A 1,153,433-nucleotide genomic window follows, 5' to 3' on the forward strand; every position below is an offset into this window, starting at 1 on the left:
CAGTTCCCCTAAGAGCAAGAGAAAAGAATGCCTTGTCTGGGATCCTCATCGGATGCTGCTGGTAGGTGTCCCAGCCAGGCCCGGGCCAGGGCCCGGCTCTACAGAAGATTTACCACTTGGTCTGTCAGCATAAATGCATCCCACCTTTTCCTTCATGATTTCTGACACCCTGGTGGAGTTTGCTGCAGAGATCATGCTTAGGTGTCTCCTCCGAATTGGCTGAGTGTAATAGGTGAAATGATGGAGGGAGTTCAGACTTAAACACAGAGGGTACAGGGTATAACAGAAGGAATAAATCTTTGTCCCCCCTTCCTGGCCAGATGCACCGTAAGCCTGACAGACTTATGATTTTTATATGGAGAGCAACATATGCTACGGTTTTTATTTCTCCAACCATTAATCAAAGGTATTTTGTATAAACAATGTAATTGCCAGCACTGGCCAGCCTGGGTGGGCTGACGGAAAGGCTTTGCAGTTCTCTACAGCACAGATAAGCTTCACCAGACACTAGCCCTGGTAGCCAGCAGCAGCTGTAAGGACCATACGCCAGCGCCAGTGGGTGTGCACGGCCACAGACTGGGGTCCAGCGTCAACGCTGGCAGGGGCGAGCAAAGCTGCATTTACAGCTAGGCCAGTGTAATGCTGCTAGGACTGTGAACATTAGTGTTTTCAGCCGAGACAAACCCTCTTGCGTCTGTCTGTGATTTTTGTCTTCTTCAGGGGTTATAGCCTGGGTTACGCCTGCTCATTTTGTTGTGATACCAAACCTGTGATTTTTCTTTTCTTAGTTGCACCAAAGAATGTAAAACTGCAGAAAAGGCAGCTTAGTGCACATTAGCAGGCGAACTCTTGCCCGCAACCCAAAATACAGCTGGAAAGTAGAAAACTAGAAATGCTAAGAGGACTTTCCCTTGGTGCTGGAGGCTGGGGTGTGATGGGAGCCAAGTGCTGCATGCGGAGGCGGGTGCGACTTCTGGGCAGCGGGGGTGCCTGCTGGCAGTGAGCCGGGACGGAAATGCTGGGCTGGAAGCCTTTTCATGGGTCTTCTGACAACCAAGCCACATGTCCTCTTTGCCTCATATGAGTCTGTGGGAGAGGAATGGCAATACAAGGTAGTGCCGCTTGCATGGAGCACCTTTCTCTGAAGGACAGGGAGCTTTCAGGCTCTGCAAGGGTGCCTGCTGTGAGCAGACGGTGCTCGGACAGCTTATGGGGAGCCAGCAGGAGAGGACAGCAAAGCTTCACAGCATCAGAGTTATTTCTTGAAAGGAAAACATTTAATTGTCCAGTTTTATGCTGCTATTTGGCGTGGTGGTCGTTTATCTCAAAGGACTGTTTCCAGGCTGCTGATGCCAGGTGATGTGAGCTGCAGCCAGGCCAGGATTCTGGTGCCAAGGTGATTTTGAATAGCAGCCAGCATGAGCAAGAAGCGCCAGAGTGATAATAAAATGCTGCTTCTGAAGGCACTTCCAGGAATTAGCAATCCATTTTAATTTAAAGAAATCTGACAGCTTTGTAAGGGTAATTTCTAAAGCGCTGGGATAGATCTACCCAAGAGCAAATGCTCTGATTCTCTCCTCCTAGAAATATTCTTTGAGGAGTTTAAAATAGTAGACTTATGGTAGGATTAATGCACAGATGGCACCAGAAACTATCATCCGTATTACAGTGACAAAAATCATGCATCTTTGTTATCGCTATCTTCATCTATTGGGAAGGATCCCATCAACTACATATTATCTCTTGACTCCTGTAGTTACCAAAAGCCCATCAGTAGCAAACAAGGCTAATGTGAGGTGTGAAATACACCACTGGGTCACCAATCCTCCCCTTGCCTAATTCCAGCTGTTATATGGCGTTAGTCTGTTTTGGGAGTGGTGGTTCTGCTATTTTTAATTTCCCTAGAAATCGTCATAAAAGCAGGGGACAAAGGGAAATGAATTCAGCCATACAAATTGCTCCAGCACAGTTGCTCTTGCATGTTTTCTGCTTAATTTGGGCAGCTTTAACGGATTACAGAAAACTTAGAGTATACCAAGAGAGATCGGCCCCAAGTCGCAAATTTCAGAGCCAAATGTTGAGGCCCAAAACCTGGAGATTTTTAGATAGGGAGTTTTGATTTAGACAGTTCTAGAAGTAAAGTCCTTTCTTGCACTGGAGCCAGGCTTGCATTCCTCACCATCTCAAAATTTAGTGCTGGTTACTTTGTGGTGAAAGCAGAGTTATATTTTGCTGGTCTTGAAGTGACTGATTTGCTGAACATCAGGTGATAGAATTTGCTATAACAGATTGTTGGATCGATGATCTAACACGCAAGGATGCTGTTACTGACAACATGTGATGATTCAAAGGCAACAAACATATCTTGCTGTGCCATCTCTTAAGGGAATAATTTCTTCCTGACACTTCTAGTGATCATCTTACACCATGAAGCATGAGATTTGATTACCGATACTTTAGCATGCATAACTACAAAGGTTGTTATTTTTAATGGAGTGGACGGCGTGTCTCACGAGAGTTATAAACACATCATGTGTGTTTGAAATGCGATTGTTGTGATTTGGCTGATTCTAATACAGAAGGCTTTGCACAATTAGATTAGTTGATGAAAACACAGCACTGCTCAACAAATCAGCAGGATCCACAGTTAACATTTTTCATGAAGTCTCTACATAAGGCAGTTATTTTTCCCCTCAGTAATATGTCTATCTTGAGTAGCAGCAATTTCTGCTGAGAATGCCAAGCTTGGGAACAGTGGCACGGAGTTGGAAGTACCAGAAATGTCAGTTTTGTACGTCTTCAAGTGAGAATTGCAATGACAGGGCATTATGATTTGGAGTGACCCACCAGTTACGTAATGAATTCTCCATCACCCTTTTGGCTCTCTCTTCCATGGCGATAATTTTGGCCAACTACCTTGCAAATCAGAAGGATTGGTCTTCCATGACCATCTTCTCATGCTATTTGTAACCACTGCTTCAAAAGCCAGTATGACCTGACTTCAATCTTTGATGCATAGGTGTTTCAGAAGTACCAACACGCTAAAAATCTCCCACACTGCCTCAGGAATTTTCTACTTTGCGTGTATGTATTGTACAAATGCTCTGTCTCAGATTAAACAACCAGTCTTACTCTAAGCTCGAAGGCTGCACAAGAAGTAACCTCCCTCTGTTTGTTTTTCTTTTGATTCTGAAGTCTCATATGAAACAAAAGAGCTAAAATAACTTCAGAATGGGGTATTAGCACAAGTTAAACCTATTTTTCTGGTATTGTTTATGAATTATTTTGGAGTGCAGATGGTGTGGGATTTGCTGCCAAACTGTACTCTCTACGCAGGATGACAGTAAAGGCAAGGACTTGTGTCACTTTTGATCCCATACCTGGTTCTATAGTTTGGATCCTCAGAGAGATCAGTTTGAGGCTCTTTACAGCCTGAGTGCTGGATTTACACCCTATCTGGTGTGCCCTGCCCACAAAGCATGTATGTACACTGCGTCAGAATGTGCTTTTGTGATTAGACTTTGTATTTTCACAGTGGATTGTTTTTCTGAAGCATCTGTTGCAATTACTGGATGGATGCTTTTCCCTCTTGCACAGTAACATTGAAAACTCAGTATAGGGCTGTAAAGGGTGCGTATATTTATATATATTTTACATATATATATATAGGGCTATATAGGGTATACAGTCTTGGTATAGGGCTATGCTTTTGACAGATATGTGACTAAATTCTACCTTCCCCTTATTTCAAGATACAAGCAACTTTTAAGTGATGCCAAACATTTGACTTATTCTATGTAAACTTATGGTGAAAGCATATCACAGGCAGAAAACAGGAAAACTTAAGTTCTTGCTAACACTGATGCTTCAAAAACTGGGTGGGCATCTTCTTGGGAATGCTTTCTGTTTAAAACGAGCTTTTGAGTTTCTAAGTGGCACTTTAAGCTAACAGACAAGTCCAAAGAATATGGGGGACCTCGACTACTAAAAAATCCTCCCGCTGAAGATAATGTTCTCATCAATCTTCAACATAAGGTAAAATCGTTTAGCATTTGGGTTAGTTCCAAGTCCAGAAGGATGTATTTCTTTTTCATCTCTTCTTCTCAGACAAATGATCCAAATGGGAAAATCCTACATAGTCCTCTCCTATCCACTCTGATTTCAGCCAAAACCTTAAAGCCGGCCATGGTTACTGTGACTCACAGCACCCTTTTCATGGCCCCTCTTCTGCCTCGCCCATCCTCAAAAAATTAACACACCTGAATAGATGAAGTTATTTTAAAAAATTATTTAAAAAATCACCTTTTCCTTGGTCTTATCACTGGACCAGCATAGCAAGAAAGGAAACTGTTGGTCCACAGCTGAACCCTCTTCAGCTCCTTTTCAGAGCCGAATGTGTGCGGATCTGACTGTGCTCTCCACCAACACAGATTTTTAGACCTTCAATTTCAGTGAAACTGAATAGAAGTTACAAGCTACCCACTCTTAAATATTTATGTAGTTTTATCGGGCAGTTTTTTCTCTCTCTTCACCCCATCCCCCGTGTTTTTTGATGGCTTTCTTGTTTAGTGCTTTTTGGATCCAGTCCCTGAATTTATAGATCCCAGGGGAATATTTTACCCACATGTCTGCCTACCCACCCCACCCTTTGATTTTTACAGAGACCTGTAGCAGTGACTGCATTTACAGTGTGGCAAAACGGAATTTAAAAACAAATTGAATCACACCTTGTGGCCACCACAACTCAATCCAAATGCTGCAAGTATGAGGACCTTAAGTTATTATGCAGAAACCCTTATTTTCTTCAAATACGCAGACCAAATGTTCTGTGTCTGTTTCACCTTTTCTTCGTTTCACCTTATTTGAAATTAGAGTGACAACGGATATAGAGCATGCCTGTCTGCCTAGGTCTGGCAGGATTTTGTTCATCTATGATTTCATATTGCTTTTTTAATATTGTTGATAAGTGATAGCTTTATTTCTGGACCATCTAGGGGATACAGAAGATGCATTACGCCTGACACAGTATAACCAATGCAGTGGCTGAGCTCACATTCATATGAATTTACCAATAAACTAATGTTGCCAGATGTATGCAGAGAATTAGGAAAAGCCAAAATTTAAGACATCTTGTAACCATGTTTCTTTTCCAGACTGGATGTTGAGATGAGGTATTTATATGCTATCTAAAGTAGGTGAGAAGTAAGGCAAGTGGTGTTAAGACACGCTACTTACAATGCCCTTCTGGACAGCATTTTAGTGGATTTTAGGTGGGCAGTGGATTTCCCATTGAAGGACCCTGTGCTTTACTCTTGAAAGGAGACTTGTGTGCTTCTGGACCACCAAAGCAATATTGGATGGCAATTATTCTCTCCTGGATAGAAGTGCGATTGAGAGATTGCTAATATGAATAATCTCGCCCTGTGTTATCACTCAAACCTTTCCAGTTCACGCTAATAAACACGCTTGTACTTACTATGGCAATACTAACAACCACAGGGGAAAAACCCAGCCTTTTGTGCCGGAGCATAGTGTTAAAAGTAACAAGCCTCTCTGCCTGTGCCCGTGTGGTTTAGCATTTTGGACTGTTTCATTAACCACTCTTTTGACAGCTTCTCAGCTTAACAATGGGTAAGGCTACAGCTGCAGTAGGTGTCTCCTAAATTCTCCCTGATGCGAAGAAATCGCGCAGCTCCTCTGCTGTCTCCTTACTATGAAATGCTGCTTTTAATCCCCGGTAAACCAGCTGATTTGCTAAAAGAATTTCTAGTTATTTATTTTTATGTCTTTCATTATTGGCTGTTCATAATCACTCTCAGCCTTCCTAAGTTTCATGCCCTGACATTTTATTTGTTCTAGTTCATATTCCCTTTCTATTGGCTTCAGTTGGGCTGGGTTTTTATTTTTTGAAAGGCACCTGTTTGGCTTGAACAATATCTTGCCGTTTGACCATTTTATTGCTTTCCCCCGTACTTTCCTGCCTCCTTCCCCCCATGCACGCCTCTTTTTTTTTTTTTTTTGTGCTCTCCATGATTATGTTCAAGTTTCTTAAATAGCTTCCATGCTGAGTCTAAAGATTTTAATTTCCTTACTTTTAAAGTCTTTTTAATATCTACCGCACTTAAGCATGAAGTTTCCCTTCCATGGTGCCTGTTGATGTGATGAGCTCCTCCCTGGGTTACCGAGTTACAGCACAGCCTCAGCCCCAAGGGTCAAGTCCTCCCTGACCACCTCCTGGTCACCACCGTCACCTCTCCCCTCTGCTCCAGCTTGGCCCAGGGTCTGGATTAATGAACCTGGTGGAAAACTGCCCAGGGAAGAAAATAAAAGGGAGTTTTCTGCCGGTCTTAGTGGAAGACACAAACAGCTCCTGGTGCAGGATGTGCAGTAGCTCAGTGTTTCTTGCCTGACTCCTTGGACAGGGTTGGGCTTGGTTTCAGGTCCTGCCTGTGCCTGCACAGTACTAGAAGATGGATGGAAAGGTGTGGGATCATCCGATGTATTTCAGAGCATAACGAAACCTGTTTAGCCAAAAGCTTTATTCCTTTGTAAGAGCTGCAGTTGGACTCTTGGTTTGAGGAGGACTGGAAGGTCTTGGGAGAAACTCTGAGCTGGCAGGAGAGGCTTCAAGCCTGTCTGCAGGGATCCCACTGCTAATTACCTGTGTTGTACCCAGACCATAATGCGGTTTTATAGGGGCACAACGAGCCAGTTGTAAGGATTGCTCCAGCTAATAAAATCACAAGAGCTCTCTATAGATTTTCATGCAGACTAATTGGGATCAGAATATCTGGAAACAACAGAAACCAGTGATATGCGCTGGCTTTTTGTTTTTATTTTCCTTTTCCACCAGTGTTTTCTAATTTTTCTTACTACTAGACTGTAAGTGATTACCCTCGAGGGAAAAGTCAAGCGTGCATTTTAAATCTCCTTTTATACTACTCTTACACCCCAACTTTTTTTTTCCCTCGGGATTGGAATTATACTCCCATTAGGCTGAAATAAACTACCTCTAAATCAAAATAACTGGGTACCTGGCAGTTAGTTTGCACCAATAACCTCCTGAAACCTGATTTTACAGAGTTTATTTGTACCATATGATATTGATATTTGGGACAAACAAGGAAACCTGCCTTATTGCTTTGGAGTAGGCATTTCTGTTTTGTCACCAGGCTTGGTGACTCCAGCTGGCCCCAGTGCAGGAGTGGTGACACCTGAGGAGTGGATAACTAGTGTCAGGAGAAATGATTTTGGAGGGAAAAGCTGTGGGTGCGTTTTGTATTTGTCCAAGAATAGCTCAGTCATGTGGGTGAGTAAGTTAAGAAATCAGGTGGGGTTGCTTAGGTGTGTTGTGATGGTGGTGTGCTGCAGGCTTCAGCTGATCTTCACTGGTGTCAAAGAAGTCAGTGGGGACTAACAGACTGTGAAAAGGCACTCTGGAGTATGTGCATCCACGCAGAAGAGTTTTAAGCTGCTCCTTTCAAGCTAGGATGCCTTCGTTTTGCACACTGCTGGTGTTTAGTGAATAGTAAGAACTGATACTTCGAGGCAGAACATATGAATGTAACGTGGTGGAAGGAGGGTGCTGACCTCTCCTACCCAAAACACCGTTGGCTTTCGGTGGAAAAGGACAAGCTATTCTTTAATTGTAGTGACATAACTCCAGAAAATTTGGGAAACTTGGAAACTTGGGAGGGTGGTGGTAAAATCTAAACAAATATTTCAAGGTACAAATTCCTCGAGTTTTAAGGCAGCTCTTTTCTAGAGTTCAAGTCTTTCATATCAAAGACTGAATGAAGAAAACAGAAATCTGAGCTTTGCAGAACTGAATCCAAATTGTGCTGTTCCAGCTCGGCTCTGTTTTCCTTCTCTCTGCATTGTTACCTTGAAACTATCAAGCTCTATTTTTAGTTACTAATTTATTTTTTGCCATTCTCTAGTGCCAAAGCACAAATTTTCAGCCTCAAATGAATTTTTATAATCAGGTTCCAAACCCCTTAAACAAGTTACTTTATTGAAAGTACCGTCAGGCCTTTGACTGGGGCTTTGCTAGCAGGGGCTGCGATAATACATAATGGTGCTATGAGTGCTGAGGCTGATCTCTATTACTACCCAAAGGAAATCCAGAGTGTAGGAGAGGAGGAGAACTTTAGCAAGTGAAGATTTCCCCATGGTCAATGGGACTGTGCTTGCCAGAAGGGTCCCTTGACCATTGTTACAAGATAAGACATGGAAAATAAATTATAGTTATTTGTAGTGACTCTTTATCATTGCAGCAAAGCGATGGCCAGTCAGGACTGGTAATGAGTTTAGGTGACTCCCTAGTTTTGTTATATTCCTATGCCTGGAGAGTTTATTTAATTGAACTGCTGCGTTTTTATTACCAAACTTTCCAGGCTTCAACATAATACGAGGCAGTCCATGGGCAGAAGTGTGCTAGGAGAGCACAAAACAGCTTTAATTGTTTCAGATTCCTGTACGCTGTCCCTCCTCCTCCACCACCGCTGTCTCTCCAGAGGTGCCTCTGGGTCGAAGTTGAATTGAAAAGTCATTTAAAGTAAATACTTTAACATGCCTCGGTCCCACAGGCAGTGGGCAAGGTACCAAACTTCCAGGCATTTTAAGAACAGCCTGAGGACAGCGTGCCGTAGCAACGCCACTGCTGGCTGCAATCACAGTTTGCATGCTTTTCTTCACCAACACTGTAATTCCTGCTATACTTTAAACAAGAACAGACACTGTCCTCTAGGTTTCTCTCCATAAGCGTATACAAACCAGGCCAAACTCTTTCCTCAGTCGCACTGAAGTAAATCAGAAGTAATTCCACTGACAACCCTGAATGTCACAGTGAAGTTACACCAGCTGAGGGCAGAAGTTGGACCGCTGCGCCTGCCTGCCTATGTAAAAGCTGTCACTGCCAGCCAAGCTGAAACGCTCATTTACTTCAGCACATGGATGGCATTATTGTTGCTTCAGACTTTGTTTGGGTGGAAGTCAGTGGTTAAACACCTGAAATCTCAGTAGACAAAAGAGAAGACTATAAAGTTTTACGACTGTAGAGTAGGAGATTGCAACATATAGGTTCCATTAAAAAAAAATCAGAAACTATGTTATATTACATACTTTAGAGGTTTTGTCACTGAGTTGATTAGTATGACTTAGTTATTAGCTGTTACTAGAAGCTTTCCACTGAGAAATGGAATTAGAAATACCAGTTGCTGGATTTTTATTCACAATCTTGTTGAATTCATCTCAGCCTCACAGATGCAGAGAGAATGAGACCTAAGGCTGTTTTATACATTTTAGTATTTGCCTATTTCTTTGTGGGGGGAAAAAATGCAATCTGCGGAGAGAAAACCAATGTTTCCTAACAGCTGGGCTTCAGATGCTCACACCAGAGCAGAAAGGGATGAGGGCTGTCAGCCACATTTGTACTCGGGCAGCTGTAATTCCGGGGACTGGGATACTTATTTTCCCAGGTCAGCACTAGTACCTGAGTTTCTAACTCTCTCCAGCACCCCCTAACCTTCTCCTATCTCTTTGGTTTCCCTCCTCTTTTCTCTGCCATCCTTACAATTCTCCTTCACTCTGCGTCCCCTGTGCAAGCGCTGTGATAGCTACCCTGACCACTAGAGAAAGGCAAGGGATTTGGTAAGAAAACAAGGACTCTGCTTTTTTCTCATATGCACAAGAACTCACAGGCAGATTAATGTTATTGCTTATTTCTGAAACATATTTATAATATTCGTAATTTTTAGGGGTTTTTTTGCCTTGCAACTAGATCATACACATCTTAAAAAAAAAAAAAAAAAAAAAAAAAAGTATGTTTTGTCGAATCTCTGACTAGAAAAATACAGGTATGTTCAATGCCAGCACATGCATGAGAGGATTTTAAGCCAGTGGGGGAAGGTGCTCATGTGATGTATACCTGTGGACTTGACTCTGAAATGCAATTTCTAGGTGTCTTTCAGACAACTAAATTCACTACTTAGAAGGGCCTAACATCAGAACAAAAAAGGACCTTCTGCCTTCATTAGAAATACAAAATAACATTTTCAGACAATCGTTTGTAGTATCTTTACAGCCCTGTTCCTGTACAAAGCCCCCTTGCTTCTTCCTCCCATTTCAGTTCCAGTTTTCACATCTTATCCTGTGTATCGTGGTTCAGTACAACCAGTGAGATACAGCCTCTCCCTGAATCAGGTGCCATTACGTAAATTCACTGGACAACAGCATTTAAAGGCAGGAATATAATAATAATAAATATGGGCTGTGCTTGTATTTAAGCACAGCTATTTGAGCAGGCAAGTTAATAATCAAGACAAGCTTTTGAAAGTGTGGCAGACGCCAGATGAGCCCACCCCAGTGAGTTGGAGTTGTGTGGGTTGCAGTGAGCAAGTCTTGATGTTCCTCCAGTCTCTCTTAAAGCAAGCGGCTAAATCTAATGGGCCAACTGCAGTGCATCCTCCTCAGCTAGCATAGCCGGATACTTCCAAGCCTTGCCTTCTGACCAGATCATGAGAGAACCTTGATTAGAGCATAAAACACTGATAATGTGAAACTTCCAATTGCTTTCACATTTGTAGTTGAGCTTGGTGTGCCCAAGGGAGGCTTGTGGGTGTTCGTGAGTTAGCTGGTAATCTTGTTTTTCCCGGTTTTATTACTGATTGAAAAGTGCAGGGCTGAGGGGATTTTTTCTTTTTCTTGTCATGTTTTTGCTGGTGGAGAAATGCAAAGAAAATAAATCCCTTCCGGCATGGGAAATGATGTTATATTTTATTTAATAAAGAGTAAATTTTATTGTGCACCAAGCCAATTTATAAATGTGATCTCTGTAACTCGTAGTTTTAATTACAAGGGGAAAAACGGAATTAGTTCATTAATGCTGTGAAAAGGAGCAGTGACCTACCTGCCAAATAGCAAGGTGGAAATAATTAATCTGGTCAATTAAAAAGAAACTGATAAATTAAAATGCAAAGTCTTCCATGTACCTTCCATGTGGTGCATTAAATTAGGGAGTCACAATTTCCAGAATGCGTGTTTATTGTCAGACTTGATCCTTTCTTTTCTTGCTTGACTTGATTCTGTGTTTGGCAAGTCCTGTTAGCGAGTTGTTTGGCGTTCAGGGCTAACACACAAATTCATACACCCAGGCATGTTTTGCAAAAGAGAGCTTGCAAGATCAAGCTCTTTATGAAATCCAGCTGATGAAATGCACATGCCTTGTTTTTATTATCATATTACAAACCCCCTTATTCCCTTCGCTTTGCTTTCTTTCCCACTGTTAAATGTCACTTGCCTTTCCTTGGGCTTTAAAAGATCCAGGCACGGTGCTGAATGGCCGAGGTCATCTCAATCAATTTATAACCTTAAAAATCTGATCCACGCGGAAACTACTGAGCTGCTGGAGCTGAACCCTAAAGTATACAGCATATTTGCTCCACAGAACTGGAAACAGTAAAACAGTTTCTTTTCTATAAATACCAGTAACTCCTCTTGACATTTACAAGTACGTAGTATTTTTTTTACACACTGCATGATCTCAAAAGTGCTTAACAGATCAGTGAACTGTGTATCTGCTCAGCAGAGGTAACTACAAAGCCATTATGTGCCCTGCACCATCCCTCACAAAAGCTCAGGACATTTACATTAGCTCCTGTCCATCTCAAGGCCATAAATTGCAATAAGAAATATGGGCTACTTACTGAATGGTTGACCAGTGCTCTGGTGCAGCCTACAGGAAAATATGAATGTTATTGTTTACTTTAACTAGGGCATATATCATACAGAGCCAAGGTCTTCTCGCTTGTTAAGATGAGGGTTGCTCCCATCAGAAATACTTTGGGGCACATCCCGTTGCTAGGGAAAAATCAAATTGAAAAAAGCAAGAGCTAGGCAGAGGACGGTCTGAAAGTTTTATATCTGAGGTGTTAGAATTGGCAAGCGTTAAAAATACAGTGAGAGAGCCAAGTCAGACGTTTCTGTGATGTGGTAAAAATAAGCAGTGCGTGTTGTAGCCTCTTCAGAAGGTGTGGGTTTGCCTTGTGAGGGGGAACAGGACGAGATGAAATAAACAGCTGCGGCCAGAAATCAAATTCCTGGCAGTTCAGCAGCTCCAGTCCTCCTCCTCCAAAACTACAAATCACCAAGGGGATTCCCCTCAACCCGGCTCCTGCCAGCAGCTCTGCAAAATCACCAGACAGCCCCCACAACATGGTTTTAACTCCTGAAAGCTTACATGTGTCAATAGGTTTCCTCGCTAAATCCTTAGGACATCATGATTCAGAGCTGAATTATACACTCCGCACCCGTTTTTCCTATCTAAACTAGCAAATCTTTCCTGTGTCCAGCTGGGAATTTCCTGAGGGAGAGGGGGGACACAAGCAGCTCCTCTCGGTGACCAAATACAGGGGTGTAGCTTCAAAGGGAACAGCATAGGAAAGGGGCAGGCAAGGGAAAACGAATTTATTTACTGCAAACGAGCACGGAATACATAAAAGCTGCCCTGGGGTATGAGACTTGCAAAACTCTGTTAAAATCATCACATTTCCCAATACCTCTGTCAACTTCTGCTGTAACACCCCTATAAAAACTGAGGCGGGCGTCATTGCTGCGTGATGAAAGCTATCCTAATTAAAGAGATAAGCCCTCCAAAAGCAGCTAGTATTGCTGAGGCCAGATATGTATGGGAGGCTGTCTTGACGTGGCAGGACATTGCTAAAGTCAAGAAAAATCCCAGCACTCCGGTGTCGATGTCCACCCGGAGCGGCTGTACCGTGCTCCAGGCTTCGTCCCACTGGCTTTCTCGGCTTGCTCTCCTCTCCTCTCCTCCTCCTGTCTGTCCCACTGGCCTGCACCTGCCGGGTGTTGGCTCTCACATACATTCCCACCTCGGATCCAGATGTCCACCCAAGATGTCTGATGAGACCTTCATATGCTTTCTGAGCATGTAATGAAGTGCTCTCCCCATGTGCCGTAAGCTTAAGCTGTGTAATGGAAATGGCGTTGCCTCTCCTTGTCCCCGTGCGTTTTGCCTCAGAGCTTTGCTGACACAACCGGTGGTTGTGGATTTGGTGAGCTCGACTATTGTGTATAACAACAGAACGGGTGTAGGAATAAACAACCCCCAACTCATGTTTCATGACAGCAGCTGGTTTTAAACCCACAGCCCAAGCATGGAAGAAAAGAGGGTTTCAGACAGACGATAAACCAAACCACTTAAAAAGTGTTGCCAACAGCCCACTGAGCTCAGTTCAGCATCCCATTTCCGAGGCCCCAAAGCAGGAGGTGAAGGTCTGCCTGCTCGGCAGGGGTTGTGATGCTGCTGTTTGGCCCCAGGAGCCGTAGCCTGCCCAGCTCCTCGCTCTCCACAGGGGTGAGCAACCTCGCAATAGCAGCGAGGTACCCCCAGCACAGGTGTGTGCTTTCAGGCGGTGTCTCTGTACGCCATATCCTAAGGGACGGATTCCCAAAGATATTTGGGAACCTCTTGCTGAAATGGCAAAGCTCAGGTGCCTACATGCCACGCAGATCTTGGCTCAAGGGCTCCATTGCTTCATCTGCAGTTACTTCACCCCTGTCCTTGGGCCAGAGAGGGAAATGGCAAAGGGGGCGTAAAGATCATTATAAGACACTTCTGCACTCAGGGATCAGCCTCAGCAACTGCATGGTTCAGGTCCCACTTCTCTGTTACGGGGGGACAGGACAAGAGTGGCTGTGCCCCCACCCAGGGCAGCACCCATGGGTGTCCCCAGCCATGGATGAGCCCTGCTTGGGGCTGAAGAAGTGGAGGTGAGCACAGTGCGCAGCAGCGGCCAAGCATCAGTACGGCAAGTGTGTGATCAAAACCTGAGTCACATTTGGCCTTCCCCGCTCATGAAAGTTTGTATTTTTCCAGTGGGCTGTGCCTCCTTATCCTAGAGTTTAATCTTCCTCCCTCACTCTTTCTGACCCACGCTGTACTTGTCTTCATTTCGAAACATAAATGCGAGCCTCTGAGCAAGCTTCCAGGCTGTGGCATGTTTTATGCATCTTTATTAGCTCCGCTCCGATGCTGGAGTGAGATTACATGATGTCTGGATTTCCTTGCAGTCAAACTTAATATCCTGAGAAATGGGAAATTTTACTGAAATCCTGCAGTGCTGGCCAGGGTGTGGGAGGGCCCACACCGCAATTTCCACGCCTGTGTTGTTGCCATGGATGTGCAAAATTATCTGACTTGAATATATTCCAATTTTTTTGTTGTTGTTTTTTGGGGCAGAGGGGATTGAATGGGTCTTTTTGTTTATCAGGGTGGGACAAACGCATTTTAGGTAATTTTGCCACTGGCCAGTTTAAATTAGTGTGAAGTACTAATGGGAATTCAGGATGTGTAAATATGAACAAACCTATAAGGGAAAAAATTACAGTGAAAACTGACCATGTTGCATAAAAGAGGCACTCAGCCTATTGAGTGCTATGGAAAACCAAACAAAAATAGCTGGGAGAAAATAATCAGGAAGATACGAAATACATGCCAGTTCTTAGCTAGTATAAATATTCATTGCTTCAGGGGAGCCAGGCAAGCCAACATCAGCTGAGGATATTAGCTACGTGTCATGGACTGAAATATTTTTGTGTGACCAAGAAAGGAGGTGGCTGTTAGCAACTGCATTGGAGGGCAGAGCCAAGGCTGTGTCCCTCAGAGGCACGGGAGCATGCCCTGGCTCCCCTGCAGCCATCCCACAGGCCCCAGCCTGACCCCCCTGCAGCTCCTACCCTGGGGAGCCCAGGGCTTCCTCCAGTGCCTCTCGTGGGTGTCCTGTCCTGGGCCAATTCACCCACTGAGGGCCTTTATCCCAAGCCATCCCCCTCGCTGCCGCCAGAGCTCCTGCTTGGCTGCTCCCAGCCTGAGTTTCATTTCATATGGGAGAAACGGTGCAGTGTTTTTCCCTGGGGAGCCCCACACTGTATAAGCAGGATGCTCGGAGAGGGAAGGTACTGGAGGGTCTGTATCAGAAGCACTAAGCTGGTGCTATGCAACCACACAGCATATCCAGCTGCAGGGCTACTGACACATGGCAACAGGCTTGAAATAGCCCACCTGTGAGGTCCCCACCTCTGCTCTCTAATGAGGACAGGCAGGCTCTCCAGGAGAAAATGCAGCAGCAAAGAGTTCCTGTACAGTCCAGGGCACGTACAAGGAGGCAGTGTTGCCAGGCTTACTCCCCAGGTTGAAGGTAAAACTCCCTCTGAATGAAATTGGGCACAAATCCTCATTAAATGGTGATGTGGTTATTGTTAGTACTACAGTAGCGCCCAGGAAGGCTCCTCCAGGACTGCATCAGATTGCAGGGATTCAAACTCAGAAGGCAAGGAAAATGGCAGTCAGGAAAATGTATAAGTGAATCTGTCTTTGTTCAGTGTCAGGAAATTAATGCCAGCTTCTTAAGGCATGGGAAATGACATTGGCTGCCAAATACAAAGTGCTCTGGATTTCATGGGAATAATTATGACAGTGAAATATTTTCGTAACTTGACCTTGGGCCACATACTAAATGGAAAGAAGTAAATTTGGCATTACAAATGCAAACTGAGCCACGGTAACTTATACCCATGGAGGATCTGGCCGTACAGAGCCTGCTCCACAGGGCCAAATCCTGCTGCTGCTTACGCTAGTGTAAATCAGATAGCGTTTTGCTGAATTGGATGGAAGTACTGGGGCTTACACTGGATAAGTGTGAGCATAATTTAGCGCTTGGTGAGGACCGCTGCCTCGTGGAGGTCAGCAATATCCCGACTGAGCAAATCACCCGCTGGTGTGGAGCTCTCATGGGAGAACCGTGAAGCAGGAAAGTAGTGGCAAGGAATAGCTGTCCCCATGCCCCCGCCCCAGGATAGGGTGTGATAGAAACGTGGTTTGAGGTGACAGTTGGGCACAACAAAGTCGTAACTGGAGTCACATCACTGTTTGCGGACAACCAACCGGAGATTAATTAACAGACAGAAACGCCTTTCTGAAAGGCTGAGTGCACATTCACACCAGCAAAAATGAAATCTCAGTTTTTGTAACTCTGGTTTGTGCTTCTGGATGCTTCTGATATGCTGATTACCAATCTAATGCTCGTTTTCCTCCTGCCTCTGACATCTCCTCAAATTCAAATGAAGAAGTTATTAGCATTATTATGTATTTCTTTGTACTAGTTCTCACCCTGCATTAACGTCCAATGGTTCTGGGTTCAAACAACAAACACAATGACAGTGCCAGGAAACGAGATGAGAATCTGTTTTGCATTCTCATTCTGGGCTCATTTCTCCTAGTTTAATTCAAGAATAACTTTAGAAAGATAAAAAAAAAAAGTGATACCACTCTATCGGTACAACAGGATAAGCAAAACCTGGACTCAGACCGGCTTATATTTTCATCAAATAAAGGGAGAACATATCAGACAGGCAAACATATTTTAGGAAGGGAAATAAAATGTCACAGCCCACCTTTGGTTTACTTTTCTGCAGTAGCTACATGGCAGAAATATTAAGCAAGTGTTGTTATCTAGGTTGTCATCCTCATCATCCTGAAGACAAAACTGATTACTTAGGTTAAAACTCAGAATGAAAGCATTAGTTGTTTAGGTTTCTTGTGTAAATATACATCTATTTGGCAAATGGAAATTAGAGAAATAAATTGCACAAAACTTGGTACCATCTTTAATTATGGGAGGTTAATACACATCCTCAGTGTTTTCAAATGCAAAACATAGGAGGTATCTATTTAAATGTGTCTCCCTAGGGAGGAATTATCTGATTTCTAACATGAGAAAACACCAAAGCCAAGGCAGAGGCCTGCTGTTACTCCATCACGGAAGAACATGTTCCTTTGAAATTTCATCAGCTAGAAAATCAATGAGTAGGGTTTCAGATTTCATAGAGGAATTTTACTGTTGTTTTTTTTTTTAGGTCCAAATGATAAAAATGCTATAAATTCTATCTTAGACTCTTCAAGTGAAAGGTTTAAGAGATTATGTGAGTAAATCATTCATCCCTTCTGAATATCCTGCTGATAAAAGGGATCCCCTGATGTGATATGTACTGTCAGGTTTGAATTTGAAGCAGAGCATTACTTTCAAGTTCCCTTCGGGGAATCTGTACATTTTACACTGAATATTAGGATCACCTCTCCAGGCACAGAGAGGAAGCCAGAATGAGACCCTAAAGCCATAGAGAAATTATCAGAAAGAGATAAACTGGTTTCCTTTTTTATTAAATTCTCCTATAACCAGCTTTATAACCTAGCAAGTCACAAAAATTTCACAGTACATTACACATGCTCACTCGCAGGCATTTCACAAGATCAGGGAGGCGTCTCTGCGTTTTCTGCCCTGGACTGAGCACAAAGGCAGGGCAGGGCTTGCACATCTTCCTTCCCAGAGACTCCATCCTGCTCTAACAGCTTTATATTTTGTTGACTGTTTCATTGCTATTAACTCTTGTTACCAGTATTTCATGTCTTCTGAAGCCCTGATTTGATTCTTGGGCAGGAGCAGGCCAAGAGGCATTTAAGTGTGGCAGAAAAGAAGGTGTCACACATTATGCCGGGAAAAGCTATGGCTGCTCCCCCATCCCTGCAGAAAGGGTGATTCCTATCCTGCACGTGACTGTAAGGGTTCAGTGGAGACTGCTGGGGAGGTGCTCTCATACGTGTAAACAAAAGCTCCCTACGGTAAAACCAGCACAAGTCTAGAGAAGCTCCGGTGAAGTCGGAGCCGTGCCCTGGACTGTACAAATATGTATAGGTCAGACCTATGCCTACTTGAGCAGGTCCTCCTCCTCCAAGGTGCAATCCATGTAAGGGGGCTACAGAGGCGTGCAAGGGATGCAAGAGGCTGCAGGGGTGCACGGCATCACCTGGATCTCCGGGGTGAAGGTACCCAAAACTGCTCCTTCCCTCCCCCTGGTCCCCAGCTGGTGGTGATGCTGAGAGGCAGCATAAAAACCTCGCTGCCTGCCCATGCGTGGCCTTGCCCTCCTAAATACGGGGAAAGCAGCAGCAGGGAGCTCCTGGAGAGCCAAAGGCAGGCCAGCGCTGGACCCGAGGCGTTCTCTTTAGGGCAGAGCCTGCCCTCGACTACTGCCTTTCACCAGGCGCTTTTGGCTTCCCTTTTCCCCTTCCTTCTCTCCAACCAGGAGGAGCGGCGAACTCTAGCGTGGGCTAGGAAAAAAAGGGTTTCTATTCCCCTTCTGTGTCTGGAGGGAATATTAGCTGTCGGCGTATGTTCGGTCTCATTCCCGGCAATCCGTCTGTCCCGGTCCCCCGGCGGACACCGGAGAGGGCGGACGCTGGTCCCGGGGACGCTGTCGGTGCCGCTCCCCGCCCGGCGCCACCCGCCGCCGGCTCCCGGCCGGCCCAAACCTGGCGTCGCAGCACCCTCTGTAGCACGGCCGGAGCATGGCAGCAGCCGGCCAGCCCTCTCCCTCCCTGAAGGTGACACAAAGGCATGTGCTGCCAGGGAAAGAATAATGCCGCTCCGATAAATCAGGCGGCGTTTCCTAATGGAGCTGTCTCCGCACCTGCCTCGCACCCGCGGACACTTGCGGGGCTGATGTCGGTGCGGTGGCTATCTCTGTGCTATCGCAATGGCTGAAGTAGCGCACAGATGACAGCCATCAGAAAATGTGGCTTTTTTTTGGTTTTGCTTTAAAAACGTGATGTGCGTTGACCTGCTCTGCAGGGGAAGAGCGAAGGATTTATGTGCGCCCTGAAACCCCCATCCCTCAGCTCTGATGGAGAAGCAGACCGTCCCGCTCCGCATGGGAGCTGCAGTGATAAATACTATTGACAGAGCAAGAAAATCAGATACGCCATGTCAGAGCTCTCGCGTTTCTGTTTGCTGGCTGTTGTAACGGCCGTGAATCAGTGGAGGAGGACACAAAGGGCTCTGTGAGGCACCAGAGAAATGTAGTTAAGAAAAATCCGAGCTGTGTTAATTTTAATTTGGAAGACGGCTGTTAGAAAACAGTTCAACCCAACAGGATCTGAGTGTTAGCCAGCTCCTTCTGCCCTCTCCCACGGGAAAGAGGGCTATAAAATAAAACCGACTCATAAAAAGCTGTTAGTCAACCTGTTCCCTGCTTGTGACACAGGATGGCAACGGTCCTAGAGGCAGAGTTGGGGGGAAATGAGAAGGTAAGCAGCAAGAAAGGCTGAAATGCAGAGAAGGGGCTGACTGTGTGCAGCAGAGGACAAAAGCACCACAGCCAAGATCAGACCATTCAGAGCCAGTGTGTAAATTCACCTCGGGATGTTCAAAAGTTTGGATGGCAAGTGATGATTCCCACATTTCAGAAGAAAAACTGGTGCTCGTGTTTCCAGTTTCCTTCTGCGAGCAGTTCCCAGTGATGTGGCCACTGGGTTGAGGGTGTCTCCCAGGGCTGGGGCTGCGCTGTATGGGTAACCGTAGGCTGCGTGGACGGGAGGCCTCAGCCCTGTTCTTGGAGCCATGGTGGGCTGCGTGGGCTGCTGGGGGAAACTGCCCGGCTGGGTCCAGGTGGAGGATCAGGATCCTCTGCCCACTTTTACCTCTTGTTGTGCGACAGCAATGTTTTCTTAATGTGCAGCAGTTGCACCACGGGCAACATGGGCGTTAGCTGTTTTCTAAGCAGCTTTTGAAGTGGGTGGAAACAAGGTTTTTTGTCACTGAATTTGACTGGGGTTGTAGCATTTCAGTACTTTCAAGAAGCTGGTCTTGGATGGCTCGAAATAGCAGGCTGTGAAAATGGATATTTTCTAAAGTGCCAGTTTAAAGCTCATTGAAGTCAACGGGAACTTTTTTATTGGCTTCCCTGGGCTTCAGCTTGGGCTATAAACTATACTGGATTTAGGGGAAGAACCGCAAAAATAGCAACATTCTGGACTGAAGCTGTTGGATTTGGCAAGGTCTGCTGTATGAGCAGGCTTTATTAGTTTCAATTTAGGCAAAGTCTAGGAAAATTATGCTAATCAAGAGGCTCATTGGAAATTGAGATCAAATGTCTCAGTTTTTCTACTTAATGGAAAACTGTCAGCTAAAAAAAGAGTTGTTTTGCTGTAAGTAAAGCCTAAAAGTTTGTCAGGACTGAAAAGCCTCTTTCACTTTATTTAGAAAATGTTTTTTTGCAAGCCATGGGTAGGTCACACTGTCCAAACAGAGGACTGCAAAACAGCTTTTGTTGTATCGGTTACATCTCAATATTTCTCTGCAGTGTCTCCCAGACTGTATGCGCACTTGGATGTCCTTATATTACTGATTAGCATCAAACTGATTGAAGCTGGGAGGATTTTAACACTAACTTGCTTTTCACCATTTCCACGTGTGTAAATCCTGCCTGCCACCCACTAGGGCACCAGCCAGGTTCCCCTCTGCTGCTACTGGCTTTCATTGTCCATGTCCCCACACCAGCGCAGAGTGACAAAGCCAAGTGTGCCTTCTCAGGAAGGCCAGCCTGCGGTTCATGAAAGCTGATGCGGCACCACGTGCAAGCCCTGACTAAGGTGCACACCACATAAGCATCAGTGCCGCGTGCCCTGGCTTGGTGCACCAGAGCTTCAGTAGGCACGGGCTGCACCTCGCTGAAACCTCCTCTACTGAGGCTGCCATTTAAAGGTGGTGGATGTGCAAGGAACGCCTAGAGATGCCCCTTGCTGTGCTTCTTGAAAGAAGGTGGTGTTTTACCATCCCTCTCAGCTCTTTGCGCTAAAAGACGTTTTTGCGGGAAATGTGTTCTGTGGACTAGTTCTTGGTAAACCAGATGGCGTTCACGTGTTTATCTTTCTTCTGTATGAACTACACGGCATGATGTGAAGAAGATGCGCATTGTCCCAGGCATACCCACTCCTTAAGAAGACAGCAGGATTTAGCCGAGGCACAAAATTTAGAGAAGGTTTTATTTGCTGAAAAGCCAAAGGGAGATAAAGGAAGAGAAGCCTGGGGGAGAGAAGATGGATCTCTCAGTGCTTATCTTTCAGCCCACACAGTCACGTTATCACATCGATGCCCTGAATCTCCAAACCATTAGTCAGGGGCAGACTCTGCCGCCTTTGCTGGAGGCTAAAGCCAATGTGGATGTGTGGAAGTTTTGAACTCAGGCATCTAAAATAGGATGTTGTAAGTAAGATATTGTGGAATGGGCTGCCCAAATCAACTTTTATTCTTGCATGTAACTTCACCATTTCCTCTCCTTGTCCATCTTCTAATGGGTCTTGCTTACACATTAGAAACACCCCTGACTTCCCCGAGGAAGACTCTAATCATGTTCCTCCCAGGATTGTACAAGAAGAAGATGCTTTTGTCTCATCTTTTATATCTGCCTTATGGTAATGTCAGCCACCCCTTGATTACTGAAATTTCTTGATCAGCTCTGACTGTGGAGCTGATCACAAGCGTCCCTGGCATCCACTGCCTCTGCTCTGCTGGTGGTGTCAGCAGACATTTGATTAACTGCGGAGACTTGAGCACCAAGGGGATTCAAGGTGGAGCACGAAGTAAATCACATCTCAGGCCCTTCGTGCCTCCTCTGCTCCTCCCACCGGCGCAGGTGGGCTGCTGGCAGAATGGCAGTTTGAGGCCTTTGCTTGTGCAACTCACGCTGTAATTACTGCAAGGGTAGCTGGAAAAAAAAACAAAGATCTGCCCACTGCGGTACAATACAGCTTGTCACCTGCAACATGGGTTTTGTAAGGTTTGAGGGCAAGAACGTTTCACAAGATGCACTGTAAGGCTGAGGTGCAAAAAAGGCTATTAATTCAAATCAAATCCTGGAGATTGGCCTTGCTGTAGCGGTGGTGTGCATGGGAGGCATCTTGTGCTGCTCATCTTTTGGGTACTAATGCCATAACAGAGGGCCAAGGGCTTCTTTCCCCTTGCTCCCACCAAAAAAAGCAGAGGCTCTTGCTTAGGAATCTGTGCTTATCTGCCCCTCCCTGGGAATATGGTCAGCCGTTTCTGGGTAGTGTTTTCTGTTTGCATTCCTTTAAACGAAAACAGTGATTTTTGGTTGTGGACAAAAGAAGAACTGTGCTGGCTTAGGGCATTAATTTAAGTGGATTTTACTGTATTTCTAAGAATCATAAACCATTATTTGGTGTCCTCCCTTTTCCCTAAATGAAAATGTATGTGCTTTCCTTTAAAAATTTATTTTGTGTGTAAGTCACATAGTGATAACATTAAATGCGATATAAAGACAGTGATAAAACTGATTGTAACATTTATATATTTTTCATGACCAAAGTGCTTTGCAGTTGGAGATGCTATAAATGCATGCTTGCCACTGGGGGAAGTGACACGCTCACACCGCAAAAGATGACAGCCATGTGACCCCAGAACCCCATCGATCCCTCTGGGCACAGGAGGGGCAGGGGTATCTCTAGGACAAAACAGGGGCTATTGGGAAGGTTGGGTGGCTGTTGCTGAGGAAGAGGCAGGACAGGGTGGAAAATACTGCTGGGATGGGGAGGAGACCCCGTGCAGAAGCGTCAGTTGATGCAGCAGAGGAGGAAGCGCCTGCCCCGGGTCTCCTCCTGCTGTGTCTCAGCTCTGCTGCTTCCCCCTCGCCTTTCAGCAGCAGAGGCCTCTCCACACTGGGGTCATGGTGTTCAGCATCACCCAACCTGCTCAGAAACCTTGGGTTTTCTGGGCGTGCACTGACCTCTGGGAGGAAAAGCAGGTAAAAACAGAGGAGGAAAAGGGAAGAACAGGGAAAATGCTGCTATTGACATTTTCCCTAGGATTCTGCAGTGATTTTTTGTACGCCTGATGTGTTGTAACATGCTGACTGCCCTCTAGCCGTATCTTCTAGAACAGCTACAACTTGCCAAACTCCATGTCCTTTTATGGGGAATTTTTTTTTCTGGGGGAGCATCGCTATTCTCCCTTCTCACCCTGTGACTGAGGGTCCTCTGCCTTCCCTGGAGGCTGGCAGGATTGCGCAGCACCTGCCAGAGCCAGCCAGCCCCGTCACCTCTGCTTATTCGTGGTGGGACCCCTGTGTGGCCATGGAAGGCGAGAAAGAGCTGAAGCACTCAGTGCGGCTAATCCTGCTGCAGAGCCTTAATGGAAGTCACGCACCGGTTGTACAGAAACTGCTAGAGCGTGTGAACATCACCGAATGGTCAGCCATGGAAAGGTCTCTAAATTGCTCTCCATTAGAGGGCATTCAACATTTGCACAGGCACAAATCTGCAAAGTGAATTTTTATTTTTTTTTAAATGTCTACTGACTTTTACAGAGTACGCACAATGAATATTAAATAAAGGGCTGATGTTCCCTAAGTCATTGCCCATTACTGCACTTCAGATGCCATTATGTGGCGTGACTTTTAAAAACTTTTTTTTTTAAAGGTCATGCTGTTTATGCTGCCTAATATATAATACAATTTCACTGTAAATTAGAAACATACTTTACAGCCTGCTGCTGTGCTTCATGGAGGTGAACAAAATTTGAAATCACCGGTCTCCTCCTCGTGGGGAAGCACTTGTGGGAAATATTTAATATCACCATAATCGGGGGGTTTTATGGACTAGTAATGAGCTATGGAGGCCTCCCTAGGACACCTTGCTGCATCTCCCGCCTGCTCTCTAGCCTCTCTAGAATATTTTCCCATTCTTGACACTGTTAAATTTGATTTTACTTTGCTGTTATAGGAAGTTTTGGGTAAACTGTAACATCACCCAACCCACAGCCATTTCCTTTAGCTACAAAGGCTCTGCTCAGCCCTAACAGGTTTCTCTCCCAGCAGATAAGCAGAGTTGACTTTCTGTAAGCTGAAATGGTTGCAAGCCTGTTCAATTCCTATATACACTAAATCTCTGGAAGGATTAGGTATTATATATGCTTTATAATAGAGCAACTTTCAAAAATGCTGTCCTCTTTCTTCCATGTAAACTACAGCACAGAAACTGGATTTTGAGAGACGCGCAGCCTGATACCAAAATTCCCCCGTGAGGAGCTCTTCTGGGAGCCTGTATCAAAGGTAAGCAAATAAGTAATGCCGCGGATCTTAGATCCTTATTTAAAAAAACTTCAGATCGTGCATCGCTTCAGAAGGCAGAATACCAAAAAGGAGAGCAGCCATGGGGCACAGAACCAGATTGCATAAAAACACTGAAAGGTATTTTGGTCTCCCTTCGCTGTGTAACACATAATATGGTTGAAAAGGAATGGGAAGACTATTGAGAAAATACACTTTCTGATGCCAGCATGGTAGAGATGCCAAGTAAAGGAATTAAGCAAATAAACAAGGTTTCAGAGAGGCATTAGGAGATGCAGGAACAGTAACGCAAGGAGGAAACTGAGAAGCAGATTTCTTCCATCTAAGGGCAGAAGTTGTAAGCCTCACATAAAATGGAAGTTACATGCTTTTTTGAGAAATATGGAAAATAACATAAGTTCACATTCTCAAGGTCTCTTACCAGAGACTGATATATTCTAAGAATGGTGTTTTGACTAAAGAGGCAGGCAAATGGAGGACTGCGTTATTAAACACGCACTTATTACCAAAGGGGTCTGCAGGGCATCAGCTGCCACTCGGATGGCGCAGGCACGGGGACTCTGGGGGTCGCAGAAGCCGAGGGGCGGCACTGAGCAGTGTCTCTGAAGCCAGTTATGTCCAGTCGTAACAAACTTTACTGCAAGGGTAGACCTAAACTGAGGTACTGTCCTGATATATCCTTCTTGGAATATATTCCTGGTCCCTGTATTAGGTATGCAATTTGCCAGAATACTCGTGTATTATTACTGAGTTAGGAAAAGGCAATGTTTATGTTTGCAGGACTGATTTTTTATTATAAAGGCATTTTTTGTGTATAAATATACTATCAACATGGTCTGTAACATTAAAAATACCTTGGAAAAAGCAGAAGAAAGAAACATTTCACGCACAGGCACAAATTAGAGAATTAAACCAACTCTGTTTCCTCAACTTCTCTGCTAGAAGAGACAGATAGCAAATTATTTTCACCTGTCAACAAATAAAAAGAAACCTGCTCAAAATTTCAGAAGGATAAAATATTATACAGGTAAAAACTCTATGATATTTTTGTAATGAAGTTCTCGGTCAACACAACGTGACAGATTACTGAGAATACCCCTAGTTATTTGGTGCTGGTTTATTTCATGTAAATATTGTATTTTCCCCTGGATGTTGTTAAAATACAGGACAAAATCTTTAAAGGTGAGAAATCAAGAAAACCCCATACTACCATGGACTACCAGGGTGAGCATCACCTCGCAAGCATAAGAGGAGAACAGTCACAAAGTTCTCATTTCTATTGTACAGGAGTGCCATTTACGCAGTCCACCCAATGATCTTATACATCAGCGCCCTCAAAAGCCTGGCTTCGTAGGTAACTGTATTTTTCCCACTGTGCATCCTCTTCTCTTCAAGGGGTTGCTCGATGACAGCTGGGATGTTTCTTCCATAGAGCTCACACTGCTTCAGAAACTGAATGCACTCTTGAATCACGCTGTCACGTAGCATGATCATGTGCTTGGACATATTCTCCAGCAAGGACAGGAAACACCGTTTGGCGTAATACCATGTATCAGTGCTCAGTTTTTTGTTATATGGCTCCAGGCTTTTAATGACCCTTGAAATACCGAAGTCATAGTTTCCCTTCACACAGTAGAGGGTACCAATGACTAGATTGACAATGCAAAGATGGTAGATGTTTTTATCAGGATTATCATAGGACAGCTGCTCTTCTCCCTTCTCGATCTTCCTCATCAGTTCCTCTGCATCTTCATTCTGGCTTGTCAGGATGTAGGAAACGCAGAGGTTAGCTAACACAATGGCACTGACATCAAGAATGTTGTCATAGTGCTTTTTAACTATCGGTTCATAGAAGCTAATGGCCTCTTTATACTTACTTTCCTGCATGAAGAGTACGTGAGCCACATTGAGCTTCCACACCTCGTGTTCGTTACAGAACTCCACTGATTTGCGGAAAATCTTTTCTACCATTGTGTAGTTCTTCATGTCCCAGTAAATCTTTGCCTGGGCCATCAAGACAGGTATGTATTTATCCAGAGTCTCATCATACTCATTGACTGCTTTTTTTACAGCTTCATCATCCCAGTTTTGCCTAGCTTCCTGTACTTGCTTTGTGAGTTTTCTCAGCTGCTCGATCAGCGGCCCTGCTGAATCATCTAGCTTGTGGAAAGCCTCCTCAGGGGCAGTTTGACAAGTAATAATGGCATCCAAGAAGTTGTACAAGTAAGGTGTGAGCAGTTTGTAGGTCAGATGGGCATTCTCTGCCAGCACATCAGCTGCCAAGTCGTAGTACTGATGCTTGCAATAGAGGAGTAGCAAGTTTCCAAAAGTTTCTGGCGGACAGGGGTTCTGCAGCAGAAGAAACTGCAGTTTCTCAAACCCTTCAGTGGGCTGGCTGTCCATGTTCATTAGCGCTTGGTTGTGCAGCGTGACTGGATCCAGCTCCTCTTCAGCCCTCGGTGGCATGTCTGTGAGCGCCTCCTGGGCCGCTTTCAGGTTGTGCAGCTGGTACTCAATGGCCGCCTTGAGGTTGAAGGCCTCCACCAGGGCTGTGCGGTGCAGGAGCAGAGTGTTTCCTACACTGCGGACATCAATGCCCTCGGTGGTCATGCCCACGCTGAGCTCTGGGTGCTGGTGGATGCCACGCTCTATGATATCAGAGATGTGTTTGAGAGCAGGAGCATACTGCTTGGCTGCGTAGCAGCACAGCGCCATGTTGTAGGACAGCTCAGGGCAGTAACCCAACACTTGCATGGCACCGGCAAACTTGCTGCTGGCCTCTTCGTGCCGCCCCTGCCGGTACAGCAGACAGCCCAGGTTGATCTCGGCGTCAGCCCGCTCTGAGGGGTCCTCAGCTGCTCCAGGGCCACCCTCTGCAGCAGCGGCAAGGGCCTCCTCCACCAGGCTCTTGGCCGCCGGTAAGTCACCCTGGGCATAGTAGATAGCTGCCCGCAGGCGCAGGGCCCGGCCCTGGTAGGCGGGGAGGTCCAGCAGCGGGCCCACGGCCCGTAGGGCCTCGGCGTAGAGCCCGGCCTTGTAGAGGGCCTGCGCCTGGTAAAGCCGGTAGGCCTCCAGCTCGGGGTGCAGCGCCGCCAGCTGCTCGTAGCACTCGGCGGCCGCCGCGAAGTCCTGCAGCTGGTAGTGGCAGTAGCCCAGCAGGGAGAGGCCGCCCCGGGAGCGGCAGCTCTTCTGCAGCTCGCGGCTCAGCAGCGACACCGCCTCCCCGCACCGCCCGCCGCCGATCAGCCCGTAGACGACGGCGGTGTACTGCCCGTCGGGCACCGGCGCGGCCTCCATCGCCGCTGCCACGGCAACGGGCCCGCCGGGGCGGAAGCGGAAGCCGGGCCCCGCGCTGCCATGGCAACGCCGCGGCGGAAGGCGCAGTGGGAGGCTGCTTCCCCCGGAAGCGGGCTCTGCGCCTGGCCGCCGGGCACGCCGGGAGCTGTAGTACCCGCGGTGAGGCGGCGGGCGGGCCCGGGCCGGGACAGCGGCATCTGTGCCGAGCTCTGCCGCCGGCCCTCGGCCCGCCCGCCGCCCCTCCAGCGGGCTGCGGAGGCGTCACGGGCGGGAGTGCTGGATGGTTCCGGCGTGGTGCCCGAGGGAGCGGCCGCATCCTCGGTGTTCGCCGGCCGTTTTCTGTACCCGTTCGTGCTTTATCTCCTGGGCCGTGAAAGGGGCTGTTCAGTGGCGGTTCCGCATTGGGTCACACAGTGTGCGCCTCCTGAAAACTCTGCCTGGGCCTGAACGTGCAAGATCAAAATCAACCCTTTTAATTTCTTTCTAAATGCTGTGTAACAGTTCTCTTCAGCAGTAAGTGGTAGTGTAAAAGCCCTAAGCTAAAGACACCGTCCTGGAACACGGGCGAGAAAGTACGCTACTGCTGTTTTGGACTTCTTGAACATGAAACTTGCCCTTTGCAGCCTGTCAGGATTCAAAGTTTGTCACGGCTGATGGAAGGAAGGGTGTTTTTGTACCTTAGCACAACCTGCCAGCTTTCCTGCAGCTTAAAAAAAGTAGAAGAAATTATTTCCAACTTTTCTGAAACTCTTTCAGCAACATAACTGTTCTTCGCAGGGATATTCCTCCCCACTGGTATTTATACTAAACAGTTATATGTCCGGTATCTCAGCCTGGATAACCTGTGTCATTTCTGTATGCGTAAATGGCTCTGTTACCGTCGCCAGACGAATTTGGTTTCTGGTCATTCCAGACTGATGTCAAGTGTATCCAACAAAGTTAGGTTTGCTCCCGGGCATGTGTGCTGCAAGCTCAGGTTTCAAAAACTGGATCTGAGCCCCTCAGTGGCACCTGTTTCCACAGCTCTTCAGTTTGCGTGACTCAGTAATCAATACATACAGCTCTGATTCATCCCAACGAGGTAGTTGCAAAGAAAATAATAATTAAAAAAAAAATCACAGCAAACCATTAAAATGATTTATTTATTTTTTTTTAGAGAGACCAAGTTGTTAATTTCAAAAACATGCTTTAAAAAGCTGGATCAGCATTGTTTGATCTACTAAAGCAAAACAGTGAGGGTAATGGTCTTAAAATGCAAAAAGGAAAAGGATGCAGAAATCTTAGGTTATACATTTGGAAAGTATGTAGGATTCGCTTGCATTAGAAAATATAGTATTTCTTTGCATGTGTCAGTTGTTTGCCATAGGCAAAGGCTCAAAGCTGGTAATGGTATTCGCCACACAACTGTAAGATGCAGTGTCCAACGTGCTTATAAATTGGTAATTAAATACAAAGTAATCCAAGAAAGAAAAAGTAACAAGCAATATACAGTATGTGTTCCAATACTGGCACATTCAAGTGATGGAAATCTCTGGGGTCTCTCACTTCAGCTGATTTATACCTCCCATTTCATTGTTACGTTAGAAACCATTCACATGATTTTACTCTTAACAATCTTCTGTTTATTTGACAAAGCTAATTAAAAAAATGTCTTGCTCTGTATTTTCTTGCCCGGAACACTCTAAGCATTGGAAGTGTCTGTTAGTATGTTTTACATAACGTTGAAATAAACCTGTTCTAAAATTTCACTTAATGTATAAACCAGCTATCAATAACTAAAATTGTTTTAAATTTATGAAGGGAAAATAAGTATTTGGCCCATAGACTGAAACCCTCCTATTTTTCCACTAGGGTGAATTTACCAAAATATTACAAATGACATTAGGCACTGCTGGTTGCAGTTTTCAAAAATAGTTTGTGAGTACTAGTATTGGCTTTGTTGATAACTACAGGCACATTACGAGATTGCAGTGCACGATAAGAAGGAGCAATTAGCAAAGTCACCAGTCCAGAAAAAATGCAGCCGCTGTACCAAGGACACCATCTGAAGGAATACCTGAGCTAAAACAAAACATACTCCTCTACTCTGCAGCTATTTTCTGCAGGGCACAAAACAGACTAACGACCTTCTCAGCAAGAGCCCCCGGCCCTGCAGATAGTAGGGGCTGGCTGTGACAGGGCTGCGTGGGGACTTCAGTGTCCAGTTGCCGCATGAGGCCTTGAGTTTAAGCTTCCATGAGCCACTGCTGCCTAACCTTCTCAGCGTGATTCTGCTTTGGAGCAGGAGCAAAACCGTGTCCTGACAGAAGCAGATGTCTACAGCTTGATCGTGTTCTGTGGAAGTTGTTCTGCTTCACCTGTCGGTCCCAGGCTGGGAGAAAGACAAACTGATGGGGCACTTTGAGGGGAGACTGTCTGATTTTACTACTCGAACTAGGGTCAAAGATACCTCTTGGGCATCTTGTTTTCAAGAGGTGGGAAACCCTTTTTTCTGAACCACAGGAGAGTTTCTGCCCCAGGTGCTTCTCACCTTGACCAGTGTTTGTATTTCTGGTGGCATCACAGCATCATGTTGCAGGGGAGGGCTTTAATCCAGAAGGACCTACTTATGAGCCCCTCCTGAGCTCTTCCACCAAAGCCTGTCTGCTCTGTGCATCTCCCAGGAGTGAAGCAGAAATCAGGGCTATACCCAGTGAGTGTCCCGTCTCTTTGCTGAGCACACGTAAGGCTTTGGCAGGAGGGCAGGAGACAAGCCCACCCTTGTACTCCCCACGGGCTGGTGGGGAAGGTGCACCCACAGTTCGAAAGCCTATTCCAAATCAAGTACGATTTGAACGTCAGGCTCCTTCCTGATTACCTGATGCAATGCTAGGGCATCTATGCTTTTGCCTTTTTTGTGGTTTTTTTTGTGTTGGGTTTTTTTTTGGTGAGGAAAGGTTGATTTTGGTCAGCAGCCTCACAGGTGGGAATCCTGAGTGGAATTACTGTGTGGCCTGAGGATGGGGATGGGGATGAAGACCCAGGTCTTCTCCCGAGCATTTTCTGATGACAAAATGAGGGCTGCTGGCTGGCTCCTGTGGGACCTCACGGCCTGTAATTCATGAGACAAGAAACCTGACCGAGTTCAGGCTGCAGCTAGCACTAGGCAGTAGGACACCTAGAAAAAAGGCATTGCCATTGAACTAGCTTGAGCACTTCTGGGGCAGAATGAAGCCCCTGTGACTCTAAGGATGGTCCACATGCTCACCGCGTTTTAGCATTTGAATTGTGAATGCTACAGCCCTCATTCAAGGCCACTGGGGCAAATAAGTGATGACTTGTCTGTTGCTGAGGCAGACCAGGTGTGTCGGGCATCTCCAGGGAAAGGCCAAGCAGTGCTTTACTGGCACTGTCCTGGGTAACCGGGGGTTCTCCGTCCTCTTCTCTACATGCCCTCCAATTTGTCCTCGCCTCTTGTGGACCTGTGTTTTATATGCATTCGCAGAACTAAACTGATTTCAATGGGTCTTGATCTCCCCTTGTGTAGCGGGCATGGAAACAAGTAGAAGATGGAGAATGCTGATTTAATAACCTACACAGTCATCTCTCCTCTGCACATCTCCGAAGAGTTTGGCAAAACTGGCTGAAGTGCCAGGAAAATGTTTCCCTATCAGAAATAATGAAAAGCAGATACAATTTCCCTCTATCAATCTTGTAAGCATTAGTTAAAAAGTGTTTTCCACCATCTTAAAATATGAGAAACCTGGAGTATGTTTCTTTACTGTACTGCATGCTTCCACAAAGAATCTTCTTTTTTTCTCGAAAATGGAAGTCTTTTGCGGATTCCTAAGCTGAGTGTTAAAAAAAATAATTGGTATAAGATATCTTTTTGTTTGGTGGGTTGGGGTTTTTTTAAGATTGAGCTATATCACTTCCAGAGCCCCAGTGCTGTTCTGAGATGCACTAGTGTGGCCCCCTGGTTTCAGCAGGGTTGCTTCGTTTTGCCTGAGAACAATTTGATAAAGATCTCGCCGTGCTCTCTCATTTTATTCCTTGTGATGGAGGAACAGAACCATAACATTAGTCAGCAGTTTCTGAATTTTGACCCACAATAGCAAAGATACCGAAAGACAGGAGAAATAGATGGAGGCAATTACAAACAGTCACTTGATTGATGGTTGACATTGTTAGAGCTTCAGCTGTATGTCAGGTTGTGGTGCTGCTGAATCCCCATCCCTGCCGGTGGGTGTTGCCATGGGCAACAGTGCACTGAAGCCAATAAAAAGGAGAGGAAATGAGGGGAGACTCAACCTTGGGGGAAGCTGTAGGGTATGCGCTATAAATTATGTTATACTTAGCAATATGCCATATCAAAATTCAGGAAAGCCGTGTGTACCTGCCGGCGGTGCTATGTCAGTTCCTGGTATCTGTTTCTCCCATCAAGTACGTGTTGTAAGTTCTGTATGGCTTGCTGCTTACTATCCTGCGTCTGTCTTTACTGAGGGAAGAAAGAAGTGGTAAAATAATAGCAGAACCGTTTCCATTTGGTGCATGTATTCACTGCTGTGCAGTCTGCATTTCTGCTCCTTCCCTGCTTCTTTCTACTAGAGAAAGGGATGTGGTTTGGTCGCGTACTAACAGATTGGTTTGAAACGGTACTGAACTTTCCAGTTATTCTCCTAGACACATGAATGATTAGTGGCACAGAGGGTTTTTTGGTTTGTTGTGGGTTTTTTTTAAAGAAGTGATCAGCAGATTTGTTGTTTCTGTTTGATTGTCAGACAGATGTAGTCAGCTTTTCAATGGCACTAACGACTCACTTTCCTTAGAAAGCAGGAAAGCTCTTTTTAGCATCTGGTCAGATGGGCCAAGTTCTATTCCCATTAAGTTGGTGCCAGTTCAAGGTGATTCCACTGAAGTAAATGGAGTTTGGCACAGGTGTAAAACTAAGCTGAATTCAGCTTTAGTTTCTGCTGCCAGACAACTCTATATTTAGAATTCCATTTGTCACGGAGTACAAAGGCTTTTTTTTCCTTAGGAGTTCCCCAGGAACTCGTAAGCCCTGCAACATGACTCCTCTTGTGTCTGGTCATGCAGCAGAGAAAGCACCCTCAAATCATAGATCACAGTTTTGCCACACTAGTGATCTTTGCACTAATGGAAAGAGACCAACTTTCAGGTAATACTAGCATCATCACACAGAACTAGACACGTTTGGGTTTGTGACCTATCATGTCTGATTAAATTTTTATGAACACCTCTACCACAGGACGTCTACATGAGAGCCTTGACTAGTGCTGTGCTAGCTGTAATAATAGCATCTCAAATTGTACTGAAAGAACTGCAAGAGAAGAAAGAGGTAGTCAGCCCAGTATGATGATATTCTTCCTCTCCACCATTTCAAAATATTAATTTCAACTGGAAATTTTACTAGAAAGGCTTATCCATGGTCAACTTTTCAATGTAATATAAACCTGAAGCACAAGGCAACAGATTTCCTTTTTTATTTGTATTCTATTTTCATTAAAGCCCATTAATCTTTTCCTTAGGGGACACTGTAATTTTTTTTTAAAAATGAATGTGTTAAAAGAGCATTTTTTTTAAAGAAAATAAAAGAAACGCCTCTAAAATTACCATGCAATATTTTACCTTTATGCAAACTTCCCCTTGCTGAGAAATTTACTGCATTGTTAATAGGAATTTCTCAGGGAAACAGGGACAGGTTGGTGTTTTTAAAGATAATAAAGTTTGTTTTTAAATGTAGCAAAGGTAGGCAATTCTAAAGGCCCTGATCAATCACTAAGAAGCTTTGTTGTAAAAAAATACTTCTTTAGAATACAAAGCAGGCTTTTCAGAACATTCAGGCATAAAAGAGGAGGGAAGAGTGAGAGAGGAACATCACAAAAGCAGGCATAATTGATTCATAACATGTACCGAAGAGATGCAAAACAACAATGTAATTACATACTATTCTGTTTTCCTGCAGCTCCTTGCATATGAATTGACCAGCTTGCATCCCAGTTCTGCTCTGTATTATTAATTTTATTAAGCTGTAAGTTCTTATATTTCAGTCTGTTGTCAGCTTTACAGATTTTTACAGCAGCAGTTGAAATGTGGGGGAGCTGAATGAATGCTTCTTGTGCTAAGTCTTCCGTGCCGCTCCAGATACCAGCACCGTCTCACCGCAGGCCTTCCTTTCAGTCCCACTAAGCCTCCCAGTAAAAGCAAACTATGCTGCCGTCAAGATAATATCCAATCAATTAAGCATGTCTGTGAAAGCATTTCCCAAAAAAATGGTGGGCCAAAGATTATGAAAACCTTTCAGACAGCTGTTATCGCAAAGCGACACTGACATTTGCAGGCTTAATTTATGTCTCTGAGAGACATGGTAAAGCTAGAGGAAAAGCAAGATGAGGATGCTGCCTGAGAAGGAAGTCTTTTTTGGTGCAGCTCCTCCCATTTACCTCTATTTACTGCCACGGAGTCCAGCATAGGCTTCAGTTTCACATTCAGCTTCACTAGACACTGGAAGAAGATTGAAAAAAAAAAAAAAAAAGGGATGAGAGAAAACATATTGACAGTATTTCCACTACTTTGATATACGGTCCAGGGAGTAACAGGGTAAAAAGAGCTCAATCTGCACCGTGCCCCTGCCCTCCTCCCCCCCAAGCTGTAAATTCTTCTGTAAATAAGCTTATTGTTCCCATTGAAATCTCTTTATCATACTTGTTTTACCTGAGGCTTTAAGTAAGCCACCAAAAAGGTCAAAAAAAAGCACATAAGGTGGCAGACTTGCTGCTCAACTACTTTAGCTTTCTAGTAATCCTTAAATATAGTCCTGTTGAGTGAGCATCCCCCCAGTGCCTGAGGCTGGTTGCTGGCATCTATGAGCAGGAGGTCCACTGGCTGGATGACCAGCTGGACAAAGCTGAAATAACCTTCAGATTCGCCCTAGGGCTAGATTCTTACTGCCCATAGATGAGTAAACCACAACAGCACTGCGCTTTCCAAAGCTGGCAAAAAAATTCCATTTCTGTGTGCTCAAAATAAAAAAAAATAAATTGTCTTTTTAGATTTCACTGAAATCACCTGCTTTCTACATACCCAGTCCAAAGCTCACAGAAGTCAGTAAGAATCTGGTTTCAGATGGCTTTGAATCAGTCCCCAAATTATAGAAGTCCTGCACACCTTTGCTAGAAGTTTATTTTACCTTCCCCTTGAGTAGCAAATGCTTATGTGGAAAGCCCACGAGTGCTTCACTTGGTTTTGTCCCTCCATTAAAGAGAGCCAGAACCTCATTAACAGCAGCACCCAGATGAGAAGAAAGGGTTAACCAGTTACCTCCCCAATGCTCGTGTAATGTGTCCTTTGGGGACAGAGGAGTATTATTCCTTTGCAGCTTTTTTGATTAGCCAGAAGTGGGTTTTGCTGAGAGTTGTGTCTCATGCTTTCTTTGACGGAAACTGTGTATTTGTCATTTGAAATAAAGGGTTAGTGCAAGATAAAAAAAAAAAAAATTAATGACAGAGAAGACAGGAAAAGTTGTTCTTGTAAAAGTGTGGAAAATTATAAGGAAAAGAAAGGGAAGGGGTAGCAGGTACCTTTGCAGTTGATAATTTTCATTATTTGCTTTAAAAAGCAGGGTTAACAGCAACCGCTTTAAATGGTCCCCAGAGCCCAGACACCACTAAAGAACTGGATTTTTTTTTTATAGCTAGTCTGCAAGCCATGGGAGCTTGGTTAGCTGCTGAAGTAAGTCTTGGTAGCTTTTTAATTGAGCTATTATATGATAATTAAGGGTTAATGGCCTGATTTTAAGATGTGCTGAAAACTTGCGATTTCAGTTGACTTCAGTAGAAAATATGAATGCTCAGCACTTCTGAAAAATCACGCCGTGAGTAAGAAGCTGATTTGGGTGGAACTCAGAGCAAATCCGCTTGAAATTATTTCCTCAGAATATGGCACAGACCAGGCAGATGATTTTGCAACCCTGGGCCTGGGGTAAGAGGCAGAGTTTACTGCAGTCTCTGCCCATACAGTACTGCTCGCTGGGGACAGTCATTCCATTGATAGAATGGACGTGGATTTGTAACATTCCCACCACTGTGCCTCAGAACTCCCCATTTTTAGCTCTTTATTTCAGACCACTGTATATTCCTCAAACCTGATTTGGCAGAGTCCAAACCAGAGGGGCCATAATACATTATAAACACCTGAAAAGCTCGCTGCTGCTGTCATTGGCGCCTGCATTACCACCGCCAACTCAGTGTCTAGAGGTAGCACCTTAGATATTCAACTCTTGACAGCAACTTATCACATCCTTTCTGTGCAAAGACAGTATCCATCCACTGGTAGTTAAGCTTGCTGGTATTTCTTAAATCTTGAAAGAGTTTTTTGTGAAGTATTTTTCCAATACTTAGATTTAAAAAAAAATAATAATCAGTGTTTAAAAATCAGTGTATTTCAAACGTCTCTAAGTGCAAAGACAGCATTCTGCGCTCACACCCCATCAGCCCCAGGGTCTGTTAGCACAAAATGCAGTACAGGCTGTCCCCGTCAGAAATGCCAGACCTACTACAGCAGCAACCGATACCCGCTGCAGGCAACGCAGAGGAGAAGGAGCTCACTGGGACAGTGGACTCTGCCTCAGCGTGGCTGTGCAGCTCTCAGCTACGTGACCTTTCTATACTGTTTTTTTGCCAAGACTGACCACAAGACTGTGATGTTTGCAATCCCAGTGCCAGGGGGCAAATGCAGAAGTCTGGGCATGACCTACTGCTGTGCCTGTGCCTCCATCCTAGGCAAATGCCAGGCTCTCACGGCAGGAGACAGCCTTCTCCCGGGCAGTGCCAGGAGGACGCTGAGTGCTTGAGCTGCTTACATCAATTAGCTTTGCCCCGACTACAGGAGAGACCAGAAGCCCAAGTAAGTTGGGAATGGATTCAAGCAGCACCCACACAGTTCTACAGTAATCACTGTATCTTATGAGCTGTAGACACATTTTAAATCCAAAAGTAAATACGTATATTTCTGAGAAATTAATACCTAAGTGCATATTACAGAGTCTAATGACCCAGGTGCAACAGAGGTTACCGCATAAATAACAAGAATGGTTAACTAATAACATTAACTTTAATGAAATAAATTAAAAGAAGTACTTAAGAAAGAATAAACCATGTCTTTGGTATTCATTTTTACCATAGCACAAGCAATTAACTCTATGGAATACTTACAAAATATGTAGTGTAATTTTAAGAAACGTTATTTTGTTACACATTAATTTAGATTAGGGATACTTGACAGTGCAGATTTTGCACTTGGCCTATAAAATGTCTTTATTCAGACATTGATTTGATGTTTAAACCACTGCTGCTGTATTTAGTATTCTTTCACTTTGGGACTCTCTCATTCTGATCTAGTCTTTTAATTAAACCAACTACTATAATTCCTATGGAAATTAGCTTTTATTTTATTTTTTCCAGCTATCAAAGCATTTCAGTAGGACTTTTCTGATACAAAGTACACAAATTGGATTTTATTTCTGCTTGAGATGTAATTAAAAACTCATTTGATTACTATATATCTGGCCCTGTTTTAATTATTAAACTCCAGTAATCAATTTTCTTTTATGAAGCTTCTGGGAAATTATCTCAAAAGCAACACATTTCTGTCCCTTCTGGCAGGCTCTCGACCATTTACTGAATTGCATTCATAGCACCTGTTCCTGATCCGGATTAAACACCAATTTATTCCCAAAGCTATTTAAATTTATTTGGCTGTAGTCTAGTCAGGGTTTTCTACCTCCTGTCTGCACTTTTTACTTTCCACTTTATTGCATGAGAACCCCATGATGTGCTGCTCCTCCTCGCCGCTATTTTTGATGCACGCCTCTTACGAACAGCTTTGCTAGCGATCTGTCTAATTTGGTATCCAGCTTCTTAGCGCCCAGTTCATTGTGTGCTTTAGTAGGAAGAGGCTTGGTCTTCAACAGCTGTCTGACATGGGATACCACCACACGGACTCAGAGCTCCAGAAATGGCCTTTTTCCTCGTCCCTCCTTGGCGTGGCAGCACTGGGGGGAGAAGGAAGCCCTGCCTGTGACCTCTGTGCTGCTGCACAGCAATAGGTACAGGATTGGCGACCTTTCCCATTTTATCCCCTTTGCAGAGTGATAAAGGGTGCTGGAAAGGCGGTCGTGCTGGTGGCTGTGCATTCCGGCCTTAGGAAAAGCCAGATGATAGGTTTGCAGTTCCCTTCTGCAGCTGTGTCTTACCTCAGATGCGTGACTAAGCTGTTTCTCAGAAAGTTACTGTATAGCACCGACTTTTTCTTACCAACTTCAATCATATCGGTGTCTTTTGTGACTTTTCTTACCAGTTTCAATCATTTAGGTGTCTTTTGTGACTACGTACTGCTCTGCCCAGAGCATATTTTCACAAGGTATAGCTCCTTTTGCATATAAGCTCCTCCAGTCAAGAAAAGGTTAAAGGCGCTTCTGCAATACATGGTGTGCGCCTGGGAGTGGGTCAGGGCTGCCTGAAGGAAGAGCTCAAAACGGGAGAGTATGAGATGCTCAGAGGAAGCTACTCATGGGAGAAGATAAGGAGGGGAGAGTGTTTTTCCTTGGGTTATAGAGATGTATTTCTTAGGTATATTTTGCTAGATAAAGCATAGAGAATGCAGAAATAGTAGAAATGGCGACAAACCCCTTCAGGGAGAGGGTGATGGGTAGCAGTTGAGGCTTTTATTGGTAGATCTACGTCCTGGGTTGAAGGGGGGTGGAGGGGGAGAGGACTTCATCTGCTACATCACCTTCATCTCTGGGAAAGGATGTTATCTGAAACAGCCACCGTGCAGCCGTGCAGCACAGATGTGGCCAGAGTCTGTTGTATTCTAAGACTAATAGGAAATCCTTTTAAAGAGGAGCACAATATGCCCTAACTTAGAAACACTGCAGGACCTCCAGAGTATATACTTTTCTTTTTTCCTCTCCCCCCTGCCCCGGAGATTCTCATCCAAACATTGACCAATTCTGACCTTGCTTAACTTATGAGCTTTGACAAGATTACAGCTCACGGAAGTATGGTTGCAGGTCTAATATTTGTAAAGTGAGTTTATGGAATAAGAGCATATAAATTCATTTTTATGACTGATCACATATCAAAAAGTTATAGGTCTCAGTGTTCACTCTACTTTGGAACCCAGTGGTTTCTAATGAATCACTTTTATTATGTAGGCAGTTTCTGAGTTGGAAGGGAGGACTAGTGACCGAGAAGCCATGGGGATAAATTCAGACCTGTTGTAAGCATATGAAGCATTGCTGAAGTCAAGAGAGTCATGACCAGTTACAGCAAAGCTGAATTGGACTCCTGAGTTTTGCTGAAGTGGCTTTCACATGAGAATACATAGGCCAAAGGTGAGCCATCTATCTGGAAGTCCTTGAACTTCAGATTAGTTCAAATAAAAGGGAGCCTGTACTGCAGTCATCCACAGATTTGATCTTCATAATACAAATACCTGATGGAAGTTGTTTTGAAAATCCAAATGTATTTCTTTATATACACCCATGTACTAAAACCAGAAAGACTGCTAGAATTCTACTTTCTATAGATAGAATACAGAAGATAAAGGGATTAACTTCTACAAACCTTTGACTGTGTGTGTATATGAATTGGTTATTTGCCCTACTGATTCAGGGACATATTTAATCATTATGTTCCAGAAAAAAATACTGTATTTGGGAGGGGGCTGAGTTCATGAAAAAAATAAATTACTGCAATCTCCTCATAGGTGAAGGAGACTTTGTTATTCCTTCTAGGGCTTACTGAGGAGGGGTTGGTCCGGGCCATCAAGTACATCAGTGCATTACTTTCACATTTCTGCCAGGGAATTTTTTCCTGATGCCTAAAAATGTAATTAGATGAAATGAATATACTACTAACTTCCCTGATAGAAAACAGGAATTTCTTTTAGCTTCTCTATGGAAATTGTTGGCAGTGCAGAAGGAAGCCAGTTGTGACTGGAAAGGGATCTAATACCCTAATGCACAAGCGTTCAGCTCTTCCACTATGGGTTAGCATTATGCTTCCTTCTGGTGAGGGTGCACTTGCAAGAATAATGCTGCACTCCTTTGTAAGTAAACAAGCATACTACGGAGAGGTGATTATAAAGTAATATTCTCCACTGGTACAATGTGCCAGGTACTTCAGGGAGGAAAATACGTACAGAGCTCCTGGTAGCCAAATGCGCTCTGGCCAATATCAAGCATGCTACACTGTCAAAGGGCAAGAGTAATACTGAAGGACCGGGCACCTACTGACGTGTTGCTCCAGTTGCAAATGATTCATCTGTTGATGATAATTTCATGAAATTACGGGTTTGCTCAGAAGAGGAAGAGTTATTATTTCATGAACAATTTCTTATTTGTCTCTGCTGTTTATGGTTTTGATTCTAGATCTAAAGCATGCAAGCGACAGAATGTTTCTAACTCTTCCTTTCAACATTTTAACTGAGCAGCTGATCAATGTCTTCTGCCTTACTATTAAATGGATTTTGAAAAACTCTTCAAACCGTATCGGTCTCATATCCTTATTTAGTTCTTTGAATTTGCCTTCAGCTGGGAATTCTGCAGGCAACTGTGATTCTGTTGTGTTAAACACTTACTTGAAGCGTTTCATCCATCATCATTTCTAGTCCTTTTCTGATGCAATGTAGTTTGTGCTTTGTCTTTCTTGAAAACTGAATGGCTGTTAAATTATCCATTTATCTTCTTTCAGATTTGCTGTACAATTTGAGTTCCCTCTATTGGCTGTCTCTTCTACCTTATCTGCCAACTTTTCAATCTACTTCCTCAGATCTTTATATACATTCCCATACACGACTGTGTGTCCTTCGCAACACATTGGGCAGATAATTCTAAATAAGACAGCAACGGAAATTGTAGTATTATGAATTATTCACTTTTTCTCACAGATCAGGCTGAAAGCCTTTAGTGAAGCTCGGCTTCACTAAAGTCAATGGCAAATAGTGGTTTTTCTATCTTCTCCCAAATATCTTTGTTGATGATCTGATCTTTCAGGTGAGACCCTTTGACATAAGACGACTATCTGAGAAGCTGAACTACTCTTGTTTGAAGGGGAAAACGTATTTGTTTCTGCTGTCTCTCCTAAGCAATTTAGGAAAACTTTTAAGTTCCTAAAACCGTTGATACTAATATAATGTGTCATCAATAATCTCACCAATTTACAAAAATCCTAGCAAAAATAACGTTCTGTTAATTTCTAAAAGCAAAATGAATCCCTCCCTGCTCTCAGGGAATAAAAAAAAAAAGAGGATCAGGATCTTTGTTCCCGTTGTAAAAAGGTGTTCGTGATACTCTTAGACACAAAAATCCTTGCTCTGAAACCACCGAAACTATGCCTTTCCGTATTATACTGTGAAATAGTGACTGACTTAGAAGGGAATTGCAAATAAAAGCATTCTTTCTTCATTTCCTGGTTTTTCTTTTTTTTTTTTTTTTATAGCTTTTCTTCACCTTTTCTCTCTAGCAGTACAAAAGTAGTAAAAAACCCCAGACTCTTTAGGGTTAAGGGCATGAGGTAAGAAAAACAGTTTGCTGATGCGTATTCCATTACTGGAGGCTGTAACACAGTCATAGTATCTGTGTTTTCTAAAAGTTCAAGAGAATTCATTCCAGGTGGCCTCATTTAGATTCCTCGTTAGTAGACAAGTAACAAAGCAACAACAGTGCAGAACCTCGTTGAATTCCTGTTTCAAGGCTACAGAAAGATCCTTCTGCAGTACCAAAATCTCCTTTCTCTGGGACAAACCCTTATTCCTAATGTAATCCTTAGCTCCCAACTCCCCCCAGCACTGGCATTTGGCCTGATTAAGTTTCCTCTGAAGCAAATTTCTTACAAACGCAGCAGAATATGTTGCACCTGCTCTTCCTTGGATAATATTACCCCCTGGATTTCAACACAAAGTGAGACTAATTTGATCTGCCAACGTCTGTGCAGCCTCGGTCCACGGTGTATCACATACTGCATCCTGAGCCTATCCACCGTACTAATCCTTGTCATCCAGGCAGTCCCAGGAAGCGTAGATGCATTATCTCTCACTCTGTGCCCAAATCAAATGTCAGAAATAAGCCTTGCCAAAAGCGTGCATCTTTATGGTGTTATTTAGGATCTATTGCCAGTTATCCTCCTCTTCCCTCAACATACTACAAAGGAAAAGCAGATTTCAACAAGTCACGCAGATGATGCAATTGCTTCCTATGAACGCATTTTTTTCGGAATAGCTTAGTCCTGATTCCCCCCAGACCCTGCCTTTTCTTTTTTTAGTTAAAACACTTGTCAACAACTTGTGAACATATTTCAGGGAATGTCTGTGTATTGCTCAGGGTGAGCAGCTCACTGCCTAGTGCCGTCCCTGCCCCCGACGAGTTGCAAACTTAAAATAGAACAGCAGTGCTCTGACTTCTGTACCAACAACCCCAGGTATGGGTGAGTGGTGGGTACAGCAAGCCATTTCCAAAATGTTCACATGAATAAACTCTTCCTCATTAAATAATTTGTAAAGTATTTCAGTTATGACCATACAGAGAAACATCTGAAGGAAAAAGTCATTGTTTTGGCTGCGCCCAGTGACTCTTCCCTGAGTAAGGACCGAGCCACCCCATACAGCCCCTTCTGGACAAGCAGAACTTTAGAGGAGCGGTCCAAACCCTGAATTTCTTATCAATATTTCCTTATGCAAAATTGTAATTGAAGGAATGAGGGAAAGGGGTAGAAGTGGTAACTGAGGAAGGGCTGCATTGGGACGTAGCAGCATAAGCATGATTCTTAAAGCATACCTTTTCCGCCTTCTCTGCTAAGGAATATGAAAAGCCTTACAACTGTAACTGAGTATACGCTTTTGGAAAAAAATCATGTGTGCACTTCCAATTCAGGTGTCAAAAGTCAACTCTTGAACTGGAGAAGTTAAAGCACAGAGGTAACCATGATTGTTGGAGACTTCTGTATATTTTTACTATGCTATTAAAGGCATTTATTATAATAATGTAATATAATATATTATATTATAATATATTAATAATAATTATTATTCCATTTATGATAACCCTGTGCGTTTAATGTATGCTTACAAGCAGAATAGATGCTTTTTCAGCTACATCATCATACTCTAGAGATAGTTTTAATTACAAGGCCAGACATTTTCCTCTGTAGGAAGACAGGCATATCAGAGCTCTTGGAGTTGTAGACAGAGTGATTAGATTTCTTTCTAAGTATGTCAAACAATGTGACAAAGAAGGATTCTGTCCCTCCACATTCCGTTCAAAACATTTAAAGTACTTGCTAGGCTAAACATAAATGTTTCTACTCTTCCCAGATTCCCCCTAGAATCCTGAACGGAGTAATGCAAATTCACTGTTGTAGATACTATTATATGTTTAATGCTCTCAATACCCAAGAAAATCTTGAATAGCACTAAAAATAGCACTAAAATGGAGCGGTTCAATGGAGCACCAAGGTAGAGGTGAGCAGGGCAATCTCAGGCACGCATAAGTTGTAAAAGCCATGAGCTTCTTTATCTTCCACAAAGACATCTCCCTTAAATTTAAATAGCTGCTGTCATTGTCACTGACTACCTGACTATGTATTTATCTGCCCAGAAGCAGAGTGCATGGCCTTTGGCCCCGCTATTCATAGTGTTACTGTCTCTGCCTAACAATGCTGTGAACAGAGCTGGGCTTCTGTTAGCATCTTTTGTTTGATGCGTATCGCCGAAGCTTTGATGTTGTTTGTGAGAAAAATAACGATTAAAAAGAAAAAGATCTTCGCTCTCCCACTCTGTCTGCTCCCCACCGAGAAATCTAATCTAAGTTGGGAAAAATCTGTGGCCGATCCTGTCTTAAGTACACACAAACCACAGAGTTCAGGAGAGAAATCTGTTAGTGTTGAAACTCTTAGCATCAATTTACTGGAGGGTCAGAGAGGCAATTTGTCTTAATGGTCAAAATTCTGTTTCCTGTTACACAAACGTGTATGTCCCCATAGGTACAGAATACTTTCTCTGTGTGGTAAACACAGCTGGCAGTGTAGCCATAGTGCTTCATTTTCAGTGGGACGTCTTAGATTTTCTGCTTCAGTTGTATGTGCTTCCCTTTTATAGAATATTTTAACATAAAAAGGGTATGATTACTTCACACTGAAGCTACATTAATAGACTTGAAATGCTCTACTGTTCAAAAAAAAAAAAAAGGCATTTTTTCCTTATAAATTATTATTCTAACAAGCTTGTTTCTCATCTCTACTGATGAACACTTTTCTTGCTGGCATTTTTGAATGAAGAGCAAATGTGGTGCAGTAAAGCGTAACTAAAGCCCCTAAAATCACAGCTTCAGAGTAAATGGACGACTGCTCTGCTACTCAAGGCAAAAACTCCACTGTCACATAAAAATACCCTGATCAGTGATCACTACAGTAACAAAAAAGTAAATTTAATAAAATTATAATGTCTCAAGTGTAATAAAAAGCAATGAACAAAAAATTGGGAAGCTTTTATCTTCACAAACCTTTGATCCATGCTGTGAAGGAAACAGATTTGATTACTAAGGTATTTTGAAATCGGGGGTGGCTTGATTCCCACATTGAGCAGCAGATATGGGAGAGCGCATGGGAGCAGAGCCATGGCTTACCTTGTGCCAAGAGCAGAGTCAGGCTCGCAGAGCAAACACAAAAAGGTTTTGGATTTAGACACTTGGATGGGGGAAATCTAGCTGTACATAATTCCTGATTATTTTTTTTAATATCCCCAGCTATTATATATCTATATTAATCTTCAAGCTCCACATTAGTTTCTGATGTAGTACATTTTCTACATCTTTGACCTTCTTTCTTCTGGGTAGGATGAGCATTGCAAGGAGCAGTCAAACAGGATTGCTAAGGGAAGGTGCACAGATCTTGATGATTTGCTGGTCACTTGTAAACCTTCTCACAAAAAGGGACCAAACTCAGGAAACAGTTCTAGCCAGGTAAGCAGAGGGACGTGATACGTATCCCCCGAGAATGGAGACTTTGTTATCCTTTACTTGGGAGAAGAACTGCACCTCAAAGTGGGTTGTCTTGAGCTGCCTTAAAGAAATGAAGAGAGCAGAGCGGATGCATAAGGAGGACGTAGAGTCAAATGTCCCCAGAAGACTGATCAAGTCCCAAAGAATGTTTAAGAACAGAGAAGAAAAAATAAGGCTAGGCAGGCCTTAACTTTGCTCTGCAAAGTTTATATGCTGGTTTAAGTATAAAACATTCCTCATGGGTACTCCGGTATGTAGCCTAGCTCATAAGCTTAGATTGTGGACAAGATATGGTTTGTTATAGTACCATCAGTGGCAGCAAGGTGGTGTCAGACCACTCCTGGAAGTTTGGGCTGTGAAGTTCCTTCTCTACCGCATACTTCAGACACCCGCAGCTGCCAAGAACAGCCTACTCTCGGGAACTACTTTGAGCAAAGAAAATTTCAGGGGGCTCTGCTGATCCCTTGCCTGACTTTAATGGGAGTTGCCAGCATTCACTGGTTGCTGGGACCATGTCTACTGTGGGGATGTCAAACAGCCCAGAGCACAGCATCAGGTCCTGCTGTAGCAACTGCGTTGGTATGGACGCACGCATTCCCCACAGAGTTCCCTTCAGGGCTCTGGACGCTAGGATCTGCTCACATGGATTCAGGACTTACAATCACTAGCATAGAAAAAACTACACGTGAAAGCCTTGGTTTTGTTCTCTATGGTTTAATGTTGTAATTTTGGTATCAAAATGAGTGTCAAATGTTTCTTTCAAACATACGGTTTTTATAAGCACGATGCTAGTGAGCTATATAAGTACTGCTAAGATTTTATTAATTTGTCAGCTGCCGCTCTGCCTCTTTATGTTGCATTTGTAATGATGTAACCCACGCTCTCCCCACATGCAGTCCCTACAACATATTACAATGGCTAGAATTTTAAAGAATGTATTTGGAAAGGAAAAAAAAAAAAAAGAAATCTAGGACTTGGCCATAGTTGCAGTGTTCAGCCAGCCCTAAATGGAGGATTTACAATGCCTGAATACACTGCTGATGTGGTATGTGCATTGAGGTTTGATTAAGCTGGATATGAAAATTAAAACTTGGCTTCACATCGAAGAGAGAATCTCCCGCAGTGTGATACTATGACATCAAGTTTTCTGTTTACCCCTAAGGCTGGTGCTGCAATGACTTCCAGGTTTGATGATGTCTCTTTTTTAAGTTGTTGAGCAGCAGGCTAATAGCTGCACAGCATGATGCAAAGACAGCAGAAAACAGGGAAATCAGATGTGAATATATTCCCCAGAGATCTCCTGCTAAGATGGAGCTAACTAACCAGAGCTTTAGTGCTCGGATGTAGTCTCCTCATGCAGAGGATGGGCTGATTATCAGCTCTTCCTGCTTTATAGCACATTTTTGGATTACAGATGCTATTACAAACTATGACTTTTGGTATAATATCCATTCTACTGTAATATGAACTATTATATTAAAAGGAACATTATTTCTCAAGAGTTTTCATCTAAGGTCAGTCCCCCCCGACACTGTCCAAAATGGTCTTGGCATTTTAAAAAATACAGGTTTATATTCTTCTTTGGTGCTTGCTTTCCTTTCATTGTTTGTAAGCTGTAGCTTCAGTTTATTTCATCATGACAAAAACTGACCTAAGAAAAGGACAGGATCTACTGGCAAAGCAGTAGCCCACCTCGCTCTTTACACAAGCGCATGTTGTCCATGTCACACAACAGGAGTCGCCTTTGCTGCTGGGCAGTCACTTCATTACTGCCACAGCAGCAGCCTCAGATGCTACAAGGTATAGAGGGCTGGGGGAGCACATCATCCTTCTTACCTCATATGCTGTTGGTGACATATCTGGTCTATAAAGTGAAAAGGAACTGCCAGTTAATTTTTGTTTGTGTGTAGGGAAGCTACAATTCAGGCACAAGTTCGTCAGTTTAATGTTAACATGGGAGCTGGTACCTGCTTCTCAGCTCTTGGCTTTGTATCATCACTGAGCCATGCATTGCTCGGAGACGTGAGGCAGTTCAGGGTGCAGTGGTAACAGGGGGAACTTGTTGCAGTTCCCCAAAAATGCCTAGTGAGAAGATCCCCATGTTTTCTCAGATATCAACGGCCAAACTGGCATTAAGGTGGTCTGTGTAGTCTCAGTGAGTAGGAGGAAGACTGGATGACACAGTTATTGAGGGTTAAGTTTCTATAGTGTTATTTTCCCTTTATCACCCTGCTCATGTAGTTCTGCTTTCTATACAGATAAGAGAGAAGTTAAAATGGTGAAGCTTATGTTACGCAAATCAAATTCTGAAGCTGGTTTAATCCAAAAGAGAGAGAAGCATTATTCTGGTCATCTCTAGCCTTAATGAAGTAGTACTTGAATGCTTACGCACCTTATACCAAGCACCCATGCAGTCTGTGCAGAAGCATGATTAAAAGAGTAAACTCCAAGTTAAACAGCACACAGGCTAAACCACAAACCATTTGTCACTGACCTTAAAGGCTTGGCCTAGAGTGGCCCTTAACAGTTTGGAAAGGAGCCAGAAGGGAGTGCAAAGGCTCAGCCTTGAGCTGGCCTTTGGGTCAACACACATTCGGACAGGTTTGACAGCAGCACCCAACGAGGCCGTCCCTCTGGCACCTCTCTGCAGAGCACGCCACACCTTGCCATGATGAGAATCAGTTTGTCTCAAACATAATAAAATAAACAGTTGCCCTATCAGCTTTTATAGCTCAGAGGGGAATTACGTTTACAGATATCACCACCTTCAGGGAATCTGAAGATTTCTGCGTAGAATTCAGACTTTTGGTAAAATCAAAAAAAGATAAGAGTTCAAATAGCCTTCAAGGCTGCACTGTAAGCGAACCCTTTTTCCCTAGAGAAGCAGGAACAATCTTCTCTGGACTCTACAGGAGCAGTAAGTAAAAATTACCTCATACAATGGCATGCAGATGCTATCAATCCACTCGAGCTGCAACCTGGGTAGTTCATCTTTCCTGTTCCGATCAAAAATGGCCTGAATTGAGAAGGGAACAAAACTGTCATGCTTTATTACGATGGAGTTATTTTACAGACACATCATCCAGCACTTTGGAGCTATGATCAAATTCTCACAACCAGAACACTTTGTAAACCGTAATCAATCTTTGCAGCAGTCTTTCTACTGCTTTGTCTGGCATGAAAAATAAACTGTTTATTTTCAATTCTGTTTTGAAATTTGTAGGCTGAATGTATTTGAATTCTATAATTCTGTGGTATAAAATAAATGCTTCACGGTTGGAGTTGAGCTGGTAAGAAACCTTCCGTAGAAATGTAGATACCTTTGAGTAGAAGTTTCCCTTTTCTCACATACGGTTTTCCAGCTCAGCAAAATGAAGAGTGATGGATCTGGGCAGGCTCCCTCCCTCCCAGTTACAGACCCTTTCTGTATAACCAGCCATGTCTGGTGAATCCAAAGGGTGAGGAATCAACAGATCCGTTTTGGGAGCAGTTATCCATTTGTTCCTCTGGAAACAGCCTAATTCACTGCTCACGGCGCTCCCCCAGAGAGGAAATTACAGAGGTTGAAGGTGATGTTTAAGAGGCTCAATTATTGGCTGAAAGGTGATGGAAGAAACTGAGTCTGAAGAGTCTGAACATGAGCTGAGTTTCCTCCATACCCTGCCTGGGATCACTTGGGTCCATCAGCTTTCCTTCTACAGGATTTTAATCTTCCTGCTACTGTTCCATCCATACCATTTACCAAATGCTTTTTTCCACTCTCTGAACATGCCAAGTTTTAAATCTTTCTGTCTTTTTCTGCGGAAAGTCTGTTCTTATTTTGGGCCCATCTCTTCAAGGTTGATGTCTCCTGAGAAAACTTACTTTCCTTACTTTCTACCTTCTAGAAATTCCAGACTGTATGTATTACATTACATTAAATGTCTGGTTGAATTTTTCTAGTTGCAGCCTGCTCTTTCTGACATAAACAGGTATCGCACAGTGTAGACTAAATAAGACCAGGAGGTAATTTTCATATTGTTACAAGCACAACGCAAGAAAAAAAACCCTTGAATTGTAATATAAGAGAATAGCACATTATCTTGCTGACAACTGTCTTACCTAGCCAGCATCAATACCTACCTAGGTGGCTTGTCATAGCGATATGTCATGAAATGCAGCAGCATTTGATCTTGTTTAAAAATTCCTCATTAATATGGTAAAACTACATGATTTTGACCCTGAGCCATCAACTGTTAGAACTGATGAACTTTGTAAGTATTTACTGGCCTTATCTCCCAACGTAAAACACTTAATACATCAGTTTACAGTTTAATATATCAATTTACAGTTAAAATTCAGTTAAATTCTTTAGAATACTTTCTGTTACCCTTCTCCTATTCCCTCCAGATAATGGCTTGTCAACGTTTTGAGGTATTTAACGTGGATAAGACTTTCTCTTCAAATCACTCAAGTGAAAATCTTTATGAAACTTTTTTCTCTGACACTTCACACCCATCGGCCTATATTCCACTCAATACCAATTTATCCTTTCAATCACAGTGTTATATTTAGTTGTATACCTATAGAAATGCTTTTCAGCATTTGATACATGAAGCAACACAGACAGACAGCTGCAACATAAAGTAAATCTAACAATTTTGATTTCCATAAGTAGCCGATTTTTTATTTCAATGCTGTGTATTAAAAACAATACCTGTTGCTTAGAAAATTAACCGACAGAATAACCTGGGGAATAGGTACAGAAAATGGGGAAAAGAGCTCAATGCAGAAGTGACTGAGTTGACCAGAGAGCTTTTATATGTGGCTTTAAATGCATGTCCTTACTGGACAGAGATTTTATTTATTACAAGATTTTTCTTTACATACAGAACAGTTAGTTTTTCTGAATGAACCCGGTGGTATTTTCTTACCCTATTCAAGTTAGTAACTATTTCAGAAGGTATAAAAACTTACTGAAGGGGTGAGTTTGAGTTCAGATCTTTCTCTGTCTCCTTGTTCAAAGAACTCACTGGTTACCAGCTCAGCTGCCTAAAACATAAATCATGATAAAGATTAGAATTTTTGCTACCTGTTTGGTAGGGTAATGAGTTCTTGCTCAGACCGTAACTTCAACCTGTGCTTAACTGTAAAGAAGTAAATAGCCCCACTTACATGACTGATGTCAGGCACATGTTTGTGTAGTTTTCAGGACTGAGCAAACAGGGGTTATGAACAGCCATGACGACTGATAGGCACACTCATCCCTTTTGGATAGGGAACTGACTCGGGTAATGACATTGCAATGTTGAGGTAGCGCTCAGTGCAGTTATGTGCAACTTACTCAAGTATTGAGAACAGAATAGAGAATTATAGCTGCTTCTTGGCATCCACAGTGATGTCTGTAAAAATGCTTTGTAAAATGTGCAAGAGCTCTCTGAGTATTTACAGGCTGTTGTCCTATATAAATATGTTGTCCTACCTCTGTTGTCTAAATTTAATGTGAAAACATAAAGGTTTTTTTTCGCCATTACGGAATCACGGAATCTTCAGAGTTGGAAGGGACCTCTAGAGATCATCTAGTCCAACTCCCCTGCTAGAGCAGGATTGCCTAAAGCACATCCCTCAGGGCTGCATCCAGGCGGGTCTTGAAAATCTCCAGAGAAGGGGACTCCACAACCTCCCTGGGCAGCCTGTTCCAGTGCTCTGTCACCCTCACTGTAAAGAAGTTTTTCCGTGTATTTGAACGGAACTTCTATACTTAGAATTCTTATATAAATATAAATACTTAGAATAAATACTTAGAATTCTTATATATAAATACTATTCTTATTAGACTATACTTTTGTCCCATGACTCTCATCACTATCAGATCTGAATATCTAAATATGAACTCAATTTGTGATTATCATATTGAATCAAAATCAAGAACTGGTGGGTTGGAAGCTGGAATGCGTCTTTCTGACTTTTGTGAATGAAGATGATCTATTCACAAAAGAGTTTTGCGCTCCTCAAAAGAACACAAGATTTGAAAACAAAATTAATTATGGAAACAACAGGAATTTTAGGAAGTCAAACAGTGAGCAATCCTGATATAGTAGCCTTTACATCCCATACTCTTCTCACGTGTGGGGCTTAGAAGGTAGGCGTGTGTGACACTTCAGAGACAAATAAAGGAAACTAATCTACTGAAGATGGCATTCAGTTCCCCAAGGTCCTGTCGTGCCTGCTGATTGTTTTCAAGTATTTTCAAGCTAGGAAATGATTTCATAATGCCAAGGCACGGGAGGGTGAACTAAGCAGAGAACCTGCACTTCATAAAATCTCAAAATTTCTTGCTCTAGTGACTGCATGGTAGCTAACATTCACAAATCCTAAGCTTGTTACAGTTGAAATAAGGAGTACCAAAATAAATTTGAAGTAGGTGAATTGATGTTATAAAGTACTCTTAAATCTTGAGCCAGGCTATCACACAGCTTGGAACTTTATAACGTATGTAATCCCAGTGCACTAATAAAATTCTGGATCAATACTCCAGATAGAGGAATAATTTAACAACTTAGCAGCAATTAAGGGTTTGCCAAGCGTATTGTATAAAAATAATCAAGACATAGTCTCACCTCTGTCTCTCACTGCTATTCTGATCCTGTCCCTCTTCTTTTGTTTGTTTCTATCTTCACTTCCTGAATTTTACTTTCTTACATGTAGCCTTTATTCCCTTTGATTCATATATTTTAATCTCTTTCTCCCTCACTTTTCATGTTTTGGTTTTTTTTTTTTTCCTTTCAGCACAGTTGAGGTCCAACTATTTCCTGTTTTCCCTCTGTGGACTTATTAGCCTTTCTGCTCAACCAGGTAATGTTTCAATCAATCCCAGACTGTACTTTTCACTATAAAGGAAACCTGTATGCTAGGCTGCAGGGTAATTTTCAACGGCAGACCTCAAAAGTGATAAGGATAAAAAACCAGTTTGCCAGAGACTTCAGCAGTAATTCAGCACCATAGCATGAAGATTGACAATATGGCAAACAGACCCTACCTGACATTTTGGATGTCAAAGAAAATGGAGAAGCTAAGTGGGTTAAAGAGGAAAAATGAGGAGAGATTGCACACACTGCAGTAGTGGCACTGAAAAATCTTGTGACTCGTTTTCTCACTGCAGGACATGAGCAACTTCCCATGATTTCCAAGCGAGGTGACCATAGAGTGACAGCCTTAGAAGGACTATTGTCATAGTCTGCTTATAAAAGCAAAAGAGACTCACCTGACAAAGCTGCAAGCTGAGCTGAAGCCCTCACCACGTAAATGCTTTTTTATTGAGTTAATGTGCATGTAACTTGTAGGTCCCTTCACGCTTCTGTTAATTCCTTGTCCTTCTCCACGATATCTGGCTGCTCCTGCCTCACTAGTTCTCTGCTCTAGCTTCTCTTTTTCACCCCATTTTTTTAACTATCACTTTGCCGTCAAGCCAATCAAACTCCCTCCAGGTGCTTAGCCACACTCAGCTGCATGGATAGCACAGATACCAGAAATATTAAGGATGGATGCTGAGTAAGGGAAGATGCCTAGAAGAGGGAAAATCACGTGGTAAAGGACAAGACTTTTGGGACAGGTGGCTTTCTTACATTGTAGTTTTTTGCCAATGCTGGACTCGAGTTTTACGTATATTTCTAAAGGGCCTACTCAGCAGCAGAAGCCTGAATTTTTATTTGTTTGTTTCTAAGTACAGGATGCTAAAAAAGGCATGCTAAAAACTTGCATTATTTTCCATCAGTGTTGAGAAAATTAACATGTTTCTCTTGTCATATATACTGAAGCTTTTATGTTAATCAAAGTCTGCAGATCATCACTGGTATTTTTGAATTAGGGAAGATTCTGCCAAGGGAGACTTTGGGACAAACCAGATAAGTGCAGCTATATGTGGCTAACGCTTTTTTTTTTTGTTCAATCCATCCACTTTTTTGATGTGGATTTAAAAGGTTAATAAGAGGAGAAGCTGTAAAGCCAGATCTCTTCAGGTACCTACATGCTGCTCACAAGCATGTGTACATGGAAAGATTATGCAATAAACCATTTCTTGCAGAAACCCCCTGCTATTTTTTTATAGCATTAATACCGCTGTAAATTGATTCCAGTTTTGGTCCCTTGTAAGCCAGGGCCCTGGGAATATTGTCCCGCCAGTCCCGCCTCCTCCTAGCCCTGCTATTAATCATGACTTGCCTGTCTTGAAATCTCCCACGGTTTGGTCACAGCTCCAAGGTCACAGGCTGTCATTAGCATTGATCTGAAAAACAGAAATGAACAATACAAGCTGAATCAACCTTTGTTGGCTTTCTAAACAACTTCTGCTCTGGACGCATAAATAAATAACACATATATAAAATGTCAGCTCCGGCACCTTCTTTTCCTCCAGAAAAGAATGACATGTTTGAAATCTCAGCCATCAGCGTGGCTTTTACATCACAATTGTGCCTAGGAAGCCTAATGTGTTGCAGGTCATCAGACGATGGATTTTAGTATTGTGCATTGCACACTAGAAAAGAAATGATATTGCAAGGGAGTAACTGCTAATTTTACAATATTTCTAACACTATCTACATTAATACCTATAATATACTAGAAAGCATGTGCTTCCCATGATATAAGTAAGGGTATTATTACATAATAACACCTGCAAACTGGATTAATTTATATGCCTATTTGTAAGTGACTGCTGTAGCAAGAGAACCTATAATCACAGGAGGCATCCCAGACACTGTTTAAGCAGTTTCTACTGCTCATCTATAATAAAAATTTAAGATTTACTACGAGCTATACTGTTCCACTGTAGTTTAATACCTAGCTACAACCATGTTTTATATGCATTAGGAGAAAGAAACCATTCAGCTGTAGAAAGCGTTTATGTACGGTACATGATGCAGATAAAAGTCTAAGAAAGTTTAAATGAAGAACAAGGGCACTGAAAATGAAACATCAAATATATTGCCTGAATCTAAAATTAGGAATGGGTGAAATGATATGGAAAATATAAAATGGCCAATATTTTGGTCAAAAGACCAAAAGGAAACAGAGTTTTAATGAAATTTTAGATAAAACGAGGCATAATCAGGCATGCATATGCAAATGCACACATTTTATTGCCTCAAAAGCGTGGTGTACTCAAACCACCCCAACGTCTGAGGTTTTCAATAGGATTCATGCTCAGACCATTCTTGAGGGCTAGAAGAGCACCGTGCATCTGCAAATCCCCAGGTACAGACTAGAAGAGCAGAGGGAAGCACGGCCAGTGAAAGAAAACAGCCGAGAAGAGGAGGGAGCAGGGAAAGGGACAAGAAAGATCTTTGTGTCGTGAGGCAGAATGTTGATGCTTTCTGGAGAAAGCGCGGAAGGGCTGAGTGGTAACGGGTGAGGCTGGGAGTAGGGGAAGGAAACGCGACAGAGTGTGAAGGCAGGAATAGGAATGGAGAAGGTGAGGTCACACTGACAACATCCCTGCTGTTTGGTAATGTTCAGAAATCATACCATGTATTTCATATCATAGATCATATTTTTAAAACAAGCTACTTTCCTTGTTACTCTAAGCCTTCACTCCACGATATATGAAACAAATATGGCTACACTTCAAAATAACCAGAAAGCAAGAAATAGTAGTGCTCACCGAAATATTTCTCGGTGGTTTTTTATATTCCAATCATAACCACCTTTACTCACAAGTTCAAAGAACTCGGTCCTTCTCCTGAAACAAAACAGAATATCAGAGAAGGAAACAAGACGCTTCCAGGGAGGCACTGCAGTAGAAACACAGTTCTCTGGATGATATGAAATCATTGCATCTCGTGTATTATTATTAAAGTCATTACACTGACAGTCCATTTAAGCGAAACGTACTAATTTCCGAACATGTTCTATAAATGTCTGTTATCAATGTCAGAGTTGTCTAGTAAAAGCAGTATTGTATTTATGGTCTCTGCAGATAAGGAAATAAATGGTACCAAAATGTTCAGTCTTCCATGGAAGCATGAAACGTTCAACTACAGCGGTGGACAGACAGACAATAGAAACACTCCTGAAATATATACACACTTCTTTCTATTTGTCCTTGCAAAATGTTTTTTTACTTCTGTATCCTGAAGGGTTTTTCAGAGACATGCAATTCCTAGTATTTCCAACGCATAGAACAGAACAGTGAGACAAAGGAGCTGCAGATGTCTCGAGTTAGTAGTTCTTATTGACTAGAAACTAGGTCTCCCTGCTTGGTCCTGTGCTTTGTCCTCTGGGATATCTCGCCTATGTCCTCAAAGACAGACAAAACATGAGCCAGAACACGTGAATGCTTGTTTGGTGCCTTTGAGTACCAACATTCTGACTCATCAGAGTCTGTAATTTTTTTATAGCTTTAGGACTCCAAGTGGCTCTCATTGCACGCAGTGTGACTGCAATACAAAACAGATCCTGCCCCAGATATAGCGGAAGTTGAAGGACAAAAATATGGAGCAACTTGCCCAGAGTGACATAACATATTAGCATCAAAGCTGGAAAACAAATACCAACGTTCTGAATGACGGTCCAGTGCCCCATCTCACAGGAGACTGTGCTATCTCTTTGTCAAGTGGAAACGTAGTTAGATTCCCCAACGGGAGAGAATTTGCAAAGTCTTGTTTTTTCTACATTTACTTCAGCTAGACTGACATTTTGAGCAGCGATTATTGAGAGCGCAGTCTGACGGCAGCCCATACAGGTTTTACACACGAGGAGATGGACACTTCCAGGAACATTGCCCTCGATCAATGGACAGAATTTTACCTGGGGCACATTGCATTATTCTGGTCCCTGACTGTCATGTGTTATATGACCAGTCACTCCTACTACAAGGCCCTTCTATAATGGACTTCAAGACAGCAACTAGAAGAGGGAGATATATAAGGACTATATGATGATATCGAATCCCTTAAGTTTTGTGAAATAAGATGTAAAAGAGTTTCACATTCCAAAATTTGCTGGGACAATGCAAAGTCACGCATGCTGAAAACAAAATTCAATTCTCCACACAAAGTCATAGCATCGCGGCCCCCGTGGAAATAAATATTGCAACGATTAAATTTTTAATGGCCAAGTCTAGTTAGCACATAAACCTTAAACCAGCCTATTCCTGAGCAGATCATCAACAACTATGTACTCTGTTAAGAGAGCGGGCAGTCGATTTTTGCATCCTGTGTTTCAGTGCCCAGTCTGCCAATGTAAAATTTGGTAATGATTTCATTTTGAAATACTGGTTATTCTGGGCAATTTATATGCTACTGCACAAAAAACAGGCAAGAACATTTAAAGCTGAAAGCTCAGGAAGATGACATCCCAGAGACCTCAAGCATTCAAATTTAAAATACAGTAAGAGAACACATACAGTAAGTGAAAATGTGAGTTTTAAGGCCTTGTGTTAAGCCGAAAACTTTAAAATAACAATTTTCTTTGAAATCCATTTAAAAGGATGAAGAAGCAGTAGCCCAACTCCACAGAGAATTTCTAGTGTAGGAAGGAGTTGACCTGAGGAAAGCAGACACATATAAGAAAACAGTTTAGCGTTTCCTACTGGTTGCTTATGCATGGTATCCAAAGTGACGAGGTTTGCTATTATTAAGGAAACATAATATGCCAGGATTTCAGAAATAAGGAGAATGATAACAAGTTGCAATTAATTGTCTTTGAGTAACAGTGGTTCTGGTTGTATTTTGCCTGGAAGGGAAAGTTGTCTTGCTCTAGATAGAAAATCCAGTTGCTCTACAGCTCAGTGACTCAAGACATCATTTGACTGAATTTCCGTAAACTTCATTCTGGTTCCGTGCTTTTGCTTGTTGTACAAGGATCTACAAGGATCATTATTTAGAATTATCTACTAGAATACAGTATATTTTCCATCTGATCTTTCACTGAAAGGCATCTTTTTGTTTGTTTGTAGAAAAGCAGTGCCTTGAGAAGGTCATACAGCCTTGCTCTGCCTGGAGTTTTGTTGCTGTTTTGCTGGCTAGACTTTGTGATCACTAGGTTTAAGCATTCTAAGAATACTGATGTCAGAATTTCCCTCTCTACAAAAATATTGAAGACGTAGCAAACTGAAAAAACAAGTTAGGTACATGTGTGGAAACATCTGTTCACATAGGGTGGCTTTAAGAAACAAGTGTAAATCATCAACGGTTCCAGGGAGTGATTTTCAGGCACTTTTGGAAGTAAAGCAACATAACAACTACCTGATTAATGAATCATAATAACACAAGCGGAAAAGATAACTTATTTACAGAATTCTGGGTAAAAAGGCCTGTCCTAGTTTCAGCTGGGATAGATTTAATTTTCTTCCTAATAGCTGCTGTGTTTTGGATTTAGTATGAGAATAATGTTGATAACGCATATTGTTTTAGTTGTTGCTAAGTAGTGCTTATATTAAGTCAAGGACTTTTTCATCTTCCCATAGAAGCTGAGAGGGAGCATAGAGAGGACAAGCTGGCGAAAGGACCATTCCATACCACAGATGTCATGCTCAGCATATAAATGGGGCTTGCCCAGGGGGCAGGAATCCACGATGGCTGCTCAGGATGGGCTGGGCAATCTTATCATTGGGTGGTGAGAGTGACTTGTGTTGTATCACTTTATTTTGTATATTCTTTTATTATTTTTTTCCCCCTTCGGTAACCGTTCTATTAAACTGTCTTTTCTCAACCTGTGAGGTTTTTTTCCTTTCTCTCCTCTCATCCCTACTGGGGGACGGGGAGCGAGTGAACGACTGCATGGTCCTAGTTGCCTGGGGTTAAACCACAGCAAGGCCTCATTTGCTAAAAGCTTTCTGATTCATGTAGGACACAAAAACCAATTATGCAAGCAAGGAAGAATAATCTTGAAATCCAGCTGACGTCCCTTTTTGAACGCTATTTCTCTGTATTAAAACTAGAAAGACAACTTGACCATGTAATTTTTCAAACTCAGGCAGTTAGGGAAGAGAGCTCCATCGCGGCTGGGTCTGGACTGGGTTCCCTCCCAAGGCACTGCTGGGGGCCCTCTCCGGCCCTTCCAGGGGCTGCAGGATCCTGGCCAGGGGGAGCAGATGGGGCTGTGCCAGGGCAGCTGCCCTCTCAGCCCCTGCCACTCCTCTTTTCCTTCACAGCACAAAACATTTCTGCAGCACTTGTTATTTGTGGTGAGACAGGAGAACTCGTACTGACACATCCCAGCGGTCCCTGTATCTCACTTAAAGCTGTCAGCTAATTCCCCTGGCACACCAGCCCCCCAGATAACACGCAATCCTAACAGACAGCTTCAAAGAGTATGCTTAAAAGGGCTTATTTGTCCTGCTCAGGATTTTCATGTCAGCAAGAAGAAATTTCTTCACGGGCTAATGTTTAGAAGTTATTTACAATAAAAATATTGACTAAAATCCTTTCTCGATACAACTTCTCTGAGAATAGACTTGCAGAAAAAAAAGCATATCAATGTGTCTATTGCCAGTACTGTTTAGAAACAGCCCTTGGCACAGTAACCAAATACTGAGAAAAAAAAGACAAAGCAGACCTTGCAGCACCCCAGTTAGTATTTTTACAATTAACAGTTAAAGATACAATGTTGATATAGATAGTTGAACAATTTCAGGGTAAAGTGCCTGAAGTTTTCTGGAAACTTAGTTTGGTATCAACCATCAGCACAAAGGAGGGGCGGAATCCAGGTATACCACCCTAAGGAAAACATTACTAAATGCCGCCCAGCACAGTACAGGATGGGATGCTGACGGACATCAAACAAAAATTCCTAAGGATGAATTATTGTCAAGAATGGGAAGGTAGTACGCTGAAACTGCACATCTGACAGCGCTTCTCCCTGTTAGTCAGCCACAGACACGTGCCAGAGAGGGGGATGCCAAAGATCACCAATGTGATGGTGACACCAGGACTCCTCTGACTACACACGTGCTCCCACGCATTCTCACTGGGAAGAGCTTGGTAATAATTAACAGTATTTGAAAAACATAAAATAGCACCAACTTGAAGTCTACTTAGAGATTTGATTTGCAAACAAGGAAAAGGAAGAAAATTGGATGAGATCCTATTATACTTCTCTTGAGTTAAGCTTTTTAAGACCTATTCTCGTGTGATGCAAACTGGGATGCAGCAATGTGTACGCTTTCCTTACCTCTGCAACTGGATCTATAACTAAATATAGTATTTCTTAGAAACTCTGAAATGGTGGAAAAAAATTCTAAAGCGTCATTGATTTTTTACATGCCTGAAGAAACGATCACAGAAGGGACAGAAGAATTACAGGACTGAGCTGTAAATGATTCCTGGGATTGCTTTGAAGCATAACTCCAGGCTTTCAATTTGCTATTTGTTGATACAGACATGTTACACATTGAAGCAAAACTTACTTGGACACTTGAGATATTTCTATTAGCCTAAGATATACTAAGTATTAGACTAAATCTCTTCAACCACAGCTAAACACTAATTTCTCATATTATATATCCTTATTGGTATTTAATAGGTCATTGGAGTAAGTTCTTCGAATTTTCATTTGTCAAATACAAGAAATGCCAATACTTACTCAAAATACAGAGTGAGGTCTGTTGCCAATATCGATTGCTTTAGAAGCTGCATAAGGTCACTGTAGTCCTTAGAGGACAAGTTAGCAAAGATGTTGTGACCCTATAATGAAAGAGATAAAAGAGGTAAAGGGCTAGCAATCAATATAGGTTTCTAAAAGGTTTTCTAACTCTTTAGTCTACTGTTTCCCTGTAGCAGAGGCCTTTTCTGATTCATGGCAAAACTACGACAAAATAATAATGTTAATACTGCTGAGATTACATTGGGGTGGAAGAGTTGACGATTGTAATCAAGCACCTGGGATGTTTTTCTAAACTCTGCTGAAATTACAGCCTCTTGAGGAAAGATTTACTCTTTGCTCTGACCCTGTGCAGACTCAGTTTATGGGGAAAAACTATGGATACATCTCAATCTTTCCTCTTATTAAATGTTTTGGGGAGCTGTGCATTGTGGCTTTTGAGTTGTGCTCCTAATAGATTTATCTGTGCTGCTGCTTGCAGGCACACAAACTGCTGTTGGAGCAAAGACACTAAATCAGTTTTTCATTCAAAACAGCCCATTTGCCCACTCTGCCCATTACTGCGTTGTCTCACAGGGCATACAAGCGTTCCCTACGCAGGGTAAAGAACTTTATGCAGTTTAAAAGCCCTCTGTAGGCCAAAGAGGCTACTTTTTAAGCAATCAGGGATTAAGAATTTGAGAGGTCCTCCATGACCAGAATGAAAGGAAACAAATTATTTAGTATCACTATTTGAGAGCAGGAAGGTCCTTCTGTAACTGAATTTGTAACTGAAATCCTAGAGAAAGTAAGTTGAAAGAAACAAAATTAACGGAGAATTCTAAATGTAAGCTTAAAAAGTGGTCTTTGTGACATTAGCCACATATAACTAAATTAATGTAAATAAAAGTACCACACTTTTTTTTTTCACCTAGAGAAATAATGAGGTTCTTGCTAAACAGAGTCTTATTTTGGTGGTATTTAGCACCGTAATGCACACATTCAGTATGCGCTGCCATCTACTGCTTAGGAAGATTAAAATGCCCTTAAACCGAAGAATTTTCCAGCAACAGGATTCCTATAATCATGATGGTCTGAGGACATAGACAAGATAAGGTCTGGAGGTAGAGATGGTATTTTTTAATAGATCGGCTAATTGTTGGTCTAAAAAAATAACTTGCCATGCATAAAAGATGGTCTTCTCTGTGACAATGAAATGGTTATTTCTTTCCAGCTGAATACTGAGAAGGATTTGATAATCTAAAGCTTATTTATGAAGAACAATTTTAAAACCAAAGTACTTAGAAGAAAATAAAGCAAAATATATCAGTAAAATAACAGCTCTTGCAACAGGGGTTATTTACCAAGTTGTCTGTTATTCTATAATATCTGTTGCCTTTCTGACCTATTTCATGGTGCATAAAACTGTGCCACTACAAAGCTGAAGATCGCTTATACCAAGGTTAGCATGTCAAGAGTAAAGGATACATCGCTCCTTTGTCCAACTTGGTAAAAAATCTAAAGAAATAATACAATATACTATGTTTAATTCTAGATAGCAAAGACAGACTAGAATATCAACATTAGTGGAGAGGATATAATCTCATTTCAGCTTATTTGAGAGATGAAACCAGCTGCTCAGCTGCTGAAAGTTGGTGTATCTTTAAGTTGGAGGATCCAAATCTGCATTTACTCCAAACTAAGGGGCGTTATGTGCCATTAGCAAACAGTATCTATTGGATAAAAATCCCATAAGATTAATTTTCTGGTCTACAATTGGGGACCTGGAGAAGAAGCTGCCTGAGTGATCAAAGAGGAGCACTTGCATTTCAAGTGGTATTTTATATGTCTGAAAGAAGCTGGAGTAGATTCCAAAGAAAAAAGTATTTTTTTCATAAATTTCTTGATTCTTAAGATGGAAAAGATAAAGAAAAGCATACAGACTGACATGATTGTCCATGCCTTGAGCCTATCTTCAGAGAAACATTCAGTTATGATGAAGATTTCAGGAACTAGAGAAATCACTGTTTCCCAGGAAAGCTCATTCCAGAGGCTGAACGTTCCAGAGTTTAGAAAAAAAAAACAACCAAAAAACCAAAACTCCCTTCCTTTTTTCCTATTCTGAACCAGTCTAACTTTCAAATGCTGCTTTTTCATATACCTTTTTCCTTAGTAATACAAGGAGCCATTTAATTCCTAGTATCACCTTGCAGATAAGGTAGGCTAAGCAGGTTGAGATGTTTAAATCTCATGCTGGTGCTCTCCTTTCCTATGTCTACTTTTTTAATATAACATCCAGAAACTGAAGAGTAAAGCCACAGTCCCATGACTAATCTCTGTTGCGCTGCACACAGAATTAAAGCCATCATCCTGTTCCCATTTGTCTGGGATCACGGGACATTCCTGGATGCTCTTCAAAAGTTACTGCAGATCAACATATGGTCTCCAATTGTGCTGCATGAACATAATTTTTGGTTTTATATATACTGAATGCATTTTGTAACAACCTATCTATGTAAATTAAGCAAATACATCCATTGTTTTGTAAGGATTGCGTGTCCATCCTCCTACTTTTCTCACTGACTACATGCTGCATACTGTTGCACATCAGATATTCTAGGCAAGAACTATGTCTTTAAATGTATCTGCAAAGCAGCTAGTGTACTCTAGACAGCACGATATTACTGATATATTTTTTTTTTAAATAATTTTAAAAAATTATGGAAAACCATAATAAAAATACTGTTTACAGAAAGACTGTCAAAGAAATTAAACTGGTCCAGTAAAGTATGACTGTGATACTCTGAATGCAACACCTGTGCGGAAAGGTAAGAGCTTGTTTCTACCTATAAACCACCGAGCAGGATATATGTAAGAAGACTGAGAAAAGCTGACAATATGATTAGGATATGTTCTGCTTGCCCTTAGCTGATTGAGACAAATATAATCTCTGGGCTCTATGATCAGCATTTGTAGTTGTTTAATTTTGTGCTAGTTGTGACCTTTGTGGTAACCAATAAATAATTCCCCAAGGAGAGGGCATTAAGAAGGTACTGTGTGTGGTATTTCCTTTCTCCAGCTGAAACTGCCCAACAGTTTACAGTGAGATTAATAGTAATGCTTTTGTACCTCACTTTGGAGAATCATGACAGCATGATTGAAATGGTGGTGCTCCAAGGTAGCAGAGGTGCCGTAGAGCTGAGCTAAGGCTGATCCACTCCTGAAACAGAACACAGGGAGTCAACAAATACCTCTCGTCTGCTTACGCAGCAAGTTTCAGAGACAATTTAGTAACGAAAGCATGTAGCTGCGCTCTCCCTCTCCATTTCAGCAACCACACTTCAGGTATCTGACAAGATCAAAATGCAAATTTATAGCCCGATACAAGGCATTTATGTTCCAGACCTTGCTAAATCATCAGCTGACTAAAGATTTTCCTGGAACCATGTGAAATTTTGTAACGCAACTTTTAAAGTGCCTCAGTGATGCAACAGCACAGGCGCACCACTGTGCAGTCAAGACAAACAGTAACATCCTTGAGCTGGGTCCAGCTGTTCTGTTACTACTTTTTGTTTTTAATTCTTAATAGATGTAACCACAATGGCTTACAATGGGTGCTTACAAACTCGTAAAAAACAAAAACAAAAACCCCCCCACAAATCCACAACAACAAAAACCCAACTGCAAACACAGTGAGGTTCTGTCTGTCTGTAAAACAATGCACTTAAAATACTAAGGTAAACAAAAAAAACACAGGTGAGAGCAGTGAATGTAAAAGTAAAGTTTAGCATTTCTCTAGAATGTATTTTCTCATCACGCTTATTGTCTAAAAAAAAAATTATCTTCAAACTGCACAGAGCAGGTGGGTTTTCTAAGTTTAAAGAACAAAAATCTGCGGAACACAATTATAAAATTGTGACTTGTTGGGAGGTGCAGAGAACGGGACTGGATTGTCAGAACAGTTACTGTTCACCATTACTTCACTTCTGGGACCCAGTCTAAAGTGACAAGAAGGGTTTTCTTTCCAAAGAAATGAGAATTAGAGATTAGGCTAGAGACAAAGAGTCTCCTAGGAGCGTATACTATAAAACTGCGCCATACCATTATCTAATTATCAGAAGCAGCTATATTAGAGAGAAGGATGTCCAGGAAACATCATCCCTAGAGAACGTGGTGTTGAGATATATAACAGAGCCATTTCAGACAACTGTGATACTGCCTCCATCATATACCTCTTGAACTTTCATCACACAGAAAAGCAGCATTGAACGTTGAAGATAAAATAGGAAAATGTGATGCTTAAATTTATAAGTCAGGTTAGAGGAATAAATCATAGCTGCTGTTAGGAAAACTACAGCTTCTGTTTTCAGGGATGTTTTATACACGTGTGGTAATGTTTGTCTTTTGTTAAATGTCTTCAGCAATTTCTTTATGGGGTCGTAAAATGGTAGCCTCCTCTTTGTGCTCCGTTGTCAAACAACAAGTATAAGTGATGGCAGCCTAATGCTGAAAGCACTACCTTTAGCTCAGCCATCCCTCCGCACACGAGATACTGTCGTGTAACGTTATGCTGGAGAAGCCGTTAACTTAATCAGAGTCAGGATGTAAATCTTAGGTCTCGTTTTTGTAAATTAGGAAGATAAACGTCAACCAGCTGAGCTTCCTTCTCATTTGTCTCCTCCTTTTTGATTCTCTTCAAGACTCAGCTGCAAAAAGGCACCTAGCAGTGCTTGGTAACCTTTGCACCATGAGCTCTGTCTTTCGAGCACTGCAATTGATTTTCCTTGCTATGGTGATTGAAAATCCAGACAGTGTCATTGTTTCATTGAGACTGTACGGCAACTCCAATAGCTCAGGAAATGGCAGCTTAGCGAACATCAGAAACATCAGTTTGAGTGATGTTCACTGAGGCAACTCACCCCTAGAAATGCAGCAGCCCGTGCATACACACGCTACAGCGCAGTATTTCTGCACAAGGTAGGACAAAATAGGATAATACAACATCACCCTGGCTTTCAAATATCTTTGGGTAACCATCTAACCACTTCCCTGTCACGCTGGAGGATTAGCAGTAATGCAGAACAGACAAAGCTGCAAATGCATGCTGGGACCTGCAGGACAAAGAGAGCCTCACGGTCTCATATTCTGGCTGTAGAGGACCTGGGGAGTTGAGAAAACAGCACAGGATTTGGAGGAGTCTCTGTGTCTGACAGCTTTATTTCACAGCTTGGCCAGGATGTTGTCAGGGACATTTTGCGTTGTCTCCCCCTGTTCTCAGTTTGACCTTGGTCAAGGGAGTTCCTTTACCATTACAGTAAGAAGAAATACCCTCAAACCTTCCACAAACCTGCTTTTACCTTAGTGTGTCTGAGGCAGCAGCCCAGATAGTAAAAATATACGCAATTCAGGCCTGCCGAATCAGGTCCTAAGCACTTTGAATAGAATAAAATTCAATTTTAGAATTGAAAACGGTCTGGAGAGCAAGCTTTCACATAGGTGGTGTAAGAATCTGCCTTCGCGATCCAGTTTGGTGTTTTGGTGGGTACTGACCGTTGCCAGCCCAGCCCTGCCCACTGCAGCCTGTCTCCGAATGGGCTCTGTGTGCTCTGGCGCATGGGGTAGGTCAGGGAGGAAGCATTTCTAAGGCCAGGGACCGTGTGTGCTCCACAACTGACGGGTATGTGGTGAGGCAACTACTCCAGCCACCCGCTGCATCAGAGCTCCAGCATGATGCCAACGGTTTCATACTTCATAAGGTAGGAATTACTTTATGTATGCTTGCCTACACTGGTGTGAATGCTTTTGCAAAACCATGATTTCAGTTTTACCTATTTTCTTTTCTTAATAGCTGAACAAGGTTTTGCTTAACGTCATGCATTCCAGCCAGCAAGAACAATCCAGATAAACAGTTTCAGTGTTTCCTGGGTTGAATACCAGAATCAGTAATACCTGAGCCTGAAAAGAACATCAAGTTTTGGCACCACGTTTCAATATGCAGTGTCAGTTCACCAGGGGTAACCCAATCAACAGCCTGATACAAAGGACAAGCCAGCAATTACCCAAAAGAACAGAGAATGATAAAGATGGATAGTCCCTCACTAAAAACAAGAATAAGAATGCTTGGCCTTGGCCTAGGAGGCCTGAAATTAATGCTTCATTCTTTTTCCTGCTCACCTTTTGCTCTTCTGTGGAAGAAAAACAAATTAAAGTAATAAGAATTAGAAGACTTACTTGGCTTGGAAGGCATTGTTGGTTCCCCTGTGGTCAAGGTCATGACATAAACATCCCACAATCAAAGCTAAAATTTCAATTTCAGTCAGAATCTCCTGAAATCCTGCAGTCTGAGAGCAGAAAAAAAATAGCAGCTGTAAGTATCAGTAGCAAAAGGGATAAGTAATGTTAGTCCATCGAGCAACAGTCAACTTTGTTTTGATACCATGAACGTTTCAGTAAGGAGAAGATAAATGCTTTATTGTCATATTATATTCCCTGCTGTATGTTACATGGTTAGCAGAATAGATAACGTCCTTGGAGTGATCTGTTATTATCTCTCTGTTGCATTTCCAGCCTGCCATTTCTCCACTACCCATGAGGCACAGAAGGCAAAAAGAGCTGAAAAACAAACACCAATAACTACACACTAAGACAGGAACTGGAATTACATATCAGAGAAATACAAAACAAAATTGATTCCATTTTGAAATTATTGTTCAGAGAAGTACTTAGACAGATTTCTTCAATCCTGAGGTGACCATCTTAGTCAATCCCCACTGACAAGAGACAGCCAAGATGTTAGATCAAAAGACCTAGGAAAGAAGCCAGCTAAAATACACTCTATGGAACTGTTAGGAACTATGAAGAGATTTGTTATCTGGGACACATGAAACAAAGCGGCATCATTTAAAGGAAATGTCTCAAATGGCATATTTCTGCTGTGGATATCCACTTAAATTTGGGAGAGAATTTTGAAAACTGATGTATTGAAATTCCGCATGAGCAGCTCAGACCAGGTATACCTATGTGAATGAACGAGCTGATCCTAGAAACGTTTTTTTTTTTTGCCAGAGCACTTCTCCTCAGGGATACTTGCCATAGCAGTTTTCCTGCCTGAACTGCCTCATGTCAAAAAATAAATACTACTGTTACTGCTGACCTCAAGCATCCTGAACAGATCCTGTCTGGACTGGTGCTGGAGCCTGCGTGGGATGCCACCTCTCTGGTGCCGCGCATCTTACCCATGGGAGAAACAACCTGGGTCTTCAACTCTTCAGAAGCATAAGGGCATATCGCCTGCAAAAATGGCTGGCTGAGCTGGAAAATCCTAACGCTTGTCCCTCCACAGTGCCAGCCTCCAACAACGCTCCTCAATTAGCCACACAATCTACTTAGTATGAAAGGAGATTATTTAAAAGGAATATAAAATATATTTACATTGGAGGACCAAACCAAGGCTGAACACTAACAGTGTGTAAGAAATTCTGAATTCCATTGATTTTCAACAGGCCATAATTTCACGCACCAGCAAGAAGAGGATTAAGTGATACAAAGACTGAATATCTGTGGGACTTGATGTTCTTACCTGGTAGGAACTTACAGCCTGCTCAGAAATGCCAGTCAATTGCTGCAATACCACGTCAAAGCTTTGCTATTCACCCTGAAGACTGCAAATTCTACTTAAATAAATGCACGTTCAAATCCAAATAGCCTCTGTTTTCACAGTCTGAAACGTGGCTGCAGTTAATTTTTAGGCAGCACAGGGAGCCAAGCTCCCCAGGGTGCTCCGGAATGCATTTCAGTGGGAACTGAGGAAGCACAGGACTTGATACAAAAGCTTTATAATTGAGCTCGAAGTTTACATATCAGAAAAGATGATCAAACATGAGGAAAAAAGATTGCTTTTGCATAGAATCCACTGGTGCACAGAGTAACTTGAATATTATGAAAGAAATTCTCCTGAATTCTAGTGGCATTGCTTTTTTTTAATTTCAGTAACAGCTACCCAGGCAGAGGAAATTCTCTAAAAAACAGTGTTTTCTCTTTTTATTTTTTAAACATTGTTCTTATAAGAAAAAAAAAGGGATTAAAAATAGGTTTGTAACTGACAACATGCCACGTGTCAAGTTTCAATCTAGAGCAAATGTTCATGTCTAAGTTAAAACAACTTAAAATAGAAGTTTTATAATATAAAATTGATGCTGTAGTAAATATTCTTTAGCATAACACAAGCTTTGATTAAACTCAAGGATTCAACCTGTATTGCAAATGCAGGAAAGCTGATTAAGGAATTTATTAACAGTAGCAGTATCTCAAAAATAAATGCAACATTTCATTTAATCAAAAGTCTTGTCATCAAATATACGAGAAATATAGCGTATTTCACTCAATAAAAACCATTTCATTTAAAACAATGTTACGGTAAGGGCATATCTGCTTTGAACATAACGCAACAAAATAGAGGATTACATTTCCCCATTTTTTTAATTTACACAGAGAGAAAAAATACATGGCTATAGACGACGGTGCAGTAAAATTTATTTTCACCAGAAAAGGAATGACCCATAACTCATGAGTGGCAGAGTCTCCAGTGAATTATGGAGGTCATTCTTTCATGTGAGGAAATGAATTGCATTCATTATACCTTGTCCCATGTTTCTATGTTTCATTATTAGCACACCAGATGGGATTTTAATTTTGTATTGCTTACTTGTTCATTTTTACTTTTCGAAATTAGTATCAATGTGAACTGTGTTAAGCAAAAGCATTGATAATGAAGCTTGGGCTTGATCCTGCTCTCGTGTGACATCCCTAGCTCGCAGGAGCAGTCTTGCTTCAGTGCTTGTCTTTGGAATATTTGGGTGAGTCTGAAATACAGAAGCGTGGCTCGCAGGACTGGGCTTGTAACTGTTCAGTGTCTAACCAGAGAGGGAAAACACACAGATATACAGGAACATACCTTAGATATGCAGAAGGCTGACCCAGGAGTGAAAAAACTGGTTTAAGCTTTTTTGGATTTCTGTTGTTTGGCTTGTTCAACCCAGCTGAATTTTCCTTCTGCGTTCAGTGGGAGCATGGTTGGGCCATTAGCGGCTACCGCGTTACAAATTAGACATTCCTATCTGAAGACACCCCAAAATAGACCTGTTGGTTTATATTTGTGGTGCCGTCAATACTGCTGACGGTCACGGAGAAACCAGGAATAAGGTGCAATAACTGCACAAAGCAGTGCCACCTTGACCATGAGAGCCCCTCTCTGGTGGTCAAAGAATCTTCCCCTTTTTGCAAGTGAAAAACAAGGCACATACTAACCCCGATGGTTCCCCCAAGACAAATGCAGTAAGAGCAAGCCTTGTGCTATAGTCTATTGAGCCTCTACTTTGTGTTTTTTTTCCACAACATCAGTCTTTGTATCTCTGGAAGGGAGAGCAGCCCAAGCGGATCAAACACACTGGATTTACTCTGTTCTCAGCCAGAACCACAGCCAAGCAGGGTGGGATGCGGACCGAGTCCAATGCCGTGGGCACACGCATCCAGCCCTGCACGTGGAATTGCTCACTTGGTTTATCACGAGGAGTGTGGGCAGTGAAATGAGCCTGGCTTGAATATTCCAGATGCCCTCCCTCCCACAGACAGTTGCATCCCTGTGCTGTCTGCTAAAAGGATCCTGAAATTTTGCTTTGAGAGCCACGGTCAAAGCAGTTTATGGTTGAGGCCTCGCAGGCTTGCTGCTGGCTGTGGAAGCAGCAGGGATCTGCTTTCTCCCTGCTGGCTGCCAATGCAGTCACCGCTAGCTGAGATGGAGATGCCTGGTGGGAGAGAGTGTTTCCCACCGAAAGAAGAGCCTGCCGAAAACCCGGCCTCGGAGCTCCACCTAGAGGTCCTCAGGGTGAGGTTTGAGGGCTCCTCACGCCCTGGCAGCGTTTGGCAGAAATTATTGTAATTCCCAGCTGAACGGTGCTGCCTGGCTTTGCCCTTACTCCTCAGAGTAAAAAGCTTTTCATTTTTCTATAACTGAAAAAAAAAAAAAAAAGGCATGTCAAGTTTACAAAACTTCAAAAACGGCCAATGCCCACACATTACCACAAGATTTCATTAGAGTTCATCAGGAAGTGCCCGCTGAAATAATGTTAATTCTGCTCAGCTGATCAGCTTCACGCCCAGGAGAAGAGGTGACCTTTCTCTCTTGCTGAATGTCTCCATTTCCTTTGTCTCACGGTGTACAGTGCAGCTTTGCTACGCCTCCGTACGTGCTCACAGAAACAAACCCACATAGCTGGGACGGACCTAGCGCTAGACCAACATCCACCTGCTGGAGGATGTCATACTTTTTTTTTTGCCCCTGACACAAAGTTCTGCCACAGAGACGATGCCAAACGGAGAAGGAGATCTGGAAACCCATGCACGAGACAGCTGTGCCCTGTGAGCAGGAAACAGGCCACCGACTGTCACAAGTCCGTGTAACACGGCGCTGACCTGTGTGGCGAATGGCACAGGCTGTGGAGTCTCCGCCTCTGCACACAGGCTCCAGATGCCAACCACACCACAGAGACCGGCCAGTGATGAGAACATTCAGTGATTAAAAATCAGGGAACAAGCACATGTTATCCCAGATAAATAAGTACTTGCACAAATGCTATTAATATGACCACTTTAAGGTTCACAATAGATGATTACTCTGGCTATTAAAACCAAACATGAAATAAAAATGGAAAAATCTGAATTCTTAGTTTTATCTGGAGATAAGGCAAACCCAAAATGTAAAGTATAGCGGAAAGTTTTGTGTGGACACAGACATGTTGGTTCTCTTTTGCCATATTAACCAGAATGCTAAACATCCAGGACCACCAAGCTTTTTGTTGATACAAGAATGAACTACCCAAGCATGGCTTATCTCACACAGGAAGGCTGCTGTGGGGTAGGGAGAGAGAACGCGCAAGAGCAGTGCTACTTCCAACAGAACTTACTTGTATGCTGAGAGGAGTTACTGGTACTGATGGAGATACAGGTTACTGAAACCCAGAAGGTGTTGCAGTGTCCAAGGAGACACAAGATTCACTTAGATCACTATGTTGGAAGATAATCTTAAAATGTTTTAAGGCAACACCTTCTACAGCTATTTAGATGAAGCTGCATAAGAAGGTAATAAATATCAACTTAATAAATACTTCTGGGATTCTAATCTTCCTTGGTTTTGTACTTCTCAATTTAAGAGTTTGAAATAAATGTCAAATCAAAGAGTTCCAAAAGAAAAACATTTTTTTTAAGATCAAGAACTATAATAACAAGCTCACTCCAAGACTGCCATCTGTTTTCAGTCACTTTAATGTGCCTGTGATATCGCTGTCACTAAAACACTATAAGGTTTTGCCAAATACATGCCGCCTTAAGTCGAATAACCTAATTCTATTTGCATTTCTATTGGAAATGAATATCATAATAACTAGAAAAGAAATCAAATGTTGGAAAATGTTTAGACGTGTGAGGCAACGTGGCAGTAAAAGCTCTTACGGGATTGTGTCTGTAGCTGGATACTTACAGTTAACATGGCAAACATTAGCTGGCAGACATTGAAAGCATGCCTCCAGTTGTGATACAAAACCATTCGATAATTCTTCCGAACCGTCAAAAGCCACCTACACAGCGTCTGAAAAGAAAAGTACAAATTGTATCAGGGCTACTAAACGCGTACAAACGGACAGAGTAGTGCCAAGACAAAAGCAGCAGATCTCTCTGCAGTGCAGATGGTTACCTCATAGTCAATTTTAAATTTCTGAACCATTCCAAGTTCCATGAACATCCGCAGGGCTGCAGTAATCATGGCATCCACATCAAGTGAGAAGTCATCAAAATGGATATCGTCAATGCCAAGCTCTGACACCAGAGGGATGTTTGCTGCCTGAAAATGCCAAAGGGAAAGGGAAACTTCTGATTTGAAACTTGGGTCTTTTTTCCCGTGTCAGTCTTACAAGAAACCATCCATACATCAGTTCTGTCCTGCCAATACACCCCACTGCTTGATTTGAATGCCAAGCAATAAAAGTCTTCATCTGAGAACTACGAACATGTCAAGCAAACAGAGCAGGGAAACAGTGGGAAGAAGAACCTGGTACGAGTGGGAAATATGCTCACCATCCCAACTGGAGCCCGTATACAGCATTTAGACTGAGAGAGTTGACCACTTTACAGCTACTGCAGTAACACAATATATTCCAATGCAAATTACAGTGCTGTAACGTATGAAACATCTGGACAGCCAGCAGCTGGGAATTTTAATTGCTACCATTCAGAAATGCAAAGTAAATATACTGCTCTGCAGAATTTCTTCATCCAAACGCCTTTACATTCATAAGCATACAAGTGCCCTTTGCTTTACACTGTTCACTACACATTCATAGAACCAAAAAAAGAGTAATACAAGCAACGTCTGGCAGAAGTAATTTTCAAAGTAAAATAAAAATAATTTTCAACACGCTGATGCTGTCCTAAGTCAATAAACAACAGCAAAAGCCTAACATTTTGCTTTGTCCATGTAACAGAAGACTTCTGTTCTGTTTGTATGAGAAGAATGGATTTTTTCACGCACAGAAGTCCATAGGAGTGAGTGTGCAGGACTGGCTGATGCATACAGTGGCGCACACAGATGTGTTGTGGCTGGGCCACTGGCAGCACCTGCGGGAGGCAGGCAGAGGTGCTGACAACCCTCCCTGGCTTGTTTGCCCTTCCTTATGCCCCTTTGGACTTGCCACTCATCTCCCTGGAGAGGGCAGGTGGAGGAGGCTGCATTTGCTGAAGGAGCATCTGTTCCGTGTCCTCTGCAGTGAGAAGGCGATGGGTCAGGCAGAAACCTCGCGAAGGGGCTGGATCCAGCCCACAGGCCATGAGCTGGACCATGCTGAATTAGTTAAAATCGTGTGGACTCAGCTGGTGTGGCACATCCAGCTACTCACTTGCACAAAATACCAATTTGTTCATGCAGCTGTAAGTTCACCTTCACAGTTACAGCTTCTATGTGACCATCTCACAATTTCCTTTTTGAAAACTTGTGTTTTGAAACATTGCACCCTAACTACAAGTTACTGACATGTAAAAAGCTTCTTCTAGCCAAAGGGAAAGTGCCACCACAATAATTACTTTATGCAGAGGTTAAGGTGGTTTAGCTGTACCACGTAGGAGAAGATGGTGCAAACCTGCCATAAGATAGTACTAACATTGCAATGTTAACTTATTTGATAGCTAGAAGGAAAGTCTTTTCAGTTCAGCACCCAGTAAAGCATGCCAGTACCACACAAAAGTCATGGCATTACACCAGCGAGGTTAACCGACATAGAAAATACAACAAACCCATCAACTCAGATGTCATCCCAGGACTCAGCTGAAGCAGCTCTGGAGCATGCAGGCAGAGATGTAAGCTCTGTTAACTGCATACTTGCTTTGTCTGCTAGTGTACTTACCCAGGTTGAATCAATTCAGCGTCTTCTTTTGAATAATTATTGAAACATTTGAAATACTTCTGGATGATACCAACAGGAGTTACACCTTAACACCCTGTAAGATCTGGATGAAAAGCTACGTATTCTGAGGTAAAGAGAGAAAGAAAATACAGGGAGATGCGAAACAGGAATGCTCGCCCACAGACTGTATTGTCCAAACCTCCAGCTGTCTTACAAAAATTGTGACTTTTTTATCATTCAGTTATTCTTCAGAGCTTTGGGGGATACTCGAGATGCATACTAATGTTTAGTCTATGAATACACTCATTGCAGTAAACGCACTCTCTATAAAATGTCTCTGAGGGAAGAAATACATTTGTCCATCTTACTCGTTTGTTCCTTAGAGAGAAGTTTAAATGGCAAAGATGCTGAAACAGAAGCAGTTTGATTGTAAGTAGACCTACTTGAAATTGTTTCATCAAAACTATTCTTTACAAACGTACTGCTACATTTTCATTAACTTTGAAGTGGGCTCTGATTAAAATTTTCATGGGTTTTGTCCTCTTAAAGGAAAACAGATATTTTCCTTGTTATTTTTTACTGGAAACAAATGCTTTTACCAGCCTGTTACAGTTCAAGGGAGAACAGTTGAAGCAGTTGCTCAACTAAAATGGTTTTTCCTTTTGTCCAACAGTGGAGAAATAACAATATATTCCAAATCTATTACAAACTGAACAACAGGATATTAACAAAGCAAGTCAAAAACAATTTCCTTCCACGTCAGTCTGAAACTTTTAAATATTTATGAGTTTTTACATTCCTAAATTTAACAGGAGTGCCATAATCCAAAATAACTGCTGAATTAATAGCCAGGAGATAACATTTGTATAAAAGAACCATTTGCTTTACAACAGCAATAAAGGAAACAACAGAATTATGAGTGTTGAGACTAATTTGAATAATGTTAAAAAAAATGATATGTTGTGTGGCTGCAGCAACATTCTGGCTGCACCTGGCATTGTCTGTCCTCAGCTTCTTATGCTGAGAATGCAGCAGTCCAGGGTTTATAGGAGAGCAGTCATTAAAACTTCATTTTTTTAATTACAAAGATATAAAAAATATTCATAATACAGAATATTAAAACATATCCATCCCTGAAATTCTGCTGCACTGCAGGACAAATTCCAGTGGATTTCTTAAAATAAACAGCAATAACAACACTCTCTTCCAGGAAAACAGAGGGGATGAAAGTACCATGACAATAAGAGGAAGGGGCAGGCAATTAAAATTCAAGTTACAGTGAAATTATTTTTTAAAGCACCCCAGTGATTTAGAATCACTTAAAAGGCTTGCTTCCTTTTGAACGTTTTGAAGTTCAATTTCCCCTTTCTAAAAGCAATTAAGAACATTATACTCTGAAGTCTTTTTACCCTGCAGATCAAGCAATTTCAACGCTCTTCATCCTTGAGAAAAATTCACATGACTCTTCTGTGAGCTTATGGTAAATTAAAGCCGGACATGCCTCCTCTGGTCATATCTCCATACCCCTTGTTACTAAAACAAAAATTTGTCTTGAAAGGAACCACAAACACAAGTTGGGCTTAACACATGGAAGGCAACTGGTCTTGCCTAATAAAGTACGAACAGCACTTACCAGACTGGGAAACTATCACCATTTGTCGGCAGCTTGAAAAAGAGGACATCATGGCCCGGAATGAGCGTAAAGACAAGGTCTGTGGCTACCCCATACTCAGGTGTGCATGGGATGGGGTGGGATGGATCGAGGAAGGAGGAGAAGCACCTTTGTACTTAATTCAGGATTGGAGACAGATTCTCCTTTCCTCTTTGCTCTCATGTAAATTCCTTCACAGCCTGCTTGGTCTACATGAACAGCTGGGAAACGAGTGACCTCACCTTACCTCGGCCATCGCCAAAGGGCCATACTTCCAAATACACGCAACACCAAAGTGGCTTCTACCAACAATAAACTCCCAATTCTGGCCACTGTAAATGACAGCCCATGGGAATAGAAAAATAACGTTTCTGGTTCAGTATTAATGAGTCTTTGGGCTGCTGTGGATGAACAAAACCTAAGAAGGAAAACTTTAAGAAACTAAAGAGTCAAAGTTTTAGGGAAACTTTGAAAAGCTAAATACTTGAAATAAAAGCTACTATTTGATGCTTACACCTTAGTGCTGCTGGAGACAACTATTTTACAGTTTTAGAAGTATATATAAAACATAAGCTTTATAAAATGGTTTCTTCATATTGTTAGTGTGTAACTAGATAAGAATAAAGTTAAGCATTCATACTTCTTTTTTCTTCTGGGCAGTATGTGATCCTGTGTAAATGTGTATCAGAAAAATGCAGTATAATATGCACACACATATACACAGAGCATTTTATGACATTTTTACTGTAAGGGCTGAACGAAGCGATCACAATTAATCAACACAAGGAAAAAGGGGAGACTTCTGCTGCTCTCATTGAGCATATTTCCTGAATGAGAAAGAGGTTTTACATTCAGCTTGGTTAATGTTATTGCAAATTGCTTTCCTTTTAATCCTACTTTCAGTTTCCATCATATACCACACTAGTACCTTTATAACAGCCAATACTGCTATTGAGAAAACGTATGCAAAGCATAGTGTTAAATGCCCTCTTACAAATTAACTTTAAATCAGTTTATAGTTATAAATAGCACGAGAATGATCCCTTGGAGATGGGTGAAAGGGGGCAAGCTTCCTGTCCTGAATAACTTCTAGGTCTGACAGCTGCTATTTTAGGATCTGGAAACACATTACCGGTAATTCCAAACAGGGAAGAAACTTTATAGATTTCCCTAACGATTCACACAGTTTTACAAACCAAACTTCCTGCATGAGCTGGAAGTCTAGTTTTCAGTATGTGAAAGCTATACTAAGCTTAAGCCTTCTCATTCCAGTTAGTCAGATGCGCTGCCAGTGGAGACCAGCAGACGAGTCACATGCTGCCAGCTTAAAAAATGATCAGAGGGAGAAAACTCCTTATGTAGGGAAAAAACGTATCATGTCAGGAACAAATATGAAAGAGCAATTTGGATATTTAATATTCTCCTATAGCAGAATTTAGTTAAGAGGCAGTCTGGGTCAGTGGTGGAGAGAGGGCAATTTCAAGGTGGTAATTACTTTTTGTCTCATCTTGCCATAATCCTCTCATTCCATCCGTATGCCCTGCAAGGAGGCACAGGCTGATAGGCATCTTAAGGAGTTTCTTGAACAGAAGATACCTACAGCTCAAGGGTCTGATTGTAATAACTTGATCCAGCATTACAAATTATATGAAAACACAGGTTTTGATCCCATTTGATACCAAGAACGCGGGACTATAGAGCGTTGACAGAGCATCATTCCACAGAGCAACAGGGAAGGCTTACTAAATGGTTTTGCACTAACTTTTCTAATAGCATATTTTTTACAATCTTATATATCCGTATTTGACAAAGTGATAAAATCAGACATAAGGAAATGGGTGAGTTCTTCAGAAAGCATTCTTTTGCCTTGTAGAACATTCACTACCATGGAAGCAGTCCAGCTAAGCATAGAAAACACTGGACTGAAATCCTACATTGCTGTGTCAGCTTAAACTCTCTGTACTTCAGTTTTACTACCTGTGTGGATAAGACATCACTGCTTATTACGTGTGGAAAGCATTTTGAAATCTACCGATAAGTATATTAGTATGGCTTTAATTAAAAAACCAGCACAATCTGCCATTTGGTATGCTCAGCTTCTTTCCCATGCCATATCAGAACTGTTCTGTAACAATAACTTCCACTACTGAATACGGTCAACTTTTTATACAGCCCTATGGACAATGACACGGGGAACGGTTAGCAAGGTTTCCTAATCAGAAAATACTGCCGGACTGATAGAGAAAAATAAAAAGAAAATTGAATACATACAAGACATATAAAGATATCCCATGAAATACATATCCCAATGTAACAAAAGAATGGCAAAACAATACCGTATTCCTCTTAACTCCCAGGGGCACTGTTTGAGTCAGGAGTCCATGTACGATTTCAACAGCAGGTCAGGATCTGATCTCATTTATACTCTGTAGTGAAACTGGAGCTTCAGACAACGTGACATACGCAAAAAAATAAGACCACCCTTTCAAGTATCTCTTCACCTAGAATCTCTCTCAGAAGATTACAAACTGAAAAACCTTAAAGGCTGATCATCAAAACCCGCACAGAAAGCATCAAAGTGAAGAATATTTAAATGCGAAGCCTTTGTTATCTCTCACTTAATCTTCTATCAAGCCGTACTAGAAACAGTATTTTCTGATGGTGAAGGTTTTTATCTGTAAAGGGTTCTTTTCACGTATAAAGGCCTCTAAAATACTTGCTTGTATTTATAGCTGGAGGCGTCTTTTAAAATGCATCTTTATAGTCAGTTATTAGCAGGAGTGGACAAATTTTGCACTTCGTAGCCATGGAAGACCAAAGCCTGTTATGTTCTAGTCTGACACATTTCTCACTCTCTACAAAGAGGAAAGAATCAAATGTTTCAGCTCAGGGATGTTTTAATGCCCAGAGCAACCCGGCCTTTAAAGGCCTCCATCTGTTACTGCAGACTAGGGATGGTGTCTCTCTGCCCTTCACGATGCTGAGTTAGCACCTCTTTTCCAATGACCAACCGCAGCAGAAGCAGGACAGCAACATTTAAAGAGAATTTTACAATACTTACAGTAAAGGGGAGGGGGTGTGGAAGAGCCTTAAAGCGTGCATGTGTATTTTCCTCTGGATTTTGATTCTAATGATTTTTTAATGCGATTGCCACAGTAGCGTTGCTGCTGCCTTCGAGAGTGAGATTGCCCAGAATCACACAATCATTTGGGTTGGAAAGGAGCTCTTAAGACCAGCCAGCCCAATGCCTCTCCTCAAGGGGGGGTCCAAAAACCCCCAACTTTATTTGCCCTTCAACAACTTTCACCAAATTCCAATTTTCTGAATGAGGTCGCCGTATGAATGGATACTCAAATAACAAAAACTGGAGACTGGAATAAGGTAGGAGTGGGGATTTGGACTCATCTGAATGCAGTTGGACGAAACATGAGATAAGGAGACCTCATGCTGCCATATAAACGTGCTTTGCCACCATCACATCTACCAGACTCTCTGTTTCTGTGTGCCAGACTCTGTTAATGTTTTTTCCAACAGCTATTCAGATGTAAAAGACATCAACAGTCCCTGGAACAGAATTTATGTATTTTAAACCTCTTCAGAGTAACCCAGCAGATTAGCAGAGGGTTGCAATTGTGAAATCAAATGCCCAAACTGCCCAAAGTCCCACAGTAGGTGTCTCAGCCCTTTGCTGGAAAAGGTCATTCATTGTTTTAGTCAAAGTTTCACATCTGAGAAAAATGCTGCTCTTGCATCCAGCTTCAATTGCAATCCAGCTTCAAAATCTGCAGCTGAAGCATGTATGCGTGCTGCACACTGCTTCATCGTCAACTGGCAAATTAACAGTGTGACATTTAATTTAGACATGATATGTGGAATGCAGAAAGTTGCATTTAGTCTTGTTTCACAGTTATATTTGGTTTAACCATTTACCAAACGTAACTGCTGCTTAGTATGAATACTGGTATTTGCTTAGTTAAAAGAGAAACTTCGTGGCATTCAGAAAGCTAATTATTCTGCTGCTTCTATTAGAACAAGAAAAGTAGCCATTAAGCAATATATGACTATCAAATATAGCATCTAGGATTTTTTTTATTATCATGCACTGTAGGCTTAGGACAAAAATATGATATTTGCTTTCTGCTTTTGGTATAAAGCTATATGTGCCTGAGGAAAGGATTTGTCTTCTTACAATTCTATTTTTAAAAGGGCAAGGGAAGATCTGTCATTACAGCATTACACATGCTATTTCCAAAGGCAAGCCCAGAATTCTAGCTAAAAAACTGAAAGTATTTAGAATGTTTCTGATCAGTCAATCAATCCTCTCTAAACATGCCACTTTCTGAAATTGGGACCAATTCCATCAAAAGGAATAACAACTTTCAGAAATAAAAACATTACATTTAGAATTTTGTTACAAACCATAATAGAAAAGACACAAAATACATTATTTATGTTGCTAAAAATCAATCCTTGACGTTAAAGTTGTTTCCTAGTACACAGAAACAAAATATATGGCAGCCTATAAAAAGAACAAGAAATTTCTATTTTAAAAGAACAGCAACATAAAATAAAAGCAATTAATGGTCTAAAGCATCTATTATTCTTAAGGCCAAAGTCCATAACCACAGCAGCCTAGGACTGGAGTTTTACAGGGCATGCACATCCGACACAATGATCTCCCAAGGCGCGCAGGGGAGTGTTCACGTCCTTTTGGCTTATGGTGATTAGGAAAAAACCAGTGTGTCACATACTACAGGCTAGCAACTGTCGACTTTTTATGACCATTGGTGCAGATGAGAAACTCATACAAAAGGGTCTATTCAGTCTCCGTCCCAGAATTTTAAACACACACAAGCAGCAAACCTAGGGCAAGTATTTCTCCGTGATACAAAAGTGTCAGGCATGTGGGCTGCCATTTCCCACACCAGCCTTCCTTGGGTCTGGTAGGCAGAGAGTCAGCTTTGTTGCTCCCACGAAGAGCAGAATGGGTAACGCAGACTGACCCACTCCATGCCTATAAATTTAGGAGGGTGTGGGAAGAGGGATACAAGGCGGACTTCTCCACAAGCCTACCTAGGAAGGGGAGGGAAGGCTCTAGCTGCTTTCTTGAAGACTCAGAAGACAAAAAACCTGATTAAGGGTGGAGGAAACAGGGTCACAGACAACACGACGTGAATGCACAGGGAGGAACTGGCTCTTTTAGTGGCAAACAGCCCAAATTGTGCCCTGCAGCTCCCAGTTAGACACATGGTGTGAGAGAGCGCGTGAGAGAGAAAGAAGTGAAGGTGTCAAGAAGAGATGCTAAAAAAAATTAAAATAAATAAAAAAAGCACAACAATAAAACCTCAAAACCCTCACCAGTGCCACAGTAGCGTATACACTGGTATTACGCTATTTTCTATCCCAGTGTACTCCAGCAGCAGTCACTGCACCCAAGCCAATCTGCAGGACCACTGGTGGCGTGCCACCGTGGGGCCGTGATGGTGCTGTGGGAGTGCACAGCAATGGCACTGGATAGTGCTCCTGCTGGCCACCAAAATTTTCTTTCTGAGCTCCTGCGACAAATCAGGCTGGCAGTAGAGTGACTGGTGGTGAAAGTTATGCAAATATATGAACAGGTTACAGCTCCACTGGAGGGAAAGTCCTATTTCAGATCTGCTGGACTGACAGCTATAGCTGAATGTTGTCAGGTAGACAATAAATAACATTGAAAACACCTCCAAACTTACAACATACATTTACAGAAGAGCTATAGGGGAAACTTGCAGTAATTATCCTTAAAAGATACTTTATCTTCGTCCTTTTTTCCTTAGTTTTCATCAAGTTCTGATTGCAGGTTTAAAAGAAATCCACCCATCCTATTCTGAATCCATAAATCACTCCCTAGAAGCACTTGGGACTGGCCCAAAAGAGCATCCTCCAAAAAAAACCCAAACAACCAAACCCAAACTAAACCCCATCTTGCTACAGTTTGACAAGCCAAGAGGGTCATCCTGTGTGAGGCTGCTGCAGGGCCCACTGCGAACACAGAGCCCAACTCCTCTCCCCGCCGCAGAACGTACATCCTCCACAGCACCCTTCATCCCACAGAGCACCCCAAGCAAGAAAGCCTGAGCACCCAGCCCACACAGCATCACAGAGCTCTGGTTCAGACACAACTCGCAGCCTAATCACTTTTTCGGAGAACAAATAAAAGGTACAGATTCTGCTCTTTCAACAAAAATAGGCACTTAAATCTTGTGTTTATTTAGCTCTTTACATACTACCTATATCTTACTAGCTTTATAAGTTTTCTTTAAACAAAAGTTGCTTTCATCTATCACTACTTAGGGGTGAAAGGCTACAACACAGCCATAAATAGTTGTTTCTCACCATTCACGAGGTTAATGAAGGCCTTATGATACACGTTAACTGATGCCTATGAAAACACACTTATGATATTTGACTGATGTAACTGTTCCTTCTCTCCCAGACACCTTGCATCTGCCAAATTAATGTTCTGAATACAACATCTATATCCTACGCTTCGACAGTGCTGCATCAGCTGCAGGGGTAGGAGTATTAGGGAAGAGATCTGTCTGCATGACTGTTAGGGACTGAGGATTGTCCTCGCCTGGCACAAAGCTGCGGGGCACAAATACCTCCGCCACCACTGACTCGGAGAGGCAGCACACGTGCAGTGCAGAGAGGTGAGAAACGAGCCAGGTGAGGAGCTGGATACAGGACCCCGCACTGCTGTGCCACACAGCACCCAGCTCACCGAGGTCTTCCCTAGGTGGCCGCCATGTGATGCTGGGGCAGGTGCTGCCCACGGGCCACGTCTTGCCACAACTTGTCGTGGTGTTGCTGTCGTTATGCCACCTAAAACCTTTCCTCCCCACCACCCACAGCAACGGCTCTCGTCCAGGGAAAGCGCAGATAACACAAGTAGATACCTGGAATCTGTTTAACAGTAGAGTTTATGAAGGCCATAAATGTAAGGTTTTTGCTGGTTTGAGGTGCGTTTTTTTGTGTGTGCCCATAACCTCGTTGTATGCCTGGGACAAAACACCGGCTGCTGCATGGCAGCGCAGAGAGCAGGGTTAGCTGAGTTACATTTAAGCACACCAAACAGGATGCCGTATGCGCAGGGGGATCACAAAGGCTCTGGAAAACACTGATATCTGACTTTCTCAGCTTTTCTGCGTGTGTTCAGAGCTGGGTGTAGCTTGTTGCAAGGCACAAGATGATGGAACCTTCATAGAAATGGCCTCATAAAACATTCAGTTTCCTGTTTTTGCCTGGGGTATAATCCGCATGTTTTCCATACAGTTACAGCAAGAAAGAGAAGTGCTAGAGTCTATTTCTCGTGCATTTAAAGTGTTTACACTTAAAATTTGAAAGACTAAAAACACAGAACTACTGACACAATTTCTCCGTTAGAAAGTACATTTACGCTGCCTGGGATTTTGCCTAGACTAAAACAAGAGACTTTTGAGACTAAAACAATAGAGGAATCCCCCCGAGGCAAACAATGAAACAGTGTAATAAATAAACCGTAGAAGGTTGTAATCGCAAATATTTTTTATGTAATATATGCTAGATATAGCTTTGCTTGGATGATACAGGCCCATATAGCCCAAATAGGAATTGATTTAGAAAACAAGTGTGCATCCATGTAATTTTTCCCTTTAAACAGTCCCACAGCCTAAGTTAATACTGCACAGGAGCATGGTCACTGACACCCTCGTGTGTGGGAAGAGGTCTTTTCAGCACTGCCTCACTCCTACCAGCTGATGGAAGAATGCAAAAAAAGAAAAAAAAGAATTGCTAGATATGAGACTGTGGACGTAATATGGCTGAACCACGAGGATATTTCTCCTGAGTCCCTCGGTGACTCATGCAAGAGGGACACGGTGCCTGTGCTGCTAACAAATTCTACTATACGCACAGACGGAAACATTACAATGGTGTGATATTGCAGTGGTATTACCTTTGTCAGGATTTTACAGCTTCACAGAAATGCTGCTAGGCGATCAGCCTTACAGTGGAGCAAGGATGGCACCCAGTGGCCAAACACATTCATCTCAGAAAAACGTTTCTCATCTATTTCCTGTTCTTCACTTTCTGGAGTTTTAATTACAAAAAGGTTCTAGCTCTAATATGAACTTGTTCGCAATGTCAAAACCCTTTAAAGAACACTGTCTTCTTCCCTTGGGGGACATTTATGTTTCCTTTTGTAAAATATTTTGTTAAAACAGAAGACCTATAGAAATATTGCCATTAATAATTAAAAATCAATACCAGTAAACATTTATGACAAACAACTCTTTGCAGCCAGAACACTGCATAGAGGCAGAAATAAACAAAGCAAAGTATTTTTTCCTTTTGCAGGATATGTGCTAGGGAAAACAAAAGATTTTTTTCCTGGTTTTAAAATCAGTACAATTGCTAATGAACTTGTTTCATTTTAAAATTAACATTGATAATATTAAAACCAATTAGAAAATTTCTATCCAAATAAAGTTTTGTGAAAAACAACCTCATTTTTGAACCAGAAAATTCCCAGTTATAACTGTCAACCTGCTACGGCTACAAGACAGAATCCAAGCACAGAAAAATAATTTTACATATGAAATATTATGCCATTTTTTGGGATATCTTTGAAGACTTTTTTCTTCTATGAGTCAAAACAAACAGTAAAATGGTCTTACTGGGCCAGTCTGGGAATGCAGATCTCAGAACAGTGAGCTATCAGTAGCTCCAGGGATGTCTATCAACTGTGTGGGGAATAATTTGCTCCTTGTTGATGGCAAAATAACCATGATAAACCCACAGTGAAGAACTCCTAAAGTACCATCATTCACTGAAGTAATGCTCCAATTTTTTTTTTTTCATTATTCTAGTCCAACTTAAGTGTATAGGTCTGCATTGGATAGATGTTTCTTCCTGTTTGAAAATGTTTCCAAATATAAATTCCCAAGTCTACCACTGACTGAAGCGTACTACTTCATCATCTGACAAGTGTTGATTTTTTTTTTTTTTTTTTTAAAATCATTCATCAGTTATTCCTCAGGCTGGCATGACATTTCAAATGTATTCTACATCTTATCACTTTTTGCATGGTTGTTGGCTAAATGGTGGAGCAATGTTGAACTGTATTCCTCAATGCTTTCTCTCCAGCTGACAAGAGATTCTTGTGGAGTATGATGACTGATCAGATTGAAGGACAGACAACAGGTCCACTGGATAATAAATCATTTCACCTTCACTTGTGAGCAATACTATCTATGTCCCCAACAATTGCTATTTCTAATTTGTTTTTCTAAGCATTCTCACGTCCTGGACCAATTGTGGTTTTGGATACAAAACATGCAAGAAATACAAAATTTCCCATGCAAATAACAAAATGCAGTATCTGAGTGCAGCAAAGTAGCACGCTTTTTTTAGTATGGGTAAATTAATAACCATAAGTGTTCTATTACTCCTCTGCTGAAAATTTCTGTTGTTGAAGTACCACTGTACTAGTGTGCATAATTACTAAGAAACTGAAAACCAGCCACTATTAAAAGCAATAAGTCAATTATATTTAAACTACTTACAATGCCTTTTAGTACTGTGAAAGAATATTAGAGTATAGCAGAAATTCTTAGCATTATTATCTAAATCAATTGAAATCTATTTCAGTTTTACAGAAGAAGGCTTTTTTTAAAAAGTAGTACAAAGACTGGTTTTGACCATGCACGTAATTTTAGTTTTCTATTAATTTCGGTGATTGAAGTTTATTGCTTGTTAAGCTCTAGTCTAGTTATGAAGCAGCTGACCTTAGTAGTAGTCATTTACTATTTAATATTTCGAGCTACCGTGTGTCTTTACTCTGCAATCAGAATATCAGTGTTGATTTTTCACTTTTTTTAATCCTAACCCTTAAACTCCCTTCTTAATTTACAGTGTAAATGTATTCAGAGATTATTCTGTACAGCTTAAACACTTTAGAATAAATATTTTGCCTTTGCATATTAAAAAAATTCCACAGGAAGTTCTTATTGACATCTGCATTACACCCTTGCCCTGATGTAATCCACAGACTAGAATGTATTCCTTGCTGAAAGAAGCCTACCTCTGTTAAAAATTCATGTAATGACCTGTGCTAAACTCATAAATGAACCGAAAAAATTGTTTGGGCATGGATATATGATTAAATTGTGGGCTTTATCTAGCTTCCAGGCCACAGGTTTCTTTTTTTTTTTTGCCTTAACTGTCTCAAATCATATATGCTTTTCCTCAAGAGAAAGATTTTTTTTTAGAAACAGGATTTACTTATCTCCTACACTACAAAATAAACTGGTTTTGTGCGGGTTTATCATACAAATGCAACACAATCTTTCCCAGTCAGAAAGCAGAAATGTTGAAATCTTTCACAGAGATGTTTTAACATTTCTGTCGCCTCTTTGCAGATGGGAAACTAAACCATGAAGAAGTGCCTTGCCCTGCTCAGATGAGACAACAACACGAGGGCAAGGAATCAGCCCAGTTAGACTACAAATATTCAGAGGTGGGCAGACGGGGTGGATGTACGCCTCACGACCGCTATAACCTCCCTTTACCCGTCTATAGCCAACAAAGAGGGCCAGCCCTTTCAGGGAGCAGCTCAGTACCAGAGCCTCATCGGGTTTAATTGCTCCTTGTAAACCCTCTTCTCCACAACGACCTGGAAAATTCATGTGTCATCTGCCCAAGAGGGAAGAGAATATTTTACTCTGGGAGCTTCGTTTTTTCACCTGGAAATAATAGATGTGGTCATTTTAGAAATACAAGAGGAATCCTTTCAGTGACCTTTTGCAACAATTCAATCTCATCTTGATCAGCTCATCTTTACTACAAAGCTAGTAAATTCAAAATGTTGAAATTTCAATAAAACTGAATGTTTAAATTTTTGAAAGTGAATTCAGAATTCCCCTTAGGTTTTTCTATTAACTATCCCTAGAATTAGGGTAGACACCGTAGCGTGACACTCATCTAGTAGGACAGCTCCAAAAGTAATTCGTAAACAGGTGCCTCATGCCTCTGACACACTGAAGTTATCCCACTTTATTTCTGATAAAACGCCTCATGGAAGAAATTAAAGCAAAACAAAGCATTTTTTTTCCCCACAAACTGCCAATATTGTTCTTTTGTATGCCTTATTCTTACAAAACCTCTCACACTGGAACAGGTTTCATGATGGTAATAGTATCTGTACAAGAAGGGCTGTTCTATCAGGAGAAGCGCACCTCAGAATCACAGGTCCCAGCACTGAGACAAGGAGCTGACGAACAGCTTCGCAGGGCAATCCAGAAATGCTTCCAGGGGCAGGTGGTTGAGAAAGGAAAAGAAACAGCTTGTACTAAAACAAACAGTTCAGCAAACTTCGGAGTTTTCATCAAACCCTGGCATCTGCAATTTCTGAGATTTATGACAGTAATGATCAAGTCAAAGCACATTTCTCTGCATTTTAAACATAGAAGGCACGGTCTCTTTTCTGGGTGATAAAAAGTGATGCAAAGAATGGAGTTGCCTATTTTTTTCCAAGCAGCACTGTTGGAAGGCACTGATTAATAACAGAAGAATAATTGTATTGTGTCAGACTAAAGGTCCCTCTATGCCCTGTACCTTAGCTTTGAGAGTGTCCAAGGACAGGGAAGACTATTTGAACTGAGAAAACACACTTCCTTGGTGCACTCCTCTCAGCTTGGGAGAGCTGCACTTTGGAGATTTCCTGAGCCAGAGGTGACTCTCTTTGTAAAACAGTCCTCGTTTGCCTCGTCCTTCCATTAATTCCTCATTTTTAACTCTAACATCTACAGTGATAGGGCACATAGTTTAGCTACATGTTTGCTGAAGAGAGATCTTTAGTCAGATTAAAATCCATAGCCTGATAATTTCATTTGATGCCCCTAAACTTAAACACTGTATGAGAAAAGACCATGAACAATCTTTCCCTACTCCTCTTCTCCATGCCATTCCCTCTCTTCACTGAATTTTTTTTTTAAATTTAGTTTTATACATCTTTGAACTACAGAGCACTAGCCTGATGTCAACAGCTGACAGCCTCACATTTCAGAAACTAGTATAAAACCCGCAGGATTTTATTTTTAATCATTATTTATTATTTTTAATAATTTTCAGTGTATGCAACATGTTCCTGATTTCTTGTTTCCATGACAACTGAAGACACAGGCACATGTAAAAGTGTATGAAATAATGTAATACAATAAAGACCTCAGTTTCGTGAATTATGAAACTCTTAACATTGTGCTTTAGGTCTTGTCTTACGTGGGCAGCGCATGTGGAAAAGCAGAGAAAATAAACTGAGTTTTACATCTTGTGAACACGTGCATTTCTCACAACGGAAAAAGGGAACACAGCTCATTATTAACACTTAAGCCCTGTTTACCCTCAAGGTTTCTCCTTATTTTTTTTCCCCATTGTCACTACTCTCAGCAGAACTTGAGCAGCTGAAACAGCACTGGGGAAAAGCTCAGTGGCAGCACAGACCCTCCCTCCTGTGACAGACAAAAGAGGAGTCCGTGAGTCTGTATGACTAGTCTTGGGGGACAATCTGAAAAATACTTAAGCATGTGAATAGCTTCATGCAGTTACATAGAATTGTAGGTCTGTAAAGAACTGTATGTGTTTCACCACATGCGTGGCTGGGACACCATGGCTTGCAATACTGACTTTGCAGTGTGATCACATGCCTTCGGTCCTTGGCGAACCTATGTTACCAGAGTGAAATGGCAGTGTCGTTAAAGCATAAAAACCTCATTTGCTAGCCACACATATTTAAATGGCAGTATTTCATAAGTGGTCCAAAACACAAAGGCCAGCTTGCCTTTCTGAAATTTAATTACTGAGGAAGACTATAATATAATTATTATAAACCACTACAAATGATTTAATTTCCAGAACACATAAGTAACTAAAATAGCTCTAAACTGAAAGACGGCATCACAGCAGAAAATAACATAGCCTAGGAATGCTTTCCCAATCCTTACAGACATTGGAGATAAAATTAATACATAAAATTCAATTTTTCATTGTGCTGCCCACTATTATGCATTTAAGAGTGAGTATAAAATTGTAACAGCACAAGATACGAGTAACAAAATCATTTTATATCATACATGTAATACACTCCAAGCACCAAATTCACTTAAATCCACCATCTTTCATGATTCAACTATTTACATGCTCATATACGGTAGCAGTCCTAAAAGTTGTTTCCTTTTTTGGTTCAACTCTTTCCATCATTGTTTAGTTAAATGCTAGTGTTTTCAAGAGACACATAAAAGCCTCCGGGTGTGGAGGCCGATCTTAACTAGCCATACCTCAGGCTACGGAACTGGGAAATACAGGAATTGTTATTCATGCTACATTTTGAATCGAAGATTCTGTAAAGCAGGTGATACATTATTTTCTGTTGTGTAGCTCTCCTGTGTGCTGTTTGACCTAAAAAAGGGAATCTCTCACAGGGCTATAAATAATGCATCATAGTCATTAAATATTGATCTGGCTTATACCATTCACAGCTGCACAATTAGGTTAGCTTTTTAAAAATAGCTTCTTGTATATTACCCATAATAGGACAGTGTTTACATATTCTCTTTGGAAACTATGTTAGTTAAATTTAAAGGTGATGTGTGTTTATGAGACTGCTTGCTAAGTCACAGGACTTGTTCGTTACTGTCTCAGAAGTCAGTAACTCTTGCTATAAATATCCTGTCCTGGACACAATATGCATCTTTACTCATGCATCTTGGCTTTCTATATTTGTCTAAAAGCCAACTATTTTCAGTCTTGGAGAGCCTGCATTTCAATGAGAAGAAACCTGGCACTACAGGACAATGCTTTAGGATAGCATCAATTCTAAATTAATCGGACTTCACTAGTCTTACATTTTTATATTCCAATAATACAAATGCTTGTGGATAAACACTAGCGCTAGAAGATAATGGAAATAATGGAATTGTCTTTTAAGTCTAAAATAAAAGCGAGAACTGAGTTGCCACAGTCTTTAAAATCATACCTATTTCTAACTTACATAATATAATGAATACTCATATGGGTATAATCCATTGGTGCATTACTTTAGCTTATCCTGCCAAAATTCAATTTGAATTGAGTGTCATTACATAGATGCAAGTGAGAAGCATTGGAGAAAAACAGGCTCAAGATTTCAGACAAACATTCTCAGGTATGCAAGAAATGTTTGCACTCAAGGTGGATTTTTTTTGTTTTACTTGCAAACAGCCATGATAAGTAAGGTTTAATTTTTCTCCCTATAGCTAGAGCAATGGTATCAGAAATCTACCTATCACAGTAACGCAGCACTTATCAGAAAAACTAAAAAATATTATGCAGTTTATATTAATTTAGCAGCATATCAGATTTAAATATTTCTTTTTGGAAGGCATCATAATTTAAATCTAAAAAAAAAAATCAAAGCTGAAAAATACTGAGTGGCAAATAAATGTAAAATACTCTGGCAACAGAAAGTCTATGGACAATACTTACTATAAATCTTATGTTTTCATTGCCCTTGATTTAATCCTATAAATAATTCACAAAAACCATATCCTCTTTCTTAGAACATGGAAGCACAGAGCATATCACATATACAGGAATAACGGTAGATGCGCCACAATTAATTCTGATTCAATTGCCTGTTATTGAAACTCTATCAATTAAGCTTTGATGCATTTTTCCCCATTTTAAAAACCTACCCATTTCCAGAAAAAAGGACCCATTTTACACCACATGCCAACTCAAGTCTTTACTTAATGTACATTTTAAACTGGCATAAAAAGAGGACTGGATCTTGAATTTTAACTTTTTTCAGAGATCTTGTTCTATCAGAAATCACAATACAAAAGACTGACTGCCACAAACAAATAGATGGAAGATGACAGAGGGAACATTACTAAGCAATTTTACAAATGCCAAACAAAGCCAAAGACGGCAACATCCTGCTGAAACGGCAAACCTCTCATCACCTTCCCCAGGGCCAGATTATCACCTACAGAGACTGGGGGATTTGCTCAGGCTCCGAATCCAGATCTCTGCAGTTCCACTTGTGCCTACCTGGAGGGCTCAGCCCCCTCTCGTCACTAAAACAAGCTCACTGGGTTAAGGGTGTGAAGTTCCCATTCCCGATTTCCCTGGGCACGGGCAGCAGACGGAGCGGGTGGCTCCATCCAAGTCAGCAGAGCTGCACCTGCCTACACTGTGCCAGCCTCACGCTGGTCCTCCTGAGAAACACGTGCCTGCTAGCGTAAGTGCTAATGAATTCCAAAAGCTTTAATGCAAATAATGGAAAGGACTGGTGACGTGAATTTTTACAGTAATGATTCATATAATTGGATTCTATTGAGGGGGGAAAAAAAATCCATTCATTAATAGAGCAATTTCTAATTATATAAGCATTTTAAAACTTGACTTCCAGATTTTTATTAGTGAAAACTGTATTATAGTAACACCAGGAGTGGAATCCCTTCAAAAACGTGCAAAAAAACCCATTCAATGTGAATTTATATTGCTCTTTGTTTTTAGACAACTGTAGAAATCAGATATGGAATAGGCCAATTGCATGACACTGTCCATTATCATACGCGCATGCTTCACTGTTCCATACTGTGAACTTCCCTCTGTATTTTTCAGCTCCACAACCAATGGTGCTCTGCCCTTTTTCCCATCCCAGCATCTGGAGAAAGGTATTTCATTTCTTAAGGGTTACTTACTAAGATAGTCTTGTTGTTCTTTCGTTAATTCTTAGACAGGATTAGTAGCAACAGAAATAAGTGTTATTTATTTTATAGAACCTGATCATAGTGATTATGTTTAATTCTTAAAAGGTACCAGTTATATTTGTGAATTTGTATATTTGTGAATTCATCCAATAACAGTAGGAAATTCTTGACAAAATTTGAAGTAAAAGAATCAACTTTAATTAGTCTTGCTATGCTTTCTGTAATGCAAAAAAATTAACTCACTGGTAAAAGCCAGATGAAAAATAAACTTCAAGTACACTTGCAAATTTTCACTTTGCATCAGAATATTCTTGAGATCTTAGGCAAATAAAAATTAATGGAAAAGCATTTTATTAAGACTATGAAGAAATGACAAAGAGGGAAATAAACAACTTGAACTAGGAGAAAGAATATGTAATTTTTTCCAAGCTGCTGGGGTCCAGTTACAGTATGTTTGGGGTAATATGTTGAAAAGTTGTCAACTCAAATGTATTGTCACTTCAAAGTCATTAATTACCGTTAGGTCCCATGTCAGTCAAGGGCCAGCAGTGAACTACTGGCATTACTCTCATTTACATGTTTCTGTCCTGTGTTTGTTCCTGTTCTGACTGAACCAGAATATCAGCTAAATCATAACAGACATTTCCTCTGACATCTGCCAATAAATCACTGAAGGGAGAGGGGACAGTTTTAGCCCCAAACACCCCCAGAGGGAGGAATTGTTTATTAGCCACTCAAGTCTAGAAAATGACCCTAATATAACAAAGGGCTTATACAAAATATAACAATGTAATGAGCAGAGAAAAGAGCAGTGATTTCAGGGTAGGATGCCCCAGGAGACCCCAGTAGGGAGACAGGCTGCCAGAGCTCTGCAAGAGGGGAGATGGGAGCAATTTCATCCCACGGATGGATGGCCCTCTCTGGGAGTGAGCTCTCTGTCGACAGCCCACAAGGCACACTGGTCCTCTGCATTTTTTGTTGTTTTGTTTGCAACCAGTGGTGTAAAGCATTAACAAAGACTACCTGGCATTCATTTTGTCAGGAATTGAAAGTGAGACAACTGGATGTAGGAAAGGGAAATTTTTTCTGAGAAAGTCTCTCAGGCTTAGTTTAAGCATAGCTTGGCTATATTGCTCATTTTCTCATTTATATTCTTTATAAAAATGTATCTATCAGGGTTATTAATGAATAAATGCTTTTCATTTCCCTTTACCTTATCATTAACCATTAAATGGATAGTTACATGCCTTCAAGGTAAATGGATAACGACAAGACATTCCTCACTTGGAGACTGGCAAATCTATTAATGAAGACACCTGGGAAAACAAGTAGAATAGCTCCTCATCAGACCACTACCTAAGCCCAAAGAGTAACATAGCAGGCTTTTATTTCAACTACACAGACCATGACAGAGAATTGTCTTTCAATGTCTGAGAGCAACCAAGAAGTATGGCCCTCCGGTATGTAGAAAGATATTGCTTGAAGCTAAATTACAGGTGCTTATTTCTAAGGTAAACTAAAATATAAAACCAACCAACCAAAAAGAAATATTTATGGTCCTTTATTCCCCTTTCTTTCCCTTCTCTTTCACACAGCATTCAGCGTTCTTATTGCCAAACGTAAGATGCATCTTATTAAGGACACAAAAGTATTTTCTGCTGACTGCAGCGTTGGAATGATCTTCAAGCATGTTTGATTCCAGCAGTAATTCAGTAATCTAATCTTCAGTTTGCAAAAGGGTGGGTAACTGCACCAATAACTACAATGGAGGGAGAACATGACACCCTTATCACCAGGTATCAATACAGAGTTCTAAGGCACAGACATCATTTGAGCAATAATCTACAAACTAATTAACTAACTAGCAATTGCTGCCCTTCCTCAGCACAGGTAACCCCTCAATATCAGCTCTGCTAAGTCATCTACAGTTTCCCCCTTCCACCACAACCATCCCCATGGTGCAGAGACCAGGTCACAGCCAGCCAGACAAGAGTCAAAACAACCATCAAACAGCTATTTTTCAGCCAAACAGGTGCCTGGGAGCCACAGCAGGGAATGTCAGCAGTGCGGGGTCACAGCAGTCCAGATCTCCTTCCCAGACCTCACCACAGTCTCCGATGCACTTTGCATACCAGAGACCAGCACTGATACCCACCACAAAAGCCTCCCTAGTGGCTTTGAGGAGCTCCCTAGTGTTTCCTCAAGCAGAAAAGGACAAACAAAGCCTATCACAAAAGCAGCTCTGGAGTGCTGGCAGTGATGAAAGAGTAAGGGCACCGTTCCCCCTACTCTCTACCCCTTGGCAAGGCAGGATTCAGTGAGGACACGTAATTATTGGACCCTAGCAACGCTATGTTCAGCACACATCACTTTACAGTTCTGCTCAGGGTGCTTACAGAAGTTAAAAGAGGTTTTCTCACCACCTTCACGTCTAGCCTTCTGAGCCTATGCACAATCTTGATAGTAAATGCTCTGCTTTTTTGCTAAACACAGGACAGCTTCCACACTATAAGCATGTAAAGTCTCAAGTTCCTCTCGTTTTCTCTGGTCTCTTCCTCACCTCCCACTGTGGTATGACTTCCCTGTGGTGGTTCTTGCTGAGGAGGCCACCAAACCCACCACACAGACGTGCAGTTCTAGCAGCTGGTGCTGGGACACTGGTATTTCGCTGCTGTGCACGCATCACTGCAGCTCTTTATCCTTTCAAAGATTTTTTTCCACCTTCCTTTCCAAACAGTCTAACATGTAACAATACATCCTTTTTAAATCACTGTTAATTATATCTTCTGCTTTTGATCTAAAACTTTTCTCTCAGATAATCTACATCCATTTTAATTTACTGTTATATTTTTAGAAACAACCAAAAACTTAAATCCTTACCTTAAATTTATCAACTTCTGCCTTCGAACATGTTGCATGATAAGATAACACCTGCCCCAGAATAAAAGATAAAAAGCCATTTTTGTAGACTTGACAAGTAGAAATAATAGGGCTCTGTACTGCAGTTTAATCAATGATGTTTAAAACAAATTTAATTAATATTTATGCATGGTAATTCAGTTCTGAATGTCAGCATATAATAACTAATTGCAGGTTATCAGGTATACATTTGGCATTTATGTTGCAGGGAATTTTATAGGGAATCATCGACAGTAAGTAATTTAATATTATAAGTATTCCTATATTGTTCTTCTAGAGTTCTACAATTAAAGAGACAGAATTTAACATAAAAATAACAGCAGATTTATAGACTTTAAATAATGCCTTTTGCTATACTGTAAAGCTTTAATGCCTTTGCTAGTGGCACATCACTGCATGCAAACTAGCACCTCTATGCTATGCCTGGCATGCTTTTCAACGCCATTCTGCAGATGAAAGCATCAAATATAATGCACAAAGTACCGTGCACCTCCTCTTATTACCTCTAAGTATGCATACATTTACATAGAATACATTATATCCTTATGTGATGATACTGACACTGAACGAGCACTCCGGAAGGTGCAAGAGCCATCCTGTGTACTGGACCCACCAAGGTCTGGCTGTGCGTGGGATGAGGCGCTGGTCCATGAGGGACCTCACAGACCCAGAGCACTCCTAGCCAGGACAGGTCCTCCCCACCACCCAGCAACACTCGATCTGCTTATATGCTAAAGCTTTGATACATATTTCTCATTTTGAAATTGTTTTCATCTATGAATGACTCTGTTGCTCAGACAAATACCTAAACTATCTCAAATGCCCTTGGCTTGCAATACATTGTGGCAATAAGTCCCCAGATGTCTTTTTACTCATATAATTTTTAGAGGTGTCATCTTTTACAGTAACAGGAAATCATTCCTGAACTATAAAAGAATAAATAACAAACAGCAATTTACTTGCTCTGTCCCCCATTTTACTTTCTATAACTATACATCATGTCGTTCCTCAGATAGTATCTATTTTTCTGTCCAACCATATCATAGCGTCTCTCAGAAATCTGTAAGATTAGTAAAAGAACATCTGCTATGACAGATTACACTTAATACCAAAATTCTCATCAAGCTTCTCCTTTATCTGCATTCATTACATCCCTCTAGATTTTTACAGTCATCCTTAATATTGATTATTCTAATCTTTTAATCATTTGCAAATTTTGCATCCTTAAAACATAAAATAGTATTTAGCGTAGTTTTGAACCATACGGCATCCTACTGTCAACCTTTGCCCATTGTTTATTTACATTTTGGTCTTCTGTTTATTAGTCAATCTTATGAGAATTTTATATGAAAAACAGTATCTGTATATTGGGATAAGAATCTTATTACAGTATATATCAAATTGATTTATTTTACATCTGATATCAATGTAATTTTCAAATGCCACTCATTGCCATCCTAGCTAAATACATAAATACTAATAAAGTATTCTATTACTGAAAAATGGATTCGCAGTCCTTCAGCATATACTATTCTTTTGTTCTGTACTTTTCTGCTGTATCTTCAATCACTTTACATAAATATTATCATGAGTTGTAGCTCATTTATAGAAAGAATTACTCCTCACTGAAGCATAGTAGTCATTTATCAAAACTACAACCTATATTCAAGCTATATGGCTATCAGTCTTCTTTAGATCAAAGAAAGAAGCTGTTATTTAAACCAAGAAATTTAAATTTCCCTGATTTCAGTAGTAAATAACAAACTTCTATGTTAACTTTCATCCCTATGTATCTGAGTGTGATATCTAGTACTGCTTGATTTTCTTGCCAGGAGGAGAATTCATTCTAAGGTGTAATATTGCACAAATATCTGGGGCATATGAGGGCTTACAGTAATTCATGACTATGGTAAGTAAAGAATAAGGAATCTTGCAGGAAGCCTGAAAAGGAAAGTTTTTAACTTTTCCTCCAAAGTGAATACATATACAGGAATAAGAAAAAAAACGTACAACAACCCCCTTACGTTTACAACGTTTTCTAACACGAACAGTCCTATTGACTTCAAAAAGCCATAACATGCCTATATGCTTTACAGGATAGATCCCCAATACATATCCCCCATACATACCTCCAACCTTGAAGCAAAAGAAAAAATAAATTATGCCATAGAATCATTTGGGTTGGAAAGGACCCTTAAGATCATCAAGTCATCTTCATCGCAATCCAGTTTGGTTTGACTTTTGTTGTAATAGAGAGAAATTCTTATCTCAATGAGGCCAACGCTATTTTTGTGGTTCTTACTGTAATGGTGGGTACTGTGTAAACTCAAAGAAGTTACACAGTTAAAGGGCGCACACATCAGGGACAACTAGATCATTTCCTTATCACATGTGAAATTTAAAACAATACTGAAATCTTAGTGACATTACACTTTCATCAGAGAAAGATTAAGATTTTAAGATTAATCAGTCTTGCATAATGCTTTCTAAAAGATCTTAAATTTAATTCAAACCATTCTTAATTATTGTTTTAGTAGGAATAATGTAAATTTCTAAAGCTATCCTCAAAACTCCAAACATTGTTCTCACCAAGACTTTTTAATATGATTAGGTTTAAAATCTCCAGAATATAATAAAGAATAGTGCTTTATTGTTGAATCATCTTATATAAGTTTAAATAATCATATTTTTTTTAAAGTGTTCTGCATTTCAGAGTTTGTTTTACAGGAGATGGTAGATTTCATTCTTCATGAATGGGGGGGAGGAGGGCAGCAGGCAGAAAAAGGAATTCCTACAAAGGCAATAGGCAAAAAAAGAACAGCTTTCCATCCATTTAGCAACTCTATATGTATTTTATGGGAAGATGTGATGTGTTGGAATGCCAGGACCTTGCATTATGTATTGGCCTTTACACACAGCAGAGCTCTTACTGAGCAGCCAGACGTCCTGCTTTGACTTTATTCTAGCAAGACATCTATCTGATAAGGGTTCAGCAGATGTTGCTTTTGATACTAAAAATCCTATGATGATGATGATCACTTTTTTCAAATTTTTTCCTGTTCACATGGGAAAAAAAAACACTAGAAAAACAACAACAAGCTATCTAAAATATCAAATTCTAAGGAATTTTCAGTTACTGATGGACAAGAAAATATACGAAACACCTACATTAATTTCTACCCTTACACCTGCGAGAAACTAGATTCTCCATCATCACTGTCCTCCCTTCTAATGTAAAAAACATAGGCATTAAATGGGATACAGAGGTTCAAAATTACTTAAGCTGTGCATGAGCTCCACAGCTAAGCATACCCTGAGAAAGTTTCCCTTCAACGTTACCTTAATCAGACAACATGCTAAGGTTCAGAGAGACAGATACAGAAAATTATGCTAACTGCAATAAATTCAGAAGCAGTAGGTTCCTTTACGTGTGACACTTATGAGCAAGAAAAAGTTTCATTAAGGCGTACACATACGTCAAGAGCCACAGACTGTTTTGCCCAGGATTTCTTCACTTGGTCATACATAATTGTGTTGTTGATGCCCAGGCCACAAAAAATAACGAAAGCCTAAAATTAAAAAGAGAAAAAAAGAAAAGAAAGTCAATATAATTCAATTATACTACAAACACAAAGATGAATGCTGGCTTAACCACGACAAGGAATTGCATGGAAATATTAGGAATAACCATGCTTAGACACGTTATCTTGAGAATGCAAGTAAGTCACTGGCCTCTACAAGATGAGAAAGATCAGATGCAAGAAATTTGTTTTAATTAAGATGCAACCTTATCAAGTGAGGAGTTCTGACAACTAATGCGAAACCACAAATACAGACAACATATTCTTTCCCCCTGCCTCAAGTAGGCTGAAGCAGCATTACCCAGAAATACCAAATCCTGCTGAAAAAGTATGTTATTGCCACAAAATTGAATGCCTCTTACTTCAAACAGTCGCTGGTCGGCATCGTCAAAGGGTTTCCCATCAAGCCTGTTCAACACTTGAGCTACCCCTTTAGAAAGAGTTAATATGAATTATAATCTTCATTCATTAATTCACAATGCAGAACATTTTATTCATTGGTAACATTTAAAATATAACTTTGAAACTGAAAGCAAAACTGCAAATATTTATTCTGAAAAACTATAAACATGTGAAAGTCTGATTGTTTTGATACCAGGATTCTGTTTATTACTTTCAACTGTTATTCTTTACTCTACAAGTATAATATTGAAAATCTAAAAGTTACTTGCAATGCTTTTCACAAAAGGTCAAAGATATCTTTAGGAAAGAACTTGAGCACTTTGCTAACAGTAATCATGTAAGTTGTCCTAGCAATTTGGAGTTACTAATGTAATTTGCTCAACCAGTACCTTCATTCCTAAAATCTTAGTTGGTTTAGCATCACCTGGGTATATAAGTCCTTTTTTTCTCATGACCGGTCCACAAATTTATTGAACCAGTGAAAAGAATGTAATTTCCTTAAACCACTTTAAAAAGTGTTCAAAGCTCTTGGCTCTAGCTGAACTAATACTGAGTTCTACTGCAACAAACCATTTCTATTTCTTTTAGCTATAATTTTAGAGAAATGATGTAAGAGCTATCAACAGTTAAGGGTTCAGTTTCTTTCTACTTCCTTAAGGTAATAACGGCACTTCACAACAAACAATGAGCCATATATTTCAAAAGACTCATTTCCCACATCATTTCTGCTGAATAAGCTCAAAGATCCTGATCCTGCATGGCACCAAGTGCCTTCAGCAATGCACTACTGATCTCAGCTCTCACTAACAGCCACAACACACAGGGATGTAAGTCTTGCCCTGCCAGTTTAAATTGCCAGCCTTTGACTTGAATTCTTCTGTGGAAAGTTCCAGAGGAATCTGACACTGTTATTTACAAACAGCACCCCTTTTTGTGCCAAACGCAGGTAATAATGCAGGGCCAACTGCAGGTGTATCATAGCTGAGAAACATCCTACCAAACAAGCAATAAAACCCTGTCACGTCCTGATCCAGCACACGTCACTGCTACAGACAGCTCTGACAGCTGCCACAGCCTCGCCAGTAAAGTCTTCCCTGACTGTGTTGTCTATCATTAAAGAGAAAAATGACCACATTGCTGGACTGCAGAAACAGTTGCTTGAGTTGTGTACACAAAAGGGAGACCCAAGAAAAGTATCAAAGTGTATCAAACATTTTTCACTAATATTGTTAGAATTTCTGCTGTCATCTCGTTAGTCTTCAAGTTTCAATATAATATATAATTTAACAATGACACAATGGGAAAGCTGAAAAAGTCCATACAGTATCCAAGTCAAAACATCCCTTCTTGGATACTTAGCATGCATCCTAGGTACCGTAACTTCTTAACAATATTCAGCTAGGAAAAAGAAGAAAAAGGAAGATAGAATTAAAAAGACAGAATTACATTTACATTAGCACAAAAACAATGCACCTATGAGGAAGGCCTTACCAATTATTTGGTGGTTGCTATTCCATATAGGAACACACAGAACAGACCTTATGTGAAAGCCAGAAATCTGGTCAGCCTAAAACACAGAAATGAGAGCTTCCATTAGCAGTAGGTACCACTTACAGCCTTTTACACATTCTAGTAATAGAAATGTCAAGGTGTAATTTATACTTATAGATGCCATTCCATATGGATCAGCTCTCACTCAGAAAAAATTTCTGCTGAAACCTCATTCACAGTAAGACTAAAAGTCACACGGATTATTCTAAAAGTTGCCAAAGAAAATACAAACATCACCAGCTTTGCCACAGAAAACTTACTACTTGACTTTGATTTGGAATTAACGTCAAATTGCAACTGAGGCAATGTCCAGACAATTCCTGGATTACTGACACTGTTGGATTAGTAGAGACAACCTTCAATGAATAAGCATGTCTTAGAAATACTCTTCCCAACTGTCAAACTGAGAGTGGATTTAGCAAAACAAAAAATATGCATTTTCAGAAGAAAGGGAAGAATAAGTAGGGAATAGTGCAGAAGCACAAGCTAGGAAGAAATGGAAGGATGAGGTCAAAACCAAGATTTGAGATTTTCTTTGTAGGTTTAATTGGTCCTGTAGTTCTGAAGATAAACTTCTGCCTCATTGTTTTCTATCTTATATAGTATAGAACCTTGCAATTTATTATAAGTGTCACTGATTCTCTCTTTTCTATGGCTAATAAGCTTTATTCTTTAGGGTCATTGCTGCAAAATGCGAAGAAAATAAAAATATTTTTCCAAAAGAGATTAGAGAGTGGAATGAGCCCACTCACAGGCGATCAAGAGATGTTCTCTTATGAAAACTGCCAGTGCTACAGGCAATCTGTAAAAGGTGAAAAGTAAAAGACCAGCAATAATTCATATACTGGAGGCAGGATGGGGTCACTGTGATCTCCTAGTTGGCAAAAGATATAACTCTGGTTTTACTAGAGTACTGCATAGTTGTACATACGCAGAACTCATCACTGAAATCAGCCTGGAGCACCACCCGAAATCCAAGCGAGCGGGAGAAAAATTGCCTCAGATGTTTATTGTAATATGAACTCAATGAAAATATTTTGGGATTAAATTCTCAGTGAATGAGCTGAAAATTGAGCATCAACATTGGAAAAGGACAATTAGTGTTCTGGGAGAAAAAAAGAGAGTGTTTTTAATAGAAGCAGAGAACAGAATATCTGTTCACAACTACAAATGTATGTTTGATTCTATCCAAGTCATAAGGGGTAATACGTTCTTCTTGCTACACTTGACAGTCTGTAGAAATAATCGATTGTAATACTGAATTTAGAATTAAATTTTCATAGGAACCCACCAACAGAACATAATTACTGCCCTTCATATTAAGTATTTCCTTTTTCTCTGTAGAAATTGGGCAGTGCCTCTAACTTGGAAAGGACTAACAGTGAAACAAATAAGAGATAGCTGAATTATTCAGGACATGATATATTAAAAGTAAAACTGCAAACATCAAGGACTGGCATGCTTTATTTTAGCATATCTCTTTGGCAAGAAATAGACCCCGGGCATTAACTGTACTTTTTGAAATACTGAAAAAATTAGCTTCAACACAGTTTTCTTGTACGCTTTTACAGCAGATTCCATTTATTTGTCTTGTTTTGACAAATTCTGCTGGTTTAAGAGATAATCCCTTTAATGACACATGGAATAAAACCGGAACCAAGCAAACTCAACATGAAACACTTCCAAGCACACTTCTTGTAGTAACATAGTTTGGCTATCTTGCTGACCAAGGCTGTCCACTGATTAATGTGCTGCCCAATTGCTGTCCAAGTTCCCTGTAGTAATATTGTTTCACTGGATAGAATTCAGTGAAGATTTTGTCCTTCCATAGGCCTCTAACATTTATTTAGGTGATAAGTATACGTATATATTTTTATCTGTAACTACACCTTCCTAACTGTGGCTGGAACGAACACCTTAGGATACACAAACAACTTTTATTAGGAGTGATATTTATCTTGGAGAAATAACTAATCCAGTGTGTATATTTTATTTGTGTAATTTAAAAGGTTTAAATTAAGGGGGGGTTATTTGTGTAAATTAAAAGGTTTAATTAAAATTCACGTTTATAATTTAAAATTTATTTCAGGACATCAATACTTGAAAACCGTAAAAAAACCACAAAACCTTAAAGGATAAGAATCTAATTTCAAATGCATAGGTCCCATTTCATACCTTAAGAATCTGGATGATATTATCATTATACTATAAGACACTAAATCGGGACTGGAGTACAGGTGTCAAGCATTTTAAGCAGCAAGTGAATTCAAGTAAAAGAAACAACATATAATTCAGGAAGAACTTCTATTAGGAGTGATACATATCTTGGAGAAATAACTAATCCAGTGTGTATATTTTATTTGTGTAAATTAAAAGGTTAGTTGTCTAAGTTAGATCACAAACAACATTTGTCTCTCTAGATACCGGTCCTGTTTATGCTCTGTGTGTGTACAGTTCCAGTCACCCTAACGGCTAGCAACAATGATGCTGCTAACACTGAACACCAACAGCAGAATCTTCAGCAATAAAAATCAGTTTCCATAAATATCAAAGCACGTGATAGAGGAAGGTATCACTTATAAATAGAAGAAAAAAAAAACAACCATGAACAGACTTAAGTAACTGCCTACAGTCATACACTAATTCAGTGACCTGTGTTTACTGTATAAAGTCATGTCAACACCAGCAGATCAGGAGGAGGACATACTGGATAGTGAAAAGAATTAAAAATAAATATTCACGTGTTACAGCCACTTGTATATAACGATAAAATTGTGTTATATCTAGTTGCAATGCCAAAAATGTGATGTATATTTAGATTTCTAAAATTCTCTTACTTCAGCATCAAAGCGAGGATCCTGATAGGCGTCACTGATGTTCACTGGGAGACCTGTGGAAGCTACAAGTTCAGCAATGCTATTATTTATTAGCCAGTCGGAGTAAGATGATGATTTCTCCATGCTGTCTTTGAAACTATCAAAAGGCATAACAAGGGAAGAAAAGAACACAGTCAACTTTGCTTGGAAGTCCAGCATGTCTTACAGGCATATTCATAGGAACAGCAGAACTACTCACAATTATTCATGGTTACTAAGCATTATCTGTGCTACAATAATTTGGTATTTATTCAAATGGTACATCAAAAACTCTCTCTTTTACACAATACTTTCTATTGAAAATAGCATTGGTCTTCCAGGTAAAGTAAATACAGCATTTAATAATGAAATGCATTTACATATGAGTCAAGAGTGGGATTATATTCCAAGTTTCTGTGGGATACAGGTCTGCTCAAAAGCAACAAGTTCTAAATAATACTTTTTGTAGAGCTACCTGAAATTATATAATTTTAAGATTTTAATTTGTCAAATTAGTATAATAATTTGAGGTAATTTTAATCCATACTTCCAATAATTTTCCTGTCAAGGGAAATGCCATTTTTAAAAATTTTGGTCTGAAATGCCAGACCTGAGTAGCTGAAGAAGGGATCATGAAGTAAGTCTTAAAATCAATTATGTAAGTGTGTTGCAGCAGGTGGATCCAAATAGACATACAATACATGACTCTCTCCTTTTTTTTTCCCCCTGGCTAAGCTTCTGCCCCAACTCCTGAGGGGTTAGAGAGCTGTCAGCAAGTGAACATAAGACACTAGAATTACGGGCTCAATGCACCACACTCCACCACAGCTTCTCCAGAAAACTCAATATCCATACAGACCTTAAAGTCCTCACCTTATACCTCACCTAATCAGCAAGAAAGTTCTCATTGACTTATTGCAGACAGGTTTTTGACATTGGCAAGGCGCAGCTATTCATGTATGAATAAACAAATGCTTGTTTTCTTAGTTCTGAGAAGAAAATTGATCAATTTGTAACACCTGAGAAACACTACTTAGAAAAAAGTCACTCTGAGCAGCCATGGAAAAGACTACATTAGCTTGAAGCTTTAAAGCAATGCACATGAATGAAAGAAGGATGCACAGTAAAATGCTTGGAAGACCTAATCAAAGTGAAAGGATTGATTTTTGTTGGCTTTATTGATTTTCTGGAGACTAATTCAAGTCAGTCACTCGTTTCAAAGAAAAACTCTCAATGTTCTTAAAAGGCTATAAGTAAAGATAATAATAATGATTTACACAAATAAACCTAAGTGTATCAATTTTCATTTGGGTAAGAATTTTGAGAGACTATAATAAGTGTTATGCGTATACTCTGACAGGAACCTTTACAGAAATATAATATTTTTTGAGCTAAGTAAAATATTCACATTTATAATTTGAAATTTATTTCAGGGCATCAATATTTGAGAACCATAAAAAAATACCTTAAAGGATAAGAATCTAATTTCAAATGTATAGCTTCCAGTTCATACCTTAAAAATCTGGACGATATTATCATTATAATATAAGACACTTTAAATCGGGACTGGATTATGGGTGCCATGCATTTTAAGCAGCAAATGAATTCAACTAAAAGAAACAAGATATAATTCAGGAAGAAGTTTTAAAAGTATGTTCTACTATGTTGTCTCCATTCCTAGCAAGTGCTTTACAACTACACTCTGGAAAAGAGGCACTCGACTTCCACTAGGAGGAAATATCAATGATTAATTCTGATGCAAATCACAGCCAGCTGGCTCGCTCTCCATCCTCATCAGCTCAGAGCACTAAGAAATTACTCTAAAAATCACAAGCAACAATTTTCTCCAGACTGTGGAAAGCTGTGAGTAAGTCCTGCTGGACTGATGCAGGCAGCTGCTAGCCACCATCTCCCTGTCTTGCCCACACACTAGCAGGAGCACTGCATGCCAGGCAGGAGAGTAAACCCAGCTCAAGAGCACCGAGCAGTGCTGCAGGCTCCCCTTACGCAGCTGCTTGCCTTGCTATCTTCCCCAAAGCCCCCCTGACAGGGATGCCAGAAAGTACAGTAGGGAAGCGGTACAGACAAAATCATGGGTACCTTCAATCCTCTTTAAACGGTTACATGAATCCTTCCAGCCCTTGCTAGGACTGGAAGGGCAAAAAGATTCCTTAAGAAGCATAAAAATACTGCAGGGAATGAGGTGATCATAGAATCATAGAACGGTTCGGGCTGGAAGGGACCTTAAAGGTCATCTAGTCATAACCCCCCTGCCCTGGGCAGGGACACGTCCCACTAGACCAGGCTGCTCAAAGCCCCATCCAGCCTGGCCTTGAACACCTCCAGGGATGGGGCATCCACAACCTCCCTGGGCAACCTGTTCCACCACACTCACAGTAAAGAATTTCTTTCTAATATCCAACGTAAATCTCCCCTCCTTCAGTTTGAAACTGTTACCCCTCGTCCTATCGTTACACTTCCTGACCAAGGGTCCCTCCCCATCCTTCCTGTAGCCCCCTTCAGGTACTGGAAGGCTGCTATAAGGTCTCCCCAGAGCCTTCTCTTCTCCAGGCTGAACAGCCCCAACTCTCTCAGCCTGTCCTCACAGCAGAGGTGCTCCAGCCCTCTGATCATCTTTGTGGCCCTCCACTGAACCCGTTCCAACAGGTCCACGTCCTTGTGCTGAGGACTCCAGACTTGGACACAGTACACCAGGTCGGGTCTCACCAGAGCAGAGCAGAGGGGCGGAATTGCCTCCCTCAACCTGCTGACCCTACTTCTTTTGATGCAGCCCAGGATGCGGTTGGCTTTCTGGGCTGCAAGTGCGCATTGCCAGCTCACGTTGAGCTTCTCGTCCACCAGCACCCCCAGAGGTGATACCAGAGGGCGCACCATTCCAGGGACAGCAGTGGAGCAACAGCGGCAGCAGGGATTTCAGCACTTTCTGTGTACCAGCCCAACTGGGAGGGAACAAAGCTGTTTTCTCCCACACAACCTGCACTCTGGCTCAGGCAGCTGACCTTTCCACTACCACTAGTCCTCGGGTCAGAGAGCTGTAATCTCAGCTACATCATCTGCCAAGGTGACTTCTTCTGTGCAGGAAAGATACAGCCCACAGCACCTTCCCTCGGGCTCACATTCATCCAGAATACTACATCAGAACTGAACCCTCGAGGCTTCTAGGATTTATATAATTCTTCAAAGAGAGGGAAAATTTAGACAACTTGGCAAACTCGTACAAGAACAAAATGACTGGCAAAAAAAAAGAGCATCAGTGTGCCATTATGGATAATAAACAAAATTGATCATGGTGTGTGCTGGAAAACTGCAAACCGAACAGATAAACGCAAGGGTGGTATTGCAAGGTATTTCTTTACAACCAAAGCAAAGAAAAAAGATATAAGTATTCACTATAATATTTAGGGACTAAACAGGTGAACTGCTATTTGCCAGATGTAAGAAGGGCAAAAGAAAAGCCAGTTTTTTCTAAACTGTGTGAGAAAGTAGGTTAGGACGTGAAAAGTTATATTGTCCTTGGAGTTTCTCTCTCCTTCAGATAAAACTGATAACTGGAATTGTTCTCAGCCTATAATCTCTTTGGACTTCCACTAAAATTTCAAAGAAATAATATTTATCTTCACTGGTGTAATGATGAAGAAACTCATCTTGCCTCCCCCCCTCCCCCATGAAACGTCTCATGACTTCACATCAGTTACAGCTGCAGAATGTAGAATGAAAAGGGCAAAACTCACTAGAAAAATTCTCAAATGTCAAGGGCTCCCGGCATTGTTCTGTATCCTAAATAACCTTTATTTTCCCACTATAGTGCCAATAACTCAAGCTGTGCCTGTGCTAGATCCAAAAGTGACATCATATCTGCCAGTCTAACCTTGGTCTCTCTAAAACCAACTTCACTCTCCACTAGATGAAAAATGAAAGAAAAAGCAATAAATCTTTATATTAAGATGCACAGAAATGTATCTTTATAAATCTTACAAAGACTAGCTACCAGGTTGCATGTGTTTATTCATGTCTTAGAATGAAGTTAAAATAATCTTGACTTGACTACATGCAGAGCAGGCTACTACAAATTGCTTTTTGGTAACATGCTAATATAACTATGGTAACAAGAAATGAGCCAGCTTGGTTATCTTGACACCACTCTACATTGTTTTGACTAATCTGGCAGCAGATCAAGTTTGAGAAAAACAGGAATAACAACCACATCCCTTGATTCATACTCCTGTCCCTGAACAAAAGGAATGTATTTTCACCCATTTAATTGACCTAGGAAAGACCAACTGCTACTCTGAAGCTCTTTGTCAAAAACAGTAACTTGTAATTCCCAGATGAATCAGCAGTTTATTTATTCACATTTAAACCGTCCTATTTTTTATCCCTTGTTTTCCTTTAACATTTGTCTTGCCATTCCTATCTCTCTACTAGCGGACAGGGCAAGGAAGAGATGTAGCTTCTATCCGTCTTTCTGTGTGGCCCTGGACTCTGCTGTCCAGCTTGCACATCTTAAAAATAACAATGCCCATTTTTGTAATGTTGTGAGATCAATCCATAAAAGCATTAAGAATTATGACCCATCATAGTCTGGAGTACAACATGCACGCTCACCTTAATAAAGTGGTAGCTTCTTACCACACTGGAGGTGAAGAAATATAGCAAGGAAGAAGGCAAATTACCCAAAAATGTTTTTAAAAGCTGCTTAAAGGGGTTAAATATGGCAAAGCACAAAGCAATCTTCAAGTTTGCTAAGCTATGGATAGCAAGTTGGCTAGGTTTAGCGTTATGGCAGCCATTTGATACGGAAAATTCTAATTCAGAATCAGTGTGAATTGATTTGCATAAAACGTGTATGATAATCACTGAGTTTGGGCCCTGAAAGATGGGAGAAATCTTCTCACGATAGCCCTGACTCTTCATCCACTCGTTTGGTATGTAGGACATTTTATGTGAACTTTTACCAGTTGTATTATCTTGCAGGGATCACTACAGTAGCCCCACATGGACAAAAAGCTCTTTCTATTACTACTTACAATTAGCCCTTTATCAATGTCTAAATACAGACTCTACTAAGCAAAACATACTTCCATTTTGACTGGTCTCCCAAACAAGATTGAGTCACGGGAACACTATTTCTAGGAAATACATGTTCTCTGAGGTTTTAGGCTTTCCAACTTGACGACAAGAGCAGAAATGAAATTTTACTGGAAACATTTCAGCACAACTGTAAGGAGGCATTTTGGAAGAGATCAACAAACAATCTAAAATAATTTTGTAATTTTTACTTCAGTATTAACTACACAAAACAACATTTGTGCATTCTCCACAAGTTCACCAATAAAAAGTCACCAGTTATCTCCTGGTTTCTTCTCTGAGACACTGATACAATGTTAGTGCATATATATACACATATATTTAAAAATATAGGCACATATATTTATTCAAGTCTCCATTTGAAGCAAGCAGGAGTCTTGTGTGAGTGAAAACTGTAGGCTCACACTCTTCAAAATCAAAGTTCCCAAAGGTCCATGAGAAAATAAAAGTATGATCAAGCAAATTTAAAACTACGTGAAAAATAAAGTAATCCATTACCACAGAAGACATGAGCACTAACCTGTTGTCAGTGTCAGCACTGCATTTTGGAGATAACAACTCAAAGGATTTTGTAAATTTCACCACCTGCCACAAAAAAAAAGTAACTTAAAATTGTTATTAAGATGAATAAATATGTAAAAAAAAGAATAGTAATGTAGGATTCCCATACTTAGAACATATTTTTATCCAATGGTCTTAGAATAAAAATTCAATTTGTATTCCCACAGCGAAGAATTCATGTTTAAAACACACACTGTGCACAGTTAAGTAACAAACAATATCTTTAGATTCCTTTATGAAACTATTTTCTGCACCAGTATATGCCTCCCTTCAAAAGGCTTTGGAACATGAATTATGGAGCTTTACCCAAACTTCAGGTTTTTTTTAATACAGGAATATAAACAGGAAGACCCATTTGCGCTACTAAACCCGACAAATTTTCCTTGAACATATGTGCCAACAGCACGTAAGTGAAACATTTTAAGAGTGGCTACTGTGACGGAGAACACAGGTAATGTTTTTGGATGCTAGTATGCGTCCCCATCTTCCACTTCAGTTGTATATTATAGCTTTTCACACAGTGTACAAATTACAATATTTTAGAGATGGCTTAACATTGAGTTACTTTATGGAGATCTATTTTGACATACAGGTTAACCCCCCGAAATAGGGGGAAATCAGGAAAATAACTGTTTTGCCACTTGTAAAAATAACCAAGTGTGTGGCAAGATGCTATTCTCCCACTCAAAATTAACTTAAGATTTATGACTGTTTAGAAAAAGTTTAGGCTTAATTGAATACCTTGGTTGTCCACATCTCAGAATTTGGTCTAGAGGAATGAGAATTCATTCCCTGTGTTTGCGAAAAAACCCTTCATGCTCAAAGGGAGAAATAGTACCTAGAGCAGAAAAATTAAGTGAACAATGCCACCCATAGCCTGCTACTAACACAACGTACTGTTCTGTGAAAAATAAAAGTCATATTATAATTGCAAACATAGTGTCATTTCACAAGAATATAGTAGAATCGTATCTTGTAATTATAAAATCAGTGGGGGGGATCTAGAAAAGAAAATGAACTAGAAATATTAAAATTCTATAACAGAATATACATAAATGAAATACAAACCTCAATCTTGCTTTTATGAATGCTAGTGTAATTTAGTGCATGCTACACTGAAAGTACTTAATTTCTATTAGTTTAAATGAAATGAGAATCATATCTTTCCTCCAGGAAAGAAAATAATGGGGTTTTTTTCTCCCATACACACAAACTTATAATTCTGTCTCTGATAATCATTTAGACTTGTCACAGCCCTGCAACAAATAATCAATTACAGAGTCAGTGAATCCAAAGATACTTGGATACTTTGATAGAAGAAAGAATGATATTACAAGCAACATTTTTATTCTTCAACTACTTCTAAATTAGTAGAAAGGAGGACAGTTTGTGTTGAATAGCCTGAAAACACTGAGGAGAGCTACCAGTATAAAGGCAGTCACTTATTTTACTACCAATAACAATAGTCATTAAAACGTTAAACATTTCTGAAGAGGCTCTCACACCCTACGAATAGCGGTACTAAAAAGTCCCAGTGAAAGCCCCTGTCAAAACTGTGCATGAAATCCAACCTTTGACAAATACGTTCACATAGCTTATGTCCATCTGTTTAGCTCAACAATGACATAATTATACCTCAGTGGAGTGGACAGAGCCATAGTAAAAAACATACTTCAGTAATGCTGAAAGTCATATTTTCCACTTCACCTGCTCAATGCAAAAGCTTCTTCCTATCACAAGAACATGTACATGACCATCTACACGTTTGTATGCAAAGGTATCTTTTCCAATGCATTTTCAGTTCCCTCAGGGAAAAATTACTAGGTCAGAATAACAAGAGGACTTATCTTTTCAAAGCATTTTCATCATTTAGGAACAGAGACCAGTTCTCATTATTTGTTTTGCAAAGCATTAAGGAAACTTGTTAAAATGTGCAATCATAGCTACTCCCAAACATACCCCTGCCAACAGCTAGAGTGAGTGGAAAACTTTCACGAAGGAACAAATCCCATGGAGTAGCAGCCACCAAAAGTAGCTGAGAAAACTCCATGTTGCAGGTTCAGCTCTTAGTGTCTTGCTGTTCTTCCACATTAAAATGCCAGATTTCACAAAAAAAACATTCATGAAAAGTTCAGGATGAATACTGTGAAAACACTGATTAGATTGCTGTAAAGCCCACTGAGTTGCTGAATACACAGGATCATCAGTTAATGTCTTGATGAGTTTATTTTTATCTGTTATTTCTGAGGGACCAGTAGGCTAAAGATGTAACACGTTACATACTAGAATAGAAACTACATAAGTATTTGTTTGCTACAGTTAAACAACAGTAACAGATGTAAAAGTATGAACACTGTAGAAATATCAAAGATGTCTGATAATTAGTTATTGGAACGTATACAGAAAAGGTTAGTTCTAAAAATGAGCATTAAAGATTTGGTTGATGATGCAACTGTTCTGGTTCTGAAACTGCTTGCAAGCACCACCCCTTCCATAAGCCATTAGCCTGAAAATGTTAGGAAGGTCAGAAATTCCAGGTAAATGTAAATGAAGCTACAGACAGGATTTTTCTTTCCTTCTAGTGGATATACCATGAAAGAAAGGAACTGAGCAAATAAATATTTGATAAAAAAATCAGGTCATTTTTCTTTTTTAAGCAGACCACAGGAGCCCCTTGCTTCTCAGTTAAGCTGTCCTAGCTGTTCTGTGGTAAGCACTAATTCCATCACACAGACAACTGGGAATCACAGCGTATCAGCTGGATCACACCACTGATAGATCTATCAGCAACTTACAGACATCCCATTCAATGCCTTCAAATGACCAGAAGGAATCATAAATGTACCTTTCAGTTTCCATTTGAAAAAGTGTCTATACTGGTTTTGGCTGGGATAGAGTTCATTTTCTTCATAGTATAGCTTGTATGGTGACACGTTTTAGATTTGTGATGAAAACAGCATTGATAACACAGGGATGTTTTCATTATTGCTGAACAATACTTACATAGCGTCAAGGCCTTCTCTGTTTCTCACTCTGCCACCCCAGTGAACAGATTGGGGTGTGCACAATAGCTTGGGAAGGAACACAGCCGGGACAGCTGACCCCAGCTGACCAAAGAGCTATTCCATACCATATGACATCATGCTCAGCAATAAAAGCTGCGGGAAGGAGCAGGAAGCGGGGCACTTTCAGTTACGGCATTTGTCTTCCCAAGTAACTGCTACATGTGATGAAGCCCTCCTTTCCTGGAAATGACAGAACAACTGCCTGCTGACTGAAAGGAGCATATGAATTCCTTATTTTGCTTTGCTTGCACACACAGCTTTTGTTTTACCTACTGACCCGTCTTTATCTCAACCCATGAGTTTTCACACTTTTACCCTTCCGATTCCATTCCCATCCCCACTGGGGTAGGGAAATGAGTGAGCGGCTGTGTGGCGCCTACTGGGGTTTAAACCACAACAGTGGCGTTGATAAAGATTAAACTTGTACCTAACTTACATTTAAGAATGACGTGATGGAAGAATACTTGCTGTCCGGTACTCACATATGATATGAAGCAGCTTCACCACAATAAAAGCAGCTGTTCCACCACTCAAATATTAGCCTCTCCACAGAATGCACAGCCATACTTACTGGTGATTCGATATCTTCCAGAAGTAACACTGAGCACCGTTCACACTTCAGCAGAGTCTGAGCCCGATGCATAATTTTCTTGACAATTTTCTCTAAGTCAGTCTGTTCCTCAAAGAGGTCATTCACTACTTCCAGTAAAGCCTACGTACAAGGACAGAAAACTCTTGTATTGGTTGTAGAATTAATAAATTCATGGAGCACTGCAAAGGAGGCATAATCTCTGGGACTGATTCTAATATGAGTGATCCATTGAAACCTTCATTCAAATGAAGTTCTTAATGATTATGGCAACAGAATCGGGGTGGGGGTATCTGTAGAGAAAGAAGTTAAGTATTTCTTAGCTCATAACTGGGCACAATCCAACTCTTAGCAAACAATGGGGATCTTTCAAACTATTTCACTGTGGTCCAAAAAATGAAACAATGGCTGTAATACAACTCTCCAAGTACATAGTATGGATTGAGTTACTTGATTTGTTACATTGAATTTGCTGGTGTATTTCAACTCCATTTTATTCATTTATTACCCATTTTGCATGTTCAAAGCTGTAAAGAAAAAGCCACATCAATACTTCCATATTGCAATAGCACTCTGATCCAGTCTTTACCACTAACAACATGTCTGTAAAATACAATGTTTTAAAATGAAGGACTTCCCCTCTCATTTCATCAACTTTAAAAATAAAAGGCTGTGTTCTTTCTTACCATGGGTCCAAAGAAATGTGCTTTTTCCTTTATTCTGGTTTAGGGCACCAGCACTAAAGAACATCCATATAGGTAAGCACGCAGTGGTTATCAGCAAAATGCTGGTCACAGTCACTGGAAGTTGCCACCATTGGTGCCCAGTTTGATTGGGAAGGCAAAGTATGGACTTGTTCATCATGTGTTACTTGCCAACTAATTTCAGCCATGGACTAGGCAAAGCTAAAGACCACCAACAGGTCAGAAATGCAATTGAGTACAGGCTCCCATGTACTTGTCAAATGGCATATTTGTTATGCCACGCATGGCTGAAGAGGCAAGAAGAAACAAAGAATTTGTATCTCTAATCCAATATCCTGATGTGTCCAACCACCAGAATTTACCATTTTTTAATGAAGAATGAGAATGTCCCTAATATTTTTCTGCTGAATGCCTCCCTCAGAAGATTAAATGCCAACTCTTCAAAAGTCTGTCATTGTTCCCTGCAGGCTGGGAATCTGTAGCAAATTTTCAGTCTCTATGCAGTCAAACAATTATTTTGTTCGAACACTAAACGAAGAAAAAAATCTTTTTTAGAAAATCTTTTCTTTTGCCCCAAGTCTCTTCCACATCTCCACCCCAAAATATAGTGGTCTGTAGTCAGACCTGAACAGAAGACAAGCTCAGATGGTTCATGACTCTTAAATACATACACCATTAGAAAGGGCTAGTGTTAGTTTTCAAAGTATTGGAAAGCATTAGTTTCCATACATGAAAAGCACCAAAATCCTGAATACACAAATGTCAGTACTTACACAGACCCACCCCACTGTAGTTCCCCCTGCTTTGTGAAGCAAGAGTAGGTTCAGCACCACTGCTATTTCTATTGAAGCTTTGCAGCTGTGATCCACGATAACAGAAGTACCACTTCCCATCATTGCAGGAAAGGTGATTTAAAAAAAAAAGCCAACAATTATCAAAATCCCTCAAAATTACCATTTTCTTTCTTAAAAACTATAAAGACCTCTCTGAGGAGTAAATGATATGGTGAGCTCAGCATTATTTTCACTTCTTAGGAGCCTCCTGTCCCAACTCGTGTATGGCATCAGCAATCATGAGTGAGTAATATATCTATGCAGACACATGCTGTCAAAACCCTTCACATACAGGTTTTCTTCTTGCTTACTTTTATAAAGATATATCCACATTATTTGCACATGAATTGAATATTAGAAATTCAGGATGGCAAACGTTTGATATTGCTGGAATTTCATGAGAGTTTGAATCTCTGCCAAAGTAACACTCTCCTGCACCGTCTGTGTGACAAACGCAATTGTTTCAGCACTACGAAACATGGAACTGACATCAGGAAACAACAGCCATCATCACGAGCGTATTTCCCTCCCACGCTCTCCGTTTGCCGCCTCAGTCAAGATAGTGATCTGTCGAAAATGCATTTTTTTGAAATAAAACATAGTTAAAACTGTCTGCTTCGCAAACACATATGCATAGCTGGAATCCAAAGGAACAAAAAGCAAAGGTTTGATATTGGTCCAATATACATTTCCTACTTACCCTGCTTCTGTCATATTCCTTCCTTGAAGCTGCAAATAGCTGGGCATTGGATATGGCAATCCCACAGAATGGGAGATACATCTGCATCACCTAATATATCAAAAGAAACTAAGTCATTAAAAACAACTGCAATTAGACACTCATGTTACTAGCAAAGAGACCTAAACTTAGGTGACGTCCCAGGAGGGTCTCAGCTCTCTCACTCTTCAGCAGAACACTAAATACAAAACAAAACCATCATGGACAAGGCACATAAAATGGGCGGAACAGAGATCAAATGGGTAGGGAAGAACAAATGCATTTGAGTTCATAGGTCCCAGCAGTGAGGGTCCCCTATAACTTGTCTAGAAAACTGCAGATTCTCAAGTCTATCAAATGTCTGCCGACCACATTAAATTACTGTCGACAGTACAGCTTCCCTAGAAAACGTAGTCTTTATTTTTCTGGATTGCTTTTTTTGTCCTAAGCTCAAGAAGCAGACTTGAGTCACATTCCTGCTGATTTCTAGAGGATGCAGATTTCAGAGAACATCAGCACAGTGGAACAGAGTACATTGATCCAAAACTGTTAGTCAGAAAGCTGACTGCCTTCTCAACAAAGGAAAAAGAAAAAAAAAAGGTTAAAGAACATGCTTGAGAAACTGGGCCTTAATGCATCATCATACATTAAGAAAGATTGGACAAGAGGGACCGGGAAAATATTTTGAGTTGCACAAGGCTACTTTGGGCTGGCTATGAGTTTAGGCGTACTTTAGGCTGGCTCTGCGTGAAATGAATAACTAGACTGGACAAATACTTGAATACCTGTATGACTGGCACTTTCACAAGGATGACAACGGATCGAAGTCCAATAATACTAGGATATTTATTCCACATACTGATAACAAATCTGTAACATACTGCCATTGCTGAGTGGTTCCGAAGTTTAGGTCCGAGACATTAAGTAAATTTTATAGGTGCTGAATAGCCTTAACATTTGCCAAGCCAGTGAGAGCTGGGGCACTCTGCTGTTTACAGAGCCAAAAGAATACTGCAGCAGCCAATATTTCCTCTCCCTGGTCCGTCAACTGGGAGATCCACTGTAAGCAATTCTTTCTGTGACAAGTTTTGGCATTGAGAATGTGTCATTTGTCTTTGAAATTCTATTTAATTAGAAAATTACTGCTAACCCAGGGACGCAGGCTATTGAGACTGTTTGAGGAAAAACACACCAAAAATTGTAAGCATCCAGAAGAAACAAAACAGCAGCAACTGCTGTTCTACTTCATCTTCCTTAAACAACCCAGTGTCTACACAAATACACCTATACCGCTAATTTGCAAAAGCTTTATTTTTGTTCTCTTCCCATCACTGTTCCATCAAAGGAAAATTACATACTTCAGACTCTACAAACACTCATCTTTTCAGAGAGGCAGTAATTAAACTATCCAACTATCACACCAGATCTGCAGGCAACAGTACATGAAATGAAAAATAAAGTAAGACTGTAACAAATAGCAAAGAGGGGTTCATTTTTTTTTTTGCAAGAAGCTCTCTGAGATAATTCTGCATATTTCAGTTTAGATTTTAATTACAAAATGAAACAAAAAAACTTATCTATATTTTCTTGTAATACTAAATATCATAGCCAAGTAAGAGATGCAGAGCAGAAAAACTTTAACCTGAGAAAAATCTCACCTTTTGTGAAATTATGAATATTAGAGTGAGACTGGATAAATTTTAATTAATAAAAATAAGTAAATACTAGTATTTATTGACCCCACATTGGAACCTCTATTCCCAAAAGTTTATGAATCTTCAGCCATCACAAAACCAGCTAGCAAAGATGTCTTTCTTAGCATGAAAATAACATTTTGCAATATTGAAAAACACTGCTCTCCAAAACCAAAATTCCAAGACTGTAATTCTATATAGAAATTAACATCAATAAAACACTGGTTTATGAAAAGTCAAGAGTCTGGAAAGCTGTTGACTTACATCATTATTTTCACCACTCAAACTAACTGTGTAAGTTGCAGTGCAACTGAGAGACACCAAGCTGTTTAAGAGAATCAGTAGAAGAAATTAATAAACATCCACAGCTATGAAGAAGAAAAAATAAACCCCCAAGCACCAGGTAGAGAGGAACCACTCTGTAATAACAGATAAATCAATGATCCCTGTTTACCTAAGAAAAATTGACAAACAAAAGCCTACTGTCATTCCTCTCTTCTACTTTCTTAACGATAACAGTGACTGCTGCCCAAACCACTTTTGGCAAATTGTAATACAGAACCAAATAAACAAAGAATAAAGACATTTCTAATGGTAACTTAATTTTAAATAAGTTTTTTTTTCAACCAAAATGCAGAATGGAGTAGAAAGCAGTAATCACATTCTGATTTTGAATTTCAAATTTAGATCTGCAGTACTCAAGACTGCTTCACAAGCACCTCCAGCATGTTGACATGCAGACACTCCATACAAATATTGAGTAGCATAATACTCAACTCTTATCTGTCTGAACCACATACTGTAAGGAGCTGGTATTGTTATGCCAGATTCACTTGAGGTATTTTCCCTCCAAAGAGAACACAAAGAGTTGAGGAAATGGCATATGCCACCAAAGCACATCCTTTTTTCCTCCTTTTAAGTGATAGGTATATAATCACTAATCCTCTGGTGCTCCAATGTAAAAACATATCACATCACTGAACCATAATGCACTGTAATTCTATTTCTATTCCTGCTGATAACTGCTATTTCTCCTTAAACAGAAGGATGTAACTTATAATGAGCATAAAGCACAGACAATATTTTACTATCTTAATTCTCCATCATGGATATGCTTCAGTAATACAGTACTGACTTTTGGTAACAGCAAGCAAATTGGGCGGAAGACTAAATTGCATTGAAAGGACAAAGTATTGAAAGGTTGATCATAGACACACTGTTAAGCAGCATGTGACAGGAAAGGACTCGGATAAATGACATGGTTATTTTAATTTGCATTGGTGAGACAAGATCTTGTTTAAGGAAGAGCTGTTTTCTTTTTCCCTGACTGCTGTCCTTCCTGCAGCACTGAACGGGCCAGGAGAGCTTGCCTCTACCAGCCAATGTCTGTACAGGTTTTACCAGTTTCATTACACAGTGAAGCCAACCTGATGCTGGAACCTGTAAAAGAACCAGTGACACCCAGTCCAAAGGTTGACTATGCAACATGTTTCCATTGCACCAATGCACAAAATATTGGTGCAAAACTTATGGAAAAAGAGCTAACACACTCTTCTGAAGGACATAAAATAATTTTGTTTTGCTATACTGAAGGTCATTTTAAAAAAATAAAATAAAATTTTGAAGCAAAATGGAGCGTATCTGAAAGAAAATTTCCTTCCGCTTCTATTTTGAACCAATGACAGGAAGAGAGCCTACAGATTTATTAAATGAAGACATTTCCTAAGAAAGCAAATAAACGGAATATAACAAAACCCCATAGGTTTAACAGATATACTTCATTAATTTATTTTGGCAAATAATATTAGTTGTAATGATTCATCACAGTACTTTGTGGCATATTAACAAACAAATCAGTGACTATGTAATAGTATATTTTATAAAAATGATGTTCAGTCTGAATAATAAACTAATCTAAGGAACCTGCTGAGATGTTGGAAGAGACTAATATTTTTTTCGTGCCAACTGTAAGGCATTCAGATACAATAACTGCAGGTTAACAAGATTATATTGTGAATTACTTGAGCAGTCAGGGTCCAGGTAATCTGACCCAGTTTCTCATAGCTAACCCTCCAACAAGTATCCCATCTTTGGGTAGGAACTACACTCACCTCACAAATCCACAGCAGCCTACAAAAGCTGGAAAGCTTGTGCTCACTTACAAACTGTTCAATGTTTTATCAGGGCAGGAAACCTTCTATGAAAAGAAACTGAAGTAACGGGTACCAGTTCAATATCTTCCTTTCTAAATTCTATTATTTCATTATGGGATTATTTTTTGTTAGGAGTATTAAAACACAACTACCAAGGGAATGAACAGGATGAGTACCAGAAGCTTTAATGTTCAATTATGCAACAACTTACATTTTCAGCTAGGTCCTGAAGATGGTATATCTTTTCTGCAAAACTATGCCAGTAACATCAAATGACTGCCCCGACCATAGCTACTTTTTCCTTCCCACAGGAGGATATATTCCCATTGCTTTAGTATCTCCACACATCTCCAAACTTATATGCCCGAAGTTAGACCTTTAAATCCACAATAAGAACTGAAGCAGCAGCTTGGTATTTGGAAGTACAAAGCATTCCCAAATTCTGCAATATTAACTGCTAGGACAAGAAAACTGCAACCTGTGCTTGTTTCATTGGGTTTTTTTATGGCATCAGTTCTGAAATCCAGATGAAGCACACCGGTTCTCGCTCAGAATTTCAGAGGGCAGTCTTCCATATGTTTTCTCTTCATTATCACAGTTTTATAGGCCAAAAGTTCTATACTTGGTTGCATAGTTGTCTGGACACATCAGCATTCGGACACCTGCACTACAGCATCACAGTGTCTTGAGATGGGACACATTTTCGTTTCATCTGGCTTCTCATAGATGCTGAGACATAGTAAGAATACATAAGTTAATAGGATGTTTATCAGTGTTCCTCTGAACTGCTAAAATTAAGTTAATGGTTTCTCTCATGATCTGGGCTTGGGTTTCACAATAGCTGCACACATGATATAAATTTTTTTACCATCAGAAACAGGTAGCAGATGGCCTCTGGCCAAGCTCTTTCTGACAATGCCTGTTCCTCAAGAGATCCCACTTTGCCCTTCATCGCACAGCCTGGGGATGGTGGTCCTAATGGAGCCTGCAAACCCTTCCCTGGCCACCCAAGAAAAGCTCTTACTTTAGAAATTCAAAAGAAGGCTATTTTCTAGAATTGGGTGTCTCATGGGAAATAAGTTTTGAAATGTTCTCCTCATGAGAAGGTATTAAAGCCTTTAGTATCCTAACCTCAGTGTTATTTTACCCTCACAAATAGCACAAACTCCATGTCAGCCACAAAACAGTATGAAATGTTACTTTTCTTACCCTATTTAGGAATATAGGTGATCATATCTGCAGATCTTAACATGTCTTCTGCTCGCTCTGTCTCTCTTTTTTTTTTTTTTTTTTTTTTTACGACCGGTAACAATATAGACAACGAAGCTGCATGCATGCAGATCTGCAATGCAGAAAGTTATTAGCTAATCGTGAAAACCAGCCAGTGCTGCAATGGCAGCACACTGCAGAGGTAAAACGCTAGCTTCACACTTGCTGGCTGGAAAGCAGCCCCGAGTTCAACTTCAGCTAAATGCAATGACATTTACCCTGCCTCTCCCGCATGCAGTTTCGCCTGCACTAAGCATCCTCACAGAGCACCCGCTGCCATAACTATCTGATAGATACAGTCTATCTCATGGCTTCTGACACACTCCAAGCATCCCCCTTCTTGCCTGTGGTCACAAAAGAAAACAATTTTGATGTCTGATAGAAGAAAGATGCCTCTCAGTAAGGCTTGTGTACCCAACCTGGCACAAACTCCAGGTTAAGCTCTCAGCAAATGCTCGTCTGGTTCAACTGTTTTCTTTAGTGGCCACTTCTAAGCTCTCTTTGCACAGCTTGCTTGGTAAACCTGGGGGGGGAACAGGCTTCCTAGAAAAAGAAAAAAAAAAATCCTTTTAAAGTAAATGTTTTTGCTACAGTTTAAAGTTATAAATGTTTTGTGGACATAAAACCAAGTCAGGGAAGCCAGCTGCCCTTTGAAACACTTCCTAAAGTGTTAAAAATAGGCTCAGAGAATGAAATATTCTACTGAATCCTGAAAATGGTAAACCAAAATCAACAGCAAAATGGTTAAGCCCAAGCATTGATCCAAACTCCATTACCTTCTGCCAGCAGTGCAGTGTCTGGCTATCTACACCTCTGTTAAAATCGGATTCTCACCTAGGTTTGCAATTCTCAGAAATATTTTCCAAAATTATTTTTCCAACCCATGGACAGAAAAATTGCTTGGTAGAGACACCCTATGAATAATGGGCATACAAATAGGGGACATTGCTCCCGCTTATATCAGTGAAGCTGCGGAGGCTCCTGGGTGAATTTTCTATTGCCTCCATCTTCTTTTTTTTAGTGCCATTTGCATGTGGTTATTATTTATGCAGTACCATAAAAATGCCCTAATGCTCACAAACATATGGCAGCGCCTCTGTCCTATAAAGCTGACTATCTAAGTATGGAAGCTTTTGGTGGCTGTAAACAGCCTGAAAAGGACCACGGGAGCATTTCTTCAGCACTGACTCTGTGCTTGGCTGGCTCATATAATTAGCGGCCCACATTCAAACTAGGTAACTGCGTCACCAGACAGATTACAACACATCTCCTGCAGGAGCAGACTTACTACAGTTTTAAAACCCGATTCCTATGTAGGTCACTGTCCTCACAAGCCATGGCACTGGGAGACTATCGCAGGCAGGATCAAGGGGCAGGAAAGGGCAGAAGTGCAGCTTAAACAGGCTCAGCCTCAGCCCCCATCACCACCCTCCCAGTTGCGACAGCACAAAACCCATCTTCTTGCTTTTCTGCTACACACCTAAAATCTTTAAACTGGGAAAACAAATACACACATTGAATTTGATTTCAAGAATACACTTGTAAAACTGTTTATACAGTCAGAACTATATACCTCTACTAATCCTATTTCATTTTTCTGGCAGATATTTGGAGGTTTCTTGTCCTAGTCACTTTTCAGCTAAACATTATTCCTATCTGCCACCACTAACAGGAGCTGAAGTTCAAAAAAATCTAAACCAGCCATGCTGAATTATTCTGACATACACACAAAATCATTGGCAGTGGCTATTAAACGTATTTTAGCAGTATTCTATAAGACATACTTAAGCATTTTAACTCTGCATTGAATTTAGCATTTGGTATAAAGTGGGAAGGACAATAAATTGTACTGTACATTTCCACAGAGCACTCATTTTAAATGCTGTTGCTCCAAATAAATCTGAAATAGGAAAACATTTCTGCTAAAGACTAGAAAGCCAAAAATAATTTAAATATACGTAAAATGGGTACTATTCTCAGATCCAGTCTTCTGATCTCATACAGACAAAAATCCAGCTATTTTCACAGGAAATTTCTCCTTATTTTACACACACCTGAATCAGTGATGCGCAATAATAAGCCCTGTCCCAGCAAAAACTTCAAACTGCCACCAATTTTTCAACATGTGATACTAAGCCAGCATTTCCATCAGTAAAAGCAAGGACAAAAGGAGGAGAAAAGTTACACAAGGAACAACAGTGGTTCTATTAAAGTGAGAAATGCATGAACTGAGGAAGAGTAGGGGTAGCAGTCAAAGACAAAAAAGCAGTGACACCAAGAGTATCACCAGGGCAGTGTTAGCACAGGTAAACCCAACGCCAGGCATTCAGTACTTAGTCCTGTGGGTTCAGTAAATGCACATCAACCTTGAAAGCAAGGAAAAGTCACCTTGCAGACAGCCCAAGCAAGGGCTGCAAAGTTAAAGTAATGCAATTAAACCAGTAAACCAACATGCTATTATGTTATAAGCAGGTTGAAAGCCATGGAGATTCCTCACTACGAGGGCCACTGAGGACTCTCAAATCTGGATGGTGGAGGTATGCACCATGTCTGTGTGACCACCTGCAGTTTACAAGGCAATTAAATCAACCAGACAATTACAGAGGACGTTTCTTTATCAAGTCTAGTCTTTCCATTCATTGTTTCTGGAAGTTGGCAGGGCACTACCCTTTGTAGAAAAAGTCTCACAAAGAAGTGACAGGCAGCTTTTATTAGTTCATCTGAAATAACATGAATGAGCAGCATTACAGAAGGTCATGAATGTCCTCAAACCCACAACTCCTACCCACCAATTAACTTTCTCTCCTTCAAAGGCTGAACGTCAGTCATCTTTGACGCAACCAAATTATATCACGACCTTAATAAAAGTCAAGCTGAGAGGGTTCACAGAGGACACTTTACCTCTGTAACGTTTTCCAGAGAGACCAAGAGGGGGTATTATTGCCTGGCTGCTCTCTCCTGTTTGAAGATGAGCCACTAGAGGCCAGTCCCCAGGCACGGGAGCCCACAGCCATTGGGTAAGGCAGGCAGTTCTGCAGTGCCTTAAATCTCAGTATATCAAAGCACTTTGGCAGACCATGAGCAAAATTTTACAGCAGCAATATCATGTTCTAGGTGTTTTTATTTTTTCTAGAGACAGCAAAACTGAGTCAAAGAAAGATTATAACTGATTTATCTGAGGGGAGGAAGAAGGTCACGAAGATTTTGTCAAAATTTTGGAAAAGCTCCTGGTTCCCACTGTGCCTGAATCAGTGGACCCAGCCTACCCAAAGACACTATTATAAAAGCTTTGTGCCGCTGCATGAGACAGGAAGATCTTTGTATTGGCACTGCAGAGTGAGAGCAGTGAAGACTGATACTATCAATGCTAAAAGGAAAAAAAAAAAAATAAAAAGAGTTGCAGATCAGAACTTTAAATTGGCACAGGAGAATTAATAGGCATCACTTCAAAGTTGATTTTTCCAACAACACAATTGCAGGCTTCAGTTTTACCATTTCAAATTGTACCACATTTCTGATCTCTGGCAGATACTACCCATAATAACTGACCATGCTAACTGAATGCTACTGAAACCAAGAATAAATTCCATATGCATCCATACATTGCAAATGTCATCTTCAAGTCATAATTCTACTTACAACTCGTTTACCAAGTCCCAATTACTGTCAATGATGAAAACTAGATTTATTCATATACTTCTTGCTGCAGTCTTTAAGTATTAGAGTACACAAACTGAAAACTATTTCTACTAATTCTTGGCTTAGCCATAACTGAATGGTCTTTCCTTTTTTGCACAAATTAAATCTTGTCTTCAGAGCCAGAGTGCATGCACAGAATCAGAATCACAAACTGGTTGAGGCTGGCAGGGACCTCTGGAGGTCATCTGGTCCAACCCCCTGCTCAAGCATGACAACCTAGAGCTGGTTGCTCAGGACTGCGCACCTTTTGAATATCCCCAAGGATGAAGACTTCACAACCTCTCTGGGCAGTCTGTGCCAGTGCTTGGTCACTCTCACAGTAAAAAAAGTGTTTCCCAATGTTCAGACAGAATTTCCTGTGTATAAGTTTGTGCCCACTGCCTCTTGTCCTGTCACTGGGCACCACTGAGAAGAGCCTGGCTACATCCTTTTTGCAACATCCCATCACCTATTTATACACACTGATGAGACCCCCCCAGGAGCATTCTCTTCTCTGCTAAACAGTCCCAACTCCCTCAGCCTTCCCTCATAGAGGAGATGCTCCAGTCCCTTAATCATCTTTGTGTACCTTCGTTGGAGTCTGTCCAGTATGTCCATATCTCTCTTGTACTGGGAAGCCCAGAACTGGATATGTTGCTATGAGTCAGGAGTGAAACTTAATCCTGCTGTTGCATAAATACTGCATGCAGTTTAACCAAAAAAGAATTTAGCTCATCTATATATAACAGTCCACATTGAGATCACAGTGATATTACTAAGTTTCTATTCAGGTTCTTCTCTTGTACACTTCAAAAGGTGTTTTGTGATTTTTGGGGAAAAAAAAAAAAGTTCCTTGAGCAGTAACCTTTTTTCATATTGGACTTTGTTTAACAGACAGATAATGTATCTGGAAGAGCTTATTGCAGTGGCCTGATCCTTAGGCTTAGCTCCACTTTCACCAAGGTGCATGTTCTTGCCTGACTAAAGCCGCACGGGTAAAACTCCTTCTTTCTAACTGAAACTCCAACCGGAATACAAAAGCCTGAATCTAACACATAAACCAACCAGATTTCCCAAGTCAAATTGTGCCTGGTATGAATAAGCTTAGCTGCCCTGCCTGCCCACTGTTTACAACGTTAGTCCAAAGTGCACAGAAAGGGTTGCTTCTGTTCAACCCGGGGGGGTGGGGGAGGAAGTGAAGCAAGTTTTCTCACACAAGCGAGATCCAGAATTTTGGTGACAGCTTAAAAGAAAGCCAGGGACTCAGGACACCAACAGTATTCCCTTACATTACTGCTTGTCAACCAAAGCATTTCTACCGTTTCTTAGGCTACAGGAACTTTACCCCCAAATAGAAAAAAATCTTCAATGGAGTGGAAATATCCCACAAAGGACAACATATGGCATATAACTGACCCTTCCTTTCACCCTGGTATTTTATGGCTCTTTTCCAACTGGGATGCACCTGTGCCTTGACCCTTTCTTCCATAATACACTGAAGCATTGCAACATAACATAATCACATCATTTTTGACATACATCCTTACATTATTTCATTTTCTCCTTGACATTGGGAAATTTGCCAGTGGTGTTCTACACTTGCCTATTTGAAGTTTATGTATATTTAGTGACTAATATTGTTACTGAATGTTGTGGCACTTTATGCTGGTGACACTTGTCTACTCTTCATACATTTCTCCTGAGAAAGCTGTTTTTATTCTCCTTTCCAGTTTTAAGATGAAGAATAACTGTAAGGAATACGGCGTAGTCTCAGTGTTTCATTTTCACCCATGTACTTTTTCTTAGAAATGCAATGTTTCTGCAAAAGTGCAGAATCTTATACTAGCAGAAGTGATTACACAACTGGACACATTTGACAATATTGTTATTTGAATCTGATTATACCAATTAGGTAATCTAATTTAGTTTCTATTAGAGCATTTTCAGAACTTCTCACATATGAAAAAAAGCAATGTATAGAAATAATATCATCTTTAGAACAGTTGCCATGCAAAGTGACAGAGAATTTGCTGGAGGGAAACTTATCTATAAATCTAGACAGTATCATTCTTAGCGGTCTAAGGTTAGTAACTACTAAATTAGGGACAGATGAAAAACTAACATAATATCAAGGCAACAGAATAATTTCTTAAACCACAAGAACAAAAGTGCTAATTCTTATTAGTTTCAAATGAAAGGAGCTTTTGAAAGACCATCAAAATAAAAAAAAAAAAATTTCCTTAACTGTTTTCTTAATAAAACTATTTAGAGAAAAGCGTGTTGAGCATTTATATTATGTTACCTCTCCCCCTCTTCATTATGAGCAACAGATTAAAGGAACAACAGAAGAAAAGTAGCTGAGCCAAATATTGCTCTTATCCACATCACTGTGAGCCTGCAGTAATATCTCTGACATCTTAATTTGGATTTACGTGGTTCTAATTTACAGAATTTTGTCATCTTTACAACTGTGGAAAGGTGGTTGATGCCTCAAGGACATTTTCATCAACTCTGGCTGTATCAACTTCACAGAAGGCAGACTGACATTAAAGTTTATTTTACCCTTTCCAGGCAGATGCCAGTCAGAAGCAGCTATGCATAAATATTTACAGAATTTCTGTGGAACCATGTAATTTGTAATACAGTCTGATTGGTTTGACATTCCCTGCTTTATCTATCTCTCTGCTCTATGTCTACCAAGATGTTAAAATCTCACATTTTACAGTTTAATCCATGCACAAGAACGCGCCCATAAAAACAGGAAAGGAAGTGACCGTCCTGCACAAACTTTGAATCCTACCCATCATTTCAATGACAGCAAGTAAGAAAAATATATGGTATCTTTTGGCAAGACTTAAAGCCACAATTTTAGAGAAAGTGATCTAAACTTGTGCTTCAATTTTCTATCTTTACTTCACTGCAAAAATAGGAAAAGAACACATATGGGGAAAAAAGATTGTCCAGCAAATAGTAAAATGCGCAACTTATGAAGATAAACAATGATTCAATCTGCAATATTGAAAATATACCAGTTCTAGAATGCAAATGTGTTTTTATATTAAAAAGAATCCACTTCTGTCTTTAATCTTTGTTTAAAAGAAAAAAAAACCAACAAAAACTTAAAGCCTTTTTAAATTCAAATGTTTTGCCCAGAATCTCCACTAGACATCAGTAAGAAAGAATCGGAGTATGGATGAGAGCCACAAGCTTCAGCAGTCAGGTACTCCATTTCAGCTTAAGTTAAAGCCTTGGAAGAATAAACTTTGCCAGACCAGTTAGAAGTAAGCCAGACATATTCCCGAACTAAATGCTCCTTTTTTTCTTTTCCTGGAATTCTCTCCAAAACCACACCTTATCATAAGTGCTATTTTGTACTTGTTTGTGTCTTCCTTACAGACTCCACTAACTCTGCAATAAGAGAGATCGATATCATTAACTGTTTCCAGTTTCAGCTCATGAAATTTTAAAAATAAATTCAAGTAATAATTTGGATATTTCCCCAGTTCCTTAAAACTTAGAAGTACACATTCTAAAACAATGATTTACAGAGGCAGTTTTGACACACGTTTTTTGTGTGTTTATGCGGGGGATGTTAATCTACTCAGCTGAAATTGTGGTAATTAACTCAGACAGTAAATTAGTGTCTTCCGAAACTGCCTTTGGAGCACAACTGACGGACAAAGCACCAGGGGAAGCACTGCATTCCATATTACTGCACCTTTTCGTTTTAAGACTGGATGGGCTACAGCAGCCTGACTTGAAAAATTTGATTCTTTTCTGTGCTGCAGACTTCAAGGGGCTGATGAAAGTGTGTGGGCTGGTTTGGATGTGAGCCATGCTTTTTCCACACATCATTGTGTCTCCTGCACTAATGACTCACACCTGCACATGCTGCTATCTGATTTCTAGGCAAAGTTATTTATAAACTGCAACTGCAGGGCTGAATCCTGGTGGTATAACTATATAGACAATGATTTACCTAAAGCACTTGTCTGTGAAGCATAGACAATTTGGGGACATTGAATTGGGGACATTCCTTTCAGGTGCCGTGAAAACTGGATGCAGCTGCTTCTCTGGTAAAACCCACATTGCAATTTTATCTTGCAGACTGCTATGGATCTGATGTGGTAAAGCACTACTTTTCACCTGGCTGCAAGATAAACACAATCACAGACCTCCAAGGTCCCCTGGACACAAAAAATCATCCTATTTTCTCTCACAGCAGGTACAGGAATTATTTGCCATACAGGCTGTTTCCACCTGGAGATGTGCATGCTGCAGGCCACTGCAGACACAAAAAGATATTTTATTCAAGCAAAAATACTGTTGCCCCAAGCTTATGATTACAGTCTTGCCCAAGCTGTCTCACTCACTGGGTCCAGAGAAGCATTCAAACCTTCCCATTACAGTCTCTGCTTTTAGATGCTCCTCCCCAGTGCTCAGAGTCCTTTGCTAGTTAAGATTGCAGAAGCATCAGCATTTGGTAGCAGCTACCTATCTTTTTCTCCTTCCTCTGCAACTGGCCATGAAGTGTTTTTACTACAGCTTCAGATGAGGCCATTTGTCTTTCTCTCTTTCTTTGGGGTAATTTGGTGAAGGGCACAGAAAAAATAGTTCAGAACAACTGCCTAAATGACCTCTCTGTGAGAACAGTATTATGAACCACACAATGAGTTACATCCTCAGAGATATAAACCAGTGATCTGCTGCAGTGTAAATTTTCAGTGATGTTAATCTTACACCTAGTAGCACACAGCATCCTGCCCCTTAATGCTGAAAGTCATGGTGTTTTGAATCTTGGATTAAAGTGATTGTGTATCTAAAACAAAGCTCTGTTTAAATGGAAAAAACACAAGCCATTATAGAGAAAATCAGGTATATAAGCAAGCCTGTAACAGTTATTTATACAGACATGCATTTTGCTTCCAGCAACACAAGGTTCTTCCAAACATATACTTAGGTATACTTCATTGTGTGCCTTAGAAAAACTGTAAGGTATTAATATTAATATGGCTGTTGAACTGCAGACTGGAGGGCATTTGATTCCAGGTAGCTGAGTTGTGTTCAAAAACCAATATGCTACTGTCTTCTTTGGTGCAAATTTACTGATGTTAAGTGCTTACTTCTGCCTACATTATTAAGAGTTCAATCTAGGACCAAATTATTTTAAACATTTACAGAGCACCCAGCAAAACAAGGCTTCACTTCCACTTGCAACCTTTAAGTTGCAACTTAAATCATAGTACATTCAGCCTTAAGCTTGATTCTACAGTACCAAGGAGTAAAATACTTTACAAACTAAGTAAGGATATCTGGTCTTTAAGCTATAGAAATAACAGGACAGCAGTCTCTCCCGTCATCGTACGGGCTACCCTCCCCTCATAGATATTTTATTAAAAAATGCAGGAAAAGAACAGTGTTCTTGATTTGATTAGGATATGAGTAGGCTTGCTCTTTCTTTGTCTCCATAATTTTAGACCGTAGAAGTTGTCATTAAACAAGCAATTAATACTCACCAAGGCAAAGCTGACTGATCAGGGAAATGGCCTGAGTCATACAGCCTTGCTTCTTACAGCTGAATAGGACTACAACAGAGATGGAAAGAGAAATTCAAATTCATCTCACTGCACATCTGCCTACATTTGCTCTCCTGCTTTTATTCCTTTTCCACAGGAGTTTAAAGATTTTCCCAACGCCCACTATTTTTATCTAACTTTACCTGCATAAGCAATTATCAGTCTTAGCTTAGCTTATCTTTTGATAAGCCGTCAAACTTGTTGCAGTCCTTACATGCACGCATTTTTCCATCTTTTCTGACGCCTTTTTCTAATATTGGTTTATTCTCTTCTCAAAACTCTTATCTCCAACTCCATCTCTCCTTACAGAACAAACAATTTAACAATTTTAATTTAGCTGTTGCTTCTCCATAAAAAAGTTTATCTTACTTTGTTTTAATTCATTTGATGTTGTGATTTTATTTTTTATTTGAATAGTAAGAAGTTCACTACCTCCGTAAAGAAAGTCTTCTCTATTCACAGAAGTGGAACAGCCCAAGAAACAATGGATGAATTCTGCATGCTAGCCTGTTGATTGTCCTGTAATATTATATAGGCAGGTAAACGGGATTTATTCTTGGTACATTTTTCATGACAAAAATTTTACTAGTACCTACGTGACAATGGATTTTATGATGTTTCTGAGAAACTGAACTCAAAGCATAAACTGATTTCACTAAAAAAGACCAACAGATGGTGCCAGTACTACCAAAACCAAAGTACCAAAGAGCTCTATATCCTTATACAAATTGCTTGAGGCATTTAAATAAAGAGCTTGCCGCTCCTTTTTCTGTGCAAAGAGATTCTTGATTCTGAAACAGTTAATTTTTAATTAGCAACTGTAAACCTGATTTCAGATGCTGGGGAAAAAAAAATAATGAAAAAAAAAAAACAAACAGAAAACCAACCAAACAAAAAAACCCCCACACTTTTTCAGTCCCCTGTTTCTCACAGCTGCTGGTCTAACAGGGAAACAACTAGCTATTTTTTGCATTGGCATTGTTGCTCCTTCCTTCCCATCTATCCATCTTTACCGCTGTGCAGATTCATGGAAAGTCAAAGACTACATCCATTCTGATAGGAGAAAGGAGGCTCCGGAGCATGGGTGTATTTCTGGCTTTATCTGCTTTCACCCATGTGGCCAGCAGGTGACCTCTGCACCACCAGGAGTCTCGCAGGGTCTCACTGGTGGCGGAACAGTGACACAGTTGTACAGACAACACACAGGGCCCCACGTACACTGCAGAGCATATTCCTGCTGGCCTGCAACATGCACTGCAAACAAACCCACCTCAAGAGCACGCGTGGGGATGCCTTGATATCCCCTAAGACTGCCCTGACCCTGATCCCTCACTGCTCTAAGGGCCTGTTCTTAGTCACCCGTGTAGAGTAGCTTTGCTTATTTCCAAATACCCATCTGTCTACTGAAGGGAGGTGCAAAACCAGAGCAATCTGTTCTTTTCTACTCCTTCCTTACCTTTGCTTAGAGCAAGAAATACTGAAAAAACAGTCCTGACTGTAAAAACCAGACTCTCTCGGTTTTGCTCAGACCACCTGAGTACAAGGACAGTTTAACTCCTCAAAGACAAGCAAAACAATTAAAATATAGTCCATAGTATTGTGTTTGCTTTGTTATTTAATTAAAACTCTCTCTTCTAAAATTTGTTCATTTTATTCCTGCAAGCAACTCCTTAAAGTCAATTGTATGACTTGGATGGATGAAACATGCAAAATTTTGTACTTTCGCCAAAGTCTGTATTCATGCTTTCGGTGTTACTGATTCAGTTTTACATATTCCCCCTACCCTCTTTAAAGCACAAGTACTTATTTTGTAAGAACTCAAACAGTCTTTTAAATCCTCCTATTCTCACCTAGCTAGCAAAAATGCTACTAATGAGCACCTTAGCTGAGTGCATTTATGGATATATGGATGCTGCTTTTTTTTTTTTTAAGTAATTCTAAATAGGATCTTACTTCAATCTGTATATTAACCTGACACTAACAAATGTAGCAGCCTCCCTCATAAGCCAGACCACAACATGTACTTTAGGAATATAATAATACCAAAAGAAAACTATATTTCAGTTTCATATTCATACAAAAAAATTATGCATTGTATTATAGTTATGCATTGTAATAATACGTAATATGATAACTATGTTCTATGTAATAATCTCCTCAGTGCACACATGTAGGAATAATCAAAATAACTGCAACTGTGATAGTTCTCCAATAGTTCAATTACAGAGTTTTACATTAAAAACCTCTTAAAATGGAGTTGAAGTTTCATGCAAAATTTAAATCAAAGGGTTTTATATCTCACAAAGAGCATCTCAGGATAAATTCTGGGTCTCGAGATGCTACTTTGGTTCACGAGTAATGAAAGACTTTGCGATTAAATTTGCGCAGTTGCTGGGACTAAACCATCTCACAACCAGCTCCCTCTGCAAAATCTGTAGGGGTGCAATTGTGTCAGAGACAAGCTGCATGTTCAGCTAGCACACAGTGGGCACCATATTTAAACTCAAAATAATTATAAAGAGTATAAATAATGCATATTTTCATGCTGTTACAATGTTGCTCACAGCTACATCCCATAGCAAAAGCATGTTAGAGTGATTATTTTAAGTGGGTTTACACCAACAGTAAATAAATAATTTGGGGTGAAGAAACAAATAACATTTTCTAATTTATAGTGATCAATGTTGGTGTATCTACACATTTCCTATGGAGTTCACAGATGAGGCGAACAGATCATGTTCACCATGCCACTCCAGACTCGGTCCCACTTCCCAAGCTTTGGTGTTGAGGAATCTTTCTTCTCCATTGTTGTTGAGATCTGCCTTACAAGGGTTTGTAGTTTCTACTGTCTTGTGCTAAATCAATCACATGAATAGGAGAGAAATTTCTCAGCCCTATCTTATGGTAATGTTGTGTTTCAGAAAACTAGGCTGGTCAAACCAAGAATGAGGAGATTTGTAGCTTCTCAAGGAAGACAAAGTAGGAGTGCATCATTTAATGCACACCTCTAGGTTTACCAGAAAATCATCAACAGAGTAGGAAAAAATGCCTAGCTGCTATGTTTAGAGATGTGCTGTTTCAGATATGGGTAAACTGTTGTCACCCTAATTTTACAATGATTATGTGAAAAAGAGAAGAATAAAATGTAAATATTGGCAACAGTATCAAATAAAGTGAAATATTATACTATACACAAACAGAAAGTTAAAGCAAGAAACCCACAAAACTGTTAGATCTTCCCAAATCCTTTAGCACTCAGGCTTGAACAGCAGAAAGCATCGCATAGGCTGTGGTCAAAAATATTTGTTATTCTGGCTGTATGGTATTGCTAGAAAACACCTCTAAATAAAAACATTAACTCTGGTGTTAAGTAGCCCAAATCGTTTGGCTCCCGACAGGAACAGAAGCTCAGACTTAGTCCTTCCATAAGTGAGCAATACAGAGAGCACTACATATTATGGTTAGGATTATTTTTTAAAGACAAACAACTTTAGATGGTATTTCGCAAAATGACACAGAAGATAATTTTATCACAGTAAGTCAGGTACCCATATGTACATCATGCATATAAAACAGAAAGGAAAAATATGAGAAATTAAGGAAGAAAATATAGAAAAAGAATTAGTGTTTCTCACATTTCCCGATTAATGCTGAAATACAGTGTCACTACCAAGCTCAGGACAAACTTGACTCCTTGGCTCCCTAAGGTCAGACCTAATTATTGTCAGAAGCAAGGTCTCACTGCAACGAGAATCTAGAAAAGCTTGCTAAGAAAAATGAGTTCTGAATTAAAGGTGTTATGCCGTCTCACGTGCGTTCCGGTTCTATGAAACGAGGTATGTATCATTGTGCCTCTAACTTCATTTTGTGGAATTTTAAAAGACTTCTAAAGCAAAACAAACTCAAACACATCAGGTGCTAACTAATTTTCCAGATGTTGTTATTCTCATTCAACTTCCTAAGATCAAAGAATTCATTAATAAAGCCACTGTTGTCGAAAGTGCTACTTCTGGTTTGAACATATTTTATCTCAGTCTAGTTGTTCGTATATACATAATTACAGAAAATGAAATGCTGATCTAAAGCCATCATTGTGCTAATATATATATATTTCTTTAAAGAAAAAATATAAGGGGCAAACTTATACTTCATAAAGCTTCTGTCCCAGATCCTTAAGAGGTCAAAATTAGTACATGGCATTGCCTTTAAATGAATTCAACAATTCACTTTTTGTTATGCAGGCTGCATTTATGCTGCCTTAAGTGGACCATCTCACTCAGAATATATTCAACATACAATTATTTTCTCTCTTATTAATGGAAGAAAAGATTAGTTCCAGTAGCCGGGACACAAAGAAGTAAACAGTCAGAGTTGTGGTTTCTTTCTCATCTCTACCACTGACCTGGAGGGTCACTGCAAACCACTACTTCTAAGTGAACACCACTGGAAGATTTGAAAGTATTATGAAAGTACCCAGAGAACAAAATGTTTTCATTTCCCAAACAATCTTCACTGAAAACCAGATTTTTCCTCTGCTCCCATATCAACATAAAAGTTTAAGTTCTTCAGAGATAAAGCTGTCCATAAGAATGATGCATTTTTTCCTGCTTCCCCCAAGCAGCTATTTCTTTTCTCCTACAGTTGTTCTGTACTGAGGAACAGCCGAGGCACCGGACAAGCATTGCTTGTTTTCTGTGTTAGTTACCACTGTGGATCACAGCCTCTGGCTTCAGAAGTGCCAGACCTTCTCCTTGTCCTGCAGCTGAGAAGGAGCATTAACATTTCCCTTCTCTGGGACTCGGGGTAGCAGTGACACTGCTCTTCGGTCTCCTTGGGAGGAGATGTCTCCATAAAGACATACTATGATCAGATGATAACAGCTGGTAAATGAAGTGCCATAAAGGCAAAGGAAACGGAAACCATGGGTTTCCATGCCAGAACTTCACCCAATATGTGGACAAGCATACTGAAAACAGACTTTCACAGTCATCCCGCAAGCATGTGTTTATGTGATGACAAACGTTACGCTTCCTACCATAACTAAACAGGCTTGACTTATTACCAGCAGCTACAGTACAGCTAGCAGACTGACTGCAATAAATACAAAAATAAATACCCATGAAGGTTAATTTTGAATTTAAAAATCAATTTCCTGCTGATGTGTTCAGCATCCATTTACATTCTTGGGGAAAAAAAAACAACAGGCAAGCTGCACTTGAATTTATAGTTCTTATTTATGAAAAAAAATAATATTTCTCTTCCCACACACTGTATGAGGGCAGACGATGTGAACAGTACCAGTAGCAAACTGATACTTTGTGCTTATGTTGTGTGTTCCCATAAATGCAAGAGAAATGTGAAAGGGCAGCAACAAGTCATCTTATGCTTTTTGGATTTCTGAAGGCAGAAGTCAGGTCATGAATGGCTACCACAAACACTTCTGCAATTTCTGTAAGGGTGTGGGGAAACTCTTCAGACACATGAGTTGGGAGACAACTTGTTTCATTGAGAAGGAGCTACTTCTGATCACGAAGAATTACTGAATATTATGCAGTGATGCCCTCTCTTTTTAGGCCCATTTAGCTCAATGGTGACTGCAAGTTGGTTTCATTAAAAGCAGAAGTAGATTAAGGAAGCAAATATTGCTCTGAAGCCATGTTATTTTATATAAGGAGTGTATTAAGTTTCATCACATTGAGGTAAGCAGAAAATGAGAGGGTTTTTTTTTTTTTTTTTACTTTAAGTGCTAACCCTCTTTAAGTTAAGACTTCAGACAAAAACTTTCTTCCCCATTTACTCAGGGCTCTGCTACTTCTCACTAGTATGTGCTCACAAACCCCTCTTATTTCTGCTTACACAGGCATGTACCACATAAGCACCTCTGTTTTGGGCTGTGACAAGCACACATCAGTTTGGGGACATCTGCTGACTTGGGCATTATGTTCCATAAAGAAGCTCAATTGCTTCACGTGGCTATCAATAAATGAAGAGCTCAGTGATTAACGCTACTGACTTTAAGAAGGTTTTGCCCAACATTTGACAATACCAGTATGCACATTTATAACGCACTTACTATTCCATTAACAAATTAAAGGAAAAGCACTCTCCTTGTTTTAGATATGAAAAAGAAGAGTGTTGTGATTGTCTCCCTGTGTTTACGGTGTGAGTCATCTTACATAAAAAGTCCCGTGATTTCAACTATACTGCAGAACACCACATTGATTTACTTCCAGCTGCGTGAACTCTATAATCTAAGAGTCTGAGAACTGTTTGGATGTGAGCTGCTGCCCATTCATACAGTTGCTAATACAATCGGCTGATGGTATTGAACCCAATTGTTTGTGTTATCCTGTGTAATACAAAATACAATCAGGGTCCTAATTCAATAGCATTAAAAGACACACAGAGAATTAAAACCTCACATGGAAAACACATTGCGTTTCTCACAAAGAATAATGGAGTTTCTCCCTGCAAATTAAAAGATAGATTTTTAGTTTAAGGGGACAAATTCTGACCCTCTCCTCCCCAGTCCCGACTCAGGAGAACACTGACACCTCCTCTTCTCCCTAAGTCATAGCAGAAGATGCATATAGGTGGAAATCAGACATAAATGGGTGAGAACCGTACGCATAAGTGGATAGGACGGTAGCACAGAGTGCAAGGTGGCATTTGGAGCTCTTGCAGACTGCAGAAACAGCCCAGAGAAGCTACAATAAATTAGACTTGCTGAGCTTGACTATTCTAATGTCTACTAAACATTGCAGTGACCTCCAGAGTACCAACCAATCTTGAAAATTTAAAACAACCCCTGGTTCCTCTACCTCCAGGGCTGGGCTCTCCTTATAATGCTTCTGCCAGATAAGGACTGCAGATTTGAACCAAACTGTGCTTGGTATGCTCTCAAGTCAGTGTAAGTTACAAGTAAGTAGACCATTTATAATCAAGGGTTACAACCACCTATAAAACCTTGTCCCCCAACAAGTCTGGTGCATTGTATGACTCTCAGCTGCATGATATCTTGAACATAATTTTAATGCTACTTATTTATTACAGCTTTATTAACAACGCAATAGGGGTATACCTATTCCCTTCACTAATTTAAAAAAATGCAAAAATCTGTTTCAAAAAACCACGCAGTAAAGGAAAACAAATGACAGTAGAAGATAATACTGAAAGCTTCTTGAAATAATGTATATGGATTTAACCCTGGGTTCCTGTTATCACCAGCAGGGTTTGTATTGCTATGCCTGTGCAGCACTGAGTAATATTTGCTACTACGTTTTAATAATACTCCTAACAGAGCATAATTCATCAATAATGCCTTTTTTTCCTTTTACAAAAGAATTCAGTTGTATTTGTCCAGAGTGAAGGAAAATTTCCTGCCAAAAGAATAGGAAGGAAAAACTTTCTCCGTGTGAATCTATGTCTGTGCTCTGGGAGACCTAGTGCCTATGATGAATAGCTATATAGTATGTCAAAAGGAGTACAAGAAAGAAAGGTATATTGAAGAATGATGATCCAAAAAATATTAACTGGGAACAAAACAGAATTTATGGAACCTGCTCAGAAAAAACAAAGTATTCCAAAGTATTTTTTGGGTGTTTTGTTGTTTGTTTGTTTTTTTTTTTTTAATGTATTAAACCATAATCATAAGGAAAACACATAGTATGTTTTTGATAGACAGGAATCTTGAACATTGTATCAGGACCCTTCTACTGTATTGTAACCACTAACATACAACTGCATTAATGCAAATGTGGCAAACAGAGGTATCTATCTATCATTCTGTCCCTGGAAAGACTAGATCCAACTTTTGGTCTAATGCTACTACCCTGTGATTACCTGAGCCAGCCCAATCTGCAAACCAAGTGTAGCTCTTAGAGGTGAACAATTTGCCACTCCTGCAGTTTCTCGACTGTGACTACTATTATGTGATTTTTCTTCTTCCCTTGATGTTCCTTTTTTTTTTGGCCTACTTTCAGCTGAAAAATTTATAAAGCACAAAAATTAAATTCCCTCAAAGTGTCCAAAAGGTCTGCAGAAGCCTACTAAAAGGTCAGCAGACATGTATTTACAACATCCCAGCTGTCATTTTTGTAATACTTCCTACCATCTCTTTGGAGAAGCTGCCTCCTGCTCGCTGCCTGTACAGCACCTGCTGTACTGGGGTCTTGGGCCCATGAGCGGGTCTTCTAAGTTAAAAAAAACATTAATAACATATGGACACATGAAATAAAGGCACACACTTTCAAAAAAGATAAACCTGCAATGTGCCTATAAAAGCCAAGGATTCATCGTCTCCGTAACACTTGCCTTGAAAGTTTTCTCATTAGAATTACTACTCCTGTTATTCTCTTGAGAGAATGTAAAAATTCGCCTAAGTCGTTCAATGTATTACTTACAATTTCCTAAGGAGAAATCACAACATACTTAGTTTAGGACCGTTCAAGAGCAGCACATAGAAATGATGATGCAAAACACATTGTATCTTCACTTACAGGTTTGGCTTGGAACTTGCACACAGTGAGCACCCACAAAGGAGCTGCGCTGCCTAGAAATGAAGCTTTGCACCCCCATGTCAGACCCCAATCTGGGTGCTGCCATGGTTAAACCAACGCTAAGGCTCAAACCCCGGATTCCATGTTTTTAGTTAACTGGTTAATTTTATCTAGAGTATATTTTACCTAGAGCACTTTCTGGCATTCAAGAGCCAGCTAGGAATCCCATATAGACACAGCGACTACATCTAAACACAGAATTAACTTCAGGATCTCCCTGCAGCAATCTTCTGCAGGAGGAGAGATAGTGGCTAATAACAATAGTTTAGAAAGTTAAGAAACTTAAGAAACAATATAGGATAAACTAGGGACTCTAACCAAGAAATAAATGGCGTTATTTTCATTTCTACCTGAAAAACAAATACAGTATTGGTAGTATCTGCTAAACAGTTGAAATCATTTAAACAAAAAAAGACTTAAGGGTCTTAAAAACACATTAGCTTCCATATCAGAACTATTACCTTTTATTTTTCTCTTTTAAGCTGATATAATATCCCACAGCACTTGGACAACCTAGTTAAGCAGACCAATCTATCTCTTTGTTTTATGGATTGTCTCTTTTTGACTATTTAATCTCCCTCCCTCTCATAGACTTTCCCACGACCCACACAATTTAATCTAGGGCAGGAGGCGTTCTCATCTTTACAACACAAAAAACCAAATCTGGGGCTCTGGAAAAGGCATTAATGTTCTGGTAATCAAAGCTGCCAGCTACATCCAAAAAGTGAGAGTGAAGAGGTGGTTTCCTGCAGTTTCATAAGCTTGCATGAAAGCTTGTTACCACTTGTCTGAACACTAACTGCCACAGATCACTGCATCTGAAAGAGGAGAGGTCAAAACCCAAGATATGTTAGAAGTTTCTTAAAACTCAGGTTCAAAGAACCAACTACCCTGAAGTATTTTCGCACTTAACATCCTGGCAAATGCCTCCTGAAAGTATTAGTACTGACCAACAGACAACAAGAAGAAAAACTAAGATACATTTGTATCCTAACCAAATTTACAAGACTGAACTGAATTAAAGTTATTGCCAATTTTGCCTCTGAAAAGGGGGATGTGAAAGCAAACATTATCTTACTAAAATGCCTGAGGCTTTGTCTATTATTTCAAGACAACTTTTCAACAATTAAATGTTTCCCTGTATACAAAGCTCCGTTGATATCAGGGTTGGTTTGTTGGTTCTTTGGGGTTGTTGTTTTTTTCTCCCCTTTCTCCTTTCTTCTCCACATCACATTCCTTCTCCTTGCATATTCAAGAGTATACAACTCAGCTACGCAACTAAGTAAAACTTAGTTTACAGAAATAAGTAAACTTAGTTGTTCCTATCGGCAAACAATTTAGTGACGACATAGGATATTCTACATCCTTGTATTCTTTTCTACTAATATCTGAAAGTGGAGACGTACGATGCTGTACGACAAACAGTGCCAGTCTGTGAAAACCTCCAGTATCAATTTTCATTGGTCTGAAATCTAGTAGTCGTTTGAACATGCTGAAAGATTTTATGGAATTACCTTTTCTACCACCGTCTGAGTGAGAAGTGATACGTGCTGAGCTCTACCAAACAGCTCATCTATTGAGACTCTTTTCCCTTTCACAGATGCACCTATCTGCACAAAGCATAGGGAGAAAACAGACATTAGCAAAAGGATAGCAACAGGATAAGAAAAAAGGAACACACTGAGGGAAGACAGGCTTCGTGTACGGCACCGAGGTACACTGCCTATTGCAAAAAGGACAATACAACTGTTGAAGTTCGAGGGGAAAAAAAAAAATAAATGAGAGCGCTGTAGAATAAGCCATAAACTAAAAAGCAGAATGAAAAAGTTCTGAGGATGCAATTTAAAAAAAAAATCGATTTTTTTTTTTTTTTTTTAAACCACATGGACAGCGTTGGGCTCCTCACAGCACCAGTGACATGTATCTGGCCACGCGTATCCCAGCTCACAGCCAAGTGGCAAGGCTTGCTTTCTAGAACTTTGGTGTGCTAGAGCTTGACAAAGAAAACAGTTTCAAAAATAGCTTGAGAAAAATATATTTTTAGTAGATTAAAAGAAAAAAGGCAAAATTCAAAGGTGTTTCTGCCCAAGGAAAAAATCAGCACAGAAACATTCCCCTTAAACATCTAAAATGTGATAAAGCTATAAATAATCAAAAAATTATCTTGTTGGAAGATGTTCAGCTACTTTCAGCATTTAACAAAAGAAAAGGTTGTTCAATTTTTAATAATTGATGACACTGCCATACTGAAGCAGCAATGTACGCAGACACACTGGATAACTTTGTGGATGACAAGGAGGTAGCTATTATGTGCAAGGTATTTCTTTTCTCAGGTAGCCATAAGACTATTTTTTAGTGAAGATGCCTGAAGTACACTTAAAATCTTGCTTTAAGGTGTCCGAGTCTATTTTTAGACCTGATCATCTCATCTTGTCACTTTCAGAACAACAGTGAAAAGTGAGAGGCAAATAAGGTCTGAGTCTGCACAACGAAGTCACAGGAAAAGAAATAGCAAAACATTGCTCATAAAGCAAACATGACCCACGGAAAGCTCTGAATACAGTTGTGAATATGACTTCAGTTCTGGCAGTTACTAAATCTTTGAGTACTTCCGTCTACGTTAAGTGAAGTCTCAGTTATTCACATGTGCTAAGGATATGGATATCAAAATCAACCTCATATGGGGTAAGTCAGTCGCGAACAAACTACGGATCAAAAAAAATAAATTTTATCTTCCCATGTAAGCGCATGGTTTTAGAGAACTAACTCTGCCTCTTCGGTATTGCAGGGAAAAAGGAGAGGCCTCAGCAGGCATTGTCAGAATCAGACGTGCAAGTAAGTGAAGTTAGGTTTATTAAGATTTTGATGTAATGAAAAGGTGATGAGAAGCTTCAGAGGCAGCGCTGGTGCCGTGGTGCTTTGCATCCACTTGATGGCAGTGTGAACAGGCTGCTGCTACTTATATAAAGTGACTGTGATCACTGAACGGTTTCAGCCCTCACCTAGAAATGTAAAGCACCGGTTTACCATGGAGGGCTGCAAACACGTGTAGCATTCTTTGCCTAAAGTTGGGCTGCACTGATGTGGAGCAAATGTCTATCAGAAAACGTGGAAGAAGCATGAAGATGGGTAACTGGATTTATATTTAATTAACACTTACAAAACATGCTACCATCTTTCAGTGCTAAAAAAGTACTAAAAACACCAGAAACACCAAGCTAAAGGAGAGCCACAAGTTATCTTTGGGATACACTACTCTAGTTATACATGTTCATTAAATTTTATATTATCATCACAACCAAGTAGGAATGCAAGCCACTAGAGGGTGTGAAACCCTTTTCTGGTGGCGCAAGTGCTGGACTTAAATGCAGAAATGCCACATGCTTTCTCCATCGCTTGTTGCTGTGCCCTCAGCCTGGGTCTGCCCCAGCTTTTCACTCTCCCAGCCGTGCCTTTTCCTGCCTCCCCTTCTCCTCTCCCTGATGCAAAAACCTGTCTTAAAGAGAGCATTCTACCTGTGCTTCTGAATGCTATTTTACAATCAGCCCATTCCCAGGTTTTTTTGTGCGATAGTAACTGCAAAGGAAAGTGATAAGGAATCAGTATGCAGCTCTGGTTAATGCAACAGTACCAGTCACAAGACCACAGATTTGAGGATTAGTCTGGCATTGGGAATACTGAATTAACAGGGATAGGATAACCATACCATTAGGAATGCCAACAGATACTCCCAGCAGCAGGAGCTGCTGCCTCTGTCCTCCAGAAAAAGCAGAACGCAGGATTGATTCAAAAATTTCAAATATTGAGAGAAAAGTAAATGCAAAATAATTCCATTAAAAAAGAAAACCAAGACAGTTCTGCTGCTGTAACTCTGCCACTGTAGAAGATGGATCCAGATACACAATGTTCCGGTTATTGTTCCTGATACTCACTTTCATAGCTTTCATAATCATATTCACATAAAATCATACTGCCTGATTAACTTCACGTCAGAATTACAGAACTATCCCAGAAAAGCAGGTTCTGTTTAAAACAGTGTCTCATGGATATTTTTAACAGTTATGTATTTCCAGCTTCAACATCATATTCTACCACAAGCATCTAACATCTAAATTAATCCTTTTATATAAGCAAAAATAGATCTTAGTATCTGGCTTGACATATCTATTATCATAAAATCCACAAACTGACAGCAGAAGCAAAACAGAAGGCCATGCAAATTAGAATAAATTAAATTAGAATCAATCAAAATTATTCATCTCTAGTTCAGTTTTCATTAAAAGAAAAAGACTAAGTACATGATGAAACAATAATTGAAGTATTTTGTTTTAATGTTCAGGACATACTAGTTTAGTATTACATCAGTGAGGAAGATGATCAGTGGGAGTATTCATTTTGTTGATTAACATATATTAAATCCTCCTTATACATAGAACACAGAGGCCTATAAAACAATTTTCTCACCATTTTTCCCCACTATTTCTACTCTGAAAATGGAAACTAATTTTTAAAGAATATGTGAAAAAGCTGTAATAGGCTTAGGGGAAAAAAAAAAAGAACAGGAAAAAAACCAACTGCCTTTATTCTTCCAAATGTAAACATCAACGCAGCAACTTCAAACCTCGTAAGACTGATAGCTGAGCACATGAAACGCTCAAGCTCATTCTTACAGGTTCTTATGGTGGCTTACACCTTTTCACATCTCACTGAAATGGCCTCTGCTTCCTGTCTACAGAGATTTCCCAAAACCCACTTCAGAAAAATAAAATGCTTTCACTTGTATATGAACTGCTTGGGCTGGCAGCAACCATTGAGTTTATCACTCGGTGGTCGGATTTTGTCAAATGTTCATGAGATCACACCAAAACATAGATCATCTCTCCACTTATAAGGAAAATTACAGTCTCTACATGGCATGTTTTTCCAAAACTTCAATTAGATGCAGTATTTTGTTGCTCTAATGTGCTAGTGAGAAGCTTCTTGCCAACCTGCTGGTTTAACACTTCTGCAGGCAGACTTTGTCTTTTACAAGTCATTCACATCCCTACTGCTCTATCGTATTTTGCCAACTTCTTAAAGTTCAGAATGATTTGATATTCTTTACGAGACTAGAGAACAGAGTTTGCCCGTGCAATGGTGGTGTTACTGGGGCCACACTTCAGCTGCTGTGCGTGTCCAGTAGGGTAGCAACAGTCTTTGCCATCACTGAGAACTGAAACTTCTGGGCATACAGGATTAAAAGCTCATGACTTTACACCTTGAGTTGAAGGAGATGCCCTGAAACCCTATGCTAGAGCAGATTATAAACCTTTGTGATGCAACCACAAAAGTGAGTATGTAGCCCCCACTAACCACAATAAACATGTTTTCCACTGTGTGTGACAGAAAAGGAAAATTCAGATTGTGTTTATGGTAACACGTCTTGGCAAGCTTCCTTCTTTCAAAGCCTCCTCCTCCTCTCCTCAGTAGGAAGCAGTACTGTGTTCATAGCTATTCTGCTCTGAAGAACAAGTCTGCAGGGCTGCTCCAGCCCAGACCACAACACGTGGCCCCGCTGTCCCTGCAAGACATCCCACTGACACCTCACCACACAGGAGCTAGGACATCCTCAGCTCTCAGATATCCACAAGTCTGTCACCAGTCAGCACGTGCCTTCCCATACTTGGGACCCCATGACACAACCCTACACACTGGGCCCTATCCACAACAGCTCCAGGGCATTTCCACTCACCCCCCAGTTTAAAACCATGCCACAACACTAGAGAGCTATTATCATGCCACAGAGCGATTATCATTGAATTTGCCTTGTAACCATGACACCAGCATCGCAAAATTCCAGTCTGTTTTTATACAGCCAAAGCCTTTTTTTTTTTTAAAGCAGAAAAGAAAAAAACAAGATTTGTTTTTATCCATTCTACCACATGGATAGCAAATTGCCAGCAAATTAATACTGAGGTTAAATTCATGTCAAGTTCAGTCCCAAGACTGTAGCCTTGATAGCTACCAGTATAAATATATTTTTGTCTCGCTAAAAATGTAAGTGGATAAACATTCTAAGTAAAAGGGTTCCCCACAGACTGAACTGACAATTAAGGTGCTTACTCACAGCTTTCACAAAACGCTGTTAAACGAAGCGTCCTTCCTGGTGCCCCTGCCTGTATCAGTATGCTGTTCACAGGAAATATTTTTCTAAACACAATTTGCTTACCCTGTTACGAGTTACCTGAAGTGTACTGCATAATCTCCTTGCTGAAGTCTCTGACCACCATTCATGATTACAAACAATGTGGCTCAATTATCTCTGACAGCTCAAACAACAATCCAACTGAAAAAATCACCATAATATTGATTGTTTTAACTCTAGTTTAGTGGTTGCCAGCTAGGCGAGAGATTCAAAGTCATTATCATTAGTTGATTAAACTACTTTAGCTTTCATAAACCTAGTCACCTCTAGTCTGAACATGTAAATTTTACTGCACAATAATTGTTAATCGTGCTTCACTGGGTTTTATGCTTTGTTGTAAGGGGTTTTTTACTGAAAAACACGACACTTCCTGACATCCACAACGATTCAGGGAGCTCTGGAATCTTTCATAAGAATAACAGTTTTTGCTAAAGTTAACAATTGCAAAGTAGACTAGCTAGGCTATATGATGAACTTTTTTTTTTTTTTTAGTTTTCCACTAACACAGTGGCATCAAGATGCCAACAAGCAACGAAGATCTGCCCTGGCTTTCTAAAACAGTTCTAGACACACCTGACAGTTTTAGAACACTAAGAAATGTGCAGCTCCTGGGTTTTTTCCAGACTAGAGTGTAGAGAAGACAGGTTCGAGCGACTTCTACTTCACCAGAGTGGGAAAGTACCAACTGTCACAGCAGACCAGAAACACTGCCCAGGGCTCTGGGGAGCAGGCATCCCTTCTGCCACAGCAAACAGCTGACTACAGGGAAGACTGTTGCTCCAGGTGGGAACTTCACAGCTTTTAAAGGCTGAAGACTTTAAGGGCAAAACAACTGGCATGAAAATGAATAGCAAATGACTCTTCACTGCGTTCACTAAAAGCAAAACAAGGGATTAATGGAAGTCAGGTGACCTTTCTTCACATAATGCGCAGGATGTTGTGAAAGCTAGAAGCTTGTCTTGCTTCAAGAAATGCCTGAATAAAATCATAAGTAGAAAATCCCTGGGGTGGTATTAGATACAAACACGCCCCTTCTGGCCCTGTGCTGCAAGTCGCAGGAAACTGGTAGAATACGTGAGAGAAATGCCATCCCGTGCTTGCTTCATTCCAGGCATTTGCTTTCAGCAGCTGACAGAGAAAGGCCACTGGGTTAGACAGACCTTTCAACTGAGGTGGCCAATCTTTTCTTATATTCCTGTGAAAGAAGAGGACAGGAGTTTTATTGATTTGTGGCCACAGAATTAAACAGCCACTTTCGCAAATATAGGAGAAACGCATCCCTATACACTCTTAGCAGGCATTACAACTACACTGATGCTTCCATACTCCAACTGCTAGGATGCAGGCACGGATCTCTCCGGCTGGCAATTGCAAAGACAGCATGGAGGAGGACAGAGTTCCCTTTAATGTACAGTCAGGAGTTCACCAATTATAGACCAGTTACACTTTTGCAAACGAATCAAGGACAGCAGGGTGGCACAATTTTCATGGAGATGAGAAATACTATGTGTAAAGCTGGGACTATTAAACAAACAGCTGAAACTGGATTTTGTGAAATTGCTTTGGTGTTTTCTCGCCAGATCTGTCCAGATTACAGCTGCTGCATGCAAAGAAAGTATTGAACAAGGCTTCAAAAGCTCAGGCTGAGCTCAACAAAAGGGAAGACAATTTCCTTATTATAAAGAAAGAATACTTAAAACGGAAAGTCTGATAGTACATATGGAACCACATAATGTCATTTTCATTTTTAGAATTACGTTTCAGAAGAGAGACCACTGTAAAGTGATTTGCCCCAGGGCATACCGTGAGTCAGTGCTAGAATGACAGAACACTGTTTAATTACAGTTTTTTTATGAAGCCTGGAATAACATGTTGAAGGTCAGAGGTTGACTTATTTTTTAACAAAGTGATTTGCTAAGCAGTTTTCAGTATCTCATCATGTAACCTATAGCTACAGACAGGCTCAGCATCACTATTCCAGTGGGAAATACTTTTGATGGCAGGAACTGCTGTATGAACACTTCATTCTGCTTCAGGAAAGATAAGCAATTCACAGGAGGTGCAAAATGATATTTTCTAAAAGTATATCAAGCCTTGAAGTTATTATGAAGAACAGCTATGGAGAACAGAACAAACTGACAGAAGTTCAGAAAACACTTCACTAGGGACAAAGTCCTCCCATCCAGCCCACAGGGCACATCTCCAGTAATTGTCAGAAATGAAGGCTTCACCAGCTGCCGACGAGAAAGGTTTCCTTTTATATGCTTCTGTAACAAGGCCCCAATGCAGGTTTCACTTGAAGCAAACAAGATTTTTCTAATGAGCCATTTGATCAAAATAATTTAGTTGGTTTAAGGGAGTTTTGCCAAGAAAAGGAAGACAGCTGAAGGTAAAAACTTTATTCCTTAGGTGATGTAATAACATGTTTTTCTCCAGGAAAGGGAAAAAAAGACAAGCTTTTCTAGTTAATTCCTTATATAGACAGTACCTAAGAGCAATACTGTAACACAAACACATATAGCCCTCAGACTATTTTGTGGCAGGCTTTCTTTCTGCTGACAGATGAAATGAAGTTCTAATCTTCCTGAGCCCTTGTATTATTGTTGTTTTGGTATTCAAAGCAGTTAAGTGAAAATTCTATTAATACAGCATTAATAAAAGGTAAAAGTAATATTAACATCACAGTTTCTAGTTACTGAAGTGTCTGAAAATGGCCATCAGTACCGCAGAATTCTTGACTTCTGGGCTTCCACTGAAAACTTTACACTATTCTGCTTCTCACTGAAGAACATAGTATGTCTGCACGCAGGCAAGGCAAAGGAGTCCCATGATCACCGCATTTTGTTGCATTACCAGTCTTCCTGTAAAGTCTGTTCATGTGTTTGACCAGTGGAGATCGGGACTCCTTTCTCCAGGCCTGCTGCAACCCCCTGTGAATACCAACGAAAGGGGAAAATAGAGCACAAGCTCCAGGGCTATTTTTAATGCTTCAGAATTTGCAGGAAGACCCAAAGGTCTTTTAGTAAGACTTAGACCCAAGATACTACTGAATGCTTCATAATTACTGTCTCTAATGGATCACTTATCCTCATAACTCCTCTGGAGTTTTGTCAAATAGGGACATAATTAATAGTAATCATTGCAAGTATAATTTTTGATAACATGACTAAATTAAGCATGAAGGAAAGCAGTAATGTGTGTTCTCAAATGCTGCATTAGATACAAATACTTAGTGCCATCACATCCAAAGAAAAGGGTAGTGATTTCCTAGGAAATCGATTGGGCTGCTTCCACAAGCTAACAAACAGAACCATAAAAAAAACCTTAATAAAACTCAGTCTGTAAAGCACTGTCTATTACCATCAGTCTGTCGAAGGCGCAGGGCTCTGTGTGTCTGTAGTTTAGACAAAAACATCTTAAGTCAGTTGCTGAGGCTGCCTTACAATAACCTTTACTACCTTGGCGATTCTCTGATCTATTTGAAATAGTTGATCCAAGAGGCACAAAGATCATCTAATGTATCTACTGGATGGATTTAACATAACCCATGCGTAGCTTTGGGTACGCAAAAACAGCAGCTCCCGTACTGTGATTAGATTCAATGCAGTTCTTGTAAAGCTGAACAGAGATGAGGTCAAATATGGGAAGAAATGCATACAGGGTTCTTTCATGTGCCAACCACATTGTTTTAACCACAAGTATCAAACAAATATTATGAAAGTTTTATTCTGTCTCATGGCTCTTTACATCGCTCAATTTCCACGACTGACTACCATTTCTAAATCTGATCACCTTTTTCAGGTTGCTTGGAGGCAACTTCAGACTCTAGGCAGCTAACAAAACATCTTCTAGAAAAAAAAAAATAATTAAACTTAACTTGAGGGAGACTCTGACCTTTGTTGTTCTGGGGGCGGAGAGGTGTGGGGGGGTGGGTGTTGGCGTAACAACCACTCCAGTTTTCTGACTTTTCAATGAATGCTCACAAAAGGAATTAATCTTTTTTAGGTCTAGTGAATCAAGATCTCTCAGAAAGGTGTTTAATGAACTGCATAGTCTACCACAAACTGTGTTCACACTATTGGAGCCTGTTTGCATCCAGTAGAAGTATACAGAAGCCAAAACTATCCTTAACCAATTTCTTTACAGTACTCTGACCTAGATGAATTTAAGCTTCATAAAATAGACTTGGGGTCTGCATTTAATGAAATGATCCTATGCATTTCTAAATGGATAGAGGTTTGATGTTTAAAAGCCCATGAAGTCAGCAGGGATCTTTCCATTTAGTTTATTGAGCTTTGAGTCAAATACTACAAACATTAGCCAAATGACAGTCTAGGTTACAGACAAAAGCTCTTATTTATACAAGTCTCTCAGTATTAATTATTTAAGAAGATACAAGCACAAGAAACATGGGAAAAAGCCAACAGGTTCACATCCATGCTGGCAATTGCAAGAAGAATCCAGATGCCTTCCCCACTCTCACCATTGTACAAGACAACAAAACCCCAGTCCCCACCAAAAAAAAAAAAAAATCACATTAAAATCTTCACTGAACTGTTCTGTAGAGAAACCCTTCCTGATGCCAAATCTGACAATGTGTTCGTTTGTTTTATGATAGCACATAGAGGCCTTAAAGTGGTATCAAGGATTTAGTGTAATACATACCATAAACACACAGTAATAAAGTAGCACCTGAGCCTAGGAAAATACACATTTATATTTGAAAAAATAAATAGTTCACTAAAATATCACTGTAAGACACATCTAGACATGTTTCCATACCTCAGAGATGATGATGTCCGATTCAAATATTAACTGCCAGTTTCAAAACAGAGGTATTGATAGAGGTATTGATGTTTTTGTTAAGTTTCAAGCACATTTTATAGAGTTCTGTAATTAAAAGGAAGTCTAGGCTTTCAGCTTAACTTGAAAGCATCACTGAATGTATACAAGACTGAAAGAAGTCCATTCAAATATTCGTCACTGCAGTCATTTGGTGCTGTTGTTTGCGAACCAGCGGTGTGAAGCTGCCTTGATAAAGCCAATATTCTAGTGGCAAATTGTTTTAAACTCTCCCAGCAAGAGAATTAAGTTACTGTGATTTATTTTAATTTAGGTTTGTGTAGCATGTACTTTTCAAGAACTATGCCTAATAGACCATTAGAGTTTTCCCAGATAGTTGTAGCGCTTCAGCACCCTCATCCTTCAAATGTCTGTGTTATTTTCTGCCGCCTTTCAGCACATTTGTCTCTTGCAGTGGGATGTAAGTGACATAAGGGCCACACGATACCTTTGAGGATTACGCCAATTTTAAATAATAGCTTTTGGAGTGTCACTGTCATGCAAATTTTCAGAGAACCAAGGTAGATGTGTTAGCAGGAGGTCATCACAAACTGCAATATATGAGACACATGAAAAAAAGTCTTTATCTAATTTGTTTCTTATGTTCCTTTCCAGTGGACCCATCAAAATAATTTTCATGTGACTTTTTGTAAATTCCACACATTCATAGAGCTGGGCTCATCATTTTCACAACAGTCAGACATGCTTGCCTGTTCTGGATCACTCCCTTCCCTAGTAGTTTTATTTACAGTTTATTACTTCCCTAAGATAAAGAAACCATCCTAACTAACTTTGAAATTGCTACCTACTAGCATGACTAAGCCCATCACACAAAAACCTCACAGAAAACAAATTAGCAGGTATAGCAAAATCCCTGCAAATCATTCATCACTATGGTAGACCAAATACAGAATATATTTGAGCCTTAACTAATATGGACCAAGAAAAGCAAGTTAAATTGGGCAATTTAGAATCACAGGACTGCTATTAGGAATGTAAGAAATAGAAGTGCTGGAGTATAAGAGAACAATATCTTCAAGCCCCCACAAACCAGACATACACCAACTGAATCCTGGAATACAGAGACAGATAGATAGATATTTTTCTTAATAAAACAATCCACAGAGCACAGACAACCAAATCCAGTTCTTCCTTGCACCTCCCAGAAGGGATCTCACTGCATTCAAACTACTGCTTTTCAGTAAGCCAAGCAGGATTTAATTCAAGCTGGCTGTCCTGGTTAGTTTTCCCGCAGTCAGTTCACTTCTATAAGGCTAGGAGGACATCACAGCCAGAGAGAACCAGGACACCCATTTAAGTGACAGTGGAGCTGCTGCTGTTTGTTGAGTCTCTCTGATGGAGGATTAGATTTCTTTTGGCACTGCATCTCAGAAGACTCTAAAGGGCATACAGTAATCTAAACTACAGACTGTCAAGCTCTTGTTAGGCTGAGTTTCTCACCAGTCCTGGAACAAGCATGACTCACCAGCAAACAGCATACATACTTTAATGAATCTTAAGGACAGTACTGGGAATGCACACCGGGTATATAGCTCTTTTCAAGGGTTTGGTTTTTTAATCTTCCTACTCTGTGTCTGTGCAGGTGAACTGGTGTCTTCATTTGCAAAATACATGTAAAAGTATATCACCAGCCTATGTTTCCAAAAAATTATGAACTACATGGTGTACTGCAATAGTGATGGCTGCTACACAAAAGTAATAAGGTGTTCTACTATTGTTTGTATCCAACTGGAAATCTCTGAAATGAGTCTGTTCAACTGAGCCACTGATGTTGGGGGAGACAAAACACAATGTGAGACAAAACATTTTCTCTCATGCCAGTGCCTGTCAAGTATAGTTCTGCACTCAAACAATGAATTGGCTCAAACATCCCTTACACCAAAAAGAAATCTGGCAGTGGGAAACAATCATTACATGTGGAAAATTCACTTAGACTCGTTATTAATGCTGTGTTATCATCATCATGGTCAGATAGGTAACAGAAAAAGATGAAAGTTTGCCATGAAAAACAAAGCTAGAAAAACTTTAATGTCTAATACTCCATTATACATATTGCAAAATATAAACTTGGTTACAGCTTGGGAGCATTAAAAACTCCTCAAATCTTAAATATTTTATTTGCTCTTAACTTCCTGAAAATAACTAAGAGTACATAAAAATGATGCTAGCATCTACTTAATTCTAATTGAAAACATAATTCTTTGTTTCCTATTGACTCAAGACAGTAGTGCCCCCAAGTGACATTTCATTATACAATAGTCTTGTAGCTTAAAAAAAAAAGCAAGCCCAACAGATTATTTTAATTGCATCTCACAACAGTAAGAGAGGATATACTTGCAAACAAGAGTCAGACTTAAAGGATACTGTCATTTCTTTGAGAGGAGGAAAGGAGGAATAATTTACATTTTCATTTTTAACCATTCTGAAGCTGCTAATTGTCAGAAATTGTAACATAAAGCTGAATTTAAGTCTTTTGCTAGCTACTCATCAGGCTTTTCTGCACAAACCACCTCAATACACAGGTAGATCTTTTCTTATTTTGAAAAGGATTTCCCAGTACTCGCTTGCCCTATTTCCTCACAACCACTTTTGCTGATATTATGACAAAAACCACCTGTTTGCTAATCTTGCAGGATGTTCTCTTGGAATTGTGTGCTTTCTTGCTTCCCAGAGGTATATCATGCTTTCTAGGTTATCAGTGGGTGAAGAAACTTAAAAGCACAGATTTGAAAATAACAGCACACAGACTGCTAGGCCTCGTTAAATACAAGATCTATTAGAGGGCATGATAATGGTTATGAAAAAATTAATGAGAACATAAACTCTACATGTGATAACCCACTTAATATATTCTTGAAGAGTTCTAACGTACAGGCTTATGACCAGTGAAAATAACATAAAGATAGTAAATTATGGGCAACTTGCTGACGTTCAATAACATTTAGCAGTCACTGAACAGAAGCAAATGCCACAGCCTCAGTATTGGCATCAAATATTTACATTAATATGTTTATGTAATACACAACTCACACACACACAGGTATTTTGCTAGTTGAATGTATGATAATCAAACATAGTATCCATGATAAAGGCTGCATTTTAAACAGAGTTCTCTTTACACAGACACAGAGTACTAATAAAAAGAAATGAAGAAAAAGGTTTATTCAGGCAAGGTTTCATTTTGTTTAATTTGCATTTGGCTACCCATTGCAGCATATACTGCCAGATTTGTATTGTATGCTAATAAATCAACATTCAACAGCCAAGATTTTCAAGAATCAAGAGTACTTCACAAGCAAACTAACAGTTGCACACGTTTAGATAATATATAAAGAAGCAATTTAAGAAGTACTGGGTCACTTCAGATGTCTGAAAAAGCAGCATCTGAAAATTAAGAGTTATTTTTAAAGTAATTTAATTCAAAGTAAATACGCAGAATCAGTTACACTGACACCTTGCAGAAACAGAAATTTAAAGCTAATTATTTTCATGGAAAAAAGTTTTTAGAAGCTTCTTACATAAAAGTTGTCTTTAATGTGGTGCTAGAATAGGTGATTCTGCCAGAGATACGACTTTCTTCCTTGTTACTCAACACATGTTTAAAAGAAAACATCTGCCAAGAGATGATGCTGGATGTACATACACACTGCAGTGAGTATTGTTCTTGTAATTATTCAGTTTTATAAAATTACTAATAATGTTGGTGTGAAGAGTAACCACAGTTAGTTGTCACTCAAAAGTTCTTTAAAAGCTTACTCTATGGTACCATGTGTAACTGGGCAGCTGAGCTGTCTGTATTGTTAGTCTGTCAAACCATAAGCTTTCTTACTCTTAGCCTAATTTATCCTCCACTCCTTTTATTTGTTGAATGTACTTTAAAGAAGATTATAATCCAAAATTGTCTAGTCTTTCATCCTGGACCCAAATGGCTAAGTCTTAGTGATAATCTGAAGCTTGAAGCTTAGCAAGAAGTTAACAAGCAGCTCAGGAGCACATCAGATCAGAATATAGCGTTGAAACAGATTTAGGAAAAGCACCAAAAGCAAACAGTGGTACACGGCAAGCAAGCTGGTGCTTCACATCTAAGTAGGTGTTGCTAAGAATAACTGCTGGAAGACCTCCAAAGACCTCCAGACTGCTGCAGAGTTGTGCTATGTTAAATAATCTAACAAAAATATAAAGAAATATTTGCTTATAAATTTCTATTGGAAGATACCTGATAACCAATACAAGATGTAAAAATAATCGGTACTCCTTTTTACTCTCTCTCAACTTCAATGCACCCACTTATTAATATTTCCAGTTAGCAAAGATTATCCCGCCTGGACTGAAAAAGGTTCCTTCTAATACTGAAATTTCAAAGAGGCAATCCATTTTTAATTACTTTCACTACACAACGAACTAGAGTATGATGCTATTAACAGACACTAATCATATAAAGATTTACATTCTTATTCTCACCAGTTGTTTCAAACTGTAAGAAGGTTACGCACAATGCTCTAAAAGTATTGCTGTAAGTATATAACAAGTAAAAATAACAGTGTAATAGCGACTTCAAGAAGTACTCAAAAATACAATTACTATGGCTTCTATGGAAAAAGAGTTTGATTTATTCAATATTTCACAGCCTTTATAAGCCACTGTTTGTTTAGCTTCAGAATGCATTTCCTTCATGTCAAGCTATCTTGATTTTAAAAATCATCTCCATCTATTTAGATGAACCAATGAGACAGGATTTTCCCCTTCCAGCAGGCATTACTTAACACCTTTTTGTCATAGCGCAGACATGTCAACATGTATGTAATACACCAACAATGGCTCTGCATCAAATATTGACTGCTTTCAAATCAACATAAAGAACTTTCAGGGACAAAGACTAACTACAGTTCCACAAAAATGAGATTCAATACTATTTGTATTTCCTTATTATATGCCTGAAGGAGATTCCATTTCTCTCTCCTGGGCAGAGAGATTTGTTGTTCTGTTCCTCCCCAGCTTGCTGCCCTCTACCATTCTTTTCCCCAGTCATCCTTTGGCTTTATACACATTTTTCCTCCACACTCAGTGGTATGTGTCTGTTTTCCTCACTTCTTTAATTCAAGTTCCCTCCTTGTGGCTCCCTCTGTTCTCCTGCCTTTTGAGCTCACTTGACTCTCCAAATTTCATTTCATATATGCACCTAGTGCCCTTCCTGCCCTCTTTGTCCTTTCATGTGCATTGCCAAGTCTGATATATTTTAGAATAGCATGAAGTTGTATATGCATTATCTCCTCTAAAATAAAGTTTCTTTTGCATACACTACAAGCATTTACATGACTGAGAAGATGGTGATTTTTAAAGTTAGCAAGCTTAGGAGTGTCTCTGTGATAGTTTTCCCCCATGAACTTATTCTTACAGATAAGTTTTCAAAAATAAAAAAGTCCTATCAAGATCTACTACATGGAAAAAGTCTATGTAAGATTTAGAGACCATTAAGTTGAAGTTTCAGCCACAAGATCTTCCATATTTACAGAACAGATACATGTTTTATATTAAAAACAACAAAAATGCACATTTTATGTTAAGCTTTTCTAAAAAAAAATGCCATTAACACAAGAGCTGTACCATTTACTTATCTGGATTAAATATCTTTAGAATAAGAGTCCAGTGAGTTACAAAAGGAATTTTGAAAAAAAATACAGAAGGTAATCTTACTTTTTCATCATCGTCAGAAAAAGGGGCACCTCCAGGAGTCTTATTTATTGCTTGGGCAACACCAATAATCTCTCCATCACTGTTTCTTATAGGCATGCACAAGAGTGACTTTGTCTTGTATCCAGTCAGTTTGTCGATCTCATCATTAAAGCGTCGATCCTTCAAAAGAAAATAAGGAAGCATTACCATGCATGTCATACATCTAAGGCAAAGAACTTTATTTTCTTAATGTCATATATAGTATTTTCAGCAGTGTTATGTTGTTGCTTCATTGTTATTACCCCATTCTTTATCAGCTGTTTTTCCTCAGTTAAGATACTAGTAGTTTTCTCAGAGGATCAGTACAAGGTGTACCATTACATAATTGTATTCACTGAAGTCCCACATTTATACCTCAATTAGAAGAATGACCTACCTAAAGGATCACTACCATAGTGGCTACCAGGAGAACATGGAAAACGAAGACAAATTAAACATACGGGGAACATAATATGAGAAGAGAAAAAAATGCGATAAAGGGACTGCATAACCCACTTAGGGCTTTGACAAAGCACAAGCTCCTTACACCCACAACTCAGCACCATGACTGTGCCTTCTTTGGTGGCTCTGGGGCCATCTGTAAGCAGAGCGTCCTCCACAGCTCCATGACAGCAGCACAGGCCTCGGCACTGGCCATAGACGGTCAGACCCACCTTGCCCACATCTTTCAACACAGGTAAGGAAACTATCAGTGGCTGAAACTGTGGCCTGGTTCTGGCCCACCACATGTTCACAGGCAGTTTTCAGTTTCTTCAATCTTAACTGCTAATGCTTGCTCGCTGTCTCTCTATATTGTTGCCAATAAACTTTTCTACCAGTGAAGCTGTGGGTAACCACAAGGCCCTTGCAGGCACTGCTGAAAGTCCTGATCTCCTCTGAGCTACACACTAAGGCAAGAGCTGTTTGCAGTTCACCAGATGTATCTTTTAATTGTGCGTGTGTGAAGCATGCAGACGCGGAGTTTTGTATGAAAGGATAACAAGCCGCAACGAGTGCTATGCCACCTTAATTGAGAACGCAGAGGACAGTGAGCCACACAGATCTGGTATGTACTAATTTCTAGACTATCTCTGGCTACAAAATCATGATGTTTACACCAGGAATGGTGCAAGGGTGTCTGTTGGCTGTATACAGCATGGACAGTTGCAGAATTAGGACTTCAATGTAAAATAGGGAGCATACCAGCATGACACTATATATTCGTCCTAAATCTTTACCTATTTTTCAGAAGTTTATGGCAGTTCAGTCAGCGATCGAGGTGAGCTTATGTACGGGTTGCTTTACTGATCTGTACTTACTCTTTACTGCCTGATATCCACACCAAACAAAACAGCTTCTGAATTTTCTTGCACATTGTAAGTTATAGATTATACCACCATAGCTAGTACATGACAAATACCAGGAAGAATCAGTTTCAGACAGAAATGCTACATGAAGTTGCAACACCTATAAATTTATGTTTGTTAAACACTACATAAACTATGAAACAATGGAAGATTTAATGGAGACTGTATCACAATACTAACATCCAACTAAATCATTGTGCAGCAGGCTGAAAACGTGCGGGCAAATATCTGGGTAGTATGAAATTCCTAAAGTGTACTACACATCAACCAGAGCATTTTTTCCATTAATCTGTAGTGCTCTAAGGGGCAAATTTAACTATACAACTCATTAGTGTTAACAGAACAGAGCAACTGAATCTCCACAATAAAAGTTTACCCTTAAGCTTTACATGGCAAGTAGCAATCATTTATTCAAGAATTTTGCAAGCATATTTCTTGTGTTTTTGTTTATTTTCAAATTTTGCTGGCTAATAAATGTATCTAATATGACCATCATCAAGATTTTTTATTGTTGGTATAGATTTTTTTTTAGGTATTATTATTTCATATGCTTTTGAATTCACTTGCATTTAGGTTTTTTGAACCATGTTAATACGTAATTAGCTATGAAGATTTTTATCTATTTTAATTCATGCACATATAAAATCTCTAAATCATGATTAAATAAATATGCAGTGTAATCCTACTGATCATAAAGCATGCACTGTTTAAAAAAAATACAGAACACATGCTGTGAGTATGAGATCCCTCTTAGAATAAAGTGACAGAAATCAATCTCTTACAACCAAATAATAAAAGTGCTTGTAACATATCATGGTGAAGAGTAAAGATACTAATAACAAGATATTCTTTGAAGTACCAGCAGCAACTATTTTGTTATTCAAATTTTTTTCTAAAGCAATGAATGTGCCTAAGGTTACACAAATTTATTAAGAGAGGTACATAAATAAATGCTTGCGTCACATTCAAAGAGGACTTCACTTTTCAACACAAAATCCAAATATTTTATTAAAACTAGAATTTCTTCATACTTCTTGTCATTCCTATTCTATGTGGGGTCACAGTGCTGTACATAGAGTATAATTCTATCCCCAAAGCTATTCAGATACTAAAGTCTTAGTAGTAGTACTGCTAATCCCAATGCATCAAAAATGTATTTAAATTGCATTTAGACAATTCTTACTTCAGATTAGAAGTAAATTCAGGTTTAGGGGCAACTGATGTAACACATTTTACACAAAAGCACAAGTAGTGTCTCATGTCTTAGTGAAAGCCCAAGTGGTTTAATACTTGTAGGAATTTCAGAATGTATTACATGGTAAAAGATAAGCTACCATCTTCAAAAACATGATTAGTTGTGCAAAAACAAACACCAGGTGGTAACATTACATCCTGAGATTAAATTACATTTTATAAACATTTAAAAAATAATGCCATCGTTTTGTAGGTTACTGCTACTGAATGACACCCAGCAAATACTGGTATCTACTATTAGTAACATGACCATACATACACACTTGTGCTAGGCCATGCTGCCATTTCACATCTATATTCTGTAGATGCTCGCGATTTCTCTGTCAAGTAGATGGCAACTCTTTTTGGCCCCACTTCTGTCTGTTACACTTTAAATGTAGTACATCAAGTAAGATTTATACGGGCTAGTATTCCATTTGGATACAAATGCTTTTTCAAAGAAATACAATTAAAATCTCAGCTCTTTCTGGAAAACTAAGTACAGGAAAGTCCCTATTTAAAAAAAGAAAAAAGCTCCCCCACGTGCCAACATGGTTCTCGGCACATAGCTTAGCTAAAGACATGACTCAGGGAGTATATTGTTTGGATACGCAGTTTGTTTAACCTTCTCCTGCAGGATATACACAGCTAGTTACCTCTGGAGAAAGATTACTGTATATACAAACAGAAATGCTTAAAAGATGCATTAGTGTTTTTTTTTATATGACTTTCTATACTTGCCAGAAAAGCAAGAGCAGCTTAGAGTACTTTTGATCATTAAAAGTAATTTTGATCAGTCTGAAGCTTTTCTTAAATACATTAACATTCGTAGTAAGCAAACAGCTGAGAGCAAAATTCAAATCTTAGCAGAAAATGACTTTCAAGCTAGATTGACAAAAACTAAAGGAAACTGAACTAAACGTGTGTAATTTGCTTACGTGGCAGCATGCAGAAATCCATCCTCTGGAACCATACAACTTGAACTCCAGATGACAAAAGTGACTCAAAGGAAGCTGCAAAGTTCAGAAGAGGTACTGCTAACAGCATCTTTGTTCATCTTGGTAGAGAATAGTATTCAACAGCTCTTTTATCAGCCAGGGAGGGAATTACTGCTATTTACTGGCAGCAGCTCTGTTCCTCCAGGGTGAAGTTAGCATTTAGGCTGCAGACAATAGTTACAGCCAGTTCTGACTCCCCTAACATGAGGGAACTGAGATGTTCCACAAAAATAAGCACAAGTTTTGTTTTCAAAAATTTAGACAATATTGACTATGAAATAATGTCCATATTTGTCTCAGGTGATGAAAACAATCCATGCAGTCCCTAATCTCAGATAAAATTTGATTGTGATGAGGAAGAGATTATTCATTACATCTTTACTGATGGTAAAAACTGACAGTTTTTTTTTCCTGGCAATTTTATTTCTATTTTTATTTCCTTGTTGTGAATTGCAGATGCTATAGAAATAGACTGGTTCAGTCACCTAAAAAGAAACATGATTTAGAAATGCTCCACGCTCACTCATCATAAAGATGAACATATACCTTTGGCTATTTTATTACTTGTTGCAAGTTTACATCCTTTCAACCACAAGGAATTAATATCAACTGTGCTATTCATATACAGTTTATAGTACTCTTCTGCCACAGAATATCAAGCTCCTGGTTCTTTTTTTCTTTTATTATTATTATACTATTTCTTTTGTTCTGTTTTAATTCTGTAACTTCATTAGCAGTTGTTCTTCCTTAGACCTATTTCTGCCTCTGGAGTGTACTAAACAGTCTTTGCCTCCATAAAGACCAGATTACCAACATGCAGTCTTTGATAAGGCTTTGATGAGATTCCCTTGAATTATTTGTGCCTAACAACTTCCTTAGGAGAACCAGAACGCCCATGATAAATGGTTTTTAATAATGGCATCAAGGTTCCAGACCTGCCTGATCTTGTGATCTTTCCACATGCTTCTAAACACTTCATAACAACTTCAATAGAAGCTGAAACTGTTCTGAACTGTAGAGAATGCTGCCTAGCAAGGGATGGTTCTTCTACAGTGCAATTATCACACACTAGGCTTCACCAATGAATAAATTAAACATTATTTCTTCAACTACTTCTTGGTAATGTATGAACTACTATTTAGAATTAGCAATTGTTACTGAAATATTGATAATATGCTTTGTGTTACTGAAAAAGACAGTCCCTGCTCCGCTAATTTTGTTCAAAGCAAAACAGAGTACATGGGGAAACACTGAAATGACAACGTGCCTTGACTAGTAACATTATTGCTGATTTACATCTTGTGGGCCTTATAAAAGAAGCAAACCTTTAAGGGGGAGTTTAACTGAAAAAGGACAGCTGCTGGACAGACCAGAAGCGAGTTGCAATTTGTCCAACTACACTCAATTAAGAGAGATGCATTGTTGTAAAACAAAACAGAGGTCAGGGATAAAAATTAGGAAGAGGTATTTGTGTTTATCTGAAAGTTTCTTTTGTTTAGGTAAAAAGGTTCACTGTAGTGGGCAGTTTAATGCAACTGTAATTTACAGTCCTGTGGCATGTGTAGTCATTGCCTTTTCAAAAGGCCTCAAGATTAATACACAAAGTGCTGTTTGACCTGTGGTGGATGGTGGCACACAGGACAGGGGCTTGTGAACCTATCTGAATGGGATAGATACAGTACAGCTGCCACTGTCAGGAACAGATTTAATGATGAGCTATGAATCCCATGTTCCTTAATGGACGCTATGGAGAACCATGGACACAGGATGCATTAGCAATCTGGAAAGTGTTTTTTAAAAGCACAACTCATTCCGCTATATTGCTTTTCTGTTCAAGTGGATTTTGGAAGTTTCCTGTTTGTATCTCTTCCTGGGACTTCTATGCAAGGAAGCACAGAGACCCTGGAGCAATCAGATAGCCTTAGTCCCAGAAGCATACCATTCAACAGAGATGCAACAACATGTTTTGGTCTTCCTGACATCTGATATCAGATTATCCATTTATGCTAGAGAACCAGACTACCTTCTGCAGAAGGGCATTACATCTCTGGAGCAGAGGCTAAAGGTCCAGTACGCACAGTATAGGGAAGTTAATTCATTTAACTGGAAAAAGGAGACACTTTTGAGGAAAATCTCAACAAGAACTCAGTAAAAAATGAAAATCATCAAGATGTGAAGTGAAACTCTATCCCTAACCTTTTGTGGAAAAGTAGGCAAGAATTTTATTTTGGTGACATTTGGGAAAGTGATGAGGAAATATACTTAAGTTAACAAAATAAAATACTGTTTCTGGCAACATTAACATTACTGAATCATGCAAACTCACACCTAAGAAAAATGAATGACTGGATGACCTGTATTATGTCCCAAACCTCTTTTATGCCCACACCTGCCTTCTTCCATTGCTTATTGTCATAATAGGATGTTCATGGCAGGATCTAGCTGAGAGGTTTTACTGGGTTTAACAGCATCAATAAAAACCTCAGTGCCCAAGTGTGAACTGTGATGGCTGAGAAGCTTGTACAAAATTTATGTCTGCTTCTGCTCACAGGGTAGTAACCTTGAGCAAGGAGGCCTGTTTAGCAGCAGACAACAAGGCTGCTAAATCAGAGAAGCCCTCTGTCAGACTGCAAAAAATTTTAAGATACAAACTGTATTATTCTACAGGCTCATCTGCACCAGGCTCCTGGGTAGTAAGGAGTAACAAGTAACCAATGCAGCACTTCCTTTTAAGTTCCTTTTACAATCAAGACTTACCTTCAGAAATTAGGGACAGACCAGGTACAAGCCATACTTGTATGTAATTGCAATGGCAGTACTTGCATGCAAGAACACTCAAGAATTACGAGTAGAGTCTTCTACTGACTGTTTAAAACATCACTAAAAACAAACTGAGTTGGTTTTACTGCTTTGGTTCTACATAATTAGATTTCTAGATGTCAGAGACATTCAAAATGTGAAGACTGAGGCACTTTTAACTAGAATTTCACAACTGCCAGCAAGGAACAGTTATTCTGTAGGATAAGCCTTATCCTTCTCTCAAGTTATTTATTGATTGTAAATTCTTCTTTGGGGAAATATCACCCTGTAAAGTGTGATATTCAATCAAGTAAAGACACAGAAGAGACCAGGCTTGATTCATCAATCCAAGTGCTGGTATTTCAGCTGCCTGTGCAGTGACACTGCAGTCCTAGTTCTTTTTGGACATATTTAAAGATTGTCAATAAAAGATAAAAGACAAAAATCTTCATGCTTTTATTCTATACAAGACCAGATTAAGGTACAGACAGGTTTAGGTTTTTTCTAGGGTTCTGGAATCATATAATGTTATCAGAATCTCAAATTCTGTTTAAAAAAAAATACTAAGTTTCTAGTTCCTGTAACCTAGGATAACATTAAAAGTGTGATATGAAATTAATCAAGAACACAAGGGTCAGAAATTCTAGAGCCTGGAACAGTTCTAAGCAGCATAAGTTCTTATCAAGTGAGCTGATATATTCAAATTTACTTTTTAGATCGCCTACCCTCATCTTATCAGCTGAAAACTCAAAATATTGACCATGCTTACAAGCTCTGATCCCATAAGATACTCATTATCTTGATGTACCTGAGGCTTCAACCAATTTGAATCAGGACCTAATCAAATAATGCCTATCTCCTGTATGTCAAGTCCTCCGGATTCTCCTCTGTATTCATAAAATTACTCCATTAATCTATCAGAGCTATACAGATATTGGGCAAAGACTGGAAAGAGTCAAATCAGCTGTATTACAGAAGTGACAAGAGAAAAATCCATTAGGGCCCAATCCTCTTCTCTTTAATATGAATAGCAAGTTGACTGTGGATCTGAGGTCAGTAAATATCATTGATCATGGTTAAACCTGAACAGCTACACTTAGAGGAGGACTACCAAAAAAATAATCCCTGCTGACCAGGAAGAAGAGGTAAAACCTCATTAAAAAGTCACTATTTCTATCATTTACTAAAAGAATCTACACCATTTTCCAACTTAAAAAAAAAATAAATCCCTTCTCAAAAAATTCTAGGGACATGCCACTATTCCACAGAAGGCCATAGAGGGTCTCTGAAACTCCCACTAAACAGTCAAAACAAGCATTTTGTTCTTGTTTTATCTTACTTAAATGTACATTTCTTCTTTTCTCAAGACATTTGAGGTAATAGAATAGGTTATATTAGAAATTAAACCAGTTTCAACTTCTGAGTAAGGTTTCACCAACTGCATTTGAGTGTTGATTTTCAGTTTAAGTAGGTGGTTCATACATTGTTAGTAAAGGTACAGGTTTTGTTGTTTGGTTTTTGGTTGTTTTTTTTTTTTAATAGGACAGCTCTTTGAACTTGGTAAGAAAACATGTCCTTTTATATCCTTATCTAAGCTAGTACAATTTGTATTTGTGAGTATTATTAGCATGATTTAGAGAAGAAAAAGCATAATTCTAAACCACGTTAGCTAAGAGTCAAATAATGTAATGGGGGATGAAACCTGCCTGAATACGTTTGCAGGAATTAAGTCTTCATGACAAAGACACTGTTTTCCTTCTCCAAAGTATAAGGCGAAAGAACACAAGAGGTGCTCAATAAACAGGCCTGGCTTACTATATTTTACCATTCACTGCATGGTTGGGGGTTTTTTTGTTTGCCCGCCCCCCCCCCCCCCGGAAGGGCTCCAGAAAATAAAACAAGGAAATTCACAGCAAAATTTCGTTGAATATATTGTATTTCAATTACTGATTGAGTTAGCTAAGTTGTATCAAAAAATAGGTAATAATAGTAGTATGTTTGACAACATTGTTAACCTGAGTATTATTGTACTACCAAACTACATGGGACAAACATCTTCGATTTAATGTACTTCTGATTGACTTTATAGGAAGCCATCCTGCAGGTGCCTCTACATTTACAGAAGTAAAGAAATTGAATTTGGGAGAGACCTATTCAATTTCTCAATCGTGCTTCCTATGAGTGTACAATATGTACACTTTTACAGAAAACAAAAAGAGCAATCCAAAAGACAGCAAGTTATCTAGATTCAAAGCATAACATTAAAAAAGCTAAATACAAATTTAAAAAAAAGTGAAGGCATCCAGTCTGTTCTAGATACTCTTCTCTAAAAATCACATATGGTATAAATTACATTGTGCATAAACAAGAAACAGAAACCAAGTAACAAACCCCTACAGTAGATATTGGTAAAACCTTGTAGAGAAGAAACTCACACACAAAAAACAATAAAGCAATCCCTGAAGAGACTTCTAGGTAAGGATTGCTGCAGCTATTTCTGTCATCTCCCCCAAAATCCCTAAAGCCCCAGAGACAAAGGCAGGAGAACAAACTAGTACCATTCACCAGCATCTCAAACCTAGTTCTCCCAAGTAAACATGCACACAGCTCAGTTATACTGTGACTATTTATATAGCGACAGCAATATTTCTTTGAGATAAAATAAATAAAACATATAAGAATGTGCAAAACAGCTCAGTCAACTCTATTACTTCACTCCCAAAACAATCCTTTAACAAAAAGTAAGGAACATTAACCCTCAAAAAAAATAATCTTAATTTCCAGATTTAAAACTAAATAAGTCCATATATAATTTGAACATAAAAAAAGCTTACTTTTAAAAAAAACAAAAAATGTTCATTTGCAATGATGCAATACTAAAGTTTTTTGACTTTTTTTTTTAAATATCAGTAGTTTGGGGCTTTTTGATTGGCAGGATTGTGATATATCATTTATGTCCTTTTCTGACCACGGTTTCATTTATTTAGTTATAGACATAAGTAACAATGCATGTTGTCTACTTATGACTGGCACAAAATTAACAGGAAAAAATAGTATAGGTAATCTTCTTTAGACAGGAGTAAATAACTTTAAAAGCACTAGCAAGTTCGCAGACATGACTGCTAAGCTAGTAAGCATAATTACGTTTCATGGTCTGAGCTGATCAATAACAGGGATCTGAGGAGTTTCCTCTGTAGGACATTACCCAGATCCATCAGGTTTTTATTTTCTTTCTTCAAAATAAACTCTTGTTAGATCACCAATAGCATAACAGTAAATCAAGTTGTGGTCTTATGTATGGCAGCTTCTGTGCACTTCTGCTCTGCCCGCAGCATTATTAAAGAAAAAAAATGTTTGCAAAGAAAAATATTTTTCCTCTAATTTTAAATACCCAGCCCCTACTGTTTGCTCCATCACAGTGGCTCTCTGTGCCCTTCCGTACTGGACCTGACTGATACTGCACTGGAAGCCTACCACAACCGTGTTCACATTCCCATCTTGTTCCAACCTCACTTGGTCCTAGTGTTGGTCCCCTAAATATGAACGATTGCTTATATAAAATATACACACGCACAGGGTGGCTTTGAAAAACTGATACTCCTCTGAGCAAAGAGACCAACAAGACTCCTGTGCATGTTTCAACAGAAGTCTGTGTATGGGTTAGAAGCTGCAGGTAATTACTCAGGTGAGCAACACATGGCTTCAAGTGTTACAGAAGCAATATAATAAGATTCTCAAATAATAAATTGTAAATATCTTATTGTGACAAAGCAGTAGTGTTATTAACTAAGCCACACTCATTTTTAAATGTGCACTGTAGAGACATTAAGCTCAGACTGCACACAGTTGCTGTTACCCTGTTAACACACAAAACTCCACTGAGCCATTAGCTCGACATGTTTATATTTCATAGTTTGTCAGCAGGGTTGTTTTAGAAAAGTTAAACAAATTAACTTGCATAATGATGTATGCATGCTTGTTTATTAACTTTGTTATTCTATAGAAAAACTACACAATAGCATACAACTGTAAATAAGCAAAATGAAACATCCATTAGTTTTGAAAAACTGAAAACCAATCAAACAGCAAAACCCATTACCAAGCAAGGCTACAGCATTACTCAGTCTTCTGCTTGTAACAGGATTTCAGCTACAATTTGAAGGGCCTAATCCTGCAATTCTTTCTCACAGTCACTAACCTGCTCTAACCAAATATATGCATTTCCTTCTCACAAGGAAGTTACAGGCCACAGAGGCACCAGTTTCACACCCATTCCACAAAGAGTGTCTGAGGGGGTAAAAACCTGAAAAAGCCTGTCTTCTTCAGACAGATGGACTGGCTGAGCAATGAACTGTCAGCTTAACAAAAGATGGTTTTACAGGGGGGGCAGGAAACCCCCCTGCTCTCCACAAGGCTTTCCCTAGGCAAGCTCTGCGCAACCAACAGCCATGGGGCCTACCAGAGGAGGGAGGGCTGGGGAGCCAGGCCCTGCAGCTGCTCTGCTGGGGAAGCCAGCGGCACCAAGGTACTGAGTGCACGCTCCATAAGGCAACTGAGAAAGCAAGCCAGCTAGATTTTATTATTATTAAAAATACCCCCCAAAATTACTAACCTGTTAATGCCCTGAAGTCCTCCATGCTCGTGTTTGCCTGGGAACATATACCCACTCTCAGCACCCCCTCACACCACCACTGAAGCAAGGCACTGCAACATCCTTCAGTGCTGATTTTGAGTGTGCGAGCCCCACTAATTGGCTGATAATTACCCAACAGCCTCAGTGGGAGTTAGAGAAAACTCATTACACATGGGTATGGGCAGACTCCTTCCCCCCCACCCGACCTTTGCCAACCCACTGTTCCCAGCATAGGGACTTGCAGCAAACAAGCCCCACCTGGGCACCCTGCACCCCACCGCCACTAGCCCACCTGCTGTTCATCTCAAACCCACGAGGTAGCCACTGCTGGCACACCTGGGGCAGCAAGCAGGTGCTGTGCATCCATGGAGTAATGGCTGAGCAACCCTGGAGGATGGGCCACTGCCCACCTGGTTAGTGAGATAACCTCGTCTGCCCCACACAAGCATGGAGAGGAAGGTGTCTTCCCTCACGATACCTAAGAGCTGTCACCAGCTGCGTGCACTGTGCTGTGCAGCCCTGTCTGTCCTGGTGATCACAGAATCGAATCATAGAATTGTTTTGGTTGGAAGAGACCTTTAAGATCATCAAGTCCAACTGTTAACCTAACACTGCCAAGTTACCACTAAACCGTGTCGCTCAGCACCACATCTACCCATCTTTTAAATACCCCTGGGATGACGATTCCACCACTTCTCTGGGCAGCCTGCTCCAATGCTTGATAACCCTTTCAGTGAATAAATTTTTCATAATATCCAATCTAAACCTCCCCTGGCACAACTTGAGGCCATTTCCTCTTGTCCTTTCATGTGTTACTTGGAAAAAGAGACTGACCCCCACCTCTCTACACCCTCCTTTCAGACAGTTGTAGAGAGCGAGAAGGTCTCCCCTCAGTCTCCTTTTCTCCAGGCCGAACAACCCCAGCTCCCTCAGCCGCTTCTCATAGGACTTGTTCTCTAGACCCTTCACCAGCTTCACTGACCTTCTCTGGACCTGCTCCAGCACCTCAATGTCTTTCTTGTAGTGAGGGGCCCAAAACTGAACACAATATTCAAGGTAGGGCCTCACCAGTGCTGAGTACAGAGGTACAATCGCTTCCCTGGTCCTGCTGGCCACACTATTCCTGATACAGACCAGGATGCTGTTGGCCTTCTTCACCACCTGGGCACAGTGCTCATATTCATCCAGCTGTTGACCAACACGGCCAGGTCCTTTTCTGCCAGGCACCTTTCCAGCCGCTCTTCCTCAAGCTTGTAGCACTGCATGGGACCCAAGTGCAGGATCCGGCGCTTGGCCTTGTTGAACCTCATACCATTGGCCTCAGCCCATCAATCCAGCCTGCCCAGATCCCTCTGTACAGCCATCATACCCTCAAGCACATCAATACTCCTACCCAACTTGGTGTCATCTGCAAATTTCCTCAGGGCGTACTCAATCCCCTTGTCCAGATCATTGATAAAGATATTAAAGAAAACCATCCCCAGTACTGAGCCCTGGGTCACCACTTGTGACCAGCCGCCAACTGGATCCGCCTGAGCAACAGCATGGAAACACGAAACTGTATGTCAGCCCTCAGGTGGCTTTGGACATGTGCCCTTCTACACAGCCTTGGCATCTACCCAGAGCTACTGCCCCCAGCAGACATCTCCAAGGTAAGAGTGGTGGTGGTGTGACCCAGGAAGGCCTCAGGACATTTTACACATCAGTCAGAAACTGGTCCCTGAGAAGACTTATGGAGCAAGGGAAATGATAGGAGGTGAGGAGACCTCCTAAGCTGCTGCTCAGAGGGCTCTCCACTGTGGAGAAGCAGGAGGGTGCTGCCTTCTGTGGGGAGATCCCTCTCTCCCAGGCCACCGCCGCTGTGACATGAAGGATGTGTTCACCTTCACTGGGCTGCAGTTTCAGGGATAATTACCACATCCCTTCACCAATTCACTGGCTCATACTTAGAATTTAAAGTAAAGTTTTCCTAAATTTTGCGTGATGTGCTGGGGTGTCCTTTTGCGGAAAGCACATTAGACCAGTTTAGTTCTTTACTGTTGCAATTATCTCCTGCATTCCCTGTGGTGCTTCCTAGTCATGTTCAATGCACAGCAAAAATTATTTTAACTCATTTTTTCTGTATTACATGGAATTTTAAAAAATCCTTGTTTATTCTGCTTGGCAGGTTTCCTGCTCTCTGCTCTCTAAAGAGCAACCTCTGTCCTTGTTAAGAGTCATCACTGAAATGAATACAGCCGCTGTTGGTGCTCGCTGCTCAAGTGCTGCTGAATAAAACAGTGCCTAAGTGCTTCCCATTTGCAGAACTGAACCTCCCAGGACCCAGGGTTTTAATGCTTTAACTGCTCTTTAATATTGAAAGAGACGCACAGTTAATATTGATGGTAACAAACAGCTACCCTGTGTAATGAAATGTGGCTCCCGTCTGTTGGTGACCTTCTACACCAACAACCTGTCCCAGATGGGCACTCCCAGGCTGAAAGGTTTGAACCCACGAGTGATAACTTTGTAATGCTGTCCTGCCCTGACACGGCAGGGGACAAAGAGTGCCCAGAGGGCCTGAAAAAAGACCAAATCAATGCCTGTACCTAGCTGTTTAAGGATATTTAAAATTTACTGTAAAGGGTTGTGTATGCATTAGCTGTACTACACTTGGCCTAAACTTGAAAGAGGTAACAGGAGAGTCCAGAACAAAGACAGCTTGATTTGTCTTTTGTTTTGCTTGATTTTAGTTCCAGTAACATGGTTAAATTTTTTTTAAAGACTTGAGCTGTACTGAAAAATCATTTCTGCTCATCTTGTATGCACTTTCTCCAACTTACAAAAGCCCATGTCTTGGCATGACCCTGTTTGAAATTTTTCCTCTCTTTGCTCTTCACTTCATTAGAACATCCATCTGGTACGCCATTTTTTTTTCTGTCTTTTAAAGCTACGTTTTAAATTCCAAATTTAACATAAGGTGTACAGAAACTTTTTTCAGCTGACACTGGCAAATGGCAGAACATATTTTTCACCACTTTCTGATGTATGCTTACTTTCTAAAGAGTAAGATTTTTTTTCACTAGTTAGAAGGACTTGGGATGCTATTAAACTATCTCCCAACTTTTGCATAGCTAAAGGTATAACGATAACCAAACACTACTTGTGATGTAAAATTTTTGTTATTTAAATACTGCTCTAAAAGATGGGACAAAATTTAAATCATCGTTAATTTCAGCTAAACATCATAGAAGGCCTGTGAGAAGAAGGGATGATATGAAAATATCCATAGCTTTAAATAGGAAAAGAACTTAAATTTTTAAACAACTCATAAGGACTGCAGATAAAGGTTTAATAGCCTCTCTGCCTGTGTACTTAAAATATGCTTAATAGTCTTCATATATGACTGCAAAAGCCACATCTGTGCTCTGTTAAAAGGAGCCTCAAAAGACATTTAGGTCCCAAATTTCCTTGCCAGTATGACTGGATTCTTCCAACAAGTGTGCTTGAGACAGAGTCCATTATTCACATAAGGAGTCAGAAATGCTCCCCAAAAATAACACAGGGGAAGATCTAAGGCCTTATTTTAAAATTTAAACTGACTAGGAGTTCGATTTACAAGTCAACTGGGTAACTTCCAGGAGAAAGAGTTTTAGACTCGCTCCGAAACACAGACAAAGTCTCTATCTCCTTTCCTGTTCTCAAATCTTCTGTGCGCTCTATAAGAGCACTAACTCTTACAGATTGGATCATATATTTTACAAACTGTTATAATTATAAACTCACTTTCATCACATGACTCGGCAATGTAATAAATAAATATTCTAATGTCATGAATGAAATTGTGGAACTTTTGAATCAGTCATATAACATTCACCTAAACTTTGCTTAAACTAAGGATTTGTCAAATTCTCTGATGCTGTGAACTTCCAAGAAGTTTGTTCAGCCACTGCCGAACTTCATAAATCAAATTACTGTGAGATGTTACATAGTTATTGTTTAGTATTAAAAGAAGTGATTGTTATACAGTCCTCAATACATAATATTAATTCCAGACCTTATATCTTAGTATGCTATTGAATTAAGCAAGACTGTTTACACAAGCAGTTTTTCAAAGTCAGACTCAATGACAGTAATAATTACCTGGATCATGGAAAAGCCCCAGCCTATTACATGATTTTATTTTTTAATATTTTTTCTCTTTAGAAAAATAAATGTGTTAATTGAAATCTTACACTATCTGTGAAAATGACACTGCAAGTCAGTTAACAAGTATTTCCTAAACCAAGCAGTCTGTGTACGGGCACAGGGGACTGCCCACGTGAAGCCCATTACAGGACATGACAGGATTTAAATGTAGTGTTGATCGCCGCACAGAAGTCCCATTAATGTCAGTAGTAGCTGACGATACCAGCAGGCAACCCAATTTGTAGTTGATGGTAGAATTCTAACTGATATTTGATCAGGGTCTGAGAAAATAAAGACGGTTCGATGATAATAAAACACATTTCCCAAGTCTGTAAACTAGCTAACCAATGATACAGAAGTATCTTTACCTCTTTTTAAACAAGTTTGTTAATTTAAAAAACAAGCAAAAAACCTTTAAATTAATCTAGAGGTGTTCATCTGACCTAATATAATAAAAGGCCTTTTCTTAGCAAATGGGTAGCATCAATGTAAACACTCTCTTCGATGGACAAAATGGTGCTGTGCTGTCACCCTTTTTTTTTCCCCAATTCCATCTGTCAGCCTGACAAAGTTTCCTGGTGCTGTTGTTTCTTACCTGACGGTTGATTAAATGCTTCCATCATCAGTGGCAATGCTGACAAAAATCATATCATCACATTTATTAATTTTTAAAATGCTCTATTGTGAGCACTACAATGATCTGAAATGGAACAGCTGTCACTTCTTTACGCACAGGTACTTGGGCTTCCATAGGCCTCTTTATACTATTAAATTAGAAAGGTCTCCTTTTAATGACGCACAATGGATATATACATGTCAGGTAAGAGAAAATAAACTTTACTAACTCAGAAACATTTTATTATCAAGCAAAACTTTAATTAAAGTTGCAAGGTCTAAAGTTTCTTTTGCACTAATCAGAAGTAACTCCACTGAAAGTAGGGAAGTTGCAATTGGTGTAATTACAGGATGAACTTGGCTTAGAACTCTCCCTGCAACTAATGCACTTACGGCTTAAATATAGAATGAATTTTATTATTTATAATATTTTAATCGATTTTGAATGGGAGCCAGACAAAAGTATCATATAAATAGTACCGGGAGTGGCAACTGGATGGATTGTTTTTCACTTTTCCCTGTGAATTAAACAGACAATAAACTGTTCAAAGTAGCTGGACTTTTTCATAGGCAAGTGGGCACAAAGTGAACAAACACTGAAGAAAAAATAATCCAGCCCTCTAGGAATAGAGAACATTCTGCCCTTCCAGTGGTGTTCTCCCCTCCAAGAAAAGGTGGCTGGAGGTATTCAGAGTTAAAAGGAGAAATTGAGCTCCTTCCCAGTCAAACTCAGATATCCTTAATCTGTTTAGCCACTTCAGACTATTGAGAACATCTTCTGCTTGACCCCCAGCAACAAATATTTTGTGAAGAGTACAGTTTTAGAAGTGAAAGTAATAAAAAAAATCAGATGGTAAGAGAAAGTGTATAATGGAGAAAAGGAAAAACAAAGGAAGAAAGAAAGCTTAAGATTTTTTCAAAGGTGATCAAACACTCAATCATTTTAGTCTGAATAATACAGCATTTTTACTATTGCCTTTGAACTTTGGGGGCTGGGAACCTCTGTCAGCCTGGATTTGTGATCAGTATTTTTCACTGTTTGACAAATAAATAAATATTCAGCCCAAAATACAGTTACCCTGGCTCTTCTGTATTTCAAGCAAAAATAACTCAACCTTATTTTTCAAGTTCCTTCCTTGCATGGTTTGCTATAAAGCATAATCAGTTTTTTAATGTTTATTATTTTTGTTATTACTGTAGAGCAAAATTAGATATTGGGCAATGGTTATTACTGAAATTCTTAAAGACATACATCTCCCACCTTTCTATAGCTTTCCAAGATCCTGATGTAAAAAAATCTGTCGCTCTGTGGTTGTTAATTTTCTCAAGAACCTCAAATTGATGATAGTGTCTCACGCTAATAAACACTAGAAATAGCCCCTAGGACTGAGAAGGGGTAAATTTCAAGCCGGTAAACTGAACGCACTGTTTAGCATTAACACACAGAAGCGAAGGTACACTGTCCCTGCTGAAGTCAAAGGGAATTTTTGCCTTGAAGTCAGGACTACATTTTCGCAATTCACACTGAAGCCTCTATAAAAGTAAAAGGTGGGGAAAGTCCTTGCAGGAGAATAACGGGACCGGTTATATCCCTCCTAGGAATAGGACTGAAAACGTGTGCCTTGTGGGCTGAGTGGGCACATGCAGAGGTGAAACTGTATGCTCTTTTGAAAGCAACGAGATTATTTCAGCAGCGGGGCAGGCAGGGAACAATTAAGTGAGACAGAGATTTAAGAATATTATCGCTGGGGCTGTGGCGAGCATTTTTTTTAAACTTTTCTTCAGCCGATTCCAAAATACGTTTTGAAAACGCACGCTCTACCGATTTTATGGCCACTTCAGCCACCCAGGAGAGACTTTCCCTCCCGGCTTCACTCCGGAGTCCCTCCGGACTCCCCTCCCGCCTCGCCAACAGTTGCCCCGAGAGCAGCCGCGGCCGCTACGCGCAACCCTCGACAGTGCCGGCGCCGCCGCCTCGACAGGGACACCCCGGGGGAGGCAGGGAGGCGGACGGGACACCCCGGGGGGAGGCAGGGCTGGGGAGCGGCGGGGCTTCCCGGCAGGCGGGGTCCGTGGGGGAGCCGGGGGCAGCGGAGTGCCGGGAGCCCGCCCGGCTCCTACCTGGTAGGCGTCGGGGATGTTGACCGTCTCTCCGTGCTCCGCCACGTAGCCGATGATGCCCTTGCCCCAGGGCACCTGCACCTCGTTGCTGTTCTCGGTGGAGCCGCAGGGCAGCAGCGGGGTGCCGGCGTGCACGTCGAAGAACTTGGAGACCAGGCTCTTCTTGCCGGCGGCGGCCCCCTCCACGAGGAAGAGGGAGCCCCGGTCGGCGTCCACCATGAGGCAGACAAAGATGAGGATCTTGTAGCTGAGGCTGGTGAGGTCCAGGTCGTTGGAGATGTCCTTGACCAGCTCCAGGAAGAACTGGCGCTCGTTGTGCTCCTTGAGGTAGCGCTTGTAGTCCAGGGCGGTGGGGGGGTACTGGGGCAGGCTGACGCGGGACTCCAGCAGGGCGCTGAGGATGTGGGCCGTGGTGGGGGGCAAGGAGCTGGCCTTCCGCAGCAGCGCCCGCCGCCGCACGCTGCTCAGCGGCTCCTGCGCCCGGGCGTGCACATGCTCGTCGTAGGTGAGGTTGACATGGATGGCCTTGGAGCGAGCGAAGCTCTTCCGCAGCTCCTTTTGCGATGCTCGCCGCTGCAGCCCCCCGCCGCCGGGGCCGGGACCGGGACCGCCGGGGCCGCCCGCGCTGCCCCAGCCGCCGCCGGGGCCGCCGCTGCTCCGCCGCTCCTCCGACGGGCCGGCGGGGGCAGCGGCGGGCGCTTTAGGGAGCGAGTTCTTCCTCTTCAGCCACTTCTCCACCAGCTCCGGGTGCCTCTCGAGGAAACTTTCCACCGCCGCCACGTCGAGCCCGGCGTCGGCGGCCGCCATGGTGCCGGCGGCGGGGGACGGCTCAGGCCATGCCCCGCCGCCGCCACGTGCTGCCGCCGCCCCGACGGCCGCCCCGCGGCGCGGGGGGGGGCTGCCGGCAGTCCCGCAGAGGGTCTGCTTCTGCCCCTCGCCCGCGCCCCTCCTTGGGGGCGCGCCTTCTCCTCGTCCCCTGCGACCTGCTTTTCCTGCCCCGCACTCTTTATTATTAGTAGTAGTATTATTAGTATTATTCTAGGTATTTTTCTGTCCCCCCTCCCCCCGCTCTCAGCCCTTCTCTGGTTCTGGCCCCGGTCCCCCGGCTCTGGGCCGGCTCCCGCGGTGAGCCGGGCAGGCGCTGCCGCCGCGCCTCCGGAGGTGCTCCGGGTGCGCTCGGGCAAACCCCTCCTGCCAAGTGCTGTCAGTGCTGGCGGCGGCTGCTGCGTAACCCAGCCGGCGGACCACTGAGGAGGGAGGGGAGGGCGGGGGGAGGACGCGTGAGCCGAGCGGGGGGGGGCAGGCGGGGAGGAGGGAGGGCTGGCGAGCCCCGCTGCGGGGGGAGGCACCGCCGCCCGCCGCCGCAGCCCCTGCCGGGGTGAGGGCGGGCGTGCGGGGTGAGGCGCGCACGGTCCCCTCCGCGGGAAGACCCCGGGCGATGGGGAGCTCAGCGCTGGCCGGCGCCTCATTCGGGAACATCGCGGGGAGCGTGCGGGGGGGAGAGGGAGGGTCCTTTTGTCTGTGATGCGTGTGCAAGAGAAGGGGCAAACCCGGCCGCGGCTCCCCGCCGCGGGCTGCGGGAGGGGCGGGGAGAGGTAACGCCAGCGCTCCCCTCAAAGAGGTTCAATTTACGGCGTTATTTGCACTGCTTCAGTACTTCAGGAGACAGGCGGAAAAACGGAGCCCTTTCAGAGGGACCAAGTGAATTCCGTTTCTGGCATCCCCGAGTTGAGGCGCCTGCCGCCTCTCCCGTGGGGGGACCTGGCTCTGCTCGCCGCGCACCGTCAGTGCGGCGTTTCACGGGCAGAGAGCGGGTTCCCGCCCTCCCCCCGCAACCCGCCCAGGCCTTTCTGCCCGAAAGCCGCTTATCCCTCGGGACCGGGCTCCCGCAGGGCGCCGCGGGCAGCTGGGCGGGAGCGGGCTCGCCAGGGCGCTGCTGGGTGTCCGCTCCTGCGGCACCGGCTGCCAGACGGACACCGACCGCGTCCACCGAGGCAGCCGGGACGGGGTTATTTTTATGCGCACGTGGAGCACGTTTCATTGCTAAATCGATGCCTTACGCATAAGCGATTGAAAAAACGGAGTCATGGATCTTAACACGTGAAAAACGTCTTTCATGCGCTCAGAAAGACTGAATGAAGGCGGCTTCCGAAATTCATGAATGGGAGTTTGGGTGGCCGGGAAAACACACGGGCAAATCTTCAACCAAACGAGATTCCGACCTCCCGGGGACGCTGTCCCTGCAGCATCCCCTCCCGGCGCGGGGGTCCGGGCAGAGCCTGCAAGGAGAGGGAGCGATTTCGGGACGCGTGCCGGCGGGTCCCAGCCGGGGGGTGGGTTGGGGATCGCTGTGTGTATGCCCGAAGGGCTGCCGCGTCTCCCGCAGCGGTCGCGAGTGACGAAGGCTCCGTGCAGGTGCTGTGGCTCCCGCAGCCCGGAGCCTGCCGAGGAAGCGACAGACAAAGGATTTCGCCGCCCGGTCTCGATGCTTGCGCCGTTGCAGGCTGAGCAGCAGCTCCCTCGCTGCCGCCGGCCCCGGGCCGCCGTGGCGGAAGGGCTCCGTGCCTGTACCCCTGCCCCCCCGGCGGGGTTTCATTCTGCTTTCCCGGCTCCCCCCGGCTGCGCAGGGCGGCTGCCGCAGGAGGACAGCTCTCCATTGAGAAACCGCGCCGCCGACGGCACCCCCTCGGCGATGGGGCGGGCGGGGGGGGGGGGGCGCGCAGGCGCACGGACAACGAGGGGCGGGGGATGCAGCCCCCGCCGTTTGGGGGACAGAGGGGGGAGCCCGCCCGGCCCCGGGCTGCTGTGCCCGTTGTCAGCGGCGGGGAGGGAGCAGCCACCGGCGGCCGTACCGTGCCGCTGACACGCCGGGGAGCGCCCGGCTGCAGCAGCCGCGGCGAGGGGCCTGCGGGGGGAGCGGCGTTCTAGGCCGGGGGTCGGAAAGCGGGGACGTCGGAGGACACCCTCCCCGAGCTGCTCGCACCTCTAAAGATGCCGAGAGCGCCTTCCACGCAGGTACCTTGGATATGAAATGGCAGGTATATCTCGGTGGGGGAAGGGCGACTGAAATACTGATTTCTTCAGCGTTTCTCTGAGCGCGCTGCCCACATGCTGCCAGGGCTGTGAAGTAAAGGGGTTTCACGCAGGGCAGAAGGCACAACCCCTCAGCCCACGCCAGCGGCTGCCACATCCTCGGTGGAGGCCCCTGCTCTCGGGAGGACACAGCCGAGGTTCCACCCTTGCACCCCATGACATCCACGCTGTCGACGCACATCTGTACCCGCCGCTGCCTGTGCTGCCACCGAACCCTCCTCAGCTGCCGGTACTTGCGTCACCATCACCCTCTAAGGGCGCCCGCTTGCCCGCAGTCACTAATTGCTGCCTGGCCTTTACAGTGGCATTTGCTGTTTTGCAGCACTGGCACAAACACTCTGCGTACACTGAGAAGTCACATAAGCTGCTGAAGGCCTGGCAGGCACATACTCGGGCTCTCAAGCAAGAGCCCTGGGCTCTCAATCTGCATACAATTGAAATAATTGTATCTAAATAATTTTTACCATCTCACTTTAGTAAGGTTTGGTCTGAGAACTCACACTACTGTTTACAACAAAATGGTTACTGTGTAGCAGTTCTGTATGTAAACACTTAAAGCAATTTGACATTTCAATAAGCTTGGGTATAAATGAGGTCTTCCCGTTTCTCCAGTCTTGTGGCATCTTTAGTTTATTTGCCGGGGGGTTTATGCATGGGCTTTGATTACAGCAAAAATCTGTATATTGACAATCTCTCAAATAGCAGCATCAAGACTGCAGAAAGTAAAAACACAGTTGTCACCATTGCATAAAATACACAGTGAACAATTTACTGTAATGCCTTAATTTTAAAGAGCTTTGCAGCCCCAAATCTGTGTATAAACTATAATCCTGTTTTTTAGAGATAAAATATGACAAAGATAATCCAGGTGGTTTGTCTGTTCTGTAACTTGAGAAGCCTTTTGACATGCTGTCGTGGTAAAACCTGCCTCAGAAACATCAGTGTGCACATCAGTGGATGTTAGGAGAAAGCTTGTGTCTGTCTGTGTTCTGGCACACATCAAACTATAACTGTCTGCAGGGTGAGTAAACCAAGCGCACCGTACTCTGGGCTGCAGCTTCGTGTGTGGGCCTGAGATAAGGTTAGTTGCAGCCTTTTGTGGGAGGACCAAAAAGGCAAATGGATTCTGTCAGCTCCACAGGACCGTGGTGCCTTCGTAATTCTACAGGTATGGTGCAGTGAGGTATGGGCCGCTTCTATCTGATTCATCTTAGGTGTGAGGCAGCTTTTATCAGCTTGGATGCGCAGTGCCAGCTCAGAGAGCAAGGCAGGCTTTAGCCAGTCTCTCCTGGTCCCCTCAGTACAAACATACAGAGATGCCCTAAAAGGGCATAAAACTTGCATTTCTCAGGCATAGTGTGTTTCTCTCTTCAGAAAGGCAGTGGCATAGCACTCGTCAAAATGCAATTGACAAAAGCACTCGAGAAAATTTTTGTCATTCAGGCAGGTGCTTTAATTGTCTAAACAGTCAAGAGAAGAGGTCCTGACTATTAAACTGAAAGGGGGAAGTATCTTACAGCTACAGCACAAAAGCAAAAAAAAGCAGGTACTCATCCAGTTGTGTCACAGAACTTTTCACCCGACTCTCACTTATTCCATTCTTTAAAAACAGCAGTTCAGCTTTATGGAGCACGGTAAGACAATCAGTTAAAGAACAATACCGATAAAATGAGTACCTAGCAATAGGCGCTATAGCAAATTAGTTTTGTACTAATGCTCCCCTTCTGTCATGACATAAGGAAACCTTGCTTGAGTGAAGTATGTTTTAATCCATTACATCTGTGTAAACAGAGAATTAAATTGTAAATCACAATTCAAGAAGTCTTCGAGATTCTTGAGGAGGTTTTAGGAGGACTTTAATCACCTTCATCAATCCTCTACTGTTGGTGGAAATACCTACTACTATCATTTGCTTGAGCTAGTTAGCCCTCATTCATTCTACACGTTAGAGGATAAGGATACCTTAATATATTAGCCTCAAATGGAGAAAAAAATCCACAGTTTTGAAAAATGACCAGTAGATGATTATGCTTTTTTAATACACAAAGGAACACTAACAATACAATGACTAGGGTTATATTTTTAAGCCAAAAAGGTCATGGGTATTCAGGTATCTCCTTAAGATTCTTTTAGGTCAATCAACGTCACTACTGAAAGGTTACTTGTCCCCTGAAAATATCTGATATTCTTGATATTCCGCTTCCATCATCCTTATATAGTGTTCTTTTAATGAATATTTTGTTATTTACTGCGTATTGTGATTTCCTTCACAGGTGACAATGCCGAGGATTTTTTTTCCAAAAGAAAAAACTTCATTTAGTTGTCAGTCCTAATACTTACAGACACTTTCTTATTTACATAGCCACAACTGAATAATAGTTTCAGTGTGTGTTTGAATAACTAGTTGCAGAATTGGGCCCTCCTTATAGGAAGGAACAGTATTTCTATAGTACACTCCACAAAGGTCTATGAAATATATAACACAATATAAAAAATGCTCACCTCCCAATGTTGTTTATTAGGACATAGCATTGTAAAACATATGTTTGTTTGATTTTGCTAAGGTCAGTCCCTAATGAATAATTAACATCAAAATACTAAAACTTAACACAGGAGCTAGTCAAAATTCGAAACATTTTTTCACTGACATTACAGCTGCTGCAGCAATGTTTCATGAAGTTGCTTTTTTCAAGTATGCAATAAGATCAGCTCTTTCATTCTTCTTTTTAATTCCAGCAAAAATCATTTTTGTACCAGGAATGTATTTCTTAGGGTTTTCCAAATACTCCATCAGTGTGTTCTCATTCCAGACAACTCCTGAAAAACACAAAACATAGTAAAATACAAGACTAGCCCAACATCATATATTTATGAAAATATCAACACTCTCAAATCAAAGGTGTGATGCTCCTGAACATAATGTACCTAGAATCCAAGAGGAATGTGAGCATAAATGATACATAATATAAAATGCACAAGGTATACATTGTCTTTGTGTCACTTTAATCAAATATAAATCCTTTTTGCATCATGGAGAAATGCAGTTCTTTGCACCGTTTCACATCCAACTACTTACTATGTTTAAACTAAGTATCTCTGTAATTCCAGTATCCGGAAGATCCAACTTTTTTGTTGAAAATTAGCATCTACAGATTGACATGAAATTCATCAAGACTGTGCTCCACTGACGGGCATTAGAAAAAGAGTTGTCAACGGCCAGCCCCTGGAATCTCTTGAAAGAAGTTGAAAAAACATTAGTGTTTACTTCCATCCCTTCTAAAACCTGTCTCTGTCAACGGAAGCCTACTGTTGTACTGAAGGCTACTGAAATACGTATAATGACATGTTCAAGCTTCTCTTCTGTCCTCCAGAGTTGACTCTTCCCATCATCAAAAGTGGGTTTAGATACCACTTTGTTGGCTTTCTTTTAAAAACTTGTACTAACATCTGTATGATTTGTTCACTAAATTTTTAATGAGAAAAAATAGTATATGCTGACGATGTTTCGTATGAAATAAGTCCCACTATAGAGTGAATGTCACAAAACATTTCCTAGAAATCACAGAAAAATAAAAAGTTAGCCAATTCTAAAGCACTTTAGTAACTGGAAAAAAAAACAAAACAAAAAAAACCCCCAAAACAAAACAGGACTCTATTTGTAATTAATAGCTTGAGCCAAACAATATAATTTATGTTCCAATAATATAAATAAAAACAATGAAACCCACACAGAATTACTTTCCATTTTTAGATGTACCACTGCTTTTCAAGACTGTCTGTATGAAAAACACAAGTCATAGCTTAGTAGTAGGTGACAGTATTTAGTCAAGTGTTCTGAGCAAAACAACTGCAGCACACCACGATGCCAGTAGAGGGTAGTGACCAGCAAACAAAATCTAGAAGCACTCTTAAGAAATAGAAATGAAAATCTGCCCATTCATACTATAAAGTTCTGGGAAAGCCATGTACCTTTGGACCTCGTGTGCCGAATATTGGTAAAATTTCTTTATTTAGGGAAAAAAGGGACTGAGGGATTTTTGTTTCTGAAACTATAGTTCAGATTCATCAGCAGTAACGCAAAGTAGACCGTTGTGAGAATAACTCCTTATGAGTAAGGCTTTCTATTGTAACTCTAAAGAAAAAGTGTTTTTTTCATACATGTCCCCTCCAACACTGCACCTCATCCATGTCACCTTAGTTTTACCTTTGTTCTTGTTTGCATCAGAGTAAGAAAATCCTGCAGCTTGTCCTGTTCTGCGGCCAAATAAACCCCAAAGATTTGGTCCTGTCTTGTGCTTTCCACCTTTCTCAACTGTATGGCACTGAGAACATTTCTGAATAAAGATCTTCTTGCCTTTTTCAACATCAGCCATTTTGATCTATGCAAAAAAACTAAAAAAAAAAAAAGGAAGTTTGAACAATATTACAGAAAAGTTCACTGTTGTTGGTCACATTTATCATCTCCTACATTTTTATAAAAAATTTCTGTCTTGCACGGTAATAAAAAAATTAGTGTGTCTCAAAGTAATGAAAATTTGACCTAGACTTAATTATAAAGGTAAATTTGTGTAAGACTCACTTAAAATGCACAATTTCTCAACATGATCTGGTTGCTGATGGTCATGAATTAAATTTTTTTAAGTTACCCCAATTTACAATTAGGAAAAAGCACCACAGGGAGGTTTTGTTGCTGCATCTCTGAGAGGTGCAGAATTAGAGAATTTGTTATTCTTATCTTTGGAGGTTAAGATAGCTTTAAGTTCCTTGATTGCTCTTCTAGAGCTACTTTGATGGCGAGGGTAAAAGGTCAACATACTTTTGTCTAGAAGGCCGATCTAAACCATAGCAGCACCTCAGGATTTCCCCGAATTCCCTAGAATGTTTCCAGACCTGTAGAATTCCACTCCTCCTCCAGTGGCTGTCAGGACACTGACATGATAAGCAGGACTTCCCGTGGCAACGGCCTGGACAGAAGGGGAAGGTGCCTGCGAGGCTGCCCTCCGGCCCGTGGCTGCTGGGGAACGAAGGAGAGTTGATCACCTTTCGGCCCTGTGAGACCACGACAGACCCGGCTGCCCCGCCGCTGGCCGGCGACCCCTTCAGGGCACTGGCCGGCAACCCCTTCAGGGCACCGGCTGCCACCCGCCGCCGGTCCGCGCTCGGCCCGTCAAAGAGAAGGTGTCATTGACGCGACGACCAATGGCGGAGAGGACAAGGCGGCACATTCTCTCCTAATTGGTCCGTCGCGGGCCCATGGGGCGGGATTAAGCGTCGCGGCCTTTTTTCTTGGGGAGGCGGCGGGGATCGCACGCTCTGCCAACGGCCCCAACGGCCCCAACGGCCCCAACGGCCCCAATGGCCCCAACGGCCGGGGGGGACACAGACAACACTGTCATGGAGCCCCAGGCAGCACCACCCTCCCTCCGCAGGCACCTTACCCATGCCGAAATGCCTGTGTTTCAACCTGAGTGGCGTTGGCAGCCCCTCCATGGCTCCACTCTGCAGTGCAGGGATAAAATGGTGTCGGGAGTTGTGAAAAATAGAACACACTGTTTGGTCTGGAAGGGATGTCGCCTTCCAGCCCTAAAACAGAACTCCTGGTGTGTTGAGTCGTAACCTTGCTTTTTGCTAAAGATTTCCCGCTGGTGGGCAAGGAAGGAGCTTACTGGATTTTTGCAAGTGTTCCTTTACATGGAGTCAAACGCAACCACTATATCTTCCTACAGGAAGGATGGGGAGGGACTCTTTATCGGGTAGTGTAGTGATAGGACACGGGGTAACAGCATCAAACTGAAAGAGGGGAGATTTAGATTGGATATCAGGAAGAAATTCTTTATGGTAAGGGTGGTGAGGCACTGGAACAGGTTGCCCAGGGAAGCTGTGGCTGCCCCATCCCTGGAAGTGTTCAAGGCCAGGCTGGATGGAGCTTTGAGCAGCCTGGTCTAGTGGGAGGTGTCCCTGCCCAGGGCAGGGGGGTTGGAACTGGTTGATCTTTAAGGTCCCTTCCAACCCAAACCATTCTGTGATTCTGTGATTCTGTGAGATATGTTCCTCTAAAAATACTTATTGACCTTGTACATTACACTCACAAAACAGGACACCATTTATCCCCCACAGAACTGCCACTTCTGAGGCCACTGCCAGGGCTGCACGGTGCTCGCAACACTGGAAACACTGCCTCTTCCAAATCTCCAGATTGCCAGATCTTGCCTCCATGAAACTCTGCTGATACGAACCTGACAACTACATCTTCCCGTGTGAAAGAGAGGGGGGATTCCTGCATATTTAATTTTCTTGTGGAAAATAATAGAAAGAATGTGTGCAGCCCGATCCCCTGATGTCTTCGTTTAACCCCATTTTGCACCAGGAGGTGTTGGTCTGTCATGGTCCCAATAAGAATGGCACTTAGCCTTTGTGAAGGATCACCTACAATGCTATTTGTTTGCAATGCTAACAAGAGAATAGCATAGAGGGTCTCCCGTCCCTTTAGATGGTGTGAGGTCCACGTGGTGTAGCATTGAGGGGGCCTCCAGACCACGTGCAGTAAACCTCCGCCGTGGTAGAGATTCTCCCCTTTTGGTATTTCAAGCTTTGGTAGGATTTTCTTATGAGGTGTCGTGGTTTGGGCTGGGCTGGACACTAAAATGAATGACAGATGCTCACTTTTACCTCTCTCCCCTTTGGAGAAGAGAGAGCGTCTCCCTTCAGAGAAGAGGAGAGAAAAGAGAGAGAGAGACTTATGAGTTGAAAAGAAACTAAACTACTTTAATGAAATATTAGTAATAAAATGGTAGTAAGAAAATAATGAAATATATACATCGAGCTCCCAGGATGAGGATCACATCACCAGCCGGCACTGGGAAAGTCCCAGATGGGACTCAGCGATGGAGAGGAGCTGAACTCGGGATCTGGATTCAGGAACACACGGATCAGGATCAAAGGCAGATGAACAGACAGAGTCCTCCTTGGACACGGGCCATTGAAGAAAGAGGGCTGACTCAGCTTTTATACTGAGCATGATGCCGATGGCATGGAATGCCCCGTTGGTCAGTTTTGGTCACCTGTCCTGTCTGCTCCTCCCTACAGGTGCGACCGACCCCTCTACGCTCTTCTGCTTCCAACCCTCCAACAGGGCACACAACAAAGTGAGCTGACCTTGGTTGTTACAGCAATAAATATAAGGAGGAGCCTCTCTGCACACCATCCCTTGGTATTCACTACCAACATCAGACCTTATCTGCTAGAAGTGGACACTGCCTGAAAAATACGCCGTTGATTGCAGAGAGTTGAATTAGTTAGAAGAGGCTTAGCTGAAAAGCAAAATTACTGAAAAGAAAATTGGTTCTGTTTTACCTCAAACCAGGACACAAGGAAACAACTCTATCATTTTTACAGTCAAAAGAGAAACAGTGCTCTCATGAGACCATTTTGCTGCACCGTTAGATACACGCAAGGCCAGGCAGGAGGTGTGATCGCTGGTACCGAGCGGGAGCTGCCCGCAGGCTCCTCTGTAAGGATGAGCTGGCTGAATTTATCCCTTGGCTGAGGGATGTACGGAGCAAGGCAGGGCCTGGCCCCAGCCTGCGCCCGCCCGGGGGAACCGTGCTGTGGGATCCCCGCGCCCATCCAGGGGATCTGCACTGTGCATTCCTGACTCCTCGGTGTGCAGTGGTCAGGGTCACGACAACCCTAGGGCACCAACAGCTCCCATATTCAGCTGAGGAATTCTTTATTTTTGAATCCAACTATTAAAGATGTGATGAACTTTATAACAACATTGCGTTCTTCGAACTTTATTAGCTGTGTGCTTATTTTCCTACAGAAAATTATTTTTCCTGGATATTTTTTGTTTGTTTGTTTGTTTCCCATGAAATATATCAAGTTCCCTGGGCCTCTGTAACCTGAGAGTTCACAGGACACATTAAGCCTCACTGTTGCCTACAGCAGCAAAGGCCTTGACAGAGGTTTCTTTGTGGAGAAACTCTATGACACTCGTACTGTTTCAAAGGAGGTGGGTCACCATGCAGAGTACTGAGTCTCTGGTTAAAGGAGGCTCTTTAAAAATAAAAATATTTCAGCAAAAGTATGTTATGGAGATACTGATAGGGTACAAAACTGGGGGGAGTGGTCGATACACCAGGGGGTCCTGCTGCCATCCAGATGGACCGGACAGGCTGGAGGATGGTCTGAAAGGAGCACCAAGAAATTCAACGAGGGGAAGTGCAAGAGTCCTGCACTTGGGGAAGAACAGCCCCATGCACCAGTACATGCTGGGGGGTGACCGGCTGAAAGCAGCTTTGCAGAAAATGATTTGGGCATCGTGGTGGACATGAAAGGGAATATGAGCCAGCAATGTGCTCTTGTGGCAAAGAGAGCTACTGGTATGCAGGGCTACATTAGCAGGAGAGTCACCTGGAGGACAAGGGAGAGGACCCTTCCCCTCTGCTCAAGACTGGTGAGGCCACACCTGGAGCACTGTGTCCTGCTCTGGGCTCCACAGTACAACAGAGACACGGACATACTGGGTGGAGTCCAGCGAAGGGCAATGAAGATGATTAAGGGACTGGAGCATCTCTCCTATGAGGAAAGGCTGAAAGCGCTGGGACTGTTTAGCCCAGAGAAGAGAAGGCTCAGGGGTGGATGTCACAAATATGTATAAATAGCTGAAGGGAGTGAATGAAGAAGATGGATCCAGACTCTCCTCAGTGGTGCCCAGCGACAGGACCAGAGGCATGGGCACAGACGGGAGGCTCCACCTCAGCATCAGGAAACACTTTGTAACTGTGTGGGTGACTGAGCGCTGGCTCCGGTTGCCCAGAGGTGTTGCGGAGTCTCCCTCCTTGCAGACATTCAAAACCTCGGCCCGGGGCAGCCCTGCCCGAGAAGGGGGGTGGCCCCGCCGGCCTGCAGAGGTTCCTCCCGTTCGGTGGTTCCGTGACACCGCCCCCGGCCGCGCTCCTCCAGGGGAGGAGGGGGGTCCGGCAGCGCCTCTCCTCGGCACCGGCTCTCGGTTCCTTTCTGCCTCAGTCCGTCCCACCCGCCCGCTGCCGCTCCGGGGGAGCAGGTGCTTGACTCCTCCAGGGTAGACGCACCGGTGCTCGGAGCGGGCCAGGAGGGAGGCTCTCCCCGGGGAGCGCGGTGCGCCGTACAGGCCGGCCAAAGGCGCTGAAGCCCGGCGTGGGGCGGCCGGGGAGCCCCGCCCGCCGCAGGCGAGGCCGCGGCCCTGACTGGGCGCGGGGAGGCGGGAGGGGCGCGCGGGAGGCGGAGGACATGTTGTCTCCCCGGCGGAAAGGGCGCTGCGGCCGTTCCCCACCGGCTCCCGAGAAAAGCCAACGGTCCCCGGCGGCCCGAGAGCCCGGCGGCCCCGCTATGGAGGAAGGCAGCGGCTTCCGCCTCTCGGCCGAGTGCCTGGACGAGCCACCTAACAGCCGCGTCTTCGTGGTGCTGGGGAAGGACACCGGGGAGGCGCTGATCCGGGAGCGCTTCTCCCCCTTCGGGGACATCCAGAACATCTGGCTCCTGCGGGACAAGCGCACCAATGAGTCCCGCGGCATCGCCTTCATCAAGTTCGCCCGCAGCTCGCAGGCCTGCCGGGCCATGGAGGAGATGCACGGCCGCAGCCTGGTCCCCGACACCAAGCCCATCAAGGTACTACCACCGGGCTGCGCCGCGCGGCCCCCTTCCTGCCCGGGAGCGGGGCCGGGGGCGAGCCAGCGGGGCCCGGCGGAGTGTCCCCCGTTTCCCTTCCCAGCATGGCGGCCGCGGAGGGCGGCAGGCCTCGGCCGCTGCGCCCCGAGCTTGACGCTTGAAGGTGGTGTTGGCCTACGCGGGGGCAACAGAGAGCGTCAAACCCCCTCCGTGTGGGGGTGTTGTCTCCCTTTTGGGTCAAAACCCGGGGCATTTTTGGCCGCGGGGCTTGCGGGGTTGGCGGGGCCCATCAGGAGGAGCTGCGGTGGGTCCCACCCTCGCCCGAAGTTCCCACGCATGGCATAAGCTGCAGCAGGCCTGGGGAGAATGTAGAACCTGGAAACTAGCTTTTTCTTTTTTTTCTTCTCTGTTTTAATCGTGAGGCAGTCTCTGTGGAGTATTCTAAGACAGTGTATTTTAAGTGTTTTAAGCAAGATCAACGTGGATAAATAGAACTGTCTTTGCAAATATATTTTGTATCTTGTGCACTATTAGGTGCACAATTAAAAATACCCCAAAACAATTATGGGGTATTTTTAATCTATGGTAGTTACTCGCTGGTAGCTTTCATCCTCTTGAATTGTTTTCATATTCCCCAAGTACTGAGAAGATACGAATGACTTTGAACAGTGAAAGAAGATTCCACGTGTTTCATTTGAAAAAGTAACCGAGTCAGTAAAATCTCTTCTGAAGAATTTACCATTAGAAGCCAAAAGATCAGAGTTGTATTCCTTACTTCCCTGCATGACTACTAAAAAAATAATTTAAGAGCTCTGCGAAATCAGTTGCTGCTTTTGCATAAGAGGCTTATTTTGAAAGATGTTAGTATTTTTCTTATTTGGTTGGTTTGGGTTTTTCTGGATTTTCGCCTGGTTGTCTTCTGGGGTGCACTTCTGAGAGGAAATTTATTTCAATAATTAGAAAGGGTTTTAACAGTTACAGATGTGATGTTACGATCTTTCATAGAGCCCTGGACCTGCAGACTTTGGCCCAACTGAGCAGTGAACTGCAGTAGCAAGATTTTAATTAGCTGCTAGGCTTTTTTGTTTGTTTGCTTGCTTATTTTTTTTTTTTAATACTGCTATACTAGGCCTGTTGCAGTAATGTGTTTTTTGCTACCTCACATGCCACCTGTGACATGGGCAGTGCTGCTGAATCAGGCTTCAGTGTTCCTGACGATTCTTCATTATCCCCAGTGAGAACTTCTGCTGGCCTCTGTCCTGTTTGGAAAGCCATTTGGGGTGTATTATATGCATCTATGGTCAGAGATGTTCTTTTTTTTTTTCCATATTAGGAAAGCAAGCTTATGTGAGAGAGAAGCGCAAAGACTTGTTAAAACAAACTAAATTTATTGCTTGCTGATATGTGTTTAAGACCCTTTCTCCGGTAATTAATGTCTGTGTGATTATTTCATTAGGTATTTATTGCACAGTCAAGAGCTTCTGGAAGCCACAGAGATGTTGAAGATGAGGAGCTTACACGAATCTTTGTTATGATACCAAAATTCTATACAGAGGAAGATCTGCGAGAGAAGTTTAAGGTACTGGTCTGATATTTGTTAATTGTTATTTTAAATTACCTTTGTCCTAATTTGTCAGAAGGGCTTAACACGTGGAACTTTAATGCATTTTCAAATACTATAAATTAGTATTTTTTAAAATTGTTCTAGATGTATGGAGACATTGAATATTGCAGCATTATTAAAAACAAGACTACTGGAGAAAGCAAAGGTTTGGGCTATGTGAGGTATTTAAAACCATCCCAAGCTGCCCGAGCAATTGAAGAGTGTGATCGAGGTAAGAATCTGACTGAATTCTTTCAAGTTTTTCACAGTAAGTGTGAATCATCATTAATGTACCTGTAATTTTTAGGTTTGTTTGCAGGTAAATTATTTAGAATGTAAACACATTTTAAGACAAAGTTTTATTGCAAATAAAAAAATAGTATTATTAGCAGTCACTGAGAACAGTCACCTGATTACACTCTTGCAGGACCAAGTTGCAAGTAAGATCAGTGAAAAGTGTTTGGCAATAGATACCGTTTTCTTTCGTGCATTAATATAGGCCTGTAATGTAGGTTTCATATACAGGAAAACCTCATTTTAATGTATCCCTGGGAATATGCATTTTTAATCAAATATATATGATATACAATGAATTTATATATAAAAATATATCATTTATTTAAGAACAAGTTCATCCTAATTAAAGTTTGGGGAGGTGTTTTTTGTTTGTTTTCATTTAACGTCATGATTAATCTGTTACAGAATGAAAGACTGTATGCTTTATGACCAACCAAACGCTCTAGTACCAAAAGCATGTTACTGAATATGAGTGAGTTCGGTGGAAGGCCACCAAGGTGGTCAGGGGCTGAAGCACATGAGGAGAGATGGAGGGAACTGGACTTGCGCCATCCAGGAGAAGAAAGGGTTTTGGGGAAATCTAACAGCAGCCTTCTGGTCCAACATGCTGTTAAATGGTCACTTAATCACAAATATGAAACAACTTTTTGTGTGGGTGTGGTTGGGGTATTTTTGGTGGTTTTTTTGTGGTTTTGCTTTTTTTTTCGTTCTTTTTTCTGCAATAATATACCTGGTGGTTCCACATCATGTCTGTCATAAGTGGTTCTACAAAAATTATGTTTGTGATGATTCTTGCATAGGAATATGAGTCTGAGATTGCTTGAGAGTTAAATTTTATTTCCTTTCTCCTGTGGGGTTAAAATTAAATTAGTTAGCCTGAGAGTAATACCTATTTCTTTCATAACAGTAAAACCTAGAGCAGCACAAGACATGCATAAACTGCTGTTAGAGTATGGAAGTTCAGGTGATGGCCTCTGGAGTGCCCAGTCACTCTCACAGCAAGTACGCTCTGTTGCACTTAACTTGCGACTAGGAGTGGGTCTATGTGGAAGTTGTTAACTTTCATACAATTATTATGGTAGACTTCAAGAGTTATAAACCAGTAATTTTCTGAAAGCCAGCACTTACTGGGTTTTCTGAATAATATATTTCTAAATACAATACTTGAGGAATGCAGATCCGGTCAGATAGTTCAGATGTGCTGAACTGTTGCTATATGTGTTGTTGTTTCTTTCAGGCTACAGGGCCATTTTGGCTGAACCTAAAAATAAGTCATCTGAGTCTCTCGAACATGATTATTATAGTAATAACACGAGGCAAGAACCAAGAGGAAATACACTTCCATTTTGTAAGTCATAGTTTTTTATACTAAAAATGAATTGTAATCTTGAGTATGGTCACAAAGTAAGAATGCAGTTTGGAAGAAGGGAAGCTAACGGAGGCTTAGGTCAACACTTAAATAGTAGATTGGTTGTTGGAGTTAGAAACAAGCCAGGTGTTTAGTTTCTATATTTTTTATGGCTGGCTCTGCTCTAGTTGGTCGATTATTTGGTGACTTATATTGGTGAAATAAATATGCTACTGTTAGCATATAATTGGATTACTTTTAAAGGTTGAATGAAAAATGAAAAATATGTGTGAAATGAAGGCATGCTAGTGTGATAACTTGAATTATTATTTTTATGTTGATTCTTGAGGTGGGCAGCCAGAGTTTTGTAGTTTTGAAAAAAACGAGAGCAGAATTCAAGAGTCAGTCTCCAAACGTCTGTCAGTGGTATCTCGGCTTCCCTTTATCCAAGAGCAGCTGTTCGCCCTCTTTGATCTAGTACCGGGACTGGAATATTGTGATGTTCAGCGAGATCCTCATACCAATAGTGGTAAGTAAAAGTACAAAAAGATTTTTTTCTTTCTATGAAGGGAATGCCTTTTAATTTTCCTTCAATTCATTTGTATTGCAAAACACAGTACACTTGTTGGAAAGAATTAATGTTTTATGTTTCAATGGTTGCTGCTATCACTGATGCATAAACCCAGAAATTCAGTTTTGTTTGAATCCCTGTTTACAGATAGCCTTAAATACATTTATTTTTAGATAATAGAATCTCAAGAAGGACAGAATCAAAACCACGAGAAGTGTTTTTTTTGGTCAAACTAAGTTAATAGTTCTGGGCAGAATAAATGGAGAAAAAGTTTCAAAATTTATTAGACGTCTAGTTTAAATGTTCTCTAAACAAATCTTTTGAGTTTTCATCTTGAAATGGAATGACAGCGTGTCTGTGTGTAAAAGCTGACATGAGTTAACTGGATTAAATCATTCCAAAACAAATCATGTCTTGTATTGGAAGGATTGTTTTCGTTTAGTCTACGTGTTGTTTTGCTGTTGCTGAGATAAATGTGGAAGAGGTCTTTTCCCCAAGAAGCTTGAAATGGAAATGATTCAGAGAGTTAAAATGTAACTTTACAGTACTTCAGATTCACTGTTGATGGGATAATTGCATTTTAAAATGAAACTGTGTATGTTTTTGTTTCTAATTCAGACTTAGGGAAGAAGACGTGTTTTGACTTCTGTTGCTTTATTACCATCTTGTCAAGTTAGCATAAATATAGCTGATCTGTCACTAGTTAATTCCACTGAAATTTTCTTTACAAATATGACTGATATTGATATTAATTAATATGGTAAAAAGACGTAAGAATTTTGTATCAGCCATGACTAATGTGGAGTTTAATCCTATTGCTTTATGTGAGTGTCGTTTGTTCTTAGGATTTACCCATATTATACTGAAACTGTATGCACTGTATTTGTAGGGTACGCTGTGATTCAGTACAGTACTGCTGCGTCGGCAATATATGCCAAGTATAAGTTACACGGTTTTGAGTATCCTCCTGGAAATCGACTAACTGTCATTTTCCTAGAAGATGGGAGTGACAGCTCAGAGTAAGTCCCAGTGCATAGAGATAGAAAGTTGTAAGTTGTATTCTGGAGAGCAAAATTTAAAATAAATAAATAGATTTTTTAACATAAGAAGTAACAGCAGTGTCACTATGATCTTGCTTCATACTTGTAGATAGTAAGTTAAAATATATATTCTTAAGATACACTGGGAAATCTTGGATTTGGCAAGAATATTTGTAAATGTCTCTGTAATATGTGACAAGGCCGGAATGTGGGTTTTTTGATGATTTTTTTTGTATTAAAACAAGATTTATGTACTTGATATCTTGGTTTGTTTGCAGTACTGCGAATAGTAGCCTTGTGAAGCACGTATGTAGAGTAAAACTGCTGGGTGCTGAGGATCTGATATCCCCACTGTATGGGGATCATGAGGTTTTACTTTGCCCATCTAATCTATTGCTATAATTTGAATGCCCATTACAAGTTGGAGTGGCTTACATACGCTCCTGCAGTGAATATTTTGGCTTAGTTTCATCCTAAAGGAATCTAGTTCATGTCAAACCTATTCTGGGATATGAATGAGAACAGTAAGGGGGGACAGTGGGAAGATTGACTTCAGAAGTGCATGTCTGATCTAAACTAAAAAAAATAAATAAATTCATTGCAACCACCCTTCTTGCAAACAATTTCCTTCATTCTTCAATAATTCCTACTGTCTCATGGCCCTACAACATGGGCTGTGAATCTATGCAAAAAGTGCAATTGCTTTTTCTTATTCTGCAACAGAACAATCACTGGAAAATGAGAGCTGGAAGTACACTTTGTGTGATAGCATTCTGACTTCTGAATTGAATCTCTGTGCTTTTTATTGAAACCGGTGAAATTTTTCTGTCCCTTCTGCCTTTTAGACACCTTTCACAAATTGAACTGGGCTCTGTAGGGTTAATTTCCTCTCCCCCTTCCCGCCCCGCCCCCGCTAGAGTATTAAAAAAGCAGAGTTTTTGTATCTCTATATGTAGAAATGTATGAGTGTTTTCAGTGATTTGCAGATAGCACATGTACTTTCAGATCATGTCTAGAGTGTCATGAAAGCCTGACTTGATTTTCGTTATCTACATGAGCTTACAGATTTCTAGAGATACTTTCATATGTGCATTAAAACTTATTTTCTCTTGCTGAATTTAAGATTACCGTAATTCAGCTCTTTTTAAAAAATAGTTTATTATGACTTCTGGTTGCAGACTCATCAGAAAAATGGCCACACAGCTGGTAACAGCACATGTGTCATCAGTGTTGCGGAATAACAATACAGTTGTTCAGCAGTATAGGACACCTCCTGTAAGTTAATATAATGGATACTGTTAATGTTCTTCTGAATTGTAAGAAACTTCAGATATACCAATGAAGAACACTGCTGACTTTCTTCTCTAAGTGTTCTAGATGCTACATTTTTAAGATGTACCTCTGGTTGGTTTGTACATTTTTATGCCTTGTAAAGGTGTCTGACCTTACCCGGATTTATTGTCCAATTTAATGAAATAACCAAAGCAATCAAATTAATTAAGATGAGAACTGGTAGAGCCTGCTTATATCCTGTGATAGGAACAAAAATTGTAAATAAAGTAAAATTACTTTCACCTCCCTGTTGGTTAATTTATACTTGCATTTCCCTCCCTGTTTCAGCAGGCGTTTGGAGGAACTTCTGGCTCGCAGTTACTCCAGCCCCAAACAGATGCCATACTTCCACCACACAAAAAAAAAGTTCCACCTGACACTTCTGTGAAGGAAAGGCTTTTCATACTTTTTCATCCCCATCCTTTACCTGTAAATGTACTGGAGGATGTGTTCTGGTAAGACTCCATTTACAAATAAGTCTTCTCGCACCAAAAAAATAACCATGAAATATTTAAAATAAATGTGGAAAATAAAAAAGATTGTCAAGAAAACTCATTCCAGAAAAGACAGTGCACAGTGATCAATAAGTAATAAGTGATCAATGGGTAACAGTTGCTTTTTGAAACAAGAGTATAATGGAATTCCTCTTGAAGCATAGCTGCAATGTCAGCAGTTACAGCAGCTTTATTATTGATTAACACAATCTGAAGTAAAATGTCTAGTCTCATAATGTTGGGGTGGGTTTTGTTTGGGTTTTTTTAGCCAAAAAATGCGGTACTTCAGATTCTTATAGCCTAATTTATTTGGCATTTTTTTGTACATACTTCTATAAGGGATTTTAGTATTTTGATAAATTTCCACAGTAATTTAGGGGAATAAGTATAGGGAGATTTTTTTTCTGATATATCCTGAAACATTTTGATTGTTTGTGTCTTATTGACACTATTTCAACTGTCCTTTCACGCTACCTCCCTATGAGGAGCAAGGACTTCAGAGACAATTTTTGCCATCTTAAAAACAAATCTGTAGTTCAGCTGCTCTCCAGTATTTTATATTATTTATTTTTAGTATACTCTTGAAGAAAAAGACATTTCCCTTTTCTAATAGCTGGCATTTGCAAAAAATCTTTTGAAAACCAAATTATTTTCAAAGCACCAGGAGAGGAAAAGAAATAATACACACTTTTTGTGGAATTTAAAACTGTACCTATTTGATATACTGGATTTTCTTAATCAGATGCTGGAGAAGAAGAAGGTTGTGCACCCCAGTCTTGACACATGTGTAACTTCAGTATGAAGCAAGCAGACTTTATTTTTTTTTTTAATTTATTTTTTTTTTAAGGAACTGTCTAGGAGCCTCCTGAGGACTTGGAAATCTGGGTTTTTCTGTAAAGCTTTGGTGCTTGATTTCTGAGTCATTTCAGTGAGGCCTTTTCAAAGATGAATCACAACTGAACAAGTTCATTTAAGTGCGATGCATGTTTAGCCTCTAAATTGTCTGCTGGTTTGTGTGTGTGTTCTTTTTGTTTTGTTCGGGGTTTTTTATTCTGTTTTTGTGGGGGTATTTTTGAGTGCCATTCAGTGTTTTGGGACTATGGTATTGATTAGCTTTACATAGTCTTTTAACTAAGAGATAAATCACTGCTGCTTGTGGTTCTATTGTAATATTCCATAGAAAATATTGCCTACGGACTTTTGGTTTTATTCCTATGCCTACCTGGAATTCTAGAGAAGGGAATAAGAAAATTGGGAGTTTTGGAAGAGGGCAGCACAAGAAAATACAGCATACATATGAGAATATAGTTTTTACAGCTCCCAAATCATATATAGTTCATATTGGGTAATTAGTATCTATGTTGCAGCAAAACCTGTAAATTATCTCATTTCTTTTTTTTTTTTTCTTTTTTTTTTCTTTTTCTCCCCCCAAGTCGTTTTGGACACTTGATAAAAGTTTATCTGGTGGCTGGAAAAAATGTGGGCTATGCAAAATTTGCAGACAGAGCAAGTGCCAGTGATGCCATAACTGCGTTACATGGCAAGATTGTGAATGGTGTCAGACTTAAAGTAAGGTTGGCAGACTCGCCTACAGAAGAATCTAACAAACGACAGAGAACTTACTGAGCAGGTGAGTACCCAGTCTGAGCTGTTACTTAAACTGGTGTTCAACTCCTTGAAACAGTGATAGGCAAAGTATTTTGAAGTTAGCTATGAGCATGTAATGATAAACTTTAAATCGATTTTTAGCTAACAACTTGAAATTTAATTTGTGATATACGTGTCTGTATACATATATATGTATATATGGGTGTGTGTATGCTTATATATGCACACATACACTTTTAGTAAAAATCTATTTTTATAATTTTTGAACAAATATAAACCAGTTGATTAACATCAATCTGGATGTTCATAGAAATAGTCACTTTTTGTACATAAGAGTATCAGTAAACATTGAAAAGAGTATGCAAAAATAAACAGTGGAATTATGATCAGCTTGTGTGTGTCTTTCTTTCATTAAAAACACATGCCCTCACGATGGTGCTGGATGAAGATGCAGAGTTTAGTCCTTGAAGGGCAGAGGAGGGAAGGGATAAATTAAAAAACCATGGGAAGGACAGGGTAGGTTGTCAGGTGAAACCAAAGGTTTGGGGTATTTGGGTCATCTGGATACTTGGAAATCAGGCATAGCTGGAATGTGTGAAAGTGAAGAAAATACTGCAGAGCCTGTTGTGGTGGGACTGATGTGGATGTTTAAGATAATTGGTTTGAGAATGTATTAGTTGATGCTTAGTGCCCTATGAAAGCTGTCTGAGCTCCCAGAGAGGTTTTTGTAGATTCAGGGACCAAAATTCACTTGTTCTTTTAAAACATTGGTTTGATTCAAATGGTATCTTTTTTCTTTCTTTTTTTTTTAAATTTTTTTTAGCATTAGGACTATTGCCGAAGGAGAAATATCACTGGGGGAGGAAAGGCTAAGTCCTGTTTTCGACAAAGTAACTCACCAATATTACTGTAGCTTACAAATAACTTCAGTAGCCCTATTATCTTCATAAGGGACATGCAGTTTTGCTTTAACTCATTCAGAAAACATCACATGAAATCCTGAGTCTCTTCACATCAATATTTTACTTCTGACCTTCACTCCTTGTACCTTTCTTTGTGTAGATAGTCTTTGTGACCCTGGAGATGCCCACAGTGTTCTTTTCCTCCTTTTTTTCCTAAGGACTTTGATGTTGTTCTTTTGATAAGCAGCAGTTACTAAATGTGGCCTTAGCCTTTATACACAACATGCTTTTTTTAAAAAAAATGGATTTCTAGCATTATTTTACTGCATTGAATTGTAAAAAAAAAAAAAAAAAAAGTTTAGTTTTAGCTAATCATCGGCTCTGGTGAATGCAATTTTAAGTAACGTGTACCCATGCTCTTATCTTTGTACAAAGGTTTTGTTTGTTTTTAATGTGACTCTTAGTTCCAATAATAAAACGCCAGCCTCTTGGTCACTACAGGAAAAACTGTGATGCAAAGTGTAATGTAATACCAGGTCTGCCTTGACTACTTTTTACTAGAAAAGTGTACATACGATACGCATCCAAAATTAGAAAGGTGATTTATCCTTACTTTTTCTTTCTTTGTTTTTAAGAAAGACAAGAGTGAGAAGACTGGGAGGTTCTCTTCTGATTGTCAATCTAAAACTGATTTATTTTTTTTTCTTAATTTATACACGCGCGTGTGCAGGCATATGCAAGCATGCATTTTCCCAGATTTTTGAGAAGATTCTTTAAGGTCTCCAGCTGACAAAAGGTGCAGTTGGTCACCAATGGGATTTTCAAAAGGCTAAAACTTATTTATATTTCACATTATGTTTGAAAATTCTAATATATAGCTATTACTGATTACTTAAAAACCTGAACTCACTTATAAGGTAAGGGTAGGACATACACACTTGCTGTTGTGCCATTTTACCTAATTAGAAGACTGGAGAAATAAGGTCATGTTTGAAGAATATTTTTACACATGCAAAATTACAGCAGAGCTCTTTGTCTTTTCCTAGTTTTTTTAAATTTCTGTAAATTTTCAAATAATAAAGAGTACTAGTTTTAGTTTGTTCAAAGATGGATACCCTAAATCTGTCTTGGGCAGATTACCTGTAATTCTGGTGCAAGTGACTGCTGAATATTTCCCTTCTGGTTGGCCTTTCATCTGCGGCGTACGTGCAATAACACAGGTAGAAGAACTTTCTAAATGTATCGTGTTACACCCCGCACATCAGGTTCCTGATCCTGAGTCTCTTAGCAGGTTGCCTTAGTATCTATCTCTTCTTAGGGTAAACGGACAAATTTACTTACTCTCTTTTTGTTCTTTGGCCGGTTTCTCAAATTCAAATGAAATGGTGCATAAAAAGAACGATTCCAGATGTGCTCCTTTTTAAAAGGGCTTGCTCATTTAAATCGAGCTTACCACTGTGTGACTCTGCATTGGACTGACTGCAGAAGTTTTGCAGTAGTTTGGAGGCTTGTATTTTGCTTGCAATTAAAGCTTTAAAGCGTGCATGTGAAAGGGGATGGAATTCTCTCTACATCTGAAATACTACCTTTTTTTTTAAGATGTGAGAATATTAACTTTTGTTATTTTTGAATGGAGGAAATAATCTTAGCTAGAACTGTGAATTTTCACTTAAGGAAGTCATTGCCTTTTAAAAAAAAATTAATAAATCCTTTCTAAAGTCCAGTTGTATTGCTTGCCTCTTAGCTCTAACAAGGTGACTGGACTTCTGCAATAGTCTTTTCTATACAAGGTTCTGTGATTAAAATCCTTGATAAGATCTGTGAATTCAATAGAATCTATGTGAAAATAAATTTAATTCAATTGAATAATTCAATTTAAAGAAAATATTTATTTCAACACAGTTTTTATCTGCCTTTTTGAAGTTTTTTTCCCCAATAATATTTTTCTTGTCTAATCATCTTTTTTAACATAATCTACAAAACTGTTTCTTTAAAATTTTTTATGATAATGGTATGCTACTGATAACTCTTTTGCAGTGTAAACTTCTGATCATAAGAATAGACTGTTATCTTACAATCACCTTTGTTTATCAGGAGAATTTGAATACATGTGTATTAATATTCTAAACTAATCCATCTAATGAATTTTGCAGGCTCTGGCTCTCCTACAAGTCAATGAAAATTGAATTGTTTATATGAGTAGTTAAAAATAACAGAGAAATGATGGAAATAAGAGAACCTTATTGGTCTGTAACTACTTTAAGTTCTAATGTAAGTTGTTTTGGGGTGAGGTTCTCCTCTCTTATATCCTCTCTCTAATGATTGAAATAATCACTTTAAACCATCTTTGAGTCGGTGTAGGCTTGAGAAGACAACTGCAATGCCTCCTTCTAGGCAGTTGGTAAAAGCAGAAGTGATCTTAATGTTCTCAGTGCTCGGCAGCTTGTGCTCTCTACTCAGGTTTTTGCATTGCTTTGAGTATTTTCATGAGAACCTCACTGCAATTGTCTGATGCCTAATGTGTAAATTAGATCATTCAAAAATAGAAGAGGGAGGAAAGAATTTGTAACCTTTCAGAAGAAGCCGTTGTGGAATTCTGATTAATCTCTTCATTGCAACCTATCAGTTCTATTTAAATATTACCACCCCCTCCAAAAAAAATCCCCCACCCCACAAGCTAAAACCAAAACCAAACCCCAGACTCCCAAACGCTTATTCTGTCATGAAAGACTTGGTTGTTTTTGTCTTTTATGATCCTTCTCCTGAAAAGAGATTTGATTTGCATTCTTTTTTTTTTTTCAGTTAAAACTCTATTAAAATCCTGAAGTTTAACATGTATATTTATAATGATTTATTTCTGTGTAAAAATGTTTTTTAAAAATTAATATACTCCAGAATAAAAAAAAAAGTTAACTGTATTTTGGATTGACAGTATACTGCAGAAAAAGCGCTGGCTTTCACACACTGCTCAGAAGAGGTACTTCTCTAAATGCTAGAGAATCATATATCAAATTTTAATATAATTCTTCTAAATATATTAAAAGCTTATTTGTATGCTGTTGTAGCAATTATGTTTTATAATATATATATTTTAAAATAGGTATGTTGCTTTTTGATACTATTTTTGTACTTGTGTTTTTTCTGCAGAAACTAAATAATGACATGACCCTCAGCTAGCTGACTGACTGACTGAAAACGTGACTAGACATGGTTCCTGTGGACAGTGACAGCTTTTTTTTTTTTAATTGTTATTTAGTTGATCGGTCTCCCTCTCTCCCTCTCTCCCTCTCTCCCTCTCTCCCTCTCTCCCTCTCTCCCTCTCTCCCTCTCTCCCTCTCTCCCTCTCTCCCTCTCTCCCTCTCTCCCTCTCTCCCTCTCTCCCTCTCTCCCTCTCTCCCTCTCTCCCTCTCTCCCTCTCTCCCTCTCTCCCTCTCTCCCTCTCTCCCTCTCTCCCTCTCTCCCTCTCTCCCTCTCTCCTAGAGAGAGAGATATATATATATATATGGTACTTCCCAGTTTTGAACATGCAGACCTGCAGTTTTGAAAATTATTTAGGCATTAAAAATTGTGAACTGGTGGTTGTTCTTGTAGTAGTCTATAATCTTGTATTACAGAAATATCTCTCTTGTGTTTAACTAAATTCCTCCTCTAAGATGGAAATTACAATGATGGGGGGAAAATAAAGGAGTCAGCGTTTTGTGGCTTGACTGGTTAATTGATAACGATTCATATTATAAGTGTTAAAATAGACAACATTTCTCATGATCCAAATTGCATTGAAAACTGAAGTACAGCAGTAAATTCAAAGAAAATGAAATAACTATTTCAAAAACTGCTAATAAATCTGACAGTATGAAGCTAGATTTAAGAAAATAGCTGTAATCAAGAAAATTATTCAAGTACATTCTTAAATATTTTGTTGATTTGGGCCAAAAGTATTCATTGTGCTTTGCATGCTGTTTAGTGAAAAGGACATTTGACTGTGGGTCAGACTACCAGAGCTGCTTATGTTTATCCTTTCTTACTCTGAGGTCTTTTGGTTATAACTGTGGGGAAAGTATGGAGTCTAGGGGTGAGTGTTTTTGTTCTGAGGAGCTGGGGTTTTTTTTGGTCTCTTGTTCTTTGAGGGTCTTTTTTTTAAAGAAGCTTTCAATGCGTATGTTGTTTAAGTAAGAATTGGACCATTTAGCATTCCAGCAGGATGAAGAGGATTTTCAGCACTGATGAAGAGTAAATGAAGATAGCTCAAATAAGTATTTGCACAGATAACTGCCAAATACTTTTCTGTGTATTCCTGAGTACTACTTGTTGAATTGAAAATAACATGATTATTAAAATAATTTATATGGATAAAATTGATAAATTCTAGTTATATGCACAGTAGAAGACAAGCATGCTCTCAAATGCATCCTGCTTCCCAGCGTCTCCAGTCTTGGTCCCTTGATCATCGCTGTGGGGAGAAACAATGGAGCATCCTGTCCTTACCTCTGGCTCTGAGCACCTTCAGGCAGATTTCCTTCCAAGAAAGCCCTAGCCTGCAGGAAAGCAGGCGTAAGAATGCAGGTCTTAGTCCCTGAGTTACCAGGCATGGGATGGTGGACTGGGTTTCAGAGTAGATACAGCCAGCGTATACAACTTCAATGTGATGGGAGAGTTACTTATATTGATAAGGGGGTGTTGGGTCACAGGGAAGACAGAGTGAATGACAGCCCATTGTGTATCTGGATAGTGGGGTTTATTTAAGAACCAAGAAGATCTGAGCTTTTATCCTACCTTATAATTTCACGGATTTACTTGCTTTTCTCTGCTCCCCACCAGCAGTGTTAGGTTGCCATCGTCTCGGATTCCCTGCCCAGCAGGGAGATCTGCTGTCAGGAGGGCTGGGCACAAAGTTGTGTTTGTGCCATGTGGCTGCTTAAAGCCACTGGCCTCAGGTCCCGCTGGCCAGTGTCCCTGGGGGGCCTTTGGCATTTGTTTCCATACAGCTCGGTGAGCTGATCACACCCTGTTCCATGATTCTCACCTGCTTCTCCAGCCCTTCTGCTTCTCCAGCCCCTTACTCATTCCAAGAACGCTACTTCTTATCAGAACCTTTCCTTGCAGCCTCCTTTCTGGTGCTCCAGGCCCCTGACTTTCCCAGTCCCAATAGTGAGTGTGCAGAAGCACAGCGCTTTCTAATTGCTGTCTTGTGTCTCTTTATCAATTTAATCTATGTTTTTACCTACAACAGATGGCCTCCTTTTCTTGTTTGGTTTCTGTGTTTGTCAAAGGGAAGGAGGAACCGAGAAGGTATTTGGAAGTATCTGCAGTTGTAAGTAGCTGAAAGCTGTGGGTGTAACCCTTTTTAACTCTTCTCCGTTGTTTTACAACAGCAGAAGTCATGCACCCTTTTAAGCAATACTCCTGGCTGGGGGGGAAGAGGAGGGAGCAGAAGAGCAGAGCCTTTGATACGATCTTTTTAACTGGCAGATAAGCTTACTCAAAACTTACAACTTTACCATTCAGTGCTTCACAGTCAGCAGTCCTAAAATACGGCTAGAATACAAACGTAGATGAGCCATCTAGTAATGTCATGAGACTTCACCTACTATCAAATTAATGCGATTAGAAGAATATTTACATGCAAAGTATGTAACCCTTCTTATGCAGCACATATTTGTAAAACATTTAGTAAATTGGTCTCTCATACAAGATAGTCACATTCAACTAGTTTTTCTTTATTTCCTGCTCCCTATAAAAAGAAGTATCAATAAAAATATTTTTGTGTTAGAGAGTATATATGAGAATGAGCACTGTCATTGCAATTGGTTCAGAAATTTGAATGACAGAAACTATGTATTTAAAAAGCCACAAAGCAGTGTTATTTCTTATGTTAAAAGAATATTAGCATTCAAATGCTCAAACGTTGGGAAGCTGCAGAATAAAGGTTGCCTGAGAAACCTCCTTTTGCTTCTCTCCATTCCCCTTGTACGTGTTACGATGCAGTCCTTGATGACTCACCAGCAGCTTTTTTCCCCCAAGAGCAGTTGTTTCATTCAGCACAAAGAACGAAACTGAATCAGGGCTGCACAGTTAAAGCAGGCTGTAAAATTCCTGCTTAATTTGTTGTAGAGGTTAGAAATAATATAGTGAATAAAACAGGCTTACGGTTGAGCCTGGAGAATGGGATCCTATCTCTGCCCCTGGCCCATAGATTGTGAGGGAGGTTGCAATTTCTCTTGGGTTCCTCTGCAAAAGTCCTGTTTGGGGTTGATTTGGGTGTGGGTTTGTTTCAGGTTTTGTTGGATTGATTGCTTTTTTCCCCCCCGCTTATCCTCGCCATAAATTTTGAGTAGAATCTGGAGCTTTCCTGTATGTGCACAGGGGAAATAATTCTGCCCAGGTTGCCATAGATCCAAAACTCCAGAACCATCAAGCAGCACCTTTGCAGCCTTAACTGTACACTGTACATGTGCAATGAGTACAATATTTTTAGAAAGCATCAGCCCTGCTGTGCCAACGCGTCAGAGATACTGTGCTCATACAGTGGGTCTGACACGTGCTGCTGAACGTGTGTGGTGACGCATCTGCATGTTAGGAGTAAGCGAAAACAACGCCTACAAGGGGTGCGGTGTGGTGCCAATGCAAGCATCTTCTCAGGGTAGCTGCAGATCTTTACTGTCTTTATTGAAGAGAGTGCTTTAAAATACATGATGATGGTAGGCGTGTTATTTAGGTGCCAGGTGAAATGCTGAGAATCTCTGCATGGTCAGTTGAAAAAAGGAAAAACCTCCTCATTTATGTGCTTGAATCGGCCTTTTTGATGAGTCCTATCACAATCCCCCAGTCTGTCGTGGCACTGAAGGTGGATGCCTGTGCATTTAGGTGATGTGAACGCTCAAAAATGAAATGACTGGTGTCTGAGCTTAGCCATCTTTCTTGGGAAAGAAGAATCATCTGTTAGAATGATCCTAACAGCTACTTGAGGGAGCATTCAGTGCACACAGAGGGTTAAAAGATACCCTTTACAACTTGAAGCCATGTTGCAAAGTAGAAAGAACAGTGCCATTTTCTAATTGTTCTCAATCCTGTTTCTATTATTGCATGTCTGTGGAAATAGTGGGCCACTGCGCTCCCCTGGGCACGGAAGATCAGTGCTCTGTATGTTGTCCTGCTTGGGGCTATGGAGCTCTTCTCCCTGCCTGTTTGTTTAGGTCTTGTACTAAAGAGAATTGGGCTGGTACTCAGAAGAAAGAAATTCCCCATTTTAAGTACTGAGACTTTGAGATACCCTAAGAAGCAACTCTGCAAGCAGACAGTATCTTTCATTTTAGTCCTTGTTGAACCAGTCTATTTGGTGACTCGCATGTAGTCATTTGTAGCATTCTGGTAATGTTTTTTAGAAGATCCTTAAAAGCAAAATTTTTACTTGCCCTCCTTAGAGTTCAGTGTATTTCCCGAAAGCGTTGATGTACTAGCCTTCTCCAGCTAAACACCAATTGTGTACATTTTGCTGAAGTCACCCAGCATTTTTGATTGGATGTGATATTAATCACTCCCTGTTTAAATTGTCTTATGGCACTACTGATTAAGTGGCTGGTGTGCTGCTTTTCTAGGTCATTTCATTGGTAAGAAAAAACTGTCTGCGGAGAGGATGAGCACTAGAATCCCACACTGGAAAAAACTGTGTCATGTTTATTCTTTTTGCTGGTGGTTAGTGAATTGGCTAAAACCTTAAGGGTTTTTTTGTGTGTTGTTTTGCAGTAATAGTGCTTTGAAGTTAGTAAGTAGAATTTAGTATGCTTATCTGTAAGTGACTTGGATTTCAGCTGTGTTCATCAGCCGTAGTTTCTGTTAGTGTTGAACAGGGCTTTTGTACCTTTTGAAAATGAGATAATACATATTTCATACATTATGCTTAATGATATCCAGTATAAATTATTTTATCTATTTATTGAGTCATAACCGTGTGGTCAGCAGAGGAGCCTTTTGTTTGTGTAACTGGAGAAAGACAATAATTTGCTTGTGTTGCCTGAATGTCTACTTTAGAGTATTTCTGATCTTTAAGTGAAAAAAGCCCATTCTCAAGAGGGACGTGCATTCCAAACGGGATCCGTGAGTCGGTGATTGCAATTAGTTCCCTTCACTGGTCTTGTGGCTCCTACCTGAGACCTTCTTCTTTGGTGCTACAGACAGCTACTGAGTACCTCTCGTGGGGGCAGAGCCCAGCTCTGCAATGCACAGTGGAATTGGATTTCTTTCACATCTTTCCTCTTTCTTCCTGTTAATGGTCCTTTTTCTGACCCAGGGTACTCTGCCACGTTGTTTGTGCTCTGTCTACAGAGATACCATCTGATGTCTGCAATGCCAGGCACCTCCACTCCTTCAATTACTGTAGCAGCAAGTGAGAGACAGAAGAAGGAAAAATCTTATATAAGTGGAAGCTGTTGAAGGTGAAAAGAGCACGCAATTATGTGCACAGCTCCAGTTCAGGAAAACTATTCATTTCATGTTCTCACCGTACCATTTTTCTAAACTTTCCATCTCTATTTGTTAAACATTCACTTAAAACTTTGTGAAAGGTTCTGCCCAAGCGTTTCACAGAGTGTCAGATTTGAACTGCGGCTGGACTGGTGAATGTTCTCCAAAATAAACGGGCGAAACAATTGTAAATGAAAGAAGAAAAGAGTTCCCTACGCCAAGTTCTCAGAACACCAGGACAGCAAAGGGACAGGGGGCGACGGCGGAGCCCGCCGCGCTGCGAGGCAATCCCCCCTGTTCCAGCAGGGGTCACTGGTCTCCTGGATGTGCGGAGGGAGGCTGCAACTCAAACTTCACCCTGCTTCGGAAAATCTTAACCTCTTCTAAGGTAATCGACCTACGTATAGAATTTCTTAACCAAAAGTTGTGGGTTTGTTTTGGTTTGGTTTTGGTTCCGCCCCCCCCCCCCCCCCGCAGATGGAGAATTATCTCAAGGTGTATCAATTTCAAGCACATAAAATACTTTCATGTAACATAATAATATTTAATAATAACTAAAATAATTTTAAGTAATTAAATTAATTAATTTAAAAGTAATTGAGAGAAGACAGAATCCTAGTTTAACTTGCATCTTTTCTCTGAATTGTTTTTAAGCCATTAATTTCTTCCTAGCATCTTAATTTTGAAATACAAATGGTCTGTTTTTGCTATTTCTGTGGGTTTTTTTCTTGCTGTTCCAGAGGCTTTTCATAGTTTTGCAAATGCAGGATTAACCAAATAGTTTTAACGTTATCATGCCTGGTATGAAAATTCTCTGTGAGACACCTGAAAACACCACATACAGAACAGCTATTTATACCATTTCTTGGCATTTTTGCGATTTCTCTGTGAAAGAATGAGTGAGATAATGAGCAGGACTAGGAAGAGAACCAGAGGAAAGAGGGACAAAATAAAGGAAAAATAAGGAAGATGGTAAAAGAGGAGTTCTGCTTTTGAGACAACAGAACAGGAAACAGTCTAATAAGAGGTAAGGGATGGGAGGGGTTCCTGAGGGCAGGTCAATTCAGATATTGGGAAAAGCAGGATAACCCCAATGATTCATACCTTGAGACTGAGAAGATGGAGGGCACTGTGGTGCTCTGGAAGCCAAATGCTTTAAGATTAGGTTGGGTGTAGGGATTTGGAGTCCTTTGGATGGATGTCTATCACCAATGAACTACAGAAGCGCCTACGTCAATCTGTAGTTACGTCATTCTTTTGTGTCTTATTTCTCCTTTGTTTTGAAATACACTGATTGCCGTGCACCACTGCACATTTCATATGCACATATTGAATATTAGGGCACCAGGATTACTTTTTAAAGCAATATCTGTTATTAAAAAAAAACAAACTGTGCTTTCGGTTGAGCTCCTTTATGTTGTTGGGCAATTTCTCCTTCACCCCTCTGCTGAGTGGTGGTTCTGTTCCTCCTCCTTGCGCCGGCAGCACACCCCCGGCTGCAGCTGTCTTGAGTTCAGGGAACAACTTGCAGCCCAAATTCGCATCGGGTTACTCATCCACAGCCTCTGCTTTTGGCAGGAACAAGCCCAGCCACAGAAGCTTGGGTTACAGGTGGGATCAGGCCTCCTGCAGCCAGCCTGGTGCTGTATCGCACTCCAGAAACTCCAGGTGGTTCCAGACGCTTCGGGGAGCTCTGGTAGCTGAAGCTGTGGAGACAAAAGGAGGCAGCTCTGTGTCAGGCGACTCTGCTGGGTACCAGAGCAGAGAGGAATGTGCAGCTGAATGTAACATAAACCACGGTTCAGCTGCTCACTGTGCTTGGTTACGGATGCTTTAAAGGAAGCTTTAAGGAGGAGTTGCTTGGAGGGATGATGGCCTTTATGCCCTTGGTACTCTGTAAACATCATAAATCACAGCTTGAAAATAACACTTCAGTACTGTGCAATCCACATATCTCATAGATGGTGGGGGTGTTGTTTTGAACTATACATGGCACTGTCAGATTAATTAAATATTGATAGGAGACTTCTACTTCATCTACTTCAGCAATATGCATCTGCCTGCTCTCAAACCTTAATTTTCTTCTTACGGATTTTTCTTTTGAAAGTCTGCAAACTCTGTGGGGCTTGGGAAGGTGGGGATTCACCCGGCGTGGAGGGTTCCAATATAATGCTAACGTGCAACATCTGCAGGACCTTACCGAGACTGAGGAGTTAACTGCTCACCAGACCCTACTCTATATTTAGAGAAAGCATTTACAAATCTTGAGCACGGGAGTGCAGAAGTTACCCTGGGAATTCTTCCAACTCTTCTGACCGAGTTCTGTCTTCGGAAAGTGCTAATGAGTAACTTTTTTTCTGATGTCATTTTAAGAAATCCAGGACAATGATAACAGACCATATTCAGATACGTGGACATCAAAACTCTATTGGAAATGCAAATATATATGCTGGAAATATTTTCCGAAATTGAAATTATAGGCAAATTCACAATCAAAATTGCAAGATTGCTGAAAGTTATTTTAAGTATCAGAGTTTTTATTGTCCTCATCCTGGGCACACTAAATCCCCCTCCTAATATGTCTGTTACATCTAAGGATAGCAGGAGTGAAGTTATATTTAATCAGCAAAACAAAATCAAAGGCAGTGGCATGTGAAAACATACACTGTATGTCTTGACTCACTGATGTCTTAAACTTTTAAACAAGTCCACAGAATTCACTTCTATTCAGGGTTCACTTCTGTTCTAATAATGCAGTGGGACGCTAAAATTTGCTGACTGGCTTCTCCGTGACAACACACCAGCTTAGCTACTTAAAATTATTGCCAGAATTTTGGACACAGGTTATGCATACATAGGGTATCACAGTAGGTTTTTCCTTGCCCTGTTCAAAGGACAAGGATACAAAGATGGCCTCAATGCCTGTACATAACAACATTCTTGGAATTTTATCCTGGAGACATTCTGAAACTGTTTGAAACTGGCTAATCTCTGTTGTGGCTTTGGAAAAGTAAATTATGTAGTTCTCAGAGAGTGCAGAAGAAACCGTACTGCTGTGACCCTTTGTAAAACTATTCTATGGGAGATATTGAGAGAAAAGTTTTTTAAATATTGAAGTTTTAAAGAATTTAGTCTATAACAGAAACTAGAGTGCTGGTAATAGCCAGCAGGGCTATAAGGGTTGTAGTTACAACCAGAAACTTCTTTCTCTTTGTTGTTGTTGTTGTTTAAAATGCATAGCTTGAAGTGTTCATACTGCTTTGGTTTTGCAGTCTACGCAGTAAAGCAGTCGCATGCATTCTGCTGAAGATGAGGCCATATGACTACTAGCCGTTGCCGAAATCAAGTAGGAAACAAACTCTTTTCCTTATATTTGAGTGAAGATAACTACTATACAGAGTAACAACCATACAGATTTTGTTTATATGAGATTTAATCACTACAGCTGATTTATCATATGTTTGTCTTCAGGGATTCCTGGAGTTCTGCCAAACTGCATTTCAGATCTGCTTCTCAGATTTCTAGTTTCTTGTATTTAATTGGGATATTCTTAATAGGACTCATATATTGTGATTATCTACGTAAGATGTTTACCTGTTATTTACTTTTAAAACATCTCTGGGTGGTTCTACTTCCCCTTCCAGTTTCTTCAATGACATTAAATCACTGTCCCTTTCTCTTCCAGGATGTCCAGGAATGGTTTAGATTTTACTTCTGTGATGCTCTATGAATATGGTAAGTATTCTCATTATATTCTATGCATGTTTTATGTTGTTACGCTTCAGGATTTCTCTTGCTATGTACTGCCCCAATCTTATATAAAGGAGAGCAAAAAATGGCGCTGAAATGAATAGACCGGTGCATGTGGATTATTGCTACTGAAACCAAAGAGCAAAATGTTGAGAAGATAAAAAACATTTTTTCCAGATTCTCTTCAGGGGAATGGAAAAATGCCCAAATGGGAAGATGAAGAACTAAGGGCCTGATTTTACTGCCAGGGAAAGGCAGGAGTATGCTTTCATACCTCGAGTTGTTGCTTGTCCTTGGTGTCTTGCAGCGAACTGAGCAGAAAGAAAAGAACAAACCATCTGAATGGCTGTACAGGACCAGCATAAAGGTCCATTTAATCTGCTGTCCTGCTCTCCACAGCAGCTGGAAACCGATGCTTGAAGAGAGCATTGAAACAGGGCAGATAAAGAGTGTCCTTTCCTGGGCAACTTTCATCAGGCAACGGCAACGGCACGCAGCTTTTAAGCAGGAACTGCAACGGAAATTATTGTGCTTAACAGCCACAGCTATCCTTCAGTCATTTGTATAATCCCTGCTTAAAAACACCCGTCTCTTCAACTCCATAGTGTTGTACAGCAGCAAGCCATCTGATTTAGTAGCACTTTGCATGGAAAAGTTCTTCCCAGCTGTTGTTTTAAACCGGCTGCCTCATCATTTACTAAGTCTCCCCGAAGTCTTGCGTGACGCAAAATAGTGCGTGATCGTTTCCTGTCAGCCTCCTACATAGCTTTTCGGGATTTTATGGATCAGAAGATTTTACAGATCAATCCTTTCTCAGTCTGTTCTCCAGCTAGAAATTATCTCCTCGCACAGATGTATTTCCATACCTTTGCATATATCCTTTTAGGCACGTACGTGCATTTTCTAGTTCCACATTTTCATGTGAAGGAACCGGAACTGTACACAGCGCTCCAGCGCACAAGAGATTTACATAGGGGTGTAATGAGCTCTTCTGCTTTGTGCTCGGCTGCTTTTGGAGTAATTTCTAACATTGTTTGCCTTTTGGACTACTGCTGAGCAGCAAGCTAATGTTTGCAGAAAACTACTCACAATGACTCCAAACGATAAAGGCTAATTTAGAGCTCATTATTAGGTATGTTTAGTTAGGGTTATTTTCATTATTGTTTACATTAGTTTGCAGTTATTGACATAGACTTTCAGCTGCCGGCTCAGTGCCCTATCACTCACCATTGTCAGGCCCTTCTACAACTGCTCAGAGTCAGCTTTTGTTTTGCTTACCATGAGAAATTTTGCATCATCAGGGAACTGTGAAGATCCTTAGTCCTCACAAAAGTAATTTTAGGCTATTTTGGTGCAACAGCGCTCGGCCAGAAGTATTCTAATAATCCAGCCCTATGGAGGACTCAGAGAAGAAGCTAAATGCTAAATAACGGTGCATCGGGTGGTCAGTATGTGTGAAACAAAGAGGACATTGATCTGGTTTCCTACGCAGAATGGAATTACCTGATGTCGGTCCTGGTGGCAGCTGTGCTTTCTGATTCTTGGAGAGGCCTCTTGAGTCTTCTGGTGCTCCTGTACTCTGGGGCACATCGTTTCTATCTCGCTGGCGCTTGGCTTTTGCTGCCTTTACAGCATGTACCTGCTATGAGCCTCCCGCTGCCTCCTGAATTCTCCCTCCACCTAATTTGTTTTATTATCTTCACACACTCTTTGATGCTCTTTGGTGCTCTACTTCATGCTCGTTCTCCAAAGCATTTCCAGTTCACTGGTTACAACTGCTGTACTCTCACGGTTTTGCATAATTCAAATTAATTTGCAAAAAAAGACAAGGTGTAATTTGCAAAAATCTTTAATAAAAACATGTGTTTTCTTACCTATGCCTTGCCTAAGGGTACCATTTTGCCAAACACACGCAAACCCTAACAATAAACAACAGCAAAGAAACAATATTCCTACTAGGTGAGAAAATAAAAATATTTTCTTAAGATTCAGTAAGTAAATATTTTCAATGCCCGTAGATCTGCTTATCCTCAGTGTATGGGCGGCAAGCAAACATTTCATATTGTATTTAGTAAACTCCCCTGCTGCTTGAATTAACGAGTGGGACACTATAAAGGCATTTGTGTCTTGTCAAGAATTGTGGAAAGAATTCTATGGTTTAACCTGTGGAGGTTTTATCTTTGCACGGAGAATCAAACTGTTTTACAGCTTTCCTTTGGAGAACATGCCTCCCCATTGTTAATGAGACTAAACTTGAGGAGACCAGGTCAAGTTCTTGGATGGTAAAAACAAAGTGTAGCTCCTTTCCTGTGTTTACCTTCTTACCTCAACATTCCATCAAGATGTTCAAACCTTTCCTCCTGGTGGTGTAAATTATGAGAAAAAAATCTGTGAAAGAAAATCTCACGTCATTGGGTAACAACTGCACTGATTTTCAAAAAGTTTATATGAGACTACATAGGATCGACTTATATCAACATTTTTTGCCAGTATTTGTGAAGCGATATGGTTATAGTCTTCTGCAATTATCCAAGAAATATCCATATGAATCCATCCAAATAATGGCTTATTTCAGGCCTAAAGTTTTATGTAGATAAGCCCTTAGAAGATGAGGAGGGTATCTGTGTGTGTACACTTTACTAGCATTTTGTCATCCACCATCTACATAACATAATTGTATCGTTTAAACAAAATATTTAAACTGCCTTTCTACGTGTTTGTTTCTTTTTGGTTTAAGCATAGGCAAATTAGTAAAAAAAAATAAATCTCTGTACAATAGACACTTTAGAATTTGGTATCAAGATCATTAGAGAATATTAAAGAATAAGTTGTTTAGAAATAAGCCAGCTAATTAAACAACACAATTTTCTGTAAGGTCTTTCTATCTGTGGTTCGCTTTCTCAGGTTGCAGATGTTGAGTGGCCTCTTGACTGAAATGAATAATGGTGGTGGTAAATGGTTTCCTTAAGACACGATTAAGAGTTGTGTCCTTTATCTCCTTGCCCTGTTATTTATTTTAAGAGAAAAGTAAGTGACTACATTCCTGGTATTATTAAGCTTTGCGTAATGTATGTGGCTTGTTATTTAATCTTTCTATGGATTTTATACGAAAACTCCCAAAATCCCGCTTAATGTTTTTCCTGCTTCAGCTCTTGGAGACTGAACACAGAAAATAAAATATTGTGTTACTTAATGAATTCCCTAACTTTGTTCAACCACATTCAGAATGGGACCCACGGGTTCAGCTGAGAGAATAAAACATTTTTTTCTGAGAAGCTTACCCTAGAAGTTACACTAAAAATACTGTGTGAAGGGTACCTTCCCTGGAGGTCTCTGCTTTGATAGGAAAACAGCCATGGCTTCTTGTATGCCAGGGTCCCCAGAATGATCCTTTGCTGCACAACAATGCTGCCAAATCTGGAACTGCCTGTTCTGGAAATGGGGAAAACATAAACCAGCATCACACAGCCTTTGCTTAATGAATAGTGTAGGCTCAATAATTAGATTTCTAGAATCCTGTAAACTCTACTTTTTCTGAGGAGTTTGCCACTTCCCCCCCTTCTCTTATTGAAATTTGCTGGGCAGTGCCATCTAGTTCTCCAGGGATTTCAATTGATTTTCTTGGATGACAAAATATATTTCCCACCTTGTTACCACAAACCAGACAGCAGGGCCAAGCCGGAGGATTTAAATGGGACATCCCGGAGGAGTCCGCTTTGCCAAGAGAGGCCACCCCCAGAGGACAGGACAGTGTGCCAGCCCTGGGGACAGGGAGCGACCAGGCTCTGCCTGGAAGACCAGGGTGCCAGAGGCGAGTCATTAACCAGGCAGGTGAGTCTGCAACCTGTCTCCTCCACAGCAGGGTGACCTGTGCCACTCAGTACTTTCCCTACACCAGACAGTCCAGCTTCCTGTTTCCAAAGGTGTGTCTAAGCCATCAAGGATGTAATGAAAGTTGTGATGATCTACGGATAAAAAAAGAAAGCTAATATAGATTAAACTAAGGGAATGATTTCTGTAGCAGCTTTCAAGAGCATGTAGTGCGGTTTTTTCAACGACCTCCCATTATCGGATGACAAAGAGCACACCAGGTAACGCGGTGAGAGCGGCGGGGAGGGTGACAGCGCAATGTCGTGCTTGTGCTGCCCGGCCGGCGTGGGGAAAGGCCGCTGTCAGCCCTGCTCCGCTCGCCCGCCCGGCTCCATCCACGGCATCCCTTTGTCTGACACCGCCCTCCCACCCGCGGCACCGAGGTCCCTCTTCCTAGAGCGCAGCCCCGCTGCCGCCCACGTGCCCGCCAGTGTAATTATAGACCGGATCTCATCACCGCAGCCCGTTCCTCGCTCCCCGCCGCTGCCCCCCGCCTCCGACACGCCGGCATCAACCCGACTCCGGCCTTCGCTTCGCGCACCGGCTGCCAGGTGCCGCAGCCGCCCTCGGCGGGAGCATCCCGGCGCCGCCTGCCCCCTCCGCTCCGCTCGGCCCGGCCCCGCCGGTACCTGTCACCGGGCCCGGCAGGTGGGTACCGGCCGGCGCGGAGGGCACCTTGGCCGGCGGGCGGGGGCGGGGGGCGGCGCGGCGGGGCTGCGGCGGCGGCGGCTGCCCGCCCCTTCCCTCCCTCCCTCCCTCCGTCAGACGGGCGGGGAGCTGCGGCGGGCGGGAGCGGGGAGCGGCGGGGCGCAGCCGCCCGGGCCGCAGCGGGGATGCGCCGCGGATGCCGGAGAGGAGGTGGGCGCCGAGCGGTGGGGTGCGGGGGCCGGCGGCCCGGAGCCGGAGCGGCGGGACGAGAGCCGCGCTGCGGAGCGGCGGGGCCGGTCGGGTGGCGCCGGGCCCCGCCGCGCTGCGGGCGGGGGGGTGTCGGGGCCCGGCGGTGCCGCCTGAGAGGCGGGAGCGGGCCGGGAGCGGTGGGCCCGGTGCGGGGGCTGTGGCCTGGTGCGGCGGCGGGCGGCCCCGCGGCGAAGCCGGAGCAGGCGGACCGGGGTCGGGGGGGGACACACGGGGACGGGGATGAGGATGAGGATGGGGACGGGTTTACGTAACCGCATCCGCGCAGCGAGACGCGCTGGTGTCAGCCCCAGGCCGGCGGCTCCATGGTCGCTCCCCCAGGTCGCATTTCCCCCCACCCCACCCGTTCCCATATAGAGCAATTTAAAATGCCCCAATAAACTGCCTGGTCTGTGAGAATGAATCGTAGATCAGGCATTCCTAAGTTGATATACTCTTAGGATACCTTTTTGTTTTCATTCTGTCTCTCTCTCAAAAAAAAAAAGGCAGGAATGGCCTGTATTCCCTAGCAATGCTGCAAAACCCTTGCGAGGGTTTGAATATGTATATATACTTTGAATATTTATGGCTTCATTAAAACAGTTGTTTGGAAATCACCAGCTTCCCAGAAGTGCTGATGCTTAGAGTGACCCATCTGACGTGGGTCTTGCTGTTGGTCCGTCATTTAATTTTATTTCATACCTGCTTTAGCGTGGTGCAAGGCTACGTTGTTGATACTCTTCCCAAAAGCTTCAGCAATGCAGATACTATGGGCTAATAGTGACTGAAACAAAAGACCTTGCCGTACTTCTCAGAGTGAATTAGGCATCCAAGGTCGAACGGCAAACTGCAGTGCAACTTATATGGGGTAACGTAGCAGAACAAAAGTATTCACAAACCTTATTAGAGAGTTTAAGTGAAAGCTATTCCTTAAATAGACTCTTACTCAGGAGATGAAAAAAAAAATGCTTAGTGAAGGTGTGAGGAAACAGCTATTTTAGGACTACAATTAACTATATCAGCTCAATTTTAATGGAACTAGTACATTTAATTGCATTCCTAACAGATTTTCTGTTCTCCAGATGATTAACTTGCAGAATGATACCAGCTCAAAGATTAAAATCTCATCAAATATCGAATGGTTTCTGTACAATGTAATTGTGTTTGGTTTATAATAGTTCTTTTCTAATAACCATCCTCTGTCTATATAGCTGTAGATACTGTACTTGGACATTTTCCATCTTGGTGTAAATGACATGACCTTGACCTTTAGAGGTTAAGCAGCTGTGGTTGGTATGGATCTTATATGTTTAATAAACCATTTGTTTTTTATGTATATTTAATAAAGAGAGTTTTCTTTTAATTTTGTTTAAAAACTACACAAGAGGACTACTTTCTCTTTTCTTTCCATTTTTTATAAAGTAACATTTATTATTTAAAATACCCTAAAGAGGTTTATATTTAAACTACTTTTTCTGCACAAGTAAATGGTAGGATTTATATCTGGAAAAAAAATAATTGCAGTATTTGTGACTGAAGACCCTCTAAATATTTTCCAGTGTTACTGAGGGGTGGAAGAGGTACCTTTTGTTGTACTGTAGTTCCTCAAGCTCACTTTTTCCACTTCCTATTAGTTTGCCATTGCACTGCTGGATCCTCCACAGTGCTTGCGAGCTGTATTGTTAGGGGTATTGTTAACAGTCTTTCTTATTGCTGGCCCTTTTTTTGTTCTTAGCCCATTCTGGCAGCTTATTCATAAGTCTCTGTGATGCTCCAGGTTTGTATTGCTGCTTTTCTAGTCTTTATTTTGCTTCAGTTCCACCCAGGAATAACAAAACATTGGTTCATCTACACGTAGGAACAAGTGGGCGTTTTTCAAGTGCTGGCATTGAAGGGCTATACTCTCGCTGTGTATTTATGTGTTTGGATATGTTTTATATACAGCCATCAAAACCATAACTTTGCTGGCGGATGCTAGCTGAGCAGCCATTCAGACCTTGCAGCCAAGCCCCCGTGGCTATGGAAAGATGAAGCCTTCCTCAGTAGGGAAGTCCCCCACCTTTTGCTCTATTGCAGGTGCCGCTGGAGAGGGGGCCTGCTCTCCTTTGGCACTTCTTCCTTCAGTCCACGCTGGAGATGAAGGTAGGGGGTGTTGATAGTACTGCTTCATTTTCCTTCAGTCCTTCGGCACGTCTGCGTGGGATATGTGCATGAGTCTTCCCCTTGGTGCTTCACGTTTCTCCTGAGGTACTGTCTGCCACCGCGTTTCTCAGTGTGGGAGAAGTGAATGTTTTTGCTCGTGTTTTGCCAAATCCATGAGAGAGCAGCATGGGTTTTCTCTGGGGATTTTTTTTTTTGCATATACTTCTTTAGTTTCCTGAGAACTTAATGCTTCAAGTACCACGCGGCTTTTGTCTCAGGAGAGTTGTATTTCTTAAGGAACGTTAGTCCTCCAGGTCAGCCCTTCTCTGCTGTGCTGGAGAACCTGCCACTGATACTGGTATTGCAGGGGGAGATGGGAGGGGAACTGCCAGCGCTTCGCTGCTGAAGGGGGCTCTGTGTGTGTCCGTATTTTCAATGTGTGTGTATGTGTACAGTGAGCCTGTCCTAATGGTTTACTTAACCCTTATGCCTCATACATAAGGTAGAAAATAATTGTCCATTACCTCTGTCTTCTCTAATATTTTTTTAAAACACTGAACAGTTCAAACAGTTCCCAGTTTCCTATTTACTAAATGCTTGCCGGTTTTGAAGCTTTTGACTACGCTGGCATGGGAAAAGGCAGCAGTTTCTGTAGATAATTTTCATGGGAATTGTTACTCTGGGCGACTGTACTTCTAAAAAGGAATTTCTCCCAGAATTTCCTTCAGGCTTGTGTTTCTTTCTTAAGCTGAGTTTAATGAGGTTTTGAAATAAAAATCCTTCTCAGTGGAATACTAAAGTAAATGCTTACTTTTTTGGGGTTGAATTTGCAATATTAAGGTTCTAGATGTTGAAGGAAGCAGCGACAGGTACTGTATACAAATGAAAGAAAACATGCTCAGGCCACGTAAGGGATGTTGGATTTTTGGCAGATTCAAAGCATGGCTGTGGTGACAGGCAGGGAAACTCTCCAGCTGTAAGAAGCCCGACAGGGAGGAAGTTGCATTATGAGGTGCCAGGTATTGTGAAATGAATTTGGTTTTAATATTGTAAAATATTAAGGAACATGAAATTGTAGTAAAATGTTCATGCTATGCTGTGTATGTATGCTTTTAATTAATTTCACTGTCTCCATACCTAGGTTTTCTGAGCTGTAAATACAAGCCTACAGCTTTCAGTGATTTCCTGTAAGTCAAAATACAGACATGAGGGCACTTAAAATGCTGCCACCGCTGTGTACATCCCGGTGAATCGTGTTTCCAGCAGCTTTTGGGGTTACTTCTTTCAGAAGAGCTGAAAAATGATGGAAGAACCTTTTGGTGCTAGCAGCTGATAAGCGGGTCAAAGAGAGGACAGCTAAACGTGAAACGCGGAAGATAGGAGAAGACCATGGGAGTTATCGTGTATGGACAGTCAAACTCCTGTCTTTTAGGGAAACTTCTGGGCTGAATAGACTCACTAAGATATTAAGGAAGGAAAAAAAGTGAATAATACCAAAATACTAGAGGCAGCTGCTGAAAGAGGAAAAAGCAGGGTTGAAGTATGTTTTTTTTTGTGTGTGTTTCTCTTTTTTTAAGGGGGATTAGACCAGGGGACATCCAGAGGTTCCTTCCAAGCTAATATTATTCTATAATTCTAACTGCTTTGGCGTCAAAGGCAAAACCCAGACGCTGCAATTTTCTATTTACAATGAAAAATAGATGGTGCATAGAAACTGTGAATTATTTTTTTCTGGAGTATGTGTATTAATCCTACAGAATTTCCAGCTAGTTTAGGAGCCGGCTGCATGTAGAATGTGTGAGTATGTGCTAAGGGCTATATACAGGTATGCGTGGTAGCAGCAGGGAGGGAGCTGCTGAATTTCCAAGCTTGTCTTTATGAGAAACCTACAGGCTGGTTGTTTAAATGGTTTCAATGTGAGTCCCTCCATCACCAACTCAGAAACCAAAAAAGATTGTGTGGCATTACTTGTTACCTATAACTTTCAAAAGAGAAGCTTTGAAGGAGGAGGAGGTAGTTGGAGAAGAGTAAGAGGATGGGTCTGGAATACATGACAGTTGTAATGCCCTAAAGATTAGGACAGCTTTATAATGATCCTTAGAAATGCCTCACTGTAGCAGAGAGAACAGCTGCATTTTGAAACCAAGTTAAATAATTTCCTTCTTGGGTTTTTCTCGGCTCCTTAAAGGTGAATATATTTTTATACTAGTTGAGAGCACTTCTCTTAAAGGAAATAATGGATGAATTAACTGGAGAAAAGAAATCTCTAGTTGACTGTGAGCTTAATATAGAGTTGCAAGAACTTCAAGTAGCAGGTGTTGTATTGCGTTAGATTCAAAGATTGTTTTCTACCTAAAAATCAATTTCCTTGTGAGAAACTTGGTTTTCTTGCTGTCTTCTTGCTGGGGGATGGTATCTGTATTTCTAGCAGAGTGCAGTCCCTGGGCATCTCTTAAAGGTTCTGTGTTCCTCAATCAAATATTTCATATTTGTGGAATTTAAGCCCTCTCCCCCACTGCAATGAATCTTTTCCTCCTATTTCAGGGTGCTGAGAATCAGGTGGGTAAGTTGAATCTACCCAGAATTTAGCAGATACAAAGTCCAGTTTTGGTTATGGTCTCTCACAGTGCAATCTGACTGCTTGCGTTCATAACTCTGCTAAAATAAGAGTTTTATTTTCCCTATTTTACAGTGGAAACTTAGAGATGGAAATGCTTGTAGCCTATAAAGTATATAAAACCCCTGGACTTTTCAGTTCACGTAAAAATGGTGAAAATGCCCAAAATCCCAAAAGCTATGCTTAGTCCCTGTTGATTGGCACGTTTCTAGTCCAAGCAGAGATGCTAAGGAATTTACGGATTCTTTACTGAAAAGGCTGGATTAATTTGTGGTGTTGAATGCAGCCTCACCCTCTAATGCAAATGCTCTTCTGTTGGTACAAAGCTTTTCTATAGCATATATTGTTTCCAATTAAGTTAGTGAATTATGTCTGTGAAGCATTCAAAAGTATTAAAATAATGTATTAGATCCTTTGCATCAGTACAGTAGGGTATATATCTGGGATTGCTTTGCTATAAAAACAACTAAACCCGAAGTAAGTAACGTTTGTGTAAGAATGATCTATAGATCAGTTTCAAGACACCTTCTCTTGGACTGTGATGTCCTTTTTCAGATGATGAAGTAGAAAGTTTTCTGTTGAGAAATGGAATAAGCTCAGGTTGCCCAAAGGAAAGGCGTTATGAAACCTGTGCCATGGGTTGAAGGCTACCTGCTGAGACAGAGGAGACCTCGGCTACATCTGCCCACCTTTAGCTGACCCGATTAATCCTGCGAAATGAAAAACCATAGAACTTTGTTCTGTAACTGTTGCTAACTTCATGCTTTCTGTAACGCATGTGGGGTGGGAGACCAAAGAGTTACAGAAACCTTGTTGGTGACTGCTAATTGACCTTAGATATGGACTGTGGCATTGGTGAGGCCTTTGATGGCTCATGCTGACTGTTTAAATGAGAAAGCAATAAATAATTAAAGGATTAGCCCCAGGTGCAGGAGATGAGGGAGCATGACATGGGACATGCACATACCTCTGACACTTGGAAGGCCGAACTGGAGGGGAACAGTCTGGTGTGAGGTCCAGGCCACTGGACAGGACTTGGATACTGAGCAGTTGGGTTGAGCGTGCTATTCCACAGGGTCTCTGGTGGCAGTGTCACCTGGACCTTGATTTGTGTGTGTCATAGAATAGACAAGCTGGAACAGAAATGCTGCACCCATCCTGCTTAATAAAGCATGACTAGATTATGCGACATGACACAGGGTGGTGTCTTTTTATTCTTGCAACCACCCCACCCCATTCCCCTGTGACAAACCCATTGTGGATTAGGTGATGTTAAACAAGATTTGGCTCAAGAGAAGTTTCTGTGAACGATTCCGAGCTGGTGATTCCTCTTACCGTTTCACCTCAGCCTTCACCATCTCTCACACGTGTGGTCAGCCTTCTTCTGCAGTGGGACTGCAGATGGGCTCTTTTCCCCAGTTCTACTGTCTGAGCATTTTTTTATGCCTGCACTACTCAGGATTGCCTGACAGCCTTGTGATTTTGTCCAGAAAAACAACTTTCAACTGTTTCTTCCCATCCTGTCTTTGAAAACAAAATTCAGTCTTGTTTGGAAAGTAATGGGTCTGTGATTTGAGAAGTGGGAGAGAAATTAATCCAGATAGACCATGGCTTATCTTCTCAGATTATGATTTTTGAGGCTTTGGCCACAAGATAAAAGTTTCCTCAATTAATTTATTTTCTAGAGTAGGAAAACTTTTAGGAAAGTGGTGGTAGGCAACTTACTTGTTTTTATGCCTTTATATTTAGGGTGCCAGTTAATCGTGTTGCCACCTGGTAAGGATTGGTATTCTGGGGAAACTGGAAAGGCAAAATCGCTAATGGAGAACTACAGAAATGGCAACAAATATCCCAGATAAAGGGACTTTTCAGCTTGTAAATGGGAAGCTGGAACGGTTAGTTTTGTGACAGATGTTTCTTTCAGAGTGGAGTGGGTCAGCTGAGTGAGAAGGTGGTGGCTGATGGTGGAAATGATACTTGGTTAAAAGGAAAAAAGCTTCAAAATAAAACAGCTTGTTGATATCTGAAAACTGGCAGTTGGTGTTGAGTCATCTTGGGGTCCCTCTGACCCCAGTGTGAGCATGACACACGCATCCCTCTGTGAAGTCATTATGTCTCTTTTGTGTTTAAAGTTTGTGTTTCGTGGTTTTACACTGTTTCTGGAAATCAAGCTTTCTTCAGAAGATGTTTGCAGAAAACTGAAGGCTCGGAATGATACGAAATGGAGCTATAGGGTACTTGGAGGATGAGTTGGGATGTAAAGTATCGGTGTGGCACTGGTACTGGAAGGTTAGCTCTGTACCCGTACAAATTCTGTGTCTTTCATTGTAATGGTTGTTGATGCGTAAAATCCATGTTCTTTTTCCCCTGTTCGTGTCAGCTAAATGCAAGTTGTGTTTCCAAGTTCACTTGCACCTGACAACCATGCTTTATCCTGACAACCGAGCTTTATTGTGCATGTAACTTCTGGTAACTATGGTCAGGTCGTAGTTGCTACCTGGTTTAATATTCTTGGTTGGCATAATCATGGATAAAAATAACCCATTCTCTGACTGGGAAAAAAAAAAGTTCTATAACTCTCCTTAACTGTCACCTGTATTTGTGTGGGTGTGCAAATATGCTATGGGAAGCTACGTGTAAAATATATAGTGACCCACTGAGTAGGCCTCTCTCAGTCCCTTCTACGACTGGTAGTGTAGCCTACCTATAAAACCTGTGGTCAATTTGCAGTATACGATTCAGAGTGACATGCAATGCAAAGTAATCTTAAAAAAAAAAATAAAAAATTACAGGCTGTTTTCTGTAGTAACTGCACACTCTGTCCCCCTGCCCAGTCACTATAAGTACCGTTGCGTGACAGAGCTACAATTAATAGAGTGGCTTCTGTCTCTAGTTAACGCAATAACGGTTGTGTTTTCTTCTGAAATGTGAGTTGAGGTTTAAGGGGGTGGGCCTGAAACCGGGTCAGAGTCTGAGGATTAGAATTAGCCAAACTGACTGACCTTCAGACCCTTACAGGCCTCTTCAGCAGCTCCGCGTGGTTATGCGGTATCCGTGAGTTTAAGGGATAGAAGCAATTTCAAAAGTAATATGTCATATGCTTTTTAATTTCCGTTTCTGGTGGTGCAAAGGTTGCCTTTGGATCTGCAAAGTAGTTTGTTGCTCTTAATTGTAATAATGAATGTGGCGGCTTGGGTTCATAGTCATTACCCTTTCCATAACAGCTGCTGTGTGCCCATCTGCCTGAAGAAGAGAAAATGTGCTACAAATTTAAGTGAAATTGTGTGAGCTACACTAGGAAGAGGAGAGCGAGCGGCAGATTCTTTGCCTTTAAAATATACAAATGCCAGTTCATAACTTTCTTTCGTTTTTCCATAGTATTTTGGCCAAATCAATGTAACACGAACCTATGTCCAGGTAGAGGAGGTGGTAAAACAGCCATGTTGTAATCACTTGGCCTTTCCTAAAGCTGTGTTATTTTTCTTAATAATACCCTTAGGTTTTAGTTTCCTGCTTGAAATGCCCAGGCCGTTTCCCCAGAGGCTGTGTAACAGATCGCCGCTCATAGTTCTCCTGACATTTTGTGCCTTCTTGATTGCCTCATTTTTCTCCTAACCATACCACTTCCATAGATCCAAATATATACTTGTCCTCTGTGATGTATGCGCTTCCTAATCGTTGAAATGTTATTCAAACTGTTAATGCATTGTGCCGGGGCTGTGCGCAGGGTGGGAGGGAAGGACAATTGCCTTCATCTCTGATACCTGCTGGCTGTCCAGCCCAGAGCTGTACTGGCCCTTGGCTGCCAGCTCGTGGTGCAAATACACTGTGATGTTATTAGCCCTTGCCACCTTAGGCTATTTCTGGTGTAATTCCTTTCTGATATATTCATTATTAGATTTCCCCCTCAATGTTCTTTAGAATTTTGAGAGATTTGTTCAGTATTTGCTAATTTTTATGACTTGATCTTAACTTTGTGAGCACATTAGCTCAATCATTTTGCATAAAGCTGTCAAACGATGTCAGTCATAAACCTCTGCTGTATCTCCTTACTATTCTATATACTATTTACTATTTGAATTAGTTTTAAGTTACACGGTATTCTTTTGTAAAGTTTAAATATATTGACTTCAGCATTTTCTTCATTCTTTTTCACTTTTGTTATTTGTAGTAAATCAGTAAAAATAATTTCAAAGATGCAGTAAAGGATAATGCTACTTAAAAAATAGGTAGAGACTAACAATAAGGACTTGATGAACACGGTGATGTTCCCTTGAGGGCAACAGCAGTATGCTAACTTATAACGGTTGAAGGGGTTTTAAGTACAGTAAACCAGAACTATTTAAGCTGGGATTGATGTAAAGTAGGCTAATAGCGCTCTCTAGAAAAGGGACAGTATCTCATAACAAAGAAGTTTTATTTCGTGATGCCACTGCATGTGTTCAATGGTAAGCTCTCTATCTGTTTTCGTTCTTCTGTTCTCCTGCTTCATCTGGTTGTGGACACCATGCTTGGTGCTGAGAAACACGGAACATGCTTGTGGAGGGCATGGCAGCTTTATTCATTTCCTACTTTAACATCTCTGGCAACATTCCCAGGTTGAAAGCTGATGGAAACAAACTGCTCTTTAGGCTGCAGATATCTTGAGGAACGTGTAGTTCTGCTTTCTTGGCTGGTTCTTAGGTAGTTTGCCATGAAAAATGTGTCATAGCTGTGTGATATAACACGGAAAAAACCACCAGTGTTACAGAAATCTGTTTATAGATGAAGTTTAGTTTCTTATAAAGAAATGTAATGAGTGCAAACTAATTTAGAAACTAACTTTTTTAAAGACAAGCGCACCGGGGGTGTGTTCATTACTTGTCATTACAGCACTGAGATGTGCTTTCCCAGCTCTTGCCCTGTTTATCGTTCTGCCTCTCCTCCGCAGGTCACTCCCTAGCTGTTCATACATCCCTCTCTGAATTTCGGTCCTGTGCCCAGGCTCATTGATTGCCCTGGGGACACCATGGCATGGGGACACCATTGCTCCATGCCCCTCCCCTCCAGCCGCCCCTCGTGCATCCTGGCTAATGCAGTCTTCCCTTCTTCTCCTGAGGGTCCTTTGTCACCTCAGGAGGTCCTCAGTGGGGGCTGTCAGGGGCTGGGGAGTATGACAGGAAAAAAACCCTTGGACAACAAAATGCCTGGAAACTCACAGTGTTAAGCATACCATGGGAAAATCAGTTATTTTCCTAACAGGCCTAACGCCTAATAGCAGTGTGAGGTGCCATTTCTTCATGGCAGCAAGTGAAATATTTTTGCACTTTACGTTGGTGACTCTGTCAAGGTGGGTTATACATTTCAAGCACGCTGAAGCAGATTTAAACGTAGCAGTACAACTGCCAAATGTGAGTTTCTCATTTAGAAGGACAAGTAATAAATGTGTATGTGTATTGTGAGATCCACCGCAAGTAATTCAAGCAGATTTCTCTGAAGTTTTTCTTTTCAAACAATCTAGGATGCTGCAAAAATGACTTTCAATTCTTTAGGCTCCCACAGATTGCAGCACAGAAAATCAATACTTTTTCAGCTAATGTCAATTTTTTCCATTAAAGGATATATGAGGAAGCATGAGGCTTCTCGGCTTCTCTGACTTCTGTGTGCTTCCCAGACAGCTAATCTTTATTTATCTTTATATTTTGTATAATGTGTACTTAGTGCTTGTCATTTTATTCCCATTGCCAACCGTTGTTTGTGTTTACAAGTTAAATACTCAAATAATGAGGGAACTGTGGTGCATTTTAAAAGCCTTGGTTCAAGTACCTCAAGTTAAGAGGGTGAATGTTTTGAGGAAATTAAGCTTCGTAAGAAACTGAAAACGATCCCTACCATGGGTTAGTTTTCTGCTCATTCGGTAATGTGATGGCTTGTGTTATCTTCATAGCCACTGAAATTTGTCAGTGTTAAGTATTGGTACTGTGGAGGGTTTGTTCTTCAGTTTAATTTTTATGAACTGGAATGTTCCCTGAACAAAGGTTTCCTATTAATATTTCGACAGCAAGACAAATGCATTTATTTTTTTAATTTTGTTTGTTGCTTTAATGATCTTCTAGCTATGCCTATACACATCTTTTGAAAATACTGTAGATTTGCATTAGAGAAAATATTTTTTTATTATCTGAAGCAAATACGCACTTTGCATTTCTTTTTCCATAGATTTATCAAGAGTAGCAAGAGAGTGGCATGATCAAAGGCAACACAACGGGTCAAAAGTGAAAGACAGCAAATGTCAAAGGTTAGGTTTTGCTCATTATTTCTGTTTTGCTAATGAGTGCGTGTGTGCGTATGAGCAGGATGCAATAGCATTTGCTGCGCCAGATGAGAAGTAGAGAAATAAAATACTTCAGGGCAATGATGCTCCGTTCTAGGAGGAGATGGATCTTGCAAATAATGACATTAGAATTTTGCTGAAGTTCCTCCCATGATGTTTGCTTTTACTGTTGCTGCAAAGTTTGCCTGAACATGAGAGCAACCTCCCATGAAGTTTCACTTGATGATCTACGAAAGACCTACATAAACAAAAATGGGGAATGTGTATCTCAGAAAACGGGCATGAGGAGAACACGATTTAGCAAATGGGCTCAGAACGCAGGGTCAGAAACTTTAAGCAGAGACAGAATATTATCCCCTTTGGGTTATGCCCGATTGCAGATTGCAACGGAGACTTCTTAATGAGCTTACAAACCTGCGTCCCGTGTTCACCTGCAACACCAGCGCAGGCTGGGCAGCTGGGTGTCCGCCGCTTCGGGCAACAGCTTCAATGATGCTCATAGAGCTGCAGAGGTTTGTAGGTACTTTGGTTAGCAATCTTGCAGCAAGCTGAGCAACGTATTTCAGTATTTTTCACTGTAATTAACATTTTACACACTTCAGTACATTTAGTACCATGTTCCAGTTCTTTCTGTGCACAAACCTCTATTTTCCTATCTTTGTTATTAAACTATCTAGCTGTAAGAGGCAAAGTCAGTGTTAAAGAGAAATGCACAAAGGGCATTTGTAAATGTAAATGCCATGTAAATGGCAGAAAGTCAAAATTAAGCAAACCATTTCCAGTGCTATTACTAGATGTAGGAGAGAATATGACTTTTTACAAATAGTTTGAAAGACTAAAACATAAATATTTGAAATGAATGGAAGGCAGACTTCAAACTCATAGCAGACATTTGTCACAGTTACATACTGTTTTGCCGAGGGTCTGACTGGAGTGGTGTAGAACTGGAGACCAGTGCCCTGCATAGATGGAGGGAGATTTAAAAAAAAAATATTAAAAAAATGAGGGAAGTCTATTTCCCAACTTTCCCAAATGCATGGGTGAAGCCCTGCTTGGTAGAATAGACGCAATTTTCCTGCCTCAGAATGCTTGTTAAAAATCAGAGAAAAAAAGAATGAACGTGAGATTTTCTTTCCAGAACACTGCAATTGTGAACTGAGTATCTCAAGTGCTTTTTTTTCCCCCTCTCTCTCCTTGTTAATCTGCCTTTTAGAATTTTTATAGTTGGGAAGCTGTCCCAAAACACTTATTTGTTAGGTGTCACTATGTAGCATTAATACAATTAACCTTACAAGTCCTTTTTTCTTCCCTAGCGTATTCACTTGGTAGTCTTTCAAGAATTATTTTACTGCTATTTTCTGATGTTGATTAATTTTGGAACAGGTATTGCGTACAGCAGGGGAGTTTCTCTGCTGTGTAAATGGCTCTGGGCATCTTGGCTGAGGTTGCTGACACATACTTGGCTACGCGCTGACTTACCAGCTATTGTCAAGGACTAAGAAATGTTGCAAAAATAAAATGAGTTACTTAAGAAAATTACTGTTGTCCTTACAGTTGGAGTGCTCTCTCCTCCAAAGGAAGAAAAAAAATTTGTAACTTGAGAGTTGATATTGAGATAACGTAAATGTTGAGGTTAACAAAATATTTTATGGTGTTGGGGTATGAAATAGTCCTAAAGTGCTTTTTTTTTTTTTTAAAAAAAAAATTAAAAATGGCTAAGTTGAGTATCTGTGTTAGTTCAGTGGCAATATACACGTTAATGAAAAGTTTCAGTTGAAAAACACTGACTAGGTCTCGCTTTTGAGTAGGACTTGGATGCTTCTCTGTAATTCAGTCCTCTGGTGTAACTTTCCGGAGGTATATTTATTTGTAAAAATGACACTATTATGACCGATAATACATAATATTTTTTTTGAGATAATGTTTATGTATAAGTAAATGTATCACAATATATTTTTACTGTCTAGGTGATGGATGACTTGGAGTCAATGCAGTCCAACAGTTATTCTCGTGAATTTACAAATACTGAGTTGCCCTGCATAAAACCTTGAGTTTATAATTTGTGAACGGTAACAAGGAGCAGAGGGAGAAATTTTATCTGTATTTCTATTTTTGCTGTATCTTTTATGGTTTTTAATACAGTAGCACTTTATCATTTATACTTTAGGCATTACTCTTGCATGCAGTATACTTTTCAGGACTACTCTTATGCCTAGAGGTTGCTGTGAGATAATGTTAGGAGCTTTCTCAGTAGCTATGAAATCAGTAGACAACAGTCAGAGAAGCTTAAAAAGGAGATGCTGAACTTCAAAACGTGGGTTGTACGGCATTAGAAGTTCAGAAAGACCTGATGACTTGAGTTGCAATTTCCAACGCAAACTGTTTAGGTCTTCATGGCCAGCAAAAGATGAAGTGAACGCCTCTATTCCATTTTTCTGCTTCAGCAGTGGTACGCAGCTGTTCTGTTTCATAAACATGGGTGATTCCCCTTGTATTTTGGTCACCAGCTTTATTCATACAAATTTATCGTAACAGTCCTGTCCATATTTTTTTGAATCTTGCCCTGGAAAATCCAAATTTATCAGCATCTCACGTGAGAATAAGAAGCTGTTAGCTCTCAGTGCTCCCTGATTTGTCAAAGTCATCGATCAGCGAGTGGAGGAATACTTAATGAAGCCCGTTTGATCAGAGTCTGTGATAGCCAGCGCATCTTCTTGGCTCTGGCCGAGACCGCAGATAAAATCTTACGTGGTTCCTAACCGCAGGGGTGGAGGTGTGCATGGGATTCTGGCAACTGGGGGGTTTAATGATACAAGGCGGAGGTCTGGTGTCACCATGAAAGAAAAGATTTGGTGTCTGTCCTGAGCATGAGTGTATTATTACCTAACGGCAGTAAATGCCTCCTCTTCAGGTTGAGAATCAGTCCTAACAGAATTGCGGGTGAATATTGTGCTTCTTCCTTCTGAGAAGTCATGACAACAGTAATTGAAACAACCAGATTTATGTTCAGCTGCTTACTGCTGGAGGTCTTTGTGTTATCTTTAATGCAGCGATAATTTAGGTCACCCTTTAATCTAAGTAAAGGAGACCATGAGGACAGAATGTCCAGAGAACGCTGTTGATTTTGGTGCTAGTGCACTGTATGAAATTTCAGCTTATAATCTTTGATATGAAAAAAATATGGCTTTTAAAATTATTTTATAGATTATGCTGTGTATTTATTGATTATTTATTTTGGGTATCCTCTTATCCTCCTACTTCTACGTATAGTACCAGGTCCTTAAAAATTATTTGTTTTATTGCAAATTGGTGTGGATATGCAAGTGCAGCAAGAGTCTGTGAATCTGTAATATCTCCGCCCTGCGATTTGAAGCCCTTAAGCAGTGTCCTCCTGGAGCCCCGCTGAAATAGATGAAGGGCTGTGTGTGCTGTAAACTCCAAGGCCTGCACATAAATAGCTGTACAAGCAAAACTGTCTTCCAAAAATTAGCTCAGAATTGAAAACACATTAAGTTGTTTTAGTTTTTTTTCCTCATGACACCAAACAGTGCAAGGAATGTTTTAACTCATCATTTACTCACATAGTTCCTCAGAAAATTAACACACTGTCAATAGTAGTAGTTGTAAGGACAAGTCTTTCTTTCATTTTCCTGTTATTTATCTCCTGAATACAGTCTACCACTGTCACTTGTTTTATTTACATTTCAGAATGCATAATAATTTATAATAGAGAAATATGGCTGCTGTTGTCTCTTCTTCCAGGCTTAAATAAGAATGTCTTTTCATATCTATTTATATTATGTATGTTAAACCATCATTGTGAAATTGACAATGCCTCTGAGTACGTTTTATGAGAGTTGAAAGCCCCTGAGTGATAATGTCAGGGTATCACTGACCTTGTCGGTGTATTAAGTGCTAGTGGTAGCGTTTTAGGATGCAGAACATCTTGATAGTCAGACATCTGTGACCTGGGCCTCTCATATGGTCTTGTTCAAGTGTTCTCAGTGGTAACATCTGCTTTCTTATGTTAGAGAACTGGAGTGCTTTCCTTGGACAGGGAAAAATGTCTGAAAATGTAAAACACTTGTAAGAAAGAAGCACCCATTCTGGGTGATAGAGGCCAAGAAGGTTTTTTGGTCAAAAATAGTTGCAAGTACTTGCAAATCTAGATAAACAAACACTGTAATGGAGTTTTCTGACCAGTTGTGGCTAAATAAGTCCACCGGAAACTGCAAAGTTATATCTCTTACTCTGATTAGTGGGAGCTATTCTCAGGTTTTGGGAACTGGGGTGATCCATGGGGGGGAAAAAAAAAGGTTATAGTTAAGGCAGCATCCTTAGAAAAGTACTGCTAATGACTTGGAAAATGTATTTGTTCCCTTTTTTCCTTTCCTCCACGTGAAAGATGAGCACAGGAGGGCTGTGACAGGTTAGGTCTGCTGAGCCCTGTGTCCTGCCTGTGGCAGTAACTCCCAGCAGGGACCACAACGTGCTGCTTTTACCGGCCCTTCCCCGGCTGCTGTCGCACTGGGAGGCGTCTCAGATCACTTGAGAGGCATCTTTTCCTCCCTAGTCAGTCCAATCAATTCCTAGACCTCAAATTTGTATGTATGTGTGCTTATTACAGTGTGCTACGACGCATGTAGGTTTGAAGAAGCTCAGAGAAGATAGACATAGCATCCAGTAACGTGGGCTGGTTAGCGTAGGCTGGAGAAACCTTTGTGTGTCACTGGGCAGAGACTACAGTGACAAATGAGTAAACACAATTAAAAATAAAAATTTGGGTTATTTTCCATCTTTCTGGCAGGGTCTTAAAGGATCCACTGTAAGTTTCTGCGTGGCATCTGTCACAGGGCTCTCCAGGGGCGATGAAAACTGGAGGTGGCTCCGTACCTCCTGTGGGCCAGACAGGAAATGGAGAGGCAGGACTCGGGTCCACAGAAGAGGATTTTTGATTCTGTTAGATTAGGAAGTGCAGTTTATTGGTTCACTATGGTCTGAAAAAAAAGTTGCAGTTTTGTACCTTTGCTAGTGATTTTGGATAAAATTTAGCAAATACTTTCCACAAAAGGAAAAGTTGAATTCATTTGAATACGTTTGCAATGAAGTGATCACTTTGGTGTGTCTTGATGTTGAAATGGACTTTTCCCCCCAAGTTAACTTGAAATTTCTCCTTTCTTCCTCCTCTTGGTCTCTGAATTAAAAAAAAAAATCCACTATTGATAAAGCCAAAGTAGGTTATTTTTTCAGTTAAGGATTTGAGGTTTAGGAAACACGTCAATAAACATACCCAAGGAAAAACTTGGCTGTTCCAAAAATATAAGGCAGACTTTTCTAGTTACGAAAAGCCATCCCAGCATATGGTGTGTTTCTTTTAAGATGCAAAATATTCATATACTGAAATGAACCTTCTGGAGGAACTTCGAGGCAATAGCTTCTGCTCTTAAAGCTTCTGCCTTTATTTGTTTCAGCGGAGATTTACTTTCTGAAAATTTTTCTTCCCAATCTCTGAAAGATGTTAATAGTGCCCTGCCAAACTGTTGCTGACAATCTATTTCTTGTAGGATGCTGTTATATATAAATAGCCTTTTTAAATATATTTAATTTTTCAAGCCAGGAGAAACATTCCGATTTGCTTTCAGCATGAGTCTAGAATAACATTCATGTCTCTGGCATAGTAGTTGTTGTAGTCTTGTAGGACAACTGTTGTACACATTATCTGACATGACTGCGGTGGCAGATTAGGTTGGGGTTTGTATGTGATTGACGTGTTATTGCATACAGGGCTGCCTCATCCGATTTTTTTTCTGTGCCTCCCTCACTCTAGCAGTAACCTGTGCTCGCTGCCACCGTCCTAGTGTGACCTTCATACAGACCAGCGAAAAAAAAACTCATCTTGTTTGCTCAGCATCCCAAAAGACAATTAGGAATGGTTGCCTGAGCAACATAACATCCTTGTCAAATACCACAGGGATTGCTGTGATGCCAGTTGGACCGTTCTGACAGCAGTGGCAGGCTTCCACGGGCAAAACAGTGGAGTAGCAAAGGAATGTTGTTGCTTCCCATTTGCTTTTTATCTTTGCTTGGATTCTTTTCTGCTGAAGTGGTGGGAAATAAGCAAAGGCACGGAGTAAACAGAGGAGTAGGAAAAAAAACCAACCCACATTAAAAAGCAACATAAGCAAGGAAAGGAATCCTGTGGGAAAGAGAGGTGGGGATGCTCTGCGTTTCGGGTGGAGGAACAAAGCAATGGAAAAAACAGAAAAGAGTGTCAATGTGGAAGAAGCATTTAAACAGAATAAAGCTGTTTAGAAAAGGAAAGAAGGAGAAAACATGGGAAATGCTGAAGGAGCAGCAAAAAGGGGTAAAAATGGGAAACGTCTTGTTTCAAGCATTTAGTAACTCTTATGTTAAAACTATTTCTTCATGAGAGGTGCAGTTTTTTGTCTTTGAAAAATCTGTGTTTCAGGGTTTGTTTTTTTTTTTGGTTGTTATGGGTTTTTTGTTTGTTTGTTTGTTTGTTTTTTCTTGTTTTAAATGAAAAAGAAACGAACAGACGTATTGATGCTTTGATACTTGGGTTTGTTTCCCTAATACAAAACCTGCTTTCTGGGTGCAGGTGGCTTATCGGCCTTGTGTGGTTAAGGCACACTTGTATTTTGCAGCCAACAGCACACAAGGGAGCAATATGGGTAGTATCACATCTGTCTGCCTTTTTTCTTCTCGGCTTGCATGAAGAGCTACCTCTTTACAGCTAGGATAACTGCGGGGAGGCCTTGGCACCCGTCCAGACAAAGGGCTCACCCTCACGTCGCTACATCCATCGTGGGACGCTGCAGCTACTTGCCTGCTGTCAACCCACCTAATTCTCCTTGGTTTGTACACGTGTAGTCTGTGAGTTCTTGGATAGCTCCTGTGCCGTACGAAGTATTTGTTCCATCTGTTCCAAGCATTTGAGCTTTATAATAAATTCAGAGCAATTGAGAGGGTTAGATCTTGACTGTTTTCTTTAGCCAGTAAAGAGTTATAATACATGGAAGTCTTTGAAAAGAAAAGCTAAGCCATGAGAAGAGAACTACAACAACAAACTAAATGTCAAATAACAAATATCTTCTTTCAGTGTTTTTTCCAGAGAGGTGTATGTATTTGTTTGTTTGTTACCTGAGTTCTCATTAAGAGTCAGTTTATTCTGCCACTTAGGTGCTGGTTTCTTCAATTCTTACAAAAAGACACTCCTTGTTAGTCCAGAAGCGTTTGTGTTCTCCTTTAACTGCTTTTCTGCTATGTGATTTAATTATGGATGATGTCATATTTAAGTTGTTTTTTTTTCTGCAGTAGGATGTTTTGGTGGGATCAACAAAATCTGTTATGTTGATGCGTGTCCTAATGTGTTAAAATCTAATTTTTGCTGGTCATTGTAGCACTCTGCTCTGTCACCTACTTTTAACGTAGCTTCTACTGCCAACAGTCACAATTACTACAGAGGATTCATGCCTGTGGAATTGGGTTTAGAAATCGCGGTGTACTGGTTTATAAGTTAAGAGCTCTAACACTAACTACAGCCAAACTTATTTCCCTTCCTGGACTGCCTAATAGTCGACATGAATTTATTTGATACTTTTATGGGGTCCACTTCTGTTCACGTCCTATTTATATTATAATCTGACCCATATCTCTTCATGTTATTGTGTGATGTTTTGATAGCAAGGTGAAGTTCTGATTGTCTGGTCTGCTTCTTATACAAACATCAATTACCAAAGTAGCAGAACATAATGAACCGGCTACATAAAAGTACCGATACAGGTTGTCCTCTCCTGTCCCTCTAAATTCAGTCTTCAGAGCATCCCACTTCAAAGGACCTGTCTTTTTCTTTTAGAGAGTCTGCACTTGATTTGAGTTCCCTTTTTGCTAAAATGTTTATAAACTTGAAGCAATTGCAGCAGCTAGGCATATAAAATAGTCACCCCGCTGTAGGAATTTGAGCAGATTTCTTGTAGAAGCTTTGAGTCTGCTAGTGGGAATTTTTGTTTTATTTAAACTTCAAGTCTAAATCAAGGCTAAATACAGATTTAGGGGTTAATTTTAGGATCCCCCTTGTTAAAAACCAACAAAAATAATTGACTCTTGTCTCTAAGATAAAGCTAATTAAAATGAAAAGGTTACATTTTTGGGTACACTGTCCTCAGGATAAAGCATCTCTGTTTATATAAACAGAGTTTTTTCTTTCTTGATTTTTGGATGATATAGTACATTTTTGCAGCATAGTTGCAGATAAAATTCTTCCTATCATTGTATGAATGTTGTAAATAATAAGTAGAGAGACCTAGCTTAATTTCCCTAACCTTTATGGAATAGAATAAATTTTACTGAAGTATTTTTTCTTTCTACCTTGGAGTCAAAATCTCTGTTATGGTATGTATTTATAAAGATTCTTTTTTTTTTTTTGTCTATTGACTAAAAATTTATAAAATAAAGAAAAGAAAATATTTATTCACTCTTTAATACAAAAATTGGTTACTTTGTACTTTGCAAAGCTGTATATTTCATAGGTTGTTCAGCGAATTCTGAGTGACGTATCTAGAATTCCTTGTTTTTTAAACAATACATTCATGATAATGCTTAAAGTACTTCTAATTGTCATAATCACCTCCAAAAAAAGAAAATGACCATTCTATAATTGTAGAACTTTTTTTCCCTTAAATTTATCTCCTTTTCCTGCAGCCTGTGTAATCGGCTTCCTGCAGCCGATCATAATCGGCTTCTGATCCCATATTTCCCAGGAGATCTCTATGTATTATTATTAGTTTTATTAGATTAAAATAGAATTCCTGAAACATTTGCTGTATGTCTGCTATTAATGTGATTGGGAAGGGACTCTCTGGGCTGTTTTATTTAATTATTTGCCCGTATTTATATATTGGTGTGCCTTTTTATAAATACTTATGCAAGTCAAGTGGATTGGTGAGTCACTGTGATGTTAAAGTCAGTTTACAGTCACCCCCTCCCTCCCAGTCTTACTCAACTCTTCAGAGATGTGGTTATTGGTAATGAGTCATCTCGCTTGACTTCACTGATACAGTCCTACTATTTCTTAAAATTTTGTTACTGCAGCAGATGTAGTACAGATAGAGAACAAAATAAGATGGAATATTTCCTAGCATGCACATCACAACCGAAAGGTACTAGCTGAATTCCATTTACAGAGTTTTTGTGTGCAGTACAGGTCAAGATACACTTCTAGGACTGATACTTCCAAATTTTTTTTTTTAATAACCACATAATGAGTGTTTATATTTCAAACCAATCAACGTACCATTTCTTTACAAGCAACTTTCAGAAGAGGTCTGCACTTCTATATGCATTAGGGAATTATTAAGAGTATAGGAAGAGATGATGGTTGTCTGGCTTGGCCTGCTACATAACACAAGAGAAAAACCTCCACTTACAGTTCCTGCAACAATCCAATTGATCTGTACTATATTTTTGTAAGCAATAATTCTACTCTCTGCTTATACCAACTCCATTTAGAAACATAAAAGTGCAGAAGCAGAAGAAAACACCTGAATTATTGAATTCCGCCTACAGCATCACATGCAGTTCTGCAGTGGGCGTTAAGAAGGTCTGTAAAAGCACCTGCTGTGGCCAGAAGTCAGAAATATGCCTATCATCGTAAATCCTATTGTATCAACAACCCAGATATAAAAATGCAAATTGCATTAGCAGGAGAGCAAAACTATTTCCATTGTCCAGTGACTTGGAAGTGCTGATATGTCCCCAGCAAAGTGTTTATACTCACATGTCACATGCCATGCTCCTTTCCTGCTGTCACTCCTTAAGCCCTGGCGGTTTGACCTAGAGGGAGAATCTTGCTCCTGATCCTGGGTCTGGTAATCAGATTACCTCTGGAAGTACACAGGTTCTTGAGAAAGTTCTCATTGCCATTAGGATCATCAGTGCTTCCTGCTTGGTACCAGACCTGTGCCTTCTGTAAATCACTGATGATTCAGGATCTCCTCGGAAATGTGGCGGAGGAGGAATAGGGCGCTTCCTGGTGCGGGCAGACTGCTGGCACCAACGGTGGAACATGATCTGACTCAGTTGAGAGAAAAACCCCAGCAAACCCAGTGCTGGTCAACCTACCTTGCAGCAAAGTCTGTTGTCTTCCTATTTCTGCAAAACCCGACAAACTGAACACAAATCAAGTTGTTCCAATAGTCCTGCTTGAAAATATGTACTTTATTTCTAGTATAAACATGTTAGCTTCAACTTGAGAACAGGGCTTCGTTTCTCTCTCCAAATCTCTGAATTTAGAGCAGGCTGAAATCCAAGACTTTGGAAATTGCACTAAGTACGAGCGCTGGTGACTAGTGTAAACCTGTGCTGCATGTTAAGTGTGTGCAACAAGGAAGGAAACAACGGCGCTCTTAAAAAGCTGTAATTGCAGTAATAGTCCTGTTGACTGGGTCAATTCCAAGGCAAAAAAAGGTCGCAAATGATTTTACTATGTGAACTCTTATTAAATGTGATGTTGTTTGTGAGGTTTTTATTTACATTGTCTACATAGAAATGTTTTTCCTTGCATTTTTGAGGCTGGAGAAAGGAAAGGTTGCAAAGCCCACTGAGAAGATGTGTTTGGTGAGATGGTGGGAAGAGAGAGAAAAAGAAAGGCGATATCGGAATTTCTGTTGATAACACTTACTAACTGTGATGGCCAAAATGTGATGCAGAAGTCTGATGTGCTATGGCCAGTGGTGAATCTTCTACGCATCATCTTTATTGCTCTAGGGTTGGGTTTCTTTGCTTAAACAGCAGACAGTTTTCCAAGATACACCATGCTGTTAATTGTTGTAGCATTAATTTATGATACACGGGATTAAAGAATAGATTTTGTCATAGTTTCAGCTCATTGTGTTTCCAGGATGATGCCAATCCTATATTCTAATAGGAAGAAAACAAAGAGGATTATATGCAATACAAACTCTAGTTAAAATAATTGTTTTAAAGAGCCAACTGTGGATTCTCACACTACTGCAGCTGATCTACTTTTGAAATAATTTAATTTTGAGTATTAGTTTTATTGATACTCTAATAAGATATTTATGCAGTATTAATATCTTTGTGGTTCAGTTGGTAGACTGCAGGCAAACTTGGTGCTGAAGGATTTAACTCTTTAAAGTGAAAACGGAAATGCTTTGTTTCTTTCCAAATTCTGAATGACAAATGGCTGAATAATGCAACAAAGTTGATCAGCAGATATGAGCATGGTATGAGCTGTTGAAGAATAGCACTTTGATTATCTATACTAAGAGAAAACCATTTCTTATGAGATTTAAAATATTCTGTTTTCCATTGTGGTACATGAATGTGGTACCTTTTTTTTTTTTCTTTTATATTTTTTATTTGTGTGGCAAGTTTGAGGGTGCTCTTTAAGTGATTCGTATTTTGCCTTAGTGTGGAACTGCTGCACCCTCATCTCTCCTGTGGCTTCAAAGACTTGGTTCGTAGCATTGCAGGTGGAAAGATGATGTATTTGGTCATTGTGTGTTCTGTTTGTCCTGGCTCCGATAGTGGCTCCTCTGGTTCGAGAAAGGCAATGCAAGCAGCATCTGTGGCGTTGCAGCAGCTTTGCAGCACCGTCGATCTTCATAAGCATGTCAGCTTCTTCCAATGAACAAGTACTTAATGGCACTGTTTTCTCCTTGGTGGGTTTGCTTTGTATGTGGTACATTCATGAGGAAGCAATCTGTTTTGTGTGGTAGATCACAGTGACAAAAGGAATTGTGTCTTTTCCATGTATCTCTTGGAGTAAGAAATGAGACCTGTTAAATGACAGTGTTGATTTCAATGACCCTCTTTTGGTGACAAATACACACCTGTGTAATATCTTTAACCTGGCTATACTAATACATAGACATTTTATTTTTTTTTTTTTTTGCAGTTTTCTAAGGTGATCTTGTACACCAAGATATACTAGAGTTGCTTTTTTCTGAAGAATGCAAATCATCCAGAATACCTCTCAGCTACTTCGTCTCACGTGTAAAATATGCTACTTAGATTAATTATCCTGAAGTTCTATGATGACAGTTGTCATGCATAGAAATGGTATTTATATAGTAATGGTCAGGTGATACTTGCAGGTTTTCGGGAAGTGCTGGCATTTCTGATGGTGCTAGTTTATTCCTGGAGAGCCGCCCTGTTCCTGTTGCTCCATACAAACCGCAACCTTTGGTTGTAGTTCAGAAAGACAGCATGTCCCAATATGTATGTCATGGGGTTTTTCCCCTTTTTTAAAGTTTTGTCAACATTTCTGTTTTAAAGCATTTATTAATTAATTTCAATTAGGTTGCAGTCTTTCATATTACAGAATTAAAGTTTTAAGTATTTTGTTGTGGTATATTAGAGCAAAAGCATTTCTGTAATAATTGTGGCTCTTGTGGCTTGTTCAGCCCACGAGATGGGCAAATGGTCAAAACCTAAACCATTCTTATTTCAGGATAAGCAAGATATTTCAAATTAGAATAGTTTGTGTCACTGTGACTAAAAATCCTAATTTTTCTGTGTGGCTGTAGAGCTTAGGACACTGCAGAGTATTCCCGGTATCCGCAGTGTGGAGCGCGGGCAGTGAGTCATGCACACTCTTCTGTCTTAACTGGCTTTGGGAGGGAGAATGCTGCAAACTCGGCGTTCCTGAGCTCTGGCTCCTCTCCAGGGGCTTTCAGGCAAGGCAGAGTGGCAGTATTCATAGCGGCTTTTGTGATGGGAAAGCTTTTATTGGTTGTATTGGTAACACTAGTGCCTTTCTGGATATGGTAGACAACTAACTAGTGCTAGTGAAGAGTAAGATTTGGTTGCTGTCGGTCTGCTTTTAAAACGTGACCCGGTGGGCTCCAGCTGTTCCTGAGTTTTGAATTACAGCTCTGGTATTTGACATGGGTGTGCCAGCTTAGCTGGATAGGAAATCACTAAGATTCCTTTTATAAATGAAATGATGAATCTTGTATTTGTTCTGATATGGAAGCACACTAAAACATGTGAATTAAGGAGCTCTTATAAAACATCACACATTCCTCTAGTTTTTCTGCCTTTTATTTCTTCTTCCTTTCCAAACATGGAAAAAAAGTTGAAAAGGGCTTTTTGGGCTTTTTTTTTTTTTTTTTTTTAATTATTATGCCTGGCATGGTATTGTACCATTTTCTTCAAGTCCCAGGTAAGTGCTGTTTGGCTATTTGCAGATCCACAAACCACTACCCCTGTTATGGTGAAACAACAGGTCAAAGAGAGCCAGCTCAACATTCTTCCACTATTAAAATACGATTAAGTAGATACAGTTCTGTAGGGAAGATATGCAGCTATTATTTGTTTCTATCCTGTTTGTTAGCTGTAGAATGTCACTTTGGTTTTACGTTTTAATAACCTCTCATGTTTAGTAATTGTGTCAACAGAGAAATGTAATTGCATGCAATTTTTGTTTCTTTTGGAGTAGTAGTTAATATCTTGTTTTGTTTTGTTTTGTTTTAAGGGAAACTACTGAGTTAATTATTCAATTGCAGTGAACCGTATGAAGATGATGAGTACTGGCCTGATGACTACCTTCTTCTGTTCTTTACTTTCTAGCATGCTGCTTTGAGCTCCCTGGTTTCACGAAACCCATTTTGACTGGAAGTGGCAGTTGCACTTTACAGTTCCCAGGCGCTTGGAAAAAGGGGAGACTAGTCTCCCTGATGGTCAGTGACAGGTGTTTTAAATACCACTTCTCTTGTCAGCTTGTTCAAGCAGTTCTGTACTATGGCTAAATCTACTATTGAGGATTATGAAGATGGTGCTGTACAAGATACACAGCAGTTAGATCAAAGAGAGAGTTGAAATGACAAATAGGTGTGGACTACCTGGAAAACTCCATTTATAGCCAAGTTTCTTCATAGTGAAGAATAAAAGATTTGGTTTATAATTTGTGAATACTATTTGTTCAGGGTGTATTGTGTTCAGGGTGTATTGTGTTCAGGACAACATAAGGAATTGGAGCTTTTATTGCAGTCTTGCATTATTTTCAGCTTCAAAATTGTAAAGAGAGATATCCAGGTAACTGATCCTGTATTAGAGCTTCTTTATGTGGCAGACTTTTACATGACATTATTTGAGGTCACATTTTCCTTTTGATTTCTAAATGAAACTCTTATTCCAACGTTGTGTAGCAAAAAGTAAGAGTGTTTTAGCTGATGGGGTGGGACTAGAACATTCAGTGTATGCAGGTTGGTTTTCATCACTTCCTTTATTTTATGTAGTAGGGTCATGATCGGAAGTTTTAAAGGAAAGAGTAGTAACTTCAATTTATGCCTATCTGGAACAGATAATGTATTAATAGTTGGAAGATGCTTCAAGGAAAGGGTACCTCAAGACTTTGGCTCTATTCCATTTGATTGAATGTACCATCATTGGAACATTTCATCATAACTTAGGTGATGAGTCATTTCTGACTCAGGCAAAGAAAAAAAAATAAATCAATCTATAAAGAAACCAAGCTCTGAAATGAGAGTGACAGCCAGGATGGAATTAAAATAAGGAATGTTGGAGATCTGGATATGAAATTCTCTAGCATCTCCATTTTATATGCTTTTATTTGTCTAGTGGATGAAGTAATGGAGAAAACCTTGCTTGAAAATCTATCTCCATTCAGTGGAAGCTACTGTCAATCTGGTAATAGAAGAAATGACTTAATTAAATATTCTTGAAATAGTTCTTCTTATATAACCAACGGTAGTTGACTTAATGAAGTGCAATACATGATAGGTTTCTCTTTCTTTTGTGCTAAATTCTACGAACTGTTAGCTTTCAGTTTACTTCACTAAGGATAGTGAGGTGATGGTTGCCACACAAATAGATAAAGGTGGTTGCAGGGGAAGGGGAAAGCAACAGAAATGTGATAACCCTTTTGCTTGGATGCATAGGCCATACAAAAGTGAAGTCCTTGTGGTCTTTTGATGGAGAAGTGGCAGAACAAGGCCTTGTTCCTTGTTTTTACCCTGTTCTGAGTGAGGCCTTACAGAAAAGCCCCAACATAGTGCCACTGTTGAGTCCTTTGTGTGCTAGACAGAGTTATGTTCTATGGTCACTGTTGACTTGGTCTTGCCAGTAGTCACAAATAGTAGTCTTGCCATTCACAAGTCAGTGCTTTTTCTCTTTGAAAAGGGACCTACTGTAGTGCCAGCTCTAGTTTGGTGAAGCCCTCAGAGCAACAGGAGCAACAGAAGGCAGAGGAGGAGAGAGGAAGATAAGAAGGATATGTATTTATGATGGACAAGCTTATGTAGTGTCATGAAGAGTCTGAGAAAACATGCAAACATTTTAGTAAAATGAAACAATATTAGACATCTACATTGTATACTAACTATGCTTTCGCTTTATATTTTAAAGTCAAGGACAATAGCTGAATATTTGCTAGATATACGCAGAAAAATATAAACTCAATCTTTTACTTGATGTTTCACTTGTGCTTTCTTACGCAACTTCATTTAGAGGATGGGCTGGGTTAATTGTTGTATTTGGCTGAATCAAATTTCAAGACAATTTAAAGGCAGTTTATAATGCTTCCTTCTCTTACTATTTTCTGTGCTGAATCATCCTGCGTTTGTTAATATTGCAGTCCTCATCTCATGTTACAGTTGCTGGGTAATCCTTTTATTATTTGGATTTTTGTCTCCTGTCAAGCTGAAGGCATCATTACCTCATCTTAGCAGGACCGAAAAAAAAAAAAGATTCCGATTCTAAGGAGCAGAACCGTATTCATTCTAGAAGCTTTTATTGCTACTTGCTGCTGCTTTATGTTCTAGTTGCTCCCCCCTCAACATGGTATGTGGAAAGGAGCCAGCTGTGTTAGAAGTAGCATCTCCAGAACATGATCTGTCACGTCAGCACTCCATCGTTCAGTTTTGCTACGCTGAGACTGTAAAGGAGGCCTCAACACAACGTCGATCCTATGGGTATTGCTGCCTTTGATCCTAAACTACCTTTACTCAAGTGTTTACCATCCTTGATGGTGCTGGATTCAAATTTCTGTGTCTCTTGGAAAAGCTCTCTGATCCAAAATGTTTATGAGCCCTGAAAACTTCCCTCGGATTCCTTTTCGTACAGCAGTTTGTTACCATACACATACTCTCGTATAGTTGCTGCGTCTCTCTTAACTTCTTGCTGGGCTGTTTCTTTGTACTTTAGGTTCTCTCTAAATCTAATGGATGTGATTAAAAAAGCTGACACCATTAGCAGGTAAAATGAATATTGCTGTTGTCTCTGTGACATCCTTAGCCTTTGATTTTTTTGGCATGTGGATTAATACAGTGTATGGCAAATATTGTGGTATTGGCACTCGGCTACCACAGGTTCCTAAGGGTAACCACTGTAGGCTGAAATAGCTTGTTTATGCAAATAACCACAAGATATAATTACTTTGTTAATTAATATAAAAACTCTTTAGTTTTCTATAGCTTCCTTTTTGGATTCATTACAATGAGTTAGAAATAATCATTATAAATAATGAAACCGGATTTTTATTTAAACCTCTATGTGAAAACATGATCTGGGAAAGCAGGCTTGTCCTCTTTATAAAAATGGTTTTGGGAGCTGGCTCCTGCTGACCTGTTCTCTGGAGGCTGGGGACAGAACTCGGCTTAACGCCTTGTGCCAAGAACGGCATTTCAAATAGGGCAGCGTTTTATTGTGGAGGGTTTTTTTACAGATCATGTTGACAAACACAATCTGTTAATGGTTTGTTAGTGTAAAGAACAACACTTAAAAAGCATGCAAAAAAAGTTATAGAAATACTTTTTTAGGCCATGACAAAGCTTAGCATCCAGCTATGATTTCCTGGACGCTGACAAAAATCTTTTCACTTCAGTGTTGGCTTGTGGACGTAGCTCTGGTGTACACTCTGTTTTTACATCACTTTGCTGCAGCAGGCAGCCTATATTTAGGAACGGTCAATTAGCGCCATCATCTCTAATCTGTGGTATATAGTATGTCAGGGAAATACCCGTCTGAAATGTGACACAATTATGCAAAAAACCATGACAGATCTAATGGATCTGTCTACAGTTTGTATTCCACAAGTCTTCTCCCTGCTCCTCCAAAGTAAGTAAAACATGTTGTGATTGTGCTTACGAAAATTTGTAGATGCCAGTTTTGAGGTAGAAGGCTCCTACGATGGCCTCGCCAGTCAAGAATGAATGTTCTCCAAGATGTTTGGAGTCATAAATCAGTTTTATTTTTTGAACACGCTAGTTGCAAACATTCTTAACCTTTAATTGATCATACCATAAGAGCCATCGTTTTTGGTTGAGCCCTGTGATATCTATTAATATAAACATTGCAATCTAAATAGTAACTCCTGTAACATATAAATATATATATATATAGAGAGAGAGAAAGAGGTTGGTTCGGTTGTCATATGTGTATCCTTTAGTGGAGACTGGACAGGTAGTGGTGAGTAGATGAAATAAGCGTAGGCCAGGACGTGCTCCAGAAAACAAGGAATGGATGTGGATTGCAGTGCTCTTGCACTACCAGCTGTGAAACGTCATGGGAGGATTAAGGCAGAGGTAGGTACCAGAGGAAAAACAGGCAGAGGAAAAGGGAAGAAAAATAAAATAAATGTTGAGTTTTATTGGTTTTGAGACTTTTTGAAGATAGGGGACTGTTAGATTATAGATACGTGTGATGTAGAGCCTCTTTGTGTACTTGAGAAGCTAGGTAGTGGGATTTTATTCAGGCAGTGGAAGCACAAATACCAGTGATGTAGCTGGTCGTTTTGAAACCAGATGTGTATCAGCACTGGATAAACACACGGGAGGGCATTCTTTTAATGACATATTTTCAGTAGTTGCTGTAGGGTCATAGAAAATTATTTTGATTTCTTTTTTCCCCTGCCTCTATTAACACAAAATGAAAATACTTCACATTGTTGCTAGGAATTTGTGGACATGAGTGCAAAGCCGCTGCCTTATCTGGTGGCATTAACACTTTCTGATTGTAAGAACTTCTGACGGATTGCTGCAAACTCGAGAAAACTGTTACGGCCATATTCTGTTTTGTTTAGGACAAAATGCTGCAAGCTGCTTGGCGCTGCGCTGAGAGTGCTTGGCACTTTTACAGCCAGGTCTGTAGGTGCTGTTGCACAAAGTACCCTGTGTATACAGCACAGCAAGCATTTCATTCAGACGATTTGAGACAGTAGGTGCATGCAAATTCAGTGATTTTCTTTGATGTTTTTTCCAGTACATAAAATATTTTATACCTCTGAAATACTTCTCAGTATAGCTTTTCATTACTATCCCACCACAAAAGAAGCAACCATTCTCCTCTCGAGTAGCCAGCCCCGAATCTCAGGAATCACTAAGGAAGGTTAAAATACTGCAAAGTCATACTGACTTCGTTGCATCTGCAGATACAGCTTGTTTTGCAGTCGCTCACTGTTCTTAATGCAGAGGTCTAATTTATGGTTATTAACTAAATTTAGATTGGACAGTTTTGTTCGCCTGTTTTTGAAACAAAGGTGAGGTATCTTACAGTTTGCTTTGGATTTGAAGCTCAGTTTTTCTAAGTAACTCATTAAGTTAAATTTTAAAAGTAGGCTCTTCTGAATTATGTTTTGGAAGTGAATTTCCTTTCGTTTACATGGCACGTTTGTGGGCCACGTCCAGAAGGCTACTCATACAGAAAAGTTGTGTTGCTAATCCAACTCCTTAGTGTTAACAAAGTGCAACTAATAAGAGTAAAAAGTTCTAAGTACCCCTTAGAATTACTGGCCTGTTCGGACAGGTGAATACTTCATATGAACCCTCATTCTAACTTGTCTGATGCCGTGCAGAAAACACAGGTGCAGCATTGCCATCAGAGGCAGGGGTGACCTCAACAAGTGAGGATGTCACCATCCCTTGTAATGTTTGATACTGGTACTCAATCCTCCCATCCCTCTGGGATTTGGAGACTCTCTGGATGGAGTGAACTGTGACAGACGTGCCGCAGCATCCTGTTTGGTTGTTCGTCGTGCTCGTACCTAGATGGAAAAGGCTGTATTTTGCTTAGATTTCATTGAGTTAAAAGCACGTAAGAATCACGTTGCTATTCTGATTTCTATTTCAAGTACGATAAAATGATTTAGCAGTGAAAAGATTGGTAGAAATTTTTTTTATGAGTTTATAGCAAAATGACATATAGGAATTTACACACAGAGGTGAAACAATACCAACACTTGAACCATATCTGGGACCAATGGTGTCAGCCAGGACGTGAGGGTGGAAAAGTCCCTCTTGTATTCTGTTCAGGGCACTGTGGTTGTTTGAGGAAAACTCTTTCACTGAAGTGCTTATTTTCTTGAGTGGTCTTATGGATAGTTACTGTACAGATGAGGGGACAGTAAGTTAATAATTAATCAGTCAAACAACTGAAGAGCGGTAAATAAACAAATATTTTATTTCAAATTTTAACTTTAATGAAATATTCCAAGATTTTAAAAGTATTTTTAGTGGGTTTTTTTCATTTCTTTAAGGTGTGTGTATATAAAAACTTAATTATGAGAAATTAGTCATAATCCTGGTTCTGACATTGACAGTTTCTATAATGTGTAATAACTAACTTTCCAGTATTCCCATTTTTTTTGATAAAGAAATGATAGTACTTCCATCGCAGCAGTAAAAAAAAAAAAAGCAGCCTTTTTGAATAGTTGCAGTAGCACAAGGCAGGAACAATTCCTTTTTTTGTTTTCTTTTTCAAGCTCATTCCTGCACTGTTGATCTTTCTTGAGCTGAAATGGCAACAGGTTTAGGCCTGCACTGTAGTTTGGTTACTCTTGGTCAATCTTGTGTTGCCTCATGTGCATGAAACATTACATTTTCTGAGTTAGTAAAAAAAATGTGTTGTTCACTGGCATATTGTGTGGCTTTTTAGACCTCTCCATGCACATGATATAACGTTAACTGTCTTCTAAAACAGGAAACACAGAAGAGGTTGAACAGTCAAGGCTTTCTGTTATTTCATTCATGTTTATAAGTACCAGAGGGCAAGATGTAATTTTAGATGACATGAGGTTTTCGGTTATTTGAGTTCAGACAGAACTCGAATCTAAATTCATCTTTAATTGATGTTACTTTAAATGAATGTATTAGAGAAAGAAATCTTACATTTCCCTTATGCATTAAACAAGGTCACTATTCATGAAAAGCCATCGCTTGGTGCTTGTGACTGATGATTCATCCTGTCCAGCCGACCAGTGTGGAAATGGTCAAGACAGCAGAAGAGCCCTCTTCCAGCTGTATTTGTTAACTTCATCAGTTTTCTGTACTAGAGTAGCAATTCTATCAACCACTAGATTTTGCATCCGTCTCTTACGACGCGTTGCCACCGTAGCTGAGGCTGAGTCACTGCCTTTGGCCAGCGCAGGACGGATGCCGGATTTGCCTTTTGGCTGTTCTTTTCAGTTGCGGCGTTTGCTGTTCGCTTTTGATGTTAGCTCATATCAGACAGCAAAATGCTTGAGTGTTGCTTTCACAATGGAACCTCACATTTGGCTGCTTATATCTGGTCAGCAGCTGACCAACTCAGGGCACTTGTGCTTTCTCAGGAAAAGAAGGAAACAATTTTTTTTTTCCCCCATAATATCCATTTGACTTCTCTCTCATCTTGCCTTAAAAGAAACCTCAATTTTTCACCTTCAAAGCTCTGCGACGTGTGTCAAAGCTTGCTGCAGGTTTTGTATTTAGTCTGCCTCACTGTTACTCGGAGCAGCTCTGTGAAAGGTGCCTCTCTAATGATGTCTACTTCTACAAATGTAAAATGGGAAACTGTGGCATTTACAGATAGAAGAGCAATATATCATTTTATGCATTACCTATTTTTAAAAAAGTTTTAAATTCACTTTAGATAATCAGAGGGTTTTTAAAACTGTTTTTTTTTTATTTGTATCAATGTAGTTAAAATGAAAAATGTGTAAGTACCTTGTAAATACAGCATAATTTGGAAAGTTCAAACAGTTAAATTGAAATGAAGAAATTTGATTTCCTGTATGATCCATTGAGTTTTTGAAATTTCTTTTTCTTTTTAAAAGAAAGGATTTTATTTCTTTTATTGGGTTAATAGACTGATAAATAAATATGTCACAAATTTGGAACTGAATGAGAGATACTGTATTTGTGTGGTGTTTTTAATTAACAACGTGTACTAGGTGTTGATAAATATACCAGGTTACCCACAGTTGTTGATAATGTTAGGTAATAGTTATTTGCTGACAACAGTAGCAAATTAGTTGCAACCCTAAAACATGATTTAATTTGTCAAAAAATGAATTTGTTTCTTACTGGTGAAACTGAGGAATTATTCTGGGTCTCTTTAAAGTTGTATTGAAATCAGGCAGTTTGACATTTTCTCTTGATATCAGTTTGGGAATTTTGCATTTGGGCGCAAAAGAAAATATATTAGTTCCTAGTAAATATTCTGCTGAAGCACAATGACAGACAGTGTTGTGCATAATTGGCAGCCACTTGCCATTTAAAGTTTGACTAGAACTGTTATTTCAGATCATTAATAAGAACTTTTTGAGAATTGATTGCAACTTGCAAACTCCGCGTCTGCTGTGACTGACTTGACTCTATGCTAAAATTAAACTCCTTCTTCTTAAAATGCTTTTGAGAATTACAGCTGAAAAACACTGTGTAAGTGCTGATGTTGCTGGCATCACGTTAAGCCCCTCATTACAAATTATTTTGCAAAGAAAATTGCAAATAGCTTGTGATAAAATGATAGTGTACCACAGGTTTAGTAGTGTTGAAATCGGACGTTTTTTGCTTGTTGTTAGGCCACTTGATTTTTGTTCAGATCAAGCTGAAGAAAAACTTTCTCATATCCTAGCCCTAGAGAGAGAAAGGCTGCGGCATAGACCTGTATATTCCAAAGTGGCAGGGCGCAGGCTTTTGGGCCTTTTAATTCTAATTGTAGGTTCTCTTTGTTTGATTAATTTTTTCTTGTAACTGAAATGTGCAGCTGTGGCCTCTCCCACGAAGAACAGGTTTTTTTGCAATACAGAATATGTTTTAAATTGTTTCTAAAAAATTGCTTGCTGTGAGCTGACCTTCTAGGCTGTGCTCTGTAACATAAACAAGTGGGGCACGTATAGAGCTTGGGTTAGAAAAGGAAAGATAAATTCAAAGGATCATGATTGTGTGCAATTTATATGAGGAGCATGAACAAAGAAAGAAGAAAAGGGACCTGGCATGGTCATGAAATATAAAGGAGTAACCGGGTCTGTAGGGAGGTACTTGTAGGAATCTGGGGTAATGCAAGGTCACGAACGGTGAGGAAAAATGAATTTGTAGTAAAAAGTTAAAATGTTTCTAATTTATGGTGGCATTTTAGGGATTTGTGTTTCTGCTGCTCTGTTATCCCTACAAGTCTTCCGTGCTGGTTATCACAGGTCATTCATGTGCCACTTGGGGGATGGAAATGTTATTAAGCATCAAATGGCTTGCAAGCACCTAGCAAGGTTGGTGGGTGTGAATGTTGATCACCAGCACAGCCCAGCCCTCCTCTCTGGCCTGTGGAAAATTAACCCATTTTTCAGTTGATTGGCCAAGCTTGATGTACCCAACTTCTGGATTGCATAGCGCCATCTGAATCTCTCAGTCTTAGTCTTCACTGCCATTGTGCACATTGTGGTTTATCGTGTGTCAAATAGAGGAAAACTAATTTCACATCTTGCAAGTGGTGCTAATGCAGCAGGTCATGCAATAATGATCATCACTCATTGAAGTATTAAAAGGCAAGTAATTTTTAAAGAAAGATGAAGCAGGATTCTCAGCTGGGCATTACCTTGGTGCTTTTTGCAAGACACCAAAAGCTACTAATTCTAAGTGTGCTGTCCCTAATTATGGGCCAAATGTAAGTAGGATTTCTGTGTATTATATTATCTTCAAAGAGCACAGCAATGTTTGTTAGGAGGGAAGGGTGGTTGTTTCCCAGCACACAAAGAAATAGTGGAGAGTATTGCTCACCAGCTGGCATGTTTACTGTGTTGCTAAGTTATGGATATACAAATGTTAATCGTGTCCAAAGACTTTTGTTCTTTTTTTTTTTTCTTTTTGGCATGTTCTTACAGTTCAATCCTTCCTTCATCCCTCAGACTTTTTGTTGTAATTTGTGAAGCCTTCCACAGCCTTGCAAGGAGCGTATCTTTGGGAACCAGTGCCCTGCATAGCTTACAGCAGTTTTGTGTAAATCTGATGGAAGAGTGTAGTGTGGGTTATTGTGAGCGTGTAAGTGTTTGGCTATTGTGAGATTCATCTGTGATTGGAATAACTGCTCAGGCACACATCTAACCAGTGTACTGTTGAAGCACATCCTGTCTGCTACTGCGTGCAATGTGGTTAAGCAGCATCCTGAAGTCTACAAGTGTGTGAACAAGTTAGTGCATTGCTGTGAGAACTAGGGAAGGTACTTTACCATTGCGCTCAAGCAACCTTTCAGCTCTCCTATTAATTAACAAAATACAGACCTTTCTGCACATCTGACTATAAGATGTTTGTCAATTTTTCAATTATACCAATTCTTCTCTGAACTTAAACTTCATCAAATGTATTAAAAAATCTTTAAAAAAGCTGTGCAAACTGACATTAGATGCCTACAGTCTTGTACTGATACTAAATACAGTGTATTTGTGCACTAGCAAATTTTGCATTTGAAGGGAGCTCTTCCATCTAGTAGGCAAAGGTTTAACAAGGGTCCTTGGCTAAGGTTTGAGGTTAGACATACTTGAAGGAGAAATGCCATGCACATTCTTAAAAATGCAGGGAAATTAATGTTTGCAAGAAGTTATTAGGATTCGTGGTTGCTTCCCACCGCTGGACGCTTTTGCATCAGTGTTGGATGATTTGCTAAATTATATGGTTTATTTCAAACAGGAATTAATCTGAAAAATTCTCTTGGTCATTTTTATGTTAGATCATCATAGTAGTCTCTTCTGGTTTTATAATCTGTTTATGTATAAAAATCAATATATATTAGCAGTAGTTTTCTGTCTATAATGTGTTTTGGAAACCAATGACTGGTGGAGAACATACAGCTTTTCAATGATGAGAATGTTCTAGGGCTGCTCAGGTATTTTTGATGTGTAAGGTGCCTGAGGGCATTTCTGTTCTATTAGATCATGCTTTGTGCACAGGTGGAGGGAAATTAGTGTAGTGAAATTTCAGCTAAAATTATTAATAGTGTTGGAAGTAGGGAGTTCCTTCTATGGCAAATGAGTGTTATTTTTGAGTGTTTTTACACTGTTTTTTTGTCAGTGCAGCTGAATGATGATTCATTAGTATTTCAAAAGCAGAAAGAACTAAGCATATCTAGCTATTGATGTGTGCAGGACTTAGTGTGTAGTGTGATCATAGGAAATAGTATGTATTTCCCTCATGCAAGAGAGTCAAGATAACCAGCCGTGTGTTAAGAGAAAAGGGTTTTTTCTTTGATTGTAGTGGTTTTTTTGTCACTGATTTGTGCTGTCAGGAAACTACTTTTGAGCAACTCACCCACTCTTGTGCTCACTTTAATTCCAGTCAACATATCTTAGACTTTGGAGGAGCGTGAAAAGCGATTATTCCATCTCATGGTCTTTTCAGCCATACCTGTGATTCCTAATGTGTTTGTAAAGTGCTCGAGACATTTTTGGTACTTCTTGACATGAACAATAATCATCTATTTTTTTCTGTCTTTCTAATGAAACCATCACTCAGGGAGGTGCAACAAAATTCAGGTAGTAATGAGATAAAAAATGACTTTATGATGTGTTTCTGCCCTTCCATGGAAACTTATGTTTTAAACATATGTGTCAGTAAGACAGATTTCTTATGAAGCAGTAAGAAAAACAAATATTAGCAGTGATCAGAATATGTATTTCTCTAGACTTGAAGAACATTTAACATTGTTCCATACAAAAGATCAGTCTCAATAAATGCCTACTGACATATGAGAACCTCAAGTGGAGAGATTAATGGGTGCACCAAAGATCGGGATTAAGAAAAAAATAGTTTTATTCCTTTTAGTTTATCTCTCTTTTTCTGGGTTGATGTGGGTTTTTTTGTTGGTTAGTTGGTTTCAGTTGTGGGAAGGGAGAGGGAGAGGCTGCATTATGAGCTAGACTGAACCCTTACCATGGAATGGGCCGTTAGACTGCCCTGGATGAATTCTGGCTTCCAAATCAGCAGTGATGGCTGAGTTTAGGAATGTATTTAAAAAAATGTTAAAAATTCCAGTCCTAAACTGAAAATGTCTTCTCATATCCCTATAAACACCCATTGTAATCATCAGTGTATTTTATCAGTGTTTAATTATCTTCACCATTATAATCTGTGCCTTGTTTCTAACCTGCATATATTTCTCTCTTCTTTTTGTCCTGTTAGATTTTGTTATACCTTTGAGAGGAATTGTAATAATAAATTCCTTTCCCCCCATATAGTGGGTTATATGATTGTCATCCAGCGAGCTTTCAATCTTTTCTTTGACAAACTGAATAGATTGACCTCTATAAATCTTTTATTAGTAGTGATGTTTTTCAATCGTGTCGTCATGCTCATGGTTCTCTCTTGAACCCATTTGTGAATGTCTTTGAAATATTGGCAGCAGAACTGGACACAGTGATTTAGTAGCAGTCACAGAGGTAATACAGCCTCCCTATTCCTTCTTGATATTTCCCAGATTATATATAAACCATTAACTATATTACCCTGTGCAGCTGTGATCCACCTTGACACTTAGTGTTTGTCAAGCTAATTACTTCCAAGAATAAAATTGCATCCTCTTTTTTGTTCTTGGATGTGACCTTCCATTTAGCACCCCAAAATAATAGGTTTGGTGGAAGCTCTGGCTAATGTGCCAGTTTTGTGTCTCCCCTCTTTGTTCTCCGTGACCTGAGCAAACTCCATCAACTGCAGTCTTGTATTTGCTCCCATGAATACGTTGCATTTATATTGACACAGCGATGAATTTTTGTGGCATCCTCCCTACAAGCATTTGATGATATGCTGTTCAAAATTCAAGATTGATAACATAGGCAGTTCTTAATTTGCTCTGAATCAAAGTTTTACTTGGGAGGTTTGGAACATATAGCAAAAATACAATGTTTGTGAGCCAGTGGAAGTAAAACATACAGACAAACAAGAGATAGGTTAATAAAAGAAGGGCAGTAAAATGCAGCCAGACATGGATTTCAAGGGTCATAAGCACCTTTTAGGCTCCTGCACTTTGGAAGATTAATACCGTTTTTCTGAAAACATTTTGTAGCCCTTTTATAAGGGAAATTAGCTTCTTTGCTTTAGATCACTGCCCAGTTGAGATTGTAATTAAAAAGCAATTTCAGAGTCTTTAGGCTTCTAATCTATTTTTCTTTGTCCAAGTTGCCCAGTGGTAAAGAAAAAATTCATTACTAAAATAAGGAAAAAAGAAGCTTCTTTTTTTTTTTTAAAGAGCTTGTTGAAAATTGTGAGGGGTTTTTCCATGAGAAAGCTCAGGACACATAAACCTTTTTAAAACGTTTTAAAGCATTTCCTGAGTTTTGATTAAAATTTTCAATCTCTTTTCTTCAATTTCTTTCAATTGCTTTTCTTCAAGAACTGAAAAAATTGATTCTTTGAAAAAATTTTGATGGAAACAGAACGCCCTCGGTAATGGCTTTAGTTTAAAAATGGGGTGGAGGGATGGAATAGTACATGTTGTTTTTATCTTTTGTTTATTGTTTTATTTATAAAGGTGCTCTAGAATTATGTTAGTCTAGAAAGGATGATAATGTCCACCAGTTACTTTTTCCTGTTTAATGCTTAACTGGTATATATAGCATATTTGTATTCATGTATTTTTAAATATGTATACGTGCTTAACCCTCTACTCACAGCAATCTGTTACAAATGCCTACAACACAGGTCGATACGCTGCCTCTGTATCTGCATGGCAAGAAATCTCCATGCCATGCAAATCAATAGTATTCTATTACTGCGATAGCCTGAGGAACGCGGAGCAACAAAGACATCCTAATGAAAATCCTAGGGTCACTTCAGCTATTGAGGCAATCCTTAGAGAATGCAAATGAGTTGAGGGCTTATTTTGAAATTATCATGTAAACTGGAGGTTTGGACGTACTGGAACTCCACTAATTACCATGTATGCTTCAGGGCTTCTGGAAGGGCAGAAAACTGCTTAATTGTTTAGGCAAGCAGAAAATAGGAAAGGCAGATGTTGTACTGACCTCCTCTTGTCTGAATCTGGTTATCTGTTTTTTGACCTCATCCATCTATTTGATGATGTGTGTCATAAGTGTGTATTTTATATTCACATATGCCCACGCAAGGGATTTTTTTTTAATATTATTTTTACTTTTTATACTATTGAGGCATACTTGGACTAGCCACTCAGGGAAAAAAAAAAGATATGTCGGTGTTAAAGAAATGATACTATGTGTAAAGTGTTGGAGAGCACTGTTTTGTTAAGAATGACATGAACATAAGAGTGGCTCAGTGATGTCTGCTGTTCCGCAGTCTCCTGTGGAGTATGCTCTTTAAGATGTAGCAACTATGTACAAAAGTAGACCTTCTTAAAAGCAAAAACCACACAAGATTCCACCGCCACCCCCCAAAAAACCCCCCCCAAATCCAACCAAACAACCGAAAATAAATGACCAAAGCAAAGGCTAAGGACTTTAAAAACCCCTGCATTTAATAAACTTTGTCATTTTGGAAAACACCATGTTAATTAATTTAAATTTCTTTGATAATTCTTCCAACAAATGCTTGCTGTGGGAGGTTGTCAAATGTTGGGCTGTAAAACATGACTGCTATGAAATATTTATACTTTTTTTCCATTACTTTTGCTGCAGTTTTTACTATCAGTTAAGGAGAAGTGGTAGCCTAATTAAGAATAGTGATGCCTAATTGAGAATAGTGACACAGGTTTAGACTTTGGTCTTATTGATATAAACATTGTGTCTTAGCCAATTAATTATCTAATCTTGAAAGAGTTTATAGGAAACGGTGTGTGTAAAAATGCTTTTGTCTATTATCGTATGAAATAAGAAAAAATAGCAAGGCTTTGGTTTTTTTTATCAATTGAGTTTAGTGGTTGCATTGCTACACTGTACATCTAGTTATATATTTAGCTCAATTAGCAAACAAAGTAATTAATGAGATGAAGGAGATGAGCGCCCACTTCTAAGCAGGCAGTAAGCCTTGAAAGTGAACGTGAGATCTCAGCGTTTTGGTGAAGCCCAGCAGTGGAGATGGCTGTAGGAGGGAGGTTGAGCACCTGCCCCAGCCACCCCGCGGCAGAGGCTGCTGGTCGCCACTGTGATCTCAGGCAGGTCATCATCACTGCTGCACTTGGTCAGTACAATTTGCAATTTCCATGATCACAAAATCATTTAGGTTGGAGAAAACCTTTAAGGTCATTGAGTAAACCTAACACTGCCAAGTCCACCGCTAAACCTTGTCCCTAAGCGCCACATCTACGTGTCTTTTAAATACCTCCATGGATGGTGACTCTACCACTTCCCTGGGCAGCCTGTTCCAATGCTTGAGAACCCTTTCAGTGAAGAATTTTTTCCTAATATCCATCCTAAACCTCTCCTGGTGCAACTTGAGGCTGTTTCCTCTTGTCCTATCGCCTGTTACTTGGGAAAAGAGACCGACCCCCACTTCACTGCAGCCTCTTTTCAGGTAGAAAAATTTCTTCATTTCAAGGTTCTAGATCCTCCTGAATAAGGGATAAAGAGTAATTTATGGCAGTAATTAGGCACTATCGGTATTGCTGTATATAGTATCAGATTGAGAATTTGTATACGCCAATGCTGTTTTGAATGCCTGCAGTTAGACATGTACATTTGTTATCCAAACCTTGAATATGCAGCTTTTAAAATACTTGAAAGGGGCAATGGTAACACAGTCATATGAATTCTAATATCTTCTACCTTGAAAACCATTTAGTGCTAGTTAGAATTGCCATTTTTCCTATAGGGCCTCATTTATTCCTACTCATAAATATTGGACCTGAAAATCATCAGTGATGCCCTTAAATCAACAGTGTTATTTTGGTATCTATCTGGGATTTAAAATTCACTGGTCAGAGGTCTAGGACGTGATTTTTGATGACTGCTCTGAATCTTAGCCTTGAAAGTTATTACTGAAGCAATTTTGCTATTAAAGCTGCTAGAAAAATGCAGGAAATTGATTTTCCTGATGGGAATTACTGATTTTTGAATTAAAAATAAAAGATTGCTCAATTTTTTTTCCTATTGTCAACATGCCAAACGTAATCAATCCTGAATGTGGAGTTGGCCCTTTATTAGTTCTAACAGGACCTACAAATAAAAAAAATCTTAAAATGCATTGTTTAAAGCCATTTCCTAAAAAGTTGGTGTTTTGCTACAATGATGTGGCTGATTCTCAAGTAGTGGCTGTAAAGGGATTGGTTCACTCGTTTATTAAAAAAAAAAAAAAAAAGACCAAAAAAAAAAAAAATTGCTTCTTTCCCGTAAGTGGTCTATTAAATCACCACAGCATTGCCACCGCACTGAGATGATTTATTTCCATTATATTCTTGTGTTTGCAGCATTCATGTACTGTGGAAAAGCATAGTTCCGATTTTCCTGCACAGAAGGTCAGCAGTAAAGGGGGGAACAGGCAGTTACATATTCCTTATAATGTGAGAACAAAGGTCTCCACAGAGTGCTCGAGTATAGAATGACTGTGTTACACAGCTGCAGAGTGCCACAGAAAATCTCTTCCCTCCCAAATGAAAAACAGCCCCGTATTGATAGATCAGCGTGAAGATGCTTTGCTTGAAATAATGCCAGTGACAGTTGCGTATTTTTGGTTTATTTATGTCTAGAGACTCAGTTCTGCACCCTAAATTGTCTTCTCAAATTACTCCAATACTGCACAAGATACTAAACAGTCTATAAAACATTCTGGGCATTCTTACAGAAAAGATTCAATCGAGTGAGAAGCAACATAACAGACTTCTGTCATAAATGTTATTTGAATCCAGACTTCATTTGGAGTTACCCATTGAGAGCTTCCATTTATCTGTTACATGACATGCAGGTTTATTTATAACTCTGTACAAGTCATGTATTTGTACGTTTTCATAACTTCTACTAATAGCTTTTTCACAAACCTCACTGCAGTTGGTGCGGTTGCCCAGGCTCAGTGGAACATCTTCAGATTTTGGGGGAGGACAGAGATTCCCTAACCAGTGTCAATGGACTTGCCATATGGTGGGGGCTTGTAAAGTGAGATAACTGCAATATCCATACCTCTGATATTGCTAATATTCATTTCCACAGGCTGCTTCTCTCCTCTGTGTCACCCATTTATTTCGTGTGGTTTATATTTATACAGCTTGTGTTTCCTGAGTCTTTGCCCAGTTTGCTCCCTGGTGTATTGTTTTATTTCACACCTTGTCTATGTATCTCACTTGGACCTTTAAACCTGCTAACATTTTTTTCCCAATAAAAATAGTCTTTATCCATTTCATCCCTCTCCCCCTTGTATTTTATTTTTTTTCAAGATTTTTAAAAATTTTTTTATTTTAGCCAGTAACATAAAAATACTCGATTTTAAAATGAAATTTCAAATAATGACAATCTGTGTAACTCCAGATACACTGTAGTTTGTTCAGTCAATAAAACTGAGAGTAATGAATTTTTATTTGGAGAGTCAGTGTCATCTTCATTGTTCTTATACTACTGAATAGTCCAGTCTACAGAATTCCCAGGAAATACTTTTAAGAGATGTTGAATCAAACATATTAATGTAACCTAGGGTAGAAGGTGAAGAGAAATCAGTAAGTAGGTCTCAGTGCTTCTGTGTCTTTCAAACTATTTATTGTAACACTGATATAAAAAATAATCATGCTACATCTTGGTACTGGATTTGTCGTTTATTTTGATGCATCTGAAATGATTTTGTTTCAGATGATAGAAGGCAGGATTCTGGGTTAACGTAATATCTGGTGTAAAAACCAGTGGTTTCTGATATGGCACTTTGATTGTCTTCGCTTTGGGCAGAGCGTCTTACCTTTCTATATACGTCACCTTACGTAATAGTAAATAAGTAAATAACTTTAGAAGAGAATGTACTGAAGAACCAGTAAATAAGTTTTATGATTACTATATTTCAAATGATGTTTTAAATCCAAAATAGTTGAGATGCCAATGGGAAAAGTTGAAGACAAAACTCCCAGCTGGGTGATTGATAGTTGCGATGACTCAAATCTTTCTGCAGTGTCTGGTTTTCACGTTCTAGGAAGTCTGTCTCTTCTTATATGCTGGAAGCAATAACTATATATCCTGCCTTGGGAATTCATGGCAAAGCAGCTTTGCAGCCAGCCAATGCACAGTCACATTTGATGGACTGAATCAATTTATGATCCTAAACTGACAGGTGGTTTTGAGCAGTTCATGAGGAATTTAGTTGGTGTGGTGCAAAATGCAGCCTACAGGTCAATGATATTTGGATAAGCAGCAATTAATAACCAATGGCCAATACTGTTACCCTTGTTTATGCCAGATAATGCCATTCTTTTTGAGTTGTCCAGCTGACGTGAATGAAAATACTTTCATGTTGAAGACGTATTTGCTGTGAAGGTCTGATAAAATTGGCCTCGTACAATGAGTCAGTTGTTTCGGTCTTTGTCAGGAAACAGTATCAGAACAACGGCCCAATTACCAGGGGGTTACCCCCCCACACCCACCCCAAATCCAAAATCATAGTTTTTGAATGTGTTTTGAGATTTTCTATTATTTTCTAAAAATACTCTACCATGGTATATGGCTTGTGTTCCCGCTGAAGTCCATAGGAAAATTGCCAGTGACTGATGGAAAACGCCCATGAAAAATGTCTCAAAAGCATTGGTTTCATTTTGGTAAATTGAATTTGTTGGCCAAAAAATTAGATTTATAATTGTTTGCTTCAGTCTTAGTTACAGAGACTGGCGTCTCTTTACATCAATTTCACTACATTTATTCCTTCTAACATGCTCTAAAGAAGATGTATTACCCAAATTTTAAGCCAAAATTGGAAGATAAGCTCTTAGAAATATAGAGAAAGAAAATCCAAATTCAGTGTGCAAGAACAATAACAAAAAGCTCGGTGCTAGCTCTTGCTAGTTTGCATTAATAATTTTGTTGTGCTTACAGTGCTTGTTTTCTCAAATATGCCACTTGCCTTTTTTTTGACTTTTAACCCTGAGCTGTTCCTCTGTCAGAAATTCCTATGTATAAATAATAGCAATTTTATATTGAAGTTATTGTTGCTGTTAAATAGGGCAAGAAGAAATGTTTGCTTCCTGTAGTGTGAAGTGGGATGGTATAGTTTTATATATCTTTATTGGGAGACTGCTATCAATAAATCAGTGTGGTTTGAGCAGGTTGTTGGTTAGGTTCAGCTCTTAGTGCTTGGGCAAAGCCACAGAACCACTGTGGAGTTTGGCTCAGATGTAGCTCTATTTTTTACTTTTTTTTAAATACCTTTCGAAAGAAAAAGCCCATACTTCACAATGTCAAACCTGGCAACTATTTACAGAACTGCTTTTCTTGTGTACCGTTTGCTAGCATTGTGTTTGCTTCTTTCAACAGCACCTACACTTCCCGAGAACCTTAAAAACACACTTGAAGTGCCAGATCACTGTCCTCCTGTGCCAATACTAAATATAAATTTTTCCACATGAGTCAACTAAGTGAAGATCAGATGTTTTAAAAAGGTTTTGATTTTCATTTGCCTGAAGGCTGCTCTGCTAAAAAATTTTCAGCGACCTCATAGCTGAAAATGACTGAAAATTTGTCCTTTTAGCTCTTAAATAACTTGCCTGTTCTACTTAGCTTTGTGAAGTAGGATTATAATTTTTGTGTCCTAATTTTTGTAATTTGATTTTTGATTTATATGAAAACTGCACAGACCTGAGATATGACTGTTGGTACGCCTTTTTGGCTAAAATTTGCCTAATGCATTTCTAGGATATGAAAATGCTGTTAATCTAAATCAGCAGTCCCTGGTGTGCTAGGGTAGAAGGAAAAGCCTCTCTTCGGGTGCAACTTCATTATGTTTTCTTGCTGAAATTCTGAGACAAATGCACTGTGCAGCCTGTTTCTGTCTTCCTGCAACCTCTGTCGTCTTGTAGCTGTCTCTAGCAGGTCCAGCATAATACAGCTTGTAGTCTTCTTCTAGCAGAAACTCTTCTATCCTGAAAAGAATAGAGAATTTGCCAAGATGTTCAGGCTATGGGGACAGCTTTTGCTGGTGGAACAGCCATGTTCTTCCAGTCATGCCCCTGGGATGCTATGTAGATGCTCTGTGGATATTATGTGGGATCTATAATTGTATGGGAGACTCCTTGTAGAGATGTAAGCTCACCCGTAAGACATGGATGAGATTCATACTGGCAAAAGTGCTGATAACTAATAAAGTGAAGTCATTCCGCTTTCCATAGTACAGCAAGCAGAAAAGGTGTCTGTCACTTATGAGTCATCACAGAGCTCAGCTCCAGCAGGAAGGTGTTTATTAGGGTGCAGTATTTGGAAGCCGGTGGCTGCAAAGCACAATGTAATAAATTATTTAGCTGCCTCTGTGTGAGTTATCTGGTTCAGGATGATATCCTTGCATGGGTACCTGTTGTGACTGGGGAAGCTGGAGCTCTGTCTTCAATATGTCATAATTTCTTGAGCCTACAGTCATGTATGAGTGTTAGCTAATGCATTTTTGTCCTGATACCATTTCATATGGACAACACCTTTCTCCACACTCATCTAAAGCTAGCTGTGCTGTACTGACCCTTGTTGTGCTGTCATCACAGTGGAAGGGCGCTATTTCAGTATTAGAGAAGGTGGTGGAGAAGATAGATGTCTTCAAGCAGACAACATAACTCAGGGAAGAATTTTGTCTAAGGTTAATGGAAGATCAGACACAGTATCTATCAGCATTGAGACCTATAACTCTGTTCCTGAACTGTCATGGTGTGCTGGTGATTAACTTGCAACATTTTGGTAGTGTTTGACTGTTTATTGGCACCAATATCCTCTGTGCTGCTCTGAATATCTATTTTTCTGTTCTTGGATGGAAATTAAAGGTTTAGGTAGAGAGGAGTAAGTGAGAAAAAGCATCAAATACAAAGAGGTAGTACCCATAGCAGTGGCTGAGTAAACAGAACAGAGACTGGCCCCTGTAGCTGTGGTGGGTTAGCCCTGGCCAGCAGCCAATGCCTACGCAGCTGCTCGCTCTCCCCTGCCTCAGTGGCTTCGGGGAAGAAAACAGGATGAGAAAGCTTGTGGGTCGAGATAAAGACAGGGAGACTGCTTATCAGTTACTGTTGCAGGCAAAACTCAGTTTAGGGAAAATTAATTTATTGCTAATTAAAATAGATTTCGGTAGTGAGAAATAAAAGACATTAAAACAACACCTCTCCTCCCACTTTTCTCAGGCTCAGCTTCACGCCTTCATTCCTGACACCTCTAGTCTCCCCCTGCCCTGAGCAGCATGCGAGGTGGTGGTGTTTGTGATCAGTACATAGCAGTGTTTCATAGAGTCATAGAATGGTTTGGGTTGGAAGGGACCTTAAAGATCATCTAGTCCCAACCCCCCTGCCCTGGGCAGGGACACCTCCCACTAGACCAGGCTGCACAAAGCCCCATCCAGCCTGGTCTTGAACACTTCCAGGGATGGGGCCTCTCTGGGCAAACTGTTCCAGTGTCTCACCACCCTCACAGTAAAGAATTTCTTCCTAATATCTAATCTAAATCTACCCTCTTTCAGTTTAAAACCATTACCCCTCGTCCTATCACTACACTCCCTGATAAAGAGTCCCTCCCCAGCTTTCCTGTAGGTCCCCTTCAGGTATTGGAAGGCTGCTATAAGGTCTCCCCAGAGCCTTCTCTTCTCCAGGCTGAACAGCCCCAACTCTCTCAGCCTGTCCTCATAGCAGAGGTGCTCCAGCACCCTGATCATCTTCGTGGCCCTCCGCTGGACCTGTTCCAACAGGCCCATGTCTTTCCCGTGCTGAGGCTCCAGAGCTGGACACAGTACTCCAGGTGGAGTCTCACCAGAGCAGAGTAGAGGGGGAGAATCGCCACCCTCAACCTGTCGGCCACACTTCTTTTGATGCAGCCCAGGATGTGGTTGGCTTTCTGGGCTGCAAGCGCGCATTGCTGGGTTCAGATAGGTTTGGTATGGAGTGCTTTAAAATATATTTCCTTGGATTCAGAACTCGCTTGAAATAAGAATGTAATCTAGATTTCAAGCTCAGATGCCTTTCCTTTTTCTCTTCTTAGCTCTAATGAAGCCAGTTTTTTACTATATATTTTGATTTTTTTCTGCAATGGAAAACTGCTGGTCATCTGTCTTCACTCTCCTGTTCTCTGTGAGAAACTATCTTCGTTCTTAAGGTATAAACAAAGTTAGGAGGACAGAGGCAAGGATAAACCCTTGTGTAGTTTTGAAAATGCTTTGCCCAGTTCTTCCTTGCAGATGGTTTTGCAGTAGGGTGCAAGCTCTAGCTTGTTTACAGTGTGCTCATGTTTACAGACTTCTACTCTTAAATCGTACTTAGGCAAACTGTTCTGCCTCCAGCCCACCATGCAATCGCAGGAACACAGGCCTTGCAGAGTGCATGGGTTGAATGAGGTTGTAATAGCATTTTTAGTGGGAGAATAAAGTCCAAATTCACAAAATACACAAGGGCTTAATTTAAATGTTTTCCAACCCAAAATGTTCTCCAACCCAGTCTAGTGACTTTTGTCACAAATTTCTTCTTTGTTAGAGAATTTCAGTATTTTCATAGCCAATTGATTGCCATTCACTCCTGATATTTGCACATTTAAAGTGAAAGAGATGTTGTGTATCAGGTCTTTTCCCTTAATTCTTTGTGGTATTTTCACTGTGACATGGCAGTGTTGTTACCCTTGATTTCCTTGAGACTTTTGAGAATGCTGCTTTTATTGAAAATAGTAAATCTTCCATGTGCTTACTTAATACTTACGCTAAAAACTAAGTTACTGATGGTACCAAACCATTATCTACCATGGGAGAAATGCAACTGCTTAAAAACTTTCTAAGTGGCCAAACTGAAAAGAAGTTGATGTTGTATTACAGAATGCAAATGAACATATCACTTATGGCAGCCTGAGTTCCAGCAGGCAAGTGTTAATGTTCATATTCAGCATTTAAGCATTGTCCTGAAGAACAAAAAGGGTCAACAGTTAACTGCTGCTGACATTTGCACAGAGTGTAACAGCAACATCCTGCTAGATTTAATAGGCACTGCTTTTTGACACCTTTAATTTTCAAAAATTAAAACTGTCAAGAGTGTTCTCTTTGAGGACTAGCCATTTGCTTAAGTTAAAATCTTGCTCTTTTAAATGCTTTTTTGAGAATTGGTTTTATATGAAAGTGATTGTACATTTTAGGTTAGTATTTCTCTTCACTTTTCGTTACCAGGATAACATTTTGTTTAAGTTACTTGTACTTTTTGTCCAAGAAGGAAACGTTAAAAATGTAAGACCAAAAGATGTTTTTTTTTAAATTTAGATGGAGTTACATTTGTTGAAAATTACTCTTAAATCTGTGATATCACTTAAATTCCCTTAAATGATGTCTGTATGCGCTTGCATACAGCAGCTCTACTTCAGTATTTAAGCTAGAAGGTAAGAGAAAATGGATTGTGATAATGAATATATATCAGTCTATACCAATGTCTCCACAGAATTTACAAGTTCAAAAATAGCACCTGCAGGTATGCCATTTTGGGGTTTTCACCAGTCCTTTGCAATTGTAATCCTCTCCTGTTAAATACCCTCTCCTGTTTATTTTCTGCCATTATCTGAAGAACCCAGTTTTCTTCATTCCAGTTTCCTCTATTTCCCTGTCTTACTGCCCCAGCTCCTGAACTGAAGGCCACAGCTACTCTCTGATCCTCATGAATGCGAATTAGAGGAACCACAGAACAGTGACTCTTTTCATAGCAGCAGATAGAAAGTTAGTGTTTACTCTTCTGTGCATGGCACAAGACTGTTCTGTGCAATTATTTTTTCCTTGCTAGTGCAAATAGACATATAAAAATACTACTTGCTGTCTTTTGGGGCCTGTAATGTCTCGCTTTCCCATCTGGGTTTAGGGAATAGTGAAACGTAAAACAACAAAAGTTGACTGGTAGTGTTGAAAGCTGCAGAAAGCTAAGCTCCACTTCTGCACTAAAGATGCTGAGGAGTGCTAAGGTACTCTGTCCTGTACCAGAGTTTAATGCAAAGAGATACTTTTAGATTTAAAGGCAATCCTAAAAAGAATCAGCTCCGTCTTCCTTTTTCCTCACCACTCTTGCCTTCTCACACGTTTCCCCTGCCCACGGGCTGCAGTCCTTCAGGGAAATATGTGCTCAGCGTGGGTACTCCATGGGCCGCAGTTCATTCAGGAATATCCGTCTCCTCCACGGGCTGCAGGGGAGTCTCTGCTCTGGCGCCTAGGGCACCTCTTCCCCGCCTCCTTCTCTGACCCTGCTGTTCACAGTGCTGTCTGTCACTTGTTTTGTTCCTCCTCTTCTGCATCAATGGTGGTTTTTGCCCTTTCTTAGATACCTTTTCACTGACATTCTCAGCTGTGCCCTGTGGCAAGTTAGAATCATGGAATCGTCTAGGTTGGAAGGGACCTTTAAGATCATCAAGTCCAACCATCAACCTAACACTGCCAAAACCACCGTTAAACCGTGTCCCTAAGCACCACGCCTACCCATCTTTTAAATACCTCCAGGAATGGCAATTCCACCGCTTCCCTGGGCAGCCTGTTCCAATGCTTGATAACCCTTTTGGTAAAGAAATTTTTCATATCCACTCTAAACCTCCCCTGATGCAACCTGAGGCCTTTTCCTCTCGTCCTATCACTTGTTACTCGGGAGAAGAGACCGACCCCCACCTCTCTACACCCTCCTTTCAGGTAGTTGCAGAGAGTGAGAAGGTCTCCCCTCAGTCTCCTTTTCTCCAGGCTGAACACCCCCAGCTCCCTCAGCCGCTCCTCACAGGACTTGTTCTCCAGACCCCTCACCAGCTTCGTTGCCTTTCTCTGGACTCACTCCAGAATTTCAATGTCTTTTTTGTAATGAGGGGCCCAAAACTGAACACAGTATTTGAGCTGGAGCCGTCTGGAACCAGCAGCCCCAGCCTCTCCTCACAGAGGCCCCCCCTGCAGCCCCGCGTTCCACCCAACAGGGCACCTCAGAGTAACCCAGTTAGGCCCTGGGGAGCTCCTGCCTTCGACAACACTGGGATTCAACAAATATACTGAAGTTTTTGTCCAGATGAAGAGGTTAATAACCCCTGGCCACAGTCGTGTGGCTGAAAGTGTTCTCTGGTCCAAACGTTTTGTATTATCTTTCAGTCCTCTTTTGAGAGGAAGACGTGAGTGCGTGGTGAGCTCTGCACCATCTGAAAGGTGCTGATTTGTGAAACTGGGTTGTCCACCCCTTCAGAGAGGCCACCATCTTTGAAAGAGGGACCTGCTTTTAAAAGCAACTTGCAGATTCCTTAATCTAACTAACTGCAGGGTTTTTAAGAAGTACTGATTATAACAGGGTGGTCAGTGGTATTTGTGTTGTACGGGAAGTCCTGAGGAGTTTCTTGATAATGTTACGATATTACACAAGATGTGATAATTACCCTTTGTCAAGGATTTGTAAAGTTTGCCTGAGAATTGCTGTAAATTCCTTAAGCCTTCCTTTCCTTAGGGGTTTTTGAAATAATGTAATACCACTTTCATCTTCTGTGAGAATGTAGAACAATGTATTTATGTTTGTACTGGGTAGTTGTTAGGAAGGGAAGTAAAAAACTGGGAGATCTGTTGGATTAAATAGTGAATGTAAACAGATTTCTTTGCTGCAGAGCTACTTTGGAGCGTGGGTGTATTCATTCACTCTTCCTCTCACATTTATCTTTGTTAAGGTGCAGTTCAGCTGAGATTGAATTCCTCTTTGGCTGTCCATAAATTGTGAAACAGAAGGATGCAGAAGACTATCCCTTGCCTTTTTGTACATGAGTGATAAGAGCACAAGATCATTACTACAAGTTTGCTGCAAAAATGAGTTCAGAGGAGAAGAGTGTATCGCCAGCTCACAAAACGTCCACTCCATCACATAGAAGTGCCTCCTCTTCATCATCATCTCAGAGGGACAGGAGGCAGGTAAGGAAAAGATCTTGGCGTTTGTAACATCTGGTGAAATGATTCATTTATTCCAGTAATGTGGCTGTTAGTTCTCGCTAGCTCTGAATTCACTTGCTTATAGCACTGGATGATATCACTATAGCCAAGAACTGTTGATTTTTTAAAATTATTTTTTTTCCTCACTTTCTAAAGTGGGGCACCGCATGTAGCGCTGGAGCGGGAAGGATATAGTCACATGGACAAGTAGGAAACATGCTCTGAAGTCTTTAGAGAAGTGGGTTTTTTTTGGCAGCATGAACCTACAGTTGCTTCAGATTGTTTCATGTCCTCTGTGAATACCTCTTTTTTTTTAAAATCTAATGACAGAGATGTCTTATCTTTTTACAAGGTGATATTGCAATTCTATTTAAATATCATATTGTTCTTTCTTTATGGAAGCACCTAACATTTTAAATATTATTTGGTTTACTAGGAATTTACAGTGATTGTCCCACATCATATAACACTAGTCAAGTTATGTTAGACTTCCGTTTTCAAGAGACCCTTGTCTGTGTGGATGTAATATGTCTTTTCTCCAGGATCCTTTTGAGATGAGGCCTGTATTATTTCCCTTCAAAACAACTTCGGCATTCCTGTGGTTTTTTGAGGGCTGGGTGTACAGTCTGGCCCTAGCATCAGTGGGAGCACTTCAGAAAGTATAAGAGCTACCCACTAGAATTCAGAGAGGTGGTTAAACGTATATTTACAAATGCAAAGGTTGATAGTGAAAATTTGATTAGAACAGAAGCATAGTTTAAACCTTTGATCCATGGAAACCTTGAATGCTAAATCAGCTTCTGAGTTAGTTTAACATAATCATATTTAAAAATGTACGAAATGTAAGAATGTAACAACTTTATAATTTTAAATATTGTGAAAATATTTTCATTAATGCAATAGTGGCTTATTTTCAACTTGACAAGGAAAAGAGGCAGGAAAAGAACTTAAATAATTGTTCGCTGTGGTATGCATTTACTTGCATGGCTGTAACTTAAGAACACTATTCCAGCTACTTATATGCCAGTTGTGACACTACTTTCTCAGCTGCTGCTGAAGTAGATTTTTTTTTCCTTACCTGAGTTATAAAAATTTTGAAAACTGAGAATTTTGATGAAAACTATAGCACTTAACAGCTTTGAATGCAAATAGTCTCACCATAAGGTACGTTTAAAATGTTAAACCAGGAGAAGAATTCTGATGCGTGTTTGATAACAGGCAGGAAATGTGTCTGGAATTTTTTTAATCATTTCCATGGCTTTTCTGTGAAGCCAGAAATGGTATTCTCACAGGTGATAAATATTTTCCCTTGCAGGGAAAATCCTTACAGGATTTGAGATTGCTGTACTCAGTTAAGTCCTGGTTAGCGTATGATCTCCTCTTAATTTTTCATTTGCTCTATCTGGAGCAGGAATTTTGACATCTTTTGTTTAAAGCATCAGTATATTTTGTCTCTCGCATTTAAACCCAATGAAGGTGAATGCAAGACTTGTAGAAGCCGCTGAGTTCAGCTAAGAGCATATTCTCTGAGTTCTTTTTGTAATTAGGTAGTTTGGTATGATCATACAAGTGAGAATGAAAAAAAAATACCTTTTGAGAATACAGTTTACCATAAATTTAATGGCTATGGTATCTGTTACCATAGTAACGGGGTAGAGCAAGGTATACCTGTCATCATAATGAAATGGATGCCTAACTTTAAGTCCATATTTGGTCACTGGAATGTGAAGCATGATTTTAAAATAATGCTGAAGAGGTCGATGGTGTGATGCATGCAGAGCTCTCTTGGATACAATAATGTCTGATGATGCTTAACAAGTATATTTGGGCATGTAAATGTGGATTGGAAAGGATACTGCCAGCCATTCAATTTTTGCCTTAGTGCTTTCAGTGTTAAAGGCAGTGAAATATCCAGGAGAATGAATGGGTAGGCAATTTCTTCTGCAGTGAAACTGAGCTATTGTGTGAGGTGCAATGGTACTATATCCAGGGGAATAAACGTACGAATGTTTCCTTGGTGCATGTAGACACAGTGAATCAACCAGCTTCATCCTACTATCTACTATAACAATTGTATTTCTAATTTCTTTCTTTGTGGCATTGTCCTTGCCCATGGCAGGGGGGTTGGAAATAGATGATCTTTAACGTCCCTTCCAACCCAAACCATTCTATGATTCTATGCTTTGTGTATGTTTTGGTTTTCATAGACTTTCCCCCAAATGCAATGTTAGCTAGAGGGTAGGGGATTTTGATTTGGGGGTGCTGGGTTTTGCTTTGAAAAGGCTTGAAAATTCTGTCTTGCTTTCTCCTTGGACTCTTCATAGCAGCTACGAAAAAGGCACCCTTCCTGAAGGGGTAATATGTACGGCTATGGAAAGTGATGTGACTGGATGAAGTGTCAATGTAGCTTTCATTGTCATGTGAGGATAACACTTGATATTTCTACATGGTTAATGACTGAAATCTTCTCATCATATAATTCTTGTCAAAGTCATGCCAGCAATTATGGAACAGTTTCCGAATAAATTATGGCACAGGAGGCTGAATGAGTGTGAACATGACTATGATAAATCATTTCAGGGAGAGTGGAAAATGTTGTGCTGTATATAATGCTGGCATTTTAATGTAGCTTTCTTATTTGTGCAATATACATCACATAAGAGAATTAGGAGTCAGCAAAAGCTTTGACATTGCCAATTTGCAGGCTCCATGACTAAGTAGTTGATAAATGAACAGACTACTGAAGCCAGCAATAACCAAAAAACTGGGTTCAGGTTTTTGTCATCGTAGGAAATTTAGCATCATTCATTTTTGTCAAAATCATGGTTAATTTGGACTATTTGATAGAAGGCGGCCCAGGACCAACCTGGTTTGTTTAACCCCTGAGCTGAGCAAGGTGGCAGGGCAGTTGTGGTGTCCTTGATAAAGAATGCTTTAGAATGGAGCAGCAGCAGGTTTTCCTACTGTGGAGCATAGAATCCCTGTCATCTCCACTGTCAGAGGATCTCCCTAAGAAAACTTAGAGGCCCCGTACAAAGCTGAGCATAAAAACTGCAATTCTGACAGCGTTTTTTGTAGACCATTCTGGAAAGGGAGATTCTTGTTTTTCGTCCCTTGTGAAACTCTGAAAAGGTTAGTCATATTCTGTTGCACAACAAAAAGGAGGAAAACTAACACTGTTTTTAGAAAGGACAGCTGAATATGATAAAATCATATGTTGTGTATTCAGTTGGATGACTGTATGTTCTTCATAAATATTCCATATTTTATTTATTGACTAAGTATGCAAGTCATACTGCAGACTGTAGTATGGTATGTATCCTCTGCAATGCATGGGTAGTGATATTGTGCTGAGAAGGCAGAAAGAAGTAAATACATTATAGGGTTAACAATGTGCAGTTTGGTAAATTTGGGCCTGACCCCAGGCTATTAAACAGAGGGAGTGATACAGAAGGATAGTAATAATAATGAAACTGTGAACAAAGGAGAGATTTTGACTTTTCTGACCACCATCTAAAGGGTAGCTAATACATGATGTGAAGTGGATCTGGCAATGTCTGCTATTTTAAATGTGAAGATATCTCTTCTAATGTCTCAGTTTTCTTTTTGGTCTTTTAGAGGGGAGGGATGATCAGGTGTTATCTCTTTGTCTCTCTGTTTCTCTTTGTCTTGACACAATCTCTTGAAACAGATTACTGTTTCAACAAATCCTTGATTCTTTTCCCACACAGCAAACACAAAAGCAGAGAAGCTTTTTAGTCCTATTGCATTTAGCCTTGTGTGGTCATCTTTCTACTAGGAGAGCTTTCATATTTCAAATGACTATTGTTTTCCAGCCATATGTAAAGAGTGAAAGATAGGGGCTTTGAAGGAAAAGGAAGAAAGATTTTCCAGAGCAGCAATCATCTGCTTTTCAAATTTTAATGTGTTTATTTTTTTTTCTTTCTGTAAGAGCACTATTGACTAATAGGAGAAGGGTTGTACTCAAGGGATGCAGAAAGGACCAAGTTTGGGCTGAAGATGTTTACTTGGCCTTGAAATTTAGGAGCAGAGTGCAATTCCAGTCAAGGCTCTGGTCTTGCTTAGAGGTCTGTGCTGGAAAATGTCTAGTTACCTTTTAAAACGACTATGTTTTAATTGTCAAGTAATCTCCAAAAAGCAGTATTTCTTATGGCAAGTATCACCATTTTGTAGATATAAAGGCTTTAATGATGATGGAAGGATCAGGTGATGTGTCTGCAGCAACCTTAACCAAACCTTAATTTACAGAGTAACTGGAAGACTATTAAAAAGTTACTACAGTAGGTGAATCTGGGGGTGAAATGTATGATACCTGAAAAAAAGGACTAATAATTGTTATTTGGATATTGGGGTGAGTAGAAATCTAGGCCTCACGTTGCTATGCACTGTATTAGGCACGTAATAAAAGGCAGTCCCTAGCATAAAGTGCTGATTAGTTGAGACGGACATAGACTGGGAGCGGAAAAAGAGAGGGGTGACTTGTCTGTTGTGTCTTTCACCAGCTAATGATTAATGAGAAGAGACACACATGATAGGAAATTATCGTGGGTTCTATGTCAATTCTAGAGTTTCATGCTTTCAGCTACCAGTAAGAGGAGTAAAAGCAGAATTATGAAGGGAAGTCTCTTGGCTAAGAAAACTGCCATCAAGTTTTTCCCAGGAGCCAGTGAGCTGCAAATATTTCGTAGATGTACTGCAGGGACCACCAGGTTCTGTGAAGCTGAGTTCACATGGGCAATCTGTATGCCACAGCAAGCGGGCGGTGCAGGAGGGAGAAGTAAGAAGTGCCAGGAGTGGAGTGCTCATCTCTGCAGTGTAGGTACTTGATTTAGAGAGTGATACTCTCAGTCCAGAAATAAACAGGTGAAAGAAATTAGTAGAAGAGAGGGAACTGGGTGGGCCAAATGCTTTGTGAGGTTGAAGGACATGGCTCAAGCAAGGACTGGTTTATAGGGAGAACAAGTGGCTGAAAAAGTAAGGGCAGGGAATACAGAAGGAAAGGAAGGGGAGAGGTGGGTTTTTTTTGTGACCAGGAGTATCTGGGAGAGCTGGCTGATGTGTATAAGGGAAAAAAAAAAAGTTGCGAACAATCTTTTATTCTGATTGCTTGATGTTTAAGAAGATCTTTTTGTGTGATTATTCTAAGCAATATCAGATTCACTTTTTATCTGTCCCATAAAATAGCAGCCTAGTATTCGAAACTGAAGCTACTTTATGCAAAATGCCAGGGCTTAAAATGAGAGACCTGCTGTTGCTATTGCCCTGGCTCCTGTTGCTGCTACACCTTTCCTGGCAGCTCAACGGGAAGTAGCAGAGCAGTGGCAATGGGAAGGGTCATGGTGGGAGCAGCTGTGGTGGCAGCAGCTATGGTGTTTCAGCCAGTGGTGCTTTTCCCTTGGTAGGCTAGGTTGGCAGGGTAAGGTCCATCACATCCACAGATCCATCTTGCCTGCTGGAAATGAAAGTCCTCTGGAAGAGTCTCTCTCTTTTAATTGTCCTATTTCATTTAGTGCTTTTGGTGTTTTTTGTCTGGGAGACTGAGAACAATTAGACGTGTGAGAGTTTGTGAAGGGACAGGAGGGAGTGTTCATGCCCCTGTAGTTTAATTTCTTGGTTTTAATATATCAAGGTACCTCAAACTCAACTTTCTTTTTGCTTGTGATCAGTTATGATCAGTGACACAATATCAAGGATGCTTTTGTGGTTTCATTAGAGATTTCTGTCTCATAAACAATGACATTATAATCAATTGGCATTTTTACCATGCCTGCCTATCTGTCCAGTGTGCCTTAGACAGTGTTGCTCATAAAAGATTGCAATATAATATAACGTAATATATTCCATGTGGAAGAGAAGTCAGAGTGTATTTATATCCATTCTTTATTCTTAAATTGAGTAGCAACCTACCGGCTCGCTCACTGCTGTCAGGCTGATGTGACATCTGGGGAAAACTTCTTGGTCATTACCTGCAAATTTCACTTGTTCCGGTCTCTCTGTGGCTTTAAAAGAGAGGATGGACAGTTGTCTAGTAGACATGGTACAGACCTGACAACATGGAGCCTTATTCCTAGCTCTGCTCTGTAGCAAAGCGTAGACTTTTAAGAGCGTTTATACTTCTCTCTAGTTTGTGAGAATAATTTCAGTAATAATTATTAATCTCTTTGTGAGTTTCAAACTGCAGATGCTACTAAATGCCAAGTGCTGTTATTACAGTGATGTAATTCTCTTTTGCTGTCTTTCCTAATTAACTCTATTCACATAATGGAGTTGAAGCAGCATTAGAGCAGGAAGTGTTAAATAAGTACTTCAAAAGCAACAACTCACTGGACCAAGCAAATATTCTGAGGGAGCCAAAGAATGAAGTGGCAAAATTGTTAACAAAAACATGCAGTTATTCTTTAAATTGGCTAGCTGCTGCTACTCTATAACATTATTTTTTTTTCTATGCCTTTAATAGAGTTTGAAGGTGTTCCTCAGGTTCAGGAGGTAGTGGGTCTTACTTGAGTATCTGAAAAAATGTCTGAAACAATGTAACTTATGAAGCTGTAGAACACCCATGTGAATGTTACATTAAGTTCAATGCCCTAGCACTTGTCTTAAATGAAATAATAAGTCTCAGCCCTGTTAGATGACAGTGGACTACTTGATGAATGAACATCTCTCTACCTGTGGCATAATCAGCCCATCAGAAGAAGGTAAAGGCTTTCAAAGTGAATCTCTCCGGAGTACAGATTTATCCGGGGACAGAGTAGGAACCCGTCTGAGTCAGACCTGGAGGGAACTGGTGCGGATTGACCCCAGGGGTGAGGCAAGACTCCCTGAGCACCGATGCTGATGGGTGCATTGAAAGGATGAGCTATTCCTGTTCTGGCACTGGGAATCCTTGGGGGCAGGGCTGCTAGCACGGGTTGGCAGCAACACATGGCCAGCAGGCCAGTTCAGGCTGGACGCATCAGGCTTGCTGTCTGAATGTTGAGAAGCCAGCCTGCAGGCACACAGCAGATGTCCCTCATCTTGTGCCTGTATTTCTGCCTAGAATTTACATGGTAGATACATGGCAACCAGAAGAAGTACGTCTGTGTGCATGTGCGCTGGATGGGCCCTCTCCAATCAATAGATATTTGGATCGCGAGTGCCCCTGCCCGTGGTAATATCTATAGTGGTTTGGAGGCAAGGTATCCCAGACTACAGTCCTGGATGTTAACAGAGAGAGGTGCTGCCTCTTTCTAAGAAAGGCTTGGCCTTAAAGCTGTGGAAGAAATGAAATGGGCTGGAGCAGTCAAGCAGAGACAGATATAGGCTAGTCTATAAGGCAAGCCATCACAATGTCTGAAAGACCTGTGAGGAAAAAAAAAGGCTGTGCAGGAGACTGGTCTTTTCTTGACAGTGATAGTGTGCGTGCCAAGCTGTCCCACGGGGCCGTGTGTACACTTTCTCTGAGCTTTATAAACATTACTATCTGAATTATCGTACTTCTAGGAGTGCTTTACAGACTGTATGGAGAATGCTGAAGTGCAGATATGTGCGATGAAGAAAGGTTTCCTTTTTTAAACTGTGTCAGTTTGATTAGAAATGGTGTATGTATCTTCTTCTATCTTCTATTACAAAACCTGGGAAATTGCTCACATAAAAGCTTAACTGCCCGTGAAAATTATGACAGATAATTTAAAGAGGTGTTCCAGAACATGGTCACTCTTGCATTCCTCCTGTCTCATATTTTCCCCTCTACCATGCACGCACATCCATACCTATAGGAGCACGTCCCATTTTCCTTGAATATAAACTAAAAGGTCAGCTTATACATTTGAAAAAATTAATATTCATACAATTCAAGTGTCCTCAAACACTGACTGATATTATCATAATACGCACTCATTTTCTAACTGCAGCTGGGTCCAAAATGGGCTGCCTGGGATCGGTGAGGAAAGTGTGTGTACACACATACACATATGAATTCAGAGGGAAGAAGGTGCAACTCTTCTAAAGTGCCATTTATGATTTCTGGGAAACAAATGGGGGAGAAGAAAGAGAAGCATGATTTTTTTTTTTTTTCATTTTTTTTTTTCATTTCTTCAGTGGAGAGGAAAGACACAAAAGTAAAGAGAAGAGGGAGGGTGACGGCAGGTATGATACGAAGGCTTCTGTTTTCAAGTCATTCAATTTTTTGAATTATCCACATTCAAGACATATAAATGTATTAGAATAAATGTGTTTCTTAGTAAAGGTATTTGCTGTTCTGACATCTCTCTCTCTCTGTTTTTATTAAATACTTTATCCTGGAATTTAAAATTAAGCTGTTACGCTCAAACTTTTTTTTCCCCTAGTAGAATAAGACTTCATGTAAAAAAAAAAATAAAATTCTGATTAAAAATTTTTCAAACCCCCTTTTTTCGTAGCTCCTGTATTTTTGTACTACATATATTAAAATTTAAAAGATATTAAGAAAGTCTAAGTGGGTAGCTTACACAAGGATGTGAAAGAGAGCCACAGGAAGAAAGGGCTTTCTTTTTTTGAACATATGCACTTTTTTATCTGAGTGTCCAACTTCTTGGCCTATCATTTGTGTTAACAGATTCCCTTGCAACCATTTATTAAAGTGAAAACTGCATATATATTCTGAAGAAGGCCATTCAGTCTGTCTAGAATGCTTTCATTAATTAACAGATTAACATATCAAGGAATGGTTTTCTTTTGTGTATGTAATTTTATTTTCCCTCTTTTTTTTAAATTTAAACTATGTCAGCACTAATAAGATGCATTGCTATCCTGAGACTATTTAGTGAAATATCAATCCTTTTAATTGTGATTATTCAATAGTCATAAAAAAGCTCTATATCATTAGCAAACATTTGAATTCTCTCTGTCAGATATTGTCAATTTATCTGTTTTCTCTGTTTTGAGATAAGTGTGTCAAAATCTAAAGTGCAAAAGAAGATTGTCCTTAAAGGCTCAGGCTGTGACTTGGTAGTCGTTCCAAACCATTGCTCTGGCAGAGAGAAGATTGCTGTTACAGTGATAGCTCTTTTCTGCTTTATCCAGTTGTGCTAACACTTACCTCCAAGAAGCTTTTCAGAGGAGCAAGAGCTTATTTCTCTTCAGAGTGTGTCAAAAAGTGCCTTGAAAAGCAAAGGCTTCTTTGCTTCCAGAGCCTAAAAGCATTGACGTGAAGTACTACGTACAATACAAAGCTGCAGTTCCAGAAGGGGTTGACAGAGCTCCTGAGCTAGCAAATCCTTGACATTTCTGTAGCACAAGAATTGTTTATTTTGCATATCCCAGGAAAGAAGGAGAGTACATACCTGGATGTTATTAATATGTTTCAGAGCTGCTGCTTAGATATACTTGTCTTTCAGTAAAAAGGTTACGAAGAGAAATGGTTGCTCTTAAGCACGTTTCTGTACAAGAGGAGCATGTGCTACAAGAAGAAAAAAAGATTAACTACACGTGCTATTCGTAAAGTATGAAGTTCCTTTGTCTGTTGGTTGATAGCCGAGATTGTTGAAAACAGCTATAGAGCAGTATCAGTAGGAGGGGCTGAGGATGAGAATAGGACCATGGCTGCTTTATACAAATGAAAAGAAAAAAAAAAGTGCTAGAAGGAAGAAAGGAGAAATACATTGATGGAGACATGGTTGTTTTGCTTTGTACTCACCCTTCTCTCACAATGACATTCGAGATTCTCATCAACAGAGAAAAAGTCAAAGCTAACTGAGAAGCAGCCTAAGATAAAAGCAAGTTTCAAGGTTATTCCCTTTGCAAATAATATTGTAGATTAACTCAGCATATATCACAGCTTTGTTTAAAAGGTAGTAAAAACTGGTATGTCTGCAGTCGAATCTGTGTCTAACTTACGACTCCTACTGTATTTCAGATAACTGGAGAATACGCGATTAAGAGAAAGTGATTAAGCATTGCACTTCATACTAAACGGAATTCAAATAAGACACAGGTCTGTGCAGAGGTAGCTAGGTTGCAAAAAGAATACCAGTGAATAGCTGATAATAAAAGAAGCAAAAGTTAGTGCTTTGGATTGAAAAAAAAAAACAAAACAAAAAACCAAAAAAACCCACAAAAAACACAGAGAAAAAATGTCTATTTTGAATTACTGTTGTAGAACAGCGTATGTCTAGGCCCCACAGTTATAGGTGTTGAAGTTTGCTGAATTCTGCGAGCAAACAAAATGACCCACCAAATCTTTTTTTATTAATTGTTAGACACATGTTGTGCACATTTCTGAACTAAAGAGAGTCTGTGTCCAACATGAGTGATAAATTCCTCAGCAGCGTGTCTTTTTCTTGGAAATGAATAAATTATAAATTACAGAGAACTCATTACTTAAATTCCATTAAGTAATTAAGCAGTGAAGCAGGAAGAGGAGGCATGAATGCCAGACTTGTCCTTCACTGGATATCCTATCTCTACTTAGCCAATATCTCTTTTCTTTCCTTGCCTTCTCTTTGAAAACCGTGGGATGTCTTTTCTTTTAATGGAAGTCAGATTCAGTTAAGAAATGTTAGGGTCTTCAGCCTCTGGCCTGATAGAGACCAGGTGCTCCATGTGCTAGTATTTGTTCTGGTTGACAAGGTGAATGGGTCACTGAACTCTTAACTGAGAAATTAAGTTGGCAAGATATATAGAGACATATTGTGAAATACATTTTCCATTCCTGCCCTCCAGAGATGATGACAATATGAAACAACATCATATTGTTATTCTCTCCATCAGCTTCCTCCTCCCTCATGTGTCTTCGGGAAGCAACATGAAAAAAATGCAGGGCAGAATCAGCATTTGTGTTTCCTGTGTGTAGGTTTGTTAGGGGCATTTTGGGGCAAACGTGTGCTCACGCATATAACGTATATTGTGAATAATCTCAAAGCTGAAGGAGGGATTGTAGTTCGGACTAAGATTTAGCAATGACATTACAGAGAATTTCAGTTAAACTTGTAATCTTGTTGAATTAATTTCCAAGAGCACACAGAATTTGATGGTGCTGGTGCTTTTTTCCAGGACAAGCCAGCTATAGAGCATAGGTAATCCTGAAGCATGAGGGAGGTCTGGAACGGAGCAATGCAGAGGCTGATTTTGTCTGCCTGTATTCTTGGGATGAGAGGAGTGAGAGTACCAGGTTGATTGGTACACCACGATTAATGGATTATTCATTTTTTTTTGTTCGATTATAAACAGAACCCAGAAGCTGTATTGATCTGCCTCTTTTTTCCTTTTGTTCTCATCAGCTTTTTTTAATTGCTTCCTTTACCAACTCTATTTTTCTTGTTAAAGTAAAAGCCCTTGATAATAACTTAAAGATCAAAATAATTTTTATTTCTGTGATGCTAAATAACTAAACTCCTGCATTATAAAAATAGCTGCTTTTCAAAGTGTCAAATAATTGTGTAATTTCTAGCTGTAATTTTGCAGAAAAATGACATGCATTAATGGAAAACAATTTTGCACCAAGTAATGTCTCTTAATATTATGCTAGAGACAAGTTACAAATTCAAAGAAGTGATTTTGTGTCAGTGTAATGGTGGTCATAACAGGAAAGAATTGGAAAGCAGATATTTACAGACAAGAAGACAGCACTTCTTGAAATAAGGAATGTAAAGAAGGCAATTTTATTTTAAAAGTGTTCATTTTCTGATTTCCAAACAAATAGTTGAATAAGCATTCATTGAAGTGCTGCTAGCTAATAATGTATTTCTCAACTGAAGTGGAACTGTAATGACTGAGGGCTGATTTAAAAAAAAAAAAAAAAAAAAAGAAAAAAAGGCATAAAACTCCCTTGCCTTAAAATCATGCGACTGAAAATGTCACTGGAAATCTGGCAAGCCAAGGGCTGTTGGGTTACTCCACTCTAAATATTGTACAAAATGAAATTGCAGTTATGTAACAACAAACTGCACTGGCTGCTACATATGAGACCTTCAGAACATCTGTGTTGGGCATTGCTCCATCGCAAGATGGTGGGATTCCTGCCTGCCAAACAAAACTGGCAAGAAAGTTGGGAATCGTCCTGATTATGCTAATCCAGTGACATTTTAATCTTCTTTGGAGGAATAGATTTAGATTTTCTTGTATATTGTTTAAATGTGATGCTGTGTGCATAAGTGGCATTTCATCTATTCAATGAGAAAACTTTATCATAGTTTAGTAACATTGTGGTGCTCAGCTCAAACAGGCATATTAAATTACTTGACATGTAATGGAGGAGCTTGTGCCACATGAATACAATTTTTTTTTCTCATCTGACTAGCAATAGACATTGGGCTGTAAGATTGGCCTTTCTTTGAAAAAGCAGAAGATTTAAAAGCATATAAGTCTTATGAGGAGCGGCTGAGGAAGCTGTGATTGTTCATCCTGGAGAGAAGGAAGATGAGGGGAGACCTTCTCACTCTCTGCAACTGCCTGAAAGGAGGGTGTAGAGAGGTGGGGGTCGGTCTCTTCTCCCAAGGAACAGGCGACAGGACAAGAGGAAACGGCCTCGGGTTGCACCAGTGGAGGTTTAGACTGGATATTAGGAAAAATTTCTACACTGAAAGGATTATTAAGCACTGGAACAGGCTGCCCAGGGAAGTGGTTGAGGCACCATCCCTGGAGGTATTTAAAAGACGGGTAGACATAGAGCTTAGAGATAGGGTTTAGTGATGGTTTTTGTCAGAGTTAGGTTGATGGTTGGACTGGATGATCTGAAAGGTCCCTTCCAACCGAGGCAATTCTACGAATTTATGACAAAGCTTTTGCTGGTTGGCCCTGGGGGATGTGGCAGGTAACATAATACTGCTGCTTTTCCACATTCTTCACTGTGAAATTAAATTAAAAGTAACTGAAAATAAATGCCGATTATTGTTGCATAGAGGCAGGGATGCTTATTAATCTCCACAGACAACAGAGACAATCCCCATATTTTCCTATTCTGACTCACAGTTGCAAATTGAAAGAGAACAATGAAGGTCTGTGTGCTGCTCTGCAGCAAGATGTGGTCTGTGTTATATATGTGTTTATATGAATAGCTGTGTTTATTTCCATTTAGTTTGGTTATGGTCCTTATGTACTTAGTTATCTGTATGAACAATAATATTTACTTTGCTGTTTGACTGTATTTTTATAGTCCCTGATTGATTGTTTCTGCTGTCACTTGTACCTGTGTGATCTATTCTTCAGTGAATGTAAAGAAGCTTAATTGTGAACAAAATTTAATTGTCATTTTCAGTTGAGAAAAACTTACCCTTCTCAGAGGGTAATTGCAATTGCAAGTTTGTCATTGTGCTACAAGTCCTGGAAACAAAATAGCTGTATTTCACGCCAAGGAGATACAACTGACATGTTGTGGTAGAATTCTTAGCAAATAATAATGTGAGATGTAGAAAAATTTCACCAGAGAATGAAATGCAAATTCAAGCAGGCAGAATGTGCTTATGTTCTCCTGTGGCAAAAATGCTTTTTCTTTTAAAAAATAGGAGTGAAACATTTCTGGAAAATGGGAAGACACTTTTAGATGTCTTTTAAGAACAGCATTTTTTTTCAGGACTAGTTGTGACATTATGTATTTAATTTTTCTACCATGCTTAGAAAATGTAAAATTTTATAGCGTTGTCATATGGAAAAACAGCTGTAATGGTTTAAGCTCATTGTGTTCCATAGATGTTCACCAGCAAGCCTGTCAGCTGAGGCGCAGTAACTGATCTTGGGAACACCTGTAATCTATTAAAAGCACTCATGTAATGAGTTACTTCACCTCAGTTGAGAAGCCAATAACAAAATGCTAAGGTGCGATAATGAGTATGTTAGAGGCAGTAATACCTTATGTGCGATGGTTTGTTTCAGAAGTGAATGTAGGGCAGTGCCGACTGCATGATATGTATGCTCAGTGCTTGGTATCTCAGCAGAAAACACAATAGGTCTGGCTAGGAGCACTTTGCATGTCTGTAGGCAAGAACTGCATTACTTGTCTTTCCTGTCTTTTTTAAGTTTCCAGTCGTTTCCAGGCTGAACAGAGTAATTAGTTTAAAAATAAAACATAAAAAAAGAGAGGAAGGAAAGAGAGGTGTATTGCCTCAGAAGACAAACTATTTGTGCAGTTGTGTCATGCATGGGTAGTACTTGGTATGTTTTGAGCCATGATGCTGATATTTCATATATGGAGTGTAATGATCGGTCATTCATTACTTAATATGTATTTTGAAAAGTAAAAGTAACATTCAATGTTAAGTTATCTTTAACTACCTTTTTTGGTTTTTTAGAGTGTTAATATTTTGGAGCGGAAGGCTTCTTCAGGAAGCACCGACCCTTCTTTAAGCAAGCAGTTCCTTGAAAGTGACCCTATCTCTCTATCCAAGGTAAGCAAAAGCATGGGCTGTAACCTGGGTGATGAGTTACCCTCTGAGGTTACAAAGTAGTTTAACTTACAGCATTGGGATATTGTTTTGTATGATTCTACCATTGAGTATACTGTGAGCTGCCCTGGAACTTCCTGTTCCCCAGCTGAGGCATCAGAGGGGCCAGTAATCCTTAGTAGATGTTATATTAACAAAATTAAGGATTTGGAGGGTGGTGGTGGTCTAGATTTTTTTCCCAGGAACAAGTTTTACAATCTCAGAGGATGGGGCTGGAAGGGCCTTTGAGAAATGATCCTGTCCAGTCCTCTTATTAAGGTAGAGCAAATCACATCCAGGTCCAAAAGTGTTGCTAATCAATAATGATATTAATTTAAAAAAAAACGTTCTAATGATACTCCTTGTGGGTAGTTTCCTAAAGTTTGAAACTTAAAATCTCTTGATGAGACCTTCTTTCCTGAGGCAGAGAAATGGATAGAACTGTAGGGGTAACACCACCAGTTCCTGAAAGGTGTAGCCTTGAGTGTCAACTCTTTGCAGTCAACTTCTTCCTGGCTGAATTCCTCAGTTTTGGAATAACTGATTCCAAATAAGCCTAATTCCATGTAAAGAAGGCTTCACTTTAAGGTACTTCATCAGAAAAAGTAAGATTGTTACTGAAAAGGTGAGAATGCTGTGATGGAATATTTGGTGGAAAAGAAAAATCTAAAATTAAATGTCTGTTAAGTTCTGAAACAGAACTGGTAAAACAAATTCGAAAGGAAACGTTCTGTTCATCCAGGGAAGATTAAATGGTTCACTCTGTTTTATTTGGAAAATAAATGCTTTGCCATCAAAAAGACTAGGTTCAGAAAGCGGTTGGTAGTTGCTCCCTTACTTTCAATACCTGCGGCATATGCAGACCCGGGGACTGTAGGTTGTGCTTGTGTTCCCCTGGTCCTGCTGCTTCACATAGCTATTTGTCGTGTAATACGGAGGGAATCACAGAAGTCCTAAAGCACTAATGCTGCACTTGAGGATTGGCATTGGATGAGGACCCTTCAAGCATATCACTTCCACTTTGGTTTTCCCCCATTTCTGTCTGCTCTTGCTTACTGTCCGTTGTATTGGGCATATCTCATCACACCAAACCTGTGGGATGAAGCACAGTTAGGATTGTTAGGATGGTTTCAAGAACAGCTGGTAGCACTGGTGCAGCAGAAGATGGGTATCCGCATTGCACTTGAATAATTGCTCATTTTGTCCTTCTGTATCAAGCCTTTTGTTTAAATGAATAGCTATATGAGACTGTGTGATTTCTAGTTGAGAAGTAATCAATACTGATGTTATCTAGTAGATAAAAGACTTATGCCTGCAGCTGATGTTCTAAAGGAGAAATCAATATGGTGAAGAATCAGTTGGCAGAGTTGTGCAGAGAGATTCTCTGCTTGCCCCAGGGGACTCATAGTTTAATTTGCCCCCCTCAAGTGCCAAGTGCTTCTTTGTAGCAGAAAAATAATGCGTATGTGCTTCCTGCTACAGTAGTGGAAAAAGAATATCCAAGCAAAACACAGGGAAGTAAAAAAGGCAGTTTTTGAGCATGGCATTTACAGGCGCTGGGATAGTTCCAGTTTATAGTTACACAAGGAAAGCTAAACCGAGTAAACATTTTTTTAAAATTTACTGCAGTAAATTATTTGGGATAGAGCTTTTCACCCTTCTCAAAATAAAAAGACCTTATTGAAAATTGTAGATTTGAAATTCGATGTTACTTTTGAAATCATATTTTTATAATAGTAATGTTAACATTATCAGGACTGTGTAACTTATTTGTAGGTGTTACAAAAGACTGACAGCGCTCAGCTGTGAACAGTTTTGTGGGAAATGGAGGAGACACATTTTTTTTCCCCTTTAAATATTTGATGCTGTATGACCTCCTTCCTCTCTTGATAAGTTTTCATAACATTGCTGGGAGTTGTGACAGATCATCTGAGAAAATGCAAGTTTACAACTTTGTAGGATACAATTAGTAAAATAGAGCCTTAATGAGCAGATAATAGGTGATTTTTAAATTGGTTTAGAATTTTCTTGATTACAGTAGTAGCAAGAGTATAGAAATAAAGGCATGACTTTTTTCTCTTTAAAAATATTGTTTGTTAGCTCTTCACTGTGGTATATGGTAAGTCTGGCTTGTTGTACAAATTGTCATGCATAAGAAGTGGTATGTACAAGAAATATGCTTTAATTGGCTTCCTGAAAGGCATACAGCTGGTCGTATCTGAAATTATATGGTTCCTATTCCTTTCTCTAGAGACAAAATTATTTAGCTTTCCTATATATTTCTCTTAATACAGTGAAACTGAATGCAGAAAAACTGAAAAAAGGTTAATTTCCTTTTGCAGATGTCTAAAGGCACAATTAGGTTGTGAAAGTCTGTCATAAAATGCCTTTGAAGACAAGAGCTGGTTATGTCCAAAACCTGCTTGTTTTTCTGATTTTAAGAAAAAAATAGGCTATCCAGAATTAATATGGCCTGTACTTTAAAAATCAGAAAATTTACCATTTTTTATGATCAGGGAATACCACAAAGGGAACCGTTAATATATGCCCATGTATGGTTTCTTCCACATTTTGTCTCATGATCCTGACTTTTTTTAGAGAAGGAATACTCGGATTAAAGATACATTTTTAACATGCAGATTCTGCCCATACCCCACTTTCAAAATCTCTTCAGTCCTTTTCATTCCTACAGTGCAGCACTAATTTGTGGGGTATCTTCTGGACAGATTTAACAGGTGGTCAAAGCCACCTGTACTTTTACACCGTTACCTCCAGTAGCATGTCTGATCTTTCTTATACTTAGCTCAGCCACAATTTGATACTGTTTTCATGTATTTTGATGTATTTATTTCATTGGGATGCAGTCCTTGTTGTGAACAGCATGTCCAGACCCATCCCTCAGATTGTTGTTCTGTTGCAGTGTCAGACTTCTTTATAAGCTTCAATTTTGTTTTAGTTACCTGTTAAGGGTTAGAATTCCAAAAATATCCAGTAGTTTTAAATGAGATACAGCCGAGCATAATACAGTGACCATGTAGTTTGGTACCTGAATAGTCTGATTTAAAAGCCTACTCCTCCTTTAGTCTTTATCTTACACTGGAGAATTTGTGCTAGATGTAAGTGCAATTTTTCATCATGTGTGTGCACAGTTAGTTAATCAATGTGTCTTTATACTTTTTCACCAGGAACCTGACAGCTGGGAAATCATAGAGGGTCTGAAAATAGGCCAGACAAATGTCCAGAAGCCAGACAAACATGAAGGTTTCATGCTGAAAAAGAGAAAATGGCCTTTAAAAGGTTGGCACAAGGTAAATGGCTCATAAAACAGTTAAAAGATTATTACCTCGTTTTGTGAGTTGGATTTTTTTGTCTAGAGGAAATTAGGATGTCAAATAAATGCCCAGGATTTTGGTGTATGACTTTTTCTTCAAATTGTGTAAAGAATTAGTTTGCACACACAGCTCATGGCTTCCAAATCACAGTGCCTGTTGCCTAATGTTGTATTCAAAATCCAGGCAGGAGTTGTAAATAATGCAGCAGATGCCTTGTGGTTTAAGAGGTTTAATCAATATCCCTTTCGTTCTTTCCGATATATTATAACAAAATGCACCCATGTGCTGTAAGATGGCATTGAGTTTATGTTAAAGTCACAGGACTTCATGGTAGCAGAGGAGAGCTGAGGGGCTTTTGCATGCAGCCAAGGTGTTTGTACGGTAGAGCGTTCCCCTTCAGGCTTGCTGACTTGGCAGATTTGCTAAGCTTTGTCCCTGAATTTTGTTTGTCTTCTTGATTGCAGTCTTCTGTGTGGAAATGCGGTGGGACTATGCACTTTTGCCATTAGATGTCTCAATTTAAAAAAAAAAAAAACCAAACAAAAAAAACCCACCCCAAAACTCAACCCCAAATCTCTGTTTCTATTTGGTTAATTTGGAGACATTTCTCCATGCATAATTCTACCTTTTGTTAGCCCTTAAACCTGGTGTTCATAAACTCTTTTGTCTGTATTTTATACCATAATAATTACATTTTTTTTGCCCCGTTTTTAGCAACAAGATTTGTGGTATTGATGCTCACCCATCTTTTTGTAGCTGAGGGTACTTGAAGCAGGATAGTTTTCTGGGACAGAATGGGTTTTACTGCAGAGGATAGTGAAGCCATTTGTTATACACAGTGGTTTTTTTCTGGGAAAGCATTAACTTTGCTTTTCTTGCTAAACACCGTGGGATTTACTCAGGTCTGAATACAAATGCAGTCCATACTAGTATAAATTACACTTTTTCCTAATTTCTCTGTTCTTTCTGAATGTTATACTAACTTACGCATATACCTGCCACCCTTTTTTGTGCCCAGCTATCCACCTTAGATTTTTTGGTTTTGTTTTACTTGACTAGAGTTTGTAGTTTCAGCAACCAAATACATATGCACTACTTGAATTTAGTCTAGGGGAATTAAAGGATTTCAAACTGACATACCTGAAACACTGAAAGAAGAGAAAAGGAGAGCTTATTTTAAAAATCCCACACAAACAAACACAACCCCCCCCCCCCCCAAACAAACGAACCCCCAACAAACCACCTCCGCCCCGCAAAAAACCCGAAACAATCAGATGTATAAGAATATATTAAATAACCCACTGATTCCACTCCTTTAAAATACATTATGTTAATGTGTTGTTTCTTGGACAAGAGTCTGTTTTGATAAGGAACTTTATAGGAGAGCAAGAGGAGTCCAACTTTCACAGTTCTATGAAGGAGATCACTACTGATGATCTGTTTTTCATACTGACTGTAGAGCAGTTACCTGTAAGTTACCTGTAAATAATTTTTAATGTAAGAACTTTGCAGTTCATCATTCCCCTCTACTCTGCCTCACATTTCACCTTTTCACCTAAGGATCTATGCTGAACTTATGTTACAAAACTCTGGATTGGTTAATAAGCTTTTTTTCGTTTGTTTTTTTTTTTTTCTTTTTTTTTTCGCCCAACTGTTGCCTCAATATCCTGCAGTTTCCCTAACAATACTTTGCTGAGAGCCCAGTGAGGAATTCCAGAGACAGTAATTGTAGCGTGTGCCGTGCTAGCTAGCAAAGCCATAGATAGCATCCTCTGTCTATTGAATGTTTCATGTCATATCTGACAGCTCTGAATGTGCTTTAGTAGCATACTAGCTATAATGTAGCTTATAATTTTCTGAATTATAATTTAGAGTAGTTTATAATTTTCTAAATTGCAGTATGTTTTGGAATGAAATATGAGGAAAGGATGTTTTCTTTTGTGTGTGGAACTTAGAGCTGGAGAGCAATATAAAATGAATATCACTTTATAATCATGTTCTTGTGAAGTCCATTAAAGGCTATACCTAGTTAAAAAAAACAACAACCCAGAACAAAACCTCCTCCTGTTGTTTTGACATCTTATTCAAGAAGTTATGTCTCCAGGAAAGCACTGTTTTCTTGCCCTGCGTGAGATATTGGAATCATCTGTTGTGCAACTGACATAATTTCCAGAACCATCTTCAGGAGATATTTTCTGCCATCTAACTACTGACGCTGCTCATAGTGTTGATTTAAGAGGTTTACATAATGAAAACATTTTCCTTTCCTTCCACGTCAGACAGCTGAGCGCGCCTAGGATAATATTTTGCTGTGTACTAGATTTTAACATAGGTTAGTGCTTTCGGTTAGACTCAAAAAATATGAATTACTTTCTATTAATTAGCGTGTTTTGAAAGTTAGTGGTGGGAAACGCAAGTTAGTGAATCTCATTTCAAGTCTAGGTTTCCTGCTAGGCTATATCTTCATGCTGTGTGCCAAAGTCTATGCTAACTTGTTCACAATGCAGCTTGAGTGCAACTAGGGCAGCTAGGGCAACTTTAATTGCAGGAAAACCACATTGTGACTAGAGGAGTCTGCTCTCTGCTGTAAGTAAGAGCCACTCAGCAAAATAAAGGTGTAGCAATGGCACAGGTAGACATCATCAAGTTAGCCTAGTCCTGGTAACTTTGTCAATGAGGATAGAGTGGCTCACACCATATCAATGACTAACACCCAAAACAATAAGCCCTACCATGACCTGGGTATGTTGCTGGGAGTGCTGTAGTATTTACGCTTCTACTAATACCTGTATTAGCTAGACTACAGCTAGAAAAGGTATAATCAGCATGAATTAAAATCTCATCTTTACCTCGCCGTGTATAGGTCTATCAAGAGGCACAAAGTTTTGGATGGTAGAGCAGTGTCTTACAGCCCGCGTTTTTTCCCAGCTGGAGATCAAGGAGACCACAAAAATATCCATATGTGGGTCTTCCTTTTGGGATGTAGATCTTGCACTAGGAAAAGCTTTTCAGTTTCTGCTTAGGTAAGGTAGGTTGTTAATTGTAAATACGACCAGCTTCTGTGGCAAGAAAAACAGGAAGATGGAGAAACAGACATAACTCTTTTAGCCTACAGTTTCTTTCTTATAGAGTTTATTGAATTAGCTGGAAAACTGAAAAAATACCCTTCATTATCGAGGTTTGTTAAGTTAAACAAGAGAAGTTAAAAAAGAGAATCTGGTTTTTCTTGCTTAGAAGATAATTGTGTCAAAACCAAGCAAGAGTATATTCAGTACTGTATTTATCCTCTCTTTCAAACCTACAAACATTCCTTAATTGCTACAGAGTAATCCTTTCCTTTTGCAGATGAATTACTGTACACAGTTTAAATTGCACCTGCTCATTAAGAAATAATGTCTTTTTTTTTCTTTCTTTTCTTTTATTTTCTTTTCTTTTTCCTTTCAGAGGTTTTTTGTCCTGGATAACGGAATGCTGAAATACTCAAAGTCACCAATTGATGTAAGTAAAGTTGAAAACCACTTTAAAATTTGTATTAGAATTCAGCCTGCCAGGATGATTAAATCTTATACTCACTCTAAGCATATTTATGACAATGCACACATGAAAGTTGTTGATGTATTCAAAGAGAGAGCTCTATATGGAAAGCATATAAGGTTTTGGTTGAGTTGTGTTTTGAAGAACCTTTTCTTACTTATATGAAAATAAAAATTACGTTACCTAAACCAGTTTATTTAATGAAGGTGCTTGAGAGATTAGTCTGACCACGTACTTTTCTTTTTCAATTTTTATGTCAGTCAGAGCTGATTATTCTGAGATACGTGGTTAGGACAGAGAAGTAATTACAATGTACTCAAGAGATATAAAGGGTAGCATTAAATTAGTTAGATCTGATACCAATAACTATCAAGCAGTAGCAGCAGGAGCTGAGTACTGTCTGATTATCTATGCTTCTCACTTATCTGTAGCCGTGTACTGGTGTGAACCAACACGCTTTAACTTTGCACTTGGCTCTGCACTGGGCACTTCTTGTGAGATGCTTTTCTCTGTCTATAAATAGTAAGTGGTTAATCCGACTACAGGTTTTATTTTTTTAATATAGCTTTATATGAAAATGTTTATAAAATGAGAAATCATTTCAGCCCCAGATATTTTTCTCTTAAATATAGTGAAGTGCATGATACTACCAATTTCTTACCCTGCTTTTTGATTTTAGATACAGAAAGGCAAAGTCCACGGGAGCATTGATGTCGGTTTATCAGTTATGTCTATAAAAAAGAAGGCTCGTAGAATAGATCTTGACACAGAAGAACACATCTATCATCTGAAGGTAAAAAGTGGTGCAAATACTTATTCTCTTTTCATCCACAGTGGAAATAAATATAACTGTAAAAGATGCACAGAAAAGTAGTATTTTGAATGCTTTCTTGATAGTGAATTTGTTTCCAGGTGAAGTCCCAGGATTCATTTGATGCATGGGTTTCAAAATTACGCCACCACCGGTTGTACCGTCAGAATGAGATTGTGAGATCTCCGAGAGATGCTAGCTTTCATATATTCCCTTCCGCCTCTACTACAGAGTCTTCACCAGCTGCTAATGTGTCTGATGGAAAGGTATGTAGTGTTCTTTTGTTGAAAACTCATACCTGCTGGGCTTGCTCATGGGCAGTTTCAGTGGGCTCTGCCTGTAATGCCAATGGAGAGGAGTTTCCACTGTGGGAACCAATGGCCAGCAAAAAGCTGTGAGTGTGTGCAGCTGAAGGACTGTCTAATTTAGCCTTACAGCCTTCATTAATGGGCTGCTGTAGAGATCTTGCAAAGAATTCAGCATCCCCAGAATAATTTGCACTTGCCTTTGTCATCAGGGATAAATCTGTCTTTTTACTGTTTGATAGCATTTTTCCTCTTAAATAACAGCTTTTCTAACTGCTGGTTAACAAACGCAGTTTGCTTGTGAGGTTCTTGGTTTGGTTCTCCAACGTGCTGTACAGAAAAATATGCTTCTTGGGGAACTATATAGCCAAGTCACAGATGTCACTGAAATCACAATGCATGTTTTGTTTTCTTATTCTGAAGTAGTATAGTGATTACGCTGACTAAGCAACATAGCAACAGTAAATTTAAGCATTTTATTATGTCTTAGGTGCAACAAAATAGTTTCCCCTGTCAGTCTCCTATACCTTGCAGTAACAGCCTTCCTGCCACCTGCACTACTGGTCAGAGTAAAGTAGCAGCCTGGTTGCAGGACTCTGAAGAGATGGACAGATGTGCAGAAGGTTAGTCTTTACAGCAAAACTGCTTGTTGATATAAAATAAGCAACAGTCAATAAAGTGGTTAAGGTAATTAGATGCTTGTGGTGGCAGCTTTCCTCTCTGCATTGTTGGGGATGTTGCTTTTAAAATTTATCTTAATAATGTGTATTATCTTAATGGATATCGTTGGTCCAGACTTGTTGCTGACTCCCATAGAAATAACAAGTGCTTAACATCTCTAAAATTAAAGCTTTTACTTAGATGCCTTACTACTAAGGATTTAGACATTTGACTTTTTTAATGCAATAAAGTGCCAATGACGGACATCATGGCACAAAAAAAAAAAGTCCAAACTGAAGAACTGAACATATTTTTGTTTTAATATATTTTTCTTTTATATCTGCTAGATCTTGCTCATTGCCAGTCAAACCTTGTGGAACTCAGTAAACTTCTTCAAAATTTAGAAATACTACAGAGAACTCAGTCAGCACCAAATTTCACAGACATGCAGGTAAATATCCTTGAACATAAATCATCACACTGAAACATTAGTTCTTTGTGTCAAGGGAAATATAGAGATATTGACTGTTAATGATTTTCTGAAACCATCGTAACTCTTGGATGAAAGGTTTATCTTATATGTTTATCTGAATTATGTGTGATAACATTTCATGTGTAAAAAAAGTAATTAAGGCCTATTAATTTATTTGAGTTAAATAGCACAAATCGAATGACTAAGTCATTTGCAAAGCAAAACTGAACTGTTGTAATAGAAATATACATATACATTGAAATTGTATTTGAGGAGTTTTTGTTGTGCTGAGTAAGATATCATTTTAAGTTTTTAAGGAGTGGAGACCCGAAGACCCTCAAAGATGAAGTTGCATGCTCTAGAAAAGAGGGCATAGTACAAAGGTCCCAAGGGTTGGACAGTTTCCCAGTTCAGAGTGAGTTTACCTCTTGACCACAAGAAAGCAACAGCAGATCCTAAATCCTTCCTTCCCTTTTCACTCAGTCCCCTTGAATACACAAATCTCCCAGTGGTGTTGGTGTGTTGGGAAGTCTAGTTCCAATAAGGTAATGAGACTTACCATTGATTTCGGGAAGAGGTGAACTCTACATTTCTCTCAGTAGTACCAGAATAGAAATCCATGAGGATTTCAAGATCTGGTCCTAAATATTGTGCGCTCATGAAGAAAGTATATCAGTAGTTTTGCTAAGTGAGCTAAATATACCATCTGTTTATAGAGTGTATGGGTAGCTACAGCGGGTCACTGCTGTAGTTGCAGGCCCTGGCAGTGGCATTCTTCTCCTTACTTTCTAACTTTTTGATGTCTAATGCTATAATTCTTTACTAACTTGCTTTACTGTCTGTGTTGCTTGTGTCAACTTAATAGTATTTTGTCGCTTTTAACTATTTGTGTAATGTAGGCTAACTGTGTAGATATTTCAAAGAAAGACAAGCGGGTCACAAGACGATGGAGAACAAAAAGTGTCAGCAAAGATGCAAAAATTCAACTTCAGGTACTGAATGCACAATGCTTTACTTTTCACTGTACTTTTAGATTAACTTTTAAGCATGAAATGATATATTAGCTGAAAGTAGGAAGTCAATGTACTGTCTCCTGTGCTCCTGAGGAAGTAAATTAAATCTCAGTTTGTTGTTTAAAACCTAGAGAAGATAGTGAGAAAAAGTATTGATTTTACTTTCATTCATATGAAAACATTGCCATCTAGGGAAAGGAGGGGGATCTGAATACTAGTCAATTAAGGTGCAACAAAAGCAGTATGCATGCAGCACACAGCGATATTGATGTTCTATCTCAAACTTGCCGGGAAGGGCAGTTGAACAGGTGACATCAAGTTAAAAGCAGAAAATATGACTGAAATATTAAACACAGCAGTTGTCTTTATCAAGACCTATACCAGGAATGTTACCAAATAGAAGAATTTTCTCAAGCCTTCTCTTATGGAAAAGGCCTAGTATGGGAACAAACTGAATAACCCAAAGAATACATTATGTGAAGAAAGAATTTACCCTGTTCTGCCTTATAGATGAAAAGTAAAAGCACAGAAATAAGAATAATACACTTGTGTTACTGCCAGAGCCAGGGTGTCTCACTGTGTTTTGTCAGAAGCAGTTGTGTGTTTAGAGGCCTAATCTGAAACCTAATCCTTTTTATAATTGAGCAACTGATAATAAAGACTATATGCAACTGACTTCAGGAGCTAACAATCACCACTGTGCTGTCTGCTACAGAATAAATAAATGTGAGAAACTTCTGACCCATTTAAATTCCTTGAAATTCATGCAAACTTTGAAAGTCTTTAATATCTCCCCTAGAGGCAAAATAAGTTTTCTGTGACTCATTTAAGATTAATAATCTTAAGGAAAGAAGAAATCGTAGTTGCATCAGCTTTCTCATTGCAGCTGTTGTAGGTGATTTTTCTTTCTACCCGTTATACTAGATAAATCACAGTAGGTTGAACAGTGAAGCATCTGTTAGGATTAAAAAGGTTTATTAACCAAGGAATTTTGGTGATCAATGTCATGTCCCATTACCTGCATTTGAACGATCGCTGTGTTTCCCTGCTGCTGAATAACAAAGGCAAATAAAAATATGAGGAAAATCGCTGCAAGTTCTTGGTGCCTATGAAGAGACAGAGTCGACACTGCGTATTCTTCTTTCATGCCACAGTGGTCTCAGAGAAATTCCTCTCCACGAAAATGATGAAAGCAGTCAACGTATCACGATATAGGGTGGGCCATGAGGAATTACGAGCTGTTTGAGTGTTGCCTGCACTTTACCAAAGTGACGGTGGTCTGAGCTTCTGTCATTTTGGCACATGACTCTCAAACTGCTGTTTGTGGCTTGGCAGGAGCCTCAGCTCCTGAAATTCTCAAATGCGGTCAGTTTGCAGGTTTCCCTGCGAGATTTTGTGTGCATAGCCCTGCTCTACACGGGTCTGTCACTTCTGGATTGATAACGAACTCTGACTAACCTGGGTCAGCATTAACTCCTGGCAAGCTTAATGCTGGAAATGTAAAGCTTATTTTGTTAGAGCAAAGCATTAAGTCGTTGATGACATAATGATGATGATTTACAAGTTAATTTTCAGTGAAACAGAAACAAGAAAATTATTCTAAATTATGTGGAAGATGAAGACTCCTTTTTGGCTGCTCCATTCTCTTGCCTAGTTTGATGGGCTTAACACATTGTTTATTCTTCCAAGCGCTGTCCTGTCCCATGAATGGTCTAAAGCTGCCATCCGTGGAAGATGGCTTCACTCTGGCTCATTGAGTTATTCCTAACTTGCTCATGTTGCCATTCCCCTAAAATGTGGATTTCCTCCCATGGCTAGGTGCTTTTTAAGTTTCCAGTCCCATTTTGTTCTTCCGTTAGCCATTCCTTCTAGCTTCCGTGGCCTTCCTTACAGGTCATTTTTTCAAGACTACTTCAACTCTTTATAAACTGTTTATCAGGGCACCCACTACTGAGAATCACTTTGTCTAATTTGCGATCTTTTTCTAATTTGTTTCTTTATGGTGCCTACACATGATTTGCTATTAAATGGTTGACACTTAGTACTAAGAAAACGTCCGTTATCCTTTTCCTTTCCCCATGCCTCCATAAATCTCATTAATCTTGGGGGATAATGCTAATACCAACATAGTAACTTTAAGGTAGCTGCACTGTTAATTCCATTTTAAGTACTTGCACCTATTTATAAGCAGTCATGAACTACCATCAAAAGACTCTCTGTTTAGTATGATGTTGAGAGCCATCCTTCTGGGGGGCATAAAAATTAGGGAGCTCTCTATATAGGTGTCTTGTTCACGAGTAATGGGGAATGAGGGTGTAATTTTTGCTAGCTCAGCTTCTGCTGCGTAAGATGCAAGGAGAGAATTCTCCCATCCAGATTTTCTATTGTACTTGTTACCAGTTTTTTGTTAATAAGGTAGCTTTTGTTGTATTCCTGCTAACACATTCTTCAGTGTGAATGCTAGATGTGTAATGTGTTTAAAACATACTTTTTCTTGTAAGACACATACTTTTTCTTGCTTTGTTTCTTAAAAACATATATTTACCAATTAGGTATATCAGTTCCGTATGCAGTTAACTTTGCTCACACAGCTAATCCCAGTGACTAGAGTGGGGTTACTCCACAAAGTAAAATTGATTGTAGCATTTGTGTGTACATTTGCAGGTTTGGGGATTTAGTATTGCTAAATTATTTAGAATTAACAGCTTAATTTACAAGCCTTTACTTAACAGTAATACATGGACTGCCTTTCTGAAGAAAGATTGCTTTTATGAAGGAGGTTTATTTTGTTTTTAAATAGTCTATTTAAAGTCTTATTAAAATGGCCTGCAACAACAGGTTAGTTGGCCTGTATTCATTCATTTTACAAATGATGCTTCTATACAAAAACTGAGTTGTGGTTTAATTTGTTTTGTTTTTTCCCTTTGGGTAAAAGACCAATTTGTCATTCTCAAGACAATCTAAAGATCTTCAAAAGAAGAAAAAAATATTACTAAAAAACAATGACATGAACTAATGTTGGTTTGATTTCCCTCAAAAGCTTGAAGTTTTCATGTCCTAAGACAGATTTTTTTTTTTTTCAATAATTTTTTTCTGGGGTGGGGAGTAGTTTAATAGGCAACTATATGGAGCGACCCGAAAAGTCATCTTGGTCTACCAAGGCTTTCAGCTCAGAAATGAAACCAGACCTGAAGACTGGCTTATTACCATTTCCCTTAAATAAGTATTTCTTTATAACCTAACTCAGATTGTGACCTCACTTTCTATTGTGTTGAGAGGAGTGGGTGGTTCTGCTCATTGTTCCAATTTTAATGATGTATACCTGCATTCTTAATCTTAAATATATATATATATTTGTGCAAATGTCTCTCTGTACATTATATATTTATATACGTCCCTATTAGTTAAACAAGAATATTCATCCAAACTCTTATTCACAGGATAGAAATACTTCTGTAGAGCATAAAGAACTTTACACTATACAGATAATGCATTGTCGTCTTTAACAAATTTGTACTTTATAATTTAGAAGTTATGTTTGTGGTTTTTAATGTGAGAATTTTATAAAACATTACAAAGCAAGGCTTCTCTTACTGTGATCATTAGATAAGCCTTCCATTGTCAGTAGCACTGCATCAGCCAGAGGGTGAAAGGTGTGGCCATTCTCAGAATCAGTAACCCTACCAGTGGGAATGTTACAGGAGCAAGACACTTCAGCTATTAATTGAACTACGATATCCTGTCCTTCAGCATGGTGTCCATGTATCCAGTCTATACCCTTGATATTTGTATAGCACCCAGGCTGCTTTCAGAGCAAGTAAAAATGTATATAGAGATTTAAAAGTAATGATGTGGGTATAGGTGAAGATATAGGGGAAGAAAAATGTTAAGGGATTGAAAATTGTTTTCTGAAAGCAGAAAGATGGCTTTTCTAGTCTTCTAAAAATCTTACAATGGCGTCAAAATAATGACATTTTGATTATGCATTAACTAGAACAACTTCGTGATAGGTGTGGAGCTCCTCTGCACTAGACAATTACTTGCTTGACTTTAATACACTATGATGAATTTTCTTAAAAATAAAATAAAAGTGAAATTAAGCAGGGTGAGGCCACAAGTTAGGCACGCAGAAAAGGAAGTAGTTGTTGGAATACTTAGTTTTCATTTGTGCTGCTTTATCCGAGTTTTTGTATTGCTTTGGAAGCCAAGCCTTCAGTAATGTACAGGGGAAGTAGCTGGAACTCAGAAAAGTGATGTGTGGAGAAAATGAACAAATAGGCTCAAGGGTGGGCATGGCAATGCTGGAGCTGTGCACAGGAATGTTTAGATAAGCAAGCTCGCTATAACATACACACTGAAAAGTTTTACCATTGAGATACATGCATCTTCAGTGGCCACAGTTCATTCACTTCCACTAATGCAAAGTGATCTCTTTCAGAATTCATCTTCTAGATGGTCAAGTGACTCCCCAGAAGGAGTTTGGGTTTTGTGTTTTCTGCCACGCCATAGCATCCTTTTTGTTTTCTTATTCCATAATTGCCTCGTGACTCTGAATGGCAATGCTGATAGAAATTTTTTTTTTTTGGTAGTTGTAGTGAGTGCACTGCAGTTCATCTCATCTGGAGATAATTTTAGTGAAGTATCTAGCCTTTTTATGGCATACACAACTGAAAACATGTGATATGTCCTCAGAATGTGTAGGCCATAAGAGTTAACAAAATTGAACTCCACTTAAAGACTCTCCCTCTCCCTTTTCTGATCACCTTTCATCTTCCTGTGTCCCATCACCCTTTCCCTTCTCTTTTCTACTTCCTTCTCTTCTTGCATTCACTGTCAGGAAGGGCCGGCACCGAAGGGCCAGTTCAGCACAACACGACGCCGGCAGAGACTGGCAGCTGCAGTGGCTACAACAGTGAGTGGATTTAAAAATCAAGGGATAGCTCTAAAGATGGGAAGCTGTGTAACTTGAATGTGTAATAAGCTTATGGAAATGTTTCTTGCACGTCTTGGAGGTGTCCATGCTACCCACTTTCAGCTTGGGTTTCTTAGAAGTGGTCAGGCTTTTCACAAATGGATTCCATAAATGTGGGTCTGAGCTTGTTTACGTGGTACATGTGCCTCCTCCTTCATGCAAGTGCAAGCGACAGTTGGACTCAGGCCCTGCACTATTTGAACATCTTTGACATACTGCACTGTATACTATACAAAATGGAAAGAAATGATCTAATTCTGTTAAAAGATTATCGTGACAGTCTATAGCGAGACAGCAGAACCAAGGAGATTTGTTACGAATAGCCACAGAATTATAAAACTTCCTGATTTTTTTCCTTTTTTTTTTTTTTTTAGAGTAGTGTAAGGTTAGCCTTTTCATTTGAGACATTTTCTGTTTACATTCCATAATCCCAAAAAGTCATATTACTACCTCTAGCATTTGTATTTAGTTTTGCTAATTCTCTAAGTCTTTGATGCAAAATCTGGAGCTATGAAATCAGTACAGGGGCTGGGAATCGGGAGGGGGAAGGCGCTGCTTGTGAAATCAAATTAGCATCAAAAGGCTATCTTCAGCTGCTGCATTATCAGGAAAGCACTTATTAGGAATGCACAATACAGACATTAGTACTAATCCATCAACTGATTTGTGCGACAGCTAGATAAGCAAAGACTCCGTGCAGCTGAAGATTGAAGTGAGCTTTAAATGCATACCCCTTACCTAGCCCAAGCAGTGAATGTCTTCATCAGGCTAAAGTATTCCAGGGTCTGCAGCTCCAGCCCATAAGCTAAAATCCCCTAGATCAGATCCCTTCTGCTTAAGCCTTGGGTTTCTGCTACCTGAACCACAAAATTCAGTTACTATTAGGCCCTCCTAAAAAGCATGAGAGAAATCGGTGTTTCTCCAGTTCCCAAATTAACTCATCTAAATTTAATCCCCAGTAATCACTTGATGCTGAATGCTGTGCGCAATAATTGATTGATATTCTGTTCTCATCGATCTGCCTGCCTAGCAGAGAAATCAACCCACTTCTTGGTTTACGTGGCTGAGCCGTGTCAGTGGGAGGCTCTAACCAGTAGGTTCAGCAGTCAGTACACGGCACTGGCAAGAGCTGTACCAAGGAGTGCTTAAGTGGAGCAAAGACCGCTGGACTTGGGTTGCAAGGCAGTGGGAGTCCAGGGAATTGCTGAGTTGTTACCTGCAGCTGAAGTGAGGATCTATTGAGGGGGGTCTTGGAGGAGCTGGAAGACGTGCAGGAGGAAGGAAAACTAGAGGCATCAAAATGACTCTGCAGCTGTTGCAGTGGTTGTGGCAATGGCCCGTTCTTCCTGGCTGGTGTGGCAAAGTGCTTGTCTCTCCCAGACAGCGACGCTGTGTGTATAGACTGAGGGGTGCAGAATTACATCAGTTAAATGCATGGCAGAAAGAGGTTTTCCTTACAACTCACTCCACTGGGAACAGTCTGTCCTACATGAACACGTAATTCTGAAGAAGGTGATGGATGAGTGCATATTAAGTCCCTGGCATAAAGCAGAAAGTCAGGACAAGGTACATCTGAGGTCACGTCTAGAAGAGTGTGTGTATAGAGGAAATTAGAGTGATGCATAAAGAAGCTAAATATTTTTAAAAACCCGTCCAAAACAGCAACAAAAAAACAACCAAAAAAAAGAATGGGTAATAAAATCATCATCAAGTCACCATGGATATAGAGAGAAACCAAAGCAGTGAAAGGAAAAAAGAGGAAGAAACATGTGTTGTCAGTGTTTCTTGAACTGTTGCCTATTCAAGGGAATGAAAGAATTTGTTCAATGTGGATTTTTTCATCTGCTGTGGAAAGTAGCTTGGAAACTTTTCTAAAAGATGTATATGAGAGTTTATGTCTATGCCAGTCAACAGTTCAATATTTTTGGTTCTTGTATTTAAAGAAGTCGGCAGAGCAGCTACTTGTCTCTCATGTGGATGTAAGTTTCTTGCAAGCAGTGTGACAGTAAATGCTGTTTCTAGGACATACTTTAAAATGTTATTTTTCCAATAAACCCTGCAGAAACTTTGCTTTTCAGCCTCGCCAGCTGAGGTATGAAGCAGAAATGATGGATCTAAAGCAGGTCTCTTCAGCTAGGTTGGTCACAAAGTGACGAAGGAGCCCCCCTCCCATGCGGGCAGCCTGCCTGCAGCTCAGCCAGTCTCCGTGGGGCTGGGGCAACCTGCCCTGTCACCACAGGCACTCGGGGCTGCGGAGACTCTCCCTCAGGCTCCTGCATTATAACTAGCATCAGCTTTCTTTCCTGCCTTCTGGATGGGCTTGAGGGTTGGGTACATGCTCCTTGCACACACAGCTATCATGTAGCCACTTACTCTGACCTCCTGGAGCCACCTGGAGCAATTGAACCTTTGCAGTGCTTCCAGTCAGAAAGTTCTGGGAACATGGTCTCCCACGTTTAATCACATTATTCAATTAACCTAGTTTTGTTGGGCTGTTGAGAGAGTCACTCTGGTGCTTGTGAAGAAGATATTGGGGTAAATATCCAGTACAAACAGAAGGAATGTTAATGAAGTCTTCTTGATATGAGGCTAAAATGAGGTCCAATTAAAAATACCTACTGTGTATATAGCTGGAAATCAAAATACATGATATAAGAGAATAATGTTTATACTAGATTGGTGCAGTAGAGCTATTATTTTGTGTGCTATATGTATCTGGAAATTGAGGAAGAACAGGATGGAAAATGGTATTTTGCAGAATATGCTCATGAGTGGTGTGAGATGTGATGAATAGATCCAACACCATTTTGAGGGTTTCATTGGCGAATCAGAAATCTGAAACATATATTGATGACAACTTTTACAGGAAGGGTTTGATAAAACCATTCCCTGATGTAATCAAATAACAAGGTACCAATTTCAAATACGTATCTCTTGATAAAAATTCTTAGTAATATGACTTTTTATGTTATCTGCCGCTCTTTATCATGCCTCAGAAGACACATTTTATATTTTGGCACCATTTTTCATACTTGAATAATTACATTGGGCTGCAGTGTGGAAATTCTTGATTTATACATTTGATCAATATAATGAAATAAATTAGATTTAATGTCTTCAACATGTTTAATATTGCTTAATATTTAAGTAACACAATATAGTTCTGCATGCCTTTCCTTTGCATTTAAATTTGAAAATTGGGTTCTTGGCCTGATTTTTATACAAATGTGTGTAAATGGTAAAATAAAAAGAAAATACAACATACGCTCACAACACATCACGTATATAACAGTGGTAGCCATACACTGCATATGTAGATATAGGTAACTGTTCAATACACGATACATGTGTATATAACTTAAAGATTTGCATACATATTTTAATTACTGTACCTGAAAATATAGAAGGAGAAAGAGAAGTGGAAATGATAATAAACTAAATTCTTTGCTCCATCTTATTAAACGTATCTCTTTGCATTTATTTATAGTTCATGTACTTTAAATGAAATCAGGTGGAGTTTTGGTTTGGTTTTTTTTTGGTTGTTGTTTAGTTAGAAAGAATATAGAAAGACTATATGCTTTTTCCCTCTTCATAGTTGCCAGCACAGTGAAGTTCAACTCAAGATTTAGAAGTAGTTTTGAAAAACTTCAATGATATGTTTGATAACATTATATTCTATTTCTAGATCTGTGGAGGAAATTGCATACTTCAAATGTTGGCATTGTAACAACAGAGTCCTATTTCATGTAGTCTCAAATGTCCAAATATAAAGCAGCATGTGTCATGGTTCAATTTTCCAGTCATCTTTTAAGCATTAGGAAATGGTCCATTTTTTGTAAATGTTAAAATTGACATGCTTCATCATTAGCTGTTAGCTATGTACTTAGGCCTTCTTTTGTCTGTTTCAGTGGAAAAATTTCAAGAGAATTCTGCATCAGCTGCGTTGAGATTTAGGAGAGTAAAAAGTTACATGTTCGCTCTTACTATGTTCTTCACATTGTGAACTAAGTCTTTTGTTTTGAGAAGAAATTTGTATTTTCTCCAACAGAGTCAAAATGTTGGTTGCAACTTATACAATATTTCTTCACTGTTTCTTCCTGTAGGTCCCTTTCAGTGCTACAATGTCACCCGTTCGACTACATTCATCCAATCCCAACCTTTGTGCAGACATTGAGTTTCAGACTCCCCCAAGCCATGTAACGGACCCTCTGGAGTGCTCCACTGAGTACATGAAACTTCAAGAAGAATTCTGCCTGATGGCGCAAAAAGGTAACTGGAAATGTCAAGCCTTTCCTTTATTCTGCTACTTTGTTTTATTTCTTTATTGACTTCACTTAATTACCGCCAAGGCATTTGTCTGCATTAGATGATATTGTATATGAATTTTTAGCTGGGCAGGTGACTTACATAAAGGCAACATGTATTATCCTTCTTACGTTTTCTATGGATGTCATGAATATAGAGATAGGTAAACTGATAAAAGATTGTTTTAGAAGTCTTCTGAACTACTTTCTGCATCTTGTAAATACATGACTGAATTTGCAAACAATTTTTTTTTTTAGTAAAACACTTTAATTCTCCCCAAAGATGTATCAGAATGTCATTGCTATATATAATGTTGTGCAATTCATTTTTGTGCAATGTTTTCTATGTCAGTGGAAATAAAAGAAGAGTAGTTTATCACTAGAGTGTACTTCAGAAATGTCATTTTATTGCCAATAAATGAATGGCTCTACAGACTGAAAATACTATTTTTAAAAGGGTTTGTTATCAGTTTGCTATCTGTTATATAACAAACACAGGAAAAATGTGAGACTGATATCTTAAAAAATGTCAAAAACCTGTTTAAAGACCAAGTAATCCCCTTTATTAGTGCAATCTTAAGGCTTAGCAGAACTGATTTTTTGTTATGCTGAAAAGAAAAATAAAAAAACAGAAAGAAAAGAACACACGTTGGGCACAGGTTTTCCAAATATGCACCTTCCCATATGTTCATCCCCAAGAATATGCTCAAATGACATATGTGTGAACATACCGTATGCACATTACAACCTCAAGCTGTAAGTGTTTGTACTTAATTTGTCACAGATTACTTGAAGTTCAGATCTTTGCTTCAAATTTCCATAATTGTGGGATGGAAATCTCACTCTCTGTCTTTATTGCCGAAATATTGTAATAGATGTCAATGTGTAGTTCCGTAGCTGAGAAAACACTTGTTGTCTTTTTTTCTTTTTGCTTAGTGCATTCTCTTTTGAAGTCTGCCTTTAACAGCATAGCTATAGAGAAGGAGAAGCTTAAGCAGATTGTTTCAGAGCAGGATCTTACAGGCCACAATGCTCAAATAGCACACCTCAGACAGTCCCTCTCTCAGGTATGTTCTGATTTGATTTCACATGCATCTACCTTTGCCACATACACTATTTCTTTTGTATTTTGGCCATTTCCTGAGGTAGAAGGAGCCAAGAAAAAGGCAAGTTCTTGACCAGAACTATGCCATATGTTCTCTTATGAAATAGGCCTAACCTCAATGCATGTGGAGGTGAAGGATATCGTTTGTTTGTGCAAGCATGTATCTGTTATGGTTTTCCACAGTAAAGAAAAAGGATCAAATGTTTTTATACAAATGGTAGACATCTTTCCTGGAGCTGTTTCCAGCACAGCCAAGGAGATGTTCTTATTTTCATAATTAAATTTTTAATTTTGACTGTATGTTTTCAGATTTGTCCATATCTCTAACTGCAAAAGAAATCATGGATTGCGGGATAATCGTGGGTAAATTGGATTTTCAGATACACACCTATTACTGTCCAGCGCCTCTCCCACTGAAGCCAAAGGAAAACTTGTCATTGGCTTTAGTGGGGAAGAAGAGGTAAACCAACAGTAACTCCTCAGGTTGAAAAATAACTCAATCTTTTTTGAATTCATTGTCAAGAAACCATAAAAGCTTTTACTCTGAAGAATGGATTGGTGTGGAGTGCTGCATCTGCAAGAGATGTGAGCAGAGTTTTAAAGGCAAACAGAACTTCACCCAAATGCGTATATAATTTCGTACACTGTTACTGGGTTGGAGGTTTTTGTTATGAGATTAAAATTGATGCACAACATTTCTATAGATACATCTGTATCATGTTACGCAGATCGATTAACATGTGTTGTAATAAAGAAAGGTTAAGGACAAGAGATAAGGGTAACCATTTCTGGTTATTGGTACAACTTTAACCAAGACATGTGGAGACTTATTAGCAACTTGTATGAAATAAGTGGTCATGTTTTCTTTTTGTTCCTGGCCTCCAGGGTCAGTCTAAAAGTCACCATCACACGTTACTTCATAGTCTCAATGGGGAATAAATGGAAATTTGACCTTTGTCAGACAGCTGTGTTTGACCAGTCTCATGACCAGGTTTGAGCAGTTTAAGAAGCTACTGCCAGGCTGCGGTTGTCATCACCTTCCCTTCCTGGTAGATGTCAACTGTGAACATGCCCAGACCATTTCAGAACAAAGCAAAATGGAGTAATTTAAACTGTTTAGCGAAAGTTTAAGCTAACCTATTTTACTTTGGTCCTACTTTGTTTCAGTACATTCATGCAATCTATTCCTGAGTTTGCACTAGGAGGCAGAAGATTCTTACTACATTATCATTTTCTACTAAAATAGTATGTCTGTCTGTTGTTCTTTTCTATAATCGTCAGTGCTGGGAATATATTAGGGTTAAGTCAGTTCGTGTTCTAGGTATGTAACATAATATACTTTTTCTGGATTTCAGAATCTTGCATGTGAGTCTTTCTAGATAACAGGCAATATGTATATATGCACAAAAATTTAGGAACTAGATTGGGCTTTAAAAAAGGAGAAAAATCAGCAGATACCAGACACCAGTTGAATTCTTTTGGTATTTGTGACACTCTAATGGATCAGTAGGACCTGGATGGGCAAACACCCAATGATACTAGCAATTATGTTGTTTTTGCAGCGAGGGAAGCAGTTTCCTTCTGCAGGCTCTATGTGCTGATAACCTTGGCTCAGAAAGGGCTGTATAGTTGTAAACCAAGAATTGCCTCTTTGGGCATTTTGCAGGTAGTTCCTGTTTGTTCGACAGTTTCATTCTTGTTGCATTCACTCCCCATTTCCATAACGTACATAACCCACCAGTACACCTGTCAAAGAACTATCTGAAGAATTAAGGTAGAATGCCATTGCTACATTCTAGGAGAATATCTGTCCCCCCTGCATCTTGAAAATCACTGAAGGCAAACCAACCAAAACACTAAATCATGTGATTTCTTAGGAAATTGGTGGGAAGAAGCTGCTTTTTTTTTTCTTTTTTCCTGTTTAACGCTTACTTTTAATTTTAAATGAAATGTGCAATTTTTATTTTAAGGCTCTCAACCAGAATGCTGAACTAAGGAGTCGCTTGAACAGAATACATTCAGAATCTGTTATTTGTGATCAGGTTGTCAGTGTAAATATTATCCCTAGTCCTGATGAGGTAAGACTTTGGCCTTTAATGGATTTAGAGTACAATCAAACCTTGCTAATTCTCACTAATAGCTGAAACACACCTGGCAAATTACGGAATTTTTCAGATTGGCAAGTGTTCATTTATAGAAAAAGTCAGATTGTATTTTCCCTACATAAAATAAAACTTCTGTCTTTTATTTTGCATATTTCAGATCTCATGAAAGAACTCAGTTTGGTCTCTGCAGAGAAACGGGGAAGGAATCCAGTTTTGGAATATTAATTCTGGGCTGTGGGAATTAGTGAGGTTTTTACTGTATTTGACTGTAACACGCACTAGCTAACCAATTCTGTATCTTGGTTTCTTGCCAAATCAACAGCACACTGAAGTATTTAATGGCCTGATCCTGCAAGTGCTTAGAGGGCCTAATGTGTAATGTGTTGAGTGGCACTGATGAAATCAAAAGATTCAGTCAATGAACCAATCACTATGCTAATATCATGTTTGCAACATCTAGTTTTTCTTGTTTTGCTTTCCTCAGTCAACAGATTACTGAACATTTGTATTAATAGCAGGTCAGCTTCTCTCATGAGAAGCACAAATCTCAATTTGTGAGCTGTAATATGTTACAATTAATATGGTCACTTTGACAATGATTCTGCTTGCATTTTACCAAAATATTTTTCATTTGTCTTTTCCACTGTTTTTTTTCTATGCATATGCCATTTCAGTTAACATACTCTTGTCTCCTAATTATTTCTTCCAACAAGAAAGGAAGGTGAAAATATGTTTCCAATTACTTTTGTTTATTTGCTTTCTGAAAACATCCAAACCATTTTTCTAAGAGTCCAGCATGTTAGAGACTAGCGACAGAAGATAGAGGTGAAGGAGTGCCACAGCACAGCAATCTGCAGTGAAGCTCTGAGCAATGACCATTTTTTCTATTTTGTATTTTTTTGTTGGCTAGCTGGTTTTTTTTGGTTTTTTTTTTTTTGTTGTTTTTTCATATGTACATTGTTATCTTGGTTCAAGTGTGTCTGATTGAAGGAGTTTTTCAAGGAGATTCCCAGATCCCTTATTCGCTTCTTCTCTTGATTGCTTTATATATATAATCTTGCAGTGTGTAGATAATGCCTGTGTGAGAATCTTTTTCAGGTAGAGGCATGTGTATTTTTCCAAGTCCCTCTAGCTTATGCAAAACCTTAAAGTTTTAATCACTTCATGTAAAGATAACAGTGAAATGAGCTTCTACTTCCATTATAATTCATCAAACATCATAATCCATCTACAAGTTTATAAGATCCAGTAAAAAGGAATGGCTTTTGACCTCTTGGCTCGTTTGTGATTTTATTTTTGTTAATGCATTTTGAGGCAACTATATAGAATAATTCTACAGGATTAAGATGTCAACAAAACCATTTGCAGGACCTCTGTAGTAAGATTAATGGGGATGGAGTTGCAATCGGAAGAGTTAACTGTGTTTAGAAGGGCTTCAGTAGTTTCATCTGTATTATCTCCCAGAAGCAACATGCTGTATAAATTAAGGGATTAAGTCAGAAGCCTCTTTCCCTCCACAGCAGCAGCTCCTTTGGTGGGATGATACAGGGAGAAAATCTTAATTTGTTTTCCCCCCTTCTTAAAGCGATAGCCTGTAGGGTAACATGTTGAAACCTGATGTTCCTGCCGTCAATGGCAGGAAGAGGAAGATATGTTCCACTATTTCAATTAGCTTGTCCCCCTACTGATATACACATAATACAATTTTGAACCCTTGCCTTTGCTGTTAAATTCTCTTTATAATAAACCATAGAGAGTTCATTCCTTTTAGTAGTATTGATTCAGTGTTAATGGTGTAACCCAAATGAGATTTGGACTACAAACATGGGATAAAAAGCACATAAATATATACTATAGCCATTCTCCTGAATATTCAAACATTTAAAACATTTGTTACTAAACTCATTCACAAGCGTACTTATTTTGAAAGTAACTTCCTGACCTTATAAAGCTTTATACTTGAGTTTTGGTTGTATCCCAGCTAGCTCCCAGTCACGTAATTTGTTATGAACAGGTGTCTTTTCATCTGAATTTCATGGTTCAACTTGTCTGACACAATCCAGCTATTGTCCACAAAATCATTCCTCCGGATACAGAACTAGATCTGTGATTCTTCGTGCTGCTAAAACTTAGCAGCTGATGCTGAGCAGGCCTGAAATGAAGACGTGTATCTCACTGCTCAAAATGCACTTTATTTTGTAGCTGTTAAAGTCTCATCTGTTAGGTATGCACAAAGCCCTACTAAAATGCTGGTTTTACTATCCGTGCTTATAATTTGGCATAGAAAAATTATTCAGGTGATTTCCCCCTTCTATACATATTTCTTTTATATTAGAAATAATAATTTTATATTTCTGTGATTTATTTACAGACGGGTGAACAAATTCATGTCAGTTTGCCACTGTCTCAGCAAGTTTCTAATGAGAGCAGGCTCTCTATGTCTGAATCCGTTTCAGAGTTCTTTGACGCACAGGAAGTGCTTCTATCTGCCAGCTCCTCAGAAAACGAGGTAGGCTATGACAGCATGCTGCAGCTTTGCCGTTGGACAGATTTAGGTATTGCTACCCCTAGTGAATTTTTTTTTTTTATATAATGCTACTTAGAATAAAAAGGTATCAGAATGTATAAGGTGTAGACAAATGAACCCAAGACTCCCTTGTGATGGGGTGCAGAAGCTCCCCGAAGTGTAAAACTGAGTTGAAAGTTGTTTGTATCAGGAGCTTATGTTCAGTACATGTCCTTGCTAGACTATGGCAGCTTCAGATATGAATGACGTAGGAGCAATTACATCTGACTATGCAGTCGCCTAATTTAGATTTTAAAATATTCTTTAAAAAAGTCTTCTACTATACATATAAAATTATTCTCTGTAATCAGAGAAGTAGACAAAACCCTGAAAAATTGGCTCACTCAAGCTCAAAGTTGAAGCAGTCAGATACAGTTAGGCTCCTGAATCACGTTGCTGTCCACACCTTTGCTGTGCTATCCTGAATAAATTCTTCAATTTTAAAAAATTATTGATTTTTTTAAAATACTTTTTTTATGAAGCCATAGTAGTGCTGTGGTCTACCACAACTCTTCTGTAAGAGGAAATAAGAGTGTGCAACCATATTTTCTCTTTGACAAGGCTTGCTCGTGTGTTACGAGTTGGCAAAACCACGGCTAGAGTTGCTCATCTAAAGAATGGAATGGTTCCTTATCTTATTGCTTCTGATAGATGTAAAGTACATGTTATCTCAATAGTCTGGATTGTCTATATCAGCATAAAAAGTTGGTGTGTCTGTATGGTATAAATAAAACACAAACTTTACAAAATCACCCCCAAATGGCATAGGCCTTATAATACCCTGTCATCAGTAAACACTGTAAAGTATTTTGAAAGTAATATTTCTGAAAAAAAATATTTTTTGTAAAAGAAATTTATTAAAAATCGTCTTAACACTGATCTAGTTCTTGTTTTGCAAAATAAGTAGATTTTCATATAATTTTTTACTGAAACATAAGCAGAGTTTTATTGTTTTGTTCCTCCTGAAGAGCACAAATCCAACTGTTTCTTCTCACCTCCCATCCCCAGCACGTTACACTGTCAATTTCTTGTTCATCTCTGGTCTCATTTGAAGTCACCCTTTTGCAAATGTAATATCTATATTTGGCTTCATAATAAGGAATTCAGAAACATAAGGAGAGCATAGAATTTGTTTTGACACTTTTAGTGTATTGGCAATATGGGCTGATTAAAACATCCAGTTGATTTAGTTAAAAGCTCTAATTGGGTAGAGATGATTTCCTTGAATATTTGTGTTTCATTTAATTATTTTTGTCTAATTTGTCAGTATATTTTATGTGTGTTTGGCTTAATTGATATTTTATTCATGTTTTAGGCTTCTGATGATGAATCTTATATCAGTGATGTGAGTGATAATATATCTGAGGACAACACCAGTGTTGCAGACAACATTTCTCGGCAAAGTATTCGGCTATGTTTTAAACTTTGGGAAATTACGTTGGTTATGTTCATGTACCAGATTTACTGCATGTCTGTACAAGACCAGCTCAGCTGAAATCAGTGAAGTTGGGCTTGCTTGTTCTGGTGGTGACTTGGTTCAATGGATAAGTCTGTCTTTCTTAATCCGTGCTTTCTTATGATAATATTTTTTTTTTCCCTTCCCAGTTCTCAATGGTGAGCTAACAGGAGGCGCATTCAGGAATGGACGGAGAACTTGTCTCCCAGCTCCCAGCCCTGACACCAGTAATATCAATCTGTGGAATATTTTGAGAAATAACATTGGCAAAGATCTTTCCAAAGTATCCATGCCAGTTGAGCTAAATGAACCTCTGAATACCTTGCAACATCTTTGTGAAGAGCTGGAATACAGTGAACTCTTGGACAAGGCTGCTGAAACAGATGATCCTTATGAACGCATGGTAATAAATTCAGTGTAACACTACTTATGTCTGTGGTAAAATGGAAACTGTTGAGTGGAGGTCTGTGCAGGGTCCTCTCTTGCTCTTTCTGCACACAGACAACAGACCTCCCTGCTGGGTCAGACGAATCCTGTGAACAATTACGAGTGGTAGGTTTGATCTGAACAAGGCTGAAGGACTTTTCTTGACCTCAAACCAAGTCCAGCAATTGTGATTCACTGATGTGAAGACTGATCTTGCTCTCTAGGACTACATATGTAGGCAGTGGCAGTTTCTAACCCTGCAGCATCCTTTCCTGGCTTTCAGTGGTCAAGTCCAGCAGCGTCCAAGAGCTAATCAAGTCTGTGGCTGGCTTATGATCAATGTAGGTGTCAATAAGATGTCATCCTAGGTAATTCCTAATAGAGAATTTCCAAAATACCAAAACAAAGTTTGCCTGGGCAGCCTGACTTCAGCTCCCCTATAAGTATGTCTTATGTTTTTAACTGGCAGCCAATAGCCTATGTTCAGTTCTCGAGATGTTTTGATCTGTCATGTTTCCTTTTCCTCAGAAGAAACAGGGAAAAACTGTTAGGGGAAAGTTGTCGATGTTGTTGCTGAACATATCTACTGTTTCCTGGTATGGGTTGGCAGTACTGTGGATAATTGGAAAAAGAGAGGTTGCCTGTGGCTCTCATATAGCCACAGTGCTCGGGTCCATGAACTGCCATGTTCACGTAGCCTGCAGCAGAACGAGGGGTCCTAAACACTGGTATTTTTTCCTTGCCACTGAAGAAGTTGGACCTGTCTTATGACAGGGGGCTGAATTATTTATCATCACATGCTGTTTGCCTACAAGGCTCCTTATATCCCTCAGAAAAGGGAGATCCTGTAGTGACTGGGCAGGGTTGTACTGAGTAAAGCAGGTTGGTTGCCTGTAGGACTCTGCCTCCTTTGCTGAGAAGCTCGGAAGGTGAGTATTGAAGGAGTCAGGAGAGTTCAGGAAGGAAAAGCCATGGTGCAACCAAAAGCTTCCTTGCAAAACTGGATTCAGTTCCCTTCTCTACTGCAGGTATCTCTGCAATACTGGGGGATACAACCCAAACTTTTAACAAGCACTTAAAAAATGCAAATTGCACACCCAGTCTGGAGCATGTGGGACTACTTAGCAGAAGTGCTAAGTACCCGAAGCATCAGTGGTAGCACTGCTGTGAATAAGTTACCTGTTTCTTCACCACTCTTTGAAAAATTGGGACTTTGCTATCTTAAATAAGCATCCAAAAGTAGTGGAAACTTTTTTCTTGTCATTGATCTATATATTATAAGGATAGTAAACCCCCTCGTTTCTCTGTATTGTCTTATAGTTAAATTAATGAAAAAGGTTTTGGAAGAATGAAGGTTTTTACTGTTGAAGAAAAGCCTGTGAAAACAGCGTGAATTCTATTGATGCTGCATTTATGAGTAATATGAAATAAAGAAAGAATGGAGCACCCATTTCATAGTGGGAAGAAAACAAAGCATGTAAAAACTCACACGGGTGTTAGAACCTTGCTACCATGAGGAGGGGGGGCCCTGGTTAAGGTTCACGCCACTGTTAGCAGAACCTTAACTCTGCATTAAGGACATCCTAACTGAGAACTGTTTATGTTTGACACTAAATAAAATAGTTCCCATAGGAAAATGGCATGTGATCTTGTCATTAGAAGTTGTCATATAATTCTTATTCATAGGGAGCATAAACTAGAGCTGGGTGTGTGTTTTAGATCATTAGTGATAAGCCTGTTTAAAGGTAGAAAAACAGTATCTTGTGCAGATTATTATTTTAGGGGACTGTTGAAAGAGACTGACTGAGGCCACGAAGATAAACAAATTATATCAACAAAAGAAACACGGTTTATACTGGTTCTGGCTGGAATGTATGGCTTCACTCTCAGCCATGCTTCCTCCATCCAGATTTCACTCTGGAGTGGAGTGAGTTGGGCGATACCACATAGTGATGGCATATACACAAGAATCTCTGCCTGTTCTCAGTTCCGTTCTTGTCTGTATTTTCACAGGTTCTCATAGCTGCTTTTGCAGCGTCAGGCTATGCCTCTACCTACTTCAGAGCAGGAAGCAAGCCATTCAACCCAGTGCTTGGTGAAACTTATGAATGTATTAGAGAAGACAAAGGGTTTCGATTTTTCTCAGAGCAGGTAAAGCTTGTTTCTAGATAGATCCTCCTGTTTAGATTTTGGTTTCTTTAATTTATTGAGTAATCTTTTTTTTTTTTTCTTTCTAGTTAGAACGGTTCACTTTCTTAGTAGTAAGGAAAGGTTGTTAGTATGAGTGAACTTCATTAAATACTAGAAGGTATATATTTTTATAGTAATCACAAGTAAGTGTTTTAAGAACGTAGTGTTTTAAGTACAAACTTAAGTTGAATCTGTTTTCATAGCAACATAGGCTAATAAATGGTGTGTGCTATTTAGTATTTTCATACTGCAGTAACAATTGTATTGTCTTAGAAATGAAAATGAGTTGTTTTTAACTCAGCCAAACTGTTTTCCAGGTTAGCCACCATCCTCCCATTTCGGCCTGTCACTGTGAATCGAAGAACTTTGTGTTTTGGCAAGGTATACTTTTTTAATTTAAAAGCATAAACTTTTTTCATTAGCAAGTAAAAACTTTGTCTGTACAAGCTGAACTTTGCATTTGGAACTTACTCAAAATTTATATACTTATTATTTTTGTAGTAACTTCTTACAAACTGATGCTCTGAATTATTTCACTCTAAATTCTAATTCTTAAGAGTGAGAGGATGTGTTACACCTTCCCTTGTCGCTTGCAGTCTGTTTATATTTTTCTGCTTAAAAGCTTTTTACCAAAAAAATTATTATTTCTTAGAAACACAAGCAGTTCTTTTTACACAGTTGAACAAGCAGCCCTTTCTTTCCTTGTGTATCTACTGGCATATGCATTTAATTTGTATTGAATGTTTTCATGAGATTTGACAGTAGTGTAGCACAGGCAAGACTCCTAGAAGAAAATCAAACTTATTTTTGGGTTTTCTGACCTAATGTAATTTTTCTGGTTTTGTGTTTTTTTTTTTTTTCTTTTGTAATTTCATGGCAACCTCATACTGTCCTGTTTTAAACTGGATGGTCTAGCATAGATCATCTTCGTGCGCTACGCAGATCACTGTAAGAGCGGTCTTTTCAGTTTTGTAAATCTTTCACTATTACATTCAGATATCAGGTGGAAAAACAAATTCTGGGGGAAATCAATGGAAATTCTGCCAGTTGGAACCTTGAATGTGACTCTTCCAAAGTAAGCTAGTGTCCTATTTCCTTTTGCTTTCAGTCTTTGCTGCAATCTAATCTGTGCTGCCTTGTGAATGGATTGGGGGAAGTGTATGCAGACGTATGCAGTATCCCATGAATTGTGCTGCTGAGAGTTAGCGCCTAGCTCAAATCTCTCCTTAGTGTACAGGTGGGAATACTGAAGCATTTTTGAGCCTGAATATCCAGTTGGGTTCTTGGAGGAAAAATATACAAGCTGTCTAGAAAGTGATACACAGAGGGGGATAGAAATTTTTTAGGAGAGAGAACCCAAATTCTATATGTCCAGTAGTGATCAACTGTTCAGAACAAGGCTGCAATATAGGACTGTTAGGAGCTTCACTGTCCTTACTAAGGGTCTCAATACTGCTAAGTGTTCCCTCAGAACAACCACTGGTAATAACGTAAGGTCATTTTTCAAAATTTAGATAGGCCAAAACAAGTTCTTCAGATGTTGACAGAGTAGTGAGAAGAAGCTTCACCACAGATAAGACTAGTTGCAAGTTGTAAATCCTGAGAATATGCAAGGAGAGGATACTTTAAATGTCTGCTGATTTTGCAGTGCTATTCCCGCTCCTGTACATTGCAGCCAGCCTTTCCTTGTGCCTCTAACAGTATGGCATCACTCCACCTCTTTATCCATCTCATGAAATTGAAGTAAGTGGACTCAGGAGCATCTTTGTCTTCTGTCTTCATGCTTGCCCCTCAGCTCTGAAGGAGAATGTGCTTTGCGCAGTATAATTCCCTCATTTTATTCCCTTATTTGCCAATGGAGATGCTCTGACTCTGAGTAGTTGTTACAGAGGGAAAGGGATAATGTGCCAGTGAGCTCCTGCTTCCTACTTCCTTTCTGTTATCTCCTTTCCATATTTATTTTATTCTATTTGTAATTTAATTACATTGTCTTCTTATAGCCTCAGTTCAGCGTTATGTTGATCTTTGTTCACTGTCCTGCCCCTAAAGGATTTGCGGCCAAAGCACTTAATGCTTTGAGGACAGTGAATATTTCGTGCAGGGCTTCAGTGGTTCATAGTGTCTTGCTTCGTGGTTCATAGCACCATTCTTTAGATCTCTGCGCTAGAGCTTAGATGAACGCCTCTATGGAGGGTCAGTGATGTACCCAGAATCAGTGCTTTAATAAAGTTAGCTATTGTTTCAAACTTTTTTGAGGAATATGGTCTTGTATTTATGATAATGGAGCTATGTTTTACTTTTTCGTCCGTAATGATCATGATTAATACATGTTACCAACTACTTGTTAATCTCTTCTTAGGTATGGAGACTACTATGTCTGGAACAAAGTCACTACTTGCATACATAATATTCTTAGTGGAAGGAGGTGGATAGAACACTATGGAGAGATAACTATCAGAAACACAAAAAGCAGTGTTTGTATCTGTAAACTCACATTTGTCAAGGTAATCTATGTATTCTAATACATACCTTATAGTCATAAAACTGCATAGTTTAAGCATACATCAAGCTGTTTCTTCGGTGTTCCTGAAATCTACATTCCACGTTTTGTCTTATAAACATTTGTAAATATTTAACTTGTCAAATGAGAGGGCTATGTCAAGTAGTATGGCTGTATTCCATTGAACATTTGATATCGTCGTGTTGCATTGCTGTAGAGCTGTGTGCTATACTGTTGTTGGGTTTAGGTTAAATATGAAATGTCAGAATTTCTTTTCTATTACCACAATGAAAATGCAGTCACTGTGGACTTCTGTGCCATTTTAATTCTGCCTTTACTAGAACTTGGCAGTCAATATTTTGTCTCTTTAGATTAAAAAATGCTGCTTTGGTTCATAGTATTTTAGTATCCAGGCGAGGACCATATATAAAACCAGATCACTGTATAGCTATGTTACTATCAATTATTTCTATAAAAATAAGTTTGTCTTCATATTGCAACAAAATACATCAGTAGCATTGCGGTGTTAGCAATGGTACATTACTGTAAATCTGAAATTCATCTTTTGACGGATGTTCTGAGAATGGGCAACTGCCTCAGTGGGTGAAGGTGTAAGAGAGAAATGTGTCTAAGAAAAGCAAAACAGAGAAGAGAAATGGAAAGCAACAAATAAGAAGTAATAGTGGCTGACCACCTTCCCTGCTGCAAACAGTAGTGTGCATCACCTGTCAAAGGATTCTCTTACACGTACAGGTATATTCAGTTAGCTACCTCTGATCTTGCAGCTTTCAAAGTGTCATTTTTGTTGGATTGTGTGGGATTTGGGTTAATGAACAACAATAATTTAAATACCTTTATACCAAAACTACATACCAAATTATTCAGGGTTTCTCGTATGCTAAATCAATTAATATTCAGATCATCTGAATTTCAAATTCTGATATTCTTGGTTCCAGGTGAGCTGTTCTGATAGAAAGTTTGGAGAGTTGGTGACACATATTAAGATTCACGCAGTATGTGTCTTGGTACAATGGGTAATACGAAAACCAGTGTGAACTAGTAATTCTTTTTTAAACTTGCAGGTGAACTACTGGAATTCAAATGTAAATGAGGTCCAGGGTGTTGTGATAGATCAAGAAGGGAAGGTGGTTCATCGCCTTTTTGGAAAGTGGCATGAAGGCCTTTATTGTGGGGTTGCACCTTCAGCCAAATGCATATGGAGGCCAGGTAAGAAGCTTGTTAGAAACTCTGGCAGGCACTGTAGTGTGATCCTAAACTATGTAAAGCTTTTTAAGCCATAATTTTAAATACACAAAATACTACTGGAGAAAATTCAATTTGTGGCTAGACAAATGAACAAGAATTTGCATGAGTTTATAATAATGGTAAATGGAAATGTTCTTACAGGGCATAGTCTTCTACATCTCAGTCTGACTCCTGGTCAAATATTCTGGGGTCTTGGGGTCAACATAAGAATAACATTAAGAAAAAAAATTGGATATCTGGGCCTGTCTGCCTGCCTTCTCACAGAGAGCAGGGTAGCTTATTTGGAATCGACAAAAAGGAGGTGCCAGTTTATTGAGTTTGTTGTCTTAATGATTCAGTAGCCTAAAGGATTGGTCTTCAGAGGTGGCAAGGTTAGCTTTTATACAGACATTTGATAAGCCCACTTTCTGGGAACAGGAAACTATGTTTAACTTGAAGATCTTGAAAACAGTAATTTTTATTTAAAAAGGAAGGAAGATCATAAAAATTTTGAATCTATTAGCATGTAATTACAAACTCTGCAGGGTAAGCAGTTGAAATTAATATTTAGTGAATGTTGTTCCACTTAGACAATAGCTTTTGAAGCTTTTCTAATTGTATGTAAGAATAAAACATTAACATTTTTGCTGTTATAATTTAATAAATAAATGAATGTCTTGCATATTTAGAGTAATAGTTTAAAAAGCTTTTTTTTCCTTCTTATACATATTCATACAGGCTCCATGCCAACCAATTATGAACGTTATTATGGCTTCACGAGGTTTGCTATTGAGCTCAATGAATTAGATCCTTTACTGAAAGATCTTCTTCCTTCAACAGATGCACGATTCAGGCCGGATCAAAGGCAAGAATGCTTATTTATACACTTAATATTTGGTGGCTTTAGGGTTGGGTTTGGCTGAGTATTGAATTTTATCTGTATCTTTGCTACAGTTTGAGCTAAGCTTTGGAGGATTCTGGTAGCAGAGAAGGTATTCAGTATTGCAATCAAAGTTCCGTTTCACCCAGTTGAGGGAAAGTAGAAAGCATCTTGTTGGTATAGTAAAGCTATAGTGCAATCTTGGGGCAGAGGTAAGATTCCTCATAACAAACTGGAAGGACAGGCTCTGAAATGTCATAGCTCCTGCTATGAATGGAAGCAATGTTAATTCCCTCCTAATTCTCAGTTCATAGTACTTCAATTTTTGCATTATGCTGAAGTTACTGAAGAAAGTATATACCTTAGGTTATAGGTCAGGTACATGTAACTGGGGAGTTGCATCTCAGTTATTCTTATTTTATGAGGTTATGACTAGATCTGAAAGTGGGTACAACACCGACAACAGGCTTGGCGTCTGCGTGTCTTTTGTGATGACTGGTGCTAGAAAATCCCTTGTTCGACACTGTATGATTGCTATAGTACCTGCTGTTATTCATACAGGCTTCTGGAGGAAGGAAATGTAGAAGCGGCAGCATCTGAGAAACAAAGAATAGAGGAACTCCAGAGAGCTCGGAGGCGGTACATGGAAGAAAACAGCATTGAATATGTACCCAAATTTTTTAAGTGAGTCTATTCATTTCAGTCGTAAGTCTCAGTTTTCTATAGTGTGACTAGACAAAGTACTACACGGATTACCACCAGTGTAGTCTGTTAATCATGAAAGCCTGGAAAATGGCAATTTTAAGAAAAATAATCAGATACTTGATCTCTGCCTGAAGCAATTTTTATATAGTTTAAAGCTTCATAATTTGAAAGATCATTTTCTCACAATGGGCAACAGCTATAAAAGCCTGCTGCTCCCCTTGGCCAATGTTTTTTGAACTTTTAAGTGGAATAGAAGTATAATATTAGGATCTAAGATTTAACTATGTTATTGTTTTAAGTCATTGCATCAGCAAAGTAATAAATAGTGACCTGAACAGCAATATCATCCATATATATGTCTATAAAATGTACATATAAATGTGTTTATATATATATATATATACATACATTTAAATTCCTCTGAAACAAGGGATAGTCATACCAAATAGCCGGATGTTTAGGATGGGGAATCAAAAGTGAGAAGGTCGAATGTGCATGGTGCAGTTTTGTAGTGGAAGATGAGCCAAATACAGAGGAGACAAACAATATAAATGGTAAAAGGCTTGCATTCTGCAAACTAGATCTCTTGGTTGATCCCCTGCACATAATCAGAATCTGTAATGGCCAAAGAGGCTTTATGTGGCTCTAAGACCTGCCCACACAGGTCAGACAACAGATTTGTATCTTGGCTGTTTTCTAAACCTTCCGCTTTTGACACAGGTAGAGGTTGATTTTTATTATTAAATCCCTGACTGTTCTTGTGTCCTTTAGAAATATGAAATCAGATTTAGTATTGGATTAGATCAGAGAGGTATGGAATTTTATTTCATATTGCGTAAGAGTAGAGATCTATGGTCAGAACTTTTTTTCTTTTGTTTGATTTTTCTTTGTTTTTTTTTTTTTCCTTTCTACAGAAAAGTTATCGACGCTAATCAAAGAGAAGCCTGGGTTACCAATGACACCTACTGGGAACTGCGGAAGGATCCTGGCTTTAGTAAAGTAGAAATTCCTGTACTCTGGTAAACTGAGAATGTAGATCTAGTAAACATATCACTGAAGAAAAAAATAACTATGCACAATATGTTTCTTATAGCTAAGCGTGGTTTGTGGGTCTACGGAAAAACCTATCATTTGCATTTATATTCATCTTTATAACGGATTTTGGAAGTGCATTAGACCAGGCCCCTGACCACTTCTGGATCTTTTTAATTTTGCAGCAGCCATTAAAAAAAAAAAAAAGAAAAAAAAAAAAAAAAGAAATAGAAACCTTTTAAAGTTTCATACCTGAAAATTCAGAACTAAAGAAGCAGATGAGTTATCCAAAGTCACTCGGAAGAGGTGGTAAACGCAAAACTGCAACCGGTGCTTTAAACAGACATTAAGAGTAATGTAAGTTAAATTTAAAAAAAAAAAAAAAAAAGGAAGAAAAAGAGAAAAAATTCCATTTTGTTTCAACTATTTTTGTTAAAAACTCTTGGGTCACAACACTGTCATTTCTGGCTTCAGGTTAGTCCTTTGGTGTGATGTGGTTGGACTGACCTTTGTCAAAAAGATACGTTGTTCTGGAAGCTGTTCCCATTCATATGCCATTGTTCATGCCTTAAAACATGAAGATGTACAGTAAGTAATTTTAAAATATGTATGCTTAGGCTTGTGTGAAGGGCAGATTTTTAAAGCACTAGAATTTTATCATGATATAAATATTGGAGAAGCTGCATTATTTAAAATCAAAAGACAACCAAACATCTAACTATTTCGGAGGAATGAGATCTACTGTACGTGCTTTAGCTTTGGGAAGCTGACTGTATAATCAGACTGAACAGAAACTGCTAACTGGTTGAATTTGAGGCAATTTTGTTAAATGCATATGAATTGCTAGTCAGAAAGTTCATATTCTGAAAGACTGATGCTGAGATGCAGTCGTCATTTTTACCGCTGGCTGGACATAGTCTCACAGTGAATCTCATTTACCCGTTAACTATTTATACAATTAGAATTCCCTCAAGCTTTGCAACAGCGTTAAAAGCACAGAAAGATTTAATCGGAAGGCCTCTGGCTTCTCTCCAGAAGCTGGATAGTACTGTAAATGCAACTATTTTCTGCCACACGCACTGTTTACTGGCTCTGTTTTTTCCCCATACACTTTTCTTATCTAAATTTATATTTGAGAGTTTGGCAGAGGCTCCTATGTGTTGTAGCTCACAACTACTACTTGTGTTGCCAGAATAGCTTTTGTGCAAAATTATATTTTACGGTTTTTCATAAAGTGATTCTATATTTTTTGATTAAGAACCAAATCTCTTACGTGTTGCTAAGCCTCAGTTAAAGTATGTGGGAGAAGGCTTGGCACTTTCTATTTGAAAATCTCTGGAACATTAAAAGCAGGAAGGCAGATTTTAATAAAAGGAAAAAACGTAATTTTATTAGGTTAAAAACTGCATTCCATATGGTGTGATCTAGTCTTCCATTTATGCATGTATTATACATCCAGGCACTGATGATAGGTTAGATTTCATGCATATACACTGTATTTATTTCTGCACATATATGGCGTACGTAGTGCCCTTGAATTTTTCTATTTAAGATCGATTTCAGTACTGAGACCTAAAAAAAGTTATTAAATAGGTATGTGATCCTGCCAGCAGAGCAACTTGAACAGTTCCCAGTAGACTATGATGCATACCCAGCTCTACGCCTGCTTCTGCCTTTTGCAGAGTCAGGTCCCTAAAGAACTGAGATCACTTTGATTATTTAATATGCATTTACTTCTCCCCCTTGTTTGTATGGCAAAGTGACTGGCTACTAATGAATTCCAATTTCTTCACGTAGTTCTGGTATCAGGAAGAACTATGAAAACCTGAAGAAAATATTAAGTAGACTTTTTAAGAATTGTGAATGCTCATGAATTGCTTATGAATATTTGATATTAAAAAAATACGTGCAGATTAACAGGATTTCTTCCAAAGAAAATTTTGATTTTTTCAAAGAATGATATATTTTTCTTTACTAGTTGAACCTAGTCTGTCTTTTTTATTTTATTTTTTTAGTTTTCCAATTTTTACTATAAGAAAATGAAAATATATCAAAGTTTGGGGTTTTTTAATCATGTTTGGTTAACTTCATCCTACTTGCTTTAATGACATTACACCATGAAACAAATTGGCACATTGTGGGCAAAATAGCAATTAATTATCCTGTGTCACTTTCCTTAAAAACAACATTTTTAAACATTACTGCTCACTTCAAGCTCCAGTCTTTGTGTGCAGTTCACCGTGATATTAGAAAATATTATGTGTGTAGGACTGCAAGTACATTTGAGAGACAGAAACTGCATGTCCTCAAATTTTGTTGAAAGTTGGTTTTTAATTTAAATGCAGAAATAAGGTCTTCAGTTTTACAGTGTTCTGCTAGTGTTTTGTGAATGGCATTATTTGCAATGCAAATTGAAACTTGGTGAACACTAAAGATGCTATCACTGGTTTAATTAATTTTTACAATTGTTTGTTTGACACTCATTGAAAGAAAAATATCATTAACTTTTAGAATTAAAAAAAATTGGTAATATGCTAAATCTTTTTCTTGAAGGTACTTTTTAAGCCTACTCAGTGTTAAATTTGTTAACTACTAAGTAGAGGAAACACAAAACCATGCATTACAAAATATTTGCACTCTTTAGCTGAAATTGAAAAGTGCTAGCAGATGTACTGTAAAGCAATTTCTTATAGTGCAGAATTCTCTGGATTCTGTGCAATATCTTTTATTCAATTTTTCCTGTAACCTTGGGCGACATCATGACATATTTTGTTCTATTTCTAAAGAGAATGTGTTAACAGAAGATAGGTCTGGGGGCTTCTGTCCAAATTACAATTTTTAGACAACCTGTGAAATTTCACCAGCAGTAAGTCGTGGGTGATAGTGGGCTTTCCACATCCCCTGCCAGCGCAGCGCAGAATGGGGTTTCCCATGCTGCAATGGGAACGCGTTGTTGGTCCCTTTGCAGCCCCCCACCCACTGTAAGTGCCTGCTGCTTTTCGGCAGGGCTGCGGCTTGGCTGCCCCTTCCCAGCATGGGATTTTTCCGCCCCAGGTGTAGACCTCTGAACTTCTGTTGAACCTCATGGAGTGTCTTCTGGCCCAGTCCTCAAGCCGAGCAGCATCCTTCTGATTGAAGCTCTGCCATCTGGCACGCTGTCTCACCCTCCTAATTTAATGTCATACGCAAACTTGTTAGCGTGTAGTCTCTATGTCCTTGCCCAGGTCTCTGGTGAGATGTCGATTGACATGGGCCACAAAATTAACCCCTCCAGGGCTGTCCTTGTTGCCGGCTGGTCTGGGGATTCGGGCGGTTTTCAGCCCACCTCACTCCATTCATCCAGGCAGTATTTCCTTCTGGAAGGCATGAAAATAATACTTACCAACTCAGTAGATTTAATTGCTATAGGTTTGGTATGTGATGAAAATTAGTGCAAATCATTTGACATTTAAAAACTTTTAAACAATTTAAGAAGTTCTAACTTTCACTACAAAGACATATCCTTTGCTTTTCCTGTGCTTTCTCAAAACACTGATTTCTGTATAAAATACACAACCCTTATGCTTTAGTTTCACAATAGTGAACTGTACTTTCAATTAGTATTTTAAAAGTGTACCTTAATTCATTCCCTGTTCTGGTACTGCAGATATGATAGGGTAAAAATAGTTATTGTCATCAAATGTAATACCTTATAAAGATTTAAATAGCTTCATTCCTATTTTAGATCTGTATTAACAAAATGGTAGATTTTTCGGCATATTAGAAATTGTTATCTCGCTGGGAGATTCAATTTGAATATGAGTTGATTTTCGTACAGTATCACTGTGTTTAAAAAGTCATGTAGGCACCCGTTCTAATTTTAGACAGATGTAAGTTGCATGAAATAAACTTTTCTGTATTTGGCTTTAAAAGTGAACTCCCACTATAATACTTTTGTTCATCTTACAAACAGTGTTACTTTTTTTTTTACCCTCCTTTTGAACTTCTGACTCTAAATGAGCTTGTACGGCATTTATGGGTTTTATTTGACTAGCACACGCTAGGCATATGTCAAGTATTGCAGTATGTATACATGACACATTTTTGAAAGATATTGCCTTTAATTCCCTACTGAACACTGTCGGAGCTTTATGGAAGTGAATTACACAAACGTGAAGGCACACTAGGAGCCAGCGCTGGTCCTGCCCTCACGGGCACCTGGTGAGGAGCTTGCATCTGGGCCATGCCCTCTGTTTCCCATGGAGGTAACAAGGGATTTTCTCACCCTCGAACCAGGCAGAGGGGAGGCCAGCGCAACGCAGTCTTGCTCATAGAGTTTCTCTGTGTTTTTAGAAATACCCTGGAAGGGAGGGGAGGTTCATTTGCGCTTGTGCAATACCCAAGAGGGCTGAATATGCCAATTCTCCGTGAGTTTTGCAAAACTTGCTTTCACTAGCAAAGCTCTGTTAGTATAGGGAAGGTTTGTGTGGTGTCCTTGTTTTATAGGATTTTGAATGTTGTCTGGTGCAGAGATAACACTCGCTGTTTAACATGCTGTTAGCTGCAGTTGTAATCTGAGGAATTAACTCTATTTTATAGATGTCATTACTGGTGCTGGAGCTGCATAATGAAAGTAAGGGAGAGTTTTCAGATTAAATCCACATGAAAGGAAAGGGTATTTGTATACATGTGCTAAAATGACAGGAGAGGTTAAGTTAGAGAATTAGGCCCAGCTGGGGGGAAAAGGGTAATGTTGATAGAAGTGTGTAAGAAACATTAGAATGGCATCATGGGTCACCCTGGGTTATAGACAGACCTGGGAGAAAGCTAACAAAGTTTACTGTGTCATAACCACTTACCTGGGCAGCTGCTGGGGCTGAAAATACTGTCTTGGGTTTTCTTCCTGTCTGTCATTAAATAACAGTCGTCAAAATAGTATAAAACTTGAATTTGTTCATTAGAGCATATATTGATAGAAATTGAGGTAGGCAGGGATACAGTGCCAACTAAGGTTTTTTTATTAATGTGCTCAAAATTGAAAAGGTATATTTAATATAAAAAGTAGTATAATTTTCTACTTTACCATCTGTGGTTACGTTTACTATAATTCTGGCATAATTCAGAAGCAGTTTCATGGAGAAAGGTCCTTTTTTGGGGGGGTTGGTTTTGATTTTTTTGTTTGTTTGTTTGTTTTTAACAGAAGGATCTAGACTAAGTGTGTAAATAAAGGTTTAATTATTCCTGGGGAGGATATCTCCCTGTGCTCCGTTAGAACAGTGAATGGCACCCACAAGAATGCTGCAAATCGCAGTAAGCTCAAAGAAATGGCTTATTTACAGCAATTCATTTTACTTATGTATTACATATTGTAAGGAGTCTGCTTACAAAAGCAAATACATTATTTGCTCTTTAAACTAGAGAATGTAAACCACCATCATTCATTAGCTTCACTGTAAGCTGTGTCTTTCTTCTGCTACACTGAAAATCCTGTTCATAAAACAGGATTTTTGTATGGTATTTCACAGGTTTAAAAAGCGATAGCAATGTACTTGTAGGTGTTTTATATACCCATCTCCTTTGTCAAGTTCTGTGGCATTATAAACCCATCATTTCTTTTTTAATTGTTTTTTTCCTTCCTTGCGATCTTTGAAAAACCTCAGAAAAGGGAGAGAGAGACTGCAATGGAGAACAGTGAAACTAGTCACAGCAGCTCTGTCAGTGGCACAGCTGTAACAAAATAGAAAGTTTTCTAACTTTTATGAATTAAAATGTCATCAGAGCTGCTGAATCCATTTCAGGCAGGTTATCTTAATAGCATTTTTCTTTCCACTGATCCATGACAGCATGAAAAAGGGGAAGATTGGTGGCATTTGCTCAGAATTAATTCTGAAGGTGAAGGGAAGTTTTTATTCCTTTTATAAATAAAAATGACTGTAGCCAGCATTTGGCTGAAGGTGTATTGGTAATGTGGACAAAGAGACTTACATATTTTATAAATAAGAAAACCATGAAGTTGTAATATATAATCAGCAGTGTGTAATATATTCTGTCTTGACGTATGAATAATTAATTGAAGTATGGTAAAGCTACTTACACGTACTCCTGGAGCAATGATCCAGATGTTGTCTCCTATGAAACTAAAATGTATTTCCATATAGACTGCTACTTTTAATGGTCTACATTAATAAAAGAGAGGTATCTTATGCTAATGTATAATGTTGCTGGCCCAGAACATTAGGGATGCAAAAAGGGAAGGAGTAAGGAGATTCCTTCAAAAAGTCAGAAGTGGGTAACTTACCTTTTACGCCTGAGCATCAAAATGATGTAAGTGCTATACAAGAGCAGCACACAGTGATAAATATTCAAACAGAACTATTCTTCATTGATGTCCTTGTGCCAGTCAGTGTAGCCACACTTGCAACACCTTTTTCTGAAGTTGCATTACTATTTAATGGCGTGGGGGTTGATTTGTCAGGTCCACCGAGGACAATCAGCGTTAGAGTCAGGATTGCAAACTCACATTTCTTTTCTTGTAGTCCTGTGCTGAATGCTCCCTCCCTTCCTTTGTTACATTCATCTGAACAAGGAATATTACAGTAACATTAACAAAATTAAGTTTAATTAATAAGTTTAATCCTCAGTATTTTCCAGGCAAAGGAAAATTGAGAATAGCTTCTTCAACTGTGTTGAAGAAATACAGACAAGCTCTTCAATTATCTTTGCATTTGCTTAACATTTTACAAAAAAATTTGAGATTGGATCACCAATAATAACATTATACATAAATATATTAAACATGCTTTGTCACCTATTTTGAAGTCAACATTTGAAAATTGTTCCAATTTGAGGTTAGAAATTAGTTCTTTTTAGTTCTTGAAATAAGTGTTACTGGTATTCTTTAGTGGTTGAAATGTAGTATTACAAATTCAGATCACAATAAATTTTTTTTCAGCTGAGTCTCAAACAAGACCTGACTACTAGCTGAGAAATAAATGCTGATGAGTGTATTTTGCTATGCAGGCATAAATGCAAAGATCGCAACTTTTACCTTAGTTAAGCTTTCTCTCTAATTAGCAAAAGCACTGTTCTTATTCCTTTATAATTTTTTTCTAAACTAATTATTTTCAAACATTCATTCCTCACTAAGAATTAATTACATGTGAAGTTTAAGTTTTAAAAATTAAGCAATGTTTGGAACTCGACAGACATGAAGAGCATGCTTTTTGTCTTGCACCTAATGCTCAGATCTCCCTAAATCTCCACCTCTCAATGGGGGGTGGACCTATAGTGCTTACTCACTAAAATGTCATCGCTGGACCAAAAAGAAATTTCAGTGGGCTTTTCCGGGTGGGATTCTTCTTTGTATATTGATTTGTGTCTATGTTATTTACTATAAAACATGTAAGAAAGCAAGCTGCTGGCATCTGATGTCTGAAATCTTTTCCTCCACCAAAATGCATAGCAAAGTTCTTGTTCTTCATCTGTTACTGCTAGATTGTCTGAAGCGGATACTTTATTTAGCACGTAAAAAGCCAGCATAAAATTAAACTACTGTGGTATCCAGAGAGATCATTATGATGGTTCTGTATTAGGATAATAGGTATATTGTCTTTGTTGTAACCAGTACCAAGACTCTTCTTTGGTTCTTTATATACTTTCCTTTGTGTAATTAACTGTTTCATGAATTATGATTTCTCCGTATTTCAACAGCAAAGAATTCTGTATTTTCTCTCATTGTTGCACAAAGTTAATATTGGGAATTGGGAATAATGTCACACGTTTTGGGTGAGATTAGATCCCATACGCACATGTATGAAAAGTAGTAAATTTTAGTATTTATACCTTGCTCAGACTCTGAGAATGCCATTAGAAGAGTAATATTTAGATTAGTTGTCAATTTTACATTGCCTTACCGAGCTTCTTTGCTTTTAACTGCCTTTAATTTCGGATAGGGAAACAGCCCTGCACCAATTCTTTAGCAGGCCAAAATGTCAAAACCTAAATAGCTAAAAGAGCATTCTTTGCTGATTGCCCGTATCCCTGTGCTCATTCTACAAAAAATAAAACCCCCGAATATGTTGATTTCTTGTACGCCTCTTGTGTAGTTTACTTGTAAAAGGAGGTCCTCAGAGTCTTTCCACTGTGATTATGCTATTATGTCAGCTAGAAAGGTATACAGAAACTCACTTCGCTGTTTTTAAAATGAATTTTAAAGGCAAATAGTTGCTATCTAGAAGCCTAACATATAAAGCCAGTGCTACTTTTGAGTACTGGGTAGACAGTGTCTCTTTTAGAGGGAAATAATTACTGACTGTAACTAGAAAGGGTATGTGTTCCTAGGTGCACCAGACGAATTTTTTGTTTTGCTTTGAAAGCAATAGAAAAGTGTTACTTAAGGGAAAGAAAGAAAATACGAAGCATTTATATACCCAGCTACCCAAATGTTGCAGAAGGCATTATTTTTGAGCACTGTAATGTTAAACATCACTTGCAGCATCCTTAATTTTATGCACAGAAATTCACTGTGGACTTCCATAATGAGATGATGAAGAAAAGGATACTGGAAAAAAACAGTCAGTACCATAATTTCTAAATAACTCAATAGAATATTGATTTTGCAAATATTTGTTTCGAAAATTGTATAAGATACTTAAAGTATTGTGATATTTAAAATCACAAGTTTGGTCCTTCATAGCACATGGAGTAATTTAACATTTAAAAAAAAATCTTGATTGATCTTGATTACTTTCCTACAAATGCATTCATTTGTGCTTGACTATTCACAAGTTTGGGATATCTTTCAGAATTATTATTCTTTACATATTATTAATTCTCACTCCAAATACTGGCTGTAACCATGCCTGTAAAAACAGTTCTATTGCTTACAGTTGCTAAGCATCAGCAGACGAGGAATAACATCGGTAGGATATTATTTGTATATTCCAAATCTATAGACTTCTGTTGCACGTGCAAGAGTTAATTGTCAATGCACATCTCAGATTTTTTTTCTGCTTCATCTGCTTGGACTCCGATCTTGCACAGACGTCAATACGTACTTAGCATAAACATTGCAAACAGCCTCATTGAATTCAGTTTAGAAGTTGTAGATACTAAGGTCCAAATGAAAAGGCTCAACACTGGCATTCCTGAGAAATCAAAACAATTTCCTTGGTTACTATAACCAGGCGTTACAGTACTTGATTCCTAGATGCTTAAACAAATGCGCACCTGCACAGATGAGGCTGAGGTGCTGTTGGTCCTCCATGGAACTTGGTGAGCTTCCAGGTGAGTGGGTGATCTAGCTGCCCAAATCTACTGCAGCTGTAGGCCTAACCTACAGTCAAGGCTAGGTATTCAACTAGTTACACTTAAGCTTAATTTTGAACATGTGCACTGTCTTGTGGAAGATAAATGTGTGAAACGCAGCCGGTTTGACTGCTTGCCAGTCAGAGCAATACATCTGACTTTCCTTTGACTCTCTTGCATTTTGGGACCTTATTCTGGGGCTTGTAGTATTTAAAAACCAGTTAACTTCATGTCTCTGCAGAGCTCAATTATGTATGACATTTGGAAGAAAGAACAGGAGATTAAATCAATGACAATTCATCAGATTAACGTCTCACTCTGGCAAGCTTAATTGTAAGAATATTTGCAATTCCTACCCGTTTCCCTGTACTTTCCCCAGGACGGTGCCAGCCCAGAGTGAGGGTTGCTAGTACTGTGTGCCAATCAAAAAAGGAGACTGATCTTTCCGATTTGCAAAGAAGGGGGTGGCTAACTAAGAGCATGCCCCTAATCTCAGCCTAGAAAAGCATGAATGTGAGAAAGTGCCTCCCCGCTCTCCTTCTAGGCTTTAGCACATAAATAGAATTGCTTTTTTTGGCATATCAAATTCTCTGGCTACTTCAGAGACTGAACCTGGCCAGGAAGGAGCAGTAAAAAAACAGTTTTAAGTTCCCACATAGGGCAGCTGGAACACTTACTCCGTGTCTTTGCACTCATGAGTTGGTTTCGAACATAATGTCGTAGTAATCCAGAGCGCAGACAAGGCCTCATGCTGACTACCTCTCATGCAATAAAAACCAAGCTCATACAGTTGTTCATGTTGATTACAGTCGAGTGTCTTTTGGCCACACGATTCAGGGAGGTGGTAGCGGGGGGACTAGTAAACAAAAGAAATTAATTTAATTAAGACGTTATTCCAGTGATGTATGCGGTATACACAATACCCATAATACGGACTCCAACTGAGGGAGGTCCTACAGCTTCTTGTAGGAAATAAAGATGAACTTGGCTATGCTATAGTTTATGTTGTGCTCTACAATGTAACAAAAGATGTCATCTGTTTCCTTCAGGCTGAGCCGGATTTACCAGGATATTGTGTCCAAAAAACACACACACAATTGTATTTTTTTGAGGAAACATGATGCTCTTTTACCTGTTGCAATGTAATTGGATAATGCATGTACAAATGACTTGTTTAGCCTGCCAATGAATGTTGCTAATGCCTTACCAAAAAAAAAAAAAAAGCATATTTTTTGTATTTTTTTTCCTCAGAGGCAAATCCAAACAATGCTAGATTTGGGAAACTGTTTACTGAAAAGCATTTTCTAATAGATCTCTGAAGAAGTGCAATTGTATAATTATTATTGTTCAGTGCATACAGTACATTGTCTCCATCACTCTGTACACTGCTGCTATTAGTGCTTGTTCTAATAAATCTCAATGTACACTGTTTAAACTGCTGTCATCTGTGTTCTGATTTATTAACATAAGAAGCACTTTAGAATATGGTCCTTGTAGGAGCTGTTTGTATCTAGTTAAGTGAATTGACTGTTAATTGTAAAATTCTTAATATATACTGTACAGATTGATTTTGGAGAGGTGGGTGATAGTGGCAGCTATAGCACTGAACCAGTGGCTTCTCACTAGCATCATCCTGTTCCTTTCTAACCTTTTTCCACTGCAGGATTATTTTTGTAAAACTTTTCCCATGTGATTCTCTGTGCAGTTCCTTTAAGTCTGGCAGGAGCTACCAACTGCAGTCTCAAAGAAGATAATTTTCTTTTTGGCAGTTCCTGGTTTTATCTTCATGCTACAGCTGGTAAGCGCCTTCTGCTTTTTTTTTTTTTTTTTTCACTTCAGCTTGCGCTTTGTGATTAAAGGGAGCTTGCAGTATGTTTCTCAAGTTTTGTGAGAGGGTGTAGGGAAAATGGTTCCTGATGTTCTCTAATAGAATTGAAAAAAGAGGTGTGGAGAGGGGAAAAAAATGAAAAAAAAATTACTTGACACCTACCGCTTCTGGCATCTTGGAAAAATAACAGTATGTGGGATTTTTCCATTATGTGTTCTTGTCAGTTGTTCAGCCCTTAAATCAATTACATTCTGTTTAAAATGAAAACATAATAGAAAACAAGAATTTGGTTTGTGTTGTTTCTTGGCATCGTAGAAAGAACAAGCGTTCAAACAGTCTGGAATGCTGCCTGAGTGGAAGCAACAGCAAAGGAAGGGAGAACACTTTTTTCATGAATGGCAATGTGTTTTCTTCTGTCAGAATACACATCTGATCTCGTCCAAACCGATGCTCTGAGCCAGGTTGTACACTGGGAGCTTATTCCCTGTTAAACGATTCTACAGGTGAAATTCAGCTCTGGTTTCACGTCTGTGTAGTTGCCTCTGAATGCTTTGCAATACACATCTAACGCTTTTTGGTGACTGTGGCTCAGCAAAATTACTGTGCATAAGTGAAGTGCAAAAAGCTACACGTCATTACTTAACTGATTTAAAAAAAAACAACACAACAAACCTTTGGGAATAGATTAGAGTGCAAGAGGCCTCTGAGGCAGCACTGCCAATCTGACATCTAATTTAGCATAAAGACCATTACTTAAGTGTGGAAGTAAATTTTATATTTAAATTTAATCTAACCAAGAGACAGATGATACTTCTTCTTAACCACAAACATGTAGGCACTGCGGTGTGGTGAAGGGAGGCAGAGTGGGAAGCTATTGACAAGATTTCATCCTGACTCAGCGAAAGGAGTTGCCCACAGAAAGCTGTTCCAAGTTTCACTGCCGGTACAAAAATCTGTTCTGATGTGATGATACACAGCATTTTTGCCCAGCCAATGTATCAAGCCACACAAGTCCTTATGAGCTTATTAAATATTTAAGTTGGTCTAAATGTTAAAACCCACAAGTATGCAATATTGAATGTTCCTGCACCTGAATATGCAAAATTATTTTTCAAGTAAGTAATCGTTATGAAATCAGATTAAAAGAAACTAAGCTGAAACACCATTCAAAATGAATGAGGTACTGTGCTGAGCTGAGGAGGTACTCTATTTTGACCATTTGACCAAGTGGTGAGTCTAATTTTACTCAAGGTCAGTAAATACCATGTCTTATATTTAGACTGTGGTTTTTGTTTCTGAAAGCTGTGTCTAAGATGTAACTATTAGGCGACTGGCTAGGTTGTATATCCCATATCTGTATCCCAAGTGCCTATTAAAAAAAAAAAAAAAAGAACTCAGAACAACTTAACAAAGTATGCATAAACGCATGTTACAGACATGAATCTGGTGTGAAGACTTTTTAACCTGTGATTAGAATCATAGAATTGCCTCGGTTGGAAGGGACCTTTCAGATCATCCAGTCCAACCATCAACCCAACTCTGACAAAAACCATCACTAAACCCTATCTCTAAGCACTGTGTCTGCCTGGCTTTTAAATACCTCCAGGGATGGTGCCTCAACCACTTCCCTGCGCAGCCTATTCCAGTGCTTAATAACCCTTTCAGTGTAAAAAGTTTTTCTAATATTCAGTCTAAAGCTCTCCGGTGCAACTTGAGGCCGTTTCCTCTTGTCCAAAGATTACATTTGTAATCACATAAAAAAGTTGCAAAACAAAATCAAATATGTAGTTGTTTTTCTCACTGATGACAGTCTGGCTCGGTTTCCTTCAGCAAAGAAACAGAACTTATTATGGGGTCAAATTTCATGACTACTGGTTTCTTGAGCAGGTTTTTTGACAAGTCAGTGGAGGAAAAAAGTATAATTAAGCATTTCCGAAAGGTTACACTTGTCGGACTGCAAGTGGACTACAAGTTCTAATAAGGACATCGTGTTATTTTTTTTAACTGATAAAATTTGAGGTGTAGATTATCTTTTAAGTTCCTCTTTAAGTAGGCTGTTTTTGAGGGCCTGGTATTACATTTAGCAGTCAAAAAAAATTGAGGTGATACAGCACAAGGGCACATCCATTCTTCAGTTCTGGTTCAAGAGTTGATTTCACTGAAATGCTCATCAGCCAACCTAGCACAACAGTGTTAGTCAGGCTGCTTTTTGTGTTTGATGGTAAGAATTTTTTTATGTCACCTGTCTGTTAAAACGTTTAGTATCTGGAAGCCGCTCAAGCGTCTTCTTATTTTATGCCTACACGTGTGAAAAAAAAGATAAATTAGGAAACTAGATGAAGAAGTATTCTCTGAGCATGAAAAGGAACAGCCTGAATAAGCATAGAGGTGATTATGAAAGAGGATACTGAATTCTTGCGTGCCCTACAAACACCTAGTTCATTTTGTCTGCTTATAAATACTCTGTAGCCAAAGGTCTGAGAGTATTTTATAATACTAGTCAGTTCTTGCAGTATCCTGCGCTGGGAGGTGATCTGTTACCCCAGCCACACACAGTAGTTTCACAGACCGAGGTTAATTGCCCAGTATCACAGGAGAGCTAGTGGCAATGCCAAGAATAAATCCAGTTCAAGCCTGCTGCTCAGATAAACGCGTAAGGAAAAGAAGCAAGGAACAAGATATGTCTGCTACCAAAGGAAGTGTCGCATAGAGATAACTCTGCCAGTGCCCATCAGACAGATTAGCATGGACAACATGAATTATATCACAGTAGACAAATCCTTAGTTTTGTAATCTTTCTTCAGACATGGTGGCGCAGCAGCAGCTCCAGTTCTGCATGCTCATACAGGTGGGTGCGCAAGCCCACAGAGTTGTCCTCTAACACAGACACAGCCCGCACAGATACTGGAAAAAGGGATTTAGCCATTCGGGCAGCATCCTCCAAAGGAAAGGCGGTGTTAGACCTGCTTTAGATCACACTGGCTCGATTATTTCCAGATTTGTCTTCACAAGCTAATAGTGCTAGATGATGGAAGTAGCTTAATTGTATACAGTAATGTTTATGTAACAAATGACCACTTCTTTTGGATGAAAGATGTGCCCACTTCTCATAGGTAGCAGGTTTAAATGCAAACATACCATCTCTGCAAATCGCTCTCTGGCATACTACTTTTGCATTTCTTTTATTAGTAAATGCGTCACAGCTAACGCATCCATCTGCCCATCAAAAATACTGCCAATAACATTAGGGCAATTACAAAGAAGCAAAATATACTTTACCCAGTGATAGTCATTCAATATCGTATTATTTGAAGATGGACACATGAAACATAGATTAAGTAGTCTGCACATCCGTAAACAAAGGTCTAAAACCTGAAGGGTAAGTCTGTGGAAGAGCGTATAAAACTCACCAGAACGTATGCTCCTTAATCTCTTTTGTGTTTCCTTTTCATCATTAACGTGGCTCTAGCGAGGAGGCAGTGAAGTGGCACAAAGGAGCCAACTGTGCAACACATTCCCTTTTCATCAAGTGAACAGATGTTGCTTGTATAAAGGTGAAAGGGGGCTGATGTCAACCGAAAGGCACAGAGAAACCAGTTGAACTCCACATCTTGTAGCCTTTCATGGATGTAACGCTCACAGTGCAGTGCAGCTTTTAATACTTTGATTGCTGGACAAGTGTCACATAATATAGCACCTCCTGGCAGGAAATCTACCTTTTACGTGTATTGTAGCGCAGACTATGAATATGTATTATCACAGTCTCTTCTGTGGCAGAGAACAGGAGGAGGTTCCAACAGAGTTTACTTGAGCTGTAAACCTGGAGTATTGTACAGAAACATAGTAATGGTGAGTGTGTGTGTGTGTGTCTTCCAAACGGACTGCTAAAAGTGACCTTGAAAATAATTTAGAACAGCCCAATGGTATGTTTTGGATATCTGTATAGCAAAGGACAGGAGTGGCTCCTGCACCTTTTTGAATTTTTTTTTCAAATCCATTCTAATTGGTGAAGAAACTGTTCCCACATGAAAGTCCCATATAAATAAAACATAAAAGTCCATTAAAATACTTACCTCTAGAAGCTTCTTATTAATTTCTTTCTCTCGAGACTACAGATAATAGTGATTCAAAAGGATCTGGCTCCACAAGAAGTAAAACACGCTTTAAATTTGGGGAACTTAAAATGTTTTAGGACTAGGCTTCTGATGAGTTGCCTCCTTGAATTTCTGCGTTCTCTAATTTTGATATGGTCTATTTATCCTGCTGCCCAGAGAGGTTTCCATAAGGAACTAATTAAGTTTCAGATACAGAAGAAGTGACTACATTTTTTAACGGCTTTACCAAATCGAGAGCTTAATAAGGTAAGTCTACACAAAATGAAAATATTGCCATAGCAAATTTAATTGTTCCCCTATAGTGCGTAATTAAAATAGCATTTGTGAACTGATTTAAAGTTTTCACTGCACTTGGACTATGTAATAAAGAAATCCAACATGGAAGCGTCTCTGCTGAAGTGAAGTCTGCTGAAAACCTTCATCTTGCTGTAATTCACTTTCCACAATGGTCTCAAAACGCCATGATGCTTTTCGAGTAGCAATCACTGTGAGCGCTACACCAAGTGACCCCGGTACCGCAGCAAACTGCTAGACCAGGAGTTCAGCGTGACGGTGGCACAGTCTTCATGCTCGGGAACTCCCAGGGGATGTAAGTCACGGCATTAAGCTGACTGGTTTTGCTTATACAAGAGAATCTCTAGACAAGCTCCACCTTGCAACAGCAAAACCCCTCAGGTGCTGATAAAACCACTTAGGTAGTAGGAAAAAAAAAAAAAAGCAGCATATTTGGCCCCATAAATTGTTATTTTTATTGCCTCCTGAAATATAAAAAGACCTATATTGCACAGGTCCTTGCTTTCTAGGGAAATACTCATGCCATCTGCTGGAAAGTTACGGAATTTAGCAAGTTATTTTTTCAGTAGCATTTTATTTTGCTGATTTTTAGGTGTTGCACTTGTTCTTTTGTAAAGATCTACAGGTAAATGCAATGTATTTCAAAGGCAGGTGGTCTGGTAACTGACAGCACCTTTTTGTACACTAAGAAGATACTAAATTACCATCATAATTTGGTACTGATTATGAGGGTTTAACCCTTTCAAGTGAAACACCAACTCAGTTTATCCAGCCAGTAGATACACTTAAGACTCCTTTTCTCCCCTCAACTGGCATCCTCAAAGGTTGTGCAGAAAGCAGGACTCTACTGCAGATTTTACTATTAAGTAATCTCCAGGTTAATATCAATATGATGTAAGAAAAAAATACAGTATTGGGCATCAAAATTCTCAGCTATATGAAGCTCATTGTTCCCTGCTCTGCTACTACTCCATGGCTAAGACCCATTCTGAAGAAACAGAACTCATCTGCCATATGAAGTAAACTGTCTTGCTGTTGGCTCCAGGTGAAGATAGAGCAAAGAAATCGCAGCACACGGAGCTGAATAAGCTACCTTGAAACTGCTCCCCATCTTGCGGCTTGTGATGTCCTCAGGCAAACTTACAGACAGCTGCAGTCTGCTGGGGACGGACAACTCAAACAGAAGCAGGAGAGAGCGTGGCAGTTAGGAACAGAGAGCAGAGTTAAGCTGGAATGATAGGGCCAGGAAAATCAATTTAAAAACCCCATAGAAGTAGAGCATTATATCTTTACATCACTTCTTATTTTTCCTTGCACAGAATCCCGCCTTCCAACTGTAGATGAACCTGCTCTGCAGATGAATCAGCAAATGCGGGTCAGAGGGTATATAATTAGAGAGAGAAGTGGTGATGCAAAGAAAGTGTGTTCTCATGATCGAGAAGATGGGCAAACTGGAGGAATAATTTTGTCTCTGACACCAACGAGTTTGTATATGATTCAGGGGAGCTCACTTAAGAACAAAGGTCATCATAGATGGATACTAGGCAATCTGTAGGGGGGATTTTTTGGGTTATATTTTTTCATTTATCATTTAAGGTGCCTGGTGAGGGTTCAAGTCTGACCTCGTTCCAATAATGCATAAAGGTGGGCTAATATTGGGCTAGAAAAGTCCCTTTATTCTTCTAGGAAGCATCCTGCGTGACGAAGGCAGATGGGTTGCCTTGTCACTGTCGTTACGTGGCTCTTGCTATGGGGTAGGGAAGGTTGCAGCCCTGGAACCCCCCCAGAGGTAGCTTTGAACCCTCATGTGAGCAAGGATTTTCATCTGCACAACTTGGTGAGACAAGGCAAGATTTTTTTTATTCAGGTGCTGACTCAGGCATAATGTGTGCACAGCGTGTTTTTCATTTATTGGTTGCCAAAAATTAAAGAGTTCCAAGGCTGCAAAAATGATGGAAGTTCGTAAGTACACTCATGTGCCAAATCCAAAAGTGCCCAGTACTGGAGGGGCGGGGGAAATATCTTAAGTTTCTTCACTTGGATGCGTGAAATTAGTGAATGTTTTTGTGAACATGGCAATGTTAATATAGTTGCACTCTGACCTGTGGCATGAGGATGATTCAAAGAGCTGCTGCAGCATTTACGGTGGATTATAGGGTGTTAGAGTAACAGGAGTACCGTGTAAACATATCAAATGAAACTATTTGTTAGCAAAATTAGTGCTAGGATCAGATTGAGTATGATCTATGACCACATACTAAGCAAGAGAGATACAAATGCATGTTGAATAAACAGTGCCAGCGGAGCTTAATAACCTGTAGAAAAAATAGTATCCTGTCAAACAATTATAAGACATATACAGGATAAATCTAAATCAAGACTGAATGGGCAATCTTAATTTAAGAATTTCCTTAGCTTTTCCTTCCCTTTAAAACCTTTTACATTCCGTTAATGTGTTATGATTGAGCAGATATGTACAGGGTTTTTTTTGCTAGGGCAGTGTAATAGGAATTTTTTCAGTCAGACCGAACTGCAGCGTTTCACATGATTCCGTTGGGTCTCTGTGTAACCAGCTTCGATTTTTCAGCACCCTCTAGAGTACGCAGAAAGCTCCAGCAGCCTTTCCGTTCATCTGAGATAGCTGAGGTCAGATACTCCTCTTTTTGTCTTTTTATTGGACTTCCTGATACTCCGAATGTCTAAAAATAGTTACGGAAGTATTGGAAAGAACTAAATTGAAACATGTTAAATTATTAAATAAGCGATCATATTATAAAAACTGTCCTTAAAATGCTTTTCATGCGAAAACCCTACTTCAGAAAAAAAGAAAACTAAAGAAAAGTTTTTACCTGGCAACCAGGGATAATATTCATATTAAAGTGTAGCTTTGCAAACCCGTGGCTGATGTTTTACCTGCTGTAACTGCAAAAGGAATCTCTGGAAGACGTCTACAAGGCTTAGCATCTCACCAGTCTTGCAAGAAAATCAAGTCATCGTTTACATGAGGAGGGGCTGGCTCCTGCTGCCTCCCTCACAGATCCTCCATGGTGCTGGCTGCTGACTCTCTATTTTCCCTTTACAACTTTGTACCTTTTTACACTTGTGTTTTCCCTCTTGGATCCTTGAGCTGTTCCTTAATCCTATGTCAATAATCTCCCTTCTGTCTGCAATTTTACTTTTGTTGTTTTGCATAATTCTCACGATTTAGCAAATTTCTCTGTATTCTGAGCCAAATACGTGCGGCTGGCCTGTCTCAAAACTGGCCCCTTGGGCCACAGACAGCTGAGTCCATAGGAGAAGAATAACATATAATGAAAGCCCCCAGCCATCTCTAACCTTACATGTCGGCCCAGGTGTTTCCAAAGACCTCCACACCACTTACTCCCCAGCTGAGCTTTCACAGGGAGGTTATGGAAGCGCTGGTGAAAGGCAACACCGTCTCAGCAGACCTACTGGCTGTCACGGATGGGTAATTCAGGCGCTCTCCCAGAGCCCATCTGCGCTGCTGTGGGGGTGGTTGGGAAAACACTAGAATTCAGCTGCAGCAAGGACACAACAAACAGTAATACATCAATAACTCCTCACGGGAAGCTCAGGGTTGCAGAAGTTAGTCTTCTGTTTTTGAGGTTGTAAATTTTGTTTTCAAACAGCGGCGTTAAACTGCCAAGGAAAGGGCAACCGTTTCCCTATCAGTTTACACTGGTAATTCATTATTCATCATACAGAATTAGAGAGCTTAACTGAAGGTCTTTGAGAGAAGTCTCGAGCAATACACCGTAGAAGCTTGGTAGCTAAGATGCTGTTGATTCTTTCCAAGCAACATATAACTTGATCAGTTTGACAGCTTTTTATTTATTTTATTTAAAAAAAACAACACCATGTTAATTTGTTTGAAAGAACATTCTAAAAAGAATTGAACATGGGCTTGATGTTATGCTTGGATGTTACTGGAAGTTACTCTTGATACAGAGCGTTTTATTATTATTATTACAAATGTCATAATATGTTCGCTGCTGCAACCAAAAACTTTGTTAAACAGGTCGGTGATGGAGGAAGACTAGTTCCAGTGCCTAGTCTCAGTGAAGCTGATAAATACCAACCTCTAAGCCTTGTGATTAAGAAAAGAAAATGTTTGCTGTCAAAAAAATCTAAATTTGCTTCGACACCTTTCACGTTAAAAGACATTCTTCAAGGGGAGAAAGAAATTTCTGCAGGTAAGATTTCTGTCTGTCTTCAAAGTGGAAAAATGCATGTTTTCTAGTAAACGCAGACCAGTGGACATAGTTTAAACTGTGCAGGTAGTACGATGGTTCTTTAGTACAGGGGTAATAACATTTGTCTTGCTTAGTTATGTAATAAATGTTTAAGAAAAAAGTACAAGTCCAACTGGTAAAAAAAAAAAGGAAGAAAAGGATTTTCTGGAAAAAGAGTAAAAAAAAAAAAAAGCCTTGATATTTTCTGAACTAATATGAAACACGTTCAATTAAGCCTTGTGGTTTTTCCACAAACTGCAAGAGATTCCTGATAGATGTATTGATGTATGTTGATTAATTGCTACTTAAAATTTGGTTTTAACGTTTGCCTTTCTCTGTATACTCACTTTTAAGTATGTAAGAACGGCCTCAGTTCTGCATCTGCTCGTGGCAGTACTCACTGGTGTTGAACTGGGCTCTGCACGGGCAGAAGCATTTGGTAAGAGCTATCTGACTGAAGTAATTGGATTTCCATAAGACTGTTTTTTCCACATTTGTAATTTTTTTTGTGTGTATTTAAAGGGCTTAATTGTGTTTAAATACCCTTCTCTATATAGTATCAGAAATTTTTGAGGAGATTCCATGAGAATTAGGAGGTGCAAAATTGACCTAGACTCCCTGTGTTTTCCTTTACCCTCCTTTGAAGAGTCTGTGTAATTCTTGTCTACATGCTGTGTTTTCTCGAAACAGCTTCATTGCTTTATTTTCCTTTGAAAGAAAGGTCCATTTTGACAAAAGCATTGATCACATTAATTGTACAACAATTGCATTAATTTAAAACTCTACCGAGACAAACCGGTACGAGCACAAGAAGACAGAAATATCAGTTGACCCCACAAAGGGGTGATTCCAGGACGCATGCATGAGGAAGAAAAAATGGAATCCCACTAATCCTCCTAGCCTTACATTCAGGACAAGTCAGCTTGAAAAGAATTGAAAAATCTCATTAAAAAGTCTGAGAAAAAGGTTATGAGATCTCATTAAAAAGTCTCACAAAACCTTACTAGTCTTTTCTGTAAAGGTTAGATGTCATGTGCAGAAAGTATTGTCCTCTAATGTAAGCAAAGAACTTTGTAATTGAATTTCATTTTTTATGTGACAAATACAAGCATTTGCAATCTTTTTAGAGTTATGAAAATTATACGAGCCTTTTATTTTCGTTTTAAATAAAGACAAACAGGATTCATACTAGGTGACTTCATGTCAGTTTATCCTAAAAGCTTTAAAGGATTAAAAAAAAAAGAGTAAAACCCAGGCTCTCAAATGTATTTGGATGCCTAATCCCTGTGTTCTACCTGCTCTATTCATTTTAATTTGGCAACCAATGTGTTCCAATATTTTCCTGTCAGTGTAACATAAATGTATTTAAGTTTGTAAAAAAAAGCATTATAGAAAAGCTTTGGCATCTGCCCTTTGATTGTACAATAAATTGATGCAAACTTTCAAGTAAGTCAGAATTAATCTGTTGTTTTCCTTCAAAATAAACTGTCATGGTCCCTGGAACCATCAGGCACACGTGGGAAGTGTGGTAAGTCTCTCTAATTGTGACATGTCAGGTAAAAGGGAAAGTTAGTGTTACTGGCACAGTCACGTCTTATTCACATATTGCAAAAACGAAGAAATGTTAGGTTCGTGTGTACTGCCTTTACACAAAATTCAGCATTATTTTACACACAGTGGCTTTCATTTTCTTTCTAGTTTTAACACTCTGTGTGGCCTCCGCTAAGTCATTTCAGAGCCTGGGTCATTAAACCCGGAACACGCTCCACGTCTGGTCTGTACAAATACCAACAGCATACGTACAGGTAAAAGCACTTTAGGAGAATAAGGGTACGGACGGAAATGGAGAAACAGCCCTAATCACCATTCCATGCCCAGGACATGTCACGTGCAGAAGCATGGGCACAACTCTGCCAAGAGGGGCATGGAAATCCCTCAGAGCCCTGTGCGCTCTCTTACCGCTAGTCATCAGTAGTGACACCGATAAATAAGTGCTCAATGTAGCTCTGAATTTCACATCAAAATGGTTAAGCACAGGAGGAATGGCACCATTCATTCTTTTCTTGCTGGGTAAAAATAACTGTGTTCAGACTTTTCGTGACACAACGGCTATCTTTTACTCAGGTGTCTCGTCTTACCAGTTGCTCAACTATGAAGACAAATCAGATGTTTCACTTAATGGTAGAAGAGGAAATCAGATAATGAACGATGTTGGTTTTGATGTTGCTGGATCAGATTCTGTTGCCTTTAAAGCTTCATTTGGCATAGTGACCAAACATGAGGTTGAAGTACCAACATTGCTGAAAGAACTTACTGCCAGGTTGTATTACTTATTTCGTTTTCTGGTTCTATAATTATGTTTCGTACAGTTAGGTTGAACCTCTGAAATGATTAGGTTTTGATTATTTTTACCCAATGAATAGCAGTTGCCGTCTGATATTTTCCAAGAGTCTCAGGCTAGATCGCTGGGATTAGACACATGACCTTCTGCGTAACACAGACTGTAGAATTTTTCTGAATGAATTCTTGCTTGAATTACAGCACATCTTTCAGGAAAAAAAAGAAAATCTGGAAAGGAAGAGTCCATCCAAGGCCCTATCTATGTTATCCTATACTATTGAAAATTTGGAAGTTACTTTGAATGACATTACCCAACTTCAGGTTTAAGAAATAGGATTTCTTTGCCTTTGTCTGATGAACAGAATGCCATATGCATTATTGCCAATGCAGGTACTTCAAGGTTTTATGAGGTTATTGCACAGCCTTTTCTTTGAAAAGCAAAGCAGGTTTCTCTACTTGAATTTTTCATAGCCTTCTGTGGCTCTTCTCTCAATGCAGTCTCAATTTTTCCAACATCCTTGCTGAGCTGTGGACTCTCAAACCAAACTTGCTAGCACAAATGTCAAACACATAGAAACCTGATGTGGCTAATTCTAGGTGTAATCCACTAGTTTATATTTCAAAGATTATCCCTTGGCCACAGTGTCATCCCGGTGAATTACAGTGTTGCATCCCAGTAAATTATTTACTATCCATGATGTGACATATGGTATTTTCAAATATATATTGCTTTCTTGTAGTTATTTACCAAGTGGGGCACCTTATTTTGTATCCATAACCTCTCTTGTTCTGTACCTACCTTTTCCTGGTTTATTTGTAACCTCCAAACATTATCATTAATAATTGGGGGTGGGATGGGGGAAAGAGGTCCTAGTCTCCTCATGAAAATATTCAGTGTTGTAGGTCTAAGAGCCAATGCCTGTAGACATTTTCCTACAACACTTGTTTTGTGATTGTTCCATGTTTCTGAGTGATATAGTTTTTTTCAGTTATAGTTGACATGTATCAGTTAACCTGTTTTTAATCCACTGAGCGTAAGCCAGCTTGTATAGGCATCATTCAGGCTTCTAACCAAAACATCACATGGGTTTATAGAAGCCCAAAGGTAGAGCATGACAGCTATTGCTTTTACCATCTATTTTCCATAAATTCTTACTGACATTAATTATATCACTTTAAAAAATAAGTAAATTATTACTTAGAGTGTATTGACAGTTCCTTAGTGTCACTAAGAACAGCGTCAGATGGACAGGCTTGGAATTTTCTAGGATGTCCCACATATCCTCTCTAACATTTGTACATAACTGGCTTTCCTTGAATTTTTGAGTGTTCCCAACACTGAAAATCAATATTAAGTTTTCAGGGACCTCCTCAGTCAGATGTTTTACTGCTATGAGACAGAAGTTACAGTGATTTACTTACTGATTTAAAATTACTAATTCTATTAGCTGCTTTGTAAATTGATAATAATCTCTGAATTTCCTTCCTGCCTCCCTCTTGATTTTAGAAAAATAAACTTTGACCATTGTCTAGTCCATCAATCAAGAAAAAGTAGGATGGAAATTCTGTGCGTGGTCATGGAAAGTATTAGAACTACAAGGCAGTGCTCGTTAACTGTCCATACTGGAATGCGTGGAGAGACAATGAGGGTAAATATGTTTGACAAAGTTCTGTAACTTAGATGAACAAACATAAAAAGCTCATTTTTATAATTTTATGGCTGGATTTTATTGCATTTTTACTGATGTAAGCTCAGAAAAATATCTGAAGTAAATCAATATTATTGAACTGATGTAAACGGAATTAAAGTTGGTCTTGTGTTAGCGTGGCTTATGTGGCTGGGGGATGGGAAATGCATGAAAGGATGGCTAGGCAATGAGCCATTGCTTTGGGTGAAGCCTCAGCAAAAATGTGGAATTTACTTTTTAGTTTGAATCTCCAATAAATGTATAACCTATCTATCATTATTATATTCATCTTCTGTAACATTTTGGAAGTTCAGGTTGTTATTATTTCAAGGGTTGACATCTTACTCTCTGTCTTATGTTCTTCCTCCCTCTCCCTCTCTCTCTTCAGCGTGGTTGAATAATTGAACCTACAAATCTTCTGAGGTTTGCCCATTACTAGTATTTATAAATCATTCACCTAATTTTCAATGAGTTATGCATCTCAAGTTATTATCTCTGTATCAAACTTTATTAAAATGCAAAGTTGTTAATATAAAATTCTTCAGTTGTAAAATTTGATCTTCAGTTTCAAAACTTCCTCCGGCATTACAATTCTCAATATATACAGTTCAGATATTATTTTGTTTATTTTTTCATTTCAATTTGTAACTTTTTTTCTCTGATGCTTGTCTAAATTATAGTTTCACATTATTGAAGATCAGAATTCAAAAGGACGTGACAAAGCCATCGTTTTTCCTGCACATACAACTATTGCTTTTAGTGTATTTGAACTTTATATTCATTTGGATGGTAATTTCGGTAAGTGAAGTGAATTACTGTCATTACTGCTATTATTTATAATGATCTGAGTTTTTAAAACAGTTTTCTTCCTCTTGATATACATAAGCCCCAATCCCATACAATGGTATGCTTTAATTTTATGCACAAGGCAGGTGCTAGAAAATAGTCTGCCGCAGAAACATTTTTTTAGAAGTTAAGTATGATCTTATGATTTTTTTTTTTTAAATCCCGCAGTCACGTGGAACAAAAAATCACTTTCTTACATTTCTAGCCCATAAGGAACAGGCTGATGAGACCATCTGATCAGTTTTGCATAGAATAGGCAAGTAAAAAGACCCAAGTAAAGAAGTCAGCGTGCAGAACTTCTAAACTAACATTTTTGCCTGTCGGGGCTTTACTTTCAGTTGGATACATCATTACCATATATGGATATCTGAAGATATTTAGGAGGAAATAATAACAATTACTGGAAACTAATAAAAAAAAATTGCGTGGCTCCTATAAGTTTTCCTCCTTTTGGGGAAAGGATAGTGCTTGTGCTATTTACTTTATTTGCACTATAACATTTTCAATGTTACCAATATTCACAGAATCGCAGAATCACAGAATGGTCCGGGTTGGAAGGGACCTTAAAGATCACCTAGTTCCACCCCCCTGCCCTGGGCAGGGACACCTCCCACTAGACCAGGCTGCTCAAAGCCCCATCCAGCCTGGCCTTCAACACCTCCAGGGATGGGGCAGCCACAGCTTCCCTGGGCAGCCTGTTCCAGTGCCTCACCACCCTCACAGTAAAGAATTTCTTCCTGATATCCAATCTAAACCTGCCCTCTTTGAATTTGAGGTTGTTGCCCTGTGTCCTATCGCTACACTCCCTGATAAAGAATCCCTCCCCATCTTTTCTGTAGGCCCCCTTCAGGTACTGGAAGGCTGCTATAAGGTCTCCCCGGAGCCTTCTCTTCTCCAGGCTGAACAACCCCAACTCTCAGCCTGTCCTCACAGCAGAGGTGCTCCAGCCCTCTGAGCATCTTTGATCATCTTGTTTGTAATAAATCAGGAAGTCAATTTAGGATGTGATCCAGTACTTGATAATATCAAATGTAAAACTCCCCACTGACTAGAGTAACGTTAGATGAAGTTTTAACCACCCGATTCACATGTACTTAAATCCAGGAAGCTCCGTGAGAGTCACCAAACTGTTTCAGGAATTGCTCGACTCTATAACATTGTGCCTTTCTGCAAACAGCAAGATAAAAGAGCTGGTGAGGGAAGTAATCTTTTTCTGGGCAGATCTGTACAGCTTTGTGGTTTAAAAGTTGCAAATAGCTCCATGCCCTTTGGCATACACAGTATAAAACTTCCCTGACAGGTACTCTGCGTTGTAAAGCAGCTTTTTACTGACCTGTGAGATACCTTTACCCTGCTGTAAAAACTTTAAATATACTCCAAACCAGGCATAGTCACTGGATTAAAAGGAAAAGAGATAATAGAGTTCTTTATAGCCACTTCCATAATGCTCAACGTTAATTTCTGTTTTGGAAACGTTTTAATTTTATTTTACCTTTATGCAACGGTAGGTACATGTACAGCGTTTTTCCTAAAGTCACTATTGGTGAAATAATCAACGAAGCTGATAGTTGTATTTGCATAATTAAAGCGAATTCTCAATTGAGAAAGTTTAAAACATGGGGGTTTTTTCAGTTTCTTGGAATTAATTATCCTCATATACCAATTTAAAGGTTTTGTTTCAAGTTATGGATAGAAACTTAGGTGATACTTATTTTTATTTAAAAAAAAATATTTTCAGTAGTTGACTCGATGTTGGAAGAGATGACTACAGAACTCACAGCCTTGCTTATTATTTTTCATTTTTAGTTTCAAAAGACATCATAGAAATGTTTCTCCTTCAGAAGCAGTGCTTCCATTTATATGACATGGACAGTCGTAGTCCCTAAACATTATCAAAGCTGAATTTAGTAACGGTTAGCTTTATAGATCAGAAAGCATATTAAACTCTGTTGTGCATTTATTGCTTTTATATTGCGTTCTTCCAAAACCTTAATTTTTACAGAACTCTGTGTGACTCCAATTTCAAAAGGAGGATTTGAAAAAGAGAAATCAGGATCATCTTCGCTGACCAAATTAAGGAGGTTAAAGAGTAATCTGTTTCATCGAAGTATGACTTTTGATGCTTATATCCAAATGTCTTAGTTAATGCATGAAGAGTGTATTTTTGTTTCTTTGTGTGCAAGATGAACGTTTAAAGAAGAAAATTTCAATGGAAAATGTCCCTCTTTTGATTTCTTGTGTATTGAAATGATTGTAAAGTTACTAAAATTTCTATTTGGGAATCTGACTCTTTCACAAATAACAAACCTATGGTATTGTTGTTCCTTAAATCTCGAAAGATCTTAAAATAAAAATTTACGGCTGATGATGAACCGTTATGGAGTAATTATACAGATAACTTCAGTTAACATTAAGCCTATTTCATATGCCTGCCATTTACAGGTAGCATTATGCAGTACAAGTTATAGTCTATAAATAATATTTCTGGGCAAACTCTTTAAGTTTGAATATAAAAAAAAAAAAATCTTGATATTTGAATGTACTCTTTAGGCTCTGTGTTCACATGGCAGGGACGTGGGCAAGATGCCATTCAAGTTCTCTTTTCTCATTCTGATGTGAACTCAACATCCAACAGAACTGTCACCGTATGTAGCTATATTTTCTTCAGAACAAGATCCTGTACTTTTAACACTCCTTGGTGTAAATATTTTTGGAAATCTGCAAATCTGAGTGAGAAGATAAGTGTTGAGCAGTAAACGCATCCCTCCAAAGGTTGCTCTGGATAGGTGCCCTTACTCCATTGTATCCTGTTCTTGATCAAAGGTCTTTTATGGACCAAGCCCTCAGTGCTGCTCCAGTCCACGCTGAGGCAATCGGTCCTCAGTGGGTGTGGGACAACTCGGTAGCTGTAGCCGCCTAAAAGTTTGTCATCCAATTAAAACTGATCAGTCCCCGAAGAGAGAGGGAAAAGGTAGGTAGTTCCAGAAGTGATTTCTTCCTGGGGTGTTTGGATGCTCAGAAATCTGCTAGGAGGCCAACGTGGAGTCCTCCAAATTCTTTAAACATTTTAAGGAGTGCTGTGTTTTTTTGCAAATACTAGGGAAAAAAAAGTAAATTCACATTTTTTAGAAAATAAAACTAGAAATGCAAAAACGAAAATGGTTGAACAGGAAAGCACACAGCTGTGATTTGATTTGGCACCAATTTGTCAAAAGCTTGCCTCATGCCTACTTTTTTGGTGTATTTCTAAAAATATTATAATTATATAGATTATATACAAAAAAGCTCTGGCTTTTGTCGGTGTCTTCTGTGGAAGTGAAGAAAAACTGTCATCATCCAGGGCTTTGGATGGGAAATAATGGCATTTTTAGAATGGTTTCATGAATCAGCTGTTATTTCCGTAATTAAATTGACAGGTTGTTTTGTCAACAGTTCATAATGTAATGACAAATCATTATTTTTTTTTTCTGTGTGTGCGTTTTTTTTCAGATAAAAGAGCAGTGGCTATCGTTGCTAACTCTGATGCTTACTTGGAGGACCTTTTTACGGATTATTATGAAAAAGCTGCGAGCATGACTGATCTCTCTACAAGCTATCTCAGAGAAGGGTCTCATATCCGAATTAATTTACTTAATAACAACATCCCCAAAGGCCCCTGTGTCCTTTGTGGAATGGGAAGCGCTAAAAGGGAGACAGTCTATGGGTGCCTGGAGTGCTCTTTTAACGGACAGAAGTACGTACGATTGCATGCTGTGCCCTGTTTTGACCTCTGGCATAAGAGAGTAAAATAACGGAGCTAGGTAAGTGCCTGTCGTCGCAGACACGGCCATAACTGTGCCACAAATTTTTCAGAATTAGTAATCATGACTCAAATTGTTGAAACGCAAAATAGCGAAAGTGCAAAACATTTTATTACGCTGTTATCTTCAAATTATTTGCTCACAGTCAATGATCTTTTACTTGGAAATTTCCTCATGCATTCCCAGACATTGCTTTTCTTCTTTCTAGAACCTTCTCCTTTCATTATCACCATAATGAAAAATGTACTTTTAAACTGAATTTTCATAAGGTCAAAATACGTGCTAGAACTTACTTTAAGTTGTTTACACAAACTTGTTCTTAAACCCCAATATGTTGCCTTTATCTAAACTGGCATATGATGGTAAAATGAGAATATTTGTTAATAATTTAAGTGTTCTCATGAATGTTTAATTGAAGTATCGGATTAAAAAACATGCTAAAACTTAGCTCAGTCTAATGTTTCTTTTACAAAAGGGAACAACTGAATCTAGGGACAGGTGTTTCATATTAGGATGCCATTACCGTATGTCAAGTTTGTTTAGATTACTAAAAAGCACCAGCCACTCCACCTTCTGCATTTGGGTTTTAGGTCACACCTGCTCTTGACTTTCTTTTATGCATTCAGAAAAAAACTGCTTAGCAGAAAGTGTTTTGGAAGCTTACGGAAATAACAGAACCACATCCTTCCGACAAGGCTTCAGGGGTGAGGGTCTTTAACGGGTGGATCTCAAGCACAGAAAATTGAGTCTGTTGAGAATATAAACAGCAGAGGGCACTACAGAATTGTGCCCAGTACTGAGATTGGTTAGTAGTTCACTGTTGAAGCTCTTCCTGTGCTATCTTAAACTGGGGAAACGATTAAAAAGTGTTTTTCTACCGCTTAGAATGATTTTAAGGATAACCCAGGTATGGAAGCTTTTTCACTCGTGCGGCCACTTTCACTGTGTACAGCTGATTATTACATGTTGAAATGAAATACAGCTATTGCTTTGCACAAGTATTATAACGACATCTGCATAAGCAGAGCAGTTAGTGAGCCTGAAGTACCGTCTATTAACTATTGCTACTTCTTTGCATTTTTCCAAAGTGAGGGAAACCAAAATGATGCCAAATAATTACTTATGTTTATATAGAGTATCTCCTATCATCTTCCACCTCATCCAAGTAGATCACGATAGAGTAGAATTTTAACTTGGTGCTGCTGAATAAACTGGCTAACTTAGTAATTTTACTAAGTCAAAGTTTAAAAATCCACATAAAACACTGCTTTTTCATGAACACCAAATTATTCATGCTAATATTACATCAAAGAGGTTAAGTTGCTTTAAAAATATTTGTGGTTTTATTTTGACATTCCACGGCCAGTGTTCATTTATTTTAAGGCCTTTTATAGTTAAATTTGCTGCAAACAGCAATTCCTCAAGAAGCTAGCCTAGGAGCCTGCAGAGGTTTCGTGGAGTTACCTTCCTGCGATTCTCTTTTCCCCTTTTCTTTTCCAGAGGACTGAGAAGTTATGTTTTATCTATGTCAACGGGTACTGGAACCATTTTTGTCTGCTTGACAGGACAGAGATAATTATTTTAATCAGTATTTTACACAATGAGAAAGACTACTGAGCAATACTGTAGATTAGGACATGACATGGGAACCACTAATGATAGATCATGGTGTTTTCCAATTTTATTTCTTTCTTCTGAAATATCTAAGACATTTTATTAGTTGAATGTTAAAAATAAGATTTTTACAGTCACATATAAAAAGATGCCACTATAAAAAAAATACAAAAAGTTCTGTGACAAAGTATTATTATTTAAAATTCAGTGTCCAGAAAACAGGCAAAGATTTTTTAAGTACTTAGAGTTCATCATGCTGGTAGACATTGTACTCCTTTGCTGATATGAAACCGTCTCCATCGTGGTCATTCTTCTTAAATATATCAGCTAAGATTTCATCATGGACTGAGGGATGACGTTTTTTGCCATCTCTTGCAAATTCTTCTTTCAAATACTGGCTTATCTAGAAGAAAAGAAAAGAGTCCAACCATTGTGGCTTTTACGCCAGTACTCAACGGCTATCTTCAAGGACAGCTGGGGTATATACGTAAGTTATTGTGACTCCAGTGCAGACATGTCTGAAGTTTGTTTCCCAGCAAGTCTGAGACATACTAATATATTAATCAAAGCAAATTTCAGCATTGTGCAGTGCAGTTTGTGTAAGTATACAGAAGCTTTATATGAGGAACCACAGCAGAGGCAGCTCAGGTAAAGATAACACTGATGCAACTATACCTATAGTTTTATAAATTACTGATTCCAAATTAGTTACACCATATTACCTCAAGTTCAGAGAGTTTCTTGTCACTGTCCTTGTCTATTTGATTAAATGCTTCAACACTGCGAGGTCCCTTATTTACTGCATAAAGTTCAATCTCAAAAATCAATGTTGCATTGGGTGGAATCTTACCCTGTGCTATGAATAAAAGAAAAAAAAAAGCATTTAAGAAATCACACAGTATCGTCACAGATCATACGTATGATAAATTCACACATAAAGCATCTTATTTTTTTATTACAAAAGGCTGTATTAATGTTCAGATTAAATCCTGAATTTAAATATTACACAGCTAGACAGGAAGATTGTTCAGACTGTGTTAGATAAATGATTTTGAGAGAGATCTGCAAACAATATACTTCCCTGAAACAAAATTATATTGCCCATATCAATTCAGGTACTTCTAAAAACTAAGAGAAGGGTCTGTGTTATGAAAAACAAGTATTCCTGAAGTTCTTACTCTTTCACGTACTGTCATGTGACGGGGCTTACTCGGAGACTGATTTGAAGACATATGCCTTTATTAAATATCTGCAATCTGATGTAAGAGATTACAGTAACAGACCAATGCTCATATGTACTTTCTGTCTGAAGAAACAAAAAGGCAACATCAGGTTTTACCAGCTTACTATGAACTATACCTACGGTTAAAGGACTTGATGTAAAATAGTGTTTAAAATATACACCTCATTAGAAAGAAGCAATAGAATGTAAGTCTTCTGATTCACACAATAAAACCCCCAAACTACTGGAATATTTTGTCTGGTCTTTGAAGACAAAAACCCACGTATTGGACTTCATAATCCCTGTGTCAAAGCATTTTCTATTACCTGATGTAAAACCACTGCTGCCTATCAATGTATCATGCATCTGGCAAAAAAAAAGGGAACTACTGAAGAGAGACAGTAACAAACTGCTGAGGTATAAAAGTAGCACCAAAAAAGCATCAAGAAATCATGCAGTGTAAAATTAAAATGTAAACATGCAAGTTGCTTCTATTCATAGCCAAAGCCAGTGAGCATGACATTGCAACCTCAGAATTTTGAGCTTGTGCCTGTCCTTCATAAATGCAAGAAAAACTAAAGAACCTGCTCGTTTATAAACAGACGGTAAACAAAACTGTTACTCACACTACTCATCTCAGATAACCATAGTAAAAATGACAGGTTTCAGAGTTCAAAAGATTTTAATCTTACAAACTTTAAAAATGTAGAAGTTGTAAATATATCTGAATATAAACATGGTTTATATACTACTTACAAAAGAAAGATACAATACTAGAATTCAGTGACAGTAGTTTACAAATATACATACCAACAAAGGAAAGATACATAAAGATTTAGAAAGCCACATGCATCTTTTCTAATTCAAGATTAGGCAGGCATCTTCCCCACCATGCAGGAATACGCTGAGACAGAGGACAGGTATGCTGTAGGAAAAGAATGCTTTCTTGAAGTGCTACCTAGAACAAACAGTTAACACTAGTATTAGAGTTAAAGAACATACTTTTGTGTCAGCGTTCTTCCTTGTTGTTACGAGACTTACTTAATAAACATTATGCTCAAGGGGAAAACTTTATTCCTAGTAAACTTCACTGGCTACAATAGAATTGTATGAAAGACAAAACTGGTGCATGGAATTCTGACATAACTACCAAATAATTATTACAGAGCAGAAGTCACCTTTTCACAGAAACTGCTACACCCAAGTCAGAGCTGAATTAAAGTTACCTACAATTAAGAGTGCGGAAACACCGCATAGAACTCTGACTGCAACTTTTTTTTTCAAAGTAGACTGCATCATAAATTCAACTCAAGATTTCATGCACCGTACCATTGCAATTATTATGTAATGAGATGATACTGTCCATTAACTATCCAGAACGTAAGCAGTATTTTAAACAAATTATTTCTACTTAGATTAATTCTGTGGCACGCACTAGATTACGTTCCATTTTGCTCAGAAGATGCAGAATGTCATTAAAAGGCTAAGCAGGCAGAGGTCAAATAACAGAACCTAAACATAAAGAAAATATAGATTAAGACAAAAAATGGTGATATGAATAATTAAGATCTTCCTTTTGCTGTCAATTTTTTGTATTATGGCAATATTTGGAAAAACACATTGGGTGCCATGTACTAAATTCTAATGCAAACTGCAAGGCCTGGGTGTGGGTCTATGATGAGGACTACTTAAACTGCATCAGAATGAGCAAGATTAGGCTGCACAGCTGCGGTCATCACTTCCAGTGCCTCCAGAAATAAAAGGAGCACCAATTCTTACAATCTTTTATAATACTGTACGTTTGAAAGGGTAAAACAGAGGGAAGTCAAAGTTTATTATTAAAACTTTTTTTTTACCGTATCCTTGCTGTCCATATGCTAATGACGGAGGAATGATCACTTTCCGTTTTTCTCCAGGACACATATTCATCATAGCAATATCTAGCCCTTTTATGACTTGTCCAACACCCAGAACGAACCATTTTGGATGACCTTCATTTTGCGTCCGACTATTAAAAAGAATTGTGAGTGGATAACAGTGAATTTATTATTTTATTTTTTTATATAAAAATAACTTTAAATTAGCAGTCAGTAAAAACGTAGATTAGATTATTGGAACACAAGAATGTTTAGAGTGCAAGAATATGAAGTATTAACACTGTTTTTCTGCTACATTTATAATTAAGGTCAAATCTTGAGCTGTGCACGGGGCAACCTCCTTTTGAAATTGAAAGCCCAAGTAAATAAAACTAACTTCTTACAAAAACATCCGATTTTCCTGATCATATATACTGCATGCCAGAAACAAGGTGCCGCTGCAGGAAGTCTGCAAGAGGAGGAGCGCTGGGAGCATGCAGTCTTCATGCTCCCAGCATGAACGTCTTCAGCAGTTCACATCACTATAGGATAGGATGGATGTACCATGCACAGGTGTGCTGGGGGAACCTGGCAATCTTGGCTACGGTATTGTGTGCTCATCCACTGCTCTGTCCGGTTCAGATATTCAGTGCTTGAGCCAGCTTCTGGTCATATGAGGTGTCCCCAGGATGGGAGCTACACTGAATGGCGACTGAGCAACATAGAGCTCAAAAGTCAGAGGGAAACACTGTAAGTGTCACTTCAACAGGCAAAAGAATGCAAGTAAAATGGTACTGTTAAATGTAGAATTACCCTATATTGATTTTTTCTTAAATGATACAAGTGGGAGGAACGAATCAAGATTTTGTAATGAACTAGGCTACTGTCTGATTTGCCCAAATATGGGTAAGGAATGAGCCAGGTACCCAAAGAAAACACTCTCCTCCACAGTTCTGCACAGGTTGAGTCCTGCCTTACTATGGTGGATGCACCACCATTAAAAGCAAGGCACTCTAAACATAAAGCTTTTGCACGACGGTTTCTGTGTGCAAAGACAGCTAAACCGAGCTGAAACAGCCTGAAGACAGACAGATGGGAGAAAGCAAAAAAGCAGAAGGCTAATTGCTTACACTGGGGCAAAGAGAAAGGCAGCACAAATCGAGGAGAGAAGCAGCGACAGGGAAGGGGCATAAAGGCTGCAAACCACTAGTGTAATGTGGCTGCCCCGCATGATGCCAACTATGTAGAACTGCACGCAGTACTCAACTTTGTGTCTAAAATAACCAGTCCCCGTCGCTGCCAGGAGCTCCTCCTCCAAACCCCATCTCTTCTGCACGGATCACAGCCCAGAACATGGCAGGCGGCGACATGGTGGTGTGTATGGGTTTATTTTATTTTCGCCCTGCCAAAGGGGTGCTCTCCATGTGAGGCGCGTCGCCCCCAGCGACCCTCCCCGTGGGTCCCCGCGGCTTCCAGCCTACCTCAAGCACTGGTCCCTCTTGACCCTAGGTAAAACCCTACATCCCTCAACACTCAGCTGAGGAAAAATACAGGCTGAGAAAAGGGGAAATTACTAAATCAGAGGTGCTTAGCGTGGACCCCAAGCTGGGGGAGCAGCGGGTCCCGCTGACCCGGCTGAGGGGGCCCGGCGGGGCCCCCACAGGGCCCGCCGGGCCCCCTCAGCCGGGTCAGCGGGACCCGCTGCTGCTGAGGGCGGGCAAACCGTGCCACGTCCACCGCCAGGCTAGGGCCTACCTTCCCTCCCACCCTCCCGGCTGCCTTGGGGGCGTCCCACCTGCAGTAAAACTTGGATCCGTCGCTGGCCAGGAACCCGTCGTAGTGTGCGTTCAGCAGATCCCCCTTCTTGCTCTTCGGGCTGCACGCCTCGGGGAGATGCAGCACCTCGATTTTAACCTCTTCCTCCGCCGCCCTGCCGCCTTCGGCCTGCGCCGGGGCTGCCAGCAGGGCCAGGGGCAGGAGGAGCAGGGTCAGCCCGCGGCCCATGTCGCTTGGAGGAGGCCGCCGGCGTGGCACTGTCCCGCTGCTGGGACGAGGGAGGGAGGACGGGAGTGTGGCGGGGCTGAGCCTGCGCTGCGCCACCGCCTCAAGCCTCCCCGGACGCGGGGACAGGCAGCCGGCGGGGCGGTCGGTTCTCCGGGCCCGGCCCCCTCCGCTCAGGAAGTGACAGGGACGCCAGGAAACAACCGCGGGGTGTCGTCGGGAGGAGGCGCGGCCGGGCGGCGCATGGGAGATGCGGAGCGGCCCGCGGGGCGGGTGGCGCCGCCGGGGCCGCCGCCGCCGCCGCCGCCGGGGCCGCCGCGCCGGAGCTGAGCGGCTCCGCCTCCGCGCTCGCGGGGAGTAATAGCGGCGGGGACGGGAGGTGAGCGTCCATCCCCGCGGCGGCGGCCGCCCTTTCTTCGCAGCAAGAGCAGGAGGATGCGGCCCGGCGCCGGGCTGTGAGCGATGGAGGGGGTCCTGTACAAGTGGACCAACTACCTGGCGGGTAGGCGGCGGGAAGCGGGGCCTAGGGGGACGGTGGTTGGGGCTGTGGCGGCCGGGGCCTATGGGGCCGGGGGGGGAGGTTGGCCTCGTCCGTAAGGCGCTGCTTGCGGCGTCGGTGGGTCCCGGCGTCCCCAGACGAGGGGTTTAGAGCCGAGCCGCCGTGGAGCGGAGGCTGCCGGCGCCCCTGAGGCGGCGGGGCGGCCTGGGGCCGGCTGCGGGGGCTGGGCCGGGCCGGGCCGCGGGGCGACGAGCGGCGGCGGCCGCCGCCAGCCGTTCCCCAAGCGCTGCCGTGTGTGTGGTGCCGGGGGGGCGGCAGGCCTCGGCCCAGCCGAGACCCGTCGCCCTTCCCCAAGGCGGCTTCGCAGCCAAGATGCTCCCACCCCCCCGGTTTTCCGCCGGGAGCTGGGTGGCCAAGCGCCCCTCCAGAGCTCCCTTGCCCAGTTCGTCAGGGACTGTTGACAGGACAGGCTGCAGCAAACACCGCCTGAAGTGCCTTATTCTAACGGACCGGCTGTGGGATTTTCCCCTCCACCTCTGTTTCCTCTCAGAATACAGCTTTTAATTTGCAACATGCAAACTTGCAGGGTTTCCTTGCTTGCAGCGGAGGAATCGCTTAAGATTACGTGTTTAAATCTTCAGTGCTGAACGTGGAAGTTTGAATTCTCTTTTAATTTGCTTTTGAATGGTAATTTTTTTGGAGTCTATGCTCCTGTATCCTAACATAAAAACATATAAAAAAACTTCAGTTCTGGGTGAAGTATTCACGAAATATATTTTTAGAAGTGCTGCAGACAGACATGCACCAAATACCTGCATTTGCCCTCAAAGCACTGGTTTTGTTTGCCTCATCCTCTGTCGTAATAGAGAAGCCACCTCCCTCTGGAGAGAGCAGTGGATCGACAGTACTGTGAAGGTGAAACAGATTCCTCTTCTGACACTGTAACAGGACTAATTGTCCCTCCAGAGCAGATCAGTGTCAGATCATACACCGTGCTTAATCAGGCCTCGTGTTTGACTGCTTGGTCAATATCTTCTTTGCCCTCTCATTCTTTGGGACTTCACCTGAGCAGTTCTGCTTCAGCATGTTCCAGTTTTGAGTGTAGAGTGGTGTCAAACTCGGTTCTGAGGGTTTATAAAACGTGGACCACGTTGCAAGGGTTGCGAGCACTTGCTGTGAATTGAAGTGCACAGAGCATAATCTTGCATTTTTCAGAGCAAATATGTCTTCGCATATACTGGCCTTCTGGTCAAAAAGAATAGTCGTACTGTAATTAAATAGGTATTTGATAAGATATTTTTGTCACTTCTTTACAATAAACGTGGAGAAAACACATATAGGAAAAACTGTGGTTGTGAAAGAAGCAACGAATACAAGTTGCTTTTCAGAATAGAATGGAAATCGACACTTTGACTTACATGACCAGAAATGTTACTGTAGCAAAAGGTAAAAGGTCACAGGTTAGAGCCCTTGTAGTGTTTGATGTAAATTTCCCATTTGAAGTTTGTTATTTAATGATTAAATATTCAACAGTAATTATGAATGCTGTACACACAATAGACTGCTTTATCAGTACGCAGCTAACTTCTGCGAAGTCAGTAGCCCTCTAAAATAGCAAGGTGCAGAACCCTTCCTTCTGTGTATGCTGGCCAGCTGAGAGCATCTGCTCCTGCATTTCAAAATTACAGTGTGTCAGGAATTCCCTATGATTTCCAAAATACATGAGGGCAGCAAATTTAAAGAAAAAAAAAATTAATCATATTAGTGAAATTTTTAAATGTTATTACCAACTTTCTTGTTACTCTGCTATTTATTTTTGTAGCCAGAAATAGGCTGTAGTACTTGTCATTAACGGTAGAAGCCAAGCAGCAAAGGAGCTTTTTTATTGTTGCTGAAGCATTGTGGAAAACATTTAGTTTCCTCCTTCATTGAGAGCAAACCAGAAATCCAGCTTTTTTTTTTTTTTCTCCTCAAATAACACGTGTGCATCTAAGAATTTGAGAAGTACAAATTTGTTAAATACTTTGTCAAGCATAGGCCCTGTTTGCCCAATTTCAAATCAGAAGAGGTAGTTTTGTTCTTTAGCTTGGTTCTGTGAGCTGCTCGGAGTCTTTTAAATCCTTTGCTTCTGTTTTTTCCAGTACCAGCGTAATGTGAGGCTGAAATAATCATCCATGTAGGGTCCTGTTCTATCAGAATTGGACCGTTGAGACAGGCATTGACGTACCACCTGTGCATGCACTTAGGCGATAAGGGCAGCACAGAGTCAATGTATTGCAACACAGTGTAGCAGGAAAAAAACCAACATTTTACAGGACAGGGTCTTCAGTGCAGTCATTTTATGACTGCATATTCTTATGTACACATACAATTTGAAGTATTTCCTGTGGGAGTTGGTATCCCTCAATGTTTGTACTTTTTTTTCATTCTGCTTTTATATATGAGTGTGGATCTGCTTATTAGTTGCCACTGCATTTTGAAAGACATAGATGCTTACCATTATAGCTAATAAATTTACAAAATATTTACATGTTATTGTTTCCTTGTCATGGAATTGTGACATAATGTAATGGGGCCTGCTCTTACACTTCTTGAATTAGTGTTAAAACTCATCATGACTTAGTGTGAGTAGTATGAAGCATTTATCTGATTTTCAAGAGTCTGATTAAGCCTCCTGTGTTGTAGTACGTGCTGCTGGATGGCTGGAGCTTGCTCTGTTGGAATGGCAATTGGTAAGTGCCATGGACCACACCGTCAGATCGCCGAATACGTTGAGTTCTTGGCCTTGCAGTTTTTGCCATTCCAAACCCTAAGCCAAGCAGGAAGTTATGTTTGGTGTTGAGTTGTAAAATAGAGGGGTAAGCCGCTCCTATTGTACAGCAGACCCAGACTGTAATGGACTCTACTTGGAAGAGCCCAGCTGCTTGTTATGCTCTACTGGAATATTTTAGTTCAATGTTACTTTTAGAAACAGAGGTGATATAACTAGGCAAAATGGTTTGCATTTAGTGGTATTAGAAATTAGGGCACTTATTCCTGTGAGTGCTGAGTTTTATGAAATAGCTGTTAAAAGAAAAAGAAAAAAAAAAAAAGGGAGGGGAAAAAAAAAGAAAGGAATGCTAATATACCTTAATCCAAGAGGGCCCCTGACAATAATTTACTATGTGGTGTAACGCTGCATGGAGTTCTCACAGGTATTTGTGTCTATGCATAAACTGTTCTGTTTTGTAGATCCACTGAGGTGAGAGATCGTTATATAATTTGGCTAAAGCAAAGCTGGTGGAAATTTTAGTAGAGGAACTGGTGTATGCTGCCCTCACAAATGGGCCTAAGAGTATAAGTCATGCCTCAGTTCCCCGCAAAATGCCTGACATTAAATTGTGGTTGAGCAATGGAGCTGGGCTACTTTCAAAGAAAATGGTGTGTCAATAGTTAAGTGTGAAATGTGCAAGTTTTCACTGAAATACAGTAGGCAGAGGAGACCATAGCATAGCATTCTGTGACAATGGTAATTTATTTGTGTCTTACAAATAAGATCTACAATCTTAGGAAAGTCTACCTGAAAAATGTACTTGAATGAGAATGGTTCTTCAGAGGTATGTAATTTATCAGCCTTTAAAATATGATTCCTTGGTGGCTGAATTAAAATTTAATTTTGCTGTAGAATGGAATATAGTAAAGACTGAAATACTACCAATCTTGCATCCAAAAAGAGAGCGAGTGAAATATATATACTAGTTCAGTTATAGAGTGGCTCTGGTCTTCAGACTGCGCAGATTGTTTACTTCCTGGTATGTTACATGAATAGTTTAATGTTTACATATTTAATAAAAGTTTTAACAGCCAAAGAGCTGAATTTGATTTGCAATTTAATAATTAGACTAAACTTTCCTTTTTATGTTTTTGATCTTGCTAGGTTGGCAGCCTCGGTGGTTTGTTTTAGACAATGGGATATTATCATACTATGATTCACAGGATGATGTTTGCAAAGGCAGCAAAGGAAGTATAAAGATGGCTGTGTGTGAAATAAAAGGTAAGAGTTAACAGATTTCTGCTTGGGGAAATTGTAGCTGCCAGGGAAATAGAAAAGATCACCCAACATACATTTTGCATCACAAGCTTTTCCTCCTCTGTTTTTGTTTATCTGTAGTCCGATGTGACTGCTTCATAGTTCACAAATAATAGTGAATGTGAATTATGAAATGGTGACAAAGAAAAATGCTTTTGACAATTAGAGCTCTGTTTTGAGATTTAGAACCCACCATGCATTCCTTTTTGTTTTGAATAGTTGTGTGCATGTGGCTTATGCACGTTACCTCGGCTAGTTATTTAGTTCTACCTCTTATCCCTCTTATGACCAGGGGTAAGAGATTGATTCGTAAATGCTAGTTTTTCAAAAGAGCAGCAGCAGTGACCCAAAAGGGCAAATTCTTATACACCAGAGAAGTTTAGTCTCTTGTTTTCCTGAGTCATTTTTACTTTTGTTGCTGTTAGAAGCTGCCCACATGCGTAGGTGGTGGATGTGTTAGAGTTAGTGAGCGAGCTGTTTGTGTCAGACTGTGAGTTTAGCCTTTAGCGTATTCTAATCTGTAGGTTAACCTCCTGGACTAATAGCAAGGCATTGTCTAACTCTCTCTTACTTTCAACTGGTGGCCTGTTTCCAGATACCTGTGGATGTCTGGGCTTGTGATGTGGGTACTTCTATATTAAAAAGTGGGACTTCTTATTTTATGTGGGCCACCAAGTATTTTTCATGTGGTAACTCCTTTTTGTTACTCTTTCCTTGGTGTAGATGAAATCAGTGATGTAAAGTGGAAGATCCCTTTTTTTGGCCATTTCAGTTGTTTGTTTTCTTGTCAACCTATTTTTTTGGTGAAGGAAAGGTAATAGTTGTAGTCTGGATTTGGTGCAGTCTCCTGCATCCGTGGTTAGTGCAGTGTGAGTCTGGAAGAAATGTGATTGATAACATGAAAACCAATAGAGTATTCAATTAAAGATAATAGACTGTAAACAAAGTCCACCTCAGCTCTTGGTTCTAGGGATCTGCGACCTGAAGCCAGATTTTGTCTAGAAGAGAGATTGTTTCAGTTTTTAGCCTAGCTCTCCATAAATACTTGTCCTTGCAACACAACCCTTCAGTTTGCCATGTTTAGGCCGGGTTGGGAACACAACAGTTGTGCAGAAAGGGAACTCCATTGTACTTGAGTCTGGCCACTGTTCAGTGTCTCGTGTTCCTACCTGTTGACTTGGAGGCATGCTGGGGAGAAGGATTGAGCAGCTTTGGGCGTTTTGTTATTTAGCAGTTTAGCTTACTGTATTACTGTGGGATTGTAATAAACGTTTTAAAATACTTTGATCAGCATTTAATAAATACTTGTTACTGAGTTGAGGTTACTTTTTTAAAAAATTGTTCTTTTCTTCTCTATCATAAGTTCATGCAACAGACAACACAAGAATGGAGCTGATCATCCCGGGGGAACAGCATTTCTATATGAAAGCAGTTAATGCAGCTGAAAGGCAAAGGTGGCTGGTAGCACTGGGGAGTGCAAAAGCCTGTTTAGCGGATACCAGAACAAAAAAAGAAAAAGGTATGTGTGTTACCTACAGCATATACAATCTTACCGCTTTTTCAAATGTTGTTTTCAGATAATGATAGTGCAAATATTGTGGTAGAAAGTCAGTGTTATTGTCTTGAAATAATTACAGTTTATATTTATAGTCATCTATATGGTAAATTCCTCCTTGATGTTTGAATTAGGGGTCACCTCCATTGACCTCTTCTATCTTAAGCTGAAATACTAGCAAATATTGTTGTTACAAGAGCAAACATACTGTTTGCAGCTTTTGTGAAGCCATTTGGTTTCTGCTGTTTTGAATCTTTATAGTTACTATTGGTTTTTTCCTTTTTTTTTCCTGGATGGCTTAATGTAACTATTTCCAGCCACTCCAGTGGGTGTAAATTTCATCCACTAAATGTTTTCTATATTGCATTGCAGCTAAGAAAGATTTCAACTTTATCTTTCTTAGTAATGTGTGTCTTTCTTAATGGTTATTAAATTAGCCTCAAACTAGTTAGTACAAACCATTGTCTGCTTCAAGTACAGTTCTTGACTCATTGCAAAATAGAATTTTCCTCAAAATTAAGGGAAAGTTTAAGTGAATTTTAAACTGATATTTACATTTAAATGAAAAGTGCTTAAAAATTAAAATGTGTACATACATTGTATGCAATTAATTACTATTTCCTTAATTTTTTATAGAAATAAGTGAGACCAATGAATCTCTCAAAACCAAAATGTCCGAACTTCGTCTCTACTGTGATCTTTTAATGCAGCAAGTTCATACGATACAAGAATTTGTTCACCATGATGAGACTCGCTCTCCTCCCAGCATTGAGGTACAGATTTCTGGAATGACACTGGAGAAATTAATTGTATAATACACGTCAAGTTTCTGTTGTTATCTTATGCCTTTTTCATCTCTAATTTTGGGACATTTAACCAAAGGTCAATTTGTGAGTGCTTGTGTGTGTATAATACTGTTGTGATTATATGTGCATAAAGTAAGTACCTGGATGGTTTAACTGTAATTGTAACATGCATTAGGAAGCAATTGTGTTACTGAGTCATTTGGTTGAAAGTCCGGAAGAACTGCCATAGGAGTTATGCAATAATGTGTCTTGTTTCACATCTCTGTTATGGGGAGAATAGTTGAAACAATCTTGTTTGTCCATTCTTTACTTCCTTGTGTAGGAGGGTATTCCGTTTTGTTATCAGTGAAAGCTAGTGTTACAGGTATTGGAAACCTACAGTGTAGATAAGTCTCTCTGGATATGAACAAGTCAAATTATTCTAGTATTTCTGCTTTGGAATAAAAGTTAGTACTGGAAATTATGAATGGCTTCATTCTTTACACTCTGGAGCAATGTGTGGACAATCTTGTTGTCCACTGAGGGCAAAGCAAGGAGTTGATGCTTGGTCACAACACAGGAAATTGTTGTCATTTTACAGCAAGGTGAGACTGACCTGCAGGCTCCTTGTGCTGGAGTGATAAAGCTGTTTGCACATCCTGCTGCGATTCATTTGTTTCACTGAATGATCTTCTGATACTAGTTGGTCACTCTCAGACAAGCTTTGCAGTAAAAATGTTACAGCTTTGTTGGCTGATACCCTAAAGAAATTCAGATGTCAGAAAGAAATTACAATGCTGTCACATTTGTTTGCTTAAATTAGCCTCACAGGAAGGTGAACATTTGATTAAATAAAATGGGAAATGGAATTTCTTAATGGTATGGAGGGAAATTAGCGCGCGCGTGTGTGTGAGTGGTGGTGTGGCAGAGTTGTATTTGCATCGTTTCATTTTTTTTCTTGCTTATGCGTGTACTTTCATTTATTTTCAGAACATGAATGAAGCCTCTTCCTTGCTTAGTGCCACATGTAATACGTTTATCACAACACTTGAAGAATGTGTGAAGATTGCTAATGCCAAGTTTAAGCCAGAAATGTTCCAGCTGCCTCACCCTGATCCCTTAGTTTCTCCTGTGTCACCATCACCTGTCCAAATGGTTTAGACATTTTGAAATACTATGTTTTCTAAGTGTTATATTGTTGGCTGAATGGGGGGAAGAATGGCAGAAGACGATGCTATTGCTACGTGCTATGATGTCAACAGTTGAAATCTTGACTCTGTTATGATCAGTACTGATCCTAAATACAAATCAATAATTTTCCATTCCCAGTCTTTGTTTGCTAGTTTTTACATAATCAGAGTAATTTATTGTACATGTCAAGACCCTGTAATGAGGTATCTCATAAATGAATGAGGTTTAACCTTTCCTCAGTTCAACTGTTTCTTTGTTTTTTAGAATGCTAGCTGTACACTAACCTTAAAAATTTCATAAGCTTGCCTCCTGTTTAAACAGATGAGTGCTTTGTGGCTCGAAGCTCTTCAGCAAGATAGCATATCTTTCAATGTATATAATTAAAAAAGTTTTATTAATCTAACATGCCCTTATTTAACAAAAAGGTAAATAGTGGTAAAAATATTACTTGCATAACTCTTCACTACTGATTATTTCCCTTAGAAGGACAGCGTTTGTGGAATCATCTTAAATGTCTTCTCGACCATATGTATAGATTGCAAGATAAGCTCTATTGTGGGATTCCGTTGTGGGAATCCCTTTCTTTGTACTTGGATCTCTTGTCTCTTTATCTTCAATCAGTTTACTTACAAAGCTGATCATTATTGATCTAAATTAGTAATTTTCTTTGATATGTATAGAGATTTGACAGCGATATCAGAAGAACCACAAGGAATCAAGAGGCAGGATTTGGCTTATTGGGTAATGGGGAATTTAAGCTGGCATTTGGTAGAGGAAAAATGTCTTGATATATTTCTGTATATCACAGCAATTAACAAATGGTTCTGTGAGTAACACTGGAGCAAGAGAGAATGAACTCCATAGAAACAAGGTGGTACTTTTTTGTAGTAAACCATTTCCTGTGTGAAAACTTTTGATATCAATGGCAATTGGTTTTCACATAGTTAAATCAGATTTTTAACTAAGATTGCCCTCTCTCTTTGTAGAAACTGTAAATAAAGTAAAAATTAATGTAGGTATGCATATTATTCTTACAAGTAGCTTGTGACGTTTTTGGTGTGGTTTATTGTTTGCTTATTTAATTTTTTTTTTTCCCCTAGATGAAACGTTCCATTAGCCACCCTGGTCCTTGCTATTCAGAAAGGTAATCTTCTATTTTGTTAAGCTTTTTTCTTATGTCTCAAAAAGCCTCCATGAACCTCTTAGTGTTAAAATTAAAATATAAGAAGAATTGTTCACTTGGTGGTAAGAAAAATTAAACAGCATAAATTGACCTAAATTTGAAAACTAGGGGTGCAGATTATCAGTGTCAGTGGCAAATAATGCAGCTGCTGTCTCTAATATGCTCTAAAAATGTCCTTACTGTAGAAACTTTATGCAAATGATTTATTCTGACAAGTTTATGAAATTAGACATACAGCTTGAAATGCTAACATTCTTTTTGGGTCAGTGTTTCAGATTCTTGAGTTATTTTTTCTGCATGCAAAGATTATATTACATTTTTATTTCCTTTTTCAGGCTTTATAATTGTGAAAATTAAAAATGTTCTGTTGACTGTGCCATTTTTAGTTTAGTGTAGTGAAAACCATTGATACTAACAGTTTAATCTGAGCACAAAATCGTTTTAAATTTAAAATTTATATGGGTTGTCACAGATTTTGCTTACTTCGAGATCTCATTTCTTTTGTAGGAATAATCACTCTGTAAAAGAACCAGTTTCATCCCTTCACCGATTTTCACAGCGGCGCAGAAGAACATACTCGGATACAGAATCTTACAGTGATACTCCCCTTGAAGATTCTCAGAGTAAGTTGGGAAGAGGAATGGTTTTCTTCTGTATCCTTCTGTACAATTTATTACCCTGTTCACAGCAGCTGTTCTAGTGCTGATAAAAAGAGTTTTCTTAGTTATGCAAAGTTTTGATTGTAAGATTCCTATATCATAAACTAAAGCACTTGTGTAGTTTGTTACAATGCTGACTTTTGCTGGCTTTCATTCATACTGAAAAGGATCTTTCAGCTGGAATAGTTCTATTGAAATCAGTGAGACTATTGGCAAGGTGAAATAGAGACATAACCAGAAAAGGGATGTTTGTACTAACAGAATCTTGCATTAATGATGTTCTGGTAAGTGGTGTGGAATACTGTTGTTTGCTACCTGCTTGTTGTCACAAAGCAAATTCTCCCTTCTGTGACCCCTGTGAGCAGTGGGGGGTCATTTCCACCCAGTGCCTTGTGGAAAGACGGTTCATTTCAGTGGCTGCTTGCCCTTTGTAGAGAACAGCACTGTTCTGAAAGAGTGCAGCCTTGCCAATAATAAATAAAAGCAACCCCAAAATTATGAAATGATGTCATGATCAGAATATTATTCCCTCCTGATTAGATGGGCCTACTGAATTAGTAACCAGTTCTTCTGGGATTTTTCCTTTTGAATCTTGCTGTCATTTTGACTCCATCCTAACTCCTCTCTGGGAGACTTTAACTTGACTAGTTCTGGTTTAGTCTGGGTTCCTTTTGGAGTGCCTGGTGCCTTACTTGCATAGAAAAAACCTGAGGCCTGGCATTGCTGAAAGCCCCCGTGATCACAAAGATGTACTAATTCTTTACATTCTATCTTGAAGCAAGTATTTGCACCTTCGCACCATTTCCGTGGTTTTCTGATGCTCATGTGTTGCAGGGTGGCCACCTCTTTCACCTCATGCATACCCTGTGCTGGTGGCAGATGAATCCCAAGCTAATAAACTTAGTTTAGATCCTATTCTGTGTCTCATTGGTAATGTAGATGCACATCAGTGTAGCTTCCTATATTGTGAGGCTTTTGTTGTTACCATCTGGAACTTCTGGTGTTGGTTACAGAGTCTGACTCTTCTCAGGACTGCTGAAAAGGGTCTTTGTCTCCTGTGTTTCTGCTAATACCAGACTTTTATGGTTCCTTACTGTGTAGCTCTAGTTTCTAGCTCAGTTTCTGTCTTTTTCGGTTTTCTTTTACTGTGTTAGAAGCTTCCTCTGCTACCTTCCAGTTATCTTAGCTTTTCCTCTTTCCTGTCAGGTAGCCTAGTAATACCCAACTTGCAGTTAAGTCGTCTGTTTCATTTTAGTAGCAGAAAATGTTTTAATTAAATGCTTATCAATGCATCGGTTCTTTAAAAAAAATAAAATTCATGTGTTCCTCCTACAGAATATGTCTGCAGCTCACAGATTACTGTCCTTCCTAATGTAAAAATTATTATGTATTAAAAAATAAAAGAGAAAAATTACTTGATTTATACTAGCTGAACATTATTCATACTCATCATCCTTGGACATGATGCTGATTGAAATGCTTCAGAAAAAGTCTGGAGTAATTATTCTTCTGATTGCTTACGTACAGAAAATAGAATAACTGACAGATTGGATGAGTTTTTTGGGGGTTGAAATTAAATACTTATTGATATCTTCCTAGGATCTGCTCACTGTTCTAGAAGTGCTGTCAATGGGGATCTGGTATCATCAACCATTCCTGAAGAAAATAGATCAGTATCGAAGGAAGGATCTGAACTGGAAGAGACTTTTTCATCCCTTTCTTCCTGAATAAACTGAAAGTATTCAATTTTCTATAAATAAGGCTATGCAAAAGCTGCTGTAATTATACTGTTGTTATAGGAAGTAGTCATTTCCCTTTTTAGAAGGATTTCTCTGCACTTTATAGAATAACATAAAAACTATCTTTGAAGTGTATTTTATCTTTATATAGTTTATTTGCAAGAGTATTTTCCTAATATTTCACAGTTTGAATGTGCATTTTTTGAAACAAATGATGGCTTAACAGGTAAGCATCCACATTTGTAAATGTAGCTCTTTTTAAAAAGTGTGAAGGTCTGACTGATACATTAGTAAACCTGCAGGTTATAAACTTCAGCAAAAATGTTTCATTTTTTTTTTTGGAGAAAATGCAACTTGTGCCATGGGCCTCTTGGTCATTTGTACCGGTCATCCACCAGGAGCTGTGATTAGCCCTGGGACGGCTTTTTTGCCTCCGTAAGGGCTGTGGGAATGGGCACTAATGGGTCTACTCTAGCAGCTTGATGGTAATTGACATTGCCTTCTTTAAAAACACAAGGATATACATAATCCGGTCCTTATTTTTAGCCAATGAAAGTAGAAATATTTAGTGTATTTTTCTAAACAAATGTATAAAGGTAACTTAATATGAAGCATTTGTACCAAACATTGGATATTTAATAATTTTTATTTATTTATTCTTTTTTGCATCAAAAATTTCTACCTACTTTCACTACTAGAGGTCTAAAGATCTATTAAAGGCTTCAAAATGTGCATAAATTGCTTCTGGAGTGTGTAGCATCACAAGTAGCTAACGCAGCACTGTTAAGATTTACTCTGCTCACTTAAGATGTGTTTTTAGCAAAATATTACAGAAGCAAGAGCTGAAATATTAGACCAGTAAGCTGCTGTTGTAATGAATATTTGTATCTATACATATTTTATTTATGACATATTTATACAAAAGAGAGCTTCTGTTTTTGCAACTCCTTTATATCATTTGAGGATGGTATACACCAGGAGAGGGATTCTGCTCTCAGTTACGTCAGTGTAAATTTGGATTAACTGTAAGTGAGATTGGAGTCCGACTCTCTTAATTAAATGAGTAATATAGTATAACAGTGCCTACTAGCACCTTGGTCCATAAGGCTGTTAGTGTTAGCATTGTAAGCTTTTGGGGTATTCATTTAGGGATAAACTTGGTCTATAAAGTCTTAGCTGTAGAGCACTTTAAGCAAGCCATTTACTGTTTTTGATTTACACAATTGTTAAATAAGTGTACAGGGTTTTTTGCACTCAAGCACATACCAAAATCTGTTTTTATAAGCAAATATTTAATTTGATTTAACCAGTCTTCCTTTTGTGTATATGAATAATTTCGTGTTTTTGAAGCAGGCTGGAAAGGACAGATGGGAATGGAATGGAACCTTTCCTTTCAAAATAGGTCCAAATGTTGAGGAAAAACATATGAGCTGTTGCCCATATATAAAACACCGGTTTATAAACCATTATGTCAGGGTCGAATGGGATGGAATGGTTCATACAAGTAAAGTTATTTGTGGATACCAGCTCAGAGCTGTCATTTGTGCTCAGTTCTGTCAGTATTCATGCAACTAGCATTTGCATATGCATATCAGCCACACACATGCTTGTACATTTTTTTCTGAATGTTTGCTTTAATGTATTCTGTATGACACTTATGACAATTGTAAAAATAAGTATTAAAAAAGATGTTCAGAGAAGTAAACTACATATTGCAATGGGAGTGTTGTCTTGAATCATATGCTGTCTTAGAGCTACTTATTGACATTTTCCTGAGGTTTCTGCCAGCTTGTACAGTGTTAAGTATATGTTACATTAATGAGTATCTCTTTCTGGCTTTCAACTACTACAGAGAAAACTTTAGTTTTGATTGCAGTTGCTTCTGAAGGGATCGATCTGAAACCAATTCAATTTTTTAAGTAGTATTTATCACTTAAAGAATATAAGCGTACTACATGTATTTAGGTGAAAAGTGATAACCATCAGTTTAGGAGATGTAGTGTAGCTGCTGTTCCTGCTGGTGTGAGTTAATACCTTTTTAAAGGGGTATAACACCTGAACGAAGGAAATGTCTGTCTCTGAAAGCTAAAAATGATGTTCGTCATTATCCTGCTTTGTGTAATTGTGAAACCTGCCTGTGATGGGCGTTACTTTACCGACTAGTGTGAGGGCTGAACCTGAGAGTTCCAGATCCAGATCTAGAAGAGAAAGTTCCTGCTTAAAGAGGATTTATGTAGAACCTGAGTGCCCAAATCCACAGTTCGCATCCTGAAGATCTCTGCTGTTTAACATTGAAGACCAAAGCACCATACAGATTTTTATTTCACTGGTAGAGCTCCCCGGATGGCTGTGACTGTGTTTGTGCATCCTTAGAATTGCCACTATCATGGAAAGCCAACTTAAGCAGTAAACTAAGATTTGGAAATTAGGCATTCCTCTGACCGTGCATTGAGGGAACTGGTGCTTCACTATTTTGCAAAGGGCGTCTGACACACTAACAGGAGCAAGCTTACTAAGAGATAGAGTAATGGCCTGCACTTTAAAACATGCTAAAAGAAATTCTTTACCTCTGCTCTTCCCACTGTGTAAGTAGTGATTGGAAGGTGTCTAAGAAGGTGCCTGTATCAGGAGCAGTATGGTGAGTAGGACTAGGGAAGTGATCATCAGCACTGGTGAGGCTCCATCTTGAGTACTGTGGCCAGTTTTGGGCCCCTCACCACAAAAAAGACGTTGAGGTGCTGGAGCAGTTCCAGAGAAGGGCAACGGAGCTGGTGAGGGGTCTGGAGAACAAGTCTCCTGAGGAGCGGCTGAGGGAGCTGAGGGTGTTCAGCCTGGAGAAAAGGAGGCTGAGGGGAGACCTTCTCGCTCTCTACAACTGCTTGAAAGGAGGGTGTAGAGAGGTGGGGGTCGGTCTCTTCTCCCAGATAACAGGCAATAGGACAAGAGGAAAAGGCCTCAGGTTGCACCAGGGGAGGTTTAGACTGGGTATTAGGAAAACCTTTTACGCTGAAAGGGTTATTAAGCACTGGAACAGGCTGCCCAGGGAAGCAGCTGAGGCACCATCCCTGGTGGTATTTAAAAGACGGGTAGACATAGAGCTTAGAGATAGGGTTTAGTGATGGTTTTTGTCAGAGTTGATGGTTTGACTGGATGATCTGAAAGGTCCCTTCCAAGCTAGGCAATTCTATGATTTAGGAATTTAATTTACTTTTAGCATTTTAATATTTGTTAAATCTGGATGAACAATCCAGAATATTGTCTGGCAAGAAAGTAGACTTTCCCTGCTTTGCTGTCTGGTGCCGCCTGTTTCCTCATGGTAGGACACTATCGTCAGGGCTGTTGATGCACCAATATACATAGATACTCCCATAGCTGTATCCTGACTCTTCTAACCAGCACGCATATGGGAGAGAAGGCTAAAGATGAGAGCACGACTGTATCTTATGGATGTGTTTAAAAAAAAAAAAAAAAACAAAAAAACAAAAAAACCCCACATGACAGGCTTCCTTCAACTTTTTCAAAGGGAAGGGTAAAAAGGCATCTCCAAGACTGTAAATTATAGATGTCAAAGGTAATATTTTAAATCCGGTCAAGGGACAAGGTTTAAGAATGTCTCCTCCTCCTTGTGTTTCATATTCTCTTGTGATAAATACTGCTTTGGCTACTTCTGTTATCTTCCCTTTCTCAGTGCACTCCGTAGGCTGCCTGGGTATTTTCCACAAAATTTGGGTTACAGTGGCAGAAGTGGGTCATAATTGCCTTCTATGGGTCTGACTAATTTTTCTACACACTGGCTGTCATTTTCTGACATGTCAGAGTACCTGATTTTCTCCATCATCCTGTCTCCTTTGTACCGCTGTTGTTAATACTATGGCATATTCCAGTGGGGGAATCACTGAATGATTTATTTTTGACTGTTACACTTCGGGTTTTTTGATAGACATTAAGTGTTTTGATTTTAATTTTTTTTAAAATACACACTCTAGAATATTATCATCTTCGAAAAGGGGAAAGAAAAAAAAACTAGCAACTAGAGAAGATTTAATATTTTATCAGAGATGATGCAAGATTTTTGTGTTCTGTTCATATAATTTTTTCCCCTTGAAGGGCAAAGTCGTTGAAACTGGAGACGACGGTAAAAATTGAAATGCAATGTAAAGACTGGGGTTTCTTGTCTGCTAGCGGTAAAATGAATCTCTTGGTGTTATTATGGCTATCCACCATCACAGTTATTTTTCTCGGGCTGCCAAATGTAAAATGTTAGTAGAGACCGTATAGCAGATTTTATACAACAACTCACAGAGCTTTGCTAAAAAGTTTATCCTTATGCATCAGGACCCAGGAAACATCAAGTCCAAATGCCTTCACACATATCAATGGTAGGTTATTTTTCTGAACTTGGTCCTATAGAGCAATAGATTTTGTCTTTAAAGTGAGCAAATGCCAGTTTTTCAGTTAAAAATCACAATATTCGACCCGAATATAATAAGCAAATAATTTGAAATGTTAATTGTTTATTTTTTTATCCGGAAACTGCTTAATCTATAGTCTTGGAAAGTGTTACTGTCTAGGGATGTGTTCTGGGAAACTGAATACTGAAGCTTTAGGTGGTGAATTTATTAGTGTCGCTCTATATTAGCATTCGCGTAGCAGTCTTGTGAAAAAACACCGGCTCAGCAGGTTGGCATGTAAAGTTATCTATTAAAGCTGTGCTTCAGCAAAGCCTCTAAGTACTTTAAATTCTATTTTTAGGCGTGTGACTGACTCATCTGCTTAAAATTAGGTGTGCTTGCGTAAGTACTGTGCAGTGTTGGGCCAGAGAGGTACAGGCAGAATGAACCCATTTACGCTGGCGTGCTTTCCTCTTGATCGAGTAAATATGTCTAGACTCAGTAGAGGTCATGGAGGACCGAGTTTCCAGTAGCGTTTCTGGAGAAGAGTCCATTCTTCAATCTGCAGATGCTGCCCGTCACTGTTACTTTCTGCTGAGATGACTCACTGGTGCATTTGTAGTGTTAATTTTCCTATGTGTCTGTGTATACAAGTTAGTTGCTGGTTAAACAAGACCATACCTGTGTATTTTTGTGTCTTGTATTGAGTTGGTTGTTTTTTTTAAAACACCTAATGGAATTAGAATGAGAAGCTTTCTTGAGGGTTATTTTTTGTATTTGAACGCTTTAAAGATTACAATAAATGGCCTTTTTTAACCTCATTTTTATTTCTTTCCTCCTTAAGGAAGAAATACCACGCACTCTTAAACTTTTTCATCTTTATGATTATTTCTAAGTGTTCCCGATTCCATCACTTGAAAAAGTCCGGATCTTGTCCTGACTCTTCTGAAATCCTTATTTTTACTTTAGTCCTTGTTTCACCGCCATTTATTAGCTTTCCTGCATCGTTTGGATACCTATTGGTTGACAGTATATATGTTTGTAGGAAATTTAAAAAAAAGGTCCGCTTCTATAGTCAGTCTTTTTTGGAATAGGCTTTTAAACATACTACCTTCTTTACTACTTCTGAGGAACTTGAACTTTTTTTTTGTAGCAGTCGTATGCTGGGAGTCATAGCGATGCAGAAGTGTTGCTAACTAATGCTCCTGCTCCACTTAAAGAGAATTTTACAGCTCCTGAAGCAGTGTTGCATTGCTGTGAGCGCATTTGCTCTCGAGCTTTTTCTGCTGACATAAGTGAATTCTAGAAGCAGAGTTGCTCTTTTGACCTTGATACTCTTTTCCCATAGATAACCAAAATTGTGACCGGCCTGCATGGGATTTGTGATTCCTCCCCCCCCGGGAATGTAAAGACAGGCTTTGCTCCTATAGATATGTCATATAGACATATAGATATGTCAGATACATTGCTCATATAGATATGTCAGCTGAGCCGAGGGACGAAGAACTGATGAGGCATGGGCCCTATATCGTCCATGGGAGGTGAGAAATTGTAGGTCCGGGCAGTTAGTGGTCAACTAGTCTATACTAGTGGCAGCTGCCAAAAAAAGGAGCCAATAGCCAGGTTTCCTGGAGGCAGTTTTTAACCACTTTCATCAGCGACCAGTGATAAAGAAGAGAGATTAGCAATTTATCCATATAGTCACTTAACAGAGGGATAATACGAACAGCATAATGCTTTGGCATGTGTTAGAATTTATCCTTTGTCAATCGAGAACCTATGAAGAAAACTTTTTTTTTTGTTGTTTCTTTTTTTTAAGGCTGACTTTTTATGGCTGACTTTCTGGTGGCCAGGCTGTTTCTGGTAGATGGCTGGATTTTCAACAGTTAGCTACCTGGTTTACATTGGAGAATTGCATTTCTACCTCGTCTTTTCTTTCAGCAGCTCTTTTTCTGTAGTGTAGTAGAGGAACTATGAAAATAGAGCATAATAAATAACGAGGAGTCGTGGGTTTTGTGGTGCAGAAAGCATGCTTTATTTTAAAGGAACAATTCTATCTCCAGGAGGTTCAACAGCTAACAAGCCTTATTACTACGTTAGGAGAACTAAAGCAAATTTGAAGTGCAGGGCGGTATTTGATGTTGTAGCAACAGTTTGTTTTCAAACTGTGGTTCATTTCTTAGTTGCCCGGAAGTGACTACTGGATGTCTAATTCTACCACACAAACTCAATCACTGCACCCTAACGAACCTCCGAGAGGGGGTACTGCTGCTGCACTTGAGTACCTGAAAAGCTTCGTTGATAAAGGGATGGCCAGGTGATGTTACTTTTTTAAAGCTGTTCAGGCAGTCAATATGTCAGAAACAGTACACAGACAGTGGGTGAACAAAGTGCTGGCCGCTTGCACTTTGTCCAAAAATAGTCAGTCAGGTATGGAAATCACGACGTAATCAGATCCAATGTAAAACATTAAAGCAATGCTTACAGGAGGGTAATTGCAAACATCGCCAATGCCTTACATTTCCGATTCAACATAAATATTCGTGCACGTATGAAATACTATGCACAGTATCATCTCTTAGGTGTAGGTGATCTTCAACAGGGAGCCTCTCTACCTGTTGAGGCATTCTTAGACATCAACAATGAGTTGAGGCGCAAAGATTAGTTAAAAGTTGAGCAGGGTAGTCGTTTGCTAGGAAACTTTCTCCTGCCAAACTGTTAGTTCCAAAAGTTACGTTTCAAAATGTCATAAAATAAATGGTACAAAACTTCATAACCGTTAATTTCGGCTATATACAGTATGTACATGTCAGTGTAAAAAGTGTTTAAAATTCTTAGGTCAATAATGACTATAAGTCATAATGTATAATTTTGGACTTTGTCTCATTCAGGTAGGTACAAAAATATTTTTTTTTTTATATTTACAGATCAGATATTTCAGTCCATATATGAATCACTTGTAAAAAGACAAGTGTAAATAATACAGATCAAGCTCTCTAAATTGATCGAATATTAATATTCACAGTGGCAGAATCAGTACCAAATTCATTGCCTAAATTCAGGGTATAAAGTCCACCGTCGTTCTTCTGGACATCCATGATGATCAGGGTGGTTAAATCTTCGCTGGTTTCAATGTGGAATCTGCCTTGCTGGTCCTGACTGGTAATTTTTCTCCCTCTGCAGTACCATGTTATTTCAGGAGCAGGATCACCCGAAAAGGCACAAGATAGTGTGAGAACTTTTCCTTCATCAATGCTGATATCAGATGGGAGAGCTTCAATTTTGGGTGGTACTCCTTTACAAAACAGGAGAAGAAATACCAAGTTAGTCTGTATCCAGTAAGCCATGCAGCAGGTTTACTCTGAGGACTACTTCAGGATATTTTAAGCACTAACTCTACCAGTAATTGTATTGCTCACCTCTCAGACCTGATTTAAGCATTTTACTAGTTGAACTCTCCAGTTGAGCCATACTAGATTTCCCCATAATACTGCTGGAGCTCATCTCTACAAAGGATTCTTTCATGGAGGACATGCTTTTGGCAGACATGCTTTCAAATTTCATTTCAGTCATGCTGCTACTGCTGAAACTGCTGAATGAAGCCTCTTGTTTAGAAGAAGCCATTTGAAAGGACTGAGAAGAAAAACTTTCGTGCATGCTTGCGTCGCCACTTGTCTTCAATACTACCTCTTTTGGAGGTTCTTCAATTAGAGCTGGGGAGCATCGCAAACATAGAAGGAAAAACCAATAACGTCACATTAACAAACAGTCATGCAGTTCTATATGGTTAATTTTACAGAAATGAAGAGACAGCATAGTTTGCTTTCAATGGAAAACTGCAGTGGAGTATAAAATTGTTTACAATCATTTGATTCAAGATGTCCAAATCACAAAAAGTAATTTATAAATGAAACAAGTAGGAAATGGAACTGTTACTAGTATGTACATACATACATAAGAAGAAATGGGTTGTCACACAGTGTTTCCTATGAGAACCATTACTAGAATTACACACTGAGAAATTGCGTGTGTTCAGTTCCTGTCTGTAGAAGTTGTAAAACATTTTCAAGTTCTTACAAACACAGTATAGGAAAGTCTGTATTTCACTGCATTGTTCTGTAGCTATAAAAGGCAACAGAAAAGCTCAAGCACTGTAGCTTTACTTTACACCCAAGCACAGCCATACAAGCAAATCATAGCAACCCCTTGATGCTAGGAACTGGGATATCGTACAGCCAGTAAAATACTCAACCCAGTTCAGTTATGGCTAAGTTACCAATAGAAATTTTTAACTGTGGAATTACTTTGTTTTATTGGAACAGATTCTGTTAGTAAATGAGGAAAGAGTAATTGCCAGCACCAAGGTCTTAACACGGTCATCCTAGAAAGAATGCACATAGCCTTCTGTTAACATGCACCTATTGATGTAATAGAGCATCTGTGTGCTCCTCTGTGGGCGTTATAAAGATGTCTAATGCTCTTTTAGTTCTGTATATATAATATGCAAAAGAAGAAGGAACTTGTTAAAATACCTAAATCAACATTACCAGTGGCTTTTATCCTAAGTCATTTTAGTAAACACACCACGTCAAGAAGTTCTGATTAGTCTGAACTCAAGACTCGGAGAACAAACTTACGGAGCACAGTCAAAGATGCTGTAGCAGAGCACTGCCCGTGGTAATTTTTTGCTTTGACTGTGTATTTTCCGGTGTCACTCACTGCTGCATTTCGAATCTCAAGAGAATATATGTTTTTAGAGCGTGTTATTCTGATGTGTGATGAAACAGCAATCTGAGGAGGGAAAAAAATCTTTTAATTAAGATCAGTTTTATGAAAAATTCTAATTTTTCAAGTAAATATATTAAATAAATACTTACAGGTTGATTATTCTTAAACCACTCAATTTCAGGAGAAGGATCCCCAGAAACTTCACAGGTGAACAATACATCTTGTCCTTCATTGACATTTTGAGACTTAGGCTGCATGATAAATGCTGGTTCGTTGGAAAGCTCTTTAGAAAAGGTCAGAACATACTGGCATTTAATAATGCCTTCATCAGTGTTACCCTCGCAGGTGAGTATACCTTCATCTTTATTACTAGCCTTTTTGATAGTTAGCGTGTGATCACTTCCAGAAACACCGTATCTGTAATCTTCTGAATTTCTCAGCTCCATTCCATTCAGCACCCATTTTACTTCAGAGGCACCAGGAATGTTGGCTTTCAATGTCACTTTCTGCCCTTCAGACACTGTCATTTTAGTTGAAGAAGCTTTAATTTCTGCTTTCAATTGTTTGACGTCTTCAGTAACAACTGACTTTTTAATGACTTCTTGAACTGCTGCTTTTTCTTCAGTTGCTACTGCAGATTTCTTCTGGGTAGAAACTGTAAGCACCTCATCTTCTTTCTGAACTGATTTATGAGTTTCAGATACCCCTCTTACCTGGGAATGGATATTTTTAAATACTTGGCCAGTAAACTGGAAGTTAGTTTTTGAAACACCTCCTTCCCCAATAATTTCACAGGTGTATTCTCCTTTATCAGATTCCATGAGCCCATGGATTCTGAGCTCATAGGTGCCATCTGCTGCGTAATGAAACTTGAAATGATGGTCTTCTTTCAGTTTTTGGCCATCCTTATACCAAGCCACTTCTCTGACACTTAAAACACTGCTTTCAACTGCACAGGATAACTTTACTTTATCTCCAAGAGTTTCTGCTTTCAGATGCTGTTTTATCTTTGGTGGAGAAGCAGTTGGTAATTGTACTTTTTCTGCTGGTACTGTTTTGTCTGCAGGTGGTGACTTTGGTTTTGGAGGGCTGCTGATGGGTTCAGGAGATTTCACTTGTTTAGGAGACTTAACTGGCTCGGGAGACTTTACACGAGGCTCAGGAGATTTGATTCTTGGAGGTGATGTAATTGTTTTTTCGGGAACTTTTTTCCTTTGAATGGTCAAAGTAAAATGCGCTTCCTGTCTTCCTTCAGAGTTTTCCACCACAACAGTGTAACTTCCTTCATCTGACATCTGAACCGAAGAAATTTCAAAGGTAGACTTGTACTGTGTTCGTGTTACTTGGAAGCGCCTTGAAGAAACAATGGGTTGACCTGCACGGAACCATGTTATTGTTGGTGCTGGTTCACCATCAACGTCACAGGAAAATCTTGCAGTCTCCCCTTCAGAAACTGTGATTGACCGTGGTTTTGTAAGGATTGTTGCCGGCAGAGTGCTTTTAAATGCCTTGTGCACAGTCCTTTCTTCCAATGATTTTTCTTCAGCTGCACTTATTTTTTGTTCAGAAGCAGCATAATGTTCATATGACAAAAGTGACTCTCTTGTTGCTGACATTTCTGATTTGACCTCTCTCACCGAGGAACTTGCTTCTGTAGCAGATGCCTTCTTAAATGAGGAGACTGCATATGCCTCTGTTTTTGTTAAGTCAGGTAAAATTGTCCTTGGTACTTCTTCATCTCTTCGCTGGGAAGAGTATGTAGTGTAATCTCCTCCAGTAACGTCTAGTGTTGCATAATCAGAGCATTCCCCTTTGTAGTTTGTGCATACAGCCCGGTATGTTCCGCTGTCATCAATGTGGCAGTCGAGAATCTCCAGAGTTAATACACCGCTAGTATTAGTAAAATGTATCTTACTGCTCTCCTGGAGCTCAATACCGTTATGATACCACTTCACTTCAGCAGTTGGTTTTGACTGGACATTTAGAATGAACCTGGTATTATGGCCGCATGGTACCCGGTGTGAGCGCATTCTCAGGGTAATGCGAGGAGCGTGGTCGAGGGTGAAAGGCTGCTGAGTCAGAACTTCATATTTCCTTTCCATAGTTTTCTGAGTTTTCAAAGCAGATTTCATGGACTCATATCTAGAAAATATATCAAATCTTGCCATCCTTTCAAACCGAGAGAGTGATCTTTCACTAGAAACTGGGCTAGGTGAGCGTGGTCGAGTTCTTTCTGGTGTTGGGGATCTTCTCTCACTTTCTTCAGGAGGCCGTGAGCGGGGTCTAATTAATTCAGATACAGGACGCATCAGCTCAATGTAAGTTGGAGAAAGAGATCTTCTTCTCCTTAGTAATCTAGAGGGAGGTGAAAATTCCCTGTGAACATGTTGCACCATTTCTATTTCTTCTTCTTCTTCTGATGTGATCTCAGTTATTTCTCTTTCCCTCCTTCTCCTGAGTCTACTCTTTTCCTCCTCTGCCATATATTCGAGCTCACTCCTGTATTCAGAGAGTCGTTGAGAAGGGCCAACAGGACGGAGCAATTCTTCATCCTCTCTTTCATCCATTATTCTTTGCTTCTGTTTAGGTGGTCTGTAGGCAGCCCTGTCATGGCGTTGTCGAAACTCTGCATAGCTTGCACTGGTCTCAGCTTTAGTTGGGATGTGATAGCTTGAATACCTCAGCTCTCTTTTTCTTTCTTCCTCTGACCTGACCTGTGCTCCTGCAGTAGAATACCGAAGGGCAGACAGTTCAAAGCGTGGGGGGCTTCTACTTGGTGGGGAAGCAGAAAAGCCTAACTCCAGCTCTTCTTCAAGGCGCAGTCTTTCCTCTTCAGTTCTCTTCATGGCTAGATAGTCATCAATAGGCAGGAGTAATTCCTCATCAGACAAGTCACCAAGTGATCGCCGCCTTGGTCTATAGTAATATTCATAGTCTGGAGATGGGGTACGGCGACGTGCTGGTCTCACAATTTCAAGATCATCTTGTGTTAGCTTTGGTATGCGCCATTTAGGCTTATACTGATCAGAAATGCGTGGCAGTGGCATCACATAGAATTGCTCCCACCTGGAAAGACGTATGCGTTTCTGGCGTTTCTGAACAGTTCTCTCAAGTTTTCCTGGCATTTCGTACTGGTCTCGCAGCCTCTTGTACCACTTCATGTCTGACAGAGGCACAAAGTGTTTAATGTTCTGATCTTCCTCAAGAGTAGCGCGCACGTGTTTGCGAGGCTCTGGGACCTCATACGGCATACGAAGTCTTCTTTCTTCCTTCTTTTCTTCTTTCTTAATTTCATATTCACCTTTGACAGTCTTAGTGCTAACAGCTGGTTTATATAAGATAGCAGCTTCTCTGAGAGCCTCTTGTGCGGTTTGTGTCAGTGGAACAGCTTCAACTCCAGAAAGGATTTCCGCCATTCGTAAGGTTTTGTCGATTTGCCTCTGTACATGCTTCTCCCGCTCTTCTTCAGTCTTGTACTCACGCTTGACATATTTCAAGCGTTCAACTTTTAGATAAGCTTGACAGCTTGTAGATCCAGCACTGTTTGTAGCAGTAACTCTGTAATAACCACTGTCTTCTGGTAACGTATCTCTGATATGCAAAGCATAATAATCCAAACCTTCATGAATTATGTCAAAGTTAGGACCAAAGGACAGAGGCTGACCATCTTTCTCCCATTTCAGCGTTGGTTTTGGTACACCAGATACCCTGATCTCAAAACTGACATTTTGTCCTTCTTGACATTCAGCATTTGCCAGCAGTCTTTTAAACATTGGCCTTAGTGTGGCGTCTGCTGGAGGTGGATGTGGAATCACAGTCAGCTTAGCTTTGCAGCTGTCTTCACCATATTTATTGCGTGCCACAATACTGTATTCAGCATCATCCTCTTCTGTGACATTATTGATGACGAGTTGATAAAGACCCTTGTCTGATTCAAAAGTGTACTTCCTGTCATCTTCACCAGGTTTGATCTTCTGGCCTGATTTGAACCATGTTAAGCGAGGTTCTGGGTGAACCGTTATAGTTACTCCGAACCTGACATTTTCTCCAACATATGCAGTGCGGTTATACAAAGGCAGAGTAAATTCTGGTGGACGCTCTAATAATCTCATAGCATCAACCCGTCGTTTCACTTTCCTTACAGTCCTGCATCTGTAGTGTTCAGAAATTTCTCTGACACCTTTAACGAAAAGTTCTGCATAAGAGCTGTCTTCACCATAGTCATTTACTACCTTGCATCTGTAGGTGCCATCATCGGATTTAGAAACATCTTTGACATACATGGTTGCCTCACCTTCTTCATATTTGATTTCATATTTCTCATTGTTTTCTAATTGCCTCATACCGAAGTACCATGTGACTTGTGTGGACTGATCGTAGTTTTCAATCTTACATACATATTTGGCATGCCCTCCTTCTTCTGTAACAGTATGCTTTATCTGCCCAGCAATGGGACCAATGTCTATTGGTGCAACTTTAACTTTAGCCACAGTTATGCCTTTCTGAGATCTAATTGCGCCTCCGCAGGAAATACGAGCTACTGACACAACTGTGTTCCACTCCTTCTTAACTAGAGTTTGGTAGTAACGCCTGTGCCTCAAGGTCTTGATGACTTTAGTGCTGGTCTTTTCTGTCTGCTGTTTTAGCCACGCATGGTTAAGAGCTTCAGCAGCTGTCATACGAGCTTTTCTTTCCTTTACTAGTAGGCGATCAATGAAGTCCATGGCCTCAATGCTTATGTCTTTGAATGCTTCATCATCAAAGTTGTATTCAGCATTTAGAATATTTTCAATAACTTGTTGGTTTGTTTCAGCAATGAAAGGATTAATGCCACTGAGAAGTATGTATGTTAGAGCACCAACTGACCACATGTCAGTAGCTGTGCTGACCAAATCATGGTGATGTACTTCAGGCGCATAATATTCAGGAGAAGTGAACTGGAGTCTAAAGCTGTCTCCAGGCTTCAGTTGTCTGGCTTGACCAAATTCAACAATTTTAATTACAGAGCTTCTTCTTGTGAAGTAAATAATATTGTCTGGTTTAATATCAAAATGTCCAATGCTGTGGCGATGTAAAAATTCTAGTGCATCGCAGACCTGGCGTACATAATTTACTATTTCTCTTTCATTCAGTTCAAATGAAGCTGTGCCGATTCTTTCAAAGATGTCAACTCCAGAAATGAATTCAAAAATCATGACTAATTCTTCTAGGCTCTCAAATGATTCATGAAGATACAGGATATTTCGGTGCCTAGCAATGTTTAGAATGGAAATTTCTTTCTTTACCAAAACTTGGTCAGCACCCTTTACTTTGACAAACTTGGCCAGGTAAGTCTTTTTTGAAGCTGCCTCAACACAGCGGTGTGCAATGCCAAATTGCCCACGTCCAAGCTCTTCTGCGATCATGTATTTGTCATAGAGTTCCTTTGTAGAATAGTGAGCTGCTTTAACTGTGGTGACTTCTCTGGTCTCATCAACTTCTTCATCATAGTTCATTACTCTGGTCTTATCTTCCTTTGTTATAATTGGATCGGTAGGTTCAGAAGGCTGGCTTTGGCCAAACTTGTTTTCTGCAATTACACGGAACTGGTAGGTGGTCTTGCCAAATAGGTTCACCACTGTGTATCGTGTATCACGAGCTTGTGCTACACGAATCCATCGCTCTGCTGTTGTAGCACGTTTCTCAATAATGTAGTTTATGATTCTGCTTCCACCATCAGTAGCTGGTTCATTCCAAGTTAAGTTGACTGAATCCCTCGAAATGTCAGTTACCTTCAGACCTCTTGGTGGATCAGGCACATCAGCCACATCTAATTCAACTGTTTTTTGGTCAATTCCAAATCTGTTTTTGGCACAAACAATGTAAAAACCTGCATCTTTTCTGTCAACACCATTTGGGAAAACAAGTGATGTGAACGATCGCGTAACAATGACTTGGTAGTGTCCATTAGTATCGATGAGGTCTTGTCCCTTCTGCCATGTGATCACGGGGTGAGGCTTGCCACTGAATGGAATCTTGATGCTCACTACTTCCCCTCGGAGAGCATGAACAGCTCCCATGCCTTCCAGGTTTTTGGGCAAGTGAATCTTTGCAGGAACTGGAATAGAAAGAGGAAGAAAAAAAAAACAACACATGACCAAATGCACATCAGAAGAGCACCAATAGTCTATAAATATTCAAAGCTTAAAAAGAATTTGTCTGAGGAATCAAGACCCTTCATTCACCTTCAACATCCAAAGAGGCAGTTCCAGAGACAGATCCTCCTTGGTTGGTAGCTCTAACTTGATATACAGTGGCATCATCATCCGTTACGTTTGTGATGACCAGCTGGTGATATCCACCCTTGAATTCCTGTATCTTGATCTTTTCACCATCTGGCATGATTTCTTTGCCCTGTCTGTACCACTTGACAATTGGTTTAGGATGACCAGTGACTTTGCAGACAAATGTGGCATTTGCTTGAAATTTCACATTCAGATTCCTTAGTTCTTCCTTGAAATGTGGAGCTTGAATTGGAACATCGGATTTTGGAATGACTGGTTGTGATACCTCGCTCCACTCACTTTCACCACCAAGATTTTCACATTTTACACGGAATTCATATTCAAGACCTTCAATAAGATCTTTCACAGAGTAGACGGTTTCACGAATTTCATCTGTTGTTACAGAAATCCACTTGTTTTGTTTTTTCTCACGCTTCTCAAGATAATAAGTTCTAATCTTCGCACCGCCATCACTTGCTGGTGGCTTCCATGAGACAACACAAGAATCCTTTGTGACAGCACTTGCTACTGGCTGACCAGGTTGTCCTGGTTTTTCTGTAAAGAACAAAAAAGTTCAAAAACAGAAGTCAGCTTGCCTTAGTAATTACAGGGGCATACAGAAATTAACATTTTGGTGTCCACTTACCAAATGGAGGCTTCATAACAACAACTGATGAAACCTCCAGTGCTTCACTAATGCCATATGTATTCTGAGCAGAAACACGGAAATAATAGCCTGCATTTTCAGTTAGATTAACAATTCTACAGGTTGTGCCTGAAATGCTTGAAGATACAAGTTGCCATTCTGCTCCTTCCTTGGCTTCACGTTTCTCTATGACGTAATTGGTTATCATAGCACCTCCATCGTCCTCTGGTGGTTGCCAGCTTATCACCACAGAATTCTTCAGTATAGACTCTATAACAATTGGCCCTACCGGTTTATCCGGCTTATCTGTAAAAGAAAAAGCATGATATTTTTAATTCTTTTGCCAGTAAGTATTTGAGAAAATATCCACAAAAATACTGAAAATAAAACTAATTACCTTGTATTTCCACATTAAGTACAGTGTCAACTGTTCCAAATGTGTTACTGAGTTGCACTTTGTACTTCCCAGCATGAGTCTTGTGCTGGACATTCTTAATAGCAAGATGAGTATAATGCTCCGTGTTCTCAATAGAAACCGTTTCTGATCCTCTCAAAGGTTTGTTGCCATGGAACCAAGTTATTGCTGGTACTGGTCGGCCAATATACACAACATGAAGGCGGAGGGTGCCACCTGCACCTGCATAATATTTCTCTTTCAAGGGGAAGCCAGGATGGAATTGAGGAGGAGCCTGCAATAATAGCTTGCCACTAGTTTCAATTTCTCCAACATCATTGGTAGCCATACAGGTGTAGAGACCTTCATCCTCCTGTTCATCTGTTATTACTGTCAGTGTATGGTTGCGTCCATCAGATGACATTTTGTATTTTCGGCTTTGTACCAGTTCTTTGCCGAAGCGGTACCATTTAATATCAGGCAAAGGTCTCCCAACAATTTGGCATGTCAGCTGAGCTGCTTCACCCAGTTTAGTTGTAACATCCTGCATTTCTTTTTTTATGGCAGGTGCTTCTCCAGCTGTGACAAAGAAAATTAAAAAATAATGAAGATGACTATGAAATTTTCCTCTATTACTATATTACTGGAAATTAATTTTCATTTATACTTGTGCCTCTTGTACTTGAAAGAGGGTGCTTTAGGACAGTCATGTTGGCAAATAACATGTAAAACAAATAGGCAGCGTAAGTGCAGCGCCGTGGCACAACAAATCACAACAATATCACAGCAAATATGACAATATATTTTTTCCTTACATGTTAATTTAGTTTTCACTGCCATAGCAGTCCTTCGCGGTCTACTGAGGCCAGTCTGATTTTCTGCAAAAACACGGAACTCATATTCTGTAGCCTCTAGTAAACCTCCTACTGTAAACTGCCTGTCCTTGATGCGTTCTTTGTTGCATTTTTTCCAGGTGCTTTCTCCAGACTGGCGATATTCAACCCAATAGCCAAGGATCTCTTTGCCACCATCACTTTCAGGTCGTTCCCATTCTAACGTAATGCTGTCCTTAAATATAGACGTGATCTCAATTTCTCCAGGTTGGCTTGGTTTGTCTGAAAATTAAAATAGATACAGAAAATAAATTCCTCTCTTAATGTCACTAGTTGCTCTTCAGAAGGTCTCTTAATGCAAACATTTCTTACCAAATGGATCCTTGCATACAACTGGTTCAGAAGCAGGACTTGCTTCACTTTCACCAATGTCATTTTGAGCAATGATACGGAATTGATATTCAGCATCTGGAACAAGTCCCGTCACTGTGAACATTGTAGTGGTAATCTGTGTCTTATTATGCCGGACCCATTTTTCTGTAGATGTCTCTTTACGCTCAATGTAGTAGCCAGTTACACGAGAACCACCATCATCTTTAGGCCTGGACCAGGACAAGTTGACAGAACTCTTTGTAACATCAAGCACTTCAGGTGGGTTGTTTGGAGGCTCTGGAGGATCTGTTAATAATTACAATAGTGAAAATAATAGAAATAATAGTGACGTTGCATTAAAACATTTGCATATACTATTGCACTTTTAGAACCATAATATAGTAATTTGAAAATATTTTTTTTTAAAAATATAAAAGTGGACTTACTTAGAGGTGTCTTTGGTACTGCTGGCTCTTCAGATTTGAGAGATTTGCTAATACCGAAATGGTTTTCAGCAGAAACACGGAAGTGATATTCCACATTTTCTTTGAGCCCTTTCACCACTAGTGATGTTCCTTTCACTCTAGAGTCAACAGTGTACCAGGCAGTCTTCGGTACTTCTCGTCTCTCAACAATATAACCTAGGATATCTGCACCACCATCATCTGTAGGAGGTCTCCAGCTTACTCTGACAGAACGAGCTTGTATATCATCATACTCAAGTGGCCCTTCTGGTGGATTTGGAATACCAATCACTCTGACTTTAATATACACAGCTTTTTTGCCACACTTGTTTTCAAGTGCCAAATCATAGGTGCCTGAATCTTCTCTTTCTGCATCTTTGATCACAAGTTCTGTGTGAGTGTCAGAAGTCGCAATCATGGCCCTCTTGCTGATGTCATGTCCTTCTTTTGTCCATTTGCATATTGGAATGGGCTTACCCTTAATGGGTATCGTGAGCCTGATAACTCCACCTTGTCTCACCATGAGACCTTCCTGGTATTTTTCATCAAGTTCATAGTCAGGATATTCTGTAAACAAAATTAACATGTCATGCTATGTCAGTTTTACAGATGATATCATACATGCTTTAGGCAAATACTTTTTTAGAACAACTTTCAATTAGAGTTAAGACTTGAAGTGTCTTACCAAGCATTTCTGTTATTTTGACTGTTCCCGGCACTTCAGCAGGTTCTCCTGGCCCACCAGCATTACAGGCTAGCACACGGAATCTGTACTCTGCACCCTGAGGGAGATGTGTCAAGGTGTATTCACGAATCTTGGTTGGCGTGGTATTGCATTTGGTCCATTCAAATTGATCAACCTTCTGCATCTCAATTAAGTAGCCAGTAACTTTAGAACCACCTTCATCTTCTGGTGGACTCCAAGCCAGGGAGACAGATGTTCTTGTAGTATCAGTGACCCTTGGATTCTGAGGTTTACCTGGAGGAGCTGGAAGAGAAGATCAGATTCGGGGGGGGATCATTTTAATGGATATTTAAAAGATGTAACAAGTGCTAACTTGCAATATATGATCTGTATTAAGTCTATAGTATTTATACAGGAAAACTTAGAATGAAAGATTTTCACTAATGTTTTCTTGTTTTTCTCCAGTCAGAATCTCATTTGTTAATACACCCAGATAAATTTCCAAATTAGAAAAAACTAAATTTTACTGGCATCATTCCCTTCTGCCGTAATGTCCTTTATGTAGGAAATTTCTTACCAATTGGATCTCTGGCGACAGCAGACTTGGAAGGACGGCTGGGTTTCCCAGTGCCTCTGGCATTGATTGCTGTGACTCGGTGTTCATATTCTAATCCTTCAACCAACCCAGTGGAACGGTAACGAGTCATAGTGACTGGAACTTTATTTACACGGATCCATCTATCAGCTCTAACTTCTTTGCGTTCCACAATATATCCGGTAATCTGTGAGTCACCATCATCTTCTGGAGGATACCAAGTTAATGTCATGCCATCTCGAGAGATATCAAACACTTCTGGAGTGCCAGGAGGACCAGGAATACCTGTAAAAACATGACACAGAATTAGTGAAGGAATCATAGAATCGTAGACTGGTTAGAGTTGGAAGGGACCTTAAAGATCATCTACTTCCAACCCCCCTGCCATGGGCAGGGACACCTCCCACTAGACCAGGTTGCTCAAAGCCCCATCCAGCCTGGACAAGGAAGCGTCCAATGATTCTACACGTTAGTAATATGCAACGTATTGTGAATGGCAATGTAATATCCATGTCCTATCAAACTCTTTTTATCAGCAGACATCAAAGTACTTTACAAACTATGTCAGTATATAGGGTAAAGCAATTTTTAAGGCTAATGGTAGACCTGAGCAGAAAATCCAAGTTTACCATCCAGGTTCTATGCAGTGCATCTATAATAGTTATGTAGATTTATGGATGGCATTTTTCTCCAGAAGTATAACAAGACTACTGTGCATCGTGATATACCATTTTATTTGGTGAAAGGAAGCAGTAACATCTAGAAAAATCGTATCTATGTGAGGATATATAAGCCCATTTAAATTTATTTTTTTATTTTTAGAAGTAGAGAATCGGCAGAAATTCAGACTTACGGATTCTGCTTTTGCATTCTATAATTTCAGACTGCAGATAAGATCCGATTCCAAAGCGGTTTGTAGCAGCCACACGGAATACATATTCTGCACCTTCCACAAGCCTGGTGAACTTATATGTTGTCCTGGTTACTGACTCTGAAACTGGCAGCCATCCAGGACGGTGAGCATCACGCTGTTCTACCACATAGCCACTAAGGGTAGCTCCACCATCCAGCTCAGGTGGCTCCCAGGAGATGGTTACATAATTTGAATCAATTTCATCAATTCGGATAGGTCCAACAGGTGGTCCAGGTTTGTCTAGGGAAAAAAACAGAAAATGAATAGACAAAAAAAATATGTGGAGAAAACGTGGAATCATATTGCTGATGTAACAAAGTTCGGATGGAGAAAGATCATGGACAATTATTTTCATAAATCCTTACCAAGGATTATAACCTTTATTGTATCAGTAACCGTTCCAGTTGTGTTCTTCAGTTCAAGCGTATACTCTCCAGTGTCATGTATGGTGGTCTCACGCACAGTCAGTTTAACCATTTTGGCAGCAGTCTCCATTTTGATGCGTTCTGATTCTTTTAGTTTAGAACCAGCAAAGAACCAAGATGCAGCTGGAGGTGGTCGTCCTTCAATTGGAATGGCTAACTCAATTGGCTTGCCAGCAGGTACATGAATTGTCTTCTGAGGTATTCCAGCCAAGTCAATTGTTGGTAGAACTAAGAAAAGCAAAACATTGGTATTTTAAATACCACGTTCATTTGGTGTAAGCTTCACCCTGTTATTTTCAAGAGCAGATACCTACCTTTTTGGTCTTGTACTGTCACTGCTGTGACAATCTCTCGTGGTTCTGACATGCCCTTCTGATTCTGTGCTCTGACCCTGAACAAGTACTGTTCACCTTCATTGAGAGAGATAATTGTATGCTCATAGACAGTAGGCTTCAGTGTCACTACCTTCAACCATCTTTCTGTTCCAGCTTTGCTGGCCTCAATAACATAGCCAGTCAATCTGCTGCCACCATCATGTAGTGGTTTCTCCCACGCAAGAGTAACAGTTGATTTGGTGACATCAATCACTTCGAGTTTTTGTGGTACCATGGGGACATCAGATACTAGTACTGCATCAGATGTTTCACAAGCTTCACCAATGCCATAGATGTTTTCTGGTAGTACTCTGAAATAATACAAAGCTCCTTCTAGAAGTCCAGTAACTCTATAAAATGTCTTGCTGCATTTGGTAGTGACAGTCTTGTAAGCCCTCATGGAAGCTTCACGTTTCTCAATTATGTAATTGTTGACGGGGGCTCCACCGTCAATGGTTGGAATATCCCAAGTAAGTGTCACCGAATCTTTTGACACTTCTTTAATTCTCACTGCAGCTGGTGGACCGGGTGTATCTAAAACAAACAAATAAACAAATATATATTTTTTTTCCTTTTGGATCCTTTCCATTCACAGCCAACAACTGATTCTGAATGAAAAAAACAACGCTGGGATTTGATTTATAAAATAGCACAGCTTTAGAAACTATGTGTTTTTCCTTTGGATTAGATTGTTTCTCTGACTTCCCAAACATTCTCATGTTATTTAACCTGAAAACTTCTTTTGGAAATGAAAGACTCTCTTATTCCTGAGCAACATGCACCACGAGTGATGTAATGTCCATATGAAATTGTAGCAGTACTTACCATATACTTTTACAGAAATAGTCGCAGATTTTTTTCCTGATTGATTTTCAGCCTCAATGACGTATTTTCCAGCATCATACCGATTAACTTTATCCACAATAAGCAGACTGTAGCTGTCCGTAGTATCAATAATAGCTCGACTTACAAGGTCAACACCCTGCTTGCTCCATGTGATTACGGGAGCAGGTCTGCCAGATACAGAAACCATTAGGCGCAGGGAACCACCAGCTCTGACTGTAACCGTCTTCTTCAGATCATCAGCAAGCTCAAGCTCAGGTATTTCTGATGAAACATGGAATTAATTAATCTTTTAGTAGTTCTAAAGGAAAATATAATTATTCCTTAAAATATACATTAAGTCTTCAAATTACCTATTCTTTCCACAGGTTCTATTTCGGCTGACGATTCACTAAATTCACTCATACCATTCACATTTGTAGCAGCAACTCTGAATTGGTATTTCTGGGCTGTTTTAAGGCCAGTCACGGTGAACTCAGCATTCCTCAGAGTGGCCGTTGTATGTGGTCGGTACCACTGTTCCGTACCTTCTTCTTTCATTTCAAGAACATAGCCTAAGATGTCAGCGCCACCATCGTATGTGGGCTTTGACCATGCTAAACTTATGCTGTGTTTAGTAGTATCCACAACTCTTGGAGCTGAAGGTGGTGCGGGAGTATCTTTGAAAAAGAAGAAAATGCGTTTCACATTGGTGCAGGAAATGTTTTACCGTTAAAAATGATTTCTAAACACCTAATGCCAGGAAATGCATTTAAAATGAACTATGACTGCTTCTACATTTATTCAGTTATTAGTTCAGCGAGATCATACGTGATTTTTGGGTACCTTAGTCTAAGTGTCAACATGGGTTTGTGCTCGATTATTATAAATAAATATTAAAATATGTTTTAAATGTGGTAACTTACATGATGGTTCTTTACATAACATGTATTGTGAAGCTTCACTAGGCTCACTGTTCCCAGCAGCGTTCACTGCAGTGACACGGAACTGGTACTGGCTGCCTTCCATGAGACCAGTGACTTTCAATCTGGTATCATAAACGGTGTAATCTCTGTTCACTCGTGTCCAGCGCAGACTTTTCCTTTCACGTTTGTCTACAAGATAGTCCTTAATCTCACTGCCACCATCTGATTCTGGTTTCGTCCACTGAATAATGATATGTTCCTTGCCGACGCTCACTTCTTCAGGAGCACCAGGCTGTGTTGGGATAGCTGGTTTTTTTTAAAGGTGAAAGAAATAATTATCATTTAACAAATCATTTATTTATAAGAAATACTCCACAAATGCTGATGCAGAATGGAAGGTGGTAACACTCACTGAAAGCATTCCTGGCAATCACAGGTTCTGTTTCAAGCGGAACACCCGGTCCATATTTGTTGACACCTCTCACACGGAAGATGTATTCATTATTTTTAATGAGTTTCGTTACCACACACGATAATGTCTGGCATTCAGCCTCAACAATAACCCAGTGAAGTCTGCTGGTTTCACGCCTTTCTACGATATAGTGAGTGATCTGTGCACCTCCATCTTCCTCAGGAATGTTCCATGCCAGAGTACATTTCTCTTCTGTTACTCTGCTAACAGTGATTTTGCCTGCGCATGGACCTGGTGAATCTGGGTAGAGACGAAAATAAATATTTTTATTAGCCGCTAATGAAAACCATCTCACGCTTATTTAAAAGAATGTGGATTTTTAGTATACTAGGTATGAATATTAATCACGGGATACATACCAAGCACTTTAACAAGAACTGAAATTTGTTTCATCCCACTGGCATTTTTGACAGTTAGAGTGTATTTTCCACTATCACTTCTGTCACAGAACTTGATAACTGCAATGGCTCGTTTGCTGGTGTATTGCAGAGATATCTTTTCACATAGATCCAATTCCCTGTCACCTTTGGACCAGAAGACTTTTGGTTCTGGTTTCCCACCAATGGCTGCATCAAGAACAAGATCCGATCCAGCCCTAATGGTCACAACTTCTCCCTGCAGTCTGGCATCAAGTTCAGCCTTTGGTGGTGCTGTCATAAGGAAAAAGATATTAAGAACAAATTACATGACAGTACTAAAATAGAACACCATGTTTTTAATTGTTCCAAGTGAATATTTCTTACAGTATTCGTCTTTGCAAATGACGGCACCAGTCGATTCAGATCCTTTGCTGATTACACCAGCAGCATTCTTTGCTAGTACACGGAATTCGTATGCTTCATCTTCACTAAGAGCTGTCACAGTAAAAAAGTTTTCGGAGACAATGGTATAATTGCATTTCAGCCAGCGTCCATCTCCAGATTCGTTATATGGTTTGCGTTCTATTATATATCCGATAATTTTGCTTCCACCATCATAAAGGGGTGCTGACCAGCTCAGCGACACTGTAGACCTGGTGACATCTGTTACTTCTGGTCTTCCTGGTGGATCTGAAGGAATAAATAAAGCAGAAAAATGAGAAATGCAATTCTATTTTAGCTTAAATAGCAACGTAACTCTAAAAGTAATACTTACCAACTGGATTTTGAGCCACTACAGGTCTGGAAGCTTCACTGGCTTTACTAACACCTGCAGCATTTAGAGCATAGGTTCTGAATTGATATTCTAGGCCTTCCACCAATCCCGTGACTTTGTAGTTGCATTCACAGCATGGCACTTTGTTTTCCTTCACCCAAAGGATGGTGTTGCGCTCCTTCTTCTCAACCCAATATCCAATGACTTTGCTGCCACCATCATGATAGGGTTCCTCCCAGCGAATGGCCATGGCAGTTGCAGACACAGAATAGACTTCTGGCCTTGAAGGTGGGCTTGGTGGGACTAAACGCAAAAAAAGATGTTAATTATTACAAATGCCTCAGTCAGAAGAAAAGAACAAATTTTGGAAAATGTTTCACTTACCGAATGGATGCTCAGCAACTATCGTTTTTGATTCAAGGGGTTTGCTGACACCAAATCTGTTTTCTGAGCTTACTCGGAAACTGTACTCCTGGTATTTTGTGAGATGAGTAACTTTGATCTGTGTACGTTTCACACTGGAATTTACCAGCTGCCATGCTGTTGTGCCAGATTCACGTTTCTCTACAATGTAGTTTGTAATGTCACTACCACCATCATCTTCAGGTTCTTTCCAGGTCAACACACAGGATTCAGCAGAGACAGATGATATTTCAATTGGGCCAGTGACAGGACCTGGCCTTCCTATGACTACCACTGTGACAGTAAATGTTTTCACACCAGCAGTGTTTTCAAGTGTGAGGTAGTATTTACCAGAGTCACCTCTCATACTATCCTTTACAGTCAGTGCGGTTCTGTCTTTTGTTGTCTTAATGGTCACTCTCTCAGTTTCCTTCAGCCTCATCTCCTCAAGTTTCCATGTCACCTTTGGAGCTGGGCGCCCGCTGATCGGTATATCAATAGTAAAGGTGCTTCCAGCCTTGCATGTTATAAGCTGTCTGCTTATTTCGCTGAGATCCGCTGTTGGTTCAATCTGTGGCTCCTTAATAATAACAGAAGAGAAAGCTTCTCTTGGCTCACTGTAGCCAGCATCATTCTTTGCCTTGACTCGGAACTCATATTCAGTGTTCTCCACAAGGCCTTCAACAGTGAAAGTAAGTTGTTTGGTTTGTCCAGCTTCAATCCAGGTGTCAGATCCTTTTTGTTTCATTTCAAGACGGTATCCAGTAACACGGCTACCACCATCATGATCAGGTTTAAGCCAAGCTAAAACTACAGAAGATTTGGTTGTGTCAACAATATCTAGTCTCTTAGGTGGAGCAGGTTCTTCCGTGGCTACAACTGGTTCTGTTAATTCACAGGGTTCGCCTACACCATATTCATTTTCTGCTGACACTCGGTAGTAATATGGCACACCTTCTGCGAGATCAGTGACCTTAAAGATTTGTCGAGTGCATTTTGGACTCACCACTTGCCAGCTACGGCGGCTTGCTTCCCGTTTTTCCACAATGTAGTGGTGTATACGTGAACCTCCATCCAGAACAGGAGCATCCCACATTAAAGTAATAGAACCTCGAGTCACATCTTTAAATGTAATGGGGCCTGGTGGACCAGGTGTGTCCAAAACCTTGACAGTAAATGTAATAGACTTACTTCCACTGTTGTTTTCCACAGTAAAGACATACTTGCCAGCATCATTTCTATTGCATTCCTCCACAGTCAACGTGCTGAATGAATCAGTTGTTTGAATGTCAGCACGCAAGCTAAGATTAGCATCTGCTTTGGACCACACTGCAGTAGGAACAGGTCTTCCAGAGAAGGCAATAAATAGACGAATGCTTGCACCCGCTCTTACAATATGAGTCTGCTTGAAGTTTGCATCGATATCAATCTCAGGTGCAGAAAGCCTGTCCACGGTTTGGACTGAAGCAGGAACTTCACAACTTTCGCCTTTGCCAGCACCATTAACAGCACTAACTCTGAATTTATAATGTTCTCCTGCTTCCAAATCAACAACGGTATATTTAGTAGCAAGAACAGTCTCTGCATTGACTTTCTGCCATGCTTCAAGATCAGCTTTGCACATCTCAATGATGTACCCAATTATTTCCATGCCTCCATCAAAAACTGGCTTGGTCCACTCTAAGCTTACGCTAGTCTTCGATGTATCTATCACCTTTACAACATTAGGAGCACTTGGTGGGCTGACTGGGTCTCTACATTTAATCAGCTTTGAAACGTCACTTGGAGGTCCAACTCCTGCAGCATTTTCAGCCATGACATGGAATTCATACTCATTGCCTTCAATAAGGCCAGTTACTCTGTATCTGTTCTCAGTAATGGGCCTCTTACTGGATACTTTAACCCAGCGCATGCTCTTCTTTTCTCTCCTTTCTAGAATATACTCATTTATCTCGCTTCCGCCATCTGAGTTTGGTCTTGCCCATGTGAGTGTGATACTGTCTCCTGTTACGCTGGTAGGCTCAGGAGTTCCTGGTGCATCAGGGAGAGCTAAAAAAAGAAAAAAAGTCATTAGAAAAACAAGATGGTAACTCCACAGTTATTTCTACAGAATGAGGTGGAAACTTACTGTAAGGTATTTGTGCAGTAACTGGATCAGACTCCAGTGGTCTGCCAACTCCAAATTTGTTCACCGCAGAGACTCGGAACTGGTACTCGTTACCCTTAATTAATTTAAGTGCAGTGTAGCTGCAAGCTTCACATTTATCTTCAACTAATGCCCAAGCAATCCTGCTGGTTTCACGTTTTTCAATTATATAGTGAGAAATAGAAGCACAACCATCATTAGCCGGAGGCTCCCACCATAATGTGACTTTTTCTCCAGTAATGTTTGTGAATCGTATTGGTCCGCCAACTTTTCCTGGTGTATCTGCAATTTTAAAGGTTCATAATTATAATTTGCTGGCACTTAGAATAAAATAGTATTTTCAAATAGCATGCTGAAAGTGTTAGTGCAGTACCTTGTACTCTGAAGGTGATATCTTCTTGTTTAGTGCCTGATGCATTTTTGGCTTCTACTGTGTACACTCCACGATGATCCCGGGTAGCATCTCTGATGAAGATTGTACTATATCCAATAGCTGTAGTTATTTCTATATTCATTGTTTTCTCAATCTCCTTACCATCCTTAAACCACGTCACTTTAGGTACTGGACGTCCTTTGATTAGAGCTTTAAGTCTAATGCTCTCTCCAGCTTTAACAGTGAGGCCTTCAAAGTGCTCAGGGCCAAACTCAATTGTAGGAGCAACTAAAAAAGGAAAAGATAATTCAGTTCCCATATAGCTAGGTATTTTTTCCTGCTACTCTTTTTAAGGTAATAATTATAAAAGATTGCTATATACAGAATTCTTTCACTTAGAAAATAGCATTCTCTATAAAGCAGATATTATATGAACTATAAACTTATCTCTCCTGTAAGCACACAGTGCATCATATCAACAGTAGGTGAAAGACACCATTAATATATGCTGTTACAGTATGCCAAGCTACCTGAGGTACATTTTCATTTCTAAATTATTCAGTGCATCAGAATATTACAGTTTATGATTTCTTTCCAACTTTGCTGCTGCTGCTTATCCAACAGAAATGTAGCTTGCCATGCCTTTCAGCAATTGATGTCTGGCAAATGTCTGCCAGATTTGTGTCTTTAATTTATCCCTCCCACCTTGGAGTACAAACAGCAATGCTCTGAGTTGACTGAAGGACCTCAGACACACATTCTTCCCCCCTTGGCCTTGCATTTCCATTCAGTACATCCCAAGGCTCTAACTGTACCAAATACAAGCATATAAAGAAATAATTCTTACTGTTTTCATCTCTGGTCATGATGTAGCCTGAAGACTGTGAAGGTGGGCTGATTGTACCAACAGCGTTTCTTGCAAGCACTCTGAATTCATATCGGTCACCTGAACTGAGCCCTGTAACTGTATACTGGCATTCACTGACATCAGTGAAGTTACATCTGAGCCAACGGTCTTCACTTCCTTGCCGTTTCTCAATGCTGTAGGCTACAATCTTACTGCCTCCATCACGCAGTGGGGGGGTCCATTTAAGGGTGACTGTTTCCCTGGTGACATCAATGTAATCAGGAGTACCAGGTGGATCTGAAAGGAAAATAATTAAAATTTATTTTTATTACTGCTCATCATAGCCTATAAGACTACTATTTCCTTGGATGAGCGATTGATCATTCACTCACCCACTGGAGAGACTGCCAAAGTAAATTTGCTGGGCTCGCTAGCTCGGCTTAGACCTGCAGCGTTTTCAGCGTATACTTGGAACTGGTAATCCAGGCCCTCAAGCAGTCCGGTAATCCTGTATTCTCTGTTAGATATTAACGCAACATTAACCTTCTGCCACAAAATACTGTTTCTTTCCTTCTTTTCAACGTGGTATCCAATAATCTCTGAACCACCGTCATAAACGGGAGCATCCCAAGATATGGTCATCCCATCAGCGGTTATGTTGTATACAACAGGCTTGCCTGGGGCACCTGGTGGTCTAAACTGGTGCTTTGCCACAACATCTGCTGAGACAAGAGGTGGGCTCACTCCATATCTATTTTCTGCACGAACTCTAAACTGATATTCAGTGTCTTTAACAAGGTTTGGTACTTTGAAAGTTGTTCTTGCAGCACTCGAACACACCAGCTTCCAGTTCATTTGTGAAGTTTCTCTCTTCTCAATACTGTAGCCAGTAATTTCTCCCCCTCCATCATCTTCAGGAGCTTCCCATGACAAAACTACACTATCTGCTTTGATTTCATCTAGTCTTAAAGGTCCTTTTGGCTTAGATGGAGGGCCAAGAGTGATGACAGTGATTGTGAATGTTTTTCTGCAGACGACATTATCAAGAGTTAAACTATATTTGCCACCATGCTCCTTTTTCACATTCTTGATGCTTAAGCTTATCTTATTTTCAGTTTTCTTGAAACGAAGATGTTCAGTTTCTTTAAGAGGGAGGTTGTCCTTGAGCCAGGTCATTGATGGCTTAGGTTTACCTTTATAGGGCAATTCAATGTGCAGGTTATGTCCAATTCTTACTGCAATTTGACCTCCAGGAATATCAGAAAGGTCAGCTTCAGGTGTTATTATATGTTCTTTCACTGTAATGGGTCCAACAGTAACACCATCACTCATGCCTTTTTCATTTTTAGCAAAGACTCTGAATTCCATGACAGAAAGCTCTTTAAGTTTTTCAACTTCAAATTCACAGCTCTTGCTTGTGCCTGCATATGTCCATTCTTTTTCTTCCTGCAGTTTCTTTTCAATAACGTAGTCCGATATAATGCTACCACCATCATAGTCAGGTTTGGTCCACTGCAATTTAACAGATGTCTTTGTAGAATCTTTCATGGCTAGGTCTTTCACAGGTCCAGGTATGTCCGCAGCTTTCACTGGTTCAGATGTCTCACAAGGTTCACCCAGTCCAATTTCATTTTCAGCAAGAACACGGAAGAAGTATGCAGTCTTCTCTGACAGGTTAGTTAGCTTAAAGGTTGTATGAGAACACTTTGTTGTTACAGTTGACCAGGCCCTCTTTGTAGCATCTCTTTTTTCAACAACATAATTTGTTATTTCAGAACCACCATTAATGAGAGGTGGCTCCCATACCAGTGTAACTGTGCCACGAGAAACATGCTTAAGCTGCAGCTTCTGGCAGGCAGATGGTGTGTCAAGTACTTTTACATTCACAAATGATGATTTTGCTTCTCCAACTCCATTTTCAATTGTAAGAACATATTTTCCTGTATCATTTCGGGTAACTTGAGGAATAGTAAGCAGTGTAGATGATTCTGTGTTCTGGATGATATATCTTTCATCACTCCCAAGATTCTTGTCACCCTTTCTCCATGTGACTGTGGGAGGAGGTCTTCCTTTGAATGGAATCATTATTTGCACATCTTCACCTGCTTTAGCAACAATAGAGGTCCGGAGAGCAACATCCAGATCAATCTCTGGTGCCACTGTGGAAATAAATAAAAATTAATAGTGCATACTTGGAAAGTAAAATAAGAAATGCTTTGAAAAAAAATGAAACACCGAAAAATGATAAATCACTGAAATGTACAGTACCAAGAATATCCTTAGCTTGCACGGGTTCCGTCATTTCAATAGGCTCTCCTTGTCCAGCACAATTTATAGCAGACACACGGAAATAATAATTAACACTTGGCTGAAGGTGGGATACAACATACTCCGTTGTTCTCACTTCTCCCTTAGTACTGACTACAGTCCATTCTTGCTCTTCACCTTCCCTTTTCTCCACCACATAGTTGGTAATTGGACTTCCTCCATCATAAGCAGGTTTAATCCAGCCAAGGGTGACAGATGTCTTGGTTGTATCCACAACCTTCAGCTTTGTCGGTGAGCCCGGCTTATCTGTAAGCGATAGTTTACAGGGGGGAGGGGGGGGGGGAGAAAACAGAAGCCATATTTACAATTAATCATAAAAAGGAATAAAATCTGCCCTCAGTTTGCCTGGGTCTGCCCCTTGGTGCAAACCCATCCTAATTGCTCATTGTCTATTGATTTCTAACCAATGAGAAATACTGTACGTTTTATCTTACCAACAGGATCTGCGGCTTTGTAGAAGTCAGAAGCTTCAGAGAACGGGCCTTGTCCAGCTGCATTGACAGCACAAACTCGGAAATGATATTCACTGTTTTCAGTCAGACCTGTTACTTTCTGTCTGGTGTCCCGAATGGTTTCTTTAGTAACCTTGAACCAACTCAGACTCTTCTTGTCACGCTTCTCAAGGAAATATCCTGATATTTCACTGCCTCCATCAACACTGGGCCTATTCCAGACAACGGTCATAGAATTCTTGGTTATCATTGTGACTTCTGGTACACTAGGTGGTCCAGGTGTAACTGAGTTAAAAAAAAAAGTCAGTAGATCAGTACTACTTACAAATAATACACAACACGTTTCAGTTGCATTAGTTATTTATATATTGCTTACCAAATGAATTTTTGGCTATAACAGGTTCAGACTCCAGTGAATCACCAACTCCAAACTTGTTCACACCACGGACACGGAACACATATTCATTTCCTTTGATGAGTTTTGTTGTAGTTATGATACACGCCTCCAGTTTTTCAGAAATTAAAGACCATACAACCCGACTTGTCTCTCGCTTTTCAACAACATAGTGTGTTACAGGTGCACCACCATCATCTGCTGGTGGGTCCCACATTATTGTAATCTTTTCAGCAGTGACTGTCTTAAACTGTATAGGTCCGCTTGGGGGTCCTGGCTTGTCTGTGGAAGGCAGAAGAAAGAAGATGTTAAATATTTATTACTGAATTATTGCTTAATAGTATAATACAGTTGTATCTCAAGACATACCAAGTATCTGTACTCTAACATGGGCTGATGCTGAGCCCATGGCATTCTTCAATTTTAATTCATATGTGCCACTGTTGAGTCGAGTTGCATCCTTGATAAGTACAGAAGCAAATTCTGTTGTGTTTTCAATAGACACTAGTGCACTGGTTTGTATCTCATTGCCATTTTTGAACCATTCAATTGTGGGTATAGGCTTGCCTGAGATGCCTAATTTTAGCTTAACTGAAGTTCCTGCTTTATATTTCACCACTTCTGTATATTCTGGTGGCACATCGATTTCAGGTGCACCTTAAGAAAAAAAATAAGAATAAGTTAAAAGCATACTTATTTTAGACTTGTATTTAATAAAACCAAAAACATTTGTTCTTTATTTAAGCTAATAGTTATAGGCATTTAATAATTACCAATCAAAGTAAAGATAGCATATGTAACTTAAATCATAAACCTAGAACAAGTTAGAACTAATCCTACCAGGCACAGAAAGCAATCATATGTATAAATATAACCGCTTTGGCTATGGGGCATGGGCAGATTTCTGTTGCTCAAAGAATAAGACTTTAAAAATGCATATACAACCAAAAATGTTCATTACAGTCATGCCCAAATAGCTTACAGTCATTCAAGCTTAATGAGTCAATCACTGTAAACTAGCCTTTCATATTTAAAAGAATATGGTTTTACAAAACAGTGCTGCCTTTAAGCTGCCTAGTACCGCAAAATGGTACTCTCATATTATTGCAAAACACTTACCATATGTATCAACACATGTGATGGGACCCACAACATCTGAGGGATTACTAATGGAACCAACCGCATTCTTAGCAAAGACCCTGAATTCATAGCGGGAATTCTGTGTCAGACCAGATACTGTGAACTGAGTCTCAATAACATTGGTGAAGCTAGCTTTTGTCCATCTGCCATCTGGAAGATCACGTTTCTCTACGATGTATCCAGTGATCTTGCTACCACCATCAAATGCTGGCTTCTGCCATGACAGAGTGATAGCAGTCTTGGAAATATCTGACACACGAACATTTCTTGGTGGTTCTGCAATAGGAAACATAAGAGTATTTCTAATGAATAACAGCTGTTTTGGATATTGGCTTACTGTACAGGACGGAATATCCCGGGGGGAAAAAAAGGCAAAAACCCACTACTTAAATGGTTGGGCTTTATTTTCTAGGGAATACATACCACAAGCATCAATTGCAAGGACTGGATCAGAAGGGTGACTTGCTTTTCCAACGCCAGCTGCATTTTCTGCATAAACTCTAAATTCATAGATAAGGCCAGCGCTGATGGTGGTGACCTTGAAGTGAGTTGTGCGAATGAGGGTCTTGTTAGCCTTCTGCCATAATATGCTATTCCTGTCTTTCATTTCCAGGTGGTATCCAATGACTGCACTGCCGCCGTTAGTGACTGGTTCATGCCATGCAACAGTAATAGTCTCTCGGGTGACATTCGTGACCCACGGTGTGGAAGGAGGGCCAGGGGTAGCTGATGATATCAAAAGACGTGATTAAGTGTCAACAAAATTATTATTTTCAACATCAGAGCATTAAAACACTGACCTATAGCATGAGAAGCATATTACTTACTGTAAGGAAGCTTGACAACCACACACTGTGAGTCTATGTGATCGCTGATGCCAAAGCGGTTCTCAGCTTTGATGCGGAATTGGTATTCTTCTCCTGTTGTGAGCTTCATAACTTTGATAACAGTTCTAGCAACGGTTGCAGATACTTCAGACCAAGCAGCAGTACTTGTTTCTCTTTTCAGTACAATATAGTTGGTAACTTGACTTCCACCATCGTAAGCTGGCGGCTGCCATCTGAGTGTTACACTCTCTTCAGTGATATCGCTAAGGACAACAGGACCAACAGGAGGACCTGGTCTATCCAGCACAACAATGTTAACAAAAGATTTTGTGGTGCCACTTGAGTTGGCAGCAGTAATGTCATATCTGCCAGCATCTGCAGCCACACTTTCTTTAAGATTAATGATGAGACTTTCGGCAGTGGTTTCTGTGTGAAATCTCATGGTAGGTTTCAGTGGAACACCATCTCTAGACAATGTCACCTTTGGCACTGGTTTTCCAGAAACTGGAATTTCAACTTTCAGGTTTGATCCTGCTCGAATATATACAGTGTTATGAGGGAAGCCCTTCATGTCGATCTCAGGAGATTCTGAAAAAGAAAACATTTTAAAACCATGAAAAAATGTTCTCTCTTTTTAAATATGAATCCAATTTAATGTGTATCAACTTTTGTCTCACGTCAGGAAGCATACCTAATTGTTCTTTAACTGTAACAGGGAGCAGTAGTTCCTTAGGATCACTTAAACCAGCTTGGTTTTCTGCAGACACCCTGAAGAAATAGTCAACATTCTCCTTAAGACCATGGACAACATGATGAGTTGTCTTTACAACTGCACACTTAACCCATTTCTGCTGTCCTTTCTCAAGAGCTTCAATGAGGTAGCTCACAATTCTGCTTCCACCATCATGCTCTGGTTTTAGCCATGAAAGAGAAACACTGTCCTTTGTGACATTTGTTATGCCAAGTTTTTCTGGTGGGCTGGGTTTTTCTGAGGAAAAAAGTGCAACAGGTTAAGCAATATAGCAAGTATTTGCTTTTTATATTAGCAATTATATAGGAATGCCATCTGGATTGAGAAAATGTGTTTTTAAATGAACTTGTATATTAGAAACATTTTAAGTAAAATGCAAGCAAAATTTAAAATTCAAGCTATTACTTAGCTCTTTTTCATTTTTAATACCACAGCCATACCTACCACCCACGAAATTATCTTTTTTACTGTAAACAGATTTAACATGTTTTATATTATTTTGAAGTAAACATTTTAAAACATGTATTTTTTTAAATATTAACAAATTTTGTCTTAGTAAAACAAACCTGTTATTTTTGTTCCCTCCTTGGTCTCAGAAGGCACTCCAACACCATACTCATTTTCTCCAGAAACCCGGAAGTAGTAAATGGCACCTTCTTGCAAGCCAGTCACTTTGTAAGACAGGCGATGACAATTGTTTGTCACAGTGACCCATGCTTTTTTGCTAGCTTCTCGTTTTTCAATAATGTAGTTCTTCACAGGTGCTCCACCATCATTTTCAGGAACATCCCACGATAACACAGCAGATTCTTTAGTTACGTCTTTGGCTGTGATATTAGATGGTGGGCCGGGAGTATCAAGAACTTTGACAATTAAAGTCAAGGCAGCAGTGTTCAGGATGTTTTGCAATGTTAATGTGTATTTTCCAGAATCGTTTCTTGTTGCTTTTTCAACAGTAAGAGATGTGCAATTATCTGAAGTATCAATGTTTGCTCGGGTACGGAGATCAGTGTCTGGTTTGTTCCATGTTACATTTGGGACTGGTTTGCCTCTGAAAGGAACAGTCATTGTGAATGACTCACCAGCCTTTACAATTAAAGTCTTCCGCATTTCACTGTCAATATCAAAGGCAGGTTCTTCTTCTCTTTCTTTTGCCACCTGAGGTTCTGAGACATCACTTGGTTCACTGACACCAATTTTGTTAATGGATTTCACTCTAAAGACATACTCAGAGCCTGACGCTAATCCAGTTATGGTGTATTCTGTGCCTCTTAAGTTCTGAACAGCAGTTGTCCAGTCAGTTTCATCAGTTTTCTTGTATTCAACTACATATCCTGTTACTGGAGCACCTCCATCAAACAGTGGCTTTGTCCACCCGATTGTGATATTTGACCTTGTAGAGTCCATAATCTTAGGTTTAGATGGGGGAGATGGCAAGAAGATCGGGTCTTCTGCCCGAATCAATGGTGTGGTTTCACTTGGAAGACTGAGGCCAGCAGCATTTTCTGCATAAACCCGGAATTCATATTCACATCCTTCACGGAGACCAGATGATTTCACTCTTAAATCATAGACTGGTTTTTTATTTACACGAATCCATCTTAGGCTAGTTTTCTCACGCCTTTCAATTACATAGCCAGAGATCTCATTGCCTCCATCAGATTCAGGTCTTGCCCAGCAGAGAGTTATCGAATCTTTGCTCACACTGGTGATCTCTAAAGATGTAGGTGGACTTGGAACTGTAAATGGATCTAGGGCTTTGACAGCGACACTTTCTAGAGGCTCACCAACACCGTATTTGTTAACTCCCATCACTCTGAAAATATACTCATTACCCTTCAGTAGTTTTGTCACTTTACAGGATGTTGTTCTAAGCTCTCCTTCACAAAGCGTCCATGCAATTCTGCTGGTCTCACGTTTTTCTACAATGTAATAATCAATATCTGCACCACCATTTTCTTGAGGGGGTCCCCATGACAAATGGCACTTTTCAGCAGTAAGGCCATTTATTTCTAATGGGCCTGCAGGTGGGCCAGGTCTATCAAGTACTTTGCAATTAATTGCCAAAGATTTTGTTCCTGCAACATTTTGTAATGTTAGTACATACTGTCCTGTATCACCTCGGATACAGTCCTTAATGGTTATTGCAGTAGTGTGATCTGTTGAGGCTATTTCAACTCTAGCTTTTCCTTCAAGCTCCTTGCCATCCTTTGTCCATGAAACCACAGGTATTGGCCTTCCTGCAATATCAGCATTGACTTTAAACACTTCTCCAGCTTTCACAACTACAACATCCCTGAATTTGGCATCCATCATAATTCTTGGAGCCTCTATATCATCTTTTACAGTCACAGGTCCAGTTGATTCAGATGGCTGACTGAAGAGTCCAGCAGCGTTCTTTGCAATCACACGGAATTCATATCGCTGGTCTTCTGTAAGTCCACCTACATCAAAGTACGTTTCTTGCACATTAGTAAAATTACACTTTAGCCAACGACCATCTGGTAGCTCTCTCCGTTCAATAATATATCCTGTTACTTTAGCTCCACCATCATATTCTGGTTTAGCCCATTTCAGTGAGACACATGTTCTTGTAATATTAGTAACTTCTGGTTGGCCAGGAGGATCACATGGATCTCTTGCAGCAACTGGTTCACATGATTTACTGCATTTGCCTATTCCAGCAATGTTTTCAGCATACACACGATATTCATATAGCAGTCCTTCATCAAGACCTGTAACTTTCATTTGTGTATCAGTTATAAGGCTCTTGTTGACTTTTGTCCAAAGAATGCTGCTTCTTTCTTTACGCTCCAAGTGATATCCTAGTACTCTACTACCTCCATCATTAACTGGTACCTGCCAAGTTACAATCATGAAAGCTTTAGTTGCATGTGCCACATGAGGAGTTCCAGGTGGCCCCGGAGGCTTAAATGGATACTCTGCCACAACAGATGGAGAATTAGTGTAAGTGCTTTTCCCATAGCGGTTTTCTGCACAAATACGGAACTGATACTCAGAGCCAGTGGTGAGTCGAGATACTTTAATGGATGTTCTTGCAACTGCTGCAGATACTACATCCCATGTGGTTGTGGTAGTATCTCGCTTCTCCACGATGTAATTGCTAATGTGGCACCCACCATCATATGCTGGAGGTTTCCAAGACAGAGTTACACTATCAGCACTAACTTCATCAATATGCACATCAGTTGGTGGCCCTGGTCTGTCAAGAACAACTACAGTTAAAGAAGCTGTTGTTGTCCCGGCAGTATTTGAAAGATGTAATTCATAATGTCCCAAATCTTCATTTGAAGCTTCCTTGATGGACAGTGAAGTTGAAGTCTTTGATGTCTGAACATTTACCCTGGTTGTCTCTTTTAAGGGATTCCCATCCTTCTTCCAGATAACGGTTGGAAGAGGTCGCCCTCTGAATGGCACATCAATCTTAAGATCATCTCCAGCTTTCACAGTGAATGTGTTGAAAAGGAGCTCAGCAGACGGCTGGATTTCAATATCTTTCGCAATGACTGGGACACCAAGTTCTCTTGGATCACTTTTTCCTTTTTCATTAACAGCAATCACTCTGAAACTGTACTCTTCTCCCATACTTAAGCCTGTTATTGTTGCTTCTAATGTTTTCACCTGTGTACACGCACTCCATTTTGTACTTCCTTTAGTTTGCATTTCTACTATATAACCAGTAATTTTACTGCCACCATCGCTCTCTGGCTTTTCCCATTTAATTGAAGCAGAGTTGCGAGTCACATCAACAAGAACGACCTTTGCAGGCGGAGAAGGTGGTTCAGAAACCTTGATTGGGTCAGGTGTTTCTGCTGGTAAGCCAACCCCATATTCATTTACAGCTAGGACACGGAAATAATAACTACATCCTTCTTGTAGCTGAGTAATTTTGAAGGAATTCTTAGTGCAGTTGTTTGTAATTGTGGCATATGCTTTTCTTGTGGATTCTCGCTTTTCAACTACATAGTTGGTAATTTTAGCTCCACCATCAATAAGTGGTGGTTCCCAGGCTAATGTTACAAAATCTTTCTTCACTTCTCTGATTGTCAGGTTTATAGGTGCACTAGGTGTATCAAGCACTCTGACATTAACAAAAGCTGATTTTTTGCCACTGTTGTTCTCTAAAGTAAGATTGTATCTACCACTATCAAATCTATTCACATTGTCAATGACCAGCATTGTATAGGAACTGGTGACTTCAATCTGAGCTCGCTCACTTATTGTTCCTTCTGCTTTTTCCCATTTAACTTCAGGTTCTGGTCTTCCTTTGATGGTGACAAACAGGCGTAAGGTACCACTAGCACGTACAGTGACTACTTTTCTAAGATCTGCATCAAGTTCAATTTCAGGAGGTTCAACCTTGTCTGCTGCTATGACTGTACCAGGTATGGTAGCAGGCTCTCCTACTCCTTCTGAGTTGATGGCACAGATGCGGAAGTTATATTCCTGGTTCTCTTTAAGTTTTGTTACAGTGAACTCTTTTGCTTGCAGGCCTGTTGGTGGGGTGCAGGTAGTCCATTCATCAGCAGCAGCTTCTTTTACTTCTACTACGTATCCCTTAACTGGAGCACCGCCATCATAAATGGGTTTACTCCAGGCAAGGGAAACTGATGACCTGGAAGTGTCTGTAACCTTTGGATTGCTTGGTGGACCTGGTGGATATAATACATCACAAGCACGATAGAAAATGGATGGCTCACTGGGTTCCCCTACTCCTGCAGCATTTTCAGCAGAAACTCTGAATTCATAGAAATGCCCATCGGTAAGACCTGTTACTCTGAATCGCAAGTCCGTCAGCGTTTTCTTATTGCATTTGGTCCATCGGATACCATCTTTGTCTCGTTTTTCAAGTATGTAACCTTCAATTTCAGCTCCCCCATTGTCTTCTGGGCGACCCCATGTTACCACCATAGAATCTTTTGTGATTGCTGAAACTTCAGGTGTTGAAGGAGGACCAGGGGGTTTGTAAGGATTACGAGCCACAACTGGCTCAGATTCCAAGGGTTCTCCAGTTCCATATTTGTTCACTGCCATTACACGGAAAATATACTCATTGCCAGCAAGTAGTCTGGTTACTTTGTGGTTAAGTGCCTGCACGTCTGTTGCTACTTGGGTCCATGAAAGCCTGCTTGTCTCTCTCTTCTCAATGATATAATGTGAGATACTAGAACCACCGTCATGTAAAGGCGGAGCCCATGCCAAGTAGCATTTTTCTGCAGTGACGCCTGTAACCTTCAAAGGTCCTTCTGGAGGTCCTGGCCTGTCAAGCACTTTTACAGTGATTGGTATAGATTTTGTGCCACCAACATTTCTGAGGTTAAGAGTATAGTGACCTCCATCTACTCTTACACAATCTTTGACAGTAAGAGTTGTTTTCTGAATGGTAGATTTAATTTCCATTCTTGCAGTTGCTTCTTCAAGGTCTTTACCATCTTTTGACCATGTAATGTCAGGAACAGGTTTGCCGTGGATATCAGCTTCAAGAACAAAGGTTTCTCCAGCATGAACAACAATGACATCTTTGTACTTAGGATCCAGTGAAGCCCCTGGTGCTTCAATTTCATCTCTGGCAGTAATGGGCCCTGTACTTTCAGATGGTTCACTCAAGCAACCTGCTGCATTTCTTGCAATTACTCTAAATTCATATCGTTGGTTTTCAACAAGACCACTTACTGTAAATTCTGTTTCCAACACATTTGTAAAGCTGGCTTTCATCCAGCGACCATCTGGTAGTTCTTTCTTTTCTACAATATATCCAGTTATTTTGCTTCCACCATCATATTCCGGTTTTTTCCACTTCAGTGTGATATTATGTCTTGTAACAACAATGGCCTCTGGGCGGCCAGGTGGGTCACAAGGATCTCGGGCAACATACAGTTCTGATACTTTGCTGACTTTGCCAACGCCAACAATGTTTTCAGCAGAAACTCTGAACTCGTATTCAAGACCTTCTTCAAGGCCATCTGTTTTATATTTGGTGTCTGTAATGAGTGACTTGTTCTGTTTTGTCCAAAGAATGCTGTTCTTATCTTTACGTTCAAGATGGTAGCCAAGAACTTTGCTTCCTCCATCATTAACTGGTTCATGCCATTGTACGATCATATGGTCCTTGGAAGCTGCTGTTACAAATGGCGTTCCAGGTGGCCCAGGCACCTTGTAGGGATATTGCACAACAACTGGTTTAGAATCCAAAGGAGAGCTCTTCCCATATCTATTTTCAGCAGAGATCCTGAACTGGTATTCAGAACCTGTTTTAAGCTTTGTTGCTTTGATAGTTGTTCTTGCAACAGTTGCTGACACAATGCTCCATGTGGTAGTGCTTGTGTCACGTTTTTCTACTATATAGTTGCTTATCTGACAGCCACCAGTATAATCAGGTGGATCCCATGATAGAACAACAAAGTCCGCACTAACTTCGTCAAAGCGGACAGGTCCCTGTGGTGGGCCAGGCTTTTCCAGTACAATTATGCTCAGGTGCTCTGTTGCTGTACCTGCTGTGTTTGTTGCTGTTACTGTATATTTACCGAAGTCTTCCTTGTTGCTTTCTTTAATATTTAAAATAGTTGATGTTGATGTATCCTCAATATGTAATCTGGTTGTCTGTTTCAGTGGCTGCTCATCTTTTGCCCAAGTAATAGTAGGTTTGGGTCTACCTATAAATGGTACTTCTACCTTCAGATCTTCTCCAGCCTGTACGCTGTATGTATTAAACATCAGTTTGAAACTTGGCTCAATTGTCAAGTCTTTAGCTATCACAGGAATTCCAAGTGCTCTGGGATCACTTTTGCCTTTTTCATTGTAGGCAATCACACGAAATTGATATTCCTGTCCTGGACTCAAACCAGACACAACTGCATTGCATGTTTTGGTCTCACTAACAACACTCCATTTTTCTGTTCCTTTAGGCAGCATTTCAACAATGTATCCCAAAATTCTGCTACCTCCATCATGTTCAGGTTTTTCCCAACTAAGTGATGCACTCCTCTGAGTCACGTCAGTGAGCGTTACTTTCCCAGGAGGCAGTGGTGGCTCTGAGGCTTTGACAGCATCTGTGGTTTCAGCTGGAACACCAATTCCAAATTCATTTTCAGCCATAACTCTGAAGTAATAAATCGCTCCTTCTGCAAGATTTTCAACTTTAAAACTTGTCTTGCCACACTTAGCACTTACATTTGCAAATGCCTTCCTGGTTGACTCACGTTTATCTATTACATAGTTCTTTACCTTTGCACCACCATCGATAATGGGCGGTTCCCAAGATAATACAGCAGAATCCTTCTTTATATCCTTTACCACTAAGTTTTGTGGTGGTCCTGGTGTGTCCAAGACTTTTACTGTAACAAATGCTGATTTAGAACCACTGCTGTTCTCCAACTTAAGAATGTACTTTCCAGCATCATTTCTATCACAGTTGTCAATTGAAAGTTGTGTGTAGTTTATGCCTTTATCAATCTGAACTTTTTCTGTGAATTCACCTTCTTCTCGAGACCACGTGATCTCAGGTGTTGGTCGTCCCCTGAATGGTATGTGAATCCTAGCAGACCCGCCAGCTCTAACCATGATCCCTTTCCTTAGCTCTGAATCAATATCAAGTTCTGGAGCTTCAAGTTTGTCTTCTGGTTTAATAGTACCAGGAACTGATGCAGCCTCTCCTACACCAACCTTGTTGAGGGCACACACTCGTAGTTTATATTCTTGATGTTCAGTAAGCTTTTTGATTTCAAAACGAGTGGCACGTATACCTGTCTGTGGAGTAACAAGTGACCATTCATCTTCATCTGCTTTACATATTTCTATAAGGTAACCCTGGATTTCACAACCACCATCATAGATAGGTTTACTCCAACCAAGTGTAACTGAACTTTTGGTGGTATCCACAATGTGGGTGTTGGTAGGTGGGCCAGGCTTGAACACAGGGTCACAAGCTTTAAAGTAAGGAGAAACTTGGCTTGGTTCACCCACTCCAGCAGCATTTTCAGCAGAAACTCTGAATTCATATTCATGATCCTCTGATAATCCCGTAACTCTTAATCTCAAATCTGTAATTCGGCGTTTATTGCATTTTATCCATCTGATGCCTGCTCGGTCTCTCTTTTCTACAATGTAACCTATGATTTCACTACCTCCATCACTATCTGGACGGCTCCAGCAGACAGTCATAGAATCCTTTGTGATGTTCGTAATTTCCAAGGCCTTTGGTGGTCCAGGAACCACAAATGGATTTTTCATCATTACTGGCACAGATTCTAATGGCTCACCAACCCCATATTTATTAACTGCCATAATACGGAAAACATATTCATTTCCTTCCAGGAGTTTTGTTACTTTCAGCATTGTAGGTAAAACCTCTGAAGCAACAACAGTCCATGCTAGGCGACTAGTTTCTCTCTTCTCTACAATGTAATGAGAAACATCACTGCCACCATCATGAAGTGGAGGAGCCCATGCCAATGAACATTTTTCAGCTGTAACTCCTGTCACTTGGACTGGGCCCTCTGGAGGACCTGGCCTGTCCAGGACTTTTACATTTACTGGTACTGTCTTTGTTCCTGCAACATTAGAGGCTTCTAAAATGTACTGTCCACCATCAACTCTAATAGCATCTTTTACAATTAGTAATGCACTGAAATCCGTGTTCTTTATTTCATATCTAGCAGTTTCTTCAAGCTCTTTATCTCCTTTGTACCACTTAATGGTTGGTAGTGGCTTTCCATGAACATCAGCCTCAAGTCTGAATGTTTCACCAGCATTTACGATGATTGTGTCTTTGTACTTTGGATCCATTGAAATTCGTGGAAGTTCAACTTCATCCCTTGCTGTTATTGGTCCTGTACTGTCAGAAGGTTTGCTTATTGCACCTGCAGCATTCTTTGCAATTACTCTAAATTCATATCTTTGGTCTTCAGTAAGCCCTGTGACAGTGAACTGAGTTTCAATGACATTTGTGAAGCTAGCTTTCATCCAGCGACCATCTGGTAAGTCACGTTTCTCTACAATATAACCAGTAATCTTACTTCCACCATCATATTCTGGTTTGGTCCACTGTAGAGTAATAGAGCTTCTTTTTATTATTATAGCTTCTGGGCGACCTGGAGGATCACATGGGTCGCGAGCTACATAGCACTCAGAAACTTTACTTGTTTTGCCTACACCAACAATATTTTCTGCAGAAACTCGAAACTCATATTCAATTCCTTCTTCAAGGTTAGTTGTCTTAAAACTTGTGTCCTGAATAATAGTCTTGTTCACTTTAGTCCATAAAATGCTGTTTTTCTCCTTTCTCTCAAGATGGTAGCCCAACACCCTACTGCCACCATCATTTATTGGTTCATGCCACTGAACGACCATGGAGTCTTTTGTAACTGTTGTCACAAACGGTGTGCCAGGAGGTCCTGGTTCCTTGTAAGGGTATTGTGCTACAACTGGCGCAGAATCCAAAGCAAAGCTCTGCCCATACCTGTTCTCAGCAAATATTCTGAACTGGTATTCTGAACCAGTTTTCAGTTTAGTCACCTTCAGAGTAGTTCTTGCAACAGTAGCTGAAACCGTTTCCCACACAGTGGTTGTTGTATCTCTCTTGTGAACAATATAGTTGGTGATTTGGCAGCCGCCTGTATAGGCTGGGGGATTCCATGATAGGGTAATGCTTTCTGCACTTATTTCATCAAACTTCACAGGTCCTACAGGAGGGTCAGGTTTGTCTAGCGTTATAATTTCAACAGAGGCAGACTTTTGCCCAACAACATTAGCCACAGTGATTTCGTAAGTGCCACTATCCTCTTTGCTAGTTTCTTTAATATTCAGTATAGTGAGATCAGTCAGATCACTAACATTGACTCTTGTCGTCTGCCTTAATGGCTGGCCATCTTTTACCCAGGTAACAGTTGGTTTAGGTCGACCTGCAATTGGTACTTCTACTTTCAGATCTTGTCCCACTTGGACACTGTAACTGTGAAAAGCAGGTCTTACATCAGGTTCAATCACGAGGTCTTTGGCAACTATTGGAACTGCAAGTGCTCTAGGATCACTCTTACCCTTCTCATTTACAGCCATTACTCTAAAAAGATATTCTTCCCCTTGAGTTAGGTTAGTAATAACCGCTTCAAGTGTTTTTACACGAGCACACTCCGACCACTTCTCACTACCCTTTGCTTGCATTTCAACAATGTATTGTATGATTTTGCTGCCACCATCATGTTCAGGTTTTGCCCAGCTTAGTGAGACACTGTTTCTCGTGACATCATCCACTGTTATTTTCCCAGGAGGCTGTGGAACTTCAGCAACTTTAATTGGGTCACTAGTTTCAGCAGGGAGGCCAATTCCGTATTCATTCTCAGCAGAGATTCTAAAGAAGTAATAGCAGCCCTCCTGAAGTTGATCTATTTTCCATGAAGTCTTGTGGCAGTTTGTTACAACAGCTGCATATGCCTTTCTTGTTGCTTCACGCTTTTCAATAATGTAATTCTTTATTTTTGCACCACCATCCAAGAGAGGAGGCTCCCAGGAAATTGAAACAGAGTCTTTAGTGATCTCTCTGATTTTTAAATTAACAGGTGCACTTGGGGTATCCAGCACTCTTACACTGACAAAGGCAGACTTGGTTCCACTGCTGTTTTCTAAAGTCAGAGTATACTTTCCAGTATCAAATCTGTTAACGTTGTCTAGAACAAGGGAAGTAAAACTGCTAGTGGTATCAATAACAGCTGCCTCTCTGATGTCACCATCCACTTTACCCCATTTTACTTCAGGTGTTGGACGACCTCTGATGGGAACAAACAGTCTTAAGGAACCTCCTGCCCTCACATTCACAATCTTCCTTAATTCCATGTCAAGGTCAAGGTCTGGTGCCTCTATCTTTTCTTCCACGATAACAGAACCAGGAACATCTGCATGCTCTCCAACTCCTGCTTTATTAACTGCACATATGCGGAACTTGTATTCATGTTTTTCCACTAATTTTTCTACTTCCATGTGAGTGTTCTTAATTCCAGTTGGAGGGGTACAAATTGCCCATTCACCGTCACTTACATCACATTTTTCCACGATGTATCCCTGAATTTCAGAGCCACCATCATAGATAGGTTTACCCCATGAAAGGAAAACTGAAGATCTTGTAACATCCACAACTTTAGGATTATTGGGTGGACCTGGCTTGTAAATAGGATCACACGCTTTGTAGTAAGTGGAAGGTGGACTTGGTTCACTAAGACCAGCAGCATTTTCGGCTGAAACTCTGTATTCATAATCATGGTTTTCTATAAGTCCAGTCACTCTGTATCGCAGTTCACTTATCAGGCGTTTGTTACACCTTGTCCAACGAATACCTTCCTTATCTCGTTTTTCAAGGACATAGCCTAGGATTTCACTACCACCATCTGAGGCTGGCCTTTCCCATACAACTATCATAGAATCCTTGGTAATGGCTGTGACTTCTGGTGCCTTCGGTGGAAGTGGCACCCCAAATGGGTTCTTTGCGATTACTGGTTCAGACTCAAGAGGTTCACCAACGCCGTATTTATTTACTGCCATGATGCGGAAAACGTATTCATTTCCTTCTAAAAGCTTCGTAACTTTGCAATTTAAGGTTTGCACATTTGAATCAACAACTGTCCACACCAAGCGACTGGTTTCCCTTTTTTCTACAACATAGTGTGAAATATCGCTACCACCATCTTGCAGTGGAGGTTTCCATGACAGCATGCATTTTTCAGCAGTAACACCTGTAATCTCAACAGGTCCTTCTGGTGGTCCAGGTCTATCAAGAACTTTGACATTAACAGGAACTTTCTTTTCACCTGCAACATTCTTTGCAAGTAGTACATACTGACCACTGTCAACTCTAGTGGCTTCCTTCACACTAAGGCTTGTTGCAAAATCGGTACTTTTTATTTCCATACGAGCAGTGCTTGTCAGCTCACGATCGCCTTTTAACCACTGAATAGAAGGTATTGGTTTGCCATGAACATCAGCATCAAGCTTGAATGACTCACCAGCATGCACTACAATAGTGTCTTTGTATTTTGGATCCATACTTATATGAGGTGGTTCTACTTCATCTCTTGCTGTAATTGCCCCTGAGCTCTCAGATGGTTCACTGAAAACACCTGCCGCATTTCGTGCTATAACACGGAACTCATACCTCTGGTTTTCAACTAGACCGGTTACTTCAAATTGGGTATCAATGACATTTGTAAAGCTTGCTTTCATCCAACGGCCATCAGGTAACTCCTTCTTTTCAACAATATAGCCTGTGATCTTACTTCCACCATCATATGCAGGTTTCTTCCACTGAAGTGTTACTGAGCTTCTTGTGACAATTACAGGTTCTGGACGACCTGGAGGGTCACACTGGTCACGTGCAGTATAGCATTCAGATGCTCTACTTGCCTTTCCAATGCCCACTATGTTTTCTGCATAAACTCTAAACTCATACTCAAGACCTTCCTCAAGGCCAGTTGTCCTAAATTTGGTATCTGGAATAGGTGTTTTATTCAGTTTAGCCCACAGAATGCTGTTTCTTTCTTTGCGCTCCAAGTGATACCCAATGATCTTACTACCACCATCATTGACTGGTTCATTCCATTGTACCACCATGCTGTCTTTTGTCACATTTGTTACAAAAGGTGTTCCAGGTGGACCGGGAACTTTAAATGGGTATTGGGCTATAATTGGCTCTGAAGTAAGATAGGTACTCTTCCCGTATCTGTTCTCAGCTGCAATTCTGAACTGGTATTCACAGCCAGTCTTTAATCGACATGCTTTTATAGTTGTTCTTGCAACGGTAGCTGACACAATCTGCCAAGTGGTGGTGGAAGTGTCTCTTTTTTCTACAATGTAATTATTTATAGAGCTACCACCATCATATTTGGGTGGTTCCCAGGAAATGCTAATGCTATCTGCTGTTACTTCATCTACTTTTACTGGTCCAGTTGGAGGTCCTGGTTTGTCAAGGACAACAATATTTAGGGTCTCAGTTGCTTCACCTGCAGAGTTCGTAAGTTTAACTAAATATGTCCCCACATCTTCTCTGCATGCTTCTTTTATTGTTAACACCGTGTTATTTTCTGAACTTTCTGCATTTACTCTTGTAGTCTGCTTCAATGCCACATTATCTTTATGCCAAAACACTGCTGGTTTGGGTCGACCAACAAAAGGAACATCAACCTTTAAGTCCTCTCCTGCTAGAACACTGAAAGTGGTAAACAGCAGTTTGAAAGCTGGTGGAATCACAAGATCTTTTGCAACAACTGGTATACCCAGCTGGCGAGGATCACTGATACCTTTCTCATTCTGAGCTGAAACACGGAAGGTGTATTCTTCACCTTGGATCAATCCTGTGACAGTGGCTTCAGTAACTTTTACTGTAGCGCAAGTTGACCACTTGTCACTGCCTTTGCTTTGCATTTCTACAATGTAGCCCAGAATTCTGCTACCACCATCATGTTCAGGTTTTTCCCAAGATAAGGACACACTATTTCTTGTCACATCCAACAAAGTTATTTTCCCTGGTGGAAGTGGTCTTTCTGATACTTTTACAGACTCTGAAGTTTCAACTGGAAGGCCTATTCCATACTCATTTTCAGCTAGGACTCTGAAGTAGTAGTTGCAGCCTTCTTGCAGTGAATCCACTTTCCAGCTGGTCTTATGGCAATTGGCATTAACAGTCGCATAAGCTTTCCTTGTTGATTCACGCTTTTCAACAATGTAATTTTTTATTTTAGAGCCACCATCTATGAGAGGAGGCTCCCATGTGAGTGTAACTGATGATTTTGTAACTTCTTTTATTTTCAAATCTTGAGGTGCTCCTGGGGTATCGAGAACTCGGACATTCACAAATGCTGACTTACTACCAGAGCTGTTTTCAATTGTCAGTATGTATTTGCCACTATCAAATCTATTTACGTTTTCAACAATAAGTAGAGTATAAGAGCTTGTTGATTCAATGGTTGCTCTATCCAAAGATTCCCCATGTTCTCTTGTCCATTTTACTTCAGGCGCTGGTCTTCCTTTAATTGGGACAAAGAGCCTTAGAGTACAGCAGGCTCTAATAGTGACAACTTTACGTAGTTCTGCATCGAGTTCAATTTCTGGAGGCAGCATTCTTTCTTCAGCTTTTGGAGTCCCAGGAACAAGAGCAGGTTCTCCAAGACCTTCAGAGTTCATAGCATATATCCGTATTTTATACTCTTGATTTTCTTTCAGGTCAGTGATGGTAAAAGAAGTGGCCTTTAGACCTACTGGTGGAGTTACAATCTTCCACTCATCTTCTTCAGGTAGTGCGATCTCAACCATGTAACCTGTGATCTCTGAACCGCCATCATATATTGGTTTGTTCCATGCTATTGTAATTGAGGACTTGCTGCTATCCAAAACACGAGGATTACCCGGGGGACCAGGCTTAAATACAGTATCACAAGCTTTATAGAATGGACTTGTTGGGCTTGGCTCACTGACTCCAGCAGCATTTTCAGCCATGACTCTGTATTCATATTCATGGCCTTCTGTCAGTCCAGACACTTTATAACGCAAGTCAGTAACAACCCGTTTGTTACATTTCACCCACCGTAGACCAGCCCTGTCTCGACGTTCCACAATATAGTTAGTTATTGGGCTCCCACCATCAGAATCAGGATGGCCCCAACAGACAACCATAGAATCTTTTGTAATTGCTGTAACTTCAGGTGTTTTAGGTGGATCAGGTGGCACATATGGATTTACTGCAAGAACGGGCTCTGATTCCAGAGGCTCACCAACTCCGTATTTGTTGACAGCCATAACACGGAACACGTACTCATTGCCCTTCAACAGCTTAGTAACCTTCAGTTTAGTCAACGGAACTTCTGTGGCTACAGCTGTCCATGCCAATCGACTGGTTTCACGTTTTTCAACCACATAATGGTCAATCTTTGCTCCTCCATCATCCAGTGGAGGTAGCCATGACAGCACACATTTTTCTGCAGTGACTTCAGACACAGCCAAAGGACCTTCTGGGGGACCAGGTCTATCAAGAACTTTAACATTGAAGACATGCTTGGCAAAGCCACCAGGATTTGTTGCAGTAAGTGTATAGGCACCGCCATCTCTTCTTGAAGAATCTTTATTGACAAGAACAGTAGAGAAATCTGCTATTTTTATTGCTAATTTTGCTGTGTCTTCAAGTTCTTTTTCTCCTTTTGTCCACATCATAGTTGGTGGAGGACGACCTGAAACATCAGCCTCAAGTCTGAAAACTTCACCTGCTTTCAGCACTAAGGTGTCTTTGTATTTAACATCCACTCTTATCTTTGGTGCTTCAATGTCATCTCTACAAGTTATTGCATCTGATGGCTCAGAGGGCTGACTAACAGCCCCACCAGCATTCCTAGCAATCACACGGAATTCATAGGCAGCATCTTCTGTCAAACCACTTACAGTGAATTCAGTCTCTAGTATATTGCTGAAATTAGCCTTCAGCCAACGGCCATTAGGAAGGTCTCTTTTTTCAACAGTGTAACCAGTTATCTTAAAGCCTCCATTATATTCTGGTTTAGTCCACTTCAGCGTAACTGCATGCCTTGTAATGTTCAGAGGTATTGGCTTACCAGGTGGATCTATTGGGTCTAAGGCAAACACAGGCTCAGATGGCCTGCTTGGCTTACTCTTCCCAGCCAGATTTTCTGCTATAACACGGAATTCGTAGGCAATGCCATCGGTGAGTCCAGTTGATTTAAAGATATTGCCTGATACCAGCATTTTACTTACAGTCTGCCAAAGAATGCTGTTTCGTTCTTTTCTTTCAACATGATAGCCCAGAATTGGGCTTCCACCATCAGTAACGGGCTCATTCCAGCTAATGGTCATGGTTTCTTTGGTGACTGCAATCACCTGAGGAGTTCCAGGAGGCCCAGGTACCTTAAACGGGTAGTTGGCAACTACAGACTCTGAAGTAATGGCTGGACCAATTCCATATCTGTTCTGAGCTTTAACACGGAACTGATACTCAACTCCAGTAGTAAGACGAGTAGCTTTAAATGTAGTACGGATCACTGTGGTTGCCAATTCAGTCCATGTGGTACTGTCAGTTTGACGCATTTCTACAACATAGTTACTTATTGGTACACCACCATCATTCAAAGGAGGCTCCCATGAGAATGTTAGGAAGTCAGATGAAATTTCATCAAATTTGATTGGTCCAGTAGGAGGTCCAGGTATATCATGAACCTGAACTGTGATTACTTCACTAACTTCTCCAACAATATTTTTAGCTGACAGTGGATATTGACCACTATCACTTCGTTTACATTCATTGATGGTTAGTATGGTTGCAGTTGCAGTATTTTCATAATTTACCCTTTGTGTTTGCTTAAGTATCTGGTCTTCTTTCTTCCAAGTCACAGTAGGCCTTGGTCGACCAAGCACAGGGATTTCAATCTTGATATTGTCACCAGCTTTGGCAATGACTGTCTTCTGGTAGATGCCACGGAGGTCAAACTCAGGTAGCATTGTTTGCTCCTTGATAATAACTGGTCTGCTTTCTCTTGGGGCACTTCTTCCAGCACTGTTAACTGCCATAACCTGGAAAGTATACTCTTCATTTTCAGTTAGATTCTTTACAACACAGTCCAGTGTTTTTACAGTGGTGACGTGTGCCCACTGGTTGCTTCCTTTTCTCTGTGCTTCAATTACATACCCAGTGATCTTGCTGCCACCATCATGTTCTGGTTTTGGCCAAGCCAGACTAACTGAGTTCCGTGTTACATCCATAATATTAAGGCTCTCAGGTGGGGATGGTGCCTCAGAAGCTCTTACTGGTTCTGCAGTTTCAGCTGGTTCACCAATACCATACTCATTTTCAGCCAGCACTCTGAAATAGTATTCACACCCCTCAGACAGATTAGGAATCTTGAAGGAACACTTCTGGCAGTTGGTTGTGACTGTCGAATATGCTTTACGAGTTGATTCGCGTTTCTCAACAATATAGTTTGTTATACGTGAGCCACCATCTATCAGAGGCATATCCCATTGGAGGGTGATGCTGTCTTTGGTTATTTCTCTAGGCTTAAGGTTTATTGGTGGACCTGGTGTATCCAAGACTTTCACATTTACAAAGCCAGTCTTCTTACCAGCAGCATTTTCAAGAGTCATTACGTATTTTCCTGCATCGTATCTGGTGCAATCTGTGACAATCAAGAGTGTAAAAGAGTCTGTATTTTCAATACTGGCACGTCCTTTGAGTGAAACATCATCTTTTGTCCATGTAACTTCTGGAGTTGGACGTCCTTTAATTGGCACAAATATACGAATAGTTAATCCAGCTCTAACAACAAGCGTTCTTCTTAGCTCAGCATCTAATTCAAAGTCAGGAATCTCTTCCCGGTCTTTGATTTCCACGCTTGGAATTATTGCTGGTTCACCAACACCTGCAGCATTCATGGCAGAGATTCTGAAATTGTATTTGGCTCCTGTCTGCAAATGAGCAACAACAAACTGAGTGATTCTTAAAGCAGTCCCTGTTGTATCTTTTACCCATTCTTCTTCTCCTTCCCTTTGATGTTCTACTATATAGCCAGTGATTTCAAGACCACCATCGTAGTGAGGCTTGCCCCAGGCTAAAGATGCACTTGTCTTTGTAGTATCAGTCACTCTTGGATTTGCAGGTGGACCTGGTGGGTCTGAAAAGTGAGGAAAAGATAAAACATTACATTACAGAGGAAGTCACTCTTATGCTGCCTGAATGTGCTGCCTGCCCATCCCACCCACCCCCAAAAAAAGAAAAGGCATGATACTAACATGCAACATCCTTGCACATGACTGAGTTTGAAGCATCACTTGGTGGTCCAACTCCTGCTCTGTTTTCTGCACTGACACGGAATTCATATTCATTTCCTTCCAGGAGACCAGTTACTTTGCATCTAAGATCTGAAACTGGTTTCTTTGTTGCTCTGACCCATCTTAAGCCTTTCTTTTCTCTTCGCTCCACATAATAACCTGTGATTTCACTTCCACCATCATCTACCGGCCTTTTCCAGGTAACTGTGACAGTATTTTTTGTCACATTTGTTACTTCTGGTTTTCCAGGAGGGCCTGGGGGTCCTGATAAGGAAGAAAAAAGTACAGTTAAAACAAAAAGCAACTCTTCAGAGATTAATAAGAACACACTGAACTTCTTAGCTTGTTCTACGTACCAAATCTATCCACCATTTTAACTGGTTCTGATTGTACTGGTTCACCTTTGCCATATTGATTTACTGCTGAGACACGGAAAACATATTCATTTCCTTGAATGAGCTTGCTAACAACATGCCTACAGCTTTCAATATTTTCAGCAACCAATGTCCAGAGCAGTCGGCTAGTTTCTCTCTTCTCAAGAACATATGATTTGATTGGTGATCCACCATCTTCTGCAGGAGGTGACCATGTAAGAGTCGCTTTTTCTGCTGAAACATTGCTGATCTCAATAGGCCCTGGAGGTCCTGGAACATCTAAAACTTTCACATGTACGCTCTCCTGCTTAGTGCCAAAAGGATTGGTTGCAGTGATTGTGTATTCTCCAGAATCTTTTCTGGCTGCATATTTGACAGTTAAAGTAGAAGAAGTTGGTGTGGTTTCAATGCGCACAAGCTCTGAAGGTCTAAAATCTTTTCCAGCTTTTGACCATGCTGAAGTTGGAGGTGGTTTGCCACGGATACTAATAGCAGACACTGTAATGTTGTCTCCTGCTTTTACTGTTAATCCTTCCTTCAAAGTAGGATCAATAACAATGGTTGGTGCCTCTGTCAAAACAAACAAACAAACAAACAACGTTGATTGTTATAACAAGAATATAGGGAAAAAAAACAACAAACAGGATTTGGTATTAATTATTCAAATAAAATTCTACATTTTTAATGCCATCCACATACCATACTCATCCTTGCATATTATAGTTCCTGTGGATTCAGATGGAGGACTGATAGCTCCAGCAGTGTTCTTTGCTCTAATTCTGAACTCATATTTGGAGCCTTCTGAGAGGTCAGTTACAGTAAATGCACAGTCTGGAACATTCACATGATTAGCTTTCGTCCAGGTCTTTGAGGGTAAATCACGTTTTTCAACAATATAGCCAGTTAACTTATGTCCACCATCATATTTTGGTTCTGTCCAAATGAGTGTTACTGAGTCCCTAGTTACATTGATAACTTCAGGTTTCCCAGGGGGATCTAGAAGAAAAAATAATAAATAGTGGTCAAACAAAAGTTATTTTGAATTTCAGAATTTTCTTTTTAATTTTCCTGATGACTTACCAATAGGATCAAGTGCCACAACTGGTTCAGATGGCAGACTTGGTTTACCTACTCCAGCCATATTGATTGCCATTACTCTGAATTCATATTCCAGACCTTCAGTTAAGCCTGTTACTCTGAAATCTTTCATTCTTATTGGGGTCTTATTTGCTCTCTTCCACAGAAGACTATTTCTTTCTTTGACTTCGATGTGATAACCTAGAAGATAAATGGAGAGATGAAAATACGAGGGGTTTTCTAGAAATCTTCATTTCTCATAGCATTGTAAAACATCATACTGCCTGTATGGCATGTCACATCGGCATTGTGCAAGAGGAACACAGAAAACCAGATTAGGAAATGGATGTAGACATACATTACAGATGTATGTAATTGCAAAGAGATGTTTATAAATGCAAATTGCTAATTTTATAGACCCAAGCAATGTAACATAAAGGTGAGTTTGTTTTTCTTTCTTTAGGTATTTTGTCTCCGTGCAAAAATATTGGTTTTCAGCTAGTTTTTTTTTTCCCAACTTTTAAGTTAAATTTTTAAAAAAATGCATTATAGAGAACGAGTAGGACGTAAAACAATGAAATCAATCTATCAATTTAAAGCATAAACACCTGGTAGTTTTATCTTACCCTTTGACAGAGGGAAAGAACTATTAAGAACTGAAATACTAGAGAGGCTTTTGGGGATGTACCTGTGATTGGTGAGCCTCCAGTTCTTCTGGGATCAGTCCAAGTTAAAGCTACAGATTCATGTCGAACATCAACAATGTTGGGAGGTGGAGGAGCATCTGGTACATCTAAACAATATTAAAAAATCCAGCAACATTAAAAATAAATATCACCCCTAAACCTTTTTTTTTTTTCAATTTTGAAAATTATAATGGATACTCACCAAATGGATGTTTTGCAACAACAGGGTCAGATTTAAGACCTTCACCTACTCCGTATTTATTTTCAGCCCTGATCCTGAATGTATATTCATTTCCTTCATGAAGTCTTGTAACTCTAAATGTGGTTTTCTGGACTGCAGAGGCACAAGTCACCCACTTATTGTTTACATTATCTCTCTTCTCTAGGACATAGTTAGTGATTTCTGAACCACCATCATCTTTTGGAGGGCCCCACTTTAGGGTTATGGCATCAGCTGTGACTTCTTCAAATTTCACCGGACCTGTCGGTATGCCAGGTTTGCCAACAACTTTCACAGAAATAGTACCTTCCTTGCTGCCAACAACATTCTTCAAAGTTATTGTGTACTTTCCAGCATCAGCTTTCTGGCAGTCATGTACTACAAGTGTGGTATTAACTGCTGTAGATTCAAATGCAACTCTTCCACTCTCAGTAAGTGCCTGGTCTTCATCTTTCTTCCAAGTTACAGCTGGGACAGGCTTGCCTTTAATTGGGATTTTAAGACGGAAATTGCTTCCCTCTTTAGCTATATAGCACAAATCAGGTAGATCTCTTAAATCAAGATCAGGTGCCACTGTAAAAATAAAAGAAACCAATGATTCAACTATATTCTGTGATAAACTATACTCCGATAAAATTAAGATGCTATTTTAAAGGCATCTGATTTGTATGTATGCATAGTAATGATAGTAAGCATAAAATAAATGTAATTTGGCTAAGTGAAACGTGGAATTACTGATCTTAAATTGCTTCTTACCAACATCATCTCTTGCCACAATTGTGAGCTCTGTTGGAGTACCACAGCCAGCATCATTTTGGGCTCTCACTCTGAAAGTGTATTCTTGTCCTTCCTTTAGGTCTCTCATTGAAAAATGGAGGTTCTTTGCCCGCATGACTTCTTGCCATTTATCTTCATCAACCAGGACCTCCACAACATATGCAAATATACGGCTTCCACCATCACTGATTGGTTTTTTCCATACTAAATTGCAGGATGATTTTGTTACAGCTGAAGCTTTTAGATCCACAACTGGCCCAGGTGTTTCTAGAAGGAAGAAAAGCATAGTAAGTGTCCATTCAAGCTAAAAATAATAATTATTTGAATACCAAAATAGGTGAAATGGATTCATTTTTCTTACCAGAAGCTTTAACAGCATCACGAGTTTCACAGGGGTCACCAATACCATATTCATTTTCAGCAAAAACCCTGAAGAAGTAAGATTTGCCTTCTTCTAAGTTAGTTATCCTGCAGCTTGTCTTTGGACATTCTGTTGTTACTGTGGACCATGACTTTCTTTCTGCATCACGTTTTTCAACGACATAATTTGTGATTGGACTGCCACCATCTATTAGCGGAGGTTCCCATGTAATGAAGGCAGAATCCTTAGACGCTTCCTTTACAATCAGGTTAATTGGAGGGCCTGGAGTATCTAGATAAACACAGCAACCCCACATTTGATTTAGTAAACGAAATACAAAAAAATATCAGTTAAAAAGTTAACAAATATGTTATAACGAGGAAAACCCTGATACTTACCAAGTACTTTTACAACAATCGTATATGCCTTTTTGCCACAGCTGTTCTCCAGACTGAGGACGTATTTTCCAGCATCATATTTGTTTACGTTTTCACAACGCAGGAAGGTATCAAAATCAGTTGACTTGATGTCTAATCCTTGTCTATCTCTTAGGTTGGCACCCACTTTAGACCATGTAATCTTTGGAGGTGGACGTCCTCTTACTGGCACATAAAGTCTCATTGTGACTCCAGCACGCAACACAAGGACTTTCCTTAGTTCTGCATCAAGTTCTCCTTCAGGAGGAACTGTGTGTTTAAGAAAAAACAAGCAATTAAAACATCATCTTTAAAACTATCACTAAAGTTACTGTGAGAAAAAGTCCCCTTTACTGATATTTCATTAGATTAACCAATTTATTCTCCTGCCCATGATGACAATAGTGAGTTATTGTCCTGACTCCTGTTTCAAGATAATTTGCAAACTTAGCATATTTTTGCACTGATTTAACTTCCTTTTCTTTCTGCCTTTTCCACCATTTAAATTACTTATCATATGAAGAAGTCTTCTAGTTCCTGTAGAACTCAAATGAATTTAAAAGGCCGTTGGACTGTACTGCTTATCTTGAAGGAAGACAGTTCTGTGAAGCAATGCATATATGTACATACATGTGTACATACAGCAAAATGCATACAGAAGCCAGCATGACTCTTAATGAGGAAGTGTCATACAATTAAATAATGTGTCACACAGATGCTTAGAATAGTAATATTGGCTTCAAATTATTTAGAAGGCATGAAGACGACTGAAAATTTTAAGAATAGAAGAGAGATCTGACAAGTCTGATTTTAGGATTAGAGAAAGAAAAAATTCCTGAAGACCCAAAATAGGAGGTAGAAGAGTATCTAGCATACAAACGAAGAAAGCAGATACCAATCAGATTCTACACAGTTCCTAACTGCCCTGTTCTCTTCCAAATTAGCCACTTTTAGCCTTAATTTTTTGAGAAATGACACATTCCAAATCTGCTTCTGTGATCTGTGACAAACCCTGTCTTTGGAACCCATCCCATGAATTAAAGCAGAAGTCGACAAGGTAATTTGTTTTCAGTGAACATACTTAAAATGTCTTTGGCAGTGTGTTTATCAGGAACATCACTTGGATCACTGTATCCAATCTTATTGACAGCATAAACGCGGAACTGGTACTCTGTATCTTCTATTAGCCCTGTTACCACAAATCGTGTAGCCTGTAAGTTCTTGGGTAGATTGCATCTGACCCAGTTGTCTGTGTCAGCTCTTTTTGCTTCCACTAGATAACCAATAATAGGGCTTCCTCCGTCATATGCTGGTTTGCTCCATGACAGGCTTATTGAATTATGTGTAGTATCAACCACTTTCGGGAAAGCAGGTGGGCCAGGAGGATCTGAGAATTAAAATAACATGAAGTTATCGTACCAAATGCTGTAAAAAAATATTTGGAAATAACCATGGAAAAGATCTGGGACTTTTGGCTTACATTGAGGATCACGAGCATACACTGCTTTAGATGGTGCGCTAGGCTTGCCAGGTCCGGCCTTATTCAACGCTATCACCCGGAACTCATATTCTGTTCCTTCTTGGAGTCCAGTAGCCTTAACAGTTCTTTCAATGACGGGCTTTCTGGTTACCTTTGTCCAGTTAAGAGCCTTAGTTTCACGTTTCTCAAGCATATAACCAGTTATTGGGGATCCACCATCACTAGCTGGTGGCTTCCAGCTAACAGTCATGAAGTCTTTTGTTACATTGCTAATTACCGGTGGATCACAAGGTCCGGGTACATCTGTGAAGATTTATTTGAAAGTTATGTTCACATTCATAAGTGTACACAAAAAAAACAGTGCCTAATGAAGCTATCCGACAAAGCACTTACCGTATGGATTCTTAGCAACGGCTGGTTCAGTCAAGATAGGGTCTCCAACACCATATTTGTTTTCAGCACATATGCGGAACTGATACTCATGTCCTTCTATTAGTTTCTCCACTGTGCAGCTTGTAATGGGTACATTGGCACTGACTTGGGCCCAGTTTGGTCTGCTTGTTTCACGCTTGTCTACAATGTAGTTAGTAATTTCTGAACCTCCATCTTCCAGAGGAGGCTCCCAAGAAAGCATTGCACGATCTGCATACATATGTTTAATTTTAACGGAGGCCGGTGGACCAGGCTTATCTAGAAGAATTAACATCACATTATTATAGCTCTGTCTCTCACTGTATCATTTAACTATAAATGTATTTATTAACAGACAGTCTTTAGCTCACCAAGTACTTTAAGTCTAATGGTTGCTGACTTTGATCCACTTGCATTTTCAGCAGTAATAGTATAGTCTCCTGTTTGCTTCCTGTTAACACTGAACAACTCGACTGTAGCAAGATTTCTCTTAGTGGTGATCTTAACACCTTCAGATGGTTTTAAAGCTTCTTCTTCTTTCTTCCAGGTGATTGTTGGCATTGGCTTGCCATATACATTTGCCTCCAGACGCACATTAGTTCCAGCTTTTACTGTAAGCTGTGACTGCATAGACAGATCCAGCTCTATTCTGGGGGGAACTGAAAGGACAGAGCCCAAGAGTTAATCAATCTAGTAAGAGATAAACACCTCATTCTTCCCATGAGTTTTACCAGAGTTCTCAAAAGCTTTTACATTTCTTACCATTTTCTGGATGAACGGTCACCGGATCAGAAGGTTCTGAAGGTGGGCTAATGTTAACGGCCGTCTTGGCAATTGCTCTAAATTGATATTGAGCATTTTCTTCCAAATCAGTAGCAGTGTATTCTTCTAGGGGTATTTGATGTGGAGTTGTATTGCACCGAACCCACTTATCACCAGGTAATTTGCAAGCTTCAAGAAAGTAGCCAATAAGTTTGCTGCCACCATCATGCTTTGGTCTTGTCCATACCAGTGATACAGTACTCTTAGTAACATCAATAACTTCAGGTTTTCCAGGGGGATCTAAGGCAAATAAGATCATGTTACAGTCTGTTTTGCCAAAGAAGATAACATATTAAAAAATAGCTTTAATAGTGCTAGATCCTATTTGCAGCATACCCACACAGTGCACTCACAGTGCAGTTGCAGTAAACATGAAAATATGAACATCAGGGCAAACTAAGATCAGAAAGAGTTACAGATATCTTGAAAATGACCATAAAAACAGTAGTCTGTTGCAAATTAATGGCATGTTTGGCTTACCAACTGGCGCTCTTGCTGTGACAAACTCAGTTGGTTTACTAGGTTTACTGGCTCCAGCTCTGTTCAATGCATAAATTCTGAAAGTATACTCAAGACCTTCGATGAGCCCCACACAAGGGTATTCTGTGGAGCGCACAGCTGTGTCATTCGCTTTCACCCACAGTAAACTGTTCCTTTCTTTGCGCTCAATGAGATAACCAGTGATTGGACTGCCTCCATCACTATCTGGTCTATCCCAGGCAACAAAAATGCAGTCCTTATTGACCTTTGTGATACGTGCATTCTTTGGTTCACTGGGAACATCTAGAAAGAAAAACAAAGATGGATATCAATCACATGCCTTCTTACTAGGAGGACTAAAAAGAGAAATGCTGCTATCAAAACCTGACATACCAAATGGGAACCTTGCAATCATCTTGCCAGAAGTAAGTGGCTCAGAAATCCCAAAACGATTTTCAGCACGAACGCGAAACATATACTCTTCTCCAGGAATCAGTTTTCCAATTCTGCAGCTCGTCTTTGTGACAGAAGCTAAAGCTGTTACCCAGTCTCCTCTGCTTACATCACATTTCTCAACTACATAGTTTGTAATGTTACTGCCACCATCCTCGAGAGGTATATGCCATGCAAGAGTGCAAGCATCAGCATCTATTTCAGAAATATCAAATGGAGGCTGTGGTGGACCCGGTTTATCTGCACAAAAACACATATTAAGAAAAAAGGGATGAAAGAAAATGGTAACCACTGGAATACACTAAAACTGGTTTTGTATAAAGCTGCGTTTAAAAATAATCAAGTAGAACATACCCATGACTATCACTCTGATTTTCTGACTGTCAGTACCAGAGCTATTTTCTGCAGTAAGAGTGTAAAAATCAGAATCTTTTCTAGTTACATCCTTAATGATAAGAACGGAAGACTTTTCTGCTTTATGCACGGCAAGGCGACTGGATGTAAGTACATCTTGATCTCCTTTCAACCATTTACAGACTGGCTGAGGCTTCCCATATACATGAGCTTCAATTCTCAGTTTCTTTCCGGCTTTAATGTGAACGTGATCAGGCATCAGGATCTTAGGTGGGACTGAAAAATAAAATAACACGCAGATATATAAATTCAATTTCTGTGACATATTAATTTACCTTTTCTTACATTTTCATTTGAAAGCTCTCTGCTTCTCTCTCAAGTGGAATCACCAGTAGGAATGACTTGATAATTTTTAATTTAGGTTGCACTTATGGACAACCAGAGATTCTGCAGTGGGCAGTATCTATTCCAGTCTTATTTTTCATTCATGTACAGTTTATAAGAGAATATTTTTGAGTTTAGATTGCCTTCTCACTTGTTTATGTAGAGACTTGTGCACTATTACTGCATGACATGTAATTCTTCTTTATATCTGGAACTTGTCATTGCTAACTTATTGCTGACTTTCTACAAGACAGACATGAAGGAGGAGAAAAGAAAGACTGAAGTTCTCACTGAACTAAACCTATTTCCACAGTTGATGTTTTTATACTCTTGAATTATTCAAGTAAAGCCCCTTATCCTACTACTTCTTTTGCACTACATCTTTCTGATTTCTTCCAAAAGAAACCTGGCAGTATGTTTCTTCCTGCCATTCGCTAGTTTTTATTCTCTTTGGCTCCTATAACTCTCTCTTCCTCTTTCCATGTCAAAAAAGGAAAAAGGTTCTTCTCATCTGCTCCTTACCCCTAGGTTTTCCTGTGCCTCAGGGACCCTAGCACTTTAATTACATCAACCTGTGCTCCCTGTGTTTCACTTTACATTCTCAACCAACTCTACAATATTAACAACTTGTTTTCTCTTATCTTAAAACAGCTCCCACTTCTGGCCCCATTTATCTCTCAAACTACCACTCTGACTCTTTTTCATTTTAAGTTCATTAAAGGTATTAATTATTTCTCCTTAGTTCCTATCTTCTGGTTCCAACTGAAACCATACCTGCAAAATTCTTTAATAATTCTGAATTAGCTGTCAACTCTCATCTTTTCTGAGCCGTCAAAATATTCGTTACAGTTAACCATAATCCTCCAGATGACTTCATAAAGCATATATCTTTCTGGGACTCACTCAAAGAACTATAATTCTTGCTCATTTCATTATTAAAGCAGAATATTGCAACACAGGTAGTATTTAAATTGTTACTTACTGAGTTGTTCTTTAATTTCAAATACTCCTTCAGTTTCTCTTGGCAAACTTACTCCTACAGCATTTCTAGCTGCCACTCTAAACTTGTACTTCTTTCCCTCTTTCAGACCAGCTACAACAATGGAGAGATCTTTAACAACTGAATATTCTGTCCAGCGATCCGCTGGTTGGTCATCTTCTTTGTAGCTAACAATATACCCATCAACTTTAGAGCCTCCATCACGAAGTGGTGGCAGCCAGCCTAAAGTAGCACTATTCTTTGTAATTTCAGTAACTTCAAGTTTTCTTGGTGGATCAGGTTCACCTTTTAGGGGGGGAAAAAAAGAAACACATTAAACACTGACTTTCCAAGATTTTCTGACTATTGAATACTTGTTGAATTATTGGATGCTATCCATGCTAACTCAACAAGGACAATATGGAAAAGAGCAAAATTCTTAATAATTGCAAAGGTATTATATTCATATATTGTATTATTTGAAAGAAACTGACACAGAAATATTTATCATTGGGTACTTAGTAGGATTGTTCAATTTGGAAACACCAAGTAAAAAAAAAAAATGCAAAATCTTATTAAAATTAAAGAAAAAACATAAAATATGCATAGAGAAATACTTACTTAGGGGATCTGTTGCTAGAACTGGTTTTGGTAAGTCACTTGGAACACCTGACCCATATTCATTTACTGCTGTTACTCTAAAGAAATATTCATTTCCAGGTACAAGGTTAGCTATTTGGAAACTAGTCTTCTTTAGTTCTGCAGTGACTGTTCCCCAGGTCTTCCTGTCAGCCTCACGTTTCTGCAGGATGTAATGAGTCACGGGGCTACCACCATCATTCTCTGGAGGTGCCCATGAAAGGTGGCATGACATCTTGGTGACGTCTGAAACCTTGAAGTCCGACACAGGTCCAGGAGTATCTATAAAGAGATTTCAATTTATACTAGTTTTTTCTTCTTTAATAAGTTAAAATTAAAGGAAGCTAACAGCTTCCTATACAGGGAGACTTAGTGTTAGCTGATATAGTTGTTCTCAAAAACTGTAGCACTTGGGGGTCATAAAAATTCCTGCAATGAACATTCAACATAGTTAAAAAATTGTCTAGAGGTATTTCTCTCATTACTTACCCAGGACTCTGACGTTCACAAATACAGCCTTTTCTCCAGCTGCATTAACAAGTGTCAATGAATATTTGCCTGAGTCATCACGAGTTGAATCAGGGATGACACAGAAGGCCATAGTGTCAACCAGATCAACTTGTCCTTTTCTGATAACATTGTCAATACCCATTCTCCTCCAGGTGACTTTTGGTGCTGGGCGACCCCTAATAATGGCAAAAAGTCTAATAGGGCATCCTGCCCTAACTGTGACTAACTTTCTCATGCTTGCATCCAACTCAATTTCGGGAGGTTCTGAAGGAAAAAAAATAAAGACATAAAATACAAAGTTTAGCACATGAAATAAAATAAAACCAGAGCAAATAACGACTGCGTGTAAATACTCATAAAGAGGATGGAAAAACTCACCAAGTATTTCTTTGGGAGACACAGCTTCTTTCAATTCAGCTGGTCGGCCAAGGCCAACTTGGTTTTGGGCAGAAACTCTGAATTCATACAGTTGGTTCTCATCCAGGCTGGTGGCTGTAAATTCTGTATGAATAACTTGGGCAGCAACATTGCATCGTTTCCACCCTGCTTCAGGATCAGCACCCTCAACTTTTGGTCTAATTTCCACAACATATCCAATAATTGGAGCACCACCATCATACACTGGTTTTCCCCAGCCAAGGGTTATGGAATTCTTTGTGCTATCAACCACTCTTAAGTTTGTGGGAGGACCAGGTGGTTCTGAAGGACAATAAAAATTACAGATAAGAACACAATTGTGCAATTTAGCAATCGCTTATGCTAACATTAAAAAAAAAAATACAGTAGAATACAGAGGTATGATACCTATTGGGTCTTTTGCTACTACAGGTCTTGATGGCAAGCTTGGTTCTCCAAGTCCGACTTCATTTTCGGCACTGACACGGAACTGATATTCATGACCAGGGATGAGATTAGTAACCTTCTTGCGTCTCTCTGGGATTGCAGTCTTAGTAACAGGAACCCATCTTAGCGACCGTTTCTCTTTCTTCTCTAAAATGTATCCTGTAATTGATTTGCCACCATCATATTCTGGTGGATTCCAAACTACAGTCATCTCTTCTTTGCTAACTCTTGTGACATCTGGAGGGTCAGGGCGTCCGGGTCTATCATATTTTGTTTTTGCAATAATTGGTTGTGTTTCTGTTGGTGGACCAGTGCCCATTTTATTCTCTGCACGAACTCTGAATATATATTCATTACCTTCAATAAGGCGTGTCACATTTGCATAGTTCGTTAGGACAGCGGAAGAGTATGTAGACCAAACCATACGCTTGCTTTCACATTTTTCCAGGATGTAGTTCTGTATTTCACAACCACCATCATCTTCTGGGGGGTCCCAAGTAACAGTACATCTGTCACTTGAAATGTCAGTAACTTTCAAGTTTCTTACAGGACCTGGTTTATCCAAGACAATAACAGTAGCGTATGCTACAAAACTACCAGCCGTGTTAGTTGCAGTAATCACATATTTCCCACCATCACTACGTCTTGATTTTGTGAGAACAAATTTAGATGTATCAGAAGTTGTTTCAATACTGACTCTTGGAGATCTGGTTAGATCTGTGGCATCTTTGTCTTTTGTCCATACAACTTCAGGTTGTGGTTTTCCTCTGACTCCAGCCTCAATTCTAATTGTGTCACCTGCTTTCACTGTTAGCACCCCACTTAACTTCAAGTCTAGCACTGGTTTCTGCAGATCTTCCTTCACAACAACTTCAGCTGTTCTTACCCAGCCACTTTCACCTGCCTCATTCTTGGTTTGAACTCGGAATTGGTAAATCTTATTTTCAACACATTTATCTACCATGTAGTGTGTTTCCTTAATGCTGCCTTTGTGAACCCTTTCCCATTCATCTGAATCTTTCAGTTTTCTCTCAACATGGTAACTTAAATTGGGACTTCCACCATCATAATCTGGCCTTCTCCATTTCAGATATACAAACGTCTTTCCTTTCTCTGCAATGTGAAGATTTTCTGGCTCTCCAGGCTTGTCAATAGGATTGATGGCAAGGATGGGAGTCTTGGTCTCAATGCAAGGACCTGGACCTATTTTATTTTCTGCACAAACTCTGAAGAAGTATTCACGGTTCTCTATAAGATTTGCCTTTACTAATCGTTTAGTGATATCAGAGGAGACAATCGACCATCCCCTCTGGTTTGGCTGACGGCACTCTACTATGTAGTTTGTAATTTCAGAGCCACCATTATCCACTGGACTCTCCCAAGCAATCATACATGAATCTTTTGTGACATAGCTTATTTTCAGGTTCTGACATGGTCCAGGTCTGTCAAGTACATTAACAACAGCAAAAGCTTGAGCATGTCCACAGCTGTTCTTAGCTGCTATTATGTATTTGCCATGATCAGATCTTTTGGCTTCTTTCACTTGCAGTTCAACATTAGGTAGATCATGGATTATTTCAACACGCTTATCTTGGACTAGTACTTTGCCATCTTTGGACCATGTTATGTCAGGATCTGGCCTGCCTTTTACTTTACCAGTAATATGGATTGTTTGACCTACTCGGACAGTAATTAAGTCTCGACAGGTCACATCTAGGCTTACTTCTGGAGGAGAAAGAATATCCTTTGCCAGTACAGTTTCTGCCAGTTCTCTTGGTTCTCCCTCTCCCACAATGTTAACAGCTTTTATTCGGAATTTATATTCATTTCCTTCTATTAACCCAGGTACTCTGTAGGCACACTGTCTAATAAGTTCATCCTTATTAATCCTATTCCACTCCTTAGTTCCAGTTTTCTGACATTCCACGATGTATCCCAGAATGGGACTGCCACCATCTTTGAGGGGCTTTGTCCACACAAGATCAGCTGATTCTTTGGTTTTGTCTTTTAATTTTGGATTTATAGGTGGTCCAGGAGGAGTGATAGGACGTGATGCCTTTATTGGATCAGAGCTTGGAGATGGTTTGCTTAAGCCCACCATGTTTTCTGCAAAAACTCTGAATTCATATGTGTTGCCTTCAAAAAGACCAGTGACTCTGTATTTCATATCAAGTATTGGTGCCTTATTGACACGCACCCATTTACCAGATGCTTCCCGACGTTCAAGTATATAACCAGTTATTGGAGTTCCACCATCAGATTTTGGTAGGGTCCAAGCCACTGTTGCAGCATTTTCTGTGATATCATAAACAGTTGGTTTACCAGGAGGGGATGGTGGATCAAACATATGTTTAGCAACTGTTGGTTCTGAATCAAGGGGTGCACCAATGCCTATCTTATTTTCTGCCCGGACACGGAAAATATATTCACAGCCCTTCTGCAGTCGTGGAATCTTAATTTTTGTGTGACTTGTTCCAGAGCTAACCACTCCCCAAGTTTCTTTCTTTGATTGACGCTTCTCAACGATATAATTTATTATAGGACTCCCACCATCATCTTTAGGAGGGCGCCAAGAAATAACCATATGTTCTGGTGTTACTTCAAGAATATTAATCGGACCAGTTGGTGGGCCAGGAACATCCAAAACTGTAAGATGTAGAGCAACAGTTTTGCTGCCAGCTGCATTAGAAACTGTGAGTAGATATTCTCCTGTATCTTTTCTTATACAGTCTTTGATGGTAAGTACAGTTGAATAATCGTCAGTCTCAATCTTGTATCTGCCATCGGTTTTAATTTCAACGTCATCAGTAACCCATTTTGCAGTGGGAACTGGCACACCTCTCATAATGGCAGGAAGTCTCACTGTGGTGCCAGCTTTAACAACAAGACCTTCGATTAACTTCACATCTAGTTCCACGGATGGAGGTACTGAAATTAGAGAAAAATAGAAATTATGTTTTCAGGGGAATGCTCAAAGAGAGAGAGAAAGAATCAGTGAAACAATAAGAAAACTAAAAATTACCTAGTTTTTCTTGACACTCTATTGGTATAGTTGTATCTGGAAGACTAAGACCAACAATATTCTGAGCCCTCACACGGAATTTGTATATTTTTCCTTTTTGTAGGCCTGTAACAACACAGTCTAGCATAGGGACTGTCTGGAACTTTGTCCACTCATCTGCACCATCTTCTTGATATTCCACCAAATACCCAGTTATCTCAGCACCACCATCACGATCTGGTCGATTCCAAACAAGGGAAACTTCAGTCTTGTCAACATCTACATGATGCAGATTCTTTGGTGGCCCTGGAGGATCTTTTAAAATACAGAACCAAAATGGTTACTAGGACAGCCAATCTATGGTAGCACTGTACCATGTTCACATTAGTATCAACAAGATAATCTCAAAAATTACCAAGAACAATATGCAAAACACAAATCATATCATTGAAAAACACTTACGCAGTGGATCTATAGCTTTAATAGGCTTGAGTGTTTCCACATATGGACCTCTACCAAACTGATTCTCAGCTGCAACTCGGAAGAGATACTGAATGCCTTCCATCAGATATTTAGCCATGTGACTGCGTTTCTTGGAGGATGATGAGATGGCTACCCACTGTGCAGAAGCTACGTCTCTCCTTTCTACCACATAGTTGGTAATGACAGAGCCACCATCATCTTCTGGTTCCATCCAAGTGAGATAGCAAGAATCACTTCTAACTTCACTGACTTGTAGGTTTCTGGGTGGACCAGGCTTATCTAATATTGACAAAAATTGAATCTGTTATTTATTTTATAACCGCATCATTTTTTACAAAACTTAGTAAATTTCAAGAGAAATTAATATATTTCATGTATTTTTTAGTCACAGAATTACAGAATGATAGGGCTATTGGAAGGGACCTCTGGAGATCATCTAGTCCAACCCCCCTGCCAGAGCAGGTTGTCCTAAAGCAGGCTGCACTGGAACATGTCCAGGCAGGTTTTGAATGTCTCCAGAGTTGGGAGACTCCAACACCTCTCTGGGTGCTCTGCCACCCTCAAACTAAAGAAGTTCCTCCTCATATTTAGGTGGAACTTCCTATGTTCAAGTTTGTGCCCATTACCTCTTGTTCTGTCACTGGGTACCACTGAGAAAAGATTGGCCCCATCCTCCTGACACCCACCCTTTAAGTATTTATAAGCGTTGATAAGCTCCTCCCTCAGTCTTCTTTTTTTCCATACTAAAAAGACCCACGTCCCTCAGCCTTTCTTCGTAAGAGAGATGTTCTAGTCTCCTAATCATCTTCATAGCCCTTTGCTGCACGGTCTCCAGCAGTTCCCTTTCCTTCTTGAACTGGGGAGCCCAGAGCTGGACACAGTACTCCAGATGCAGCCTCACCAGGGCAGAGTCCTTCTTCTACTGTGTAGTTCTTATTACTCAGTTTATTGATATTTTCCAGACATTCCTTTATTTCTAAATCTCTAGTTATAGAACAAAAGTATGCAGTATAAATGAAACATCAAAAAGATTACCTAAGACAACAACTTTTACTGAAACAGTTTTTGAACCAGCTGGATTTTCAACTGTCAGGGAGTAAATTCCACCATCTTCATGGACAGTGTTACGAATTTCAAGCTTACTGCCGACTCCTGTAACCTCAATATCAGCTTTGGGTGAGACCTCATGATCTTCTTTCTTCCATGAAACTTTTGGGAATGGAACACCTTTAATAACAGCACTAAGTCTCAGGGTATCTCCAGCTTTTACGTGCTGTTCTCGGGCCATATTAGCATCAAGTATCAGCTCAGGAGGTTCTGGAATCAAAATTATATGTTTTTTAGAAAACGAGGAAAAAAATATCTTCTTCAGTAAAACTTATCTTATTTTATTGAACTCACCAAGTCTGTCCTTTACTTCTACTGGATCAGGAACATAGGCTGGTTCTGATTCACCTGCTGCATTGACTGCCTTGACCCTGAACTTATAGGTCAAACCCTCAGTAAGGCCAGTGACTTTGTATTTTGTTTCAGGACAAGAATCTGCTGCAAGATTGGCCTTTTTCCAGTCTTCATCTCCAACTTTCTGATACTCAATAAGGTAGCCAATTATCTTGCCATTACCATCATGGCGTGGTGGTTGCCAAGATAAGTCAACTGAATTTTTAGTTTTATCTACTGCTTCTGGATTAACAGGTGGGCTTGGTTTGGCTGTTAAAAAAAGCAAAAAAGAAAAGAAATGGGTAAAAAGGAAACTATTAAAATGTTTTTCTAACTGTTGACTCTTCTAACTGTTAATGAAGACTGCATTAAAATTTCAAGGAGAAATGAAATTTAATACTTTACCGATTGGATCTCTAGCGAAAATGGGCTTTGACGGTGGACTAGGATCACCAACACCGATTTCATTTTCTGCTGAAACACGGAATTCATATTGACAGCCTTCAAGGAGGTCCAGTACTTTGAACTGAGTACCAGGGAAGATTGGGTCTTTGGTAACTCTGACCCATCTTGTAGACATTGTTTCCTTCTTTTCTATAATATAGTTTGTTATTGGCTTGCCTCCATCATATGGTTTGTTCCAAACCACTACTGCAGAGTCTTTGGTAACATCCTTAATGATTGGTTGCTCAGGTGCATCAGGAACACCTGAGGAGGAAAAAAAAGTTTATGAGCACTACAAACAGAGTAAAGGTTAAAGTATCAAAGTAAGATAGCAAATTAATTAACATACGGAAACGGTCCTTGGCTTTCATCTCATCAGAGATCAAAGGATCACTTATGCCGTAAAGATTTTCAGCATAAATTCGAATTTGATATTCTCTTCCTTCAAGCAGCTTAGGAATTTTGCATGTTGTCTTAACTGTGGCAGATGTAACTGGCATCCACAAATCTCTGTGTGCATCTTTTTTCTCAATAATGTAATTTGTAATTTCGCTGCCTCCATCATCCAATGGTGGTTTCCAGGAAACTACCATATGATCTTTATGAACTTCATCAAATATAACTGGACCTACTGGAGGTGATGGGCGATCTGTTTAAGAAAAAATAAAGCATATCCATGCTTTTATATGAACTTCACATAACGACATAAACAGTATCAATACAGTAAATATATTATAAAATTAGAAACTTGGCATCACAGTTTTAATAAGGAATCGAGACCTCAAGACTATTCCTCTTTAATACGTGTTTAACTCACTAGACTTAATTCCTTAATGCTTATAAAGTATTTAGTGATTGACATTTTCTACAGTGTTGACATTCTATGCATGTAGAGACATTAAATTATTCACACTGAATAAACTAAGCCAGAGTTAACTATGTACTCAAAATTAATAAATAGTATTTCAGTATAAATGAGAATGCAGTAAATCAAATTATTGTAATAAAGAACACATTTTAATATTTACATTTTAAATAATTCAATGAATTCTAATCACTACTAAAAAACACATACAATACTGTTTTTCAGTAAAACCTACCAACAACATTAACTTGACAAAATCCTTTTCTTGATCCTGTGCTGTTCTCTACGGTAACACAATATTTGCCTGAGTCTTCACGGACAGATTTTAGTACCCCCAAGCAAAGAGTTGTAGGAGTTGTCTTGATCTTTGTACGGTCATCTTCTTTCACAACAACATCATCCTTTAGCCAAGTAACCTTTGGTGCAGGCTTGCCTGAGTAACGTCCAGTCAGGCTGAAAGCTTCACCAACCCGAACAATAAGCTTGTCTCTGAAGTCAAGGTCAAGTGTCGGAGGAGCTGAAAGACAATATTAAAAAACACAATGCCCACGAATGCCAGCAAGATTAATAAGAAAAAGTAAGAAATCAGTAAATGTAACAATGTTTTCAAAAGAAATATTAAAAAGATACATACCAATTTCATCCTTGCATGTGATTGGTTTTGTGCAAAAAGATGGCTTGCCTTGCCCCACAATATTGCAAGCACTCACACGATACTCATAGGTGTCACCCTCTTTCAAGCCCTCTATAGTGTATTTCCTATCAAGCATTTTCTCCTTTGTAACTTTGTGGAATTTCTCTTTTCCAATGAGACGGCTCTCTAGAACGTACATGGTGATATCTGAGCCTCCATTATATTTTGGAGGGTTCCAAGTTAATGTAACAGAGTTCTTAGTAACTGCTTTTACTTCCAGGTCTTCTGGACGGTCAGGAACAGCTATGAATAAATAAAAAAAATATATGGTAAATGCATTTTTCTGCATATTCACCTCATATGACAGTAATCCAAACCTGAAAATATACTTACTTATTGGATCTCTAATGACAATCTCTTTTGTTGTCTCTGTGAACGGACCCATGCCAATTATATTCTCCGCTGCAATTCGGAAAAAGTAGGCTTTCCCTTCGGTGAGTCCCTGAACAGTAGCATTCTGTCTTGTAACTGTATAGCTTACTGGAGTCCAAGCTCTATGGTCAGATTCACGTTTTTCAATTATATAGTTCGTAATAGGAGAGCCACCATCATCTTCTGGAGTAAACCATGTCAATTTACAAGAGTCACTGGTTAGGTTCTCGGTAAGGAATGGCATTCCAACCGGGCCTGGCACATCTGAAAGCAAAGAAGAAATGGAGTATTTAAGTACGCATGTTGAATGTTATGAAATTTTACTTGTTCACAAGGACTGAAGTTGCCATTTACCTAGCACATCAACAATAATAGTTTTCTTCCGCTCACCACCGGCGTTTTTAGCAAGAAGAGTGTATATACCCTGATGGCTCCTTTTGCAATTTTTGATGACCAAAGAAGAACTAATAGCTGTTTCTTCAATTTTGGCTTCTTCTGGTAAAGCTCGGTCATCCCTGCTCCAAGTCACTGTTGGAGCTGGTTTTCCTGAGACATATGCTATGATACGAATTACTCCTCCAGCATGAACAACAATTCTGTCCCTGACGCTTGCATCCAAATTAATATCAGGAGCCACTGTGGGAGGTGAACAAAAATATTTAGTGAATATTTTTTTTTCTCATTTTGACTTAGAGGTACTAAAAATGCAAACGTAAATGATAAGTACCAATTCTGTCCTTCATTTCAATAATGTCTGTAACTTCTCCAGGCTCCCCGATGCCAGCAGCATTCACTGCTCTAACTCTAAATTTGTAAAAACATCCTTCTTTTAATCCTGCCACAACGAACTTGGTTCCTCTAACTTCTTTATCTTTTACCTGGAAAAAATATTATAACATTAGATAACACCAAGGTATCATCAATTTCTTTGTGATATTTGAAACAAGTCTTAGATTAGATGTTGTTTGAGATTTACAAGCACAAGACAGTCTTAAGCATACATGGATCTAGCTCACACAGAATTCTTCAGAATCTCTGTAAAGAAATACAGGACATGGACATACAAGCTACTCTGAAGAATCATCTTTTTCATAATTCTAACAGACAAGGATGTTACAGCAATCAAAACAGTCTTTGGTCTCAGAAGAATTACATGTGCTATTGGACAAATAAACTCACATAAGTGAGAGTGGTAAAAAGTGGGAATTCTTTGTTCTTTTATAACTGCAATACGAAGCCTGTTTACCTAGAAACAGTGCAGGAAATTTAGGTACTACTTAAAATGCACCCAAATTTTTATGGAGATACAAAAAATAGCCAAGGTATGCATTATTAAAAAATAAACCCACTTCCGTAATACATTATTGAAAAATGTAGAAAAATGTAGGGACACAGTAGCTGCAAACGATTTGGCACAATCTGATACCACTGAGACTTACTTTTGTGCCAGTTCTAATTTAATCTCCTCTTCTTTTATCACAAATTACCTACGTATTTTCTCATGTCTTTAAAGAGAAATTTTAAAATTCTAAGTTTAGGAAACTGCGAAGTTAACTTGATGTTGTGAGGGGCAATTACTTTTACATTTGGTCTTATATTTTAAACATATGAAGATAATTATGGTGCAAAGTATGAACTTTTAGAAAATAACCTGCAGCGTGAAATTTTTTAAAAAATGTATTTTCTGGAGGGATTTCTTTTGATAAGACACACAGAGAGAAGAAACGCAGATTCTGTAATAGTTTTCCACCTACCCGTTCCCATTCCTCCTTTCCTTCCTCTTTATACTCAACAATGTAGCCAGTGACCCTAGAACCACCATCCTTTAGTGGTGGAGTCCACTCCAAGTCTACAGAAGACTTTGTCCAATCAGTAACTTTTGGAATAGGAGGGCCAGGTGGCGCTGAAAAATATCATCATACCATTACAGCATCACAATACGTTCTATGTTCTTAACCAAATATTTTCAAATTCAAAAATAGGAATCTAAAATATTTACCAATAGGATCTCTAGCAACTGCTGGATCAGATGGCATGCTTGGTGGACCAACACCAGCTGCATTGATAGCTGAAACACGGAACTGGTATTCAGAGCCTTCAATAAGACCTGTAACTTTGTATGAAACCCCCAGTGGCATAGGTTTGATAGGATCACGGTTAACCCTGGTCCACCTCTTTCCGGTAGTCTCTTTGCGCTCCAACCAGTAACCAGTAATAGGAGAGCCACCATCATGTTCTGGTTCTTCCCAGTTTACAGTCATTGAGTCACGTGTTATACTGCTAACTGTTGGCTTGTCACAAGGTCCAGGAACAGCTGTGGGGGGAAAATTCATGTGTAGCTTGTAAAAAATTAATGCTAAAGTAAGATGGAGATAGCTAGAGTACAAAACAGAGCTATGCATTCACATGATTATAGTTGCATTAGGAAGTTACCTATCTGCATGAAACTCCTTCCCCCATTCACATTCCCATCCCTATACAGGTACATATACTTCCATGAAACATAAAGTATCTTTCCTTCAAAAAACAATTGTCAAAAATGAGTTTCTCCCACCTTCCTGGATCAGTACCTCATTTCAGTGCCCAGCCCAAACTTGGATATTTTAGGAATGATTTTCTCTCGCCAGCCTAACATTCTGCATCAGAGCTACTCTGTCTAATTTCTCTTTGAAAACTGAAGGCAGGAAATTGACTCTTCCTGATCTATAAGGTAAATAATGTCTCGAACACAACAGAATGACCTGACTCTTATCAGATGAATCCTTATTCGTATATTTAAACCTTAAAAAAAGCTTGAGATGGTATTTTAATATATAATGAGGGAGAAAAGTATTTTTAAGTACTACGTGTGCTTGTAAGAACTAACTACTAGTGCTAAAACTCTTCAAGTTATTCTAGAAAATTTACATATGTGAAGAGAGAAAAGTAGTGATATTTAACAGATGCTGTACACATACCAGCGAATGAAAACACCTAACATAATCTGAAAGCATGTTCCTACTTACTGAAAAGGTTTCGTGCTGTTTCTGGTTCACTATCCAAAGGTGGTCCAATACCATATTTGTTTTGTGCCATAATGCGGAACACATATTCATGGCCTTCCATCAACTTAGGAACAGTGAATAGGCATTCCTTAGGCTCACTGGTAACAGGTACCCATGTCTTCCTATTTACTTCTTTTTTCTCTATAACGTAGTTTGTAATCTTAGAACCACCATCATCTAATGGAGGAAGCCATGATATTGTCATTTTATCAGCCAAAATGGATTCAAATTTAATGGGTCCCACTGGAGGTCCAGGACGACCTAAAAGATACATTTTTATAAAGAAGAATTAATTCAAATGCTATTCAAATAAAGTATCACATGAATGCTACCAATTCATTCAATGCATAAGAGTTCTTGATATCTACCCAGAACATTTAGTCTCATCTCCTTTGAAGCAGTTCCCAGATTATTTACAGCTGTTATAGTATATAAGCCTGTATCACTTCTGCGAGACTGTTGAATCAATAAAGTGCAAGTATCTTCACCAACAATCTTGTTGACATGTTGATCATACATCACTGGTGTTTTGTCATCTGGTTTCTTTGGAGAAGCTTTTAGCCATGTTAATGTGGGGAAGGGTACACCCTTTATCTTGGCCACAATGTTAACATCTGTTCCTTCTTCAACCTCCATGAATTCTTTGAGTTCAATAGATGGTGGGCCTACAATGAAAAGTTGAAAAAATTAACATACAAAAAGACGTCATAATTTTTAAACAGAATTTGTGTTTACTGGCATCGGCTAATACTTACATGTCTGATCTTTGACAACAAGTGGGCCAACAGTGGCTGAAGGCCTACTAGGACCTGCTATGTTTACAGCTTTGACTCTAAATTCGTATTCTCCACCTTCTACAAGATCCTCAACAGTAAACTTTGTTTCCTCCACGTCACGTCTGTTGCATTGCTTCCAAGTCTCTTTCACCTCTCCAGTACGATCCCAGCGAAGACATTCAACATTATAATGTGTAACAGGAGCTCCACCATCATTCTTTGGTGGTTTCCATGTCAAGCTCACCGTGTTCTTGGTTACAAGGCCAATTTTGAGTTTAATGGGTGGATCAGGAGGATCTTCACAAAAAAAACAGAAATGTGAATAAATCCACTGTACAGTAGTACCTGTTTTTAAATAGTTTGACTTTGAATTCACTTACGGATTGGATCTCTGGCTGTGGTCCGTTGGATGGTTTCTGCAGGAGGGCCAACACCAAAACGGTTTTCTGCACGTACCCGGAAGAAATACTCTTGGCCAGATATGAGATCAGGCACAACAAAGGAAGTACTTCCACAGTTTGCATTGACTTTAGTCCAGGCCTTCCCATCAATAGTTCTTTTCTCTATAACATAGCCTCTGATTCTATCTCCACCATCATCGTCTGGCATCTTCCACGAAAGTTTACAACTACCTCTTGTGATATCACTTACTTTTAGGTCTTTTGGTGGACCTGGGACATCTGTTAAGGTAAAAGCACAATAGAACCAATTTTACATAAGTACATAGAAAAATAAGACTAAAACCTAGTATTTGAGTACTTCAATATGTGTAAACCATACCAAGCACATTGACTCTGATATGCACGGTTTTTTGTCCTGCTTTGTTCTTTGCTGTAATACTGTATCGTCCAGAATGACTTCTGTTGCACTCAGGGATGATGATCACTGAACGTGTATCAGTTGCTTCCACCTGTGTATTATAAAAAGAAAGAGAAGTTATAGATCAACTTTAAATATTTATGTTTGAAAAATGCAAGAATAGTAAAGTTACAAAAATTGTTTGCTTTACCTGAGCTTCTTCAGGTACATTATGACCTCCGTCCTGTAAACAAAGGGAAATAATGTAAATATAAAAGGGCATAGGCTGAAATGTTTAGAAACATATGTAGAAAAAAGCTTTTTCTTTTACTAACCTTTGCTGTTGTCTTTGCTTTTCCTTCAAACTCCCAAAATGTTTTTGGAACTGGACGACCCTTGATGACAGCCGGGATTTTAATTGTTGTGCCAGCACGACAAGAGAGGAAATCCTGTGCTCCAATATCAAGGAAGATTTCTGGTTCCTCTGCAAAAATATTTTAATATATAAATTTTAAGAGCTATGGTAAGTAGATTTCTGTCATCACTGAGCTAAAACCCCACACAAACATGCAGAATGAATGTTTATGTGAGAAAGTTTTTGTGTGCAAAAAGAAAGATGAGAAGTATACGAATAGAAAAATTTGTTGTAGTCATTTCTTCATAAAATACACATTATTTCCTTAGTATGACTGTAAGTGCCCATTGGTTTTCTAATGGATCCTGCCCTGGTAATGGTCATCATGACACTTTCAAAAATGCGTGTCAGGCTTTTCTTACATTTTTGCATAATTGTTTGTTCTGTTTTGACTTTGGCTTGCTTGGCATCCTACTTGAACATTCGCAGCAGTAGGTGTCATTTAGACATAATTATTTAAATTAATTCCAAGAACACTTACCTAGAATATCTTGGACAGGTATTTCTGATGTTGCAGGACTTGGTTCTGATTCTCCAGCAGCATTTACAGCTTTCACCCTAAATCGGTATTTTCTGAGCTCTTTCAAGTTGGGAATAACACATTCACAAGTAGGAAAGAGTTTATCTCCTTCATTCACCTTCTTCCAGTCAGTACTACCTTCATCTTGCATTTCAACAATATATCCTTTTATAGGACTGCCACCATCCTTTTGTGGCGGCTTCCACGCAAGAGCTACAGATGATTTGGTTTTGTCTTTGACCTCTGGGCAAGATGGAGGACCAGGCACAACTTGTAAAACAAGAGCAAGTGAGAATTACCTGAGAGTTAGTGTCTGCCTATATTTTTCTGAATAGTTTCTAGAAGAATGCAAGTATTTGCGTTTTTTTGTCATACATTGTGTGTATCATCCTAGACATTCATACTAATTACATATATTACATATATTATTAAGGGATACTTAAGGTACAAGGCATCAAGATTGAACTTGAACAATAAAGAAAATAATATAAAAATCTGACTCTGAACTTAAGTTTATTTGGTAATGTTTGCATTGCTGTAATCACAGTTTAAGGTTCATAAAAGAGATAAAAAATTAAATTAATGCTAATTATTTTTAAAATGCTGAAAAACAGAGGAAACTACTTTGTGTCAATATATTCTTTTTGGTTTAATGAAAACAAAGCATTGGATTAATTGCACTAAATTCAATATAAATAGTAGTAGCACATTTTGGTCTGGTGTGGTACAGTCCTTAAAAATAGTCATACAAATCATATACTTACATATGGGATCTGCTGCTAAGGCAGGATCTGATGGTTCACTGGGAGGGCCAATTCCAGCAAGATTTTCAGCCATAACTCTAAACTGGTATTCAACACCTTCAGCCAAACGAAGCACGTTGTACTCTAAACCTTTTACTGATGGTTTTGTTACTGGAGCCCTGTTAACACGTGACCAGTAGACACCTCCCACCTCTCTCTTCTCCAGCCAATAGCCAGTTATTGGGCTGCCACCATTGTCCAAAGGAGGCTCCCAAGTCACCAGCATTGATGATCTAGTGCGATCTAAAATTTTTGGCTTTCCAGGAGGCCCAGGAAGGCCATAGGGATCCTTAATAACAACTTTTTCTGAGAGGCATTCATCACTTATTCCATATTTGTTTACAGCCCGGACTCTAAATTGATATTTTTCATTTGTTGCAAGATTCCATACCTGAAAAACAAGATTTCAAATCAATACTTGGCTACTTTCAGAATAAATTTATTTGAAGTTATGCAGCAGTTTTTGCTTTAAATTCTGTCTTGGAATCTCATTAACATACCTATGTTTATATATAGCTGTATGTAATGCCCTACGGATATTCTTATTTCACATGCATAGGACCAAACATAAATAAAAATGTCACCATGTTTGTTTTTGCAGTTGTTAAAGCTATGAATAATGCTGGGAAATGGAAAGGAAGATGTCTTCTAAACTCATCTGAGATTAGGTAGCAAATGAGAACAATTTATTTTGTTTTGTCGCATGAAGAAAATACAAATACATAGATGGGCAAGATTCATCCAGTAATTCTGGAGTCTAAATGGAGCATGAGCACAGGTGTCTACGCAAGTAGCGCTTTTCATCAGATATGTACTATTGTTATTTTTTATGCATACTAAAGTATGTAATAAAGATATTTTATTAATTACCCCAAATCTTCTCTCAACAGCACTTTTGGAGACTTCTTCCCACTCAGATTTCTTCCTACTAGCATCACGTTTCTCAATAATGTAATGGGTGATTTCACTACCACCATTATCAAGAGGTGCGTCCCATGTTAAATAACATGATTCTGCTTTAATATCAGAAACAGCAAGATTTCTTGGTGGAGAAGGACGATCTGTATGAAAGTAACAGAGCATAGAATTACATTAAGAAAAAGGCAAAAGCATTTTATTAGCTGTTGTTTTATTGAAATGTCACGTCCTTACCATACACTTCAACATGCACATTGCGAAATGCAGTGCCAAGACGATTGGAAGCTCTCACAGTGTAAGTGCCTTTATCGTCCCTCACTGTTGCAGGCAGGTTAAGTTCAGTTTTTGCCTCACTTCTGGATACTTCTTCCTTGGTTATCTTAAGTGCACTGGATGTTTGGTCAATTAAAACTTCATTCTTGTCCCATTCAATCTTTGGCATTGGCAGACCTGTCACATCAGCGGGAATATTAACTGGTTCTCCTGCCTTCACTTTGATAGTATCTCCCCTCACAGCCAAGCGTAATGTAACAGTTGGAGGTACTGAAAGCAAGAAGAAAAATGAGAGTGAAGATGGAGGTGAAACAGAGAAATTGCTTTGCAGTGTTTTGGAGATATTTGTATGGATTTCTTTAAAGCAGATATACCTTCATCATCTTGTATAACTACATTAAGGGGCAATGATGGTTCACTTTCTCCAATAGCATTGACAGCTTTGACACGGAATTCATACATATGAAGTTCGTCAAGTTTTTCAACAAGAAGAGATGTTTTTGGACAAAGCCTTGCATTAACTCTTTCGTAGTCTTTTGAATCATGTCTCCTCTTCTCAACAATATATCCTAAGACAGGACTGCCACCATCACTACGTGGAGGCTTCCAATCAAGTGTAATGGTTGACTTCGTCCTCTCTGTGTACATGAACCTCTCAGGTGCTGTCGGAGGACCTATTAACACAGATAAATAAAAATGAAAAAAAATTTTAAAAAATAGAGATTTTTTAATCATATGAATACAGTAGCTTTGTTTTTTAAAGCCAAAGCTTTTGTATGCAAAGCATCTGAGTGTGGTTATGGATAGTATTAAGTTTCTCATGTATGCGGACAAAAAGGTAACAAGCAGTATCTCAGCAGACATCGGTATTTGTAGTTTTATAGAACTGAGTCAGAGATCTGACAGAAGTAATTAATCTAAGGCAGATGCCTTATCCATGTAGTAGAAAAGTAAATACACTGTTTGTACAGAAAGAAATCCACACAATAATACTGGTTTATTAACCTATAATTAAAAATTGTTTAAAAGCCCCACAAAAATAGTCATCTTACCTAATGGATCAACTGCAAGAATGGGTCCTATTTCAACAGGTGGACCAGTACCAAACTTGTTCTTGGCACTAACACGGAATTTATATTCCTGCCCTTCAACTAGACCTGTAATATCACATTTAGATCTCTCTGTGTCTACAGCTAGTCTCCATGTATGCATTTTGGCATCCTTTCGTTCAACAATGAAGCCTATGATATCACTGCCACCATCATCTTCAGGATCAGACCAGTTAAGCAAACACATCTTTCTGTTTGTGACGACTGGCTTTAGGTCAAGGACTGGCCCAGGAACATCTGAAAAACAAAATCAAACAAATAGGATAAAGCCCAAAGATTAGCTCACCAAAAGAAACACTCAGTTGATTTCAGAAAATATTTTTCTTACCAAATACTTCTACTCTGGTTCCTGCAGATTTGGAACCACTGCTATTGGTAGCAGTAATTACATATCTTCCATGGTCTTTTCTCAATGCATTCTTAATGGTTAACTCAGATTTTGTGCCAACATTTTCAATAACAACTCGATCTTTGTCTAATTCACCCTCCTCCACAGCCCACGCAATGGTGGGAGTAGGACGGCCTGTCACAGTAGCAGGAATTTTAATAGTTTGCCCAGCCATGATCTGAATGCCTGCTTTGACAGAAACATCCAGCTCAACAGTGGGAGGCTCTGCAGAAGAGAGAGAAACAGTTCATTAGTTCAAGGGAGAGATTCAAAAACACCTTTCAGGCAGCTGGGCATTTCTTGAAAATAATACAATTGCAATACCTTGTGGTTCTGCAACGGTTACGGGTTCAGTTTCACCAGGTGGTCCTTCACCAGCTGCATTAAGTGCAGTAACACGGAGTTTATAGTCTGCACCTTCTCTGACTTCTTTAACAGTATACTGTCGAACCTTAATGGGCTTCTCTGTGCAACGTGACCACTCTTTTACTCCCATCAGTTGTTTGTATACATGGTAACCAGTGATATCTCCACCACCATTATACACAGGAGGTTCCCATTCTAACTCAATAGAAGTTGAGCTTGTATCAGCAACCCTTGGAATCGGTGGACCGGGTGGCACTGTAAATAAATAGGTGTAAATCAAAGTTAAAGGCTATGAATCCTATTCTGTCACCCATCTGCTATTAGCTTCTACTAAGCTACTTACTTATTGGGTCCTGTGCAGTTTTTGGATCTGATGGTGGACTAAATTTACCAGGGCCAGCTGCATTTTCAGCACATACTCTAAAGATGTAGGTTAATCCTTCCAACAGTCCTTCAACTTTTATTTCCAGAGCATTCACAAGGTTCCTGTTGACCCGAGCCCAATGAGTACTATTAATTTCACGTTTTTCAATCCAATATCCTATGATTGGGCTGCCATTGTCTTTTGGTTCATTCCATTTAACCACCATACTGTTGCTGGTAACATCTTGCACATCAGGCTTATTAGGTGGATCTGGTGGAGCTGAAATAAAGAATTGTAATTTTGTCATCATTACTGTCTTCTTTGGAGCTTACTCAAAGCTAAGAGAGATCTAAGATATAAGAAATGACTAATTTTAAGTCATTCATAGTTCTTCTAGTCTCTTTCTTAGAAGCTTTGATTCCTAACTGCAACCACTAATCAAACTTGTAGCGGTTCTCTCTTTTGGTAAGAATATTAGTCTATTGAACTCAGAGAATATCACTATTCAGATGTTAAGTGTTTTAAGTGTAAAGTTTTATGACAGTGATTGTCATTCTTATTTCTTTACTACTGAAATTATAATGTTTTCAATATTCCCCTTTATTTCAATGGTTTAAAATGTGCAATAAATAATAATTACATTGGTCAAGTTTCTTCTGGGAAACGTTCGCATAGATGAAGCTGAGTGTTCTGTGCAGTTTTACACTGGTTTTCTGAAAAGGTTGTATTTCAAAATTAAAACTTACAGAAAGGATCTTTCGCTGTCATTGGTTTTGAAACACATGGTGGCCCTGATCCAACTCTGTTTTCAGCAAATACACGGAAGAGATATTCTTTTCCTTCAATCAGTTTTGTTACATGGAATTTGCAATGCCTGAGTGTTGAACTGACAGTGACCCAGCCCATTTCAGCTTTTGTATTGTCTTTCTTTTCCAGTACATAGTTTAGGATTTCACTTCCACCATCATCAAGGGGAGGCTCCCACTTGCAAATGACAGAATTTTTCCTCACATCTTCAAATACAAAGTTGACTGGAGGCCCTGGTGTATCTGTTAGCAAAGTAAGAAAAATGATGAGTACTCATCTTGTGCACCTCTTACCCAATACCCTGAACAACTAGGTGGTTTGAGGACATTCATTACTTACCTAACACATTGACTTCACATGAGGCTTTTGCAACACCATGATCATTTTCCACTTTAATTGTAAATGTGCCATGGTCAGCTCTGATGGAGTCACGGATTGATAGTATAGATTCTCCTTCTTTATGGTTGTCAATGCTCATACGTTCTGGCAGTGAAAGCTGGAAAGGTTCCTCTTCTGCAGCTTCACCCTTCTTCTTCCTTGTATACGTTGTTACTCTCTTTTTGATTTCCTCTGGTTTGATAACTTCATCATTCCTCAGCCAAGTGATAGATGGATAAGGTGACCCTGAAATATGTGCCTCAAGTATGATCTCATCACCTCTCTTCACCTCAAGGCCAGACTGTAGGTTTGCAGCAAGGAAGACTTTTGGAGCCTCTGTAATAAAGCAGAATGATAAATGGAGAGTAGAATCTTCCACTATGTTTGAAGATGTATGGCAATTACTGCAAACAATCAAATGAGTGATTCATACCAATAGGATCCACAGCTTTCACAAAAGGAGTAATCCGAGAAGGCTCACTGATGCCAGCAGCATTCTCAGCACGAACACGAAACTGATATTCCTTTCCTTCCTCAAGACCTTTCACTGTGTAAGTTAATAGAGGTACCAGATAGTCATTGCATCTCTCCCACCTCTCCTTGCCCTTAGCGAGCTTTTCTATTATGTAGCCCATAATCTTGCTTCCACCATCAAACAGGGGTGGTTTCCATGTAAGTGTTACTGATTTTGCTGTTGGATTATGGACTTCAAGGTCAACAGGGGGATCTGGAGGCTCTGTAGAAGAGTAGCAAAAGAGGAATTATATGAGAAAAGAAAGCATGAAGATTTTAGTTAAAATTCAATTTGCTAGATTATTTAGTAGAAAAAACCCTTACGTTTTGGGTCTTCTGCAATGATTGGGTTTCTTAGTTCAAGATATTCACCTCCTCCAATCTTATTGACAGCTTTAACACGGAAGTAATATTCACTGTTTGGGATAAGATCTTTGACTTGCCATGAAAGCTTATTTTCACCAGACATGACTGGGATATATGTTCTACGACCAGCTTCTCTGCGTTCCAGAACATAATGTAAAATAGGAGTACCACCATCAAAGTCTGGAGGTTCCCAGGACACTTTGCAAGAATTCTTAGTTACTTCGCTTGCCTTAATGTCTTTGCACTGTCCAGGTGGACCTGTTTTAAATAAGAATAATAAAATTAGTTAACTAAATAGATGGGAAACTGTATTCCTACAAATATGAAATTATATTTCATTTCTTTGCTTTGCAGAAAGCAGATCAAACCCACAAATTTTGGCTACAAAGCATATATATGAATTTGTGTTCCTAAAGGTGAAAAATATACAGAATTCTTATAGGCTTTTTAATATTTATATAATGACTATTCATAATAATTGGGCTTTGAGCAGCCACTGAGCAGTTAGACCAACTTGGGGTAAAGTGTTTTTTTGGTGGGATTTTGTAACATTAATGCCTCTATTGCAATCTACATGCGTCTGAGTTGAAGTGATTCCTCCCTGTGGCAGAAAAGGGATTTTTCTAGTCCTTTCTTTTGTCAGCTACAGGGCTCGAGTGAGGATAAGTATCTTTCTCAGAATGGAAGAAGCCTAGTTACCTATGACTTTGACGTTGACTGAGCCAGTTGTTGATGCCAGCTTGTTCTCCAATGTGATAGTATAAACACCAGCATCAGAATGAACACTGTCTATGACTTCAAGCAATGCAGAGGTGTAGTCACTCTTCATTGTTGTTCTGTCACCAGCTTTCAACTCTTTGCCGTCTTTGTGCCATGTTATAGTTGGGGATGGAACAGCTCTGAAGGGTATAGGGATACTTAATTTCTGTCCTTTAACAACAACGATGTCACGAGTTTTTAGATCAATGGTTGGATTACCTGTAAAAGTAATTATAATATTACCAGAAAGTTGCCAAACACCATTCTTTTTTTTCAGTTTTGCAGATCTGAAGAAAACAAAAGGAATTTATTCTTACAGTCTGGGTCCTTGGCAACCACTTTTTCTGAGATGTCTGATGGCTCACTAGCTCCAACAGCATTGACAGCTCTGACTCTCAGCACGTATTCCTTGTCTGGAACAACACCTTCCTCCACTTTACATTTCAGGTCTTTTATTGGACGAGAATTGATTCGCATCCATTTTTCTGTTCCTGCTTCACACATCTCAACATTATACCCAATAATAGGGCTTCCACCGTTCTTCTCAGGTGGTTTCCATGCAATGCAAATATGCTTTCGACCTGCATCTGTGACATGTAAATCCTGAGGAGGTGAAGGAGGGCCTGCAGAAATGGAAAAGAATTGTGTCAGTTTTCTCCCAGAATATCTGTTCTACACAGTACACTGCTTTCATAATCCATACACTCTGTAGTATACTACTACTTACTTGTTGGATCTTCAATATGGATGAGGTCAGTTGGTTCACTGGGATGACCACAGCCAGCTTCATTTTCTGCACGAACCTGGAACTGTACATCTGTACCTTCGATGACATCAGTCACTCTGAAATTGCAATCTGGACCAGCTGTCTTGCCAGCTTTTACCCAGCGAGTGGCTAGCTTTTCTTTCTTTTCAATAACATATCTGAATAAATTGGGGAAAATATTATCAGTGTTGAAATATGAATACTTCAGACTTCTTGCTCAATAAATTAGATGAAGAGCGATTAGAATAGTCTGGCCAATGGAAAAGTAGAAAGAGTCGTGGGTGACATATTCAATGAACTTTATTTCACATATCAGCCACTTAGTCCTAGCAGTCCTGGTAGGTCTTCGACATAATGGGGCTGACATTACTGACAGACCCAATTCTGAAAGCCAGTTCCTGAACTTCTGCTGTGTTCTCAGGTTTTAGAGAGCTGCAGAGGTAAAAGACCCTCCAAGCTATACTTGTATCTTTGCTAGTTTGAATCTCAGTGGTCAGTCCACTGAGAATATTTGTAGATATTATCTGTGAGTTACTCAGCTGTCAAAATTCTGCCTGTGATAGCCTATGGGAAAGTAATGAGAATTAAATGACTTATGTTGCTTCAGGCAGATCTCTGTAGTTCTCAGTTTAAGATATGCTTACTGCGATCAGGAAGGAGAGGAAGAGTGAAAATACGAAGAGGAAAAATCTAACTGGCATTCAAGGTGAATTTCAGAGAACAGATACTTTAGAAACCAAAGAAAAGGATATGAGAAGCAACCCAAAGGAGTAAAATGGTCTCTTCGAAAAGTGTAATAAAGAAGAGAATGTACAGAAAAGAGATGAGGCTTCACCTTGGCTGAGTGTATACAGTTTGAATGAGAAACTACGGCAGAAGAAAAATATAGTAATATTACTTGGTAGACGGCTTTAAGTGGCTACAGCTCTGGAGGAACTGGAGACTATAGTTACATTATTTTTTTTTTATTTTATATACAGTTCAGTTTGATTTGATTGATGATGTTTTGAGGATGTTGACACACATTCATTGTTCATACACATTAAGTTATTTATATTTGCATAATTTCCACATTTTAAAATCAACCCCTTAAATGCTTTGACAACATGGCTTCTCTTTTACATCCACCCACCTCTTTTTCATATAAAATGTGTTCATTTAAAATTTAAACATTTCAAGAGAAATGTCTTCATTCATGAAAAGATCTTAATCTACAGGAAACACTAAACAAACTTAAAATGACCTTACCTTTGAATCGGTCTGCCACCATCATTCTTAGGTGGTTCCCACTTCAAATCAACATGGCCTTTTGTCACTTCAACTATTGTAAGAGCGTATGGAGGCCCAGGAGTTGCTAAAGACAAAAATACACACATTAGAAGAACAGGAATCCATTACACTTGAGCTGTTTTTACTGATCACTCCAGAAATCTGAAACTTACTGAAAGTATCTTTAGCAAGCACTGAATCTTCAATTTCACAGTAGTCACTCTGTCCAATGGCATTTTCAGCAGCCACACGGAACACATACAATGAGCCTTCCGTCAGTGGGCTCACTGTGTACTTGGTATCTTTCACTGTTGTATCAACTGTCTGCCAGCCTTTTCGCCTTACATCTCTCTTTTCTACGATGTAGTTGGTAATTGGGGAACCCCCATCTTTTTCTGGTACTGTCCATTTAAGATCTGCTGTGTTTTTAGTAATATTAATAACCTCAAGCCACCGAGGTGGTGAAGGAGGATCTGTAAAATAGAAAAAGAAGGTAAAACAGGTTAGTGTATTTCCCATCGAAGATCTTGGAAGACAGGGAATACACCCAAACTATTAAAACTTTGTATTTTCTTAGCTGAAGCAGGGGAGACTCTAATAGTTAATGAGCCTTCCAAGAGTTCATTTGGTACCTACAGAGACAGGCAGACATGGGGCCTTTAAAGACAAAGACTGTGTTTTTGCAGTAGCAGCATGTTCTGAAAAACTACTCACAGAGTCTCTCCTTGCACAGCACAGGGTCACTGGGTTCACTGGGCTCACTCTCACCGGCCTTGTTCACAGCTCTTACGCGGAATGAATATTCTTGTTTCTCCATAAGCCCTTTGAGGAAGTGTTCAGTTGTGGGAACTCCTTCAGCCACTCTCACCCACTCGTCTGTTCCGGTCTTTAACAATTCAATGACGTAAGATTCGATCTTTGCTCCTCCGTCATGTTCTGGCTTTGTCCAGTTCAGGACTAATGATGTCTTGCCAACATCTTTCACAGTTGGCTTTCCAGGAGGCCATGGTGGATCTAGAGAAGAGTCCAATATTAATTAGATGACTGAAAACAAAGGATTTTTTTGTTGTTAAATTAAACCATTAAAAATGTGCTTATTGTACCAATTGGGTCTTTCACTAAGATTGGCTCTGTTTCCTTGCTTGGTTTTCCAGGTCCTGCAAGATTCTCTGCCAAGACACGGAACTTATATTTCTTCTTATTTGTAAGACCTTTAACTCTGTAAATAAAAATGATATTTGATTAAACCAAATCTACACATTAACTCATGCCTAAAATATTATTCTTTCTACTCTTCGTACTACAGTTTACCTGATAAAATCTGAAAATACACAAATTACTGCTAATGATGTTTTATGAAATGGTGAACATTCAAAATAGGTATTTTGTCAACAGTAAAATGGTGCATCACAACACAAAAACCAATGTTTTGAGAGCCATCTTACATTTTTGTATGTTCCATGGTTGTTAGTTAATATGATTCTATGAGTATCAGGAGAAACTCCCCCCCCCCCCGCCCTGGGTTTTGCCAAATTGATATTTGAGATGTCTGTGTCTGCTATTTTAGAATGTCTTATGAATAACCACATAGCACTGAAATTACTAAGCATAACATTCTACTCCACCCTGGAGACCTCGGCACAGGAAAGACATGGAGCGGGTCCAGAGGAGGGCCACAAAAATGATCTGATGGCTTCAAACTAAAAGAGGGAAGATCTACACTAGATATATGGAAGAAATTTTTTACACCGAGGGTGGTGAATCTCTGGAACAGGTTGCCCAGAAAGGTGGTAGATGTGCCATCCCTGGAAACATTCAAGATCAGGTTGGACAGGGCTCTGAGCAACCTGATCTACTTGAAGATGTCCCTGCTCATTGCAGCAGAAATTGGACTAGATGACCTTCAAAGGCCCTTTCCAACCCAAACGATTCTATGATTCTATTTTAAAAAAAGAGATGATTCACCCTTCTGTAAAGACGTTCTTCTTTAAAACTAATTATCAAAAGAAGTATGCCACCAGATGTTAGTTGGATCTAAACTTATGGAAGCAAGGAAATACGAGTAAGAACAATGTAAAACTTGTTTAAAAGCCTACTGTGACATTTTTATGTCCCTGTGACCTATTTCAGACTAAACTGACTACAGCCTTACTTGAATGTTGTATCTTTCACTGGCATTTTATTGCATTTTATCCATTTATCTTGCTCAGGATCATATCTTTCAACCCAGTATCCAGTTATGGGGCTGCCACCATCTTCATCTGGTTCATTCCATGTTAAGGTGACTGAATCTTTAGTGACCTCTGTAGGCTTAAGACCTGTTGGAGGGCCTGGTGGATCTGTATAAATTAATAAATTTAAAAAAAAACAAAACCATCACACATATGTTTGGGTTTTTTTCCCTGTTAAAATATTGTAAAAATGTAACATTAATTTAATTAACTAACCAAATGGGTATTTTGCAATGATGGAGTCACATTGTGCTGGCTCCCCAATACCATACATGTTCTCAGCACTGACTCGGAACACATATTCTTTAAGAGGAGTTAAATTAGTAGCTCTGAATTTTGTATCCTTAATAGTTGATGATAACTTGTGCCATATTTCACTGTCTGTAGCTCTTTTCTCAAGGACATAGTTGGTGATTTTAGAGCCCCCATCATCTCGTGGAGGATTCCATGTCAGAAGGCAGGATTCATTTGTGATTTCTGATACATCAAATGCAGCTGGTGGACCAGGTTTATCTGTAGAGGAACAAGATGTGACTGTTAATCTTCTGCTTGCATACCTCAGTCCATGACTAATGACTGTTATAAACAACATAAAATACATGCATACCAAGAACATTAACTTCAACAACAGCAGTTGCACGTCCACTGGAATTTACAGCTTCTATAATATAGGTTCCACTGTCACTCCTCTTGCTGTCTGTAATAGTGACTGTAGAATGATTAGGTTTGGTTTCAATGGTGATTCTGTTGTCAGGTCTCAAAATTTTGTCAGCCTTGGTCCAAGTAATCTGGGGCTCAGGCTTTCCAGTTACTTTAGCTGGTAGCTCAATTTTAGTTCCAGCTTTCACAGTAAGTCCAGCAAGAAGTTTCACATCTAAGAAAATTTCTGGAGCCTCTGATTTAGGAGAGAATGAAAACATTGTTATAGAAACAGTATTTCAGAGACTGGTAAAAATAAAGCAGCTACTGTAATTCAATGATTGAAGTAATTACCTTTTGCATCGATGGCCTGAATATCGTCTGTTGGCTTACTTGGCTTGCTGGCTCCGATTCTGTTCAAAGCCTTAACCCGATATGCATACCACTCCCCTTCCTTGAGTTTTGTTACTTCCATTCTGTTTGTCAAAAAAAAATTAAAAAAATCCAGATATTTAAAGTGGTGAGTATGGCTCTGTTACTTGAAAGGATATACCTTCTGTGTTTATTTTACTTACTTTGTTTCAACAACAGGCTCCCCGCATATCTCCCACTTGTCTGTGCCACGTTGAGATTTTTCTACCAAATAACCCTTAATGCGGGCACCACCATCATATTTGGGAGGCTCCCATGTTAGGAAGATTCCTTTCGATGTTGGATTTCTCCATTTAACGTTCTCTGGTGGATCAGGCACCGCTATTAAAAATTAAAAACATATGGGGTCTTAGAAACCAGTCTAAGGAAGATATTTTTTTACATCTTATTTTGAAGAAAATCAGCAAGATTTCAGAAACAGAAAATCAGCCACAATGTGAAACAGTTGACTCACTTGCTGGTGCTGACATATTTACAGGTTCATCAATGTATGCAGGTTCTCCTGGGCCACATTTATTGCATGCAGAAACTCTAAACAGATATTCTTTTCCTTGGATGAGGTCAGGTACAGTGAACTCTTGGTCAACAACATGGTCCATAACCTAAAGAGAAGTAAAGATCCAATGTGTTTCTAAAATTTATTTCCAAAGAGCAATTACCAAAATTAGACAGAAAATTCAGTAGCACATGTGGCAACAATATAGCAAATAGAAATTGAAATGAGAAAGAATGAACTTACTTTGTTCCATGTTTTCCGGCTTACTTCGCGTTTTTCAATTATATAGCCAGTAACTGGACTTCCACCATCATCTTCTGGAGGTTCCCATGACAGCTGCACTGTGTTCTTGATTACGTCTAAAACTTTAAGTTCTCTTGGTGCACTTGGACAAGCTAGAAATCACAGAAATTGTATTAATTATTTTGCGATTGGAGTTTGACAGTGATCTCTATGTAATCTATCTGCCAGAAGACTTATTCTTCTTAGTCATTCTTCCTTAAACACAGTTGGATATTGAAAACCAGAAAAAAGGGTTTTTTTGAGGATGGATTTCTAGTTTTTAGTTATATTTTAATATACTTGGTTTACTGAAAGCTGTGTGATTTCACATTATTAACTTTATTAGATTTTAGCAAGACAAATGTGGTGTGGTATGTTATTGATAGAATATATACATGTCCACTTACCAATGACATTAACGTCAATTTCTCCTGAAACAGATGACACAGGGTTTTCTAATGTTAAGAAATAAACTCCCTTGTCTGGGCGTTCACTTGGAGTGATTACAAGTTCTGCAAAGGAGGCAGTGGTCTTCATTGTTACACGATCACCCTCTTCTAAGACTTGATCACCAAAAGACCACGTGGCGGTTGGCACAGGGTAGCCAGTGATAGGAACACGGATCTTGATTGGCTCTGGAACAATAACCTCCAGCCCATCTTTAAATGCACTCAGGTCCATTGTAGGTCCAACTGGAAAAAGAGGAAAATGGATTCGATGAAATATTTTCAGATGTGCTGAATATGGCTAATAGTAGTTGTGTCGAGAGGCTGATTCTGACTGTATCTCAGCCTGAAGGTTGGAGCTGTCTAGGCCTAGCTGTGATTTATCACTCCCTACCTCTCCTGGCTAAACATTTTTTAGAAATATGTGCGATGATAAGGCATCTTAGCATTATCAAGTAGGAGATCTAATTCACCCTTTAATATAAAAACTATGTATTTTTTTTTACTTTTTGATTTTTTTATCTTCTCTGACTTTCTCTCCTGTTACCTCCCACCTTCCACAAAGCTAGGTCAGGAGACAAAAGTTCATGCCTTTCTCTTCAGGCAGCCTAATAGGTCTCTACCTAATAGTACAGCTTATTATCTGCAGAATTCACAATGGAGGAGAAATAGCTCAGAATCTCAAAGGTCTAAGGTTCTTTATGCTAGTTGGCATCACAGTTATCTGGTGAAATATATACATATTACCCCAAAAGATGAACTTTAATTATCTTGAATAAATAGCATATGGCTTACCAAAGGTATCATCTGCAGTTAATGGCCCAATAGCCTCTGCTGGGTCAGACACACCAGCTGCATTTTCTGCTGAGACTCTGTAGTAATAACTGCATCCTGGTTTCAATCCAGTTACCTAAAAAGCACAAATAATCATATAGTTAACTCATATTAAAAATTATCTACACATTTTGAGTACTTTGTTGATGAACAGAACATCTTACCTTAAAAGTAAGAGTGGGTACTAGTTTTGGGTTACAGCGAATCCACTTGTCTGTTCCTTCTTCTCGCCTTTCAACAATATAGCCCAAGACTGGACTTCCTCCATCTTTGAGAGGAGGTTCCCATGTAAGCTGCACTGATGACTTAGTTTGATCTGAATGATCCAGGTTAATGGGAGGACTTGGTCTCTCTGAAAATAATTTGAGAGAAAGACATTTTTGCAATTGATAATGGAGTATGGTTGTGCATATCAGCTGTCTATACATTAAAGTACTCTTTTTTACAGCCTTTGCATAGTTTTTTCTAAACCATTTTTTAAAATTTAAGTTGAATCCTAATTTCAGAGCAAAAATATTTGGAGTCCTTACCGAACCAAATGGTAGCAAGTTACTTCTGATATGTTTGAAGGACAAAAGTAGGAAAAAACTAACTGTACATGGTATTTGCAGCACATGTTTCTCAATTGAACTTTCCTGCACACATAATATATAAACAGCCAAAATGTCCCTGTCTTATAGTGTAACCACAATCAGTGCTTGCACGCTTACCAATTGGGTCCATAATTTTTACTGCCCGTGTAGCAGGACTTGGTTTGCCAACTCCAACCACGTTTTGAGCTCTTACTCTGAAGAAATATTCTTCATTTTCCACAACATCAGTCAGGACAGCTGACAGTTCATCAGCTCCAGTAGTCATGGTTGGCTCCCATTTGATGGAAGCTCTGTTACGCAGTTCGATAACGTAGCCAGTAATTGGAGATCCTCCATCATACTCAGGTGGTTCCCAGGTAAGTGTAGCTCCAAACCTGTTCACATCAGTAACTTCTACATTTTGAGGAGGACCAGGAACTTCTACAGTTTATTTTGGGGAGAAAAAGGAAAAACAAGGTATGTGTTTTTTACCTGTTCTTAGAGTTTTTACTGCTTTTTTTACACTGTCATCAATCACTGAGTCATAACTTCTGCTCACCAAATTTGCTCTTAGCTTCCACAGGTCTCTCTGTTTCCACTGGCTCACCAGTTCCCACTCTATTCCGTGCACTAACACGGAAGAGGTACTCAACTCCTCCTTTTTGAAGTCCAGTAACAGTGTATTCACAATTTTCAGCACGATCAGTGACTGTAATCCAGGTCTTACGCTTGATATCACGTCTTTCAACGACATAGCCTATTATTTTACTTCCACCATCACTTTCTGGTTCTTGCCAGGCGAGGCCAACTTCACCATCATAAGTTTCAGTGACTTCCAAGTTTCTAACTGGACCCGGAACATCTAACAAAGATATGACAATATTTTAGGGCATTGCATCTTTTTTTTTCCCCCTTCCCTGTGGCTTAAATAAACGTAAGCAAGGTTTTAATGGTGGGAGTACTTACCAATGACCTCTACATTGATGAATGCTTCTGCCTGGCCATGTTTGTTTCGAAGTATAACTTTGTACCTTCCCTTATCTGATTTCTTTGCTTCATAAATTTTGAAGGTACTGCAGTCAGTTGTTGTATCAACAGTTGTTGTGGGCAGACTTTCCTCCTCTTTCAACCATTCAGCTTCTGCTCTTGGATAGGCATCATATGGAACAGTCATTGTTAAAGGCTTCCCAACATCAACCACAAGGTTTTGATCACCAGTCTTGATTCTAGGTGCAGCTATGGAAGATCAATGTGACAAGTAAGCACTTATGTTTTTTTTAAAAAATAAATCTATTCATTTGTGTAGTCAGCAAAGAAGCTAACATAGAAAAGGAGCTGTTGTGTGAATTCTAAGCAAGTCCTTCATACATTCATTGGACTGCTCTAGGTAAAGAAACTCAGGCTGGTTGGTATGTAGCGTGTCCTCCTATAAAACCAGGGAAGAGGGATTTGCTTTTTTGAGCAACAATTTAATGCATTTTATTGGTCTGATCCTGTGAAATAGACAAATTAGGAATTAAATGTCTTATATGACTGAAATGAGTAGGTCAAATATTTTTCATGCTTTGGATCTGCGGTAACCTAATGAAAAGGTTCTGTGTCCTTTAAGCTCAATTCATGCTCTTTGGTATAGACACTGGAAAGTGACTTGTATTTTCGTCAACAGTTGGATCAGCATCGTATAATTAAAAAAATATTTGTTGCCTGAATTATAACTCATACAGTTATACAGATGCACTTTTCTCAGTCTGACTGTGTATTCATTTTAACTAAACTCGTTGAAAGAAGAAAAATCAATTAATTACAGAGTTAATTCACTAATCTAAGATTTTATAAAAGAAACACAAAGCAAGCAACTTACCAGCTAGTTCAAGCTTAGCTCTAGCTTCCTTATCTTTGGCAATAAATCTGTATTCCCCTTGGTCACGGGGCTTTATGTCGCACACCTGCAGCCTGTGGACCTTTCCTTCACTCATCATCTGATGTTTGTCACCTTGGACGATAATCATGTTGTTTCTCAACCATTTGACCTCTACACCATCTTTGTTCAACTCAGCCATGAAGATAACATCTGCACCAGGAGCTTCGTAAATATCTTGTGGTGGTCGGATGATCTCAACAGGTATTTCTGAAATAAATGTCCATTCATTTGGTGTTACTTGTGTATTGCTTTTATTATTACTAAATAATGAAGAAATAAATCCTATTCAATTTTACACAGACCTTCAACAAAAAGTCTTGCCCTAGATTTCCTGTCATCCACTCCACAGGAATATTCACACTCATCATCAAGTCTACAGTCTTTTATGATTAATCTGTGCAGATTTCCATCCTTTTCAAACTGGTATCTTTATGGGGGAGAAAAGTAAGTAGTATTTTAGTTTCCAGACAAAGCACCAAAGTAAAGCAAGCATGTTCAGCATATTAAAAAGCATAATAAAATGTACATACTTTTTGCCTTCTTTGATTTCTCTTCCATTTCTGTACCATCTTACACTGGCTTTCTCTTTGGAAAGCTGGCACGTAAAGACAGCATCATCAAATTCAGTGACGGTCTGGTCCCGGAGATGTTCAATGAAGTCTGCCGGTGCTTCTGTGATGAGAAGCTCTGCAACAGATTTGTCCTGTCCAGCAGTAACAGTGTATTCACCTTCATCTATAAACCCACAGTCTTTAATGATGAGTGAGTGTTTGTATTTATCAACTTTGTACAAAATCCGCTTGTTGAATGTGATCTCTTCACCATTCTTTGTCCATTTGAGGGTAGCATTAAGGCGATTGACTTTGCACCAGAATGTGACAGTTTTCTTTTCCATGGTCTCAATATCTTCAAGAGGCTCAACAATTCTGAGATCCTCCTCTGTTAAGACAAAAAAAGCCAAACTGATTAATTCACATCCTTATGATCCTGACATGAGATTGAATGTAAGATGATGAAATAATTTTAATGTAGTGCAAGTTATTTACCCAATACTGTTAAGGCAGCAGAGCTTTTGGCGCGTTCGCCTCTCTGGTTTGACAGTGAGATGGTATAGGTAGCTTGATCTTTCAACTGTGCATCTCTGATTCTGAGAGTGTAAACTAAATCCTTCTGGACAATAATGTATTTTGCACTATCAAATATTGCTTCATCATTTTTGTACCACTTCTCTTTGGCACCTTCTTTATTGACTTCACAACTGAAGATAATTTCTTGACCCTCATTAACTTCTTGGTCCTTCAGGGGAGTTATAATCCTGAGTTTTTCTGAAATTGAGAAAACAGAAGAAATAGGACCTCATGTAGTATAAGCAATGCAAAAAAATGTGCACCTGCACATTGATAAAATAAAGCTTACCTATCACTGTTAAGCGTGCTGTAGCTTTAGCTTCACCAACCATGACAGTATACTTTCCTGCATCTCCTAGAATAGAGTCTTTAACCACAAGTGTTCTCTTTTTGCCATCTGAAATGATGTCATACTTATCACCAGGCTCCAGGACTGTGTCACCCCTCAGCCACTGTACTGTAATTGCCTCTTTTGATACTGAACAGGCAAATTCAGCTTTGTCTCCTTCAAGCACCTCAAGATTTTGTGGTCTGGTAAGAAATTCTGCTGCAAGTTCTGAAAGAAAACATTTTTGTACATACATATGAGTTTATTTTATTTTTTACTTATGAAGAGAATACACCAAGTTGTGTATTCTTGTTGATTTTTTTTATTTTTTTCCAGAAAACAAGGACACTAAAGTAACTCTTACCATGTACTGTAAGTTTTCCTGTTGTACTAGAGCTTCGGAGCTTGCAAGTATATTTGCCAGCATCTTCAGGATGAGCATTACGTATGAGAAGAATTCTCTTCCGGCCATCTGAAATGTGTTCAAATCTACCACCATCAGGCACCTCTTCATCTCCTTTAAACCAAGTAACTTCGGCATTAGGCTTTGAAACTTCACAGACGAATTTTACAGTGTCATTTTCATTTACTTCAAGATCAGGAAGATTTTTTGTGAAAACAGCCTCTTCCTCTGCAACAAGAATTTAGAAAGATGATTAAAGCCTTTAATCAAAAAAACATTTTTTCTTGTTCATAGATTAGATTCTAAAAAACTGTGTTTACCTATCACTGTGAGTAGGCCTGAAGTTCGAGCTGTTTTTGCTTCACAGGCATATTCAGCTTCATCATCGAAGACGCATTTACTGACAACAAGAATGTGTTCTGCACCTTTGGAAATTATGTCATACTTTTTGCCTTTTCTGATTTCAACGCCATCCTTAAACCACTTCACCTGTTTTAGAACAAATCAGTATGGCTATTAATATTAACATACTCATCATAGATTTCAGTTATGTGTTCTTTTGTAACAACACAATAAAGTTGTCAATTTAAAAGAAAGCTCTAGTTGAAGGAGTTACTCAGATTAAAAAGTATTATTATTGACCTTGACACCTGGACGAGAAATTTCACATTCAAACCGAGCGGATTCTTTTTCTTTAACTTCAAGGTCAGTTAGGGGTTTCAGGAACTCAATACGAATAGCTGTAAGAGAAAAGAAAAATTTTAGTAGAGGAAAGTCTCCAGTAGAGAAGAATAAATTGCTGACATTGATAACATTGCCAGTCATAGACACTAGTACACAGCATTTATAGCACTTAGACATTTTGTAGAAATTTGTGAATTACTCACGTTCTACATTGAGAAAACATGATGTCTTAAAGTCCTTAGCATCACAGGTATAGGTTTTTGCATCATCCAGTGTGCAGCCATGGATAATGAGTTTTCTGACCCTGCCATCAGAAATGATATCATACTTCTTTGTTTTGTGAATTTCTTCTCCATTTTTGAACCATTTAACTTTTGCATTTTCCCTGGAAACTTCACATTCCAGTACTGCAGTGGCCTCCTCTTCAACAGTCTGGTCCTCAAGTGGTTTAGTAAATTCGACTGGGGGTTCTAAAAGAAACAGACAGATTTTTGATAGAAAAGATCTAAATTATAGCCAGCCCTATGCTAGTGCAGAACTGTCTCATACAGTTCACTAATTGTCCTTGACGACTAATCAAAAAGGCTCTTAGATGTCTCTGATGAAGTGGGTTTTTTTAGTTTTTATTTTTAATGCCCAGATATGTTCTAAATGAGCTAATTTCCTCATTTAGAGCCTACTGTAAAATTAGATTGAACGATATCCTTCTCCATGGGGTTTTTACTCATAAAACATCACAAACCCTTGCAACTCAGTTTCTTTAGCTGAATTATACCCATGTGATCTCAGTGACTCTGAAGTTATGCTCTGAACTTAAGGAATGTTTTTTTTTTATTTCTCCTTTAATTACTAAATTAGTTCGAAGTGTGTGCAGATTTTTTTTTTACCTCTTATCCATACACAACTTGCAAGCAGTGCAAGTGGGTAAACAGTCAATGTTATGTCACTTGACTGATGGTGTATTTGTGCTATCATAGGTTTCTCGATACTCCAAAGAACAGAAAAAAAGCCATTGGAGCCATAAAGCCCAGTATTTGTGGGTCATCTTGAGGAAAACTGAATGTTCAGTTCTGCACTGAAGCCCTGGAAATCCTAAAGAACTGATTCCTCTCCCAGGTATGACACATTTCCAGTATTTCCCCCTTTCCTAATGTCTTCTGTGAAGCATGAAGATTTTAAGTGGCTTTTCTAATCAGGAAAGTTATCACCAGTTCAATATTGTATGTATGATCCTACAAATTTGATATATGGTGTATATTAACAACCTATTCCAGGGTGAATCATGAACAGACCATTAACACTGATTATGGTATAATTAAAATAACTTACTTACCTTTTACAAAAAGATTTGCTTGAGTTCTGAAATCTTTTGCTGTCAGTGATACCTCTCCCGCATCTGTTAACTTGACATCTCTAAGAATAAGTGTGTGAACTCTCCCTTCAGCACGTATCACGACCTTATAAAGTACATTAAAAAAGTCCTTTGTCAGTATGTACAACAAATATTTAAGAAATATTTAATGAGATAGCATTGCTATTTATTGTTATCTACGAAGTTCGGATGTTTATTTTTATATGAAATTTTGATAATTTCCTTTTGTATATACTAGATATAGCTCAAGATGCAAATGCTTTGAGGATTTTGAGAAACATTTCTGGTTTGTCCTTCCACTTGCAAGAAATTGTAATTTTAAGTTTCCCCATGTTTTAAGGTATTTGTGGCCTTGTATTAGATAATGTAAGTCTACTATCATCTACTATGGGAGGCTGACATGAAATCATGTTTATTTTGAATAGGTACCAGTAAATACCAAAATAAGTAAATTTATGGGAAAAAGTTGGTATTGCTCCTGGCTACATCTAAAGTAAAAACTTTTAGAGAGATATAAAGAGGTTTATCACCCCCTCTTCATACATTCTTTTGTAAATGTGAGTTTGATTTTCTATTATTAAATTTTGGTAAAAAATCCTACCTAAAAAACCATTGCTGTGTTGATCTATTGGTGAAACTACTTTGCAACCATGAGTTTAAATTGGGCTACTCCTACACAAACATCCCTTTTCTCTGGGAGCAGACCTGGGAGATTCAAAGATACATCCCACATTGCAGCCATTAACAGGGCTGCTACGCATGCAGGTCATAAATTTTAACATAGCTCTTGAAGAATTCTATTTATTTATTTTCAGACAAGTATGTGATCAAGTAGTAGATGTTGGTTTAGAAAAATTAAGGGAAAAGCAAGCTTCTAATTAAAATGATAGGTCAGACAGATAAGAACAAAATAATGTTCCATCATACGGAATATTTAACATATAATAATTCTCTTGCCAGGCAGTCATAACTATCAAGCCACTGCACTGACAATTAGCTTTCTACATTTTTATTCCTAGACTCAGAAGCAAATACTTTGATTTATTATATGTCTCATCTGCTGAGTTTCAATTTTGTTTATCTGTCCTTAAATACTGTAATGGGGTCACCTATTGCCATGATTGGTTTTCCTTTTCATATTTGTATATTTATTTATTTTTTTAATTAAATAGTTTTGACGTAGGCAAATTTGGTGAAGCTCAGAAAGATCTAGTAAAACGTAAAAATAATATGGTAAAAATTCTATTTAAAAGAAAAAAACCTGTACCAAAGTATTTTTAGCAGCATTATTACAGGTTCTAAAACTTTGCTAGGAAATGTAATGCCTTGAAAGTTTGCTTTGCCTGAGGCTTCCAATTTGTGTTTCCATTTGCATTATTTCCCTTAGGCGCACGTGAAAAAGTACATGAAAAAGAAGTCTTAAAACCAGTGATATCCATTTATATTTTATGTTTCTTAATGTATTTCTTTATGTTTCTTTATTAACTTTATATATTAAACTGACTCCATTCCAGGCTGCTCAGATCTCAGAGTTAAGAGCCAGCACTTGATGAAGGGTTAAAAATAGCTAGTGAGAAGTGCTTGACAAGCAAATCTGCCCAGAAAGTTATCTGGAGAGCCAGAACAAATGCCTGAAATGGAATCTGAATCCTCTTAATCCCCTTATATGCAGAATTGGACTGCAACTGAGCATTCAGATGAAAAAAGCATTTCCTGATAGCACCTTTCAAAACCCTCTCACTGTAACTACAATTAACCTGAGCAAAACTCATTCAGTACCCCTGTGACTGAGTCTCCAACAGAATCAGGCACAAAATGACTGTTGTAATGATTGATATTTTGGAACCCCAGTTTCCCTTTGTACGATAAATAACTTGTAGGATTCCAGAATATTGGAATTTCTGGGGGCAAAAAATGCTATATCTTATTTAGAAAGGATTTACCACTTGACACAGCAGCACTACTGTATTGCTGTGCGTTAGTACTTCTACTGGTGGAGAGTAAATAGGAAATAAAGAAGGGTAAGAGAGCTGGAAGAGAGGAAGGAGGAGGAAATGTGAGAAAAATAAAGTTTAGTTTCTTTACCTTTTCACTGGGCTCCAGCTTCTTTCCTTGCAGGAACCACTCTACTGGGATTCCCTCATAAGAGAGTTCGCAATCGAAGGTTGCCGATTCCCCAGCTGTCACCGTTACATCCTTGAGGGGTCTCAGCAAGCCAATTACTCGAGCTTGGTAAGGAGAAGACATAATTTTCAGATTAGTCACTTCTACCCAAAAGAGAGAGCTGCTGCCCTTATGTACTAATCTCCATGGTGGCTTCCCTCAAGAGAGAAAGACATCGCAGTGCTGCTCTTTAAATTCCCGAAATAGAAGAGGCCACCCTGGGTTTTTAGGGGAGGGCTGGTCACCTAAATTTTCCTATTTGCAGACCATGTTTCTTTAAATTGAACAAGGTCAGCAGGAAAGTTGCCGTGCATCTGTCTCCCTGCCAGGCCTGGCATTCCTCTTGCTAGATAAGGCATGTGTTTTCCAAAATAGCGAGGGCCAGGATTGGAGTGGGAAACAAGTGGTCTTCAACTGTGTGGTCTGTTCCTGTCCATCAAGCTCTTAGCCCTATCCCCAGATATCACTGTGATCCCATCCTCTCAGGTTAACCTGATACTTTAATGCAGTAAAGCCTTTGCTTGTAATACTTTGATTTCATAACAACCATGAAGCAGCCTTCAAGGCCATCTCCTTATTTTCACTTCTCCTGTACGAATAAACTCTATACAAGGTTAAAAACATATAGGACATTTCTCAGCTAAAAAATTAAAATCGCTCGAGTAATTGATCCTTGAGTTGCTGTTCTGGAAACAATTGCTGTGGGTTCAATACAGTATAGAGATTTGTCCACCCGTTCCAAATAGGCAAAAGTACCTTGTTTTCACTTTTAAACTTTTAAGATAAAAGACCTTAAGTTTAAAAGATGCTTACGTTTCACTCGAAGGTGAGCACCGGATTTGGCATTTGCTGCTTGGAAGTCTACTCCACCAGCTTGATCTAAGCGTACGTTGTACAGTGTAAGAAAGTGCTTTTTGCCTTCCTCCTTGATTTCACAGTCCTGCAAAAAGAGAATTGAAACAATTTTTTCAGCATCTTTTTTGTTCACCTCACCATAAGAGAATTGCCTAGGGACTAGCAATACAGAATGTACTTATTTATGTAAAATCATTTATTATTCAACTATTTTATATAATATTTTGGATTAAGTTCATACAGGACAGGTGGGCTGGGAGGACTACAGAGAAACTGCCTGAGCAGCCAGGGATCTGTTTAGGAAAGCCAAAGCCCAGAGAGAAATAAATCTGTCTAGGGACGTTAAGGGCGACAAGAAAAGCTTCTACAGGCAAGTCAGTGATAAAAGAAAGACACTGCAAAATGTGGTCCCTCTCCAGAAGGAAACAGGAGACCTGGTTACATGGGATATGGAGAAGGCTGAGGTACTCAACAACTTTTTTGTCTCAGTCTTCACTGGCTCTAGCCATGCTGCCCGAGTTGCAGAAGGCAAAAGCAGGGACTGGGAGAATGAAGAACTGCCTACTGTAGGAGAATCACAGAATCATAGAATCTTCATGGTTGGAAAGGACCTTTGAGATCATCGAGAACAACCAAACAACCTACAATCTCTGCCACCAGAGCACGCCCTGAAGTGCTGCATCTAGATGTTTCTTAAACACCCCTAGGGATGGTGACTCAACCACCTCGCTGGGCAGGCTGTTCCAGTGCCTGACCACTCTTTCAGTAAAGTAATTCTTCCTAATATCTAATCTAAACCTCCTCTGCCGCAACTTCAGACCATTTCCTCTGGTCCTGTCATTATTCACTTGGGAGAAGAGGCCAACACCCACCTCTCTACAACATCCTTTCAGGTAGTCGAAGAGGGCAATGAGGTTTCCCCTCAGCCTCCTCTTCTCCAAGCTAAACATGCCCAGCTCCCTCAGCCTCTCCTCATATGACCTGGTCTCCAGACCCCTCACCAGCCTGGTAGGTCTCCTCTGGACACGCTTCAGCACTTCTATGTCCCTCTTGTACAGCGGGGCCCAGAACTGAACACAGTACTCGAGGTGAGGCCTCACCAGTGCCAAGTACAGAAGATCAGGTTTGAGACATCTAAAGAACCTGAAAGTGTACAAATCCATGGGACCTGATGAGTTGCATCTGCAGGTCCTGAGGGAAATGGCAGATGAAGTTGCTAAGACATTATCCATCATATCTGAGAAGTTGTATCAGTCTGTTGAAGTTCCCACGGACTGGAATAGGGGAAACATAACCCCAATATTAAAAAGGGGGAAAAGGAAGACCCAGGGAACTACAGGCCAGTCAGCCTCACCTCTGTGCCTGGCAAGATAATGGAACTCAAGATCCTCCTGGAAACTATGCTAAGGCACGCAGAAAATGAAGTGATTGGTGACAGCCATCGTGGCTTCAGTAAGGGGAATTTGTGTCTGACAAATTTGGTGGCCTTCTACAACAGGGTTATAATGTTGGTTGACATCATTTATCTGGACTTGTGCAAAGCATTTGACGCTGTCCCATACAACTTCCTTGTCTCTAAATTGGGACAAATGGACCACTGGTTTATAAGGAATTGTCTGGATGGTTGCACTCAAAGAGTTGTGGTCAATGGCTCGATGTCCAACTGGAGACCAGTGACGAGTGGCATTCCTCAGGGGTTGGTATTGGGCTGGTGCTGTTTAACATCTTTGTTGGCAACATGGACAGTGGGATTGAGTGCACCCTCAGCAAGTTTGCCGACAACACCAAGGCTGTGTGTTGTGGTCAACATGCTGGAGGGGACGCCATCCAGAGGGACCTGGACAGGCTTGAGAGGTGGGCCTGTGTGAACTTCATGAAGTTCAACAAGGTCAAGTGCAAGGTCCTGCATGTGGGTTGGGGCAATCCCAAGCACAAATACAGGATGGGTGGAGAATGGATAGAAAGCAGCCCTGAGGAGAAAGACTTGGACCGTGCAATGTCCGCTTGCTGCCCAGAAAGCCAACCGTATTCTGGTCTGCTTCAAAAGAAGTGTGGCCAGCAGGTTAAGGGAGGTGATTCTGCCCCTCTACTCCACTCTCATGAGACCCCACCTCGAGTTCTGAGTCCAGCTCTGGGGCCCTCAACAGAAGAAGGACCTGGACCTGTTGGAGCAGTCCAGAGGGCTGGAGCACCTCTCCTACGAAGACAGGCTGAGAGAGTTGGAGTTGTTCAGCCTGTAGAAGAGGAGGCTCCAGGGAGACCTTATAATGGCCTTCCAGTACTTAAAGGGGACCTACAGGAAAGCTGGGGAGGGACTCTTTATCAGGGAGTGTAGTGATAGGACGAGGGGTAACAAGTTTTAAACTGAAAGAGGGCAGATTTAGATTAGATATCAAGAAGAAATTCTTTACTGTCAGGGTGGGGAGACACTGGAACAGGTTGCCCAGAGAGGCTGTGGATGCTCCTTCCTGTAAGTGTTCAAGGCCAGGCTGCATGGGGCTTTGAGTAACCTGGTCTAGTGGGAGGTGTCCCTGCCCACGGCAAGGAGGGTGGAACTACTTCAAGGTCACTTCCAATCCAAACCATTCCATGATTCTATGATTCTACATTTTAAAAGTTATTAATGAAAAAAAACAGTATTTTTATTATAGTCACCCTTATTGAAAGCAGAAATAGATTTCACTTAATTTCTGCAGCCACCTTCTTCTCCCTCATACCCTACCATCCCACGCATGGTTGAGACACACATAAGAAATATCCTGAGACATTTGCTTACAGCTGATTCAGTTAGGGGTTCTCCTTTTAGCTTCCAATTGCCATGGACACCTTCCTCAGAGATTTCAATATCAAAACGGGCAGTCTCTGTCTCAATCACCTCCACACTGTATAGTGGACGTATAATCTCAATATCCCGATCTGGAGGAAAAAAAAAAGAAAAAAAAAAAGTGATTGATTCCCTCAATCTCTAACAGACCCCAAAAGATCTCTACTACAGAGCAGCCCAGTAAAATAACCATACCTTCAATATTGAGTTTAGCAGAGGTTTGATCAGTACCACAGTCACAAGTGTACTGTCCAATATCCTTCTTTAAAGCTTTCTTGAGGATAAGGATTCTCTTTTTACCATCAGCCTTAATAACAACATTCTTTGATGGAGTAATTGGTTGGCCATCCTTCATCCATTTCACTGGGGCATCTGCTTTGCTGATTTCACATTGTAAGATTACTTCATCTTTCTCTACAGCAGTGTAATCCTGCAGCTTCCCAGTGAAGTAAGGGTCTCCCTCTGCAAGCAAAAGTTGGAGACATGTTTCAGTCTGAAGTTTTAAGCTTTCAGAAAGGACAATTAGTTCTTACCATAAAATACATTTCTTCTTTATGCCCTGCAAGAAGGATTAAATATAGTCCCTATAAATATTACAGAGTTCTGTTGCAAAGAGAGAAAACAACAAATATGTAAGAAACAATTCAGCTTATTACTAATATTACTGACAACAATTGTTTTGGTGCACTAGGAATTTCAGAGCACCATTTAAGTATCCAATAGACACTTTTGCAACAGTTGCATGACGTTTTAAAGTTATTTTAATTATGCTTTGTGAATGGGGAAATGGAGACCCAAAGAAGACAAACAAATTGTAAATTTGTCAAAAATCACAATGTAAGTTTAGGTGAAACCAAAAAAAAAAAAACAAACATCAAAGCAAACCAAAACCAACCCAAAGACTTTCTGATCATCATTTTTCATTAATAACCCTTTTCTGATAATATACATCATGTAAATCCTTTTGGGTATTCTTACCAAGAACAGTGAGTTTAGCTTCTGAGGATTTTCCCATAGCTTCCACTCTAATCTGAGAAGTATCATCAATAGTAAGATCTTTGATTGTGAGCGTATGGAATTTGCCATCATCTGTCATTGAAACAAGTTTGCTGGTATGTAATCGCTGGTCATTCTTGAACCAGATAACAGGGATATTTTCATGGGAGAGTTCCACAGTGAACACCGCAGTTTCTCGCTCCTTTTTTGTGACATCCTTGAGAGGAGTAATGAATTTCAGGCGGATACCTATAACAACATAACATTTCATTAAAACAATCTTATCAATAAAAACTATTCAAGGACTACAGTGCAGATCTTTCCTAGAAAGGCAAAGTCAGACAAACCTTCAATAATTAGCTTGGCACTTGTTCTCTTATCCTCAGCTTCAAACATGTATTTAGCTTCATCCTCAAATGCAACAGATTTAATAATCAGAGCATGCTTTGTTCCATCTGAAATAATTTCAAATCTTTCATCAGGGGTGATCTCTTGCGTTCCTTTCAACCAGCGGAAAGTCTTGGGTTCTCTGGAGACCTCACATTCAAATTTGGCTTCATCTTTCTCAAAGACCTTCACATCGCTTAGTGGAGTGATAAAGATGAGAGGCAATTCTGAAATCAAAGAAGAGCACTTTTAGTTCAGCGATAGGTTCATATAGACCTTTCTGCTGCTAGATTTGTTCTAATGCCCTGAGATACAAATGGAAATGTTGGCAAAGTGCAGACTGTACCTTTCACTTTGAGATTAGCAGCACTTTTAGCATTAGCAGCTTGGAAAGACACTTCTCCAGTCATATCAAGTTTGCAGTTATGAAGGACAAGAGTATGCTTCTTCCCATCTTCAATGATTTCACAGTCCTGGTGATAAAGAAACACACCCCCACAAATATGAGTATTCTAAGAACCACTCTGAAGACATTATTATTAAATATGTTTTTTCTAGTGTAAATTGTGGTCTAAAAGTAAACAAGAAGCCTTACAGGTGAAGGTGTTAGGGTTTCTCCCTTTAGCTTCCATATAGGACGGACATCAGGCTCAGAAATTTCAATTTCAAAACGTGCTGTTTCACCAACAAATACTTCCACTCCATACAGTGGGCGCTCCACTTTAATTAAGCGAGCTAAAAGAAAAAAACCCAAAAGTTCACATCATTTATTCACTCATTCTATACCATAGAAATGTGGTACCGGAAAGGATCTCAACTCTCTCCCCGTCCCTTCCTTATGGCATTGAAATGCTATCACTGATAAATGCTCATTTATCCCCTTTTTAAAAAGCTGCAAGTTTGGGCAGTCTACAACTCTCTTCTACAATATGTCTGAAAATTTATTTATTTTTAGTAAGAATATTTTTCCTCATAATTAACCCAGATACCTGTTACAGTGAATTAAAGTAATTGCTTTTTTTCTGACTGTAAATGGACATAGAGAATAATTGATCATCACCGCCTTTACAACAGCTATTTGTAATATCTTAAGATAAATACTCTTAATAATTGTAAATCTAGGTATTTCAGCTATTCATCATAACAGCATGTTTTCTAAAGGTACAGTTTTTGGTGGTGTATACTACAGAGTGTCTGTCTGCCTGTCTACAAGTTTTACAAAGGTTTCAGTACTTTTCCTAAGCCAAGGCATGGTAACTTACGCTCAACGCTGACATTAGCACTTGTCTTGTCAGTTCCACAGTCACACTCATAAACACCCTTATCACTCTCTGCAGATTTCTTGATTTTCAGGATACGGCGCAAGCCATCCGTTTTTATGGAAATTCTGTTGGAAGCTACTAGCTCTTCACCATCTTTGTACCATTTTACTGGCACATCTTTGCTAAGTTCACACTCCAGAGTAATATCATCTTTCTCCACAGCACTGTAGTCTTGTAATTTCACAGTGAAATATGGATCGGCCTCTACAAAAGGCATGGTGGATATGAAATGGTAAATTAGTAATATAAATGTACTAAAACATCACTGTTTTGTCACTTTGTACTTATAAAAATTGTTTATACATATTATATAGCATATTTCAAATTATGTAATTACCTAAGACTTTGAGGTGTGCTTGCGTGTTCAAGTCCTTGACTACGGCCTTTATTTCGGAGATATCATCAAGTGTTACTTCTCTCATTTCTAGTTTATGAACTTTGCCTTCTGAAGTCATAAAAACTGTTCTGCTCGTGTGGAGCCTCTTGTCATTTTTGTACCATTTCACTGGCATGTCTTCATGAGAAAGCTCAAACTGGAAGTGAGCTGTTTCCCCTTCTTTTACTGTTTGATCCTGTAGAGGTGAGATGAACTTCAGCCTCACACCTGTAATGTAGACACATAAATACCATCAGAAAAAGGCTAATGTGGTTCTACAAAACACATTCCTTATTCATTTTTGATGTTTGTTCATAAGAAGATGCTTGCCTTCCACAAACAGTCTTGCTGTGCTCTTCTTGCCATCAACTTCAGCAGTGTATTCTCCCTCATCATCAAACTGAGAATCATTGATTACAAGAATATGCTTCTTTCCATCTGCAATGATGTCAAATTTTTCTCCAATCTTGAGTATATCAGTGCCCTTAGACCATATAACATTGGCTTCTCTGGTAAGGACACATTCAAATCTTGCTTGGCGCCTCTCAGGGACAGTAACATCTTTTAGGGGCACAGCAAAGTCCAGTTCAATTTCTGGAAGAGAAACAGAACACATCATTTGTAATGTGCTCCATGTGAACTCTGTTTAAGTTGATACCATACTCCATGGTGCATCATACCTTTCACTGTCAGGATAGCTGTAGTAACTGCATTAAGTGCCTGGTAAAGGACTTCACCAGCTTGGTCTAACTTGACTTTGTGCAAGGTTAGGAAGCGTTTTCCTCCTTCAGCTTTGATTTCACATGTCTGGAGAGATGACAGACTTGGTAAATAAAATGCCTATGCCTTACTGCTAGGTATATTTAATAAAGGGATTCTATCAAGATTTTATACACAGTAAAGAGACATCTGGAAAGATTAAATTGCTTTTCAAGGAAAGTTAACACTTTTACTCAATAATAAAACAACGGAGTGCATTTCTTCACCATTCCACACTTTCAAATGTCAGCATCATTCCTAGCAATGTATGTAGGATATTTTTATTATTGTCTGAATAATGTGCTGTAATTGTTCGAGAAAATGAAGCCCTTCAAAATTTACCTTTTATAGCATAAAATTCTCACTTAGAGAACCAGTGTTTTTTTAATCACCATAATGCTTAGCCTTTCTACTTTCTGGACTGAGTAGCAATGACAGAACTGCAAAGATATTACCAAAAAGATTGAAGGGAACCTCTTCACAGTGTTTAAAATTAAATAAATTGCGTTGCAAAATTCAAGCAAGCTTACAGGTGAGGGTCTCAGGACTTCTCCTTTCAGCTTCCATTCACCAGGAACATCATCCTCAGATATTTCTGTATCAAAGTTTGCTGTTTCTTTTTCATAAACCGTAACATCCTCTAATGGCTTCAGAAGTTCAACTTCACGTTCTAGAATGAACAAATGAACACATACATAATTAGGTCAAGTTTCGACAGAGCTTCATAATAATTCAGGTTACCTTTTTGTTTGTTTGTTTAGAGGTTTTTGAACACTGGCCTATGAGCTGATTAAATATAATACAAATAAAAACTTTCTTACCACCAAGGGTCAGTTTAGCTGGGTATCTGCGACCTTCAATTTCCACTGAATATTCCCCAATATCATCAGGGCCAGCATTCTTAACTTTCAGGAAAATTTTCTTTCCTTCTTTCAAGATTTCTGTCTTGTCAGTTGGCTCTGCAGGGATTTCCTCATCTCCTTTAAACCATTTAATGTTTGGTGTATCCTTGACAATGTCACAGCTGAAAGTAGCTGTTCCTTTTGGTTTCACATGCTGGTCTCTTATGGGTTTTACTAACCAGTCTCTTATCACTTCTGCGTGACAAAAAGTTACATAAAAATATACCTTAGCAGAATTTTACTATAAGGAGATGGGTCATAAATAGAAGAAATAAAACTAACAGATTTTGTATTACAACAAGCTTTTAATAGCTGTACAAACCTTATCTGTCCATTTATATTGTAATACTATGATGAAAATCTTTCCTAATCTTAAAACAGACCAAATATCCTACAGAGAAAGGAGGACACGATTTTGATTGCTTACCTACTACCTTAACACAAGACGAGCATGATAGCTCAGAGTCTTCCACAGTAACCGTGTAAGTGCCAGCATCAGCATCATCTGAATCCGTGATCGTGAGGGAATGTGACAAACCAATAATGCCCAGAGCAAATTTCCCAGGCTTGTCTTTGATGATCTTCCCATCCTTCCTCCAGATCACATTTCTTTCTTTGTTTAGCTCACAGGTCAAGTACAGTGGCTGGCCTTTAACCACAGTGACTTCTTCTTCAAGAGTTTTCACAAACTTCACTGGGAGTTCTGTGGGAAACACGACATTTTTATTTGTCTCATTTATATGCAGAAGTGCCTTACATATTAAATCAATATGTGTAGTGATTGATGGAGACAAAAAGCTTCATCTACCAACCACGTAAATTCATGAAGTACCAGTACTTCTAGCTTGAGGAGTAGCTAGCCTTTTAATTATTGATAAACATGAAACAGGGAATACCTTCAACAATGAGTTTGGCTGTAGAGGTCTTCTCTTTGTTCCCCAGTCGTAATACACAAGTATATTCACCAGCATCTGACAGCTGGACATCAATGATATGTAGCTTCCTATCTTTGCCATCAGCAATAAACTTGTGTTTTGGGCTCTCTCGGATGTTACTTCCATCTTTCATCCAGCTGGTAATTGCAGTGGATGGTGAAATAAGGACTTCAAAGATTGCAGAAGACCCAACAGACTCAGCTTCTGTTAGAACTATATCTTTCATCTCCTTCACAAACTTCAGTGGTACAGCCTTGAGTTGGTAAGTGAACGGAGGCTCTTCAGGAGGTTTTTCACCACCACTGCCCGGTCTGAGTTTCCTTCTTTCTGCATCTGCCGGTGAAGGTGTCTTCTTGGCTGTAATTCAGATTGAAATGAATAAACTAATCCTTATTTATTGCTTTTGCTTGTAGGTATTGACTTGTAGTAACCTACCTTTGACTGGACTGATACCCTTTGGAGTTTCTTCTTTCGGTGTCTTGGCCTCTGAAGTAGAACAGCAATATTATTAGGAATGTAGTTAAATATACATACGTACTAAAATTTAGACAAACATTTCTTTTACAAATCAAATTTTCTCTTCCTTTAGCTATATATAAATAAAAGGTGAGGAAGATATAAACATACGTATATATTTATACAACTTATACTGTCTATATCTCAATGGTAAGTTCAATATCTTGAAGCATGGGAAAGACAGATGTTCAGCAGCGTGGAGTGAAAGGCAACTTAGAAGCTCCTACTTCCTCAGTTTATTGTCCTGCCCATTATTTTGTAAATTCTGCCATTCCCTGACACTTTACTCATAATTAGGCCCTTGATCAATACCCACCTGTCAACCAAAATCGCTTAAGTACCTGTTACAAATTATATGAGGTTTTTTTTAGAAAAAACCACACACTTTTACTTATGTAGACAACAAAAATATAAGCTGTATAAATTAAATCCATGTTTCAGGGCAATGTGATACTCTTACAAGTGAGGGATGTTCTGTTAGTTGACCAACTTGTGATGAATCATCTCAGACTTTTGAAAATATTTCCCATGCTATGCTGCTTCTCACCATCATTTTGTGAAAGAAAATATAAAAGCTACTCTTAATGGGAGAATGAAATGAATGAAATGTAGGACAGATTTTTATTGCAGTGGATGGAAAAATGAATACTAGAAAAATGTGTGAGTTTTTCTGAGAAGACAATGGCACACAACATGATTTATGCAGTCTTATGAAAGTGTGAGATTAAGACAATGAACATTGTTCACACAGATGTATGTACAGACAGGTAAGACAAACATGTCAAGAGTGGCTGAATGCCAGTACAGCCAGCTGACAGACTAGATGGAAGTGTGAACTGTGTTAAAGAATGAAAACAAACATCACAATGGCAAACTGTATTCTCCTGAAGCAAATAGTACAAGCACTTCGTGGAAGAATTTGGCAGCAGTCTTCCTCACCTCGTTTTGTGTGAGATTTTGCAGGAACGTCCAGAACTTCACGTGATTCTCCAGGTGCATCCAAATTCCTGTTATCACTCAAAAGTCTGCTGGCCTGCTCAATCATGTGAGCAGGTTCTGATTTCTGATATTCTTTCTCTCCTTCTGCTTTCTTGGGACTTACTATCTTACCTATGTTTGAGGAGTAAGTAACTTCTCCGTTTGTTGGGATTCCTTTGCTTGATGGTATTTTGTCTGAAAGTTTTCCCTTCCCTTTTTTCATGGTAACAGATGTGCTTTTTCCAATGCCACGTTTAGCTGATGTTTTTTCATCTGATGTACCTTCTGTCACTGGAAGTTCTTTTTCTGAAGGCTTCACTTCTTCCACAGTCAAAGAAGATTTCTTTTCTTCAGTTTTTTCTTTGCTGCTTTTGAGAGATGGAGTTTCTTTACATTCGTCCTGAATGGTACAAACTTCTTGAAATTGTTTTTTGTCTTGACTCCCTGGTGGATGAATAGGAACTTTCTTTACTGACTCAGATCTGTCAACATTTTCATCTTTGACTCCTTTTTCATGTTCTCCTATGGAAACTTCACCTTCCATTCCTTCTCCTGTAATCACTGTATCAAATTCTTCTTTTTCCACGGGCAGCTTTTCAGGGGCATCTGACTGCCTTATTTTATCTTTTTTCAAGTGAGTGCTGAAAGTACTTTTCTCTTGCTTCTCTGGTATGACCTTTTTGCCTGTTTTTTTATCATTTAGGAGTGCTTTCTCAGTCAACAATTGTCCTGAACCCTCCTTATAATGAACAACTTCTTCTGCAGAACATTTTTGTCTTGCCTTCCTTTCTACTACTTCTGGCTTAAGAGCAGACGGTTTAAAGGTTATGTAAGCTTTGTCTCTGGGAACGTCCTCATCTTCAGTGGGGTGTTCTAAGACAACATCTTTTCTCAATGCCGGTTCAGCCTCCTCAGACAAGTCTAAGGAATGCTGTTCAGCTGTTGTAAAGTCCAGATTCTCATCTTTCTCATCATCTTGAATAATTTCCAGTTTCTTTGCTTCTTTATTAAGAATCTTATCTATAGGAATTTCAGCTACTGTGGTACCAGACTTCCTAATCCATTGAGTTTTATTTTTTATGTCGTGCTCCTTCATGAATTCTCCAAGAGGAACTTCAGATTTCTCTAGAGTAAAATCTCCTCTCTCTTCCACACTTCTAAGCAGAGGAGTTTCAGCTATTCCTGCCTCTGTGATATCCTTTACAAATGAAGTGTCATCCTTAATGGGAAATTCTTCAGGTTGCAGACTGATTTTTGATTTTGCCTCTTTTCCTAGAAGTCTCTTCCGGTCCCTTAACTCATATGGCTCTCTGGGTATATGTTTAGGTACATAAGTTGACTCAATTACCTCTTCTTTTTCATGCCCGCGAATCTTTTCTTCGTGAAGAACACTAAACTTGTCTGAGATTTTCTCTACAGCACCTGCCCTATGAACAACCGATTTAATTTCATCCCCCTTTTCTTCTCCAGAATCTCTTTCCGCATGTTCAGATGCTATAGAAACCAATTTCAATTCCTCATCAGATAGCCGTGGTTCATCCGTTGCATAAGTAACGTGATCTATTGTAACTTCTGTTTTCTCACCTGCAAGGGTAGTCTTTCTTGAAAGTATAGGTGTCATTTCTGGCTCCTCTTCTTCAGGAGACAAGATAAAATATTTAAGAGCTACTTTCTCCTGCTCATCTCCCTCTGGCTTCAGTATTCCATCAGCTGTTTCCAGTGATACTTTAAACTCAAGTGGCTCTACTGTCTGAATGTCCAGAACTGTCTGCTTAGGACTTACTCTTTCTTCTACAGGCAAGCGTTTCTCAACCGAAATCTTCTTTAACACAATTGATTCAGGCTTTTCTTCTTCCACTGGGGGCATTTTATCTCTATGCTTTAGTACAGATGGTGCATCAGGCTTTTCTGCAGCTACAAAGGTTTCACAGGTAATTTAGAGAGTTAAAAATCCATAAGAATAAGCATCAGGAACAATATATTTTAAGACAAAATTTCCAGCTATACCTGAAATAAAATGAACATAGAACACCTTTTCTCCACACAACAGAAAACTGACAACACAATCACAAAACAAAAGACAGGTAAGAATGGCACAGCCAAACAGTACAGAAGAGCCAAGTAAACCACTGTCATGGTACAGAGCATTATCCCACCAGTCTGCCAATTTAAATCCAATCCAGGTTAAAAGTAGCAGAAAATGACAGCTTTCTAAGGCCTATCTGGTCACCTACATAAAATGGGTTGGTTATGCCACTGCAGGCCTGGCTACATCACCAAATCAATGGCGAAGAGACATTCATGATTAAGGTTCTCAAGTGCCCCAAGATCTGAGCTCTACTGTAACATGAGGCCCTTTGAACAATGGGCGAGCAACATGTACATCAGCTCTACTGATGGACCTCAGGCTCAGAGCGCTTCAGATGGACTGGTTTCTTCACAGTTCTTTTTTCACAGCAGGGTATGATCCAGAGTCCTAAGCACATCAAATGAGGGTAGCCATACTCTAGTTCTTCAACACCACTGTCACTTTTCCTCAGGAGTTCAATAACAAATAAAAAGCAGAAAACTAAACAACAGACGAATTATTTAGAAACACATGTAACCTTTCTTTTGCTATACAGAAATACAAGAAGAGTTCACAAGACATACACCAGAACATAAACAACACCAAGGAATCAACAGAATACACAAACTTCATAGTAGGACAATAAATAAAGGCACACATATCACCATCCAGAAACAAGAGCACAGATTCATCCCAATGGTGTATCAGAGACACTTGTCTTTTAGATTAGGTGATAGTACCTAAAATAACAAGATCCTTGAATAGGACCTCAAATCTTCCTCTAATGAATGAGTTATAGGATTGTACAGCTCTTCATTCTCTTTATTCTGAAGGTATTTAGGTATCTCAGAGAGAAAAACCCTAAATAACATTGAATAAACATAAATACCTGCTTTCTTTCCAACCACGGGAACTGTCACTGGAGTAGTAACAGCTGTTGCTGGTTCTGCTGCTGGTTTTGGAGATTTCAGAGCTGTAAAAAAAAAAAAAAAAAAGAGTTCTCATATATTTGTTCTAATAAATAATTTTGGTTTAAGTTTGATGTTCTGTAGATTGTATGACAGTTCCAGTCTTAGCAATATTAAAGACATTTGGTTAATGTCCTTTTAGCCAGAAATCTCTGAATGGAAAATACTAGATACACAAGAAAGGCTGCACCAGTATTCATAACTAAACATTTCTTACCCACTGCAGGTTTAGGTTCAGGCACAGGAGCTGGGATGGCTGCTTGCTTAGGTTCTGTCATTCCAAACACAACAATTACAAATAAGTTAATTTACATGTTTTGTAATCCCACTGAACATTAAAGTTAGAAGCAGTAATACAGAGAGAGTTAATCAAAGACAGAATTTATTTTTTATATTTTATTTAGCCAGAAAGCAAGAAATTAACTGGAGATGAACACTTGTAAAGCAAGATATGATGCAAAAAAGATAAATTTTTCAAGCACTGAAGAATTAAAGGCGACAAGAAATCCAGAAGAATGCAAAGTGGTTAATCATGACACAATAGTCATGGACAGACTGGATGATAGTAATGCATTAGGTTAAGACAGCACGATACTCAGCAAAGAATATCATTTAGTTGCTGCAATAAGGAAAAAGAACACCACACGTCTATACCTTTTGGTGGTTCAGGCACATGTTTCTCCTCTTTTTTAATGACCGGTATCTCAGTTTTCTTCTTCGGAACTTCTGGGACTTTAAAATATTATTTTTATTTTGTAAGATAGAATGAAACACCTTGAATCCCCAAATACAATTTTCTCAAATATATTTAAAATTTTAATTCTTTTTAGTCATAAACAGTTTCAGATGTTCATAAAGTTTAGGAATATGTATTTTTAAGAGTGAGATTTGAATAAATTAGAAACACTAAATGGACAAAAGACAAATATTTGCAAAACATTAACTAAAAGAATGCTTGTTTCCCTGTAGTTATATTTTCATCATTATTCTAAAATATTTGTAAAGTTCTCTTCTATACACAGTGAAGACTGAGAAACAATCCCAAAATGCAGAATTCAGACCCAAATGTGGATGTCAAATTTGGCTGTGCTTTCAGCAAAGCTTTAATTTACATAATTAGGTTAATCATCTCTTAAAATCTCACTTTCATTCATGAATTTAAGAGAATACTACTTAAAAGTGGGATTTTTTTTTTTTTAATTATACTTTACCAGATAAATTTGAATGCAATCTAGTACCTTCAGGTTTCTTAATTTTTTCTACTGGTGTAGGTACTGGTTTAACTTCTGGTTTAGGTTCTTTTTCTGGTTTAGGTTCTTCCTCTTCTGATTTCTTTTTAAGAACTTCAAAAGAAAAATAATTTAATTTTTTAAGGCACAGGTAAACAAAAGAATAAGACTGTGAACAAGGTAAAAGATTGAAAATATATCAACAATCATGAAGAAACCGGAATGTAAAATATGTAGTTCAATATTAATGGAAGATTTTGTGTAACTATTCAAGATACTATTCTGAAAGCATTTAAAATTCAAAGTCATCCAGAGCAAAAAGATGCTTATATTAACAGCAGTGTGTCTGAGAGGAAAGATGTCAATGTTAACTGTCTATGATAGAATAAAATTTCTTATAATATTTTATCATGAATTTCTTATCATATTTAAATGATGACTTATGATACATAATTATGCATTAAAAACTGCAGTTACACGTGATTTTCAGGGGAAAAATTGCAGGATTAAACTCAACTTCAGTGAGAGAACAAGACTGAATCTGCAAGTGTTATATTTGGAGAGTTTAAATTTATACAATGTCTGTTTTTCATTTTACTTATTTCACTTATTTTTGTCCTGTCAGATATGAGTCTTGGATATCTAATGATACGGTCATCTGAAAAACTGAATATCTGCATTTTATTATGTTGTCTGAAATTTGAAGGTCAGCTTCAAGGTACATGGGCATGAATCATCCCTCTGTGGTATTTTAAAGAGAACTGAAATTAGTGCTTCCATTTTCTAAGCAATAATTGAGCATGAAGTGATTCAGAAGGTTCCAGACTTTGCAGGAAAGGAGACTGATATCGGATAGTACCACGGGGTCCTACAATCTGCGAAGTACTTCTAAGTAAACCATAAAAGAGAATACACATGCTACATATGTGACTTTAATGACATTTACACTGTCACAGGAAAATATTTAGGGATCCAGAAGCTGAACATAGTGTAAAACTGTCAACTCTAGTAAGGACTTTACAGAGAATAAGAAAACAGAAGAGAGTTATAGGGAACCAGATTTTCAGTGTTCTGCTCTCTTTTCATCACAGATCCTTTGGATCTGATGGATTTTCAGGGTATTCCCACTTAATTCCTGCAACTATAAAGTCTTTTCCCAAGAAAAAGACATTGTTTGTGTAATTGCCCATAACACACATAAAACAATGTTACTTAGGGGAATATACTGAACAATGTTGATATGCTGGGTTTTTTGAAACAGAATCAAGTTATTATACCTCTTTTCAAAACAACTTCTTCTTTTGGTGGAGGAGTAACTTCAGGAATTACTCTGCGAGGTTTCTTTACAAGTCCAGGCACTTAAAAGAATATAATTCAAGATTTTATTATGGGTTCATAACAGTAGTAAGAGCTAACTAACAACTAACCATTACAAACACACAGATCAAATGCTGGTCCACTACTGAATATTAAAGTAAAAGTAAAACTACTGAGATTGAAGTAAATAATTTTAATACTCTTTCAATATTATTTGCATACAGTCTTCTTCTAGGCTTACGCATAAGAGGAAATTTTCATCCAAATCAACAAAAGAGAAGTATGGTTTGACAAAACCATAAAGGTTATGTATTCAAAGACAGTTACCACAGTAACATTTTTATCTCCTTTCCCTCCCTCATCACAGGCTTATGTTACATATCTGTTAATCTGAACTGTCTATCTATGATGTTCCTAAATTTAATTTCTAAACTTGGAACAGAATTAAGAAGAGATGTTCACTGGTTAGCTACTTAGCTTGTCTTAAGCTCCAGTATATATGAAAAATATCAGGCAGTACTTGCCAAGCGGCTTGCTCAATTCAATATTCATCTCCATCTCTGGAAAGTGTTGTCTCACAGAAATGAATTACATTTCAGACAAATAATAAACCAAGTACGTTTGAACAATGCTATATGTATTTAAACAGTATATTATTTTTTATTTCTCCCTAAGAAGAGAACCAAAATGATCATCTACCCCAGTGACAAAACTCATAAAAACTCTTTCACTCTTCTGTGATTCCGTCTCTTGCATCTCATGAATTGCATGATGGGACATTAAAGTGGACACAAATATAACATGAACATATAAATCCAAGACTTGAGTCCACTGTTGAGCATAATCTAACACAGACAGCTTTTTGATATTTCTGAGCAAATTAAAGAAGAAGAAGATACTGAGAACTACAACTTTCAGCTATGAGAGGCTTAATTTCAATAAGATTCTTTTATTAGCTAGGTACCTTTAGCCGGTGGGGGTTCCAATTTTGGAGGCTCAACAGGTTTTGCAGCCACGACTTTCTTCCTTGATTCAGGAGCTTTAAAGAAAATTATTTGAATTTTACCATACACATAATTAGATTCAAAAAAGAGAAGAATTTTTTAAAAAAATCCAAACAACTGACTAATACAATTGACATAATAGAAAGAAAAGAGCTACAAAGCTAAGATTCTGGCTGACTAACTGATTAGAAGAAGTCAGATGATCTGTAGGAACCTGCTGGGGATACGTTTCATTTATAAGAACATGTTAAAGAGAGAAGAATTATGTTAAGGATAGAAGAATGTGTTAACTTGGTTAAGATTTTTTTTTAAATAAATTGGTTTTTTTCTGTAACTATTTAAAAGAATCCATGTAAACTGACTTGGTATACACTGGTAAAAATTCATGAGGGATTGAGTGTTAGTAAGGCGCACTATTAGAGCAATAGTAAATTAGAAAAGAAAAAAATGATCCAAAGTGATATGTTTTAAAGCATGCTTTTCAAGATTCATCAGTATAATTTAAATGGATTATATGTTTGAGTTCCCACTGTTAATTGTGGCTTCAGATGATTATACCTTTAAGTAGTTCTTTTGCCATTTTAATATCTTCTTTTGGTGGAGTAGGTGGTCGTGGTTTTCGTTTTTCAGGGATCTTCTTTTCAGGTTCCGGCGCTTTAAATAACATTAGGTAGATTTACTATACATTTACTACCACAGTAGTTACGTGAAGAGTAATTTACAAATGTAAAGACAGTCATTTTCCATTTCCAGTGAAGCCAGTGAAAAAATCTCATTGAATTAAAAGGGAGCATGAAAAAGGCTTAGGCTATTGCTTTGCAGCATGCACACAGTACAAATACCCAAGATGACTTAAGAAAGCATGTTAATAACACAAGAACAAAGGTGGGAAACCAAATGACAGGAAGACTCTCATTGACAAGAAACAAAATGAAAGCATTTAAAAAAAAAATCTGTATGTTGTATCTGGAATTAAGAGATTAGAACTCATTTCCAAAACATAGTAACAGAGGAAGAATGATGCAGAGACCTACAACATACAGGCACGTGTGCGAAGAATGACAGAGAAAAAGACCAACTGCACAGTAATGAAAGAAAGGTGTCCGGCAGCCTCTAGGTAGGTACTTTGTATACCTTCAACTGGTAAAGCTTCCTCTACTTCTGCAACTGGAATTTCTTCTGCTTCTTCAGACTCAATCTCCTTTACGATTTCATATTCTTTAAAGAATATTGATAACTGGTGTAAGTTCCCAATTATAAGATTGTTTCACATGAACAATTATGTATCACTAAAAAGAAAGCTACTCGGTAGACACAGACAAATACATGTTAGGATAAGTAATCACTCAGTATCTATTACCTTTGCAGTTAATGCATGCTTTTGAAAAACTACTCTCTTTGTATGTAAAATGAATCAGGGTGGTCTGAAGGACAACATTTTTTATTTGTGCAATATTAACTAAACATTAAATTTGTGGATGAGTCTTTGTAACTGGAAAGAATAAAAACTTCAACTCTCTCAAGTCATTTAAGAATATAATAGCAATATAAACTATTATAAAATATAGGTTTTGAGAGATTCAAATTTAGTGGGAATTGATTATTATATTAAAAAGAGACAGAATTTGTGAGGAACATCCTGTTAAGGAGCATATGTGACTTGAAAATATTTAATTCTGAAAGTGATATTTTATTTCCAAATATGAAAATAAAATAGTAGATACAAGAAACACAGACTGGTATCATCTAAAATATGAACAGAACAATTTACAAACATTACAATGGGGGAAAAAGGATAATGTCTATTTTAATGCTTTTGTTTGGAAGAACAGGACAAAGGATTGTCCTTACAGTAACAGCTATGATGGCATATACCTTCACTTGGGAGTGGTTCAGGTATTTTAGGAACAGCAACAGGTACTTCCTCCTCTGGGACAGGTTTCTCGGGCACCTCAGACACTTTAAAAAATATTAGTTCCTTTTATTTTCATGTATATAAATGAACATAGGAAACATAAAAAAGACAAAGACACCTAACACACAGAAAATCACAGTGAGTAACAGTGGCCATAATCACAAAAGACTGACTATACTCCAAACAGTCTTTCCCAAGGTAGTCTACATACAACTGCCACATTTTATAGACTCACTTACGAACAAAGAAAAAAGAAAAGAACAGAAAACATTTCTTCTCAGGAGGTGCCTCCTGGCAATATATACCTTTGGCTGGAGGAAGCTCTGGCTTTTTAAATTCTGGCTTTTTAGGTGTTGTAAGAGACACTTTCTCTTCTCGGACAGTTCTCTCTGGCACTTCAGGTGCTTTAAAGATATTAGTAAATTTTCATTTTTGTGAACATTAAGATACGTACATACATACAACGGCATGCAGTGAAAAGTGCAACGACTAAAAAGAGTAAGGCATTTAAAACATGAAGAAGATTACAAGTGACAGATTATTCACTCAGATACCTAAGCACTGTGTACATCAATGAAAAAAGGGAAAAAGCATTCAGAGAACAGGGAAAAGGAGAGGTGCAGTCGCTGATGCATGTACCTTTAACTGAAGGAACTTTAGGTTTTTTAAGGACAGGCACAGGCTCAGGAATTTTTGGCACAGCCACAGGCTCTGGTTTCTTGGGCACAGCCACAGGCTTCTTTGGTACTGCCACAGGTTTCTCGACCACAGGCTCTGGTTTCTTGGGCACAGCCACAGGCTTCTTTGGTACTGCCACAGGTTTCTCGACCACAGCCACAGGCTTCTTGGGCACAGCCACAGGCTTTGGGGGAACAATCACTTGCACCTCCTCTTCTGGTTCTTCCTCCTCGGCCACCTCAGGCACTTTAAAGATATTAGCTCCTTTTACTTAACCGAGCCAAAGGTCAGGCACACACAGACATAAGAGGACCAAATGCCTCTCTCGCCCCCTCCCCGCAGAAGGCAGGGGGGCAGAGGGCACTCAGCACCGCAGCAACCCAGAGGGCACGGCAGGCTCTTTCAGAACACCACCGTATACCTTCAGCTGGAGGAGCTTCTGGCTCTCCAGGCTCTGCAACCGGTGCCACCTCTTCGGGTGCTTCCTCCTCCTCTTCCTCTTCTGGGACCTCTGCCTCAGGCACCTCGGGCACTTCAAAGATATTAGTGCGTTTCATTTTACACTGGTGAAAACACGTGCCAAGGAGGAACAAAAACCAGGGCAACACAGACACAGAAGATCACGACCGCCAGCTCAAAACCTCCCGCGCGCGTGCAGCACCGTTTACCCAGCATGCACAACCCTGAGAATCTCAGACAGGAAACAGAGACAGGCCAAGAGAGGGCAGGACAACGCTTAAGAGAAGATGATTAAGTATCTTCTTTGTTAAGTAATCTGTGAAGACAGGTACCTCTGGGTGCTGGAAGCTCTGGTGCTTTGGCAATGGCCACAGGTACTCTTTCCTCACGAGTAGCCTTCCTGGGCACCTCAGGGACTTCAAAGATATTAGTAACAGTCAGTTTTATACATTAAACAGGAAGATGAACAACGAAATGTAAGCTAGAGATGCGCTCATGAAAGCAACCCAACTGGTCTCACGGTATCAACCCGTGTCTGTCTCTCTCACTCACATACACACAAAACCACACACGGGCAAAAACACAGAGTGGTGAGGCCACACGGGTTCTGCGAGAAAGCTGTTGACTATGGTCAGGTACAGCTCGAGGGTGACGGATGCATTAGGATATACCCGCTCTGTCCTCAGCAGCCTTCCCTCCCTGGGAGGAGGGACTGTCATTCTCAGCCCCGCTGGGATCTGACTTTTCCCTGGGAGCAACCCCTGTCCGTATCTTATCTGTCACCATTCCTCATAAATCTGCTGGTGTTTTGCATTCAGCAGCGTGGGCAGTGACAGCGTGAGGAACTCAGTACTTCTCCTTTGTCCCTGCTTTGGTCCTTCTACATTACCATTCTTTCTTTATGCTTTTCTTTTTATTGGCTTATTTTCTTATCCTATTTAGCTTTCTTGCCTCAATTTTCCCTTCATTGTGACAATGTCCACAGCCTGTGTGGTACAGCGGTTTTGATAAACATTTCTTCTTCATTATAAACTCTTAAATTATCAGCATTTTCTATTACCGCTTGATATGCCGTCACTTCTTACTGCCCTCACATGTGCATTTCTGAGTAAAAATGGATTTTTCGTTTTGAAAGATTCATGTCTATCATATAAACTAACTGAGACTGTGAAAGAGTCATGGAGATGTTCACTGTGTCAACTGAAGATTACAAAATTTGGCAGTAATCGGAAAAACCTATGCTCAAGTTTTAAATTGTAACCTTTTAGTATCTGCTAATTCAAAATATGCAAACAAAACAGTAAATTCAAAATATCATTTGGGTTGTTTATACAAAATACTAGATAATTGAATTCCTAACTGATACACAGCACAGAATGCAGAAATTTCAGGTAATCACAAATGGACAGGATAACAGATGTCAGAAGGAACACGTAAGACAGTAAGAAACAGTCTCATTCAGGCTGATGTACATGGTGACAGGTACCTCGAACTGGTTTAAGTTCTGGCTTTTTTGGCGCAGTAACAGGTGTGGGCTCTTCCAGAACACCTTTCTTGGGCACCTTGGGCACTTCAAAGATATTAGTATATTTTAGTTTTGTGGGCACTACAGATGTATATGAAACAGTAAGACAATCAATAGTACATGCATGCAGTCTTCTTTGAGAAAGTGCTGTGGTTACAGTCAGTCACCAGTTACGCTTTGCTTCAAACACGTGGAATGACCAGGGTGTCAAATATATCACAGAGGAGATGGGAATTATGAGTCAAGATTAAAATGTAGAAAATGTATGCCCTCTTTGTAAACAGCTGATCAGAGACTTATTTATGGAATCTTACTGTATTTGATTATCAGTCATGTATCATTCATGACTACTTTGTCATTGTAACATAATTATTTTAGAAAAGTAACATTTGATTTATCACTCCCATGTTTTTGATATCAATTATTTCCATTCTTTACACCTTCACTTCATTTTCAGTTTCTCACAGTTCTTGCCTTGTAGATTCTATTTTTTACAGAAATATAAACTTTGTCTCCTTTCTTTTGGATTGTATTAATGACTTTTTCATGTACTAACAAGATCGTCGTCAGACATACCCAATCTTTTGGTAGCAAATCTACCTCACGTACACTGGCATTAAGTTACTTTTAAAGTTGTGGAGAACTGATATTGCTGCTGCCATCCAGCAATACCGTCTATTAGAATAGCCAGGGATGCAACTCTATATTCTTTAAACTGAGGAATTATTTGCAGGCTTTTCTTCAGAACAACACATTATTCTGTTTAAACTAAGCATTCAGTAAATGTTTGTTCTTAAAGTTTACAAAAAGTTCAGAAAGCTGCAGATATTTTTCAAGGAATTGAATCTAGTTTTTCCGTCATGTTTTTGACACTCCGTATTGCACTTCGCGTTTTTTATGCAGCTATCTCTGATAGGTCATGACCAGAAAAATTATTTCAACTTAAATACAGAAGAGCATAATGTTTCTTTCTAATGATGATAGTACAGTAATGACATGTACCTTTGACTGTTGGTGGTTCTGGTTTTTTGGGTACAGCAACAGGCGTTTTTTCTTGCGGGACAGCTTTCTTGGACACCTTCAGCACTTTAAAGATATTATTTCCTCTTAATTTCACAGTTAAAAAAACATAAAAGATCATAACCTTATGACAAAATCAAAGACTTTAGATATTTTTAACACCATAACATTTATCTAGAGACTGGTTGGTTAGTCACATATGCAAAGACAGGCACAGCAGAGGCAAGGGGTAGAGGACACGTAACAAATCGTATACAAAAGAAGGGATAATAAATGAAAATATTAATCAATATAGTAAAATAAAAAAGTAACTTTCCCCAGAAGATATACCTTTAGCTTGTGGAGCTTCTGGTTTCATTGGCACAGCCACAGGCTTCTTGGGCACAGCCACAGGCTTTGGGGGAACGACCACTGGCACCTCCTCTTCTGGCTCTTCCTCCTCGGCCACCTCAGGCACTTTAAAGATATTAGCTCCTTTTACTTGACCGAGCTAAAGGTCATCAAAAAGCCAAATGGCAAGCAGCAAAGCAGGAAAGGAAACCCTTGACAGACTACCGGGGAGTACTCTTCAGACAACCACTCTTCCTTCAGGGGGACTACTCGCAGCAAAGAGCCAAAGTATGGGCTTGTGAGCACGTGGTGGCTCACGAGCCACCCCCTCTCCTGAAGGCACGTGCGGGCACACACAGACATAAGAGGACCAAATGCCTCTCTCGCCCCCTCCCCACAGAAGGCAGGGGGGCAGAGGGCACTCAGCACCGCAGCAACCCAGAGGGCACGGCAGGCTCTTTCAGAACACCACCGTATACCTTCAGCTGGAGGAGCTTCTGGCTCTCCAGGCTCTGCAACTGGTGCCACCTCTTCGGGTGCTTCCTCCTCCTCTTCCTCTTCTGGGACCTCTGCCTCAGGCACCTCGGGCACTTCAAAGATATTAGTGCGTTTCATTTTACACTGGTGAAAACACGTGCCAAGGAGGAACAAAAACCAGGGCAACACAGACACAGAAGATCACGACCGCCAGCTCAAAACCTCCCACGCGCGTGCAGCACCGTTTACCCAGCATGCACAACCCTGAGAATCTCAGACAGGAAACAGAGACAGGCCAAGAAAGGGCAGGACAACGCTTAAGAGAAGATGATTAAGTATCTTCTTTGTTAAGTAATCTGTGAAGACAGGTACCTCTGGGTGCTGGAAGCTCTGGTGCTTTGGCAATGGCCACAGGTACTCTTTCCTCACGAGTAGCCTTCCTGGGCACCTCAGGGACTTCAAAGATATTAGTAACAGTCAGTTTTATACATTAAACAGGAAGATGAACAACGAAACGTAAGCTAGAGATGCGCTCATGAAAGCAACCCAACTGGTCTCACGGTATCAACCCGTGTCTGTCTCTCTCACTCACATACACACAAAACCACACACGGGCAAAAACACAGAGTGGTGAGGCCACACGGGTTCTGCGAGAAAGCTGTTGACTATGGTCAGGTACAGCTCGAGGGTGACGGATGCATTAGGATATACCCGCTCTGTCCTCAGCAGCCTTCCCTCCCTGGGAGGAGGGACTGTCATTCTCAGCCCCGCTGGGATCTGACTTTTCCCTGGGAGCAACCCCTGTCCGTATCTTATCTGTCACCATTCCTCATAAATCTGCTGGTGTTTTGCATTCAGCAGCGTGGGCAGTGACAGCGTGAGGAACAGCAATCCCATCATCATTACTATTCCTTTTCCCCATTTCTGTTCTGGTTTTTCAGCTCGTTCGCAGTATAAGTATGTGCGAGTTTTTGACTTAGTGAGCTTTCAGGGCTTCTACAATCCTATATCTAGAAATTGCATTTGGAGAGGGTAAAAGGGCTACCTGCAGAGTGAACAAGTTTCCTTGCTCTCGTTCTTCATGTGATGCAGAACTGTTCTGCACACATACAGACGCTCTGGTGGTCTTGTCCCTAATAACTATGTGTAGTTCAATTGCAGATTTGCAGAACCCACTTTCTTGAGTCCCCATGAACTTATGGTTGGAAAAAAGTTACATCAACTTGTATGACTACAGTCATATGTTTTTCTTACATGAAATTAGACCACAGAATGAAGACCATTCTGATCTACCATGCATTTGAATAAGCACTGCACTTACTAACAAGTTTGGCATACCTGTTATTTTGGATCTAGGCACAGATCACATAGTCTTAAAATACTACTGTCGTATCTAGGTACATCCCTCTTTTTACTTTGGGACTTCTTTTCCCATAGCAACTTTGGTTCCTTCACAGTCCATTGAACCCGGCTTTTCTCCTCATCCTCTCTGAAATGATCAGTTTGTCTTTTTTGTTTTTTTTAAATATTGCTGTGTCATGACTGTGTCTGGTTGTCGCTACCACGCAATGGGACAGGGTTGCCATTTGGTAGTGGTTACAGAAAAATACTTTGGGCAAAAAACCCCTTTATGTTACCTGAGATTCTTGGTAAAATTATAATGACAGACATTACATTAAAAATGCAAAGTAAAATGCTCTTTTCCATGTATCTTATCAGTTTTGGTATATAGAATTTTAGATTCTGAACACATATGAAGGAGATTGGGAGAGTCTCTCAAGTTCCCTATGTATTTGCCATTCTAAGATTAGAATTTATACACAGCACAGAACATAGAAATTTCAGGTAATCACAAATGGACAGGATAACAGACGTCAGAAGGAACACGTAAGACAGTAAGAAACAGTCTCATTCAGGCTGATGTACATGGTGACAGGTACCTCGAACTGGTTTAAGTTCTGGCTTTTTTGGCGCAGTAACAGGTGTGGGCTCTTCCAGAACACCTTTCTTGGGCACCTTGGGCACTTCAAAGATATTAGTATATTTTAGTTTTGTATATGAAACAGTAAGACAATCAATAGTAAATGCATGCAGTCTTCTTTGAGAAAGTGCTGTGGTTACAGTCAGTCACCAGTTACGCTTTGCTTCAAACACGTGGAATGACCAGGGTGTCAAATATATCACAGAGAGGATGGGAATTCTGTGTTTAGTTTCAGAGTCAAGGTGGAAATGTAGAAAACATATGCCCTCTTCGTAACAACTGATTGGAGATTTATTTATGGAATCCCACTGTATTTAAGTATCAGTCATGTATCGTAAATGACTGTGTGTTCTGTGCTGGTTTTGGCAGTCACTGTCATCTTTTTACTTGTCACTTGGGTATTATGACTATTTTTGTTCTTCAAGTAGACTTCACCTTTCTTTTTCTGTCTTTGAATGTTTCTTCTCTTTTTTTCACTTCGCACATTCTTTCCTGTAAGAGCTCTGGCTTCCATTCTAATCACTAGATGTTGCTTATAACTGTTTCCTGTTCTATTAATTTAAATTATTTAAATGTTTTAAATATCATCACTGTGAGGTGGTATTTCACTTGAGGAATGTCATTGTATTTCAGATGGAGAGAATCTGGTGTCAGAGGGAATATTTACTTCTCTGGCCAGTACTTGGGACTTTCTAACGAAAATGAAATGATGCAGCACTGCATCAATCTACGGTATGTACAGTTTTAGAGTATTTTATGTAATTTTTTAATATTTCAATTATAAAATGTCTCATCCTGAATTATCTGAGAAAATAAATACCTCTTACAATGCTCAGTGAATTAGTTGTTCACAAGAGCTTTACAGGTCTTCGGTGCTATTCATACAATGTAATAACTTCGCAAATCACAGAATGGAGAATGTTCATGTATGACCAAAACACAGGCCAATTATAATTAACGGTTTAAAAAAATGATTCTGCTCCATGATGGTACCCATGGCAAGACAGGTGCGTGCAGACATTTGCAATTATTTTGCTGCATGTACAGAAATCGCTAGTCTCTGCTGAAACCTTCAGTTTCTAATTATTTCATCCTTTCTCATAGAATCATAGAATCATTTAGGTTGGAAAAGACCTTTAAGATCATCGAGTCCAAACATAAATCTAACACCGCCAAGTCCCACTAAGCCATGTACTAAACCATCTCTACCAATAATGTGAACAACAGTTTATGCATCCATTCTCTCATTAGAATCCATAAAGTTTTGGCATTTATTGGTAGACAGGAGTTCATCAAAGGTCCCTTCCAACCTACGCAATTCTATGATTCTATGATCATACCTGCTTTATTTATTGCTATATCTTATGAAATCAAATCTTACCTCCTAAACTTTTTGAATATGCCAAAAAACCAGTACAACAAAAGTTTGGATGGTTTTAGTTGAGGATACATCTGATGCCCCTGCACAGCAATTCATATTTGGTACATCTCTCTCACATTTTAGATATCAGATTATGCAGTGAAAAATTGATTTAAAATAAGATTAATTTAAAAAAACCCAAAACCCTTCCTTATGATGATAGTCATGGTGGTATGTACCTTTAACAAGTGGAGCTCCTGGTTTTTTAGGTACAGCAATGGGCTCTTTCTCCTCTGGGACAGCCATCTCAGGCATCTCAGGCACTTCAAAGATATTAGTGTATTTCATTTTACAGTTACAATACAACTGAACATAAGCACAGAGACTGAAACACAGAGGACAACAGAAATGTTCTGAAGTAACAATTTGGCATGCACTCACACTCAGTGCAGTTTGTTTAGCAAGCATCATTCAAAACCTTAAATTCAAAATGACAGACAGGACAAAAGAGGTTAAGATAATACTTAAGAGAAGAAGATTAGATGTGTTTATCTTGCATTCATGATAACATGTACCTCTGGCTGATGGAGGTTCTGATTTTTCAGGAACAGCTACAGGAATTTTCTCTTCTGGGACAGCCTTTTTGGGCATTGCAGGCTCTTTAAAGATATTAGTATCATTTAGTTATGTGTATTAAGCTTTAAAACGAGCAGTGAAACATAGTATACTCAAAAGAAGAAAAAGAGATCCTATTCATAAGAGGTACCTTTAGACCGTAGAGCTGCTCTCTTTTTGGGTATAGCAACACTGTCTTGCTTTTCGTCCAGCTTGGCTTGTGGTCGTTCCTCAGGTGCCAGAACAGGCTCCAGTTCTTTGGATGCCACTTCAGGCTTTGGTTTTTGAAGTGCCGTAGAAGGCTCTAGTTTTTGGGGTGCTAAAATTGGTTCTGGTTCCTCAGGCACCACCACAGGTTCTGGCTTGCGTGGTGCCACAACAGGCTTCGATTTTCTGGACACTGCAGTAGTCATTGATTTTTGGAAATCTGCAACAACCTCTGTTTCTTCAGGTGCTACAATGAGCTCTGTTTTTTGGGGTGGCAAAAGAGGTTTTGTTTTGGGGGGCACCATAACACGCTCTGATTTTTGCGTTGATGAAACTCTCTCTGACTCCTCAGGCACCACAGTGAGCTCAGGTTCCTTGGGGGCCATGAATGGCTCTGGTTTTTGGGGTTCCACAATAGGCTTTTGTTTTGAGGGCATCACGCCATGCTTTAGCTTTTGGGGTGGCACATCAAGCTTAGGTTCCTCAGGTACCACAACAAACTCTGGTTTCTCAGGCACTACAACATGCTCTGTTTTTCGCGGTTCCACAACAGGCTTTTGTTTTGGGGGCATCACACCATGCTTTAGTTTTTGGGATGCCACATCAGTCTTGGGTTCCTCAGGTACCACAACAAACTCTAGTTTCTCAGACAACACAACACGCTCTGTTTTTTGGGATATCACAACAGATTCTGTTTTTTGGGATGCCAAAACAGTCTCGGGCTCCTCAGATGCCACAACACGCTCTATTGTTTGGGTTGCCACAACAAGCTTCTGTGTTTGGGCCACTTTAATAGGTTCCAGTTCTTGAGGTTCTACCTCTTGAGGCTTTGGTGTTGGGAGTCCTGCAATGGGCTTTGGTTTTCGGGAAACTGGAAGAGGTACTTTCTTTTCTGGGAAAGTTGTCTTGGCCACTTTATGTACATAAAAGATATTAGTTCTAAATTTAACAACTGCACAGACAATCATACCAAATTTAAGTGAATCATAAAACGTAAACCCACAATTACAATGAAAACATTAAATACATATCAGGTATCAATTATTTATGTTGGCCTTTTTAAGAATGAATATACCACATTTGGCTTTTCTCCCTTTTCTCTCAACTGTACGCACACGCCCTGCCCCCTAAAGCCTCATGTCCCCATGTGCAAGTGCACACGTGCATTGATAGTATAACTTAAGCTACAAGTAAAATCCATGATAATTATAAACAGAAAGGACAGGACAAAAGATATTAATAACATTGCAGGTAATAAGCTGAAGACTCAATAATTAGCAGTGATGGCATCTAGTTTTTCTTGGTAGAGCTTCTGGCATTTCAAGTACATTGATATCTTCTGCTCTTAGCTAATAGAATGGGTACTTTCTTGTCTTCTACTATATCACTTTAAAGATATTAGTTGTGGTTGTTTTCATGAACCCAAGTGGGTAGAATAGTAAGAAAAATCCAAAATAGTAAGAAGAATTGAAGTATAAAATAGAGACAATTCAGACATCCAAGATGTGTCACTATTCTTCAAAAAGACCCATGTACATCTGTTTCACACACATATGCAGATACATAGAACAAGTATAATTTAGAATCTCAGAAAACAGAAGGCCTGGAAAATCACAGTGTTAAAGAAAAGAAGAAAAATATTACTTTTGTTATTTTATTAGTGTTGAGATTTACCTTGCTCTGGTAGAGGTTCTGGTTCTTCAGGTGCAGCCTTTGGTTCTGGGACAACCACAGGTTCTGGTTCTTTAGGCACAGGTATTTTCTTTTCTGGAACAACTTTCTTCGGCACCTCAGGTTCTTTAAAGATATTTATTTGTTTTAATTTCAGGAATTTGAAGAATAGGAATTAAAAAGGTGACAGTAGCTCCAAGGTGAAAATTATCAAACAGCATCAGAAAAAAAATACCCCTTAAATCATCTGTGGGTTTTTTTGTCTTGACTATTAATAGTCACTGTTGCTTACTAGGAGCTATTCAAAAATGAAGAAGATAACACAGTCTGTACCATTTATAAATATTAGAATATAAAAAAAAAGAGGATTACACAAACTTTAAAAAGATCATTTTTAGAGAAACAGACTAAAATTTCTGGGCAATTTTATCAGTACTGAACATGTACCTTTAGGCGGTGGAGGTTCTGGTTTTTTAGGAACTTCAATGTGTACTTTTTCTTCTGAAACCACTTTCTTGGGCACTTCAGGCACTTTAAAGGAAGTAATTAATTTTAATTTTATGAAATTCAAATATAATGTCTGCAGCATTAAGACATTAAGAAGAAGTAAAACTCAGGCACATCAAAAGCATCAGTGGGTTTGGATGTGAATATTAACAGAAATTCTCTCTGATGTCTCTCTGAGGTACAGATGCAAAAACTTAAACAACAAAAACATTTTATAGACATTTATGGTAAAAGTTAATTACCAATATGTTAAAATGGTACCCTAGACAATGAAGGGATTTTCTTTCATTAATTATGTACAGCAGTTACCTTTAGTTGTTGGAGGTTCTGGTTTCTTTGGTACTTTAACTGAAACCTCTTCTTGGACCGCTTTCTTTGGTACCTCAGGCACTTGAAAAATATTAATAACTTTTACTATAAGAATTTAATAAAGAACATTAAAGCATAGCAACAGAACAGTATTATTGGGAACACTAATTACCAAAATCTATTTTTTTCACACAACACACTTTTTCACTTGAAAAATCTTTGACAACAGAAGAAAATTCTAACAGACATCTTGGGTACTGTCTTTTATAGTGTTAAACAATAAAAGAGTGATGTTTTTGATTCTATTATTTTTTTCTTAATGAACAGTACCTTTAGCTGGTGGAACTTCAGGTTTTTTAGGCTCCGCAACTGGTATTTTCTCATCTGGGACTTTCTTGGGCACTTCCGGCACTTTAAGATTAATAATTATGTTAATACTAAGAATTTGAAGAAATTTAAATAGCAGTAAAGTGGAAAAAGAAACAAACAAAATGACACCAGGTAACATCAATTAAACATAACACCCTTTACCTTTTTGCTCTCAATCTAGATCGAGAGTCATTTGAGAGGAGTAAAGAGGCTGCTCCCAAAAATGAAATACGAAAATCCCAGTTATAAGATAGAAAGATGGGGAAATAGTATCAAAAAGGTCTTATCAGCGAAAGTAATACAAATTATTGCCATAGCTTTATTAATGACAAGTGCCTTTAGCTGGTGGTACGTCAGGCTTTTTAGGAACAGCAACTTTGACTTTCTCTTCTACAACTACTTCCTTGGCTGCTTCAGGCATTTTAAGGAAAGAGATTATTTTCAGGTATTATATGGCATTTTACAGCTAAGTTCAAAGCTTTTCAGTAGAAATTGCAAAACAGGGAAGTTTCTTAATGGAGCCATTGATCTGACATGTTAATAAGTCTTAAGGTTTTTTTATGTCCCTGCAAAGTGTGAGGAAACACCTCAGAGTTTTTTTGGAGTTTCTTTGCCTCCTACATTACATTATTTTTCCATTTTATTCAACCACCTCCTGGATCTCCATTTGACTAAGGGTGCCATTGTGCATTCTGCATTCCCTGTCACATTCTTCTACGCACAATCACTTCTTGGTATCAATTTTTCATCTGTACATGGAGGGTTTTCTCCTGTGTTAGATATCTGCATCACTTATTCTGTACTTTGAAATTATGAAACTTTTTTGGGGGGCTAAATTTTCACTGTCACTCAGGAGTATTTCGGATCACAGAAGCCCTGTTTTCTCTTTAAGATTTCTGCTATGGTTCTCAAGTATCAATCTCTTCTCTGCCCAGCCATCATCAGTATTTCTAACACATTGGTACACTGATTATAGCTCTGATTCAAAAAGAAGAATTTTCAAAATAGTAGTATATATAGAACCGTGGGCACACAAAATAGAAGTAATTGGACAACACAAACAAAATGTCAAAAAACTTAACCTGCACAATCAAGGCAGAGGTTTTTTTCTCTTCCAAATTTTAGTTATCTGTAGTGCAACATACCTTTGGCTGGTGGTGGTTCTGCTTTTTTAGGCACAGCAATGGGTACTTTCTCTTCTGGAATTTTCTTGGGCACCTCTGGCACTTTAAAGAAAACAGCATTCAGTTCTGTTATATTTCAGGCATTTAAAAATATGTAAATTATTAAGAAGAAAGAGTCTCCCAAGAAGCATATCAGAAAGAAACGTAAGATCAGATATAAAAAGAGATATGTTGCATACTATTACATACTACTGGGATTTTTTTATAAATGAGAAATAAAGGGTAATTTTTTCTTTTACTATAAAACCTATTGCCCAAGAGAAAGAGAAGTCTCCTCAGAGAGTCACCGTTATTGACACGTAAGCTTTAGGTGGTGTTACTCTTGGTTTTTTAGGCAGTGCAACATTTACTTTCTCTTCTAAGACAGACTTCTTAGGTACCTCGGGCATTTTAAAGATATTAGTGTACTTTTAAGAATTACAAAAATAAAACATGCAACACAGAGCAATAAGACAAAACAAGTAGATGTATAAGGATACTCTGGCAACAGTTACATGTCCTGAAAAGTCTCTGTGGCTCTATCTCTCTGGCAAATAACTGTTTGAAGCAGCTTTGCTGGCGATCTTTTGTCATGCAGTGCTGACACGTCACACAAACTGGTTGTTCAGACAGACTTCTAAAACATCTGAATGAATTGAAACAGCTGTTTTCTGTGCCTAATGCTATTTACATTCAAAATTAAATCAATTGACTCCTAAGTTTAACATGACCAATGTGAAAGAGGAAGTGTATAAACTTCTTGCTTGAGTATTGATAGAATTTCTGAGGCTGTTTCCGGTACCTATAAACACGCATGAAGTGAAAATATCTGTTCTGTAAATCTCACTGTGTGTTGACTCAGCTAGAGTATTCCTTATTTTTAGTCCCTTTGACTAGTTTCTGATACAATTCCTGTGCCATCAGAATGGATTACTCTTGGGTAGAAGAAAATGACAAACTCAACTAATTTTTAATGATTGACAACAACAAAACAAGGGACAGAAGAAACTTGAAGAAAAAGGAGAAGGAAAGGATACGTTGACCTATACCTTTGGCAGGTGGAGCTTCCGGCTTTTTAGGCAGAGGGATGGGTTTCTCTTCAGGAATAGTTATCTTGGGCATTTCAGGCACTTGAAAGATATTTACTGATTTTAGTTTTAATTTTATGACTTAAAGACAAGTTGAGAAACAGGAAAAGGGACATATAAAACACAAAGACCACAAATCTGACACAAGTGGACCACAAACTATTAAATGAGAAACGATGTAAGAAACAGACATAAGACGTTATCAGTAAAAGTCCTAAGTTCTATTAGGCTGTCAAAGTACCTTTAGATGGTGGAGATTCTGGTCTTTTAGGCACAGGAGTAGGTTCTGGTTTTTTAGGCACAGCAATAGGCACTTTTTCTTCTGGGACAGCTTTCTTAACTGTGGGCACTTTAAAGATATTAGTTCATTTAAAGAATTTATATAGAATAGAAAGACAACTCATAAAAAAGTCCTGTTTGTGAGGTAAGTAAGATACTAAAAGAATGAACATAAATATTAGTTACATTGAACGAGAGCTAGACCATGAACACGAATAATCAATTTTCCTGGAGTTGATGACTTTGCAAATTGCAGGAAGAGATGATGAAGAAGATATATACCTCTAGCTGCTGGAGCCTCTTCTTTTCGATGAACAGTAGAAATTTCTTCTTCTATGTGCATCTCCTCATAAACTTCATGTACTTGAAAGATATTAGTTTAAATACTTAGAAATCTTCAGAACATAGACAATGTGAAATATAAAAATCAAATACAATCAAATATTCAAGTTCATATTAAGATACACAGGTCTATTTTATATCTAACCTCAAAATCAGGATTCTTTCGAATGAGGGAAGAAAAAAATTTTATATTCTACCCTGATCTGACCTGTGCAGCTTGCCAGAAGATGTGTGATATGTCCTGAACTGAGCTACTTCCTTGAGGGCAAACAGTTAGGCCCTGTCTATTAAGTTCTGTCACTTTTTCTACTTTGTTGTTTTTCTCCTCAGACTGATCCAAGTAGCAGGGTCCCTTGAAATTGTCTCTTTTGCACATAAAACTAATTTCCCCCTTAAGAACAACTACAGGTGATATAATTTTTAATTTTTTTAAAAATTATATGTATACTGTTGCAACTACCTGAAGCTGTTAACTAAACTTGTTTATGGTAGACAGAATGTTCTCAAAAAAATTAAAGATTTACATATGAAAACATATTTTTTTATCCTTCAAATCCTACTCAGAATTTCTTGTACCTTTAATGTGTGAAGCTTCTTCTTTAGGTAGAGCAGGAGGTATTTTTTCTTTGCGGATAGCTTTCTTTGGTACTTCAGGAACTTAAAAATATTGGTTTATTTTAGAAATTTGCATTAGGAAATAAGTAGTACAGTTTTGTAAAACAATAGAAAATTCTACTAGCACAATATGAAAATACATGGCATCAACCTGTGAATACAACTCAACAACTTCACTCTCTGGAGTTCACTGTTTTTCTAACTCCTAACACTAACAGGTCTGAATTTGCCCTTCTCTGAAAAGATAGCAGTTAGGTGTTTTTTTCTTATCAAATAATCTTTAGGAATTTTTGCAATTTAAAGGTTGGGGTTTTTTTTGAAATTTCAAAATTACCTATAAAAGCAAGGCAAAACTCCAGTGCAATTAACAAAAAATTATGTTTCAAATGTCTATTATGTTCCCCAACACTGGAATTTTATTACAAAACTATGTTGCTATGAAAAAAAAATTGTGGCTTTATATTTTGTCCTGATTTGAAGTCTCACTTTAATCTCGACTTTATTAAAGCTCCTGACATGAATGCAAAGAGTGCTTCTGCAAAAACATTTCTACCACAGCCTTTTATATTTTTTTAAAATACATTGACAGAGAAAGTATTTTGGGAAATAGAACATGAGACAAAAAGTCAAAAAAATATAAGGCTAATCCCTGGCCCTGCTGTGAATTTCGTATCTATCAAATTTCTTTGTATTTGTCTAATTTTTTCTTTTTAATTTTTAAATTCTTGATGCAAAATCTATCAATCTGTTTGAGCAACTGCTACCACAAGACAAAAATAAGAACTTAAAGAAAATGTTCCTTGGATTTTTTTTTTTCCTGAATGATGAATTATTATGTCTTAATAATTGTTCATTAGTTTAACATATGAAGAAAGATGCTGAAATATTTTTGGAATTCTTTGTAAATGGTTATGATTATTTTTTTAATTTCTGATGTCCCTGTATGTATTGTCTCTTTCTATGATAAAAATAAACAAACAAACAGACAAAATTTACTCTTGCAACAAGAGATCAAATGGAAGAAAACTGTTTATAGCACCTCGTCATGTTGTTCAAGACAGACAAGTATGTTGGGTTTCTCACTTGCTACCTCACTTTTGAAAGGGGCTAGAGAAAATACATTTGGAAGTCATGTACCTTTAGCTGGAGGAGCTATTTCTGTAGGTACAGCAGCAGGTAATTTCTTCGGTGGGACAGTTTTCTTTGACACTGCAGGTACTTCAAAGATATTACAGTTTTTTTAAGAACATTATAACATAAAAAATGGAAGTAACAAAGAAGCAATGACAGACACATAGTATGAAAGGAAACAATACGCTGAACACATTAAATACCAGATAAAAACACAGATGGAATGATGAAGATGAATAACTAATTCGTAGAGAAGGTATTGCATTATAAATTGCTTGAATAGTTGGTGTACCTTTAGCTGCTGGAGCTTCTGGTTCACTAGGAATAATAACAGGGACTTCTTCTTCTGTTGGAACTTCTCTGTGAACTTCAGGCTCTTTAAAGATATTAGGTTAGTTTACATATTTTAATATTATTTACAAGACAAGATTAGAAAGACAACTTATAATGCAAAAATGCAGACATGTACATAGACAAAGACCTGTTTGAACATAAATTATTTAAATATCTCTGTATGCCAGCTCAAAAATTAATTAAGTCTTACTCAAGATGGCTCTTAAAACAGTGCCTACTTAAGTTCATTTCTTTGGTCCAATGTGGCTGAAGTGCTTTCCTGGATCAGAAACTTAGTTTCTCTCTTATTTATGTTTCTTTCTCCCATTAACAGAGGGGAAAAGAACATTTTAAAAATGCTAAACTCTAACTAAATTTGGAGGGAGAGAGGGTCTCAAAGACATGGATGGAAGTTACTTTTAAATAATTCGAAAAAAAAATATGAAAATGTCTCATATTTTACAGAATCTAGAACATGAATTGATATATTCTCTGCAATTTATTGCTTGTAAAGGTGTCATTAATGTACCTTCATACAAAGGAGGCTCCTCTTCTCTAGGAATAACGGAGGGTACTTTCTCTTCAAGGACAGTTCTCTTATGAAACTCAGGAACTTCAAAGATATTAGCTTTCTTTTAGTAATATCAAAATAATTTTAAACTTTTAAAATCCCAAACAGAAATAAACCCAGAAAACTAAGGTTGAAGTCCCAAATACTAGGTTTGAAGTCCCAAATACAGCGCCTTTCCAAGAATGAAATATTATACAGTTCTAGAACTGTCTTGCTGTAACAATTCATTATGTGAAGAAATTTATAGTTTCTGCTCTCAAAGAGCATAATCCATTTGCTTTTCTCACTGTCTTGTCATGCTTTTCCTTCTGATATGTGTAACAGCTTTAAGGGTTTTAACTTACTAACTCTTGCCCTATTACTTCCCCAATACCATGACCAATGCATTGGCTTCAAAACCCCAGTTTAAACTAAATTCACAACTACATCACAAATATCAAAGCACTGAATGTTTACATACTGGTCGTGTAAGGAGTGATACCTCCTCATCATGTTTTCATTCATAAATAAATGTATATACCATTTAGCACACGTATAGCACATATCTGAAATGTTTTCAATCTGTCACTGAGAGCTGAATCTCCTAGACTGGATACTCTTGCCATGGTGTAACAAGAATAAGGATCATTTTAGAAGGGGTTAGTTGGGACAAACAACGCACGTATTTCCTTTCCATAAAATCTCATATCAAAAGTTCCTTTACCTTTCAGTGGTGGAACTTCTATTTCAGGTGTATGTGTAAGTTTCTTTTCTTCAGGGACAGTTCTTTTGACAACAGCTGGCCCTTTAAGATATAATTTACTTTTAGGGCTTTCAAAGTTATTTGGAAGAAGTTAGAAAGAAGAAGAGCAAATCTAAGAAGGAAGATTCATGAAGTAACAAAGAATTAAATGCTCCTTGAAAGAACATCTATTTTATGAAGATTTGACAGAAGAATAACATATTAAAAAAATATTCTTGACAGATGGCCACATATTTGGATGATGGAATCTCCTCCTTTTTAGAAGAAACAAAAATATTTTTTCTTTCTGAACTACTTTCATATGTAGCTGAACAACAGAAAACACATTTTTTAAAGAGACTCACCTATTTTCAACAAATAACTTGACACCGACAGGCAAAAAAAGACTCAATCACAAACAGTTGAAAAAAAAACACCGTGGGGACATGAAACATATGAACACCTCTTTCAACAAATAATGAAGACAAAAGACTGAAAATCAGACTTCATGATTCATGAGAACAATGCAGACTAAGTATACCTTTAGGTGGTGGAGTAATTTCCTTTTTAGGGACAGCAGGTAGTCCTTTTTCTTTTGGAACAGGTTTCTTCGGCGCCACTGGCACTTTAAAGACATTGGTATTTTTTTTTAAGATCTTTTGCAATATGAATATTATTTAAGAATAGAAGTTAAACAAAAAGCAAACAATTCAAAGAGTCAGAAAATTTAGAAAAATACAAACTACAGTATCCTAAATTGCTATTGAGTGATGACCTTGCAGGCCACCCATCTGGATTATTTTGCTTGGATTCACACAGCTAGAGTCTTCAGTATTCACTGAAAGAAAAACACTGCCCTTGTTGTGTGATTTTTTGACTGGGATAAGTCTTAACAACTAGGTTTCATGAACTATCATCTCTAATTAATGACAGCAGAGAATATGATAAGGTTTTAAGTTCCTATTAACTAACTCCAAGTCTTTATGGGAAAAAAAAACCTCTTTCCCACTGGTTTTGTTTTGATAGTTCATATGAGAAACAACTATAAAAGTTAGCACAAAATGAATTTCTGTCAAATTAAGTGCTCTGCACAGAATATTGCAGAGCTCCAGACTAATACAGAAACTCTACTAGCATCCACTGACAATTGCTATTCATTACACTTATCTTTTGTAGAGCCTGATACAAAGAATGCTTATTAAGAGCATATGCACTCCAGCACATCATTAGGTTGAATAAGGTCCTACTTTTTTAGGATTCTGTAGGAAACTAGAGTTTCACTGATACGGCACTATAGCTCAACAGACTTCTATTAATTTATTCATCTGCTCGTTTTCAATGATTAACTATAAAACATCACTAATATCATGACAGAAAAATTAAATCTTGAGGGTCCTGCCTGCACTTTCTTAGTCCTCAGAAAATGTCTGTTTTGATTTCTTAAAGAAATATTATTTTTTTAGTAACAATCCCTGTCTTTGACTGTACTGCAAAAGAAAGTTAGGGGTCCAGCAATCAAATCAGACTAGGCAAATTACTGGATATGGGGATTCAGAAGGCTGTGTTTTTAAATTTAACTAATAGCTGATGTACCTTTAGCTGGTGGAGCTTCTTTTTTAGGAACAGGAACAGGTACTTTTTCTTCTGGCAGAGGTCTTTTAGGCACCTCAGGCACTTTAAAAAATATTTCATTATGGATTTTATTTGTGAGGAATAACAACAGATACAAAGACAAGCAGAAAACAGACAGAAGCAAGCAGAGCAATCACTCATTTGTAGAGGAATCTTCTCATCATTTATGCAGAGACAACTGAACATCCACTTATCTCAGAGTTTTTGAGCAATGAAAACTAAGGAATATCAGTGTACATCTTTTCGGTACATTTTAGATGCACCTTCTGTTTGGCATGAGGGATCCCATGATCATAAATTTAAATGATGAGAAGGAAGGTCCTACATGAGTTTTAACATCTCCGTAACTCAAAGGAGCTAAACTGGGTGAGAGAAATAAATATTGAGACATAAAAATATAGTTCAGATTGAACCTGAACTGCATCAGAAAATTATCATTTACTTTGCTTGTCTCATAGTTATCCTAGCACACTCTTGGGCAGTCAGATGGGGAATCCTCCTATTCCACTCCGAAGGGAAGAATTCCTTAGGAAGGAGTAGGAGAGAAACGATCTTTGAATGGCTTTATCACTACCAGCAAAAGACACACATAGGACTACTAATGGGGAAAAATATAAATAAAGACCCAAAGGAGGCTTAAGCAGCAGCTGCGAACTCAACAAACTATAAGAATAAAGAAATCATGAATTGTACCTATTGCTGGTTGGATTTCGTAAGCCTCCTCATATACCTCCTCATATTTCTCATAGATCTCTTCCTTCTCCTTAAACTCATACTTTTCATAGACATCTTCTTTCTCCTCAGCTTCCTCTTCATATTCCTGTTGCTGAATCTCTTTGTATCTCTCAGGTTCTTCAGGTTCCTCATATGCCTCAATTTCTTCAGTTTCCTGAACCTCTTCAAATTCTTCAATACCTTCATATGTCTCATACTTCTCGTACTCTTCATATGTATACTCATACTTCTCCACCGCAGGAGCAGGGACTTTTTCTTTCCGGACAAGCTTCTTGGATACTTCAGGCACTTCGGAAACAGTATGATTGTTACTACATTAATTTTTTTTTTTATTTTTTTTTTTTACAGTTAAGTCAAGGTGAATCACATAGAACAGAAAACGTACATGATAACCACAAGCATAAATTACATTAAAATATAAGAACGTGCTCCTGAAATAGTATCTATAATATAAAAGGTTTTTGGAATAAGGAGGAGAAATAAATCTTTGGGAGGAATAAGAAGAAATATATCTGTACCTGTAGTTGGTGTTGGTTCTTTGGGTTTGGGCACAACGGCTGGCACTTTCACTTCTGCAACAGCTCTTTTACGCACCTCAGGGACTTTAAAGATAAGGATTTCTTTTAGGAATTTGAAAAAACACTTTAAAGCGGTATAAGTAAAAAAGCACAAGAAACAGAACTTTACGATTCTACAATGGGAGCTTTGTAATGAAGAGTTTTAACATAAATTCAAGCAGAAATCTCATACAACAAAGACAAAAGTTATAAAGAAGAAAGTCAAGAGTATTTTTTAGCATAAGTATTAATTATAATCAGGAGCACATATACCTTTTGCAGCTGGAACCTCCACTTTTTCAGGGGGGGTAACAGGTACCTTCTCTTCAGGAACAACCTTCTTGGGTATCTTGGGTACTTTAAAGATAGGACCTGACTTCAGTGATCTTTTGCACAATTGGTAAACACACACAAACCCAGAAGCTTGTAAACACACATAAACCCAGAAGCTTACAAACAGTAGAACAGAAACTTACAAACAAACAAACAGTGTAGGGACAAATACAAGACAGACATACTAAAATGTCCTTTACTAAACTCAACTTGGATGAAGAATGTAATCTATTAATGATAACAGCATTTAGAAACTGCAATACCTTTGGCTGGTGGAGCTGGCACCTTTTTAGGAACAGGTTCTTTCTCTTCAAGAATGGGTTTCTTAGGCATCTCGGGCACTTTAAAGACATTATTTTTTTTTAAGAATATCATCCACCAGTAGTGTGAGAAAGACAACAGAAAACATATAGAAGCACACATAATGAAAGAAGAACTGATCTGCAAAATATATTTTAAACGTTTTAAAGATGAAAGAGAAATAAAAACAAGACACTTCATAGTGACAGGCAGATTTCTTGAACAAGTCAAATAATTTCAGAGCTTACTTTCGCTAGGAATTTCACAGGCACTCTGAGACATCAATACAGAAAGACAGCAGGGACACAAAACTAACATAAATAACCAACAAAATAATAACAATAACAAATAGAGACACTGAATGAGAATAACATCACGTTGTTTTCCTAGGTATTAATTTATGTACCTTTTGCTGGAGGAAGCTCCTGTTTCTTAGGAGTGGGTACAGGTGTTTTTTCTTTTGGGACAGGTTTCTTAGGAATCTCTGGCTCTTTAAAGATATTATTTTGCAAATACATTTTAAAATTACTTACAGAGCATTAAAAACATGTAAAAACACGAACATCACAAAACATCACAAGCTCCCCCAAAAGATCATTAAGATTTACATAAAACTTAGAACAAGAAATAAAGATGAATTTTAATGACCTAAAAGATCTCATGAGTAACTTGCAGGAAAAGATTGTGTACCTTTTGCTGGTATACTTTCCTCTGGAATAGTTTCCTCCTCTTCTTCCTCAGGAACAAAAATGGGAACCTTTTCTTCAGGCACAACTTTCTTTGCCACCTCAGGCACTTTAAAGATATTATTTTAAGAATTTACTTTCACAACATCACAAAGAAAAATTCATAACATAAAATACAAGGACAACAACTTTAAAGTAACAACAGTAATAAAAATAAGGGAAACTCTATTTGTTATTTTTCACTCCCTGAGAACAACGAAGTGCAACTGGGTTATGAGTTATATGAGGATTATCTCTTTTGCCCCATTGTTAATGACACAGCATCATTGCCAGGGGAAAATATTAGCAAGATATGCGACAAATGAGAGGTTGTAGAAGATTACAAACATCTAATTTTTTACATAAAAAACTTCCAGTGTCTGCTTTTCATTTTTTTTCTGAAAACTCAGCTGTTCAGGTAAAGTTTGCTCAGCATCAAAGGCTGGCCCCTGCAATAGTCTGCCTCCACTTTGAATTTCACATTTAGGGTATATCTTCGAGTTACTTGTATAGTCAGTTTTGATTTGATTTTATTTTCATATAAGTTTAGCTAAAAGACTTGAGATTTTAGCGTACTCTCAAGGTACATGTCAGAATGATCTCCCTGAATTGAAGAATTTCCAGGTAAAGGCCCATAAAATATTATTCCAGGTATTTTGTTTAAACAAAATTTATATTAATTTAAACATTAGTTCTGAATAATGATATCACAATTAATTATTTCATTCACAGTAATCACTTAAAATGGGGAACAAGTTGATCATTCAAGGCCTGATTCTCAGCCCGCTGAAGTCAATAACAAAATAGACAATCAAGCCCTGCCTGAGACCTAACACTGCTTGCAACAGGGGAGCAGCAGGGTGCTAGAACCAAGGATCTGACTTTCCATGAGTATAAACTGATTTTTAAAATTAGGTTCCACTGAAATATGAAAATGTAAGGGAAAGCAATTATCTGCATACTCCACAGTGTGATATACCTTTAGCCGGTGGAATTTTCTTTACTTTAGGAACTGCAACAGGTACTTTTTCTTCTGGGACAGCTCTCTTGGGCACCTCTGGCACTTTAAAGATATTGTTTCGATACGAAAATTTCAATTACTTTTAGAGCATCAAAACTACTAAAACCACAGGACAAAGTCACAAAGACAATAAGATGAAGACAACTCCCCTCAAAAGGATAAATAAGATTTACACGCAGCTTAAAACAATCAACAGAGATGAAGGTCTTTTAATCAACTGAACAGAGCTCTCTGATAATTTTCAAGAAGGAATGATGTACCTTTTGCTGGTATCTCTGGAACATGTTCCTCTTCCTCCTCTTCTTCTTCAGGAACAAAAATAGGTACCTCTTCAGGGGGAGGTCTTGGTATTTCTGGCACTTCAAAGATATTATTTAATTGTAGAAAACTTAGACACAACATCAGAAACGGAGAGACAAGTTACACAGAAGCAAGTACATTTGTCACAAACTACTACGATACTTCAGTTGAATTCTAACAACAAACATACAGGAACAATAAGAAGCATCATCCACATGTTCAGTTGAGATAAGAAGAGATACCTTTGGCTGGTGGAGGTTCTGGCTTTTTATGTACAGTGACAGGTACTTTCTTTTCTGGAACTTTCTTGGGCACTTCGGGCACTTTAAAGACATTTTTGGCGAAGGAATTAATTTTCAATGTAACATAAAACATAGTAAATGATAACTGTATAACTGATATTAAGATAAATACACAAATACGGTAAGATTTCATTGTGTATGAAAGATAACATTGATTTTATCCACAAATTTTTGCACAGACGTAAACTCAAAAACATACAGACTACAGCATTAGAAATTGGTTTAGTAAGGCTAAGGGGGAAGTCTAGCTGTTTAGGTACACTGTTTATCTTTTGAAGCATCTGTTTTTGAAGCATCAAGTAATTTAAAATACTTTAGATATATAAGATCCAAAAGACAGAGATGTTACAAGACACAAACATAGAAATTTCCAAAGTGTAGAATAAGCATAGCACCCTTGACTAACAGAAACGGCCACAGTACAGTGTCCTGATCAAACACACTAGGATGAGGCACAGGACTGTTACTTGCAGTCTTCTAAAGCTGAAGAAACAAAACTAGAATTACACAGTTGAACCAGAAACTGGTATACCTTTGGCTGGTGGAGGTTCTTCCACTTTTTTAGGCACTGGGACAAGTACCTTCTCTTCTGGCACAGGTTTCTTTGGTACTTCAGGCACTTTAAAGATATTATTGTAGTTTAAGAATTTCATTTTTGAACCGTAAGGTAAAGAACAATGATATGAATCAATAAAGTGCAATGACAAAGACGAACTGTCAAGAACAGAAAATACTCTTCACTCTACATTACATTAAAGAGGAAAGATGAACAAAGACTAATTTAAAAAAAAAAAATTAACACATTCAGTCAAGGCTGATATACCTTTGGCTGGTGGAACTTCCTTCTTTTTTGGTACAGGAACAGGAACCTTCTCTTCTGGCACAGGTTTCTTTGGCACTTCTGGAACTTTGTAAGATATTATTATAAATTGAGCTTGGCATAAGAATCTAAAACACCATGACGTGCAAACCAGTGACACTAAACAATTTAACACAAACAAGAAGAACCAGAGTTCTTAAGAGCAACAATCCTTTTACTATCCTAGTGTTTAACATAAACAAGAAGATAAATGAAGTCTAGAAGACCTTTCTGATCACAGCAAATTATAAGTTCATATACCTTTAGCTGGGGGAGCTTCCTTCTTCGGCACTTGGACTTTCTTTTCAGGTACAGGTTTCTTTGGCATCTCAGGCGCTTCAAAAACATTATTTTGGTTAAAAAATAAGCAACAAGCTATTCAAAACAGAACTAAAACAACAAAGACAGCAACACAAACACTTCATATGAAGAGCACCCTCCAAAAAGAATAGAAAAAAGTAATTATCGAGTAAGGCTTCTGAAAAATACTGTGAATTACATATTCAGAGGATGTCCGCTAACATAAAGAGATGATATATACCTTTTGCTGGAGGAGCTTCTTTTTTCTTCAGAATAGGTATTTTTTCCTCTGGAACAGGCTTCTTGGGAACTTCAGGCACTTGAAAGATACCATTAATGTTTTAGGTATTTACTTCTAAAGCAACAGGAACATCAATAGCAAGCAAGCATCACAAGTACATACCCAAAACATACAGCTATGATTTTTCATATTTTGAACATTAAGAAAAAATAAAATAACAAACAGATTATATTAACTGCTATTATGTCTATTCTCCCTGTTCAGACGTTGAGGCCATCCATAGAAATGTTTTTAACCTCAAGGGCTTATTTGCTGATCAAAAGATTGAGTTAAGACAGAGTTTGACTTTTTAGAACCAGCTATTAAAGAAGATTAAAAAGTCTTAGGGTGAGGAAACTTGCAAAATGAGAATTTTATTTTTTCCTCCAATTTTTGTATGTTTAATACAAACATTGTAATAAAAAACTATTTTAATTGCTCTATTTGATATTTAGTGGTTTTACTACTTATTTACTCCTTATTTTCCCCTAGAGCTATGATCCTAATACTTCTCAGGCATGTAATAGTTTGCATCTGAACATGTTGAATAAGCCAATTTTATGTATTTATTGAATAAATATTGCTGATTACATTTTCTTCCTCAGTACTTCCAAGTGCTTTCTACATGTAAAAAGCAAGCACATCAAGTTTATTGACAGATTTACTTCAAACACAGAACTGCGGACACATTATAAGTAGCCAGCAGTTTATAGCACAATTTGTTTGTGACAATGTTTTTGAGTGGTTTACTTAACTAAAGTAAAAATCTGAAGAAAGTTTGGAGCACCTATGAATTAAAATTAATTACTATGACAGGATCAAAGGAAATTTTAGGTAACCTTAATCTTCCTGTTAATCTTCCTGTTCAGGCTTAGCCTAGTTTTTGCAGCGTACAGCCTGGCCTTTTCTTTACTAAGAAAAATGTGCTAATCAATACGTCAAAATTCTAATGTGAACAAAGATGAATGTAATTTTGGCATTCATTAATTAGTCAAGAGAAATTCTGAACTTCTTTTTGGGGAAGAGACATTATTGGAATGATTTGAATCAGGACTGGAAAATATACATTTTTAAGCACTCTTAGATGGTTATGTAATTTTGGAAAATTGTATATAGTTAGTCTATATCTTTATATTACAATGTAGAAAGGCTTTATTGCCAAGATCTTGGTATGACTTAGTTGTCTTCTTTAAGTAGTGAATAGTACATTCATCCTGTACTGAAAATGTTGAAGATTTACACCAGTACCACAAAAATTATTCCTAAGGAAAAGACCTAAACCTAAGAGTATTTACATCTGGTAATTTAATAGAACATTTATATAACTTTCCTTTCCATGAAAATATATTATTCCCTTCAAGAAATAAACAATTACAGGGTTTTCAAAGTTTTCTGAGAGAAAGTCAATGAGACTTGTGTTCCTAAATCACTTATTTTCAAGTACCCTACCTATTTTCTAGATAAACAAGTTTTTTTCTGTGACTGCAGAATTCTAATATTTCTAAGTATTTCATGCACAATCTGATAGCAAAATTGGACCCCAGACAAGGATGAAATAAAGTTAAGTTAAATTTCTTTAGTGGGTTATACAGACTTCATTTGAAAGAGGAATGAACATGTATGACATGGAACATTTAAATGTATAGAGGTAGTAACAAAGAGTAGACACACAGCCATCGCACGTTTTCTGCACTATATACTAATCGTTAAACATCTTGAAAAAAGGCACAGTGTAAAGCACACAGGAACATATTAAAACAAACCTTTGGTACATTAAAAGAATGAAAAGATACAACTTTTTCTCACACAAATTCCAAAATTAAAGTATACCTCTAACTGGTGGGGGAGCCTCCTCTTCGTACTGGGGAACTCCTGACTCCTCCTCCTCATATTCAGGAACTTCCTCTTCATAGTAAGCAGCTTCTTCTTCATAATGAGTGACTTCTTCCTCTTCATATTGAGGAACTTCTTCATACTGAGGAACTTCCTCCTCATAGTGAGTAACTTCTTCATAATGGTGGACTTCCTCCTTGTAATGGATTACTTCCTTCTCATATCTGGTGGGTTCTTCCTCTTCGTATTTTGGAATCTCTTCTTCCTCTTCATACTGAGGAACTTCAACATACACTTTTTCTTTTCGGACAACTGTCTTGCGTACTTCAGGCACTTTAAAAGATATCAATTAAAAGAATCTTAAAATTTAGCACATAGATCTTGCTAATAATAAGGATCACAAGGCATTTTCAAATAAGAATTTAACCAAAGGAAGAACATTCCGTAAAAAACAGATCAATATTCACTGTACACAGAACATACAAGACACAAAAACACTTATACTGTATTTTAATACTCTATCCAGTAATACCTTTGGCTGGTGGTCTTGCCAATTTTTTTGGAGGATAAATTGGTACTCTTTCTTCAATGATAGCCCTCTCAGGTACATCAGGCACTTAAAAGATACAGTACATTTACATTTAAGAATTTTTAAAAATGTTTAAAAGCAAAAATATTCTTGGCAAGAAACACAAAAAGATACCTTACAAATACATGGCTGATATGTGAAAGACAAGTGCGCTTATTGACACTGGACATGTAATTATGGAAGCCATTAGGCTCCTATTCAATTAAGTAACAACGAACATTTCAAGATCCCAGTATAGACAACTGATACGATTCCTGCTTCATCCTCTGCTGCCAGTAGTGAAGTTAAGCTTGCTAGTGGGTGGAACTCAAAATCCAAATTCAACCAATTGCAAAATCACTAAATTCCGCTGTCCTCTGTGGCAGCCCCTCTTCACAGCAGTAACACCTTGCACTAAGTATTAGATCAAGGGTCCTCAATCACTGGTAAGAAAAGATTTGCATAGGAAACTCTAGATGAACATGAGGGAGCACACAGAGAAAAACTTTGTGAGTGACTGACAGTGGATAAGAGCTCTGGTACAATTAAAGGTAAAAGAATTAATTGCTCAGTGAGGAAGGTGTTTTTTCTCTTCTGTTGATTGCTTTACAAAGTGGCTTGTTTGTTCAGGCATGGCAAGGAGCCTTTACCTATAAGAGTAGGAAAATTTCCAAAAGATTAAGGTGTGAATATGTTCGGTTTTTAAGATTTATTCAGGAAAGAATGCATGACATGTTTAAGCAGTATATTGTCTTCTTCAGAACAGCAATGCATAGGTCTTGTCTTCTGAGGCAGGTGCTTGGGAAGTTTTTGAAAAATATAAATGGAAATTGCACAGAAACTTACCCTAGCATTTTAGTGTCTGGGAGACTACTAGACTTGCCAAGCTAGAGAATAACCTTGGCATTTTCTTAAAAGATTGGAGATCTTTTTTGATCTTCTTAAGAGATGGAATCCATTCTGCAGTGGCAGATTTGAGAATTTCTACACGCTTCCTTCATGACAAGCTACAGTAAGTGTAGATGAGTGGCTGCAACAAGTCTTGATGCTTGATAGGTGGGTGTTACTTTTGGGGCAATGTGAAGACAGACCAGTTCCTTAAATATTATGTGGCAGAGCCCTGCTTGATATTTAATTGTAAGCGTCAGGTATATCTGCATTTGGAATCTTAAACTAAAACTGGAGACTGTAACTTTAGTTGATTTGATAACAAAAACTGCATTGTGCATGAGTGCCCTCGCCAGGAAGTTCAGGTTCCTTTGGATTCTTTTTTCCTAGCTTCAACACCTCTACTTGGTATCCCATGGGAGAACTGTTGCATTTAATGTCCTTCTGCTTTCACCCTTTTTTTACAGACCAGCTGGTATGTTACCCCTACCTACAGAAAGCCAGTCAAAGATCCCCTTCCGTCCTCCTCTTAGTACCCATGATCTGCCTGTCCCCCCATCATTCTCCAATAGAGAGACTAAATAGGTTATTTAACTTCACTATGATGTGATTGTATTAATCTTTCATTATATGAACATAATAATGACATTTATCAACAGCAGCAGATCTGACAGGTGGCAAGATTTGCAAAGGAGGACCTAGTGAAATGGTTGTGCTTCCACTATGACAACAGCAGCAAGCTAGGAGGAAAGATTTAAGCCTTTTGTGAGAATGGAATACTGTCCTGTGGTATTCTACAAGCGTCACTTTCAGGATAAACCATCAATCTACACGGGACCTGAATTGCGTTTTGCTGTATTTTTTTGGGTGGTGGTTTTTTTTTGGAAGTAGGACAAGATGTAAATTTGGACATAGGATCTTTTTAGTCCATTCATACCTGTGTATGAAATCTCCTTTTCTGTGTGAAGAGAAATGGATACTTCCTCTGACATAGCCCAGTGTTCTTCTTCTGTTGGTACTTCAAAGACAGAGTCTAACGTTAATATTTTTCTTTGGTGCAATATCATGTAAAATAATACATATGCCATTTGGGGTTTCTAGAAAACTAGTTATTATTTCCTGATACCTCCCACACCCAGAGTAATTGGGAAAAATATGTCCCTAGTGTTTCTCAAAGACCTAAGGCTCCTTTGGGACTATGGTGGATCATAGTGGTGGACTTGGTAGTGTTAGGTGAACAGTTGGACTCAATGATCTTAAGGGTCTTTTCCAACCTAAATGGTTCTATGATTCTAACATTAGAACTTCAAGAAAGGTGCCAAACCAGTAGGCTTGAAGCTCTGGTGGTACTGCATGAGGAGAGTCTGCTCATAGATTAATCAATGGGCTGGAGTACCTTCTGGTGGTGGAGACACTTTTCTTTTTGGAACAGCAATGGATACTCTTTCTTCTCTGGTGATTTTCTTTGGTGCTTCTGGTACTTTAAAGATAGTAATTGTAAGAATGCTAAATTCTAGAAGTCGTCACACACTTTCTGAAGTTCATAAGACAGAATTATGGACAAACAATTATGGGAAAAAAGTACACATTTACATAGCAAAGATACTTACGATAAACACAACAATCACACCAGACATACAAACCTAAAGACATTTAACAGAGAAAATGACCAGCTGAAGCTTTAATGCATAGTAGCTAGATATGCATTAAGTATTCTGAAGACTGCTAGTTTGGGGGTGCTCCAGGAATAAATTCCCCAGATAAATTAGACACTTTGAAACCCCATGCAATTTTAGTAACTGCAGAAATACAGCTAAATATTAAAATGATATCTACTGAAATAATACCTATACTGTTAGAATAATAGATACATACACCAAAACGCATCAAAAAGCAAACAGCATATTCACACATCATGAAGTAAGATGGAGTCATTGAGATGAAAGTGAGACGTAAATAATTTTCCTCTAGGCTCTTCAGAAATGTAATTAAACCTCAGAACACCACACATACAGGATACATAACAAAATCACTTTTCAAACACAAGAAAATCACAGAAACAGAGGACATATTTGTAAGTTTGAAACCCTTCACTGAACATTGACAATGTTATAAAGAATTGGTAATTTTTTTCTAAATGTGTTCACATTTATTTAACTTCTTCATTGAGTAAATGTCTTCACTCAGCTTTCTAAAGCTCTTAAGCAGCCAGAGTAATCAATGAAGTTAAATAGTGGCTGGAAAATGCAAGGAATGCAGGTGTGTGACCGTTCTCTGTCACCTTCTGCATTCTTTTGCAGGGGGGAAGAGAAAGGTCCTTTTCATTTATAATCAAGTCAGGAGAGACTGGGATTTGATTAACAAGGCAGATGGTGAGTATGATGCACACGGATATCTGATATTCACAAGCCTTCTGTACTTTCAGAAGAACTTGTATACCTTTAGCTGGTGGAGCTGCCACTTTCCGTGAAATTGGAACAGGTACTTTCTCTTCTGGCACAGGCTTCTTGGGAACTGCTGACATATTTTAATTTTTTTTTTTTTTAAAAAGAGGTTATTTTAAAAGATTTTTGAATTAATCAAAATTTATGAACATAATCAGGTGACAAAACATAAATGCAGAGACTTGACATTTCTTCAAGTCAAATAAAAAAAAAGACAACAAACACTGAACATCACAGCTTGTGTCAGACAATTAGACATAATAAATGTAAGTCAGTATTCTGAAATAAGACTTCTCTTGCGTAGCTCTGAAAAATTATATACCTCTTTTTGGTGGAGCCTCCTCTTTTTTAGGAACTGCAACTTTTTCTTCTGTGATAATTTTCCTGTGCACTGCAGTCACTTAAAAATAATAAGTGTAAGATTATTTAATTGCAATATTTGAAATGCAGACATACATAAATTTCTTTCTACTTAAACTGATTTTTTTTTAAAAGAAAATGCTAAGTAAACTTCAAAATGCTAAGTAAACAGCAACAAAGACAAGACACTGCAGAAGAATGTACTTCACAGCTGTAGCACAAAGATGAGTAAATAGTCAAAAGAAAGGGGTAACAGACAGAGGTTATAGATAGTAATAAACAAAAATTTATATAAGTAAAATGCCTAAACATCAATACTGCAAGGCCAAACAAAAAAATCTCCATGATAATAATATTCTCCGTTTGTTTACCTTTGGTTGATGGAGGTTCTTCCACTTCTATCTCAAAAGTGGGCACCCGTTCTTCTGCAGGTTCTTAAAATGAGATTGCTTAACTTTAGAAAATTTATTGATTTCACCAACAGGCATAAGATAAAAGATGAAATAACACATAAATCTCAACAAGATGACACAGGCCACAGGCCCCATTGTAGACAAATGGACATAAGTACATGTTTAATGTTGAAGCAATTTGATAGATGAGATTTTTTTTTAATCAACATGCATATATGTCAAAGACAGAATGCAGCAAAAAAAGCATTTTTTTGCAACAGGAACAAACCACTGATATACCTCTTGCTGATGGAGCCTCCATTTTTTTAGGCACAGGGACAGGTACTTTCTCTTTAGGAACTGCTTTCTTATGAACTTCAGGAACTTTAGAAAATTAGTAGGATGAGAAGAAAGATGAGAAAGAATATTAAGGTGTAATATTTGTAATTGTGTACTACATCACAATGTGTTTTACTGAGTTAACACAAACAATACTTTTCATAGTACAAGATGGAATATGAGACAACCATTCATCACTGGAAGCAGACACTACCCACGTCAACACTTACAAACATCACAGTAAGACAAACATAATCTCCTTGAAGATACATCACCCAGATGAAGACACATCATCCAGATGAAGACATGGTTTATACCTTTAACTCCTGGAGCTTCCTTAGGGGCAGCTGGAACTTTTTGTTCAGGGACAACTCTCCTATGCTTCTCAGGCACTTTAAAAGATTACAATATATAGTTTTACAAAGAGGGGTAACATCACTATAACATGCACACATTTCCTCAATACAAAAAACCCACACATGGACATAAACATATAGTGGCAACATAACACTCAGAACGATGAAACAACAAATATTTTGTAATGAAAAGAATGTATACCTTTAGCAGGTGGGGCTTCCTCTCTTTTAGGAACAGTTACCCTCTCCTCTATGTAGTAAGACTCTTCTTCGGTCACTTAAAAAGAATAAAATAAAAAAATACTTGAGTTTAAGTATTTGATATCTATTACTGTCTTTACGGCCCTGGTAAGCAACAAAATGTTTGTAGGACAAGAATAAGCAGTGTGCTTAACTAACAGATACCTCTGGTATTACAAAATCAAACCATCCTGTTCCCTCTGAAACCAGTAGAAAAAGTCCAAGCAACTTAAATGGACCTGAGATTGAGCTCTCATCTTGTATTTCTGTGGAACTTCAAAATGCTCAGCATTTGAAGTACTAGATCAGCACTTTCCATTCCTCTGTCCAGTAGTTCACTAATGTTGGAATTCATTCACTTTGAGAAAGCCTCTCTCCCAAACACCAAGAAAATGCCTTGACTAAAGCCACCCCTTGAAAATACTTTTTAGAGTGTCACTTGTAATGGAAATTGAGTCAATCAGTGTATGTTGCCATCCTTCACAACTTTATGTTACCACCAATAAATTTACAGGTGGAAACAATTTAGTCATTTTGCAATTAAATAGTCTGTGGAACCAAACTGTGCCATGATATTCTGAAGGATCTTTACTTTATCCAGCCAGCCTGGTAGAAGAGGAACTTCCAACAGAGAATTTTTGTATAAAAAAAGGAAGGGCTGATAATTCTGAACATCCAAGAGATACCTCATTATTTTCACTGTATCAAAACAGGATTAACTGCTACACTCTGCAAATAGAAATTGTAGACGTTCTCATCATTAAAGTTTATAAGATATGAAACATATTTATATGGTAGCAAATTTTTCTTTAAGAATAGAGTAGATATTAATCCACACTATTTTTGCTACAGAAAAAAAAATACTTTTTGTTTTTGCTTAGTGTCCTGGTTTCAAGTGGGACAGGGTTAATTTTTTTTCTAGTAGCTGCTGTGTTTCAGATTTAGTATGAGAACAATGCTGATAATACGTATTGTTTTAGTTGTTGCTAAGTGATGTTTACATTAGTCTTTTTCAGCTTCCCATGGAAGCTGAGAGGGAGCATAGATATGACAAGCTGGCCAAAGGAATATTCCATACTATAGACGTCATGCTCAGTATATTAATGGGGGTTGGCTGGGGGGCAGAAATTTGCAATCACTGCTCAGGATGGGCTGGGGAATCCATCATTGGATGGTGAGAGCGACTTATTTTGTATATTCTTTTATAATATTTTTTTCCTTCTCTGTTGTTGTTCTATTAAATTGTCTTTATCTCAGACCATAAGGTTTTTTTCCCTTCTCCTTCTCTGCCTCTTCTCCCTACTCTAGTGGGGGAACGGGGAGTGAGTGAGCGGCTGTGCGTTCCCAGTTGCTGGCTGGAGTTAAACCACGACACCTAGTATTCCTGAATTGTGGTCGTACCTTCAGAAATCTCTTCTCTGTGAATGGAAATAGACACTTCCTCCATTTCTTCTTCAGCCCATTCCTCAACTGTTGGTTCTTTAAAGAAAATTATTAGTTTTAGTATTTCTGGTGAAGGGATAGATGGATGGAGGGAGATAGGGATCGATGGATGGATGAAGATGAAGACCAATTCTTACAAGTTCTATATGACAATGACAGATATGCATACAATACAGAAAGTGCTGCACACACATATATATGATTTGCTCTAAATGATGTGTTTTATCCATGCCCCATGTACTCTTTTGTGTGCTGTTGTATCTCTCAAACACCCTTCACTAGTTAACTGTCAGTCCATCAGAATGCCTCAGCTCCCCAAACTTTCCCATCACAACAGCTAAGCGGGGGGAAGCAACAGTCGAAGAGTCAGGGGTTACTCCTTGATTCAGCCACTTGAAAGTGAGAAGGACAGGAACAAGATGAGAAGGGTAGGTCAAGAATTACGGAAAGTCTGGCATGTGCACATCTACAGATGTGACTGTATCAGGGAAAACAACTTGTTTTGACGTAAAAGGTTAATTTGCAGGAGACAAACAGAAATTAACACTGCATGTATCCATGTGAAAATATATTTGAATGATCATATTTTAGATAGATAACTTCCATATCTGCTTTTAAATACTCATTTATGCTTTTTAATAGAATATGTAAATTTTCCCGACTGCCTAGTTATTAATGGGATATAAAAACACTAAAAATGTTAATTTCAGCTATCTCAAAGCACCGAGTAAGAGAATGTGAACTAAATAGCTGGTGAGAAGCTAACAGACTGAAATGGCAAATGACACCGGGGAGGCTCTTAGCTGCCTGTAAGTTTGTAAAATGTTCATCACAAAACTCATACAAGATAACTAACACTAAATTTGTGTGTATTTTGATCTTGGTCTTAGAACAACAGACTTGTAGACAAAGCACAAGTTTCTCACTATTGTCTGTTTATAGTGTACCTTCAGGTGTTGGGATTTCCTCTGGAATGGCAACAGATATTTTTTCTTCTGTAATAAGTACTCTTTCTTCAAAAGTGGCTTTCTTCTGCACTTCAGGCACTTTGAAAGATAATAATATCAAATGTATGCTTTTCTAATTCCATTGTGAAAGCAATTTTGCAAAATGCTAAGTCTAAGTTTCCAAAGAATTGCTTAAGGGTACTGAGCACATAACACAGAGATTCAATACTTAGAAATAATATTTTTAGAAGTACTGCACAACACATACAACATACAGGAATGATTCATTGCTACTAAATCAGCAGAATTCACAGTGGAAGCACAAACCAATGACTGATACAATACAGAACATAAACAGAAGCTGAGAAACAGCATATTCTTTCATTCTGCTGGAAAGCATACCTTTAGCTGGAGGTGCCTCAGGTTTTTTAGGAACAGCAGGAGATACTTTTTCTTTAGGGACAGGTTTCTTAGGAACTGCAGGCACTTTAAAAAAAGTATTTAGTTTTAGGACCTACAACGTGCAAAAGTGACAAAAGCACCACATAGCAGAAATGTATCATTCAAAAAGATTACACATGGACATATTCTGCTTACAAAATACAACAGCTGAGCAAGCTGAGACAAATGCAATGTTCTAAAGACTACAATAAATGATATTAGAGTGAACAATATTGTACCTTTTGCAGGTGGAGCTTCTTCTACTTTAGGAACATGTGGTATTTTTTCTTCTGGAGCTGGTTTCTTAGGTACTTCTGGCACTTCAAAGATACGAATTATAATGATATTAAGTAACTAAAATTACAGGTGTTTTAAGAATGCAACTATAGCACAGCTATCCACAAAACTGACACAAAAGTTACATAGCTAATGTAACTGAAGTACAACTAAAACCACATTCACTTGACAACCAAGCCCAAAATTGGACATAAAGAGGATGCTTAAGATAACAAGAAAAGAATTTTATTTATTCATGTTTACCTGTAGGTGGTGGAGCTTCCTCTCTTTTTGGAACAGCAATTTTTTTCTCTGGGGGAGCTCTCTTAGGCACCTCTGGCACTTAAAAAAGATAAAATGTAAGATAACTGAATTCTATTTTTCAAAGATTTATTGGAGTATTACAGAATTTCATTAATCCATTTATAAGAATATCAAGACACACCACATAACATATTAATACACTTAACATAGAAAAGTATAAGACAAGAGCAACACATCTTTGTAAAAAAAAGAAAAGAAAAAAAGAAATCAGACCAGTCTCTGTAAGCCTATCAAGTGCTTTAAGACTGATTTCTTAACTGAAGAAAGCACTGCTCAAGTATGTTACCTGGCAGTAAAAACTGTTATATATGCACAGAGAATGACACATAAAAAAATCAATGTCTAACACAAACATGTTTACGTACAGGCTGACAACAACAACAACAAAATTAAAAAGTTATTCAACAGGTAGGTGTACACTCTATCACTAAGAATACCTTTGGCACGTGGAGGTTCTTCTTTGGGAAGTACTTTTTCTTCAGGCACAGGCTTTTTAGGCACTTCAGGAACTTAAAAGGTATTAAAATTTGTTTAAGTAATCTTTCTAAGGCTTTTGAGTTTGTCTTAGGTTAGAACAGACATACAACATAACACACAAAGACTATATTTATCATATTCTTATACTGAGAAGTGAAAAGTAGTTAGAAAAACAGCACAATAGTACAGGACTGGTTAAAGCCCACATTCAAAAGATGCTGTACCTTTTGCTGGGGGAGCCACCTCCTTTTTAGCAACAGCAACTTTCTTTTCTGGAACAGGTTTCTTAGGGACTTCAGGCACTTTGGAAAACATGGTCAAAGTGAGAAAGCTTTAGTTTTTGGACTACTTATCCCGATTTCAGTAATCCAAGTTTGTTTTATAGAACATAGCGTCTGGACAAGGAGGTGAGCAACTGCAACACAATACAATGTACTTTTGGACATACAGCAGACTATATGGGAAAGACACTACGATAGAGTATAAAATTCCAATGTTAACATTTCTGCACGGTCTTTAATGGCACTCTATTGAAGTAAAAACACCCTATCCTTGTCTGCAAAGCCACACAACCTAAACACAAACAAGCACAAGATTGGTAGGAAAGTAAAGGGCCAAAGCTGAGATAAGTGCAAGCTGTAGGCTAAGTTATAGCACAAATGAAAAAGTGAAAGTGTGGAGATAATGGAGATAATGCAAAATCAAATTATGCATATGAAGATAATGGAAAACCAAAGCCACATAGAGAGTGAATTCATAAATATATTCAAGAAAACATGAAAAATAATATAATGAAAGACAATTTGGGTTTTCATTTTTGTTTTTTTCACTAGGGCAGCAGAAATACCTTTAGCTGGTGGAGCTTCTTTTTTAGGGACAGGAACGGTTTTTCTTTCTTCTGGAACATGCCTCTTTGGTACCTCAGGCACTTTAAAGAGATAGGTGGTGATGACGTAAGAGACAGTAAAAATATCACAGTAGGCTACTTTCAACACCCTGGTTAAGCAAATATTATATGTCAAAAGATATGCTGTTTTATCAGACAGATACAATATGCTCATCTCAAAGAAAAGCTATTCAAAGAATTGTTTAAAGCAGTGATGATGAAGAATTAGATTTAGAAATGCAATAGGGCTTGAGCTTTTGAGAGTTGAGCCACAGAGAGATGGAAAGATCTCAGTTCTGATATTCTATCCTTTGGTAAAGACTGGTACAGGCAGATAACGTGAAAGTTCACAAAAATGGAGCACAGGATGATACAAAGATTTTATTCACCTTCAACGTGAGGGATCTCCAGTTCTGTAGAAATTACTTCTTCTTCCTCTTCTTCCTCCTCTTCGACTTCCTTATGTTCTACAATAGGAATTTGAAAGATATTAAATTTGGAGACAGGAAATATCAATGTCCGTAGTAAATCTGAAGAGCTTTTAAGAAGATATTATGTGTGTTCAGTACACAAAAGTCACTGAAACACATATGCTAATATGTAAAAAAAATTTCATCCAGAAAACCAACAGCATGTGCAAATCTCACAATGAGTTTTGATTAACTAGAGATTCAAATTGTTTAAAAAAATCTTAAACATTGGTTAGCCTTTCATTCTTAATTCATCTACCTTCAATTGGGTAAACAGCTTCAAAGAATCTTTCTTCAACTGTTTTCTCATGCTCTGTTGGCTCTTCAAAGAAAAGCATTTAAACAATGTTAAGATAAAGTAGTTGAAATGTTGACATCTATGAATCTAATGAAAACTGAGGCTACATAACACAATGAACAAAAAGAAGCAATACATGTTGAAAGACAAATATACGATGTGTCTAAATATGTAATTTGCCATACATAAAAATGGATTATAAGAAAATCTAGTAGGATTGAAATATTGTTTTGGTTTGGGTGCACAGATTTTTGATTTTGTACATACCTGTGACATATGAATATTCTTCTTCTCTGTGGACAGAAACCGACATCTTTTCTTCTGAAACAGTCCATGTTTCTACTGTCGGTACTTTAAAGATAGGATTTTGTTTTAGTATTTTATATTTTAGATCCACATTAGTGGTAGTCAGCATGTGAGTTTTTATCAAATCTGTATCTATATCGCACATTTATGTCTTAGACATATTTAGACAGTCAGTATTCATATAATAAAATACTGAACACAGAACAAGCATACAAGTATAATATTTAGTATCTGTTAAAGGCTAAAGACACAGACACCTTTAACCTGAAAATTTAAAATAAATGCATGCACAGGCTTTTGGAAACAGTTTATCAGAAGAATTCCAAAAGCGGTTCTTCAAAGAAATTTTGGGGCACCAGGCCATTATTACGTAAGCACAGGCCAGCAGGCAGAATAGATGAAGAAAAAGCTAAATTACACTGCAATATCCTGTATGCTGTTTAAACAAGAATCAAAAGGCTAGCCACAAACACGTTAAAGACAGACTTTATGAAAGATAAAAACATGGTACACATTCTATTTAAACATTGAGAGTAGTCACAGCATGACTACTACAATAGGTCCAGGTGCATACACACAGGCCCACATATTCACAAGAAGCACAAGAACACACAGGGTATTGGAAAAAATGTAAACTGCAATTGAAAGACACTGATCTGTACCTTCCTTTTTCATAACTTTTTCCTCAACGATCATTGGTGTAGGTTTTGGTGGTAGAACTTTCTTGGTAACTGTTGGCATTAAAATTTTGTTACTCAGTCATATATTTAGCAAAGAGATCAAAATAAGTCTACAACTATCTAGCAATGATGTTGAAAAAACAACAAACCAGACAAACATAATCTAACTTAGTAGCTAAATCAGGCACCTTGAAGCCATGCAAAGCAAGAGAAGGAATGTGTTTGCTTCCTTTTATTGCTACCTTCTGTAGAGTCTGGGTAACTAAGGGCATTTAGTACACAGGTCACATGCTGACATATATCAAATTGCAGCCTGCAGACTCCTGCTGCAGAATGGGAAATGCCGTACGAGAAGAGGTGGTTAGCAAGAGAATAAGGATGCATCTTTATTTCATAACTGAACAATTAACCAAGACATCCTGGTAGACAGGTCAGGATGTAAACCTGAGGAAGATGGGGATTTTACGTTTTCAGCTTAGAGTGAAACATACCATTTCACCCAGTGCAGTTTTATACTCACTTCCTTTCTTAAAGCATTGGTAGCTAGCATCTGCATTTAATATTTTCCCCTAAAAAGCTTTTCATTTTTCTTTTATACATTTCAGCAGAAGCATTAATTAGACGTTTCAAAGACTGAAAAATTGATCAGACCCATGTTAAATGAAGACAAAGCACACGCAGACCAGCTAAGTAACAGTAGCCACTACTTCCACATAATGGTGACATTAAGGTAATTAAACAGCAGTTACCCTCAGCCCGTTTGACTTTTTGTTCTGCAACTTTCTGAGTGGTTATCTCGACTTTTTCATCAGCAGGTTTCTTGACAACTGTAAGTGATTCAGATATATTTACTGTTTAAATCATCTTGCAAAATATTTTCTGGACACAAACCAGGTAGAACTGGCTATTTTCTTTTTTAGGATGTTATAACCTTTGTGCATCCCATACACTGTTTAGCGCATTGTTCACTGGTGGTGAACAGTGGTGGTGAAGGCACCTGTGAGACAGGTGATCAGGCCCACCCTCCCCTGAGAGATATGCAATGATCTAAACGGAGGACACTTCTCAGAAGCGCAGCGTTCACTGGCTCAAAAGCACCACCCATGCCCAAGGCTCATATACAGGGAGCAGGAAAGATAACTGAGGCTCAGTCTGATTTTGCCAGCAATTCCTGGTTTGCTTCAACCGCCATTGCCACTATTCTTTCTCCGCTTGAAAAAATGAAGTGGGAGAAGAGGAGGGGTTGACATGAGCCTTGCTCATGGCACTGTCCAGCATAAAGAGAATTCTCTCCATTTCAGTGAAATGTGAATAACCACCACAGTTCAGCTTGAAGGAGATGCATGAGAGATCTTAATCTGCATGTTCCTCTTAGTTTTGCAGGAAAGTCATACCTTTATGAACTGTTACTTCTTTCTTTTCCTTCTTTTCAGCTATAATTGCTGGTTGTTTTCGCTCAGGCACGGGCTTCTTAGGAACTTCAACCACTTTAAAAATAACAACATTGCTTAATGATGAAAATGCATTGTCTAAAGGCCCCATATACACAAAAGTTAGTAGTTACAGCGTTATAATTTTATGAAGTTGAAAAACACACACAGAGTTTTGGAGATCCAATTGTTGCAGTAAAATTTTCTGCTTATTTCCAAGTTTGATGGTTTTTCATCAGAGCCAAATTCTGGTCCTAGAGGTATACATGCTCCTACTACCCAAGAGAGATAAAGCATGCAAGGAATTGCAAAATACAGCTATTAACATCAAGGAATTAATGTGTGAAACTTTTAACCTAAATCAAATTTATCTAGGATACACGAGAATGACAGAAGAAATATCCAAACCAACCAAAATTGACACACATCGTTACAAACTACTAACTCATAGTAGGTTTTAAAGATGTCCCAAACTGCAAAGTCCATTGGCAACCAAATTATAGTGTATCAATTTCTATCTGCATCTATACCTCACCACACTAGAGTCCTTGTCCTATCATCAAGTGCCACTTAAAATTTGGCAGCATGTTAAGGTTCAAGTTATTGTAACACAAAAAACCCAAAAAACCACAAACAAAAAAATGCTGTCTGGCTCAAAATTGTTGGGCCTTAATAATAAATATGAGAAAAGAGAAGAAATAAAATGGTATGATAATTAAAATACCTTCTTCATGAATGACTCGTTTTTCTTCATAAGTCACTTCTCTTTTCTCATAAGCTTCTTCCCATTCCTCTTCCCCTTCGTCATAGCCCTCTTCCGTAACATAATAGTCATGGTCTTCTCCATAATCTTCTTCCCATTCTTCATAAGTTTCTTTGGGCTTTTCATAGATTTCCTTCTTTTCTTCATGAACCTCTTCTCTCCTTGCTATGGATGTTATTTTGATCTCTTTGGGCTTCTCTGGAAGCACCTCAGGAACTTAAAATAAATAACAAATAGATTATTCATATCATAGCCTGGAATCGGCAAGGTGCATTGGATGTTCATAGTTAATGAAATGATTTTACTCTCATAGACAGTTTAAAGAAGTGCCTATTTTTTAAGCAGTCCTAATTAACTTGGATTTTAAATGCGTATGTTTTTAACATAAAGATAAAAATCAAATAGATTTCCCTGATTCAAGGTAATTTGAAAAAAGTTGCCTGGCTTCCACAAGGTGATTTTACTGTTTTTAAAAAAGTTTATAAAAAAAAAAAAAGTAAAAAAGTTACCTTTAGGTGGTGGGACTTCTTCAGGACCTTTTTTAACCACCTTTTTGGAAACTTTCTTTACTGGAACCTTTTTTTCTGCTTAAAAACAATATATTTTAAAATTTAAATTGAAAAAAAAATAATCAACCACCCAAAAGTCATAATGAAGCATGTACACACTGCCCAAATACTTTAAATGTTCTTACCTGGCTTTTTCTCCTCTGGTGGTGGAACAAGAGGCAGAAGAATAGGAATAGGGGCAGCTTGTAGGAAAAAAGAAATATTTGGAATAAAATGTGAGTACGATGTTTTCTTGTAAATTAAGAAAAATCCTAGTGCAGTTGGACAATAGAGGAATTGATTTTATTGCAGCTGCATAATAAAAGCAAACATGGTGCTCGTTCTGACAGCTTACTGTACCTGGAAGAATACATGTTGAGTGGGAATTCCCAGTCTACCTTTATTTGAACCCTGACCCTTCTCAGCTTTATTTTGCTTACAGCCATCACTCTCCTGTCTTTGCTGGTAGTAATTCATCTAAATATCAATATAAATATCTTTCCCCTGCTGCTGCCACTGCAAGCATTTACCAAATTGTCCTGGAAATGAAACCAAGAAGATTGAACTTCTAAGGTTCATAGTAAACTGTTGAATGTAACAGAAATGTACGTCATGTTTCTAGCCTGTAGTTCAATACCAGAGCCTGGGGAGAGACCATTTGCAATAAACCTGCAATCCATTGCATGGCTTTAAAAGAATATTTGTATTTTATTTTCCTTTTTTTTTTTTTTTTCCACAAAGAGTAGTAATTCAGACAGCTTGTTTGAAAGATACTTCTGTGGCAAAAAGAAGAAAAGGTGAAAATAAAGGACGATCAGAAGAAGAAAATTGAAATAAAAGGAAGATGGAATGAACAAGAGACTGATAGGAAAAGAAGATGGAAAGGAAAAACTCTTTTTAAGAGAAAAGGCTTCATTCCTACCACTACCCGTCTATAGTTTTCACCTTTCACCCAGCAAAACAAGCCTATGCAAGCCAAGCCTTGATCATAATTATGTTTGTGTAGAGAGAATTAACTAGATTTTGTCACTGAGCTGTCTAAGATTTTCCTCTGAAGTTCCCACTGGCCTGCTGCTTCAGTGCAGATATAAAACAGCACTACAGAAGAAGTATGGGTTTGTTACCCTACCTTCAGCTGGTTTTTGAGGTGGAACTGCAACCTTGGCATCAGGAACATCTAGAAAATCAAGATGTTTAATTGACTTAGAAATAGATCTGAATATGCTGTGCCCAAGAAGAGTAGTTCATGGTGCTTAATCTTTCTGTTGTAGTGTACAACGATTATAGCTTGCTCCTCAAGAATAAGCTAGCTGATCAACAGATAACTAATTGCATTAATCTTTCAGTCTGGCCAGACTCTACAGTGCTTCATTTTATTTTTAAATAATTCTTGTGTCATTTTGGAGTAGGCTCTTAAGAACATTCAGAGAAGAACAACATAATATATCATAAGGAAATGATTGCTGCCCATTTTGCCTCCTTGGTTATTTTTTTTCAGTTGTGCAGAGCACGTTGAATCTATTCATTGGTACCTCTTCATTGTTGTATTCCTCAGTCATTCAAAGAAAAAGAAACTTTTGTGTTTCAGAGAATGTGGCTTCCCATATCGTACAAACTAGGACCCCAGACACATTAATATCACTGATTTTGGAGTTATCACAGTGTTCATTGCCACTATGTACGAGCATAAATAGTTCCTCATATCTATGGATAGAATAGTTTTTCAGGGTGTAGGTCTGACTTACTATAACAAGGAAAAAAGAATTTGAAAATAAAAAATAAAGCAGAGCAATGCACCATCTTGTGCCAGTCTTGCTCCTGATCTTTACCTGGTGGCTTCAACTCCAGTTTAATTTCTGCAAAAGAATATTAGATTTCTTTTAGGACTATTTATTTTTCCAGAATCGTGTTTTAAACTCACAAATTTGCAGATGGCTATGATCACAAATTTGTTTCACGAATTTGCTAACCTTTGGTTACCAGATAGAGCTCTGCAGTGCTTCTTGCTTCTCCTCTTGGCTCAAGGCGAGCAATTACAGAGTATACACCTGCAATAGCCAAGAATGTTGATATTTATGTGCCTTTATCATTAAAAAAACAGACAACAAAATCAGATAAAAGAATGGCATCAGCACAAATATTCCATGCATTTTTACCTTCATCTTCTGCAGTAACATTGTGAATAGTCATATAATGACAGCGACCTTCACTTCTGAAGCTGTACTTGGGACTCTCTGTCAGTTCAGTGGGGCCTTTGTACCATGTCACAACTGCATCATCAAAAGACACCTCGCACTCAAAGGTTGCAGACTGGTGTTCACTCACTACAATGTTCTGTATGCTCTTTGTGAACTGAATTGGTTCCGCTGTTTTTAGAAACAAAAAATATACCAATTGTTATTTAGCTTATCTAATTCCTTCTCATTGTTTTCGTAATAATAGCTACATTATAATAAGAGATAATAACAAAGGATCTTGAAAAAGTAGAGTAAGAGAAAGGGATTCCATCTTCTTTGAAGTTTTTTATGTAAGAATGAAGATTAGAAGACATAAGAATACAACTATAATAAGATTGCTGTGCAGATAAATTATACAAGAGAAGCCATTAAGGAAATTAAAGAATAATTAAGAAAAAGAGGAAATCCAAGGAAAATATAAGAGTATCGGAGGAAAAGAAAATAAAAACAAGTATGACTTGGATTGTTTGAGGGCCAGGGGACATTAGTAATGGTGATTTAGTTAAAAATACAAACTTACACAAGTATGTCACATACAGTTCAAAGAGAAAGGAGAGCAAAATTTCTTGTTTAGTCCATTTCCAAGTTTGTGAGTATCTCTTTAAGAATTCCTTTTATTTTCATTTTTTCTGTTAATGGAACATCCAGAAACTGTTTACCACTACTGTAATAAAGAGATTCTATATGTGTTTACAAACCTTCAATGGCCAGATCTGCAGTTGTTTCTAGATTGTCAAGCTTGCAGGTATATTGCCCCTGGTCTTCTGTTCTAACATCCTTGATGATGAGTTTGTGTACTTTGTCAGAGACTTGTGTTGAATATCTCCCTCCTATCTTAATGGGTCTCCCATTTCTATACCACTGAGACTTGGCATTTGGGATAGAGAACTGACAAGACAGCGTGCATGTGTTTCCTTCCTTGAAAGCAGTGTCATGAAGATGCCGTTCAACTGCAGGTTCTATTAGCATGTTAAAACATACATTTTAGCAGACATAAGACAGTGGAATAATTAAAGTATAAATTAATTCAAATATATAGCTCAAAAGTGCACTTACCGATCACAGTTAGCCTGGCACTGGCAATGTGTGGTCCACACACTATTCTGAAATTTCCCTGATCTTCAAGTTGGCAGTTCCTGATTCTCAGTATGTGGCGATCACCTTCAATTCTAATTTCATATTTGTCATTGGAGTCCAATTTCTGGGTTCCCTTGTACCAGGAAAGTTTAATTTCTGGATAGTTAATTTTAATCTCACATTCAAAGACGGCATCCTCATCTGTTAAAACTGTCTGATTTTCAATGTCTTTGATCAGAGTAATAGGCTGTAAAATATTAGTTTAATTAGTTTCAAGTTCCCTGTTACGTGTTTGAATATTTCACAAATCAGTCTGAAAATATGTTACCTCTGTCTGTGTGAGTCGTTGCTGAATAAAAGCTACAAGTTCATCAAACTCCTGATCTTCTGTTCGAGCTTTTTCTGTAAGCTCAATTTCCTGTAAAAAGGCAGAATATACTCAAAGACTAAAGGATACTAAATGTCAAGGTGTCATGTTTATCCAACATAGAATTAGCTCCTACATCAAATATTCCCGTCTTAAAAACTGTAGCCAAATTGTGAAGACAGAAAATACTTGGCCAGAAGGCCCATTCATTCTTCTTGGGCTTAAGCATGCAAGAAATTGAGAACTGTCAGTGCAAGATCTCAAGAGAAACCAGAAATTCCTGAACACACAGCAATATCAGAGAGCGGACACCAAGTCTGTTCAAAGGAGCTGTGTTACTCCTAACAAAGCCAATGTTGCAGTCACACTGTGTCTTACCAATCTATGGCTTTCTTCTGCTTGGGTTTGCTTTAGTAACTCAAAGGCTTGCAGGAGGCCACGGAAATCTGTAATTCCATACATGCGAGCATATTTCTCATATTCTTTGGGATCTACATTTTTGAGAAGTTCCAAGATATCGATAGTTTGCTCTTCCTCTTCTTCCTTCCGTTTTGTTGGAGTGCTATTCAAATCAATGACATCAGTTAAATATACAATGCTTCATTCCTAGAAAGTTGTTCACTGGAAAAATGAATTAGCCTAGAGCTGCCCTCTGCAATAGAATCCTTTAGTTTACTCTATTCAAGTGCTTCTATTTTTAGCACAATTCATATTTAATGAATATTAAAAAATTATATCTTGATCTGAGACAGATAATAAAAAATGTTTCTTCTGTGTTGATGGCAAATTAATCTATAAAACCTTTCCATATACCTTTTCAGTTTTGCCCTGAGATCCCCTTCAACAACTTCTTTCTTTCTTTCTTCAACTTGTAGGTTTACACTCCTCTCAATTTCACCATGTTGGTTAAAAGCTACACATTTGTACATGCCAGAATCCGTTTTTATTGCGTCCTTTATTTCTAGTTTGGCTTCATCTCCTCTCTGCTGGATTATAATGCGACCTCCCTGGTTGAGTTGCCTCCATTTTCCCTTCATCCATTTAACATTTGGAATTGGGTCTCCCCCAACTTTTGCAATAAATCTTGCAACAGTCTCTGCAGAAAGATGCAAATGAGGAAGCTAAGTCTTTCCAGCTTTCTATGACAGCAGGACATAATCTCAAATAAAAGGTATAGGCAAATAGAAGACAATGTACTGTTTTGAAAAAAGTTCTTACTTTCCATGACTTTGATACTCTGAGGCTCTGACACAAAATAAAGTTTTCCTTCCACTTCTGCTTTCTTAGCTGCTGGTGCAGCTGCTGGTTTTTCTAAAAAATAGAGTCAAACAATTAAAATAGATGGTTTCATGTAATAGTTTATGTTCATGCGTGATGGTGCTTCCAAAGGAATTGTAAGAAAGGAATTAATTACAGAGATGGAGCAAAATATTGTGCAAGAGATAAAAATGAAATGCAGAATACTTTCATATTGTTTTAATTAACTTGTATTTTACTTCCCAGATTAAACTGAACACTGTGGGTCATATTGTGCTGTTCTTAACTTCAGTCAGGTCATTTATATTCTGCATGGATGGAAATTCATTGATGGATATGCAAATGAGAAGCCTAATTTTCTAAAATGGATCAGTTTTTAGTGAGGTATTCTCTTTTCTATCTATTTCTGGAAATTTCACCCACAGAGTTACTTGCAGTTTTTTATCTGTGATCTGTTAAATTCTTTCTTTTTTTCTTTTGCATAGTTCTTAGCCTTGTGGCTACCCATGTAGTGAAAAAGGTACTGTTTCTACATATTACTGAACTCTTATGTCTTTTATGCTACGGTAAAACAAGACTTGCATGGAAGGACACATGCTTAGGCAATATTTACTTTCAGTTAAAAGGACAAAATGTCTTGGAGTTGTAACAGTTCTGAAGCAATTAGCCTCTTAGGCCACATGCTCAATCAAATTCCTTTTGTATTTTCCTTTAATAAACACCACTGTTCCCCTTATCCTTTCCATAAAATATGCATGTCCAAGTAATTTCACTCATTCTCTCACTCAACCTTAAATTTGATGTTTAGATTTAGAAACTAAATTCTTAATGTTTTGGTAAGAATATACTATTGATTTGACACTGATCTCCCACTGTTTATGTCACTATTTACATATCAATTATTGTTAATAAACTGTCTTCCCAGATTGTACAGTTTTACAAAGAGCTAAAAGATACTAATTGTTTGCTATTAGATTATTAATATCTTTTTTCCGCAGAAAACAAAGCAGGATGGAATTTTTGCTTTAAATTTCCACCATATGCCTTGATTTTCTCCATGTTACTCTACCTTTAACTGTCACTTTAGATTTGCAAGTGTCAGTGCCAGCTGCATTTGAAGCTTTGCATACATATTCTCCTGAATCGGATTTAGTAACAGCAGCAAGTTCCAGAAGTGCTACTCCATTAGCAAAGCTGAAGTTGCATCTGTCTGAAGCTCTTATTTCTCTCCCTGCCTTCAGCCACTGAATCCGGATTGGCTGTGATCCTTGGACGTGGCAGGCGAGCTGTAGGGTATCACCTTCCACTGCTGCTGCTGGCTGAAGAGGCTGGTCAAAAACTGGAGGCTGTTTAGGTTCTGGAATATGAAAATGCTTGAGTAAATACTCAAGGAAGGAAAGTATGGTTGAGAACGTAAGAGAAAGAGAGATACGTGTGATTCTTAAGAAGACAACAGCAAGGAATGAAGAAGGATAAACAGAAGTCTGAGAATGTCAATCAGTTTTAGAAAATGGAATAAATAAATATCAAGAGAGTATGTTTTCTATGCAAACATGCACGAAATATCTTTTCTTCACGCAACAAGGACATTCACACGCAAAAAACAGTATAAGAACTACAGCACTGCCATTAGGCTGCAAAGCTATATAAGCACCTTTAAAGAAAAAAATATGCAGTCTCCTGCAAGAGTATTATGATGAAGTGCCATGCTGCCACAACACACTGTCAGGGTTGCCCAAGCTTAGATCTAATTGCACAGAAAAACTGTTAATCCATGAAAAGAGAATGATTAAAAATTCAACAGAAATGTCACGTAAAGATTACAATGTTCACTTTAGATCAGTCGTAGCAAATAGCGAAAAAGAAAACTATTGAAAAATATTGTTTTATTTTAGTCACAAAATTAAAAGAATTCCTTGTCGCTTAACTCAGTTTTATCTTGTCCATATCAGGACAAATTACTGCTGTTAAGGTAAGTAAAACCGTGTCATGAGGTAGAAGCTGAATGAAGCTATAACATGCAACAAAGAAAAGTAAGAAGCAAAGAAAAATAAGACTTCAACTAACCTCTGATAACAACAGAAGATGTACATAACACGCTTCCTGCTTCATTGGATACTTTACAGGTATATAAACCAGCATCTGATTGCTCTGTGCTCTTTATATGTAGAAGTAAGGTATTGTTTTTGAAAGATATTTCACAATGAGGGCTTGAATGAACTTCCTGATTGTTCTTATACCAAGCAACAGTCAAAGGCTGAGAGCCGGAAACACGGCCCTCAAGTTTAAGTTCATTCCCTTCTGTTTCTTCTACTGCTTCAGACAGCTTCTTAGTAAAAGTAGGTGGAGTTTTTCGTTCTGTAAAAAAAAGAACATATTATTCAAATTCCATAAAACAACCCTGAAATGAAAAGTTCTAAAGCAAATGTTTCAAGAAAAACTTGAACATTGGGGAACTGATAATTGCTCTCATTTAAGTAGGATTTTTTTAAAGTGAAAGCATGCCAGGATTAAACAGCATGTATCTTGTTCATACAGTCACTATCATAGTTGATTTTCCTATTTGAAAAAAAAAAAATTCTCTTATATTGATTTAAGTCAAATGTCATTTAAAAAAAACCCAAGATTTTTGTTGAATTCTCAATAAAGAAATAGGCCAAAGACTATAAAGAAACTAGGCCAAAGAAAATATTCTTTCATTTCTCCTCTCATTGTTAGTGACCCGTCCTAATGCCCTAAAGAGATTCATGGGTATGAAGATAGGTACTTTCAAGCTACATCTGAAAAGTTTTTCTAAAACTTACCTTGCAGCAATAAGGCTACCTTCCTTTATTATTAAAAGAACAAAAATATGCACACAATGTATAATCTATTCAGTACCTTTAACAGTCAGTTGAGCTGTGCAAGAGTCCTTTCCAACTTCATTGCTAGCATAGCACGTATACTTCCCAGAGTCTCCCCTGTCAACTCTCAAGATAGTCAAGTGGGCTGTGTTGTCTACATAACTGATCTGGTAGTTTCTTCCTGTTCTAATCTCTTGGTTATCTTTAGCCCAAGTGACTCTAATAGGCTGTGTTCCAGTAACGTGACACTCAAAGTCCGCGCTTTCTCCAATAATACCATCCACAGGTGCAACTGGGATGTCAAAGAATGGAGGAGTCTTCCCTTCTGAAGAGTGAAACAAATAAAAAAGCGTCACTTTAAAATCTTGATTTGCTTTAAACCTTGGTGAAATAAATACTATTTGTACAGTATTAAATCCATATATAAAGCAGAAGTGAGTTTTAAGATATTTCCATTAAATATTTCACAGCCCACCGACCTGTAAGGACAAGCCTGCCACTAGACGAAGCAGTCCCAATCGCATTGGTAGCTGTGCAGGTATATTGCCCAATAAGGCTCCTATCTGTCTTCAGAATGCGGAGAGTTGCTACATTATCTACGAAGGATGTGTGAACATTGTAGTCCTCTTTCACACGTGCACCGTCTTTAAACCAAGATACTTCAATAGGTTCTGAACCAGCAATGCCACAATCAAATGTAACTGGTAAGCCAGTAGTTTCATGAACATCTCTTAATTTTCGTGTAAAAGAAGGAGGAAGTTTACGGTCTGTAAGAGAACAGGTATTGTACAGTGAGGGCTTTCAGAAGTTATGCACCTATTGCTGTACTCACCAATAATCACTGCCTAATACACTGAAGAGTATGCTGGATTTTTGCTCATAACTTCGGATTAAAAATAGTTATTCAGCATATCATTTATTTGGAACCAGATGTGAAAAGAGCACTGTGCATATAGTTGCAAGAAAATATATAACCATTTTGGCCTCAGTTACACCCAGTGAGCCTATTTAACCCTCCACTGATAATGGTGGAAACAGTCAAAGCAATATCCTCAATGGGGAAGGAAGATGCAGAAGCTTGTATCAGTATGAGACATATTTTGAGCAGCTTTACTGGTAGGCCTTTGCTAATAGAAGACAGTGCCATGGGGTATCTTACACTTCAAGAAACAATAAAGTGTTTAAAAAAGAAAAGGCAATCTTTGTTTTTCAAAATAGCAAAGCATACTTAAGAAAAATAGGCCATTTTTGTGTTTTTTAGAATTAAATATTCACCTTGAACTGTCAGCAAAGACGATGAAGTAGCCTCCCCGACAGTGTTTTCTACTTTGCAGATGTACTCCCCACTGTCCCTACTGTCTACCTGGCTGAAAACCAGAGTGGCAACTTGGTTCTTAAAGTGCATTTTCATAGTAGCAGTTCCTCTCAGCTTTGTATCGCCTTTGTACCACGACACAATCATTTCTGGTGTTCCAGCAACCTGGCACTGTAAGGATGCAGAATCCCCAACAGTCACCTGCACTGGCTCCAAGGGTGTGATGAAGTAAGGTGGTTCTGAAGAACAAACACACACCATTAGCATAAAAAGCTATTGCACAATGACCGTTAGTAGTTCAAATAACACTTGATGAAGTGATGGTGGCTTGACGCACCTAGTATTGTGATTGCACCGTGGCAATTATCTTGTCCAGAGTCATTTTCAATATGACAAGAATATTGCCCCTGATCTTCTAGTTTGCTACTAGGGATTTCCAGTATGGCAGATGTTTCTGTAGTGGTGATGCTGCACTTTTCAGAGTGCATTATTTTTACTCCATTTTTCTTCCATGTCACTGAAATTGGTGGAGTACCCGTATATGTGCATTCCAAGATTAAATTTTTCCCTTTCTCTACACTTAAATCGTTCACCTTCTTCACAAATTTGGCTGGTTCTATAATGAACAATGGGGAGAAAACCAATTAAATAAAGCCAAGAGATCATTCTTAGAAGAATAAGAATAAGAAATAGTAGTCTGGACAAACCTTTGACAAAAAGATGTGTTGTGCAAGAAATTTTCCCTGCCTCATTAGAGACCTGGCAGGTATAGTCTCCGCTCTGAAGTGGATTTACATCAAACAGCTCCAGTTCTGCAATTGAATCTTGCAAGGTGATATTGCATCTGGGTCCTGGTACTAGCTCAACACTACCTCTAAACCATTTAACTTCCAATGGAGAGGAGCCTTTTATGATACTGGTAAAGGTTATGTTTGCTCCAGATAAAACATTCAGTGGTTCAGGTTTCTTCACAAAAGATGGTGGTTCTAGGCACGCAAATAAAAGAGAGAAGTATGTTTGAATTTATGATGAAGAGCATAGAAATTAGAAATATGTAACAAATCAAAGAATGAAGTCTCTTTGAAAATAGATTTGTGCCCTCTGACTCTGGCTTCGTATTGATACTGACCTCTAACACTCAAAAATGCGCTGCATTCATCAGACCCAGCTACGTTAGTAGCTGTGCACAAATAAGTTCCCATATCAGATTCCTGAAGTCCATTCACTTTCAGAGAACAGGTATTGTCTGTAAGCGTGGCCTGATACTTGTCTCCACTGGCAATCTCCTGTCCGTCATGAAACCAGGAAACCAGAATAGGTGGAGACCCATAAACTTTGCACTCTAGTACAGCAGAAGAACCCAGCTGACCGTATGTTTCTTTCAGTTTTCTTGTGAAAGAAGGAGGTATAATACGATCTGCATTTGTTTAAAAAAAAAATAAAAATATTACCATACAGGAGCTTAAAATGTGAAAAGTTCCTCATGCATAGTAAATCAGTTAGATTTGTTTTGGTATGCCTGCTTTAACACTCTGCTCCTACGCACCTAAGTCATTGATGGTTAAAGATACTCTGGAGCTTTCGTTCACACTTTTGGAGGGACAGCTTTTGTTTTTTCAGTTCTTTTTCATAAACAAAAATATTGCACCAGCTGTCCAAGAAGACATGTAGATTAAAGCTGAAGAAATCAAGCCCCTGCAACAACTCCTGCCCCTCAGAGGTCAGGCAGGCATCTATTCTTGATGCCTGTCAAAGTGGCACACCAAGCGCTCCTAAGATTATACAAGCAATGGGTCTCTGAGGCTGCCACTCATGAGAAACAGTTTGCTATCTGAAGGCTTTGTAAAGGAACAATGGGATCAGTTGTGACTCAAAAAGGGTAGTCAACTAACCTGAAACGTGCACTGAAGCTGTGCAGCTGCTTTTACCAACACTGTTTTTCACCTCAAAAGTATATTCTCCACTGTCTTCTAGTCCTGCATTGAGGATCTTAAGCCCAGATACTTTGTTGAAGAAACTGATTTTATATTTATGGTCAGTGGACAGTTCATTCCCATCCTTAAACCACCTAGCAGTAAGCTCTGGCGTGCCGTCTACTGTGCATTCCAGAGTACAAGAGTCTCCAGCTGTAACTTTGACTGGGCCTGGCTTCTCTACAATGACTGCAGGTTCTGCAATGAGATGCAAATCACAGAATTTTTAAAAACAACAATGCAATGGTAATTTTAAAGCATCTTAAAACACGTGTGTTTTATCTCATGCTACCAACCTAGCACTGTCAGCGTGGCAAAGCATTCCTGAACTCCAGCATCATTTTTTATCTGACAAACGTATTTCCCAGCATTGGCTGGTTCTGCATTTCCAATCCGCATAGTTGCAATGTTTTCTGAATAGGAGATCCAAAGATTGTCACTTTCTCTAATGATTTCCCCTTTGTCTTTTAACCATAGAACGGAAATGGGCTGTGATCCTTCTACTGCAGCCTGCAGTTCAATCGACTCCCCAACTACGACAGTGAGATCACTCAGCTTCTTCACAAAGGTTGGTGGTGCTATTTAAGAGAAGATATTTAACAGTAAAAAACATTCCAGGAGCGGAAAAGTAGGAGGAGAATGACAGGAACAATGAAATGCCAAGAAGGTGCCAATCTTTATACAAACCTCTTAGTGTTACAAAGCCGATGCAGGAGTCACTTCCCACATCATTTACAGCTTTACAGTGATATTCACCAACATCTGCAGTATCCACACTGAGAATGTGAATACTAGCCAGGTAGTTCTCGGACATGACTTTATACTTCTTGCTGCTCCGAATTTCTCGTTTGTCTTTATACCATGAAATCTGGAATGGAGGGGTGCCCTGAAGCTCACATTCCAGGTGAATATCAGACCCTTTCAAGATCTGGACTGGATGGGGCTTCTTGGTAAAAATGGGGGGTGCTGAAAAAAAAAAAATGGGGTTAAAGTTTGTGTTATTTGAGCAAAGAAGATTAAAGAGGACAAACTATTCAAGCAGCCCTTCTAATGCTGAACAGCAAAGACAAACCATAAATAAGAAAGATTTCCCACAACATAACAAACAGGCAAAAGATTTGCCATCTATTCAGACAAGTTTTCGCCTCTCTGACTAAAGAGAGTGGGATTTAACATCTTTTCCACAAAGAAGGACTCACACAGATAGAAAGGCAAGGAAAGATCCAGGATTCTGACCTTTTACTTTCAGTGAGGTAGTGGTGCTTGCACTACCCGCCGGATTCTGAGCTTCGCAAGTGTAGTCTCCGCTGTCTTCAACACTGAGGTTGTGCATTTCGATGACTGCCACCGAATCCACAAAGGACATTCTGTATTTTTCACTGGGATGGATCTGGGTTTCACCTTTGTACCAGGTGACTCTGATTTCTGGAGATCCACCTATTTTGCATTCATACTTAGTGGAATCATGCTGTTTCACAAGTCTTGAGGAGTCTAGTTTCTTAATAAACCTTGGTGGTTCTGGAAAGCCGAAAAGGGGAGATGATGCTTTAAACTGGGCTGATTCTTTCAATAAGCAGGGAAATACATAACAGAGAACATAAACTTTAGGGACTTATGCAAACATTCTAATTTTGCAATCACTGTGAATTATTTTTTAGATATTTTCAAGTTGGTCCAAGATCTATACTAGGAAAGAAACAAATTCTCTATCTGTGTTTTGGTTAGTTTCTCCTTACTTTATTGTCCCACTCTACTTCTCCTTTTATGTATTCAGTACAGATCAGCTGACGTGGTTTTAAGCAATATCCTCTTGCAGTGCATGAGCAATAAAAATGCCTGACGGAATTGCAAAAATCCAAACTGTTTAACCAAGAAATATTATTAAAAGCATTTATGCTGAGCATTTTAGCAACTGCTTTATATATTACTATGTCAATAATTGATATAGTTAAAAAATGTATCTGCATTATAACCTTCACACATTTATTGCAAAGCCAAGCATAAAGGTGCATATAAGGAATAAAAGTCGAGGAGCTTAGGCAGTAAACAAAAGAGGTTCAAAATTTGCTGAGAAGAATTGTGAGATGGCTGCTATCACAGAAATTGCTGTTAAAGGTCCTGCGACTGAAAATTAAACCGGATGGTTACATTTTGTTATATAAGTAGAGAAAGGAGTGGAGGTTTGACACTTTTCATAAAAAGTACCACATGGATGATTCAGAATCACAAGACTGAATGCTCTTAGATCAAAGATATAACTGGTGAAACCAAGAGGTGGTAATGTGGGCACAATAAACAAATCTCTCTGCAAAACAGGATGAAGTGCCTCTTTCTGCATCTGTCTGTAAAGTGTAGGAAGAATATCTATTTTATTGTGGGTTATTTCAATCTGTGGGACATTTGCAGAACATCCTATGTTGTTAGTAACAAAACTTCCTTAGAGTTTCTAAAAATAGAAATGATGACTTGTTAACACAAGGACACTTGGAAACTTAGTAATTTACTATCAGATTTCACTTTGACAAAGAGTTGATTATCTATCTGCATACTAACAGTTGTTGAGTCCTCACACCCTAATGCCATTCCTTTCCAAAAATTAAGATATACAAGTTAGTAAGGTATATACTTAGAATGTAAAGCAGTTTCTAGAGCCTAAAGCAATAGTTAAAACTACAGATTGTAAATATTAGATGTTAAAGTGGGAAAGTTAATAAAAAACTGGGAAATTTTCAATGTCAGTTGAACAAAAGATCTTAATTCTACAAAGTAAAGGCAGTGTGTCATAGAAGTGAGACAGCATCTGCTCAAATTAAACACATGCAAATCAATGCACACAAATATCTTGCCCTTCCAAGTTCTATAGAAACTAGCTGACAATGAACATCATTAATTTTACAGGCTTGGGAAATTGTACGATTTCTAAAGGATTGAAATGAGTGTCAGTGTAAGTTTAGGATCAAAAAAGAAAATAATAATCCCAGAAAAAAAAATAATTTCAGCATTTTATGAATAAAGAGCTGAAGAGCAAGACAATAAATAAGGTCAGTCAGGATCATTTTATGAATGGTAACTCCAGTCAAATAAACCTATTAGTGTTATCACTAATAACAAACAGAACTGTGATCCTGGTGGAAACAAGCTTTAAATCTTTTAAAGAGGTTAGATTTCTTGCTATAATCTTTCAATGCTTTTGTTAAGTCAAGCTACATAATAACAGCATCCCTATTTGCCACTGAATTCACAGGTAATTCACTCTGCCACACTCTTCCCACCCCCACCAAGAAAAATCCGTACTGATAGAATATACTCTACATATATATAATACATTTGACAAGAAATTATTACAAAATCTTGCTGGTGGTAGTTCAACTCCTTGTGTTATTTGTCTTAGAAAGTAAAAGTCATAGTGTTTACTCTTCAAATGTATTTGGTTGTTTTCTCCCAATTCACACAGAGGGTCAAAAAAGGAAACTCTAAACCAAACAGGGACATTTGAACGCATGCATAATTTAAGTAGTGTATTTTACATTTGTTCTTTTATAAAATCAGTAAGAATGAGACATCCGGAACAGCTATAAATAAATGCAATGTTACCACCTACATTGAGGAAATTACACTGATATACAAGTGTCACTTATACCAAGACAGTTTGATCCAGTCATAAATTTAGGTCATTGAAATGTATAAGATCCACACTCTATGTGGAGAAGTAGAGTGTTGGCAGAATGGCTATTTGTCACCAAGTCTGCCCTCAGATCCTCCAGTTTTGCTGTCTAGAACAGCGGTTTTCAATGCTTTCAGTCTGTGAAAGAGTAAAACTAATTGCACACCCAGTAAAATTACATTTAAGTCTCATAAGTGAACTGAGTTTCTCCCAGTAACCTTTCTCTCCCCTGGACAACTTAGTGAATGTCGGTGCTGGAGAAAGACCTTAAGGAAGACAGATTTTGCTGGCCATTCATAGAGAGTCATAAAGAGTGCATAAAGAGTCAGAGTTAACATTTCAATGGAAGAATCCCTTTGATAAGACAAATCACATACTGTACCAGACCAGAAGAAAGATGAGTAAGTATTTAAGTATTACAATAATATTTAAATGAAATAAGACATCTCAGCGTAGCCTCTTGTAAAGGTTGTTAGTTTCACACACGTCTGCATTCATGGCTTTGTTTTCCAGGTGTCTGCCTTGCAACGAAAAGCCTCGTGAACACTAAAGCTCATAGCAATACCTTGTACAGCCAGCTGAGCTGCGCACGCATCCTTTCCAACACTGTTGCTGGCAGTACATGTGTAGAGTCCAGCATCCCCTTTACTGACTTTTAGGACCGTCAAGCTAGCTGTGTTTTCCACCAGCGTCATCTTGTAGTTGCCACCTGGACGGATCTCTCTGTTGTCTCTGGTCCAAGTAATCCTCATGGGAGCAGAGCCAGTCAAGTGGCACTTAAAGGTTGCACTTTCCCCTAATGCCACATCAATAGATACCGGCTTGATGTCAAAGAAGGGGGCTTGTAGATGTTCTGCAAAGAGGAATGCATGGCAGAGTTCACCACCAAGCCCTCCACAACACACAATTCAACATGCTATGCCCATGCTCCCTGTCCACCATACAATGGGCAGAGTGGGAAAAAAGGTGAAGAAATAAAAGAGCAAAGACATACAAAAGATCTTTGTTTAAGTGTGAGCTACAAACCTGTGAGGAGAAGTTTGGCGCTGGAAGATGCAGTCCCCAGAGCGTTTTGGGCTGAGCAAGTATATTGGCCACAGTAAGCCATACTAGTTTCCAAGATCTGGAGAGTCGCAACATTGTTTAAGAAGGCTGATTGCACATTATCACTGTCACTTAAGAGAACCCCATCCTTGTACCAAGACACCTGGATAGGCTCTGAGCCATTTATGCGGCAATCAAATGTCACTGGAGCACCAACCACCTCCTGAATATCTTTCAGTTTTCTCGCGAATGTAGGGGGAAGCTGACGTTCTGCAAAACAATAATAATCACCACTATAAGTAGCAAGCCACACTGCCAATCTAGAATTAACTAAATCTGAAATTAATAAGAACCCGTTTCAGTAGCAACAAAGAGTTCCTACAAACTACCCCAGGAAAGAGTGGCCCTTGGCCCATCACCTTTAACGACAAGCAAAGCTGTGGAGGTGGCGAAGCCAACACTATTTTCTGCTTTGCAGATATATTCTCCAATGTCACTATCCTCCACTGTGGAGAATGCCAGCGTTGCCACATTATTCTTGAAGTGCATTTTGTAAGCCTGTGTTGATCTGAGCTTGGTTTCATCTTTGTACCAGGACACCTTGATTTCTGGCGCACCACCAATCTGGCATTTTAAGATCAAGGGCTCGCCAACCTTCACCTCCACACGGTCCAGGTGCGTGACAAAATAGGGTGGTTCTAGGGAAGGAGAGAGCATGGTGAGCAGAGAAGGAGCATCACTGGGGTGCCTTAGGGGGATCGGGGTGATGTGTACCTAAGATGGATACAAGGCTGTGGCAAACATCCCCACCCGCCTCATTTGCCACCTCACAGGTGTATTCGCCTTCATCACTCTTGGTGCTGTTGAAGATTTCAAGAATGCCAGATTTGTCAGTAGTTGTAACACTGCAACGTGGAGACTGAGCGATGGGCGTGCCATTTCTTTTCCAGGTGACAGAGATGGGAGGGGTGCCTGTGTAGCTGCTTTCCAGCACAATGGACTTCCCCTGCTCCACACTGAAATCACTTAATTTCTTCACAAAGACTGCAGGCTCTGTGGGGAGGCATAGATCAATAGTGAGAGGGACAGATGTGGCAGGGCTGCAGGCAGAGCGTGAAGGAAGAGACCTGTGCATACACGCACACACACAAACACACCTTTCACAAAGAGTTGGGTTGTGCATGAGGCACTGCCAGCATCATTTGTGACCATGCAGGCATAGTCCCCGCTCTGGCCTGGCTCCACATTGTAGAGCTGCAGCTGTGCCACAGACTCGTCCAGAGAGATGAAGCAGTTGCTGTCTGGCACCAGCTCCCTGATGCCTCGGAACCAGGTCACTTTGAAGGGAGTACTACCCTTGATGTAGCTGGTGAATGTCACACTTGATCCGGGCAAAACTTCCTGGGGATCAGGTGTCTTCACAAAAGAAGGTGGTTCTAAGGATCATGCAAAGAAGTGAAGAGGAGAAAGATGTTAATAGGAGAGTCTGTGGGGAAGGAAAACTGAAAGAGGTTTGAGTCCAAAAAATGAGAGAAAGAGGGAGGGAACAGAAAGAAAAAAAAAGAAAAAGAAAAAAAAAGAAGCCATGGGAAACCAGAGGGAAGAAAGAGAAGAGGGAAGAATTTTGTTGAAGGGGCTGTAGTATCCTTCCACTGACCTTGTACAGTCAAGAAGGCACTGCATTCATCAGATCCAGCCACATTGGCTGCCACACAGGTATACGGCCCTGTATCTGTGACATCCAGGGCATTCAGCTTCAAAGCACAAACATTATCCAAGAATGAGATTTCATATTTTTCTCCGCTAACAATCTCATTTCCATCCTGAAACCAGGCCACAGATATGGGGGATGTGCCTGACACTTTACACTCCAGAAGCACTGAGGATCCCAGTACCCCATTTGTTTCCTTTAGTTTTCTTGAGAATGAAGGAGGAACAAGACGATCTAAGTAGGACAGGACAGAAGAACAGCAAGAAAAGTGTTGAGGTTTTTTAACGGGGTAGGAAAAGGGGAAAAAAAAAGCTTCCTTTAAAGAGAAGCGTGAACAACAGAGACATAGAGCTGACCTGAAACATCAACGGAAGTAGTGCAACTGCTGTCCCCCACCTCATTGTGCACCTCAAAAGTATACAGGCCCCTGTCACCCCTGTCTGCAGAAAAGACTTTCAAAGTGGATATATTGTTGAAAAAGGTAATTTGGTATTTGCGGTCACTCCTTAGTTCTCTGCCGTCTTTGTACCACTTAGTGATAAGTTCAGGTGTTCCTCCTACTTTGCACTCCAAGGTAAAAGGATTGCCAGCCATTACTGTGATTGGCTCTGTCTTCTCTAAGATGACTGCCGGTTCTGAAATAGGAAGGGAGGGGTCAGTGTGTCATGAGGAAATCTACCCACAAACCAGTGAGCACAGGATAGAAGCAGAAAACAAAGGCTGGTAGACGCAATTGAGCAAGTTGTAAGATATAGTACCTGTGAAGCAGGCTATACCCACCTAGGACTTGTAAAAAGGCAGAGCACTCCCGCATACCAGCATCATTTTTGATCTGGCAGATGTACTTCCCAACGTCAGCTCCCACTGCACTGGCAATCTCAAGAGTTGCAATGTTGTCCATAAACCACATTTGGACATTTTCACTCTCTCTAATAACTTCTCCCTTGTCCTTGAGCCAGACAACAGAAATTGGTTGGGATCCTTCCACCACTGCCTGCAGGGCTGTTGGCTCCCCGATGAATATTGCAGTGTCACTCAGCTTCTTGGCAAAGCGTGGGGGTTCTGATGGCAAAAACAAGGAGGCAGAGGAGGGTTAATCTTGCATGCCTGCTTGGAAGAGAGACAGCCAGGAGATCAAGAAAAGAGAGTGGTGATGCTGTTGATTCTTTAGCATACAAACCTTTGAATTTCACTGGACAGGTGCACGTGTCGCTTCCCACTTCATTCATAGCTTTGCACTGATATTCTCCAGTATCTTGAGATTCCAGGTTGAGAATATGAAGACTGGCAATGGAGTGCTTTGCTGTCACCTTGAACTTCTTGCTGCTCCTGACCTGCCTCCGATCCTTGAACCAAGCCACCTCAAAGGGTGGAGTGCCTGCTATCTCACACTGAAGGATAACATCTGAGCCTTTAAGTGTGTCCACAGGGCTCGGCACCTTGCTAAAAACAGGTGGTTCTATAAAAGAAGAATCACATCACAATGTGTGAGCCTGCTTCCCTGGGTGGGTTTCTGGATTGTAGCAGCAGGCAACATATTCAGGAAGGGGGCCTACACTTATTCTTGTAAGCCCATATTTAGCTTCCAAATATGTGGCCTCACCTCTAAAAAATGCTGAGCTCCCGGCATCTCTCAGCAAGCCATCCCAGCTCTCAGAGTCCCAAGGGCAGAAAATGTGACACTTCTGCACCTGTTTGGAGTCAGTGCCCAGTGCCCCTCCCCAAAATCCACTCTCCTCTCTCTCCAGGACCACATTCCAGCTTTCCCTGCCTCGTTCTAGTCATGAAAGCTATCATCAGTAAGGCTCAGCAACAAGCCTCCTCTTCCGTCTTAAATTTCATTCCTGCCAGGATCACAGTATATAAAGAGGAGGCAGAGGGATGGTTGCAAAGTATGCCCAGCTCCCTCACCATGGCTGGTGCTCCATCTAGTCTGTGCTTCCCTTGTGACTTGACAAGCTTCCTTATTCATCTCCTAATTGACTGAAATGGGGAGACAAGGGAATGGCTGCACAGTGCTGGACACCCACCACTATTTCCTGCCTGGTCTCCACAGCTTAAACACAGCAGCGTTTGACTGTGAGAGCAGCTGGAGAGACACTGCCCCAGCAGCCACCAACTGCCATAGCAGCAGCTCCCTGTCCAGGGGGATGGGCAGCTGGGAGTGGGCCCAGAAGCCAGGGATTCAGGTGGTGTGTGGATCCATGCTGCTAACCTTTCACTGTGACTGAAGCACTGCAGCTGGCTGTGCCGGCAGAGTTATGGGCTTCACATATGTAATCACCGGCATCTTCAGTGTTGGCACCCAAGATGGTTAGCGTTGCCACGGAGTCTACAAAGGACATGTGCAGCCTGTCGCTCGCCTGGAGTGCCTGATCATTTTTGTACCATGTGATTCTGATCTCTGGCGTGCCACTGATTTTACATTCAAGTTGAACTGTGTCTCCCTGCTTCACGAACCGCAAAGCTTCTGGCTTCTTGATGAACTTGGGAGGTTCTGCAGAACAGAAGAAGTATGTAGGGAGTGACAGTATACTTGCTTGCCATGTGAAATCTTCAGTGCTGAGCAAGAGTTATGGGGAGCACAAGAGTAGTGGGGCACAAGAAAGTAAGCTTGCTACAGCAGCTGGCTGTCGCCCCAACCAGAGTTTTCTCTCAAGGAAAGACGCAAGAAGGAGAAAAGAAGGCAAAGACAACAACTAAAACTATGTTCTGCCAACTCAGGAGCCTGCTGTATCAGACAATTGGAGCTGTAAAAAACACATGAAGGACAATTGCTCCACCCAGGGGAAATTTTGCTCTTACCTTCGAGGAGTGAAAATATCCCCAGGCCAGCATGAAGGATTTGACAAGCCCTTCACCCCCAGGAGCAGCAGAAACACGGTAGGGAGAGTTTCACTTGCTTACACACCTTTAAAGCGTATTTCTGCACGAAGAACTTAAGTGATTCATAGTCTAGATTAAATCAGCAATTTACAACTCCAATTGAAATCTTTAGCAAATTTGAAAGAGTAACTAATGCTGGCCTACAAATGCAAGGTAATTTTATTTACCGTATCACCATTTTCCATATAATTGCTATGTGTGAATACCACTGTGACTGTAGTTTAAGCACTAATGACAGAGTAAAAAGCAGGGTGAGCGCAACTCTCCATACAAACAGCTGCACAAAGGGACCTTTCCCTTTGGAGATTTTGCAGGCGCACAAGGCTTCTACTGTCATACAGTATGCTAGAAGAAGGTCAACACATGATGTATGTCTGCCATCTGGAAAGCTACTTTCTGTATATTTCCAAACTGAAAAGGGTGGAAGATGAGACTCAGTAACAAAGAGGTCTCTTTGCCCAAGAGAAAGAAAACACACCAATGAGGGTGACTTAATCTTAATACCTTTGACACTGAGTTGGGCTGAGCAAAAGTCTTTCCCAGCTTCGTTACTAGCTTGGCAAGTATATTGGCCAGAGTCTCCTTTACCCACTCTGAGCACTCGAAGGTGAGCTGTGTTGGCTACAAAAGTAATATTGAAGTTTCCTCCAGTTCGGATCTCCCGACCATCCTTGGACCAGGTGATGTGCATTGGCTGGGCTCCAGTAACATGGCATTCAAAGTCAGCACTTTCTCCAAAAGGCACATCAATAGATTCTGGTTTGGTGTCAAAGACAGGTGCTTGCTTGGGTTCTAGAAACACAAGAAAACATTTTAATACTCATAACTCAAGCAAATGCTAATCCGACACACAGATACAATTGCACGCAGGAAATGGGAAGGGGGAGCCTGTAATCCAGGCAGAATTTTTGTAAGCCAACACACCTGCCACTGTGAGCCGAGCACTTGAGGTGGCAGTGCCCACAGCGTTGGTGGCTGTGCAGGAGTACTGCCCGGTATGATTCAACTCAGTTCGCACCAGCTGCAGCACTGCAACATTATCTACAAAGGATGTGTGCACGTTGTGGTCATCACTTAGCAGCACACCATCTTTATGCCAAGTCACAGTAATGGGCTCTGAGCCATTGAGCCGACACATAAGTTTAAGGGGTAAACCGACAGGGTGCTCGATGTCCTTTAATTTTCTTGCAAAGGAAGGTGGTCGTTTGCGCTCTAGAAGAAAGCAAGTAAAGGATAAATATGCCCCAGGAAGCAATTTTTTTATAGTTTTGCAAGAGCAAAAGAATTTGTAGTAAGCTAATATAAAATCATCACCTTGAACTGTTAAGAGAGCCTTTGTAGATGCAGTTCCTACACTGTTTTCTGCCTTGCAGGTATATTCTCCACTGTCATTGCTAACCACTTTGTTGAAAATTAGTGTAGCAACATTGTCTTTAAAGAACACTTTGTACTCAGGAGTAGACCTGAGTTTTGTGTCACCTTTATACCAAGACACAGTGATTTCTGGTGTTCCAGCAACATGACATTGCAATGTTGTATAATCCCCGACTGACACCTCAAGAGGTTCCAAGTGTGTAACAAAATAGGGAGGTTCTAAAAAAGAGAAGCAATTAGATAGGCTCATTATAGTGCCAGGCCTTGGAAAGCATACACTTGGAAGAACAGGCAAGAAAAAGAAGTAAAGGGAGCACACACCTAGGGTAGACACTACAGCCTCACAAACATCTCTTCCTGCCTCATTTTCAACATGGCAGGTATATTCTCCTGCATCTTCTTTGGTGCTGTCAACTATTTCCAGGATGCAGGATTTCTCTGTGGTGGTGATGCTACACTTCTGAGATTGAGAGATGGTGTAGCCGTTCTTCTTCCATGTCACAGAGATGGGGAGGCTGCCTGTGTAAGTGCCCTCCAAGATGATGGGCTTGCCAGGCTCCACATACTGATCGCTCAGTTTCTTCACAAAGACAGCTGGCTCTAATGAAGGATAAGAAGTCACAAATATTGAGCACAGCACGAGAAATGGAAGGAAGGAAACAATATTTTAAGGTGAATAGAGAGACACAATTTTTACAAACCTTTTACTGTAAGGTGTGTTGTACAATTTGCCCTGCCAGCATCATTAGTCACTAGACAAGTGTACTCTCCACTTTGGAGAGGAGTTACATCAAATAATTCAAGCTCCACGATGGAGTCCTCCAAGTAGATATTGCATTTGTCCCCTGGCACAAGCTCATTGGCCCCTTTAAACCAGTTCACCTTAAAAGGAGGGGTTCCTCTGATAACACATGTAAAAGTGATGCTTGTGCCTGGCAAGACATCCAGAGGCTCTGGTGTCCTCTCAAAAGAAGGTGGTTCTAAACACACAAGAGAAAAAGAGAGATCAAACAGGTTGCTAGAGCATAACCCTGGCATTTCCACATACCATGTGAAAGCAGAGAACAAAATCTTTATTTTCCGGTAAGTAATTTCCCCTGAGTATATTTACAAAAGACCAAAGGCAATTTCAAGAGAGAAAGAGAAAAGAATAGCTCAGAGAGCTTCCTGACCCCCCGTATACTGACCTTGTACGGTCAATACAGCACTGCATTCATCTGAACCAGCTATGTTGGTAGCTTTGCAGGTGTAAGTTCCAGTATCTGAGTTGCTCAGTGAATTCACTTCTAAAACACATAGGTTATCTGAAAAGGAGATTTGGTGTTTTTCCCCATTGACTAACTTATGTCCATTTTGGAACCAGGCAACAGAAATAGGAGGTGAACCCGACACTTTGCATTCCAGCAATGCTGAGGAACCCAGGACACAAGGGGTTTCCTTTAGTTTTCTTGTGAAAGAAGGAGGAATGATTCGATCTGCATAACAAAACATAATAAATCCATAGTTAGAGAAAAAAGGAGGGAAGGAACGGAAGAGAGGAAAGAGAACATGACCAAAAGAAAGTTTTTGTAAAAGATAGAAGACAAGCAACCCAACCAACCTAAAACATCAACCGATGCTGTGCAACTGCTTTTCCCCACGTCATTCTGCACTGCGAAAGTGTACAATCCACCATCTTCCTTTTCTGCATCCATAATTTTAAGTGTAGATACTTTATTGACGAAAGTAATTCTGTATTTTTGGCTGCTGGTCAGCTCTTTGCCATCCTTGAACCACCCAGTGGAAAGCTCTGGTGTGCCTGCCACTTTGCACTCCAAAGTACAGGCGTCTCCTATAGTAACTCTCATTGGCTCTGCTTTCTCTACAATGACTGCAGGCTCTGGAAGGAGAGATGGGTAACATGTATGGTGAAAATAGGATTTGATTGGTACTACCTCTAAGTATTATAGCACTCTGAGATGGGGCTTACACATTTGATATTAAGGATACCACCATTTGTTGGGTCAGGGAATTTTTTCAGCTCTGATTTTTCCACCCTTTATTCTACCCTAAAATGGGGATTTCAGATGCTCTCCAAAATGAAGTAAAAATACTTTTAAATTCCTCGGAGAGAAATGCAATTGTCTGTCCCTCTCCAAGCAGGTGTGAGCAGAAGACACAACTTAGAAATCCAGTCACCCATCACAGTGTAGAGGGCTGTGGTTCCTTTCACCCCTATCCCTGGACAACTGGAAATAGGGAACCTGACTACTGCTTCCTGGGGACACAAGGATTCTCTGTTTTGATTGTTTTGAACCCAGTAGCATAAGCAAAGCATACAGCTGACAGTAAATAGCCAAGTTCCTAACTTTAAAAAAATCTCTTATGAACTTGTGCTTTTTACCAACCTAAAATAGTTAAGGTAGCCATGCACTCGCGACTTCCAGCATCATTTGTGATCTGACAGGTGTATTTTCCAGCACTGCTTGTCTCTGTGCGCACAAGTTGTAAAGTTGCAATATTTTCTATAAATGTGATCTTCGTGTTCTCGCTTTCTCTAATAATTTCCTCTTTGTCTTTAAGCCACTGCACAGAAATTGGCGGAGAGCCCTCCACTCTTGCTTGTAACTCCACTGGTTCACCAACCACAACAGTCATGCTGTTTATTTTAGTCAAGAATTTTGGTGGTTCTGAAGAAGAAATATGTAGTTATAGTAATAACTCACAGTGTTTATGTAAAGAAGAGCAATGCAGTGCCATTGGGAGCACTGTAGAAGGCATACATGCCAATACTTTACCTTTCAGCTTCACAGTGCAAAAGCAAGTGTCACTTCCTACGTCGTTCTGTGCTTTGCACTGATATTCGCCAACATCTGCAGCTTCAACATTAAGAATGCGAACACTTGTATGGTAGTTTTTGGCTGTAACTTTGTACTTCTTACTACTGCGGATTTGTCTCCTGTCTTTGTACCAGGTAACGTCAAATGGTGGTGTTCCTGAAATCTCACATTCCAGGCTAACCTCAGTTCCTCTCAGCATGTCTACTGGAGAGGGCTTCCTGCTAAAGACAGGAGGTTCTAACAAAGGAAGAAAGGAACATTTTTAGAAAGGAGTCTGGAGTTATTTGACCAAAACCAGTTTACTAATGCCAGCTTCTACACAACAAGATTGCTGAGAAAATCGACAGAATGGGCAAGGACTTTCCTCATTTTCTGGGCACATCATGAAATGATCTTGCAGGTATGTGAGTATTCAGAGCTCTTAGCTCCTCTATAGAAAAGGTAAACAGAGGGGTGACCCTTGGCAGAGAGGGTACAGGCCTCATTTAGCAGGTAGTAGTCTCAAATACAGAGTGTAAAGCTGACACTGATCAGTTTGGGTCTGCTATTTTTCTTCACATTTCAGCTCCTTGATATAACAATTCCCACTGTGATCTGTCTTGGACATTGACAATCATAGAACTAGGGAACACCTAGCTTAGGACTCATCTGCATTGAGAATAACCTCTCTTGTTCAGGCCCTGGCAGAGGGGGTGAGGGGGTATCAAGAAACAAATATGACATGAAGAAAAAGGCAGTCCTGAAAAAAGAAATTAATCTCACCATCCTGTGGATTTCCAAGGGATAAAACCACCAGGGAGCAATAGGATGTAGTCAGAGAACATGAGGGTGGCTAACCTTTCACTGTGACCTTGGTGCTACAGCTGGCCTTGCCGGCGGGGTTGTGAGCTTCACAGATGTAGTCACCGCTCTCATCAGTACTGAGGTGATTCATTTCAAGCACAGCCACGGAGTCAATGAATGATGTCCGGAATTTTTCACTGGCAACAATTTCATGGTCATTTCTGAACCACACTACTTTCATCTCTGGAGATCCACTTACTTTGCACTCAAGCCGGGCTGAGTCACCCTGCTTGACTACTTTCGCCGCCTCTAGCTTCTTAGCAAACTTGGGTGGTTCTAAAAAACCAGAAAAGTGGGGTCAGGAAGGTATGAATCAATACTGGAAAGAAAAGAGGAGGGAAAGAGCCAAACAACTGTGGGTTGCAAACACAGGGTGGGGAATTCACTTGGCAGAGTATCAAAGATCACTGAGGTGTGTTTGGGAAAGAGGAAAGAAAAGAAATAGACAAGAAGACTGCAACACAACAAGAATGAGTGCACACCTGTTACCATCAATGTTGTAGTGCAAGAGTCACTGCCAACGTCATTTGAAACGTGGCAAGTGTAGTGCCCACTCCTAGAAGCATCCACTGAATAGAGGGTTAAGAACCCAGTTGACCCTTCAATCCCAATGAAACAAGTTGGACCAGATACAAGTTCTAAGTCTTCTTTGAACCACTTTACTGTAAAGGGTGGTGTTCCTTTTAGTGTGGCCTTAAACTCCACTGTGGAATCTGGGATGGCTTGCTGGCTTTCAGGTTTTACTAAGAAGCTTGGTGGCTCTGCAGTTTTTAAGACAAAGAAATATTCAGTTACTTCAGAAATGTCTAAGAATGAAGAAAATTAGTGAGGTAAGCATGAAGACCAAGTTTTCAGCATTAATATTAAGAGTTATAAGAGTGTTGTGTTAGCATAAGATTTAAGATATTTTCCCAGCATCTATCACAAATAAGAAGTAGTAAGAGTTTCAAACCTTTCACAGTCAGGACAGCACTGCAAGAATCATTCCCAGCAACATTAGAGACACTGCATGTGTAATTTGCACTGTCTGCCAGTTCTAGATTAGCAATCTCGAGTGACACAGTGTTCTCATGGCACAGGCTTCTATATTTTGCACTGTCAGTTATTTCTTTGCCATCCTTAAACCATTTTGCAGTAATGGGGAGTGATCCAGAAACTTTGCACTCCATTTGGATAGAAGATCCCAGAATGGTATCCTTTTTGGTTAGCTTTTTGATAAATGCAGGAGGAATTGATTGATCTGCCCAACACAAAAAATGGCAAAAACACACTGGTTACTTTCTTGCCTATCTTTCACAAACAGAGGTTATAATTTTTTCATTCCCTCCCTGCTGGATTGGCGAATTTGCCAAATGACAATACAAACCTAGCACAGTCAGAACAGCTTCACAGGTGCTACTTCCGAAGTCATTTTCAACCTTAAAACTGTATGTACCGCTATCCTCCTTTGATACAGGTTCGATCCTGAAACTGGCCACGTTGTTTTCAAAGCTCATTGTGTAGTATCTACTGGGCAGGAGCTGTTTGCCATCTTTGTACCATCTTATTCGGAGCTCTGGTGTTCCAGCCACAGTACACTCCAAAGTCACAGGGTCTCTTTCAGTGACTTTAAGTGATTTAGCCTTTTCTATGATTTGTGCAGGCTCTGAGGTATAAAGTGTATAAAAATGGCAGTTAGCTACACAGATAAAGGACTGACTTTCCAAGTACTCATCAAGGATGAGCTTCAAGGGTCACACCTTGTACACACCTTGTACAAAAAGCAAAGCAAAGCACTTCTCCACGCCAGACTCATTCTTTGCCTGGCAGGTGTATCTCCCTCTGTGGCTGAGATCAACATTGGTAAGCTTCAGTGTGGCCACGCTGTTCTCAAAGGTAATATGGTGGTGCTCATCGTCTTCTAGTATTTTCTCATCTTTTATCCATGACACAGATAAGGGTTGAGCGCCTGCTACAACGCACTGGAAGACTGCAGTTCCTTTCAAAATGCTAGTGATGTTCTCCAGCTTCTTGACAAAGGACGGTGGTTCTGTGGTGTGAGGTTTTGTTCGTTGTTTGGAAGAGAAGTCATGAAAAGGGAAGAGGGGAAAGAGAGATCATATAGAGTCATCCTAGTCACTACAGTTTAGCTAGGGGATGTAATGTTTGCATTATCCTTCCTAGAGGACTGACCTTTCAAGCTGAGCCTTGTGCTGCAGGAACAGCTCCCACCTTCATTTGATATAATACACTGATATTCACCAACATCTGCAACATCACAGTTAGTCACATTAAGAGTAAATACTGATTCTTTGGTGGAGATGGCATATTTCTTGCTGCTGAACATCTCCTTGTTGTTCTTCAGCCACTTCACCTCAAATGGAGGAGTACCAGTCACCTCACACTCAAGTGTGGCCTCCAAACCCTTCACTACCTCGGTGGGTCTCAACTCTCGAACAAATGTTGGAGGCTCTACAAAGAGGAATGAGGGAAAAGTAGATAGTAATGTTGAACGGTTTGGAGGGGAGAAGTAGTCTCCCCTGCGCCATCACCCCAGCTATGCAGCATGATAAAAAGATGTTCAAAACCAACCTTTTACTTTCAGCTCGATGCTGCAGCTCTCACTACCTGCATCATTGTGGGCTTCACAAACATAAATCCCACTATCTGACACGCTGGCTTGAGTGACTTTCAAAGTGGCTAAACCGTCTACGAAGGAGATGCCATACTTAGCTTGGTCAGTCACTTCATTCCCATCCAGGTACCATGTGATGTGGATCTCTGGTGTGCCTACTACCTGGCACTCAAAAGTGGTGGACTGTCCTTCACGCAAAGCTACTACAGAAGTTGGCATCTGAATAAATCTGGGAGGCTCTAGAAGGTGGACAGAAAAAAATGGGGCTTTATAATATTCAAGGTGATTTAAAGAAATACAAGGGTTTCCTACTCCTTCCCCCCAAATTTCACAGAAAAATCAGAGCCACAAAGGTGAGAAGAACATTGGGTTGCACACCTTTTACAAACAGAGCTGCTTTGCAAGTTGCAGTCCCCACATCATTGCTTATTTGACAAGTGTAGTTCCCGGAGTCAGATGTCCTAGCTGAGAATAGCTCCAGTACACTAGATGTGTCGTCCTTCCAGACAGATCGATTTGCTCCAGAGAGGAGCTCCTGGCTGTCTTTAAACCACTTTATCTGCAGAGGAGTAGAGCCCTTCACCAGTGCTTTGAACTGAACCCTAGAATTGGGCACAACCTCTTGGGACTGGGGTTTTTCCACAAAATATGGTGGTTCTATAACAGGTAAAAAGGAAGAAAGAGGATTACTCTGAGACAAGGGAATTCGAAATTTTGAATGAGACACCTAACAGAAGAGAAAGGAGGAGTTCAAACCTTTGACTGTTAAGAACCCGCTGCATTGGTTGCTTCCTGCCTTATTTGTCGCTTCACAGGTGTAAGAGCCACTGTCTGTGCCTTCCAGTTTATTGATTTCTAGAAATGCGGTGTTATCATGGAAAGAATATTTGTGCTTTTCACTTGCTGTTAATTCTTGGCCGTCCTTGTACCACTGGATACTTATAGGATGTGAACCAGACACTATGCATTCCAGGTGGACAAAAGACCCCTTAATGCTGTCCATTTTCTTGAGCTTTTTGGTGAATTTAGGTGGTATAATGAGATCTATACAAGACAGAGTAAAAAGAAAAAGCATGAAATTCAACCTTGACTGTGGCAAATGTCAGCTCAGGAGAAAAGATTTTGTATGTAAAAACAATGACAAAAGAGAGACCGTACACACCTAGGACGTTAATACTGGCAGAACAGCTGCTGCTCCCAACGTCATTGTGAACCTCAAAAATGTATTCCCCACTATCTTTCTTTTCTGCATGAAGCACCTTTAGGACTGATACGGTGTCTGTAACACTGATCTTATATTTTGGGCCTAACGTCAGTTCCTTGCCATCTTTGAACCATTTGGCTGTAATATCTTTGGTTCCTGAAAATTTACACTGCAAGGTTGCTGGGTCTCCCTCAGTCACATCTATTGACACGGCCTTGTCCACGATTGTAGCAGGTTCTGTTGTAAAGAAGGAGACAGAATGTTAAGGGCATCTGTGAAAATCACAAGGAAGCTCTCTGAGATCACTGCAAGCTCTCAGGGCAGGACCAACCTTTGACAGTCAGCAGAGCAGAACACCTCTGAATTCCCGCCTCATTTTTAGCCTGACAAAAATATTTCCCATCATGTTTCAGTTCAATAGACCTCACCAGAAGAGTGGCAACATTGTTCACAAAGGTCATTTTGATATTGTTGTCTTCAATCACTTCATCATTGTCTTTCAGCCAGGAGACAGTGATGGGCAAGGAGCCTTTAATAGCAGCCTGAAACACGACCGTGCCCCCTCGAAGGGAACTAATGTTTTCTATCCTCTTCAAGAACTGTGGGGGTTCTGGCAGGAAGAAAGTGGCTTTGTAAGTACGGGTCTGGTGCACGACAGTGTGGCATGAAAACCACACTGGGATAAGAGCATGCTAGGGGTGTTCTGCATCTTGCACTAACCTTTCAGTGTGACCTCTGAACTGCAGAGGCAGCTCCCGACATCGTTTGTTACTCTACACTGATACTCGCCAACATCAGAAGCATCAAACCTGAAAATGTGGAGGCTAATCAATGATTTCTCAATGCTTATTCTGTGCTTCTTACTGCTCCGCACGGGTTTATCATCTTTCACCCAAAACACTTCAAAGGGAGGTGTGCCAAGCACCTCGCACTCCAAAACCACATCAGAATCCTTCAAGACTTCCATGGATTGAAACTCCTTGCTAAAATAAGGTGACTCTACAGTGCAAAAGAGAGAGTGCAGTTTGTATTAATCATACTTATGAAGCCTGCAAAACTGCGCTGAGTTTAAAGAGACAAAGTGGGTGGCTGGATGTCACACACACCTTTGATTGTAACAATGCTACTGCAAATATCTTTTCCAGCATCATTTTTGGCCTCGCAAATGTATTCCCCACTGTCTTCAGTCTCAACCTCTGTAAGACGGAGTATTGCCAAGGATTTTGCAAAAGACATCCTGTATTTGTCACTCTCTTTTAGCTCTCTATCATCCTTGAACCATGTGATTTTAATCTCAGGAGTACCAGTGACTTCACAGGTCAGCTCAGCATATCCACCTTTCTTTACCAGATGGGTTGGCTCTAGCTTCTCCTTGAAGGCAGCAGGTTCTGTGGATTTAAGAAGAGTGTTCAGGACAAAGAAGGTAAGAAAGAGTGCCACTGGGTCAATCCAGCAGCTGAAAGTTTAAAAGAGAGTAAGAATGCAAACCTTTTACAAACAAGTTTGCACTGCATGTTACTGAACCAGCTACATTGGAGACTTTGCAGGTGTATTTTCCTGAGTCTGTTGGTTTGACCGCATAAAGCTCCAAGTAACTTGCTAATGCTTCTGTCATAATGTAGCAGGCTCCTCCTGTCACCAGTTCAGTATCACCTTTAAACCATTTCACCGTCAGTGGTGTTGTGCCTTTAAATGTGCCTTTGAAACGTACAGTTGATGCAGGTAGTACATCTTGGGACTCTGGTTCTACAGTGAAGCTGGGTGGCTCTAGATTGCGTTGAAAGAAAACAGTTGTCAAGAGTAAGACACACGGCCTGCACTTTGGGGAAGAAAACTATTATCACGTGAGAAGTAAAACTCCAAGAAATGTGAAACAAATTGCCAAACCTTTTATAAACAAAGTGCTACTGCTGTCTTTGCTACCAGCAGAGTTTGTGGCTCTGCAAACGTAGACCCCAGCGTCACTTGCATCTAGGTGTTTTATTTCCAAAGATGCAGAGCCTTCTGCAAAGTGTACTGTGTACTTGGCACTTGAAGTGATCTCAGTGTCCTGCTTAAACCAAGACACCGTCATTGGAAGAGAGCCTGAAATTTTGCAGTCTAGGCGGCACGAGGTGCTAATGATGCTGTCGATATTCTTCAGTGGTTTAGTAAAGAAGGGAGGGAGAGTGCGATCTGTTGAGAGTGAAAAAAACAAAAGAAACCAACACATGAGCAAAACAGGCATCCAGTTCTGCTTCTGGCTCTGTTGGGCTCAGAGCAGAGTAGCAAGGCTCTTTGCAAAGAGTCAGTACCAACCTAGCACAGTGAAGCTGGTAGTACAGGAGCTGATGCCCACATCATTTGATATCTCAAAGGTGTATTCGCCACTGTCCTGCATTTCAGTGGCATAAAACTTGAGCTGGGCAATGTTATTTTTAAAGCTGATCCTATATTTTTTGCTGGCAGGTAGTGGCCTTCCATCCTTGAACCATTTGGTTTTTAGCTCTGGAGTGCCTGTGACAGTGTACTCCAAAATGGCTGGTTCCCCTGCTGTTACCTGGATGATTTCAGCTTTTTCAATGATTTTGGCAGGTTCTACAACAGAATTAAACAACTGGTGTTAAGGACAAAAGGAAACTGTTCTTCCTCTCAGGTGAGAGACAATGTGGGAGTCACAGCACTACTCCACTGACCTTTCACTGCTAGTTCACCAAAGCAGGACTGACTGCCTGCATCATTCTCAGCCACGCAGGTGTATTTGCCACCAGAGCTCAGCTGGACACCAGTAATTTGCAGTGTTGCTAGACCGTGTTCAAATGTCACTCTCACTTTGTTATCATCCTGAATAACGTCTTTGCCCTTCATCCACATCACAGAAATAGGCTCTGACCCTTTCACCACAGCCTGTAATGTAACGCTATCTCCAGCCAGAGCTGTCACATTTTCGATTTTCTTAACAAAAGACGGTGGTTCTGGTTCAAAGAGAAGAGACGAGAAGAAATACTCATTTGCTGCCACACCATCCCATTAAATCTGCTGCTTACAGACAGTTGCATGAGACAGTATATGCAGTACATGGCACAATTCAGCTAAAGAGCAGGCAAGGAGAAGAGCTGCGTTCCCCAGCTGGGAGCTAATGCACGGCCCTTTAAGCTTAACATCTTTCAAATTCACAGGTTTGACGCCACATAAGAGTTAAGATATACACAGCACTTTAAGAGAATAAGAAGATACTCTCCCTGCCCACCCTCCCTAGCCACCCACAAATCTGAAGAAAAGACATTTTAAGAAATAAGAGGTTCTTGCCAATCCCTTCAGTAAGTGAAGTTTTCTCTTTCCCACTGACCTTTCAAGATGTACGTTGCACTGCATATGCATTTCCCAACTTCGTTAGCTACCACACACTCGTATTCACCGACATCCGCACTGTTAAATGAGGACACCTCCAGAGAAATAATAGTTTTCTGAGAGGTCAACCTGTATTTTTTACTACTGCGAATCTGTTTCTTGTCTTTGTACCAGCTAATCTCAAACGGTCCAGTGCCAGCAATCTCACACTGAAGAACGGTGTTTGTTCCCTTCACTACCTCTGCTGGTTCAAGTGTTCGGATGAAAGACGGAGGTTCTATAAAAGCAGCGAGAAAGAATTAGTCAACCAAGAAAAAAAAAAAAAAAGAAAAAAAGGGAATATTTTTCTCAAGAATGGACTGGCAGCAGCAAGAACAGACCTTTGACAACTACTTCGGTGGTGCAGCTGTCACTTCCAACCTCATTTACAGCTTCACATGAGTAGCTCCCACTGTCATCAACTTTCATCTCCAAAATATCTAACACAGCCACAGAATTGACAAAGGACATCCTGTGTGTGTTGCTTTCACGAACTTCCTTATTGTTCTTGAACCAAGTAACCTGGATTTCAGGAGACCCTTTGATTTTGCACTGAAGGCGTGCAGAGTCGCCTGGGGTCAGTAAATAAGATGGATCGACCTTCTTCACAAAGGATGGTGGTTCTAGAAATGGGAAGGAATGGGAAGGAAAGGGAAGAAAGGGGAAGAAAGGGAAAAAAAGGGGAAGAAAAGGGAAAAGGGGAAAAGGAAATGAGAAAAGGAAAGAAGGCTGAAATACATAGCTTTGAAAGATTGGTTTCTAGTGCAAGAATAAAGCATGACTTCAGAAAAGATCAACATAATCTTGGCTGAGCTGCAATTCTTGTGGTTTCTCTTGTCCTCTCCATCCATCTCTCCCCTGCATGCAGGAGCAATTCTTGGATCTGGCTGGTGAAAGAAATATTGAAGCAACACACAGAGCACCCGAAGGCAGCAGGGGAAACAAGCAAGAAGTGAATGGACCTGATGGCAGGTCTAAAAAGAGTTCACAGTGTGATTTGAGCCCAAATAAGTCTTTTGTCTGAAAAAGAAGAAATGGGAACCCAAGAAGAGCAAAGGTAAAGGGGGCATGGGACTATCTTACCTCTGACTGTGACGCTGGCAGAAGAGGAGCTGCTTCCTGCCTCGTTTGAGGCAGTGCACACATAATGGCCTGAATCCTTGAGCTTAGCCAGAGGAATCTCAAGTGAGGCTATTTTGTCTTCAAAGAAAATCTTATAATCTTTGCCTGGGGGGATTTTGTTTCCATCCTTTGTCCACCCTACTGTTACTTTCCTGTCTTCATCTACCTGACATTCAAGACGTATTTTTTTATTGACTGCTGACTGCACTGACTGCAAAACTTTAATGAAGTGGGGTTTGTCTATAATGACCATTTCAGCCTGGCAAATGTCAGCCCCAAACTTGTTGGAAGCTTTGCAAGTGTAAACCCCTCTGTCACTGGTGGTGAGAAGGGAAATTTCTAACACGTGTTTATTTTCCACTTTGGAGATCTTGTGGCGGTCCGAAGGTGAAATGGTCGTGCCATCTTTCTGCCAGGCGACGTCGATGACTGGAGTGCCCGAAACAGTACACAGGAACTTGGCACTTTTGCCCACAAAAGTAGTGATAGATTCAGGTCTGGTAAGAAACGTTGGCGGAAATGCTTCTGCAAAACAAAGGGGTTCAATGTTATCCAGAGGTGAGGACCAGAACTTATGCTCTTTCTCCACATTTGCCAGGGAAAGAGAGCAAGAGGGGCCAGTTTGTCACTGGACACTCTTAAGCAAAAGAAGCCAGCAGTGAAGGATGTAAGAGGTATTAAAGATGATGAATTTTGGCTTTTGTTTTTGTACTTATTGGGTCTGAATATTGCTCCAGAGCTTGAAGGCATTTTGAATCTCTGGAGCAACGTACAAACTAAAGGAAAATAAGCCAAACCCCAGAACTTCCTCCCCCAAGACTGACGTGTTTGCGCACCATTCCCTCAAGATGGACAAGTTTGCATGCATTTCACAGTTTGTGCATCTTTCTTTAGTCTCTAGCATCTGGCACTTAGCAAAGACCACATAAAGACTCCTCCCACAAAGAGAAAAGTCAGAGTAAAAAAAACCACTATACACTAAAAGTCCAAAAGATGGTGGGTTTTTTTTTAAAGAAAAAAAAAGAAGAGAATTGTATAGCTCTCAATACACAAAAAAAGTTTGTAAACTGAAGCAGCTTTAAACCCTCTTTTGTTTGTTTAAGAAGATCTATTTCCCCAATCACACAGAGTTCCCCTCTGGCCATGGCACACAGATGTTCAGGTACGCATAGCTGCATAGCCTGCCTCACAAGTATAACTGAAGGATAAACATAGAGTGCTAGGATAATCGCACAGTGATTATTACACCGAAGAAATCAGATTTAAAAGTGTATGTTTTCTTGTTGTCTGAAAGTTAAATACCTTCTTCAAGAATGTATTCACAAACCAACCCCATTTTGTTGACGATCTAGTGCCTCCTGCTCTCTGTTTCCCCCTTCCTTCTTCCCCTCTGAAACTTTTCACACTCAGTCCCTTTTCTAGGTACAGAAAGCATGTAAAATAAGCATTCTCAAAAATTATTCCTTCTCTAAGTTTGTGCCTGCCAAAATGAGGTATGGATTATGCATAACAATGGCAATCAAGAGTGCTACCGTAAACATTTGTAAGTATAACAATGAAAGCATTCTAATAAACCAAGATATTTTCTGGAGAAGGAGACGTGCTTGGAAGTCTGTACTTACCAGTGACTGTTAAAAGGGCTGTAGAGCTAACACTGCCATGCTGGTTGGAAGCCTTACAGCTGTACTCTCCATAGTCAACAACCTGAGGCCTTGGGATCTCCAGTGTGGAGAGGTAGTTGGACGTGCGAATGGAGTATTTGTCCCCATCGTATATCTCTCGTCCGGCTTTGTACCACTGAAACCTGACATTGGGAGCAGTCTCTACCTCACAGGTAAACTTGGCCACGTGATTTACAGCCACCTCCAGAGGTTTGAGCCTTCTCCTCAGGATTGGTGCAACTGAAATCAGAAGCAGAGAGTAACTCAAAACCCTGCCTGCTGAAATTCTGGAAAGTAACAGTGAAGTGACTGACTGAAAAATCCATGCAATCCACATAAAGTGACTGTAAAAGAAAACAATATCTGTAAGAAATGAAGGCAGTACCAGGCTCAGTGGGCAGACAGTGATATGGTGCATAATAACATCCGGAAACACAGTGGTGATGCTGGAAAAACAACATGCAATAGCATGTGATAGAAACATACACCATGATATCCTGGAGCTGTGAGAAATTACGGTGTCAATGAGAAATTGTGCTAAAACTGTGCAATAACTCTAAAGAGTGAGAGAGGGTACAGCAGTGAGAAAAGTGGGAAGAGCAGGTCCACATCACAGGCAACCATGGGAAGAAGTGTTCGGGACTGAGATACAGCTTGTCGTGATCGCACTTGTGTGATGAGAACAGGAAGCAACAGAGTTCCTGACCGAAGACTTGAGTGAGGGAAGTGAGAGACTTTGCAATGTCGTAAAAGGAGACCATAAATCCAGAGAGAAAAGGGGCCCTCTGATTAGTGGCATGATGGTATTAATACTGTATCTGTATCCAAAGATATAGACACATAGTACGGCAGTTTCATTAGTAGAGCAGTGTATTAGAAAGGCAGTATTTTAGCCCCATAATCCAACCTCTTTTAACAACTGTGAGTTTTGCTGCTGTTGATCTTTTTCCACCTTGATTCAGCGCCTCACAGGTGTACTCTCCTTGGTGAATCTCCCCGCACACTTTGCTTATTACTAGTGTGTATGTGTCCTGATCTTGCAAACACTTGAATTTGTCGCCTGAAGACACCAGTTTTCCCTCAAAGTACCAGTTCACCTCTCTGACATTTCTTATGACAGACACCAGACTGACACTCTCCCCTTCCTCCACAACAGTGTCAACCAGTTTGCTGTGTATGATGGGATAATTCTCTTTGCCCAGCTCATCCTCTAGCTTCCTAGCTCTAGTTTCTAGACCCTCTCTGCCCTCTTCTTCACATATTTGTTCCCTTTTCTCCTTCCTTTTCAGTATTTCTGTGGGTGTCTCAATGGGAACACCTGTGGAGGCCACATCAGCAGTGGCTCCAGCTGCACCCACGTCCTTGATTTGAGCATGCCTAGTCATAGTGTTGATTGCTTGTGCAGACAGAGACTGTTCCAGGGGTATTTCTGCCTCCATAGTCCTCTCAGCCTGCTGGGGCTCCAGCTCAGATGTTTCACCACAGGATTTTCCTGAGAGAAGTGGACTGGGATGGGCTGGCAATGCTTTGGATTTTTCATCCATCAAGAGATGTTTTTCTTCACAAATAAGAGAATAGAAAGCCTCCTTCAAGACTGCTTTCTGATCAGCAGTCTGAATGCTGACTTCTCCCAAGGAGACTGCAATTTCTATGGGACTGAGTCCTCCTGCTGTCACAACATAGGTGCATAGGGTGTGTTTATTTTCCTTGGTGATGTTTATTGTCTGTACTTCAATGTTTTCCTTATCAGCCAACCATTCTGAAAACAAGAGGTTTTGCTCACTTACTACTGCAGCTTTCAGTGCATTTCTAATTTGAGACTTTATGTATAAGTTGCAGCTCTTGGGAACCTGAGCAGTGAGCTGGCTCTCTTTGTTGAGGACTTGGCTTGGCTGGAGCTGGTGAGTGTACATTGCTTCATGGGGTTGTCTTCCTGCCCTTGGAGACTGCCTAAGTGGGCTGGCAAGCTCGACGACGTGTTCCTCCTCCAGGGGCTGGTTTTCTTCTAGCAGCAAGGGAAATCTCACAGCCTGTCCCTCATTGATTCTTGCAGCAAAATCTTCCTCTGCTGCTTCCAGGGAAGAAATGTTCTCCAGGGGGACAGCTTGGCCCTCAGTGAAGGACAATTCGGAGGCAAATCTGGGTTCAGCCTTCAGCTCACCTTGCATTGCTTGGAAGCCCTCAAGGACCTGGATGTGGTCACCGTCTATGGCATGGCTCTCAGTGGTGCTTGACACGTGTAGAGGGGCTTGGGAAACCTCTGTCTTCGGAGCAGCCATTTGCTCTGCTGCCTTGGGGATGACTTGCTCTTTGGGCAAGAGTATCTGTGCAGCTACAGTCCCAAGGCACCCTGGTAGTTGTGTCTCCATCGCTGCTGCAGGCACCACGCCCTGGGGGCCAACAGGAAGGGTTTGCAGTGGCTCTGCCAGAAGCCTGCTGCTCTCTTGTGTTGTGGCTACCCGGGTGAGCATCTCTTCAACACTCCGTGCAGCCAGGCAGGCTGGTGGCAGGTCAGGCAAGATGTCCTCCCTGGGCAGCACGTGCTCTGCCTGGCTTGTCTGAAGCTGAAGGAGGGCCGGGGGCTCCCTCATGGCCTCAAGGCTGAGTGCTCCTTCCATGGCAGGAAGCTCGCCAGCCTCCTCGTAGGAGAGGGGGCTTTGGTCTTCTGCCACCGCAGAGTGCTGCAAGGCCGGGCTCTGCCTGCACACAGCATGCTCCTCGGGCACCACAAGGAGCTCAGCAGAGCATGTGGCCTCACCCAGGGTGTTCACCGCCTTGCACGTGTAGAGCCCCGTGTCCTCCTCCATGCACTCCCGCACTGTCAGAGAGCCCGAGCCATCAGGATGGTGAGCAACAGAATGATGTGCATCGGACAAGAGCTCCTCACTCCCCTTGAACCACTGCACATCGGGGCGTGGCTCCCCAGCTACGGTGTACTCAAAGATTGCGGTGGAGCCCGGTGCGCACCGCACGCTGGCCGGCTCCCTGGCAAAGGAAGGGACCCCTGGTATCCGCTGCCGCACGTGGAGGTGGGCGCTGCATGTGGTCTCACCGTGTACATTGCTGGCCACACATGTGTACTCACCTTCATCCTGCACACCTGCATATGGGAGGATGAGGCTGTGGTCATTGCCAGCAAACACTAACTTACAGTCCATGGATGGGGTTAGCTTCGTACTGTTGAAAAACCACTGGATTTTGGGTGTGGGGCTGCCACTAACAGTAACAGAGAGCCTAGCTACATCTCCCTGCCAGACTTCAACGTCTGAGACCTGTTTAAGGAAAACAGGGGCTTTGCCCCCTTCCTCCATTTTCATCTTTGCTTCGCTGGAATAAACTGGTTTTTCAGGCTCAAATTCAAGTGTTTTCTCTCTATCAGGCAACTGAAGGCCGCTGCTGTAGCCTTCACTTCTTCCTTCCTCAGAAGACACAATAAGAGAGCTAGTGATGTCTGTATGGAAAAAAAATGTTGTATTTTACTAGGATGTTTAAGAGAACGCTTGCAGATAGCAATAGACAGTGTTAGTGCAGCTATGTTTGTACATCTGGAGGCTTTCTCAGCACTGTAAAGCAGTTAACAATGGACATGAGGTCCTCTTGCTGTCAAACCCACACCTGCCAAAACCAGCAAGACATGCTGTGCTGTCAGGTTACTTATAAACTTCCCATCCGAAACGACATGGGCGTCTCTTTAAACCTGACATGACAGTATGGGTTAGGCACACCCCCAGCATGTACAGTGCAAGTACCAGTCAAAACACACATTGGTATATTTCACAAATATAATCAAAGCGCTATGCACCATACCTATTTCTATGTACATTCATACAAACAAGTACAGCAGAGCACTGCAAAGACCATAGTTGAATTCAAAACAAGAAAAAGTAGAATGCCAGAATTAGTATTGGAAAAATAACACAAACTTTTCAGCACACCAGTCTTTCTTCTGGTGCAGTTAGTTCATCTCTTTCAACTCTCTGTCTAACACGCTAAGATACTACCTCTCCCTGATCAGCTTTGTCCTGTTTTTGTCATTAGACAAAACCATTATTAGTACACTTGCAACACCATTATTAGTAAAATCACAAGTTTGCACCCTTGATTTAGTGTCATTGATTTAATATCATTGATTTAAATCTCTCCTTTTAAACTCTTCCCCCTCCAATGTTGCGTATTAAAACTCCCACAATATCAGAGAAAAACAGGACAAAGCACTTTAAGGTTCTTCTTTTTCTTGCCTTTGTGCATTTAGATATTTATATGTAGGACCACTTTCTTCTAATGGTGGTTTAAAAATGAGAGGAAGCAGACATCAGGATCATGTAATTCTCTGCAGATGCTTGACACTAGAAACATCAGTGAAATATGAGACTTCAAGGAACAGAACAAGCCATCCATGAAAAGCACGGCGCAAAGAAAACCTTTGGAAATCAAATCCTGTTGTCCTCACTGAGTCAATGCTTACAGTATTTGATGCTGGAAAGATATGAGAGTTGTTAAAAAAGAATAAAGGACGTGTGAGTGGATAAATGTCTCCAGGCACTCTAATGGTGAACCTTGATACGTTCCCAATTACGGTGCCTTAAATTCCAAAACTTACCATGTGGTAATAATTTTTGCTGCACTCCAATAGCAACTATAAAGAACAACAGAATATGCCATACCCAGTTCTTTCTCATTGGTTTTAGCAATTATTAATCTTGCCACAAATACCATAAGATACATGACACAGCACAGTGCATATGACGATTAACCGCAGAGAAGAAATGTTTAGGTAAAAAAAAAGAAATTACACCAGTCTTTCAGTATTACCTGCTAGCCTTGTTAAAACAGTAGGGAAATTTCCCCAGAAATACAATGTGCTAGTGAATTTGAGAATAGGTGGCAGAATTGGGCCCATAATAAAGTATAAAAATTGCAGAATGGAACCTATGCTAACACACATGAGAATGCTTTATATACAGGAGTGTGGCAAAAATTAATACACTTTTGTGTGTTCCTGGATATTTATGACAGAAAAACTGTACAGGTACTTTTTAATATTTTAGCTGTCTCTGTGAAATGAATAAACTACAAGAAGCACCAGACTTAAATAATTTACATATTTATTTCACAAATTAACCATACATATTAACATTCAATACACTTTGATGACAAACAAACATAATTAATCCTTTTTTTAAGATACATAGTTTGTTGAAATGAAGACGATATTAAACCTGGCAATGAAATTATGAGTTTTGTAATTCCTATGAAGGCACAAAATTTTTAAGAGAGATGGTCAGTCATGGCTCTAAGCTATACCAGTTGCCCCAGAGCAAGTTTATTCAAAACTAGAATTACTCCAGATTTATAACGTTGTAGCTGAAGTGAGACTTTGTCTCTCCATAACCACATGATAGCGCTCCTGGCCATTGTATGAAATGTAAAACAAGACTTTTAAACTTACATAAACAACAAACACTATTATACAGGTAGAGATAAAGATGCTTGGCCATATATTTTAGATGTGAACATGAACTTGGACCTGTTTGGCTTATGGTTTCAAAAAACAACTTATGGGCCTGTTTCTACTAAAAAATTCAGTTCATTTACGTGCAAATGAAACACACTTCATAACTGCTTAGGACCTAACGAAAGGGCCTCTGACCTCTTTGGCTTTGGATCTAAAAGACCTCTCATATCACAGCTGACATACAACATCAGACTTCTTGCCAACTTCTTCATGTCAACTTCCCTAGGGACCTCAGCTGTCTAATGAATCAGTGCTACATATCTACACAAGGAATGGATTAAGGATGCATCATGAAGCAATTCTTTCCCAGCACAAGGTTGGGTCAGACACTTTTCTTTCCTACCACCATTACCTATGAGACACCACAATTATCTCTGCCTTGTCATGATGTACAAATCTTAAATATTTACCATGAGGTCATGAGAGGGAAGAAACCAAAGTGACACACTGGTATTAGCCTAACCACTACAGTCATTTTCCCCGTGTACCGGGTCATTAGAATTTGCCACTCCTGACTATAAGTTTATATTGGGCAACACAATTGGGCAAAGTGATCAAAAATTTTGATCAAAAATTACTATCCCAGGTGACTGATGGGATAGTCTTAAAGATTTTATTGAGTTTTTGAGGCATGCTGACCTCAGTGTGAGGACACATCAAACTCAGAAATAAGAGCATGCATGAACATAACTGAGTGTCCTATAGGAGTAGTTCTTTTACGCTTAAATTCACTGTGCTCCTTAAAGCAGTTTGCAAGAAAACTGACAGCAATTTGTAAATAGTTACTTAACTTCTGATAAACATTAATAACTTTCATACTTTTAACAGATTTTCTTAATAATTTTATCGCTGTTCATGTAAGATAGATTTAGTTCTGATTTAATTATGCCAGCTACTGCTGATTCCTCCTCCTAAATATTAGCATTATTTTAAATAAAAAAATATATACTCACATTGAGAATATTAATGTAAAAATCTGCTGAGAAAATGCCACAGAAAATAATTGAATGTATTCTACTTATTTCTGGTCATCTTGACATATAGCAAACTTAACTGTCACTAATTAAAAAAAAAAAAAAAAGAAAAATGGAATCTGTAGAGATTTAGTTCTAATGTGAAACAAGAGTACTGCATAAAAATCTCTCACTTGTTACTACTATGTATTTTTTATGAATGACACTGGAATACGGGGACAATAAAAATTATTTTAATGAATTTACAGTTACATCATTGATTTATTATGCTTCCACTCCTTTCCCTTTAACTTCTAAAGATACAGTACAAAATATGTTTTCATGTTTATTACTTGGTAATAGAGAAAAAAATCCTGTTCAGTTCTACTAATGCAAAACTTTCATTTTCTTCCCATTGTGTTGCTTTTCATTGCAACGGCATAATTCCATTGACTTTAAAAAAAAGTCGTTTAATTCCATGAGTCAATAGAATGAGGCCCATGGATGTAAGAATTTTGCAGTGATAGAAACTGTAAACAGGATTTGAATCAGTGAGACTCGCATGTTCTGACACAACGTTGTGAGAAGGGAGAATACCAATCTAAGGAGTTCTTTCACAGAACTATATCCAAACTAAACAGCAAGTGTAAGTTAGCATTCCATACGTTTAAGTTACAAGAAAAAGGTTGCTTCTACGTTTTCAGGTGATTTCTAGCCTACATAAAACAATAACGATTGCACTGTTACAGACACACAGGAATATGTACACTATATGAAAAAATTAGTCCTACATAAATGAGTGTCAGTTAAAATATCTATACAAGAAGGAGTAAGGAGCTTGGAAGGCGTCTGAAATATACCTCGGTGCAGAAAGTGTGCACAAGACCTATGCACAGATTAAGTCTCACTTAAATTCCCCAACAAAAGCAAGTTTAAGTAAGACAGAAATATGCCCACAAAGAGTGGTTTTCATCCCTAAAGAGATGAAAAACAATGCCCCTAAAATGTGTGCTGCATTTTACCTGCAGTGAACAACAGCATAAAAACATCTACTGTTTCAAAAAGACTCTGAAACAAATTACGGAACTTTAGTATAACGTTAACACAGCACAAGTCTCAGCAGTTCCTGCCCTGTTAGTAGCTATACACTTGTACTGCCCACGGTCACTTTGCATCAAGTTTTCAATAGTAAGGCTATGAGAGCCCCCCTGCTCTTCCTGCACACAGTACCTATCCCCTTCCAACAACACCCCATCCTTGTACCAACAGACACTTGGGTGGGGGGAACCAGTCACGAGACACTGGAAGCATGCTGAGGCACCCACAAATGTACTGTAGTCAGAAATGAGCTTGATAAATTTTGGAGGGGCTTCCGTAACCTGGAACTCAAAGCTGCAGCTCTCTGAGTCCTCTGCCCTAAACTCGACCTGTTCCTCTTGGGACGGCTCCGCAAACACATCAAAACTAATGTTGACACACTTCTCCCCTTCCACTTCCTGCTCTTGTTGAGTCACCGCAAGCAGTCGGATCGCTTTCTCTGAGTCATCTATGTGTGGCTCGAACTCAAACTCCAGTTCTATTTCTGACTGGTCACCCAGGTTCACAGCCTTACTCAAAAGCAAGTCACACTTCTGGGGCCTGTGTGGTTGATGGCCTGTGACCGTCTCACTGCTCGCCTTGGTACTTGTTCCCTGCTGAGCCATGACTACAAGGGAGCCTTTGCACATTGCTTCTCCCAGCCTATTGTTTGCCCGACAGCGATAACAGCCGCCATCAGAAGGACGTACATTTTGGACCTTCAGACTGTGAAGTCCCTCTTTCTGACTCACAACATACTTCCCTGTGGCAGATGTCACACAAGTTCCATCTCTGAACCACTGCACTACTGGGACAGGAGTACCTGTTACCACACACTCAAACACTGCCTCCGATCCTTCTGTCACCTCGACATCTGCAAAGGGCACGGCAAAGCGGGGAGGCATTTCAGTTACTTGGAAATTGATTTTTACATCCTCATTATCCTCTGTGGCCAAGCCTGCAGCTTGCTCCAACAAGGCAAGCGGAAGGACATCCAGGGAAACCACCATGCTCTTCTTGTCTGGGCTAAATTCAGGACTGGTTATGATTTTGACCTGCTTTTCAAACTCCTTCACCTCATTTTCATCCAGCTCCACTTCCAGGAGGATTTCCTGTGGTGAAGGTGACCTTGAAGATGTGTTTTGCTCCAAGTCAAAGTGTATAACATGCTGGTGGGTGACAGGGGGTGGCAGTGCTAGTGACCGCCCATCTTCAGGCAAAACTTCCACCTGCGCAATACTTTTAGCTTCCCCAACAATGTTCACTGCATGGCACAGATACTGTCCTCCATCAGCTTTCTGGACGTTAGTGATCTCCAGCACATATTTGTTCCCTTCCTTCTCTATCCGCACTCTCTCATCCATCTCCAACAGAGATTTATTATGATACCATTTCACCCCTGGCTTGGGTACACCCACCACCTCAGCCACAAAGCTCAGCGTGCTGCCCTCATACAGCCTCCTCCTGCTCAGCGCCTTGAGGAATGCCGGTGGCATGTCCCTGTCTGATGGCTCTAGGGCTTCACAGGGTGTCCTAAACACCTCAGCCTGTGTCTCGTCTGGAGGTTGCTGCCTTCTCTCACAGAAGGGGAGCACGGACAGGGCATCCATATACTCCCCAGTGGGTGTCCGGTAGCGCTCTGGTGGCGTGCTGTCCCCTGATGCAGAGCAGGGTCCCTCAAAGGGTGTGAAGTAGCGCTCCAAGGGTGTGTTGCATTTTGAGCCCTCGGAGGGTGTGGAGTAGTGCTCAGGTGGTGTGCTATACACTGAGCCTTCAGATGGTGTGGAGTAGCGCTCAGGTGGTGTGCCGTACCCTGAGCCCTCTGATGGTGTGGAGTAGCGCTCGGGTGGTGTGCCGTACCCTGAGCCCTCTGATGGTGTGGAGTAGTGCTCGGGTGGTGTGCTGTATCCTGAGCCCTCAGATGGTGTGAAGTAGCGCTCAGGCGTGCTGAGTGGTGTGTGATAGGATGTTGATGAAGCTGTTTCAAAGATCTCTGCTGAGGAGGGAGGTGTGTAGAAGCGGTCCGAATCAGGTGACTCCTCTCCACTCCCACTCTCCAGCTCTATAGACATTTCCGACTCAGGAGAGAAGGGCCGGGTGAGTTCCTGTTGGTTGTTGTAGTAGTCGTAAACTGTGCTAAAGGTAACCTCCTCCACTTCCAGTGACGTGATGGTCTCTCGCTGCTCCTTCTGAACTGTCCCTTTGAGATCTGGAGTTTCCTGCACCCCACTTGACCTTAAATACTTGGCCAGGGACAAGTCAGGCTCCAGCCCTGAGGCTTGAACAGTACTGGGCTCTGGACCTGCAGAAATATCCTCCCACAGTCCTTCTCCATCCAAGCTATTCTCAGAGGCTTCCTCAGTGGGAGTCCTCTTCTTGCCCCAAGACTCCTTCCTTTGTTCCTTCTGTACCACAGGATCATCCATTATTAAATCAAGTAATAGTTGGCCAAAAGAGAAGCCCTGGGTTGTGTTTGATTCCTGTTGAGTGTCCCTGAGCATCTCCTCAGGGGAATCCGTGCTTTCTATCTCACAGGTGGAGCTGGTCATTCCTGTCTCAAAGACCTTTTCTATCCCAGAACCTTCTTCCTCCTCTGCCTGATGCACAGTCTGGGGTTTCTTTTCACGTGCAGCTTTTTTCAAGTCAATGATGAAGCTGTCACTCTGTGAGTCTGTGGTCTCCAGTCGCTCCCCACTCTCCCACACGTGTGTTTCCTGCACTCCTCTTTGGAAATCTGCTGTGGATTCCACCAGAAAACTCTGCATTTTGCCCTCAGGTGAATCCTCCCCACAGACACTCACCTCTAACTCATTAATTTCTTCAGCCGAAGATCCCTCTTCAGCAGGTATCATGATACTGTCAAGGTCCCCATTATGGATTTGCAAATTGTCCCTTCTGATTTCTCTTGGCTGTGCCTCTTCCTGGGCACCAACCTCCTCCTGCTGCATCCTATAGCTCTGACGCAGCTCCTCACTTAAAGACATCTCTTCCACAAGCACATCATGTTGGTGCACAGGAGAGATGAGCCCAGTCACTCCTACTTCTACACTCTCCAGCGCTATGGGGGTTTGTCCCTGTTCTGTGTCTACAGTCTCTTCTGCTGGGAAAGACTCCACAAACGTCTTCAGATCAAATGTGATATTGGTGTCTTCAGAATCAGATGGCAAGAGCTGCTCTTTGAAATGCACTTCTTCTAGGTGAACCTCAGCTTCCTCAGTAAAAACCTGGCCTGAGTTTTCTATGCCAGGAGGCATAGAAGCGTTGCCTACATCAGACTCTATTTCTTGCAGTGTTTGCCCATCACTATGCATTTCCCAGTGTGTGGCACCCCCAGCATCAATCATTTCTTCTTTACAAAGACGATCATCAACCTCGATGTCCTGTTCAATATCAACTGATCTCTCCTGCTCCTTGGACTGTTCCTCCTGCTGCTCTTCTGTGCATAAGTCATAAAAGCCAAACTGCTTCTTTGTGGGTGTGCTTGCAATGTTGTCCTGCAGGTGGGGAACACTTGGCTCTTCTACAAGAGGCACATCAGGAGACGTTGCCTCACAGGCAGGGGCATTGCTCTCCTCCATGTAAACATCACTCCCTTCTTGCATCACAGGTGATACAGGAATGAAAAACTGTGAATCCTCACACTCCCTTGTCAGAGCAGACCGCTCAGAAATGTGTGTTTGCCCTTTCACTTCCATAAATGGTGCCTTCAGGATGTCCCAGGACAGAGCATCTGTATGTGGTACCACCTTGTCTCCCTCAGCCTCTGGCTCCTCTGAAAAGTGACCTGAGTCCTTGGCCACTAGCTCATGCTCTTCCCTGGGCATGCTGGTGTACATCTCAGTGGCATCAATTCCAAAGATATGCTCCTCAGAGACAGCTTTTCCTTTGTTCTGCCTCATTTCAGAAATACCATCTGTATCCCTCACGCGTTCTTTTGTAAAATCTATTTCTTGCCTTGCATAAACTTCCATGGTATCCAGCACCACTGTCTCCTCAATCTCACTTTCCCTAAAGTGAGTAGTTTTCTCAGACTCTGCCTCGAACTGCTCACCAGAAGATGGAGACAGCCTCAGGGACCAGGGTAGGTGGGCTTCCTCCTCCTTGGGACATGTGATCTGTTCCTCTTTATCCTTCCCAAGTGTGCTGAGACCTTGGAGCTGGAGAACGTGGTCCATGGCAGGCAGTTCCTCAGTGCCTCCATCCTTGCTATACAACCTGGGTGCACTGGGCTGCACTGTCAGCTCAGAGGAAGTCTGTGCTGTTCCAGCCGCATTCTTGGCCACACAACAATACAGCCCAGCATCCGCGACAGAGACCTCTCGGATATGTAAACGGTACATGCCACTCTTGCCTTTCTCAAACCTCAGCCTCTCACAGGCAGAGAGGCTCTGGCCATTCAGGGACCAGGCCACAGCTGGTGGGGGCTGCCCAGACACAGCACACTCCAACACCACTGCCTCTCCTTCGTGGCAATGAATGTGTGCTGGGGCTTCTGCCACAATTTGGGGTGGTTCATTTCCCACATCAAATGAAAACTTGAACTTGTGCTTTATGGTGGGAGCAGCCTGGCCTGGAGAGGGACGCGTGGCGTCCCTCATTTCTGTGTCTTGCTCTGGTGTTGGAGTGGGGGCAGTGATTTTGATTTCCACAGGCAGCGACAGCAAGTCTGAGTCTGGAACTGCACTTAGCAGTCCCTGCTCTGCTGCGAAGGCCAGGCTGACTTCTTCCTCCTCCTCCTCCATCTCCTTCACCTTCACCTTCTCCTCTTCCTCCACCACCTTCTCTTCCTCCTCCCCTTCTTCCTCCTTCACCTTCTCCTCCTCTTCCTCCTCCACCTTCTTCTCCTCTTCCTCCTCCTTCCCCTCTTCCTCCTCCTTCACCTTCTCCTCCTCTTCCTCCTCCTCCTCTTTCTTCCCTTCCTCTTCCTCCTCCTTCTTCATGGCCTCATAGGCTGGCATCTGCCGCCTCACATGGAGTGCAGCTGAGGTGCTGACTGTGCCCAGTGGATTGAAGATCACACAGGTGATGGTCCCACCATGCTGTGGGAGCAGGGATGGGAACGTCAGTGTAGAGCGGCACTCTGTGGTGTGAACAGCGGTGCCTCGGATGCGTCCCACAGGCTTGTTGTTGTTGTACCAAGTGACTGTGGGCTGTGGGCGGCCATGGAAGAGGCAGGAGAAGGTGCATTTATGCCCCTCAACAGCCTCCTGGGACTTGATTTCCTGGACAAAGAGGGGTGGGCAGGGCTCCAGGAGTCCACCTGGCCTCTGCCATCTCTCCCCTGCGGCCTTGGGCCTGTGGTACCCCTTCACTACCTGCATTGTGAGGGGCTCCGAGCCATCCATTGTGGCAGCCACCTCAGGTGGGCTGGGTTTCCCAGGAGGGCCTCCCTGAGGCATGGACATGAAGGTTTCCTGCTTCTTTTTCAGCGCTGCCCGCTTTGCCTCCCGCAGTCGCTGCAGCTTCCAACGGATCTCCTCATCCAGCAGCTCCTCAGCATCCACCACTGTGCCACCGTGCTCCCTACCACATGCCAGCCCTGGACGGTGAGGCCCCACCAGTGGCAGCCTCTGGAAATGGATGGTTCGTACCATACCCCTGCCTGAGGAGACATCCCCAAGCAACTGCTCAGCCTCCTGCCCCTTGTCAAAGGGCGAGCCGGTGCAACGGAGCACCACCCGCAGCCGGTCCTCCTGCCGCTGCTGCAGCAGGCACTCCCAGCTCCCCTGCATCCACTCCGCTTTCCCTGCGGAACCTAAGCCCTGCTGTTCCCCACTGCGTGCCACCAGCAGCGAAGCAGTGGACTCGGCTGAGCCCTCACTGTTAATGGCAAATACCCTGTAACTGCCAGCGTCATGCTCCCGCACATCCCGCACCTCCAAGCTGGCATGGTGCGTGTGCTCCTCACTCTCGGTGCGGATCACCTTGCGGCAGTCCTGGCGGACCGGACGGTTGTTGTGAAACCAGGACATGTGGGGCGCTGGGCATGCCACCAGCTTGCACTGGAAGAGGGCAGGGTCCCCCTCCAAGACAGACCTACACTTGAGGCCTTGTGTGAAGGTGGGTTTACGGTTCTGGGTGCAAGCCAGCACCGCCGCCATCCCAGGTCCCTCGAGGTTCTCCTTGCTGTGCTGCTCTGCAAGAGAAGGAGACTGGGTTACAACACACCACACTCTGCCTGCCATCTGATTGAAAAAAATGAAATAGCAATATATTGAAATAAAAAATGGGCATGCAACAGATTTCATCACACACCCAGGGAAAAAAAAGTAATTCACTCACCATATTTGTTCGAATAAACGCAACGCCTTGCTCTGTTTTAAAGATTGACACGAAAATCGTTCGTTGTCTGTTCTTTCTTCAGAGTGTGGAAATTTCTTCTTGAACAAGCAAAAATGAATTTCAAAATAACACGTTCTTCTCTGCGTGTATGTTTTTGCTGCCTGGAAAAGCTGTGTGTCTTTGGGTGGCAAAGAAGAAAATCTTACCTGACTTGCAGACAGTAGAATAAACGCCCTTTCTGACCCTTCTGTTTGCAGATTAAATGTTCAAACAATTGAGAAAAAATATTTTGAAAGATATTTTTTAAAAAGTAAGTAATTAGCTAACATGAAATGAGAAGGCGTTTATTCGAACTAATACAGCCACTAACTTCACAGTGTTATGCACAAGGAAAAAAGCAAGCAACATGAACCACGTATGCTATCTGCAAGCCAGGGTAAGAAATGTATAATGATGAATTAATGTACGTAAAAAAAAAGTGCAAGGAATCAATGGGAATGTGTAGCTTTCACATATCCTAAACAACAAATGCTTTCTAGTATACTTCATCCATCCATCCAATAGTGTCCATTGTACTGATTAATGTTAGGTTGCTAACTTGTTTACAAATAATGATTAAGATTTGTATAACTTCCTTCTGAAGTAAACTATTCCATGCATTCAAAAGGAAATTGAACAAATAAAAGCTCTGTGAACAGCTGCAAAGCATGAAGTAAAAGTTAAGAATACGGCTGCAAAATTATAAATTTGAAGTTTTAAACATATTTTAAAACTTAAATAACCTTAAAATGCAGGTAACCCTTTGCATATCAAAACAAACATGCAACATGTTCCAATATGCTTCAAAGTATGTCTGTCTTTCCCCTCAGACACTACATGTAAGCAGATAAAAGCTTTTCACAATCACTGGTACTAATTATTCAGTGTAACATCATTGGTGACTGTACCTTTCACTTCCATTTCAACCTCTTCCTCTAGCTTCTCATGAATAATTTTTTCAGGAGCTAGAATAAAAAGACAAAAATTTTTGAGCTATAGGTGCTAAATACGCCAATCAACAACTTATATAGTTAAACCATCCAGTATCTCTTGAAAATATACAGAAATTCACACATACGTACACATAAATGCATGCCAAACAATTCAAACACTTGATAAATTTTGAGAACAGAGTAATCAAATGCTTTCAAACTTGTTTGCAATGTACACTTTTCTATAAGATTTTCTTTCTTTTTTGCAGGGTGGGGAAAAGTTTCTAAAGTAACATGCCTTTATCATGCCTTAAATCCCTAAAGAAAACATTCAACAATCCACAGACTAATGAGATGCTTCTCGTTCTTTATTATCTCCCAGGGAATGAATGGACTGGAATGCAATGATGCTATGCACGAGGAATTGATACTTGGAAGGAACATGCAGTTGCCAACCTGTCACTCTCAGATGGGTGCTGCACTCGGCTTGTCCTGCAGGATTAACTATTCTGCACTTGTATATACCCTTGTGGCTCTGACCAACTTTCAACAATCTTAAACTGCACAGTGGCCCATCGTGTTTTAAGGAACACAATGCAGACTCCTCAACTATTTGCTGATTGCACAGCCAGACCACACAAGGTGTAGGTGCACCCTTCATTATACAAAAGAGTAACACATCATCTCCTTCTTTTACAGTGGTTTCTGAAGGCAGAGTTTCAAGAAACTCTGGTGCTTCGGCGTCAGTGTCTGTGATGTCTTCACACGGCACAACATCAGGATAGTAGACTCTGTTTCTTTGCTTCTCAGTTTCATATGGTCTTTGGGACGTAGATATAAACAAGCTCGATGTTTTCTTGGCAGATTCTTGCTTAACTTCAGATGCTTTAAACTGACAATCTCTGGCTGCTTTAAAGCTTTTAGTGTCTGATTCAAGGGTAATTTTTGTTACTGCTTTGGCTTGTGCTTCTTTTGCTAGGTAAGAATAAAGTTAGGAAAAGGATTAGATGAGATCTTTTGCAGGAATTAAAAATATCCGTATACTTAGTGGGAAAAAAAACCCAATAATTAGTATTGAAAGAATGTCCAGCATATTAGTGCTACAACAACGTTATTAAATATGAGTGATTACCCATTCAAGAGCTCTATTCCTGCTAGGGTAATTTTAGGTAGCAGTTAAGTCTATGAGATTTTCATGGGATCAAGACTTGGTCTGTAATGCCTAATGCAAGAACATCTTTATTTTTAATTGAGAGCCTCAATTTAGGAAGTAGCAGCAGAAGATTATGTAAAGTGCTTTGCACAGCTCAAGAGTGAAGAAAGAAACTTCAGTATTTAAGAGCCAAAACACGATCAATGGCTTGCTCTTTGACCTCAGCAGAAATACTGTCACCTGTCCAGTGTAGTGATAATACATTTTTGGGTCTCCACTAGTGGTTACACTAGTAACATTTTAATATGCTGATGTCAGGAAGAAGTGAACGAAGTCTTATCAAAAATAAATACTTATATCTCAGGGAGAGTGAAGGGTAGAAGACAATTCACTAGCGCAGTAATACAATGCTTGCACCCGTTAATCCTTTCAATTGCATTTGCCTACATTGCCAACCTTGGAATTGGAACCTTGGATTTACTGGAAACGAGTTGGGCCCATAGAGTTTGAAATGACCAGGTATCTATTTCAACATTGCTTATCTGACATTCTTATCTTCCTTAAACTCCAGCTTTGGGAATTCTCAAAATGCTAAAATTCCTACCAGCCTGTTTTGCTTTACATCGCACTGCGTATCATGAAGGATATGAGGAATAAAAAGCCTCAGATGTCTGTGACTTGCTGGGAAGAGGCATGAAGTTACAATACCAACTTCCCAGTACTGCACAGGTCAATTTTGAATAGAGCTGTAAATGTGGAGGAAAAACTCCAAAGCATTATTAATAGAGCTTTCTTAATTAAATACTGATAGTAAAGGAAATATGAGTGAGCTGTAGGCAGTGATAATGAAGTTGCAAAAGATAAGTCATAATGTTAAAAGTCAGATAACCACCTTTGACTGTTAGCATTGCAGCAGTTGTTGTCCCTCCATAATCATTGTATACAGTACAACTGTACAGTCCTTGATCTATCAGCTGGGCATTTAGGATTGTGAGCAGTAGGACACTTCCATTTTGTGATATCTTCAGTTTTTCAGATCCTTCTATCGTTTCACCTTCATGGGCCCAAAGAAACTCAGAGAAGAATTCACTTTCTAAGCCACATACGAACTGAGCAGTATCACCACATTTCACGGTTAGGTCTTTGAGCTGCAAGAGAATCTTTGGAGGGACATTCATTTCCTGAGCAGTGGCCACAGAGATCCTGGTGCTCTGAGATGTTTGGGAAAGGACTGTTGTGTGCATAGCTTCCATTTCTTCAACCGATGTAGCCTTCATGGTCAAACTTTCTGATACGCTCTCAAAAACCTGTACACCCAATTGCTGTGGTGGTTGTTGCGCTGTTTTAAATTCTTTTTGGTAAGTTTTAATGTTCTTCTTTGTGAGGGGAGCAACATGAAGTTCTGATATAGCCTGTGACCGGATAGACTCTTTTACGTCTTTCCCAGAACTTTGCCTATCTAGGGCTTGCACTGTGTAATCAAGTAACAAAAATAACAACAATATTAGTATCTAAATAACTTTACTAGGCCATGCTCTGAACAAAATCAAACAGCATGAAGGATGAAAATGAATTATCTTCATTTGAAAACTCAGCATGCCAGATGCACTGCGCTCTTGACACAAAGATTATCCATTCACATATATGAATGACAAGTGATGCCTAATCTAGTCATGCAGTTGATACACAGTTGATGCTTGTCTCTTCTTTCACTGAAGTTGCCCGTTTTAGTATTGGAAACTTATTATGGAACTTTTTAAGGAGGTATTTTACTTTCTTTTTCCCTACAGGATAGCGCAAAATACCTCAGTCAATGCTATAAAGATCACTTAATTCCTTGTTTTAAAAAACTGAACGCCTGCAGTAAAAAGATTCTATTCTTTGACCAATCTCAAGATGCAAATTTGCAAATTTCCAAATGTTAACAGCTTAAACAGAAGAAATGAGAGTGGCTGGGTTACAGAGCGTAGGTTCTACTAACATTAACTGGTAAAGAAATGGTGTGAAACAAGGAAAGAAGAACATTAGTAACAGTGTAAAAGTGTGGTATAAAACAAACTGAATCCCTTTGAAGTAAAAATGGGGCTTTACCTTCTGCAGTCACTGTAAGTGTAGCTGTACAAGTTGTTTCTCCAGCACTATTTCTTGCCTTGCAAGAGTATTGGCCAGCATGCTCTAAGAAAGCATCTACTATTATCAGTATAGCTGTGCCTGTAGACTCATCAAAGTGGAAAACTATGTCTTTTGTTGGCAACATGAGTTGTTGATTATGAAACCACTGGATTTTTGGTTTGGGCATGCCAGAGACTCTAGCTTGAAATCTGACTGATTCCCCGTTGTATACCCTGCAGCTCGAAATAGGCTGGATAAAGGTGGGCCTTTGGCCAACAGACTCCTCCTTAAGTGAAACAGATGAAGAAACATGCCAATGGGACTCTGATGTAACTTCTTCAACATTTTTAAATCCTGAAAAGAAGCACGCCAACTTTTAATTTCTTACCCTACACTACAATAAATTTTCTCTCTCATTCAAGATTTTATTTTTCTAACTTGCAATTTAACAGCGTGGATTATACTAATTCATAATTTATAAAATCTGTTGCAAAAAGAAAACAAAATATTTATGGTTAAATAATATCAAAGACAATATAGAACTTAAATAGCAAATTCTCCAGACAATAATTCTGCTCTAAAACTTCGGTCAATATTTCATCAATTCATACAAATGTAAACTATTTTTTTTCAGTTGCCCAAGTACCTGGTACACACCTCTATTTAACATGTTTTCCAACACTTTCAAAGTAATTTATTTTATACAAAACCTCTTACTAGATTCTCCACTCAGTCAAACCAAAGCATGTGTAAGCAAAGCAATTCCATTAGAAAGAAGGTTTCTACCGTGTTTGCTGCGTGACAGATTCTTATACTGGAGAGAATGAAAAGGTGAGGTGCATGGAACAGTGAAAAGGGTGAAATAAGTTTTCCTGTGCATGACCAATATTCTGAAGACATAAATGTATACTGTGGACATTGTAAATGGTGGCAATTGAGTTAAAAGACAACATGACAGACAATGACTCACATATAATAGTGTATATTAAGATTAGTATTGGAACATGACCTAAACAAGACATCTTCTTTAATCGCACACTGTACCTTCTAACTTCAAGGTAGCAGTGCTTGTCACTTGGCCTACAGAATTACTAGCCACAAAGGTATAGATTCCTTCATCCTCTGGATAAGCTTCAGCAATCTCCAGCTGGTAAGTATCTTCAAACTGAGTCATTCTAAAAAAACGTGATGGCTTGATCTCTCTCTCTTTGCTGTACCAAGAGACTTTCAGATCTGCTCAAGCAACAGAAAGAAGACAAAAATGTCTAAGTTATGATATTAGACTAGTAAGTAAACATTATTTGTACATTTATATCGCTCAGAAATCTTAAATCTCAAGCATCTCTTTAAATTTAAATGTGCCTTGTATTACTTTGGTAATGTATGATCAGTGGAAAATGGCTTTAAGTTTTCATTTCTGCACTGAAAATATTTGTATGGGAAAACTGATTCTGGTGCTGCTGTATTCCAGTGTAAAAATAGTTTTTCCTTTCCCCTCTTAATGTATAAGTTTAAAAATATTTTGCCACTACCAAACTCAGAGAAAGTCTCACTTTTAAAAAGGGATTAAACAGGCTATAAAATCGCTTGGTTGAGCTGAACAAATTAAAGAAATTAAAATAGAATATCCTTTTGCTAAGGACAGTACCTCACCTCTTTTTGTTGCAAATATTCTAAGTTTTGCACTTCACATTTCTCAAGAATGGTCCTGTGTTTCTTTGTTCCTTTGTAAAATTCCTGTATAAAATGCTGTCTTACTTGACTCATGTAGATTCTTTTAGACTTGGGAAAGAAGAGGACTGAAGCAGACTTCAGAACCTTGCCTCTCCACCTGGCACTATATTACATCATGAATCAAATGTTTTCACACAAATAGTGTGCTATTACTGACATCAGAAGAAAGCGACGGTGTTTTCAATAGAGATGCATAGTGTGTACCTTTAAACAACTGTATTTGCATTCATGTATTACCTAACCTAAGATAAAAGGTTTTCACAACTCAAGTAAGAGGTATGCAAATCCATTTGGATAGACTATTCAATAAAGGAAATTTTCAATACAAAAAATTTAATCACCGAAAGGATTATCAGGCACTGGACCAGGCTGCCCAGGGAAGTGGTTGAGTCACCATCTCTGGAGGTATTTAAAAGATGTGTAGGTGTGGCGCTTGGGGACATGGTTTAGTGGTGGCTTTGGCAGTGTTAGGTTAACGGTTGGACTCGATGATCTTAAAGGTCTCTTCCAACCTAAACAATTCTATGATTCTATGAAAGGGGACCTAGATGAAAGGATCCTTATGCTCTGTGCTGTAAATGCGGCTTCCGCATTCACATAAATACAGTTCTTGTAAAAAGAGTTACACTAGCAGGCTTTTCACAGAGGGCAGGCCAGTCCTTCCAACTTACATTTTCTGAGTTTTAGCACCACTTCTAAAGCAGGATCAGATTTGTGTAAAGCTTTTTTAAAAAAAGTTGGAGTTTGATTTCAAGTAGTGGAAATCCAAATTTTATATATTTGCATATAAATGTATATTACCAATTTTACATGGATTTTTACACAGTTATCACTCAGGATTATGTTTAAATTTGGAGTTTTATTTATCATTACATAATTGTAAATTCTTTGGGATTGGAACTGTATCTCATTCTGCAGTTTACCATGTGAATATTTTATTACTAGTCATACTTAAGTCCATTTATTGAAGTGAAAAAAGGTTTTATGTGGTTTTGTGTTAACTTAGAAAGAATTATATTAATTGGAGAATTGTATTCTTTGTAACTAAAACTAGCAAACACCTTTTTATGCTGTTAAAAATAATGCAATTGCCGTTTACTGTTTGCAGAGTGATATGAGATACTTAGGAATATTAGGATAAAGATTGAGGCATAGTTTCAGTCTGTTTGCTTAGATAATTGACATGACACTGTGTCATCAGATACTTCATCAAGTTCATTTAACATGATAATGCATTTCCACCATGACACTCCATGTTTTGAAACTGCGTTTTACTCATTGACACAGTTTTCCAACATCTGTTAGCATTTGAAACACTGAGAAGTTTCCAAAGACAAAGTTTTTGAAACAGACCTACTTTTTAGAAATGCTTAATGTTTATGACAGTTTATCGCTTCCATGCTTGATGCCATCTTTAACATATGACTTGCTTAACTGATAGCTGTCAGCGAGTAATATTTTGCTGTGCGCGTATATCAAATAACTACTTCTAGAGAAAGTCCAATCCCAGCGTATATACTGTTGCATTTTTTCTGAGCTCAAGATGAAAAATTCTGAGAGATGAAAAGATGTACAGGTTCTCATTAAACCCACCTGTCCCTGTAACTCTGCACTGAAAACGAGCGGACTGTCCCTCGGATGTAACAGCATCACGCAGTGGTATTATGACAGCAGGTGGATATACTGGCACTTCTAGCTCAGGAGAAACAACTTCTGGGACTAAAGGATAAGAAAAAGAAGTCATTTTTAAAGATGATCACACACATGTTGACAATCTCATTTCACAGATATTGTTATGAGGCCAGGAAACTCACTCTCCACTGAAAGTGAAGCTGAAGTTGTAGCAACTCCGTAGTCATTTTTTGCTTCACAGGTGTACACTGCTGCATCTTCAGGGAAAGTTTCGATCAGCAATAGAGTATATTCTTGCGCATCATGAAGAAATTTGCACTTGAAACCTGGAGAAAGCTGTTGATCATCTTTGTACCAAGAAACTTTGGGCTGGGGTTTGCCTGATATCATAGCACAGAAGCGGGCAGGTTTGCCAGACTCCACAGTGGTTGGTTCTAGCTCCTGAATAATCCGGGGTGGCTCTGGAGCTGCAAAATGGGGAAGGGGGGAGGCAAGGTGGGGAAAGGAAGGGGAGAAAGGAGGAGAGAGAGAAATCTCATTATCAATATTTATCAAGGCTTCAAAAGTATTAGCGAGGATATTTTTTTTTAATCTTATTAGTCCCAATCTTGCATGCCCATGAAAATCTGCCCTTTTCTTTGATACAGGGGGAATGATCTAGCAGCAAGTGTCTTAACATAATTAGCTATGTATGTTGGTGTTTGTGTTTTCTGTCAAAATGTGTCCAAAAATTGTTAGGCTGATCCCTCTGGCAAGGCATATTTGTCCATATGAACAAATTAGTTTTATTTGGACTTGAGAATTTCCTGGTCTAAATAAATACACTGGGGAAAAGAACTGCTATAGCATTTTCATCAGTGAGACAACTATTTCAGTAGAGCAAGAAACATCCTTGCACATGAGCGTTTTGGTAGTGTTCCAAACATAAGATTCTCTTTGGATATTTATTTTTTTTTTTTACTTTCAGAGTTAAAATTCCAGAAAAGCTACATAGTAATCAGAAAAAAACAGGGTAATAAACGCAGTAAAAGCATTGTTTGCGGGGACACATACCATTCACATAAAGAACAACAGAACTCCTATTCCGTCCTGCAACAAAAGTATATTCTCCAGCATCAGAGTAAGTGGTTTCAAAGATGCTCATTCGATGAACTCTCCTTTCCACCACATAACTGTATCTTTCCTCATATTGGAAGTTGATCTCAATACCGTCCTTGTACCACTGTGGTTCAATGTCATCTTCATTGACTTCAAATTCAATTTCAGCTCTTTGTCTCTCAATGACCTTTGAACAAGCAGAATAAATATTAGAAATAGCATTTGTTTTCACAGATGGTCCCACATTCCAGTTTCCTAGAAGAAGGCCCTGACCTTACGATTGCAGATTTTTATATTAGGACTCTGTTTGGTTACATATTGATGTTCTGCCTTTGCATTATTCTTTGAGTGACAAAGTTATGAAATCTTTATTCTTCTGTATAGGCCATACCTGGATATCTTTATGGATGCTTCTGATACGAATGTCACGACCTTCCACTATCAAATTGGCACTGGATGTGTTTCCACCTGCCACTACAGTGTACTGACCAGCATCAGACATTCTTGTGGAAGGAATGATGAGACGATGGACATATTTCTCTCTCTGAATTTTCATCCTAAGGATGATTTCATCAGAAAAGAAAATGAACAAGTTCTTTTCTGGTGGAAAATACGTAACAAAAGTCAATACAGTGTAGAAGCAATCATTTACCTGTCACCAATCTGGAGTTCTTGTCCATCCTTCATCCACTGGACCTGAATGTCAGGTTCTGAAATTTCACATTCAAAAATAGCCCTCCTCTTCTCCACAACCTTGATATCTTTAATATGCTTTCTAAATTCAATGTGACGAGCTAGGGCAGAAAAAAAATAGAATGAGTGCCATGATACTATTTAAGGCACTAGACATCACTAAATATACAAATCAAGAGGGCAAATACCTTCCACATATAAAGTGGCTGATGAAGCTGCTTTTCCAGCAACAAAGGTGTATTCTGCAGCATCACCAAAATGCACATTCCTTATGGAGAGGGAGTGTGTGAGCTTCTTTGTTCGTATCTGGCATTTATCAGTTGATTTTATTTCTACTCCATTCTTCAGCCATTTATATGAGATACCTTCATAGTTAACAGTAACTTCAAATGTTATTGTGTCTTTCTCTTCAGCATTGATGTCTTTTAGCATGGAGGTAATTAGGATGGCTAAAAGAAAAGAAATGGACATGGTTTCATTTTTTTTTGTTCTGGTTTGCTTTATTTTAAACGAATGTTAACTGGATCAGACACATTTCAAATTCTTTAAGACAGATCCTGATTTTTGGTAATATTAAAAGGAAAGCTCTGTGTCCAGAATCAATAGTACAACTAAATTTCCAAAAACTTCTGAATGACATAGGAATTCAAATTCTAATTCTGTCTCCTATGATGACTTGGCATTTAGGCATGTTGGCCTAAACAGAACAAGCCAGGATCTGACTTTCAAGTTCACAGCTTGTAGATCTTTTTTAAAAATGTAATTGAGGCTGTTTAAGGTTATTTGAAAATACGTCTACAACAGTGCTGGTTTTGTCTGAATTGCACCAAGTGCATGTATTAACACAAACTCTATTATTGGTAACTGTAAAATATTCTGGTTAAATTCATTTTTACATACGTTTTACAGTCAGAGTTGCACTGACTCTGTCATTTCCACAGACAAATGTGTATTCTGCAGAATCTTCACTGCTTGTGTTCATGATATTGAGCTGATGGAGTTTCCCCTGGACTACTATTTTGAACTTTTCACTCATTTCAATCTCCACACCATTTTTCAACCAGACGGCAGGCACATTGAAATGAGAAACTTCACATTGAAAAGAGGCAGTTTTGGTCTCAGGGATCTCAATATTTTTCATGGTCTTTGTGATGTGTATGGCTAAGAGGGAAAAAAAAAGATAAAAGAAAAGAAAGGATTTTTTAAAAGTCAGTATGTATGGAAGACTGCAAAAAAATAAGGGTAACCGCGTACGAAGCATCAGGTCAAGTTGTTTGATATGGGTTGGTGTAGCAATTCGTATAATTACTTTCTTACAAACTTAACAATACTTACTTTCCACAAACAGCTTTGCTTTACACTCGATTTGCCCAACAAGAGCTGTGTATTCCCCAGCATCAGCAGGAGATATGTTATGCAGCATAAGCTTGTGAACTTTCCTTTGAGAGATCATCTTGCATTTATCACTTTGTTTAAGCTCAATATTTTTGTGGAACCATCGGACTGGTACAGTGTCATGGGATACACTCAGTTCAAACGAGACAACAGCATTTTCCAAAGCAGTCACATCCTTTGGCTTTTTGATGATCTTGACAGCTTGAGGAAAAAAGTTAGCAAGATTCAGCAGTGTGTTTCATTTGAATTTCAAACCACATGTTAAAGCAAATATTGAAACCAGATTGACTTACTTTCCACATGAAGTCTGGCATTTGCTCCTATCTTTCCAAGCTTAAAGCTATAAACAGACTCATCAGTGACAACACAGTGTTTGATTTTCAGTGTGTGAACAGTTCCTTTCACTGAAATTTCATATTTATCATTTGATTCAAGTTCAACACCATTTTTAATCCACAGAGCTCCTTTCACATCAGGGTGGGTAAGTTCTACACTGAAAACTGCCTCCTGTGTTTCCGTCACAGTTAAGTTCTTTAGTGTCTTCTTTATCTTAACAGCTAGAGGGAAAAAAAAAAAAAGGAAAAAACAAAACTTGACAAAACAGACCAAAACTAAAAATTGTAGAAAATATAATATTCTTAATAAACCTGAATCGTGGGTCTTCATTTTAAAATCTAGTATGTATATATTGATTTATACAGTTTCCAGCAAGGTGGTGTGGTTGGAACACAAAAAGGAATATTTACTTGTAACATCCATGAGAAACAGATTTTTTTATATGTTTACTGCACAAGTAGCAAAGAGTGAGTTTCTACTTGCTAGCCAGTACCTTGAATAAAATGTGTTTTTATTAAAATACCAAGCTAAATTCCAAATACGGAGACTCCAAAAATACAGTCAGTTTGCTATCTCAGAAAACACATCATAGTATAAAAATATTTTCAAAAAATGAAGCAAAATATGCTTGTATCTTAAGGCCTTATCTAAGACATAGTGAGTGACTCTGGGCTGAGTCTTAAAGACACCAGTTGGTTGTAAAAAATACTGACCTTCAACCTTCAGTTTGGCAGATGTCTTTGAGCTTGCTATTTCATAGCTATATTCACCCATATCATCCAGTTTCGTGACAGGGATATTGAGCCTTCTCTTTACACCATCAGATTCAGCACGGTACTGATCTGTCATAGGTAATGGTCTACCATTTTTTAGCCACTGGCCATCTGATTCAGGATTTGCCACCTCACATTCAAAAACAGCTGCCTGGGACTCAGCCACAGTCAGGTCAGTGAGAGGCTTTGAAATGGCACCACCTGTTGGGAAGGAAAAGCACATGTGTTTGTTGTGTTGCCGTTCAGCTTTCCCCCATACAGAAATGCAACCACGTGAAAAGTTGGTGCTGGAATTCTTTGCCCTAGTTTGCAGCATGCCCATAGACATTCTGAGTTCTGTGAAAAATCAAGAATAGAATGTGACCTGAACATCACAAAGAGATACTTCTTCCTTCTATCCTAGTTTTTCTCATTTATTATTTTTTATTATCAGCACAGCTGCATTGAACATTCAAGACAAAAACCTTATTTTTTACATTAATTACATCCAAAGTGTACTACCGAATTAAATACTATGGCTCTGATTCAGGAAAACATATAAGCAATTATGTAAAAGCTTTGTTAAAATAAAATTATACCAATCACAAAAGATAAGCGGAAGAGCAAGGAGAACACAGAAAAAAAGATAAATTAAAGACAAAAAAGTGCAGAAACAGCACAATTGCTACAATTACAAAATATAGTACGTTGAGCATTGTTTTATAAATCACAGTGAAACAAAAATCTTAGCCATTAGCCCTACTAACCTGCTACTATAAGCTTTCCAGATGTTTTCTTCTCTCCAGCATAAAATACATATTCTCCTTCATCATCTTTCATCATCTTCACCACTGTCAATTTATATATTTTGCCATGTGCTTCAATTTTATATTTAGGACCAGCCTTGATCTCTTGGCCTTTGAAATGCCAAATTACATCAATCCCTGAATGGGAGAGCTCGACCTCAAAGGATACATTCTGTGTTTCAGTGCAGGTGATGTCATGAAGACCTCTAATAATCTGAATTTCTATAAAAAAAAATACATTAGAAATTCGTTAGTTACTTCCACAACCTTGTATTTAAAGTAATAATTTCACAAAGAACTGCGCATCTTAAAGGAAACCTACTTTCAACTGTGACACTGCAACTTGTTTCAACTTTGCCAACCATTAGCTTATACCGTCCTTCATCTGATGCATGGGTTCTGGTAAGCACTAGCCTCTGTTTATTGCCTTTACACACAGCTTGTACACGTTCATCAGGCTTTATCTGATGATCATTTAGGTACCATTTGGAGGAAGACACATCAGGCGCTGAAACTTTGCATTCAAGGATAGCTTTTGTTCCTTCAACTACGTGAACATCTTTTAGAGGCACCACTATTTCCACACCTGTCAAGTTACAAAAATATTCATAATTAAAAAAACTATACCTTTAAGAAGTAATCCTTCAGGACCCAAAAATCAAACACGCCTTCACAATCATGATAATGACTTACTGTACACTGTGATCCGTCCAGTGGTTGACAGTTCAAGACCAGGAACGCTAAAAGAGTAATTTCCCATATCTTCCTTTGTTGCATCTTCTATCAGCAACATGTGTGACTGTTTATCCAGCACAATGTGAATACGATCACTTGATTGAATTTCATGACCATCTTTCATCCAGACACCTTCCACATTTTCTAGGGAGACTTTAACTTCAAGTTGTACAATGTCTCCCTCACAGACTTTTTGATCGGTAAGTCCTTGAAGAATAGCCATGGGACGAGCTGTGAAATGAAATGAAGTTAATTAATCCTCAAAACAGATAATCAGAATATTGAATATTCAGGCAGCATGGGATATAGGGAAATAGCTATCACGTATACTATAATATAGAAAATCTATAATATATCGACAATATTATTAGAAAGGCTTACGCTTCATCTTCAGTTTGCAGCGAGTCCTTTTTCCACTAACAACAAAGCTATACTCTCCTTGATCATCTTTATTAACGTCTTTAATAGTGAGGATTTGGCGACCACGACGGGATGCAATCACGTATTTATGGTTAGAAGTGAGTTCGACGTCTCTGTGATACCATTTCCCCTCCACGTCTTCTGGGGAAACCTCACATTCAAGTTCACCTGAGAAGGATTCTGGTACTTCAACATCTTCAAGTTCTTTAATAAACTCAACCACAACTCCTACAGGCAAAAATAATTACATTCATGGATAAGCTTGATCAGATACCCCTGATGAAAACATTTATTAAATGAGCCTAAGGAAATTAATATATATATGGTGTAACCATTTTACGTAAATATATCTCCAAACTTTCATGCTGGATTCTGAGAATATGAAAGCAGCTTAAACATTTCTTAGTGGATTAGACATCAGTTTAAATTGTTTTATTTCTTCCTGAAGCTGATTTCACTTTAACAGTACTGCATAGTACTGAGCTATGTGCTTCTTACCTTCCACATTAAGCTTTGCAGTAGTTTTTATGGATTCGTCTTCTATCAGTGCACAGCTGTAGTCATCAGCATCGGACATTTCAATTGCTAGTACAGAAAGAAAATGAGCCTTTCTGTCCGAGTGCATCCTGTATTTGTCTCCAGAATGAATCTCAATCCCATCCTTAAACCATTTCACTTTGACAAAGGGTTCTGATGTCTCACATTCAAATGTTGCCATAGAGTCTCTCTCTTTGGCAACAACATCTTGTAACTTCTGGGTGAAGCTGATTAACTGCTTGGCTGCAAAACAATATGCAATGAATCAACAATGCGCCGGCCATATAGACTTAACACACTATGATAAGCAGTAGCATAAAAGTAAGAATTTAAATTACCTTGTACTAACAGGAAAGCATGGCTAGAAGTTTCACCAGCTATATTGACTGCTTTCACCATGATGCTGGCAGAATCATCAGAAGTCACATCTCTGATGACTAATTCGCAAACGTTATCTTCAGGCCAGTACCAATACACACGATCAGTCCTTTCAATCTGGACACCGTTTTTGAACCACTGGCACTCAGGGTCTGGTTTTCCCACCACTCTCACACGGAAGTGTGCATCTGTCCCCTGGTCTACCGTCTGGCTTTGAATTCGTTCAAATATCTTGGGAGCCTCCATGCTTGGACTAAGTTCAACCTTCTCTGGTTTGAATGTTGGAATGGTGATTTTGCCTTCAGGAGGAAGTGCTTTCTTCTCTTCCTCTGGGATCTCTTTGGTCCAGTGAAGAAGTTCTTCTTTTGTCTTTTTTAGCATTTCTTCATACGATTCATCTTTTTTGCGAGACTTAAGTTCCACAGCAGTGATGGCTTCATAATAGCCCTCTTCTGTCCTACGCTTGAATTTACTACGCAGCTCTTCAGATTCCTCTGAAAGCTTCTCGTGAGTGATTCTTTCAGCCCTTTTCAGTTTCACCACTTCTTTGGTTGTTGCCTCTGCAGGTTTGTCTACCTTCTGTACCTCAAAGAGAAGTTTTCCAGGCTCTGTCACTACAGGCTCGTGTTTGGGTTCAGGAGCACGACGAAGAACAGATCTGAAGTCTTCCCTCTGCTGGATCTCAAGTTTCACCTTATGTTCAATAAAGCCTTCTGGATTCTCTGCAGTGACTTTCACCTCTCCTGTGTCATATGATTTGCAGTCCACAATATCCAGGTAGTAGATTCCGTCATAACGGAGTCTAAACCTTTTGCTCTTACGGATGAGCTGCCCATTGAGGTACCAGTTGACCTTGGGCAAAGGATAGCCAGTCACACGGCAGCGGAAGCGCGCTGTTTCACCTTCCAGGACTCTTGAAGGTTCAGGAACCAAAACAATTTCTGGTTTTTGTTTTTCCTTTTGGTCCAGTGCAACTGCAGGAAGAGCACCCTCATGGGCCATTCTTTCTAACTCTTCAATTCGCTGCAGTCCCCTTCTGCCTTCTGGCAACTGGGATTCTTCCACAAGGCTTTTCTCATCCTTCACGATCAGAGTAGCAGATGTATGGTCTGTACCATATTTGTTAGTTGCCCTGCAAGTGATCACTCCACTATCTCTGGAATAGGCTACCCCATAGTCCAGGCTACAGTACCCAAACTCATTGATCATGCGGAGTCTGTTAGCTGCTTCCAAGGGTTTGCCATCATGCAACCACTCCACCACCATGGTTGGGTCACCAATTGGTGTAAGCCTGCACTCAAAGTGCGCTGGTCCAAATTGCTTGAGCCTTAAAGATGTGAGCTTCTTCTTAAAAAATGGTTTCTGCTGCTTTTCTTTGTCATAGAGGTCTCCTTCCTCCCATTGCTCTTGACCATAACGCAAATGGAGAGGCTCTAACTCTGGTGCTGCAATCTCCTTGGCTTTATAAGTTCCTTTCGGAATGATTAATCTCCTTTCTGGTTCAGGTTCTGCATGTTCAACTTCAACATTTACTTTGCACCGAGTAGTGTCACGCCCAGCTTTATTGATAGCAGTAGCAGTATACCATGCAGCATCTTGCCTGGCAGTAGATTCAATTTTAAGGGCAGCTGCCCCCTTGGTTCCCTCAATCCTGAAATATTAAAACCACTTATTTTAACTTTTTTGCACATCTTTGTTATTCATTTTTGCCCTTGTCCAAAATTAGGCCAAAGCCTCCAAAGGCAAATCTCTGGAGGAACTAGACGTTTTGTTTTTATTTATTCATGTTTATGAGTGCAGTGCCTAAGAATCAAACAGACAGGATAATAAAAACCAGTCTTGAATTCAGTGGCAGTTTGGCCTTCAGAGGACTTAAAAATTAGAGACAGATAAAGGTTCCCTAAATCTCTGTTGTAAAAGCATTGGCTTTGCAGAATGCAAAATATACAAGCTGGAAAAAATGGAGTCCTACAAGGCATTTTCTATCTCTCAGACTTACTGCAATGCAAAAGCTGTTAGTAGCCTCAGTAGTCATTGGACTAAGCCCTTAGTGAATCCCTTCTATGGAAGCAAGGATATTCAGCACACTATAGGACGGTGATTATTAACTTTTCTATTTAAACAAAATAAAAATGCTTACTTTATTTTAGGGTATTTATGAGGTACTATGATGTCACTGTTCTTCAGCCATACAATGTCAGGATTTGGGTTGCCAGTAGCTTTCACTGTCATCTGCAATCTAGAGCCCTCCTTTACGCTAACATTCTTCAGCCTTTCCACGAAGTGTGGTCTGACTAGGTCTTCCTTAGCTGAAAAAACAAGGGTAAGTTATCACGAAAGGAAATGACGTAACCATGTTTTTTAATAAGAAACACTCCTCAGCCTCCTAAAAACAGCATGCACAGTGGATACCTTCCACAGTCAGCGTCATTGAGACTGAAGCTTTGCCTGCTCTATTCTGAGCAATTACAGCCCATTCTCCAGAGTCATCAGGCATAGCAGGAACAATGATCAATGACTGGGTGCCATCTTCTTTAATCACTATTTTATGGGTGTAGTCATTAACCACTTGTTGACCTGCAGATACACATGGAAAAAAAAAGTTGCACTCAAAGCAGTGTCTCAACAAAATGTAAAATGCATTTAAGACTGTTTTTTAAGATCGTTTGTTGATGTACCATTATGGAACCAGTATGTCTCTGGCATAGGTCTGCCAACAACTTTTAAGTCAAATCTTGCTGTCTGCCCCTGTGAACATTTAAATGACGTAGGTTTCAGCACAAAAACCGGCTTATATAGTCTCTCTAGTTGTCCTTCATCTGTTTCTTCTAATCTGCGGGCAGGAGAACGAGAAGGAGAACTGCGGGCAGGAGACCGGCTTGGAGAGCGTGGAGAAATAGACCTGCAAGGAAAAAAATGAGGTGTGTATGACAACGTCATATAGCAGTGGGCTGACATGGTAAATGGAGTGCAACTTTTGCCTTTAGCATAATATATCTTAAACAGGTTAACCAATTTATCTATGTGAGAAATTGTGAGGAAATTAATTTTTACTTGTAGTCAATTTTCTTTAGGTTTTTGACAGCAATTTGTATAGCTGTATAGTATTAGGATACACCACAGCCAGGGAAATTTTGGGGATTTGGATACTGTACAGATATGGATGTAATCCTGTACACATTTGTGCATGTGTATGTATGAAGACATAACACAGTACGTGGCAACATTGGATTTCTTTCTGTCATAGAAATACAGCTATTTCAAGAGTGGGAAGTAAGAGCTGCACACAGTACTAAAACTCCAAGCGCAAAAGAATATTCTCCCAAAACATGACTACTTTAAGAAATAAATACATTTTCTGAGGTTGTAAATCTGATACTGTGGCTGGATATGCATGTGAATGATGATACTCTGGGAACTGCATTACTCATTAAGAAGGCAAATCAGACAGAGTTGGCACATAAATCAATTTAAGCCACAAAACCCAGCATTTAGAACTTCTTTAGAGGTATGCAGACTCCAATAACTTAAGCTGTTTAGCTGCTGTGTAATGAGTTTTTGTATTGTCTATCACAGCAGACTGAAGTCTCATGAAATTTTTATGTTAATGTGTACCTACCTATATCTTCTCATAACTTCCGGTCCTGGCATATAACCTGGAGCTGCTGTGGGTGCAACTGGCTCAACGTAGAGTTTTGCTGAGCAAATGGCATTTCCTTTCATGTTACTGGCAAAGACAGTATAAATTCCTTCATCTTCAGGTAAAACAACAGGCAAACGCAGGCTGGCACTGCCGTCTTGCAGAACTTCCATGCGGTAGCGTTCTCCATGTCTTATGCGCTTACCGTCTTTGTACCATGCGATCTGCATGGAAAGAAACAGTGGAATGTTATGTGAGCTCTCCTAAAGACAAGGATCCAGTAGTGACCCACGCATACAACATATTACAACTTCTTATTTTTCAGCTGATGTGTCATCACAGCCCATGTATATTTGTTCACATTAACATTTTTACTTGAAACAAGACTAAAGTAACATGCTTTCACAGTAACCTGAAACACAAGTTTTGGAGCTAGAAACAGATATAAAGCCCATTTTGACAAAGAACAAAGTGACCTAGGGCCGGACTTGATACTGTGTTGCCCACTTGGGTGGGCTAACTCGGAGATACTCAGAAGCAAGACCAACTTAACTGGTAAATCTAACCTACCTCCAAACTGGCTAGCCAACTTAACACTATTCTATTAAGGGGCAAAAGGAAAATTTAGCTTGATATCAAAACAAAAAAATGGATTTCCTTTCAGATTTGCTGCTTTCTATGCAGAATGTAGAATGTCTCACAACGAGATGTTTCAAGTAGAGCATCAGATGGTTTTTAAATAGATTAAATAGACAGGTTTGGGGTACCTTTGGCAATGGATATCCAGTCGTCTTGCAATGGAAAGTAACTCCTGTCCCTTCAAAGGTTCTGTAATTCTTTAATCTTAATTCGAATCCTGCTTCTACAGCTTCAGATTCAGAAATATCAACCATCATCTCCTCTCCGTCTTCTTCGAGAAGTTCATCTAAGGTGGTCTTAATAATTCTGAGTTCAATTTCCTTGATAAGTCTTTCTTCAAAAGAAGAAATATGGAATTCCTATATAGAAAAGCAAGACCATTAAGTTCTGTGTGTCAGATAATGACCTTGTAAAGAAGTGATTTCTACTGGTAAAATGTCAATACACAATACAGGTATCAAGTGGTAGACATACCTCATCTTCTACAAAAGTTCTGACCATCACTGTATCTTTTGCCATTTTCTTCCTAATTAGGGCTTGTTCTTTTTCATATTCTTTTTCAAAGTCACCATATGAAATAGCAGGGGCTACCTCAGCCACTTTAGGTTCCTGTACATATGCAGTCACCTGGGTTTGGTACATCATTTCTTGTTGAGATTTTATGTAGGCTTCATAATCAGCTGAGAATTAAGAACATATTCATTTTGATAAGTTTTTGTGGTTTTCACTGGACTGAATAGAGAAAACAAATACAAACTTATTTTACTGGTTTTGGTGATTCAAGTAGAGTTTCTGCCTGTTTAGCCAATAAAATACAAACAGCAATAAAATGCAAAGACTGATGCCCTCAGATGAGCTTTATAAACAGGTAAAAGTTTTACTGTGCTTTTTTGGTGTTCTAGTTCTCAAAGTGAAAGCACTTGTAGGGACTATTTCACAGTTTCTTCACTGTGGCTCTGTCTCCCGCAAACTTTCACGCATTTTTACACGGACAATTAAAAAAAAAAAAGTTCGCTTCTTTCCCTGTAATAGAACAACCTATTACTTGGTTACCCTCCTTTCCCCACATCACTCTCTGAGTGTCTTATGTTATATAGATTGTTATGGACATCAACAGAAGAGGGATTCTGTAGCTATACATTCTAGCAAAGAATACAAGTCCTTCAAGAACCTGATGTCAAATACTCTGTCTTGCAGGAATGGAGCCACCAGGTCTCCTTTTATATTTCTTGAATTGACCAAAATAAGCTGCAAAGAGTTCGCAGTACACTTTAAAATCTTTTTCCCATTTTAAAGTTAATTTTAAGAAATATTTTTCCCATTTCTTTAATCTACAGTGTACCTTCTTCTAGTAAGGAGACCGTTGCAGAAGCTTCTCCATGTTTATTACGAACAACAATAGTATATTCTCCGGCATCGTCGGCAAAAGTCATGGAAATTTCAAGTTTGCATTCCCCGGTTTCTCTTTTGTAACTCACTTTGTATCTATAGAAAACATAAAAGTACAAGTTCTCTATAATTCTGATTATAGAACAGACTTCCTAGTGTATTTGCTTTTAGTTACGCAATTGATCAGAATCACTCCTAAATTGTACAAGACAAAAAAAAGAGAAACTTTTTCAGGCAATTCTCAATAAATCTGCAGAACAGCATAGGAAAAATAACCATGCTGAAACTAGACTACAGGTTTACTTTCTTTCTGTTGTCACTAAAATAAATGGGATGCAAACTGCAGTACTGAAATATCAGAGATCTAGTTATCAGAAACAGTAAAATGGCATATACTGTGTGCACAGTTTGTCCTAATGAGTCATTATAGCAGGATATATTTCAAGAATGCTACAAATGTATTTTTTTAGAAAGTGTGTTGCTTTCTATAGACAACAATTTGCATAGATAGAATGCAAACATTGCATAGACAGAATAAAACAAATGCAAAACTTCCTCCTGATTTTTTAAGTATATTTAGCATTTCTCATTTTATAGTCTTTTGAATATTTGTATTTTAAAACAGCCTTCTGAAGTCTCACATTAAGACATGATCCTATGATTTTTCCATTTCAAAAATAAAATTTCAGTGATGTTATTTGGATAAGCATCAGCAAGGGAAACAAAATTATGGTACCGTCAATTAAATATTCTTAAAAAATATGTTTAAACCGTTTTTGTGCATTGTATTCAAAGTACCTGTAGCCAGTCGTTAAAGGAACTCCACCTTTTTTCCAGTAGACATGTGGCTTTGGGTTGCCCCCTACTTGGCATTCAAAAACAATGCTCCCACCTTCAATTAATTTATGTACCATGGGTTTTCTTATGAAGAAAGGAGGTATGGGTTCTCCCGATACTTCCTCTGCTGCAGCAGAGACATCTTCCATTACAATGTCCTTTGTCTCCACATAGCTGAAATAAGATTCCAACACAGGTAAGCGAGCTGATATCTGAAGCTCTCATAAACAGAGTGCAAGAGACTAATGACCACAATAGGAGCAGTCTGTTTAGGAAAGTAACTTTACCGTTTTTCTTCTGTAACAGCCTTCTCAGAAATGGTTTCTCGAGTCTCAATTTCTTCTGAAACTGCAAGGCAAATATGATACAGTGGATTTTAAAATACTTTAATAGCACTTAAGCCGCAAGTTTTGTTGACACAAAGAGAGAGAAGGTTAAGTAGTTGGTTGGCTCAGAGGGCCAGATACTTCCACTTAGGAAGCAAGTTAAGAGTCTCCATCAGCCTGTAATTGGCCTTTTCCTCATATTCTTCCAACCATGTTACCTAACAGCCCTGGAATACAACTCAAGGCATATGTTCTACTTGGGAGCTGACAAAACACCTAAGTTACATTACAGGTAATATGATGCAGCTAACAAAATTGTAATCTTCCTACAGTGATAAATATACTTACCTTTCACGTGTAAGTGGCAAGATGTGCTGACACTCCCAGCCTTATTGGTAGCAGTGCAGGTAAATCTTCCACTGTCTTCTGCAAAGGCTTCGCGGATCACAAGGCGAGCAAGCCCTGCTTTGAAAGTGATCTGGAAGTCCATTGAGGTCTCAATCTTGTAGTCTTCCCTGTACCATGTCACAGTAGGCTGAGGATGACCAGAGATATGGCACTCCAGAGTGACAGACTCACCTTCAGTCACAGTCTTATTTTTGAGGCCCTGTATGACAAAAAATAAGTATCACAGTTAGTATATATTTTCAGACATTGAAATAACTAAAGCCTATTTAAATGGAAACTTTAATGTCAACTTCAAAACAGTGTTGTGTTCAGCATTGTATCCAGGAAAAAAGAGGTATTTTCCAAAGGGAGTTATTTGAAGCTGTATTTGAGATAACTGAACATTACTGTTATTAACAAGAAAATTAAAACTTAGGTTGATGTTTATACAGATTATGGTGAGAAATTGTTTCACTGCAGCAAAGGTCAATCTACTATGTGGTGTAAGTGTGAAGAATCACCCCCATAACAGTCATCCAGAATAGTTTGTATCAGAGATAAATTGTGTGGCTAAGTCTAATACAGAGTTTAAAAGATTCAATAAAGCCAAATTTTCATGGTCAGGTTTTCAGAGACAAAAGTTAGAATGCCAAATGGGTGAAAACATAGTGTCACTCCCCCAGTCTACATTCAAATTACTTACTGAGACTAAGGTGGGTGGAGTAGCAGGGATTTCCGCAGGCACGGGAACTCTGGCAGTTTCTGTCACCTAGGTTGTTCAAAGCACAGTTAATAGACAGCTAACAAAGCCAAGGACATAAGCAGCAGAATTTAGATATGAAAAGAAATTAGGTAAAGAGAACTCTTTGCTTGCCATAGGAAAATATTAGGTCCTTAGAAGGATTTGTGTAAAATAACAAAGATAAAAGTCAGCGGAATGCTGTAAAAGTGGAAAATCACAATAACGAAACAACAAACAAGTGAAGCTTTTTTTTAAGATGAAAGTCAGTCTAAGTGATGGAAATTTGCGTAATAACATACCTTTGCTTCACCTTCTTTCCGCAACACCAAGTGTTCTTCACGCACTGCTTCACCTTTAAAGCTTACACCCATCTCTTTTTTAGTCTCAACATCATAGCGACTCTTATAGGTCTCAGCAGCCTCTCCAAAGGGAGAGGGAACGGGCTCTGCTTTTATCCTGACTTCATGTGGCTTTAGCTGGGGTGGTTTCACTGACTTGGTGATCTTTTGCACAGCAGAAGTAGCTGATAATTCTTTTTCCAGAGTAGCCATGGCAGATCCAGCTATTGAAACCTAGGGAACAGAAGAGAAAGAGTTGTTTTCAAAGGCGCCAGTGTATTTCTTGAGCAGCTTGCATATGCACCTATTGCTTCCTTAGTTACTTATTTGTGGACACTGCAAAAGCTACATATCAACAATGACTTCTAGTTTTAGATTGCAGTAGTAGAATACCGGAGATACCCTTATATTATTGTTGATGTGCCTAGCATTCGCATATTTTCTCTTTTTTTTTTACTTTAGAATTTGATCTTTAAATGGTCAAGAAGCTCTTAAGTGCAACATGAGAAATATCCTCTAAATTTATTCACTTGAGGCCTTAGCTTTCCTTTTAATCAGTCTGATACTACAACAAACAAAACTCCTAATTACGTAATTGTCAGTGATTAAAATAACTGAAGATATTTCAAAATGTTATTGTAGGTGTAATAACTTTGGAAAATCTCTAAAGACAAAAATATTTTACTTCATTTTTATAGTGTTTAATTATGTTTGAGGGAAAAAAATAGATCTTTTTTCAAGTCCAGCTGGGGAGGCAAAGTATGCTTGAATGAGAAAATTAATTAAATGGGAACTTTTAATATTATATGAAAGAGTCAAACAGAAAAATGGAAAAAATAACATTAAAAATGGATGGTGTCACATTTTGCAGTCTGGAATTTTTCTGTTTCAGAAACTAGCTTAGTATGTAGTAGTCTGCAAGAAAGACAGAAGCACTGTTTTCAATGTGCTAGTGAACTGATGATGCACATGATAGGACTGAAGAGGAATACTTCTGCTCTTTAAAAAACATAAGTTGCATGACAAATGTTTACGATTTCACTGTACAACCTGAAGTATTGAAGCTGCATCCTTAGAGACGTGAAACCTTGTTTAAATAGCTAATAATTACAAATGACATTTTAGCAGTTCATGTGTCTGTTTACAGCACTGCTCTTCACTAGTCAAACAGACCAACAAAAACAACTGTAGAGAGCATAAAATTCTTCTTCTTCTTGGGAAAGCACCACACTAGAGTGGGAGGAAAAGTCAAATGGAATGCGTGACCAACTGGTTATTATCAATGAGCATGCCGTTCTTGGAGTTTTCACTTCTTACCTCATATGTATGATCTGGTTTAGGAACCGCAATTTTGGAGACTGTGAAGTGAGGACTTGGCGTGCGGGGTCGCGGGTGTTCGACATGAATTGTTTTCTCAATTTCTGTTGCTCTTTTTATCTACACAAAGCATTGAAAAACGTTGTTGAGAATGTGATGCTGTTCTGCAAACTGAAACAGATTTCACTGGGACATACTTTTTGGAAAAGAATGCAACGTAAACTGAGTCTAACCTCTGTTGATATATGAACTTGCTTCTTTTCAGCAGCTGAGATATGTTTCTCAGGAGGAACATAGACAGTTTTAACCTCTTTAGTGACAACATGACGTTCTGCTGGGGCCTCTGCAACATGCTCTTTATAGCCATATTCCAAAGTTTTCTGCTTTACATAAGCTTCATCTGCTTGTTCTTGTTCCCAAGGTGATCGAACACGTGCCTGATCAACTGCTGCAACAACCGTAGCTACAGCTTCAGCCCTTTTTCCAACTTGAGTCTACAGAGAGCATTGGCAGAATTAATACAAATATTCATCATTATATTAAAGACTCGCATATCTGGCAAATACTTGTAAGTATAATGCTCAGTAAAGTATATTCCAGATAAAGAAAGAGTGCATAGGTATGCAAAAGTAATAACATAAATATCAAATGTGTTCACCCATAAGTATACTTCAGAGTCAGTACATTCAAAGATAGACATATTTTTTTCTAAGCTCTGTCTATGCATATTCAGAACACATCTATGGTTGCGTGCTTTATACTCATCAGTGTTTGTAAGCAAGCCCACTTTTAATACTTTATAGTTACATTTATGGCTACTTATCTAAGAGTAAGGCAGGTACGTAAATGCACACGTAATTTCAAAGTCAGTATGCTCATCGGCTCCATATAACTGTTAGATGCTACTAAAAATGTAAAGAATGTGTCTAGCATCTGATGTGAATATATTTACTGAGGAATATACCCATAAATTTTTTTACCACAGGAGTATCTGTTAATTCAGCGCTAATCTATTTTAAATTATTTTACAAAAGTAGGAAAACAGGGCTTTCTGAGAAATTGGAAATAATGCATTTATATCAGGACTTTTATTTTTTTTCTAATAACTGATAAATACTGTCAACTTCTATGTTATCAGGATCCAAATTTCTGCCCAGTCAGCCAACAGTAGGTGATAGGATGATTACTACTAGTGTTTATTATTACTGTCATAACTGATCCAGATGTAGCAACAGAGCACATGAAATGTATGCCTTGTAGATGAAAAAAAAAAGTAATAAATTATTTCATGCTGATTTTATAATCATTATCACCTTAAACTGAAATAACTTGAGTGAGGCCCAAAAGTGATTGTTTACGGAGATTTTGTTTTATTATTAAAGTAGTGTTTTGGTAAAAGGGACCTCTTATTCAGTATCATTGCCAATTTCAAAATCATTTTTTATACCAACTTGAATTTGGTCCTAAATTTGCATCATCTAACAAGTAACTGTAATCTCTTAGCAATCTGACTACTCTGAGTGAGTTTTATATGCTATGCTCTTTTAATTATACTTTATAAAAGTATTTTATGAATGTATCGTACAGTTTCTAACAAAGTAGGTAGACTTTAAATAAAAGCTGTTGGCAACTATGCTATTCTTCTGCATATGAGAGTTCCTGGCTATATTATAATACAAAAGCTTTTCTACTGTGGGAGTCCTACTGGAACAAAGCAGTGTCAACAAGTGTCTGATTGTCAGAAGTAATAAACTGGACAGACTTGAATGGATGTCGAAGTTTGTATTGTACAAAGAACAATACAATTCAAACCTTAATAGAGAGGTTGTTTCATCTGACAACCATAAAATTGCAAGGAATCGTCTTGTGGAAAAAAAGTTTGCAGAGTCAGAAATTTGAACAAGTAAACATTACTTGAAAGTCAAGTTGGTATGGTGTAGGCTTTCACAGAGAAACCTGACTGTAGTCTGAAAAGTGGCATTTTGTAACAGGGTGAGACATAAATCTCTTTTTCACTAGAAACTTATCACACTGACTGTCACTTGGCAATCATCCCACTTAATGGATATGTTAGCAGGAATTAATTTGAGGGCATTCTATTGTACCCAAGTAGCTCTTAAAAGGTGCATTTTGCAGATAAAACAAATTGTAACATTGCATTACAGATATGCAACAGCTATATTCACCTGATCATAAGCTAGATGAATTTGGTCTTGCTTGGCTGTAATTTCTTCTCTAGTTCTGGACACTGTGACTGGTGCTTTGGTTTTATCAGTGGCAATTATTTTCGGAACTACAGTAGTTTTCTTAGCTTCCTTTTTAATCTAATTATTATAGTAGAAATAAAAGTTTCAGTTACATACGATCTTGAAAGAAATTTGAACAATGGGAAAGCATTTTGGAATGGGAAAAAGGAAGGAGAATTAAGGGGTTAGACCCTTGTGCACTGCACACAGCTCTGTATTATATGTATACTCATAAGTACCGTTACACCCTGACACCTATTTAAATATAAGTAATGATTTTTTTTAAAAAAAAAAAAGCTAAAATGCATTTCAGGAGTCAGTCAGTCCATTTCAAAGGTCAGTCAGAGAAAAGTGCTGCAGACATTCTATTAATGAAAACAGTTAGGAGAGAAAGATAGAGATGGAATAATACAGTCTAATTAGCAGTAGTTCTAAAAATTTGTAAGTGGAATAAATCTTAGAAAGAATGAGCTGGAAATGTACAGTTAGTATTTTTTGAGGGACACATAAGCTTTGTAAAGAAGAGAGGATAAAAGACCAAATATGGTTATAATAGTGCTATTCACCTTTTCATGGGTTATGCTGACTTGTTCTTGTTTGGTAGCAATTCCTTCTTTACTTTTCGATATTATGACCGGTGGTTTAGGTTTATCAGTGGTAATTACTACCTTAGGTACAGAAGGTTTCATATCTTCCTTTCTTATCTAGTTGTTATGGTAAAGAAAAATAATAGCAATCAGTTATGTCTGTTGTCAAAATTACACAGCTTTTCAGGAAAGTGGGATAAGGTTTCAGAATGCATATCAATAAAAGAAAAACACCACCTGAGAAATGAAATAATTCCTTTGTACAGACCAAGTTATAGCCTATTGTATATGCTACATTTATATGAATGAAGTAGATTCAAAGTCATTAACATATTGCATTAATCTGTGTGTGAATTAGAGAAGAATCTTCACACTTCCTAGTTAATTGTGATACATCATTGTTTTGTTTTGTAGAAACTGTTTGCATAAAAATGAGTATTACTGACTTAATATTTGCTCCCATCAGTAGATGGAAATATTTCATCATTTACTCCAACAAACAATGGTTCCACAATATGGTCTAGCAGATGCATTCAGTCCTCACACAAATATGAACTTCCTTAAATCAAACTCCACACCTAAATATATCACGAGAGATAACCTTTACAATTGGTCTTCACAAATCTACCTTCAGACAAAAAGCAAAAGTTGACAAGCATCAGATGAAATTCTGAGTACCCTGGCAATAAAAGCCATAATGCTCAAAGGAAGGGCAGCTGCATTCTTCCTCTGTAGAAAGAGCTGCTACGGGGTCAGTAGAACCAGACCTTCAACGCTGGGCCTATATCTGCAATATCTTGCTTTATAAAGTTTTCATTTTGTAATCTTCTCTTCAAAAAGAAGCAGAACAAAGATACGTAGCACATTTGATGAAGAAAGAGGTTTTGTAAACTTATTAGAGTATAACAACGAGTTAAACACCTGTAACATTTATTTACCTTTTCATGAGCAATGTGCACTTGCTCATGTCTGGTAGATATTTCTTCTCTGGCTCTTGATATTCTTTCTTGTTCTTTATCTTTGTCTGTGGCAATTATTACTTTGGGTACTGGAGTTTTCTCTGGTTCTTTTCTTATCTACATGTTTACAAATAAAGAAGTTTAAATTGTATATTGTTAAAAAATATAAGGTATGTGATTTTCAATACATGTGGAAAAGAGGACGCAAAGAGAGGAAAAATGCAAAACTCTAGAATTCAAAATCATCTAGTCTGGAAACAACACCAACACCACCATAAACAGACTTTTTATAAAATGCATATACACTTAGCATAAAAATACTTGCTTTGCTACCAAAAGCAGTAATAAAATAAAAAAATCAGATCAGAGGAAAACTGTCCTGCATCATAATCAGGTTGAGAAAGTGTAGGATATTAAAAACAAGCTTTAGGTAACTTTTACTTTGCCAAGAAGTTTAGATGCAATCTGCACATAAACATGTAATTTTTTGCCCAAGTGGATTTCTGTTTCTCAGTACTTTAAAGATAGGTTACACTTTCTTCCTTACACCTTTCGGCTAGAATGCAAATGTAACATTTCTCCATAAAAGCTGGTCTTCCATTAAATCACATTTGTCTGATAAAGCACATGCTAAAATCATCTGAATTCCAATCAGCCATTATTTTCAAAATTGATTTCAATGCAGAATGAGTTTTTCCTCCTTTTTTCTGACCCACTGTGCTGCCAACAAACAAAGCAGGCTACAAATAGCAAGCTTAGAAACAAAATCAGAAAAAAAAATGGAAAATTTAGGACTTATTTCCTACTGTCAATTCCTTAAATGATTGAGAATACTATCTAGTAAATCGCCATACAATACATAAAAAATAGATTTTTTTCTAAGTTAAAGCTTCGCGAGTTTATCTATCATGTTCTTAGGCATTAAAAATGGAACTGAAATAAAAAAGGAAATACAGTCATCATCAAAGAGAGACAGGAGAACGATAGCAATGTAAACTAGAAGAGTGACCACATATAAAAGGAAAAAATAATATTATGGTATGTCATTTGTCTTGTTCATAGGCTTGTCTTTTTGATGAGATATTAGATTTCTTGAACAAGGTAGGGGATGACAACCATAGGTAACATCTGTCTGTATTCACCTTTTCATGAGAGATGTGCCTTTTTTCTTGTGAAGTAACCATTTCTTCTCTAGTTCTTGATATTACTGTTTGTTTTGTTGCTTTATCACTGGTAACTACTACTGTTGCCTCCTTTCTCACCTGATTTTTGTAGCAACAAACAAAAAAAACAAAGCCTTAAAATTTATTTTAACAAATTGATCATCAAAAGAAGAGGAAAAGGAAAAATAAGAGAGGAATGCAAGTGAAGGAAAAATACTAAGGGAGAATTATTTCATTCCTAGTGGGGAAATTTTAAATGAGATATTAGAGGGAAAACTTCATCGGTGTAAGAACAATGTTAGAAAATAAATGACAAGGGATAATAAAGGATCACTTTCATAGGAGGCATTCTTAAACTTAAGAACAGTTTAAGAATAATTCAATCCTGCTATGATGGAAAGCCATGGAATAAGTGATCCAAGAACACTCCTTTACAGTCCAGGTGCTCTGTAAGAGTATGCATGCGTTTGCGGTGCACTGGATAATATCTTGTTAATTCCTCACGGTGAATCATGCCTTGCTTGCACGTTGGATGAAGGGATAAAAGGGAAATCATAGAATGTCTGTGCTCTATTTCTACCTGCTCCTGAACAGGTTGAACGTGGACTGCAGTCATTGCTGTCCTTTTAGCAGTTTGCTCTACAACACTTGGAGCTGGTTCTCTCACCATGGCTTGATCCACAGCAGCAACAACCGTAGCAACAGCTGCTGTTTTTTCACTGTCCTTTCTCACCTACATTAGTCACATCAAAAGACATTTTTTCATGTTTTGCACACGTTCAGAAGAAGCACAAAACAAGTACAGAGACAGAATGTTGCAAGGAAGCATTTGCAGCAGAACTCTCTCAACAGCAGATACACACAGTTTTTATTCACAGCGTCTCAGATTCCATTTAGCAGATCTATTCAGCAGTGGTAAGTCCACCCACAGAGCAAAATCTTAATCCTTAAAACAGACTTTACCTCTCTAGCACCAGCTGCAGCCTCACCAGCACCGCTAACGGTAACTTGTTCTTGGACCCCGTATCTCCCCTCCCATCTTTCTTCAGTTCTTATTTGGGTAGCACTTGTAGATACTCTTGTTTCCTTCATCTGGGCTTCTGTGGTTGCAGTGTATCCTTCCTGCTTCCAAGGAGGAAGGACTTCGGCCCCAGCTGTTGTCACTACCTGTGTTCTACGGATTGGAGATGGAGATTTCACTGGTCTGATAGGTGAGGTGGAGATTCTTCCAGCAGGAGAAACTGACCTAATGAAAGAATAAAGTATTAATATAATTAATGTAGTGTCACACAATGACAATTATATAAACAACTTCAGCCTGAACTTGAATTCACTCCCCATTTAGGATATCTTCATTAGTTTGTAGTTTGATTTTAAAAAGGTTTTTGAGGGGTTCTACTTGTAAATTACGCTTACCTGGTTTTAACATTATGCCTAATGTGTGTTTTTGTCACATAAAAAATAGCATGTGGTAGCCACCTAGCAACAACATAACTAGCTATTCCTGCACCACATCTCATTTCCACGTGTCATCCATACATGTGTTCAGACTCCAGCTTCTGATCAGGGCCTATACTCTTTCCCATATTTACATTTACAAATCTCAGCCACAAAATTGGTAGCCGCTTGGAAAGTGATAGTTTCTAAATTTTGATATTCCAAAAATTCAATCCCATTCCTAGCAGAGAGTTTTAAAGCATTTCTCAAAATGCTTTAACAGGCTTTCTAACTTAGATTTTCTTCAAAAGGAATTTTTTAATGCTGTATTTCCCAGATCGAATTAACAAATTGCAGCAGTAGGGGGCAGCAGTATCATATGAATTTTTAGATTTATTTTCTAATGTGTTGTATGTCTAAAAGTGGTTTGACTAGTGGGGGAGTACAAACTCCTAGTTCCATGTGCACTCTAGATGGCACTATTGAATTATTCTTTCATCTAGTTGTTGCTAGTTACTGTCAATTAATTTGTTCCTGTCCTTGAAAGTTATTCTCAATGAGGCAAAATTCACCAGCATACATAGCTCTGACAAGTTAAATGGGTTTCCTCTAAGAACTCAGCTTGGAGACATTCCATGATGCTGGTGCTTCAGGATGCTGAAACTTCAGGACGTCCAAAGCAATTTTCTCTCTACTTGCCCCTCAGCACAGACCTCCTGGGGTCTCACAGACCACAAGCCCTGATCTTCAAATCACTCACTTTCCCTCTCAAGGCCCTTTATACAGCAGAGATAAACTTCACCTTTCCACAACCACAGTTACCTTGCCTAACCTCAAAACGCTATTTCCGCAGTCACTTCCAGCACGCACATGTTCATTTTTTATTTTTTTTTTTACATATCCTTCCATTCTGTCTGCCTGACATCAGAATGTCATTCCTCTTTTCTCTGTTCATCTAAAATAATCAAGGGCCAAGTGCTCTGCTGTTTTCTTCTCTTCCGTCATGAACTTCAGCTACTTCAGCTGAATGCAGAGCAATCAAATGGGATTTATTCTCTAAAGGATTTTCTTCCATATGGGATAGAAAATTTACATAAGAAGCACTCACTTCTGTAACAGTGGCAACAGCACATTATAGCTCGCAGTCAGAATAAACTCAGTCAGTTTTAAGTCAGTTCCTTCTTCCATTTTTGTACTATGCTCTCCTTCTACGGCATTACTGCTATAAGTGAAAGTGATTCAAAAAGCAATCTTGTCTGAAAGAGTAATAAGTTTACCTTACTGGTGAGGGTGTTGGTGCTCTGACATGTCTTACAGGTGATGGTGATTGTCTAACAGGAGATGGTGATTGCTGTCGTGCCATTTGTGCTTTTGCAGCAATTATTGGTGGGGTTGGTGATTTCGATGTAGGTCTAGGAGGCATTCGTGGAGGTGCTTTGTGTGGGAGCTGTTGGGCTGTCGCACCTTCTATGACCATTTCAACACTTGTAAGTGACCTGGCATCAAAGTGGGCTTCAATCTTCTACAATGAAATCAGGAAAAGAAGTCTGAGATACTGTAGAAGTAATCATCCACATTTTAGCCTTACCTGCTTTGTTTTTGAAAAATATACCTTTTCAATTCTGGCTTGTCTTGTTTGTGAAATCTGAGCAGTCGAAACAATTGTCTTTGTCTTTTTAGCAGGAACGGCTTCTTCCTCACCTTTTGGAAGAGAAAACATGTTCAGGAGAATTGCATACAGCAACAAACAATAAACAGCTGCAGAAACAAATGAATGGTCAATTCCAATTATATATAAATGTATATGAACAACAGAGAAAGAATTAAGCAACCATCTATTTTTCCTGCAGTATCTATAGACAGATAGTTGTGAAAACAGTTGAAATAATATTTCTGCATTACTATGTCATTAGAAAAAAAAAAAAAAACAAACAAAGAAAAATACATTTATTGTAGATTCTTCAGAATCAGTCCTGGATCTCAAATGACTACACAATCTGGAAGCCTGACTGAGAGGAAATCCAAGCAATACTGCTCTGGGTAGAACGATTCACTGCTACAATTCTCCTCTATCTAAGAACTGTCTTCATCCTTTCCAGGCTCATTTACAAGACCATTTACAGTTGTGCAGCCCAATCTACCTGGTCTATCAACGCCAGCTTAAAAATACAACTTTGAGAAATATACAGAACAAAACAAGAACAACCAAAAGTATCCCACACTTTTTTTTCTGTCTACTCTATCCTCAGTTTAAAGAAGTTTAATTATGGAGAAACGGTCCTTTGGAATTCTCAGACAAAAATCTTTGTCAAATTTCACCAAAGACACTGCTTTTTCACAACAAGTTAATAGCCTTATAGAAAGAAGTTATAAATGAACCTATTGATATAACTTTGATGAAGTGGTGCATATTGTACCATTACTACAATGAATACTCTCTTATTTTCATGGCTCACAACTTCATCTCTGTTACCTTGAATTAGCAATTCAGCTGTTGAAGTAGCACGTCCCACGTTATTTGTGGCATTTACTGAATAGGTACCGGAGTCTTCAGGATATGCTTCTGCAATTATTAAGCTGTAAAGGTCTCCTTCTTGTAAAATTTGAAAATCGGGGGAGCTTTGGATTTCTACTCCATCCCGATAGAACTTCACCACAGGTGTAGGGATTCCAGTCACTCTCACGTCAAGTCGAACTTGACTTCCCTGTCTTGCAGTCATGCTCTGTAGTCGTTGTGAGAAGTTTGGTGGTGCTGTTCCAGCTACGGTTTTATTGAAAAAATAAATAGAATAACAATAATGTCTGTTAAAAAGAACTGTAAGGGCTAGATATTTTCATTACTAGAAGTGCACAAGGTCTATTTCTCCTTCGCATGCTACTCACAGGTGATACTACCTTCTCATTCAAAACATTATGAGTTGATTTGCCAAAATGCAAACACCTGGAACTTTTTTCCACATGCTTAAAATTTCTGATAATTCTGATTATGCCCATGATTGCGAATGTTTCTAGAATTAGAGGTACATTGATTATACATTGATCATACATGTATACTACATAAGGAGTGAGTGCAATCTCTTGGGTATGGCCTTTTATGTGAGTCATTCTGTTAAATACCATTTACATCATTAAATATCATTAAGGGCTCCATCCTGCAGAACTTTATCCTTTTTTTATGTGTAGTTTGAATGCAGCCAGTGTGACAGATGACATGAGCAGAAGTATACAGGGCTAAGCCAGAAGTTTGTGACTGTGATTAAGAGTTTATAAGATCAAGATTAAACTTTATACAGTTAAGATGTGAAGGACGCCGTTAGAAATTACTGGTGGGAATATATGCTGAATTCTAGACTGCTTTAGGAGAAATAATTTGTTTTGCTGTTTCTTTGCTAATCATGTGTTTCAAATCCAAACTTCTTTCATTATCTGTGGCACTGCGGCTGTCGCTCACTTTCTCACATTGCCAGCAGAGAGAGGTGCCTTTCTTTAGCTGCTTGATACCTGTGACAAGTAGCTCAGCAGTACTAGTTGCTTGCCCAGATCCATTGGTGGCTTGTACGGTGTATCTTCCACTGTTTGCTTCTGTCACGGTGGGGATCACCAGTTTAGCGCGGCCATCACTAAACGAGATCTGCACACCGGGCAGAGTTGCAGCAGAGAGAACCTGGCCATCCCGATACCAGCTCACCTCAGGAACTGGGAAACCTGAAGAAAAAGGACGACAAGAGGAGATTAAGATGCTAGGAAATGCCATATATACAAAACTCCCATAATACTTGCTCACGTATGCACAGTTATAGTGAAGTGTAAGGACAGAGGAACAGATCAATGATCGCATGTCCAGTGCCACAGTGGTGAATTTATTTTTCAGAAAGGTCTTTAAAATACTCAGAGCAACAGGTCAACTGCACAGGCTACTGCATTTAGGAAGTCACTTGAATAATGAGCAGTCTGTAGTTTGGCAGTCCTGTTGTGGAATAAAAGTACAAATTACGAGGGGGGTGAATTGATGCATGTGAGGGTTTTTTTTATTTATTTGCTAGTATCTAAGTAGTATTGCTAACAAAATCCAGGCCAATACTTTGGAGAAAAAGTAAAATCTGAACTTGCAACCAAGTACTTGTCCTAACACTAAATGATTTCAGAAAACGAAGTGACAGAAAAAGTGACTGTTGCAGACATTAACATCAAGTACCCCAATGTTGTGGGTTTTTGTTTCTTTCTTCTAGAGTGAATTCTGTTTGAGCTTGGTGGAAAGCAGTCATCTGGAATCAGCTGATCTTTTGTTGTTCAAATATATTATTCTTTTGTTGTTGGGATCATGAGCAAGACTCTTCTGGTCAGAAGAGTTTCACCTGTATCTACTGCTGGTTTTTAAGATGTAAATGGTGATTTTAGATTCCTAATGGAAAGTCTCTTCCCATCGTTCTACTCGGCCAACTTTATTGAGCAACTGAAATCCATTTGGCAAACAGGTAAAATTCTTATATGAGTCACTTAAGGAGAACAGCTAATTTAAGGAGACAGTTCCAGCTCAAAGTCTTTTTGTAGTCCTAGAATACCATTTCTCCAAAATGAAAATCCCTGCAGATTTACTTTAGGTACTTCTCTACTCAAGCCAAATCACCAAGTGCACTGCACAGGGGCTCAGGAATGACGTCTGAGACTCTCCTTGCTACAGCTGCTCTAATTTTCCTAGTTCCACTCTCCGTGGTTTGGAAAACCCCAAGACCACAGAGTTCTGCTTCCTTTTTAGAGTATCCCTCCTATAAACTCATTTCATTATTTTGTGCTTTAATGTGCCAGGAATATGACTGTGTGAGACTAAAAAAAAAGAGGAGATTGAAGTCTCCTGCAGTCACACCAGACTTGGTTTGGAAAGTTTTAAATTTTACTCATAGTTGAAAAAATGATTTTTAGATATATGTAAAATAGAAACACAGAGAAAGAGAATGCGACCAGTTTTAGAGAGGATTAAAATCAAAAGGGTAAAAGTATGTTTAAGCGTTGTTAATTTCACAGGTGGAAGTTGGTCAAATTTCCTATCAAACAGCCCTGATGGTGCTGGTATAATTCAACTTTGTACTACTGGTATAGGACAATTTGGGCATTATCACCATAAATACAGAGTAACCAGCAGATCCCACTGATTTCATCCAGAGATACGTCTTCAACATTTGTGCAAATCAGTTTCAAGATGTTTCAAGCTAGGCAACCAAAAATCATGTTGTCAATAGTGAAATCCTTGAAACATTTTTATATTCTTGGTGCAGCATGATTAGCAAGCACAGGAGTTTTTGTGGTAAGTTGAACAAGGCCTACATTTTTAAAAATTGAGTCTATTTTTATGTCTCAAACTCATATGTTCAAGGGATCCAAAGTTAGAAGCTGTTTTGGAAATCTGAGCCCTAATTCACATTAAAAGAAACTCAGCTTCTTCACAAATCTACTAGCACTCTGCTAGTCCCATGCCACAGAGCTGGGAACTAGAAGGTAAGATCTAGCTCAGATTATAGATATTTTTGCCTGGACTTGGAGTAAGGACTTACTTTTACAAGTGCCAAATTGCACTATGTTTCGAATATTAATTATTAGGATATTCTTTTTCATTTTAGAACTGTCCTTGAGGTTTTTTAAGCTTTATTGCAAGAAAGAAGCAAATGAACCTGAAGTGCCTCAACTTCACCGCTTAAGTAATTGAATCAGGTGAGATTGTCCTGACAATGACAGAAGTGACAGGAACTGCCAATTTGTGTACAATGTATGTCCTGCTTTCAACAATATGCAGAGTGTAAAGGCTGGCTTGCGTTGCGTAATACCTGAAAACATCAGTTCAAAGAAAGTTAAGTGGAGAGTTAATTTGTTCTTTATGGACAAATTCAATACTTGATCCGTACTGCGGAGACATGAGGATGGGCACAGTTCTAATAGCAGCAGCACTGCAGACTTTCTTGACAGTGACGTGCTGTCTCATGTCCCCTCAGTCACTGTTCACCCAGTAGGACTCCCCCTGTGACGATGTCCTACCTGCTCTGGCATCTACTGCTTTTAATCATAGGGTTTGTGTGTTCTGCGCTTTCTGAGCCCAGGGGGAGGTACTGGGTATTTTTGTCTGCTATCAAACCCTTGTAAACTGGCACTTAATTCACAGTCTGATACAACAGTACAATTCATTTGTTCTGGTTTATAGACTGCAAAATTGCATCTCAGGTGGTTGCTAAGCTCTTCGTGGTACTCTTAGATTAACCAGGCTCTTCACGTTCAAAATGTAGCTCTGTATTAATACTTGACTTGCATATTAAAAAAGCTGGGTTATCAAAGATAAACAGAAAGTCTGAATTTCAAATCCACAATAATTTATGACAGAAAGGAAGGGCATACAACGTAGCAGAATAAAGCTGTATAGTCCATTATTTATGCAATTAGTTAAAGAAATTAAACTTTCATATTTTTTACACATTAGAAAAACTAAATGCCGAGCCACTGTCAGATCAGTCAATCTTGGTGGATGCTTTTGGGGCAGGAAAGATACTCCAGAATCCCACAATGTGAATAAAAGCTAACAGGAGATTGCCTCACATGATATGTGGGACTAAAGTACAAATACAGCATATGCTATTAGAAAAGCTGCTCTATCTCCTCTTAGTGAGAAATCAAGTTCCCCTCCCAAGTACTCCATGATATTACACAAATGAAAATAGCCAAAATCACACATTAACATTAGCATCCTAACTTTTTCTGATGATATATTTATGTATTCATAATAATAATAAGCATTGTAATCATGAGTGGAAAGAAACTTTTCACAGAAAATTTACAGCGTACAGACAAGAAGAGGTCCAGGCAATTAACTGAAGAGTAGAGGGCCAAGTAACAGAATAAGGCATGAAAAAATATCCTGAATTGGCTACAGGAGGTGTTCAAACACCTTGTGTGAACCTTGTGTGAGTCAGTGTCATCCAAAGGGGCCAAGGAATGAACCACAGTGGACCGTAGATGTCAGAGATCTCTATAGCTGGACAGATCATGTGTTTGCACCTGTCACAGAGCATTTGGGTAGTGTTTTACGGTATGTGGATCATCACATTGCTAATGCCTGTAAGACAATATAATTCCATCGGCAGGAACACGTGTCATTTCTCCTTACTCACTGCCCAGGTCAGAGGCACTCTTAAAACAGGGTGTTGGTTAAGTTAAAGTTACCTCGGGGGCTTCTATGGGGTTTTGCACAAGATCGGGTGCTTTAATAGTGTGTAGACTAGCAAAATGAACCATCCTTTAAAATTATGCGGCACCTTTAAATTGCACAAACAAATTATATTAATCTAGTCTTGTACAACCATCATGATCACCATACACGTCTACAATCTAGCAAATGAGGGTTTTCTACCCTATTCAGTGGCCACATGAACCCAGATTTTGTGCTTTTAATCCCCCTGCCAGAACTCTGGAGTCAAGTAAACACAGAAGGTGGAAATAAGCCTCAGCCAGAGTAAGGCTTAGCACCAGGTCAATGAAGAACTAGCATATATGCCTTGCCTTTTGCACCTTGAATCCTCATTCTGTCCAATCATCATCCAAACATTATTCTCTCTGCACTCATATCAAGTTCCCTTATTAGCACAGTATGTATTTTTATGTACATACTTTTCATGCTATTTCCACCCAGTTTTGATGATTCTAACGTACATGAGAATTAGACATCGGTCTCATTGGCAGGATGGTTGGCTGTTGCCTGGGAAGCCTTGTGACCTTATGCAATATGCTTTTGGATATCTGACAGCCCTTCACAGTGCTGATCAGTACCGTATGATGTGGATATGAATTCATGTTTCAGCACTGATTTTTACCCATTCAGATCAGATTATGATCTACGAAAAGCGTTATCGTTTGTCTCAGCATAAACGTTACTAAAAATAACAATAAAATATAATCAGTCTTGCAAGAATGAATCAAAACCTTACCACTAATATGAGCCTCAAAGGTTGCGGCACTACCCTCCAGTGCCACAACACTTTGTAACGGCTGCGTAAATGTTGGTGCTTTCGTCGTCATCTTTACAGGCACTCTGAAAGCAACAAAAACATAATTAGATATCAATGGCGAAATTCTTATTACACACACATCCTTCTTGCTAGATTTTAGGAATATTTGTAATTATTTTCATAACAAATTACTCTTCTCATTTTAAATCATGTTGACCTGGTGAAATGTGGAGACTCTAGGTTTTGACAAAGTTATACAGCCTATTACTCTTAGGGCACACTTGGCTGAGTTGGATGTGAAACTGTTATATTTAGTGAAGCTGTGATTTGGCACTACAAGTATGCAGCAGGAGACAAAGTTCTGCTTGACTCATTGCATGACCTTGTGCAGGTCATCTAGCCTCTATTTGTCCATTAATCTCCTTTGCCTAAAGGGAAAATAATCTCCACGTAAAAATTTTTTTGAACGATTTCACAATATTTTGCTGGTGCAAAGCATTTGCATTCTCCAGTGGAAAGACAACTAGATCACTCAGTAGCAACTGAAAAAAATGTGAAGGTCTAAAATCCATTTGGTTTTTAAAATTAAAAAAAAATAATCCAGGACTCTCTTTTAAAAGCAGTCTGTAAGCAATGAATAATTTCATTTTACACAGATGCATACTGGCAACAAAGATGAAGATAAAATTCTACTCTTTCTTAGAGAGTTTCTCAGTGGAATTTTGAATATGGGAAGACAGCCACCTTGGAAATGTGAGCTAGGATATAAAGTAGCCACTGACACTGATGGTTTGAACAACTGCAGATCCATGTGAAATCTGAAAGGAAAAAAGTTTGCTTTCTTTTCCTACGCCACAAGATCTTACTTTGAAATAGCACACTGCCACTAGATAAGCTTCTGTATCAGGAGTATTTTATATTTGCCTGAACATATTTATTTACTGATGTTGAATTGTGCAGGTTTTTAAAATGTATTTAGTGTTTTCTTAAGAGTATCATACATCTATTAAAGTTACAATTTTTCTCATTAAAAAGTCTCCCTGAGAGCATATCACGCTCTTACTAAACAGGGGTTAAGCCCACGATCTTTTCAAGTCAATCTCACTCACACATTTACTGTTGGTTACTTTAGCTTTTGTGCCTGGTTTTGTGACAGTCCCAGGATAACTTAAAAATTAACAAGAAAGTGAAGTTTCTTTCACTATCAGCCAGATTTATGCCACCTTTCAAATGGGTGAAAATCCTTCATTATATGAGTTCCTTCAACAAAATCAGTGCCCGGTGCCTACAGACAATAAGTGCATAGGGGCAGCACTGGATATTGTATTGGGATTTTGAGCTGCTTTTTATCACCTTTACTGGTTATCTGGATACTTGTTGCAGCTTGACAGAGGAACAGCCTTTTTAACAAAGATTTTCAGCTTTGAGGGTAGAGGGAAATGAGTTCAAATTAGAAACAAATGACCAGCATTTCATCATAACACAACACTAGTTTTCTGAAAGATGAAGACAAATATCTGTCACACGTAATTCGCTAAGATCTACTTCAGTTATAACTATGTTTTGAAGCTCAGATAAAATATATGGAAATAATGTTAGAATATAATTAAACATTATGAAAGCTTATATATATATGTAATTTCCTGATTCCAGAATAGATTGGAAATCATTTAATTAAGTAGAATTGTCATGGAGTTCACAGAAAGTTTATATCTTTCATTGTCAAGGCAAATTTCAGTGATGGAGATCTGATCTTATAAGGCTTTTTGTATAATTAGAACTGAAAGTATGCATCTGAAATGTCATGTTCCAGAAATAACCTTCCCAGCTCTGAATGACAGCAGACAAGTGTTCCAGAGCTGCCATGTAACTGATACCTTAGCAGTTGATTCCCTTAAAAAGTCATCAGCGCTTAGCTGATACCATATGCATTTTATCAGAGCTATTCTTGGAGCTTCTCAGTTTATCTCTCAGTAGGATAACCTTGAACACTCCCAACAGAAAGGAGGTTTTAAGTTAAGCAGATGTTTCCATGCACTTTTCAAATCTTAATTTATATAGTCTCCAACAATAAATACACTGGAAAAACTTTTTGCTGAGTGTTATTGAAATTTACTCCCAGAAATTTAAGATATAATCCAGCCAGAGAATTTAAGCGCTCCATGTCTATACTCTGAAAACTATACCCTTCTGTGAGCAAATTTGTAAAGAACAGATCATACCAGGATTATTAATGACTGATAAAATACTCATTACACCAGCAGAAACATGCTACTAACCTGATCTCTCAAAGTGCCTGTAAGAGTGGGCTAAGCCCAACGAAATCTTCTTGAACGACGTCCTTATCCAGAGTAAGATTTTTTAGACAATCCCAGCATGAGAATTGTTGAGCCTCTAATCATAAAAACAAAACTACACAGTCTTGACAGTGTAGTTTTGTTTTTTTGCAATCCCTACACCCGAGGCGAGGCGGGGAATGCACGACTGCTCAGAAGTGCTAACATAGTTGTTTTGCTTTATATACCCCAGCTCTGCTGACAGGTCTGCCTCATCCTGTCAGTGCCAGTTCTGATTGGTTTCCTAACAGAAAGTATCTTGTGAGGGGGGATCCGCTCTGTGTAACCGTACACCACCTGTTGGTTTGATCGACAACGCTAATTCTGGAAGCACAAAAGGGATTCACCGAGGAAACATCATCTGTTCCAAAGATTTTGATTTATAATTTGATTTGGTTTATAATGTGCAGTTTACAAGCCATTGCGAATTTCCTAAGTCATAAGCACAAGACAAAGAAAGTGATATTGGAACATTTTAGCAGAGGATACGGGAAAGTCAGCAGCAGTCATATTGGTGAGCTTCAGCCTTACTTTCTTTCAATATAAAACATCCAAGAAGATACCAAATGCATCTGTCAATCACCAGACTAAATAAGTAAGCTGAGCTCAGACATGTGGCTGCATGCTATTAGAATACACTGTGTAAATTATTTTTTTCCATAACTTTGCATTCTATAATTGTATTTGGTAATATATAGATTCTGCGATTTGGTTGGGTTTTTTTGTTTCCATCACAATTTTTCTGTTGGATGTTCCACACAGTTAGGCTTAACAAACAATAGCATGCAATGTGCAGAAATATAAATTTTTTGAGAGTAAATTAACACAGGCAACTACTGTAATTTCTAAAAAAGCAGATCTTAAGTCTAATGGCTTTTTTCTAGACCTGTGGAGGCCTTGTGCAGACCACAGAGTTAATCATCCATGGAATAGCATATGAGTTTGTGAACCTCCACTAGCCCAGCTTTGCCACTCTATGCAGCTAATTGTACCATTAGATTTGTTGCCTCCAGAACAGGGGCAGAGCTAGAAAACGACCCTCTTCTATAGCTGGAATGGGAGGTGTTTTGCCCCAACACCACATCTGCCTGTTTCATTTGTTGCCTTTTCCTTTCCTATGAAGTGGAACATATATAACGCATATCTAGTAAACTCTTTAAGCACATAACTGGCTTATAAGCCTACTTATGTGCTTAAATTCAAGCATGTGCTCAGCTCTTTTGGTAAATCTTCAATCTGCTGTTACCAAGATCCACATTGAAAAGTATCACCCAGAGGATACCTAGAGAAGTAAGCACAGGCTGGAGTTTTGTACTATCAATCAGCTGCAACCTGATAGAAACAACCTGAACGAAACCTCCAGCAGGAGCTCCAGAAAATGCCTGCCAAGGAGAGAGAATACCACCGCTACGATACCTGCAAGAGGGTATTATACTAGAGGCTGCAGATCTGGAAGAAACAAGAAATGACATATTGCTGTGATCTCATAAAATAACTTCAGAAGTTTGATCTGACCTTTAATTTATCCATGCCACAAGGTGTCAACTTTATGGCTACTCTTGGCATGCAGCAGTAACAGCAGCAACAGAAACTGGAAGAATAGTCTCCACACTGGTACTACCCTGGACTTTTGCAGCGGTTGAAAGTCAGAGTACTGTGGCTTATTTTTAACTTTGTGTTGCAAACAGATGTCAGAGAGCCCACTCTCTCTGTATAAGACTTAGTATGATAACAAATGAAACTTTATGCATTAGTGGGGAGAAGAAGTTAGCTTCTACTAGAAGGCACAAAAAGTTCAAAGAAATCTGTGTGAAGGGTATGTAATACGTGATTCTAATCAGGGACTTGCTACATTAGCAGATGACCATTTTTTCTCTGTAGTTAAATGTTTAAATATTCAGTGAGAAATCAAACTTGGAGAAAGAACACAGGCTAGTATCTGCAAGCTTAACAAACACAGCCAGCTTAATGATGATGTCTAAGTCAAATAAACAATGAAAAAGTTTATAAATACGTGATAATTTCTAAAGGACAGAAGTGTGCAAACTGTCACTTTTGAAGTTACGAGATGATCAGAAGTTGAAATTTTTCTATTTCAATCAAGTCAACAATTGATGACAATAATAGAAAGTTACATGGAAAAAATTTTGCTTCATTCAAATATGTAAAAGAAATATATTGTATTTTTTAAATCAGTTCCTACCCGCTTACTTTTTTTAGAAGTTTTACATTTGCTTTTGATCGCTATTAAATCTATTTCCTTTCTAACAAAGGTTTGTACCTTCTCAACTTTTTACTTTCGCTGGTGAATTCAGAAAAGAAATTGAACTGTGAAATATTTCTCTCATGCTCTCAAGGAAATAGGAATTATTTATATCGCATGCCTTCTGTTAACAGAATGACTATCAGCACAGTGTGATTTCGATATGTTTAGTGTAACATAGTGCATCCACAATAAAAAGCAACAAGACTTCCGTCTTATTATTGTGTAGCAAGGACACTGCTGGTGAAAACTGCATTTCTTTCCTCCAGGATCTAACATAAGTCAGATCCAGATAATGACAAAGACTTCTTTTCAGGCAGACTTACAGATTGGAGATGGTTATGAAAATTTCAGCATTTGCTTCAGTCTGCTACTGTTTTAAGTATAAACTATATATTGCCAATATTTCTATAGTATACGTATTACATCGTAGGCCAACAATACATTTAAGAAATCACAAGTAATCTTCAACACCTGAAACATTGTGGTGTGGATATCAGCAACCTCTTTGTATCTGATTCGCTTTGATTAATTCTAATAATACTATTGACTTGATGAGTGGAGCTGCACAGAAGTTGGCCCACGTGAAGATGCCTTGAAAGCTGAAAACTTTAGTCAGAGCATAAAGACAAATCCATTCTTACTTCAACACTGAAAGCTTTAAACTGCCATCTACGTAAGTTTTCAATGTGCTTTTTTGGAGTGCAACTTCCTAATCTGTTTTTTTAAAAAATCACAACCTTTCCTTTTCTCCATTATTTATCAAACGGTAGCAGTGTACTGTCAGTGGTAGTGTCAAACAGTACTGCATGCTGTAGCGGCATAGCCAATATAGCATAACCCCTGCTTTCTTTCCTGGTTTCTTAATCTATCTAGACATGCTAATTTGCAAACTGCATAAAAAGAGTAAGTATCTTTCCCGTTTCCTTCTCCACTTATAATTTCCCTTGCTCCCTTCGTTCTTTGTCCGGTTCTTTCCGATACATTGTCTGCTGTACCTCCTTCCATAGACTATTTTAATTTCACTCTGCCCCCCAAACCAAATGTTCAGAACCAAGGGAGTTATGAAATAAATAATTTGGTCACTTGAAATAAAACTTCTCACTGATAAGATGCTGTCCTAAATCCTTATAGAACTGATAAAACACAACCCAAAATGTATTTAGACACTATATCCTTGCTGAATTTCCAGTTTTCTAAAGTCTAAATTTGGGGGGAAAAAAATTGCTTTCCCTCCTCCCACCCACATTCTTTCTTTAAACTTAGAAATAACTAAAAAATTCTTAACTGTTAAATCCTGACCTGAAATCCAAATGCATTTCCACCACCTTCATCAGCTCCCCTTGCCCTGAAAATGCTATAAACAGTACTTTGCAATAAGACCTTTAGAACCTTAGATAAAGGCTATAAAATGCTTTATAGTCACAAGAATATCCATGTTTGTGTGGTGCAGCTGGCTTCTGAAAAACTGCAGCATTTTCAGATGCTAACATCTCCTAGCCTAACTGTTGTAACTGACTGTGCAAGATTCATTCATCTTTTTCAATACAAACTAGAACTTTCTTGCATAAAAATGTTTTACTGTTACTGAAGAAGGCACTGCCAGCTGCTCCCATCGCAGAAACAATATCTAAGACACCAAGCAATTTTTGAAACTACTTTATCTATTTCACATGTTAACAACTTACACGTGACTAGATTTGAATGGGTATGGAATGGTTATCAGGGTTCATTGGTGATAGCTGTTGCTCATATCATCTCCTTGGAAATATCTAAGGAGGAGATTTACAGACATCCCTTTTCCGAAGTCTGTCTTGTATGTTATTTCTTTATATATCACCCTGCACATTTACATATGTGGAATGAGGGAGGAATAAAAACATTACTTACTCAGCACCTCACCTTAGAAAGCAGGGCCCTACTAACAAAACCTAGACCCTGATGAAGAGTACATCTACTAACTCTTCCACTTCCTTCCACAAAACAATAATTAATATCATAATACTGGGGACAAATTTTAACTAACATCGAGCTAGTCATTAAAATTTGATAGATAGATACCTGCATCCTGACAAATTTTGCAGACCTTTTTATGAATTCATGGGCATCTATGATTTATAAAATGAAAAGAAACAAGCACACTTACTGTGTTTCATAACGGATCCGTTCCCTGGAAACACTTGGAGCAATTACTGTGCTCCTCATTGGCAAAAGAATGATCCTGGGTTTTTTGTTTATAAACATCACTTTCTACTATTTTGTAAGAAAACCATAGTTAAGAACAGATTTCTATTTTGCCTCATGTATTATTTAGAAAGGATTAACTTTTTTTTTTTTTTTAATCAAGGCTATTAAAGTTCATGTTATTCTTACGGGCTGACAATCAAGAGGAAAAGAAAGAAGAATCCAATGCCTTAAATTTGCTGAGGAATCAAGGTCAGCAGTCACTGCATTCTGCACTTGCATTTTTACAGAATAGGTAATCTTATACATAGGAAATCTTATATGCCGTACTTACAGATTCCAGTTGATAAAAGAACATACCTTTTAGGAATTTTTTAATATTGGGGGGGTGGGGGGGGGGGAGGGTGGTGTCTGACGTGTACTTTGTCAGTCCTCTGAATGTGACTGCAGTTAGAAAGACAATATTTTCCGTAAAATCTTTAAATCTAAACAACATGTGCAAAGAAGGAGCTTAGTCATCAGAAAGGTAACTGTATGGGATCCACAAGATGTTAGATACTTGTCTCCATTCCCTTTTGGGAGAAGCTGTTTGTGAGATACAGGGTAAATAAGCAGAGCAAAAACCGCAGTCCTCAGCTACTATATTTACGTGCACGTATACACAGCCTTGTGACTCTTCTGTGGGCGGGATGCCATTGAGTTTTCCATAATGTCAAGCAAGTGATTTATGTGATCAGGTGAAGACATGTACATGATATTTTTTTCAGCTCGTTTCCTCTGTATGCCTGTGCTTTAATTTGGAGATAAATTTAAGTTTCTACCAGCCAACCTGCATCTTGCTGGAGACAAACGTTTAATGTTTTTGGCATTACGATTTAAGCAACTCTTAAAAATGTTGTTTCAGTCCCAGTTTTGCACAGATGATGCCTACCTGGATGAAACACAAAGAAGCTGCACTGCTTAAACCCCTATCTGCTCTCTGTGAGAGGTGCGAGTGCATTGCTGGGGTATACAAACCCAGGGTAGGCCTAAACAGAGTTTATATAAAGAATGACAAAATGTTGCACAACAGGCAGCTGCACAGTACACGTGTACCTGTGGTATTGACAAAGCCATACCATTCAGTGCACTGAAGCAGAAGTCTGAGTAGCATACAAATCATTAGCTAGGTAGGACTTTGAAAATATGAATCAGAACGATCAAGCTGAAGAACAGTTATTCTGAGGTCTAACTAGATGTTCTGATGGTTATTGCGTCAGTCAAACAGCCGTCTGAAATGGGGTATTTTCTGAACTTTTTTCAACGCCCCAAAGGGATAACACTGTGGAAGTCCTCCTCTTTATCTGCATGGAGCTTTGCAGCGAAGTAGAAAAGACACCTAGACTCTGAATTCAAGAGATGGACCAAAAATTTCATCACACTGCCCTACAATCCAAAAGATTCAATTTCACTTCATGTTTTCTTTGTATCCTGAATGGATGCTGTGGGTCCTGAGGAATTCTATCATTGGGAAGTCCTTTGTTAAACTAAGGATGTGCTTTAAAATTAGCGTGGGTATCGCTTCATAATCCACTCCTGTGGACTGTAATGACATGCATTAACTGGAGATGGACTGCTGTGTCGCACTAATCCAGTCCTGAAACCAGAAGCAATATAGCAGAAGAATTCTCCATTATGCTGCCTTAAAGAGACTCCCTCTTCCCTGGAGACATTCTTGGTAATAAGCATTCATTAGACAAGGTTTGCTATTACTAGTAACCACTTCTTTTGATGCCCAGCCTCCTCAAAATGTCTCAAAGCTGTTAGAAATAAGGTAATGAGCACTGTATTTAATAAACCAGAGAATTCTGTAGTTATAAACTCATTTGATTTTAAGTCCTCATTCATTTGTGTCTGAATTCTCTATATAAGCTAGTGGGAAGAACTATTGATAGAATCGATGGCATTGATGGAATTTGTAGAAGAATAAAACAGTGGGTACTGATGAATCACCAAGGAGATCTGTAATTTTAAAGGCTAGTGTCTCTTTTTTCCATCATCATCTTCTGTTAGATTTGTCCAACAAACCAGAACAAAACTGCAAGAAATCAGAAATCACTGTCTAATAACTGCTGTGCAGTTGACTTTTATTAATGATTTACTTATAAAGAAACCAAATACAAATTATAACCTAGATATAAATTTAAGAGCACTCAAAGATTCATCTCCTGACCTATGGGCAATATCTACTAAAGGACACAGCAAACAACATGAGCACCCTGCATGACTGGGCATCGTGCAGTTCAGTCCATCTTCTGATCCTCTGCAGCAGGCAGGAGAAGAACAGGATCATGTTCAAAATTGAAGCTAATCTCTTGTGGCCTCTCAAGTTCAAGATACACTCCTTGAAGCCAGAGTTTCTCTTTAAACCTGTTTAAAAAAGGTCAGTTAATATTCTTAATGCCGGCAGCTACAGCATTCCCTTTCACATGCAACACAGTGGTGGTTGGCATAGACTGTTCTCTGTGGTCTTGAGACAATACGAGATTAGAGATCAAATAAAGAGTGATTCCAGACAGAACATAAAATATCCTCAAACTCATCTTACTGACAATAACAAATAGCCAGAGGCACTTTAGTTATAAAGAACAGAAGAGATGAGAAAAATGAAGAGAAATTTGACCTTTCTGTATGATTTACATGTTTTAATCATTCTGAATTCTTTATGTGCCCTAAGTAAAATTAACATGATCTTGCATTTGACTTTTTTTTGCTTTGGAATATCTGCCATCTCACAGCAATACAGGAAAAAAAAAAAAGAACAAAATATATGGGATCAGTGCTTGATCAGCTGCACGAGGGAAAGCGTGCAGGCAGCTTATGATGAAATGGGAACAGCTTTTGAATCAACACATGCAATAATTTTCCTTTCCTTTTACACGTTGCTTTACATGCAGATAGACGAATTTCAGGACCTTAAAGACAAAAGATGACTGTTCTTTCTTTTTTCTATGGCTTTTGGTCATAGAATTCACTATGTATGAAAAGATCAGAAAAAATTCAGAGACTTTTAGGCAACAAATGCATTTTCACGTGACCACTCTAGGCTTAACATTTTTAGCACACTGTGAAAGACCAGCCTGATAGCAATCCCACAGATTCTCAGTGACTTCCCAGGTCATATTAACCATCACTTCTCTAAAGCCAGGAGAATCCTGGAGACTCTTTTCCATTACATTGATCCACATACCTTCTAGAAAAAAAGCTATTTTACTGTATCATCACGAAACCAGCTTTTCACCATAAAACCAATTACCAATTTCAGAGTTGTGTAATAAACATTATCAACAGAATTGTTCAGGTATTTTCTATTGAAAACCTCTGACAGCAAGTCCTAGTTTTATGTGCACAATCTTCCTAATCCCCACCTACATGTGTTCCATGTTTCCAGTGTAACAGTGAACTAATAGTAGAGTAAACCAGATTGGTAACAGTCACAGGATATAAAAAAATCTCTCATCCCTGAATACATTACTTAAAAGACAGGCAGTTCTAGCACTATGAACTACAGTAGGCTCTCAGAGCCTAAATTCAGGAGGGAATATTTAACCTTGTGCAAGAAGTCACCACAAACACTATTGACTTCAGGTATCTCATTTAATCTTCTGAGATTGCACAGTGGGAATTTTTGGCATCTTTAATCAATTAATGAACAATGACTGTTCCTGTGCTATTAGAACTGATACTTACTCTTCTAAATAAGATGCTTACCTAGTAGAAAACTTTGTTTACATAGTCTGTTATTGAAACGTCATGTAGTTCTACCAGTTTGAACTTCTGGAATACTTTGTTTCTGTTAGCTGTCCAATCTTACATGAATATCTAGATTAAGATACCTATATTTTTTAAGAATTATTTCACTAAACTAAGTACCTTATTGCACAAACCCCATTTTCTATTGTATTACAAGGTTTTTCATCTAACAGAATTGCATATCTTCTGATGAAGAATTAAGTGTAAAAGGCAATCACACATTATGCACTTGGTTTGCGTTATGCAAAAATTCATCGGATTAGGAAGAGTGTTTGATGTGCGCTTTGTAAATTAAGGTCATTACAGCTATTGGAGTACCAGCAGATGTAGCACAAAGTAAGCTGTAAGTTACCTTACTGGGAGATGTTTAGCCACTGGCCTTTGATCTTGCACACCATGTGTGTTATAGGCTTGTACTAGCCCAGTTGTGGTGACATTCACTTCTTCTGAAAAGTATCCATCTTCCCATTCTGATTTAGCCTGAGTTATGGTGGAAATTTCTGGGGGTTTATTTTTCTCTGAAACAAAACATGAACATTACTAAGTGGAAACAAGGCGCTCATTTAATATGGCAACAACATGCCTAAAAACATGCAGCTGGTAGGTTGAATTACCTATTACTGTTACGAAAGCAGAACAGTGTGCCTTTCCAATTTCATTGCTGGCAATACAGATATATTTCCCACTATCAGCAAGGACTACATTTCTTTTTAAAAGGTAATAGGTATCTCCTAATTTCTCAATCTGTAAAACAATAGAACGTACATAGGAGATCATTAGTAGCATAAACCAAAATATATTATCTTTCTGCCAAGAAATATTTCAAGAACATTAAAACATACGCTGATGTCTCCAGGTACCACTTGGATATCATCCTTCATCCAGCAGACATTTGGTTTGGGCTTTCCATGTATAGTGCAATGCAGGATTAAATCTTCTCCTTCTTGTAGAGTTGTATGTTCAAACTTGTGTATGAAGTTTGGCTGTATTCCTTGTACTGAGAAAAATATATTCACTGTATTTCAAAAAGGCACAACTAAAGAAACTGAAGGAAAAAATCTGTTCTCATAAAGTTCACCACATTGCATGACAAAGAGAGCCTTTATTGATGCTTGGAGCTCAGGATAACTTGTTCGCAAGACAGTTAGTAGGCAGACATTGTTTACCTCTATAATATAAAATTTGTTGAAACACAGGGATATTAAGCACCCAAGAATTATATGCATCAGCATAGTGATATTAGTCCCATGGTAATGCTAAAGAATCTTGTTCTTTGTGTAGGTAGTAGGCAAGTCTACGTGGGTCATCGTGTTCCAGTGAAAGTGGAAGTGTAAATATTCCACACAAATCTAAAGTGACAAAGTCAAGAGAGCAAACTTTGGCATTTAGTGCATTGTTGTACATCACACTCTTTCTTCACTTTTTTCCCTATTGTTCTAGTCAAAAAAAAGTTATTGAAAAAATAAAACAAGATTGATCTATATTTGCAAAAATGATGAAGGCCAGAATGTGGCCCCTGTACCGCTTTGATCAAGATCACTATTTTGGCCATCATTAATACTGAAACCATGTACTACTAGATCATCCAGTACAAATCTGGTTCAGATCAAGGATGGGCAAGTAACTGCATTTTTATTGCAATATCCAGAGCACATGGGACTGAGTTTGTACTGCCTTCATGTCAACTGTGGGAGGACAGATGACACCTGAACCAGTACAAAACCTGGCTAATACAAATTAACCCATCAAAATTGTTTGAAGAAATTTCAATCACGAGCATCAGTTCGTACTGAATCAAAGCGTTGCTTCATGTGACATGTAACTTACTGAGCTGTAGAGCTGGATTTACTGGACCACTGTACTGCTACCTAAGGTTCCACTAATGTTCCACTTCCAGGGCCACAGTAAAAAAAGATGACCTCAGAACTCAGACTAAGTATTGTTGACACAGGGAATCCAAAGCAGCAGATGCTAACACACTGAAGCACACACAAAGACATTTATTACAACAAAAATGAACATTTTGCATTTCTATCATATAAAGAATGTCTTCTTGCTCCTCTTCGCTATAAATTGTACCGTGTGTCCATAATATTTACTGGAAGTAATCACTGGCCTTCTCAGAAATGGAAAGTTGTTGAAATTTGTGATCAATAACAGAGCTTGACACTGCTCTCAACTAAGCCAGCATTACTCCACTGTTTTAGGATGAAAATTTTTTCTTTATGCTATTGTGAAACAAAAATCAACATATCTCATAAAGGTGCCCAGCAACTTCTAAACCTAAATATATTGAGCCCTTGGCTATTTTTTGCCAAATGTGGGACAGTCACCATTGTGAGGCAGACATTTTCACCCACTGTATTAATAAATCCACTACTTAGGTGAGCTCTTACTTGCAATAAGCTTCCAAGCTTAGCTGCTTTTACATTCTTCTTATGTACTGCAGGACTTAGGCCACAATATGGAGCAGAAGCAGGTTGAGTTTTACTCTCTCATACCCTTGCTAACCTAAGTTCTGTATTAGCCAGTCCCAGCAGCTCAAACAACTCAGTTCTTAGCTGTCGGAAGTTAGCACGTGCAAGCTGCCACCGCCGTTGCATTGCGTGCACCTGAAGCACAGAAATTTGGGATCTGCAGCTTCACTTCAAGCAAGAGAACCAAGCTTACACCCCTGCCTCCTCTTTGCAGGCAGCTGGCAAAGTCATAAACAGTGCATGATTAGCTTGTAACCCAGTAGAAAATGTTAAGGGGGCATCAGCTACTCCTTGTGTTATTTTTGGCTGAATTCCATTACTTGTGTGGTTTGTATTACCTTGTGAAGTCAGGCTGCAGCTCATACCAGGGTGGTTTTTACCATTAAAAAAAAAAAAAAATCATCATCTCAGTGGAATGGTGACAATGATCATCTTGATCAAAATCATCTTGATTTTGTATCAGTAAGTCAGCACAACGTAAAAACTAAAATGCCCAGTTTCTAGAGAGCAAAGGGAAAAGTATGTGCAAAGAAAACCATGAAGAGACAGTTACTACAACTCTCTAAGGGTTAGAACTCAACAGGGAAACAAAGTCTGCTGTAAAAGAAGTGTTCATCCTCTGACAGCAACCTTCAGGTAGTCAGTGGTACCGAAATCCCACTCTGATGACTTCAGATCAGAAGTTTGCCAATTATTAAACGTTACATAAGCTATTTGCAGGAATCAGTAAAGTTCTACTGCAAACCGGGGAACCAGCAAGGAAAACTCAGCAGCTTGGAGCAATGCAAAAACTGCAGGTGGAGAAATCACCTGCATCTGGCTTTATCACACAGCTTTCACCCCTGCCCCAAGTCTCTCACACGCAGGTAGGACCAGGTCGATCCAAATTGTTTTCAGTAGCCATTTTTTATTACTTTGCTTCACAGTTATTCTTAATCTATTTACTCTGAGCATTTAATTTCCAATCTCTGATGTCTTGATATGTGATACTAGCAAGTTTATAAACTTTCCCCTATCTTCTCTAAAAATTTAGGCTAGACCGAGACTCACACTATACTGCTCAGAGACTTTGGTTTTGCTCAGCATCGCTCTAAATTAAGACACTGCACTTTGTGTTAGGAGCTTGACTGAGGCAAAATCTCTGAAAAATAATCAGAAGGAACTTTATTAAGGAATACCAAGTGGGTCTCATGATCCAATTGATAAAAAATATCCATAATCCAGAGCTCCAGTCTCCTTGAATACCATGGCACAGCCTCATTAAAGTAAATGTAAGCAGTGATTTTTAAAGACACAGCTCCTCTAAGCCACAAAAGATATACACACACACACACACGTTACTAGCTTACCCTAGCAAAGTCTCCAGAGAAAGGTCCAGAAATAGGCCTACCTTACCAGTCATTTGAGAGGAAGCCAACTTCTCCATTGCAGCTCCAGCCACATCTTGTCCAGAGCCAAAACAGGGGAATGCCTCATCCTCCCTTTGCCTACTGACTCACACTTGGGCCCTCAGACAGGCTGCTTCTTTTGAAAAATGAAAGTAATTAATGCCTTTCCCCTCCAAATTTATTCACCTTGTATAAATACCTGTTCACACAACTCCATATCTTGTATTCCGGCAATCTCATTCATCACTTACTTTCTTAATGGGTGTCCGCATATGGGGAAAGAGGAAGGGAGGCTAAGTTAGTAACATGCCTAAATATAATGTTTCTATGGTAAGGCTAGAGAGATTGAGATTTAAATCTGCTCTTTAAGAGAGCAATCAGGAAGTTGTAAAGATGTTGGGGTCTTGAAGTAACTATAGGTTCAAACTGTGACTGTGATGAGAGGAACTCAGTACTGTAAATCAAGAAAGTAGCAGAGCCAGAACAATGTAAAACACCTAGATGTATTCCCTGCTTATAGAGTGTGGTTAAAGGAGGAGGAACTGAAGCATGAACAACAGCAACTATTAAAAAAAGGGGGGGAGGGGGCACATTACTTTGAAATTGCTGCTGAAACAGAATGAGTGTGGTTTCCTTTCAGAGAAGTATTAGAACATCATGAGACTACATCACTGTTTCACTGTCACTCTTTTTTTTGTTTTTTTTTTTAAAGATTATCTGAACAGAAAACAGCAGGAATTTTCCAGCAAGATTTTTAGGACATTCGTTATAGTCCTTAAATAAAGAGTATTTAAACCCAGACTGCCAACACAGCAGTAATCAGCACTGATTACACCTTTGTTTACAAAGCAAAGCATTGAAACCAGGAGACTTGCAGTATTCTGCTGTGTATCCAATATCTGTAATCTCTCCTTTTTTAATATCGTTTCTTGCAGCGATTAAAAATGTGGCTGGTATCCACATACCCATTAAAAACTTGTGCATTTATAACTATTCCTCTTTTAAAGATGCAATACCATACTCATGAAATCAAGTTTTGTTAATCTAAAATTTACAGAAATGTTCAAATTCTCAGAGGAAATGTTTAATGAACAAAGGGATTACATACTTCTACAATGACTTATTAAGATCTACAGATGTGCTAATGCAATTTCTAGCCTTATGTTTATACCTTTATTAATTAGAACACTTGACTGTGCAAAAATAACAACATTCTCAGAAGTGACGAGGTGGGGGGTTTTTTGACCTTTTATTATTTCACAGTGACTGTTATATAGCAATAGCACGAATATCATCCTTGTGTGTACTTTTGAAAATAATAGTGTACTTAGATTTTAAAAGCTGGATTCATTTGCATCTCACTTTCTTCTCACGAGTCAAACTTGAAAGATCTTACTTAACATTTAAGTAGGAACTCAATTCCAGGATTTAGTCCAGTAGTAGGAAACTTACTTTCACAGATAACACGTTTGAATAAAAATGAAAGTTGATGCATTGGCACAGAAGCAGATCATAAGCCACTTCAGCTGCTTTTGAACGGAACAGCAAAACTGAGGGTGATTTTCCTTAGAAAGCCAGCTGGCTTCCCTGAGTGACAGGTAAGCTATAGGGATCTTCCATATAAGCTTTAGACACATATAATTTTAATCAGGGTGTACAAAGAGTGCTGCTTTAATCTTCCCTTCCCCAGTGGAATAATTTTGTGTTGTTTGACACCCTTAAAATCTTTTTTTCTTCGAGGCTCTGTTGAAACCTGGGCTACCTAATTTGTCAGTTACAACAAGCATTTATGGTTCAAGCAGGAAAATTGGTGTTAAGGTCACCAAGTGTGGCATTTCACTGTCATTCTGCTTTTGTAGTTTTGTGGGCAGAAGGCAGCTTTTCTTTAGCTATTTTCTAGATACACGTGGCTTAAAAATATCCTTCTCCAGCCAATAAAATTGAGTGTGGGTGCTGTTTCAACACCACATTGTAGCAGTGAACAGTTACAGGGGCATCATGTCAATACAGCTTCCTCATCTGGAAAGCCTTCCTGGCGCATATAATACCAAATCAAGTCCCAAATAGCCATGCCTTGAAAAAGTCCATGGAGAAAAACTACTTTTATGTCTTGTTCAGTGCATGAACTACCAATAGTACTTTCAAAATAAGATGAAAAAAGAGAAAAATAGGTAAGAAAAATACAAACTTTAGCAACAAGGGTCATTTCATGAACTATTTAAACCGTAATTCAGAAGAAACAAAATAAACATTGTATTGATTTTAAATATTTTTTCTGCTAAAGGGGGCAAAATATTATTATACTCAATTAGACATATGCAGCATGATATGTACTCAGAATTTTACTATATGCAGCACAGATTTGTAAATGTTGGAATAAAATTTGCTCACTCTCTCAGGCTACTCTAATTCCTCCCCTCTTAGAGGAAAGATGACAGTCCTCCTTGCTATGCTTGGAACCAGGAATGTAAGTCAAACTCCAATAAAAGGCTACATCACTGTCTAGCTTCTAAATAATATTAATAAAAAGATGGAGTAATTCCCACTTGGATTCAAAGCTGCATCTCTTACTCTCACACATATTTGCAAACCAGCCCTGTATTCTGGCTGCCAAATCTCAGGTAATGCAAGTACATGACATCTCTCCCACTTGTTCTAAAGATTGTTAAATGAAGTTAATGGAAACAGCTTCACTGCAAATGTTTATGAGGGAAAAGGTCTGCATGCCTGCTCTACCGTAATACTCTAGAAGGCTGGATGTACATCAGGAAGTGTTACAAGGGAGGGGAAAGAATTTGTCCCCATAATCCGTGTACACTTGTCCGGCAGTTCTGTGTCCCTTTGTTGCCTTAGCTTGTAAGGCTGATTGTCATAAATAGCGAGAGGTCTTTCTGTAAGTGAAAGCAAGCAAGAAGATCCAAGTCTAGATCCAAGCTACCTCAAATTCCTGCTCTATGACATTATGAAAAGTTCACATCTTTTTCTCCTGCTTTAATAGAAGTACAAGTGAGTTTGGGACAATTTTTTCCAAGCAGGGCTGGAATTCTAGCTCTAGCCTTGCTTTCTGAAGGACAGAGACTCACTTCACAGTGTTGTTTTGCTCAACAAATGGCTCTCCTCCAACCAAAAAGGTCACATGCATATTTCTGAACTCACATACTGACCATATAAAAAGACAGAACAATGACCATTCTAGCACTGAACTTTCCATAGTTTTCAAGGTGAAGGACGCAGAAGTTAAAACAGAGATGCAGCTTTGAGCCCAACATCTGTAGAGCTACAATGACTCTTTCTGTCACAAGCCTTATGAGAGTTAATGCTTAATTTAAAGGCCTAATTCTGGCAGACGCAAGGAAGAAGAGGAAAGAGAATATCCCTGCTTTCACTCCTCATTTAGCCTTAATGCTGAAGGCAAAAATACCTTTAAAAGTTACCTAAGTATTATTTAAATTTACATAGAAAAGCAAAAAACAAGTCAAAGGACATCCATGATTACTTTTAATTTTTGAACGATGGCAACCCTCAGTAAAAATAGAAGCTTGAAGGGCAGCCATCACATAGAAGATTCACTTTCAAACAGAAAATTAGTGTTATGAACAGGATAAAGTTATCAAGTACTGGCAGCTCTGCAGCATGCAAAACCTTACAGCATGTAGGAGAGGCATTTTGGTTTGTTCTTACCACAATATTGCTTAATGTACCACTTATGCAAGTCCACTTAACTCACAGAGGTTCTTTGCTGTATAACAACCATACATAAAGTCACAAGGGCACAAAACCACTACACTGAATTTCACTTTTATGAAAATTGAAACATTCAAAATCATACTAATTGTTAAAATTAACTTTATTGTGAAATGGAAAGTACATTTTAGGAAAACAGGTGATTTTTATACCTGAATTATTATGAATCAAAATTTTTGGGAGACGATTAAACTTGGAAATGTGTTCATTAAGGGTAATACCAATTTCAGCTAGAAATTACTTTGCTCCCCCATCTGCCCACGACCTCCTCCTCCTGCTCCCTCTCGTATTGCTGTGAGGTTATATTCCCCTGAGGACTTCTCCTGTTTCAAAGTTACAGGAATTTTAATAAAGTTGCAGTCACTGGGCCAAAATATCTAAATGTCAGTCTTCAATCTCACTGACCCCTGGCAATTTGCAATATATGTTCTGCTCATAAGATGCCACACAGTAAAAGGCATACTTCATTTCAGCAAATTATGCAAGAGAAAGTAAATAATTCCTCTCTACAAATTTTCCACACAAACGCAGCTGTAATACAAAACTTGCAAATCAAAGATGCAGGAAAAATCATGTAGCTGTTTGTCAACTGTTTTACTGTATAAATACAACAAGTACTGGAGCTAAAAAATGAAGTTACATTTGAGGATTTATAAATGAAGCCTTCCACTGACACAGTTACATTGTTATCAAATATTTAAACAAATTACTACTTTAATAAAAAATAATATTTGTGGTTGTCCTTGTCAAGAATGAAACACAGTATGTAGGTGAACAAAATTCTGGTTTGGATCTACTGCTTTGAAGTTATAGAAGTCTACTTGATGGAAATAAAACAATTTTTTTTTTGTATGAATACACTTTTGAGTATTTCCCCAATTTGGTTGATTCTGTTTGAAATCAGTATGTTAAAAATTTTTAAACATGCACAAACGCCCACTTCATAAACTGTTATCTTTCTTGTCTTATGCTAACAATTTAGTGGATTATTAGAAATATTTATATCTTTAATTATATAAGAAGGCAGAGGAAGTATCACAAGCATCTACCTAAGCATACTGATATGTTGGAACGTCTCATTTTTTAAACATTTGGGGGTATTGGTCTACTGTATGCTAGGTGCCACTTACACAAATCCTGATGATTCTGGGTCAAACCTTTGCAGTGCAAATGATCACAACTCTACTGAAACTACTGCAACTTTCATTTGTGGAAACTCTGCTGACCTGAGACAGATCTAAATTTGATGTCTGCTAGTGCAATCATGAATGGTACAGTTTCTTTACTAGGAAGTTTTATCCTACAAATAAAAGTTTTTTAAAAATATACAAGAAAAATGTGGTTCAAAATAATCTATTCAATGTTTAAAAACCATTTCAACCCCCTCCCCCAAAAAGGCATATTATAAAACACACATTCTCAGCACTCCATCTGGGCGTATCTTGACATTTAAAATACCTATAACCATTAAAACTGTTTCCAACACTTTGTAATGCCTGCATTTTAGAAAGCAACACTCTGCCTCAGATTCTAGAAAACCTTTGTAACTTTTTTATCTCAAAATCACTACGACAAAGGAAAATAAGCACATAATACTGGTAACTAAAGAAACAAGCAATATATCAAGTGTGACATAAAAGTGGTTTGGTACAGATTGTGAAAGATGCAGAAGAAAATAAATTTAACTTTGAGAATGTGAGAATTAAGTCCAGTGCAGTCAATATTGTACTTGTTTTGTGAATAGCCAGTATATTAGTGATATGCTAATATAGATGACACACAGCATTATCCAGTCTATTCTTGTAATAGGTGGCCTGTTACCTTTCACGTGGAGAATGGCACTTGATGAGATAGTGCCGTTCAAATTTTTAGCCCGAACAACATAGAGGCCAGCATCTTTATCACACACCTTCTGAATGAACAAAGTATGCTTTGTCTCCTTTTGTAAAAGCTTTAAGTGCTCATCTGCAGTCAGTTTCTGGCCCTTCTTGTACCTGAAGCAGAGAGTCAGTTTTCAAGTCAGATTTATATCACTGAATGCCAAGCAGAACTTTGCAAATTCAGACAACCTCTATAACACTCCATTGACAGCAAGAGATAGAGCTCGCTGCTGCGCTCTCATTCCCCAGTTTTAAAGTTATATGTAAATATGGATGAATATTTAAGCAATTCAAATTGTTGGATAATAGATTCTTAATACTAGAAAACGCGATTCTGAAAACGGTTTTCAACGGACAAGTCACAGTTAGCTCACTGCAGTATTGGAGACAGTAGCATGAAGGCCTGGGCCCTCAGTTTTGGGCTGAAACTTTTTTGCTAGTAAGGTCAATCCACATTCAACTCATGAATAGGCTCTTAAAATGCATAAGCAACGTACAAACTTTCTGAACTTGTGCCTTTAGTATATGGAACAGTCAAAGACCTGTTCCTCCCAGTCCACTTAACATTTACTTAGGTCCCATAATCAAACAGGATAGAACAATGCATCAGGAGTTATTTCAGAGAGCGTCATATTCTAAAACTTGAGGATCCGTCACCATGTCTGGTATTGACTCCAGATTTACGTATTGGAAGTGGGAGAAAATTCTGGCTCTTCTTGCCTTATGATGCTTCAGCATAAGCTACATTTAACATGACACAAACGCAGAAATGTTTTTCACGTGTATATCCAAAAAAAGTCTACATCAGTACAAAATACGTGGTATTGGTAAATTTTTAATACAGAAACCCCATTTTTTTTTCTGTTTTCATAAATTTCTGATTTGCAAAATGCTTTCAGTTGAATGATGTTTTTTAAAAGACCATGTTATCAACAGTGTATATATTTTTGAGCTAAATAAGTGCTTTCTTACAATAAAATAGAACTGAGGGTACTTCTTATTTCACTAACAATACTCCTCAAAGTGTAGAATACCGGGATTTAAAGCAAAGTAACTTTATTCATACTAACACAGTATAGCCCCATGGTTCCAGTGCCTAGTATTTTTCTCAGTGACATAGAAGAAAATTCAGCTTATTAGAAGTGTATAGTTTGCCTTATTCTTTACACGTGTAATAATAATCTTAACATCAAAACATTTCCAGTAAGAGGCATATCTAACTTTAATACATTAAAAGAAAGGCTTCCATTGTTAAGTCTAATGGAATAAGTGAAGAAATGGCAAATGAGGTAAGATTTTAGGAAAATATGCCAACAGAGAACTACTACCAAAATCTTGAAATCCTACCCCTCTTTCCGTCCCTATTCCCTTTGGGAGGGAATTTCTAAAAGGTCATCTAAAAAGATGTTTATGTTACATCATCTGTATTTCTCACAAATGCAGTATAAAGCAACCTAATTAGACATACAACAATTCAGAGAGAGATAGAGAGTGCACACAAATATATAATATATAAAACTGGTTCTCTTAGTGTAGACATTTAGGGGGTATTTTTAACCTGTAACCTCTCTCCAGTTTTCAACAACTTATTCTCACATATATAAAAATATGTGTCTCTATGTATATGTAGTGGCTATATATTTCAGTGTGCATGCATGTGTCTGTCCATCCATATATAGTGCCAAGACCCTGAAAAAATGTAGGTGAATTTACTTACAGTAAATCTGGAGTGTGCGTTTGTTTTAAGAAATTACTGAACAAGTGGAATGTCATATTACAGAATAAAAACTATATGATGTATTTGCTTAAAAAAACATTGGATATGCTTGCAGTAGTTTGATGCTCTCATTATTCATAAAATTAAGTACAGAGGGATCATTTCAAGTAGGTTAATTGTCAAAAGCAATTTTGAAGGTGGGAATCGTGCAGAAGTGTGGAGTAGAAAGGATACAAGCCATTTATTCTAGTCTATAGATTAAATAATTTGGTTATAAGTGGTTCAAGGTGCCTTGCTAATAGGCGTATTTACTACTTCTCATTATAAGCTACCCACCATGTCAGTGTAGGCTCTGGGAATCCCGTTACTTCTACTTCCAAAGTTACCGGAGAACCTTCCATGACGGTTTTGTTAGACAGAAGCTGGGAGAAGTTAGGCGCCTGTCCAGTTAGGCTGGCCATGCTGTTCTTTTCTGATGAACTTTTAATCTCTTCTCGGGTGACCATCTGCCTCTGACAGCTTCTGGTGGTGTCTGGTTGAAACATGAAACCTGAGAATGCATCAGGCAAAGCATGCAGCCTGTCCTGGGTTTTAGTACAGTTATTCAAGTCATGCAATTGTTCTTGTGTTTCTGCCATGCTGTTACGAATTTCAAGGTGTTGCAAATGTGTTTTGCACGCTTCACTCATCATGCTATATACTGGTTTGGCATCTATAGTGCAGGAAGTAGTGCTAGCTTCAGATTCTCCTTGTAAGCTACAAGTCAAAGGAGACACTGCTCTGACTTTTGGACCAGAATCTGCTGAAGAAATACAAAACTTATCGAACTGATCTGATGGTTTTTCCATTCTATTATTTGTAGCATCAGCATAAGCAGAATTTGTTAAGAGATCAGACGCTTCCATCACTTTTTTAATACAAGTGGTTTTCTGCATTTGCAAGCTATAGGAACTGACATGCAGACTATAAGAACTACAGCAGCACTGCTCTTCTAGCTCTGTTTCAGAATGTAAAAGGTTGGATTCTGGTGTCTCAGAAAGCGGTGGCAAAGAGATATCATCAGGTGATATACACTCATATTCATCTCCGGAGGGTATTTCTTCTGCCAGGAATTCAGTCTGTAAACTATCCTCTTTGGCTGGAGATGACAGCTCTGTATCCTGTGAAACAAGATCCTCACCAGCTGGACAGATAATTGGAGTATCAGCCAATTTATTCCTCTCCTTAAATTAGGAGGGGAAAGAAGAGATGAGAGAGAAGAAGAAAAACCGAGAGAGAATGAGTTATCATCCTATGGACCCCCTTTTCATGCAGAAGCTAGCAACAATATTTGAAATATTTCTTCTAGTTAAGTTTAATGTTTTCTGAGAAGCAGGAGGAAATACGTGGAAAAGGATAATTCATCAGAAAGTTTTGCAGCAGCTGACTTGAATTTCAAACTGTTTGTATAGATTCTAGCAGATATTATTATATATAAGCATTTATTGTAACAGTAGCAATAAAAGAAAAAGTACTTCTGTCTATAAAAAAATGACAGCCTGTGGATTTCCTGTAGCTGCTGTTTATAAGAGCATTGGCAAGGGGAAAGTAGAGGAGGAGGTGGCCTAATTACATCTAAATGGGAAACAGTTACATAGAAAAAAAAATATATTAGCAGCCAAGTTATCGGACTTTGATTCTTTGAGAGAGTCACCAGTCATGTTCAAGGGTTACAGAATTAAACCAACGTCTTCAAGGTATTTTCCAAGCATTTTTTACCAGCTGTTTCAAGATCTTGTCAAAACATTAACAGAAAACAATGTTAAAATTATTTTTGTATTATCTTGGATCCAGAATTAAAAAAAAATTCCTCTCATCATGTTTCAAAAAGAATTGGACGTGGCATGAGTGCATTAATTTTAATCGCCAAGCATCAAAGACATTATCTGATTTATTAATTACTTCTCTGCTGCTTGACTTTTATATAAAAGTGTAATCACATATTCAGGCTTACTTCATTTGTGCTATGCCAGCACTCTGACCAAAGGTGTTCATAATGTTTTCTAATACTATTCTCCCGTTGTTGAGTTCTATACAAAATAATACATAATCTACCATACAATGTTTCTATCACCTATGAACTGTTCACTCAAATCAATCGTCTGATACACTGAATGTCATTGCTTTCAAAACCAGGTCTCTTTGGCAGTATCCAGTACAAAAGTGCGGGAGCACATTCATGCTTTATTGCTGTAAATATAACCTAATAAACAGTGCACAAAATTAATAAAAGTAAAAAGAAGTAAGAGAACCTCATATGTGCCCTGGTCCGGTAGATATGGTAGCTTTAATATAGATGTTTTTCCAAGTTAATACAATTGTTACTTCAATGCCATGTGATTCATGGCAGATCCATGAATGAATGATTGTAACAAATCTCGGATTTTACTGTGTCTATTTGGTTGTAAGATGAAGTTCAAGTTTGGGTATTAAATGTGTTTTCCACAAGCGTCCCCTGATGCTTGTGGAGACATGCCCCAAAGTGTCTTTCAGTATGGATAGATCATGGATATAAACATGATCAGTTATAATTGACTTTCCAATTTGGTGAAATTCTAATTTTTTCCCCCTTTCCAATTACTCAGAAAAGCTAGCTCTTTTAACTTTGTCAGTGTTGTTCTAATTAACTTTCTCAGTTTTAAGCCTGACCAGATTTGCAAGTTTTTCTTAAATGAAGTGTTAATAGGCACTTCAGTAGTAAATGATGGCGGTTTTGATGTGACTTGCACTAACAAATTTAATAAACCAAATCTGATTAAATATTAAGAAGTTGAAAAATTCTTTAGAATGCTAAATTCTGAGCAGATATAATTAAAAAGCATAGGTCAAACTTTCTGAATAGTCAGTCTCTACTGTCTGAATGAAATCCGTGGTCCAGATTCATTCAGTCTATTGAGGAGCCTACACACATGTACACACAGTGGCATACATTTTGGTAACTACAGGGAGGGCCACAACAACGTAGGAATCTTCCAGCGACTAATTTAGGATCTTAGTGCAGGGATGTGCTGTCAGTTTCATGGCCACCTCATCTGGAGATCACGGAACTGAGCAGAGTTATTTAAGACATTGCTGGAAAATGTCCCTGGGGAAAACGCTGGGGAAAAGAATGTCAGGTGGGCAGTGAGTGAGCAAGCTGTCAGACAGGCTTTGGTAGCAGGAAGACCTTCAGCCCTGGTGTGCCACGTGGGATCAAAGCAGCATGAGGGTGAATGTGCCATGAGAAGGCCTAGGCCACTTTTTAGAGGGTGGTATTTATTACTGAAGCAAATTAATACTGCAAAACTAGCTTGCAGAGTATAGACAAAATTAAAGACTGCTGGCTCACTAGACAAGGGGCTGGGGATGGGCCAAGTCTTTCCTTGGAAAGGATGGAAATGGAAGACAGAAAAGCTCTAGTGAGAAGAACCTGCTACTTCTTTAAGTGAAGTATGGAGTGATGAAAAGGGTGGAGTCATCATAGCTGCCATACTTCACATCTGATATTTGCTGTTTCGCATACCCTTGACTTCTCCCCTTGGCAGCTGAGGCACAGTCTGATGAGGACTGACAAAACTGCGGCCTAGCCAAATAGCAAATAGGGCTACAGACATCTGCTAGGGGAGGTGATTCTCCTGAGGGTGGCTTTTCAGATCAGTCACAAAATTTTGAGTGAAATCTGGGCTCCAAGTCAAAGGTGAAACTCCCATTGACTTGGAATGGAGGTAACAAAATTAATTAGGCTCAATTTTGGCTCATCAACAGATTACAGGATAATTCTGCGTTGAACTGAAGGGAATGTTAATGTTGGTTAAATTTCTATAAAACATCACAATTTAATGTTTTGCAGTATTGGTCTATGTTATCAGCTTGCAAAATGGAAATTTTAGAGCTCTAAATCAATTACCAGTGTATCCTACCTTTCTAAAGACTTCAATATATTACCATCCACTCCAATTTACCAGACTATTTCGCATAGTAAATTATTTACATCTACATCCAGGATCCCAAGGCTTCAAAATGTTCTTTAAGCTGAAGGAATTAATCTCATTCATCTCATAATTGCCTGTATTTCTAATGCTACATTTATTTATTGACAATTTGGTACCATTCATATTAATTTACTGTATATCCATGAATAAAACATGCTTGTCTGCTAGGACTTTTATCATTCTAAATGCATACCCAGTCTTTTACTATCTGATTTCCTTTTGTGGATTGTCCTCAACATGCAATCCATACTTGGAATGTACGTATTTATGATCTCTGCTGCACGGAATTTTGGAAACTGAAACATAACTTAGATGTTTTGAGGTGAGGGTGAAGACGACTATTTGATGCTGAGTTCTGTTATTTATTTGATGTACAGTGTCGTATCAACAGTACAGCAGATTATCTGTGACGTGATGTCATCCTGAACTGCTGACAGCTGTAGCTGTGTTCCATCATGTTTTTGCCGTGACTGCTTTCCTGTTATTCAGTGTTGCAAAACTGAAGCAATTATGTGCTTGTTTTGCATTGGGTTTTTGTAATACTGTACAGGCAAAGACAATCAAAGCCCACCAATCTATAACAATATCCATCACTTTTGAGCTGCAATGAATTAAGGAGTAAAATTCCTTTGAGAGTACACAACAACGCCCATCAATATGATTAAAAAAAACCCCAAAACAATATGAACAGCAGATACCTGTTTAGTGTTGGTAGGAGATAGAGTATTGTTTCTCTTCTCAGTAATGCTTTCTGAGTTTGTAAGCAATTTACTTGGTGCCATCTGAAAGACAAATGTTTAAACCTCACTATTTTTTCTGATGAAGACCATAATGATTCAACAAAGAACCACAATTTGCACTGTTACTTAGTTCAAATTCTGAACTATGAGGCTTCTCACATAGCATATTACTTATAAATCAAATACTTCTATAGCTTGTCTCTAGGGATTATATGATTAGGGCTCTAGGAAATACTAACAGCAGTCTCCTCTATTACTTCATATATTCCCTTAAGTCATATTATAAAGGAGAGAGCAGAATGTGTTTTCTCCCTTGAGGAAGAAGGAATGGCCACAAAGACAACATTTGCATTAAGAATACTGAGGCAATAGGACCAAAGAAAAATTGGTAAAAGATTATTAAAATAATATCACTTTAGAAAAGGGATACCGGGGCAAATAAAAAGAAGGCTAAAAAATAAAATTCATATGAAGAATATGTGGATTGGATAGAAAGCAAAGGGGTAATTAAAAAAAAAAAAAGAAAGATAAATGACCAAGACTACACTGATAACACTCATATTAAGGGAGGCTTTAAGACCAAAAAGCAAGAAACCTTCCAGCAATACACAAAACCTTTTAAGAAATAGAATTCCAGTTAAAACAACCCAGCACCTAACTAACCTGCTGCTTTTGTTGCTCTGCCTTGTCTTTAAGAGCAGTCTCACGTGCTTCTTGACCATTTCTTTCTTCTTTTTGAACAGTAACCAGCTCTTCAGAAAACTCATCTTTCTGCCATGAGAAAATAAAATTAAGTAAGCTTATGCACAATAGAAGGTAGCAACTGTTAACTACACACCGACTTATACTCTGTACAAGAGAGTAGAAAAAAAAAAGAAGTGAAATCTTATCTAGAACCTGTCATCAGCATAAGTGTAAATTGGTAAAATTATGGTAAAAATATGCAGCAAAACCTGATTCGTTCATTCCTGGACAAAGACAACATTTTTGAAAGATGAGTGGATCTTTTCTGAGGCAAGGAAAAGGACTCTCTAGAGGACTCTCTAGAATGTTCAAATTTGTCTAAAAGGGGGAAAAGGGAGAATGCATTCTAAGCATAAAACATAACCAGGCAGAATTTGCATTTGCTCTTGTTTTCCTCCCTCCTTCAACTTCCCATCCGGTCAGTCCATAACCACTCTGAATGTAGTTAACTGTATTTTAAATCAGCTGCTTTACTATTCTTCTTGGCTGATACTTATTTCTAGCTTAAGCCTCAAAGGCTGCACAACTCTGCACAACAGAGTACTTACATAACAGAAATCTAGACAACCATACTCTATTTTATGAAGACTTCATGAGCCCTTTAAAATTGTCATGGAATAAATCTACAGGTTTCAAAGAACATCACAGTGGCACAAGGTAATGAAAACCAAAAGTTTTATAGTTACAATTTTGTGTATTTCATATCTTTAGCTGTCCAGCCAAAAGTTACAGTCCTAAAGTTCTTCTAAGGAAGTGCTGCATTATTAATTTTATATTCTATCATTAAAAAAGTGAAAAATTCTACATGATGCGTTCAATCTATTTTTTTCTGAAGAAAAAGTCTTTTGTTTTGCTCTTGAAAAATCCAAGAGTTGTTTTCTTCTGACATTCAGCCATGTAAAATCAGGAAAGATTGCGCAATACAACATTCTCCCTTAATTTGTTATGCTTTAAAAATGACAGGAAGTGAAACTGAATTCACAGTCATGGCATTCCATACTCATAGCATCTATCTATCTGTGTAGATAATTTCCTGAAGGATGTATTCTTCATAAGATACAGACTTCAACTATTGAGATATTCTGGAAATGTTCAATAAGAATATTAGTTTCAAAATTTCAGAATACTACATATTATAAAAAATAACAACTTTCATTTGAAAAAAGTTGCAGAACTACTCTCTATTGCAGAAAATTCATTTTTATAATATTCCTTTTGACTGGCCTTTTAAAAATAATTATCTAAATTAAAGGTTAAAGTAATCAGTAAACAGTTTATGACTGATTCTGTGTGAAAAAAAGCATACTCCAAACAATTAGCAAAATAAGTCAAATATTCCAATTCTTTTGAAATTCCACTACTCCTGAAAAGAACCATATTATGTTGGGCTAGCAAAAAAGATCAAACGTTAAAGTCCTGTTCTGACATAACCTGAGGCTACTGCACACAATAGCAGTTATGTAACACATGGATTGGGAGGAGAACTTTGAAAACCTAATTGGCATTTCCATTGAAGTTTCTTTATGGCCACAGTGCAAGGCAAAGCCTTTTTTCTATTCATCTAATGGCTTTTGAAACTCATTTGTATTTTTGTCATCTCTTGCTGCTTTTAAGTGTATTAATGGATAATTTGAATGTTCATCAGTTTTTATAGTATAATTCCATCAAAGAAAAGTGAAACAACACCAACAAGAGCAGGATATGTAAGCATCTTCAGTCTTCCAAATCTGCAGAAGAATTAATCCATCAGCTATCGCTGCATGTGGGAGATTTTTGAGGCGTTACTTTGAGAGTAGGGGGTGGAGTAGATGGAGTCTTTATTAACAAAATCTCACCCTCTCAGCTGTCTTCTCTAATTCTTCCTCAGCTGATACCTTATACTTAATTACATTTAAAGAAGCTTATCAGAATATGAAACTAAAAATGTTGCTGTTCTCTTTAATATTTTGTGTTAAACCACACTTCTCTAATTTAAATTACTTTGGTTTTAACACAACTTGGTTTTGGGGATGATTTTTCCAATAGGGAGCCAAGCTAGGTTGTTTGGCATTTTATAGATCTAGCAGTTACCTGTATTACAGTACCAAGGGAAGAAGAAATATGAAAAAAAAGTATTTGTCTAGTTACTCAAAAAATTGTGATATTTTCCCCCAAAAGGTTACTTGAAAGCAATAACAGTTCTGAAAGAAGTCGAGAAAAAGAAACCTAGGAGGAATATTTAGTGAACAAACAAGTATCACTTCATTGATTCATTATGATCATTATCTAAGGTAATGGAAAAATGAACAATTAAGAAATGCTTCATACTATCATAGATGATCTTCAGTTAAAAGTACTAATTTAGACACTAAGCCTGATAGGTTGATGCAGAGGCAATACATTCTCCAGAATGCATTGTAATGTAAAATGTAATTGCAGAATATAAAAAAATACCTTAATCTCTTTAAGTTCTCTCAGAGATCTACACAACTCATCAACAGAATTAATGATTTCTTTGTGCTTTAATACAGCTTTTTCAACATACTTCTTTCCTTCCTCGATACCTACAAAGGTAAAAAAATATGAGAGAGATGTGTAACAATCAATGTACTTTGTATCCCCAGTACGCTACAATAATTACATTTTTCTATGTTTTGTTTTGCTGAAGAAGTTCCGTGATTCCCAGCAAGGTGCTTTCCTACCTCTTACTAGCTTACTTGAAATGGGCCCTCTCAGTCACTGCAGGTCTTCTGATAGGCTTCTCCTCAAACAAAATGACTTTTCTCTGGTTAGTGATACTGCTTTAAAAGATTCTGACTTCATAAAGTGTCTCCTAAACTAGTTGCCTTATTATACAGCTAGAAGGCACTTAGATTCCTCTTATAAGACATACAAAACAAAGGCAGGATGAAGAAGCTTCTTCCCATGTAATGACTTAAAAAACACGAAGCTGCTTCTTTCTCTGTTCCTAATCAGCTGGTGTCAAGAATCCATTCTGTCAGCTCCTTTCCTACAGACAGGAATATTAAAAATACTGACATGGTTAAAAAAAAAAAAAAAAAGAAGAAAAAAAGAGAGACGGGGGAAAAAGTCATCTGTTCTCTCCAAATAGCCTTTTCAACACTAATTTAGAGGAATTTAAAAGCACAGTTTGACTCTGTTGAATTTTTTTCAGACTTACTACTTGAACTGATAGATTACACAGTATCCATGCACATTTGGATGGTCACCTTACTTTGGATAAAATAACTTCAACAAGTATATAAACATTGCAAGTGGGAGAAAAAAGCAAAACCTGAAGTTTCATTCTTTCTGGTCAATGATATTCCAAATCGATACAATTGCAAATACAGTATTTGCATAACAATCTACATTTTTTGCTAATAAAGTGCTTAAGAAAATTGGCAATCAAATACCACTAGTTATTCACAGCATTAATGTAAAAAGTTCACTCAGCGCTGAGGTATATCACTGTAATATACTTTGACTTCAAAGGCTTTCCTGTTATGAGATAGCATAAACCATGAAGTCTTAATTTCAAGCTCATAAATATTACAAGGACTTTCACACTTTGATTTCAAGGTGAACTGAGGCTGTATACAGAAAATCAAGTAACCACCAGACTGTTGAGTACTTTCATATTTTTATTTTTTAAATATTTTTTCTGAAATCCTTCGCCTCTTCCAGTCAATACTTTAAAAAAAACATTTTTTTTTTAACTTCATGGGATTTTCTTCTTAAATGAACAAACCTAGGAATCTGCTTCCTCCTGTCCTAAGTTATTGCATTTTCCCCCCCAGTACATTACCAGACAGCTCCTCACCATACAACCGTTCAGCGAGGTCTATAATCTGCTGAATTTTTTCTTCTTGCTGAGGCACTGTAGGCTCAATAAACTTATTAAATTGCTTGTAGAGAGTCTCTATGGCTTCTCTTGTTTTGCATTCTGCAGAATACTTGCTAACTCTAATGACTGTTGCGCTCACATCTTCAAACCAAAATTGACACTGAGGGATAAAAACACTGCATTATAATGAATTATTATCAGTAGTTCAAGCTTTTGTAGAATAGACTGGACTATTCTTAGACTTTCCATAATCAGTGGCGTACAGTATGTCTTAAGTTTTCTGATATTAATTTAACCTGAAAAACAATTTTTCTCTACCAATCCTGCTTCAAATATTCGTAGCTGTTAAGTTTTCTTTAAACGCTAAATCCATGCTCATCTTAAAAGCATGGTGAGGTTATTAGTTAATGGTCCTACAAACATACGTTTTATTTCTGAGTTCCTTCCATCTTGTATATCAACTAACTTCAGAAACTCCATATCATGGCCACAGTTAGACCTCTGTAAGGGCAGCAAGGTCACTTAGAGATTTAGTCTAATAGCAACAGGGGTTTGGGTCTCAGCAAGCATTAAAGTTGCTAGCAGTCTTTCCACTGACAAGAACAGGCTTCAGAACATACCTTTAATAAACATTTTTGGTTAACAACACTCAGGGGAGGACAGAATGGGATGTTCACTCAGTGTCACCCATATTGCATCATTACAGCAAGCAGCTAATAATCACCATTTCTAAATGCCATTAAAATCGGTATTTGAAGACTGTGCCTATTCACTGAAAGAAAACTGTTGAGTAAAAGGTGATTCTTTACACTGAGCAAAAAAAAGCAATCTTAAATTTTAGCTCTAAGGAACAATTTATTTCCCTCAAGGTAAAGCTGGGGGGGGTGTGGCTGGCGGTTTGAAAATCTAAATGCACAACAAATGGTAACAAATTGCTTTGCTAACAATATATGAAATGACATATTGACCAGATCACTGGACATTAAAAACATCTTTTAAACAAAATTTTAGTATTGCGATCCATCATTAAGGGGATTTATTTGTCATGCATATAGATAACTTTGGAGATATGAACAGCGTTATTTCTAAAAATAAACAATGATGACAGGAATGTGCTTGCCTCACAGCAGATGCACCAACACAATGTGGCAGGAGGGAAAACACTGCTACAAACTTTTTTTATCTTTTTTAAAAAGGCAATGCACAAGGCAGTCCTCAGACACATAAAAATAAAATTACAGAAGTCTCCAAAAAGACTTAGACTGCAGTTCAGAAAAAAACCAACAACATAAACTTAACGATTAAGTCTATTTAAAAAAAAATCATATGCTGCTTTTAAGGAACTGAATATTTTACATTTCAGTTCCAGAATTACATACCACACAGACAGCCCTTCCTGACAACTAACAATGTAGGTATTGTGATAACCTGGCTCTTATGACTGGACAGCTATTAACGAGGGCCTTGTGGTACTTTCTGTGTTGCCTCAGAACACACTTAGAGAAAATGAGCTCATAAGTGTGATCATAGATGTGCTGAATCACTATGAAAGTCATATATAGATGGATACCCCAGTCATATGCACAGCAGTGCAAGAATATGGCCACATTGCATGTTTTATCCCCACTTTCTCCACAAAGTTACAATCAAAAAGAGAAGAGAAAATATAGATCTTTACCAATCTACTACTTTTGGAAGCCACAGATTTTGCCTGAAGTAGTTATAAGCACTTTCACCTATCCCAATCCTGGATCATTATTACAGCCACAGTGGGGATCTCAGGTTTACTAGTACCTCTTCCATCATCTGTTGCAGATGCTCCACAAGATCCAGATTTTGCTTGTAATCCTCCACAACTCTGCTAAAGTCATTCAGCTGTTTTTGTAAGTCGCTGATAGAGTCCAAGAGGACCCTAACTTTAGCATTAGGTTCATTTACTACAGAGCCAATGACTTTCTTCTCACAATTATCCATCTTCTTTTTAAGAATCTGTTTAAAAGATGTAGCAGAGTTAAATACCACAACAAAAATGTTTCCATTTTTAGAAATAAAAAGAAACATGGGAAAACCCACACAAACTTATTTCTTGTCCTATGTTTTTAAAATTACATGTACAAATTGCTTTTTCAAGAATCAAAGGAAACTGGAGGGCCTCTACAATGCTGATTAAAATCAATGTAAATGATATTTATTAAAGGTGGAATTGAATTACATGTTTCAGTTTAAAAATAAACAAATATCTGTAGTAATAAAACATGGGATCTTGAACAAAGTAATTTTCATTGAATCTGCAAAGGAAAAAAATAGTACTAAGCCTTTGGAGTCTTTGACTAAATATATGTCAATTTAAGCATCGTATTTGTTTATGTACTAGAATATTAACATAATGCTTAAGAATGTGATGTAAGCAACATCAGTGAGAACCTAGCATAACCCCATAATAATCCCAAAGACCAAGTGGAACAAGGACATACAGGAAATTTTGCTTAAGTGGAAAAAAAACCCAAATAATTTTTTTTACTCTAAGGGTGGAACAGCTTGGCCAAAGAGGTTGTGGAGTTTCCATCCCTGGAGACATTCCTGAAACAACTAGGCATGACATAGAGCAACCTTCTGTAGTTGACCCTGCTCTGAGGAAGGAATTTTGACTGGATGATCTCCAGAGGTTCCTTCCAAACTCATTGATTCTGCGATTTGAATTTGCATTTGTGGAGGAAATTGCCAAGAAATGAGGGATGGGGGTGGGGTGGGTGTGTGTGTGGAGATTGCAAAAGGAATAGTCAATGACAACAAATAAAATCGCAAAAATAGAATCATAGAAGCCACTGAAAATTTCAAGTAAAAAAGTTGTGAAGGAAGAGACTGGCAGGGCAAGCAAAAGAAAAAGGACTATTTCTGATTGGCAAGTAAAAAGGTCATTGGAGGCTTTGGAAGAAGAGTTTCTGGTGAATGCAAAGAATGGGCGAGGCTAGCAGCGTTCTAAGGTGCAAATACACATGATCAACTCCAGGCAATGGGTACAGAAAAAGGTTCCAGAAACTAACACAATGAAATGAGGAAGACAAAAAGTAGCTGGATACAAGAGGGAATATGTGTGCATTTACTGTCGATTTGTTGATTTTGATGGGGTATTTGGTTTTTTGGGGTTTTGGGGGCTTTCTTTAAGGAGGGGGAAGATTAGGTCATATTGTGAAGGAACAGAGGCAGTAAGAATAAAAGATTAAATAGAAAAACTATGAGGGATAAAAGGAGTGAACACAGAGAAGTCAGAAACTGAGGTAAGATCATCTCACTGAAGGAAATGGAAGAATAAAAGGAACAGAATACTGAAAAATGTCTCTCGGTGACTGAGACAGGGAAGGATATAAAGCTGAGTTACAGGGAAGCTCACAATACATTTTGGATCTCCTCTGATCTGCTTGGCACAGGCCACAGCAATACCACCAGTGAAGCCTTCACTAAGACTAAAATTTCTAATATTTACCTGTATTTTCTCTGCATACGTATCAACTTGCTGAATCTGTATTTTAAGTACTTTCAAATTTCGAGCTTTTTCAGTTTTCTTCGTATAATTAAACTTCAAATTATTGAATTTCTTTTTGAGATCCTTGAATGATTCTCTGAGCTGAAACAGAGTAAGCATATGTTAGTAAAAAAAGAAACCAGCACACTTCAACTTAAGTTTTTCAAGAGCTGTTTAACAGACCATCATCTGAACATTGAAAATTTAATACAGAAATTAATAATAACGTGCCATCTCATAAAGCATCCTTATTTTCTAAGAATTTCTTTCCAGTAGTGGAAAGTCATAATCTTGCTAAATCAACATTTTTGCATTCTGAATGCAGAATATTGTTTCCAGAATGGCTGGGGCAAAACCAGATTGGGGCAAAGAATGAGATCCTTGCTCAGACAATCTATGAAAAAATCCTGTCCAAAAGCTTTCATTGATTCTAACTAGAGGCAGATGTTCTTCACATACACTAGTCCATTCAGTAGAAGTGGTAGCCATGTAGATGCATACACACACCAAGTTTCCAGAAAAAGATTGTTTTACTGGGCTTGGGCAAGTAGATTTGTATTCATTCACAGTACTTTTCTCCAACAATGCAACATTTAGTTTATGTCAGGTTGGTCTTTTTGTTGGGTTCCCTCCTGCCCTTGCTTTTCATAAGCCCTGCTTCTGAAAGTTACACAAGGCCTTAATTTTATACACTGTGCTAGTCCAAACATCTTAGTACAATTATTCACAGCATACAAGGATGAATCCAGGTCTTTGCTGGATCAACATGTAGATTATACAAGCATCTGCCTTTCAAATAACTATTCTATGCGTATAGTAGCAGGGAGATTCTGCCTAACAGATATCCAAAGAAAGCCCTGCCTAACTACAGCTAGATAGATTTGGTACCACGTGAGAGTGTTATTACCAGTCAGCAGTGACTTCGTGCAGCAAGCTCAAGATTAGGGAAAGTGATTCTTATAATAATATAAATTAAGATGAACCAGTAGCTCTGATTATGAAGCATCCATGTCTTTCAAGACTTTTCAGATGGACTTATAACAGCTGATATAACTACTATTAGATTCAGTTATATTAAATTTGCTGTAAAACTCTTTTGTTACTTAGATGGAATGTTGCTACATTTTCTTCAATCTATGATATATTTTAAAAATTCAAGAATGATAGAAATGACTGATGAAGCTCTAGGAAGCTACACTTTAATTTACACACATATGGATCAGATGCATTGACAATTTACCAGAATGAGTTTGATACCTATCAAAAAGAAGAGTCATATATGATCAACATAATTTAAAAAACAGTGTTTATTTACCATGGGAAATAGTTATTATATAGGGTTTTTATATTCTTTCTTTATGCTTTCCCCCCCCCCATGCCAATTACCTATTTGCTTTAATGTCCTCTTACAAGTACGCCCTTAATAAAGCATATGTCATTCTTGGCATTAGCAATGTTATATAAATAAGCATATCAAATATACTACGCTAAATTATCTTTAAAGCACTATGAATTTTTTAAGTATAAAATTTTATTTATTCAATACTTTTTCCTCTGAAAACTATGTAATTTTCAATTTTATTTACAACTGCAAAAAATCCTTTTAGATGTAACAGTTACTTACAAATGACTTCAAGCAACAGATTCAAGAACCAGACAAGTAAAGAACCTGCTTAAAATATGCTTCTGGTACCCTATAAAAGATACTATTTTAATTACATTGCAATTCCATGATCACATTTTCAAATTTTCATTTACTTATAATTAATTCATAGAATTTGAAATGGCAGAATATAAAAATGACTGACAGGTTTTTTTGAGAATTTCGCATCCTTTGGGTTGACAATCTTTTGCTTTTAGGAAAATGTAGAATAAATTACGCAAAATTACATTTATCTAAAGGAACTGATATATAAAAAACGCAACAGTTCTAACGCTTTAGGGTCTATTCCTCCAGACACACAAATGAAAAGAACTTAACTTACTTGATTAGTGTTAACAAGTTCAGGTCACATCCACAATTTGATATTTAGTTAGCATATTTGAGGCTTTTTTTAATATTGAAAAGTCCTACAGACTTCCCCCTGCGCAACTCCCCCTCCCCGCCAAAGAAGCCAGAGAGTAATAAATGCTCATTTTGCAGCTACTGTTATTGGAACTGTTAACAATCAATCATTATTATTATTATTACATACTAATGTTAATCCATCAAGGGATATATTGTTCATTTTAATTTCATCTAGTGGGACGTTGCCACCTTATTTCAGCAGTGAATAGACAGATGGTGTTCAGTCAGTGTAATGGAAAGGAAGGGAATTCTATCACTGGCTCTGTGATCTCCAATTAGTTTAAGCTCTTTATCCCACCTAAGTACACAGAATAATAAAATCTATCTAAAAGGCCTCTGTTAATAAAACCACTTTTGCAGAACAATATTTTGTATTCAAACCAGAAGATCCTTATTTGCTGGTTTAATTTTGAGGAAAATAAGAGATGAGCAAGAGTTTATTTTAGTTTATTTCACTGGCTGATGCACATAGATAGGCGAGCTATCATTTATAAGGCCAGAGGCTCTCCTCACAGCAGTATGTGAAATCAGATCTCCTTGTTTCAGATGTGATGGCTCATGTGTCAAAGGTCTGCAGCTGCTGTCACTCTTCTCTTTTAGCCTCAGTGGAAAAAACAGATTCAGCTCGGACTTGTACATCACCCCCTCAGAGTGCATGTACACAACTCCGGTTATCATCAGCAACTGTACCAAGGATGATATATGACAGCCAATTTTTAGAAATCTAAACGTATCTCAGTTTTCCACTATTTTCTACAAAATTAAATGAGAAATGCTAAAGGACCTGTACACCCTAACACGCTTCAGTGACTCCAGCCCACAAGTTTAATGGAACTTTGTAACTTGTCTATTGTGTCATAGTCATTAATCAGGCAGCTGTTCCTAACTATAGTTGGCCTGTCACGGGTGGAGAATGATAGCAGAGGAGAGGGGGTTTAGGGGCCAATTGTTCCGATTTATCACACAACTACAAAATAAATGGAAAAAGCAAGTTATACAGCTGCTTTAAACACATTTTTGTTAAAATTACAGTTCCAGTAAAATGCTTTGATTCCTGTGTGAGCCACTCTAGGAGGTACTTCAGTGTTGTTAGCCACTTACCCTTCCCTTTTTATTTATACATAAAACTTTTAGTAGCACTAATAATCAAAACAGCCCATGAAAGCAGGTTGCTGAAAACAGATTTTCAAAGTGGCAATGAAGAAAGAGCAGCCAGTCAGAAACTGGGAAGAAAAAAAAAAAGGTGCTGTTCAAGTCATTAATGATTACTTTAATTCTGGGACCACAATAAAAATAGATTACAAGGTGAGAAATGTGTTAAGAAGTATCAGTTCCTACTGACTTGTGAACAGAGATAACGCATTACCCTCTATGGTTAAAATCCACATTTTCAGTTGTACCTTTCCAGAAGTGTAAAAATGATGACTTCATGAAGAGGAAAGAGGTGAGATGGCTGGGGAGACCTGAGAACCTGCTTCAGGATCTGTTAGTCTTCTGTTGCAAGTTTTGTGCAGACATGCATAAATGTTATTTTTAAAGCAATCACCTAAATTAAAGGCTTTTTCATTGCAAAAGTTATCTTATGTAAATAACTGTGTCACTTATAATCCCATGGACAGATTCAGTGCAGTATTAAGCTACAGTTGCCCGAGGCTTGACTCAGCTCTATCGCAAATGATTGCAGTGTAACGCAGTGGAGTTGTGGCTCTTCAGAATCCGCTACCAGAGCTAGTTAGTGAAGCAGGAAGCCCAAACTGGCAAATACAGGTCTCAAAAGTCATATGAGCTTTCCTTACACCTCACAAAGATGTAGGGGGTATAAATCCTTTTTTTTTTGGCCTTTGCACATTCTCTTTAAATTAGAGAAGGCACACGGAAGGCATGCATTTCACTATTCTGTCCTTCAAGATTGTTTAAAAACTCATCCTATGTATCCTTGACTATAAATGTAAGTATTTGTTTCCTTGCTTCTTATAGAAGCATTAATATGTTACAAACACAGGGATCTAGCCAAGTCTTCTAAGTATGGTATTTTCAAACACCAGCGAGTCCTAATCACCAAAGCCCCCTCTCTTGTGCTTTATTTACACCCTTAAATTCACCACATTAAATGTAAAATAATTTACATATTTACGGCAGAATTTCAAATATTTTCAGGCAGCTTTAAAGTTTGCTCTATACACTGGTAAATCACAACTAAATTATCTGATTGGCTGTTTATTATGTCACAGCTATGAACAGCTGCTGCTTGCACATGATATATTTATTTGCTTATACATAGTAGATGGTAAAGAAATAGTTATTTCAGACAGGTCTGTTAGATATTAGCAATACTCAGACTAATTTCTGATGTTAAAATTAACAGAACTTAAAATACTGAAGGGATTATTCATAACTTTAACATTCTTGAAGTTCAGTGCCCAGTTTCTTGGATCCTTAACCAGAATTCGTTATAATTACTTCATGAAAAAAAATGAAGAAAAATGGCAGTAGATTAATGCATATAGAGGTACATTAGCCAAGTATTTTTTTAGGATTTATATTCTGTACTAATCTCCAATAGAAAAGGAATCTAAAGAAAAAGGTATCCACAAGCCAAATTAGTATAATTCAGTTAGTTTCAATTAGGTTTGGGGATGACAGGATTTTGACATGACTTTTCCAACTTAAAATGAGAAAGAAAAAAAAAAAACTCCAAAACAATCCACCAACAATAATTAACACTGTAATTGAATATGCTATGCATATGCTATGCAATTATTTTGCAAAGGGCGTCCATTAACTATGAAATAAGAAAATATAACTTCCAGTGTTCTGTGTTTCCACTGCCCTTGCTTCTCATTTGGGAACATTAGCGTGAAATCCACCCAAGTAAGAATCCAGTTTCTGTGCTTCATGGATGCACAGAAGTACAATCTACAGAACGTCAAGTGTAGAGACCATCAGCCTCTTATTTTAATGGGTCACTCTGAGAAGATTAATTCTATGGAATGTTTTTCCTAAATTAATTTTTGCTGAGACGTCTATCCAGTTCAACCTTCTAGGTTGCGAGTAGATTTGTATTTGGCCTACTAAGATGCTAAATTAATAATCACATTAACTAAGTAATTTTTCCTAGCCTAATTTCCATAATAATAAATTCTAATATCTTGTGCCAAAGAACATTTCCTTTTCTTCTAGCAGTTTTTTAAGTATCGTATCTTGGTTTTCTGAAAAAATGTTAAGTACTAAACTATTCTGAACTTTTCATTAAAAAAAGTGAAAGTTCTTTCTAATAGCCTTACAACTGCAATATATGTAAATTCTACTTTTGTTTGAAACTTTAGCTTCATAAGAAAGACATCTGAAGACTCGTATATTTCAGATGAAGCTCACAGAGCTGAAAGCCAAAGAAAATACAGCTGCTCTATTTCCAGTCTTCTTGGTACAGTGAAAGCACTTTATTGCCAGCCCAACAACTTGACATAATCCTGAACTGCAGAGGTATGGACCATAGATTATTACTGTGGCTGTGTGGATCCAAGGTTGCTGTTAAGATGAAAATCAACATTTCTATATAGGTATGACGCATCTAGGGCAATGGTAAACAGTACGATATATTACAAAACACAACAGCCCTTTTGACAGTCATTTAATGTGTTGGGATTTATCTCATTTACCTCATTTATCTCCTCTTGAGTGGTGCAGTGTTGGAAATGTTGTGACAGTTCTTCCTCATACTTATCAGCTTTGGAGCTCCAGTTAATGCTATCACACTCAAATCTAGCAAGCTCTTGCTTCAGATTCTTTACAGAAACATTCAAGCAATTCTAAACAGGAAATAGACAAAGAAATTTATGAAACTCAGGAAATGTAATGATTTAACCAATCTAAAATTAAAATAATTTATTTTGAGGGAGAACATGCAGAGTCAGTCACGATGGGCTAGAGTAAACTATTAAACCTCCAATGTAACGAGAGCAAGTACACAGCAGTTTCAATCACTAGTAGTCTGAGGAGTAGTTTTGGATCAAAGTCACCACTCACACATGGTATCTTCTCTGACTAAAGAGGAATTGGCCTGCTCTAGTCCTTTACCACCTGGAGATTAGCTCCTTCCTGCTGTCAATCAGTTTACGGAGTCAGAAGAGCAGACTGGCAATGTGGATAATCTATGCAGGTCGTAAGGGAATGTCTCGCTTTCTCCCTAGTAAATGAACACAGGGCAATGACAATTCTGCCCTGAATAAATAACTCCTTTCTAAAATGATATCCATTTTGCCATGCAAATCAGTCTGGATCCACTAATAAGGTAACACTGTTAATTATATTTACTTTTTGTCCTTTTGTTATCCTTTCTTTATAGGAGAATAAACATGCAAAGCAACTTTTAGAAAGTAGCAGGATTCGAATATATAGACGTGGCATTCAAGAAGTCACCAACAGGGCCTTGAACTGCACAAAGAATACTAGAGACCAGGAGGTCATGTTTTTTTTTTTTCCCCACAAGCACTGATATTTTAAGATTAATTTCCTCCCTATTTCAAATCTATTTCAATGTTTTCCAGAGTAAAATCTGTTCACAGAGCGCTAAAAAATTAAAACAAGGTTTCAAATAAATTAGTCTTTCTTTTCTCTTGGAAAAAGCCATTCAGAATGTGAGTAACCACTGAAGAATAAGTTTCATCGTTTCTGGATGTTTCATTTACTTTGATGGCTGTATACCTGCAAACTTCAAAAGTAGAAATCTAAAAATGACAACTGTTATACATTTTATGGTTTGCTTTCTTTTAAAAAGATCTTAGCTCTTTATTTATTTTTCTCAGACTATTAATACATTTTTTTGTACATCTAAAAGTCAGTCAGATAGCTCCAATAATCATCTTTTATATTTATCCTTGATTTCACAAACCATTCTAATTCTACTCACAGGTTGCTGCACTGCAGACAAGATATCCACTCCCTGGGTAATAAGCAGTTTATATAGCTGTCTGATATACGCATGTTTCTCCTGAGCATTTACAAGGTAGGCTTTAGCATGGTGCACATTTTCAGGGTCCTCGCGTATTTCAGGAATATCCAGTTCTCCTGACTTTGACAGACATTCCAGCTGGAATATATTAAAATGCAAATCAGTGTGTGTTTAAAATAATGTGAAAGAAAGCTTACAGTTCCTTCCTTAGCCATAATGTATTACCCTTAACTCTGTTGACGTGGAATTAAGTAATTAAATTTGGATTCAGGTCTGAATTTTCAATTCTCCAAATTCAAGCAGTTTTACATCCAAAATTTTAATTCTGATCATCAGGTGAGTTAGTGCTGCTTGTTTGGGGAAAAAAAAAAGAAAGACAACAGGCACCAAAGCCAAAGAGTTTAACTGCAACAAGAAGGTATAATTTAAAAGATTACACTCACTTCTTTTTTAATGTGATGGAATTTGACTGTCTTGTTGAAAATCTCATCATATTCTGTCATGGTGTCCTTTACCACTTGATGGAGGTGAATAAGCTCACTTATTCTCTCAGAATTCTCTTTCACAGGAAATCCCTTCTGGTTTGGCAATTCTAACAGTCTTATCAGGTACCCAAGCTCAGCATTCAGTTGCTAGCAAAAAAAAAAAAAAGCAGAAGTTACTCAAATTACACAAACATAATTGCAAGTTTTCCCTTACATTTGATGAAATAACCTAACAATGGTAAATTGCCTTGGGGAAAAAATCAATGCCATGTTGTTTTTAGAACACTCTCCAAATACTTTACTTTTTGCCAGGCATGCATCTCAGCTCTCACCCAGAAAGAGCCTTGGATCAAAACAAGTCAAACTGACCTGCAGGGGAACAGCAGACTGATTTGCTAAAACTCAGTATTCAGAGGAGGTAGGAAGCTCAGTATGACGCACCCCAGCCTCTGACCAGCTCTAACTTGAAAGCATGAAGCTGATGCTCTCCTTCTACTTCCACCACCCCAATGCTTGTGTGCCACTTTAGTACACAGTTAACACCACATAAGACATTCTCTAGACACTGAAGGTAAAATGCCTTCTCCCTTACCTTGTAAGCACACACAAACCCTTCCTTCTGGAAAAGTAATGTAAAACATAAAACACTGCAACCCCAGACGCTCTGTCTGGGTGTATGTCCATCCTTACTGTACAAAAAAGAGCTTTTGATCCTGCATGCACTTCACCAGCTCAGTTTCTCACCTGATACTGTGGTTTCATTTGGTTAAGCTTTTTTTGTAGTTCCAGAATAATAAAAAGGTCACTTCCAAGGTCAACTGTTTGTGCAAGCTGGAGTGCTTCTTGAAGAATTTGTAATCCACGGGTAGTCTAAAAGGTAATCAAACAGTTCAGTTTGTAAATAGTAAATAAAATTTAGAAAGAAAGAAAGAACAGAAAGAAAAAATAAAATTTATTGTATTTACTATTTATTTACCTGTAGTAAATAAAAAAAATTTAAACTTAAATCTGAATTTTTAACAAGAAGCTTCCCCAAAACAGACACCCAAATGCTGTCATTAAATTTCATTATGAGATTACTAGTGTAAAAAAAAAAAAAAAAAAAAAAAAAAAGATTCTGAATTTAAGGTCACTAATGTATTATTTATTTTTTTAACTATAAATCTCTCTGTCTCAAACCCTCTGACAAAGGTGATAGAAGTCTTTACGATAGCATGCAAAAATAATTCAGACACTGAGATCAGAGGACCCATACACTCAGTCTATTTTCTATGAAACATTTCATGCTTCTTGTTGACTATCTGAATGACAGAATAGGCTATGGATAAGTACCTTACTGATCATCTCTCTCTTAAACGATACCTGTAATAGCTGACGAGAAAGTCACAGACAAGCTAATAAAAATCTAGAAATGTTTGCCACAGTTTCTTTCTTTCTAGCTTTTTTACTTACAGTTTTTAGTTGTTCTTTAAATATCCGGCACTTTTGCTTGATGGGTTTTACTTGAGTGATTTTAAAATTCCAGATTGTCCAAAGATCGGTCAGCTCTTTCTTTTCTTTACTCAGGTTAGCAATGATATCTTCTGTTACTCGTATAGATTTTTCTACTTTTAATATTAAACTCTCATTTACCTGACAAATGAACAGACACGTTTTTTTCCACAAATGCTTTTATAAAATACAATCAAACCCTCATAATATTAAAGTGTCAACAAATCTCAATAAAAAACAACTACTCTAGCATAAGGTCTTTGAAAACTTCTGGTACTCTAGGTGTCTTTAAATACACTGTTCTCTGAGAAATAGGCATAGATCAACAGAATTTGTATATTGAGGACATGGCTAATGTTAAATTTTAAAACCTAGAACAGGTCAGTAATGACCGAATTATGGCTGACAGTTGTTTAACACTGATACAAAATAAACTCATTTCTGAATAGACAGAACAACCCAAAATCGCCTTTTGGGGAATGGCAACTAGAAAGTGACTTGGGTGAAGAAAAGACCACTCCTTTGTGCTGATAAACAAAGCAACACCGAAGCATAGGAAGGATAAAGTGTTTAACATTTGAACGTTTAGGGTTTTTTCTTCTTTTTAACAGAGCCCATATCGGAAACACCAGAAAACTGGGTAATGCTGTTTCTGCTTTTCCAATTTCAGAATCTTTCTTTTAAGAAAAGTTGCATTAGTAAATTACTTGTATGATCTGTATCTTTCAGATACTTAGAAGCTACAACCTCAGAATATCAGAGTAGCAGAAAATATGGTGGCGACACACTTCCGGGTCTTTAAAGAGATAATATCTGAAGATATGTTTAGACTTTAAGCTACTGCAGGGCAATCTCATATTCACACATATTCAGCTTGCCTTTACACTATTTTATCTGTGCCTGGCTGCATCCAGCTGTGACAGCACACACTTTAGCCCACACTAATTGCCTGAGCACCTTCCCTCCTAAGCAGTTTTTTCCGGCTTATCTCCCATGCTGCTGTATGTTAGCAACACCAGCTCCCCCATCTCACCCTAATGTAACTGTTCCCTAGTCTGTCCTATAAAAACAGAAGGAACAGCTGGATATCCAGGATCGTCTACATTAATTGGGATCACTTTAGGAGGAATGACTTAGGGAATGATTGCACATCTCAAACGATCATCTCACAATGGGGTGATGGAAAATTAGATAGGCATGCCTAGGCAGTGCAACTAAATCCAAGACGGAATGTAAAGACACCAGGAAAGATTACCTGTAAGGAAGTAGCTCTAGGACCCATTTTTTCAGGAGAACTTTATACACTCAATTAGTAAAGACTGCTTCTTAGTGTAAGTGAAATAAACTTAATACTGTACTGGTGCATATGCTGCTTTCCAACATGAACAAAACAGATATGTGCATGTATTATACTTGTATGCATGGAATGGATCATTTATTAAGGGCTCTGTCATTGTTAACCACAAAACCTATTATGCCATTAGCACTCAAACAATACTTTAATACTTGAGAAGTTTATAGCGGCATTAGTCCCTTTAAAACTAGGTACTGAAGAAATCCATTTGCCACAGAACTAGGATTAGACTTCATCACAGGCAAACATCAAATATTCAATATGGTTTATCAGATTTTACTCACCATGTTTACTAAAGTAATAAAATCGCAACCCATATTTTGAGTTGAAAAAATCTTCTTTATAGCCTTTTGCCACTGAGTATTAGCTGATTCCATTGCATTTTTATTTTCAGCCTCCTTGTTTGTTTGCAGTGATTCTGATTTGTAGAACTCCTTCAGAGTTTGAATATCATCATTTACCTACAGAAAGACATCAAATAAGCATCAAAAAAAAAAACAAATCAAAAATTGAACTGCTATAATCACAAGGTACACAGACAGTAAAATTGAATAGAAGCCTCTGAATCTTTTCCAGGTTTAAGTTCTATTATCCTCCCTAAAAGCTATACAAAAACTAAATAATAAAAAAGTTTTAAAGAACCTTTAAACCAGTAGATGGCAAGCAGAGAGGTGGAAACACAATGATTTTTACAGATCTGTTTAATATGAAGTAACTGAAGTTCGCAATAATCAGAAGTAGACGCAATCCAACTTTTTTGGAGGTTTACCTTCAAATAAGTAAATCTTATGGGTAATTTTATCTGATAGATTTTATTTCCATCCTCAATCTCTTTCTAAATATAAAAGAAAAACAGTTTTGTAGAATCTTAAAACAAGGATTACATCAAAATGAAAAATAACCATCCTGGCATCATTAGCACAGCTACCAAAACTACATTGGTATTGAATGGATTATGATTTCACCTGGAACTGGTTTATATTTAATTTTTAAGGCCCTTTAGATGAACTATGAAATTCAGTGGAAGTAGTGCAAAACAGCAATAAATATCTATATCAACATGTTATGTGAAATATTTTAAAAATTATATAAAGCAAAATAAGTAAATTTAAGAGTCAGAGTACATACACATAAGCATTTTTATTATGCATATGAGAGAGTGTATGTGCACAGGAGAAAAAGTAAAAATTCAATTATAATACTTCCTACAATGGAGATTTAAATCAGTAGAAAATCTCTACATAGACTAGTCGTTACGGTGATGCAAGGTCAATGATCGGGGCTGCTTGCCCTGATGAAACAGATCTCCTTCAAAGTACAAAGGAGCTTACAAAGACTTGCATTGCTTCCATGGCACAGCATTTACGGGATTTGTCTTAGCTAGCTAAAAGCACATTTTTCGCTTGTAAGATTTCCACAGTCCAATCAGAGAATAAATAAGTAATCTGTACCTCCGTAGCTGACTTTAAAAAGGCCACATAAGTTTCTAGAATTTCTAATTTTGAACTAATTTTTTTTTCAATTTTTTTCAGTTCTTCATTCAGAAAGTCAGTTCTGCTAGAAAAAGCTGCCAGCTGCTCAGGTTCAAACTCTTCCATATCTTTGGTGATTCTCTCGGCTGCTTCCAGTTCATGTGACATTTCCTTTGAGGGTACAAGCATAGAAAAACACACGTAATGACTGAAAACGACTTGCGAGTTTTGATATCACATTGTTAATTTTCAGTAGTATTGCTTTCTTACGTATAATTCAATTACTTAGTTGAAGAGCTTATAATGGACATTATTTGCTAAAAATAACCGTTTCTTTTCTCTAACTTTTTTATACTAAAAGCTATGGATGTAGTTATTAACATAACTATTTTCAATGGGAAAAAACCAGTAGCAATCTCGATATTCAGATTAAGTAAACCAAAGTGTAAGAATGAAAACAGCAGAAGCATTGCATATGGGAACATCAATAGCCAGGACTGATACAATTCCTTTAATAAACAGTGTAGCCCATTATTCTGAACTGATTCTCTTGAGTCTAAATCCCTCTTAGCTGCTTCTCAGATACTCAGTTCTTGTAGAACAACACAGTGTTCACTCTAGTGAGATTACAGAAGCACTGGGTCCTCATAAGGCTGCTGCTGCTGTAATTGCTTTAAGGCCTGTCCTTGTAGCACTTTGCCTTATCAATCTTAGTTCCACTCATGCCTTCATTCTCGAATCAATAATTGCTTCCTAGCTCCAGACTAGTCCCTACCCCTCAAGCTAGACTAGCCTGCATTCCAACCCAAAACAACATTCATACATGCAACAAATCTGCAGAAATCAGATGGACATCGAATAGTGGGTTGTATCTGTTACTGCGTCAACTGCTCAGACCCAGAAGAAAGTCATAGTATGCTGTCTCAGCAAGAGCTGAGTTACTAACATTTCCATGATTCAGTTGTGATTCTGGTTTTCAGATTCACTGTCTTAACTCATAGCTTCATATATCTATGTGTAAATGCTTATCTATATTTATATATTTAACTCAATAACACTTAGCATATCTACCGCTGACATTCAGCCAAGAGTGCAAACTCCAGCATATCACAATCCCCAGAAAGAATAGGTAGAAGTTACTATTGTCAGGGCAACAACACAAGGTAACACCCTGGTATGCAAAAATTTGGCAGAAAAGACACTAAAAACTGTTATACAGTCTTGTGGAACAAAAAGAGGCTCTTGCTAATCTGCTGAACTTTTTATATTTTTTACTACGTGCTCTCCCGCTTTTCTTTAAAGTGAATTTTATTTCCACAGACACTGTACAGATACAGCTCTTGGGTTACGCAAACTATTGCCTGAAATAAAAAAGAACTCCATAGGAGTAATGGAGTTATTAGAATTTAAGAAAAAAATAATATACTCCTAAAATATATACTGCCATATTGTTCCACTTAGCCATGAAATATGCACCTGTGTCAAGATCACAGAAGGAATTCAACTTGTTTTAAGCCACTTTCAGATACAGCAGTACTGCTGTGGCAGTTGGAAAGGCCTTGGATGTGACTTAAAAATACCCTCATCTGTGTAACAGAGCTGGGTGCTGCAGTGCTTTCCTAGCATGGCTTCATTCCCAACATGACCCATGGCTATCTGATGGCAACTTTACAGCTCCCTTCAAATATTTTTTCACCTGGGAACTACTTTTTTCTTTTTTGCTAATTAATCCCTTTTATTTGGCATAATAAACCGCAAGCAGAATTTTCTGTGCCTAGACAATTTTTAAACTTGGTGCCTCAGGTAGGAGTAGCAATCCACATTGGAGGAGTCTTCCTATCAAGGGCTGATACTGGGATCTTGAGGCAGAAAAAAATAACAGGATGAGATAGAGACAATGGGGATAACCAACGATATAAGGATCGATTTCTATGTTTTTTTTTTCATTAACTGTGTTTTTCATTAACTACCGTTTTAAACTAAACTATAGACCCATTTTCTTTCCAAGAATCCATAAGAAACTCTGTCTCTCGCCTTATTTAGAACTACAGCATACATTTGTTCCCAAAAGTATTTAACATTATTAAAGCTTCCTTTTTTTTTTTTTTACCTTTTTTTGTTTAGCCAGTTCAAGGTGTTTGTTCAAAACTCTTTCTGACTCGGACAAACATGAACCGATCTCCATGCCAACTGCAAGCATCGGGGTGATTTTTTTAATCCACTCTGATACCTTTATTTGAAAGCATTGTTTATATAGTTAATTTATACAAGCAAACAGTATAAAAACAGTATAAAACAGCAGTTTGTATAAAAAAAAGTGTAGTAACACCTGTCTGTTTGTGTTTAGATTATGTACTTTGTATAATCAGAGAAAGTCAGGAATGAAATATATAGAAGAAAACGCTACTGTTTCTCTTAAGAAAATTCTAACAGGTATGGTCAGAATTTGAGAAAAAAAACCTTCTGTTTGCTCTCATTTTATTGATAGTGCTTTCCTTTACCTTAAGTATCCCAAGGCTTGTTTTTTTCAATACGGCACAGCTGCATTATAATCTAGATATAACCTTGGCAGAAATACTTTTATTGTGCTCCAGGTTTTTTTCAGAAAGTACATTTAAAGCTTCTCTGCCAAGACAAGAGACGTGTTTGTGTGCAGATACACGTACAAAACTCCATTTCATTGCCACTGTAAGATTCATATATGCATGACGATAACAAAGGAGATTATGAAGAGCAGAGGCAAATGATAACAGCCGTAGTATGTATAGTTATTATTAGACAGGTGAATTCACAAGTACCACGTATTTTAAGAAGTGTCTGCTGACTGAAGTTCAAACTTCATTACAGGAAGCTCAGGGGCAGTTGAATTTAGCTCCAGATTCTTTGGGATACTTTGCGTTAGCAGAATTAAAAATGTTTTTCTTGGTAGGAGTATAACAATAAGCACTGTCCACTGTAATGAAAGATCATGTATCATGACTCAAATCTTCAAGATGGGATCCTCTCTAATGCAAGACTGGGTGCAAAGTGAATAGAACAAACTGCAGAATGAAACCATATATCAAAATTGGGGTCTACATTTTTAGTAAAAATTACCTTCATAATGGAAGTTTCAGCTTAAAATTCACAGTATGCTGGTGACATCATTTCTACAAGACCAACAGTAGCTGTCAGCAAATCTTTTATTTTCCACAAAACTCAAAAAGACTTTCCCTGTGTTCTAATACCACAAGACCTCTCCTACATAAATCGTATGCAAAGGGACCATTTTATGGCAAATTATCTTCCCATTTGATTCAGAATAGCTCATTATAAACATAATGCAAATATTATAAAATATCAGACTGCAGACTTAGTTATTCAGTCATTAGATCTGATTTACTTTTTTTGGTCTATGCTTTGGGATTTCCTTCATATGAACCTTGTTAAAAGAGTATATTTTTTTAATTTGAATTCACATTGGAACCTTATTTAGGAGCGTTGTCTATTCCATTTCTGAGAAGTCATTAAAAAGGTCTGCAGTACTACAGACCATTCAACAGCCTAAAGAAGGTTGTGATGTCCTTGATGCATCCGTATCTTAATGAATAAAGGGAATTTTTATAGTGAACAATATCTACTCTCCTTCAGCCGTACTGAAAATTTGCTACAGTTCAAAGTCACCATGCTTATTAACCCTCATTTTTGCCACATTTATTTTTATTTTCAGCCAAATGAAACAGAAGACATAGAACCAGTATAGCAAACCTGCATGCAGGTCACAGTCCGAATGCTCACTTCTTTTCCAAAAGGAAAAATTGTAATAGTTCATTAACCAAGCAAATCCATGCTTTATTGAAGATCACTGATAAAATGTTCTCATGGAAACAGCTACGTTTTTCAGAACAGCTTTAGGTTCATTTGTGCTGATAATAGCATTCTAACTACAACTGTACGCTCTCTAACAAACCAATATGTTATTTGTAATTATTTGAGTCAATTTTAATTCACATTGCTAAATTATGGAAATGCAATGCACTGTTCACGAATGCAATAAGAAGATGACACATTATGAAGTACCTTATTTAGATGATCTTCAAGGGAGGCAGTCCATTGCTGTTTCTTCAAAGTAAATTCTTCATAATGTGGACACTGCCTGGTTAATTGATCTACTTTTTTTTTAATATATTCCATCATTTTCCGAATTCCTGTGACCCAAGAGCTAAAATGGAAAAGTAGAACTGCTGTTATTCCTCATTTTTGCTCATCGGGATGATAAAGATTTTTTTAAAAACCACATTTTCTGTTGATTTGTATGACAAGTAACTTATGAATTTTAAACTGTGAGCCTTAAAAGAAAAATAACCAAGAATAATGTTAAAATGAATCCAAACAAAATTGATAATGAGTAGAACACAGGAATGACATTTCCAAACATATAATTTATCACCAGTTCGTAAGTTAAATTCGCATGCCAGATATCCTGAATCACTGAGAAATACTTCATCTCACAAATAATTCTGACTTTAGTTATACTATCTAAAGACTAAAACCACAAATGGAACAGCCTAAAATGAGTGGAAATATATGGCATATCACTTCTACTTTAAAAAGAATGTTTTCTTTGGACTTTCAAAAATTTCAGTGTTTTTAAAGTAGTTGAAAAAAGAATGTCATATACATTCTGAGTCAACATTTCTTCAAAGATGCTGTTTTAACTGGAGAAAAGACATCAATTTACAAAACAATACCTTGCCTTATAGCTTAAGACATTTACTATCACAGAAACAATTCACAATCTGAATACCTGAGGCAGTCCTCTTCAAATTGTAAAGAAGTTACCACATAAAATTAAGATCTGAAGTTTTGATTAAAAAAAAAAAAAAGAATCCCACACATCAATTGATTTACTACTGAAATTCGTTCATCATCATAAGAATTCGTGTAAGACAAACATGTTCAAAATATTTTTTTCATTACTTTAGTTTCATCAGAAACTTATGTTAATACAGGTACTTATTCAAAGCTTCCTCCTTTGTCCTCTAAAATTAAAGGAAATTTGCTCCTTACTTCAGATCAGGCTCAGAGAGTTAAAATTCTGCAACCTCAAAGAAAAATCTTGTTCTACATCACTAACATGAATTATGGTATTAATAGACCATTCTGTTCGAATCTGACCCAAGAACTGGTCACAAAGAGAAACAAAATTTTTAGTCCTTTTTAGAGAGTAGATGGTTTTAAATTCTGTAAATTACTCTTTCAAAAATTATCAACCTGCTAGTTTGTGGTTAAATTCTAAAAATGTCACTCCACTATTTCAGTCCTCCTTAAAAAGTGGTATGTTTAAAAACTTCTACTAGCATCACTTCTTTAAAAAGAGAACACTAAGAGAACACGATTTATAGGTTTTGAAAATAACTTAGATCTCAACAAAACGTTTGAAAGAATCATTGCTTTGCTGTGAGTTAACACAATAAATTTATAACAGCAGGAAAATAAAGACTGTTCTTACACTCATAGGCAAGATAATTGGCTGGCAAAGTAACAAGGGTTCTCTTAATGGACAAAACTTCCTGATTGTATATTTTTTTTAGAATTAATACATATAAATTTTTGCTCCTCCTGTTTTTCTAGCTGGCTTTAATTTGAAAATATGAGATCTCAAAAATCAGACTTACCAATATTTTCATTCCGAAACACTCTAGGATTACAATAAAAAACCGCCTTCTGTCACTTTTCTATAATTTACTACTCTTCCAATGTGAACATTTTCAGCATTTTCATTTATTTGGACTTTTAGTATGAGGCTGCAACATGCTTCAAGAAGATGTGAAAGTAGGACAGAATTAATATAATATTTCTCCATTTTTACTGTGAGTTGGATTTCCAATTATGTCACTGAAGCCAGTGTCACTAGCCTTAAACATAGTCCTACCTCAGTGTGAGGGTATCAGTATTAGATTTGTAAATCATAAACTACTATAACTACCTAATCATATGCATACAAAATGCCTGGCTTATTTTTGTGTACTCTGAAAATGAAAATAATGAAACAATGTGGATACAGAACTCCATCTACATTTAAATTCTCTTAATGTTCAAGTAATCTATCTTCTCTCAATGCATTTAAACCAGAACTACAAGGCAGCCACTTTGATACTGCATTAAAAACGCATTTTCCAGTAGCCTCTTTCAGAAGATACGGTGCAATTCAGGGCATCATCTCATCAAAATCGACAGTGTCGTTAGAAAAAGCAAATGAGAAGTCTGAGGGCAGTTAAGACTACCAATGAATTGTGCAATAAAGGGAACAAAATAGTCATCAGGATTTAGCCTTGATAAGAGTTCTCTTTTCTGTCCAAATCTTCTTCCTTTGACCCTCAGCTGTTCATACAAATCTTGTCCCATGTGGGTTAATCACTGGGCTAAATACTGGCCAGCATTTAAGGATAGCACAGTGACTTATTCATGACAATGAGAGGCCTCCCTCATTCCTCTTTCAAAACATTAACATTTCTGGGTAAAATTAATATTCTAGAATATAACACCTTACAGCATTTGCTGACAAGAACTCACTGTGTCACCATCACTAGGCTTATGAGCTGGCTGGGAGAATTCTGGGTATCTCCTAAAGCCATGAGTTAGGCAAAAAAACATAGACTTGTCTTCGTGTACCGAAAGTTGAATGCAAGTCAGGATCATTCTTGGGGCATTGATGACTAGCCCTGTGCTGAGCTGCATCTGGAAGAAACTAGCCAGCAGATTTCTCCCCTCTGTTAAGGGCTTGTGAAACTGTGTCTGGAGGCCAGTTTGGGTCCCCACATTTACAAGACAGACAGAGAAGCTGAAGTGAATTGAGCAGAGGCTACCAAGACGGTTGGAGACCAGGGCACATGATGTACAACGGGGTGCTGGCAGAACTCTGTTCAGAGTAGAGGTGAAGAGATGATCTAATTGCTGTCTTTCATTATCTATGAGGAAGTGGGGTTATACAAAAGACAGTATCAGAGTCTTTTCAGAGGTGTACAGCCAAAGGGAAGGGTCAATGTTCACAAGTTGCAGCAACAGAAATTTTGGCTAGATAAAGAAAAACATGTTTCACAAGGAGAGTGTTTAAGCACTAGAACAGGTTCCCCAGAGAGGCTATGGAATCTCCATCCTTGGAGATATTCAAAATTTGGCCCTGAGCAACCTAATCTAACTGACAGACTTTGAGCAAGGGATTGCTCCAAGTAACATCCAGAGTTCCTTGCCAGTTTAAATTATTCCATTATTTTAATCCTCAAGCCCATGTCTAGGAATATAAAGTGTTCCACCTGCACAGAAGTGCTAGCGTTAGTCATTGAAATATACGGAAAACTCATTACATTTGGGCAATGAGGCCTGAAGGCAGCAGGGAAAAACTAAAAAGCTGCAGTATTCTGTGTTTTTTTCTTAGAAAGGGACTTGCTTATTTTTATGATGCAAGCAGACATTTAACATATTTGAGAGCCTGCAATTTTTCACTGTTCTTAAGAAACAGCAAAACACATTTCTAGTGAGATTGCCTATTGATATTGTTTTAAGTTTCAAGTTCCTTCTCTAAATCACTGCTGCTTCAGGTGTAATGCTTTGCCATTTTTTAAATTAGAATGCCTTCTAGGCAGAAATCTTACCTTTCTTTATTTATTTAAAGAGTATCTTGAGCAGTGCTTTGGCACACAGGAGGTCTGCCTGTGCATTACTGTTTTTATTGAATTTTACCAGAAATGACTGATAGGGTTATTTTGACAAACTCATCCCATTCTTCTTGATGTGTACCTATGATATTTTAGTATCCCACTCCTGATTTGGACTGTTTAAAACTTTTTTTAAAGACTCTCAATGAGGAAGAAAGAAGATTAACGACTTCTTATTTTAGGGATTCATTTTATCAAGGTCTTTAGCATTCCTAACATTAATCAATGCTGTGCAGACATAATTTGAAACACAACATCATCTTCTGTTGAGGCAACATCAAGCAGAACATAAAGTCCTAGAGAACAGAAGCATGCATTCCGGAATTATGGCTGGTTTAGGAATCAAAGTCAAAGTTTCACTGAGGAAAATCCCTTTCCTTTCCATTTAATTAAAATATCAGGAGATGCTGAAGTAGTAACAATAGCTGCAAGGCCAACTTTATGTGTTCGCAAAACAATTTTTTATTTGAATTTTCTATTTCATCCCTCAAGCCAATTACATCTAGGATGACAGGTGAAGGCACTTTGGATAAAATTTTTTGCAAGGTCATGAGATTAAATGAAAATCTTATCTAGACTTTCAGTTGCTGGGTTGAAGTAAAGCTATTCAAATTTCAGGAATAATTAAGGACTTAAGCGTGTAATGGAAAGGCAGAGCTAAGCTGACCATGAGCCAACCATCAGCCATGGTCATCTGCTCTGTCTTTGAAGTAGAACTCATTATTGTAAACGATCTTCATTCTTATTGCACCAGCCTCTGAAGACCTGAAAAGTAGGAGATATTAAGCCACTGGGACTGATTCTAAATGAAGTCATGCTTTACACCAATGTAAAAATCATATCTGTAGAGTACATCATAATTATAACTAACGCAAGCTTTGGAAGAAAAAAAATAAGTACTTCATTCATGAATTAAAACTAGTAAGAAGTGGAGAAACTTCCATATTTTCTGCACTTGGCTTAACACCTGTATTTTTGTCTTGCTTCAAATCACATTATAATTGCTATAATGATAACTTTCAAAAAGGTCTAAAAGGATTACATCGTGCAGCGGGAAGTGTTCATAGCCATTGATATTTTAATTTTAATTTACATATATTTACTTTTCCAAAACGTTAACTAAACCACTGTTTCTGAATACCACTTTAACATACCAATTCCACTGCTTGACACCACTCTTACAAGCAGCATGTAGTATTCCTAAAGATTTTTGTTAAAGAGATTGGTTTGTATAAATACCAACAGATAAGTATGGCAGAAACTTTGATTTTCAGGTCATTTAAATGCACACCTACTTAGTTAACTACACTGGCTCTACATGCGGTCTGATTCCAACTAGTTGAGTTACAAAGCAACAGGTAAATATGTAGAAATGCAGCAGATAGGCAAAAATGGAGGGAATACCTGTGAGAGTCTGCTTTATTAACTAAAGTTTGTCCCTTTTGCAAGGTAGTTGCTGTGCAATCTTTAATTGCTTCCTGTAATTCCTCATACTTCATTATCAAGATAGGCAAATGTAAGCCTTCTGAATTAAAGATTTTCAGGTAATTCTCAATACCTTCAAGACCATCAAGAACCTGGAAAACAAAAAACATCTATTGTCAATATTTCTCTTTAAAATGTGCATGTATATTCTTTTACACAAATAGATGATCGATAGACATTTAATATTTGACATATCTTCACAAAAGAAAAGCAGTATTTTAATTTAGGGCCTGATATTGACTTTGCAAGTCACATAAGAACACAAGTATAATTCAATAAGAGTTAATACAAGTATGGGCATGTGCAGTCATGATTACTTTTTGAATTTAAAACTATTCCATTTTTTCAGCAATAGTCAGACCAATCTGACATACTGAAGCAGAACTAAAGTAGCAAGTATAATACAGCATGATTTCCACTGTAATTCTTTTATTTTGCTTTAGTTTTATTTTAGTTCAGTCTGTCTTCCTCATTCACTGAACATAGTTTTGAGATCTTTTCAAGGAAATAAAGGACATAATCCCTCTGTATATCCTCTGCTTCTCTACTGTCATCTGGCTCCAGATAGTTCTCTCGCTTTCTAAGTCCTGTGCCTGTTCAATTGTTTCTCTACAGCTCCTTGTGCTTTACTAATTACCAAGATCAAAAGAAAGGAAAGGCTTTTTCAGCAAGGCTTCTACTCAGCAATATGGACCTCTATTTGTTTATTTATTTCTACCTATACTGAATGTTATCACCAAAAAATCATGTTGACTAACAACATATACAAACCTGAAAATTCCATTAACAAGGAAAAAGAGAGTCTAGAAGGTTAAGCAAAAAAATTTCACTGGATCACGCAGAGGTCTGTATTCCAATACCCACAGCTACAAGCCGAGAATGCTCCACCTTTAAGTCCCTCCTGTATGTTCGCTTTAAAGCTAGTTACTATCTACACTATCTCGAATGATTTTTAATTTTCCAATGGCACATTGGAGGAAAAAAACTCCAGCACCTGAAGTAGTTCGAAGAAACTATGTACATCCTGGAGTTCAAAATCAGAAGGTGAATTTTGAAGTAACTTGAGTGCCAAAGCACAAGATACTCCACAGCTAACTAAAAATGTGAATCTGCAAACATACTTTTACTCAATAAAAGCCTTATTTATTTACTTAAAGCTGTGGAAGTTAATGTTTTTTAAGATTTTGCCATACCAAAGCAACCTCAGACTATTCCACGTCATTTCCCAAGTATTCTCAGAGGACATCTAGACAGACATTCCCCTGCAGAAAGTCAAACCGAAGGTAACTACATAAATATAGAAATGGATTGATATTTAAAGGAAAGCTTAGCAAGCAATGTAGATGATTACAAAAGAGTCACGGAGCTTGCAAACGTGCAGAAAAATATTACTTAATACATCCCAAATATACAACAGAATGCAGCCAAATGTACACTTAAGAGCACAAAAACAATGCAAGTGATATACTTCTGCATTTATATTTTCCTGAACTCATTAAAAATTAAAATGACAATGAGATACGCAAGATCTAAAAGGAGTTCTCTTTGACTTAGTTCAAAACAACTAATACCCTATTTTTTTCATTTGCCCTTAACATGTAAAGAGGGTTCAGAGATTCAGGTATACCCTGAGAACAACTGAAAATGACTCTTTTCTGAACTATGCTAACTATAGTGGTTTCTTCACTGTTACATATAGCAGGTGTAACAGCATGCTGTGGAGACACACCTGACAGTGCTTTCTTCAACAGGTGCTTCCACAAGGCACAGCGCTATATTCTGAAAGATGCCACCTTTGCTTGCAAAGCAATAGGCCTATATTTGTATAGCTCCTTGTCCAAACTACAAGGAGGTTGACTATCAGCAACGGTTTTAACACTGTTTCCATTAGCCTATCTCAGATTCCTCATTATAACTGAAATCAAAAAAGATTAGACTTATCGGAGCAAAAGATCCCTCTCAATTCAAGGGTCAGTAAATAATTTCAACGCTAAGTATTGTTTATGTGTTGCTAAAAAAATACCGAAGCAACACAGTACAGGTTGAAGACAAGCGTGATTACAGCCCCACCTGGTGCTTAAAACAAAAATTAGTGCAGGCAAAGTCTTTAGGTTGTTTTTTTAGCATATTTAATAAAGCTATGAAGATTATTGTTGGAGCTATCATCGGAAATTATCTGTTTTTAAAGATTCTATTAACGACCTGCAAACCATATGTTTAAAAAAAAATACAAAAAGACCATTTGGTCTTTGGACACCTTGAAATATAAACTTGTCTAAGTAGTCTTCTAGCTAAAAGATTTTGAAAAAAACTTTGCATTACTAACACTACTTGCTGTACGTGCACTTGAAGAACAGGCTTGCTGTAAAACCAAAGCAGAGAGATTTCACATTTTAGGTTTGGTCTTTAATGTTGAGGTTTGTCTTTTCAGAGGAAAATTTTCAGGTGTAGCTCCTTATTTTCAAAATTATCAGAGACAAAACTCAATGGGACGCCTTCAGATAGCAGAGTCTAGTTGCTTAGTATTTCCAAAAAGCATACAAATCCTCGTTTTCTTTAACTGCAGTGTAATAGGCAGCTGGTCAGCACCACTGGCTAAAGTCCTAATGTTTTAAAAGCTTTGTGCCCTAAATAAAGACAACAAAATTGAGAACCTATTTTTTAAAAGAGAGCTCTCTTATCTGATCTCACACACCTGGAAAAAGCTTGAATAAATTCTCTACTGACATCAAGGAATGATGACATAGAGGATTCTTTGCTTAATCCTTCTGCTCTAACTCACATAAATTTCCTTTAACAAGTTGTTGTGCATTAATACTAAAATGTAATAACAGAACTGACTTCTATTATATGGTAAGCTGAACAAATTACTAAATTACTTCTTGCTTTAACTAAAGAATATCATGCAGTTTGCAGCTATGAAAAATCTAATACAACTGTGCAAACTGTTCCAATCGCTCATTTCTTCACTGTTTAAAAATATGCTCTATTACTGATTGGAATTTGGCAAAGTTCAACATCTGTCTGTGGATTTTGTTGTCTGCTGGATAGAAAAATCATATGTTACTAAGATTTCCTTGCCCGTATAGCTGCTAATAGATCGTCTGTCTTCATTACCTACTACTCACACATAAATTACAAATATTATAACCAGAAAAGAACCTTCTTTCTCTGGAGAAAAGAAGGCTCGGAGGAGACCTTATAGTGGCCTACCAGTATCTTAAGGGGGCCTACAAGAAAGCTGGTGAGGGACTTTTTAGGATGTCAGGTAATGGTAGGACCAGAGGGAATGGATTAAAACTAGAGATGGGACGATTCAGACTGGACGTTAGGAAGAAGTTCTTCACCACAAGCATGGTGAGACACTGGAACAGGTTGCCCAGACAGGTGGTGGAAGCCCTGTCCCTGGAAGTGTTCAAGGCCAGGCTGGATGGGGCTCTGAGCAACCTGATCTAGTGGGAGGTGTCCCTGCCCATGGCACAGGGGATGGAACTAGATGATCTTTAAGGAACCTTCCAACCCAAACCATTCTATGGTTCTAAAAATACCAGCAGTCAATCCACAATTTCCACTGGAAGCTCATCTGTTGATTAAAATCCCTACTTGTTTTCCCATTTTAAGGCTTAAAACAGATTTGGCTCTGACTTAGCTGAGAGTGTCTTGAGGATTTTGTATTATTCACTTTCACCATGAACACAAGAAATAGCAGTAACAGAACCTTACAGAAGTCTGTTATAACACTATTTTCATCTTTATTGATCCTTATTTGGCTTTCTCATAAAAAAACTATTGTTAACCCGACACATATCCATGGATTTGACCTAATGATATTAAGCTCCCTCAATTCTTTATTAATCTATCAGCTTCTATCAGCTGTTCCCATGAGTTTGCTCAACGCTGATTTTAGGTTCAAAACTTCTGAATTAACTATGCCATCCTCTTCCCACCTCAACATTCTAACATTTTGGGGGAAATTGGAAGTTTTCAAGATTTTACAGCACTACTTCTTAAGAGGGGAAAAAAAATCTTACTCAACTTCTTTTTCATCTCTCCAATCTAGAAAACAGTTGAAGTTGGCACCAAATTAGCCTTCAAATAGGGTTTGGATTTTCATTATACGGGCATACATTCACTGCAAACCAGATGGAACGATTTTGCTTATACCAAGGAAAACTGTTCAGAGGATTGTTTAATTTTTGGAAAGACTAATTCCGAATTCAATCTAGTCTCTCAAAAGAGAAAGGCTCAGAAGCAATACAAGTGAATACACTTTCAGTAACCAACCTATAAATCTTTTAGATTTATCTGGGAGCATTTTACAGCAAACAATAGACACTGGATTCCTGAAGACTCATTTTCTTTTCCACATAAGTGCACACTTTCACCATTTTAATTCTACTTGACTGAATGTGGCTAAATCTCAAGTAATTTGTATTATGCCTATCATTCCATTATTATTTTATTCCTTTCTACATGCATTTCCTTGACTGTACTGTACTCCTATATAGCAATTTTTTTTGGCGTTTTAATTTTTTTTATTTCAGTCTATTTTCTTTACTTGAGTAATAAGTTTTACAGCATTTGTTTACTGAAGACCTATTAAAATTCCCCATTGAATCAGTTTAACTAAAAAATTCATGATATATTTTTAACTGCGATTAAGTGCTACCCTGTAATATCATAGCATTTGAAAAATAATTTTAAGATCTTCAGACTTGAGCCAGTAAGAATATCAAAAGTAATCTAACCCACATACAACTACATGATGACTGGTCTAAAACAACCTCAGAAGATGACTGAAGAAAAAAATCTGATATATTTGTTTTGGGATAGGGATTTGAAGAGAAAGTCTACAAGACTACTCTTTTCATGCTTACATTACGATCAATGAAGAAAAAGAAAAGAAATGATGAACAGAACTCTTGAAAGTGCATTGAAGTATTCAAGTATGATAAACAGCTGATATTATAGAGGAAAAAAGTATTTTAAATAGGATGTAACAAAAATTCATGACGAATTTTATGAAAATAATTTTCATACAAGTAGTCATTACTGGACGTGGTGTTTGAAAAAAGTAAAAATTTAGTTTTAAAGTATTCATATTTTTTTTAGTCATCAATGATTTACCCATTTTCATCACAGAAGACTGGGAAGGGACAGAAAATTAAACAGACATACTAGTCAAGGCTGCTTGTACTCAAACACAGCCCACACAAAACAAGCAATGTATAGAAGTCAGTAGACAGATAGGCCCCTCTTAGCCTTCTCCTGTGAGAGCTGCAAGAATATAATTCTGGAATCTGAATCACTGCTTCTCCACATGAGTACATCGGTGATGGAAATTATTGCCTACACAATAACTTGCTGACCTTAGTAGAGGTGTGGGCCATAATTCATCATTTGTGCTGTGACTAAGGGAGTTTTGTACTTTTTTAACTGGCCACTTTGGTGTTACATCATGTCTAGACCGTGCAGTATATTACATGCCCACCACGAGGAATTGTATATTGACCTTGATTTTTCTCATGTTTGATTATTAATTAGCCCCTGTGGAGACCACTGCAAGTATAGATATTGTTTCTGGTATCCATACTAGCCTGTAACAGTTTGGGTATTTTAGAGCAACTCCTGTATCGCACAAGAGAGCCCATGATCTTAAAGTCCAGTTTTTGGCAGATAATATTTCCCAAATATCTTATTTTGGAAACTGAGTGCTCATCTTAATACACTTATTTGAAAAAAAAAAAAATGTTTTTTAAAATGTGTTTGCAATTTCAAACTTTGAGGTGAAAGGTCATATTAAAAGGTAACCAGATTTGTATTTTTCCATTCCAAATTGTTTAGCAAACGCTGTTCACATAATGTCTTCAAGAGCACACTGACAGTTGTATTATCAGGTTATTATTCCAGACTTGGCTTCTTACCAACCTTGCCAGCAGTATGAAAAAAGTCATTGGCCTCTTGTAGCAGGGCTTTCCTTTCTTCCATATGGAAGCACACTTCTTCTCGCAACAGAGAGAGTTTCTGATTTGAAAACTTTAGATGTTCTTTTTCTGTATAGTCCTCCGAAAGCAAGATCTTAAGTGCTTCGGCTTCCAGTTGCTCCACAGTGCAATTCCATTCCTAAAAGGAAAAATTCTATTTTAATCAATTACACATAAAAAAGTGATATACCTGCACAATAATAATATGAATACTGGAAAACATGTATCACATTTATAGGCCTGAAAGTTATCACCATTTAAAACAGCATTTATACTGGGAGGGATTTCTCAGCAAATTATGGGTTTTGTGATAGAGTTTTCAGTGGTGGTATTCTACATTCTTTGACACAGTTTCACAGGCAGAAGTAGCAGTTGTTAGTCTGTCTGCCGGGAAAAATGGTCTAGATAATGTAAAGACAAGAAACTTCTACTGGGTAAGACCACACTCCCATGGCAAACACCCCCTTAAGCCCAATGATTTAACCAAGAACAAATTAAAATATTGCCTAGATAATAGCTGCTTCCAGCAAAACAATTTCTGCTGAGAGCTGTCTGGTAATCAATCAAATGAAATTACTTTCCTTTACAGTGAGGTGTGCTATCATCCTTGACACTCTCCATTGTACATATTCCCTGACTTTCTAAACAAAACCACAAGTCGGTTCAAAGCATGCCTCTGCCTTCCTAGTGGCAGTGACAGATGGAAGAGGTGCTTTAAAAAGGAAGATCGTACTTCAGCATTTCAAGCCACATAGTCAGAAACATTACTGACATTTAATTGAGGTAGGTACATAAAACTAAGGTGCTTTAAAAAGGATTCAGCTGAATCAGTACAAATTTGCATATAGATATTTTGCCTACATTGCACCACTTGGAAGCATATTTAGCTAATCAGAACTGATTTTCTGTTTGACTCCTATTTCTTTTTTCAACTATTCATAGTGAACTGATTTGCATTTCTAGCGTACTGACCCAAATTATACATCAAATTTAGGGATTAAACCTTCATGAACAAAACTTTTTCCCCTATGTTTTTATAGCTGTGATAAACACTATTAATTCTATTATTCACTATTATTAACACTATTATTCAATCTCAATATCTTCTGTAGGTTATAGAGAGGTATTGAAAGGCATATCAGACTACATAGCCTAAACAGAAAAGAGCTTTGCTTTAAGAGAGTCAAAAGAAAAATGACATTTCATCTCTTCCTGTCTTGCAATTACTGCTTTGGTGCTCAGTTGCTTCTTTGTTTTTCCTGTGTTTTTATAGAAAAAAATATAAACCAGTAAAACTGTTACACAGTGTACTTTATCCCTGCTGTGCCTGTCAACACTTAAAATTGGTACATTATTATGCTGTTCAAATTAAAAGGAGCTTCTGATAACTATACTGCAATTTCCCATGCCTTAGGTAGCATATTTCCTTCGTTTTTTCTGGTAATTAATTAAATAAGAGAAGAACCTTTTTGAAATTCATTTATCATTTCCTTCCACAGATCTGTACCAAATGTCTATTAAAGCAGACAGAAAAATATTTAAAAATAAGACACGAATTTTTTCATTAAAAGACTCCAAACTGTGCACATGGCACAACAAGATTATAGGGCAGGTTCTTTTATTTTCAGCATGTTTAATGAACATTAGCCTCACATTTGATATTTCTTTTTAGAGAAATTATTGCTAGTGGAGGACGCTATTTTGGAAGTTTTCCCAGAAGTAGTAGTTATTCATAGATCTTTCACAAATAGCAGCAATTTTAATTGCCCCAGTGTCCCACCATGCTGCTTTATCCTTCTTCGAAACACAGAAAGAGGAAGTAGACCTATTTTGATCTGTGTAGGTCAGTGCATTCCTTTCCTGATGTTGTCCATTGTTGTGACAACAACTGGCATGGTAAAAACACTTGTGCAAAGAGATCAGCAACTTATTTTACACAGTATTCTCCACCAGATGCAGTTACCTCTCCCTGCGTATTGGTATGGACTAGATCTGGACCAAGAACTAATGAGAGACAGTCTACAATTCCCAATGTACCCATTGCCCAACATAGCCAAGCTTAAATAGTACATGGTAATTCCAATGGAAAGGACTAATTTCCTTGCTGCATTCTAGATTAACTTGAACAATTCAGGAAAAAGACCTAGCATTACTCACAGGTCAGTGAAAAACACACCTCAAAATGGAAAACACATGCATTCAAGACCAGACCGTGCCTGTATGTTCTTGCCTTGAACTTTGGATTCATTTCTGCACATGAACAGCACATGAACTAAAGCTGAAACAGAGGGTATTGACATGGGTAACAAAAGTAATTTTAAAATATGAACAAACCCATGGGAATAAGGACTGTGATGCCTGGTGTGATGTCAATACATAGCAACAGTAGTCTCAAAATCATTAACTATATAAAAATACCTTTAATATCTCTACCAAGGTATATTAAGTGATGAACCTTTCTGTGTTAATTAGTCTGTGGTACTAACTGCTGCAGGTTATAACAGAGACAAATATTTTAGCAAAGTTGAGGAAAAGAAAGATACGCATTTTATATGATAAATGAGACTCTAAACAAGATTTTAACATGCATATTTTCATTAAATTAAAATCAATTTAAAAGGATATTAAAACTTATTTAAGTATGAAGTAAGGTTTTTGAGGAGGAAAAATTTAAAAAAAGACATAATGTTAATAAACATGTAAGGACTGCTAATACCTTCACTGAAGTAGTAATGTTTCAGATTACAGACTTATTTGATCAGTATCCTATTTCTGTGCAATGCAACTTTTCTTTCATCTTGAAAATCTGATGACTAGGAAAAGGAAAATTATGACAATCCTGCTGAGTTTGTAAGTCATTTTTCCACTGTGGTGAATACTCCTCACCTTTCTGCCATGGAAGAGCTAAGCAGCTGTAAAAATCTATCATTAGATTTGCAAATTAGATCTGCATTAATGCCTTATTTAGATTTTTCATGTTAAATCTACTTTTGCATTTAACTTTTATTATAGTATTACCAATAAAATAAAATAAAAAAAAAACAAACCACAAAAAACCCAAACAACCAAAAGCCAACATAAAACAATTCAACAGAGGTAAAATGTTTCAACCGGCTTCTAAGCGGTTTAATAAGAAAAATAATTCAACATACTTAAACAAATTTAGCTTTGTTTAATTTTGAAAAAGAAATATGTGTCAGAATACCAGAATTCCATGAAGAACTGTGTTTTGGTTATGCTTCAACCTACCTGCACTGAATGCTTACAACGATGCAAACCTGTTTCACTAATCCTAGCCCTTCTTTCCTTCCATAAGGGAACCTTTATGAAAAGCCTTCTCAGAGATTTTTCAAGGTCAGCATTTCCACAAACAAGCACCTGCTGCCTGCTATATTTCCTCGTATGCTTGTAAAAAATACTGCTGTTCTAGAATATCCTGCAATGAAATTGCACGACTTCCCAAGAAAACACTGAAAAAAACCCCAAGACCAAACCCCATACAAGTATTCCTTGAGGACTTGAACCAAATGCTTTCAGATTCCTAGTGAAATAAAAAGAGATTCATTTTTTTACATTTTTTTTTTTTACTGATAAACACCTATAATAAAATCTTTTTTCTATTTTTTTTTTTATTTTTCTTTCAAATGAAAATAATGACACCACTTCTGAGATCTGGATGCAATAATCTTCAGCCTGCACTTTTAATTAAGTGAAACCTGCACTGCGTTATTTAATCCGCTGTTCCCCTTTCATACAACCCTGTCTTTGTCTCTCTGTCCTAAATAATATTCAGCAAGAATGAGGATTTTGAGGATAATTACAGTCTGCTGTGCTGTATTTGTTCCTTTTTACCTGAAGAACTTGGGAAAAAGTAGTAAGGAGATCTCTCCAAACACACAGCTTAATTGGCCTATTTATGAATGAGGTGTGGACCCCTGACATCCAATTATATCAGCACCACAAGGTCATCAACTTTCAATACTTGCAGCTGGAATGACTGGTACCAAATGCATTCCATGGTCAGATTCTAATCAAAATTTTACTTACATTTAAACACATAGATGTTAATGAGAAAACAACACTGCACTTGGAAGCTTTTAACTGGGACTAATAATAATTAACCAAAAAAAGGCAACGAAAGTGCAGCTGAACATACGCGTCCTCCTTTTGTTATTATTTGTATAATAATTAAAAATAATATTTTATGCAAGAATGAAAAATGTGTATTTCAATGTAACACATTGTCTATAGTTAGCTTAGAAGCAGATATAGAAAACCAAAAAACTTCTGAATTGTTTCAGTGTATCGCAATGTGTAAATTACAATTACAGCAGGCAAGGCTAATTACAAGAAAATGACTCAACTTGTAGTGAAATGATGTCCTATAAGAGGATTTCACTGTTACAACATTCACAAATTTGTTTGGTTCATTCAATGTGCCCAATAGCAACTTTTAGGCAATCTTATAGCAGAGGTTAAACTCTGCCCTTGTTTATACTGTGGCAAGCTTCTTCTCTAACTTTCACAAAAGCTCGAAAAACCTATTTGTTTTAATAATTTATAATTTAAAATATTCCATGAACATTACAACCTTGCAAACTCTCTGAGGGTGTTAAATGTAGTTAGGCTCATTTGCAATGCTATTTGATCATTACTCAAACTTGGTTCAATTTTCTATGAAATTGCTAGTAACAATTTAATTTTCATCTTTCTATTTATAAGGAGATGTTTCTATACATAAAGAGCCTATACTTTCCCTCAACAGGACATACAAACTCAGTGGAAGAATCTTTGTCCTTTTCTTCTGTCCTTCAGCCTCTTACGTGTTAAACTCATAACAATCTGTCAGTCAGCACTGAGATATTTGTTACTCATTTTCCCTGAAAGGAACACAAAGCCTACTATTACCTTGACTTTTCAATTTGTCAAGAAACACTTGTGATTGCCTCTGACCTGTTAAAGACACATTGCACCGTATGCGCCTATACTCAATGGGTCTCCTTAGCTCACGTCACTATTCTAACTTTATCTCACAGTAGTGAGTCTTTTAAACACTTGCTTTTACTATTCCATTTGGCAAGGAAATTGAGCTTTCTAGCTTCCTTGATTAATCAGATATTTTTCAAGAGTCTTAAAACTCATGAATTAAAATCATTGTGGCTTTAAGTAAAAGTCTTGAACATTTCCTGTAAAGTAGAAATACCTACAACTTTATCTTGTTATTAAACAACTATTGTGGGATAAATGGGCTTTTTTGGTCTATAGCATAAACACTTCTTTACTTAAAACTTTTAATTTTGGGTTAAAATGTGAGAAGTTGTGCAAAATTGTCTTCACTGGAATATTCTAGGGTTAGGTTGAGAAAACCTTGAAACACATCTATATGTGACTCATATAGTAGATAAATTAGCATTTAAACCACAAGCCAATTAAGTATAAAAATATGTATTTTTTAGGATCTGGGATAAATTAGCCCCTTCTCTCATATTGCAAAAACGTTCACAACTGAACTTTTTCTGAGCCTGACTTCTGCCTGAAATTGATTCACTAGATACATTGGTACACTGATAATTTAGCCCATGTGAATATTTGAAAGGCTTTTACCTTCAATTACTACATTACAGTATAACTACCAATATAATCATATCATTCCCCCAAATTACCAATAAAAGAGTGTGCACTAATACAACTGCAAAGGATTGTGACAATTACCATATGATCTGTTTGTTGGGAACTTCAGTGGATGACTATATCACTGTATTTAACAGTGAGTTTTTAGAATCAACAGACAGAAAGAGGAAAAAAAAAAAAATCAAAGTCAGTCACCTCACAGAAAATTAGTGAGAGATGTTAAAAGATAATGCAGAGACGGACCGGACCTACCAAAAAACCCAACCCAAACCAAAAAGCCCAAATGATTAAACAAAAAATAGTAGAAAGAAAATGAGCACTCTCCCAAGATGGCACTACAGGAAAATCAGACAGTGAGAAGAATCTGACAGATAAATGTATATTTACATCTGCCACATGTGAAAGATGAATGTTTAGGTAAAAATAAAATTACCTGTAAAGAAAAATTATTTTTATTTACATGGTTTTTTTCTAGCTATCAAAATATAGGAGTGGGTTAAAACATCTGCTACATGGATGGAAAGCAATATTCGTCAAACCTCAGTAGAATGCCAGTCTCAGAAAAACTGGCAAGATGATCTGGATAGCATGAGTTTGGATCCATGCAGAGAATGGCAAAGGAGCACAGCCATCCAGGAGGGCCAGAGAGAGGGGAGAGCTCCAGACAGAAATTTACCTGTGAAATAACTTTTCCACGTATCTAAGAATTAGCTGTGAGATCTGGGGAAAAAAAGCAGGTAAATACAATATTCTCGATCCTTATGTTAATGATAACAAATAGAGCCATTAATACCATTCATAGTGATATTTAATTTGGTCATCAAGAACCATCCTGAGATCTCATCAGAGCGTGTTATTACCCTAGCATGGCTACTCCAGACCCAATAAGCATGCAGATCTTTAAAACAGAAAAGCACTCTCTTGTCTTGCTACTAATCCGTTATTAAAAGGAGGACTGATTCCAGCATTTTTCAGTCCTGAAAAAGACAAAATGCAAACAATTTAGAAAACTACTCTTCTTCATCTCTAAAGTTACTTGGCCACAAAGTGGTGCTGACAGTTCTTTTTTACCATGCCAAGCACCTCCAATACGCATAGAAATGTAACAGCAAGAAGATAATCAGTGCCAGCAGATATCCCCATTGAAACATGATTTCCTAAATCTGTCTCTTCTCTCAGATCTTCAGGGGGTGGTCCTTTGAACTTTTGGGATGGTTGAGGGCCTTTTTCCCCAATTATGAAAGCTTGGTTTTATCTTTGGTCTTGATTGTTGTACAAGACAGCAGTAATGTTCTCAGTGGTTTCACCTCTTAGTAAGATATCAGCTAGAGAACATAATAAACCATTCACCTTTCTTCTCTCAGCCCAGTCACATAAATAAGGTGATAATCTTTAGATCCTTCGTAGGCCAGCCTGTGAACAATTTCAACAAATTAATTGTCCTGTTCTTCTTAATGCAACAATACAGGTAAGTACACACATGTGTATTTCCTTTGTGTGAAACAGTTCAGATACCAGAACTTTCCACTACCTTATTCCCTATGAGAACATCTACACTTGCTCTGCACATCTATTATATCTAAACTTTTCACCATACCCTCAAAGCTATAGTATACATATGAAATGTTACTTGAAAAGATTAATTTATACCACTTCAGATCCTAAAACAGAAACCCCAAAGTAGTTTAAGACTAGTTTATCAATGTCCTTATTACCTCTAGCAGAATGCCGTTAAAAATTGTCATGGCCATTTAGACAGTATGGGAAAGACTCTAACCAAAATCTACTTTTATTTTTGCAGCAAGATAAATAAAATATTTTAAAGCCCCTAATTGCTTTTTGGAAACATGCAGTTTTGGCATGGGGGAACCAGACAAATGACAGCAGACATCAACTATTCTCTAAGTAATGACCAAGCTGCAGAAAAAGCATGTAATTCATTAATTAGACAAGTAAGATATTCCTAAGAGTTCTTCCTGAACATAAACTGAAATGTTCTTCACAACCATTTCTGTATTTTCTTACATAAACTGATAAAATAGTTACCTGAACTGATAAAATTTCTGATGACTTCTGGAAATTACATCTCGGCCTGAAATTAATGTAGAATATTCACTTTTTTTTATTAAAACATAACTTGGACACTAAAGGGATTAGTGAAGGGAACGTAACCCCAACTGCAGATTTAGCATTACTAGAAAAAACGGATATTGTATTTTTCCTATTGCTAAAGAGATTGCTTCCAATATATACATAGTAAAAACTGGTGTCTGCTTTTCTCTCAAGAAAACATTAAAGAATCAGAAATATTAAACAATTACTCAATAAAATAGAGGTGGAAGAATTTTGAAGCACTAATGCAGTTAGTTGTCTTTCTATTTGAAAAGATGGATTTAATTTCTACGCAAAGATTTTCCAATGAATGGTACCATAGCTATGTATTGTGGGGGTTTTGTGGTGGAGTTTTTTCCCCACCAATTTTCCAGGTGAGTCTGGCATTATTTTTATGACTGTTTTACACTTTTGTCACATATGACAAGTTACTGTCAAGGTATATAATGACTCTTGATTTCAGGGAGAAAGCTGCAGAAAAAAAATCTCATGAGACAAAAATCAAACAAATAGAAAATAATTATGATGACTCTTTACCACAAAATTGCCAGGCAAATATCCAAACGTGTGGTGATCACATGCACATATGTAAAATCTATGCCATAGAGCTCCAAAAAGCAGAACTTGTTGCATGTTTTATAGCAGATTGTGTTGCAAGGTGAACAGTGTCATTTTACAGTGATGCTATCATTGTCTGCAAAGTACATCAGGTTGCACAGATGTAGCAGAGTTGTTATACATCACAATATGCTTTTGGTCTGAATGCAGTGTGAAAACGTATTTTGAGAATTATAGATGATTGCTTTACAGAAAGCTAGATAAATTGCTAGTACTGCATTTCTAAAATCATTACATGTCTAAATATGTTCTTGCCACATTATATTTGATAACTTCACAGGTGATTTGGAAGAAAATAGAAAAGCATTGCTTAATAAAATTTCTAGCTTCACAAAAAGTAGCGGAAGGCTATGTAGTAATTAGGAAAGGTCAGATATAACGATTGAGCACAACCTTTTTTTGAAGTAGGCTCATTTGAACGAAACAGCTGTCTAATTTCAGACTTATCAGGAATTTGTGTCATTACTGGGGTGAAAAGACTGTATGAAAGTAGTGACCCTGGACAACAGCATCATGCTGTGTGACCAACTGAAATGAAAATTTTACAGGAAAAGTGGCTTTGGAAAAGAAAGGAAAAGAAAGGCTCCTCCGTTATTCTGGAATCAACATCTACAGCTCAGTGCTGTAAAAACTAATACACAAAGCCCCATAACTCAGCCCCTGAACGATCTTTGCATTATGCAGTTCAACCTGGCCACTCTTTTTTGCACATGATAACCATAACCAACACGTTCAATAACATCCACTTCAAGAATTTCATTTCCCTCTGCTAGAACATGCTGCTAGTAAGAACAGCAGAAGGCTAGAGATAGGATGTTCTACATCATAATTCACATGGATGTGTAACAAAGATTTTTAACGCTAAACAGTTGTAAATGACCTTAAGAAAAAAAAAAGGCAACTCAGTAAGATGACATGAATGATCTATTACATAATATATGGGAGAAGAACCATTAGGTGAAACTGTAAGAACAAGTGTTGTCGTTCAAAGTTAGCTTCTGGATGGTCAACCATGAAAAGGATTGATTGTTATACAAAATGAAAATGCATATTGTTCTCCTTTATGCACTTACAGTGCATTTCTAATTCAGACAGCAAATTACAAGAATACCCTTTCAATGTGTAATGTGGGGGATAAACTATCATTTGGCTAATTCTGACATTCAGTAATACTTTAGGAAAATACTTTAGGAAACCTCAAATATTTCTGTGGGCCCCTATTTCTCTGGAAATATCACACAGTTCATTCATTTGTTATTTATATTCTGATTTTTTTGTGCCAAAGGTCTGTTCAGGCTTTGCAGCAGAATTTAGCGTTTCATACTCATCTTCCTCAGATGAAGAAAATGTGTTTTTTGTCTTGGTGCTTGGAGAAGCATTACAAATGTTATTGTATTCTTCTTACCTGACAACCTTGAAGCAGTTAAATGTAAATTATGCAAACAGGCAAACATGATGTGATATTTAACTACAAAGCTTACAAGGAAACATAACTGTAAACAATCTTAAACCTGTTAGTTGCTATCAACACAATAGCCTTTTTTAAGCAGATTTTTTTTTTCTACAGGAATGGGTTTTGGGCAAAAAAAAGCTTACTTGATCATCTGGGTTATCCAAATCCAACTGATTGAAAATGATACAGTTAGGGATGATCCTGACCCAACAACAGCACTTACCTGGTAAAAGCACAACTGAAATGTCTATAAAAAGGTTCTAAATATATGCAATTTACATCATGCAATTACCCTTTTTTTTTTATATCAACATTTTCTTTAATCCCATCTTGTTTTTATAAGTGATGGTAATTAATGGATTTATTCTCTGGAAAACTGATATTCACAATGAAAATAATATTTTCAATTACTTTTATTCCCAAGAAATAAATGGGCAAATACCTCTTCCAATCACGTACACAGCTCAGTGACAATGAACTATGGTAGAACTGGCTAGCTTTTTATCCTTTATGAACATTAAAATTAGGTAATATTCTAACAAAATTGCTTTTCTTTATTTTTGCAATATGGTATAATATGTAAACTACCAGTCTGGAACTTGATCACTGAATTGAAAAAAGTAACATAACAACATCAAGGATTACTCTTCTTTTACCTTATCAATAGCTTTTAAAGTTTTAAGTGAGAAAAACACTGAGACACATGTGGGCTTGCATCAAAAGAAGCAAAATTAAAAAATACTCATTTAGATACACAGAAATATGTATCTGATGTACATATACCATGTATCTACTCCTTATTAAATGCCTGAGTTCACACTTTGCTACTCTATTTTAAAGTTGCTTCACCAATCAGTGATATTTCTTACTTTCACTTTCACTTCCATTTCGTCAAGCTCTTGAAGTAACTCTTCATTTTCCAACAGGGATGAGCCTAAATATTGCTTGTGAAAATAATCTCTGATGTTTTTATTGTACCAAGATGTTACCTAAATAAATAATAAAAAGAATTCAGTCAGTGAAAAATTTGAGAAGCGATTGTCCATTTTTTACAATATCTATGAGACAGTTTCATCTACAAAAGAAGCCCTGATTTTAATTCCTTTCAATTTTCATTCCTAATGTTCATGCTTTTCTCAGAATGCTTACATTTGTATTATTTAAATGTTAATAAATGCAGAAGGAAAATATTGTGGTCAAAACAAACACATATTGTAACATATGTAACAAAATAGACAAAAGTGTATTCATCAATTATGACCAAATTATGAATTAAAACAGTAAAAGAAAAATCAAGTTATAGTCACACATAGAATAAATGCATGTTTTATAACACAATAAAAATATTGTATGTTTTCCCTAGAATCACATTGACTTAAAAATTTCCCTTTGCTTACAGTAAAAGACTATAGGTACTTTTGCAAGAATATTAAAAAAAAAAGAAGAAGAAAAAAAAGACCAAATAGGCTTTATGACCTCTCCATAGAACCTCTTCATCCATGGCTTGAAAAACCCAGTTAAGCTATTGAGATAATACTACAAGGAATAATCTTTAGTAGCTTAAAAAAAGAAATTATTACATCTTACTAGACTTACTTCAGCAAGTATATGCAGCAAACATATGCAGAATACAAATATATTTTCTAAATTGCACAGAACAACTTGCATTTATTTCTGCTTGATTCACGGTAGGTACCTCTCACTTTCTTTGCAAACAACACATGGCAAGAATTCCTCAGCGAAGCTTTGCATTTTAAAATATTAGTCGGAACATGTTATTAGTATCAAGGAGACTTCCCTCCAATCTTTTCAGTCTGGAAAATCACCACTATACTGAAATTGTACGTGACATACTAAGAATTACTTTGTACTAGGTACTACAGCTTTTAATAGAACACTACAGATCTTTTTTTGTTTCATCTGCTCATGTGGGACCTATTTTTAATAAATTTAGACAATACGAAACATGAAAGAACCTTTAAAATGTCTTGGAAGCATTTTCAGATACAAATAAAAAATGGGGCGCATTATCTCAGAGGTTCAGCAGAGCTAGGAAAGTAAACAAACTATTTTACTACTGAGCCTTCATTTCTTATCCTCCAGATGAGAACTTACTGATTGAAACATTTTTCTTGGAAGCACATTTTCACACAACATTTACTATGGGTCCACCAAACTACAAATGAATGGAATGGACAATAAAAACTGTGCTAAAAGGGAAAGAAAAATTTCTCTGTGAATTAGGACTGTTCTTTGTATCATGTATCTGCTTATCAAAACAAACTAGTATTTCTGTAATGCCAGCCAGAGGAAAAAGTAATTCTTTAACCCTGTGTTACCTGTTACCACCTGGCAATATTTCTTTCCATTACAGTGAGTTTAATCAGTCGGCTTCCACTACAGCTAATACCTCTGAGTGATTTCAGTTGTGCTGGCTTAGCTCTTAAGCAACAGCTGGGAATATTTAACTGCTTTTTAAGAAACCCACAGAATCTTACTTTCAGTGATTTTGGTAGAGAGATGGGAAAGGAGAGGAGGTTAATATACCTGTTTGAAAAAGACAGTTGTTTTCCTTGATGGGTTGAAATCTAAAATCACTCCTGTTCTTCAAAAATTAGGTTTTTCTCATTCATTTACAAAAATTATCTGCTCTGTGTGCCATGAATAATCCATATCAGAAATCAAAGGCTCTTCAACATTTTTCTCATGTTGCTAAACTGCTCATTTTGCACTGATTATGGTCCAGGTGATTTCAATGTTTATAGTCTTCCACTGCCTTTCTACATTTCCCACTGTCAATTCAGAAGCAGTGAGTTTTCCAACAAATAACTGCGGGGTAGGGAGGAACAAAACCAACAACTTTCTGTGTTAAGTATTTCTTGCATGCCCACACTACCTGTTGCCTGTTCCATTGAGTCCAGGTCAGCAAACCAGCCAGCCAGCAGGACAAAACTCAAGCCCTAAACAGCGTACTTACAGTAAGTAAATGGAGACCAGTAGTAAGTGGCATTCCTCAGGGGTCAGTATTGGGAGCGGCAGTGTTTGGTATCTTTGTCAGTGACATGGACAGTAGGATCGAGTGCACCCTCAGGAAATTTGCTGGCAATGCCAAGCTGTGTGGTGCAATCAACATGCAGGAGGGATGGGATGGCATCCAGAGAGACATGGACAAGCTTGAGAGGTGGGCCTGTGCAAACCTCATAAAATTCAACAAGGCCAAGTGCAAAGTCTTGCACATGGGTCCGGGCAATCCCAAGCACAAATACAGGCTGGGCAGAGAATAGACTGAGAGCAGCCCTGAGGAAAAGGACTTGGTGGTGTTGGTTGATAAGAAGCTCAACATAACCTGGCAATGTGCACGCACAGCCCAGAAAGCCAACCATATCCTGAGCTGCATCAAAAGAATCATGGACAGCAGATCGAGGGAGGTGATTCTGACCCTTTACTCCACTCTGGTGAGACCCCATCTGGAGTACTGTGTCCAACTCTGGGGCCCCCAACAGAAGGACATGGACCTACTGAAGTGAGTCTAGAGCAGCACCACAAAGACAATCAGAGGGCTGGAGCACCTCTCTTACAAAGACAGGATGAGAGAGTTGTGGCTGTTCAACCCAGATAAGAGAAAGCTCCAGGCAGACGTTATAGCAGCCTTCCAGTGCTTAAAGGGGGAGTACAGGAAAGATGGGGAGGGACTCTTTATCAGGGAGTGTAATGATAGGACAAGGGGTAACGGTTTTAAACTGAAATAGGGCAGATTTAGACTAGATATTAGGAAGAAATTCTTTACTGTCAGGGTGGGGAGACACTGGAACAGGTTGCCCAGGGAAGCTGTGGATGCCCCATCCCTGGAGGTGTTCAAGGCCAGGCTGGATGGGGCTTTGAGCAACCTGGTCTAGTGGAAGGTGTCCCTACCCAGGGCAGGGGGGATGGAACTAGGTGATCTTTAAGGTCCCTTCCAACCCATTCTATGATTCTATGAATCACTGTATTTGAGTGGCTGATGCTTTACTTACTATCTTAAATCTCAAATAATATTTTTAACATCACTATGTGAAGGCATCACCATGACAATACAGATCTGTCTTGCTTCATCTGTGGGACATTTCAGTCTCTTCATAACAACACTACCAAAACTCTTCCCCAATCCCCCATGTATTTATCTTCACAACATTGCTAGTGAAGCATCCTTGGCTAATTTCATAAATAACAAGTTAAGGCAAAATGGGACCACGGACGCATTTTTAAAGAAGAATGCAGCACTTCAGTTTAAAGTCTGGGCTTTAGTGTTTTTTCTATGACCAAGTACAGCCTTATAAAGAAGAGGAATGATAAAATAATCTTTTATGGGAAAAAAAATAAGTATCAGTATGGCATTGTCCCAGAGTAGATACTAGGGGCTTGTTATATTTGTGAAGGACTGTAAAAGACCCTGGAAATAGAAAAAAAAAAAAAAAGAAAAAACACGAAACACCACTAAATGTGATGTATACCAGTCAACAAAAGCATTTCAAGTTCCAATATATTGGAACAGGCTTTTTCATTTGTGATATTTCTTGCCAATGTAGACAAAAGCACTGTACGCTTTTATCAGCCTCATTTTTTTGTTTTTATAAGAAAGACTTTGTTTACATGATCTTCCCAAATGCAGAAGTTATTTAGAATTTAGCTAATAAGAGTAATCGTTTCCATTTTGAAGGGAACGTTTGCAATTGTGAGATATTAAACCAAAGTAATCCATATAGGTACGTGCATACTTTAACAAGATTATGTATACTCTCAGGAAATAGTATGGCTGACCAACAATGGAGTCAGTTTGACAGGATGTCAGAAACTCATTTGGTTTCAAGATGTGGGGATTTTTTTACATAAGATCAAACCCTGGGAATCCTGTGAGGTTGGCCCATACATGCAAAATTAGTAAGGGGAACTAAGTTATCACTATCAGGAGAAACAGAACAGGAGATCAGAAATTTGGAAATACATAAAAGGAGAGGCGATGGCCATAATTAAGAAAGTGGCAAAATCACTGGTACCACAATTTCATCAGAAGTAGCTAGCAGAGAAGTAATCTTAAATTGATCTTATTATAGAGTTTTGAATAACTTAAACCCATTTAGGTCTAAATGTCTTAGCAATCATTGTAAAATACAATTTTTGATATTTATGAAGAAAGCCTTCACAGAATGTGCATGGAATCAAACATGAAGTCGAAACTTCATAGAGGAACTTCGTACAATGTTTTGATGATTCAAATAGTTTTATGCATTAGATGACAATCTGCAGATTTGCCTCCAAATTGCCTGAGATTAAAAACTCCATGTTTTCATTCTAGCCATCAGTAGCAGCACTATGCTGAGAACAGTTATTGGGAAAAAAAAAAAAAAAATCAGCAAAGAGCACACCACCAGCAGGCATAGTCCAAGTTAAGACAATTCTCTACACATTAGCTACGACTGTGACTTATACCAAGATAGTTTGTTTCCCATATATCTGTCTAGATAGCAAATGTAGGTGTACTCACCTGTCCTTTGAGTTTTACTCAGCTCTTATCGCTGCCCTTGATGTGACCAAGTACCATGAATAATTTTAATTGTCCCATATATGCATAATTGGATCAATTAAGAAAAATTACTTTCATAAATCTTCTTCCAAAGGTAACTAATTATGCACAAAATAGGCCAATCTGCCTCTCATTTTCATTAATGAAAGAGATTATCAGAAAATATGATGCTTACACTTCCACAAAGGAAGGTCAAATACCCCTCTCTAAGCATAAAGTAAGTATGCTTACACATATTGAAAATATTGAAAAAGAAACATACTACATGTTACAATCATGACTATCAGATCATCACATTCCGATTAGAGGTCAAAGGAAGGTGCTGCATTTTTAGTCCTTCAGAACAAAGTAGTAAGCGGTGATCTTTACTGCTGCTGGCTTTTCTTTTAAAAAAGCAGCCCACAAATTTCGCAGCCTTCTGCATTAGAGTCATGCCTAGCGAAACAGAAGCAATGCAAAGAGCAAAAATACACTCTTAGATATTACACGGCAGAACTCATCTCCAGTACTTTGCTTTCTCTTATCCCCTGAACTCCCATTAATGTTGGTGGGAGTTCAATATGCTGTTCTTGCATATGTAGCATCATGAGACATCAAGAGGAGTTCACTCCATGTAGAGATTGGAATATTAGTTTTCAGATGTGATGAGAGGCTTTGCAAGTTTAATTTCTGTCATCACTCAGAAATATATACATAATGTGTCAGAGGCCAGAGATAGAAATTTAACATAAAGTCTGTAAAAGTTAATTTTCCAGTGTTTCTATTTACATGTGAATATATTATTTGTCCATGATGCATGAAAATTAATTGTCCATGTATGTACAAACCATACATTTTACCAGGTTTGACTCTAATGCGGATACTAAACAAGTATATTCTGATAAGCATGATGTTAAAAACTATTTGACATTGTCCCTCCATGTGTACGCCAGCCTCAAACCGGATGCAGGTATGAGCTAGCAGGTAGTTAAATACTGGCCAATCTCTTCAGATTATCAGGAAACTTGCCAGTAGAAAACTGTTTCTATACTTACTCTTTGTGATGTGAGCACATACCCGAGAGGAAATAGAAATATTCACACAAAAAATTCACTTCACAATATTTACAATCTAATCTAAATTAGGGTGAATTCTAGCTGGTTACTCCCAAATATTTATCCCTTATGTGATGAGGACAAGTAGAATTCTCTGGTAAATTTTATGAAATCATGACATTCACATCTTAGACAATGTAAATTTTTTTCTAATTTTTTTTTTAAATAAGTGTGCTTGGCTCCAAATTTATCCCTTACTCTTCAACAACAAGCTGTTTCTGAAATGTTCCCTTTTTGAACGTTCCTTCATGTTCGTATACTATGGAATAACACTGATGTGATCAGGTTAATTGTAGTAATATCTAATACTTTTCAATGTAGAGAAAGGATCATTTTTCTAGATGAAATAGGACATATTTCCAATGTAGTGAGTTAGACAGACACTGAAAGTTCAGCTGTAGCTGTTGTAAATTTATTAGAATTTGAAACAACATTTCTTTTTGAGGAACTTTCTTTTATGGTAATGTGGTAATACTGAAAAAAAAACAACCCAGAAACAGCAGCAATAATATGCGTGTAAGCAAACACTGTATGTTTTCTAATGATTTGCAGAGACACAGATACAGCCCTCCTATATTGTAGTCCTTGTTTTTCAGTATTTTTGTCACCTTGTAGTTATAACTACATACTGAGATTATGACACTTGCATAAGACCATACTATTTTTATCTGTTTGGGAGGTTTTTTTCTATCTAATCATTAAATAAGGAACTCTTGCTCTATTTCTAGCAGCTACTGATATTGAGTGCCCCAGAAATAAGGCTGTCGGCTTGCTTGTGTACCTTAACAATTTTGTTCTCTCTATGTAAAATTACAAAGAGTTGTGCTTGTTAAATAAGGTGCTTCTCATCTTAAAAAACCTCACAGGCAAAGTTAGTGCCTACAGAATAAACTACTGCTAACAGTTTCTAACATTTTCCTCTGATACAGGAAGAAACTTTATTTTGGAGGCAAAGAAAGAAACTTACGGAGGTATCACAATCAGGACTCTACTGTCAGAGGTCCATACAAAACTTTAGCCTATTTACAAAACACTGAAAATAACTCAGCTTTACTCTTGTTAGACTTTGGCAGTTAAATTTGCATAGGTTCCTCCTTCTCAGCATACTTATATCCAAAGAGGTGGAGCAGGACTCTCCCTGTATCTTTTTTCTGACAAGTTGGTGAAGTTACATGGCATTTCTCAAGGAAAATGAGTCTTACATTGCAGAAATTTCTTTGATAATGTGGAGCACAAAGAGAGAAAAGCTATCTGATCCGAATGCTGGGAGATGAGGAACGACAAGGAAAACGAGCAGTAGGACTGGAAAGAATAAAAAGGAAGAGTAAAACTTAATGGTACCTCAGCTCTGAAAAGAAGGTACAAAACCAGGTTGTATTTGAAATTCAGTAAGAGATGTGAGCTAAGTGGGGAGAAAGAAGAAGAGAGAGAAACAGGTTGCAAGTGTGGAAAACCCGCAATCACTACAGTGCCCTAAAGAATTTTGTTTTGATTCCAAGAACAAAATACTCCTCTGCTTTCAGACACACCAACTGGCTACCTATGCTATATCTTCAACTAACCAGTCCAGAAACAGCCTGCTGCAGTTGTGATTGCTGTTATCAATTACTGTTATTGCTCATGTGCCTAGAGGTTTGTTTGTGCTGGGAATTCAATCTGAAAGAAATCTAGTTTGGTTTGAAGTACCACATTTGATAACTTACAGGAGAGACCCATGTAATGGAAATAGTGCTTTTGAAGACATTAAAGTTCTATTAAAATAAATTATTAGGATGTTATAGTTACAAAGTCAAATATTCAAAGGTTACAATCTCAAATAGAAGTGGACCAGGGTTATTGGCCTAATAAATATATTTAAGTTCCTTTTCTGTTATAGTCTCTGTAAAACAGTTGCTAGACTTTTTTTTTTTTATTGTGACTTGCCTTAATATTATCTGTCTTACCTGGTTCTCTTGTTGATGCCACAAACAAATTTGCAGAACCTGCTCCAGTCCTTGGCGCTGATGTTTAAGAAATCTGTCCAGTTGCCGTCTCCTGTCTTGTAGCATTTCAAGGAGATTGTCAATTTTCAAGCAGCTACTGTGGGCTCCCTGAATCAGCTCCGGATTTGCATTTGGCCCCTCACACTTGAATTCTTCTATGAATTCAGTTAGCTCTTGGCTTTTGTTTAAAAGCGCAAGTGACCTCTCCAAAAGCTCTGTAAGAATAGAATTTCATAGGGAAAGAAAACTACGTGTTTTTTAATTCTGGTAGCATATTTCAAGTACTACTCAAGCATTTTTAGAACTACCTATTATTTACATATATAAGCATAATGCATTTTCATGCATTGCATGAACAAGTTGTGAATGCTTACTTTAGAAGATATATCTCCTAAGATATTTCAGTTTGGACAGCTGTTACATAAGCCTAACAAAGTATAACTATGTATACACATACATATATGTACCTACAATGGTACATATTATACACACACATAATGGTGTACTGAGAATCATTGAGACAAAATCCATAACTGATATAGTTTCCTCAAACCTGACCTCTTTTTGATGTTTTCCCTATCCTCAGGTAAGCTGAAGAGAAATTTCCTACCCTGCTTTTTGCATGGGTCAGTAGCCTCTGTAGTCTTTCATTAGTAATGCAAGCAAAATTTAGGTCTTTATGTCCCTTACAGAAGTTGAAATAAAAAGTTCTCCTGTCTGGGTGCTGTTATAACCTTATGACTAAGTCAATAATATCAGGAATTCTTACCTTCTTTCAATAACCTCTACCTAGATACATTCAGGGTTAAAATTCAGTGGACTAGTACACTTTAATGACCTACTAGTCATGTGTCTATCTTTGTTACAGCTCCTTAAAAGCACATAGTACAAAATTTATTGAACAGACAACGATCAGTGTTTATAAGTCTTTCAAATGAAAAGGGAAATTTTTTTTAGGTACGGAATGAGGAAGAAGAGCCAAGCCAGAACAACAGGCAAGGTAGGCATGAAGAAAAGTATAAGAAAAGAACGTTTGCAAGGATCTGTTAGTGAAGCAACCAATAACAGGCAGCAAACAGCTGAAACATTCATCTTCCCATCTGAGTATGTGTACTGGTAACTCAAGGCAAAGCACCCTAAATCTCCACTTTTCATATGGAGAACCTAGGGAAGATAGAGATGTGGAATGTCTCCACTTCTCCAGCCACCAAGGGCTAACAAGAGAGTTTAGTTTCCATGAGCTCACTGCAACAAGCCTGCCCATTTTGCTTCTTGCATTACAGAAAGGTGGTATTAATCCGAAACGTTTCATTTCAGTCCATCCAAAATGGACATATAAAATAGATATAAAATGGATATAAATGGATATAAAAATAGATAAATGAGGATAATTCGTGTGTTTTCACCTTTTTTATCCTGATTTGAAATGTATTTGTTTCAAAACCACTTTTTTTTTTTTACTGGTGATAAACATTTATGATAAACTACTCATCACAGACTGGTAGAGCCAGTACTTTGTAAAGGTCATATTTTCAGCCACCTTACTTTGGAGAGGGTAGATGGTATCCCTCCCACAGAATGCAATACACACAGTTTTTTATCAAATAGCCCAATATCACTTTCACAAATTTGATGTGATTAAGATGGATTAAGAAGCCAATCAATTGCAACCACTTTCCTCAATCTCAGAAAAAACAGTCTTTCTCTGGCAAACCATTTCATCTAATTCTTGCAGTTATATATCCTCCTTTCAGCAAAAAATTACTGCCAGATAATTCAGATAAAATTGCTGCATAGTGAGCACTTTGATCCCATGAAGATCGAATTGGAAGCCCCAAAACCCATATTAGAATTACCCAAGTTCAATTCAGTCTCCTGAGAAGAATACCTGCCATTAAAGGCAGCTAAAAATATTTAAGCTGGTACTCCACTAGTGAATAATAAAGTATAATTATGTTCTGCCAGTTGTTAGTAATCTTATAGCAAAACTTGGTTAAAATTACAAAGATGGAGTCTTAAAATTTTATAAAAAAAGTACAGAATAATATGGAATTGCAAAGGTGTCTGAAGTAGCCACACAGTGAGATTGATCTTGAGAAAATTTTTTTTTTGCCCTTTTTGATCTAAGAGTACTACAACATGGCAGTAGGTGTTTCATGTGAAAATTTGAATGAACAAGAAGAGGTCACATGGAAGAATTTGTCTAGGAAAACGTATGTGCAGGAAAGTTGTGGTGGAAGCGGAGAGGGCCTTTTTTCCAAGAGTGTTACAATGGTAGCTGCAGACTGTATTGGAACAGACTGGACAACACAATGCGGAAGTGAAACACAGCCCCACTCCTTAAAGGCAGAAGCCATAACACAGGGAACAATTATAGGCAAATAGATTCTGAAACTGGCTAGTTGCTACCTCGACCTCATAGCTCTCACCCTCACATCACCACTTCTGCTTCAAACCCCATCCCTAGGCAAAGGAAAGAAGAGGGCGGACTTCTCCCTTGGCCACTGTCAAGAAACTGTAGGACTTTATAGGGGATTGTTACTAGAGGTGATTGGAAATTTTCTAACGCAAAGTTTTCCATAGGAAAATGGTAATTCATTGGTAGCTTTGATAACTTTGATGAATTTTCCCGTGGAACAGAGGGAGGGTTTTAGAACTTGTTTGCCAATCCAAGTCAGCTTGGTTTCCTAGCAGCTCACCTGACCTAGACTGCCTTGAAATCAGAATACAAGCTTACCACTAGCTACTCTGCAGCAGCAAAGATGGAACCATAAGAGAGCTATCTCAAAACCAGGAGTTTCATATCTTTCAGGAAGCCTGATAAAGAGTTATTTCAGCATTATATTTTTCCAAATAGAATATTTTGATATTTGTTCTAAGATTTAATTAATATTTTTTTTAAATATGCACAGGAAGAGTAAACTCATCCTTCCAGGAGTCAATGGACGATCACACACCCTCAGGAACAGAATACTGTTTGTACCTTTAGTATGATGTTCTTGTTGCAGAAGGAGTTCCCTCAAAGAGTCAATATTGTCAAACTCTTGGGCATTTTTCAGGAAATCTTCAACTTGATCAATTTTAACAGCAAACTGCATTAAGAAAACAAAGGGTGAGAAGAAACATGGTATAATTTTCTTTCACAGAACTTCATCATAATCTATGAATTATAAGGAAAGTTCGTGAGAATTTGTAAATTCTTGGAAAAAGGCATCTTAAGTGATGTGACAGACAAGTGACTGACAGATACAGATGCTCTGTGGCCTCTATGCACCTTCTGGGTTTTTGAGGTTCTCATTGATTGAGGGAACCCAGATTTCAGTTTACATATTCTCTAATTACAGTTTGTTGTTTTATGAATCACCTTTCCTACTTAGCCTTCAGACCCACTGAAAATAAATTCTTATGGAAGAATCTGTTAATTTCAAAGCCTTGAGTAAAATCATTTAACATGAATGAAGCCTTTAAATTAGGTCTCCTTCCCAGAACTTCTTTCTAATGTTAAAGTATTGGGGGGAAAAAAAAAATTTAAGGGCAACATCAGACAGAGATAAAATCTTCAAAGCAATCTTTTGAAGGCAGAAATGAGTAGCAAATTTAAGCTAACTAATATTATGGCAAACACGGTAATTAATTATAGCGGGGAAACAGCATCTCTGTAAGGAAGACTGAAGTTAGATTACTCCTCTACAGCTCATTTTTCCATGGGTTCCATATTTTAAATATAGAAACATGCTATGTTTCAGGGAGATCTAGAGCAGATTTTGTAATATACTGAGATCGTTAAAACTGGGATTGGAATTCTTTGTGCGGCTTCCACATTTGCACGTGCAATTTCAACTATGAGTAGCTCAGAGATAGTTGAGACACATAACTCTGCATCTTCGTCAATCTTTATCAATTCTACTTCTTCATTTCAGGAATGAAGAAACCAGCAGAGTTCAAACTTCTGTTTCAGTGTAAGCCAAGATGTAGAAACCTATGGTGAAATTAAGGGAGATGTACTCTGCAAGCACTCTGCTTTTTCTGTCTTCTCTATTGTTCCACACTTTTCACCCGCTTGACCTGCATGCTATAAAGGAAATCCATTAGGTACCAGCATTTGAGATTTGAGTCCTGATTTTCACTAAAGACTATTCTTGAGATGTGTTTTGTGTTTTATCACAATAAAACAAAGATTTCCATAATCACAGGCTGTCATTTAAAGAAAAGCCTTTCCATAAGAAGTTTTAGAAACTCTATTTAAATTGATATTGGATTTCTTTTTCCCTTATATATATATATAAAATGGGTATGATTTGTGCTGTACTCCAGATGCTGCTTGTTGTTTTAATGATATAAACCCGTTCCAGGGGCAATTCAGTTAGCCCCTTAAGGATTTTGTCTGTACTAGATCAACCTTTGGTAGTACAGAATTTATCATAGTGACACTTATGCCAACTCTGTACTAATTTATTTGTATAACAAACATTGTTAGGACACAATAATTAGTAGATTGTTGATCTTAAAGTTCTTTGGACAGTTAGCAGTAGAATGGTTGCTTCTGTAGTTTATAGGTGGCAATGGGCTATTGTAGAACCAAAATTATCAGGGAGAATTATTAAACTCTTCAAAGCTCCAGGGATGTGGGGAGAATTGAATGTGAGGCCACACAGAGTGAGCACACACCTGCAGGGCATGGAGTCGCCATGCTTTAGCTGCCCATGTATCAGTGAACTAGCGTAAGAGATACAGAGGAATGGTGAACAGAAAAAGACAACACTCTGAAACCTGTCTCTGGGCTCACGCAATTGTCCTTTTGTGCACATCAGCATGTGGAAGTCTCAGGTAAGGGACGGGCAAGTTAAACTAATGTTTAGTTTGCATAATTAAAGTAGCTGTATGAACATTCCAGTGTAAAACCTTCAGTGACCAATCTTCAGTAACCATTAGTGAAGGCATCTGAGAATTTAGTTCTTTTAATGCCAAATAATTTGAATCATAAGGAATGAAAGGTATTCTGCAGAACGTCCATAGCCACTGAATTACATACTTTAGGTTTTTGTCCAGTTCCATTTTTCGCTGACATGTTCAGTCAAGTCCTAATTTTGGAGACATCATGACTAAGATATTTCTTAAAGTCTACATGGTTTTTTGTCCAGTTTCATCCTGAACAATCCAGAAAGTGAAAAGGAAGGATGCATGTAGAAATTTTTATTTTCTTAATTGCTCCAGCCTTTAGGAATGCAATGAATGTATATAACGGAGTAAAATTACAGAGGACAGAGCACCTCTAAGATGTGGGAGGTTTCAAATTAAGAGTAATTTAATTTAAATACAAACCTCCAGAGCATTTTCAAAGAACACTGAAGTAAGTTCCAGAAGAGCCTGTCGCTTCTCTAACATAACAATGAGGGTATCCCATGCATCCCCAAGGGTCTCTGCCATGGCATCATAAACCTGACTCTTTTCTTTGTTCTCCTCTGCAGCCTTGTCTGCTTCATGCAGCAGGTCCCATACCTGGTCTTCCAATGCCTGAGGAGGGGAAAAAAAAACCCAAACAAAAAACACATAAGAAAACCATGAACAGAATCCAAAACACTGTGCTGATTCTGGTGTCAGGATACTTTTTCAGTGGGTCTAATAAACTACCTACAAGTCTCCTACTCCTGCTTTCTTTCTAGTTCCTAGTGACAGGAGTGTAGCTGTTCCTGCATGTTTCAGAGTAAGCTTCTGAATTTCATCTGCATTTGAGGCAATATTTTTATGAAATTTATTTTAAAAACAACATTAAGAGAATTTATCATTCTATCTCTAATATTTAGATTCAAATGAGTTTACATCTCCTTAAACACAGATCTTGCTGGAAGTGGTAAAAACACAGGTATTTTGGATCTTTCACAAGCCATCATATTATATTACGTGACATTACAAGCTTTAAAATTTTGTAAGGTAACTTACTCATAGGTCTCCGATGACTTCAATGCAATCCAGACAAGAGTAGCTTGAACATATGCACATATTTGAGAAAAGCACCAAATTTATGCAATGTTTCAAGTTCAGCTTGCTGCATTGCTGAAGCTGGCTGCCAAATAATAATACCCTATTGTCAAGAAAATCATTCTACCGTATTTCATTTCCTTTACTGCTCTCACCGTGAGAAAGATAACTGCTGGGCTATTTCCAGCTTATGTTAAAAATCGTAAGTGTGTCAGAAAAATTGATTAGCATTAGTACTATATTCTATTTCTGCTCCCACACACACACACAATCTCGGGTTTTATTATGAGCATGAATTAATAAAGTGCCAATTTCTGCTGTTATTACAGATGCTATCACATGAATGTGTAATGGGAAAAGAAATCTATATTAGGCAAATTAAAATCTACGATAACTCATTCTCATGACACAGACTCTAATAAAGGCTAAAGAATTGAAATCTTTGAATTCTCCTGACATATCCAACAGAAAAGAGGAAATTGCAGAAAGCTTTATTGCTCTAAACACAGAATCATAACCTCCAATCCTCCCTAGACCTTGTATACTACACAAAGATATCAGCTTGAAGAGGCTCATCAGTTGTCTCTAAAAGCAGTACTGTGAGAACAGTATAATACGCTATGGAACTTGTATTTTTTCTTTGAAAAAAAAAGAATGAAATTAACTTGACTTTACAGACTGACAACTTTGAAAACAAACAGTGCTAGAATTAACAGGCATAAGAACAGCTCCAAAAAATCCATTTTTTTCTACAGTATATAGAAAAGTCATTATCAGCAACATGAATACATACTTACTGTTTGGTGAAAAATCCATCAAAATGAGCATCTGATCAAAAGCCAGCATTCTAGAGAACAATACACGCTCCATGTAATTTTTTGAATACCAGGAATGGGAACTGCTGCTTTGTCTAGTTCTTGTATAAAACCAGTTCTTTTTTTTCTGTTGAATCCCCATCCTGATTGCCTCATAATATGAGAATAAAAGCTCAAATCCCCCAAATGCTACCTGTTCTGTATTTAAGTAGAAATCTAATTAACATTTATTTAAAAGTATGCTTTGACTTTAAATTAGGTCATTTGCATAGAGTAGATACTGTCACTCTGATGTAACTACTGATAGCAACTGGTTTATATCTCCATTGTACCACAATGAAACAAGAATCAGATCAGGAAAAACAGCTGGCCTTAGGAATCTAATCCAAAGTACTCCAAATCAACTTTTATTCAAGAATATTTACCTAGCTGACAAAGTAACAAATGGTTGCTGAAGGTGTTTTTCTAGTCTTACATGCAGCAGTCAGAATCCTTATTATTAGAAATAAGAGTGCAGCACAGACTCACGACAATTTTTAAACTGCAGAGATTATATGGTTGTACAATTAACAAAATCTAAAACCCAGCTTCATCAAAATAATTATAATAGTAAATTAATGATCTGAGCTCATGAAAATTTTAAATGAAAACCCATCTTTCACTGGAATCTTTAACACAGTTCTTTCTTGATTTTTCTTTTATTGGTTGGCATCATTATTTCTCAAATATTTTTTATACTGTCAAAGCCATACAAATTACATTTTCCATGTAATACTGGATTTTCCTAAATATATGCACAATCTCTTCAGAGTCAACAAAGCTTTTGTTCTTTGTTCAATCTCCAAAAAATGCTAAACTCCAAGTGCTAACTGCCTAGTGCTACCCGTGTTGGATGAATCCTGACTAAGAGACCTAAAGGAAGTTTGTTTTGTTTCCTAGCACCAAGAAGAAAATATCTTGTGAAGGTCTTGTGGAAGCTTTAAGGCCAAAGTATAGAATAAAAGAAATACATAACAGAAGATGAACGAACGAAATACACAAAGATGTGACTTCATCGCCCTGTGATGGCAGAGTAGGATGATTTTAATGTAGACATACTTCAGAGTGCTTACTAGATATAGCTGAAAATGCTTTACCAATACTTTTGACGTAAAATGATTTTCAAACTTCTTTACACCAAGCATTTGCTTTTAGCTGATAAGTTTGACTTCATTTGAAAAAGTGAATGCCATAAGGTAAACAATAAAAAAAATTGGAAAATTCTGCTGTTGTGACTCCATTATGCCCACTTTCCTTCATTTGTTTGGTTTCCTAATCACGACACTTCTTTCAGACATCGCGTAAGTACAGAAAAACATCTTATTGTTCGAGAAACAATCCTGTAAGGAATATTGGCTTTTAGTGGAGAATTAATTTATGAGACACCTGAAATAGATATTCCATAAAATGACATCAGAATTCTAAGTGTTCAGTTAAAATCATCCTGGTGAAAATAAAAAGCTCACTCTAAAGCTAAGTGATGGTTAGAAAAAAAATCTGCAGATTCAATATGCTAGCAGTCATTGTTTTCACTTAAAAATTACTAAAAGTCAGGGATTATTTTCACTGATATTTATCAAGGAACTGGGAAATTAGCAAAATGGTAATATATAGTATTTCTGCCTCTCTTAGAAAACAGATTACAGTTACTGAAAATAATGAAGTTTGGGAGTTTTTAACCCCCACTGGTAATTGCCTTCAGAAGTAACGTGCAGGCATGATGGCTGCACATCTTTGTCTACATTGTTCACTTGTTTGAGAACACTGCATTTTAGGTAAGGTCTTAAAATCTCCAATGGTCAATACAATACCAAAAGGAAGAAAGAAGTTACTTCACCGGAAAGGCCACTTTACCCAAATACCAACTTATCAGGCACCACCCTCTATTTTCCACTTCAGACACAGGGATTTTCACAATAAAAACAAATCCAGCACAAAGGCAAACCTACATTAATCATTAATAGTGCAGCCACATTTGTATTGTGTCATAAAATGCTAGTAAAATTGGTAGTTAGACTCATGTGCTATTTCTTTTTCATCTTACTAATTATGCCACTAAATTTGTTTCTAAGCTTTTGCACAAGGAATACTAATGAACAATTTCTCTAACTGAAGCCATTTGCCAGTAGGTAAATGAGCACCCATAACTATAATATGATGCTCTTCAAAGAGTCTATACATTCAATAAATGTATTTTAGTCTTCCAATTCCCTTCTAATGCCAGCTGTTCCTGTTATCATTCATTACATTTCACAGACCACATAAAGGCAGGATATGACATTTACAGTCCTTCAAAACAGACATAGATATTGATTCTCAAAATCTATTTTGAAAACACAGCCAGACTGCTTGCAAGATAATTTTAAAAGGCTACCCCAATAAAAGCACAGTATAAAACAATGTTTTTGTACCATGAAGGCACAAAGATAATTTGACTAGCTTTTCAGACACAAAAGAGAGGAAATTATTACTAATTTTCCATGTCACATTGCTTTGTTCTCTGTCCAGTTTCAAAATAATCAATATTTTCTAACTACATATGGTAACAGAAAATGCCTAGAGCTCTGCTTGTCTACAGGACACACAAAAATGTTTCACTCTTTCCTAACAGCTCAGCTTACTCAAAGCTATAGCATTCAAGACCCAAATTCAACACTAACGCTATTTTGCATTTAGAAAAAGAATATTCTAAAAGGATCATGAATCAGGAAATAAAATATGAATTTTTAAAAAGCTATAAAAATGGAAAATAAATAATGTTTATGGATTTCATTCATTTTTCCAATAGCTTAACTACTCATGAATGCAGGCATATGAAGAGACCTTGAAAGGCAAAACAAAAATAATGAACAAAAGTTTCATGTGCAGACTGGGTCATTCTCCGTTCTTGTCATTTATCTCCCAACGCTAGGAAATTGCTGTTATGTCCTAAAGTTTGTTTTAAAACAGACCTAAAATTTAGGGCTTATGTCCTACAACAAATTACATCCATGTGGCTTTTTGATTCTTTGATTTTAATTCACTTGTACAATCTTTTAGTAGGAAAATGCAAGTTCATGTTGGAGTTCAAGTACCAAGCGTCAATTCACTTTTACGCAGTGTTAAAATTTTCATGGTTTGGATTGTTCTAAAATTTGGTGAGAAGACTAGAAACTGGTGAGGGTACTTGCTTCTCTGGGAAGCTACCTATCCTGAACAGGCAAGTGATAAATCATACCCACAATTTTAACAGCTGATACCATGGGGGAGATTCACATCCCCTCACTTTCCAGCCACTTCAAGAGTCTTGCAGAAAGCTGGAGTCCCTGAAAGCCCCCAGTTTATTTCCAACCTGCAAAGTGTGGCTCTAGTGAAAAGGGAAAACATGAGATTGTTTCTTGAAGCAGTCATTTGCCAGGTGAGGACAGAAACATAAGGCAGCGTGGAGTGTACAGACCACTCAGCCTCAGAGATAGTTATTACTGAAAAAGCCATTTGTCCTCTGTTTTTTTGCTTCCTCTGCACTTTGTCCAAGGTCGGTTCAGCAGATGTTCCAGCCCAGGGCTGAGATAACCCAAAGTCAGCTTATCGCTTCCCAACTACTTCTTTGCTGTAAGTGCTGTGCTTCATCAAAGGTTCTTACCTCCAAAGGTTCTAAAGAATGTGAAAGATCATCGTGGGTGTGTTTTTTTTATTTTTACTAAGTTAAAATTATTTCATGTTGTAACAGTTTACTCTCTTATTTATAGGTAGGCATTTTTAGTTGAAGTCTACAGGCTACAAAGTTGTTTTCAAACATGCTTAGATATTTGTATGTCTCTGCTGCTACAGAATTATCTCATTTCAATGTTACATAGCTAAGATTAGCTTTAGAGGAAAAAAGAGGCTTTGTATCACAAAGATCATACCAAGGTACAAACTATTCACAATATTTCTAAATCTTGGTAAATTTTATGCAGGGCTACAAAAAGTTTCACTGAAGTATGTGCATCTGATCTTCACATTTCATTTCAGTATAATATTCGATAGGAAAGCTACTGAATTAATGGATTTTAAAGTCCTCAAGCTGTTTATGTAGCAATAAAAAAGAGAAAACCCAAAAATATCTTTTAGCCTGATCAAGCCTGAAAAGTCCAGTCAAACTTGCTCTATAGTCGAATATTCTGGAACTGCTTAGAGCACAGGAAAATCCTGTCAGTTGTACACGTGGCATTTCTCTGTGCATTGTAAACATCTCTTCACTTTTACCCCTGGCTGTACATAACCCCAGCTGAGAAAAAGAAAGAGGAAACAGGAGCCAGACAGGAGAACCTGAGACAGAAAAAATGCATTTCTGAGCCAGCAACACCTGGGGCAGGTGCAAGAGTAATAATTATAGGTTTTGGTTTTCTTTTTGCTATATGAAAAAACTGTCTTTCAATAAAACTGCTAATGTTCAATTCACTCGTATTTTTTATGTAGAGTTTAACTTAAACAGCTCTTTAAAAATAGATAGCAGTTTCTCCCAAACCAATAAAGTTTTCCTGTATAATAAAAAAGTTGTGCAGTGAGCAGCATTTTACTCTTCTTCCCACCCCGTTGATCATTTCTACTTTTCTTAAGCACTAAATCTGACTTTCAATAGCTTAAAAAAAACTACCAAGTACTGGATGAACAGGCAGAATAAATCACCACCTTCTTGCGTCAGCAACTCAGAAATAGTGTTAAGACAACAACATTGGTCCCATTTGGGTGGCTCATGCAAGGCTGCCCCCAGACATCGCTTTTATAGACGTAAACTGCTCGTAGCAAGCTCTGCACAAATAATCATTTTCCAGCAGATGCTTAGAGGCATTTATTAGGAGGATAGTCAGTGAATCTCTCAAACTAAGCAACCATTACGGGGTACTGTATCTTCAGGTACTTTCAATTCAACATTGTTTATGCTAGCTAATTGAATTGATGAATAAAAATATTTTTTTTTCTAAACACTTCCCATATCATACTTATGGCAACCGTTCACAGAAATCTGTGGTTTGGAATTTGGTCATAAGTTAGCTTAAAATCACTCTGCATGTATAGCTCCATGATCCCTACAGGTATTTTTCAGACTTGCACGTAGTATTTTTATTTTGCAAAACATGGCCAAATAACAACGTTTACTAGTGTATGCAAACCCATTCTCCTACCTCCATATCCTAATATATTTGACAAGTTTATTTGCACTCCAAAGCATAAGCGTTGACCCTTAGGGTGCAAGGAAATCAATGCTGCTCTCCTTTCTGACTTCCAAAGAGGCTAGAGCAGGCTAACACTTTGAAGCATTTAACCAGCTCGTGATCCGCTTAATTTCTTAAGTTTATTAATTATATTGAAAGTTTTACAGAAAATTTTCTCATTGGAGCAAAATTCGTTTTGTATTAGACAACAACCAGCACCTAAACAAAACAAAACATCCAAACCAAACAAACAAAAAAAAAACCCAAACAACAAAAAACCCCAAACAAACAAACAACAAAAAAAGCCCCACCAACCCCCAAGACCTCAAGGAACACCCAGCAGTAAGTACATGGAATTTATGTTGTTCTTTGACAGGCTATTTTAAAGGAAAGAGGACTAAAGATAAATTTTAACTTTGTCTGGACTTTAGAAGACCCATGTTCGTAGACCCTGCTGGGGAAATTCAGAAGATTCCCATGTGCCCTGGGAAAGGGAATGTCCTACAGACCCCTCCCATCACACTACTGAAGACCCAGGATCTGAATTTCTTTCATCAGGAATAACTACGACTTTAAACTGAATTTGGTCCTAAACATTTTTTCCATACTCAGGTAATAGCAATTAAGTCACTTTCACACTCATCATGGATGATTAAAGCATCAGAAAAAAAAAATATATGGAGAAGCTAGTCCATGAAACACTTAAAGGGAGACTTTATAAAACATTTTTATCTTTTTGAGTATCCATACACTTACCACTAAAATACCACACCTCCAAGATAAGATATTGACAGCCCCTGTTTAGTAAACTTAACATATCAGAGAAGCAATTAATTGAGAGCCTTTCTCCATAAGTTAAGGTATATAGAGAGGTGACATTTCCTATGTAGCATTAAACACATATTTTCTTCCAGAGAATTTTGAGTGCAGTAACAAGCACTTTATCTTATTTTGTCTGTGAATAGCATTGACATGAAAGGGCAGAGAATGGGTTAAGACAGCCGTTGTCAAACACTATCAATACATCTAAAAAACAAATGCTACTTCTAAACCAGCCATTTTAATACTACTGGATAAAAAAATTGATGAAGTAAAGCACTAAGAGAAGCCATTATTATGTTTCTTACTGAGGCATAAAATGACTGCATGCACAACAACTCTATAAAAGTAGTGGCATTCATTAATTATCCAGCATGAGATTTTCTTAACATTCCGGACCAGCTCTGTAACTAATATAATATAACAAGACTTAAATGACTATGTGGTACTGATAGTCTCTTTATTAATTCAACATCTTAATATTAATCTATGAAAATAAATAATTGTCATGGCTTAATACTGGCATGTTAAAAAAAAAAAGTAAACTATTTTCAGAACTTCACATATAGATTGCTTGTCACTAGTAGGTTAATTTCCCCCAAATTATCATACCACTTTCACTGCTGTCCTGAATACAGTGTGGAAAAACAGGTGGCATCAGAGGTAGCTCCATTTGGAATTTCTTGGCAAAGTCTGACTTTTTAAAAGCTGACTTTTGAAATAAAACTAGATGTGCATTTATCCTAATATTACATCAGCTTCAACACATTAAAAAGACATTTCAAATGTTAAATCTTTCCTAACTACTCAGGATAGACACTATAAAATTGATATAGTGCCCAGAAGTAGACTTCCTTCTTTTAGAAGCCTTTTTTTTTTTCCTGAACAGGTTGTTAATTAACTTTTGTACTTGACCAGTATGCTATATTTTCCAGTAATTGATTAGCTATGAGGCACATAGTCCCTAAAACAGGGAAAACTGGAATAACTTTTGAAAACTATCTATCAGTCATGCTTCATGCAAGTTTTTTTTTCAGAATTCAAACCCAACCAAAGAAAACTTTAAAGTTAAAGCAAACTATACTGCCATATTTAGTGAAATGCAACACCAGTGTGCATCAAGTTCCAAAAAAAGAATTGGAAAATTGTTCATGTGTAATAACCTTTTAGTTATTATAACTGATGCATGGAAATTTTGAAATACAGACTTAGTATTCATTTTTTCTTCAATGTCTATTGAAAACGGTTCACACATTTAAAACATCTGTGGTTTTTATTTATTTCTTTAAATAATAGCTCATGTGATACTACAAAGACCTAATATAGTATCAAAACAGTTGTCATTTTGTCTGTTACCCCAGCAACACAACACAGTTGCATTTTGAGAAGACAGACTAGTAAAAAAAGAGAAATATTTTACAGGACACTTCACTTCGTTGAGGAAGAGTTCAAATACATAAAAAGGTCTTCGGAGCGATATTAAGGTTTTATTGCCATCTGTTTGAAATGGCTTTCCACAACTGTAAAAGCCATTAGTTACTGTGAATTTTTAAATATTTATTTATCCTCAACTATTTTAGTTTCTATGTACTACATATGGGAAAAGTTTATTTTTAAATGGAGTAGACCGATATTACTGTTTTTATACTTTTCGTATTTGAAATATGAACTTTTTATCAACACAGAATCATAGAATAATTTAGGTTGGAAGGGACTCTGCAGGTCATCTGTCCAACCCATTTCTCAAGTTACACAAGGACTTATCCTGTGAAGTCTTGAACATTGCCAACAATGGAAATTCCAGAACTTCTCTGGGCAACCTGTTCCAGAATTTAATCACCTGCACAGTCAAACATTTTTTTCCTACTATCTAATTGGAATTTCCTTTTCTCTAACTTGAGTCTCTTGTCCTAGAAGCAAATTCAATAAAAGGAAAAAAGTGTATTTCCATCAAAAAAAGATGACTCATGGAAAACAAAATATTTCACAGAAACCTGAATTTTGACGAGGTCCTTTTTTTTTTCCTCCTTTTTTTTTTTTTTTAACGTGGATTGACTTGATAGAGCTAATTCATATCTAATTCATAACTAAAATTCACACAATCTTCAGTGGTTTATGCCAACACAAAACTCAGAGATTTAAATTATTAGCTATAGTACAATCAAGATCTCAGAAGTGAAGAACTTCAATAAAACCATGATCCTTGAATTTTCATCCTCTGTTATTACACAACACCTGGGTCATCAAGTTCAGGCCCCTGGGTCTTAGAAACAATAATTTTAGACAGTCATTTTCACAAATATTTCTTATTGCCAATGAAAATCACCTAGGATTTTTGCACCTCTTATTGCCACTGAAAATAGGTCATTGCTGCTACAGTTAGAAACCTTTTCCAGCCCACCTCTTTTAATGATCTCCATGTGCCTATATATTCCTATGCCAGCAGTGGCCTTCAGCTTGAGCAGTTGCTCTCCTATGGTGTTCACCCATGCAATATATTTATGTCAATCTCAGTCTTTCTGCTCATTGTTTGACCTCAGACGGCAACAAAGAACCACGTGCCGCTCGCTCAGGCCTTCCCAATACGGGAAGAATCGGAAGAAAAAGGCAAAACTCTTGGGTTGAGACACAGGCAGTTTAACAGAAGAGCAAAGGGAACAAGAAAACTCCAACAATAACACGAATAGAGAATACACAAACACGATTACGGCACCGCCGTGCCACTCACCCACCGGAGCCGGGAGGCCCCAGCCTGCTCCAGGCGGCACTTCCTGCCCCCCGCCGCGGCAGCTCGGGCCGGGCACGGCTCACGCCGCGTGGAACAGCGGTGTCTCTGCCGGAGCCTGGGGAGAACTAACCCTGTCCCGCCGGAACCAGGACACTCATCCAAACAAAACATTTTCTTAATCCACTCTAAGAAATAAGATGATACGCTTCCTTTTGAAATCCCTATTAGGCACCTACCATGAGCCTGATGTTGACTTTTTTCAGTATAGATGGCCAGAATTATAAATTTCCCTTCATACTTCATAATTCTCTTCAGAATAGTTGCAAGTACCAGATCCTATGCTGCTTCCACAGCTATGGTGATTAAAAGCTGTTCCACAGTAAAGTAGTAAACTTACGGCCAGAACAGAAATACTTGCTATACACTTTAACTGCATGACCTTATATTTGGATTGCTGAACTTCATAATAGTTCTGTTATTATACTACTGAAGTTAATCTGCTTCCTTCTGACCCTCTTCCTTTCATGATCATGTGCATTTCAGGTTCACCATTTCATGACGAGGTTCATGATCAGGTTGTTCCCAATGAGCAATAGTTTGAAACTAAATATTTCATCGAAACTAAATATTTGATTGTTCTGGAAGGAGAGAATTTTTTAAAAATCTCTGCCTTCCATTCCTTTTTCCACCTATTTCTGTCTGTAGTTATTTCCTGAAAAACAGGTAGGGCTCGTCACACTGTTTGAGCAGACTCGCACGTGCATCTGACTGGATCACACATTTCTCATAATGACAGAATTATACCTAGTTTACGTTTAAACCCTGATCCTACTCTGTGGTTTCTTTCCTTCTTCCTTCCCTATATTTATTATTATTATTATTATTGAGGGCCAAATTTCACACTTTAGCTCATGTTTTACATAGTACAAAGTCCAGCTTCAGATTCTTACAGTGAATATTGTAACTCGGAATTTTCAGAGGTAAAAAATATCCTTGTCACTGACATGCTGCTACAATTAATCTTTGTTTATATGTAGTGCTGAAATTACATGACACAAATAGTTATTAACTTGAAGCCTAGAAAGTAGTCATAAAACTATTTTGAGACAAATACTATTTCAGTAGGAATTTTGTTTATGCAAATATGGAAACTGGTGAGTGAGCTGAACTAACATTAAAAAAAATATTTCTTTTCAAATCACTTGCAAAAATCATCTCTGCTTTATGATGAAAATGCAGCTGAACTTTTCTACTAATTGTACTGTTGGGCACCGTAATAATTAATTATAAATAATTCAGAAGATATTAACAACTCATTTCTTCTAAATTGACAAATTTACTGAAAAATAAGCATTATGAAAATATTTTTACTTGAAATAACTGAAAGACTTACTTTAAAGATATCAAATGCAAAAAATGAGCATATTATATTACCGCTTTTTGAAGAACGTAATTTTCTAATTTGTTTTCCTTGGACATTAGCATATAAATTACTATTTTGCAATTTAGAATCATAGAATCATACTCCATGAATTGAAGTAAATAAAATAAATAAGAGCAATCTTCATGTTCATGAACAAAATTAATAACAGTGTTGGTTTTAAACTTAAGTTCATAGGCTAGATTTAGTTCTGTTTTGTAGCGGTTCTGACACAGTCTCTTTCATGATAAAAAACAGAACTTTGGATGCAAACCAAGAATGCTGCTGTTTGCCTTAGTGGGGATTTTAACATTGTCGTTGCCAAAAGCATGGCAACACACACATACAGTCTTTTATTTTTTTTACTACTTTTTTTTTTAAATGATCCAGAAAGCATTACTATTGGGAGATTCAAACACTAAAAAAGCATGTTATCTCCAAATTGAGCTTCTGTTGGAAACAACTGAATTATGGAGAACTGAAGGCAGGCAGAGAAATGTAGATGCACAATGCAATCAATACCATTTTACCTCCTGGAAGCTTTGTCTCTTAAGTTTTTCTGCTTCTGATTCTTCTCACATTTTTTTTTGAAATTGCAAAGAATGAGATATCAAAACATACATACATATATATATATATATATATACACACACATTTACATTTTGGATATGTTTTTCCTAATGCCCTAAAGTACACACACCGTTGTGTTTTTTTTATCATAATAATTCTAAACATTAAAAGCAGTAAAGAAATGCCCTAAAAATTACTGCTTTCTCATTCAATACTTCTGTTCCTATTGCCCTTTAAAGTACCATCTGCATTATTGAATGTGAAACTGGTTGTTTAGGATTTTTTAACTCCTGTTAACATTGCTAAATCAAAAACAATTCCCTGGAATAGTCAGCTGGATTATGTTCCTTTTCCTCTAGCATCAGAAGTACTATAAACTGATCACTGGTCACTGACAAATTTTGTCCCTACTTACACCTGTGAGTCCTCAATGTATGAAGTCAATGAAAGAACTTGGCCTGAATATTTTGATTATAACTTACAATACATATACTGGGATGAGAATAATGAAGCTAAAAAGCAAAAGGATGATCAAAACTGAGAATGAGTTTGCAAAATAACATGGGATAACGCCAGCACAGTCAATTATTCCATAAATTATCTTCTAAAAGTCCATACGCTCTTCAGCAGTGATTCCAAAGATGTATTTAGTATTAATCATCTAACTCTTTCCTCTTAAGCAGGAGTAGTTTCACGTTCAACTTATTGCTGGTTCAGGAATTTTTGCCTGTCCTGAACAAATACTTAACTTTGAATCAGATTGAATTAATCAGAAAGTTAAGCATGTGCATATCTAGTATTAGTATTTGTCAGGAAACATGATTTATTTTGCATTTTTTTAATACAACAAAAAAAAAGAAATGGAAAAACAACTCAAGCTGCCTCACTGTTGCACTTTAAATTCAGATGACTGAAAAATTCCACAATATACAAAATTGTATATGTTTTCTGGGGATCCAAGTGGAGAAATTCTTAATTATACTGCTTTCTACATGTAAACAATTCCTAGCTCTAAAATTAAAAACATAAGGATTCCATCCTCCCTTCTTTTTAATGAAGCAAAATGCAAAAAGATAAACTTTTTTCCCCTCTTGCTATAATGTAGCTTTCTAGTCTTCTTACTTTGAAAAGTTACAGACTGGTAAAAAACAAATGACGCTAACATGACATTTCACAACTTTCCAAATTCATACAAGTTTAACCATTGAAGCAATTCAAATCATTACCAATATAAATACTAAGTGTAATGAATACACTATTTTGAATTGAACAATCTTTTTGATGGATATTCATAATTTACTTTATGGAAGCCTTCATTTTCATAAATATGCTGTTCTAACAAGGTATTTCTGTTTTGCCATATGTCATATTGGCATCACTAGAGTTGCGTATAAGGGTTTTTAAAAGATATATAAACCTGAGATAAAATATCATAATGTTGCCACATAACTGGAACAAGTTATAATTAATTACTATTAACAAGTTATAATTAATTATTGCTAAAATTTACAAAATGATGTTGCTCACTAAGGGTAAAAGATCAAATAGAATTGCATATACCAGACATCATCAAAACAAGGACCCTCTAACAACTGCAACTTTGTGTCATCTTTTCAACCCCCCCTCCTGCCCACATCTAAATTCTTTTTTTTATCCCCTCATAAGTAACTACATTTTTATGTCTCTAAATGTTGAAGACTGAGACATTACTACCTCTTTATCCATCTTCACGTAGCTAATGCATAATTCATTAACAAATGCTAAGTGGAAAAAATTACTATAATCAATACTTCAAAGACTTAGAATTGTCCTGTAAAAACTTGTGATTAGTCGATTTAGTAACTTAAGACTGAACAATTACTGACAAGTGTTAACAGCTTACTATAAGACAGAAGGGGCCATGTCCGAAAAATGCACAGTCATTACAAATTTTAATGATATCGCAAGTCCTGTATTATTGCAGCTGTTAAATAATTGAGGGAAAAAAATAATCATTTTGAACTTAATCCTTTTATAGAATGGTGATTAATCAATGCTGAATTTTGCAAGGACTGCAGGTATAAAACATGAAATAATGAATGTTCATTCCTGATGTATTTGGATGACATGCATTCTTTAACAATTTATGCGTTCTGATCTGATATAACCTATTAATCTTTGGGGATCCAAGTAAGGATCAGGCACATAAGGGTTCAAGCAATCAGTCACAAGACCTCACAAATAGGAGTGAAAAATTTTAGCATTTTTATCAATATTGCCTAAAATATTTGCGATTATTTTATTGTTTACTGTGAGTGGAATGCTCACAAGGTACAATGTGCAAGGTACAAGGTAAATGCTGCCAAATGAAAAACAAACTTAAGGTTCCATACATCTAGACTAATAGTAAGAGAAAGTCAAATATTTAAATGAGCATCAGAGAGCATGAAATGCTTTTGAATTATTCATTTTTTCCACTATTTAAGTAATTTTTTTAATGAAAAGAAACATATCCAAAACTAAATTTAAAGTTTTAAGCTTTTAAAACAAAAATGGAATAGCAGCTTGGCGGTACATCTAGAGATTTCATATATAACAGCTTTTCAGGGTTTTTTTTGCCTTTTTTTTTTTTCTTTCTGTTTTCTATAATAAGAAGATTTCAAGTTGGAGTATATGGAGAGGGCTTTATTGTTTTACTGTCCCTGTTCATGTACAAGTTTCCAAGAAAAACTACAAGGTCTCTCTTAAAGCAAAATTTATATTATTTTCTACCTCCTAGTGAACAATATTTACTATAAATATATAACACTAAGGTTTGACTTGATGGTAAAATGTTATTTGAACCTTTGTTTTTCTCTTAAAAATTGGAATTACCATGTTTTCATTTTCCACTCTAAAATTTTTTGACAACTGGAATACAAAACTCTGCTTTTTCCTCTTGCCAGTGTGTAAGAACTCAGCTAATTCTGAATTGATCAAACAGGATACAGCAGCTTATTCTACGAATGCCTGAGTTTAGCACTGATGGCAATGAAGATGAGGAACTTGCATAAGTAAAGATAACAGAACCATGCTAACTGGGGTTTGGGTGGGGTTTTGGCGGGGGGAGAGGGTGGTTTTTTTGTTTTGTAATGCTATTCTTCATACTATTCAAAGTCCACACTATGCACCATATTAGATTACATTCCCTATATACTGTATTAAAATTACCTCACATATGTTAGAGATTTATAATGACTGGGGAAACACATAGTCACTAGTATTAAATCAAATGCACTTGATCCTATCTAGATGATGTTTGCTTTTTCAGATCTGAATTTTATGTAATCTCAAACAAATAAAATAGATGGAATCTACTAAAATAAGTTGCTGTGCACAGCTCCAAAATTTTAGAGGAATTTATTTGTCTACAGATATAAAGTCAATCTGCCCTATCGAAACATGAGAAAAAAAAAATTCTTCTTAGTTGCCTTTAGGTGCTTACCAGTGTCAAACACACACATTTAAAATAATTCAGCTTTTTCATGCAAGCATATCACTCTGTCCAAATGTCAGTGTTGTTATAATCTGCTCTCAACTATGCTAAAATCTGATTTTAGATCTGTTACTTAGCTAAAATCTTCCTAGCTCAAGACAAGCAATATTTAATTTTATAATATCCTTCTTACCATAACTTGCATCAATTAATATTCAATAAAAGTGTGCCTGGAATATCTACTGCACACTTACAGAGAGCTTGCCTGTGTTTACAGCTGTCGAATCAAACATTTCATGACATTGAAGAATAAAAAAAAAATTGACATTCCATTATATTTAAGTTACTGAGGGCTACAGGAATTTTTCACTTGACTTAGCAGTAATATATGAAGTGGAAAAAAAAGTGCATCTTTACTGCTGTTGTCAGAAAATAGTAATTAACACTGAGAGTATGAGAGTATTTTTCCAGTGCAGAGGCCTAACTTTGATCAGTTACGCTAAAAAAGACTGAACATATTATTTTCTATGTGGAGTTTAACCTAACAATCACATTGCAACAGGGGGCCCAGGGAGCTATGTCAACTGTTGTACCTGAACTATAATGACTAGATGTATTTTTGTGTGGTCTTATCACATCTTACCTTAAGTTTAGCTAGGAGGAATTCATGATCTTGCAGTAGTTTTTTAGTCTCATCTTGATTGCTGCCAATTTCTAGTAAGTTTGGTGTTGATTCAGCCAGTTGAAGCTTCACCCATTTTCCACACTGTAATAAGTAAACAATTACAGCCTTCAGAAAACACAAGCTTTCCTTCATCTTTTTCACTCACACAGGCTCTCAGGTCACACATACTTTACACAGTCACAGGAGCACAGACACCCATAAACACATATTCAACTGCAGAATGAAGGCACTGAGCATACAATATAAACTTAATTTCATTTGAAATAGGTATCAAAATCCCAGACTCTAGTCTTACCCCAATAGCTGCAGCAATTTTGGTTTTGCCTGTGAAGAGTAAAATTATCACAATGAGCCAAAAAGGTTTCTACAACTCATCTCCCCTTTCAGCTGAGGATCGCATAGACAGTTAAGGAAACTTGGTGGGTGGAGGGTGGGCAGAAGTTACAAATATATTACAGCAGATGCCGACGCCATAACCCCAAATCTTATTTCTACCACACAGATCCAGCATACCTGTGTAGTGAATATATGTCTAGAGAGAGATCACATAACTAGGAGCAGGGACACTTAATAGCCTTTGGAATAGGAACCCAAACAGCAGCATCCCATTGAGGATGCACAAAGAAAGGAAGCTTGACAGCAACCCAGAGCATAGCTAATTCTTTCCTCACTGTGTTGTGGAACTGCTACAGTCCGAGAAGTATTAACTCGGAGAGGATGGTGATAAGGAATGAAGCAGTGATGTCACTGGAGGCTAGCATGGTTCCCACAGCACACAAGGGAAAAATAAATATCTTCACCCTAAACTTAAGCCTCCTTTAAACGAAGTTACTCCCCTGCAGAGGCAGACAGAGTCTACCAGGAAGGGCGAGAACTGAATAAGAGAGAACTTTCCTGATGGGCACAACTGAGGTAACTCCACCCTGAATAATCACCCTAATTCAGTGACAGCCCAACTCATTATCACCTTATTCTGCAGTACTGAAACTCTAGTGGCTGAGGCTAGCGTGTTTTCCAAGTTGCCAGGAGAATGAAGAATCAAACTGCCAATAAATTCTCCACATGCCAAATTTTGTGCAAGCTGTAGGTGCAGATTCCAGCCAACAGAACAGGCCCATAGGTGCTTATAAGCACAACTATAAACACACAAGGGCTTCTACTAAAACACACGGAAACGTGAATTTACAGCTTTCAAAAATAACCACTCATTATCAGATTTAGGCTTCCCCCCTGCCCCCCCGCCCCTCCAAAATACTTCAAAAAAAAAAAAAATAGACACAATCTCCATTTATGGAGTTGGTAGACTAATTATGTAAAATTATCACTGAGTATAGTTTAAAAATAACTCTGGAGGAGTCTCAACTACAATTAAAGGTAACATCATACTTATTAACGCATTTCTATGGCACTCTGCATTTATCTCTTACTTTTTAAACAAAGTAAGAGGAATTTTTTGCCTGCAAGAGCCTACATATTTTGGTCAAATTATTTACTCTATTTAAAAGAAAAAAGAAAAAAAAAAACCACCCCACAACTCAAAAACAAACAAAAGAAAACCCCCAAAACACAAACAGAAATCGTGAACAGAAACAAGGTTAACTTCCAAGGAAGCTCTATTAGATATTAACTGATTAAATGACCTTGCCATACCATTTTATTCTAGCTCTTCATTTGCAGAGAACATTTAAAAGTAGTAATCCCTGAGTAGAAGCAAGCCAAGAACAGACATGCTGGCAGTTGCTGCCTTACCTTAAGCACAGCTATAACAATACTGGCATCCCCGGCCTGAACAGCAACTGAACTGACTGTTGTTGTAGAAAGCTTCTGCTCCGAACTGGCTTCATTTGACATGGTGTTTCAAAATGGGACTTCATACATTAAAGAAGACTTGAAATGCTCTTGCAAGGCACGGTGTCCATTTCACAAAGTTGCTCGGATTCATTGAGTGAAACAGCTCAGCTAACACTGATTAGTCTGCCAAAGGAAAGAACAGGAGGTTAAAAATAGACAACTCCATTGAGTTTATCATTCTTGAGAGAGATTTGACACACCCCTAGTTTGGTAGCATTAAGCTGCCTGTTCTTTTTTGTCACCATCTGAAGTGTGAAGGGCTTCTTCCATGAACATCACCTGACACTTGCTAACCAAAGGAAAAAAGATTTTCAAATTAAAATAGCCAGAAAAAAATCTACTATTGAGTCTATAAAGACAAACACAGTGTTTGAGGTTTCAAAACATGCAACTATACAGTCTATATTTTCACATTCTACAAGTAAAATATTTTCTCGTTTACTAGTTACTGAATATATTTGCACAACGAAATTCTTCCACCGAGTCAAAAGATTTAAACAGGATGAACATGTATACATACGTCAGATGCTGAATCAAAACAGACAGGGGATTTTTAATCCAAAAATATTTTAAAGTACAGTGACCGTAACAACCAGAGAAGGAAATCAAGTACTTTGTGTGAATTCTTAAGGAGTGTTTTATTCCTGCCTAAAATTAAGATAATTTACCTGCTTTTCAATTTAATCATCAGTTGTTTCTATAGTCTTCATTTTGTTCCAAGTGAGCATAAGGAAGACCCCTCTGATAATTGTTTAAACTCAACTTAAGTTTTTTTATTCAGTCCAGGGAAATGAATAGACACGTTTAAATCACAGTCTTGGTTTGGCACATTAATTCCATTGCCAGAAGCCCAGAGCATGCCACAAGTAGCCTGCAGTAGGAGACAGCAGCTGCTAGATTTCCTTCCACAGAACAGCTGAGAAAGTCACACTGGTGTTTAGGTTCGCAGGTCACTCTGGAAACACAATTCCACCCAAGAAACCACACGCATAACTCTCCTTCAAGCATCTGCTTGCTTGTTTGTTTAAAAATATCTAACATTTAGATATGTTTTTATATAAACTAGATTTGCTAATTGCAAACTAGAACACACACCTGCAACGAAACCAAGATCTGGGAGAAAATTCTAAAATATTTTGAACTGGAAGAAGATTAGGGTTTGAACGGATGTGTCAAGGTCTGAGATTTTTTGTTTGTTTGTCCTTCGTCCTTTCCCCCCCTGCCACACCCCACAACTGTTGGCAGATTATAATCTTAATCTAATTGCCATCTTCAAACCATGAGTTTCAAACGTGGTATCCAGAAGCACCTTGTTGTGGTTTGTGCTGAACTAAATAGGCTTGGCAAATCAAAACAACACTTTTCCCACCCCTTGTGCCAAAAACAGAGCTATGAACCCTCAAGCCATGAACCCTCAAGCTGCCAACAAGGGAACAAATACCACATAGTTTTCCGAAACTCCTTGTAACACCTGAGAGAGGTCCATGGACCCCTGCCACTGAAACATTATGTAGATATTCATGACACTTATGTGGGTATTCGTGTAATAGGTATGGTGGAACTCAAAGTGTTTGAAATTTAATGGCCACAAAAAACTGGAGGACAGAAGTCCCGTAGAAAACCTCAAAATTGAAACAGAAGAGCACCCCCTATTTTGGTTTGTATAGAAGATGGATCCATTGCACAAAGCTTGCTAAATACTTAAGATTTCCAAAAAACATTTCTGAAGACAAGCGACTTCGGATTTTTCACCCTGCAGGCAGGACCGAGAACAAACAGGACTTGACTGCTGGAAAAAACTGATTGAAAAAAAACAGCCTGACTCCCCATTAGTCTTATAAAAGGAGTTACAAACCAATTTTGGTAGTATGTCAAAGCGTGTCCTTGAGTTTTTGTTCTCTCAGAAGCACATTTTAAGTGTACTTTTTCATGGCACAAGTTGGGCCAATCCATCATTTCGCTAGGGTAGCCAGACATGAGAGATATTTTTCACCCAGGTTAAACGAGGAATCATTTTTCATACTGCTGACAGCTGGAAATCATGGAAAAACACCACACTCAAGAAGTTGACCATAAGGAAGTTTGGCAGCAGCTGAGTCAAATGATTCAAAATGTCTGATAACAAATGCATGGATATTTGTTTGGCATATGCTAAGTATACAAGATAGAAACAGGGAAACATCAGAGTAACAGGCAGAGAAAAGGTAGCAAGGAACCAGAAATGGGAGAAAGAGCTGAGGATTTTGGCATCACATGATGATCCATTTCAGCTGTGTCCAGGGAAACAAAATTTAACAAGCATGCCTTTCACTGTCTTGTTTACTTACCTCTCTGTCATCTGTTCCTCTGTCTGAAACAAACAAACAAAAATCCTGCTAGAAGCCAGAAACAGGCGGGCTATCTGCGTCAGTGGAGAGAAATATGTTCCCTTTGCACTGCTGTGTGAAAGACGAGAGTAAGATGGACAAGAGGAAACTAGCATTCACCAGCTGTCCACAAGAAAGAACGAAACTGAACAAATGAATAAAGGACACAATCTCAGGAAAACAGAAAAAAGAGATCAAGTCTCTCTAGTGTAAATAATGTCAGGTATTATCTGTAACAACTGCAGGCAAAAAGGATTTGAGAGGCAAACATGATAAAACTCACTTCATTTTCAATGTGGAGCGTGTCTTATCAGCAGCTTTTTCTCATGTGTGGCAAGGGAAGTGTGCTAATCACAGTTTTGACAGTTATGCATAGGAAAAGGGCCTATTCTTTCTTGGAGATGAGCTGCTTTATGTTCAGAGCTTTGGAGCTGCCAGTACACTATGAAAATGCCTTCTCTCTGGCAGCCCCACCAGAACGAAGGACAAAGATGTCACACCTCTCCAAGTCTGTGGTTGCTGCTTTTTGCTGGCTCCTACCATCTTACCTTTTGAGTTGGCACCATTTTCAGGTATCGTCAGGAATGAAGGCATGAAAGCAAGCAGTCTGCAAGTCTCCCCAGCTTCATAAAGAGGGGACTGTGCCGCCACAGAGGCCACATATCAGGGTGAGGGTTGAGCAGGAGGTAGGTATTTCTCCTGTAAGAGGCTCCTCTCTACCCTACACTGCTTAAGTTTCTAGAATGACAAACTGGTTGAAATACTAGCAAGTTTTGTAATTCCTAAAAAGCAAAAACAACAATAATAAACGCCATCCCAGCAGCAGTAGCAGCCAGGGGAGGAAGGGGGGAAACAGAGGCGCCTCAGCCCTGAGGTCAAAAAGCACATGAATGGCATGTGGGGAACAGTACCTTGTAATACCATCTCTTTCTTAACACTTAGAGAGAAGTGTTTCTTGAAGAGAATTGCACTATGAAGGCTGCCAGAAAACAGAAGGGAACTGAGGCACTTGCAGACATTACCCTTTTGCGTAGGGCCAGAGAGGCAAGACCAGTGGGGGCCAGGCACAAACTAACTTCCCAGCACCCAGGCAGAGCAAGGAATAGAGCAAGCTGCTCCACGGCTCCCAGCAGAGCGGTGAGATTGGGCCACAGGCCACAGCCGAGGGAAGTCTGTCCTCCCGCAGCCGAGGGAAGTCTGTCCTCCCTTCATCCCCCGACCACCCAGGGGCGAAGGGTGGCCCGGCCCGGCCCGGCCTCGCTCCCTTCACACCAGCGAGGAGTTTCTGCTGCCGAAGTCACTGAGGTAACACCGAGGTGAGGGGAGGAAACTCCCCACTCCCAAAAGTGAGGTTATTAATTACCTGCAAAAGGGAGGGAAAGAGCCAGCTGAGGTGAATGAGATTAACTTCAGGTAGGTAAGAGCTGAAGCACAGGCAGAAGCCGTTTCCCTGTCAGTTTAGGGTCCGTGAGCTTAAGAAAAGGCAGCCCTAAAACAAGCTGGGGACCCTGCTGGGCCCCAAAAAGGGGGTTGTGCCATCTTTGCCGCCATGGAAAGAGAAGGCACAGAAGTCCCAGTAAAGGCACAGAAAAAAACTGTGCAAGAGTGCCTGAGGGGTAAAAGACACCCCACTCCCCCCCAGCAAAAAGCAGTAAAAACAAACCACAAAAAAGACATTGAGGTGCTGGAGCAGGTCCAGAGAAGGGCAATGAAGCTGGTGAGGGGTCTGGAGAACAAGTCTCATGAGGAGTGGCTGAGGGAGCTGGGGTTGTTCGGCCTGGAGAAAAGGAGGCTGAGGGGAGACCTTCTCGCTCTCTACAACTGCCTGAAAGGAGGGTGTAGAGAGGTGGGGGTCGGTCTCTTCTCCCAAGTTACAGGCGACAGGACAAGAGGAAAAGGCCTCGGGTTGCACCAGGGGAGGTTTAGACTGGATATCAGGAAAAAAATTCTACACTGAAAGGGTTATTAAGCACTGGAACAGGCTGCCCAGGGAAGTGGTTGAGGCACCATCCCTGGAGGTATTTAAAAGCCGGGTAGACACAGTGCTTAGAGATAGGGTTTAGTGGTGGTTTTTGTCAGAGTTAGGTTGATGGTTGGCCTGGATGATCTGAAAGGTCCCTTCCAACTGAGGCAATTCTATGATTCTGTGTTACTTGGATTATTGTTGGATAGTTCCCAGATTCATTTTAAATAAAACACATACAAGTATAGTGAAGCATTAGAGCTTGTATCTTACCATTCTTCCTGTGCATCACCCTAACAAAAATCCTTCTACTCTCGCTCCTTCATCACCAATCCCGAAGACACTTTATAACACTCTAAAGAAAACAGCATGAAGAGAAAAAACTACCCAAAATGCATCGTCACGCAAAGCGGAGAAAAGACCAAAAGCAAAGGTATCCTGGTTCACCCCTGTCACACCGAACATGTCTCCGTGAAAGAAAAATAAACCACTGTCAGCTGTAAAAACAACAGTGTATCAGAGATCGAGAAACTGGCAAACAGTTTACCATCGCTAATTCAGTGCAATGGTAAGAGCAAAATCACTATTTGTTTGTTTCCAAGGACAACAACATTTAAAAAAAACCATACAGTAAACAGACCTGGGAAGCAGTGACATCTGATACATTTCAGTCTACTGGTCATTAATTTTTCATGTCCCACTCTTTCATCCCAAAGCATTCTCTTCCCTATATCCCTCTTCATGGATCGTGGAGGATTTCTGCAAAGTAGACATGCTATTTGTACCTAGCACTTGTCAAAATAGTAGCTAAAATCCCTACTGTTTATTAAATTATAGAAGAGATCCAGCAAATTCAACTAGAGCTTGCAACCACATGTTATATCATTTCAACCTCCACTCTTATTTTAAGAAAGCTCATATAGCCTTTAAATTTAGAACTCCAGCTTCTAAATGTTATATAAACAAAGAACGTTCTTTCTAGCACCTGTTATTTGAAAAAAATGCCTTCCTGTTCTTTACCTGGCTTATATAAGGGTAAAGAGGAATGCTGACACAGAGGGACTGCTTACACTTTTATCCACTAGGCATCACACTACTTGAATTCCTGAAGAGTGTACAATCACCCTGATTGTTTTCAAATATACAGAAATAATAAACCAAGCTTGGTGATAACCTGCTCATCTGATCTGCTTTCTTCTTATCTTAGCACATAACTCAAGATGGACAGCGTAGAAAACTGAGGTGTTGGGGTCTCTGCTCAAGAACCCCTCCAGCAAAACAAATTTCTTGTTCTGAGAATGCGTTAAAACATTAGTGCTTTCAGAAAGAACCTCCTTTCCTTCTGAAGCACAACACTATGCAAAAAGTTTATTTCTTTAGATTCCTTACTCACAGATAAGCTTGAGGATGTTTCATACAACAATAAACTGGAGGAAGAGGACAAAAAGCACCTCAGGGAAAGGAAGAGAAAGAGAGGGAGAGAGGAGCACAGGTCCCTGTGATAATTCTGAAGCCACTGGCAGCTCTGATTGATGAACAGATGTACCTCTAAGCCAACTCATCTGAACAGATGTCTCCAAATCCAAACACATTAATTACTTGGTATCATTTTTCTTTGCAAGTTTAATTTTATTTTGCTGTCACAGCCAATAAAAAACACAAACTGGATTTACACCTTTCCTTAAAGTGACAGCAACACGAAAGACTGAAAGAAAAAACTGACTTGATAGCTATTCAAATATAAATATAATGGCAAAACATAAACAATGAAAATTTTAACTGTTGAATGCGGTGAAAAGATTAAACAAAATGGAAGACAATATACAGGTGTGAAGCACAAAGTGATCACATCTCATTCTCTCTCACATCCCAGGTAAAGAGACTAGCAAGTCCTCTTAAGTTTGCTGAAGAAATGGCAGGGAGGCTATCTCCAGTTTCCTCAGAATCAGCTGGAGTGGACTTACCCCATCAGCACCCCTGGGGAAGCTCAGCATTTCTCTCACTGGGTGTTGTCCAAAACAAAGGCTGCACAGCCTATGGAGCTGTACTCTGATGAATGCACAAGTGACAAAGTTTTAACAGCTCACAGGTGGCACATACGCTTGTCAGCCCAGTTGCAAGCTCGTCAACAGAGAAAACGGTAGCCCAATGTATTCATCTCTGTCAGGAGGATGAAAAGACATTAGATAGTCCATTATTCCGTTTTTCCGGCTCCATCAGCAGCAGCAGAAAGAGAAGAGTTTATTACACAAGATTAGTATGTTCCTTCGCATGCATGTAAGGAAAGCCAGCAGGACTTTTGTTACTAAATTCCTTGGGAGCATTTGGCATTCCTTCCTGATGTGGTGTGTTAGCACAGTGGAGTATGCACTCTGCACCAAATATAGATGTGAGACAGGCCACGCTTTCTCCCCGTAAAGAAGGAAGATAAAGATGCAGATTTTAACCTACATCTAAGTCTCAAGGCAGCTGAAAACCATCCCACTAATAAGGCAGCTAAAATGCTAGTTTTAGTCCATGTCACTAATTTCTGTGTTTAACCTTTACAATTTAGCTGTATTGACAGACTGTTTCCCTTTAATTATTTTTTCAATGTTTACACATGAATGCAGATGTCTGTATTAAACTTGTGAAATAAAATCATCAGTTAAAAATCACACAGACTGTTCTAAGAGACAGTTACATCAGTGTAACTGGGTTCTTAGGACCGTCTTTTAAGAGTGAAACATCTCTGTTCAATCTTATCAAAAGTAATCAGCCAGCAATGATGCAAAAGATCAGTATGAGTCATTAATTTAACAGGAGACTAATTAAGTAGATATAATCATACTAACCACATCAAAAGATTAAAGCCATATTGTTGCTATTGTTTGGAAGAGTTGATATAAATGGACACAAATTTCAGAAAGCTAAATTTAGAACAAGTACAAAACTATGTTACACAGCCTCACTTCTAATAGCATGTTATTTTAGACATCTGATATTGGGGAGGGTTTACCCAGAAGAGAAAAATTCAGCAGGGGAGTTGAATTTTAAGTGTTAAAGAACCACAAGGCTTTAGAATCCTTTTAAAAAAGTCATTTATCAGCAGAGTTATAAATAGCAGTGCCTTGTTTTGTTTTAAAAAAAAGATAACTCCATCTTGTATAACTCTGCTACTTGAAGGTTCACGCTGCTGAGCATTCCTCTGCACATTCTGGTCACGCATTTCCCTCTTCCAGGTCATGGTACCTCAAACAGCAAGCACGTACCAGGTCCTGCCCGTCCCTTTCACCTAAGTGCTGAATTGTGTGACATACTTATAAGTGGTTAAAAAGCAGGAGGTATTGAGAAAGCCCACCTTGGCAGTGTGTTCCCATCTGACAGTCCCTTCAGGCTCTTCATACAGAGTATGTGGCTGCAATGCTGTGCCCAAGGTGTAATTGTTGTTTCGAGTCTTCAAGAGCACTGCTTTCACTCCCTTGACTTCAAGACAGCATTCCTTCTCTCTTATGCCCAACAGCAGTCAGGAAAGTGGCAAACTCTCAGGAGCCACTGAATTGTTCTGCTGTCTGCTCCAAGCAGCTTCTGCCTCTTCCACCACACAGATTAATGATCAGCCACCTCAGGACCCCAGGTTTCTCCTCTTGAAATTCAGCAGGAGGCAGAAGACATAGCTCTCACCATGGTAAAATAGCGAAAAATGGGAGAGAGGACAATTTTAAGAAGGTTGATAAGAAAAAGCAGGAATTCAAACAAGATGGAGGAAAACAAAAGACTGGACAAGATTTTGAATCAGGAGAAGTCTTGATGAATGATGAAGGAGAAGCCGAAAGTTGCAAGAACGAATTAGGGACTGACAATCTACAGTAAGTGCGAAGGGCACTTGGCCCTTTGTAGCAAGGGTATTGAAAGAGCTCTGCATCATTCAAGATCTTGCTACTGATATGTCTCTGTTAAGTATAAGCTGAAAGAGCTTGTGGGAAGGTGGCACACACATTGGTTGAGAACCTAATGTCACATTAAGTGTTGGATCAATTTAAATCACATTTGGGTCTAGGCTCCCAGATGAGCTTTATTCTAAAGACTAAATTGTATGTAATAAAACAGTGCTCAGGGCCTAAGGAATACGCAGTGAATGAACACAGTCAGAAGTTCACTTTAACACTGCAGTGTTGTTGCAAAACAAATCACTAAATTGGCCATCTGTGACCTTGCTATCAGTGTTAGACCTGCAAGGTCTAGGTTGTATCTATGACCCTTTTACAGATGCACATTTACCCCAGGCCACCAGCACGAGTGTTGATTACGCGAATAAACCAGTTGCTCGAATGTATCTTTTCCAAGAGCTTTATCGATCATGGAGTGTCCAGTAATATGCCCAGGATCCTTTTGCCAGGACTTTTCCTGCAGATCATGTAATAACTTGTTTTTCACCACTTTTTCCAATTTCTCAAACTAGCTTCTTTTGAATTATCAGTCCTCTAGTGAACCCTGCAGTCAGCTGCTTTGATTAAGGATCCCCATTGCTTAATTATCTTAAATTTCGCACTTGAAAATAGATTTGCCCAGGACAATAATCACCATCTTTGTTTGAAAAACGATACAAATTAAGTTTAATGATACGGTGGATACAAGATTTCCTGGTATAATATCCTGTGATCTTCCTCACCGTGTGGGGACAAAAGGCAGGCAGGCACTATAGGTAAAATTTGCAGTTAAGACACAAAGCTGCACTGGGGACCCTCTGTATGTAATGGGACTAGGGGAGAAGGGAAAAATGAAATATCATATGAAGTACAGCTGTAAACTTCTTGCATTTTTAAAATTGCACAGATGTTCTTGTTTTGTTTTTAATCTTAACGCAATTTTAATATTAGAATGCTTGAGGCAGAGTCCTGTGGCATACGTTCTCAGACTTCACATTAATTTGCCCGAGAACAGTACCGTGTCCTCACTGGCAACAAGGAGTTTGCTAGAGTGATGAGGTAAAATTCACATAATGCAAAAAAAAATTTTCAAATTAAGGTTTTGACTGGTTACATCAAAAATACACTGACATTTTTACAGAAGGTTTACAAAAGATACCATGGCATCACTGGCTGTGCAGTAGGTTTTGCTCCAGCCTGTTCCTATCCTCTAATCTGCAAGTGACCATAAATCAGGGTGTCACTCTTGGGGAATATTGTCAGGCCCTGAGGTGAAAGGGATACATACCGCATAAATTTAAAATAATAACAACGCTAACGTATTTGCAAATCGTATTTGCAAACATTTCATATTTGTCTATTTTTGCACTGGTTATTTAAATCATGCAGTATGTTTTACAGTACTCTTCAGATTAAAAAAAAAATAAGATCTTAAATCCTCTTAAATTGCAAGGTGGAATATTTAGATCCCTTGTCAATGCAGCAGGATCTGTAGTAACTATGTTTTAGAACCTAGCTTTCAGTGTTCCAGGTATAAAAATCGCATGCAAGAGTACTTCATGGGCTGCATAAATTTTCCCCCCCCACCTTGATCTGATATTTAGTAAGTATTCTGTAATTAACCCCCTTTCTCTGAGTTACTTTTTCTTGCTTTGTTAACATTTCTTCTGTTTGCAGGGAATTTAATTAACTGCTTTCAAAGGATGAGTTTGGTCTTCCCAAACTTCCTTACAGCCCACCTACAGACACCACATGATTTTTATAAATATTTTCATCATAAATTAAAATCTTGCAATTCACCAACTGGTTTTATTACACTTCCTCGGTTTTCCCTCCTTTCTTTTTGCTGACTACTGCTCTTCAGGTCTCACTACCATATATAGGAAAATACCCTTTCACCTCAGTGTTCTAAGATGAAAATTATTTGCGCTGTGCTTTTTATATCCTCTGGGTGTGTGCATGATTTCCATGACCATAACATCACACCCACTCCCGAATATTAATAAGGTTTTCTTTCTAGCAACCCCGTGAAGCAGGGAATGCAGCTGTCATCCCCTCCCAGCACACACACATTGGCAGTAGCAGCCATTTCACCCTGAAATCAAATTCTTCCATGGAAACAATGAAGGGACTCTTTAAAATGTCTGTTGGATCACTTGTTAGTGGAGAAGACAGTTTAGTGGTAGACGTGTGGACATATCTCTGATAAGGTCCAGAAGACAAAGCAATAGCTAGAGAAGAGGTAACAGCTAACAGCAAATAGCAAACAGAACTCCAATAGTTCACGTTTCTGTCACCTGCAGGAGCAAATGCCCTGGTTTCTTCACAAATGACTGGTTCTGCAGAGGTAATGCGCCATGAAATGATGCCTGCAAATGGTAGCTACCTAATAAATTGTCCAAATACGATGGGTGGAAATAAAAACCTTACAGGGCTCATCAAGCATGTGGCTCGCTGCAGCCTTTTGATGCGGTTTCAAGCAAAGCATTAATAAAACCCCTGGCTACAGCTGACCACATTGCTGTGTTTCTTTGGATACATTTGTCTTGGAGAGGAAGAAGGCCACGCTCTGAGAGGCAGTGAGTGATACAAAGCAGACAGTGGGGCATCACAGTCACATCATCACCACAGATATGCGGAGTAGCAGTCCAATGTGTTGAATACATTGTACAATCTTCCCCCTGCTGAGCCTAGCTTGCAGTTATCCATCATCCAACAGAGGCATGCAGAGCTGCATACAAAGGTTCAGAAAGAGAACAGTCTGCACTTAGTACCAGTTTAGAATATGGCTTGTTCCCAAGTCTCTAAATGTCATACTCACATCACACAATCATAATAAATATGGAGTAACCATGCTGTACACTTGCCTGGGGAAACGGTTAAGACACCATGAAAACCGCTCTCTTTCCTAGTAGTCTAAAAACCTTAAGAGGAGAATGGAACATTTAAAGCCACTTATCACTTGGCCAAGACTTAAAAAAAAAATAAATTAAAAAATGCACATCCCGGCACAGTACTTGAGAGAAACGTCCTATTGATGTCCTGCTGGAGCCCTCCAGCCCACTGGAACTCTGCAGCCTCTGATCCCGTGAGGCATGGGGATCATGAGCAATCCAGGCATGCCTGTAAAGTCAGCAATGACAGTGGGAATGTGCTGTCACTTACCCAGCATCTGCAGCGCTTGCTGAGAAAATGAACATGGGAAGCAGAAATTGCAATGGCAATACATACGCTGCAAACCAAGCATAACAGAGTGAACCACGTCTGAGAATTACACCACTGAAATTAACACATTGACTGCTCCTGCAAAAATGGAGAACAGTAACAAATAAAAATCAGGGGTTTTGAGAGGTATCTGTTTATGCTTTGTTCTGATACAAAACATCTCCAGTAACAGGTCTTCCATCAGTTCCTCCCAGAGGCAGTTCTCACAAATTCTTACAGCTAAGATAAGCTTCACTCTCCATTTTATTTCCATAATTTATAGATTATTAGAATTAATGCTTGGTGTAAGATCTAGGAAAGGGCTCAATAAGTTTAAGGCCCAACCTATAAGCATGCTGTGTGAGGAGCATTTCTGCCCATTCAAATAGAGCCAGCAATTCTCAGGATTTCACAGAAGTCTCAGGGTTCTTCTACTTTGAGCTGTCACAGCCTAATTCTACGTGCAATACATACCTACACGGAACTGCCCAAGCATCTTACTGCGTGTGTTCTAGGACTGACAGCTACCATGAGACCTCCTTTTCATTATTTTCTAATCTACTTAACACACATGTTGCCTTCTGACAGCAACAGTGTTGTAGCAGAGTAGACAGAACAAGACTGCGATATGTAATATCAGGATCCTCAGAAGAGCGAAGTGTATTTGTATGGTCACAGGTAGAAACGATGTTTTCGCTGGCTGTGCAAAGCAGTCATACAGGTCATTTTGGTAACGGGCAGGCAGTGGCATGTTTTGCTATAGAAGTTTGACAGGTAAGTTTGTGCCTAAATCAGCCTTCCCAAAGAAAAACTATTACATATTGAGTAGGGGTAACTGCATTGGGTCTACTCAGACATTTTAAGCACAGATGTTTGAGTTAATAAATAAATAGGAGATTTTACACAGCATATAATATTCCTCCCGTTTACGTACAAATCCAAAATGCATTAGAGGCTTCCTGACAGGAGCTCGCATGAGTGATGTCTGACAGTAATCAATGGCTAGCTGTTTGAGGAACAAGCTAGAAGGCTTGCTAATATGTAAATATATATATACTTAAAATTGTACAACTATCAAAAAAACATGCTTAACATTTTTAAATTACTTTAAGCTTTTAAGGACACTTATTTTTAAGCACACTTTGTGTGCCAGTTACCTGTGTACAAAAAGATACTTCTTACTGTAGCATTAGGTAGTCACAACACATTTGATATTTCAATGCTGCCATTAAACTGCCAACAAAACAGCATTATTATTTAAAAATCTGTGGTTTATCTGCAATAAAAATCATATGTTGCCATTTCTATTCATTATTAAGTTATCCACACAACTCTAGCTAACGCAACCGATTGTTCCATTTAACAACCTGCTCTTAAGATATTCAAAATGGTAAGCTTAAGACTGATTAAAGGTTCCTTTGCTTTTCTTTGTAATTCAGAAGTTCGAAATGTTTTTCTCACTCTTTGCTCTCCAGTTTATAAACCATACATATCACTAGTATCTGGAAAATTAGCTGAACTTTTCCAACTGAAAAAAATCGGTATTTTCACTTTGCGTTTTAATTTCTTCCAAACTATTTCCTTAGCATGTTTGAAATGTTACGAAAGTATATTTTTTTCTCCTCTCCATTTAAAAGAGGAATTCATATCTTGACTCAGCCTTCCTCTTGTCTCTGTATTATATTCTCATAACCTTTGCTGCAATAGAGACCTATATTAACTAAAGTCAGCTCTGACAGGAAAAGTGAAAGCTATTGCCTTAATTTTTCACTGCTATTTTGAGCTTAAGTGTATCATTAATGCTTTATATATACTAAATACTTTTAAATATGCCCTGTCTCTATAAATTCTTGTATTAGCATAATTAAAATTTTAGTCACATAAGCATCTATTTTTGGTGAATACCTTTGATATTTGATTAATATGTTGTCTTGCAACTTGACAGAATCAGAATCAGAAGTGTTCTCACAAGTTGCTTTAGCGATTCACCTTCAGGTTCCAAAATAACCTTGAAGTCACAGAAAAATGGCCCTAAACTACCCTGTGTTTGGAAGATCTGTACAAAGGGACCCATTGGAAGTGGGAAACCAAGCTTATTTTTGTGTGGTTATTTAGTCTTACCTGTATTTCCACACAGTAAATCTCCACAACAAGATTACATCCCACTGAGCATCAGATGAAAAATATCTTGAAGAAGTCCTTGACTCCATATCCTTGAAGAGGCATGCAATTAGTCAATTTTTAATAGAATTTTCAATTAAGATGCAGTCTTGACAGGCATCAATACTATAACGATGGGATTATGTAAGTGGAGGAAACAAAACTGGGATTATTGTGGGAATCAGTGATTTTAAAATGATCGCGCAGTGTACTTTTCAAACATCTGATTTTGATTCCCCAGGAGTAATGCTGCAATAGCCTACACATTGGTTGTTTCCTAATAGGAAACTGTAGAAATGACACACTACAGAAGAGACTCCCTCTACTGAGATCCAAAATGACTGTGCAAGTTGGAACCAGAAGTAATATAACTGCTTGACTATTTGCCTTTGTGTCTTTTATTTCAGAGAATATCACTTTTCCACAAACCTGACAAAGACAACAGATAACTCTCCAAAGAGACCTTGTTGGAACGATGTTATGTAAATTCCAGATACTCAAACAGTTTTTGGCCCTGCAGTTCACATTCAGGTGCTTTTGCAGCTGTTACATACATATGGGGGTTGAGATTCTGTACGCTTAGGCCAATCTCCTGATTTTTTTCTTTAAATTAGAACGGAAGTCTGACATAACTAGGCATTTTTACAGTGCTGACTCACTGTTTATTGTTGCAACAGTCTGAAGAGAAGTTAAGAATCACCAAATCTTTGCTTTCATCTGTTTCTCAGCATTTTAGCTCCAGAGCTCACGTAATGTGCTATCACAGAATTTCATCTGTAGCTCCAAAAGCTTCCTTTCTTCCTAATCATCTCTTTACACAGATTAAAATTATTCTGTAGAAAGAATTCAGGAAATTGGAGGTTAACATAACATCATTACATGCATTACACGTCATTACTGTTGCTGAAAGCCCATGACAACCTCTCCTTGTGATCATGACCTGCTGACAATTTAACTTTTTTTTTTTACTGAGATGGAAAAAATCTTCAACTGATGCTGATATCCTTAGGCTAGCATGGTGGTATAAGAAGTGCTATACAATCCCAATGCACACATAACCCCTCTCCATCTACTGCTGTACCTCCAGAGTCACTCTATTTGAACGCTCAGTCAGTCACACAAGCTATACAAGTCTCCATGGTCCCAACCTGCTTTTTCCAAGAAAATATTAACCCCATTAGTCCTACTAATCACAATACAAAGTCAAGCAGTAAACAGAATCAAACATTTTTGTGGAAACAAATACAAATTCCCACGTACCTTTCACAATTAAAAGAGCGTATAGGCATTTTATACAACTGCCAGCGTATCCAACTGATGCACCACTAAAAATGGATGACACCTACCGAGTTGATCACCATTCCAATGCTGCTCACTGTTCACTGTCATAAAAAACACACTCAGGATTACACTATCAGAAAGAGTAACAAAATGCTTACCATATTTTGAAACATTTCAAATGCATCCAAACTTGGCTAACAGGAACTTAGAAATTCTCGGTATTGATTTAATTACCATGGAACAGGGTTGACTCCATTGCTTCCAAGTCATTAGTCATCATATACTTAGGAGTATGGTAACCACAACCCTCACAATCAGTCCTTCCCTATTCTATTGGTATCTCCCCATCTTACATGTAGCACTGTATCCCTCACTGCAGGTGATTTATGTTAAAGTATAAACCACCATATTTGCATCTTCTGGAACTGCATTGTCTGAATCAGTTTTGCTACCAGAAAGCGCAGAGCAAGGGGCACAGGTAGAGCCACCCCTACTGCTTGCAGTAGTACCTGCACAGACAAGTAAGAACAGATCACTTGAGCACAGCTTTGCCTTTAGCATGTCTCTGTATATCTCATTGACTCTCTATGCTATTAAGGGTTGTACATTTCTAAAGGTTCAATAGCAAGTACAACCATAGAAGGTAGATTGACTGAGAGAAGACCAGCACAAAAATGTCCCTCTCAATTAGTTACATTCAACAGCATTCTTAACAGATGGCGTTTATTCCATTCTTTCAGTAAGATAGGAATTCTCAGAGTTCATAGGGAGGATTCAGAATACCTGTCAGACTCACACAATGTGACCTAGAAAACAACTGCTATCATTCCTGATACATAGAAAATGGGCAAATCACTGGTAAATAGCGCCTTACCAGCCACTTGATTTCCCTAAAGGCAAGGAATTCCAGAGAGGAAGGGGAAAGGAGCAGAGAGAGAGAAGAAAAGCTGCATAGCCCAAGGGGTTAATATCAGTCTTGATCAGAGACAATAGGGTGAAAGTGAGAATCCACTGGCCTCTCGGAATGCTGGACACAGATAAGAACAGCCTCAAGATTGGACTTCATGCACCGAGCCAAAATTAACATTGGGGTTATTAGGGTGAACGGTCATCAGTTCCAAGTTGCGCACACAGCTGTCACACAAATGAGATAGGAGCTTCTGATACTGTTCTGGTTTAGCATGCATTATTGAGCTCCTAAAGAGAATAATAAATAGAATAAAAAAAAATAAAAACCTGCAAATAATCTTAATGTTTGTAACACATGCTTACTGTAAGCCAGTATTTTAATGGGATTCTACACCGCAGACCATTATTTACTGTAAGTAGATTCAATTTACAAACAAATGCTGCAGAATTGGAGACGCACTGCTTATAAATGAGTATAATCTTAATTTACTTTTGTGTTTGTGCTTTGTATTAAATATATGCAATTTTTCACATTTGGGTTCTTTCTAAATAAATTTATCTATCCAAATATTAGCCATAGTAACAGCAGCTTTCTCAAATGGAATTGAACAACTAAATTAAATTTTAAAAGATTGCATTGAAAAAGTACATTAATAAATAAGGTCTGTGAAACTTCGGTTGTGTTAAACTAGTATTACCATAATATTGTACCATTGCATCAAAAAAATAATCAGATTTCCTCTGCCAACATACCCTGAGAGAAAAAAAAATACCTTTATCACTGAAGGTGAAGAGAAGCCATTAATTTTGAATTATTATTTTTATAGAGAAATTGCTCTATTTGACATATCACTTTCCTGTGGAGAAAATGTGGAAAAACTGAGACAAATAAATAAATATATTTGAATGACAGATCCATCAAGAAAACCTGCAGAATAACACCAATGCCTGCAGGAAGAGAGCATTATGTTTACTGTGAGCAAAATATAGTGAGTTAACACAAGGTACTTAGACCTACAGTTGTTTGTTTCACACATAGTATTCTAAAATGGTCACACCACCTTCCAGTAAATATAATATTGAATTTATCCACATTAAATCCTGAAGTGCAAGAAGTTAACCCAATTATGCACACATCTGATTTTATTTCAATCCAATTCCCTTCTTTTAATAAATTTCATTTTATTACTAATCTCATGGTTTTAAGTTGCTTATGAACTTCATGTTAATCATTTTTCATTAGATGAAAATCTTTAACCTCAAAGGTACTACCAGGGATATTCACATTGCTCAAGATTCTCTGTTCAAAGGGAAACAAGACTTAGAAATAAAGCACAAGAGATGCGTACCAGTCTTACATGGGAACAAAACTGTTATTAATGTAACACTGACTAATGCACAGACTATCTTACTTTTCTGTAAGTACTGCTATCAGAAAGTAAGAGAAAAAAATACAGACTCTTGCTCCTATTAATAATGGTTCAAGAGCAGTTCCCCTTATAGCTACAGTGTGTTAAAGAGTATTTGTTAAGAAAAATTATACAGACTTTGTAAATATATTGGGGGGAATTGATGACTTTTACTACTATTCATCACAAAAAAAATATAACACAAATGACATTTGGGAATACAGACCAGAACAAATTTATATTAGATTTTAAAAAGATGATTTTTATTAAGCACAAACAGCTTTTAATACATTATCAATACAAATAGGAAAACATCTGTTTAATGAATTTGATATATCAAAGATTTGATGGGCAGGTTGCATACTGGCACAATAAAAATGATTTTTTTTTTTTTTTTTAAAGTATTTCAAATTAAAATTATAGGTCACCACTGTCTACACTGCAGGAACTTTACCTACAGTCTAAAATTACTACATCACCTTGGCATAGGGGGAAGCAAAGAACTACAATTTCATAATATGGAACTCCTAACACTTTCATTAGCACCATTCAAAGCTTGCATCAGCTGTTTAACTCAGAAGCAGCTGACAGGTCAGATAAAGCTTTACAGCAAATTTCAGTGCAAAGTTTACAGTTCCTCTTCATAAGATACGTGGAATCTATGGTTTCATAGCATGTTAAATAATTATGGCTTGATAGATGTACAGTGTTAAGATGCTGAGAACGTTACTTTGAAAAAAGATGAGACTTATAACGGCTGTGAAATGCACTTTAATATATTATGCCAAATTCTGTAATATGCAAACAACATGCTGGATTACAAACTGAAGTCCTATTACGAATTCGTAGACAAGGGTCAGTATTAGCTGTCTGGGGTAGTGGCTTCTGGTTGTCTCAGCTGCTGCTTTTTCAGGCCAACTAGCTTCATCTTCTCTCTAATGTGTTCTGCTGCAGAAGCCATATCACTTGGGCTCCCAAAGTACTGCTCAGACCTAAAAGAAAAAAAAACAACAAAAAAACACAAAAAGTCAGCAGTGATAAGTAAGACAGTGCGTGAATACACATACGAATGGCACTGGAAAACACAAAGCAGATAAGAAAACCAGGCACTTTTTCATCTTGAAATTTAAAAACCACCTTTAACAGGCTTTGGAGACTCAGTGATCAGAGTTGATGGCAGATCTTGATGAAATTATTACAAATCCTAAATTACCCTTTTATATCCAAAAGATTTTATCAACAGCAGGGCGCTGTTCTGTAAGTGCAACCAGGTATTTCCTAACACTGTTTTTTACTGCCGTTCTCTAGCTACTCCCCAAGTCAGTCTGGCAGTTTTGAGTACTATGACAATCAAGGAAATCTGTCTGTACGTGATTTCTGAGGCTATATGATTGCTGCGTTATTGAAGGACTCTGTGTATGGGAAGTCAGTCACATGCTGCCAAATTATGTCATCTCTCTCTCAAATTGAAAAGAACACATGGCTGTGTAAGTTGATTTCTCCCATTCAAACACAACAAAAGAACAGCCAAAATGTTAGGGAAATCACTTTGTTGGTTTCCAACAAACCGAGTTGTCAGCAAAAGGAGAATTTGAAGAGAATACGTTCCGGAAGAACAGGTATCAAATCTAATTACGAAGCATAGACTTTGGTGGTAGGGCAAGGGACTTCAGACAGAGCAGGGGGACAGGCATAAGCAGACAGAAAAGTTATTTCACACGGTAGGCTAGTTTGACTGGGGAACTCCAAAGACAACAGATTGCCCAACTGCACATGGGATCACAATATGGGAAGTTGTTTTCCCTAATGCAGATTAGAAGCCATGAACAGGACAGGGAACAGTGACCTGGACTTCTAAGAAGATACTGACAAAAGTCCGAACCGGTAAAGAGGCTGATGAAGACTCCTCCAAGCTTTTTATGACATTTTGTGTGTTCCTACATTTCTTAAACCACTTCTACTAATGAGTGAACTCTTTGCTAATTGTTTGTTACATGCATCAAAAATAGAACGCCAAGGGATGACGAGCCGGGGATGCCAGGATTTAAGACAGCTAAGATCCCACTTTTCATAAAGGGGACACACAGAACTCTACTGAAATGCCAGAGGGGTCAGAAATAATGTTCAGGATTCAGTCAAAACATTCTGCATACCCATCAGGATAAACTACAGGCACTGTTAGTCTGTCCAACAACGATTTCCCAACTGCTTCAATTTCATCAAATTGCTCCACTTCGTTAAAAGCTTCAGGCTGCTCTGGACATTCTTGCAAAATCTATTAAAAAAAAAAAAAAAAGAAATGCAGAATAAAGTAGACAAGGGATAGCATGTAGTTTTTTAAGTGCAATTAACTGGGTGAATGAGATCAATTGAAATATTCATATAATTCAAGAAAGGAAAATGTCAATTAAGTTACATTGAGAAGATAGTTCAGGGCTACCACTGTTCTGTACCAGAATGTTTTACATTACTTCTGAGAGGGAATAAAAAAGAAAAAAATAGTCTTGCTAGACAGTATTCCAGCAACAAATATCAAATGCATAAAAATAGTAACCTGTCAGTGTTTAAGAGACATTTGGATAATGCCCTTAACAACATGCTTTAACTTGGTCAGCCCGGAATTGGTGCGGCAGTTAGACTAGATGACTGTTGTAGGTCCCTCCCAACTGAAACAGTCTATTCTATTCCATAAACATGAATAATGAAGGGCCCTTTACAGGCTATTTCAAAACTAAAATCCACATCTGGTACAGAACAGGTGGGATTAAAAAAAAGTCTGAAGGCAAATGTTTCCAGACAGGATTGGGACCCAATACTAGTAGTTAGTTCTGTATTTTCTTCCACTTCTCCCTCTGCTGCTTCTTTCTTTTTTCCAAAGCAGTATGGATATTAACAGCATATTTTCCTCACAGTCTCATTAATATGTCACAATAGTGCCAGAAGAATTATGTTTTTGAACAAGACCATTATTTTTTCAGCTACCCATTTACTTTTTTTTCTTAAAACTTGTGATTGCCTAAAAACATAGCAATTAACTACTGCAATAATGAAAGAATGCTCATAATATGGACTGAGACAATCAATTCTTATGGGCTGAATTCTAATTCCGTATCAGGTAAAACTTTTTTCAGCCATCCGTAGCAGCATAGAGGATATATTTCTGTTTTTGCAACTCTCGCCTACAAATTCAAAGTATCTTCCATTAATACAAACAAGAAATGAATACCAGCAAGTAGCATATGAATCAGCTTTGCATCTATGCTCTCCTTCAATGACAGAATGAATTTATTTTGTTTTACCGTGTACAAGGTTGGCTTATTTTGCAGTTATATGCAATTTTATTGTCAACATTAGGACATATATTCTAAATTGCTTTTCTAAAATGTATCACTTCTCAGAAAGAATGGTTCCTGGACGAAAAGGCCCTACCTCTCATTATTTACATTAATGGACAGGAGTTTGAAAACCATACCATAGCAGAGGTGTGTTTTGAAGGTCTTAAATGACCCCATAGTCTTGTATTATACCTTGCCCAAAAACACAAATCAAGAAGTGTTCCTTGCCTTTAAAAAGCACAGTATAAAACACACAAAGAAATGCTTTATGATCGACATCAGAGTTCCCCTCCGAAGAGTTTAAAAAAAAATAAATAAATTCCTCCCAGCCCCAACTCAACACACCTGAACTTCAGGGCTGCTGTTCTAGTTCTTGTTAAGCAGGCCCTATACCAATGTAGGTATGCAAGCAATAATTGCATTAAGCATTGAAATTAACAATTAGAAGAACATGTCTTTCTTCTTCTTTCTGCTTTTTTTTTTTTTATTTTAGAAAGGAAAAAAAGCACTGACAATTTCATTTTTTTTTACATTTTGTTTGCTTAAATTCTGATAAGAAATTTTTTGTCTTAAAAACACAGCGCTCACCTTTTCAGCACTTGAATGAAATGCAACAGCAGTTTCCAGCCGGTGCACTCTTTCGTCAGAAGTTATTGTAAACTGTTTCCACACTCTGTTCAGTCTTGGAAGTGTGTCCCCTGAGGACCTTGAAGTGCATCGCAGGGACTGGCACAGGACAACCGTTGCCTGCAGTAACTGTCTCCCATAATCATAAGTACTCTAAAAGTTGTAGGGGATGGAAAAGAAAGTACACATAAAACCCTCTGCATTTAGCTTAGGAGCTAATTAGCATGTTAAAACAACAGCAGACAAGTTTATGAAACCTTCTCAATTTAGATCCACAAAGTATATTGAACTAATCTGGTCTAGTAGAAAACACTGCTGAAGTATGAATAAAATTGTAATAACCAAACTGTGCTTTTGCTGTTTAAAAAAATTAAAAAATAATCCCCTGTTGTCTAACGTTCACACTGGCAAAAGCACAGAGCTTCCTGAAAATATCAATCAGCTGCTTGGATCTTACATGGGATGCTTGATATCTACAGCCAAGATGACTGGCTCACTGACTTCACTGTCACCATGTTTGTGGTCACCCAGCATCCAGGTGCATTGTGGCACATCGCTGTAACAGCAAGCTACCCTCCTGTCACCATCAGTTCTCATTCATCAAAAGAGACAATCAGTTCCAGTGTACCAGGTGCAATTTGAAAACATCACATCTGTTAATTGGCAAGTCTGAATTAGACATTCCTAAGAGGAGTATACATATGAAAAAGCACTTTCACATGTACCCAGCATCTGTTTGCATATTCAGGATTTGTAAACAGTCATGCAAACACTCCCTGTGGCTTCAGTGAATTTCAGTAGACTCTTCTACAGCAGGATTCATTAGTTGGCTGCTACAGTCAAGAACTAAAGCTGTCAGTTCTGTTCTAACCACTAACTCTGTTAGTGCCAAAACTCCTTGTATGAGCAGGACCATCATACACCAACAGTCAACTGTATCTGGTAAACCAGTATAGAGGCAGGCTCTGTTTCATGAAGTACAGCACAAAATAGACCGAAACCAAGTGACTCATCCATATTTCAGTATCTTGACTGCAGTCCTTCAAAAGTCATTATAAAGACTGTTTGAAATATATGCCTTTATAGAAAATCAACGTAAATTTATGTTTGTGTTTTGCATTGCCTATGTGAAGCAGAATAGTAGTAAACTGCTATCAGATAGCAGTAGTAACTGCTATCAGGTAGTAAACTGCAGCGTTGCTATTGTTGATGGGACTTCAAAATCTCATTAGGGTCATCACCAATTCCAGCAATCATGATTTCTTCATTCAAGCATTGAGGCAAACTATTAAGACTAGTAACAGCTATTGCATGTTTGTCCATACAGGTACCAATTCTATTTAGAAGATCTTATGAAACTGTACAAAACTCATTGCTAAAAAAGTAGTTAATTTCACCTGTGCAACATCAACAAATTTTCGATGTTTCTCCAACAAGACTTTTGTTTCTTGAGCATCATCACCCAATCGGATGTGTGTCTTCAAAAGAGCATCCAGCAGTTCACTTAGCCATTCTACTGCCTGAAAAACAGAAGTTAAAAGAGAAAACCCCATAAATTAAAATGAAATTAATCCAGAAGGGTAAAGAAACTTCAGTACCAGCATATACTTTTGCTATGGAAAAAAGTTATGAGTTATCATAAACTGGTAGATCATGCATGCAATCACGAAATACACCATTTTCAGTCATTGCTATATCCTTTATTTTCCCTGTGCAAATTCACTGAATAAAACTATATTTGCAAGTGACAAAAATAATACTGTACAACTATCAATCCCCGTAAGTTTAGCTAGTGGACCACAAAGACCAGAATGATGAAATTCTGTAGGCATTTTCATACCTGAGCAGCATCCTCTTCACATTTAAATAACTGTACCATCTGAAGCATCTTCAGTCGCCGCACATCCACCATATCCTCACACCTTAAACAGTAGCACAGACAGACTCACCAACACAAGCATAGCAGACACAATACACTTTTGAGTTTGACAGCAATGTTTTCAGTGAGCAACGTGAAGATACAAGTGTTCATGAAAAGGCAGTTAAAGCATTTTTGTGCTGCTTAGCTTGGCCAAAATATTTAATGCCTTGCATAACAATAAGAAACATGCAATAAATAGAACTGAGCACTACAACCTACCAAAATCACGATCCTCAAGACTCCTGATATGGCTAAGCTATAGATAGTAATACCAGCAGTAATTACAACACCTTCCAGCAGCATTGCAGGTTCCTTACCTTGTTGCACTGGTAAGATTTGCCCCATAGAGGTTTCCATGGCTCAGATTTTATCCTACTGAAGTCTAGGTGAAAGCTGACTTAAACCTGGCATAACTCTGAATTGTACTGTGAGCTGGTAGCAAAAAGTTTTCTTGATGAATAAGCGAGCACTGTTTAAAAGATGTTAATACATCTTTCCATTTTTCTTTTTGGCTAAGTAAAGATTGCAATCATTGAACCTTCATATGATGATGTCCTTTGCTATAACTTGTCAGGAAGCATTTAAAAATCTAATTCATATAAAAACTAATTCTACTTCTCTTGTTCTGAATTAGGCACATTTTGAAGTTCTTTCTCTAGTTAGAATTTAAAAAAGTATTGAAAGTCCTTTTCTTTCCACAGTGAGAGCTAAGCTTTAGCAGAATGACCTTTCCATTTCAATTTCAGAGCCTACAAAGTAAACAGCAAGATACAGACTCCTGTCCAGTGCAAATGGAATTACTGATGGCAACAACAGTTAGCACTATAACTGAATCCAAAAGATGGTATGCACAGATCTGTTTTTTCAAACTGGTTGCAGACATAAGCACTTCCAAAGAACAGTTTGTTAGCATGCTGTGTTTTGTTACATGTCCTGTAGCGCTGCAATGCTTACAGAAAGGAAATTTATTGCTCTAATAATACAGGAAAACAGTTTATGGGCTCCAAAATCATAAGTAAAGCAGCAAAACACCCCTAGAAATAAATGTTATACTGCATGTGTATACAAATAATGAGAAACATTCAATAGAATTTTTGGGGGAGAAAAAAAACAAAAATGAAGTATCTCAAAAATTATTATTAAATGCTACTGAGAGATAATGGTCCTTTCTGTACTTTTTTGTCTCTCATCCAGGCTGAAGAACCTTGTTTAATCATTCATCATCTGGAAGCTGCGTCACACCTTTGTCTGAACACCTTATTGACTTTCTGATCCTCTAATTGACTTCCCACAATTCTATATCCCTTCAGAGAACGGGGACCAGAATTGTTCAACACTTAAAATGTAAGTGGGCTACAAATCTATAGAGTGACACAATGACATTTTCCTTTTAGTTTTCTACTACTTTCCTAATAATCTTTAGCATTCTACTTGCTTCTCACAGTATGATTGGACATTAAACCAGTTTTTGCAAAAGTTTTTAAACTTTTACCTTTGAGTTAACAGCTGGTTCAGAGTCCATTAACTATGTATATAAAGTTTTTCCTTCTCCCATGTGCATTTCTTTTCTCAGTACTGAATTCCAGCTGCCATTTTATTGCACAGTGACACATAGTCCTCTATTGCTCTTTGCAGTTTGCCCTCTAAACACAGGTGCTACTCAAGTAAAGAGGGTTCAGAGGACATACTTAAAACAATATCTTCTCTAAGCGTTACCAATACACGTGGTTTCTTACACACTAAGCTCTCCAAGAAAATAATTTGTAAGTGGTAGAATTAATTCCTAAAATGAACAACTTGATGCTCATTAGACCTTGTTGTTCCCTAGAGGGACTTTTTTTGTTCAGCCATTGCCCTCAAAGTTCAGGCACTTTCTTTGGAGAGTACTGTATTTTCTCAGGGGTTCCAGCAGTAATAATGAGCAACATCATCTGATTCTTTCATACTGTTGACTAGAAAAAAAAAGGTAGTACTACAGCAAATCTAGTACTCCTACGTCTTTAAGAAAAAATAATCAGTGAAAGTCTTAGAGGAAAAGGATGATGGCAAAATCCATCTTGCAAATTCAACTCTCCACAGCATTTTCCCCTACTGCAGTGTCATTCCCCACTCTTTTTTCAAAATGTTTTTTTGCGGGGAGTTTTGGAAACTGAACTATGTGCCTCCGTTTTATACCCTGTACCCCCGACACCATCTCATCTTTCTTCCTATCTTCAGAAGTGAAAATGCCATGCTCAAAGGACAAAGGTTGTGAAAAAGAAGAGGATTAACGAGTCAGTACATAATTAATATGTAATTTTAGAGCCATTATCACTACTGTACTTTTATTATACCTTCCTTCTCAAACTGCTAACATATAAAAGATGCCTCTTGCATCCATTCCGTAGCTCCATACAAAAGGAATGTATAATTCTTGAGCATTTACAAGTACAGAAAAGCACTCAAATACTCCATTCAGTTCTGAAATACAAAAGGTGCTTGGATTTAGGAATATGTTCCAACAGGGAAGCTTCTGTCCCATTTGAATATACCACAAATATAAGTTACAGTTGTATTATATCCCTTAACTGAAGATAAAGCAAAATAGTATCTTTAAAAAAATATATACATCTCTAGTAACCTATCAGCATACGAAAATCCTAATGACTAGAACTTTTATTACCTCTGTTTTCTAAGCTGCATATCTTCCATCACTCCTTGGATATGGTCCACATTTTCTTTGTTCTCTATGGTTACATCTTTTCCGTAGGCCCAGGATGCCTGATTAGATATCTGATCAAGAAGACTTTGACCTTTCTCACGCAAGCCTTGCAAGCCTGAGTCTAAAGAAAAAAAGAAAGAAAAAAGTCAATGGTCACTCTTATAAATTTGTTGATTTTTTCCCCAAAGGAGAGATATAAAATGCAACAGAATCTGAGATGGAAGGCTGTAAAGTGAAAAGGACATTACTATGTCTTTCACTGCCCTTTCCAACTTTATGTTGGAGTGAGCATTTGTCTATATTAATGAAGAAGCCTTTGCTATTTTATGACCTAGCAGATAACAAGAACAGGAATAAGAGCTGACAGTGAGTATTAAGTTTTCAGCATATAAATAGCTAATTAACATCTTTCATCCACACAGTTGCACAATACCTAAAGTATTTATCATTGCTAAGCAGTTGTAGTCTAAATGTTCTTCTATGGCTGGCAGAAGTTACTACTTTATAATACATCTGATATGGCTGATAGATTTTTCTACACTGAAATATGCCAACCCTTAGAATCTGCTATTATATCTATTATTGGCAGCTCTACTATCTGTTTTCTTAAAGGAATATCTAGTTTATGCATCTGTTGTATTCAATGTGTATGCGACTGTTATATTCCGATCATAACTACTTCTACCATGTATGATTTTGCTTCAAAGCTCTTTCCCCTAACAACGTGTTGGGCTAGATGATCATTGTAGGTCCCTTCCAACTGAAATATTCTATATGCTCGACACTGTAACAACCTTAAACATGCCACTTATTAACATATACATTCAAAGCTATGCAAAATATTCAGTACAAGCTCTACCTACTCTAAAACTGAGTGAATAACAATCTCAATCATCACAGGGTCAGTTCTGGAGACAAAAAGATCATCTAAACAGTATATTTCCGACATACTAAGGATGATTTGAGGAGGAGTTTGTTTACAGATTAAATGCATGATAATGGTATATAAAAATATATATATTACATGTAAAACATTTAAAAGAAAATATTTCCAGATTGTTTTCCCAGATAGAACAACTATGCAGTAGATAGCATAAGCAAGATAAGCAACTCAAAGGTAGTTAGGTGGAGCATTACTTAGCTAGGAATCAGAGGAGATAAAAACTATTTTTTCTGCCTTTTTTTTTTTTAAAGGGGGCAGTGGGATTACTAGGGTTTTCCCTGCAATACATTCATTAGAATGTGTGTACCTGAAATGCAGAAATCTTTTGCTTACCAACACTTTTCAACTTCTCTTCCAGTAGTTTTAAAGTTTGTTGAATTGATGCTCCATCTGCTGGCGCTACATCTACACACAACATTCCTAGTAAGCCATCCAGTTGCTGTGACAACTAAAATGAATAACAACATAAATGTTGATATTTAAAAAAGAAGTTTGAGCTTCTCATGGGTGGGTCTGCAGTCTTTTTATAAATGTTTGGAAATTTGTCATTTTAGAAGTTTCTCTTTACAACTATAGGAAATAAAATCAAGATGAAAGATAAATGACCCATCTGTCTATAAAAGTCTAAAAACATACATTCCCAGATGAGAGGAGAGGAGGAAGCCAAGATTTTTTTTTTTTTGACAAGTATAGGAAAGGAATAAATGGCAATTTAAAAAAGAAACTATGAGAACTACACCAAATTGCTGTTTAATTAATGCATATGCCTCTAACAAGAGGGGGGAAAAAGCTAGTAACCATTTTATTTAAAATACTATTGAAATATAGGACATATTACAAGGCACTTTGCTCCTCAAAACAGGGAAATCCATCTTCTCAATGTTTCAATTACAGTTAATGAAAACTGGTGACATTTTCCAAGTGAGATTATATCTCCCAGCACCCCCCCTAAATTTTTTTTCCAGTGTATTCAATATCTATAATACTAAGGCAATAATATATTGGCACGTGAAACTGAAAAGTTTAAAAGAAAAACTTACATCCTGGGCAACACTGTGGAACTCAAGTGCTGCTTGTAATAGATTTTGCCTGAATTCCAGCTGACTGGCCTGCCGGTAACACACGTCACTCAGCTGCTGCTGCAATGCTTTCAATTCCACAAGGTCCTCCTCATCCCCTGCATTTAGAAGAGCTGCTATCTGCTGATTAAGCTCAACATAAACAGCAAACCACTCCTACAACCAGAAGAAAAATTAAGCATTAAAGTAATACAAAACATAATTCTATTTCTCTTAAAATGGCACACATCTAACTGCAGATTAATAAATAATTAGATTTTAAAAGAAACTTATTACAGCTTACAGTAATTATGAAATCTCACACGGGAGGAAAAAACATTCCTAATTTCAAATCAACTCAAAAAGCACTCAGTACATCTTAATGTATGTTCTGTACTATAAAAAAAATGGTGCAGAAAGGTGGGAAGATCGTAAGGCATGGCTACTAGCTCCCAGCACAAACTCCCACTCAAACTATTTTACTGAACCAACAGAGGAATTCCACTGTCTTTAAACATATTTCTAATGCTTATACGTCTATGGTGCTCTACCAAAGCAAAAGATGATTTGGCAAGTGGTAAGCTATTACAAAAAGCTGCTCATAGGACTATCTAGGTGTTACTTTCAGTGACATGATTGAAACAAGGAATAATTTTTTAAAAAACATTTTCAAAAAATATAGTAGCGTTGACAAAGTGGAAGTAATCTCTATCTTCTGAGTAAAACTGAGTATCCATTAACAGAAACTTCAAAATGATCCTTGTTTCTTATTTAAGAAAAGCTTTATACTACTCAATTCAAAATGTGCAGATTTGCTTTTCAAATGCTTTGATTACTGAATATCTACATAGGAGATAGTTATGTTGCCATGGTGGTGTATTTGCAAAAAAAAAAAAAAAAGTTCAAATATTTAACAGTTCTGGGAAATTTAAAGCTACTTGGTATATCAAGATCACATTCACATCTTGTATGACTGAGATGCCTGTAAAACAAAACATGTTTGTTCAACAGCTTTTATTTTGGCCTACAGTAAAGTGACCTTCAAATGCTCCATGCATTTCTAATGCTATGGAATAGCACCATCTATTGGCCTAAAATATCTGATTTAATTAGTAGTCTTGTCACACTCTCATTGGGATATTTGCAATTTTTTTTTAAATTATGCCTTCAGCTTTTGCATAATTTATTTACAAAGCATGCAAAAGAGAGTATAAATATCCATATTCAGATTTTTTTTTCTTTTTACCCAAAGCCTTCTCTACCATCTGCTCACAGGAAGAAACAGAGTATGAAAAGATGGAAAAAAAAAAAGTAATGAAAAAGTTGAATTAGCAATCAGCCAAAAATTTAAGAGCAGAATAAATCTTTCGTCTACCCTAAAAGGGCAACTAAAATGACATAATATGGAAACATCTTCCACTGTCACACGTGTGCTACAAATACACAGGTTCAATAAACTCAATTTACACAACTCTTGTTATTACCTTTAGACACTGAACATACAAATTTAGCTTATTAAGTGTGAAAAGTGAGCTATAATATGAGAAGTCAAACAAAAAATTTAGATTAGTAATTTTTAGTTTTTACTTTTAGCATTAAAGTAAAACAGTTGCAGTAATTGGTTTTGGCCAAGCTATCAGTGAAATTAAGAGACTGGCAATCCATATATAAGAATTGTGTTACTGATCCTTTCCGTAGAGGAAAATTAGGCACAGCTGTACATGACAGCTCAAAAGCACAGAGAGAAGGCCAACATTTGCTTAAAAATAACAGCTCTAGTATATTGCTCATCAATAAGAGTCAGAAAATGAAAACCCAAAACACAAACAAAAACCCCCAAACACACAAACAAAATACAAACAAAAAACCACCCTAAGAAAATTATTTTTTCACTTCAGAGTAAGTTGAAGTAAAAAAGGTCTATCTTTAAAACAAATGAAATATTTTTGCAAGTATCTTCAAAAGAGAAATAATAAATAAATAGGAGAGGATGAAAGAAAGCAAGCATACAAGCTGTCAATTCAATTATTAGGAGAGAAAATGAAAGAGGAAGAATACACTCAGTTATTATGAGATGTTTAAAAAAAATCAAAGAGAAAGGCAAAGCACATTTTTTCAGTGCTGTCGTCAAAAAATGGTTTTAATTTATAAACAGGCATCTAAATTTAAGGTAGGTCAGCGGTCTCCCAATTGCTTCTTTTGGTATAAATTTAAATTTTTCTGACTGTTGTTTCTACAAACTCCTGCCAACATCTGAGAACCAAGCAGCATCCACCTTGCCAGTGCTTTACCGATAAGCAGACTATAGGCCAGCCTGCAAACTTCAGTGGGATTTCAGTGATTTCAAGAACTGTAGTTAGCCCCAGCTAAAGCGTAGTTCTCCATTACAGATATCCAAGTGAGAAAAAAGTATATTCAAATCTTGTTTTCTCTTTTCAGTTTGAAGTGCTAATATGACAAAGATATTCAAAATTATTTTTGTCAATAAAGTAGGCAGGGGATTTTTTTTTTTCCTTTTCAATTACGATTTTAACTGTAAGATGTTTTACACTTCAGAAAGTACGGATTTGCAGAGTGGAACATTGCTTGAAGAACTTAAATCAACGAGAAGACAGAGAAGATGGGATTCACTTGACCAAACACAGACACCTCTGACACACACTTCTGCAGCTGAGCAAGAACGCTATTCAGTAGAGATTAGTCTATAGAACCAGTGTAGTCTAGGGCACACTGTTTCTCGGACTAAAGGTTTGGGATGTGGTTTTTTTTCTAAATTATGTCAGAAATATTATAACCCAGTGACTATTTTCTTTGTCATGACTGTTAAGGGCAACTTAGTGGAGAGAATTGTCAATATCTACATCAAGGAAAGTCAGAAAAGAGTAGAAGCACTGTGACCAACACTCCCTTTGGGAACACTGAGTATTCATATCCCAATTATAGTTAATCATCTGAGAGAAAGACAAAATTCTACTGAACCTTAGGAAGTCTACAAAATTAGAAGCAAAAGCATCAAGTCAGTAGAGTTACAAAACGTTCTATTTTTTTTATGGTCTCCTTTTTTAAAATCTTTTTTCAAGATTTCATTATGTACATAAACCATACCTTAAGTCCTGATTAATGAAAGCGTTAAGCCAGTTTCAGTTTTCATTGATTTCAGCTTTCATTTCAGTAAATGTAGTTTAATAAAGATAAAAATATTAACTTATTCACCTGAGAAGTACAGGACTTCTCAGCCATTTTGTCAAGGAGGAAAAAGGAAATTTACTCCTCAAACTCAAAATTAAAATTTAAGAACAGTTGTAACATAATAAAAACAAGAAAAATCACAGATAGAAATCAGTATTTTTCCATACTGGAAAACAAAATAAATAACATGTACATATACTGACCATATTACATTCTTAAACTGCTCAGGTACTTTCCTTTGTAACCCATAAAATCATGCACTATGCAAAATTCCTAGATATTCATAACCAAATTACATTGCTCATAACTGCATGTACTTAGAATTATTTTGCTACTTGAAAAGGGTATAGGAAATCTCACACTGTGCTGACTCTCAATCTCTTCGTGTTTCTGTTGCAAAGCTTGTGAAGCTCTAATTGAATCACCTATTCCCCACTGGGTTCTTAGCTGTTCTGATCCAGGTCCTTCAAGCCAATTGACTACCTGTCAATAAGATAAAGACGACAAAGATAAAGTTGCAAATCAATTACAAAATTCTTTTTATACCAGTTTTTGTGTAACATAAGCAGAAATATTTCAAAGTAAGTATACGTTTATGAAAAGAAAATAAATCCTAGGATCTGTAGAAGTCTTTCTTGTTGAATCCACTCACATCGCCAAAAGCTTTAAGTAGAAGCTACTTTTCATTAACCTTAGCCTGTAAACTCCATGAAAGCAGGTGGCAGCTGGCAAAAGATTTCTCACATACAGACCTGTTACTTCATATCTCTGTCAATAAAAGAGCTTAAAACACAATTTTTTTGATAATGGACCACTCATGTTCAAACAAGAATTATTTTTTTTTGCCTAAGTGAGTGACAAGGCACAGCTGTATTCAGCCTCACACCTGAGAGTTTTTTCTTATTTTGTTGATTATATTAACACTCAAGCACAGAACATGTACTTATTTCAAAATTAAATTTACACAACAACTTAGTATTTCATATTTATGTCCTTCAACTTGCTCTATTCAAATAACAGAAGCCTCTTACAGAGTCTCAGTGACCACATCTCGTGGAATCTCCTTTGCAGAAATTTTTGCAGGGTCACGGCAACACAATTTTGGACTAGAATACTGGATTTCTTTTATTATTATTATTTTGAAACAATTTCATTTTATGTTGGTATTATTCAAAGCAAAGCAGAGTATCTCAAATTTTGGGTTCCTTATACACATTTGAATTATCAGATGATATCTATGGCAAAATTTTATCATAAGTTTTTAAATATCTAGAAAACAGAGACAGTTGTGATGAAACTTAGAGCAACAGTCACTTACTGATTACACTTCAGGACCGGAGTCCTGAAGTAAGGAAATGTGGAAATACGCCCACATTCTGAACCTTAATGAAAAAGCATAGGAAGCCAGCTTCCTCTCTTTAACATGACTTTTGTTTAAACAAAGGTGACAGAACAACTTCACACACTTTTTCAGGAAATATAATACAATACACAATGTAACACCATAACCATGAAGACAAATGAAAAAGAGACTCATTGGACCACTTTCCTAGAGCTGCTAGGCTACATTGCAACAGTAATCAAGAATGACCACCACTATTACAGAAGGGCACTCAAGTCACCCCACTTTTTAGTCATCATGTCTGTGTCTTCCCACCCCCCATTTTCACCCACCCCAGAATATATTCAGAGCATATATTCTTTGCTCCAGAAGCACACTGAATCTTCCTTACTTTTATCATTTCTAGGGCAAACTAAGACTCTACAGTTCTAAGTTCGTTTTGTTTAAACAGAAACTTCCTGTTGTGCTCAGCACCTCTGCACAGCTGTTGGTGGTTAAATATGGAATGGACCTAGAAGTGAAGGCACCCAGATGTCCCCCTGTAACCTCAGCGTTTCCTCACACACGGAAACGACAGTTCTTAACGCAAGTCTGAATCAGTGTGCAAAACTACTGCTTTGCAGTGCCCTCTCTGACCAAGACCTCCTCCCCACTACAAGTTTCCAGCAACTACTGCATCGCTGTCACTGTGTGCCACACCTCTGCCTACGGAGGGACAAAGCTAGAACTTATCATAACATACCGAGCTGCTCATTAACAGCCCGTTTAGTAGAACTGCTCATCAGAAAATGTCGGCAAATCGTTGCCATCTTTACGCTGCAGAATGAAAGAGGAAGAAAAGGGAAACAAAACTATGTAATAGAAGAGAAGAGCGGTAGTTAAAAAGAAACGGTAGGAAACTGAAGGCACAAGGGAAGAGAGGTGGTTATGGGTAAGAGGGCTTTGAGACAGGAGTAAGAACTAAGCACTTCACACTGAGCAAAAGCAGTAAATAGTGAAAAGTTAAACAGGAACACAAAAGCAAGCCAGGAATTGTTAGCAATATAAGAAACTATACAAAGATTGACATAGGAATGAATTTTAATGACAGCTAGCAGGAAATAAAACACTAAAAAAAAATAAATATCAGCAACACAGGGGAAAAACTTTCTATGCACACTCCCACTCCAACTGAAAATACTGCAAGCATGTTATATTGCAACTTCGGTTTGTTCTGGCAAAATAAATTCCACAGCACTTTGCCTCTCCTGGTTTCCTCCAGTCCATCACTCTCTTGTTACTTTTCTCTGTTAGCCTAGTTTTCTCCCGTAAACCAGAAGGAAACTAAATCAATTTCTAGATTTAGTAAGTTTTTCCAATACATTTGCATGTCATTTAGAGAGCTTTTAAATGCACTTTGTAAAACCGATTAGCTTGGTACAACAGCAAAACATTTTTCCTGTGCACAAAGACTCAGTCCTCTTACTATGTAGCATCCATAGTGTAGACAGAGCAAACAAATAACTATTTCTAATAAAAATATTGCAAAATGAGGCTGCTATCCCAGTAAACAGGTCTATTTAAATGCATTAACAATGTCAATTTGCAAAAGTACATTACAAATTTCATTTCAATCACCAAATCTTGTTCAACCACTATAATTTTAACACAGGAAAAAAAATATCTCACCTGATTATATCCATGGCTGTGATATATGTTCTATACAGTACTATTTTCAACACTTACATATTTTTATTATTTCCAGGTCAACATATCAAAAGATGACATTTGCTTTTTAATTTTTTTTTATAATAATCTGAACTACTACGTAACTGAAAACAATTTCCCTCAGGAGATTTATATTTTCACTACTAGAAATAACAAGGTTGATTAGTTTTTATTTTTACCCATACCTGGAATGCTGTGAAGTGCAAGTACTTGACTTGCACTCCTCATGCATTAGAAATGTCAATGTTGAAAGGTTAAAAGCAATATCCATTTCATTTCTGCATATTCAAACTATACAGAAGCTTGAAAATATATAAATCTAATTTTAAGTAATAAACACAACAGGAATAAATTAATTCCATTTTCTTGATTTTCTCTACTGAGACTCTGCTGAGAAAACGTTGAAAGTGCTAATTACATGCCTGTTTCCAAAGGACCAAACCAATTTATTATGACCTTTAACACACGATTGATTAGGAAGGTTTGTATTCAATTCTTGTCAGGGTACCCTTGAAATACAGAGAGTTTAATCACTTTAACTTAGTTAAAACACCAAGCAGTAGACAAATAAAGGAATAAATAATGGCTTATCTTCAATAACAGGAACTTAAAACAACATGGGCAGGAGACAGTTTCCAACTCATGCAAAATTACAGTCAAATGTGTCTCATTTGTGAATATTCCTCTCTTCACTAACAGGTCAGACATTTGCCCCTCTGACAATGTAGGGGTCACACTGCCACAGTACGCAACACAGGGACAATGTGAAAGTTCTTCAGCATGATGGCAAGATAGCGCATTTCTAGTCACCCCCACGTATCAGAACAGCCTCTGGAAAGTTACTGTGGTAGCCACAATGTAAAGCATCAAATGAAAGTAGCACGTCACAGTTTGAGGAGTGAATGGAGGCATGAAGCTCTCACCTCTTGATTCTTAAGTTTTATAGGAAACACAGTCTGGGGCTTGAGCTCAAGCCACCGGCTCACAGTATTCAAGAACAACCCCAAGCTTACCTGCATTACCTTCTGCTGAATCTCCTCTAGTTGTGTGCGCTTGCTACGTTGTCTGCAGACTTCCTGGTAGCGGGTATATTGTTCTCTGAGTGAATCTAGCAGCTTCATCACCTGTGGCTGAGCAAGAAGTTCATCGTCCATTGGAGACCAGGATACCCCTCCATCTGAACCATTGAATCGACGCTGTTGTAACTCAGATAGTAACTCATGACCTTGAAGGATACATGTAATGACGTGGTTAATTTAGATTCAAAAAACAAGCAAAAAATTACTAGTAATCAATGCCTGCTTTTAGACCATCCAGCGGTACATTTTTGCAGCTAATGATCTTTCATGAATTGGGCACATTTAATGATACCATTTCAAGCAGAGCACTGGCCACGGTTTGTAGGGTTGTATCAGTCATAAAATAGGGTAGAAATCACAAGGTATATTTTATTTTAGATATATAAAAGAGATACAGTGACTAACATTCATATTGACAATAGTATTGATTAATGTAAAGAAAAAATCGCAAAGCACAATTCTGAGACCGAAACAACTGTAAGTATTTTGGTTTACTTCAAAATACTGTGTAGCATCCAAAGTATTTCTCTCAAACAATTCATATTCTTAGATTAAATGAATGATCTAGAAGCACTAACAAACGGAGCATATAATTTCTGTGTTTCTTTCAGGATTTTTATTGCAAGTACGAAACTTGCTATGAAAGCGTGGAGCTGAATACTAGGTATTTTGATCAATATTTTTTTCTCATTTTTCTTTGTGCTCTTAAATACAATATCAGGGTACAGACTCTCTAGAGTGTAACAATTTTCATAGATGCAAAATTAGTATGTTTTGATTACTTAATCCTCTATTTAAACTATTTGAAGAATGTTATTGTCAAGTTGTGGTAAAGTTTTCAGGATGTAAACACCATACTACCAGTAAACCTAGATCAATTTGTTCCCCAAAAGCTCAATGAACAAGTTAACAAATAAAACAGTGTTCAGTCACTAAAGAAATGTTGGTATAAAAGTGAAAATCTCCCAATTCCATATCACCAGTTCTGCAGGTCTTAAAATGATAACTTGCCAGTTCAACAAAAGAAAAAAAATTACCACTAGGATAGCAATTGTAATACCTCAAGGAAAATACAGAAATATAGACTCTAAATTCAACTGGTATTATCTAGAGAATCAAAATGCCAGGGGCTTTGGAGATTGCAGCAACCAACTTTAAATTACTCAGCATATATTCTTGTGAAATGAACACGTCTTAAGAATTTAAATCCATTTTGCCATACTATGGAAATAAACATCTTTTATAATACTAGGCACAGATAGCTGCAGAGCAAACAGACTTTAAGTCATAGTTCTACTGAGATAATTTTGAATTTTTATGGTATTGTTTCAGCGGTAAGGATTAAATGTTTTCAACGGAAAAACTTTTTTTAAAACTAGATTCTTATCAAATTCCAAGAACTATACTTTGTATGTGGATTTGGAGCTTGTGAAAGCAACAGTACTTGTAACTATGGAAGACAGAAGCCTTTTATCTAAAACCTCAGTTTGTTCATATTTACCCTTAAGAGATGGAAAAGTTTAGTTGGGGAAAGTTTATTCTTTATTCTCAAGCTTTCAGAACAGTGAATCTAACAAAGAGAAAGGTTGCCTCTTAGGAACTCCCATGATTTAATGAAAGTTATTAAACTTCATAGCTCAAAAAAAATTCATTATGCCATAATTAAGAAAACAGAATACATATAAACTAATGCTCTTGGGAGCCATCTGCTAACATAAAATTGAAGTGTCATATTGTCCAAAAAATTTTGCCATTAGAGGAGGATACACAATTAGACTAAAATCTAGTGACAGTGTCTATAGACACTTCATATTTTAAAAACATTAAAGACCACAGCAAGGAGCTATTATTTCACCTTTTAACTCGAACAATATTATCCCACATCTAAATAAGGTAAAATTTTATGCAGAGAGCATGTAAAGCCACTAGTTCTCTGTGGCAAATATTACATGTGATCCACACATTAGTTTGTAGGAGTCTATAAGATAAGGATTCTGAGCACTCAGACTCTAATCACCACCTTAACACTATGAATTACTTCCTATTCTACAAAGGCACAAATCTTTAAGCAAACTTCCATTCCAAATCAACACTCTATTATACATTATTTTCAATAGGAAATTCACCCTAAAAAAAACCAAACCCAAAAGATTTCAATCAAAGAACGCCAAATTATTTAATGTTGAAGGGAGAATCGAAGCAGTGAAGAGTCAGAAGACTGCATTCTTCACTTTTACAGATGGTCAGGTCAGAACTAGGCTGACACAAATTATCAGAATTGTGTAGGAAAATGCTATACGTATTGTAACCATTTGGTGGCTACCAAGACAAATTCATTCTATAAGGCCAACACATCAACATCATCTAGAAACAACATATTCTCAAAATTAAATGTATTAATTATGGTAATAACGAGAAGATGTTATCAAGATTATTAAAAACTATAATTAAAAAGACACATTTGGAGTTCTTCCATTTGTTAACATCACTTTTTTTAACCTAACAAAGATTACATTAATTGATAAGCTTGTTACATTGTGAAGATGGCTAAGATAGTTATTGTGCCTTCTGTGCTTTCATTTGGGGCTTAGAAATGAATAATGCTACTTTATTGACCAACTTTTTTTTAAATTTTATTTATTTTATTTTTATTTTTTTATTGACTTACTATACCTGTCTGCAATACCGTCTCAGGATCAACTGATGGAAGGAAGTTCAAATCTATTGATCTTGAACAAAACAACAAACACATTATTAATAATAATAAGCTTAGTAACTACTTAAAGTAAAAAACATAGTAATAATTTGTATTACAGTAGCACTAAAAACTTCAGCTAAAGCCAGAGCTACCTTATGCTGTATGTTTCTTTCCTTACTCAGTAATGTCCTCACTTTTTCATCTCACTGTATGAAAAGTTCAGCTGCATGTGGTCAATAGACAAATGATCATCCATCTACACACACTGATGAATTTTGTAGTCTATATTACAGTCTTTCAGAATTTCTTTATACATTTCAAAATATTAAAGGCAATAGTTTGGATTTCCAATGAAATTTTGTAATCCAAAAGTATTGATTCCAAAAAGCAAATCACAAACCTCTCTTTTTCTTGATTTCCTTTATCACTTCCATTGTTAATTAGAGCAAGCTCATCCAGTAAGGATGTTGATTCCTTTGTGAACTTTTCAAATACCTAGATAAAAGGCAAGTTTTAATTTAGGAAATGAAATATAAGTGGCAGTATTGAAGGCATCAGTGCAAATCTATCCACTAGTTCTGTTAGAATAGTTCAATCTTTACACAGTGTAATTATTTCCCAACATTCAGATGGTAGGGTAGAAAGAATAGAAAATGCAGTTTTGTTCAAGGAGCACTTAAGAGTGCTAAGATTCCTTAGGCAGACAGTAAATGTTACATTGAATATAATGACGATGGACTGAATTATTAAATACTGAAAAATTAAGATTTCTCCAAACCTGTAAGTTCATATGGACATATTTATTCTACATTTTCATTTAAGCCTTTAAGTAAATCTGAATAATAATGCTAGAGAATCAAGGCATGTTACACAAGCATCTGACAGCTCACTTGAATGCATTAAAATAATCAACTTTGTGAAGATTCCAGCTTTTAATCACCACTAATATGGGCTATATTGTAATGAATAACTAAGATAAAAGAAAAATGTATTCTATAGAAATATCCTTATCAGTTTCTTTGATTATAGGATCTCAGATAACTAAGCCTGTATAGTCAGACTGGAGATCCTAGATGGAGATGCGCATTTTAAGAATAGATCACATGGGAAAGGAACACACGGTTTCTTTGAAGATTAAATACTTTTTTTGAAAATTCAATTTAAGTGACTGAAAAACAAGTATCTCTGAAGAACAAATTAAAAACATTCTGGAGTGCTATGCGTACCAACAGTTGCTTAAACAATTTGTGTCCATTAATGAATTTGGGGTGTATTTGCTCCTAGACATTGACAGCATCTCTGTATTTAATGGGGAAACTCCACTGACAGAGGTTTTAGTGTAGGACAGTTTAAAACTTGTCTCTCATCCAGAGGAACCAAAGCCTAAGAGATAACCTCAGAAGATCTGCAGAGTCCAAGTATTTCCTCTTTGTTTTCAATTTCTCCTATCAGCAGCCAAATAATTTCTCTTTGTAGTGACTATGCCATACACTCAGGCTCTTCTAGAGTGAGGGCGTACATGAGAGCTTCATTAAGTAACTTGTTGGTTCAACAAATTAATTACATTAGCTTTATCATCCCTTGCACAAATCCAGCGTTAATTATCACCATAAGGCCATTCATGCATTTGAACTGCACTACTACACATATGACAATTTCTACACACTTAGCAGTTCCTACACAAATAAAAATTCATGGCTCAAGAATGAGACATTTGGAAAAAAAAAAAAAAACCCAAACAAAACAACAAACCAAAAAAACCCCAAAAAACTAACCAGCCTCTTATTCAACCAATCCATGTGATCATAGGTGAGAGTTCCTCCAAAATCTTCTGTTAGTTGGCATGGTTCTATATATCGAGTCAGCTTATTAGCAGACACTAAAATAACCTGCAACAATAAAATAAATTTGAGGTACACTTGTAAGTAATGCTTATATTTTTCCTTAAGTACCTGAGAAGTTGTGTTAAGTGTGTCCAGAGTTACTGAGCAGATCTTTCTGTGATTCAGAGAAAGTAACCCTCTTACTGCTAAATGTTTAAATGAAGTACAGATGGTTGCAATTAACATGGGCTTAAAACAGACAGGTAATTTTGATATGCAGTGTACATCTCTCACGTAAGCCTGTAAAAGCATCATCCGTACCACCTCACTTATTTACAATAGGAAAAAGAAATATGTTTCTTGGATATCTGGTTTTTTGGTGGTAACTGATGCTTCTTGATTAAGTCATACACCACACAATCTATTTTTAGTGAATATAGTAGCAGGATATCATACTGCAAAGCACTTGGTATTTTTATCACTCTCTTGCAATACTTCCAGTCCCAGAGGTGAGTTTGTGCCATAAAAGTTAAATGCCTGCATTTACTGTGCAAACATGCTCAGTAAGAGTTGGATCAACTGTACGTTTTCCGTGAGTAGTCAAATTCAAATTTTAGTATGCTTAAAAGCCCGAGTCATTTGCCCAGGAGACAAATCTAGTTCATCAACTCCTTCAGGAAACAGAAGAAAACACAGGTCCACTGCTAGTCAGAAGACTAAATTCTCCCCTTCATTTCTGCACTGTAGAGGCTCCTGGCTAAGCCTTATTCATATGAACCTAAACCAAAATTTGGCAGCACAGGTTGCTTCAATGCATGATATGCTAAGCCTTCAATAACTCCTGCGGAAACAAAAAACCTCTCTATGGAAGCAGACATATTGGCAATATATAGCTAGAAAGAAAAATAATAATTTCAGAACTCATCAGATCATGCACATAATCTTGCACAAGTGGCGTTCTACACCTAGACTAGTGGCAGGGCTAATCCAACACCCTCCATATGCTTTAAATTAATAACTGATATTTCTAGGTGTCAAAAGTACAATTTGCCTCTGAAGCTTCTGAAATACCATTTTAATCAGTTACTACAGATTAATAGTCCATAAGAACATAGGCAGAGAGCCAAAGAAAAAAAGGTTGAAAACCTGTAGGTGCAATGTTGCACAGGGAGAAGACACTTCTCTTTTAAAGCTATGAATTCCACTTTAACTTCACCACCTATAGCATGCAAACTTGTGCTGTCACAAATCACTATAACTTTTCAAAATCCAATCACAGCAATTGTGTCTGACCTTTTGTGAAAATAAATGTCAAATTACCACATCCTGAAAAAAGTTTTCCATTATGAATTAGCATTCCACCTCTGCACTTGAATTTCACACTTCAACATATTGTCTATTGTGCTTCACAAAGCTCTTCAAACTCCTCAATAGTTTAATACCTTGTTAACAGCATACTTTGTCACCTTCCCTCTAAAATTATCATTACCAAACTGCAGTAGACCACTAACCACAGAGAACATCTTTAGTTTCTCCTTGCTCTGAAGAGAATGGTGACGGCTTTCTATTGCTTGACCAGCTCTCAATACTCCTGGATAAGACAGAGGTACAGATGAAGACCATTTACAGTTATAAAAATAGAAATATCCCACTTGCAACTGAACTGATTTCTTCCCCTTTTTTTCAGAGGCTTTTTTTTTTTCCTGGAGTGAACACAATAAAATGTTTTCCTAATCCAAAGTAAAAGCCTTTGGAGAGACAACTACAGCTGGATGCTAAAGTAAACAGCTTAAATTTCTTGAGGGAGAAATGAATAGACCAGAAGAGATGGTAAGAGAGAAAAAAAAAGTATAAATTATTGAATCCTTAAATCTTTGCTTCCCTTCCCACTTGATCCACTCATTTCTCAAAACAGTGACAGCAAATAAGGTGACAGTGGTAGTAGGTTTCAAATATGTCCTGTTTGCTACTGACCAGAGTCCCTATCATCATTATCTGTACTCAGTTCTTTTTAAAACCTAGAAGAATCGTAGCAGCTCTCACTATTGCTCCACTCTAATGAGCAAACTTGATTTGTACAATATTGGCCAAATTGTGAAAGTCTTTGCAGAAATAACTCAGGGCAATGTTTTGGCAGAAGTAAAGATGCTGTATTTTTGAATAAAATCAAAATAACCTTTTTAAGAACTGCCAAACAAAACAAAAAACCCCATGTACTGCAAAGTCTTGTGCTTCCGCTGCAAAGCTCCCTTATTTCTCAGGAGTGAGACTACAATTATTTATCTTTTTTCTAGTAACGTGATTTGGACCCATGCAACAGTGCCACTAACACTTATCCTTCATAATAAAGAGCTCCGAATACTGTTTGACCTCTCTCTCTCTCTCTCTCTCTCTCTCTCTCCCCCCGTCATTTGCTGGTTTTTGCAATAATTTTGATTGATCATTTGCAAGAGATAGAGGCAGATGTCAAGATCAGAGGGGAATTCTGAATATTCAATAGGACATGTAAATGTGCCCCCCAAATGTTAAAAACATCCATCTCAACTTACTTTCCTCAGGGGAAAAAATGAAAAAACTCTTTAATACAAATGTCACAGAGTCAAAACCAGGAGTTACTGGCAGACAGGATGGTGTAAGATTTCAGTAACAAGGCGTTTTTTTTGTTTTTTGAGTGTGTAATATCACAGCAGCCACACTGCTGAACCTAAAAAGGAGCAGTTACTTTCCGAAAGAAGACAGCACACATCTCTTGAGAATACAAAATTTAAACAAGTGGAATCTAAGCATATGATCTTCTAAGAGCAGTAAACATCTGCATTAATCTTCATAGCTTGGTATCAGTGAGCAATGCATCCCAGTTCTGGATGGTAATATTTTACAGAGCAAAAGCTTTATACTGGGAAATAGGTACAGAAGCACTGTAAGGGGACTAAATCCTATGTTTAATCTCAGGAGCAAAAAGGTCTTAATCCGTCTTAGTTTAAAAGAATAATTGGCATCATCTCTTAGAAAAAGTATTTATTACCAAGTGACATTTACACAACACTGTAAACGTAAAAATACACTGAATTTCACACAACAAAAAAAGTCAATCCTAACAAATTCATTTATGAAGATAAAATAATGAATTAGATACACATATCTAGGTTGCTTATAATTTGCTTTATAATTTCAAGCAACCTAATCCAACAACCAAAAAGTCTGACCAACTTCACAATTCTTTGTGAGAATTCTTACCAGCTGTGCCCAAATACCAGGAAGTTTATATGGGCTGAAAGTCCATATAAACCAACCAACACATGTGTCACCAACACGTGACACAGTTTCTCACTTATTTTAAGTAAACTTCATGATCATGTGGGTACCAAGTGATTCTAGCCATAAAATAAGATGCATCTTTAGAAAAATAAAAAGATTCTAAGAGTAACAGAATACACAGTACTACCTGTTTGGTGTTATGCAAAAGTGATAGAAATGCAACTAAAGTATGCTTATGCACACAATAATATATAATATTTAAATTATCTCTTCTGATTTGTTGCATTGCAAGGTAACTGACTAAGAGTGTAGCTACTGTAAGAGACTATATTAAGGTATTTACTGAATATGAACAGAACATCACTGCCTCATTTACTAATTTTAATAAGTTAGTATCAAAATATTTAATACTTTTTTCATTTATTTACTGGAACAGAAGAACCTGTCTTTCCTAAAACACTTTTTTTAAAAGAACATTAATAAAGCATGCTAAAAGCTGATAATACTTATCTGGTCGCTGTTTGGTAATTTTGGACAAATCTTATTCAAGCAGGCATAAGTAGAGGGGGTTTTGCTCATTTCCCAAAAATTCTGCCGAGAAACACTGGGAAGCCCAGATATCTCTTCCCCTCTCACAGCCTGGTTGATAGATATAAAATGCCAAATCTTGATAGAGTCCTTTGGGCTCAATATTAAAGCTGTTTTCTCAGTGGATTGATTCTTGATGATTTGTTATGCCAGCAGCTTACATATCCAAACAGCTTTGGAAAAATATGGGGAAAGCTTCAATGAACAAGGGAGAGATTTTGCAAGAATGACTTTGCACTTCAGCCTGTGCAGAAATCAAAATTGAAGAATGCCTACATTCATTTTTCACACTACAGTGAAGGCAGCTTTTGTAGAAAACCCAGCAACTTTTTTTTTTTCTTCTTTTTTAAATTAAGTGTTAATTAAATCAGATTCTTCTTTGGCATTTGTTTTTTTTTTGAAAGTTAGCTATGCTTATTCTCCATCAAACTCAGCTGCTGGAAAAACTTAAATATGGCCTCAACTATTTTCCTGGTGATTTTTCAAGAATAACTATGACACTTTTCACAGACAAAACATAGCTGCCCATTTATCTGGTCTGACAGTGATTCATTGCCATTGAGCTCTAAAGCAAAGACTTCCTCTTCACAAGAAGAATCCCATTGTTTGATGATAAATATTATTTCAATCCATTTTTTGAAACACTATTTGATTAAACACCGAGTAGTGTTATTTGTTAACATGGAACACTAATCTATACAATGAACATTTGCATTAACGTTACACCAAGAAACACAAGTTAAATATTTATCTGGCTAGCACCACACAGAAATCTGGCATACTAGAAAGCCAAGAGCAGCTACCAGAACCTAGATATATACACTAAACTCTCAACTCCACTCCCAGTAACTGTCTCCTTCACTTTCCAGCCCTCACAGTTTTGCCCACCCATTCACCTTCCCCTCCAGGGCTCATGATAATAATTAGAACACTATATTTTTTTCCATCCTGGAGAAGAGACCTAATAAGCGCCCTTGTATTTTCCAACACACCCTTCTTTAGGACTGAATTTAGAACATGACGTAAATGCAGGCTTACGTATTCCATCTCCCAGGGACAATTCCCTGATTCGGCCCAGGTTTTTTAAGAAAGGACCCATTGCCTCTGGTGTTAAAACAGCAGCAAAGATACATGCAGGTGAAAGGAGAGCTGCATTTAAATAAACACCATTTTGATAAAAAAATTGAACTGCTATATGTATTTTTGGGGAAAGTCCATAAAAGCTACACATTTTGGTGCCTCAGTATTAAAACACCGAGAAGATCCAACACAAAAATTAAAGATTTCCTACAAAGCGTTAGTCATTCTTCATTCTGTGGAGCAATACTCTGCTTATTAGCATGATTCTTAAAAGGTAAATTGGAATGATTGTGCCACAATTAATTTCCAAACAGAATACTGAGAGCTAAGATATAAAGACACATGTAGTAACAATGGCTAATTTCGAAATACAAGAACAGTATAAAAAACCCTTGTAGCAACACAGTAATAAGTTCTGGACCTCAGTGTGTTTTCAATGGCTTAAAAAAAAAAAAAAGCACATATAAAACTGGTTGGGGTAGAGATTTTTGTATTTTGGAACAGTAAGGAGTGCTATAACCATGTAACAGACATTTAATCACTTTCAGAATAAAGACCATTAGTCTAAAGAAGGTAAGTTTCTACTTAGGTATGTACCACTGACTTAGGCAGACAGAGAAGAGTTACTTTACTTGAATTGGGGACTGATACGAAAAATTGTGGCCTAATCACATAGGATTTAGCCTTTCCAGTTATTTTCTTAAACATTTCCTACACTTTGAAACAAATGACAAGAGCTTACTAGCTATTTTTAAGCCACGTAATGTGGAAAAAGCAAGACAGCTAGCTAGTATTTCTTTCAGAGCCATTCTTATATGCAAGTATATGGACCATAAACAGGTTGATATGCAGGAAGTTTTCACAGAAGAAAAGTGATTTTTAGGTTTCTGTACTCCTCTGTATATTGATGACTTGAGATTTTCCAGAGCAGATTCTGCTGATATACGATCACAAGAAATTTCTGACAGTTACTAGAGACTTTGAGTTGTTAGCTGCTACAGTGCAGGAGGAAGCGTTTAGACCTATTCAGACTTTGGACTTCAGGACTATCAGGATCCTTTTGCTATATACTCTCGTTTTTCCAACTGGTTCCCAATAGTTTATCACCTTTTTTCCTTTCTCTTTTTTTCTTTTTTTAAAAGCCCTTGATTTCTTTATCTCATTATCCTAAATTAGCTTTTAAATTTTGCTCCATGATTTCCACAAGGATAAGAACAGTAAGCACACTTTCTTCCTCTCTGCTTTTGACAAACTGATTTTAAAAGCACTGACTTAATATGTAAACCAGACTCAGAGATTATTTTTCCTCCCAGTCTCTTAAATGAATGGCATATGCAAAAAAAAACCCCAAAAACCCACCAGGCTGTAGGCAATTTTGCATTGTGTACAAACCTGTACATTTCTTCTACTTTTATGGTACACATTTTTCTCCAGTTACCCTACTTATCTCCATATGAAGAGCTCACATTCAAACACAACACACTACAGCTACTAACAAGAGTGATTTGTTTCACATCACTATGTAGAACATATTAATAAAAAAGGAAAAAGCAACACCTCCCAGCCCTCCAAAACACAGTTAGAAGTTTTTATATTCAAACACTATTCTTCATTTATTTAAAAACGTTAACAGTATCAAGCATTACAGTGTAACATACACAACATTTCAGCTGAAAGACACCCTTGGAAAATTACGAAGACAACTCTCCTGTTATGAAACATGGGCACAGGACCAGAAAAAACTGCTTCGATGAACACATGAACTGGTTGCTAATAAGCATTTTAGGGAGGAATAAAGGGACAGAAGAAAGCTCTGCTGGAGAATGAACTGGAATTCACCTGAGGCAGGTGAAAACCCAACACTAATAATAACCAGGAATAAGAATATGCACTTTTACTCTGCTGAATCAGCCCACCTCTTTATACTTATCCACCCAGTAGCCTTTTGATCTCAGTTCCCACAGTCACTTTCAGTGCTTTGCAACTCTCATCACCACATCTCACTCTGAAGCAGAACAGAACTTTCTTTGAACAGAAAGGCAGGCATTGTGATTAATGGCTTCATATGGCAATATTAAGCAAGGTATTAAAAACAGATCAGGTAGCAGGAAATAGAAGGTAGATGTGATGCCCCATTAGAAATTAGAAATCACAGTTACATAGCATTTACTTCAAATAAAATTAGATGATACTCAAATGAATAAAAAGATTTCATACTCTCATTTAAATGTTTAGATCATATTTATTTCATTGGTGCAAATCCAATCTTGAATTTTCCAAACAGTTATCCAAACCTAACCCATGATCCAAAATACAAGTTGGGTGTTGCTTTGTTTTTACTGCCAGTAATATACAGTTATGCAGCTTGTTTGTGCATGAGTTAGAGGCTTCCATAGCCTTATCAGTGCTCTGCACTCGTATCAGGAATAGAGTAAAGACATACTACTGTCTCTAACACAAATATTATTTGGAGCACAGGGAAGGTGGGTCATTTTTACTGAGCCAGCTTTCCTAATCACAATCAAGTAACAGACAACCAAGAGTTAATGCATGCTGAAGAACAAAGGCTTGCCTAATACCAAGGGTGATTCTTCATTATCTGGGAAAGCACAAGATTTTTCCTACTGTTCTCTCAGTTTTCCTTGTCTTTTAATGAAGAACACCATTTAAGAATGAGTTACTGCACAGGAAAAAAAAAAAAATCCACAAAAAAAACCAACTAAAGAAAGTGCAAGATACAAGGAAAAGCCATGAGCTAGGATGGTATCACACAGCCTTGTTAGAAACGCCTATATCAACCCTATACCAACAGCTGCTCATTATCCAACCTCAGTCAGACAACAACTGCCCCAGAGCTGATGGCTCATGCAAGCAAGCAGTCTCACCCTCTTTCAGTGCTTCTACATCAGGCAGGAGGGAAACTCAAGAACAAACACCTATCGACCAAAATGAGAATTCAGCAACTACCTGCTATTATCCTCTACTCATACAAACTTCTGATCTGTCCACGCATCAAGCCAAAATACAAGGAGGCATTAGGGAACAAATATGAAGTTTTCCTCCTGCCTAGGAAGCAGTTGCTGTGTTTTAATGCTATGATTATTTTTCTTGTAAAATGATACATCACTGGCTACTTTCCTTACAATTGACGCATTTTGATACATGTCTGCATGAAATGCATCTCTAATACTTTAATTATTTTCTTCTTCCTAAAACTTCAGAATGATTATTTTAAGAGAACCTTAGATCAAGATTTCAGGTCAGGAAGAAATGTTTATGACTCAGTAATGAAAAAACTAGTTTAAAAACAGAAACCAAAAGGTTTAGTTACACAGCTCCAGTGGCCTATGCCAACAATGCCAACATCATCACTGGCACAAAATATGCTTCATGAAATTACTAAGCTTACTAAATTTCATTATGGAATTATCATTTAATGACTGTTAGCCAATCCTTAAAGTCAAGCAATAAAATACTTTTATCATCATAGCCATGTAAAATTATCTCTAATTCTTGAACATATTTTCTGTAGGCTTTCTGCTTATTTGTCTAGAAATAGATTCTAGCCGAGTCATAAAGAAAAATGCAAGAAGAATCTTCTAGAGGATTAGAGGATTAATTTCTAAACTGGCAATGCCATGATGTACACAGTAACAAACGCTGTATAAAATTCTTTTATACTACAACTTCAAAGGCTTACTGAACTTGTCCAAGGACCATATTTACAGGCGTGCAGATGGGAAAAGAGAGACTAAGTCAGACAGTAGGGACTGCAAACGAGGGAGGTTCACCTTTATTACTGCCACTCTCTGGACTTTGGTGTTTACCTTATGTCCTGAAAGCAATTGTGTGAAACAATATTGCAAACTTAAGTCACTTTCTAAATACGAGCTCTTAAATCATCCTTTTGAGTACAGATGATTGGTTCAGTCCTTTTTTTAATTCTCATCTTGGATGTGCTCCAAACAATAGGCTAGTTTATAAAAGGTGGACACCACCATACTCATGTTTTTGATTAAAGAAGCTATGCCTGAGCTGCCACATGCTGAACTTCAAGATGGAAATATACTTTGACCACACGTCCTTGCCAGTTCCTTCACAAGGGCTTCAGGTGAAGGGACAGACAGACAGCTGTGAAAGCCAAGAGAGTTTAACTGTAATGCAAGTCACAAGATTATCACAGTTGGAACCACTTCCAGTGGCAAAATTTCAGGCACTTCACTACCATTATCAGTGAATATCTTGCTGTCTACAGACTTTCAAACACACAAGTGGCTGTTCAGTTGAACTTGGGCTACTTTTCAAATCTGTCTTTAAAGAATTACTCAAAAAGAAAATATGATCTTCATCTGAAAGATAAACAACCTCAAGGCAGACGTGTAGGATTTCCTTACTTACAAGACTCTAAAGCAGATTACAAAAAAAATGAAGTAATGTAATAAAAGGAATCTTAAAGCAGATTTTAAATTAAACAACAAAAGGTTTTTGTCATCCAATTGAAAATAGGAATCTTAGCCCTTATCCCCACGCTCCTTCAGAGCACTTTCACATGCAGGAATTTTTTCCTAAAATGAAGGCCCCTATACTAGGTAAAGTCTGATACAAGACTTAACAACACAAAAATTCACATGAATTAACAGCACTATATCTGGATGATAGAGTCTTTAGGTTTATATCGTTTAGCAGTTACACAACCTTTCAGCTGCCACCTTCCAATTCCTATTCTACCTGAACTAAGTTTCCTTCAGAAGTATTCAAAAATGTTATAATCTTATCATCAGAAAGAATTACACAGCATTGGCCAAGGCTGCAAAATGCTTTTCTATTCAATCTCTTTCACAAAAAAGATGCTAAGAGCTTTGTTGTACAAAACAAGTAGATATTTTAGTACTTGGTGAGCACAGCAAGTGTGCTGTAGTTCAAACAAGATTAGCTTCAGATATGGTTGGAAAGATTGATGATACCGATAATTTTCTAAAATAGGGAAAGTTGAGGTTTCTATTAACCTCCCAAAAAGATAAGAGAACTGTGAACATTAGTGTGTCATCTCTTGTATATACTCTGCCTCACAAGCTATGAACAATATCAGCTTATATTTGTCACACTGAAGGGACCTATAACCTTTGTTACTAATGGCAAAGAACTCAAAAAATGAGAGAAGATGCATACAACGACGAGACGTTCTTCAAAATGGTTTCTACTGATTTAGCGACACCATGCAACATGCTACAGTCGTGAAAAAAATTCACACTAAACCCTGTGCAACAATTTCTTACTCAAAACATCCACTATATGTATCAATCAGCTTTCTCCTCTCAGTTGGCAAAGATAAAATGCCACACATTTCTAATTTGAGACCCACTTCATTTAATGTTCTTATTAAAGAAGGAAAAAGTTAAAGACTACAGTGGTTTGTTAAGGGTATCCACAAAGCATCTGGAATGTAACTATTTTAAAGAGACATTAATTTTCATCCAATTATTCTAGTATTCCAGAAATGGTATTTTTGACTGAAGTAGACAGAAGTTCTACGTACCTCAAAGCCAAGTCTATCTTTCTCTTTCCAAAAACAGAAATGTGTAACCTTCTTATCCCAAAATTCATCTGGCTTTACTACACAAACAAGTGACACCTCAGCTGGAACAACGTTCTGGAAAACAAATGAAAAAAGAAGTAAAACATTCAAGATCAAACCTTCATTTCCCACAGAACTGAATTCCACTTAACATGTCATCATTTATTCAAGAACTTGAAATTTACAGACAGGAATTAAACTCAGTCTCCTGCACCTACGTCACATGTTGGCTCCATTCTGCTTTGCAGTAGATTGCACTAAATTTCATAGCAAAATGTCAGAACTGAAAAGAAAATCTAATCTCTTTACTCCTAGTCCTGAGGCATAACCATTAGTTCATACTACATCAGTACAGAAAAACATGAATTATTGGCTAGGCTTAATTTTTTTTATGGCATTTCATTAAAAAAATGTTAAGTACAACAGAGCTTTCTACCCATGACATTTGCTATGTAGAATGAAACAGTAATCAAAGTTATAAAAGAATTGTATACTTTATTATTAAAATCACATGTGAAAAGAATATATCCTACCCTTCTCCAGTACATATTGCTTAGACTAGAACAAAAGGGCTTAACATTAACATTTCAGCATATTAATTCATAGAAGTATTACCAGAAAAACATTCCTCAGCCTAAAACTGTAATTTCAGCTACCAAGTTGATTTTATGTTGTCACTTTAAATGTAGATCGAGGAACAAAGACTCTTGATTACTCCCAAGTCATCAGCTATAGCAATAAGCCAGTTAGATAATCACAGTACTGACATAAAGGTGACACGTTCCCTGGGAATTCTCTTCAAATACCTTGTTTTATATATAGAAATATAATTCTGAAAAAGCTAAATACATACAACTTAGCAATCATAGCACTGAAAAAAAAATGTATTTCATTCTTGCACCATTTTCACGAATATGCAAACCTATTTAAAAGTAGACAGTATTTTTAATACAGAAGTGCCTGATGACCAACCAGCACCTCTACGAACTACGTGTGTCCAAGCAGAGAGAAGTGGTCTGCACACGTGATTAGTTTACCTAGGAAAATCTTCTTTATTGCTTCCTTATCAAATTAAAGATACAGATGTGCAGCTTATGTTTCTGCAGGCTTCACGCTGATGGGAACTGTGCTGACAGGAAGCCAGTGAAATCTGAGCGTGGGCAAATAGCTACCTTCCCTGCTAGCTGAAGTTCCCACTAAATGTCACAACTGCACATTAGCTGACGTGAAAGCTCAGTCAAGATCATAATCAGAATATAGTGGATCCAATTACTGTAACTCTATTAATAGGAATGCAATCTTAGTCAAGAACAGGTGAAAGACACCTTGAAACAGACTTAAAACCCAGGAGCAACAATGAGCCAGCAGGGCAACAAAATTAAATTATTCATATTCGACACACTTTCTGAGGCTTCATCTAAGCCTGATACAGAGAAATCATCTGTGCAGTAAGAAAGGCAGTAGTCCAAATTCTCTAATCTATTCTGTGATGCATCTTGTATTTTCTTTGATCAGCAAGACCAGAAAATAACCTATACTGTTTAGCAGAAATAAGGCTTTATTGTAATTCCAGGGTTCTGAAAAGCTAAAATAATAAATTGTTATGAATTTCTATAATTGGGAATTGGTACTTGTTTGGGTTTTTTTCTCCTACTTTGTATAGCATCCAGAATATAATTTGTGATATTGACTATTATATGCAACTACAGACAATTCCAATGGAAACCAAGTACTACAGCACTTTGCAACAGAACCCGCTCAGCTGCACTCTCAGTGTGAACTGTTGCCGCGCAGACATTTCTACTACTCACAGCTGACGATGCCAGGAACATATTTCTGTATTTCCTTTTAACTAAAACTCTGTTTTAGAATAAGGTCTACAATTGTGTGTTCTCAGCATGTAATGAATTTATCCCTCTCTTGAGTGAGGTGTATCATCCACTTTTCAGATTGTTTCTTTCTGCACAGAACCACATTTTGTGATTTTAAAAGGCCATAAATTGTCTATTTCTCAATACAGAAATTACTGCCTCTACAACAAGACAGCTATTGGGTTCACATCTATAAAACTAATTAGGCAACTATGAATGTATAAAAAAATTGTTTACCTGTAGCATTAACACAACAGTCTTTACCACGTTCCATTGAGATTTTCTGCCATCCACTATCACAGTAAATCCTCTAGCTTTACACTTCTCGCTAAAAGAAGAAAAACACTTAGAAAAAATAAAATTCATGAACAAGTGTCATATAACAATGACCTTTGACTTTAACTCTACCTAAAAATACAACTACATAGTTTTTTTACTTATAAAAATACTATCTTATAAACCTTAGATTTACTCATTTAGAACTAACTTTCAATTTTAATGCTCAAGCATATTTTCAGTAGTACTGAAGTGTATTTCCAATACAACATTTATTTGTACTTTAGCAAGTCTGAAAAGGTTTCATAGATGTAAACTTTACAAAATCCTCAGAAAGAAGAGGCTGATTTACAGTTTCATAAGGAAGAGAAAGGGATGTCAGTTTTCACACGATTACTCGTGAACTGACACAATTTGAGGATACAGTTACGTAGAAATTGCAGCACTAGAAACTGCAGTGCACAAAAAGCCTCTAACAAGGACAGAGGCTTTGCATAGGGATCTACCAGAAAGAGTATTTTAGACTGACATCATCTCTTCTAACGACGTTCAAGCCTGTGTATACTACAAAAAAAAAAAACCCAAAAAAACCAAACAAACAAAAAACAAAAAAACGCTGCTGCAAATACTTAGCTGCAAAGCCAAAAATTCAAAGGTACTTCTGCTCAAGTACCAAATGGGAGGAAATAGTGAAAACTTTCCTCACTCTATGCATTCCCACCAAGAGCTCTGCAGCTCATTTCTAACTGAAGCCGGCAACAAGGCGCTCACAGCAACAGCTGGGCAGTGCCCAACGGTGGCAGCAACCTCTGGATACCACCAATGGCTGGGAAGCTTTACCTTCTCACAACCAGCACAGCAGCAGCCAGAAGAGGGCACGGAAGTGAGACCACAATTTTAGCATTAATTACCATGTTAGATATCATGTCTCGTGTTGAAATTTTTGTGTCCAGCAAAGTTATAAGTAACTAAAAAACATGACATTTACATGAGGTAGAAAAGCACTATGTCATCTTTAGCACCCAAATCTGGAATTACAAAACAAAGCCATGTCTGTGATCTCTTTAGCTTACAAAAAACAAAGCAACTTGCATGTAACTGTAGGCATTATGTTTCACTATGAAAATTTTAACTTTTATTTATTTCATGTTTAAGCTGAGCTTCATCAGGTATGGGTGGAAGGCAAATTTATCTTGCAATTTAAAGAAAGGGAAAAAAGGCACCTTACTAGTCTATTTAGGAAAAAATAATTACAAAGTTGGCTGCTGCTCCGTACCTGCTTTTGGTTTTAAGGAACTTCTAAGATCACACACATGATTTTTCTGGAAGCACTGTGAACATTCAGGCTTTATGCATGCAATGTTTAATCAGAATGAACTCAAAAAGCACACTACCACTACTTTTAAGAATAAGATGAATAATATTACTATAGCATCTTGAGACAAGTCCTTAGGTTCACTGGAAACTAGCAGTATCAGCATCTGCCCTTCTCTACTACTAAACCTATTAAAAAACCAAAACATCCAAAGAAACAACCAAATTCAGAAGGGAGCTACCACTTCTGAAAAGTTCAGTCAACACAAACAGAACTGTTTGTATGAAAGTTCAAATAAAAAAATATAACAAACAACAAAAAAAACCCCACACGGTGATTTGAGCCACAATACAGAGAATACAACAAAGGAAGGAAACTTTACTACACACAGACAATAGCATAACATTGCCATTTTTATTTTTCTTGGATTCTGAACAGGCCTCTTCAGAATCCAAGAATTTTAAATAGCATCAAAGAAAGGTGTAACAGTAGACTTAAATGCTAGGAATAAGTTGTCTTTAGTTTTAGGAAAGCTTTACACACACACACTCCCCAAAGAAATTTTACCCAGGACACTATAAAGAGTTATGCCTCTTAAATTTTGGACACAGCTATCCATCAACACTAGAATGCATATTTCAGAACAGTTACAACATATGTCACACACAACTGAATTAAAAGTTAACCATATTAGGTTACCTTACACATAGAACGTGGGAAAAAAGAGTAACATTAATGTTTCTTGGACAGCTATCTGCGTTTTGGACAACATCCCTCCCCACACCGCTCCTTTTTTCACACACTGTTCAGCAATTCTTTCCAGAACAAAAAAGACAAGCTTAGGCCAAAAAGTTTGCATTTCCCACTAAAAAACAAGATGCAAACAAAAATGACAATGATTTTTCCATACTGCCACCATAAAAGAGAGGTCATTTTTTCCACAACTGACAAATACAACTTAGATGTGGGAACACTGAACTTTGCTTGCAAACAGATTTCCCAGTTTGCATGGAGTACAAAGACTACTTTGATTGAATTTTCAGAGAGTTATTTTTATACTAATATATGTAAAATCATACATCAGGAGGAGACTGCGGAACAATTAATCCTTGCTAGAACAATGCCTGCATCTGTTCCATAAATATGGCCAAGTCCTTAACTCAATAAGATGACTTGCGCGGATGCACATTGGGGATTTTCATCACTTTACAAAAGACAACAAGCTGTTTGAAAAACCCCAAAACTTCCATGACTTAAAATGTTGTGCAATATACTCATATACCTATTGATGTTTTACTTGTAAGCAACCTGAATTTATTCTTTGCTTCTCTCTCCCCCCTCAGAATTTTTTAAACAGTCTTAACTACAAAAAAATTGTTTCATTTAATTGTGTTTTTAAAACACATATAGATACTAATAAGCAAAGTACAGAAAACAGTCTTTAGTTATGCCATTATTCCTCTGTTTCCAGAAGAGGAACTTAAAGGGATACAAAAGCAAGGATTTATCTGAAAGGCTTCTTTCCTTTTTAAATCAGTGGCACAAGAGAACAAAACAAAGCTCTGATAAAGATCGATCTCTGGATCTTAAGAAAAAAACGCAGTTAACTAAGCTAGGACCAAGCACTGTCACTACAAGCTTGCAAGGTTACATGTGCAGAACTTAATCAACAGTGATTTTACAGCAAGGTCTGGATGACAGTATACTCCAGTTGTCATTCAGCACATTTAAGCCGTATCTTAATTTTAAATATTTGAGTTGCTCATTAACTTCAGTAAAGCTTCGTATGTTTTAAGACTCAGTGCACACTTAGGCACTACAAGCTATGAAGATTAGGCACGTAGCAAAGAAAGAGAGGAGTTTTTTTTTTCACTTTGGGCTATACTACCTTTGCAAGCTTAGGAGTTTCATTAGAATGGCTCATTAATTTACATAGTAATTTAAGTGCACTATCATTAAAACGAAATTACCAAAGATATCACAAGAAAGGAGTGAAGAAATACACAAGACAAAAAAAGCCAAAGCCAGATATACAGAATAAAAGGAGATATGTGAGGCTTAGCAGATATCCCTTAGTTTATTGGGATGTATATTTCTAATTCCATCAGACAGTATTATATTTCAAACAAACATTTATGTAAAATCCATTTGGTGCTGAAAGGCAAAAAGAAAAACCAATAAAAAGATCCTTTCCACCACTGGAAAAGAAGGCAGCCCTGAAGAGGATGCCTTTGAAATCACCTTGGGATACTCAGAAGGTAGTCTAGTGTGACACTCAGCTCGTCCATACTCGTCTGTTCAAGGCATAATGGAATTGTCAGAATGAGGCCACTTCTTCTGTCCTTCCCTCCTATTTTGGGGGAAAAAGTCATTAGAAGGGTAATGTGATGGCATTAAGGTAAAAGAAATATTTTGTAGCTACGTCATAAAAGTAACCTTTAAGTTTACTGCACAAATCACAACTGACATTTCACCTCTCAGTTGCGAGGATTCATTCACCATATTGATATTTAAGGCATCGCCAAGGCTTCAGAGCACAGACCACATCTGGAGCTGTCATAGTCTTTCCTCTAGTACTTTCAACATAAACAACACAAATCAAGATTTCTGGAAACATTATTTTTGTATATCTAGATTAACTTGTTAAAAAGTATATTACCAGTCCATCAGAAACCTAGGAAGCTTCCAAGGTGAGCATGTTCCCAGCAGCTCCAACTGGAACACAACACCTCCCAGAAACCTGGACTACACAAAGGAGGATCTTATACCACACAGGCTGCTCATGGCACATACTCTAAATTGGTAGGTTCATTCATCAAACACATAAGATTTCCAGACTTAAAAACACATAAGAGTCACCTTACAATTAAGACCAATATTTCCAATGAGTTGCTTTAATCTTCATATGCATTTTCAAACCCTTGTGGTAAAAGTTACATAAAGAGTATTAGTAACAAAAATATTTAAAGAGCTGGCCTCACATTTATATGTCCATTATGAGATGCAGTAAGATCAAGTGTGAGGTGATGCTGACGTGCTGCATTTCAGGAGACTGTTCTAAAACTGGGGTTGGTTTTGACTACACAGACTCTCAAGAAAGTTTCTGGAAAGGTAGTTTCTTTTTTAAAAGATTGACTTGAGTCAAACAGGTATGAAGCAGTAACCACAATGGATTTGGACTAGGTTCTTACTCATAGCTTAAATTGGAACTAAAGCCAAATTCACTGAATACAACAAGATCGCAAGAAAAATAAATACTGACACAGCTCCCTGAAAGAGTCAATCAGCCAGTGCTGTAGGGTGAAGGAAATCAGGTGTGCAGCTGACTTCTATTATCACATCTCCAAGTACTGGGTGATACAGCATCACTGGTGATGCTTTGAAGGCAGAAGGCCTTGAGACCAAGACATCTGCCCCTATATGGCTGTTAATGCATCAGAGGATTAAGTAAAAGGAGCAAAGGTAGCTGTAACACATCTTTCCACTTAATTTGGAGCAACTCATCTAGTTCATGTATTCACTGTTTTGAGCAAACCACCTTTGTTGGGTTTTTTTTTTTTTTTTTTTTTTTTTTTTTTCCTCTCTGCCCTTGAATCTTTCAATGTCTATAACCAGCAGAAGGAAAATAAATCTTTCTTTCAAAACCCGGTCAAATATTTTGGTTGCTTTTTTGGTGGTGGGGAGGAACAGAAGTATGTATGGGAATTTGCACATGAAGTGAAGAACATTAACAAATCAAAACATACTCCAGAAAGATATAGTGCTTCACTTTACAGCTTATTAAATCACAACTTCAGTCTTCTTTAAGTCTGAGGGTGGTTTGTTTTTTTTTTTAATTCTTGAGTATTTTTTTTTTAAACTAATACCCATCTCTACATTAAACCAGTTTCAAAGTAACTTTTCCACAATCTGGAGTAGCCGAAAGCCTTTTCCATTTTATTCAATATTGTTTTTTAAAAAAAGTTTTAACATATTAGCTAATTTCTATTAAAATTATATATATCAGAGCCATTTAAGTACACATAGGAGGCAATTACTAAACAATTTTTTCCACATTTTAAAAAACCATACAAAGATAACGATAATCTCAGCTTTATTTGGGGTGAAAAAGAAGCAAAGTAAATTTCCATAACTTGAGAAAGATCATCTTTATTCTCAAAATAAGTGTTTTATTCACATGGTTAAAGCCATTAAATCATGCTTTTGCTTCATAAATTTACTTAATATTGGTAGAAGTGAAGTTCTATCTAATCAGTAAGAACAACTTTTTACAAAATAGTAACAGCTGTGGAGGAATAAGACAAAGCGCATGAGCACAGCACAGTAACGCTTGCAGATGCATACATGTACATTGACATAATTTGTTAAGAACTCCCCCCATCCGTTAGAGATGCAGGCAAGATAATGAAAAAACACTGTTTACACAACATACGTTGGCATCTTAATTGAAATAGGTTTTTCTTCCTTGTTTCCAAAGCTGTGCAAACTCCTCAAAGAATATTAAAGATCCACCAATACACACATATTTTTCACATCTTCATAAAGGACCTACTGCTTTAAGTGGTCCATTGCAATAGCTGTGTTCCCCTCCCTTTCTCTTTTTTGGGGGACAATTGTTGCTGGAAAACAGCAATGCACTTTTTAATTACTATATTTCTAAACATTCTTTAATTCAAGAGTGGAGCTATATGAGAAAGGACAAATGGGTAGATCCTTTCCACGGAAACTAAGAGGGAGTCACAGTTTAAAGCAACAGTTATTTACAGATTGTCCACCCTTCCCTGTTTCTGAATGGCAGAGAGCCTGAGAATTGGCTTGGGGAAGTGGGATAAAAAAGGAAGGAAAAAAAAATATCTCAATGCTTTAAAAATTGGACATTTGTTCTCATCTGTACACTTGCAGTGAAAAAAGGATTGCTCTCCACTTGCTACACTGCTTAGTGAGTACACATTAAATCCAACAAATAAGAGGAAAATTGTAAGTTTGTGGATGTAAAATAATTCAGAAACCATATTGATCCAATGGTAGCTTGTTAGCTACTATCTCTCAACAAGAATAAAACATTAAAAATGAACAAAGAAGCCTTTCCTTAAGTGGTCAGGCATCATTTGGTCTTTCTTCATCCGTAAGGAAATCCTCAGAGAAAGGATGGTAGCAGTTTTTAGGAATATAGAAAAAAAGTCATTGAAACTAAAATTCGCGATAGCCAAGTTCAAAAATGGGTTACATGTTTTAAAATGGAGGAATGATGAAAAATGACTGCAGCAGAGAAGCAAGAAAACACTGCCACAAGTAATAAAAATTTAAAACAGACTGGACAGAATTTGGTGATCAAACTGAATGATCCTGCAATAGGAAAAATAAGAACACAAGAGGTTATGAAGGTATTTCTACAGGGAACAGTAGAATGGTCACCTTGAACCTTCCAGGGTCCAAAACTCCATGAGCCATGGCAGTAGCTCAGGACTCTATTAGATAATAAATTTTTAAGAACTGTATCTAACACTTCTTCTCCTTCCCTACCCATGAACTCATGAGTGGAGCACTGAAGTTGTTCATTTTAATGAATATATACATGGCTGGGGAAGGAACAGTTCGCAGTAAAGCACATTTTCTTCTTGCATTTATAGCAAGTTAGTCTTACCGTAACTGATTCATAACTGGAAGGGACTTGTTCTGTTCAAAGGTACTTATGGATTCACGAGACAGACAAACACCAGTCCCCACAAAAGTAGTTCACTATTAACGGTATCGATAGTAGTTCATGTTTTGTTTACGCAGACTTGAAACACTCCAGTGTTGAACATGGTCTTACTAATGAAAGTTTAAAATCGGCACTTGAAGCCCACTCATGCAAGATACTAGATACACACCAGATACCTGAATTTAAACAGCATTCGCTGAACTGACTAAAAAAAAAAACCACAAACCAAAAACTATAATCTCTTGACATTTCACAAAATTATCTAAATTATTCAGTTTCATGACAAGTCATCTCTTGTAACAACTGAAGGGTTTCCCCCCAGCTGGTAAACATTACTAGAAAAATATTCAAACATCTGTATTCTGCCTGCACTGTGATTTTTGCGCAGCTTTCTTGCACTGAAGTATATACAGATCAGGTAAATATTCTGGCAACCTGCCATAGCACCGAAAGAGAACAAGGGAGGAGTGAAAAATGATGGCCAGTCATTTATGTAAGAGATAACTGGTATATCTTTATCCATCTAAGAATCACTTTAACTCAAAACTGTGTTTTTAAAGGAAATATTGAAAAAAACAGAATGTGGCTTTAAAGGTATATTACCTAAAGTTACCAGTTAAGAAGAGACAGCAATCATGGATGTAGTCTAACATTTTCCAATGCTAACACACTAAACGATAAGAATTATTTAATTGAACAGTAAAGCAAGTTGTTCTTTGATCTTGGTTGTATTATTTGTAACTCCTTTCTAAAAATTAAAAATCATATAAATATTTGCCACCACCTTAGAATACAACGTTTAGTGAAAGAAACCCAATCGCATTGTGATTTTAGACATAGCAAACTCCACCTTCTCTTACAAAAAAGCACTACACTCAGACTATCAGAATCTTTAGGCTTAGAATTAAACCTGACAAATAAAATCAGGGGAAATTAACTTGATGTATGTTGTAACTCAGAAGCGTAACTCAGAATTTTTTAATTCATTTTATATCAAAGTGGTTGTTCAGGTTTTTTGTTAAGTCAATAGCTTGCCTTTTCTTCCCCCGCTACTTGTAATGACCTATCAACATGGAAGCTACACAGCCATGGATTCCAAATCTGAGGAGACACTGCTCCATTAGGAACCACTCTGTCTTCCTTCCAGAAAGAGAAGGCAGGGCCAATGTTATTTGTACCAATTTAACTCAAAAAATGACAAGAGACTTCAACATGGAAACACTGGATAATGTTTTCCTAAAATATTATTTCTCTCATTATTTGTTTTTAATCATTAGTATGTTTTTATTTATGGAACTATATGGAATAAAATTGCTTTAAACTGATTTCTCTGTTGGGTTCCTTTACTTACACTGAAGAATGCTTAAAATAGCTACTGCGTGGATCTTTACCATTCATTAAATTAAAGTATCCATTCCATTAATACTACACAATTTAAAAAGAGGTCAAGCCTACTTAGAAATATGTAGGTTCAAAAAGGTTCCTAGCATTTAAACTGCCACTCAATAAATTACTTTCCACTAAGAACATCTATATTTCAAAACAGATCAGGCAGCTTTAATAGCAAACTGAAAATGCACTCCAGTTAATGAGAACTTCCCCTTGTGGTATAATGCTGAACAACCAACATACTATGCACCTGCTAATACTATGGAATAAATTGCCCACTGTCCCAGGCTTTAATGTAAGTTGAAGTTGGTTTGGGGTTTTTTTTGTTTGGTTTTTTTTTTGTTTGTTTGGGTTTTTTTGGGGGTGGGGCTTGTTTGTTTTAAAATAGGAATTGTTTGGTTTGCAATCGCTGGGGAAAGTGGACAAACTCAAAGCAAAATAAATTCTGTTAACAGAGGAACAGGTTTCATTTCTCAAGTGACTGGAGCAGGCTAAACTACCCTACCTAAAATAAATTAAACCAGACAGGTATTTGTTTATGGCAACACTTGTCAATTTGTGAAGTTGAGAAGTGTTCTGCAAGTTTTCTATCTACCCTAGAGTAGACAATCAAACGGCAAGAACTAACACAACTATCTACGGCAGCAGTGAAATCGGCAAGAGAATGTCATTCATCATTTTAAGTATTCCTTTTTGTTTTTCTCTGCCATGGGGAGGAGAGAAAGTTACCTTCAACCTAAGAGTCACGAAGTTTTAATAAATACAATAAATTCCAGCCTTGCCTGAATTAACTACTTGGCAATAATCAAAATGTTGCAATGCACAGCTAATTCTGCTTCTATCCATTTATATGTTGGAGAAAAGACCAGAGTGAAAAGGAAGGAAAAACTTTCTAAAGAAAATCTCAAAAGTATTCACTCCGTATTTCTAGAACCACATTAAAAAAAACCAACACAAACAGAAAGGATTATTCTTGGATGTCTGCTAAATCTTCATTCTTTTATATATGGACTGAAAATTCATGACATCAACTTTGTGGGTTGAGTTACAGCCTACAGCAAAAACAAGTGCTAAATGCCAAGAGCAATAGCTTGGATTAAAAGTTTCAGAGATTCTTTTGAAATATGACAAAGTGCTAACCAACAATGTATTTCTGTTAAATACATCCAGCAAACACAAATAACCAACCCAAAAGTCCCATCCAAATTGTGCGGGGAGGAACCAATTGAGGAAAACAGAAACCGTACCTGAAAGAAAAGCCAATTTTTTCTTCAGAATGGGTAATATTACTGAAGCTTCCATTCTACTTCAGACAATTTTCACAGCTCTGAAACACAAGAAGTTAAAGCTGTCAAGCATGGGAAATCAATTACAACGTTTCACTAGAATGAGTACTAGTCAAAAGACTTCTGTGCTCTTCTGAAGGAAGCACAGAACACTAACCAAAATTCAAAGTATTATAAAAACTGAAGAAAAAACATATTATCATACGCATTTTTCCATGTCAATCTTTAATTAAAGATTTTTTTCCCACTCATCATCAAAAAAATTAAAATATAAATAAATAAAAAAGGTCAAAGAAGAATCCCAACCAAAGACACTGAGATAATTTATATAAAAAGGCCTATTTCCGAACCCCATTAAACTACAATTAATTTACAGGTAGATCATTTGTTTGCTTGGTCAATTCAGGTGTGAAATAAGTGTAAATAAAACTGCACTTTTGCATAGTCTGTCTCACATTACCAGGGATATAATAATTATTTAAATAAGTTATGTTGCATTTACGTCAGGACACTGCCATTACCCTGCCATCAGTTGGTCTTCAATTAAAGCAAAAACATAAACAGCCAGAATAAGTACGTCTAACCCATAGCTGGACATGCTTCTGCTCCTGTTGTCTCAAATCACTTCTTACTCTCATCCCATTTTTATTGCATTATGAACTGCAATTCACTGTGATTAAGCTCCTGTGTTTCATTGACAAATCAACAGGATGCTTGAACTGCAACCTTCTCTTACAGCCTACACAAAGTGCCAGCTGGCATCTGCTTATAAGTCCTTCCAAGGTCATACTTGCATAAATCAATCCATAATAAAAAAACCCTAATTCTGCACAGAAATACGCAAATCAAGATATGCGCCTGTATCCAGTCAAAAGTAAAAACCAGAGTAAAAAAAATGTTTTTTTTTCCCCTTAAATTCCAGGCACAGGGCTTCAGACTGCAACCTGGAGTTCTCTATCTGGATACTTTAGCATTCATGCACACAAATAAAGATTTCTTTCCTCAGGGGTGGGGGGCACGTTAGCTGAATGAGAACTATAAGTGATCTCAAAGAAAAAAAACACAAACAGAACAACACAACACAGATAACTCCAAATAGAGACTGAGGTAAAACAAAATAAGTATTTCTTTTCTTGTTAAAACTATGAGCTTCATTACAAACAAAAAAAGCAGAATGATTATTTTTATTATGAAACAGAAATAACATTTCAACAACTTTTTACTGTCCCTCTCTGTCCAATGCATAATGCTTCACAATGTTCTTTCCCATCCCTTATCCCAAAACATCTATATTTAAGTGCCATTTTCGTCAAATATATAAAATACATGTTTCCCCTATTACAGAAGGAAACAAACAAGTTTCAGTTCCTTCAGGAAACTGATTCCCAAGACAGCTTGCACTTAAAACAATTACTCAACTAAGCATCCTATTAAAGCTTCCTGTGTGCTTCAGACAAAAATTTGTACATTATTTTTTAGATAAAACACAAAACTTGAGAGTGACTCAGGGGGTCATATTTGTCTCAAATACCACACTCAAACCACCCTGTGCAAGCTATTTAACTTTGTTAGTATTCTTTTTTCTTAAGACATAGAACATGTACCTGGTAATGATTTTTCCCCTTTCCTCCCCCAGTTATATTTCAAAATTATTACGAATGGCTCATTATTACAATCAATGAAGAAAGCCCAAACCTATACACACACTTGATTATCTTCATATTTTCACATATGAACAAAAGTTTGCATCAACTTACGACTCTAGGGAGCATGTTTCTTTGCTGTTGTGAAAAGACCAATTTATTTGATATGAAAGCACTGCCTGGCTTTCTGCCACAGCAGTGGCACTGTCCATGGATCAGAATAGTTCTTTTGTTCAGTATTTCCTGGAACCAAAGGAAGCATTCTGTTCATTCTGAGTGGAGGGAGGTGAGTCAGAACAATTGCCGATAATTTCAAACACCTAGCCTTTGTTCCAGAAACTCCTGAAGTTTTCAATTACCTCTCTTCTGCGAGACCTTTGATGTGCTCCATCCAGAATAAAACTCTCACCAGAGCACATTATCAGAACATACCAGAAAAAGAGTCTTCAGGTTTAAAAATAAGGCTTAACATCCTTCTCTAGCTTTAACATTCCAGAGAATCTCAGGGTGAATTAAACTAAATGTCTTTTTTTTAATATTGGAAAGTGAAACAATTTCAAGTGAGCTGGCGTCTACTTGCCACTGGGAGCTATCAAAGGTGTTTTTAAAAAGGTACACCGCTAAAAAGCAGATATAAATATATTTAGACCTACAAATAAAATGTAAAGTCTTTTTAACTTGTTTGGAGGAAGAAAAAGTGACAGGCTCTTAAATTAGCCATCAAGGTCTCAATTCAGAATGAGGAAAGAATGATGTGTTGGTCAATGTTGCATCACTATTTTTCTGAAACAAACAGATCCAGTGTCTATTCATCAACAAAAAAAAAGGTCATTTGGACTCATTAAATAGAAAAAAAGCTACAGAAAGACAAGAACACTGAACAGAACAGATTTCACTTGAGGAAAGTGAAATACTTCAAGAAGCCGCATTTCGTCACTTCCAAAACAAAAGACATAAAATTTATATGCTCAAATTTTACAGATATGAAACAAGTTAAAGAGGTTAAATGCGTTTGCTGAATTTCAGAAACAATCTGGAGTGCTGCATGCCCACCTGCAAACCACTTTGCCAATTAAAATACCATATGCCAAGTTGTAAAACTTGTGTATACAGGAAACATGCTAAATAAAAGAACTATATTGAAGAAGCCCACTGAACTTGTTTAGAATGACCTGGGCTTTCGGGTTTTTAAATCAACACAGCAATGTTAATCTCCAATAACGTGTTCATTCTTTTGAAGATTTCCACAGAAAAGTGAAAAGACTAAATCCACATAATATTGTTATTTAAAACCTAAATATTTGAAAGGTGTTCCAGTGAAATAGAAAACTCATCTAACCCCACTCCCCACCAAGCAGAAATTAATACTACTCATGGAGAAAATTCTCTTAAATACAAACTTAAATGAAATAGATATACATTAGGGGGAGGCTGGGGAGACAGTAAACAAATAGTAAAAAAAAAAAAATATTACAGAACAGATGAAAATGCAAACAGTATTTCAGGCTGCACTCCAACATGAAATCAAATCACAGCTTGGTAGGCTCCATCCCATATAATTTCTTGGCTCTGGAAAAACTGTTAAGTTTCATTGTTTTACTTGACAGAGTTTAAAAATCTAAAAGTTCTTTAAAAAAAAAATAAAAAGCCACAAAACCCAAACACAGTAAGAACTATGTGTAATTTAGCATGAGTGTATAATTTCTGACGAATGAAGAATATCAGCTGCACTTTCTGCTACACATCTTCAGTTTAATTAAAAAAATTAAATAAGAACCAATGTTCAAATACTGCTTAAAACTATTTAAAAAGTCTATTAAAGAGAGAGGGCAGAGGGAGAAGTTGATGGACTTGCAGTGACCAGATGACTGGAAGTAAGATACCCTAAAGATGTTATGGAGAAGCTGCCCTGCGTGTAACAGGTGTTTTCCTTCTAAGCAACCCAGTGAGAAACACTGGTCAAAACCATCAACAACCAGAATGAATTCAGGCTCAATGAGAATTAATATAAACATGCTTACTCAAATTCATTAGACCTGAAACATTTAGTACTCTCAGTACATGGTGCAAGGTCTTTAAACAGATTACTCTGTTCACAAGCATCTATTGCAAGTTTTAAAGAATGAGCACTTTCTTCATTCCCTCATTATGTGTCACGCAAGACACCATAGCTGGTCTGTTAACCACAGGACTAAAAGTCAGGGAAAAAAAAAAAATCTGGTTTCTATTCCTTGTTCTGCTATGAAATATACATATGGCTTTCAGCAAGTCATTTATCCCTTTTAGTCTTCATTCAGTCCCTCCATTTAACTCCCTTTTACAAGAGTATTGTGATGTTTAATTCATTAATGTTTTTGAAGACTTGAGAGATTAGAAGAAACTCCACTGATCTGCCTATAAATAACCAAGAAGCAGATGGGCAGCCACATTCAAAACTCTTGCAGCTTGCAAGTCCAGGCACAAACAAAAGCACAAATAACAATAGACATTCTGAAGTACTGGGGAAAAAAAAAAAAAGAAAAAAGCCTCCATCATATAGGATGAAATTCTTTTAAAAAATCAACTTCTGAATTGCAGACCTTAAAAATTAACAGCTTCGTTCCCTGAAGCCAGCATATAAATTTTTTCAGACGCTAACTTCAACCCACAAAACTTTATCCCATGCTTTCCCTGGATCAGCTAAAGAAAAAGTTCATCTGTCCCACACAGAAATAAAATCCATGTGCAAAACACAGAAAGCCAAATATCACAATTATCTATTTAGATTATTATTTCACCTTCCTGTAAAGATCCATTAAAGAACGTCATCTCTCCCACAGCTAAGTGGCACAAAGGCAGAGAAAACACAAAGGTGTCTCCAGGGCTGATCTCCCAACCCTGCCCAAAAAGTAGAAAAAGGCCGTGAGCATTCATTAGTTAATGCTGTCTTCAATTAAAGAGCACGTGAAACTGGGTTACTCAGCTGGACAGTTTCAAAATAACAACAAAGCCTGACAGATGAACATCAGCTTAGGTCCTCAAATGCAGTGTTTGGTTTTTACTCTTCAACATATTATGAAGAGCACTAATACCTTTTTAATAGCAGAGCCCTTTAAGACTTCAGGACAAAAGGTAACTCCACATATTTAGGGAAGATCAAATCCAGGGTTTTTTTTTTTTTGCTTTTTTTCCCCCCATTCTGTTCTTTTTATTTTCCTTTTTACTACCTGTAAAAAGTATCCATAAAAAAGGGAATACTGAAGTTTTATATTGTGCCTGATTTTCAAGTTGTACGCAACAAAACTAATCCTGATCTTCCGTAACCTGTTAATTCACACTTAAGGATTAAGAAAACAAAACCCACACACTTAGTTGATTTCATCAGTATGTAAGTTTGCTTAATTTCAAAGCAAAATGTAGCCACACAATGTCAGTTCCATTAGACATACACAGTTAGTACTCTAACTCAGCAACTCTGTGACAGCAGATGAATGGACAGATTGAAAACATGCTCTATTTTTGGTAAAACCTAGGGTTAACAGTTTACTAGGCCATAATCCAAAAGCACATTGTCACAGCCATATCAAATTTAAGCTTGGGAAAGCCTTCATTTCTTTTGCCCCATTTTTACCTGGAGGTTCAAGTCTTATCTCATACACTTTCTCCAACTATAGCTAATAATAGAAAAGCTGACTTAACTACTTCTTCTGTTTAACCCATCCTCCATATTCATTTCCCACCCTTTTACCCCCCCAACATTCTGTGAAAAGTGAAATAAAAGATGAGTGGCAAAAAGAAGTGATGAGCAATATAATGAATAGTGAACCACCAAATGGAGAACAAGTGAGTAAGAGAGGTTATGCCACCCAAGAAGAAAAAGATATTGAGCTCATAAGTTTTATCTTTGATCTCAGCCAACTATTCTTTCCACAGAATGGTAGAGCTTTTCCTCAGACTTAGAGCAAGTGTCAGAGGGAAAGAAAAGAAGAGTACCAAGCACAGAAACAGTTAACTAAGGATGCACAATAACATCTGCATGTACAGCTGTGAAACACAGTAATGACACCTCAGTCTTTTCATACAGGAAGGGCAAGCACAGGATACCGTGCAGCAATTAGCACTCTCCCAAAGATCAGCACTTTTTTGGATTCAAAGGCCGTGTCCACAGACAGCAGTCTTGCTTCAACCCAAAGGAACACATGCAGAAGCTCATAATGATGCTACAACACATGGCATATAAAATGATAGCTTACTAGAGTTTTCTACCCTTTCCAGGCCCAGGCCAAGCCAAACACATATGGTATACGTTAAATTACAGCAGTTTTCAGGCTTCTTTTATCTAGAATAGTACAGAAAATAAGTCACAGGTTTTGCATGCATCTCTGCATTTCCTTTTCTGCCACATTTACAGAGACCCCATGTTTACCTTCCTGCAGAACCCTGTAGCTTGCCCTTGTAGGATGTTACCATAGGCAACAGAAGACTCTGATCTATCTTATATCTCTTGCAACAGGCAGACAAAACAGCAGAAGTTGCAGTCATCTGGTGTAGTCCCAGCTCATTTCACAGCATCCAGTGACCACAGAACATGCAAAATGCAATTTGGGAGATTGCTTCTTCCCTCATTTTCTACATAGCAATAGGGCAACTGGAATGCTGTGTTCAAAACTATGTTCACTTCCTTGTCACACTTCCCTAAGACCCCTAGGGAAGACACCTCAGGTCCAGCTATTAAAACTTTACTTAGTCAGAGATCATGTGGAAATAAAACAGAAATCACACAGATAATAAATTCTTCCACAGAAATAGTTTGAGTCACATGTTGGGGGAAAAAATAACCAATGAATAGCAGAATAAAATTATATACTCTTCTAGCTACCTCTACTGAAAAAAAAAAAAACCACAAAAAACCAAAACAAGACATAAAAGCTTGCAAGAATGAGCTGGGGGAAATGAGTACCCTATCACCGGTTCTTTAAGGAACTGTCCAAAACCAGTTTGTGATGAAAGATCACAGGGCTCTTATGCCTTCAGTACTTCATAAAACTAAGACAGTGGGAGGAAAAGGATCTGACAATTCCAGGCCAAGTCAAAAGACAAACAGCTGCACTGATGAATGCAACTGTTGGCAGTCCGAAGCAAATGAAAAATAACTTTCCTCTGGGGTGCAAGATTAGAACTTCTTGTTCCTTTTGTAGCATTTATATAAGAAAACAATCTACAACCTCATAACAATACACATACTTGGCATTGGTTACAAATGCATGTGGCTCAGGCCCTCAGAATCACTTCTCCCAGTGATAGTGACACTATAACTGACTGGAAACAAAAAGAAATGCTCTTCTAAACCAAAAGCCACATAGAGTGGTGGGGAGTGTGAAAAGGCAAGGCATCGATTAAGGTGGGGTGTGTAGACATAAGCATAGCAGACACAAAAATCAGTCATCCTTCTTACGTGTAGAACATTGACCCAAAACAAGAAGAAAACAGATGAGAAGCTAATAAGATGACTGATTACAAGTTCCTAAAACTTTGTGTTTGATACCTGACCAAAAAAGTTACAGCTCAAGAGCAAGATTGGCCTTGAAACATCCTGAACAATTACCTCTGTGTTTTTTAATAAAAAATAAGTTATGGTAGTGACTTCCTCCTCCCCTCTTACTGCATAACACACAAGGTAGATGCAATGAGGACAACAATAAAAATCCAATCACAAGGAAGAGTTTCTATAAATATATTAGCAATAAGAAGAGGACTAAGGATTATCTCTGTCCTCTAGTAGATAGGGCCGGCAACATAGTGACCAAGGATGAGGAAAAGGCTGAGGTACTTAATGCAGTCTTTGCCTCAGTCTTCAGCAGTAGGACCAGTTGTTCCCTGAGCACCCAGACCCCTGAGCTAGAAGACAGGGATGGGGAGCAGAATGAAGCCCCCGTAATCCAAAGGGAAATGGTGAGGGACCTGCTTCAGCACCTGGAGGTGCACAAATCTATGGGGCCGGATGGGATCCACCCAAGGGTATTGAAAGAGCTGGCGAAAGTGCTCGCCAGGCCACTTTGCATCATTTATGAGCAGTCCTGGACAACCGGGAAGGTCCCAGCTGACTGGAGGTTAGCAAATGTGACACCCATCCACAAGAAGGGCCAGAAGGAGGATCCGGGGAACTACAGGCCAGTCAGTCTGACCTCGGTGCCTGGGAAGGTCATGGAACAGATCCTCCTCAGTGCCACTACACGGCACATGCAGGAGAACAGGGTGATCAGGCCCAGTCAGCATGGGTTTGTGAAGGGCAGGTCATGTCTATCAAACCTAATATCCTTCTATGATACGGTGACCCACTTAGTGGATGAGGGAAAAGCTGTGGATGTTATCTACTTGGATTTTTGCAAAGCTTTTGACACTGTTTCCCACAGCATTCTCCTGGAGAAACTGGCTGCTCATGGCCTGGACAGGTGTACTCTTCGCTGGGTAAAAAACTGGCTGGATGGCCGTGCCCAGAGAGTGGTGGTAAATGGAGTTAAATCCAGTTGGTGTCCGGTCACAAGTGGTGTCCCCCAGGGCTCGGTGCTGGGGCCGGTTCTCTTTAATATCTTTATCAATGATCTGGATGAAGGGATCGAATGCACCCTCAGTAAGTTCGCAAAGGACACTACACTGGGCGGGCGTGTTGATCTGCTTGAGGGTAGGTTGGCTCTGCAGAGGGATCTGGACAGGCTGGACCGATGGGCTGAGGTCAACGGTATGAGGTTCAACAAGGCCAAGTGCCGGGTCCTGCACTTGGGATACAACAACCCCATGCAGCGCTACAGGATTGGGGCAGAGTGGCTCGAAAGCAGCCTGGCAGAAAAGGACCTGGGGGTGTTGGTCGACAGCTGGCTGAATATGAGCCAGCAGTGTGCCCAGGTGGCCAAGAAGGCCAACAGCATCCTAGCCTGTATCAGGAATAGTGTGGTGAGCCAGACTAGGGAAGTGATCATCCCCCTGTACTCGGCACTGGTGAGGCCCCACCTCGAGTACTGCGTTCAGTTTTGGGCCCCTCGCTACAAGAGGGACATTGAGGTGTTGGAGCGTGTCCAGAGAAGGGCTACAAAGCTGGTGAGGGGTCTGGAGGACAAACCTTATGAAGAACGACTGAGGGAGCTGGGGTTGTTCAGCATGGAGAAGAGGAGGCTGAGGGGAGACCTCATCACCCTCTACAACTACCTGAAAGGAGGCTGTAGAGAGATGGGGGCTGACCTCTTCTCCCTGGTGACAAGTGATAGGATGAGGGGAAACGGGTTCAAGTTACGTCAGGGGAGGTTTAGATTAGATATTAGGAAACATTTTTTCACTGAAAGGGTTATTAAACATTGGAATAGGCTGCCCAGGGAGGTGGTGGATTCACCATCCCTGGAGGTGTTTAAAAAAAGGGTAGATGGGGCACTTAGGGACATGGTTTAGAAGTGGCTCTTGTCAGGGTAGGCTAAAGGTTGGACTCGATGATCTTAAAGGTCCCTTCCAACCTCAACAATTCTATGATTCTATGAATAAATAAGTAATTTCAGAACTTTGCTAATCTTAACCAGACATGAAGTTAGAAGAGAATGAAATATGCTAGACCTGGTACATAAACATCCTGTTCGTTCACATTTTTAAGTTTCAAAATATTTCAGAATTACATAAATTCATTGCTTTACAAAATAAAAATAATTATCTATGCTGCTCTTGAATTACTGTGTGAAAGAGAAATAAATCTTTCTTTAACTTGCACAGATGTCTTCAGTTTTTGTACTCATGCTAAAAATTCTGAATATTTCAGCTGCAAACCACAAATTAAATTGGCCACAGCAACCACCTGCAGTAACCACAGCACCTCTCCCTCTCTCACATCCCCTCAAAACAAAACATGTAGCATTCCACTATCATAAATCAATAAGTGGTCACACACTTCAGAGAATACAAAATCAAGCTAAACTGCCATCTGGAGCATCTTGCATGGATGCAACACATACATTTTCCACTGATACTATTTTCTAGGGCCAAGTTAGAATGTAACATGACAGAATTAGCAAACACTATGCTAGCAGAGAGAAAACAGACAACCCGCATTGAGGGTATACTGATTAGAAAGAAAACATCGCTTTTACCAACACCTAAAAGTAGATAAGCCATGGCAATTTTCATCTACCTATTATGTGTACTGACTCTTTCCCTCAAGAAGAGCTGTTTATTTTCTCAAGTTCAGCCATACATATCATTTATTGACCAAAACATCAAATTAACATCAAATCCATTTATCTTATTCTTCCAACACTTTTTTCCAGTCTTAATTGGTCTGGTCAACATTTATCCTTCATATCTCTCTAAGAACATATCTCAAATTCAACTCTGTCAACACCACAGGAGTTTAGCTTGGCTCCTAATTCTCACATGCCTAATACCTCTATCTCCCTGTAATCATTGATTCTGTGAAGCCCTAAGTCATACCTTCATCTCCTCTTAACTATTGTAATTTCCTCCTTAATGGGTTCTTTATGTCCCAGCGTTCCAAACTCCAGCTTGTCCAAAATGCAGCAGCTCATCTTCTCACCTAGAAACAGGAAAACAACACTCCATATTGATTTTCACTTGCTTCCTTGTTGAGTTTAGAGTCTGCCATAAGGATATCCTCACTTCAAAATCTCTTACTCATTTAGTCTAAAGAGTAAAAACTTTGCCAGTGCGTTTTTCTATTTGTTCAGTCAAGGTGCTTGAGTCCCTTGTTTCTCTTCTGTGCACAAGCTTATCAACCCCATCAGAGCAGCAACAATCTACCTCAATGCTTTTAAAACTTCGCCCCTTACTCTCACCCACAACCACAGCTCCATCTTTAAATTAGAATTCACATATCTCCAGTCTTATGCCTATAAACCCTCTAAGCCATTTACAAAAACTACTGTGTGAGACACCAACACCATAAGACACTGTAACACAAGCCACACAATTTCATAGTATCTAAGTCAAACTATGTAACACAGCTTCAGTATCAAAAGCTGTTTGTAAAAGCACTTTTACAAAATCTCAAGACAAAAACAAACTAAAATTAAAGAAGGCATGAGTTACAGCCTAAATAAGTTTGTGCAGAAACAATTGCAAAGATATTGTTCTATACAGTGTATTCTTCAGTGTCAAAGCTTCATAAGAAACAAATATATTGCATGAAAATTTTAAAGATCTTATTTTAGAAGACATTGATCTTACCATTGGCACTGGAACACAACGCTCTGTTACGGATACAAGTTTGAGCTCTAGATCCCGGATTCTGCAAATTTAAATGAAAAAATATTTGACCATATTTTTAGATGTTAATCCTCAATCTAAAACTTCATTTCCTTGGAGGCTGAAAACACGGGTTTATTACAAAGCTACATGGTAGGGGAGTCAACATTTCTATTATACTTTCACAAATACTTGTAAGCTAGGCATTCAAGTTGAGTGGGACAGCAGGAATCCCGTATTTTCTACCAAAACATATGGTAGACATCAACATTGTTTATAATTAGCAGGCAATACTCCTGAGGCAGCACCGGAAGCAGTGGGAAAGTAACAGGAACCAGAATCCTTGTAGTATGCTTTCAGTCAGAGGTAATCTACACAGAGTTTTAGGCAAAATCAAAACTAGAACGATGTTAGTGGTTTTTTGTGAAAAGGGGAAGAAGGTATTCTTACAAACTAAGTTAATCGCTGCTATAAAATTTAAAAAGGCAAATTATAACTTGAATTAAAAAATGTGAGTTGTCCTTATTTGTATTAGAAGATGCAGAATTAAGAGATAAGCATCAAACGTACAACCTCAGGAAATGCTTTAAGACTTGAGCATGAAGCCTCGCAACTGAATAAATTCCACCCACCAACAAAATCCAAAAACTCAAGTAGTATACACTGTGTTGCAGGCAAAGCCAAAATGCTAAACACATTTCATAGGTTTTCCAGTTACTCAGATGCAGCAGTCATTACTGTAATCTCTCTCACAAGAAGTTCTAAATTTAAAAAAAAAATGCATTACTGGAAGTTTTCTAGTCAAATACCCTAGCAGCCTTAAAAAGCATGGAGGGAAGGCAAGAAAACACACACGTAGATCAGGAGCAAGACTATGAATATTAAGTGCTCAAGATAGCTTGAACAGAGACGTGGTGGAAATCCTGCAACATCATTTCTTACCCCTACAAGACCTTAGGGTAGGCTTTGCGTACTTTATCAGAAGCTACCTATTGAAGGTGTTCTATATTTCCCCAGCCACTCATAGTCACTGGGAAATAAAGATGTTCCTCTTCATACTCTAGTCTTAAGGACTCTTGACAGTTACGTAGCATTGTATTGAAGTTCACCATTATGTGTGTATCTAGTCTCTTCCAGAAGTACCTCCAGTTCCCCTCCTACTACCATTCCCAAGCAGCAGCCAACTGAAACTGAGCTGAACTTTACCTGACTCCTTTATTCTGCTGCTGGAAAATAACAAAACTATGTACACTTCCCCTGTTTATGTAAACTTTACTGAAAAGTGTGATTCCACAGCCAATTTAGAATTATAGCCTACACCTCCAGGAGATATCACAGCATTGTTTCTTGTAAGAAATTTAAAAATGCATATATTTTCTTCTCTTAACTTTTGCTTCTAGGAAGACTGATGTTACAGATCATCTAAACTGCAAATACAATATCATCTATGAGCATGCTACTTTAGGAAAAACAGTTAGCTGAGGTGATTTTACAGGATTTTTCAAATAGTAAACTACAATGTAAAGAACTGTGCAAAATCCTAAAATTCATCACTAAAGAACACTGTAATTACTCCTAGTTTTGGAGTTTTGGTGAGGAGGTCTGGGGTGGGTTTCCCCCCCACTCCCCTGACAGAGCAAATCATGTTCAGCATCTTACCAGCAAGCAGTAGGCCTCTCTGGCCAAGCTTCAGTTCTACTCTGTGGTCCACCATTCCCCTTTTCTCCTCCTTAAGTTTCTGCTTTGTACAGACAACAGGACTAGGACTATAAAAACTCACACTCAGAAAAATGAGAACCCTTATTAGCACGGAAGTTCATCACCATCACTGTTCCTATAATGTAATAACACTATCCATTATTTACTATATACTGAATCTTTGCAGACAGTGTCACAGAATGGGGAAAGGGGGAGGAAAAAACCCACTACTTCCTCATCACAGTGGATTTTAATGTGTGAATTAAGTCAACATCCAATTGTTAGGACAATGCAGACACTGCAATACTAAAAATGCAGAAGACCAGTATTTCCTTTGGGGTGAAGAAAGATGAAAGAACAACTGACAAAAGCATCTACTAATACCCATCCATGAAAACCTTACCGATTTTGCTCATTAAAAAATTACAAAAACTCAAAAAACAAAGAACCATTCTCCACTAATTGTCTCCACTCTTGCTTCCGTACACTCGTTCAAATTCTTTAAGAAAAAAGGGTGCTTTAGAGCATCTCCTTCCTAGAGCTGCCTGGCTAAAAAGCTCTGTTAGGGGGCAGCAAGGGATACCATATTTAGCGGGGGAAAGGCAAAATTGCTAGACAATGGACCTGTCAAAAATCAAAGAAACAGCAACCATGGCTCTGAGCAACCACTGCTTCAGCAGTGAATCAGCTTCCCGATCAGGCAGCGCTTCCAGAAGCCCAGGAGCGCCCGACGCCGAGGCAGTGACACGGCCGTGACTCGTCGCCCCGAGCCCGCCGCCCGCACTGACCAGCGGCCGCGCACCGGGGAAATCCCCGCGAGAAGCCGAGTGGATCGGCGAGGCGGGGAGCCGCCTCCCGCCCTCGGCTGCCCCTCCGGGGAACTCTCCCTTGCCCGAAGCCCTCTCCTGCCTTCCTTCCCGAGCCTGCCGGGACACCGGCGAGAGGGGGCCGCCGCCCTCCCGCCGCCCGCACAAAGGCAGGCCCCGCCGGCGGCGGCGGCCACTCGGGAGCCCCCCCCGCCCCGGCCACCGCGGCCACGTATGTAGCGGGGCGGCACGAACAACACCCAAACCTGTTGCGCGGGTTCCCCCTGGGCCGTACCGACCTGCCGTGCCCCCGGCCCGGGGACAGCCGGCAGCACCCACAAAGGGACAGTGAAAAGCGGGGGAGACGAGATTCGCAGGCAGCCGCCAGGTACCCCGTTAGCCCGCCTGCCTGCCGCGGGGAGGCGGCGCCGGCCGGGGAGGCCACGCTGCCCTGCCGCTGCCCGGACCACCGCCGCCCCCCGGGAGGGCCGGGAGCCAGCCGCCGACCGACGGAGCGGGGCGCCCCGCAGGTCCAACCCCGCCACCCAGGGAACAAAGCGCGGGCAGGCCGCGGGGCCTTGCGCTGCGCCCGGGCCCGCCGGGCCGCCCCCTCAGCAGGGCTGAGGCGAGAGAGGAGCCCCTCCGGACGCGGCTACTCACCCGGCTCCGGCGCTCCGGGTGCCCGGGCTGTGAGGGACGCCGGCGGCAGGGCGGGCGGGCGCGGGGCGGAGCCTGGACCCGCCCGCTCCGGCCAGGCTGCGGCGGCCGCCCTCAGCCGCCTCGCACCGCCTCGCTGGCCCGCCAGCAGCCCCCGGGGACGGGCTCCGACCCCTCCCCCGTCGGCAAGGAGACGGCGAGCACCAGGCGCTGCCAGGCCCGCCCCCGCTCCGCTGCCCTCGCCTCGGCCCCTTCCTCCGCCTGCGGGGCGCGGATCCCCCGGTACAGCCCGCCCCCCTCCGCGGAGCCGCCGCGGCAGCTGCGCGGGAGCCCGGCCCGGCTGAGCGATGGCAAGGCGGAGCCCCACCCCGCCGGGAGACAATGGGCCGCCGCCGCCGCCCCGCTAGGGGGTGCCGAGCGCAGCGCCCCGCAGGCCGCGGCCCCGCCAGAGCCCCTTCCCGCCGCCCCGGCCTCCTGTCAGGAGCCGAGGGGCCGTTAGGAATAACCCGGCGTGGGACAGTCTGAGCGACTACCGGGTTTTTAGTGCTAGCAGTAGTCGCGCTTTGCTGTTTGGAGAGAGATACATGTGCGTGAGCGGGTGTTGAGTGGAAGTCAAATTGATGGCAGGTGAGAACTGGTCGTTGATGGCGCCTCAGGCTGATGTCGGCTTCCACCTGCGGCTCTTTGCTATCGGTGTTGCAGTAGTCGCACAAGCGACCTGCGCTTTATTTCCCCCCGGTTGCAGCTAATAACCTGTCATCTGTGCAGGTGCCTGGACAAACATGCTGAAACTCCGTCACGCCAAGGCTGAAATAATACAAGGAAAAATGTGGAAAGAAATGCTATGGAGAAAGCCAGCCAGGACACTTGTCTTGCTTTCAGTCTAACTGGCCTAGGTCAAGTTGCTGTCAGTCTTAAATCTCTTGGTGAACATGTCATTTTTAGGCTACATAATGGCTCTTAAAAAGCAAATTGGCTTCTGCAAGCTCTATCTTAGCAGTAATCTTGCTCTTGTCATTTGCAGAGCAACTGTATATTATTTACTATATCTTATTCCATATTGGAGAATTGTCTTGTGTGGGCTTGGTTTCTCCCCTTAAAATCCAGTTTGTAAAACCGCCACCGCTCGCTTCCCTTCCCGGTAGCTGCCAGTCAGCATGAGCTGTAGGAATTGCCCTCAGAGCACCATCGGGGCACGCCTGTGGAACTGACCTCACCCTCTGCCTCTGCTGACTCAGAAAGCTGACCCTCTCTCAGCAGCACCACTCATTGGACATGCAAGAGCTAAAGATAAAGAATTATCATTAAAATTTTCAGAGGAGGCCTGTCGGCCTCGAGAACATACCTTCTCTGTCAGGTCTTTCCTGAAAGAACACTTAACACAGCAACAGCAAAACAAGAGGAAGAGCAAAAAACTTCCCTAACAACCTTTAGAGATAAACAGAGATAATCTTTATCAGCTTCCCACAGAAAATAATTGCTGTAGAAAACCATATACATTAGTTTTTAGTTTATTAAATAAGGAGGAAATTTTTTTAAATATTTGTATGCACTAACGGTTTAAGAACGTGCCAGATACAACGTCAACGTCACTGTTCTACATTTATGCTTATTTATTGCATTCCTGTGGTCAGAAGGTAACACAATAGAAAGAAGCTTACACTATTCATCAACATTTACTTAAAATCCCACAGCCTGAATCCTTGTAATCTCTGACTGTAGGAAAAATAGTATTTCAGAACACAGGATAAGTGATGTGATGCCCAGCACTGATGTCCAGCTTAAGTGAAAACCCGGTGGAAGTCACTGACTTTCATCTTTAAAAGGAGCAAAACTGAAATCAACAAAGGGAAAGATACAGCTGACGGCCATACTGAGTTTTTCTTTGTCATTTCACACTTCTAAGAGCCTCTGCAGTGCAGACGTTACATTCCGTGTACCATTCCTGTCACGCAGCCTATACAATAAATGAAAGTACCTCTATTTATGACAAGGTTGTGCACTTTGGTTTGGCTGGTGGATCTCAAACTTTCCAGTAGGCATGAACTAATGAATACTAATAAACATTCTTATAGGGAGAGGAGAGGAGAGGAGAGGAGAGGGAGAGGGAGAGGGAGAGGGAGAGGGAGAGGGATGGAACGGAATTTTGGCCAAAAGGACACAGGCCTAACTTCTTATCCATTTTCCTGGTCACAGCTGGAATCTCTTCTCAATGACTGAAGGAGGCTTCTCCTCCTGCAGAGAGGAAGGGCAGAACTCTTGCAGGGGCTTCCAATGCTTTAAGACAGAGCAACCCAAAATTCATTCCCATTTATATTCTGTCTGGAGCTGTGCTAGTTTAAGCATCACGACATTGTAACAGGTTTTCTGACTTTTCTTTTCTGTGTATACTCTGCTGAGTGTTTGCCAGGACAGAATCTGAGATGATTAATTCTGTTTAACGTCATACCAGCAGTTTGGAGTTGTAGTTAATTGCCTTTGTGAACTACCAGTAAAAAGAAATCACAGTACATTTTTGTATCAAGGATCCATTTGATTTAAATGGCCCTTAATATAGGCCATTTTTCTCCAGCAGCCATGACAGATTTACTCAAATACAAATAAAAGTAAATAGGCTGAAAACATCCTGAGCTTTGGGCGCTGTGCTGCATGCCAGCACAACAGAGCCTTTGTTAGAGGCAGAGCAGAGCCCTCACAATGGAGTTGCTGCTTCCAGCTTCAGTTGCTGCACTTCCAGAAAAATCAGCCTTCAAAGAAAAACAAACCAACCCCCTGCCATGCTTCTAGTGGACACTAGCTCATCACCATGACACTGGTCCCAGGTGCCACCAGGAGTGACAGTGGCCATCCTGTGCAGCACCCCGTGGGTCCACTTGGCACCTTTGCTCTTACTTCGCTTGCCACCAGGCTCAGGGAGTCACTGCCGGGCACAGCCTTGCGGCAGGCAGGCTGGAAGTCCCTCACCTGGAGACATTTACTTCTTTGCTTCTTACTTGCTTCCACATCTCCATGCAATGGAGGAACAATTGTTTTCACCTGTAACACAAAAAAAAAGAGCGTGAGTAGTTAAATTATCGTAAACTAGCACTACCCAGCATAAGTGGCTACAGACATAACTTGCAGACCATCGCGATTCATGAATTGTATATACAGCAAATAAACAAATAACTATGTGCCGTAGGGTTAGTGTAGTCTGGCAGTGATGAATTATAAATAAAAACTGGAGAATGTTTTGTATGTTCATAACAAGATGGTATCATCGTATTCACGGGTAAGCAGCAGAGACATCTACTACTTTAAAGCCTTATGTATTTGTCATACAGCCAGATTCATGTTGGCAAAACAGTGGGAAAAGTCCCTTCTATGTTGATAAACAGTATTAGGAGGTTTGGGAAGTGGAAGTGACAGAAAAATATAAGCATTCAGTGCACATTCAAAACATCACAGAAACAAACAAAAGATCCGCTCCAGTACTCCGTGTGTGAGCTACCATTCACTGGCTTCTGAAGGTGGCCACATTCACCTGCTATTAGCATAAAAACCTGAAATGTCCTTATAAACACAAATACTAGTTTTTAATCCTGAACTGAGGAGAGATTGTTTCTTCTGCAACAATCAGCAACAAAGCCTTACATTGTGCTCTTAATAGAATTTGAAACTCGAGTCCCAAGTAGCCCAAACCCGTGAGACTGCATTTACTGATTAGCACAAGCAGAAAGCCCGGCACTCTGCAGAGGCAGCGCCTAGCAGGTTCTGAAGGATTTATGTTTCATTATATTCATACTTATCAAAGGGTGTATAAAACAATCTTTTAAATACCTATCTCATGTTGTCAATAATTTTGAAGATCTTCGGTTAAATTATTAAAAAAAAGAAAGAGAAAGCCTTTGTTTTGTAAAGGTCTTTGCATGAGTGACATGTCTGTAATGAGACAGCAGTATGAATCTTTGCAAGACTCCGAAAAAACTGGGGGGGGAGGGTGGGAGGGGAGTGTCTTTTTTTCCAATATGCTTCTTAGTGCTCACATAGAAACAATAAAGCATACTCTGATCTCATCATGTCCTTCCAAATACTAGAGGCTGTTGGACTGTATGTCCTGCAGCAAGCTCTGTGGTGACTTTTATTACCTTGTTTAATTACTTTTTATTTTCTATAAAATACAATCTTCATGACTTGTCCTTTCCTTCCTGCTGAGGAAATAAGGCTTTATTGTAAAAAAAAAATATAAAATAGAAGCCTAAAAGCTGCATTGCCTGGGTAGCAACCTGAGAATTGTTTAATGGGAAGCAAAGCTATCTGTGGTCAGTATCTTTCTGCCCAGGTTTTCCTCATGATTTCCTCACAAATTTATTTCATCTTGTGAAGAAGAAATGGTTTCTGGCTGGCAGTAGACTCCGAGCCTGTGTAATACAGGCGGGATGCCTTCCTTTCTACACAGGAAATCAGTCCAGCAGGTCTGGCTTGGGTCTCCTGTGCAATAACAAGGGTATGGATCTTGATCCTATCTCTGTAGCTTCAGTCAGAAGGTACGTGACAGCAAAATGGAGATGGGCAATGTCTCAGGTCATGTTTGTGGCTGCAAGGGAAGGAGATGAAAACAACCTCACCTGTCACGTTAGGTGCTTGTGCCATACCACTGAGCAGGTTTGGTGGGGTGTCTACAGCACACTGTGTCACTGGGTGGCTCAATCTGGTCAGGCATTACTGCTGTGGTGCTTGCTGAAGAAAAGGAACAACTGTGCTGACCATACTAGTTATCCCATGAGGTACAACAGCTCTGAGAACGCATGACTCTGAAATGCTAACTATACAAGTAACAGAGAGAGTGCTGGTGGTCAGTGGCATTTTGAACAACTCCCATACAAAGCACCTAATGTTCTGCTGGAGCCATATGGGCAGCTCCATGCTGCTTTCTTCTGCTTGCACCAAAAAAAGAAAGAACAGAGCTTATTCTAATGAGACTCACTGTCTCCCTGCAACTTGCTCGCTCTTTAATTAACAGTAGCCCGTAGAAGAACCTACATTCGATGTCACCATTATTTTTCCTTGCATTAGATTTACATTCAATTTCCAGCTCCAAAATGAACTATTGGCAGGTATAACAAAATTTTAGCAGCGTAAAGGAGGTTAGATGATAATGTATGTCAGAGATCAAGAAATAGGTGTCCTGTACTGTAGCTGTTACTTTGTGCAGTCTTAGAAAAGGGGAAAACAAAGGCAGCATTACAGTTTTTGTATGCATTCCCTATCTTTGGCGATTCTAGATTCTAGCACAGTTCTAACCAGGAGGTGTTAACGAGCATGTTCTTGAGAAAAACTTCTGTAGTTTTTTTCGGGGGGTCAGAATGGGAATCACTTGGAGAAAGAATAAATTGAAACCGATAAATTGTAGCGATAAGCCGAGGGGCAATGGTTTTAAACTAGAGCAGGGTAGGTTTAGATTAGACATTAGGAAGACGTTCTTTACAATGAGGGTGGTGAGACACTGGCACAGGTTGCCCAGAGAGGTGGTGGAGGCCCCATCCCTGGAGACATTCGAGGCCAGGCTTGATGAGGCTCTGAGCAGCCTTATCTAGTTGAAGATGTCCCTGCTTACTGCAGGGGGGTTGGACTAGATGGCCTTTAGAGGTCCCTTCCAACCCAACACATTCTATGATTCTATGAAAGGAGTTTCCCAATAACTTTTTTTTTCTGTAGCATCTCAATAGCAAATCTTTCTATGTTAACAAGAAGTGGTCAGTTGTGGATTTTAAATACATTCTTTGTATAGGTTCCTCTTCATATAGCCTGGATTTCTAACTTTACCAAGAGCAGCTGGCTTCCAGGGTGTATACTAACACTAATCACAATCATTGTTAGCAACAGTGAATTGAAAGAGGATAAAATACATGCTATTTTTAGAGGCAATAAGCCAGAGCTCTTCACTCTCAGAGAAAAGCCATTTTTAGGAGTAAGTGGCTGAGCTGGTTAAAATTCATCACTGTGTCTGCTAGCCTATGGATGTCCTTAAAGATTCATGACTTTATAGTTTATTATGTTTATTAAGCATTTAGGAGCTTTAAATTGTAACCTTTGGTGTAGGAGAGTGCTTATTTTATAGAGATTGCGTTATTCAGTGTTCAGTTACTCAGTATTCAGTGCTCACCCTGCATGTCAGAAATCCTCATCAAGAAAGACAGAATTTCACGGCTAAAACCCCGACTATTTTACCAAGGAAATGAATTACATCTGTAATTATAATTAAAAAGTAAAACATTTTTGAATGTGTGGAGGTAATTTCTCATTGCTTTATCAGAACTGTTGTGTACAAACTTTAATGCATTTTGAAAAAGCAGTCTCGAATATAATGAATTTGTTTATCCTTAACTTTCAAATATCTCTGAAATCAGAATGGCCAGGATTTTCAAACACATCCAAAAGCCCTAAGAACCTAATTGTGGGACCTGTTTCTAATCCACAGAGGTGGTTTAAAATCTCACTCATTGGTCCTGGTTTTGTTGTTGTTTTGTGTAGTTCAAAAGGATTTTGTAAACCTCTTGCTATATCACTTTTCTGCACACATACATCAGAAGTCATGGGCAATCAGGCTGCAATACCGATCTTATTCACAGAGGTCACACACATTACAAATAGGTTGTTAAAGTCATTCAGGCCACCTTGAGAATAAGGTGCTATTTAAATGGGATATGAATACTACTGTCTAATCCAAAGCGCTGTTAATTTTCTAGTCTGAGGCAAGGATTTCTTGAGCTTTTCGTCGTTACAGTATTTGGTGTTATACAAGAACTGAAATTTGGATGTAACTGTTGAGTACTAAATTAGCTACTTGGCACGTTGTCTTCTAGTACATGAGCATAATTTCAGAACAGCTCATACTGAGAGATGGGAAAAAAAATAGGGCAGAGATGAAGGAAATCACACAATTTTTACTTAATAAGGTAATACTGAAAAATTTTCGTAAAAGCAAATATTGTTGAAGAATGTTATCGTACACTGAGTTACTGTATGTAACAAAATTTTACAAAACATGAAAATTTACAGTTCTATATGTAAAAAAAAAAAAAAAGACAAAAACTCTTCCCTTACAGACCCATAGCAAATTTTACTTCAGCAAATGATCCTTTCTACAGAAAAGATCGTTAAAACTCCTCATATTCTTCCCATGAGCCAGTGAGCAGGTTGAAAACCCAATGTACTAAGAATTAAACTTTCAGTACTGTAAACTATAAGGAAACTTATCAGATGCACACAGGTGAAAGGAAAAGAATCTCAGGGAGCACACTCAGAGGCAGTGCCAGTCCTTGTGTGCAACTCCACTTTTAGGGCATGGCAGGGGTAGAAAACGTTTCTGTACTTACTTAGGTAAGAAATATAAAAACAGTCATTTTGTATACAACATGGTTTCTTATACTGTAACAAATATTGATGAGTACCTTATTGTTTTAATAGTATCTTTCTTGTAATGGTAATAAAGGTGTTTAAATCTACTTAGTTTTTCAGCATTAAGAGCTTAAGTTTAGTTATTTCTTAATATTCAACTGGTTTAGCCTCAGAGAGGCAGGAGTTGGGTGGACTCTTCTGCAGTTCGGTGCAGGGTACATAGCAGCCAACTCACAACTACCACGACAGCCTGTCTGTACCTACCCATCAAATCCATCCAGTCGATCTGTGTGGTTTGTAGATCCTTTTACGGTGAGCTATTCGAGCTGCGATGTTTGCTCTCAGACTGTACAGAAAAGGAACAGCTATTTGCAACATCATATGCTTGCCATCTTTCAGCAAAACTGTGGCAGTTCTATTCCTTTTCAGGTTTTGCAACCTTGTGTTTTGAGCTGGAGGAGGAAGCAGAATTCATAGCTAATGAAATGGCCATCTGGAGCTAGGGCTTTTCAGTTCTGTGTTTCTCTCGTGGATGTATTGCTTGCTAAGAGTTTGATACTATTACTGACTATTCTTGCTTATTTCTACACAGGCTCACGTTTCAGGATTTTTGAACCATTTGGTCTAACTGAATCAGAAGTGTATTTGGAATGTCGACATAGTTGAACCAATACAATAAATGTAGAGCTGTGAGATTGTTTTGCATAAGCATTGTGCAAGGACTGTGCTAGTTTCACATGATTTTATGAAACAATTGGTTTTCATTCATTCTTCTCTGAAACCCTTTTTCATAACTGACTGGGGCTATGTCCTCTAGTAATAACCAGCAACTGGAACCAGACTACTGTTAGCATTTTATTCCTGAAAGCAAATATTGTGCTTATAATTTGCTACCCTGTATTTATGAAAGCCTGTGTGATAAGAATCTGGAATAAAATAGCAAAAAAACCCCAAACCAAACTATAGAAAGTTAGAATTCTCACGACTGGCAAGAAACATGTGAGTTTTCCATATCTTGACATTGCAGCAAATTGTCCTAATGAACCTTCCTGCTTAAAATTCATGAGCACACTAAGCACGTGCAGTCAGAAGGAGGATGCTTTTAAAGCTTCCTTAGCATAAACAGGCCCCATCTGTTTTCATTGGCTTTTGTACCGTCTGGGCCATCTATTAGCCCTTCACAGAAACATGTCCTTATGCCCGTTGGTTCTTGTCAGCAGTGCTAGTGCCAGCTCTTCCCCTATACCTTCCTCAATGTCCTCACTGCCTCAGGTGAAGTCCTTTTCTGAACTCTAAACTTGCTGGCCTGTTTAGTGCCTGGAGTTTATCGCTTCAGTGTTGTGCCATAAGGGTAGTAAAGAGCCTTCTCAGCTCTGCCTTCAGCTGACAGTAGAAACTTTGTTATCCATTTCTGTGTTTTGGTTTCTTCCCTGCTCTAAACATGTTTTAGGTTTAGCTCAGAATTCTCTCACTGCGTCCACGCTGCCTGTCTACCCGTCCCTCTGTCACCTGGAAGATGGCACGTGTCTCTCCATCCTCCCACCTACAGGCAGGCTCTCCTCCATGGCTGGTCATCTCAGGCCAGAGCTTGATAAGCCCTCCTGTCATTTGCACCTGCCCCTCTCGCCACTGCCTTTTGCATGGTGAATTTTAATCTGTGCAGCTACACATTGAACCAGGCTGGAGAAAACTAAGATCAAAAATAGCTTCTCTCCGTCCCCCCCCAAGTTGATTCAATCATCACCTTCACCAAAGGAAGTATTCATCAGACTCCACCTCGAGTTAAAAAGTAAATCCTTCCTGTTGTCATACATGCCCTTCCCTCCGAGTGCTCGGTCAGCCCTGTGCGCCTTTCCTAGTGTCAATCCTTGACTTCAGTAGTCCTCTCTCCAAACATCTTTCTGTTGTTTAATAAATTGGACTAGCCAGGGTTTTCTAAGTGGCTGCTGTCCCGTTCTTCAAACAGCTTCCACCTGAAGTGCAACCAGCGAAATTCAGGGCTCCTTCAGTATTCCAGTTTTTGAACGTGGGTCACAAACTCTGGCAGCAAGCAGCAGAATACACATTTGCTGTGATATTTAGTAATACAGAAATGTTTTGAGATCAATCACAATTTGTTAGCTGCGCAGAGATTCCCCAGGCAGTTACGTATGACTTCTTCCTTCATTCGTTTTAGTTTTCAACTCAGTGTACGAAATTAAACCATTTTTGATAGAATGGGAAGAAAAGCCTTTTCATAATTCTTGTTCCAGTCCTGCTAAGCCTCATAAGCATAATTAGTGCTCTTGTCTTTATAATTCAAGGTGACTACTCATGTATATGAAGTTACTTGTTTGAGTAAAATATCTGCAGAATTAGATATTTTTTTTTGTGCTGGAGTGCAAATCTTGTAATCAGGTCTGTATAGGTAGCCACTACTGACGAGAAGCCCTATTCATTTCAAACAGTTCTGTAGCTCCACTGGCAGGAGCGTGGGCTGGGCTTTAGATCACCTATAAACCATGGAAGTATATGAGCAATATAAAAGATTTTAAATCAGATTTCTAATGACCAGAGGTCTTTCGGAATAGCACAATCAGCTTCTAGCTGCATGAAATACGAGTCAAACTGCCAAACCTGCCTGTGGATGTCTCTGTTCTGCAAAGCAGACATTAGAGGCCAGACCCAGGTGGCTCTTAACAAAGGCAGTTCACCTCCCAGAGCCAGAGCGTAGGGAATATTTCCCAGATCATACCTGAAAATGCACAGCGTTTCATTGCTTCTCTCGCAGAGCAGGACGCAGATACTCAGTTTTAAACATTTGCAGCATCTAATCAGCAGCAAAGCAAAACTCTAAAGTCTTTGCGTTGTTGTAGTTGGTAAATAAAACATTGTATTTGAGTTTAATCTAGATTATGCCTCAAAATTTTCACCCTTGAATAGATTTCAAGTTTTTCTATTCTGCATATTCATTAATATCCTTATTTTTATCATTGGCCACCATGCATTTTTTTCAATTACATTTTTAGGCTTCCCTGGCAGAGCATGCCTTCAAAAGATATTAATAAACTACCGTTTCCTCAGTGCTGAGTCGCGGCACAATCTTTTAAAAATACAATCTGCATCTCTAATTTCAGGTTTAAATGCAAAAGAAAAGATTTTGCTCTTTGCTTTGCAAAAATCCCTTTAAGAGTGTCTGTTTAAGGAATCAAACATAAATTTTCTAATGTGCAAAATATTTACTGTTCGTTGCAGTGAAAGGATTGTACATTTTTAATATGATCATAGTCTCATTTTCATTTATTATTTTATTAACAATAAACACCAGCAATAATAAATTTTATATATATAGTAGTTAGGTATAACAAGGTTACATCCAATCATAAGGAAACTAAACAACCTAATAAGAGCATATGATTACTTTTACAGTATTAAATCAATAAATAAGCTCTGCTTATTGGTAATGGAAATAGGCTGCATGCCATTATTTTTCAAACAATTATAATACAGGAATCATACTTCCTTTTAAAATTCTATTTACACATAAAAAAGCAGAACACACGCTTGCCAACAAATTTCACATCTATTTTACTGGGAAGGGAAATAATTTCACAGCCGTTTTGAAAGCTTAGACGTCTGTAAGCCATTCCAGTGAAAATTTTTATTGATCTAGAGGTTTTCAGTTGTTCAGAAAAATGAGGAGGCTGCAAAAACATTAGCACAGGAGGAAACTGCAGTTATGGTCACATTATTTATGAACTTTATAACAAAATAAGCCTGATGTTGGCTCAACTTTCATTTGGGCACTTCTTTAAAAAAAGCTATAAATGACAGTACTGCAGAGGAATCATGTAGGTTTATTTATTTTATTTATTTATTTTTTTTAAGAAGAATGAAAAATAAGTAGCTTTCCAGTAGGAAAGCTGCAGCGGTGGAAGCCTGGGCACGGGAGAGAGGAAGGCGTGCTAATCAGCTGCCTGTTGTGGGCTCAGATCCCTGATAGAGCAGCAAAGCGATAATCCTTCCCTGCGCAGCGCAGGAAGATATCGCTCTCAATCTGGACCTCAATATGAGAAGCCTAATGACAATTCAGAGCCTGGCGCTGATAATTAGGAAGCTAGAGGGACTGATTTATGAGGAAATGGCATTGATTAAAATTTGCATTTAGAGCACTTTCTCACAGAGGATCACAACTGCTGTATTAGTGTTAGACCAGCATTTGCAAAAGCAGGCGTTAATGGGCTGCTGTACTCCCATGGCCTCCGGTACTCGGCAGATTTTCTGAGCAGGTGTTTAACAAAGCCAAGGCCTGATGAACGCCCTTGTGCTAAATACTCTACGAGGAAGTGGTGGGGATATAGCTGAAGCAATAGACACATTACTTTTATTTGTGAAAACATTCAGACAGCCACTTCCCTTTGTTTCCAGCCAGGTGCCCCTGATTTAAACAGCTCAAAGGCATAAATAAAGTGACGGGAGTGAAGGGTCATTAGGATTGTACAGACACTACTGGTAATTCAGCAAACTACCTACCTTGGAACCTCTAACAGAAAAACAAAACAAAACAAGCTCTCTGCCACTATTTCTCCCAAAACCTCAGCCAAAAAAAAAATTAAATAAACTTTGACTGGCTATGACAGGCACAGCAGTAGATGAAAGCACACAGAAGGAGAGAAGTGACTGTGGAGAGGGTTGGGGGAAACCAAAGGGAATTGCAATTCAAAGGGTAATTGCATCACTCGCTGGCTGCAAAATCACATCCACCACTAAAGGCACATGATGCAACCGAAAAGAAGAATACTGCAGAATGGGGAGATGCAGGTATGTGATTAGATATAAGATATATCCACACCCTCAAAATAGGGAGTCAAAGCCACAGAGAACTTTCCATGATTTTACCAAAAAACTATTGGGAAGACAAACTTACTGACAAAAAAAAGATGAACTTGAGAAGGACTTGAAGAAGATCTGTAGACAGACACATGATTTGGGAGTCCTAATAGTGTCACCATGGCACCGTATACACTAATTAGCCACCAGAACTTTAAAGAAAAAATGGAGGGGGGGGGCAGGAATAATTCATTTTAGGAGCAGCCAGGCTTCTGGCAGATTTATGCTGTACATGTCATGCTCCCATTTTTCATAGAATCATAGAATGTGTTGGGTTGGAAGGGACCTCTAAAGGCCATCTAGTCCAACCCCCCTGCAGTAAGCAGGGACATCTCCAACTAGATCAGGTTGCTCAGAGCCTCATCAAGCCTGGCCTCGAATGTCTCCAGGGATGAGGCCTCCACCACCTCTCTGGGCAACCTGTACCAGTGTCTCACCACCCTCAAAGAACTTCTTCCTAATGTCTAATCTAAACCTACCCTGCTCTAGTTTAAAACCATTGCCCCTCGGCCTATTTTTTCTCCTACCCCCACCAATAAATACCTGGAGTTCCTGCCCGTGTGCCTACCTTTGTTATGTAGAGAGTTGCACTAGGAATGTTAAGATTGAGGTGAGAAAGAATGAATCGGAGTGCCTGGAACAAAGGGCAGGAGAGGATATAAGGGCCCACGTGTTGGTGGCACCTAGATTAGCAGGTCATCAGGATCCCAGCAGATCTGTGTGCAGCCTCTAAGTTTACCCAAGTTAGGAGACAAAGGAGAGTGAGTAAATCCCCATGACTCACAGAGGTGGGACAGGATGGAGAGGCTGGTGACTGTCAGCTCCTAAAGGGTGTATAAAAGACATATCCAAAATGAGCACGTGGAGCTCGTTGAGAAGAGTGGAGAAACTGCAAAAAAACTCAGCATACTAATCAGCTCGGTGAACAGAAGCAAGGAAGTACTCAATATCTGCTACAAAAATAGAAAGGGATTATAGAGCCTTTACATTGTTTTCCACAGCTTATTCTGTGGAATAAGTAATTTGCATTAGTGGAAATGAAGACATGCAAAGCATTATGAAGTAACCTTGGAGAAGCAGAGCTCAGCCACAGCACGCAAGCAGTTCTTTGCAGTGAGATGGGACTTTACGCCTTGATGTAGGACCAGGGGCAGCTGTAAGTGACTAAGGCATAAGTGCATATATCAGAACATCTAGCAAATATAAAGAATTTGTGCTGCTACTGCTGGTGAATATACATTGCTTTTATTTTGAAACAGATTTGTATAGGCCATTGCTCCAGCTAAATACATCCTTCAGTAATAATTTTCAAATCTCTCAGGTTCTCATCATTTAACCATTGTTAATTATTTAGCAATTATGCTGATGAAAGGTTAGAAATTATCACAGAGGCATTTCTTCAGTCAGAGGAAGGAGAAATGGTTTAAAATTAAATCCTTGCAGTTGGTGCTTAATGGTAATGACATGCTATTTTTATATTATTTGAAGTAACAGATGATTACTTAGAAACTTTGACATTGGAAAATGGGCTAGAAAAGTATGGTGATCTAAATAACAGACAAGCATTCTCTGCTGTGAAATTAGTATGTGATAGAGGCCTTTACAGAAATACAGCTTCACAAAGGAGTATCTTGATTAACACTGCAAACCACAATGTGAGGTTTATATGTCAGGGTCCAAACGTAAAGTAAGCAGAGACTACAGATAGGAGTGATGAGAGAAACTTTGCCTTTCTAAGGACGAACAAGCTATATTTTCACATACTACTAATACAGTAAATCATGTGTATTTAAATGAAAAATAAAAGTAAGTTAAACCAATAGTGGGTGCACTAAAAAATCATACGTGAACTACCGTAACTTCTGTTAAGTTGCAAATTTTTTTCTCCTATTTTTTGCAATTTAGCCTAGTTTAAATAACTACCACCTCTGAATGTCCCATCAGCCATTTCAGACTGCAAAAATGAAAATGCAATCTATTTAATTTCTCCTACAAGCAATAGCTGGTATCCAGGGGAGACACAGGAAGCTATATTTCGTGCTTTCTTCTCCTCTTTAAAGGAAAGTTGGAACAAATGAGCTGAGTCTTATGCCTCAAAATGAATAACTCCAAAGTATTTCAGCGCAAGAGCAAGAAAGCGTCTCAAAGTCATCAGGTGTCCCTGTGAAGAATATCCTGCCAAGCACCCACACTTAAATTGAGGAAGATGTAAGTCGAGCATCTCTACCAATTGCATCCCTGACCCCCCGGGGAGGGAGGTGGGAGGAACGCAGCCCTCTCACACAAATTCATCTCAGGTTGCCAATCACTTGGTGTCTTTCTGGTGCCTCATTCTAGACACTGTAAAGTCTTCACTGAAAGACGAGCCACTCTTTGGAGCATGGCAGGGGCATTTAACATAATGCCGGGTGCTATAAACGGCTTCAAGGCAATTGATGACCTAATATGTGTTAGAAATAAGTAGAGCGCGCATACAAGCGGTAATAAGAAGAGAGGTATCAGCACATAAAATTTAAGTAAGAAGAAATTTGAAGATTCAGCGATGCCCTGCAGTATATGGAAGTACATGGCAGCATATGGAACTTCTCACACTTTTCTGAGCATTTATTAGGGCTTAATATCCAAATGTTAACTGCAAAATATTTCAGGAAATATTGTTTTTATGAAGATGGGGGAATACAACCCTTCTGTCAGGCTTTTACTGACAGCAAAAAGGACTGGGTTCAAACTTCAGGAATTTCTAATAAACACTAGTTTAAATATATACCCTGAAACTTGGAAATATAAAACTGAACTAATTATTCCCACTTGTAAGTGACAGATGAACTCAAATATTAGAACAGTATTTCACTGAAGGGGGGAGAAAGAAGCTCTAATGGGGTGATAGGATAGTATACAATAAGTAACCATTTCTTTCAAAAAATGCAAGTATATAATATGAAGTCCTTTTTTTTTTTTCATCTGGGTCGTGTGGCCTCATCCCATGGTAGCACCTCAGTCTTGCAGGTTATGGCTGTCAGGCTGGGGGACGTGTTGCCCACGCTGCTGAGAAGCGTGGCCTCCAGCTCCTGAAGCTCCACGGGTCCAAGCTGATCATCATTTGCTGTCTCTGGTGGTGCCTCCAGCCACTTGCCTCGCCTGCCCTGTTGTTCCAAAGGGGCTTTGCAGCTCCAAGCTCGTAAGAGTAATCACTCCAGCTCTGTCAATGGTGCCTGCTCCACAGTTCCCTCTGCTCTCCAGCAAGAGTGCCTGTAACACGCACGACTGCACAGGGGTCTTTTGCTACTCAAAGGAAACTTATTGAATAGACTTCCTATCCTCCCTTGTCAGTCTACAGTGTTTGCACCCTAAATCACATTTACATAAGCTGATTTGCCCAGACTTACACTCAGTATACACAATTTCACTCACATCAGGATAGGTCTGTTTATTACAAAGAGAAATATCTCACCTGTAACACCGACAGCAAACTGTGCATCTCAGAGCCGACCCTTTGCTCCTCTCCTGCCGCAAGATGTCAACAGTCCTCCTCCTCTTCTGGCAGGAGGGCAGCTCTTCCCTTCAGGCCACAGCCATCGGGATTGCATTTGTCTAAAATGAGAGAAAATTGTAGCCAATCTTCCTGGTTCCTTCTTGTAACAGCAGAAAAGGAGATAAAATAAATGGCTTGGCTGAAACCTTATGTGAACATAAATCATAGTGCAGATTAAGAAGTCAGTTTGGTCATAATAGTAGGCAGAGCTTATCATTACATTTCATTTCTTTTAATGGACACTTTCTGCTGCATTTACATGAACGGGGCCATTCCTTTTAAGCTGAATTGTGTGTGTGTGTATTCCTCTGTGATTTAAAACAGCCAGGGCTTCAGGGCATATATATCTGAACTGCACCATTCTCTTCCTTTTCTGTTTTATTTTTTTGTATTGCTGCAGTGACCAAACTGTGATCTGTCACTGGTTCCAAGGTGATTATACCATGTCTTCTTCAAGAAGGACAGATATGTTAGACACCACAAAGTTCCTCAAAACTCTGATAGATTATTTTTTTGGGTTCTTCCCTGCTTCTTCTCACAGTGTTCAGCAACTGTGAAGACATATGCAACTCTTTCCCTTATTCTTACTGACATTCAAAAAACTGCTACCCATTTTCACTTTAGAAACCATTCCCACTTGTGGTTTTTCTTTTTATTTTCCATGATATGGTTTGTTTGGGTTTTCTGACATGACCTCTCTAGAATGGGTGCAATTTCCCATTATCTGGGAGACGTTATACATCTGTTGTGCCTTGTAAGTAGCACTGTTCTCTGGGATCATCTAAAGCACATACAGCTTCATGCAGCAACTTCTATCGGGGTTTTTACATTATTGAATTTATCTGTGTGAATCTGTGGTAGAAGTCATCTTCTAAATGACTCCACACCAACAGCACTTGCTGGGAGTCTTCAAGGATGAGATAACACACCTAAAATGAACCTAATTTGTAAGAGCATAGAAATGAATGAGCCCACGATTCGGGCAAAAATAATGCTATTGAGTCAAGTCACTCCCTTTTTGGACCTTTGTTATCTTAAAGTTGGTATCTATGTGTCCCAGGAGGTCCCCAAGCCTCCTAGATTAGCACTGCTGGAAAGCAGGAGAGCCATCAAGGCAGTCAGCAGTGAAGTCCTCTTCCCCACACCATCATATTCTTCTCAGCTAGGTAAGATCTGAAAGTATCCTCTCAGCCCCAAATTACTGTCTAAATACAAGCTGCTAGTCAGCACTTTGAAAAAGGTGCTACGTGCTGAGAGTGGCTTTTAATCTATTTCTCTCTCCCCGCACGCTCTATTCAAGCAACATTTTCTACTTGTCTCATAACACATAAAGCTCGGCAGCCCTCACAGTATAGAGTGGGGCTGAGCTATTTCAAATGCCCACAGGACTTCAATTACCCTCCTTGCTCTTCTGCAATGATTAACGCTTTTGAAAACGGAGTGGCCCTGGTATGGCTGGAGCTGGCGTCTGCGCACCTGCAAGTCTGCAGACGGCTGTAACTGAAGGCAGGAGCGGAATCACCAATGCCGTCCTGACCGCAGTGCCCAATCAAGAATCCACGGCAAAAGCATCACAGGCTATACAATACATCACGGGCTTTGACAGTTGGCAAGTGGCATTGCTAGCAGCGGGATGCCACAACGAATATCTGACTTTTTGGAGAATTTGGAGTACTTGCAGTTTTGTTTTCCAAAGCACCTACTCGATATCCACACAATAGAAATTTGAAAGAGAATGTGTTGGTTGCAGTCATTTGTATTGTTCCGTCTCCATAAAACTGTGTTTTTCCCCAAAGGAGAAACTGTGGAAATGAAATGATCTCCAGTTGAATATAAACATGACCATATATTTCGATGTCATTAAAAGAGTTAAAAATATACATAAGATTTTCCTACAACCTACAAGGAGTAAAATTATATGTGCCAGAAGACTTGTTAAACTGTATCTGCTAAATAAAAGTTGAATTATGGAGATGTAATTATTTTGTAGGGGTCCTTCAGACTCATACATTTGTCACAAATCTGTGATTTAGTAGTAGCCAAGGACAGATCGAGGAGATAAAGAGAAAAATGCTTTTGGGGGCATCTGAAAGGTAGCTTTGCACCCTCAAGCTGCATTTGAGGATCACAACATGGCAACACACCTGCTTGAAGGCAAAGCATTTGTCAGAGTTGTTACGAGGATCCACATCACTGTGCATCAATGGCACATCAAGGCTTTATGGTTTATGATAATACAGTTTCATCAGAAAGCCTAAGACAAATAGTATGAAACATTCACTGAGCACAGTGTTAAGTATGGCTTTTATTCATTCCATAATTCTAGTTTGTTGTTAATTTGTTTTTATTTTCTCATTTTCACGTTTTTCTCTTATTTTAGTCTCTTTCCTCATGCCATTCTCTATTTGTTCTCTGAATACCTATATTTGTCCCTCTTATCCAAACTTTTCCTCTGTTTTACAATCCTTCTTTCCTTCTCTCCTATCCCTCTTTCTACATCTTTTCTCAGATTTCTTCCTTTATTGTTTCCACATCTCTTCTTCCCTCACCCTATTTGTTTTAACCTTTGGGTTTGGTTTTTTTTCTGCTTCCTAAGTCTCATAGATCTGTATGCCTACCTCTTGAGTCCTTTTAAAAATAATTCCTTCTTTGCCAGATACCTTTCTGCATTGGCCTCACCTAAATCTCATTGCTTAGGTGGTAGTTCATTGCTAGGTTGGCAGAGAAGGCCAAGCACACTGGTAAGTTGAACTCACACACACAAACCAAGAAAACTCCGGTTAGATTCTTTACCTGTAACTGATAAATTAACACCGCACTGATTAGGCTTTAAGGACGACTCCTGATAAGCACAAGGAGTCCTCCTGGACATCTCTTCCATCAATTACCATTTGCTTGTAGTCTCCCTACAGTGCTCACAATTTTTTCTGGTAAGTGCATCATCTCTCTGAAACTACTGGCATTTCTACAAATACATTTGGTCATGGAATGACGGCCGCAAGCAATTCAGATAACACTCAATTAGCAGGAGACTGCAAATAATGTGCTTGTCAGACACCTCCCAGTCTCACTCCCTTTCTCTGAATGTTCAGGCCAGGGAATATATTTTTTCCTCCTCTACTTTGCTGTGATTTGCATTTTCATTTGCTAAGAGTATTACAATGTCCTATTTATCTTGGGCTGCAGCATCAAGATCTTTGTGCATCTTATTCCCTACAGGAATTTCCCAGGCAAGTATTTCCCCACTGCACCTATTTGTTAAACAAAGACAAAAAGATTTCTCTAATGCAAAAAAGTAGAGGCTGTCCTCAGAGGAAGCCAAAATCCTTCTGAAGAATAATTAATTTTCTGGATACAATTCAACGGAATGCCATTGTGTGCATGAACATGTGTTAGCAAGAAATAAAAGCTTCAAATCATATAAGCTCCCTCCTAGTTGATTGGAATAATCAGAAAAAGACCAGTTCAATGTATTTCTGGGTTCTTAGCATATACCTTTAGTTCAATCCCCCAGCTAGAATTTCTGGAACCACTAAATATATCCCCTGAGAACCTTTAAAAATTGTTCCCCACTTCCAAGCACTAGGTTCTTCGGTGTGGGAAGAGAGAGATTATCATTATTAGAGAAACACAGCTTCAGCCTGAACACTGCTCCCAGCAACGTGTTTATGGTGATACACAATATATTCCCTTAAGCTAGTTTTAGTAGCTGTTCATTATTTTGATTCCTCACTCATGGAAAGAGCATGCAGCAGGTGCGTATGCTGTTAGCCACCTCTTCTCTGGCTGGCGTCTGGTTTTCATTGCGTAGCACCATCCAAGAGGGCTCGTGGAGAGGCTTCAGTCCTTTGGGAACGCTGCCTGAACCTGCCCTTCAGTTCAGCTACTGGTGGCTATTTCAGCTCTGCTTAGCTCTGGGAAAAAGGAGGCCCTCATGGAGCTAATCCAAATTTGCTATCACTCTCTTCAGCTTCTGGAAGAACCTTCACTTTTTTTGGAGAGTCCTTCTGGAGAAGGACTCTAAACTGAGCTCTACATTAAGTTCAGCTTCACTATCCAAACCAGTTTTTAATTTGCTTCCTGTTATGGTGTCTCAAAAGCATCAGTGGGGAAGTGCTGAGTCGAGTGTTGATGCAAATGAAGCTTTCCGATGGCTGGCTTTTCCCTGTGTGCCAGCAACTAAGAGCAGAGAGCACTTTATTCTCTGTGGTTTTACCCCATCAGGAGTTCCGGGTAAATAGTTTATGCAGATGGGTTAGCTCTCTGCCCATTATTCTCCCTTTCACTGAAAGACGAGAGTCCTGAAGATTGGGGGCATGGGGTTTAAATGAGGCTTTATGAAATAATATTTTTCTATTTTAGAATAATACCTGTCAGGAGGAAAAACAAACAAAACAATTACAGGAGTTAAGGTTCCCACAGCTCCATCCAAGTATTTTTTAAAATCTCATTATCCCTCCAGATTTACCACAATGTTGACGATACTGCATAGAGGTGCAAAGTTCTTCAGCTGAATCACTCTGTTATCAGATGCTATGCGCTCTATGAAAACAAAGAAGTTTCTGTTGATTCAAGGTCAGGCAAGTTCCATCAATACTTATCTCTTACTGACTAGTCCAGAAAGTGCCTCTGAGATTTAAGCTGGTCTACTACAGTTACATTTGAATGCATTCTCTTCAATTTCCTCAAACATACATATGCGCTTACTTTCCTTCCTTTGCTTCAGCATCCCCGTAAGACATGAGCCTGCTTCCTCATCATCGTCCCCACCTTGGTCCCGTATCACCACCTACGATGACAAGAAGCAGGATCAGCTGGGGCTGACCAAACATACCCTCATTCCCACATTGCTTTGCACATCTTAGTGGCATGCCTGTGAACAGCAGTCTCCACATTCCTTTGGGGGGGAAAAAAAAGGGTGATTCTGCTAAGAGTTCTTCTGTGCCAAGTGATTCTTTTTTGGGCCCTTTCCACCCTTATTTTTATAATCCAATTTTGACTCTGTGGCTTCTTCCCTCAACATAAGGCATGAGCTTTTAGTTGCAAGTGATTCTTAAGCCCACTCATTCTAGGAATTTTCTACCAGGGCACCAAGTCTTTTTTCAGCTGTTACACTGCATGCATTCTCTTTCCCACTTTACAAAAATATTGAGATTATTAGGTGCTTTGCCTAATCTTATCTTTCCCAATCCACTAACTCTGTAATCAAAGGTATTTGAGAAACGACTGAACGGACTCCAGGAGCAGGGTATACTTGCTGGCACTATATATACCAGGGTATATTTGCTGGCACTATGCAAATATAGCTGCAGTCATTCTGGACCAGATCCAGACTGAGTCTTGTGGGTTTACAGGCTCCGTTCAGCCTGGTGATGTTCGTACCGTATTGCCTTGCACTATCTATAGACATCTCCTCCCTCACCTAGGCAGTACTGCAACTATAGCTGTGCATAGTAGCCCTTTACTTGGACAGTAGCCTCTTCTCCCTGCTCCGCTTTCAGCGTTGCTTTTCTGTCATCATCTCAGTAGCCATCTTCATTTTTTCTGTAGTTTGAAAATTTGGACTGACTTTTAGCTCTGCATCTGGGAGCATTTCCTTCAGGCAACTCCTAGCTCAGGTTTCTCGTCTTTGCTCCCTTCCTGCACAGGGTGAGTCCTACGCGGGGCGGGACAGTTGGTGCCTCCTCTTCCAGATGCAGCTGTGTAGCTCCTGCTGGGCTCCCTGACTGCTGCCTAGTTCTTACTCTGCTGTCAGCAATAGGGGATGATTCTGCTTAGAAATATTCTTCACTGAATCTGTTAAAAATGTCGACTACCACTAGCTATTAGTCATGGCAGAAAGATGTACCTACACACTAATGTGAGCCATAGGAATTAATGGGAATATGAGTCCCCTGCTTAGCAGATTTATCATAATGGGAGCAATTTAATCCCTCTTGAGCAAAACTGGATTTAAGCCAGTTTAACCAATACACAAAAGACTCTGTAGCTAATTAGCAGGTCTTTGCAGTATCCAGACCCCAATAAATATTAATGTGATGTCCTAAAGAATGAGCTTTATGTTCTTGAATCATACATTTATTAAGTCAAGATTTGACCTTTTTGGAGATTACACGGGCAAACTCCTTCACTCTCTGCAAACACCCACAAAAATCAATCATCTCCTGCAAGCATACCCTAAAAGAATTCAAATGCCACATCCTACACTTAATGGACACATTTGATTAAACTGAATACAAAAAACAAAATAAATGGAACCTTCCTAACCTAGCTACAATAAATTAAATATTAACACAATTGCCACATCTTTAAAATGCCATGTATTAGTTTTGAATAATGTCAACAATTACAACTCTTCTATTCCTCCCACATTAAGAGGAGAGCCTGTCTATATGTAATTACTGGTAAAAATCTACATTAAAATCCTGCTGCGGCTACAGTGTCAAACACACCCAAATTAGTAAACGCTGAAATGAAATCTATGAGTAGAGCAATTATTTGCTGTCATATATGCATTCTGCTATTTTCCTCCCAGATTAATGACTGATAGGATTTTAACTCTTACACTTCACACTCAACAGCACAGTTCTCTGATACAGAGGAGCAACTGATACGGGAGGCAGCTGTTAGCCCTCACCTGGACCAGCCAGTGAACAACTGCATGCCACCCCATCTGTCAAGAGATGAGGTGAAACAGGCAAGATTTTGCTTGGTGTGGGGATTCCTGCCTTCCACGAACCCAAGGGGGTCTGCAGTGCTCAGGGAAATGAATTCAGAAAGGACAACTGCGCCACTCGAATAACATACATGCTACCTGCCAGGAGCCGTGCAAATGAGCCGAGACATTTCACGTTGCCACAGTAGCCACCCGCATTACCTTCCCATAAAACTTTGGCTAAAGCTCTGGAGTACTTTACTGACAAAAGCAAGGGGGAACTTGCCAGCCTCCATGGGCAGAAATATTAAACTTGGCCATTGATAAGCCTCATCTAGAATCGTTTACAGAAACTGATAAAAATCAAACTCCATGATCTTGCCACTTCTGGCCTATGCTATTTCAGCATGAGTATGCTGCGAATAAAGTCTCTCCCACCTCAGCTGCAGCCAGGTGTGACAAGACTGCCTGCATGTCGTATCTGATGTGTGCATAAATCTCTGGGGAGAGGTGGTCTTATGGTGGTTGATGCTACTAAAATAACCCATCCAAGAATAATCCACTCCTCCCAAAAACTTCCTACTACAGCTAATACAATGTATACATGGCTGCAAGCATTTGGGATAATAAAAACTATCTTTTATCAGGCCATTGTTACTTTCAGTGTCATGTTTATTTTACTTAAAGACTTTTTTTTTACTTAAAAAAATAAAGACCACCATAGTAATCAGATATGCCTATTGCACATCTGCAGCAATACTGCTACAGTTGCTGAGCAACCCGTAAGATTTTAATTTCCTAAGAGAATTAAAAAAAAAAAATCATGTAAAGGAAGAGAAAAATTTGAAGCAAATTGAGTTGAATCAAAAAAAAAGCAAATACCATACTAACATTCAACGTGCATAACAACATGGGTATGTCTTTGCTGTACGCATCAGCAATTGTTGCACAGCACTGGCATGGAGCAGCTTCTGCTATTAAAATTGAAGATCAATCTAACTTAAATTTCCTTACCATTAAGATGCGTTATCTACCACCTCACGACTCTTCTCTGCACCATATTACAGGCAGAAAGAGGCAACAAAAGGAAAAGTGTTATGTTGACTTAAAGTTTCTGTAGGTGAGCAACATCCCTTGCATTGAGAAGGGTAAGCAAGCTCAGCTGGAAGAATTTACAGGGAGTAAAATTCTGCTCCCCGTATTCAGTAAGAATAGCCACAAACATTCACGGGCCTTCTGCAGAGCCGGAAACTTGGCTGCTGAAGAAAGCAAAGACACACGTCTGTGCCCACTGTCCTCGCTGGCCAGTGGGTTTCATGCACACTGCTAAAATCTGCTCAGATGGACGGACGGACGGACACACCCTGCCTCCTCCTCCCTTGACTGGATCTCCCTCCTTCCTCACCGCTTCCTGCCAGCTCAGGCAGGATTCAGAAGTTTCTTTGATGCACTTTAAATGGTGAAGATTTAATGTACCTTCTGGCAAGGAGCAAAAGTAATGAAATTTCTACACGCTGACCAATCAGATATAACTTTTTGGCCCGACTTTTATGGTTTAGGAATGAATGAATAATATTCTGAAGGAAATTACAGACTTAATTCCTAAAAGTAATGATGCTATGAACAAGCACTCAGATTCTCAGCAGGAGGTAATTACATTTATGGTAGTTTGGAAAATTTAGCACTGCAGTTTTCTTTATAAGACAGCAGTGTTTCATCAGGATGCCATAATATATATTACCTTCCAAGGCAATAAGAGTCTTAAGTATAAAATACCAGAGACCAACATTCACTTCTGTACTTAATTTTTACATTATTTTTTATGTCACATTTCAGAGAAGGTACTGGCAGGTACAATTTATTGAGCATTTCCTGTGGAATCAAATGGATCAAAATGAAAAAAACCAGTATTTTATTTCATGTTTTCCGCTGAAATACTCTTTTGCCAATAAAACCCACAAACTTTCTGGGCTTTGTTTTCATATTCGTTTGCAGGCAAAAACATTTCAGGACGAAACATCCCTCAAAAACTTTCTATTAATATAATTTTTTTTCAAAACCTTGGAACAAAAAGCCGAAGGGCTCTCCCACAGTGTTTGATGTGGTGCAGGTCTGCCACCATCGTCATCTGCATTTCTATTAAACAAGTTTTTCATGTCAAATGCAAGAGAGAAATAAAAGGGTCTTTCTGAAGTATCAGAGAGAGAGAAAAGTAAAGTCAAAAAGGGGTTGTGAGCTGGGGTTTTGTTGATCTGAAATTTCATTTAAGCATCAACCATTTTAAAGGGAAGCGTGTCCCTACAGGGAAGACATGGTGGGTGGTGGCATCAGGAACATGATTGCTGTGCCTTGTTACTGAAACCAGTTTTCCCCTAATTTCTTGTATTCGATATCACTTTGCTTGTACAGCAAATGTTTTATTGTACAATTTATTTTTGTGTGTGTGTGGTGTTTGAAGTTTCTCAAGGGGACCAGTTCCCTTTTAAAACGCAATAGACACAGTTATTGTTAGTGTGTGCAATGCTGGTTTCAGGACACCTGTAAAGACCGTTGGCTTTGTCAAAGGTACAGGAGCATTCTTGGGAGAGGATGAAGTATTGGAGCCATTTCTTTGCCCTGACCACTAAGTGAGGCAACTGATCTGAAGGACACTTGTTCTACAGGGTATGATTTCTCCCTCCCTTGTTTCCAAGCATTTCAAAGTAAGGAAATATTTTATTTTGGCTGATGCTGAAATGGCGTAAGAGTTGGCTTCATCTCAGCTCTGTGCAGTCTGATCTGCGTGTTCGTTTCCACTTGGCAGAAAGAAGCCTCTCCACTAAGTATCCAGCATCAATGTCTGCTTGCTGCTCTTATCCTGGTCTGTAACTGCCAAAAGAGGCTCTCGTTGCCTTTGAAATTTAAAAATGACAGATTCCTCCATGGTTTGTCTTGGAGAGCAGGGAATGCCATAAAAAGTTTCGTTGAGGTGGAAAGTCCTAATTTAGCAAGCAGAGGAGGGGAACCTGACTGCAAAAGCTTCGGTGAAGATATAAGCATCTTAAGAAGCTCAAATGAGGAGTATCAATGCGTACCCATCTCTGCATTCAGTCTTTCGAACACTGCAAGAATTGCCACCGTGGCAATGTAGGTCTGAAAGGCTGCCTACATGTCCTCTATAGCAATGGCAAAGATGAAAGTGTTACTGTCAGACTGAACAGGGCAGGTCGAGTCCTTCACAATAGGCACAGCAGCTGGCAGAGTGACTTTCAGTGATGGTCTCAGTCCCATAAACCTCCAGCCACTTGAGAGATAGATCTTTCTTATGATTGCATCTATATTCATATCACACATTTGCTGTCCTTCCTACATAATCATATGAAGGTTCTTTACAGAACTTCTATTTTCCCTTTTGTTACTTGCCAGCTGTATGAATGTTTTATATAAATCCTAGAAGGCCTAAAATTCGATTGTATGTAATTCCAAGAAAATAGAAATAGGCCTCCATATAAACAGGTAAATAAAGTACCAGCATCATAGTGGGAACCAGGTGCTCTCCCCAGACTACTGAAGCACAGAGGACGGTTTGAGTTCCAGGCCAGTATTCTGCCAGTCATGTTTAAAGCCAAGACTACCCGCAGCTGGTTTTCCTCTCCCTCTTTAAAGAGCAGTTCGTTATCTCTTCGTCATATCTACGTGCCTCACTCCAAACTTTTAATTAAGGGAAGGATACGATAGATTGTTAAACTTCCCTACTTTAGACTTGCTTCTTCCCCTTCAGTGATTCATCATGTTCATGAGACTTGCTTATAGAGCACGTAACTCAGAGACCGGCTTTTCTGTGCAATTAGCTAAGCAGACTGACCTCTGTCATCAGGAAGGGATGAAAATGACCTTTAAAATAGCAGGCCAGATTCATAGTTACTTATGACCGTGCTGAGGTGGCTACGCCACACTGCAGGGAATAGAGGACAAAGTGTGGGTCCTCCTTTGCTGAACAGGGCAGGTGGAAGGACCATCTGTACTTACTCCTGCTTGGTAGGAGCCTTCTTGCCTCTGAACCTGGCAGCCTCTGATGGTGCTCAGAATTGCAGGATGGCAAGAAAGCAGGCTGAACAGTGAAATCTCTACTGACTTATTTGGGCCCCTCTGCAAAAAAGTCCCTACGGGGCCCTCAGGAGGAAGACAGACCTTCAAGCCTATCACCTAGACAAACATCTGTAGGCAAGTAGCAGCCAAAGCTATTATCTAGGCTGGCACCAAAACAGTCTCCCTCAGTCAAGCCAACCTATTTTTGTGCTATTTGCTTCTGAAGCCAAAAAATGCGAGATAAGCAAATGATATTACAGCCTGGTAAGTATGTGTTAGTTACCAACTAAATGCATACAAATTCAGTAGAGCTTTGCTACCCAGGAAGTATATACATTCAATAACAGTGGTGTGATTTCAACTTCATGAAATCAAGAAAAGGGAAATTGCATGTGAATTATCATGAGAGGTGTGTCCAAACAGCTTGCCTTGGACCAAAACCCATATAAATACTTCCCAAGGAACCAGCATAAGGACACGTAAGTGGTATTATCAGATATCTTGTTTTATTTCTAACCAGCCACGACTGCATTTCCAGCCAGAAGACTCTACAGGAATGCACTTTTCCTATGATGCAGAGGCTCAGGCAGGGGTCCATCCACAGAAATACCCATTTTAAGTTTTAGTTTGCACGAATTCTTTATGACAAGAATCACCTCTTCCTCTCTATATTGAGCTGACACCAAACCAGACAAATAATACTGATACAGAAATAATAAGTCAATAATGTCCTGCTTTTTAACCCTCTGTTCAAATGATCCTTGTAGTAAATATTGTTGCTACTTCCGTGCGTTTTCAATCTGGTCATAGTCAGAGTGAATAATACTCTCAAAGATGAAATGAAAGCACCAGAAATTTGAGGGTTGATTAGGCAGGGTTATTTTTTTCTCCTCAGGCCTGAGTGATAACTTTCCTGCTTTTCTACGGCAGTGCCACAAGATAAAAACCACAAAAAGCAAACAGACAACATACCACTACTGGCTATGAAAGACACTATACTGATCAAACCATTATTCTGCCATAGGCAACGTGCCTGGGTGAAATGTAAGAGATCTCATGTCAGTTCAACGCAAAGAAGCACAACTCATTCAACTATTCATCAAATACGCATTATACAAATGGGGAAGCTCAACCTCACTTAGTAAAGATGCATCTTTAGAGGTAATGACGTTCTTGATGGAAAACTATTCCACCCTGGTACCTGTAAATGAAAGCTGCTACCTGTAAGCGAAGGGCCATTTGGAGAGGTGACAAGGGAACAGAGCATCTGTTCTTCATAAAACCAACTATTGAATCTGATTCTGAAGCACAATCCCAGTCTTGAAAGATGAAAGAGCCTCTTCAGAAACCAAAAATAAAGAAAATGGTAAATGCTAAAAGAGGACTGCCGTATGTTAAAGTAACCTGAACAATTATGGAAAAAGAGCAAGAGTGAATGGCAACTATGAGCAAGAGGCACCAATTTCAACGAAGCGAAAGTGATGATAAAATTTGATTACTCCAGAAGACGTAGTAAGGACACTTATTCCCAAAAGCTGGATGGGAAAATGCAGGCAGATCTTTATGTGGAAGAAATGGGGTCATGGTATGGTAGATACACGGAATGCCATTTCTATTATTATCTATTATCCTCTATTTTTCTGTCCATTTCCCTCCAGAGGCCCAAAAGTAGTTTCTTACATCAATTTATTTGTGATATGTCTAAGCTGCAGGCTTTTCTGTGTGCAACCACTAGTGAGTACAGTGGAGGTCTGGTTGCTGACTAAGATCACCTGAAATACCAATACTAGTCAGAAATACTGGCGGGGAGATTGAGGAGTGATCTGGCCTAGTGTATAAAAGCTGATAATGGATGCTTGAGCCTCACACAGAAGTCCATTAAAAGCCAGAAAGCTTGCTAAGTTGGCATCTAAAGTATTTTCAACTATTTGTTTTATTTTATTTGTGTTCAACTTAAGACACTACATTTCTTGTCTGTTTAAGATTGGCGCATGTCGGTAGATCCCAAGTAGCAGTCTTTTGACCTTGGAGGAGAGGCTGAAATGCTTTCTTGCAGGCTCACAGAGCCAACTCCTTACCTGAAGGTATTTTACCTGCAATCATTGCCCATGAAGAGGAGAGTTGCAGAGCTAGAGACTGTAAGGTTCGGTTCTGATGGCCAGATATGACTATTTATCTTCAAAGTTAAATCGCATTAAAAATATGCACCCGGGGTTTCCAAAAAGCGAAGTGTCAGGCAGAGGATGTTTTTAATCAACTGTCAACTCCTCTTGCCTAGCATAACAATTTCACTGTATCTGTAACAGACACTGTGGTTTGCAAAGTGCAAGTGACTTTTGAAAACCTTTTGGTATACAGATAAGCAGGGATCGCTGTTGAACGCCGCGGTCATCTTAGAAATATGTTAGCTCCAGTAGCTAGTCTTCTAGTGTCAGCTATTCTAAGCTTTGCTGTTGGTATTCAAGGGATGGTTACTGAGTCCCCTGCGTTCAAGATAGCTTTTTCGGTAGACGCAAAAAATGCATAACATAAATCTATTTTCTTTGCGAGACTGACACTTATAAAGACTTCACGATTTAGTTCAGAACCATTCCATTTAGTGGACTGATGATTTAAGCCTTCCATAGCAAATGAATCATGAATGCTGAAACCTAGCTCAGTTTTAGTTTTACTATTGTGATAGGCATCTGCACTGAACAATCTATAAATAAAAGAATCCCAGCGACTATACATCATAAATATTTATTTCCCAATTTATGTTTCACAATCCATCAGACAGACCTGGGACTGAGACTGAAAAATGTATTTGTGACAAACCCTTCTGGCAGCTGCAAAATGAGCAATGGGGACATCTCAGGGTCTTTATTAATTTAGAGGTAGTGGGAAAGTGGGACCAAGTTTCTTAAAACTGTGCCCCAGCGGCTTTCCTGACACATTTTCACAGCATCAGCTAGACAGCTGTTCTCATCTTTTCTGGAGACAAAATAAAGATGACTTTTGATATCAGTGTAACTTCTTCTTTTCGGTTAACAAGCTGTCCCTCTAAGTCAAGAGCCGCCCTCAGCGGTCACTATCTGTAACCCCACCTCAATTCTGCACTGCTGGGTCTGTGGCAGGAATAGGAACAGAAAGGCTGCAAAGAGGTTGGTGGCCCTGCCAGACTGTCAGGCTGGGGAAAGCACTTCACAGCTGTGGGTGTTAGGTCTCGTACTCTGAAGTCTTGAATTACTGGGATTTTCCAGGAAAAAGTGAATCCTTGATGGAAATGCATTGATCTAACAGGATGGCCATGAGCCCCTGTCAATATGGGAGCGGTTGATAACGCAGAAATCTTTCATATTGGAGCCTTCTGGGGAAAAGAGCAGGAAATATTTCCACTCGTTGCTCTCAGTTTCTACTTTTTGCTGTAGTGTATTTTTACACAGCATTAATTATTGTTTGGCACTTGGACTTGAAGTGTTCTCTATGAGTCAGGCTAAAAGTTAATGCGCTCTAAATAATAATACAGAAGCAGCCAATTAGTAAAAATGCATCAAAGCACTCTGTAATGCAACCATACCAGCGGCTGATATAGGACTTTTGAAGTAATTACTGGCGCTAAGATGTCAAACGATCGAACAAACCAGCAAATCAATGAACTGTGCATATACAGACTATTAAAATCTAGAGTAGCGAGGGATCTCAAGGTATCAGTCAACACATTACTCTGCAGTGAGTCATTTTTGGCAAAAGTTTGCTGAGAGGTTGTGAAATCTCCCTCTGTTGCAGGTTTTAAGAACAAAGCTTAGGCAATCTGTGCCAATGCTTACTCACCCAAACCATGAGAATTTTTTCCTAACATCTAATTTAAATCTTCCTTCCTCAAATTTAAGCTCGTTGCCTCCTCTGCTAGCTTCAGTCAGCACGAAGAACAGGTTGTTTTATTCTTTTCTGCCGCAGCCTTCTACAGACTTGACATGCAAGCAGATGTTGCGTAGGGTCTGGCGAGGGCTGCACCCTCCCCTTATGCCACACTGGGCAAATCACTGGTCTTACAGCTCCAGTAGCGAGCGGCAGCAGGTCTGAATTGGGGGGCTGCACCACTTCCAGGTGTGTAAATGGCTAGTTCAACCCTGAGGGCAAGCATAGCTATGCATACCCTCTCTCTGCTGTCTAAGCGAGACAGCAGCTCTCATTTATCTCATAGTACAGGGCGCTAAAATCTAGGACTGCTGTCATCGAGTCTTGATAAGGTATTGGCCCTGTATATAACTTAAGTTGGAAATACATAATTCTCTCCTGACTTGTAAGAATAAATACCTAACTCTTGCTTTAGCTAGAGTTTGGACACAGACTTCACTTGCGTATTGTGAGAATACTGATATTTTATTTCTTCTTCACCATTTTTTTTTGTTTGACCTATTTCAATTCTACAATTAGAAAAAAAACCCACATAAGCAGGACTGATACGTTATTCAACCTTTGGAAAAATTTAAATGAGACAAAAAAGCCCCAGACTGGGCTTTTAAAGTTTGGGATATTGTCCCAACAGGAGAAAAATTACTGAGAGCTTTTTGGAGGAGGGAAGCATTTGAAAGTTTCCTGCTTGCTTTCTCTTATAGCTTAGAGTCCTGAAACTGAAGTAGTTGCTGACCTCTAACTGTGATATTAAAAAGTGAAAATGAGGACATTCTGACAGGAAAATGGAGCTGTGTGTCACTGTGTGCAAATCATTAATACTGGTGCCCTCAGATAATTGAATATTTCAACTCAGAGACCCATAATCTAGAGGAAGAGTCTTTATCTTCCAAAAAAAAAACCCCAAAAAAACCAGCCCAACATGCAAATTAAGGTAACAGAAAATATGGAATGGGGAAAGAGAAGCCAGTCATGAAATTTTCAGCGATTTAAAACAAGGAGAAAAAACCAATTTAATTTCACTCCTTCTCCGTGAAGTATAAGTTATTACATTTTTAAAATGAATGTTCAACTGACTGAGGAATCTCAAACTGTTAATTCAGTTGTGCCCTCAGCAATAACTGCAGCAGGCTGAATGCAGCCCAGCGCTTCCATTACATGGCACACAGCAGGAGAGGGGGAGGATAATACGAACGGCAGGGTTACAACTGCCTCCTTTTCTGTGTACACATCTCCCTACCTATACCATCTATTAGCAGACCACGCATGGCAACTAGAAGCTAAACTGAAGCTTCTTAGGTGGTTTCAGGCCTGTTTTCTTAAAGCAATCAGGAGACAGTACACAAAAGTAGCTGTCTATCTGGAAAAAAGTAGCTGTTTATCTGGAACACTAACCCCAAAGCTTGTATTCCCACTTACCTCACTTGAACAATGGTGGAAGTCACTTGAATGGTATTCAAGGAGACAACTTTACTGAACTGAACTAATTAATCTTATCTTATGGCTGTTTACAGTTGTTTTTAAATAGACAGTAACTGATCCCATAGAGCCCATTATAGCTCCTCTGTATGGAACACTTTATAAAGATATGGAATACATTTATCAGAGCTGGTTTTGCTTCTTAAAATAATGTTGTTAAGTTTCTGCATTTCATTCATAACCTATTATTTTCCACTCTTGCTGTCAGCCTCTAGTTCACATTATGCTCCCCCTGGATCTCATTTTCCTTTAGTTTCAACATTGATATCACCCATATGTGCCTTCTATTTCTGGCGCATTATTCCCATTTTGCCACTAGGTGTCATCAAAACGCACACCAGCACCACTGCCCTCCACGTAATGAAATGTGTGGGAATTCTGGGAGGGGAAAAAAAAGATAAATTCTCATTAGCTGCCAGGAAATCGACACAGTATTAAGAAGGCCACACTTCTGATTTCCCCATGCCCTTCTCTGTTTAGCTAGACTTTTGCAGTTGGGGTTGTTCAGCCTGGAGAAGAGAAGGCTCCGGGGAGACCTTATAGCCCGTCCAGTACCTGAAGGGGGCTACAGGAAGGACAGGGAGGGACTCTTTATCAGGGAGCAGAGCAATAGGATGAGGGGTAGCGGTTTTAAACTGAAAGAGGGGAGATTTGGATTAGACCTTAGGAAGAAATTCTTGACTGTGAGGGTGGTGAGACACTGGAACAGGTTGCCCAGGGAAGCTGTGGATGCCCCATCCCTGGAGGTGTTCAAGGCCAGGCTGGATGGGGCTTTGAGCAGCCTGGTCTAGTGGGAGGTGTCCCTGCCCAGGGGAGGTGTCCCTGTTCCAGGGTTGGAACTAGGTGATCTTTAAGGTCCCTTCCAACCTGAACCATTCTATAATTCTACGATTATAGCTACAAGATGCAAACAGCAAGCTGCAAACATTTGCACTGTGAGTGGTTGACGTCAACTTACCTTTGATTCCACTAACAGTTACTCTAAAGTCTGCTCGGATTTACAGTGTTCATCAACACACCTGGAACAATGTCTTTCTCCCTGGCTTTTGAACAAGCCATCGGAGCTCCCAATTCCATGATGTCTGCAAGATGAAAAAAAAGCAGGAATTGAAGAGGGATCAGATAGGACATACTCATTTATTCCAGGGTTTCACTTAAAAAACATTCACACACACTCCCACCTACACATCCCAGTAGATTGTGAAGCAATTTCTTTTTCAAAGCAAATGTAACCCTTCATCCTCCATCTCTCCCTCCCCAAATGTTTAGTTTTTCAACAAAAATGCCAAATGCTGTTTCTACTGATCAAATTCTTACTGCCCATTTCTATGTGCTGTCACTCGTCCAGCTCACCATTTCTACATTCATTTACTGCAAAGGGGATTTCTTTTTTTTTTTAACCCATCTGGACAAGAAGCTCGAATAAATTACAGGCGTTCACCGGGGCTGTTAATCAGATCCCTGATACGAAAAACTGTCAAGTGCAGAAATAAACCTGCCCTGAATTCTTATAGATGGCCAGGGACCGTGGGGCTTGCTGCGTGCATGGGGGGAAGCGAACCCAGCACCCGAAAGGTGTGCCAAGGTGGGAAAACCACTGGACTGTGGACATGGCCGGGCAGCACCTGCGTCCTGTAGCCAGTTGCTGCTGGCTCTGAGGATCTGGTTGTGGTTTGCCTGGCACTGTCCAGGTGATTCACAAGAGCCAAAGGCAGGGAGAGCTTCACCCCTTCATTTTCTTAAATATCATCGATGAGCACATTACAGGGAGGATGTTGCAGTAAAAAAGAACAGTGTCACCAAAGCTTCTAGTATCTTTCAGAAAAGGAAATTGACTCCAGTGAACAAATAAATCGCGTGTTTCCAAGTTCGTTGTTTTGTTCCAGCTCACACAAGCCAAAACATTTTCATTGAGTTATCATTCCTGCAAGGTCTAGTTTTTTGATTTTTACCTTTTGAGGTGGTTTAGCTGGACTGGATGTTACCCAATGCCTTTTAGCTCAGCTGCCTTCTGGCTGGGTCAACGCGGGATCCTGCTTCCTTCTTGGACCCCTGTGCCTTTATTTGAAGTTATCCTTATGTGGGGCAGAGAGAAGAGTCTCCTTCGCCCACTCAATTTCTTTGGGGGTAGGAAGAAAACTGATTAAACAAGGATAAGGGGAATCACCATCTAGAAACCCTGTACTTCTTTCTGTGCTTATGATGCCCAGAATCGGTACAGAGGAGGGAAGCGAGCTGAAGAGGAAGAGCCCTGGATGAATTTAAGTATCTACAGAAGTCTGGAAAACTCTGCCCTATACCTTTGTCTTGTGGGAGATGGCTACTTACATGAAATCCAGGCTTTGCAGGATTTTGCAAACTGAATTTACTGCTAAATATAACCCCTAAATTGCACACAGGACTGGTTATTATTAATACCCTATCTATTTGACCTAGATTCGATGGACTGCAAAGTGCCACGTTTAAATTTAACTTCTGAAGTAAAAATAATTAACTTGAAAAGCCAATCACTGGGCAATTTCAGATTCAGTTCATTTAAGGTCAGCTTGTTGCTGTCTCAGAGAACATAAGTTATACTAGTTTAAGTTTTCTTAATGGACCAAGTTCAGAAGTGATGTGAAATTAGGCATAATTACATACTGGCTAATGAGCCTAAATTGTCATATAGCATACATATTGAGAGGTATGTATCCATTCACATCCTCTTTGACTCACTTATTAGCTGGAACAAGAACACAAGGGGCAGGCATTGTCACCAGGGGTTCTGGATGGTTCCAAAGGTCACAGCTGAAGTGGACAAGTATCCGTTTCCTTCCAGCACCGGCCGGCACTCAAGGCCAGGACTTGGCAGAGGGATCATAGGTTGCTTCCTAAGGGTATTTCTGCTGCTATACAGGAGCTGCTGTGTAAGATGTGCTCTGCTGCGGGTGACTGACCTTTGCAATCCAGGTGGTACCGTTTCAACTGCTCTGCACCTTTCTAGTATGCTGGCTCTAGGGAAAACCCTAACCTAGGGTGGAACCCAACTTGTTCAGCTCGCTTCAAATTTTAGTCCTCTTCAGTCATCAACTGTATGAGTAATGTTTTGAATTTCTGTAGAAAATCTATAATAATCCAGCTAGAGAGGATCTTTGGTCTTGCATCTAATTGGTTCTCCAATCTTTCATTGTATTCCATATTTTTAAAATGTCTTGTTAGGTTTCATGGCAAACAATTTTACTGGCTTGTAACAGTAAATTCTGAAGTAATTTGATTACTTTAGAAAAGCAATTTGGAAAGTACTTTAGAAAATTATCTTTTTCTTTTAATGATGTATTTCTGATTAATCTGTGTTTTTAGGAAAGTAGTAGTGGTACAGCTGGCTCTCCTAATAAAATCATTTATTGGGGGTGAAACAAATGCCTCATACTTTAAACAGGACCTTGGTAGACCATTTTACAGACATGCAGAACTTCCGCATCTTAAAGCTGTAGTTCTAAAAAGAAAAAAGAAAGCTATTTGCAAGTTTAACTGCACTCGTCTTAAAATAACAGCATAATAAATGGTCATAAGAAACTCTGTGTTACTTCCTTTACTCCGAGATGCAGTGTAAATCAAATCTAATGTACTATTCACCCCTACTGCTGACTCTACCGATAGCCGAGAGAATTAAACTTTTATTCCTAGAGTTCTGCATTTCAAGGTAGCATGAAGCATCAGAAAGAATCACAGATGGTTAGTCTTTACCTGCATATCAAGTCAGAGTTTCTAATATGAAGATCCATGTTTTTCTTTTCAACGGGAGGAGCATGGCTGGTGAGAAAACTGCAGTGGGATTGACTTCATGGAAGTTCCTGCAAGGATTCTGTTTAACAGGGACTTACATATTTTAGGGGTGTAGTTCCTTCCTGTTCCCTTCTTTCCTGGGTTAGTGGATGCATATTGTTGCTGGCTGAAGAAACTGTTGGCTCAACAGAGTGAAAAATGTGGTCTTGGCCTCTCTGCATGTTCAACAATATGCGTTCAAGAGCTGCCTCTTTTTCTCAATCTAGTTTGCAGACAAAGAGAAGGAAATTCCTTAGATGAAACTCCCTTATGCAGAAGTTCTGTGACACTTTTTTCCACTTTTTTTTTCTTTCAATGGGAAACCAAGCAAAGGAGGACAGAGGCCACCTCAGAATATGGAACTGAGCTGTGTATCTCCATCACTAGGCTTCTTGTAGCCGCCAGGGCTGCAACTCGAAGTGCAGACACTGTGCAGATCAATAAAAGTATGGGAGGAATCCTTGAAAATATAACTAATTACCAACTCAGGTTCTAACGAATTAAAAAGCTTGAAGAGTTCTTCTAACTTAGCTGTATCTTGAGAACAGGAAGATTATTTTCAGTACATTAAAATACATTAAAAAAGAAAAGGAAAATCAACAAACACGATCAAAGTGAACTTCTCAGGCAACAGGAAATAATCTTTTTTTTTTCCTTTTCTATTTTCTTTTTTTTAAAAATCAACCTGAAAGGTTCTTAGCAGACTGAACTGTTTCTATTATAAACCTACGTTCAGCTGTTCCAGGTGCGACAAGCTCTACTGAGCTTTCCTTTGGGTCCATTGTTGTCCTCCTGGTATGAAGCCTCTGCAGGAACTTCAGAAATACTTGGCATTACCTCTCAATTCCTTTTCAATGCCTACAGAGCAATTTCTTTGGAGGTACATATTTAACCTCCATACTTTCAATCAGTGCCAAGAAGAAAGGTATTTCTGCTGGGGAGCAGTGGTGTTAATTTTTGGTTTCTTTATCCTCTAAAGAGACTCTGGTCAGAGTCTGCTTTTTCTAAGTTGTAACTCTGAAAATACAGAGTTCCAATGCAGCAGAAGCATTTTGTTTGTTTACTTGTTTTAATGCTGCTAGAAATAAGAAGATTCTTCCCAGCAAATAGGGGGGCGGGGAAATTCCACCAGCAGTAGTATGCAGACCAAATATCACACCTTCGTAACAGTACATGGAAATACGAAAATGAGTCGGAGCGGTCTACTGTTATGAGATTTGTCAGATACAAATAACTTCATAGATTGGATTTTTCTCTTTACAACACCTGTACATACTTCCTAGAGATCCGCTTATGAATGGCTCCAGGTCCTGTGCCGTGGCAAGGCAGCCCTGTCCGCGGGCTGGCTGCAGACACACAAGCTGCAGGATAAGTGCTAGAGATCACAGAAGCCAAGCATTCAAGATTACCACAAGTCATCGCCAGGACACTCGGCTGGCTGAAGAGAATGGTGTCACCCCTTCCTCCTTGCCGTTGTAAGGCAAAGAGAAGACCTGTAGTGTGATCTTCATTTCTTAACTCTTCCTTTTACTGATAGACAAGGGGTGAGAGGCTAATTTCCCATCAGCACAGGGGCCTGGCAGCCCGTGTCACAGAGTGCTTTGGTTCAGTCCGGGTAGAACTGCCCATGTTTTCCCCTTTTCAAAGAATCACTGGCTGTTTTTAAAGTCCTGGTGTTTCTTTTCAACCAGCAAGCAATATAAAAAAAAAACCTCCCTTTGTCTCAACTGGGTCTGAAAGAGACACTCACGGAATTGAAAATTTTCTTATTTTAAATGAAACTAGAAAGCAAGTGGGTGATCTGTTGAAATGCATCGTTTTGTGAACTGCTTGTCGAAAGTATGAGGCCACGCTTTGAGAAAAGCTGGGAACAATCACTGCTATCAGCCTTCCAAATTCCAAGCAAAACAAGTTTGACAATTTTCATCTTCTCTATCTGTCACGATGAGAAAAGACAATTCCTTTGACAATGTGGTGAAATAGATTTCTAAAATGAAAGAGGATGATGGTAATTTTTTGATTCATATCTTCTCAAAAGAAACCGTGTTTGCTATTTGGAGTCCATTTTTATTGACCTTATTCTCTGAAAACCTCTATGTGTATTTTGGAAGAATCAGGCACTTTAAGATGTGATCAAGGCAAGAAAAAATTTTCCACATGGGATGTTTTAAAGAATGTCTGATCATGTCAATAAAGTCTTGGGAGGATTACTGTTTGTAAAGCAGATATGCTGTATTTAAATTCTGTATTGTTATCACTTCAGTGTTATTCCTCTGGTACATTGAAGAATACGAGCAGTTACCCCGTTGAAACATTGCCATCAGTCCACTTGGTCTTTGTATTAGCAGTGGAAGACAGCATCCAAACAACATCGGGCAGCTTAGGTCCCATGAACAGGTTTGAAATCAGACTAAGAACATGAGGCAAAAAAGCAAAGGTAATTCTTCTTTATACCCATACTAAGGTGTTGGGAAGCCAACATTGTCAGTGATCTCAAGTTCTCTATTGCTGCCTCCTGAGGAAAAACATGCATTTTGTGTTTCTTCCTTATGCCAAGGTCAAACAATGCCAATGGATCAGGATGAGACACTTCCTTTCTCTCTCATGCTAAGAAGAAAATTTCTTTTGGTGCTCACCAACATTTTTACTGACGTATTGGAAAATGTCTGACAAGTTCTATTTGTGGTAAAGTTCTACCTTCATTATCAACATTCTACATTACTACGGAAGAATGGAGTTGAATGTCTGTTTTAGCGTAAACACATGCAATGCCCATATGAATAGAAAGAAATAACCATCACCATACAAGTTTTTTCATTGCTTTCTGGTAACTCCTTGACTTGGAACTTTTGCCAGCTCTGGAACGTTGACAGTAAATCTAAATGTGCCTTGTGGAAAATGAATAGAACTTCTGAACTTACTGCACATGGGAGCTTTTTCAAGTCACAATGAAGTTTGTCAGTTAAAATTGTAGCCCTAGGAGAAAAAAAAAAAAAGAAAAAAATTTTTAAGGGTTTTAGGGTTCAAATATGCCTTATAGGTGATCAACCCGTGGTGCACAGAGAGAAATGCCAGTAAAATGGGCTAGAGTGGCCAGGTGAAGTTCCTGGCACTGAGTAGAGTCCTCCCCTCGATGGCCCACTTCATAAGATCTATCAAGCATCTATCAAGCTGCTTTTAAGTCTTTAGTTATATATCCTTTAAGCGACAACTCAGGAGTGCATTTCAAATCACAACCGTATCCTTGCTCACTCACAATGTAAAACAAAACCCGACAGTCTCAAAAGACACCTTCATTAACACGTTTTCCTCCTTAAATTCCTGTGAGTGCATTGTACCTCTTAGTAGCTCACAAAGCATCCGGGTGCAGTGGGAGCTCCCTCTCCCCTTGCAGCCCACCTTGCCCACTCTCATTTTGCTGTCTCCTCTCCATGCCGGTGGAGCATCATCCTGGCATGCAGCAAGTAGTCACCACAGGATGCAAATTTAAATATAAAATACCTAAAATTTCCACTAATTGTCTTTAAAAATAGATGTAAATAATTGCAGGCAACACATGTAAGGAATTAAGTATTTTCAGGAAAAGGTTAAAACTGTTTCATGCTTTTTTTCCCATGACAGGGGACTGCAGAGCAGACCAGCTCCAATGATTTAGAAGGCACAAGAACGTTCCCAGCTTTCAGTCCCAGAGAGGGAAGAGCAAGCCGTAACTTTTACAATTAACTTTTGCATTTGAAGGTGTGGATGGAATTCTTATCACCCTCTACATTCGAACAGTTCTGGTGCCTTTGCTACCACTAATCAGTATCTCCTGCACTAAATCATTTACAGAGAGCAACTACTGAAGCTGATTTATGACCCTGGTGCCAGATCTGGCACCACAAAGGGCTCAGGTGGTAGAACGTATCTGTGCTTGCATGTCCCCCCAACCCCTTATGTATTCCAAAGATGAGTAGCAGAGAAGGGGGAGAATATGACTGGAGTCTGTTTAGCATCAGCAAAGGACTGGAGTCTGGGATTTATGGTTTGGTAGCTGTCACGGGTGAAAAGCATTCACTAATGGAGTCCAAACCGGTGTCAGATAGACATTGTGTTCCTGTTCCCATCTCCTTTTTCTTGGGGGCTGAATAATTCATCAGCAAACACTCACCTGTGAAAGTCACAGGTAAATCTCATACTGGAGGGCTTTTCTACGTGAACTCTGATTGACTCTCCGCTGGGGGAGGGAGGCGGGAAGCCGAGACGCAGGAAACGCATCTCTGCCCCAGGGAAGGAGCGAGGCATCGACTCAAAGCACTCCTCGGGATTAATTTTTCAAGATATGGAAGGGGATTACTGTAGCCCTGGGCTCAGAGGCAGATAGGCAACAGGAAGCAGATCTCTTGTCCCTCTGGTGCATGTCAGATATTGAGCAGGAAAGGAAATTAAAACCCAGCACACATTATAAGGCGTATGTGCGCATCCCCATACTGGGGCTACGCTGCAAACTGTGCTGTTTTGCGGGGTGGGTGGACTTGTGTTCAGAACAGGAGTACACCTCCACGTGATCCCATCAGGAGACAAGAAAAAGCAAGAAGAGAGTCAGTGTATTTCCTATTATACAAACCAAATCCCCATTATTTCCTTTGTCCTGTTTGGCAATGGGCAGGCTTGCACTATTCAACCGGGAGAGCTTCAGAGCAGCTCCGGTGAAGTCAGGCAGTGAGGATCCATTTATCATTCAGCCTTTGTGGAAAATGTTAGAGACCATTTTAAAATTCGAATTGCAAGTGAAAACCTGATTTGGCACAGTTGAACATGAAAATTAGCTTTGAATGAAGCTACCACCTGCCTTCCTAAGGAGATAATATATCCCAAAAAGGAAGTGTTTGCAGGCATCACTGCCCCTCTAAGGCAACCATCAAGTCTGCCAGAAAATGTGCTTAGCACAGTCAAGGCAGACAGAGCTCAGACAGATAAAGCGGGAAGGGTCGTGGTTACATTGTCCCCTATTCTTAGCCTTTCCTACGTGCTGAAATCTGACATTGCAGAATCTCCTGCCAGTTTTACTCTCCCTGCAGGTTTTGTGGTGGCGGTGGTTCTTTTTTTTTCGGGAGGGGAGGGATGGGAGGTGGTTTTTTGCTGCTATAAGAGAGCTGCAGGGAAGATATTGAAGGTGAACTTTATAGTTTAAGGAGCTGCTTTCAAGTTCAAGGGCAGAATGGAAAAATCTCACCAGCACTTGCTGGAAAATGAAGACAGGCTTCACTCAGGAGATGGAGGAGAGAGCTGACATCCTGACAGGCTATGAGAACTGGTACTTAAGAGGGTGACAGAGGGCTGGAGAAACAAGTGGCGTGGTTTGATGTGGTCAAGGAAGGAGCTAGAGAGAAGATCAAAGAGTCAGCTAATATAATCAGAAGGCAAGGTAAGAGAATGCTGCAATAGCTTCAGACATGGGATGGCGAGAGCTTGGCTGGCAGAACTTGGTCTTTGAACAGTGGGGAAAACCTCCCTTTTACAGCTGGAGAAGAGGAAGTGTCTCAATGGAACAGTAACTTGGGTGGATGGCTCTGGGGAGAAGGCTTAACCAAAAATGACATCTTTTTTATGAACAGTTGACCTCCTGAAGGAAACACAAAATCCTGGGGAAACAAAATGGAAATTTCCCTTTCCGGTCAAGAGCCACGTTTGGACCTGGAGCGCCAGAGAGGGTGCTCGTTGCCTGAAGTATTTTGAAAGTCGTGGCTCAGATTTAGTGCTCTGACAGTACCAACTAGCTGCTGCGTGTGTTGGGCATTTAAATCTGCTGAAATTACATCGTATATCTAAAGCGTAAACTGCAGACTTTGAAAAAGAAGCCTGTGCGCCGTGGCTGCTCCTAGCCTAGAAAAATAGCTCACAGTAGATCCTAACAAATGTGTTTTTCAGCACCACTACAGTCAAATTCTTTCATGTAAGACTGACCTGAACATGCCAGTCCCTTTTCTGATACAACCTAGCCCTGCTTCTGAGATAGCAGGCACCCTTTTTTCAGTCAGCATCTTACCTGCAAAAACCAATGGTTGTTGATTAAATTCAGCCAGCAGTAGCCTGTCTGTTGCTCAGAGTATTTTTCTTCCTATTATAACCCACCTTCTTGCTGCTACTTTATTACCAACATTACCCTTAAAGCGTTCACAATACTTTTCTAAAAAAATATGACTAATTTTTGCATTGATCTTTCCTTTTTAAGTCTGATAGGGTGCAGAAGAAACATGCAATTCAAAAACCAAATAGCCCATTGCCCCAAAACACATGAACCCAGAGACAAACGCAGAACAGGTGTCAGCCACGGTGCTGGATGCACTAAGAGAAGTTGCTTGGCTGCGAACACAGGAGGTGAGCAAGATCGGTGAGTTTTTCAGCCATTGAATTTGTTAAATGGTTTCAGATAATCTAAACCAAATAACTTTGTGAAAACATATTTGTTTTAGCAAAACTCACCAAGGCCTGAAACACATCGCATTGCAATTCCTGCAAAGTCCTTGGTTTTGGCCTGAAAAACAGAATCTCGGCCACTCCAAAATCCAGTCACAATATTGCAGTACAAATAATTTCCCTTCCCTGTCACTTTGACTCTCCCACCTTTCCAGGTACATCCTCCTTTCAGTTCCCCTTCTTCAGCCTATTACAGGTAAGACACTTGTCTTCATTGTTTCAGGCTCTCACAGCAGGTGCCCACCATGTTTTGAATGATCAGTCAGTATTTACTGCTGCAGTTTCCTTCAGCGCCTAATTGCCCTGTAACACAATGATTACTTTTGATTTTTCAGCAGAAGACCTTCTTATCTTTTAGAATTATTGACCCATTTAAGATGGCAGGGTCTTCTGGAGGTCACCTAGTCCAGCCTCCTGCTCAAAGCAATCGAAATTGGATCAAGTGGTTCATCTGGCTGCATATAAGAACTTCCCCACAGGTGGGTACTGCAATAACCGTCCTGCGCAACCTGCTCCAGGGCTTACACACTTTTACCATGACACATTTTTTTCTTACATGCAGTCAGAATGTTCTTTCCTGCAGCTTCGGGCTGACTCCTCTCATCCTCTCGTGGGGCTTCTCTGAGGAACGTCTGTCTCTCTTTCCTGTGACAACTGACCACACACTTGAGGACAGTGGCCAGAACTGCCACAGCCTTCTCCAGGCTCAATGAACCCATCCCACTTGCCTGAATACAATGAGCTCATTTCCCAGCCACCTTTGTGGCCTTCTCCCAGATTTACTCCAATTTGTCAAAATCTCTCTCACACTGGAGGCCCCAGACTGGACACGTTACTCCAGGCACAGCTTCAAAAGTGCCGAACAGAGGAGTTTTACCCCTTCCCTTGACGTGCTGGCCATGGTTTTGCTAAAGCAGTACCGTGTTCAGTTGAGCTCTGCTGCCACAAGGGCGCACTGCAGACTTGTGTTCGATTTGTCCACCACAAAATTTGGGTGTCCCCTGGCTCCCTCCGGGTCCTTTCCCGCAAAGATGCTTTCTGGTGAGCAGGCCCCATCTGCAATATCGCACGGGGCGGCTCTTTTCCGGACACAGGACTTGGCTTTTGAACCTCATGAGGTTCCTGTCAAACCACATCTCCAGCTTGCTGAAGTCCCTCCCAGCAGCTGTACCCTCCAGCATACCACCCGGAAAAGCAGGCTCCTCCATTTGGTATTAAAACCTGCGCACTTGCCAAGCGCTCTCCATCCCACCATACAGGCCACCGGTGAGTCCATTAGGTGTTACTGACCCCTGAGGAGCAGCTCGCAGCTGGCTGTTGCAGACGACTGCAAAGAGCTGCCCAACACTTGGAGCTTGGTGGCCCAGCCATTCCTACAGCCACCTTGTAGCCACCTGCCCCCTCTGTGCTGCCGCCACTTGCCTGCAGGGATTCTAGGAGAGACGGTGTCAAAAGCCTCGCTGAGGTCAACATAAGGGCACCCACTGCCACCCTTGTCTGCGCAGACCATCATCTCATCGCAGAAAGCATTCAGGGTGCTCAGGCAGGATTTTGCCTTTTGTAAACACCCGTGTTGGCCAATCCCAATCACCTGCTTGTTTTCATGTGCCCGGATCCTCTTTCTCGCTGTTTTTGAAGAGAGGCATAAAATTGTCCTTTTTCCAGCTACTGGAGACCTCCCTCAATTGCAGCCTTTCAAAGGCGACAGGCTCAATTCGGCCTCCTCCACTTCTGGTGCTTGGCAGCAGCTGGCTCTTGGTGTTCAGCATCTGGCACAGTATCCTGTCAATACAAATAAATATGAGTAACTAAACCAGATAGCAGCGTTTCTAAACCAGTGTTACTTTAATCCAAAAACGTTGTAATATCTGAGAATTCTAGATACTCGAAAATACATACGTAGTTTTACCTGAAATGCCAGTCATTCCCATAAATACTTGAGGATGTTTAGGCTATCACTTGAAACAAGAATTTTAAGAAAAAAAAATGGTTAAAAAAAAAATATACTAGCCATAGTAAGAAAATCATCCTGACCACTGTGACCAGAAGGTGACAGCTGTGGAGATTCACTGTCCAATTAAGCATGAATAAACAGGACAGCACCTCGCTTATTCAAGGTGACATGTTCAAAAGATATACAGCGAGGCTCGCTGGATGATTGCCAGATGCATAAAGGTAGTGAAAGGCTTCCTGCAGAGCTTAAGACAACCGTGTTATCTTTTCTTCAGACAAATGTGACAGATTCTTTTGCAAAACTTTTCTGAGCATAAAATTTATAGTCTAAGATCACAGAGTAAGGGAGTAAAAGAAGGTAATTTATTTTTTAATGAAATAATCTCTTTCTTACTGGAAACATTTATTAGTTTATAGTAGATGGACTCTAATTCCCAGTGCAACATTATCATAGGAGTTCCAGTGGTGGTATGGACAGGGCAACGTGAGTACTACCTTCTGTCTTCTTCCTTCTGCTATCTGACCAGAGTCAGAGGGAAAGATTTTATTACCGTTTTGACCTGCAGAAATGAGAGGCACACATACTAGTATCCTGCAGTGGTCATAGAAGATCCTATTTCTATTATTTTTCTTCAAAGTATGTATATGTAGAGACTACTGGAATATGTCTGCTGCTTGAGACCCTTTATGGAAACCTTTTGCAGTACAGGGACCATGATGCAGCCACATGCACCAGCAGAAAGTTCCTGTTGATGTGCCTGTGTCCTACCTGGATCCTTTTTCTTCTGCTACAGAAAGTTGGCAGTGCCAGGTGACAAACCCTGACCAACACAGCGTCCCTTAGAACTTTTGACTTCTCGTACAGGAACAACTTGCAGCTCAGAGTGCAGTGAACAGACCTAGAGTAATAGACATACGAGAGGATGTGATCCCATTACTACCTTAGTGGTTTGAGCATTCAATATATTTATTCAAAATGGTAACTGCACTGCCAATACTATATTTCAGTACTAGTTCTTTGCTATAACAAATCCATGAATTTCGTAGCCAGCTGCCTGTAGTGATATTCCACCTCAGGCGATAACATCCTAACATACCAGCAAAGCAGCTGATAGGTTTTGTGTAAGTATGATACAAATTTTCCTTCTCATGCAGAGCTCATTTCTAAAACACGAGATCCCAGCAGGCATAACGAGAGTTTGCCAATTATCATCTCAATTACTCAGTCCCTCATGTCATGGACAAAACTTTGGTGGCAAGCAGAGTTACAGTACATAAAATATAAGTTAACACAGCAAAGAGTACAAGGGGTGTTGAACACGAGTCTTCCCTAGCTTACAGTTACAGTCTTTTAGCTCCTTGTGTTTCACAGGTTAAGTAATTCCTCTCCTTCCTGGATGACATGACACAATCTTTCACTCTTACCAAACTAAATATTTCCCCAGCCTAGGATGCTCTTTGAAACAACCAGTTGTCCAACAAACTTACACACCCCTGGCCCGTCCCCTCCTTAGGACAGGTCTTCCGTATTTTATATGGGAACATTTTTAATTGCAGAAACTTGTAATTGCTTTGTGTTTCTCATCACCAACAGTTAGCAATAAAAAGCAGGTATAATAGTGTTTTAATACACAGACAACTGTTGTTTCCTGAACAACCAGTTAAAACACACGGATCTGTAAACCATCTCATGTCGGACAGAAATAGGCTCCTCGTGCAAGTAACTCCTCTGAAAGTAGCCGAGCACTTAAACCCGACTCCCTACGAGCATGAGTTACAAAATCAGACACAACAAGATGCACATGGAAGAGCGCCCACCTGTACTACTTTGCAGTTCCCACAGTCCACAGGATTAATACAACTCTACCTGCTTCCCCAGAGGATGCTGAAAGCCCGGACTCCATCACCTACCCCTTTTTAGGTGATTCTCTAGTGAGTTAGCCTCTCACAACACAGTCGACTGCCCCACTGAATAGTGGAAATTGGACAGAATTATACTTGCAGAAAATGCTCTCTAATACATTGCAACTATAAGATATATGTTGCTCTGTAAATTCTGCATTATTAAAGTCCCTGAAATTTTTATTCCTTGGCCTTCGTGGCTTTGTAATGGCCCTATTGGCTTTGTATTAACCCTAACAGCCTTACAGTTGAGTTTTTTTTTTTTTACTCTTCTACTCTTTACTTTTCACCTTGTAGTAACAAAGAAAAGATTTCTACAGAACAAATCAAGCTTTTCAACAGAGGAAAAGATCATTTCAAAGCTTCCCCAAACACCTGCCTTCAAAAGCCTACTGTGTCAAGCAGCTGCCTACTTTGCCCACGCTTCAGAGCGAGTCCTGGCTCCACAGTGAGCTGCTTCCAGTCTCAGGTACGCCCAGGCTGGTTTTAAAGTTAATCCTTAATCTCCATCAGAGATGGCATAACCATGTTGTAGCTTTTGGTGGTGCAATAATAAAACCCTGATTACCCACCTGGCTCTACTGCTTCTTCCTCTAAATCTCCAATGTAGCGAATGTTTACAGTCCTACTGCAAAAAAGCCCCCGTAAAGGCTGTAACAGGATGTAGGAAGGAAAAGATATTAATACACAAGGGAAGTAAACACAGGTTCTGTAATTATACTTTATTGCAACTCTAATGCTTTGCCTGCTCCTGAAGACTCCTTCAGTTAAATGTGTTTCTTCCAGGCTTTTTTCTCCCCCCATACCAATTAATAAACACAAGAAGCGTGTATATTTTTCTCATTATTTTATTGAAAAGGTACATTTAAAAAAATACACAGACATTTTACTATTATGGATTGCAGATAAAGATGCTCTAAAAGTTAATTCTATTTTTTTTTTTCCTTTCTTCCACCTGTTGTCCCCATTATCACATCATGACTTCAGTCTGAGTACTGCATATTGATATCGCCTTTATAAAAGGGTTGGGGAGGTAAGAAGATCGGTGGGGCATTACTGCAATATATTCAATAAACAGAGAATACGGTCAATTATAAATATTTTATGTTCTGTACATTATTGCATTAGGGAGCCACAACATTATGCAGCATTGTTACAAAGGAAACTAGTTAGAAATGAAGAAAAAAAGGATATTTACGTACAAATACATGGATCCATTGTCTTCTTGAACAATGTGTGTGAGCTGTGGTACTGTGCAATTTAAAAGCTTTTTTTTCTCTTTAAACATTGCTTAGCAACACCAGTGAGGAAACAACAAAAATAAGTTAAAAAAAGAGTAGCAAACAAGTAGTAATCTTAACTATATGTTATATGGCTTTCTATTTTTAATTTCTCTAAATAAAGTGGGACACAAAAGAAATAATTAAAAGCTTCAGCGCTGCATTGCTTTCAAACATTTGCACAGAAACTAAAAATATTAAAATCAGACATGTGATACATCAGTACTACACAAGATACACCAGTACTGGGGCCTAGGACAGTACACAATCCCTGTCAACAAGAGCACACTGAGGAAAAAAAAGAAAAAAAAGACACAATTCATTTTTGAGATGTTATCCACAATCAAGCATTTGGTTCATCTACCTTTTTTTCCACATTAGATTGTACCCCATTGGTTTTCAGAGAAGTATTTACATAAGTGTAAGAAAGGAAGACCCTAGTTTTCAAGTCTGTCAGGAAAATATTTTACGTTCCTTGATTCCAAGGTGCATCATACACATTGAAGAAAAAAAAAAGAAAAAAAAAATCTAATAGATGCATGAATCTTTAATGATATAAATTTTATGAGCAATCAAGTTTTTAGTAAATAACTCTCTATTTGTATTTAAAAAAAAAAAAAAAAAAGAGTGACAGAGATAGACTGAGAGAGAGAGTTGTCCAGACTCCAAAATGCAGTACCATCGATGATGAATGTTATGGTGCGGTTGGTTGAGGTGTCGCGCTGGATGGCATTTCAAAAGAGAAAGACATTTTAAATTCTCGCCCCCTTTCCTGCTTTTCTTTTACCCTTTCTACTGGCCAGAGTTATCTCTTTTTTTACATCAATAAATTAGTATGGTGCAAAAAGTATGGAGGCAGGTGTTGCCCGGATGGGCCCATGGCCTGGCCTGAGGAGAGCTGGTGGAATCGCAGGTGCCTGGAACAGGGAGGCGGAGGGACGGGGAGGAAGGGACAGAGCCGACGATACAGCTGCAGCCGCAGCAAGAGGGGATGAAAGGAAAGCAGGTGCCAGTGGCTTAATCATGTCCTTCTGGAATGCAAGTTTTGCCTGGAATAAAGCACACACAAAAAAAGCAAGGTAACGCCTACTTTTACATGAGGGAAAATATGAACCCTGACCCAGGGCACGCTGTGGCTTCTCACAGAGGCCTCATCTCAGCTGCTTAGAAATTTCATCTACGTTGTCTTCTTACTCCCAAGGCAATTAAAGCAACTACACAGCATATTTAAAGATACATAAATCTCTTGAGTCTAGGGGCAGTCATGTTCAGAAGGAAGCACAATTTGCAAGTGAACAACATTAAATTATATAAATGGTAACTGTGCAAGCAACATTAAAAAAACATGTCAAAAGTCAAATTTTCCACTTGCAAAAATGAATGTTAGAAAAGTAGAGTGGTCAAGATGGTGGAGGCCCCATCCCTGGAGACATTCAAGGCCAGGCTTGATGAGGCTCTGAGCAACCTGATCTAGTTGAAGATGTCCCTGCTCACTGCAGGGGGGTTGGACCTTTAGAGGTCCCTTCCAACCCAGCACATTCTATGATTCTAAGATGGGAAACTAGTATTAGCCCAGTTAGCTTGTTACTTGCCAATGCGGAGCTGCTCTTTTCAAAACAGAAATATTTTTTAAGATCAATACCATAAAGAATTCTTTCTGAAAGAATTATTACTCAGTTTATGATCTACAATGTTTGCCGGTGCTTGTAGTGAAAAAGCTAACCAGAAATACATACGCTACAGTCTCAGTGAAAATGGTTTGTGCCACAATCACGCATTTGTAGGGGGGAAAGATGCTCATGTCCTTCATTAGTGGAGGTCTCTCCCTATGCAATAAATTATAAAATGATGTATTGCACAAATGAAGATAAAGAGTAGTGTGTGCAGAACCTATCGAAGGGGGAGGCTTAGAGAAAGCCTGCAGCATTTTCATTTGCCTCTATACAATTACAAAGACACATTAATATTTCAGCTTTTAAAGGCTTTACACATGCTTAATGTTGCGCACACACATTTGCATCTCTCTCTCTTTCCAACCTGTAAATTGTTTTTGTGCCATAGGTGGCATGCACTTTTCCCTAATGAATAAAATACAGGCTGAGTCATGAGCAAAGAAACATACAATCTGTGCTGTGCTAGAGCCAGCCTGAACTCCGGCTGCAGCTGCCTGGCAGAACCAGCTTGGGGAATTCCTGGAATTGCAGGTGGGTTTGAAAGGGGAACGGCTGGGGCACAACGGCAGGAGAGAGGTGTTTTGATAGCCAGTGACAGACACAGCCCGAGCGTGCAGGTAGGCAATCAATTCTCCTGAACGCCTGATAACTCTTGTACCAACATAACACATCCACACAGCACTCTGTTTTGCTCTACGCAGAGGATGAGCATTAGCATTTTTATATCTTAACATCTTCTGTCCTTTTCCTGACTGCATCCATCATAACTGAGAGTCACCTCAGGTGCCCAGACAGACAGCATATACATTGCAGCCTTTGAGGAGAAGTGCACTAGCCCGACAGAGCCGACACCTTTCCACGGGGCACATGGTTCATTCCCCATTCCACTGATTATTCCCTTCTTCCCAGCAGTAAATAACACTCGCAGCGCTGTCTGCGTGCCTTTGACTGGGCAGACAGAATACATTACTATCTTCAAATCTGATCCCCGTGCAGATTCAGCCTGCAGGGGGAGAAACGCTGCGGAAGTGTCAGGTCTGTCATGTTCCTGTCTCTGGGCAGTGGGAGTCCCCAAGGTCATAAATTCACACAGACAGTGACGAGAAATAAAAATACTTACTGCTAAAATACTTGGGCTGCGCTGCAGTTTGTTGTAAGGACTATATTTAGGTTTCATAGGCTTTCCTGCAACTCTGTCCTTATGCCTTCGGCTGGAAATGTGCTGAAATAAATATGCTCATATTTAATTAGCTGTTTAAACATTTCTCAGTTTTGAGTTTGAAATCGATTTATCAGTGGGATATGCCTAAGCCCCCGTTTGTAAGATAAAGTAGGTTCTTTAGAGAGAGCAAAGATGAGTTTTGCTAAATTAAACATAACAATTTGGAGCACATCAAATAGAGAATCAGAAACTAATCAAATACAGCAAAATCTGTTATCCAAGACAGGCTCTGCAAATTATTGATATTTTGGTTAGTATTTCCTTTTTGCACTTGAGGAGCTTTGAACCAGGCAGAGCTGTAATCACGAGGTCATAGAGATATTCAGAAGTAGGGCGTAAATTTCAGTCTCGCTGATGTTGTTCAGTTGTATAAATAATTCAATATTAGCTGAAGGAAGAACCAGTACCCAGGGATACGTCTACACCATGCAATTTAACACTATCTTAGAGATAACTGCAATAACAGGCAATGAGAGGACACATCCACACAGCCCCATCCAGTCAGAGATTCCCGTTTGGGTATCAGAAACAACGTATTTGCATCGGCACAGCTCTGAACCCAGGGCTAATTGGCTCAGACAGGGCAGAGCCGCGTGTTCGTACAGCTACGCTGTTGATGATAATGTCGCTCTACACACTTCAGACGTATCTACTGTATTACCCCTCTCGCTGACTGTTCTAAACCAACAGATTCAAGTCACGTTCTCCTTCTCACACACTATTAAAAAGTATCCCAGCAGACTGAAACAGCACCAAAAGAGGAGTTCAGGGAACCTCAACCCAGAATTTCTTCCATTTGGAAGACCAAAGTTCAAATCTCTCTCTTGAGCCACGGCAACCCTTTAGACGAGATCTGCTGTGTTATTCACTGATACTGACACCTTGTCCACCTCTGCTTTACAACTCTCAAGCCCATTTTTTCCCAGATGAAACAATTATGTAAACTTGACCTATGGTGAACTGTTTAGAAACAGTTGTGGAGCGACAGAGAAGAAATACTAAGTTCACTTTTTGCCAAAACATCTTCACACAGACCTACATCCCACCTGTAACATTGCAATACAACTGAAAACAACAAAGGAGTCCCAGATACATGCGAGCTACCTGTTTAAGTTGAATTTCTGAATTAACATGTACATCACAGATTTCACAATGAAACGTCTTGTTCTGCAGTCCTGAGCCTTTACTGCCATTCTGCACCTTCAGCCGGGATCCAGGTCTAGGGTACGACTTGATGGGACCAGCACCATTCCGAGCCTCGACCATGGTCTTGTGCTTGGAGCCTAATGGACAAGGAGACGCAGGCGAATTACTGATCAGCAACATACAACCATGTCCGTCAGCCCTGGGACTTTTTGTAACACATTTATCTTCAAGACAGAATGAATGGTTAGAGTCACCACAGATCAGGATTAATGATGACTGGTTTTGGTCAGTGTAATTCCCATGTCCTCGACCTAAAGGGAAGCCAAACGATGGAAAAAGGGTTTGCACAAAAAGGGAACAACAGGCACGTTGGAGCACTGCCTCTCTGTTTGGGGGCAGTGTGTGGCTGTACGGCCAAGGTGTTTGTAGCTTATTCTTCTGCCAAAATCCATATAGTTGATGAATCACAAAACAGGGCCAAGCCAAGAGTGGGAGAGGAACCACAGCAATCACCCAAAACCTGCCTAGGAACAGGAATATTTCAAAAAGTATCCTCTGATTTGGAAGAAACGTCTGCTTTGGCCATTTCAAGAATGGATTACAGATGTAAAACCAGCTTCAATGTTTGTTAACAAGCTTGACACCAGCACATCACAGAGCAGCCAGAGCACGTTAGGGATTGCTGCTTGTGGCCTTTTAAAGGGAACATATCTAATTTGCAATAGTCAAAAGATTCTAGGACATCTAGGAAATCTAAGGAGACCACCCTAAAATTATCAAAAATATCAAATAACAAAAATTACTATAAGTTGTACCAGCAAAAAACCGGACACCAGAGATAGTGAGATGAAATATGAAAGAGATAGAGAACTGACATTTTAGAAACTTTGGTGTTATGGAAACTGCAATGATCCTCACTGTGGAGGTATGATGGAATCTGATTAGGTAACGTGAACCGTAGGGATTTTGTCAACTAAAAGCTTATAGGGTACATGAAAGACAGTTAAAAAAAAATTATAGAGAGCTTTAATAAAATATCAAACACCACATGTAAAATTGTCATTAACAGAAATGTTTTTGTAACTTGCCATCGTAAGTTTTAACTAAAAGACTCTTCAGTGACGGGTGGCTACCACAGTGTCAGAAAACCAGCTTGTTATATTGAATTTTAAAAATAATAACACACACCTGACTTACACAGTATGCATACTCACCTGTATTGTGGGCTTCTAGCTGTGACAGGGAATTCACAGCCACTTTGCATAATGAACAGTAAAGCAGTTTTTTGGCTTTTTCCTCTTCTGACTCAGTAACTGTGTTAGGAGCTCCGTTTGTGCTCTTGGAGGACGAGGCGGGTGTTACAGGTGCCACCGCTGCCACTCCAGGTTTGGGAAGAAAAGGACCCACTTCTGTACTGGACTGCTGACTTGCACTACTGGGTTTTGCTTTCCCTTTATCTTCTGAAAGAAGCAAAATATGCGCATCATAATACGCCACACAAAAAGAAATAATAATCCCACAGTAACTGTCCTGTGGTTTTAGTGAACCTAACACAATAGGGGCCTAATTCATCTCATTTTATACAGGACAGCAGCATCCCTGAAACCTTGTTAAAATCCTACCATGAAATGTGTAATTTGACAAAAGGGGTGATCTTCCTGTTTTTAAGGTTAACAGTGAATACCAATGACGTCCACAAATTCATGCCAGCTGTGGTTGCTGTCATGCTGTGGGTTTGGCCAGCTGAAAGAAGCCAAATAAAGCCCAAAGGCAGCCAGGGTTAAGGACTGGAGAGCACTCAGAAACTTGTCAGCCTTTGCACCAGGGATTACAAAAGACTTCTGAAAAGCAATACATTTGCCTTTGGAATGGCTCAAGTTTCTCAAAGTCACTGGGAGGACACTGAAAGGCTCCAGCATCATCTTGACATACGATATTGATATCCCTTATTTCAGTTACAGGAGTTGATTAAGGTACTGCACGACACACATGAACACAGCCGCTAATATTTTTAGGCTTTTCCAAGAACAATTCTCCATATATCCAGAGATCTAGATGGCTCTGATGTGCATTCAGTGCATTCCCTTATCACTTCACACGCACGAGTCAAATCATCTGTGCTTCTAGGAGACAGGTAGGCAGGTATCACTTCATTTTACAGATGGCAATCGCAAGGCGAGAGATTAAATGTCCCCAACTGTGCCTACAGAGGAACTTTGTGCCAGAGCCAGTATTCAAATGCTCCTTGCCCGCGTGTTGTCTGCATGAGCTCATTGCATTTTAACTTATTGAGCTGCAGTCCTTGTGACCACCGGCCCTGCTGGTTGCCAGCAGTAAAACAAACTCACCCACCAAGAACATGGGATGGGAGGGGGACAGTACGGGGGTGCTGGCATGCGCAACCCCCACAAAATGGAAATAAGAAATGGCTGGAGAAGACCGTGACATGTTATCACTCTGAACAACAGGAATCAAATTTTATCAAGTACAACATCTATTTAACAGCAACCTCTTCAAAACGACTTGTGTCCCATTTGACACCTATAGCATAGTTTTAAATAGTGCTCAACTGATTTAAAAAACTAGGTTCCATTTTGAACACTTGTTTATTTTTAAATACGGGCCCTTGCACTTTATGTTTACAGCTACCAGGCTCGGTCTTAACATCACCCTGTGTATCAGGCCAATGCTGTGCTATGAAGAATTCTGAAAACAGGATTGTACCCCTACAATAAACCCTTGAGAGTGCGTATGAACCATAAACAGGCATCTTGAAACTAAACCCCTCAGTTGTTGGCATATTTCCCAGAAGCGCATTGCAGTACATCAATTTTAGATTGTTAAAAAGCAGGAGAAAGAAAATTCTAATAAAAGAATTATTATTTTTTAAAGTAGCAATAAAAATACTTTGAAATTACACGATATGAACTGTATTAAACATTGAACATTATCACATACGAAGACTACTATTAGGACTAAATTAAGGATAAAACCAGATTCTGAAGGTATTTTGATTGATAAAGTATGACGAAAGAAAGTGATGTTAAATCATAGTTCATAGACTATTCAATTTTAATGCCACTGTAGCAATAAGTCACATCTGCAAAAACCTAGAACATAGTATATGACTTGCGAGTCTTCACAAAATACATGGTTTTAATAAACAGCGTTTGCTAACATTTTAAATTAAAGAGTTTTCAATATGGAAAGTTCTCAGAGATGCTAACATCTAGAAAGGGAACACGCTGAACTGCTGCCATTTGTGAATTCACATTACAGGAAAATAGACGACTTCTTGTTTTTCTGTGCCATATTATGCCAGACTGCAAAAGGCACAACGCCAGGATGTATGTGAACCTGACCGAAATAGAGGAAGGTTCCTCAGTATTTTGCATTTCAGGCCTTAAAAAAAGAATACATCTGCAGAACCTGCAAGCTGTATGTTAATATATAGAGACTACAGTTCTAGTTTGGGTTTTTTTTAATGTTGTTTCCCATGATTTTTTTATAATGTAAGTGTAAAGATTTGGTGCTTTTGAAGCACTTTCTGGACATAGAAATCATCTCCCCCTGGACAAAGGGAGCAGGAAGGGGCCAGCAGGAACACCAGCTGATGGGCGCTGGGGTGGAACCCTGGCCTGAGAGACCCCCCTTCGTGCAGCAAATGCCCAACGGTGCTCACACTACAGCCCCTGACCTCTCTGTTCAAACCGTCTGCAACGAGAGGGAGCAGATTTTTATTGCTTTGTTTTGCCATCAAGCATCCGTGGAGTGAGATCCCGAGCAGTGGAGTAAGATCCATTTTACACAGGCCACCAATTACCATCACGGAGTAATGGTTTTCCATCGCTGAATTTAACAGATGATTGAAAAATGACAGATTTCATTTCCCACTTCTCCTCACTTAGCCGGCCACCAGCTGATGTAGTACGTCAGTTTTTAAAATATTCCCTAGATTTACAGTGTTTTCATTATTCATAATACAAAGCAATTCTAGAGTAAAAAATGCATAACAAGCTAACAAGAAAACTTCTAGAAAACTAGAGAGAAGTTACCAGCATCCAGCTGGGCTCAGTTCTGCCAGTATCTCAGCTTTTGGAAAGAACCTCAGTTCACATAATAATACCATCATTTGGAAAGCTTCCTGACACAAATAAGCTCTTCATCCATGGAGATGTATGTGTATAAGGAGAGACACACGCCTCTCTATGAATTAATGTTTCCTTCCACCATTCTAAATGCTTAATGCAGAACATCTTCAAAGATCATAATTGTAAGGTTATTATACAGTTTAACTCCCACAGAAAGTACACTGAGCTAAGTGCCTATTCATCACTGCAGTGGGGCCAGAATTGGGTTTTCCTGGCTTCTAAAATCAGAAAATTGCACTTCTCCAAATGGGCTTTTGATAACAGCTTATTGTTTTCAATCCACAGAATTCAAAACATCATTACTTACAGTTTTATGTTTGAGACAGAAATGCCAAGTATTCAACCATGCAAAGCACAGGAAATGCAAATCACATGTATATACAAAGCACGAAGATTACTTTTTTATTTGTACTTGTAGCACAGAGATAACAAATAATATCTCCGTACAGAAATCAGAAATGCAACTGTTAATGCCTGCATGCATATACATACTTCCAAACTGTAATCACTGTATAAAATACATGTGGATGGCTAGATGCAGCTGTAGGATTATAGTCCTCTTGCTATTTCTGAAGGCAAGTATTACTGAGAATAGGCTCAAATTTGCTCTGATTTCCACCTGGGCCAATCCCACGGAGCCCAACAGAGATGAGCAGAGGCCGAATGAGGGCATGAGTGAGTCCATCCTGCCCTGGCCCAGGGATGCAGCTCAGCAGAGCACAGCTGGAAGCAGGAGACCACAGTGGTACCCACCTCCTTCAGAAAACTGTAGCTACAATTCATCCTGAGTCAGGATCAGGTTGAAATGCTCACATTGTAACTCACATGCAAGAGGTTCACTTAAAAAAAAAATCTAACCCGTACTGTTGCACTGTACCCGACTACGTTCTTTTTCCACATAGGAAGGCCGTATTTCATCTGTGTGAAATTCCTGTCTTTAAATTAAGTCTCCCTTTTCCTTAAGACTCCAGAGAAGTAAATCAATAGTTCATTTCAAGTTCTTACTGAAGCCTGAATTTATTTTGAAATAGAGCCCAAGGAAAAAATAAAGCAAGCTAATTAAGTATTGCTTTGGGCTCAGTAATATCAATGCTCTCATTGCCTACTTACATTGTTTCAATTCTGCTTTGAAGTTGTTTTCACATATTTCTGGTTGTTTGCCTTATGTTTGTGTCAGCACCATGTTAAAATTCAAGACTTATTTATCTAATTAGTACTGCCTCATTTCAGCTGGATGTACCAAAGTCAGGGCACAGCGGGGGATAACATCTGACAGGTTCAAATCTAACAGGTTCCAGCTTCCCGTGCAAGACTGGCTGAAGTGATTTACCGACCCTTGCAGGTCATGCACCCCTCACTACATTTGTTACGGCACAAGCTGTAGGACCCACCTGTTAATGCTGAAATCCTAGTCCAGCTAAGTGAATGGGTTTTGCCCTAGCTCAAAAAGGGGCAAAAAAATGTTACGGTAAAACTTCTTCCCTCTGACGCTTGACCTGCATCTCTTCTTTTCAGTTGTTTTTTTTTTTTCCCCCCTGGTGAGCAACTGAATGTGAACGCTCTGCCCTGGCTCACAGCCCAGTGATCAATGCAGTCCATGCAGAAAGCAAAAACAATATATGTTTTCTTTACCCCCCCTAACCATTCCATCAAGCAGTTTGGTTTATAAGTTACTTTTAAGAGAGTTCATTTACATTTGCAATTTGTGTGAAGTGTTTACAATTTTATGACATTTTTTTATATATATATGCATATTATAAATTTATAATTTTAAAATTATTTCTCACCATACTAAAATGTGCCTATAGGTATTGCTTTTCCCCCCCCGTATCAATAATACTCATTGCGACTTACATCCCACAACACCCCTATCTGCACTGTTTTTTATCACTGAAGATACACAAAACAAAACTTTGCAATAAACTTCTGTTTTGCAACAGCTTGTTCGAATAGCAATTGAAATTAAAAGATTATCCAAGGCAAAGATGATACATGTGATACACTTGCAGGAGCTCTTTCCAACATGTATGCTAAAAACTTTTTAGATGCGGAGTTCTGAAATGATCCTAAATAGCCCCTGCAAAACCGTCGCGTACATTTTCTGCCTATATGTAATAAATAAGCAAACCTGCAAAAATCTTACCGTGACTGTAATAGAAGACATGATATTTTGATTACTGAAAACACATATTTTGTGTGTATGTGTGTGCATGTGATAAAAAGTACAGCTTCACACCTGCCTGCCTCTCTTCTCTGCCAGAAGCTGAGACCATTACCCGGGACTTGAGCCGAAGGCTGAGCACAGGGACAGACAAAGATGCCGAGACAGCGAACAGCCTCCCAGAGTGGTGCTGTCTGCAATGGAGGCATCTCCCCACTGGGAAGAGACCATGCCATCCTTATAACCACCCACTGCCAGGCTTCCGCTTCGCACCCTTTCCCTGTGCCGGGTCCTTCCCCGTGTCCCCCAGCTGCAGGCACCGAAGAGCAGCCATGCACAAAGTACATACAGCAGAAGAGCAACACATTGCAAAGCTGCCACTGCTGCTCTAGACAACACTACACCGAAGCTCCTTTGAGAGATTTGCTCATTTCCCATCCTGAAGATGGAGACTTGTTTTTGTAATTCTTCCACCTGCTTGCACAACAGAACATATTGCCAGCTTAGAAAAGAGCATAATGGAAAAACTGTTTTCAGCAAGCTAGATATTTTATGATTCTCCTTCGTAAAGGTAAGAAAATAGTAAATACTTGTGCTCCTTTTCTTCTTGAAAAACCCGAAGCAAGAGCCATGCAATTTTTAATGCAATTTCCAGCCTAAACCAGCTATGTTAGGAGAAACACAGCAACAAAAATAATCTAATGCATAACTGAATCACCGCATGGTTATCAAGGCTATGCAACCCGTGAGCAGAACTGATGCATGGTTAGGTGCAAAACCTGTGGTGCCATCAGCCTTGCTCACAGTGGTATGTCACAATATCACATCACTACTTAGAGAATGACTTTTGAAAACATGGACAGCTTGATGGCCCTGAACACCTTCAATTAAGTTCTGACCATGCCACCTCCTATGGTAACTAAAACCAAAAGTGATTTCTGAAAAGAAGGGTTTATGCTTCATTTACGGGTTACTAGAAACGTGGTGCAAAGATTGCCTTATGGTAGCCCTGAGTTCACAGAAGTTGTGTTACAGGGAACTGCTATTAGTCTGAAGTGTTGATTTTTGAGAGTAATCGAGACTTTGAGGTAAAGCAAGCATATCTCCCAAACCAGCAGAACCGTACTGAGTGAAACCAATTTTCAGGTGCTCCCTATAATTTCAACAGCTCCAAATACGCCTATGAATATTGGGCTGCATTAAACAACCTTTGAAGCATAGAGTGATTGCAGAATGGGAAGAGGAAATCCATCAGTTTCTCAGACTATGGTATAAAAGCTCTTTCCCTGATCAACTGTGTAGCAAAGGTAAAATCACTTACAATCCAAGCCGTATACAATCCAAGAAATTTTGCTGAAAAGCTTATCACCGTGGCTAAATTGGCATCAATAAAGACAAAATAAAAAAAAAAGCGTTCATTGAAAAATAAATTTCTCAGTTAAAACTTGACATTTCAGATGCTCAGCACATCTGACAAAACTAAAAAGGGGCACTAATTTCTCACTGTGCTTTTTCTTCCTACTCTTCTTTATAAAACATGCCCATTGACAATGCTGAAGAGAGGTGAGAGAGTCGATATTACTAAAACCTGTCATTTGACCCTGCTGTTCTAAGCTCTCTGCACGCAGAACAGTAAGGTGGTCCCCAGACCAAACCATTTTCAGTTTAAGGGCAGAGATCACAGCTGCAGCCAGACAGGTACGAAATCACAAAAGAGACAGAACAATCAGGCACCGGTGTGGCAGCCAAACTTGTCACAAGCTTTTTTTCTGTTTTTCAATCCATCACAGAGAAAGAGAAATTTTCAGAGGCAAGAGTAACAGCAGAAAGTTTGGCAGCTGTTTGCAGGGAGCTCTTCACAAATAGGACCAGGAAAAGCGGGAAGCTGTTTTGGAAGCTGGTTTCAATCGCTGATGGGTGTTAGGTGCAAGTCAGCATCTTGAAAGTACATTACAAAAAGACCTACAAATGTATGAAGAGCTTTGAAACTCAAGGCCATGAAGAATTTGGAGAGAGAAAAATCAGTAGCTTTAGCTGTACTACAGAAATATTGTAACAAAGTTTGCAGGGTTTGAAAAAAAACAAAACATGAAAGCAGAGAGATCACAGTCAAAGGGGTTACAAGCCTGGCTGAAAGCAATTGAGGGAGGTGTTAAGAAACCACGACAAAATAAAATCAAGGTAGGAAAAACTTATTTAGCCACACTGTACTTGAAGGACTGCCTAAACAAAGCCTAGGACCTACCCTGGGGCACCGGTCTGGGCCAGAGAGAAAGGACCCACAGGTCACTATACTGGAAACGATAGTTGCTGCACATCTCTGCCCTGAAATAAGATATGGAGGGAGAAGAATATCAAGGACCAGATTAATAGAAGGACAAGATGGGCCTCCTTCAATATACTAGCAGAAAAGCTACTGAACAGAAAGGCAGACAATAGCTCCAGTAAGAAAAGAAGTTTCAAAACATTGTTCTTCACAGAAAGTCTTATCTTCTGGCTGGCTCACGCTGCTACAAAGGAATAAAGCATGCGCTTACACAATTAATTATCCTTTTTGTGAAGAAAAAGATGAACACTATGAGTAATATATGCCATAAAGGCAATAGCAGGAAAGCAATTAAGTCACTAGCGGTCACAACCTTTACAGCATTTGTAAGCACTCTGTCCTGCATCTCAGCATCTCTCAAAAAAAAACAACAAAGAGCATGAGATTATTTCTTGACACTCATTAAGACAGAGTTAGCTAACTTTGATAAGGGATTTCAAAATCTTTTTTTGTTTTATCTCCACACTTGCTGAATAATGAGACTCTAATGGCTGTCAGACAAAATACCTACTTTCTCACCAGTTGTGCAGTCTGCTGAGAAATGAGGCTGGAAAACCCGTAGGGCTCTGTTCTAGAAAAATTCCATTGCAAACCTACATGCAAATCAGGCAGCACAGTGTATCTATTAACCCCTTGATTACCTTTAGTTTTTCTAAAATGTTTTTTTCTAGGACTTTAGGCCTGTCTGATAAACAGCTAGGTTTTATATAATGAAAGGTTTTACATGAAATAAATCTGTTTGACACATTCTAAAGAAAACCAATTTTGTTTCCATACAAAGATGAGAAATAAATGGAAGCTATAAATATAAAGCTTTTCAGCTCAAACACAAATATGCACTGAAATAAGCTACAACATATTTTCTCAAGATACTGAAGCTACATCAGGAAATGTCTGGACGGCTCTGCAATATTGAGTGAACTCTGTAGCAAGACTGATTATTTGATTAACTGCATCACTACTCTCCAACGGGCTGAGCCGAAGTAGCTTTTTCATTTCAGAAGTATGGCTTTTTTGGCAATGGTACAAGTGATGTTGATACTTAATTTCTTGGATATTTTATTTCTGATTTGGCACCCCAAAGACTCCAAGGAATTTTCTTACAAAGGAACCCGTCTTTTTTTTCCTCAGGGTACAAAATTATTCGCAGGTGATCGGATTAAAGATGTAGCGTTTAAAATGTTTGGTTTTGAACTTTTGGATGGGTTTAATTTTTATGAAAGCAGACTGATGAGAATTGGAAAATATTCAGAAGCACACACAGTTCTGCAACTGTAAACTCTTGCCCTGCAAAATCTATTCCTGTACCTATTTGTACACCTTCCTGAACAAAGAGTGCCTGCTGCTCCAACAGCTGGGGTGTCTGTCATGATCCCACTATATCACCTATGATTTTTAGTAAATTCCTTGCCTAGTTGGGGATTCTTGGGGAATTGTTTTTGGTTGGTTAGCTGGTGTTTTAGGTCTGTTTTATTGACCAAGATCGAGAAAAATTTGGGTGCACTCACCAGGGGAGGAAAAAAAGACAAGGGGAGAGGGGCATTCAGATTTCAAAAATCTGTTATTTAATATTTCAACACAATGCAATTCCTCTGTGCCACAGCAAGAGGAACAAGAGAAGGGTTGATTCTGCACTGTTAGACAAATGCAGGAGTGCACCAACCGTGGCTGGAGCAAACGAACTAACTTCTAACACTCACTTGAAGCAACTTGTGTTGTGTCTCCATTTCACCTGCTTGTCTTCAATTCTGCCTTTTTTTTTTACAGAATGCAGGTTATATCGGACTTCTCTTTTCCTCATTTGTAAAGAGATTAATAGAATTTTCCTCCTCTTTTACATTTTTCAGATTGAATAGGGTGAACAGGTAACTATGGTAAATTCAGCGTGTTAGTTCTGGAGAAAACCACCTCGTCTACAAACACAGGGCAATTCCCTAGTGCACGTTGCCGATATCTAACTTCTCAATGACACATCGCATCCCTGTTATAGTCAGTTGGGAAAACTTTCACTAGAAGTTTGTTCATAAAACTCAGCAAGACCAGTAGCACTATGCTGCCAGCAGCTGAAAGCAAGGTGGATCTAACCAGGGGACACATAACAACACACAGCTAGCAAGGGTGGACATTAACTTAACCAGTATCTATAAAGTGAGACTATCCAACAGCTTCATCTTCCTGGGTCCTGTTGTGGTATGTTTAGGCAAATTTACTTTAAATCTACCTTAACCTTTCATCTTTTCTGAGCTATCCCAGTTCGTATTGGCTGGAATGGAAAAATTTACAAGTTGGAAATTATAATACAGTTTGGATAAAGCTTGAAATAAAGTATAAATTCTGTTATTAGAAAATGTGACTCTCATCTGAGTGAAAGTAAATGTTCTTGCTGGTTAAACTTATCTTTTTCTGACACCAGACATCTATTATTTTGTAAATATTTTATACTCCCATTACAGACTTTGACACATTTATTTTAGAGGTCCTGGAATGCAAACTTTCTGTAGTACTGCATTATCTTTTTAACATTTTAATAACTTAGGAATGATTAGAAAAATAACATCCAAAGATTGCAACAAACATACTGTATTCTACCCAGACATCCTTCACTCCTGCTTAAAAATGTCTTGGTTCATCTCCTCAACTATAAAAATAACATTGCCTCCTCTGTCTACGAATCTGAAATATATTACTAGAAACACACTTCACTTGCCGTTTGGGGGGGGGAATCTTAAAATTCTACCCACAGCTGCTAAAGTGCTTTGGAACTCACTACAAAATTTATGGGTGTCTAAATAAATGAATCAAGAAGAACTGACAATCTGCATGCAAGTGCATTCTCACGGGCCTGTGTCTGAACTACTTACTCGGTACTTGCCCAGGCAGAACTGACATTGAAGTCAACTAGGAAACACTCATCTTCATTTCAGTTAAATGACATCTATAATTGTGCATTCTCACTGATTTCTGTGGCAGGTTTGCCTGAGGAGTGAGAGTATTTAGTCATGCCCTCAAGATTTGACCAATAAATTGCATTTCAAATATAACTTGTCTAACAGACACCAAAACATTTTCACTCGCCTTGAAAACAAGTAGTAAGGAAATGATATGTAACCTACTGTTTGTATGTATAATTTTTATGCTATAGGAAATGTAGCATATTTCTCATACTAAGTCAATAATGCAGCAGCTGTAGAATTAAGGAAGAAGGATGATAAAGGAAGATTTTTCAAAAAAGCTATTTAAACGCCTGAACAATTCTGTATCAAAACCAACTCACCAACTTCTTGGTCTCACAATTGCCTGCCATCCCCTAGCAACACACATTTTTCCTTGTGTTTTAAATACTGCTTGCATTTATGTCACAAAACTGAAGATAAGTATGAGCAAAAATAACATTTACCAAAAAAAAACCCCCAAATCAAGCCACATTACTGATTGTGTGGAAGTTGCTGCCAGACCAGCTTGTACTCTCAGAGGTCTTTTCCTTTACCTAAATAGTTGCTGAGAAATACAGAAAAAAGTCACCAGCAAGACTCTTTTCCCCAACAGTCCCCAACAGTTTTTCCAGAAAAACAGTTTAAAAATTAGAACATTTATCTCATTTCGAGGCAAAACCAAAGCATCCTGAAGCAACAGCATTGGGCTTGACCCATTCCTTTACACTTGGAGACTAAATTCACTCAAAGGCTGAGAGAAAAGAGGGAAATTTAATTCAAATTTTACAGACTTGACACAACCTTTAACTTTGGCACAACTGGACACAGACAAAATTCCATTCAACTACCAATCGCCGGCATTCTGTTATTTATTCCCTAATTATGTGAGAAAACAATGTCTGGCAACAAAAGAATGGCCTTACTTCTTCAGCAATATATTTCTGTAATAAGCGCTGTGAAAGTATTAGGTACAGATAAAGCTACTCCTCCAAGGCTTGGAAAAACCAAGAAAACCAGCAGCTGTCTTTTTTGGGAATCTTCCATTCAAATGGATTTAAAGGACTGATTTCAGTACTATGTAAATAAAGAAAAATTCCACTGATGTGAATTTCTTAGTCATCTAAAAACAAACCTAGGGCTTGGTTCACGAATTAATTTTTTTTTGGGCAACTAATACTGTCATTTGTCATCAAAATAATAACCATCTTAAGGTGATAGAAGGGGATATTTTATTTCTCTCATTTGCAATTTTTACAAAATCTCATTACATAACCCTCACTTCTTAGGATACCTCTGGATCATCTTTCCTCCTGACAGAAAATTGCAAAGCCGATGAGTGACGTTGGTATCTCAGTCTCAACTCTCTTTTTCCCAGCTACTTCTTTCTTGTCCCACTTTCTCCCCTTCTCCGTTTCCTTACCTGATGACTCAAGAACTCTTGTAACAGTATGTTGTAAAGATAACGATGAGTAAAGAATGATGTGATACATAATAGTTCTGGTAGCGCCACCTCTCTGCTATTATGCCCTCTATGGAAATATACATACCTACATTTGCTAGTAATTTTTATTATTTCATATTCATCTGATTATCACCATCATCCTATCAAAAAGAAAAATATCTTTGGATATTCAATAAGCACACCATTAGCAGAACAAACAAGAAAGACAGATGCCTGATTTCACAATATTAAAAGGGTTACTGAAAGACTCACTGTATACATATGGATTCTTTAAATGACCCCATACATCTAGCTAAAAAAACCCCAGTAGCTGAGAGCATCCCTGGCTCTACTCCCACTGTCCAGCAACATTAGTAGAGTTATTCTTGCTTGACCCAATGCTTATATTTACCTCTCCCCAAATTAAGAAAAACTCTGTATGGTTTTAAGGATGCTAATGAAAAAATATGCAATGAAATTCCAGTTTTTAGAACTGAAATAAGTAAAAGTAATAGTGGTATACAGTTTTAATGATACAGGACACGTGAATGCTCAGGCACAGAGCAGAGCACCCAAAAAGAGTCTTATTTCCATCTTACAATATATTTTTGATGCAGAGCTCCTGCTTAAATTACTGCAGGAGAAAAAGCTTACTATTTCTTTAAAAAAAAAAAAATCCTGCTTGCATGTATCTCTGATTGATATAATAACTGGAGAAAGAAAAGACTGACCTTTTTCAATCTGAACAGGAATTGCAACAGCTCATCAATGTAATTGTGTCAGCCGCAGAGCTTATTTTTCAGTCAGTGGCACCTATAATCAGTTTTCAGCAGAGGTGCAGAATTTGATATGTGCTAGTTAGCATTATTATAGACAGAGCGAAGAAACATCTGACGACTTCCAGGAGCTCCCAGGGGGTTAGCAACATCAAAACATGCAGAATGACACATTGTAAGACACACATGGAAAGATGAGGCTTGAATATCCACTTTTGAAAAGCACGAATAGTAACAGACAGGGAAGAACGTGTTTAAGGATACGACCTATTATAACGATTTCCTGTTAATAGACTTTGATTTGTTAAGTATCCTTTTGGCTAACCTTTCATCCTAAGAGCACAAACTAAAGAGCAAATTCCTGAACTGGCTGCAGAAATAACCCACCAGAAAATGCCCAGAAGCTACGTACTATTAAATCCAATAGAGGTGTTAAATGTACCACTGACGGTATGTTTCACATATCAATACTGATAATATAATGTTCATGTAAAGACATGCATGGTACTTGCAACAGTGTATCTGTGATGAATTTATGAGCATTTATTAATTCTATTTTATCAACTATAAAAGCACTGTAATCAAGCAGCAAATTCTATACTGCGCCTTTACCTCTGTTTCGGGGACAGAGTTTCAACAGGCGGCAATGTAAGAGTGATCTTTAGATGGCTGTGAAACACTGAATGAAAAGAGAACAAAACTTACCATCCTCAGACGATTTAATGAAAAAATGCCCTTGAACTAACTCTCCTTGGTGGCTGAATCTAATTTACTACTCCGTTGACCATAAATGAATGCCTTTATCTAACAGAAGTATGCCTGTGCTTAGTAGGCACTATCTGAATACACATAAACACAGATGTATGATTGTTTTATAGCATATAACTTCAGCAGAATTCTTTATGTAAGCATAAATGTGAAGGACTGATGAGGCTCATCAGTAGCTTTTGGTGGAGGCTAGGCAGAATGACAAGCATCTTTGAGGGGCATAAGGTAGAACCTCTAAATATGGCCCATTGATATCGGGAGACAGCAAGCCAAACGCGTCCTTGTTGTGTTCCTCTCCTACAGCTTCTCTCTCTCTTCCTGCCCAACCCACAAAATTCAACTTTGTCACAACATATTTTGAGGTCTAGAGGACTTGGGTGCAATTACAAAGAATTAAAAGATTGAAGAATAAATGCCTTGAAACACCCTAAACTTTAAGGTTCTTAAAATGATATCTGTATCGCAAATAACCTAGAATTCCCGGAACAGATGTCCCACAGTTAAGCCGTGGAGGCTGCGTGTCTCTATCTCCTAGCTATTTCTGAAGAATTATCTAAAAAAAAGTTTATTGGGGCTATGTAAACAAGCCACTCTTAAAATGGGTGGAAAACAAGATGATAAATTGAAATAAATGTTATGGTGAAAAGGGATTTTGTTAAGAGAACTGGTATAATTTTTAGGATTACTCCAAGTATGGAGATGCATATGGAAAAGTTTAGAATTTAAGCACTGCCAGAAAGATTTTTTAAAATAAGCAATGAAAGCAGCACGACTTAGGGAGTGTCCTGATGGTGGACTTGTGAAATACGAACTGAGACCTCCCTTGGGACGTTACACCTCATTGGTAGTTGATGCATAAACAGCACTGGTAACTGGAACACCAGAGAAATCCAACCCATCGTCATCTTCCTGACTAAATGTGATTCAACACGTTGCACTCTACTTCAGGAACAAAAGGAAAAAACACTCAGTTTTGTTGTCAAAGGACCCACAGAAAGCCCTTAATAAACTAAAACTCACAGACAAGACCTCAAGGTCTGCTTTTAAAAGCCTGATAAAGCTTGGAGTTGCCAGTCCTGTTCAATGGGCCAACTAATTACCATATGTGTACATGACATCAAGTGTCACTTACTAGGTCCATCAACATGTCTAGACTGTTTTCACAATGTGAGCTAGCCCATTCAGCATCAGAAACTGTACTCCACTCTAGGACAACAACATTCCTCAGAACGACCTCCAGCTGGTTTTAGTTATAAAGCTGTAATGACTGGAATAACTCTTACAGGGCCTGCTTAGGATCGAGAAGCTGGCAAACAACTTTCCAGTTGCATCCCTTTCCTGCCATCCTTGCCATACACAGCAGATCAGCACAGGACTGCTCATATGCTGGAATATCATCACCATGACCCCAAGAACTGCTTGTTGAGCTGCCCTGAGACCTGGCTACAGAACAAGGGAGTAGTAAGAGGGGTTAGGATTTGAAACATGGTTTAGAATGTGGCCTAGTTAGGTGTGTAATGTTGCATATCCCTGTACCAGCTGAACAAAAAGGAGTTTTCATAGACCATCCAAAGGGATTATCTGTACCTATTAAGCCCGAAGTAGAAGAGCCGTCTGATCATATTTGAATGAGGACTGAACTTGAAATGCCCATACCTATCATTTCACAAACAGCTCTCACTGGAACAAAGGAAATAGAGCACATACTGAATGGATCAAAGACAGAAGAAAAAAAAAAAAAAGACTGTACTTTTATAATCTAAAACCTGGTTTTGCCTCTTTTGAGTAGTTTAAAACAGTTGCACTTACTTCCTGATTTTTATATCAAAGCCAGATGCAAAAAAGGTGATACCACATCATCTGTCTGCTTAATTTTGAACTATTTATTTTGATTTGGAAGTATGATCAAAGAATTACTCTTTGCTTGATAAGTAAACAGTGACATTTCAATCCAGCTATTATCATATGCATTCCTGAAGGACTCATCACTGTAAGCACCTAGACTACGCTAACCTGGGATCACAGACACCGTCTTCTGTTGCATTCTCAGAGCTATATTTAAAACACACTCTAAATATTCTAAACTCTGTTATGTACTGGTTGCTACCCCTGCCCTTTTCTAAAGCAATGCCATACATATATGCCATACATATATGTATACTTCTGTCTGAAGCTACCCTGAAAATCATGGACTTGGACAGAGAGGGAAGGGAATCTTTGCTCCACATGAAAGAGCTGCTCCCAGTGCTGTTAACACTGCTGTTCTTTAATGATGTCTCAAAGCAGCTACAAAAAAGCTTGCAGTGCCACAGTAATCATTTTCTAGCATATGAGACTGTTCTATAGCTGTTACTAGACTTTTCTGGGGTGGTTAGAGAAACTGTGCGGGAGACAGGTTGTGAAAGGTTCCCCTATGGACACCTCCAATGTGCAAATACCCATCAGGACAAGCAGACATGACCCAACAAGAGGTACAGGAACAACCACCTCATCACACATCATCTGTGGCATTTTATTCCTGCCTGCAGAAGCAGTGAACACGATAGGATGGTGGTACTTAGAAGCACTAATAAACAAGTATTTTCTAAATGGTGAAGAGATGTATGTTTAGAAAATAAGATCACATAGTAGTCTAATCAAGTTAGGATGCAAAACTTGTGCAATCCAACCCATCAATATCCACTTACCTGAGGCTGCAGCCAACTTACCATTACAGTACCATGGCTTTGTTATTACATGTTTACTGATGATCAATTTATGAAAGTGATTTCTGAGTCATAATGTATTATTAACATCAGCAGAGAAGACCACTCTCGCACAACTTGGGCATTGTCATGCTTAGACCAAATTCCAGAGTCACCCATTTCCATTTGGCTGAGGCAGCTTTTGTCTGTAGCAGCCCACATTCTTCGTGAAACTTCCCAAAAGCCCTTAAAGATTAATTTAACTTTTGTAGCTCTACCAGCAGCCACACTTCTCAAGTTGAAAGGAACAGATATAGAGAGACCATCATAAGTTTCGAAAAATAAAGACTGGATGAATTTGGGTTTTGCCTTTGGTAGATTCATCACAGAAGCTAAGCTAACAGTGAAATTATTTTTCCTGTTACTACTACAGTAGTGACTTCTAACAAATAAGTGTTTTGTATTTCATGTTATGTCTGACCCACAGAAGACATGGCTCTGTAGCTAAGTTAACTTGACATTTTGGTTCAATATATAGCAACTGCTCAGTCTGGAGAGGTCCAGATCATTCATCATTATGCCACTGAAAGTGATGGCACATCAAAAAGGCTGCTAGTTGTGCCTGCTGTGCCCTTTTATTAACAGACATATATAAGAGGTAAATTCAGTTTATCAGTGTACTTTAATACTCCCTACCCATTCTGCACTAATACCAGCGAAAGGTACAGCAGATAACAAAGGAACAAAAGAACTTAAAACTGTCTTCTCTGTTTAGGTTCTCATTCTCCTCTTCCATACCCAAGAAAAGGACACCATGAATGCCTTATTTCTTGATGAACATTTCTCAGAAACTCAGCAATCCTCCAAAGTACAATGGTTAAACAACCACTCCACAAGCAGTAGAATTTAATTCCCTTCCTTGATTCCATTTAGCCTCTACCTTATGTCCCTGTAATGCAATTTTTTTCAGACTTACACCACATATACATGCTCTCAAATCCCCTGTCCTGAAGGCAAACATAGAGCCTGGCCAGTCAGCAGGCCAAGCAAAACAGAGCTCACACGGCAGTACGTCTCAGGATGGACCACAAGTTAAGGTTCTCTTCTACCCATCAAACTCATAGGAGCTTCATTAAAACCTAAGTCTCATTAATCTTTTTGACATTAGGCAATACAGTAAAAATTATGAAGACATGGCCAGAGAATAACAATGATAAGGATAGATGATAAGATGATAAGTCTCATTTCCTCAGGAAATCAGAATAAAAAAAACCACCACCACTAATACACACATGAACTGAAAATCTTAGTATTAGAAATCTTTTAAAGAAAACTAAAACATACCCATACAGTTAATATATAGTAATAATCCATTTCTCAGAGACTGAAAGCTGTGTTAAAATATTCAGTAAAAATGGTATCAGTTAATCTGCTCCAAGGCAAAAAACCCCCTGCCACTGATTCCCAGAAGCAACATAGTGATTGCTCTATCTGCAACAAGCATTACATTAAAGAGCTAAACATATGTTAAAGGACAAATGAACAACAGCCTCTGTAAGGGAAAGTACACCTGTTTCAAGTCCATAGCCTGGTAAAAACCCCAAAAACCCAAGCTGTTCCCCACCTCTGTGATCAGCATTACCTGCATATACAGAGAATTTGCCACTCTAGGTTCAGGCTTGTGTCCTCCCAAACATCCCACCCACAATCTCCTGTAGAGCAGTAACAGGATCTGAGGAACCTTCCCTTCATAGAAAACCCCACTGTTCTCCTAACGGGAAGAACGCATTTAACTAAATCACCACCGTGATTTATTTTTACTGCAGAAACACTTGCAGTAGTATAATCCAACAGACACAGATGGTAATCTGTCTAATTTGTGTGGAGTAATTAATAGCATAAAACAACACACTGTCAAAACAGGGCAATATAAAATTATCAAGAGCAGGTTTCCCATATCATTGGTTAGATTATTTTATCAAAAACTGAATGTAGACGTACAAGGAGAAGAAGAAAATTAAGTCAGGGACAGATCTCATCATCTAGCAAAGGAAACATAAGACAGCTCCAGACTTACGGAAGAGATGATGGAGTTTGTAAAAGACGCTGAAACTTTTGTTATTTGGCCTTTGGCATAGGCGGGGGAGGGCATTATACAATTACTTTATCACAGAATGCATTCTTAACATGTTAAATGCTCTAAAGTTTTAACTGATATCTTACTTAAGCAGTTGTCTTGAGTTCTTACAGTGTACACCTGGAGCAGTAAGCTGTTTTAACCAAAGCTACTTTTGATATTTCAGAGAGTGAAATTATTTAGCAAATATTTTGAATCTCTTTCCATTCAATAGTCCACATTCGATTTAGATCAATGGTGGTTTGCGACTGTTTTACAGTTGCTCGTTTACCTGATGATGCTACTTGGATTCATGTTATCTCAAACATAAAATGTGATTTGCTAGGTAAATCAACCCAAAATTTGGGACCCATTGTCATTGCTAAGGACCCAAAGACAGTTTTGGTGTGGCTGTGAAGAGTGGAGGATGACAAATAGCCATTGATATGGATTTTTTTTTTCTTTTTTTTTTTTTGGGAGGGGTGTGTGTGTGTGTCAGAAAACTGTCTGTGTCATTCACATCATGGCATCCGAATCAAGCTCAGCTCTGGTGAAGAGGATAATAAATGGCTACCAAGGCAGAAGCAAAATCGTCAGAAGTAGTCTATTAGACCAACAGTTGGGTAACCCACAGTAGGTGCTTTCTCCTGGATAACAAGACAGTATTTCAGACTGTCAGCAAGTTCAGGAATTTCTCCTGTTTCATTCAGTAACACAACACTGACAGAGCAGAAAGAGACTCAAGCAACTCTACTGCAATTAGTGTTACTGATCTTCCTCAGATTACTAATATGGAAAAAAAAAAGAAAAAAAGGGATGTTGGAGCACTAATGAGCTGTGGAAGTCAGGAAATACCCATGCCATGAGGCTTCAACACATTTCTGCAGGTGTGTTTTCCTGTTTGAGCAATATTATCCTGTTCAGGAAAGAAAAATTTTTTATAAAGGTTTCTTGTGCCTCAGCTAAATACATACACCTCAGACTTGTCCCTCCACCCACATCCATCCACTATTATTGTTGTATGAACTGCATCCATACTTTATAAGACTAAATTTCACAAGTTTAAAAAAAAAAAAAAAAGACTCCAGCATTCAGGGAGACCACATGTTTCACAGATGTGAAAAAGCACTTTGATAATATCAAAACCAATCAATTCTGTACAAGAAAGCACAGTAAATAGTTTAGAAAACACAAGTCATGCAATCAGATTCTCTCTTACAAACACCAAAAAAAGAAGAAAATAAAGAATGTATAGAACAAAAAAAGTTTTCATTGACCTGATTTGTCAGAGATGTTGGCTGTGACTGGCGTGGTGGAGCAGCTTGTGTTAGCCTTTGCGCTGTCCTTGGAAGAACCAACTTTGGGTTTATTTTTCGTTGCCTCTAGTGCTTTGACCTTCTTGGCATGTTTACTTCCTTTGTAGTGGGCCTCGGCCTGGCTCTACAAAGGAGAACAAATCAGGCTCACTTTTTTCTGTATTTCTATAAAACACAATGGATGACAAGGCAGAAAAGTGACACTTTCAATAGCAGGCACCATATTATTCCACGTAGAAATTTTTGGTAGCTCTATACTAATAGTTTTCCTAGATGTAAGTTCTTATATATTCAAACGATAGGATTTTAATGAATGGTACATGTTTTCAGTAACTCAAAAAAAGAGGCTTTGAGATTACATAAAGCTCTGCCACTCCTAATGTAATTCTTTGCTTCCAGGGTGCTTAAAGATTTAAAGCACTATACAAATGTAAACACATCCAGTTGAGAAAGATGCTACACAATTTTACATGTAGTGTTCCCTAGACTTTATTGCTTGTAGTTAGAAAGATGTACTATGCTGTAACATGATTAAATAATCCATTTTTCCTTCTGTTTGATCTAGCACACAAGTCAAAGTATTTTCATCATCACACTAACAGCAATTGAAACAGGCATTAATAACATTATGACTTCACTATTAGATCAAGCAAGAAGGGTTAAAATGAAGAAATACTGTACCTATAAACTTCAGCAAACCTGAATAAAATACAGAAAACTAAATCAGTCTCGACTGTTTTATAAATTGCCTTGAATAATTTTTTTTCAAAGACCAAGAAAATTGAAACCTGAAGGTCAGGAAGGAGAGGAGCTTTTATATATATATATATATATATATAATTATTATTATTTTTTGTCTGTGTTTTGTTTTGGCTAAAGTGCTTTATATGTCAGGTACCCTTTCTTGGTCTGCCCAAACAGGACAGTAGAAATATGTACTGAGATGTAATGTGTACTGCACCTTTGTCTTAAAACTATCTTCAGAAACTAGGTCAGTGTTTTTGAAGTTGCACAGCTAAAACTGGACACATAAATACATGCCCATTTTTTCAGTGATTTTGAGACCCCATTACTGTTCCTGACTCAACATAACCAGCTGCCTTGATAAATCAGGCCGCTTTGTTATGAGCAAAACTAAGGAACTATACGCTTAACACAAAAGCCAAAGCTTAGAAATTTCAGCTAATGAATTTAAACATTTTTCTTGACTCCTTAAGAAATTAATTTACAAAAAAATGAGTAAGAAACATAATTTAATACAAACACAGTCTATTTTCATAACATTATATTATTCAGCAATAGCTTTGCATTATTAATATTTCCAATCATCATTCAAAAAAAATTATTTCAGACATACTACTAGGCGCCTCTATTGAAGGTTACATATTAACTAGAAAAGTTAATATTGTTTATTTCAAAGTAAAACACTCAGTGAAAGCATGCTTCATGTAACCAGAATGGCCACACCTTGGCACCTGGCATATAAAAACATCAGTGCAAGTAAACTTTTACTATGCTCATGCAAAACCACATTCTCTCTCAAACCAATTAGGGCTATGTTTTTTAGTTCACTGTGTTAAATGAAGCGAGCCATGAAACAAGTCACATGCTTTTTATAAAAAACAGCCATAACATCTAAGACATTTGAATTCCGCAAAGAGTGCTGCCATAACAAGGAAAATAATTTTAAGATCAGCAGAAGTAGGCATTACAATACAGTCACCTTGGGACAGCATGTAATAACAGTTTTATCATATGGCAGAGTGTAAGTAAGTGAAGAGTAGAAACAGCTGGACCAGACAAGAGAACAGACAGTGTGTTGGAGTCCTCACAAGAATTATATGCACCGTCAGAACTGATGGAGAACTGCCGCTAAAATAGAGGAGTGAAGTTCATATACACCGAAGCTTCTTAAATGATTATACAACCTGTGAAACACAGTGCTTTTCACCTCGAAAGGGTAATGTATGTGACATGGTGTGGCTGCATCTTTTCTTTCGTAGGAGATTTCAGTAAGCAAGCATTCAGTAGGAAAGACTGCTAGATAAGTTTTACTTTTAATTCCACTGAAATTGGGGTTTTTTAAAAAAACTTTGTTATAAAAACAGTAAAGAGCCTATTGTCAACTGCTATTAAACTATTTCTTGATTTTAAAACCTTTGAAATATTAACACATGTACAAACACAACTTAAGGATTATAAAGAAACAACTAAACTATACCACTACTACGTGCACTACTTAAAGGGACACTTGTCAACTTCTGGGTTGGACCTTTTCAGTTCTGAATGTGGGTAGAGCAGCACAGATCTGTTTGCACCCTGTTATGTCGATGGGCCTTACGCAGGCACGGGAGTCTCACCCTGGCTCTCTCCACCCCTCTTGGATTTTATCCATTTCTCTTAAGCTTTGCTGTTGCTACATGATGCACTGGAAGGAGCGTTGGCCATCAACAAAATTAAATAAACTATTCACACGTTACAGTGTACAAAAAGGGAAACTAAAAATTGAGCTGTATATATATATACACATACCCTTTCTGTTCCAATACTTTTAACTTTAAATAATAGCAAGTACAAGATTTTGCGCTCAAGCATTCTCAAGTTGATGATGTCCCTTTAAATATTTGAACTCTATGCTCTGCGCATATGTGTGCTGTTGATAGGATCATATGCTGCCTGAGGCCAAAGCTATAACATAAAAGACATAGGTGCACTCAAGAGAAAGACTTAGTAAGTCAATTCCTTGATAATAAGCCTTTCTGCTGATATTTGCAATAATAATGCCTGCAATATCAGTAACAACCTACTACAGTCTTTGAGTCCCTTCATTCAATCCTCATGTAGTGTACATGAGACCTGTTGAGAACGAACAAGCCCAGGCAGAATTAAAGTTAAGATTTCTGTAAACACAAGCAAAGCCTCATGGAAATGTGGTGAATTGACTCACTTTTGATTTAAGTTTTGTAATTATTATAATCTTTTTATCATCAAATTCATGGTTGTACATTATAAGGCCAAAAGGTATTGCTATGAATATCCAAGTAGGGTTTCTGAAAACACTAGCCTTTTCCAAAACTGTTTGAACTAGTCCATGTTCCTTTGGGGGAAAGAAATTGTCTAGTCTTGATTTTAAAGTAGCTAAGGATGGCAAATCTACCTTTGGTAAATTATTTCAGTGCTTCACTTTGTCAGTTAAGTACGTACCATTTATTTCTACACCAAATTTGTCTAGTTTCAACTTCCAGTGGCTGGATTTTGTTAAACCTTTTGTTTTTAGGCTCTTTCAACTCATCTCTGTTCTGTGAGTAGAAACACAGATACTCCCTTCAAACACGAAGTCAGAGGAGCATTCCTTGAGGTACTGAAGCAATGTTTCCGAGCCACACGAGCTTTATTTTCTGACCCTTTCAGATACACCTGAAGTTCAGAGTTTGCTTAATATCCACTGTGGGATAAATCATTTGATTCAGTTGCCTTTTGGTAACTGAAATGCAATATCAACACGGAACCGTGTTCTGTGTAACTGTGTTATAAAAAACATCGGTTCTTTCTGGAGTCATAGTAAGCAAAAGAAAAAAGGACGGCTGTGGGAATCTGAAACTGGAATACAAGTTCTGATTATTACTGGTACCAATTATGCTGATTATTAATGCCCTGATCATTACTAACCCTAGTTTTATAAAATATTTGCACAAGTACCACATTCAAGGCAAACATATTTGCTCCAAGTCCCATTTAAAACTTATTTCTGACACAAATACAGCAATACAGTACAGGTTACGAGCTTTGTAACATACATCACTGAAATACTAAACATACATTTGAAATAAGCCATAACACATACAATTTTCATTTTCAGTTAAGACAAGATGCCAAACACTTATTTTCATTTGGTCTGATAATCCAAAGGAAGTTCTGTACACACAAGGTTTAAAAGTCACAGGTATAAATGAAAGATAATTCACCGGTTTTAATACAAAATTCCTATAAAATATTAGAAGAAAATAAGAGTAAATATCTTAGGGATGTAATATTTTAAATGGATATTGAATGTACTTTTTGATCATCATTAACTAAACTATGTACAACTAATTCATGAAAATTCCATATCATCAAAACAATATTTGAGAAAATAAAAAAAGTTTAAAAACCCTAAAATAAAGATCTGTAACCTTAATGAATCTCTTTGTACTCATGTACTGTGGTGCTTTTAAATTGCATAATAATTTATCCCAGTGTATAGGGCTGCATTTACTGTAGGGATGAATCAACTCTACAGTAAAATAATTTATTTGTGCCACAATATTGTTGGAATATTTATTTTTTTATTTCAAAAAGATTAAGTTAAATTTATTGCTTATATAATTGAAATTAAATGTCATCATTGAACATTTATTATTATAATTTTTAGGTTAAGGAGGACACTCTTTCAAAAAGTGGAATAAGAAAATATTTCATATGAAAGAACTCCCTACACCTAAAAGGAAAATCTAATTTCCATTTGGTCCTAAAACTGACTATGGTCTACTAGCTCGATATATACACATTGTGACATTTTAAAATGGAGTCCTCCTACTTATTGGAAAGTATAGAAAATCATCAAGTACCGGCTAGTAAGATTTAATGAACAGGAAGAGCTTTAAGCTGCAATAAATATGACATTAAATACCAGAATGCAAAAAATACCTTTGTACTGACAGGCCAAATTCCACAAAAGTGTTTATGTATTTGTCTGGCATTCCTTTTTGATCAACAGGAGGCATATTTTAAGGCATTAAACATATGTCTAAATCTTTAGAAGATCATGGCCTAGTGAAAAGCTGTATTTTGAATTCAGTTGCAAATAATTAAGAATATCATTGACAGACAAATAAATACGCAATTTTCTCCTACTGGTTTTCAAATTTCTATGACCTAAAATGGTGGAAGGACACCCATCCTCTCTTTAAGCAATGTAGATTTTTAGTTCCATTCATAGTCTTTAAGTAGTAATTAAAAAACCGCAAGCAATTAAACCTTGTGGGGGTTTTGTTTGGTTTTTTTTGTTTGGGTTTGCTGTTGTTGTTGTTTTGTTGTGGTTTTTTTTGTTGTTGTTGTTTTTGTTTTTGTTTTTTTTTTAGAAAGCCTTCTATGCTATTAGGATTAATGACTTGGTTATAAGAAAGGACAAGTTCTTCCCATCTTAAAAATATTTCATTGAGACAAAAAAATGATCCAAGTGTTACATTGTATTTAAAATCTGAAGTTAATTGCCACTTTCAACTCCAAATTACTAAGTTTGAAATCTAAGCATCAGGATGCTAAACTGTGAGACTACGTATGATACGTTAGCCTTATATGCTAGACTGCATCTAATAAAACATCAACAATGCAAATCTTCATCTTCTTCACGTAAACATGCTTTCTAAAATAAATGTGAATATCATTAGCATATTATAGTGCTTAACCTCTGAAGCTTTACTTTGCATAAACTTAAATATGTGTATATGTATAGATATGTATATATAGAAAGATACAGATAACCAGGAAACATACAGATCATACAGATTCATTGATAGTGGTATTACCTTTAAGAAAACTTTGAAGTTCAGGTAAGACTGCAGTACAAAAGATTACAGAAAATTATCCCTGTCAGGAGCAGTGACTGACAGTATATTTGAAATCAGCACCATTCATTTTGACAGTTCACAAGTGACTGAGTTTTAGAATCTATTTGGTGTGTGAATGACTAATTAACTGAATTTATTACTACACAAAGAGATGAAATACTAACCTACCAGATCCCTTCAATGACAGCTTGATGCAAGGTTTGACAAAGTCTAATGGTTCAGTGTGTATGTGTGTAAGATCAAGATTTTTTCCAGGTTCCACCATAACTACACAGTCTCAAGTACAAAAAACCCCATTTTTTTTTGCAGGTAAAGCTCTTAGCTAGGCTACCATAATTACATTACATTAGGCCGTAAGGAGAAATGTTTTAATGAAGTGCATGCAGCATCCCTGTGAGAGGCCTCCTGGCACAGCTGCAATGGCAGCAGTCCTGTTAGAGAAGGCATCTAACTGTGCAAGACTGGAGGAGCACAGAGGTAGTTATACCTGTAACATTGTCAGTTTGTCTCCACACTCACAACAGTGTGGTGAGTAGGACTAGGGCAGTGATTGTCCCCCTGTACTCGGCACTGGTGAGGCCCCACCTCGAGTGCTGTGGCCAGTTTTGGGCCCCTCACCACAAAAAAAGACACTGAGGTGCTGGAGCAGGTCCAGAGAAGGGCAACAAAGCTGGTGAGGGGTCTGGAGAACAAGTCTCATGAGGAGCGGCTGAGGGAGCTGGGGGTGTTCAGCCTGGAGAAAAGGAGGCTGAGGGGAGACCTTCTCGCTCTCTACAACTGCCTGAAAGGAGGGTGTAGAGAGGTGGGGGTCGGTCTCTTCTCCCAAGTTACAGGCGACAGGACAAGAGGAAACGGCCTCGGGTTGCACCAGGGGAGGTTTAGACTGGATATTCGGAAAACCTTTTACACTGAAAGGGTTATTAAGCATTGGGACAGGCTGCCCAGGGAAGCGGCTGAGGCACCATCTCTGGAGGTATTTAAAAGGTGGGTTGACATAGAGCTTAGAGATAGGGTTTAGTGATGGTTTTTGTCAGAGTTAGGTTGGTGCTTGGACTGGATGATCTGAAGGGTCCCTTCCAACTGAGGCAATTCTATGATTCTATTTCTATGATTCTAATTCACAGCAGGTCCTGAACTATAAAGCTCCCTTTCCTAAAATAGTAAGAGGTCTATCAAATATTTGATCATATAGTTTGCCTGTTAGAACCATGTTGTAAGAGTATGCATATTTATGTGAGGAGTATATAAAGAAGAATTTAGACTGGAATCGTAACTTTAATAAAAATTACCTTAAATGATAAATTAGGAAGCTGTGTTGAAAAATTTAGTTTTATCTCATTTGATGTTAATAACAGATGTAATTGAAGAAATCTGCAAAACTGAAGCATTCATACATTTGTTAGACCAAAGCTATGCATTATTTTTTCAATTCTGTTCTCAACGGGTTTCTAAAACCTAATTGCTCCAAATAGTAAGGTAGATTACTGTTGAAAAGGACATAGAAAAATCAAAAAGCTGTGAAGATCAGCCATGTCATAAGGAGTCAACTCATATTTAAATATCTAACCAAACTTAGTTAAAAGCGCTGTTAAATAGCTGTTATTTGAACACAATTTTCAGCATGTTATAACCCTGTACCCTATAATCATGCAATATTTCTGTCATGTTGGAGCTAACAACTTTCATCATTTTGTCAGTTCTTTCTACAAAACAGAAAATTACCTTCACAAGTTCCTGAGATTTATGCTTTTAATTACCTCCTATCTGCTTCACTATCCTCCATACCCAAAGAATCAATATAAATAGTCTTATTTATAGGCAAAATGTAAAACATTTGACAAAAGACTATGACAGTTCTGTAGATTTTTATTTGATGCTATTGATTATTTTGTGTGTTATCTTTTTGACAGCATGAGTGATTCATTCAAATTTGCAAAGTTAACGTTTGGTAATACTTGCCTAAACTTCAAAAATTTGCCTTCTAGCATTTTAAAAAGATGATCACTATCGTCACATAATTTTTATTAGCTATAAATGCATTCAACAATAAGATTACCTTCATATAATGCCAAACTGCTGCATCTGCTTTTTCTGATCTGCCTACCAGGTGTTTTTTTTCCTCGATTTCCAAGTCTTTGCAGGTGACACGAAAAAGCAGCACTGACTTACAGTCGTTACTCACAGAGTACTACACCGTGCAAACACAAGTTTATTTCAATCAAATGATATCCTATCAACAAGATAGTACCTACCAGGCTGTATCACAGCCGAAGACCTTCCTACAAGAATCAAAATGCACAGAGGGAAGTAACTACTTCTTTTACATGTGATCAAGAGATGACAAACTCGGTTTTCAAAAAAAAAAAACACCACGAAACAAACAAAAACAAACCACGCGGGCTGCTGTCAATGTATTTGTGAGTTTGGAGCACAGAGAGGTCTGGCTGCTGAGGAAAGGAACTGGATTAGCACTGACATTATTGTCTAGTGCCCAAGCTCCAAAAGCTCTGTGGACTACCACTACAAATGAGGAGGGAGAAGAGCAGAGAGAATTTACGTGAACGCAAGGTGATGATTCATACACATGGAGAAAAAAAACAATTCTGCAGAAGCCAAACAGGTATCCTTGCAACTGCAACTCACTTTTCTCTTACGGCTGCAAGCTGCAGTGTCAGATGCCGTAACAGAATATAACAGACATCTCTGGGACAGTCTGGCTGAAGCTCCACTGCTGATGGAGGGACCTACTGCCACTGAGCACCTGCAGGAGATGCTGCAGATTCATCTGGTGGCCAGAAGGAATGAGAACGAACAAGCCGAGAGTAAGCAGAGAAGGAATCTATGTGGGATAGAAGACAGCCATTTTTCCCCTTGCCCTGTTGCTACTGGAGACTCTTACGGGTATCATAAGTATTCAGCAAACTCACCCAAGCTGCTTTTTGTTTCTGCTAGAATATCTGTAATACAAATAACTAACATCAACAAGCCAGACCTATGTAAATACTATGAAAACTTGTTTAGCAAATCTTATCTATAGTCCATATAGATATATCATGGGTTTGGAAGGAATCCTAGAATTCTTAAAAGGAAAAAAAAATTTTTTTTCAAAGGCTGAGCTAGATCTTTCGCAGCATGTCTTGCTTCCTCTTAGTGGAATACAGTTACGTCCCTTGCTCTGGTGGCCTTTAAGCAAGTGTAAAATCTGACTCACTACCACAATCTGTTCCATGAAGAGGATTCTTCCTCTTCTGCTGCATGGTCTCTGGTGGTAGTAAACATAACTGAGATATTTCTCATTTTTTCTGAGCTGGATTATAACACAAGTCTGTAGCTTGGACTTTATTGATACACTAATCATTGCTGCACTGGAACACGTACTGTTTCATCATCGTATAGAAATTAAAAGATATAATGGTGCTAACAGATATTATGATGCAAAGATGGAAACACCTGGGTTTATTCTAATATACTGGAACAAATCCAACTGTAACTATTAATGGACAGTGTTGCTTTTTTTTTTTTGCTAAACAGTTTTCCAAAAAAGTATGTTCCTCTGCATAACAGAATAAAGTTTATGCAGGCTGAAAAATAAGTATCTCATTGACTATTCTGACTAATCAATCTCATCAACTACCAAGCCTCATAATGCTATCCTTAAATTGAGATTTCCAATTTAATTCAATAGCAATTGACTCCTGGTATTTACCATCATTAAAAATTAGTTTAGGAAAAAGTCCTTTTCTCTATTCCCTCCTCACTTTTTTGCCATTTCAATTCCTTTGAATTGTTGAGCTCTACTAATTTTCCAGTTTTCTGGTATCATAATCTTGAGGTCAATTAACTTCCTCCTATTTCTTTTAATGCTTTTTCTCCTCACTAAATCCTGTTTCCCCCCAAACCCCTTCAAAAAAAAAAAAAAAAAAAGAAAAAAAAAAAGAAAGGAAAAAGAAAATAGAAGACAAACCTAATGAGTGGGGATTCAGTCCTAGAAAGGGGCATCCAGTATATTTTGTCCTCAGGTGTCCTGCCTGACCTCCAACTGCAGGGCCTGTGTCAGGTCTACCAGCCTGGTGTGGATGTCCCAGATACCTCAGATACTCAAACAACAAGATACTTAGAGTAGTATTAGCTGCCTGAACCTAAGTACCAGCTAGAGCATTTTAACTAGATCATACAAAAAATATTGTTGAAGCAACCTCAGTTATCACTGTTGTCAGGTCAATACTACAGATAGAATCCCCATTCAATGGCCTCAAAGCTCAGGCTATTAAAACAACTTTAGTTTGGTGTTACTTCGCAGAGATGGTATTATATTTTTCCGTTTCTAAAGATTTTGGATCATCTCTTCTGTACTACAGTTTCTCTTGGAGTTGACAGAGCTTGGAAGCGGTGCAGAAAATGTTTGTGCCAGAATTTATTAGCAGAAAACAACTTCCAAATTGACCAAACTTCAGATAATGAATTCTAGAAAAGGACAGATAGAGTTTGATGGCAATGCCTAAGAGTATGATCAAAACCCATCATTTATTTTTTGGAAGAGGATAAACACATCAGGCTAAACCTGGATTGGATTTAGAGTTTGTGTGCAGATGTTTTCTTCATGTTGTACTTTTAAAAAACATTTTAGAAGTACAAGAGACTAGGAGATATTGAACAATTCAGTTAGGAAACACTCTGTTCAAACTATAATATGGTAGGAGAAAAATAGCACCATCCTACCAATTTTTATTTTTCAAAATCCAGAAGGCATCACTTCAACATTAGATACATTTACTCCCACATTGGAGACAGTCTATTTTAAAGTTTCCTTGCATCCCTGATATCAGACTTTCTCTTCCTGCAGCTAGCTGCAGATCCCTGTCTCTGAATCCGATGCCACAACACTCTCACCAAAGCTAAACCTGCAGACACACACTAGCAGAAGAAAACTGAAACCTTTGCAATTTACTGTATTAATTTAGTGGGAGGCTTGACAACTATAAATTGACTGGTCTGAATTTTCTGGGTCTATTGATCCAGACCAGTGGGTGTCCACAGTGTGAGAAGACAATTGCAGGCAAGGAAGCCAATTTTCGTCTTCTCACAGACGAATATCCACTGGTCCATACGTTACTCATGCAATAGATAAAGCACTACTAGAATCAGGTCAGAATCATCAAACACCATGCAACTGAAATTCATTTAGGAGAACAAAAGTAAGAATAATACTTAATAGCTTACTTCTGTCATTTTTATTTCATTTGCTTGCATTTAAGGTCAACAGAAGTCGAAAGGAACAAAATGCCCATCAACAACAAGGAGCACATCAGCCTTGTAGAGCTAGAACAAACTGCAAGTGTGAAGTGACTGGCCTACCAATCTCATTCTGCAATGTCCTATTCTCAAGGCTTTAATGCGGGTTTATCACAGTTTGAGGCCACCCAAAAGGCTTTCAGTACATTCTTAGGATGTTACATGGTGGAATTGATTTCACTGAAAGATTCAACAGTTACAAGGTTCTCAAATATAAGACATGCAACACAGGATGGATTGTAAAGACCGTTCCACTCCCTAAGCATAATTTCACATTATAAAGGGACCAAAAAGAAAAATACAAGCATTTTATTTCTGTGAAGGAGCTTTTAACTAGCTAAGAAAGAACTATAAGAGTCTGCAGAGCTTAGTTGAAAGGCCATTAGCATCACCTCAGTGAAATTATAACAATGGAGATTATGGGGTGGTGGTGGTGAGAACAGTATCTGAGTAGAAGATCTCACTCTCACACTCAAATAAATAACTCTTAAGGTCAAAAGACTGAACCCGGAGGAAAGATTTTAAAAACTTATGTAAGCTTCCCAGGAGAAGCTGAATAAACCAATAAACGGCTAGATAGTTTTTAAAATAGAAGTGAAAATTCCTTCTCCAAATATTCTTGTATGTTGTGGTTATGAAATAGTTATGAAGGTATTTTCTGGTATGAATAACACTACTAAATCTCAGTGCATTCTAAAATCAAATTTCCAGGTTGTTTGTGAATGTCCTGATAAAGCAAACTGCTGTAGAAAGTAAAGAACTGCATTTTATCACTAACTGTGGCACAGTCATAGTGCTTCATCTTTTCTTACAACCATTCATTACAAAAGGATGATGATATTTTCTAGCACCTAGAACTGACCATATCCATCACATTTAGGAAGAAAGGAGCACAACACCATATGAATACATCCGCCCCAGAAGAAGAAACCAGGCTATAATCTGCCATTGCTTTTGTGATGCCACTATTGAAAGCAGAATACGATATGCATGTTTTGTTCTACTTTGTGAGTAAGTCTAGATAGGAAAAATTGCTTGGTTGGCAGATGTACAAAAAGATATCATATTTCAGCTCTTTTTTTGTTTTGAGCCACTAAGTTGTGATTCAATCCATCTGCCTGATATGCTGTTTGTCCACCTTAATGTCTGTGCAGACAAAGTGAGTGACTCCTCTAGTGACAGGACCCATGGTCAGAGGGACCCTGACCTCAGGAGGAGAGGGAAGAGTGTGAAGAGGCTGAGCTGCCTCCCTGGTGACTGAGAAAGGTCCATCTCAGAAGTAAGATTCAGATCCATGGAGCCCAGGAAAATTTTTAAAAACTTTACTGGTTCCTTGTTTTAATCAGTAAAAACAGGTATCTGCACCAAGTATCAGAACAGAAAGATTTTTTTGACCTTAAATCTTAACCTTAAAGAGGAAATATAAGTGAACTAAATTTTAAATAACGACTTTTGAAATCGGTTGACTAAGTAGATATTGCCACTTCAAAGAAAATTTAATAAGCTTGTCAAAAGATGACAGATTTAGAAATCAATTTGAAGGTAGGATAGCACTGCTTCAAAATCCTTTCCACCCTAGACAAGAAAGCCAAGCTGGGGAAACCACTTTACAAGGCATTTTTCAAAGTGGAATCGTAGAGGCAGAGAAAATTAAAGTAATAGGTATGGGTGCTTCATTGCCAATCTCTAGGAGCACTGAGTACTGAAAGGCTTTGAGGAGGTGTCTGCAAACTATTTCTTAGACTGAAATTATAACAGCAAAATATATAATATTAACACATCACTTAAGGATTTGGTTTTACACTTGAAATTGAAAAAAAACCTGAGAAGTTTGAAGGTTCTTGTATTAGCTAAATGACATTAGTAAGTAGTCTCCAAGAACAAATACATATTTTTAAAGTGTCGAAGGTCGTAATTTTCTTAGACGTAGTTTTCTTGAATTTCTTTAATTTTCAAGCTACTTGAGAAAAACATTAACTGGATATGTATTTTAAACATATAAATCAATGTACTCTTTTGTAATGCATTTTTTTACATTACACCTCAGAAAACAGTTTCCTTGAACTTTATCATACTCAAAGAGACAGCCAGAAGTAAATGCTCATGTTTATTCCAAATGAAAGTTACTGGAAGAGTGGCTTTATTAAGAAATCAGAAGACATATTATCATCAAGGATGGAGAAACAACAGCAAAAAGGTATTTCTTCTGGAAGAAGAGTGGGTATGACATGGAGAACTCATAGGAAAGATTTTCTGTCTGCTCCCCCTCCTTTTTTTTTAAAAAAAAAAACCAACCGAAAAAAAAAGACCAACCAACATTTCTTTTTGCAGTACCTCTTGAAGGTAATGGGATACCATCAATGGACGTGGCATTGGACATCATGCCAGACACATTCAAGAAAATCAAAGGCTGATGTACCTCTATGGACTTCCATCTCTGAGTGGACAAAAATATCAGCCCAGCAGGCTGAGCAGAATGTGAGCTGAACTGGAATGATTTGTTTGGGGAAAAAGAGGTTTAGATTAATTATACCTAATGTACCAAAAAGAAAAAAAGAATAGTCAATACTCACATCAGAATTAAAGCGAAGCTGGCAGACGTTACAGGAAATGACTTGTTTCTTCTTTGGTGGAATGGACACTCCAAATGTATGGTTTATGACTGCTTTTTGCACAGGATCCATCTGGAGAACAAACAATAATCAATTTACAACTTTTCAGGGCAATATACAGTACAGAAGAAAAATAAAAAAATAACACTTCCTGCTGGAGTCTTTTTCTTTTCTTTGTCTTTTTGAGATAAACAGGAGGAAATTGGGAATTGGCAGCATGCCAGAGCTTAGGAAGAAAAGGCAGCTCCATTGTTGCTGCCATCCCCAGGTTACTAGATAGTTCCACCCCCAACCCTGCACATCCTCAGTGCTGCAGGGCCCCAACTACCGCCTCTGAATTGCTAAGAGCCCACTGAAAGCCTTCCCTGATCACCTGCTGGTCCAACAGGCACGTTACGAGAACCCACTCTTGCCCCCTAACAAATCACTGTCATTTCTCTCTACTGGTTCTTCTGTTCAGTGATAGATATTAGCATTTACTTGGAAAATATTCTCTCCCGGAGACCTCTTTGTGAGAGGAGGTCCTTTGCAGGCTCCATTAGAAACACTGCTTGCTGGGAAAAAAGGTCGTAATCCCCAAACATTTCCATGCAGAATTAATGAGTGAGAGAGCCCATGGGAAGGCTGAAGTTCAGAAGAGCACAGGGGGAGTGTTTGTACCAGGAAAGGGAACTCAAGTGACCCCACTTCAGAAAACATTTTAACACTGTGAAAAATGTGAGACAAGTGAAGCACTGAATATATTAAATCCTAAATTTCACTGAACATTTTCAGGAACTGGGAATTGATTACATCTTTGCTAAATAGCAGGAGTACTGTTGGTCACAGTTTACAACATCCTCAAGATCGCAGAGAGCTTTGTTGTTAACACTGAAGGATTTGGGAATGATAATGGATGTGAGGGAGACAGAGTTTATAACTGCGACTGCATCAAGGCCTCAACAAAGCATAATATGTCATTTTCCCTGATGTGGCATGGATACGGATTAAAATTAATTTCCTGACCCAAACATATTTTTCTAATTCAAATAAAACAGAATATCTGGTCTGATCTCACAGCTGATCCTGTGAGGTTGGACCAGATGACCTCTGAGGTGCCTTTCAACCCAAATTATCCCATGAGGATCTGTGCACATGTGGTCCTCAATACTTATTTAAGATGAGAAATCAAATCTGAAGAGGAGAGGGCAAAAAATGACAGTCTACAAGAAAAGATAAGAGCCCATTTCCCAACTTCGTTTTTAAACCAGCTCAGGAGAAAATAGTTCAATTTGTTACAATGTTATATTTTTCTGAATCTTTCTTTGCAGTCACAGTGATGGTTCTTTTCCTTTGCAGTACTATTTGAAGAAACCAAACCTGGGTGTTTAATCTTGGGTCATACACGTCACATATTTGGCACTAACCTGACTTACGAAAGGAAGAGAGAAAAGTTGAAGTTACAGATTCATTAGTTAAAGAATTGTAACAGTAAATGAGCTGCTTCCAGACTTTCTAAACCTGAAGATAAAGACTCTAATTTTCCCTTAGTACACATTGAAGCTTGCAGAGAAGCCTGCACTAATGAGGATCTTCTTTGCAGATACACACACAAATACACAAATTCAAGAAAAACACATTGCATCGTATCTGCCTAAGACGACATTCTCCGATAATCCATTACCCAATGTTAAACACTTACTTAATGTTTTTGGACTACAGCTACATCAGTTTCTTGCTACATTCCTTTTAAATGAAATGCGTGTTTTTGTAAATGTCATTGCTAATAAATTTTCTGGAGAGATGATATAATTTTTGTCAGCTTTTGCCATTAAATACTCGGTATCATTGCCATAGGGGTACTGTATTAAGACAACTACAAAAGTAAAACCACCTCATCTAGAATGAACTACTTTATTACATGACACGGTGTTGTTGCAATGAACGTGATAAAGTCTAAAAAAACCCTAAAATAAATATCCTTATTTCCTCTTTCCTCTGTTTCTTGAAGGTAATGACAGTCCAAAGTTTAAAAGCTTAAAATATAACAAAAAATATCTCTTTCTGATTTGAACCATTTATTGCAACACCCTGCATAATATATCATAATTATACATGCAGATTAAAAGTTTTTTGAGTATCCATTTTGTAATAGATATGCCAGTCAATATATATTATTACATTTAGAACATATATTAAAACATTGCTGTATCATTAGGGAATAGTATTTTTCTTTTCCTAAATAGAAGACATGTTTTGTTTTCCAACTTAACTACTAATTGTTAGATCAGGTAATCTAGAACAAAAGAGTAATGCTGAAAAGTACCTCAACCATTTGAAGTGCCTGAGATCGGTGAAAAGAAATAGCATAAATACCCACTAGCGTCTGCAGTCCCGTTTAAAAAAAATAAAAAGGGAAAAAGAAGCAGTGATCAATGATTCCTCTGTGCATTCCAGATAACAATCCACAGCGCTAGCGTCAGGCAATGCAGTTCAAAACCATACAATGCAGGCTGTACCCAAAGTCCCAGTTTCAAACAGATGTAGCAGCACAAGGACAAAAGTCTACACAAATAATACAGCTCACGCTGCCTCCAGAAAGTACCGCTCGGGATCCCCGGGGGAACGGTTAATGATCCTTCCCAAACCGGAGCCCTGCATGTAGTCTGCTCATGATTAGAATTCAAGAAGTGCAACATTAACAATTAATAGGTTTTAAATATAACAGAAACTGGGGTGGATTACAGCACGCTGGAAAAATAAAATAGTATCTCTCTGTTAGAAGATTAACGTTGCAGGGTAAACTGATCTCAGATCACTACACAAAATTATCCTCTTCATTGCAGGGAGGGAAGGAGTAGAAAAGAGAGAGAGAGTAATTTGTTGAGGTATATATTAGGAAATGACGCAGCATACTTTGCCCAGTGGGGAACACCAGTATTTAAAAACCAGTTCTATAAAACAAAATAATAACAGAAGCTAACAGCTACCACAAATGCAAATAAAAATCTGCACTACACTGTTTATGCTACAGGAGGAATTAATAAAGCAATTCACAGCGCTCTGGTAGCCATAACTAAGTTTAACAACCTTTTAGTCTTCTATTTCAACCGGTTTAATGAAAAGTTAAATTCAAAAATGTCTTTCCAAAAATTTGAAGATACTATCTTTTTGCAACAAGTCTCCTTAAAATCATCCAAACTATTGAGGTGAGCAAGGATTAACAGAATCCGGACAGGTTTCAGCAGTACTCTACTACCACTTCTTCTACTTCCCGATTTCAGAACATGCAAGCATGAGAAATACTCTGCAACGACTGAGGCCGGAGACAATGACTTTCAAAGCACTTAAAAAATGCAAATGTAGCAACAGACAATCCAGAAGCATAGAAGAACTGCTAACCTCTACCGAAGCTCCACCTAGCCTGTCGTTATATCCCCCAAAACAATCATCTGCAGTTATCAAGAAAAGAACAGGAGCAGCACAAACGTACATTGTATTTCCCCCAACTATTTTCACAAGGTTCACATATTTTTGAACAAAACTTTGCCAGAGCTGGGCGTTTTCTGTGTATTTGGTAAATCGCAACGACTTTCTCTTGCATAGTCACCCCTTGAGCTGACATAAAGCAGTTTGCATTCTTTGCATTGAGTTCCAACGCCTACAATCTGTTGTGTCAAGAAATAAATATTTTTGTAGCTCCACGCAACTCAATTTTGTACGACCTGTACCACATCCCAAGTTACCTCTATGTTGCTCAGTCATTCTGTGAATGGAAACCATTCTGTTCCTTTGAGCATCCTTGTTGCCCTTCTCAATTCTACCACGATTTAACAAATTCAACCAAAGGCTTTGAAGACATGGACAAGAACCATATGCAATACTCAGGGTGGATCAGTACTGAACTCTGAGATGATGTTTTCATGGAATCACTATTATAAACCTGAGTTCTCACTGCCAAGTGTTAATGGCCAATTCACAGCACATTACTATCTACATGAAGTTTTGTGAAGTTTTGCTTTGTATTTCTCTAGATGGAACTTCACCAACCATTTATTGTCTGGCTTCTCAGTCTCATGATGGTCTTTCACAATGCTTTGGTCTTTCTTTGTCCTTACTACCTTGGAGAACTTAACCATTAGCAAATTTCCTCAGCTCCCTTATCTCATAAGTATCTTTTTGGCATACAAGGATCCTCTTAAGCCAATTTAGTTTTCTTAAAAATTTTTGCCAGAGGGTTCTTTGAAAACCCTTTTGGTAGTTCAAAATATGTCAATTAAAACACCCTTATTCACATGTTTGTTGGCCTCTACAAACAGGTTTGTAAAGAAGGATTTATCTTTAAAAAGGAATTACATTGACACTTTACAGGCAGTTTACAGTATGAGGTAACCTCTTATACTATTCTTATCAAGGTTTCTATTAATTTGCCTGGCAAAATATGCCACCCAACAGCTTACATTCTCCATGGAATGGGTTTTAAAAACTTGCATCACATTTGCCACCTTTCAGTCCTCAGGTACAAAAGCAGTTTTATATGAGCTGTTACACACTATCATCAGTAATTCAACAATTTCATCCTTGAAATCTCTTATAATTCTTGCTACCAGAAACTCCCCCTGCCCTGCTGTATATCATGGTTCCATGAATTCTTCTGGGGCCTTCCGGGAACTGAACTAGACTACTAAGAGACATCAAAGTAGGCACAGGAAGGAGAAAAAAAATTGAGCAAGTGCATCAGGAGAATTCCTTCAGTGAAACTGAAGTTCTGGTTATTTTAAAAGATCTCTTTACACATAGGAGACAATATAAACACTAATTTGTGAGCCTCAAACTGTACTGATCGTGTCAAGAGGTGAATTGTTGCAAACAGAAAGGATAGGTAAAATTTCTAAGCCTTTTGTTTAAATGAGGTGACGCTAATTGCAAGAAAAGCTGCTTTTTGCGATGTTGGAAATCCATAATATTTGTATTATTTTTTGCTCAGGTGCAATCTGCAGTTTAAAAGTTTGGATAAACCCAGATGCTTATCTGAGTTGAAGCTTTTGGTGCTTGCCTAGTATCCAGAGCTAAATTGTTGGTTAGATGTCCGAGCTAGTGATAATGCACTGATTTACATTTGTCATTTCCACCCAGTGACCTAATTTCTAAGCTTTCATTCTCTTCTTGATCTGCTTAGCTATTGAAGCATGCTAAGCAAGTGTCATACATGCTATTTGTACCACTCCAACAAAAGTTTACATGTAAAAGCTCTGTCTTTTCATAACAGCAGCGTAACCTTAAATATGAGTAAGGTTTAAAATTGTGACTGAAAATTTATGCCCTCAGTTCAGTTACCTCTCATCACGATCTTGGGTCAAATCTAGAGTTGTCCGTTAGACAAGCATTTATAAATAGAATATTGGTAAGTGGGTATAAGAGATTTAACTGAGTATCACTTAACCACTGGGCATTAGGAAGCTTCTGAAAAAACACTGAGGGTGGCCCTACGGCATATTGTGGTGTTTTACTCTGATAAAGCAAAATTTTAAACCGTATGTGGAACAAACTGATAATATAATCCAATGTTTCCCTCTGACAATCAAAGGGAGAAAACAGTGGCATATATGAAATACAAAGGCCAGAGCAGGTTCTAAATTAAGTTCTGGGATTATTTTAAACTGTTGGACAACACTATTTATTTGTGTGCCATCATTATGATGATGATGTAAGTAGGCAAACAGCAACAAACATCCTGTAGATCAGATCTTTTCAACATTCTTCTAGATTACAAGGTCTACGTGAGCTCCTCCTGTGTTTGAGCTCCAGTTGTCAGGAAAGCCGAGCACGTTGGCCCAGTGGAGAATGACCACATGCTGAAGCTTATCATAAATTCTGCCACATATACGCAGCCTCCCACCATAACTGTACATATTATGATGACTAAAAGAGTGACAGTACTGAAAACATATACTCAACAGAGCACATGTTTAAAATGCCCAGCATAAAATCAGAAACGTTACCATCGTGATGCAATACTTGGCACATTGGCCAATGCGAACTAGCAAGAATCTGTTCTCTCCATGTTCATGCTGCTTTTGTCCTGACAGGGAACATATTTCTCATTTGGTTAATGCTAAGTGTAATTTACTGTTCAAATCAATGCCGTACTGTTATACATTTGCTTGCTTATTTTGCATCACCAGGAACACTTGAGTCAGTTCTACCGATGGAGTTCTACCTGAAAGGAGGTTGTGGCGAGGCAGGGGTTGGTCTCTTTTCCCAGCTAACAGGTGACAGGACAAGTGGAAACAGTCTCAAGTTGGGCCAGGGGAGGTTTAGATTGGCTATTAGGAAAAATTTATTCTCCGAAAGGGCTATCAAGCATTGGAACCGGCTGCCCAGGGAAGTGGTTGAGTCACCATTCATGGAGGTATTTGAGAGATGTGTGAACTTGGTGCTCAGGGACATGGCTTAGTGGTAGACTTGGCAGTGTTATGTTAACGGTTGGACTCAATGATCTTAAAGGTCTTTTCCAATCCAAATGGTTTTATGCTTCTGTGATGTGCACAACTTTCCTTTTTTGTGGGAACACTGCCAATGCTCCTTGCGTATTGGCCTTCCTTGACTAGCACAGAGTGTGTCCCCATAGGGATGTATTTCTGTAGGGTGAGCCTGCAGTTCTCTAAACACCACCTACACACACCTCTACCTCTATGCTCTTCACAACTTTTTGGGGTTTCAATAAAACAGGCAGATGTAAATACCACGACAATAGCCAATAATGAAGCCCAGGGAGGGCTTCTGTCAGATACCCAGCAGCTGATTCAAAGGCTTGTGCGAATGCATAATTAGAACAGAAAGAATAATTAATTTACAATACTATAGAGTTTTTTAACATGATCCTGTGGTCTAACTGAGGGTTGTTTTAATCAAATTTTTTTTTTTTTTAACAGGCTCTCTTACTGTACTTACGTACAGCAAATGTGCTGTACACATAGCACATTTGCATAGAACATGAAATCTGGATCTCAATGAAATCAAACCCAACCACACTCAGGCAGCAATCACGGAATCACGGAATCTTCAGAGTTGGAAGGGACCTCTAGAGATCATCTAGTCCAACTCCCCTGCTAGAGCAGGGTTGCCTAAAGCACATCCCTCAGGGCTGCATCCAGGCGGGTCTTGAAAATCTCCAGAGAAGGGGACTCCACAACCTCCCTGGGCAGCCTGTTCCAGTGCTCTGTCACCCTCACTGTAAAGAAGTTTTTCCGTGTATTTGAACGGAACTTCCTATGTTCTAGCTTGTGCCCATTGCCCCTTGTCCTGTCGCTGGGAACCATTGAAAAGAGCCTGGCTCCGTCCTCCTTAAACCCACCCTTTAGATACTTGTAAACATTAATCAGGTCCCCCCTCAACCTTCTCTTCTCCAGGCTGAAGAGTCCCAGCTCTTTCAGCCTTTCCTCATAAGGGAGGTGCTCCAGTCCCACAATCATCTTGGTTGCCCTTCGCTGGACTCGCTCCAGTAGTTCCCTGTCCCTCTTGAACTGGGGAGCCCAGAACTGGACACAGTACTCCAGTACTGTGGAGCAATGAGTCCATGATTTTGCCCCCCCCCCCCTTTTTTTTTTTTTAAAATTCTGATGTCTTTCCCCAAGTGCAGAAAGACATAAGCATCCACTAAGAAAGAATTCAGCCCACAGGGACTAATATTTCCCTTCCCTTCCATATGGTTCCCAAAATACAGTAACAACATTGTACTCTGAAGGCAAATCTCTCTGAATGCAACTTCTCACTGTGTTTGTCTCTCCCCCTCTTGATCAATTTGGCAGCAAGTTCCAGCTTACCCAAGGAAATCAGTAGCTGTGACCTCCACACACTACTAGTAGTCAGTGAAATCAGCCTGGAGGCATTTTAAAACAAAATAAAAATCTTGCTGTAATTCACTTGCTAACACGTCAGATACTATGGCTATTCATGAAAAGTTGTTGAAATAACAGTGAGTACTTGAAGAATAAAAAAGGAAGAGATACCTGTGGAGTTTACACTTCTACTTCATTTTCAGTACAAGACAACTAGAAGAGCACCCAGAGCTGGGGACAACCTTTTATGTCTTCAAAGAGGTGAAATATTAATAAATTCTTCTTCCTCGTTTCACTTACAGAGATTAAGGTTCAGCTGATTTTATTTTTTTAAATTCCACATTATTTCTGTTAATAGTTGCAGTGCTGGATCCTGGACTCAGGAGACGAATTTTTTGCCTCCAGCAACATAGCAGTTAGGCTTCCCTCCCTACTTTTTTATGTTCAGTCCTACGGCATAATGCAGAGCCACTACATGTGCTGCCCTCTTGCGTGTTCCCCTTTTAAAGAAAAGCTTGGACAGAAAAATATCTGCCTGTATTCACAATCACACAGAATACTGAAAGGGATGTCTGCAGGAATTTGCAGATTTGTTTTAGGCCAGAAGGAACCACCACATCCGATTTCCTGAAAAATTCATGACATGATTTCATTCAATGGAGCCCTTCCTATTATGAAGTCCGATAATTTGTGGTCAACCAGAGCCTAAATTTTGGGAAGAAACTTCAACAGCTTGATTTAAAAGTTTCCAACTAAGTTAATTTAGATCACGGGAAAGCAATGCTCACCATGTCTATTCTAAACCGCTTGATCTAGTCGTGCTTCTCTATTAAAGGTCACCCTGATTTCAGATACCTTCTGAACATGTATGCACTCATACACTGCAATCAGATCAGCTCTTAACCTTCTCTTTGATAAACCAAATAAGTTCCATAAGCGTTTCACTATAAAAGCCTTCATTAATTTGGTCGGTTTTCTCTGACTCCTTTTCACATTTTCCGTATGCCATTGAAACATAGGTACAAAAAAGTTAGAACAATACGCTCAAATACACTTTCTCTTTAGCTACTTAATTACACCTTTTTTATTTTAGAAAGAAATTTAGCAATCCCTAAATCTTTATTGACATTTATCCATCTTGTGTGCTAGCACAAATAATTTCACCATCACATGTCCTTCTCTATCTTAGGATGTGTTCTGACACAGCCTGGGAGATGGAACTGGTTTAAATAGCACCAAACTGGGAATCTTATGTTGAAGCAGACTGCTTTCAGTTGGGTTTTCACTTAGAAAGTCTGATTTGCAAGACTTTGTTGGACCAAGCTCAGGAGGCCAAGGATGAATCCCAGCCTTCTCAGTAGAATTTTGTTTCTCCTAAACCAGTCCGAAATCATGGTTTAGACCAAAATAAGCAAAGAGAAAAACATTCTACGCTGTCCAACTGAAATAAAATCAGGCATTTTCTGATCTTTTGCTCTTCTGTCTTCCTCTGTATTTGCACTTCTCTGGCTTAAATCAAGAAACTCTGATATTAAAAAAAATAATAAATAAAAACAGCTAAATAATTCTAATCTCTCCCTACACCTCTTTTTTTCCCTGTATAACGTAATATGATTAAGCACAGAGATCAAAAGAGAACTGAGAACATTGTGCCCTTGTCGCCAAGAAGGCCAATGGCATCCTGGGCTGCATAGGGAAGACTGTGGCCAGTAGGTCGAGGGAGGTCATTCTCCCCCTCTACTCTGCACTGGTGAGGCCACAACTGGAGTACTGTGTCCAGTTCTGGGCTCCCCAGTTCAAGAGGGACAGGGAACTACTGGAGCGAGTCCAGCGAAGGGCAACCAAGATGATTGTGGGACTGGAGCACCTCCCTTATGAGGAAAGGCTGAAAGAGCTGGGACTCTTCAGCCTGGAGAAGAGAAGGTTGAGGGGGGACCTGATTAATGTTTACAAGTATCTAAAGGGTGGGTTTAAGGAGGACGGAGCCAGGCTCTTTTCAATGGTTCCCAGCGACAGGACAAGGGGCAATGGGCACAAGCTAGAACATAGGAAGTTCCGTTCAAATACACGGAAAAACTTCTTTACAGTGAGGGTGACAGAGCACTGGAACAGGCTGCCCAGGGAGGTTGTGGAGTCCCCTTCTCTGGAGATTTTCAAGACCCGCCTGGATGCAGCCCTGAGGGATGTGCTTTAGGCAACCCTGCTCTAGCAGGGGAGTTGGACTAGATGATCTCTAGAGGTCCCTTCCAACTCTGAAGATTCCGTGATTCCGTGAAAATAACTTTTAATTCTTTTTTTGCTGTTATTTTTTTAGTGCTGGGAATATTTCCTCTGCTCTTCCTTCCCTTCATCCATGGATATATTTATTGCATGTTAAAAATAATTTCTGGTTTAGAAAATTGTAATTAGGAGAGCCCTAGAAAGAGTGTTCTGAAAATTAAATACCACTGCCATTTTAGAAACTGTCGTGTAAAAGATTATTAAAATTTAATCTTTGATTCTTGTAGAAAGACTTAAAGAAAGAAAGAATCGGTGAGACACTACAGCAAAAAAAAAATTCTGAATCTGGTCTCTGTTTCTTATAATGCTTATTCTCAAGTGAGGATATAAATACATAAAAGGATTGTGTTTGTAATGTGAACACCAACAAGAGATTTAACCCTTATGGTAGAAAAATGCCAAATTTTCTGCTCCATACAGGATTGGAGATTTTTATAGGTGAAATAAAGAAACAGAAAGCTATTGAAAATGTTGTGGCATAAAGAGAATTTCCCCCCCCAAGCAAATGGAGAATGAGGAAAAAAGCAAGTATCTGATGTTTAACGCTTTTTTTTTTTTTTAATACTAAACTAAACCAGCTTTAAGTAATCAACAGCTTCTTTTTTAATCCACCCAAATTACTTCTCTACCATAGTACAAGACTTTATATCTGCAAGATGAACTTTTAGGATCATGACAGACCAAATCTGAGAAAAAGAACAAAGTCAAGTACAAACCCAATGGCTAAACTTAATACTCAAGGACTATGCCAATGTCCCTTCCCTTTGTGGCTCTCCTGGCTCACAAGTCTAATTGTACTTGAGTCACTTCATCTGAGTCTTATATTATTCATTTCTGAAATGGGGATAAAAAATATTTGCAACCTCATAAAAAGGCTGAAAGGTCTAAATAACATGTTTACAACTCTTCAAAATCATCTGATGGAAGATGCTATATAACTGCTATTTATTGTTAAGGCTGCTGTTATTCAGAACACTCGGCTGTGTTCAGCTAAACAAAAAAACACTACCAAAACCATCTTGCCTCCAGATCCAGCAAAAAAAATAAAAACGTACTACAGTTTGAGACTCGCTGAAAAGCAAACCAATAACATACTCTGAGAGCAAAGCTATTCTTGTCACGATACCTATTACCATCTGATGGTAAAATAGTATGAACATGTAAAATAACATGAAAAATTACCTTTCGGTAGAATCCTGCCAGCAGACTCAAGCCTAGGAGTTTGTAGTCAGAAAAGCAGCTTAGATAACATGGAGGGTAAACAAGACTCCTAATTTTTGCTTTAATCTCTGAGACAGTCCTTAGATACGACCCTTTTCTTCTTAAGGGTCTGCTCTAAGTTTTGCTGACAGTTTTCTTGCTTCTAGCCTGCTCCAGAACACCAACAACACTAAGATGAATGGTATCCCATTAGGTAGATTTGACTTTCCTCGACAGTTCTGAACTGTGCAAAGAGAGGTTAGGGACAATCTCATGGCCTTGATTAATTCTGTGAACAGGAGACAACAAAGACGCAAGAAGCCTAGTCTTCTGAAATGAATTAATATCATTACCTTTCACATACTGAAAAAGAAAATCTAAAAAGAGGATAAATTATATGTGCCTATATACATTTGAATATAAATGTATGAAATGGCTGAATATAAATGAGAAGCAAATCAGAATCAAGAATCGCCTAAGTATGCTAGCTGACAGCTGTCATCTACCCTTCAGAGTAGGTAAGGCATAATAGGTGTTCATCACTTAAAAATCAGTAATTATGTTTCTAGTTTTGTTTTGTTTTTTTTTTTATCTGTACCACACACTATACAAACAGCCTTTAAAATTCTTTTGATTAAAAAGCGCTTTATTTAGCTATGAATCTTTAAAAGAAAGTACCATTTCTAATTAAACCTGTCCTGAAACTTAACGTAGTATCAAAGCCTGTTGTTTTGGGGTTTTGGTTTTTTGGGTTTTTTTTTGAGATTTTTTTGTTTGGTGATTTCCTTTTTCTTTAAATCTAAGTAAATGAGACACAAAGCAAGGTAGAAACCTGTCTCTTCTAACAAATACATGAGCAAGAGACACAATCCTCTTGCCCTAGTGTTAACCTGGGGAAGAAGCTGAAGTTCGTGGTATTTCTGTTTTGACACCAGACAGATTGGATACAGAGAAGACCAGTTGAAACGAGTTGGTGAGTGCTTCAAACCTGCATATCATTGGTTTTCAGGTATGCTAAACCAAGACAGTTTTCAGACCATGACTTTAAATTGCCACACAGTACTTTTAAATGGTCATAAAATTGACTGTGTCTAGATTAAAAGACCACTGTCACATTCAGAAAGAAGGAGTATAAGAACTAATCCTTAGCTACTTTCTTATCACTTATTAATTTATAGCTATTGAAGTAATTCTTAGTTTCTCAGGAAACAACGTGACGAAGGTCTAGGGGAGGCCAGGAAAGCCAGACATGTACAGCAGGATGCTGCAAAAGCAGCCACTTCTCTATTCATCAGACACACGGAGAATTTAGATTTCTCTAAAAGCATTCTAGACTTTTGCTTAGGACAAGACTTATAATTAGAAACTAGCAAAACCTTTATAAGCACAGTGGTGCAACACGTGCACTATTTGTCTTAAACTACAATTTTGCGACTGCTTGCATTGAGGGGAGATGTTTTCCTCAGAGTCTATTTGCAAAACATCCTTCAATGTTTTAATACCTAAAATATACATGGCTAACAACCCTCTTCCTTTAACCAGCTTCCTTGGGTCATGAACATACTACTAACTTGAGAAGAAAGCAATTCAATGAAGATAAAGGCTTCTTAGCTTTTCCCTACACTGACCAGTAAAAGAAATAAATACTGTTGTATCATCGGAGAGACTACCTCCAAGCTTTCAGTAAAGAGAAGTGAAACAAAGGAACCTGCAGCCAAGGACCAGATTTTCTGGAGGACGCAGCAAATGGTAGGACTTGTATGCAGAAACCGTATTTCTTCACAGAACTAGGCTGATCACCTAATTTCTTCTATGTACAACAATGGAAGTAGTGCAGCAATTCAGGAACCATTTCTCAAAAGCCACACCATGGATGCCGGGCTCCTGTAAAGCAGTAGGGAAAGCAGAACCGAAACTGCACCTGCTGATTTCGGTTTCCCAGCAGTGCAGGTCAGTGCACTTTCCCCTTTGGGACAGGGTTTCCTCTCTGGCTGCTGATCTGGGAACTGAGGCGAGGAAGTTTATCTATCCCATTCCTGTTAGAGAAAATATAAAGTAACAGGAAACTTTAAAAAATAATTACTATTTAAAGAGATTCTTCCTTAAAGCCAGTCTGTAGTATTTTAAGATTTTTTTTCCTGTGAATAATACATATGAAAGACTAGAAACAAGGCAGAAAAGTATGTATTTAGGCTCACCTATTTAACAAAGAGTTGCTCTTTGAAGAGATCCCTGAGATGAACTAGGGAACATGCATCTTTATGTTAAAATACCACAAACCGTAAAAGCTGTCAAAGATTGAATAACTCCCTGCTTTTTGCAGCATTTTTTTTCCCATATATAACTTTATGTATCTTACCAGGTGTTTGCTTCAAGCTCAATCTGTTTTTAAGGTTTCAGCTGAAATGGCTCAAGTATTTTGTGGGAAAAAATATACCACCTTAAATAAGCATTTTTCAGGGCCTCCAAAGGCTGAGAAGAATTCTTCCACAAACTGCTCCCACAGTTGAAAGAGGTCTCTGCTGGTTTGCATCAAAGCCATAGAAATGGCAAAGGAGTTTTGCAATGAGGTACGTTGGGAGAAGAGTCAGACGAGAAAGCAAAGACAAGCCACAGAGCAGAGGTCTGTGCTGCCAGAATTTGGGCTTTATTATGTGGTTCCTAAGCCTCTGCTTTCCTCACCTGTAAACACCTGGGAAAACACCTATTATTCTCTTCTATCACCTTTACAGGCTGATTCCTCATGTTGTAGTTTGGGTGATTTTGGCTATGACTTGGAAAACACAAACTATTATATCTATAATAACTAAAAGTGAAATAGGAATGTTTTTAAGCACTTGACACACTAATAGAAATCAAACCTGAAGTGCTTTTTTGTTCCTGCATGACTACAAAAAAAAAGATATAAAATGTCTGTAAGAAAAAAAAAATCTTGCCAATTCTTGATTAAAAAAAACCAACCAGCAAAAAACTGCAAACGCTCAAATACTCAGCTGTCCCACAGAACACCTCTCCTAAGTTAATTGCTTGTATTTCCTTTCTGTGCTGTTAGTTAATGAGGGTAAAGTGTAGCTCTTACAAAACTTCACCTGCTCTCTGGAGCAGAGTATTCCAGAGGGAGAGGAGCAGAGCAGGTCACATCCCCCCAGCACTTCACAGAAGGGAGAAGGGGAAATCAGAGCGCGTGGACAGGCTACTTCAGTCAAAAGGACCACAGATAACAGCTTGGCAACATCCCGTCGGCTGCATCTGTAATTTGCTCCTCCTGTATACAGCCCTGAGCTCCAGAGCGTACTTTGGCAGTGCAGCAGGGCATTAAGTGGCTGAATTCAGACCCCGCTAAGGAAACGGCGAGCTCCCGAGCCGCAGTGCCGTGCCAAACCCAGAAGAGGCACTTGGCGCAGAGGGGCGAGGGAAGCCGGCGATACAAGTGCCCTGCGCTCTTATCTGCAAACCTCCGCTCTGCCTTGGCTGATTATTGGGCCCTTCAAATGAGAACTGGATGGGCAGCAAATAAAATGAGGGACACAATTCAAAATGCAGAAAAGGAAAGAGCAAATTAGTTCCTCCCAGTAGCTGTCTTGGGGGTAGGCCAGGGATACTTAAGAGTCCAGCAAGGCTAATGCTGGAGGAGAGACAGAGATTTCTGACTAAGTTACTAGTCAGCTCCTCTTTCCCTTCCTGCAGCCCATTCCAGCTGGCTCACCTTCACTGGCAGATTCAAAATACTTCTGGTCCGCTTCGCAACGGGGCTGAGGGAACTCTAATATAAAGAATCAGCATAAACCTGAGGAATAGACACTGAAGAAGTAACTAGGCCACATTAACCCTCATGTCCTCTAAAATAGGAAGCTGCAAACTAGCATTTAGAAACCAATCATGGGCTAGTTAGATGGAAAATATTTCACTAATGTGAAAGGTACAAGAGATGCTATAATCTTTGATTACCCCTGAGGCCATAACAAACTCAGAAGGAAGCATATGAATTGCTGATTATTTTCTATGATGACAGAATCTGAGAAGTTGCTGATACTGCTTTTGTGCAGACTGACAGGTCCCTGGCTGTACCACTGCGACTAAATTTGAATCATGTAGCGCTGCTCTCATTTCAGGACAAGGTAGAACGCGTTGGAGATTTGAGATCTTTTTTCTGGGGAGTATTAGTCCTTTATAGGGAGCTGCAGACAGTGATCATTTAGCTTGCCTTGCAAGACAAATCCTGGCTTTCAAGCACTTTAGTACACGCATCATGATAACCTTCCATGATGTGATCAGAAAGTGTCCTTTTCTCATCCAGTCCACAAGATAGATGACACGAGAAAATGAATCAGGGAGGTGTAGAGAAAAAATGGTACAGCAGGTGAAAGCCAGCGAGTGTAAAATTCAAGACTATATTACATTAAACGCACTGCAGAGACCAAATTAAGATTACTGGGCAATCTTTGATTTCCATTGACTTTATGCACTTGACTTCGAAGGCTTACAGATCTTTAAACGTAATCAATATGCCAGATGTTACCTGTTAAGGTATCGTAAAGTAATTTTAGCATGTTAACAAAGGGCTCTACTTAATACCTTTTTGTACAGCATCCATTCCAAATTGGAGTTACCAGTTTGGGAAGTTCCTGTAATGCTGTCTCCCATTCTGCTATAAACAAGAATATTTTAAGTAATACCAGCCAAGAATTTGATTCAAGTTATGCATTTCAGACAGAAGGGTATGAGTAACTGAGCGAGGGCTTTTAGAACTTGATGCCAAGAAAAACGTGCTGTCACCTTTGGATCTGCTGCTGCAGCACTTCTGAGAGAGGGTTTGTCCTTCCGTGCAGCAGTTCAGGTTCAGGCTGTGACAGCCCAATCATGCCTGTCCTGTTCTCACAAAACTATTTGCTGGTGCTGTGAAAAGACTAGGAATGAAGAGAGAGCACCTATTCTACAATACCTCTCTGCTTGAAATCCTTCATTCTGACCTTAGAAGGTCCCTTTCTGGCTGATCTGTTGAAACAAAAAGGCACCCTCACTGAGGAATAAAGGCATATATCCGAGGAGTTAGTGCAATCATTCCCCAATTAATTTTTCTTATATAATAAGCAAGTACTCAGGAAGAAAGGCAAATTTAATTGGGGCGTGAATTGATAAGTACTGTACATACATCCACAGCATTTTTAGAACTATTAATGTTTTTAGGAGAAACAGAAGGGAGGCATTTTAAACTAAATCACACAATTCCATCAAGAAAGTAAGATATAAGTGGGGCAGGCATTTCTTTTAAAAAAATCAGGGTCTGCTCAGTGCTTCATTTGAAAGCACCCCATGTGGAGAGAAGCAAGCGATCAGAACACTTTGACAAACAAAATGGGAACACTGATGTTTCATCTGGATCATCACAGGTGTTTTCAGAATTGAAAACTGTCAAAGTTAACTATATAAGAAAGGGTTTACCCCACATTTAAAATATATTTCCATAAATAAGAAAAGTTCTTTTAAAAACACTCTAGGGGGTGTTCCTTTGAACATGTTTGTAGTTAATATGTTTTACCTTGTTTTTCCTGCCCTGGTAGTTACTGTATCAAGCTCCTAAGCAGTAACTTTTCTTTTTTCCTGCCACTGAAATTAAATTAGAAACCACTTCCTGACAATGTTTAGAGAACAGGCTGTATCTGCCTGCCATTGAAAATGAACAGGTGGATCCGAAGTAGTTTTCTCTTGAGGCCACATTTCTTTTTGCCACCCGCAGTGAACACACGCAGTTTGAACAGTAGCCCCGGCATGTGCCGCAGGCTCCCCTCAGTCCTACTGAAGGCACAGAGATTGAGCGCCGCACACCAGAGGTTTCACCGCCTACAGCCCTTGACAAGTCCTCTTGTGAGTGAACTGCACAGTTTTCCTGATTGATCTGTACGGCAAATGACGGCTTTTTTGGGGAGGAAGAGACAAAAAGCTCTTCCGATATCCTGTTCCTGCACAAGATGAAAAATTAAGGCACTTTGGATGACGCATACATTATGGGCCAACTGGATTTAGCTTCTACTCATTTAAACCTATCTTCTGGAAAAAGGCGTTTTACAAACTTTTACACACTCCCCCCAACACTTTACAGTGAAATATAATAATTTTAAAAAAAGATTATATATACCCAAACACAGAAATCTACATTTTCAACACTTGTGCTAAGTCAGAAAGAAAGGAAGTGCATGACAGCTGGCATTCACTGGGCCTGTCAGTAGATGACCATGAATGATTTAGTTTTCCAACGAGATTTAAAGTCCATTATAAGACTGTTAGGGAAAAGCAATACCTGCAAGATTTATGGCGCAATCTGTGAATTAGAAATAGAGTAGTACTCTACCACTGTTCCTCAAAAAAACAGAGCTTAAACATGCAGTGTCTGCGGTGCACAGCAGCAAAAAAATATAATAATATATAATTATCAAGAATTCCAAGGGAAGCAGTAGACACTGAGTCGACAATATTTGCCAATTACCCCAGGCCACTTTTTTTAAATAATACCCATAGAAATTTGGAGAGGAATGACAGGTATGAAGGATAAAAACTCTGGGAATTAGGCAAATGGAATGTAAGCCAGATAAATGTAAACCAGCATACACAGGCAAAAACAATCTAAATACCCAAATTAATCTTTCTCTAGAGGTTACCGCAACTCGGAAGTTCAATAATACCACCAGTAGGCAAATAATGGTTAACTGTACAACTACAGCATTTCTAAAGAAAAGGTTCTCCGAGTATTTATGTACAGTTCTGTGAAAAAGCTTACCTATAAAACCAGTGCAACTGGAAAGCAGACAAATCAGTGACACACAAAATTCTCAAATGTGTTAGAAATAGGATGGAAAATGAATATGAATTGTGTCATGCCTAAAAGTTGAGAATGACACACTGCTTTCTTAAAATTGTATAGAGCTTTGGTCCTGCACTTTAAACATACCTGGATATTTTTTAATCTTTTATCTATTTGTACACATCCACCTGCACGTACCCCCCCAATCTATACACATGCACATGCCCACAGTTCCCTCAAAAATGCAACATTTTCACATATATGTTTTGCAATGAATTAGTAATATTTGGTACTGTTCGTAATATGCGTTGGGCTGCTGACATTTGAAAGCAGCTGATACGTTACCCACAACCATCCCGCAGCACTGCGTGCCGTAGCACAAGGCCTGTCAGCAAGATGTATGTGCAAGTCATGAAGGAAAAAAAAAAAAAATAAAATCCTCCTGCTGTTTTAACTTCAAACAGAAGGTGAGTCTGCGAAAGGAAACACTTGGCAGTGGTTCAGCTGATCACTGTCTGGCGGTGGTGACACGGCTTCCCTTTACACACCCCCCGCAATTACAGTGACAAGTGCGATGCTGGGTGTACAGTTCAGGCAACGGTCACGTACGAACAGATCATACTCGCTGACTTGGCAGAAATGACCCAGAGCAGTTTCCTTTATGTTGCCATTAGCCGACTATTTGCCAACTCGTTCCATGCTGAATTACCTCTACACATGGAAACCTGAGTGGCAACATGCAAAATACTGGTTTTGCTGTACTCAATGCATTTAACATAATACTTAATTAAACAAATGATAATGTACAACAGCAAAAAGCATTTTGATAACATTCAGAACCATTTTATGAGCTGTTAAAGAAGTGAGAACTACAGAAGAGAGTATTTTTGCTATTGCTGCTCTGATAAATGTGGAGAACTACAGAAGCATTGAGCATTACTTTAGCAATAATATTTTTTTTTCAAAAACACAAGATGCTTTACCATAAACTAAAGGTAGCAGGTTCACATTTTTAACATTGGCTGGCTATGCAATTTCAGACTTTATTGTTATTATACAGAATTAACAAGATCCTCCAGCTGCTCCACTGGCTGTAAAAGACTTAGCTTGGTCCACATCAGTGGAGGATCTAGGCCTTAGCTGTCATACCTGTTTTTCCATCAGCTTTTGCTTTGGCCTTTTTTACAGCACATGGAAATGCACATGCCCAGGCAAATGTTCAAAATTATTCTACTGCTCATCAAACCTTTATCGTGGTTTTTTTTTTTTCAGTGTACAAATGCCACCCCAACAGATCAAGTTATAGCAGCTTTCCAGTACTTAAAAGGGGCCTACAGGAAAGATGGGGAGGGATTCTTTATAAGGCAGTATCGCAACAAGATGAGGGGTAACAGTTTTAAACTGAAAGAGGGGAGATTTAAACTAGATATTAGGATGAAATTCTTTACTGTGAGGGTGGTGAGACACTGGAACAGGTTGCCCAGGGAAGCTGTGGATGCCCCATCCCTGGAGGTGTTCAAGGCCAGGCTGGATGGGGCTTTGAGCAGCCTGGTCTAGTGGGAGGTGTCCCTGCCCAGGGCAGGGGGGTTGGAACTAGATGATCTTTAAGGCACCTTCCAATCCAAACCATTCCATGATTCTAAGTTAAAAATGGATTGGCCCCGTTCACTGGGTTGGGTGGGTACCACTCAGTCTTTTGCACAAGGGAACAGCAACCACGACAGCACAGACAAAAAGAGTTCTCTCAAATTGGGTCAGCAGTACACTGTTTTAAGGCAGCTTCAATACTGGATATTAAAACTGGCTTGGAAAGCATACACCGTAACTAAATGTGGAAACACCTTTACTTACTGTGTTAAAATTTGGGAAGAATCCAACAGCAGAGCTGCTGTCCACAGGGAAGGACATAAAGGGTTTGATATCCAGGGAAGGCTGCATCATCAAGGTAGGTGTGCGCACAAGGGTGGGAAGTGTAGTAGTGCCTGCCAAGAGCAAACAAAACCAGGAATTCATAGTATTCTCCTTTCCACATCACACACAGTATAGCTATCTCTTGCTGACACAACCGCCAAGAAAAAAATAACACAGGGAGGTAATAAAGTGTCTCTGTAGGAGTTAATATCATTAAAAGAAACCTATTTCCACACACTACAGATGAGGCAGAGCACTTCCCTATGGCCACGGATACTCAGATGCTGAAGAGGAGACATATGGTATATAAATCACACTGGCAGGTAGAATAAATCCTTTCTAAAGATGAAAAATTCTCCTGTGCCAAAAAGGCCAGGATGGGTGCCCGTGAAAGTCAGATGCTTTTGCAATTCATGGTTGCCTATTAGATCAGCTAGTGCAGACAACACATGCAAGCTGAAATAGAGAGATTTGTTTCCAAATAGTGAGCTGCATGTTTATTTCTTCCTCTTCTGACAGCACCTGTAACTATCAGGTGCTGCACAAATATTATTTCACCTAACATTTAAAAAAAATGCCTTCTGTTTTACACTGCAAGGCAAATATTAGAAAAAAGCCAACAATTAACTAATCAGCTAGCATATAAACGAACACAGCTCTTTACATGCAACGCAAACCAGCATTTGGAACCCAGATCTTTCTCTCCAAACAAGAGCTTCCCAGAAATCTACATGCTGAAATACTTTCTGTGTACACTTGAGAATCATTCCCCAGCAAGACCCCGAAGAAATGGGAAGACACAGATGTCCAAATATTCATTTTTAACTAGCTATCTGCCCTATTCACACAACAGTGTGCCTAGTACACAGCTTCCAGCTACGCCTGTGGGAGTATTTTTTTTTTCCTGAAATCATACAAAATAGATTTCAAGTAAGATTTCCCCCATTGAAATAAAAAAATGCAAAAAATTAAAATAAAATAAAATCTCAGTTTCTCCTTCCTGGGTTGAATAAATAATTCACCACTGACTGGAGCAGGCACTGGAACACAAGTGTCCCACACCTCTAACGGAGGGTGAGTCACGCTCTGCCTCTCCCCCTCCTCTGCCAGAATTTCTCCATAATTGCCGCCTCCTCCCGCTCACTGGTGGCCAGCACATCAGCCGGAATCACAACAGTCCTCTTAGGAGTTTCTCTGGTCTCAAGCAGAGCTGACACAATACCTAAGCTTTTCGTCATAGAAGTTGTCTGAGTTTAAAAAACTTGGTCAGGACAAGAAAAACAAAAAAAAAGGAAAAAAAAAGGAGAAAAGTAAACAAGCAATTTTCCCTCTCTTCTCCCGTGAAATCAAATCATTTGCATCGACTTGCAAGATGCCAGGCAATCCATATGGGCTGCCTGAGTACCAGCCTTCCATTAAGGGATCTGCCTTTTTCCCTGTTAAGTACACACAAAATTGAAGGCAGAGTACAAATTTTCCTCCTTTTCATCTCATCATCTTGCCTCCACGGGCACAATTTCAAACCCATCTTACGGTATCTAAGAGGAAAGCTGGGTTCAGAAGCCAGATGGGGCTGCGTGGATTTTTCGGACCACCAAACAGTTATAACTAGCCCTGAGCTCAAATTTTGTAGACATTGGAGAGACAGTCATTTTGATCACAGCTGCAGCACAGTAAACGCTATCTTATGGGCTAGCAGACGAATAGCAGGCTATAATCTATTCTCTGTTTCTCCTATAGGAAAAGTGTGTTGTTTACAGAAACATGGGTCATTGACAACAATGGAGAGAGAACCGTTGAACACTATCCCAACTGAGCTGCACAACTTGAAAGGAAAAGTACGCTTGAGATACTTTTCCAGAATATTTCCTCCCTTCTCCTACCCCAACACTTTCATAAATGTAAGGTTTGTTTCCGCATAAGCCCATGAAGCTCACTGACAGTTGTGCTTAATTAACTGTAAGTCAAAGCTTATTCAAGTGGAGTCACAAACATCAAAAAGCTAAAGGCTAACATGCCTATAGTTTCTTCCTCATATCCATAATGAAAAAATGCATCAATAGGAAACCACTGTGTCAGAGGATTTATCCAAAGAAAACATCTTCAACTGCAAAAATAATGATTATTTAGCTAGCTGGTTCAGAAACAGTAGATTTACATAATTTGGATTTCAGAGTTGTATTCAAACAGTAGCTATGTTGTATTCAATTACCTAAAGTCCACAAAGTGCCATCGTCAATCTAACTTCTACAAGTTTCTCTTTTAAGTTCATAAGCAATTAAAGATCCGTGAAGTTAAAAAAGACCTGTCCTCTCTTTACATACACATACTTCAATGAAGCTATGTTTACAAATTTTAACTAAGTTTTACAGAAAAAATGTAACAGAATAGAGTTGCATTGTGACTGACATTTAAAATCAGAATTAAGCTAGGTTTCTGATACTGTCCTTAACCAAGGTATGGAGCACATTTGGCATAAAAGTTTTAAAAAATAAAAAACAATCAGCATCCTCCTGCAAACAATGCAATATTCTTTGTACTCCTTGGCTGGGTACAGCTCATTTCACGTGGCACAGACATTTGAAATCTGCCTGCAGCTTTGCAGTCCACGGTATTTCTGCTGCCAGAGTAATACATGACCAGTAGACTAGGATACATTCGGAGTTCCAACAGAATAGAAAACATACACACTTAGCAGACTGATCAGTCAAGTCATGAACAATAAGAGATGCGTTCACTTCTGTTTGCCCGTTTACCATTTCAACTATTGCCAATCAAACACCAGTGACCCTGTTTGACTGAAGTTTGATTTTCAGACCTGCCTGCGAAAGCCACTGGAAGAATGATCAGATAAAGATGACCTAAACTACAGGTAGAAGCATTTCAGGACAAAATCATCAAACAGAACAGGGCACAGTTTTACCCTGGCATTGCTTCCAAAGGTCAAATAGATTCTCAGCAGCACTCCACCAAATCTGTATGCAGACCTGAGCTAAGCAGGAATACTGGCACAAGAAAGATGTAGCTGACAAGCTTCATTATCTTCATAAATTTAACAGATGTTTACCATTTCATTAGCATTTAACGATAAAGACAACTTACCATGTCAAACACAGATTGTTTTAAACTACTTGTAAATCTTTGGCATAAATATAACTGATCTTTCTTGTAAATTCATTTGCTTATTTCAGCCTCATAATTTTTAAACAGTATTTTACCTTTGTAACTTCAATTTTGACTCCCACAGCAGGAGTGCCCTATGCAACTGGAGATGCAAGCAGCAGATTGATTTTGCCAAAATGCACTGATCCTCACTGGTCCCTTTTACCCTGGCCTAAGAGGAGGAAAACAGGTTTTCATCTGAGCAGATGATCCAAATTGTCTCCTTTTATTAAGACTTTTTCCTCCTCCTACACATACGTATCTCAAAAACACACAAAAACACACACGTATCCCTGTGTAACAGGCACTGTTCTTCCTTGACCTTGTACATACGGCTTCACTCACACCACACCGGGCCACTGAGGTTTTTGCAAAAGGTATGAAAGGTTGTCACCTTTACCCAAATTTGATCTGTCCCTAAGGAAAAAAAAAGGCACACAATTAATAGATTAAGCAATGAAAGTGGTATTTTGGGGAAGCAAGTCTTGTATCTGTCACTCCCGTGGAGAGATGAGTCCCGGGGCCAGTGAGACATGCTTTACACCCAGGAGCCAGAAAGGGGGCAGATGACACGGGGACTCAATAAGTTTTACCAACAGGTCACCCCCCAGCTCTTCTGCAGCTTCACAGAAAAACTGCAGAGGCCAAGACTAGCAGTTTTGGCAGAGGCAATCACAGTTAACTTTGGCCACAGTTCATCTTTGGTCACTGCTCATCTTTTTCAAGCAAACGCAGTGTCAGGTTCCATCAAATCTAAGCACACATTTTCTCCCTTTGCACCTTCCTGAAAAATATTTGTGAAAATATTTCTTCTATGATTTTCTCCTTAAGTGCTTTTCTTTATCACTGACAAACACAAAAAAGGTGTAATGTCTGCACATTAATTCCTCTGATTTGGGTCAATATCAGACCATTACATGAAAAACCCAATTCCATCACAAAACTTACTCATCTAAAACACATTTTGTGAACAATTTCAGCATACTTAAAGAAATTAATTACTTTCCAGACTTGAAAGCATGCTCACCCAAAGTCTTCATTAAAGGCAACTATAGAGAAATCTAAAGCCATACTCAAGTCTCTTCCCTTTTTCTATTACCTAAAGAAGTTACTACAATGTTTTAATCCTCTGATCCAAGGAAGCAGTCCACACTCAGAACAAGAGCAGTGGAAGAGTAACTGAAGTTCTACCAGGACTGAATAAAAGTATCTGTCTGACAAATTTCTGTGACCTGGACAATCAACATCCACCCCAGAGTGCACGTGGTTGCCTTTGTCTTAACTCGTGCCATGAATAGTATTTGGGAAAACTTCAAAGGGACCTCATTTGAGTTACTCACGTCCACCCCTACTTACGCGCTTACACTGAGAGTTTTCAGTTTATGGACAGGCTGTGCTGGCTTTTTTATCCCTGAATTGTCTGATCACTTTCAGGCATGAGGAACCTTCACTTTCTACATCAATGCTGAGTAATCTCATCTGGCCAGGGAACAGTGGCAATATAACTGATAGGATGGGTCAGTTCTGGGCTTTCTCCTCCCTTGACCTTTTTAGCACAGCATTTTTCAGACACTGCTTGAGCCAACAGTATCCTTTCAAGGGTGGATGAAAGCTGTCCCTTTCATTTTGCCCACATTGGCTGAATTCATTACAGACTGCAACCACACAATGTACAGCCTTTAGACCTCGCACTGTCATCTCCATTTACACTGTTTTTCCCTTCAGAGCTCCAGAAGACAGAAGACCAGACAGGACATATTTGAAACAGTTCCCTGGAAGGATTCCGAGATAATTCTGCATGTGCTCTTCTATGAGCTTCTTCTGGGACTCTACAGTTTCAGCACAGTTTATTAAATTGTCAGTGGAAGTTTTGAACATTGTCAGAAATATTTACTTCAGCATGTGGCTCAAAAAACAGTTTTATAAACAGGTTAGAGCCAGAGGTGGTACGTAGGCTTTCATATTGAGTAAAAATCTCTTCAGCTCTATTGCCTATGCCTTGCAAAAAATTAAAAAACCCAAAAAACTCACCACCACCAAAAAAAACCCAACTTGCACAAGAGTTTCCTAAACTTGCTTATATGCAGCTTTTCGGGATGATTGGCACAATGAAATAACATTTTAAAAAAACCGCGCACCTAACTACAGAAATGCACACCATAAAAAAAATTAACAGCTTTCTTCCGTGATATCTGATGCCCCTATTGCATCATGCCCCAGATCTATCTGCTTTCACTACAACTTCTTTTCCCCATAAATGACAGGTAAAAATCAATCACCTGCAAGTCATTAACATTTTGTAGTTTAGGTATTTATACGACATTAGCCTCTGAGATCTTTTCCAATACTTAATATAAATATTAGTCTTTTTTCCTTCTCAGCACGATCAGTTTACAGGTTTCAGAATTTTTCTGATTTTGTTTGTTTAGTTACAGCTATACATGGGTATTAGAGAAGGTCATGTGTTTCTGTTTTTGCCTAAGATAAACTGCTAAAACCAAGTTAAGTGCAAGTGAAATAATTCTGAGTTTCTGAACAGCAGGTGTTGATATCAAAATGCTTTAAAAAACGCTATCCTCAAAGTATTCCATTAATAATACTCATGGAGGTGAACCTTAAGACATTCTCCTCTCTTAAATAAAAGAAAATAAAAATTTTTTTTTTTAGAATTCACTCAGCAGAACAAAAATTCCTTACTTATAATATGGTATTACGATAAAGGAGACTTATGATACCCATAGGAATTCCAGACTGTCAAAAGTAAAGTAGTCAAGGAGAGATAAGACCATTACTTCAACAGGTTTTCTCAAACGGCAAATTAACATGATCCTACGAGATAACTCTCTATCCAGACAACTTATTTTTAAAAATAACTTGAAGCAGAAGCCCAGCATACATGAGACATGGCACAGCCCCGGGATGACAATAGGAAAAATGCTAACAACTTTTCTGCCCCTAGGGCACCATACAAACTAACTCACTAATGAACGAGGACGCAGCTCCTTTGGGAGTTGATATGATTACCATCAGAGCCACTGATACACATGCATCATTTAAAACTTGGAGAGTGCCTTGAATTCATACCTCTTAAACATTATTCAGGTATCAATGAAGCAGTCAGACCTTCCATTGACTTACTAACAGATTTTAAAAGCACAAATTACACACGACCATTCATGTTTGGCAAATAAAATGGGCAAATCCTCAAAAGATGTGGGGTTTTTTTCAGCAGCCACAAGGAAAGGCAGCAAGAACTGGTGTAAAGCTTATGGCCACTCAACAGCACTAAGCAAGAACCACTCTGTGTAACACCCATAAGACAAGTGATAAGAAAGCATTGGTCCGGGTCTAGCCTTCCGTAGCAACATGGATACAAAATGACACGCCAAATATTTTGCACTCCATTCTGCGTTTATTTTTTCAGTAGATGTTTCAGCAAACTCAGAGGCATTTGATGCAACTTCACTGCAAAGTACAAATTCTATAATGTACAGTTTAAGCTCTTTGTGATCAGGAATGACTTATCTAAAAAACATGTCAAATTATGAAAATAATTCACTCCCTACAAATTAAAACATGATTTACAGTATGCTTGAGCATAAAGTTAGTATTCCCATTATTATCCATCTAGGAATAAATGTTCTATGAAGGCATGCTAACAGAGTTCCATATTCTCCTTTTGTATAAAATCAGATACCGTGAAATGAAGTATTTCTACATTGCAAATACATGTTGGATTCCACCAACTAGGTCAATACCAAAAATATATTGAAATCTGGTGCTGCTGAAATGAATGGAAGCCCTGGTGTTTAATCAATCCAAAATGTCAACCATCACTTACTTTCCTAATATTGGTAATTATATATAGCTCATTTACAATCAGAAAAGAAGTATAGCTATATATTCCATATATTTCACATAAGAATTTTAAAAATAAAAACATAAACCTACTTGTACGTACAAGTAAGCAAATCTTCATTAGATCAGACCCTTCTTCATTGAATATTAGGGGCTGACTTTGAATTACTTTAACTTTCATGAATTGTTAATACTCCTCTGCCTAATTGTTTTCCATCTCCAATGTCTTATGATTGAAGGATGTTCATTTCAAAAAATAAAAATGTAGACTATACTATGCATATACTTGATATGAAGACAATCATGGAAAAGATGATATTGAAGACCACTATTATAATGATAGTAATATTCAAATGAACTGTGTTAATATTTATTTTCTTAATCTCTACATTTAACACATCAAAATAACGGAGAACAAATAATGATGTTTACCTGGTGGGGAAGGAGGGAGGGTAAAGGCATAACAACGGAATTTCAGTATTTTAGAGATAAATACATCAAAACATTAATCAAGAAAAATGTCATTCTCCTTGCAGTTGTACTGCATTTGTAATAGTTTGCAATAAAAACAGGAATCCCCATAGTTTTTGAAAATAAAATATAAAAACATAGAAGATATGAGAACAGGTCAAGTGGGAAGAGAATTCCAATAATTAGAAGTGGAACAGATTATCTTGCATTTTTCCTTAAATAACTGTGTTACAATTATCCGGTAATAACATTCGGAAGAGCCCCGACTCCCCTGGATTTACAGAACGTGTTACTCCTGTCCTTTAGCCACCACTCTTGTGTTCTTGCAGCCCAGAAAGGACTTGCACTTCCACACTGTACACCCTAAATTTTACAGCAATTGTGCTACACTGTTCCTCACGTTTTTTTGCAGTATCTATATTCCCAAGTCAAGTGAACTCCAGAAGTACTATACTAGCATCAAGGCATGTTAGCATTGGCTCCTTGTCAAGTCTAAGCAATTAAATAAATCACGGAAAATCCTCCACTATATTTAGAAGATAGATGCTGGCTGCAGTGCAACTGCAATTTGCATACCATCCATAGGTGGTATGGAAATATTTGTCATTAGTTTCTTAAAAAAAAGCTAGTTCTCTAGACTTCTAAAGCAACCAAGACAATTTCTTCAACTGGAAAGCAGAGTGGCACATTATAGCTTAACACCATCAAGCTCAGCAAGTTGGATTTTATTCAAATCAAACAGTGACAGCTATTAATAAATGCAACGCTCCTGCCTGCATTAAAGTCAGCTGGAGCTTTGCAATCTATCCCAGTTTCTTTTTCTCAGAATCTTCTGGCTTGCTCAAGCCGCTCCCTCTGGTATCCACAGCCTGAGCGAACAGCTCTGCCCCCTCCTCTGTTCTTATCGGCTTCTAGGAAACGCTGCTTTGGAGTTGTTTTCGCTTTGAAGTTTTCCAAGTATGACAGAAAAAACAGCTGCGTCTTTTTCAGCTCTCTATTCTCTTGCCATCTGCACTAATGGAGATCTTTCTGAAATCCTTAGGATTCTTTGTCTTGATTTATTCAAACCATCCTCCCTCTTGCCTTTTCCACTCTCCCAACACAAAGGCACAGGGAGAGAGGGCATTTGTTTGCTTTTCTGCTGTCACCCTTAACTAAAACCATGACATCCCCACATGCCTACTGAAGTCACAATCTTGTCCAGAGCATGGTGCAACTTCCATGCCAGCCCCTGTTTTTTTCCCCCTCTCATATAACGTAGTGTTTCCCAAAATCTAACTTTTACCCTGAATTCTGTCACCACTGAGCTCTACATCTAACCCCCAGAGACCCTCAACACAGACTTTCTTTCAGGAGGTACTGAGTTGCTACCCGCTAAACCCAAACAAGTCTATCACCTGGAATGCTGCTGGGTGACCATTTTGTTATTAGTCAGTCAAAACCATTATGCCTTAACTTCTACATTCAGGGGGTTTATGTTTGCAGTTGGCTTCTCTCTCTTTACTCCACTTCAATATTCCAACAGCAGCTCAACAACGCTGTGCACAAAGGTAACAGGGGTCTAGACCCATACGCATCCTCACAGATGTATCTAATCACTTAACCACATTAAACAACTTCCAACTCTCTTAAAAGTCATTATAGCTCAGAGAATTTCATGCCTCATTCACTTTTCCCACATATTAGACTATCACCTCTACAAAATACAGTTACCTAAGTTGCTTCTTGTTTTCTTTTCCTAAGTTCTTCTCTTGGTATTGCTCCCTAAATATCTTTCAGATAAAAGATTAAACAACCTAAATTAGATGTTGTTGCAAAGTGGCCTATTGAAAATATTTGCAATGGAAACCAGGATCTCTACTGAATGAAATATAGTTTTTATAGAATCCCAGAATTGTTTAGGTTGGAACAGACCTTTAAGATCATCAAGCCCAACCGTTAACCTAGCCCTGGCAAGACCGCCACTAAACCACGTCCCTAAGCACCACATCCACATGTCTTTTAAATATCCCATCCAGCCCCGTAGACTTATGTGTGTCTACGTGGTGTAGCAGGTCACTAACCCTTTCCCCTTCTTCTCCAGGCTGGATGGGTACGAGCAGCCTGGTCTAGTGGGAGGTGTTCCTGCCCAGGGCAGGGGGGTTGGAACTAGATCATCTTTTAAGGTCCTTTCTAACCTGAACCATTCTATGATTCCACGATTCCAGCTCAGGGGGCTGGGTACCTGGAGAGCAACTAGTCTTACTATTAAAGACGGAGGCAAAGGCAGCATTAAGTACCTCAGCCTTTTCCTCATCCTTTGTCACTGTGTTTTCCCCCCCACATCCAATAAAGGATGGAGTTTCTCCTTAGCACTCCTTTTGTTGTTCATGTATTTATAGAAACAACAAGACAGGGAAGAAGGACAGATTTAAAAACCCTCACAACATTGTCCGTATAACTTACATTCCACACTGAATTTAACTGCCCTGCCATAGCATAGGGCGCGCAGCGTAAAAGCACCCATCCAAAAGAGGGCAAACATGTAAAGGTAGCAGGCAGATTTATCACACATGCAGTTCAAGTTAAGTCCATGTGATATAATCCTTTTTCTAAGATTGGTTTACCAAAGCAATTCCTAGATTACTTAGAAGTAGTTTAAATAAACAGAAAAAAGAACTATTTCATAATTTCCTAGTTAATACTAGGGAAAGGCTCCTTCTTCCCAAACCTCTCTAATTCTTCCTCTATCTGCTGCCTCTAACTAAAGTAACAAGAGTGTCTTCATAGGATTTCCTGGAGGATTTCAACTTTCTCCTCATCAGATGGCATACCACATCTCCTCCGCCCACACTCATAAAAGTCACAGCCAGGGACAAGTAAGAGCTCCGTTTCCGACCTTTACAAGTTACCAGTGCACCCTGTAGCATCGTACCTGGAAACACAAAACACACAGAGACCTCACCCCACCCAAGAAAGCAGGAGGCAGACTCAGCACTCCTCTCACCTAAAAATACAAATAAAGGTACTTTAACCTGTCTGCGAGAAGTGCACAAGAGTTGCATTTCTGGCCAAACATTTTTAGGCCATTTACAAATGGAAGACAGATACTACAAATTCACCAGTGCCTTACGATATTCAGAAGCTGCAGAGGTTTTTGCTATGACCACACAACCATGAACCATTTTAGCAAAGCAGAAGCACAATAAACCACAGACCATGTAGTCCCACAAAGGCTTCCCACCGTTAATGAGTGCCATGATGCTTACCTTAGTCCTTAAGGTTATAATCCACCTCCTCTGCAGCATTTCAACGTAGACACAGCACAAGACTCAGAGATAAAGAATCATTTGCTTTTGTGTGAATGGTGCTTTTGTGATGGTAGGTGCTATGAGACAGTGGGCAACCAGCAAGCCTGAACAAATCCAGGCTGTTGTAATTGTGTGCTTAGCTTTAATTACCCTTGAGGAGCGCGTTTGCAACTTGACTCCAGAGGGAGGGCAGCCTGCTATTGACATCACCAGATCAAATATAAACTAAAAGACTGATAAACTGTATTTCAGTAGCATTTTCCCTGTTATAATTCTTGGAACTAAACCTAGGGGTTACTGTTTTAGATGGCTATCTGGCTGCTACAGAGCTGACTTTTGAATATCTTCTGGAAGAAAAAGAAATGGTGTCTGCTTAATTTTTTAAAAAAGTTCATAAAAACGGACCTTAGAGCACAGCGTGGGGTCATGACATTCAGATGATCAAAGTCCACAAATCCTGACTCTCCTGAATTAAGGTGCACTGCTTTACTTATTCTCAAAGTCAGTATTGATGAATAAGTAAGAACTTGAAAATTTATAAAACTATAATACATGCTATCTGCCCTCTCTTACACAGGAAGGAACAAAGGCAATAGATTTCCAATTAACAGACCTGTTAACAGAGATCACCACACTGGTGACCTTATTGAGCACTAATTAACCACCGGTATCTGACTGGAAACCTTATTTTGCTTTTGGGTGCAGCAGTGCACCAGCCCTGCCAGGGCTGGACCATAAAAGACTTTTGATACTGTTATGTTTTTCAAAGACTGCATGACATGAACAAGTTGGGCAACCCTACGCTCAGCTACATTCAGGAAGAGAGAGACCAAAAAAAAAAAAAAAGCAGTATATAACAAAATGCAGAATGTTTCTCTTAAATTAAATTGAGATTGGACCAAAGAAGAATTTTTTTTTTTTTATAAAACATTCAAATTGACTTCAGCTAGTACAAGCCTCGCAAAAAAGTCACCTCTAATTTCCCAGAGATTAATTAATATCACTTCAGTATGATTTATTTCATAAATTAATTAATGAAACACTCTACTGAAAATAAGGAGAAATAAACAAAAGGTGAGTGTCGATGTAAAAAAAAAAGCATGAAAGCATTTTTATGAAATGTGACACGCAGGCCGCATCTACTTTCCATGACCACGCTGGGCACCCCACAGCCCCTCCACATTCCTGACACTTCCCTTGAGCCAGCACAGGGGGTCAGACCAGTTGGAAACAAACTGGCAACAAGGCAACAGAAGAGAATTTTTGTGAAATGGAGAGTAACGAGATGGAGGTGGCTGAAAAGAAAAATTTTGTGAGCGCTGATGCTTTCTCATTCTCATCCAGACTCGCCTGAACTGGCCCTCATCTTTCTTGCAGTGTGGCAGGCGAATTTCATGCCTGCCACATTATGTTTCTGGTTATATCTCTCAGGATGGTATCCATCTTAGTTGATAACACGGCAGTGTTAACTCGCGTTCAGCTTGTGATATACAGCAATCCTTTCCTGCATTCACAGAATAATGATTCCTGCTTATGTGCCGGATTGGTTAATACTCAGCTCCTGTTTTCCTTCATATTACTTTGGCATAATTTATTTGTCCCTTTCTTCAAAGGGAAGATAATCTATTAGTTCTTAAACTCAGTTCGTTCATTCTTCTCTTTTAAAAATACTGGGATCCCACTGTCTCTCTTAGTGCTCTGGGAGTTTGTCTTCTCTTCACAAGTGATAACAGCTCCGATATTTCCATCTGTGCAAGTATCCTTACATCGTGTTCGTCACATGTCGCATGTTGAAGATTCAAGTTCATCAAGACACTCTGACCTGTTCTTACAGGTTTTTGGTATTTATATTGGTGTCTCTCAGGTTAACACAATTGATCTTTCTAATGAAAAATAATGCAAAAATGGCACCATGCAACCGAAACTTCTTGTCTTCTGACAGTCACAGAATAACAATCCACCTTTTCCCTTGATATTCTGTAAGTATTGTAAATGCACTTACAGAAAGATTTCTTGAAGTTTGATGCTTATTTCAGTCTCATTTTATTTTCTGATTTTGTTGTACACATTCATGTTATTCTTTTTTTCATCATCCTTAGTAATTTAAACTACTTTCCATTTCCTATCTATACATACAATTCTTGTGCTTGAGTCCATAAAGAGTTCATGGCTTAGTCAAATTACCCGTGCCTCACTTCCTATCTTTCTTCTGCCACAGGAGTTTGCAGTTGTGCTCTTATTAGGGTCTCTATAAAGAACTTCCAAACCCTTACAGTATGCCTGGCGAAAGAAATATCCTCATAAGGGTATCTTAAAGAAAAAAAATCTACCCAATCCTCTTTTCAAAATTACTTTCACTAGCGGTTGGTTGGTGTACTACAATGTAGTAGCACTTTGCTGCATAACTTAAAAATCGGCTAAGGTGGCTACTCTGTTACTATTTCTATTAAGAAGCGACTCCCTGTCCCTTCTAATAAATATCCTTTGCACTATCTTAAAAATAAGTGCAATATTCCACTCATTTCAAAAGCAATAATCAATATTTAGTACCCTAAATGCTAGTTTCTTTAAAAGACAGATATAAGCAGCATACAGGCTTTCAGCCTGCCTCCTGGAAATGGCAGATGTATTTCCCTCACCATTTGACCTTCTAAATCCCCGGTTATATAATAGAGTAAATAATTAAGCCTATCATTCTGAGAAGTAAGAACAAAGTGATGAACACTTCACATTTTTTTCCTCCGTTCTGACTCCTGTTTTAAGAACGAGCTTAAATTCCCAATCACTGGGCTTTAAATTCATGTTTAAACATTTTTCTTAATTCTCTTAAGAGTACCACACACATTTAACCTCACTTCATATTTAGCTGTTGGCAAGACTGGAGTAAGACAGGCTTTTCTGACTGAAAGGCAATACACATTTTACAGAAAACATATGGTTTGAAATGTGGCTCTGTATCTCTGCATTTCTCAAAACTTAACAATGAGAGATGAAACTACATAATTCAGAGAAAATGAGTTTTGTTTTTTGCGGTGGGAAGAAAGGGCAAAAGGCACCAAGGTGGGAAAACACTGCTATTACAAAGGCATGGCTTCCCCCTGCCCCACAATGTTTCTGGTAGCTATAATACCACTTACTGCAAGAGAAAGAGTAAAAATACTGAAATGCAACCCAGATTATCGGAGAGAGAATTATTTATGTAAGATTTTGAACTTACAGTTGAAGGCATTTTATAAGAGAATACTTTTAGATACTAAGAAATCTTAAAAAGACTGTATCTGCATGTATTGCGTTTGTGTGGCAAGGTTTTGGTAGGGGGGGTGCTACATCTGTGAGAGGCAACTGGAAGCTTCCCCCGTGTCCGATAGAGCCAACGCCAGACAGCTCCAGGACAGACTCACCACTGGCCAAGGCCAAGCCCGTCAGTGACAGTAACGCCTGTGTCATAACATACTTAAGAAGGGTGAAAAAAAAGCCAAAAACACCTGTGCAAGACCAGCAGCAGTCAGAAGAGAGAGGAGCGAGAGCATGTGAGAGAGACAACCCTGCAGACACCGAGGTCAGTGAAGGAGGAGGGGAGGAGGTGCTCCAGGCAGATATCCACCTGCAGCCCATGAAGAACCCGAGGCCAGAGCAGGTGGACGCCCAAAGGAGGCTGTGACCTGTGGGAAGCCCACGCTGGAGCAGTTTGTGAAGAACTGCAGCCCATGGAGCAGGGGAGGAGTGTGAAGAGTCCTCCCCCTGCGGAGGAAGGAGCGGCAGAGACAATCAATGTGTGATGAGCTGACCACAACCCCCATTCTCCATCCCCCCTGCACCGCTGGGGGAGGAGGTAGAGAATTCAGGAGTGAAGTTGAGCCCGGGAAGAAAGGAGGGGTTGGGGGAATATGTTTTAAGATTCAGTTTTTATTTCTCATTACCCTACTCTGATTTTGTTTGTTAACAGATTAATTTCCCCAAGTTGATTCTGTTTTGCCTGTGAGAGTAACTGGTGAGTGATCTCTGTCTTTATCTCGACCCCAGAGCCTTTCATTATATTTTCTCTCCCCTGCCCAGCCAAGGAGGGGAGAGACAGAGTGGGTTGGTGGGCACCTGGCATCCAGTCAGGATCAACCCAGCACACTAGAACACACCTCTGCTTTTCCCTTTTAATTGCATATATTTGCTGTTGAGAAAGCCAAGGGGAACCAAGACTACTTTTATAAACTTAAGGCCTGGAGGTATGATATGTGATCTACAAAATTCTGGCAAATGGTCCAAACTTGTTACCCTGGTGCAAATCTGTCATCGTTCCTTTTAAGTCCACAGACTCACTAGGATTAGCAGCTGTACAAGTGTGAAATTTGGCTGATTAACTTCGTCAGGAGGAGCTCTGTGTAGAAACAACAGCTGCCAGGTCAGGAGCTATAACTAGCATTTCTCAATGCAAAGGAATAGTGAGAGGAGGTATCACGGTATTTGTTAGCAGAGTTTCACATTTTCACTTTGATACTACATGAACAGAAACTACTACACGCTCTTCTTTGACTAATAGTTCTTAAATTGCTACACAGAGAAATGCAGTGAAGACATGAAATACATGAACACCGAGTGGAAAGGTCAAACAATTATGACTTTACACAGATAGCAGCGTTTGTAGCAAAAAGGACCACAGCAAGCAAGTCATGCACAATGACTTGCAGGCCAGGGAGAGGATCACAGCTTACCCACTCCTCTCTCTGTTACCACATATTCTGGACTACACGCTGCAGCTCTCCCTCCATTTCTGTGCAAGTGTCCTGAATTTATAACATCTCCTTGCAGGAACAGTTGCTACAGTGGCATGTTAAATCTGTCAAGAGAAGTTGGCAAAGATAGAGATGAAAGACTGGCTCCTTAGTTAAGGTCAAGGCTTATACGTTCCTGTGGATACACCAGTAATGTTTTCAGTTAAGTATGCATTCCAGAATGGGTTTAAAATATGCCATATATTTCTGCAATAGATAAAGCCTTTCAGAGTGAAACCATACTCCAGAATATAGTCACTGCTGGATAACCTAAGGAATCTAACCAAAGTCCCTAATTCAGGAGCTGAGTTTCCTTAAGCAGTGGTGATTAAGAAGTACCCTCTGGAGTTCAATCACCTACAGAAGGGGCCTACACACTTTTAACATGGTCACCTACAACAGACAGCGTAAGTGATCTCCCTCCACCCTTGGAATTTCTGTGTCATTTTTCAGTGTTTTCAAAACTGTTCTCTGGAAGTATTTGATATTGGAGTCTGGGTGAAACTTTTCCGTAACTATAGTACATGCCTGTCAGCACAGAAGAAGATCGGGCAACTGAACTTACCATTAACTTGCTTTTATGTGCTTTGACCAGGAAGATGCACAATGGCCTTAGCTGTTTCCAAAGGAAAAAAATTCCTTAAGTATTTAAAAAAGTGTAGACAGAGTGAAGAATAGAACAGGAAAGAGAAGAATAAGTCCATTTGCCAGGAGCAGAATGTTTACATTAAAGTGAAAAATATACGTAAAGTATTCTAAATCCACCCCTCAAAGATGTGATGTATTACGTTTTGGGTTTTTTTTAATATAAGGTCCATTTCACCACAAGTTTTGCAAAGACAGTTTTTATCTTACAACTTCCTGCCAATGCAGAAATTCAGGCTTCTAAAATACCTTTTTCCCAAGACATGAACTTCAAACATCTTCTGTTAAATGCTTCTGAAAGTCACACACACACAAAAAAAGTCATGCAAAGCGAAATTTAATCCTCAGACATCTTTTCTATGATAGAAGAACAGAAATATACGTCACATATTTTAAATGCTTTATGGAATGCACATTTGAATAAAGTACCATGACTAATATCTCAATCAAAAAAAAAAAAAAAAAAAAAAGAAAGAGAGGTGTGTCTTTAGACAACACTGAAGCCAGAAGAGAAAATAGCCATAAATGTTTTCTTTTTCCCAGATTTAACAGCATTGTTTAAAACAATGAACTCCAGAAGAGCCATCATGGAAAATAAAAATAAAATAAAATAAAGAATTCGAGGAAATGTGTCTCCAACACAAACTGAGAAGCAGAGATCTCACCTGTAGCACAGTATTTAATTCTTGGTATCCATGATGAAGGATAGGAAAAATGAACTTAAGATGGGAATCAGAAGAAATTGTAAGAGCAGCTGGATTCCAGTGTGGTAAGAATTAGAAAGCTTCAACTAGTTTTGAGACTGTAAACCTTTGTGCCTAAAGGAACAGAGTTTTGGACACTGTGAGCCTTGCCCAGTATTTCTATTTCTGCATATTCAAACAAAACAGTGAAGAAAATCTGTAAATCAGTCTAAGACCACCTGGTCTTCATATGTTGGGCTAGGTATAGATTATAGATTGATAAATCAATCCATCAGGCAGCGGTGCAGTGTTAAAATAAGACTTAGGCAAAAACTACAGAAAATAAAAATATCTGGACATTCTGTCTGTGAAGTTTTTTAAAGATGACCCTGGTCATGCAGTGAGAAATATGAAAAAAAGATATAAATAGTAAAAACGTTTGATGTGTTTCCAAATAATATTTGAGTTGAAGGAGGGATTGACCTGCCAGAGTAGCAATTAAGGCAAAGGAGGAAAAAGCCCAATATCCTCTTCTGCATAAAACAATCATACACGAAGCCTAATAACCTGGCCACAGCATGAGGGACAAAGCTCAAAGTATCAATGTGTCCCTTACATGAAGCAAGGACTTGTCAGTCCCTGTCTGATAATGCTTATTGTGTTGAGCAGCAGGTACTTTTAACTTGAAAAGGATTTACAAACCGAAAAGAGACTGAGGCGAAGCAATGTAAGAAGCAAGCTCTGGGAAGTCTACAAAATACAAAAAGTTAAATATGGATACCCCAGGAACAATACACGACTGATGTAGAGGCAAGAGGGGGGACAGAGTGTTTGAAAGACTTCTGAAGTAAAGAGTTCTGAAAGGTTTGAAGAATAGAGAGAACGGAAATAAAAGGACCCAACTGAGAAAAACAGGTCTGAACGTCAGGGAAAGCTTCTTGACACCAACATTATTCTGAGCGATATTTAATGTTCACAGTGGCAGCCTTTTTGAGCTGTACCATACTGTGGAAATAATCTCTCAAGGGAATTCGGGAATCTCAACCGCACATGCATTTGTATCAAGACTGAATAAAGCGGTGTTATACGCACAAGAGAAGCAATTCTACATTGACAAGAGGAGGATCAGATGACCAGCAATGGGTACCATGATTGCCATCATTAAAAGATGAATTGCAATAAGGTATTTATAGCCAGTGTCAGACTTTTCTTTTATGAAGTACAAACACGGCCTTGCTTGATTTCAAGGAGGCTATGTCTTTCAGAAATAGTTTTATCACAGGTTTGGGTCAAGAGATCAATAAAACAAAATTTAACAGAAGCAAACAAAAGCCCAGACATATGCTCCAAGCTAACATCAATGATGCCCCCAGTGCGGTGTATTTTATCGCACCCATTCTACAGCACAAAAGTGGGTCCTTCCTGCACAAACAGGGTTGTCATAATCTTAACGTCATAACACGGAAATATGTAGAAATATCACTGTATTTCTTTGTACAGAGAAATAAAAAGCTTCAGGTAAAATAAGAGAGAAAAGCACTTATTTCTGTTTGAAATTTGCATTTTTGTTTTATGGTACTTGCATTTTTTTTGCATTTGAAATGCAGAGAACAATATAAACCCTGACAGAATCACTCTGATAGGAATCATGTACCTATTCCTGCAGACAAGTAAAGCAGAAAAACTTTTCACATGTACATTTCTGTCAAATCTGGTTGTTGACAATCGAACATTTTAGTAGTTCTCAATACAGTAGCAGTTGCAAATTCTGGGAAAAGAAGGTTGCCAAGATTCCCTCTCACTCTGCAAGTGGAATTTTCCACTTTATATAAATACTATTTTTGTCAAAGAGTCTTGTACAGAGTCCTGCTACCATCGCACATGAAACGGAAAGTTCCATAGCTATAATGAAACTGGGAACTTTTGTTCATGGAACACTTTTATTTTCATATTAAGGACAAACATGCGTCATAGTCAAGAGCAGGGCTGCTTATCTTTGAAATAAATATAAGATTTACAATTGTATTCCTAAATATAAGTTGTATCAGATTTTAGAAGTTAATTTTCCATAATGAACTTCTAGCAAAGTTCAGGATAAAACACCCCCGAGCACAGCTGCTAGTTGCCACGTCCCTTACACCTACCATGAGAATTTGCTTGCATGCAAAGCACTGTCAGCTGAATCAGCGAAAAGCAGAGACAGCTTTCATTGAGGAACATTAAGATTTGTGCAATTCGCAACAAAGCAAGATATCTATCAAAGAATTTATACTTTCTTTTTCTAGAGCAATGGCAACTTTCAGCCATTATTACTAGACGCATCAAAGCATTTTGCTTAAAAGCAGATTACTGAATCATGGCAAGTAGGGCTAGACAATCTCAAGTCATCCAATCTATCTATGTGAAACAAGAATTCTACCTTAAATCTATGGTGTCAGTCAAACTACACATTATCTGAAAATCACTTTACTATAAAAAGCATCCAGAACAGAGGGAAAAGAAGTAAAAGGTAAGTTAAAAGCTGGCAGAACAAGAACAACAAAAAAACCCAAACCAAAACAAAAAGATGACTGCTATTGGCCCCATGGAATTTGGTGCATTTTCTGTGCAGATGTGTAGCTCAAAAAAATCACATCTTTGAAACAGATCTTAGTGAACTGTAAAGAGAAATTAAAGAGAAACTACAAAAATCCCTAATACATCTCACTTTTAAAAGAAAGATCAGCAAGACTATGTGACATTTGCAGAGTAAACAGCAAATAATGACAAGCATCAACATCTTGCTTGTAATCTGGAACTTTAATTACTTCTGAGAAAATATAGAGGAAAATAATTAAAGTTGTTAATTATGCAGATTAATTGATGGAATTATAACAACTACTTAGGCATTTCAGAGTTCATCTTTCAATAGCAACTAGATGTTGAGAGATGTGTTCTGTCTAATACCAGTGAGAACAATACAGACATATGGTCCACCTTTCCCTGAAGGTCTGGAATCCCTCTGCTCAAAGTTTTACTTACACCAGAAAAGTTACAAAAGCATAAATATATATTTGGCTTGCAAAAAAAAATTGTCATTGGTGATAAATCACAGCAAAAAAAAAAAAAAAAAAGAATCACATGCAACTCTCAGCTTTTAGAAGAGCTTATTATAGGGCTGGACTTAGGGGCAATAACAGCTTTGCCTGTAGACTGAGCAATTTAGGGAATCAATGAGATTTAACACACACAGCATGTCAGAAAGGAAATGCTCCCCAAAAGACTCAAGCAAAGAGAGGAGGACTGAAATGGGATGTAAAATTTCACTGTAAGACAAAGGTACAGAATTGAGCGTGAAGGGATACTAACTTAAGTGGGCACTACTCGGCTTGAGGCCTGCCTGGAGTTACCTGGTGGTCTTCAGTTCCTCCCATGACAGATGTGTACACTCACATTTGGCACTATCACATACGTAATTGTCTTTCTCAGGAGAGCAAACAGGTGCAGAGAAGCCTCCACTACTTATGTTATAATCACTCTGTGAAAAGGAGCCCGTCAGTCTCAAATGCTGCTGTTATCCTGTCTCTCAGGAAAATAAAATTAATTTTATTAAGCAACCTGGCAACTACTGTCCGACACTTCCATCAACTTGTACCAATTAATCTCATCAAGCCCAAGTTTATTTCAGTCTCATTTAGATTTCCACCATTCTGTCTCTTTTCTTTTATTGCTTTAAGGATAGTTGAGTGTATCTGACAAACAAATGAGTAGGTGTCAGCTCTTTACTCTGATGTTCACCCTCCAAAGTTTAAAAGTAAAAATGACAGAAATCTTGACGTTCGTGAATTTCCTTGCAATGCCTTTCAGCTGACAGTCAAGCATATCTAAACAGCTTTCTTAGTTGCTTGCCCTGACATCATACCACCAGACCAGTAAGTTTCCTCAGCATCACATGTTGGTAGCTCTCACATCAAAGCAGGAGCCCCCACCTCAACCTCCCAACCCCACCCCATCCAGGGTGGCTCGCTGCCCCAACAGCCTGCTCCCGTAGACCATTCCACTTTTCATCATTGCAGCTTACCACAAAATAAATTCAAACTCTGGAAGAGATCTGCAGAGAGCCTGTATCAGCGTTGACTATAAAGACAACTTCTTGAAGTGGTCTATATTTCAAAGGGTACCTGTCTGCATAAGCTTTTAAAATATGTTAAAAAAAATATCCAAGACAAAAATTTCATTAGTTCATTCAAACTAATTCCAAACTCTTAATGAGAAAGTTACGGGCCTGTTAATATCAAGTAATAGTTTGTAACAGGGCTCTCCTTTGAAACCTGCAGTTCCTCCGTTAACCACCGTAATGGCTGTATCACTCCTTTAAGTAGATCTGGTCTCAAACTGTACAGTAGAAGAAAGGGTAAGCAAACAGAATGCTTTCTGTAAGATGTCAGCTTAGGTTTTACGTTCGTTCTCACACAAAGGGTTGACATATGAACAGTCAAGGACAGGTAGGTTAGAGCTTCAGTTTAATTAAGAGTGTTAAGAAAGTCTAATATAACTGAGAGTTTCAAAAAAATGTGCAATTTTATTTGAATCACAGGTATGCTTTGGGATTACCTATGGACTTTCAAAACCAAAAGACTGCTCAGAAAGCTTCTGTATCAGAGACAAATGAAAACAAATAAGGAAATCAAGGGGTTTGGGTGGGAGACACTAGCAGCCCTGAAAAATCTTGTTTTATGAGCACTGCACCCCAAAAAAAGCAGGAAACATTCCCCCGACCCCCTCCCCCAAGGCAAGGAAACAGTTGGATGTGTTTCATAGTGAAAATAGGATAAATGATTGGAATAAAACAAATTAAAGAAAATATACTAATGTTATCTTCTTTTAGGAGCGACACAAACTGTGTAACTGGAGTTGTGAGTACAACCAAGGACCACATGAGTATCTGCCCAGTTCTCTGAAGTCTAAAACAGACATCAGATGGTATCTCATGCTGTTGTCAGTGAATGAAGCTGTTCTGTTTCTCTGCAGTAAACAAGGGTTTGTGTGATGCTGTCAAGGCAGACTCTGAGTAACAGCTGGTTGCAATCTCCATCCCCCATCTTTCTCGCAGGGGAGAAAAGCCGTCTTTGATAACAGATAGTTCAAACACTCAGGAACCCTGGACTCAAGAAATGAGGTGACACCTTTACAAAATACAGAGCACAAACGTGATAAATGAACTGGAGAAAGTAGCACTCAAAATTCAGCTAATTTAAAACTCCAAAAGGTGTCTTGGTACATGCTGCTTTGACAGCATACATACATACTAAAAGGCAGAATTCCCACAGTACATCCAACATCAAGAGTTCAAAGAGATTTGTCAAACATTGGACACAAATTACTTAATATATTTTATTTTCAGTAGCTCATCTGTCAATACTTTTGTTTTAGAATGGATTTCCTAATTTAGTACGTCTCAACTATATAAAAACTACTTTAATTCCTATTGTTCCAGCTTTAACATCAAGCATCTTTTTATTTTAATTTGTTCTCCTCTCATAGCTGGTTTCCAGCACTGGTCTCAGCAGTGTTCAGTCTGATTTTCTCAAGGCTTTTTCCCCATGAATGATTTTCAATTTTACATGTCAGCAAAACATCCAAGCCCCTGATACCATGGGGTAAAGATCAAAATCTGACGATAATTCCTCCCAACCCTCCTTTTATTTTATTTTATTTTATTTGTAAGAAAAGCATTGCCTTTTCTTTTTTAACCCGCTCCCTTTTTTCAGATCAACACAGAAGCCAGATGAGAACTTGAACTTTTAGCCCCTCTGGGAACTGAGCCCACTTTTCTAAACCAGGGTTTATTCTCTGTTCTAGCAATAAACTGAGCAGAAAGCTTGAGCTCCTCTCTCGAGGTGGCACATACCATATATACAAGGAGCTCTTTGCTTTTCATGCAACTCATTCCATTAAAGAAGGTTTCCCATTGAATTTTAAAACAGTACTTCATATTTCTTATAAAAACTGCCAATTGCATCAGCCTTACTTTTTTTTCTGGTATGTGTTCTGCTTTAAAATGTCACATGCAATACTTCAGCTATAGGTGCAATATCTATTACTGGCTGTGACCCTGCACTGGCATCATTTTGTTGCTATCAACAATCACTTGAGCATTACAGATTTTTTTGGCTGGCAACATCACCTACTGCTTTGTTGTTACACTTAAAGTTGCCATGGAGACAAAAGAACAGCTGAATAGCAATTTTAATGCTTGAGAAATGCTTATTCTTCAGTAATAGGATGGTACTTGCCAGTACGGAGTCTCAGGGTTTAATGGAAGTTATTACAAACAGTAACTTTTGAATTAAAGCCTCACTCAAAAAAAGGCAAAAGACAAAAAAGAGAGACTTGTGTTTCTTCCTATCCACCCTAGTGCTACTGGTAATGAACAGAGGCAGAGAAGACCATCTCCTTGCCATGGAACAAGAGATCAGCACAGAAGAAGTTGCCTTCAGCCCCACATCCTGAAGGATGCAACAGTCGCTGCACCAAGATGCTTACCTTATTTTCTCTCCAAATGCCTCTAGGTTGCAAATAATCTCAAAGTGGGAAGAAATAAGGAAGCTCCATGCTTCATCTTCCTCATCAACTCAGGTAAAGTGCTGCTCCATCCACAGAAACACAACACAAACTAGGAAAAACAAAAATCAAGGATCCTCTCCTTGAGTTTTTTTCCTCTAGCCATACAGAGTTGCTTTTTCTCTAGCACAACCCTTCCTACACAGAGTATGGGTAGAAGCTCAGACTAACAGCTGAGTCCCGCTGCTCTCTGCTCATAATCCATTAACTCACATTACAGTATAACTTGCAACTGATGGGAATCGAGGGCGCTGGGCCCCGGGATACTTGGCGCCTTTCAGATTCCAGTCTAGATGTTTAATTCCTTCCATCTAACTGCAGCTCCTGCTCCTGAGCGGACAGAACGCATGGGATCAAAATGCGTATCACCTAAAGACTCTTCTACCTTAAATCCCATTGTTGGTGAGTCAGAGAATTTCTAAAGATCACCATAAATAGCAGATTTTCTCCGGTTTGGTACAGTGGATCCGAGACAAAATGCAATAAAGCAGAGTCTTGTTCCACAAAGCCAACCAGTAGGCAAAGCAGACAGCTGTCAGGGACAGCTGAAGGAATATTTTCTTGTGCAAGAGCCTTCCCCCCCTACCCTCCACTTGACATTGCTGCCCCTCTCCCAACACCTCAATGGCAGCAAGAACACAAAACCGATTCCCTGGGGTTGCTGCCTGATCCTTCCCCAGCAGTAGGAGGTGCAGGATAATACAGTCAGGAGGAAATATTCTAGAAAGACAGCAAATGGTAGAGGACAATGCACGAGAGGAGGAGGAGGAAGACTGGGATGAAGATGATTCTTCCTCCTCCTCACCAGACCTTCCTGCTGGAAGACTCCTGCACCGCCACTTCTCAGTCACTGAATTGTCTCTGCCCTCCCTGCCCTGGCTCCCCACAGCCCCGACATGCCACTCACGGCTCCTTTTACCTCTACAGAAGCCTCTTGCGAACCGCCAGCTTTCAACAACCCAGTCTCTGTGCCAAAACACGTCTTGTTGACACTTCAGAAAGAACACTTCACACTGAGGATTACGATCTTTTACTTGTGTTGGACAAAATCTGCTTTTGCTAAGAAGCCTTGAATTGACTTTGGAGCTCACAGAAGTAAAAATATTAAATGTTAATATATGAAAGAACAGGCAGGCTGTGACAGCGGAGGTCTGTTCCTCTAGCTTGGAAGTTTCCAGCTGAGTGAGAACATTCTATTGATAAGCTGAAATTAAACACACGGATTGATCCTAGTTTTACAAATTCTCTGATCTACAGCAAAGGTGCTTAAAGTGGAAATAAAATTCTGGAAGACCACTGTTTTTTTGTTCTTTTGAGCAAATACTTTTCTATTACTTGAGGGAGAAGAGGAGAGATGATGACGAAAGAAGATTTTATTACAGTTATTTAATTTCAGCATCTCAGCAGTCATCTGGAATCCTAAGGTCTAAGGGACATGAGGCAAAAGATCACAACAACAAAGCGAAAACATAAGAGCAACTTAATCAAAAAGAGGGTATGACAATATTTTAAATAAGCTCCTTGCCCACTTGCAGGAGATTCATTATCCCAACCTCAGTTTTGCCTCAGCAGGTCCTGCTCTAGACTTGTCCCACCACAGAGAGTTTGCACAGCTTAAGCAAGTCAGCTGGGCAGATGCCCAGCAAGACAGGAACTCGTTCCAAAAAGAGAGAGTGCTCTCCAATCATCCATCTTATTCAGAGGCACCAATACGGATGGCCGACAACAGCACGCAACACCCACTTTGTAAGAGCATCCATCAGGGCCAGCGGAGGGCCAGGACTTGGGCATCACTCCCCCAACACTGCAGCAGCTGCCAGTTCCTGACAAGTCTGAGCCAACACGCTGGTCTCCAGCTACAGACTGAAAAATGCAGTCTGGCACATCACTTCTGACAGGTTGCCAAGCCCAATTCCAAATCTCTCTAAAAGTGAAGGATGAAGGGAGAAGATAAACCTTTCTGATCCTTGTGTCCCCACAGTCAAGCCTGAATGGAAGGGAAAGAAGGCCACGCACCAGGAAACTAGGTAAAACTCAAAGGGAAAAGGAAAACAGCTGAGTGGCAGCCTCAGCTCAGTCCCACTGGCATTTTTATCAAATAAGTTTGGAATTGTTCCCACCTTGGGAGAAAAAAAATCTTCTCTGAAACACAATTTAAAGCAATGTGTGACAGGGCAGGAAATAAAGGGCTTCAATTTAAAAGGTTGTATGGAAAGACCATTTTATAGGGGGAAGACTTTTGAAAAAGATTGCTTAATGAAAAAAATTCTAGATGGAACTCAGAAGGAAATAAAGCAAGAAACTGATAACTTCAAGGCCAAGTTGCATTTGAAGATTAACATATATTCAGAAATTATGAAGAATGTGAAAGGGTGTGCATTTAAAGCTTAACAGCTATTCACACAAATTCCTTGTGAGAGACACTGTACTAGCATCTGTGTGAAGTCACATCTGTGTGAATTCATTTCAGGACACCTGAGAAAAACCCAGACATATAACGTCCTCAGAAAAAGTATGAGTCTTTTTTTCACATGACAACTAGATTAAAAAAGAGAAAAATTAATGCTTGGAGATAATTATAACCAGTTGACTTGCAGTGGTAGACGTTTGCCTAGGATTTCAGCTCCTATATTTCTATTTTAAATATCTTAAATAAAGGACAGTATCTGGATAAACTCAGGGGTGAGGGAGTAGGGTACTCAGACTACTCAACCGCGAAGGAAGAAATGCATTTAAGATGACAAGTAAATAAAAACATATAAAGTTTTAGAAGGGATCCAATCAAATTATGGAAATGAAGAATGGTGCAGAAATGGGCAAACACACCCATTGATCATCTAGCAGCTTCTAGCAATAAACACAAAAAGCACAGACTTAACTGTTATCTTGCTATATTAGCTTAGTACGTCCTCACCGCACCTTAGATAGCGCAATGAGGGATTCCTTGGTGGGAAGGTGCAGATGCAGGAAGCTTTTCCCTGGAGAAGTTTGGCAGAGAGAAGCTGCATTGCTGCTCGGAGCAACGGGCTCTGGGCAGAGCGTGGCAAAGCCACCATGCAATGTCCTTGCCACAGCTCAGATTAAGAAACCTTGCTGCCCTTCCAGTAAGTCCATCTTTCATCCTTTTGTTTCTTGCAGTATGAACAAAGTTCCAGGTGCAATTTAGTAGGAGTTTGTGTATTTTCTCAGAGGTCAGTATCGGGTACTTCGTTATTTATGTTCATGTTTCCTTAGGGAATTAATCTTTAGGGTATCAGGGTTTTTAAATTCTGATGAAAGGTCTTAAAATTCCCCCTGGATTTGTATTCATAATCAACAGTATTGCGTAATTCCTAAGTACTCAATGACTCACAATTGAATATCAAATACTTACCTTGTAAAAACTTTTGTTACGCTTCTTAATATTTCTTACACTTTCCTTGCTCTAAGAGTCTAGGATTTCAGTCCCTGATGTTTGGATTTACAAGAAGCAATTCCTCTCTTTCAAGTAGAAGTCTTTCCCTTGTTTAATTTTAAAAAGCAAAGACGGTGCTGAAATCCTCATTTTTGTTAGACTTGCATAACTACATCTCAAAGTACTTCTCAAACAGCTGTAACAGGAGCATTTCCCAAATCTTATAACTAGCCCTCCAAATAGGAGCAAAATAAATCCTTAGGTGTATGGACTCAGCATGTTAAATGTATCTGGGTGAATCTTCCCTATTTAGACCAAGTAGTAGAAAGTTTTATTATTTGTTCTGTGGTTAGTTTTTCTGTAAAGAGCTCACCCTCCCAGTCCACAAATCTTCTAATTTCTTTTAACTCAAAGAGCTATTCAGATCCCAGCAATGTACCTTTGAAACATTAAGACTACTACTAGCTTTTGTTACTAGGATAGTTAAGTTTTCACTATTAATTTAATTGGATTCCTGATGACGAAGAAAAAGGGCTATTTAGTTGTTTTTGTTTGCTTGTTTGTTTTACTATTATTAAGCTGTAATAGGATCCCATCCCTTTCATTATCTGATACTATTTCCCAATGACCGAACTTGAACATGGATTCAAAAAGTAAAATGATACCGTTCTTAATGTCCCAAGAGCAGACAGCTAAAACAGTAAACTGATACCACTTACAGCTGCTAGAAGTAAGCGTTTGGCTTAAAGACCTTTCATGTAATCTAACAAATATTTCAAAGCACCACACATGCGCAGAGTATGCCAGTAAAAGTAACTCCAAGGTTACTGCACACAAAGGAACAGCACCAACCAAATGGCAGAATACTGAACATCACCTTTATGAACCTGGTGACCAGGACAGGAACCACAAACTAACTCCACTGCAGGGAAAGCACCATTCAAAATGTACCTGTGAGGATACCAGATATAGACAATTTTGAAATAAATCTTACGATGAGGTTATTAAGACCCTTAAATGCAGCCATAGAACAGCATTACTACTGGTATTACTAGGACTAATTTAGAAGGAAATTAGTTATCTGTAGCCCTCACTGCACCACAAACGTTTGAGGCGTAAATGCTGTAAGCAAAGAATTTCCCTCAGTTTGATACAACGGGGCATAATTAGGAATGATGGGATGGAAGAAATTAATGGTATTTCTAAGGCTTAATATTGGGAAAACCAATACCCAAAACAACCTGTCTAATAAAGCAAAAGGAGAGCGTCCCATAGGAAGGGTAGGAAAGCCAAATAGCTTAGGATTTCAAAAGAAAGATCAGAAAACAATGACATTAGAGAGTGCAGCCTATTTTCACGTATTTCAATATCAGTTTCACTTGTGTTTCAACTGTATTTTTAATATTAAAACTTATAAAATGAATTTTAAATGTGATAATTACCATAATTTTAAAATTTAAAGAGCACAGAGTCACAGAGTAATCATGTAGTCTCTAACACTGCTGATCTTAAAGTATATCCTTTACTATTGAGTATACTCAGTGAAAAGCTGATTGATTTTTTTCTATAGCTGGAGTTCTGCTTATTCAGAAGTGACTCCCCATGGAGTCCTTCGCACTCAAGATGCAGAACCAAAAAGAATATGCCCCGCCTTCTAAGACTTAACTTTTCTTTCATTTAAATTGGACAAAGACCAGATTTTGCGGATCGCTGAGCCTATTTCTACTCTCACATATGCTCTTGTCCATTAGATTAATTCCACTAGCCTCAGAGTATTCACAGGGGTAAAAAATAAAGACTGAGCAAGCCAGCCACAAGACACTTTCAGCTGAAGTTTATGCCCCATGACAGACCGACCAACAACTGATAGGCAGTGGAGATGCTCATCAACCTTTTGTTTTCAAGCATGTCAGAAATACAATATGCCACTTCAGAGGCCAACTACTCATTCCACTGCAATGAGCGGCAAAACTTCCAACAAAACCAGAATTACAAGCTAACAACATTCACAGAGAGCCTTGTAAAACCTGGTCGCTCAGCTTTATAGCTTGGCACGTACCATAAGCTATAAGAATGCTGGGAAAGCGAGATGGACACCCCGCTCCTTTACCTCCAAGCATTCCCTGTACCTTTTACTGGCTGATGTGCCATCAAAATCACATAAGCATAGAAATTACTTTTTCAGTTAAACCACAGGATTGAAGCTATCCTCATTCCTCAATCTTTTCAAACGCTTTAAACACTTTGACTTACTTTCTTTTCTTGTCTATAGTGCCCTTAGTTTCCTACAGTTCTAAGCAACCCTCTTCCCACTATTAGTGATATCCCTACTCTGATCTTGACTGTATCCCCTGCAGGTTTTTTTTCCCTAGAAACGCCACTGCTTCCTTAATTCTCTACCACAATGCTCTCTGTTCTGATGCCTCCTCCTCCCTTCAGTTTCAGACAGCACATTAAAAATAAAAAAGTTGCAAATACTTCGTTCATACAATTTACCTTCTCAGCTCCAGCCATTGACTCACACTTACGCATAACTTTAAGTTAAGTTTTAAAATTATCAACTTAATTTTAAGTTTTAAAATGTACATCTCCAAAAAGGCCTCTCTTCCCAGGCACCCTAAAAAATCCTCTATTTACAGAGAAGCACTTTACCTTTATCTGTAGTTCTAGAGATTTGGGACTATCTGAAAGGAAATAGGCTGGCTTTTGGATTAAACTAAATGAAGCTTCTTGGTTTTGCAAGAACATGGGAAGGGAGAGAGCAGGGATTCAAGAAGAGCTTTAGCTATGGACATTACCTTTCAGGACAGAATTAATGATTTCCTATGAGGTTTTTCTACTTACCAAAAATCTGAATAGATATGCAATACATGTAGAGATGTTCAAATTAAGATCTTTGAACTACTGTTATTTCTTTAGGATTTGCAGCCCTCCTTTTGCAAGTTTTAAAAGTTTGTAAGTGAACGTCCTATAGTTAGATTAATATTTATCCCTCAAAAGGGACAAAAAAAATCTGCTTTCCAGTCAGCCATGACCTTTCTATGATTTACTCATACACGCAGTACTTGGTTTCGGTGTCAGAAACACAGGACCGAAGTACCCACCCACATGGCAGGGCTGCTTTCTTGTTCTGCTGTGCTACTACCTGTCATTTCAGGAAGTTGGCAGTAGCTTCTCAAAGAACTTTTCAGAACTATTTTTAGACTTATTACTGACATTTCTACCTAAGTTTCATCTGTGCCACCATGACACGCTCACCGACACTAATACATGGTATCTCAAGTCACTAAAGAGCAGTGATTAATATCAACAATTTTTACACAGGAGACAAAGGAAATGAATCAACCTAAGAATAGCCCTGGAAACTACTGCCAAACACAATCTCTGATCGACACAATCCTCTTAAATTCAATCTTAAAAAAGAGAGAACAAAATTTGGTTTTAGTAGCATCAAACCTGCAAAATATTTTTAAACTCTTTAAAGGTGGAATTCTGGGAAAAAACACTTTAGATGCTTTAGTTACTTTTCTGGGAATGAGCTGCCTTTTCAGAATCCTTCTAATTTAGTGTCTACCCTTAAGACATGAGCTACCAACAAAAAAAATAAATTAAAAAAATCAAGGAATGTAGAACAACACTATATCTTTTCACATTTTTACTTTAAAATAATAATTGGATGCTGCTTTTTAAATGTATTGCACTTTCTAAAGGAAAAGCTGGCCTATGGCTGACTCATTAGCCTCTTGACATAACTATTTCATTCTGTCCTCCGAGTCTGGTTTCATGAAGGCCTCCTGATATATGTCAGCAAGAACTACTTTCATAAGAACGCTGTTAGGACTGTATCCCTAAGCAACCTTAAGTAATATAGAAGTAGTTTAAGTGTCCAGAGTCTGCAATAGTTATTATTCTATGTTAACAATTATGTATTATACACAAGGGTATATTATATTTTGGGTTATTTACAACAATGAACAAAACAAAGAATTGTACATTGAACACAACTACAGAAGTATATGGCAAGTTTAGGGTTTTTTGAGGGCAGTGTTTTGTTCCAGGGATTTACTTTTATTAGCCTTTTCTCAATCAATCAAAACAGGGTAGGCTGTTTTGAGGATAGGCTTAGGATAGACACCGTCCAAGTTGTTAAGCAATACGGTGGTTTTGTGTAATACGGTAGAAGGTATGATTGCATGCTTTCCTGAGAAAGAACAAGAAATACAGGCAGCAAGGAGCAAGATATGCTGAGATGAACTTGAGCATTCTTTTGTGTTGAGCAAATGTCTTGGCATTTAACAATGCACATATTGTTGTAGGATGACAAAGAGGAAGAGTTCAAAAAGAAATTTTCTTGCCTCCATTCTGAAAGCTCTCTCTTTCTTCAGATTCCCCATAAAATCTAGAAAGAACAAACTGATTCTTTAGTCATCAACTTCAGTTTAGGACACAGCACAGCATCACCAAGGACATCCATTTTAATTACTGTCTAAATATCTGCTAAAAACAGAGGAAAAAAATAAAAATTACTTCAGAATATACTTTAGCTACATATGAAAGTCTTTTTTTTTATTTTAGTACCACACAAGCACACCCATACAAGCAGGATGCTAAATAAGAAAGCAATACTAAATGCAGCTCTGCATAGAAATGAAGATCCACGTCGGCCAACAGGTGGGTTTTGAAAACAACATACAGGAATGACCTTGTGAATGCTGGTGAGATGCTTCATCAGTTGTGAATAACTGCATTTATCGCTTTATATGAATCAATCATTACCTCCTCAAATAAATAAATCTGCTTTATCAGGGAACACTGGACATTGGTTTGGATCTATGCCCGAAGGATGCATATAAAGGGGAGCACTTCCCTTTGAAACGTACCTGTCTGAGATTCATTTCTCTCTGGTAATTCCTGTTAATGAAATTACCTTATAAAACAGAGATTTCAATCACAAAGACTAGAAAATTAATCTTAAAATTTTGGGGGAACTTCTCACATTTCTGTTGACCGTTGATATTTGCAAGAATCTCCTAAATCTGTCCACCTAATCTTTGATTTACTGATGTACCTTCTGAAGTGTTAAAAATCATCAGTTCCTACCCTCACCTTTGCCCCAGAGAGATTTCAACAACCTACCAAAAACTGACCAATCTCAGAAAGGACCATGCTACTTTATGGCTCATGCCATACCCACAGCCTTCACACACTTGGTCCTCTACAACCACTGAAGCAGTGAAAATGACCACCAGGGTACAAGAGCAAAACATCCACTCTCAAAACTGAAATTTAGCACAGTTGTCCCAATACTCCAGCCACCTCCTCTCCTTCCAAAGGACAGGTGTCCTGCAGGGGTAGGAGGACAGGCAGGCCTTTCCCTCAACCATTCTTTGCAGGTAGCGCACGCGACTAGCAATCGTTCCTACCCACAGAATTTAGGGAACAACAACATTTTTCAGAGTTCTCACATGAAGGATGTTGGAAACAAGAGGAACCAAGACAGGTTTAGCTTCCTCTTCCTGGATTCAGTAACTTTTTGCTTGAATTGAAAATTGACTTTTATTTTCAGATAATATTATTAGCCTTGTAGATCAGACAACAAGAAGAATAATGAGTATACTGTTCCCTGTGCCTTCTTGTCCCTTTCTGGTTGCACTGAGGTCAGTTGTGTTCTTGCTTCCCTTTGCTTGTCTGCCTGCAGTGAGGCAGGGCTTCTCCCTAAAGGCACATGGGACAAGCAGAAATAAACAACACAGCAAAAATTTACAGTAAGATATAAGTAAATCATACATAAAGAAATTCCTTATCTATGCCAAAGCAAGCTGTATCAGGATCATATTTTTCCTCGGCTAATCTTCTTTGGAGTCTCGCAAAAACGCTAATGAAAGACCTGATCAAAATCCCAGAAATGAAAGCAGGAGCAGACTGTTCCAAATATAACATACTTCTAAACAATCCCTTGTTTTAATTGCACAACTCCGGATCTCGGCCAACAAGGTTCCGCAGAATTCAAGCCAAACCCATCCCCAACCATACACGTCTAACGAAAAAGTAAGCTGTTGTTCAGATAGGTCCTACCTTCTTTTACCAGTTAAACCAAGTTTTGTAGGAGAGAGTACGGCTTGTCTCTGTGTCCATTACCCTATTGATTGTTGTGTAAATATTAGGCTTCCTGCTTCTGGAGAAGCTACTGCAAAGTTTCTTTCAGTTCTGTTTGCACATTTGAAACTTATGCGTGGTTTAGAACAAGGAAGTTTATGTAATGTTCCCAAGAAAGTGCAGTACATCATGGCTCATTTTAATTCAGGTATGAATACATGACACAGATGAATTCACAAAACACTCCTTTCATCTGAAATTTAAGTAGTAACCCTTTTTCCCCTGAAGATTTAAGCAGCTTAAAGTGACGAAATTATTATATTTTCCTGTTTCTTTAACGCAGTACTGGATAGAAACAGCTTAGGATGAATCTTTCCTGAATTTATTCAAATACGAATACAGCATCGATTATAAGGATATCTGAATAAGTCATTCCAAAAGATCTCAATGTTCTCTACAGCTATAGAATATAATGATTTTAAACTTTGCTCAAAGCATTTTAGTATAATACATAAAAGCATCTTTTTCCCAAAGGCCAAATTTTCAAGTAGCGAACAAACCCAAATATTTGTTTGCAAAACCAAGAAATCTGTATATGCATGTTAGATATTCAGCTATCTAAAGACAAACCTATGGTGCAAATTTTATTTGCACTCTGCCCATTACCAGTGCCCATCACTGAAATTCTTGCTTACCCGTGAGGCCGGTTTCACCTTTTCCTACAAAGAAAGCTTTTAAAATTACTTTTTATTAAGAAATATAATTGAGAAAGTGACAGTGGAGTACTTCTCAGTTTCTGGATTACCTTTCTTTACCCAGACACCTCCCATAAATTCATCCTCCTGTTCAAACACTCCCCTTCCAGGACTCTGACCCCCATTGCTGCCTCTTGTCCCTACGACTCAGAGCCCTGTGCCTGCTTCCCCAAAAGCAGAGTCAGTGGTAGTCACTGCCACCAGCAAGGGTTAGACATTTTTCCTCATCTGGCAGCATTTGTGTTGCTCAGCTCTTGCCAAAATTCGTATCATCTTTGGTGCACCAGCTTCCAAGTTTTATTGGGTCTCCCCTCTCAATAGAATATCTCTCTCAGCTAAACAGAGCGGCATGTTCTGCATAAAGCAGTTTTGATGAACTAACATTGTGGTTTTTTGGTTGGGTGGGTTTTGGTTGTTTTTTTTTTTTCTTTTCTTTTGGTTGAGGTTTTTTTGCTTCTTGGGTTGGGTTGTTTTGTTTTGTTTTTTTTTTTTTTTACACGTTCTGGGTAGACAGAATTTTCTCTACTGCCTTCATCACATTGCAACTGTCTCCAAAGGCTTGACACCAGTTTTGGGACTCTCGCTTCTCTTCCTCGGCTTGCAAGCCATTTTGCCAGGACAATGTCAGCTTGGGCTTGCCATCTGCTGGCCAAGAGCAGCAGACAGACGATGCCTGGCCAGCACAGACTGACCATTGCCTATGCCTTTTCTCCCAGGCATCAGGAATAGCCCAAGATTTTTGGGCTGTCTGCACTGCCCAGTAGCCGTTTGTGTGGACAGCACACAGCAGCCTGGTCCATTCCACAGGCTGTCAGATGAACCACAATGGGAAACCAAAGATAAATGTGAATTTAGACATTACCACGATAATGGTAGCATTCTGAAGGAGGCATGAAAGATGTGGACTGCTCTAAGTTCAGAACGAATTAATACATTTCTATATACAGAATGCTGAAATCACATAAGTGAGCAATAGGAACAACCAAATCGCCAGATTTCTCTCAGACTTCTCTGTTAAAACCTTCTACAACATGTATTTCTTTGCAACACAGCAAATTATTATCATAACCATGTCTGAATACACAAAATGACACAAAGGTCTAGAAAAATCAGAGAGAATTTCCCTACCACAAAGAATCCATCACCCAAACTACGATCATCAAACAGAACATAAGCACAATGTCACAGACACATACACGGAGAGATGGAGAACAAGGGATACATGCTTATGAAATAGCTGTATTTGCAGTCCTGAAGCACCTACAAAAACATGCAACCTAATTTGCTGAAATCCGAACAATTTAACTAGACTAAGGTAAACACTGCACTAATCCTAAATTTGGCTAATAAAAACATCTCCACAGGCCGTTTTCATGCCTTTAGAAAGTTAAACGCCAAAAATTATGGTCAATTGATACATATTGTTTTTAGTAAAAAAGAGAGAGACAGAAGTAGTTTTAAAAGCAATGGAATCCTATGAAACGGAATTTGTGACAGCCTGAGGATGATCATACTTAGAGCAGAGGGTATTTTATAACATTCAATTCACAGCAAATGAGCATTCTCTTAGTATTTAGTTCAATATCTGAAAAAACTACCAGTGACATTCCTCCAGACAAGGTTGCTTTGTATGAAAAAAACCCCAACAACCAGCACCTAAAAAAATGTTTTCTACAAGCTAATTGTCTAACTATAAACAGGGCTTTAAGGACAGAAGGAGAGCATTTATATTTTCAACCTAACAAGGCATCCTACGAGGAACTTTCTGAATGTATCATGCACATTTTTAACACTGCAGCTAAGCAGTACAGTGTAATCTGCAACATATTAACATTTCATAGGCTCAATAATTTGAAGTTCCTCTTTAAAATACACATGAAGGCATTCCCTATTTCAAATGCTATTACTATTTATGGTTATTGAAACTATTAGATAATAAAATATCAGTCAACAGGATTCAGCAGCATAATGCTAAAAGGAAATTAAAGACATACAATAATCAAGCATTAAATTTTTAGTGAACCACCAGCATGCTCACAAATAAGAAACAAATTTATTTTAATATTTAAGAAATACAGTCTTCCATTGGGCTTACTAACAAGAATTTTCATTTATAGCCTTCCTTCAGAAAATGTCACGATTACCATCTGAACAAGGAAAAAAAAAAGTTAAAGTTCAAATGCCGATTTTGGCATTTGTATTTCTCTGACGTAGTTTACCTAAAGATAAAAGTATATATAAAAAAAAAAATAGATCGCAGGCACCCACAGTGCTAATATTTCCTAATTCGACTCCTCAGTTCCTAAACTACAGCAAATGAGTACAGCTTTCACTAATGGATTGCTATTAAAAATAAATCAGCAAAACAGTGCATGTATTTCTCCTTCCATACAGCTGGAGCAAGCATACAGCGTTCTATTATGCAGCTAGTTGAAAGATAGATTTCAACCTCCACATGGAATTACTTACCCAGAAGCATGTTTTTCATCTACAGTTAGTTCAGCAGAATAGAAAGTTCTGCACAATAGATCTAGTAAACGGAACGTCCTTTTTGACTTGGTGCAAGCTTTGAGTAGGGTTTGAACTCCAGCTGCTGAGCAATATGCCTTGCCCCATAAAGCTGCTGGGACACTTTACTTCACTCTCATTGGTGAATGATACCTCTTCAGACTATGTAGAAGTATTGCAGAGACAGGCGGTAGCTGGTGCCACCTTAATTTGAGGTAACAAAACCTTAAAAAGAAAAGAAAGTCGCCACTTCACTAAAGTTTTAAAGTTATATATTTTAACATATCTGTCCTGCAGTTGGTTTTAAACTAGTTGCTTATCTTTGACCAAGGGAAAAACTCCTACAGAACTACTGTATTACTCTGAGTAATACAGTAATACAGCGTACCAAGGAAAATCTAAATGGTAGGCTAAATTCAAGCTTTGCAAAAGTGAATGCCCCATCTTTCCATAGTGCTTGATTCCACCACAGCTGAATTTATCTCCTCCGATACAAAGGACCTCCTTTAAAGAAACACCAGCAGGGAGCTGGTTTGGTGTTTTTTGTTTTGCTCAGAAGTCACCTAGAAGACTAATTTGGACACGGAATAAAAATATTTAGAATGCTGCTGCTACCATGGCAAGTACCCACCACAGACTGTTTCTGCATAATTAAAATTAACGTCTGCTATGAAGAGAAAAAAATCCCACCTCTTTCTGTTATAAAAGCAAGAGACGCATCATCTGAAAGCTAGGGCTCACATCATAAATTTCTAACCAAAAGAGGTGCTCATGCCTTGCATCCCCTTGCTTTGGGATGTGCTGTGTCAGTACACCACAACCAGGGTCTGTGCAGAACTTCTGACTCTTCAACAGAATTTTACCAAGAGCGTCCCAGTAAGGATACCTGATAAAAAGAGGTTTATTTAAAAATAAATAAATAAATAAAAAATCCCAGAGCACTAGGGACAGACTTTTATCTGATGAAATTTGCAGTTGCAGTACTGTCAGAGAATTCCTCATGGAGAAACTGAAGAATAGAAGAAACCTTGTATATAACCCTTCCACTTCAGTGCTTTGCTTGAAATGTACAGAGTTAAGATTTACTTGATTTCCTTGTTTGATTTTTAACAGAAGTGAAGGGAGGGGGGGAGGAGTAGAAGGGGACTTTGAAAAGCAAACCATTTGAAACAAAATTCCATATACCTAGAAATACTAGTCAAAATTTTTGCGAACAGATTAATTTTGTACCCAGTCCTTAATAAAACATATTGTTCTGGTGACGACACATTTCTCTCGGGTGTGACTACTGGTTACTCAAAACAGCATGTATGAAACTTTAGCTTAATCTTATTTTATTTTACAACCTCCTACTTCTCATTCTTTTTACTAAAAGGTGGACTACTTCGATAATTACCTGCTAACATGACTTGGCAGCAATTACATGATTTTGTTACATGTCCTGAAATATTTTGTATTCTTGTTAGAAGTGCCTTCTTTTTTAAAAAAAAATAATAAATAAATAAAGAGGGGGGTGGACATTGCTAGCAGTAACGATCACAGAAAAACTGGAAAAAATGAATCTGCTTTGACATAAAAAAGCAAATAAAAGTGAAAACCAATTAAAAATAAACCTCTCTGATTTTTAAGCAAATCTTGTGATCTTGGAAGATGTGACTCATTCTCGTTGCACACTTGGGACTGGCAACACCAAACCTCTATGAAACTTTATGTGGGTTTTATATAGGCTCAGATGACTTGGCAAGATGACCAGTATTCCCAAGTAAATACTATGTTCTCTCATGCTGACAATAATGTTACTATTCATATTTTCTGTGATGTCTGAAGGGTTTATTTTTTTTCAATGTCACTGTTAACTGCAGAAGGCTCTTGCATGTTAGGAAGAATTACTTTACTGAAAGAGTGGTCAGGCACTGGAACAGCCTGCCCAGGGAGGTGGTTGAGTCACCATCCCTAGAGGTATTTAAGAAATGTCTAGATTTGGCACTTCAGGGCATGCTCTAGTGGCAGAGATTGTAGGGGTTTTTTTTTTTGTGTGTGTATGGTTGGACTCGATGATCTCAAAGGTCCTTTCCAACCATGAAGACTCTATGATTCTATTCTATGATTCCATAAGCACATAGTATGTTTATGCATTATGGCAAGACAAAATGGCAAGGACTGTATTCCCCCCGAACTGGAAGGCATGCTTCTAGCGCTCCCTCCTCTTGTTCAATGAATGCAATGTCTCTTTTTTGGCAATGTTTGATAGGTCCTTGCTAAAGCCATTACAATGCACTAGCATGCTCAGGTTTAACCATGTAGCTGGTTTGATGCATTCTAGCTCCCTTCTATTTCCCTCTCCCTCTCAACAGCATATAACAGCCCGTCTCACAGAAGACCACTCTTTGGTTGTAGAACAAGGTGTTAGGACTCATTAATCACAGTCTTAGTGTGATCACCAGGACACAAACAGTCACAGTTTTAACTACAGATCTCTCTCCTCCTCCCTTTAGAACAACTATTAACTCCCATCTACTCTACTAATGCCCACTGTCCCAAGATTTTGGAGATCCCTTGATTTTTCTTTTGTCCAAGAAGGCCCCTTCCTTCAGAAATCCAGAGATCCATAATCAGTGCTGTCACAGCACTGGTGGCCCCTCCACACTGCCAGCATGATGGCCTCTTTGGCTTTGATGGCATGCAATACGCTTGCACAAACACAATAGGTACAAGCACACCAGAGATGATGTGGGTGAAAAGGAAAGCAGGAGGACAGCACTTTCTTTTGGGACACCAGTCTGAGGTGATCATGCAGCTATTGCATTACAGATGGTACTGAAGAGCTAAAGAAGCAACAACGGTAAGGACAGGTGCTGGAAGAGGAGAAGCAGTGGAATACAGAGGAGAAAGATGAAAAAAAAAAGGGCTTAAAACCAATATAATATATAAGAGAAGAATGAAATGAAAAGGCAAAATGTTATTATAAGATAGCAGAAGGCAGAGGAGAGATGAAAAGAAAGCAGAAACATTAAGGAGAAATGAAAGTAAAACAGGCAAAGAACACTGGTAAATGAAATATGACACAAGCAATTGCATTATTTTCCAGCTAGCTATCAGATGCTGACCTTCCAGAAGACAAGGTGGTACAACATTCACTGCAAGTGTGGTACCTACTACCACAAATCTAATTAAAGGGAAGAGAGAGAGCATGACAGCACGCACACTAGGACCACAGAGCAGGAAGAAAGGAAAGGCCTCTTGAGCAGGTTATCTGAGGGCAAGTGCACTCAGGTCTCATTCACAAGCAGCTCCTGTAGTCAAAGAATGAAGAGCTGACATACAGCTCAACTAGTAAGATGCTCAGGTGGCATCTTTTTTTTTTAAAAAAAAAAAAAAAACAACAAACAAACAAACAAAAAAACAACCCCAAAAAACAAATCAAATGCTTTAAATTTTTCCCCCCTATATTTTCCGAGTATATCTCTCTCATATGTGGAGACTGGAAAAGAGGCATTTTGAGCATTTGTAATAAATTACTTTTTATCTCTGGCTAACAAGTTTTAATAACAAACAGAAGTCACCTAGAATCGATCAACATCTACACACAACATGGTGTTTAGACTTCTGTTCTTTCTACATGTATTCTCTGTCCCCCAATTGCTTTGACACAGACGTTTCTCCCTAGTAGACTGCAATATAACAGGCTTACATTTTGGCTGATGTTTAGAAACTTGGGGAATTCTACTGTCAGGTTGTGACTGAAGAAAAGTAGACAGTGTAAGTAGATGTGCTGTATTTTCAGGTTGAGCATGGAGCAAATCATCCTTCCAGAAGTCCAAAATTCAGCACTTTGGACTTCTGTAGCGATTAGTGTCAAACAGCAATAATAGCATCCTGTTGTTAAACCCATAAAAGGCTCCTCTGCCTGGCCATGCTTGGATCCTTTAGGTTTAGTCCTTTGTTTTTCATGCATGAACAACTCTTTAGGCTTCCTGTACCTGTTCTCAAGTTTATTTATTCAGTGCAGCACATAAAAGTCACATGCAGAAGTTTTTCACAAAAGGGCAGCTAGGAAAAATTAACTATGGCTACTACATCTGGTAATAACATAAAAGGTAAGAAAAGGACAAAATTCAGTAGTCAAATTTTGAACTTATTGTTATTGTACTACCCATCATGATTCTTAATCCTCAACTTTGTTCACCAAATATTTTCAAATACGAGCAGAAGAGTGCTACTATTAAGATCTCAGCTAAACTGAATATTATTAATATCTCAATGAATTTATAATGATGATACATACGTGGAATATCACCCTAATGAACTACAAGGACTCTTCAGATACATTGACTTAAACCAATGGCTGGTATGTGAAAGAAAGGACATTTGTTCAATATAAAACCCCCGCTATCCTACCTCTTGTAATAAAGGATTTGCACCAGTAATCCAAATTTGCTAAGCATAGAGAGTGCCAAATCACTTTGCTTTTAAAATTCAAGGCAGGAATCAAAGCCAAGGCAAGGTTACTTTGTCAGGAGAATGCTGAAGCCCTGTCAAACATGCAGGGGAATCTGCTGGCCACACTTAAGTGCTACGTTATCCAATGCATTTAATATTATCCCTAAGAATCATCTCAGTTTGAAGGAGGAAAACAGACAACAGAAGCAAGATAAAATAACTTGACCCTACCATACAGACACACAGGAACAGGCAGAAGACATCCCTGTCTCACTAGATAAATTTCACAGGACACAACGACTCCCAAGGCTTCTCAGAAATTTCTCAGAACAGAAAAGTACTGAATCAAAGGAGTTCAATTATTCTCCTCTGAGTCTTCTTCCCCCATCAGCTTAATTACAGTGAGTTGTGGTATATGCAGACACAGACTCAAAGCAGAAGCCAGCAACTGTATTATCCCGAACTCTCAAACCATAACCCCCACCAAGACATATGCACATCCAGTCACATACAGCTCTTCCTTTTCCTGTCATACAGAGCACTGGATCCAGCCCACACTAGAAGTTTTGTTCTAGGAGGATTTAGAAAAGCAACATTTAAGTCCGCCTCTGTTTACGGATAAAACATACCTCTCATAGTAAACACATACTTGAAATGCATATGAAAGGGCTATTAAAAACTACTCAGGCTGTTTATCTTGTTACTTGCACTTACTTGAAGTAAATTCTGCTTATTGCTACTTATCTGTGTGCTACCTCACACAGACGCATCAAACTTAGACACGTATATTCACGTGTGCCTATACATGCCATTAAACTTAGCACTCTGTTGCATGCTAAATGAAATAATAAAACAGCATTCCTGTTCCAGTTTATGGCATTCAGAAAAAAGAAAATATATCATTACATTCCAGCTCCTTAGATCTTAATTTTGCTCTGTGGTATAACACTCCATCATGAGGTGACCTACATTTTACCTGCAACAACTCCTGCTAGGACACAGGTGAGAGGACAAATATATTCCCCTATACGTTACCCTTTTATGGAGCACGGAAGTCTTTCCACACTTAGCGACTAGGTGTCATGCTGTTTAAGACACACATCTTTGTCATGGCAAGGGATGAGGCAGCCTTAAGGACTTAGTATCAATTTAATTCTCACCCCTGAACAAGGGTCTTCATAGCCAAATTCTTAAATCTTTCTCCAGCCTCAAGGACAGCAACAAGACCAACAGGTATGTAGCCCTCAAGGCCCTAACAAATACTGATGAGAATATGAAAGGCATGCCACTCTGTTATAAATGCACCATAAAACCTATTTTTGTTCAAGTCATTAATCAACATTACCCCAACTCACTCGCTACTTTGACCCAAGAATTTGTCATTACGAGGTCTAGATGACAGCAAGTGTTTTAGGAGCCATCCCGGTAAGTAATTACTTCACTGCAGTTAGAAAAAGAGAACAACGAACTTATGGCAGTGGAGATCAGGATGTTTCCCATGCAGTGTATCAGACCCCCTTAACCCTTCCTCTTTATCAGGAACACGCGGATTCCAAAAGACACCTCACCTTTCAGTTCTCAAACTGTTTGCATTGCACTTCTGTATAACCTTCAGAAAAATTTAGAATTGAAAAAAATGGTATATTTGGAAATGGTATATTTTGAAAACACTTGTGTATGTATATATATCTATATCTATCTTTCTGCTTCCAAAATTCAAATACATACACATTCATCACAATGTTAATGATAAAGAATTCGTAAATGATGCAAACAATAGGGAATCACAGAGCTTAAGCAGCTGCAAGTTAGTCTAAAAAAATTCTATAAAACATCCCTTGATGATTTTTAATTATATATATTACAGTAATGCTAAGAGGTGTCAAATGACATCAAGCTCCACAGTGCTGAGCTCTACATACACAAGAAAGAATTCCTGACCTAAGAAATTACAGTTCAAGCAAGCAACACCAAAAAGAGATACATGTGACAAGTACATCAAGTTTTATGTATAATGAATTAAAGCATGTCTGACTCTCCCAAAGTCAAAAAGAAAGTACGTGACATGCCCTACTTTATAATAAAAAATCTTCTCTACTAAGCATGGTCTATTCTGATCATTTTCTTTAATTCAGACATCTTTACTACAGCTGGAAAACAGTTATCCCATCGCAACAGATAAATCCCAGTGACATTACTCCTGAAATATAAGGTTTTTTAGGAAGCGATGACACACCATTAAAAAACCCAAACCAACCAACAAACAAAAAAACCAAACCACAAAGGCTTAACAGTCCAATGCCTTTCGCAAAGCACTTTGCCTCTGAGGAAGAAGCAGCATTCGTGCTCCAGAGATTCCCAAACTGTGGTGCAAAGAATTGCACAGTCAGGCTGGGGAAGCCTTTGTGCTTGAACAAAAGCACTTTCAGGGAGAAAGGGAAGAGGAAAAGGAGCAGGGGACAGGGATTCGGGTTGCTGAAAGAACTTTCTACATCTTAGGCAGGGGGAGCATGTAGGGGCATATGTTGATGCCAGTAAAAGCTGCTGTCTGATTTCTATGGAAAGTATTTGACTTCACTATCATGAACACCTTGAAAGAAACTATCTTGAAAGCTACCCCTTTGGCACCAGAAATATGAAAACACAGTAAAGGCTGTGGCAGAGGAGCAATAAAAAGTTCCATGCAGATATTGTTATTTTTAAATCAGCATGCTTCTCTCTGTTGTTCAGGGATAATAGATGTTAGCAAACCAATCATTAATTCATATGACATAAATGGAAGCAGAGTTGGCCACAGTCACAAAAATGTTAGATTTGTGATAAAAAATGGGAAAGACATTTGCACTGACACGAAAAAGTAAGTTTAAGACAGCCTTCTGAGCCATTATTTAGTTTGAACATACATTCAAATCCTTCCAATGACTCTAAAAGCCTTAGAAATTGTTAAAAAAAGAACCAAACCAAACAACCATGCACACTGCTTGCAAGGACTAATTTGCCAAAACGTCTGAACATAGGCAGGAAGTATCGAGACAGTTTTACTGAGAGAATGAAGCCATAAGAAACAAACGACACATCCAGGTATATTATAATATGGCTCAAACCGCATTAATCCCCCGTTTCAAGGATCATCTCAAAAATTGTTGATTCTTCCCTCTCCCTAGAGCATTTCAAAACAAAATTTTAAACTAGAAGCAGCAGCATAGCAAAGACAAAAAAAAACATGTGATGAACTGATTTGTTTCATTTACATTTTTAAGGAGATAATGACACATTAATCAATTTAAAGTTCTTATTTTTGGCAGGACGGGTCTTTTTTGTAAGTAATACTCAGAGTTGATGACAGCATTGAGCTACTGACTTGTTCAAATTTGTGCTAGTAATGGCCCCAAATTACCTTCCGATGTTTGAGTGCTGGATTATTAAAAGAGTAAGATCCTGATGCAAGGAGAAACAGAAAAAGAAAGGAAACCATGTCAAGAAACACCATCCCTGACTCCTGGCTCACTCATTCAAGGATCTTATTGGCAGACTTATCTGTGATATTAATATCTCTTTCTGTTCAGATTTTAACTCCCCTTCCCCCGCCCCCAAATGGACATTCTCATTTAATGGCAGGGCACAACAGGATGAAAATGCTTCTAATAAAATGCAGGGCTGGAAGGCTGTACAGTGTAGTCCTAACTCGGGTGTTTCAACAGGACTCGAGTATGACATGGTGGAACTCTCTTAGCATTTGTGTTAATCCAGAGTTGTAAAACAGATGCTAGTGAAAGTCTGCTGCCTTCAGGGGCTTAGTTACTTAACTGGCACAATCTGAGAAACAGAATTTCTACCCGTACTCTGTAAATGTGAAGTGAGACGTCTGTTCTTCTGTGGACTGTGTATTGGCTCCAGTCTTCTCCCACACAGCCTCTGCAAGTTGGAGAGGAATTGCACATTCCCCAGACTCCCTTCGCGTCAATGCCTCCTCTCTTGTTTGCCACTTTCTCTCGGTTTTCCTTTTCTTGGTCTTTCCATCTATCCTTTCTCTACTTAATTCACACTCCACCATGCACAACTATGATAATACTGGCCTCTCCTCCTTTGTTTTTTCTTCTTGCACACCAAATCCTTTTCCTCTTTGGTCCTGCTTGAGTTAGCAGCTGGTTTGTTTTTTTTTTTCCTGGGTTTGCATAATACCTCAATTCTGGAGCCTCTGTTCCAATAGTTCTGTATTTCTGCAACACATCAGATCAATGGCACCCACTTCAGAGCCAGCTGGAAAGAAAGCACACTCTTGCATCAGCACAGCTACGTTGCAGATGATGGGAAGGGAGAAAGCTGTAGGGAAAGGAGCCACCCAGCACATGAGAATCCATGTCAGGATTACTTTTGACATGGAAGATGTGTGTGAGAAGATGACCAAGGACTCTACACTGCACGGAGAGATCATTTCAGGGGTCAGGAAGCTGAATTCTAGTGTAGTAGGACACAGACTGTTGTAACAAATTTCCTCTGAAGCAGATGGATGTGTGTTACTCTACAAAGAGACCAGTCTCTCAGAGCATGGCGACAGATAGTAGCTCGTTTTTATTTCAGCCTTAGGTGTGAAAGCCAATTAAACTGCTTAACTGACACAAGACATAGAGTTAATTTTTCTTGGCAGCCAGCCTTCTCTTTCTACGAAGTTACTGAATTGTGTGCATGGGCTTTGCAGAGATGGCATCTGCAGAGACACATCACAACTAGAAGCAGATTTACACCTGTTAAAATCCATCCCAAAAGGTTTGCAGGTTCACAGATGCACACAGTTGTTTGAATGTTTCTGGGACTCCGTAAGTATTTATATCTACTATGAATACAAGCATATGCTCCCAAAGCTGTGTAGGAACAAGTGCAAGACATACAGAGGGTGGCTGAAAATTTCCAGGCTTTGGATGGAAGAAAAACACCCCCCACCTCCCCGACGCCAGGAACAGGGCAGCAGCAGTGGCTCCATTGTCAGACCTCCACCTATACCATTTTGATGGGAAAACTCCATCAGTTTGCTCTGCAGCTTCCAAAGCTAACACTTCTAAAAGCGTCACATGAATTGCGTAGGGTATGTTGCTACAGCTCAAAAATCACAGTGACACCTCAGAGCGATTACTTCATCTTGAAATATTATCTCTGATTCACCTTATATTCAATAAGCTTTCCTCAGAGAAGGTTATGTGCGATGTATACATAACATCCTCTCTTTCCAATCCGGATAAAATACTGATCTTGCAATTTTAACCTCTAAGCTTCTTATTTGATACCTTAGCTGCCTTTTGTCACGTGCATTCAGGTATGTATTTCCTCCAGGGCATCTGAGACCTACCAGTTTTATCCCTTTGGGACAAGTTGCTCACATAGGACATCCTTTCTTTAACAGGGTACTCAGTCAGCTAATCCAAGTTCTCCGGAGACATTTAAAGCACTGATAGCATTAAGGAAGGTCATTCCAGACACATGTTACGAATTTTCAAACAATCTAATTTAATTAATCATAGATCGAAGTAATTTGGATTTGCTCAATCAGAATGGCATGTATTTTCACTGATTTTCTTGAAACAAATCTGTGTGTTCTTCAACAGATTCACAGCACTACAGTCTGCCACCTTTTTGGCAAAGTACCAACGCACCGCAATGCATGACAGGATGCTGATCTATGTCCATGAAAACATAACGGAGTTTTTACTTGTCATACGGAAAACAGATAAGCATCAAAACATTTTTTTTTAAATACAACAGACATGAGTATGCATTTTTTCCAATAAAAATCTCATTCAAATTAGGTTATTTCAATAGCATTATTATCTAAACAAAAATGTCAAAAGTGTAAAGCCATTTGACTAATCTTTTCCTCATCTGGTGATCATTCCTGAGGGCTATTTCACTATTATCTGCCACACTACCCAGTTTCCAAAAGCACTGAGCCTCTGAAACTACACAGAAGCCAAAAGAAACTGTGTCCTTGGATAACTGGGCCAGCGGTCTTTCTGGGACATTCAGTCCTTCAGCTTCACCTCAGTTTAAGTCTGAGGTACCCTTGAAAAGAAATCACAACCCAAGCTCTCTTTTAAATGAATGATACTGAACCACAACTGCAATTACACCTGCTTATACAGTACTAATTTAAGCTGCCATGACAGGCCGGTTTCATAATAAAAACATGGGCACGACTGACTCACGTGGCTGAGGTTTACTTCTGTCCTACGTGTAAATGACACCAGACAGATTTTGTTGGGCAAGCCAGTTTGCTAGGGAAGCTTTATGCATTGCCACACAATGAAACACAAATAATAAACATTCAGGAACAGATGAACTAAAACCAGCTGAATGCGATGGACTCCACAGTATAGCCAGTACCTCCTTTAGCCACAGAGCACTTAGGCATCTAACAGAACTTAAACACAGTGTAATGGAAATTAGAGACAATTTACATTGTCTTATAAACACGTGAACATTTCTTAGACTCTTTGTTTGAAAAAGTACTCTGGATAAATCAAAACTTCAGATGACATCTTGTCATCAGCTCGCTCTCTTTCCGAACGTACCAAGTTATTCCTAAATCCCTCACTTTTCCCAGTTATGTCTGGCTTCTTGGGCTCTGGAAAAGTGATGGAGATCACTCAAGATTTTCCAGTTTGATAAAATCAAAATAGTTTTGTGCTTAAATAGAAAGGTTAAAGTTTAGAGAAGCAAGTTTTAATTGACTTGAGCAGAGGAGCACTTTCTGTGAATGAGTCAGTTTTTGAAGTCTGCTCCTTTTGACAGCTGTAGAACTGTACCAAGCCCCTGGAAGAGGTAAGTTACATCATAATGATTATCAATATATTTAAAATAACAATAAGCCAACTTCCACGTCTCCTCTAGCAACAAATTATATGATAAATCAATTATACAAATATAAAATATTAAATTATATAAATTACATCATTCCTTTCCTTCCTTTTTAAAATTTATTTCAGTATGTACAAATTCTCATATTGTTCTTATGAACCACTCCAGAAATCCTCTGGCCAGCATCAAGCATTTGATAGGACCACATTGGGGAAAAAATGCTTTTAGACCCACTCCCAGTCCTCCAAATGCAAATCAGTTACTGCACCGAGATGAAGATGCTACAGAAAATGAGACTTCAGGACCTGTTAAAACCCTAGTGGGCAGCAGATGGAGCCAGCATCTACCTACAAACATAACAGAGTGACATCAAAGCCCTTTGTACACTTGTCTTTACATTTTTCTTCAGTTCAGGCTAGAGAAGAAGTTAAGGATGCTTTAATGTATGAATTTGGGATAGAAAAGTCACTTGCTTCTTGTTTCCTCAAACCTTTTGACTGGTGAGTGACTACCTGTAACCCAGCCCCGCTATTCTGTGATTTGCACTCCTTTATGATAACTCCAGGTCACTACTTGGGTGGGTTTCTACTTACCTGGGATGTTCTCCTGAGGTGCTAGGCAGACATGATGAGCATCTAGTAATACGGCTGCACAGAACAGCCTGCAAGACTCGGTCACACCATCTCATTTTAAAGGCAGATGAATGATGGTGGACTGTATTTTTAATGTCATTTTCACTTCCTCCTGCAATATACAGAAATATCCGTATTGTCTGAGAATGGATTAACTGGGTAGTTTGGGCTTGCTGTCTGCATTATAGTATTGCCAGTTAAAATAACTACCTTAAAAAGTGCCTTCACTTAGTGAAGGGGCAGTGTGACAAAGCAGCTCACCCACTCCCAACCTATTTGCAATTATTGAAGCAGCAGGGTATTATTTTACTATTTCTGTATCTTACATATATTTCTAGGTCTCCATGCTCATTGCTTTACTGAGCATGTCAGGCATCTTCTTTCATTTCACCCATTTCAAAGGAAAATTTAATGGGTACACAGTAGTTAAGCAGACTTAGTAGAAGATGAGCAGAAATGGCTGATCTTAGGCAACTTAGCCTTAGATCTCCTCTTCTCAATTTCACATTCTTTAGATAAAAATAACATCTTTCTTGAGACTTTTCTTCAAAGAATTCACTCCTTAAAGAGAAACTTGAGAAAGTGTAAAACTAACTTTGGTTTCTTATTTTAAATATTGGACTTCTGCAGAAAACAAAAACCACCACACATACAGGCAAAGGAGTGTTTAATTTGGCATCTCAAATCATTAAAAATATGTTGTATATGACAAAATAGCTGCTTTAGAAAGAAGTATAGGTTTCAAGATTTTTATATACAAAGCAAAAAGAAATGTATAAAAAAATGACTCACAGAAAGGAAAAGCCTGTGTCCTCAAATCCTACAAGGCAGGTATTTTAGGTCCTTCAAAACCAGTGGGAAGAATACAGATCAATATCAGTCTTGTCCTAGAGCACATTCTGTCTTCATTGGGCTAACTTGCAGAGAGCAGCCAGTCTCAAAAGCATCACAAGAGCCCAGGTACCTCCTGAACGTAGAAAAGGACCCCTTACAGAAAATGTTTGCCCCTTTGGAAATGGATTGGACCTGCAGCCAAGCAACTGTCTCCCATCAGTGTAAATAAACACAAAAGAATAACAGCAACAGAACTGTGAGATATGAATATTTCCACATTAAGAAACCAGCAAAACAATAATTTAGTATTTTATTCTTGGACAGAATAGAGTCACACAAGCACTCTTCTCTCTACCCCTCCCAAAAAGTTCACGTTCATTTGTGTCAGTCAGCATTACTGGCCCCTGACAAGAGAAAAACTGACTAACGAGACAAGTGTTGCTTCTGCCCCAGAGCCAGATTTGGATCTAGACTGAAACCTGAGATGCAAAGAAGAGCCAGAGCAGCTTTGTCTCAATCCTTCATATAACCTTTTCTTTTCATGTGGGAAAGCTGACCAGGAACACAGTTACGTAAAGACTAGCACCGAAATACATCTTCTTGCAACCTCACATCTACTTTTTGAGGAAGACCGATATCTTAGTTTTTGCTTACAGAGAAATAGACACCTTCTATAAATAAGAACCCACATATAAAGAACAGAATAAAATAGAAACCATGTCTGACATTACTGGCTGTGAACCAAAAAACAGAGAGATTGCAGAACAGCATAACGAGCTCTGGTCATTTCAACCACTTTCGAAATATCAGTATAAAACAAAAATACGTTTAATCTTAATTAATTAAGATTAATTTTTAATCCTGGATCCACAAGGGGTTTATAAGCAGAGAAAGAGATGTGATCATCCCACCCTACTCAGTGGTCCTCAGGCAGCACCTGGAGCACTGTGAATAGTTCCAGTCTCCACAAATTAAGAAAGATGTGGACAGGCTGGAGAGGTCCAATAAAGGGCCTTGAAGGGCTGGAGAACATGCCCTGTGAGGAAAGACTGAAGGAGTTGGGTCTCATCTCCCTGGAAAAGAGAAGGCTTCATCACAGTATTTTAATACTTAAAGGGCAGCTACAAAGAGGATGGAGGTTCTCTCATCACAGGGAATCACATGGAGAAGACAAGGGGCGATGAGTACAAGTTACAGTGGGAGAGGTTTCACCTTGACAGAAGAAAAAAAAAAATTTACAGTGAGATCAATCATTCACTGGAACAACCTCCCCAGGGACTTGCAGGAGTCCACATTGCTGGAGGTTTTCAAGATGCGATCAGAAGGGGTGCTAGATAATCTCATCCAGGCTCCCCTTCTCAGGAAAGGTTGGACCAGATGGTCTTCCGAGGTCCCTTACCGACTGGGCTGTTCTCCAATAATATGATTAACCAGTTTTGCAAGAATATGTTGTGATAAAGTTTATAAGTATACATATATATGATGGTGATTCCAAAAGACTTATAAAAAAAAAGTTGATGGAGTGAAAAAAAAGTGTCACGAGAATGTTAAATATAACACAATATTATCAAAGTGCTTACTTCTTGTTCACCCTTTTTCAAAACAGCTATTGAAATTGTAATAATTCCCACAAACCTGCTTGTACAGTGTTTCTTGCTTAAGCAAGTTCCAAGTCACAGCCAAGCGCAGCCCACTGAAGATGAACAGTTTTTTCTAGTAATAGATAGGAGATCTAAACATACAATTCCAGACCATAAAAATAACATCAAGAAATCTCATTAAGTTAACCTACAAGGGAAAGTAGCCATCTATATTCCTTACAGCGACCTGCCAAAATCCCTGTAGACTCGGTGAAATGATTAAGAGTCCATTCTCTGTACTGTCTTCTGAGACAGAAAAACTATTGTTCTTATGACTAAACGATCACAACTCAAAATACTGTGACAAAATTTTCAAGATATAAAAACTCCAAGAATGATCCTTTTAGGCTTTCTGAAGACCTCTAGTGCTCCATATTCTCTGAAGCTCCAGTGTGAAAGTGACACAGGAAATGCACTTTTATATTCAGATAAAAAATATTACACATAATATCAGTGTTCGGAAAGGTGAATATGAAATGGCAATTTCACATCTTCAGCTTCAGTTGCTGAAACACAAGGGGAAACACACAACCAAGCCTCCCGCTACAGTTTGTCAGGTTTTATTTTCTCTCTTATTATTGTAACAGTGACACGAAAGTGCATGTTGATTATAACTAGGTGTGACAGCACCTAACATTTCATGCTCTGTGCTCCTCTTCCTCAGAGAAGGCATTTTTTGTAGCAGATAAGAATACCCAGTTACTAGTGGCCTGGAAACGGGCTCATTACCATTTCGCATAAGACTAGTGTCTTATCATGAAATTTATTCATTAGTTTTACAAACAGAAAGGTCAAATCCCAAATCCTTTACTCATCTTGTACCTCCCATTTGTACGCTGTCTATCCAGAAAAGATTTAATTTGCCAGAATAAAGCTATTATCAATTTTCAGTATAAATACATTACTCTGCCACAAGTTCTTTCCCCTTCCCCACCTTACTCGTGAACTTTTTTATTGCAATGTTAGTTACTGTTTTTACTTAAATCATTTCCTCTCTGTTACATGTTAAGATACAGCAACATTGTAACAAGACAGACCATAATAAAAAGGCAGCTGATTCTCCACGACCTCTACAACTGGTTTTAACTCTTTTCTATGAAGGTGAGAGCAAGCACTTGCACTTAAATGAAAAAAAAAAAAAAAAAAGGCAGCATAAAAATAAGGTGTGCTAAGTGATACTAGTTCAGGAAATGAGAGACTAGCCCATTAATGCAAAAATCTCCCTTAAAATCTAGACAAAGCCTGCTGCTCAGACATCTTCAAGAAATGAACCAAGCAAAGGTTGATAAGACTCTTTGAAACATCTCTACTACAATAATATGCAACAGGTTAAGTGTTTACTTGTCAATATTATTAAAATGGAGTTTTAACACTGCTCATAATACATAGAAGTTTCATATAGAAGCCTCTACATCCTATTATTAAGCTCACTTGAACTAAAACGAAAATAGTTGCAAAAATACCAACTTTTTTTCCCCCTTACACCTTCTATAAGTTTTTGGGTATTTTTATTCTTGTTCCTTGCCTGTTAACCACCTTGCTGAAGAGGATACTAATGTGTAAGTTCCCAAGAGCCGACATACTTACATAATTTAAATCCATAACAAATAAAGCATAATGCTCAAACCTAATTTTATTTTTTATATATATATATTATAAGTATATATTATTATGTTGTTTCTTTTTTTTCCTCAAATTTTTAGTAAAAACAAAACACTTCTTGCTTTAACATAATTTCCCCTCATCTCCATTGACTTGAGAAGATTTCCATCAGGAAAGGAAAAAAAAAGGTAATTAAATATGGTAATTACAGCTCTGGTCCTTTTTTGTCAGCTACAAGTTTGGGAATCAGAGCTGCTTTTCCCTAACAAAGTAGCTGCTGAATTAAAATCCTGCTCATCTAACATCAAATCTTTCAAGGCGGTAAGAGTAAAACATTTAAGAAAGTTTTCCCGTAACAGCCACTGGCAAAAATCTTAATTATGCTGAAACTCTGAGATCTATTTTGTCTTATTTTTTCTTATCGTGAATCTTCATTCTGAAACAGATACAGTTGTTTGGAAAATTGCAATTACATTATCCTTTGGTGCCTCTTGATCTTATGCAAAATGTTCTGATACTTAACATTCACGAGACAGAAACAAATTCTTCATCTATAAAACGCCCAGCATCCAAGTTTTAACACAATGTTATGTTCAGAGGTGAAGTTCACTATGCCATGTGAAATGCTGAATACTCACTTTTACGTCTGGATTTACAGAAGCTGTGACAATTATAAAATCAATTAATGACCTGTCACAAAAGATTATTCCCTCAGATGATTCTGCAGCCCTACTTTCCCAAAAGCAGACCAGCTTCCTTGCTAGATAAATGTATCCCCAGATATACACAAAAGTATTCTGCCTTAGGAGCCACGCCATGAATGCCAGAGTGAGAAACAGCCTGGCTTTTCGATCAGTAAGACCCCACTCCTTTTTTCTGCCTCCTCCTCAAAATACAGCTTCATCAAGAATTTCTATTAGGTAAGACTAAGTACGCCTATTGTAGCTCCAGATGACTTCCAGATTATTAAGAGAAATATGTAATTCAGCACATATGAACTACATTTCAGTCTTGTCTAGATTATACAAATACAATGTTTTCATTGATCCTACACCTATGCAAATTAAAATACATATTAAAGACTGAGAATGAACAAAATCTTATGAGTGTTTTTTTCAGCTCTATGTCACTTTCCTTTCTCCTTGACTGGAGAGAAACAGGACCGTTCTGCAAACTCTTGAGTGGAGTTTAGAAACCATTAACTCAAACTACAAGGTCATCAAGATAAGAATAAAATCAATAGGATTGTCCTTCTGGGCTCTTTTCAGATAGGGCTAATAAGTCTCTACAGCACATTCTTCTCCACACTGGTTCCTTTTTATTCAAATATTTACCCTGGTTGCAATTTAACTTAGGGTTTGCTTTGTAAGGTGTCAGTGTTCTGGTTTTGAGACTATAGCACCATTTCTTGCATCTGGTGGGACCGCACTGCTGCAAGGCATCCCTGAGTATACACAACATCCCAAGCAAGCCTAGGCAATGCACGGCTTGCTGAAGAGAATGGGAAAATAACGCTCAAATAATGTAAGACAGCATCTGTTATGACCACCATTATAAGCCAGAATGAAAGTCTACATTAGGTTTGATGTTAATTCATTAAACACAAGTACGGAAAATTGGACTCTCTCGAAACGCAGCCAATGATGACTTCTCCTGAACAAACCCACTGCACAACCTGAAGGAGGGGCTGGATTCAAGACACCCCCAAAACTTGTGTGCACAAGCTACTGGTGGGAGAGCTTTCATCAGACAATGACAAGCACTAGCACAACTGATGTCTAGATGTTGATCAGTATCTTTTAAGGCTCTTTGCAAAGCTGTCTCTCTACCTCCCTCGCCAATCCTTCAGCTGATAACATGAACATCAACTCGTTTGTTTCCCACAAGCAGATCACTCCTTATGCCGCCCCTGACACCGGAAATTTCTGTCTGATGGTCATCCTGTTTGCCACCATTAATCATTTAATGGATTATTTTAAAGAAACTGTCACCTCCTAGTAGCTAGGTAGATGATTCATGAGGGGATTAGTATTTAACCTATTTGTACTGTACAGTCTGTGAAAAAGCAACAGCTTTATATACCTCCGGTATACAGACACCAGGTATTTTCTACATGATCTTCTTTATTTTGGCCTATAACCATGTTCCTTCCCTCTACCTGTGGTCCCACACTTCCTGAGGCTGGTTTTAAAGCACGCTGTAGATCAGGAAATCAGTACTGTCTTGTGCCCTCTACCACTGGGGAGCCCACCACGACACAACCCTGACGGCCAAAATGCAAAACCAACACACAACATTTTTCCCAGGATATTGAAGTTACTGCCACGAACAAAAGATACCAAAAGTAAGAACCTGGGGGGAAAATTAGGAAAGTTTAACAGATGCAGTCAGATGTGCAAACTTTGCATTATTTAACTCAAAGTTGTTTTCTTTACTTTGAGGATTCCTCCCATTCTTTCAATAGCACATAACCTGTAATAATGGAGTGCCTGCTTAATTGAATCTCATTTACTTAAGTGCTTGTAAAAGAATTCAGAAAATGTGCTACACAGAGTATATTAATAATCTTTGAAAATTCAAATAAAAACATGGCATAATGCATATGAATAAATTCACATTTTATTTATATGGGAATGTATATAACGTGATAAAAGCAACAGTCGTGTTTTATCCAGGAAGAAACTGATTTTCAACCGCAACAACTGCAAGGGGAACAACCCCCCAAACACATTTGGACACCACTGTAATAGTGTAAAAAGATTATGTTCTCAAAATTTATTTCATAAATCATTATGGAAGTAATTCAGTTATTTTTTTCTGATTCAGAGAGATGTGCACGTATTACACATGCTGGCTGGGAAAAATGACAAACCTGTGATTTCTGAAACTATCAGAGTCTTAGAGTTATATTGTAAATGAATGGAAATATCCTATTAATATTTGTACCTCAAAAATAGATCATAATTAAGTACATTAGTACTATACAGAACCTTTTAGCTCCCTTTTGGTTAACCTGGATTAATATGTTGTAATTTTTTTAGGAGTAAGAGGAAAGAAACTTTCTAAATGTTATGTAATTCTAATTAGCTACATACTAACTGACTACATAAATCTGACAGAAGTAATGAGTTAAATTTCAGTACCAATATCATAAAGCCTGAAAATGTTCATCAACTAAATTAAATTCCCAAAAAAACCTGTACATCTAGTATTGTAAGGATTCAAAGCCTTTCAAGTGTTCTGGGTTCAAAGGAAGGGGGGAGGGGGGGGGAGTGTTACTCTAAGAAACACGTACTTTTAATAAACGTCAATGCTATTATTGAGAAAAGAGGACGATTAGGAAATATTCTAGAAAGTGTGCAAATACAATTTCTCACACAGTACGTAGGTTTTGGTGTATTTTTGTGTAGGTGCAATGATAAAAGAAACATGCAGCAATGCTACATACTTCATTCACATCAATTGAGAGCAGACACAACACTTGTTGTTTCAATGGATTTCAATAAACTTCAGCGCTGAAGTTCCATTCTTTCTTTTGAAATCATTCAATGCAATAAGACTGGATACAGCTAAGATAAATAAATCTTTAGGTTTATAAACCTATTAGGTGATAAAACTGTTTCATTTTACCAACTTTGGTAAATGAAAATAGACAGAATCTAAAAACATATTAAAAGTCATTCTCCATCAACTGTGTAGAGCTTAATCATATCAATACCTCCTGCACAGAGTTATTGATAGCAGCATGTTTCAATAAATCGCATGTCAGAACATGTCAAAGCAATAAACACATAAAAACACTCACAAATGAAGAGAATTAGCTGACTGATGTGGGTGCTACAATCTGAACAAAGTTAGACCAATTCTTCCACCAATTTTTCCACATTTGACTGAGGATTTGCCAATAAAATGGAGTACCACACTTCACTCACAGAACTTGCTTCAGTGTTTGACCTTGCTCTGATGTACAAGCCCAGCGGTGCGCAGTACCAGTGGTGAAGCTCCAGAGTACAAGACATTGTGCTGATTTTACTGCTTTTGAGTCACCAAAGAAAAACCCACAGTTAATCACAAATCTTCAAAGACAGTTACTTAAAATTAAGCTCTCAAGTGCTCTGCTAGATTGCAAGCTCAACACCCTGCCAGATTAAGTCCTTGCTGAAACCCAAATGCATGCTGCTTTGTTGAACCATTAAGTTGTTATGTATGCGATGAACCATACAATCATCGTACATACAAATCATACAATTTTACCTTGACTTGCTAATTTACCTGGCCTTGCTAATGTTAATATCCATATCACTGATACAAATCTTCAAAGGGTTTTCGGTGAATACTTTTTTTACCCTACCAGTAACTTGAAGTACAGGTTTTAGAAAAAACCCAAATAAGTGCATTGCATGTTAACACACGAATAGAGGCTTGCATATTATGCAAGAAAAAAAGGGTTTTTTAAACACAGATTGTAAGCTAACATGCCCTGTGGTATCACATTTATCTGATAAGATTATCATATTAGTAGTTACTGTAGTCTATCACAAATGAATATAGCTATTAACTCAAAAATCAGGGCCTAACAATAATCTATAATTTCACATTATACAGGTCTCTGCCAATTTAATATTCATACACTAAGATAGCTTAATGCTTTTCACATGTGTTTGAAGACAGTCCAATCTGGCTAAAAGCAGATGTTTCAAGCTCTTCAACTCAATTCCTTGTACACTACCATCTTGAACAGGGAAATCAGGAACACATTTTTGGAGTGGAAACTGTTTCAAGACTCCTACTGGATAAAACAAGTGAGCCACAGAAACCTTCCCAGAGGTGTCATCATCAGAAAGCAGCTTGGCAACAGACAATTTTACAAACCTCTCCGAAATCTCAGAGGCTGAAATGCAGAATTCTAGATGTGGGACACGTGGATTTGCAAGTCCACCTTAGAGAGAAAGAATTTAGAAAGTAATTAACGATAGCAGTCAGCATAATCTAATGATTGCTCTTTTGCAAGAGCACAGCCGTGCACAATACTTTTGTATGATAAACATGGAGTGATTCAGTTTGGGTTTCATGAAGTGGCAACTTGATCGCAGGTACGTTGGAACATTTTATCACAGATCTAATTTTGCAAGTGGTAATTCTCCTTTGATCAGTTGCTAAGTTGAGAAGATAATTGAGGGACAGTGAATATCTGGAGGCAACTATACAGGACATGTTGAAAATACAAACAAGCTATGTAAACAACAACAGCAGCAGCTCATCTTTAATAAACTCAGAATGGTGATACTCCCTATAAACAGAACAAATACCAGCAGTGCCACCACAGCATGCTAATCACGTGCACACCCTTACACAGTTATTGGTGGGCTTAATGACACACCAGGAAAAGCATTTCAGGAATAGGCAGCAACAACTGCCATGGATGGAAATCAGCCTACCTAGCTTCTGGTTTTAGCAATACGGTGCTTAACTGCTACGTTTGGAAAAGACAAAAGGAAAAAAAAAGGTCATTTTGGTTTTGTGAACTATGCAGAATGTTAAAATACCTATTCAAAACAGATAATCTAGACAGAGAGTTCGACTCACGGCAGTGGATAGAGATACAGGTTTTATTTGGCAGCATGGGAAAAAATGGAGTTGTCTAGACACAGGTCAATTCATATAAAGAGAGATGCTCTGCAATCTCTTGCACTTGAAGAGATGCAGAAAAGCCTTTATCTAACACTCTAAACAAGGAAGGCAGTCACTGCCCTTACAAATGCAATTACAGACCATCTTAGTCCTTCCGAGTACAAAGGCATCATGAAAATGCTCAGCAATATCCACTCCCTCAGGTGAAGCTATCTTTCCTTAACAAGGAATCCTATCTGGAAGGAGTTTTCCTAATGGCATATAAGAATCTGAACCTGCTCCAAGATGCTGACAGCCATAGCCGAGTCATCATTCTCTATTGACAAAAGTGGAAGTGACTTCAATGGTTGACAGTCGCCATAAAGGTTACTAGGCTGAAAAACAATCCCAACTCAACTGCAATGCCACAAGCACAAGACAGACATACTCAAATTTGTTAGACCTAAAGCCTGCCCACACTACACACATTAAAAATATATCATATACCTTTATGCATTTACTTCATAAAACCTTCCTTGCGGTTTCCTCCTGTACAGAGGAAGGAATAACTGCACTCAAAAAATGCTCAAAACATCTCAAAGTAATTCTAAGGGCATTCTGTATGACAGTGATAAGGAGTGTATAATATCATGAATAAAACATATTATAATTTTATGCATACTTGTTTAGCTTACATATCAACACCTGAAAAGTAACTAGCAAACCATTATCCTTCATTTGCAGACAAATAAAATTGTAGTTTTATTTATGGTTACAATATACAATTGAGAAAAAGCCTGCTTATTTTGAGGTTACCCTAGAAAAGCATCACTATTTGAGTTAGTCAGACCCAAACTTTTGACTTTCAAAACACTTCCAGATGTTCCTCCAGATTTATTTTTTAGTAGTTTATGTTAATGTTACAAAAAGCTTGCCGTATTTTTGAATGGCTGCAATTAAGATGCCGCAGTATTTTATGAAAGACATCTAGGTACTCCATATTTCGCAGTGACTCCAACTAGCCTGTCTTTTCCACTCTTGCTAGATTCTGTAGTCCTGAATTTGGTATATTCCCAAGCATATTTCCTTTGCTTAGGCTTAGCAGGAAATAAACCCAAATGAGAACCAAATAATTTATGCTCTTCTTATTAATACACAGAATTCTAAAATAATTTCAATTCACGGAAATTATCTACCACTGCTTCGATTACTAGTAGTATGGCACTTCTCTGCCCACCTCCGTTTTGTACTCTGGAATTATCTTTAGTTATTTTTTAATTCTACATGTGCATATACTACATATAAGCATAAATATCCCTGTAAAAGATTATAAATTGAAACACTGCTGATTCAACCCATTAGACAAAAGACTAATAACCAAATGATTCTGGAAAATCAAATCATGTTTTGAACAATGGTTTTAGTAATAGATTAGGTCATTTCTTCATACGTGAAAGCCCAGTTATGAAGTAGGCCTTGAATAAGTTCCACATGCCCATAAAACTGCATGCAGAACTCTATTTTTTATTTTTCAGTTCTTTAATAGTGTACTCTGCTTATTTCGAGTATCTCCTTGGGATATGTTCTTGCACTCAGGTATTTCCTTGAGTTACATTCACGTACTTTTAAGTGTTTTCACTTTCAGACATAGCTTAGGACTTACTTCCCTTTTCTGTTTTTTTCATTATTGAAATGTTTAAAATCACTTCAGAAGTTTCCTGTGATACAATCTTTACCACCTCCTATAAAAATAGCAGTTTTTCTTTATCCATGCCTTTTCTATACAACTTCAATCTCCTAACATTTGAAAGAACCCTGTTCTTAGAACTGCTTAGATCTTATTTTCTTTTGGTGTAGGAGATTTATTACCTGTGAAATATTTTATTGCCTTATTTACTGGCTTCAGCGTCCCATTCTGGGAAAGTAGGCAGATCAGCTACAGGCACCCCTAAAGACAATGATGTTAATGACTCCAGCTGATGTTCCTACTTTTCCAGCCAATGGAAATGTGAGTCCTGTTCCTGCAAGCAGCATGTTTCCTGAAGCACTGCCCCAGCTCACTCCAAGCGCTCAATACCTGGAGCAAAGCCAGACCTGTACCCTGGCCTGTTTCACAAAACTGTAGAAGACTACACTCAGTCACCTACCAAAGAAAAAGAAGTAATTTATATTTTCCATAAGCAGGACTGCTCAATATAAAACCAGGTGAGTCATGAGAAGGAAAAGAACTAAAAAACCCTAAAGCTTATTCTCTCCAAGGAATGGGCTTAAGACAAAGATAGTTCCATAACGGGAAAATAAAAAATCAGAATCAGTATATTTCTGTAAAACCTTTCATCTTGGATCTCCAAGTCATTTAAAGCCGTTAATTCACTGAGCCTTTCAACATGCCTTTTCTTTGTTCACATAGCACTGAAAAATGAATGTCCAAGCTTTTGCTTACAAATTTGGCATGCATAAAGCCAACAAAATATATTTTAAAAAACTAATGTTTTGGAAATGGTTCAGTTGCACACATCACAAAACACCTTAACAAAGCTAAATTTCCTTCACCCAGCAACATGAAATTGGCCATTCAATTATCAAATAAACAACTGAAAAGAGAATTCCTGCAACAAATACCTATGACTAAGAAATTCAATTTCCTCCTTGGGCACAGAGAAATGGGTGCCAAACTTGAAGGAAAATATCCAGCTACTAGCTCCTTCCAATTACTGTGCCATCCCAGACATTACTATGTAGCCTTATCAGCAGTCAATGCAACTTCCCTTACAGTCTCTCATAGATACTTACATTCTATTTATCAATCATACATGGACCAAATGTTGAACACCATCCCAACATTTCCACATCAAAAAAAGAGTTTAACAGCATTTGACAGATGAAAAGAATGAACAGCCAGTGTACAAGGACACTGATTACGGTGCGCAGCTTACAAATCCGTGTGAAAAAACTTCAAATTTATGCAATTGCATATTTATATTTCTATTGAAATGTAACAGAATTTTAAGATTCAGCAAGCCTAAGATCTGGACTCTGTGCATTTAACATTGAGGACCTGGAACTGGGTTGCTGATAACCTGGGTGTGTGCAAAATGCATCACAACCTGAGACAGGGAGTTAAGAGGTCTCTGACCTCTTTCAGCCTGTTCGACTGCGTACTTGTTTTCTGAGGGTGGTTCATTGATTCATTCTTCCTTTTCAAAAACAAATACCCTCATGACTGAGTTTTATTTGCAAGGCATGGAAAGAAAAAAAACAGTCACTTGTATAAGGAAAATATCAACTTTTTATAGCTGTCTCATTAACAAATCAGCTGCATTGTGTTTAGCCCATTAAAAAAAAAAAAGCAACCCTGCCCAAGCCAAAGACTGTCCTACAGGAACACACGAATTTAATATGCAGCAAAACAGATTAATCTTCAGGAAGCTATTCTGCTTGCTCTTGTTCATACATTAGCCATTTTTCTACTGTGATATAATGGAAGTGTTGCCAAAACAAACATTCACTTTCATGAGAAACATCAAGAAAAACACTTGACTTTAGCAGAGTGATTGTTTCTAGATCAGTCTCTTCATCCAATTTGCTCTACTGTCTTCATGCATTATGTTTCAAAGCAGATTTTAAAATTTTGGGGATAAGCCTTTCCCATGACTCTGTACAAATCTAGCATTATAAAACTGTGAATCTTAAAACATGCCTGCAATACAAATAATCATTCAGTTAATTACTATAACATGAAAGACAACAAGCTCTCAGCAAAATGCCTCTCATTTGTAAAGATGATCATGACTAGTCCTATGCCAAGAAAAGGCTGAAGATTTGTTTAAAAACAACAAGAAAACCCACAGTATAATCTAAAATCTTGTTTAGAGTTTCTTTTTGCTACAAGGCTACATTCAACAATTATGTGGGGTTTTTTCATCTTGAAATCAAGACATACAGTACCTATGTATGTAAGATTCCCTTATTGGACATTAGTTGGCAGGCAAGTATTTTTCATTATAATTTATTATATCAATTCTTGGTTTGGTTTTTTTTTAAAAGGCATTTTATTAAGCCTCCATGCTCCACATCCTCTCCAATTCTTATTACCATTTTCATACCCTATGGTGAGGCTGACAAGAAGCAGCGTAGATTTGACAATCAGAAGCGCATGAATCCAGCAAGAAATTACTATGCAAATGTGTCTGGGAGAAGATAACATTAATAAATATTTGCTGATGGGCCTTTTGCTCCAGTAGGTGGCACGTTTATAATGAAAACTTAACAGTAGTTTAAGCCAAAGATCAGAAGCCTCAGATGTACGTGTGGCTGATGGATGACAAAAGAGGAAAAACACTTCTATGTGTTGTCATTTTAGAGGAACCAAGCCAAGCTCAATACCTTGGATGAAAATATTTTCCTTCCAACTTCTCACATTCTATAAATGTTTTATTTACCAAAAAAGAAGTCTTTTTGTTCAGCAGTTACTAGCAGCTTCCAAAACTATGTTTCAAAATACTCAGATACTCTCAGAGCTGAAACATAAAGCAGAATAGGCAACATAAGTTTTGTCAAAGAAAAAAAAAAAAAAACAGGCAGCCTGAAGAGTTATTTATTAAAAAAAACAAAACACAACTAAACAACTTTATACATGTTAAACTTAAGTTAATTCTGCAGCTAAAAGGAACAAAGTCACAGGAAAGCACACCACATTTTTACTTCACTGTAAAGAAATATCAGTTCTAAACTCTGACACTAAAAGGAAAATACAGAGAAGGGGGAAAAAATACTACCATGTGATTACATAAAATTTCAATTTAGACTACAAGAATGTAAGATGATGTTTCAGAAAAAACAGTAACCGACCTTGGGTAACTACTTAACTTCAGTGGGGGGAAGCATAGGGAGGGCTTACCCAGCAGGAAAAAAAGCAGGCAATTCAGGAGTGACCAACCTTCCCAGACATTCAATGATGCGCAGGAGAGCAGAATTCTACTACTGTTTTAGTTTGAGCATTTCTACTTTACAAAACAACCTCCTTTTTTAATTCAAACCATGCTGTGATTTTCAGTTCTTAAAATACAAAGCGGCAACATACATTTGGATTTGTTCACAAACAGCAGTCTCAAATCCTGAATACAGGTATACATATGGATCAGGGGTCATCCTGACGCAGAAGTGAGAAGAGCTTAGACAAAGGTCAAGTCTGCAGACAATACAGGAATTACAGAAATGAAAAATTAAGCAATACTTAAATTCATACAGCTTTCTCACTCCCACTTCTGTGGAAGAAAGTCTGGTATCAGGAAAAAAAAGCCACGTTCTGGCAGCACACTCTTTGGAGTCAGAAATTCTGAACACCAGTATTAGAAAGATTAGTATTATGTATTACAGTCACAGGCTTAAGAGCAAGCCTGTTAACAGTGACATCTTGACAAGACAGTTTTGTGCAACTAAACTGTAAGCATTTTACCTTAAGTAAAACAGGAAGGAATTAGTCATCCAAATAAATTAGTATGCTTACACCATGCTTCCACTCTTAACCACAAACTACAGAAAGCGATCTTTGTGGATAGATGGATGTGGGTGATGGGGACACGCTCCAAAGGAGTTAAAGACACCCCAAGGATAATAGTCTGAATATAACACTGTATGATATTGTCTCTAAACAATCCCAAGGAAGTGGGAAAAAGACCATGGCTAATGGGCATGCCTGTCAGGTACTAGTGTACCAAAAAAGATAAAGACTCAACAAAATTATTTACGTGGTTAGATTACAGATATTCTTAGTTCCAAAACTTCAGGTAAAACTATAAGAAAACATCCGTCAGGCAAACCACGTATACGGTGTCTTTACAAGCTGGTTAGGAAATAGGCAGAAGATTCTGTATTCCCCATTTCCTGTGTCTTCACTGAAGGTATGCTTTAGATAAATAAAAGCTTTTGAAATTAATACCAAGAAAATTAGGCGAAATGATGAGCACACATCATATAAAGGAAACAGGACTAAACCAACACCACGCCAATTCCAATGCTGATATTAAGCTTCATGCATTTGCAAAAAAAAATTATGTAACAATCAGTAAGGTAACTTTGGGTGACAAAGGTCCCCACACACCCTGGATGGCATCAAGAAGTAGGCATAGAGCTGCCGCATAGCTGCCTCTCAGTATTTAACACACAGTTTTAGAAATGGAGGACAAACTCTACAGAAGAGCAAAACAAGCAGTGGATGCCATAAGGAAGGGATTTGACTTGCGAAACAGCTGTCCTTTCACAAGTGCTCACTGAGAAAAGCTTGACCCTGCCAGCTAAAAATTAACTGGACGAGAGAAAAAGTCCAGAAAAATCTTGAAAACTTGATGCTAAGAAAGAGAGCTTTATGAACTCGGTTCTGGTTGAAAGAGTATTTGTTACTGTTAAGAGTTTGTTGTGTAGACTTTAAAAACCAGGACCCAACAGTCCACTGTTGTGAAGGGAAAGCTGTCATTCTGATTCATCACAGAGTCACTGAGACCACTTATGCAAACCAAGTTATTAAAAGAAAAAACTAACACATACTCTTTTCAGATGCTACATGACCTGTGTTTGTAATTGCACACTTAATACAAACTTTAAATCAAGCTTCCTTGCCATTTTAAAAGGAGAATGTATCTAATAATAGGGGTTCTGTAATAGCAGGGAAGAAAAGGCACCTCCTGGCTCATAATTAGAAAATTCAAATTGGCAGTAAGATGCAGTTCTTAACTGCAAAGGTAAAGGGTTATTTAAACAACTCAACAGTGTAGCAAGTAAATTCATCACATCCAGAAGTCCTTAAATTGAACTCAATGTGTCTCTAAATAATGTGTTCTAGTTCAATTGCAGATTTACTGGACTTAACAGTAAGCACTGGCATGTTCAGGAAAGTAATTTCTTCCACTGAAGGAATTAATGCTTGAGATTATTTTGTCTGGTGGTGTACAGAAGATAAGGCTTGGTGATTCCTTTGGCCCTCAGAGTCTATGAGCCCCAGCGGATGCACCAATTCTGATTTTGTTTATACTAGAAGAGTCAGGCTAGACCATACATGGCTTACAAATTTGTTGGCTTCCAAATTTCTTGGTAACAAGTTCGCTTTGATTAGTGTAACAAGACGATTTTTCTCATTATTTTCAGTTAATTGTTAGTTGTCCCTTCAGACTTCACTCTGGCAGCTGATTGCTCCACACCACAACAGTACAGTCATGTTCTACTAACGTTCAGCAACAAGATCAAAGGGGGGAAAAACAAAAGAAAAAAGAGGCCATTTCTATGAGATTGTGGATTCCTCAAAGAGTCCTCCACTGTGTGTCTGCACCGTTACGGGTTGTTGCTGCTACAATCACATAACACCTGAAACCTTGAGTTTGCAATACAATTTCTACTGACCCTCGAACTCTATTAAAGTTAGGCAATAAACAACATGTTCATGCAACAGATGGCCTAGAAAATAACAGAGTGAGTAAAGGGATTTCAATTTCAGGATAGGTAGCATATTTACAGTAGCACATCAGTTTCTTGCAGATTATCACCATTCACCTACCTACTAAAACCTGCTATTTTGACACATTTTAGGATACATTATTTCTAGCTACATGTTTCTGACCACTCAAGACAGAATATAAATTGCCATTTTTTCACCCAGATTCCATGCATGCTCCCCATCTCGTACACGGGCACCTCATCCAGTCTTTTTAAACTCCTCGTTTTTCCAGCAGTATGCCTTTGCAAAAGGCAGATCGCTGTTGAACCAACACCACACATCCTCTTTCAGAGAGGCTGGATCATCTCCCTTCTGCTTAGTGCGCAGCTGTCGGTTCTGAGAATGATAACCCCTCGGACAGGATGGATGAGACTCCGAGCAGTCAAACAGCCTGCTAATTGCCAGCCAGCACAAAGAACACATTCCTGCTCTCCACTTCGTAGTTATTCAATTAATGGACGACAATTTCTGTGATTAGGATTCTTAGTTATCTAAAGCAGTTAAAGTAACTTTGATGCATTGCATTGACCTTTGCAAAGGGAAGACTTGAAGGAGCCAGGGTAGCGTGCTGGCTATCTATCAAAGCAACCCCAGGTTCTCAAATGAGGAAAACAGCACAAAGCAGAAATACTTTAAAAGTATAGATAGATTCGTTTGCCCAATTCATCCACTGACTTACAGTCTGGATAATCATAACAAATATTTCTGAAGCAATACTGTAAAAAGCTGGGAAAATAACTGCATTTAGTCTAAGACAGAAGGTATGTGTGTCTCATTCCGTCACCTCCCAATAATTTAAGCAAAAAATAAGCACATTATGACTGTAAACATGGCTTGTCTTTGCCAGGGTAGATGTCCAGTGCAATAATGTGCAACAGATGGGATCATTATCCACTAAAACCTGCTCTTTCCTTCTGCCGTTGGAGTCTTGATATAAAATGCAATTGAAATCTATAACTTCAATTTCAAATAGGTCTTTAAATTTCAGTTATGCTTGGTATTCAACAAATTAAAAACCCTTCAAATATGTTTCTTGTACATAAAAGACCACCACGCAAAGAAACCTACATCAACAATTAGAGAACTTAACAAAGCTTCTCTTCAAAAGAGGCTTCAGTAAAGGTGTCTGGAAACTTCACTTGAAAGAACAATAATAAAAATCAAATCATCTGACAAAAATATTGTTTATAAAGCTATTTATAACCTTTTGATTTTTTTTATTTAATAACATGCCTATTATGCATAAAATGGACTTCTGAGGATAAAAACCAGTTTGGTCCATTAAATTGTGTTTCTGAACACAGGTAAAAAGGTGAAGTACACCATATTTATTCAAATATTAGCCTCTTGCTATAAAGCGACACAAAATCCTTAAAAAAATTAAAATGTTTGTGCATTTCTTCAGAACTATTTTTCTGATGAACTGTGCTCTTCCTCAAAACAAATTTTCTCCACAAGGATGTCTCCACAAAAAATGTTTTAAACTAAAAACCAAAAAAACCCACCCCAAAATACACCACAGTATTCTCACTGTCTAGTCATCTGCCTCTTCAGCTATGATCAACTTCACTTCCAGTTTACAAACACCATTGATGGGGGCAAAACCCCGGGATGCTTCAGCATCCCCCACCTTCTGGGGCAGACTACTGCACTGCTGCACACCTTGCATTAGCTTCACTTTCTGCAGGCAGGAAAATAAGGGAACTGATCAAACTAACAGCCAGAAAGTGAAAAACAGAACAACAACAAAAAATAATCAAAATCCAGGGTGCACCTCCTCAAGCAGTATTTCTTTAGGCCTACCCCAAAAAATATCGTGTATTACTTTTCATCTTGATTTAATGCAACCTTTTTTAAGATGGAATTTTCAATAGACAGAAGTTGTATGTTCTTCTGCTCCAATTCAAACTCCTGTTCATGAACCATACGCAAAAAAACAGTGAACGCTTACACTAATGTTTAACCTTAGGTGCACGATTAATCATCACTGAAGTCTCAGATAAAGTGCACGTGTGAGGGGAGCTGGCCCTTGAAAGGTCTGGAACACCCTGACTCCAGCCATGTCGCTGTTTCATTTCATGCATCAGGATGCAGCAACGACTTCTGCTCCCACAAATTCCTTCCTCTTATTCTAATGTACTTCTTGAGTTAATTAGTACATCATACTTAAACTCTAAGCCAAATCTCTCCCTCTTCACCACCAAGCCCATTAACATCTTTCCAGCAAGCGAGCATGCGCATGAAAGAGAGCGGGAGGAGAGGACACGTGTTTAGGTTGCAGAGCACCTTCAAGAGCGTGGAAATCCCAAGGAGCTTTTATCTGTTCTTACAATAGCTCATTCTGGTTTGGCCCATTTCTCAGAAGGCTCCAGTAAACTTGGGCTTGATCAGTGAATAAATATCATGTTGTGAACAACATGATAGTTTTGGGTAAAAGCTGTTCAAACTATTTGACAAATATTTACAAACCCAGTATGTGTTTACAAATGTAAAGTTACAATTATACAGCTGTACTTAGCAAAACACGTATGAAATTATGTCAATTCAAAGAGGGTTTTTTTTGTAATTACTTAATAGTTTGGATACATATTTCAAACTAATCTTTGCATAAGTCATACTTTTCTCATTTTTACCACTTCTTCGCTGGTGGGTATCCTGATAGAGAGGAACAGGCTGTTTCTGCCTCTTAAATGAATAATTGTTAGTCAACTATATGAAGCACTAAGTACCCAACACTGACTATTTGCAACAAAAATCTAAAATTTCGGAATTCGTAAAGTATTTAAGCAAACAGCTTTGTCACCCAGGTATTCACAGGTGAGTATTTCTTTACAAAGCATAACCAGATTACAGACTTAATTCATTAGCTGCTGGTAAATTATTACTTCGTTGATTTGGATTTTAAGCTTCATTGATTGTCCAGTTGAGAAACATTATCTACAGAAGGATACCAACAGCATGGATACCATGCAATAACAATAACATCCAGAGTAGAAGTCTAGTATGCAATTAAGAGAACAATGTCAACTCAAATATCTTTTTTCCAGCAAAAGCAATCTGAAGTAATCTCTAAAACAAAGTCATTTGACTTGTTTGTTTTGAGGAAGGAGGAAAAAAAAAAAAAAGAAAGATATTTTTCCCTCAAAGGAGAAATTCTTATTAGAGAGGAAAAATTATTAAAATGAGCAAGTGTTTGCAAATGACAAACAAAATGAAGAAGGGACAACAATATTTTTACTTGTTTCTGCCAATTTTTTCCTTGTTTCTGTCAATAGTTATTAACAAAAAACTGGTACTACACCACTTTCATATAAGCATTCTTTATAATCACGTCTACAAAAAACCTGATGATGATTCATGATGATTTAATCCCCATCAAATAAACTTCTGGTGTTCCTGTTTTGGCTTTTCGGAAATTCTGTGCCCTGCTCACCAGCCAAAGTGACTGAAAAGCTTAAATCTTTTTTTTCAGAAGTAACCTGGGTACACAGGTGCTGAGCGCTATTTATGTTTCCTTAAAAAGAAGTTGCTACAATGATTACTCAGAGGATGGATTTTTAATATTCAGGACCTTACTAGAGACGTATCAGGCTTCAATGGTACCACTAACAAAGCTGGCCACAATACACTAATTGCAATTCCTAACAATAACCTTCAGTTCTTTCCAACTAGTCTGCTTCTCTTGATGAAGTGATTTCTGTGACTCTTTATCCAGATGTGCCACTCTAAAGCCTAGAAATCTTACTCACCTCTTTATTTTCTCCATGTTCCATCTAGTTGTGTTCTGCTGATAAAAAAAAAAAGCCTCCTTTTCTGTTCATATTTAAATGCTCAGTCCCAGAACTATGGTTTTATTCTACCTATTGTGAAACAAAGCATTTCAGGATGTGATTACTGCAAACACCCTAGGCTGAGTGAGAGGAGATGGCACATATGTGAAAATTTTGAATCCAGTTTGAGCATCAAGAGAGACAATTTTAAGGACTTCCTTCATGGATTTCTTCCCTTCCTCTCTCTGCTTCCCCTACTATGAAGTAACCTAAAGACAGAAAATGGAGGCCCCTGGGTGGAAGTCACAAACTTCCAGGCAATATGGTCTGATTTCTAATTATGTCATTACAGAATGCTTGAAGAGAGCAAAAGGGAAACCAGGACACTAGGGACCTGCTCCTTCTGTCTCTTCTACTACCTCAGTAAAAGTATAAATATTACCTAAGTGAAAAGCTAACAAAACAAAAAAATCCAAAAAAGGACACACAACAATAACCACAGAAGTCCCTAGACCTAGAAACATCCTTTAATCACCTGAACACAGATTACGTACACCATCCAGAGCAACTACATACAACTAACAAGTGGTATCACCAAACCCACCATATCACAAATTCTTGTCCAGGCACAAGTCTGACCCTTTCACAGGCTGCCTACCAGGAAAAGTTTTGTCCACTGAGCTCTCACGGTCATATCCTTTCCCTCAGGTAGCTCTTGTAACACACTATACAAATTTGAAAAATCTCAGTCCTTAAAGAAGCTGTATTTCTCTGTTCACAGAGTATTAAAAAAAGACTTCCTCATCTCCTCCTAAGATCTGCACTGCTCAATCACAGACAAAAAAAACTTTTTCAGCATAGGTCTTGGACCTACCCAGGGCTAAGGAATTTAGCCTTTCATTTGCTGTAACTGCTGGTGTTAATACAAAAGCACTCCTCTTACATCCATACAGATCAAAAAATACCCTGCTTTTCTCACTTCCAGAAAAAAATAAAAAATATCCTTAGAGGAACAAAAAAAGGGAAGTTACTCAGTTCATTTTCCCTTCAAAGACATGTTATGAGCACTGCTTAGAATTCTACAGAACAGAAAGCATATGAAAAAACACAATTTCTTGGCTGACATTCTGGGTGAGACCTACAGAACATCTCTGGCTCTTTAGTTTATAGTCAGGGAAAAACATATATAAACTCCAGCCTCAGCAGCAGGGCTTCAACAGGGCTGAACTACAGTTCTCAATTTACTCAGCTCCTCTGGCAGACATCATCAGTGACCTTCACTAAAAAAAGGCAAATTCAAGATTTCCACAAAGAGCTTGGCTAGACTCGGGACACAAAGTCAAGTGATCAGCATGGAATTGCTCACAACCCCGTACCACTTCCCCAGTCATTTTCTCCTTTTAGCTTACAGCATCCTCTTCTCCTTCAGAGTCTCCTTGTACGTAACCTTGCAGTAGTGAAGCAGCTATCCCCCAAACCCTCTCAAACTCCAAAAGATCACCATATATTAACACTGATGTCTTCTAAAATGGAAGAAATTCAAACTATGGTGCCACTTGATAATTGATAATCTGATATAGAAATGGCTCTTGGAAACAGGAGAGCTCCCCACCCAGGAAGGAAAGTTTTGTCCAGTGTAACAAACACACCAGATCTTCCTTCTTGCTTTACCTACCAGTGCGAAATGGCAGAAGGGGAAAAATGCAGAAATAAAGACACTTGGAAGAGGATGCAAGATCTTTGAAGCTGAAAGCACCTTACAGACAACAACATCTTGGAACAAAGGACTAGCCAGCTTGAAATGTGACAAGCTTGTATTCATAGCGATAAAAAGCATGGATAAAAAGAATCCCAAAAAGAATTAAAGGACAAGGAAAGGTATTCTAGCTCAAGCACTTAAAGAAATAAAACAAGTTTTATGTGTCATGGGAGTGACATATCACACATTGTTTTCCAAATGTTCAAAACAATATTTTCTGCCTGGTAGCCTTCAAACACACGCTGAAGAATAGCAAGCAAATTTATTCAAAGGTCCTAAAATGACAGAAATCTTTGTTTATTTCAAGCTTTATAAAAAACAAGCTGTCAGTCTGCATCTATTTCGTGACTACAGGATGATCCAAACAACACAGCTTTGAGAAAGGAGCTTTGTTGTAATGATGCCCTGCTGCACCTTCCAAGCGTCTTTGACAAAGAGCAGTAGCCTCCATAGCTGCTGCTTCTCTTCCTCCTCCATGATGATGGAATAACAAAAAATTGGTACACCAGCTTAAGTTTACTTCTTAAGTAAGCTTCTGGAAGCTACAGCCTCCAGCTTCTTTCCCAGGAAGGCATAAGAGTAGCTGGTCACAATCTCTCCTCAGCACTTCAGAGAAGAAACATTAACAGCTCTAGAGCCCACCACATGTTTCACACAAAATGCAATGTCAAATTTTGCCCCTTGCAGGCAGAACTGAGCAAAGCAGCAAATACTGTGTCATAAAAAAATGCTTATTGCAGGATCCAGTCAGAAGTATGGAGACCTATATTAAAAGCAACTCAATTTAAAATTATCTAATATACAAGAGAGATTAATGTAAACTGGACAAAGTAACCCAAGTGAAACCTAACAGTGCACAATGTTAACCACCTTAATCTTTCCCTACGGATAGCTGCTAGTGAGGAACAGTCAGCAATCTGGCAGAGTTAGAATGCCTTCTTCCAAGAATGAAACACAGATAAAAAAGTTGACTCATCAATTTATGAATTATATGTATTAAAGGAGATTTTACAAAGGTATTTACTAACAACTTATGTTGACTCCTATAGATTTCCAAAGAAAGAGCAACCTTTGGAATGTGTTCTAAAGTTGCTTTCTAAAAAGCATCTCCTGAATATTTAGGGTGCTTCATATACATTTTTCAAGTATATTTTGTCCTTGATCATTAAATAAGCACACAGAGCAAATTAGCTTCGAGGGATAGTAATTTTCCACGTCATGAGAAAAAGCTTATTGCAAAGCGATTATAAAACTCTTTATGAAGTCTAAAAAGGTGACAATGAATTTAGTAATTTTATGTTATGAATGACAAATGCATGCTTACAAATGTTATCTGAAAGAGTACAACAAAATAACTCTAAAATGCTATCAGAAATGTGAGTCTTTTAGGTTACTGGGGAGAATTTTACTTTATTAGGGTCTCCCTAGAATCCCCACTACAAACTGCATTTTTGTTGCCTTTTTTTTTTTTTTGACAGGGGGGTGCTGTTTGGGGTTTTTGTTTGTTTGTTTTTATCTCCAAAGAACACCTTAGCAGAAGCTATCAGCTTTGACAGAACACCAAAATTCTGGCACTGAACCATAAATTGACCATTACCATAAAAAGAACTGCTAAATGAGAAACCATGTGCTGAGTATAAAACTAATTTCATGCTTTCAAAAGCACACAGTGGCTTCTAGCAAGATAGTGGCCCTGGGACTTGGAAAGACAGATTGGCTAATACAAATGGTGTGTGTGCTCCTGATGCAGTCTGCTTAGCCAAGCTTTACATGTACTGGCAGTAAATGGAAATTCTCGAATCTTCTGTCAAACAAATACACACTTATCTATAACTTTAGAGCTGAAAGCTATAAAACAGCTGCCTCATAAATATATTTAGCAGGAAAACACATGAGCTGTCCTAGTTCCTCATAAAAAAAAAAACCCCCACAGCAGTCTTTACATAGTAAGCACAGAAATTCCTATAGCAAGCAAGAAAAACATTTTTAATAAAAGAAGGAAAGATGCTGAAAAATATTTATTAAAAAATTACTATCAGCAAATGCAAATATAATCATAGCAGGTCTCACCACAAACTAAACATATTAGCAGAACAGAAATGCTTAATAAGTAACTCAGTTGAACTATTTCTTTGTGTTCTGCTATAGGTGAAATTCTCGATAAAAAACTTTTTTTTTAAACACATAGGTACAAAGTCTATTTAGTTTGTGATAATGCTTCTTTTGAGCTTAAAGATTTACTACTAGAACTTCACGGGCTACCTTTAGCACACTACCTGTTCCCTTAAATAAAACTTACTGCACTAAATCTCAAATTTAACTGGTCAGGGAGAAGCAACAGTAATTTTATACCCTTCTCAAAGCAAGCTGTCAGTGCAAATGAATTACTGGAAGCTATCCTGGGCACGACAGGTCATAACTTTTAACAATGACAGGCATACGCAAGATGTCAAATCCAGTATATCCAATTTATTTCATTCTTTACTTTCTTAGTTCACCTGGAGAATCCGACAGCTCTTGTGTTTTATGTATCATTATAACTACACTTTGAGATTTAACAAGCCAGAAAGCAAGCTCTGGGAAGAGGTATTTAGTCACACTGTTAATTAGCTTCTTTCTCTAACAATAATACAGCATCACTGACATGTTCCAAAAACATTTAAAATGCATAGGAAGTCACCTACTGGAAAGATGCCCTCTGCAAACAGCAAGCAAGGAAAAGGAGCTTGCCACATATTTAGAGTTACTTTTAACACTGAAATAAGAAGAGAAGAAAAATATGCATTATATGCCTTGCCATTTTGTTATCCTTTCCAGTGGAATAACTAAAAACCAAATGACATGCACACAGAAATAATGCCAAACATGTAAGCATCCACTCTTAATATATCATATCACAAAGCAATTCAGTGAAGTTTAATAATAAAAAAAATCACGCTCACCTCTACTGGGAAGTCCACTCCACATTATGGCAATACTATTTAAGCAGCTTAAACAGCAAGCAAGTCACATAAACAAAACTTCCAGTATGTGACCAATATGATCTACGGTGCTACAGAGTCTTGGCTCCAGCCCTGATCATCTGTGTGACAGTACACTGTTATACCAGTGCAGCCTCAAACCTTCCCAGATGCCGGCTTATTGCATTGCTCATTGAAAATCCTTCACACGCTGGCAACATTTTAGGGAAGGACAAGCACACTCTGAGTCATTTGTAAAGAAAGCAAAGCAATTTCAGTTCTGTATCTTCATGCGTACTGAAACACAGAGCACTGTCAAAGTAGAAGTCTGAGGTGAATTTATGCTGTGAAACAGGCAACCCAAGCCTTCATTATCAATGCATGGAATCAGCTACAGTGATCAAATTCAAACAAACCATTAAAAAAAAAAAAAAAGGATATGATTATGAAAGGCTGTACAGATTCAGCTCCAAACCACACAGAACGAAGAATCATCTATCTAGACTGTGTAAATGTTAAAAATAGCTCTGTCTTTTCTACAACGAACACAAGACAGAGGAGAATCAGTAGCCTGTATTCTGATGAGGTTCATTATTGAAAAAAAAATCCAGCAATAAAAATTAACGATTCCTTACAGCTTTTCTAAATAAGATTAATTTACAATTATGCAAATGAAAAAATAAGTACTTTTTAACCACATAACAGACAAAGTCTCTTATACATAAACAAACAGGATATCTATTAAAGAGAAGAATAAATATTTGGATGAAAAATTTTAGAATACTAACCCAGCAAAGATCTGTACAGTCCAGCAGATTAAGTATTTGTACAAAAAAAAATATAAAAACATCAACAACTAAAAGCATGACATTACATGACCAATGCCTTCATCTTTCAAAAACAACAATAATTTTTCATTACTTACTATGAAAAATCTCCATGGCTTATTAAATTCATGCTCTTCCCACTCCCACACAGACTTCCCACTATGTAAATCTTTTTGTCTTTTCAGGTAGTTCATACGTTTTCTTTCCCAAAAAAGGTAAGAGGGCATGTGTCGCTGTGCACACTCACACCCACAGAGATACACAGTATAATAAGAATCAGATGTAATCACGAGTAGGTTAAGTTTGCAACGAAACAGAAAGACACAGGAGTTTTTATTCTAATACCTGCACAGTTATCCAAATATACTACTGTGTCATAAGACAACTATGAGAGAAATTTTGGCAGGATTGATCCCAGATGAGGATACTTACCATACAAGAGAGAGTATCTGATTTACTTTTGCAAGATAAAAATAATAAAAATATCTGACTTTATTTTTTTTTCAGTCATTTTTATACAGAAATCACTGTTGGAAACGTGCACTGAATAAAAATGACGACTCTGCATTTACTACTCCCTTTTCATCTCATCTGCCTACACCTGTAAACCGTGGATCACATCCTTCAGAGAGACAGTGAAGAAGCCCTTGCAACAACACAAACTCAACTCATTTCAGTAGCTCTCCAGACCATTGCCCGCCCTGTTTAAACGACAAGAGAGACCCCCCCCATGCCAACCTGAGCTGAAGATGTGTCATCTCCACTCCTGCAGCCATTCTCAGGTTGAAATCAGGGCTGGTGAGCAGCTGTATTTTTGGCCCTAGACTCTAGAATATCTGATGTCTTAAATGTTGGTTCTCTACCACAGCATAACTGCCCCTGACGACAGGTTAAACTCTCCAAGGAGGAATTTTGCAGAGTTTTCATATGAGAATATATTAATGAAAGCTAGTCGCAACGAGTGCCGACTGTGGTGGCCAATTTTCTTTTTGAAACCCTAGCCCGCTCCACCCAAAGCACCACCTGATATAAACTGGTTTTTTCAATACTAGCCACATACTCCATTTGTTTCCTTACAAATGTCATTCATGTGCTCCCCACCTCCAAGAGAATGTATTTGAGGCTACAAATTAATAATTGGTCTGATAACCTTTACTAACTTCAAAAAAGGTTGGTTTTCTTTTTGCCATTAGGGAATTTTTGAATGCTTTGGTCTAATGCAACTTGACAATTACTTAAAAACAACCAACCTCAATGAAACAATAATTTTCCTTTTTTTTTTTTTTTACTTGAAGACTACCAGTAAGTACACATATAATCTACTTATTATTTTTATGAATTTACCAGTACTTTCACAGTGCAGATACTTAAACACAGAACAAATTGTTATAGATACAGTCTGTAGTTATTAACAAACAAGAAACCACCTTTAATGCCAGCTCTGTCCCCTAATATTAACTCTCATCATCATCGTTTTGTAAGGAGCATCAAGTGCACCAAAACAATATAATAAAGCCCCTTAATTTCAGAGTAGCTAATCACGACTGCTGTAAAAGAAAAACAGCAATCACTTCTCAGAAATACATTTCATGTTGTAAGAAAAATGTTAACTCATGTTACATTACATATTTCTTAAATTGGGGAAGATAGTCAAGTGAGGGAAAGTATGTGGAACTGTCTACCAAATACATTCTCATTCAAAAAACCACTGAGTAAGAAAAGAAGCCAACACACCCCGTAGTGAGAAGCGAAAATACTCAGTTTCTCAACAACTCGCTATTTAAGTTGCATTACAAGAATGTAACTCTTAGTTATTTACTTATTATTATATTGGAGAAAGGTAATAGTTTTGCTTTTTATCAAGAGAGTCTAATCTTTTCCAAATAGACTAGCAATATAGGACAGCAAACTGGGGAGCACCTCCCTTTCACATGTGGGGCAGAAGGAGGAAGCCCCAAGATGTTGCTCCACTTTGTGCCCCCACGGCAGCAGCTTTTTTCCAAACTGCTTTCCAAAAGGTTGGGCTGTAGGCAGCAGATGTGGAAGGCAGAACAAGTGGTGACCTTCCACAAGTCTACAAAAGGTTTTGGATTAATACAAGAAAGAGTAAGCTCACAATGCTTTCTAATATCCTCCTCCTCTTCTCTAGAGTCTTCCACACCAATTCTACAGCTATGCACGCATTTACCAGGGCACAGCTCACAAACTTCTTCAAGATACTTTTGGTTGCTACTTAGCATTCCTCTGAGTACTTGGTAGAATAACTCATAAAGATCTTCTGTAATAAAAGTCAGATTATCCTTGTTCTTTTTTTTAGAAAAATTAAAGACAAACATTGATAAGGAATTTGAGGACCTAGATCAAGAGCCTTAAAGTAAGCAAAAATTCTGTTCTCCATTAAGTTGGCACAAAGCAGTCTTAGATGGCAACTAAGCTACCTGTCAGAAAGCTAGTGTCGGCCCAGCTAAGGATTCAAACTTACATACAAAGACCTCCATTTAGGATCAGATTCTTCTGACAATTAAAAGCCAAGGAAAAACTCCACTGAAATCCAAGTAATGCACTGCAGTTTCATTCTGTTGTAACAGACCATGGTTTAATCCTGCACTGACCTCGTCACCTGGCAAGGTAATTTCTTTACAGTTTCATTTAAAAAATAATTTAAAAAAAAAAATCTTCCTCATATGCAGCAGGCCAAAGGTGGGCATGTGGATTTAAGGCTAGCTGGAATATTTTCAGAATAATTTCTCAACATCTACCAGTAGTCAGTTTTACTTTTTGACAGAAAGACAAAGTCAAATGCTTAGAAAATAAATTATTAATCTAAATTAGATGTTTAAGAAGGTCCTTTTCATTTGACATAGCTGAAGACACTATTCACACTTCCTAACTCTACACATTTGGCAAACTAATATGCAAGTTAGTTATATAGTCCACGGATCCTTTGAGGGATAATTCTGAGCACTTCAATTGTAAGCCTCCCTGCCTCCATTAACTTGAAAGGCTGCCTAGACTGCCAATTTATGGCATTGCACAAGGAGACAAAGCCGTTCTAATCTCTCTTGCCAAAAGTAAAGAAAATCCACCTTCTCCATACTCTCTTGTTCTCCTCCCATGTCCAAGATTGCTGTTTTACCTTCTCCCTTGAACTAGCATTACCAGGCCCTTTCTGTGACCTGATTTAAATCATGAACACAACAGAAGTCTAGTCATTTACGTATTTATTTTGCTAGTTTAACAAACTCCTGGCTGTCATTGCTGTGAGCCAGATCACACGACTGTGCATTAATCATTTCTCAGGAAATCATCCTGTGATTATTTCCTCAGTATGACAGGGGAACCCATTAACTTGTAGGACTGTTTCCTACAAAGAGGCACAGCACAGGGGCCCACAGCATTTCCAAAACTGGCCTGCAAGGTCCGACATTTCGAGAGCAAAAAGGCAAAGCTGCTACCAGAGTACACTGCCAGAGGACTGACGTCCCAGTCTCACTTCCAGCCAAACCTGCAGACAGATCTTCAAACTGGCATTTATGAGTGGCATCTGGATCCTCAACCACATTTGCTGTTTAAAACACCCTAGGACCCAGGAGAAGTGATTTTGCTTTGCCCACTTCTAGAATTTGGGCACGTTCTGTAACAAAAATTAAACTACCCTACCCATTTCCAGGGATCTGTGAAATTTGGACTTTGATCGGTATTTCTAGTACACTCGCTGTTAAAACGGCAACAGCCGCTCCCATGTTGGCACCGGGGCAACGGAGAGGGAACCAGGACGCCCACCAGCAGGTACCACCCCAGGGAGCGAGCAATGAGAATTTGCGGAGCAAAATCCGTGTCGTCTCCAAACGAGAACCGGGAGGAATATAACAAAGTCATCCACAAAACTGGCCGCAGCAGCTATTAACAACCAACTGGCCGTTCTCCCCACAGATAGCTTGCTTAATAAAAAAGGCTTCAGAAAACCATAACGAGAGGCCGAACCAGGCAACAAACCCCACGGCGGCGGCTCCTCGGCTGGATCGCCCGGGCTGCAGCGCCACCTGGTGGGAGCCTGGCGGCCCCGCAGCCAGCGCTCCCTCCCGCCTGCGAAATGCTGCCCCCTCCTGCCTTTAGCTCCTAAACAATTAACTCATTAGCTAGCTGTTAGCGGACGAGGAGGCAAACAATCTTTAGCTAGTCAGGTTCGCGCCGTGCTCTCAAAACTGGTTCCTCCCCCTTTGAAGAGCAGATGCTTTAGCCCTTGTTTTCTGGGTGCAGGCAGCAGCAAGACACGCTGCCGAAAAGCTTTTAACAGGCCCACTCCAAAATACGTTTCCCCAAGGCTGCAAGAAACACCCTTTCTTTTCCTGCTTATAGGAAATAACTGACATAATTTCCAATTCAACCTGCAGAAGTAAATACACACTTATTTTCCTGGAACTTCATTTATTTCCTTCTGGCAGAAGCCTGGCCGTACATCAGGTATGCTTGGCACAAGGACAAGGATGGCCCTTGGGAACGGTCTCACTGACAAACTTCAGTCTAAGCTGTAGTAACACAGGATGGGTAGGAATGGTAATGAACAATCACTAACATAATCAATAGCCAAAGCTCTAACATCATGTGCAATATACTTTTCCAGTAGAATACTGTTTTCTTCACACACATAATTTTTAACACCAATCTAAAGAAAATGAAGAGTTCAACAAGTGGAGCAAATCACCAAAGCCTTCTAATTCAGTCAATTAAATTATTGATTTGATCAATATAAAGAAAAGCGACTGTAAACTTTATTTTATATGCAATTTTACTTGCTGTGAAGTAACTGAAATTGCAGGTACAGGTACAATAGCAAAATATCTTTTAGATTTCGGTAATGAGGTGGAAGAGCCAAAATAAACAAGAATCTATGTAAACAGAGTAGGCTTTTTAGAAAAATACGTTGCTAAATACATTTTGAAATTCTATGACAATCGTACACTTCCTCTAAATATAAAGAAGTAACTTTAAAGTTATCGCTAAAAAGATATTTAGACTTTAAAATATATAAAACTCCCTCATCTATACATTGTAGAGTATTGTTGCCAAGAACGGGAATACCACTTATTGAATCTTAGTAAACTTTTCAATAGTGGTACAAGGACCATTACCTATTACTGAAAGTTACAAACAACAAATTGAGGTTGTAACTGTGAAACCCTGTGGAAGTCAACAACTAAAAGGATGCTTTATAGCAACCTGAGGCCACCTGTCATAGGGAGGACCTCAGAAGAGAATGAATATCAAAATATGTCTCATGACTCCTTTGTGTTCATCCCCATTTGGAAGAAAGTCCACTAAGTGCCAAGGAGGCTGGAGCGATGGTGCACAGATCAGTTCTGTCACACAGGATCATGACAGTTCTGGCAGGTCTGTAATCCTCGTTTCCATACTGTCAATGAATGTGTACGGTCATGTATATTTTACAGTCACCTTATTCCCCAACAGGAATATTATTAATTTCACACTCATCTTATGGAGACAGAGGAAAACTCCAGCCACAGATTAGCAGGAACCTTTGCAGAAAGCTTCCTGAGGTGTGCTGAACTATTCCCTACCTGGATCATTAGAAGGGGATGTAGTTATAACTGTGAAGTATGAGAGGGTCTATTTGCTTCCTTCACACGTGGAATAAAGTCTGTTCACTGGTGAGGTGAGATGGATATAATTGTTCTCTTACCATCTGCACAGTTAATTCTGTTTACAATGTTAGCCAAAGAAATGGGAAAGGCAGGCTCCCATTACAAGGGGTGATAACACTCCAGAGGACATGGATTAAAGCTGAGCCTGGATAATGTCCATTTATAAGAAAATTAATTTCTACTTATTCTTGGAAAGTGTTCTTTTAGAAGTACGTTTCAGTAAATCTTGCTCCCATACTGGCTCTTAAGCAGTATATTAAATTGTCTATGCAACAATAATAACAATAAGCTGCCTATGCAAGGCATTTCTTTCTTTTAAATACTATGAAACCAACATCCTTCAGTTATGAAAACCGAATGCCTATTTCAATATGCATAACTAGTAAAAAACTAGAGTACAGTCTAATATAAACATCAGTGAACAGAAAGAAACATGAACTTTAACTCCTAAGCTATACAGCAACCCCAAAGCATGTTTTCCAGAAAAAAAACCTCAAAATATTCTTAGTATCAGAGCATTCTTTGAGCAATGGTGCCGGAGCATCGACTGCAATCCCCACGACTGACTGCAAAGATATCAGGTGCAGGGGTCCAGCTAACAAACAGCAACAGAAAACACACAGTGCAAACATTTCAAATTCGCAGAGGAATTTAAATTAACTTACAACGCCTCACAGCTATGAAGTTATTTTAAGAATGCACACAATTAAGTAATTTAGGTGTTATTCAGTAGGAATTTAATCTTTTGGACCACAGGCCTTACCCAAGTGATACCCTGTCACTCCTCGGTTCTAAACAAAACAATACCACAGACTTCAAGAAAAGTCAAATTCAGTTAACAAGTATTAAAAACCGGGGGGGGGGGGGGGGGGGGGGGGCGGGAAGAGGAAGCTTAACCCTTTAATGCCGTTTGACTGTCTTTATACAAAAAACAAAAACCCCAAAGCAAATCCCCTCATGTTATGTCATGGCTACTAAAAAAACTCTAATAAAATTAATAAAATTTTTTTCATGAAGACTGGGATCTGTTACTTCATCAATACCATGTGTTAATAAAGCAGCAACTTTTGCTTCTTCTAGACATAAAATGCTGCAAGTTTAAGGAATTATCTCAGAACCAGAAAAGATTACTTGCTATACTTGCTTGAGATGTAAAGAATACTTTTTAAGATCAACTTTTCTACAGAATGTCAAACCGCCATGAATTTTCTTTAACAAAATACATGGAAAGGAAGAAAGAAAGTCTCTATTTCAACTATCGGTAAAAACCACCCTTAAAGTGCTCTAACAAATTTTCTCCAATGCTGTTGGAACATCACAGAAAAACAATAATCCTGCAGCAAAATCCTTAAACTATGAACATCAAAGCAAGGGACCATATGGCATACCAGGACCCCTTAAAAAAAGGGAAGGAGAGTCACAACATCCTCACCCTTACAACCCTACAACATTGAATCATCTGTTCACTTTCTTATATGCATAGAGAAGAGAATACTACATTTTTTTTTCAGAATAGCTGTGAGCTGAGTCTAACACTGAAATAAAAAAAACCAAACAACTAACGAGAAAGCACATTATGCACTTTGCACCTTTACATTATGCACGTTAAATACGTTTTGCCCAAGCATTTGGTACCTTTGTTTTGCCCAGTGAGTAAAAAGTATTATTTCAAATTACTTCTCATTTGAATGAGAGTAATTAAAACCCAGACCACTGGAAGCAGAAACAATGAGAGGGCCAGGGCTGTAAATTCCAGCTCTCCTCCTCCTCTTCCCACCACTACACTTTCCTAAGTTTTTTCTGTTCCCATAGCATCCCTCCAGAACTTTGTTTTGGGAATAAAAGCAGATGACAAAAACAGATGACTATTTGAACCCACAACAGCTACTTTTAAAATAGACCATATCTCAACTACACAAGGCCCAACACAGCCATTAATCGTGCATTAATGCAATATTACCTTAATGCAAGTTGGCTTCACAGGAAAAGAAATACACAATTCTGAACAAGGCAAAATATTATTAACTACTAGTATTAATCTATATTAAGTTTAATGGTTATGTTGGGTGGGGAAAGTAGAGCTTAAAAGCTTCTTCAGATCTCCTGACCAAAATCCACCGTCTCGTAGTAATTATGTACCTGTGCTTGTACTTGCAAACAAAGTGCCAGGAGCTGTACTTGTAGGGAGCTTTCCATTATTAAGCTGCTTCACTCTTTTCAGGTGAGACTTCCCATTGTAATGAACTTGAGCTTGTGCTGCAGAGTTCAGCTGTATATTGCACACTTCGCAGAAGGAAAACAGTATCTTCTTTTTTTCTTTGCTTAATTGATAGTCCTGTCTGTCATTCCTCAGTCCTTTTTCTTCAAAGCCCCGTAGAACAACTGGTTGATTCATAATCCCATCTTCAAAGACGTGGTCAGGACTTAATGGACGCTTCATACCTACAAAGCAAACAGACAAAATTGTTACTAGAAGCCATGCTTAATACTAAATCAGCATTTTCTTTTTTAAAATGCTATACAACACAAACCAAAGACCTGTTCCAACAAATAAGGTTCCAAATTGCAGAGGCGTCACTTAATAGAGAAATACACGCATTTGTGACACACCGCAGAGCTCAGAAATAATAAGTTGGCAATACATCACAGTCTGTGCACAACAACAACTCACAACAACTCATTATTTTGTTCTGCAAGCTCTCTATTTTAAAGCAGGTTTATTACTGCATCTCTAGCATAGGTTAAGAGTATTTTCAGATTCATTTTCTCCACCTCACTAAACACTGGTTCCAGAGCTGTTCACTTTCCAATGCCCATAGCAGTACCCACTGCCCCAAATATAACTATTCAACAAAAAGGATGCTGACAGAGATGTTACTGAAACACTGGAAGGCAGCAGACTGTTCAAGTGAGACTAATGAATACTTTCCACTTTTATATACACCCAAATTTTCCGCCTGCAAACGAGCATTAATATGTTGTCTGGAGTAGTCCATAAATACCTTCACAATTAAAACTATTATACAGAGAAATGCCAGCTAAAAGTTAGTCTTGTGGGAGCTACACAAATACACAGTAAACAACAGTCTCTTGACAACAATCCAAGAGCCTGAAATATGTGCTTGTCCCTAAAGAATAAAAACCTCATGATAAATGAGCCAAATTGCACAAAGAACAGTTTTATGTATTGGGGGGGGAGAGAAGAAGTGTATAGGTGTGTATTTTATTTAAGGTATGCTGCTAAACCAGTAGAGAAAAAGGGGAGAGCGCTTTTTGTAAGGGTGAGAAGAGTCTCGGGTAACTCAAATAGAAAACATTTCTGTTTTCTTGGCTAAACAACTTGCTGTTTACACTTGATTCTTTCCCACCACCACCCAAATATTCTGGATCAGCAGAAGGCTGGCTCAGGGAGCTGTGCAGAAAAGCTCTTTCCAGGCAAGACTGCACCTATATTCAGCTTTTAGAAGCAAAGAGGCTTCAAATGCAAGGTCTCTTTTTCAGCCCAGGTACCAGAGCAGCAGGTCTTTGTGCATAGCCACCACTCTGCTGGACAGGAGGAAGGAGAGAGACCACACCTCCAGGCACACAAAACAAAACACAAAAGGAGTCCTGGCAATCCTACCCAAAACAGCGCAGTCACAAGCAATACTAGAACACTCCACTCGTTACCCAGACAAGTATATTACCAGGAGAAAGTCTGTTTGGTTCTTTGGCACAGGTATGTAAACGGAAACAACTTCAGAAATAGGTTATTTAAAGACTCACTCATATGGTGGGATGGAGTATTTCATCACATTCCTAACTCTAGCCCATGCTTAAAATTTCAATATTTGTAAAAATCCCTCCTCAAACATGATTCAGCAATCAAGGACTCTAAATAAAAAGAGTTTATAGTAATAATCACATATTTGTTTCCTATAACTGACAGTTCTGTCATCAAATAAACAAAAAATACAAACAATACATTAAGATACACATCACATCAAATATTAAAACAAAAAATAATTATAAAAAATAATTGTCGTGTCCAGAAATCTAATTGCTTTTAAAAACAAAACACTAGTGATCCTGAAAACCTAGGCTAGACACTGTCACACTAAATCATTTAAGCATTAAGTATCATATTTCAAGGCAAGCAACCAAGATCCTCGACTCAGCTGAGCTTAGATGACATTTTCATCTGAAAATTTAATCTGCTTAGAGCTTTGGTATTTGTTACTTTTCAATGTATTTTTTTAAACCATAAATAACTTCCCCTACTCCCGCTGTCTTCTGTTGCAGTTTTTGTTCCCTGAAGTAAAAGTTTTTGAAACAAAAGTATTTTTATATTACATTGTTCTAGATGCTATAAACATACAAGCATAATTATTTAATAATAAAATCAGTAACGGTTTAAAAATCCTGGCTTCTCAGAAATCTCATAAGTTTGATTGCAGAAAGCAAATAATCCAAAACATAATTCAGTAATTATTTCAATAATCAATAAGATCTTAACGAAACGCAGTTGGTTTGGATACGTTTGGCAGAGCCAAACATCTGCATTAGGAATCTGCATGGACCAAAAGGCAGACTGACGGAGCAGACAGCTGCTGCTGAGCACCTGTAACAGCACCAGAACCTTTCAAAGAGGGTTTATTTTGGAAAGCATCAACCTGGTATTGCATTAGCCCATTATCACCAAAACAAGAGACATGTACACTCCTAGACTGCATGTTTTGGTTTACTTTCATCCAAAGGAACAAAACCTTTCAATTTCTGAAGTCTGAGAGTGCTGAAACATGAACCCAATGCAGGGTTAATGGGCAAAATCAGAATACTTGCTTAAAAAGCGCACTCCTGATGTGATCGAAAACATTTTTAATATGGACACACCCAGAAAGAACAACTGAGTGTAGCAAGGACTCAAACACCACACCTACACCCTAAGGCAGCATCCCAGGTGCCAGCCTAGAAAGAAAATTAACCTTCAGACAAACGAAAAGAATCTGCTGTCCAAATTTCACTATTGTTTTTACAAACAGAATAGTTTTAAACTCACTTTTACTACAAAGTACTGTCTTAGTTGCATTAACACAAGACAAATGAGTCCCTAGAGCAAACGCTTCCTAGTAATTTAAGAATTAAAAATCACAAGCTGAAATTTTAAGATAACCGTGATTGCCTAAAGATCTGCATCTAAATTAAAAAGTGACCTGATTATAAGCAGCACTGACCTCCCAACAACTGCTGGGAGCAGCAGATGCAGAACACCTCTGAAAAAATACCTACATCGAGCATCTTAAACCTTGGCTTTAGGAGGGCATGCAGCAGCATACTCTGACTGGTCCGACCCTGGAAAGGAGCTGTACTTGCAGCCAGAAATGAATGCAGATTTTTAAGAAGTACCCTTTCTTTAGAAGGCTGTCTGCATGCTTTACACTTATGAAAGGAACTTGTACATACACATCAAATTATAATTTAAAAAAAAAAACCCACAAAACAAAAAACTTGAGCATTCTTCCTATTCTCTACATTTCCTAGTCACTCAAATTTATGCAAGCATCTGGCAAGTGTCTTTTTCCTTCAAAAAGAGCTTTTCACTGCAGACAGATTTTGAAGAGTTCTGGGTGGTACTTATTCTCACTCACCAGGAGTCAGATATGAAATGGGGCCATTTCGTTCCTCAGGCTAACACATTGCTCAATAACATTATCACATAACAGAAGCAGCTACCTGAGACCCCAGTCAGCAAACTGAGAATAAAGAGAAGCTACATGATCGTTATATACTGCGAAATCAAACAAATCATTTAGAGTAATAGTTATAGATAGGATCACGAAGAGTAAGAGTTATAGATGGGGTTCTGAAGTATTTAGAAGTAGGTTTAAGACAAGAGCATAAATTCATTAAAAGGAGAAAGGATGGGAATTATCAAATGGGGAAAATACAATAGATCAATCCTGTGAGCTCCCACTTTTCTATAACCTGGATACAGCACAGTATAAGCCAAGTCTCTGCAGCGGCTGATACATAACAATATCCACAAATTAAAAGGTCCCATTCAACAAGGACATGATTCTGTGAATCACACTGGAGCGGCACACACATTACAGAGATAGTGCTGTATCACTGTAGTTGTATTTACTCAACAACTTAGAGGACTAGACCCAATTAAAAAATGAAAGGTGAGAACACGAAAACAAGAAAAAAAAGCAGGAAACAAAGAGCATTCAAATATGTTAGAAAACACCCATCTGAAATGATACGGAAAAAAAATCTAATTCCGTGAAGGGACTGTATGCCATATTCACCTTTCATAGGTACTTGAAGTTCTGCATCAAACTATGTATACTCATTTTTTTTCTGATCAAAATTGTAAGAGGAAGCAATGCAAGTATAAGAGCTTTTCAGGTATTTGACATAAGCTGTTACCAGACTAAAAAAGTTGCCCACCCCCCCCATCATGTTTCCTCCCCAGTACACAGAACTGTCATCTACCGGACTAGACTCTGCAAGCAATACTGGAGCAAGAATAAATTAGTGATTTATGACACCGCATTAAAATTCTTACGTGTCATGAGATACCCTGTTAGGATTTCTGAAACCACATCTTCTCAGCCTCTTGCAGCTGGCAAAGAAATCTAAGCATGGACATCCTTTGTACTTGAAGCTCAAAGCAATTAGCCTTTCAATTTAGCTAATTTACTTTTAAACAGAGTTGTGCTTTCAGAGGAGCTACAAAGAAGTATTATATATAGTACACTGCTGTAGGTGAGAATGTGCAAATCTTTACTCAAAGGAAATAAGCTTTGGTTATCCTAATGAATTAGTGATGGTTACATGAAGCATTCTTCTCCTAAGTGCTGGTCTAAACTTTTGCAATGCCCATTCCTAATTAGTTGATACTTCAAAGAACCACTATGCTGGAAATTTAATTAGACTGCTGTCCCTCTGTGGATCTGTGCCAGGTAAGCAAAATAGAAAACGTATTTTAACATCTTACATATGGGCAAAGAGAATTTTCTCCTTTAGCCTTTGGAAATAGTCAAATGAATTACTGAAGACACAGGAACAAATAGAAAAATTAACTGGCCTTCTATATTGTTACATTTCCAAAAAGGTTCATTCAGACAACTGGGGGGGGGGGGAGGAGAAAGAGAGAGACACAAGCCTGAGCCTTGTGTTGTACACCTATTATGCACCTCCTATAGGGAAAAACTATCTATGCAGTGGACCAGTGAAGTCTGTGTGCATGCCTGAAGAGCTATGGTCTTGCACTGGAGGAAGTATGATTCCATAGTTCCTCATCTCTGCCATAAAACACACACACCCCCCAAAAAAAAAGGAACAAAAAAGGAAAAAAAAAAAGCAAGCTACCAGCATGAATACCTCCAGAAAATCATTTAAAAGAAACTCACTAGAGGCATTCTTCAAAAGAAACTCACTAGAGATGCTTTTGAGAAGTCTTATGACCTTTCTTATATTTTTAGACAGTATTTCCCAAACATAGATAAACTATTGAGAGGCATATGGTTTGCACCATCTGGGCAACAAGTTCTATTGGGATACTGTGGTGAACAGCATATGCATAGTGCCTGGTGCACAGTATCCTACAGTGTTAAAAAAGCACAAGAGACGATTTTGAAGCCAACCTTGAAAAATCCCCCATATGTTTAAGGGACTAGTTTCCTTTCAGAAGATGTGTTCCTGTTTCCTTCAGTACAAATCAAAACAGAGAACTGCCATCTTTAATCTTCATCTTGTTCTGAAATTCCTCAAGGAGGCATCATATTCTGCAATGTTTCCACCTGTCAAACTATTTATTACCCATCCATACAGATATGATCAACTCTTCCTTATTTCTTTCATCTCTGCTCGCAAAGCACCTAGAATGTTTTAATTCAAAGTTACAGTACAAGCTGGATGGTTCAGAAAAGTAAATACATTTTTATTCCTTGTGACAGATAAAGAATAACCAGTTAATCATGGCACGCTGACTAAACCAGGTTAAGTAATTTTTTAGCCTGTATTTTGATACTGGAATCAAAGAGGAATAGGAAATCGGTTTACTATTCCTGTCCATGAAAAGTTTTGAATGGTGTAGTATGACAAATGGCTGACAGCTTCTTCACTAACACATTTTAGAATATTTAACATTTGAAGGAGATTCTCTTTAAAAACAGATGGTTGTTTCACAACGCAAACATTAGCTGTTCAGTACAAGGTAATTCAGAAAACTGAAAACATTCAAGTAACTAGTATTTTGTTTTGTTCTACTAGCCTTGAAATTGTCCAAGTTAAGGAAACCTAAAATTAGACCCACTGTAGTAGACTATGAGCTCAGCTAAACTGCGGTAAATAAAATCACTCTCGACTTAGATTATCACAGACTGTGTTTGCACGTGCCCATGTTTGTAGGTTTGTAGCTAGCTCTAATTATAAGATTGATCTTTTCCTCCTTAGCCCCTGTACTTACAGATTTCTGGCATGCTTAACATTAACAAAAATAGATTTACACATCGTCTTATTTGCCAAAGAGTTCTCACCTGACATAACATATCTGATTGCTGCCAAGAAAGTAATCAAGTTTGGAGTCCGGACAACTACCTTCGTTTATGCTTCAAGAGGAACAGATAGCTTTCCAGCATTATCATAACATCATTTTGCTTGATGAACATTTAACAAGTCAGTGTTTTCTACTGGGGAATTTGTCATTAAGCCATTACTTACCGTCACTTAACTTGCACTCTATTTCAAGTACTCTTATCTAATCGTAGAACATCTATACACCCAAAGTGTCCAACACCTGGTTGTATGTGTCATCTTAGACTTCTGTCCTCCCCTAACACGTGCATAAGTCTATCAGCAAGAACAGACCTCCCAGGAGAATGGCTACTCAGCTCCCTTAGCTTTCTCCATCAACATGTCTGTTGTATAAATCCATACAACATTCCTGATAACCACACTGCCACCTCTGGTGTGTTACCTGCACCACATTCAGCCAGATACCACTTTGTGTTTTAGTGTCCTCATAAACAAAAGAGTCCACGACATACCAAACATCACTGATTGTCAGTATTGGGTCATATTTACATCTTATTTCATCCAGGAACTCTAGTTTTCTATCAAAGACCTAAACCCCAAATATTATGGAATTCTAAAGCAACATCCGAGAAAAAAAAAAAAGCCACAAAAATACAGACAGACTTAAATGAGTTCTTTGTTGGACAAAGCCAGGATTAAAACATCTCGTATGCCAAAATGCCAAGCAGCCAGCAAAAACCAATAATAATTAAAAAAAATAAGTAGGATACTTTTAAAAGGTTAAATGTGAGACGTACAAGTCATTTTAATAGCAACTCCTCAAAAAATAGACCAAAATAAAGAAAAAAAAAAAGCTTAACTTTTCCAAGTAGAAATGAACAAAGTGAGTTTTCTTCAGTGTATTCCCAGTTTCATACGTTTTCACAATCTGCTTCCTTGAGACTAGGGAACGGTCTTATCAATTACTAATGTAATAAAATAAATTGAATGAAGGTGTCCATGACCATGGCAGGGGGGTTAAAACTAGATGATCTTTAAGGTCCCTTCCAACCCAAAACATTCTATGATTCTATATTGTCTCTAAGATACTTTCCTAAGACTATTTCCTAGATCTCTAGACTTCTATAAAGTCGCGAGGTTGGGTTTTTTACTTGCATCTTTCAAAGTTTTGTATCCAAGTATTCTATTAAAGCAAAGGACTCCTCTTGTATTCCTCCATCAAAAAAACGACGTACATTGAATAATATAAAACACTAATTAGATGCATCTCCACCAGATTTTACAACACAGAAGAGCTGAGAACAAACTTATAAAAGCAAAATTATGTAGAGGATATAGTTTGAACCTGCCTTGAACAATAAAAGGATCGCAAAAAATTACCTTTTTTTAAAAGAACAAATTAATTCAATGTGTTTTAGAATCAACTCTTAAAACATAAGAACTTAATACCCACTGCAAAGCAAATGGCTTTTAATTACTTGGAGAACTGGTACAAGATGTAAGGTACTTCTAGTGAGGCACCTACTTTAATTACAAGAGAAAGTTTTAGGGAACTTATGTGAATAAAGATCAAAATCCACCGACACACTGGGAGATTCCCACAGGGTATTTGTACCCAGCTGTTGCTTTACCTTGCTTGAGCATAATCACATTTGAGGAGTACATAAAGCTTTGGTCTCAGGAAGCAAAAATAATTTCCTACCTTTCTTAAAAATATCGAGAATTCACCTAAGCATAAAAGGAAGCGACAACAGACAGCCAGGCAGAGTAGACAGCCTTCTTGTTCATATAGTTCTGACAATACTAGGAGCTGAATATACATTGTACAGGAAACCATTAATTCAGGATAAAGCCTGGTAATGCTGCTAAAGAGCTCTTGGACACAAGAGCAAGAACTTTGAGGGCTGTGTGAAAAGAATAACTGGGCATGAACAAAGAACAAGCTACATTCATAAATAGCATGAGACTGAGACACGTTGGCTTGCTTGACAGCACTAAGAATTCTAAGAGAAAACCCTGCTGAAAACTGCAAGCATAATCAGCGGTAGAGAATGTCAACCCCAACATGCTCCTAAAAAGATAGTCCCAGATTAGTCATCCATAAGAAACTGTGAATGTCCATGTAAACTATTGATTCTCTCTTTTGAAAGAGAAAAAACATTGAAAGCAATGTTCCTTTAGAGTACAAAGGTAAAGGGACATAAGTTTTGTCTTATAAACTACTTAAGATTTACGATCAAGTTATAAGAGAATACCCAACTGGTAGTGACCGATCAGAAGAACAGGCAAGTGGATCGCCTAGTTTGAAGTCACCTGCAGGAACGGACCAGGTTAAAAATCAGCATTGCCTTGAATGTAACCCTTCACTTCCTGTTTTCCTTCTTTAAAGGAACCACGGCTAAGCATATTTTGTGCTGATACTGAGCTCAGAGAGGCCTCTGGTGGAGTCGAAAGTACGGCCGCTCCCTAATTCCTCCTGCCCATCCACAGACTTGCACAGACTTCTCCTAAACTCAAGCTGCCAGTCATCTCAGGCTTTAAGCAACCACTGCAGGAAGAACCCATTCTGAATACCCATCTAATTCCCCATTAAAGCACACACTTCCATTCATAAAGAATGAGGCAGCCTTTCACTGTGTTTGCTGACACTTCACACCCTGATCCAGAAATAGCATGCGCACGTGCTTCCATGCTGCAGATGGAATCCACCCTGCTCTCCCCTCGATTAAGAGCCTGTTAGAGTGAGCGCATTTGCTCATACAAATTTGACAGGCAAACCCTCCTCATTTCTTTGCATTCCGGCCTGTGCAACCATACTATTGCATTAACCTACTCTGGGTTTGATAAACTGTTGGACATACCTCTAACCTTTACATTTTAATTTTAAACTGAAAGGTAGTACTTGAATTAGGAATTAATGTGGGGTTTTGTTTGGTTTTCTTCTCTTTTATTGTTCATTTGTATAAAATCAGTATACTATTTGCATATCATACTTCAGAAGCAAAAACACTTGAAGAGACTCAGATAGTGTATTCCCCCTACCCCAAAACCTTCATACCAAAGAACTATTGGCAATTCCAACAGCAGTCAAACTGCATAAACGTTTTAAGTCCCGCACTCTTGTGTGGGATACTGCACCCAGTATCCTGAAGGTACTGAGAAACAGAATAGTCATGTCAGCTATTTGAATCACTAAAGTAGATGCCATTGCATTAAACTGTTGCTTCATACCCATTTCAGCAGATACACAGAGCAGCTAAGTGCGAATAAAACATGCTTAAACACAAATCAAAACGGATGTCTTAACTGCAGTATAAAGCAAATTGCACAACAGATGCACAGATTTCTTCCTTTCAAAGATGTTCATAATTGATACAACCCAGAGCTTCCTAGGGGACTAGCTTTACTATCTAAAATACTCTACATAAAGAACCTGTCGCATCAATGACAAGCGATCCTTCCAACCAAAACTGGTCTAAATAGTATTTTTCAAAGCACGTATGTCCAGAAGAGAGGCTTATTGCAGAGCCAGGGACAGAGAAGATGAGGGAAGTGGCCTGTGGGTATCCTCACGGTTCACACTTCTGTCTGCGCATCCCCTACCTGGGAGAAGGGAAAATGGGAGCAGACGAGGGCCAGATGTGCATTTCCACTCCAGCACCTGCAACAAAACTACAGTGTGTTCTTTTGCAAATTCTTTTACACCTTTGTGTCCAAATTGTCCCCTCACTTCACCTATCAACTCAGACTATGCTGTCAAACAAGGGCACATTTTATACCATGCATTTGTGCTCATTATCAGCATCAGGTACGATCTGATACGAGGCATCTAAACATCACCCCTGACACAGTACCTAAGGAGGCATCTAAACATCACCTCTGACACAGTACCTAAGAAAGACAAGAATTATTTTTATCACAAAAGCACCAACAAAGACTAAAGGTCTGCCAAAATAAGGGTCATTCAAGTTCACCATCAAAATGAACAAACTATGGCAGAGCCGCCTCACACCCACCCATATTACAGAGATGGACCTGAGGCACATAATTCAGCTTTTGCTGATTACTGCATAAAGTGAGCTTCTCACAGCGTTGACTGCATACCAACTGCTGCGCTAACAAGCGGTGTCTTCCTTCGGACATTTACAAACATCAGAATGCTTATTCATGACAGTCCCACATATCATCTGCCATCCCAGATGGTGACTGGTGGGATGCTGATTTTGTCCTAAGGCAGTTACCACCCACCAAGATAGTATATGCAGGGCTAAACAAAAAGCATGTGCCATCTGCTGTCAAGTTTATAAGACTTTTGGAGACCTACTAGGTTAGTTTAAGTTTATTTTAGATCAGACAGGTCAGGAGGCTATAGCCCTCTAAATGCGCAATAAAAGAAGGGTAAGCTACACTGTAACAGACATGCAGTAAATCAAGAACACATTAAAATGTGCTGCTGGGCCAACCTCTAACACCCTGAGAGCAGCAAAGAATTCTCACTGTGATCAGTGGCAAAAGGCACATACAGCCCACAGGCTCAGAGGGGAACCCAAAACCAAGAAGCAAGATGAAATTCTGCAGAACTTACTGATTTCTTTGGCCTGAAGAAATTTCAGAAATTTTCTTTCTTGCTGACAGGATGTTTTTTCTGCCGCTTTTCCTTACGTCTCTCTACTGCTATCATTTTGACAGCTGTTCTCCATCTTATGATTTCTTGCCCAGCCCCAGCTCTTTGCCTACCCCTGTATCTCTGAGGATTCTTCTCCACCTGCTAGTGTGTTGTCATACTATATACACATAAAGGAAAGAAAAATCAACTAAAAAGCAGAACTAGTGTGACATCTTCTGCCTGCCTCACAAACTGCGTAAACGTCCTCTTACTCATTTCATCTGTCATATCCATTTATAGATGGTTAACAGAGAATACAGAAATTCCCCCAATCTGGGGCCATTAAGCACTCAAACTGCATAAAATAATTCTACACGTTCTTCTTAAATCATCTAATTAAATCTCTTTTTGTACATTGATAAAGATCTAAAGCAAGCAGAGAAAACAGAAAAACACATCCACTGGTGCATTTTTCCAATAATTTCTAAATCACCAGGTACATAAAAACCTTTCACTGAGGCAGGGAATTAACCCTTGCACAAGTGTAAAGTGTAAAGGTTACATCATTCTCTGCACAGATGAAAAAAAAAAAGGCATTCTTAAGCTCACCCCTTAGGAAGTGGAATTTCAAAACATGGCCAAATTGCCTTTAAATCATTAACGTCAGAAAAACAGGACACAAAGGAGAGAGATCATAAAGGTCTGTACTGCACAGTAATGACAGACAGGGGTTGCAAAGGTCTCTGCAGGGGCCCAACACCGTAAGAGCCCCTGGTGCTACAGCCCACACCAACACGTCTGCAGAGATCCTTCTGGAAGCACTGCAGCAGATGCTGAAGGAAGATGCCTCCAACCAGCATGAGTGCATCACCTCCTCCAGCATTCACACCATGTGGGGCAGAGGCAGGGCCGATAAACACACCAAACAGTCATCTCCAAATGACAACTCAGCTCTTAAGAAAATGTAGAGGCCACCTAAAAGAAAGAAACTCTAGAAAAGTACATGCAAAGAGAAAGGTTTGTCGTTCCTCTCCCCCAACACAAGCAACCAGAGGGAACGAGGGGCACAAGGTGGAGTTTCTCCATGCTGCCTAAAAAAAAAAAAGTTTCCTTACTCTCCTTTAAGTGACTGTTAGTACAACTGTCAGTTGCTTTAAATCATCCCAGACTGCTTCCTCTACTGCAGAGGCCGCAAATACCGATCTATGCATCCCGCTGCAGCTATCTGCATAACACATGGCTTTATTAAATGTCCATGTAATCATAAATGTAATTAAATCTCAATACTACAATAAAGTTATTTAATACAAAAAGATCTGACAAATAAAATTACACAAGTCGCAGTTAGCCTTATACTGCCATCCTGCACAGAATACAATTCTGGCATCTCCTCAGGGATATAAACATTTTTCCACCTTTATTTTACAGCTATGAATCTGAAGTCTTCACAGAAATTCAGGCATACTGCTCCCATAAAAACTAGAAATGTCATTTTGCAAAGGGATAAACTTCTGATGAAGTCAGTCATACTGAAAATTGGCTGTTAATCTCTGAATAAATGTAACACACAGAAAGATGGAAGTGTGAGCAGAATATATATTTTTTGCACTTGAAAATGCTGAGGTGCACAACAAGAAGCTTTTACTTTAGCATTTACAGCTGACATCCTTCAGAAGCCCATTTTACTCTCATGAGATATTTCTCTCTGGTCATTCACTTTTCAGAGCCTTTTGCAACTTTAAGATTGCAGTAAAGCAATCTATTTCAGTAGATCTCTCTTCGCTTGTCCGAGCTGTCACATTCCTTGGAGACATTTGGTGGTTTTTGAACTTCCTAAACAATTTATTAATTAAGAAATAAAAAACAAATATATATTCTTTTTGCACATCCCAGTTAACTTCATAATGCGAAACATCCTTGTGATACACAATTTCTGCAATAGATCCCCTGATTAGTGACCTCGCTCTCTCACGCTAGCTTACCTAGTTGACCTGTGCTCAAGTTATACTTTGCTGAATAGCTGATAACTGAACACAATTTCTGCCAAAAGACAGTTGTAAACAAACTTATTGCCTTAAAAGATCCAGTGGATTGAATGTCTCCTGTGCTGATATCACAACACAACGGTATTTTGAAACATCAAACAATTGGAAAGGTTCACTTAAGAAAAACTGATTTAGCAATCTGATGTCTCACTTGCTTATGACACTCCACTCATCAGTTCAGGGCTGCTAGCTCTCAGAATTATATCTTGCAGTATTAGGCATTTTTTTTAAAGCCTGGCTCATGCAGTCATAAAAATCCCTAGGAACTCTAGCTTTTTAAATATCCCTCTAATCCTTGCAGAGATGACTGAAAACATGAACCCTAAAGGCTCAAAAACTAGAAGGGAATTAAAGAGAAACCAATTTCAATCTTCTTCTAGGACTGACAAAATTTTTGAAAGTTCAGAGCTGACAATATTTCTGGCAGCTAGGCAGGAGCGTTGATGTTCTCTCAGCCACACGCTTGATCAACGCCTGTACTGCTGCTATGTTTTATCACTGTAAGAAACACAAGACTTAAAAAAAAAGACCTTCAAGCCCAGTCCTTGTGTACCTTAGCCAGGACAAAGCTCTGAATATCAGACCTGTATTTGGCCATACAAGTCTCCACGGTGGTCTCCAGCCACTTGTTGTGGACCAATGCTGGCTGTTGGTTTGAAGATTCTCTTTCCCCGGTGTGTGCAGTCCATAAATACATCAGAAGGCAGGTGTTTCCTTTTTTCCTGTGTTCACACAACTTCCCCCTTCAATTAGCCTATTTTTTCCAAGACTAAGGAAGTCTCCCCATAAAAAAAAACAACAAAAACAAACAAAAAACCCCCAGAATCTCCTTTTCCTCAACCAGAATCCTTCTCTGCACCCATCTCAGTCTGAACTCATCACACAGTAATCAAACCAGTTCCGTGGACTCCAGATGGGGACTCATCAGTTTTGCAATTGTGATGTTAATGCTTCCTTATCCCTAAAAAGCAGGAAGGTTAGGCATTACTAGTTCATTTAACAAAATACTTATAAACAATATACAAATCATTTTTTTTTATTTGTTTAATCATGTTTCATTAGGTATAGCAATTAAATAACTGGCAAGTATCAGTGAGAGTTCTCAGCTATTGTAATTAATTTGGCTTATGCTAAACAGCCAATTCAATCAACAACCCAAACTGTCAATTAAGTGCTATTTTATTGTTTTTAAATATTTATCAGTCCTTAGCTAAGACATGAACAAAGAAAGCCCAGTTCAACTGTCAGCACAGGCTGTCATCTGCCACAGGAAACCACATGTGAAAGCAACTAGAGTTCAGAGATTCCAGAAGATATCCTTGCAAAGGAATAGATATTTGTTTCCAGAAGAAATTTCCAAATATGTACAGCTGCAAATTTTCCAATTGCATTTTCTACTTCCCCTTGGAAAGTCCTATTTTGTAGCCAAAGTTTTCTCTACAAAATAATCAATTTAGTCAAAATGTTATTTTCAGAAATTGCATAGTAATTAAATGACATCATGAGCATCTGTTTCAGCACCGTCAAACAAGGGTCGCAAATGGAAAAATCGAAAACATAAGAACTCTAAATGTTACAGAAACAACTTTGAAAGGGTTTTTTGTGTTTAACATTTAAAGACTTTTCCCCAAATTTAGAGCAGGAATCAAAATTGACACTAAGAAGTTAAGTGAGATAGCAGCTTTGGTTTCCAAATGCTTTTAACCAACGAGGTCTTTAATTCGGAGACTCCTTGTGAACTAGGTTGATACTGTGAAAACCTCCTCAGTCCCGCTCATGTTTTGAACTGGGGCATGGCTCAGGTGGTCGTTGTAGCTCTGCTAGAGATAATCAACAAATATTTTGCAGGAAATGAGGCTGCATCCTAATGCCCCCTTTCCCCCTTTGATATGTGAAAAATCTCTTCTAAAAATAAGCAAAAAAACCCAAAACAAAACAAAAAATAGCAATAGGGAGAAAGAAGAATCTTAAGGGCTAACTCTATAACTAAGTGTCACTACAGATGCTATAGCAGAACCTTCAGCCACAGCACAACAGTATCCTGCTATTGATAAGCCTGGAGCTCTTGGCCTCTAAATATATTCAGGGTTCACATTGGATCATGACAAATTCTCATGAGAGAGTCATGGACAGTGACCATTTTCATTTTATTGGGTGTCTTACTGCATACTTGTGGCCTAGCCTTACGTTCCTCACACTGCAAAAAATTCACAAAGGTAACCGAAGCATACAAGAATGGGAGTAATCTCAGGTCTACCTTTGGGTTTGCCCAGCTTCATAAACTCCATGACCGAAAAATTCACACAGCTAATCACCTATCAATTAACCACATTCAAAATGTCAAAAGCTGTAGGCCAGGCCAGGTTTAATCTGTCAACATAAGAAACAAAATTTAACAGGTTACTCTATCCCATCGCCTATCCTATCCTAACTTTGGGCAGACCAAAGTTCTTGCACGAGTCCTTGAGCAAGCATGACATGTGACACCACTATATTCGGTTGCTACTGCTGCGCCAAGCTTACACACATATATAAAACATATTAGGGCACCTTGTCAAATTCTTTTACCTTACCGTTTCCATAAAGTAGGAGTAAAACACACATCCTGTTACCCAAATGCATAAGCCAATACTCAAGTGGTTTTAACTCTCAAGATAGCACTGCAGGATAGTTATCATTTATTGGAAGACTGTTTTATCCAGCTTCTCAGTATATTCCTGCATTTCTGTAACTAAGTAGTATCTATTACATTTATAAGAAAACAAATTAAAATATGAGACTTCACAGGCTCCAAAACCAAGTCGAGGTAGGTCACAAGTTTTTTGTCATGATTTTCTGAAGACATTTCATACTGCCCTAACATAACTGCATTCAAGGTCTCCTTTCAACACGCACTGAACAACGTCCTCCCAGTTCTGCAAAGGTGTTTGCCAATAACTTGTGTACCACGTAAAGGTTTCCTAAGTGCTTTTTTAATTATACTGTAAATACAAAGCACAAGATCCACACCTACTTACACTTGCTGTAGCATTACGTGTGTCTACATCAAAAGGATAAAACATGACTTAGGTACTAATGACTCCATTTTCGCTCTAAAAACAATCTGTAGGTGCTGTACACAGGCTGATCTAATGCCTGCTCCTGCCGTGAGGCCGTATCTCATCTAGATTATCTGAATAAATCCTGAATAACAATGGAGGAATGGCTTAATCATGCACGTTTAATTTTTTAGATACAAAGACAGATAACATAAACCAGTATCATTTTAAAGGACCTTAATTCGTTTTCCTGTGTCTGACTGCTTGCACTGTAAACAATGACTTAGGACCACTTCGGTTCTCTTGTTGACCTTCCCAAACCAAATAGACAGATGGACCAGTGAACTGCAAAGTTAAATTACTTTCCTTTTGCAGCCATTCATCTGATTCCTTTAATAAACATGCATATTTCAGGGTAAGCACAAATTTTGGGGGGAAAGTTTAAGAGAGAACCTGAAACTTTGCAAAGTTCTTATTGCAACAACAACCAAAAATAAATAGTATACTCCCAACATTGAGGTCATTAATAAATAAAGCCTGCTTAAATTTCTCATTCCACATCCTAAACAATATTACATTGTGCTCCTAAACAGCTGCCACTTCAGGATATCTTCTCAGGATATTTCACTCTCAGGATATCATAAATTCATTGTTAGTGATGCAATTCCCATTTTAAAAATATACAGACCCTCTGAAATAAAGCACACTACACAAATTTAAGTAATTTATTATCAGTGATAAGCACTCCTTTTGTTTTGCTTTTTGTTTTTTTTTTAAATACTTAACTAGACTTCATACTCTGTTGATAAGAGACATGAAAAAGGAAGAACATCAGCTGATTCTCCTAAACCAAATCATACTAACAATTTACCTTAGCATACTGCAGAACACTGAAATAAAAACACTGCAATTTCTCCAATATGCATAAAACCCATGGTGAACTCATTTACTGAAAGTAGAATAGAAATCTAATCAAAGAAAGTTGTAGGGAATAGCTATGTTCTATATAGGAATAATTAATTATATTTCAAATTAATTCTTGTGCAAGAGAAATAGTTGGGAACAAATAAATCAGTGTCCTAAAACTCTGTCGGAGAGTGAACTCATTTGGGAACTACAGCTGTTGCACTTTAGAGATTTGGATTAAAATCCATCATTATCTTTCAGTTAATACTCTTTCATCGACCAATCAGCAGTCATATGGTGTTTACCAACCCTGGTCACTTAACCCACTTGAATGGCCTTTGTGCTATAATTTGTACTTCAATACAATCAGATTACTTCTAATCTAAATGATTTGTGTCCTTTATGGGGCAGATAAACACTAATCCCAAGGTTCCTAAAACACAGCAAGCCTAAACAGTGCCAGTGTGGCATCCACTGTTTGCCATTTTAATAGAATATTTCATTCAAGTAGGGAAATATTTGATTTGATCATCCTGACCCTGCCTTTTAGATACTCATTCCAAATTTCTTATATAGACAAAGAAGAAAAATTTATCAGCAAACACCACCACTCAGATACACAAAATCAGCAGCAAAAAATCAATATACCAATAGTTAGATACCACTTTTTGATCAAATTATTCCACAGGAAAAAAATATTTATTCTTTTAAAGTAGACTAAGCAAGGAGGAACACTTTAAAACTCCTTGTTCAGCAAGGAGTTACACATGGTAATGGCCCAGAGTCCCCAGGTCTCAGTTTAAAAAGTCCACCTCTTCAGAACGGTTTTCCAAGGATTCAGCAGTTAAAGTGTCCTCAATCATTCCTGTTCTTCAGTTAATCTTGAGTGACACTTGGAAGAAATTGCACTACAGTGCAAGTCTAACATCTAATTACATTTAACAGTAATATGCTTAGGCTCTGATCTCACAAATGCTTCTGCACAGGTGGATCAGCGAGCGTACGGCAATCTCCCTAGAAAAGGAGGGACCCAGAGATGCAAATGTATTTGCGTGATTGGAGCCAGGTACATCAGTATATCTGCACCTTGAAAAAATGCTGGAGTCAGGAACAAGAACAATTGAATAGTTCAGTAATAACCTCACGGTGAAAGCAAGTATGCAAACACCTTCGTACACAAAGATATTATCAGTGTTACCCTATTATATTCACATATTCACTAAGATATATATTTCTTACCTAGAAAAACGTATAACTAAAATTCCAACTCCCTACAAAACATATCACCTTGTAAAACTATATATATATATAAAACTGATCATATCCCAAGTTAAGCCAGGATGAGCCTACTCAGAATCGGATAAAAGATTCCCAAAGAAAAATTAAGATGTTGGATGATCTTAAATGGAATCTGTAGCTATTACCTTGCGCAAATCTAAACATGTTTTCTTACAATACTTCAGTACAGGTGCTTATATTTCATATTAACTAAAACACTTTCCTAGTTGATGACCTAAACTAGAAAGAGTTCTTATGGTACCCTTATTCACATGCAGAGGTGCTCTCAGCAGGTGACCTCAGCCTACCTTGTAGCGACAAGCGAGCTAACACACATGCAGAGAATCTGGAACCACCACCGTTGCCAAAATTCTGATTTACAACTGAGACACAAGCCTGACACAAACCTTCAAAAAGCCTCCATCCAGATTTGAGAGGGGTGAGGCAGATCAATTTATACAACAGTCCATGGGGTGCGAGGGGGATTGCACTATGAAATTTGCCATTCTGGCAGCAAGTACTTCCAGGATTATTTGGTGAATGGCACATATATTCCTTAGTCTACCCTGGAAATGGCTCTTTTGATATTCCTTGTACTTTGAGCAAGATCCCTATTACATATTACAAAATCGCCTCCTTGAAAAGTCTAGCAGAAATTACAGCTCGTTTGAGATTTCCCAGGAGAAGTTACAACAATCTCAAAAGTGCTGGGAAAGCCTCTATAATTAACTCACTTCTGGAATTACAAGCTAACACATCACCAAACACAAGAGTTTAAGAGGACCGATCTACCTTTCCAAGAGCAGTCATCTTTGCTTTTTCCACTAATTTCTCAATCTCTGCCAGAATCTTAGAAGGCTGCATAGTTCCTTGCATACTGTATTTCTGTTACATTAACTGCAATGATGAAGTGAGCACAAACGGCAATTGTAAAATGACAAGTCCCAGTCTTCCTTCTACTGACATTTAAAAGAATGACAAGAGTCCAATGCCCAGAAGCCGGAGATACAAATACAACAATGACCCACACAGCCCACTCCAACAACTAGACCTACTGCCAGTGCTTGGAGGACACTTGGAAGGAGAGTGTTGTTATTGTTTCCCAGATAACTAAAACTTCCCGGACCAGCTGTCCCAAAGACTGCTGGTTCCAAAAGAGATTTTAAAGTCAACAAATAACTGAACAAATATTTATGGATGTGAGAAAGTGATCAGAAATTTGAAGGAAGAACTTGTAAATTCTACAAATCTTAAATACTTAACAAATAAATACCTGGCGATAGCAAAACACTACTCTCTGTCAACACCAAAATATACGTCAGAAACCGTATCTCCCAACATAGGAGTCGGTAACAGTCTTCACTTAAACTCAGTAGATCATGCATGCGGTATCATACAAACTGCAAAGGTACCACGCAGTTCTTTAAAGATTAATAGCACTAAATCCAAACTTGACAAGAGGGACAAAAAATAAAAAAAAAATAAAAAGGATGGACCTGCAGATCTCTCAGGACAGACCACAACTCTCAGATATGAGCCAGCAAAGGCTCCAGCCTTTGTAGCTCCATAGAGATAGGACTACAGACTAAATAAGGAATGGACAATTCCTGGAATATGTAGGAAATGCCTACAACAGCCTCATTATTAAATATGTGTGTATGTTTGTGTTCCATACAGATGCTAGAAACAGGTATACCTGTAATGTTACGGCAGTCTTTGCAGAAGGTGAAAATTCTTGAACTTAAACTACGCAGCTGCACAGCAGAAAATGAAGGACCTCTCATTCCACTCCCATTATTTCAGATGGCTCCCCGCAGCGATTACTGAAAGCAGCTGCCCCTAATAGAAACCAAGTGATTTCTGGAGATCAAAACAATGAACTGAAGTCAGTTCATTTCTGCGATATCCCTGATTTTTTTCCCTCCCCACTCCAGAAGACACACTTAGGCTACTTAAACTATTAAGAATCCAGAATTAACTAATGTGAGTTTACAGTATTGTAGATAAGAATATCAGAACCACCTTATCAAAGATATTGTAAAGACACATGTTCTGAAACTAACAGAAACAACTAGATAAACGTCAGGTATAAGAGTAATACAGCAAACAATTACCTCTTTCTTCAAAAAGGTTACTTAAGTAGTCAAAGTAGCCATTTGAAAAAAACCTCCCCAAAACCCCTTAGCTAAATCCATTGGCCTGCTAAGGGTTTTCCACCCCGTTACTGGAATTAAATCATGCTGGAATACTATTTCTATAGTATCAAGAAAAAGTTAGAGCTAGATTTCAAATATATGGAACAGCTGCATTAAACTAAGTTTATGCAAGAAAGATTACATCTGCTTTTCTATTCTTACCTGCTATTTTTATGCTTTATGGAAGACCCACATTCCCTCCTCGCTCCACTGAATTGTATACGCGACAAGGAAGCAAACAACCGTAAGTCACAGCAACACGGACTTTTATGTCCTTGCCATAATAAATGAGAAGATGCTTACAGCTGCTTTCTTCTCCTCCAGCACACCAGTCACCTAGCTAGGGGAAACCATTAAACAACTAGAGGTGTGAACCCATTCCAGCTTTCCACTTCATTAAGTCATATATCATTTTTACAGAGCAGTCATGGAACTATAAATCATGTGAGACAGAATGAGAGCTAATTAAAGGGTCAGCTAAACATATAATTTTGCATTGTTGCATATCAGAGAGCTCTAAAATTGACCAGATTTTGTATGAAATATTGTCAACTATTAAAAGACATTTCAAGCAGGTAGGTATTTTCTTCTAAGAGGTGGGCATTACTATCTGAAAGACATTGGTATTGGATTTCCTAGCATGGAAGGCCCATGAAACCCTGAATCAGCCTTTTTTTCTTTTTTAATAACAGACTTAACTCTGCCTTGCACACATGTGTTGCAGTGCAGTCTTGTATACAGTCTTTGAACTTAATCAATTTTTTTTTCCCCAATTAGAGCAAATTCATAAGCAAACTTCTGAAGACAGAAATTCCCAATCCGAGAAACCTCTAAATGCACTAAGGCAAAGCATTAATCAAATGCACCTAAATCTAGCAGTTAAACTTAAGAGTGAGCACTTCAGGCTATTTACAGGTTTCCTTTGCCAATAAGGTATGGCTCACTCGAGAAATCACAATCTATTTCCTGATACCAGATTTCTCAGTCGATGCAATTATGTGGTAAAAGATCTTTGAAGGGTTAGAGGTAAATTTGATGTAGACATGTTAACTGAAATATATATCCTCTCTCAGAACCCAAGAGGGCTTTTAAGCATGCATAATATTACTGTGACACCTAGAGCATCCGTTAGTAGGTGAGAAACCCATTACACCAAGGCCATATAAAAATACAGCATGAGGATGAGCCTCTAACTGCAAGAGCTTTTTCTACAGGATTTTTATAGAGATAGAGATATATGTTTTATTTTTATTCCTTCCTCACCTTCTTTTTAGCGACATAATAATTGTAGTTACTGAAGCAATTCATCAAATGCAAGAGAATTAATCTCAGAGTAATTATTAACTATATACATTTTAAAATATACATATTCATCAGTCTCAATAATATGTAACTGCAAGGAACAGTCAAGTGCTTATATGGCAGTCTTACGCTCCATTTTTGTAACTTTGGTTTCCCACCAAATACCTTAAAACAAGGAAGAACAAATGTTTTTCCACTCTGAATGTATACATAGGTTCGACAACTAAGCTTTAAAAATAAAGAGCATTTTATTCTACTGAAGGAAAAAAAAAAGGTGTATGAAATTTTTAAAAAATACTTTTCTTTCAGGCTTGACTGACTGGAAAAGGGGCTCAAAAACTTTATTATTAAAAATGAAGTAGCATCCATCTGAAGATTCACATTTTTCTTGGGTATCCCAAGTATCCCAGCAAGTCACCAGCAACTCTTGCAATTTGTAGAGCTACAACCAGGAAGCGGGACGTGGATCAGATACAGAGCAAGGTCAAATACTAAGGTCACCAAGCCAACACAGGGGTCAAGAAATTAGTAAAGCCAAGAAATACAGCTACTGAAGGGAAGGCCAAAGACCAAGGCATTACGCTGCCTGAGGGGACAACAAAGCGGCGGGTGTGGAGGATGATGAGGAGCAGCAGGGGCCAGGCAAGGCTGCCTGCAGTCAGCCCACAAAGCCACAGCTCGCTCTCCTGCAACCTTCAAACCCAATGGATCCCAAGCAATCTTTAGGAAGTTTTTCACCTTCACGCTATCCTACTACTTCGAAGAAGCATTTGGCTGTACTCTGATAAGCGAATTAAGTTCTGCCTATGGCTTTTTGGAAAAACAAAAAATACAAATCCTAGTAACAAGCATTCTAGAGAGATTCTGACAATGATTAAAAAAACACTAATGCCCATTTTTGAAAACTGGCCCCTTCAGAAATGCAAGCTGAGATGATCCTTTTAAACAACACAAAATACTTCTGTGGCCCAATGCCAGCTACTTCAACCTTATAAGTAATTTTAAAATATATCTGTTTTTTGCAACAAGTCATTGACATGAAAGGAATCTGAGGGTGTTCATAAGATGGAAGAGGCATCATGACAGCGGGAACGTAACAATGATAGGAACAGATTAAAAAAAATATATAGTCAAAAATACGTAATCAGAAACATTCAAAACTTTGATGCAGTCTCACAAAATGTGATCTCCAGTTCTGTAAAAACAAGAGCCGCTCTACACAAAACATCATGTTAATATTACAAACACATTTATACGGTAGTAGTGTACAAAAGCAAATCTGCCAAGACCCCCCACGGTCAGCATGAAACATGCTGTTTACTCCTAACTCCCTGTGACAGTTCCCATAGTTATCACAACCACATGGTAAAAAAAACCCCTCTGATCAGCTGTGTACAGCACATGAGGCAGGAAGCGGCCACGGTGCTGCACGTAGAGATTACAAACCCCACACGCTCCTGTTGGCCACAGACTCCTTGCAGCCTTGTGTGTCATGTCATCTGGGGTTTAACGCCAGCATGTGCCTTGGGGTTCTTTTTTTGTTTTGGTTTGTTGTTTTGGTTTTTTTTTTTAAAAAAAAAAAAAAAAACATTAACCAGATCAGATCAGTATAAATCTCTTCCTCTGAATGAGAAGGAAATTCTCCTATCCTTGCTCAAGATATCTAGATTTCCGCTTTATAGACAGAGAAGAAAATTCCAATTCTTTCTTACAATACAGAAACTTGATCAATATTCTAACTTACAGTTAAGAAAGCAAGGTGAAAAGCTTGAGAGCTACAGATAACACATAAAAGAGTCCATGGGGTTCCTTCAAGGGCAGAATTTTTTCCAGCTCTTTTGAACTGCAACAACAAACCACCACCAAGTTATAGGCAGAAATACAGGCCAAGGCAAATTCACTGAAACAGTTAAAAACAAGCATTACAGCATTCCTGCTTTGTCTACCTCTTGCTTTCTCCTCCCAATCCTATTTGAGTTACATGATAAATTGTAATTATGAAGAAGACAATTAACATTCATCAAATTTAGATTTGAACGTCAACTATGTTGCAGTGCCAACACATATGGCATTGCATCATAGTTGACAATATAACTAGATTATGAAGTTGACAATATAATTAAATTTTTACACTAGTTCTGTCAACATTTGTTATTACTGATCATCAATGCAACTTTCTTTGATGCTTGCTGAAGTGCATAAAGTTCCATTGTCTGGTTTCTTAAGCTATTTTTGTAGCATTCTTGAGTTGGTGAGACTAACCCACATGCCAAGGAAAGACAGCAGAATTTGGACTTGAAATGTTTTCTGAAACCTAAAAGAAAATGCCAGTGTAGGCAGCTCTTGCCTAGCCTTTCAGGAATATCACTTGCTCCACAGCATCTGTCACCTGCCTGCAGTAGAGAAGTCATCCCAAGTAGGGTAGATCTAATCTAATTCAAACCTAGATCAGTAAAGCTACAGCAGTCTCGTGCAACTCTAAGAGAAGAGTGATTTCCATCTTCAAAATTTTATACATTTGCAGAAAACATATATTAACTTTGAGCAGTTGAATACTATATAGAATAGGGTAATAGCACCAAACGTCCCTATTGATATGTTAGAGTACTTCATATTTTTCATATTATCTATGGGACTGGGAGTGTCATAACTCCATTTTGGCCACCCAAAACTGTCTATAATAAGATTCTGCTGCTTCTGATGTCACCTGTCTAAAAGATTGTGCTGAAGTTCCCTAGACTGGGATCTGACAATATCTGAGAAAATACCAGCAAAACTCAGACAAAGCAGGCCAAGCCTCTAATGCCTACCTCCACTACCACATAGTAGTACGAAGTTAATTTCTTCAATCATTCCATAAGCTCCAGAAGCCAGGTTATGGATCTAAACATTTTAAAAACATTGATGAACAACTCAAGATTTACCATGGTTCCTTAGGACAGGATTTACAGATTGTATAGCTTGCTTTTATTTTTAAAAAAAACAACAAAAACAACAGCTAATAGGGTCTTTAAATTACAAGATCATTTTTCCCCTCTCCTCACAGACTGGAAGGGAATCAAGACAATCAACATAAGTCATAAGAACAGCTACCTCCTGAAAAAAAAAAAAACCTCATTTGCTGTAGAAGTTGGAAGAAAAGCAGGAGACTGCAAGAGAAAAAAATTTTCTCAAGGTTAAGGCATCTGAATGCTGCAGTGCAGAATCCACCTGTAGCCTGGGCTCTACCACAGAGCTGGTAGTAATGCTAGGCAAGTTGCTTAAATCAATCCTTCCACAATCACTAATTGCACACACCTTTTCTGAGAGCCCAACTTGATACCTCTGAGCTCTAGTTTATAGAAGTGATGAATGCTCATGCTGCAGTTCAAAGCAACAGAAGCTCTGCTGTGAATACACACTACATCATCCCAATTGTTGACGTACCAGTCCCCACAACTCTCAAACTGAGCATCAAATAGCACTGAAGACCTCTCTCTGTGCTGAAGCTCCCCCTCTATGTTGGGAGAAAGCCATTCATTTCTGTCATGGAAATGTTGCAAAGATTGGGGTTTTGGGGGTTTTTTGGGGTTTGGTTTTTTTTTTGGTTTGGTTTTTTTACTGTTTGTGAAGCACACAGCTACTATAGGCTGAGCACGAGCCCACATTTTCAGAATAACGTTTGAATGAAAAGGCATGCACCAAAAGATCCAGGAAGAGTCATTTGTCAGTAAGCAAACATTAGATACCCTGTGCACAAATCCTGGTGAGAGCCCCACAGAAAACAACAAAAATGACTCGTGATTATACACACTAACAGGCTCAGTTAAGTACAGACGACACTTTCTGGCATTTCCTAATTTTCATATTGTTAACCTTGCAACTTTTAAGTTGTCTTAATGCTGTTTGATGTCTATAATATGGGTGTTCTTGTTTCACTGATTAACAAGGGACCAAGCTGAGCATTAAACATGGTACTGACTATGCACAGGCCCTGCAATCTACCAAATATGCAGCTTTCTGGCATAGACTGCACCTGCATTGCAGATAACAGACTGCAGAAATGGGCAAAGGCAGAATCTTTTTCCATAAAGCTTTGACACTGATTTATAAGGGATTTTCTTAATTAGTAACATATATTAAATAGTCTCATTTTAAAAGAAAGATGAAGTGCATCTAGCCACCTACGTACATTTGCAATTCCAAGTCCAAGATTCACCATCCAATTATTAGCAGGTGGCCAAAGGAAGAAAGATTATGCAATTTTTTTTTGTAATATGCAGTCACGCAAAGATAGAGACTAGCTACTCCTCTGCTAGCTTGCATTAGCATTTCCATTATAAAATCCCATTAGGAACTTCCCATGCCTTCTCTGGAAGTCTTGCTGCGCAGGGCAGAGTAAGAACTTTGAGAGTGTTTACTTAATATCTTACACTCATCTTCTCTGGGATACGTCTTGATAACGAGTCTCTTATGTTCCAAACATTTTTTTCGCTGGCATAGGAAAACAAGCTCATTTTTAAAGCTCAAAATTATGATACAGACAAACACACACTGTGAAGTGTAAACCAAGTTACATAAAAATCACATTATACTTTTTTTCCTGTCCTTCCACTTCGAAGCATAGTGTACTAATACTGCCTGTCACGTCACTAGTCCTTAAACTAATTAATCTTTGAAATTGTATCAAATTGTAATAGGACTAAGGAGACCTGATAGTCTACTGTATTTAAATGGGATGTACTAAGAAGTGTCAAATTAAAACTCAGCATCATGATCTGTTAAACAAAATCTCCTACCATATGTTTAACTTTCTGGTACCTGCACAAATATATATAGAGAGAACAATGTGGCCTACAGACATAACCACTTCGGCTATAAACTCATTAGATCTTACAAGTTTAGTAATGCTGAGTAGTGTTACAGATTCAGTAGGTGGCATCCTCTGCTGGCAATCAGCACTACACCAGCCACCATTAAGTAAATCAATTATAAACCACTCGGCATGAGAAGACACTGGTTGTAGAATGGCAGCATTTTGGATGGTATGCTGCACCAAAAGCCTCACAAACCATAAAAACACCAAGACACATTAAAAGAAAATTTAAAAATATACCTTAGTCTTTTAAGGATCACCTTCCCTGCCACACAGGTGCAAGTAACGGGGTGAACATCATGATATTATCACAGAGTGGACTGACTTTGAGCTTTGTGGGTTGTTTGCAAGAGGACACTTTGTGAGACACCTCTCAGTATGATTCAGTGAGCTGTAGGAGACACGATTACCCAACTTCACATGCAGAATGAATGACTTAGTTGCAGATGTGTCCCAAGTCCTCCATCCTTTCCGCACTGGCATGTCTGCACCAAACAGTTCGCCAATAGAAAGCCAAGAGTAATGAAACGCTGTTCAGCATATTCCAGAATCACAGCATTTTACCAATACCACAACCCATCTTCCCGTCACGCAGCAAAATCCCCAAGAAAAGGTCTAGAAAATTGTGAACTAAGATGCATAATTATGCAGATCCTGCATTCTGCCCCAGAAGAAATTGCATTTTGCCTATCTGTAAACTGAAACCTATTTATGCAGTCTGTGTTCAAGGCAGACTCGCAACATTTTAAAACCTATGAAACGCTTAAACAGAGAAGGCTATGTAATTGAAAATAATTTACGTATATAACATGAGGTGAAAAGGACTTTAGGTGTCTAAAGCTTCTGCTTGTACTCATCTTTAGCTAGACCCTTCCTTATTCCTTATTGTAAGTGTTTAACATGAAGAAAAGTTGTTGTCAATAAACAAAGTCTGATTGGATAATTTCACTGAGGAATGAAGTATTAGCAATGTTTTCATAACAGCCTAGCTTGCTCATATACAAATAATCATTAATAATGTAAACAGCACACTTCTAATGTGCCTAGATGTGTATTAGCACCACCTGTCATTACAAGATCTGTCTGGCAGTTCAGCCGCAGCAAATTGGTAAGGTACCAATATTGATAAGTGAAGGACTGGAACTGCACTGATATAGTTAGATTGGTTTACAAGGCTTCTATTTTTACAAACCTTGGCAGCTCAGGTTCTCTAATGAATTTTTAACGTGTCAATTAATATGTTTATAGAAAGCAATGTTCGCTTTAGCTAATACATAAGAAAAATCACAGTTGCACACAGAATGTACACCATAAGTGTGAAGATTCTACGCGTTACATTTGAGAGATTCAGAAGGATTATTGCAGACGATCTGATGAGAACACTCATCTAGATAGGAAACACAATAAAATTGCAAAATTTAACGGGCATGATTCACCACTCATGGAAATATTAGCTCAGCTTCATGAACTGTGATGTATGGCAGGGAATAAGAAAAAAACAAAACCGCTTTCTTCTTGGCAGAGTAAGACCCTAACCTCCTGCCGGTAAAAGCCACATTACACCAAAATAAATTACTAAGTATTTTGTTATTTTTACCAACATACTATTGATGCCATAAATTAAGCAATGCTTACTTAATAATATATGCTTCCACTGAACATAACTGTATTAGATCACTAGCTACGGTTTTGCAGCACTTTCTCCAGCAACATAGAATGACGTCAAATGACTGCACTGTGCAGATCCAATTTTTGTCGTAATTCCCCAGTTTGCTCTGTGCATTATGTAAAACCAGAAAACAGACTAATTTTATGAAAAACATTTTTAAAAATCCTTATGACATGAATTTTCAAAATGTTTTTGATGTTTTGTTTTAAAAACGTTGTCATTTGTTAAATAATAAAAATCATAAACTTCCTACAGTAAGCTTATGCACGCTCTGTGAAGCTGCAGTAAAAAGAGACATTTTACCTTTGAAAAGAACCCATACATTTTGCACTTGTGAGCAAGATAACAATAGAAAATAGCCCTTCAACCAACATGTGAACTGCATCTGTAAAGTTAGGCAAGCAGAGCATCTGGTGAAAGTCTACCAACCTATGCAGCTAAAAGGATATTACAGTCACACAGGAGAGTGAAGTTCCTGTAATTCCTTCAACACTCTATGCATTCATCAGCTTGAGCATAAAAGATGCAAGTGCTGTCTATGGATTTGGGTAAATTTCCCTTTTGTTAACTGGGATATTACGGCATGTAATATTTTTCCCTACAGGATCATATAAGATATTCATGCTTGTATCTTGATGGGTGACATATATTAAGTACTACAATTTTCTGAATGAAATGCAAAAGTTACAGGACTGAAATATTTATCTACTAGAAGTTGACACTCAAGGAATTTCAATGGTTTTAAAGCATATAGCAAAGTGATAGCAGAATTTCAGAAAGCAAGCTATTCAGACTGCAAAGTCATCTTTTCTTCCCACTAACTACAGGTGACCTAAGCTTTGCAGCATATTTCACTACACTAGAGAGAACCTTGCATTCCAGTTCCATACTCTGTTACATCCCAACACAGCCTGACAAATGTTTCAGGATTTGAGACTACCCCAGCTGTACCATATGTTCATTTTTAAAATAACACTAATGCCTCATTTCATAAATTCTCAAACTCTTAAAGCAAATGTTCTGAAACCACAGTCCCTTGTGATAACCTGAAGAGCAAAGACTACAACGATGGTTAAGCATCTGCTATGTTTTATGCAGCAATCTTCATTGCCGTTTGAAATCCAAGGACTTGCAAAGCTAATTGACTAACAAGCCTACACTCCCCCAAAAGATTATCTTCCACAAGGTTTTTTTCCTGCTTTTATACCGCCTTATCCCTGAGCAACTGTACTCCAGTAGGAAGACATCCTCTCAATTAAAACTTAGCTGAAGGAATCGCAAAGAGGAGAAAAAGAGATGCAGACAGATGAGAACAGTTGGTCGAGAGAGACTGATGCTGGTGCAACTACATCCATCCCTGGCGAGAGAGCACGCAGCGCAGACAGAGCACAGGGGTGACAGAGAGCTCCCGCTAGCGCGGAAAGAGGCAAAACCAGCACAATCTCTTGATACCAGCTACTTTCTGTTAATGCTTTTAAGTTTAACCAAGCATCCATTATATTATTCATCGGGGAAAAAACCCACAGGAACTCAGTAACTTAGTGAAGATACCATGCATAAGGATTGTTTCCTAATTTCTTTATAATTTATGGATTGTTTAATCAAACAACAGAGGGAGAAGTTAGTAACATGATCAGTTTCACAACTCCCGTTTTCTCTTCTGCCTTCATGGGTTCACACAATCACATCAATCCCTGCTCCCTGGAAAAGGTGTGAGGTATAGAAAACCCATCTGGTGAGACCGAACACCAGAAAAAAAGTTTGCGGCCATAGAGGAACACCTTAGCAAAAAAGAATAAAACAGAAAAACCTCATCCCTCCATCCAAGCACTCTACTGACCTGGTAAATTGGAAGGAGTAGCAAGATTACTTATTTAGAAAAGGAGAAGCAGCATAACCCATTCGAACCTGCCTAGAGTCAGCTCTGGACTGTGCAGAGACATCTTTTTCTCCTTTTTGGAACTGAAGTAACAGGGCAGGGGGTGGCTGAGCACAACGCTGCCATGAGAGGCAGAAGCTGCAAAGAGCCCGTCCTCCCTGAATTCACTAGCGTCCTACCATTACCTCTCATTCTGGACCTGCAGTAGCAATGCTTCATCTACACCTACTGCAATCACACAGAGGCATCCTCATCAACATAAGGTTTTTACACTACCGCTTCATATAACATTTGATTTAGATAAGAAGACTTACACGTTCTTGACAGCAATGGAAGACTTCTTTTGCATCTCATTTTTATACTTTGTGAAAGACATTACAGAAGTAGTAGCAAAGAGGATGGGAAATAAAACTATCATCTCCCTCCTCCTACAAGTAGTAGTTAGCTGTAGTTAAACATTAACTTTTAAAATTTATTTAAACTTTTGAGTGCCCAGTGCCACGCTTCTCTAACTTTTCCTTTACAGACTTTTCCATTCAAGCATAACAATAAAGACCTAGTGCCCAGAAGATTTAAAACCCATGAAGAGAGTTCCCTGGTTTGTTTAGGAGTCAAAAATCAACAGAAAACAAACAAGAGCATTCACACACGCATGAGTGTTCTGACATTTCCTCTGAAAAAAAGGGAATTTCATGTCTGTACCCACAGAAAACACAACCTTGCATCTACCTCTCCTTTACGTGGTTTGAAACACAATGTCACCAGAACTTAAAGTTTAACATTTTAAGCATGCCACCACCGTCCACGGGCTTGTGATGAGAAGCCAAGCACTTACGCTTATCACGGGTAATTAGCTCATCAAGGATGACTCCTTCATGTAGGTTAATTCCTCCTTTACTGAAGAAATTTACCTTTCCCAAAGTCGTCGTGATTTATACAACAAGAAAGCCGACCTATGCTCACGCAATTATCTTATTTAAAAAGTCACTCGGTATGCAAGAAAAACGGGGCTCCGTGTAGCCGGGAAGCCCAGGAAAGAAACCCCCGGCACCTTTCCGAGGTAAGAAAAATCGTTACGCAAATCTCATGCACTGCCGAAGACCCTGACCTATTTAGCGGCGCGCCTTAGCCTTTTCTGCAAACAAACGTGCGGCGGCGAGAGACGCCCATAAACCCCCTCCTCCGCCCGGAGGAGCCCGGCGGGAACCCCGGGGAAACCCGCTACCTGCCGCTCGCCCCCGCTACCTGCGGCTCCGCTCCCCGCCGCTCGCCGCCGCTACCTGCGGCTCCGCTCGCCCCGCTCCGCAGACAAGTTTGTCCGCCGGGGCGGTGCGGGCGGGCTCGGCCCCGGGGCTGGGCATCCCCGGGGGGCAGATCGCTCGCCCCCCAGCTCCTCCTCGCCGTGACATTGAGCAAGGTCCCCGCCGGCACCTGCCGAGCCCCGGAGCACCGCCCGCCCCTTACCTCAGCGGCCGGCGAGAGGGAGGGAGGGAGGGAGGCAGCGCGGCGCCGGCGGGCGGGCGCGGCAGCCCCGCTCCGGCCGGACCGATGTGGAGCGCGTCCCAACTCCGCCGGACCCCGGCGGCCCGCCCGCTGTCCGCCGTCCCGGCGCATGCGTCCGCCGGCCCCGCCAGCCCTCCGCGGCCCCGCTGCTGCCGCCGCCCGCCCCGCCTCAGCGGGCTCAGGTGGGGCGCGGGCGGGCCGGGGGATCGCCCGCGGGGGCGGAGCCTGCGCGCTCGGGCCGGCGGCCGTTGGCACCTGTGGCCGCGGCTCTCCCCCGGCCGAGGGGAAGGGCCGGTCCCAGCTCCACCGCCGTCGCACCGGAGTTCGGGAGTAGCCCCTGGGGCGGCTCCGCTGAGGGCTGAACAGCCCGAAGTTGCCGACCCTGCCCCCGGGGCCGCCCGCTTCCTCGCCCGGGTGCTGCTCAGCGGGGCCAGGCCGGGGCGAGGGGGTGGCCCGGCCGCTGCCCCCGGCCCCGGGAGTCTCTCAGGGAGCGGGGACGACCCCGGCTGCTGTCGGAAGCGGGCTCCTGCAGCGCAGTGTGGTTATTTTCCCTGGTTTATAAACCCCGAGGCGGCCGATGGCGGTTACCTCAGCGTTTTCCCTGCCGGGAGTACCGCGGCCCCGGCCCAGAAGCAACAGCTTTCCAAACAAGCCCCAGAGGAAACACACGCCTCCTGCTTTCCTTGTCCCCCCGTCGGTTTCTGGTCGTCTTTGTGTCCTACATTTAGACAAACCGCTGGTGAGAATCCCAAACCTTTGGCTTTGTCGTCCCACCCGTCAGCAGTGCAAAACAATAAGCATTGCTATTAAGTTCTGTTCTGTCAACTGTACAAAACTGTGTCTTAAATATAATCATTCCAGTGGCAAACATCAGGGTTTGTAAGTGTACTTAATAGAAAAATAATATTACAAATGACAAACATTAAAACCAATACAAACTTAACTATAAACGTTTTTATAGTATCAGCTTTTATAATTCAAATATCCCTCCTCTAGAACATGATGCAAATGGGGGAAATCCTGCGGCATTTAATTTGTTAATCCTCTGCAGAAAGGAAAACAAGAACGTTCAACATTGGAGAAAACCTTTTTGCTCTATTTTTTTTTTTTTTAGATTTTGGTGAAAAAAAAAAGTAGCAGTGCTACTTAATACCATTAAGTATTGCATCATACCTTGTTTACAGGTTTATGTTCAATAAGTTCTTTTAAAATTCAGGACAGGAAATTTTCAGAGTTCGAATTAATCATCCTGTGAAAACATGAATGCAGCCCTTCTTCTGGTGCTTTACCTACCACAAACTTCTTGCTCAGAAGAGCATCACTAAGTGTTTTTGAAAGATTTGCTGATGTCTCCCACAGAGAAAAAAGAGAAGCTGAAAACAGGACATTTTCTTCTTCCCAGAAATTCGGAGCTTGCTTGAATTTGGCAGAATGGATGACACAGTAGGAAGAATCCACAACTGAAACTGGGAACACTGGACCAATGGTACAGGAATTGCAAGTGTACAACACCTTCAGTAACACACGCACAAAAAAACCACAAAAAACCCACAAAAAAACAGGCTGGCAGGATTTGAGGTCAAACAGACACTAAATGACACAAGTTGATTATCTTGAACATCCATGTATGATCACACATTAGCAATATCCAACATTTTCATGTTTGATTATCTTGTCTATCTTTTAGTCCTTTTCAAGACAAACTTGCTGCAATCTAGAACAGCAGCCTCCAAAGTGTGTTCAGTAGTCTGAAAATATCTATCATGGCTGGAAAAAAATGAGCCGTTTTCTCCTCATATCCAACTGTTAAGTCCTATTGTAAAGAACTAAGACCATTATGTTCACGCAGTATTATTTTTCTACGTAAGCAGCAGTTGTGGTTGCCATAGAGATGTTATTCAATCTCAGATTGAAAGGTGGTCTACAATGACCATGCACCATATTTGCCATTAAGGTGAAAATGTTTAAGAACCCCTGTGAATACTATAACATTCTTCAGAACAAAGACATTTCTGTTCAGTAGGCTCATGAATTACTTTTTATAAAAAAACAGATATTTCAGTGAATGCTAACCATCAACCTCCTAGAGAGACATGTAACAGTGGATACATAATTGTATATTATTTTGAACACTTTATGCAGAAGTATATCTTGGATCTGCCTTTGAAAGAACTGTTCGCAACAGAAACAGCAACATTTAACCCGTAATTGTAAACATTTTATAAAGCATTTCAGTTAAGTCTTCCACTGTGCAACCTGCAATTCTTGACTCCAGCTCCCTATCAAACGCTGTGCTCTAGAAGATGGTAAAGGTGGGAAAGACGGAAAATTTTAAATGTCCTGTGATCTGTATTGCCAAAGGGTCACATTTCATCTCTGTCAAATGCTGAAAGCGCACTAGAAGTTATGAAATTCAGAATTGTTGTACAATTAGTATTTCTTAGGAGTTGGAGACTATCAAAACAATTGTAAAAGTGGTGTAAGCAACAGGAAGGCCATTTAACCTAGGAGAGCTTATAAGGAGACAACCGGCCTGTAAACTCAGAGGAACCTCATGGAAAGGAGAGGCTGCTGCTTGCTGCATTTCCACTGAAAATCTGCATAAACCAACTTGTAAAAACCGGTAGAGGTGGGATCCGATCCTCAGTAAAGTTAAGAATATGTCAAGTAGGAAGAAGACACGACGTGTGTGAATTAGAATTGTGTTTTATCATTGCAGTTTATTCAGAACTTTAAATTGGGCTCTACTGAAATAAACTTAGATGGTTTGGGCGTTTTAAAACATCTGTCATTTAGACTATGACATCTGTCGTATTAGAATAGTGTGATGCAAATTTGTTACTGAAAGGAATAGATCCATGCAGAATGGTGCGTGCAAGCAAACCTCTTCGAGGTGCCCACAACCCAAAACCAGTTAGGGAAATCCCAAAAGCTAGGAAGTTTTTTCCAGCCAAACCGAGCAGTGATATTAAAGCAGGATGAAATTTTGTATCAGATAATGAGGAGAGGGCACCACTGGGAGGCTTCAAGCAACCCTCACAGACAAGATTCACCCTCTAAGAGACATAATTCAAGAAATCTAAGTAACTTTTTCCTCCAGAAAACAAGGCAACTCCTGAGTTCTCTACACTAATCCATTATATATATATATATATATTTATATATGAAGGGCCTACTATGTATTTTGAGGAAGTCTTCCTTTAATTGACTGTTGTACTTTTTATGAGAATTAAGGCTCGATAATTTTTTTATTATTGTTCATCTCAAAAAGAAGCTGCTTCTAAGCATCACCGGGCATTAGAGATAGGAACATAGGCCTTTTTTTTTTTCTTTTTCTTTTTTTGTGGCCTACGCAAAATATGAAATTAGTGTCCTAATTCTTAAAATGTTGATTTGCCTTTTTGGTGATCTCATAAGGCCAATAATGCAAAGAACAACAAGAAGAAGAAACAATTCCACGGCACATTACACAAGTCTCCCTCTGCAGAAATAAACCCAAGTGATTCCAATACTCCTTTTCAACTGGCTTCTCCAGTAACCTGTTGGATGTTAGCCTTGGTGAGAAATGCTTCAGTAAAAAAGACTTCAGGAATAGGGAGACCAGATGTAGAAACAGAGACTACAGGTAGTGTTAGTTCAATATTTCCCCTCCATTAAGTACCAATTCTTCTTACAATGGAAGATGTTTCTAAGTGATTACCTCAGCACGTCTTCTTTCCCAGGGTAATTGGCCCAGACTCTCTAAACTCATATTTTCTTGATTTTAACTGAATATGGGCAGCCTTCTGTGTTTGCTTCGCACTCTACCCATTCCAAGACAGTAATAGCCTTGTCACCATGTAGAGCTGGAAAAAAACCTTAAGAGGTGTTTGCTTTTTTTTTTTGTCTGAATGTTTCCACCCATTTCTATGGTCTTCAAAATTAATATCTGATAACAGAGTTTTAATAAAGCACGGCTAAAAATCTAACCACTTACTTTCAGGCATGGAAAAAGCATGGTGAAGAAAGGCCCTCCAATGACTGAAGTATGATCTTCTATGCCTGAATCCTAATCAAACCGAGATTTTCCTGGTATTTTCTTACAATACTTCTTCAAAGGACTTTCTAAGATTCTTTTTTTCCCCTGGCACGCCTTGTTTGCTGCCTATTTGTTTTGGGTTTTGGGTTTTTTTCCCCAGTAAAGAAGTTCTTTAGAGTTATTTCTGGATCAAGTAGTTGTTTTTTTTTTAAGACTTTTGAAACTTCATTGATTTCCTTACTCAATTTAAAATTCACAGCTGTATGCTCGTCTTGAGTTTTGGTTCCTCTAAGGGAATCTGACTTTTTATAACCAGATATCTTATATGCCTGTACATTTTATAGCTTCCTTGTTACTGCCTCTGGGGAAACAATCCCAGATTTAGTAGAACTCCATCTGCCTCCCCTGTAAAAACAGACAAAGCAACTACTTAGCCATCCCGCTAGTCCCTAACCAATCTATCTTTATTTTTTTAAGTAGGGCAATGATTTATTTTGTTGTTCTTTTTTACCTTGCATCTATATTTGATGGAGTCCTTGTTACTTGAGATGCTTTTTGCACTTTGCTATTAACTCTTTACTGCTCTTTTTTACTTTTCCCCATGGACTTCCAATTTCCCGGTGTTTTTAAAGCGTGTTTAAGTGTCCCACTTGTCTTCTGAACTGCTCAAAGATACACCTTTTAAAACTTGTGCCTGCTAGCGATAGTTAGAATGCACAGTATCTGATGAATTTGTCTTGGGGAGAGCGCCTGCAAATTATCTACATTATTCAAAATTATTTGATAAATTGTTTAGATGAATATACTTTACTCTCTGAACTATCTGCCAACCATTCAATCTTACATAACTACGCTCTTTGTACTATGTGAGAGGTCACTTAATTCCCATGGGAGCATTTCTATTTCCTGATTGCACGTTGAGTAAAATTATGTGGGTTTAGATCATAAGCTGTTTGGCACAAGCAGTGCTCTTTATTATCTGTCTACATCATGCTCAGAAAACCACATCTATTAGCTATGATTAGGGTTGTATGTGCACATTCAAAATAAATAATAAATAACAGACTAACCGGATAGTGTTATGAATGCTCTTCTCAGACCTGTTGTCATTTATATACTCACAATTCTTTTCAAAATCACTTGTGAACAAATGTTTGTGTTTTATACTAAGTAAAAACAATATTTAAAGTTGCAGATCACCAATAAATATTTTGTTTTGATGAAATATTTGCATCTGTACTTCATTACCTTCCCAGCTACCTTCATTGTTTTTCTCTTTTTGCAGAATGTTCTTCCTTTGAGAAACTGAAGCAGAAAAAATGATCTAGAAAAAAAGAAAAACATATGATATCTTTCCAAGCACTTGAAAAGCTGCTAAACCCTTCCTTTCAGTCACAATCTGTTCTAAGAATGAGAGCTCACTGGTACATATTAAGACTATTCAGTGTTATCCTGTCCCCTGAGAATATCAGCTTCACAGATAACATGGAGGCCTATTCCTCTGCAGAACTCATTTATTGTGAATGCCAGAAACACGAGAGATTTTGTAGTTTAGAGGATAAATAATTCCAACAACTGACAGTGAAAATTTTTGCAAAAGAGAGTCAGATTTTTTTAAAAATTCAAATGCAATTCAACAAATAAGATAATTCCTAGAAAGGGAAGAACAATTGGGTAAAGAAAGTACATTGGTAATACAGGACTTCAGATGTTGTAAACTGGTAGATGGAACATCTGAAAACCTCCTGGTAAAGTACCCAGGTAGGCTAGCCAGATGGCATACTATTTGTTTTCACTACTTCATTTAACATAGAAACAAACTGTTCTTCAGCTGAAAACCAAAACCAATTAGAATATTTCTTTCCCTGTGTTCCTAAACCAGCGTCCATTAAAAATCACCAGGCGTTTCCGGATAATAACTATGCAGTTTCTCTTCTCAAGTACAGGTGAAAGATCAGAGTCACCTCCTGAGTTCCCATCTGTTTTTAAAAATAATACTACCTGCACAGCATAGGAGATGAGGAACTGTGAGAAGGGTGGTATAAGGAATTTGAGCTGATGTGTTTGTTCTTTGCTGTCAATGAGTCAAAAACAAGGGTGATGTATCATGTATGCTTATATACTGGAAATTTTTCTATTAATATAAAACCAGTGCAACAAACTATGATTCCAAGAAAATCTGAATTGAAAGGATCACTCTTCAGCTAAGGGACGGTCTCTTCTCTAAGAGGTCTGCCACTTCAAGGACAGACAACAAGCCAAGCATATGCAGCATAATTTTGCCACTTTTTCCTTGATGGAAAACTGTGAAATACAGAATTCAATGTAAATGCCAGTGGTTTAGTCATCTTTTGTCTTGTGCTGTGGCTTGAAAAAGGTACCAAGGCTAAGAGTAATCTTTTATTCTTTATGTAGCCAAAGCTTACCTTGGAAAGTTAGCGTGGGGTAAAATAAGGAGGATCACGGTGAAAGAGTCCTTTCTTTACAACAGCCTCAGGACCTTCTCTGAACAAAGAGAATAAAAGAAAACATTATGAAAATGCATGGCGATCCTTGATGACAAGTACTTGAATTGACGCTATTCAGCACGAAATCTCAATGCATGATCCAGAATTATAAAGTAAATAATAGTCCTTCTAATTGATCCCCAGGGAGAATTACTCTAGTGACAAGAAGAATAGGATTTAGCTCTAACTGCAGCTCTGTCTGTATCCTAAACAAGACTACCAGTGCTAATTTGGCAAGACAGGTGATATTACTTAACTGCTTAACTGAGCTGGTGTAGAATGCCATGAAATCCGACGTATGGGTGTAGACACATCTATTGGGTGCTTTATGCTGGTATTGCAGCATATTCCAGTATAGGAAGGCAATGCAAGTACATTACTATACCAGGTTATATGGATACGCATCAGCTCTACTGATACAAAGATCCACACTAAAAGTTTGTACTAGTGTTACCGGTGTTATTGGTCACCGTGTGCCTTAGGATGCTTTCTGAAAATTTATCAGTATTTGACTACTGGTTTGGTTGGTTTGTTTTTTCCCCCACCAGCAAACAGACTGCATATCAAGACTTCTCTCTCATATGGAAACTTTTATTTTTCTATACTAAAACTTCTTTTTTTTTTTTTTCCCCTTTTCTTTTTCTGTCGAAAGATAACTGTTCCAGAAAAATACAGGACAAATCCCAAACCTAACTAAAATAGTTCCATCCGTACAAAATCTGAAGAGAGACCAGGTCTAAGACTATTTAAAGGACAAGCTGCAGCTGTGCTCGTTTAATTTCAGCAGAAATGTGAGAAATTGCATCAATAGGGTGGTTGTCTCTTAGACGCACTGGGTGAGTCATATGAATCAGTCTTCAGGGCACAGTAATTGGACACCTGCAAAAGCACGCTTGTGTCATAAGAACAGCACAGAGAGAAACAAAAGGTGACCAAGAACAAGATTTAGATTATTCTAATTTCTTACTTTCATAGGGTTTTTTTATGCCTGCACACATATATTCGTTTGAGTTCCAGAAAGTTACTTCTGCTTGACCAGTAGGAGGGATGGATATATTACATGGACATACCATTTTTAAAATACACAGGGATTTCATGTGTAGCGTTGAGACTGGGTTATACTATTGGTTAAAGAGGAATATTGGGATTACTGAATTCTAGTTGGCAGATAATGCAGTAAAATATCTTCGGGAAACTTAAGATGGGTGCCTCAATTTACAGATTAATTTTCATACGCAGCCTTGTAATTATGTTGTAATTTTTAAAAACCCAACACAATGTATAATTAAATAGCTGCGTATTAAACATGTGACACCCATAGCGTTACAAAATTATACACCTACAATTACTGTATTCGCCACTAAGTCCCACAAGAATTTTTAAATAATTAATCTTTCTTTAGATTGTTCGTGTAGATCCTGTACATTTAGATTTTAGGAGGCGATTAATTCTGATAGAATAGAAATTATAGCAGCAGTTCAATTCTACATCTGATTTTCTCAGGGTTTATATCTCAACCGAAAAAATAGTTGCTTTTTTTTCCCCACCACATTTTCATTCATTCTTTTACTCCCTCATTCTGTAGAAAAAAGACAGCAATAGATGCAGCTTAATTATATACTGAACAGATCAAAAGCTGCCTCCATATGATTACACAGTTCCAAAAAAGAACAGTCACCAAAATAGTATCCACCAAACCAAATTACATCCGATGTAACCACAGAGAAGAAAATCAAACCTCATGAGCAAGGTAAAATCTGCACTACTGCGAGTTCTGCCTTCTCTCTAAGAGGAGACTCAGGATATACAAAAAAAAAAGCGTATGTTTGGCACTGTCAAAAGAAAAAGCAGAATGGGAAGCTCTCAGATCTCAGAAGCAAATTGCTTAGACTACAGTTGAAAAAAAAAAAAAAAACAAAGAAAAAGCTGCACCTAAGCTTGTCCTGGTGGATTTCTTACCATGCTGAGCTTCTCGGATAGCAGTGGTGTTGCAGGAGCAGAGGTCCACAGACGAGGTCTCGGTGAAACCCTTCCCGTCACTGTGCCAGGTACAGGGCTGAGCCACCCTCGTGGTCTGAGACCTCTGCAGGACGCGCAGCCCTGGGGCACTGGTTTGTAACTGGTGCCTGGCACCAGGCTTCCTCAGAACTAGTTAAAAAAAAAAAAATATATCATGATGTTTCTATTTCAAGAAGCCTCTGTTGGCTGTAGAACAAATGTCTCTCCTGGGCATTGCGAGTGCCAGCAACAGGCTGTAAGGAAACACTGCAGCGGTCCCAGGGATAACGATAAGGCACAGGATCTCTGGGGGCTTTTCAAGGCCTGTTATAGGTTTTGGAGAATGTGCAGATTTTGGTACCAGATTTACTGCTTTTGCCAGAAGGGGGGAAAAAAATTCCCCCTGAGCTCGTACCCTGTCCATTTGATGGAAGCTCCAAGGGGAACACTAATGAATATTCTGCTTTCCACGTAGCTATGAGAATGCTTCAGTGCACAGACACACATTTATCTGTGAAACAACAAATGCATTTTATATATTAGGGAGGTTTTATCAAAGTTGGGCCACCCATAATTATGCTGAGAAATGAATTGAATGGAATTTTAATAACTTAAGGTAAATGAGCTATTAACCTACAGGATATTTCGCCAAATGATTCATCCCTCTTCCCTCTCACTTTGCCTTAAAGGCGAAATGGATGACTAAGTTGGTCAGGACATCGGCCATCGTGGCTGCAGTGTCTTTCAGCAGCAATGAAGAATGACCTTCCTTACACTAAACAATCCCGATACGTTAAAACAGTAGGATTTTTTTTTTTTTTTTTGCATTTGCACAACACAGGCAAGTCGCAAAGAATCAAGCAAGACACTGGGTAGCCTCATTTTCTTATAACAAGAAATCCCTATTGGAAACAGCCATAGAAACAAATGAATTAATTCCGAGATCAGACTGAGAGGAAGACAAAGTGATGTTCTGCTCAGATCTACACCTACACAAAGTCCCTTTCGCTCACAATTTTTAGCTCATTAGGGACAACTTTTCATATTTCTTCTCCCAGCAGGCACAGGAAATCGGCTCTTTTGAAAATATGTGACAGTCTGGCAACCGCGTGGCACAGACAGGCTGTTGTGTCTCAGCAAAGGAAACGATATGTGACATGACTGCCTCTCCTGCCAGCCATCGTCCCACAAAACTGTACAACCTCCACCGATTCCCTTTGGAGCTTAAAATCTTCACGACAGCAAACGTGGTGGGGAGACGGGCTCCCCCTAAGAGCCTGCAATTGTTCTTTCTTCGCAGTAGAATGAGGAATACTGAATGGGGAAGGAAAAATATATTATTTTCTTGAGAGCTTTCTGCAGCTTGGTCGCTGCCTGTCGGCAGGGTGGCATCGGTCCCTCTGGCCGAAGTTCGGAGTCGTACCTCGCTCTCAGCTGGTTAAAGCAAGGGCAGTTTCTGTGTGAACCTTGCAGCAGGTGGCCCCTTCTGGTGGAACGAGATAGGTCTTGAACAAAAAACCCCGCCCCTCCTACAGAATTTTGCTAAGACAAAAAAATATCGCAATCATTTTTGCTCTGCCCTATCTCTCTCTACAAGTAAAACTGGTATCAACTGGGGGATCTCCTCCCCTCTCCTCTCAAAATCAGGCTGTATTTTGGGGGGTGGTGGTAGATACCTGTGTCTTGGGATTATGAGCATGTGTTCCCTAGTTTCTACACCAAATCACATCTGAAAGTTAAGCATGCAGCATTTTGCTGTTTCATGTTGTAAACTACAACTCTGTTTAAGATCACTCGTAAGATTAGGACCTAGAAATAAGATAAAGCAGGATGAGAGAACTTGTTCACAACTTGTACGGAGAAGAGAGCGAGGCATCTTTGCCCAGAACAGACTGGGAAGACGCAGCCCAGTGCTGGTTGTCCAGCTCTGAGCTTCTCTGGCATGGACTGTATGCATGAAGAGCATGTGTGTCACCCTACATAGAGCACGTTGGGTGCAATGTTGTCTAAAATAAGGGAGTTTATAGCCCAGGAGGTTGTTTCCTCTTCCTGTATGAGCTTGTACGAGCCCCCCTGGGGGCTCCCGCATGTTCTCCTCTGGGCTGCATCAGGTGGGATCCAGGGAGGACCCGGTGCCATGGGCCAGTGCTGGGCCCCAGCACCAGGCTGGTTCTGGGACATCGCCCTCCCTCCCACCAGTCTGCCGGCCAGTGTCCCTGTCCTGCTATGGATTCAGCTGGAGGGCACGGAGAAGGGCCTGGTCAAACACTTAACGATAAAGGAAGGCAGAGTGTGAGCAAAGATGTGGCAGTGCTGTCCTCAAGCCTTTTTGCACGTGACATTCTGCCCGTGCTGCATGCCAGGCTGCTGCATCTCTGCGTCTGGGGTAACACATCGCCTGACAGTGGATTAATAAATCCAGATTAACTAATAAATGCTGTGTTCACACTTTCTCCTGCTTTTGTCACCTGCTGTAGCAAGTCAGGGACACAGCAGCTCTGTAATGTCTACTTGTGATTGAACGAAACAATTCAAGGGATTAAGATGGTTTTCGATAAGGAAAATATTTTATTTCACTACTTTTTTTGGTCCTTGGCATGAAACAAATTAAACTCTGTTCCTGAAGTGGTTTCAAACAAAGCTGCTCAACCACCTGGAGCCACAACAAGGGAGAAGATTTTTCACACCCAGTCTCTTTATCTTACTCATTTAAATACCTTTCCCTTTAGATACCTTTTAAAATGTATTTGAACTTAAAGTCCTTGAATTATCCCCTTGGAAAGATTTTCATCTTTTTTTTCAACCATTTAATCCTTTAATTCAAGTTGTCAGTTGTATAAATTGTATCAAAGATCTTTAGGGGAATTATTGACCTCATTTTTACTTACATGATAAATACTCAGTAAAAATTAAAAATATTAACTTAAATGTAATTAAAATTGTAGGAACGACCAAAAGATATAAGAAAGAACCTACTTGGAATAATCTCATTCATCTGGACTTTCAAAAAGCCTTTAACAAGTCCTGCACTAGAGGCTATTAAGGAAACCAGCCAGTTGTGAGGTAAGACATCAGGGATTTGAAACATGGAGCTAAAATATAAAGCGTACAAAGACACGGTCAATATTCTGTATGGCAGTAGGTTAATAGTGAAACAGTCCTAAACCCATGTTCTAACATTGTGTAGGTAGCTAGAAATTCTAGCTACCATTCAGCTTACTTAGAACAAAAGTGATAGGAAACTAAAGAACTTGAATTGGTTGAAAGGACAACACAATGACAGCTGAAAGCCCGTGTTGACAAGAACATGGTAATGGACGTTTGAGGAAATCTTGTGAATTATTCATACAAGTTTGGTGTACCAATTGTGGAAGAAAGACCAGAGCATCACTGAGGACAGCTCGGTCTCCCCGATCAACATTCAGTGGCCGTCAAAAAGCAAACCATACAGATTGTTCCAAAGCATAAGGAAAAGCAAAAAAGAAAAATATGGAAAATACAATGTCATTTTGAAAATTAGTGGTATGGTCCCATCAACTGGGATGCTGTGTTTGATGGTGCCAGAGTACGGCGTGGAATCACAGAGGGCAGGGCGAGAGAGAAAGGAGAGGGAAGAAAAATGATTATAGGCTGTGAAGGCTTTCCTTCTGAAGCGAAGCTCCGAACGAGCGTGTACACAAAAGATGAACAGAAAAGCACTTAGCCCCGGACATTGGCTATAATTAATATTATATGGAAGAGAAAATGAGCGCTTCTTACTCTATCTCGTAACAGGAGAGACGTTCAATGAAAATGAAAACAACACATTTACAACAGATTACAGCTTTTTTCTATTAATGTTGTAGATGGTTCCATAATAATAGTCTGCAAGATTTGTGGCATCTTCTTCTGAAACACTGACTGATAAGGAACTGAGCGTTTCACATGTAATTCAGAACAATCAGACGGAGCAGCAAGCTTATTAAGAACCTAAAAGGGGCATTCTGGAGATGTGAGGTGTCCCCTCCCCTTTAATTTCTCTTTATAAAAAGATATTATAATGGTCTTTGCAGAAAAAGGAGAGACTGGAGTTAGTAGGAACAAGGAAGAAGATGGAGTTAAAGCCAATGCTAGGGTTAAAGTGCAAGCCAAACCTATCATTCAAAATGAGAATTTCACAGACTGATGACAGCCGCCATGCAACTAACCTTGACACTCGCTCTCCCTCGCCTGGAGTATGATATACAAATCATTAAAACGCTTGGTCTTCATGCTGGATTTTCTTTATAAATGACAGCGAAACTGCAATTATGGAAATAAAGCCTTCCTATAAATACCGTGAAACAAAGAAAGTTTTTGATTATATACGCACCCAAAATGAGGTGGACCTCGAGTCCTGGGTAGAAACCCTGTACGCTGAAGCCAGTCATTGCCGCTTACCACACTGGTAACCACAGTCACAACCGACCCCAGGCCGCGCCGCCCGCTTGCCCTGGAACACCGGGGCAAGAGTCTCATCTTAACACGCGTACTGTTCTAATTAAGCATCAATTTCAGTTACTCCTGGAAAGGAAAGTATAATTGCGTGTATAAAAACACCAGAATTTTACACCAAAATAACAATGCTGGTATCTGTAGTCAAAGCTTTTGAAGTGCCTGTCATCGGGTACTATAAAAAAAATTACACATTTTTCCACTTTGGTGGCATTATATTACACCATATATCACCACAGAACCTCAGTTAATGTACCACATACAATTATTTTTTTTTTTCCAGCCAGATTTCACATCATCAAGATGTGAATATTTTATACTGTTTAACAGGGTATAGATGAAAAATAAACTATTCAGATAGTACAGTGATAAAGCTCATTACACAGGGTGTAAACAGCTGAAATTTATTCCAATGAACTATATTAATTCACACATACAACTAATTCTAAGCTCTTACGTACAAAGAGAATGAATGTAGAAGACTTTGTATGCAAGCGTGTGTGTTTATATACGTGTGGAAAACTGAAATACACTTTTCCAATATGTCTGCGCCTCTGTAAATAGAGAGCTAAAAATTAAATGGGAGGAAAGAATTGCTTTGCAAAATGAAACAAACAAGCCGACTCTGCGTGCACAGGGATGAATTTAGCCTGAGGTTCCAGGGAGAGCACGGATGGTGCGTCCTTCCCTGCACGGCAATGAGCCCATCCTCACAGTTTCTCCTCGCAGCCATAATCACATAAATATACTCGGCAAGAGCGGAGAAAATGATGGGCTGTGAAGCACTTGTGGATGACATCTCAAAGAATTCCCGTTTCAAACAGGCACAGTGATCAAAAGAGGCCGATGCACCATCTCTCTTCTACAAAGAGGTATAACAAGGGTGTTTTTTTCTGTGCCGAGAAGAGAGGGCAAGAAGGAACAGAGCTGCAAAGGGACACCTTTTTTTTTTCAAATGCATATTTTCAGTTTCTCATTTCAATCGCTGATCAAGTCAGTCACCTGCCTTCAATTTTTCTTCTCAAGCACTTTTGCATTCCACCTCTGGTGACTCATAACAAAGCATGCAGCGCAAGAAGGGGGCCCTGCAAATCCAATCAAAGAATGAGAGCTGACGGACCAGACATCCAACCTCAAGGCCTGAACAAAGGCAGCGTATTCATTAAGATGCGTGTCCTGTTCGAGGTAGGTCTCCCTTAAGTATTCCTTCCTCATAGGAGGCCACAAAGGCTGTCTGCACCCCTGCCATTATATGATCTAATATATCAACTTTTCCATTGGCTATATCAACCCCTAAATTAATGCAACTTTCCGTCCACGATGCAAGTCCCCTGACACTGAAGTTTGTTGACACAGGTTAACAGCCAGAGGAGACCCAGAGAAGGCCACACAAAACCCTATCAAATACTTAAGGCGGCTTCTCAAGGCGTATATACACACGCCAGGCCTGGGGCACGGGATGCCATTTTTAAAAGGGAACAGAAAGAGGTGACCCTCTCCTTCCTTTGTGAGGGACATATGGGAGATGGGAAGGGGAAGGTGGTTTGGGAGAGATCCGTTGTCCATTTCCTTGACGAAGTGTGTTTAACACACCCAGCAGCAAGAGGGGGAGGATGGCATCCTCACCGAGACTGGAACAGCAAAATAAAGGGCTGTTGTCAGCCACCTAACTGGGACCAGTTTTTCCAGGGGAATTTTCAAGTTCTTTGACTCTTCAGGCACTTCTCCTCATTACCAAATGAAAAATTGGGACACAATTTCATGAGACATCCACCTATGACTGAGAACCAGGAAGAAGAGGGAAGAAAGGAGGAAAGTATTTACAAAAGCTAACCTTGGTATGATGAAGCTGTTCCCTCTGGAGTCGCTTTATAGCCAAGAGAGGCTCTTTCAGTTCATTCTCTGCTGCAGAGGTTTCCTTTGCCTGTGAACCATAAAGCAGCAACATTAAGTTCGACTCACAGGGCTCAAGCCAGCCATTGTGAAAACCCTCTGTGCATATGAAAGCTGTCTGGATCTACCATTTACCTGGCTTGAAACATTACTGGAGCAATGATCACCAAAATGGACATCAACATAACATCCCCAGCTCTGAACTCGCGTGGTGAGGGATGACGAGGAGGGGACTATCAGATGCATCTTCCTCCTAATAGCCTTGCCCAGGTATAGGGGATGGGTAAGCCGGCTGACCAGCGGACAGCCCTCTCCACGAGCTTCTGCACGAGCCTTTGCAGCCAAAGGGCTCGGGCTAATTACACAGTCTGCCGGTGAGGAGATACCAACTCTTCGTATTCCCTCCCGGCACACAGAAGCCTATGGGATCCAACCCTATGCCGTATACCCCCCTCTACCTTTCCTGCTGTTACCAGTTCCACCGCAGCTCCCCTGAGGGAATATTGGCATTCACGAGACCCTTCAACTGCCTCTCTGTCTAAATTCAGAAACCTGTACAACTCCGCCAATGCTCCTTCCTAGCAAAGGTGGTGCAAAAATAAAGGCAGCCAGGATGAAGCATTTACAAATGTAAGACCGATCAACCTCATCAAATTTGCAATTGTCCTGTAACTCGTCATTCTGGGGTAAGGAGGAGAAGGCAAGAAGCATGCTCCACGCTTGTTCTTTATGGTATGTGTGCGCACACGCTGTTCCTTTGGCCAAGTTATCCTTTAAAGATCATTTTTTGATGCATTATGCAAGTGATATATAGTAAATTTTTGATGTGTATTTTTGGCATTATACTTTTCTAAATGGCTAACGCTGCATGTGATAAAGAACAAAGTTCAGAAGTGGCAGAGGAAGAAAAAAAAAAAGAAAAAACTGTAACTAGAGCAGAGATAATGTGGAAAAGCCTAATGAGGGTAAGAATACCGACAACACAAATACAGTCGATACAGGAGCAGCATCTGCAAGCAACCAGATGAAAGGTCTTATTCCTCTCCCTTTTAAATCAATGGGCACCTCTCCAATTAATGGTAGTATTGCTCCAGAGCACTACTCTATACGAGATAGTGTTGGCTTATCCACGGGGACTTGAAAATAAGGAATCTTCTTCCAGTTAAACCAAATTTTAGGTAAGTTAGCGACAAAAGCATTTTTACACAACTTTTTATTATACAAAAAGCCCAGAATCTGAACTTGCACAAGAGATTTCACAGCTGTGGCTGAGGCATGAAGTACCTCCAAAAGCAATAGGTAAGCAACCGAAAAGAAGCCAGGGCCCGGCAGTTTTAAAGGGAGAACACGCATTTCAGTGAAGTAACTAAGGATCAATACCAGTCAACAAGGTAAAACCAGTTAGCATTGCACCTACGCGCCTGCGTCACAAGAGCTTTCACCTCGCTTCCTTACCTGCCATGCAGCTTGTTTTCTCCCCAAGGAAAATCTTTGGTCCTCACTTTATTTTACGAAATAATAGGAAAAAAAATAACTCAAAATGCACAGAGCTTAAACAGAGTCAAAATGTCACAGTTTGTTTTCTTAATGGACTTGCCTGTTTTATGGATCAACGAACCGTTTTCCCAACACCACTAAGGTTGAGTTGCACACGCACCCCTTTTTTTTTTTTTTTGTAAAGTTAGAAGAAAGTGTTTGATGACCATCATGAGGAGCAGCCAAGAAAAGAAAATCCCTGACTCTAGTCTCAGCCAAATTATAGACTTGCTTGAGGAAAACATATAAAAAGCAGAACTCTCTGCTTTATATGATCTCTGAAGTGACCTCAAGTTTTTCCAGCATATAAAGTAGTATTTTGCTCATGCCGTTTTTAACCTAGTAATACATGTTTTATGTAGCTTCAATTAAAATACTCCTTTATTCTGCATTTTTGACTTCACAAGTTCTTAAAAAAAATACTTTGACTAATAAAAAAGCTTTTTTAAAAATACTAACTTATCTAATTGAACATAAATTGAGGGACAAGTTTCCCTGCTCTCTGAATGTTACCAGAGAACCTGGAGTCAATTCTCTGGGCTAGCATCATCATGGACTCGTGCTTGTTCAGATTACCCAAGAAAGTTAGCCTTATGGTTAGGCACATCTCCTCAACAGTGGAGGATAATTCAAAGTAGTTTAAGAATGGTGAATGAAGATGACTAGCATCTTCTTTTCTGTTCATAAAACCGTACAAATTTAATGACAGGGAGGCATTTAAATTGCTACTGGAGCTGGAAGTGTCCACCCTAGCCCATGTATTTTTTTGGTGGCCAATGTGTGCTAAGCTATTTTAGAGTATAGCCTGCATTCAAAAGTTAAGGCTCCAGTAATGTAATTCTTCTTAAGTAAATTAAAGAACACCATACTCCTAGATTAAAATGATAGGCTATTTAAATATAATATAAATATAGTAATACTAGTAATTTTCAAAACTGAATTCCAATGTGTGCATGATCTGATTGTAAAATTCATTTAACACGAACACCGCAAACAGAAAAATATTTTGGTAGTCAGGTTCTGGTTCCCATTCCCGTGCAGAACTGGGGAGATGGAACTATCCAGAATTTGAAGACTGCAATACTGCTTAAACAGCAACTAAAACTGCCCTTTAGAAATCATGATCCCATTGTGACAAATTTAAAGTATTTTTCACAGAATCACAGAATGGTTGGGGTCGGAAGGGACCTTAAAGATCATCTAGTTCCCACCCCCCTGCCCTGGGCAGGGACACCTCCCACTAGACCAGGCTGCTCAAAGCCCCATCCAGCCTGGCCTTCAACACCTCCAGGGATGGGGCAGCCACAGCTTCCCTGGGCAACCTGTTCCAGTGTCTCACCACCCTCAGGGTAAAGAATTTCTTCCTGATATCCAATCTGAATCTCCCCTCTTTCAGTTTGAGGCCATTACCCCGTGTCCTATTGCTCCACTCCCTGATAAGGAGTCCCTCCCCATCCTTCCTGTAGCCCCCTTTAGGTACTGGAAGGCCACTATAAGGTCTCCCTGGAGCCTTCTCTTCTCCAGACTGGACAACCCCAACTCTCTCAGCCTGTCAATTTTTAACAGAGTGAATAGTTTTGTCCCAAAACTTATTTAACTGCTCTCACACTGAGGTCATATTTTGATGATTGATATAAAAAGATGGCCTAAAACAGCAGTAGTCTTTTTTTTTCCCAAAAAAACCATTCTTTAGACATATATGAATAATCGTGTTTCACATACCTCGCTCCAAATAAAATTATAGTTAGAGAACAGCATTATGGTTCTTATGAATACCACAAACACTTCAGTCGAGATTTATTCCTACACACACGGTGAATTCACCAGGCGAGTCAGCAGCTCCTCTACGACACCCAGCACCACCACCCTGAGGAACCTCGGCCAGGGAGTCCTAGCAAAAGGGACGCAGGCTCTCTTAACTGCATCTACGGACGCAGGATATTACAGCCACTTTTGGAAGGTAAATTTTCAGCATACAATCTCAGGACAGGTCATCACAAGTTCCTTCCCAAACATCTTTTTTGTTCAAGCCTGGAAGTTTCCTCTGGCAGCTGTTCCCCTTGGCGGGTGAAGGCGCTGGGTACGCGCAGCCCTGCGCAACAGCATCTTGCACCCTAACGCTGACCGGCACCTGCGGGCGCCGACCCCAGAACCTGACAACAGTTCTGCCCTCAAACACACTGCAAAGACCGAGGCCCCGATGCCCAACACCGCATCCCTGTGAACACCCTCACTCGTAACACACTTTTCAGCCCGATGGCACAGGTTGCTGGTTACAGGGCCAATGAACAGCACATTTCTCTGACACATTTTCACTCTTCTGAGTCAAGAGCACTTGTGATCGAAGCTTACGGTTCAGGAAGACCAAAGCAGCTCAGTATTTTACCTGAGATGCAGGCAAGCCACTACATGAACACGGCCCAGAGGTACCTACATTAGGTGACTTCTGATAACAGAGGTCAATTAAAGTCATAACCAGACCCAACTGCAGAGAGCCAAGGAGAGACTGTTCCAATCGTGCTTTTAAGTAACAAGGATTAACAACGGAGCAAAATAGTGAAGAATGTCACAGCACCTCCACTTCTTGAAGTCTTTCAGTCAAAACTGCTATTCGAAACACAACCCAGAGCTCCAGTATTAATTACAGACTAGACACATGAGTCACTTCGTTAGTGTGCATCGTCTACAATTAGCTGTTGCTGCTGAGGAAAGGCGGCCCAGGACCACTGTGGGTCACTCGGCTCTACAGCAATGGAGAAAATGGACTGAAACCCCCACAATTTTTATGTCACCATGCAACTCCTGGAATACCCTCATTTTACATACCCTCAAAATTACATAGTATTTTGACTTCTTTTCCCTTACACAGGCTATAGTAAAATAACTAAATAAATAAAGGGCAGGAGGACTGCTGAGGGCTACAGAGCAGTCCCACACAAGGAGAGATTACAAGTGAATTTTAACTTCTGGAAAAGAAATGGCAAAAGATGTACAGGTTCAGGTCTATAAAAATCACACACACACACAGGACGACAAGCAGGAAGAAAACCTACGCAGCGCTATTCAGAAAATGCACCAGGAAGCAGCAAAGGGAAGTCATCAGGCAGAAGCTATGAAAGAAACATACTTTTTACACATACTGTACAGTAAAATACCAGAACTCCTGGCACAGGATGGTGCAGAATCCCCCCCCAATGAGTTAAAGAATTAGGCCACTTAATGGGCAAGGCCTTATTCAGAGATGCACATAGTGCCTCCGGCTCAGGAAGTGCTTAAGCAATGGTCTGCTAAAAACTGGGAATGCTCCGGGTGTTACTGAGGGCTCCAGGCTGGAGCCGCTGCTGGTGTGTGCCACAGCACAGCCGTCCTGCTGAGCACCCACCTGAGAACACACACGCGCCCCAGAATGACGCTCCTTGTCTTACCGCTTTTAGCTAACACCAACCCGCTCATAGTAGCAATGGTAAGAATGACAGCAATTTTTAATAGGTCACTCTATTAAATATCTATTCATATTTCTGGAAATGGAAAAAAAAAAGCCATCAAGAAATTGTAAACACAGGTAATACCCCAGCTCAAGTCCTAATCTCACCCTCTCCCTTTTTTCACCATCGAAGCGCACGATATTTTTATCAGCTATCATGAAAAAACACAAAAAACTGGAGATGTTTAAACTAGTATATGCTGATGTACGCACCTGAGATGAAATGGTTTATTTTCTAACAAATGTTTTATGTTTTCACATTTGTTTTAGTAATTACATATTTAATAAATGGAAATAAGCTTTTTAACTTGAACAGAATATCTCAAAAGTTATGGGTTAATAAAACTGATGCTATTAAACCCATAACATAGTAAGGGGAGTATTAATTAAGTTTGTACAATTAAACCATTATGAAGTACAGGTCATTTTCAATAATGTTCATAGAGAGCTATCAAAGAAACATATCAATTATCAGCAGAATTCTTTTTAGAAAGCATTCTTTCAAATTAAGTTTTCCTGGAATTAACACGCACTGCCAAAATGCAAAAATCATTTTGAAAGTGAGAAGTGTGCTGGACAAAAAACCACCACAGTTTAAACATAAATCTCACGATGCCACTAAAGCATTTTTAACTGTGTGGTATAACAAGATAGAAACCTTATTTTTTCCTCTGCAATATGAATTTATTTTCCATGCAAGTGTTTTTGACTGAAAATGTTTTATTACATGAAAGCTTGCAGAAAGAAATTCTGTTAAATACAGAAAAAAAATTTAAGAATGTGACATTTTTCTTAGAAAAATGTTGTGACAAGATTTAGGCAAAACTGATCTATTTCCTTAGGAATTGTTCTGTTTTCTGTTATAAAACAGCTCAAGTGTTTTCTATGCTTTATACAAGATGAAATATGATTTACACATGAAATTTGTAAATTCTCATATACCCTGCAGTTGTGTTCATTTCACAGAGTAAAAAAAAAAAATGTGGTCCTACAGCACCAAAAATTGTGTAATATACAACTATCACCTCTGTCTTTCCCGCTGACCACATCCACACTATTTCCTATTTCATGCCAAAAGAGTTTCAAAATTTCCCTTTGTTACTAGTGAGATTTAGAGTCTTAACCAGATGATTTTGATTCATTAACTCATACAACAAATGTTGAGCTAGTTGCTTCAAATGACTCCAGGTAGAACAATTTTATATTATGAACTACTGCAGCAACTGATTTTTTTCCCCCGTAAGCTTTGCTTCCAATAAACTCAAGCACTTCGAGCCATGTAGTTCAAAACATCTAAAAAGGTTTGAAACACCTCTTATTTCAGTTTCTTTTTTTTTTTATATATACTGGGAAACACGTTCCTCGAACACTTCCTTTGTAGGTCTAGAGTTGAGTCCATGACTTTAAAATCAAATTCATAGTTGGAAAAAAAACAAAACCAAACCAACTTTTTTTCCCATCTCCAAGATCACAAGTGTAACTAGCTCAGGATGTTACAATATTAAAAAACATTGTGAAAAGTAACAGAACAAGTTGACACACTTTCAAATGTGACATTTAAAACAGCACTATTGCTTTTCCAATTTTGAACTCTTGAAGAAAAAAAAAAAATCAACTGAAGTATTTCCTGAAAATTTTGGTCAAACTTGCTTTCATATTCACAAAGCTGAAAGAATATACAGCTACAGAATACCTGAAGTGCTCGTGCTGATGCCTGAAAATTTTTTATACAGCCTTCTCATGTAACCTTCACATTGTAATCTGCAATTTTTACATTTATCATGCTAGCCTCAGTATCTAACTTTAAATTACCAAGCAAAGTTAAAAACCATGGGTTTTAGACTATAAAGTTACAATTACAAACACTTGAAACTGTGACAAACACACCCATTCTTGCAGAGATCTTAATGGTTTTATTCACAAAATAAACAGTTTCGTCTTTCCAAAGGACGAATTTAACAGAAAGACTCAATACAATAGTTATAAAAAAGTGGTACTGAAAATTTGAAAAATCTGGTAAAATCTACAAATGCAAACTATCTTTTTGTACAAAATCTTTTTTTGTAAAGTTCAGTGATAGATTTTAAAATACAGTTTTAACAGCTGAGAAAAGCCCATTTATTTCAAACTCTGGTTAGGTATTATTTTCGCCTGTGCGGGGAATTCTCCCTTCGCCTCTCCTCATTCTTTCTGGATTCTCTGTACTGGTCAGAATAACGGTTGTGCTTCTCTCGGTGTTTCTCTGAACCGTTTCTGTATCGGTCTTCTTGTTCCTCCTCTCTGGGACTTGAATTATTATGGGCTCTCTCTCTGGATGTTGATCTTTCTCTTTTTCTACTGCGATGTCCATTATCTTTGCTCCAGTGCCTGTAATTTTCATCATCAGACAAAGAAACTCTTCTCTCTGCTTTCTTCGGTTTTGAATTACTATGTTTATTTTCTAGATCCTTACTTCTTTCATGGTTCCTATCCTTTCCGCTATGGTAACCGTCTCTGCCATTGGACTCCTCTCTGTGATAGTACTTTGATACATCATCTCTCCTGTGTGACTCTCTCAGGTGTCGGTGATCTCTTTCTGATTTGCTCTCAGTATCACTTCTGTCCTCTTGCTGCCTCCTTCCCATTTTCTTTTCAAGCGATTTCCTTTTCCTTTCTTGTTTTTTCCTGGAAACTTTATCAGATTCTCTATTCTTCTTTTGCATTCTCTTTCTTTTGGTTTTAGGAACATCTGAAATGATAAAAAAATTATGGGAATAAAGTTGCATTTAAATTTATTATGCCTAACTTGATAAAGTACATAGGAAGTTCTAGAGTTGTTTTTTTTTTGTCAGAAAACTTTTGTGGGTACTTATCTGGAGAAAGGTTTCACAATACTGAGCTTTGATTTTATTGCTCCTCCGCCTTCCCAACTCAGTGTCTCATGCAATGGGGGACAATCCACCCATTCTTTAATTGAGCAGGTACTGATTATTTTTAAATGTCTGTCTGCATTACAGGCTCTTTATTCTCCATAGAAAAGAAATTCTGCATAGAAGTGTGAACTGACTATTAAACCAAGACTACTGTCCATTTTTCCTCTAAGTGTCAATATTTCTCTGTAACTCCACTGTTAATTACACAAGAACCATATGTTAACAAAAAGCAAGGTCACAACACATCACCCCAAAAACTTAAGAAATTAGGGAACAGGCTTCTGCATTTCATCCCATTTACAATGCCCATACAGGTATCAGAACATAATGCAGCTCAAACCAAAAAGAAACTTCTTTCTCAACTTACAAAAACCCACAACAAACCTGCACTTGAATGCAAAACATTGCTAAGCAGTCACATCACTGTTAAAATATAGTAACTCCCTAAATGTGAATCTGACATAAGACCTTCAAACCTGTCGATCCAAGAATTTTTTGGTTAGGTAAGATATGCTTTCATATTTGAAAAGATTCTAAATTCTATGTACTGACAAACCTTCAACGACCTTGCTTCCTCCTCTCCCCACACAGTTAATTGCTTAAGAGAGAACAACTCAAATTTGTACAAATGTAGCTGCCACTCACAAGTAGCCATCAGAAAGGCTTTTATCCCTTAGTTATCTGCAAGGGATGCCTGACTTTTGAGAAATTCTACCCATCATCATCCTCTTGGTGACTTGATACAAAAGGACCAGGCACAGGCTGTAAAGTTATATATCAAAGCACTCTCACAATTTTTTTTTTTTTTTTAAAAAAAGATCACCTTTCCCAGACCATCCAGTCTCTTAAAATCGTTTACTTTTCTAATTACTTCCTGGAAAAGCTTATCAGTCAATGGAGATTAAAAACAGCAGATGGGGAAAAGTCTGCAATACTATCCTATGAGGAAACGGAGGCATGCTGAAATGGCTTGAGATAGTGGTACCGCAGCAACATAACAATGTCCCTCTGGCTCACTTTCAGAAGAAATAGTGACAGCTTTGTCAACAATTTAAGATTAAAACTTGTGTATTTCTAAATACACAGTAGTGTTCATCTCAGTGGAGGCGGCCTTACTCTTCCTGTTTGCTCTTTATAAGGAGCCTCTAGATTTCACTCAACGATATTTATCAGTAAACACTGAAGTTACAGCCATTTAGAATAACCATTAATTCACCTTATTGTACAAACTATGGTATCACATCGGCTGCTTCTAGTCACTTTTTGAAAATAATAGAGCCATAAATTGATTTAATAGTACACCAAATAACTGCATTTCCACAGCAGCTGGCTAGTCTCATGTCTGAACTAAGGCTTCCTGGCATTCTGATAAAGCGTGATGACAGATCACTTCCGATCGATTTTAAGACATTAACTTTTTAAAATAGTATTTTCCCTATTATTTTACATGCAATAGAATGCAGAAAGAGAACAGAGAAAGTAAATACAAAGGAACAAACTGTTTTGGTAACAGACAAATCTCATACTCTGCTGGTCCCATTTTGGTTGGAATGACCTCTCCAGAGCAGTCCTGAGCTGGTGAAGTTCCGTGCTTTAACTGTTAAGACAGTAATCTCTAATTCAGCTCTATGCTCAATTTCTAATGAGCAGCTTTTCTATTTTCTCTTATATATTGCACTGTTAAAACACTGAAATACTGTAGCACATTCCTCTGAAAAATGTGTTTCAACTCTACAAAATTATTTTAAAGATTTAAAAAGCTGCAAACACAGGAAGACTTGAAGATATAATCAGTAGTGGACCTCAAACAAGTTTACCATTAAAGAATATAGTTATCTCCAATTAGTGTTCTGACTGCTGTATTTAAGTACACAAGAACCAGAAAAAAAAAGTGAGACCAGGCTGCAAAGATATCAAAATGAAAGTTTTAATGAACATGTTCCTGAATGGAGAAAGGACAAGTAGTAAAAGGGAACATCCTAAATTTAGAAAAATAAAGTGTGCATACTAGCAGACTGCAGACTCAGTTGGTTTGTCACTAAGGACTTACCTCTCTGGTTCCTATCAAGCAGCTCAGCAGAGCTGCAGCTGTCTATGCAGGAGCCATCTGGCTCTTTGCTAAACTAACGCCTCCTCTGACCCTGTTTAACTGTGCCCTCCTCTAGTGCTTTGTCGTCATTAATGCGATTAATGTGATGACACACAAATCAGACTGTGTACAGTAAGATTGCAATAGAGAACAAAAACCCATTTCCAAAGCACAAGCAATTTACACTGCTTTTATTTTGTTAATCAACATTTTCATTCCAAAGGCACGTAATAAATCAAATTAACTTTGAATCAGCAAGCTTCTGTACTATAGAAAGTCATGCTGTGTTATCATCTGCTCACATTATATAGAACAGGGGAGACTGCACACACTAACTCATACGAGCATGTACTTTATAGACTAAGCAATGTTTATCACACTTCATGTCAAACAGAAGGTTCTACATCAACAGGATGGCGTAAGATGCTGAACACTAATTATAATGCATAGAACTAAAAAATACTAAGTTGTCAGCAAAAGATAATTCTGCCTTGAAGATTCTCTATAGACAAGAACCTTCACTATAATCGCCACATAAACTCTTCAAGAGGAAGAGGAATTAGAAATGGGAGATTCAAAGGAGAGTAATTCAGCTAAAACCAAACAATGTCGTTTCTGACCCATGAAGGGGCACATATTCACAGGGAAGGACACAAGAAGTATCAATCTCACTCAACCAAGCCAAGCAAAAAAAAAAAAAAAAAAGCTGTAGACACTAGTCTCTACAGTTCACCAGACATATTAATAGGGAACGACTCCAATCCCTCTGTCCTACGCTAGTCTGAAGTGATAGTACCATGCAACAGGTATTAACTGTGTAAAAAAGTAACCTACAAAATGTTCCTCAGATATATAAGTCTAACAATGGAACTCAGTTTTTCTAAGTTCTAAAATAAATTTCCATGAGCAACATTTAATATTTTAAAACTTAGAAGTTAAAAAAAATGTATCAGTTTCTCTGCTTTAAAAACTAACACTGTCTATAGGTAGTTTCTCCTCAACAAGTGTACACTGAAATAGAAAATAAATAGATGTATAGAAATAAATAAAAGAGAAGTAAATCGTTTTTAGCTAGTGTTTGAGTACCTGAGTCACTGCTGCTGCCACTGCTAGATGAAGAGTCACTGCTGCTGGATGACTCTGAGCTACTACTGCTGCTGTCAGAATCAGAGGAAGAGTCTGTCTCTGAAGATGAAGAGGAATCTGTTGACTCAACATCTTGTTTCTGTGTCATTATCATCTTTGGTGCATTTTTAAGATGCTCCCGTAATTCATCCCTAATTAACAAAAAAATATATTTTTTTCAGTTTTATTTATTTTTGGCAGGGGAAGGGGAGGGAAGGAAAGTAAAAATAAAATCAGGAAGTTGTTCCTCACGTTAGTCCTCCAAGGCCAATAGAAGTGAAGAAATTGATGGCAAAGCGAGTGTTTCTTGGGTTATCCCGAGGCATCAATCCCTCAAAGAAAGGCTGCAATGTTCTGACGAAAACAAACATCTAAATTAAACAGCATGCCAGCTTAGCATTAATTCTCATTGACATTAATAAATCAAAAAAGAAACTGTATGAATCTCTATAGGACAGCAAAAGTTTTCTCTTTATGCCTTTTTCAATACTTTCATTGTGATGATTAAAGAATGTGTTATTTACACTATACTTAAGGATAATCATGTAATCCTAGAAAAAATGGAATTAATCATAATAATAGCTCAAGAAAAAATGCTTTTCTCTAAGTTTTGTCAGAAGCCACAGTAGCATTTATTACAGGGCCACAGAGTTGACAAAACAAAAACAGACTTACACTTGGAAAATTTTTAGACAAGCTGAACTATCACTGGGAAAAAAAAATAGAAAATACATCTTGCAAAAAGTCATGCACATACTTGAACCCAAATTGATGTTAACACACTCAGCTTAATGGGACTCTTTGCAATGACTAAATCTATACATGAACTTATTCTTGAAGTACCGCAGCTGCCTAACAGCAGTCTTAGTTGAACTTAAAACCAGAATTCTTATCTGTATGTTTTCAGATAAAGAAACTAATTAAACTTGCAATTTTGGAAATAAAATTTCAACTTACTCATCTTTTAATCTTGCATTTAGATTAGGAAGTCCCATATATTCACTGAGTTCCTGAAAGAATATTTTGACAAAAATTCTACTGGAGGACGTCGTAGTTTCTTCACTCAGTATTATACATTCAAGGACCTGAAAATATTTAGAAAAAACCCTTAAGTTTACACATACATTCTTTTATAAAGAGTGACACCCCCCCCGCCTTTTCTTCCTCAAAAACTCTTTTCTACCACCTGTGAGCAGCTTCTGGTCATATTTACACTAATAATTCTTTAAGGATTTATTTTATCCAAGAAAGCTTTCACAAGTCAGGTGTGTGAACTTCTGGGAAGTTAAAGATTTGGGACATAAATTCTAAAGAGGTAAAATATCTGGACTGATTTGTGTGTGCCTGAAGAATGATGATTAGACTAGGCTGTGAAACAAGAATAAAACAGTAGGAAAAGAGAAGTTACCTTGATATAATAATATAACATTAAAAATGAAGACATAAATATCTCAGAATGCAAGACTGCCTTTATTTGGCACTTAAATCACAAAATGGCAGTATTTTAAAGTTTCTTCTGATTCCATAAAGCTTTTAATATATAAAGGCAAATCTAAAAGGTTTCTTTAGGCTTTCTTTTTAGAGACTGTTCTGCTATTTACATTGCTGATTAAAAGCTCAAAATTCTAAAAAAAAAAAAAAATATAAATTTTAATCAACCAATTACAGCTGATCTCCACAAAATAACAGCTTAGTTCAACTACTTAAGAATGGAGGAGGGAGGATGACGATGCACAGGTGGCAGAAAGAAGAGACAGCAACACAGAGTTGTTCAACAGTGTCTGAGAAGATACTTAGAATAACCCAGTACAACTAATAATTAATGTATCACATTATTTCTGAATACTGGATATTAATTATTGAAAAAGAAATATAGGACAATAGCCTTTTTTACTTACACTCCAGGGAATTGAATCAGTGTACAGTAGATGAGCAAACATCTTGGCAACATTCCTCAGTTTGTTGGTTTCCAAACGATGAATGGTATCATATTGTTCTTTGAAAATAGCTTCAAAGGATTCCATATATTCTTTTTTTAACATGCAGAAACGCTGAGACAAAATTGTATAATTTAAACAACCAGATTAAATAAAACATTAAACATGCAAATAACCTACATGTAAGTGACCTAACAGTGCAAATATTTACTGCAAGATTTTCCTTTTAAATAACACTTGGAGAAGAAAATACCTTCAAATGGATACATTTTATTGCTTTCAGCAGTGTGTCAGAACAAGAAACATATCGGCATTGCAAATTAGTAACTATCAGTTTCAAACTACCACAAATTGTCCAGCAATTTCTTTTACTTCCGTACATCCAGTATTTTCACCTGAGGTAACCCCATCAAATATAGCTTTTTCTTTTTACATTATTGAATGACTATTTAAAATTAGAGAGGCAGCAGGGAACACAGTTAGTGGTAAGACATTTTGGAGATAATTTCTGTGTTCTTTAGAATGTTTAACATTTACATTCTACTGAACATGTAGATTCACATGTTTAGTGCTTTGGAACTGACTACCAGAAGTACTTCCTCAAGTACTGGATAAAACGTACAAATGGGAAAAACTCATTCTACTCCCTTTCAGCATAACTTGCTCCCTTGAGAAGACGAGTATTTTATCTTAAACTAGTCAGGTCTGTCAGTATCATAGATAGGGAAAATTAAATTAAGAACTAACTGCAACTAAATTAGCAATTAGTGATGCGAAAACAAGGAGCTAGCTGTTTACTGTTTACAAAAAAAACCCCCCACCCACAACCCCAGGACAGTAAGTATTCGGTCTTGTGCTCTACATAAAACCTACTAAACAGCTTTGAATGAAGTGGTAAAAGACAGGAGTCTCCAAAATTAATCTTTAGCTCTGTAAAAAGGATATTTTCTGGTAACTCATAATACTTTTACCTCTTTATACTACCATTCCTTTGCTACTGATTTACTGTTCTGCCATAATGAGAAAAGAGGGAGGCAAAAAAAGCAACAATATAAAGAGAAAATGAGTTCTCTCACTCTGCATTCACTACGCTTATTACAATCAAAATGTTAATTCAATCAACTAATGCAACCAACCAACTAATTAACCATTTTCAGAATGATAAAAAGACTATTAGTTTTATTTATCCATTACAATTTAAGGTTGACACACAAAGAATAAACCAAAGAAATTATCTACCTTAAGGTGTAACATCTGAAAACAGAACTCACCCCTGCCAGTAACCCAAAGAACTTCTCGTATGTTCTTTGCTGAGCACAGCAGTCAAGTATCATATTGCAGAGTTCTTTCTAGTTTAAGAAAAAGAAAAATCTCTAGGTAAATTCACTGTAGCAGCATAAAACCATCATCACTAAGTACCAAAATATTGAGGAAAGCCTTACATAGACACGAGCTTTGAAACAATAACATTTACATAAAACTTCATTTCCAACATCAGTAGTTTTCTGGATTTCTCATGTTTTAGAAATTCTGGGGCATGAATATGAATTTTTGCCATTGAAATTTCTTGTTCTGCTTAAGTTAAAATTTATGAGTTAACACACTGTACATCTCACCAAAAACCGTCAAAACTAGTTTACAAATTGACTTTACCAGAGTGCAAAAAGGGAAGTATAAGATAAAAAGGGAAGATCTGGAAGGCTTTTTTTGTGTTTTTGGTTCTGTTTATTTGTTGTTCGGTTTACTTTTTGGGTTTTGGGGTTTTTTTTCAAATTATTATTATTATTTTTTAATATTTTTAATAGCACCAATCCCTCCATTTCTAGAAAATTAAGAGTCTTTGCAACTTCCAAATGTCAAAATGGCATATAGATAAGCCATTTGGGAACTCAATTACAATGTGCATGCTTAGCAGTGCATTTCCAAAATCAGAAATATCTGTAGATTTTGGGATATAATAATATCTTTAATTATTCAGCCATAATTTTCACCACAAGCTCTGCTTACCATACACAAGCAGAAAGCAGTGTTTCCCTGCAACTGCTTCACCAGAGAGGCCTGAGGGTGATGTTCAGAAACTCAGCCTTGGGAGGCTGATCTGCATAGACTTCCTATAACTAAGAGAGTGCGAGGAACTTTTCTGAAGAAGCTGTTTTAGGCTCATGTTGTGAGTCACCCTCTATAAAAGCATCCCCCCTTCTGGGCTAAGAAGGAGCAGAAGCCGCCTAACTGCATCCCCCATCACAAACAGCCTGCTGCCCATTTTTATCTGTCTCCGTGGTGGATGTGGAGCTAAGCACCAGCTATGGCAGTCCCACCAAAGACGCTCTCCTTCCATTGATATCAACCATCTAGAAGAGTTAAACCCAGTCTTTTTGAAATACAGGTTGTCTGGCCCCCTTCCTCCCTGTTCCCCAATACCATCACCCCAAGATCATCACCGAATCACCCTTTGGCACTACCACCTCCTATTCTTTCACACACACCAATCCAAGAACCAGAAGGAAACACCCACGTGTGGATTCTGCTTTGCAGCTTGCCTCTAGGACCAGAGCCCTTCGCTGGCTGAGAGCAGTGAACCAGGCAAGTAAGCATACATGAGTTCAAAACCAAACTTATTCCTCTGAACTACTACGTAAATTACAGATTGCAATACAGTTATGAACAAGACAAACGAGGGAATCACTTTTATATAAATTAAGAGCCATGAAATATGCAGCACTTGAACAGGACTGCAGTTTTTCCCCCATTAAATTTTAATATCTTCTCTTAAGACCAACTCCATAGCATAAACCATTTTATGACATTCCCAAATAAGTTTTCAGCTGTCAGTCATGTATCTTTCATGATTAGTTTAATTTCTCTTTAAACTAATAACAACACTCCCATTAAAAAAAAAAAAATCGGATAATTTCAAGCATTTTGTCCTCTTTATATGTTACAGTAAACTGGTGTAAGATATATCAGGTTTTATATTCTCCCACTTCAGCCATTCTTCCAAGAATGTATTCCAAAAAGAAGCATCTTGCTCATTACAAAAACTCAAAACAAATAAAAAGCCAACCATGCTGAACAAGAAAATAATACCCTCTCCTAACATTGAGGCAATAACATATAAAACAACTTTACAGATGTGTTTAAAGGCATTCCTTTCAACACTGTCACACTGTGTTAGTGTGATGTATTAAAATGCATATTAACTTTTTATATTATCCAGTTTTACAGTAATGCTGCAGTTAATCAGTTTTTAAACAATAAAAAGGGTAGAGTGCTGATGCCACTGCTAATAAAGTCAGCAAGACTTGAAAAACAAATTACTTTTCTTCCCCATCTTAAATGCAATTACAACACCGGTATCCCCTGTGGTTTACAGTAATTAAATATTTTAACATTTTAATTAAATATTACAATGATTTCTAGGAGGGTATCTTGAATAATCACACACACGAAAATAGATTTGCCCACAAAGACATTCTTGCTAGTGTTATCAAAACAACTTGAGGTTAGGTCTAGAATAACTGTCTTCCAGATTAAAAATTAACAAACTTTAAAGTGATTTAATTATTTTCTGAGAGATGCGACAAGTTCACACAGCAATTCGAGCTTCATTTATAGATTTAAAGGTTAGTTAACTCATTTCTGTGCTCCCAATGATAATACTTCTGATGATGTTTATGGCAGGAAGAGCCTGCGTTTTTTAGTCCATCACTTGCTTTAAAGAACGCAATGAATTTGTTTCCCATTTTACAGGCAATTTACATACTATGTTGTTTAACAGTTTTCATACAATGTTCAACAAGTGACTATTCAGCTTAGTTAAGAAAGTATGTATAGCTACCCAATCATGAAGTAAAACGCTTTGAAAATATCTGAGGACCCATACAGATTGTGAGTGGCCTCTTGATCTTTAATTCATTATTTCTCATGGAAAAAACCGGCACTTCCCAAAACTGCAAAGACAGAAGATAAGGAGAAAGCTCCCTCTAAATACACCGCTTTTCTTACAGTTCTCCCCAAACATTTCCTACTAGCTTTTACCCAAACAGCATAATGGTTTAGACAGACCGTGGCTCAACCTAAGATGGCAAGTACCATGATACATTTAAAGATGCTACAGGATAAACCAGGAAAAGACAGAAAAGTGGACTCATTACCACTGCCCCAGCTTTACTATTTTAAAAGACAAGCATACCCTGCCCACTCTATACTCTCTCAGCTTCACACAAAGGCTATGTTCACTGCAGATAGAAGAGCTAAAGCAACTCAGCTTTCTCTTTCCCTTTTGATCACGGGTTCCTTTTCACAGTTACTACATTTTTTTTCCCTGTTTCTTCTTCCATTAATTTTTGCTAATTATTTTTTTTTTTTAATATTTGCATTGGGCTAAGATTGCTATTTCAGAGCTGCCCCACAGGCTGGCTGCAAGAGGTCTCACTCTCCCCTCCCCAGCTGGAAGCAATGGGATTTCCAGCTCCCCTCCCTCACCAGCCGCACAGCTCTGTTCCAACCATTGCATGCACAAGCTGGAGCAATCATGAGACATCCCCACCGCGTAACCCAATGTAGCTTCTTAAAACACAAAACTATCAATCCCAGCATGCAGTTTCTACAATCATACAAGGAATAAAGGAAATTGATTTGCTGGAAGCAAACCTAGTAAAGGACATAGGTTGGCTTAAGTCAATGTGAAATTGGAATTACGTGAAATTAGTGCCTTGCATTTTATACATTTGCACTGCTTTTACAAATGCTACATTGTCCCTTTTTCCTCTCAGCTGAAGTATATTTTACTTCCACTTACTACCTTTAAGCTCTCTCTACTGCTGCATATTTTAATGTGTGTAACTGTCACGTGCCTATTTTTTTTTCCAGCGTTTCTCCTCTTTCTTTTCTTCATTCATCCAATTACCACTTACAGCCAAGGCTGGGAAAAGCCATGGGAAGTATTTCAGTGGCAGGTGGCCTCTTGGCAAACCACGTGCAGTGCTTTCAACAGCTACTATAGTGTCTGCAGGTCTGTCCTGTGTTTGGTCAGCTAATGGTCCTTCTCAACTTCTATTGTTCCTTTATTTACCATTTTTTATCTCAGCTTGTTTTACATTTAGAGCAATGTATGCTTAAAGCTGAATATGGTTATCAAAAATCTTGCACAAATCCGACCTATAACATATTACATAGGAATCACTAACTGGATATAAGGATAGACATATTTTTTAATCATTCTGCTACAAGTCTGCAACACACAACACACACGAGTCTGGTGAAATAATACATTAAAGTCACACAGTATCTGCTTACCTTCCACCTGAAGGCTACATGCGCAAAACTTAAAATTAAGTGATGCCACTGAGGTAATCTGAGCAATTCCATCTCCTTAGGTTAAATGCATACAGACAGGTTTGGAAGATCAAAGTCTAGCCAGAATTCTAGCTAGCACCTGTTATCAGTACCACACAAATATACATAAATTCCCTATGGCTTCTACACCTTTGTTTTCTAGACATCAACATATACCACAACATAGACAGAAAGGACAATGAGCTTCCCAATTATGTACTGAAACTGGTTATTTCTACCTCACTAGTATCTTTAATGTCACACATGCAGTTACAGAAAACTTTATCTTATGCTTATTGGAAATATTTAACATAAATATCACGTGCCACATTCATAAAGAGCATGCAGCCTGTTTTCCAAAAAAACAGAACTAAGCTTTAAGCACTAAGGTGGTTGAAAATTAGTCTTAGATTATTTTTTTTTAAATATTTTCCTTCACAAAAGATCAGTAATGGCTGAAAAATTTAGACTCATTAAAAGTTATGAGCATATGCTTAAAATAATCTTATCTAATTGATAACATGTATTTAAAGAAGTACTTTTTCAAACTTAAGTCATGCTTTTGGAACTTCATCTCATACAGGTATGGTTTAGAAGACCTCTTTTAATCCATTGTTAATTATTTCAAGTGACATTCTGAATAATCCATCTATATGTTTAGATCATTTCTCCTGTTAAAGCTCAGCCCCTTTGTGTGACCCATAAGCCTATTAAGAGTAACACCTATTTCATCCTTCAGGTCATTAAAGATGCTCACGTCAGCCAAAGGAACCAGTTCATTCACACCTACCAAACTATTTAGGAACTGTTTTCAATTTAAGCCTGTAAGCTACATTATTAACTGGAGAGAATGAAAGTGGGTAAACTGGTTCCACTAATGGGTCTTTCCAAATTTTAACTCAATATGCATATTCTGCACCTATATGTGCATTTCCTTATGTTCTACATCTTCAGGGACTACTGATGTCAACAGCTCTGCACCTTGGATTAAGAGACAGCTGTAAGCACACAATCCTTTTCAACACAAAGAAAGTCAAGCTGAGGGCTAGCTTCTTTCACAAGTTTGAAGATATATTACAAACATTCAGCTATCAATGTTTTTAAAGATTCAGAAATTTTAAGTGATATATTAGTTACATATTGTATTTTATGTAATACAAAATAAATTCTTATTTTACTGTTATTTATCGTACTAAAACATCTGGAAACTAAGATATCTAATGCCTTGAGCCGGGCTGATGTTCAGATGAGTGGTTGAGAATAAGATCATTCTGATTTTGATGGAACTTGCAGATTTAAGGCAATGTATTTGAAAAGAAGTACAGTTAAATGTAATAAAAAAATCTGAACTAAACACTATGATAGTCCAGACTAAAATAGTATATGGTTCAGAAAATTAGATGTATCCATGTCATTAGACTTACACTTCCAGACATTAACAACAACAAAAGAAGCAGGGAAATAAAGGAAGTTTATGAATTAATAGAACCCCAATTAAACGTATTTTTAACCTCAGTGTCAGAGTTACTGCTATGTACTTTTATTTTTTAATTGATAAATTATGAAAAGTCATACTGATTCAGCACCTCAGGCCCACAAAAAGACCTGCTTCAAAAGACAGGAAATCTACTTGAGAATGATCATCTTTCACAGGCAACAGCAAGTCTGTAAACTAATCCTGGTGCAGTTGCCAAACCTACCAGTTGTGATGCAGTACGGTAACAAAGGAAACCGATGAAGCTAAGAAATCATCAACTTGATCAGAGCATAATTATCAGCTTTAGACCGTCCCACGCTATACCAGTTTCCTGGACTACACTCTCACTGAGTCTCAAGCCAAAATAAGTACTTCTGTTATCTTCAAGACTCGATGCATAAATAGCACAAGAGAGACACTGACGCCCCCACCCCTCCAACTAGGACTGCTTTGAGCAAGTGTGACACTATCCTGTAAAAATGAAAACATGTCAAATGCATGCATAATTCTTTCAAGAGCGCTATGCCTACAATAACTTTTCCCTTTTCAAGGTAAAAAAAAATAATCCTGCGACCCATTACTTTTGTCTGGGATAACTGCATCAAAGAGCAGATATTCTTATAAGAAGAGGCTCTAATGTAATTAATCGAAGTCCCAAGCATTGCTGTATACGAATTTAGTTCTGATCACAACTGAAAAGAAGGAACAAAAGCCTAAAAGCCAACTTGGTTTAGGAATATTTTCCAAGGGCAAGAACAATGTATGGTTGGTTGTTTTTTCGGTTGGTTGTCCCTGCTCCCCTTGTTGAGGGAGGCTGGGCACCAGGGTAAGACACATCCCATTCTGCTCTCAGCTTGAATGATGCTAAGAACCTATAAGAATCTATATTCCTCATATACATTTTTCTAAAGAAGGATCAATTTTCTTTCTAAGTAGTTGTCACTCCTGTCTAGATTTTTATTACTGTGAGAATCCTCAACTCTTTCTTTCAACTGAAAATATCAGAAACTGAAATATACTTCTTGAAGAACAGAGGCAACAAAAATCCGCTAAGGGAAAGAAAAAAGTAAAAAGCCTATTTCCAACATTTTAGTCAGGCTTGTTTGTTTGCTTGTTTTCCTCATAGTTCAGAAGACAGAACAACTGGCGATATCATCCTCCTCTAACTACGGTTTTAATTTATTTAAATTTTCTTTAGTAATGCATGGGATGAATGCAGCTTTAACACAGACAGTAACAGTACTTTTTAAAAAAAGAGAAATAGCGTGCTCTGCCAAGACTGAACATATGCCCAAAGAAGCAACTGTAAGGCTTGTTTAGAAAAGCTTCTCCCAGGCTGTAGTACAGACTACAGCAAAGCTTTTCAACTTTTGATCTGCAAGCTTCAGTTGGGTTTAAGTAACACCAAGAAAAGCAAGCCTCCCCCTATTAAATTTACTGTGAAACGAAGAATTTCAACTATCTGAAGTTCTTTTTTCCTTTAAAAAAAAAATCAGAAACCAACATGAGAATTAAATTCTGAGTATCTAACATACTTAAATACTACCACCTAATGCAGAAGATACCAGTGAGCCAAATAAACAACAACAAAAAGCAATAAATTCCTTTGTTCAAGCTTCAGAATCCACATGAAGAGCAGGAGAGAACAACAGAGTCTCAATGCACATAAGATGCATTCAATTGTCTTATCTGAATTATAGTAAAAAAATTCACAGAGCTGAAATAAAGGAACCACAGACATGCCAGGTTAGCAAGTGTTAACTTGGAACCTACTCCTCAGGTGTGGACAGATGTCAGCACAGAGATAGTAAAGAAGTAAAATTTAGGCTCCAGGAAAGAGGTCAGGAACAAAGGCGGGGGGCAGGAACCAGAAGCAGACAGACAGTGATACCATGCGAACAGGCTTTTAGGACCCGATTTGAGAAAAGTTCTCATAATAGAACTGAGAAAAGTTACAAGACTTGGTTATGGTTGTGGGGTGGTTTTTTTGGTTGTGTGGGTTTTTTTTTTTTTGTGTGTGTTTGGTTGTGGTTTTTTGTTTGTTTGTTTGTTTTTTTTTGTTTAAGAAACTCAGTGGTAGAACAAGAGAGGACCTACAAAACATCATGCACAGGGGGATCCTGAAAATCCCAATATGGAAGACAGTGTGAAAAAGGATCAGGAAGAAAACTTATGACAAAAAAAAGTTTTGAAATGGCTTCTCGACATTTCTATTAAACAGGCAATGTAAAACCACAAAGGAGTAACATTTTGCTCATTTAACGTAACTATGACAAGCCAAAAAAGGATACAGACTGAAGAAGCCTGAAAGGTTACAAAAAAAGACAGAGAAACAAGAAAGCGCATTGCTTACCTCTATCAAAGATTAATAAAATACAGAAGAAAATGATACATTTTAGAAGATTTAAATTCAAATGACTAAAGAAGGGCCCTTTGATGCAGAACACAACATTGAACATGCTGAAGTCACCTAAAAAAGGCGGGGAAACAGATCAAGTGTAATCAGGAGGACAGTTTAAAGATAAGGTCCAGGTACAGGAAGCAGATGTATTTCCAGAATCCTGGAGCAATAATGAATGAATGAGAAAAAGAATCAAGGGGGAAAAAAAGAAAATCTGGAAAGCTGGAAATAAAAACTGAGCCTGAAAGAAAACATGCTTTCTAGAGAAAGAAAAAACAGGACACTGTAGTAGGCAAAATTTTCACACTAAAAAAAAGGGCCGTGAAAAAAAAAAATAAAGGATGAGGAGATGGAAATAAGTATTTTGTGGAAGGAGAATATACAGCTGGAGACTGAAAATTAATTGGATGTTTCTGTTTAACGGCATCATTCACTTCTGAAAAAGCAGCATTTCAGTTCATGGCAAAATGAAAAACGTGTTCATCTCAAGTCAGAACAGAACAATTCTACGTTAGTAAATAAGACTGCTGACGTTCCCCTCAGCACCCAGTACTAAACTGCAATGCCAAAAAGCAGTATTATGTCTTCCTATTCCACAGATCATCCATTTGAACCCTAATCCTCTTTCTGCACGCAAGAGCTGTGTGACAGATCCATTACTGGTATTAAGCATACAAACGCTTGTGTTGCACAGCAGTTAACGTGACACAATAATCTGACAATTCAACCACTGAAAAACGGCTAAATATATTCCTGAACTTAGCCCTGCTAAATCACGCCAAAAGTCTCTGTACATAAAGATTTCTGGAACAATTAACCTGCATGAAAGTTGTTAATACTGTATTAGTCTCAAAACTGTCATTTATTTCTGTCTTTAGGCTTTGAGTATTCTAATGGGGTTTCAGATTGTATTTAATTGACAATTCACTACTCAAAGACTGTGGAAAACAGTCTTAATGACAAAATTAAAGAAAGCCAATTTTATTGATTAAAGCCTTCCAGGAGGAAAACACGAAGTTACTGTAAAATTAGACTTCATTGGAGGAAAAAAATTTACAGCAAGAATTTAAGTTTCACCTAATTTCTAAGGAGTAGAAACGGTGTTAAATGATACTTCAGTCTAACACTCCAGTACCTGCTTCTCATGACAAACACCATTCATAGTAGGAGTTGGCACAGCGAATGAGCTCTTACCTACAGGGTCTTCACTATAAGAAACAACCAACCATGACGTTATTATCTCTCCTACGCTCGATCTAAATTGCAATTTTCTTACAAGCAGAAACGAACTTTGAAGATTCACCCAAGAGTTCAGCAAACATTTCAGGAATGTCTCAAGGTTGCACCTTATAATTCAAAGCTTTAACCAAAAAAATTACAGATAAAGACATATCATCCAGCAATACAGGCTGCTGAAGTTTTCAGTTAAACAGACCCAAAAAAGAGCTTTATGTCTGAAAAAAATAATCCTGTGGTTTGTTTTGATAATGAAGACAGCAGGAATCAATTCACTAAAGGGTTCAATCAGAAGATACTAAACTTGAAAGAATAAAAGATTACTTTCCTTGTTTAGAAACTGGCAGTTAATTCAAGCAGAAATTCCTGCTGAGTGCATTCAGTTTTTCGTCCACATGGACGGACTCCAGCCCCATAAATCCTTGAATAATTTTATTGTCTGTACCTGGTTGTTCTCTCTGCTCTCACACTGATCAGGCAATCTCTTTTCTTTTTTTCCTTTTGCCCCCATAAACACTTAGAAGCTCTAAGTCTATACAATGAGCAAGTCAAAGCTCTCACATCTTTGATTGAGGTGAGGTGAAAAGTAATGATGGTTATTAGGGGAAAAAAAGAAATCTGCACAAAGAAGCTGCCTCATATTATAAAAGATGAAGCTTTACAGCAGTTTTTAACCTTGAACTGTAGAAATTCCTACAACTAGTACTGGATCATAGGTTGATACTAATTTATTTTTATCTTTTTAGATAGATATACACTTGCACACACAAAGTGCCAAAAAATAACTTCTGCATCTATTTTAAAAGCATCTCATTCATAGCAATTACAGCTGAATCATAACTACATCACCTCACATTCTTCTTTTTTTAATAGGGTGGTGTGCTAACCAAAATAAATTATCTAAGTACCATAAACTGTAATAATTAAATACATAAATTCTTATTCATCTAGATGTTCTAGTTTTCAAAGAATGTTATAAATTTTAATATGAAAACCCGTGCTTAGTGAATTTTTTACACATTTTCCAAAGCACAAAGCGATAGGAAAGAATCTGTTGGAATGAGATGTTAATGGAACAAAGTAATATTGTCTAGAGACTGGACGAGACAGCTGGTGGGATATCAACATTTTGTCTCCTCCAATCACTTGCTCTCTAAAGAGACATGAAATTCAGTGGAAACATTTCAGAGATTATAGTGCTGTTAGTCACAAAGCTACTGTACTCTAAATTAGTTAGCATTGTATTTAATTGATTCCCAAAAGTTCCATATATATACAATTTACCCAAGTTTTCTTGAGTCTCAAAACTAGACCCGGGATTTGCTCTGAGAGCTTTCCTACAAAATTAGGAGTAACAATTGTGTTTGCAGTGCAGCAGGAAAAAAACCAAACATATTTGTACATTAACATTAATGTAGCTTTAATTTGTGACTGTTAGGGGTCATAAAGTTTCTCAAAGCTGAGACTGAAATAAATTAGCACCCCATAAAGTATATGAAAAGTAACACCTTGAATTCTTCTGTGTATGTCTGGTTATTTTTATTTGCAGCAAAGGATTCACAGAAAGGAAAAGAAAATAGCCTAGTAGCAAATATTAAGTCAAAACTCAAAAATAGCAAGTGAAGTGGTGAAAGAAAATCTACCTTCTTTACACGTTTAAGATTCTGATTTATGGATTGGGTTTTTTTGGTTGTTTTTTAATCCCTTCATTAAATTTATTTTTTCTGAGTAAATCTTGCCCACAGAATAGTTAGTGGTTGACAGAGACTGCAATGGTATTAAATACTAACAGTTGAGCGGTTCTCTGAGCAGTTACAATGTCTGTAACACTGCTTGTTAGGTATCTCCACTGTATGATCTAGCACGTATATTCTAGATTGTTCTCTCATTTCTTTATAGTTGAATTGATTTGCAGGATTTTCTTTTTTCTCTTTAGAATTCTTCAGGTTATGCTTCACTAAGCATCATAATCCTATGCATGCTTAGTATTGCATTACATTCACAGAATTAAAGAATTAGATAAGAAAATACACAACAATCATCTGAATTCTTTGTTTACTTCCATATAAATTGCTTAACAACAAAATAGAAGAACTGAAAAAATAACAGGCAAACAATTTCTGATTACTAGGTTAAACCACATTTTCAAAGAACCCCTAGCTCAGCTCTCCACTTACTAGTTACTATTATACTAATAAGGTTACTTCTACACACATTGTTTCAAATAAAACAGAGTAGTGATAATTAAAGCCACAAGAAAATTAACAGCTCTCTCAAGTGCAAATCTCATGATGATAGCTTACAGCTGACTGAAAAGCTGTTTATATAATTGGGTATTTACATTCTACCAGGATCTAGCATAAGTACTAGCTGAAGGACAGTTTCCTTTACATGAAAACATACCAACTGTACTGATCTTACACATAGTGTCTGAAGACAAAACATATTTTGTCTGACTATCTCCAAGATTACACCAAAGCACACATACTTAAAAGTGCTTTATTTCGACACACTTATCATTCCAAGAGGACTGTGAAAGCAACAAACCACCACATTCTTTTAGGACTATGCTAAATTTCAAGTCCCACCGATAAAGTCTACAGCTGCCTGCAAATATGATCTTCAACTCCAAGCTCTTTCAGAGACAGAGCTCCAAGAGTGACTGCCATGCTACAGTACTTTTGTCAGAGGATAAGTGTTTCAACAGTCCAACGAACAAATATTTTCAAACAGGCTATGAGCAAACATTTGAGCTGCTTGACAGAAAGACACAATTGCCCAAGATAAATGTCTTATGAACTATGTGTCAGCTTATTTGCTCTAAAGGTTGTAAGACTCATTTTAAAGAGCAACAGCTGTAAGAAGTCACTCTCATCTCCTTGCTAGGTCCGAGGCCAAGAGTAAGGATTCTGAATACTACCACAGTACTATTTCTTAATAATGTTAATAACAAAAAAGAATAAGAAGTAAGACTTACAGTTTGGCTTTCAGGGAAGTCCATCTTCAGCAATTTGTGAGCACATTCCTCAAAGTCTAAGCTGCAATAATAGAAAAAATACTTCTCATTATCTGTGCAATGTACGCTACACTAAAACCATTTCAGAATTATATTGATTGTTGGTGCTGAAACTTCAACTGTTTTGAAATAAAGCATCTAATTAACATTCAGAAAGCTGTTTCTTTGGCTGGGATTTTTTGTTGTCGTGGGTTGTTTTTTTTTTAATAAATATTTTGTATTTCATGAGTTTGTAACTGAAAATGAGCTGAAGTCATTACATTTGCAGGCAATTTGAAAACAAGATGACTCGGGTCATTATTACTATTACATCACCTTACAAAACTCAAAGCACAAACATGTGAGCTCATTTTGCACATCCTGAAAAACACTGAAATGCAGGCCCTGTACATAAGCTCCAAAACCAGTATACAACACACTTTCCTCTTCACACTCCCATTCTTGCATATTGAAAGCCTTTAGCTACCAGAAAGAACCTCCCCACACTGAAGCGTAGGATGAATAAATTTCAGTATCACAAGAAAGTATTGAACAGTAACTTCAAGAAATGTAAGAGCCTTTCATACATCTCAGTATGGTATTAATTCATATATCTAATGATCAATACCACAACTACATTATCTCATTCCTCAGGGAGTTCAGACCTGCAGAATATTGTGGGCCATACCTACTTTTAACGATGGAATTGAGTGGCATGCAATGGGTTTATCTCTCCTTTCACCCAGGTGTCACAGGAGCTACAGTGTCATGTTTTGTTTGTGCCATGTGCTGCAAGGGGATTTCATTCTCAAGACGAACAAATACAGTACACTTCAGGGTTGGTATCTTATTGTCTTACTATCTTATACTTATTGTCCAAACAATGCAGATGGCAACAGGCTCAGAAAGTACCATGCTGCAGAACTCCTTACTCTCAGAAATTCTTAAAATGCTGTATAATCTGAAGATCAGTGACTTTTATTCACTCAGAAAATTCTAATTACAGCAATCTTGACAGAAAAGTCCCAGTGCACTACTCACACATCTTGAAACAAACAGGATTTATCTTAGAATGAGAATCCAGTAACCATTTGTCAAAACACTAAAAAGGAATTTAGAAAGGAAAAGAATTCTAGTTCACCCATTTCAAAAGAACTACACTCATAAGTGTACAAGTTATATTATATTTACCTTGACTGAATAGCAAGATAAATTGTACGACGGAAGGAGACCAGGTTAATTTCTGTTTTGTCATGGACAGTGACTTTCTGACCTGGGAAAGAAAACCATGGTTTGGTAAAGAGCAAAAGATAATAAATAGAGCTGTTCTAAGAGATTACTTATTTACTAAGTCTGAAATATATAATACTTTTTCTATAAATATTTAGGACTGTTTAGCAGGTATATTATTGTTTACTATTATTTTTGCAGAGAAGAAAAAAGTAATCAGTGTTTGCCTCATCTGTAACTAACAGGTAAATATTCAGAGATACAGCTGTAAGAGGATAACTCCTCATTTAAAGGCTTTTCACATGACTTAGCTGGCAAAATGCAAATGCAACCTCTAGATTTAACATTTCTTGCCCATATTATTAGGAAGGTATTTTCTGCATTATTTAGCTATACAACATTTTATGTAGCCTCCCTGATTTTAACAGGAAATTCTTTGTTTCTGTTATGTGTACGAACTATGTTACAGCATTCTGCAAAAGTTCTGTTTTGTCCTGGAACAAGTGTAGAAAAATCTGTCCCAAACCACAACCACTCCTCAAACATCTTCATTCATAAGGTATTCACTATTCCTTCATTCTTGTTTGGGAATAGCATAACTGATGAAAAGTTATGTGAATTCTCATACTTTTCATCAGCCTGGAAGCTCTGTTCTTCCATGAAATACTCTGGCAAACTGTTGAAGAAATCCATTCCTGGTATTCCACGAGAACAGAACTCGGCTGGCTATTCAATTACTCACACAGTCTACGCAAACATTTCCGTTATGCTTTTCCATCAATTTTTTTCCTAGGAATCAAATATATGTGTAAACACTGACTGCTTGCACTAATGATCAAGAAAGGGGGCTGAACTGAACTAAAAAATGATATAGAGGATGTAAACACAGTTGTAAGAAAGCCTGTTCTGATTTTGGAAGTGACTTAAAAAACATGACAGAGCATTAAAAAGCGTCCAGAAAGGTTGTCTTTATTAGTTTTTAAGGAACTGTTTTCATGTTCGTTATATTTAGCATCTTATGTTTACAAGGCTTTTCTTGCATGGAACTGATACAGCCAAGACCAATCAGGCCAAGCTGCTTTTTATTTTCTGCCTGTGCTGAATGCTAGTAAACACTTAGATCTGAGAATAATTTAAGATGAAAACATCCCTTAACATTTGAACATTCTTATTTTCGCAAAATTTATAACAAGTTAAGCCTTTCTTTCCTGTTTCACCTACAGTCAATCAATCACTAGTAAGGTCCCAGTCACATACTCACCATCTTCATCTTCCTCTTCATCTTCTTCATCTTCCTCGCTACTTCCAGCCTCTTGATCTGCTTCAGATTCACTGTCACCTTCATCGAGAATTTCTGAAAGAGCAGTATCCCAGATTAAAGGAATCTAGACCACAGTAGCTTTAGTATCAAAAAAAAAAATTAATCCAACACCCAAGAGTGAAAGGGTCTCTCAGGTGGAGAACGTGGCAGAGTCAAAAAAGTAGGTATGTCATAACCAAATGAAAAGGTAGCTGGAGAAACAATACTGAAGAAAATAGCAGGAATACATTGGAAAGGTCTGTGATGAACTGAAAGACAGTTTTCTGGGACACAGTTATCACCCACTGTTAAATAAAGGTTGGTAACAGTAGTTGGACAAATAAAAGCTCTGTAAATGTGTAAATATATAAATATTATATATAAAATTTTTATACACACACCCCCTTACCTTTCTTCAGTGTCTTGTATTTCTCTTCATTTTCCATAAAGTTCGGATCCATCTTGAAAACATCTTTAGAATAAAAGAGAGTCTTTATTTAAAATACAAAATGAAGGTAACAATGAACATTTAATCTCAAATTTGTTTTCATGAGGAATGCAGTCATCGAACTCTCTTCTGTTTTTAACTTACTAAGAACATCCTCTGGGTTGTAGTCATCTTCTAATGGCAACATATGAGTAAACTGATCCTCCTCTTCCACTAGATCTAATCCCTCTGGAATGATTGGATGATCCTTGAAGCCATCCTTCCGTACAGCAAACATGACTTCTATCATATACTGAACGCGCATATCAATTTTAGATTCATGCAGAATGTGTCGAAGACGGTCAAAGATTGCTTGGAAAAAGACAGAAATGTAAATATAAGAAAGATTTACCAAACAAACACCAAAAAGACAAATGTTCTGGCTAATTATACTTACCATTAATACCTCTAGGAGAAACTTCTGTTAGTTTGAGCCCGCTCTCTTTAATAAATCCAATTGCTACTTCAATACTGTCATCAGTAGGCCTTTCAAGAAGCAAAGTGAGCATTTCCAAACATAAAACCTCATGAGCCTATGGAAAGAATATCAGTAAAGAATTAGAACGTACAATGTTACACTATTATTTCAGTGATTTACTTCACGGAGCAGTCCAGCCTTTGAGGATACTACGCTCTTGTTTAATCACACACAAGGCAACTATAGTGGGACAAAGCTATTTAGGAGGAACTCAAAATTTCAAATACAATTTTACCACCCATATTTACACAACTTCGTAGTGAATGTGACTATGCTATTCAGATGAACAAGCAAGCAATGAAAAACATTTTGCCATTAAAAAAAACCAGAATGCATTTCCAAGAAATAAACCACCACTTACATTATAGGAAGTTCTAAGTGTATTGTGTCTACAATGAAATCAGGTCCTCCAATATCAGACATATAAGCAAATGTCAGATCTCAGATTAGTTTCCTCTTTACCAAAATGCTGTATACTCCCAATGCATTCCTGAAACACTGCTTCTTGACATTATTTAAATTGGAGTATCCTGATTTCTAACAGATAAAAGAGTGGCATAGGGCGAGATACAAATTTGATTTAGATGCAACTGAGTTTAGTTCTGCCTACACAGATGTTTGAAGTCAGATGACAGTGTTGCAAGAAAACTGTTTACATCTGCGGGACAGAGCCTCAGATGAAGCATGCTTTGCTTCAAGATTTGTCTGAATACTAGCCCAAACATATTTACGAAGTCTGGGGAAGCTCTGAGGTATAAATGTAACGGTAAGCAATAACAACTGCATAGGAAATTATCAATGTCTTTTCTAAAAAGACCCTAACAACTTAGAGCAGGCTTAAAAGGAAATGCGGATTCAGATTTTCAGTAGCCATGAGAACAGGAAGAGCATCTTCACTTAGGCTACTGCTGTCTTGAAACTAAAGAAACAGCCATACAGAGTTTGGACTGAGTAGAAACGTGAAGTAACATACCACATTCTGATTCATCAAATGTGCAACAAACTTTGAAGATGTTAGACAGAGTTGCTGCAAAAGAAATAAAATAGGAAATTTTAAAACATCTTATATGGAAGAAAAAATTTACTTACTAAGATTTGTGCATCTCACAATCAAATTAAGTCATGAAACTAACTATTTTGGGATACTGACAGTTGCTCACAATTAGGGCTATACACTTTAAAAAAAAAAAAAGATAAACTATCACAGTACCACCCCAGAATAGGTTGTCAAGCTGTCATGATAATCTAATACTACTATACTTAATGTACTAACGATAGGTTCTGACCCATAGGTCTTGGTTGTATTCCTTTGAAATACGTAACCTGAACACACTCAATACAAGGTTAACACAGCAGAATTACAAGTTTGAACATGTTGCTTTTCACATTTTACGTACCTTATCGTTTCTGCGATATCCTTTGCGAAAGTTTAGTATCAACCTCTTGAGAATCAATTCACCAATATTGGGAAACTTTGAATTGATAATTGCCACAAGAGCTGCATAAACATGGGTAAAAATTGGAGAGGCACTCTGAGCTTGCAAAATGGATCTAGACAGCAATCCCCTGCAAAAACACATAAGTTTAATATTTTTCTGGTAATAAAACATTTAATGTTTTTATTCAATACACATCACATAAAATAATATTGTACAGGTGGAATAGTCAGAAGATACCAGATGGTCATTTTCAAACTGTTGTTTATCATGCCACAAATGGGGTTTTGCAAAACGTGTTGCCCAAATGTGCCCGAGCCGAGAAATTCTTAAAATAATACCTTATCTTTCATTAAATATAGTTCCTATTAGAGCTACATTTGAAAATAAGCACGTACAAATTCTTTATCTCATACCCTGCAATTATCCCTTTTTAACTCCAACCCAGGGCCTTCTTAGCTTTGAAATTTGCATGATTGTGCTGTTTCTTTTCCTCAGTTGAAAAAACAAAATCCTGTTTGTGACCGAAAAAAATACCTGCTCTGCAACTATTGACGAAAAACACAGAACTGTGTTCAAGTATAACAACTTAAAACAAGCAAAACAAATGTCTAAGAAAGAAAAGTTGTATTTCCATAAAAGATCCCTATCAATAAAGATCTACCTAGAAGTAACAAAACTGAATGTTCAGTAAAACCAGAATGGGTAAAGTAATGCTTTTCAATGCTTTTCTCAAATGAAACTGCATCCTTTCACATAATTATTGTTTTGGAACTGAGAACTGATTATAAAAGACTACTGCTTAGAGCCTAAATGAACATAAACACAGGGCTCACGAGATACTAGTTCTTCTATTGTACTAAAGGTGTCTCTTACGTTTATATCACGACTGAAGTCTGACAAGAATTGAGACCTTTTTTCCTCCCTTCTCAGTTTTGCTTTTTCTAAAGCTTTAGCCCATAGAATTTGACTGTTGCTGTATTACCCCATTACAAATGGGTGAGGCAGGGGGGGAAAAAGCCCTCCAAATGTGAATCTTCAAAGCACACACTGGTATACAACTCTATCTTCTCTGTGGTTTATCGAAATCTTACAAAAAAACCCTCCTACATGGTACTAAATACAAACTGCATGAAGGACCTTATTCCTACCTACTTTGAAGCTGACAAATGGAATAGAACTCATTTCATACTAATGCACAGAAAGAGAGCATTTCATTTTGAAACTATTAGTTACTTCTTGCTTACAAACTGAAACCTGTCTGGTTCAGATCCGACTTACCCTCTACTTAGAAAACACAGAAAAAGCACTTTACAGCGAAGTAAAATTTCGTGTCATTACTTTATATGCATCTTTGTGCAAATTTGGAAGTCAAAATTAAGTGTAAGAAGGGAAATGGTGTCAGTTTCCTTCTACATTGTTTTGAAATGTATAAGCTTATAAGCCACACACACACACACAAACTTCCACAGACAACTATATTCTAAGAACATTCAATAAGCTAATTTTTAAACTAAAACATTACTGCTTTATGAAAACTAAGCTTTGGGGACATGAAATGCTGGCAAGTAAAAAGCAGTTCTACAACAGACTGTTCAAGACTTCATTATTATTTTTAACAGAAATCACATTTGGGAACTATTTGCTCACTCTCTAGATTTTACTGAATTCTCTTATTTTTATGCTATTTACAGGATTCTGATCTTTGCATCAGCTATGGCATACATGAAACTAACACACTCCTTCACTATAACCTCCTCCAATAACAGTGATTAAGTTGTGACAAAAAAAGTGTTGCTATCTGTTTGAAACGTAATAGAATTATTTATGGATATTTTGTTCAGAGGGTTTTTTTGTTGGTGATTGGTTGGTTTTGTTTAAGTGATAGTCATTTAAACTCTAACTGATCTAACTCCTTTAGACCAGCATATTTAACCTCTATTGACATCAAAATTAAAGCAAGGAAACTCATCACACAATACTTGCACAGTCACCATGACTTAGTACTTAGCTCAAATAGCATACAAATCTTTTCTCTACATTAAAATAAAAAATCCAGCCAGATAACTGTAATAAAATTTGTTTTGCTAAATACTGGCTACAAATATTATTTGTCCCACAGAAAAAAAATCCCAGAATACAAAAGTAAATAGACATAGACACCTGTAAACCATTCAAGTAAAACGCGGGGGTAAAACCTTTAAGAAAAGGAAACACACAGCATCTGCTGGACTCTTATTCCTTCCCCACCAGTTGAGCAGTCCCCAAAGTAGAGGACTACACTGCATAGGCCAATATAGCCTAATGTTAATTTTAAAATTTAACTAGCATCCATACGCTACACATAGTGAGGTATAGATGAACAGTACACATATTAGCAGAAAAGCAAAAGAACTGTTTTAAATACTAAGACTTACCTTCCCCGAACAATATTTTCCTGAAGGAGCTCATGAATGATATTTTCTATATTAGAAACGTTCACTTTATTGACCAGACCATTGATTGACTTCTTCAAGGCTTCCCAACTCATCCTCTGATATGCCAAGCTATTGGAAACATATCACAAATTATAAATGCATAAATTTGAGGTAGCACCGAGTGGGTTTTCATAAATATATATGAAACTTGAATGTACGTTGCAATAAGTAAAATAGCTAAGAAAACATTCACTGCATAAATAAGAAGACTAGTTTGCAATTACGCATTTAACTACTTGGAAATCACTGCACCAACATGATACACCAAAATGTTATTCTCCACAGATACGGTATAACCCAGTATGTTCCGTTTTCTAAGATATTCCCAAAAATTTCTGGTCATGTGGTCACCCCACTTTCCCATTTACAGTTTGCAGCAGAAGCAGGTACAGTCACAATCTGATTCTCTTATTCTTCTGATAAAAATATACCTTCAAAAGAATGATTATAGCCTGCAAAAGATATTCCATTTTCACCAACATTCATTAAAACCCTTTACAGTTTTGCTTTTCAGTAAAAATTCTAATATATTACTTTCAACTCACCTATTTTTATCAGTGATTTGCTCTTGCATCATCCTGAGCTTGGCAGGCGGAATATATGCACCACCTGTGCGAGTAAGGATTGGATCCACTTCTTCTTTCTTCTTCTTTGAAGTGGTCTCATCATGAGCAAGTGAGCTCTGGTCTGTCGACCTCTCTGGACTCCTACGATCAGGTGATGAATATCTTCTCTGCTTCCTTCGATCAGATTCTCTCTCCTCCCATTTCTCATAGTGTCTGTCTCTCCCCCTTTCCATCCTTCTAAAAACAAAACACAACACCCAAGGGTTTGTGAAAAGTGTTCACGTTTTATTCTTTGAAATAAGTATTTTATTACTGATCATGAAAGAGCTTGATACTCACCTTCCTTCTGAAGTTCTGTCATCGTAGTATTCCCTTCTTGAATATTCCTGATCATATCTGCCATCATCAGAGTACCTTCTCTTTCTGGGAGATGGAGACCTGTCATGCTCTACATCCCTATTTGCAACCCAAGACACAACATTCTTAGCAATAGGCTTAGAAAAACAATACTATTAATATCTACTTGCAATACAATGTTTCATATATACCAACTGTTCCACTTCTGCAACCTGAGTTTCAATATATGCATCATTCAAATAGAAGATACTCCTTTTATAATAATTTTTTGTCATAAAAAATAATAAAAAAAAAATCAAGCGAAGCATTGTAAAAGGAAGCTCCTCCTAGGACTTAAAATTAAATGCTAAACAGTAATGACATCAAATACCAGTGGTAAATTCAGCACCATGCATTCCTTGGAATGTACGTACGTATGTTTCACCTACTTTTGCCTATGTAGCATAAAACTGAACAGACACTATTAGAAAAAAGTAATATTGTGTTTAGTACAAGAGGTTTCTTCCAATTAAAATGTAAAAATAAAAGTAAACTGGCAACAGTTCTTCTTACGCCTCAGTAGACTGCACTTCAAATTATATCTCTCCACCTTTTGCTGGCATCAATAATCTTGCTCTGAAGCGACAATTGTGGCATCAGCAATACGTGAGTCCGAGCAAAAAGCTGGCATCTAATTTCCATTTTCAAGTCCCTTGACAATTCAACTGAATGCTAAGGATTTTTTAAAGCTTTATTTTTAATAACAAATCTATTTAGTTACTGCTATATTGACATTCAAGTATTTTATTAAACCTACACTTATTTTTCACTGCTCAGTTACAGTAACACATAAAAAACCAGAACCTGATTATTATTTTTTTTTAAACTTATTTAACTCATTATATGAGCTACATACACAGAATTGTAGGGTATAAAAGTCAATCATTCTACCTGTCCTCTGGAGACAAACTTCTTTGGCGTGAACTGTAGTTTTCCTTCCTTTCATAACTGGAACCATGCTTTTAAGAAAACAGAAGGAAAAATCAAGCTCTAACATCATATGTTTACTACTATGAGCACTTATATCTTGAGATCAAAGAGTTCCATGTCTTTGGTTCCCTATTCCTTCAAATAAAGCTAATGGTAGTCAGTTATGACAAGGAGTGATGGTTCTAAATAACACGTAGTTAAGCAGCTGGACTCCCTGCTACAGGATGAGGCAGAAGCCAAATGCCTACATGGGGTCAAGAGACTGGACAAACACCGAAGCAAAATTCACATGTGTTACCAAAGAAATCATCTGGCTCACAAAACTGCAAATAGTCAGAGACTACGAAAGCATGTGGGTGAGTACTTTTATGGTTGCCCTGTGCCTAAACTTTTCAAGCCATCTGCTATCTATTACTGCTGGAGCCTAGAATAGACGGACCTTCAGTCTGCCCTTCCTGCTTCCTTCTCCCATATGCCATTTTACACTTTGTTGCATTGCATGCAATACCATTAACAGAATTCTACCACTTCCTGTTTGAACACTGTCTTTCCTCTCTCCTAAAGATCCCCGTTATTGCATAATTTTTCCCTTACCTTTCCCCTTTTTACTAACCATTATTTATTTTCTCATGAGTCATTCCTAGCTTTATACATTATAAACATCTAAGTTACACTGTTCCACTTCACAGATCCTGGAAGTAAATTTAATTCTAGATTTTTGAAATCTAATTTTTTAGGACTGTTTAAGTGATAAACACTTAAATAGTTCACAGCAAATTCTGTGGTCTGAACCATGACATAGAATTATGGAATCATACACAAAAACCAGAATGTGACAATATCTATAACACACAAAGACAATGACCTCATCAAGATATTTCAAAACTACTTTGGTACAGCTAAGCAGCAGCTTTTATGACCTCTATACTTTCATTATAAAGGTCCTCTCTTCCCTTACTATATTATTTAGGATTTTTCGGAACCACAATCTCACATTATCAGCCATTCATCAGCTATGAAATAGGTAATGCTCCACCTTGATGCAGAAACTCAACAGAAGGTGCTTATGCAACTTCATGGAACTTTTTGCAGAAATATTAATCTCATTTGTTGAAGTGGCATTCTGTCCATTAACATGTTGCCACACTAGTTTTTGCCCCACCAAAGAACCAGTTAAAAGTGTTGGTTAGTAGAATAATGACACCTCCTTCATAAGCAGACCCAAGACAGTTATACCCAATGATCTCCAAAAACTTAACTGGAAAGAAAACTATCGTTACTAAATGGCAAGTGTGGTGTTTACAATGAACTGTGCAAGTAAAATCAACATTGACTGAGGTTTCCTAAAGAAATAATGGCAACACAACAATTTATGAGCATCATCCTATCAACAGGCCACTAAGGGTGACTTGCTATCACTCAAATTGGTGCATATATACATGTAAATATACATATTTGTATTTTTTACGCCACTATAACATATCCTAGAATATAGTCTTCTCTAGGGTACGTTTCTAACACTGTGTTAAAATTATTCCCACTATTATTTTGCATGAACCAAGACAATGGTACAAAACAAGTGGATTGCATCGTTTACTAGGAGCATGCATCCCTACGAAAGAACATCCATCTGACAATTTAATTCCAGAGTAACGTTATCTTTGACGGCAAAGCTAGTACAAGAAATTCCTGTATTTTCACCACAGTTTTCTTCCCATTTCAATACTTGTTTGTGGGACTATAACATATAGCAGACCACTGAAATCATTCAAGGTCCTTAAGTTGTTGGTTTTTTTCCCCAAAATAATGTAATGCAAAACTGTATCCTAAGCTTCCAAGAAACTGGTAATAAAAATCTTTGAAAAACACTGAACTGTTATTGTATTTGAATAATACTTAGCAGATGGGAAGAGGCGGGTCTTTTTAGCATGATCCAGTCTCATGAGTTCTACACCACCTGCCTTTGCCCAAGCAGACCCAAAAAGATAAGTGGTCACAGAAATAAAACATTACAGGTGTCTCTGTATTTGGCAGTTCTCGTGTCTCCTTGCAAAAAGTGCTATGTTTGTTTTGCTGAAGAACTTGTCACCCTCAGCTCTTTGTGGCCAGGCTTTCTGCCACAAGTTAGTCTTCTTCCTTGCTCATTTTGATCAAAACTATTAATGGGAAGTGTCCAAGTGGTGTGCTTTTGCTACCTGGGTTATTTTGACAGATAAGGGAGCGCTACCATAACCACCAGTTTGGGAAGATAAGAGAAGATACCAAACTATCCCTCAAGCACCTCTATTAAAAACCACTTCAGTCAGAAAAGTTGGAACCAAAAGAGTGAAGAAGCCTATGCAGGGTTGAACCCTAGAAACACAGTCAGAGAAATACTATACATTTGAGACAGTGTACTAGAAGGGTATTGCTCTGCTAACTGTCCCAAATTTAGTGTACTTTACAAATGTGGCATTTCTAAATCATCATTTTATGAGAGTAATTTTAAACCAAGTTTTTTCTAAAAATCATTCCCATCCATTCAGAAACATACCACACACTTTTAAAAAGGAAAGCTTTAACTTTCACAGTAAGAAATACAGTTGCCACATTAACTGCTACTTCCTGTCTCTTTATCTTTTCATTCTAACATCACTGCTATAACATAATTTTTCAACACCTTTTTTCTCCATTCCTCCATATTTATTGTTGAGCCATCATTCATTCATTCATTCACTTTTCACCAATTACTTTATCATTACATGTCAGTAACGTTCAGAACTTCCACTGTTAAGACAACAGTAATTCACTGACTTCATAGTAATATTTTTCTTGTAAACATCTGCTATAAATTATGGGTACTGTTTGCTTTACATTCAGGGAGTTTTATTTAATACATCAACTGCAAACCTAACCAGCAGTAATAAGGGAATAAACAAACCCTACAATTTCAGTTTAAGAGCACTTACATTTACTTGTGTCACCCTGCTCTTCATCTTGACTTTCTATGTTTTATGAAGTTCTGAACGCACAGCAATAAGACAAGCCAAGGTGGAGTTCAGTGTATGAAAAACATTTCACCTACAACAAACGGAAGACAATCAAAATTTTTCTACAGCACATGGTGCAGGAACCTGTGCTTTTAATTTGTTCTTTAAAGCTATGCTTGCGTAATTCCTTAAAACAAAACAAACAGTCCCCCCCCAAGCCTGGTCGGATCTCTTTAAGTTACACAGCACCTGCCATAGGCGGTAAAGGCTGCAGAAGGGCAGCCGGGAGTTCACCAGCCCCACCGCCGCGGCCACTCAGCACAGCCAGCCGCCAGACCCGGCGGCCAGGCCGCGGCAGGAGATGCCGAGGCCCTGCTCACGGGCCCAGCCCCAGGGCGCCCAGTCCCGGCCCCAGAGCTCTCCGCGGGGCTGTGCTACCACCGGCCCGCGCCACTCCCCCCGCCCGCTACCGAGCCGCGACCCGGTAGGGGAGGCCGCGAACACCCACCCCGCGGGCGCAGCCGGCCAGCAAGCCGCGCCCGGGGCTTCCCCCGGCGCCTGGGTCTCCCCCGACTCCGAGGGGGAAAGCGGGACAGGGAGCAGGGTGACTGGCCGCCCTGCCCGCAGGAGGGCCCCCACCCACCGCCCGCGGCCCACCCAGCCCCGCACCTACCTCCCACCGCCGCGCACGGACAGGAACAACGCCACTTCCGGCGGCGCGCAATGACCGCACGTAGACGAGGCCCCGCCCAGCGGCAGCGTTCGACGCGCGCACGCAGGCGGCTCCAGCCCCGCCAGCTGGGCGAGCTTCCGGCCGCCCGGGTCCCGCTGCACGACGGGAAATGTAGTTCCGCGGCGGCGCCCCGGCCGCCATGTTGCGGGACCGGCCGCCGCGGTTATGGGGACGGCGTTTGTCGGCCTCGTCTGTACTATTCCCTTTCAGTGTGTTATTTAGGCTGAAAATGCTTGTTGTTGCAGGGAAACAAAACCCACAACGGTAACTAAGCCGATAACTAAGTGACTCACTCCTCAGTGAGCCACTCTAAAGCAGACATGTTGCTCCTTTCAGTCCAGACTGTGCTTCTCCAGTGCCAACTGCCTCTCGGGCAAAGGCGTCTCAGAAAAAACAGCCCCACTGCTACCAGATGTGCAAGGTTCCTGTCAGAAATAGAGGTAATAGCAAACAAGCACTCAACTTACTTCCCTGAAGGAAGAGAAGCTGTCCAAAGTCTTCCAGAATCTCTGTAAAATGAAGAGAATTTGCTAAGTGGGTTTAGTATGCTTGCCCCTTAAATAACACCCATAGCATGCACTTCTGTCCCACACTGCTGGGTAAACATAACTTCAAATATGTCCAGGACATCCATAATACATTATACCCTCTCGAGAGTTACAGTGCTGTTAGGATACCTGCTTATTAGAGGGATTTTTCTTGGCCTCTAAAAGTTTGAAGTAATTGAGCACCAGTGATTCACCCTAACAGAGGACCTGAGGCTTATTACAGGCACAAATTTGTTTGGATAGTGGAAAGTAAATGCATAGGGAGGAAAAAAAAAAAAAAAGAAAAAAGAAAAGTGCTATGTAATGTAAGGTCTTAAAATGCTTACGGTTCATTTTCAGCTCTTGCGAGATAATGAAAATAGACTCAAGGGGACACAGCAGATCAGGGTCAGAAAGGCCAAGAGCCAGATGGCATCTGCAGGGACAGCTGTAACCGAGCCGTGCGGCGTTACTGCTGCGCTGCAGACCGCCAGCATCCACGTGCAAGTCCCTGCGCGTGCATACGTCGTGGGACGCAGCATTTGCTGAGGCGAAGAAGGTGGCAACAAGGTGGGAGCAATGCTGAAAAAATGCTGCTCACAATTTCTCCTTTCAAACAGAAGGGAGAAACGCATCAACAGCAGAGTAATTCTGATGAGCTGCAGAGTAGTACATTGGCCCTAATGCTGACTCACAGCCACAAATACAGTATTATCTGCTAACATATTCCTTGCATTCCTCCCACAGCTGAAATTTGCTTAACTATGATATTCATAGGCCAATCCACAAGATGGTTTCCCAGGAGCGGTAGGTGGTTGCCTGCAGCATCCCTGCAAGGACCGGGGGGGTGAAAGCGTGTCATTTCACATGTCTTATTCCTGTTCCCCCTTCCCCTCCTGTGAGACCTGCACCCTGCACCCTCAATCATATGCTCCAGTCATGGCAGTGGGAAAGCAGCTCCTTTACTTTCTCGCAACTAGGTAGCTGTCAAGAGGGAGGTGTCTTCCTCAGTACTGTAGAGTCCTTGCCCTGTCTCAAGCCCTCCGGGCAGCCCAGGTGGCCAGGTCTGTAGCCCAGAAGCTGGGGGACTCCTGGTTGTGCCTAAGGTCATGTAGCCTTCTTCTGCCACATGTTTTGCAGCCCCGACACGTTCCCTTGGTCCTCCAGGTTAGTGAGCCAATCTGAGTAAGTTTTTAGTGACTGTGGTCCTAAAACCTGCAAAACTCAAGTCCTCCTTAGCATTTTGTAAAGCAAGAAGGGACCGGGTGGCTGAACTGCTCACTTCAGGTGCAGAATGACTAAGAGGGGCACAAGGGCCTAATCTCCTCTGTGTCGTGATGCTGGCCAGTCACATACGCCAGGCAACAACAGTATGGGAACACAGTATGCATGGGGGAAAAAAGTAGAGATGCATTATTTCCTGAAACAATAGGAAAATGTTATTGAAACGTTGCAGAAAACCAGCTAATTCAATATACCACGAAGTATAGAATAAACAGTGAAATCAAAATGGTAAACTAAAGAAAGCAAAATGAAGATGTTTCATTTAAAAAAAAAATACTATTTGGAAATTTATGACTCAAAGTTCTGTAAGAAAACTCATGTGAAGTAGAAGTCCTATTCAGTGCTTATTTTTGAGGAAAATCCCTTCAATACAGAGTTATTGGAAATCTTCCATTGACTTATTCTGTAATATTTATTGCTTAGGCTACAAATTTTAAGCTCCACACTTTTTTGGAAAGCATAGTTCTCAATATCTTCTTGCTACTTTCTAAAAATCATTTACTGTCAGAATTTTTTTCGTGTTCACAACAGCTCACGCTTACATGCAGTCCCTGGAATAGCTAACATTTTTAAAATGACCTTTCAGGACACTGATTTGCCTCCTTTATTATTCAGCAGTCTCATTCTTCTGTTAGTGCTTGATGTATACCCATGTGAGTCAGTTCTCATTGTGGGAATGAAACAAGGCTTCTGCTTTCTGAGGATTAAGATGTTGATTAAAAAGAAGGTAGTTACTGAAAGGATGGGGATATTTGTTACTCTTAATAACAAGGAAACTTTAATTTCTACATGCTCTGAAAGATTTGTCATTGCTTAAATACACGAGTAAAGAGCATTAGATGAGAGAATTAAAAATTTAGTTGTACTTACACGTTTAACCCATCACATTTTATTCCTTCTCATCAATATGGAAATACAGTATTTATTTTGCAAGAATTCTCTCAGGACAAGGCTATTTGTACTGAAACAAAATGTTTTTAAGCCCCAGTGATGTAAACCACCTCCTCATTGCGTCCTGTGGATTGCTCTGGAAAATCAGGACTACAATATCCTCTGTATCCAATTCTTGCTTGAAGTGAAGTGTGGGGCTGGTGAATTTGCAGAGCTGGGGCCTATCAGCTGTGATCTTGTAAACAGCGAGGGCTTAGCATGATGGCTTTGATTGGGGCCTTATTGCTTAATTGCTTATGGATTTTATTTTAATGTTTGAGTTGCATATTGTCTAAGGGTAAAGGATAAGCTTAGTTATATAGCTTGCAAATGTTGCCATAATTATGCGTCACTTTAAATAGGGCTTGATTCTACCACCAGGTTCTGTCATGCAGATGATTACCAGTGACATTAGGACATTAAATCGCATAACCAGATGTCGTGAAATACTATAATTTAAAAGAACCATTCCTCCTCAGCATTTATGCTCACATTGAGTATATATTAGTAAATATTAGTCTAGTAATTTTTTGATTGAAATATAGGAAAACATTTTAATCATCATAGCTTTCATGTAGTCATACCATATAGTTAAAATTCAGATCCAGCATTTCATTCTGCCAAAGTAAATGGATGCCACTGAGAGTCCATTGTCACGGTGCTTTTTGAAGAAGTGCTGGTTTTCATGAACACATCTATTTGGCTTGGTTGGCTTACAAAATATGGAGAGGAGAGAACAGGTGAAATACATAATCAAATAATTGTTTTGACATATTATTATGAACCCCCAATATTTGTTTTTGTTCTGCTGTCATCTGTTCTTAGCGTTCCTAAACCGATACTGCCTCTTACTTTACTTTTGGACATGGATGTCGCTGTTTTAGCAGGGTCACTAGTAGTAATGAGAGCCATATTCAAAATGCAGATACATCTTCTTTTAATATAAAAAGTGGGGAATTTGGCTCAAACTCATGTCTAAGAGGTTATTTACTACAGTTTTAGAGCCTACAATCCAAATTTCTGATCATTTCTAGACGTACTTTTTTCTGATTCGCAAAGCATAGGCTCTCCTGCAATATCAGTGCCCTTCTCATCCACCCTCCTTCGTTGTACCCGTTACTCACTTTCCCACTGCAGCACTTTTGTCATACTGCCTGCTAGACCTTTGCTTTTTCTTCTGGAGGCTTTCAATCACAAACAGCTTCTGAAGAGCAGCTCTGGTTCCTGCTCTCTGAAGGTATGATTCTTGGGGACACAGGGTGTTTGGGAATACTTGTGCTGCTTTCTGAGGAACACTGCTCATTGCCTGCCACGAGAGATTGCAGGTCTTATGGAAGGAATCCCTAGATCCTAAACCTGCTTTTACAGCAGGAAATGAAATGTGTGCCCCAACTCTACAAAGATTTCCAGTTTAGCACTCATGAAAGAACTTTACTCTCATATTGTACTTATCAGGTTACCTGGAGCTGGGTTATTTTTTGATTCTGGGTTTTTTTTTATTTGAAGAAATATTACGTAGGTAAAAGACAAATTTTAATCTATTAAACTATATAATTTCAATAATGGAAACTGTTCATGAAGCAATAAATACATTTCTAAGATTACACTTGAGTCAGGGTCCTTCGTGGGACACTTCAGTGTCTCAGCTAACTTGAAAGGACAGTCGCTTGGTTCTGCACCTTGCTTGTTTCTCATACCCTGCAAAGGGAAACGGCTTGCCTTTTCCCCTGCTTCTTCCCAAATTTTATTAAGCTATGTATTCCTCTGATCCTTAATGATACCACATTCCTGGCTGTGGGAATGGAATAGCTTGTTTTCTCCTTGATCATGTAATTTCTGCTCAGGATTCCCGAGTTGTTTTTCCAGTTTTGCCAATGACTTGCTGCAATGCATTGGGCTAATTCCTAATCTTCCTCACTAATCAGAGAGCCCTTTTGTAAAACAACACAGAAAACACAGCTTCCTGGGGTGTGTTGAGGGTTTTGAGATCTAATTTATATTTGATTACAGTTTTTGTGTCTTTCTTTTGAGGATGAAACTATATGAATGCAATGCAAAAGTTGTCCCTACTTACTGCAGGGGGGTTGGACTACATGATCTTTAAAGGTACCTTCCAACCCAACACATTCTGTGATTCTACGATTCTAATATTTTTAGTTGTTGGGGTTTTTTTTTAAATATTTTCTGATAATGTTCATTTTTAAAACTAGAAAATTAATTTAATAAAAATTTCTCAAGGTTGGAAAATACTACAAGTTTTTTTTTCTTTTTTGTCTACGTTCTTAAATGAACTTATTTATTCTTTACTGAACATTACAGTACTTCTGTTTTGTCACATCTTGTATCACATCTGTAGCAGTCCTTTCATTGCAACAGGTATTACAAGCTTAAATCCTCAGTGCTCAACAAAAAAATCCCAACATAGCGAGTAGGGGACATTCATGATTTGACAGACTAAGTCTGGTTAATCTGGTGCAGCAGTTTGAGGCTCAGCCACCAAGATTTAAGCTGTCTGCCCTGCTCTTCTGTCCAAGACTATGATCCCACAGAAGAGTGAGAGAAAGTGAGCATCAGCCCATGACTGAGATGACTGCATATGCTATGTAGCATTCTAACCCAAAACCGCTTTGATTTAAATGAAGATAGGAGTCTTTGCTCTCAAGCACTTGAAGTGTTTACTAAATGAGTACAAATCTGTTCTCAAACTTTTCCAAAGTGCAGTAGTGCCATCGTAAAATTGTGCATCATACCCAATACAAATATTCTGCACTCCGGCGATAATAGCTATTTTTACTTACAAAGTCATAAAAGTCAACTTTCTCATTTACTTTGCAATACTAAGAAGGATAATCAATAAAGCAAGAAATCCCTAATCAAAGCAAATGCAGGGATAGGATACATTAAATAATAACTGGGAAAAACACCTGATGTTTTTTCTGCTTGTAAGTAAATTTTAACTACAGAATTTGATTTCCTTGGCTTTCAAAATGATTTGTAACTGTGGCGCTTACACAGGAGACTGAAATCAGCATGTATCTGGGTGGTTATACAGATTCTGACAATATGAATCGTTAAATGCTTTCACTAGATATTCTGTGAACCCACTGGAAATACAGCATTGCCTGCCCATGAACTCTCTATGGTTTCCCATTCTGCTGTGAAAGTAATCTTTTTCCTGACTCACACTGTGTAAACAGGTGTCATCAAATAAAAAGGCATATGGCATCAATGTGACAGCAGCATCTCACGAGAAGGACGTCCTGTGGCTGATGGCGCATGTACCATCACTCAGGCTGTCCCTCCAAACGCCCTGGGAGAGCAAACACGGACAGCTGAGCGTTCACCTCAGAGGGAGCCTGAGGACAGGGATGAGAAATAAACAGTCTGCTTCAAGGTGCCTGCACCAGGAGACAACTGATTACCTCTGAGAAACGAGCTTATGTTTTAAAAGCAGCTGAATAACACAGGGTAACATAAATTACACTCTTTGGTTCCTCTGCTTAAATGTGGAAAGTGGAGCAGGGGCTGGGAAGGTGGGATTCATTCAACAAGAAAGGGAAAGGGCAGTTTAATACTGAACAGAAGCAGTGAAGTGAGGTTTTTCCTTTCTCTTGCCCTAAGTTAATGCTTTTACTATTGGATTATGGAGTGAATCTCCCTTCTGCTCTTTTCTTCTCTGGCCTGTGCATCTGGCAGTCCCTTTTCTGCGGTGTGTCACCCTTACATTTTATTCCTCATCAGGGTGAATGGAGAATACCTTCGGTGTTATAGTCAGTCTAGTCTTGTGGTTTGGTAATGTACTTTAAGAGATGTAAGTTTTAATTCTGTGAGGGTGAAAAGACACGTGTGTCCAAAGTTTGCATTTCCTGAGTGAATGTTTTAAGGAGTAGGCAGTAGTGCAGGTTTAATAGCCCAGACCAGCCTTTCTGAATCTACTACTCTCAAGATCCCAAGTGTATGGAGTCTGAAGTAGAGCTAGGACTGTGGTTTCTGACTTGTGGAGAGTAGGAGAAATTCAGGAGCATCCTCTTGCTTGGTGTGTCTTGCAGAGCGTCTTGCTCAGCATGTGGGTCATCTGAATTGCCTGGGAAGCTCTCAGGTCTCTGTGGTTGTGGTGGATGAAGCATCTAACTGTAGCAGTCCTTATCACCCTGCAGGAGCCATGCAGCTAGTCTGGAAGTGTAAGAGGCGGCTAGGATCTCTTATCTCTATCTATGTCTGAAGTAAATTCTTGCAATTGGAATGGAGCATGATTATGGGAAAAAAGCAAACCCAAACCCAAAATCACACAAGAAACAAGCAAGCAAAAAAAAACCCCAGAAGAAGTGTATACTCAATCCTTGGCCCTACATGTATGCACAAGTAATGTCAGTGACCTCACAAGGCTGCCCCCGCATGCAAAAAAGCAGGTCCCAAGTAATAGCACTTTCACCCAGTGGAACCAGTCAGAGTGTGGCAGGACCCTGTTCAACCCTGTATTGAAACTTGACACCCCGCCCCCCGTTTCAGTAAAATGCATAAAAGCAAGAGTAATTCATTAACATTATTAAACAAACACCCACTGTAAGAAACTGCATGAGAGTGCTCTCACTAGAGCTCTTTGGAGAGTACTTTCATATGGGTTTACATGTATTTCTGAGTTATCTCAGGGCATGCCTACTGCACAGCGCAAGTGGAGTGGAGATACATGAGCTAAGTTAACTCTAAATGAGCTAGTCCTAGTACCAGAAACCATCTAGCCACACTAAGTAGAAACCTGTGCTGTGTGATATGCCTTGTTTCATTAGGTTAGCAGAGTACTACGGATGGGCTAGCAGGATCACATCGCTTCTGGTATCTGAATTAACCCATGTCAAGTAGCTTTATGTATATTTAGGACAGCAATAATCAACATAGAATGCTTCCCCTTTTTTTTTTTTTTTAAAGTGGGCACAATGATAGATTAGGCCTTAAAATACAGTAACACCCAATTCATACAAAGTTAAATGAACATGAGAAGTTGTGCCTTCAGATAAGGCAAATTTAAAATATCAGTTTCTACATACTGAAAATGCTGAAAGCAGTGACAATTCAACTGAGACTAATAGCAATTAAACCAAACATAATTATAATCTTTGAAACCTGCACAAAGGGAGAAAGGATAATGTGTCCAACAAATTCATATTCATCAGCTTAATGTTGTGCGTGAATACCCCATTAGTAAGCCACAGGAAACATAGTTTTAGTCGTGTTGTTTTTCCCATGGCAGTTTTTGTCATTGTGCTTGAAATGATACAAGTTAAAAATCATCCACATGCTGCTCTCCCTGGACTGGCACCTCTCCCGGCGTAAGCAGTTGTAGCTCCATCAACTCCCAGTCTTCTGCAAACGAGCAATGCGGGTTTGCATCCAGAAGCTCACTGAATGTACCTAATACTACTGGAAAAGAAACCATAGCAGCTCCAAAGCCTTATTCTGATACCTGATTCTTTGCAGTTAATATTGCTTCATTAATCACAGAATGATTGATTGGAGACTGGTTTCCCTGCCTGCTTTATTATGAGTACGGCATTTGTACACAACTAATTCCCATTCAAGTTAATCAGTGTGCCCTTTAGCATGCTGTAGAATTAAAATTTTGTGCAAGGCTCGAACTGTATTTCCAGATAACTGTTACAATGCTCCAGCCGTAGGATATTACTCCATGACTTAGCTGACGCAAGAAATCGCATCCTCTGCGGTTTCAGTACGAGGTCAGTGAAGTGAGCTGAGCCTTGAAGCAACAAAGCAGGTCTGAGACAACAAAGCTGAGCTTGTTCGGAAGCGGAGTGGGACGTGGCTGTGCAATCCATTCTGCTACCTTTTTTTGTGGCAGCAGTAATCTCTGCTACACGGTGTTAAGAAGCAACATGTGTGAGAGAGAGAGAAAGAAAAGCTCTTACATCACATGTATACTGCTGTTTCAGAGGGATCTACTACCTATGCTGTGAGGTCCCATCACTGTTACATTTTAATAAATGCCAGAAGATCATGGATTTACAATATTAACTCATTTTAGTACCAAAAATTTGTGACATTCGTGACACTCCATCACAAAATTTATTTTTTACGAGAAAACGCCAGATGACTCCTAGCTTGTTTGGAAACCTCACCAAAGCAAAGCTATCCCCATGAGCTCAGCGCGTAGAGATGATCATATGTGGAACTTCCACACTGTTTTCACTGTGTGAAAACACATCACATATGTTTTCTATTATTTTTAATGACAGCCTCTCAGCTGCTTCTCATAATAGTCAAAAATCTGCTCAGCTCCTGTTTAAAGCAGGTTCCTAGTCTGTGTGCTAGGATTTCCTTTCTTTTAATTTTGTGGCAATGCTGTTCTTTGACCAGCTTTTAGGACTGGAAACAATTCCTGTCCTTTCAGGCACCATCTACCCTCAAAGTAATACACAGAGTAAGCATATTAGTTAGAAAAGGAGGGCACAGCAAATGCAGATTGGCATAAAAAATATTTTTTTTTTTACTCTCAGGTTTTGCTCATTAATGTTGTTAATATTTGTTTGTTTGTTTGAAGACGTTCCTATTTAGCCGTGTGCTTGAAGCCAGAGGCAGCGCTGTAGGTACAGGTCACTCCTGTCTGTGTGAGCCAGTGTTCTCCTGTCCTAGTTTCACTTCATGCTTATACACTGCAGAAGAACACTGGTTCTTTTCCAGAGTAATGAGAGTTCATCAAACCAAGGCGTTGCTCTGCAGCCAGCCCCCTGAAGTTAGAATAAGCCTGTCTAAAATGCTGAGGCTATACCATGAATTGAACTGTGTCATCATTTGGCAACCTTAGGATTTTTAGCAGCTAAAAGCCTTACTTAGTAAATAAACCCCTTTCAATTATTTTTTTCTTTAGCCTCTATGAAGTATTTTTATATCTCCCGGCCTTTAAAGAAAAAATCTCTGCTGTTCTGCAGAGCTGGGAGAGTAGAGCCCCCTCGCGGGGACAGGGCGTTCAGGGCCAGAAGGTGGGTTTGCGCTCAGAAACCGCAGGACAGGGTGTGATAAATGCACATTTCTTTTGCCCTACCTGCATTAAACTGCTGATTGTACTGCATAATCTGCTGGCCAGTGGTTTGGGCGTTGTGACCACGTTCTTTGCTAAGCGTGCCAAGCTTATGTGAGGTACTCCTTCTCATACTGAAGTCTTAATATATAATTTTACTGAAATTTTATTCTTTGAATAGAAAGGGAACATGACTGTAAAGATATCAGAAACAAGAATATTCCATCCAGACTGGAAATTCCACTTAATTTTTTTCCTGTATTAAAGACCAATGAATTGTTACATGCTTCTAAAAACGTGCCTAGATTGTTAGACCATTCTTCAACTTTGCTTTTCCAAGCTAGAAATGGAAAATATGTTTTCTCCCCATAGTTTATCTTTCACAACAGTTACAAGAAAAAAAAGATAGTGCCCTGTTCCTTCTGTCACTTGTCTGCTATATTTTTATGATTATTTCATTGAGCAGAAGCAGGCACTAAGCCTTTAACTAAAAGCCAAGTTAGCATAACTATTTCTCAGCTACTGAATTGGCATTTGGAGGTTGTGTTCATCTTTCATCTCTTCGGCAATGCAGAGGGAAAGGTACTGTCTGACTGGAGCTGGTGACTGCTTGCAGTTAATCTCATGTGAGATTAAAGCATAAATCCATCAGGGTAGATGGTATATCATAATGTACTGGAAAGGACCTGACTGTATATAGTTTACCTTATGTTCGGTGGACCTGAAACATTAAAAAACCTGTGTATTAATTACTTCTTATGAATTTCTTCAGTTTCCTGATGAATCTTATGGTCCTAATGTCATGCTAGAACATACAGATATTGGCAGGACATTGAGCACCCCTTGGAGCTTCTGGATCTTGCAGCATATTCAGCTGCATAAATTCATTTTAAGAGATTAAAAAATTTAGAAGGTTGTTAGAAAATATTTTCTTCAGAGTTTAAACACAGTAACAATGCTGGGAAGATCCCCTGAAATATTTCGCAAAGAACTTTATTATACACAGAACAGTAACGTAATTGAAAAAATAAAGGCAAGAGAGTATAGTAACAGGAAAAGTAGCAATTAAATTCTAAACTTTAGCATATTTGTATTAAAATATTTAATTCCTCTATAACAGCCAACTAGTGCTGCTGTAAGTATTAGGTTTTGTACAAAATGTGATGCCAATATTCTTTTCTTGGAAGTGATACATTTCAGTTGTATTAAAGAGCAGCTCTTCACTGTGCGAGATGAAGATTTGTGTTCAGGGTGAAAGTGATCCAGGAATCTTCCCTGACTTGTGATTGTAGCTGGTCTAAATCCTTGCAGAGCCTTGACTCTGTCTCTTGTCTGTCATTTTAATCTTTGTAGTCGCAGTTCACATGATAATTGTTCCTTCGTCCTACCCAGAAGATTTTTTTTCCCTACATCAAAGCTTCTTCTGGTGGTGTGTAATGGAAGAGTTAGCACTTCAATCTAGAAAAGAAGATATTTCAGTCAATAAATAGAGATGCACTAAATAGATAAAAACAATGACTTTGGAGTGACAGTGACAGCATATATGCAATTCAATATGATTTTAAACAAATTATAGAGTTTCTGTCATGTTTAAAAATGTATATATTTAAAAAACAATTTCACAGAAATTGGCAAAATTATTTGTTCAAAATGACGAAAACAACTGCCAAAATGTTGATGCTCCTTTGATAATTTTACCAGTTGTAGTGTGGTTTTGCACACTGTAAATTCAGTGGCAAGAGCTTTTGGCCTTTTTCCACTTTTTCAAGAGACAGATGTAAGATCTGTTAACATTTTTTCCCTTTCAATTACTATGGTATATTGTCTAATATTTTACAGAGATCAGTGTTATCCAGAAGTCACCATAACAAACCCCTTTAGAAATGTGTTCATCATGTCACAAAATGCTACATTTGTTAATTATCTTTACTTAGCACTATAGCAGACCTTCCAATTAATAGCTATTGCAAACTATAGGCAAACAGTAGGTGCCTGACTTAATTAACTCTGACTCTGTGTGATGTGATTTGTATCTCGGTGTTGCTTGTGCTAAAAATGGGCACTGGTTTTCCTATGGCATATGGCTGTATTTCTCCAAAGGGCTGTGCTATAACGACTTTAGGATCTAGAATACTTTATTGTTACTTCATGATTTAGTTATCGTTATGGCCTGCAGATCAGAAGATCTGCAGGCACCAGGGCACAGCTAATGGAGTAATGCCAAACTAATTGCATTATTGTTTTGATTAAGAACTCCTATAAAGAACAAATAAAAAACTATTAATAGGAATACCAGAACAGATCTGCTGTATGGTCTGGATAGAAACAGGCTGTATGATGACATGGGTGGGATCTTCTGAAGGGCAGAATCCCACTGCGCTCAAGGAAGAGATTTCTTATTTTCCCCTGCAAGGTTTTAACTTAACTAACTCCAATCCCAGCACTGTGGCTGTGCGCAGTTCCTCTCAGCTACCCAGGGCAGGAATTCGGCTGCTCAGCTTCTGGTATGGTTATACTTCTTTGCTATCCTATTACTGGTAAAGTATCATGAAACTTCATGAAAGTTCTGGGGACTCCATGACTGCAGCTGAACAACACTGCGAAAAAACTGCCTGCTTCCCAGGAGTCCTTCTGGACAGATTTCATCCTCACTGTGGGGAGGATCATGTAAAATAATGAAACTGTTCTTTTTTGAAAGCACAAATCAATCGTGAAGAGTGCTTACAAAAACCTGTCTGTGTACAGGTGGCACTCTCTATCAGCCATCTCTGTGTCCCACTTAACAGGAGGCATGCCACCATACTGACACATACTTCAGTTTTTTACAAATCTGTAAAAATTTGTTTGGTTTTGGTTTTGTTTTTTTTTTTTTTCCCAAAATATGCAGTTGTGAATGTCCCATCCTTTTTGATCGCGGTGAAAAGACTTCTGCATTTTCAGGCATAAAATGCAGCATGAAAGTATACGCAAAAATGGTAATTTTCTTTAACATTTTGCTACAGAACGTGAAGTCCATATCAGAAAATGTCATATATAATAACTATCAAGCATTAACCAATAATTATATCAATTATAATAATTGATACAATAATTAGAGTCACACCATGTTTTAATACCTGATGAATATTAATACTTTTTTTGTTTTTAATGGGCTTTTTCCTCAGATGTTTAATTTGAAGGGAGGCACTATGCTCATCTTACGGTTGGTAACTGTACTTTCTATTTTGAGTTGGGTCCTTACGGTCTTTGCAAAGTACCAAATGTTCCTATTTCCTATGAGAAGGGTTTCCAAATAAGCCTTTGGCAATATTTCTGAACAAAGTGGGACCAATGTAGAAATAAACTGGCTTTGCGTCTCAAATCTCCATGGGGCTTATGAGGCAAAATGACTTCAGCAGAGAAAGTAGGTTAAAGCAAGGACAGAGAGCCTCCTCAATTAACAGAGCTGAAAATAAGCACAAATACTCCCCCCATGCAGTACACTTAAGATTCAGTAGTTCTGAAAAACAGCACAGGTCAAAAAGAAGAAAATTACTAAGATTTACAAAAACGTTCCTTAACTCTTACTTGGATGAGGTGTGCTGCAAATCTGCTATGACTTAGCTTTAAACTGGGTTTACTTTACAGATGTAGTTTAAAAAAAATTCCTTTGATATAATCCTAAAATTTGAAGGTAGTCTTGTTTTGGACATGAACATTTCCTGAAAATCCAATTTGATTTTGTTGTGTGTTCCTGCCAGTATGCATGAGCGAGTGTTGGAGGGTTTGGGGTTTTGTTGTGGTTTTTTTTTTTTTTTTTTAAGTATTGGATCATAGGTAATTTGCTTGTATAAGAATTAACAGAAGAAAGACTGTCTTGTTAATCAATTCTTTTTAGAATTTCTTATTTCAGGGATGGAATCTCTAGGAGTTAAAATGTATTCCTATTTTTTCCCTACCTAATCAAATAACTGTTGTTATTTTCTACTGTACCAATTGTTAAGAACAAGATGGGGTTTTTCCCCACCTCTTACCTAGAGCTATAATGAGCTGTTACTTCTGGAAACCCTTCAAGTTCCCTAACGTATTGTTCCACTGCTTCTCAGCTCCAGTTATGAATTACCTTGAATGTAGTTATCCATTTTTAAACACTGAGGAGTTTTCATAGCTCCAAAATTTACTGATAATGCTTCTATCACTTATGTGTCATTCTCTATAGTATCACTGTGTATCATTGTGGGAAATTAAATTCTGAGACCAGAAGCATCTTGTTTTTCTCAAATTTTCTCCCTTCTTTTCTTAATGAAACAGTGCCCCCAAGAGCTTTTATTTAGGAAGGGGCAGTTTAAAGTCAATCAACTATTTGCCAGCATATTAATCTCTAAACATAAAAATTCTGCCAAGCATTGCGACCAGAGATGTTGGTTTGAAGGACAGTTGAAAGACAGCTTATTTTGGTTTTCTTATTTTACGCCCAATAACAGAAAGTTAACTAAATGACTGAATTCTTCTCGTATTTCCAGTATGGAGACCTCTGCCTGCAGAGGACATCTTTGCTGGCATCCTGAAGGAAGGGAGGATGCGCTGTCTGCCAAGGCTGCAGAGCGTTGCTTCTTGGCAAGTTCCTTGATTGCTGGGCTGGTTTTGTCCTTTGCCGGTTGACATCAGGACAGCTGGCAGCAGCCCAGGAGGCAGCAGGAAGCACCGTTTGTTTGTTTGTTTGTGTGTGGATAAGCAGAGAAGAAAGATGGCATGAAGTGAAGAACAACAAGGAGACAGCAAACAAGGAACAGCTTTAGCTACAGCAGTCATAAAAATACAAATAACAAGCCTATTCGGCATTTTCCCAAAAATACATGAAATATACATGAAAATAATCATGAATAGCCTCTAAATCTCATAGAGGCAGATTTTTATAATGACCTGAAGTGATATAATTTTTAGCATTTTTTAAGTGTTAAAAGTCATCACTACTTTTTCCGAGTAGTACACAACAGTTGATTGACAGCATTATGACTGTCGAAAAACTGAGGAATCATCATCAAAGCACCTAGTAAATTCATCATCCGCAAAGGAGGAATTTTTTAAAGCAAATTTAGAAATGAAAAAATGACACTTTATCTGTCAATGAGCCTTTACATTCAGAGAGAGCATGAGGGAGAGGGGAAGCGTAAGAGAGAAAAAAAAAGGCTTGAAAACAGGAAAGGATGCAACTGGGGGAAAAAAATCCCTTCATTAATCTTTGCATTCAGTGTAGAACTGAATTTAATATATTATTAGCACCACAGAGAACAAGAGGAGCAAATAAGGAAAAAGGAAAGAACAGGGTGGGTTTTGTGGAAAACTAATCACTGGCTTCAGTCTGCAAACTAGTTGTGTAAGTATTTAATCATAACGCAAAGCTGTCTGCAGATTACCTACCATATACGGACAGGACAATTTGGACTGCGGATCTTCCCGGAAAAGACGATACTCAGTCTAATCTGACTGATTGATGGTATATAAATGTTGTAGTTATCTACAGAAAAGTAGCTATTTTTATGGTTAAGTAAAAGGTTGTACATCAGAGTGATGCTAGACGTTTGTGCACAGGCACTAAACATTTAGCTCTGATTAGCTCATTGCTGGAAGCGGCAAAGGGACCAGGGACCGTGGCTGACAGGCTGAGGTTGGTTTGTGAGGGGAACAGCCAGGAGAAGCAGGCATGGACCTTCACTTCTCTGTAATGAGTCGGTCTTCTCCTGGGGTACCAGACCTTACTGGAAAGGAAAGCAAGAAATCAATGAGCTCCGCACCAAAGAAAACTATTTCCAAATAATTTAAAATGAAAGGTAAGAGCAGCTGCCTTACGCAGCAGTTACCCTACGCAGCAGGAACAAATGAAAATCCATGAAATGGAAAAGAAGAACTCCCTGTCCCGGCAGACAGTGTCCCCGCCAGTCCCGTATACCACAGTCACTGACAGACGAGCTTTGCAGCACGCTGCGATGGTTAGCAACACCGGCTATTTCACACCAGACCTGGGGAGCTAGCAGTGTGTAAGTGCAAGGCTACCCAAGTCACACATTCACCCACTTCAGCGGATTTTCCAGTGCCCAGCTGAGGCACCTTCTGGCTTCAGCAGGGTCCCCTGCCACCCACTGAGCTGGTGACCCCCCCAGCTTTGCTCACTCTCTCTTACTCTCTGCTGGTTCAAGACAGCTGCCTCCTCCACAAACAAAATTTGTTCCCCTCCACTATTTCTTACACCATCCTGGTGCCCTAATATTGTCTAACCCTGAAAAACATGTACCACAAATAGAGTATTGGGTAGTTCTATGTCTTTCTCTCCATCCCGTTGCATGGGTTGGCCGTAAATTGAAATTTATAAATTAAATTAAAAAACATACATATGCAAATAATTGCTTTTAATAATTTTCAATAATCTGCCACAGGAACAACTCAGGACTTCATCTACCACAGAAGTAGGGAGTTTAAATAGTAGGCAGAGTCTCCCAAAATAGCCTGCTAATAGCTCTCTTTAGCAGAGTGATCTAGTTTTCTCAGGTGTATCTCAATTTAAACAACAATTTCCAGCCAGGTCGTAGGCCACTGAGAGCTTTAGGGGTTGAAGCCAGCACTTTGAGCTCTACCTCGACGCTATACAGAGCATTTCAGACTGATAAATAAGTGTAAAAGGCTTGTGATGTGATAAGATCTGTGCCAGAGCAGTAATGCAGTAAACCAGATGATGTTATTCAGATCAAGCGTGCGGCCAGCCAGATGTGGTTATTTCAGGCTGTACGGATCTGTGTGAATGAAGACAAATATGAGAATGAAAAAGTACTATAAAACACACACACAAGAAATAAATCGTAGCATTCCCAGGTACTCCCAAGCTCCAAAGAATAAAACTATGCTCTCAGTTGTGGAAGCAGCACCAGAATTAAGCTTAACTCTGTTTGAGACACGTAGCTACATTCTGCAGCTTCCCTCAGCTTCATTACACATTCACTAATTTTCTTTACATGGAAATTATAAACTTGTTCTGAGTTGCAGAGTGTGTCCATTCTTTATGCCACTGAGTTAAAAAACTTAATTATTCCTTGTTGCATTAGAATTACAACTAATTAGATTCCCTAATAATAATTAAAAAAAATGTGCTGTGATTTATCTGTCAAATGCATCTATGTAAACAATCTTTTAAAGGCCATACTGGCTTAGCAAATAAATATAAATAAAGATCTATGCTCTTAATCACTATTTTATGGATCTCTATAGCTTTGACACCACACGTCTAGTTTTTCCAGTCTGCATCACAGCACATACCTTAGAGGCAGGTAATTAATTTTCTACTCTGAGAAAATTAAACAAGTACTCTCGAATTTTTAGGTGCCTTGTGATAGTTACCGACACTTTGGGGTGAGTCACTTGTGTTTTGTGCTTGATATAAGCACAGGAAAGTTGTGGTACAGCTAATCAGCACGCCTTTGCACTAGGCATTCAATGCATTATTTGCAATTCAGTAGATTTATTTTGTTCTGATTAATAATCTGACAAATTTCTGAGCTTTAGGAAATATTTCTCTATCTAAAATTCATAGACAGAAAAATAACTTAATGCTTTTATTTTCTAGCATTCAAAATTCAGCATTTGCCTTTATCTGGAAGGTTGTTCTTTTTAGCATTAACCCAGTTAAATATGACACTTGAACGGTTGCATTAATGGCATTTCATTTCCCAGTAGAGCAAATAGTTTTGCTGCTCTTGAAATTTCTTGCCCTTGACAATTGTAGTCAACAGTTTTCAAGTTGCGTTAGGAATACCAAAATATTCTCCCACACAGCAAGTCACTTGCTGGTAGAGCAATGACCCGCAAGCCCGTATGTAGTGTTACTCCTGCTTGAAACTATAGCATTCCAGCTTTGCACTCCTTATTTACATGGAGTGTGTGGGGGTGAGAGGAGGTCTGCTTTTTTTTTTTTTGGGGAATATTTGTAACTAATTTCCCCATCTATAGAAGTCATTTCTACTTCAAATTAGAAGTAATTTCAATTGCAAAAGCAGGCACTAATTTTTCCCTTTCTTGGGTTGATTTCGATGTGACAGTAAACTCGCCAAAGACAAAATGTTGTGGAAAAAGGGAGATAATTGATGGTTTTATAACTGAGATTGAGTGAATTTTGAAAACTATGGGAGAAAGGTGACCTCTGTTCAGAAGCCTCCCTGCTCATTAGCAGATGGCTGTGGTTTAATGATTCCACTGTGGTGCAAAGAAGGAATCAAATTAGATGTTGTGTGAAGCTGTCATTACTCTGTGTGTTTCTCTCTATAGTTCCAGCTTAAAGCACGTCGTTCCTTTCATAGCAGCCCCTCAGATTACTGTATCTCATCCTTTCCACATCAAAGTGCTGTCAGCGCTTTTATAGTATAAAAAGGATGCAGAGATAATTTTACAATACATTCTCTTCAAACAGCATTGACTTGTACACTTGCAACATTTCTTTTTATTCTGGGATTTGCAAAAGAAGAGGCACTAAAACGAGTAGCATCTTAAAACCGAACAAACCCAGGAATGGAAACATCTATTTAAAATTGGACCAAAGCACCTCTGCAGGGATGGTGAGGATTTCAGAAAGTTAATTCTTCTCAAGCGCTGTCTGAATTATATTTCAGCCAGCTAGTAAGAACAATTGTGAGTGTGGAAAACGTCCATTCTTTGAAGAGCTTGGATCATCTCTTTTACTAGCTGAAAAAATATAGTACCTTAAAAAGTCTTCGGTGAAATACAGAGTAAGTCATATCCTACTCCCAACATCAAAGGCACAGCCTTCAGTAGTAACCAGTGTGTAGAGGGCTGGGCTTGCTGTGTTGACCTAATAAAGCTTTATGACAAAGTAAAAAAAAAAAAAAAAGAAAGAAAAGAATACAGGAAGGGAAAGAGTGAAAAACAGCAGAAAGACAGAGCTTTGCAGGACTGGCTTTAACTTTGTAGGACTTTCTTTAAATCCACTCTGCCAAGAAATGTGCTTTCTTCTTAGATACTCATTATGCAGCCACGCATACCTAATCTGTCTCACATTGTATTTCCTAGCCATCTTTGTCATTTCCCAGCATCTATATAAGAGGTTGTCACAGAACTGGGTAATGACAGGACGGGGAACAGAAATGTGAAAAACTGATAGATGAACTTCAAAAGGGAAGGCAGCCTCTGCGTGGGCAAGCAGACAAGCAATTTGGTGTGGTTCATCTGCCCATCTCCTGTTTCAGGTATTCTCAACAGCTGGGATTGGAGTGACATGATGTAGGACTTTGCCTCTTTCCCCTGGTGGAAGGATAAAGGTGTTGGATCTTAGGGTGTCATCAGTGCTAAACTGTGCTTACTACAGTCAATCTTTCCAAAACAAATAACACACTTAGGTTTTCTGCTATTCTTCCTACTATTTTCTACATAGGCAAACATAGCTCTGGAGTTCCAGGTGGATGTAGTGTGCCATTCTCAGGAAGACTTGGGGATCTCTGCCATGAGATGGAAGTTGAAGGCAATGCGACGCAGAGGAAGAATTCCAGACAGGACAGGCCTACCTCTTGCCACAGAAAGGATAAGGCTTGGTCAGAAGGCAGGAACTGTGTGTTTCTTTCACAGAGAAATTCTAGAATTTTGGTTTCATCTCAAATTTCAAAGAATTCAGATTTTTTTTTACAACAGGAAATAGAACTGCAAATTAAATGCAACCAAAGTGTTGCATTTCATTTTCAAGATTATAATACCATATTCAAAGAATTTTTTTCAAAATAAAAAAGCAAAGCATTACTGTAAGTAATAGATAAAAATTAAGATAAAGTAAGATAAGCATGCTCACATGAAAGCATAGAGTTCAATGAGAGAAGACAATATTTGGATAACTCATTTTTTTGAACTTTATGGAAAAATAACTTTGAAATTATGGGAATGAAAGTTTAGATCTATAGACAGTACGTTTGTCAGATCCATCTCTATCTAAATACTGTTCACCTTTGTTTTGGAATTATCAAAGATTTGCACTCAGAACTATTTCTTCCTTTCTCAGTCGTCTTTTGCTCCCTTATCTTATTAGCATATGGCTGTCAGTCGTGTGTCCTTGCCTCTTCATGAACGCAAAAGGACAAACACTTAATAATAATGTTTCATCCTACGCAGAGGTCACAAACTGGTCTTGGTTATGTGAGTGTAAAGCTGGAGAAACTCAGCTGAGATCAATGGACTTACTCAGGCCTGAAATCAATTATTACTGTGGTGTAAGTGAGATGGAGCCCAGCTCATCGCTGAGTTCTGGCATTGAGATGCAAATGGGAACCGCGGGGACGGCGGAGCGTTGCCCAGGCATCTCAGCAGCAGCCGGGTCGCACGGTGCTCCTTGGCACTACTCGTGCGGAACGGGCCAGCAACAATGCCGGGGCGTGCCGGGGGCTGCGTCCCGTGTAGCTACACGGCCAAGGAGCAACCAGGGAGAGATTCAATAGAAGTTGGCAATTGTTATGCAGCCATGCAAGAATAGAAACAAAATGCAGCTTAAACACTCCTCCCCTGACCCAGCCCCTGTGATTATGCCTCCGATAACCACAGTGGTGGCTGGCACCCTGCTGGAGACATCTCCGAGTCTGCTGGGAGTGCACTGAAGTGCTGACAAGTTCCTTTAATAACCAGTATTAGACTTTTTTATATCTTTCATGTTTCTGAAATGGTTGTTGTGCCCATTTTTCCATTTCAGTCTCTGGCATCTGTGGGCACTGGCACTGAAGCAGACCCCAGTGGGATGCCTGGAAGCCAGTGCTGTGCCAGGTTAGTGATGGGCTACATCAGTTTAGATAAACTGATGCTTCCTGACACCCACCCTGTGAGAGCCACCTTGTAGGAACAGGCTGCAAACACACCACAAAGTCCCTTTCCATCTCCTTCCTGTGTCTTACCTCCTACCGCCAACCAACAAGCAATTAAGAACATGAAGTAACACATTGTACCAGTTTAAAAATTACACTTCCCACCCCATGCGTGTCATTACAGCTCTTTTTACGCAGAGAATTTAACCCAAAGTGGCATGTATCTCCTATTAGTGGCCAAGTCTCAATTGTTCTCGCAGAGGTACCCCAGCAGCACAACGGGATACTCCGGGGGGCAGGGATCTGCAGACGCTCCTGAAACCCCGTCCCCCGGGAGCCTGCTCTCCAGCCTGCATTAGCTTGAATAAAAGGCAGAGATGCTTAAGAGTTTTCCTTATTTTGCCATGTCAGTATTTTCCCATATAGTGACTATTACTTTATATAAGACAAAATAACACTGAAATATTTTTACTGAAACTGAAATAACTGAAAAAATAACTGAAAAAACTGTTATTTTTTTATCCTTGGTGTTATTTATCCACTAGTGATTTTTCCCCTCCAGTAGCTGATGTTACTAAGCGAGGAGCAGAAATATTGATTAGGCAGCTAATTCTGAAAGCAAAGAATGACATCAAATTTAACAAACAAACTAATCCTCCATTTCTTTTTGCTTAGTTTTTATTACAATTATTTAATGCTCTTTACTTTTCTCCATTTGTTATGCTACAATTGGCAAATCTGGGAAATAACTTAGCAAATAAATATATAACCCCTTGATAAACCCCTTGATCTATGACAAGCAGTGGATAAAGCCTCATTTGGAAGGGATCAACAATAAATATTAAGGAATTGCTTGATTTTTCTGAAGTTTGCTTTTGTTTTCTTTTGTTTTGTTTTTTTCTAAAATCAAGTGTACAAAATATCAACTCAGTTTTGCACTAAGTTTGAACTAACTGATCTTGTTCTTTGAAAATAGAGGAATTCCAGCATGGACAATATTTTCTTCACTGGATTTGCCACTTTATTTTGAAAAGTCTCTCAAATAGGGAAACTTTCTTGTTCCTCATTTAACTCCCTATTGCAAACTCCATATAACATTACAAGCTGTTGTCATACCTACCATATCAATATACTGCTGCTAAAATGGAGGGTGGGAATATTCTTCATCCGTAGCATTTCTAGACAACTTGTACATATATCTATTATACGCTCTGCCCACTAGTTATTTAGAAATATCATAAAAGCCAATGAGAAAACTGACAACTCCTATATTATCACCTCTTCATTAAGCTTTTCCAGTTAAAAGATTTACTACAGAATCATAAATGTACCAAGTTAAAGCCAGTGTTTGAGGCACACCCTGTTTTGGTGAGTGATGTATCTTTGCTGTATACAATCCTCAGAGCTGACAAGAATCAGGATAACGAATGGTGGCTTCTGCTCCAGCCCAAAGTCCCCAAAACAACCAGAGGAGTCCCTAGGCAAAGGCTGAGGAGGGCAGGGATTAGCTGCCCCAGACGTAAGAAGAAACATCATTACTAGAGCCTGAGAACTGAAGTGTGGTTGGGGCTAATAGGTCAAACAAAAGGAATTTTCTTCATATCGGTATTACAGAATGAAATTACAAGAATTTGTAAAAAAAAAAACATAGTGAGGACACTGAAGATAGATAGAAAGCATTATGTTTCTAGTTCTGGGGTGCAAAAGTCTGTGTCACAGCCATGCCTGCAGTAAATGCTGTCACACTGTGGGCCATACGCTTTTAAGTTTCTCAGCAATTAATAAAGTCATGACTCTGCTTCCCCCCACCTCCCCCACACATCAGCAAATTACGGGGTGTGCTGCCCTGGCATGCTCTCTCACAGTGGTGATACTTTGAAAATCAAGTCTAAATGCATCTTCTTCTCACAGGGAACACATAATAATTCTACCGACAAATATCAAGACAAGACTTTGCACATCAGCTTTGAGATGAAAATATTCTGGCTGTGACTAGCGAGATAATTGGACTGCGTAGGAGGCATACAAGTGGAACTCCAGTTTTATATATGGGCACACACTAAATAATTTGCAGGTATTGTGATCTAGCTAACCTCCTTTCTGCAGATCACCTACCAGATCTAGAGCATTTATTTTCTCTTGCTAGCCACAAATCTGAGATGGTCCTGACATATGTCAATCAAACTTCTAGAAATATCATTCATCACCCTTGACACTGAGTGTCTTCACCATGCACAAAATTAAGTGATAGGCTGATTAGTTATTTATCTGAGGGCTCTTGTAGTGGCCAGAAGTAAGAAATAAGGACTGCATTTAGAGCCTTAATCCTTCCCGAGCTGCTGAGTCACCTCGTTTTCTGTATACTACAGTGAGGAATGGAAGACAAAAGCCCTTCATGGAACAGTGTCTTTGGAGAGGAGCGTTGTCTCACGATAGCCAGCAAGGCTACGCTGGCAGTGGGGACAGCTTCTGTGCTCACTCTACATCTGATATTACTCAAGTGACATTGCTCAGAATATTACATAGTGCCAGTATGTCAGAGCAGAAGGGCACTGATGTGACCAAATTCTGTACTTGTACTTATTGAAATAAAAGCCATAATAGAATATATATATAAATATATATATATATATATAAAAATTTCTTTCCTCTGTTACTGTGGTGATGAGTCTTAAAAAGGTACTATAATAAACACAATGAAAAATAATTATTTCGTGTAAAAACAAACAAACCCCTTGCTCTAGTTCTCTTGAAACGTCAAGCAATTCCGACTGGAATGGGAAGTATCTGCTACGAACAGTGGATTGTTATGATGCCGCTAAAGCATGTCTGCTTTATAGAAATAAAACTAGTGAATTAAGAAAAAAACCAATACTGATATGATAAGCTTGCTTTACTTAAATTACTTGCTTTGAGAAATCACTGAAAAAAAAGAGGCTGTTACCATTTTTTTTAAAAACTGGAGTATGCTCATGGTGTTAAAAGGGTGAATGTGTAAAAGCAGTGAATTGTAGAATCTTTAATGTTGACCTTCTTTTGATAACTTAGCTTTGGCATAGCCTCTGCTTTTAAATGAGAGCACTGGGTTTGTACTGCTGGCTTAAATTCACTGTCTGGCTAGCGAGCTTGAGCAGGTTTAGTGCTTCTCTGCTTTAGACACTAGCATTTGTATGTTTTTTTCCTCCCCAAAGAAGTAAATTATTTATACAGCACCAACCTTTTTTAACCTAGCTTCTGACAGGCTGGGATTTTTCCAATCTCAGTTGAAACTGTCTAAATAATTTATCGAGTATTCTTTCAAAGTACAATGAATTCTGAAACCTAAGAAATGTTAAATGAGATTCTTTGCCCTTCCAGTGTGAGTGGGTTACGGAGGTTAAGCTAGTATTTTCTTTGAACTTTTCTCAGTCCCTGTTTTCTCCCATTGTACAGAGCCCCCTTTTTCTCTCCTACTGTCTACCTATTCATTTTCATGACATTTTCTATTTATCAGTCCTTTCCTTTGTGTTTCTGTATCTCTTGCTAACTCTTGCCTTGCTGATGTCTTCCTATACTTCTTCTTAGTTACAGTAAGACAGTTTTCCCTGCAGATGGTCCTTCAGATAGAGGAACCACTGATTTCTGTCCCCCAAGCTGTACAGGCAGTTATCGGGCCAGCCAAATGTCCTCAGGGCCGGATTTCCCAGTCCAGCCAAATTTAACTGAACCTTCTCCCACCCCCGCAAAGAAAATGGTGATGAATCATAGAACTGTTTGGGTTGGAAGGGACCTTTACAGGTCATAAAGTCCAATCCCTCTGCAATGAGCAGGGACATCTTCAACTAGGTCAGGTTACTCAGAGCTCCGTCAAACCTGACCTTGAATGTTTCCAGGGATGGGGCATCTACCACTTCTGTGGGCAACCTGGGCCAGTGTTTCACCAGCCTCAGCATAAAAATTTCTTCCTTATGTCCAATCTAAATCTACCCTCTTTCAGTTAAAAACCTTACTCCTTGTCCTATCACTACATGTTCTACTAAAAAGTCTGTCTCCAGTCTTGAACAGTCTTAAGATCTTTGGTAAAGATGAGCAGAAAGAACTTTGCATAGAACTTGGATCTGCAAACAACACATAAGCTCAAAAGGACATATTTACAGGTCAGGTAAATACCCCCCCGCTATTTCTGTCTGGTCAAAATTTCCACAAAGATAGACTTTTCTATAAAACTTGGATAATTATGTCTCAAAAGGCCAGTATTAAAAGTTTATAAAAACACAAAAACCCCACCAAAAAAAAGCCCAAATGACTAGGACTATAAACAGAAGAAAACAACAACAAACCAACCCAAAACGACTTGGGCTATTCCAAATTTTCCAGCAGCTATTTTAATCATTTTAAAATTCTGTGAAATGCTGGCTTCCTTTACCTGAATCAATTAATCCAGTTCTACTCACAGAAGAACTTCCAGTTTTCTTTTCAGAAAGAAAAAGATAACGAAGTAGCACCCCGTATAGATTTTTATGTAGACTCAGCAATTCAGTAGTGTATCCTTTATAAATTAATGATATCATGAGCTATACTTCGAGACGTCTGAAGTAGTATCACAGTTGAGAACAGCAGCAGAAACACAGACTTGCAGCTGAGTGTCTGTGACCTCTGCTGTGTTGTAACTGTTTAAACTGAACATTACTCCTTTAAGGAAGCTATTTAATTTTAAAGTTTTAAAGCAAGTCACTGAGCCACAAAAGACGATTTTAGAGAAGCCAACCAGCAGGAGTCCCCATGTCAGAGAAGAAATAGTGCCCAGGCAAGATTTTGTAGGAAACACTTAGTAAGAAATGGCAGTAGATATACGGGTAACCCAGCAACTATAAACTAGAATAACCCCCATTTCCTTTGTCTCCTTCATTTCGTTATGATGTCACACAGCATTTTTCAGAGGTCTTGCAAGGCAACTTCTTCCCCCCTCTCCCTCTTCATCTTAACTTTCTGTTTCTGCCATAGTCCCAATAAATACCTTACATGAACAGAGCATAAATTGACCAACGCTCACTACAATCCATCTCCTGCCACCTTCTGCTGTCCTAAACCCATAAACTGCAGGTTTCACTGTTCGTCCCCCCTTTTCCTTGACAATGGTAGGATAGGAATCAGAAATGAAAAAAAAACAAACCCACAACAAAAAAAAGAGAGACGCAGACAGCAAACAAACTAGTAGGTAAGCTCTTATAATTAGTCTTTGCGATTTGTGGGTTTCTTGCAAATTGTTTTATTTTATGCTTGCTAAAATTTGCCATCTTCTGACTTACATTGAATTCCTTTTCTGAAAGTTCCCTGACACAAAACTACATTCTGTCTCTAAGTCTTAAAGAAAGAGATTTGTTATATTATAACCTTGGGTTATTATTTCATCATATATTGTTAAAAGATCAGTCAAGAATAAAGCTTTGATCTTAATTTGAGGAGTAACAGGTTTTCCAATGTATGGCTACCGTAATATTACTAAAAATACTTTTAAACTGTATGTGTAAAGATTTGTTATGAGATATGCAAGTTTGCATTATTTAATGATATCTATTTGTGGATAATAATTTTTAAAAGTCTACAAAATTTTAATTTCACTCCAATACTATAGTTTCCCATTCATATTTGGTAACAGTGTAGAATCTAATTATGAAGAAAGCTTTGTTTTTCACTTATTTTTCATTTTACAAAAAAGTATACTTAGATCCCAAAAAATAGTAAAGCTATGTTCATTAATTCAGACTTCCCAGTAGATGGTGCTCTAAGTACAAAAACACACACTTTAACATGTTCATAAATTTACGTGTGAATTAGTTGAATACATTACGTGTTCATTAATTTACAGCTCTTATGTGTTCATAAAGATTGATGCTATGGAGGCACACTGGTCTATAAAAAATTGGAAAAACAGTGGTCCTTGTATTCAAAAGTTTTGAAAGCTGTTGGCTAGATATTTCCCCTAGTATGTCTATGGCTATAGCACATCATTTAACTTCAGTATTTATGGTTTTGGTCACTTGTGCTAACAGCATACAATTATTTTTTTTCTTGCTTGGAGATTATGCATGTTAAATACCAAAATTGACTGTGCTCCACTCCAGTAGAGTGTAGTAATTTGAACAGCTACCTAGATATTAAAATACACCAGGTATTACATACAAACATGCACACTCACACAGATGCACAAACTGGAATACACAGATAAATGCTATTAAATAACTATGCATTCACTGGACGCCTCACTTACATATATCTTTACATAAAATATAGTAATATTTCATAAAGGAATTACTGTCATGACAGTGCCTTCCTTGTAAAGTGTCTCCATGTGCAATGTTTCTTTATAACTATAAAAGATGTAAAACAAAGTTACAGAACTGAATTGGAGATCTTGATCTGTCTGCAGTGCCAATTGTGTGTCATTACTTCAATGCTGTAGTTGCTTGTATTTTGTGTCATCTATTTTAAAAAAATGACATTTCAATCTTTCCTCATGTAAAATGGTTGAAATGCTTATTGCCAACACGCAATATGCAAAAAGAAAAAAATCTCTAGCAAAATTTGAACCAGAAAGGTTACTATTCTAAGCAAACAAAACTGGGCTTAAAAATGCTTTATGTATACTAACATATGAGTGCCTCCTCAGCAACACAGCGTGTTGTTCAATCTGTGTGGAAAAACTTTTAGATTAGAGTGAAGTGGGCACACAACACAGTAACAGTGTTAATTTGAAGACGCCTTGTGTTTGCATCGGTGACAAATCTGACAGATACAAATTCTTTCAAATCCAAGAATAATTGGTTTCAAATGTGTACTAAATTAGAAGACTGATGTTTGCAGCAGAACATCGATGCTTAAGGTTATTAATTGCTATTTTAATTTTAATTGGTTGATAATGTTAAAATATTTCATGTATACATTTATCTGTCTCTGAATGTTGGTATTTTAGGTAACATGGCAATGACAGCTTTAATGGGAGCAGACTTGGTCACCCTGCTGTGACAGACTAGTGAATAATGATATTTTAATCTTTCATGTATTGACTTTCTAACTCTTTAAAATACATTCAGCTACAGACACAAAAGATATTGAAGCTCTGCTTAATAAACAATTTAACAGGATTCTGATCTTCATTAATAAATTGAAGAATATATTTACTTACATGAATGCCTGACCTGAAAGTCTACATTTCTTCTTTGCTTCTATATTTACTTGCTAAAACATCCCTTAATCTTCTGGCTTGAGATAACTTTTACTAGGATTGTCGCTAGTGATATGTTTTGCGGATTTATACAAAGATTTTTTACTTTTCAGTGTTTTTCTACCAATGACGTGCTAACTATTTTCTATAACATCAATTTGTCACAAAAAAAAAATCTTTGTTGCTTGATAAAACAATACTCAAGGTATTTAAGAAACAAGGTACTGATACTCTTTTATTTCCTGAAAAGCACTAAGAAGAAAGAAAAAAAAAGAAACCCAACAGAAAAACACCCTGCTTCTGCCCAAAGAACGGAGACTTATGTCACCATATGACTACACTGACTGCCATTGTTTCAGGGCACAAGGGAAGGGCTCATAAGAATCAAACAGCAATGTTTCCAGTTGCAAGAAAACATCAATCATGATCTGTGCTTCCCCATTACTGCAAATAATGAGATTTTTAAAAAATTATAATATTTGATTTTTTTAAATTTGTTTTACAGTTCTAGAGCCTTTTGGCTTCAGATTTTCAAGAATTCTGTAACAATCATGATAGATAATTATTTTTTTTAATTTCAAAATAAATCCACACTTCTAGTTTTCTTAGCTAGGCTGGCAGACCTCTTCTGTATGCTTGGCTACATCAGCAGAAAAATGCTGTCTTTCTTATGTCAGTCAGGAATGTGGTGCAGCTATACCAGCCAAAAAATTCCTTCTGTCAGCATGTCTTGAATGTGTACTAGGGTCTCTGCCAGCCAGGCGAGCCTGGCATAGCTGCAGAGGCAGTAAAGACGAGCCTTCGGAGCCGCGCTAGCTGAGGACCCACATTGCCAGAGCCCAATTTAACCTTTGAACAGCCAAAGTGATAAAAAATGATCAGCAACTCCAACATATGTTTAAAGCTGAGCTCCTATCCTATGGATAAAAAAGAAGACTTTCGTCCTGAGGTGTGTTACAGCTTCCCTGCAATGTTACCTGTGCACAAGACAAGGGACACTGGTGTTGCAGAACCTGCCTGGTACCATCCGTGACAAAGTCCAGTTGTTTTCCCAGCGTGAAGGCATAGATTTACAGCTGTCTGTCTGACAGCTTTCAAGGGCCGTCAGACTTCCCAGTCCTAGGAAACCTTTTTCTCTTAACTTCTACTTCTGTCTTGCCCCGTATAGGAACAAAAGATTGTGTTAACAACTCTTCTGGTCTTCTACCAACCTGTCTCTATCAGGTATCATGCCATCTTAAGTGTGTGTGTGTGGGGTTAGGTTTTAGAGCCTGTCCCTATTTGAATGGTGAGAAAGTACAGCCAAATTACAGCAGAGGATGAAAAAAAGAGTGAAAGAAAGAAATTAGGAGGAGTATGGCCCAGGTGGAACTGTGAATGCCAAAATGAACACCTCCCATGCTCAGTTGGAATATATATTGAGAAAAACCCATTTCAAATTCTTCTTGAGGCGAAACTGAGGTTAAGTCTATCCCTCATTCTGTCTCACTTGCTTGAATGTAAAGCATTCTCAAGCTGGTGTATGATTATTTTTTTCCCCCATACAAAAAAAAGGAGAGTGAGAAGCTTCACCTAAGATACGACAGAGTGAAGTCTACAGCAGAGGCAAGCTTCTAGGCACTTTGGGTGGAAGAAGGTGCCAAGAAGAGTGCTAGCAAAGACTGCAGCGTCTTTTGGTTTGGTCAGTAACTCTGAGATCCATGTTATGAAGAGAACAGAGAGGAGAGAAAGGAGAGCAAACAGGGCATTATCCCAACTGTCAGAAAAGCATTATTCCAAGCACCTTTTGAATTAAGGTGAGCAGTAAATTTCTACATGTCTGTACGGCTCTTACCCATTCTGTTTATATGGTATTTTAAAATGATGGATCGGAATAAAATATCTGAAGTTGAACTGAATTGAGCAGACAGACATTATTTTAAACGGAAATACAACTAATATCAATATATTTTTTTTTAAATTCCATTTGAATGCATCTCCCATGCCTCAGCAGGAAAAGGCAGAGAAAGGGAGAAGTATTTGAAAGTCAAAATACTACTTTGCACATCTCTAATGTTTTCCGTTCAAGGATCTCTAGTGCTTTACAAGCTTAACGTGATTAACTTTATGCTCAGTAAGCAGTTCTACCCATAAAAATAGGTAGGTCTTTACAGGATTAGGGCCTCAATTTGTCCTTAAAGTGGTGAGCAGTGAATATCACTTACTGCTTTAACAGACAGAGCTGTATAAATAACAGATACTGTGATTTGCCTGAAGATCTGTCAAAATGAAAATTGTATTGGATTAATCTGAAACAAAACAATAAAGTGTTCACATTTGCAGCAAGCTGCAAGTAAAAGAAAGCAAAAAGTAAAGAAAAAAAGAATTAACATAATGAAACATTTCCTTTGATTCAAAAATGAAACATTTCTTTCTTAAAGCTCTTGAAGCTTCATTCTTTAAATAAAATAGAAATTATTTAAAATTACCGGTTAGAATTGAAATAATAATTCTTAGTATGTCAAACTGAAACGTCTACTTTTCTTTGTACACAGCATGGCAATTTTCACATTGTTAAAAAATATTCTTTGGCAGGAAGTGTTTTCTGGTCTCTACGTTATGAAAGAGTGTCCTGGTTTGAGTGACACAGGATTAATTTCTCTTTCAGTAATTTTACTTTTCAGTAAGGTCTCTTCTAATACCAGGGAAAACGGCATTTCTAGAAGATCCTAGTGTCTGAATTTGTGAAAATATTTACTGTATAGCCAGCTACATCATGTGGGTTTCAAGGTCTCAGTGTTTTTGAGGTTTGTCAGGTGCCGGGATGAGGAGCGAGACCCAGGTACTTCACCCAAGCTGGCCAACAGCATTATTTCATACCATGAACGTCACATTCAATATAAATTAGAAAGCTTGCTGAGGAGTCTCTTCTCTTCCTTGATGGCTATGATCCTGAGAACTCCTTGCCCCGGTGCCAGACCTCCGAGCCCTTCCCTTCCTCCCGAAGCCCCAGCGCTCGCAGTGTCCCACATCTGCTGTCCCCTGCTGGGAGCGCACAGCTTCCTGCTGAGACAAGGGGCTGAACATAGTCCTTGTGTATTTTATATCAGTATCAATATTGGTTCTTTAGCATTATTAATTATTTCATCTTATTTAGTTAAATCTGTTTATATTCCAACCCTCAGGTTTTCTTGTTTTTCTCCCGATTCCCATTCCCGGGTGGGGAGGGGTCATTGGGTGATAGAACAATTGTCTGAAAGACGATAAATTGTCATGGGTTCTTCAAACCAAAAGAAAAAGTTAAGCGGAGCTTTTGACGCATGGCTGTTTATGGTAAAAGAATCCCCTCTGAAAAATTTCTGAGGGCGGATGAACCCAGCTTTACTGTGTCCCGTGGCCATTGCTGGGAAGGCCTGCTGCATGGTGTTTGGGCAAAGGCGGCAATTTTGGGCAAAGAAATACCACATACAGCCTTGACCAATGTGCCTCCAATGACCAATATACACACAGCTATGGTCACGAGAGATCATTTGCACCATCGCCATTTCCCCTCATCGCCTTGTCAAGAGGGCAGCGGGGCTCGGCGCGTTAGCTCTGATTAACGCCACAACACTGGCCCTGCTGTCTGTCAGGGCTGTGCCTGAGGGCAGGGGCCGGAAGGGCCGGGGCGCCCCGGCAGCAGACCCACGGTGAGGCCTGAGGGGCGCTGAGGGCACGCGGCGGGACACGGCCACAGCGCGGCCCCAGCACCGCCCCCCGCTCCCTCCGCCGGGCAGCGCGGGACCCTCCCCACAAGATGGCAGCAGGCGGCGCGGGAAGGCCCCGCAGCACCGGGCGGGGGCACAGCCTCTCCCGGGGTGTCACTCCACTTAGGCTCCTCTCCTCCCGTCCTCCTCCCGCCTACCCGGGCCGCAGTGGCCCCGACCCCCCGGTCCCGGCCGGCTGTAGGGCGGGGGTGGCGCAGTGGCCCAGGCCAGTTCCGACAGGAGTGTGGGTCAGTGCTCATCTGCCCCAGCCGTGACTGAGAAGAGAAGCGTGGGGCAAATGAGGCGGTGGCACAGCTTCTTCTGCCCAAAGAAAGCATTAATTATGGCATAGTTGTCTCGCTCGTGAGCCCTCAGTGAGCAGGGTGTTTAGGAGTCGGGCCTCACGCAAATACTGAAGAAGAAAGAAGAGACAGGCCAGCAGTGGGGATAGCCAGCTGAGGGGATGGCCAGATGAGGGCATGGCCTGTCAGAGGCACACATCAATTTTGCACCACAAGACCACCTGCCCCTCCAGGTCAGCAGCCACGGTGGGCTGATGTGCTCTGACTTACAGCTACCGTAGGCTCATCCACTGCTTGTGCCCAGGCTGGCCCCGTCCCTCCTCCCCAAGGCACGGCTTCCCATTTCTGGCTTTTATCTCTTGCTACACTGTATCTGCCACAGAAAATTACTCTTTTGTTTGTTTGTTTGTTTGTGTTTGCTGGGGAAAGATCTAGGACTGAAAAACTTACTCATAATTTTCTAATAAAAGTCCACTTAGAGGGTAAGCAATAGCAGAACCACCTGCACAGAAAAGGGCTGAGGAGTCAAACAGTGAGAGAGACGCTGTCAGGGACTTCGAGAGGGTTTCGGTGCTGTGTACAGAAACCAGGGTTCACGGCTGAGAGAGTGTGAAAAGTTTCCTGAGGTCTGCTGCTAGCTTGACGGAAGAATAGATTACAAAAATAGTTTTTCAAAGAAGTCATACTCTCTATATATATATAAATAAATAAAAAGACTACTTTTCATCTTAAAGCTGTTTAAAACTTAATGTGAAATTATGTGAGAAGCAAGCACGTGCTAAGACTTATATTTAGTATAATGTACTGCTGGACAAAACCATGTTTAATTAATAAGTACCCTACCCATTCTAATGAGTTAAAGAATGTTACTTTTAAAATTATATACATCATCACTGAAACATTTCTAGATTTTCACATTATCTCAACCATTTTATTAACAACAAATATAATGTGCTACTGAATAAATATATTTTCTATATCTGTCTTTATAACAGAGCAGATGATGGGTTCTGTTTACTTTTGAAGCTGTAAGTATTTTCAGGACTGCAGAAAAGCTTTTGACCAAATGACTTTGTGCTGCAGTTCAGCAGGAATAGAGAGAATACGTACTTCTTTTCCAAATAAGTCATTCATAGTAATGAGATCAATTTTGAGTTGAAAAGAACAGCCTATTTTGGTATTTCAAAATCCATGAATAGACACAGCAAGTGAGGATGAACTTGACTAATTTCAGGAATTTGAAGGTCTCCGGCACAGGTTTTTGGGCACATTTGCAAATAGATGTCTCTGGGGATTTTCAAGACTACCTACGGGTCACCTTGTATCCATTGATTTCTTTGGAAGCAGGCACCTGATTGCCAGTGCAGTTTTGAAAATCTCATTATGCCTCTGCTGCAGATTTGGAGTCCTAAAATCTGGCTTATAGTGACAAGAAACAAGCTTCCAATTCACTAAGTGTAGTTACCACTAATATAATGCTAATACCTGTTTTAATAAACAATGCTATTGGATACATAAGAAAAAAAAGGGGTTACTAAAAGCATATTTTTTTAAATCTCAATTTACACATCCACTGCACTGTAATTCTACATTCAGGTTGTTACAAATTTAAAAATATTATCTACTAAAATTGAAGATGTAGAGAACAATTTTCTAATGCAGGTTAAGGTTTCTACCATAGAATTTGAATAAATACATGTTTAACTTTCTGCTTAAATAAATACGTATATGAACAGTACATAGTAAGAAATATCCAGCTAGAGTAAAGTCTATGTGCAGTTGCAATTTTGGATGATTATGCACACCAGTAAGAGCAAACATTTTTAGAATAACAATGAAAAGTGCAAATGCAAACCAAGATTAAAAGCAGTTATTCAAATCAAGGTTCCGTGATTCACGTCTGTGATTTATATCACTTTGATTTACATGTCAATCCATCGTGCTTACAGTATTTCCCTCCAATGCAATTAAGCTCACGCCTTGGAGACCATATAGTTGTATTGAGCTGCAAAGGTATCTTTCTAATCTCTCCGATTCCATTTTACTCATCTGTTAAGAGAGAATAAGAACTTTTGTCTTTTATGGGTGAAGGTACCATGCAAATGCAAATGATATTATACAAAATGGTAATTGAAATGGTAAAGGAGCAAAGGGTTTTAATAAAATGACAATTCAAGACACATGCAAGTGTCCCTGTGTGAATGTTGATTGAAATGAGAAAAGTTAAGAGTGAATTTTAAGTGCCCATAGAAAAATGCATTGAATGTTAAGAGTAAATTAAGAAGTGCACAGGCCAGGGGACAGAGCTGCCTCAGAAATGGATAAAGAAAGAACTGAAATATTCCTTTGAGGATTTGGGACAAAGGATCTCTCAGTCCTCAATAACAGTGCAAAGCAGGTTGGGGAATAGGCTGTGGGGAACACAGGCTTAGTGACACTTCAAAAGGCCCAAGAACTTGAAAAAGTTGAAAATGTAGTTAGCGACACATTTGGATCTGAAGGGGGAAAAAAGCAATAGTGAGCACAGCTGGATATGAACTTTGATGTTGAATTACACCAGGTTTAAGAAGAATTAGGGCTTTTAGAAGAAACTGTTATTGGAAATTCTGAGGGCAGAGCAAAGGCAAAATTCTCCTCTATGTTCCCCAGCCCAAAGCTGCTGGTGGCAGCTTGCTCTGATAGAGGCTGGTCCAGGTGAGCCTGGCACATAACACTGCATAGATGCCCACAACTTCTGAGACCTGCCCGCTCTGTGGTGTCTAAATGAGGTGAACAGCAAAGATAAAGGAACAGTGATAGCCTCTCAGGTGCACAAGAACCAGCTTTGGGATACTATGTCTGACCCTTTCGCAAAGACTGCGTGCCAGGCTGAAGTTTTCAGAGATTACCTTAAGGGTAAACAATATCAGGAACAGTGTGGTGAGGAGGACTAGGGAAGTGATAGTCCCCCTGTACTCGGCACTGGTGAGGCACCACCTCGAGTGCTGTGACCAGTTTTGGGCCCCTCACCACAAAAAAAGACACTGAGGTGCTGGAGCGTGTCCAGAGAAGGGCAACAAAGCTGGTGAGGGGTCTGGAGAACAAGTCTCCTGAGGAGCGGCTGAGGGAGCTGGGGGTGTTCAGCCTGGAGAAAAGGAGGCTGAGGGGAGACCTTCTAACTCTCTACAACTGCCTGAAAGGAGGGCGTAGAGAGGTGGGGGTCGGTCTCTTCTCCCATGTAACAGGCAACAGGACAAGAGTAAACAGCCTCAAGGTGCACCAGGGGAGGTTTAGATTGGATATTAGGAAAAATTTTTACACTGAAAGGGTTATTAAGCATTGGGACAGGCTGCCCAGGGAGGTGGTTGAGGCACCATCTCTGGAGGTATTTGAAAGATGAGTTGACATAGAGCTTAGAGATATAGTTTAGACTAGTGATCAACAGAGTTAGGCTGATGGTTGGACTGGATGATCTGAAAGGTCCCTTCCAGCCTAGGCAATTCTATGACTCTATGATATGGGAAGGATGTACAGGTACTGACAGAATGATAGGTAAGCTGCCAACCCTCTGGATAGGCTACGAAAGCCATCCTTTCCTGTCTTCAGGAGCCCTAGAATTGTGGCAGTAGTCTTTCGGATTGAACTCAAAAAAGCAGAAAGGTGGTACACTGGTTATGTTTTTAGGAGGAGAAGAAAGAGGCGTTACAAGATGACTGAAGGAAAGAAGAGTGTAGTCTGGCCCTTCTCATGGGCATCCACACTAGCAACATAAGGCTTATCACTGCATAAAAGGTACTGCAGAAAAAAGTACATGTAAATTCTACTTTTAAAGGAAATCGCCTTTTTTTTTTCTTTCTTTCTTTTTTTTTTTTTTTTTTCCAAAACGTGCATGGGAGTGTGTGGGTGGGGCAGAAGATGATGAGGAGCATCTGGGACTCACTAGTGGACACTCTCAAAAATGGCAGAAAAGAAATAATTTCCAGCATTACCTTGCTGATGTGAGAGCTGAGGAGGAAGGCAGGAGAATCTCACCTTCTTCCTCACCTTAAGTCCTTCTCTGAGACTGTTCAATCATGCCAGCGTATGGAGAGCTTACTGCGTGTGAGAAGAGTGGTGTCTCTGTGAGAAGACAGACCTTTGAAGTGAGTAGGAATTCATGCCAAGCAACGGCGTGCTGCTGCTGGCATCTAAACTCTCCCAGTTGGTGTCACATCCCACTCTTGCAGTTGGTCTGCTCCACAATTCGCACTCCAAAGTGGAAAAACAACCAGTACAAGAGAAGGGACTGTCCTTGTAAATCCTGCTGTCTCTCCAGAGACCATGTCAGACAGTCATCTCAACAGTAACCAAGAGTTTCAGTGTCAAAGGAGATTTTCTCTGATAGCCCAATCAATCAAGTCAATCCCTCCTCTCCTCCATGCCTTTTGAATCCTCAAAATTGCCACTGCTAATGGAGCCTTACTGGTGAAGACAACAGCTGAGAAAACACCAGAACTGAAGTTTCTACAGTGGCCAGCTTAAAAAAGGTGAAATCCTTTGAATTGAAAAAACAAACAAACAAACAAACAACATTTAAATGAATTCCAACTGAGGAAGCTATAGGACACTGAGGTATACTCTGCCTAAGATAAGGCTGCCTTCTCACTTTTCATCGTTATACTGTCTGTTCAACTGGTTGGCAGTTATGATGCTGACAGTTTAATCCTAATTTCTAAATCAGTGTCAACAACTATTTCTTTCTCTGGAAATGATACAGAAAGACCATAAACGACATAGAGCACGATGCCAAAGAGGCCTTTCCTTTTGGAAAAAAAAGCCAAGAAAAGATATCCACAGCCTTCTTCCTAGGAAATAGCAAACCAAACACAGTGTAAGAAGTATTTTTCCAGCTAGTGTGAGCAGTTATGACTGTCAGAAGATGTGACCAAATTACATTTGATCCCTTTGCTCGTTTGTTATCGATAGTCGTGCTTCTAAAAATTAAGCTGGCAAACTACAGAAATCCTACTGGATCGATGATTCTGTGCTTTTCCCAAATCAAAATACATCATCACTATAGGAGAGAAAAGGGATACTAACTTTAATCTGAAATCAAATTAAACTTACCTTTATCAGGGGAAGAGGGATAATATAGAGTACGTCACAATTTTTTTACATATAAATGGAGTGGGTTCCGTGCACTTTCATTAGAAGAGCAGTTATTAGTGTTTGTAAGATTTTAACAGCTCCTAGGGATGTATGAATTCACTAACTTAAGGAGGGATGTCTGGATCAGATGTATACATAGAGTTACTCACTTGCTATATGTTCTTTGGGTATGAGGTTTTGGTTGCATAGGGCTGCACGGTGACCTTGACATGAGCCCAGATGCGTGAATGAGGTACCTCACTTTTGGCTGCTGCATAAAATGCAGCTTGGGAAGCAAAACTGCACTTTGTTGCAACCCACTTCGTGTTGCAGGTACCATGCCTTGTACCAGCCTACCCCAGTGGAATAGATCCATTTTGGCTCACGTCTTTTTTCACCCTGTGTTGCTGTCTGATAGCATAAAAAAAAAAACTTTCTTAATTTCAATATGGATCTTGTGAAGCTTATTAAAAATAGATGCTTGTCAACAAAGCCTTGCTTCTGAATGTTTCTGAAAAGAAATGCTGCTCACCATTTACCTAGGAAGCCTTATTGTGAAATCCCAGTCAACAATCTCTTCCCGATTAACGTGTGCTACCCTGTCCTGAAGCCTGCTGTTACTGGAAAGTGCACAATATCCTCAGCTCCCACTGGAATCAGGGCAATCCTGGTGCCCTCAACATATAGCATGTTCTCAACATCTCACAGGATGTGGTCTTCAGGCTCCAGTTCACAAACACATGTGCTTAACTTAAGCATGCAAGTAGTCCCATTAATGCTAAAGTACTTAAAGTTAACCATGTATGTAATTGCTTGCAGGGCTGGTTCCTTAATTAGCTACACTCATCCTTTAATCCTCCCTGTCGTTTAACCTCTGTACTGTTAACATGCCTCAATTTCTTTAATCAGATAATGAACATTAGGGAAGTTGTTATTTACTGCTTCTGCTTCAAGACTTGAACTAAAAAAAGATGGACCGTGTGTAGAGACATATTATTAAACATGGTAAAAATAAAATACAATGGTGTAAAAAGACGTTTTGAAGTTTTGAAGAACATCTTCATTTTCCTTTTGTTAAATAAATGACTTTTCACACTTCCTGAAGTCATGCATGGATTTCTGGATGAGATTTTTTCCTAAGTTTAAAAATTTTATGTTCTTTGTATGATAAGCTTCCAGGTTTAAATAAAGTCCTATTAAGCAAAGCAGCAAATCAAAACTGAAACGCAGCAATGCAAAGGTACCAGAATGGCCACATTGAAAGAAAACCCAACAGCAACAAAAAGCCAGCAAAAAAAATATATAATACAATTAAGTTCTAGAAACACAAAATAACATAGGGGATGAAAAAAAAAAAAGAAAAAGCTAAACCCAAAAAACCAAAAGTAAGTTTTGAATAGGCTATTTTCTGATTAATGTTTTTCATTAGAAGTGTCTGTTCATTGCACTTGGATATGCTGGTTGCGCTGCCTGCTCTCTGCCAATCTCTCCTTATCAAGTCTAAGGCTGCCAGGAGAGCCGGGAAGCACATTTGCAGTCGTCAGGTTTCACTGCCTTTTCTACTCCCTTGACCTATTTCTTTTCCTAATCTTTAAGTTTTCTCTTTTTCTTAGTTCAGCACATTAGCATTCCTACAAATTTTTAATTATTCTCCCTGGTAATTCCCTGGAGCCCTCTGCTTGAACTTTCTTTCTCCACTTGCTTTACTTTTCAGTAATGAACACCTATTCTATACTGTACTGGAGTCTAACCCCCTGTAGTTTTCTTTACTTCATCTGTATGCTGCAAGCTGTCCCTTTTGGAGAGTTGCCTTGCAGTTTGACAACATTGGGAGTCTATTCTTTCTCAGATGATATTCTTTCTCAGATGATTTCCCTGTCAGGTTCACTGCTACTGAAAACAGAGCTACTGACAGCATACGTTTTGAATCCAGCCATGAAAATCGCTTTGTGATAATCTTTACCAAATGCTGCATTACATGGTACTACATTTGCTACTGGGCTGGGGATTCTTCTCTCTGTTTGTAAATCTGCTTTTATGACCATATGATTTGAACACTTCATTTCATGCCTAGTACTGAGAAAGGAATGAAGTATCACAGTAAAGCATTAGATGCTTACCTAAAAAGGGGATGCTAGCCTATCCAATTTTCTTACAGTATTGCTCACTTAATATAGCGAATAAGCCCGAAGTCCAATATGATTCCTTCATAATGTACGCTGAACTGTGTCACATTCTTCCTGAAGCCGGTTTGCCATTGAGCCAGATGTTCTCTACCCATCTTCTCGTTACCATGATCAATCTTCTCTCTGCTGATCAGAATTTAATCCTATTAAATCACTAGGCTGGCAGTAAATGCCTATCACACACACGCGCGCTTGCCACAGCAGATTACTATAACTGCCTTTATTTTTGGAACATGCTCCCAAGGCTCCCCCAGGCTAATCCCTACAACCCTGCCACACGGCTGCAGGGAGCGGGGAGCGGCACAGCCCTCCCACGGCGGGGAGGCGAAGTGTGGGGACTGCATGGAGGGCACAGACATCCCCCCCAGTCTGTGCTCCAGGAGTGCAGAGTTTGAGACCGGGTGGCAGGCAGGACAGGGCAGATGGCGGGGACATCATGGGCCTGCTTTCCACCTTACACAGCTGCTCGTGGCTGGGCTGGCAGCTGGGAGAAGTCAAAACCTATGGTCTGTGCAGGCTTCTACATATCCTGATGCGGTCCAGCTTTCTCAGTTTTATTGAGATTTTTGATTATTTGCCTTCAAACAGTAACAGAGCGATAAAGGTCTTTACTAGGGGAGAAGCGTTCCAAGCCATTTAGTAATTTGTAGCTGCCCATGTTTCAACTAGTTTGGGTCACTAGAGGGTGCAGATTAGCCTCTTCAGTCTCGGTCTGGACATTTGTCTTGTGACATATAGACCCAGACAGCCTCCTGATTTACGGTATTAAGTGCTTCAGAGGGGAGGCGTCAGTTACTCATTTTGAGTCTGTTTGCATGTGTCCAGTTTTCCTTTTACAAGGACAGTTTTCCTTTTACAAGCGCACAGTACCAGGGTGCTATGTTATGTAGAGCAAGGCGTTTCATGCCAGTTCCTGACATATAAAAGGGAAGATTTTGTCAATGTAACTGTTAAACAGAATAGCAATATGAAAAGCTAGGTATGGCTTATTTAGTCTTTTAATAGTCTGAAAGCAGCACGTTCAAATTACGTCACTTATTTTAAAAATAGAGAATACAGTCCAAAGAGATTTTTAGCCTGTAACTGAGTTTTTTTCAGATCAGATGTACGGAGTTTTCAGTAGATCTGTACTTCTTTCTGCGTGTGGCTTGCTAGACTATTTCCCCCGTTTTACTACTTATGCTAACAGTGTTATTATCCAATGGTCTCTAAACTTTTCAGGATTAACAAAGTGGCAAAACTGTAACAGATTACATTTGAATTAAAGCGTTAGTAACTTCTGCCTTTGGGTACCTGTAACCTAAAGGGTATCTTCTAAACTATAAATATACAATTGCTAATGTTTCTCACATTTTATGTAAAACCATGACCATTATGTCCAAATCTGGGGGTTTTTTTTGTTGTTTTGTTTGTGGTGTTTTTTTTTTGTTTTGTTTTGTTTTTTAATGTGGCAATAGTTTTAGATCCCATTTTAATCTGTCTGTCGTAATGAACAACTTGGATTTACAAATATTCTTGCCAAGGAAGTAGTGGTTTGGAAAATAATGAGGATGAGAAACGCTTCCTTGTTCCCTGTGCCATCTAGACTCTTAATGAGAGTTAATGGTGATGAGCTGTAAAACAGAATGGTCCAGCAATGTTCTTCTGAAAGATAATCACCTAATTGTCCCAGGAGCTGCACAAGACAGACTTCCTGAAACCCCTCGCTGAATAAAAGCATCTGTCCAGAGCTTAATTAACAAAAAAATTATGCATTTAAGACTATTTAAGAAAGTTAAGACCAGTCAATCAAGAGTGTGCCTCTGAGTTCACACAGTCATTAGTGCTTCTACTGAAAATCTAAGCTATTGCGACAAGGAAGCAGAGAGAGCGTTAATAAACTTTGGCAGAAGGAAACAGATGTGATTTTTGTGTGTTGTATATATCTGGATTCACTTGCTGAACCGCAAGTAGATCAATAGATATTATTTAAATGAAAACCCTTGACTCTGCCCACACTCATCATTTTGCTATTTAACTCGTTAAAGGGAAATTACTTTTATGAAATAGTTAGGAGTTATGGTGTGCATTTAGTTCTTGACAGTACTCAAATCTACCATGCTGCACAGGAGTAAAAATGTCATAAAATGTTATTAACAACATGAAAATAATGCCTCGTGCAGGTTATCCAATTGCCGGAAGTACATATAACAGCATAATTGTGGCAGCATAGACAGCATCTGGATGCCAGTTTGTCTATTATTATGTCTGCAGTCTTCACTATGGATCACAAGTTCTGTTCCATAGAGGTGGATTGGCCACTAGAAAGCTGAAACAGGTCCAACAACCTGTTAAGAAATGGGGCTGCAGATGAGTGAAACCACTGACTTCACTGCTAGCACAAAAGTGAAGACAGGAGCATCAGTTTTTTTCAACTTTTCCCAAAGATGCCCAGAAAAGTTGACGTCCTTGATAGAATTACGTTCAGGATCTAAACTCATAGACTTCATTAATTCTAAACATTTCACATGCTATCCAACAGCAAACTTAATGTTTAAGAAATTCTGGTTCAAAGTTTGTTCTTTACCTAACCTGCTAGATGACCTCAAATAATTTAACCATTAAAAAAAATGAGCGCAGCACTAGAGAAAGGACCTATGAGGACTGGGTGACATGAAGGAGAGACTCAGTGTCGATGCAGGGCCTTGGCATGCAGGAGATGTCCCTGGTTCCAGGCAGAGTGGCACAAAGGTGTGTGTTCTGCCGAAGTGATACACGCATGGGAGCTCTGCTTTTGGCCCGTTGCAGGCAGCACAAAGTGGATAAGCTCTGCTGAATCAGTGCTTGGCTCTGCACAACCACGTAAGGTGTCCCTGCGAAGCTGACTGTGATAAAAACTCTGTGAGACAGCTCTGAATGGAGTCTGATGAGCACAGTAGGGCTTTCCAAGTACAACCAGGGCAACGGCAGTGCTAGAGAGAGGCTGAAACAAATGATGTTATTCATTTTCTCAGGCAGTTTTCATCTCTAAAAATGAGGAACCCCTACTGTTGCAGGCAGGGTTGTGACTGGCCTCAATTTTTGCTGAGAGTTGGGAGAATGTAAAACCCACTCGCAGCAAAACAGTGACTATCCAGTGGGGAGATGCCATGGGAGCAGCTACAGTAGCCTGTAAGTAGATACATTTTTAAGGAATGATACCGTATGGATTATTTACATGAGGATGCTGTGCAGAGAAATCTACGGTGGAAATTTAAAGCACACAAATCCCCATGTGGACATCTCCTCACAGTCAATATTTGAAAGTGGAGCACAATACAAGGCAGCAGGAAATTAGACTCTACTTTTCTTCAGCTGTGGAATTCCGCATAGAGCAATTGCGCCAGAATTGATTCAATTCTGAGTCAAACCGGGCTTAGGAGAGACGGTTTAATCAAATCTGTGTTAGTTCTAGTTCAGTAGTCCATACCCAGAAAAAAAAAAAAAACACCTAACAAAAAACCCCAACATCATGTAGAAAAATAACATCATTAGATGAAAAGACTTGAATCACAATTCCTAGAATAAGATAGATGATAAAATCATGTTCTTTTGCTTACAAGCTAGAGACATACATTGAAATACCATGCTATTTTTTAATCTATTCATATACTACATGTTCTCTGAAAAGTAAACATAACACATTTCTTTCAAAGGTACCTTTACAAGCCAAGACAGGTCATTTCCTCAAGGAAAGTTTTTTTTTCGGTATTTTGCCTATATTCCTTGATATAGTGTAAAAGAAAAAAAAAAGATCATTTCATCTTTATGTCTGTTTTATTCTTTTGCCTTTCATTTTTTTCTTGGATTGTTCTTGCCATTTTGTGAACATAAATGTCTAGATCAGTGCAGAGATCCTTGGGCCTCCACTAATTGCTCGCATTTTGAGACAGATTCAAGTCAATGACCTATGGCTTAAAAGCACTATAGCCTGTTACCACTCTACCAGGATAGTTTGCCCTAGTGCTAAGTTTAATTTAGCAAAGTGGTCCTCTAGTTTGTGATCTTCTACATTTATTGCTTGAAAAGGAATTAATCCTAAAATAATTAATGCCATTTTATATTGCTATCATGTATCGGTAGGCTTCTGTTCACTCTGGCTATAAATACAATGTGATTCATTGTATTCTATCCTTCATGGTTCAATCCCTGTAATTGTAATTCACGGTCAAGATATCTGTCAACACATTGCTCCTTTTGCTGGTTGATAGTTCATACAACAATGGAAGCTATCTGCCAAGCAGCACCTGTCTTTTTAATAATTCAAGATATTAAATAAATAAAATGGAGTATGTACCTGCTGCCTTATTTTCTTTAAACTTGCTCATCCCTCTCATACACATTTCATGATAAAAGCTGGAGGTTGAGAGTCACAGATTTGTCATCACCACAGAAAGTGAAGTTGCAACCAGGGAAAACTTTGCTTTTCTAACTTTACTGTTTCCCTATGAGGGGAAACAGTGAGCTGTCACGGTGAGCGAGACTGTTGCTCAAGTTGGCCAAGATGTGTGCATAAAATCAATGTATTTACAGTGGCTGTGCTTTTAACCAGTTATCATGAAATTCAAATCCCTTCATATGGAATCAAGTTCAACACGGTATTTTTTAGAATATAAATTATTTGGATTTTTTTAATTAATAAAATCTCTACTTCCTGTATGTTATTTATATTATTTTCTTAACTTTTTAATTGAGATGGATTACTATATAAAGTTCAGGCCTAGGTGTAGAGCACAGCAAAATTAGAAATTTAACTGCTAAATCCATTACAATTTTATAACTGTTCTGTTATGGTCTCCATCACAGTGGTATTGTGATTACTCACAATGTACCTACAAAGTGTAGCTGGAAACAGAAAACTACTTTTTGTTGTTTTAGAGGTGGGGAACTGACCCACAGGGACAAGATCCAGATCCTCAAGAGCTGCTTAAAGATCTTCATACCACCAAGTTGATTGCGATGTTGTTTGGCCACTTGTAGGATCTGACCTGGCAGAGTTGTCCAGTCCGTACCTGGAGCCTTTAATGCAGAAAAGATCATGAGTCTGAACATTTCATGCTCTAGGCCCTGAGCATGAAGCTATGCTTCCATTTTTTAATATTTACTTTGAATTTTGTCTTTCAATCAGCATATATTTGAATAATCAAACATATTTATTTTTATCAAGAGGGAGTCTGAAATGTGAGAATTCACTGTTCTGTACTTTTCCCCCAGGCAATCTGTGGAAAGGGAATAGCTGTATTTCACAGATAACATGGCCATTAGCAGCTCAGTCTGCTGCTTCTGACCAGTGGTATTGTGTCACACACAGTTTTGATATCAAAATTGAAAGCAGCAGGTATCCACTTTAATTCATTTTTCCCTTACTATTTCAGGCATGTTATATCTGGTTAGATAATATATGTCGCAGCTTATCAAAAAGCAACAGCGATTTTGATAACTGAAGCACGGTCATTAAAAAAAAAAGCCCCAAACAAACAATTAGTAACGTAGGTAAGAGCCAGACCTGGTGTGCTTGGGGGGTGCAAGAAGACTTTGCAGAAATTCAGATGACAATCTTCCTTGCATGCAGCCTTTTCCAGCCTGAGGGTTTTCAGAGCGCGTCCTGAGTTACAGCAGAAGCATTACTCAATTACTACACTGCCACATGGATGATTTCAGTGCCATAAATGGGTTCAGATGGTCAAAGCGCTAGCATGGCCTTGTCATCCTACGATATGAGGCTGCTAAATGAGGTTTGAGGTTCTGAGTCGAGAAGTCTGACGATTTCCATGGCAAACCAGCACTGTTAGCCATCGTTTTAGCCTGTTACGTAAGACGATCCTAGCTTTTTTCATATGGTATTGAAGATAACAGCTCTTTTGGAGAGACAACTGAATGAAACACCCACAAAGAGAGAGGAGCAGAACAGCACTGGCAGAAGCAGCAGCCAACAACTCTGGGACCGACTTTGCCTTGCAGGCTGTAGATGGAAGGCACTCCCCATCACCTTATCAGTCTCTTTAGATACAGCAAACATCTAGTCTTAAACTGAAGTTGCTTTTTTTGATGACAGGTTCACAGCCTCATGGGCAAGAGTCACAGATGACAGTAAAAGGGATGATGACGTTTGGTTCCCTTTGATACAGTGAGGCCCTGGTGGCACTGATGAACGTAAGATGTGGCTGGATGGGAAATCCATGATGATAAAAAGAGTATTTTCTTTTTCCGTCTGCACTTTTAGCACTGATATCAAATTGTATAGCCCTCAGGGCAACGGCTGAATAAATCTCACGTTTTTGTTGACTAATTTCTGACATACCATTTTTAGCCTCCCCTCCTCGGAGGACTTTGCTCCGTCTAGCTATTTGTGTAATATGCACAACTGGATTCTTAGGTCCTGCTTGAAGACTTGTAGACTGTTGCTTTTGGGAGTCCTGAAAGACCTTGTGCTTCCCATTGCTGGAGCTGCTTGTACCCACATCTCCAAATGACCCCGCACAGGCTTACCTCTGAATCAGGCCCTAAACCATCTTCCTCTTAGCAAGCCGCCTTTTGTGATCAACAGAATAAAATAATGAAGCTGCTACTTTGAAAACTTAAGGATTTTGGTAAAGACAGGGACTTTGGACTCATTAAGAAGGATTTAGGAAGAAGCAAAGCGCCCACATGCAAACCCATCCATTCTGCAACCTGATGCTGGAAGCACGTAAACTCAGAGTGCCTGGAATTTTGCTTCTGCGTCCTAAATTGCTGCAGTCTAAGCACACATGAGCCTAAGTACCCCCCTGGCTAGACGGGGTGTGCAAGTTTGGCAGAGGTGTGCCCTCAGTGCTCCGAGGCAGCCTCCTGGGTCTGCTCAGAACCTGCCAGTGCAGCGGGAGAGCAGGGCTCCTCGGTGGGAGAGGGAAGGGAGAGGGAACAGCGCTGATGCTGTTGCTCCCTTCTTTCACAGAAAGCCAGTGGTCATCCAGGAGACCTGTGTTCAGCACCCTCTCTGCCTGGCTCTGCCTTCTGGAAGAGTGTTTTCAGCATTGACCTAAGGTTATTTGAGGTGAGGACAAAGATCCTTTTCCTCTCCTGTTGAACTGCTTGTGAGCTACTCAACATCAAAAATAATGGGGAAAAAGGGGGGGTGGCGGGAGGGGTGAAACAGGTAGGCTTGTCTTTGGATCTGAGGGGAACCGTGAGGTAAAACAAGCTAAATCACCATTATAGCTTCTATCCCTAGGGTATTCCTCTGAGCAGCATTCTGGGTGAACGGTTTTTCAAGGACTAACCTAAGATTTGCCTGTATTCTTTGAAGTATGGACCAAACCCCTGTGCTCCTTCTTAAATCCTCGTGCAAAATCTTCAATCTTCCCACCCCCTTCACCCAGCAGGAAGGGCAGTTACCCTGCTTCTTGTGTAAGTTACGTGCTCACATGCATTCTCGCTCTCTCACTCAGCAAATTTGCCATGTGGGCTGCTTTAAAGCCCACACAAAATTCCTTGGGGATGCAAAGATGAAGCCTGCAAAACTTCTGCAGCGTGCCCGTGACTCTGCGGATTTGCACCGCGCAGCATCATTAGCACTTAGACTGCAAGTTGCTTGGGCTAAAGACCCTGTCAGTGACTAGTTTTGTCAATTAGTGTGTGAAGTTATGGCATTTCAATGAATCATAATGCAATATCAGGCTGCCATGTGGCGTCACTGGGCTACCATGTCAGGCAAAACATTTTATATCACAAAACAAATTAAATGAAAGTGGGGAAAAAAGGCCTTGGCATAGTTAAGGATAAGAATGTTTTTACTCCTGCTGTGAAAGCAGAGAGGAAAGACAGAGAGAGGAAAGACAGAGAGAGGAAAGACAGAGAGAGGAAAGACAGAGAGAGGAAAGACAGAGAGAGGAAAGACAGAGAGAGGAAAGACAGAGAGAGGAAAGAACCAAAGATTGCTCACCCAAGTGGGCACATATTATAAAGCTATTATTTATAGGAATGAAGCAAAAATAAACTCCCTTGCTACTACTGACATAGTCTAATAACCTGCCTTGCTTGATGTAGAATCTGCACAGAGCTAATGACTTCAGGTCTTGCTGACCCTGTATGGCTCAGTTCCCAGAGTCCTACTGAGCATATGGGGAAAATAGCCAGGTTTTGTACAAACACAAATGTTTGCTTGAGCTGAGCCCAGGACCAATACAGTCTAACCATCATCTTGGGAAAGGAAGTTTTGTTGCCAAGTAAAAATTTAATCTGGAAGCTGAGAGTCGGTAAGAAATAGAGTTGTTTCCTTAGACAGTCCTTCTCTGCTATGAAAATGAAATCCATGGTAAGAGGAGCAGATTGTAAAAAATTGTACTATGATGATATGTAAATACCTCCTAAGAAAAGATTTATGATTTTAGTCTAGTCCTGAAGGGAATTTGCAGAACTGCAGGACCACTGGCATTGATGTGGAGATTGCAGACAGCACAAATCAGGCTCTAAATAATGGATCAAAAAGAGGAGCCTCAAAAGCTACTTTTTATTGCTCTTTGGGGAATAGCGCAGACTATTATAAAATACTGCAGGTTGTGAAGCTCCAATAGCATTGTACAGTTTAAAGGAAAAAAAAAGCCTCGAGGAAGACGGGGAAAGCTCAGTGGCAGTGAGCTGGGTAGAGCTGCACCTCTGTACAGGAGGACATAGTGGTACATGGGGCAGGCATGGCGGGACGCCCTGGAGATGGCCACGTCTCAGCCTTACGCAGCGTTCAGCATCCTGCTCCTCAACCTTCTACAACGTTATGTGGACTTGCGATGCCTAGGGGATTCAGCTGGCCCCTTGCAATCCTACATTCCTCTCAAAATAAAGCAAAGTTAACTATATGACCTGGTTAAACAAGGGAAATCACAGGATGATGATATTCAAGCGTATTCAGTTGGTTGCTGCTATTAAGTGAGCATGGTCACACCAGAACCATCTCTGTTCCTTCTGTCAAAAGGGGCAGGCACCATCAGCAAAAAAAAAAGCCTTAGTTAATTCAAACTGTATTGTAGAAAGCAAGACAGACCTATCTCAAACCAAAGATCCACAGCATCCTTATTTATAGCTTCTGGGGTCTTTCCCCAGCTGATTTTTGGTTGGAAGAAAGCAACAAAAACACAAGATAAAATATGACCAAACATAAATTGAACAAAAATTAAATAACAAATATAAATTAAAATACAGCAGAGAAGAGTCATTTATTTTCACCTGGAACTTAAACAGGCCAATAGCAGTGGATGCTTGGCTATCTCAAGAAACCAAGAGCTTCCTTGCCAGATTCAATCTCTGGTGACCGGCTTTTTGCAGCTACATGCAAGATTCAGTAAGAAAACAGATGGTACACTGGAGCTTTGCTTCATGAAGAATAATAGATGAGTAGATGGAGCCTCTCAATCTCAGAGTGGCACACAGGGTGATCAGAATCCTAATCACAACCATGCTGTGATAAAAGACTCTGGATGAAGAATGAATTAAGGTGGTTTGGTCTGCTTTATCAATAAAAGTAATAGTAAGATATATTTCTTACAATTCTTTAAGCAGAAGACGACTCACAGGAGTGATACATACTGCTTATAAAGCAGCGTGAAGTGGGATAAATCACACTGTCCGTTTAATGGTTGTGTGATTGCTGCCTCGGTATTATCAGCGAGATTATTCCTTGCATTCTGGCAAAACGGATAAGAAAGTATAAAAAATATACAGAGCAAAATTCTCCTTCTGGCATCTTTTGTCCCCTTACTATGAAGGCTGGCACAGGTTAGAAAACAAATAATTTGCTTTATGTTGCGCTGTTCTGTTATTATGATACATTATAAACCAATGCAGGATTCTGTCATCTAGAAATATTTGAACAAGATTTCCATATTTGAAAAACAGTTTCATGTCAAGAAGGTAATAACAAGTGAAATAACATCAATACAACTAGAATATTAGGACAGCCTAAAAGTAATGATATTGCAGCCTAAGGTATTAGAAGGAAATGGCTTAAATTATTCAGCAAGTAAACTGATGTCATGCGGTCAATGCACTACATGTTTCACATATCCCAATTAGAATTAATGTAATAATAAAGATTGATTATTAAGTAATAAACACTGGCCAAACAAATTACTATAAACATAAGTCAAATCTGCTAGGACAGCGTATCCCTCTCCCTCCAGTTTGCAGAGGGACAAAAAGAACCGAACGAGCAATTCTCCACAAATATTTTCTGACTTCTTTGTCCATCTTGCAAATACAGATCAAGCTATCTCAGAAGAAGTCACTTAAAAATCTGCGCACACCGTTTTCCTCAGTGTGTTACTGTCCAAAACGTCATAATAATAGAAAAACAAAATATCTTTCTTTGGGGTTACCTATACAAGACTGCCCCACAGTTACCTGTGCTGGTTATAATGAAATGTGATAAACTATATGGGGAAGTCACACATTTTTCTTTGTATTGCAGTACCAAAGTCATTTGGTAAAAGCAGACCCATTTGTGGACTTCTAGGGTTTTTACTGCGAGTAAGTAGTGATTTTTGCTACAGAGATTTTAATACTGAGTTGAGTCCCTTCACAAATGGTGATTCAGGCAGTTTGACAAACTGCAAGGCCTTGCGGCTTTCATGAAATGCCATTCCTGCCGTCTTGTCTCTCAGACGGTGTCAGCTTCTACGAAATTGTGCCACCATACAGTTAATGGCAGAGAATCGGTCCTAACAGCTTCCTTCTAATTCATTGGGAATAGTGCATTTTCATCCTCAGATACAAGCTCATCTTGCCCACAGATACAAAATGAAGCTGAATCTTGGATCCATGGGCTAATACCAAAAGGATTTATTAGATAAAACAAGACCCTTCATCCCATGCCTTTCAGACTGTGGGGTGGGATTCAGTCTTGTTTCATATGCAAGCGCTGGCAGAAAACCTATGAACCACCTGTGGAAGCCCCTTCAGGTCCTTCTTATTTGGTTTCACTTCTTCCGAGTGAGTAATTCCCACTAAACAGAGCTTCTGGTGTGGCACTATCGCTGACCTGCTCTCAAATGTCGCTCTTTCATTGCTTCTTGTCATGCAAACCTTCAGGCTGCATAAAGTTGTAAGTCCATTGTTCTAAAGGGCTTTATCACTAAGAAAGAGCCAAAGAAATGGAAACAGAGGAATCCCCACCTGATGGTGGACAGCACTGCTATGAAAATGCAGGTCCGTATTGCTGGTGTGGATCAAAAGACAGTGAAATACAACTAATATGGACAAAACTTTTTCTTTTTTTTTGCATTAATATTTGGCATTAGATCACAGTTTGAAGTATTCAAGGCCTATTACAAAATTAACAACAGAATATATAATTGATTAGAGGGTAAATAGATCCATGCAAGACTTAAAGTAGTACAGAGAGTACATTCCCCGCTTCAGGGTGTTAAAGATGAAAAAGATGGAAGTCTTTGTTCCACATTCACTGCGTTACAAATGTCTGTCCACATTGTATATTGCTCTGGTCAGCACATGTAAGAAATACTTGACAAGATGGGAATCCATTTGGCCTTTTCAAATAAAGTTTACCTCCAAAGTAAACCAGTACTCTCAGAAGTCATTGCTAAAGATGACAAGCTTGAAAGACACTACCTGTTGTTTCTAAATGTTCAATTAGCAAATAAAGAAATACGAGGCCGCTGCTTGATGCCCTAGATACTTTACAATGCATGACCACTTAGTAGAGAACTTAACTGACATATAGTGCTTTGGAGACACTTGTTCAAACACACGTTGCTCTCACCAAATCTCTCTCCTCTCTGTCTCTTGGCATACTGTGCAGTTCTGCCCTCCGTCAGATTTATATGCAGTATACCCCTAGATCTTCAGATAAACTAACAGGCTTCTGAAAGAGACCCCAAATGAAATATTCATGAACTGTCATAACATTCATTATCATTTTATGATTCTCTTTACTTGGTCGAACAACAACGCTTTCTAGCACTCTATTAAATCAGCTAGCAAACTTTATAAATCACCAGCTAAACTACATGAATCTGTCACTTCTTGATGTACTGTCTGGGCTCCAAAAATACTTGAGCACATGGCAAAGTCATACTACTTATATGACTCTCTTTGCTGTCATTCTTTAACATTGATTTTTCTGTGTAAACTCTTACCGCGTTAGGAATTTACCATCTTTTTACGAATGAGTTTGAGTTTAGTAGAGAGATAAGCCAAAGAAACAGGTAAAATCTAACAGATATTTATTTTTGAAATGATGAAAATATATTAGTTTATCTAGAAAAAAAAATACAAGTGTGCATGGACTCACCAACTAAAATATTTAATTTTTTTTGCTGAGCTATAGTGAATAGAATGGGGACGTTCAGACGCAGCTAAAGCTCTGCAAGGCTGCTAATGCTGGACTGAAAGCTAACTCAACCTGCTGGAAGATGATGCTAAATCCTGCTGAAGGAAAGTGGAAGTGACTGGGATTGCTGAGGACACAGATGACCTAGAGAGGAATCAGACCTGTCCATTTCCATTAACATTGTCACCTCTCATTTCAGGGCCTTCTGGACAGAGATCTTCCCGGTTGTCTGCAGCACAATTTTTCCACCTATGTCTGCAGGCTAACAATAGCTCTTATACCAACTTTTATCAATGACTTGCTGCCCAGGATCAACGTGGTCCTTTTATCTGTTATATTTGCTGGAGTCAACACCGCACACCTCATCTTCTCCTTGGTTTCTTCCCTGGTTACACTGGGTTTTGCTTAGTCTGTCTCTCCATGTTGCTCGCCAAAATCCAGAATCTACATAGTTCTTAGTCATGGTAAATTTTAAGCAATTCTGTCATGGCTGACTTTGGCCACGTCAGCCTAGTCAAATAACATAACCGAGAGAAGAACTGCAAGTTACTGAATGATAATAATAAAAAAAAATAAATCTGCATATAAACTGAAATAAAACTATAAACTATCCCTTGAATGTATTTGCTGTAATTGCATCTGACACTTGGAATATTTTCAGCCATATCTGTTCTGTTGATAACATTCTGCAAGTTCACAGTTACAATAAATTATGTGCTCTGAAAGTGAAACTTTCTGTATCTGAACCTTTGGCCTCTTTTCTGCTATGCATTGGGTCTTACTGATTGGTGCGACTTTTGCCCCTGAAGCTATGGAAGTTTAAGCGTATTTTGAAGCTAATTCCTTTCCTCTAAGGAGCTGGTAGATAACCTAGCAATTGTTTACACACAAGGTTAGACTTTTGACGCCAGTCATCTGTTCCTGTGCTTGAAGTTAAGCTCTAGTTTAAGTGCTTTGCCAGGTTAGAGAAACAGAGCTGGGCTCAGGGCTCCTGACATCAGCAGGAGACATTTACAGAGGCAAAACAACCTCTGGATTAGGCCAAGAGTATTTATAACCATTACAAGAACATTTGACATGTCTATATATTTATGTATCCATTTAAAAATTTATGCCAAAGGCAGATTCAGAGTAGATTGTAAAATGTCAGTAGATTTATTTAAAGTTATAAGAGCTTTTAATTGTACAGAAACACTGTGCTAAGTGATAGGAAGTATAATTTTGAATGTCAAGTTCAGAAAAGAAAAAAATGCCACAGAGAAAAAGTTTACTTTGGACCTGTTGACATACTAGCTTTTTCCTTAAGAAAGATGAAATTAAGTCTTTTCATTAGTACTTCAAGTCAGTGCTTTCTTGTCAGTAACATGTAGCAGACCAGATTTGGCTTCAGAGTTCATTCTGAACAATCTGCAAGAAACTCCAAACCTCATTTTATAAAAAGCAGGTAAGTCCAGTCTGGCATCATTGAGAGAAATGGCAATACTCTCATTATCTTAAATAGGGGTGTATTTTATTTTTGGTGATCAAATGCTATCACAAAGAATTTAAACTTTTTTTTTTTTTTTTTTTTTTAAACGTACACTTCTCTGTAGAGCATGTTTCCAGAAGACGAGCGTAAAAGGGTGAAAGAGCTTTCCCTGGGTCAGGTCTGAGCTTCTTTTGAAGAAGCCTACAGTTTACGTTAGAGGTATAGTGAGTAATGAGAAACATGTATCTACTGCCAACTGAAATCTAGATGTTCGACTTTTTAACTCGGGAGAAACATTTGCTTTGCAGATACCTTTCCAAACAAGATTTATTATACCTTATGGCAACAGAACTGAGTGTTGCTGAAGTTAGCAAAGCAATATGGCAAAGACACTAAATGAACAGAGCATCACAAGATCGAAATGGTTGCAAATTTTCCATTGGAATATTTTTCCAGAGGAGAATTGGTTTTGATTAATCAAACATTTCCACAGAGGATAAGCTTTTTCCTCAAAATTTCAGGTTATGAAATTTTTATTTTTAAAAATTTTCTTTTAAAAAAACCCCTTTTCATTCATGAAACCTCACTTTCCTTCTCCTACGTTTATTGTATTGCATTAACTTCAAATGTGGTCGCCCATTGTGCGAGTAGTATCCTCTGCAGGTATTTGACAGAAGACAGCAATTTTATCACACTTTATACATAAGGGAGAATAAAACCCAACATGAGAATTAACGGCTGAAGTTTACTGTTTTAACTAAATTTGAAGACCATAGCTTTTCAGTTCAAGATATTTTGTGTAAGCGTTCTCATTTTTACTGGAGTTATGGATGTGACAGCTTTATACACTATCAAACATTCCAATGGAGAAAATTCATTACAGGTCAAAAGTTGATTTGGTGTGAATTGTCACGTTCCATAGGCTCCAGCTGAAGTTTAATGCAATGATATCAAAATTCTCTGATGCACAATACAACAGATCATAATGGTACCAAAATCATCCTGGTTTCCAAATAACTGCGGTGACCAAATTTGCTAAGGACTTTCTTTTTCAGTTCTGGATTCCAAAAACCCCCAAAACAAACAACAATTTACAAGATTTTCTTATAGGTTTCCACCAGACCTAACAGTGGCTGGGAAGTTACTTTTGTTAAGGATGGAACATCTCTGTGACAGCATCTCGCACCAACTTGAATTGTTAAAATGAAATATTTATATTCTAGATGGAGAAGGTGAGATTCAGGTCCTCAAATGTGTTTGTCTAGTGACATTTGAGATGTCCAAGGGTATCAGTGGCATCCGCACAGGACTGGCAATGGCATGCAGTACGTAGGAGAGGTCCAGGTTTCTCTGAGGCAGCAAGCAAAGGCTAGACAGGACACCCCAGACATCTAGAATGGCATTGGCTGCCTGGTTTTTGTGTGTCTGAATTGTTTCTGCAGAGCATGTAACAGTATATTATGAATCCTCCCAGTCACTGGGTAGTTGGACAATGAACAAACACTTTCTACTGAATTATAAAAGAAGGAGCTAAGAGGTCCATGTTTTGCTTCTGGTAGACATATCTTGACATAGCCAGGTTTAGTTATGGACCCTGTTCGGATACCTAGTAATATAAGGTAATGCGATGCTTGCACATTAACAAATCAAATCATAGAGTGCCTTAGTTGGGTAAAATCACAGGGGTGTGAAGCATATGAAAGTCACAGGGTTGCACACCATGTCTGAAATTACTATTTTTCCTTAATCCTGCAAAGCTCTGTCTAGGAAATTTATCTCTCTGCTTCAACCCTTAGGAGAAAAGGAACAATTTTCCCATCTGAATTTGGTTATCTAATGTTACCGGGAAATCTAGTTAGCAAAACCCCCTGAGACCCTTCTCCTGTCAGTGAAGGTGGGTGCTCTGAATTCTCTTCTGAAGGGGTCCAAGTTAAGTTTTACTCAATTGCTTTCTTGAAGGCTTACATTTAGGGATGAGATCTCAAGGTCAGGTAATCTAATATCATTCTTGATGATCAAGCAACAAAAAACTTTAGGGGGTGTGTCTGTGTGACTACAGCAAGGATTTTCAAGTCTGCTTTGGTGCCGTAGCTACTAGGGAGACTGCCTTCAGACTCCCACAACAGTAGAACGAAATATAATGGTCTAGACTCTGCTTTCAGTTATATCAGCTTGGATTTTGAGTCACCAGTGGATATAATGAAATTATACAACATATATATTATGATAATTGTCCATAATCATAGCACTTAGAAATAATCAGATGAATAATTACTTGAAATATAGTAGTATAATCAATACACAGTAAGTAAGAAAACAATTAGGTAACCCTTTAGGAAAAGCTTTTTTTATAAAACAAACCCACCCACAATGGAATTTGCTTAAGGAGTTTTGGATTTATGGAATCTTGGCTTAAGAATATGATCAGGATTTTTTAAAATAGACACTCTAGGACTCAGAAACATGACAGATTTGTATCGCAACTATGCCTAGATGGAAACATGGGAGAGAGAGAACTTTGCAAGAGGAAAATAATGAATTCTTCCTTGACCATTGTCTAACAACAAAAAAAAATAATCACTTGATGAAATTAATTGTAAGCAAATGGAGAGCACAAGAGAATCTCCAATGTCAGGCTTTGTTTAAGAGCTCAGATGTACACAGGCAAGATGGACAGCATAAGGCCAGCTGAACCTCACAAGACCTTTATACTGTTTTACTTGGGCATGGTCACAGATAAGCCTCTGCGATTTTTACTTGCAACACTAGTTCCTAAGGTTCATTTTGGGGGCTAGAGTTTGCTAGTGCACACAGGGACATTCTCCCAGCTCTAGGCCCATCCTCTCTGACTTCTAGTCATGATCCATTAGCCAGATAAAAAGAAACCTGGGAGAGGAGAGAAAGGAAAAAGGGAAGGCTGTAAAAAGAAGGGGAGCTGGTGTAAATCCACACAGCGTGTTCTCAAAGCTGCTTTAGAGTGGCTTTGTGATCACTTCCTTGCCAGCTGTGAGTACTATTAGACCTTCGGCAAGACCAAGGTTCCAGCCCATAATTTGGAGAGCTTTGCTTAGCAAATGTCTCTGTTGAGACTTTCAGCACATCAGATGTCTATCTCCAGCTTCAGACATCTGAATGCCTTCCAAACCAGCATCAGAGAGCAACTTCCCTCAAAGTTCCAAAATAAAAGCTACAAGAATGGGGATCAGATTGCTACTAACACTGGGCTGGTAGAGGAAAGGGGTGCCATTCTTTGATCACCATATGGCATCATATTGATTGATACTTTTAGGATCAATCAAGTCTGCACCAAAATCACTACAAAATTGAATAATATTATGAAAATATTGCTATTAATACAGATATTTTAAACATTGTTATTTAACATACCTCCAGATACCTCAGACTATCAAACCAAAAATCTAACTTATGGGCTTCAGCTTCCCTCCTACAAACTTTTGTGAAATGACAACGTGGTGTAGCAACATTCCAGTGTCACTTCTCCAGAATAAATAACCACAAAAATACTTGCAGTCCTAAGAAAGTAATTTTGGTCTTTGATGAGACACTTGGTGAGAGGGCACTCGATTCGTAACACAGTCTTTAGTAGTTGGCAGTGCTCCACGGAGAACAGCAGCAGTTGTGAACAACAGCCATCCTTCCCTCACAACTGAATCACCTCCACTGCGAATTCAAGGCTGCATTGCCCAGGCTGCAGCTGCCCGTGTTCACTTCACTGTCCTCCCCTGCCATCCTCATGTCCTTGTCCTCAGAATTTCCAGTGCCTGTTCACTGCTTTAGCTAACATATTTTTCCATCTGTCCCACACACACCTTTTTTTTTCCAATTGAAAAACAACTGTTATAAGCATTTCAGTTTTTCTCCACTCTTTGTATCAAAAATTTTAGATTGCTAAAATACCCGTTAGAAAAATCTTTTTTAAGTTAAACATTCTGTAAATAAAAAAGTTAATTTTAAGACATTAACTTAGACTCAGACCTCGTATTGGAAGGAAGTCCTTTAGTTAGTGCAGCAGAGCAAAGGAAACCTAGGAGTCCCCCCAGACATGAAAGATGCTGCAATTATGTTTCTAAATATGATTTATCTGTTTCCCAGAGCTACAATATTAATTTTTCTCCTCTTACTTCCTAGTTTTTCTTTATATGCTAGACATTTAGCTGAAGGCAAGAAGCATAAGTTACAAATAATATTTTCAGATGTTAAAACAAATAGCTGAGTAGGTAGGTAAACAAGGTTGCAGCACATTTTTGATTCTTTATATTTGTTTTCTCCCCCCCCCCCCAATTCAGAAGCTCATTAATTTTAAAGCATGCTGATTTTTTATTTCCTAAAAAACACCCTGTGTAATCCATTTACAAATACATAAACCTCCAATGTGCATAAATTGGTGACCAAAACAACTTGCAATATCTGAGCTGTAACATCTGAAAATTAAATAGACTGAACTTGGATTGAGTCTCTCAAGTTCTATGTATCACAAAGTGATGCAACATAATTTGCCATAATCCGTACATTAAATATCAAGAGAATGGAAGCACGACTCTCGTTTTACTCCACGTGACTAGACTTCTCAGCATGGTGATTTTGGTCATTTCAAGAATTTGGGTAGTAATAAGGTTCTTATACATTAACTAGCTAGAACTAGTCTCCAGATACATGCAGTAAAGGAGTTATTTGTCAGGAGCTGACTCCCAAGAGTTGTTGAACATTCTGGATCCAATTCAGAGTATTTAAGCACATATTATTTCACTTTAAGCATGGAAGCAAATCCTTTATTTAAGCTATAGTTTTCACTGCCATGAAGAGCTAAATTCTGTTTTCATAAATGCACAAGCAGTATAACCAGTGAACAAAATAACTAAAATAACTCAAAGAGTCAGATGATGCAAGTCAAGCCATAACGAGAAAACAGCAACAATAAAGACTACTTGTTCCAGCAAGCCTGTTTCCTTTTAGCTTACAACCTTTCTGCTTTGCAACTGTCGTCTTATATCCATGCTTTCTCCATCACAGCTAGATAATTCCTAAAATACAGTACACAGCAATAATAATTTCCTGAACAGCTCTCCTCCTTGAATGAGGCAGATGTGCTTCAGTTCCATACTGGCCGTCAGCTTCAGTTATTTTGGAGCCAGCCAAATTTTCACTACAATCATGGTTCTTGTGCTAGTTGACTTGGTGAGAGCAGGCTTGGCCTGTGAGATGACATACATATCCCTGCATTCTCTCCACTTTCCTAAGGATCCAAAACAAAGTCCCTGTAAAAAAAACTGTTTAAACCAAAACCTGAAGAGTTGTTGCAGAGCCAGTTATTTTGTTGCGCATAATTTTGGGGTAAATGGTGATGTCAGCACTTCTTTGTCCTAATGAAACGAATAGGCTTAATGTTACCCCTCATCAGAAGAGCCCTAGGAAGCAGGATTTAGCAGCATAGGAACAGCACCATTTCAATGCAAATAGCATCTGAACTGAAGCAGGTTTTAATTCTGGTGGCTGAGATTAAATTGGTGCATCACCACCTGTAGCATTCCCGAGTAGGCTACCTCTAGTACACTTGAAAAAGGTGACTCCGATATTTGTACTGCTGTGTTCAGTTTTTCACATCAGAAGATGGTTTCTGTTTTGCAGAGCTGTTAGTGTTCATCCTGGTCTCGTTCTCAAAAATTTTAATGAGCAATTAGAAAAAAAAAAGAAAAAATCCATGCCAAACTTTCAGTTTGGCGTCTCAAGCACAGAAATATCTGGCACCTGACTGATACACTGGAATTTGGAGCGCTTCAGTCCCCCTGTGAACACAATGTCTATTTGATGTCCAAGAGAAGAAAGACAAGTATTCATGGGCATATTTCAGTCTTCTCATAATCTAATGAATGTACATGAGCCTGCTAAAGAGGGTTTGATTGTTGGGTTTTTCTCCATAAAATGCTTTCTAGAACACATATTGGGTATTTATGCTTTTGCCTGGCAGTTATTGAATGCTGTCCTGTGATTCTGGTTAAAAAAATTAAAAGAGATAGACTCCAATAATCTGTATTTAAAGAGTAACTGAACTAGATTATTTTCTCAAAACGACACATTCCAGCAAGAGTTTTCATTGCTTCCAGCCTATACAAGCACAAGTTTGTTCAGTTAACTTCTGGCTATGATCCAGTCAGATGGTTAAATGCTTGAATGAACTCAGAGAAATATTTTTACAGTGTGAAGAATTTGTGCTTAATCACTTGGGGAAAAAATATTCCATTTTGATTCTTGGCTACAGCACTTATCTTAAATTGCTTAGTCACGTGAAAGCATAATTTCCCTAGCGAGCAGATATCCCTTTGAAATTTCACTTGCAACTTGCTTTAGCTCACCAGCTTTAACCCTTATGTCAGGTCATCTACACAGCTGTTTAAATAAAAATATACACCATGATAACTCACAGTATGCTCCAGTCATGCAGAAATGTGAGCGAACAGCTTATTGATTATAGTGTCTGACATGACCCGCTTGTAATTAGGAAATCAATAACCTGGTTTCTTCTCTGCTCCACCACCTGCCTTTCCCCCAAATTCCAAAAATATCTCCGAGTTCAAAATTATGCTGATGGATTCCCATCCAAATTTTCAACAGAAGTATTTCTCTAAAATACTTTCACACATTCTACTTTGGTCCAAAGGTCTGGGTGGTGGTTGTGGAAGGAATGTGTTAAATAGTACAGAAATACTGTTCAAAAGAGACCTTAAAACAAGGCAAGGATATAGCAGAATTTGGCTGATATTAAAATGATAACTGGCATAAGAAGAAAATACTCAGTGGACAACACTGGTCAAACTATTGACCCCAGTTGACAAAATAGCTACCGAGTGTGATCTCCTCCCAGCCTCCCTAATCCCTTCCTGCTATATGTTACCAGATGGCAGGGAAGCCTTAGCCCTTTACAAGATGCTGTTTTTGCACTTTAGTGCTGTTGTACCCAATTGACATTTCCCAGTTAGCTTCTCACTAGGTACTACTGGTCTCTTTCAGTAGATTTACAGAATGTTATGGGGCTTGAAAACATTTGAGGTCATTGCTGAAGAGGGAAACAGGGCATGCAGAGAAACGAATGGAAGAAATCAAATATTTAAATAACACATGTAAAGCACTTCAGGCATCTTACATGGCATCTCGGTAAAGAGTCAATTATGGGGCACAGAAAGAATCTAATAATAACCAAAGTAGGCCAAATGCAAACACTGTCATCCTGGCAAAAATTTGAAAGAAGCTATACAAATAGCAGTGAAGGAAGACAAATATGCACACTCTGAGCATGCATACCCCCGAGTACCCTCACTGAATCACGTTATGAGAATATGATCTACCAAGCTCAGGGAATACGGAATTCAGATACAGCTACATTTCACCTGAAAAGCCTGCCAAACCCAAGCTACTTTGCACTCCCAAACTGCCACAAATGCAGAAAAAAAAAATCACGGCAAGTACTTCTGTACCTACCTGATTCTTTATACTGGCTAAAAAAGGAACAATGCACAATGTTGCATCGTTTCCACTAGGCTTAAAATACAGAGATGGCAGTAAAAAGCAGCAGGAACAGTAATCAGAAGAGAATAATGCTGCAGGAAGCACAAAGCAAGGATCCGAGTTTCGGCAAGTATTCAAAAATACACAATTTGCTGCCTTGCAGCTTCATGTACTGTGGGTTTTGCATGCATATTAAGGTATTGACAAAATAGCAATGTATTCCAAGATAAAACACAAGCAGTGAGACTCATTAGGAGTTACTCATGGAACGCTGAAAAACAGACTTGACAAAAGGGTTGTTTTTTTTTTTTAGTGTAAGCTTTTTTAAAAATAAACACACATTTTCTAAAAACAGCATTCTCAGAAAGAATCTAGTTCTAGTACAACAGGTGTAAAAGTTCATCCTTCATTTCAAGTACCATTCACTAGCCTACAGCCTTTTAAGCACCGTATAAAATACCACATCAGTGTAAGAGGATGTAAATTTGCTTTCCTGAATGAGGTCAACATATTTGTACCATTCTGTGCTTTTGTGATGAAAAATTGGTGACTCCAGGAATTGATTTCCATGGACTCAGTTACTTTCAGTATAAGATTTCCCAAAAAAATCTATCTTTTGGGATAAAAGTTTGTTTACACGTTATCTGGCTTTCACTATCGCACTCTCACTTTCAGCGTGCGGTGCCTGGGCTGGGTTTTGGAGGGCTCCGGCACATGCGCAGGCAGCGATGCTCTCCCTCGCTCTCCCAGGGATATTCCAGGGCTTAAACACACCGTTTCCCCAGAACCCTAAGGTTTACGCACTCAGGGTTTGTAATTTAACACATAGGACACACACATCTCCCTTCGCAAAGGTTTCCATGCTTTTTCTCAGTAAAGAGAACTTGAATATTCTCGTGGAGTCAGCGTGGTAAATGAGATCAAATTAGTGATGTAATTTACAATACAAGACTACCCACACCATTTTTGAAGCACAGCTAAGGGGGAAACTTAGGAGTGGAAATGAGACGCCATTTTGGGAGCAGGAAAGGCATGTGAAAATTTAAAAGGGGAAAAAAGGAAACAGAAAAAAAAATATGTTCTCCTCGCAACCCAGACAAAACCAGGAGAAATGTTTCCCCCTGTTTCCTCCTTACTTTGCACTGATCTTCAGAGTCTGTAGAGCAATACAGAATGCTTCTTTTCCAAGGCCTGGTTTTTCACCAGGGAGTCTCTTTACTTGCCCCAGATTCATTTCCTCTGATCAGCAGTACCGTGGCTAACCTTCCTAGCCCTGCTGCAAAGTATCCCTTCCCTTCTCCTCCCCACATTTGCATAGAGTTAAGAGAATTAGCTTGCCCTGTCAGAAATCGTTTGTTTTCTTCTTTTACGTGTTTATCAGATACTCTTACTAGCAAAATAGTAGAAACATTCAGTGCCCTCTGCTTCTGCCTCTCAGTGCTTTTCCACAACAGCTGAAAATACAAAGTTTAATTATCCTAGATTGGAAAATACAGCCTTGGTCCACAACCTTACTATGAACTGAGGTATTGCTGAGAATGCTACAGCAATCTGATTAAGTTGTATTGTAGGGAAGTCAAACCATGCTATATTCTAATCCCGGGACTAGGTTTGCTTTTTTCTTTTTTAAAATAAACATTGATAACACTCAATTTCTCACCCTGTACAGTAAGCCAAACCTTGCAATAGTTAAAATAAGTCGCAAAACTGGTTGCTGTAAACATTTCAAAGTGCAGCATACCACAGTCCCTCCCTCCCATCCCACCACCTTCTCGCACTTATATTTGACTGGTGCTTTCCAACATGGGGAAACATTGTCTTGCAAACACGCTTCTCATCTTTCAGTGAAAACCTTGCCTAGGCCAGATGCCATGCTGCTCTTTTGCATTTATTTAATTGGCTGCCGTTCAGCATGAAATAGTTAACACATAATGACAAATGCAAACCTACCCCCTCTTGCAATCATTTCTTTCAAAACACAAATGATCGCGACTCCTCCTGGCTTGCCTTAGAACAAGCAGAGACTAGGAACAAATATTTGTTTCCTGGAATAAATTTTTAGGGAAGGTGTAAATTTGCATTCACTGCCATTAATTAGATCAAGCTAATTGGCAATTAACTCAATTTAAAAAAGGAAACAAATGGTTAGTCTAAGCCAATCCTGGTCTGCGTATGCATAAGAAACTGGTGTTAACTTCTACAAGTGCATTTCGTCAGGTAAAGTGAGAGTGCAGCATCCGTTAGAGAACTAGACTGGGACAGAACACAAAGGCACATCAGAAGCACCAGTTGCTGTATTTCTCTTTCTGAGGATGTATGTGGCTGCTTTTCCACAGTTTTAACTCCCTCTGTGATGAAGGAGGGCTGGCACTTGAGGCCCTACAGAAGAAGTGAGTTCTGAAGCAGTGCTTTCACGGAGGAAGGTGTCAGCAAAGCTGGCATAAATGAGTATTTCACCCAGCAGTAAGGCCAACTTAGGCATCCCCTGTGCCCCTCTCACTCCATACTCTTCTTCTCTCTGGTGCTGACACCACAGATGCTGTGGCTACATGGTAAATGACATCAGGGCAGTGGTCCCATTTAGGAAAATTGCTTAAAAACAACACTAACCGCTACAGGTACTGTTGTAAAGGAAGGATTCAGATGGAGAAAGTAGAATGCATTACAAATTGTCTTTTATCCCTACAGATAGAACTTGGAGACCCTTACCATGAGGGAGGCTTCCGTCTGTGCCGTGGCCGTGCAGACCCACAGGCAGGATGCGGCTTGGGGAGCCGGGAGGGGGCCCTGGCACATGGCTGTACGCAGCACAGCAGCAGCGGTCCGAGAGCCGTCTGGGAGCAGCGAGGAGCAGTGAGCCGCACTTCAGCATCCCCAGTTTCTGCCTTTTCCAGCTGAGCTGCAGTGACAGAGCACCGAGCTGTCTGTCAACAGAAAGAGGGGAGTTGTTTTTTTTCCTGGTTGCATAAGGAAGCAGTCAGACCTTCCTGTTCTTGTAATTTGTCTCCAGCTCAGCTGACTAAGACGTACAAGTCAGGAACTGACATCTTTCTTATCAATTTTCCTATCACTTTTTATAGGTGTTGTAAACTACATTGAAGCTGAGCCTTCTCACTTTGCTGCCGTGGGCTGTGACTCTGCAACAGAGCTCAGTCCATCTTATGCAGCCAATATCGAATATTTGCTACATAAAATTATTAGCTGATAATATTTATTTAATGCCTTCATGTAGCAACAGTAGATTATACCATCCGACTACATCTTTATTAACAGTCCAGAGGATCCCTTAGTTGTTAATGACACAGAATATTTGGATACTGGAGCAGTGTTTCTTGAATGACTCTTTCTTTAAAAGCTGTATTATATCAGAGATTTGTTTCAATTTACATTACCGCTGATGGTCTCTCTTCAGCCTTTACACAGAATTCCAATTAATGTCAAAGAGGAGTAATCACACATGAAATGAATGGAGAATATACCCCTTAAAATTTTATGTGTACATCAGATATTCCTATTAACTATGGTCTTACTTAATTTTTATACTAGAACATTAACTATAATTTGCAGAATAAGGAGCTTCTGAGTTCCCCCTTGAAAGAAAATGAGGCGCTGCCATTCATGCTAGCGTAGCCTTGCCGAGATCAGAAACAACACTGAAGGCTGTAGAGAAAACGATGCACTGAATTCCCCAAACAACTTTAAAAAAAACCTCTAAAAGCATCTCACACTAAACCCACATGTGAGATTGAACCTCTGAATTGAGACTGGTTGCCTTGAAAGATGATAGCTACAGTCTAAACCCACAAAATTCTATGCCTAGATCATGAACTAGTTAATTGGAAATTGAGGAGGATTCACTGTCTGTGAAGAAGGAGAAGAGCCGTGCAGAATAGAAGCAAGAATATTGACAGGCCAGTAGAAAAGCTTCATAAAAGGTATTTTTTTTTACTGGAATGGGATGAGCAGGAAAAAAGAGATAACAGCATAAGTAATACATGAAAGTATGATGGCAATACAGCTTTCAAGTGCTGTAATTTCAGTGAGATGGTTTACATTACTTCTTTTCAGTTGATGACAAAAAAGCCCCTCCAAACGACCCACCCAAAAATGCACCTCTTCCCTTAAGCATTACTGAACTAAGGCTGACTTTAATGTTAAAGCCCTCTGAAGTTTCACCTTCATATAGCTGCTTATTGCACCAACTTAACTGCTTTGCCCTCTGTTGAAGGTCTCGGTACTTAACAGACACAGTGAAGGACTATGTGCAAAAATCTCAGCTCTGGAGAATGCAGCACCCAAGGCCAGGCTCTCAACGCCTGCCGTCAGCACAGTGAGCCGAATCAAAGCATCAGTAAGCCAACACAAGTGCAAAAGTGGCTGGGAACAAGATGTTACAGGAAAAGGATAACATTGAAAGGCAAAAATCTGTAGAGGATCATTGATTTATACCTGGGAGAAACAAAAGCTAAACAGAAAACCTGCCACAGTCTGCTTGTTCTCTTATCTGCGTTTGGCCTTCAAACAAAATTTGTGCATCCCTCGAGAGTACTTCTAGTACAGAATCAGTGATAGTGGGATGAAGCGCCGCAGCAAAGAGTTATTTTTAAGTGCTTACTTGAACTCATCTAAATCTAGAACGCACTACTTGAGCATTTCATTTTCTTTCTATGTGGTTTCCAAGTTAAAATGTTGTAAAAGCATAGGCAGTAGCCTCCATAGGCTGCATAAGCAGGGAGAAAATACAGTTTGGAGAGGACCGTCCTGGTTTCTAGAAACAATGAGCCCTTAAAAAAAAGGTAACAAACCTCACTGGTGTTGCTTTTAGAAGCTTCAGCTTTTCAGTGAGCAGACTGGAGGGTTTAATGAAATCCAGTTCTTGTAGGAAGGACTCATTGGCCACTTCAGTTTTCTTAGATTCAATATCAGCAAGCAGTGACTCAGTCAAGGACTGTTGTACCTAGGAAATAAAACACAGAAGGGTGCCTGCTAAAGTTGAAAGAGAGGCATTAATCTTGGTATATGAACAGTCATTATTTCATGACTGCAGGTGTAACTTAAAAGCAAAAAACCCACAGAAAACACTTGGAAAAGGACTTGAGAAAAGAAGCATCAGGGAAACAATGCACAAACATGAAGCGATTCCTGTGTATCAGACCTGGCCCTACCCAATACCAGTAAGGTACCATTTCTGGAGCACGTCCTCTGCCTTCATCACACCATCAGTCTGGTGTGAACAAGCGGTAGACCTGCCCGTGTCATAAAGAGAGCTTCATGTCATTATCTGCACCCATGGGAAAAATCGGAAGAGGCGCATTGGCACACACAGCAACAGCAGCCATTAGTAACAGAGGAAAAAGAAAGTGTCAGCATATCCCCACCCGTAATTTCCAACTATAAAAGGCAGCTTTCAGTAATGTCAGGAATACTCTTGAAAGTTACACAAATCATGCTTCTCAAAATGAGGAGAAAGAAAGTATTGTCAGGGATTCCCAAATGCATGGTGGGCTGAGCAAATTAAATAGAAGAGCGGTATGATTAATGACACAGAAGAAATGGGTACTGAAGTAGGAAATTTGTCAGAAGTATAAGGACTCCCCAAGAAAAGTGAGAATCATTCCATCTCAACTAGTCACAAGTGACATTGCCCAGAGTGAAAACGGACAGCTTTTTGTTGAGGAAATTGTGAGCGTATAACCTACAGTGGACTGTGTCACCAGTCTTCCAGTAGACATTGTGCCCATGGCTGTGCCATGGAAATGCGTGATGAGCACCAGCTCAGGAACAGCAAATTCCTGCAGTGTGCTCGCGTTAGTGACTTCCATCCTGAGACCCGTAGCCAGCTTTCTTCTAGTTGGTGAGTTAAATAAATAAACAGACAGTACGTAGGAAAGAATTTGTGTTAAAATGGAAGGACACAAACCATGTTGTCACAGAACAGCCATATGTTGCACCATGCAGCAACTGTGATGAGCTGACAGCTACAGTAGGAGAGAGGATGGTTAGGGAGTTAGATAGGGAGCAAGAGACCATGGAAGAAGAAATAACCGTAGTATTGCAAATGAAAACAATCCCAAATATAGTATGTTGACACAGTAAAAATGTAGCTACAGGAACTGAAGAATTTAAGACTCAACAATCATTTTCTATGTATTCTGGTGATACATGAAGGCAAAAGTAACATGAAAAACACAGGCATCTTCCCAAAATACTCCACAGCACAAATACACACACACAGAAGATAACTTGCAAGCTCATCACATTGTTGACTGAGACTGAACAACCTCACTCTTAATGCCTTGCACACTTGCCTACAAAAAGGCGCATTGGAAAAGTTGCAGACTCCACCCCGTTCTCGTTGGGCCAAGGTAAGCATGTGTTTGAAGTAGCATGAGTGGTTCAGTTAGTTATTACGTTTGTTCAATTTTTCATCTAAATTTAATGGTGTTTCATTTTAGGCCTAGTTAGAGGCAGATCCGAAGAAGGGAAATAATGCGGCAGAACAAGTGCTGGGAGATCACGCTGCCTGTACACTTGGCACATGGGCAGTGAGAATATCCTTTGATGTCCTGAGTAAGGACACTGAAGGATGCCCTTACATGCTTGTAAGGATGCCTGGAAGTTGTTCCTTATTTCTACGCATAGTTTTTGTTCCTTAAAGGTTTATTTTGGGATAGTCTTGCTCATCTGGAGCATATTCAATGGGCACATCTACGTGAAACGCTTGCTAGCTGTTGGCATGCCACTGATACGTTATGCATTCTTGTAAAACCTGTCCAAAAAAGATGCAAGGAAAGGAGTCCAAAGCATTTCCTTGGCTGGAGAGCATTGAGCAATGGTACTACATGCTTTGACAATGAGTTGCACCTCACAGGGGTGCAACTTTAGTAGCAGAGATTCACTGTTTGAGATGGAGATAGGAATGGTTATTTTGCATTTAATGAATAGGCACAGAATCCTATATAGCATACTGAGAGTGAAATGCGCCTTCTGGAGCAGCCAGTCCTGGAAGACCGCAGGCGGAGTGTGCTGGTGAAATATGCCTCTTGGGACTGAATCTTACTTAACCGTGCAGTGGGTCTAAAGGATGTGGGCTCAGTTCTCTCCTGGCTGGTTGTGAGCATCATCCGTGGAATCAATGCCATTGCATGCATCTTGCAAAGCAAGGGTTGGTCTGTTTGTATGCGATTTGAGAACACTTGCAAAAAACACTAACAGCATACGAGAGCTCTCAGTTATCCTCTGAAGACTAGGCTGTCTGCCAAGAGAACAGCACATTAGACAGACACATCAATAATTCCCATCATCTATCCATCAAAAAAAGAGATTCCATTTACCTTAAAATGCATCATATGTGGATTTTACCATGCTGAAAAGGGCAGCACTTGTAGGTCTCTGAACTGTCATAATATAACAGGATTGGTTCCCCTTAGTACTGCTCAGACACAGCTACTGCCTCAAGGAATTTATATTAATTCAGCAAATTCCATCCCTTCCTTGACAGGAGTGGGCTATTTAGCCATAAATTGGCTAAACTCTATGGCTATAACTGATCAAATGAGGTGTGCCCGTACATAATGTTTAACCAGAAAATTTAACTGAAGAAATAAAATCTGAACATCAGCCGATAAAAGAGGATGGAGAAGTGGCAGCGATGGTCTGGGCAGCAAAGCTATTCCCAGCACTAGGTTCAGGACAAGCATTTCAGAATGTAAAATTAGGCGAGTCAAATTCCAAGCTGGTCATTTCAATATACCTTTTAGAAGGTTAAATTTAAACTGAATACTGTTGAACATGCTATTTGAATGTAATTTGCTCTTTTGCTGCTAAGTATTTCAAAGGTCTTACACAGCTGTCTCAACTGAGAAACAGGTCAGCCATGTTCTGTGTCGCATTTTGCCTCTTACTGGCTCACTTTGGCTAGTGCCGTGTTTTCAGCTGACCCTGCCTGTGCTACTCTCTCTGAAGAAAGGCAAACAATTCTTGCATTCTTACAGCTGAAAAACATTTTGATCAATTCAGACAAAAAGCATTTTAGTTTGGTGTGCTGTTGTTTACCAAGGATTGGAGTTTAAAGAGTTGAAAAAGAAAGAATAAATCTCCCCTCCAACCCTCACTATGAAACCTCTAAGCATTTTTCCATTTAAATACTGACTTTGATTATCTGGAAATTGGCAACTTGTAAGGAGGATAAATAACTGAAGAGTGAAGATATGTCTGGACATACATTGCTGTAAAGAAGGACTAATTAAAGAGTTTCTAGATAGCCCGACTGTAACTCAGTTATTGAACTTGAACCAGATGCAGATATTGCCAGATCAAACCCTGGTCTTGGCAAAAGAAAAAAAGACTGATCTAGAAATCAGAATAGCCTGGTTTACATCTGGGCTGACCAGTTTCGTTGTCAGTGATTATTTGCCAGAGTACTGATGTTTTAATGGGAGGAGGTCACTCATCTGTGAGCGCATGGATCAGCTTGGGCCTGAGCAGTACCAACCTGTGGATGAGACACACCTATAACCGCTCCAACCCTGCCAGGAGCTGGGGATCTTGAGCCATGAGACATATTGCGTGTATCCAAGATACTCTGTGCTAGGTACAGGTATTTTTTATCCCTTTGAGAAAAATAACTTGAAAATTCCCAGTAGTTTGGTATAAGTGCAAGTGATTAAAAAATTGTACATGAAATATCCTTATGGGAATAGAGGTTAGGGAAAAGAGAAGATGGGAAGGGGGGGATGATGGGCTGAAAACTTGGGCAAGTAAGGATGGGCAGGAAAGAATAATTATATGTGTCAGTAGCAGGGGTTTGCATCCCCCAGTCTGGTCCTGCTTTGCGAAAGCTGGAGGCTGGGAGGATCACACCTCTCTGAACGGGGAGCAGAGAGCAGAGGTTCCTACCCCAAGTTCCTCTTCCTTCAGCCACCACTTCCTTTCCCGTTATACGCTGTATAGGTCATCATACCCACATTACTTGTCTTTAAAGAACACACAGCCTTGACAGTAACTCACTGTAAGGCAGGAGGGTGCCCAGGCACTCTAACGCTGTCTACAGCCAACAAAGGCCTTTGCCTGCCCTACAGCTCCTCCTCCTCCCACTGGGCTCTCTCCTTCCCAAGCTTTTGAGGGCTGCCCTTAAATACACCTCTGGCAGGCCACTGGCTCTACCTGCCTCCGTCTGGGATTCCCAGTGAGGTTGGACAATTAGCATTTGGCCCTCAGGCTAATTATCTACTTAGACCTCCTGGCCAAGTCTTAAAATAACCCCAAATCCCTGCACAATACCTGGGTAACAAAGTCTGCTCGAGGAACAAAAACAAAAGGGAAGAGACAGAGCAAGACATAGCTACAATAAGGAGAATTTCTGAAAGCTTGTCCCATCACACCCACTGTAAGGTGCTGGTTTTTAATGTCCCGTGGGAAGCAATGCAGTTACTAGAGCCGGCAGCACAGCAAGTATTTTCTCTGGGGGATATTTTGAGTCATTAAATATTACTAAAGACGTATTCGTCCTTGGCAGGTTCAGAAGCAAACCTTCTCAAAAACTGGTATGTGGGGCTCAGTGAGGTAACGAGTGCCGTGAAAGAGCCAAATATTAGATTCCAAGCGCTGTAGTATAATTGAAATTTCACATTACCTAGAGGATAAAATAAAATTCAGTAACCTGTTTGGAAACAGTGTAAGTAAAAAAGATTTCCTGATTCTATCAGTGCTGTTCGAGGTTTGTTTGAAGCTGTCATGCAGCAGAGGATCATTTCCTACTGTCATTGTCTCTTTGGATTGTTCAACCGTTTACTATAAGCAAAATGAAACAGGATTTCAAAATAAGCTGCTCCTTCCTTGGCTTTACCCTGGCAAGGTCCAACACAGGGACATAGGTGGATGATTTTCTATTTAATCAACAGCCAAAACTTCACTCGCTGGCCCAGGAGGCTATGCCAACCTCCACAGCTTGTGAGACTGAGGGTGGTACTAGAGCAGGCAACAGTTGTCTGTCAAGGCAACAAGGGCTTGAGTGATCAAGATGAGAGAAAGGCTAAGAAGGCAGAGAGTATTTTCTCCTTTCTTGCTCTTGGCAAAGAGTGAAACCAAACCTTGTTCTAGGCTAAATAAGATGTAGAGGTAACAAATATGTTGTCTACAAAAATCACCAATCAAGACACAATATTTCTCTTGGATTCAAAGGAGACAGGACAAGTAAAAACATCTGCTATCACCTAGCAACATCTGTCTTGCAGAAACGACATAACTGGGACTGGACTTACGGCATTTACCTGTACTGCCCCATGGGAACCCCCTGCTGGGGCACCCTGAGGGCATTTTACAGCATCCACTGCGCAATGCAGATCTCTGAGTGAAGGATGATGATTCCTCCTGAAGAGGGACACATCATGCTCTTGCATTAGAGTGAACATTCAATTTATTGCAGATGGATCGTAACAGAGTCCTGATGCCATCTCTAACCTGGGCATACTGCCATGCCGCAAGTTCATTCCAGCGATGTACTCAGATGGCTTCTCTCCTCTTAGTCTCAAGTCTCTTTGGAGACAGTCCAGGCAGGCTTTCCCTACTTTGTGACAGCTCTTGGCTAGCTTCTTCTGGACTCGGCAGTTCATTTCCAAATTTCCCACACTCCTGACATTGCTCCTCTTTGATTCAGGTCTGCCTGAACCATGCGAAAAAGTCGAGGAATCCAGGCCCTTCTTCAAGCCTGGAGTCTGATCTGCAGATGGTGAGCATCCACACCTTGCTTCATTTTTTCCCAGCCCATCAGATGCCCTCTCAGTAGGAAGACTGAGGTGTTATTACACTCCCTCCTTTGCCTCCCACTGCCAATGGTGAAGGGAAGGGCCCCTGCTGAGCATCACACGCGGCTCCTCAAAAGCAGATTTAGAGCAGAATTCCACCCCACAACAGAAGTAATCAGAGGAAAGCCCAGATAGCATCTCCTAGATATGTACCACTCTGCCTCCTAAAGAGCAGTTCTTCACACCCTCACTGGCTGAAGACAGGGGCATATGCTGTGTTACACAGATGGACCAGAAGTTGTGCAAATCCAGATGATTACTTCTGATGCTTTTAGATGCCGGCTAACAGTTAAATATTTGCTTGCTGTTGGTAATCATCCAGGTTTGTGAATTACTCAGAAAATATTCAATTAGCAAGAAATTAATTGCGTTTTTAATTGCCCACTCTTCTGTGATGATATATAGTATAAGCATAGCTCGGATGAACATAAATGCAGAAGATTATGCATGCAGAGTTGGAAGCCATCCCTGAAAACCTTTTTTTCAAGTCCTGACTGAAGCTAGCAAAACAAAATATAAGATAATTATGGGAACTGGGGAGAAAACAACTGCACTTTTGAAGTCACGTGTGGGGCTTGATTCAAACTCAGGCCTGACTCAGGACGCGCGCCAGCTAAAATCATCCAACCAGTCCCTCAGCACCAGGTTCAGCGTGTTCAACCCAAACCATCCCTTTCTCCAGCATTTCCTGTCAGGAAGGTGTTTCTGAAGCTTCCAGTCAGCTGACAGAAAATGCTTGATGTGAGGATAAAGGACAGACACAGGTCATCTGAACACAACACTTCGTATCTTCAGGACACTTTGGCATTAGACATAGATCAGCTTTCTGTGGTTAAGGACAAGGGAATGAAGAAATGCAGGTCAGGAGCTAAAGCACTATGGCCGAGACAGTGTCCAACTGGAGTGCCGAGCTGCCCTTCTGCACCACAGACATGCCAGCTTGGCTCCTCAAGCCCTTTTCCTGATGCACTCTTGGCTAGGTGTTTCCAACAGCTTTGGGACTATCTCACCTCCTCAGTGTGCCAAAAACTCCATTTCTCAGACTTTGAAGCAGAGGGTACCTCCTGTGGTGTTTTATGGACGCTTGAAGTAGAGGTGGTTGAAAAGACAGATGCATTTTCCTGGAGAACTGTGGAGAAGTTTATGCTGCTTTCAGTAAGGAGTCCATTAAGGATTGGTCACTTCTAGATTTTGCACAGAACAGTGTGTGCTTTTAAACTAATAACAACAGTCTGTAGCCTGCCTATGACTGGAGTCAACCTTAAAACAGATGGAGCAGAGAGCACGCTGGCAATCCATGCCATGGGCAGAGGTTTAAGGCCCAGCTCTGCAATGCATGTCTTGCCAATAGAGCTCCCAGTATTGAACCCTGCATTTTGTTGGGGCACCATTATTTTTGTTCATCAAACTCTTACCAGTAGATGCCTTCACCACTGATAGATGGATCTAGGAAATCCACACTCAATACATTCAATGCTACAGCAGCGTGACACAACCTGCCTAAACACGGGAAGCTCCATACGAGGTTTGAACAAGCGGTAGATTTGCCACTGAGCGCAGATTTGAAGTTGCCAGACTGGTTCAGAATAATGAAGGTAGCTGCCTGCTCCATTTCAGAAATCAATGACACATTGTCACCCAGTGCAAGATAAACTGAGAACTCTAAACTAAGGTCTTGACAGGTAAAATGCCTTTGATTTCACCTTTAATTCAGCAAGCTCGCAACATTACTGGATTCTCTATATTAATAATAAATACATACTGAAGCTCGTGTCAGTGGCAGAGTTTCAATCCTAACGCGATAACAACGTACCTCTGTGAGCAGCACATCTGGGAAAAGCAAGACACTACTCACAGCGCAGCCAAACAGAGTCGGGAAGCGTGACAGCTGTTTAACAACACATGGAAATAAAATGACAGTAATAAAATCCATAATTAGATTTATAAACGCCTTTCTTATTTTCAGCACTATTTGTTCAGTCAAAGAAATCCAGTTCAATTATTTTCTTCAATTTTTTTCCCCAGTAAAAGATCTGAAAAAATAAGGCCCTGAAGAACTGGTTTGAACCTCAGAACTCTTTAGGGTGTACATTTAAATGACATATCCTGGGCTTGCCTTTTGGTTTGTTTGATGAAAGGCAGCTTAATTTCTGTATTTTAAAAAGAAACGGTTATCTTTCATTAACAGCCTAAGTTGAAGACTGACAAATACTGTGGTATTTTTCAGACCGGATCCATTTATTTGAATCGATCTTTAGAAAGTAGAAAATTTACTTGCAGGTTTTAACTGGTATAAGCAGGTACACAACGCCAGCTGCAGCTGTGAAGTAAATAAGCCATAGCCATGATTAAGATGTTATTTATTATGCAATTACTGTGACTTGGTTTGCTCTTTATATATATTTTTATATATAAATATATGCTCTTTATTTATATGTATTTATATATATTGGATCAAATAGATTTGAACCTATATATGACAGCCCAAGTTGGCCCTTTTTTGTTACCGTAAATTTGAACTGCAAGACCTCTGAATTGATTTTCCTAGGGGTAAGGTTAAGAACTGTATTTGAAGGCTGTTGAAAGCATACACTGGACTTTTACATAAAAAGAATGCATTTGAATCTATATTTAACAAATCACTGGATATTAGTTGCATTGAATTCGGTCTCTTGGCCACAGTAACATTAATTTAATCATCATTTCTTATCTCAGTTACAGAGCAAATCTGTATTTATTGGACTGTATTTAGTCTGAGGGATCGTTAACTGCATTAATAGCAACAATCTGGAGATTTTTCTGATTTACAGTTTCTCTATGATCGTTATTTTCTCAAAGCCATGAGTGATTATGAATCTGAGTGGTGCCAAACCACTGCAGCCTTCACTGACTTCAGCAAGAGTTGCAGCTGGTCTGCAAATTACTGCCTTTTAGTGTTATGTTTGTGTCAGAGTGGCAAAGCCATGAGGTGAGGGCTGATCATGTGGTGTTATGCTGATTTTGAGTTCAGGAGAATATTTTCTCCTAAATTCAGCAAATAATTTGATCTGTCTTCCATATCTTAACAAACTCTTTCTCTGAACCTACCCGTCTTCTAAACAAGGACTGTAAATTACTTGTTACAGGCAACAGTCCAAGTATATTGCATGTTGCCACACAGGATTCTCTAAACATTGTAATACTAAATAGATTTATAAGACTGAGGTCAAAAGACCAGGTTCTGATAGTCGGACGTGGTATTGACATTCCTGAGTATAGCTGGTTTACTAGGTAAACCTACATCTTGATTTTATTTTAGTATTTTTATTGCTATTCAGTTTTGCAAGTATTCAGTGGCACCTAGCATTTTTCTCAACACCTTCAGTCATATAAATAGCAGTATTGATTTCTTCAAATAACCTTGTTGCTGCACTTGTCTTGTTATGGTTATCAGCACCCATTTAATCAAACCTTTAAGACACTTAACAGAACATAAGGATGATTACCAATCTTCCTTGAAAGACCTAAAAGCCACCACCATCACCAGCATCAAGTGAGGAGAACCATGTATGGGTGTTTCATATTGAAAACAGATTTGATGGAGGAAGCTTGGTGGAGACAGCTCAATATGAATCCATTTCTAAAAAAAATATTGTTTAAAACCTGATGTATAGCAATAGCCAAACACAAAACTGACACAAAAAAATCATTGCTAGTGCATAAATAATAATTGGAGGTAATACAGAGTCCAGCCTAGGTCAATAGTACCTTGCAAAGAGTAAATGTCTGTGACTGAAGCCAAATATCAAGGGTGTGATCTCTCTCTCTCCGTGAGAACATGAAGAATATCACTGAGAACTTGTCTAAGAAATGTTGGATTGATCTCACATGCTATAGCTAGACCTATAGAAAGGAAACAGCTAATGTGATATTGTTGATGTTCTCATCCATATCCCTAAGATAAAGATACAAGCTGTTCAGTTACCACTACTGAACGCTAAACCACCAATAATCACTGCAGTATTATATCTTCCTCCCAACAGGAATGTGAAAGATTTGTTACAAGTGACACGACACCACGAGTCCCCGTATACATCTTCATCGCAGTATTAGCCTGGGAGCAGCCCTAAGAGCGCACAGGCGCTCGTGAGTCCTAGTACCAAATCCATGAAGCGCTGATACAGACACAGTTATTTGATTATCACTCTGGTCCAGCTTCACAGCACAAGTGCTTTTATTCAAGGGAAACCTATTCCTGTGCATATGTGCTCTAACGCTCAAGAACGTGGATCTTTAACATGGATCTTTAACAAAGGATTATATTTAATTTGTCTCATTTTTTCCTAACCGGTTCAGCTCTTATTTTGGTATCTTAAGTAAGCTGCACTGAAAAAAGAGCATCACCGCACAGTGAGCCCAACTTTTTTTCCCGAGACTCAGCCATCTTATTTTTCTTAATAGACATAATGAAAGTTTTCCATTAATATATTATGAAGTCCTGTATTTACACTAAATTACACTGAGTACATAAAAAACATCGAATGCTACAGAGTATTTCTGTCAGCTCTAAGACTGGTATTATTCACGACAATAATTTTGCGAACCACACCAGCCAAATAGTGACTAAGACAGTTATGGTCTCTAAATGCAACTTTTAAAGAAGGTGTCTGAATGCCTTTCTAAGGATGCTAAGTACTTGGAAACTCAGAGAAGTAGCAGCTTGAAATCATGGTGGGAGACCTGATACGGTATTCTGATTAAATGATACATGAAAATAACAACTGCAAGACTGCAAGTTGACAGTTCCTAAGTAAGTCCAGAAGCGAACAACTGTGTTTATTTAAAATATCCATTCAAGGCAAGTACATGCAAAATACAAAAGGCGTCCCGTTTGATGGAACAAACAAGTAATAATTTTTTCCACTTTTCACTAACAGAGAAGACAAGATGACATTTTAATGGTGTAATCAAGACCCTGATTGCCGTTAGTGACAGGACATGCCATGAGGTCCGAATGGATATGCTGGACAGGAGCACTTGTATTGAATTTGTGCATTGTATGTTTCTGCTTGAAGTAGCGCGTGTTTAGTGGTTTGGGTTTTTTCTGCTGTACTTTCAATTTTGCATTTTTTTAATATAGCAGCAAAGGGTGCGATGGAGACCTGTGAAGACAGGAGAGCTGTGCTCAAAGTTCAGCACAACTACCATTTTCATGTTGGATCTTAAAAGTTAGTTTCACTAGCTAGCAGGAAATACGTAAGAATTTGGAACTAATCACTCTGTGCTAAGAATCGCAAATGAACACTGAATCACTCCAACATATTTCTTACATGTTTAATGCTTGCTCTCTCTCTCACTATAAGCAGAGAAGCTTCCAGGATTGCGTCCTCAGATTTTCAGAGGCTTTTGTGGAGTATTGCATGGGCATATGGTCACGTTTCCTCCTGCATTTTCCCTATGTGGTTTTTTGGGGGGTGTGCGTACAATATAGAGTTGCAGCACCCTAGACCATTTCTGCTCCTTACTGGAGCATTTACTCTTGGCGTATTTGGAAGGAAGGTCTTCAACATATACAGCCTTCCACTGTATCCTTGACGTGCTCATGTCTCATAATTAGGAGGAGATACTTAGATACGTAATGAACGTGTGGTGGGGCTCTCAGTTCTAACTATTTAGCCAAGCAATTACAGAATCACAAAAGTTCAAAAGGCACACAAGGAAGTGTCATAATCAGAAATGTAAATGAACCACAATACTTGTAAGAAGCTAATTAACGGCTTAATAAATCCCTGTAGCAATGGATTAATTCCATTAGAACTCTGGAAAAGAAGGAGAAGCATTTTTTTCATTTACATGGAAAAAATGCTTTCAAGTATACCTTGGTGAGTCAGACCAGTGCTCAAATTTAGAAAATTATCTGGCACCCCCTCAAGAAGTACAAATTGTAACCTAAAAATAACTTTGAGCGTTACTGAAGGATAAGTTGGTGGAAGAAGAGTCCTTCAGGAACAAAGAATAAGCATTACCTCTCATTTTCAGGAGTCCACATCTTTTTCCATGTGTATGCAGTCACCCCTGACTTCATGCTTTTCAGCTAGCTACATGAGAGCTCTTCTGGATTTCCTTCTGGCTCAGAGACATCTTTTCTAAGCTAATTATATAAAGATCAGCTTAAAGGAGGTCTACTTGCTATCAAGTCTGCATAGCCTGTAAAGACCCATTTGGTGAGCCAAGAGCTGGTTCCCTGCGGGTGGCAGCAGCACCTGCCGGCCGCGCAGGCGCTGGGGTTGAGTCAGGCCCCCGTCGACCCAACTAGAATATAACATGCTATTTTATCATAGCACAGCTGCCAATATTGTATTATGCAACACTACTGCAATTTAAAAGTAATCAATACCTGCGATTCTGTTATTTATAGGAACTCATTTAACTACAATGTACTTAAGGGAAAAGCGAAAGGCTAGTAAATGCCTCTTAAAAGAGACAAATTGTTCTATACTGGAAAAAGAAAGGACAGGATGATCCGACACCCCTTTCTTACTTTTTTTAGTTTTAGATGCTGTAACTGAGTAATATTGTAAATACACTTGTTTTGTTCTGCATCCCTCGGTACGAGATCAGCTGTTCAGGAGACAAGACTCCTCCATCATCCTGGTCACCCTGCAGAATCTTTGAGGCATGGTGGAAGTTTTTGGATCATCAATCTCTCTCCTTACCTGTAGTTGCTCAGAAGTGGCTGTTAATGATGTTTCACCACCTCAGCAATTTATTCCAATATAGCTTATTGGCTGTATTACCTGTTTCCCTGAATTGCTGTTTTCACACCAACCATTTCGTAATCAGATCAAATCAGTCCTGTGTGAACCAAATTTATACAGCATAATTCTTTCTCCAACTCCAAAATAAAACCTTTAAACTCAGTTACGCAGTTCTTACTTACCATCTTCACTAAAGAATAATTGTATGAGCTCAAGGGTCTTTTTTATAACAATTTTATATTAATATTTTGCATATAAAAACATCACTACAATCAGATACTACAGAAAAAGAAATAGCCTAAATTATTCTCATCTTTCACAATTTAAGAAGGAAAAACCCTTAAAACTTGTAAGCAGAGCTGATAGCATTCTTTGTAAAGGAGCTTATGTCAATGGGGCAGGGAAGAGGGAGTTATTTTCACACTTAGGTGTAACTGCTTTTAAAACTAAGGATGTCATCTGATATTTCCATAAAATTAAATGCAGTCCCTGAAACTGATTAGGCAAAGATTTATGATCCTTTATTTTATTATTTACACTGGAATGAAATTTAAAGCCTTCCAAGAAGCAGACAAAGTGCAGGGAGAGATGGGTGGTGGTGGAGGAAAAATAAATAAGCCTAATGACATTAATTAGGGCTTCAGTCCTTCAGTAGCGATGTGCATGTTTTAAGCTCTTCGCTTGAAGTGCCTTAATTTTAAGAGGTACAGTGGGTATCTTACAAGTGCTAGCGGGTCATGAGCTACGATATCACTCATTTGCAGGTCATAGTTTTAAATTCTGCCAAGATTATCGCTGACCAACTGATGAAAGCATTGGGATCAAGTGCTGGAGAACGGTGCAGCGCAGCACAGGGTTAGGGCAGAGCCATTGGCGCCGGTGTGAAGCCCTGGGGACCGTGACCGTGGGGACAGCATCCTTCACAGGCAGCGTCCTCACCAGCCATCGTGGCCTGACCTGCTGCAACCTGCTCCGTACCCATTCCAGTACGACGTGCACGTCTTCTCACCACAGCTGACTCGGCCATATTAGGTTTGGTTGTTTATTTTTTTTTAATTACCACAGTCCTTAGAGTTCACCAGGTGTCTTCATCTTTATTTAGATCTGAAGATGTGCTGCTTTCCTCACCAAGGCAATTGTCTTTATCAAAGACCTTTGTTCCCTGGTATAACAGATTTTAAAGTAGGGAGAAACGGGACTTTAACTCAGCAGGTGTGGAGGGTGCTATACAGGTGCAAAGAATAAACAAAGAGTTAGAAGGCTTTTGTCAGCCTAAAATACTCACCAGGATTAGGCTTGATAAAATAATAATAATAGTTGTAGCGATGGCTGAGGCTTGCCATTGAAAACCTACAATTTTAAACAGCTGTGGCTCCCAAACTATGACAGATACCAGCCTGTATACCTCTACGCTTACCCCCTTGAGTTTGTGTTTCTCTTTGTCTGTAAAAACAGTGGATCAAATTTGCCCTTTGGGTAATTCCCCTGATTTAAATGCCCCTTATTTCCTCTGAGCAGCAGCGCGTGGAAGCAGGGTTGACTACCTACTCTGTGGCACGCTCTCAGTGCGCTCAGTTCTGATTAAAATTAGTAGTTGCAAAGCTATTAAGGTATCTGAATCTGATCGGTTATAATTAGAACAAAACTGTCACAGTAACAAAGCAACATGAAAATGTGCTGTTCCTGTAGAGAGGAAGCAACTGCAGAAGAGCCGCTTTGCAGATATAGCATTTTGCATAGCTAATAAATCTGATTAACTTTCCAGGTCATTCTGCGTATGCAGGATGGCTTGAGTTTAGAGATAAACAAGCTCTGGAATTTCCTTTTTGTGACAAGTCCCACTTGCAGAAAGTAGTTCCAAGCAGAACTGCAAGAAGAATAGGACATTTTGAGCCCTCCAAAATGTTGTAACATTATTATTTTCATTTTTTAAAATAATACATTTCGGCACTCCTGAAACCTTGATGATATATTGTCATCACCTGAAACAGGCTACTCTGAGTCAGCTTAAATTTAAGGGGTGTTTTTTATAGTAAAGCACTGCTTTCAGGGAGTTGTAATTTGTTAGAACGTCTTTCCCTGGTTCTGTTCTCTTTGACGAGCCAAGGACTCCTGTCAGAATGTGCATCCCACTGAAGGTACAGTTAATAATTAATTACAGCTCATTGGCCAAACAAAATCAATCAGAAATATTGTTATTTATTAAAGCTTTGAAAGCACTATTATTATAAAATATTTTGTTAAGAAAGAAATGTTAAAATAGTCTGATTTTTAAAAATACCTGTCTGGAGCAATAATCAATACCATTCACATAGTTTACCAAGGGAATCTGTCACCCCCAAACTGCCTGTTTTTTAAAAAGCATTTGTGCATTTAAATACAATAAAAGTCTCTTATCCCATGCTAAGCTCGATTACACGTGGATAAGCAGCCGCACAGAACTTTTTCAGAAGGAAACCTAAATCAGAGGTGTAGCTCTCCATGGCCTTTGCTTCATTGGTATGAATGAGAGCACTGGTTACAGCAATGGAGATACAAAAATAAAGCGTAATATTTCAAATCAGTTTTAACATAGGTTTTGGTCGGGAAAATTTGATTGATTTTTTTTTAATCATGAGTATATTTTTGTGTTTTTCTAATGACATTTGTGACATCTTTGCTTATTCAAAGATTTTAAAAAATGGAAAATTAAGTGTATCAGCATCATTCCACAGTAGACAATGCCATTCCACTCTTTCCTATTCAAGGATTTTTACTCATGCTTTCCTCATTGTTGCTTCTTCTGAGCGATCTGAGGCAAAACTATGTCCATCTCAAAGCGTGAGACACCTGAAAGGGCAGCTGTGCCCTTACTGATGAGTGCGGCAACTTGTCACCAGTGGGTCTTCTCTTCACCGTCAAGTGAACAAGCCACTTGCAAGCGAAGAAGAGCCAAGAAAGGGTAAATATTCCTTGCCCGTGATTGATTTCATTGCAGAAAGAGAGGTTTTGTTTTCCAGGAGCTCCTACAGCGACAGATGGACTGGCTGATAGGCCCAGTCAAAAATAAACGGGGGAAGCATTAAAATTACAATTTTGGTTTTGACAACACACCACCAAAACCCTGCTCTGCCTGGTCATGATGTAGCAGGGGCCAGTTTTTGACAGTGACTACACCAGCCCTGCCTCCCAGCTCGACACAGCACCAAGCTATGGGCTTCCCGTGGGGCAGCCGCCCGCGCAAGAGCTCTTGCAAACCTTCCCAGTGTGTCTGGTAATACAAGCATTAAAATGAAAGCCAAGAAAGCTCAAGTCTTAATTCCAGACCTGGCATTCACTTGCCATGTCTAATTATATGTTGCATTAAGTATTCATGAAGAAAAAAAAAAAATCCATAAGTGATCGACTGTAATGAAAGGGATTTAACAGCCTGTCCACTGCTGTTCAAGCTGCACACTTAGATATGCAAGCTTGCACTGTGGTTGTGACTCCGGTCATCACGATGTGCCCCGGTGTTCCAGTTACCCTCTTCTTACCTTGGCTGAGAGCTGGTATGAAGTGTGTTCTTTTTTCTTTATGTACGACACTATACTCTGTGTGGTGGGTTTTAGAAACTCATTATGCTGTACATAGGTTTCCCAGGCAACACTTGCAATACAGGCTTCAGTATCTGAGTTATTTGTGTTGACAAACCACATACAATCTCTCATTACTACAATTGTTCGCTCTAGCACTTTACGGTTTTCAAACATTTGCAAGAGTGAAGGTTATGTATCATTTAATAGGGGGAGAAACTAAGGCAGCTGGTGATAGATCTGCTCTGGTACATGGCTATTGCACAAGCTACCATGCCATGCTGTCTCCTTGTGGGGTTTTTTGTTTGTCAATGGACAATCCAAGAGTGGTTTGGAAAAGTTTCATCAGCTGTATTTGCATATTCATAACTTGAAAGAGTATTAACGTGCAAGTAAAAAAATAAAAGTACTGAAATATAAGCATTAAAAAAGAAAATAATTCATACATTCATACATTCTTACCCATTTTTAAGCAAAAGAAAGGAAATAAACCACTTCATTTTAAACTCGCTTCTTTATGACATCTCTAGTGTTGAAATAAAGAGGGAAAGAGAGACTGGAATCTGGCATGCAAATCAGAGTTCAGTGAGGAGAAAGATCTTCTAATTCTGTAGCAAGTACACAAAAAACCTGCGAGCAGTATGCAGCACATGCTCATCGTTCATGCGTGCTTCGCTTCCTTGCTGAACTGGTGCTCGACACAAGGTCTCACCAAGAGGACACGGCACAACGTGACCGTGGGCCATGGCTCTGCCCCAGGCGCCAGGTCCCCTTGAAGGCGTCCGACCCTGCCCGAGAGGGTACGGGGTCCATACACCTCAGGAGACACAAAAGTGACTTCTCCAACTCATTTCCCCCCTTTTGAAAAAGTCCTAGTTGTACAGCAAGATTGATTTGATCCATTTAGAAGAGTGCAAACATCGAAAAAGCAGCAGCTTTTAAAAAGGACCAAAACAAAACTAATTTAAACTTTTTCTTAACAGCAGTCCTGAGTGACCGAAGACAGGAAAATTAATGGAAGAAGACGCAGTTTAAGTTAGCAAAAGCATTGGCAGGCAGCCGCTTAATCCCAGAATCGTCGTGTCAACTTAAACCCTTCCCCTGGCAGGGATTCAATTCTTTTCATCTCTCCTGGGAGCTTGAAAAGGTCAGAGAGAGAACGTTACCCTGTGTTCACATGCAAGCTTGATCGCCTTTCTAGAAAGCCATCTACACTTGAGGTTTTGGCTAGTGATTCAGGAACAGAAAAGGCCACGTAACCTCACTGGGACGGACACTGCTCAGTTCCTAACGCTGCACGCCCACGATGGGCAGCCATAGTCCTTGGTGGGTCCTCAGCTGGTGCCAGGAACCCACAGGACCCCATGGGGCCCCTGGAGCGGCCCCAGCTGACAAGACCACATGCATTCATTTTAAGCCTTTCTGATTGTATTCAGTTCACATCCCCGTGTAGTAGAGTCTGGTTTCTCCCTGCTGATACCCTGGAGATGCTTTCCCTGGCACGAGGAAAGAGGGAGTTTTGCTCTTGGATCCTGTGGTTTGTGTTTGGTTTCCCTGTTTCTCTATCGGGTGAAACAGGCCTATCTCCACCTTGAAGATTAGAAGGGAACAGAGGAGATATCTCATGCATATCTGTTCACGTGCATATCCTACAAAGCATACAAATGACCTACACCTTTCCCAGATGAGATGCATTGCAGAACGCTGCTATCACTGTGCAGCAAAACTACACTCAGGGCCCCAGCAAGAAAAAAAACCCCTCTTTTTTACACGTAGTGGTGATCTTTTTTACATGTAGTGGTGATCTATACCTTTACAGCCTCAAGGCCTTGTTATTAAAATTCCTTATATTTAGGAATGGAGCCATGGGCATGGAAAACCTTCAGCTGGGACAAAACATGAGAGCCATCTGCTTGTCAGCAAGGGCTATGGCAGACCTGATCACGGAGGGTTCCTTTCTCCCCACAGCTCAGGTTTTTGCCTAGCGCCCCATGGGGACAAGGATAGGGACTATATCTGCAAATACAACACCCATCAAACCATGGAAATCGTGGATCAATATAAGAAGGTTTAGTTCTTGCCCAGTCATTTTTTCATGTGCAGGAAAACATGCACGAGTCCGTATTCACTGGAAAAACTTGTAGCATTAACCAGAACAAAAAATCTGCCAGTCATGTTGATGAACTGTGCTTCCCTGAGATGCCAGGGAATGGAAGATGAAGTAATATGCACGGAAGCCGGGCTGAGCCCACGGAGAGGTGGTGAGGAGAGGCTGAGCACGGCCAGGCCCTATGGAAGGTACACACACGTGTTCTGCATCCCTCACGTAACTGTCCACCTCCTCCCTCACTGTCCCAGCCTCGGAGGCACACCAGAAAATGTTATTTCTGATACCAACACGTCGCAGGGCAGTCAACAGGAAAGGCAGGAGATCCCACGCCCTGTCTCAGTTCATTTTTCCAAAGGCACTGGCCACATCCTCCTCCCTCCTCTGACTTTCCAGGGAGCATTTTTGCTCCTTGTTATCTGCAATGCCTTCTAGGACCTACCAGGACTGCCAAAAATCTTCTCTAAGCACTCGGTAAAGGTTTCTGCTCTGCACCCATAAGCATGCCAAAGCCGGCCTTGGCTCGTCACCACACTTCCAGAGGAGAGAGCCTCCCCTTCTGAGCTGCTGCTCAGCACCTGTCTGGTGGCTTCTAAACAATGACTGAAAGGACATTTTGCCCCCAAACTACTTTCCCATCATGTCTTCCAGTCAGTCTAATGAATTTTCATAGTCATTGATTTGAGAAATTCAACAAGAGGATACCACCTTTTAAATTTTTTTTTATGTCAGCTGTGTCATAAGCTTTATAGTTTTCAGGAAGTTTAGATGTTCAAAGGAAGGATTAGGAATGTTCCTATCCGAAAGGTTTATAAAAGTTTACTTTAACATAAATAAATTTCTGTGAGACGCACTCATGATTTCATACATCTAAAAGCGTCTTGTTTCTTAATACTTTCTAATAATTCATTGTATCTATAAATGCCTGGTCATCGGCCATATTGTTCATTACGCTGACCCCACACAGATGCGATTGCCAAAAATGAGGCTAGATAATTGAGCCTTCTGCTAGAAAACCACACACATCCATGGATACAGCTAAAAAAGAACAGTTTTATACTAGGGCATTTTAATTTTAGAGGTGATACAAGTTAATTTGCCACACTCTTTCAAGTAATCATAAACATTTTTGTTCATTCTTTTCCCTCCTTTCCGCCTTTCCTTTTTGTTCCTTCTTTTTCCTACTTTATGAAATTCCCAATACAGTAGAAGGGCTTATGTTTTTACAAAGCGTAGATCTTCCTCTTTTCTCTGCTAAACTGCCATTTCTAGTTTCTGAATAAAATTATGATCACTTGTGTCATACTCTGTATATTAGCACTGACTGATCAAAGACAAACTTTGTAAGGCAAGTGTCAGTGTAAACACGTACATTTTAAGAAAGATTAGACTTTGAACTGAAGGAATAAAAATTAGAACTGCAAAATCATATTGATTTTTGGCCATACTTTGAAAGAAGACAATGAAGAAAAAAATCTACACTTTAAATAGTTGCTTTGTTGTGCTTGATACTGAAATCCTGTGGACGTTCATAAAAGGTGCATAAATATCACAAAAAGAGAAGGAGCAAATGGAAGAAGCAGGTGCCAAACTGCAAGTAGAGAATACTCTGCGGGAACTGTTTACAGTTTTACACTGATGGAAGGAAAAAGAAACACAGCGGAAAACATAACTGAACAGCCCCACTCATTGTTTTCAGACAGATTTATTCCCATCCGGACTCCTTGGGACCATCCTAAAATTACTTCTCAAAGCCTGGAAGCTCTAGAGTTACTGCAGGAAGGATTGGAAGGCACATTTGGCTCATAAAGAAACCAAAGAATATCTTTGAGTATCTCTGTCATAAGTGACTCACAACCACAAGCTGGCGGTGCTACATGCTAAGTCTGTATCTTGAAACAGCTCATTTATTGGGAAAATTTTGTCCTGAATTTATCTAGATCTTCTTTAATAAAATATATCAAGATACCACCTCTGGCTGCAACAATTCTCCATGTGTGGCATTCCCTAGTAACCTGGCATTGTTTTTTATTTTGAAGTCATGGGTGTGGTCATTCATGGACCCAAAACTCCATAATCTCGGTTGATTGTCCTAAGAAATTTAGCTGAAGACTTTCAGTTTCATTTTCTGCACCACAAGACTGTAAGAAAATTATTTGAACGTATTCAGGTATCCAATAGTGAACTGAGCTTGTGAGGCTCTGATTTCTACATTCAGAGGTCTAATCATAAGATAAAGTAGTGATACAAATCACTATTTAAATGTGCATTTATAGGTCTCTGCTCAACACAATAAAGAACTCCCAGCAGATAGCATTTTTATTTGTGTGTGGGTGTACTGCAGCTCTGCGTTTCACTCTCTAAGCGGCACTTCGCAATATTTATCCAGTTATTCGAGACTTGTACAACACGTATAGTTTTACTTTTAGATACAATGTCAACTTTGAAATACCAATACCATAATATCCTTTTTCAAAAACCATAAAGTTTGCCCTGTAAAAATCAAGTATATCAAATTAAAGTCCTGCCACATTGTTTCAGATTTTCACGGAATGCTATATGATAGCTCCTGTCAGGCTTTCATCTCTATCATAGCAAATGGCTGTGAATTCACGGTGTCTGTAGACACAGTGTCCGCAGCGTGTCCCGGCCAGCCCCCACGCGGTGCGGTGGTGACTGGCCGTGCAGCTGCCTGGGGCATGATACGGACTGCACCCTTCACCAGGCGTGGACGGTGGCCCACATGGTAATCCCTGTATTTTAGCTGTGTGGCAGTAGAATATGATTTGTCTTTGAGCCCAGTCCTGACGGCATCTAAGTAAAAAATTTTTTATTTGCCCCGTACATGACCCAAGCAATGCAGGTAACTGAGGTTGCAGCTGTAACCCCACAATGAGAAAGCGTGATGCAGAGTGAGACATCCCAAGAACAGAAAGTATTTAAGGACATTTTTCCCTGTCCTTCCTGCTTGTTGAAGAGTGTGTCTATGTTAGCGCTTTAGCTTAGATGGGGAATGCTGCTTTGAATTAAACCTCCTCGTAGTCCCTGCTGCCCTCATGTTTTCTTCACTAGCAGTTTCCAAGTACACAAACTGGATTCCTTGAGAATAAAACAAAGCTGGAGGATATCCTCCAGCAGTGCATCTCCGGTACTCCCATCAGTATTCACCACAGAGGACCAGTCGAAATAAAACCATGAAAATGCAGAACAAGGATGTCAGACCTTCAGCAGCAACCGTTCTGCTCTGCAGATCTGCTCTTCTTGATGTGCGCTACTGCCCGACCTAAATAGTTTCAAAACACATGGGCATTTTGCTACTGAATTCTTGCCAGGCAGCGTATGACTGAGTACGTATTTCATATCATATAAACCACCAAGACTAATCCCTTTGCGTGATGAACATTTGTTGCATCTTCTGTTCAGCATCATGAGAGTTTCTTGGACAAAGTCCATCATTTATATGTTGGCTAGTGCACATGCTTATTTTCAAAGGAGTTTTTAATCCACTGATGTTTAAAAGATTTATTGGTTTAATTATTAGTTTATTTTCTGGTTTATTACTACCCTTTGATGTGACTGGTTATTACAAAGCTTCTATAAAGGCTGTTAATTACTCATGCCATTCAGAGATCTATCGAAGTATGATTTAAGGCAGCACACACATTGCTTGATGAAGAGGAGATCGTAAATTCTTTTTCACTCATTAAAGAGAACATTTTGCAGAACATTTCCATAATGGTGAAATGAATAACAAGTCTACATTGGGACTGTCTGAGGGAACATAATGCCAGGGAAAGGAGAGAGGTCAATTTTCAAAGTGCTGATATGTGGTGGTTACGGAGGAGTCTCTGGGTAAGAATGCTACAAGATGCTTTGGCAGTGGGGTACCCTTGTCGGAGACTGAGGTCTGGCGTGCTGAAAGACCAACGCTCACGTAACTTTCAAATGAACTTCATATTCTCAGTGTAAGAAGGCAGAGAACGGTGTCTATTCTCAGTGTAAGAAGGCAGAGAATGCTGTCTAACCTCCATCCTCAGCAGGAGGAATTTCTGTTGAACGCTGTATGGAGTTACATCTCTTTCAAAAGAAAGGTGGCAGGTAATAGGGAGTGTTTCTGAGGCCCTGCAAGCTGGGAAAATACATTGTTTGTGCCAAGGAGAAAGATTAAAAAGCTTATCATGTACCCAGTTACATAAATTCCTAATGCTGAATGGTGCTTGCTAAGTTACTAGGGTTTTGTTGTGAGAAAATCAATAGTCTACAATGATCTTCACACTGCTATAAGAAGATCCAGTATCACCATGTGCAAAAATTTAGAAATGTTGATTTTCATTGGCTTCTAAACAGATGAAAAGTAGACAGCAACTGTAAGCGTGTCCAGACTTAAAATATTAGTTCAAAATCTGCCTATGAATTTTGGAAAAGATATTACATCTCAGTGGAAGGACTGATAAAAAGCTTTTTTGATGTGCTAATGAAATTCAGACTGACACTAGAAAGTTGAGAGCCAAGTGTCAGGCTCCCAAATGAAAGAGGTCAAATTTTAGGAAGCTGAGTAAATGCGAAAGACTGAAAACAGTGGGAGTTTTAGGCTTTCAGCAGCTCTCTGAAGCAAACTCTTAATATTTAGAAACTGAACTGCAAACTTAGTTTTAGTCCAGATGTTAAAGATAAAAAGCATTGCAGTGATCGGTCCATCAAATTCCAACTCCAGATCTATTCCAAAGTATATTTGCCTTCACAAATCCACTGCAAATGCAAAAAAGCCTTTGGCTTTTGGCAGTAAAAGAACACCACAGACTCCAACTCTGCAAAAAATGAAATCCCTCATATCCCTTAACACAGACCAAAAGAAAGACTGCGCACATGAATACTACCAGATTATCAGAGCTGGCGCTGACAAAGTTGCTCACTCCTTAGAAGAAAATGATTCAGGGGTATACCCAATTCTTGCACCTCCATCTCACAATCTGAAGACATTCTTACTGACATCTCTCTGACACAACCCCACCGGGACCGTGCTGAGAACAGCGCTCTCAGGTCCAGATTCAGTTAGATCATCATCAGGTAAAAGCAGTGCTTTGAGACTTCTTAACTTAAGAACCGGCCAAACCAATGAAGCACCTGGTTCAGTGTGCTGTGACTTTGTCATCTTCACTTCTGGATAGACTAAAACGTAGCTTGTGTAGAGTGACTATACTCGAATAGGGAAGATATGGATGTGTATTATACACCTGGTTTCATTCAAATACTGGGAATCCTACAGTCATGATAACACCAAGGTCAGCTTTTAGGCTTTCTTATTGCTGGTGAGAGCAACCACTGGATGCTTAAAATTAGATAACAATACAAGAGGGAGAGCTCTTAGCTCATTTGCATTACATTTCTCAAAAAAAAGCTTATTTCATACACTATTACCTCTCACACAATATGCGTACAATGGGCTTTCGCCCAAAGCTCTACCCTTACTCTTATACTTAGTGTCTCTCTGTTGGTGGGAGGTAGCAGTATTCAACACCCCTTTTTATAGGCTATTGGAATGAAACTCCGATCTCTGCTTCCATTTCAGCTGACACGCAGAGAGCAGCTCCAGAGCTATCAGCTTGTCGAACATCAATTCTTGAATGCCAGTCAATACATGCAAACTTAATTCAGAAAAGACCAAGATATAGCGTCTTGCATCCAAACACTGTTTAAAGCCATTAGATATGCCTGCTATTCCCTTTGATAGAAATCAAATTGCTCCCACTCTCATGGAGAGTCTAAAGGTCATACTTCACCCTTGGAAAAAAGCACGCAGTACGTATTAAGAAGTTCCACAGTATATTTTATGGGATGTAGCTGCTTTTGTTCTTTTTGATTTACGTACCAAAAAAAACGTTCCAAAAAATGGTTATTACTTAATTTCTACTAATTTTTTTCTGTTATAATATTAAGTTATCTGTTGTCTAAGGGACTTTCTATTTGGTAGCTTGATGTAAAATCCTGATACACAGATCCTGTAAAACTGCCAAAAGCTATTGATGCACAACATCAGACCGGGAATTGCTACACTAGTTACCTGTTATGCAACGAGTTGCTATTCAGGATACTTCCTAAGCTGGAAAGTTGTACCATGCTTGCTGTTGGGCCCTTCACTCACACAGTCTCTGCCACTTCCCCTCGCTGGAGAGAAATGACTTTCTCACTGGAGTCTCACTTAGTGACATCCTCAGACGAAACAGCCATGGCCCAGCTCACAAGCAAACGTCTTTACTCGCAGTTTGCAGAAGGACAAGGTGACAGAGACAAAAAGATGTTATATTGCAAACAACAGTGAGGGAGACAAGGCAACAACCTCCTAGCGCTTTCAGGCTACAAAACGCATGTAGTTTTTCACGTGATCCTTTGCATGACTGCAAAGCCGTACCTCTCCCATGGCCTAAAGCCATCTCTCAGTCTGTGCTGTGACTGTGACATATGGTGGCACTATGAAATGTCCCCAGCAAACACCCCTACACACTGTTTCCCTTGATTTTAATGTAAATTGCTCAAAAAACGTATTTCACGTTAGATTGTTCTTACCTTGGAAGTCAAGGGCTTTGTATAAATGTAGTCTCTCTGCTTTCTTGATACAACCATACTGGTACAATTGTCCTGCCTTGATCTGATTCATCACTTTACATCAGTTTTGTCTCTCTGAATCAGTGTATTCATGTTGTCTGAACCACTCATCAGAAAAAACAAAAATTTCCAAATCTGTTCCATTTTCCCAGCCCCAACGCATTCTTTCAACGTAGCTGAAGAGCGTGGTTTACCCTGATCGCATAAGCATAGGTTTAGACTACATCATTTCACAATCAGTTTATTAAAGATGTATCTCTTGTCCTGCCATGGCAATGAAATCCATTACCAACTGTCTGTGTTAATTTTGCAACAGATTACAGTGGAGATCTGTATAAACCGTTAATGTAATGGGGGCGGGGGTGGGGGGTCCAGTGCTCCTCTCTCCACTCTATGAGTCAGTAAGAACATTATCGCTTCTTATTAAAGAGAACACCAAAGGATTTTGATAGCTGCAAGCTACAGCTGCTCTTATTTGTTTATTTAGAATGATGCAGGCCAGTGCTAAAGATTAGTCACATTAATATTGATGATAACATGCGAAGAAAAGGCATGTATTTGGTCTACAACCACAGATGGCTGAATTTGTTTGTGAAAGCCGCAGAGCACAATTAAACCAAGATGTGGCTGTTGTAACTGGCAAAATGCAAAAATATCAGTAGTTTTTATCAGAGAAATCGGCACGCGTGAAGTCAAATTCAGATGACAAGGTGAGGGCACAGGAGAAGCTACAAAGCACAAGCAGTCGTGCTTGCCAGTCTCGCAGAAGCAGAAATGCAGACATACCAAGCAACCAAATCCCATCAGCTGCACTTGTTGTCTTCTGCTTAAATTACCCAACCACTGAACACTGCTGCAAATATCCTATTTATGGGTTCAGTGCCTGCTTTCAGACTCTGCCTTGCATAGATCATGCTATGTTGTCCAAAAGAATACACACAAAAAAAAGTACAAAAAGCAACTTTCTGTGCTGCTGACCTGACGTGCATTGGAAAGAAGCAGGTGTTAGACCACATAGTCTCAGATTTACTCTTACTCCATGTGCATTGATGATTTTCCCTCCACAAGTGGTTGGCAGTGGTTTTGAACAGAATGCCTCCTTTCTCTTCTTCTAATGTTATACCCAGAGAAAATTGCTTAGAAAATAAATGATTGTACATTCAATGCTGTAATGCGATAGTACAGCAGCTGAAAAATTAGAGTCACAGTCAACTGCCTGAACTCTGGAAAAACAATGTGATTGGCAAACACAGCTCTTTCCTCTACAGAGGAGAAGAGTGGAGAGGGATGTGATGATAGTACAGACACGAGAGCTAGTTGCAAACAAGAAAGAAATAATCAGGTCTTGATGCTCATGGTTTTTTCAGAAGTAATCAGAAACATGAATCATTCAGGTTAGTCTTCGGGAAAACCATCGTCAAGGTAAAGGGCGTCATGCACTGGGATGCTGTCTGGTGCCAATCTCTAATACTAGATGTATTAAAATGAAATATGGTATAAGTGTCTTGATTAGACTTTGGCCAAAGGGGTGGATTGCATGGGTAACTTTAGCTTTTGATGGAAAATGAATACTAACAAAAAGTCACTGCTTTAAACCACCAGGAAATTCAAGCCATTCCAAGAAGAAGGATCATCCAATCTCCTGAAATCAATATACTGAAGTTCAGTGTGAGACACTGACCCTTGGTCGATACAGCAGCTTGGTACAGATATACAGAGCAAAAAAAGAGTAGACAGGTTTCACTGACAGAGAACGGAAGAAGAAGAGCGTGTTGTGCTGCAGAAAACTCTCACTGGGAACACAGGACCAACAGCACCAAACAGCTTCTGAAACATTTGTAATAGGCACCAGAGTAAAGGCTTCATTTTCTCATCAACTCCTCCAAACCAGTTGCAGTAGTTTATGATGCTCGTGCTTATCTTAGAGAGCAATATCAACATATCAGACTGAATTACTAAACCATACCCCCAGGTCTGTCACTAACAATTCTGAAAAATGACAGTGAAAGTCTTTGCGATGAGTTCATTAGTTTCTTGGTGCTCTGGAAATGTGAAGTGCAGTACGAATACTGAAGATGAGTGAATAAGTCGAAAACCTGTGAAAGGACCACAAGCAAGAAAGAATACAATTTATAATAAAAGACAAGCCCTACAGATACTGAGAAAAAAGAAACTTGACTGATGGCACAGAAGCAAATCATTCTACTCTCCCCTCCCCTGAGATGGCAAGTTGAGGGAGGTACACTCTGAGTTAGTTGTCTTCTGGCCAGTAAAGGCTCCTAAAAGCCCTTTTAGAAACAGCAATAGTAGTCCTTTCCCTAAGAAATCTCGCACACAAAGAGCTGAACACTCAAATGGGCAAGAAAGGGTCAGTATAAGGCAATATTTTTTTCACTTTCACAAGTAAAATGAACTTTTCACAAGCCTAGCAAGTCTGGGATCAGGGGCTAATATAAGTAACCCAACAAGCTCAACAAAAGTTAAAGAGAGATGCTAGTTGCTGGAGGGCTGCTGCACAGCAGACTTACTGGGAAAGGATCAAGGATGTGTGTTTTACAGGGAATTCAGCCAAAAACACAGAAGGCAAGTGAGAAAGCTTGACTGGTTATCCACGGCTTGTGCTCGGTTCTCTCTCTCTGGCTTGGTGACTTCAAGCTGATTTTGTTGAGGTGCCTCTCAACAAAGCACCAAGGGCAAATCTCAAAAGTGTCTGAAAAGCAGCAGAACTTCTGAAACCCATGGAGACCGCAACAGAAGACAGTCTTGCCAGCATGACAGAGCAGCCGTCCTGGAGGTTGTAGAGGCTCATGATTTTACTGTGGAGTCATCACACAGGAGACCTGCAAGACTTCGCCGGGCAGGGAGTTGTGTTAGGGGACTCCAGTGTGCACAGAAGCGCCTGTTTTGCATGTTGAAGACAGAAGCAAAATAAAACCTGCAAGAAGCAAGAGACGGCTTTTTTCGCCTTCAAAGAAGGATAGGTTTCTTTTAACTTCTGGTGCTAGGCTTCGAAACAACAGGTAAAACTACAACCACAGGAACTTCTGAGAAATGATGCCTGCAGGCGACTCCCTCAGAACTGTCATCCTCCCCGACCCCCGGAGCCCATGGAAAAGAGGAATCTTTCAGCATGAGATAAGAGTCAGCAAATTAAAGCTCTCATGGACCGAAGGCAAGTAAAACAAACTCTACCATGGGACTCGCATTAAGCCTTTTCTTCCTCTTTTTATCAGAAGAACTAGCTTGAATATCTATAGTGATTATAATTGTTGTGCTACCATGTAGAAAGGAAAGCTTTTGTAGGGAAATCATAGCCTAAGCCACTTAGTGATTAGCAGCTCAAAAATGGCACTTTTCAACTCCATCCAGATATTCAGTAGCATCACTGCAATGTGCCTTCTAATTGACCCGGCCCATCTTGGAAGAACACAAAATCCAGATTGAAAGAGTTTCCTTAAAAAAACACAATGAAGTCAGGAACAAATATATTATGGGACCAGTGGGACAGTAACCCTCATTTTTCCAATTAATGCCTGTCAAGTGCAATACACAGACTCCCGCATCCCTGATGCTGTCCTGTAGCCAGTCTCTCCATTCAGGTCAGGGCTGGATCTCTCCCTGTACTGGCCATACTCAGGGTGATGAAGGCATATATAATAATCACCAGATCCACACCTAATAAAAAAACCCCAAGGGTATAATTCAAAGACCTATTTAGAAAAAGTTTATTAATGACCTAGCTACAAAGTGGCCTTTAGGGATATGAAACAGAATGACTGCACTGTGAAATCAAAGAGGCAGTATTGATTTACATGTGGGTTCATTTTTTATAATTTAATTTTAATTTCTTAAATCAGTTGCTTCCTCTCTGTTGTGCCAGATCCAATAAACAGTTAATTGTTATCAGCTGTTTATTATTGTCTCCCATGAGGCTTGAGTACTGGGACACATCAAGGCATATGTATAAAACTCACTTTTGGTTGCGTACTTCAGCTGGCACTGCACCAGCTCTCCAGGGTAGCTCAATGTATCATTACACTCTTACTATCCCAACGGGGTTTAATTGTAATAATTTAACTTACCTACTCAAGCCAGAAACAGCTGCGAAATAATGATTTTTCTGATCAAAGTAAAAAATGTAAGAAGTGTATTTTGCTGTCATTCTCCTTCTTTTCTGTGTTACTAGAAGAATATGGATTATCTTTATTTTCACATCTGGAATTTACTGTAATAGAAAATCCTAGTGAATTGCTCTCCTTGCTGCCAAAGAAGGCATCATACAATTAGTACTGTGATTGTTGCCGATTTTAGGACCATGCATGCGCATGAGAGAAGGTAAAGATAAGTGAGTGTGTTTTCAGATTACATCTGAGAAAGCAAGAGTAATCATCATATAAATGAGTGTATTTTTCTCAGTTGTCAGAGTTACAAGTCCCCATGTGTTAACAAATGGAAAATAACACATTCATTGCAGCCAATCTAAAATAATCCCAGTGTGAAGAAAGCCAGCAGCAGACCTGCCAAGACGTGCAGCGTCTCAGCGTGACCACGCAGACTTCGTTGGTCACAAGTGGAGAAGAGCGCGCGACTACATTTAAATGATGATAGGGCTGCCAGCATTGCTATACCTGGGAATCACAGTTTATACTACAAAATAGCAGAATATCACACCTGCCCGTTGACAGGTGTTCACTTGAATGTTTGAAAGCTTACGAAGCTAAATCATTAAGCTGCTGGAAAAATGGTGCACGTCTTGAGTCTTGACATATGGAACAGCTTTTCCACCGTCTCTCTCGAATTCAGAGTAATTTGAAAAATTATATGTCTTCTCTTGATCTTTAATATACTCATTTGTCCCATGATCTCATCACACTTGTATTTGTTGATGGAGGAAGCTCAATGGTATGAATTAAATAGTAATTGCTCACAGAACAGGAATTGCTAGAGAAAGTTTTCAGCTCTTTGAAATGCACAGATCTGTATCCCAGAAGTGTTTTACTAGGAACATCTTCGTTATGTTCATGGCTCGACTGTGTCTTACACTTTCCCAATTAATAAGATTTCATAACCCCTGAGGT

The 1,153,433-nt window shown here is 39.0% G+C and overlaps 14 protein-coding genes and 1 long non-coding RNA gene across 92 annotated transcripts; 5 read left to right on the top strand and 10 right to left on the bottom strand.

Annotated features, from left to right (window-relative positions):
- Positions 1 to 24,759: 24,759 nt before the first annotated feature.
- On the bottom strand, positions 24,760 to 27,338 carry LOC128912937 (tetratricopeptide repeat protein 30B-like). The gene has a single exon (XM_054209725.1). The coding sequence runs from the start codon at positions 27,295 to 27,297 to the stop codon at positions 25,297 to 25,299; it is 2,001 nt and encodes a 666-aa protein (XP_054065700.1). The 5' UTR covers positions 27,298 to 27,338; the 3' UTR covers positions 24,760 to 25,296.
- A 5,822-nt stretch (positions 27,339 to 33,160) lies between these two features.
- PDE11A (phosphodiesterase 11A) lies at positions 33,161 to 177,741 on the bottom strand. The gene is made up of 20 exons (XM_054209726.1): positions 177,580 to 177,741; positions 152,332 to 152,490; positions 112,645 to 112,734; positions 110,390 to 110,530; positions 106,713 to 106,777; positions 101,066 to 101,201; positions 98,169 to 98,244; positions 96,638 to 96,705; positions 96,171 to 96,263; positions 92,656 to 92,706; positions 70,656 to 70,802; positions 70,443 to 70,550; positions 65,141 to 65,250; positions 62,039 to 62,129; positions 58,913 to 59,013; positions 53,991 to 54,068; positions 52,549 to 52,616; positions 49,310 to 49,380; positions 47,286 to 47,369; positions 33,161 to 33,801 (listed from the first exon to the last, which is right to left on the bottom strand). Exons 1-20 carry the CDS (start codon positions 177,739 to 177,741, stop codon positions 33,640 to 33,642), a joined length of 2,061 nt encoding a protein of 686 aa, XP_054065701.1. The 3' UTR covers positions 33,161 to 33,639.
- Positions 177,742 to 182,343: 4,602 nt separating this feature from the next.
- Positions 182,344 to 195,537, top strand: RBM45 (RNA binding motif protein 45). 4 transcript variants are annotated; one of them, XR_008467802.1, is made up of 11 exons: positions 182,344 to 183,023; positions 184,480 to 184,602; positions 184,732 to 184,858; positions 186,161 to 186,271; positions 186,621 to 186,800; positions 187,732 to 187,861; positions 189,061 to 189,157; positions 189,503 to 189,669; positions 191,142 to 191,338; positions 194,372 to 194,489; positions 195,366 to 195,537. XR_008467802.1 is itself a non-coding variant. In XM_054209807.1 (10 exons), exons 1-9 carry the CDS (start codon positions 182,646 to 182,648, stop codon positions 191,332 to 191,334), a joined length of 1,506 nt encoding a protein of 501 aa, XP_054065782.1. In that variant the 5' UTR covers positions 182,345 to 182,645; the 3' UTR covers positions 191,335 to 191,338; positions 195,366 to 195,535. The 4 variants fall into 4 exon arrangements, 3 of the variants coding, with proteins under 3 accessions (XP_054065782.1, XP_054065785.1, XP_054065783.1); XM_054209807.1 differs by lacking the exon at positions 194,372 to 194,489 and having other exon boundaries at positions 182,345 to 183,023; positions 195,366 to 195,535; XM_054209810.1 differs by lacking the exon at positions 194,372 to 194,489 and having other exon boundaries at positions 182,345 to 183,023; positions 189,506 to 189,669; positions 195,366 to 195,535.
- Positions 195,538 to 201,464: 5,927 nt separating this feature from the next.
- On the top strand, positions 201,465 to 206,404 carry LOC128913167 (uncharacterized). Of its 2 annotated transcripts, XR_008467870.1 has the most exons (4): positions 201,465 to 201,705; positions 202,786 to 204,024; positions 204,364 to 204,413; positions 204,736 to 206,404. It is a non-coding gene; the product is annotated as an uncharacterized LOC128913167 (long non-coding RNA). The 2 variants fall into 2 exon arrangements; XR_008467869.1 differs by having other exon boundaries at positions 201,465 to 204,024.
- Positions 206,405 to 209,110: 2,706 nt separating this feature from the next.
- Positions 209,111 to 320,180, top strand: OSBPL6 (oxysterol binding protein like 6). Of its 6 annotated transcripts, none has more exons than XM_054209973.1 (24): positions 209,111 to 209,156; positions 259,248 to 259,485; positions 273,765 to 273,860; positions 277,082 to 277,204; positions 280,673 to 280,726; positions 281,442 to 281,555; positions 281,675 to 281,839; positions 282,369 to 282,501; positions 282,886 to 282,989; positions 288,861 to 288,935; positions 293,099 to 293,264; positions 294,236 to 294,366; positions 296,375 to 296,482; positions 298,881 to 299,018; positions 300,391 to 300,478; positions 300,681 to 300,934; positions 302,971 to 303,108; positions 303,465 to 303,528; positions 304,144 to 304,222; positions 305,507 to 305,651; positions 306,730 to 306,874; positions 307,631 to 307,757; positions 308,334 to 308,456; positions 309,392 to 320,180. In XM_054209973.1, exons 2-24 carry the CDS (start codon positions 259,384 to 259,386, stop codon positions 309,498 to 309,500), a joined length of 2,781 nt encoding a protein of 926 aa, XP_054065948.1. In that variant the 5' UTR covers positions 209,111 to 209,156; positions 259,248 to 259,383; the 3' UTR covers positions 309,501 to 320,180. The 6 variants fall into 6 exon arrangements, with proteins under 6 accessions (XP_054065948.1, XP_054065953.1, XP_054065947.1 ...); XM_054209978.1 differs by lacking the exons at positions 209,111 to 209,156; positions 288,861 to 288,935 and adding exons at positions 220,149 to 220,228; positions 283,910 to 284,002; XM_054209972.1 differs by lacking the exon at positions 209,111 to 209,156 and adding an exon at positions 220,149 to 220,228.
- Positions 320,181 to 320,492: 312 nt separating this feature from the next.
- On the top strand, positions 320,493 to 337,949 carry PJVK (pejvakin; the record flags this gene model as incomplete). Its single annotated transcript, XM_054210426.1, has 8 exons — positions 320,493 to 320,592; positions 326,351 to 326,406; positions 329,071 to 329,245; positions 331,409 to 331,604; positions 333,132 to 333,273; positions 333,993 to 334,110; positions 336,161 to 336,265; positions 337,648 to 337,949. Coding segments are annotated over 8 exons (1,194 nt in total), but the record flags the coding sequence as incomplete, so codon positions are not given.
- Positions 337,950 to 338,047: 98 nt separating this feature from the next.
- On the bottom strand, positions 338,048 to 344,903 carry FKBP7 (FKBP prolyl isomerase 7). 3 transcript variants are annotated; one of them, XM_054210425.1, is made up of 4 exons: positions 344,446 to 344,903; positions 342,651 to 342,802; positions 340,295 to 340,428; positions 338,048 to 339,975 (listed from the first exon to the last, which is right to left on the bottom strand). In XM_054210425.1, exons 1-4 carry the CDS (start codon positions 344,652 to 344,654, stop codon positions 339,814 to 339,816), a joined length of 657 nt encoding a protein of 218 aa, XP_054066400.1. In that variant the 5' UTR covers positions 344,655 to 344,903; the 3' UTR covers positions 338,048 to 339,813. The 3 variants fall into 3 exon arrangements, with proteins under 3 accessions (XP_054066400.1, XP_054066398.1, XP_054066399.1); XM_054210423.1 differs by lacking the exon at positions 344,446 to 344,903 and adding an exon at positions 343,048 to 344,272; XM_054210424.1 differs by lacking the exon at positions 344,446 to 344,903 and adding an exon at positions 343,055 to 344,268.
- A 36-nt stretch (positions 344,904 to 344,939) lies between these two features.
- On the top strand, positions 344,940 to 364,368 carry PLEKHA3 (pleckstrin homology domain containing A3). Of its 2 annotated transcripts, XM_054210421.1 has the most exons (9): positions 344,940 to 345,153; positions 347,836 to 347,882; positions 349,067 to 349,183; positions 350,583 to 350,738; positions 351,411 to 351,547; positions 352,550 to 352,714; positions 353,851 to 353,894; positions 354,441 to 354,556; positions 356,192 to 364,368. In XM_054210421.1, exons 2-9 carry the CDS (start codon positions 347,849 to 347,851, stop codon positions 356,317 to 356,319), a joined length of 897 nt encoding a protein of 298 aa, XP_054066396.1. In that variant the 5' UTR covers positions 344,940 to 345,153; positions 347,836 to 347,848; the 3' UTR covers positions 356,320 to 364,368. The 2 variants fall into 2 exon arrangements, with proteins under 2 accessions (XP_054066396.1, XP_054066395.1); XM_054210420.1 differs by lacking the exon at positions 347,836 to 347,882.
- Positions 362,734 to 606,995, bottom strand: TTN (titin). 39 transcript variants are annotated; one of them, XM_054210377.1, is made up of 317 exons: positions 606,770 to 606,995; positions 604,470 to 604,573; positions 600,007 to 600,210; positions 598,979 to 599,266; positions 598,118 to 598,206; positions 597,783 to 598,027; positions 596,032 to 596,314; positions 595,649 to 595,801; positions 595,048 to 595,167; positions 593,885 to 594,022; positions 592,926 to 593,063; positions 592,300 to 592,437; positions 590,347 to 590,607; positions 590,114 to 590,233; positions 588,758 to 589,030; positions 588,420 to 588,485; positions 587,678 to 587,936; positions 587,291 to 587,351; positions 586,965 to 587,177; positions 586,120 to 586,262; positions 585,252 to 585,457; positions 584,906 to 585,136; positions 584,118 to 584,362; positions 583,177 to 583,400; positions 582,911 to 583,075; positions 582,639 to 582,807; positions 580,459 to 582,149; positions 580,082 to 580,363; positions 579,545 to 579,811; positions 579,122 to 579,394; positions 578,751 to 579,014; positions 578,390 to 578,650; positions 577,584 to 577,844; positions 576,828 to 577,091; positions 576,475 to 576,735; positions 576,040 to 576,300; positions 575,328 to 575,588; positions 575,099 to 575,240; positions 574,838 to 575,003; positions 574,402 to 574,633; positions 573,531 to 573,815; positions 573,310 to 573,435; positions 571,027 to 571,215; positions 566,694 to 566,750; positions 552,827 to 555,370; positions 551,881 to 552,159; positions 550,220 to 550,783; positions 549,478 to 549,759; positions 549,096 to 549,374; positions 548,443 to 548,721; positions 548,066 to 548,344; positions 547,655 to 547,942; positions 547,256 to 547,534; positions 546,874 to 547,155; positions 546,488 to 546,766; positions 546,099 to 546,377; positions 545,726 to 546,004; positions 545,320 to 545,607; positions 544,942 to 545,220; positions 544,521 to 544,802; positions 544,122 to 544,400; positions 543,700 to 543,978; positions 543,316 to 543,594; positions 542,902 to 543,189; positions 542,432 to 542,710; positions 541,944 to 542,225; positions 541,065 to 541,343; positions 540,675 to 540,956; positions 539,888 to 540,166; positions 539,475 to 539,762; positions 538,989 to 539,267; positions 538,609 to 538,887; positions 538,228 to 538,506; positions 537,838 to 538,125; positions 537,418 to 537,705; positions 536,243 to 536,524; positions 535,208 to 535,486; positions 534,808 to 535,089; positions 534,384 to 534,662; positions 533,974 to 534,261; positions 533,474 to 533,752; positions 533,091 to 533,369; positions 532,736 to 533,014; positions 532,299 to 532,586; positions 531,838 to 532,125; positions 528,845 to 529,126; positions 528,296 to 528,574; positions 527,905 to 528,186; positions 527,528 to 527,806; positions 526,765 to 527,052; positions 526,343 to 526,621; positions 525,973 to 526,251; positions 525,596 to 525,874; positions 524,800 to 525,087; positions 524,358 to 524,645; positions 523,545 to 523,835; positions 522,547 to 522,834; positions 521,439 to 521,531; positions 521,034 to 521,316; positions 520,599 to 520,782; positions 520,182 to 520,271; positions 519,833 to 520,100; positions 519,475 to 519,735; positions 518,696 to 518,905; positions 518,510 to 518,587; positions 518,369 to 518,395; positions 517,669 to 517,716; positions 516,686 to 516,742; positions 516,501 to 516,575; positions 515,953 to 516,207; positions 515,193 to 515,285; positions 514,548 to 514,625; positions 513,781 to 513,849; positions 513,080 to 513,163; positions 512,774 to 512,836; positions 512,434 to 512,511; positions 512,006 to 512,086; positions 511,383 to 511,460; positions 511,119 to 511,190; positions 510,622 to 510,699; positions 510,321 to 510,401; positions 510,043 to 510,126; positions 509,641 to 509,739; positions 508,652 to 508,729; positions 507,213 to 507,287; positions 506,972 to 507,046; positions 506,616 to 506,699; positions 506,295 to 506,357; positions 505,886 to 505,963; positions 505,559 to 505,636; positions 504,516 to 504,599; positions 504,057 to 504,137; positions 502,196 to 502,279; positions 501,661 to 501,996; positions 499,792 to 499,869; positions 499,512 to 499,586; positions 499,215 to 499,298; positions 498,924 to 499,010; positions 498,332 to 498,412; positions 498,050 to 498,148; positions 497,748 to 497,831; positions 496,734 to 496,838; positions 496,450 to 496,533; positions 496,007 to 496,084; positions 495,684 to 495,767; positions 495,372 to 495,455; positions 494,812 to 495,141; positions 494,080 to 494,160; positions 493,028 to 493,111; positions 492,469 to 492,549; positions 491,724 to 491,807; positions 491,154 to 491,237; positions 490,868 to 490,948; positions 489,692 to 489,772; positions 489,056 to 489,136; positions 488,736 to 488,843; positions 488,456 to 488,536; positions 487,389 to 487,469; positions 486,205 to 486,285; positions 485,875 to 485,955; positions 485,506 to 485,589; positions 485,062 to 485,184; positions 479,227 to 479,337; positions 478,748 to 478,873; positions 478,400 to 478,483; positions 477,359 to 477,442; positions 476,205 to 476,288; positions 475,835 to 475,945; positions 475,375 to 475,659; positions 475,041 to 475,139; positions 474,696 to 474,779; positions 473,955 to 474,038; positions 473,379 to 473,474; positions 472,781 to 472,855; positions 471,777 to 471,857; positions 470,509 to 470,613; positions 469,925 to 470,002; positions 469,488 to 469,541; positions 469,192 to 469,275; positions 465,176 to 465,226; positions 464,702 to 465,097; positions 464,233 to 464,508; positions 463,725 to 464,000; positions 463,434 to 463,573; positions 462,825 to 462,951; positions 462,475 to 462,738; positions 462,106 to 462,372; positions 461,709 to 461,972; positions 461,042 to 461,181; positions 460,793 to 460,919; positions 460,407 to 460,673; positions 460,042 to 460,308; positions 459,259 to 459,525; positions 459,016 to 459,155; positions 456,198 to 456,324; positions 455,307 to 455,449; positions 453,183 to 453,306; positions 452,053 to 452,319; positions 451,808 to 451,905; positions 451,486 to 451,654; positions 451,127 to 451,393; positions 450,724 to 450,990; positions 450,354 to 450,632; positions 449,838 to 450,246; positions 449,610 to 449,734; positions 449,248 to 449,514; positions 448,353 to 448,622; positions 447,946 to 448,248; positions 447,525 to 447,827; positions 446,979 to 447,166; positions 446,776 to 446,890; positions 445,942 to 446,226; positions 445,496 to 445,647; positions 445,211 to 445,358; positions 444,900 to 445,077; positions 444,679 to 444,800; positions 444,293 to 444,580; positions 443,902 to 444,198; positions 443,607 to 443,793; positions 442,558 to 442,673; positions 442,169 to 442,468; positions 441,628 to 441,927; positions 441,434 to 441,539; positions 440,147 to 440,343; positions 439,737 to 440,042; positions 439,360 to 439,638; positions 438,619 to 438,918; positions 438,215 to 438,517; positions 437,743 to 438,117; positions 437,343 to 437,645; positions 436,576 to 436,875; positions 436,191 to 436,487; positions 435,807 to 436,091; positions 435,422 to 435,715; positions 434,744 to 435,043; positions 434,331 to 434,639; positions 434,049 to 434,239; positions 433,140 to 433,569; positions 432,337 to 432,645; positions 431,776 to 431,924; positions 431,652 to 431,684; positions 431,423 to 431,552; positions 431,023 to 431,322; positions 430,622 to 430,939; positions 430,235 to 430,531; positions 429,828 to 430,127; positions 428,822 to 429,136; positions 428,577 to 428,725; positions 427,550 to 427,700; positions 427,177 to 427,458; positions 426,784 to 427,086; positions 426,391 to 426,693; positions 425,992 to 426,273; positions 425,241 to 425,540; positions 424,853 to 425,155; positions 424,409 to 424,717; positions 424,043 to 424,324; positions 422,987 to 423,286; positions 422,546 to 422,839; positions 419,485 to 422,451; positions 419,059 to 419,379; positions 418,660 to 418,944; positions 418,153 to 418,452; positions 417,535 to 417,837; positions 416,169 to 416,444; positions 415,755 to 416,054; positions 415,362 to 415,664; positions 414,822 to 415,121; positions 414,431 to 414,718; positions 414,042 to 414,338; positions 413,649 to 413,951; positions 413,250 to 413,555; positions 412,151 to 412,438; positions 411,753 to 412,043; positions 411,371 to 411,658; positions 410,597 to 411,187; positions 410,397 to 410,501; positions 409,712 to 409,909; positions 409,331 to 409,627; positions 408,614 to 409,201; positions 408,219 to 408,521; positions 390,995 to 408,100; positions 390,369 to 390,665; positions 389,678 to 390,265; positions 389,274 to 389,576; positions 388,830 to 389,126; positions 388,080 to 388,367; positions 387,693 to 387,992; positions 387,299 to 387,601; positions 386,805 to 387,110; positions 384,929 to 386,695; positions 384,537 to 384,833; positions 383,690 to 383,977; positions 383,299 to 383,598; positions 381,153 to 383,219; positions 380,769 to 381,071; positions 380,378 to 380,683; positions 379,994 to 380,284; positions 379,575 to 379,874; positions 379,163 to 379,468; positions 378,611 to 378,916; positions 378,240 to 378,521; positions 377,355 to 377,948; positions 376,981 to 377,268; positions 376,556 to 376,855; positions 375,685 to 375,987; positions 375,108 to 375,410; positions 374,405 to 374,989; positions 373,959 to 374,264; positions 373,569 to 373,868; positions 372,757 to 373,332; positions 372,360 to 372,665; positions 371,675 to 372,268; positions 365,600 to 371,547; positions 365,360 to 365,513; positions 364,142 to 364,435; positions 362,734 to 364,017 (listed from the first exon to the last, which is right to left on the bottom strand). In XM_054210377.1, the coding sequence occupies exons 2-317, from the start codon at positions 604,558 to 604,560 to the stop codon at positions 363,719 to 363,721; spliced, it is 102,612 nt and encodes a 34,203-aa protein (XP_054066352.1). In that variant the 5' UTR covers positions 604,561 to 604,573; positions 606,770 to 606,995; the 3' UTR covers positions 362,734 to 363,718. The 39 variants fall into 39 exon arrangements, with proteins under 39 accessions (XP_054066352.1, XP_054066353.1, XP_054066351.1 ...); XM_054210378.1 differs by having other exon boundaries at positions 505,559 to 505,633; positions 516,501 to 516,578; XM_054210376.1 differs by having other exon boundaries at positions 516,501 to 516,578.
- Positions 558,620 to 566,664, bottom strand: LOC128913204 (muscle M-line assembly protein unc-89-like). The gene is made up of 2 exons (XM_054210418.1): positions 565,747 to 566,664; positions 558,620 to 565,600 (listed from the first exon to the last, which is right to left on the bottom strand). Exon 2 carries the CDS (start codon positions 565,563 to 565,565, stop codon positions 559,476 to 559,478), a length of 6,090 nt encoding a protein of 2,029 aa, XP_054066393.1. The 5' UTR covers positions 565,566 to 565,600; positions 565,747 to 566,664; the 3' UTR covers positions 558,620 to 559,475.
- On the bottom strand, positions 566,757 to 570,104 carry LOC128913205 (myosin light chain kinase, smooth muscle-like). Its single transcript, XM_054210419.1, has 2 exons — positions 568,763 to 570,104; positions 566,757 to 567,692 (listed from the first exon to the last, which is right to left on the bottom strand). Exons 1-2 carry the CDS (start codon positions 569,145 to 569,147, stop codon positions 567,064 to 567,066), a joined length of 1,014 nt encoding a protein of 337 aa, XP_054066394.1. The 5' UTR covers positions 569,148 to 570,104; the 3' UTR covers positions 566,757 to 567,063.
- Positions 606,996 to 613,392: 6,397 nt separating the features above from the next.
- CCDC141 (coiled-coil domain containing 141) lies at positions 613,393 to 714,659 on the bottom strand. 3 transcript variants are annotated; one of them, XM_054209911.1, is made up of 31 exons: positions 714,382 to 714,656; positions 707,987 to 708,211; positions 706,196 to 706,318; positions 689,874 to 690,065; positions 687,535 to 687,643; positions 684,513 to 684,766; positions 676,785 to 676,904; positions 666,046 to 666,240; positions 660,037 to 660,209; positions 654,995 to 655,136; positions 653,046 to 653,165; positions 650,915 to 651,106; positions 649,748 to 649,924; positions 648,071 to 648,250; positions 647,363 to 647,488; positions 646,577 to 646,765; positions 646,092 to 646,271; positions 644,842 to 644,991; positions 639,076 to 639,216; positions 637,386 to 637,580; positions 635,568 to 635,751; positions 634,199 to 634,308; positions 631,685 to 631,792; positions 630,980 to 631,063; positions 627,344 to 627,494; positions 626,608 to 626,803; positions 624,496 to 624,668; positions 615,908 to 616,062; positions 615,680 to 615,809; positions 615,418 to 615,583; positions 613,393 to 613,682 (listed from the first exon to the last, which is right to left on the bottom strand). In XM_054209911.1, the coding sequence occupies exons 2-31, from the start codon at positions 708,086 to 708,088 to the stop codon at positions 613,556 to 613,558; spliced, it is 4,644 nt and encodes a 1,547-aa protein (XP_054065886.1). In that variant the 5' UTR covers positions 708,089 to 708,211; positions 714,382 to 714,656; the 3' UTR covers positions 613,393 to 613,555. The 3 variants fall into 3 exon arrangements, with proteins under 3 accessions (XP_054065886.1, XP_054065885.1, XP_054065887.1); XM_054209910.1 differs by having other exon boundaries at positions 626,608 to 627,494; positions 714,382 to 714,659; XM_054209912.1 differs by lacking the exons at positions 613,393 to 613,682; positions 615,418 to 615,583; positions 615,908 to 616,062; positions 624,496 to 624,668 and having other exon boundaries at positions 626,608 to 627,494; positions 714,382 to 714,658.
- A 10,864-nt stretch (positions 714,660 to 725,523) lies between these two features.
- Positions 725,524 to 784,310, bottom strand: SESTD1 (SEC14 and spectrin domain containing 1). Of its 7 annotated transcripts, none has more exons than XM_054209230.1 (20): positions 784,077 to 784,310; positions 780,895 to 780,955; positions 780,142 to 780,244; positions 770,015 to 770,094; positions 763,916 to 764,024; positions 760,321 to 760,411; positions 758,174 to 758,287; positions 747,664 to 747,777; positions 746,289 to 746,383; positions 745,864 to 745,919; positions 743,134 to 743,336; positions 739,423 to 739,545; positions 735,856 to 736,050; positions 735,149 to 735,263; positions 733,834 to 733,993; positions 731,091 to 731,172; positions 730,648 to 730,770; positions 729,212 to 729,403; positions 727,442 to 727,563; positions 725,524 to 726,280 (listed from the first exon to the last, which is right to left on the bottom strand). In XM_054209230.1, exons 4-20 carry the CDS (start codon positions 770,067 to 770,069, stop codon positions 726,151 to 726,153), a joined length of 2,079 nt encoding a protein of 692 aa, XP_054065205.1. In that variant the 5' UTR covers positions 770,070 to 770,094; positions 780,142 to 780,244; positions 780,895 to 780,955; positions 784,077 to 784,310; the 3' UTR covers positions 725,524 to 726,150. The 7 variants fall into 7 exon arrangements, with proteins under 7 accessions (XP_054065205.1, XP_054065199.1, XP_054065201.1 ...); XM_054209224.1 differs by having other exon boundaries at positions 743,125 to 743,336; positions 784,077 to 784,308; XM_054209226.1 differs by lacking the exon at positions 784,077 to 784,310 and adding an exon at positions 783,716 to 784,013 and having other exon boundaries at positions 743,125 to 743,336.
- A 46,595-nt stretch (positions 784,311 to 830,905) lies between these two features.
- On the bottom strand, positions 830,906 to 972,335 carry ZNF385B (zinc finger protein 385B). 18 transcript variants are annotated; one of them, XM_054208661.1, is made up of 9 exons: positions 963,386 to 963,987; positions 905,075 to 905,199; positions 889,528 to 889,658; positions 869,539 to 869,649; positions 856,026 to 856,188; positions 836,607 to 836,852; positions 835,351 to 835,529; positions 834,145 to 834,246; positions 830,906 to 832,400 (listed from the first exon to the last, which is right to left on the bottom strand). In XM_054208661.1, the coding sequence occupies exons 3-9, from the start codon at positions 889,615 to 889,617 to the stop codon at positions 832,182 to 832,184; spliced, it is 1,110 nt and encodes a 369-aa protein (XP_054064636.1). In that variant the 5' UTR covers positions 889,618 to 889,658; positions 905,075 to 905,199; positions 963,386 to 963,987; the 3' UTR covers positions 830,906 to 832,181. The 18 variants fall into 18 exon arrangements, with proteins under 18 accessions (XP_054064636.1, XP_054064634.1, XP_054064628.1 ...); XM_054208659.1 differs by lacking the exon at positions 963,386 to 963,987 and adding an exon at positions 905,700 to 905,714; XM_054208653.1 differs by lacking the exons at positions 905,075 to 905,199; positions 963,386 to 963,987 and adding an exon at positions 972,033 to 972,335.
- A 51,466-nt stretch (positions 972,336 to 1,023,801) lies between these two features.
- Positions 1,023,802 to 1,058,127, bottom strand: CWC22 (CWC22 spliceosome associated protein homolog). Of its 3 annotated transcripts, none has more exons than XM_054208845.1 (20): positions 1,058,053 to 1,058,127; positions 1,057,359 to 1,057,470; positions 1,054,372 to 1,054,439; positions 1,053,424 to 1,053,540; positions 1,053,064 to 1,053,321; positions 1,052,459 to 1,052,587; positions 1,050,003 to 1,050,171; positions 1,049,579 to 1,049,632; positions 1,048,525 to 1,048,660; positions 1,048,233 to 1,048,439; positions 1,048,050 to 1,048,112; positions 1,047,602 to 1,047,694; positions 1,046,302 to 1,046,383; positions 1,045,093 to 1,045,153; positions 1,032,936 to 1,033,013; positions 1,031,626 to 1,031,778; positions 1,030,685 to 1,030,812; positions 1,029,980 to 1,030,081; positions 1,029,689 to 1,029,879; positions 1,023,802 to 1,026,329 (listed from the first exon to the last, which is right to left on the bottom strand). In XM_054208845.1, the coding sequence occupies exons 2-20, from the start codon at positions 1,057,383 to 1,057,385 to the stop codon at positions 1,025,743 to 1,025,745; spliced, it is 2,703 nt and encodes a 900-aa protein (XP_054064820.1). In that variant the 5' UTR covers positions 1,057,386 to 1,057,470; positions 1,058,053 to 1,058,127; the 3' UTR covers positions 1,023,802 to 1,025,742. The 3 variants fall into 3 exon arrangements, with proteins under 3 accessions (XP_054064820.1, XP_054064822.1, XP_054064821.1); XM_054208847.1 differs by lacking the exon at positions 1,058,053 to 1,058,127 and adding an exon at positions 1,057,888 to 1,057,906; XM_054208846.1 differs by lacking the exon at positions 1,058,053 to 1,058,127 and adding an exon at positions 1,057,678 to 1,057,689 and having other exon boundaries at positions 1,057,359 to 1,057,472.
- Between the last annotated feature and the right edge of the window lie 95,306 nt (positions 1,058,128 to 1,153,433).

The sequence above is a fragment of the Rissa tridactyla genome, chromosome 7, assembly GCF_028500815.1.
Source record: "Rissa tridactyla isolate bRisTri1 chromosome 7, bRisTri1.patW.cur.20221130, whole genome shotgun sequence".
Classification (NCBI taxonomy): domain Eukaryota; kingdom Metazoa; phylum Chordata; class Aves; order Charadriiformes; family Laridae; genus Rissa; species Rissa tridactyla.

Excerpts from the sequence above, each read along its gene's own strand:
- CWC22 (XM_054208845.1), bottom strand. The coding sequence starts at position 1,057,385 with ATGAAGAGCAGGGTGACACAAGTAAAT. Across the intron at positions 1,031,779-1,032,935 it reads TCTTTGGGTTACTGGCAGGG|CGTTTCTGCATGTTAAAAAA; the intron begins GTGAGTTCTGTT and ends ATTTTGTCTCAG. Across the intron at positions 1,026,330-1,029,688 it reads TGGCAGCAGCAGTGACTCAG|ATGTTCCTAAAACCAAAAGA; the intron begins GTACTCAAACAC and ends TTATCATTTCAG.
- FKBP7 (XM_054210425.1), bottom strand. The coding sequence starts at position 344,654 with ATGGGCCGCGGGCTGACCCTGCTCCTCCTGCCCCTGGCCCTGCTGGCA. Across the intron at positions 342,803-344,445 it reads GGATCCAAGTTTTACTGCAG|TCGGACGCAAAATGAAGGTC; the intron begins GTGGGACGCCCC and ends TCTTTTTAATAG. Across the intron at positions 339,976-340,294 it reads AGAAACTCTCTGAACTTGAG|ATAAGCCAGTATTTGAAAGA; the intron begins GTAATATGGTGT and ends CTTTTCTTCTAG.
- RBM45 (XM_054209807.1), top strand. The coding sequence starts at position 182,646 with ATGTTGTCTCCCCGGCGGAAAGGGCGCTGCGGCCGTTCCCCACCGGCT. Across the intron at positions 186,272-186,620 it reads AGGAAATACACTTCCATTTT|GTGGGCAGCCAGAGTTTTGT; the intron begins GTAAGTCATAGT and ends TTGATTCTTGAG. Across the intron at positions 189,670-191,141 it reads GTACTGGAGGATGTGTTCTG|TCGTTTTGGACACTTGATAA; the intron begins GTAAGACTCCAT and ends TCTCCCCCCAAG.
- TTN (XM_054210376.1), bottom strand. The coding sequence starts at position 604,560 with ATGACGACGAAAGCACCAACATTTACGCAGCCGTTACAAAGTGTTGTG. Across the intron at positions 543,595-543,699 it reads TGCTTTGCTTTTTGTACAAG|AGCCTGCACAAATCATAGAA; the intron begins GTGTGTACAAGG and ends TTTATACCTCAG. Across the intron at positions 541,344-541,943 it reads CACCAAGGTCACAGTGAAAG|AACCTCCTGTCTTTAGCAGG; the intron begins GTTAGCCACCCT and ends TTCCTTTGTTAG.
- OSBPL6 (XM_054209978.1), top strand. The coding sequence starts at position 259,384 with ATGAGTTCAGAGGAGAAGAGTGTATCGCCAGCTCACAAAACGTCCACT. Across the intron at positions 305,652-306,729 it reads GTAAACTCACATTTGTCAAG|GTGAACTACTGGAATTCAAA; the intron begins GTAATCTATGTA and ends TTAAACTTGCAG. Across the intron at positions 308,457-309,391 it reads TATGTACCCAAATTTTTTAA|AAAAGTTATCGACGCTAATC; the intron begins GTGAGTCTATTC and ends TCCTTTCTACAG.
- LOC128912937 (XM_054209725.1), bottom strand. The coding sequence starts at position 27,297 with ATGGAGGCCGCGCCGGTGCCCGACGGGCAGTACACCGCCGTCGTCTAC.
- LOC128913204 (XM_054210418.1), bottom strand. The coding sequence starts at position 565,565 with ATGGCGGCGGTGCTGGCTTGCACCCAGAACCGTAAACCCACCTTCACA.
- SESTD1 (XM_054209227.1), bottom strand. The coding sequence starts at position 770,069 with ATGGAAGCTTCAGTAATATTACCCATTCTGAAGAAAAAATTGGCTTTT. Across the intron at positions 758,288-760,320 it reads CTGTTGTGTTAATGCTACAG|AACGTTGTTCCAGCTGAGGT; the intron begins GTAAACAATTTT and ends TTTGTTTTCCAG. Across the intron at positions 730,771-731,090 it reads GTGAAGAGGATGCTGCTCAG|GCAGTAGAATGGCTAAGTGA; the intron begins GTATGAAAATGC and ends TCTGTTTTTCAG.
- PDE11A (XM_054209726.1), bottom strand. The coding sequence starts at position 177,741 with ATGTTGAAAAAGGCAAGAAGATCTTTATTCAGAAATGTTCTCAGTGCC. Across the intron at positions 70,803-92,655 it reads CAGAAGTTGATAAATTTAAG|GCAGCAAACATCCCTCTGGT; the intron begins GTAAGGATTTAA and ends TGGCATTTTCAG. Across the intron at positions 54,069-58,912 it reads GACCTCACTCTGTATTTTGA|GAGAAGGACCGAGTTCTTTG; the intron begins GTAAGTATTGGC and ends GTTTTGTTTCAG.
- CCDC141 (XM_054209910.1), bottom strand. The coding sequence starts at position 708,088 with ATGTCAAATGAAGCCAGTTCGGAGCAGAAGCTTTCTACAACAACAGTC. Across the intron at positions 666,241-676,784 it reads AAATGGAAGTGAAAGTGAAA|GAATGGAATTGCACTGTGGA; the intron begins GTAAGAAATATC and ends TTTTCCTTTTAG. Across the intron at positions 634,309-635,567 it reads CCTCGCTGAACGGTTGTATG|GTATCGAGGAAGGAAAGAAG; the intron begins GTGAGGAGCTGT and ends TTACCTTTGTAG.
- ZNF385B (XM_054208653.1), bottom strand. The coding sequence starts at position 972,333 with ATGAAGCGTCCATTAAGTCCTGACCACGTCTTTGAAGATGGGATTATG. Across the intron at positions 856,189-869,538 it reads AGCTTCGCTTTAATTCTGAT|AGCCAGGCCGAGGCCCACTA; the intron begins GTGAGTATTGAC and ends TCTCCTTTGTAG. Across the intron at positions 834,247-835,350 it reads CAGAAATTCAACTTAAACAG|CACATTTCCAGCCGAAGGCA; the intron begins GTAGCTCGCATG and ends TATTTATTTCAG.
- PLEKHA3 (XM_054210420.1), top strand. The coding sequence starts at position 345,114 with ATGGAGGGGGTCCTGTACAAGTGGACCAACTACCTGGCGG. Across the intron at positions 349,184-350,582 it reads GGCTGTGTGTGAAATAAAAG|TTCATGCAACAGACAACACA; the intron begins GTAAGAGTTAAC and ends CTCTATCATAAG. Across the intron at positions 351,548-352,549 it reads GCTCTCCTCCCAGCATTGAG|AACATGAATGAAGCCTCTTC; the intron begins GTACAGATTTCT and ends ATTTATTTTCAG.
- LOC128913205 (XM_054210419.1), bottom strand. The coding sequence starts at position 569,147 with ATGAAGGCTACATCGGTTGAAGAAATGGAAGCTATGCACACAACAGTC. Across the intron at positions 567,693-568,762 it reads TGCAATGCTAACAGTCAAAG|CAAAAGAAGCACAAGCCAAA; the intron begins GTGGTTATCTGA and ends ATTCTTACCTAG.